The sequence below is a fragment of the Chiloscyllium punctatum genome, chromosome 14 (genome assembly GCF_047496795.1).
Source record: "Chiloscyllium punctatum isolate Juve2018m chromosome 14, sChiPun1.3, whole genome shotgun sequence".
Taxonomy (NCBI): domain Eukaryota; kingdom Metazoa; phylum Chordata; class Chondrichthyes; order Orectolobiformes; family Hemiscylliidae; genus Chiloscyllium; species Chiloscyllium punctatum.
This window is the reverse complement of record NC_092752.1, coordinates 14293177-15446609: the sequence shown is the minus strand read 5'-3', so window position 1 is coordinate 15446609 and position 1153433 is coordinate 14293177. Positions and strand designations below refer to the sequence as shown.

General features: G+C 42.7%; 2 protein-coding genes across 7 annotated transcripts; one reads left to right on the top strand and one right to left on the bottom strand.

Annotated features, from left to right (window-relative positions):
* The first annotated feature begins 98818 nt into the window (after positions 1–98818).
* fut10 (fucosyltransferase 10) lies at positions 98819–172060 on the top strand. The gene is made up of 4 exons (XM_072583932.1): positions 98819–98948; positions 110173–110452; positions 161504–162339; positions 163545–172060. Exons 1-4 carry the CDS (start codon positions 98829–98831, stop codon positions 163773–163775), a joined length of 1467 nt encoding a protein of 488 aa, XP_072440033.1. The 5' UTR covers positions 98819–98828; the 3' UTR covers positions 163776–172060.
* Positions 172061–283671: 111611 nt separating this feature from the next.
* On the bottom strand, positions 283672–1112585 carry nrg1 (neuregulin 1). Of its 6 annotated transcripts, XM_072583931.1 has the most exons (12): positions 1112399–1112585; positions 706297–706392; positions 452617–452797; positions 442561–442679; positions 328362–328482; positions 322459–322517; positions 311289–311312; positions 307433–307535; positions 301132–301258; positions 293408–293538; positions 289540–289743; positions 283672–285735 (listed from the first exon to the last, which is right to left on the bottom strand). In XM_072583931.1, exons 2-12 carry the CDS (start codon positions 706301–706303, stop codon positions 285096–285098), a joined length of 1716 nt encoding a protein of 571 aa, XP_072440032.1. In that variant the 5' UTR covers positions 706304–706392; positions 1112399–1112585; the 3' UTR covers positions 283672–285095. The 6 variants fall into 6 exon arrangements, with proteins under 6 accessions (XP_072440032.1, XP_072440030.1, XP_072440031.1 ...); XM_072583929.1 differs by lacking the exons at positions 706297–706392; positions 1112399–1112585 and adding an exon at positions 483733–484018; XM_072583930.1 differs by lacking the exons at positions 311289–311312; positions 322459–322517; positions 706297–706392; positions 1112399–1112585 and adding exons at positions 323319–323386; positions 483733–484018.
* Positions 1112586–1153433: the final 40848 nt, after the last annotated feature.

Sequence of the window (1153433 nt, the reverse complement as noted above, 5' to 3'; positions counted from 1 at the left end):
AAATGACAAAATTGCTGTCAAAGAGACTAAATATCCAAATGTTTGATCAAAAATCCACTACTATTTCCACTATAAAGGAATTAATGAGGTTCTGTTTATTCTCCAGCCTCCTGCTTTTCAGACAATGTTGTAAGCTTGACTGGTGTCAGCGACTGCTCTTAGTCAACCATCTAGTATGGCAGCCGTTCTCAAACTATACCCCACATCTCCCTCGGGGTCTGTAGATGCTTTTTAGAGCATTGCCAGAACAATATGAAGGTGCTTACCAAGTGTGGCTGGCTTTTCAGGTAGCAGGCCTGAATGGCTGTCCAGGGCTGCTCACTCGAGCCCGTGAATATGCACCAGTTGGAGGTGGGTACGAACCAGCAGTTGGTATTGGACTGCAACCATCACACGTGCAGTGCAGAGAGAGAGAGAGAGAGAGCTGTCTCAACTAGAGAGCAATACATGAATCGAGGAGCGCCAACAACACTACCAAGCTCACCACGTGGACCCAAATGGGCACCAGCTGAGTTCAGTCTTATTCAAGAGTAAAGAGATTTTAAAAGATCTATAAGTGCTATATACTTAAACCCAGAAAAGTTTAGAGCATCATTTCCCCTTAGGCTGGGAGATCCCAGCTGGAAACAAAAATGATTTATGAATGCAATCATCAAGTATCATACCAAGGGCTGTTCAATGAGAAACTGGCTTATCCAGTTCACTGATACCTGTATTAAATACCTCCTTTCTTAACAAGCATTATTAAAACACCTTACATGACATACTTTCATAACCTTATCATCATAATTCAATGGGGTGCCAAAGGTTAATAATTCTCTTGAAAAAGGGTGCTTCAAGTAAAACAATTTGAGAAGATTTAAAAAAGACCTAAGGGGCAACTTTTTAACTCAGAGGGTGATGGGTGTATGGAATGAGCTGCCAGAGTAAGTGGTGGAGGCTGATACAATTACATTTAAAAGGCATCTGGATGGGTATATGGATAGGAAGGGTTTAGAAGGACATGGATCAAATGCTGGCAAAGGGATTAGATTAATTTAGGATATCTGGTTGGCACGGACGAGTTGGTCCAAAAGGTCTGCTTCCTAATTACAGCTCTACGACTCTATAATTATATTGATATGTATTCAAATGCTCTTGTATGCGTAGTGACTACTTATTCCTAATTATGAGTGAACTAAGTTTTTGATAAAGTTATTTGCTGCATATTGGTAATCAATTGATACCAAACACTTTACACAATGGTCTGCTCACACCCTGTACCCAGTATTTCTGCACTTGCCCGCACTTATCCTTTTCTAAAGCCAGTTACAGAGTTAACACTGAGTTCATGTTGTTTAGCCTTCAATATGCATGAAGGCAACTGTTCTTCATAAAAAAGCTTGTATTTAAAGTTTACTGAAAGTTAAACTGAATCATTGTTGAATGCAAACTATTGGGAAAAAGAACAAATTGGATCTGATATTAAGGAAGGCAATGAGGACATTGAATTATTTCCCCGCTACATAGAGACCAATGTTATCAGTTAGAAAACAAATGTTGGAATGGATTATCATGTATTTAAACTGCTTCTGACAGAGGGGGGCACTGGTGCTCTGTGCTAAAATCTAGTTTCATCTTGCAAGAGAAAGTATATCAACAGCTTCTACAGGTTGCACTTCACAAACAATAGAAAAATAATTCCATTATCATCTTCCTTTATATGTTTCCCTTATGGACAAAATTGTGACAAATAAATTGCATTGACAAATGTCATGGCGGGTTGTCAAGTGGAAGCAGCTTACAAATATTCTCTGCGACTGCCATTAACATTTACATCGAAACAATAAATTTTAATACGTTAAGGCCAGCTTCTTATTCGCTGTTAATGTAGTTCGCCTGAAAGGTCAGATCATCTTGTGGATTTGATATTTGGCATCAAGAAAGATTCTGGCAACTAAGGGCCATCGCAGCAAGAATGCAACATTAAATTGTCATTATCTCAAGTTTTTGACATTTAGGTTTCTTCTGATCAGCCAAAATGTAATCAGCTCAGAGAGGAGGAAGATTGACATAACATTTTCAGTTTGTCACTAAACACATGTTTGCAAAGAGGATGTTGTGAATTGCAGTCCAACTTTAGAAGCTTCAGCCTATAATCTGGGTAAAATGCTATTGTGTTGATGGTCCCATATTTTGGATGTGACTTTAATCCAAAACCCTACCTTCCCTCGATGCAGAAATTCCCCTGCATTAGTCTGAGAAAGCGCTGGAGAGACCTGGTCAGCATCCATTCCACACCCAACATCTAACACAGATTATCTGGTCACTATTACATTGCTGTTTGTCCGACTTCACTCTGAGTAAATTGCAGGCTGTGTTTCTCTACATTACAAGAGAGACTACTGCCCTCTCCGCTAATTTGGGAAGAACCCAGAAATGATCAACACCAACAACAAAACGTTTAACCGAAATTCTGCTGACCCCGCCCCTTCTGCTGCTTTCTCAAACCCAGTTGACTCCCTGCCTACTGTCTGGCTGGTGACATGTACTTTACGCCTTGTCCTCAGGGATGTTTCTTTCTGTCATTTATATAAATGATTGGGAAGTGAATAAAGCAGATATGCTTCGTAAAAACTGAAAGAACTGCAGTGTTCTGTGGGAGGGTCACCGGACCCAAAATGTTAACTCTGATTTCTCTTTACAGATGCTACCAGCCCAGCTGAGCTTTTCCAGCTATTTCTGTTTTTGTCATTGGGTGTGTGTGATATGGTTAGTAAGATTGCAGATAACACTGAAATTGGTGATGTCTTGGACTGTGAAGAAGGCTATCTCAGAGTATAACAGGACCTTGATCAGATGGGTTAATGGGCTGAGGAGTGGCAGATGATGTTTATTGAGACAAGGGTGAGGTATTGCATTTTAGTAAGGCAAATCAGGGCATAATATATACAGTTAATGGTAGGGCCCTGGGGAGAGTTGCTGAACACAGAGCTCTAGGGGTGCAGGTGCATAATTCCTTGAAAGTGGAGTTGCAGGTAGACAGGGTGGTGAGGAACGCGTTTGTTATACTTGCTTTCGTTAATCAATGCATTGAGTATAGGAGTTGGGATGTCATGTTGTAGCTGTACAGGACATTGGTTAGGCCACTTTCAAAATACTGCAATCATTTTGGTCTCCCTGCTATAGGAAAGATGTTGTTAAAAAGGAAAGCATTCAGAAAAGATTTACAAGGATATTGCTGGGATTGGAAGGTTTGAGCTAGAGGGAGAGGCTGACTAGGCTGATGCTTTTTTCCCCAAAAGTGTTGGAGGTTGAGGGGTGATCTAACAAAGGTTTATAAAATCATGAGGGGTGTGGATAGGGTGAATAATCAAGGTCTTTTCCCCGGGGTAGTGGAGCCCAAAACTAGAGGATATGGGTTCAAGGTGCAAGGGGAAGGATTAGAAAGGAATCTAATGGCCAACGTTTTCATGCAGAGGGTGGTGCATGTTTGGAACGAGCTGTCAGAGGAAATGGCGGAGACTGGTACAATTGCAACATTTAAAAGGCATCTGGATAGGTACATGAATAGGAAGGGCTGAGAGGGATTTGGGTCTAGATTAGAGTGGTGCTGGAAACCACTCTAATCTAGACTCTGGCTTCCAGCATCTGCAGTCCTTGTTTTTACCTGAGAGGGATTTGGGCCAAATCATGGCAAATGGGACTGGATTAGTTTAGGATATTTTGTCGGCAGGAACGAGTTGGACCAAAGGATCTGTTTCCGTGCTACACAGCTCTATGATTCTATAACTACATATCAAAAGCGTCATGAAAGTTTAAGTCTGTCTTTCTTTTGGGCTGGGACTGAACATGAGCTGCTTTATGATTGAATGGAACCAGCATGATGTGTCAGCTGTAATTGTTAGTAGCACTAAAACCTCTGGGTTAGTTGGTTATTATTTAATTCTCTCAATCAAGGACTTAATCACTGAACTCCAGCCTGGTGCTCCAGTGCAGTACTTAGGAAATGCTGCACAGTCAGAGGTGCATTAATTAAATTGAGATTCCCCTCTGCCCTCTAAGAAGGGTATTAAATATCCCACACATTATATTGAAAAAGTATGCAGGTGTAATCCCCAGGGTTCTGCATATATTTGTCCTTCAATCAACATCATAAAAGCAAACCAACTGCCATATTTCCAACATTCAGAAGTACTTCATTGGCTCCAAAGTGCTTTGGGATGTTCTCTGGTTATGAAAAACAGTTACATAACTCCTTCTTTGGATATTACCAAAATTGTAAAGCAGGTCACATCAACTTTTGATTAGTATTGAATCCCTCCTTAAAAAAATCATCTTCCTCATTCGGGTTAAGACTTGGCTTGGGTTATGTTATATTTTATTTAACCTTGCTAAGAGAGATTAATATAACATACTGGTATTTTTTCGTTATTTTTATTTAATAATAAGTTGGGCATTGAGTATGAAGTTTCAAAATGACTCTCTGTGTGAGTGATGCAAAATACAGTTTCAGAATTCCGACATCAGTTGGAAAAATGGGACCCAACTGCAACACTGTCAGCTGCAATGTTATAATGAACAAGTGACCTTGACACACAAGCCTAGCCATGAGGGGATGGGAGGGACTGAAACTAAGTAAACAGAATGTATTAGTTTAGTTTGAATGTAGAGGAGGGTGGTGCTGAATGTAAGACAGGTTAGTTTTGAAGAGCTTTCTGCAGACTGTTAATTCCATAACTTGTTGGTGGCAGCTTTGTGTTAGCATATTTTGTGGTGATAAAGGTCACTGCTCGCAATACATTTTTAAAGACACTTGTAGACAGAATCATAGAGCGCCATGGAATGCAATTCAGCCCAGCCTTTCTTTGTCGCTTCTCGTTCTTTGAAAGAAGAGCAAATCAGGGCAGGACTTATACACTTAATGGTAAGGTCCTGGGGAGTGTTGCTGAACAAAGAAACCTTGGAGTGCAGGTTTATAATTTCTTGAAAGCAGAGTCACAGGAGTTGGATACTGAAGAAGGCATTTGGTATGAATGCCTTTATTGGTAAATGCATTGAGTATAGGAGTTCAGAGATCATGTTACAACTGTACAGCACTTTAGTTAGGCCACAATTGGAATACTTCATTCAATTCTGGTCCCTCTGCTATAGGAAGGATGTTGTTAAACCTGAAAAGGTTAAAAAAAAATTTACAAGGACGTTGCTAGGATTGGCGGATCTGAGCTATAGATAGAGGCTGAATAGGCTGAGGCTATTTTCCCTGGAGCATTGAAGGCTGAGGGGCACTCCTATTGAAGTTTATAAAATCATGAGGGGAATGAATAGGATGTTTAGTCAAGATCTTTTCCCTAAAGTGGAAGAGTCCAAGCCCAGAGGGAATAGTCTTAAGTGGAAAGTGTTAAAAGGGACCTGATGGGCAACTTTTTTATGCAGAGTATGTTGCCTGTATGGAATGAGCTGCCAGAGGAAGTGGTGTAGGCTAGTACAATTGCAGCATTTAAAAGGCAACTGGATGGGTATATGAATCAGAAGGGTTTAGAGGGATATGGGCTAAATGGTGGCAAATGGAGCTAGATGGGCACAAGGGCCTCCCAGAGCTGTGTGCTCAGTCCACTGCTGTTCACCGTGCTGACACACGACTGTACAGTGATGCACAGGTCGAATCACACCATCAAGTTCACTGATGATATGACTGTAGTGGGTCTCATCAGCAGGAATGACAAGTCAGCATACAGAGAGGAGGTGCAATGACTAACGGACTGGGGCAGAGCCAACAATCTGTCTCTGAACGTGGACAAGATGAAAGAGATGGTTTTTGACTTCAGGAGGGCACAGAGTGACCACTCTCTGCTGGACATGGATGGCTCCCCCATGGAGATCATGAAGAGCACCAAATTTCTTGGTGCCCACCTGGTGGAGCATCTCACCTGGACCCTCAACACCAGCTCCATAGCCAAGAAAGCCCAGCAGCGTCTCCACTTCCTGGGCAGGCTGAGGAAAGCCCACCTCCCATTCCCCATCCTCACCACATTCTACAGAGGGTTCACTGAGAGTACCCCGAGCTGCTGCATCACTGCCTGGTTCGGGAATTGCACCGTCTGGATTGTAAGACACTACAACGGAGAGTGAGGACAGCTGAGGATCATTGGGGTCTCTCTCCCCTCCATTACAGACATTTACACCACACGCTGCATCCGAAAGGCTAAGAGCATTGTAGAAGAACCCACACACCCCTCAGTCAAACTCTTCTTCCTCCTGCCATCTGGCAGAAGATAGCAGAGCATTTGGTCTCTCATGGCCAGACTGTGCAACAGTTTCTTCCCCCAAGCCATCAGGCTCCTTAACACTATATGATCGGACTCTTTCCAATCTGAAATTCTTTGCACGACTTTGAATTGCTGATAGAACAGCGTCCATTAATTGTCATTCTTTTATTGCACTGTAACTTGCGTGTTTTGCATTTCTTATGCACTTTATGCAGCCCTTTGTATGATTGTGTAGTTTGTGTTGTCCATATAGCACCTTGGTCCTAGAAGAACGCTTTCTCGTTTTTTTTTACTCTATCAGTTGTATAAGGTAGAAATGACAAATAAAATCCACTCTACTCTACTCTAGATTAATTTAGGACAAATGGTCGGCATGGACGAGTTGGACTGAAGGGTCTGTTTCCGCACTCTACATCTCTATGACTGTAAACTTACTGTGTTCAGTTCTGGTCTCCCTGTTATAGGAAGGAGAGGGCTCAGAAGAGATTTACCAGGATGTTGCCAGGTATGGAAGGCTTGAGTTATAAAGAAAGGATGGATAGACTGGGACTTTTTTCACTGGAGTTTCAGAGGTGACCTTTAAGAGGTTTATAAAATCATGAGGGGTATAGATAGGGGTAATGACAGGTGTCTTTTCCCTAGGATGAGGGATTTCAAGATAAGGGGCACATTTTTCATGTGAGAGGGGAGAAATTTAAAAAGACACAAGGGGCTAATTTTTCACAAAGCTTGGTTTGCGTGTGGAAAGAACTTCCTGAGGAAATGGTGGATGTGGGCACAGTTACAATATTTAAAAGACGCTTAGGTAAGTACGTGAATATGAAAGGTTTGAAGGGATATGGACTAGCAACAGGTAGATGGGACTAGTTTAGTTTGGGATTATATTTGACATGGACTAGTTGGTCCGAAGGATTTGTTTCTATACTCTGTGACTCTATAAGTATCCAAATAATTTCAACCCATCCAACTCTTTTCCGTGGTCCTAATTATTTTCCTTTTCAAGTATGTATCCAATTCCTTTTTTGAAAGTTCCCTTTGAATCTGCTCCCATTACCGTCTCCAGCAATGCAGCCCTGAACAAAACTAGCTGCTGCCTCACATACTTCTCATCATCTTCCGTCATTTTTTGGTTAAGTGTCTCAATGTATTCTCCAATTATCAACCCTCTAGTCAGTAGAAGTGGTTTCTCCCTATTTTCTCTACCAATCCCACTCATAGTTGTGAACAGCTATTAAATCATTCCTTAACTGTGAAGCACAATCCTATCTTCTCCAATCTCTCCTTATAACTAAATGCTTTCACCCTGGACAGCTTCTGGATTCAATGTTGTTGCAATTCTTTCATGCCCTTGTAATGTAGTTTAGTGATGGATTGAGTCCAAGTCAATTCAGCATCTGACTTAACCTTAGGACAATTGCTTGAAGAGGCAGATGCAAAAAAGCTGGTCTAAGCTTAAAAAGAATTTGCATTGAATCTGCTGTAATCAAGTTGTTTTTTTCTTTTATCAGGCTTTTTTCTAATTGCTACATATTGTTTTAAAAAGACCAATAAGGTTTTACACTTTTAAAGTATCTGGGGTTGCTTCAGAAATTCTGATTCAGCTTGTTGATTTGCAAACTGACAATAACAAGGTAGAAATGAAATGCTTTCACTCAGCAATGATTACTTTTTCTTTCCAGAATCACTCAAAAATGAGCTAGCTTATGATTAAAGTCATGTTGAGTTTGTAAGTTGCTTTCAGCAGTGGCAGTTCCTGCAATGTTTTAGCAGCAATTAATCACACTGAGCATTTATTTCAATCATTTAAACACTGGCGTAGGCAGTGAACAACAAGACTCGAGGGCTGATTCAGCAACAGTGAACTGATTAAACTGTGTACCTGAATGCTCAGCTTAAGGGCACTGGCTCGTGGCTGAATATTATGTTTATTTTTGAAGGACCTGTGTAGTTGTCCCACTGCCTTCACCTGTCACAGCCCCTGGTGGTTTGGCTCAGAACCCTGAAGAGAAAGATGTGAAAGAAAACATTGAATATAAACTTTGAACCAGTTCATGAAAGGTTCTGTGGGGGAATCTCGTGTGATTCCTGAAAGAATCCAGCATCAACTCCAATATCCACAATATTCCCAACATTCACGAGCTGGGAAGGTTCTGCCTACAGTCTTAAGTTAACTCATTGACTTTACTCACAAATTTCTAAGGAAAACTCTGAGCTTTTTCCAACCTTGTCCAACTGGACCACAAATACAGCTTAAGATGTTTTTTACAGCTCTGATGACCTGTTGGTTGCCAAAACTAGTCTTCTGCTGATGTGGATCTTTTCTGAGGAACTGAACCTGCTTTCTGGCCTTTTTGCTTCTTTCTTCGTAGGCTAGAAATGGTTAACTTAGTAAATACTTCAGCCATTTTCTCACCAAGTAGCTTGTCTGTTCATTTAGTTTAAATCACACAATTTCTCCTAGAAATGCTTTTTTGACTCTTAGTCAATACACTGAATTTCTGACTTTTTAAAAGAAAAACATATCACCTTCACAGAACTGAAAACTAAAAATCCTTTTACCTCTACTTTGGAATGCAAATTCCCAAATAAGATAATATAAGATAAACCTATCAACCACACAGCCCTTTACCCACAGTTGTACCACCAACTCCCCCACTCTCACAGAAACAATGGGAGGGAATCCCAAATTATTAATAAGACATTGAAGTTTCTTATTGTTCTGACCTAAAGATTGGTGGAACCAGATTCAATAGTAACTTTCTAAAGGGAATCCTGGAAAGGAAAAATCTGTAAGGTCATGGTGAAAGCGTTGGAGGCAGTTATTTACTGGATAGTCCTCAGAAAGAACTGACACAGATACCATGGTTTAAATAGCCTCCCTCTGCCTATGGGCTTTTTTTATGCGATAGTACTATGACCCGTGAATGTGTTTACTGTCATAGAGTCATAGAGATGTACAGCATGGAAACAAACCCTTCGGTCCATGCCGACCAGATATCCCAACCCAATCTAGTTCCACCTGCCAGCACCCAGCCCATATCCCTCCAAACCCTTCCTATTCATATACTCATCCAAATGCCTCTTAAATTTGCGCATTGTGAACAGCGACCATTTCTGTCACTAATTTTATTATGAGAAAAATATATTATTCACAAGTTAAGAAGTAACAGTGCAGTAATGGTATCAGGCTATTCCTTGTTATCCTGTGCCATGTCTGTCTATAGTTTTACAATAAATAAATATGCACTGACATACGTAGACATTTACACACATATAAACCTCCATATACATCCAAACACATATTATTACATAGTCGTAGAGCTGTCCAGCTTGGAAACAGACTGTTCGGTCCAACTCGTCCATGCTGACCAGATTTCCTAAATTAATCTAGTCTCATGTGCCGTATTTGGCCCATATCCCTCTTAACCCTTCCTAATCATGGATCCATCTAGATGCCTTTTAAATGTTGTAATTGTCCCAGCCTCTGTCACTTCCTCTGGCAGCTCATTCCATGCATTAACCACCCTCTGTGTGAAAAGGTCACCCCCTCAGGTCCCTTGCAAATCTTTCCCCTCTCAACGTAAACCAATCTCCTCTTGTTTTGGACTCTCCTACCCTGGGAAAAGACTTTGTCTATTTACTCTATCCAAACCCTTCATGATTTTATAAACTTGTATAAGTTCACCCGTCAGCCTCTGATGCTGCAGGGAAAACCACAACCTATTCAGCCTCTCCCTGTAGCTCAAACCCTCCACGACCAGCAACATCCCTGTAAATCTTTTCTGAACCTTTTCAAATTTCACATCATCTTTCCTATAACAGGAAGACCAGAACTGAGTGCAGTATTCCAGAAGTGACCTCACCACTGTTTTGTACAGCCTCAACATGACCTCTCAACTCCTCTACTCAATGCTTTGCTCAGTGTAATATAGGGCTCTCCTCTTGTCTGATATATTGTAGTGACACTTATTAATTAACATAATTAATGCAGATTAATGTGTTAGTCAGTGGCTTGAGACAGTGATGAAACATTGTTTATGTATCAGGTACAAAATAGATAAAAGGAAAAAGGAATTCTACTGTAGCAGGGAAAAAAAATTCAGTAGGTGCAATATAACTTCGTAATGGATGCACAGTTTGAAATGCATTTGGAAAAATTATTGAACAGTTTAAGCAGCAATGTTAAATTGTAAAATAAAATCGGCAGGAGCTCTATTGATTTAAGCATATTATATACTATACATCGTTGTTATTTTTAACTTGGTCTTTCTAGGTGCCCAAATATAATGTGTTCCATTACACATCTCTGCCAAATCGTTGCTTCAGTACCATTTCTATTCTGTCTACCAGGTTTTGAACAAGCAAGACTGATATTTAAGGCCTTGTAAATGGATTCAATTTGGAAACAGTTGCATAGAAATCAAAACTAAATTTCTATCCAGACGAGGCAAGGCTTAAATTGTGCACAGTGAAATTCTTTTATGGTACAGAAAAATTGCATAATTAATATTATAACCTTTGCAAGTCCTCATTTTGACCCAGTCTTAATTTAGGATTTTGATTATGAATTTTAAAAGAAATGTGGGAAGATAATACTTCAGTTTAAAGATGAAAAACAAAGAATGGTTGGAGAATAAAGAGCAGATTGTGTCTTTCAAGTCCATAAGAAGTCTGGAATGATTTGCAGCAAATGAATGTGCTATGCAGTTTAATCACTGTTGTTATGTAAGCAAGTACAGCAGCAAATTTGTGCAAAGCATAGTCCCATAAATGACAAGGCAGAAATGGCTAAATCAGATTTATTACCTTTTGCATTGGAAGTTGGCTACATTTCAATTTTTCCCTCAATTGGGTGGCTAGTGAGAAAATCCCCAAATCAGAAATTATCATTTGAATGAGTAATTAATCATAATAGCTGTTAAAAATGCCAAGTATCTGTGTTAAATCATAAAACCTGTCTTTTGCCTTTCGTTTAAGAAGCAGAGTTGGAGAGAAATGGATTAGACCCTGATCAGCAGAACAGGGAGTTAGGATTGGGCTGAGCTGAGGAGTTAGGTTGAACTAACATTGACCTTTGTTCAACTCTGGTATCTACATTCCAAACTGATCTTGGCAGAATTTGTCAGAAAGTGGGAGTCAGATGTGAGTTGCCTCTTACCTGAGTTTTGGCAGATAGGTTTAGGTGGGGAGGTGGAGGGAGGTGATGGAGGATATGGGTGGGGCTGGTGTGTATCTGACTCAGTCCCACTCACTCACCCAGTTTCCTCCTCCACCACACCCCGACCCGTACCCTGACTCAAACCCCCTCTCCGCTCACTGTCCCAACCCCTCCAGTTGCTTCCACATACCCTGTCCCACTGAACGTTGACCGAACGTTTTCCTTTCTCTCCCCACCACCAATGGCTCGCCCAGCACTCACCCACCCTCTAATTGCTGCCTGTCATGATTATCCAACTGTCATCTCCCTCCTCCTCAAGCTGGTGTCTTTATGAAAGCCTCCCAGTCTCCTGCAGCTCAAGGTTGCTAGCTCCGTTATAAATGTTACACGTCGCACTGCTCACAGTTCCTCAAATCAGAGACTGTTTCTCTCCCTTTCACTTGCTGCTGGTAGGTGCAATCGACTGAGGATCGGTTAGATCGGATGGCTGGTTTGTGATGTAGAGTGACACCAACAGTGTGGGTTTCAATGCCACCATGAAAATCCCACCATCTCAATCTTGAACCTCGCCTGAGGTGTGGTGACCCTCAGGTTAAATTCACCACCAGCCATCTCTCTAATAAGAGAGCAGCCTTGGCCCTCTGGCACTGGACAACTTTACTGGTCATCACCAAAATATTAACTGGGACGGCCTGGTGGTTCAATGGTTAGTACTACTGCCTCACAGCACCAGGAACCTGGGTTCGATTTCACCCTTGGGTGGAATGCATCCTTCCTGCACCTACTGTTCAAAATTCCTGTCAGAATTTTGTATGTTTCAGTAAGAGCACCTCTCATTCTTTGAAATTCTTCTGGAACGGCACGGTGGCACAGTGGTTAGCACTGCTGCCTCACAGCGCCAGAGACCCAGGTTCAATTCCCGCCTCAGGGGACTGACTGTGTGGAGTTTGCACATTCTCCCCGTGTCTGCGTTGGTTTCCTCCCACAGTCCAAATATGTGCAGGTCAGGTGAATTGGCCATGCTAAATTGCCCGTAGTGTTAGGTAAGGGGTAGATGTAGGGGTATAGGTGGGTTGCGCTTCTGCGGGTCGGTGTGGACTTGTTGGGCCGAAGGGCCTGTTTCCACTGTGTAAGTAATCTAATCTAATCTAAAAAAAACTTATCGGCTGGTCTCTTTAATTTCTCATAGGACAGATCTGGCTTCCATCATCGTTTTGAAAACTGTCGTTGAATTTTCCTATTTCCCATTCAGAAGCTTCCTACTTATTCTTTGTCATCTAAGTCCTGTGCTGCTCTATATCTCAAGGACAAGCATATGTTTTCAATGGAACCGTGACCAATGCAATGAAACCCTGCTTTATACCCCTCATGATCAATTATTTACAAAAGTTGACATTTGCTTTCCAACACTACAATCATCAGTTGTCTATCACAGTAATGTGTATCTTAAATATTCATGGAATTAGATTGAATTCCCAACAGTGTGGAAACAGGCCATTTGGCCCAACAAGTCCACAACGATCCTACGAAGAGTATCACACCCAGACCCATTACCCTACCCTATTGCATTTACATTTACCCCCGACTAATGCACCTAATCTACACACCCCTGAACACCATGAGCGATTTAGCATGAGCAATTTAGCATGGCTAATTTGCCTGACCTGCACATCTTGGATTGTGGGAGGAAGCTGGACCATACGGAGGAAACCCACAGGCACAGGGGTAGAATGTGCAAACTCCACACAGTCACCCAAGACAGGAATTGAATCTGGTGCTGTGAGACAACAGTGCTAACCACTGAGCCACCGTGCTGTCCAACATTAGGTTATATTGAGCTGCTGTGAGACCCCTTTTGAAAACAATATTATTGTCTCAGTTCCAAAATAGCTTATTTGCAGAATCTAACACATGAATAGGGATTTGTGTTATATTAGGACAGTGATTGTCTTTGAATTAAGAATATATGAATAAGGTACAAGAGTAGACCACACAGCCATTCAATAAGGTTATGGTTGTCCTGATTTTAACCTCAACTCTACATTCCTGCATACTTCCATTCTCTTGGTAATCAAGCATCTATCTACTTTGGACTAAAGAATATTTAAAGATTCTGTACCCAATGTCTCTTGAGGAACAGAATTCCAAAGACTCTGAACCCTTTGAGAGAAAATAAACGTTTCCTCACCTCTGTTTCAGATGGGCAACCCCTTATTTTTAAACTATGACTCCTAATTCTAGATTCTCCTACTACAGGAAATATCCTTTCAACATCCACCTGATCAAGTCCCCGATGAATCTTATGCTTCAATCGAGTCACCTCTGTTTCTTTTAAACTCCAGAGCATATAGCCTAGCCTGGCTAACTTTGCTTATCAAGGCAATCTGCTCATTTCAGGTTGAAATGGTGTCCAGGATCCATACAACATTTTAAATTCAGAACATTGATTTTGTACCAAGTTATACATGAATGGAACAAAGCCAACATTTCATGCTTTTATTTTCTTTTAAAATTCGTGCATGTTTGTTGTTGGTGCTTTGTCTAATGAAAAAGAATCTAGCCTTGAAATAACTGGTTCCACTTATCGCTACACGTATTCATCTTCACTGAAAACCAAATTTCTGACCTAAATAAGTCCTACCTTCTTCAGCTTAAAAGGATGGGTCTAAAATTATTGTTTTGTTTTAATTGCCAGTTTAATTTTCCATTTTTACTTTTGATCGTGAACATTCTTCTTTTATATTTGACAAAGCTTTCACTGCTTCTGTTATCACGGTATGACTGGATGTCACTCAGGTTAAGATAACCGAACAATTCCCATTTTCCTAAATTCTGCAGCCAGTGAGCTGTCCTATGGTCTCCTTAGCAGGCTGCTATGAACATACGGAAGGAGCAGTGGGATTAGGCTAATCAGCTTGCCCCATCGTTCAATAAGGTTTGACTTTGGTCTCAAACTCCGCATTCTCACATTCCCCTGACAGCCATCGACTTCCTTCTGCTGATGCCAATGAAATGGGACCGAAAACCAAAAGTGACTTCAATGAGAATAAAAATCGGCTCAGCTGCCAATTGCATTGCCCAATTGCAAGGACCGACTTTATACTGTTAAAATACTCCCAGGGAGTACAATAACATCAGAGTAAATCTCATTTTTGTAGAAACACTTGAGGATTAACTTTCAAATGAACTTCTTGTCTCCATATTATTATGATATATGTGCTTTGTTTGTGCACAATAAAATCAATTCACAAAATTGATACAGCAATAGAGGATGCCATTTAACCCATTGGGGCCCTGCTGTCTAGTGGAAATACTCCTTTAGTCCCATTCTCCAGACCTTACCCCCAGTCCTGCAATAATTATAGCTTCAGAGGTTTATCCAATTTCCTTTTGAAAGCAATGTTTGAATTTGCCTACTCCACCCTCCCAAACAGAACCTTCCAGATCCAAATCACTCCTTACATAAAAATACTTTCTCTCGTGTCACCTTTGATTCTTTTGCCAATCTTTTTAAACCTGTCTCACCTAGTTCTCAGCCCTTTTCTAATAGGAAACAGTTTCTCCCTGTCTATTCTGCTCAAAGCTGAAAATGTGTTGCTGGAAAAGCGCAGCAGGTCAGGCAGCATCCAAGGAGCAGAAGGATTGACGTTTCGGGCATGAGCCCTTCTTCAGGAATCAGCCCTTCTTCCTGAAGAAACGTCGATTCTCCTGTTCCTTGGATGCTGCCTGACCTGCTGCGCTTTTCCAGCAACACATTTTCAGCTCTGATCTCCAGCATCTGCAGTCCTCACTTTCTCCTCCTATTCTGCTCAAACACCTCATGATCTTGTACACTGCTATCAAATGTCCCCTTAATCATCTTATCTTAGGAAAACAGCTGTAGTTTTTGCAATCTACTTATGTAGCTGAAATTCCCAACTTTGGAACAATTCTTGTCAGGCTTTTCCGTATTGTCTCCAAAACCTTCACTTCCGAAAGTGGTTTTCACTGGACTGTTAATCCATAAACCCAGGTAATGTTCTGGAACCCAGGTTCGTATCTCGCTGTAACATAAAAATCTGGAATGAAGAGTCTAATAATGACCATGAATCCATTGTCGATTTTTGGAAAAACCCATCTGGTTCGATAATGTCCTTTAGGGAAGGAAACTCTCATCCTTACCTGGTCTTGCCTACATGTGACTCCAGACCCACAGCAATGTGGTTGACTCTTAACTGCCCTCTGGGCTGGGCAACAAGTGCTGGCCTAGCGAGTTGTGCTCTCATCCCATGAATGAATGTATAAAATGGATATGATACTCTAGCTGATGCTAATCCAGTGTTTTATATATGAAGAGGTTAAAGCCAACACAGGGTGAATGATATAATGGCTTTGGAAATGGTCCAAAGGGGGGTTACAACAATGATTCCTAACTTAAAGAACCTTAGCTACTCACATAGGATTAAGGGCCTTCTCCTATTTTTTTTGAACAATGACTTTGTGGAAGTGATCTGGTAATTGTTGGAAAGGATGCATACCGCCCACTTCTTCCCAGGTGAGGTCATAGGCTCCATTCCAAGAGAACAAAGACTGCTCCAAGGAAGCTGGGTTTGGAGTGAGTGGGCTGACAATCAGCTTTATAATGGTGGAGGCAAAGAATATTAATTCAGTTTCACGGGTTCAAATCATTATGACAGTTAGAGGACTTTATTTCCAAAAAGATATGAAAGCATAAAGTTGATATCCCAATTTTCAACAGTCTCGTTCCACTTTCACCCTTGGGCTCACTGAGGGTCAAATAACATTTTACTTTTACCTTCTCAGCTGTATCTTCAAATCCCTCCATGATCTTGACCTTTATCTTTCTTTCTCCAGCTCCACAAACCTCTGAATAACCAGCACTTATCTAAGTCTGGCCTCTTGAATCTCCCTGATTTTAATTGCCCCATTATTGTTGGCTGTGACTTCAGTTCCCTAGGCCTCTAGGTCTGCCATTCTTTCACTTTATTGCTCTGCTTCTTACCTTTGCTTTCCTTCTTTAAGACACTCCTTCAAGAAGGAAAGCAAAGGCTGTTTTCATTAGTGAGAAGAAGGTTGAGAGGGCATTAATTGAGACATATAAGATAGTTAGAGGGCTAGATAGGGTGGACAGTGAGAGCTTTTTTCTTGGATGATGATGGCTAGCACAGGGGATGTAGTTCTAAATTGAGGGGTGATAGACATAGGTGGTCAGAGGTGGTTTCTTTACTCAGAGAGTAGTAAGGGCATGGAATGCCCTGCCCACAACAGTAGTAGACTTGCCAACTTCAAGGGCATTTAAATGGTCATTGGATAAACATATGGATGAAAATGGAATAGTGTAGGCTACGTAGACTTTACACTGGTTCCACAGGTCAGCATAATATCGAGGGTTGAAGAGCCTGTACTGCACTGTAATGTTCTATGTTCTAAAATTAACCTTGTTGATTAAACTTTGGGTCATCTGAGCTAAATAGTGTATTTCCTTTTGTTACTCAATGTCATATTTTATTTGGTAACACTCCTGTGTAATGCTCATTACGTTAAAAGTGTTACATAAAAATAACTTTTTGTTGCATCAGTAGAAGTGATTCTGAGGCTGTTGGATTGTCGCACAAACCCCAACTGGTTCGTTTATGTCCCTTAGGGAAGAAAAATGAGCCTAGCCTGTATGTGATTCTAGTTCTAACTCAGTCAGGGGCTCCAAACTATCAGGATTGGTCTGGACACTCTAGGAATTGAAGATGAACCTCTCAGATCCTGCAGTGTGCAAATTCTGGGGCAAAATCATGGAGATTAAAGATGAATAGGTTTCTTTGTCATTTCCTTCAAACACCACACCTTCGGAAGGATATATTAGCCTTGGAAGAAATACAACATACAAGAACCCACCTGAACAAGTTACCTGGACTTCAGGGGTTAAGTTATGAGGAGGGGTGATACAAATTAGAACAATATTCTCTAGAGTTCAGAAGGTTAAGGGGAGATCTGATCAAAGTCTTCAAGATTTTTCTGCGTTAGGGTTAGAATAAAGATGAATTACTTCCATTGGTTGGAGATTCTAAAACTAGGGGCATAGTTACTGGGCCAGTCCATCCAGGAGAGATGTTAGGAAGCACTTCTACACAGAAAGGGTGGTAGATGTTTGGAACTCTTTTCCGCAAATGGCAGTGGATGCTAGATCAGTTGCTAGCTTCCAATCTGAAATGGATAAATTTTTGTTAAGCAAAGATAAGAAGAGATAAGAGCCAAAGGCAAGTATGTGGAGTTAGGCTACAGATCAGCCATGATCTCATTGACCAGGGAAAGGCTTACAAGGCTGAATGATCTGGTCCTGCTCCTATTTCTCTTTGTCAGGTATAAAAATATTGAATATTAGTGGTGACAGGGGGATGAGGATGTCTGTTTGGCTGACTCCAATTGGGTAATGATTCTTCTGACTTTCCAATCAACGTAGGATGGATGTGTTGGCTGATTAATGGCTGGAACTTTATCGGAGATGTGGGGGGCATGGTGGGGAGGGGATTGTCATGTGATGCAACCTTCAGGAATAAATTTAATCACTTGGCCACCCCTGGTTGATCGTTAGGTCCCTTCTAAAGTGGATTATAACAAGCTACTTAGTTGCATCTCAAGCTGAGCAATAAATGTTAGATTTGCCAGTGACACCCAAGTCCTAGAAGTATTTTTTTTGTTAAGTCCTGTCTGTCTTAATGTCAGCTTTCCTCATAAATTTCACAGCATGATAAGCAAATCAGCATAAAGTTACCATTTGCAGTGAAACTGAAGAATCAAATTAATTTGACGTGGTCGGTAAGACCTTATGCAGCTACAGAATGATTATGTTGTGCAGAAATCAGCACAGTAACAAATTCATTGCGGCTCAGCACTGCTCACTTAGCTGCACAAAGGGGCTCATTTAAGGAAAATTACCACATAAATCAAATTCATTATGATCTGTGAACCATTATGACAATCACTGGACTGGATGCACTTAGTGTAAGTGCACTTAGGAGATTCATCAATATCAAACCGCTATAAACCGAGACCCATTTACTTTGCACAAGTGGCCTTAGTACCTTTGCACAAGATACGGTGCAAAACAGGTTTGTCGTGAATTCATGATTGATTAACTTAAAAATATACATTAGCCGCATTCACACTGGAGCTACTGCAGAGAAGCAGAATTTGTATACAGTCTGAATGAATGCATGTTGGAAATAGTTTACGTTATTTAGCTTTTGTAACCATGTCAAACAGTCATTATGATATAAAAAGAGAAATGGGTCAAAGCTGAAAGCACTTTGCTTCATGGCTATTTAGGAATGACAGGAATGGATCATTCTGGGATTTGATACATTAGTGAGCAATTCTGATAATTACTCTTAATTGTCCTTGTCATTAATAAAAAAATAAAACACACCTAGTGGCATGGCAGTACATTTTAGTGGCACAGCATGTGAAAACAACAAGCCCAGCTTTAAACTTGCTATATTTTATTTAAACACTTTTGAGTAGGGTTTTCATTTGTCAGGAATGGAGATGGACCAGCTTATGCCAACTTGTAGGAGGATGTGAGCACTGCAGATGCTGGAGATCAGAGTCGAAAAGTGTGACGCTGGAAAGGCACAGCAGGTCAGGCAGCATCCTAGGAGCAGGAGAGTCGATGTTTCGGGCAAAAGCTCTTCATCAGAAATGTGATGCCAACTTGCACCCATAGAGCCAGCAGCAAGTTAGCCTTATTAGGTATAAAACAAAGAACTGCAGATACTGGAAATCTGAAACAAAAGCAGAAGTGGCTGGAGAAACTCAGCAGGTCTGGCAGCATCTGTAGACAGTGAAAACAAGTTTCTTACATCTGTTTCTCTCTCCACAGTTACTGCCAGACCTGCTGAGTTTCTCCAGCCACTTCTGGTTTTATTTCCAGCACCTGAAGTCCTTGGTTTTATTTATAATAAACCTAGGTTGCTGGCATAAGCTGACCACATCCACATCCATTCCTGACAAATGAAAAGCCTACTCAAAACTGGAGAGGTATTCACCCCTCTTCCTCGCTTCTCAGTTTACAATGGGGCCTGGACAGCAATTACATGTTGAAGCATCATCTCCGTTACTCATCTACATTTGAGATGGCTGCTACTGCTCATTTGCACTGTAGCAGGCCATTGCCTGGCCTTTAGTTGGTCAAAGAATCTACTTCTATGACAAATAAGAGGTGCCTTGATCAAAGTCCCATTTCATGACTGTATCCTGCTAGGGGCATGATTTGAACTTAGAAATACAGGTAGTTCAAGTTCCCATTACCTATCTTCAAAGCAAACATCACTCCCCATGGTCAATGTTATTCTTGCTTCAATGTGGTATTGTGAAGCCTCTTGGGTCATCTTTCAATAGCAAAAGCATCATATCAATACAAGTTGTCAGTGTCACAAAGATGAATGACAATTCAGGAAGCGTGACTCTTTGTACAATCTCAGTTTGATTGAATTTCCCTCCTTTTTATATCGGGGTGGATTATTAAACCATCTGGAGTTTAGCTTTGATGTCAGTGGTGAATTCTCTGTTGTTATTCACCGTTGTACAAAAAAGGTTTCAAACCCGAAAAGGGACAGTGATTTGGAAATTGGTGATACTACCCTCCAGTTTGCAAAATGATTTACTGTATTTCGGTCTGGTGAGGTATGGGGGAGTAATGCCAGTGGGTGAGTCTCTGTTTAATTGTCACTAACATGGCATTCAGCATTAGTGAAGTTGGACCAGAGTGGGAGTCACTATTTTTCTCTGCATTCAGGGGGTATTGGCAGAGTTTGGTATCAGAACTGGATGCTCCAGTTGGTGAGTACCATTGAGAACTGAAGATTTGAAACCTTTCACAAGGCAGCTATTGGGGAGGGAGAACATCTATCACAACTTTGCAATTCGACACAACGAAAGTTGCACAACTGATTAATCAATGGTTGATTACTTTGTGCTCTCAGATGAGGTTATCCAAGCACCTCAAAAATGAATGGAATGCTGATGGTCATCTCTGTGCTGGGAGGAGGCAAGAAGACTTTACTGAATTGTCCAGGATTTTAAAATCCTATCCCATTACCATCATGATTGCATATCTAGGAAGGTTCAGTGATGTGGGAGTAACCAGTATAAAATGGGTGCGCAAATGATGCGAGTGAACAAATATGAGTGTGAATGGGCATGAGGGAGTGGGCATGACGGAGAATGAGTGAATGTGTGAGAGAGTGAGTGGATGACTGTGTATGTGAAACAAAGAAGGAAAACTGTCTACAAAGTCAATCACTTTGCCCTTGCACATTATCTCAACTTTCAGCCAAACGAATAAATCTCAGACAAGTTTGATTGAAAATCGATCCCGGAACAACAAGCCAACAAGCTCACCTGACTGCATCCTGAAGACTCCGAGTGAGTGAGCTCTAATGAAAACAAGGCAGTGATGGAACTGCTACTGCTACAGAGACATGATGGATGCATGGGATGAGAACAGTATGTGAGGAGCTCTTCGTTTGGATGCAGCAACAAAACAAAAACAAAAGAGAGAAAAGAAAACAAAGATACCAAAAGATTAAACCTCTGGTCACTTGACCCATCTTTCCTCTTGACAATTTGATTCGGCATCCTAATTTTGTTGTCTTCAACTGTCATTGATAGAACGAAGATCTTTCAGATTAAGTGCTCCTGCACTTTCTATTCTCCTCCAATTGTTTGGTCCACTCATTTATAAAGGGTGTTAAGGGGATGTATAAAAAACAATGCTAGACCCTGCTTCTCTTCAGAGTTTAGGAAGTAGAACTAATCACAACTGGAGTGATTGAGGTGAATAATTTGGATACTCTAGGTAAGCACATTCTAACAAAAGAAATCTGCTGATAGGGTGAGATGAAGTATCGTGAAAAGAGATTGGTATAGAGCATAAACACTGGAACAGATTTACTGGAATGATTGGCATGTTGCTGTGCTGTAAGTTTCTAGGTAATTGTAAACTAGAACTTAAATCTGTAGAATCAACTCTTCCTTCACAAAAAAAAGGATAGGTGTCATCACTACTTATAACCATGAGATTGAATAAATGTTAATCTCTATTTTGAATCTCTATGATGTAAGAGAGTTACTAGACCCTATTATTCCTTTTTCAAGGAATTTATTTGCCTCTTCCTGGATTAGATTCTGACACGTGAAACAATATTTCCCAACTGAGAGACTGCTTATACTATCGATCTGTGTCATTTTTGGCACTGTGCGTTTACCATCTCAGAAGATGCATCCTCCAAGTGTATATCCCTCCTTGGTATCAAAGCAAAACACTGCAGATGCAGAAACTCAAGGACTCACCATATAAATAAAACAACCAAAAGAAGGAACTGCGGATGCTGGGAAATCAGAAACAAAAACAGAAATTGCTGGAAAAACTCAGCAGATCTGGCAGAATCCATGGAGAGAAATCAGAGTTAACAGTTCAGGTCCAGTGACCCTTCTTCAGCACTGATGGTGGCTTGGAAAAGATAAATATTTATACAGAAGATGGAGTGAAGCGGGGGGGGGATGAGTAAATGATAGGTGGAAATAGAGTCCAATGAGAGAGAGAGAGAGAAAAACAGTTGGACAGACAAAAGAGTGGTGCAAGGTCAAAATCGGGGAAGGAATAGTTTCTAATGGGGATTATTAGTGGCTGGCAAGGGGCTGTGTGTGGTAGCAGCCCAGGTGATGACATGGCCTGGTGTGTGAGGGTTGGGGGAAGGACATGGCTTCCAGCCCTCAAATGTTGAACTCAATAGAAAGTCCAGAAAGCTGCAGAGTTCCCAAGCAGAAGATACAGTGCTGTTCTTGCGTGTTGTTCTATTGTGGTTGGATCATGTGCAAGAGGATATATTCCTCAATGATCAAGTCCTGATTTTTAAGGATGAAATTGGTAAATCACTTTTCATTCAAAGGACAGTGGGACTCCAGAATTCTCTATTCCAAAGGCTGTGAATTCTGGATTAATTGAAATTTTGAACTATTGCTCTGTCAGGTCACCATAGAATATGAAATAAGTAAGGTCAGTCAGAACTAAATTGGATTAGTAGCATGGGGCCGAAAGGCCTAACTGTATCATTTCCATTTATTGGCCACTCTGGAGCAGTACCAATGCAAAGCTTTGTCTTCTCACCTCACCTCTCATGCCTTCCTTCTCATGTTGTGATGAATTGTTTATGATGTAATTTACTATTTATAAGGTAAAATTGGCATTGGTTCACGATTCAGTTGTGTCATCTATCTTCTGCCTTCCTACTGATAGAAATAAGGAGCAACTGCTGAGGTCTGAAACATGTTCTATCATCTCAGCTTTCATGTAAACTGGACCTGCCCTTTTTGGGTCATCTGTGCTTGCTCTACACTCCATCACTGAATTGAATGGAGGGATTAAGTTCAGTGGGATTCAAAGTCAGGTTCCTTTGAACTGAAGCAATCCCAATCCCGTGCATGGGTCAGGTTAAGACTGGGAGTCCTGTATCGATCATAGAATCTCTACAGTTTGGAAACATGCCATTGGGCCCAACAAGTCCACACCGATTCTCTGAAGAGTATATCACCCAGACTCATCCCACCTACCCGATCCCTGTAACCCTGCATTTTCCTGCACCTAACCTACACATCCCTGGGCACTATGAGCAATTTGGCACTGCCAATCCACCAAACCTGCACATCTTTAAAACTGTGGGAAGAAACTGGAGTAGCCAGAGGATACCACGCAGACAAGGGGCAAATGTGCAAACTCCACACAGTTTGTCAGCATTGTTGATTCAGCTACTGGACAGAGAAAGGGTACCCTCTCCCTGGCCCACTTTGACAACAACTCCCCTCCTAACTAATGGAATGTACATTGCCTCCCTAGGGGAATTTGGTTGTTAGCCACTTAAATCAATTTTGTCATGTGTTCAGGTGGAAAGTTAAGCAGGCTCCGTGATTTTGGTATCTCATCTCCAAAGGAGAAGTGGGGGCACAAGCCTTGGATAGCCACCAGTGAAGATTCCATTAATCATCCTTCCATGGACCAGGAATGGGGTGCAAGAGGAAACAGATGGATTCACTGATCTGAGCTACCAAAGTAAACTGCACATTGCATTGCATTTTGTGGGAGTGGGGGTTGGGGGGGGGGGGGGGGGGGGGGGGAGAAAGTCTCTCGCTGTTTCTTAAAAGGAATCAATCAAATAAAAGCTGAAAGCAGTGGTTACCTTTGACAGTCACAGATAATGCTGTCTGCAGCTGATTGGTAGATCTGTGCAACATTGAGGTAATGGTCACTGTGGGGAATCTTATTCCCAGCATGTAGATTTTTTTAGAACACATCGAGCTGTAATTATCTGGCCAGGAGACATGGATGGTACTAAAAGGGCAAATTGTAAATAATTCCCAAAGGCATCAAAACACGTTTCTGAGTATTTCCAGCCCTGATAGTACAGAGGCCTGACCGTGGTTACTACACAGAAAGTACACAATGAAACAGCCCAGGGGAAACAAACAAGGGACAGCTTTATGAAGTTCCAATTTATGTTTTAGCAACAAAAATTGCTGGAAAAGCTCAGCAGGTCTGGGAACATTTGTGGACAGGAATCAGAGTTAACATTTCCAGTTCAGAGACATAGAGAGAACAGAATTAATGGTTGATAATGGGCTGCTGTAATAGTAAAGCTGCTGTGATAAAAAGGCCTGGTATTTGAAGACTAATTGTCCTGATGAGTCGCTATTCATTCCCCAGATTGATTGTTAACCACTCCTTTGTCTGTCTAAGTGTTCTTCTCTCTCTTCGGGCTCAACTTCCTTCTGTCATTTACTCCTTACCCCCTCCCCCAACCCTATCTTGTATAAAATACAACCTTTTCCAAGCCACCTTCCATTCTAAGGAAGGGTTACCGAGCCCGAAACATTAACTCTTGATTTCTCACCACAGAAGCAGCCAGGCCTGCTGAGCTTCTCCAGCTGTTTCTGTTTTAGTTTCAGATCTTTTTTGTTTTGGTTTAGAGTTGATATTTCATTTGCCAGCCCATCTATGCAGATAAAACTATTTAGCTCTGCAATTTGAGAGGGTATCAGCACTCATTTTAATTGTTTTAGCATGTTGTCACCCCCAAGCCTGAAGTAGGTAGGACTTTCACATTCATTAATCTTGCCTTATTATTTAAAGAGTCCAGGTAGCATTTTAAGCAATCCACTCCAGGCACTCTGTATGGACATCCACTGACCAACACAACCCAGTTGAATGAGTCTGTAACTAAAACATTTATGATTGGCTGAAGCTTCTGGCAACTAGGACCATGTACTCTGCTGGATCAGCACCACCATTTCATTCTGCTATATATAACTTTGAAAACCCTTATTTTCCATTTTGGACAATTAATTGCATAATGGCATTTTGAGTTGCAACTGAAACACTTGTTGATCATAGTCTAGATTAGAGTGGTGCTGGAAAAGCACGGCAGGTCAGCCAGCATCCGAGGAGCAGGATCATCGATGTTTAGGCAAAATCCCTTCATCAGGAATAGAGGCAGGGTGCCTGCAGAGTAGAGAGATAATGAGAGGGGAGTGGGGGTGGGGAGAAAGTAGCATAGAGTACAATAGGTGAATAGGGTTGGGGATGAAGGTGATGGTTAGGGAAGAGGGTGGAGTGGATAGGCAGAAAGGAAGATAGGCAGGTAGGACAGGTCATGAGGGCGGTGCTGAGCTGGAAGGTTGGAGCTGAGGTAAGGTGAGAGAAGGGGAAATGAAGAAACTGGTGAAATTCACATTGATGCCCTGGGGTTGAAGTGTTCCGAGGGTGGACGATGAGGCGTTCTTCCTCCAGGCGTCGGATGGTGAGAGAGTAGCGGTGAAGGAGGCCCAGGACCTGCATGTCCTCGGCAGAGTGGGTGGGGGAGTTGAAATGTTGGGCCACAGAGCGATGAGTGCGGGTGTCCCGGAGATGTTCCCTAAAGCACTCTGCTAGGGAGGCGTCCAGTCTCCCCAGTGTAGAGGAGGTATTTAGGAATGATAAGCAATGTAACTTGTTGATCATAGCCCAGGCATTCCTGATGTACATTCTGCTGTTATCATTCCTAAACACCTGTCATCCATTATAGTTGCCAGAGGCATCTTTGGCCCCATTCATTTTTGTTGTGTTTCTCCTTTTGCATTGACATGTGTAGTTTATTCCTGGATATTATCAAGTTACCACTCCCATTGAACTCTCCACTGTTTATTTTTCTCCAAAATGTCCATTTAAACCACGAGGCTGTTTGGAATGAACATTTCCCCAGGAATTTTTTAAGGCTTCTGACATCAGTTTGAAAAATGTATCTTTCTGAAAATCTCGCTGCAGTTAATGCAAGGATTCTACCTGTTTTTGACACCTTAGCAGAATCTGACAAGTTAAAAGCAAGCACTGAATTGGGAGTCTCCAAGTATAACTTCACATAGTCTGTTAAATTCCATTATATAATCTTTTATAGAATATTCATTGTACTTTCTAAACTTAGCAAAGTCTGATCAAGAATCATATACACCTAATAGGCCATATTTCTTATAACTTCTGTCCATAAATTCTAATTCATTTTCTAAGCCTCCTTCAGTGCCCATTTCTGCGAATACTTTATATCTGATCCTGCTTCCATTAGGTTCAAAGGAAGAAACTCACTTTTTTCTCGATGCATTCATATAATCACTTCATTTTCCACTGATCAACTTTAGAAAACATTGTTGGGAAATTATATCCATTCTGCATCTGATTTCACTTATTCTTCTCAAAAATAACTCCAATTATAATCCTTTATCTGAAAAGAACTCTTTCGTTTTCAGTCTTCCAATATTAAGCAACGATCATTTGGTAACAATGTCAATGTAGATCCAAGTTGGTCAGACAGTTCCTTCAACTTACCAGTCCCACCTGTATCGTTTTTACGTCTGTGCGGTCAGTTAATGAAGCAAATAACCCCTACCACCTGTTTAAATACAATTGCTATAATTAATGTGTGCTCAGTAATCTGCATTATTCCAACCAAAAGGTGAACATTTCTTTATACCGTGATTCAGCTGAGCCCAAGCTGGTCAGGAATAATTTACCTTAGCACAGACACAAAGCCAGGAAGCTTAGTTGTCATCACTAAGTATCATGTAAATGCAAGGCGAAATAGCTCTCTCACTGGTCCTGGCACAGTAAATCAAGGGCAGCCTCCAATACTAGACCAAAGGTGGTCAGACTCAGGGTCCTCTCCTCATGACGGGTGAGGAGCTAAATGCTTGGCGGCACATCGCCCATCTTGACTCTTGCTACCTCACAGAGGGCTGGTTTCCTCTTGGAATGACAGGAAGAGACAAACAGAATGGAAGGTGAATGTGGGTGGCGCAGCTATTATTGCTGGCACAGATGGAGAGGAAGTGAACAGAACGCGTAGAGGGTTCGTAGTGTCAGGAGTTGGGGTGGGTGAGTGTGAGATGTTGTAGCCAATAGTGAGAGTGGTAGAGCATGATCTATGGTGAGAGATGGCTACAGCAGCAGAAATAGAGTGAGTGTGGAAGTATCGGAGAGAGGGTGGTGGCAATTAGGCTGGCTGACGGGAAAAGGTCAATGACTTCTTTTCTGCTGAGCATTCCTCCAGATGGACAAATCTGATTTAACTTGGGTGACAACCAGGCTAGCGTGGTCTGGTGTCATGGCCTCCACTGCTGGTCACACCTGTGTACCACCCCATCTAGCAAGTACTCCAGATCCCTGTCCACAAAGCAGGATGCTGATGTGCCCCTGTCTGGGGCTAACATCAAAAACTGTGCAGGTCGGCTCTGGACTGACTCATCCGGATGCACAACTTGCCTTTTAAAGATGGCATCTGTGTTGAGGATGCCAGTCAAGTCCAGTATATCCAGTGAATAATGAGTTGTTTAGCTGATGGCACATGGTGGCGGAAATCAGACATGATGCACATTAGAGGGCTGGGAATGGCAATTAGCATGGTGAGTTTGGTAAGATTCAACGAGAAAGCTTGCTTGGCCTTGTGTGAGAATCCCTCTGAAAAACTTATTGCAACTTGTACTTAGCCAAAATTCAACCAATAGTGTTGTTTCGGTGTTGCACATGGATTAATGTCAAGGAGTGCCCACTGCACATAATAAAGGATGTAAGTAGAGTGCCAAGGGACAGTAATGCTGATCTTTCATTAGAGAGAGGTTACTGCTGGTGGTTTAACCTGTGGGTCAGAACACAAGGGGAGAGGTTGAGAAAGAAAAGTCTTCATGTTAATCTCAGCCAGTGTACAAATTGATCCTACACTTTGGCATCACTCTGTGTTGCAAACCAGCCATCCAGCCAACTGTGCGAGCTGCAATTATGCCAACACCAATATAGCATTTAGAGCCATTCTGCCAAATGTGCATTTATGCCACAGGTATCATTTTGGAGCTCTTAAGAGTCCTAGACAAAGCACTCTCTCGCCCTATGTCTTTGCAACAGCTTAATCTATCTGCATTTGCTGCAGCCTGTCCTGCGAGATTCGCAAATTACATCAGCGGATCAATGCACTGGAAATGCTGTGACAGGCAATCTGTTAGAGTGGGATTGATTTGTGCACAGCTCTGATAAACAATACAACACGTTTTACAGGGAAAACTCCCTCAGCGTGACTGGCTGATTGATGTTCAAAGCAGACCCCGCAAAGTGAATTAACATCTTGCAGAAATACCAAAGACGAATCGTACTCTTTGGCAACTTTCAATTGCATTAGAGACTAACAGAGGAGAATGAGGATGACCCAAATCAGATCATGTCACCCCGAGTTTCTAGCCACAAGTCAGACGAAGTGCAGTTACTGTGAAAATAATTACTTTGAGGGAACTGACACAGAAGAACATGCCTCATCACAAAATCCACAGAGGACATCTTTTAACTGACCATGCACATTTCCATTAACCTTTTGTAGAAGTCTTTCAGTGCTCACTGGAGAACACTAATGGGGCTGGCAGTTATTTGGATGGTATCTTTCTTAAAATATTTTGCAAGGGCAAAGGGCTATGCAGTTGTTGCTGACAGTAATAGGTCCCCATAGTGGTGTGCTTCTGATTTACTGTTAAGCTTTGCTGTACTGTGGAGACAAATTCAGCCCCAGTCTCTAAAGACCTTCCGACACTTTACCAATTAAATGCAGCAAAACCACTGAACCGCAATGTGTTAACTGGACAGGAGCTGAAGTTGATTAAAACTTTGCTGATATAGCCAGATGATCCTAACTGTTCTCCTAGCCATCTCAGGAAAAGGATACCTTGTCTGGTGTGTTGTTCTACTAAATTCCCTACCACTCCCACACTGCACAATTGCTTCACTCGAGGGTTATGATATTCAACTGTGGGAGCATCAGAGCTGGGTCCACTCCTCTATCCATGTAGACTTTCACATGAATTGAGATTAAGGGCGATAGCACTTTGTTCTCATGTCTCCCTCAACTCCCTACTCCCAATCAGATTCCATTTCTTTATCTTACACGTGTTACCGGCAGCGAAAGCAGCGTTTCGAAAGCTGGATTGACTTGAGGTATTATAAGGATGTTTGAGCTCTTTGTCCTTCAAGGCACAGATGGCTATGTTCATCATCTGGAGCGTAGGTCAGCCCACATAATGTGTTTCCGTCCGTTATAGGTTTCATAAAACAACCTTCTCATCCCCCTTTTGTTAAGTGTGTGTATGTGGTGGGGTGTATCCTGCTATTGTGAAGATTGTAATGTATTCATTTGTCGTATATGATCACAGTGATATGGGAGATATGACCCATATCATGGCCAATAATCAAGGGGCCATGGGCTGAGGAATATGGCATGTAACATAACCATGATGAGAGATGTGAGAACAATTGGATGAGGGTGTGAGATTCTACAGCATGCTGTGGATTGTTACAGCAGCATCAATAATAATATAGTGAGAATGGGATATTTCAGACGAACATGTATTACATTGAAATGGAGTAACAATGGATGTGAAGTATCTCCCTTGTATGGTGAGTGGAATATCTGATTGATACTTTGAGAGTGGTAGTATGTCGAATTAATATAGTCCGGATGGATTAGTCTTATAACAAATCAAATCAATATATTGCTCAGTGTGGTAAACCTAGTGTTTCAGTATGGGATTTCTGTTCTTCATATGAGCATAGGTCAGATTTCTGCATTGCTTTTGGGAAATGTTTATTAGATGCAATGAACTGTACAAATTCCGGTCTTCCAACATGGTCCTCTCACATAACACTGAGATTGGTTACTGTTATATCACAATGTACCTCAGAGTCTTATCTGCAAATTCAGTAAGCCCTGTTCTGCATTGGGTCTTGGGAAAGTTGGGGTATTTATTATTGGTACAGGAAGGGGTGCACACCAGAGTGGTACATCATACAGGAGTTGATTATATATGAATAGTGGGAAAGAGAGTCACAGAATTGAATCACTTTTGCTTCTGAGGAACAATTGTCCAAAATGAATTTATAATCCACTTTCTTCAAAGTTAGCCAAAGGATTTTACCTGCGGCTTAAGTTAGAAGCCAGTGTCACTCTGCTCTTTCAGTTGTCTTATTTTTTCAGTCTCCATACTATGAGAAACAGGACTGTTTTTCAATTATGAATGTTTTTGGGCAAACTATTGCCAGGTCCCTAAACTGGCCAGTGTGCCTTGACCTTGCAAATAAATATCAAATGATCCACGGCCAGTTACTGCAAGCTGGCGAGTGAATGGCCAACTGTCATGACGTATTGTCAAGTTGTAGGAGGGCATATTTTTGCAACAACCTATTGACAGAAGTTTATTTTAATTCTGGAGATCATCGAAACAACTTATTAAGTGCCTTTTAAGTGGCACTTTCCCATTATCAAATTGTTGTAAAAGCAGCTGCTTGAAGCAAAAGAAAGGTATGGCTATCTAAGGTATTTCAAGACTGAGGAGTTCTCTGTATTCTCAGTCTGTAATAATTCACGACAGCTTTAAATTGGAACATAAGGAATAGGAGCAAAAATAGGCTATTCACCCCCTTCATCATTCAACTAGACCATATCTGATATGACTATGCCTTCAATGCCACTTTCCTGCCTGTCTTTCATAACCTTTGACCCCTCTGTTGATCGAAGATCTATCCAGCTCAGCCTTGACTGTATTTGGTGATACAGCCTCCATCACTGTGTGGGGAAGAGAGTTCTAAACATCATCCACCTCTGAGGGAGGAAAGACTTCCTCACCTTTTGTCTTAGATGGGACATCCCTTATTTTTAAACTATGACCCATAGTTCATAGAATACCAACAGTGCAGAAAGAGGCAATTCAGCCCATCGAGTCTGCGCTAACCCTCTGAAGACCCCCTCCCCCTCCCTCCCCATCCTAACCCCATAACCTGCATTTACCATTGCTAATCCACTTCACCTTCATATCCCTGGGCATTATGGGACAATTTAGCCCATGGTCAATCCACCTAACCTCCATATCATTGGACTGTGGGAGGAAACCGGAGCACCTGGAGGAAACTCACACAGACATGGGGAGAACATACAAACTCCATAAAGACAGTCACCCAAGGCTGGAATCGAGTGTGAGTCCCTGGTGCTCTAAGGCAGCGGCGCTAAGCACTGAGCCACTGTGCCACATCTTCTCCAGTGCATTCATATGAATTCTCAGCACTTGCCCTGAAAAGTCAACTCCAAGATCACTTCTGATTCTTCTAAGCTCCAATGAAAGGTGCAAGCTGCTCAACCTTTCCTCATAAAACGACCCCCTCAATATAAGAGTGAACTTCCCTGGAAACATTTCCAATACATGTATGTCCCACCTTGAGTAAAGTGGGACTAAAAACTGTATACAATTCTCTTGGTGAGGTCTCACCAATGCTTTGTGCAATCGTAGCAAGACTTACCTACCATAACATGACTATTATAGGTAGTTCTCTTCTAAAATCCATAGTTTGGTTCCTGTCTAATTTCACTCTAAGAAAATTGTGCAATAGAAACACCATTTAAACTAATGGGGCCAAAATGGTGTTATAGCCAAACAGGTAAGGAAAGTTCATGTTCTCCAAATATTGGTCTAAATTTGGTAATCATGTTATAGCCAATTTATATTGAGCAAATACATGTTGTAGGAGAACTACCTGTATTATATTCCAGCAATATTTGCAATAAAACCAACGTTCTATGTGTTTTCACAATTACATATTGTAGCTGCACACTAACCTTTTGTGATGTAATCAGTCTTCTGCACCTTCGCTTCCTCCATATGCTGTTGAATTGCGTTTTTCAGCTTTATTAAAATGCTCATGAAAATATTTCAGTGTTTCTCTTTTGTTCCTTTAAGATTCTATCAGTTCACTTTGGTTTTGGGGCTCCAGGTATAGTAGCACTGATCACTGAAACACCAGGGCCACTCCTTAAAGGTGTTGACTTGCATGTCGCAAAAGGTTCAGATGTCTTGCACTGCAATTTTGCAATTGATATTGATATTGCAATTGAGTGGGTTTGAGCCCACTCCAGAGACATAAGAACATAAGAACTAGGAGCAGGAGTAGGCTATCTGGCCCTTCGAGCCTGCTCCACCATTCAACAAGATCATGGCGGATCTTTCCATAGCCTCAGCTCCACTTACCCACCCTCACACCGTAACCGTTAATCCCTTACTGTTCAAAATATTATCTATCTTAGCTTTAAATACATATACTGATGAAGCCTCAACTATATCACTGGGCAGGGAATTCCATAGATTCACAACCCTCTGGGTGAAGACGTTCCTTCTCAATTCAGTCCTAAATCTGCTCCCCCCTCATTTTGAGGCTATGCCCTCTTGTCCTAGTTTCACCCGACAGTGGAAACATCCTCTCTGCTTCTATTTCATCTATTCCCTTCATAATTTTAAATGTTTCTGTAAGATCCATTCTCCCCCCGCCCCATTCTTCTAAATTCCAATGAATATAATCCCAGTCAACTCAGTCTCTCTTCATAAACCAACCCCCTCAAATCCGGAATCAACCGAGTGAACCTCCTCTGCACCCCCTCCAGTGCCAGTACATTCTTTCTGAAGTTGGGAGACCAAACTGCACACAGTACTCCAGGCGTGGCCTCACCAGCACCCTATACAGCTGCAACATAACCTCCCTGCTTTTAAACTCAATCGCTTTAGCGATGAAGGACAAAATTCCGTTTGACTTCCTAATTACCTGTTGCATGTGCAGACAAACCCTCTGTGATTCATGCAGAAGGACATTCAGGCCACTGCATATCAGCATGCTGCAATTTATTTTACCATTCAAGCAATAGTCTTTTTTTACTGTTATTCCTACCAAAATGGGTAACTTCACATTTATCAACATTGTGCTCCATCTGCCAGACCTTTGCCCACTCACTTAAATTATCTATGTCACTTGCAAAGCTTCACAGTCCTCTGCACACTTTGTTCTACCATTCATCTTAGTGTCATCCGCAAACTTTGACACACTACTTGTCCATATGATCCTGGATTATTCTACCAGTGCAATCCTGAAGGAATGCTCTCCTATTGGAGCTGGGTTCTTTCAAACGTGACATTGAACCAAGATTTCCCCTTTGCTGTCTCTGGTGAAAGTGAGATATCCGAGCTGGGCATTTGTGTTGCAGATGTTTTGTCCCCTGTCGAGGTGACATCCTCTGTGCTTGGGAGCCTCCTGTGAAGCGCTTCACAGGAGGCTCCCAAGCACTGAGGATGTCCCTAGACAGGGGACAAAACATCTGCAACACAAATGCCCAGCTCGGCGAACAGAACCACAACAATGAGCACCCGAGCTACAAATCTTCTCACAAACTTTGAAGTGAGATATCCCTTGGGAAAACTTGAGAGTTCCCTATGATTTCTGGTGAAAGTCTATTTGGGACATTAGCGCCATGGCCAACAGCTTCTCCTTTATGTATGTGTTTTGTTGTATACTCAGTGATACAACAACTACCTACTTTTACACACTGCCTTTTATGTAGTTAAGTGTCCCATAGTGCTTTACAGGTGTCCTTTTGGAATAAAATTCAAAACCGAGCCAGATAAGGAGATCTTAGATGATAAAACCAAAAGCTTTGTCAAAAAGTTTCAATTTTGAGGAGAAAATTCCGTTCTGAAAAAGTTGGCCTGTAAATGTTAACTGTTTGTCTCTCTCCACAGATGCTGCCAGACCTGCTGAGTTCTCCAGCACATTACAGAATGGAATGGTGTAAGGAGAGATTTCAACAAGGATTTTCAAAACTGAGATCCCAGACAGCTGAAAGGACAACAACTTTGAGGAGTGTGCTGAAATTCAGGGATTCTCAAGAGGCCAGAACTGGAGATGTGCAGGGATCTTATATATGGATAGGAGGCGTTTAGAGGGATATGGGCCAGATGCTGGCAGGTGGGACTAGATTGTGTTAGGATATCAGGTTGGCATGGACGAATTGGTCCGTAGGGTCTGTTTCCATGCTGGACATCTCTATGCCTCTATGATTACAGAACTGAAAGAGGTAACAGAGAGATTGACACAGGATGTGGATAACACGTTCCCCCTTTCACACTATTCTTCATGCAATAGGAGGTACAGGGGAGGATACTGCCACACCCTCCATTTCCTGCGTGTAAGTTACACTCCCAGTCACTATTGTTATCACAGCAGAAGATCAGGAGTCCTCTGTGATAATTACGGCTGAGTGTTACACATGTGATGAACTGCAGATTCCTGTAATATTGAATTATGTTAAAATGCTGAAATAATTAATGTGCCACTTTGTTTTATTTAAACAAAAATGAAGAGCAAATATGTTTTCAAACAAAAATGAGACAATAAGTCAAACAAATTTCTAAGAAGACGGTGGGAGAGGAAAGCATAGTAAGTTATAAATTCGATACACATGCTGGGTCACATTTATGCAACTTTCCTCAGTAATACCTTAACAATTTGATTTCCCGCTTGCAGGTACAAAGGATAGCTGATCAAATATTAACAATATAAATTCCTAATGTGGAGCTTTTAATCCAGCACCAATAGCCTTCTGAGCCATTTTAGAAGGTTTGAATAATGGATAGCGCTGAAGTTCTTTAGTAGCAAAGCAATTCTGGGAATGAAAAGCAGCTTATTAGAATTCAGTTGAAAGGCTGATTCTCTTTATATTCAGATTCTCTTTATATCCAAAACTGGAGTTACTTGGTTTGTATTATTCAATGTAACACAACGGTCCAGATTTTGCACTTGTAAAGCGATTATCACTTAAGAGTATGCCATGATGCGATCATGGAGGCAGGTATCAGGGGCTGATGGCCGTGGGTGGGGGTGGATGGATTGCTTGGTCCTTGTGCCCCCAGAATGAGAGTAAGGTAACTGATGAGAGTAAGCAACTAATGAAGCTGCTGCAGTGCTGCACAAAGGGATCCTTCGCAAGTGACAGTCCTCAATAACAGGCAGGAACGAAACTGGATCAGGGTAAGACTTGGAGGCGGGTGTCCTGGATGCATACAGGGCACCCCCACCCAAAAAGATCACCTTCCCTTCCTCCCTGCATTTTCCACAAAATGTTTGTCCATAGCCATTGTTTTATGGTAGATTCTTCAGGTCAGTTGACTTCTAACATTTTTAGTGGCTCGCTCATTAGTTTAAAGATATCACGTGGCTTGTCAATTTTGACACCCATCCGCCTGCTGTATTTTGGAGACCAGGTTCGGGGGGTGTGGGTGGAGGGAGGGGAGGTTTGGAGGGAAAGGAGCGGCTGATGAACTAGGGGTAGCATGGTGTCTCAGAAGTTGGCACTGTTGCTTCACAGCAGCAGGGACCCTGGTTCAATTCCTGGCTTGGGCGACTGTCTGTGTGGAGTTTGCACATTCTCCCTGTGTCTGCTTGGGTTTCCTCCAGGTGCTCCGGTTTCCTCCCACAGTCCAAAGATGTGCAGGTCAGGTGAATTGGTCATGCTAAATTGTCCATTGTACATGGTGCATTAGTCAGAGGGAAATGGGTCTGGATAGGTTACTCTTCGGAGGGTTGGTGTGGACTGGTTGGGCCACAGGGTCTGTTTCCACACTGTAGGGAATCCAATCTAATCGACCTGTGTGGTTTATGTGATAGCACCCCCTGCCACTGAAAACACATCTGGCAGTGGTTTGTTATCCCAGCTTCTGTCTGTGTCAGGTCAGAAACATGTCTCTGGGGGATAAATTGCGCCAAAGGGCCTGTTTCCGTACTGTATGGGATCTAATCTAATCCAAACCTGTATGTCTCAAATGTTAACATTATCTGGCAATATACATTGTCACTGTATTGTGCTACCACCATAATAAAGATACCCATTTTCACTAGAATACTTTTATAACATTATTCTTTCTTTGAACATCAGACTCTGTGTGCAGGACAAAGTGTCCTCGAACAATCAGCAGTTAAAAGTTCAATCTCATGATGAAGCAGATTTGAATGACTTCATGGTATTGCAGAAGGGCTTACAGGCAAATCTCTCTTACAGCAACTCCTGAGGTTTTATTAAATTAATTTGTAGTAACTTGCTGCAAGTAATATTGAGTTTCTTTTCAATCAATCTGATAATTTAAGTGAGCTTTCTGAAGAGCAAATAATGGCAGCAGCGGGTAATTTTTTTCCCATTTTCAGAGAATCCCCACAGCATGGAAATAGGCCATTTGGCCCATCAAGTCAATACCAACCATCCAAAGAGCATTCCACCCTGACCCAGCCCCCTTACTCTACAACCCTGTATATCCCATGACTAATCCAACTAACCTGCACATCTCTGGACTGTGGGAGGAAACTGGAGCACCCAGAGGAAACCCGCACGGTCGCAGGGAGACAGTCATCCAAAGGGTGGAATTGAACCTGAGTCAGTGGCACTGTGAGGCAGCAATGTCAATCACTGAGCCACCATGCCACCCTTTGTGTTGGCAAGATGACATTTTTGAGTGATAGTTGCTCTTCCTCAGTCCTTGTCAAGTTTCCTCGTGCAGTCCTCTGCTCTTCAGCTCATTAATTATGCAACTGATCTCCTTGTCACCCAGCTCCTGCCATCGTACAGTAGGTGAGGTGGAGGTGTTGACTGCCACTGGGACTTTTTGACGTTCAGCTTCTCAGTGCTTCAGGTGCTACAAGCCAGGAAGTGCCCTGCACTCTGTTTCCTTAATGACACAGCCTAAAAAGAACAGGGTTAGCTCCTTGATTTGTTGCCCAAGGTCCTGGAGATGCTGTGGAAGGGGTGGTTGAAAGAAGGGCAATGCTTTTTTATACCTCCAGCTTGGCAAAGGAGTCCGCACCACTAGGCACAGCCAGCCTGGGCAAAGGTGGCAACCTGAGTTCATGTAGTGCCCAGGTTGATAGAAATGTCCAATATTGCTGACAGATGGGTCAAGACTTTCTACACACCACAAGTGGAGGTGCTGCCATTGTCTCTCTGCTCCCTCGCATTCACAGTGTTCCACTTCCTGACTCTGACCCCTGCTGCTGCACACACCTCTCACCAAGGACTAGAACTCTCACTATTTAATGTGGCAGGTTCACCCGATGACTCTCACCTACCTTATCCTGCCAAATTACTAAACCCTCCTGCCGTCTGTGCTTCCTGCCCATTCACTGGGCTCAGGAGAGGCAGCCTACATCTGGACAGGGTATCTAGGCCCAAACACCCCTGGGGTTGACAGCTGAGTTTTCCACGCTAACAAGGCCAATGTCAGAACAGGCTCTCCCCACCAGCTGTAGGAATGGAATTGTACTTCGAAGTAGCTGGAGAAATTAAGGAAAATTCTGGAGCACCTAAGTTAGTATGGGTGACCCATTATTGTAAATATTCTTGTATTTTTGTGAAGATATGTTCTCTTAAATTTCTGCTCTGGTCTCTTTGTAGTTGTTGGAACTGGGGAGGTGGCGCCTACATGAGCAACCTCTTCAGACAGCTCAAGGATGAAAGAAATAATCCCTCACAAGCGGCCAACCCCTTAAGTGAAGACATCATCAGACATCCCGGATCCATGCATCATGATGTTGATGACTACAGCTAAGGCTCACATCCTTACATGGACAGTACAGGCCGTGGTCAGGGATAGTGGTAGGGCCTGCCCTCTATAGATCATCCAAACCTACACCCACCCCATGAAAGAGAGGGCAGAATCAGTGTTAATTCATCACATCTCTTCATTCCACCTTTCATCTGTTCAAAGGAGTGCATTACTATTCAAGGCTGGGAAGTGTAGAATAGGATGTTCACACCTCTGCTCTCCCTCATACTTCTGTTGCCTGTTGAGAGAAGCTGCAGCAGATGTTGCATCTCTTTCGGTAAACACTGCCCTGTAGATTACATTTCGGGCCTGTGAAAGGAAAGTAGTTTTCACTGGTGTTCCACAGGGCTCTGTATTGGGTCTCTTGCTGTTTGTGGCATATAGTTAAACAGGGAAGCCATGAGACCATGTGATTCAGGTATGATGCAATCATTAGGCAATTGTGATTGCCTGCTTATCTTTGTTAGACTCGTTTTCCATTGAAGTGATGATCTGGAGAGCGAATGTTTCACTTCGCTCACAACAATCCTGAAGGCCACATTACTGAAGTGGTCTTTCTATTCTCGACTCCTACCAATTACTGTACTTGCCATGAGAAATATTTACAGCTATAAATATGATAGCCCATTTGTTTCTTCGGATTATCAGTGAAGTCTTATTTTCCCGATGGACTGTTCAATCATTCGTTGATGGGAACATGTCCCAATCTGAGTCCCAAAATAAGCTTTGCGAGGAGTTAATGTGCTGATGTCAGTGTTTTGGTCAGGAACAGAGGGGAGAAGTGTGAAAAGTTAAATTTTTTTCAGAGCTTTAAAGCCAAATAAATTCCCAAGCATTAAAAACTACATTTGTTGTTCATTTTTTGATGCGCAGTTTCCCAGAGTAATTCAATCAGATTTCACAGGCAGGAAATTTCCAGGACTTTTTTACGGGTGGTGGGACTTCACTGTGATCTTGAGATGACCGCCCTATCTGTAGTCAGTGAAGATTTGAAAACTATTCCAATTAGGTAGTTTGTCTACTGAGGCTTGGTCATTCTAGGAGAATGATTAAGGCAAACACCAGACCAAAGATTCAAGGCCTTTAGAAGTATTTTCTTTATAGTTGGCCCTTTTAAGAAAGACCAATATTGGATGCAGACCTTGGAAGGTATTTGTTCTTTCAAAAACCACCAGGGACAAGCAGGTAGAGATCCCTTCTCCCCACCTTTGCTCTTGCATCAGTGCCCACACATGCACACATTCACTTTTGACAGTTCTGACTCTACTGTGGTGGGCCGGCCTTGAGGAAAATTAACCTTTTTGGGATTTTGTCCCAGTTTCCAGCACATCTGCCTCCTTTCCTCCCTTCCAGCCTAGGAAATGCTTTGGAAAACAAAGCCAAACAGCCAGACTGGAATTTCTAACTTTGTGCATCCATCTGACCAGCAACAAAGAAGAGGAACCAGTCTAATGTTTGCAATGTCAGTGCTGATCGGACAGATCTTCATAAACCAGCCCTTTGAAATTATTTTAAAATTATGAATGGCTTTGACTATTTCATCAATTTGTGTCAATGACAAAAAAAGTATCAGCTTCGAGTGTTGAGAGACATGAGGCTAACTGACTTTGTGCAGAGGAAAAGTGGAGCACAGAATGGTGGAGGGAGCAATTCCTACATCTTTCAAAGGAAAATTGAAAAGGTACTGGATGTGATGCAGAAGTCACAGAAAGAGAGCAGCACAATTGGATCAGTAGTGGGGCCAGTACAAAATCGAATGGGCTAAACAACTTACCACTGCATTGTAAATATCTACCTTAACTGAGTAAAGTAGAATTTCTCTGTGGACTCAACTTTGAGCTGCCTTGCAAACTGCCAGGAAAAACCAATAAAGCAAACGTCTTACTTGGCATTGCAAGTTAGAGATCTGGGAGGCTGAGAACTTTCTCTGACTAATCATCCTGTAGATAAGGGACAGCTGCTTAAGACCATTTAGCACCCAGCGTTTTCCTTAATGATCTCAGTGATCTTGCTGATATAACTTGCGTCCACTGGGAAGGAAATAGTGGATTGTGAGCAGAATCATTTTCAACGCAGCTGTCTTTGAACTTACATTGACCCAAATCCACAAGGAGACGTCATCATTTTGCCAGATAAAATTCTTGTGCATACCCTGTGGTAAATGTGACAGGCGTATCTCCAGAAATACCTTAAGACCTAGCTGCAGCTTTGAATTTGATAATGGTTACTCTACTTGAACAATTTGCAGAGACAACCTCATTAGCACCTCTTTTATTCAGAAAATCACTCAGACAGTAATATCAATTCTATAGAGAATTCTATAAAAAAGGCAGATCAGAAAGTGCTGGAAGCATAACCACTTGGATAATGCTGGAAAACATGACAGCCAATCTGCACAGAACAAGGTCCGACACACACACAGCTGAGGTAAATGATACAGTCAGTTCTGCTATAATGTGGCAGTTCCATTCATGTGCAATCTCATGTAAGAAAATCGTGTAATAGCAGCACCATTTAAACAAATGGGACCAGAATCATGTTATAACCAATACATGCTTTATAACTTCACCAACTGTCCCCAATTTGTTATCATGTTATAGCAAGTTCGTGTTCAAGAACGAAGTGAACATGTTTTGGTAATAAAAACTGAAAATGCAGGAGAAACTCAGTGGTGTCTGCAGAAACAGAAACAGAGTTACCATTTCAAGTCTAGTATGACCCTCCCTCAAAACTGAAAGGATGCGATGTTGCCTAAGGGAAAAGTATTGTTCAGGATCTTAGGAAAACATTATCTTTGGGTAGTGCATGGTATCTTTCTTATCAAGAAGATGCATTCACTGGCTAGCTTTTGAATCAAGAGATGGTTGGTAATACACTGAAGTGTCAATCGTCATTACGTGGACAGATTACTGGAGTGAAATTTGAACATTCACTTTACTAACTCCACGGCAATATTTACAAAGGCATTGCCATGTCGACAGTGCACCACGCTTTAAAAATCCTCTCAAAAGCTACTATCTCACTGAATTTCTCACACCCATCACCCTGTATCATATTCATTAGGTATTGGTGGGATGGCAATGACATTGAGATAATTTAACCAACCCTGTAATTCAGTGTTGCAGACTAATGTTGTCAGACTATGGGTTCAGATCTCACCATTTAGTTGGTGAAATTTGCATTTGATAAAATCAGGAATTTGAGAGGGGTATAAAGGTAATCATGTAATCACTGTTCATTGTCTTAAAATGCAAAGTGTTGTCCCAGTGTAATATAATGTTTTAAAAGGGAGATAACCTAACTTTTAAAATGGGCATTGCATCTACAAGATAATTCTTCGGAGTCATATGAATGTTATTTTTGATGCATGAAACATCAACTTTCTTGCTCCTCAGATGCCGCCTGATCTGCTAACGCCACACTTTGTCAACTTTGACTATCCAGCATCTGCTATCCTCACTCTCTCCTAATTATAGATGTACCTTCAGCTTAAAGGCAGACAGATTATGTTAACCTCAATATAAAGGGAGATGTTTGCAATTGAGTTAACCCTTTAATAAGACAACGGATACTTCTAAAGCTCAGAGAAAACAGGAGACTGAAAGTACCTCCAAACATCATAATTGATTTTGGTTTGTGGAATAGTAATTCATCAAAAGTCAACCTAGCAGCCACTATAAGTGTCGATCTGTGTATGACAGGCTATCAGGCACTATTTTAAACAGAACCCACATCCCCCAAGCCCACCACAGAAGAACCCTGAAAAACATTCCCAGAGAGAGAGGTAGGTTCAACCAGACAGAGTTCAATGGAGAAGATGTTGTAAAATCTGCTGCAGTTTTGCTGAAGGAGACCAAGCAATCTGTAAATGCCACAACCGCAGAACTAGTGAGAAACAAAATCCCTCCGTCCCTCTCAATACCTGCCTTATTATTGATTCCACTCATACAAGCATACTATTCAACTACATCAGCCATCACAGCTGCTGAATTCCAACTTTAAGTTTTCAAGCCATTTATTTTGGAAAGAGAGTCTTCAAGCAAGCAGCAGACCTGTGACAATAACATGCTGGTCTCACTTTCATCTTTACATGTACCTTTTACCCATATCAATATCTAGCCTTCAAATCTGTATTTCAGCTAATAACTGCCTTTCTTCTTGTTAACTTCAGCGATAGTTTGCATAATAAATTAACCTTATATTGTTCAAGATTAAGTCTGTGATGCTGGTTATTTTTAATTTTGGTACTTTTTAAAAAAATTAAAAGTGAGATACAAATAAGCTACACGCACTTGCAGCCCACAGACTCCACTCTGCAGACATGCCTGGTGTGGCTGTGATGAAGCCTCTCACAGTGGATAATTCCGGATCCTTAAGTCCTGCTTTAGGGTCCGGTGCACATACTCTGGTTTCCCTGAGGAATTGCTGCAGACCATCATTTTGAAGTCCCCCGAGCTCATGTATTGATTCTGAAAGCTTCTGATGTAAGAGAGAGGATTCCCTTGCACTTTTCTCTCCCCATGGCAAAGCTTTATGGTTTTATTCCAAACAGGGGTTCATGAGGCCAAAACGTATTGAAGGGTCAAGATTCTGTTAGCATAACTGTATTCAGACCTTGCAGTATTCAGCTAGGTGAGAATTACAATGAGCGAATAGTTTGCATTCTGTCTGTCTGTTGCATTGTTATAAGAATGCAAAATATTGGTTTTCTTTTCTTTTCAATTTCCCAGTGAGGGTTGATAACCACTGTGAAATAGAAAGCATTTGTAAATGTACTTACACTGGGATGTACTCAGGAACTGTGAAGTGGAACATATCCATTTTATTGCAAATGGTAGGCAACTGTTGCCAAGGGCAGTGTTTGTCATGGCTGAACTGAGATAGACAAAACACATTGGAAGCTCTGCTCCTCTCACTTCAGAAAGCACTGCATTAGGAAATGGTTCCCAGGGAAATTATATTTTACCTCCTGAGATCCCAGATGCTGCATTCAGCTTACATTTCTATGTATTTGGAACCATGCTATAAATGCAACATTCTTATCTGTATTGAATTACCTCAATGCTTGAGTAATTCTGATCTTAACCAAAACTGTTACAAATCTGTTTTAAGCTTTATAAATCCTTCTGTGTTTATCACACAGACATAAATGTACAGGAACCAAGTCACTCCTGGATCAACAGTTTCTATACTGATTTTAAAATACCTTTTTATTTAATAGGGAAATGTAGTCAATATTGCAATGTTATTTAAATGAGTTATTTGGCTGGAGTATGAAGTGTCAAGGGAGAAATGAGACACAAGGATTGAAGTCAAGGAGTCATTGAGTAAACAGACCTATTGCATTGAGGTTTTGCCTGACTTGAATCATAAGATCATAGAATCCCTATATTGTGGAACGAGGCTGTTTGAGCCATTAAGTCTGCGCCGACCCTCCAAAGAGCATCTCACCCAGATCTCCATCCCTCCCAACACACACAGACACATCCATCCATCCATCCATGCTCCCCCCCCCCCACCACACCATGATCCTATCCTCATTTCCCATTTCCCATGTCTAACCCACCTAGCCTGGACACCACGGACAAGTTACCATGGCCAATCCACCTATCCTGCACATTTTTGGACTTGATGGGGGGATTATTTTCCAAGTAGTGTTCTAGTAAATAAAACTGAAATAGGGCAGGGGAAGGATAGTAGTGAGGGAAGGGAAGGATGGAATTTTTGTGTGAGATGGTAATCAAGGAGGCTGCTTTGTTCAGGATTCTGTCTATGCTCACCCTGGTAATTCAATGATTTTTAAATAAAGGAAATTATTTATTATCACATACTTACTCAGAATTAGCACAATGTCATATATGTATAGTCCCACACAACCAAACAAAAATGTTAGATAAAGATAGAAATAATTCAAATTTACTGATGACAGTGAATTCAAACTTTCATTTATAATTTCTAGTCCCCCATATAACAGTCCTTCCTGTGGTTTCGTGAATAGTTTTGCATTTTAAAGTTAAAGCCTGAGTTTTGCACATTGAAGGGTTTACAGCAGATTTCCAGACTAGTCCATCAGTTTGAAAAGCTTTCCATCATGGTGGACCGACAAGCCTATGGATCCATTGACTCTGGAGTTTTGATAAGCTTTGAACAATGGCAGGTATGAATTCCACCAATAATCTTTATTTTGATGTAGCAATCCATAATCCACCCCATTCATAATATTTAGTTCAGAACATTATGAAAGCTAAAAAAACCCACAAAAAATCTGCAGATGATGCAAAACAAAACCAGAAATTGCTGGAAAAGAATTCTGAGGAAGGGTTACTTGACCTGAAACGTTAACTCTGAGTTCTATGCACAGACGCTACTGGACCTGCTGAGCTTTTCCAGCAATTTCTATTTCTGGAAGCTTGGTAGTCTATGTTGAACAAGCAAAGGTAACATCTGGCATCCATCTGAAGAGTACGTCAGTGTCCATTTTAAGCAAGGAAGAGACAGTTCCAGAAACATCCAGATTTCTTACAGCACTCATGCTCTTCATTAGATTCAAGGTTTCCGAAACTCTGAAGAGATGCTGAGCATCATAAAATACTTCTGAATGTGCTTTGTGTGTGAACAGTTAATCTTTTGTTGCCTTAAAACAAGTGACTCTTCCAAATTGTCTGTAGTTTCCACTTTGGAATCCAGAATTCACATACTCTTAAGTTATCCTTGTGTCATTGGTTATCCTGCATTCACCAGCACTCTTCCTCCTCAGCTGCTGGTGCATGCACATATTCAAATCCCTTTTAAAAAGATGGGGGGGGGAGGGGGGGGGGGTAAGGGGGTGACATAAATTTAAAACTTTCTATTGAGGGGGTGATGCCAGAAAGTACATGTTCAACTAAAGGTTATGGAAATCTTAGAACTCTCTTCCCAAAACAGTTGTTGAGGTTACAGACTATTGAAAATCCCAAAACTGAAATAGATTTTTGTTAGGTTAGGGGTTTAAGAGGTCATGGCCTAATCAGGAAATCAGAGCCAAGGGGTGGGTGGGGGGGTGGGGGGAGGGTTGGCGGTGGTAGATGGAGTTAAGATACGCATCAGCTCTGACCGACAGAAAGGTAAAATGGTGCAATTTCTCTGGACCAAATGACTTCTAGGCCCTGGTTGAGGTGGAGGGTGGGGATGTGGGAAGATAAGTGCAGGAGCCGGAAGTACCTGAAAAACCTGAATCAGATCAGTTCTCTGACCCAGTCCTGCTATTTAGAGACATTTTACACCCTGCTCCGCTATTTTACTCATGTCAGCTCAAGATTGGAACGATTACATTCAACATGATCTGTTGATTCAAGTGAAAAATATTGGGACTGCACCAGGTGCCATTACAAAACCTTAGCAACAGCCCTTTGCATAGTCATAACCAAGGTCCGGGAGCGATTCACTCCAAGTCCCCAAATTTGGGGCAAGTGGTGTGGAATTGGCAAATTTGCTGAAAGTGGGCACGTTGGCTCCTGTGAAAGATGGAAAGTATGACTTTGAGTAGGTTGGAAGTGCTCCTAAGATTGGAGCAGATAGAGTACAGCAAACCTCCCTGCATAACAAACCTGAACTGGCAGTGGTTAATGCCAGCACTGCATGCATCAGTCATTAATCTGTGTTTTCTTCTTGGCTGTGCATCTTGACAGTTTGGCGACAAATTCAAGCTTATTCCACACCAGATTGATTTGACTCTTACACCCTCCGTGTATTAGAATATTCCACTTTTTTTTCAACAAGTGAGGAGTGTGTTTCTTTGTATTTTCCATTAAGTAATAAAGCAAGCAAGCTCCAATAACATTAAGTGCTTCTTGACTGCAGTTTGGAATACCCAAAATACCAACAAATCAGCTGCCCATTAGTAGGCATTTACAGTGACCAATGTACCACAACACAAGAGAATAATAGGCTCATTTAGCCTCTAAATATTAATTGGTATAGAAGGAAATTGCATGACCATCAATGGTAGCTTTTTGCAACTGTGTTAATTTGTGAGAGCTTATAAATACCAGGCAGAAATCATATTCACTGCTCTTTACAGTAACATTTAAAGAAAGTTCACCCACTGCATCCTCTCCTTTGTAGCCACACAAACATTTTATCCTTCAGTCCCTTCAGATTACATACAATCTGCCATAAGGCATGCTCCGCAATCATCTCCTCGGAAGCATTTTGAATTGTTTTCCCTATACTACTGAAAGGCATTATAGCTCAGTTAACCTTTCAAGATAATAGGCTTCACACAGGTCCAGACGGGAGAAAAGTTTAAACACCAAAGTAAAATTCTGAAGATTTTTACTGGAGGTTGTCAGTTGGCTGGCCAATGCAGGGGAGCAAGGTCTTTGGACATCCCTTCTCCAAAGGTCTGATAGAATAATGCAGTTTGAAACAATGGCTTATGCCCCCCTATTTCATTGGATGCTGGGTTAGTTCCTCTAGTGTCTCTCTAGTATCTTGTCAGGGAGACCATCACTCAAGTACGAGCGATTACTATTACTACCTGAATACATGGGGCGTCTTAACTTAGTCCAATCCTGTCCTTCCCCTTTTAGAGCCTTACGTATTTCTGTGACATAGATCACTGTAAAAGCCTTGGCAATGAGAACCCTAGCTGGTTGGTAACATCCTCCCTGTCCCAGCGATGGGGAGATTAATTGCAATAATTAGTCAAAACTGCTTATTCTGGGAACTTCGTTGACTGTGAGGTTGAAGTATTAGAGAACAAGATGAAGGACTTCTGCCTGAAAAGTCGATTCCCCTGCTCCGCGGATGCTGCCTGACCTGCTGTGCTTTTCCAGCACCATACTCTCAACTCTAATCTCCAACATTTACAGTCCTCACTTTCACCTATTAGAGAACAAGATACACATGCTCTTCATAGTGTCAGATTTCTGCCTGCACCTGTTAGATATTGCTGCATTGTCTGTAAAGATCCAAGAACTAATTATCCAGGAACCGATTGCATTAGGGTAAGCGTTCCCATCGGGCCACATTCAGAGCTGCACTGAAGTGTCAAGTTTGTATGTAACCAGCCCAGCTAGGCAACGTTTTACCAAGCAGTAAGGCAAGTTAGAATTACACAAATAGCTTTCATCTTTCCAAGGCTAAAAGTGAGATTAATTTGGACAGCTGGGAACTGAAAAACAAACCAAAACTCATCAACAGCTCATTTAGTCACAAATATGACCCACAGACCTTTTCATGGAAACTGTCAAAGTCACACTGTGGCCATCTCTTAGGATATCCTTTTTTCAATCTTTCCTCAAGAGGTTCAAAATCACACAACATCAGGCTGTAGTGGAACAGGTTTATTTGGAAGCACTAGCTTTCGGAGCGCTGCTCCTTCGTCAGGTGGTTGATGAACCACCTGATGACCTGGTGATCACAACTACCTGATGAAGGAGCGGCGCTCTGAAAGCTAGCGCTTCCAAATAAACCTGTTCCACTACAACCTGGTGTTGTGTGATTTTTAACTTTGTACACCCCAGTCCAACACCAGCATCTCCAAGTCATTTCTTTAAGAAATAATGGTCTGAGATTTATTGTGAAGGATTTCTCACTCTGGCTGACAGAATGACCCTACTCTATGCAGAAAAGAAGTAGTAAGCCACACCTGAGGCTGCTTAGAAAGTTTACCTTATCTCAGCCAGGAGAAATAAGTCTAGGCTCTGTTTGAGTGAGCAAGGTTAGCTTCACTTCAGTAGAGTGAATTCAAACTGCTCTCAGACTGAGTGACATTGCAACATTTATCATGCATTACCTAATTAGGCCTAAATTGCCTCAGAACAATGCAAAATATGCAACAGATGTCATGATGTCTGATTTAAAGCATCTCTGTTTTACTAGATCTTTGTTAGAAATCTGTTCTTCATGTGACATTACAGGTGCAAGTACGTATGTGCAGATGGAATATGGTGGATATTTTTAATAGCATCACCCCATTCCTGCATGTTGGGAATCTACAGTCTACTAGGGCAGCACAGTGGCTCAATGGTTAGCACTGCTGCCTCACAGCACCAGGGTCCCGGGTTCGATTCCAGCCTTGGGCAACTGTCTGTGTGGAGTTTGCACATTCTCCCTGTGTCTGCATGGGTTTGCTCCGGTTTCCTCCCACAGTCACAAAGATGTGTAGTTCAGGTGAATTGGTCATGCTAAATTGCCTATAGTGATATGTGCCTTAGTCAGAGGGAAGTGGGTCTGGATGGGTTACTCTTCGGAGGGTTGGTGTGGACTGGTTGGGCCGAAGGGCCTGTAGGGAATCTAATCTAATATGTGTAACTGCTGTTACTGGGCCAGAAGTCTAGACTACTGTAATCATCCAAAAACTCATTGTTGGCAATTATAAATCAGTACACAAAAGCTACAAATGTAAAAGCTAGTATCAATAACGGCAAATGCGAAGCTAATGGATTTTTGTCTCATGAAAGCAATACTAATTCCAATTCCATACTAACCTCATTAACTCTTAACTGACCTCTGAAGTGGCCAAACATCCAACTCCATACCATTAAACATGGGTAACTGGCATTGGGCATCACATGCCCACCACCTGACTATTATTAATTTTTAAAAATGCAGCTGAGAAATCATGAATAATTTGGATCTGCACTTCAAATTCTGAGACACTGCTCTGTTACTTCTATAGGCAGAAACATTGGAACTCAGCACTTTTCAATTATGTTACTTTCATGTACAGATGGTGAAGTGAAACCTTTTAATTACTGTGTGTAATGTTTAACTTGGGTAGGTTTTGTTTTTTAAAGATCTGCGTCATTAACTAGTAGGTAGGAAAAACTGGTAGGAAATGCCAAACAGGGGATTTTGATAAATGAAACTAAAGATTGTTGTTTTTTGGTCTCCCCATGCTATGCAGCACCAAGCAGAAATGATTAGAGTGAATAGGTCAGGGCTGAAGCTGGGACTTGCTGAGGCACCAAATCAATAGGTTTCCACATCAGGCAAATTTGTTCTTATTCAATGGGATGTTCAGTAAATTAGCTGATAAGATATTCAAGTTTCCAGAGCAAATTGTAAATTTAAAAGTCCCATTTATCTTGGCTGTCCAGGCACTACTTGCCACCACATCATTAAAGGAGTTTAATTCAGTGAAGCTGCTTTGCGGCTGTAGAGGAAAGAAAATGGAAAGCATGAAATCACTATCATCAATTTTATACGACAAACGTATTTAAGATGTGTTAATACTTTATAAGACTTCAGGATTTAGAGAGTGACCCAGCAATCGATGGGAAGAGCGTCGTTTTTAAGATTTTTTTTGAAAGAGTAAAGGGTGCAGAACCAAAATGACCACAGCGGCGACAAGTTGCACTTTTGTAGAGCCTTTCATGAGGAACGTGCATGGAGCTTCACAGAAATGTTGTCAATCAAAATCTGGTGCTTACTCAAAGAGCAGGGACCGCACGGTGGATCAGTGGTGCCTCATGGCACCAGGGACTTATGAGTTTGATTCCGCCCTCAGGCAACTGCATGGAGTTTGCACGTTCTCCCTGTGTCTGTGTGGGTTTTCTCCGGGTGCTCCCATTTCCTCCTGTAGTCCAAAAAAGTGCAGGTTAGGTGGATTAGCCATGGAAAATGTAGAATTACAGGGATGGGGTGGATCTGAGTGGCATGGTCTTTGATGGGTCAGTGTGGGCTTGATGGGTTGAATAGCTGTCTTCCATGCTGCAGGGATTCAATGAATTATATGAGCAGGACAGCTAATAGAAGAAATGCATTTTAAGACCATAACATGTAGGAGCAGAGATATGCCAATCTGCCCATCAGTGAGATCATGGCTAATCTGATAACCTTCACTTTCCTGTCTCTTCCCCAAAATCCCCAATTCCCTCATGATTAAAAATCTGTCCATCTCAGCCTTGAATTTACTTCATGACCCAGCCTCGACAGCCCACATGCAGAAAGGAATCTTCACTGTCCATTGAGAAACCAATTCCTCCTCGTGTTTGTCTTTAATTTATGAGCCTTATTCTGAGATTGTACACTCAACTATCCCACAAGGGGAAACAATCTTTCTGCATCTACCTTGTTGAGCTCTATAAGAATTTTGTATATTTCATTAACGACACCTCTCATTCTTCGAAATTCCATGAGTACAGGCCCAATCTCTCAACCTCTCTTCCATACCAGGGTCAGCCCAGAGAAGCTTCTGTGGATCGGGTCCATCTTTCCTTAGAGAAGGGGCCCAAACTGTTCATAATAGTCTAGCCATGGTCTAACTGGTACCTGTTATAATTTTAGGAACATTTCCCCACTTTTATACTCCATTCCCTTTGAAATAAGTGCCACATTCCATTTGCCTTCCTAATTACCCATTGCAATTGCATGCTAGCTTTTTACATGTTGAAGAGGGATTTCAAAGAGGCATCTGAGTTCCATCTTACTAAGCCTCAGGAACATTCTGTTGTCTGTCTGTGAAGGCCATGATTTGAGCTGTATGAAATATTGCAGCCATTTTGTCACATTCAGTCATGGGTAGCTACAAAATTATGATTTACGGATGAGGACTCCCAAAATGCTCTATTCTGGAACTCCATTTAAATAACACTCAGCTCCCCTATTCTTCCTGCCAAAATGCGTAGCCTCACATCTGCCTAGATTTTGCCCACCCATTTGACCCGTCTATACCCCTCTGCAGACAATATATTGTAAATAATTGTAATCCCAGTACTGATCCCTGTGGCACTTCTCTAATTACAGGATGCTATCTTGAAAATGCCCGCCTTATCCCACCTCTCTGTCTTCTGTTTGTTAGCCAATCCTCCATCCGTGTTAATGGACCAACTCCAACACCATGGATTCTTGTCTTATTAAGCAGTTTAATGTGACAAGGTACCTTATCCAACACCTTTTGAAAATCATTGCAAAGAAGGAGAGTGAAGTGGATCAATTTAGGGAGCAAATTTCAGAGGTAAGGCCTAGCCAGCCGTGGACATGGTAGAGCGATGAAATTTAGGGAAGTGCAAGAAGACTGCAGAGATCCCGCAAGATTGAAAAGCTGGGGGAGGTAGAGAAATAAGTGGGGGAGGGGAGGGGGAACAAGGCCGCAGAAACATATTGCATTTGAATTATTGGCAATGTTGTAATGTCATGTTGTCCGGAGTAAAATCCAAATCTAAATGTGCAGCATCATGAATTGAGTTATATTATAATAAACTCCTGCTCTTAAGGTATTTGTCTGCTCTCTGCCTTGTTCATCTTCTTTGGAAACACACACTTTGTTTCCAGCCTTCAGGTGGAAGCATTACATTACAGTGAATTGTGGCTACGTTAGGAGATGGTGGGGAGACCAGGTTTGGGGGTGGGAGTTAGTGGGAATGTCAGTGGACCAGTAATCCAAATGATTCCTGATGAAGGGCTTTTGCCTGAAATGTCGATTTTCCTGCTCCTCAGATGCTGCCTGACCTGCTGACCTATTCCAGTACCAGTCCAGACTTGACTCTAATCTCCAGCATCTGCAGTACACACGTCTGCCTAAGTAATCCAAATATCCACACACGAGTTCCAATGCAGCGGGGTGAGTTTAAATTCAATTATTACATTTGCAATATAAACTAGTCTCAGAAAAGGTTTCCATGACAATAATCATGAATTGTTGTGAAAACACATTCGGCTTGTTAGTATTCATTGAGGAAGGAATTCTGCTTTATTCAGCTGGTCCAGTCCTCGTGTGACTCAACACCCACAGAAATGTGTTTGACTACCCCGCAAGATGGCCTAGCAAACCAGTCAGTTCAGGGGCACTTAGGAATGGCCTTGCAGCAGCACTCACATTTCATGAAAGTATTGTCTGAGCCCTTTAGAACTCATCACACACTTCAACCTAAAGATAGTAAATGAATTCACCTAGGTGTCCTGTAATACCAGCACTGTCCAATCACTACAGACACAAGCTACCAATGCAAACTGTCGCAACTTTTTAAGGAATAAGCAACAAAGAACAAAGAAAATTTACAGCCCAGGAACAGGCCCTTCAGCCCTCCAAGCCTGACTCGATCAAAATGTAATGTCTAAGCCTGTCGGTCAATTCCTAAGCATCTGTATCCCTCTACTCCCCACGTGCTCATGCATTTATCCAGACGCATCTTAAATGAATCTATCATGCCTGCCTCTACCACCTCTGCTGGCAACACGTTCCAAACGCCAACCACCCTCTGTGTGAAGTACTTGCCACGTGTATCCCCCTTAAACTTTCTACCTCTCACCTTGAGAGAGACTTTAATAGTGAGACTTTAATACTAACAACACAATTCCTAAACCTGCCCCATCCCCTTTGTTGTTACAATGCTTCCCAGAGTCTCATGTAACTTTAGTCGGTTTCCTGAAATCAATGTTCTCTTTCTCACTCTTTGATTTTGCTCAACCAGTCACTTCTTCATTTCCAGATCTGATAGGTCGATCTTAGATTTACATTTGAGATATTTTTGACTTTAGATTTTATTGTCATGTGTACTCAAGTATCGAAGTATAGGAGTACAATGAAAAGTGTTTCATGTCGCCACATGTGGCACTACCTTAGGTAGCTAGGTCCAAAAAAACTAAGGTACAAAGTAATAAGAGAGATGGGAGTTAAAAAGATAAGTATTACAGTGCTCCCCCCATACCTGAGGGGGAAACCTCCCAAGACCTATCACGGAGGCCCAAAACCGTAGATGGGAGAGAACCCACTCATTTAAATGGGAATCTTACCCCCTGGCAGCTCCCCCCCCCCTCCCGATGCCTGGTTCTGGAATTTTGCATGTAATATGTTCGGGCCGTGGCAAACTGCAGGTAACTGAAACCGTGGAAACTGATTCCACGGATACAGGATTCGTCCTGTACCTGCTACAGTAGTGAAAAATAAAGAACTGGTAACTATTGACATTAAAGTATTTTGTATTTAAACTAGGAAAGTAAAATAATAAGTTTAAAGTTCCACAGTCTTTGATGGGCCCTCTGTTTATCTTGCTCTGCTGTCTGTCCTCGATGCCGCCATTGCAGATACCATCACTGTTGCTGAAACTATCGCCTATCCGATCTCCCCCAATGCCTCAGAAACATGCCCAGGCAGGATCCACTTGCACATCAAGCTGAGACACTGCCATCAACCACCAAGAGACCAGTGTTATGAAGATGTAGAAGTGTACTGTACCTTTAAGAGAGTGAAGGACTTGGCAAGGACACCGAGTGCTGGAGACTTTACAATGTAACATTTGGTTCAGAACAGATAGCACCAGCTGAGTTGCTATGAGACAAAAAAAATTCGAATTTGGCCAATCAGTTTAAATTGAGTATATTGACAATCTTAAAAGCCAATGACACAATCCGATGCTTTGGGGGTATAAGACTGGGGAAAACTAAACAGTTGGGAGGAGAACTGCAAACCTACCAGCATGTAAAGACTGCCCGAAAAATAGCTATCTTAAAGGTACCTTTAGTGATCAGTAAACTATGAAGCAGAATCCCCAAAAAGAAGAAAAGAAGACCAGAATACAGAGAAGAAAAGAAAGTTGCCAGGTTTTGAGATAAGAAGTTTGCTTTGTAAATCCTAATTGGGGGTTTTATCGGACTAATATTGTAGAAGGGGAAGGTAAAAGATAGGTTACAGGAAGGAGTTGTAAATACTTGTTAGTTAACTACTCTTTGTTATACTTTAAGAAAAAAGTTGTTACTTTTACTTTAGCTAGTTCTTGGATTATCAAATTTTCACAGATTACTGCACGGGATAAATCTTTTCTGTGTTGCTGGTTTTAAATTAGCAGAGGGGTTTAACCCATGTCATAACACCAGCTGTCATACCACCAAGAGACCAGCCTGTCATATCGCCGAGAGACCAGCCGTCATACTGCCGAGAGACCAGGCTGTCATACTGCCGAGAGACCAGACCATCATATGGCTAAGAGACCAGGCTGACATACGGCCGAGAAACCAGGCTATCATATCGCTGAGAGACCAGCTGTCATACTGCCGAGAGACTAGGCCATCATACCACCAAGAGACCTGGCCGTCATACCACCAAGAGACCAGGCTGTCATACTGGTGAGCGATCAGACATCATACGGCCAAGAGATAGCCGCCATTCTGCTGAGAGACCAAGATGGGGGGAAAAAGAGAAGGAAACAGCAAATAACAGAAGGAGCAGATGAACTCTGGTTGGAGCGTTCTACTCCACCACTTCCTTGACCATAATCTATAGGTAAGCCCTGTTGTTATGGGTAGATTTAGAACAAAGAACAAAAACCAAAGAAAATTTACAGCCCAGGAACAGGCCCTTCAGCCCTCCAAGCCGAAGCCGATCCAAATGTACTGTCTAAACCTGTTGGTCAATTCCTAAGCATCTGTATCCCTCTACTGCCCACCTACTCATGCATTTATCCAGATGCATCTTAAATGAATCTATCATGCCTGCCTCTACCACATCTGCTGGCAACACGTTCCAAACGCCAACCTCTGTGTGAAGTACTTGCCGCGTGTATCCCCCTTAAAGTTTCCACCTCTCACCTTGAAAGCGTGACCTCCCGTTATTGAATCCTTCACCCTGGGAAAAAGCTTATCTCTGTTCACCCTGTCTATACCCTTCATGATTTTATAAACCTCAATCAGGTCCCCTCTCAATATCCTTTTTTCTAATGAAAATAAACCTAACCTACTCAACCTTTCTTCATAGCTAGCACCTTCCATACCAGGCAACATCCTCATAAACCTTCTCTGCATCTTCTCCAAAGCATCCACATCCTTTTGGTAATGTGGCAGCCAGAACTGTACACGGTATTCTAAATGCAGCCGAACCAATGTCTTGTACAATGTTAACATGATTTGCCAGCTCTTATGCTCAATATTCCATCCAATGAAGGCAAGCATACTATATGCCTTCTTGACCACTCTATCCACCTGTGCAGCGACCTTCAGGGTACAATGGACCTGCACTCCCAGATCTCTCTGCCCATCAACTTTTCCCAAGGCTCTTTCATTCATTGTATAATTCACTCTAGAATTAGTCTTGCCTAAATGCATCACCTCATATTTGTCTGGATTGAAATCCATCTGCCACTTTTCCGCCCAACTCTCCAGTCTATCCATATCCTCCTGTATTCTCTGACAGTCTCTTATGCTTTCTGCTACTCCACCAATCTTCGTGTCATCTGCAAACTAGCTGATCATACCAACAGTGCCCTCTTCCAGATCATTTATGTATATTACAAACATCAGTGGCCCCAGCACTGATCCCTGTGGAACACCACTGGTTACCTTTCTCCATTTCAAGAAACTCCCTTCAACTCCTACTCTCTGTCTCCTGTTGCTCAACTAGTTCTTTATCCACCTAGCTAGAACACACTGCACACCATGTGACTTCATTTTCTCCATTAGTCTACCATGGGGAACCTTATCAAATGTCTTACTAAAGTCCATGTATATGACATCAACAGCCCTTCCTTCATCAACTTGGTCACTTCCTCGAAGAACTCTATTAAGTTGGTAAGGCACGATCTCCCCCGCACAAAACCATGTTCCCATCACTGATAAGCCCATTCTTTTCTAAATATAAATAGATCCTATTCCTCAGTACCTTCTCCAGGAATTTTCCCACCACCGATGTCAGGCTCACCGATTGGTAGTTACCCGGAATATCCCTGCTACCCTTCTTGTACAGGGGGACAACATGAGCAACCCTCCAGTCCTCCGGCACCTCACCTGTATTTAAGGATGCCACAAAGATATCTGTCAGGGCCCCAGCTATTTTCTCTCTTGCCTCCCTCAGCAACCTGGGATAGATCCCATCCGGTCCTGGGGATTTGTCCACCTTAATAACCTCTAGCCTATCCAACACATCTTCCCTACTTATGTCAATGTGATCCAGACTAATCAAACTTCTATCTCTAATCTCAATATTTATCATGTTCCTCTCCTCAGTGAACACTGATGCAAAGTAATCATTCAGAATCTCACCCATTCTCTCAGGTTCGACACACAGCCTTCCTTTGTTATCCCTTAGTGGACCAATCCTTTCTCTAGTTACCTACTTGCTTCTTATGTAAGAATAAAATGCTTTGGGATTTTCCTTAATTCTGCTCGCTAAAGCTATTTCATGACCCCTTTTTGCCCTCTTGATTCCTTGTTTCTGGAGCGTTCTGTATTTCTGGCCAATTAGAGAGACTCGCTTAATGGTTTGAAACATTGTCAATCATGTGAATGGCTTGCTAATATTTGTTTCTTTTTATAGAAGGGCTTGGGTACATTTACATCTGGGTTTTGGTTGAAATTATGCATTCCTCTATTGTTTGGTTGAACTGTGGATGAGGCATGTCCTTTTACACTCAGGTGCTGGATTTGCATTGTATCTAGTTTCTGGGTTTGCATTTTCAGAACTCTACCTAGCCAATGTATTCCACACCCAGCATCCCTTGCTGTTCAGCCAAGTTGGCAGTCTACTTGTGTATTAGCAGCCATGAGGCTGCGACAAATGCTAAAAGAGCAAAAAGCCCCTGAATGGACATTCAGAATACTGTGTGTCAAGGATGGCTGAGCTTGTGGAGGACAGTGAAGCTTGGAGGGGTGCAGTACTCTTCATGAAGAACTTTCTGGAAGTGTTACATTTCACCGTCAGTACGGCTTTCAGAGTGCTCGATATCGCATTGAGAGGCATGAGGACATAAATGTCTCATCTTACCTGGATTCACTTGAAGCATAGCTCAGTAGTTAGCACTGCTGCTCCATATCCCTGGGGACCTGGGTTCAATGCCCACCTCAGATAATTGCCTGCGTGGGTTTCCTCCCACAGTCCAAACATGTGCAGGTTAGGTGGATTGTCTATGTTAAATTGCCAGCGATGTGCAGAGGAGGTGGGAACTGCAGGGTTACAGGGATGGGGTGGGATGCTCTTTGAAGGTTGGTGTAGACTTGACAGGCCAAACAGCCTCCTTCTGTAGGGATTCTATGGCATGTTACTGCAAGTATGCTTTGCTGCTCCAGCTTAATATTGGCCCTAACACTCATGTTCCTGTGAAATTTAATTTTTGGACATAATAGTTATTTGTAATAAATGCTTGTTGGATTCATTAATACCATGACCTCCAAGCCCAAGCAATTTCTTATATAGTAGGGAGATAACAGAAACATTGCTGTATCAACTCCATTGCTGGAGGCAAATTCACACCAAGGGGCATCATAGTTCATGTGCGTAGTGGGTTTTATGAACAGGAATCTGGACTGAGAGTGGTAGCAGGGTTCATGGGGGAGCCAAAGGGTAGTTGGTTGAGGAGGGGAAGGGGCAGCAGAGCTGAGGCAGTAACAAGACTTGTACTGAATTTCCAACTGTTTGACACCAGATAAGATTCAGTTACAATTTGTATGTAATGTGGCATTTAAGTTAAATTGAGTTCACCAAGGGTTAAAATCCAACCTGTAATGAGTACATTGAAGAGAGGTCATGCAAAGAGGAATTGAAAGGTTGCTCTGTGTGGCTAGACCTGTAATTCCCTTGTCAGTCTTGCAGTGACAGAAGGCAGAACACATGTTTGTAGGTTGTGACGTGAGGAACTGTGAAGAAATCTAACATAAATTCATAAATGTGAAGTGTGATCTGATCAAAGTCTTTAAAATGGTCACAGGATTCAGGGGGGTAAATAAAAATTAGTTCATCTGCGAGGGGAACTCTGATTTTAAAGTTAGAGTGTTATAATTTTCTCGTGCTGCTAAAAGATATTTACTGATGGGCTAAAGAAAGCATTGTCTCCTCGTCATGAGGCTGCAAGAAGGAGCAAGATCACTCCCAGTGATGGCGTTCGTTGTTTGTGGCAGAGACTCTAGACCAGTGTTCTCTGTTAGACAATTACATGACATCACGTTTTATAACCCTCTGGTATAAAGGTTCCCATATCACCTTCAGTCCCACACTCTGTGTAATGAAATCAGTGTAGTCAGTCAGCTATGTACTGTGTGTAATGTACAGTAACATTGGTTAGTACAGAAACCAGACTACGTAAGACCAAAACAGATTGGATCAGAAGTATTCCTTCAGCCCATCTACTCTGCTCTGCTGATCTGATTAACCTCAAAGCCATTTTCTGGCCATTTCCCTATAACCCTTGCTTCCATTACTAATTAAAAATCTGTTTATCTCCGTCCTGAATATACCTATTATGACCCAGCCTCATCTACCCTCTTTGACAAAGAATTCCACAGATTCACTCCCCTTTGGGAGAAAGAATTCCTCCTCATCTCTGTCTTAAATGTGTGACCCTTCATTCTGAGATTATGCCCTCTGGTCCTAGACCCTCCTACAAAGGGACACAGCCTTTCTGCATATATCCTATAGAAGCTCAGGGGTCAGTTGAAGCTTTCAAAACTTAGATCGATAGATATTTGAAAAATATATGAATGGGATACAGGCATTGCTGGCTTAGTCAGCATATATTGCCATCTCCATTTGCCCTCTCAAGAAGATAATGGTCACCTGTTTCTGAAACCACAGTAGTCCTTGGGATGTAGAAGCACCCACACTGTTGGTGAATAGATAGTTCCATCATCTTGATCCAGTGACATTATAGGAGAAAGTGAGGACTGCAGATGCTGGAGTATCAGAGCTGAAAATGTGTTGCTGGAAAAGCGCAGCAGGTCAGGCAGCATCCAAGGAGCAGGAGAATCAATGTTTCGGGCATGAGCCCTTCTTCAGGAATGAGGAAAGTGTGTCCAGCAGGCTAAGATGAAAGGGAGGGAGGAGGGACTTGGGGGAGGGGCGTTGGAAATGCGATAGGTGGAAGCAGGTCAAGGTGAAGGTGATAGGCCGGAGTGGGGATGGGGGCGGAGAGGTCAGGAAGAAGATTGCAGGTTAGGAAGGCGGTGCTGAGTTCGAGGGCTGGGACTGAGACCAGGTGGGGGGAGGGGAAATGTAGCAACAGCAATATAGTTCCAAGTCTGGATGGTGGGTTTCTTGGAGGGGAACTTGCAAGTCATGTTGTTCCCATATATCTGCTGCCCTTACCCTTCTGGGTGGGAGACATGCAGGTTGGGAAGTTGTTGTTTAACGAGCCTTGGTGAATTCATTTCAGTGTATCTTGTAGATGGTACACTGCTGCTATTGAGTGTAGGTGGTGGAGGGAGTGATTGTTTAAGTGGTGGATGAGATATAAACAAGGGGACTGATGTGACCTGGACAGTGTTAAGTTATTGAGTATTAATGGAGCTGCACTTATCCAGGCAAGTCCTGTATATTCTCTCTTACTTCTGGTTTGTGGCTTGTGGATGGTGAAAGGGCATTAGTTGAGTTAACTGCCATGAACTCCTCAGATAGCAGCTTCCTATCCCTGGATCTGCTCTTGTAGTCTTAGTACTTATAGAGCTGGTCAAGTTCAGTTTCTGATTAACGGTAACCTCAAACAGTTGGGATTTGGTGATAGTGAATATCATTGAAAGTAAAGGGAAGACAGTAAGAGTCTTTCACATTGCAAATGTCATTACCTGGCATTTGCAAGGGACGAATATAACATTCTACACATTAGCTTAAGCCTGCATATTGCTCAGAATCTGTTACATATTGACACAGACTGCTTCACTAAATGTATCATGGGTTATGGACCAAATGTAGGAACAGAAAATTGAAGTACAGATTAGCCATCATTTAATTGAATGATAAACATCCTTGGGCTGTTTCCTCTTTCCATATTGCTACAAGGTAAAACTATCGATCATGCACTACTTGAATATACCTGGTGCGTCGCAACTTATGAGCTTTATTAGCTCTCCATTTTAATTCATGTAATATTTTCTTGCTTTTGTTTGAGAGAAATTATCTTAAAATTGTTGACAGAGGCTCTTTTTGTAACTCAACCTCATAGTTTGGACTGGCTACTGTGGGCAATCGAAGTTCACTTCCTGATTTACAGGAGTTTTACAGATCTCCGCTAGAACAGGATGGTCACTGAGTCTTGGCAGATCCTTGCCCATAGATTCAATGATGACGACTACTGACAGTCACAAATTTCTGCCATGATCTTCATGCAAATAAACAGGTAAAAATAATGACTGCAGATGCTGGAAACAAGATTCTGGATTAGTGGTGCTGGAAGAGCACAGTAGTTCAGGCAGCATCCATGCAAATAAACAGGTCAATGCTCAACCTGCAGATTTTCAGGCAGATGGAACAGATGTCCCAAAGGTTGGTGGAATCCTGAGTGCAGGATTTGCTTCCACGTCTCTGCTGCTGCCCTGCCTCACCCTCTGGTGTTTGGATTCGAAGCATGAGGCATCTCGAAGGACTAGCTATCACCTCTTGCACACCTGAGCTCAGAATGGGACAAAGGCAGGTTTCCTGCTCCTGATTGCTATTGATCCATGTGTTCGTGGAAAGGAAGGCTGAGGTTACCATTAAGAACTTTCTTTCTCAACCTCTCCACTCACCTGAGGCGTGGTGACCCTTCGGTTAAATTACCACTAATTTTAATTCCCCTTCCCACTCCCTTTCTGACATGACCATCCTCCATTGCCACAGCAAATCAGACTGCAAATTCGAGGAACAACACCTCACCTGGGCAACCTACAGCCCAGGGGACTCAACATTGACTTCTCTGATGTGAATAACCTTCACACCCATTCCCCGACTCCCTTCCGCTGTCCCTGCCATTCCTCTGACCGACCCTTCCTTCCAGCTACCAACCCGATTCATTCCTCCCATCGACCAACCAGCCCGTACCCTCGACCTGTGTTCACTTATCACTACCTCACCACTCCGCTGTTTTCCCTCCCCAAAACACTCCCCCACCCTCTACCTGCAGCTGCCCTTATCCTTACCTCTCCTCCTTCCCCTCCCCCAGTCCTGAATGAGGGTTATAATGAAACATCGACTTCTCCACCTCCTGATGCTGCCTGGCTTGCTGTGTATTTCCAGCCTCCTGCTTGTCTACCTCTAATGAGGGAGCAGTCCAATGGCCTGGTAAGGCTATGGCAACTCGAGTGGAAAGTGCGTAGATTTTGGGCCAGAGCAGCTTCCTGCTAGGCTAGAAAGGTGATGCTGGGCTGTCTCACAAGATGCATATTAGAAAGATGTTGCCATGTTCTAAAAGGTGAATTGTATTAGGAATAAGAAGCTGGCTGCCTGAAATCAGATATTGAGAGCAGTGTTGAAAGTAAGAGCAGATAGAAAAAGACTGATAAAGGGAAAACAGAATGTGATTAATTCACACAAGAAATAGCAGTGAGAGTAGGCCATTCAGCCCTTCAAGCCTGTTCCACCATTCAATGATCATTCAACTCAATACCCTGTTTCTGTTTTCGCCCCATACTCTTTGACTTGATTAGACTTAAAGAACTATATCCATGTCTTTTTTGAAAACATTCAATGCTTTGTCCTCAAATGCTTTCCATGCCAGAGAATTCCACAGGCTCACCACCCTCTGGGTGAAGAAATTTCTCTTTGTCTCAATCCTAAATGGCCTATCCCATGCACTTTGACTCTGACCCCTGGTTCTGGACTCCTCAGTCATCAGGAACAACCTTTGTGCATTATTCCTGTCAGAATTTTATAGGTTTCTATGAGAGTCCCCCTCATTCCTCTCCAGTGAGCATACATGCTCACAATCACTATAATTAGATATAAGAGTGAGAGGCATTCAATAACACCACATAAATATTATTGTTTTATCCTGAATAATTCTGGGGATTTGCCAATTGGCTTGCATTGAACAGTTTAGAAAAAATGATCCTAAAGGTGCTTTATGTGTGATGAGAATGTCTGCAGCTGAATGTGGTGCTAGGTTAGTTCCAGACACCTCATCACAGCACAGCGAAATACCTGAAAATTTCTCCTTGGGCACAGGAGGGCAGTGCTTATCATGAAATGTGAAGCATTCGTATCGTCAAAGCATCACTCACTTGTGGGTTGAACGTGTAGATCAAACCTTCTAGCAATTGTAAAATGTAACCAGTGGTAAATACATTTCAGAAAATTATCGAGTGCAACTAATCATTATGTGCTATCAATATCACTTGTTTCACAATCCTTAAGATAAGGGAGCATCTGTAGCGTGCAACTTATGTTTAAAGTCTGAGATGAGAAGATTTGAAGAGACCATATTTATTTATAACCTACATGTAATATATATAACGTGTTGTAAAATTTGGAAAATAAAATTGGATAGGATGTATATTGAGCAGCTGGCGTCATCCTGGCAATAGCATTAATACGAAAAGATGCCCTACAGACATATGGGGTAAGGAGACAGGAATGGGAGGGGTGAGGTGGGGGGAGGGTGGTGTTAGAGGTGGGGGAAGGCATTATCTGCAATGACCAGAAATATGGGTGAAAGGGATGAGAAGGGGACAGTGGACATCAGGAAGGAAGGCCAAATGCAGCAATCAGCAACAGCGTAATTAACGTGCCAGAGGAGCACCATCTGCAAAAGGCTGACTATGATGGCAGCAGGTCTGCACTGTATGTCATTTCAGAATGACCTAAGTGAGACATGGGATTTGCATTCACTTTGACAATCATTCCACTATTGAACTATTTGGCCTTGAGCTCTATCGAAGCTTGCAGATGGTCCCTCAGTAGCCTCAGTTGTACCAGAGACACTACGACTCAGCCCATCGAATCTGATCCACCATTCAATGAGGTCAATGGTGATCTCATATCCTCAACTTCACTTTTTTGCCTATTTAATCCTTAATTCCCTTCCTGATTAAACATCAGCCTTGAATATACTTAATGCCCCAGCCTCTATAGCCCCTGGTGTAAAGAATTACACCGATTCATCACCCACTGAGAGAAGAAATTCCTCCACATCTCCGTCTTAATTGTGCGACACCTTACCCTGAGATTAAGCAGGCGGCTAATACAACATTCACATGAGAAACTGAACACATCACATTCCCCATGGGCTGGAGAGAGACACAGAAAGGAAGCCATGATTTCTTTGAACTGGGGAGGCTTCTACAATGTTCAAGGTATGACCAACTCCTCCTTGTAGCTCTCTTGCCTTCAGCTTCTCAAAACATGATGCATTTAATTCCCATTCCAGAGAATTTGTGAACAGAATTCAAGCGTAATACTAAAAGAGTGCTGCTCTATCCATGGAGCTGTGCTTTGGGAGTGACTTTAAACCATAGCGCAGTCTGACCTCCAGGCAGATATAAAAAATACCAGCCAGCATTTTGAAGAAGCGTACAGCAGCTCTCTCTCTAGAGTCCTCGCTAATATTTATTCACTGACCTGCATCAATAAAATAGTAAATCAATAAAACAGCAAATCAATAAAACATTGTCTATAAAGATATCCCAAGGTCATGGAAAATACAAGTCTCTTCCCTTTTCCCTTGTCTTTTTAATTTCTTCTTCCAAAGGCTAACGAGGGAAAGGGTAGCGTCCATAGTGGTAACCTATCATGCAGCTGGAGGACATAGGTATGTTCCTAAATGAATACTTAGTGTTGTTGTTCACCAGTGAAAGGCATAATGTGGTTATAGAAATCACAGAGGAAGATTGTGATATCGGAAATTGCACAGAGAGGAGGTTCTGAGAGGGCTGACAGGTTAAAATGGATAAATCTCGAGGGCTGGATGAACTTTATTGTAGAATATTGAGTAAGACAAGGGAGGAAATAGCAAAGCACTGAGAATGATTTTCAGTTCCTTGTTGGCCACAGAGAGGTGCCAGAGGACAAGAACTCAGCCAGTGTTGCACTGTTATTCGAGAAGGGAGTGAGGGATAAACTAGGAAACTCTGGGGCAATCAGTTTAACATCAATGTGGGGGGGCAGCTATTGGAAACAATTCAGAGGGACAGAATTAATCTGCATTTGGACAGACTGGGATTAATCAAGAACAGTCAGCATGGTTTTGTTAAAGGGTGGTTATGACTGATCAACATGAATGAATTTTTTTGAAGAGGTGGCCAGATGTGTAAATAAGGGCAATGTATTTGATGTAGTCTACTTGGACTTTAGCAAGGCTTTTTGTAACGTCCCACAGAGGAGACTAATAGAGAAGGTAAGAGCCCATGGGATCCAAGATCATTTGGTTATTTAGATCCATAATTGGCCGCGTGGCAGGAAATAAAGGGTGATGGTCAAATGGTGTTTCAGTGAATGTAAGCCTATGTCCAGTGGAATTCCACAGGGATCAGTGTTGAGGCCCTTATAGTTTCTTCATATGTAAAGAATTTATAAAGTCATGGAGTCATAGAGATGTACAGCACAGAAATAGACCCTTCAGTTCAACTCGTCCATGCTGACCAGATATCCTGAATAAATGTAGTCCCATTTGCCAACATTTGGCCCAAATCCCTCTAAACTCTTCTTATTCATTTTAGACTTGAATGTAGGAGGAGTGATCAGTAAGATCTCAAATTATATGAAAACGTATGGGATGGTAAATAATGAGGAAAATGACCTTTGACTACAGCAGGATATAGCCAAAGAGGGTGGTGCTGGGAAAGCACAGCTGGTCAGGCAGCATCTGAGGAGCAGGAGAATCGATGTTTCAGGCATGAACTCTTCATCAGAAAAGTGCTTATGCCTGAAATGTTGACTCTCCCACTCCTCGGATGCTGCCTGACTGGCTGTGCTTTTCCAGCACCAAACTCTTCAACTCTGATCTCTAGCATCTGCTGTCCTCACTTTCTACTCAAGGAGGATATAAATATATTGGCTGATCAGTGGCAAACGGAATAAGTATGAGATATTGCCCTTGGTCTGGACAAACATGGCAAGAGAAGACACGATGGGAATGATAAGAGCCTGGGAAGCACTAAGGATCAGATGGACCTTAGTGTGCGTGGACACCAGTCCCTTAAGATAACAGGAAAGGTAAATAAAGTGCTTAAGAAGGCATACGGGTTACTTGCCTTATTAGCTGAAGCATTGTGTTTAAGAGTAGGGAGGTTATGCTGGAACAGTATTATGAACTTTTCTAGACCACAACTAGCGTATTGTGTGCAGTTCTTGAATCTACGTTATAGGATGAATGTGATAGCACTCAAGTGCAGAGGAGATTTACCAAGATGTTGTCTGAGTTGGAGAGTTTCATTACGAAAAGAGATTGATAGACTAAGGTTGTTTCCTTGGAGCAGAGCAGACTGAGGGTGGACATGATTATGACATCTCAAAGTATGAGGGGCACAGACAGGGTAGACTTTTTTCCCTTGACGGAAGGATCAAAGACTTTAGGGAAGGGTTTGGAGGTTTAGAGGGGATGTGAGGAACATTGTTTTCACTCAATAGGTGCTGGGAAACTGGAACTCACTACTTGTAAGGGTGTTAGCGCTAGAAAATGCCAAAACATTAGAGAAGCATTTGGATGTGCACTTGTGATGTCGAGGAATGCAAGGCAATGGACCAAAGCTCAAAAATAGGATTGGAATTATGGTTGTTTCTGACCAGAATTAACTTAATGGGCCAAAGGGTCTTTTATTTATGTTGTGACTTCTGTGGTTCTTATTTTTGCACTTGTTTTCTTTCACATTTATACTTTTAAATCAAGCAGTACGGAATTTATGCTTGGCACTGGTAATTTTGACTAATAACGTCACAGTAATGCTTGATGACTCCAATCTATGAATCCAACTACATTTCTATTACACTGCATGGATATTGAGAAGTTGAGGGAATACAAAATTTCAAGAAGCAATCCAAGATATTTCCTTTCCAGGGAATAGGCACATTAGGGATCAGCCTAAAGTACTAAGTGGGAAGGTCATATCTGAATGTGATCCGCTGCTGGCATACTTCAATGTCAGCTTAGCACAACACAATTAAATACACAAATGCACTTAGAACATAGAACAATACAGTGCAGAACACGCTCTTCAGCCCTTGATGTTGCGCCGACCTGTGAACTATTCTAAGTTCACTCCCCTACACTATTCCATCATCATCCATGTGCTCATCGAAGGATTGTTTAAATCTCCCTAATGTGGCTGAGTTGACTACATTAGCAGGTAGGGCATTCCACACCCTTACCACACTCTGAGTGAAGAATCTATATCTGACATCTGTTTTAAATCTATCACCCCTCAATTTGTAGTTATGCCCCCTCGTACAAGCTGACATCATCATCCTGGGAAAAAGACTTTCACTGTCTACCCTATCCAATCCTCTGATCATCTTGTATGTCTCTATCAAATCCCCCCTTAGCCTTCTTCTTTCCAATGAGAACAGACCCAAGTCTCTCAGCCTTTCCGCATAAGAGCTTCCCTCCAGATCAGGCAACATCCTGGTAAATCTCCTCTGCACCTTTTCCAATGTTATCACATCCTTCCCGAAATATGGGGACCAGAACTGTACACAATATTCCAAGTGTGGCCGCACCAGCGTTTTGTATAGTTGCAGCATGACATTGCGGCTCTGGAATTCAATCCCTCTACCAATGAAAGCTAACACACCATATGCCTTCTTAACAGCACTATCAACCTGGGTGGCAACTTTCAGGGATCTATGTACATGGACTCCAAGATCCCTCTGGAATCCACACTACCAAGAATCTTTCAATTGACCCAGTACTCTGCCTTCCTGTTATTCTTCCCAAAGTGAATCATCTCACATTTAGCTGCATTGAACTCCATTTGCCACCTTTCAGTCCAATTCTGCAGTTTATCCAAGTCCCCTGCAACCTGTAACATTTTTCCACACTGTCCACTACTACACCTCCTTTAGTGTCATCTGCAAACTTACTAACCCATCCACCTATGCCTGCGTCTAAGTCATTTATAAAAACAGATCCTAAAACAGATCCTTGTGGCACACCACTCGTAACTGGACTCCAGGCTGAATATTTTCCATCAACCACCACTTGCTGCCTTCTTTCAGAAAGCCAGTTTCTAATCCAAACTGCTAAATCACCCTCAATCCCATGCCTCTGCATTTTCTCCAACAGCCTACCATGTGGAACCTTATCAAAGGCTTTACTGAAGTCCATGTACACCACATCAACTGCCCTACCCTCATCTACATGCTCGGTCACTTCCTCAATAAGCTCAATGAGGTTTGTGAGACACAACTTGCCTTTGACGAAACCATGTTGACTATCTGAAATCAAATTGTTGCTTGCTAGACGATTATAAATCCTATTTCTTATAATCCTTTCCAAAACCTTTCTTACAACAGAAGTAAGGCTCACTGGTCTACAATTACCTGGGTCATTTCTGCTGCCCTTCTTGAACAAGGGCACAATATTTGCAATCCTCCAGTCCTCAGGTACTAAACCTGCAGACAATGACGACTCAAATATCAAAGCCAAAGGCTCTGCTATCTCCTCCCTAGCTTCCCAGAGAATCCTTGGATAAATCTCATCCGGCCCAGGGGACTTGTCTACTTTCATTCCTTCTAGAATTGATAACACCTCTTTGTAACTAACCTTGATCCTTTCTAGTCTAATATCTTGTATCTCATTCTTCTCCTTTACAATATTCTCCTTTTCCTAAGTGAAAACCAATGAGAAATGTTTGTTTAGCACCTCGCTGATCTCCACAGGGTCCACACTCAACTTCCCACTTCTGTCTTTGACTGGCCCTATTCCTTCCCTAGCCATTTTTATTCTTCACATACCTATAGAAAGCTTTAGGGTTCTCCTTTATTCTGCCTGCTTAAAAGCTGCTCATGTCCTCTCTTTGCTCTTCTTAACACCCTCTTTAAATCTTTCCTAGCTAATTTATAACTCTCCATCACCTCATCTGGACCATCTTGTCTTATCAACACATAAGCCTCCTACTTCTGCTTAACAAGAGATGCAGTTTCTGTAGTAAACCACATGCAACATCCATTCCTCACCCTACTCTATCCATGTCTCGGAAATGGCCACAACATTGAAGTCCCAGGTACCTATCCATGCTGCAAGCTCACCTACCTTATTTTGGATACTTCTGGCATTGAAGTAGATACACTTCAAACCAGCTTGCTGTCTGCTACCACATTCCTGTGAGGGGGACCTCCTGTCCCTGTCCTCCCTACTGTCATTCTTCTATGCACTGGAACTACACCTCCGGTTCCCAACTCCCTGCTGAGCTAGTTTAAACCCACCCGAATAGCACCAACAAATTTCCCACCCAGGATATTAGTACCCCTCTGGTTCAAGTGAAGACCGTCCTGTTTGTACAAGTCCCACCTTCCCCAGAATGAGCCCCAATTATCCATGTATCTGAAACCCTCCCTCCTGCACCATCCCTACAGCCACATGTTCAGCTGGTATCTCTCCCTATTCCTTGCCTTGCTATCATGTGGCACGGGTGACAAGCCAGAGATAACAACTCCGTTTGTTCTAGCCCTCAGCTTCCACCCTATCTCCCTGAAATCTTGCCTTACATCCCTATCCCTCTTTCTACTATGTCATTGGTACCTACGTGGACCATGACTTGAGGCTGGTCACCCTCTCCCTTCAGCACCCCAAAGTTACGATCCGAGACATCACGGACTCTGGCACCTGGGAGGCAACACACCAACCGCGAGTCTTGTTTGTTCCCAACAAACCTTCTATCTGAGCCTCTAACTATTGAGTCCCCAATGACTAACACTCTCCTCCTTTCCCTCCTTCCCTTCTGTGCAACAGGGACAGGCTCTGTGCCAGAGACCTGGGCCCCACTGCAAACACCTGGTAAGTCATCCCCCACAACAGTATCCTAAATGGTATACATGTTTTTCAGGGAACAACAACAAAACACTCACTTATATAGCTGGAAGGAAATAAAAAAAAGTCCCTCCTTTCCCAGAAACCTCTGCACTGATGTCAAATCAGTGACCACTGCTCCTGGCAGGCCCCTGGTCCAAGCTCCTGCCCTTCGAGCTGCTGCTGCTGCTAAAACACAGAAATGGAGGACTCCTGCACTCGAGGTAAAGGTTCGAATCTGTGTCTCACCGCTCCCAGCAGGCCCCAGGTCTAAGCTCCCACCCTTCGAGCTGCTGCTGCTGCTGAAAAGCAGAAGAAAAGGCCTGCATTGATTGCTGATGATGCCAAATTGAAGCTGCAGAAAGCCAAAAAAAGGTTCCTCTCCACCAATTTCTCAACTCAGAAGAAAGCAAAAATGTTCCTGACACTTCATTCACGACAGACTAGATGAACGAAGGGGATCTTATTGAAACATACAACATGCTGAGGAGGTGTTTGACAGGAAGAAAGGGAAAGAGAAAGGGAGAGAGAATTTGAACTTCAGAAGTGGTGAATTACTCAGGAAAGTCAAGTTAATAGGATGGAGATGAAGAGAGAAGGTTGTGATTTCTATACAAGTATATTAAAACATTGTTACATTTCAGTGTGAAAGATGTTGAAGCCTTCTTTATTTCATTGGAAAAATTGACGAGGCAGATGGAGTGACCAGAGAACTTGTGGGTAATGCTAATTCAGACTAAGCTGGTAGGCAGAACTAGGGAGGTATTTGTAACGCTGTCAGATGAGGGGTCAAGAGATTATGCAGATGTCTAGCAGGCTATTTTGAGTGCTTATGATTAGTATCAGAAGCATATAGGCAACAGTTCAGAAAAATAAAGAAGGAACCAGATCAGACTTAGGTTGAGTTCAAAAGAATTAAACACGGCAATTTTGACAGATGGGTGCAGGCCTTAAAAATAGATAAGAACTATGAGACTCTGAAAGATTATTCTGCTGGAGGAGTTTAAAAACTCACTTCCACAGATGATAAGAATTCATGTGAATGATCAGAAAGTTCAAAAAGTGAGAAGAAATGGCAGAGATGGCAGATGAATATGCTTTGGTAAGCTTCCGGTAAGAATTTCATCCTGTGAGGAATAGAAATTGGGAGAAGGGGAGATCTTGCACTACAAAAAAGAATAGAGGGTGAAAGGGAGGTGAAAGGCCTCAAGTGTTTCCACTGTGGTAAAAGTGGGACACGTAAAGTCCCAGTGCTGGTCGTTAAAGAAACATCGTGGGCACAACATCGTGGGCCGAAGGGCCTGTTCTGTGCTGTATTGTTCTATGTTCTATGTTCTAAAGGCATTGTGGGAAAAGATGTGGTAAAAGAGGCTAAGTCAGTGACATTAGTGAAGGTAGTAAAGGAGACTCTAAGAAAAGTCAAGGAGCTGCAGGAGAATGCACAGCCTAGGCAGGGACTGGGTATTGAGTTAATGCCTGATCTCTATAAAGATTTCATCTCTGTGGGTACAGTTTGCTCAGACAGAACAAGGGGAGAAGGGATAGAAGTTATAATTTTGAGAGATGTGGGATCTAATCAGTCTCTAATAGTAAGAGATGAACACATTTGCATTCTTTTTGACCCGTTACCTGAGAGAGTGGTAATTTGTGGGATATATGGACAGAAATTTAGCGTTCCTCTATGTAAGATCAGGTTGGAGTGCCAAATCAAGACTGGGGAAGTAATAGTAGGAGTGATTGACAAAGTGTCAGTTCCAGGAATACAGTTTGTTCTTGGGAACAATTTAGCAGGATCCAAGGTGAGAGTGACACCCCTTGTTGTGGAGAAGCCAAAGGAAGAGCAGGGAACTGAGGAGTTAAAAGAAAAATATCCTGGTATTTTCCCAGACTGTGTAGTAACAAGATCCCACTATCATAAGTCACAGCACGAAGCAAAAACCTAAAGAGAAAGATGAAGGAGTTGTGGTTCAGTTAGCAAATATCCTGTTTGATGTAATGTTGCAGGAAAGATCTGAATAGACAGTGGGTCAGGCAGAACTGTTTACTCCTGAAAGGCAAATGGGCTCACAACAGAAAGATGAGACAATAAAAGATATGTATGTTGATGCATACTCAGATAAGGAGTCAGAATGTGTTCCTGAGGGTTATTGTTTTAAAGATGAAAATGAGACCATAGCAGGTTAGTGCAGAGGAGAAATAGGCAGAAGTGTACCAGATTGTGTTGCCAGTAGCATATAGACAGGAAGTGTTATGGGTAGCACATGAACTACTAATAGGAGGTCACCTAGTGTGAGGAAGACTCAGGCCAAGATACAAAAGCATTTCTATTGGCCTGGAATGCATAAGAATGTGGTTAACTTTTGCCTTAGATATCATACGTGCCAAATGGTAGGTAGGCCACAGGCAGTCATAAAACCAACACCTTTGTTGCCAATTCCTGCATTCAAAGAACCTTTCATGGGGGTTAAGATTAATTGTGTAGGTCCCCTTCCTAAAACTAGAAGTACTTGCTAACCATAAGGGATGTAATTCTGGAAGCAATTCTATAACAGAGTATTAAGGCATAAAGGATGGTAGAGGAGTTAGTAGCTTTTCTCACACAGAATGGGCTACCCAGAGAGATTCAGTTGGACCAAGGGTCTAATTTTACTGCTAGGCTCTTTAAGGACAGCCTAGACATAAAGCACTTTAAAATCAAGTGCCTACCATCCTGAATCCCAGGGAGCTCTAGAAAGGTGGTATCAGACCCTGAAGACTATGTTAAGAGCATACTGCCAGGATTACTCAAATGATTGGGATGAAGGTATCCCACTCGTATCGTTTGTCATTAAATATGCTCCAAACTAATCTACTCAATTAACTCCCTTTGAGTTAATATTCGGACATGAAGTGAGAGGGCCTTTGAAATTAACTAAAGAGAAATTGACAGGGCCAAAATCGGAGATCTCACATTTGGATTATGTATCCGAGGTGAGGGAGAGATAAAATTGGGTGGGTGAGTTAGCTAAACAGTACCTGAAGAAGTCACAGCTTAGAAAGAAGCAGGTGGCAGATTAAAAACCCTGAAATTCAGACATTTTCTAATGGGGATGACATATTACTATTGTTACTAGTGGTAGGAGATCCCTTCAAAGCCAGGTTTAGTGGTCCCTACCAAATTGAGACAAAATTAAGTCAGGTAAACTATCTGGTAAAGATGCCGGATAGAAACAAAAAAATCAGGTATGTCACGTGAACATGTTGAAACCTCATTATAATAGAGACAGAGAACTGGAGAAACCGGTGTTAGTACCCGGTGAGTGAGGAATCAAATTCAGATGTCGTGGAGTTTGATGTACCTCAAAATACATTGAACACTGAGGAAGTCCTTGAGGAATGGGATAGGTTAGTGAACTATCTGTCTCAGGAGCAAAGAACCCATTTGAAAGGTTTGTTGGGGTAGTATGATGACATATGCAGAAATAAAATGCAGAGGATTAGTACGATTTTGCACCAAGTAGGAAATGCTATTCCAATAAAAACAACACCCCTACAGACGTAATCTGTTCAAAGCCATGCAGTTGCAGAAGGAACTAGATGCAATGCTTAATGAAGATATCATCGAACCGAGTCAGAGTGGAGTTCGCCAGTTGTTAGTTCCCAAACCTGACGGGACTCAACGATTTTGTGTGGACTGCCGGAAGGTCAATGCCGTAACAAAATTGGACTCATACGCAATACCAAGATTGGAGGACTGTATAGAGAAAATTGTTCAGTCCACTTACATCACCAAGTTGGACTTAGTGCGTGGTTATTGGCAGGTACCTTTATCAGAGAAAGTAAAAGACGTTTCTGCGTTTGTAACCCCAAATGAATTATATCAATTCAAAGTGATGCCTTTTGGAATGAAGAACGCATCAGCCACGTTCCAAAGACTCATGAGCAGAGCTGCGGTGGGTTGACAAATTGTGCAGTTTATCTGGATGATGTAGTGATCTTTAGCGTGTCATGGAAAGATTGCATGGTCCAGTTGGCAGAACTCTTTGAACAATTAAGAGAAACAAAACTGGTAATAAACTTGAAGAAAACAGAATTCGCGAAGGCAGAGGTGATGTTCTTGGGACATAACATTGGTCATGGAAGGTTAACCCCAAGGAATGCCAAGACGAAGGCCATTGAGGAATTTCTATGACCAACCTCAAAGAAAGAGGTGCTTCAATTTTTGGGACTAAGCGGATTCTACTGGAAGTTTCTTCCAAACTTCAACAGCGTAGTGGCACCTCAAACAGATTTACTGAAGAAGAACACAACATTTTGGTGGACAGAACAATGCCAGGAGGCACTTGAGAAGTTAAAAGCAATATTAACCACACACCAGTTTTAGCTACACCAAAGTTTTGAAAGCCTTCAAAGCTGCAATTGATGCTAGCGATGTAGGAGTTGGAGCTGTACTGCTACAGGAAAATGATGATGGGATTGAATGACCAATTAGTTACTTTTCAAAGAAATGCAACACCCACCAGAGAAAATATTCTACCATTGAAAAGGAAGTTTTGAGTTTGGTAGTGGCCTTACAACATTTTAATGTTTATGTGATGAACAATTTGTCAGACACAGTTGTGTACACAGATTACAATCCTCTTATATTCTTGGAATGATTTAAAGACAAGAATATGAGACTATTACATTGGAGTCATATGTTACAGACTTTTAATTTACAAATTGTACATGTGTGGGTTATAAAAATGTGATAGCGGATGAGTTATTGCAGATTTAAAGGATGAAGTATAGATAAGATTGAACAGATACCAATGGTTTATATATATGTGTTGCAGATATTAGTATGAACTTAGATTAATGTCGTATGTATTTCATTGTAATAGGATTAAGAATTAGGAAAACAAAATGAAGCCATCTTTTCATTATGATGGTTCATTTTTTCTTAGGTGGGGAAACTGTTGTGAAGTTGAAGTTGTGTGCTGTACCTTTCGGAGAGGGTAAATGCTGTTTTGCACTGGGAACTTGCAGGCACCTGTCATATGACTAGCTAGTAGTCTCAGAGTGTATTGGAAAATTGAAAACATGTAACATTTGGCTGTGAAATAGATATCTGAGTTGGTTGTTGTTTTGACAACAATTCAAATTTTATCCAATCAGTTTAAATTTTTCTTTTATTTATCCTCACACTACCGCCTAACTGCAGTAATGCTTATATTTTCTCCAACACCCATGTGGTGTGTGTGCAGGTGTGAGATACAGTGAAAGACACAAGGTATACAAATCTTTATTCAATTTCCGCCACCAGGAAGAAAGGCCAGTGACAAGCAGTGCCCTTCTCAGAGAGGAAAGTACGGGACCTTGGGGCCAATGTGAAATTCTGTCCGGGCAGGGGTGAGCACAGACAGGATTCCACCGCACACCTGAGCATCCTCCAACTGGTGCACTATATCAGGTCCAAGCACCGCCGTTTTAAGGCTTTGAATGGCAGTGGCCACGTATCGGACGTCTACCGCTGCCCTGCTCGTTATATCCTGCGGCAGCATCCAGCCCAGGCCGCCGCCACCCAGCATGTCCCCAACCCTGGTCGCCCTCACCGCCATGGCCCTCCCCTCCGACAGCCACTCCAACCCACGAGTATGGAGGTGTGGATTTCTGAGCAACAGCTCCTTGACGATAGCTGCTACTCCTGCCGGAGGGTAGGCACGACACGATTCGACCATATTCCAGACAGTGATCCTGTCCTGGTAAAAGACAGGCAGCATCCTGAGGACGACCTCCAAACCATCACGGTCGACGAACAGGAGCTGCGTGTTGTAGTTGAGGTTACGCACCTGGCAGAAAAAGTATGTTGCTAGGGCGCACCATCTAGGAGGAGGCTCGATGTAAAGGTATCGCTGCAAAGCCTGAAGGCGGAAACCAATCAATTTAATTTATGCCTCAGGATATCAAAATCCAATCAAGTTTGAATTTATTCTTTTTGCCAACACTGAACCAATGAGACAACTCGATGCTGGGGGTATTAAAAAAAAGCAGGCATTTTGAAAGTCAGACAGAGTAACTGCCATTGAGAAAGACAAGCCAATCAAAAACACACCCTGTCAAAGATATCTTTGTCACATGAAACATCTTCACAGTAAAAGACAGAAAATGATTCAGGGAGATCTTCAGCCGAAAGAAGACTGACATTTGAGACAACAGCCGCTGTTGTATGGTTTTGAGATTAAGATGATGTAATTTTAATAAGTGTTGTTTTAATTTTAATAAGTATATTGTTATAGAGTTAGAGACAGATATTAAGCAGTTAAGAAAAAGAGGGGCTTAGAGTTATGAATACAGAGGAATCTTGATTATCCGAACGAGACAGGTGAGCAGTATTTCATTTGGATAATTGATTATTGGGATAATCGTTTTGACTTGAAATAAGGGAAGCCATACTGATCTAATGCTGTGCTCAATTGGTGAGTTTGTTTAAGTTGATAATTTTGATGAGTCTTTGCATTCTGCAAATTGCAGGTTAAACTGAGAAGGACTAATTCCTTACCAACTCACAAATGTATGAAATCCCAGCATTAAGCAAGATCCCGAATAGCTTCTACAATCACAAGAGCATTTGTCAGTTTCCGCTGAACTCGGTGTCGCGATAGAAAGACAGAAGCACCACCTCACGTATGTGTTTACTTTCTCTGCCATTATTTTCATGAATGGCCTGGTAAAGTGATTGGAATAAAGCACTTACTTTTGCAAAGGGCTGTGTAACTAACCCTGATGTTAAAAAAAAATCCAGTCGCTGTTGCTTGTGTTTCTGCCAGCATTTCTACATGGTTTTCAGTACAGGTAATCCAAATTCACTTGACCGATATAGAATCCCTCCATTGTGGAAACAGACTCTTTGGCCCAACAAGTCCACACTGACCCTCCAAAGGGTAACCCACCCAGACCCATTTCCCTACTGCTCTACATTTACCCCAGACTAATACATCTAATCTACACATACCTGACCACTATGGGCAATTTTAGCATGGCCAATTCACCTAACCCACACATCTTTGGATTGTGGGAGGAAACCAGAGCACCCAGAGGAAATCCACACAGAAACAGGGAGAACATGTAAATTCCACACAGTCACCCAAGGCAAGAATCAAACCCAGATCCCTGGCGCTTGAGGCAACAGTGCTAACTGCTGAACCAACATGCCACCTTCTTTGATGTAATGTTTTTATGAGATCTTGATATCTTGTTCAGATAATCTGAACTTTGGATAATTGATATTCGGATAATTGAGATTCCTCTGTAGTTGTTATTGTTTAATGTTCACTTTCAGAGTTAAGGAATAAATTGATGTTATTTTAGAGTTATAGAGATGTCCATCACAGAAACAGACCCTTCGGTCCAACTCATCCATGCCGACCAAATATCCCAACCCAATCTAGTCCCACCTGTCAGCACAAGCCCCAAATTCCTCTAAACCCTTCCTATTCATATACCCATCCAGATGCCTTTTAAATGTTGTAATTGTACCAGCCTCCAATACTTCCTCTGGCAGCTCATACCATACATGTACCACCCTCTGTGTGAAAAAGTTGCTCTTTAGGTCTCTTTTACATCTTTTCCCTCTCACCCTAAACCTGTGTCCTCTAGCTCTGGACTCCCCCACCCCAGGGAAAAGACTTTGTCTATTTATCCTATCCATGCCCCTCATAATTTTGTAAACCTCCTCAGCCTCTGATGCTCCAGGGAAAACAGCCCCAGCCTATTCAACCTCTTCCTGTAGCTCAAATCCTCCAACCCTGGCAACATCCTTGCAAATCTTTTCTGAACCCTTTCAAGTTTCACAACATCCTTCCAATAGGAAGGACACCAGAATTGCAAATAATATTCCAAAAGTGGCCTAATCAATGTCCTGTACAGCTGCAACATGACCTCCCAACTCCTGTACTCAATACTCTGACCAATAAAGGAAAGCGTACCAAACGCCTTCTTCACTATCCTATCTACCTGCGACTCCACTTTCAAGGAGCTATGAACCTACACTCCAAGGTCTCCTTGTTCAGCAACACTCCCCACGACCTTACCATTGAGTGTATAAGACCTGCTAAGATTTGTTTTTCCAAAATGCAGCACCTTGCATTTATCTGAATTAAACTCTAAATTTTCTTTAAATATCTTTTACTCATATTTTAACAGATAAGGAGGTGAGGTGAGCTTTTTTCCAGGTGTCTGGTTTATTGACAGAAGGGTTTACTGCTGTGTCGTAACAAAAGCAAGATAACATAAATAAAAATAAATTTCTAAATAAGTATGTTTATATTAAATATAAATAAATTTATCAATGCAAGCAGATCTATTAGATGGCATGTACCAAAGTACTGTGGAATCAGTTGAATGCATTTTTAATGTAAAGAAGGGATCTTGCTTTGATTTGCAAATGTATATTTCTGAACGGTATTGGGCAGTATTTTATGATGGTGCTTTGAGTGAGGCTGAGGGTGCAGTTCTTTGGGAAAACACTATGGCAGCTGAGGTTTGATATGTGTAAGTGTGAGGTTTCCACCTTGAACCAGAGAAAGAGAAATTGGAATATTTAAAATGTGGCGATAAGTTAAGAACTGCAGAGGAGTGAAAAGATTTGGGAGGCTGCGTATATAGACTGTTAAAATCTAGCAATTCAGACCAAAAAACAATTGAAAAGGCTATTATTTTAACAGCATCAGAATAGAAGAGAATGGAGTTATGTTAGAGTTGTATACAAGCTTGTGTATACAACACAAAAATAGGCGGGATGATAAATTGCAATGAGGAAATGAGAAGCTTACAAATGGATATAGACAAGTTAGGAGAGTGGGGCAAGGTGGCAGATGGAGTTTAACTTGGATAAGTGTGAGGTTGTACATTTCAGTCATAAAACTGGAAAGGTGATCTATTATCTAAATGAGGTATGACTTCAGGGTGCTCCAGTGCAGAGGGATTTGGGTGTCCTTGTTCATGAGTCACAGCAAACTATCATGCAGGTCCAGCAGGTAATAATGAAAGCAAATGGAATTTTGGCTTTTATAGCTAAAGGAATATAATAATAAGGAAGAATTGTTGCAACTATACAAGGCAGTGGTGAGACTGCACCTGGAGTATTGTGCACAGTTTTGGTCCCCTTATTTAATGAAAGATGTAAGGGCATTGGAGGCAGTTCAAAGGAAGTTCACTAGATTGATCCCAGAGATGAGAGTTCATTGTTTAAAGAGAGGTTGAACAGTTTAGGCCTATACTCTCGGGAATTTAGAAGAATGAGGGAAGATCAAATTGAGATATTCAAGATGATAAAAGGTGTTGAACAAAATAGACATGGAGCGGATGCTTCCTCTTGTGGGGCATTCTTGGATGAGAGGTCACAGTCTTAGGATAAGGGGTAGCAAATTTAAAGTAGAGTTGAGGAGAAACTGCTTCTCTCAAGGGGTTGTGAATCTGTGGAATTTGTTACCCCAAAGTGCGGTGGATGCTGGGACAGTGAGTACATTTATGAAGGAGTTAGACAGATTTTTAATTGGTGATAATTTGAAGGGTTATGGGGAGAAGCCAGGAAAATGGGTGTGAGGAGAATATCAGCCATGATCGAAAGGCTGAGCAGACTCGATGGGCCGAATGGCCGAATTCTGCTCCTGTATCTAATGATCTTGTGAACTTGATGAGAACATTGTACAGATGGGAGATGATGAAATAGTGGTGATGTCACTGGACTTGTCATGTGGAAAACCAGGTTAATGTTCGAGAGGTGTGGCTTTAAAATCCAATCACGGATGTTGCTGGAATTTAAATAAAATTAATTAACCTAAAATCACATAGTTTCAGTAATTATGACTGTGAAATCATCATCAACTGTTGCCAAAACCTAGACTGTTTTGTGAGTATCCTTGGTAACCTGGACTTCCAGTTCCTTTCATGTAGGAAACTGATGCCAGTTTCCATAGCCAAGGAGTGGTGCTCCCATCACTTCAAAGGCAAAAAGTTATGATGTATACTAACCTCAAACCGAATGAGAGGGATATAGAGATATACCCCGGTTTGAAACTTGAACCGTTAACTATGAGATGTATTTTCCTTGATGTTCAGTAACATTTCGAACAGTCCAGAGTGTGATGTGTTTACAGATAACAACCCATTCAGCTAAGCTAGCAGCAACAGATGCAATTGGGCTACTGAGGTTTGATTCCAGACCTCAAACAGGTTAGGCAAAAGTGATACTGATGTCATTAGTCAGAAGACTGACCACAGGAGGGATCCTATCCATGCACCACTGGTGGGGACTAATGTCATGTCCATGCCCCAAGTTAAAGGCAATGTTCTGACCTTGATTCCTATGATGTTCAGATGAAGGCACAATGGAGTATCTCCAATGCACTTATGAGTGAGGCTTAAACCAGATCCAGACAAGTAGAGCCAAGTGTGGTTTCACCTTTGACATTTATCTTGAAAGAGGACCTCAAACAGCTTCAGTTGATTGACTTGGGCATCAGTAGACCGTACCATTCCTGGAAGGTGCACCAACCCAGTGCCAACTGATGGGAGGGTCCAAACCCGCTCAGAAACTGAGGAATCCGAATAGATCTGGGAAGCGGATGGAGTCCTCTATTAGTTAGTTCATGACAAGCTGAGATAGGTGAAGCAACTCATACTTCCCAACAGCCTCAATCAAGTATTGATTGGAGTTCATGTTTAAGCAGGAAGCCAAGCGATGGAACGTTGACTGTCCTGACCAGACAGCAGTGTTACTAACCCAGGATGGCTGCTGATATTATGACAAATGTCATTTATGAGAAATTTAATTTGGCTAAAGCATGGGATCCCTGATTGCCAGAAGATTTCTAACAATTTTATGATCCTTGACACCAGTTCTAGTAGTAACGGGAGGATGCACAAACTTATAAGAGGAATTAAAGCTTGTATAGATTTAGGGGAGGCAATTGTATTGTGGTATAATTGTGGACTGTTAATTCAGAGCTGCAGGTAATATTCTGGGGACCAGGGTTCAAATCCCAAAATGGCAATGTGGGAATTTGAATTCAGTAAAATCCTGGAAATAAAAATCTAACAAAGACCATGAAACCACCATCAATTGTCAGAAAATGGTTCACTAATATTCTTTAGGGAAGGAAACTGCCATCATTACCTGGTCTGGCCCACAAGCTAATGTTCAATGGAGCTTTCAGCAGCAAGTGGTGACAGTGAGGATGGGCATTGAGCAGGGGAGCTCATGGATTAATGCAGGGACCTTTAACAAGATATGGTGATGTTGAGGGGAGGTATAGTTGGAACAGTCAAATGGACCAGACTCTGGTCAAATGCGTTCTTTAAGCAGATTGAATAAGAATTTCTTAAACACAATGTAAACCACAAGTTTTATTCCATGTAAATACTTCCTTATTTAAATTTAATATCCTATCATGTTTGTAAAGACCAGATGCCAATGGCATAATGAATCCCTGCTTCTTGATCATTGGGACGTCTGTTCAAATCTCATGATACTATGTAAGTAAGATTAGGTAACAAGTGCTTGCATTGCCAACAATACCTACACTCCATAAAAGATTTTTTTTACATTCACCAAAATGATACTGGAGCTTAAGAGCTGAATTGATGAGATTGGGTTGCAAAATCTTTGTTAGTGTTCCTTTGGGTATCACAGATTGAAAGATAATCAAGGTGTTTAAGATGTTATAAGAATTCAATAGGATGGATAGAGAACAACATGGGAAAGCATGACCTCCTCCGGCAGTCTCACAGCTAAAGCTGGAGTTGTGCACTGTCACTAGTCCCACTATTCCACAGGTTACAATGAAAATAAAAATAGATTTTTGAGTAACTGAAATGGCCAAATACCTTGTCTACATCAGTTTTTTAGTTAAGATACCTGAGTATTATATATTTTAACGAACACAAACACAGTTATTGGCTTATAATGAAAACGAAGCTCATGTAGTGAAGATGGAATAATTGGTTAATATAAATGGTCAGTAACATGGAAAATAAATGCTTATCCTTCTAAATAGCTCCAAAACACACATGCAAACACAGGCACACAAACACACATTCAGGATAAGAGAAAAATACAGGATTTCTTCCTGAATAAAATTCGTTGGCTAATGGGTTATTCTTACATACAGAAGGATAAAATGTGGAATAGTCCCAAATCTGTTGCTCTGATGTTTTGGCATGTGTGGTCACGTTATTAATCGCACACAGTCTTGAAGACACAGCTTGTTCACGAAATACGATATTGAGAAGTTCTTGCAATACTCACAAATACATTTCCATCCAGAACTCAAGAGTGTTTACATTTTACAAATTGGACAAACTCACTTAGTAGCTCTTTCTTATAGGCTTTTACAGACCAGATAAAAACCAGAAAGTCTCCAAGTCTGTCACAGTCTACAGCAAAGCAGTTATCATCAGTCATGTGATTTCTAGGAAGCCTTGCTAAGTAACCCTCAATAGCATTGTAACATATTAATTATTTCTTTTGAAGAAACCGCTCCAACAAAGCTTCACAATTCTTTAAAATTGAAGTTCTTTGAGCAATGTCCAATAGTAAGTGTCCATATAACAATAGAAACTACTTTTTAACACAAAAAAACAATGGTAATTGATGTGGTTTGTGGTTTTCTATATGTACATCAAATCCTTGTTGTCTGTGGAGATGGGGCACAAATCTCTCTTCTAACACCAAGGACCACGAGATCCATCAGAACTGCCAATGGGGGAGAAAGAATCAAGTCTGTGGCTGACTGCATAGTGATGTGGATCAGCGTATAATGAGGAGTAAGGTATACTAGAAAATGGGACACACATTCATAACTGTACCTGCAAAAACACAGAGTAACATTAATTTCCCAAACATCTTTTTGGCCACATTGCCTGCTGCTAGCACCTGCATATGAGAAAAGGGAATAAAGAGGAGTTAAAGCTTGTGAAGATTAAAAATGGGTTGGCATAGATGGTAGTGGAAATACAGCACAGGACAGCACAATGAAACTGCTGGGTTAGTTAGCCATCAGGCTTTCCAAAGCAATCATGGACAATTATGATTCGGAGATGCCGGTGTTGGACTGGGATGAACAAAGTTAAAAATCACACAACACCAAGTTATAGTCCAACAGGTTTAATTGGAAGCACACTAGCTTTCAGAGCAATGCTCCTTCATCAGGTGATTGTGGAGGGCTCGATCGTAACACAGAATTTATAGCAAAAATTTACAGTGTGATGTAAGTGAAATTATACATTGAAGAATTGATTGTCTGTTAAGCCTTTCATCTGTTAGAATACCGTGATAGTTTCACTTCTTTCATGTGTAAATCACGAAACCCTTTTTTTTCAAAGTTGCATTGTCAGGTTAGCTGTTAACAATGGTGATAGCTAGACAATATGTTGAAGGTGTTAGCCCCCTGTGTTCTCTGTCTCTGACCTGATGTTTAGATTGATTCCAATCTAAAAAGTGAGATAACAGATTTTTACATAAATTCATGCAGTTTTTGAGCTCAGAGTTCTACATGAATGTATGTAGTTTTTGAGCAAAGTGCAATGTAACTCTGCAAGTAGAAAAAAATTCACCCCACAAAATATATGTGTGCATGTGGGTCTTTGTCTGTCTGTGTGTGTGTCTGTCTGGGGTGGGGGTTGTGAGTGTGTGTGTGTGTGTAGTGCAGAGTGTCTTAAGTCTGTGAGGGGGTGCATGTGTGGGAGTGTGTGTGTCCATAAGGGTGTGTGTAGGTGGGTGTCTGTATGCGCGTCTGTGTGTATCTGTGTCCGTGTGTATGTGAGAGTGTGTGTGTGTAGGAATATCTGTGTGTGTGTGTGTGTGTGTGTGTGTGTGTGTGTGTGTAGTGCAATGGTGGTCACCTGTAATGTGACATGAACCCCAGGTCCCACTTGAGGCCCTCCCTATGGGTACCAAACTTAACTATCAGCCTCTGCTCGGCCACTTTTCTCTGCTGCCTGTCCCGAAGTCCACCTTGGAGGATGGTCACCCGAAGGGCCGAGGCTGAATGTCCTGGACCACTGAAGTGTTCCCCAACTGGGAGGCAACCCTCCTGTCTGTTGATTGTTGTGCGGTGCCCATTCATCCGTTGTCGTAGCCTTTGCTCGGTTTCTCCAATGTACCATGCCTCCGGGCATCCTTGCCTGCAACATATAAGATAGACAATGTTGGCTGAGTCACATCAGTACCTGCCATGTACAAGGTGGGAGGTGTTCCCACGCGTAATGGTGGTATCTATGTCCACAATCTGACACGTCTTGCAGCGTCCACCGTGACAGGGTTGTATGGAGTTGTCCTGAGAGCCGGGCAGTTTGCTACGAACAATGATCTGTTTGAGGTTTGGCGGTTGTTTAAAGGCAAGTAGTGGAGGTGTGGGGAAGGTGTTGGTGAGATGCTCATCCTCATTGATAATGTTTTGCAGGTCACAAAGAACATGGCGTAATTTTTCAGCCCCTGGGAAGTACTGAACAACGAAAGGTGCCCTGTCAGTTGCAGCCCGTGTCTGTCTCCTCAGGAGGTCATTACGGTTCCTTGCTGTGGCATGTCGGAACTGGAGGTCGATGAATTGAGCATCGTACCCCGTTCTTGTGAGGGCATCCTTGAGTACTTCCAGGTGTCTGTCACGTTCCTCCTCATCTGAGCAGATCCGGTGTATGCGTAGGGCTTGTCCATAGGGAATGACTGTTTTAATATGTTTTGGGTGAAAGCTGGAGAAGTGTAGCATTGTGAGGTTGTCTGTGGGTTTGCGGTAGAGTGTGGTGCTGAGCACAATACAATAAATGGAGGGATTGAGCAGACGCTATAGTAGAAGATGATGGAAGTGCAATTTGTGGAGATGCAGGAGCAATAGAGCTGGTGAGATGTCCCCGGTGAGAGAATAGGAAGTGTAGACAACAAGGAAGGGTTAACAGTTTGAGAGGATGAAGTGGGTGAAAGCCATCCAATGGAAATGATGTATGGACTCATGACAGACGTAGCCACAGTGAGAGGTGTGTGCAATGCCAGAGTTAGAGTGAGTGTTGGTCTTGTGAATGTAAGGTTGTAGTGAGAAGATGGCGATACTTGGGGACAGCAGCAGATCATTGGCCTTCTTCCTGCATTGCTGAGCATTAGACTTCGCCTGGAACACAGCACTAACTTCTGCTGCAATTTCAGTCCTTGGTTAAGTTGCATGGCCTCCTTTGCTGGTGTATAGGAGAAAGGATTGCTCTTATGGAAAATAAAGAACATGAAAGCATGGGAAGAGTTAAAGCATGAAGACCACTGGCAATCTGTGTTCTGTGGAAGGCAGGATGGGATAACCATAGTGGAACATTCTTACACCAATTAACAGAGTAAGGTTAAGGCTGAAAGGTCACTATGGCGAGATGAGATAACACAAGTAATAAAGCAAGTTTCTCTGTTAAGTGTTATTATGGCAAGATTGGGACAATAAATATTTGGGACATGACATTAAAATATCTAATTAATAGTTAGTAGAGTCAGCTTGAGACAGGAGACTATTGTAACAGATGGAATAGCTAAATATCTAATCATGACATAAGGAAAATATTGAGTAGGGTCTGGAATGAAAGACCATTGTAGCAGAATTAGCAATAAATATCTAACCATGACATTAGAATAACATTAAGTAGAATGTACAACTAAAGAGATAATGGGAACTAACATCATTGGTTTATTATGTAGCTAGAATGAGGTACTTTGATTAATATAGTTAGACATGCTGATAAGCAAACAGAAACATGATTCAAAAAATATAAAAATCCACGGACCCTGAGGTTTGTGGGCATTCGAGAATCTGCTTTCCCAGTATCACGGTTTTTTGTTTGCAAATAAAAGACCTACTTCTTGAAGAACTCTTTGCGTCTCCTGGTGGTTCTCTATATCTTCTCCACAACAAATATGGCACTGCGAGCAGGGTTGTGCAGGGATCCACCTGGACAGAGGGTGGCAGTAACAGGGAGCTTCTTGGTCCACCGAGAGCACACCCGAGACTGACAGAATAAGGGTACCCAACAAAAAAAGGCTTGCATTTTTGCTGTGAATTCGGACTATATTCCGTTGGCTTCAAATGGTCCTTGGGGACTCAGAGGTGTGGGAACCTGCCGGAGGGTCTCTCCGATCCAAAATCCAAAGGCGAGGGATAAATTGCTGCTGAAGGAGACGTGGAGAATTGGTCAAGAAAACTGCGCAGTGGGGTAAGGGGTGAGTAAAAATAAAAAGTAGCAAAAATTCCACGTGGTGTATGTAAGACCCTATAGATAGATAGGACAGAAATATAAGACCCTATGAATAGATAGGGCAGAATAAATAAGGGGAAATTGTTTTCTCAGACCCTATGGATAGATAGGGCAGAATAAAGAAGGGGAAACTGTTTTACTGGAAGCGCTGATAGACCTGTTTAGAAAACCGGCAGATTGGTAGTGGATGATTAAAGTAAAATACCAGAGAATAGTCATAGCGTTATAATGTTATTAGACTGTTAAATGTTTTAGATCAGACCTGTAGGATAATAGGATTTTTGGAAATGAACAAAGGGCATGTTTAAGTAAGGCTGACAGCGATTGATTTACGGCCGAGTTCTTCGCTCTTAATGTGTGTGTGTGTGTCTGTATGTGAGAGAGAGAGTTTATAGTTTGATCATTATGATCTGATTTGTATGCATAATCGTTTGTTGGTAGTTAAATGTTTGTGTTTTGTTTCCCTGGAGCTTGAGATCTAGGGGTATTTTGATTTTATTTTGCAATATAAGAATTTAAGATAGGTTTTTTTTGAGAGAGAGAAATTTCTCAAGAAACCGTTAGTGATTGGTGCATTTTGAAGGTGCAGTGTTAGATTGGTTTAGGTTGAACGAATGAGAGTAGGTTGATTGTATTAACTAGCTGCAATTGAGGACGTTTAGAAATTGATAGATTGGTAAGGGACATTACAAGTAATAAAGTTAGGGAATGCTTATACTGTTGAACAAAGCACTACCAGACTTGAATGGTATGAGGAAGTGATTTATGAGAGCAAAGATAATACATTAGTTGGACTGAAATATACTGTAGGATGGATAAAGGGACTGCAGTTGAGATACTGAGTAATAAATTTCCAGTGGCAAGAAATGATATTGTAAAAAATTCTGAGAAATGGGGAAAAAAGAACAAAGGATTTATTTACTAAATGGCCAAAAGAAGGTACCTTTGATATACATATGTGCAATGAGATGGAAGGATTAATTAAGAACTATAAGCCGAAAGATAAATCTAAAAATAGAAACCAAAAAAAAGGGATCAGGAGATGGAAATACTGAAACTGAAGATAGCTTGTCAGCACCTGTGGTGACTAGGAAAGCTGCAAAAGAACAAACTGAGCAGTTACGGGAAACAGAAAAGCAGGTATCAGCTCCCCCCCCCCCCCCCCCCCGCACCCCCCCCGCCCCCTCTACACCCAGATGTGGAGGAGTTGAGTGAACCTCCTCCCTACTCGAATGAAGAGGTATTGAAGCAGTATCCAGTAATAAAGGGAACAGTAGAAATAGAGGGACAGTTAGAATGGGATAGAAGTGCAGAAGACAAAAATGAACTGAGGGAAAGAAGAGAAAGAGAGAAAAGGGACAGGCAGGAGCAAATAGAAGCTATACAACGAGAGCAAGAAAAGCTGAAACATGAGATTAGTGTGCTGCGTGGGCTAAGGGAACAAAAAGCAATTGAGGAATACTCATTGCGATACGAAAGAAGGGCTGAAGAGAAAAGCAGTGAAGGTGATGCAGAGCAAGCGGAAAGGGATGATAAGAGACAAGGAAAGAAAAAGGCTCCAGTATCCTAAAGATTGGAAGGAATTAGAAATAGCATCAGACTCAGAGTCCGAGGGGGATTTATTGAGAAGTAGTGTCAGTAAAGGGGAAAAGGGCCAACAGGAAAGATACTACTGCTCCTTATGAAAGAGGGGAGAAACCCACAATACATTGCTTGGGGAACTCAGGATCTGGAAAGGCTGAAGAATGCGCTGCCCAGTTTACATGAGGGAGTGGGAAGGTGGATCAGGGCTTTTGAGGATAAAACCACAGGGCAATTGCTGGCTATAGGAGACTTGAAGGCACTGCAGGTGAGGTCGGTAGGGCTCCCGAAGTTAAAGGAAATAATGGTCCGAGCCCGTTTGAAAAAATGTGGCAGACAATCCAATGATTAATGGGGTCAGGTTTGATCGAGTGAGACAGAATGTATGGCAGGCATAAGAGACTGTTATCCACCCAAAATGGACCCCCAGGCTCTGAGAGGGGATCCACTGGGAGAAAGTGAAAACCCGGATACTTACTTGGAAAAACAGATAAAGAAGTGGAGGCTGGAAATATAGCAAGACATAGAGACTATCAGTTGCTGACCACAGTGTTCTGAAATTCCATCATTGAGGCAATGTCCTCCCAAGTCAGGTCAAGGCTGGAGGAGGTGCTGTGTCTGACATCATCAATGAGCCACCAGGAATTTAGAGATCATGTAGCTCATGCAGTTGAAAGGTTTCAAAAAGACAAAGAGAAACTGTCTGAACAGCAGAAAGAGGTGCAAAGGAAACTGGTGCGAATGCAGATCGAAGAGCTTAAAAAGAAAGAAAAAGAGAAGGCTAAAAATGTGTTGCCAGTAAGAACCGACATAGTAATCAACACTGGCGTGATCCAAGTGCCGGTGCAAAGGGGGTCCTAACAGGGAACCAGACAGGGGCCAGAAAGTCCCAGGCCAGCAATGGAGGATTTTAGAGAAGCTTTCCCGCAGGTGATGTATCTGGGGCAGGGCAGATTTAAACAACAGCCTAAACAGAACTGGGGTCCCCAAGGACAGAACGTAGGAATGGGGGGGCTCAGGTACATGATAAATAATCAGGCTCGAGGGGGGCCAGAAATTATGTGCTGGGGATGCCATCAACCAGGCCACTTGAGGAGGAATTGCCCTTATTAGACTGGGACCTCTGCCCTACAGCAGGCCGAGACAGCGGGAATCCCCAGTGGCCACTTCCCAGACACCTACAGGCCTAGCAGGACCTGTTAACCCGTATGGGGTGTGTTAGGGATGCCCTGAGAACCTGGGTGGGAAGGGGCACTACCCTGTAGTAGCATGGGAGGCTGATCAAGAACCAGTAGTACAAGTTAATATAGAAGGGCAGCACACATTGGTGATGATAGATACTGGAATTAGATACACTTGTGTACAGCTGCGGCCTGCCTCTCACCTTCCCATGTCAAGTAAATTTGTTAAAACTGTAGGGTTCTCAGGGAAATCACAGTTAACCCGATTTATAGCTCCAGTAAGATTTAGAAATGGAAGGTAGGGAAATAGTTCTGCCAATATTAGTGTCTAAAGAGACGCCAATTAATTTGTTAAGTAGGGATGCTTTATGACAGTTAGAAGTAAGATTGGAGTGCATACAGCAAGGTTTGATCATAGAAAAGGCCAATTAGCAATTAGTGAGTTTACTACGGAATGCTTTGCCTGCAACAGTAGTAGATTCGCCAAGTTTAAGTGCATTTAAGTCGTCATTGGACAAGCATATGGACGTACATGGAATAGTGCAGGTGGGATGGGCTTCAGATTAGGATGACAGGACGGCGCAATATCGAGGGCTGAAGGTCCTGTACTGCACTGTAATGTTCTATGATGCAAGAAGTTAAAGATGTTAATGTTCATTGGATAGGGGAGATAGCAAGTGATAGTCAAGACACTTGGGGGATGTGGAAAGCAGAAGTGTTGATGATGTTGACTAAAGCAAGACCACCTAAGTCTGAGCTGCATTGTACAGTGATATTTGATGAGTCTTGGGATGAGCTGTTAGAGAGGCAGTGACATCAGGAAGTCACTGCTCCACAACATTTGGAAGTGATACAATAATATTAGGGGGGCAGGGAATGATCCTGCAAATAGAGAGAAATGTGTTCCTGGAAAAGTGGTATAGAGTACCAGGTGCTGCATGACATGTAACTTTACTGGTAAATAAGGAATATCAGTCTAAAGACTTAGGATCTATGGGCAGGCATGTAGAAACAGTCAGGGAATGGCATATCCTCACGACAGGGGTTTGGGAATCCAGGGATGGCAGCGATATTAAAATCCTAGCATGCTGCAACTTGACAGGGAATCCGAAGGATGTCAAGGTAACACCCCAGTGGAGCATGCCAATGACAGTGGAGGAAGGTGGTCAATATGGTAATGAGCAATTGGATGCATTACTAGCCATTTTATGGTCATAGCATGATGCAGATCTGGGGAGGTGAAATCAGTTAGCCCAGTGGAAATAAGGTTGAAACCAGGAGCTGGGACAGTAGTGAAATTTCTGACAAACCAAGTTATCCCAAGGTTTGGTATACCATTGGAAATTAGTTCATTCAGAAAGCAGTTAAGTTGATGCTGCAGTCTTTGAGAATCAAACAGAGGTTTGGGTGCGTGTATCATCCCCAGTCACAGGGTATGGTGGAAAGGATTAATGGGACATTGAAAGCCAAATTAAACAAGATCTGCGCAAGCACCAACCTTAATTGGGTTGATGTGCTGCCCGCTGGCGCTAATGAGTTATCGCATGCAGATTAATCGCATGACCAATCTAACACCGTATGAGATGCTCACAGGTAGACCTATGCCAGTGCCCAGGTAGAGAGGCTCATATGGAGGGCCTAGCTTGGAGCGGTTAAGCTTGGAACTTAAGCAATATATGCAGCAGCTAACTATGATACATGAGACTATCCACCTGCAGGAAACACAAAGGGAACCGCCACCTGTTAACAAGGAAGGACCTATTAAACCCGGGGATTGGGTGTACATGCAGGGTTTTCAAAGACGTTGGAATGAGCCAAGGAGAGAGGGACCTTTCGTAGTGACTAAGGCATCACCTATCGCCATCCAAGTGGAAGGACGACACATATGGTACCACCTTAATCATTGTACTAAAGCTCTCCCCCCAGCACAAACTAACTCTAACACTGAGGTAAGTGAAGCTGAGGCCGAGGAACTTGGACACGGGCAGGGCACACAGGAGGCTAGTACCCCTCAGCAGGGTTCCGAACAAGGTACAGGTGAAATTCTTGGGGATACTGATCGTTTCAGAAATGATTGTGATGGAGATGTGGAGCATAGTTCTCCTGGCAGCAGGGATGGGGAAGACACGGGGGATGCCCATGATACCCCCCTCTCTGATGCCAGGCCTGCATACTCAGACTTGGAGACCATTAATTTGGCAGACCTGGCCTGGTAATGCCAAGGTCGCTCAGGCTGGGAGACAAAGACGTATTAGAAGTGCAGACCTCGCTGACCTAACATGGGTACGCACCCATGACAATCACTGGTATCAATAGGCAAACTATACAGCTGTAATGATGGCTATACAGGATTGTTTCTTGTGTACTAAGGCAACCGCCTCATACTATGTTGTCCCTATGCCTTATAACTCGACCACCTGTACTCAATGGCGTTTGCAGCACTCTAGCCAACCTCTTAATCCAGATGATTAATCAATTTACATGCAATCCCATCGCCCGTTTTGGTGCCTCCTACTTCAGGCCTCTACGTTCTATCAGCAGGATGATGTGGGCAGGCAGTAACTCCAACGATGGTGTGGCTATAGTACCTGTGGTCCACCAGTAAGACTAATTACATGTTCCCTGTGGTTGCTTTCAGGATATGACAAGGGTTGAGTTCTGAATGATTTAAGCGAAATGGCTCCACACCAGTATGCTATTTTAAGGGTCTTTGCAGGAATACGATTGGGATTGTTTTAAATTTTCAACGCGTCCCACTGGCAGATACTTGGTGGCTGTGTGGTAAGAAAGGAGGGTTGCGCCCGCGCTGCCCGCTGACTGGAGTAGCAGCTGTGCCCATGTATTGCTCCTACACGAGGTAGTAATATTGCCACACGTGCAGCTTGATGCGATGTCACAGTCAGCTTTGCGCCGAACTAAGCGACGGTATGTCCCTGGTCTGACAATTCGGATTGATAGCATAGGACAGCCAAGAGGTATTCCTAATGACTTTAAGGCCTGCAACGAGATTGCTGTGGGCTGGGTGGCTCTCATCCCAGTGATAGGGGTTAGCAAGAATGCTGAATGAATTAATTACATTTATTACAACCAGCAGAAATTTATTAGTTATACTGATGATGCACTAGTGGCCTTGGGAGAACAATTGGATGCTACTACCAAAATGACATGGCAAAACAGACAGGCCTTAGATTGGATACTGGCACAAAAAGGAGGGGTTTGTATGATATTTGGGGAACATTGCTGTACCTTTATAACTAATGACACTAGCCCTGGGGGATCTTTTACTAAAGCAATGGAAAAACTGAAGAATCTAAGACAGGAGCTAAAAGACAATGCAGGGTTTGGTCATCAGGCTTTTGATTGGCTGAATAATATATTAGAGTCTTGGGGAGCATGGTTTGTCAAGATTGGTCTTATTGTAGGTGTGGTTTTACTTGTTGTTGCCTTCATCTTTTACCCTTTAATAAGCCCTTTTTAGTTTGTGTCACTACACGGCAACTTGTGGTCATTTCAGCTACCTCAGGAAGTGCTTACTCCTCTGATGGAACCCCACTACTCCATTATTATGATCTAACAACCGCCACAGTGCGAGGAATATGTCCATGTGGGGACAGCGATGATACTTCTGAAGAACGCGCGTGTCTTAGATTGTGAGGGATCTTGGGTCTTTTTTCCAGTTTTGGTTATTGGAGGACAGGCTTTTGGCCCAAGGGACCCCAGGAATGGAGGAAGAACCCTTTAAGTCTCAGACTCTGAAAATCATTTAGTCTGTGTTGGGACCTATATTGAGCTTATTGTCTTCTTCCTCTGGGTGAGACCAGTAGGTCTCAAAGGGGGGGAATATGAAAAATAAAGAACATGAAAGCATGGGAAGGGTTAAAGCATGAAGACCACTGTGTTCTGTGGAAGGCAGGATAAGATAACCATAGTGGAACATACTTACACCAATTAGCAGAGTAAGGTTAAGGCTGAAAGATCACTATGGCAAGATGAGATAACACAAGTAATAAAGCAAGTTTCTCTGTTAAGTGTTATTATGACAGGATTGGGGCAATACATATTTGGGACATGACATTAAAATATCTAATTAATAGTTAGTAGAGTCAGCTTGAGACAGGAGACTATTGTAACAGATGGAATAGCTAAATATCTAATTATGACATTAGGAAAATATTGAGTAGGGTCTGGAATGAAAGACCATTGTAGCAGAATTAGCAATAACTAACTGTGACACTAGAATAACATTAAGTAGAATGTACAATGAAAGAGATAATGGGAACTAACATCATTGGTTTATTGTGTAGCTAGAATGAGGTACTTTGATTAATATAGTTGAACATGCTGATAAGCAAACAGAAACATGATTCAAAAAATATAAAAATCCACGGACCCTGAAGTTCCTGGGCATTCGAGAATCTGCTTTCTCAGTATCACGGTTATTTGTTTGCAAATAAAAGACCTACTTCTGGAAGAACTCTCTGCGTCTCCTGGTGGTTCTCTATATTTTCTCCACAACACTCTCCTCTCCACCACGCCACCCATCCAGCTACTTTCCCTTTCTTGCAGATCATGCCCTCAAGACATCCAAGAGCCTGGATGCAGAGTTAAAGAGGTGAAGAGTGGAAAATTGCATGAAAAATGTTACTCTAAGTCATGGTGCACAGAAAAGGAGTCGGGGACATGATGCAATATGGAATGAGGGACACAGTTAAAATTAAATAATAAGTCTCTCATTTGTAAATATATGGCTTGGTGCGAGGCATTTGGAAGCCTTTGATGATGTATCTGTTTCGCGCGTGAGGAGGTCACATGGTGCTCTGTTTCGCGCGCAAGAGGAGGTCACATGGTGCCCTGCTCCACGGGCAGAAGGAGGTCACATGGGGTCGGACATCCGGGAACGCGAGAAGGCAGAGAATGGAGTCCGATCAACAGCCAATCAGAAGACAATCCCACCTCAGTGATTGCATGACGTTTTGTACTGTATAAAGGACTGGGTCAGGGACAGGAATAGGTCAGACTTCGTGAACTGACACACTTTGCTGTTTGTCAGGGACGGGAAGACCTAGACCCAGAGCTCTGTATACTTTATCCACTTACTGCTAAAATAAATTAAGAGTTTGAGACTGAATATCTTCTCCTATTGCTTCATTTAAAGAACACACAGGACTCGGCTCACACATAGAGGAAAGTAAGTTGGTAGATTGAGCCAAAGTCCGACAATTTGGTGACCCCGATGTGATGAAGACGGAGAAGTGACGGAAAAGAGAGAAAAATAGAAACAACGGACAACTGACGTCTGATGACAACAACAAGCGGCGCTGCATAAAAAGATGAGCAGACACCTGTTTATATCGAAGTCCTGCAATTGGAGATACCAAATTGATTGTTGTCATTATACTGCAAGTGTCCTAGTAATAGTAAGTGAATAAAGTATTGATATAATACGTACAGGTTTAAAATCCCGTGGGGTTAGAGTCCCCATAAAAGCAAAAAGGTATGTACAGGTTTAAAGTCCCGTGGGGTTAGAGTCCCCGTAAAAGCAACAAAGTTTAATATGTACAGGTTTAAAGTCCCTTGGGGTTAGAGTCCCCATAAAAGCAACAAGGTACGTACAGGTTTAAAGTCCCAAGGGGTTAGAGAGTCCCCATAAAAGCAACAAGCTACGTAAGTGTGAGGAGGTTTAAAGTCCATTGAGCAGGATCTCATAAAAGCAATGCTCACAAATTTTGGTTTATGATTGATGTGTGGTAAGTTTTAAAATTATATTGGGAAACATACGGAGGGTGGCAGAAAAGCCAGTGGTGTCTCGAAGACAAAGACGGTGGTGTCTCAGCGAGAGAGAGTTGGCAGTGGAAACCTAACGGTGACAACAAAACTGCTGATAATTCTCACTGAAAGGGTCAGTTGCTCGGATGTACTCCATACTAACTGATTGGCCACCGGATTTGTCTCTGATTGGGTTGGTTGCTCGGTTATATTACATCCAAACCAACTGACTACTGGACGGGAGGATTAAAAAAAATACATAAAATGGAAGGGGAATTTGATAGAGAGTGTGAAGAATACAGAGGATATTCTTCCAACTTAATGTTTCCCGTAAAACATCAGTGGGGTAAAGCCAGAAGTCAGTTAGTCAGTGGGCTCGCAAAGAACAAACAAAAAACAATGATGGATAAATATGACAAGGTTTGGGAAGAATTACAAAAAGAGGGCAAAGTCCCTAAAGTTGAGGAGAGGAAGAAATTGTCGCCATACTTAGGAAAAGCAGAAGAGCAAGCTAAACTAGGAGTAGAAGAGCACATGAAGGGAAAGAAAGGGTCAATATTGCTTAGAAGAAAGTGGTTGAAAGAAGGTGAGGAGAAAGAAGAGAGGAGGATTCATCTGCACAACATGATGTTGGCCTGTGTATCGGTAGAGATATCTCAAAAGAAAGTAGACGGTCCCTCTAAAACAGAACAGGAAACAAGAGATAGAAAAGCCAAAAGCATCCAGACCATTATATCCTAAACTGCCTGGGGTACAAGCACCGCCCCCATATCCTGTAACACAAATGCCACTCATGTATATTCAAGAAGGGGTGTTAGATGTGCAAGAGGTAGGAACAAGAAAGTACAACGTAGCAAAGAGAGACTGGCAGAAGCAGTAGAAGAAAGCATCAGAAAAGTAGAAAAACTAAGACTAGAAGCCGAACAGACAGTTAAGAAAGCGAGGAAGCAACCAGAGTGATAATGACTCACAGCAGAAACAAAGAACAGCCGAAACAGGGGAGACATTCATTCGTGGAAGAGCCAGATGCTCACTCGACACTGTATAGTGTTGAGAGCGAAAGGAGGGGAAGATTACATGACTCAGGTCAGTTACTAGAGGACGGGTTCTTAGACAGAAGAAGGAGAGATTTGAGGGAAGAAAGAGACAGAGAGAAATTGGATGGGGAGGAGTCTCAAAATAGTATGGACATTGAGGACGAAGAATCCCTGACAGAGGATGACCCACACACCTACCCCGTCACTTTGAAAGGCTCACTCACAATGCATACGGAACATGGCCCTCCACTGAAGTCCCTACCTGAAACAAGTTATAACCTGCGTCAAAGAGACACATTACGACAACCCACAAAGTATCAGCACCACCATATGCCATTAATTTACAGAGGCTCCTATATGGGGGATGTTTATCAGCCCTTCACATTTACTGACATGCATCCTGGATAAAATGCCCACACCCACGGAGGGAGGTGGGCCCTGGATGACTAAATTTTGCCAATATACACGAGGCCACAAGTTAGCTATGGGCAACTGGAGAGCATTGTTCGGCAAGCAATTGAGTATGTGGAAAATACAGCAGATTGAAGCTTCTGCGGGGACCTCCTCACCTGTGTGGGAAGGGCAATAAGGGATGGATTTCTGATTCCATCGGGAGTGATGCACTCACTCACCTTCACAATGAAGGAGGGTGAGGATATGCCTGCCTTTTTGACCAGATGTAAGGGCACGTGGACAGATACTGCGGGGAGCCATCCAGGGTCGGGTCAGCTACAGACCACGTTATTTAGAAATGCCGTTATGGCAGGGATGCCTAAGGAAGTAAAAGAGGCAATGGAGAGTAATGCCGACATCCCAGGTTGTTCTACAGAACAGTGGGAAAAACACTTGACGCACCACATGAAGCGCCACAGGACAAAACAGGATGAAGATAAACAGAGCAACGAGTCAGCTCAATTGCAGATGCTGAAGTTACAGCTCGATGAGGCTAGAAGGAAGGCTAATGATACAAAGAAGGCCTCCCAAAAGACGACTAATCAGATGGTTCAGCGGCCGTCGCCACAAAACAACCTCCCGAGTCTAGATCCAACACCTGATTAGATGCCACACCAACCCCACTATAGGGGCAGGCCTATAGGTGTAGCAGGCGGAATGCGTGGTGGCGGAAAGGGCCTTGGAGGACTCAGAGGTCAGCCACCCAACACCTGTTTTGATTGTGGCCAACCCGGGCATTGGAGAAGAAATTGTCCCATGCTGTGGGGACCCCAGGGAGGCCAGGGATCGATCCGAGGACAGTATGTCCGCTCAAGTCAGCCTCCTTATCAACAGGCTGTCCAGCCTTACCAAGCCCCAAATGCAGCTGCAGCACAGGTGAAAGGTCAATACCCCCAAATTATGCTGGAAGGGCAGGGGTATGAATATTGACAGGGCCCGAGGACTCAGGGACATATGGGGTTGGCAGACCCTTACATGCAAATGAGGGTAATGGTAATTTTTTTTTGGTTGACATGGGTTTCCACCATTACTTGTGACATACCTTGGTCAAACATGTCATCCTCCAGCGTCCAGTTGGTAGGGTTCTCAGGTAAACCAGAAAATCTGCCTTTGACATCGCCACTGATCACATCAGTGGCCGGACAGACCTTCCGTCATCGGTATATTTCATCACCTGCATGCCCTGTCAATTTGATGGGCCGCGACTTGCTGATGAGATGTGGGGCCTCGGTTCTGTGCGGACCAGACGGACTGGTAGTGACCTTTCCGAATGGCTATTCTGTCAACTGTTCCATGACAATGATTCACTCTGGATGCCAAATGATGCTATCAGCGGACACATCACCAACGGCAGAAGGGCAGATATATACTGGGGACTTCTAGAACCCGAAAGCAGACAGAACAACGGCATACAGTCCTTATACAACCAATGGTGACCCTGGGTTCAGATGCTGCATCCCTATGCTCCTCCTGCAGATCCCCTTCATGTTACCCTATATTATGATAGAGATGACAATGAAATCTATCAGCATGCATTCTATCAGCACTGAGAAGGGACTCAATGGGATATTTCCTCCAGTTGCATTCTGCTAGGGAAAGGAGGTGTGGTGGGTGTTGTTGAACTAACTGCAGAACAGTTGGAATGGTATGAGATGTCTGAAGAAGCTATATCTCATATCACATTGGCCGTGCATGCTGAACATCAAGCCAAGGATCTGGGACCTATGTCCAAACGTATGATGGCGCTAACTGATTGGGTTTGGACTCAGCTACCCGGTTTACAATATTCACCATCAGAGGAAGCCTACAGAATTATGTACAGGACGACTGACAAGGTACTGCTGGAACATAGGCAGATTGAAAGGTTTCATGGCAGGGAAAAAAACAGACCATCCACAGGCTGCAGCGATGCTTGACACTCTGCCAGATACCTTGTGGTCAGCAGGCCCAATGGACGTTGGTCACTGCAAACACATTACACCAATCACATTCGATTTAATAGACCACACTCTGATTTGGCAGAGACAATACTCAGACAAACCAGAGGCTGAAGCCGGCATTGCCGACACAATTGAAGGATTGTTAGCAACAGGGGTGCTAGAACCCTCCCAGTCAGCCTGGAACACTCCTATCTTACCTGTAGAGAAGAAGAATACAGGCAAATATAGGATGGTGCATGATCTTAGACAGATCAATAGTGTTGTCTCTACTCCAACAGTTCCAGTTCCAAACCCATACACTGCGATGTCTGCGCTGACCCCTGACCATAAGTGGTTCTCGTGCATTGATCTGGTCAACACGTTCTTCTGTTTGTCCCTAGCTGATCATTTGAGGGACATTTTCTCGTTCACCTACAAAGGCCAACAATTATGTTACACAAGGGTCCCTCAAGGGTTAATTTTGTCACCAGGTATTTTTAATCAGGTACTAAAACGGCAGCTGAAGGACCTTACACTCCCAAAGGGGGTGATACTGATCCAGTATATGGATGACGTTCTTCTGGCGGCACCCGACCATGTTTCTTGTCTGGCAGCCACAAAGTCGTTGCTGATTCACCTGTATAACGTCGGTTTCAAAGTCTCACAGGCTAAATTGCAATGCTGCAGACAAACGGTGTCTTTTCTGGGTAGAGTTATTTCCGCTAAAGGAACAAGTGTGTCTCCATCCCACAGATCCTCCAAACCAGTCACTGTAAAAGACATGCTCTCATTTCTTGGGTTGGCAGGATACAGCAGACAATTCGTTGTATCATATGGGGAGCTCACTTTCCCTCTGAGGGCCATGGTAAATGAGCAAGGCATGAGAAATTTGTCAGCCCATTTGCAGTGGACCACGGAGGCAGACGAAAGTTTAATATCTCTCAAACAGGCCCTAACGCAGGCTGCTGATTTAGCGGTCCCAGATTACAAAGAGCCATTTTTCCTCGATATTTCTGAAAAATTACACACAATAAATGGTGTCCTTTTTCAGAAAAAAGGGGGAGGCAGGCAGGTGCTGATGTATGTAAGTGTTACCCTTGACCCAACAGAAGACAGACACCTGCCATGTACAAGACATGCAGCAGGGGTAGCAAAAATTCTCCAAAAGGTAGCACACACAGTCATGGGCCATTCACTAACTGTACTGACAACACACAGTATAGTGGCCGATGTGAACTCAACAGCCTTCACAATGACGTCATTGCGGCAAACCAGGTTAGAGAAAATCCTGAATGCACCATGGAAACCATGGCTCTGGCAGGAAGGGAAAACTATGCATCGGAGAGCGAATGTGATGTATAAAACTGATTTGTTGGTCTCATTTTCATGAGACCAAAAGGGGGACTTGTAAATATATGCTTGCTGCGAGGCATTTGGAAGCCTTTGATGATGTATCTGCTTCACGCGCGAGGAGGTCACGTGGTACTCTGTTTTGCGCTCAAGAGGAGGTCACGTGGTGCCCTGTTTCACGGGCAGAAGGAGGTCACATGGGGTCGGACATCTGGGAACGCGAGAAGGCAGAGAATGGAGTCCGATCAACAGCCAATCAGAAGACAATGCCACCTCAGTGATTGCATGACGTTTTGTACTGTATAAAAGACTGGGTCAGAGACAGGAATAGGTCGGACTTTGTGAACTGACACACTTTGCTGTTTGTCAGGGACGGGAAGACCTAGACCCAGAGCTCTGTATACTTTATCCACTTACTGCTAAAATAAATTAAGAGTTTGAGATCGAATATCTTCTCCTATTGCTTCATTTAAAGAACACACAGGACTCGGCTCACACATAGAGGAAAGTAAGTTGGTAGATTGAGCCAAAGTTCGACACATTTAAGGTAAAATTGTATCCTGCGGTGGATTGTTGACCTTTGGAATGCGGGATTACTGAATGTGTCCAAAGCAAAACAAGGAGATAATTGCTTGATGACCGGCACAGACGTGATGGGCTGAAGGGTCTTTTGTCATGCTGTTAAAAACTCTCACAGATACTTTTCATCAACAAGTAAGTGAAGCCCAGGCAGGAAAGTGCGCTTTTAGGTGAAATATTTGATCAGTCATCGAATGGTGCAGGAGTTCGAAAGACCAGGTACCATATTCCTATTTCTTGTGCTTTATAGATGGTTGATTATGGAGAACTTTTCGTATCCTCAGTGGTCATACCAGGCGCAGGGGAAGGGGAACTTCAGGAAAAGGTCCACTCATTCTGTTTCATGTATTTCGATTGCATCAGGCTCAATTCAGAGTGTCCAACTGGAAAATCGTTCTGGTCGATATTTTTAATCAAATTGTTCAGATGTGTCATGCCACATCTCTGGAGTAGGTTGGTCTTGAACCCAAACCATCTTGCTCTTTTGAAGGAGACTCAGAAAAACTTCCGCCAAATGAATGAGAGAGGTCCAAGTCACATGACGGCGCTGGGCGGGGGAGCGATGGGGCGAAGATGATTGACAGCCCGCGCAGCTAGTCAGCGTGCAGGACATCCGTGGCGTCACAAAGAAGGTTCTCTGAGTGATATCCAAACAAACCAATGGCAGCAGTGTGGGGCGGGGTTGGTGATGTATCCTTTTTTTGTTACACAATGGACGGGGAGTTGTGGCCGAGGGGCGAGCGGCGCCGGGGAGGCAGGACCGGCTTCAGACCACTCTGGCTTTACTGCCTCTGCTGTTCCGCCCTGTTGTTTTTCATTGTTACCCTGCAGGTTAGCTGATTCTACTCCGTGCTTGTCGCTGCTGTTGTCCCTCGGGGTGCGTTGGTCCCATTGTCACATCCAGCCTCTTTTCCACACTCCGATACGGTTCTTTTGGAAACACACAGAGAGAATTCAGGAGAAGCCCGGTTCACGTTTCGACTGCGATACAACTCTGCTTTGTCTCGGAGTCGAAACGTTAACTCTGTTTTCCTGTTCACAGATGCTGCTAGACTGATTGACTTTCTCCAGCGTTTTTTATGTTTCAGATTTCCAGCATCCACTGGATTTTTTAAAAACATGATGAATTCTTCTCTTGTCCAACTCGGCTATCTCTTGGCCTTTTTATAATGTTCACCTTGAACAGTTGGGGAGCCCAGTTACCAACTGGGTCTTCAGCTGAAAGGACTCATTTCTGTCTGATCGTGCACAATTCTAAGGGAAACTGACACAAAATTGCTGGCGATCTGAAAAAAAAGTTATAAAGTACACGGAAAATACTGAAGCTACTTAGGATTGGCAGCACCAATCCTGATGAATGTTGACCTGAAACGTTAATTCTGTTTACTTTCCACGTTGCTCACTATTTACAGCATTTTCTGTGTTTTTTAAATTAATTCAGCAAGTGGTCTACATTAATTTGTCGTGCTGTGTTTTTACCTTTTCTGCCAGTGTTACAGCTACTACTGGACAGATACAATGAAAGAAAAGAATTGCATTTGTATGTCTTTGTGTCCTCTGATCACCGCAAAGTGTATTCTGTTTTCAGGTTCACTGGGGTACTTCTATAAGGTTGGGCTTGGAATTAAGGCCAGAGAATTTGACTGGTAGTGTGTTCTGATGTAAGATTTTTACTGTATTATGTAACATGCATGAATGCTTTGTCTTTATGAATAATGCATAGTGGCTTATATTTAGTTTAATGATTTATATTTCAAATATGAGTGCAGAACCCCCAGTGCAGATGAGCTTGGTACAAAAGGCATGCAGGAGTTAACTGGAAAACATAAGTTGGACATGCCGGTGTTGGACTGGGGTGTACAAATTTAAAAATCACACAACACCAGGTTATAGTCCAACAGGTTTAATTAGGCGCACTAGCTTTCGGAGCACTGCTCCTTCAGGTGGTTGTGGAGTACACAATTGGAAGACACAGAATTTATAGCAGAAGTTTACAGTGTGATGTAACTGAAATGATACATTGAAAAATACCTTTATTGTTGGTTAAGTCTCTCATCTGTTAGAATGACCATGATAGAAGTGAAACTAGCAAGGTCATTCTAACAGATGAGAGACTTAACCAACAATAAAGGTATTTTTCAATGTATCATTTCAGTTACATCACACTGTAAACTTCTGCTATAAATTCTGTGTCTTACAATTGTGTACTCCACAACCACCTGATGAAGGAGCAGCGCTCCGAAAGCTAGTGCGCCTAATTAAACTTGTTGGACTATAACCTGGTGTTGTGATTTTTAACTTTGGAAAACAAGAATGGGTTACCACTTTTTTTATTTGAAAGTTTCCTTTAACCTGTCAGTGCATGAATATTTCAAACCAGTTGTGACACTTTCAGATAAACATTTTAATGTATGTACTACAGTCACAAAATTTCACTGCCTATTTTGCTTTATAGTAGAAAGGTTGTTGAACGACCATCGATAGGTGGGATGTATTTGCTGTCGTTGGAAAAAAAACACGAGTAAATGATCATTCCTTACAGCTAAGTTGTGAGTTGTCTTATTGACAACTAAGTTGTCCTCATTCTTTGCCATTGAGCAGCAAGCCTTACATTTTTCACTAGAAAAAGCTCCCACTTATGATTTGTCCATTTTGTCTTTGCTGAATGAAACATTAGAAGGATTTGCTGTCCTTGAAGATTTCTCCTTTCTTCAAAGGAGAAACCAGTTTTCTTTTTTTTTTGAAAGCAAAACTTTAAGCTACAGTTGCCACCAAGCTCTTTGTCTCCAACTTCATTCTGATTTTGAGGTCCACTTTGGTCTGCAGATTAACCCCAGGGGCTGCCCGCTTCCCTATTACCATGTATGTACTCGCTGACTTTTCTTTATTAAGGTTTACATGAATGTGGCAGATTCCTCTTGTGCACCTAACCTTTCAAAACTGCCAATGCAAACCTGGAAAACTGTCCAATACCTTTAGAGGAGCTAACACTTCTAGAAGATAATTACCAATGCAAAAACATTCCCAATTGTTGGTTTATCATTATTTCGCCTTACCAGGAAAGTAGGTGTGAGCAGCTTTTCAGCTGTTGGGATTTAGAACAGTCCCTTACTTTGACAGCAAAGGGACGTTTTCCTCTCTTTCCAAGCATTATTATTGTAATTGTCTGGGCATCCTTTTCCCTGACAGCCCAGTTTCTTCCAGCTTTCCTTTCAACCATTCATTCACATGGGCACACCACATTTTGCCCTGTCAGATTCTGCTTGCATGTTGCATTTCTTCTCCTGCCACTTTTTTTAGGTATTTTTAATCAAATTGGGAGATATCATTATACACCTTTGGGGTACATGGGACTTGAACCTGGCCTTCCTGGTTCAGAGGTTGTGATACTACCCCTGCACAAGAGCCTTCCTGCCCTTTTGTAATGCTGTCATCTTCTCCCAGCTTTCTCCCTCATGTTTTATTCCCTCTCCTACTTCTTACATCCTACTCCTTACACTGTTGCATTCTGTTGGTGTACTGACACTGAAATACTGTCTATCATCATTGACTTGCAATGCACTGTCTTCAGTAATCACTGAAGCAATTGTCAGACTTTACACAGTTTGTGTAAAATGTGACTCATCAAGTCAGGCAACATCTCTGCAGAATGAAACAGAGTTAGCATTGTGAATCTGATTGAAGACGATCCTGATTCTAAGCATGTTGCTTAATTCTTACCAGAGATTAAAGATACCAGATGAAGCTAGGCACAGAACCACTCTCAACCCTGATATATAATCAAAGGTACTAATTGTAAGATTATTCCCTCGTAACTGTACAATGCAGTTGTGTGCCTATCTTAGAAATACTTTTGATATCCTCAGCAGACATAGAAATGAGGTATTCAAACAGTTCCAAGTGCTTCTGCATTTCATGACCAATCATTGAAAATCCTTATGGTGTCCACCATAGCAATTTTCTTTTCCAAATTCTACTTCCAAAAGGGTATTTTCTCTCCCCTGCTACCAAGCCATTGTCCAATCCCTCTCCATTAAAAAGAATTGAAAAGGCAACCTTTATGTCACACCAGTCACCATTATCCCAGCCAATAACCTTTTGAGACTATCTCCTTGAGGCACTATCTCAGAAGCTACTTCAGTTTGAGTAGAGTTAGCTTGGAGCTGTGTTAGTGTGCAGAGTGTGTGACTTTGCATTGATAAAAACTTTGCTATATGCTTGGTCCACCCATGAAATCAGTTCTCTATGTAAATGTGCAAAAGTCCCACCATACCTAGAGCTTGCACAGGTCAGCTTATGTATATAGTCATGATATAGCGTTTGCAAATTCTACTAATTTTGCTTGCTTAATTAGTTTCTTTCTTTATAAATTCTAATAACTTTGAGCTCTGTAACCTAAGCTTTTTTTGTGCTATGAATAACAATGTTATAGTAGTCGCTGAAGATGCTTGGTATTGACCATTTTGCTCTCTTCTTGCAGGCTGCGCCCTACAGTAGCTTACGATTTCTTCCGGGCTTTCCTTTCTCTCTGAGCAGCTTCCACCAGCTCCTGTCTCCTGTTGCTGATCCTGTAGTTTACAGATGGCGGACTCTTTTCCAATTCCACTCTGTTCTTCCTGGTATATACAAAATGTAGTGTGACACATTTTATTGTTGCTGCTAACTTGCACTTGCATGTAACATGAAATTGTACAGCGAGTTTTGAGAAGATTTGTAGCTCAGGTTGAGGTTCTGGATGTAGATTTGCTCGCTGAGCTGCAAGGTTCATTTCCAGATTTTTTGTTACCCTACTAGGTAACATCTTCAGTGGGCCTCTAGCGAAGTAATGCTGAAAATTCCTGCTTTCTATTTATATATTTGGGTTTCTTTGGGTTGGTGATGTTATTTCCTGTGGTGAAGTCACTTCCTGTTCCTTTTCTCAATGGGTGGTAGATGGGGTCTAACTCGATGTGTTTTTTGATAGAGTCCAGGTTGGAATGCCATGAAATTGTACACTTGAAATGCTGTAGCCTCCAAGGCTATGGGCCAAGTGGTGGAAAATGGGATTAGAATAGATGTATGTTTGATGACTGGAGCAGGTTTGATGGGTTGAAGTGTCTCTTGCTGTGCTGTAAAAAAACTCTCTGACTCCATAACTAACAGCAATGCCATAACTGAAGCAAAGTACTGGGAACCTGAAAGAGAAGCACAAGATGCTAGAAATGTTTAGTAGTATCGGTGACAGTGACATTGTGTTAAAGCAATCCAGAGATCCAGATTAATTTTCTCAGGACATGGGCTCAAAATCACAGCAACTAGTGGAATTTAAGTTCAATTAATAAATCTGTGTTATTAAAAAACAAAAGACTGGTCCCAGTTTCATGGATTGTCATAAAATCCCAACTGGCTCCCTAACCTTTATTCATTCACAGGATGTGGCCATCATTGGCCAGGCATTTATTAACCCAGAGGACAGTTGAGAGTCAGCCACATTCCTCTGGGTATGTAGTCACACATCGGGCAGACCAAGTAAGGAAGGCAGTTCCCTTACAGGGGGAAATCAGGTGTATTTTTTTTCCCCTGACAATCAGCAATAGTTTCATGACCATCATTGGACTCTTAATTCCAAACTTTTATTGAATTCAAATTCTGCAATAGGCCTTGACAGGATTTGAACCTCAGTCTCCAGAACAGTACCTGGATCTCTGGATTAATAGGCTAGTGATAATAACCTGTAGGCCATTGCCTCCCATTTTCAGAGAGTAAAATTCTTATTTGGTCTATGACTCTAAACCCACAACAATGTGGTTGGCTCTTAATTGGTATCTGATATGATTCGAGAAAGCCACTCAGTTCAAGAGTAATAAGGGATAGGAAAAAATGTCAGAGACACACATCCCATTAAATAATTAAAAACAAAAATCTACGGAGAGGGAAATAAAGTTTGCATTTTGAGCTGATGATCTTTCATCTGAGCTGGAAGAAGATGGAGTCGTAGCGATGTACAGCATGGAAACAGACCCTTCGGTCCAACCTGTCCATGCCGACCAGATATCCCAACCCAATCTAGTCCCACCTGCCAGCACCCAGCCCATATCCCTCCAAACCCTTCCTATTCATATACCCATCCAAATGCCTCTTATATGTTGCAATTGTATCAGCCTCCACCACTTCCTCTGGCAGCTCATTCCATACCCATACCACCCTCTGTGTGAAAAAGTTGCCCTTCGGTCTCTTTTATGTCCTTCCCCTCTCACCCTAAACCTATGCCCTCTAGTTCTGGACTCCCCAACCCCAGGTAAAAGATTTTGCCTATTTACCCTATCCATGCCCCTCATAATTTTGGAAACCTCCATATGGTCACCCATCAGCCTCCGACACTCCAGGGAAAACAGCCCCAGCCTGTTCAGCTTCTCCCTATAGCTCAAATCCTCCAACCCTGGCAACATCCTTGTAAATCTTTTCCGAACCCTTTCAAGTTTCACAACATCTTTCTGATAGGAAGGAGACCAGAATTGCACGCAATATTCCAACAGAGGCCTAACCAATGTCCTGTTCAGCCGCAACATGACCTCCCAACACCTGTACTCAATACTCTGTCCAATAAATGGCGAGCATTTTCTAAGTATGTTTGAGTTAAGTGGTGGTATTGTAAGGATGAACAAAAGCGATGCAAGACTTGTCATAAGCAAGAATTGCAAATCTCATTGGAGATAATAGTGCAAGAGGGTATTGGGACAAGAAAATAAATATACAATGGGACCTGAGGAGGTAGGGGGTAAAGCAGTGTCCGCTGCCCCAAGAAAATGGGAGCAGTAGTTATGATCTAATTCTTTTGAAGCCTAAAGTTGTCTAAAACCAAAGATGTAAAGTGCCTGATCAAAAGGTGAGTAAAAGATTTCTCAAGTTTCCATTGAATGTTCTTCGAGCATTGTAAGAGGCTGAGGACAAGGAAGTCCAAGGATGATTGGGACAGCGAAGGGAAGTAGCAATAGCAGTGCTATAACAGAGATATCAACAGGAGCTGAGTGGCAAAACATTTGAATGACCTTTTAATCAATATTGTTACTTGTTTCTCATACAAGCAAGATGTTTTATCTTAGTTCTTGTTTACTGAAACAGTATTGGAACTGCCAAAGTGAGACTTGTACTAGGATTTACTCTCTAATTCTCAGTTTGGTGATTTGTATATGAATGGAATCAATACCATAAATGTAGATGAAAACATCTTTTACATAATGTAGTTGTGACAATGAGAAAATTGTTAACTGCTGGAATGTGCCACTTGGAAGGACTCAGAAGATTCAACAATAACTTCCAAAAAGGAATTGAAAGAAAACTTGGAAAGTAGATGTTTGTGGGGCTGTGGGAAAAGATGACGGAAGTAGAATTGATTAGATAGCTCTTTCAAACAACTGGCATGTACACAATAGACCAAATGGCCTTGAACTGTGCTGTGTGAATCTATGATTTATCAGAGATTGTGAGTGAAGACTTTGCCAACTGTGTTTAAGATTGTGCAGTGTTATCGATGAGCCTCACAGTTTACTTGGGCTGTGCTGTTTGTCTGTGTCTAGAGAAAGTTAGAATAAGAAAAAAACACCTGTAATCTGCTTAGACCTCTCCTTCCAATACTGTTATGACCTCCTATTTTGTTGTTAGATCTCCCAGAGTGATCACCTAACCTGGAGGGGAGTCTCCTGAAAGTTAGAAGTTCTTTAAGATTCACTCTACCTTGGCGATAATTGCACAAAACCTTCAGAAGATCCAGTTTATTTTATAATTTACGTAGGAGGTCAAACCATAAATGTAGGTGAAATGAGATGGATCAGGGTGTGCAGATAGAATGGGCTCTTTATTTGGATATCCCACGTTCCTTCCTTATACTCATGTGTACCTTTTGCAAGTTTGGTAACATCTCCAAACCTGCTTACTTTGCATTCAAGTGACTTATTGAAACCCTAGTGACAGCAGAGTTTATTAAGAAAACTATCTATTTAAAATAAAGAAAAAGTCTAGCTGTTTAGGAAGGTCATCTTCTCTATTGTGGTGATTCTTTCCTTTGTAGCAGGCATCAGTTTCTTTCATGTGGAAATGTTGGATGGAAGGGTCAACTGTAGTTTGACCTGGAGTTTGAATTTAATGGCGCATAACCGTGTGTGAAGGCAGCCTTTTGCTGACAATAACTACACTGTGATTTATAAACGTGAACTTGCTTTATCTGCAATTCTCAGAAAAAAGTTGCCATCTCTATGAAACAGCTGTTGAGGGTCGAAAGTGGTGATTTGGTGCAACTTGTTTTTTCCCATTGTTTGTGCATTTGATGCAATAGGACTAATTGCATTGGGGCTAACTATCATTGGCTTCACGAAAAGAGTTTGCTTTCCATCTCCAGGGTAACTCCTTGACCTTTATTATATTTTATCTCCATTCCGTGTCATGATGCTGAGAATCCGATAAAATATATATTATATTTGAATGCTATATTAAAAAAAAGGTGCTAAATAGTTAAATTAACATTAACACTTTTTCTTGACCTTCTTCCTGGGTAGGGGGGGAAGCTTTTGTATCTTTCCGATCTCTCAATTTACTGAACCAGTCAGAAGCCCTGAGCTATTCAAATTCTGAAATGAGCATTTTTCTTTCATATAAACATTTGTCAAGCTATGAATAACTTGATGCTTCCTTGTCAAAATACAATTGCCTCTTGTTCTCGTTTGGCTGTTTCTTGCCTCGTCAAAAATAGACTCCTCCGTTTCTTGTCAACCTGCTCCCCTACCATCATTCCCCAGACCCTGTCCGCAGTATCTGTGTCTCTGTAAAGTGCCTTGGGACTGTCACCCCAATTCAAAAGATTAGAAATTGAACTTGCTAGACTTTGTCACTGCGGATTTAATAATTGATGCAAAGCTTTTAGACATTATGCTGATCCAGTGTTGTGGAGCAAGCTGGGCCTTTCTAATGATAAGATTCTTATTGAGCAATGATTTGAAGCCTTTAATACCCTTTATTGCACAAGGAGCCATGAGTTATAATGTACAAGTGAAAGTCTTGATTGAAACAATCTTCCTGAACATGTATTCCAGTAACTGAGAATAAAACTCCCAATGCACGTACTGCTTAAGGTCTCAAATACAATCTCTGCTGAGGGCTTTGAAAGTGTTTTTCTGATAGTGTCTGAATACTCTTTGAAGCGATGAATATGGTTATTAAAGAAGCACTTTTCTTTTTTTAAAAAAAAGCATTCTGAAGCATAATTATTTCTTTGACTAGTCAATACTTGGGGGCAATTGGTTAAAATTTGGCTTTCCCAATATAACTTGGAAATTCATGAGGGCCCTTGTATGATAGGTTTTTAGTGGAAACTATTAAAGCACAGTTTGTGAAGGGATTATTTCTGCTAATGACTTGTTTCGAGTTAGATTGTCTCTAATTATAAGCTAAACATGTTGCTTTTGATACTGTAAAGAAATTTGCCTTTTGTCTTGAAATATCTTGTTGAATGTTAAATTAATTCAAAGTGCTGAATAGCAGAAACATTGAGAGTTATGATTATATTCCCTACAGTATGGAAATAGGCCATTTGGCCCAACAAGTCCACACTGACCCTCTGAAGAGTAACCTACCCAGACCCATTTCCTTTTGACTAATGCTCCTAACAGTAATTAGCATGGCCAGTTCATCTGACGTGCACATGGACTGTGGAAGGAAACCGGAGCACCAGAGGAAACCCACACAGAAACAGAGAGAATGTGCAAACTCCACACACAGTCGCCCAAGACTGGAATTGAATCCAGGTCTCTGGGCTGTAAGGCAGCAGTGCTAACCACTGGGCCACTGTGCCACCCCCTTTTATCTTCCATTGCTTTGAACGTTCTTTGCTGTTGTTGAAATTCTGTATTGTTTCCAGTTAAAGCTTGAATATAACAAATTATTTAACTTCAGCAATGCACTGAAGGCTAGGTCATCACATGCTTTAGGTGGTGTGTGGTGTATCTTCACCTTTGGAATAATTCCCTTTAAAAACTCAAATTACAAATGGGTTGAGTGCTCAGAAGTTATTAGTATGACCACATCTGTCTGCATTGTAGCATTTGAGGCATAGGTTTTGTCTGGAGAGTTCTCCTTACTGCATATATTAGCTTAGCTGTAAATAAAAGCTCACCAGAGATCTTCAAGTAAACTGAAACTATTATTTATGTTACATTTAGATAATACATGATATTGTTACAGTATGAGCACGAGTTGAAGAAAATACACAAGTACTGAATGTAGTTTATTGCAACTTTTTCTGAAATCAATAATATCGATTAGAATATAAGTTCTCCTGGATGTGGAAAGTTAGTGCTTTAAACAAGGTTCCATGTTGACTGTTTGGTATGTGTTCCAGTGTTCCATTATCAGCACTCTCCTTTTGAGATGACTAATTTTCTACAGCCCTCTGTTGATTGCGGGGCCTGCAAAAAGCCTTATCTCTGAATTCTCTGACTGAGTAAGAGGGAGAAATAATTGCTTTCAGAACGTTAAGTGTGCAGATGGGAAGACATATGGGTATGTCGGCACAGTCTGAATGTCAAACAGATGAACAGACCGTTGAGTGAGACGTTATGCCTTAATGAAGAGCTGCAATATTAGCTGTAAATATCCAAATTTTCTTGTAGCTAAGCCTTTGCTAAATGGCTTAACATGATTCGTTGCCAAGACAAATAATTGATATAAGATATCATGAACGCTATGAATTTAATAGAGCAGAGAGGATAAAATTCTGGCAGCTTGGATATGTTTCATTGTCATAAAATACATTGAAATATAAATTTGGTTTCTCTCTCCTGTCATTCAAAAGCAACATTGCATTAGCCAGTCAAGATAAGAAATTAAGCATCTGATCATTAGTAAGAGAAATTATATATCTTCAAATGTAAATGTCTACTGTTAAAAATGTGTTTAGAATTGAGTCTTGAATTAGTGACTATTTCTGCCTCATGAACTAGTAGATAACAGGTTCAAGCCCCATTTTAATCATCCCCGGCAAACAGGAGATCAGAACTGAGGCCCGTGAATACTGGGTTAAATTCCAGTGAGATACCCTTTCCCAACAGGAGCAGAGTGAAGCCTTGGTCTAACTTCTCCATCTTATCATTGTATGCCTGAGCTGTGCTCAAAAGCATATCTGTGTAAAAGGGAAAAGGAGACATTGTCACAAAAATAATCCAGTGTGATCTGCTGGAGGTAAATGCAATGGAAGAAATGGCTTGGAAGAGGAGAAAGAAGACTGCTTGTGTGGCTCGGTGTTAGACTTTGTTTTTTAATGCTCCGAATGAGTACCTTGGGACATTTGGTTTTGTTAAAGGTACTGTATAAATACATATTGTTCAGTTGCAAACTCAGGTATTGGTCGGAAATCTGTTAGAGTTGTTTTTCATTCTTTAGAGGTAACTATAGCTGACAGGGCCAGCATTGATTACCCACCACTCATTGCCGAAGGGAAGACAGTGGTCAGACACTCTTTTGAACTGCAAGCCAGTGATGTGCAGCTATGTTCCTGTACGATTTTGAGCCAGTGACGGTGAAGGAGCGGTGATATATTTTCAGGTGTGAGTGTTATGTGGCTTGAAGAGGGAATTGTGGGTGGTGGTGGTCCCATACATTTGCTGTCTTTCCCCTTCTAGGTGATGCAGGTCGTGGGTTTGGAAGGTGCTGGTGAAGGAACCTTGTGTTGCTGCAGTGCATCTTGTAGCTGTACACACTGTTGCTGCTGCGTCTGGATGACGGAATCGGTGAATGCTTCATGGATAGGCTGCTTTGTCCTAGATAGTATCAAGTTTCTTGAGTGTTGTTGGAGCTGAACTCATTGAGGCAAGTGGAGACAGACATGTGCCTCATAGCTGGTGGACAGAGTATGTCTATGTTTTAGGAAACTGTTACTGCAGGGTGTGATTAGTTTTGCTGCATTTTAGTACTTTGAGCTGTTTGCTAGCAAAGAGAGTGGGATAAAGAAATGAAACACTATTGCGTGCAGTTCAAGACTGTTGTACCAATTCCAAGCTTTGCATGATATGAATGTTCCTGTTTGCAGGTGGTGGTTGAACTAGGACAATTTGAAAAAAAAGAAGTCAAAAGTGAGAAGGTGCACAGAGACGGACTGGTGGTTGTGAATCGGGTGAAAGAAACAAATGGTTTACTGAGCATCGCAAAGAAATATTCCGATGTGGGCATCCAACATCCCATTATCGTCTGGTGGTCTCCACTGACAGGTGAATTGGGCAGAATCGGTCAGTGTGGAGCAGATACCTGTTACTTTACCATAAATAAGACTTACCAAAATCATCAGATGACAAGAGCGTTCCTCTTTTACGGTGAGTTTTTGTTCAGTTCCTGGTCTGCCGTGAGAATTTGAGATACGTATCTGTAAACTGTACAAGGGCAGTGATGTGTGGTGTAGGAGAGAAGAGCTGAATACTGATATGAATAAACATCAGCACATCCATCTATCATGACAAGCTGGCAGTTAAAGAATTGTCCAGATTGCTTTCCACTTCTAGGTCCACAGCTTCGCAGATGACCACAGCTCAACTGTATGTTTGAGAACTTTTCAAATGTTACCAGATTTCTGTTTCTCCCATTCTTTCAAGAAATGAGTTCTAGCTCCCCACCACCCTCTGGGTGAAATGATTTACTTTCAAAACCCTACTCATCCTTTTCCACTTCAAAGACTTTTATGCACCCACTCTCCATCCCCCCACCATATCCAAGGGAAATGGGGCCACCCTCTCTTCTGTAACAGTACCCCTCATAATTTTATTCATATTTAATGAAATCTCCCCCCATCCTCTTCTATTCTGAAGAAAACCAACTAATCTATCCAATCATTCCTCTTGGCTAAAATTCTACAGTTCAGGCAACAGACTTGCTAGTCTCTACTGGTGCAATCATATCTTCTGCATTCACATATGGACAATGTGAAAAATAGATGGAAAATGTATTTGGCACCTGTTTTCTTGAAGTGAATTGAAAAAGGAATCAGGCAGAATGCATTGGGGGTGACCCATCTATTGCCACCTTTTATGTATTCCCATCAAAACTGAACTTCACCATTTCATCACACAGATCCTTAGAGGGTTGAACAAGCTTCAGAGTGATTTTGGGGTTTTGTATATAAAAACAAGGGAATGTTGCCCTATGAGTGATGTTAGCTAGACTTGGGGAATTTTAGAGGCTTTATTGAGCACCATTTTTGGAAGGATATTGGAACCGTGGCAATGATATGGCAAAGACTCGGTGCAGGTAGTTCTCCTATGACACTGTAGTTTTGTTTCAGTGAAACCTCGCCTAATAGAAAATCAGTCAGTAAAACTAATGGGGACTATGGGAAATGTGGGTTTGGGGCAGACCAGCCAGAAATATCACTCACGATCGCTGAAAAATCACTCTAAAGTCTAATTCAAAGTATAACACAGCCTGAATGAAGGTTGAAATCATATTTATTAATGAAACAAATATAAATTTAATACAGTGCATTTAAAAAATGTAACAAAGCGGCTCTCTATATAATACCTCTCACAGCTGTTCTGTCGGCAGCTGACATTAGTGCACGCACAAGACAGCGCAGAGTCAGTGGCGCTGGCATTGGCGCATGCACAGAATAAAGTATACGAACCAATTCTTGCTGGAATCACGTTATTGCCAACAGAGGTAAGCGTTCTCGAAAATGTCGTTGCCTAATTCTTCAGCGATGTTATAGCCAAATTGCACTGCCGAAACACGCGTTATCCCAGGACGATTAGTCAAACAATAACAGGAATAAGAGGATCATGTTATGAAAAATGGTTTTAGACAATTGGGACTATTCCCTATCTCCCCTCCCCACCCCCACCCATCATCCTGGGAACATAAGTTTAAAAGGGAATCAAATAAATATATTTAAGGTAGTACATTGACGTAACTTTGGGATATTTAATGATATTGGGGGTGTTCTAAAAATACAAGCAGTTGTTGAATCATGTAAGATTACCTACACTAATTGTAAATTGAGGCTGCAACTCCAAGTATCATGAAAAGATTGGAAAGGGAACTTTGAACTTTATTTTAAAACATGCTGTGCTTTGGTGATTAGATTAGATTACTTACAGTGTGGAAACAGGCCCTTCGGCCCAACAAGTCCACACCGCCCCACCCATACCCCTACATCTACACCTTACCTAACACTACGGGCAATTTAGCATGGCCAATTCACCTGACCTGCACATTTTTGGACTGTGGGAGGAAACCGGAGCACCCGGAGGAAACCCACGCAGACACGGGGAGAACGTGCAAACTCCACACAGTCAGTCGCCTGAGGCGGGAATTGAACCCGGGTCTCTGGTGCTGTGAGGCAGCAGTGCTAACCACTGTGCCACCGTGCCGCCCATAATTTTAAGTCTGAGTTTGATAAATTCTTAACTCCATTCACCCATCTTAACTCTGTACCGTTTAATACCTTTGGCGAGAAACACTCCTTTCAATCTCACTGAATTACGGAGCAAGTACAAGATCCTCATTGAATTGAATTGAGTTCGCTTTATGTCATGTCCAGAAGTGAGTACAGCAAAAAGTTTATCAGTCACCACTTATGGTGCCATTTTAGATACAAAGATATCGAGGTACAGATTCTTGGTACAAAGCAGAAAAACAAAGTTTTGAAAGATTAAATACTACAGTCCTCCTTATGAAAAAATGTAAAAATAAAGAAACACAGTGAACAGTTCAATGCCACAGTCCATGAGCACCTGGCCATGCTAGGCTCGCACTCCTCACAAGGGCTCGTTATCCCCAGCTTCAGGCTGGACCTCCCCTGGCTGCTTTTCCCCCCAGCACTGGCTGCCTGATCCTGCTCTCATCTACACCTGTCCCTACAAACCTTACTTGCCTGAGAAATCTGGTTGATGAGATCGGTGGCATGGTCTTCAGAGGGTCATTGTGGACCTGATGGGCCAAATGTTTTGTTTTATTCATTCACAGGATGAAGATGTTGCTGGCTAAGCCAGCATTTATTGCCCATCCCAGAGGGCAGTTAAGAGTCAATCACATTGCTGTGGGTCCGGAGTCAATGGCCTCTTTCTGCCCTCTAGGGATCCTGTGATTCAGATGAGCCTCCAAGACTCTTGGGGCATCCACTGTATTTAACTTCATTGATAGTACTGACTCAGATATTTATAGAAGAACTTCTGAACAATCCATGAGCAATGTGAAGATTCCTGTTCACGAGTGAGGAAGTGATGGCTGGTACTGATTGTCTGAGCTGTGCCTACACTGACTAGGTTTACTTGGGCAAACTCTGGGATGGTTGGCAGGGTTGGTTGGATGTGAGTGAGCCCTGGGGTGTTGCTAGGTAGTCACTGTGCAGCCTTCCCAAAGACTACAAGAGCTTGGCTATGCTGGGTGTATTTTCTTTTTGTTCAAATTGTGGCTTGTGGATTGAAATACAGAAGATCCTGAGAGCACTTGACAGAACAGATTCTGGAAGGATGTTCACCTTTGGGAGGGAACAGAACAAGGGGACATAACTTAAAAAAAGAGGGTCTTCTGTTGAAGATGGAGCCGAAGAGAAACTTTTTCTTTTGATGGTAGGGACTTAGGATTCTTCCCCAGAGAGCGGTGGAGGTAGTTTGTTGAATGGTTTTAAGGCAGAGATAGCTGAATTCTTGACACTCGAGGGAATCAAAAGGAATCTGGGGCAGGCAGGAAAGTGGTGCTGAGGCCACAGTTGGATCAGGCATGATTTTGGGGAATGGTGGGGCAGGCTCGAGGGGCTGAATGGTCTACTTCTCTTCCTAATCTGTCTGCTCATAAATGCCACGGCTGTTCTTGCGCATCTTATCTGCAGTAGCACATCGAGGTAACACTGAGAACAGGATACGTGGCCAGGGTGGGAAGGGGTGGAACATAAAAGGAGGCACAGAGAAAGGTGGCTTGGTCTGTTATATCCTGCGCTGGCTGAAGATTAGCTACTTCTGCTTTCCAACATTTGGCCTGTGGCTCTGCAGGTTATGGCACTATCTAGACAATTTTTCAATGGATTGAGTGTCTACCTCTTTAGGCAGTGAGGTCCTGACTGCTACCACCCACTGGGTGAATAAACGTCTGCTCACCTCTCCCATGCCTCCTAGTCACTGAGCATTCTGCTATATTAACTAGCCCCTGACTGTATAAAGACGCCTCTCAATTTTCACATGTCAAACCAATAGCACCTCCTGTTGTGTTCCATGGAAAATATTCCTAGCCAATCTTTCCTCGTTGTTTTGTTCTTCCATGCCCTGGATTGATGGGATGCATCCTAGGCTATTAAAGGAAGTAGCTACAGAGGTAATGGATGCACTGTTGGTAATCTCTCAAGAATTCCTTTAGATTCTGGAAAAGTCTTGGAGGATTGGAAAACTGCAAATGTAACACCCTGATTCAGAAAGGGAGGGAGACAAAAAAAACAGCAACCATATACCATTTAGCTTAACTTCTGTCATTGGGGAAAATGTTAGACTATTATAAAATACTTGATGTAATAATAAAGTCTTTAGAAATCCAGAGTTAACATGACTTCGTGAAGGGGAAATCATACCAAACAAATTTATTAGAATTACTTGAGAAAGTAACAAGCTGGATAGATAAGGGGGAATGAATAGACGCAATCTGTTTGGATTTCCAAATAGTGGTTCAAAAAGGTAACTCCTAGTAAGATGCCTGCGAAGAGCCCACAGTGATGAGGAGAGCATGCTAATGTGGATAGAGGATTGGCTAACTCGTAGAACAGAGTGAGTTGGGAAAAAGAGAGCGTTTTCAGGTTGTAAAGCTGTAAGTAGCAGAGAGCCACATGGGGCCACAATAATTTCCAATGTATAATAATGATTCAGATGAGGGAATTGAATGTACTGTTCCCCCATTTGCAGATGATGCAAATTTAGTTTGGAAGGCAAGTGGTGAGGATGGCACAAGGTGTCTACAGAATGATATGGTTGAACGAATGGGCAAAAACTCGGCAGATAGGAAATAATATGGGAAAATGTGAGGCTATGCATTTTGACAGGAAGAACAGAAAGCTGAATATTACTTAAAGGGTGAAATACCGCAGAAAGCTGAGGATTTAGGTGTCCATGTGCATCAATCACAAAAGGCTAGCATTGAAATTTAGCAAGTAATACGGAAGACGAATGGACCATTAGTCGTTTTTTTCAAGGGAAGAGAAGATGAAAGTAGGGAGATCTTGCTAAAACTACATGTTCTACTTGTGAATCCATACCTTGGGATGCTGTAAACAATTTTGTTCCCTTTATCTGAGAAAAGGATATACTGCAATTGGAGGCAATCCAGGAATTTCACGAGGTTGATCCTGGATATGGAGGGATTTGCTGATGAGGAGAAGTGGATTAGATGGAGCCTGCTCCCTACTGAATTCAGAAGAATAAGGGGAAATCATCTTCAGTTATATCAGATTCTTAGGAGTTTGATGGGGTAGATGCAGAGATGTTGTTCCCCCCGTAGGACCAGATGGTATAATCTCAGAGTAACGGGCCACCCATCTAGGACAGAGATGAGTAGGAATTTCTTCTCTGACTGTGGAATTCTTTACAGCAAAGGCCTGTAGAAGCTGGGTGGTTAAGTGTATTCAAGGCTGAGATTTTTAAAAAATCAATAATGAAATCAAGAGCTATTGGAGATAAGGCAGGAAAGTGGAATTGAGGATTATCAGATCATGATGATCTCACTGAATGACTGAGCAGAGAGTGTGGACTGAAGGGTAATGTCTGCTTCTGTCTTATGGCCTTAATGTCTTAGGTTCATAAATTTCCTCCATACCCTTTCTAGGATTCTGGGTAATCTAAGATGGAGGACTGGAAAAAAAATTTGTGGCTGTAAGAGCTGCTCTTTTTATTTTGAGGTGTTTTCAGTGTTGGAGCTAATTTCCTTGAATTCTAGGGGCAGTAATTACTGTTTTTTAAGCTGTTGCATTGTTTTGGAACTTTGGTGGGGAGGGGGAGAAAAGGATCAAAACAAAGGCATTCTAAAAAGGGAGACAAAGGCAGTGACCTGATGGGAAGTGAATCAATGGAGGAAGAAACCTACACTGCTGTCTGACTCTCCACAGCTACTGCCTCTGCTGTTTGACTTCAAGTACCTCTAGACATCAGTTTGTCTAAGGAAAATAAACGAGTAGCAAATTCTCAGCTGAAATCTGTGTGGGGAGATCACAACAGGGGAGCAGTTAAGCGGCTAGTTTTTTTTTGGGTAAATCTACAATAGTGAATTGAGTGGATTCTTTATGATTATATGTTTTTATTGAGATCCGTCTCTTGATTGAACTTTAAAAATGTAAAACATCGGTACTAAGTTAGCCTGGAACAGTGTTTTTAGAGCAGTAAGACTTGTGCTAGTTTCTAGGTCTGTAGATTGCTAGGGTAAAAAGATGGCCTTTAGTAGAGTGATGTGCTCTTCTTGTTGGAAGTGGGAGGTTAGGGAGAGATTCCATGTTATTGATGGTTATTTCAAGACAAAAAAATTGCAGATACTGGAATCTAAAGTAGACAAGCAGGAGGCTGGAAGAACCAGCAAGCCAGGCAGCGTCAGGTGGTGGAAATGTTAATGTTTCGGGCGTAACCCTCCTTCAGGGCTGGGGGAACGGCAGATAAAGGGTTGTGGGGTTTGGGTGGGGAGAGGGGTGAGATGATGAGACCTGCAGCTTTATCTGCAGCCCCCTCTACCCCCTACCCCAGTTCTGAAGAAGGGTTATGCCTGAAACATTGACTTTTCCACCTCCTGATGCTGCTTGGCTTGCTGTGTTCTTCCAGCCTCCTGCTTATCTACTGATGATTATGTCTGGAGGAAGTGCGTGTGGTTGCGAATGCTTTCGGATTGCATGGATCGGTTGGTGCAGCAGTTAGAGGCAATAAGGAATTCACAGGAGCTGGGGGGAGTGTTGGATGGCAGTTACAGGGAGGGAGATAAACTGAAAATGTGGTCAGGTAGATGGGTGACCTTCAGGAAAGATAGGGAACCATGTAGGGTCGGAGTCTCCTGTGGCTATCCCCATCTCGAACAGTTATGCTGTTTTGGAAAAGATGGGAGGGGGTGATGAACTCTCAAGGGAATGCAGCACTTACAGCCAGGTTTCTGGTACTGAAACTGGCTCTAAATAACAAGGGGTAGGTCAGGTCCTAAGGGATCGATTGAGGCACAGATAGATGTTTCTGTGGCTGACAGAGAGAAATCAGAATGGTGTGTTGTATCCTTGGTGTCTGGATCAACGATATCTTGATTGGATTCCCTACAGTGTGGAAACAGACCCTTCGGCCCAACCAGTCCACATCGACCCTTCAAAGAGTAACCCACCCAGACCCATTTCCCTCTGACTAATGCACCTAACACTATGGGCAATTTAGCATGGCCAATTCACCTGACCTGCGCATCTTTGGACTGTGGGAGGAAACCCACGCAGACACACGGAGAATGTGCAAACTCCACACAGTTGCCCGAGGCTGGAATCGAACCTGGGACCCTGGTGCTGTGAGGCAGTTGTGCTAACTGCTGAGCCACCGTGCTGCCCTCCGAGAGAGAGAGAGAGCAGGAAATTCTTGAAGGGGTGAGGAACCAGCAGGAGGTCATTGTACATTGGAACTAATGACACAGGAAGAGATAAGGATGAGATTCTGAGGAGACAATGTAGGAAGTTAGACATAATTTAAAAAGGAGATCCTTGAGGGTAGTAATATCTGGATTACTGCAGGTGCCACGAGATAGTGAGGATTAGAATAGGAGGACCGAGCAGATGAATGTGTGGCTGTGCAGGGAAGAACCATTCAAATTTTTGGATCATTACGATCTCTTCTGGGGCAGAAGTGACCTGTACAAGAAGGATATATTGCCCCTGAATTGGAAGGGGACTAATATATTGGCAGGGAAACTTGCTAGAGCTGCTAGTTGTGGGGGAGGAAGTGCAAGGGAGGCTGGAACCCAGCGAGATCGTGAGGAAAGAGAGCAGTCTGACAAGGCTATAGTTAGGAAAAGGAGTAAGTTAAAACAGTCAGGGCAGGGAGGAATAAAACAGAGAACAAGGTGAGACTGATAAATTGAACTGCATTTATTTAAATGCAAGAGCCGAACAGGGCAGGCAGATAAACTGAGGCTATGGTTAGGAACGTGGGACTGGGATATCATAGCAATTACACAGACATGGCTCAGGGATGGGCAGGGCTGGCAGCTTAATGTTCTAGGATGCTATAGGAAGGATAGAAAGGGGGGCAAGAGTGGAGGGGGAGTGTTGTTTTTTGATTCAGGGATAGTGTTAATTATGGCTGTAATTAGGGAGGATATTCCTGGGAATACATCCAGGGAAGTTATTTGGGTGGAACTGAGAAATAAGAAAAGAATGATCACCTTTATAGGGATTGTACTATAGACCCCTTAATAGTCAGCGGGAAATTGAGAAACAAATTTGTAAGGAGATCTCCGTTATCTGTGTCAATAGTAGGGCATGTGACTGAGGTGTCGGTGGGGGAGCACTTTGGAGCCAGCGACCATAATTCTATTAGTTTTAAAATATTGATGGAAAAGGATAGACCAGATCTGAAAGTTAAAGTTCTAAATAGGAGGAAGGCCATTTATGATGGTATGAGGCAAGGACTTTCAAATGTTGACTGGACATGGGTGTTCACAGGTAAAGGGACAGCTGGAAAATGGGAAGCCTTCAGAAATAAGATAACGAGAGTCGAGAGACAGTATGCTCCAATTAGGACGAAGGGCAAGGCTGGTAGGTGTAGGGAATGCTGGATGACTAGAGAAATTGAGGTTTTGGTCAAGAAAAGGAAGGAAGCATATGTCAGGTATAGACAGCAGAGAGCAGGTGAATCATTAGAAGAGTATAAAGGCAGTAGGCATATGCATAAGAGGGAAATCAGGAGGGCAAAAAGGGGACATGAGATAGCTTTGGCAAATAGGGTTAAAGAGAATCTGAAGGGTTTTTACAAATACATTAAGGACAAAAGGGTAACGAGGCAGAGAATGGAGCCCCTATAGATTAGCAAAGTGGCCTTTGTGTGGAACCGCGGGAGATGCCAAATAAGTATTTTGTATCAGTGTTTCCTGTGAAGGAGGACATGGAAGATGGAGAATGTAGGGAAATACATGGTGACATCTTGAAATATGTCCATATTACAGAGGAGGAGGTGCATAAAAGTGAATAAATTACCAGGACCTGATCAGGTGTACCTTAGACATCTGTGGGAAGCTAGAGAAGTGATTGCTGGGCCTCTTGCTGAGATATTTGTATCATCGATAGTCACAGGTGAGGTGCCGGAAGACTGGAGGTTGGCAAACGTGGTAAGGGAAAGCCAGGGAACTATAGACCAGTGAGCCTGAAGTCGGTGGTAGGCAAATTGTTGGGAATCCGGAGGGACAGGATATACATGTATTTGGAACAGCAAGGACTGATTAGGGATAGTCAGCATGGCATTGTGTTGGAAATTGTCTCACACAAACTTGATTTGAGATTTTTGAAGAATTCACAAAAACAATTGATGAGGGCAGAGTGGTGGACATGATCTGTATGGACTTCAGTAAGGCATTTTACAAGTTTCCACATGGGAGGCTAGTTAGTAAGGTTAGATCACATAGAATGCAGGGAGCACTAGCTATTTGGGTACAGAAATGGCTCAAAGGTAGAAGACGGGGTGGTGGTGGAGGGTTGTTTTTCAGACTGGAGGCCTGTCACCAGTGGAGTGCCACAAGGATCGGTGCTGGATCCACAATTTATATAAGTAATGAAAAGTAATTTGGATGTGAACATAGGAGTTATGGTTAGTAAGTTTGCAGGTAACACTAAAATTGGAGGTGTAGTGGACAGCAAAGAAGGTAACCTCAGAGTACAATGGGATCTTGATCAGTTGGGCCAATGGGCGGAAGAGTGGCAGATGGAGTTTAATTTAGGTAAATGTGAGGTGCTGCATTTTGGAAATGCAAACCAGAGCATTTAATAGTAATGTCCGAGGGAGTGTTGCTGAACAAAGAAACCTTGGAATGCAGATTTTTACAGTACTTTGCAAGTGAAGTCACAGGTAGATAGGATAGTGAAGAAGGCTAGTGAAGGTATGCTTTCCTTTATTGGTCAGTACATTGAATGCAGGGGTTGGAAAGTCATGTTGCGGCTGTACAGGGTGTTGGTTAGGGCACTTTTGGAATATTGTGTACAATTCTGGTCTCCTTCCTACAGGAAAGATGTTGTGAAAATTGAAAGGATTCAGAAAAGATTTACAATGATGTTGCCAGGATTCGATGGTTTGAGCTATAGGGAGAGACTGAATAAACTGGAGCTGTTTTCCGTGGAGCATCGGAGGCTGAGGGGTGACCTTTCAGAGCTTTATAAAATCATGAGGGCATGGATAGGGTAAAGGGCAAAGTCTTTTCCCTGGGATGAGAGGGTAAAAATATAAAAGCAACCTGAGGAGCAACTTTTTCATGCAGAGGGTGGTGTGTGTAAGGAATGAGCTGGAGCAAGTGGTGGAGGCTGTTACAATTACAACGTTTAAAAGGCATCTGGATGGCTACATGAATAGGAAGGGTTTAGAAGGATATGGGCTGGGTGCTGGCAAATGGGACCAGACTCATTTAGGATATCTGGTTGCCATGGACGAGTTGGACCGAAGATTCTGTTTCCCTGTTGTATATCTCTATGACAGTCGTGCAATCATATTCCTTCTGTCGTCATGTGACCGGAACTGCTCACAGCACTCAAGTTATCATCAAATTAATAATTTATATAGTTCTAGTATAACTTCCCTGCTTTTATATTCTGTATCTCCATTAATAACAATGGTATTCCATGTGATTTCTAAACGACCTTATGAACCTGCCCTACTACCTTCAGGGAGCTTTCAACATTTTCTCTAAGGTCTCTTCCTTCACACATTTCAGTATTCTCCCCATCGTTGTGCTTGCCTTCCCTTTGGCACTTATCTGCCCAATCCATTAATACTTTCCTGCACTTGGTAGGCATCCTACCTAACAGCCAAATTTTGTGCTGTATGTACACTGGTGGCACAGTGGCTCAGTGGTTAGCAGCACTGTACCTCAGCGCTAGGACCCAGGTTCAATTCCAGCCTTAGATGGCTGTCTGTGTGGAGTCTCCTCGCGTCTGAGTGGGTGTGCTCCCATAGTCCAAACCTGTGCAGGTTAGATGGATTGGCCATGCTAAATTGTCCAGGGATGTACAGCTTAGGTTGTTATCCATGGGAGTTGAGGGTGGGATGCTTTTCAGAGAGTTAATGTAGACTCGATGGGCTGAATGGCCTGCTTTAACATGGTGGGAATTCTATGATTTTAACTACTAGATCATGCCCCCATAGCAATGTCCAAATTGTTGCATCATATCACAAAACGTAAGAGGTCTCATACTGAACACTGCAACATCCCTGGAAACAGCCTTCCAGGGACAAAAACATCCATTAACAATTGTCCTTTGTTTTCTGCTGCTGAGCCAATTCTGTAAGTTCCCTGGATCCTTTGGGCTTTGTTTTCATTTAGCCGGACGATGGAACTGTGTCAAAAGCCTTTCTCAAATCCATAAGATCACATCAATAGCATAATCCCCATCAATCTTTACTGGAAAAAAAATTCAATCACTATCATCAAGCACAAACTTCCTTTATTAACCTTAACATTTCCATTCTAACCAAAGGCAGTGTGGAGCATTAACATGGGTGTAATTTCTGTTGCCCCCTTGCTGTGATGTGTAGAGGTAATGGAGTTCTGTGTGGTTTATCTCAAACTACCATTTTATTTGTTGTTTGTCTTGGGGGTAGTCCGTCCCTTGTAATCTTCTTCACTCAGCTTCTGGAGGTAAGATATGATCCATGGGTGGCTGCTGATAATGTTTGTAAATCTTGGTGTGGAGGTGCCAGTGTTGGACTGGCTTAGGCAGGGTCAAAAGTAACACGACACCAGGTTACACTCCAAGTTTATTTGAAATCACAAACCTTTGGAGCGACACTCGTTCCTTGGGTGAAGATTTCACTTGACAAAGGGGCAGCGCTCCGAAAGCTTGTGATTTCAAATAAACCTGTTGGGCTATGACCTAGTGTCATGTAACTTTTGACTTTATATATCTCAGAACTAATGTTGAGCAGCATTGCTATTTTCAACTTTATCACCCACTTGGTTGAGTGAAAGGTGAGTTATACGTCATAGAGTCAGAGATGTACAGCATGGAAACAGACCCTTCAGTCCAACCCGTCCATGCCGACCAGATATCCCAACCCAATCTAGTCCCACCTTCCAGCACCTGGCCCATATCCCTCCAAACCCTTCCTATTTATATACCCATTCAACTGTTTCTTAAATGTTACAATTGTACCAGCCTCCACCACTTCCTCTGGCAGCTCATTCCATACACGTACCACCCTCTGTGTGAAAAAGTTGCCCCATAGGTCTGTTTTATATCTTTCCCCTCTCACCCTAAACCTATGCCCTCTGGTTCTGGACTTCCCCGACCCCAGGGAAAAGACTTTGCCTATTTACCCTATCCATACTCCTCATAATTTTATAAACCTCTATAAGGTCACTCCTAAGCCTCCAAGCTCCAGGGAAAACAGCCCCAGCCTGTTCAACCTCTCCCTGTAGCTCAAATCCTCTAACCCTGGTAACATCCTTGTAACTCTTTTCTGAACCCTTTCAAGTTTCACAACATCTTTCCGATAGGAAGGAGACCAGAATTGCACACAATATCCCAACAATGGCCTAACCAATGTCCTGTACAGCCACAACATGACCTTCCAACTCCTGTACTCAATACTCTGACCAATAAAGGAAAGCAAACCAAACGCCTTCTTCACTATCCCATCTACCTGCGACTCCACTTTCAAGGAGCTATGAACCTGCACTCCAAGGTCTCTTTGTTCAGCAACACTCCCTAAGTCCTTACCATTAAGTGTATAAGTCCTGCTAAGATTTGTTTTCCCAAAATGCAGCATCTCGCATTTATCTGAATTAAACTCCATCTGCCACTTCTCAGCCCATTGGCCCATCTGGTCAAGATCCTGTTGTAATCTGAGTTAACCTTCTTCGCTGTCCACGACACCCCCAATTTTGGTGTAATCTGCAAACTTACTAACTGTACCTCTTATGCTCGCATCGAAATCATTTATGTAAATGACAAAAAGTAGAGGGCCCAGCACCGATCCTTGTGGCACTCCACTGGTCACAGGCCTCCAGTCTGAAAAACAACCCTCCACTACCACCCTCTGTCTTCTACCTTTTGAGCCAATTCTGTATCCAAATGGCTAGTTCTCCCTGTATTCCATGAAATCTAACCTTGCTCATCAGTTTCCCATGGGGAACCTTGTCGAACGCCTTATTGAAGTCCATATAGATCACATCTACTGCTCTGCCCTCATCAATCCTCTTTATTACTTCCTCAAAAAACTCAATTAAGGTTGTGAGACATAATTTCCCACACACAAAGCCGTGTTGACTATCCGTAATCAGTCCTTGCCTTTCCAAATACATGTACACCCTGTCCCTCAGGATTCCCTCCAACAACGTGCCCACCACCAACATCATTCTCACCGGTCTATAGTTCCCTGGCTTGTCTTTACCCCCCTTCTTAAACAGTGACACCACGTTAGCCAACCTCCAGTCTTCTGGCACCTCACCTGTGACTATCGATGATACAAATATCTCAGCAAGGGGCCAGCAATCACTTCTCTAGGTTCCCACAGAGTTCTAGGGTACACCTGATCAGGTCCTGGGGATTTATCCACCTTTACCCATTTCAAGACATCTAGCACTTCCTCCTCTGTAATCTGGACATTTTGCAAGATGTCACCATCTATTTCCCTACAGTCTATATCTTCCATATCCTTTTCCACAGTAAATACTGATGCAAAATACTCATTTAGTATCTTTCCCCCATTTTCTGCAGCTCCACACAAAGGCTGCCTTGCTGATCTTTGAGGGGAGAAAGTGAGGACTGCAGATGCTGGAGATCAGAGCTGAAAAATGTGTTGCTGGAAAAGCGCAGCAGGTCAGGCAGCATCCAAGGAGCAGGAGAATCGATGTTTCGGGCATAAGCCCTTCTTCAGGAATGAGGAAGATGTGCCAAGCAGGCTAAGATAAAAGGTAGGGATGAGGAACTTGGGGGAGGGGCATTGGGAATGCAATAGGTGGAAGGAGGTTAAGGTGAGGGTGATAGTTTGGAGGGTTCCTAGGCGGAACAACGACAAGGGATGAATGCAGATTTCTCCAGTTTCCTCATTTCCCCTCCCTCCACCTTATCTCAGTCCCAACCCTCGGACTCCGCACCGCCTTCTTGTCCTGCAATCTTCTTCCCGGCCTCTCCGCCCCCACCCTGTCTCCGGCCTATCACCCTCACCTTAACTTCCTTCCACCTATCGCATTCCCAATGCCCCTACCCCAAGTCCCTCCTCCCTACCTTTTATCTTAGCCTGCTTGGCACATCTTCCTCATTCCTGAAGAAGGGCTTATGCCCGAAATGTCAATTCTGCTGCTCCTTGGATGCTGCCTGGCCTGCTGCACTTTTCCAGCAACGCATTTTTCAGCTCTGATCTTTGAGGGGCCCTATTCTCTCCCTAGTTACTCTTTTGTCCTTAATGTATTTGTAAAAGCTCTTTGGATTCTCCTTAATTCTGTTTTCCAAAGCTATCTCAAGTCCCCTTTTTGCCCTCCTGATTTTCCTCTTAAGTATACTCCTACTTCCTTTATACTCTTCTAAACGATTCACTCGATCTATCCTGTCTATACCTTACATATGCTTCCTTCTTTTTCTTAACCAAACTTTCAATTTCTTTAGTCATCCAGCATTCCCTATAGCTTACCAGCCTTCCCTTCCACCCTTACAGGAATATACTTTCTCTGGATTCTTGTTATCTCATTTCTGAAGGCTTCCTATTTTCCAGCTGTCCCTTTACCTGCGAACATCTGCCCCCAATCAGCTTTCGAAAGTTCTTACCTAATACTGCCAAAATTGCCCTTCCTCCGATTTAGAACTTCAACTTTTAGATCTGGTCTATCCTTTTCCATCATTATTTTAAATCTAATAAAATTATGGTCACTGGCCTCAAAGTGCTCCCCCACTGACACCTCAGTCACCTGCCCTGCCTTATTTCCCAAGAGTAGGTCAAGTTTTGCACCTTCTCTAGTAGGTACATTCACATCCTGGATCAGAAAATTGTCTTGTACACACTTAACTAATTCCTCTCCAACTAAATCCTTAACACTGGCAGTCCCAGTCTATATTTGGAAAGTTAAAATCCCCTACCATAACCACCCTATAATTCTTACAGATAGCTGAGATCTCCTTACAATTTTGTTTCTCAATTTCCCTCTGACTATTGGGGGGAAGTGAGGACTGCAGATGCTGGAGATCAGAGCTTAAAAATGTGTTGCTGGAAAAGTGCAGCAGGTCAGGCAGCATCAAAGGAGTAGGAGAATCGACGTTTCGGGCATAAGCCCTTCTTCAGGAAGAAGGGCTTATGCCCGAAACGTCGATTCTCCTGCTCCTTTGATGTTGCCTGACCTACTGCGCTTTTCCAGCAACACATTTTTAAGCTTGAGGTGTATAATACAATCCCAATAAGATTACCATCCCTTTCTTATTTCTCAGTTCCACCCGAATAACTTCCCTGGATGTATTTCCAGGAATATCCTCCCTCAGTACAACTGTAATGCTATCCCTTATCAAAAATGCCTCTTCCCCCTCCCCTCTTGCCTCCCTTTCTATCCTTCTTGTCGCATTTATACCCTGGAACATTAAGTTGCCAGTCCTGCCCATCCTTGAGCCATGTTTCTGTAATTGCTATGCTATCCCAGTCCCATGTTCCTAACCATGTCCTGGGTTTGTCTGCCTTCCCTGTTAGGCCCCTTGCATTGAAATAAATGCAGTTTAATTTATTAGTCCTGCCTTGTCCTTGCCTGCCCTGACTGTTTGACTCGCTTCTGTTCTCAACTGTACCGGTCTCAGATTGATCTCTTTCCTCACTATCTCCCTGGGTCCCACCCACCCCCCCCCGCCCCCCCCCCCCCTTACTAGTTTAAATCCTCCTGAGCAGCTCTAGCAAATTTCCCTGCCAGTATATGAGCCCCCTTCCAATTAAGGTGCAATCTGTCCTTCCTGTACAGGTCACTTCTACCCCAAAAGAGATTCCAATGATCCAAAAATGTGAATCCTTCTCCCATACACCAGCTCCTCAGCCATGCATTCATCTGCTCTATCCTCCAATTCCTGCCCTCACTAGCTCGTAGCATTGGGAGTAATCCAGATATTACTACACTTAAGGACCTCCTTTTTAAATTTCTGCCTAACTCTCTGTAATCTCCCTTCAGAATCTCAACCTTTTCCCTTCCTGTGTCGTTGGTTCCAATGTGGACAATGACCTTTTGCTGGCCTCTCTTCCCCATGTGAACATTCTGCACGCTCTCTGAGACATCCTTGATCCTGGCACCAGGGAAACAACACACTATTCTGCTTTTTCTCTGCTGGCCACAGAAACGTCTGTTTGTACCTTGGACTACAGAATCCCCTAACACAATTGATCTCTTGGAAGCCGACGTACCCCCTGTTGCATTAGAGCCAGTCTCAATACCAGAAGCTTAGCTGTTCGTGCTACGATCCCCTGAGAATCTAACACCCCCTACATTTTCCAAAACAGCATAACTGTTTGAAATGACAAAAGACTCCTGCACTAGCTGCCTCCCTCTCTTACCTTCCTGGAGTTAACCCACCTATGTGACTGTATCTGAGACTTGCCCCTCTTCCTATAACTGCCATCCATCACATACTGTTGCTGTTGTAAATTCCTCATTGCTTCTAACTGTCTCCAACCAATCCGTTTGATCTGATAAGATTCACAGCCAACAGCATTGATGGCAGATATAGTCCGCAGTAACCCTTAAACTCTCTTTAAACTCCCACATCTGACAAGAAGTACATATCACTGCAAAGGCCATTTTTGCTCCTTCACAATCTACAGACCAAGAAAATAACACCGTCTTATTCCTCTACAAACACTGCCCCAGGTTAAATTAATAGCTATGGTTTATATTTTAAGTTTAATCAAGAGACATATCTCCAAAAACATATAATTAAACTTTTTTTTTAAGTTTATAAGAGAGCCGACAAGTTATTACCAAATACCTTAAAGAGTCTGATTCCTGCATCTCTCCAAACCCCCCCGCCCCCCCTCCCCCCCTGCCCCCCCAATGCATATGTCTTGGCTTGATCAATGTGCTGTTAGCTCACCCAGCTGGATGGCAATGAGGTAAAGGTGTCCCCCTTGGGCCTCAGGCCCTGCCAAAGGAGGTGGAAAATCAGGGTTTCTGCTCCTGATGGTTAGATAGAAATCACTGCTCAGTGTTTGCCTTTTTGTAAAATGTATTCTCAGAGTGAGTGTGATTTTTGGAAAGGCTGAACTTATTGCTTGTCTCCTGTTGCGATAAGAAAGTGGTACAGGTAGACCTTTCTCTTGGACTGTTGCAGACCTCATGATGGTGCTCATACTACTGTCAGGGTCAAAAACTGTGGCGCTGGAAAAGCACAGCAGGTCAGGCGGCATCTGAGGAGCAGGAGAATCGATGTTTCGGGCAAAAGCCCTTCATCAGGAATCGCTTTTCCAGTGCCACACTTTTTGACTCTGACTGTCCAACATCAGCAGTCCTCACTTTCTCTCCTACTAATGTCAGTCTGTTTTGTTGGATCTTGATCCAATAACCATGGAGAGACTAGCACCCTGTTCACACCGGGCTGGTGTATGCCTTTGAGGGAATTGAGAAGGTGCTGGTAGTCCCATGTTTTTGCTGCCCTTGACCTTCTGTGCAGCAGAGAATGCTGCTGCTTTGGGAGTTGAGATTGTGAGGTTCTGGAGGTGATACACAGTTATATCTGTAATGTGCCTATATTGGACAGGGCTTATGGGGTGGTTGCAGTCTAATGCTGTGTTGACCCACCTGCTGTCCTCTGCACCTGATAGTTTTGAGCTGCTCGAGAGTTGTTGCAAATTTTCCCCACTCCCATCTTTTTTCTGATTTGTAAATTGCTGACAGTTGGCCATCTCTCACTGTGAATTTAATGTATTTATTACAGTAAAAGTCATAAAATAAGCCATCTTGTGTGATGGAATCATAGAACCCTTACAGTTTGAAAGCAGGCTGTTCAGGTCATCGAATCCACACCAATCCTCTGAAGAGCATCGCACACAGCTCCACCCCCTACCTATTCATTGTAAACCTGTATTTCCCATGACTAATCCACCTAGTCTGCATATCCCTGAACACCAAGGGCAATTTTGCATGCCCACTCCACCTAACCTGCACATCGTATGAATTGTGGAGGAAACTAAAGCATCCAGTGGAAGCACACGGAGAATGTGCAAACAGCGTGAGGGTAGAATCGAACCCAGGTCCCTGGTGCTGTGAGGTAGTAGTGCTAACCACTGAGCCACCGTGCCTGGGAGGTAATATTCAGAGTGACGTTCTCCTCCTTTGGCGTCATGTATTACAAGGAAATGCCCCACTTATCCCAAAGTTGACTGGGATGTAGACCTTTTTTTAGGGGACATGGTTCTTTGTAAACCCTTGTTGTATGTAGTTTGCAGCAGTCTAAAGTTAGTAAGGAGGTCACTCATAAGCTGTCCCTTTTAAGTGTTCTGATTTTTATATAATAGTCATATTTTACACTGTCTTCATGAATTGGCAAAATGAAGTAGCGGAGAGCGCGTGTGATCTCACATGAAGTCTACCTGGAAACATGCCCATATGATTAGGACTGGGCTCCAAAGTCTAAATGTATTAGAATTAGCTTTATTGTCACATATACTCCAGTACTATAGCATAAACTGTGAAAAGTTTACAAATTACCACTTACACTGACACCTTAGGTACAAAGGTAACTAGGTACAGAATCTTAAGGGAAGTTCTTAAGGGAAAAAGAAATTAGTAAACTGAAGAAATAAAAAGTGCAGAATGATAGTCGTTCCAACCCAGTCCATGCCAGCACCTATCCTCGAGTCTGTGCTGGGCTTTGAAAGTTGTATGCCGATTTTAACAGTTGGGTATAAAGGTGCAGGTAGCTGTTTTTGCTAGTTGTGGTCAGATAGACTCTCAGAGACAGTCCGATCAAGAGAGTTGGGAAAGAAGATGGAGCAGGTAACTGAAAACATCTGCTATTATGGTAACCACTGAGCAGAATGCTGGTGAGGAATCTATATCTGAGCAATCGAGTATTGTGAAGAGTTTAAGATCACAGCATCACCAGAGGCTACCTTGCAACAGGAAGTCCATTCAATTTTGCGTTAAAGGTTGGGTGAAGGGGTCCTTGTTTCAAAGATTACTGAAAACATACTCTTGCATAAAGCAGAGAACAAAGATCCTGTTAGTGCCAGGAGTAACTTTGGACCTTAAGCTGAAAACTCTATGTGCACAGCAAGTGGAGTGTAATGTATAAGTGTACCTTGGGGGTTTTTGGTTTGTTAAGAAGTTGCCAGAAAGCACTCTTTTTTTCAGTAGTTTAGCTACCTCCTAATTGACGTTCATGTTGAATTTAATGTGCTTGTTCCAGTAAAAGTCATAAAATGAGCAAACTTGTGTGATCTTTTGAGTTGGTCACTAGGAAAATCACCACTTTTAAAAACTTACATTCCCCATAGAGATTAGTAACATAAAGTATTGCACTAGAAAGGTAAAACCCATTCAAATGAGGAAGCCATGAGTAACCAGAGGAACTTTAGAGAGGTCTGAGTGACAATTTGCATCTCGTCACACTGTCAACAGTGACATTCCAAACTAATCGACGTGTTCTTCCATGCACCAGAATATATAGATACAGCATATTTTACACAGGAACGTGTATGATGAATACAGCCCTCAAGGTATTCTGTTATTTGATAATGAAATGGCTGGGTTGATCGGAGCATTAACTCCACATTCTTATCTGTCACTTTGACTTCCTTGTTGATTAAAAATCTATCCAACTCAGCCTAGGATATATTGAATGAGCCAGCCTCAACAACTTTCTGGAGAATAGAATTCCACACATGAACGAGAGAGAGAGCGAATTTCGCCTTATCTCAGTCTTAAATGGGCCCCTCTCGGTTCTAGAAACTGTTACACGGGGACACATCATATCAGCATCCTCTCTGCCAAGTCCCCTCTAATATGTTTCAATAATATTGCCCCTCCTTTGAAACTCCAATGGGTAACAGCCCAATCTGTTCAACCTTTCCTCAGAGTTGTTTGTTTATCAATCTGTTCAAGCAAGTTATGAACTCCAGTAGCAGGTGGGACAGTAAGGCGTTTGACAAGGTTCCCTATGGGTGACTGGTGAGCAAGGCTAGATCTCATGGAATACAGGGAGAACTCGCCATTTGAATACAGATGGCTACAGAACTGGCTCAAAGGTAGAAGACAGAGGGTGGCAGTGGAGTGTTGTTTTTCAGACTGGAGGCCTGTGACCAGTGGAGTGCCACAAGGATTGGTACTGGGTCCACTACTTTTAATCATCTATATAAATGATTTGGATGTGAGCATAAGAGGCATAGTTAGTAAGGTTGCTGATGACACCAAAATTGGAGGTGTAGTGGACAGCGAAGAAGGTCACCTCAGATTACAATGGAATCTTGACCAGATGGGCCAATGGGCTGAGAAGTGGCAGATGGCGTTTAATTCAGATAAATGCGAGATGCTGCATTTTGGGAAAGCAAATCTTAGTTGGACTGATACACTTAAGGTCCTAGGGAGTGTTGCTGAACAAAGAGACCTTGGAGTGCAGGTTCATAGCTCCTTGAAAGTGGAGTCGCAGGTAGATAGGATAGTATTTGGTATGCTTTCCTTTATTGGTCAGAATATTGAGTACAGGAGTTGGGAGGTCATGTTGCGGCTGTACAGGACATTGGTTAGGCCACTGTTGGAATATTGTGTGCAATTCTGGTCTCCTTCCTATCAGAAAGATGTTGTGAAACTTGAAAGGCTTCTGGAAAGGATGTTGCCAGGGTTGGAGGACTTGAGCTTTCTGGAGAGGTTGAATAAGCTGGGGCTGCTTTCCCTGGAGCGTTGGAGGCTGAGGGGTGACCTTATAGAGGTTTATAAAATCATGAGCATGGATAGGATAAATAGACAAAGTCTTTTCCCTGGGGTGGGGGAGTCAAGAACTAGAGGGCATAGGTTTAGGGCGAGAGAGGAAAAATATAAAAGAGACCTAAGAGGTAACCTTTTCACTCAGAGGGTGTTACGTGCATAGAATAAGCTGCCAGAGGAAGTGGTGGAGGCTGGTACAATTGCAACATTTAAAAGGCATCTGGATGGGTATATGAATAGGAAGGGGTTGGAGGGATGTGGGCCGGGTGCTGGCAGGTGGGACTAGATTGGGTTGGGATATCTGGTCAGCATGGATGAGTTGGACCGAAGGGTCTGTGTCCATGCTGTACATCTCTATGACTGTCTGACTGTAAATGTCAATATTTCGGACAAAAGCCCGTCATGAAGCCTTGATGAAGGGCTTTTGCCCAAAATGTTGATTTTCCTGCTCATCGGATGCTGCCTGACCTGCTGTGCTTTTCCAGCATCACTCTAATCTTGGACTCTGATCTCCAGCATCTGCAGTCCTCACTTTCGCCGAGGTGATTTTACCCAAAGAGTGGTGAGTCCGGGGAATTCTCTGTCATAGCAAGCAGTTGAGGCCAAAACAGTGAACGTTTTCAAGAAGAGGTTGGATATAATTCTTAAAGCTAAACACTTAATACTTTCTTGTGCAGTAAAACCCTGAGCATAATCAATGTAAATGTTATTTGAAATCGTTCACATCAGTTGCTGATTCTGAGAATGGCACTGACTTGTCTGGGGGAGGAAATGGTTGCTGTTTATTTGGGAATCTGTGGGAGCTCACCACTGTCATGAAGAATTCAGCACCTCAAGTGGCCTGCAACTAGATATATCCCAATCTGGCCATTTCAGAAACATCACATTGCAAAGGAACAATTAGTTTTAATTTGAAAAATCAATTTATAGTAGACACTGTAGCCTAAAGGGATGAAACGGTATGTTCAGAAAGATGGAACAGGGTACTAAGTTGGATGACTGGCTATGATCCTGTTGAATGGTAGAGCAGGCTCGAAGGGCCGAATGGCCTATTCCTATTTTCTATGTTTCTAACGTAAAAATATTTTACCTCTGTACAAACTGATAATGGTCCACTGTTGCATGAATGCAGGCAATCAGTTGCATTCTATCAAGCTTCATTCACAACCTCATGTTAGATCTTGAAAGATTTCAACTAAACTTCTTTTAGCTCTTTTCTTAGAATATGAAACCGTTTAAACCTTGATTCTGTTGCCTGTTGATAGTTTTGACCTCAGTCTCCAGTTTCTCTACCAAAAGATAAAGATGGCAGTTTGCAGAATATAACTGTATGCTCCTTTATTCTAAGTTGTTGAAAAATGAATTGCTTTCCTGCTAACAGCCTTACTATTCTGTCTGACGTAAGCATTTTTGGTATATGAGAATGAAGAACAAAAGGTATAAATATCTCACTGAGGTACAGGGTAACGGTGCAGGTTTCCAGTTGTAGTGAAGAGAAACAGGAACAGAAATTTTGACACAAGAATTTCAAGAAATGGACCCCGTGGCCCGCCAGAACAAGAAATCTTTTTTGTTTCATTCTTTTAAAAAAAACGTTGCATCTTTAGGCTTCCCTTTTAGAGGTTGTTTTTGCTTCAAGCTAGTCATATATTCTGCTGATGAAATGTCCAGGGTAAAGGTCTTCATAGTCATTCTAGTGTTATGGCTAGAATTATTTGGATCCAAGTGATACATTTCCTCTCTCCCTTTCTAAGGGAACTGTGGACAACCCCAGTGATTGGAGGACAGCATTCCGACTTGGATTTCTGGGCTGCTGTCCATCAGGTTACCTGCTTATGTTAAGTATAGGTGCATGTCTTTACCCCGTCCTACCCACCCATTGATGTGGGTGGTCCATTGGACTGTTGTGCTTTACAGGAATATCCCATTGACAGGCATAATAATGGAAGAAAATGCACAAGAACTGTGCAAGTCTGGGTCTAGATGGAGAGATGACAACAAATTTAACATTTCAGGTCAATGATCAAAGAACAAAGAAAATTTCCAGCCCAAGAACACGCCCTTCAGCCCTCCAAGCCTGAGCCGATCCACATCTATTGACTATACCTGTTGCCCAGTTCCTAAGCAGCTGTATCCCTCTCCTCCACACCTACTCATGCATCTGTGCAGACACATCTTAAATTAACCTACCGTGCCTGCTTCTACCACCTCTGTTGGCAACACGTTCCAGGCACCCACCACCCTCTGTGTAAAGTACTTGCCATGTGTATCCCCCTTAAACTTTTCATCTCTCACCTTGAAATCGTGACCTGTTGTTACTAAATCCTTCATACTGGGAAAAAGCTTATCTCTGTCTATACCCTTCATGATTTTGTAAACCCCAATCAAGTTCGCCTTCAATCTCCCTTTTCCTAATGAAAACAAATCTAACCTACTCAACCTCTCTTCACACCTCCCATATCAGGCAACATCCTCGTAAACTTTCTCTGCACCCTCTCCAAAGCGTCCACATCCCTTTGATAATGTGGTGACCAGAACTGTACACAATATTCTAAATGCAGCCGAACCAATGTCTTGTACAATGTTAACATGATCTGCCAGTTCTTATATTCAATACCCTGTCTGATGAAGGTAAACATGCCATATGCCTTCTTGACTACTCTATCCACCTGTGCAGCAACCTTCAAGGTACAATGGACCTGCACTCCCAGATCTCTCTGCCCATCAACTTTTCCCAAGGCTCTTCCATTCATTGTATAATTCGCTCTTGAATTAATCTTGCCTAAATGCATCAACTCCTATTTGTCTGGATTGAAATCCATCTGCCACTTTTCCGCCCAACTCTCCAGTCCATCTATATCCTCCTGTATTCTCTGACAGTCCCTTATGCTTTCTGCTACTCCACCAATCTTCGGGTCACCTCAAACTTGCTGATCATACCAACAGTGCTCTCTTCCAGATCATTTATGTATTTCACAAACAACAGTGGTCCCAACACTGACCCCTGTGGAACACCACTGGTTACCTTTCTCCATTTCAAGAAATTCCCTTCAACTACTCTGTCTCCTGTTGCTCAACCAGTTCTTTATCTACCAGCTAGAACACCCTGCACACCATGTGACTTCACTTTCACTATTAATTTACCATGGGGAACTTTATCAAATGCCTTACTAGAGTCCATGTATGTCCCATCAACAGCCCTTCCTTCATCTATCAACGTGGTCACTTCCTCAAAGAACTGTATTAAGTTGGTAAAGCGCAATCTCCCCCGCTCAAAACCATGTTGCCTATCACTGATAAGCCCGTTCTTTTCTAAATATAAATAGATCCTTCTCCAGTAACTTTCCCACCACTGACGTCAGGCTCACTGGTCTGTAGTTACCCGGAATATCCCTACTATCCTCCTTGTCCAGGGGGAACAACATGAGCAACCTTCCAGTCCTCCAGCACCTAACCTGTGTTTAAGGATGCCACAAAGAAATCTGTCAGGACCCTAGCTATTTCATCTCTCGCCTCCCTCAGCAACCTGGGATAGAGCCCATCTGGTCCTGGGGATTCGTCCACATTAATAACCTCTAGCCTACCCAACACATCTTCCCTACTTATGTCAATGTGATCCAGACAAATCAAACTTCTATCTCTAATCTCAACATTCATCATGTTCCTCTCCTCAGTGAACAATGATGCAAAGATAAGTATTTTTTCTATTCCGCTACAGTGTGGAAACAGCCCCTTTAGCCCAACCAGTCCACACCGATCCTCCAAAATGTAACCCACCCAGACCCATTTCCCACTGACAAAGCATCTAACACTATGGGCAACTTAGCATGGCCAATTCACCTAACCTGCACATCTTTGGGCTGTCGGAGGAAACTGGAGCACGCTAAGGAAACCCACACAGACACTGGGAGAATGTGCACTCCACATAGACAGTCATCTGAGGCTAGAATCGAATCTGGGTCCTTGGCACTGTGAGGCAGCAGTGCTAGCCACTGAGGCACTTCTTTTCATTGCTGAAAAATGTGTTGCTGGAAAAGCGCAGCAGGTCAGGCAGCATCCAAGGAGAAGGAGAATCAACGTTTTGGGCATAAGCCCTTCTTCAGGAATCCTTCTTTTCATTGAACTACCTGGTCAGATGCGAGGGAAGGGAGACAAAGCAATGAAGGTGACCAGGGTAACAGAGACAAATAAATAGAATCCTGTTGGAGAGAATTATGTAAATTCTTTGAGATGGACATTTCTGGAAGAGAAATAGCAGTGAATTGAACACAGATACAGGAGTATGAATATGACCCTGACAGGAGGAAACCGTTGGGGTCAAATCTCTCATTTCCACGAGCTGTCTCATAGAACATTACAGCTCAGTACATGCTATTCTGCCCTTGATGTTGCACTGACCTGTGAAACCAAATGAAAGCTCATCTAACCTATGGTATTCCATTATCATCCATATGTTTATCCAATGACCATTTAAATGCCCTTAAGGCTGGTGAGTCCACTACTCTTGCGGGCAGGGCATTCCACACCCTTACTACTCTTGAGTATCGAAAGTATATTCTCTTAATTTATTACCAAAATAATTAAGTTGGTTCTCTTTGTTGCTGCTAGCACAAAAGAGACTGATTGAGTTAAACAGCACGGAAACTGATCCTTCGGTCCAACCAGTCCACGCCAGACATAATCCATGCTAAGCTAGTCCCTCCTGCTTGCTCCTGGTCTGTACCCCTCAACCTTTTCCTCTTTATGTACGTACCTAAATGTTTTTTAAAATGTTGCAACAGTGCCTGTATCCAACACTTCCTTTCATTAGGCTTCTTCAATAAACTCCAAAAGCATTTTGTTTATTAAGAATCAAAATATTCTTCAAACGTGTACCAGAAAGGATTATTAAGTAAAATACTATACGGTATCCTGTTTATTCCTAGCCCATATTCATGCACACCCAGAGGAAAACAACACTACTCTGCAGAGTTTTGTGTGTTTGGGGGAAAAAAGGAAAAAGATCACCTTTGTGGATCAAGAGTCTAAACTAAAATAAAATACATTGACTTTCACAGTCTGTTTGGCTTCCTGTTGGTCACAAAGCTACAGAAGATCTTCAGATCAGATTTCAGATTCAAATGGAACACTTTATAAGTTCTGATATCTGAATGTTTATCAGTTTTTGTTTCAATCCATTTTACTGAGAGAGAAATAACCTTTTAACTGTTCATGCTTTAAGAATCTTTCTCATACTGACAGAGAGAGAGAGAGCATGATGTTTTTCATCTGCCAACTTTTTTCAGAGAGGTAGTATTTGCTGTTTCCTGGAAGACACAGCAAGTTCAGTTCAGAGGCTGTTGCTAGACAACCTCTACACAGAGCCCCTTCCAAGTTCAAATTTGTTTGTATAACAACCATAGGCTATAAAGCAATATTATCTCTGTTTTAAAAAGGTTTTCTCCCAAAGTCACTTACTTTTTTATTTGTAAACAGCTGACAATCCTTGTTCTCTTTGACTTTTTGATTTTTGTGTTCCGGGGAGTCACGTGATAAATCTGTTGAAACCCCGGAGTTGCTTAAATCTTACATTTTCCAATTCTCATAATCCATAAATATATGTATATTTTTCTAACTAGCGTAACATTGCAGATGATGAATTTATGAAATGAAGAAAATGTTGGAAATACTCAGCAGCTGTGAAACAAAAGAAACAAAATTAAAGTTTCAGGTTGAGGACCTTTGATCAGAACCCCCAACTCATGGTAATATTGGCAATGGCCACAGAAGGTCCTTGAATGTATTCAATCAGTCTGTGAATCTACCCTCTACCTCATTGTATTTTCAAAGGGGAGACTGCAGAAGTACCAACTAGGCTTCCAATGCAGAAAGATGCCAATTGTAAATCTTTGAAAGATCCATGTAGTTAGTCTGACTTTAATCGTGCACATTTCCACCCGTTTCGTAAGAAATGATGGGCATGTGACCATCGGAACCTCATTGCCCTGCAACCAAACTCAAAACTTTCATTCCAGATTGTATCATTGTATAGCTGGGTAGATTTAACATTTGCATGCACCCATTATCAAGGATCACGCAAATCCCCAAGACAACAGTACATGCCGTAAAGCTTCACAACCTGCTAACACTGCATATACTTGAATCATACCTTGAATACAGGACACTATAAATTAGTAAGCTAGAAATGTGGAATAATGCAAATGTGGTACTATAACCCCTTAAAAGAACAAGAAAGATTTAGATTGATGTATCTCTTTTGATTTATTCTGACATCCCAGAACACTTTATACGGTCAGTTATGTACTTTCTGAAGTCAGAGAATTGCAATAGCATGGAAACAGACCTTTTAGTCCAACTTGTCCATGCCGACCAGATATCCTAAACTAATCTAGTCCTATTTGCCAGCATTTGGCCCATATCCCTCTTAACCCTTCCTATTCGTATACCCATCCAGATGCCTTTTAAATGTTGTAATTGTACCAGCCTCCACTACTTCCTCTGGCAGTTCATTCCATACACGCACCATCCTCTGTGAGGGAAACGTTGCCCCTTGGGTCCCTCTTAACCTTTCCCCTCTCACCTTAAACCTAGGCCCTCTAGTTTTGGACTCCCCCATCCCAGGGAAATCCTTGGCAATTCACCCTATCCATGTTCCTGATGATTTTATAAACATCTATAAGGTCACCCCTCAACCTCCAACGCTCCAGGGAAAACAGCCCCAGCCTATTCATCCTCTCGCTGTAGCTCAAATTCTCCAACCCTGGCAACATCCTTGTAAATCTTTTCTGAACCCTTTCAAGTTTCACAACATCTTTCTTTCACCAAAGTGTGGGCAGTTTAGCAACATTTCTTCGATTTAGCTGTATATTTTTTAAATTGATGCACTTCGGCATCCAAAATTAAGAATCCTGTTTCTTCAAGTGTTCCATCGAGACACCATGACATTGTAAATCCCTCAATTTATTTGGACAAATAAACATTATTAGGATTTGCAAATGTAAAACTGAAGCATGTTGGTTTTGTTTTGTCCCATCCAGTGCAGAGAGAGAGGGGTACTGACAGAGGTGCAGGCTTTAGGTCTGCTGTTTGGAATTAAGACAAGTGGCTGCTTTTGTCAAAGTTGTAATGAAGACATAACGTGTAAGTTTTTCTCAAACAGAGTGTATCTTTCGTTACAAACCCTTACTTAATCACTAGTAAAGGTTTGTTTTTTTCCGAAAGTTGTTATTTCTATGTTCTCAACCTGTAAATTGAACTACAGGTTTTAATTGATTCATACTTTACTATTCAGCTGAGTTCACTTTAAAACGGACTGACGTTAATCCTGATGCTAATCCAAGAGAAGCATTGTGTTAAACTCAATCTTTCTGGCAATCTTCTGTGTAAGATTTGCGGCCGTTATTAACAGGTTTACCCTGTAGGGTGTTGGAAGGGGAACCAGCTGCTCTGCTGAAGAGAAATAAAAAGAGGACTGTTCGATAAGGCAAAATTTATTCTGCAGGCTGTTGTTGCTGCTTTGCACTTCATGCTGTGGCTCCATTTGCAGTGCAAATGCATTTCTTTTTCATATCTCCCTAGAAGTGACCTCAAGTGAAAATAAATAATTGAAGGCTTTTAAAATGCGTCGCACCTCTATCTGATCAGGCTCCGGCAGAAAATTTTTGTGCAACTGCATGAAAACTGCAAACCTGAATCCATGAAATGTAATCATTTTAACAAACACATGGTATGCTCTAATATTAATATCCAAGTTGTGTTTAGCTACCTGAGTAGTGAATTGTATAAGCTGCTGCTTATCAAGTGGAATGTTAAACTGAAGATTTCTTCAGTCCTTTTGCAAGATCACAGAGCACTATTTGGCCAATATATACTTATCGATTAAGATCACAGAAAATGTGAATCATCTGGCAATGATCTCATTGCTGTTTGAGATTTTGGAGGATTAACTTGGGTACCGAGCATCACAACACTTTATCAAATGCTAAATAGACTGTAAGGTGTGTTGGGCTGCATTCTAAGATGATGAAAAGAGCTGTTCAATTATTTTCCCTAAACTAAAGATTTAATTGCCTCTGCATGAGGCAATATTGCTTGACATACGTTGGCTAATCCAGGTTCTGTTTTCAGGACCGGCAAAAGCAAGAAGGAAGAAACTGTCTATAATCAGTCTTGTCCTTTTGAAACATAAAGTCAATGCGATTTGAAAATTATCCACCAGCTGCTTGAGCTATCAGCTTCTCTTGTGAAGCAATAATCTCACCACAGTCCAAACTCTTAACATTTTATATCAGGAAGCAAATCAAAGTTCAAATATTGGTGGCAGATTGAAAACTTTTCCCAAGACGAGTGAAGAATGTGCAAGTCATTTCAGATTTTGTTTTACTATGATGTTGCTCTGCTTGATACCTTCGTGGGAAAGGAGTCTATTGCCATACCAACCTGCAAACTCCCACACTGCTTTAAAAAATGCACTTAACTTGTCTTTGTAGTAATATATCTGGATTAGCGTTCTGGAGACACGGGTTTGAATCTCATCACAGCAGATGCTGAAATTTAAATTCAGTGATATCTGGAGTTTTAGAAAAAGGCTACCTTAATGGCGGTCGTGCAACCATGAAAATTGTCATAAAATCCACCTGATTCACTATTGTCCTTTTGGAAGGAAATTTGCCACCTTTACCCTTCTGTGACTCCAGAACCACAGCAATGTGGCTAACTCTAATTAGAAATGGGTAAATGTGCAGACCTAGCCAGTGACGCCAACATCCTGTGAACGATGGATGTCATCTACAAACTGGCTTCCAAATAGATTGTTAATTTGATTTGTATTCACTTGAAGCTATAAATTAAGGGCAGACCTTTTTAGATATGAAAAATGCAGAAACTTAAAATTAGAACTAGGGCAATTAGAGAAATTAACAATTGGAACATTTTTCTCCCCAAAACTCAATGGGTGTTGGATCAGTTGGAGCAATCAATACGGAGATTGATAAATATTTGTTAGGTAAGGGGATACAAGGGTTCTAGATCAGGGGATACAGAGCTCAAGTGGGTAAAGTTGATGTACAGATCAAACATGATCTAACTGAGTGGCATTGCAGACTAGAGGGGCTGAATGGCCTGCTGCTGTTTTTGATGTAAGTGGTAAACAGCAATCATTCTGACACTGATCCCTGGAACACCATGATTGCCACTCAATTGATTACTGCTTTCTGCTAGTGTGCTTTCACTCCATTCTCAATCCACATCAACTGATCATCACTAATTCCACGTGGTTCTCCTCTGGTATGGAAGCTTCTTTTAAGAAATCTTTATCAAAAACTTTAGGAATTCAAAACACTGCTGCCTGAATCCGAACTCTCACCGATCCTGTTCTCCAATCATTTTAACGCTTGCTGACTGTCCTACTTGCTGGCCCATGATTAAGCAGTGTCTTGATTTTAAATTCTCATCCTTGTTTCGAAACCCTCATAGTCTCGCCCCTTCCTATCTCTGTCATCTCCCTCTTGTCCCACAACAAATATGCCAGCGTTCCTCAAATTCCGGTGTCTCAGACTTCTCCAATTTAAATCAGTCCACAGTTGGCTGGTGGCTCTGGGCTTAGCTCCCTGGGCCTTAACCTGTGGAATTCTTTCCCTAACGTTATTTGCCCCTCTATCTTTATTTACTATGTTAAAATATTCCCTGAAACCTTTCTCTCTGAACAAGCTTTTGGCCACCTATTGTCCCATATGTCACCTCAGTGTCGAAGGCTGTTTTGTACTGCTGTTGTGAAGTGGAGACTGCCATTTTGTTAGGTCAATGGTGCTCTTTAAATACAGGTTGTACTTTTCTGTATGTCCTGCTAGACTTGTATCCATTTGGCTAATGAATTATCTGCTGCCCCAGTCCACAAACTAGGTGACTTCTTCAAGAGATTCAGTAAAGGTCATAGGATACACCTTTTTCCAGAGTAGTCATGATTTGAAGATGCTAGTGTTGGACTGGGGTGTACAAAGTTAAAAATCACACAACACCAGGTTATAGTCCAACAGGTTTAATTGGGAGCACACTAGCTAACCACCTGCTGAAGGAGCAGCGCTCCGAAAGCTAGTGTGCTTCCAATTAAACCTGTTGGACTATAACCTGGTGTTGTGATTTTTAACTTTTTCCAGAGGTTATGTTGACTGAGCCTGATATAGTCTGTGTGTATCATGTGTTCCCCTTACAAATGATAAATGTATTGAGATCAAAGTTTGTGTAGCTTGTGATTATTCTACAAACCAGCTGTAGCCGTAAAAAGTGTTTTCATTGACATTAATAAAGGTCATGAGAGGTTAAAAAATCAATTCTCAATGCAGTTTGAATTTGGAAGACAGATTGGTAAAGTTCGCATGAGTAGTTTAGTAAGTCTGTGCTTGATGGTGAGGAACATTCTATTTTAAATGGCTAGTGGGGAAACATCTTTGCATTTACAGATATTGACTTCTGGTCCTTGAAACTTTAAATAGTAATCTTTCAGAATTCATAGCTGCAGAGATGTTTTACTGGTATTTGCATTGTTCGGAAGATGCTCACTGTCATCTGGTTTATGAGCCTGACAATAATTGCACAGCAGTTACTGCACAGAAATAGACCATACAGCCTGGTCTATGTTTGTGTTAATACTCTGCATGCATCCCCTCCTACATGAACTTTATCTCACCATATTAACTTCAAGGTCTGTTGCTTTCACCACCTAAATGTCTCGCCTCCCCTTAAGTGCATTGATATGGGATAGATAGTTAGTTTGTGTCCACTGTACTAGAAATTCCAATTTAGCATTCGTTTTTAGAAGTGCTTTTCGAATGGTGTTTTTCTTTCCGGTATTTTGAAAAGATATTAAGTTGTGGGAGATGGGAGTACTGCCTCCGTAAACCTTGACCCACTCACATGCATCGTGACATGGCTGATAATTTTGTTATTGATTCAGGGTTAATTGCTGACCAAGAGTGGGCGGGGGGGAGGAGGCAGGGAACTTACCCTGATCTTCTTGAAATAATTTAGGCCATTTTCTCTTCCTGAATTGGCAGACTCATCAGAAAATTTGGTGCTTTATTTGGATTTGTATGGTCATCTTTAAATGGTAGACTAAACCTTGTGTTTCAATTCTTTCCTTGTATGTGATTCTGTATAAATCAAACTTGAGCAGAAATGTAAGTTATAAAGTTTACTTTTTGTAAATAAAGCATTGTTGCAATTACAGTTAGTTTATTTGGCCACTAGAGGGAGATGTTCAGCTTAATATCTATTTCAAGAGCAGGTTGTCATTTGAAAATACAATGAACAAGTATTTAATTCAAACTATGTACTGGTTGTGGCCAAAACAGCTAGCTTGCAAGAAACTTCCCTTTAGACAGGTAAGGAAACACTAGAATTTAGAGTCAGTTATGAAATGCATTCTCCTTGTGTGGCAATCTCTGATCCAAAACCAATGGGGGAGAGAAAAGGTGGGAGGCACGAGTTGGCATTGACTGGGCTTGACCCATGGCAAATATGGATGTGCCCCCTCGAACCCCCCCCAAAAAAGGCCAGGTGGCTTGGCAGGGTTTGAGTACTGACTTGTCAAATACGTCCTTGTCCCACGCCTCTGGAAATTATGGACGTCCAGAATGGGGGCAGAAATCCTGAATGAGGTCCCACCTCTCATTTGTAAATCGCTCCACAGTCTCTGTAAGAGTTCCAGCTCGCCATATAAATGCAAGTTGTTGTTATTATTGAGTAAGCCCTGCTTCGTGACAGGACTAACCCAAGTGTACTTAGCATTTGTTTGATCTGGGACTGGTATTCAACAGCAGTGGATATCCTGGCTGAATAGTTCAGGTCAGATCAATTACCTAGCCTCCTGCATCATCATGAATGAATTTGCTTTAAAACCCAGATCCAAATTCCTTGGTTGAGCTGGACCTTGCGTACCACCAGTTCTGATACTCCACAGTCCCATTGCGTAAGTTGTTCCCTAGTCCGTTCACTCTGAGTTGATCACATCGCGAGTCTAGATGAGAGTGGTGCTAGAAAAGCACAGCAGGTCAGGCAGCATCCAAGGAGCAGGAAAATTGACATTCCGGGCAAAAGCCCTTCAACAGGAATCCTGATCACATCGCGATGTTGCTGCATCAGGTGACTGAAAGATAAAGCATGAGTCAATGCCTTTCACTGAATGGATACTGAGTACGTGGGACAGTCTGTACCGTCCCCCACTGAGAAAACAAGAAACACAAACCGCTTTACAAGTAGGAACTGAAGAGGCTCACATTATTAGAAATAGGGAAGTGGGCTAAATGGATAAAAGGTTACATTGCCCACATGTAAGTTACAGGATATAAAAGAACATTTGAAACAGTGACTGTCGAGTCTGGACCTTAAGCTTGAACAGTGATTCCCAGGGTAGCTTGGTGGCTCAGTGGTTAGCATGGCTGCCTCACAGCACCAACCTTGGGTGACTGTGTGCAGTTTGCACATTCTCCCCGTGTCTGCATGGATATCCTCCAAGTGCTCTGGTTTCTTCCCACAGTCCAAGATGTGGAGGCATCAACAGCTTTGTTTTGGGTCTCTAACCAGGTTAGGAGGATTGACCTTGCGAAAATGCCCATCGTGTCCAGCAATACGCAGGCTAGATGTATTAGCCATGGGAAATGCAGGGTTACAGGGATATAGGGTGCAGGGGTGGGTCGCTCTTCAGAGGATCAGAGCAGGCTTGATGTGCCGAATGGCTGCTTTCCTCACCGTGTGGAATCTGTAGTTAAATGTTGCACTCCAGACTTGGTAGCTGTCGTGATTTAGCTAACTGTGCAACGGAGGTGTGGACATAGTACCTGCCTTTCCTTGGAGGCAGTTTTTAACATTAATCTGACACTTTTCCATCGCGTGGTGCCCCAGGTCTATGCTCCCATGGACGAGACTCCTTAAACAACTTACTAGTGAAGAATAGAATTAAAATTAGAATTCCTACAGTGTGGAAACAGGCTCTTCGGCCTAACAATCCACACTGAGCCTCCAAAGAATAACCCACCCAGACCCATTCCCCAACTACTCAGCATTTACCCCTGACTAATGCACCTAGCCTACACATTCCTGAACACTATGGGCAATTTAGCATGGCCAGTCCACCTAACCTGCACACCTTTGGATTGTGGGAAGAAACGGGAGGACCCGGAGGAAACCCGCTCAGACACGGGGAGAATATGCAAACTCCACGCAGACAGTCGCCTGAGTCAGGAATCAAACGTGGGTCCCTGGCGCTGTGAGGCAGCAATGCTAACCACTGAGCCACCGTGCCACTCCAGTAGCTGGGGGAGTTTCCCAGTGTGGTTGTTACTTTCAGAGCAGCCTCCCACCAGGGCTGGGAGTAAGGCTGGAGACCCTCACCGATGACTGATGATGTCGGGAGAGGGGTGGTTTATGCAGATTGGAATTGAGGACCACCCAATGGATATCAATTGAGCCATTGGAACCAACGCTCCAGTCTCTGGTCACGAGGGTTGGAGAGAGTAACGGCCAAAACCATCCCTGCTGACCATGGACTGGGAGCAGCTGAACACATGGTCAGTCCATGGTCAATCATCTCGATTTCAACCTCTGACTGGAGACTGTGGGTGGGCGTGGTCGAATAGCACTCAGGGAGACCATTCAGCTCCCCACCAATCGAGTGTCAGATGAACAATTAGTGGCTGTTTTGGAAGGTGGCCAAAAGTTTTTTAAAAAGTTTTAATAACGTACTTTTCTAATCAACCTCTGAAATTGTTGGAAAAGCTCAGCAGGTCTGGCAGCATCTGTGGAGAGAAATCAGAGTTAACATTTAGGGTCTGGTGACCCTTCGTCAGACCTGCTTGTTTCTGATTTCCAGCATCTGCAGTTCTTTCATTCGCTTTTCTAATCAATCTGTTTGGCGGTGTTATTACACACCTCTGGTGCAAGTAGGATTTGAACCCAGGCCTCCTGGTCCAGGGGGTGGGATGCTACCACTGCCCCACAAGAGGGTCCTCCATCAGCAATTTCTAACAACATTTATCCTATTTTTCAAATCAACCTGCTCAGTGATGTTACTTCACACATCTGGACCAGGTGGGACTTGAGCCCAGACCTCCCAGTCCACGGGAAGCGATGCTACCCCTGCATAAGATTTCCTCAGTTTTGAAGAGAACTCTGCTCAGGAGTTTGATTCTCATCATTGCCCAGCGTTGCTGATGGAAAGTGAGTAGCGATTATCTCACATAAGAAAGCGGGTGTTAAATCCAGTAGCATCGCATCAAATGCATCTGATGCGGTTACGGGGTAGAACTAGTGTGAACGTGTTGCTTTGCGAAAGTCATGGGCGTGTACTGCAGGACTGGCAACAGCTGTCACGTCTGCTAACCTTCTCAACAAAATACGTGGTGGCCCCTGACTGAGAAAAGCAAACTTCCGAAATCTCCCAAACGAAGAGGATTCCAATTTTGCAATCAGTTCAGTAAATTAACTGATTTATGTCTGCTGTGTGAAAGTTAATGCAGGAACATCAAGCGTTCATTCTAGTTAAGGTGCTGTTGTAACTGTGAATGATTTAGCGTGCATCAGAGAAATTGCTTAGTTAATTAAGGCAGTTAGCTTTGACATTGTGAATAATTATAATGGTGATTAAACAGTCCGCTGGATTCTCCAGCCTTCCTTCCTCAGGGGATTGCTGCTCCTGTGAGTTGTTAAATTAAGCAAACTCTCCATTCCTCCTGATTGTGTAGTGAGCTGAGAGGCACTTTCTCTACATTGTCCTTCGCATTGCAAATCCAAAGAAGGGATGGCACCAGATGCAATCAACGAGGGAGTAAGCCTTTCCTGTCTGTGTTGGGCCCTCTTGGAAAGGCTTACTTCATCCTTCTGTTCTGTTTTGAATTTGCATGGTGCACATGACTAGTTTGGAAAGGCACTGTTGACAGATGTGGAGATGCCAGTGTTGGACTGGGGTGGACATAGTTAAAAACTCACACCACACCAGGTTATAGTCCAACAGGTTTATTTGCAAGTATAAGCTTTTGTAGCACCACTCCTTCGTCAGGCAAGGAGCAGCACTCCGAAAGTTTGTAGATTCAAACAAACCTGTTGGACTATAACCTGGTGTCGTGTGAGTTTTAACTGCTGACTGAAAACAAGGTGCAGAAGTGAAGCCAATGCAGTAGTTAATGCACTTGACCTCTGACCTTGCTATTGAGATGTCAAGCTGCAACCAGTCATGTATGCATGGTTACTGTTACTCTCACTTAATTACCGATTACAGACTTTCAACTCTGTTCCCCAGGCAGTGGAATCACAGCTGGCTGTTTGCACTGCTTCTCAAACTGGACGCTCTGGGCGTGTGGGCAGAAGTGACTCATGGGTATCTTACCAGTAGTGAGGAACTTGCCTGGAGAAAATGTACAGTGGGTGGCATTGGAACATCCATCCAATGAGCCAGCCCAATGGCCTCCCTGTGCATTGTCTGAAATCTGTGATCCTAATAGTGGCACAGTTTGCGCAGCCTGAGGATTAGGCCTGGCCTGTTCAGGAGAGGTGTTAGGAAGCATTTCTACACACAAAGGGAGGGAGAGGTTTGGAACTCTCTTCCACAAGTGGCAGTGGATGCTGGATCCGTTTTTAAATTTAAGACTGAGATCGATAAACTTCTCTTCAGCAAAGGTATTAAGAGCAGTGGGCCAAAGGCAGGTATATGGAGTGAGGCCGCAGATCAGCCACGGTCTTCCTGAATGGTGGGACAGGTTGGAGGGGCTGATTGGCCTACTCCCATGTTTCTGTCCCCGCGTTCATCAAAACTGCAGATTGCCCTTTGTCTGAGCCTACCAACTGGCTTTACCAGGAATCAGTCCATGAACTAGCAGAGGAGAATCTAGTGTTACTTCTGTGGCAGGAATGGGAGAGGTGGTAACATCACAGGATTAGGAATCCAGAGGACTAAGCTAATGGGAAAATGGCTTCACATTTCAGCGCAGCAGTTGGTGGAATATAAGTTCAGTTAATACAAATATTAAAGTCCAGGAATTGAAAGCTTGTCTGGGAACCTGGAGAGGTGCAATGCAGCGTGCTTGTACATCAGTCAGTGCAAATAAGCTTGCGGGTGGTAAATCAATCCAGTGTTAAGTTTGCCCTCCTAGTGAGAGGATTGCCATAGAATCCCAACAGTATAGAAACAGGCCCTTCAGCCTAACAAATCCACACCGACCTTCTGAAGAGTAACCCATCCAGACCCATTCCACTACGTTTAACCCCTGACTAGTGCACCCAACCTACACATCCCTGAACACTGTGGGCAACTTAGTCTGGCCAATTCACCTAACTCGCACATCTTTGGATTGTGGGACGAAACTAGAGCATGTGGAGGAAATCCAGACATGGTGAGAATGTGCACGTTCCACACAGACAGTTGCCTGAGGCTGGAATCGGACCAGGGGCTCTGGCGCTGTTAGGTTACACTGAGCCACCCTACAGTTGTACTGGGTCTTAGTGAGACCATATGGAATATAGTGTACAGTTTTGGTCACCTTTACCTGAGGAAGGATATCTTGGCTACAGAGGAAGTGCAACAAAGATTCACCAGACTGATTCCTGGGATGGTGGGCCTGACATATGAGGAGAGGCTGGATCCGTTAGGATTATCTGATCATCTGAGTTCTGAGAAAGTGTCACCGGGACCTGAAACATTGACTCAGATTTTTCTTCACAGCTTTTCCAGCAACTTGCGTTTTGTTTCTGGTTTACAGCATCCACAGTTCTTTCGTATTTTATCCGGTTAAGATTATGTTCGCTGGAGTTTACAAAATGAGGGGGGATCTTATAGACACGTAGAAAATTCTAACAGGCCAAGACAGGGTAAACACAGGAAATATGTATCCATTGACTAGGGAATCCACAACCCCAGGGGGACATAATCTATGGATATGGGATAGGCCATTTAGGAATGAAATGAGGAGAATTATCTTCACCCGGGGAGTGGATATCCTGTGGTATTCTCTGCCACAGGAAGTGGTTGAGGCCAAAATATTGAATGCTTTCAAGAAGGTGATAGTTGGTGGTTGCTTTCCACCATTTGTAGGGAGATTCGAGCCCAGCGTTGGCTGTACAACTTTGGCATTGCATCTCTTTGTACCTTGGGCAGCGAAAGTGCTGCTGTCTCCAGTGACACCACCATCTTTAGCACCTTGCCCAATCTTTGGTTTTACACCCCCACATTTGACACTGACTTCAGTCTTGAAAACGACATGAAACTGTTGTAGCAGGTTGGACACGTTTTCATCAGCCCTGAGATTAACGACAGACAAAGAGAAAGGGGGCTGAGTTGGCAGAGAGAGGAGAGCCAGGAAACCTACCCCAGAGGTGTCAGTGACCCTCATCATTATGACCAGAAGGCATACGGTTCTTGGGCAATTAATCCCTTGAAGCAGAGAGATATCATCAAGAGGGAGCAAAAGGCAGGTTAAATAAATGTTTCACTGGTTCGGAATTGAATTTGACTGGTACAATGTTTCTCAGAGCTTGGTATTGATTTTGTGTCACTGAGATCAGATTGTGATTTTGATGGAATGCACGGCCTGTAAAAACCAGTTTTGTTTATTTTAAACTATGTTGACTTCACAGTTCTGGCCCGAAGTGATGTGAGCCTGAGCACTGCTTCAGTGAAGGATCTGATATCTGTTTGAATTTTGAAGGACTGCATTACATTCTGTGGCTGAGCCAATGTTGGTATCCTGGGATTTATTTTTTCCCTCTTGTTTAACTGTCATTATTACCCCTTCTGACCAGGAATTAATGTGAAGGCAAACTCCAAAACTCTTGCGATTCTAGACAGAGAAAAACCCGAAAGAACTGCAGACGGGGATGCTGGAAATCAGAAACTGAAACAGAAATTGCTGGAAAATCTAGCAGCATTTGTGCAGAGAAATTAACATTTCAGATCCAGTGGCCCTTCTTCAGAATTTAGTTTTTCCCGCAATTCCTGGTTTTGTTTGTTTGCTTTTGGATTGAAGTCTGGCCTCAATGCTTTCTCTTGTTTAATGGTTTTGATTACTGTGGGAAGTGAGTTCACACTTATGGGTTTGAATTCGACTGTACCAGCTACAATTTGCAAATTCTTTTTAATTGACCTGTTCAGACATTTCTGCACACCTCTAGGGTAGGTAGGTCTGCAACCCAGACCTCATAACCAATATGTAAGGACACTACCACTGTGCCATAAGATCTCCATTGTGTGTTTGTAAGAAATCGGCCCCTCTATGAATTCAGTGATGTCTTTTGCTAAGGATTGTCTCAATCACTGCAAAGGTGACTTGAACAAATATGTGGAGAGCATGTTCAATATGAGTCATAACCAATTTTATTTCCCAGGAAAGTGAAGATATAAATGGTAGTTATGATCCGATTAATTTCTTCCAATAATAATAGTGTTGTGCAAAACAATAAATGAGTCATGCTTCCTCACAGCAATCGATCGTCTTACTTGACCTAAACCGAATGCCTCCGAATCAGTAACAAAAACAGAAATTGCTGTGAAAACTCAGCAGATCTGGCAGCATCTTTGCGGAGAGAGCAGAGTTAACAACTTCGGGTCCAGTGACCCTTCTTCAGAATTGAACTCCAGAACACCTGAGCTGCCAGAAGAGATGGTGGAGGCTGGTACAATTACAGCATATAAAAGGCATCTGGATGGGTACATGAATAGGAAGGGCTTGGAGGGATATGGGCCAAGTGCTGGCAAATGGGACTAGATTAGGTTAGGATAACTGGTTGGCATGGATGAGTTGGGATGGAAGGGTTGTAACACCTCCATGTTGTACAACTCTATGACCCTATGACTGTAATCAGTTTTTGGTTTATCCAATCTTTTAGACCCTGTGAATGTCTTTGCAGTTTCCCCTTCTGCTCTCTGAAACATTAGGTCCAAAGATTTTCCAGCACAAATGGATCTGATATGTTCTCAATTTATGAAGACCTCATTGCTCACTGTTTACAATCTGTTGGAAAGATATCTGTCATTAAGCATTATTGTAAGTTAACCTTTTTCATTTTCTTTTTAAAAACTCAGCATTCGCAGTGACTCTCTTTACAAGTCCTTTCAGTGTCAAAAAAACTCCAACATTTCAGAAATATAACGCTGCTGTGAAATTACATTGCTACTTGCTGTCTCAACATGTTTTAAATTCATTCCTGGGACATGGGCATTGCTGACCGGGTCAGAATTCATTAACTCTGAACTGCGCTCTGGGTAATCATGTTGCTGTGAGGCTGGAGTCACATGTAGGCCAGGCTGGGTAAGGATGGCAGATTTCCTTCCCTAAGGGACATTATTAACCAGACGGGTTTTTGCAACAATTGACAATGAGTTCACGGTCATCATGGCCAGGGTGGCACGGTGGCTCAGTGGTTAGCACTGCTGTCTCACCGCACCAGGGTCCTGGGTTCGATTCCCGCCTGTCTGTAAGGAGTTTGTACTTTCTCCCCATATCTGTGTGGGTTTCCTCAGGGTGCTCCGGTTTCCTCCCATAATCCAAAGATGTGCAGGTTAGGTGAATTGGCCATGCTAAGTTGCCCACAGTGTTAGGTGCGTTAGTCAGGGGTAAATGTAGGGGAATGGGTTTGGGTGGGTTTCTCTTCGGAAGGTCGGTGTGGACTGGTTGGGCCTGTTTCCACACTGTAGGGAATCTAATCTAATTAGACTTGGATTTCTAAACTTGTGTTGAATTCAGATTCTGCCATTTGCCATGGTAGATTCCCAGTCGAGATCCCCAGGACAGTATCTGGGCCTCTAGGTTTCTGATCCAGTGACAGACCCACTCACTAGCAGCTCCACTTAAAATGTCAAATACTAGGCACTGAATAAAGCATCGAGCTTACTTCAGCGAAAACCCTGTATTTATATCAGTGAAAGGACATGGTACTCTTTCACATGCTCCAATTTTAACAGCAGTGAGAGTGGTGTCAGCAAGGATCAGAGGACTGCCAGGAAGATAAATTTCCCTCTAAAAGGACTTACCTTGAGAGTCAGTGGCCTCCATTTTCAGCAGCAGTGGGAGGGAACATGAAGGGGCTGCCGGGAAGGTAAATTAATCCTTTTAAAAACTTATCTCATGTATGGGCGGAGTGCACGCTGAGCAAGAACACGCGGGACAGCTGAGTAAGTGAGGTGTTTGCTTTATCCAAAACAAAACTCCCACCCTTCCTCCGCCTCTAACCAAAAAGAGGTTCTGTGTTCCAGATTGATAAGGTTACTAGTCTCTTTTTTTTCAATAGTCTCTTTGGGAATTTAGAATAGTGGGAATGGATGTTAGGGCAGTTGAATGTTCCTCCTACAGAATGTGGGAGGTAAGGGTCACCACTAGTGTCCCCATTGACTTCATTTGCGGGATGTGCACCCAAATCCAGCTCCTCGAAAACTGAGTTAGGGAACTGGAGCTGGTTGAACTTTGGATCATTCAGGAGGCTGAGGAGGTAATTGGGAGGAATTATAGGGATGTAGTCATAGCTCAGCTCCAGGAAAAAGGTGGATGGGTTACAGTCAGGGGGTGGAAGGGGAACAGGCAGACAGTACAGGGATCCCCTCTGGCCGTTCCCCTCCATAACAAGTATACCGTTTTGGATACTGTTGGCGGAGCAGAGTAGAGCATTAGTCATTGGGGTCTCCATAGTTAAGGGGACAGATAGGAGATTCTGTGGGAACGAGAGAGACTCGTGTTGGTGTGTTGCCTCCCAGGTGCCAGGGCCCATGATTTTTCGGATTGAGTTTTTCGGGATCCTTTAGGGTTTGGGGAGCAGCCCCAGTCCACATTGGCACCGATGACATAGGTAGGAAAAGGGATGGAGATGTAAGGCAGGATTTCAGGGAGCTAGGGTGAAAGCTTAGAGCTAGAACAAACAGAGATGTTATTTCTGGTTTGCTACCCGTGCCACGTGCTAGCAAGACAAGGAATAGAGAGAGAGAGAGCAGTTGAACACATGGTTGCAGGAATGGTGCAAGAAGGAGGGTTTTAGATTCCTGGATAATTGGGGCTTAGTCTGGGGGAGGTGGAACCTCTACAAACAGGATGGGCTTCACCTGAACCAGAGGTGTACTAATATCCTGTGGAGGAAACTTACTAATGCTCTTTGGGAGGTTTAAGCTAATTCAGCAAAGGGATGGGAACCTGAATTGTAGCTCCAGTGTACAAGAGGTTGAGGGTAGTGAGGTCATGAATAAGGTTTCAAGGTCACAAGAGTGTACCAGCAGGCAAGAAGGTGGTTTGAAGTGTGTTCAGGAGCATCCGGAATAAGGTGGGTAAACTTGCAGCATGGGTTGGTACCTGGGGCTTTGGTGTTGTGGCCATTTCAGAGACCCGGATAAAGCAGGGACAGGAATGGTTGTTGCAGGTTCCAGAGTTTTGATGTTTCAGTAAGAATGGGGGAGGTGTGGCATTGTTAGTCAAGGACAGTATTACAGTGGTAGAAGGGACGTTTTGAGGACTTGTCTACTGAGGTGGTGTGGGCTGAGGTTAGAAATAGGAAAGGAGAGGTCACTCTGTTGGGAGTTTTCTACAGGCCTCTGAAACATTCCAGGGATGTAGAGGAAAGGATTGCAAAGATGATTCTGGATAGGCGTGACAGTGACAGGGTAGTTGTTATGGGGGAACTTTAACTTCCCAAATATTGACTAGAAATGCTATGCTTCGAATACTTTACATGAGTCAGTTTTTGTCCAACGTGTATAGGACAGTTTGTTGATCAGCCAACGAGGTGAGGCCACATTGGATTTTGTACTGGTTAATGAACTAGGCCAGGTGTTAGATTTGGAGGTAGGTGAGCACTTTGGTGATAGTAACCACAATTCGGTTACGTTAACTTTAGTGATGGAAAGGGATAGGTGTATGCTACAGGGCAAGAGTTATAACTGGGGATAAGGCAATTATGATGAGATTAGGTAAGATTTAGGATGCATAAGGTGGGGAAGGAAACTGCAGGGGATGGGCAAAATTGAAATATGGAGCTTGTTCAAGGAACAGCTACTGCGGGTCCTTGATGAGGCAGGGAGGAGGTGGTCGAGTGAGGGAACTGTGGTTTACTAAAGGAGTTGAATATCTTGTCAAGAGGAAGAAGGAGGCTTATGTAAAGATGATAAATGAAGGCTCAGTTAGGGCAATAAGCAGTTACAAGTTAGCCAGGAAGAACCTAAAGAGAGAGCTAAGAAGAGCCAGGAGGTGATATGAGAAGTCTTTGGCAGGTAGGATCAAGAAAAACCCTAAAGCTTTCTATAGGTATGTCAAGAATAAAAGAATAGCAAGGGTAAGATTAGGGCTAGTCAAGGAGAGTAGTAGGAAGTTGTGCATGGAGTTTGAGGAGATAGGAGAGGTGTTAAATGAATATTTTTTGTCAGTATTCACACTGGAAAAAGAAATGTTGTTGAGGAGAATACTGAGATACAGGCTATTAGACTAGAAGAGATTGAGGTTCAAAAGGAGGAGGTATTAGCAACTGTGGAAAGTGTGAAAATAGTCAAGTCCCCTGTGCTGGATGGGATTTATCCTAGGATTCTCTGGGAAGCTAGGGAGGAGACTGTAGAACCTTTGTTTTGATCTTTGTCATCATTGTCTACAGGAATAGTGCCATAAGACTGGAGGATAGAAAATGTCCCCTTGTTCAAGAAGGGGAGTAGAGACAACCCTGGTAATTTCAACCAGTGAGTCTTTCTTCGGTTGTAGGTAAAGTGTTGGAAAGGATTATAAGAGATAGGATTTATAATCATTTAGAAAGGAATAATTTTATTAGGGATAGTCAACACGGTTTTGTGGAGAGTAGTCGCACCTCACAAACCTTATTGAGTTCTATTGAGAAGGTGGATGTGGGTCAAGCAGTTGGTGTGTATGGATTTCAGTAAGGCATTTAATATAGTTCCCCACAGTAGGCCGTTATACAAAAACGGAGGCATGGGATTGAGGGTGATTTAGCAGTTTGGATCAGAAATTGGCTAGCTGAAAGAAGTGGTGGTTGATGGGAAATGTTCATCCTGGAGTTCAGTTACTAGTAGTGTACCAAAAGCATCTGTTTTGAGGCCACTGCCATTTGTCATTTTTATAAGTAACCTGGATGAGGGTGTAGAAGAATGGGTTAGTACATTTGCAGGTGACACTAAGGTCAGTGGAGTTGTAGACAACATGGAAGGATGTTGCAGGTTACAGAGGGGCGTAGTTAAGCTGCAGAGCTGGGTTGAGAGGTAGCAAATGGAGTTTAATGTGGAAAAGTGTGAGCTGATTCACTTTGGAAGGAGTAGCAGGAATACAACGTACTGGGCTAATGGTAAGATTCTTGGCAGTATAGATGAGCAGAGAGATCTTGGTGTCCATGTGCATAGATCCCTGAAAGTTGCCACCCAGGTTGATAGGGTTGTTAAGAAGGCATATGGTGTGTTAGCTTTTATTGGCAGAGGGGTTGTGTTTCTAAGCCATGAGGTCATGTTGCAGCTGTACAAAATCTGGTATGGCCACACTTGGAGTATTGTGTGCAATTCTGGTCACCGCTTTATAGGAAGAATGTGGAAGCATTCAATAGGGTTCAGAAGAGATTCACTAGGATGTTGCATGGTATGACAGGTAGATCTTGTGAGGAAAGACTGAGGGATTTGAGGCTGTTTTCGTAAGAGAGAAGAAACTTGAGATGTGACTTAATAGAGACATACAAGATGATCAGAGAATTAGATAGGATGGAGTGTGAGAGCCTTTTTCCTCAGATGGTGATGGCTAGTATGAGGGGACATAGCTTTAAATTGAGGGGTGACAGATATCGGACAGATGTCAGAGGTAGGTTTTTTAGTCAGAGAGTAGTAAGGGCATGGAATGCCCTGCCCGCAACAGTAGTAGACTCGCCAACTTTAAGGGCATTTAAATGGTCATTGGATAAACATATGGGTGACAATGGAATGGTGTAGGTTAGATGGGCTTCAGAATAGTTTCACAGGTTGGCACAACATCGAGGGCTGAAGGGCTTGTATTGCGTTGTAATGTTCTACGTTCTATGATTGATACGGGGGTTTGAAGTCAGCCAGTGTACTGAAGCTAAAATACACAACTCTCATTCTAAACAAATCTGAACAAAGTCTTGATATAAGTGGTAGACAGAGACTGAACTGACCCTCAATAGTTCACTGAACACAAGTGCAAGCTTTCTCTCGGTACTGTCGTCTAGCTGACATGGCAGAAATGGGTTCTGTTGCAGAGTCATTGAATTTATGTGCTGGCTGATGAACATTAAGTTGGTTAATGTATTTTGTGATTGCTCTGTTGCATATTTAATATTAAAAACCCAAGTGTAGGCGAAAGGAGGAAAGTCATGTGTTAGCTTTGTGGATTTATCATGAGTGGAAGATTCATGTTTCTCCTTGTTTGTGTATACAGCTTGCACTGAAGAACAGAACAATAGTTGACATGACTAAAACTTCCTCCTCTTTCTGCCTCCCCCCCCCCCCCCCCCCCCGCAACCCCACCTTCTATGGTGGTGTAAGTAGCAAAATATTTACATTAAAAAGCTTAGTGCCAAACTTACTCAGGGAAACATTTACACACAGTGGGGTGGGGGTGGGGGAGAATGCATGCATACATGATTTACTGTATACCTTCATATGTGTGTGAGATTATATGCAGATAAAATCCCTACAGCGTGGAAGCAAGTAATTCAGCCCAATGAGTTCACACCGGCCCTCGGACAAGGATCTCACCCAGGCCCATCCCCCTACCCTGTAACCCTACATTTCCCATGCCTCATGCACCTAACCTACACATCCCTGAACATTTTGGGGTGATTTAACATGGTCAATCCACCTAACCTGCACATCTTTGGACTGTGGGAGTAAACCCATGCAGGCACAGGGAGAAAGTGCAAACTCCACACAGAAAGTCACCCGAGGCTGGAATCAAATGCATGTCCCAGGCGCTGTGAGGGAGCAGTGCTAGCCACTGAGCCACTGTGCCACCCTATTATATTGAGTGTGTATATATTTACGCCGTCCAAACCTGTAATTCCTGAATCCTGCACCAGTATCCGTTTTAGCAGTCTGCACCACCCTTTGTTTCCGTTGCTGGTCTCCTGTGCATGCTTTTGAAAGGTTGAAAATTTTGCAACTGGGATCTGGTTGTCTCCAATAGCTGACATCTTGCACACTTCAGTAAATTCATATTACTAACTGGGTCACAAGAATGATATGCTCAGTCTACACGAAGAAGTGGAGGAGCGCAGTTTCAAAGCGTTGCTTTCCAGGTTCAGGGTGTAGCTATCACTTACAAAACTGCTCGTTTACAGTTGTCCTTGAAAAAATGGTGAACTTTCAGTCTGACGAGGTCAAGTTGGCAGGTTACCTTCCCTAAAGAGCATTTGTGAACCAGTTATGTTTCTATTACAACAAAAAAAAGCAGCCTTTTTCTCTTCCCTCTCTTTCTCTTCCCTCTCTTTCTCTTCCCTCTCTTTCTCTTCCCTCTCTTTCTCTTCCCTCTCTTTCTCTTCCCTCTCTTTCTCTTCCCTCTCTTTCTCTTCCCTCTCTTTCTCTTCCCTCTCTTTCTCTTCCCTCTCTTTCTCTTCCCTCTCTTTCTCTTCCCTCTCTTTCTCTTCCCTCTCTTTCTCTTCCCTCTCTTTCTCTTCCCTCTCTTTCTCTTCCCTCTCACTCTCTCGCGCGCACACGCACACACACATACGCACACTTAGCCTGATGCCAACTTGACAGTCTAGATTTTATTTTCACAGAACAGGAATTCAAATTTGCAAACTCTCATACAGGAAAGATAATGTCACTGTTGCCCTACGGAACCTTAGGGCTAAACAAAAAAAAAACAACTGCAGATACTGGAAATCAGAAATAAAAACAGAAATAGCTAGGAAACCTCAGCATGCCAGGCAGCATCTGTGAAGAGAAATCAAAGTTAACGTTTCAGGTCCAGTGACCCTGCTTCAGAACAGAAAGGACCCATTTTGGGTCCTCGGTCACAAGTGTCTAGCCCTTGTCCTACAAATTAATTAAAAGCAAGGTGAGAAAATATTGGGGAGGCAATGGCTTAGTGCCTGTTAATCCAGCGATCCAAGTAGTGTTCTGGAGACCTGGGTTTGCATTCTGCAGGTGGTGTCATTTTATTTTCATAAAAATCTGGAATTCCGAGTCTAATGATGGCCATGAATCCATTGCCAATTATTGGAAAAACCCATCTGGGTCACTAATGTCCTTTTAGGGAAGGAAACTGCCATCATTACCTGGTCTGGCCTACACATGTCTCCAGACCTACAGCAACGTGGTTGACTCTTAACTGCCCTCTGGGATGGGCAATAAATTCTGGCCCAACCAGGAATGTCCTCATCCCTTGAATGAGTTTAAAAAAAAAGTAGCAATGTAATTTTAAAGCGCCCATTCAAAGAGCTGAGGATATTGAAACGAGAGAACAGAAATTGCTGGAAAAATTCAGCAGGTCTGGCAGCATTTGTGAAGAGAAATAAGAATTAAAGCTTCAGGTCCAATGACCCTTCGGAACTGGAACAGGTCCTTTCTGCTTTTGTTTTGGATCATAGGGCTGCGCTCTCGTTAGAGAGAAACGACTGGAGGTGGCTTAACCTGAGAGACGCGATGCCTCAGTCAAGGGGAGAGGCTGAGAAGGGGAGTAACTTTAGCCTGTGTAGGAATTAAACTCATGCCATTGGTCTTATTCTGCATTGCAAACCTGCCATCCAGTCAACTGAGCTAGCTGACCCCCTCCCTTCTCACAGCATATGAATTGCGAACAGGGGGAGGCCACTCCAACCTCTCTTGACTACTTCACCATGGAGTAAGACCATGACTAATCTCAGTGTGGTCCATCCTGTGCCTCAGTGTAGTCCGAATACTCTGTGCACATCAGCAGCTTTATAATACTCTGTTGGACATGAGCAAGATATAAGAAGGGTTCAGTCACACTTTATTAGCATTGTGATAGACCATTACTTTGTAAGGCTAATTGGCTGCAGCATCAAATTGCATACTGGTTTGTCTGAGAGTTGTTTTAAAAATTAACTTAAATATTCATGAGGTATTTTTGACAACTGTATCATAAGTCATTTTCCGTATTTGTGTTTTACTTGTGTAACCTACACCAATTATTTTTAAAGGGCGACACGGTGGCACAGTGGTTAGCACTGCTGCCTCACAGCAACAGAGACCTGGATTCAATTCCCGCCTCAGGCAACTGTCTGTGTGGAGTTTTCACATTCTCCCCGTGTCTGCATGGGTTTCCTCTGGGTGCTCCAGTTTCCTCCCACAGTCCAAAAATGTATAGGTTAGGTTAATTGGCCATGTTAAATTGCCCATGGTGTTAGGTGAAGGGGTGTAAATACAGGGGAATGGGACTGGGTGGGTTGCTCTTCGGAGGGTCGGTGTGGACTTGTTGGGCTGAAGGGCCTGTTTCCACACTGTAAGTAATCTAATCTAATCTAATCATATTATTGCAAAATGTGATGAACTAAACAGTTGTCTCTACTTTGCTGAAAATGTATTGCTGGAAAAGTGCAGCAGGTCAGGCAGCATCCAAGTAACAGGAGAATCGACGTTTCGGGCATAAGCCCTTCTTCAGGAATGAGGAAAGTGTGTCCAGCAGGCTAAGGTAAAAGGTAGGGAGGAGGGACATGGGGGAGGGGCGTTGGAAATGCGATAGGTGGAAGGAGATCAAGGTGAGGATGATAGGCCGGAGTGGGGGTGGGGGCAGAGAGGTCAGGAAGAAGTTTGCAGGTTAGAAAGGCGGTGCTGAGTTTGAGGGATTTGACTGAGACAAGGTGGGGGGAGGGGAAATGAGGAAACTGGAGAAATCTGAGTTCATCCCTTGTGGTTGGAGGGTTCCTAGGCGGAAGATGAGGCGCTCTTCCTCCAACCGTCGTGTTGCTATGGTCTGGCGATGGAGGAGTCTAAGGACCTGCGTGTCCTTGGTGGAGTGGGAGGAGGAGTTGAAGTGTTGAGCTACGGGATGGTTGGGTTGGTTGGTCCGGGTGTCCCAGAGGTGTTCTCTGAAACGTTCCGCAAGTTGGCGGCCTGTCTCCCCAATATAGAGAAGGCCACATCGGGTGCAGCGGATGCAATAAATGATGTGTGTGGAGGTGCAGGTGAATTTGTGGTGGATATGGAAGGATCCCTTGGGGCCTTGGAGGGAAGTAAGGGGGGAGGTGTGGGCGCAAGTTTTACATTTCTTGCGGTTGCAGGGGAAGGTGCCGGGAGTGGAGGTTGGGTTGGTGGGGGGTGTGGACCTGACAAGGGAGTCACGGAGGGAGTGGTCTTTTCGGAACGCTGATAGGGGAGGGAAGGGAAATATATCCCTGGTGGTGGGGTCTGTTTGGAAGTGGCGGAAATGACAGCGGATGATATGCTGTACATGGAGGTTGGTGGGGTGGTAGGTGAGGACCAGTGGGGTTCTGTCCTGGTGGCGGTTGGAGGGGCGGGGCTCAAGGGTGGAGGAGCGGGAAGTGGAAGAGATGTGGTGGAGGGCATCGTCGATCACGTCTGGGGGGAAATTGTGGTCCTTGAAGAAGGAGGCCATCTGGGTAGTACGGTTTTGGAACTTGTCCTCCTGGGAGCAGATGCGGCGGAGACGAAGGAATTGGGAATATGGGATGGCCTTTTTACAGGGGGCAGGGTGGGAGTCGGTCGGTTTATAGTAAATGTCCATGTTGATTCGGTCGCCAGAGATAGAAATGGAAAGGTCTAGGAAGGGGAGGGAGGAGTCTGAGACGGTCCAGGTGAATTTGAGGCAGGGGTGGAAGGTGTTGGTAAAGTGGATGAACTTTGTTGTGTAGCAAGGTGTTAGAATGTAGAACTTAAACACTCCTCCTTCTTTCCCCCATCTCCTGATTTGAAATTTACTCTGAAGGTTGCTTTGTCTTTCCTCAGGTTAATGGATCTAATGACATTATTCACCATAAGTCAAAAATTTAATTTAGTTTTAATTTATTCATTCATTGGATGTGGGCGTTGCTTGACAGTCCACTTGCCCATTTCATTTGGAAGGGTAGTGCTGTGCCATTAGAAACCCTGCAGTCCATGTGGTAAAGGCACTCCCATAGTACACTTAAGTAAGGCTTGAAATTTCGACCTATTGACAGTGAAGAAATGGCAATGTATTTCCAAGTTGTCCCCTGCACATGATGTCCTTATCCTTCCAGGTGGGAGAATTTGGGAGCCGCTGCTGGAGGAGCCTTCACTCGTGCTGTGTAACCCTTCATTATATTACATTGCAGTTCTTTATCATGAATCCATTAGGGCTAACTTGTGATTGGTACACTCTAAAGTAAATTATAGAGTAACGTGTAAATTGGTGTATGAGCTTTAAATGGGACCTTCCTTCACGTCAGAACAAAAATCACAGAAAAAAATTGCTTTGTTTGGTCTGAAGTTGCTTTGCATCTATACCCAAGTTATGGTGGGGTTTAAAACATAATCATTCCTCCTTCTATTCCAGTTCTCCCCTTCCCCCGACAACATCTACCTGCTAATATAAATTTCCACTAATCAGTGCCTCAGTCCACTGCATAGTTGTCTTATGTGATTCCAGTTAGTGAGCATGAACCCTGCTGTTTGACCAAGGGAAGTGTTACATTTAATCCAGATGGTATATTCACACAAGGAGGTCTTTTGATTGTGACCATACATTGGAGATGGGGGAATAGTGGGCAGGGATTCACCGATTTCTCCCCTCCACGCCATCCCTTATCCTATCTCCCCTGTCACTAATCTTTGGTCTGCGGAAGTGTGACAAATTTGTAATGGGAGTGGGCCTGGTAATCCAGAAAGCTGGGAGCTAATGTTCTGGAGAACTGGGTTTGAATCTCACTGTGGCAGATGGTGAAATTAATAGTGACCACACAGTCACTGTTTATTATCGTAAAAAGCTATCTGATTTAGTAATGTCTTTCAGGGAAGGAAATCTGCCATCCTTACCTGGTCTGGCCTACACGTGACCACCAGCAATGTGGTTGACTCTGAACTCCCCTCTGAAATGGCAAATAGCACTCCGATCCAGGGCAATTAGAGACAGGCAATAAAGCCCGGACTAGCCAACAGCACTTCGATCCCATGAATGAATAAACAACAATATGTGGCTCAGAAGATGAAACCAGAGTGTAACCTAATCCTCTTGGAACTGGCAATGGTCACTTCAATCACAGTTTCTACAACTCCTAGATATAGGGACATTCTGCTGATCAAGACATCATTGGTGCTCATTATCATTGAGCATGTGTGTGAATTAACAGTCTGTTTTATGAGCATTATTTGACACGTTAACCTTTTTTTTCCACATCTCTAATTTGAATAGGTACAGACTTCCAGATCAATAGTTTACCGTTGCCTCGGAAACACCACCATGATTGGGCCTTGTTCCATGAAGAATCCCCGAAAAACAATTACAAACTTTTTCACGAGCCTGCCATCACCTTATTTAATTACACGTCCACATTCAGTCGCAACTCTCATATGCCCCTGACCACCCAGTACCTGGAGAGCATTGAGGAACTGAAAACCCACAAGTACTTGATCCCGCTGTCTCGCAAGAATCAGCTGAGGGAACATCTGGCACCATTAGCGTATGTACAGTCTGACTGTGATCCACCTTCAGACAGAGACAGTTACGTTCAGGAATTGATGAAATACATCCCAGTGGATTCCTATGGGACATGTTTGCATAACAAGGACCTTCCCAGTCACCTGAAGGATCCCACATCCATGGATGATGATGGACTTTACAAGATTCTTGCTCAGTACAAATTTATCCTCGCTTTTGAGAACGCTGTTTGTGATGATTACATCACTGAGAAGTTGTGGAGATCCTTCAAGCTGGGCGTGGTTCCAGTTTATTTTGGTTCCCCCAGTATAGCTGACTGGCTTCCCAGTAATCAAAGCACTATTCTTGTCAAGAGTTTCTCACACCCCAAGGAATTGGCTGAGTACATCTTGCAGTTGGATGGCAATGACCAAGAGTATGAGGTCTTCCTCGAGTGGAAATGGAAGGGTCCCATCTCCAATGCGAAGCTGCTGACTGCCATGAAGGAACGCAAGTGGGGTGTTCAAGATCTGTCCCAGGACAATTACATTGATGCCTTTGAATGTCTAGTGTGTAACAGAGTGTGGGAAAATCTCAGAAGAAAGGAAGAGGTATTTTATGTGTATAACTTCTTCTCTGTTGTTTCATGAGCTGAAAGGCTTACGTTGACAGTACAGTCCTAAAATTGTTGAGAGAGGGAGCAGTCCATTTTCAGTTTAGAGGGCTCAGAACTCTATAACGCTGGGATTATTTCCCATTTAAATCAGATTTTTAAAAATTCCACTTGTGATGGGAGGGATTGGGAGCGGTGTGTGTAGGCTTTTCTAAATCTACTCTGATGTCTTGACCACTTGCCAGGATGTACTGGAATGAGAACAAACAAAAAGGCGAGAAAAAATATCCCTGATGTGGAGGAGCCAGTGTTGGAGTAGGATGGACAAAGTTAAAAATTACACAACACCAGGTTATAGTCCAACAGGTTTATTTGGAAGCACACTAGCTTTCGGAGTGCTGCTCCTCCAACCCAGCAGATCAGGTAGCATCTGTGGAGAGAAACAGAGTTAATGTTACAAATTGATGACCTTTATCAGAACTGAAGCCAAACAAAGGAGTTTTGTAAGCCAGTGGCATTGTGGGGAGGGAAGATAGGAAGAATGAAGGAGAGAGTCTGTGACAGGGTGGGGATCAGGGGAGATTAAATAACAAAGTGTGTCATGATGCAACAGCCAAAAGGAGGAGTTGTGGATATGTTGAAGCATGTGTTGTGTCCAAGTGAGTGTGAATTGCTCCATAATAAAAATGCAGCATGAAGGGATTTTTAAAAGAAACAAGGCAAAGCTGAGCTCAGCAGAACAAACACCAAGGTTGTTATGATCTATAAAGTTTTTGAACTGAGCGTGGAGACCGAAAGGCTGTAGAGTGCCACTTTGAAATGTAGTTTGTTAAGCTTACGTTGGGTCACACTGGATCAGTGTTGCAAACCCTAGACAGAAAGGTCAGCATTTTTGTTCTCATTTCAGGCTCCCAACATCTACAACAGTTTGCTTTTATGTAGGAACCTGGTGGAACTCACTGGGAATCTAAACGTTTGCGAATCCTTTCCTTAGACTTTGAGATCAGTCCTGTGGCTTCAGTGGAAGAGTTAGCTGGGACAAACAGAAATGATAATACAGGCCCACATGGCTTGGGTTGGAGTTAGATGATGTTTGATGTCGGCAATAGGTTTCCATGCATCTGTTTGAAATGTAGCTGGATTTCGTTCCTTAGCCCTTACTAATTCTCTTTTTTTTAAAATCACTCTTTGCCTTATCAACAGGGTTTATCACCAATTCAGTGGCAGGCACGAGCCAATCATTTGAGCTGCCCAGAGCCTGTGGCATTCACCTTCTTGCCCTCCTCGCTGGGGGCATCAGTGATGCGAGAGCTGTGGATGCCAAGTTTCCACCAGTCGAAACGCGAAGCTGCTGCATTAAGACGCCTCGTGGAACTGAACCAAAACTTTACAACCGAGCAGTTCTGGAGGATGGTGTTTAAGGAGCAACTTTAATTTTATTTCTTAGGATAAGAAATGCATCCATTTTTGGATTGCTTCTGAGGAATCACATGAGAAACTCATCCACTTTCTGCAATGCAGTCAGAGAGGGGAAAAAAAACTCCAATGATTACTAAGTTCCATACTGCCACTGTGCATCTTTCAGAGGTTCCACGTCAGTGATGGGATTTAACTGTAGTATCTGTCAGCTGATTGTAACTTGGAGTAAGTGGTGTTTCCTCATGCGCAGGAGATTTCCTCAATAAGAACCATTTAAAATCTTGTGGACCTTGAAATTATGCTGTGGCAGGCTTTTAACTGCTGAACCAGTTCTTCTAAAGATCCTTTCTGCTGTTTTCATGGAAGCATTAACCCCTTCAAATTCATCGACAAATTCCCTCCTCTAGAATGAATGAAAAAACGAATCTGCAATGGAAGTTCGAAGTGTCTGTGCTTAATGGCCGTCATTAAGACCAACCATTTTCCACTGCATCATTTAAGCTTCCTTCCATCGTAAGGGCAGAGGTGGGATTGTCACTAAAGACTTGCCTGGGTGAGTGCGAACTTCACACCATTCGAGAAAAAGTAGACCGACGGTTAGAACATTCACTCTCTACAGCACAGGTGCACACTGTGCATCATCTACAAGACACACTGCAGCAACTCACCAAGACCCCTTCAACAGCATATTCCAAACCCCTGACCTCTACCATCTAGAAGGACGAGGGCAGCAGATACATGAGAATGCCACCGCCTGCAGGCTGCTCCTCAAGCCACTCACTATCCTGACTTGGAGCTATATTGCCTTGCACTGGACCAAAATCCTGGCCCTTCCTCCTTATTGGCATTGTGGGTGTACCTACAACAGCTCAACCACAGCAGTTCAAGGAGGTAGCCCTGGAGGGTAAGTAGAGTTGGATAATAAATGCTGGCTTTAGCCGGTGATGCCCACATCTTATAACCATAGCATCCTTTCAAGGTCATGGCTACCAGGGTGCAAAGATAAAGTCTAAATTGCTGGAATAAATTACAGGTAGCTGCATATCAAATTCAACTGGCTGCCAGCATAAATGCAGACTGGGATTTCACAATGAGAAGATCATATAGAAAATTTGATCTAACTAATGGAAGTTGTGAGACTCTCTGTCATCAGGAACATAACCTTTAACTTTCCCTGCCTTGACATTGCTGCTGCTGCTGAAACCCTCATTCAAGCCTTTGTTACCATTGGATTCAACTGTTCCAACTTTGCCTTGGATACCTTCTGACTTTATATCCTGTGTGACCTAGAGCTGATCTGAAATGTTTGCTGACCATTTCTTATCAATTCCAGTACTTAAATGAGTAACATTAGTGCCATAATATGTCTTTATTCGATTATCATTCTTCCAAGCTGTGGTTGATACATTCAGTATATATTAACATATTAATTGGCTTGCTGAGAATCACTGCCATAATTGGATCTCTAGATTCTGCTTGTGTCCATAAATCCATTGAAATGCCTTAACTTAATTAGAGTTTTGTAACTCCCTGCACACTACAGTATTTGTATCCTGGATGTTTAGCTTTATATCTGACAGCCTTAAGCAAAATGTTGTTTTACAAGTAGGGTACGAATTGGTAATTCACTGCTGTGTCTTCTTTTTTTTCTAAAGTAACACAATATCTTGTTATCAGAAAAGCACATTGAAGGTGATATGAAGTAATGCTCATGTAAAGACAAGGATGTATATAGTCGTGGGTTAAAAATTGGAGAATTGAGAATGCATTATACCTCTGCTCAGACATCTGAATGTGAATATTTTGCGATTCCTTAAACCCTCCCCATTATTTAATAAGATTGTGGCTGATCTGATTATTCCGTGTTGCTGCCTGTCCCAATAACCTTTCACCTTCTAGCTTATTCAAGAATCTCTCTTCCTCTGCCTTGAAAATATTCAATAACTCTGCTTCCACCATATTTTGACAGTGAGGTCCAAAGACAATGACCCTCTGAGAGAAACTATTTCTCCTCATCGCTGTCTCCAGTGGATGACCCCTTGTTTTAAATTAGGAGAAAGTGAGGACTACAGATGCTAGAGATTAGAGTCAAAACGTGTGGCACTGGAAAATCACAGGCAATTAGGCAGTATCCGAGGAGTAAGAGGATAAATGTTTCAAATGTAAGCTCTTCATCAGGAAGAGCTCTTCATCATGATGAAGAGCTGATGCTCAAAATGCCAACTCTCCTGCTCCCCTCCTGATATTTTTTGACCCTTTGTGTTAAACAGTCACCCATACTTCCAGATTCTCCCATCAGAGAGAACATCCTCTCCACTTCCACCCAGGATCTTGTACGTTTCGATCAAGTTGCCCCTTATTCTTCAAAACTCTAGCGGAAGCAAACCTAGTCTATCCAACCGTATCCTCATAAGATAACCCATCCATTCCAAGTTAAAAATCACAACACCAGGTTATAGTTCCATAGGTTTATTTGGAAGCATTAGCTTTTAAAGTGCTGCTCTTTCAGAAGGATAATGACGTCAGCATGTACGAGGGGGCATAACTAAAAATTGAGGGGTGATAGATTTAAGACAGATGTCAGAGGCAGGTTCTTTATGCAGAGAATGGTAAGGGCGTTGAATGCCCCACCTGCTAATGTAGTCAACTCAGCCATGTTAGGGAGATTTAAACAATCCTTAGATAAGCACATGGATGATTTTGGGATAGTGTAGGGGGACGAACTGAGAATAGTTCACAGGTCGGCGCAACAGCGAGGGCCAAAGGGCCTGTTCTGTGCTGTATTGTTCTATGTTCTATGTACTACGTAAAGTGGAGGTTAAGATCATGCTCACAGAATTTATAGCCAGTGGTCCAGTGTCATGGAGATGTGATACATTTAAACAATTGTTTACTCGCCTCCATCTAGGGCTCCAAAGGAGCTTTCCACATATCATTTATTGTATCCGTTGCTCCATATGCAGTCTCCTCACTGAGTGTTTTAGAGAACACCTCTGGGACACCGGCACCAATCAACCCCACCGCCCCGTTGTCGAACATTTCAACTCCCCCTCCCACTCTGCCGAGGACATGCAGGTCCTGGGCCTCCTCCACTGCCACTCCCTCACCACCTGATACCTGGAGGAAGAACGCCTTATCTTCTGCTTCGGGACCCTCCACTGTCATGGCATCAATGTGGACTTCCCCAGCTTCCTCATTTCCCCACCCTCAACCTCACCCTCACCCCAGTTCCAACCTTGCAGCTCAGCACTGACCTCATGACCTGTCTCATCTGTCAATCTTCCTTCCCACCTATCCGCTCCACCCTCCTCTCTGACCCATCACCTTCATCCCCAACTCCTCCACTTATTGCACACTTGCTCCCCCAGCCCCACCACCCTCCCATTTATCTCTCCACGCCTGAGGTTCCCAGCCTCATTTCTGATGAAGGGCTTTTGCTTGAAATGTCAATTTTCCTGCTCCTCGGATGCTGCCTGACCTGCTGTGCTTTTCCAGCACCACTCTAATCTAGACTCTGATCTCCAGCATCTGCAGTACCCACTTTCACCCGATGAAGGAGCAGTACTCTGATAACTAATGCTTTGAAATAAACCTGCTGGACTATAACCTAGTGTTGTATGATTTTTAACTAAATAAGGAGAACAATACTGTACACATTATTTCAGATATGGCCTTACCAATGCCCTGTACAATTAATTCAATTGCCCTTGCAATAGACAATAACAAGAGATTAACCATTTGTGATTCACGCGTATAACATCATGATCCCTCTGCACTTCAGGACCATGTGCTTCACTTTTTAAAATTCTTCTTGTCAAAATGGACAGATTCACATTTTCTCATGTTTTGTGCTATGACATACTTGTTCTCATTAAAGTTATTAAACTAACTTCTTAATATCCTGATCTAAAAGCTATGGCAGACGTTGGAATCTCCATCCAATCTTCTTTCATTTTCCGAACAACTCCTTTTTGAACTTGTTGCCAGGGCTTGCCCATACTGCACGGCGTTCAGCACCACTCACTACTCCTCAGGTACTTCAAAACCTGATCAATATCTAGGCTTAGACTGAAATGGGGGAAATAATATTCATCCCAAAAAAATGTCAGGCAATGACCTTCCAATAAGAGAGAATCCACTTCCCCTTTACATCCAATGTCATCGCAATCACTGAATCTCCTATTGTCAATATCCTGGAGAGTAAGTCAGAATCCAAACAGGACAGTCATGTTAATACAGTGGCTAAAAAAGCAAGCAAGAGGCTAGGAATACTGTACAGGATAACTGCTCCTCTGTCTCCCCAAAGCCCGTTCTTCTTCTGCAAGGCACAAGGCAGAAGTATGATGGAATACATCCAACTTGCCTGGATGAGGTTAGCTCCAACAATACTCAAGAATGTAAGGGATTGCAGCAAGAGCAGGCCATTCAGCCTCTCAGGTCTGCCTCGTCATTAAGAAGACCAGGGCTGATCTGCCCCAAGTTTTAACTCTTGTGCCAGCTCCTTATAGTCCTCTACTCCCTGATATTTCAAAAACCCATCTGCTTCCTCTTTAAATAGTTTCAGTGATCTAGTTGCCACAGCTCTGAGATTGGGAATTCCATGCATTCACTATCCTCCAAAGAAGAGATTCTGTCACATCTGAGTTTCAGAGGGTCCCTTTTCTGTTTACTGCCTTTCTGTTGTTAGTAAGTTTAGCAATCTGGTCATCAGTTCCTTTGACCAAATTGTTTATGGCTGCGGCCCTGGGCAATGCCACCACTAGGTGGAGCACCAAGCATGCGCTGCCATTTGGCGGAGGAACAGTGGTCTCTCATATAAACGATGTAGCCCCTATGTTCACAATCTGAAAGCAAACTGCAGCTTCCCCTGCAAAAATGCGGACTTCAGAAGAACTGAAGTTTTGCATCAGAGCAAACATGGGGTTTGAAATCAGAACAGTAGATTGGCCATTCAGTGGTGCCATTCCAACTGCAGCTTAGTGGATCATGTTTAGCCTCAACTTGTTGCATACCATCTTGTAGTACATTTGCTGAACAAGACAAGCTTACACAGCTTTGCTGCTCTTGTATGAAAAGCTGGTATGAAAATCGCCGATTCTCTACCTAGTCATATGCAGAGGCGTACTGGCACACCTGAGATTCCTGTCACTGGAGATTGATGTTGTTAAACCTGGCATGTGCAGGTAGTTGTCAGTGGCCATCTTGAATGGTGGCTTCCATTGGCAACACACACACTGTCTAATGTCAATTGTTTAAAAAAAAACTGGGATGACAGCATTGATCCCTATGACACTTGTTCCAAACAGAAAATGGCTCATTTATGCCTACATTGGTGAGCTAATCTTCTATCCATGTCAATATTCTTAGCCATGAGCTTTCATTTTCTACAATAAACATTGATGGGCAGCTTATCTAATGCCTTCTAGAAATTTAAATACAGTACATCCATTGTTTTCCTTTTTTTTCAGAGCACTCGACTTCAAAGAACACCAATAAATTGATTAAATATGATTTCCCTTTGGCAAATCATGTGGACTCTGCCTGATTACCTTGAACCTTGATATGTGCTTTGTCATTGCATCTTTAACAATAACTTCTCTAACATCTTCCCTATCTCAGATGGTAGACTAACTGGCCTGTAGGTTTCCTGCAAAGGAATTATATTCATTGTTTTCCAATCTAATGGAACCTTCCCTGAATCTTGATGATTTTGGAGCACTGCACCAACTATCTCAGTAGCCATTTCCTTTAAGACTTTGAAGTCCATTAGGACCCAGGGACTTGTCTGATCATGGCTCCAGCAATTTGCTCTGTACAACTTCCCTAGTAATTGTAACTTTTGTGAATTGCCCTTCTACCTTCTATTCCCTGATGTACGTCTCTTTCTGTTGTTACTGGTTTCCGCTATAGTAAAGACCAATGTAAAATACCTGTTCAAGTCATCTGCTATCTCTTTATTTTGCATTAATTCCTTAGATGCACACTATGTTAATTCTTTTTAAATATATCTGTAGAAACTCTTACTGTCTATTTTTAGATTTCTAGCTAGCTTTTTCTCATTCTGATTTTACCTTCCTTATTATTTGACATGCACTCACATACGTGCATAAATGAAGAGCATATGCAGGTAAACATACACGTAGCCATATGCACACTGATATGTGTACATAATTACTGTATCATCTATGATAACTCTGCTGGAGTAATACAAAACTACCTTTGCTGCTCTGCTCTCTTCCCCATAATCCTGCATCAACATTGCTTCAAATGTGTACCCAAATCTCCCTCAGAAAGATGCAATAATTTGTGTCTAACTATTTCTTCTGACAAAGTATTTCACAATCCAAAAGTCCAATGTGTTAAGAGGTTTCCCCAGCCCCTTGCCTCACTCTCTAAGTGAATATTTTAAACTAATGACTCCTGCAACTCTGAAAGTCCAGAAAGATGAAATAATCCTTACCCCTTCAGTTAATATAAGCCTTCATAATTTTGAAAATAAATTGTTTATCAACATATTGACAATCTACAGAAAGACTTGCATTTATATGCATCTTTCAAGACCTCCAGATCTCTCAAAGTGCTTTACAACAATTACTGTATATACACATGTAAAAGTCAGATGTTTAAAGGTTCAATTCATAGGGTTGACGATTACACACGCACTACTTTTGAGGGGCTGATATTCATGCAGTTTGAAATACCGTATTATTAGCAGAAGTAGATTTGATTGCTCAACTAATCTCAGGTAAAGAAGAAAAATGCAATGAATTACAGTAAAGTAATTACCGGATAAAAGCGAGAGAAACAAGTATGAATTACTGGTAGTAAATTTTATTTATACACACCGGTACGAAAATTTAACATGTCAAAGATTCATTGAAATCCTGCAAACTCACACTGTTCAATATCATCATGGCCTGGTATAATGGCACACTTAAAATTAAATATTTATTCAATTCTGACTGTGTACACATCTTGAACTTTCCCTCCAAATTCTTCCGTTTCCCTCCCATTTACTCTCATATGTAATGAACCTCAGCAATATTAACAAATTTGACAAAGAATTAAAGGTATACGTAGCTAATATGTCTCGCTTTTATTCAGATATAACGGCACACTTAAAATGGTAAACCTTTTAACAATATTAACTTTTGGATGTATAGTGGACAAAGTGCGCTAAGTCTTGGTCTGAATGAATCAAGTGGGCTAAGTAGAGGGATGAATGAATGAATGAATACAGACGCAATATAGTAAACAATAGAGTTGCTGGTATGAATGAATGAATGCGATTTCATTTAAGTGGGTTAATGGGAAGATGCAGTTTCCTTTGTAAGAAGTTTATAATGTGATATAGTAGGGTCAATTTTTACATGAGATATATGAAAAATATAAGGTTTGTTGGCCAAAAATAAGGGGCCAACCTCTATATGAGATCGACTTGTACACGAATATATGCAGTAAGTATTTAGAATGGTGACACTTCTGCAGTGTGGAAACACTGAAAACAGTTTATACACAGACCGATTCCAGAAATACCTCTACATCTGTGACTTTCGAGTGTCAAGATACCAGGAAGACTGTGCCTTTCTTCGAATGGTGACACAGAATCTTTAGCGTTCACCTCAGAGTGCAGACAGAGCGTTGGTTTAACATCTCATCTGAGCAGCAGCACCTTGGTAATACAGCACTCCCTCAGCAAACTGCATTTGAGCCTTAGTCTGGGTTCTCTTCTCAAGTTTGTGGTTTGGGCTTTGAGCCCGCTACCTTCAGACTTGAGCGGGAGTGTTGCCATTCAGCTAACCTCATGCCCTCTGCAATAACTTCTGAATGATTCTTTGCCAAATGGAAGGACCACTTCTATCCACTGAAGTCATTGACAAATATTTTCTGTGGATTGGTTGTGTTGCATTTCATGCGGTGTTTAGAGAAGAATATTCTGAGCTTGCCTATTCTTTTCAGATTTAACATTCAAAAGGAAGCCCTACTCCTCCTCTAGAAAATTTCTCAAGAAATCAAAGAACAATGAGATTTTTTGGCACTGTTAACATTGACTCCAAGTAAAATCTGAAAGTCAATGAGACAATGTCTGAGAGGGACAATGAACCATGAATCTCCTAATATTATCTAGGAGAGAGAGATTAGAAACGCAAGAGAAACATTATGCAGAACCTAGAATAATTATCAAAAAACACTTCTTCAGATATTTTGTCTAGGATGTAAAATGTTTGAATTTATGTGATACATTAGAATAACCTTTTTACTGACCTGAAGAGTTGATCAATAAAGCATCTTGTACAAAGGGAATTGTCCACTGTGTTGAATGCCAAAGTGTGAAAGAATTTGGCGTTTTGTTTGACCTGCCTACATCCAGCAACACAAATGTAGAATCTATCATAAAGACCTGCAACAAGAAATATGGCTTTCGATCAGTTTTACAGTGATTCATCAAGGAGTATCCTCTATGAAGTGTACATTATTTAATTTCGCATCTTTGTTAAGCTAAATATTTGGCTCTTAATACATTGTATACAGTAATGTCTGAACCATAAGTAAGACATTCCAAATGTCAACCTCTCAATACAGCATGGACAATCATTCTAATGCTGGGTCAAAGCTTATTTAAGAATGCTTGATGAGATCTGCTTGCTTGCTTACTTTCAAGTGATTGAAATAGGATTTCTGAGGTGTAGTATGGGATTTTCCCCAAGTGCATGAAAATAACTCTCAGCTTCACTGTAATAACTTCAGGGGACTCCAACATCAGTATATTGTTCTTCTGCAAGATTCAGTTCAGACCCATCTTGCTGGTTCTTGCTTACACAGGCAGAAACATGCAAACTTATAAAGACAGAACTTGCATTTATTCAATATCACAATCTCAGGAAGCCCCAAAGTATTTTTCATCCAATGAAGTACTTTCAAAGCTGAGGCGTTAGTTGGGAATGGTGCAAATTTCTGTACAAAGAAGTCCCAGAGACAGACATTTCATGGGTGTTTTTGGTGTTGTCTGAGAAATATTTAATTAACAGGAAACTGATAAAAGTCACTTGCTCGTTAAATAGTGACATGGGATCTCCCATGGCAGCCGTGTAGGAAGATGAAGCCTCTACTTAACATTACATCCAAAAGATAGTGGCTCAAAGTATAGCGAACTCATTGTGTCTTTAGTCAAAATAGTTTTGTGATGTGTCATCCAATTTCTTTTATAATTAACTTGTACTTTAGTTTGGAAAATATAGTTTGAAGCTTGAGATTAATGCACTGCTCAAAGCACTTTAATAGCCCTCTGTTGCTTCGATTATGTTACAAGGTTGGAGCCCAAGATCTGGGATGAGCAATTACTGATCTGACAAGTCAATAGAACACTGTAGATAATGGTTAGGATTGTGAGCACTATTATAGTATGGGATGTTCTCCCCATTCTGTGCCTGGCTTTCATCTGGGATATTAATGATCTCCATAACTGGAATGTCAAAGTCCAGAATGAAAGTTGGTGAAACAAAATTAATCTAAAGTATTAATACCATAACAAAAGTATTTTGTTTAAGTTGATCCAGTATTTTACAGTATGGAGTATTCAGAGAAATTATTTAATTGATCAGTGTTTGGAGTGTAGTCTCTCTGGCTGCTGAACCTAACAGCTGAGTTCAATGGGATTAAATGTCAAGGATAAGAAAATTTCACGGTCAGCCCAGCCCAGAGATAAGAGAGGAGAGAAGTACATCTGTGGCATTGATGACCTCTTGAATTCTCAGAAATTGAGGGGCTGCTTAATGGAATTGTCCAGTTGCATCAGGTTATTTTGCTTGTGGGTCTGGCTATGAATGCCTGTTGTAATGAACTTTGATCCAGAAGTAGTTTATATCAAGGAAATTTGGCAATTTTGTTCAAATGTCTTGGGAAGGTTTTAAACAATATTTGAAAAGGACTTGCATCAATTGTAAATGGATCAAGTAATAAGAAATATTGGTTAATGTGAACCTCCAATCCTTGAGCTGGAAATAGTAACAGAAAAGACGTTGACAAAAAAAAGGCAGACACAGAGGACAGACAAAGAAGCTAAAGGACAAATGAGAGATGTAAGCAAAAGATTGGAAGTGCAATATGTACATACACCCAGAGAAATCATCCATGGACAAACTGAGGAATGCAGACTTGATATAGCCGTGTATGTCTTGACATTGCAAATGTACATCTAAACACTTCTTCAATGTTATAAGGGTTTCTGCCTCTCCCATCATTGCTGGCAGTGAGTTTCAGATTCCCATCAACCTCTGGGTGAAACAGATTTTCCTCACATCTTCTCGAAATCATCTACTCCTTACCATAAACCATCGACTCCTTACTGTAAATCATCTACTCCTTACCATAAATCTATGACCCTTGATCATTGATCCCTCCAATAATGGGAAAGATTTATTTCTGTCTACCCTGTTCCAATACCTCATTATTTTATACATCACAATGCCCCACTTAAACTCGTTCATTCCAAGCAGAATCTTGTTAAACTTCACAAGGGATTACAATTCTTTATTTTTGACAATCTTTGACTTTTGACCCTTCATCATGGAATGCCTCAACATCTGATACTGCTTGTGTTGATCAACGTCCTTCTCTGCATCTACGTTTGGCTGGACTCTGAAACAGTCCTCATTCAAAAGCATAACTCCAGCTCTTCAACAACAGCTGGCTTCACCGAGCAAGACCTGCTCCCCGTTGTCGCCATGAGCTCCAATCTTTTTCAGTTACATGAAGCAAATACTGATTTTAGTTTCCCAACATTCCCCCCCCCCCCCCCCTCCCCCCCACCTTCGCAGCTGCACCACGTCTTAATGCTAGCTGGCTTCTTCAGAATGTCTCTTGGCTTCTGTCAACACCGACCTGCCCCAATTCTAATCCCCTGAGGACTTCTGAGTTCAGACTCCAACGTTTAGCTGCCTACTAAATCCTATAGCTTCTCCTGAGCTTTAACAGCACAGAGCTATCCAACTGCTCTTGACTTTCCACTGATTCTCTTACACAGAATCAGCAAAATAAAAGGACTGTGGATGCTGGAAGTTAGAACAGAAATTGCTGAGAAATCTCAGCAGTAACTGTGGAGAGAAAGCCAAGTTAACGTTTAGGCCCAATGACCTTTCTTCAGAACTGCAGCATCACTGGACTCAAAATGTTAAGTCTGCTTACACTCCACGCCTGTATAGAGTCATAGAGATGTACAGCATGGAAACAGACTCTTCGGTCCAACCCGTCCATGCCAACCAGATATCCCAACCCAATCTAGTCCCACCTGCCAGCACCCGACCCATATCCCTCCAAACCCTTCCTATTCATGTACCCATCCAATGTGGTGTCTGTTTCTGTGTCTCTTTCTCCCGTATTCATTGGCCTTCCATACTGCCTGTAACCTTCAAAGTCTTCCTCAGTCACCCTTGAACTGTTGTGAGAAAACCCTGCAATAAGCACCTCTCATATAACTGGCCGAAAATAGCATCTCTTGGGACTGAGTGTACTCTGAATGTTGTAATTCAGATTGCTCCCTTGCCCAGTACAATTGGATGCAACAGGCAATTAATAATTTAATCAGAAGAACTCTTTTTAAATTGTATCCCTTATTCTAGCTTCCGGACTTCATTGTAACTCATTGTATCCTCTTAAATGCATTTAGTGTCTGTGGTAGATTTTAAATATTTCAGTAATTGTTTTTTAGGTTGATGCCTCAAACTGTTTTGATTATTAGTTGTTGTTTAGTCTTTATTCTTACTTTGCTACCTGATTTTTTTTTATCTTATAGTAACCTAGCTAATCTTGCACAGCAAATGAAACAATCCGACCAGTTTATATTGTGCCTGAGCACGTGCTTTTATTTTGAGATCTGATGATATTAGCTGAGACTAATAGTTAAGAAGACAGAGCTGGAATATCACTGTGACCTTGCACATTGTAGGTTGTGAAAAATATATGTTTAGTGTGTATCGCTTGCAAGAGCAGGATATGAGTAACTGCAGTTGCATAGGAGCTTACACTGTGGTTTTTGAGTTTGTCTGGGCCATTCACACTGAGGATGAAGACGGGAAATATATTGCCTTAAAGATCATCCTCCTCCATTCACCATAAATCACATTCAATGCAAGGTTAATAACTAGACATGACTCAAGCTGTTTTCCTCATCGGGTGAATTATATCTCCTCACATGAGCAGAATTATTGTAATGTAATCCAAATGTCCCAGCAGGAATGCCTGCTTGTTTTGGAGTGGATCTAACTGCAATCAGTAGATGTGGAAGGTCACCCACTTAATCACAACAGAAAGCCACGTTGAGGAGGTCCTTATGAGTGGGATAAGCTCCTCATGGCAAGACATTAGTCCCATTCAGCAAGATCTATTAATAACTTTTGACACTTGTTCAGTTGAAGTGATATGCTTGAGAAACAGAATAGGTCTAACTGCATGTACTGCAATGAAATTACACATCTGACAGAAAATAACACCATTAACCCACTGGTCAATTGTTGGCCATTTCTTTATGTTCACTTGAGGCAATAATTTTACATCTTAATAACGATCTTGTCATGCTGTCATTTCTCCACAGCTGGGTTAGAAATTTTATTTAATACTTAAATAATCCATGTCGTTGTCACACTATTCCATCCATTATTCCAGTAAGTTTAACTGAAGATCCATCTTGCATGTCTTAAGTTTTATATCTTTTATGTATCATCTACCCCAGAGTTAAAATCTTTTCTTCTCATTTTGAAACCCTGCATTAGATTTATTGATTTTTGTTCAAGGCTTTGGCCATCTCTTACCTGGGAAGTTACCCAGATACAAGGATGTTTGACAGAATAAAATCTACTATTGGTACTTTACACAACTGACTATCCAAATATCTGCCCCCCAATCTCCTGACTATCCCTTTGACACCACCTCACTTCTGACTACCCTCCCAACTCCACCTAGTTATGCTCCCAAATGCCAAACCAGCTGCCCACCCTGAACTGACCACCTGACCACTATCACAACCTCACACCCCCCCCCCCCCCCCATGCCAACTGTTTCCTGTCCTGAGTACCACATGGTACCCACCATGCCTATCACCAACCCATTTTCTGCTCTATTGTGCCATTGCCTACCCACCAGCATTTATTGCCCATCCCTAATTGCCAGAAGGTAGAGTTAACTACATTGCTGTGGGTCTGGAGTCACACATAGGCCAGACCAGGTAAGGATGGCAGTTTCCTTCCCTGAGGGACATTGGTGAATCAGATGGCCTTTTCCCTGGCAAATGGCAATGGGTTCATTGCCATCATCTTAATTACAGAAATGTGTTTGAATTCAAGTTCGAATATCTGCAGTGGTAGGCTATTAACCCATGTCCTCTAGAATATTATCTTGGTTTCTGAAATATTAGTCCAGTGATAATACCAGTTTGGTCATGCATATAAATATGTTTAGTAGCACAAAGGCATTGAAACATTTAGCATCATATGTCAGTATTCATTCTGAAGAGGCAATAAAGAATGAAGTAGGACAGAGTTTTTACCATTCTGACTCGCTGTGACCATAACCTTGATGGCTGAGGTCGATGGCAGGCTGCTGGGTGCATGCCCTTGAGGTGAAGGTGGTGGTGAGCAACCTTCTTGAACCGTTGCAGTCCACATGCCTGTTAGGGAGGGAATTCCTGGATTTCAACCCAGTGACAGTGAAGGAACAGTGATCCATTTCCAAGTCTGGATGGTGAGTGGCTTGGAGGAGAACTTGAAGGTGATGGTGTTCCCATGTATCTTCTGCCCTTGCCCTTCTAGATGGAAGTGGGCGTGTGTTTGGAAGGTGCTGTCTGAGGATCTCTGGTGAACTTCTGTAGTGCATTTTGTTGATAGACCTAGAATAGTTCCAGGTATGAGAAACTTGGTTGAAGCAATTCTCCCTGGAGAGAAGAAGACTGAGAGGAGATTAGGTAGAAGTTTCCAAAATTGTAAGAGTAGATAAGGAGAAGCTAATTACATTTATAAAAGGGAATAGAGCAAGATGGCTCATTTAAAATAACATGGAAGAGCAGCAAGAATGATGTGAGAAAAAAGCTTTGTCACATAGAGAGTAACTAGTGTTTGGAATGCCCTGCATGAAAATGGAGGCAGGTTCAATTATGGCATGCAAGAGTACTTTTCATTGGAATGGTGTGCAGGTATAGGAAAAAAGGCAAGAAATTAGCACTAGATAATTGTGCCTGCATGAGTTTAATGGGCTGAATGGCCTCCTTCTGTGCTGTAGCAAAAAATGCAGCATGTGCTGCCAATGCCAAAATGGCTGGTGATGATGGCTGCCTGTACAGATGGCAGTGATGACATCGTATTGCCATGACAGCGCCCTCTGACCAGACCCTAGCCACTACCTGTCACTCCACTTATCTATAGTGATCACTACTCCACCTTGCAGCTGCCCCTGACCCCTCCCCATTCACTGCTCTCCGCTGACCACCTTCCTCACCCGACCCCCACCCCCACCCCTGCATCCTTTGCTACTAGGAGTATCCCTGGCTGCAGGGCTTCATTACATTGCTTAGGCAGTGCTGCAATGTGTGAAGTGACGGGTGAGAAACTTCTGACCCGCTTATCCTGACAGTGCTTCTGGGTCAATAGCTTTCTATTGCGTTTCAGGGACACCTCATGCACAGGCGCCTTAGCTATACAATGCTGCAAGTTTAATAAAAAAAAACCACACACTGAAAAATCAACTCTGCTCGACTGGAATGTCTATTGACTTCTGTGATTCAACACTCTGGAGTCTGACTTCAAGGCGTGTGTGTGGTTATTGAGTCACCCAAGTGTGGCATTGGCAATAACTGTGCCTTAAAACAATTGATCCTCAGTAAAAGTTCTGGTAGCTTTGTGGTACTTGTATTGATCATACATGCGGTCAGAATGTGTTCAAATTGTCTTTAGGATTGGGTACCTATAAATTAATTGCTTTCCAAATTTCTGAGCTGTTCAGCTTGACAGTGATGATTGTGCTCAGATACAGTTCTGACATCAGTGCCAGCAAAGCTGTGGCACGCTGCCTATGCAGTAGGTAACACTTTTTGTATTTTGATTGTGCATTTAATGTATTAAAACTCACCAAAATACTTCATAGGAGCTTTACCAGATGGATTTTTTGATGGAAACCACATGAAGAGACATGACCAAACTCCTGATCCAGGAGGTGGGTTTTAAAGAAGTTTTAAAAGGAGGAAGTAGCAAGTTTTAGGGAAATAATCCCAGTAATTAGGGCAGAATCACTGAAGGCACGGCCATCATTGGTAAAGCAAGGAAGATCCACAAGAGGAATTCATAGTTGGAAGAGTCCAGAAATCTTTGGTGGTCGTGTTGATAGAAAGTTGGGGTGGCATGGTAGCTCAGTGGTTAGCACTGCTGCCTCACAGCACCAGGGTCCCAGATTCGATTCCAACCTCGGGTGACTGACTGTGTGGAGTTTGCACATTCTCCCCGCGTCTGTATGGGTTTCCACTGGGTTCTCCGGTTTCCTCCCACGGTCCAAAGATATGTAGGTCAGGTGAATTGGCCATGCTAAATTACCCGTAGTGTTAGGTGCATTAGTCAGAGTGAAATGGGTCTGGGTGGGTTACTCTTCAGAGGGTCGGTGTGGACTGGTTGGGCTAAAGGGCCTGTTTCCACACTGCAGGGAATCTAATCTAAAAATGAAATAAAAAATCAGGTCTTGGAGAGGATTTGAGCACAGGAAACTGCGACATTTGTATTTTGAGTCAATCAAAATACATGGAGGAGTGAGTATTAGCAATTTTTACGCCTGCATTCAGCTCAACTCTTGTCTAATGACTGCATCTGTAAGCTTCAAAGCAACAGATCACTCCCCTTTGATCAGGAATGGGAACTGATCAAGAACCAGTTACACAATGGTCCATCATCAGTTTAACAATTAGTTAGCTTAGTGCAAAGTCAAACCCATGAGCTTTTGGATTTGTTCACATTGAATCCCTGATAACTCTGTATTAATTCTTAACTCCTGGTCTTATATTTCACATCTCCTTTGTGGTATATTCTACCTGTAGCCACATTACTTATTATAAGTTCATCAAGGTAGACTGAACAGTCTTTAGTCCAGAAAGAGAAGGCTGAAGAGAGACCTATCAAGTATGTGTGGAGACATTGTGTTCCCTTTTGGGGAAACTGGCATCCAAAACTGGCGTTCATCAATAAATGATAGTCACCCGTAAATCAAATAGGAAACTCGTGAGAACAGTCGATACCAAGAGAGTGGTTACAAGGTGCACCAATCAATCAGATGACACAGTTTAGCAAATAACATTTAAGGGGAAATGAAATAATTTCATTCCCCTTCTTCTCACCCCAAATGACAAAGGAGGCAAGTAAAGAAGGTCTGAGCTAGACAGAAGAGGGAGGGTGGTTGTTATGGGGGACTTTAACTTCCCAGATATTGACTGGGAAAGCTATAGCTTGATTTTCTTAGATGGGTCAGTATTTGTCCAATGTGTGCAGGAGGGTTTCCTGACACAATATGTAGACAGGCCAACAAGAGGTGAGGCTATACTGGATTTGGTTCTAGGTAATGAACCAGGCCAGGTGTTAGACTTGGAGGTAGGTGAGCACTTCGGGGGCAGTGACCACAACACTTTTACTCTAGTGATGGAGAGGGATAAATGTGCACTGCAGGGCAACAGTTATAGCTGGGGGCAGGGAAATTATGATGCGGTGAGGCATGACTTAGGATGCGTGGATTGGAAAAATAGGCTTCAAGGGAAGAACACAAATTATATGTGGAGATTGTTCAAGGAACAGCTAATGGGTGTCCTTGATAAGTATGTACCAGTCAGGCAGGGAGTAAAGGGTCTTGTGAGGGAGCCGTGGTTTAACAAGGAATTGGAATCCATTGTGAAAGGGAAGAGGGTGGCCTATGTAAAGATGAGGCGTGAAGGTTCAGTTGGGGTGATTGAGAGTTATAAGGTAGCCAGGAAGGATCTAAAGAGAGAGCTAAGAGCAGCGAGAAGGGGACATGAAAAGTCCTTAGTTGGTAGGATTAGGGAAAACCCAAAGGCTTTCTACAGGCATGTCAGGAATAAAAGGATGACTAGGGTAGGTATCGGTCCAGTCAAGGATAGTAGTGGGAAGTTGTGTGTGGAGGCGGAGGAGATTGGTGAGACACTAAATCAATACTTTTCGTCAGTATTCACTCAGGAACAGGACATTGTTGCCGATGTGAATACTGAGTCACAATTAATTAGAATGGACGGCTTTGAGGTATGTAGGGAAGCGGTGTTGGAAATTCTGGAAAGGATGAAAATAGATAAGTCCCCTGGGCCTGATGGCATTTATCCTAGGATCCTCTGGGAAACTAGGGAGGAGATAGCGGAGCCATTGGCCTTGATTTTTATGTCGTTGTTGTCTACGGGAATAGTGCCAGAAGACTGGAGGATAGCGAATGTGGTCCCCTTGTTCAAGAAGGGGAGCAGGGATAGCCCGAGTAACTATAGGCCAGTGAGTCTCACTTCTGTTGTGGGCAAAGTCTTAGAGAGAATTGTAAGGGATTGGATTTATGAACATCTGGATAGGAATAATGTGATCAAGGATAGTCAGCATGGTTTTGTGAAGGGCAGGTCGTGCCTCACAAACCTTATTGAATTCTTTGAGAAGGTGACCAAGGAAGTGGACGAGGGTAAAGCAGTAGATGTGGTGTATATGGATTTTAGCAAGGCATTCGATAAGGTACCCCATGGCAGCCTAATGCAAAAACTACGGAGGTATGGCATTGAGGGTGCATTAGAGGTTTGGATTAGGAATTGGCTGGCTGGAAGGAGACAGAGGGTAGTAGTTGATGGTATAGGTTCATCTTGGAGTGCAGTTACTAGCGGTGTTCCACAAGGATCTGTTTTGGGACCATTGCTGTTTGTCATTTTTACAAATGACCTGGAGGAGGGGCTTGAAGGCTGGGTGAGCAAGTTTGCGGATGACACGAAAGTCGGTGGAGTTGTGGACAGCGAAGAAGGATGTGGCAGGTTACAGCGGGATATAGATAAGTTGCAGAGCTGGGCAGTAAGGTGGCAAATGGAATTCAATGTAGCTAAGTGTGAAGTCATTCACTTTGGTAGGAGTAACAAGAAGATGGATTACTGGGCTAATGGTAGACTACTTGGTAGTGTGGATGAGCAGAGGGATCTTGATGTCCATGTACACAGATCTTTGAAAGTTGCCACCCAGGTAAATAGTGCTGTGAAGAAGGCATATGGTGTACTGGGCTTTATTGGTAGAGGAGTTGAGTTCCGGAGTCCTGAGGTCATGTTGCAGTTGTATAAGACTCTGGTGCGGCGTCATCTGGAGTATTGTGTGCAGTTTTGGTCGCCATACTATAGGAAGGATGTGGAGGCATTGGAACGAGTGCAGAGGAGGTTTACCAGGATGTTGCCTGGCATGGTAGGAAGATCGTATGAGGAAAGGCTGAGGCACTTGGGGCTTTTCTCATTGGAGAAAAGAAGTTTTAGGGGAAATTTGATAGAGGTGTACAAGATGATTAGGGGTTTAGATAGGGTTGACAGTGAGAACCTTTTTCCGCTAATGAAGTCAGCTGTTACTAGGGGACACAGCTTTAAATTAAGGGGTGGTATGTATAGGACAGATGTTAGGGGTAGATTTTTTACTCAGCGGGTTGTGAGTTCATGGAATGCTCTGCCAGTAGCAGTGGTGGACTCTCCCTCTTTATGGTCATTTAAGCGGGCATTGGACAAGCCTATGGAGGTTATTGGGCTAGTGTAGGTTAGGTAGGCTTCGGTCGGCGCAACATCGAGGGCCAAAGGGCCTGTACTGCGCTGTATTTTTCTATGTTCTATGTTCTATGTAATAGGGTAAAAAGGAGCTGATTTCATTGGACTACAGTGAGCAAGGAGATGCAGCAGAAACTTAACTGTCTTGGTTAACTGCCTACATTTAAGACAGGTCAGGGGCCTCTGTTTGGTCGGAGTGTGATCATGGGGCAACAAAATGGATTAGCTCTGCCCTTTACACAGTGAAAAAGGTACAAAGTCTGTAACATATTCCTTTCCCATGCTGTATCAATTGTTGCTTCCTTTCTAAAATTTGTCGTCTTGCGTTTCCGTCCTGATGAGTGCAGGACGTTACTTCTCCTTTTCACAATACTGTTTGATATACTTCATGGCTTATTGTCGAATTTACTTGTGCTACCCTCTAGCTATGGATGCCAGGTAGTTTTGCCCAGTGATTAACTACCTTGTATTTCTACCACCCACTCAGTGTCTTTACACTCCTGTACGAGTCGAAAATAGCACATTGCAGAGTTGTGAATTTGCCTAAGGCAGCTTCATCAATTTCAAAAATAAATAAAAACAAGGAACTGGAAAAACTCAACAACATCAGCAGAGAGAGGAACCGAGCTAACATTTTGAGGCTGCTATGTCTCTTCTATGGAACTGGAGGGAGGTGGAAAGGTCTTGGCTTTCATGCTGTTGAAAAGGACAGAGGGGGTAAGTGGGACAGAAAGGCAGGTCAGGAGAAGATTAAGGGAGATTAGAGATCAAATTGGTCAACAAATAATGAATGGAATGGTAATTGTAGTGAAGAAAAGATTTGGTTCCAGAGAAGCTGCTCATGACAGAATAAAGATGAGCTCTGACTGAAAGCTAAACTGAGAAAAGCAAGATACAGATACTTGAGTGTTGGGAAATCAAAATGTAGGATGGAGCTCATGGTCTAAAGTTGCTGAGCTCAGAGTTGAGTCCAGTAGGCTGTTTTGTGTCCAGTCAGAAATTGAAGTGATGTTCTCCAGCGGGTATTGGGCTTCACTGGTACGCTGCAGCAGATCGAGGGCAGGAGTGTGAGCATGGCAGCAGGGTGGTGTATCGAAATGGCACAGAAATGGGACATAATGGAGTGTGAATGCAGCTGCATATCCGTTCACAGTTGGTTCTGAAATTCACCCTCTGGTTACCCTGGAAGGTAAAAGTAGAGTAAAGGTTTGAGGAGCAGGTGAAGCTAGTTGGTTTATGCTGCTACAATGGTGGTGTCTGCCACCAACAGAATCCTGCTGTCAGGCAAAAGGATGTTCTGCCTAAACAGCTGACGAACGTGGTGTAGGAATTTTAGTGCTGGTGTGATGGATGGTACGTAGGCCATACGTCGCAAAGAGTGGAGGATCTTATCAAATAGTACATCCCTTTCACTGTTCATAATGTCCAGCCTTAAATATGTTTCTGTACTTGGGCAACGCGTGATGAAGAGCTACACTGACAACCAATTTAGAGTTGTTGGTTGGATGTTCAGTCTGATGTACTTCAACATACAGGAATTTATATGAATTAATACACAGATTCCTGTGCATTGCAGACAGAAAGAACTTAAATCACCCATGGTGTCTACTTCAACTCAACAAAATAGGTGACAGCTATTCTCTGGTTCATGACTCAGGCCTGACCAGAGTTTGGTTTAACATCTGAACAAAGCTTGATAATTACCAATCAGTCATCATATAAAGGGTGCATATGCCAAGACAATGACTTTACCACTTACCGACCAAGCAGCACCCTCTTCTCATACAGTAGAAATGTTGTTTGCCATTTATATTGAGTTTCTTGCTAATTGTCCTGATGAGTGCAAGACAAAAAGGTTCAATCAAATGTCTTTTTTCAGCAATACTCAAATTCTTTACCATCAGCTGATCATTGTTTCAAAGAACAAGGAACAGAAAAGCACGGGAACAGACCCTCCGGCCCTCCAGGCCTGCACTGACACCTGATGTCTTTCTAAATGAAGAACATCTTTCCTCTGTGCAGTCCATATCCCTCTATTCCCTGCCTACTCTTGTATCTGTCAAAACGCCTCTTAAACACTATTGTGTCTACTTCTACCAGCTCCTGTCATAGCTAATTCGAGGCACTTAACACCCTCGATGTCAAAAACTTCCCTCTCACATCTCCACTAAACTTTTGCCTTAAACCTACGTCCCTTAGTAATTGACATTTCTCCCCTTTTTACTAGACCTAGTTCATTTTAAATCAAAGTTAAAAATCGCACACTAGGTTATAGCTCAACAGGTTTATTTGCAAGTACTAGCTTTCAGACCAGTACTCCTTCATCAGTGTTTTGACAGCTAGTACTTCCAAATAAACCTGTTGGACTATAACCTGGTGCTGTGTGATTTTTAACTTTGGAAAAAATGAAGACTGCAGATGCTGGAGGTCAGAGTCGAAAGTGTGGCGCTGGAAAACACAGCTGGTCTTCCAGCATCCGACGAGCAAGAGAGTCGACGTTTTGGACATCAGGATGAAGGGCTTATGCCCGAAACGTCAATTCTCCTGCTCCTCGGATGCTGTCTGACCGGCTGTACTTTTCCAGCACCACGTTGTCCGACTCTGATTTTTAACTTTGTCCACCCCAGTCCAACACTGGTGCTTCCACCCCATTTTTAACCATTTTATTCTTAAAGCTCCAGAACTGAAAATAATTTCAATTTATAGCTGGAATTTAATCTAACTTCTATTGTTTTAATACTGTATCCTCTTATTTCCAGCCCAATATGCATTCAAGGGCAACTAGGGACGGACAATAAATGCCCCACAAGTGAATTTTAAAAATTCCAAATCTAGTGGCGGTAGAATGAAACCCGCAGTTAGCCATTTTCCAGGTTCAAAATGAGTGCAAAAGTCAACACTTTTGTGAGGCTTTCTAGTCTGTACCAAATCAGGCTGGCTACGTTTAACAAGGGCTTGCCAAAAAGGTCATTTATTCCTGATCTGTTTCTTTGGCACAGACTAGGTCAGGGAGGTGAAATTCCAAGCCCCTTTCACAATTCATATTTAATTTTTTTATTGAAAGTAAATGTTCCAAGCTTGCATATAGCTCCAAGTATCAACCCCTTTTGCAATGCACAGTGGTGTTCTTGTCAATAGCATTTATACTGGGCATGCCTCTTTGAGAATAAATAGTACATGATCTTGCAACAGTGGTTGTATTAAAATTCATTTTGACTTCCTGACCCACTCCAAAGGTTGTTAACTTTTAATAATACAACTTTTGTCAGGGGCAATTTGAACAATCGATACATCATTCTATGAGCTTGTAGTCTTTCATTATTTACAACACAGGAATCACATTTGTTATATTAACTTTTATATGGAGTACTAATGACAGCACAAGAATTTGACCTGGTGAAAATCCATGGAACAGTTTCATTGCAAACTCCTAATCAATGTTTGCACTGTAACTAGACAAAACCTGATATTCTAAAAAAAAGGTTAATAAAGGAAAATCAGCTTTGTTTTGGGTAGCTGAAAGGAGATCCTTCATGGCTGATAATGACAACACACAACAGACAAAGAACTCTAATAATCTCAAAGACAAGGGTCTCCAGAGTTATAATCAAAGATAGAGAGAAATTCAGTATTCAACACTGAAAGATAATACAAATGAAACATATAACTGTGCTCAGTATGTCTATTTTAATACATCATGCTCAGTGACTTCTGCCCGCCCCCGCCCCCCCCACTGCCATGTTTGCCACCACTTCTGCCCCCACCAACACCACTCACCTGCATTCTGCTGACACGCCCCCCCCCCCACAACAGATCCTACTGTCACCATTCCCGGCCCCCAGAACCCTGAGGTGAACACCACCCCTGCTCATGACTCCACCCCCAATCCCCCCACCACCACACCCACTCCAGTTACCGGCTCCGCCCCCACTCCCAGCTCCACACCCACACCAGATCCCAGATCCCAGCTCCCAGCCCTGCCGAGTTTTCACCATCCCTCCAGACCTTCCCCTCACTGAGGACGAATGATCAGTCCTCAGCAAAGGACTCACCTTCATCCACCTCCGCCCACGCATCAATTAATTTAATACACGCCGTGACATCGAACACTTCTTCCGTCGCCTCCGCCTCCGAGCTTACTTTCACAATCAGGACTCTCGTCCACCTTCCGAGGACCCCTTCGCCCACCTCCAACACACTCCATCCACCTGGACAACCCGCGCTGGCCTATTACCTGCCCTCGACCTCTTCATTTCCAACTGCCGCCGGGACATGAGCCGTCTCAACCTGTCTACCCCCCTCCCCCACTCCAACCTCTCACCCGCACAACGCGCAGCCCTCCAATCCCTCTGCTCCAATCCCAACCTCACCATCAAGCCAGCAGATAAAGGGGGCGCAGTGGGAGTCTGGCGCACTGACCTCTACACTGAAACCAAACGCCAACTCGAGGACACCTCTGCCTACCCCCCCCCCCCCACCCCGACCATGACCCCACCCCCCCATCACCAAACCATCATCTCCCAGACCATACAGAAGCTTATCACCTCAGGAGATCTCCCACCCACAGCTTCCAACCTCATAGTCTGGGAACCCCGCACTGCCCGGTTCTACCTCCTTCCCAAGATCCACAAGCCTGACCACCCTGGCCGACCCATTGTCTCAGCATGCTCCTGCCCCACTGAACTCATTTCTACCTACCTCGACACTGTCCTATCCCCCCTAGTCCAGGAACACCCCACATACGTTCGCGACACCACCCACGCCCTCCACCTCCTCCAAGATTTCCTTTCCCCAGCCCCCAACGCCTCATCTTCACCATGGATATCCAATCCCTCTACACCTCCATCTGCCATGACCAGGGCCTCCAAGCCCTCCGTTTTTTCCTCTCCTGACATCCCCAACAGTACCCTTCCACTGACACTCTCATTCGTTTGGCCGAACTGGTCCTCACTCTTAACAATTTCTCCTTTGAATCCTCCCACTTCCTCCAGACCAAAGGGGTAGTCATGGGCACACGTATGGGCCCCAGCTATGCCTGTCTCTTTGTTGGCTATGTAGAACAGTTGATCTTCCATAATTACACCAGCACCACTCCCCACCTCTTCCCCCGCTACATTGATGACTGCATTGGCGCCACCTCGTGCTCTTGCGAGGAGGTTGAGCAATTCATCAACTTCACCAACACATTCCACCCTGACCTTAAATTTACCTGGACCATCTCTGACACCTCCCTCCCCTTCCTGGACCTCTCCATCTCCATTAATGACGACCGACTTGATACCAACATTTTTTACAAACCCACCAACTCCCACAGCCACCTGGATTACACCTCTTCCCACCCCACCTCCTGCAAAAATGCCATCCCATATTCCCAATTCCCCCGCCTCCGCCATATCTGCTCCCAGGAGGACCAGTTCCGCCACAGAACAACCAGATGGCCTCCTTCTTTACAGTCCGCAATTTCCCTTCCCACGTGGTTAAAAATGCCCTCCAACGCATCTCGTCCACATCCCGCACCTCCGCCCTCAGACCCCAACCCTCCAACCGTAACAAGGACAGAATGCCCCTGGTACTCACCTTCCACCCTATCAACCTTCGCATAAACCAAATCATCCGCCGACATTTCCGCCACCTCCAAACGGACCCCACCACCAGGGATATATTTCCCTCCCCATCCCTTTCCGCCTTCCGCAAAGACCATTCCCTCCGTGACAACCTGGTCAGGTCCACGCCCCCCCCTTCAACCCACCCTCCCATCCTGCCACCTTCCCCTGCCACCGCAGGAACTGTAAAAGCTGCATCCACACCTTCTCCCTCACCTCCATCCAAGGCCCTAAAGGAGCCTTCCACATCCATCAAAGTTTTACCTGCACATCCACCAATATCATTTATTGCATCCGTTGCTCCCGATGTGGTCTCCTCTACATTGGGGAGACTAGGCACCTCCTACCTACCTCGACACTGTCCTATCCCCCCTAGTCCAGGAACACCCCACATACGTTCGCGACACCACCCACGCCCTCCATCTCCTCCAAGATTTCCTTTCCCCAGCCCCCAACGCCTCATCTTCACCATGGATATCCAATCCCTCTACACCTCCATCTGCCATGACCAGGGCCTCCAAGCCCTCCGTTTGTTCCTCTCCTGACGTCCCCAACAGTACCCTTCCACTGACACTCTCATTCGTTTGGCCGAACTGGTCCTCACTCTTAACAATTTCTCCTTTGAATCCTCCCACTTCCTCCAGACCAAAGGGGTAGTCATGGGCACACGTATGGGCCCCAGCTATGCCTGTCTCTTTGTTGGCTATGTAGAACAGTTGATCTTCCGTAATTACACCAGCACCAGCAGAGCGCTTTAAGGAACATCTCTGGGACACCCGTACCAATCAACCACACCGCCCTGTGGCCCATTTCAACTCCCCCTCCCACTCTGCCAAGGACATGGAGGTCCTGGGCCTCCTTCACCGCCGCTCCCTCACCACCAGATGACTGGAGGAAGAACGCCTCATCTTCCGCCTCGGAACACTTCAACCCCAGGGCATCAATGTGGACTTCAACAGTTTCCTAATTTCCCCTCCCACCCCCCTCCCCCCCCACCTCACCCTAGATCCAAACTTCCAGCTCAGCACTGTCCCCATGGCTTGTCCTATCTGCCTATCTTCCTTTCCACCTATCCACTCCACCCTCCCCCTGCCCCTGACCTATCACCTTCATCCCCTCCCCCACTCACCTATTGTATTCTATGTTACTTTCTCCCCACCCCCACCCTCCTCTCACTTATCTCTCCATGCTTCATGCTCTCTGCCTTTATTCCTGATGAAGGGCTTATGCCCGAAATGTTGATTTTGAAGCTCCTTGGATGCTGCCTGAACTGCTGTGCTCTTCCAGCACCACTAATCCAGAATCTGGTTTCCAGCATCTGCAGTCATTGTTTTTACCTAATGCATCATGGTTTCTATCCAAAGTTAATCAAGAGCTATTTTGTTTGTTGAAGAAAGGTAAGTGTTTAATAATGCTTCATGCCAATAATTGTGGAAAGACAATGTCACAGCAATTAGTCTATGTTGTTTTGACTGACCTATTGGAAATTTAGCTCCAATAACACTCATAATGGAGAGAACCATGGATTAACTGGTTGTGGATGTTGTGAAATACTAGTTTAGTGAGCTCCAGCAAGCAAAGAAAATGTCAGAACTGTGAGGGTGAGAGTAACTTCAAAGGGCTAGTGATTTAAATTTGCTTGAGTAAACATGAAATTTTGATCATCACTTGTATTATGACACCCTGTTGTCATATTGTTTTGACGGTTACATGACATGTGACCTTCCAGTATAAAACTACCTACTTAGTCAATCTCTCTTTGCTGTTATGAGCCCAGTTGATGCTATTACTGGACCAATCGGATCAGAAGCTGAAATCCGGCTTGATAGATCACAGTTTTGTGTTTTTACTTTTAACAATGTGATCTTGCACAGGAAACTTCACTATTTGCATATAACATAAGGTGAAAAGTGTTGAAACACATGGTAATATGCAATCCCTTTGTTCCCAACTCCATTCATTTACTGTACTCACACCAGGGAGAATTCTTTTTATCATTTTCCGAGGCTTAATTTAACTGTGACTTCAATTCCTCTGCTTGAGATTCTGATAGCCTCTTCATTCTGTCTTTGTACAATGGTATACAAGCAAGTCCACAAAGTCGTAGATGTAACCACAACATTGCATGTTCTAGACTCCAGTCAGACTGTAAATATGGTCAGTTTAACAACTGTCAGCCATCAAAAAAGCCTTAACATTTTGTTCAATGTAAATGAAATGGGTGGGATGGTGGCTCAGTGGTTAGCACTGTTGCCCCACAGCACCAGGGACCTGAGTTCAATTCCACCCTCGAGTGACTGTCTGAGTAGAGTTTGCACATTCTTCCCATATCTGTGTGGGCTTCCTGCAGATGCTCCAGTTTCCTCCCACATTCTAAAGATGTGCAGGTTATGTGGATTAGCCATGCTAAATGGTCCATAGTGTCCAGGGAGCTATGGATTAGTCATTGGAAATGTAGAGTTACAGGGATAGGGGGGAAGGGGTTTGTCTGGGTGGGATGTTGTTTGGAGGATCAGTGTGAATTTGATGGGCTGAATAGCCTGCTTCCACATTTCATGTGTATATATATATACATATATATATATATACATATATATATCGCAAAAAAAATGAATGATATGCAACAAATACCAAAATTGACACTGGTGTAAGTGCAGATATCATCCTTTTATGCATCTTACATGAGATGTACTCAGGAAACTGGCACAGTATGGTATGATTCACACAGAACAGGCCAACTGCTTACAACATATCTGACGCCCCATACATTACCCAACTTAAATGCTAATACAGATCTTGGAATGGATACTCAAAATGTTTTGTTTCATTGAAACAGACAGATGACCTATCCTTACTCTATCTCTACGCACAGATCCATAAATTCATATGATTCATCAGGTACCGAACCCGCCAGTTCGATAGTAAAGATACCTTGCTGCAACATTGATTTCATATATTTTGGTGAAAGCAGAGCAGATTATGCAAATCAGATATGCCCAGTGCAACAGCTCAACAAAGATCATCATTAGTGAGTGAGCTAAATGCATCTAAAAGCTATCACATTCTGTCTGGTTATTGGAAGACAAACTCGGACTCTCCAAAAGTGTCATTTTCAAAAGCAGTAAACTCTTAATTCCTCCAGATTCACCTCAAGACATGCTAGACCATACACGTATAGGCACATAGCTACAGAAAAAGCAATAAGATTGGCATGAATCCATTTGTGGGGCTTGGCATCAATAAGACATCAATCAACTGATCCAAGATGTGTGAAGCCTTCAACTCCACCAACCTCAACAATTGAGAGAATGCCTTCCTCAAAACAAAATTCCACCTGAGCCATAAGGCAAAATTGCTATTAATATTTTCTGTGTTCACGAAACAATTACATTCTGGTGATTGATATATCCTTTTATATGTCAAATCAATGATACCACTGGCGTAACAGTTGGTAATGTACTGACCACCATATTTACTGCGTTTGCTAACTCAGCAGCAAGTGCACTTTTCCAAGGAATGTGCGGGAAATGGGCTGTTCAAGCTATTGCCTCTTCTCTTCACTATCTTCTGTCAAACACTTGCAGAATTTGTGCTGTAAAGTCATGAAGTGACTTTCCAAGATTTTCAGATGGCTATATTAAACCTCGGTGCTTCTCCTCTAGTGGCATTTAACCCGACTGGCAGCTCTTATATTTGGACATAACCACACAGTTCTCCTCTTCCACAGTCTCACCACCCATTCATATGGGCACAGTGCATTGTTGGAAGGGAGGGCTGGCACATGGGTATGATCAATGAACGTGATACAGTTATCCCAGCTTGAACCGGGTATGAGGTTGAGACTTTCATAAAAATGAATATGTTTGTAGAAAGATATTATGTAATTATACCTTGATGAGGTGATATGCCATAATGAGTAATAGTCAAGTCCTATGCAGAAAGACCCATCACACAGGACTTCAATACTGATGATATAATGCCAGACAACAACCACGCATCTATGAAAGATAATATACATATATGCCTGCAATGATACCATGCCTTGGATTGTTTAATCTTAACATGTAAGAAGCTCAAAGCTAAAGACAGTTCTTGACCTTGCATCCTTATCGACCATTTAGTCTTGAACGCAAGCTCATGGTTGTGGTTAGAAAAACCACACAACGAAAGAGTATGTGCAAAGTACTCCAGGTCAACAAGGCTCTTTAGAACTGTAAAAGTCCTTCTTCAAGATGCAAAAGAGGTGGTCGATTCTGAGGCTGCAACTCCAGGGAGAGATTCACACTGATGAAGGGATGCTCTCAAAGAGGGTAAGAGTTGTTAAGGAAGGCAGAGAGGTCCCAGTGATTGGGGGGTGGCCAGCTCCCATGCACCTAGAACCAAGACCTTGGTGCAGGAGTATCCATTACCATGGTGTGTCCCTCTGTGGGGTCTGGAGTGCCCATAAAGGGGGCATGTCTGAAACCTGCTGGGAGGGTTGCCAGGTATGAGAGGTGGTCTCCACAAAGGGCAGGTGGCTCTCTCGCACACGCAGGGAGTGCTTCTTAATTTCTCATGCAGTGGGACATCCAATTTGCCAATCTCCATGGCATTGACAACATAGCACAGTGGTGTGAAGATATCTGACACACCTCCCCTTAGATTACTCTGTTATGTGCCAACACTCCTGCCTCCCAGTCTGCCACTTGAGGGTCCAGAAGATTCCAGACTTGTTTCCATAAATGTCATCAAGTTGGCTAACTACTAATTAGCCTGTAATTCCAGCTTCATTCTATTCTTTTTTGAACAACAGTGCAACATTAACAATCTATTGGTTTACTGGCACTATGCTTCTATCTGACGAGGATTGAGAGATTAGGGCTAGAACTGGAATTATCTGAACTCATTCTACAGATTGATGACTTTTTTTTAATGCATTGTGGTTTTGCACTCCAAATGCTCTGGGTAATCAATGTGAAGCACGTTGTAGAGTCATAGAGATGTACAGCACAGGAACAGACCCTTCGGTCCAACTCGTCCATGCTGACCAGATATCCCAACCCAATCTAGTCCCACCTGCCAGCACTTGGCCCATATCCCTCCAAACTCTTCCTATTTGTATACCCATTCAGATGCCTTTTAAATGTTGCAATTGTACCAGCCTCTACCAGTTCCTCTGGCAGCTCATTCCATACATGTACCACCCTCTGCATGAAAACGTTGCCCCTTAGGTCTTTTTTATATCTTTCCCCTCTCACCCTAAACCTATGCCCTCTAGTTCTGAACTTCCCCACCCCAGGGAAAAGACTTTACCTATTTATCCTATCCATGCCCCTCATGATTTTATAAACCTCTATAAGGTTACCCCTCAGCCTCCAATGTTCCAGGGAAAACAGCCCTAGCCTATTCAACCTCTCCTTATATCTCAAATCCTCCAACCCTGGCAACATCCTTGTAAATCTTTTCTGAACCCTTTCAAGTTTCACAACATCTTTCTGATAGGAAGGAGACCAGAATTGCACGCAATATTTCAACAGTGGCCTAACCAATGTCTTGTACAGCTGCAACATGACCTCCCAACTCCTGTAAACAATACTCTGACCAATAAAAGAAAGCATACCAAACGCCTTCTTCACTATCCTATTTACTGGCCACTCCACTTTCAAGGATCTATGAACCTGCACTGCAAGGTCTCTTTGTTCAGCAACACTCCCTAGGACCTTACCATTAAGTGTATAAGCACTGCTAAGATTTGCTTTCCCAAAATGCAGCACCTCAAATTTATCTGAATTAAACTCCATCTGCCACTTCTCAGCCCATTGGCCTATCTGATCAAGACACCGTTGTAATGTGAGGTAACCTTCATCGCTGTCCACTACACCTCCAATTTTGGTGTAAACAGCAAACTTACCAACTATGCCTCTTATGTTCACATTCAAATCATTTATATAAATGATGAAAAATAGCAGACCCAGCATCGATCCTTGTGGCACTCCATTAGTCAAAGGCCTCCAGTCTGAAAAACAACCCTCCACCACCAATCTCTGTCTTCTACCTTTGAGCCAGTTCTGTATCCAAATGGCTAGTTCTCCCTGTATTCCATAAGATCTAACCTTGCTCACCAGTCTCCCATGGGGAACCTTGTCGAACATCTTACTGAAGTCCATATAGATCACATCTACTGCTCTGCCCTCATCAATCCTCTTTGTTACTTCTTCAAAAAACATAATCAAGTTTGTGAGACATGATTTCCCACGCACAAAGCCATGTTGACTATCCCTATCAGTCCTTGCCTTTCCAAATACATGTACATCCTGTTCCTCAGGATTCCCTCCAACAACTTGCCCACCACTGATGTCAGGCTCACTGGTCTATAGTTCCTTGGCTTATCCTTATCACCTTTCTTAAACAGTGGCACCACGTTTGCCAATCTCCAGTCTTCCGGCACCTCACCTGTGACTGTCGATTATACAAATATCTCAGTAAGAGGCCTACAATAATTTCCCTAGCTTCCCACAGAGTGCTCAGCTGCACCTGATCAGGTACTGGGGATTTATCCACTTTTATGCATTTCAAGGCATCCAGCACTTCCTCCTCTGTCATGTGGACATTTTTCAAGATGTCACCATCCATTTCCCTACAGTCTATATCTTCCATATCCTTTTCCACAGTAAATACTAATGCAAAATACTCATTTAGTATCTGCCCCATCTCCTACATAATTGACTGTCCACCGCACTGTTTCTGCTTTAGAAGCAACACTATTTTACTGCAATTAGTATTTTGCAAATCAATCAGAAAGTATTATCTTAACTCCAATTAATCCCTGGTCATTCCAGAAACGTATTCAATTAGTCCTTTGTCATTTACAAGTCACATTCTCAGTGGTCTAAGTTAACTTGTTTTGATCTTTGCAAAATACCAGAAGAGTCTTACGGGTGCCTAGTCAGAGCAGGATGAATCTGGAATGACCAGGGACTAATTGGTGTTAAGAGAATACTTTCTGATTGATTTGCAAAATATTAATTGCCGTAAAATAGTGTTGCTTCAAAAGCAGAAACAGTGCGGTGGACAGTCAATTATAGAGACCATGCTTTTATTTATTCTGTATAATTTCAGAATATTGCATAATTTACTTTCATGAGAAGTTCCCTTTGAAACAGTATCACTGGTTGCTAATTGTCCTGTCCGACAGTTAAGTGCTCCACTTTGTGTCTGTGCTTTTAGTGTCTGCTGAATTAATACCTTTCCTCTGGTACAATTATGTTTCGCCTTCTGATTTAAAATAAAACACATTTATAATACATTCCAGTAAGTAAATGATTTTTGCATAATATTCCTTTGGTTCATCCCTGCCTTGTTAACCAAACAAGACACTCAGATCCAACATGGTGGAAGCAAGGCTCCCTGGGGTCGATTTCATATTACAATCATGCTTGTGTTTTATGCAAAATCACGTTTGATCTTAGTTGAAAATCATATTTCCTCTGAAGAGCCCTGCATTCACAGTCACCTCGTTGAGATGAATAATCATCTCTGGTCTTCACTAAATATTCCAGCAATATGCATTTTGCTTTCAGTAATTGACCATGTCAGAACAGAATCAAGGAGAGGAAGAATGACTCACCAATTTTATTGTATTATTAGGACGAATGTAGAGGCAGCAATTTATTTCCTATAAAACATATTCAGTAATAATTAGAAGGAAGTAACAAAGCTTGTCAGAGAAGAGCATTGAAGTACGCTCTGTCTCAAGTGGTTTGGCCAAATAATAAGTGCTTGAGACAAAGGGTTCATCCATTTGGCCCTGTGTTTATCTCTGCAAAGACAAAAGCAGAGTCTAATGTTCAGACAACCTTCAGAAAAAGGGTGACGGTAAAACCTTTAAACCTCAGTTAACTCACCAACTGAAACCGGCAACTTAAATGAAGAGAGAGAAATTGAGTGCTTATCTCATTTTGAATGGGATATAATTGGGCGTTTGTACATCTTTTCACCTTGCCAATATTCTTCCCTCCTCTCATTTCTTGAGTTTTCCTCTTTGGATTATCATTCACTCTCTGTAACTTGTCTGAGAAAATCCATGGCATCACTCGTCCCTACCTTGGCCTCACCTCCTTTGCTGCTGGACTACCATCTATCCAGGCCTTTCTTACACCAGCCCACAATGCTCTCTAAGCTGAGCTTCTCTCTGTAAACTTGCACACATTCAAAGCTCAACCTGCACTGAGTCCTGTTCACCAAATACCCCTTGTGCTTACTGGGCCAGCAATTCTTCAATTTTTAAAAGGTAATCCTGCTTTTCAAGTCTCTCCACGGTTTCGACCCTTTTTATTTCCATAACACCTCCCTGCCCTAATAGTCTCCAAGATCTCTATGCCCCCCCCCTCCCCCTTAGCCTCTTGTATGTCTAGCTTCATCACTCCCTAATTGGCAGACATGCTTTTCATTGCTTAATCCCTGGCATTCCCTCTTAAATTTCTTTGCTTCCCGCAATTCCTTTTCAGGCACACCTCAAATCCATGTATCACCTTATGCGGCACAGTCTCAATTTAGTTGGGTAAGGCTCTTGAACAGTAATCAGAAGTGAGAGATCTGCTCAGACTTTTTTTTTCCATGCTAAAATTGTGATGCAGCGAGAGCTGTTCAAGGGCAGAAGAAGCTATCAGTCATAAGCAATTTGAATCTAATAATAAAAGTAGCTGACGCAGCTCTTTGGGAGAAGCTTAGTATCTGGAGGGACAAATTAAATTGATAGACTTGAACTCAATTAATCAATTGGGCTTTTTAATTGGAGTGTAGAAACTGTACGTTGAGTGGTTCTGAAAGCAGAGATGTTCATTCATCAAATGAATCCTTACTTTTTTTGGAAGTAGGCGATAGTTTAATCTATTTTCAAAAATATTGCAAAGAAATCAGTTTCTAAAATCCTTCAGAACTTAGAGGCACAGAGTTGTACAGCATAGACACGACTGCTTAGCTTCCCATTTTCCCTCATTTCAATTTACTGACTCCTGGGATCAGGAGGGTTATTTTATGAGGAATGGTTGGACAGGCGTGGGCCTGTGCCCATTGAAGTTTAAATGAAAAAGAATCATAGAGTCTTAGAATCATTCAGAATGGAAACAGACCCTTCGGTCCAACTCATCTGTGCCGACCAGATAGCCTAAATTAATCTAGTCCCATTTATCAGCATTTGGCCCATATCCCTCTAAATCCTTACTATTCAAATACTTATCCAGGTGCCTTTTAAATGTTGTAATTGTAACAGCTTACACCAGTTGCTCTAGCAGCTCATTCCTTACACACACCACCCTCTGCATGAAAAGGTTGTCTCTTAGGCCCCTTTTATATCTTTTCCCTCTCACCCTAAACCTATGCCCTCTAGTTTTGGACTCCCCTACCCTGCAGAAAAGGCCTTGACTTTTCATAAAATCCACGATCCTCATGATTTTGTAACCCTCCAGAAGGACACCCCTCAGCCTCTGATGATCCAGGGAAAATAGCCCTGGCCTATTCAGCCTCTCACTATAGCTCAAAGCCTTCATTCCCAGCAATATCCTTGTAAATCATTTCTTAATCAGTTCCTTGTAATTATTTGTAATCAATCTGTTTGGACATGATATGACATGTCTCCAGGGCAGGTGGAACCTGAAGCCAGGTCTTCTAGTCTAGAGATAGGGACACTGCCTCCACATAGCAAAAGCCCTATCATCATTCCTCTATATATTGAGGTGATTGAGGTGTATGCCTGGGAGTCAGTGGTCAAATGGGGAGAAAAGAGTTGGGTGGGAGCTTGGAGAAGACTAAATCAATGGGCTTCACAAGAAGGGCAGAGCAGAAAGGAACTTGATGGTTTTGGGGGTCAACTGTATTGAGATGCTGAGCCTGTGATTCACTCTGTGAAGCACTACCCATGATACTTTCCATCCTTATCCTAATGCATAATCTAAACAGAAATGGCTGGCACCACACCCTGAGTGTTCAGAGTAAGCATTTTGTTTATCTCTGAGGGTGATCTACTTGAGTGCGATTCAAAAGGCAGTAGCATCAAACAGAAACTCATACAGTACAGACTTCTGTTGTCACAACGTTCTGCAATGACCCAACTGCGTTGGCTATATGCTGATCATGCCATCCAACATAACACATCAATGCTAGTAAGGGCATGTGAAGCTGTGAAGCACAAGGAAAGTCAGACAAGCTGTCAAGATCCACCTTAGTTTCCAAAATAATAGCCAACTTCCAAAATTTCATAGACTGCAGAAGGTGCAAGAACTCTTCAGTTGACAGCTTGGACTATAAACTGACTACACCATTATCCTATATGCCGTGCTGCCTTCTTTGGGTTCTATAGGGGTTGGGGTGAGGCTGAGGGGCTAGCAGAGGTAGGTTGTTCTTATTACTCCCACATCTACCCTGTATGTGTGCTGAACGTTTGTGCAGCAAACACATGAATCAACTCAAATTCCGTGTAGAGACAATCTCCCTGGTGGAGGCCTCAATTCGTCAATATTTCGAGGACAAAGTTCAAATTTTGTTTGTGTGTGTGTATTTCAACTGCTGCCTCACAGCACCAGGGACCTGGGTTCAATTCCCACCTCGGGTGACTGTCTGTGTGAAGTTTGCACATTCTCCCCGAGTCTGTGTGGGGTTTCCTCTGGGTGCTCCGGTTTCCTCCCACAGTCCAACAGTCCAAAGATGTGCAGGTCAGGTGAATTGGCCATGGTAAATTGCACATAGTGTTAGATGCATTAGTCAGGGATAGGTATGGGGAATGGGTCTGGGTGGGTTACTCTTCGGCGGGCCGGTGTGGACTTGTTGGGCCGAAGGGCCTGTTTCCATACTGTAGGGAATCGAATCGAATCTAACTAAACCCATTACTGAAAAGTTGTTTTGCACCCCCCCCCCCCCCCCCCCCCCCCCGCCCATAATGTTCACACAGGTTCAGTGGGATCATCCTCAGGGACAGAAGCAGAGGTCAGTTCTGTGGCCGCTGCACTAAGACCTTCTACACAATGACCAGCACATACACATACCAAGGACCGGCATCAAATTCAGGCAGATATGGAGCACCCTCCTCACGTGGAACTTCTTTTTTGATTTGATCTATTGTTGTCACATGTACCTGAGCACATTGCAAAGTTTTGTTTTGCAAGCAATACAGGCAGATCAGAACATACAAGGACACACAGATCATAGGGTGCTTACAGAATGAGGCGTACACGGTTACAGCTGTACAGGAGGTGCACAAAAGCAAGATCAACATTCAAAGGTCTAATAACAGCAGGGAAGAAGCTGTTCTTGAACCTATTGGTGCATGTGTTCAAGCTTCTGTATCTTCTGCCTGACTGAAGAGGTTGGAAGAGAGTATTCTGAGGTGATATAACACAGGTAGTTTACAGAGTCTGTATGATTCCTGAAGAAGGGCTTATGCCTGAAACGTCGATTCTCCTGCTCCTTGGATGCTGCCTGACCTGCTGTGCTTTTCCAGCTCGTGTATGATTAGATTCCCTACAATATGGAAACAGACCCTTCGGCCCAATGAATCCATACTGACCCTATGAAGAGTAACCCAACCAGACCCATTTCCCTACCCTATATTTACCTCTGACTAATGCACCTAACACTATGGACAATTTAGCATGGCCAGTTCACCTAACCTGCACAGTTTTGGATTGTGGGAGGAAACCAGAGCACCCGGAGGAAACCCACGCAGACACGGGGAGAATGTGCAAACTCCACACAGACAGCCACCCGAGGCGGGAATCAGACCCAGGTCCCTGACGCTGTGGGGCAGCAGTGCTAACCACTGTGCCATCCATGATATTGAAAATGCAGGAGAGCCACAATCCCTTTTCTTCCAAGGAATGGGAGTGGGGAAGTGTTGCTATGCTCTGTTTAAAGGTGAGAATGTCATGATGGCCAGTGGATCTGCAGTGCAACACCTTCATCCACTGGGACCAATGAGGGTTGAAGATGATCTCCTCCACATCAGTCCTCCATGCTGGCCATGCCTGGGGATTTGTTGCATTACTGTATAGACAGAAGGTGCTCCTTAACCTCTGAATTCTTTGCTGCCTCCAATAGGATGTACTGAGACAATGTGATGAATGATGGGCATCTGTAACAGCCACAGCATTGTACCCAGTAAAAATGTGAAGACGAAAAGTAAAAAAACTATGTGGATGCTGAAGGTCTGTTCTGAAGGCTGGAATCAAAATGGTAACCCCACTTTCTCTCCACAAATGCTATCAGGAATTCCTGTTTTCATTAAAAAGAAATGAGGACATTCTTCAAAATGGACAGCATCTTCAATATTCTACAACCCAACAACATCTGCCAAAGCAACATAGGCAGGACTCCTATATGATCCTCGTTCAATGGAATTGAGTTGTGTGAAGCCAAATTGCACTAAATATAAATATTGTGGTGCTGCAGAAATGAGAGTCGCCTGGTTAATCTCTAACTACAAATACAGTTTACCAGTTGGATTTTCTCTGCTTTCCCTGGTACTTAATAAAAATTATGTTTACAAACTGATGGAAGCCTTCACAGTGTCTGATGTCTCCTCATCGATTATAACCAAGTTTGATGCCAGCATGGGTACTGTGGCCAGTGCCTATGGAGTGTGCCCTGAGCTGCCCAGTGTCCATTGTGGAGGTCCTTTGGAACAAACAGCAATCTGTAGGCACCAGGTGCCCCCTCTGGCTCCCATGCTCAATGTCTAGGTGATTCAGTATATTTGGTAAGATAGGAAGCAGAATATTAGTGAGGTGAACTGCATTGTTAATGCAATTCAGCAAGCTCTAATTTCATCCTTCATTGGCAACTCTCTGCAAGAAAGTCACCCATTCATTCAGCAAATGCATAAAAGATGCAACAAGTTGCTCCCAGCATCAAGATGGGTCTCAATGGACTTCTCATGTAATTCTGACACAAATTACACCATTGCCCAAGTAGTCCAGATTCTGCCTTTTGGTTCTGGGACTACAAATGAATGTTGCCAGAACATTTTATGGTGCAGTTTCCATTCAGCACATTGCTGTGATGGTTACTCCTTTACTTACAGTGTCTACAGTCAGACTCCATTAGGTTTCCACAGGTGCTTTATTGGCACTAGTGTATATAACACTGTTCTTCAACTAAATCTCTCACTTATACAAACTATTCCAACCTTTCTTCACAGTTTCCTACATCTGTACTGATATCACTGCCATGTCAATGTTATACACTGTTCATTCTCAATACATTACACCATTGGTCACAGGAAAATGCATTTACTGAAAAAATGCGATTAAGGGTTCATGTTGACAAATCTATTGCATTGGAATTACATCAGGTGGCATTCTTAGTAGACACATATAAACAAATACTGCTAATATTGATAAGGTGAGATTTTAAGGACAACTATGAATGGTTAGCACTGCTGCCTTAGTACCAGGGTTTGATTCCAACCTCGGGCGATTGTCTGTGTGGAGTTTGCACATTCTCCCTGTGGTCTGAATAGGTTTCCTCTGGGTGCTGTGTTACCCCTCATCGACCAAAGGAATGCAGGTTAGGTGGATTGGCCACACTAAATTCAGGGATAGGGTGGGCGGGTAGTCTTCTGAGGGTCTGTGCAGACGTGATGGGCTGAATGACATCTGCATGGAACATAAGAATTCTATAATGTTTCCTTTCCATAACCACCATATGACAGTACAATTCAGTGTGAAGGAAAATGTGGTTTCATGCTTCCTTATTTGTCATTGTCATCTCTGTATGCCTTAAGTGATCCAACCTTGTCCTTCATTTCTCTTTCTTTCTCCAAATATGTTTATAAAAACTGTTGTGCCCTTAACATCAAACGTTCCCTTCTTGCACCTCTCATGACATTCTTTGTATCCTTTTTGCTATCATTTTTACCTCTCCTTATCAGCCTGCTTTTGACTTTTCCTTGAATTTGTCATCCCTTTCCCATTGGACATATGAACAGTACAGGAGCTACATGGTTGGCTTGCAATGCAGAGTGACATTAATAGTGTGGGTTCAATTCCTGCATCAGCTGAGGTTACCATGAAGGACTCTCCTTCTCATCCTCTCCCCTTCCCTGAGGTGTGATGACCCTCAGGTTAAACCATCACACGTCATTCCCTCCCTCTCTCTAATAAGAGAGTTGGACTATGGCCACTGATCAAAGTATAGTATTTGACTCCTGGCTGCATATACAATAAGACTTGATGTTTGAGGGTGTCCTGTGTCAAAGAGTTTAATTTCCTTTGTTCCTTCAAGCACTGGGACAAAAGAATCTAAATGAGACAATCTGGGATGCAAGGTGATTGTCAGGAGGTGGCCATACTACAATGATATCCTGCAAAATAAGCTGTCAGAACTGTATAAGCCAACGACAACTTTATTTTGCCAACAATTTTGAACCAAATGTGGACTGACTGTAAAATCTGCATCAAGCTAGTTGGTGCTCCATCTAGTGGATTAACTGTTATCGCAGGATTTCCATGGGGTTTGATGTGATTCTATATGCCATCATCTCTGTGAAGTTCACCAATACTAGGTCACAGGTCCACAGTTCAATGCTCACTTATATTGAATTGCAGAAAAAGGAAGAAAAATTTCATAGAATCCCTACGATGTGGAACAGGCCATTTGGCCCATCGAGTGTACACCAGACCCTCTAAAGAGCATACCGCCCAGACCCAACTCCCCCATCCCTGTAACTCTGCATTTCCCATAGCTAATTCACCTAGCCCATACATCCCTGAACACTATGGGCAATTTAGCATGGCCAAACCACCTAACCTGCATATCTTTGAAATGTGACAATAGACAATAGACAATAGATGCAGGAGTAGGCCATTCAAGCCCTTCGAGCCTGCACCGCCATTCAATATGATCATGGCTGATCATTCCTAATCAGTATCCTGTTCCAGCCTTATCTCCTTAACCCTTGACTCCACTATCTTTAAGAGCTCTATCCAATTCTTTCTTAAATGAATCCAGAGACTGGGCCTCCACTGCCCTCTGGGGCAGAGCATTCCACACATGTGGGAGGAAACCAGAGCACCCAGAGGAAACCCATGTAGACTCCACACAGACAGTTACCCAAGGCTGGAATCAAACCCAGGTCCTTGGTGCTGTGAGGCAGCAGTGTTAACCACTGAGCCACCATGCCGCCCTGGCACATTATAAGCTGTTCTAAGTGCCTTTATAGACAAGCAAGCATATGCAATTTTTTTTTTGTCTCTAACTCAATGCCTTTATAGCTATTTAAGTACTTTTTGAGATGTAGTCCTTGTTCTAAGCAAATGCAGCCACCAATATGCTCACTGAAAGTTCTCACACTAAATATGTACAGGTAAACTATGATAATAATGTTGGTACTGGGATAATTATTGACCAGAACACTGCAAGAGCACCCCTATTATACTTTGAAATCTGCTATGGGATCTTTTATATCCACTTCAGCAACAAGACTGGACCTTGGGATGAGTATCTTCTCTGACACTGTATGTAGGAATTCTTCTAGATTCAAGATGAACTGGATGTAAAGTGTTTGGGCTCAGAGGGGAGAGTGCTGCCTCTGAATCAAAGCTAACACATGGAGATGATAATTGCTGCTGTGACAAGTGGAGGTGCCCTGTGGCCATCTAATGGTGATAGCAATTGATGATGTGACATACTCATGCCATTTATGTTGGGTATTTCTGTTCACCAAATCACTTGAAAGGCAGCTACTTATTGCAGAGTGAGTGCTCAAATCTGTGCTCACTGGTGAATATTCTCTTGGGAGGTGGAGGGGAGGTTCAAGGTGATGTGAACTTGATATTCACAGCAATGGTTTGGGTGGTAGAAAATTAGAACCCAATTTTCTGTGTTCCAGGGGGTTGAAACTTACTATTTTTTACCCAAGTGTAATTTGCTTCCAAGTTTTTGGAAGGATTGTCATCACAAGTATCTTATCAAACTTGCCTCCTGAACTAGCTAACCTGGTCCAATGGCTTCCACCATGCCCAATTCTATCAATAGCTTACCATGCAGCTTTCCCAGAACAAGGCGCCAGTCACTGGATATCTGTCGAAAGACCAGCATCCCTTGCACCCACACCAGTCCCGAGAGGCCGCTGTGCTCCTGGACAAGCATTGACAATGTGGCTTTGCCCCTTACATCATGTCACAGTAGCCAGAAAGCTGAGTGGCTCACTGCAAATAGCTGGCAACCCCTTGCTTGTGCAACCTGTCCTCTCACCCTCGTTACTGTTTAACCACCACCACCACATACTGTACCTGTCTGCAGCTAAATCCCATTTAGAAATCCTCTCTAAGCCACCACTACTGTCCTCAATGCCCACTAGAGACCAGTAGGACAAGCAATTGGACAATTTCTAACATGAGCTGTTATTTACGGGTAGCCAAAGGGGAAACAATGAAACAAACAGAGGCTGCAGTTGTCCCCACAATCCAAACAAACATTCATGACTAATGATTATTTTACATTCCATGACTGCCTGTTGCGTCCAGCTTTTTTCAATGAGAATAGGTGTCAATTAGTGGCTTGTAGCGACTGATGCAACTGAGCTCTGACATGTCTTCCCAATCTCCTCATTCTCTTCCTCCCAGCATCTATCGCATAGAATCATAGAATCCCTACAGTGTGGAAACAGGCCCATCGGCCCAACAAGTCCACACTGACCTCCAAAGAGTAACCCACCCAGACCCATTCCCCTACTCCTTTTACTCTCCATTTACCCCTGACTAATGCACCTAAACCTACACATCCCTGAACACTATGGGCAATTTAGCATGGCCAATTCACCTAATCTGCACATCTTTGGACTGTGCGAGGAAACTGGAATACCTGGAGGAAACCCATGCAGACATGGGAGATTGTGCAAACGGCATACAGTCGCTCAAGGCTGGAATCGAACCCAGGTCCCTGGCGCTCGTTTCCTACTTGAATTGCAAAACCACTGCAAACCAGGTTGATGAGCTCTGTCTGGATAGATTAGATTCGATTACTTACAGTGTGGAAACAGACCCTTCGGCCCAACAAGTCCACACCGCCCCGCCGAAGCGCAACCCACCCATACCCCTACATTTACCTCTTACCTAACACTACAGGCAATTTAGCATGGCCAATTCACCTGACCTGCACATCTTTGGACTGTGGGAGGAAACCAGAGCACCCGGAGGGAACCCACGCAGACACGGGGAGAAAGTGCAAACTCCACACAGTCAGTCGCCTGAGGCGGGAATTGAACCCGGGTCTCTGGCGCTGTGAGGCAGCAGTGCTAACCACTGTACCACTGTGCCACCCTGCCGCCCACATACTGGATAATACTGGAAGGGATCTCCAGACTGGTTCAGGCAGTGAAACTACATCTTCATCTGTCCCATCATTTTCTCCACCCTGACCTTGGTTGAGACATGGACACCTTTGTATCTGCACTCCTCTTCAATCAGGGGCCTACACAAGGGGGTCACGAGCTATGCTGGCAATGGGTAGCTCTTGTCCACCAGTAACCAGCCTTGTAATGTCCCTGGACCCTCAAATGCACCAGATACTTGATAGTGCTTCAGGATGTAGGTAACTTGGCAGCGGCCAGGACAACGGGCACATACCTCCAGGACCTAGGAAAAAGTGAGGACTGCAGATACTGAAGAGTCAGGGTCGAAAAAGCACAGCAGGTCAGGCAGCATTTGAGGAGCAGTTAACATTTCAGGCATAAACCCTTCATCAGAAACTGCTTTTCTAGTGCCACACTTTACCTCACATCTCCAGGAAGTGGAACAGTGATCACAGATCACCTAGATATGAATCATGTGTGGAACCCCTTGGTTGGTGAACTCTGCAATATTGTGATACAGCCTTCTCAGTGGTGTGTGTGTGTGTGTGTGTGTGTGTGTGTGTATGTGTGTGTGTGTGTGTGTGTGTGACTCTCTGTCCGTCTGTGTCTGTGTGTCTGTGTGTGGGTGTGTGTGTCTGTCTGTGTGTATCTGAGTGTGTGTACATCTGTGTGTGGGTGTGTGTGTGTCTGTCTCTGTGTGTGTCTGTATGTATGTGTGCTTGTGTGTGTGTCTGTGTGCATGTATGTGTGCGCGCCTGTGTGTCTCTGTGTGTCTGTGTCTGTGAGTGCGTGCATGTGTCTGTATGTTTCTGTGTGTGTGTCTGGTTGTTTCTGTGTGTGTGTCTGTGTATGTGCCTGTGTGTGTGTGTCTGTGTGTCCGTGTGTGCGTGTGTGTCTGTGTGTGCGTGTGTGTCTGTGTGTGTGTGTCTGTGCCTGTGTGTGTGTGTCTGTGCATGTGTGTGTGTGTGTGTGTTGTGTGTGTGTTTGTGTGTCTATGTGTTCTCCCTGGAAGGAGCCAGCCACAGAGGGTTTCACCGTTGCTGTGAGAGGATGGGTACCTACTCCTGAGGCAGTCAGGAGGCACTTCAGCATCCCACACTGTTCTATACAGAGTCTGCTTTTCCATGTCCCCTTCTACCTCCACAGTCAATTTCTACCAATTCCCTTCTAATCTGGAGATGCACCACATCGAATGTTGCCTTTGACTAACCTCCCTGCCCCAAACATCAACATTGCACCTTACAGGTGCCTACCCTGCTCCTCTACATTCACCCTGTGGAGGTCACGATGGTGGGAACTGGCGATAAACTCCCATCATGTAGCCTACCATGCTCTAAAGTGGGGGACCATGGGAGTGGCACAGTTACTTAGTGGTTAGCACTGCTGCTTCACAGCACCAGGGACATGGGTTCGATCTCAGTCTCAGGTGACTGTCTGTGTGGAGTTTGCACATTCTCCCCGTGTCTGCGTGGATTTTCTTTGGGTGCTCCGGTTTCCTCCCACAGTCTAAAGATGTGCTGGTTAGGTGAATTGGCCATGCTAAATTGCCCATAGTGATCAGAGATGTGTAGGTAAGGTGCATTAGTCAGGGATAAATGTAGAGTAACAGGGTAGGGAGTAATAGGTCTGGTTGGGTTACTCTTCAGAGGGTTGGTGTGGACTGATTGGGCCAAATGGCCTGTTTCCACACTGTAGGAATTCTATGATATGCTGTTAGGCCTAACCAACACCTCCCCTCCACCTTCTCCCCCCCACCAACTCTCCACCGGCATAATCATCTGCTTGCTCCCGCATCACCATCCTTATTCCCATCTCTACAAAGGCCTCTGCGTTCCCCTGTCCTGACCCCTTTTTGAAGTGATTGTCTCACTGCCCCTATAGGCTTCCCCTGCAGCTTCCAGAATGATCAATGAAGGACCCCCACAGGACTGTATTTACTTCAGATCTCCGACAGACTGTGACAAATAGCCTCTAGACATGACTGACCAGACCCCTGACCACAGGAGAGGCGATGGTCTCGTGATATTATCACTGGACTGTTAATCCAGAAAGCCAAGTAATGTTCTGGGGACCTGGGTTCTGATCCCGCCATGGCAGATGGTGGAATTTGAATTCAATAAAAAAGAAAAAAAAATCTGAATTAAGAGTCTAATGATGACCATGAAGCTATTATCAATTATCAGAAAAGCCCATCTGGTTCACTACTGTCCTTTAAGGAAGGAAACCGCCATCCTTACCTGGTCTGGCCTACATGTGACTCTACACCCACAGCAATGTGATTGGCTGTTGACTGCCCTTGAGCATTTAGGGATGGGCAATAAATGCTGCCTGAGCCAGCTCTCTGACTGAAGATCAATGATTTCCCCTTTCTGCTGCTGATGGGTTATTCAGATAGGAAGTTGAATACTAATGTGGTGAGTTGCAGGTGATATAAAGGTATTTAACAATGGATAATCCCCCTTCATTGGAGGCTTGCTACTCTCTGACTGACGATCAGTGATTCCTGTTCCTGCTGCTGATGGCCTGACAGGACTGACCATTACCTGTTAGCTATACCTTCTGACTCTGGACTGAGTGTTGACTGTATACATGACTGACTGCCCTGAGACCCCTAGACAGACAGCAGCGCCTTCCCTTGATGGACAGAGGTCTGGATCCCACCTTTTTACTACCATGGTCATTTGGTTGAATGGGTGTTCACCATGCAGGCAGCTGGCACAGGCTGTGAGTATTAGATTGATGTGTTGTTGTGTTAAGCAGCAAGATGTTACTCCCGTCAACTCTTCCCTGCATCCCTCCCTCCACCATTTCCAGTCAAATCCCTTCTGCCAAGCAGCCTGGCTATGGGTCTGCACAAAACAGCACATCACTACAGTATTACTGATAGCTTTTGGCTCTGGCTGATTAAACGTCAGCATGGCACAGCAATGAGGCTGAAGTATACAGATGGGTGCTAAGTGAGCAAGTATGCAGACAGCAAACATGCAGCCCTATGATGCAGCCTGGTCCAATCAGTGAGCTGGTACAAAATGTCTGTTCAGCAGCCATTCAATGCGAGTCACTGATGTTCCCTGCAATGCAAGTCTGGCCCTCGATGCCAACCCATCGGAGAGATGCCATGAGGTTCATGAGGAACTGATAACCATCAGATGCCAGTGTCCATGGATGAGAGCTGTGTGTGTTTTGTGACCATGAGCTGTGTCCTGGGGTACAATTTGGTGGTGAGTAATATAGAGGCCCAGCTGAAATCACCAGGTACCTGTTCTGTCTTCCATGTTGAGAATTCTCAAGATCTAGACGTTCTTGACATTCAGGGCGCTTATTCCGATAGGAAGCTGAGTACTCGTGGTGAGTTGCAGGTGCTATAAAGGTATTTAACAAACTCTAATCCCCCTTCACTGGCAGCTTGCCACTTACTGTCCAGAGAGAAACACGCCTCACTGCTCAACAAATGCAGAAAACATGCAGTGAATTGCTCCTGATGTGGTAGATCATGCCAAACATTTTACCTGAATCTCCCACAAACCTCACTATAGCCCACATCACTCAGACCCTGCGAGATCCCACCTGAGGTTCAGCAACCTCCATAAGTTACATGTCTTTGTCTGAGACCAGCCTGAGAGAGTCGTACTACAAGACATATTCAACCGTCAACACGAACACGTCTGACAAAAAAAACATCTTGCCCTGTATAACAACAGGCATCTTGTACTCTATAATAACAGAGATATTTAACAGATCAATGCAGGTGTGGACAGTGGTAAGCAACAATTAACTAACACTTTAGGGATTACTTTTTTAAGCTGTTACATGAAGTAATTTAATTCTGTCAGTATTTGTTTAAATGAAACATAATAGATGAGGTATTTATCAATTGAATGAATGAATTCTCAGTTTAATTTATTGTGACAACCAAAGTCACTCTTTCAAATGCCGAACAGTCTGTGATCCCTGAATTATTAGTTGACCATAATTTTCCATTTTCCAGCATTCCACCTCTACATTAATCTGGTTAAAACTCTGTAATTATTTGTAACAAGGTGGTTTCTGTCAGAAATATTAGGTTTTTATTTTGGATACTTACTTCTTTCAGCCCTACATTCTCAGGCTGGCCTCATACAAAGGCATATATTCAGTGATAACTTCATTTAATTTTACACAAATAAAACAGGACTGAAGGGAGGCAAGCAGCTCAGCTTTAAAATAGTGAAATAAGGTAGCTCCCCTAAGGCAGCTTGCAGAGTGCGCACAGAGTTCGACGAGGTAACAAAAAAGCTAACAAAAGCAGAGACAAATGACAGAACTGAAGGTTTCTCTTCTTCTCACCTCTCTGGGAGTATCTCTGACAGGGCATGAAACAAAATGTAGCCAATTCCAGGCCGGGGTTTGAAAAGGAACTGTTGAGAAAACTGATTGAGGTAGCAGAGATATCGATTCAATTTATATACAACAAGCAGTAGTTAAAGCAGAATGTAAAGATCGTGAGTGGGCAAAGGGAATGTGACAGTAATGCATAAACTTTGAGGTGAATTTACTAATAGAAGAAATGTATCTAATGGACCAAATGACCACATTTCATTTTCTTGTTTTGTTGTGTTATTTTATTCTGTAAGGGCAATTAAGAATGAATATTAAATGCTGGGTGAGTCAACAATACTTATGTCACGTAAATTAATAAAAAAGTAATAAATCTTAATACATTTATCATTAATAAACTTAATAAATGCTAATGAATCACATGATCCAGATGACCTGATCTGAAAGTATATGATTTATGTTAGGAATAGAAAACAGATATAACTTTCTCAAATTCATCACACTATATTGAAAGAAGATGTAACCAAATGTTAATGTCCTGTTGAAAAAACAAATGAAAAGTACAATAAGCACTTAGCGGCAGTCCTCACAGTGATAGGAAATAAAGTCAATATCTTGGCTGAGGGAGCATTTTGAAAAGTTCAATGGTCAGCATTGATTGACCAAAGGCCAATCATGTTTGTCTCTGAACATACAGCAGTCTGAATGTACAGCAGTCGGAACGTACAGTAGTCTGAATGTACAGCAGTCGGAACGTACAGCATGTCGGAATGCACAGCAGTCTGAATGTACAGTAGTCTAAATGTACAGCACTCTGAATGTACAGCAGTCTGAATGTACAGCAGTCTGAATGTACAGTAGTCTGAATGTACAGCAGTCTGAATGTACAGTAGTCTGAATGTACAGCAGTCTGAATGTACAGCAGTCGGAACGTACAGCATGTCGGAATGTACAGCAGTCTGAATGTACAGCAGTCTGAATGTACAGTAGTCTGAACGTACAGCAGTCTGAATGTATAGCAGTCTGAATGTACTGCAATCGGAACGTACAGCTGTCTGAATGTACTGCAGTCTGAATGTACAGTAGTCTGAATGTACAGCAGTCTGAATGTACAGTAGTCTGAATGTACAGCACTCTGAATGTACAGCAGTCTGAATGTACAGCAGTCTGAACGTACAGTAGTCTGAATGTACAGCAGTCTGAATGTACAGCAGTCTGAACATACAGTAGTCTGAACGTACAGTAGTCTGAATGTACAGCAGTCTGAACGTACAGCAGTCTGAATGTACAGTAGTCTGAATGTACAGTAGTCTGAACGTACAGTAGTCTGAATGTACAGCAGTCGGAACGTACAGCAGCCTGAATGTACAGCAGTCTGAATGTACAGCAGTCGGAACGTACAGCAGTCGGAACGTACAGCAGCCTGAACGTACAGCAGTCTGAATGTACAGTAGTCTGAACGTACAGCAGTCTGAATGTACTGCAGTCTGAATGTACAGTAGTCTGAATGTACAGCAGCCTGAACGTACAGCAGTCTGAATGTACAGTAGTCTGAATGTACAGTAGTCTGAAGGTACAGCAGTCTGAATGTACAGTAGTCTGAATGTACAGTATTCTGAACGTACAGTAGTCTGAATGTACAGCAGTCTGAACGTACAGTAGTCTGAATGTACAGCAGTCTGAATGTACAGCAGTCTGAACATACAGTAGTCTGAACGTACAGTAGTCTGAATGTACAGCAGTCTGAACGTACAGCAGTCTGAATGTACAGTAGTCTGAATGTACAGTAGTCTGAAGGTACAGCAGTCTGAATGTACAGTAGTCTGAATGTACAGTATTCTGAATGTACAGTAGTCTGAATGTACAGCAGTCGGAACGTACAGCAGTCGGAACGTACAGCAGCCTGAACGTACAGCAGTCTGAATGTACAGTAGTCTGAACGTACAGCAGTCTGAATGTACTGCAGTCTGAATGTACAGTAGTCTGAACGTACAGCAGTCTGAATGTACAGTAGTCTGAATGTACAGCAGTCTGAACGTACAGCAGTCTGAACGTACAGTAGTCTGAACGTACAGTAGTCTGAATGTACAGCAGTCTGAACGTACAGCAGTCTGAATGTACAGCAGTCTGAAAGTACAGCAGTCTGAACGTACAGTAGTCTGAATGTACAGCAGTCTGAACGTACAGCAGTCTGAATGTACAGCAGTCTGAACGTACAGTAGTCTGAACGTACAGCAGTCTGAACGTACAGTAGTCTGAATGTACAGCAGTCTGAACGTACAGCAGTCTGAACGTACAGTAGTCTGAACGTACAGCAGTCTGAATGTACAGTAGTCTGAATGTACAGCACTCTGAATGTACAGCAGTCTGAATGTACAGCAGTCTGAACGTACAGTAGTCTGAATGTACAGCAGTCTGAATGTACAGCAGTCTGAACGTACAGCAGTCTGAATGTACAGTAGTCTGAATGTACAGTAGTCTGAACGTACAGCAGTCTGAATGTACAGTAGTCTGAATGTACAGTATTCTGAACGTACAGTAGTCTGAACGTACAGCAGTCGGAACGTACAGCAGCCTGAACGTACAGCAGTCTGAATGTACAGTAGTCTGAACGTACAGCAGTCTGAATGTACTGCAGTCTGAATGTACAGTAGTCTGAACGTACAGCAGTCTGAACGTACAGCAGTCTGAATGTACAGTAGTCTGAACGTACAGCAGTCTGAACGTACAGCAGTCTGAACGTACAGTAGTCTGAATGTATAGCAGTCTGAATGTACAGCAGTCTGAACGTACAGCAGTCTGAACGTACTGCAGTCTGAATGTACTGCAGTCTGAATGTACAGTAGTCTGAACGTACAGCAGTCTGAATGTACAGTAGTCTGAACGTACAGCAGTCTGAACGTACAGCAGTCTGAATGTACAGTAGTCTGAACGTACAGCAGTCTGAACGTACAGCAGTCTGAATGTACAGTAGTCTGAATGTACAGCAGTCTGAATGTACTGCAGTCTGAATGTACAGTAGTCTGAACGTACAGTAGTCTGAACGTACAGTAGTCTGAATGTACAGCAGTCTGAATGTACAGTAGTCTGAACGTACAGCAGTCTGAATGTACTGCAGTCTGAATGTACAGTAGTCTGAACGTACAGCAGTCTGAACGTACAGCAATCTGAATGTACAGTAGTCTGAATGTACAGCAGTCTGAATGTACTGCAGTCTGAATGTACAGTAGTCTGAACGTACAGCAGTCTGAATGTACTGCAGTCTGAATGTACAGTAGTCTGAATGTACAGCAGTCTGAACGTACAGCAGTCTGAACGTACAGCAGTCTGAATGTACAGTAGTCTGAACGTACAGCAGTCTGAATGTACTGCAGTCTGAATGTACAGTAGTCTGAACGTACAGCAGTCTGAATGTACATAGTCTGAATGTACAGCAGTCTGAACGTACAGCAGTCTGAACGTACAGCAGTCTGAATGTACAGTAGTCTGAACGTACAGCAGTCTGAACGTACAGCAGTCTGAATGTACAGCAGTCGGAACGTACAGCAGCCTGAACGTACAGCAGTCTGAATGTACAGTAGTCTGAACGTACAGCAGTCTGAATGTACTGCAGTCTGAATGTACAGTAGTCTGAACGTACAGCAGTCTGAACGTACAGCAGTCTGAATGTACAGCAGTCTGAACGTACAGCAGTCGGAACGTACAGCAGTCTGAACGTACTGCAGTCTGAATGTACTGCAGTCTGAATGTACAGTAGTCTGAACGTACAGCAGTCTGAATGTACAGCAGTCTGAACGTACAGCAGTCTGAATGTACAGTAGTCTGAACGTACAGTAGTCTGAACGTACAGCAGTCTGAATGTACAGTAGTCTGAACGTACAGCAGTTTGAATGTACTGCAGTCTGAATGTACAGTAGTCTGAACGTACAGTAGTCTGAATGTACAGCAGTCTGAATGTACAGTAGTCTGAACGTACAGCAGTCTGAATGCACTGCAGTCTGAATGTACAGTAGTCTGAACGTACAGCAGTCTGAACGTACAGCAATCTGAATGTACAGTAGTCTGAATGTACAGCAGTCTGAATGTACTGCAGTCTGAATGTACAGTAGTCTGAACGTACAGCAGTCTGAATGTACTGCAGTCTGAATGTACAGTAGTCTGAACGTACAGCAGTCTGAATGTACAGCAGTCTGAACGTACAGCAGTCTGAACGTACAGCAGTCTGAATGTACAGTAGTCTGAACGTACAGCAGTCTGAACGTACAGCAGTCTGAATGTACAGCAGTCTGAATGTACTGCAGTCTGAATGTACAGTAGGCTGAACGTACAGTAGTCTGAATGTACAGCAGTCTGAATGTACAGTAGTCTGAACGTACAGCAGTCTGAATGTACTGCAGTCTGAATGTACAGTAGTCTGAATGTACAGCAGTCTGAACGTACAGCAGTCTGAATGTACAGTAGTCTGAATGTACAGCAGTCTGAATGTACTGCAGTCTGAATGTACAGTAGTCTGAACGTACAGCAGTCTGAATGTACTGCAGTCTGAATGTACAGTAGTCTGAACGTACAGCAGTCTGAATGTACAGCAGTCTGAATGTACAGTAGTCTGAACGTACAGCAGTCTGAATGTACAGCAGTCTGAATGTATAGTAGTCTGAACGTACAGCAGTCTGAATGTACAGCAGTCTGAATGTACAGTAGTCTGAATGTACAGCAGTCTGAACGTACAGCAGTCTGAATGTACAGCAGTCTGAACGTACAGCAGTCTGAATGTACAGTAGTCTGAACGTACAGCAGTCTGAACGTACAGTAGTCTGAACGTACAGCAGTCTGAACGTACAGCAGTCTGAATGTACAGTAGTCTGAACGTACAGCAGTCTGAATGTACTGCAGTCTGAATGTACAGTAGTCTGAACGTACAGTAGTCTGAATGTACAGCAGTCTGAATGTACAGTAGTCTGAACGTACAGCAGTCTGAATGTACTGCAGTCTGAATGTACAGTAGTCTGAACGTACAGCAGTCTGAACGTACAGCAATCTGAATGTACAGTAGTCTGAATGTACAGCAGTCTGAATGTACTGCAGTCTGAATGTACAGTAGTCTGAACGTACAGCAGTCTGAATGTACAGTAGTCTGAATGTACTGCAGTCTGAATGTACAGTAGTCTGAACGTACAGCAGTCTGAATGTACAGCAGTCTGAACGTACAGCAGTCTGAATGGACAGTAGTCTGAACGTACAGCAGTCTGAACGTACAGCAGTCTGAATGTACAGCAGTCTGAATGTACTGCAGTCTGAATGTACAGTCGTCTGAACGTACAGCAGTCTGAATGTACTGCAGTCTGAATGTACAGTAGTCTGAACGTACAGCAGTCTGAACGTACAGCAGTCTGAATGTACAGTAGTCTGAATGTACAGCAGTCTGAATGTACTGCAGTCTGAATGTACAGTAGTCTGAACGTACAGCAGTCTGAATGTACTGCAGTCTGAATGTACAGTAGTCTGAACGTACAGCAGTCTGAATGTACAGCAGTCTGAATGTACAGTAGTCTGAACGTACAGCAGTCTGAATGTACAGCAGTCTGAATGTACAGTAGTCTGAACGTACAGCAGTCTGAATGTACAGCAGTCTGAATGTACAGTAGTCTGAATGTACAGCAGTCTGAACGTACAGCAGTCTGAATGTACAGCAGTCTGAACGTACAGTAGTCTGAACGTACAGCAGTCTGAATGTACAGTAGTCTGAATGTACAGCAGTCTGAACGTACAGCAGTCTGAACGTACAGTAGTCTGAACGTACAGCAGTCTGAATGTACAGCAGTCTGAACGTACAGCAGTCTGAACGTACAGTAGTCTGAATGTACAGCAGTCTGAATGTACAGCAGTCTGAACGTACAGCAGTCTGAATGGACAGCAGTCTGAACGTACAGTAGTCTGAACGTACAGCAGTCTGAATGTACAGTAGTCTGAATGTACAGCAGTCTGAATGTACAGCAGTCTGAACGTACAGTAGTCTGAACGTACAGCAGTCTGAATGTACAGTAGTCTGAATGTACAGCACTCTGAATGTACAGCAGTCTGAATGTACAGCAGTCTGAACGTACAGCAGTCTGAATGTACAGCAGTCTGAACATACAGTAGTCTGAACGTACAGTAGTCTGAATGTACAGCAGTCTGAACGTACAGCAGTCTGAATGTACAGTAGTCTGAATGTACAGTAGTCTGAACGTACAGCAGTCTGAATGTACAGTAGTCTGAATGTACAGTATTCTGAACGTACAGTAGTCTGATCTTACAGTAGTCTGAATGTACAGTAGTCTGAACGTACAGCAGCCTGATCTTACAGTAGTCTGAATGTACAGTAGTCTGAATGTACTGCAGTCTGAATGTACAGCAGTCTGAACGTACAGCAGTCTGAATGTACAGCAGTCTGAATGTACAGTAGTCTGAACGTACAGCAGTCTGAATGTACAGCAGTCTGAATGTACAGTAGTCTGAACGTACAGCAGTCTGAATGTACAGCAGTCTGAATGTACAGTAGTCTGAACGTACAGCAGTCTGAATGTACAGCAGTCTGAATGTACAGTAGTCTGAACGTACAGCAGTCTGAATGTACAGCAGTCTGAATGTACAGTAGTCTGAACGTACAGCAGTCTGAATGTACAGCAGTCTGAATGTACAGTAGTCTGAACGTACAGTAGTCTGAACGTACAGCAGCCTGAACGTACAGTAGTCTGAATGTACAGCAGTCTGAATGTACTGCAGTCTGAATGTACAGCAGTCTGAACGTACAGCAGTCTGAATGTACAGCAGTCTGAATGTACAGTAGTCTGAACGTACAGCAGTCTGAATGTACAGCAGTCTGAATGTACAGTAGTCTGAACGTACAGCAGTCTGAATGTACAGCAGTCTGAATGTACAGTAGTCTGAACGTACAGCAGTCTGAATGTACTGCAGTCTGAATGTACAGTAGTCTGAACGTACAGCAGTCTGAATGTACAGCAGTCTGAATGTACAGTAGTCTGAACGTACAGCAGTCTGAATGTACAGCAGTCTGAATGTACAGTAGTCTGAATGTACAGCCGTCTGAACGTACAGCAGTCTGAACGTACAGTAGTCTGAATGTACAGCAGTCTGAATGTACAATAGTCTGAACGTACAGCAGTCTGAACCTTACAGCAGTCTGAATGTACAGTAGTCTGAACGTACAGCAGTCTGAACGTACAGCAGTCTGAATGTACAGTAGTCTGAACGTACAGCAGTCTGAATGTACTGCAGTCTGAATGTACAGTAGTCCGAACGTACAGCAGTCTGAATGTACTGCAGTCTGAATGTACAGTAGTCTGAACGTACAGCAGTCTGAACGTACAGCAGTCTGAATGTACAGTAGTCTGAATGTACAGCAGTCTGAATGTACTGCAGTCTGAATGTACAGTAGTCTGAACGTACAGCAGTCTGAATGTACTGCAGTCTGAACGTACAGTAGTCTGAACGTACAGCAGTCTGAATGTACAGCAGTCTGAACGTACAGCAGTCTGAACGTACAGCAGTCTGAATGTACAGTAGTCTGAACGTACAGCAGTCTGAACGTACAGCAGTCTGAATGTACAGTAGTCTGAACGTACAGCAGTCTGAATGTACTGCAGTCTGAATGTACAGTAGTCTGAACGTACAGTAGTCTGAATGTACAGCAGTCTGAATGTACAGTAGTCTGAACGTACAGCAGTCTGAATGTACTGCAGTCTGAATGTACAGTAGTCTGAACGTACCGCAGTCTGAACGTACTGCAGTCTGAATGTACAGTAGTCTGAATGTACAGCAGTCTGAATGTACTGCAGTCTGAATGTACAGTAGTCTGAACGTACAGCAGTCTGAATGTACTGCAGTCTGAATGTACAGTAGTCTGAACGTACAGCAGTCTGAATGTACAGCAGTCTGAATGTACAGTAGTCTGAACGTACAGCAGTCTGAATGTACAGCAGTCTGAATGTACAGTAGTCTGAATGTACAGTAGTCTGAACGTACAGCAGCCTGATCTTACAGTAGTCTGAATGTACAGCAGTCTGAATGTACTGCAGTCTGAATGTACAGCAGTCTGAACGTACAGCAGTCTGAATGTACAGCAGTCTGAATGTACAGTAGTCTGAACGTACAGCAGTCTGAATGTACAGCAGTCTGAATGTACAGTAGTCTGAACGTACAGCAGTCTGAATGTACAGCAGTCTGAATGTACAGTAGTCTGAACGTACAGCAGTCTGAATGTACAGCAGTCTGAATGTACAGTAGTCTGAATGTACAGCAGTCTGAACGTACAGCAGTCTGAATGTACAGCAGTCTGAACGTACAGCAGTCTGAACGTACAGTAGTCTGAATGTACAGCAGTCTGAACGTACAGCAGTTTGAACGTACAGTAGTCTGAACGTACAGCAGTCTGAACGTACAGCAGTCTGAATGTACAGCAGTCTGAACGTACAGCAGTCTGAACGTACAGTAGTCTGAACGTACAGTAGTCTGAATGTACAGCAGTCTGAACGTACAGCAGTCTGCATGTACAGCAGTCTGAACGTACAGTAGTCTGAACGTACAGCAGTCTGAATGTACAGCAGTCTGAATGTACAGTAGTCTGAATGTACAGCAGTCTGAACGTACAGCAGTCTGAACGTACAGTAGTCTGAACGTACAGCAGTCTGAATGTACAGTAGTCTGAATGTACAGCAGTCTGAACGTACAGCGGTCTGAACGTACAGTAGTCTGAATGTACAGCAGTCTGAATGTACAGCAGTCTGAATGTACAGCAGTCGGAACGTACAGCAGTCTGAATGTACAGCAGTCTCATCCATGGTCTATAAAGGAACCTATCGAGTCCACCCATGAAAATGCAAGTTCATATTTTTTCTAATTTATTTTCTGTAGAGATAATTAAGTATGGGAAAGATCACAACCACTGCCTTCAGTCTCTGCTCCAAAATCCATCCCCTAGCTACCATCTTCACCCATCACCCTGGAGACCGTGTGGGACTAGAGCGGACAACAGTTCACACCTTTGCTGTAATGCCTGACTCCTAAATAAGTTTCTGACAACAGACTGGCATTACCATTAAAGCTGACTATTTCCATCTTTGGAAGGTCACTGGATTTCTCTGCTGCCTCTGCTTTTGTTCCCTCTAGACCTGATTTTTCCAATACACTACTGGCTGACTTCCCATATGCTACCCTCCAAAACCTAAAGGTAAAAACTCTGCTGCCCATGGCTCACTGGCACCTCGTCCAGTTGACCTATCATCTCTCATTTAAGTTGGAGACAGGATGAAATTTCTTTTATCAGAAAGTCGTTCATCATTAGAACTCTCTACTCTAGTGAGCTGTGGAGTCCAGTGCTCAGACTATACGGGGGATCCAATGACTAAAAGCATCAGGCGGGAAAATGGATTTAAAACTGAGATCAGATCAACTGTGATCTAATTGAATGGCAGAGCAGGCTTGGGATTGTATGGTGTAGCTGCATGCCTATGTCTTAGGTTACCTTGGACTTAGATGAACCAAACAAACCCACTAATGTACATGTTCAGAAAGATAAGGTTATCCTTTTGAAAGCTTTGCATGATTGAACATTTCTAAAGAAGGTCATCAATGTCTAGGCCTCAGTGGATAATATTCCATGACAATCTGATGTGCTTGTTCTCTTGCACTGATTTTAAATCAGTCGTCTCGATCCGCAAATGGCGATGAATATTTTTGCCCTTGTTAAACATGAAAATCCATCGCTCAGATACATCCGAAAACAGGCTGCCACGGCCAGTTCTTCCCTCATTAATACTGAATGAAAATAGTCTTTACTAGAACATAAACGACCAAACCTCAAGGAACAAAGTTGTGCAGCGAATCTTACAACGTTATCACTAATAATCAAGCTTCTTGAGTGTTGTTAGAATCACACACATCCAGGCAAGTGGGGAGTATTCCATCACACTCCCGAATAGTGTCTTGAGGACGATTTATCTCTCCACCCTGGAGGCCTCCTGCCTCTATTCCTGATGAAGGGTTTTAGCCCGAAATGTTGATTTTCCTGCTCCTTGGATGCTGCCTGACCTGTTGTGCTTTTCCAGCACCACTCTGATCTAAACTCTCAAGGACGATGGACAGGCTTGAATGGGATGTAGCAAGACATTCCTGCTCACTTGAATCCTTCACTATGAAGGGCAACATACCATTTGCTTTCTTCACTACTTGCTGCATGTCTATGCTTATTTCCAGTGACTGGTGTATAAGGTTTCTTTACACCTCACTTTTATCCAAACTATTGCCATCCAGATAATAATCTGCCTTCTTGGTTTTGCCACTAAAGTGGATAACCTCACAGTTATTCAAATTATCCTTCATCAGCCATGCATTTGCCCATTCACTCAGCTTGCCCGTATTGTAGAGAGGTACTTCTGCATCCTCCTCACAACTCACCCTCCCACCCAGTTTTGTGTTATCTGCAAACACACCTAAATCATCTAAATCACGAATGCATTTTCTGAAAAGCACGATCCAAGCACTGTTCCTTCTGGTACTCCAAACGTCACCATCTGCCACTCACAAAGAGACATGTTTATTCCTTCTCCTTTTTTCCAGTGTGCCAATCAGTTCTCTATCCACATCAGTACACTACCTCCAGTCCCATACACTTTACTTTTTCTTCTGTGGGATTTGATTGAAAGCCTTCTGAAAACCTAAGAAAGCCACATTGGCTGGCTCCCCCATATCAACTCTGTTGGTTACATCCTTGAAATATTCCAATAGGTTTTTCAAGCATGATGTTCCTTTTATAAGTCCATGTTGACTCTGTCTAACCTTGTCATTGTTTCCAAGTGTTCTGCTATTAAACCTTTTATAATGGGCTCAACAATTTTCCCTAATGTCATGAGAACTATATATAAACCCCTGTTTGCTCTCTGTCCCCTCCTTTTAACTAGTGGGTTACATTTGCTACCCTTCTTCCATAGGACTTGTTCCAGAGCCTACGGGATTTTAAAAGATGACCACCAATGCATCTTCAATTTTAAAGCCACTTCCTTAAATCTTCTGGGATGTAGATCATTGTGCCCTAAGGATTTATCAGCCTTTAATCCCATCAAGTTCCCCAATACCATTTGCTTACTGATTTACTTCAGAACCTAACTCTCACTAGACTCTATGTGACATTATTTGTGCCCAGTCAATAAGGTCAAGTTGAGGAGTCTTAGGGGGCAGTGGTAGTGTCCATAAATTTGAACAAGGAGATCCAAGTTCATGTCCCAGCTGTTCCATAAGTTTGTAATAGCATCTCAAAGCAGGTTGATTGGAAAATATCAACAAAGTGCTAGTGAGTAAGGCTCTTGTGGTACAGTAGAAGGGTCCCTACCTTTGGGCCTGGAGGCCTGCGATCAAATTCGACCTGCTCCAGAGGTGTGTAATAACATCGTGGAACAGGTTGATGAATAAAATATCTAGACTGGAGGTTGTACTCTGTTTTAAAAGGGTAAACAAGCCATGCAGGAGGTGAAGGGGGTAATGTGTCACAGTGTCAGTGTCTCCATCTCTGAGCCAGAAGCCTTGTTTCAAGTTCCACCTGTTGTAAAGGTGTATAATAACATCTCTGATCAGCTTGATTAGAATATATCTACAAGTTGGGAGGGACAGGAGATGCGAGGCAGCTCTGCACAATGCCACTCAACATAATAGAGGATGCCCACAGAGTGGTGGCTTGCAAAAGCGAATTTAGAATTAGCTTTATTGTCAAATTGAAAAGTTTGCAAGTCACTACTTATGGCACCATCTTAGGAACAAAGGTAGCAAGGTACAGATTCTTAAGTACAAATTCATTGAATCATTGAATCCCTACAATGTGGAAACAGGTCCTTCAGTCCACCAAGTCCACACTGACCCTCCAAAGAGTATCCCACCCAGACCCATTCCCATTCCCTATTATCCTCCATTTGCCTTGACCAATATGCCTAACCTACACATCCCTGAACACCAAGGGCAATTTAGCATGGCCAATTCACCTGACCTGCACATCTTTGGACTGTGGGAGGAAACCGGAGCATCTGGAGGAAACCCACGCAGACACGGGGAGAATGTACAAACTCTACGCAGACAGTCACCTGAGGCTGCAAAGGCAAATATACTGAGTCCCTGGTACTGTGAGCCAAAATTCTTTGGGAAAGAAAATTTAGTGAAGTAAAGAAATAAAAAGTCCAGCATTATAGTTCAAAGGAATAAATTAGAAAAATAACAAAATTAAAAATTCGGAATAATAGTCCATCCAACCCAGTCCAAGCCAGCACCTAGCCTATCGTCTGCACCAGGCCTTGACTCCAGGAATCATCACAAGGTCAGAAGGCCGTGCTGAGGCCATTCTCAGCTGGTGAGGGACTGCCACATTGGCTGGTGAAGGACCACCATGCTGGACTATCAAGGGACCATCATGCCAGGCCAAGAGGCCACCACACCAAGCTGAGGGACTGCTACGCCACACCACTGAGAGACCCTACCATGCACGCTGGCAGACCACCACACTAAGCCAAGAGAACGCCACACCGGGTTCCTGCTGATGCCAAGAGAAGAAGTTCATGCTGAGGTCAGGCGTTCAGCACATCACCAAGAAGAAAGAAGGAAAAAAAAACACAAAAGAGAAAAAGAAAAGCCAAGAAGCAGACAACGAGGCAACCTGAAGTTGGTTAGGTTGGCAACAAAAACTATGAGCTAGTAGAATGGTAACATTATAGAGCAGGTGGCTTTTAGTTCCCCTGGTATAATTATAGAGTTCTGGACTAGATTGGCAATTTAGCCTTCCTACATGTAAGCAGAACAATGCAGCCAGCTGGTGGGTGTAGATTAACTGCGCTATGAAGTTACAGTATGGGGGCGCTAGTTTTTCATTTGGAATCCTTTTCCCAAAGTAAAATTGCCTGCAGGAAATCAGATAATTGTTGTTCATAAGTAACAGGTGCATGTATACACATTGAAGACATGGCTATTTTTGGATGGTATGTACAGTACGTTTAAATACACTAACATTCCTTTCTGCAGGTGATGGTTGCGACTGTGGGAAAATATTGAGATCGGAATTTTTCTCAACGAATGATTTGGCTAAAGTATATTTGCCTTTGCTGCTGCTTTCAGGGTAACCCAATCTGCTTGAAATGTGAAACTTGTTAATAAATGCGCAGGCTTTGTAATGTACACATGGGAGAGAGGCAATGACCTTTAGAACATCTTTTGAATACCAGAAGAGAGAAATAATGATGCATTAATCTAGAATTGGAGTAGCACAGGAGGAGGTCAGAAACAAACAGAGAAAATGGAGAAATTGTCTGCACTCAGAGCAAGAGGGGCTCTAAACGCTAACTCTGTTTCTACCTCCACAACACTGTCAGACCTTGAGCTTCTCCAGCATTCTCTGTATTTATTTCAGATTTCCAGCAACTGCAGTATTTTGATTTTATTATAGGAAGTGGTAATTTGGGCTGCTCGTTGCTCTTGATTTTTGGAAGAACTATGCACTCAATTCCATCACCTCCTGCTCTTTTCTTATCAACCTGTAAAGATTTCCTCCCATTGCCCTTTTGAAAGTGAAATTGGTTTCCATTCCATCACCCATTGTGTGACGATGCATTCCAAATCATAACAACTCGAACAAGTTTCCTTATCTCTCCAACTGAGATTACCTTAAAGCTCCTTCACCTGGCGACAGTTCTTTATACCGGTGAAAGCAGTTTCTCCAGGTTTATGAAAAACCCTTGTAAATTTCAGCACGAACCCCCTTCATTCATCTATTTCGAAACAAAATTTGACCATGAACCACAAAAGGAGGCATTCGTACAAAATTGGTCAGGAAGATTGTTTTGAAGGAGCATCTTTAAAAAGGGGAGTAAGGTTTGCAGAGATTACCAGAATTCAGGCCTTGGCAATTGAAGGTAAGGCTGCCTGATGAAAACCAGGGATGAACGCAAGGCCAGAATCTTGTTGGTTGTAAGTCTGGAGGAGGTTCTAGCGATAAGCAAGGACAAATCCATGAAAGAATTTAAAAGGAATGATAAATATTCTAAAATATAACTATTGCTGGAATTTGTAGTGTAAGGTCAGAGAAGCTGCTCCCTGTAGTGATTGTAATGAAGCTGATCCTCATTGAATGTGAGTTCTCTTATTGGGGCTGTTAATCTTGTCCAATCGGGAAGCCCTAGCTGACAGAACATAAAACATAGAGCATAGAACATAATGCAGTACAGGCCCTTCAGCCCTCAATGTTATGCCGACCTTTTATCCTTCTGTAAGATCAAACTAACCTACATACCCTAAATTTTATTATCATCCATGTGCCTATCTAATAGTCACTTAAATGTCCCTAATGTATCTGACTCTGGCACTGACCACTGGCAGTGCGTTCCATGAACTCACCACTCTCTGTGTAAAGAACTACCCCTGACATCTCCCCTAAACCTTCCTCCAATTACCTTAAAATGATGGCCTCTCATGAGAGCCGTTTCTGCCCTGGGAAAACGTCTCTGGCTATCCACTCTATGTCATCATCTTGTACACCTCTATGAAGTCACCTCGGTAGGTCACAGATAAAAACAGGAGTGTCAGAGGTACTTGAGAACTTTGATGGCTGACCCAATGAGGCAGTACCGGAGTCAAGGACTGTTCAACAAAGCTAACTTGGTGACAGGATACCAACCTCTGTGGAGTTATTTCAGTGGTGATGAGAGAAAAGCACATTCCTGAAGAAACACACTCATGACAGACGTCTTTGAGTTGGGGTAAGACTTTCTTACATCACACATTTATTTAGGAATCTTGACTAGTTCGATCCTGCTGCCAACTGGGTTCAGTATATAAAAAGAATGCATTATTTTTTTCTGGGGCAAATGACATTATGACAGATGAAAAGCAACAAGTAATTCTCCTGACAGTCTGTGAAACTGCAGCTTCCTCTGTCAGTAGGACCCTGACTCTTTCTGAGGTACCAGATACTAAAACCTTTCAAGAATCGATAGACATAATTAAGTAACATTATGACCCAAGCCTCCTCTAATTCTGAAATGCTATCGGTTTTCCTCGACAATTCAAGGACCAGGGAATCCATATTGGGATTTTTGGTTAGGTTAAGATGACTGGCAGAGGCCATGTGACTTTCGTTAAGATTAGATTCCCTACAGTATGGAAACAGGCCCTTCAGCCCAACATGTTCACATCAACCCACTGAAGAGTAACCCACCCAGACCCATTTCCCCTCTGACTAATGCACCCAACACTATGGGCAATTTAGCTTTGGCAAATTCATCTGACCTGCACATCTTTGGACTGTGGGAGGAAACTGGAGCACCCGGAGGAAACCCACATAGACACAGGGAGAATGTGCAAACTCCAGACAAATAGTCACCCGAGGCTGGAATCGAACCTGGGTCCCTGGCACTGTGATGCAGTAGTGCTAACCACTGAGCCCCATACCGCCCCAACCTTTAATGCTTAATGAGGTGCTTAGAGACTGTTTGGTATGTGAGGTTAATGGCATAACCATGCAAATGCACCTACCAGTTGGAGGCCAACTGGAATTCAAACAGGCACTACAACTGGCTTTATCATTGGAAAATGCAGCAAGAGGAGCATCTGAGTTGCAGAGTATTCTGATGGAAGTGGCCACCCTCGCCAGTCTGACTGAGCTTGGGAACACCACTTGAGTGAAGGCAGTTCAGAGGGACTCTAGGGCAGTCCTCAGCAAAAACCCAAAACAAAACAAAACCTCAGCCAAACAGTTAAAATTTTGTTCAGGTTCCTGGCTGGGAAGCCATTGTATTTGCTGCCAGTATGCAGACTCGAGACAGCTAGAGCCCTACAAGACTCTGGGAAGAAGCAGTACTAGAGTCAAGGACTTTTCTTGTGTAAGTAAAATGCGACTTAGTGACAGGATATTGGCCTCTGTGGAGTTATTTCAGTCCCCTTAATTGAATGGTCAATAATAAAGGAACACAATTTTACAGTGAAAGGCAAGTGGTTTAGTGGGGATTTGAGGAAAACGTTTTTCACACAGAGAAGTGGAATCTGGATTGTTAAGAGGGCAGTACAGGCAGAAAACCTCACAACTTCTACAAACCTTCTGGATAAGCACTTCATTCAAGGCCATGGGCTGGAAGGTGGTATCTGTATTGACTCAAGGGGCCGAAGGGCCTCTTGTGTGGTGTATTACTCTCTAAGCAGTGTGCATTGTCACCCAATCTTGCTCTCTCTTGCAGCCCTGAGGCAAAATGAAGCCTCAGTAAGAAGTTTCTTCAGTAAAATTAATATCTTTCTGAAGTCAGAAAACTCTCTAAATATTTTTTCTCAGCACAATGTGACCGGGAATATTACTGATGGATGACTAGTATTTTTACACACTCAGGATAGAACATTGGATGGTTGGTGTTCCTCTGAACTGACCTGTAGTTACCTTTGTCTCTCTCCTTCGGTCTGTTTCAGGTATAGAAAATGCTTTCCATGTGCTGAGGTCAGCAACACAAGAAGCCAATCCGCCAGGAAAGGACATAAAAACAATTTCTGCAACTGTGCTTGTTAAAGGAATATTGTGATTGCCAGCAAAGTGTTTGGCAAATAATTTGAATTCTGTTCATTAATGCAGAATGCTAATGTCATCATTGCTGTCAAAGAAAAGAAATGTTCTTTTCTTTTCCCCAATTACATTTAAATGGATCAATAACCAGAATGGCAAGATACTTAGCTGACTCCATTTGCAGCTCAGTTGGATGATGGTCCATCCTAATGAAATTTATTACATTCAAGGAAACCTGTGTGAAACAATGCTCTGGGGGAAGGGGAATGAGATTTTATATGAATGGGTGGGAATGGGCAGCTGTATAAGCCAGCCTCTGTAATGTCAACAATGTAATTCCTTTATCATAGGTTGGAATATTGGTGAGCCATTGGTGGGGGGACTTGCAGGAGAAGCCCTCAGAACTACACATCCATCAGCTATTGGCCAGGCCCTCCCATGCATCTGAAAACAAAACTCTGAGGGAACTAAGTTCCTGCCCAGCAAGAATTGAAGGGCAATGAAAGACCAACAGCTCATTTGCTCCACAGCGCCACAGTGGGGCTATGGCTGCAGTAGGTAAAGCATCTGCCGGAGTCCCAGAATCATGGAACAAACAAGGTAAGTGGTTTGGGAGTCCAGGTTCTTGGGTTGGTGGATTGCAGTGAGAGAGAGTTGGTAGCAAAGGAAGATGGAGGGGTTCTAGCACACAGCCGTTATCTGAGGACAATCCCATGATCAGGCACTGATTGTCTCTGTTCATGTCACCAACATCCCTACCTGTCCCCTCCTCAACTTGGTGACAAACCTCCCATACGTTGCACATTACACGGCAACACACCTGCATGTATCTTTTATTTTTATCCACTCACAGGATGGAGGCATCACTGGCTAAGCCAGCATTTATTATCCATCTCTAATTTCCCAGAAGATGGCTAAGAGCCAACCTCATTGATGTGGCTCTGGAGTCATATGTGGGCCAGACCAGGTAAGGATGGCAGTTTCCTTCCCTGAAGGATATTAGTGAGCCAGATGGGGTTTTCCTAACAATCAATTCATTGTCATATTAGACTCTTAATTCTAGATTTTTATTGAATTAAAATTCCACCATCTGCTGTGAGGGGATTTGAAACCAGGTGTCTAGAATATTACCAGGGTTTCTGGATTAATGTGCTAGCGATAATACCCCTAGGCCTTCACCTAGGCTAGTCCTAGTGACTGCAGCCTGAACCTCTTAATGATTCCATTATGGACCTCATACAATCACCTCATATTCTGCCTTGGGACCCTGCAACCACATGGGTAAACATGGATTTCAACAGTTTCCTCATTTCCCCTCCCTCCACAAAATCCCAGCCCCAAGCCTTCAACTCGACACCGCTCTCCTGACCTATCCATCACTCCCCCCTCTACCTATCTCCTTCTCCCTCACCTTCATCCACCTATTGCATTTTCAGGTACCTTCTCCCCAACCTCTCCCCCCCCCCCCCCATTTATCTCTCAGCCCCAACCCACATGCCTCATTCCTGATGAAGGGCATATGCTTAAAACATTGATTCTCCTGCTCCTTGGATGTTGCCTGACCTGCTGTGCTTTTCCAGCATCATCTGTCCTACCTTTCTCCATATGGACTACTCAAGGGCCTCATTTGGTGGTTGATGGAGCAGTAGACTATGGATCATCTTGTCTAGGGTTTCTCACTGGAGGCAGGAAGACATTAGGATTTGGTAATGCCGTCAACCTGACTAATGAATTGCCCCTCCCACATCCAAGTTGAGTATCTCCAGGGAGCCGGAGCTTCTACCTATAGATTTAAGTGTCTCGTCATGGATATTACCCATTTGAGATAGAAGCTAGAACTTCAAACCCTCTGTAAAGAATGAGCAATCAAATCAAACTAATGCTCTGCTAAGGGAATGCTGCATTTTTGGAGGTGCCATGTTTCAGATGAGATGTTCAATTCGATTCCCTACAGTGTGGAAACAGGTCATTTGGCCCAACAAGTCCACACCGACCCTCTGAAGAGTAATCCACCTAGACCCATTTCCGTCTGACTAATGCACCTAATACTATGGGTAATTTAGTGCGGCCAATTCACCTGACCTGCACATCTTGTATCCTATCCTCTGGTTGCTCAGATGGATACAAATGATTCCACAGCACTATCCAAAGATAAGCAGGAGAACTCTGTTTGTGTCCTGGCCAATATTTATTCCTGAGCCAACACCCATCCAAATTATTAACTAATCATTTACCTCATAGCTCTTTGTAAGATCCTGGTGAGTACAAATCACAAGCTGCGATTGTCATAAACAACAGTGCCTGCAGTTCCAACACCATTCTCAGGCTGTGCTTTGGGCTGTTATAAGAATGTGAAAGACACTTATGCAAATCCTTATGCATGTGCAGGTATCAGGTGGATGCAGCATATCCACGGCTGGCTCCTCCATTGGAGAGATTCTGGTTGGATGCTTAAAGGAATCATTAATCTTTCATTCTACTCTGTGAAAGGCATAATATTCAGGGACCAAAATAAGAGGTGACTGAATGTGGTGAATTTGATAATATACAAAGATGCAAATAGGAACAGGTGAAGGCCAATCAGCCCTTCAAGCCTGCAATGCTATTTAATAAGATCCTGGCCTCACCTCCACAATCCAGCCTACAACCGATACTCTTTGATGTCCAGTGTGTGATTTTTGTTCATTCCAGAGGGACCTTTTGTTAGAGTTTTTGTATTCTGCATTATTCTTGTTATCTGTTCATGCAATATGGGCATTGCTGCAAAAAACATCATTTAGTGCCCTAATTTTAATAAGATTGATGGTGAGCCCCATGCAGTCAAAGTGATGAACGTATTCTCACAGTGCCATCAAGGATGAGGCTGTGGGTTTTGACCCAGTGGTATTGATGGCATGATGATACATGTCCAAGTCAGAATGGCTTGAGGGCAACTGAGAAATGATGGTACCTCCAATGTCCTGTAAGTTGTTCGATGTTGTTGATTTGGGGAGTACTGCTGAAAAAGTTTTAGCTAGTTGCAGCAGAGGGGACAGCATATTGTAGTCATGGAAAGTCCCAGCAGTGGAAAAAGAGAATAAATGAGATAGTGAATGAGCTGCTGTCTTGTCAGGGCATAAAGTCATAGAGTCATAGAGGTGCACAGAACGGAAATAGACCCTTCGGTCCAACTCGTCCATGCCGACCAGATATCCCAACCCAATCTAGTCCCACCTGCCAGCACCCGGCCCATATCCCTCCAAACCCTTCCTCTTCATATGCCCATCCAGATGCTTTTTAAATTGTACTAGTAATTGTACAATTGCAATTGTACCAGCCTCCACCACTTCCTCTGTCAGCTCATTCCATACATGAACCACCCTCTGCATGAAAAAGTTGTCCCTTGGGTCTCTTTTATATCTTTTCCCTCTCACCCTAAACCGATGCCCTCTAGTTCTGGACTCCCCCACCCCAGGGAAAAGACTTTGTCTATTTATCCTATCCATGCCCCTCATAATTTTGTAAACCTCTATAAGGTTACCCCTCAGCCTCCGACACTCCAGGGGAAACAGCCCCAACCTGTTCAGCCTCTCCCAATAGCTCAAATCCTCCAACCCTGGCAACATCCTTGTAAATCTTTTCTGAACCCTTTCAAGTTTCACAACATCTTTTCGATAGGAATGACACCATAATTGCATGCACTATTCCAACAGTGGCTTAACCAATGTCATGTACAGCCACAACATGACCTCTCAACTCCTGTACTCAATACTCTGACCAATAAAAGAAAGCATACCAAACACCTTCACTATCCTATCTACCTGTGACTCCACTTTCAAGGATCTATGAAACTGAACTCCAAGGTCTGTTTGTTCAGCAACACTCCCTCAGACCTTACCATTAAGTGTATAAGTCCTGCTAAGATTTGCTTTCCCAAAATGCAGCACCTCACATTTATCTAAATTAAACTCCATCTGCCACTTCTCAGCCCATTGGCCCATCTGATCACGATCCCGTTGTAATCTGAAGTAACCTTCTTCACTGTCCACTACATCTCCAATTTTGGTGTCATCTGCAAACTTACTAACTATACCTCTTATGCTCACATCCAAATCATTCATATAAATGATGAGAAATGGACAGCACCGATCCTTGTGGCACTCCACTGGTCACAGGCCTCCATGGTATGGAGATCTTGATTCTTTCAGAGCTGTGTCGATCTCGCAAATTGGAGAGTATTTCATTGTCACTCCTGACTTATGCTATATCAGTGACGGGAGCTTTGGAGACGATGGAGATGGATCAGTTGCCATGCAGTACCCAGTCGCTAAGGTGCTCTTGTAGCCAGGGCATGTATTGCAGGTAGCTGTTTGGAATTCTCTTCCACAAATGATAGCTGATGCCAGATCTTCTGTTAATTTTAAATCTGAGACTGATACTTTTTTTGTTAAGCAAAGGTAATAAGAGATATGGGTCACAGGCAGATGGGTGGAGTTAGGTCACAGATCACATTAAATGGCAGAACAGGCTTGAGGGATTGAATGGCCCAGTTCTGTACTTATATTCCGATGTAATATGCAGAAATCAATATCTATCTTGTTCCCATTTTTCAAATGCAAAATGGTGGAAACCAATTTAGTAATGAGATGGCCCACTGATGAGATTTTTCCTCATAACTTGGCCAATTCAACTGGTTTCCCAGAACCTATGTGAGGGCCCCTGTCTGAAATGCATTCTTCTTGGGAGTTGAGTCTCTAGAGATATCAACTATGACAATGTGGATAGGACCTAAAGGAGTAATTCGGGTCAGCCTAGAGTCACTCTGCTCATATAAAACCGAACTCAAAATGTTGACCAGACTAATTTCCCCTACTATTTGCATCCACTGAGCACTGCTCACATATTGCTGATTATTTTAGTGAAAAGTGAAACATCTAACAATGGGTGTGCAGTGAATGCCATCAAAAAGTTGGAAAAATAATGGGATCTACTTAATGTCACAATAGCTCTACTGGACAATAAGGTTAGAGAGAGTGAGACAACTAGTGGTGGCTTAACCTGAGGGTAAACCATGCCTCGAGTAAGGGGAAAGGTTTAGAAGAAGAGTTCCTAATGCTAACTGCAGCTTGTGCAAGAATTGAACCCATTCTGTTGCTATCACTCTGCATCTCAAACCAGCCATCCAAGTTAGCAACACCTTCCATGACACTAGCATGCTGATTATAGAATAACAGAACCCCACAGAGTGGACACAGGTCATACAGCCCATTGAGTCCACACTGACCCACCGAACAGCATCCCACCCACACCCGTCCACCCCTAACCTGTCCCTGTAACCCTGCATTGCTGATGGTTAATCCATCTCGCTTGCACATCCCTGGACATTATGAGCAATTTAGCATGGCCAATCCACCTAACCTGCATGTTTTTGGATTAGCACTATTATCACTATATATTACCACAGTTGAAAGAAAGGTGCAAGGTTTCAAAAAGAAAAATAAAAGTTGTCTATTTCCTTTTCCCAGTTCATTTTAGATTACTACTTTCTCACAATGTTTTCTTGATTTTAAGAAACTCCAGGGGATTTCTGTAATTGTTGCAACACACAAATTGGCACCAGAGGAACTTTTCTCAGGGAGGTTTCAGAACTCCATACACAAAATGTTGATCTTGCAGTCACTCATAACCCTTATTAATATTCAAATTAATCCCCTTTCATAAATAAAGTTTAGACAGTTCTTGGGCAAGTTTCTTCTACAGAATAGGGTGTGTCAGCAGCTAAGCTATTTTCTGGGAGTGGAAGAGGGAGAGGAATACAAGTATGATAGAAATGTTGATAACTGAGCAGAAATACAGCTGTCAGCTGGTCACATCACGCCATGAATAGGTGCATAAAATATTAAGCTGTCTCAACCATAGATTGGCAATTAATTGATCCTTGCCTGTGTCACCCATGTGCAACAATATTCAAAGCTCACGTCCTACAACTTAGCACAATAACTACAAGATTGACTGTATGTAATAAGATTCTGTCCAGGAATCGAGCTACAGTGTATGGGACCAAGGCCTGGCTTAGGAAGAACCAGAATCATAGAGTCATAGAGATGTACAGCACGGAAACAGACCCTTCACTCCAACTTGTCCATGCTGACCAGATACCCTAAATTAATCCCACACCTTTTGACAGCTTTTGGCCATATCCCTCTGAACCCTTCTTATTCATATACCCATCCAGATGTCTTTTCAATGTTATAATTGTACCAGCCTCCACCACTTCCTCTGGCAGCTCATTCCATACACGCATGAAAACGTTGCCCCTTAGGTCCTTCACATCTTTCCTCTCTCACTCTAAACCTATGCCCTCTAGTTTTGGACTCCCCCACCCGAGGGAAAAGATTGTGTCTATTTACCCTATCCATGCCCCTCATGATTTTATAAACCTCTATAAGGTCACCCCTCAGCTTCCGACGCTCCAGGGAAAACAGCCCCAGCCTGTTCAGCCTCTTCCTATAACTCAAACCCTCTAAAGCTGGCAACATTCTTGTAAAGCTTTTCTGAACCCTTTCAAGTTTTGCAACATCTTTCCTATAGCAGAGAGACCAGCATTGCACGCAATATTCCAAAAGTGGCCAAACTAATGTCCAATAGGTGTTTGAGATGGTGTGGAAAAAGTGTTTGTTAAGTGTATGAATTCTGAGGATATAATACAGTCTTTTGCAGTTCTGAGAGAGTGTGGCCCTCAGTTGAGGTAGGGCTGGCTGTAGAGAGGTAAGGTGGCAACACATGGCTGCGAGTGTGGAACGGAGGATCCAGAAGGAGAACTATTGCTGGTGGTTTTGAATCTGTAGTCTGTACTGGTTGTCCTGTTCAGATCCAAATTGTGTTGCTCTGAATGTGGTTCGGAGTCCACGTGGGATCAGTTGATTCCGTAGGCAGGCACTGAGGAAGGAGATGTGGCTGTGGTAGCGAGTCTGCTTCGGGACATAGCTGAAATGCTTCAAGGCAGAAGAGGTGACCTGGGGGTTGCAGTGAGAGAGAGATTCACTGAGATCCTTTTCGAGAGAGGAGGAGAACTTCAAGGTCAGCATCTTTAGAACAGGATTCGCAATAAGGCTAAGATGCTGGAGATTAGAGTCAAGAGTGTGGTGCTGGAAAAGCACAGCAGGTCAGGCAGCATCTGAGGAGCAAGAGAATCAATGTTTCGGGCAAAAGCCCTTCATTAGGAATTCCAGCACCACATTCTTGACTCTAATCTCCAGCATCTGCAGCACTCACTTTTGCCCAATGTCCTGTAGAGCCACAACATGACCTCCCAACTCCTGTACTCAATGCTCTGACCAATAAAGGAAAGCATACCAAATGCCTTCTCCACTATCCTAACTACCTGTGACTCCACTTTCAAGGAACTATGAACCTGCATTCTAAGGTCTCTATGTTCAGCAACACTCCTGAGGACCTTACCATCAAGTGTATAAGTCCTGCCCTGATTTGCCTTTCCAAAATGCAGCACCTCACATTTATCTAAATTAAACTCCATCTGCCACTCTTTGGCCCATTGGACCATCTGATCATGATTCTGTTGTATTCTGAGGTAACCTTCTTCGCTGTCCACTACATCTCCAACTTTGGTGTCATCTGCAAACTTACTAACCATACCTCCTATGTTCACATCCAAATCAATTATATAAATGATGAAAAACAGTGGACCCAGTACCGATCCTTGTAGCACTCCACTGGTCACAGGCCTCCAGTCTGACAAACAACTCTCCACCACCACCCATTGTCTTTTACCTTCAAGCCAGTTCTATATTGGCAGCCATTCTAATGACTAGTTCTCCCTGTATTCTATGTGATCTAACCTTGCTTAGCCAGTCTACCATGTTGAACACCCTACTGAAGTCCATAAAAATCATGTCCATTTCTCTGCCCTCATCAATCCTCTTCATTACTTCTTCAAAAAAAAAATCGCTTAAGGTATTGAGACACAATTTCCCATGCACAAAGCCATTTTGAGTATCCCCAATCAGTCCTAGCCTTTCCAACTACATCAATTCTGTCACTCAGAATCCCCTCCAACAACTTGCTCACTAGTCTAGAGTTCCCTGGCTTTTCCTTACCACCTTTCATAAATAATGGCACAATATTAGCCAACCTCCAGTTTTCCGATAGTTCACCTGTGGCTATCAATGATACAGATCTCTCAGCAAGGAGCCTAGCAATCACTTTCTTAGATACCTAGAGTTCTGATCACGTCTCAGGGATTTATCCACCTTTATGCTTTTAAGTCATCCAACACTTCCTCCTATGTAATATGAACATTTTTTGAGATATCACAATTAATTTTCCCATGTTCTATATCTTCCATGTCCATCTCCACAGTAAAAGCTGATGCAAAACATTTGTTTAATATCTTCCCTATCTTCTGTGGATCCAAACATAGGTTGCCTTGCTGAGCTTTAAGGGGCCCTATTCTCTCCCTAGTTACCTGTTTATCCGTAATGTACCTGTAGACTCCCTTTGGATTCTCCTTAGCCCTATTTGCCAAAGCTACCTCATGTCTCATTTCCACCCTTCTGATTTCCCTCTTAAGTATACTCTTACTGCCTTTATACTTTTCTAGGGATTCACTCGATCTCTGCTCTCTATACCTGACATATGTTTCCTTATTTTACATGACCAAGACCTCAATTTCTTGAGTTATCCAGCATTCCCTACACCTACCAGCCTTGCCCTTCACCCGAACAGAAATGTACTGTCTCTGGACTCTTATCTCATTTCTGAAGGCTTCCCATTTTCTAGCCTTCCCTTTACCTGCAAACATCTGCCCCCAATTAACTTATACCTAATACCATCAAAGTTAGCCTTCCTTCAATTTAGAAATGTAACTTTTAGATCCTGTTTATCCTTTTACATCACTATTGTAAAACTAATAGAATTACGGTCACTGGCCCCAAAGAGCCCCTCCACTGACACATTAGTCACCTGCTCTGTCTTATTTCCCAAGAGTTCATCAAGTTTTGCACCTTCTCTTGTAGCTACATCCACATACTGAATCAGAAAATTTTTTGTACACACTTCGCAAATTCCTATCCATCTATACCCTTAACACAATCACAACCCCAGTCTATGTTTAGAAAGTTAAAATCCCCTACCATTACATCCTGTTGTTCTTACTGATAACTGAGATCCCCTTACAAATTTATTTCTCAATTTCTAGTTGATTATTGGAAGGTCTGTAGTATAGATGGCCTCCTTCTTTAGAGACCGCAATTTCCCTTCCCACATGGTTAAAGATGCCCTCCAATGCATCTCGTCTACATCCCGCACCTCCGCCCTCAGACCCCACCCCTCCAACCGTAACAAGGACAGAACGCCCCTGGTGCTCACCTTCCACCCTACCAACCTTCGCATAAACCAAATCATCCACCGACATTTCTGCCACCTCCAAACAGACCCCACCACCAGGGATATATTTCCCTCCCCACCCCTTTCCGTCTTCTGCAAAGACCGTTCCCTCCGTGACTACCTGGTCAGGTCCACGCCCCCCCCCACAACCCAACCTCCAATCCTGGCACTTTCCCCTGCCACCGCAGGAACTGTAAAACCTGTGCCCACACCTCCTCCCTCACCTCTATCCAAGGCCCTAAAAGAGCCTTCCACATCCATCAAAGTTTACTTGCACATCCACTAATATCATTTATTGTATCCGTTGCTCCCGATGTGGTCTCCTCTACATTGGGGAGACTGGGCGCCTCCTAGCAGAGCGCTTTAGGGAACATCTCCGGGACACCCGCACCAATCAACCACACCGCCCTGTGGCCCAACATTTCAACTCCCCCTCCCACTCTGCCGAGGACATGGAAGTCCTGGGCCTCCTTCACCACCGCTCCCTCACCACCAGACGCCTGGAGGAAGAACGCCTCATCTTCTGCCTCGGAACACTTCAACCCCAGGGCATCAATGTGGACTTCAACAGTTTCCTCATTTCCCCTTCCCCCACCTCACCATAGTTCTAAACTTCCAGCTCAGCACTGTCCCCATGACTTGTCCGGACCTGTCCTACCTGTGTATCTCCTTTTCCACCTATCCACTCCACCCACTCCTCCTTGACCTATCACCTTCATCCCCTCCCCCACTCACCCATTGTACTCTATGCTACTCTCTCCCCACCCCCACCCTCCTCTAGCTTATCTCTCCACGCTTCAGGCTCACTGCCTTTATTCCTGATGAAGGGCTTTTGCCCGAAACGTTGATTTCGAAGCTACTTGGATGCTTCCTGAACTGCTGTGCTTTTCCAGCACCACTAATCAAGAATCTGGTTTCCAGTATCTGCAGTCATTGTTTTTACCCGGTCTGTAGTATAAGCTGATCATCCCTTTCTTATTTCCTAGTTCCACCCAAATAACTTCCCTGGATATATTCCCAAGAATGTCCTCCCTAAATACAGCCATAATGTTATCCCATATCAACAATGTCACTCCCCCCTCCTCTCTTGCCCCCTTTCTATCCTTTGTCTTAAATTTACCTTTTTGTAACTTATGATTTTACTTATGACTTTTGTCATTAATATGTACACCATGGTAGGGAAACTTATAACACTTTTCATTATATTTTTCTTGTAAAAGTACATATGACAATACAGTCTAAATTCTAACTTTATATAGCATCTATACCCTGGAACATTAAGCTACCAGTCCTGTCTATGCCTGAGCCATGTCTCTATAATTGCTATGAGGTCCCAGTCCCATGTTCTCAACCATGCCCTGATTTGATGTGCCTTACTTGTTAGGCCTCTTGCATTGAAATAAATGCAGTTTAATCTATCAGTCCTACTTCATTCTCTGCTTTGTTCTTACCTGCCCTGACTGTTTGACTTGCTGCTTTTCCCAACTGTACTGGTCTCAGACTGACCTCTTTCCTGACTATCTCCCAGGATCCCACTCCAACTCTCACCTTACCTAATGACACATGGTAAGTATTTACGTGAGCTACCAACCATAGAAAAAAGTGATGGAACTAGGAATGGGAACCCATAGCAGAGAGTGGTTTGATGAAGTTGTAAGGTATTCGTTGACTTATTATGAACAAGTTGATTATTAGTTGTGGTGATGTTACCTTTCTTCCTACGAAGCTCAGTGAATCCCAGTTGGTGGACTGTATTTACAGAGCACCAGTGGAAGGTTGATGGAAAGGAGTAGGCTAACTACTTGCTTTCCCAGTGTAACAAATTTCCAGTTGAATGGGCCTTGGCTTTCAGTGCATGACAAAATCCATTTTTTTTGTATCCATTTTTACTGTATAAGCCAACAACCTGTCAATATTGTGACAGTGAGTTAACATGGTGTTCCAATGATTGTTGCACTCTACCCCACCTAGGATCAAGGGCGGAGCTTGTTGCAAGTTTGCAGTAGGTCACTCAAAATAGTTTGAGGGTCATTGAACATCAGTTGAAGAAATAGAATTAGTTTTAACTAGTTAATCAGTTGAAGAGGTGCAGAGGAATAGTTCCATGCAACAAAAGTGCTGCTGTTGCCTATATGATTGAGTAGGTGGCTCATACTAGCTAGCTCTGTGCAGGACAGCCTCAGGAAGAAGTCACAGGAATTGTTTAAAAGTTCCATGCAATTTGTAGACAGGAGCACTTCTTGGAGCCAGTAATTGTTGAGAGTTAGAGCTCAGAAAAAGCCTTGGGAGGCACAGAACCATTGATAGCTCAGTACAGCTGAGAGAGGGCTGAAAGGAAGCCATCAGTTACTTAGTGGAGCTGAGAAACATGAAATCCCGGAGATAGTTATGAACAGTACCTGCTTAGTAAAGCTGGCTGTGTATGGAAAAGTTGCAATCGTGCCCATGAGATGGTGTTGAAGTGCCATATTTAGAATCCATGGAAGCACAGCCCCATGAAAGGAGGTTGAACTACCAGGATATGAGTAGTCACGGAGGCATTCCGTGATGGAGCTCTGAAAGTGAAGAATTAGACCTTCTTGTAGAGGAGACAAAGTTTCTATGAAAACCAAAAGGACTGTGGATGTATAGATCAGGAATAAAAACAGACGTTGCTGAAAAAGCTCTGGCAGCATCTGTGAAGAGAAATCAGAGGTAACGTTTTGAGTCCAGAACGTTTCAATGAGGTTTGGTGATGTACAGTGTCACCAATGTTTAGTGGGGGATGAAGCAGTACAGAGAAATCAGTAAGATTTGCCTTGGTAGTGTTTACTACTTGAAGTAATTTACAGGATATTTGATGACAGTTTACCCATAACTTCCTCCTGTTAATTCTGAATGTTAACAGTATAAATTGATTGAATATTGTACATTGTTTTGTTGATCTAACTTTGTGTTGTAAAGTCTATCCTTACTTGTTTAAAACCATATAACCCTGTGGCTTCTTTCTACTAGTTGAACCTCAGATCCCACACTTTGTCTAATTTTAAATAAAAGTTACTGGGCCCTGGCGAGATCATAAATAAATTTTGTGGTCTGATCTGGAACCATAACAAATAACCCCATTCTATTATGGTATGGATTCTTCTGTTCTTCTTACAAGGTGAGACTAGAATTCTGATGTTTGAACAATGTTTATTCGCAATACGTACATGAAGCTGTGGCAGCTCCATATCCTGCACTGGTTCCAACCTTACATCACAGTTACATCACAACATAGCTCAAAAATGTAACTAGTTATTCATTTAATCCTATCTCTACAAACGCCTCAAGACATTTCTGACATAAGTAAGAAGCTATTTCAGGAATGCAGTTATGGTTGATATTGATTTTAGTTGTCATGTCTGAACAGGTAATCATGACCTTTGTCCCATTCATGTGACATTCTGAAACTCTTCATTGGCGCCAACACAGCCAAGGGCTATAATGAGACTTTTACTTGGTGTGCTAGACCCAGTTCATTAATTAACCTACCTCAGCTTTTCAGTTGCATTATGAAGGAATTTCTGAAAATATTTAATTTTCAGATAATGTTGTCATGCTGTACCATTCCTGTTCATTGATAGGTTAACAAAATCATCCTGCATTAAGTTGAGGCTGTTGGTAAAGTTTGCCCTGACATTACTGTCCTACAGCCTGAAAATAAATGGATTGGGGTGTGAACCAATTCACAATCATCCTTAATTATTGCAATCCTGTCTGAAAGAGGTCCATGGAACTCTGTGAAAAATGTTTCATTCTCCCCCTGCCCCCTCCTTCACTTAAACCCATTAACATTGGATTGATGTTTTCATTAGAGTTGGGAAATATCAGTGATGCAACCTCTTGCGTACTCATTGTTCCTGATTCAGTTGTTCAATATTGCTGAAAAGACACATTTTATCAAACCCTTTCATCTTGTAATCATCAGGCCAATTTTCAATAAATACCAGTGTAAAGAGAAAAAAAAGCCTTTTTATACTAAGGGCGGCAACTGTCTGTGTGGAGTTTGCACATTCTCCCTGTGTCTGCGTGGGTTTCCTCCGGGTGCTCTGGTTTCCTCCCACAGTCCAAAGATGTGCAGGTTAGGTGAATTGGCCATGTTAAATTGCCCATAGTTTTAGGTGTATTAGTCAGGGGTGAATGTAGGGGAATGGTTCTGGGTGGGTAGTTCTTCGGAGGGTCAGTGTGGACATGTTGGGCTGAAGGGCCTGTTTCCACACTGTATGGAATCTAATCTAATCATCAATATGAGAAGACAGTGCTAATTGACTGGCAAGGGAATTCTGGTTTATAGAATTTCTGATTACCATGAGAAATCTCGATCAAAGAACTTTGATCCGATGGGCTGATGGGCCAATGAGTGGCAGATGGAGTTTACTTAGATAAATGTGAGGTGCTGCATTTCGGTAAGGCAAATTAGGGCAGGACTTTTACACTTAATGGTGGGACTCAGTGAGTGTTGTCAAGGAAAGAGACCTTAGGGTTCATAGTTCCTTGAAAGTTGCAGGTAGGTAGGATAGTGAAGAAAGGGCTTGGTCTATTTGCTTTCATTAGACAGTGCTTAAAAATGTGTTGATGGAAAAGCGCAGCAGATCAGGCAGCATCAAAGGAACAGGAGAATCGACGTTTCGGGCATAAGCCCTTCTTTCGGAATCTTCCTGAAGAATGCTGCTTGACCTGCTGCGCTTTTCCAGCAACTCATTTTTAAGCTCTGATCTCCAGCATCTGCAGTCCTCACTTTTTCCCTCTTCATTAGACAGTGCATTGAGTATAGGTGTTGGGAGGTCATATTGCAACTGTATAGAACATTGATTAGGCCACTATTAGAATACTGCATGCAACTCTGGTCTACCTGCTATAGGAAGGATGTTGTGAAATTTGAAAGGGTTCAGAAAAGATTTACAAGGATGTTGTCAGAATTGGAGAGTTTGAGCTATAGGGAGAGGCTGAATACACTGGGGCTATTTTCCTTGGAGTGTCGGAGGCTGAGGGGTGATTTATAGAGGTTTCTAAAATCATGAGGGACATGGATAGTGTGAATAGCCAAGGTCTTTTCCCCAGAGTAGGGGAATCCAAAACTAGAGGGTATAGGTTTAAGTTGAGAGGGGAAAGGTTTAAAAGGGACCTAAGGGACAAAACTTTCACACAGAGGGTGGTACATGTATGGAATGAGTTGCCAGATGAAGTAGTGGAGGCTGGTATAATTACAACATTTAAAAGACATCAGAATGTGTACATGCATAGGAAGGGTTCAGAGCGATGTGGACGAAATGCTGGCAAATGGAACTAGATTAATTTATAATATCAGTTCGGCATGGACAAGTTGGACAAAGGGTCTGTTTGTGCTGTACAAATCCATGGCTGTACAACTCTAAACGCATCAGTGAAGTGATGACTGACCATTATTTGTTTAAATTTTAAACCAGGCAGATTGACTCAGCTTGGCCAAAGCATTGCCCTGTGAAATGTGCCACAGATTTGTAGTCACATGTTGTGTTGAGTTGAAGTAGATGCATTGCATCAAAGCTTTCTTCCTGTGTGTTAATGCACGTAGCTTTCAGTGCCATCAATGTGCACCACCCTGTGAACTCAACTAACAACTCTAAATTGCTTGTCAGTGTGATTATTCACACACTCAGGAGTATTTAACAAATGTTGTCCAATCACTAAGTCACATCTAACATTGGACACTGTTTTCAGTTTTGCTGCCATTGGACAATTGTATATGATCAGCACCTTTTAATGTTGCAAACAGCTAAATGGCTGTATTGTGTGATACAGTCTATGGGTCATCCAGCCAACGTAGATGGAATGCTACTTTGCTTCTTTTTGCTAATCCCACTCTGGAGCTTTACATTTTTGACCAAGCCTCCAGTTTGGGACAACTCAGGGACATGGACTGTACCTGATCTGAGATCCTCCCAGTGCACAACAGGATCAACATTGGAGGCCAGATCATGTGCCCTTTGCACACTCATATTCTGGCAAATGAAAGATCCACTTTGACAAACTATAGAGAGAATGTAAGTGAGAAAGGTGGTAGGTGAATGAGGGAGTACACCTGAAGATGGATGTGGGATGGGATAGGATGGCAGTTTTATAGGCAAGGGGTTAGGGTGGAAGGTGGATGTTTGAGGGTTTAGGCTTGCAGATGAGGGTTTGAGAGGATAGGGTGTAAGCAGGTAAGGGAGCCAATGACAGGTAAATAGGTAATGGAACAAGTGATATGTAACTGGGTGAGAGAGCGAGTGATAGGTAAATGGGTAAGCGAGCAGGTAAATGTGTGAGGGGTGTGTAATAGTTAAGTGGATAAGGGAGCAGGTGACAAGTAAGTGGGTAAGGGAGCAGGTAATGGCTAAGTGGGTGACAGAGCCGGTGATAAGTAACCGGGTGATGGAGCAGGTGTTATGTAAGTGGGGGTGTGAGAGCAGGTGATAGGTAATTGGGTAAGGGAGCATGTGATAGGTAAATGGGTAAGGGAGTGGGTGATAGGTAAGTGGGTGAGGGAGTGGGTGATAGGTAAGTGGGTATGGGAGTGGGCGATAGGTAAGTGGGTGAGGGAGTGGGTGATAGGTAAGTGGGTGAGGGAGTGGGTGATAGGTAAGTGGGTATGGGAGTGGGCGATAGGTAAGTGTATGAGGGAGTGGGTGAGGGAGTGGGTGATAGGTAAGTGAGTATGGGAGTGGGCGATAGGTAAGTTGGTGAGGGAGTGGGTGATAGGTAAGTAGGTGAGGGAGTGGGTGATAGGTAAGTGGGTATGGGAGTGGGCGATAGGTAAGTGGGTGAGGGAGTGGGTAATAGGTAAGTGGGTTTGGGAGCAGAGTGAGCTGATAGGGTGGCAGGTAGCTGGGTGAAGTGGTAGGCAGCAAGTGGGTGAGTGAGTGACTTGTCTGGAGTTCAGTAGGTGAGGCACACAGGTCAGTGAGGCGTTATGGTGGCAGATGGTTCAGTGAGGGGTTAAAATAGCTGACAAGTGGAGAGAGGGGTTAGGGTGGCAGGTATGTGGGTGAGGAAGTATGGCAGCAGATGGATGGGTGAGATAGAGGGTGATAGGTGTGTCAGTGAAGGGTGTAGGGCATAAAGTGGGAGGGTGAGAGGGTAGTGTGGCTGATAGGTAGGTGAGGGATTGATAAGTGAATGAAGAGATAAGATGGCAGGTAAGTAAACAACAGGATAATATGGCAGGTAGGTGCTTGAAATGGTAGGGCAGTGGTAGATGGGTGAGGGGTATGGTATAATTGAGATGGGGTCCAATAGATTTACCAAACCCACCCATCTTCAGACCCTATGGTGGTGGAACACAATATGCAGCCTGTCACATTGGCACAGAGATTCTTTCACATCATGCTCCAACTTTGCATAATATTGTAATGGCCGATTGAATTTCTGAGGCTCTCAGTACAATGTTCAGCAGAATACAGCTGGATTTTGGATAGTTTTAATTAATCTATTCAGACATGCCTTGACATACCTCTGGAGCAGGTGGGACTTGAACCCAGATCTCCTAGCTCTGAGGTAGAGACACGACCACAGCACCATAAGATTCCCAAAGACTTTGCTTGTATGCGTGCTTCTAATAGGAAGCCATTTAGTGTGCAACTAATCATCTATAAGCACAAAATGTATCGCTTTGCTTCATATCTGCAACAAAAGAATGGTTACAACGCCGAAGGAAGACATTCTGTTTGTTGTGTCTGTGTTGGCCCACTAATGGAACACTTAACCTCATATCACACCCTATCTTTTCTCTATATGCTCTTCCTTTTCAGAAAAAGAAGTGATTCCATTTCAAAAATCTTAATTGACCCAGCTTCCTCTGTTCTCTCAGGTAAGGCATTCTTGATCAGAGCAAATAATTGTGGTTAGAGTTATGAAGTTTATTCTATTTTGGGACTCTACTTTCAAATTCAGGTTAAATGGAAGGAATCGTGTGACCTGTTCTACTGGCTGCCCGACAGCAAGCCTGGGTGGTGTAAAGAGTTGTAGCATCCAATCACTGGAATGTTATTAGTCATGCCATGCATTACAAGCTATGAGTTAATTCCCATAAAGGAAATTAATGGGGACATTGTTAATGATCAAAGGAAGGCTCAGATTGTTTTACTGGGAAGAAGTGGCAGAAGTTAAGAGATAATGTCAGCAACTTTTGAGTTTGCAATGAGCAGAACCTGATTGTCTCAAAGTCCCAGAAAGGTACTAAAGGCATTGACTTATAAACAGTTGTGCCAAGTGCTGTCCATTTACTTCTAGGGTGAAAGAGAATTGTGATCAAAGACAGCGAATTAGCATTGCTATCTCGTTACAAAGATTGGATTGTCACTTGTCCTTTCAATTGTCCAAATAAACCTTTTGGCATAACCTTTTGGTCTCCTCAATGTTCCATACTGACACTTGATCCAATTGGCCCATCTCTCTCCCAAGAGTCCGACCAAGCCATACCTCCTTTCTTGGTGAATTGATGATGTGGAAAATTATCCTGAACACACTTTAGGAATTCTTTCCCTGTCTGCTCTTTACACTATTACTATCCCAGTCCGTGTTTTGAAAATTGAAGTCCACCAAACTAAACATTCTATGATTCTTGGACTGTTTTGAAATTACCTTGCAAATTTTCATCCCTATGTCCTTCCCACTGGCTGGTTGTTCATAAGCTACACTGAGTAACATAATTACATTGTATTTAACTCCTCAGCCCTTCCTTTTATTCAGTCATGACATGTAGGCTTCACCGGCAGGGCCAGCATTTATTGTCCATCTCTAATTGGCCTTGAGAGGTGGTGGTGAGCTGCCTCCTTGAACCATTGTTGTCCTTAGGAATAGAGATGCCCACAATGCTGTTAAGAAGGGAATTCCAGGGTTTTGGAGCAGCAACAGTGACAATATATTTCCAAGTTAAGATGGAATGTGACTTGGAGCAGAACTGGTGGTGTTCCCATGCTACCCTTGTCCTACCAGGTGGTGGAAATCAGAGTTTTGGAATGTACTGTTGAAGGAACCTTGAGATTCTGCAGTGGAACTTGTAGACAGTACTCACTGCCACCACTCTGAGTCTCTACGGTGAACGGAGTCAATGTTGAAGATGGTAGGTGGGGTGCTAATCAAGCCAGCTGCTATGTCCTGGTCGGTGTCGAGTCACTTGAATGTTGTTAGAGTTGCACTCAGCAAAGCAAGTGAGGAATATTCAATCACACTCCTGACCCTGCAAATGTTGGACAAGCTTTGGGGAAATAGGCAATGAGTTACTCACCACAAGACTCCCAGCCTCTGACCTGCTCTTGTCCAGTTCAGTTTCTGGTCAATGCTAACCCCCAGGATGTTGATTGTGGGGCTTGTGGTAATGCCAAGGAATGCCAAGGCATCTAGCCAAATAGATTTTATTTTTGACCAGTGTGGGACATCTCTCTCCATCACTACATCTTAAACAATACTGTCACCTCGTCCTCTTCTTATCTTTCCTGAACAAAAACCAAGAGTTTAAGTATGCTTTTTGTTTATTGGTTGCTCTCAGCCAAATATTGTTTATTGTACTGAAAAGAATGTAAAAGTAATTTCCTTGAGGCACTTTTACACTGGAATCTTGTTGTGTGGACTAAAATACACAGGTAGAGAATCTGAACATTCAGTCACTTACGTTTAATCCTCTGAGGCTCATGGAGGCGGCCCTGCTGACCTGCACATTGTACTCGGTAAACCGCTGTTTTGGCATCCTGAAATAAGGAAGTGATGTTCGAGAACACCAGAGTCTGTGTGGCTATTTGAAGAGATGGCATTGTAAGAAGGGGGGGTGGTAAGATTAGGGAGGGTGGTAAAAAAGGAGGGGGGGTGGCATTGCTAATTAGAAATGGTATAACGGCTGCAGAAAGGAAGTTTGAGGGGGATCTGCCTCTGGAGGTAGTATGGGCTGAAGTCAGAAATAGGAAAGGTGCAGTCACCTTGTTGGGTGTTTATTATAGGCCCCCCAATAGCAGCAGAGATGTGGAGAAACAGATTGGGAAACAGATTTTGGAAAGGTGCAGAAGCCACAGGGTCGTAGTCATGGGCGACTTCAACTTCCCAAATATTGATTGGAAGCTCTTTAGATCAAGTAGATTGGATGGGGCGGTGTTTGTGCAGTGTGTCCAGGAAGCTTTTCTAACGCAGTATGTAGATTGTCCAACCAGAGGGGAGGCCATATTGGATTTGGTACTCGGTAACGAACCGGGACAAGTGGTGGGCTTGTTAGTGGGTGAACATTTTGGTGATGGCGACCACAATTCTGTGACTTTCACCTTGGTTATGGAGAGAGATAGGTGCGCACAACAAGGAAGTTTTTACAATTGGGGGAAGGGAAATTACGATGCTGTAAGACAGGATTTGTGGAGCATACGTTGGGAGCATAGGCTGTCAGGGAAGGATGTGGTGGAAATGTGGGACTTTTTCAAGGAGCAGATACGACGTGTCCTTGATATGTATGTACCGATCAGGCAGGAAAGAAATGGTCGTGTGAGGGAGCCTTGGTTGACGAGGGAGGTTGAATGTCTAGTAAAGAGGAAGAAGGAGGCTTACATAAGGTTGAGGAAACAAGGTTCAGACAGAGCAGTGGAGGGATACAGGATAGCCAGAAGGGACCTGAAGAAAGGGATTAGGAGAGCTAAGAGAGGGCACGAAAAATCCCTGGCGGATAGGATCAAGGATAACCCCAAGGCATTCTATGCGTATGTGAGAAACCTGAGAATGACGAGAACGAGGGTAGGTCCGATCAAGGACAGTGGTGGGAGACTGTGTATTGAGTCGGAAGAGATAGGAGAGGTCTTGAACAAGTACTTCTCTTCAGTATTTATGAACGAGAGGGACCGTATTGTTGAAGAGGAGAGTGTGAAACGGACTGATAAGCTAGAAGAGATACCTGTTAGGAAGGAAGATGTGTTGGACATTTTGAACAACTTGAGGATAGACAAGTCCCCCGGGCCTGACGGGATATATCCTAGGATTATGTGGGAAGCAAGAGAGGAAATTGCAGTACCGTTGGCAATGATCTTCTCGTCTTCACTGGCAACTGGGGTGGTACCAGGGGACTGGAGAGTAGCGAATGTTGTGCCCCTGTTCAAAAAAGGGAATAGGGATAACCCCGGGAATTACAGGCCAGTTAGTCTTACTTCTGTGGTAGGCAAAGTAATGGAAAGGGTACTGAGGGATAGGATTTACGAGTATCTGGAAAGACACTGCTTGATTAGGGACAGCCAGCACGGATTTGTGAAGGGTAGGTCTTGCCTTACAAGTCTTATTGAATTCTTCGAGGAGGTGACCAAGCATGTGGATGAGGGTAGAGCAGTGGATGTAGTGTACATGGATTTTAGTAAGGCGTTTGATAAGGTTCCCCATGGTAGGCTTATGCGGAAAGTCAGGAGGCATGGGATAGAGGGAAATTTGGCCAATTGGATAGAAAACTGGCTAACCGGTCGAAGTCAGAGAGTGGTGGTAGATGGTAAATATTCAGCATGGAGTCCAGTTACAAGTGGAGTTCCGCAGGGATCAGTTCTGGGTCCTCTGCTGTTTGTAATTTTTATTAATGACTTAGAGGAGGGAGTCGAAGGGTGGGTCAGTAAATTTGCAGATGATACAAAGATAGGTGGAGTTGTGGACAGTGAGGAGGGCTGTTGTCGGCTGCAGAGGGACTTAGATATGATGCAGAGCTGGGCTGAGGAGTGGCACTTGGAGTTCAACCCTGCCAAGTGTGAGGTTGTCCATTTTGGAAGAACAAATAAGAATGCGGAATACAGGGTTAATGGTAGGGTTCTTGGTCAGGTGGAGGAACAGAGGGATCTTGGGGTCTATGTACATAGATCTTTGAAGGTTGCCACTCAGGTGGATAGAGTTTGTAAGAAGGCCTATGGAGTATTATCGTTCATTAGCAGAGGGATTGAATTCAAGAGTTGTGAGGTGATGTTGCAGCTGTACAGGACTTTGGTTAGGCCACATTTGGAGTACTGTGTGCAGTTCTGGTCGCCTCACTTTAGGAAAGATGTGGAAGCTTTGGAGAGGGTGCAGAGAAGATTTACCAGGATGTTGCCTGGAATGGAGAGTAGGTCGTACGAGGATAGGTTGAGAGTTCTCGGCCTTTTCTCGTTGGAACGGCGAAGGATGAGGGGTGACTTGATAGAGGTTTATAAGATGATCAGAGGAATAGATAGAGTAGACAGTCAGAAACTTTTTCCCCGGGTACAACAGAGTGTTACAAGGGGACATAAATTTAAGGTGAAGGGTGGAAGGTATAGGGGAGATGTCAGGGGTGGGTTCTTTACCCAGAGAGTGGTGGGGGCATGGAATGCGCTGCCCGAGGGAGTGGTAGAGTCAGATTCATTGGCGACCTTTAAGCGGCATTTGGATAGGTACATGGATGGGTGCTTAATCTAGGATAGAAGTTCGGCACAACATCGTGGGCCGAAGGGCCTGTTCTGTGCTGTATTGTTCTATGTTCTATGTTCTATGTTCTAAGGCATAGCAGATGAGTGGCAGAGATTAAAGCTCCACATCAGCCTCAAATGAATTTTTAAAATCTCATTCCTTGTCAATATCACATACCTGTTAGATTTCCATGTGGAGCAGTTGTCCCCATCTATTTGCTCTATCAGAATTAGCTCATAGCTTGTCATGCGTGATATGACTCATATTATTGCAGTGATTGGATGTTATAACTCTTTATATCAGCCATTGGAAACTCACTAGTAGAGTGAGTTAACTCATGGCAATCTAAAGTTATTATCATTAGAATACTTACTGGTGGAGCCCTAATTAATGATCTCCATTTAAAATAACACGGAGACAAGGCTAGGCTGTTACTTAACTATACGATTTGTAATTGGGATTGCAGCAAAGAAGTTGCGAGGTTTTCATGTTTATGTCAGGAACCTCATATCCCCTTCAACACTGGCATATAAATACAGAGCTAATTATAACCTGATTAATTCATAGGATGTGGGTGTTTCTGGCGAGACAACATTTATTGCCCATAGCTAATTGCTCTTGAGAAGGTGGTAAGCCATGTTCTTGAATGCTACACAAATGCTTGCTTGGGCATTTCAGAGGGAAGTTGGTAGTCAACCACATTGCTGTGGGTCTGGAGTCACATGACAGGTCAGACACTGGCAGCCTCTGCATTTTTGAACCAATCCAGTATTTTCATAGTCAATATTACTGATACTTGCTTCTTATTTATTTAATCAATTGAAGTTCAATTCACCAGCTGCTATGATGGGCTTTGTGTTCTTAACTCTGGGTCACTTCAGGCCTCTGCAGTACAGCTCCAGTAAATACAGTGCTAAGCTGATATTGCTGGAACACCAAGGGAATAGGAATCTGTGGCTAATCTTGTGACACCCAGCTCAATTCTCTGTCTCACCCTGTCTTCAAATCTCAGCTCCTTGTATTCAGCCAGAGAACACTTGAGAAATATCGGTCTCATTGGACAGTTCATTTTTTCTGTACTCGTTTATGGCAAATATAAATGTATTTTTCATAACCGAATACAAATTTAAATAAGATACTGCAGTGCTTACTTTTGAGAAAAGAAATTGGAATCAGGTTTAAAAATATGCCAAATAAAAACACGTGTTTTGCTGTTCAGCATTAATTTGAGAGATATTCAACATTGATTCTGTTCGTTTGGTGAGCAGGAGAATATAAGTCAAACTCAGTGTGAGATTCATGAATGTGCAAGTGTGATAGGTTTAAAAGGAGCAATTTGATTTCTAGTGGTTTAAATTAAATGAGCTTTGCTATCCGGAAGTTCACATCCAGACATCTCCCGGTAAACACCTGCCTGATCCAAACATAATTCTGACCCAAGTTCAAAAATGTCAATTCACCAAACCACTTCCCACTTACTTCTGCTGTGTACACTCCTGGATCCAAGCATAATAACTCAGTACTACATCCGGATCCTAGCAGAAAATATTCCCCAATTAGATTTGTATTTTTGTTAAAAGAGGAATGGCCACCATTTTAGCTCAAGTCACGTGGTATTATTTTTGGATCAGGATTTTTACAAGGAGGATGTGATACTCAATTGTATCCTTCAAAACTAACCCACTTCCAGACTTATTACCTGGCAGTGGTTGGATCTGAATGAAAGTTTGCATATGTGAAAATGCAGTGACTAGTTGTGCATTTTCAGCATAGCCAGACTTAATTTCAGATTTCCACACTGGTAACTTTTCCCTTTTTAAAGTAAATGACCAAGCTGCAGGGTTGTGGGTCTTGTAAATGATTGAAAAACAAATAAAAGCAGTCCAACTATCCTTATGGCAATGTCAGCTCTTGTGAACTGCAATCCAAAACAAGGAGAATGATCCCTGACTCTTCACACATTTGAGCTCACTTCTCCAATTCCTGTAGCATTGAAACGCTTCACTGGCAGTCAACTTATATTGGACTTCCAATAATCCCTTTCCACTTCCCCCAGAAAAAACCTGCCTGTGTTTATGGCCTCTGGAGGTGCCCATAGTTATGTTTTACCTGTTGTGATTTGTTGTGGATGGAGACAATCAACCTCTTTGGTCTCTCTAGACATCTAAAGCATTGGGTACATAGTAAGGATTTTATTGTATTTCTGAAGATATATCAACTATATGAAAACTTCTACCAGAGTTTCCACATGCTAATTCCACATCTCTCCACTGACTGATGGCTGTGAGATCATTGCAGTGGACAGTGCTTATCACATTCTTCCTGATATTAACCCTTTCAGACCCAGAAACAACACTATCAAGCTCAATTATCTTTTGTTCTGTCGGTGGAGTGTGTGTGTGCGCCGATCTATGCATTGGAAGATTATGCTTGAGTCCCCTTGAGATCCACAAAATGATGATAACACAACTCTTCAACAAACCTCATGACACTGGACATCATGTCAGGGTGAGTGGTCATTGTGTCCAGGGCAGAAGTATGTGGAGAGGTTGCCTGATCTCCACATGTAGACAAGCTGGAGGCTGGAAGAACACAACAGGCCAGGCAGCATTAGGAGGTGGAGAAGTCAACATTTCGGGTGCAGCCCTTCCGAAATGTCAACTTCTCCACCTCCTGATGCTGCCTGGCTTGCCGTGTTCTTCCAGCCTCCAGCTTGTCTACTTTGGATTCCAGCATCTGCAGTTTTTTTTGATCTCTACATGAGCTATGCTGGACAGCCGGGTTCAAATTATCTTCTCTATCTGCCTAACGTCAACTGGAAAACCAGTGGGATGAAACCAAGAAGCCGAGGCCAACAGTGCTGTTCAAAAACCTCAGTAGCATAAATAGGACCTGTAATGTCTGTCTTCAACTGCTTATGGAGCATTTTATATGGAGAAGAACTGATGTACGATTTAGCAGCTCTCATTGATTGATTGTTTTACAATATCATAATTATTTGTTGGTGCCTTCCATGAAGGGAGGACACAGAAACAAAAGTCAAATGTTTGAGGTGAATTCATAATCTTTGTGAATTTGACCTTACTGTACCACACATATAGAACAGAATCCCTACAGCGTGGAAACAGGCCCTATGGTCAAACAGGTCCACACCGGCCCTCCAAGAGTAACCCACCCTGACCCATTCCCCCTCCTCTATTACCCTAAATTTACCCTGACTAATGCATCTAACCTACACATGAGTGAACACTATGAGCAATTTAAAATGGCCAATTCACCTAGCCTGCACATTGTAGGAGGAAATCCACACAGACACTGGGAGGCCACAAACACAGGCAGGTGTTTTTCTGGGGGAAGTGGAAAGGGACTCCACACAGACAGTCGCCTGAGGCTGGAATCGAACCCGGGTCTCAATTAAGTCACCTATGAACCTTCTTCTCTCTAATGAAAACAGCCGCAAGTCCCTCAGCCTTTCCTCATAACCCATCCTTCTTTGCCTTCATCCAGGTCATTTATATAAATGACAAACAACAGTGGACCCAAAACAGATCCTTGTGGTACCCCACTGAACATTTCCAATCAATCTCCACTGTCTGTCTTCTTTCAGCGAGCCAATTTCTGATCCCAAGCCGCGAAATCACCCTCAATTCCATGCCTCCATATTTTCTGCAATAGCCGACCGTGGGGAACCTTATCAAACACCTTACTGAAATCCACATACACCACATCAACCACTTTACCTTCATTCACCTGTTTGGTCATCTTCTCAAAGAACTCAGTAAGGTTTGTGAGGCATGACCTACCCTTCACAAAACTGTGTTGACTGTCCTAATCAACTTGTTCCTCTCTAGATGATTATAAATCCTATCTCTTATAACCTTTTCTAATACTTTACACACTATAATTACCAGGGTTGTCTCTACTCCCCTTCTTGAAAAAGGGAATAACTTTTGTAGTCTTCCAGTATTCTGGCAGTATTCCTGTAGACAATGATGACATAAAGATCAAAGCCAAATGCTCTACAATCTCTTCCCTGGCTTCCCCGAGAATCTTAGGATAAATCCCATCTTGCCCAGGAGACCTATCTATTTTGACACTCTCCAGAATTGCTAACACCTCCTCCTTGTGAACCTCAATCCTGTCTAGTCTAGTAGCCTGTATCTCCGTATTCTCCTCGACAACATTGTCTTTTCCCAGTGTTAATACCGATAAAAAATATTCATTTAGTGCTTCCCCTATCTCCTCGGACACCGTCTCCATATAGTAGTTCATAGATAAACATTGTTGGGTGTAGGGGGTAAATGTCTTGCCTCAGCTGTGCCATTGCAAAAGCAAGCTATGAGGAGGCCGGGCAATTTGGCTGAAAAGGAGGATCTTTCACAGGCTCTGCTCAAACACTCAGACACCTCCTTCAAGGTGGCAATGGCAGGAAACCAGGAGCAGATGCTCTACCTTTCACGTCAGTGGAGAACACATTATTTTAATAAAACATGATTATGAAAAAGAAAAGAAGATTAATTCGTAACTGTTCAAAATTGATACTGGTCATGAACATTTTACTTACCAATGCATAGAGCAGAATTGCGAGATTTATTTCTCAAGTTATCCAAGTCACATCACCAATGAACAACTGGGCAAGAATATCCTCATCCTACATATTGCTTCAATTAAATTAATTGTCCTTAAAAGGCATATAATGTTTCTTTAAATATTATCTTCATTTAACTGGTCTTTGGCTTCTTAAAACTAACAAGAAAATGGAGTGGAATGACAATAATTTGGTGTGCGAAATGTTGTCATTCTCCTTTCTAGATACCTATCATAACATCTACTGTACATGTAAATCTAAAATCTGTTTCGTTGTGAGTTTCTGTTGAAATATGCCAAGACATTTCCCCATAGGAGTAGATGTGCTTTTGATTTCTGACAGATTAACTTATGATGGGTGTAAATATGTTTCTAGTGCTTTGTGAGAGAACATATTGGGAAATTGCGCAGTCCCAGTCTATCGCTTTTTACCTACTTAAATATTCCATCTTGCTAAAATACACTCTCTCATTTCCAGTCTGTGATGCAGTCAACTCTGGGACCGCCCCTCCCCTCTTCCCCACCCAGTCTTGAGTCCACTTCTGTCCCTTCACTTTCACATTTCCAATTCCTTGTTCTATTGTCTTGGTTTCACTTGCGCTGTTTCTGGCTCACACCTTGAGCCCTTTTGAATTGAACAGTCTTTATATAGATACATGCATAGGGTACTACTAAAGTAAAGAGCATTAGGGAGTTGGTACTGTGATAGTTATGTCATTGGACTAGAGATCCAGGCCAACTCTTTAGGGACATGGCTTCAAACCTGGAATTGATAGGTAATTTCAGTAGTGGTAACCATGACAACTATCATCAATTGTAAAAAAATCCATCTGCTTCACTGACGTCCAATAGGGGAAGGGAATTTGTTATCTTACACAGTCTGGCCTCAATGTGACTCCAGATCTAAAATAATGCATTTGACTTTTCGAAGCTGACTTAGGATGTGGACTAAAAATGGGAAAAGTACTGCTTTTAACCAAAGAAATAATGTAAGATGTTTGTGGTTTTAAAAATAAGTTAATGGAATACCATGTAACCACAACCTTGCGTTGTTCAATCAATGAGGGAGAATTCTAGACAGAATGATCTTCCTGTATGTGTTTAAGATAATTTTGCCTAGAGACGGTCCTTTAACTGCTTTTTCAATCAGGAGCAGTTATTCTTAGTTCAGGAGGGTTCAGGGGAGTGATGACCACTTGATTAATTTCTGGATGGGTAGCTGTAGCCTTCATTATGGAAAAAAAACCCAGCAGAACTATCCTGCCTGAAAGCTAAGGCATCAACTCCTCTCTCTCTCTCTCTCTCTCTCTCACCTTTCTTTGTACATTATTCTCTCTGAGAATGCCCTATTGAAAGGAACGGGGGAGAATGCACCTTCGGGGTGACTGAAAGGGTGATCCCCAACCAGCGAATAAAAGACTGAGAATCAGTGTGTCCACAACCTTATAAATAAAACAACAACAAGAAGCTGAAAGAAACAATTCATTGATGTCTGTAATCCAGACTGGTGCCAGAACTGTGCTTCTGATTTCCTTTTCCCCCTTCCATACCCAAAATATTTGTGACTTGTCTCTTTGTATGTCTGTTTGTATGAGTATGAACATTTAAGAAAGGATAGAGTTTCTGGGATAGAATTTTAGACTAGCAATTCAACTTATCCATTTGTTTGCCATTGGTAAAAAAAAACAGTTTTACAATACTAAATAGTTATTTTAGTTTTAATGGAAAAGTCTGGTATGTATATTCTTCTAATCTGGAATAGACAGGGAAGTAAAATTGAGCTTTCAGTGGTTAAATCAAATGTTCACCTTTGGGATGACTTCAGGAATATTGGGGCTTGATTTTCGGTGCATTGTGCTAGAGGTTTGTAACAAGGTACAGGATATACCATCATAGTTAGTAACGCTATGCCACATGATCTTGCTCCCTCTTTGCAACCTTGTGGAAAGATGAAACCAGAGTAAGACTTTTTCTTAACTAAAGCCGACACTGAGTGACTCATTGTGAGCTCTCTACAGCAGATTTTAGTCTCATATTCCTTTTAACTGTTCCACCCTTTTAAACCTGAATTCTATGTCAGTAACTTCAAGTAATGTTGACCTTGTTTTGTGCACCTCATGAGCAGCTGTAACCTTGCATGCAGTGTATGCCTTATTCTGTCTAAGCATGTAATGAGTTGCATGTCTTTGTTTGCTAAGATCTGCCTGTACTGTTCGCAAAACAAAACTTTTCACTGTACTTAGGTTCGTGTGACAACAACAATAATTCAAATCAAATCAAATGCTTTCCTTACCTCTGCAGCTTCTGCAAGTATTCTTTAGCAGCACAATGACATCAAGAATATTATAAAATGCAGGAAATCGGGTCTCCAATCGCAAGGCTGATGATACTGCATCATTATTGTATTTTAATCAGTGCAACTTTCAAGCATCAAAGGATGTAATGACAATCTGAAGGGCAGTGCTGGTGCATACACTCTTGCTAAGTATTGAAATTAGCCACTTCTATTTAAAGTAAGGAGTTCTCTTCACCATAATCCTCAAGGTGACTGAATTTTTTCATTTCGACGAACTGTAATTGGGGTGAATTATATGGATCACATTTTGGGCATTGCTTCTGCCCTCCATGGTGGCATAGGGTGAGGGATGGGTATATGGGGAGGGACAGGTCCAAAACTCCATTTTGCTAGCCAGCATTTCTGTTTCCCAGCACCGTTCCCTCACCAATCCACGGGCCATTTTCCTGGAGCTGGGATTGAGTTTGGTGGAAGGAATAACCCGGGTAAACTCACTCCACTTACCCAGCTTCAGGTCACATATCCACAAGGGTGGGCTGGCTGCAGCCACCATTTGTTCTTTTCTGATTTCAAGGTCTCAGACATTATTGAGGGTGTACCTGAAGATGGAGGTTCCCACTCTCTCCTTTACCCGAAAAGGCAGCCTGCAGCATTGTTTGAGTTGGAAAGCCTGCTATTGGCCCTTCAGGTTTAAGGCCTACACATCATCCTTCATTGAGCATAAGACCTCTTTCTGGTCAGGAATTGACCAATTCAGAAAAAGTCACTGCCACATACCCCACACAGTGCAGTGTCAAGACTCCATTGGATCCTGGGCAAGACACAGAAAAAAAGGAGTAGGAGAAAATCTCTTTGAGCCTGTCCTGTCATCCAAAATAATCATGCCTGATCATCCAACTTAGTGCCCTGGTTCCACTTTCTCCCCATAATCTTTGATCCCTTTAGCCCTAAGAAATAGATTGAACATCGGAGGTATAGTTAATATGTTTGCAGATGACACCAAAACTGGAGGTGGAATGGACAGCGAAGAAGGTTACCTCAGAGTACAACGGGAACTTGATCAATTGATCAACAGACCGAGGAGTGGTAGATGGAGTTTAATTTAGATAAATGTGAGGTGCTGCATTTTGGAAAGACAAATCAGGATGAGACTGATATACTTAATGGTAAGGTTCTGGGGATTGTTGCTGAGCAAAGAGACCTTGGAGTGTAGGTTCATAGCTCTTTGAAAGTGGAGTCGCAGAGAGATAGGAGAGTGAAGGAGGTTTATGGTATGCTTTCCTTTATTAATCAGAGTGTTGAGTACAGGAGTTGGGAGGTCGTGTTGCAGCTGTACAGGACATTTATTTGGCCACTTTTGGAATGTTGTGTGCAATTCTGGTCTCCCTCCCATTGATAGGATGTTGCGAAACTTGAAAGGGTTCAGAAAATGTTTACAGGGATGTTGCCAGGATTGGAGGGTTTGAGCAACAGGGAGAGGCTGAATAAGCTGGGGTTGTTTTCCCTGGAGTGTCGGAGGTTGAAGGATGACTTATAGAGGTTTATGAGGGGCATTGATAGGATAAATAGTCTTTTCCCTGGGGTTGGGAAGTCCAGAACTAAAGGACACAGACTTAGGGTGAGAGGGCAGAAAATTAAAAGGGACCTAAGGGGCAATGTTTTCACACAGAGGGAGGTGCGTGTATGGAATGATTTGCTGGAGGAAGTGGTGGAGGCTGGTACAATTACAACAGTTAAAAGGCCAGCTGGATGGGTATATGAATAGGAAGGATTTAGAGAGATATCGACCAAGTACTGGACTAGATTAATTTAGGATATTCTGGTCACCCTGGATGAGTAGACCAAAAAGCCTGTTTCTGTGCTGTACAGCTGTAATGAATCTATAATTATGTGTAACACCTTCTTGAAAACATAATGTTTTGGTCCAAACCGCTTTCGGCAAGTCCAAAGGTTCATCACTCTCTGGGTGAAGACATTTCTCCTCATTTTTATTCATTCACAGGATGAGGGCATCGCTAGCTAAGCCAACATTTATTGCCCAGAGAGTAGTTAAAAATTAATCACATTGCTGTGGGTCTGGAGTCACATATACCCCAGATCAGGGTAAGGATGGCAGTTTTCTTCCCTAAAGGGTACGAGTGAACCAGATGGGTTTTCTGACAAACATTAAACTCTTCATTCCAGATTTTTATTTATTCAAATTTTACCATCTGCTGTGGGAGTATTCTGAACCTGAGTCCCCTGGGTCTCTGGAATAACAGTTCAGGAATAATACCACTCTGCCATTGCCTCCCCTGTAATCATTCCTGAAGAAGGGCTTATGCCCGAAACGTCGATTCTCCTGCTCCTTGGATGCTGCCTGACCTGCTGCGCTTTTCCAGCAACACATTTTTCATATCTGATCTCCAGCATCTGCAGTCCTCACTTTCCCCTGTAATCATGTCCTTCCTAAATGGCCTACTGTGATCCAACCTAATCTGTACATTTCTACTCCTTGTTTTTTTATCTCATTCACAGTTTGTCCCAGATGCCAAAGCGAGGGTGTGACTGAGTCTCCCACCACAGTCTGAAAGTTCTGATATACTCCGCCCCGATTAGCCCAGTGTGTCCTCTCCTAGACTGTTAGAATGTCCACTATTCCTTTTAAACTGTGGTCTGATACATATTTTGGTGAATTCCAAAAGCACTATGATTGACTATTCACAGTCAGAGCCTCTGGGAGTACATTGGCCAACCTTTCCGACTGATGAAAATGAACCATCTCATAACTTTGGACAGGATCAACATGTGGACTCAGTGCAGTCTGAAATCTCATAGACCCCTGCTGACCAGTCAATGCACTTGCTGATTGCAACTTTTCTCTGTGGCGTGAGAAGGTGGTTTTGTGCTAATTGTCCAAATTCAGTTGAGCTGATGTTACACCTGAATCAACAAAACTAGTTTGTGTTGGCTCAAAGAACAGTGAATTAATTGCTTAGAAAAAAAGCAATGTTGCTTGTTCAGTTTGAGGTTAATATCTGATGAGGTAAATTGAAGAAATAAATGCAACCGCTGATTTTTTTGATACTTGATTTGTTAAAAAAAAACCTTTGAGGCTAACTCTTCACCAGACAGAAATGCAATTTCCCACATTAATATTCCAGCAACCATCAGTCAAGTGGATCCATGAGTTATTGTTCTCAAAGGTTAAACTTGTCCATGTGGCATTTTCTTTGACATCACGGTGGGTCCGGTCTGGGATTCCTCCAGGAGTCGGGGGTGGGTCAGATCCCCAAGCCCACAGCCATGAAATGGACTTTGTCTTAAATTCTTTCTCTTTTCTTTATTATATTATCATAGGAGGACTATTATTCTAAACTTTCCACTTCTTTATTTTTCTGATTTATTCCTATGATTTTGTACATTTGAAGGTCTGTAATGTTTATTTCTTTAATTTTCTATGTTTTTTCCTAAGAACTTGTACTCAAGAATCTGTACTTAGACACCTAAGACGGTGCTGTAAGGGGTGACTTGTAAACCTTTCACTGTGCTCATATGAGTGCATGTGACAATAAAGCTGATTCAATTCAACTTGTTATGACAAAGAGAAGTCCCACCTTCTGGCTTTGGCCAAGAGCCCATCACCAAGGCCTTCCAATAAGCTGGCATCTTGACCTTGGTACAAATTGGCATTTGATCACTGAAGTGCAAGGCAAATCCTCATACATAGTATCACGAAGATGGGACTTGAGAGGGATAAATACTAACACAGTTAGCCTTGCATTTTATTTTCCAAATCTATTACAACCAAAGAATTGTATAGCAATTGATCGAAATGTTCCAGGAGAGAGGAGGCCATTCAGCCTTGTTGTGTCTGCACCAGCTCTACACACATGCACCTTGAATCATCCCACTCCCCTACTCCTATTACACTGTAAAGTCTTTCTCTTCAGATCATTATCTGATTCCCTTTTGAGAGCCTTGGTTGAATCTAGGTCTACCACACCCTCTGGCAGTGCACTCCAAATCTAAACCATTCACTTTAAAGAAGAAGCTTTTTGCTCATGTTACCTCAGCCAAACTTCATATATTGGTGGCCTTTGGCCCTTGATCCTTCTGCAGCAAGAATAATTTCTCCCTCCCTAAGCTGTCGAGACTCCTCCTCATTTTAGCATCATAGAATAATAGAGTCTTACAGCACAGAAACAAGCCCTTCAGTGCAAATCATCCATGCTGACCAGGTTTCGTAAACAAAACTGGTCCCATTTGTTTGCAATTAGTCCTTATGCCTCCAAACCTTTCCTAACCATGTACCTGTTCGATATTTTAAACACATCTATGAACCTTTCTTCTCTGGGGTAAACAGTTGGCCTTGGGAGATAATAACCTAGTGGTATTATCTCTGTTAATTCAGAGATACATGTAATGTTCTGGGGATCCAGGTTCAGATCCTGCCACAGCAGATGGTAGAATTTGAAATCAATAAAAATCTACAACTAAGAGCTCTAATGACCATGAAATCATTGCTGATTGTTAGGAAAAACCCATCTGGTTCACTAATCCCTTTAAGGAAGGGAACTGCCATCCTGACCTGGTCTGTCCTAGATGTGACTCCAGACCCACAGCAATATGATTGTCTCTGGGCATTTAGGAGTGGGCAATAAATGCTGCCTAACCAGCAATGCCCTCATTCCACAAATGAAGAACTAATCACAAATGGAAATGTTGAAAACTGAGAGCGTTCAGTCAATAACTTGTCATAACTCCTAATCATTTAGTAAGCAATCAGTATTTATTTCACCAACGTACAACATGAAATCAAAGGCCCTGAGGTTGTAGCTAACAATGGTTGAAATTCACCGAATTGGTTGAAATCCTTTGGGGCTTACACAGCCAACAGGAATGAGGTGCAGCAGAACTGCCATCTGCCTGAATACGAGGGTATAGACTACCTCCTAGGCCTTGGAAACAAATACGTTTCAATCCAGAGCCACAGCCTGCGATTGAGAAAAGGGGACCTGGGCATAGAAACCAGGAGCAGAAGTTAGCATGCTGCTTTGAAGCCACACACCTTAGTGAAGACAACGACTCCTCTGTGTACATTGACAATCAAATGCCCCTTTGTGTGAAGGATTTGAGGCTTATCTCAGAGCCTCCTCTATTCTAATGCTCACTCTTTTCTTAAAAGATGCTTGTTAAAGTTCTAAAAGTTGAATTCCCAGGAACTCTTCCTTGATAAATGCCGCTAAGCCCATTCAAAGATGGAAGATCCAATATTAGCTCTTCTACTAATAGAGTGAAGTCCCAACAGAAGCTGGCTTCACATCTTCTCCTGGCCCCCTGACAGAGGAACTGGCCCTGGGCCCCAAACACACTTAAGGCTTGAAGCTGGAAATTGCTCAGTACATTGAATGGAAGGGAAATGTGTTGATGTGTTCTCTGTTCAAAGACTAAGTGAGTTTTTAATCCCAAGATCCTTTGAAGGATAAAAAGATTGGGAGCAGGAGCAGCAACAGACCAATAGGGATCCTCAAGCTTCTCCACCATTCAATAATAATCTTTTACCACAACTCGCCAAACACTCGCGTGCCTCTTGAACGCAGCGTTCAGGCACAACTCCGGCAAAATCAACATCGACGCATCTGGCCAACCAGAAAGCATCTCTCCTGCCAGGTGCTGTTCTCTAAACTCTCAAACGGCCAGCTTTCCAGGGAAGGACAAAGTAAACACTTGAAAGGCACATTGAAGCTGTCTGTGAAACACGGAAGCATTGACATGAATGACCAGGCAGAGCTTCCTATCATCGTTCAAAATGGCGACGACTTGATCATCGAGTTACTTTGAGCCTTGTATTTAATGATGAGGCAGAGCGGTGGCAGAAAAGGACAGAGAAGGCAGTAAACCCTGCATTAAGATACGTGTGCTCAGATGTCTGCAAGTCGAGAATTTCTTGTTCAGTCACGTGAAGACCCAGAACAGAAACCCATGATCCTGAGTAGATCTCATTCTCAATTAGACAGACAGCCAGCGATGACCACTAACCCGTATGATCTCCACATCGCCTGCATTAGCGGCATAGAATTCCAAATGAGCTGTGAGTATTTAAGGTTAAAATGGTCTGATTCAAATCACTTCAGGTTCAGACGAAGTTCAGGAGAAGTATCCACAATTCTGATCTCTGTGTATACACAGACCTTCTCTATCCTGTCTGGGTGGGGAGAAATGTTCATGTTGCTGTGTGATTATTTGACAGGAAAACGTAGGTAGGTCCAAGAGCTATTTTTACTTTTAAAATTGGGAGCTTAGTGGTTTAGTGAGGAGGAGGTGGCATCTGTATTCCCAGGCAATATTATTTATATTTGCGTGTGTTTATTACTGTGTTCGTGTTACCCTGTGGTTCAGTGAAAGTGAGCTGAGCCTGTATTGTATGTGTGCTGAAGGTGGGGTGGAGAGCAGAGCCAACCTTATTTTACCTGCTCTAATGTAACAGTTGTCTCTGTTCTGGGTGGTAATGTAGGAGATGTGATTTAGTTTGTGTTGAGATCCCTACGATTCAGTGGTGAGCTCTGCTGTTCTCTCAGTAATCTAGACTGAATACAGTTCTTGTTGCTGGTGGCATTCTCCCACTGTTTTGACTCATGGCCCTGCTCCTGAAGTTTGAATTCACACAGGTACTGATCTCAATTCCAGTCCAAGGCCTCAGACTTTTACAGTGCAGACAGAGTCTCTGAGCATCAGCTTATAAGCAATGCTAAACAAACCCCACTTACCCTGAGTTCACCCAGACAAGTTCATGAGAAGTTTACCATTTATCAGTACCAATGAATCATGATGAAAAATCTTCCAGATCATTACCATTGCAGCTATCTATCGTATTAAACATCCTCCATGCAAACAACTCAGTAGAACAGACCAACTGGCTAATGTAAGCAAGATTCCTTGTCTGACTGATCAGCTAAACAAATTGGCCCAATTGTTAAGTACCTCAGATTGACAATCATAGCACACACTAATCTATCAATGTCCCCTCCTGCTACCACACTTCAGTTAAAATACACGGCTCCTGAAACACATCCATCGCTTATGTAAACTCTTGAAAACTTAAGGAGAATGAGACTTACTGTACCTCACAGTCATTTTCTGAACCATAATATTTTTTGCAGAACGACTCATCATTTAGCGTTTCTGCTCTGACAATATTTACATTTGACTAGAGTTATAAATATTCGCCTGACCAAACTAGGTACTGTCCACTTGATCGATTTCACTGATACCAGGGCTCATTGCTCTTGAAAAACAATTTGGATGTGGTAAGATTGCCGAAAATTCACTGGCATTCTTTGTAGTGTTCCCCCAAAGTATAAAAGGACATTTGAATTACATATTCAGTATTATGGATGATTTACTGGAACATAATGCCATACAGCATAACCAAGATAGAAATGGATTCTTCAAGGTATAATAAGAAATTTAAGCAAAACTATTGTAAAAATAAAATTGCTGGAAAAGGAGACATTGTGCCAAAGCTTTCATCAGCTCTTGCCGATGATAATATTGGACAAGTCAAATCCCAGAGTAACTTGATAAATCATATGTTTAATTTTTGAAGTTGGTTACTGTGGTGATTGGTCACTGAATATATTCACATCTGAGACAGCCAATGTTCTTTAATAAAAGGGCAGCATGGTGGCTCAGTGGTTAGCATTGCTGCCTCACAGTGCCAGGGACCCAGGTTCAATTCCAGCCTTGAGTGATTGCCTGGGTCTCCCCGTGTCTGTGTGGGTTTCCTCCGGGTGCTCCAGTTTCCTTCCACAGTCCAAAGATGTGCAGGTTAGGTGAATTGGCCATACTAAACTGCCCATATTGCAGGTTAGGTGGATTAGCTGTTGGTAAATGCAGGGTCACAGGAATAGGATGGGTCTGGGTGGGATGCTTTTTGGAGGGTTGGTGAGGATATGATGGGCTGAAAGACCAGCTTCCACCCAGTAGGGATTCTATGAAAAGAACACAAACTCATTACTAAAAAACAAACAAAGCTCTATACATTCTAGGTTAGAAGGATCTTAAACAGTAAAGCATGCTAAAACAGGTTCCTCAGCAATTTCTTTTTACAGTGTTATGTCCAGACCCCAAATGACTTTTCCCCAATTTGTAACCATTCCAGACAGGATATCCCAAAGTATTCAGCACCCAGGTGAGAAGGGATTGGTTATTCACAGCTCCCTTGACTGGTCACAACAAGATTGATTTAAGAAGAATCAGTTTCCTTGTGAATCTTTCTTCCAGATCCAAATGAATTGTGTTTTAATTAAATTTAATAAATTGAATTAATTTTAAGCCAATTTGCAAACATGGACCTTTTGAGTATGGGTCGGTGTTCTGCCTATTGCAAACAGCCAATCTCTCAGCATTCACGTGGCTTTCATACCAAGCATTACATCAACTCTGAAATTTATATACTACATAATTCACTTACGAGGTAGGAAGAACATCTTTTTAGCTTCAACCATCCAACAGGAAACTTCCAAACATCCAACATTTTCTATTCTTCACCAGGTCAAAGGAGATATTCAAAAAGAGTCAAATGTGAACTTTCTCCTCATTACCTTTGGTTTCCAATTATCTGGAACTCCGACAAGCAACTCTTTACCACAGGGAGAGTTGCCTGGTCAGCCATCCTGGAGAAGGCCACTTTATCCATAAGCATAGAAAAATCCCATGGAAATCCATGGCCTAGCCCTAGGAACTGAGGACAACAGAACTGACAGATCACTTAGTTTACAATATCGCAAAAATCCATCTTTCCTTACAAGGATTTTGAATTTTTTCCAAATATCTCAAAAACACTTTGTGATTAATTGTGCTCTTTGAATTTCCATGTGGTGTTGCATGAGGACCCTAGATATTTCTGGGTATCTTAGTTTGGAAAATCGGGTTCTGGGATTTGGTAGTGGGAGAAAAAAGACAAACTTCCCACTCAAAATTTCACCATTTGTCTGGTTATGTTGCAAAATGCTACCAGGGATCAGAGCAGCTCCATTTATTCAAACATCAGTAACTATGTGACCTGAGATAGAGTATGAAACAATAGAATAGGTTTTATTTAGTGGGGCAGTGGTATAATGATTGGCATACTGAGGAGACGATGTACTGTAAAAAATCCTGAATTGTACCTGTGACAAGTGCTTCAGTGGAGGTATTTGATAAACCAAATAAATAAATTAATCTTTTCTTAAACTTTGGCCTTATCAAAGACACTCCACTAGCCTAGAATAGTCTGTCAAAGGTAAGAACAGTTGAACTCAATTGACCTTTGTAAGGAAACATCATTTACATTTTATGCTGAGGAAATTTGTCATTGCATATATTCGGAAATTTGTCATTGCATATATTCAATTTTTTTTCCAATTAACTATTGCAACTTTACAAAACATAATCGGAAAACCAGATTAATCGCAAAACTGGATTTCCAATGAAGTTGCAGGAGTGGATTGAAACTCATGGGAAAAAAGAAAAGTTTTAAAATTCCTGTAGTACCATACATGACCTCACAATGTCTCAAAACACTTCACAACCAATAAAATACTTTTCGAAGTATAGTTATCAGGTAGGAAATGTGGCAGCAATTTGCACACAGCTAAATACCTCAAAAGGCCTGAGCTTAATGACCAGAAGTCAGTTTTGGTGATGCTGATTGAGAGCTAAGTATTAGGTAGGACCTCGAGGACACCATTCCTGCTCTGCTTTTGTTTGTGTCATTGGCAGCATGACCCAGAGCTGGTGGGACAAGCAACACAATATTCCACAGTCCACTTTCAAAAGAAGTACGTGTTTACTTCTCTGGTACTCATACAATCTATATAGGAACATAGAAGTAGGCCATTCAGCCCCTCGACCCTGTACCACCATTCAATGAGCTCATGGCTGATCTGAGGCCTAACTCCATATGCTTGCCTTTGACCCATATCCTTAACAAAAATGTATCTATTTCAAATTTAAAATTAACAACTAATTAACTACTGTTTGTGGAAGAGAGTTCCACACCTCTACCACTCTTTGTGCATAGAGATACTTCTGAATATTTCTCTTGTTTGGTTTGACCCTAATTTTTAAGCTATGCAAAAATTAACTGTGCCACAAAGATAATCTTCCTGAAGCCAAGTTATGATATTATATACAGAAAACAACATAAGAAAACAGGCTATCTGCCAGTAAAAGAGAAATAATTGCTTATGTTTGCTGATCTCAATACAAACTGAAGCAAATAAATCAATCTAGGGCCTAGTGGTATTATGGAGAAAGTGAGGACTGCAGATGCTGGAGATCAGAGTCAAGAGTGTGGTGCTGGAAATGCACAGCAGGTCAGGCAGCAGCCGAGGGAGCAGGAGAATCGACATTTTGGGCAAAAGCCCTTCATCAGGCTTATGCCCAAAACATCGATTCTCCTGCTCCACGGATGCTGCCTGAACTGCTGTGACTTTTCCAGCACCACACTCTCTACCTAGTGGTATTTTCCTTGGACTGTTAATCCAAAGGCCCAAGTAATGTTCTGGGGACTTGGATTTGAATCCTGCCATGGCAGAAGATGGAATTTGAATTCATTTCTTAAAATAAAACCTGGAATTAAGAGTCTAATGATGATTGTCAGAAAAATACCATCTGGTTCACCAATGTCCTTTACGGAAGGAAACTTCCAACCTTACCTGGTCTGGCCTACATGTGACTCCAGACTCACAGCAATGTGGTTGACTCTTAACTGTCCTCTGGGCGATTAGGAATGGGCAATAAATGCTGCCTAGCCAGTGATGCTATCCCGTGAATGAATAACAAAAAAGAATAGGTTCCGTTGTAACAAAACTTTATTTTCAATTCCAAACATGATTTTGAACAACTTCTGCTTTACAGATTTTTAAAAATTCCTTAATCTTTGTATAATCACTGAAAATTTCCACAACATTTTGGGCGGCACGGTGGCACAGTGGTTAGCACTGCTGCCTCACAGCGCCAGAGACCCGGGTTCAATTCCCACCTCAGGCGACTGACTGTGTGGAGTTTGCACGTTCTCCCCGTGTCTGCGTGGGTTTCCTCCGGGTGCTCCGGTTTCCTCCCACAGTCCAAAGATGTGCAGGTCAGGTGAATTGGCCATCCTAAATTGCCCATAGTGTAGGTAAGGGGTAGATGTAGGGGTATGGGTGAGTTGCGCTTCGGCGGGGCGGTGTGGACTTGTTGGGCCGAAGGGCCTGTTTCCACACTGTAAGTAATCTAATCTAAAACATCCACAGTTCACTGGGTATTGCTCTCAAAACAAGTCAGAACATTACCTGGCCACTCACCACTGCAATGACTTGAGCACAAAGTTGCAGCTGAGTCTCAGCTGCAGTACTGAAGAAGCACTGAACAATAGAACCCCCGCATCCGCAGATTCGGTTTCCGTGGTTTCAGTCATCTGCACTTACTGTGGCCCGAACATATTACATGGAACATTCCAGAAATAATTGAGAGCGAAAACCAAGGAGGTAAATTTCCCAGTTAAATGATAGGGTCCATTACTAGGTCTACTACATACGCAGTTATGTCTTGGAATGTATCACCCGCAGATACGGGGGGTCACTCATACAGTCAAAAGTTCAGGGTCAATTAAGCACAATAAAAGGAGAATATAATGTGAACTTGAAATTCATTATCAAGTGTGAGTGTCAGTTGGATTCTTTCTCAACATCAGTTCCATTAGTAATTATTATTAAATTGACCTAAGTATAGTCCTGTCCAATAATAGCAATCCAATAGCTAACTGAAATGTCAGCTCTATGTGATTTCAACAGCAGACAACAAAGTCCTTCAAGATGTTGTGCTCAACAGCATGGAGACCATCTTCTTGGATACGTGTAGCTTCTGTTTGAATGATTGCAGATTTGCTATCTGCAACTGTCTCAGGGCAGACAACATCAGTATAAGCAATACCATGCTACCTCAGTAACTACAGCCAGATGGGCCTCCTTTCTTGGGAGGACACTGGTGGCTGACTCCCAGATGTGGAGTAAGCATTGGAATTTGGTTCAGTGCTATTCAAAGAACTTCTCTACCATTCTTGCAAAGATGCAGCTTCTCAGAGAAAGGTCAGAGGTTCTCCATGCACCAGTAAGGGCAACACAACCAGTCAACTCTGTGGAAATCCATGCTGTTCTCACATGATACTCTTCAGTGAAGGCCTACAGGATTCAGCCACTTATAGCTTTGACATATTTGAATAACAAGCTGTCTTTCACCAACTAAAGGAACTTCACTAATAAAACACAAACTAATTTCCTGCAATTTTGTGTGAAGTATACCATGTATATTTTATGAGTCCGAAGCATCGTTTAAGTTGAACCACAACAATCATAACAACAAATGGAATAGAAAAAAATGGCACTTTCCTCAATTAACAGGGAAGTACATGCCTGGACTTTGTGGGAGTGATAAAAGTTTTAACTAGTACATTTATAGCTAAGTTATACCCAAAGGTCACTAAAAACCTAAGTGGCTACTCTGAATGAATCCAGTTTTTATTCTCACTATAAACCAAAACTTAATCCTATCCATTTGCACCAATATTTCACATCTATCCACATCATTGGCTCTGACAGGTTTTATGTCCTATCCCAAACAAGATCGATTGCTTTTGCTGTTAAGCTACTTGTGGTTTCAGTTGAAATGGATTAAATGGTTGTGTGTGTATCTATGTTTTATACAAGTGCAATAAAATCTGCATTTAAAACAAAAATCTGTTTGAAACCTGCACATCATAAATCTTTAAATGTACAAAATTTCTAATTACAAATTCAGGTTGCAGTTTCCATGAAGTCTGTGTGTACTTGTGTGTGTGTTTGTATGTGAGTATATTTAAGTGGAGAAAGTGAGGACTGCAGATGCTGGAGATCAGAGCTGAAAATGTGTTGCTGGAAAAGCACAACAGTTCATGCAGCATCCAAGGAACAGGAGAATCGACATTTCGGGCATAAGCCCTTCTTCAGGAATGAGGAAAGTGTGTCCAGCAGGCTAAGGTAAAAGGTAGGGAGGAGGGACTTGGGGGAGGGGAATTGGAAATTTGATAGGTGGAAGGAGGTCAAGGTGAGGGTGATAGGCTGGAGTGGGGTGAGGGGCGGAGAGGTCAGGAAGAAGATTGCAGGTTAGGAAGGCGGTGCATCTGCTCCCAGGAGGACCAGTTCCAAAACCGTACAACCCAGATGGCCTCCTTCTTCAAGGACCGCAATATCCCCCCCAGACTTGGTCGACGATGCCCTCCACCTCATCTCTTCCACTTCCTGCTCCTCTGCTCTTGAGCCCCGCCCCTCCAACTGCCACCAGGACAGAACCCCACTGGTCCTCACCTACCACCCCACCAACCTCCATGTACAGCGTATCATCCGCCGTCATTTCCGCCACCTCCAAATGGACCCCACCACCAGGGATATATTTCCCTTCCCTCCCCTATCAGCATTCCGAAAAGACCACTCCCTCCATGACTCCCTCGTCAGGTCCACACCCCCCACCAACCCAACCTCCACTCCCGGCACCTTCCCCTGCAACTGCAAGAAATGCAAAACTTGCGCCCACACCTCCCCCCTTACTTCCCTCCAAGGCCCCAAGGGATCCTTCCATATCCGCCACAAATTCACCTGCACCTCCACGCACATTATCTAATGCATCCGCTGCACCTGATGTGGCCTCCTCTATATTGGGGAGACAGGCCGCCTACTTGCGGAACGTTTCAGAGAACACCTCTGGGACACCCGGACCAACCAACCCAACCACCCCGTAGCTCAACACTTCAATTCCCCCTCCCAATCCACCAAGGACATGCAGGTCCTTGGAGTCCTCCATCGCCAAACCATAGCAACACAACGGTTGGAGGAAGAGCGCCTCATCTTCCGCCTAGGAACCCTCCAACCACAAGGGATGAACTCAGATTTCTCCAGTTTCCTAATTTCCCCTCCCCCGACCTTGTCTCAGTCAAATCCCTCGAACTCAGCACCGCCTTCCTAACCTGCAATCTTCTTCCTGACCTCTCCGCCCCCACCCCACTCCGGCCTATCACCCTCACCTTGACGTCCTTCCACCTATCGCATTTCCAACACCCCTCCCCCAAGTCCCTGCTCCCTACCTTTTATCTTAGCCTGCTGGACACACTTTCCTCATTCCTGAAGAAGGGCTTATGCCCGAAACATCGATTCTCCTGTTCCTTGGATGCTGCCTGACCTGCTGCGCTTTTCCAGCAACACATTTTCAGCTGTGTGTATTTAAGTGTTTGTGTTTCTGAATGTGTATTTGAGTGTGTGTGTTTGTGAGTATGTATTTATGTGTGTGTGTTTGTGAGTGTGTGTATTTATATGTGTGTGTGTGTTTGTGAATGTGTGTATGCATTTATGAGTGTGTATTTGTGTTTGTGAGTGTATGTGTATGTGTGTTTGTGAGTATGTGTGTATGTGTAGTGGAGTGGAGTGGTGTGGGGTAGGGAGGAGAATTGTCACAGCTTGTAGCCATGACAGCAATTGCTGTGCTATGGTTCATGTTTGTTTGTCAAGAACAGACGGTTTAAGGGATTTCTTTGAGATGGCAGAACTTGGCAGTGCAGCACATGTAAATCAACAACGGCATACACTGCACTGTATTATCTGAGGTTACAATGTTTTCACATGCCTTTGTTAGTCTTGTTCCCCATATAAAAGTTACAGAATAGACAGCCTATAAGGACAAGCAGTGGTGCCTAATTTTTTTTCTGAGTTACTTGTTACTATTTCTCATTCCTAAGACATGCAAATATCAGGGGCTTGAGTGAGATAATTTTATTCCAACCTAGTCATCCAATTCAATGGAACAGAGAGTATTAGACAGTGTAAAATTGTGTATTGCTCTCCCCGACACCATCCCATGCTGACAGCAGGGTTAGTGTAAAACGACCCCCATTGTGTATTCCCATCTGCTGTGTACATCTACAAATTGCCAACATACACTTGGCAATAAAACTGATCCATAACAAACGTAGCACAAAACCGTTACAGATTTTGGGCAGGCATTGACACATACTTTTAACTGAGTTTGATTCTTCCATGATTGATATGGCATCTCAGAGAATGACACAAAACATTTCAGACTTCCAGCAATGAAATAGAATTTGGATTTCACCCACAACACTTTTACTTCAGAATAAAAGTAAATTTAAATCCTGGTAATATTCCACTGCTCATAAAGATCACATGAGCAAAGTTGGATCGATTAGGAAATTAGATCTTGAAATGCATGTCCTTGTTATGTCATCTTAGCAATCTTGACAGTGAATGCTGAAAGAAAAATATGAGGCAGGAATCATGCAAGACTAATCAGTGCTCACCATTGTTAAGGATTAACTCAATTTTCAGCATCTATACATGTGTAATAAAATACAAAGATGAAGAAGTTGTTGCTGAATGACATGAAAGGGATGAAATTGCCGCATTTACCAAGCTAAAGGTAAGGACGTTACCTCTTGCCCATTCAAGTGTAATTGAATCTTTAATGATGTGATGAGTTTTATAATTGCTGTCAAATAGTAATTCTGGCATTGGTATCATATTTGATCCTGAGATGAGTTACCAATGACGAATGGCATTTAAGAACATCTATTTTCACCTCACCCCATGGGTGGCACGATGGCTCAGCATCAGGGACCCAGGTTCGATTCCAGCCTCAGGTGACTGTCTGTGTGGAGTTTGCACATTCTCCCAGTGGGTTTTCTCCGGGTGTTCTGGTTTCCTTCCATAATCCAAAGATATGCAGGGCAGGTGAATTGGTCATGCTAAATTGTTAGGTGCATTGGTTAGGAGTAAATATAGGGTAGGAAAATGGGTCTGGATGGGTTACTGTTCAGAGGGTCGGTGTGGACTTGTTGGGCAAATGGGCTCTTTCCATACTGTAGGTAATCTAATCTAATCTCTATCCCAGTTGATTTACCACCATTGTTGATTGTTGGGCATGTTTGATTATATTAATACAATCCCTGTCAACCTCATACCCTTTCTCTTTTGTAAACCTGAGGTCATTCAATGTTCTGCTGCCTGTGTCTAGTTTACACAAGCCATCTGTTCAACCATTAGATTAGATTAGATTAGATTACAGTGGGGAAACCTGACCTGCACATCTTTGGACTGTGGGAGGAAAACCAATTCTATTTTCACTGTCCTGCCTTGGGCTTCTGGATAATGACTTGATTTGAAAATTCACAACCTTGCTTTTAAGTTCCTTATGGTCTCGACCCCTCAAATCGATCAGCTCTGAGATCTTTGCTTTCCTCTAGTTCTAGTCTCGTGAGCATTGCTGATTTTAACCCAATCACCGTAGTTGGCCCTGCCTTCAGCTTCCCAAGCCCTAACCTTGATTTGAAGGATAAGAAAATACTTCCCCTTTTGAGGTAAAATCCTCACAACCTCCAGAGTCTTATTCTCTTTCTATAGATTTGACAAAGAAATGTAATGACTGCCCTGGGCCCCATTCTTTACTTCCTTCGTACATTCTAAATAAACATGTTCTCTTTGTTTTAATGCTACAGGTTTAACACCTACTTTCTTTCCTGATGCCTTTTTTTCCTGAAGAATCCTTAGACATTCCCATTACTGCAGCTGGTCTTCTGTGGAACTTCCAACAATTGGCTTTGGTCTTATTACAATGGAAGCATGTTGTTTTCTTTTATCAGGTTTTGGTTCTATCTTTTTTTTCTTATATCACAGTCTGTCCTCTAAACATAGTACCCCTTCCATCTGCGGATTTTCTCATCCTCCATCTCTCTTGTGGATTTCCATTGGACCTTTTCTCCACCTGTGAGAGATTTCATTGGAATCTGCCGAAACCGCTTCTGCTCTGATCTTTAACATGTAATGCTCATAAAAAATAAACTTGAAGGAGTACTATTTCTGATTTCTTTCATGATCATCCTCTTACTTTCTCAAATTGTCTGTCTCGCTTGACATCCAAACTACTGATCCCATGCCATTTAGAGTCATAAAGATGAGATGTTTCGGGTATAAGCTTATCATCAGGAATGAGGCTTGTGGGCCAGGGGGCTGAAAGATAAATGGGACGGGGGTGGGGTGGGGGGGCTATGGGGAAGGTAGCTGGGAATGTGATAGGTAGATGAAGATGGGGGGTTGGAGAGGGGGGTGAAGTGGATAGGTGGGGAGGAAGATAGAAAAGTCAAGAAGGCGGTGCCGAGTTGGAGACTCGGCACTGGGATAAGGTGGGGGGGAGGGGAAATGGGTAAACTGGTGAAATCCACATTGATTCTGTGTGGTTGCAGGGTCCCAAGGCGGAAGATGAGGTGTTTTTCTTCCAGGCATCGGGTGGTTAGGGTTTGGCAATGGAGGAAGCTAAGGACCTGCATGTCCTTGGTGGAGTGGGAGGGGGAGTTAAATGTTCAGCCACAGGGCTGTGGGGTTGGTTGGTGTGGGTGTTCCAGAGATGTTCTCTGAAATGTTCTGCAAGTTGGCGTCCTGTCTCCCCAAAGTAGAGGAGACCACACCGAATGCAACAGATACAGTATATGACGTGTCTGGAAATACAGATAAATTTCTGTCGGAAGTAGAAGGATCCTTTGGGGCCTTGGACGGAAGTGAGGGGGGAAGTATGGGTGCAGTTTTTGTACTTTCTGCGGTGGCAGGGGAAGGTGCCGGGAGTAGGGTATGGGCTAGGTGGGGGCATGGATCTGACAAGGGAGTTGCTGAGATGGTCTTTCCAAAATGTTGATGGGGTGGAGAGGAGAATACATCACCGCCCTGTGGCCAAACTCTTTAACTCCCTCTTCCCCCTCCTCCAAGGACATGCAAGTCCTGGGCCCCCTCCACCACCAGATTCTAGCCACCCAACTCCTGGAGGAAGAACGCCTCATCTGCTGCCTTGGGATCCTCCAACCATACAGGATCAATGTTGATTTCACCAGTTTCCTCATCTGCCCTCCCTCCACCTTATCCCAGATCCAATCCTCCAACTTGGTATACAGTCCTCTTGAAATGTCCTACCTGTCCATCTTCTTTCCCACCTATCCATTCCACCCTCCGCTCTGACCTATCACCATCACCCCCACTTCCATTCCCAGCATTCCCAGCAACCTTCTCCATAGCCCCATCCCCTTGCATTTATCTCTCCGCCCCCATGGCCTCCCACATTCCTGATGAAGAGCTTATGCTCGAAACATCGACTGTCCTGCTCCTCAGATGCTGCCTGACCGGCTGTGTTTTTTCAGCGCCACTCTCCTTGAGTCTTCATACAACTGAGTTTTGACTTTCTCAGCTTCAAATAGCCCTGCCAAAGGTTTCAATCAAATATTACTGGTCTAGAACTTTCCAACTAAACTTCTAACACTACAATAACCTATTTATTAACAGTCCCAAACTCTCTCCAAGAAGCAACTGTCTAATTCTTCTAACTTTAGCTAAATATTCTGCAAAACTAAAACCAAAATGATTCTTCCAACTATGGATGGTTCCCCTAAGCCAAACAAAATCTTGATCCTCAATAAAACCTCATGCTCACTAGTCAAAATTCAGTCAATGAAAACAAAACCTCATTATTCTCAAGGAAGTTTCTCTCTCTCATTTTATCTTTGAAGATATTACCATGGCTCCAGAAATACTTAGAAATTAATCACTAAACCCATTCATAGACAGAGACTGTGCCCCTCCACAGTCAAACTATGCTAGCTCAAAATCCAACTCTAAAATAAATGACATTTAAATGTATGTAAATTGAATAACTTACATCACATCTACCACAGCTAAAATACCACCGTCAGGGATGAAGTGCCTTTTCATAGATCATAGAATCATAGAATTCCTACAATGTGGAAACAGGCCCTTCAGCCCTACAAGTCCACAATGACCCTCCAAAGAGTATCCCACCCAGACCCATTCTCCTCCCCTATTATGCTACATTAATCCCTGGCTAATGCACCTAGCCTACACATCCCTAAACAGTATGGACAATTTAGCATGGCCAATTCACCTAACCTACACATCTTTGGATTGTGGGAGGAGTCCGGAGCACCTGGAAGAAGCCCACACAGACACAGGGAGAATGTGCAAACTCCACACCGATAGTCACCCAAGGCTGGAATCGAACCCAGGTTTCTGGCACTGTGAGGCTGCAGTACTAACCATTGACCCCCCACTTTTTATTTTGATTATTATTAATTGACCATTTATGAGCCTGGTTAGGGTCCAGGGTGGGGAGGCTGCTCTCTGTGAATTTCTGACAGGATGAGGATGGAGAGGAAGATGGCAGGAAGGCCACCCGCTGGGTTTTACATGCCAACCTCACCCAATTTCCAAACTGAACGACAGGAAGCAAAAAAAACCTCCAGTTCAAGATCTTACAGATAGGACTTAGGGTCAACAAAGCACAGATGTCTAGTCCTAGAATGTAAACTTTCCTCTGCTCACTCAGTCACACAGACTGTGACGTACTCATTATTAACTGGATAAAGTCAATTTCATGACTATTGCTTTCATAGATTTGTTGTGGAAGTATTTGTTGTAGCATGAAGAGAGCTAATAAATAATGGTTCAGTATTTACTGCCGAAATAATGGCGCTTCCTGTCATTCATGTATAAGCCATCCAGTGACTTGTGACTAGGAAGACACAGCACTTGAATTGTGAATTGCCTGAAGTCCTTTTGGCTTTCCTAACCTTCTCATCTATCTGGAACACCATAATCTCAGGTCAATCCACCTCCTACTTCTCCTGCTGTTAAATCTCCATTCTTGCCTGCTGACTGTGCTATCATTCTACACAGGTACCAGACAAGAGTCATCTGGCATCTGTTTATTAAATGGATCCTTGACGTACTTATGCTTTTTATATTCAGCTCCAACTAGAAAGGTTTTAGTTTCAACCAGTGAATGTCATAGAGGAGAAATAAATTGCAGCCCATTGCTTGAGGTAAGTGTAATTTATCAACCTTCTGCCATTGTCTAACTGATACAGTGGGTAGTGACCCTGCCTCTGAACCACAAGCTCTGGGTTCAAGCCCTAGCCCAGGACTAATGGCCAAGAATGGTACATTCATTATACAGGAGAAAAGGCTGCTTATCAAGCAGTGTTTATCTGTAAGTCCAGACTGAAAGTATATTTTGCCACCCTAACAGCATGTGCTCCCTCAGCAAATTGTAAATAGGGTCTTCAGCTGCTAGTGGACGTCACTTTCTTCAAATGGAATAGAGCTCAAAAGAGTCTCTGTGCTATTTTAATACATTCATTTGAGTTTTTATATAATTCGGATGTTTGGTGGGGTTGGGGATGCAGTAAAGTTCACCTTTTATTTTGTATTGGATCTTTGCATTTTATTGAAAGCATGACTTGTGACTAGGAAGACACAGCACTTGAATTGTGAATTGCCTGAAGTCCTTTTGGCTTTCCTAACCCTCTCATCTGTCTGGAACACCATAATCTCAGGTCAATCCACCTCCTACTGCTCCTGCTGTTAAATCTCCATTCATGCCTGCTGACTGTGCTATCATTCTACACAGGTATCAGACAAGAGTCGGCTGACTGTTATTAAGTGGCATGCTAATATGGCCCAATTCCGAGCCATATTCTGAAATGTTAGGATAATCCGAATGGATTTTAATTGACATATTTTATGTGTATCTAGTGCAGATCTTTATGCTTTCAGAGAATAAGGTCCACACAATGAGGGAAAATCCTATGTTGGAGGGGACAGGGTGTAAACTGAAGAGACTCGCCTTGTTGGGAAATACCAACATCAGCTTTCACTCATTGGTATTGCAGTGAAACATCACAGTGATCTTTGGTGCTATCTTTTAATTTATTTGAGCTCTTTTGGTATATCAAATTATTTAAAGTTAGCAATTTTCCAAACATATTTGTGCTATTTACGATGTATCTGATGTTAATGAATAATATTGTCCTGTTATTCCAACCATTGCCCCATATTGGAACCTGAGACTTCTTTCATCATTTTCTTCCAATCCTAATGCATTTTTTTACTTGGATATTAAAATGACAAACTTTCACCTCATGTAATTGCTTATTCTTCCCCCACTCCTCCAGTTCTTTTTTTGCAAGCGCAATCCTCCAACTCCAGTCCTCTGATCTAACTCATCCCTCGCTCCTCTTTTCAATACCTCACCATGGGTCCTGGCCTTTCACCTGGGCTTTTCAATGGAAAATGGCAAGAAGAAAATGTCATTACGGTCGTAGCCCTATTAACTTAGAAGTCCTAATGGAATCGGAATGTTCCATTTGCCAGATCAGCCTCATTAGGCCACATCTATCAGAACTGATTTAAATGCATCAGGGATAAACTGATGTCTTAACAATGTCTCCCTAAAAACAGCTAGTTCCCGTTAATCATTCACCATTAACTGGTGTCAACTGGTTTCAGGCCAAAGAGTCAAAGAGCAACCTTTATCGTGAGGTCAGAGGACAAGTAATGATAGCTAACAATTATAGAACCATGCACCAGAACAGCTGACTCATTCACTAAGATTCTTCCTGATCCCCCTTAAAAATGATTGTGGATGGTTTTCAGGGTCTCACTCCTGATATTTGTTGAGATCAGTCAATGAATGCAAATTTCTGATTGGAAAATACAGCTGATAATGCACTGTTATTCAGGTAAGAAGAGAAAGGGAAAGTAAACTCTGAACTTAGCTTGTACAGCACCAAAGACAGCTATTCAACCCACTGTGCTTGGGCTAACTTTTTGAATCTCACAATCCCTTCAGTGCAAAAGAGGCCATTTGGCCCATTGAGACTGCACCGACCCACCGAACAGCATCCCAGCCCCACCCCATAATTCCGCATCTCCAGTAGCTAATCCATCTAGCCTGCACATCCCCAGATGTTATGGGCAATTCAGCATGGCCAATCCACCTCACCCGCACATGTGGGTGGAAGTCTGAGCAGCTGGAGGAAACTGACACTGACATGGGGAGAATGTGCAAACTCCACACAGATTCATGCCTGAGGGTGGAATTGAACCCAGGTTCTTGGCACTGTGAAGCAACAGTTATTATGCTAATGTCAGGTTCCTTTCTCCAAATTTTTCAACCAACCAATAAAAAATGGCATCAGCATGTAACCAGATGGTGGCTAACTTGTCAGGCTCAGTCCAAGAATAGTAACTGGGAAGCACACAAAACAAGATTAAGTGGCTTGTTATTGCTAAGAGGGAAGTAGAACAAGAGGGAAATAATGTTATTGAGAATAACTGAGGAATAGATCAAAGTTAATGAGTCAAATAAACCTAATTATGATTATGCTTGAAATTGAAGGTTTTTGATAAATAGAGCACTGACAGGATGTTTGATGGGGGAAGGACACAGCTTTGAGATAATTGTTAAAGTATCAGAGGGGAAATGAGGATAGATTATTTAATGAAGTGGCTTGTCATGATCTGGAGTTCAATCTCTGCAAGATGGTAGGACCAGATTTGATTGTAACTTTTAAAGGAGAATTGGATACCTCCTTGAAGAGAATTGTGGGACTGTGGAAATAAATGGAGATTTCTTTCAACAGCAAACTTAGCTCTCGCCCAGTGTTGTAAGATTGTAGGCAGAATTTAATCAAGAGTAGTGGGGTCTTGCCTACTCAGCTGGAAAGCTGGCTAAACCCCCAAATAGTTTCTCTTTTGGGACAACCCATTGAATACAACATCAATCTGGGGAGTGGCAGACCTTTGCTCAGTTCACGGACCCTGGAAGGAAGGAGGGGATGGATATGATACTTCCTGGAAACCACTAAAAAGAGATCAGTTCGTTCTTCAGCGGCACCATTGGACGTTAAGATGGTGGGTTGGTTGCTGCAGCTACCCTGAACCCCACCATCAATGAAGAACCCAGGTAATGGTTAAGCATTGGCAGGAATGGGTTGGCAGTATGGGAGTGGGCAAGAAGGGCAGGGGAGTGGCCATCAGTTGGTGCTGCCAAATCAAAATTGGGAGAGGTGTTGGCGAAGGGGGTGGGTGGGTTCCCTTGACTGAGTATGAATTAGGAACTAATGTTTAATGCTGCAACTATACATGGGAGGTCAGGGCAGAGAGAAGAACGCAGATATCTAAATGGTACACTATAAAGAGATCACAAGTAATTAGGTGGTGATGGGAAGGGAGACTATGAAGAAAACATAGGTGGGGAAAGGCAGCAATAACCACTGTTATGTTGTAAATTGCTGAGATTGTAATTGCATCTCAGCCTGCACGCATGCAAAATGACATCGGATGGATAAAACGATAGAAGTATTATGAGCAGAGTAGCATTAGAAAGTTTGAATAGGCTTTTCCAAAATTTGGGGTACAAACTAGTATGAAGGCCTAGATACAACAACTTGCATTTAAAGTCAAAGTCAAATTCATCATAGTTTTAGAGAACCATAGAGATGCACTCTCATTAGGGAGAGATGACTGGTAGTGAGTTTAACCTGACGGTCATCACACTTCAGGCAAGGGGAGAGGTTGAGAGGACAGGACCTTCATGGTGACCTCAGTCGGAGCAGGAATTCAATACATGCAAGAACATAAGATAAATTTACAAGGCATTTCTCAACAGTGTTGTATGAAAGACTTGACACCAAGTCACATGTGAAGGCACATGACAAAATAAAAGGGTTTAATTTTTTTGTAAGGATCAAAAGCTAGAGATCTCCAATTTAAAGTTAATGGCAAAATAAGTAAATGGAAACTGTTTTATTCAGCAAGTGGGGAGGATGAGGAGTGTGCTGGCTGAGAATGTGGTGGAGTTCAATTCCTCACTGCATTTAAAAGAGAATCGGACAAGCATCCAAACAGGCTACAAGGAACCCTGCAGCTGTGGGACTAGTAGCGAGATATTACACCTTAAGTAATGGTGGTGCACCAAGGCTAGGGCTATCTGTGGACAATCTGGATGATTGGACATCTTACAGCAACTAGGAGACAGTGGGGTCTACAGATGCTAGAGATCAGAGTTGACAGTGTGTTGCTGGAAAAGCACAGCAGGTCAGGCAGCATCTGAGGAGCAGGAAAATCGACGTTTCAGGCCGGACCCCTTCATCAGGAATGAGGAATCTCATTCCTGATGAAGGGCTCCGGCCCGAAACATCGATTTTCCTGCTCCTCAGATGCTGCCTGACCTGCTGTGCTTTTCCAGCAACACACTCTCACATCTTACAGCAACTGGTACATTTCACTTCTGGGGCAGAAATTTGGGCAGTGTGTCCATTATCTGCTGTTGGACAAAACCAAATTTGTCTCCATTGCTTGGTTAACAGAGTGAGATGAAAACAGAATCAGTTGGTGATTATATTATTTTGAAATGAAATGGGAATAATCCTCAGTCTGCAAGTATATAACCAGATGGAGAAGTCATAAAAATTGTGAGATGTAAAGAGTTTAATTTTGTTTTGAAATATTCACTCTAGCGTCCTAACCGGGTGATCTGTACCACTTGGAAGGACTGGCCAGCAGAATGGATGATGGACCATTACCTACAAGTTCCTCTTGAAGCCACATACCATCCTGGTATTGAGCTTTATCAATATTTCTTTCATTGATTAAAATCCTAGATCTTCCCCCTTTAACTGGAGGTGTACTTAACCTCTGTTACATGGACTATCAAGAAGGCAGCACACCACTACTCTCTCAAGGGCAATGAGGGATGCACAATAAATATTGGTCTTGCTCATGATGCCCATATCTCCCCAGCCAGTGGGAAAATTACAACTGGAGGCAAAGGGGCAGACACTGGGCACAGGGCTCACTGTATGGCAGCTGTCACAGGCATCTAACCTGCCAACTCACCCTCAGGGCCAGTGACATCTAATCCAACAAAACCAAATGTGAGTTTATTAGTTTACTTCTTGTATAAAAGTATTGAGTGACTTCTAATGCAGTATGGCCATTATCCCTTGTTGACAATGCAAAACGAACGCTGACATTTTGTTATTTAGATTTTAAAAAGCAGCAGAATGAACTTGAGAAATGAATGGAAATTATTTTGTTTCCTTGTGTATGAAAAAATAAACAATTGCCTCAGTGATGCTGCATCAAGGAGATGCTCTGGAAGGAATTGCCTGCCCACTTGCAATCTTGAAATGTAAGGTTTTACAGTACATGCTTTTGCATTTCAGTTCCTTGATTCTAACTGAAGCATCTCGTTATCCAGTGTAGAGAACACGCTGATGTCCTGACTTTGAGCCTCACCGTGTCAATAGTAGCACACTCACCCTCTGGGTCACACAGTTATAGCTCTAAGGCCCACTCCACAACCCGAACATAACTGTAGTCTGGGCTGGCACTCCAGTGCAGTGAGAGAGGGTTGCACCAGCGGAGATGCTATCTTTGCAGGACAAAGGTGCCATCTGCTCTCTTAGATTGTGAAATGATGGCACAACGATTAAAACATTACAGCGCAGTACAGGTCCTTCAGCCCTCGATGTTGCGCTGACCTGTGGAGCCAATCTGAAGCCCATCTAACCTACACTATTCCATTATCATCCATACATTTATCCAATTACCATTTAAATGCCCATAATGTTGGCAAGTCTACTACTGCTGCAAGTAGACTTGCCAAACTTTAAGGGCATTTAAAGGGTTCTCATGTCCAGGCCAGTCATCACAAAGAAAATCTACCTTGGTCTATAACACAGAATCCCTACAGTGTGGGGGTAGGCCACTCAGTTCACACCAACCCTCCGAAGCATATACTACCCAGACCCACAACCCTGCATTTCCCATGGCTATTCCACCTAACCTACACATCCCGTGGATACTATGGGCAATTTGGTATGCCTAACCCACACATCGTTGGACTATGTGAGGAAACTGGAACATGCAGACACAGGAAGAACATGCAAACTCCACACAGGCACCTGAGGGTCAAATTGAACCCAGATCCCTGGAAGGTTTGAGGCAGCAGTACTAATCACTGAGCTATCATGCTGCTCAACTTGCCCTGTGCAAATTGGCTGCCATTTTTCTTTCAACAGTGACCATCTTGCGAAAAGTATATAATCGGGTGTGAAGTGCTTCAGGAACATCCTGTAATCATAAAAGGTGCCAGATACATGGAAACCTTTCTTTCATGTCAAATAAGATGCTAGGATTGCGATGTTAAATACTGTGTGTATTTTCACAATGCTAAGAAAATTAGCAAAACACAAAAGCATTCTGCAAGATGAGTTTGGATAAAGAAACACATCATGTCTGTGTCTGAATGAAATGGTTTAATGTATTTTTTTTAAAAAAGTAACTTCACAGATGAAACTCATAATGGAATATCTGAACTGGTGTTAAGTACATTCTTGTTCCTGGACCACTGATTGCCAGGGCAACTTTCAGCTGAAGCTAAATATAATTTGCAGCTTTTTAAAAAAATCTTGTTTTAAAGAAAGCCACATCAAGATTAAAAAGAAAAATGCATCAAGATTTTTTTTTGCAATTTGCATATACTGGATTTGCAGCATCTAACAATTAGATGCAGATTATATTCTTTTTACGAGAAAGATATAGATAGCCTTTATATTTGACAATAAATTATTTTTTATACGTTTTTAATTTTTTTTAAAAAACAAAAAAATCAGGAAAAAATGTGAAACATTGAACATATATATTTTTCAGAGAATATTTTACAAATAACATGAAACTGAATTCACTAAATGTCAGAAAGCTGTGATATAAATAATAAAAGTACTGCTATGAAATTCATTGTAGACATTGGAGAGTTTTCACAGGAATGCTCATTAATAATAACACTTACAGGACACAAAGATCGCCAATACCAAAGCCAACTGCTCTGGTTCGCACATGTTTTTATCTCTCTCTCACACACACACACACACTGCCCACACACGCAATTGATAGTGAGAACCAAAGGAAATGCAGACAAACTGATGCAGATAAAAAGACTTGTCTTTTTGATTGCAAAGTCTCACCTTACTCTTGCAATTCTAACTACAGCAGAATTACGACTTGTAAACCAACCTGCTGGGTAGGACCAATTGACAGTAAGTTGCAAATGGATTCAGGATACATTTTCTTTCCATGTTAAGTCTGCTCTTCTTTCCCTCCCTCCACCCACTGCTTGCCCCCACTCCAGAACTTTTTTTTTTAAAATTCCCTCTCTGCTTTTAATTCTATGTCAGACTGGTTGTTTTAAAGGGGCCTGTTACCAGTATCTAATACAAAACGGTCTGTTTGTTTAAACACCAGCTGTTAAAAAGAGTTTGTCCACAGTATCAATACTTTTACATATTCTATTACCCTAACATCCATGATGACTGTGCGGTATGTGTGCCTCTAAATAATATAGAAAGTAAGTAACAAACTGATACATTTTGTGAATATTATACTCCTTTAAGTGAATCAGTTATGAAGAATTATTGGAGAACTGCTGAAAACTGTAGGGGTGCAGTCAAAAGGTGTATAGAATATTTACCTGAACCACCTGCTGATGACTGCTCATTGTTTACATCTCATGCATATTTAAAAAGGTCAATTATAACATCACATGCATGTTTCCCTTGTAGATTAGGTCATATACCATGCTCATTGTATGCCGTAACAGTTAATAGTTATTGCAATCACTTATACCTCAGAGGTGCCTCAACATTAGCAGATTGTAAACAGCGTAAAAATGTGATGAGAAGCAACTCATCAAAACTCTCAACTCAAGTTCACAGCAGATTGCCTCCCCTCCCAAAAGATAAAATTGGTTTTTGAATGTACCCCTACTGTTTTCAGTTTCTGAAATTTACTCTTGTATCAGATCTCAAGTGATGCACTTAAAACTCATTTTACATCAGCAAAGGAATAGGTCCAGTGATAAACAAAAGGATAACTGTCTTGATTTCTTCAGTGTGTCAGAAGCTGTGCTAGACTGTAATGGTCTATTTTCTATTAATTGTTGGGCATTTGTGTATGCTCAGACTGGGCTTTAGGTGAAATTAAAAGTGAGAGAATCCAATTTCCCTATATCAATTGTCCACTTTAACTGATTCCTGATCCCTCTTTCCTTGCTCTGACCCTTCAAGAACCAGACAGTTTCTTTGCCATTTGCAAACATATGAAATGTTTCTACCATCTGAAGTTTCTACTGAATCACTATTGACGTGATCAAATTTATTGGAAGCAGGGACAGAGAATTAAAAAGAATGTTAAGTCCCACCAAGTGCTTTAAATAGCTGTCAGATACTTCCATCCTTCTTACTACAAAACTGCAGAAATTCCATTGGAGTCATGAGAACATGTGAACATTGTAGAATCCTTCTTCTGTATTAATAACATGCACAAAATGATTTTAAAATACACAGCACTAAGAGCATGAAAGCACAGGGTTGACACCTTGAAGTGAAAACACACAAGTTTCTGATGCATCTCTGTTGTAGTGGCAGAAATGGATTAGTGCCGATTATAAACATTTTATCACAATTTTAAATAATTCAAATTTTCAGTACGTTCAAAGGACTGACTTGATCACCTATGAGCTATACAATCCCACTCTGGGTCTCCTCGGTTTGAACAGTACAAATTGCGATGTCTGAAGACGAGGGCTTATGGATTGTGAGTTCAGATGACATTCCGATTTATTTATTGCAAAGGAGGAACTGAAATTATTGCAGCTATATTGACTGGATTGATAATGAAGTACACAATTAAACAGAAAAAAAATCTTTATTTGAAAGAGGCTTTTAATGCGTCTGTTCACAAACACAGGAAGATATCAGAAACGTTGTCCTTTTGCTGAATGCAGGTTCAATGCTATATATTTTGATCATATGTGAATTGTAATCTGCATCTCCAGCTGCTTTTAAATGACATTGCCCCAAAAGATGAATGTTGCCGCATCCCATTATATTTTCAATATCTGCATCAGTTAAAATTAAGGTAAAAGTTATATGACACAGAGTTCTGCTTTCAAATGCAGCCAATGGCAATAAGTATGAAGATGGTGACAAGAATATATATAGTCTGTTCCAAACCGTCACAAACTATTACAGAATCCGAATGTTGAGAACAACAGAATCAGCCAGTATCCTGTATGGGGAAGATACTGAGTCAGGTCAAATAGTTCACTCCCTCACCTTTCCATGCCAAGATCAGCCAACATACTCTCAAGCAGCAACTCCTCTCATCGTGCAGCAGTTTGACCCCAACTTCTGAATGAAGTTGAGATTCAGATGAGAGCTTTAACTACTTGAAGGGAGGCTAGTTGAAAGGGAGACTATTATGATGGCTTTCCAAGGAGCTGCAGTCTTTATAGAATATAAGACAGCCCTACAAAAGCACCAAGGAAACAGGTACTGCTTTTTTTAAAGAAAGCAGTTTCACTGAAATAATTTAATCTAACTCAGTGAATAACTTTACTCTTCAACCACCCATATCTAACATACTGCTTTCAAGGAATCTTCACTTTCAGTATCAACTCTGCATGAACTAGTGACATGTTACTGATGGTTTCCCTCAATACCAACAGCCAGTGTTTTCACGTTAAGTCCTACCTTTGATCTCTTTCTGTAAGGTTTGTTTAATCTTAGAGGTTATCAAGCTCCATCAGAAACCACAGGGGTGAAACATTACTGAGTGAGTAGGTCACAGTGAGGTACCCCCCCCCCCCTTCATTCCCTCCTCCACGTGGGTCTCTTTCCCCCTCCTGAAACTCCCGTTGTCAACAACGGATTCAAACTTCTGCCTGAGTCCAAAATTGATCATGGAGGGAAATCTTGAAAAAAAAGCCCTCATATCATGGACGTTCTTTTTCTTATCAGAAGGTTTGTTAGCAGGTAGCATGAAATGACGACTGATGTACTAATTCCACTTTCAGCAATAAAGTAACATAAAGGCACCACTGATATCTTTCTGTGTTGAAATACTGTAAAAACGCTACATATGGCACATTAGTATTGTGAATGCTAACTTTCTTTTTACATATATATATTTTAATCTATAAAAACTTGTAGACTTTCTACTAGCTGCAAGGTTCTTCTGCTAAAATAAAATAAAATGTTTAATTTAAAGTAAAGTATCCGGAGTACTTCATTATATAAAATAAAGTTTTACTGGTGCAATTATGTGTTTTTTAGACAGCAATTGGGTCCTGATTAGTAATTACATTGGGCAGCCTGGCTTGCAACTCTTCCTGTGTAGAGTACCTATTGGTGGAGTTAGTCCTGTTTTCAGCCAATCGGTATGCGGGAGCTGATTCTACACTCATTGATATGGGGTTCTGTAGGCTCAGAAAGGGAGTCTCCTCGCCTATTCGTTCGTCTTCTGTTTCGCTGTCAGAGCTACTGCTCCCCGAGACTGGACTGCTCTCGGTCTCCACTCTTTGTGAAATGTGGCCGTTAGCCTTTGTTCTTTTCCCTCTCCTGTTGCCGGCCCCTTTCTTGGGGGACTCGAGCGCTGGCTCGTACTCTTGGGTGGTCTCATACTCGTCGTCCTCGGCCACCCGCAGCGGGCTGGCTGGGATGCTGCCACTGTCCTGGGCCGAGTTGTGGTACTGCTTGTACGGCTCCTGCCTCTTCTCCCGCTGCCGAGGCGGGGTCACCAGAAGCAGTGGCCTCTCCTCCTCGATCAAAGGGCTAATGGTCACCGACGGCATGGAGATAGTGAGGCTGGAGACTGGCGGTGACAGCTCGCACTCAGGAGACTTCTGGGACACTGGTGTTCGGAAGTCCACCGGAGACATTCTGGCAGGAGTGGTCATGGCTGAGACAAACCTGGAATATCATGAATAGCACCAAATGAAGAGGGCATCCAAGAATACAAGACCTAACCATCGAATTAACCATCCACACCGACCCTCCCAAGCAGTAACCCCCCACCCCAGACCCATCCCCCTACCTTAATATCCTACATTTACCCTTGACTAATGTGGAGAAAGTGAGGACTGAAGATGCTGGAGATCAGAGTTGAAGAGTGTGGTGCTGGAAAAACACAGCTGGTCAGGTAGCATCTGAGGAGCAGGAGAATCGACGTTTTCAAGCATAAATCAGGAATACCTGAAACTTTGAGTCCTCAGTTGCTGCCTGACCAGCTGTGCTTTTCCAGCACCACACTCTTTGACCCTGACTTATGTACCTAACCTACACATCCCTGAACACTAATGGGCAATTTTAGCATGGTTTACCTGACCTGCACAAGTTTGGACTGTGGGAGGAAACTGGAGCATCTGGAGGAAACCTACGCAGACACGGGGAGAATGTGCAAACTCCACACAGACAGTCGTCCCGAGGCGAGACTGGACTAATTAGACAATTCAATGGGAAGCATGGGCCACAGAATTGTGGGGGTTGGATTTGTACCCCACCCTCCCCAACTAGCTGTGTTTTTGATAGGGGAGGGTACGATCATCTAAAATATAGTTTTGCCCACTGGGTTTCCGTCCACCCCTGCCCCAGCCCTGATAGTACACATAAATGCTCACTTCCACACCCGTCCCTACAACCCTACACACGGAGGACCTTAGACAGTTAATTATTACCCACTCAATCCAGATCTGCTGCCAAAAAATGCTGAGCTGGGGAGAGGGCTTTTTTTCTACCAAGATTGAAAGGGGAGAGAAGTATCGAGGAGAAGTGTCACATCACTCGATCATGGACATCCCAGCCACCCTTCCCCCCAAGACAGAAACTTCCTTTACTGCCCCGAAAACCCACCTACCCCCACACCACTCCGTAAAGGGTACCTGATCCTTCAGCTCCCCTCCACCCAAGCGGTCCCATCATCCCTCAGTCTTCTTCAGGTGTTACTCCAGCTGCAACCCTCCCCACCCCCACCCTGACCCCCGGGGCTGCCAGCCAAGCTGATTGGCCAGCAGCTCACCAGGACAGGATCTCTTTCCACTGAAGTTTGGAAGAATCAACAATCACTGGGAAAGACCAGGAAAGTGGAGTGAGGAATGTTAGATCAGCCACAATCCTATTGAAATGGGGAAGTAGGTTTGAGGGGCCAAATGGCCAGCTCCCATTTCTTATGGTCTTAAGTCCCACCCTCTGCTTGTCAACATTGTCCACAGCAAACTCTCACTGTCGGACAGCCTTCTTTTAACTGAACTGCTCTTAACAAGGCAGGGCAGCCCAGTCTCCCCAAGACCTGGCTGGAAGAATGAACTTACAGTCAAACAGAAGCAAGTTTAAGTCCATGTTCCAGGTCATTATCACTCGCTGTGTTATGAAGTTCAACCTCAGAACACCCTTCTGCATCTCTTGCTCAGCGCCTTGAATCTGTGTTCACTACCTCGTCAGCATCACCTAATGGAAACTTGACATCATCTTGTCAACCTCGACCAAATTTCCCCCGGTCCTCTTTTAGTCATAGAGTCATAGATATGTACAGCGTGGAAACAGACACCTGAACACAGCTAACGTCTCTCATCCTTGGAACCACTCTGGTAAATCTCCTCTCTGCATTCTCAAAGACTCTCAACATGCTTCCTGAAGTCCAAATTGTTGGATTGGAAATCAAACCATCAGTTGATTATTTCTCGATCAGTTCTCAGCTTTTTCGAACCGGTGGCACTGCAGGTTGATGTAACATCTGGTTTGGGTGTGGGATCACTGGTGGGGCTATGCGTTCCAGGCAGCGACTGGATCCTAATGCATAACTGCATTGGGAACCAGGTTGGATGGGAGTGATAGTTGTGTTGGAACAGCTCAGACTGTGTTCCAATGCATGCAGACTATGTTTGAAATTCTTTGCTACTCATTTCACGGCGTGAATTTTCAGTCTTATACCACATAGGTGCTACAAATCTGTAATTTAGTGCCAATTTATGAACTGAGGCAGGTCAGAGGGTTGGCAAATATATACTGGGCTACCATGACTGTGTTCTTCTGTGAATGGAGAAGATGACTCGGGTCGGCATGGTGGCTCAGTGGTTAGCACTGCTGCCCGACAGCGTCAGGGGCCTGGGTTCAATTCCAGCCTTGGGCACCCATCCGTATGGAGTTTGCATATTCTCCCCGTGTCTGCGTGGGGTTTCCTCCCACAATCCAAAGATGTGCAGGTTAGGTGCATGCTAATTGGCCATGCTAAATTGCCCATTGTGTTCAGGGATGTGTTGGTTAGTCAGGGGTAAATGTAAAGTAAAAGGGTAAGGCAATGGGTCTGGGTGGGTTACTCTTCGGAGGGTCGGTATGGACTTGTTGGGCTGAAGGGCCTGTTTCCACACTGTAGGGATTCTTTGACAAAGAGCATTTGGGATGTGATTATATCTTTCTCATCTACCTTAGAGAGCGAGGGGATAATCCAAACGAGACACCTCCTTTAGCACTACTCTAAAGAAGTTATCAGGAGAAAGCGAGGACTGCAGATGCTGGAGATCAGAATCGAAAAGGGTGGCGCTGGAAAAACGCAGCAGGTCAGGCAGCATCTGAGGAGCAGGAGAGTCGACGTTTCGAGCATAAGCCCTTCAGGAATGTTATTATCCAGGCTGATAACTTCTTAATCGAAAAAAGTGTGGTGCTGGAAAAGCACAGCAGGTCATGCAACCTCCAAGGGCAAACATCACTCCTGATGAAGAGCTTATGCCCAAAATGCCAACTCTCCTGCTCCTCGGATGCTGCCTGACCCGCTGTGCTTTTCCAGCACCACACTTTTCGATAAATAAGTTATCAGCCTTAGATAATAAATATAAATCTTTGGAATGATGCATGAACACATAATCTTTGATTATGAGGCAGAGGACTCCCAACTGAACCAAGGATGGCACATCTCAAAGCTGCAGAAATCACAGTCCTTCTGATTAGAATTACACCTCTGTTGTCAGAGCTGTTCACTCCTTCCCTAGAGTCCGAATTATAGCCTCAGTGCCTACTGTCAGAGCTCTCCACAAGACCATAAGAAATAGGAACAGAAGTAGGCTGTTCAGCCCCTCATATTTGCTCCACATTCAATAGGATCATGGCTGATCCAACATTCCTTGCATCTACTTTCCTGCATTTTCCCTGTAGCCCTTAATTCCCCAATGGAACAAGAATCTATCTCTCTTAGCCTTAAATATAAACAAGAACTCTGCCCCCTCAGTGATCTGTGGCAAGGATTTCCAAAGACCCTCAACCCTCAGAGAGAAGAAATTCCTCCTCATCTCAGTCTTAAATCGGCTCTGCTATATTCTCAGTCTATGTCCTTTTGTTCTAGTTTCTCCCATTAGGACAAACATCCCCTCAGCATTTATTCTGTCAAGCCCCTCTTGAATCCATTGTATTTTAATGAGATCACCTCGCATTCTTTTAAACTCCAGTCAGTAGAGTCTCAACCTGTTTGACACTTGCTCATAAAACAATCTCTCCATACCAGGTATTGTCCAAGCAAAACAGCCCTGAACAGTCTCCAATGAAATGATATCTTTCTTCTCCTCTTCAGCCTGACAGTCAAAGCTGTGCCCTCAATCCCTATAGTCTAAGCTGTCCCTTCAACTGACAGTCAGAACTCCCCTTACTGTAAAAGGCTTTGACCTCTGATCCTGTTAAACCTCAGTTCTTACAGATGCAGTACACTATCTTGCGTATAAAAGGACCTACCTTTCACTGTGCGGTGAATCTCGGAGAGAGTCTGGAGTGTCCCTGGAGTTCCTTACACAGATAAGCATCTCTCGTCGACCTGCCACACCATTGAGTCGACCTCGGTGATTGATCGGACTGGTGTGCCTGCTGGTTTCGACTGACGATGTTACGAGCACAGAGGGGCTGTCTGAGATGACACTTTCTGTTTGGCCTGTACTCCAACTATGGCCAATGCAAAGAGAAACATCTGTAAAATTATTTGCTTAATAATTTCTTGCTTCTTTTGAGATGTTGGAGAAGGAAGAGGCTTCAGCAATTACCTTCTCAGGGTGACTGGAAGCTGTCTCTGTAACAATATTGGCCTGACATTACGGTGTTTTGTGCAGCCAGATCAGTTGCTTGTTTCATTAAGACTTCAGGCACGTAGCATTGGAGGACTAGAATGTTAATCAAAGTACTGACACTTCTATGTACCAGTGGGTGGGCAGTGAGGGGCGGTGGGGAAAGGATAAGAGATTCCTTACAGGATTGATCACTGAGGGATTGTGTGTGATCTTAGGGCGGCACGGTGGCACAGTGGTTAGCACTGCTGCCTCACAGCGCCAGAGACCTGGGTTCAATTCCCGCCTCAGGCGACTGACTGTGTGGAGTTTGCACATTCTCCCTGTGTCTGCGTGGGTTTCCTCCGGGTGCTCCGGTTTCCTCCCACAGTCCAAAGATGTGCAGGTCAGGTGAATTGGCCATGCTAAATTGCCCGTAGTGTTAGGTAAGGGGTAGATGTAGGGGTATGGGTGGGTTGCGCTTCGGTGGGGCGGTGTGGACTTGTTGGGCCGAAGGGCCTGTTTCCACACTGTAAATAATCTAATCTAATCTAAAAAGAAAGGGGCAATCCTTCATTACAAAATGAACATTGCTCATTCAATGGGTAATGCTCAGGTCCTCAACTTTAGTTAGAGACAGCTTAATGCAATTTTCCCATTACTGATGGCTTTAACTGAGCATTGCTGGTGTAGATCACCCATCGCCAAGTACTGGCTGCTTAAGGTGGTCTCAAATCTCTGTGTCAACAAATAAATAGCTAAATCCAACGCAACTTTTTAGACTGGGAATATCGCATGATTCGCTCATGCATATATATATTATATACATAGTGGATTAATCAACACCATGTGTCATTGTGAAATGCTGCACATTGAGGAATGTGACTTTGTTCATTCTTTGCCACCTTGGTCTGGAAGTGTCAGTGCTGAACCGGGATGGACAAAGTTAGAAGTCACACGACACCAGGTTATAGTCCAACAGGTTTATTGAAAATCACAAGCTTTCGGAGCACTGCCCCTTTGCCAGGTGAAGTAGCTTCACGTGAGCTGACGAAGAGGAGCGCTCCAAAAGCTTGTGGTTTTTTAAATAAACCTATTGGACTAAGCCTATTGGTGTCATTTGACTTCCGGCATTTTCCTTCGTGGCACATGGCAAATGAAATTTAAGTGTCAAATGAAGTCTTTACTGGAAATGAAATTCAGGAAAGTTGGTTAATGGGAGGTCAAGCCAATATCAAGTGACTTGAAGCATTGTCAAAGTTAGAATTAGAAAGCAATTAAACTGCACCTTCAAGTCAAGTAGGGATAGACAATGAGAAACGATCAGACTGGGGTGTTCTGATATAATTCAGTACACATTTTAAACTCTCACATTCGGAGCTAATGTTTGCATTCTGTTATAAATTTGCATCATCACATTTATAATGATAATAGCCTATGTGAAGATGTCATACTGTAATATACTACCCCACTCCCCAACCACAGGTGAGTAGCACAGCCACTACCCCTTTAGCACCTGTATAAGGAAGGGAGGAGAGTCAATGTTTTACACAGATGGCTTGCAACATAATTGGGTGAGAATAGGGATTTATAGTGGTAAACATTAAAATAAATTGTGCCCAGGCAATAATTTTTAATTGACTATAAGTATTAATAAATGCTATTTTTACTATACTGTCTATATTTACCTTCTGGTGGTTGTTTTTGTTACAAAAGCTTAGAACTATGGTGGCCGTAAGATAACTTAACAGGTCGGGTTTAACTGAGAGGACAGTGCAGTGTAAGATTTCAGTTTTTCTGGCCTGGTATCTGGGATCAAACATGGTAGTAAGGCTCAGTCTGAAGCCAATTAAGCTCAGCTTTGGTTTCTGTATGTTGTCATATCTGCAAAGTGAATACATGAGGTACACATTTCACCAGATACCAGAGTATGAAAGTGTAATTGGGGCTTCTGTACTTTAGCTCTCACTTATGCATTTGTTCTAACAATCTGGTTTTCTGGCCCAAGTCTTCTGTATTATTTGATAAAACTGAGGGTAATGAGATACAAGTAACACTGCCTTTTATTTAAACTTATCTAAACTTATTCATCATCCACCACGACATAGTTCATCTTAAAGTTTGAAACCTGTCTGCCATGAGAATGCTGAGCCTGTGGGTTTCTAACATTAACTTACATAGAAATGACAGTACTGAAACAGGCCATTGAGTCCAATGGTTCTTTGTCACCATGTTCTAGGTAAGCCTTCTCTACTCTTCTTCATCTAATTCTATTGGAATGCTCTTATATTCATAGAAGCATAGGAAATAAAAGCCATTTGACCCTTTGATTTTGCTTGGCCATTTGATATGATCATAGCTGATCATCCAACTCAACATCCGGTTTCTGCTTTCTCCCCATTCCCTTTGATCACTTTAGTCCATGAACTATCTCTAACTTCTTCTTGAAACCGTTCAATGTTTTGGCCTCGACCTCACTCTGTGGCAAGAGAATTCCACAGCCTCACCACTCTCTGGGTGAAGACGTTTCTCCTCGTCTCAGTCCTAAAAAGACCGACCGTGTATCCTTAAACTGTGACCCCTGGTCTGGACGGCCTGGTCATCGTGAACAGCCTTAGCCTGTACTTAGCCTGTCTAGTCCTGTTGGAATTTTCTAAGTTTCTATGAGATCCAACCTCATTCTTCTAAATCCACTGAGTATCTTCTAAATGATCCCGTTTCTCTTCATACATCAGTCCTGCTAAGCCAGGAGTGAGTCTGGTAGACTGCCATTGCATGCCGGAACATCCTTCCTTTCTTCCACCCCCTCATTAAGCTTCTCATTGAATCTTTCCATGCAATTTCCTCACCACTCCTTGTGCAAATGAGTTTCACATTCACACCATTCTCTGGGTAAAGATGTTTCTCCTGAAATCTTTATTGGGTGACTATGTTTTAAATTATGGACCCTAGTCTTCAACTCCTCCTTTAGTGGAAAAGTATTTTCAGCCTTCACCTAATTAAACTCTGTCATCAATGTAAAGATTGCTCTCAATTCTGCAAGGGTGGTCTGATCAAGATTCTCTACACCAGCTTCTTGATCTCTATTCTGTCTCTCGAGGAGTTGATCTTTGAGCAGAGTCCACAGGAAGGTCTGTCTATCCTGGACCAGCCTCGTGCTCAAGTCTCCAGTGTACTCCTCATGGCGGGCTAAGCACCCACCCACTCTCTCAAAGGTAATTAATGTAAAGTGAGGTCTCAGAACTATAGGAAGATGCTGCAAAAATTGGAGTTCCCACCCTCTGACTTTCTATGGGATTTGGTTACTTGTTTGGTGCAATGTCAGTCCCAGACAGGGGTACACACCAAACAAGTCACCACTGGTGAGGAGAGCATTTGGCTAGAATCATGGCCTGGATTCCCTGACATTTCATCAGAAGCATTGTTTTTAGTTTAATGTTCCTTTACTAAGGATTTTCAACTCTATTGATGTCTCTATGTATGATTTGAGCCTCCCCTTTTGCTCGTTGCAGATCTTTGTTAGTTCTACTCGTTCTGTTTGATTGAAGGATGTTTAATTCAGGTACCTGTGGCTGGGCGTGTGAGTCACTGTTGTAGAGTGATGGGTCGTCGATGTGTAGTGACTGGTGGAGAACGAGGTTTCTGTTTCCCGCTCAATAACGTGCTCAGTGGATCCAGGATTTTTCATTATATATTGCTGAAAACAAAGAATCTGAGGGTTAGAATCGCAGAGGTGTCATGGTGCAGAACTAGGCCCCTTTTCTGTTGACACCAATTCTCCAAATGAGCATCATGACTAAGGCCCATTCTCCCACACTTCCTCTGTCAGCCTGCACTTTATTTCTACTTAAGTAAGCACCTAATGCCTGCCTGAATGTCTCCATTGAACCTGCCTGCACCACATTTCCAGGCAGTGCATTTCAGAGCTGAACTATCTCTCTGTGATAAAGTTATTTTCTCACATTGTATTTACTTAATCTGTGCACCCCCTCCCCCCTCACTTTTTATCCTTTTACCAGTGGGAACAGTTTCTCCCTGTCTGTCTAGAGCTCTCACAATTTGGAAGACTTCAATCAAATCTCCTATTACTCTTCTCTGCAAGAAAAACAGAATGCTAAGAGATTGTCAAGTGGGCCCATCAAACCTGGTCCCTTCACTGACCGTACATCATCAATACCCATGCCAACCAAGATATCAGTCTTATGGCTACTCCTTAAGTGAGATTGACTGTCTGTCTACATTTAGATTACTTACAGTGTGGAAACAGGCCCTTCGGCCCAACAAGTCCACACCGCCCTGCCGAAGCGCAACCCACCCATACATCTACCCCTTACCTAACACTACGGGCAATTTAGCATAGCCAATTCACCTGGCCTGGACATCTTTGGACTGTGGGAGGAAACCGGAGCACCCGGAGGAAACCCACGCAGACACTGGGAGAATGTGCAAACTCCTCACAGTCAGTTGCCTGAGGCGGGAATCGAACCCAGGTCTCTGGCGCTGTGAGGCAGCAGTGCCAACCACTGTGCCACCGTGCCGCCCTATGTCATGATAAATTTGATATTACCCCTAGGTTAAATGACAGGTGTCCACAGTTGGCGGAGTGTTCTAGACAAAATTAGAGCTTATTGACACTTTGTAAAAACGGTGTCATTCTTCACTAAGATGTCTTGACTCACTTAGCTTCTGATTAACATGTTCATTGAATATTAATACACTCTGTGCTAAAGAAAATCTGACATACAAAACCCACTGATCAAAAATGTTTTAAAAAATCATTTCTTTTTAATTTATCCTATATCTTTAAAACTGCAGACAGAATTTCCAATGGATACTAAATATGGAGAGACAGGGATTACTAATTGCAAGTTTCTGTTAGTAATAAAGCAAGTGGTTAACAGATTAATTAATTGAGTGGTAGATACACAGGCAGGGGTGAAACCAAGGCGATGTAATGGTGTTAGATCATGGGTGAAAAGTACCATGGGTAGTTTGGTGGTGGGAAGAAAGAAAAGCCATTCAATTGTGTGTATGAGTACTTCTGAATATGAGAGAAAAGAAAAATTTGTTGGAGGCAGGTGTCCCTAAAGAGCACACAGCGTTCACCAACACCCTTGAGGCTTTGAGAGAGAGTTGGGCACCATGAGGACTAGAGGATATTATTTCCTCCTTCAACTACATTTTAACTTTGGTCTATCCCTCACTTTCTGCCTTCCCCTGGGGTGGTCCTGTGGTGCAGTGGTAGTGTCCCTACCCCTGGTCTGAGTTCAAGTCCCACGGGCACGGTGGCACAGTGGTTAGCACTGCTGCCTCACAGCACCAGAGACCCGGGTTCAATCCCTGCATCAGGCGACTCTCTGTGTGGAGTTTGCACATTCTCCCCGTATCTGTGTGGGTTTCCTCCGGGTGCTCTGATTTCCTCCCACAATCCAAAGATGCGCAGGTTAGGTGAATTGGCCATGCTAATTGCCCATAGTGTTAGATGAATGGGGTAAACGTAGGGGAATGGGTCTGGGTGAGTTGCACTTCGGGAGGTCGGTGTGGACTTGTTGGGCCAAAGGGCCTGTTTCCACACTTTAAGTAATCTAATCTACTCCAGAGCTCAGTAATAACACCTCTGAACAGGTTGATTAGAAGCAACTCTACCTTCCCCTATATTTGTTCTTGGTACATGACAGGTGTCCACAGTTGGCAGAATGTTCTAGACAAAATTAGAGCTTATTGACACTTTGTAAAAATGGTGTCATTCTTCAGTAAGATGTCTTGACTCACTTAGCTTCTGATTAACATGTTCATTGAATAGTAGTACTTGTTAATAGTAGTACTAGTCATGGAGGGTAGTACTTGTTAACTGTCACTGTCTAGTTGGTAAGTTAGTTAATTTAAATGGTGAACCTCAAAACACATTAAAAAAAAGGTGGGGATAGATTGGACTGGTATGTGGAAGATGCTGTAACACTGGGTAGTTAATACACTCCACCAACAAAGAGATATGCCTTAGTTTCTGAATTGACATCTGTAAAGAATAGCTCAAAATAAAAAAACAGATTTCCCTACATCTGCAAATTGTGTAATGTTCAATATTTTGGCACAAAAAAAAATTTCAGGAACAATGACTTGGCTGTTATGTTACTTGACATGTTGAGAAATACAGGAGAAAATGAAGACTGCAGACGCTGAAGATCACAGTCAAAAAATGTGGTGCTAGAGAAGCACAGCAGGTCAGGCAGCATCCAAGGAACAGGAGCATCGATGTTTCTGTCATTTCTGATGAAGGTCTTATGCCCGAAACATTGACTCATCTGCTCCTCAGATGCTGCCTGACCTGCTGTGCTTTTTCAGTGCCACACTTTTTGACCTTGATGTTGAGAAATACATGCAATCATATGAGGTCTAAATTTATAGACTTGTAAATGTGAGTATCTATCAAATAACTTGTGCCTAATGATCCATTTGAATTGTCATATTATTAGCCTTATTATCCTCACTGTCACTACAGATTTTGTAGCCAATTATATTCAATGGTTCTCTCAGACAATATCTTCTCAAGCTGCACAGTGCTGCCATTTATTTCATATCCATTGAAACAATGAAGTGTCAAGTCTTAGGTTCTCAATAAGGGGCTCAGTATTGAAGTATCCATTTGTAAAGACCACATATTTTAGTTTACTTTTGATTGTTGACCGAATTGGAAAAAAAATTGTTTTTAAGACCAAGGATTGTGGCAGAAGTTGCTGCACTTTTGAAAACAAGTTATTGAAACTCATTGTGAGTGGTGTTTGCACTGCTGTTTTGTTCATGCATTGCAGGAATGTGTTTGTGGACAGACTGGCACATGTAGGTGTATGCAAGGAGCTGACTGGTTTGCATATTTGGGAGCAGTGGTGGGTCATCAGCCTGACAACTACTTTCTCATTGGTTCCTGAGCAGCTGAACAGCTTGTGGGTAGGAGCAACATAGGGAGAATCAAGATAGGGAGAATCCTTCAGACCTCTGGAAGGGTAGGTGGTATGTGTCTTTCTTCAGTAATGTACATGAAGCAGAAGAAAGTTAGTTGTTTTCTGCCACCAATTGCAGTTGTTTTGAGACAATAAATCAGAGACTTTATGAGTACTGAACTAGTTACTCTGTGCCTCATGTGAAGAAGTGAATGAACCTGAAGAAAACATCTGGGAACTGAAAAACTTGGAAAACAAAAGAAACACTTGATTGAAACCTAAGAACTGGTGCTACTGAGCTGCTTCCCTGTGGTTTGTCTTCTCCGCCATTGTTTTGGCTCTGTGTTTATCTTGTTTGTATGTAGTGGGTGGGGTTTAAAATCGGGTTTGAGATTTAACCAGTAGAATGATGTGTGATATAGTTGTTTACCTGTGGTTAAAATCAATTAACTGTGGTTAAAATCATTAACTTGTAATAGATAGTAGTTCTTTTTAAAGTACAGAAACCTGATATGTACTTTCTGTTAAACCTGGTTTATCAGAGAGGCAAATTGAGCATTTTGTGTACTTTGATAAGAATGTTTAACTTTTGTGACGACTCTGAGAATAGACAGGCCTGATTTTCAGCATGCTACCCCAGTGAGGTAGAACATTAAATTACTGCCTCCTATTGGGAAATGGCTGTACCAGTTTGAAGATGATGTGATGACATCAGTCAGAAAAAGGAGGGAAACTTTGGCTGGCACCAAGTTGGCCAATGTTATTTTAAGATACCTCTAGATAAGGTTGACATAAAATTAGTATGTAGAGCTCTGATGGAAGTCTATGAGTTAGAGTCACTTAAAGATTCAGTTATGAAATGTGTGGCTACTTTCCAATCTTTAATAAATGTAGCATTGCAATCTTTTATTCCAAGGTTCTAGAATGACATCTGTTACCTACTGCAGAGAACGGACACACATTGACAGAGATATTGAAGGAAACAAGATATGGCAAAAAGCATTGATCATTTCAAAAACTTGCTGTGCCTTATAAGAGTTTGTCCATTTCCTTATTGTATTTATCACTGAACACTTGCCAAAGAATAAAACTGGCAATGCAATAAAACTTATTAAAATCAGTTAAATAGCCCCAGTGTATGAAGTCTTAATAAATTGTGGAGCAAATGGAAAATACTTTGGCTCAATATTACAATTTGACAGCTTGTTTCAAATTTGTAAAGGGTTGTCAGTGTGCATTTCTGTCATTACTTAGAGTCATGGGCAGATTTTCTTTTCCCTCGAATGGTGGGGTCTCTGATTTGCCAGCTAAAGATTTGGCTGGGGATGCCTTCTTGCCGATTCGGACTGTCATGCTGCTATTTAATTCACAGCGGGTTGTTAATTAGCAAATGGTGAGATTCCAGGTCACATTTGAGGAGGAGGTCTCCCTTCAGAGAGCTGCCGGTCAGTGAGATGGCCAGCTGTTCCATTGACTCAGCAGCACCAGGTTTAGGCAGTGGCCGCTGTTGGGATTACAGCTGGTCCCTAATGAAGAGGAGCTAGTGGTGTGGAGGTAAATCTAGGGGGATTGGGCGGAGCCTGGCAATTCTGAGTGAAGAGGTTGGGATTGAACTTGGAGGGGGAGAGGGAGAGAGTTAAAGGCAAGTATTCAAAGTTTGGGAGAAGATTTGTAGCTAGGGTGCTCGCTGTTGTGGTTCTGTTCGCCGAGCTGGGAATTTGTGTTGCAGACGTTTCGTCCCCTGTCTAGGTGACATCCTCAGTGCTTGGGAGCCTCCTGTGAAGTGCTTCTGTGATGTTTCCTCCGGCATTTATAGCGATTTGTACCTGCTGCTTCTGGTTGTCAGTTCCAGCTGTCCGCTGCAGTGGCTGGTATATTGGGTCCAGCACATCGATCTGGACCCAATATACCAGCCACTGCAGCGGACAGCTGGAACTGACAACCGGAAGGGGCAAAGACAAACCACTATAAATGCCAGAGGAAACATCACAGAAGTGCTTCATGGGAGGCTCCCAAGCACTGATGATGTCACCTAGACAGGGGACGAAATGTCTATAACACAAATTCCCAGCTCGGCGAACAGAACCACAATAAAGACAAGTATGTCGGAGTGCCTTTGATGGGTACAGGTGGTTTCTAAGGGAGGTATTTTCCTTGGATCAACCTGCACGCCTAAATCTGCAGGGCTACCCATGTGGAGAGGGTCTCCTCATGCCATGGGCAAAATATCAATAGTGAAGAGAATGAGAACTTAAACAGTCAATCATTGGCCACTTAGGGGAAGCAATGGCCTACTGGCAGTATCACTAGGCTATTAATCCAGAAACTCAGCTAATGTCTTGGGGACCCAGGTTTAAATCCCACCACCATTTGAATTCAGTAAGATGTGGAATTAAGGAACTAACACTGAGCATGAAGCCATTGTCAAAATCCTGGTTCACTAATGTCCTTTAGGGAAGGAAACTGCCATCCTTACCTGGTCTGGCCTACACACTACATCAGACCCACAGCAACATGGTTGACTCTTAACAGTCCTCTGGGATTGGCAATGAATGCTGGCCTGGCTAGAATGCTCACCTACATCTGTGAGTGAATTCTTAAAAAAAATTCAATGGATTCAAATGGGAGGCAGGTTCCTTGTTACCTCACTGCCCTCTGTAAAATGGACACAGATTGGGACTGTGTGAGTGGGTGGGTGGGAAGAGGACAGGTCATGTGCTGCATTAGAGTCATCGCTCATTATCTTCAAAACCTCTTCCTTTATTTAAAAATGTTAACCTCAGTTTCTTCTCTGTTTATAATAATATTGACATGTTAATACACCAATGCTATTAGTCCAACACTGCAGCTTAAAAACATCATCAATTTGTGGCAGAGATACACCAGGAGTTCAAACGTTCCACAACTTTATGGACAATTAAATCAATTTTAATTTGCCTCTTTTCTTTCTCTCTCTCTCTTAATTCATAGAATCATAGAGCTATACAGCACGGAAACAGACCCTTCGGTCCAACTCATCCATGCCGACCAGATATCCTAAATTAATCTAGTCCCATTTGCCAGTACTTGGCCCATATCCCTCTAAGCCCTTCCTATTCATACACCCATCCATTGCATTTGAAATGTTGTAATTGTATCAACCTCCACCACTTCCTCTGGCAACTCATTCCATACACGCACCACTCTCTGCATGGAAAGGTTGCCACTTATGTCCCTTTTAAATCTTTTCCCCTCTCACCCTAATCCTATGCCCTCTAGTTATGGACTCCCCCTCTCCAATTTGAATTTAATTTAGTTCCTTTCCCATTGTTCTTTGTTCCTTTATCAACTGTTTTGACTTCTTGGGTAAGAAGACTGGTCGCTTGGCCTAATGTTCATGAACTTTGTACTTCAAATGACATATTCAGTAATCTGCAGTACAAAAAATGATACAACCTGATGGTTGAGGTAAAAATAATCTATTCCAAGGCATTTGACATGATATTCCCTATTCAAACAATTTCTGGGCCATTAACCTATATTTTATACATTTACACAATGTTGACACACCTACATTATATCTACTGACACACTAACACAATGCTGCTAATCCTATATCATGTTACACTAATACACCTGCTCAATATCATTAATTCTATATTCCATCTAATGACATACAATGGTATTCATCCTACATTGTAATGTTCTGGCATATTTGACACAATACTGTCAAACCTGTATCTTGTTGAATAATGTGCAGCTGTCAGTTAGATATTCCTATGTGACTATTAGAACATGGCAATTCTCAACACAATTCTAAATTGTTTCTTGTGTTTTTGCCAACTCAACTATTAATTCTGCAGTACATCTTAAATGACATTGCTGAACCCCTGCTTAATGCAGTGATGCCAATGGTGACAGTCTTGCTGCTGTATCGCCACTCCCAGTAGCAGTGCAGCACGTTCACAGAGATTAACTGTTCTTACAATCTCTGTTTTAAGCAATCATTCCTTCTGGTCAAAAGCACCCACTCTGGTGGGTCCAGTGGTTGCTTCATCATTTTTTCCCCTGCTGAAGAAACAGGGCAAAGTCTAATGGCCAGAAATTAAAGTGCCTGCCCAGGTACAACTGCCTGTGGTCTGAAAACTGCTCGAGAATTTCACCACGCAGCTATCAATGGTGCTAGTGGAACTACATCTACCTGGGGCAGTTCTGTAACACATAGAAGGCATCCCTCAGGCAAACCAATCCGCTGCCCCCCATCCCCCCCCACTCCAGTGACACTGTCTGGATATTGGTAAATCTATGTGGCATCTCACAATCACACTGATACAAAACAATTAACGCTAGATCGCACATCAATATTAACTCACGTTTGCCAATTGGACATTTTCTGCCGGCGGATTTGTGCGGTGCGGTCCATTCACAAGGTTTACCATGTTGTTTCGCTCGGTGCGGAGACTCTGTCTGAGCCGATCATGAAGTTTTTTCCGCTGTTTTCTGGGTGGCGGTGCAATGCAATCAGAGACAAAAAGACAATTGGCAATTGTTAGACATTGAGTTCTGTACAGGAGGAGGATTAAAACTCTGGCTATGAAGTTGTGACACCCGTTTTCTTCAGTGTCAGCGTAGCATGCAACCTGAATGCCCAGCCCTTTACATAGGGCTCTGACAGAATCCTTCCTCTGCTTCCTCTCCAAACCAAGTGTTTCTAAAAATAAATATAGGAAAAAGAACCAACTGAATGAAGGGTTGTACTGACTAATAAGTTACTGCTGTTTGCAGCCAGGTCTACATGGCACGGATTGTGGGACATATTTATAAAATAAATTGTCTAAAACCAAATCCTAAGGATAGAAATACTAGGAATTACATAAAACGTACAGATCAGGAACAGGCCATTTGGCCCAAGTGCTGTCCACTGCTGTTTACACACCTCACAAGGCTGTTCCTAGTACTCATTTCTTTGTCTGTAGTTTCAAGGTGCTGTCTGGAGTACCCCTGCCTCTATGTTACCGACTTCTCTCTGGGACAAAAGGTGACTCCTTAATTCTTCACTGAATTGCTCAGTGACTATCTGACATTTGTGTCCACTAGCTCTAAACTCCAGCACATAGTGAAACATCTTCCATTTGCTAAAAAGCTTTCCTTTTCTCCCCTCAAGCAAATGTTGTGCTCTTAGGTCTCAATATGAACTTGAACAGCAGAGACTTGCAGGAGTATGCTCAGGGACAATTATACTTGGGAAAAGTTGAAAGTCTGACCATGATCATGATTTTCAGAGCAGCTATCTATCCAGCACCTACTTGAATCGCTGGCTCACAAATGCATTAAGTCACAAAGGCAGCCTGACTATCTTTGTAGTGGCCAAACAATGTCTGCTCTTGTTTATTCTTGTGCTGTAGGGTGGAGTGTGACCTCTACACCTGGCATCTCCAAGTACAGTCCTCCCCTTTTATGCCAACCTGTCTGGACCCTTGTAAATGGTGATGGCATATCGGGATGTCGACATCATCAATCCAAAATGGCGGGGACTATATGATAGATATATAATTCTTTATTTGTTTTGGGAAAACTGTAAAAATACTCTTACTCATTTTGTTTTGACAGAGATGTATGTGAACTTGGAGGGGAGAAAAGCAAACAGCAGTGTTTTTTTGTTTGTGTTTATTTTTATTTGAAACAATAAATCTGTAATTCTGTGAAATGCCAAAGATGTTGAAACATGTGACAGGAATGCTTGTTGACTCATCAGGTTATCCCTCTCTGCCAACATACAGACAGTGGGGTGCAAAGGCAAAATCATAAATGAGTCAGGACCTTCTGGTGTAGGTGACAAAGCAGCATGCCGAGTTTATGTGGAATTGAAATTATGGAGATGAGAACTGGATATCTGAGTTGGACAAAGGGTTTAAATGAAATAATGTATGCTGAGCACCGTCACTTAATTTAACAATTAAGTTAAATTAGCTTTTTGTGGTCTTTATATTTAGATCACTGTTTAACCTTGTTGCCTTGGGTGCTGGTTTATTACCTTAAAGGTGCAATTTAAATTGTCAAAAATGGCAAATGTGAGTTAGATTCCCTTCATACTGGCTGAACAATATTCCTTTCCACTGGACTTTAACAAATGACCAATCCACTAACATCTAGTTCGTGCTTTTGCACAAAACACATTAACTCTTACAAACTTTTTTAATCTGTAGAAACAAAACTGCACATCTCTTTCAAAAGTATTCTCCTTACGCCTGTTGTGGTTTCGAACTATGAACTGGGGAATAGGAAGTGGCTGGCTACAATGAACAAGTGACATGTTCCTGGGTTTCTGCTAGTGTGACCCTTTAACACTTTACCTCCTTCGGTGAAGCCCAATTATAACTCTCTGTCCTGTTTCCTTTCCTTTCCTTTCAAGAAAACACTTAGTTGTGTGCTCAGCTAAATAATGAATGTGTGAGCTGGAGAAGGAAACACATTCTCACTCAGAGTTCGCACTGGAGAAATTCGGCAACTGTGGACCCGACACACCTGCTCAGTTTCTCCAGCATTTAATGTGTTTGTTTCAGGTTTCTAGCATCCACATTATTTTGGTTTTGCTCACTTGGAGGACCGTAGCTTCAAGCTTTGACCAGCTACAGAACAACTATTCAGTTGTACAGATCCTTCTACATCCAAAGAATTTAGCCCAACCACTGAAAAATCCACTTAAAAATGTTTTAAAAATTTATTTTCCTGAAGTAGGCACTCTTATTTGGAATCTTCAATGGATGCCAGACCCAGGGCATCAACTGTTTTGGAGTTTAGCGCTCATGCCCATGAGGAGCTGAGCTCAGATTGTCCAAATCTGGATACTCTGCCATGGCACGGTGGCTCAGTGGTTAGCACTGCTGCCTCACAGTACCAGCGTCCCAGGTTCAATTCCAGCCTCGGGCAACTGACTGTGTGGAGTTTGCACGTTCCTCCGGGTGCTCCGCTTTCTTCCCACAGTCCAAAGATGTGCAGGTTAGGTGAATTGGCCATGCTAATTTTCCCATAGTATTAGGTGCATTAGTCAGAGGGAAAGGGATCTGGGTGGGTTACTCTTCGGAGGGTTGGTGTGGACTGGTTGGGCCGAAGGGCCTGTTTCCACACTGTAGGGAATCCAATCTAATCTAAAATTTAAGGCCTATTCAATAAACAAAGAGAAAAACAAAAAACAAGTTGCTGGAAAAGCTCAGCAGGTCTGGCGGCATTTGTGAGGAGACATCGGAGTTAATGTTTTGGGTCTGATGACCCTTCCTCAGATCTGGACTCGAAACATTAATTCTGATTTCTCTTCACAGATGCAGCCAGACCTGCTGAGCTTTTCCAGCGCCATCTATTTTTGTTTCTGATTTAAAGCATCCACACTTTGTTCGGTTTTTAAACGTAGAGAGAATTTGGATCGGGTTTCAATTTGAATGCTGTCAATGGAACAGTCAACTGTGCTATCAAAAATAGAACACAGAAAATTACAGCACAGTACAGGCCCTTCGGCCCTCGACATTGCGCCAGCTTGTGAAACCAATCTCAGGCCCATCTAACCTACACTATTCCATTATCATCCATATGTTTATCCAATGGCCATTTAAATGCCCTTAAATTTGGCAAGTCCACTAGGTGTTGCAGGCAGGGCATTCCATGCCCTTACTACTCTGAGTAAAGAACCTACCTCTGACATCTGTCCTATATGTACCACCTCTCAATTTAAAGCTATGTTCCCTCATGCTAGCCATCACCATCAGAGGAAAAGGGCTCTCACTGTCCACCCTATCTAACCCTCTGATCATCTTTGTATGTCTCTATTTTTTAACTTTCTTTCTAATGAAAGCAGTCTCAAGTCCCTCAGTATTTCCTCATATGATCTTCCCTCCATACCAGGCAACATCCTGGTAAATCTTCTCTGAACCCTTTCCAATGCTTCCACATCCAATGCAGTGACCAGAACTGTACACAATACTCCAAGTGCAGCCACACCAGAGTTTTGTACAGCTGCAGCATGACCACATGGCTCTGAAACTCAATCGCTCTACCAATAAAAGCTAACACACCTTATGCCTTCATATCAACGCTATCAACCTGGGTGGCAACTCTTCCGGGATCTATGAACATGGACACTGAGATCTCTCTGCTCATCGACACTACCAAGAATCTTACCATTAACCCAGTACTCTGCATTGCTGCTAGTCCTCCAAAGTGAATCAGCTCACACTTTTGTGCAGTAGACTCCATTTGCCACCTCTCAGTCCAGCTCTGCAGCTTACCTATGTCTCTCTGTAACCTGCAACAATCTTCCACACTGTCCACAACTCCACCAACCTTAGTGTCAACCGTAGTTTACTAACCCATCCTTCTACACCCTCATCCAGGTCATTTTTAAAAATGACAAACAGCAGTGACCCCAAAGGTGATCCTTGCAGTACATGACTAATAACTGAACTCCAGGATGAACATTTCCCCATCATCAACACCCTTTGTCTTCTTACAGTTCACCAATTTCTTATCAATCTGCTAAATCACCCTCAATCCCATGCCTCCATATTTTTTTTGCAATAGCCTACAATGGGGAACCTTATCAAATGCCTTACTGAAATCCATATACACCATCAACCGCTTTACCTTCATCCAACTGTTTGGTCACCTTCTCAAAAGAACTCAATAAGGTTTGAGAGTCATGGCCTACCCTTCACAAAACTGTGTTGACTATCCTTAAACAAATTATTCCTTTCTAGATGATTATAAATCCTGTCTCTTATAATCCTTTCCAAAACCTTACCCACAGCAGAAGAAAGACTCAGTGGTCCATAATTACCAGGGATGTCTCTACTCCCCTTCTTGAACAAGGGGACAACATTTTCTATCCTCCAGTCTTCTGGCACTATTCTTGTAGACAATGACGACAAAGATCTACAGTCTCCTCCCTAGCTTCCCAGAGAATCTAGGATAAATCCCATCCAGCACAGCGGACTTGACTATTTTCACACTTTGCAGAATTGCTAACCCCTTCTCCTTCTGAACTTCAATCCCCTCTATTCTAATAGCCTGTATCCCAATATTCTCCTTGACAACATTATCTTTTTCCAGTGTGAATATTGATGGAAAATATTCAGTGCCTCTCCTATCTCCTTGGACTTCACACACAACTTCTCCCACTGCTGTCCTTGATTGGCCCCAATCTTACCCTTGTCATTCTTTTATTCCTGGCATACCTATAGAAAGTTTTAGGTTTTCCTTGATCCTACCTGCCAAAGTCTTTTCGTGTCCCCTCTTGGCTCTTCTTAGCTCTCTTTAGGTCCTTCCTGGCTAACTTGTAACTGTCTAGTGCCCTGATCCTTCACATCTCATCTTTATATAAGCCTTCTTCTTCCTCTTGACAAGAGATTCAACTTCCTTAGCAAACCACTGTCCCCTCGCTCGACTACCTCCTCCCTGCCTGGCCGGTACATACGTATCAAGGGCATGTAGTTGATGTTCCTTGAACAAGCTCCACACTTCAATTGTGCCCATCCCGTGCAGTTTCCTTCCCTATCCTATGCATCCTAAATCTTGCTTAATCGCATCATAATTGCCTTTCCCCCAGCTATAACTCTTGCCCTGCGGTATATACCTATCTCTTTCCATCGCGAAATTAAATGTAGCCGAATTGTGGTCACTATCACCAAAGTGCTCACCTACCTCCAAATCTACTACCTGGCCTGGTTCATTAACCAGTACTAAATCCAATGCGACATCGCCTCTTGTTGGCCGATCCATACTGTGTCAGGAAACCCTCCTGCACAGATTGGACAAAAATGGACCCATCTGAAGTACTCGAACTATAGCATTTCCAGTCAATATTTGGAAAGTTAATGACCCCCATGACAACTACGCTGTTACTTTCACTCCTATCCAGAATCATTATTGCAATCCTTTCCTCTACATCTCTGGAACTATTTGGAAGCCTATAGAAAATTCCCAACAGGGTGACCTCTCCTTTCCTGTTTCTAACCTCAGCCCATACTACCTCAATAGACAAGTCCTCAAGCATCCTTTCTCCCACCTTTATACTGTCCTTGACTAACAATGCCACACCTCCCCCTCTTTTACCACCTTCCTTGTTCTTACTGAAACATCAAAACCCTGGAACCTGCAACAACCATTCCTGTCCCTGCTCTACCCATATCTCTGAAATGGCCACAACATCCAAGTCCCAGGTATCACCCTGTGCTGCAAGTTTCTCCACCTTATTCTTGATGCTCCTGGCATTGAGGTAGACACACTTCAAACCACCTTACAGCCTGCTGGTACACTCCGGTGACATTGAAACCTTATTCATGACCTCACTATCCTCCTCCTGTACACAGGAGCTACAATTCTGTTCCCATCCATCTGCTTCCCCCACCCCCCCCCAAACTTTGTCACTTAGTCTCTGATTTGTATTGAACTGAATTACATGTTGCCTTTAGACTCAGAACAACAGATTCCATCCAAATTTAACCTCTAGTAGCATTATTTTTGCTGAGTGCTTTGTCATTCCCAAATATCATTTGGTGCAAAGGGAGACTTTAAATAACATCAATGTTTGAGCACAACGAGAATTCACTTGAGAGGGGAAAAGAACAGAAAATTAGTGTCAATTGGGTTTGGTCATGGATTTGAGACAATGAAACTTTGGATTACTTTGTTTTGCAGTACGCCACCACACACATGATGCCAACCACTAGGAGGGCAATACAGATCCCTGTTATCGTCAGCACTCGCTTCTGGTACAGCTCCTCAGCTTCTGAAGAGAGAAGCAGAAAACAGCAGGTTATAGCCTGAGGTTTGCTGTGCAGTCAATGTGCCATGAAAATGTAATATTTAGCTCTGTTGATGGGCAGAAATTGCTCATACAGTTTCCATTTCTCCACCTGCTGTGCTCTCAAAGGCAATTAAAATGCACAAAATGGAAGCTCACGGCAATTTTTTTTTAAAAAGGCAAATCGCAGCTTCCGCCAATCGTTCTAAGTGTCTTTTTTTGTGATTCATTCTGTAAGAATGGATTCATTCTTATATTATGAATCCTTCTTGTAGTTGCAGTTGTGAGTCTGTATTGATGACCAGTCTGGAACATGTGAGGACACATGTTGAGTTCTGTCAAGTACCAGGTACTTCAGATAACAAAAGTGTAATCTGTTGTGAGATTAGCTTGTCTTTTAAAATTGAGCACATTTAAATACATGCCAAATCTTCATGACTGTTATTCCAAGCATTTTCATGTAACAATTTCATGAGCCATTCCAAATCAGAAATTCAGGCCTTCTACTCCAGAACGTGCTTAAACCCAATTGGTAAAAAGCTGTAAAATATTACAGAAGCTGAACATTGCCTTTTTGAAATTCTGCAGTCCAATGTTAAAGAAACATTTTGACGATTATACATAAAACTGGAGTTAAATTGTTATTGGGCGATCACTCATTGATGTTTCCTGCAGTGTAATTCAATATTCTCACAGTCAATGCATTGTTCCATTTTCTATTTATCATGTAAATGCTGGAAATTTGCAAAAATGCTTCAGCAGATTACTCATTCTTTCTCACCTCCTCCTTGGCAGTTGGTGGAGAAACACAGTCTTTTTTGAACTTCACTGGAAATTTTTGCCACTTCTCTCCTTCCCCATTCCACCAACTTGAGCCCACATCACTGACAGAGAAACATCACTGAGTAAAGCACCGTTGAGGTAAATGTCAGAATAGAGGCCAGCTGACAGGACTAGAGTAATTCTCACAAACATCTCATTAAAGTGATTCATTTGCAGAAAATCAGTACAAAAATCTGAAGTTCCTCCCGTGCCTGATTTAATTCCATTATAGAACAATAGATGAATGTGTGGTATCGGCTGGTCATATTGGGAAATCGGATGTTAACATCCAGCTAAACAAAAGAGCATCAATCGCAGTTAGAGGAAGATCATAGAACAAAACGGCGATCATTGGCAGGCATTTTGGATGTTCAGACACACAGACGTGCGTGTGTGTGTTGCAAGGTTGACCTTCAGAAAGATCAGCCAAGGTTTAGTCCAATTCTTTTGCAGCCTGTTGCACGCACCACGTTAATGTTTCTAGATTTGCCAGATTCGTTCCAATCTATCAGTTCATTCTGACTGTAGATATAATTTGGTCACTTTGAAAAGGGGTAGACAGCATGACTAGGAAGTGAATCATAACAGAAAGCTGACTACAATATAAGCATAATTTCACAGGGTCGGAGGACTTTGCAAATACTTCAAATTCTTCCTGATTTTCACGTATAAAAAGCAATAACATTTTTCTTTCAACAATTGGCTGTGTTTCTTGTTGACATTATTAGCATGGTTTGTCTCTTATCCTTACAGCTGGCCAATAGCCATCCTGCTATTTACAATAACAACATGAGACATCACGACAGATGGTCAACACCAAATCCATACAAGACCAAACATCAATTCAACTGGACTTCTTCAGGAGAACGACTTCGCCAAAGTAGCGAGTGACTTTTTGTTTAACAAAAAGAGAAGGAAAAGGTTGCCAGTAGGGTAGAAATTTTGATTTTAAAAAGTAGTTTCAGGTTAAGAAGTCAACTGTGGGCCTGGCATAGCATGCTTGATAGTGGAAAATAAAATACAGAAACACTTGGAAGAGAGTGATTGAAGCAAACATGAAGGGATGGCCCACACAACATAACCACCGACTGACTGAACCAGCTCAAAAATGAATCAAGAGTTACGTGGGTTATGAAGATGATCTTAATCAAATTAGCGTTCAGTCTGTTTTAAGCTTCTGTCTGCTTCCTTTACTACCAGCTGCTTCATGAGATGTACTAAGTGATTTGCTGCTAACAAAGGCTGTATTTAAAATGTTCTAACTTCAAACACAACCTTTTTTAATAAGTGAGTTGTACTATTTCTGGACTTGAAGACAACTTTGCAAAAGGGGAAGGAAACTGTATGATTGAATCTGTTGTTTATCCATTGTCTGCACGCAGTTCCAGATTTTTTGGGAATTACTTTGAGGCCAGTGTGTTGATGGCCTTGTCACATACGTCAGTCAGCCAGAACTTCTCAAGGCTGGTTCATCTCAAACACTGTGTTCCTCCTTGATAGCAAAATGGGATTCCAGAAGACAATTGCCATCATACACTGGGGTCTCACTACAACTCTAAAAGGAATAATTACCGAACCTCAGGTTTGGGAACCATGTGCTGTTCAATGGGAGCACAAGTCATTTAACAGCGACGTGGTTTCATTTCCAAAGTGGAATTAAATAAGTGACAGTAAACATTTTAACTTATGGTTAAATCACATAGGGAAGGGCAGTTCTGGAGGGACGGTTCGATGGTGCTGGGTAGAAAGATCTTTTTGAACTCTCCACAGCATTAGTCACCTAGTCAACTCACCAAAAACAGAGATTCAAATGAATGAAAGACATCTCTGTTTCTAAAATCTGGTCAGTCGTGGAGATCGCTTTCTATTATTGCAATCTTCAGCCAGAAATATCATTTATATTTTACAAGCATGTTTATTAATCCTATAAATTGGGCCCATTTCCACTTGTAGCATTATTAGACTGCTCTCACTGCAGGTCAACAAGCCGTAATCTTCACTTTTGAGGCTTTTATTGTCTTGCTTATTTGTTCTATATTTAAGCAATTCGAAATTCAGTTAAACTGCAAGGCATGCACAGAATGCCAACAAGTATCTAATCATGGGAAAATGGAAAAATTCAACGACAGATTGTGGGGCTCTTTCAACACTTTATTGATCACGTTGGGAGCTGGTATTGTGAGCGCAAATTTGAACAAAGGCCAACAGATTTTTAAAATCTGAATTGTGAAATTAATCTTAGAATTATTTTGGACCACCACACCTGCTCCTTTAGAAAGCACACCTTTACAGTTTGTGACACTGAAAAATGCAAATTGAGGAAATGGCATAAATATTATGGTAAATCCAAGAAAGATAGAATTTTACAGTCACTCACTGAGGAGACCTTTTTCCTTTGTTAACTGGCTATTGCCTTCTTTGCATTCGAATTAAAATATGTAATAAAATAATGCATTTGGAGTCATCAGCCTGTGGCATAAAGCTAGTGAGGAACTTAACAATCAATGTATAGTTGCTGTAGCCATCTTTTGACCACTATTTGTTTCAAATTGTTTTGAAAAGTAGGCTGAAATGAAGGAGATGGAAGTCAGATCCAAACCTAGACAGTAATAGAGTTGACATAAAGATCAGCCATGATCTCATTGAAAAGTAGAGCAGGCTTGAAATGGGCTAAATGGCTTGTTCCCATTCTACAAATCAAATCTCCATGGCTGTGGTGGAAAATCTATTCCCGTTTAAATTTATCCTCGCTACCCACAAAAAGGGTGGCCAAGTGGCAGACAGGCTGTTATGGCTGGCTCATCCCTTCCAAAAGCAACAGGGGTGGGAAAGGGAGAGAAACTGAGTTAGGAATTGAAGGTAGATCAGAGCTGTCAGGTTTTATTCTGCAGATTAAAAGGAATGATTTGTCCATACCCATAAATTCAATTCCAAGATGCTCTGCCAATGCAGAAAGTTGACAAAAAAAGAAAGGAAAAAAACAAGGGAAAAAAAGAGTTTCAGAGAAGAGCAGTACATCATACTGGGGAAAAGAAATCACACGAGTCACATGATTAGCCTTGTGCTTGCACATAGGAGACAATGATGAGTGGCAACATTCCAGAAGAGACTGTGCTCATATAAGCTGCTTAATCCTGCTGCAAAATACATGCTTTCCAAAGAGAGAGAACACAACTATACAAGCACTTGGGGTGGGGGTGGGGGAAGGAAAAAAAACCACAGCAAGTTTGAAAATACAGTCAGAAATTCAATTATACAAGTGAAATACAAGTAAACTTTCTGGTAATGATGCAAGGACAATTTTGGAAAATTAAGCTATTTTGTTTCGTTTTGAGGCAACATGAGGTTCTCTTTCATTTCGTCTGGTAGATCAGTGCCTTTCACAGTCTATCTGAACTTCGCAAATAGTTTGTCAGATGGATATCTGACTTTGTTCCAATGGGTGAAAGCCCAGTAAAAATATTTTTAAAATGTATATTTGCACCCATGGCACCACACTGTCAGTAGCTGGGAAATTTTAAGGAGTGGGAATTATGACTGGGTGGGGGTGGGGGGGGGGGGGGGGGGGGGGAATGTGCAGTACAGCCCAATATTTATTTTCACGGAATTCCATCAAAAGATTTTACAATTTGTTTTTTCCCCTCAAATCAAAGGATATCATCTGCCCTCAGTCCAAATGATGGAGGTTTGCTTGAAAGATGTCAAACGAAGCTTATAATTCAGCTTGTTTGTATATTTTGGCACGCGGCCATTACGTTATTTAAATACAGCATCCTGAAAATTTTGCTTGGTTGATGGATTGTCAGGAAGTGAACACACAAGCCTGACATGACATTTTCCCAACGCACTGCATTCAGATAACGTTAAAAATGGCACAGTATAAAAGGTGTTCAACCTCATGACTTTCAATTTAAAAATCAATCGCCTTGGTCATAATTGCCCTTCAAAACAGTGACTTTATTGTGCTCAGAGAAAAACAGATCACTGCACAAAAATGAGCAAGTTCAATTTGCTTGCCTAATTTTTGCCTTGAAGGACCAACATGAGGGATTATACTTTGGTTTCCTCAGATGATACTGTAGTCCTGCATAAGCACCACTACCAACATTCATTAGTTACATTGGAAAGAGAAACAAAGCAAGTGTTAAACAGCGGACATGCTACAGCTAACACACTGCTACATTGATATCACTGATTTACACTGAGACAAGAGTTAGGTAGAACTACAATCATGGAAGAGGAAAAATCATTCAGGTTAGGGTCATCAAAAATGGGGCAAAATATAATAATTGCATGAATATTAGAAGGGGTAACACAATGTTAAAGGAAACATGCACACAGCACACACAGATGTATAGATTCAACATGCATCAATCGTTCCAATGACATCTGAACTTTTCACTGTACCCCACCAAACCACATCGTTCGACTAACTTTAAGATACAGACACTTACAATAAAGAACTGGCTACAGCTATTAAAGTTATCTGGTTACTGTCAGGCTACCACTTAAAATATTTTCTACCTTGTAAACTCCTAGAAAATTGGCTTTCTAAATCTAATAGGAATGCAGCACACCAGTAACAATACCAGTACAATTCAGTTTGGATTCAGTTTTCTCCTAATCTTGAAACTGAAAGACAGCAAAACATTCAATTATCCATTTCAAGCATTAGTTGACCTAGCAGGACAATCTAGCAATGATAAAGGATGCTAAACATATTTGCTAAAATGGATACTTTGTAGAAGATTTCTGCTTCTGGATTGTCCACACCTCCGTTCTGGGGAAACATATTATACTGAGTACAATTTAACTAATCCATGTTTGTCAGCTATTTCAAAATCAGCAGACATCGTTATTGTGTGAAACCTTGTAGAACTCCCATGCAGTGTGAAGCTACTAAATAGTACCGCAACTGGGTATGGCTGGAAAAAGGTCACAGTCTTATCAAACATTTCTTCATCCTCCACTCATCAGGACAATTGGCAAGAACAGCAATTCAGAGGAAAAGCCAAAGTTCATACTGGTTGGGAGGAGAATGCTGATCGGTTGACAAATGGACTCTGATTGGCAGATATATTGGATGATGATTGACAGCAACCCCACAGTGTTTAAATTTTAAAACCAGGCAGATTGATTTGGATTGGTCAGCTCATGGCCCTGACAAATTAACCACCAAATGACATGGTTGATTTTGTTGAGTTGAAGCCGGCACAATGCATGCTCTGGTTTTTACTGTCAAAAGTTGTCTTGTGTGGCCAGGGCTGGGTATCCCTTGCAGTCAGGCATGCCATGCCCAATTGATGGGCCATCATAGAGAGGGGAGGGGGATTTTGAAAGCTACTCCTTGCTCTTGCATCCAAATCTCCCTTCCCTTATTCCCAACATGCTTTCAATTATGTGAGGGATGGTGTTCCTTAATAATCCTGGCCCTTTGGCAGATGCATTGCTGCCAGCAGTCACCATCCCTGCTGGCCCCCACCAAATCGAGGAGCTATTGGCTATCAGATAGCCAGCAACTTTAATCATAAAGGGAGGGAATTAGATTGCTGAGGGCACTTGGTACCATTAGGTCCTCCCCATAGAAATGAGAGGGATTCTCCACCAATTCTACAACCACTGGAAGAGATCACTCTCGACCAGAGAGAACCTCTGTGCAGAGGAATTAGCAGCAGTGTCCACATGGATGTAATTACAGTGCAACAGATTTGCATAAACAACCCCATCATAAATGCAAGAATTATAACATAACTCGATAAGTGCATTACATTTAATACATGATTAGATAACTGGATTAACGGGAATCGGGGTCGGGGTGGGGTGGGGTTAGGATAAAGTTAAGTAACAAAATGTGAATGAAATAATGTTATTGAAAGGAACAGTTGAATGTACGGTCATCCATGACCCTGAAACAGTTCCTGTGTGTGTCCATCATGTATACTTGGATCGAAGTGTTATCAAATAGTTTTGTTTGGAAAAATAAATACAGAGAAGTTCGGAATGCGCAATTGAGGAATTATCAGCTGCATTTTGCTGGAACTGGTGGTCTCTTATCATATCCTTTTCCTTTTGTTTTTTCTTTGTAATAACGCATTCATCGGGCACACATTGGAATGCAAATTGCCTGAGGCTGTGACAGAGCAAAACAAAGTTCTGTCTACAACGCTACAGGAAGGTTGGAGTTACAGTATCGTGCTTTCAGAAGGCGAGATGTCTGAGCTGTTGTTTCCTTCATAACATTATCAACATTCCTTAATGCTTCCTCAGTGTGTTATCCAGACCCTGGTCAGTCTTTAGCAATGCACCCAAAATATTGCCTCTTGCAGGCCAATGAACCTCTCTGCCTCTGGTAAATCAGAGCTCTCTCTCTATCTATTGTGGAAGCAACATCATTGGTGGGATTATAGTGCCCAAGGAAAAGTCCCACTGCCACTTTCTCTGCCTTACTAACATAGCTCATATCCCATTCACAAATAAAAAGATTACTTCCTAACTAAAGGTCTGAAGGAGACTGAAGTTGTTTTCAGCTGTGCAAAGTTTCACACTGATCTAATAGTCTAGCAACAGCCAATAGACTAAATAGGAAAGATAATTTTCCTCTGTGTTTTCATTTTACCACAAAAATGTAAACTAGCAAGATGCTGTTAAACTTGAAAGGGTTCAGAAAAGATTTACAAGGATGTTGCCAGGGTTGGAGGTTTTGAGCTGTAGGGAGAGGCTGAACAGGCTGGGGCTGTTTTCCCTCAGGCATCGGAGGCTGAGAGGTTTATAAAATCATGAGGGGCATGGATAGGGTGAACAGCCAAGGCCTTTTCCCCAGGCTAGAGGAGTCCAAAACTAAAGGGCATAAGTTTAACATAAGAGGGGAAAGATATAAAAGAGACCTAAAGGGCAGATGTTTCCATGCAGGGGGTGCTGTGTGTATGGAATGAAATGAGCTGCCAGAGGAAGTGGTGAAGGCTGGTAAAATTACAACATTTAAAAGGCATCTGGATGGGTAGATGAATAGGAAGGATTTAGAGGGATATGGGCCAAGTGCTGGCAAATGAGACTAGATTAATTTAGGATATCTGGTCAGCGCAGACAAGTTGGACCAAAGAGTCTGTTTCTGTGCGGTACACCTCTACGATACTATGTATGCGAAATACCTTTTAACCAGAAATCACTTTCTTATTGAGAATGTAACTGAGAACTGAAAGGATGATAGAGGAGAAATTTGGAAATGTTATAACCAAAGGGTTATACTGACTTTTACAAGTGATTCCCATGTGGAAGTGGCTATATTTTGCCTCAGGTATCTCAGGGGTGTAGAATGGCCTGGTCACAGTGTGGGATGCAATTTTACGTTTAACATCTAGATTCATTTCATGTCCTGATCTGCCTATCACTATCGCAGCATTTCTCAACAGTATCTTCTGTCAATTTTGTCACCACAATCTTTGAGCCCTTCCAGCCTTTATCTTTTGACAGCCTACTGTGGGAAGCTAGAGAAGTGATTGCTGGGCCTCTTGCTGAGATATTTGTATCATCGATAGTCACAGGTGAGGTGCCGGAAGACTGGAGGTTGGCAAACATGGTGCCACTGTTTAAGAAGGGTGGTAAGGACAAGCCAGGGAACTATAGATCAGTGAGCCTGACCTCGGTGGTGGGCAGGTTTTTGGAGGGAATCCTGAGGGACAGGATGTAAATATATTTGGAAAGGCAAGGACTGATTCAGGATAGTCAACATGGCTTTGTGCGTGGGAAATCATGTCTCACAAATTTGATTGAGCTTTTTGATGAAGTAACAAAGAAGATTGATGAGGGCAGAGCAGTAGATGTGATCTATATGGACTTCAGTAAGGCGTTTGACAAGGTTCGCCATGGGAGACTGATTAGCAAAGTTAGATCTCATGGAATACAGGGAGAACTAGCCATTTGGATACAGAATTGGCTCAAAGGTAGAAGACAGAGGGTGGTGGTGGAGGGTTATTTTTCAGACTGGAGGCCTGTTACCAGTGGAGTGCCACAAGGATCGGTGCTGGACCCTCTACTTTTTGTCATTTACATAAATGATTTGGGTGCGTGCATAAGCGGTACAGTTAGTAAGTTTGCAGATGACTCTAAAATTGGGGGTGTAGTGGACAGCGAAGAGGGTTACCTCAGATTACAACAGGATCTTGACCAGATTGGCCAATGGGCTGAGAAGTGGCAGATGGAGTTTAATTCAGATAAATGCGAGGTGCTGCATTTTGGGAAAGCAAATCTTAGCAGGACTTATACACTTAATGGTAAGGTCCTAGGGAGTGTTGCTGAACAAAGAGACCTTGGAGTGCAGGTTTGTAGCTCCTTGACAGTGGAGTCGCAGGTAGATAGGATAATGAAGATGATGTTCGGTATGCTTTCCTTTATTGGTCAGAGTATTGAGTACAGGAGTTGGGAGGTCATGTTGTGGCTGTACAGGACATTGGTTAGGCCACTGTTGGAATATTGCATGCAATTCTGGTCTCCTTCCTATCGGAAAGATGTTGTGAAACTTGAAAGGGTTCAGAAAAGATCTACAAGGATGTTGCCAGGGTTGGAGGATCTGAGCTACAGGGAGAGGTTGAACAAGCTGGGACTGTTTTCCCTGGAGCGTCGGAGGTTGAGGGGTGACCTTATAGAGGTTTATAAAATTATGAGGGGCATGGATAAGATAAATAGGCAAAGTCTTTTCCCTGGGGTTGCGGAGTCCAGAACTAGAGGGCATAGGTTTAGGGTGAGAGGGGAAAGATATAAAAGAGACCTAAGGGGCAACTTTTTCATGCAGAGGGTGGTATGTGTATGGAATGAGCTGCCAGAGGAATTGGTGGAGGCTGGTACAATTGCAACATTTAAGAGGCATTTGGATGGGTATATGGATAGGAAGGGTTTGGAGGGATATGGGCCGGCTGCTGGCAGGTGGGACTAGATTGGGTTGGGATATCTAGTTGGCATGGACTGGTTGGACCGAAGGGTCTGTTTCCGTGCTATACATCTCTATGACTCTACTTGAAGTTCCATCTTGAGCATTGTGCATTCTCACTCTCTCACTGCTCTATTCAAAGTCCTGTAGTTTCTCTCCCTCCTAGTTCACCTGCGCCAACACCTTTGCTTCCAGCACCATCTTTTATACTCTGCCTTTCTCTTTCCTCTCTTCAGTACCCGTCATTCATTCCCTTTACTCTCTTCTCCCAGGTGCTTCAATCACTGACATGTTCCCTCTGGTGACTCCTTGACATACCATTTGTACCACAGCCTGACTGTCTCTTGCACACACACACACACACACCTTCCAAACCTTGAAGCATCACTTTGTTGGTTCTCTTCTTCCTCAATTGGGATACATTTAAAAGAAGTGGCTCTACATTAGGAGTACGATTTATTCAGTCAGACATTGTCGAGTGAATCCCTTCAAATAAGTGACATTTCTCTCCAGTTCTCTCTCAGACAAAGATCCTCGGTCTGCATCAGTGCGAGCCATTTGCAAATCCTGATAAGGAATTCTTTTGTCCATTATTTCACAATCGTGCTATCTATTCTGCTAATGTAAACACCAGAATATCGCCACAATAAACTGTAGCGCGAGGGAGCCTGTTTTCTTTAAACTGTCAAAGCAGTGCCTATTCTTCTGCCTTGTTTGTTTTTCTCACTCACTGAAGGTCCCAATTATGATGCTAAGGCTGCTACTGTTAGAACAGGGCTGCAAACATTTATCTTGCCTCTTGGATGTGGATTCCAAACAGGGTCAGACTTGTCCATTAAGGAGATCCAGTTGCATGGCCCTTTGAGTGGAGAGTTGTGTGACTACCTGTGAGCACTGTGCAATGTAACTCACGCACCTTCACTCTGTGATCCACAAGTTACAATCTCCAAGGTCTGCTTCTCTGCACGCATGAGTGAGAAATATCTGACAATGGGGGTGGCTGTTCTACAGATTCTCTCTTACAGAATAAAAAAAAGAACTGCCTGTTGAGAATTGTTCTGTGCTTTCGCCCTGGTCTGCTTAGAAAGTTACTGAATGGCTGACTTTTAATTTTGCATTGGGCCCTTTTAATTTTTGTTTTTGAATTGACTTTTAATTTTGAATTGAATTGAGATGGTAGACTGCCTGTTAGAGACCCCTGGCTGGCTCTTCTTTCTACATATTTTGCACTGCTGCCTCAGTTGGATTTCATTCCAGGACTTTATGATGTGAATGATATTAATGCTTCATTGAGTCAGGATTTTTTAAAATTTAGGGTGTAGGTTTGCTCGCTGAGCTGTAGGTTTGATATCCAGATGTTTCATTACCTGGCTAGGTAACATCATCAGTGGCGACCTCCAAGTGAAGCGAAGCTGTTGCCTCCTGCTTTCTATTTATATCTTTTTCCTGGATGGGGTTCCTGGGGTTTGTGGTGATGTCATTTCCTGTTCGTTTTCTGAGGGGTTGATTGATGGCATCTAGATCTATGTGTTTGTTTATAGCGTTGTGGTTGGAGTGCCAGGCCTCTAGGAATTCTCTGGCATGTCTTTGCTTAGCCTGTCCCAGGATAGTTGTGTTGTCCCAGTCAAAATGGTGGTTATTTTCATCCGTGTGGGGATCTAGATGCCATCTATCAACCCCTCAGAAAATGAACAGGAAATGACATCATCACAAACCCCAGAAACCCCATCCAAGAGAAAGATATAAATAGAAAGCAGGAGACAATAGCTTCGCTTCACTTGGAGGTCGCCACTGATGATGTTACCTAGTCAGGTAATGAAATGTCTGGATATCAAACCTACAGCTCAGTGAGCAAACCTACACCCTCAACCACAACCTGAGCTACAAACCTTCACAAACCTTGCATTTTTAAAATTCTTGCATGTGGCTTTGCTGGCAAGTCAGCATTCGTTACCCATCACTAATAATCCTTGAACTGATTGGCTGATTTTTCAGATGGCAGTTAAGATTCAACCACATTGCTGTGGGTCTGGAGTCACATGTAGGCCAGCCCAGCTAAGGATGGCAGTCTCCTTCCCTAAAGGACATTTGTGAACCAGGTGGGTTTTTCATGACAATTGACATATTGTCAGCATAAGGCTGGTTTTTAATTCCAGAACTTTTCAAATTAAATTAAATTGAAAATTCACCAGCCAACATGATGAGGCTTGAACCCATACGCTCAGAACGTTAACCTGGACTCTGGATTACCAGTCCATTGGCACTACTGTTACAATTTAGAGGAGGCAGTAGCGTATTAATTGGTGTGGTGAGGGTATTTTCCTCACTAACTGATCACTGACTGATTCTTGTGTCAGAGGAAGTGAGTCTGTCCACCATCCTGCCAACCCATACATCTTCACAAGAAATGTGACTTTTCTCATCACTTTCGTTTATACTCTCTTACTGACTGGTCCTTGGATAGAGGAATTATTGGAAAGGTAACAATCACTATCTATCCTTTGCTTCCACAGGAAGTTGAAGAATGAAGTCCCAGGAAGTCTAAGAATGGGATGGCACGGTGGCTCAGTGGTTAGCACTGCTACCTCACAGGGCCGGGGACCTAGGTTCGATTCCAGCCTCAGTCTGTGTGAAGTTTGCACATCCCTAGTGGCTGCATGGGTTTCCTCCCACAGTCCAAACAGATGCAGGTTAGGTGAATTGGCCATGCTACATTGCCCGTAGTGTTCAGGGGAATGGGTCTGGATGGGTTACTCTTCGGAGTTTCGGTGTGGATTTGTTGGGCCGTAGGGCCTGTTTCTACACTGTAGGGACTCTATTCTATGAACCATTTACTGTGACACAGTGCTCTCATGACAACCTGATTGGGTAAGGGAGGCAGGCTTCTTTCCTAAAGGATATTAGTAAAACATTTTGAGTTTTTAGTGCAAATTTGGAACTTGCATAGTCACTCACAAGTAGCCATATATCAGAATGTTATCAGGAATGGTGTAGCACTTCAACACAGGGGAACAGTATGCTTCTTGAACATTAACTTTTGTGCTCAGAGTTGGCCACTTGCCTGTTGGTTCCCTGACTCAGTTGTCTCCTTGCTTTAACTCATGTCTGTTCAACTTGTAATGATTCACAGTTCAAACAATAGTTTGAAAGAAGAGGCTCCTCACTTATTCTTGCGATTTTCCTCTTCGGTCTTCCTTTTGTATCTATGTCATGTGGGACTGGCCTGCACAGCATGATACTCTGTTGCCTCAAACTGATGCCAATATATATCTATCTTTGATGCCTACAGTTTCCACCTTGGTTTATTCTTCATTCTTCCTGAGTGCATCCTTGGCTTTTATTGATCAAGCTAGCACTAAGCAGGATGTCCAAGGTGATTTATAATACCACAGAAAACAGACTTTCCCTCTTTCATCAGTCACCATTGTGCTTGCTTCATGTCGAGTCACAGATCCTTAGCTAAGCTGCTGTGTGGATGGTACGGAGCAAAGCATCATCATTTATCTTGCCATCACTATCTAATAGCTGTAAAACTTGTATCCATTTTTGTCTGTGTCTTGACTGTGGCTTTATACTCCCTGTGGGCCTTTAATGCAAGTGCTCCTCACTTTTTGTTACAATTTAATGACCACACAGTAAACCTTCACTCTCCCCGCCACTCTCTTCCTTCTCATAACACCAGACATTGAGTTCTACAAAACAAACACCAGGAGTGCTCAAATGGATTTTCTATTTGTGAAGGAGTCATGGGGTTACTCATTTTTGAAGGCATGATATTTTTCAAGTTGTAAAGAGCACTGTCTGTCTGCAGTGGTACATAAAATTGTCCTTCACTTCCAACAATCAATTTGATTTCTTCAGATTCTCTCTGCCACGTGTTTTCTTGTCGCCCAAAAGCATGAACTCCTTGCTTGGGTCTGGGCTCCACACTCACTAGGAGCACCTTGAGGGTCCCACCCAAGCGACAATTAAAATTGAATATGCGGCAGGCTATTGAAATGTGGAAGGAAGCTAAGCCCAGTCACAAAGACTGATGGTCTGAGTAATAAATACCGACCAACAAGCAGGAATAGGATCCCTATCAAGTTGGTCTAACTGATTAAGGAATATTGGGGGTTAATCGGGTCACTCTGATACAATGCTGACTGAGGTTAGCACTTCTGATACGGACTGGGATCCGAGTACATGATCTGATCGGCCAAACAAATTGGGGTATTACTTTTAACTTTTGGAGAGTTCAGTTTTTTTTGGCGTAAAATGGTGATTTGAATAGAAAAGACAAACTGCGCTCAAGCACAGGACAATCCAACTTCACATGCCCATCTTTATGTGCCCATGAAACAACTCAAGATCTCCCTGCCTCCAACCATTTCCAGGAGTCACTCGAGGAACACATTAAAACAAATTCACTCCTTAACTCTACTAGGTAACTTCACAAAATCAGGTAAGTTTTCAAATGATATTTTAAGAGTTTTATTGATTGTCCAAATTATCTTAATTTCTGTCTTTAATTATCCCGGGATTGCTGTTCATGTCAGGGAAGCCATCTCCCAGTCATCTTCCACAGATCTCTAATCCTTTTGAACATCACATCTCTGCCAGCCATCACCTCTGGGAACACCCGCAAATCTGCAGTGCTTATAGTTAAACACGGTCATTCCTCTCCTTGTCATCTTACTGCAATCCTTCTGAATCTATAGTTCTAATTACAGAACAGAATTATCTTTCATCCTTTTTTATTCCCCCACATCATTTCTCAATCTGCAACCTTTATTTCCGAAACGGTGCAATCTTCACTGGTGTCAGTCTACTTTTTTTTCCTTACCCGTTCTAGTGAACATCATTATCCACACCACCATCTCTCTCCCCCACATCCCTTCTTTATCCTTCTCACTTTCCTTTCACCACTAAGTCTGGCCAACAAATGCAACACCAAACATACTTCCAGCAGCTCACTGCTATCGATGAACTGCAGCATTTTGTCTGCCTCTGACTCCCTTCTCGGGGAAGGGTTACTGCCTGAGTGAAGATAGAAACTTGGGGTTGAGGTTGAAACAGCCATAGCAGCGATATATATCAACACTGGAAGCAACAGCAATAGCAGGAATCAACAGTGTGACAAACATGCTTCGATTCAGGGGGAGACAGAAGAAGTGGACGTACTGTAGAAACTGGCCATTACGTAGTTTTGGCAGCGATCACCAGTAAATTCATTTGGACACCTGACAAGACAAATAAAATGAGAGAGAAAGAGAGGAGAAAGAAGATAAGTAACTGTCAGGATAGAGTCACCTTCAGCACCGGGCCTCATCACCTTGGTGTGGTCACCGTTTAATTCATTTTATCTGTAAATCATCATCTCTGCAAATTTGCCGACTTGCGTCAGCAAATAATTTTTTTTTTACACTTAGCAGGTGCATTTACCAGCCATGAAAATCCAACTCTTTCAAGTTTGTCTGCAATTGTATATTTGAACCAAATTAAACTTCAATGTCAAAGTCCATATTTACAGGTTTAAAGGAGGCAAGATTTAATCCATGACTGTAGAATTGCCCTTTTTGAAAATGCCAACTTTCTCTCAATTTATGAGCGATGTTGGCCAAGTCATCTCAAAGTAATCACGCATGTGTTAGAGAGGAAACAGGCCACATTCCTCTTCCTTTGGAACAATCCCTAATAATTTCTGTTTGACCATTTTGGGGCCATTAAACAATAATCGTGGGGAATGAAGAAAGTGGAGAGGAATTTAATAGCTGTAAACACAACCTACATTGATGAGGAAATGAACCTGTCCCGTACTGTTTTCAAAGTGAAAATCTAATAAAAGAGCAACAAGAACAGCAAACAGTACGAGATTAATGAGGGGCCGGGTTACATTATCAGAAGTTGCCCAAATGAAAATAAAAAATAAATGTTTTAGAAGCATCTTTCTTTCCGAGCAGTGACAACACCAAGGGCTTTTTCTTTTGAGCTGCAGGGGAGAGAGAAGAATAAAACACAGACATGATTATATCTTCACATACGTTCAGGTATAAAGACCCTCATGGGTACAGTCTCTGTACATCTTTCTCCGGTGAATCCGGGGTCACACCTGAGGGGTAAAAATGGGACATAAACAGAACAAATGAACTCAAATGGTCCAGGCATGATGTTTAAAAGGCAATTCAATGTGTCGGAAATTATGGATGAACCCACATCGAGGAGAGCTGTTCAGTAGATTTGGAAGCAGCTGAGCTTCCTGAAATCAATGGCCAACTATTAAATCTGTAGCATGGCTGCCTCTCTTTTGAAGATGATGTTTTCAGAATTACTTGTGTGTTTATAAGCAACAGTGCAAGATAAATACCACTTGGGTTCCCCATACATCCATGTCTGTAGTATTCAATTTCAGGATAATAACAAGTCCACAGGAACCATTTAATATCCAAACCTTTTCAAGAAAGCTTTTAAACTTAAAGGACACATTGATAGTGGATGATTACCTGGTTTTTTGGTTTTAAATTTCCTTTGGTAATATAACAGCCATTGGTCCAAACTCAAATTCAATTTTAGAATTGTTTCACAAGAAGGGTGGAGCAAATTTTGTGAAACCATAATGTCTATGCTTTTTCACACATTACCTACAAACATATGGAGGTTAGAGCTCCAACTCTGACTTCATAAACAAAACAGCCCATTTATCAGTTTGGACGTGCAATACATCAAGTCTAAAAGACATCAGCTACCAGTTTTACCAGTGCAAAATACTCACTAAAACAGTAGCATATTGTTTAGTAGGAATTAGACACTTTGAGATAGGAAATCTTGGCATCAATGACCTGTCACCCTAAATACCTTCCTCCATATGTATTCAAGAAAACATTGAAGTATGGAATTTAAACAATGACGAGAATTTTAATGTTAATTTTCTCTGTCTCTGACATTAAGTAAGCTGCTTAAATGGTTCACAGGAAGCAAAATTTCAGCTCAAGTAAAAGACCAGTTGCAGTCCTGGTTGCTAATGGTGGAAAGGGGAATGTCGTCATAAAGATATCTTGTGGTGCAGTGAGCGTGTCCCTATCTACAAGCTTGGAGGTCTGGGTTTGAGTCCAGAGGTGCGAGATAACATCTTTGAAAGTGTTGGTTAGAAATTATAAAAGAAAACAAAGAATCAATTCCTTTAGTTGGTGAATTCGAAGTGGGCTTTGAAAAAAAAAGTTTCCTAAGACTCTTGTGGTGCTGTGGTAGCATCCATACCTATGAGCCAGAACGCCTGGATTTAATTTTCACCTATTCAAGAGGGTGGGTCACTACATGTCTGTACAGGTTCATAAGAGAAAGTTACCCTGCAGGGGCTGGAATGCATTATTTTCTCCCCTGACACCTACTTGATATTTTCCCTTGTGTTTCCCCTTTTGTTGGAATTTGGTTTCTCCCCATTGTTACACAGCCTCTCATCATTGGTTAATTTGTTGAATGGTTATATTTATAAATAAAGGATCAGTTTTTGCGTAGAATAGAGGAGGTTGTTGATCTGTCAGAGAGCATAGCAATTTGACTTAATGCTGGACTTTAAAAAAACGGATGTGGAAGACAGGGAGAAAGTGAGGTCTGCAGATGCTGGAGATCAGAGTCGAGGGGGTGTTGCTGGAAAAGCACAGGAGGTCAGACAGCATCCAAGGAGCAGGAGAATCAACGTTTTAGGCCGGAGGCCTTCATCAGGAATGAGGATGAAGGGGTCCGGCCCAAACATTGATTCTCCTGCTCCTCGGATGCTGCCTGACCTGCTGTGCTTTTCCAGCAACACACTCTCGGATGTGGAAGACAGTTTAGCTTCTGCTTTCTACTCTTCTGGATGAATATTTACCAGATTAACACCAACAGTAACAAAATGATGTTGTTCAAATGATTAGCAGAAGGAGCAGGCTTGATGCCCTGCTCAATTTTTCCATGTTTTATTTTTCACACTCAATTATTGAACATCCTTTTTGGAAGGACTCGAATGGATCATGGAGATCATTTCCAATGCCTTTGTCTTTTGCAATAAAGCTCTTCCTGATACCAAAACCCATTCTGATAAAAGGCTAGAAAAATGTACTTCTGCTCCAAGCAGAATCACAATCCAAGCATAACATTTCTTGATAACAGTTGTATATTTATCAGGATCCAACTGCATTACAACATGTGTCAGTGTGACAGAAACACCCTATTCCACTACATCAATGATAAGATTATGTAATTGTGCATTTTTTTTAATCTACTGAACCAAACTGAACATTTTTCTGTTTCCCCCTCTGAATCCTAAGATAGGATCACAACTTCCTGGTTCGTGTAGAAGGCAAGTCCAATTCACTGGAATGTTCTCTCCTGACAAGATCCCAAAAATTCTGGCTGAATGTCCAGCATCTGCTTTTTCCCTTCAAGTCAATGATTGTGAGCTGATCCAATGCTCATGCATAGTAGATATGGCAGGCCTAATTAATACTTACTGTTACCATCAAAATGCTCTCTAACGGATAATTAATGAAACATCATACTTGGGTTGAATATCTTATATAAGGGCACTGTATTTTGGTTGAATATTTAAACACCTTCTATTGCCTTTGAGGTCACAACTCACTTCCTTAAATCAACATGGGGAAGGGATGATTGGGTGCCAATGTTATTACATTTTTGCCCATTATTATTCCAATAAGGCCAGTTGCTACACTTTATGAATATAACACATTAATTATAATTTGGTAAAGCCCAAGCTGATTGATGGAGATGGCTGTGCATACTTCTTCATCGGAGCTTTAGCTAAACAGTACGTCTGTGTCTCATTGTGTATCAGTCATGGTGTTTAACTGCCGTCCCACAGTTTGTGTTAAGTAGTGGAGATGGACATGATTGTCTGAGAAAACTATAAAATGATTCACCTTTAAAAGCTACCTTTTGGCCCAATTTCTACTATTTTTAAAATCCATTTACATTGCATTTTAAATATGCCACAGGAATAATGAATGTGATGGCCCCATTGAACTTGTAACCAATCTCTCCAACATATTCCCTCCCATCCACTGTTCAGTTCCACACGATTTGTAGCATTTACTTTTAAACAACATCATTTTATTTTCCACAGTCCGTTGGAATTCCCAATTTATTTCATGATATAACACATTGACTTCAATTAATGTTGAGGCATCAATGGTGATGAGAATTTAATGGGAAGCATTTATGGGAAATCTCTGAAATAGAACGTAATGTGGGCAGGAGGCTTTCTGAAGCCTTCTAGCCACAAAGAATGTATTGAAACATCTTCTTTAAAACTGATCTTCTATCTTTATGGTGTCCTTAGTCTCTTCTTTGTCAAGTAAGCATGTGTTTATACGTACTCGTGTGTGCGCATATGCATGGGCATGTGGTTTTGACATGCATATGTGTCAGAATGTGTGTGCATTATGGACAATGTCTTTGGAGGGAGAGAATGAGAGAGACAGAGCAAGGGATTAGATTAGATTAGATTACTTACAGTGTGGAAACAGGCCCTTCGGCCCAACAAGTCCACACCGCCCCGCCGAAGCACAACCCACCCATACCCCTACATATACCCCCTTACCTAACACTACGGGCAATTTAGCATGGCCAAATCACCTGACCTGCACATCTTTGGACTGTGGGGGGAAACCGGAGCACCCGGAGGAAACCCACGCAGACACGGGGAGAATGTGCAAACTCCACACAGACAGTCGCCTGAGGTGGGAAATGAACCCAGGTCTCTGGCGCTGTGAGGCAGCAGTGCTAACCACTGTGCCACCGTAGGGAGGGAGGGGGTGGGGGGGAGAGAGAGAGAGAGAGAGAGAGAGAGAGAGAGAGAGAGAGATGTATGTTTAAGTCCAGATATGTGTATACAATTGGGTGCAATTATATACATTAGTGCATGTGTGCGCAAGTAGTTACACACATATATATTCGCATAAGTAAATGTCGATAAAGGGAGCCTTTTACATTGATGTTATTTACTGCAGACTGTTCACTAAACATAGGATGGTGAGCGGTCCGTATAGGACAAGGAGGCACTCAATAAAGCAAAGCTCAAAGGCCCCCTTAAAATCAGAAAAACCATCTTGTTATTCCAGAGGTTAGTATTTTAGTAAAACAGGATTAACACGGTGCTTCAGGGGAAGCACATTATATTTCAGAAGTGTTTCTCAAGTCGAATTTAAGTAACAGGACATTCAAAAGAGTTCAAAGGTCTGATCACGTGCCTAGTCCATGCAGCTTTTTGACAAGAAACCAGCTCATTAGATCATAGGTAACAAAAGAAGCAGTTTGAGGTTGGATTTGACAATCGCTTGAGCACTCGTTTTAATCCTGAGAGACAGCAATTCCTATCATCACTATCGGTTTAAAACTGTAGGAAATTGCTTTCAGCTTAAACCATTCTGGTTTTGAACAATTTCTAGTTAGCGCATGGATGTAATTAACTGGTTTTAGTGGAACAACTTGGCGCTGAAAGTCAAAGTGGGTTTTGCGATGTTGATGCTGAATGTTTCAATGGAGGTTGGATGCTGAAGTAATTCCGTATTTTCTCTGAAAGAAAGGATGTTGGCTTTGAACACAATCTTCTAAGAATTCTTCAAATGCAGAGTCCATATGTTAAACTGGAAGCTATGAGGACATTGCAGTTTTCTAAATTGACTGGGCTCCACATATATGGGTGGCAATTGTCAGGTTTTGTAAGGAAGAGTGACGTACGAGATTAATGCTTTCCATCATCAGAGTTTTATCTCATCTCGTGTTTAGGTGTACAGTAGATTAATTAGATGGGAAACTGATTGCTGTGAGTGGACAACTCATTACTGTTACGTCACTTCACTGCCAGATTGATAGATGAATTATTTGAAACTTTGGCCTGCCAAAGATTCTTGAACTCAAGCGGTTACGGTGCAAGAGCTTGGTAACTTTCCAAAACTGCAGCTCTACTGGGATCATTGACAGCTGTCTGGTATCACTAGCAATTAAAAACAAATCTGTACTCTCAGTACAGTGCCACTAGAACAGACATGCAGAAAGAGTAGAGTGGAAGAAGGGCTGGATTCACTTACTGACAGGAGAGTTTATTAATACCATTGATAACGAAACACTGTCCTCCATTCACACAGTAGTGCCGATCGCTCTCGTTGCATGGCCTTGCGTGGCCTGACCAAGGCGTCGGTGAAGTGGTAGCTGCAGGTGGCAAGAACAGCAACATTAGAAACATAGTTGTTACCTATCGTGAACAGCACATCAACAAGGTGTGAAGTTTAACATTTTCAACAGCAGTCCAATATACCAGCACAGAACCTATTGTAATTATTCAAGCACCATTGGGAGATTGAGCAGTATCCATACCTCAATCTTCCATCTTAGCATTCAAATTCCCCCCTGACCTCACTCCTCCCTATCTGTTGCCTGCTGCTGTTTTATGAGAATGTTCCTTCAAATCACTCTTCTTATACATACTTTTGCCATCATTCGTGTCTAATCCTTTTGCATCCTAAACTCAATTTATACTTCCTTCAGTCTTTTGGTTTCTCCATGTCTTTCTTGTCCTTTTAGATCCTATCTAAAACCTGCAGTTTTGATTTTGATCAGACCTTTTTTTTTGGCTGTAATCCCTCCTCCTTTGACTCCAGGTTAATGTTTTCTGGTTGGAATCTTCTGAAAGACATTGAGACATTTTACTCCATTCAAATTGTATAAATGTAAATTCTCTCTTTCCTTGGTTGCATCGAGGAATAGACTTTGGTTTAAATACATTATTTCTCGGCCTAATTATTTCTCGGTTTAAATACATTATTTGCAGCCAGTGACATTACACTTGAGATATGATAAGTGGGATATTCAGCTCTTATCCACCTTCCAGTTCAGTTTACTGCTTGAATCCAAACATTTAAGCGTGAAGCTGTGTCCTCTGCATTGTGGTGGGCACGTCATATATGGTACCAATCGCATGGTTTAACCAATCACCAACGCCAAACACCTAGTCAGATCGGTGCAATTGTAAATATGATCAAGCCTGGGATGAAACCAGATTGGGTGATAATTTGCATGCAGTTCTCCATCCACTGAAATTAATAGCTCAGAAAGTTTGCTCAATTGGACTTCTGCATTGATGTATCTGTACTCACCCTGTGACTTTTCAAACATGGAGCAATGGATCATAAACTTAGATTTGCCTGAACAGCAGTTTAAAAGTTAAAAATTACACTACCTGGTCATGGGGAGCATGAATAGAATCAGACATCTGATCCGTTGCAATTGAGTGTGTAGTGCTGGAAAATCCCCCTGCTCCTCAGATGCTGCCTGACCTGCTGTACTTTTCCAGCACCACACTCTCGACTCTGATCTCCAGCATCTGCAGTCCTCACTTTCTCCTATCTGATCTGTTGCAATAAAAGCAAGTATACTGCAGAGGCTGGAGATTGGAAGTGAAAAGCAAATGTATTGGAGAAATTTGGCTTCTCTCGTAGTAAAGTTAACATTTCAAGATTTCCCTCACCATACAAAACACAAGGTTTGCTCTCAGTGCAGATGACCTATTTTCTGCTCCTAACACCTTACCATTCACATCATCTTGCCATCTACAGCTCTTCCCTAGTGGGCGGCACGGTGGCACAGTGGTTAGCACTGCTGCCTCACAGCGCCAGAGACCCGGGTTCAATTCCCGCCTCAGGCGACTGACTGTGTGGAGTTTGCACGTTCTCCCCGTGTCTGCGTGGGTTTCCTCCGGGTGCTCCAGTTTCCTCCCACAGTCCAAAGATATGCAGGTCAGGTGAATTGGCCATGTTAAATTGCCCGTAGTGTTAGGTAAGGGGTAAATGTAGGGGTATGGGTGGGTTGCGCTTCGGCGGGGCGGTGTGGACTTGTTGGGCCGAAGGGCCTGTTTCCACACTGTAAGTAATCTAATCTAATCTAATCTAAAGGCACCATATGCCCAGTGGACCATGCTCTCATTCGAAAGGGCCAACTGATGATGGTTTAACCTGAAGATCACCATGTCTCAAATAAGGGGCGAGATTGAGAAGGGGGTCCTGCATGGTAACCTCAGCTGCTCAGAAAGTAAACCCGTGTCACTCTGCATGGCAAACCAGCCATCCAGCTAACTGAATTAACCGAGTCCCTCTTCCCTATACCATTAACACTATCCTTTCCCTCCTGTTCTGGGGCACCTACCAACTGTTCCACTTGGTCCTCCATCTTTTCTCAGTGTCATAAAACCCACTACTTTCCCAGCCCTTTTCAGTTCCAGAGAGTCTCATTGGACTCAAGGTGTTAACTGTTTCTCTTTCCACAGATATCACCAGATTTGCTGAGCTTTTGCAGCAATTTCTCTGCTTTTTAAAATCTGATTGCACCTGGGTCAAAACACTCCTGTATCAGCATTCAATTCTAAACAGCACAATGAGGAGGACTCAAGTCCAATGGAGCTCTAATCACTGGTGAACACGTTGACAGGACTGGGTGGCTCAGTGGTTAGCACTGTTGCCTCGCAGCACCAGGGACCTGGGTTTGATTCCACCCTCAGCCAACTGTATGTGTGAAGTTTGCACATCCTTCCCAGTGTCTGCGTGGGTTTCCTCTGGGTGCTCTGGTTTCCTCCCACAGACCAAAGATGTGCAGGTCAGGTGAACTAGCCGTGCTAAATTGCCCATAGTGTTCAGGGATGTGTAGGTTAGGTGTGTTCGCTGTGGACAGGATGCTTTTTGGAGGGTTGGTGTGACTTGTTGGGCCGACATACCTGTTTCCATACTATAGGGATTCTACTGTCAGCACATGAACAGCGCGATTTGATTGTATTTTGTCACATAGTTCACTTTCAAATGCTCTAACCAGTTTAATGTTCACTTTCAAATAACTCTTTTGATTTAGTGTTATTGGAAACGATTCACATGACTGAACACATTTCAATATCAACTAGGATAAACTGGTTAGCCAAAACAAAAGAGAGATGTTAGAATTGTGCCATGAGTACAATAATTGGCAGAACAGTACTTTTATGTGGAACTCTTCCCCATCTGATGTTGGCTGATCTGCTCAGAGCTTCCAGCATGACCTTTGAATGACAGATTTCGAGATTTTGTTTCAACACCGTTTGTTCATTTTGTTTGCGATCTCACACAGATTTAATTTTTAAAAAACTACAGTCACCAATTTTACATTCGGAAGGGAGAGATGGAAAATTCGAACAAAAGTAACCTCCTTCAACAGACCACTCCACTGGTTGGTCACATAAAAATCAATTGGTAATTTTAATCAGCTTAAACAGTCAATTCTGTCCCTCACCACACTGTCTCGGGGCCCCCAAGCACCCCATGCCTTATGCTGCAGATTTCCTTCATATTCCTAATTGAACAGGCGCCTCAGATACTGAATCTGGAGTACTCCTCCTGTCAGTCACTGTCGCCTTGATAAGTGGGCTTCAAGCTTGCATAGAATATTAGTGCAAATAAAACAAACCAAACATCGACTCTCTGCATTGGGCTGGGAGGGCACGCAGTCATTTGGGCTCTGCTGACGCCTCAGCTAAATATATGGACGTATGATTGATAAACAAACAGACCTGTATATACAAATGATAAATTCTGATCTCTGTATGTAAATGTTTATGTATGTATGGCATGACCAACTGTACAGACCATCAAGTTATTTTATGAATAAAGTATATGTTTGAAATTTAAAAAAATTAAGAATGGGAAAGACCACTGTGTAACGTCTGCCTGCCTAAGCATAGGGGGCCGACGCAGTAAGGGGGCCCCGCTAACCCTCAGCTAAATATGTGGAGAGTAATCGTACAGACCTGTAAATATGAATGATTACTCTGTTTCAGTATGCAAAGAAATGGAATGTTTACATATGTATGGCATGTCCAATTGTACAGATCATCAAAATATTTTATGAATAAAGTATATTTTTGAAATTAAAAAAAATTAAGAATGGGTTCTCCACATGATGCACGAGTCAGGGCCACATATTCTGCTATTCCAAAGACCCCTTTCTAAAGGCCAGAAAAAACTAAACCTTTCTGGAAAGATTTGGATTTTTTTCATAAATGTTGTAGTATTCAGTGAATACATTTAATTGTACAAATTAATTCATATGAGCTGTATTCTAAACAGCAATAGAGCTCATTGTGGTACGCTGTGATTTACGCTGCTAAGACATGTATTTAAAAGAAATACTGACAATTGAAATGATGTAGACTCTTAAGAAATTTACCGTACTGTTTACTCCTTTTCCTTTTGGATACTGCTGTGAACAAATTTATAACAGAGAAAAAAATTAAGAGCAAGAATACCATCTAAGGTCTTTCTGAAGTTAAATGTGGGTCCGTTCGGTTTTCAGAATGTCCCGGTGCTTCAAATGTATGTAAATGCAATTTTGTTCAAGGATCCAATGCCTTAGGGTTGATTGCTGGATAGAGTCAAACTCCAATGTTTGTTTGTTTCTCTATATGCTACTGTACAGAAACAAACTGCTTCAGTGGCCACGCTTACATATAAAGACATTTTTATGAATAAAATATATTTTTGAAATGAGAAAAAGAGCAAGGTGTTGTATCAAGGAATGTCATTGTCTTTCACCGCCCCTTGTATTCCCCCAAGCATCCTGCACCCACCCTCTCCCCTTACTTCTTATGTTGTTTCCATGCTTCAGAACGGACTCCCAACATTGACAAGCTCAGCTTAACTCTCTATAAAGAATCAACCCCTCGATGCACTGAAGAGAGAGAGAGAGAAAGAAAGAGAGAGAGAAAGAAAGAAAGAGAGAAAGAGAGAAAGAAAGAAAGAAAGAGAGAAAGAAAGAAAGAAAGAAAGAAAGAAAGAGAGAAAGAAAGAAAGAAAGAAAGAAAGAAAGAAAGAAAGAAAGAGAGAAAGAAAGAAAGAAAGAAAGAAAGAAAGAAAGAGAAAAAGAGAAAGAAAGAAAGAGAAGACAAAGAGAGAGCAAGAGAGCGAGCAATAGAGAGAACAACAGAGAGAAAGAACAACAAAGAGAGAGAAAGAGAGAAATAGAGCAAGACAGAAAGAGAAGGAAAGAAAGAGCGAGAAGGAAAGAAAGAGAGAAAGAAAGAGAGAAAGAGAGAAAGAAAGAGAGAAAGAAAGAAAGAGAAGGAAAGAAGGAAAGAGAAGGAAAGAAAGAGAGAGAAAAGGAAAGACAGAGAGAGAAGGAAAGAGAGAGAGAGAGAGAAGGAAAGAGAGAGAGAGAGAGAAAGAAAGAAAGAAAGAAAGAAAGAGAGGAAAAGAGAAAAAGAGACAGAGAAGCTCACAGAAAATAAATGCCTACAGTGAAAGACATGTAGAATCCAGACTGGAGACTAACATACCATATTTGACAGGGTTAATGCAGGATGTTTCCCTTTACTGGGACGGTCCCACGAAGGGACGCTGTTTCAAAATAAGAGCTGACTTCTACTTTCAAAGGGTGAAGTTTCTCCTTCAGGGAGGCTGAGCATGTTCAAGACTGAGATTGATAAATTGCTGCCTTTTTAAAAAGGATAGGGAAAAGCACAGTAAAATGAAAACAGTGCTGAGGTAGAAGATTGGTTCTACTTTAGTTGAATGATTGAGAAGATCTGATGGCTGAAATGCCTTCTTTCCACTCCTATGCTCCTGAGAAAGAACATTCCAATGCCAGGTCAGAATTCCATATGGACTGCAGTTTTATACAGGGACAACAGCACAAAGCAAAATCCGTTCAAAACATTACTCTTACTTGGATTCCTTCATCAGAACACTGAGAACCAATTCCAAAACACAATGAAATAATAAAACCTGTGTTCCGAAATCCTTATTTTTCTTCTCTCTTTGTCAAATCTGTACAAATATCGATTGTCAAACTCTTGGGGTAGAGGGGGCCCAGCATTGTAAAAAGTAAATACCATATATACCATGTAACATTCAAATTTCCTCAACTTTTTTTTAATAAGTTAAATTTATGTGGTTGACTATGACATGGATACCATATTTAAGGGGCTGAAAGTTATGCTACAGTCCAAAATACTGTATTATCAGCAGAAGCCCAATTGATCTCGAATCAAATAAAGAAAAAAAATCCAAAGGGAGGTTGTCACCTGACTCTGACCTGACACATCTTAAACTGTTGAACCAAGTTCTTCCACTTCCCTCCATTTTTTCCTGTGTATTGTTACTTTGGATTTTCAAACTAACAAACTAAAAAAATTTTTTCCTCATAACATTTATGTACAGGATAATATCATGACTCACAAATGTTGATCTGTTATCTGTGAAGAAACTGGGTTCAATTTTTATAGGAGATGTACGGAAAATTCCAGATGTTTTGGCCAAAAATAGGGAGTCGGGAGATTGACTTTTGCTCGAGTATATATAGTAACATTTCCAATGTGATCAAGACTGGGAGAATTATCAAGTCAAGTCAAGTCACCATAGTCTTACTAGACCATTGGGCTGCTCTCTCAATAGAGACAGATGACTGATGGAGACCTGAGGGCCACCATACCTCAGGCGAGGGGGGAGGTTGAGAAGGACAGTCTTTCATGGTAACCTCAGCTAATGCAGGAAGCAAACCTACTCTGTCGGCATCTCAAATCAACCATTAAGCCAATTTAGCTAATCTGACCCCCTAAGGGGAGTTATGGTCAGAGGGTCATAGAGTTTTACAGCACAGAAAAAGGCAAGTTTCCCTTATGCCTTCACAATCTCCATATCCACCTGCACTGTGGTGTTAAAGATATAATAACATGCACATCAATGTCACTGTCTAACGTCCTACCATTTATATGTACTTTCTTGCCTTGTTCGTCCTCCCAAAATGTATCACCACACTTTACAGAATTAAATTCCATTTGCCATTGTTCAGCCCATCTGACCAGCCCACCTGCATCACCCTGCAGTCTAAGCTTTCCCCACCTCGTGATTTGTTGCACCTAACAATTTTCATGTTCATCTGCAAGCATTCTGATCAAGCCTCCTACATTTATATCTAGATCGTGGGGAAGGGGAGTAGGTGCGAGAATCTGACAGCTGGAGCAGAGATGTTGGCTCAGTTTCAGAAGCAGCCAAATGTTACAGCAACAACGTGCATTTATGTAGTACCTTAGACAGCATGAAATGTCTCAAGCTGCCTCGGGATACGAGCGGATGAGCTGCAATCAGGTTATCATAACTCACAATGAAACAATCTTTGATTAAAGCACACCGACTTGTGTTACTGTAGAAAAATAAGCTGCTGCTAAGACGAAACCCTGCAAGTTAATGGCTTGGTTTAAACTGTAAATTACTCACTGATGCACGAACAATTTGAAGGAACAGCCTTTCACGTATTTGTAAAGTAAAATACTAAAGCTACAGTAGATGCACACTATCCTCTTAACAAAATGGTACTTCCATTATTTTCACCTCATGGTAACTTTGACCACTGAGAGTCTCAGAAACCTTTTAAAGAAATTAAAATCCATGATTGAGTGTGACCTGCTGCTGTGTTGCGCAAATCCTTCAAATCACTCAAAGCAAATAAGAACTCTCAGTTTGAAGTATAAAAACAGCTTCTCACTGGTGTTGGTAAAGCTCTTTGTGACACAGCTTATTTCCTAACTAACCCACTACCAGCTGGCTGCCTCACAACCAGAAGTTTAACTCTTGCATTGCCAAAGCTGTGCAGGCGTGCACAGATTACAGAGGCCAACACAAATCTAACCAATGCCCTTTGTGTTCTGATAGATTTGTACAGTATCCATTGTGCCTGCACCATTGTTTTCAACTGAATGCATGCTATATGTGTCATATATGTGGCATTTATGAGGAAAAAACCATTGTTGGAATAGCACAGCCATTTAGCAAACTCGAACACCAGACAATCAACATCACAGAAAGGACAAATGATTCATGCCAAAAGTAAGACCATCTCTGGAGGAGAGACAACTGACTCTCTACCTTTATTTGAGGTACATATTGCCCTTGCGGATGCTTACGTGACTTGGGAGGACTCCAAAAAAACAAATACTCCCTTGGAAAAATTTTAAAAAGAGCCCTAAATCTGGACTGGTCAGGGTGAGTCAATCCCATGACTCATGCAATAGAGTTAGGGTAAGAAACCCCGAGAAAAAAAAATCACAAGTTATCCACAATGAGAAAAAAAGTCTGCATCTCAGGCCTAACAAACAAGTTCTTTCTGTTTGAATACTGCAGAGCTACTCTCCCTTATAGCCCTTATTTAACCCTCTTACCTGGGAAGAGTCGCATTTTTTAAAAGCGTCGACACAGGAAGACTTCTTGCCCCGAGATGGGGAGATCTCGCCCTAACCTTTTCTGAAATCAGTTCAAGATAGAGGTTGCTGCTGAGAACCCTGAAATGATCTCAGGTCTTGTGCCCTTCCCTTTTGGGAGTTTAAATATCCTTCTCTGTGCACGTCACTGCACAGTCGAATAGTTCACTTATTACAGCAATGGTTGGCGAGTGAGACGTCAGTCACAACGCAGAGCCCAACTTCAGAGAGGCACAGGGAACATCGCTCAAAGCAGAAATAAGGTTGTTTCTTTCAAATACGTCTTCCGTCATGAAGCACATCAGCGGCATCAAAACACTTGTCCTGTCATTGCTCCAAGAATGAGAATCAACTTATGCAAGATATTATCACAGTGAATCGATACAGCCCTTAAAAGAAGCCAGCAAACCTGTCACCTCAAATGACGGGATGCCAAGTGTGATTGCACTTACTGGTTTCTCCATATTGTACAGGTGCTGATAAAGTCAGATATAATTGGTTCCAAGCTTCCCTTATCCCTTAAAGCCACCCCATACTTGCACCTATGCTGTGACCCTTGATTTATGCACAAGTACTTTTAACCCTGCTTTAGCCGTGACTCTTGACACTTCCCGAGGTAACATTTCTCTCAGGAAGCCTCGTGCCATCTCAGCTGAGGGCTGCCCAGCTGCCCCTCGCCTGTGCTGTTAAAATGTGACACTGTCCAGAGGCTAGGTCGTTTTAACAGCGTTCCGGCTAAGACTAGACAATCGATCCTCCGATTGGGTCATTCCTTTGTTGAAAGGAAGTTGGAAGTGTGGTGGGGAAAGCGGCAAAGGGATGGAAACCTTTCTGCCTTTCATTGTCACAACCTTCACTCTAGACCAGAAGAGGTCAGAACTGTAACTAGAGTCGTGGGCTCATGACCACATTGTTACAGAAGAAGAGAGTCTGAACTCGAATCGATGTGAGCTCATGTGATTCCGCATCCCTGCAACAGCCCTAATAATACCTGTTTGATATACCTTACACAGTATCCAATGCGCTCAGTAAGCATATTACCTAACGACAAGATTCATTTCACAAAAATAAGTAAATGAATGCATGGATGTGTGGAAAGAGCTCTTCACGTTCTGTACTGTGAGCCTCATCACAGGTATCCCAGTAATGAGTTCACACTGACAGTTAATCCTGAACAGGCGGGATCATAACCAAGAAAACAATTATTAACACGCTGATATCAATATTACTCGAAGGGCCACTGGGAGCAACACTGAACAGGCTGCTCATTCTACCAGATGGAAGCTGCGGATGAATGAATCAAATTGACAAACGAGTGTCTTTGAAACAAAACGTACTCATAACTTGCGATTCAGCTACCTCTTTCCACACAAGGCATAACGTAATGTGGAGCTCTCTCCTGTTCAAGGGTGTGGATGCTGGGACAATTCAGGTTTCCATTACTAATATGGATAGGTTCTTATCTGGAGGTTTGCAGGCTCATCAGTTAAAGTGGGGAATGAGACTAAATTGGATAGCTCTTTCGATAGGCAAAATGGGCTGAACAGTCTCGTTCTGTACTGAAAAATTCTCCAATTCTATGGGAATTGGTGGGAAGAACAGTGGAGGTAAAGATCAGTGATAATCAATCATAGAATCCCGACTGTATGAAAACAGGCCATTTGGTCCAACAAGTCCACATTGACCCTCTGAAGAGTAACCTACCCAGACCCATTCCCCTACCCTATTACCCTAACTAATGCATCTGACCTGAACACTATGGGCAATTTAGCATTCCCAATTCACCTCACCTGCACATCTTTGGACTGTGGGAGGAAACCGGAGCACCCGGAGCAATCCCAGGGAGAATGTGCAAACTCCACGTGGATAGTCATCCAAGGCTGGAATTGAGCTGGGGTCCCTGGTGCTGTAAGGCAGCAGTGCTAACTACTCAGCCACCTGAATGATGCAGGACAGTTGAGGGGCTGAATGGCCCTCTTTTGTTCCTCATGCTGCCATATTCAACAAGCTTCGCTACTCTGAAGCATGCTGATGGATTTTGGATCCCACACACCAAATGTATGGAAGTCAACCACCTCTTGATGCTGTACTGTGCCGTGCCTGGCCATTCCTTCCCCACTGCCCTCATGTAATTCTACCATTTACCCCAAAACAAAAGACGGGAAAGAATAAACAGTACAAAGTTCTTTGTAGAGAGTTAATATGAGTAGCTCCAGGAATCCTGGACTCAGCAGAGAGTCAGGAGGTGCCAAGGTAAATGTTGCCTTGATACAATTGGCAGGGTCAGCATCAAGACACGAAAAAGAATAGTTCCTTGTCTATCACACGGAATGAAGCATTGATGGCACAGGAAGAGGCTCAGTTTTAGAATTCTGCTGACAATCCACAAGCTTCGACTTTGAGCTTTCACAACTGGATTAAATTACAGCCTATATTTCACTTCAGTTGTTTATTATCCCAGACACCTCTTCTGCTGAATCACTGATGCTACCAGAAATAAAAATCGCATTAATCATAGAAGAATGTAAAATCCAGCAAACAAATCCTCCCTTCAGAAAAATAAATTCAAAACCCCTAGAATCTGGGCTGGTCAGGGTGAATCAATCTCATGACTCATGCAGTAGGGTTAGATACCCCAACAAAAATCACAAGTTATTCACAATGAGAAAAATAGTTGGCATCTCAGACCTAACAAACAAGTTCCTTCTGTTTGAATTGATGTAGAGCTACTCTCCCCTTATTTTCACCCTCTTACCTGGGAGGAGTCGTATTTTTAAAAGTGTCGACACAGGAAGACTTCTTACCCAGAGATGGGGAGACCTTGTCCTAATCTTTCCGAAAATCAGTTTGAGACAGAGGATGCTACTGAGAACCCTGAAGTCATCTCAGGTCTGGTACCCTTCCCTCTGTTGAGTTTAAAATATCCTTCTCTGTGCACGTCACTGCACAGTCGAATAGTTGATATATTATGGCGATGGTTGGCAGGTTGGAATATTACGTTAAATAAATTCAAGCTTCTTTGATACTGAACAAGTCAATTAACATCATTTATTCATCATTTCAAGTCAAAGCTTTGAAACATTTCTAAACTGATATCAAACAGAACTTCTTAAAAACATTTCTTTCATGGAATGCGGGCGTCACTGAGAGCACATGCTTTGTTGTCCATCCATAATTGACCACAAATAGTCACAAAGTAGTTAAGAGTTATTGTGGGTCTGGGGTTACATGTAGACTAGAACAAGAAAGGACGACATATTTTCTTTCTTAAATGGCTTTAATAAATCAGATGGGTAGCTGTATTGGTTACCAACTTGGTATTCCAGATTTATTCACTCAATTTAGATTCCATCAGTTGCCCTGATAGTATCTCAACCCATATCCTCAAAGCATTAGCCTTGGCCTCTGATATTATCATTATCCCACTACCTCGCCTGAACAGGTTCTGTATGATACATTTATAAGAGACAAAAAGGCTATGGGGAGACAGATAAGAAATTGAGGGTGAGACCAGAACCTGATTAGCCATGATCTAATTGAATTACGGAACAAGCTCAAAAGGCTGATTGGCCTGATCCTGTTTCTAAGTCCTATTTTCCTATGGCTTACACACGCATACACATACATACCCACACACTCACATAAAATATCTTCAAGAGCAGACAAATGTAAATAAGTTTGGAAAAATTAAGTCGGCATCAACAAAAGCTTGACATCTTCCATGTGTCCAAGGAATTGCAACAGGCTACAGGAAACTAGGCCCAGGCCTAAGTCTCACTTCTTTTTGGAACTTAAACATGGAGGTTTTAAATGTACTCACCAGCAAAATTTAAACAGTTTAAGAATTACTTTTAGTTTGTCATTCAAGTTTTGATGTCAAAATGCCGAGTCTGCCTCCTGTATTTATTGTGGAATGTGACTTTGGCTCTGATTCAGTACCTTTATACCACATGACTGGGAACTGAGAAGGAAATGCTAGGGGCTCAAGCAGGAAAATCCCACATTAGCATTTACTTAGAATATTCTGTCTCTAAATAAATATGTATATGTGTATTGTATTCCACTAGTAAGTGTGAAATAGCACTGAATGCTGTGACACACTACATTTAGCAATATGTGAAACTGCAGTCAACTTAAGAATAATTTGCCCAAAATTAAACTCCTTATTAAAAAAAGATCGACGGAAATAATTTCAGAGTTACTGGGTGGAAATTTCAGAAAGTTGGCTGGATGTTGATTTGCTCCTTGCAGCTCTACTCTGCAGCCACAGGCAGGTGAGCGAGATCAATTAGCGGTGGGACTTTGGCCCATCGCACAGGAAGATGACCCGCCCTCAGGAGCTGCAAACTAATCTGATTAGTCGCTAACAACATCAGCTCCAGCAGCATCAGACAGAGGGCATTGTTGTGGCACTGTAGGAAGAAGCCTATGGCTATCCTGAGAAAGTCAGTGCCAGCATTTCAAGACAGGGAGGCACCATAGAGCTAAGGGAAGGGGGTAGAGGATGGTGGTTGAGGGGTGAGGGGAATTGTGTGGCAGAAGGAAGAGTGGGGTGGCATCTTTGGGGGAGTGGGGGAAAGGTGGAGGGTCCTGATGTATATCAGGCGTCTCTCAAATGAGATGCCTTTGTTCATAAAGGAGTTTAAAAGCCTCCTGTCCACTCTCATCTCGCTGCCCATGGCAGCAGTATTTAAACAAGTGACCCTTAACTACTTACATACATATGATGGGTGAGCTACCAAGTTCAGGGATCGCCCACCCTTCACTGTCATGGAGATTTGGTGGCAGACTGGGCACGCGAACCTATTTTACCAGCCTCCCCCACACCCTGCCAAAAACACACCTACTGGTGAGGCAAGTAATGTCCACCCAATAGTCTCTTCTTGAGGTCTTGGTGCCAATTCTCTCCTGTTTCAGTTTCGTCCAGCCACAGTTTGTACAGCATCCAGGCTCCTCAACAAGGTCATTTCACTAAGTCATGACCAGGTCTCATATTGAACACTCCACCCATTTCTCATTGTCAAGGAGAGTATTGGAGGCAGAGTGGTGGACCTGATCCCCAGATGTCAGAGTGATGAGGAAAAGCTCCCACACATCAGCTGGGAAGCAGGTGACTAACAGGTGATTTAACATAGGAGACTCATAATGGCAGAATATTATTTGACACTGAATTGAGAGGGGTCAAAAAGGTTCAAACTTGTAAAATGACATTTGAAAATAAGTAAGTTCAAAATGAAAATATGGAATAAATTACCAAATGCATTAAAGCAGAAATTGGGCTATACATCTTTCAGAATGGATGAATTAAAATAAGTGGATCCTCCACAATTAGTTTTCAATCTGATAGCTAATTCAAGGTATTCATGGTTCTTGCCATATCAGGCCATATATGGTATATAATGATCATGTGTATTTCTATACATATTTGCAATGTCTAAGTATACGTACTACCATATACTGCTTACTATGAATTATATTGGTGACTTAAGGACTTTCAACATCTTAGCAAAAGGATAATTTGACTCTGGCGAGAATCATTTGGTTGTGCCAGAGGCTGAGTGTACATTTTAGTGGCAGTCCTTCCTGTTTTTGATGAAGAAAAATACTGGTGACTGTATCTGCAATGCAACTGGTCCATCGTGCCAATCCTTGTCTGACAAGCCATTACTTCCTGACAACAGCTGACAAATAGAAGTGAAACACTGCAGATGCTGGAAATTTGAAATAAAAAACAGAAAGTGCTGGATAAACTCAGCAGGCCTGGCTGCATTATTGGGGAGAGAAACAGAGTTAACATTCTGCGCTGTCCTTGAAAACCCAGGGTGTCTTTGGACTTGAACTGTTAACTCTGTATCTCTCTCCATAGATGCTACCAGACCTGCTGAACAGCTAACAGATCACCATTTTTGGAAGAACACACAAAATGGAGGATGGAAGACAAAAAAAAACTGGCAACTGAGCTGGTTTAAAATTCACTTACATTGACAATGAAAATGTTAGGGAAATATTTGATAAAGGATCGAATACTGAAATCTTTATGTAAATCATTACTGTAAGTGTTTAATTTAGTCAGTATAAACATTACTCCTGGTTTTACAGGGAGCATTATTTTCACTGCAGTAGTATTATGTTACTGGAGTGAAGGGTCGTTGATGTATTTCATCAACTCTGCTTCTCTCTCCCAGATCTGCTCATTACTTCCAGAATTATGTTTGTGTTCATCGATTTTCAGCATTTTGCTTTTTAAGACCTATAACATGGGCTGACTGAGCAGAAAAAAGGGCCTCCCTGGGCACCCTAAGAGTTAACTAACTTTAAATTACATCACCGATACACCCTGAGCATTTACACAAACGTAAGCTTCATTCAGACCGGAGTCTGTGCCAAGCATTAATTGTGAGGTGGCCCACATTCTAACACAAAGGCAAGATCACTTTCTGTTGAGATTTCAGCACCAAGGACAACTCATGCTCTTTATTTGGGAATGTCACCAAGCTCTGATCTCCTGGGGCTTTCTCTCCACTGTTAAATAAGCCAATGTTTAGATGTCTTTGAAACGCAAAACAGTGACGGCCCTGCCAGCTGATTGTTTTTGGAAAAGACGTCTCTGTAAAACCGTACCTCCTCCTGAGCCCTGGAAAGCAGTATCGTGTTGCGCCATGGTTAGGCGCAGGGATGTGACCATGATGGTTGGTCAAGGGGAAAGATTATCTGAAGCAATTCCTTTCAGGAGGAGATGGCTGAGGTAATGACAAGGCAGGTGTAAAATATTTCTCAACTTTCTGTGAAGGGGAGATCCGGTCACCTCTGCTGATGAAGTGAAACTATTTCCTAGCTTCACTAAATATTCAAACTACACAAACATGAGATGCCAAATTTCCCATCATTGACCGAAAGAAAGACAGACAGCCTGATGAAAAGCACAAGAACAGTACACTGTAAATGCCACTGTTTGCATCCGCCAGAAGAATAAATACATAGGGTGAGCAGATGGTGAGGTTTAATTGGAAGTTATGGATAATTAAAATTACACAATTTCTTTCCAGTGTCTGCTGACCTAATTCTGATTCAAATTTTAAAAGTAAACCATTTTTCCTCCAAACCATGCTCCATGCTGGGCCTGTGCTAGTATAGTGGCTATAAAGACACAAAGACACACAAACTTGTGGTCATGCTGTTAAGAAACAGCTCACTGGGGAGTTACAGACTGCAGATCCTTCACAAGGGCGACACATTTACAAGGAAGTCATTAGAGTCTATTACCTAAATGAGATATCAGCTTCATTGAGTCGTGAACAATAGGATTACATAAGAGATATCAATAATCAGACACGTCAAGAGGCCACGTTTAGTAACATGAAGAACAGGAGTCAGCCACTGAGCTGCCTGTGCTGTTCAAAGGCTGATGTGGAAATGTTGCAATCTGCAGCACTGCACCAGCTAACAGGATGAACAACTTCGTTTCTAGTGTGAGAAAAATCAAGCACTGGGGGTTGATCAAAAATCTTTAATTTTTGATTAAGTTGGAAATACATCTGCGCACAGAGACAAAACATTCAAGTTCCATGTAAACACAAGTGGGGAAACACAAGTTTTATTAAACATTTGTTTAAAAGTCAATGCTTCTTTAAAATAGACTCTGAAAAAGGCAGTAGATTATTTGTTACGTTCAGATTTCTGAAGGTTAGGTACGTATCATCATGTATTAAGTTTGAAATTATTAGTTGACTCATTCAACTGGATAAAAGACTGAATAAAAGATTTGTTCACTCCAGTCATTGTGATTCAAAGCTTTGGTAACCTTTATTTCACTTCTCTCCTGATGCTTTCATATCCATTCTGATGAATTCACCACTTCCCTGCACTGTGCGCTGTGCAACTGATCTCTTTCTCTAAACTCCTTTCACTCACCAACAATTGCACAAAAGGTCCAGATTTCACCTCCCACCAGGCAGCCTGCAAATCCCCAGGCAATGGTTCAATGGACAAACTCAACTCCTGTCACTCGGGATTCTGGCAATGGAAAGTTATTGGAGCCGTCCTTAGTGTTGGCTTCTCCCCAGCTTCCCTGTTTCCAGGGCACTACAGCTGAGGCGATGCAGTAACAGTCTGATTTTACCTGCTCACAGCTGGCACACGCATGTTCTAAAGTCGACAGTAACAATCTCACGAACTGATTTAATTACTTTCCCGCTGTAAGGAGGTGCCTGTTCTTCTCACAGCAGCAGAACCAAGATAAGGAACTCCGAACGCAGATGGCCAGACCTACAACCAACTACACCATGGAAACACACTTTGCTTTTCTGACACTTTAGGGGATATGTATGTCATAGTTGGCAGCAATAAAACAGGCGCGAGCAAATCCACGGCCCATTCTGCACTCTGGTCTATTTGCTTATCCATTCACTTCAATGAACTTTCTCTGTTTAAACCTCAAGGAATGACAAAGAAAGAAAGCTTGCTTTTATATACTGTAGCTAGCAACAGTGGGGTCTCCACAAAACCCTTTACTTCCAATGCAGTTTTCTCTATGTCCTTTTTCCAAGATGTCGTTACTGTTGCAATGCAAGAAAGACAACAGTCAAATTGCAAATAGCAAGATCTCACAAATATCCAAGAAGTAATGCCCACATCTCAAACCAAACAGGGAGAGATAAAAACAGAAATTGTTTGGAAAGCTCAGCTGGTCTGGCAGCATCTCTGAGGCAAATCACCTCTGATGCTACCAGACCTGCTGAGCTCTTCCAGCAATTTCTGTTTTCGTTTCTGATTTACAGTATCCGCAGTTCTTTCAGTTTTTAAATGGGGAGAGATGTTTGCTGAGTCGAGTGTCTGGTGCTGGAAAAGCACTGCAGGTCAGGCAGCATCTGAGGAGCAGAAGAATCGACGTTTTGGGCTTAAGCTTTTCATCAGGAATGAGGCCTGATGAAGGGCTTATGCCTGAAACGTCGATTCTCCTGCTCCTCGGATGCTGCCTGACCTACTGGCTTTTTCCAGCACCACACTCTCGACTCTGATCGCCAGCACCTGCAGTCCTCACTTTCTCGGAGATGTTTGCAGAGTTTGAACTCATTTGTAGTGGTTCTGTTTTAAATATTGGTTTAAAGAAAGGAAGCGTTCCTGTGCTGGTCTGTGAGTATTTTTACATCCTGTCGAAAGGTAAGATGGGGCCACATCTGAAAGACTGCAACCATCTCAGTACTGTACTGAAGAATGACAGTGATAATTTTCTGTCGAGAGTGTGGTGCTGGAAAAGCACAGCAGGTCAGGCAGCATCTGAGGAGCAGGAGAATCAACGTTTCAGTCAAAAGCCCTTAGTCAGGAAGTTTGTGACAGCTAAAATTGGAATTTTTGGCCTTTATTAAGAATGGAGGAAACAAATACTAAATGTGGCAAGATAGTATATTTCTTTGTGGTCCTTTCAAAAATATGATTTAGATAACTTAATCAATAAATGTAGTTTACAAATTAATTTCTGTGGAGTGATGAATTTTTTTCAAATGCAACACCTTCCAATAATAAATGGAATGAGACCCACAAGTTCTTTAGAACAGTGATATCACTTTTTTCTCCATAATAACGTTTTGATTTTTTTTCAATGATTGGACAAACGTGCTTTCCACTCAGACACCATGATAGAAATTACTTGGCTATCAGCGACAAAATGCGAATGTTGTGCACTTTGGCGAGTTGTTATTTTCATTTGTTTTAAAAACTACATTACAACTTTTGAGAGAAAAAAATATTGAATATGGAAACTGAAAAAGTACAGAGGTACAGACAGGTTCAAAGCTTATAAGCTCTTGACCTCAAACCAGCAGTTTATTTATTACATATACAGACTAAGATTTTAAAGGAAGAGAAACCTAATGAAAGATGGAGCCCAACTTGTACATTGGAGCTATATTGAACAACTACTGTTTGTGAGGATAATATCTATCCCAAATAAAACTCAACTTAATCGTGCACATTTGCTTTGTAGATTTCTTTTTCTTTGAGGACGAGTGATAATTTTCTGCTCAGGAAGGAGTGAGTCCTGGGTGCCACTAATTTAGAGGTTGGTGTAGTCCAGGCTGATTCCATAGTTTCATCATATTGTGTGCAACGTCAGTGATTCTCTCCCATTTCATTATGTAAATAACCCTTGCAATGTTACAATTTGCTAGAGTCCCCTCAAATCCTCTAGACAGTTTCTCCCTACCCTACAGATCAGCTGTCACCAAGACCGATGCTCATATTCACTATTCAGTAGCTCCCTTTATACTTCCTGCCATCAGAAGTCTTAAAGATCACCTTTGCTTGTGTCAATTAACCGTAGTCTGCTCTACAATCAGAATGGACCAGCATAGAACTCCTTCATTATTAGTCTGATGCAATGCCTATGCATCATTAGAGTTTAAATTCTTCTTTCTCTGTAGTTACTGACCAGGTGCAATTATTCTCAACAGTCCATTTTAATCCATTAATTCCATTCCTTGTCATAAGGCTTCAAGTTGAACACACGGAGGCTGAGCAACCACAGTGCAAACACTCAGATATTGTCCTAGTAACAAAAATCTCTGTAAAGGCCATTCACTGCTAAGCCACAACTTTATCTCCGAGTGTATGTTAACAGCTATCTAAAGAAATTGCTGATGACAGAGAAGGATTATCTCTAATCTGTCTCAAACTGCTCTGCTGCTTTGTGGAGGTAACATCTTAACTCACATAATAGCCACATCAGAGGTGCACTGAATCAAGGCTTTTTTCAACTCAGCAAATTCTCTACTGAAACATCAGGATTCAATTCAAAGAAGAATCAGATAGCTCTGGTTCAAGACATTGCTCATGGATTGCCTGCAATGCTGCTTCAGTCTAGGATAGCCCACTGAATATCAATGAAGCCAGTTGAAACCAATGCTATTCAAATCATGTTGTAAAAGGCAGCTCTTTTATCCTCTTTAGTGTTAACACACTAAGCGTTATGCATCAATCGGCCTACTAATAGATTAAGCTTGAAGGTGCAATTCTTATCACCAACTACAGGAGTGGCCTGGATGATGTCTGGAACGCAAGATAGACAATAATTAGTCATATGCTTCGGACCTCAATGTTATCTAACTTTAAGACTTCACCGTGAGTCTTCAAATCATAAGGCAAGAGAAAATTATTCAGGTGAACAGTCATACCTTTTAATTATGGAGAACCAGTGCCATTCAGTTAGTGCTGGAGTGGTGCCTCCTCAGTGAATTTCCCAATACCTAAACTTTTAATTAGGTAGCTTCATGTTAAGCCATCAAACAGTAAAAATGGAACACTTTTCATTTGCTGCACATACAGGACAGCACAACATCCTGGAGATACTGCAGTCCTGGGCAGTTGCACCCAAGTGAATGACCATGAACCCCCATTGAATGGAAAAGCTAAATTGGGTGGAGTTGTAGAATGGGCGGCCATTTCTCAATGTGTACAAAATGAGTCTTGGCCCTAGCAACCTCAATAGCAAAATGATCAAGCAAAGAGTAATGAGGTTGATCTGAGAACAATGGGCCTTGCCTAACAATGACTCACCCAACTGTATGACTGAGTGTTTTAAGGATAGGAATGGCAGTGATAGACTTAATCAGCATCTCTTTCCTGTCCCTTCCTCTATACCAGTGCGCTTAATTATTTGCTCATATAATAAAAGTTGAATCAAGCTCAGTTTTGTATATGGATACGAATATATAATTGTCTATTAAATCACTTTACTTCTGATTTCAACATTATCCTACATGCACAGCACATCTTCGACATGAAGCGGACTCTCTTATGCACTCTGTATGTGCCAATACTGCCATTTTCAAAGTGGGGCGTGTACATGTTCCAAAATATCTCCAAGGCATGTCCTCTGTCACTTGACATGTCAGCTGTGGCTCAGCTGGGAGAACTCCTGCCTCAGGGTTGGAAGGTTTGTGGCTACAAATCCCACTCTTAGGACTTGAACACAAAGATCCAGGCTGATACCCCACTGCAGTGCTGAGGGAATGCTGCTTTCTTGGAGGCACCAGCTTTTGTGTGAAACATTAAACTGAAGCCCCACCTGCCCTCCTGGTTGGATATTAAAGAGTGTATGGTAGTACTTTGACGAAAATCAGGGAATTATCCCTAGTGCCCTGGTCAAATTTCAGCCCTATCACAGTGACCATCAGAGAGAGAGAGAGAGCACGAGAGAGAGAGCGAGCGAGCGAGCGAGCGAGAGAGTGAGCGAGAGTGTGTGTGTTGTGTGATTATCTCTCACACTATCTCTGTGTATGTTTGTGACACAGACAGAGAGAGAGAGAGAGAAAGAGAGACATGCACACACACAGAGAGAGACAGAGAGATAGTGTGAGAGATATCACAATGGCTGTAATTCAAAGGTGCTTTTTGGCTGTAAAATGCTTTGAAATGTCGTGAAAGTCAGTCTTTTACCTTAGTCACAATGAAGGGAAGAACAGTGTTTAGAGAAAGGGATGCATGTGAATGGAAGGGTGATTGCTTTAATGTGCCACATATGGAGTTAGAAAATCAGTTCCATTGAGATAATATGGTTAATGTGCTGAGCCACACTGTAATATATGAGAGTAGGTGAGATTGTCCTTCTGATAGTGGACCACAGAATCAACACGTTTGTATCAATTCCCTTTACCCCATCCACCCACCTTGTAATTGAGAACCCTTTCCCCTCCACCCCCACCCTATGTACCGCAAATGATCTTGAGAAGGAATTGGCTTCCAGATTTCTGACTGCAGCTGACTATTATATTACAGCTCAGATGAGCTGACTTTGACCTTTCCAGTTCTGTTTTTGGAATAAAGTAAACGCTAATCAATAAATGGAGAATACAAAACGTGGCCAAGAAAAGTAACAAGGACCGTGGTGACACTGCAGATATCCTTCTGCAGTAAGATGAGACGCCATCTGAACAGAACTGAGGTTGGTCACTTGGAGCAGACTGAGGAAGGTGAAGGTGGGTGTGGGGGAGGAAGCTATCTCCGGGGATATGGATAGCATTTTACTGACTAGTTTAACCAAGGCCAAGTCAATTCAGAGCTCTTACTGCTCAAAGTTGACTCATTTAAAACTAAGCACCATCACTGGACATGGCAGAACTTTGACAGACAATCCATAAAAGAAGGGAATATTTCTACATCCTCTTGCCCCCGAGGATACAATAACAGAGAGGACCGGGTATACATTTATCCATTCCTACCCGCAAGTGAACTGATTCAGTCAAGTGTCTCCATTACAGTCGACTTGCGCAGATCCTTTTTCCCACATTTAAACAGGATTGTGATGGAAATAAGGGGGAGACAGGCACGAAGAGAGAGGGAGAGGCTATGAGTAAAATACTAAAGATAATTAATAACCAATAGATCTGTACAGTCAGCTAATTCATGTTTCCCAGCTCCTAGCATCATTCTGAATGGAATGGAATAGCATCATTCTAATGAAAGAGAAAGAGGAACGAACAATAAAATACACAAAGCACTGTGAGTGAATGGGCCATTTTCTTCAGACGACCTGTTCTGGTACAAATAACTCTACCATGAACTCCTTACATTTTAAGATTGATTTTTTGCATCCATGTTACCTGGCTCACATTTAACCCCTAGCTGGGAATGCAATTAAATAGAAAGGAAGAAAATAGACCGGAGTGTCCTCTTCCCCATTCCCAACATAATAAAGGCATCATCAGTACGAATGCTTTGATAGCAATTTCACACTATTTACTGCAATATCGACCTCCTGCAGGGCTTCAAGAAAAGAGCAGTTATTTCCATTACGTATTTAGCATCATTGAAAAGAGAGATTTGGTGATTGAAAGGGCTGCAGCCTTGCAATAATGGGAACTAAATCCTCCAACACAAAATAGAATCATGCAACAATTCAATCCATTGTGAAAGAGCTATCTAAATACTCCCTCTCTCCTCTTCTATTCCCACAGCCCTGAAAATATTTCATTTTTAACGAGAAACTTTATTTGATTTCAAAAGTTATGCTGGATCTCTCTCAATACCTCTATCCTGAAAGGTATTCTACATCAGAACAACTCACTGGGCGATAGGTTCTTTGCCTCCTGCTTGGCTAATAACACAGATTATTCCCATTAGCATCATTTAAGTATTGACATCTCCTTTTCTGCTTCTAGTAAGCAATGCTTTGTGTAGTTAATCTGCTTAATGGATGTTTTTGGTAAATTTTGTGCTTGTTAAAGTCAACACTGGCAAATTGAACATTTCCCATTTCAGGCACCAAGTGACCACATCAAGGTCTCTCAGGTAATTTATCTGCAGTGTTACATGCAGAATTAGGCTCTCCCTGCTCAGCCTTATTAATGTGCTTCAGTCCTAATCTCAGAAAAAAACATCCTTAATGGATCACTGCCACAGTTGTACCCCTCTTACACATCAACTAACCAGAATCCTGTTCACATTGCTAATTTCTAGATAGCGTTGTTTTGTGGATTCCATGTATATGGAGAATTGGGATCGAGTGGAAAAGTTCAATTCTGAAAAAAATCAGGATGTGAGCAATACAGGCAAAGCAATATTTATTGGTTATCCCCAGCAGCCAAGACAGTATTATGAATGAACAACAATGTGTTGAAATGGAGTCATATTTGTTACCTGCATATGAATTGAGAGTTTAATTATATTTGGGTGGTAGACAATAGCTGAGAATTCATTTGGGCTCCTCAATATGTTCAAGCAATCCCCTTTACCGTCATTTCAATGTGGAGGGTGTCGAACACATGTTGTGCAACAGACATTTCAGATGATTCATGGATGTCCAGGTGGTTTGTCTTTATTGTAGTCTGGGAGATACTGTTTTCCACGTATATGTGAGTTTTATTATTGGAAGGGACTACTTCTGAATGTTTGGCTGCACTTCATGCCCATGCTCTTAATTTTCATTCACATGTTGTGGAGCAGATGTGGGCAGGTCAGAGGACAACCTCCTGGGTCTGCTCCTGGGCCTGGCCTAGACCCAGGGGGGGTCTCAGGCCTGACTGCTTATCTCATTTCTATCATTATCCATGCCTGGATATCTCCGGTGAGGGAATACATTATATTTACTGCTACCCTTCAGATGATCTGTGTCTAGTGGGCACCACAGGGCCTGGAGTGCATTTCCGGCGGCACGGTGGCACAGTGGTTAGCACTGCTGCCTCACAGCGCCAGAGACCCGGGTTCAATTCCCGCCTCAGGCGACTCTCTGTGTGGAGTTTGCACATTCTCCCCGTGTCTGCGTGGGTTTCCTCCGGGTGCTCCGGTTTCCTCCCACAGTCCAAAGATGTGCAGGTCAGGTGAATTGGCCATGCTAAATTGCCCGTAGTGTTAGGTAAGGGGTAGATGTAGGGGTATGGGTGGGTTGCGCTTCGGCGGGTCGGTGTGGACTTGTTGGGCCGAAGGGCCTGTTTCCACACTGTAAGTAATCTAATCTAATCTAATCTAATCTCTCTCCCACAGCACGACAGTTGGTTCAGTTTGTTATTTAATTTGGCTTCATTGTTTTCCCAAAGCAGTACCTGGGAGCAGACAGAATCTATGGTTGCAGGATTGGGAGGTGCATGTTTGTGATGCACGTTCCTGCAAAAAAGGCTATAGGTATTTAAAAGATTTGTTCTAGTTCTATCATGATTGTCAGCACTGCAACAACAGTGCTGGGGTGAAGAGGAGGAGCAGGGCAGCAGGTTTTGAGTCAAATTCTCAACTGGTTAACTGCTGGGCAAACTGAGTTCTAATCACTGCATAACAGGAAGGGAGCAACTCTGCTTAGAGGGGGTACAAAAGGGGATTTTACAGAGATATTTCCAGGAATGGAGGATTCTAGTTATGAGGAAGGATTGGGTAGGCTGGAGTTGGTTTCTAGCAACTGCAGGACGTGGACAGAAGATTTGATTGGGGTGGATAAAATTATATGGAGCCCAGATAGAATGGTTAGAGACCACCTCTCTATATGTGCAGACTGGTCAACAGCCTTACGGGACAGACCTGAAGAAATTGGTAGAGAGATTATAGGATATTCAGGGACAATCTTTTTCATTCAGTGCTTATATAGTCAGGTACTTACTGTTTCTAAAAGAGGCATGGATAGTGACAGAAACTCTCATTACAACGGCAAAAAAAAAATCTACCTGGAAATGCACTTAAAATGCTGTAGCCCATAGGATGATGACCCACGAGTTGGTAAGTGTGATTAGGTCTGAAAAGCTCATTTTTGGCTGGTGCACAAACTCCACGACCTCTATATATTTTCTACATTTCTATGTAAAATGTAGAAGCTGATAATACTTATTGATTTATACATTAATTCAGTTATTGTACCAGTTGCTTTTGCAGATGCAGCACAGGGGAACACACAGATGCAGTAAATCCAAGGACATGGTTGCACATATTGATCTATTGGCATGAAACCAGGCATCTGCCTTGCCAACATGCCTTCTGGCATGTCCCACTTTATAATATCTGAGGTGCACCCCCTCCCCCAGACTGCCTGGGCAAAATCTCCCATCAGATCCTGCAACTGAAATGAAACAGCAAGGTTCTGCTGACTCATTTTGTCTTATCATTTTATGAAAAAGATTAAAACTGAGACTTGTGCATCCATATTAATCAAATAACTGCCTGGAAAAAATGTCTTAACGAGGTTTGTGACTCATCTGAGCTCACATAACCTTCACATGGTACTCCAAGATTCAAAAGGTTACAGCGCACAGTGTCAGCTAAAGGAGGGGCTTTTCATAGGTCATCTGGAGTCCCATCCAACAGACTGAGGGGTGAGAATTAGCTACTCCCTCTCCTCTCTCTTTCTCAAAATGCGATGCTGCAGAGCACAGGGGCACCAGCCATCTCTCTGCATCTTTAACTAATCGCAGCCCTTAGACCAGTGGCAGCCGTCTGTTAGTGAAGTATGAACAAGTTAGTTATTTCAACAGTGTCCGAGTTAGAAACACTTTAAATATCTTTATTGCTTATGCTCTATTCCATGCTGAGTGGCACAAGATATCAGCTTTGTCCCTTTCCCACATCCAGCAGATCAGGGATTTTGAGTTACAGCCGTAATGAAGTCACTTATCACATGGGGGTGGGTTATTAGACTGAATCCCAACTCTGAACCAGGGGCAGCACAGTGGCTCAGTGGTTAGCCCTGCTGTCTACTGCACCAGGGACCCCAGGTTCGATTCAAGCCTCAGACGGCTATCTGTGTGGAGTTTGCACATTCTCCCTGTTTCTTCACAGGTTTCTGCCAGATGCTCTGGTTTCCTCCCACAGTCCAAAGATGTGTAGGTTAGGTGGATTGGTCATAGTAAATTGTACTGTGGTGTGCAGGCTTGGTAAATGCAGGTTATGGGGACAGAGTGGAGAACTGGGTCTTTGGAGAGTCAGTGCAGACTCGATAGGCTGAACTACCTCATTCTGCATGGTCGGGATTCACGTATTGTTCTAGAACTGGCTTGATGTGATGGGGACACTGGCCACTTCAAACCACCAGTACATCAATACCCTCGCTAGATGCCAACCTGTTGTTCAAAAATTAAAACTCTTACAACTATTTGCTGGATTTGTCTTATCATTTTATGAAAAAGATTAAAACTAAGACTTGTGCATCCATATTAATTAAATAACTGCCTGGAAAAAATGTCTTAACGAGGTTTGTGACTCATCTGAGCTCACATAACCTTCACATGGTACTCCAAGATTCAAAAGATTACAACTCAGGCCACCACCAAGACAAGATTCACCTGACTGCTCCTAATTTAGGAGATTACATGAAAACAAGATGGACTGATTTCTATGTCATTTTGCTTATAAAAATGTCCAAGGTTACCTGTTTCTCACTTCAGGACAAAATGGTTGACTAAAGGCCCAAATTTGTCCATCATAATTTTTCTCTCTCTCTTCCTGGTGTGTATATGTGGTCCAAAGTTAAATATATTTGGCTGCGCTCCATCTGGTTCTGAGTGTGGGATAAAGCCCACAGCACAGTTCTCCAGTACATTCCACATCATACAGGTTAACAGAAGTCTCTTCCTGGTGCTATCAGTGCATCAGAGAACCAGAATTAGAGAACATCTAACTCAATCTTTGCTCATCCCTTTAATTTAGGAAAGTGAGTCATGAGTCTTGAACACTTCCGTGATCTGCAGGAAGTGACGGGTGAACAAATAACTTGGGGTGGAAACATCAAGGAAATTTGAAAGACCCACACACTTCAGTGGGTGTAGATATTTACCAACTGTAAAATTCACCTTTGTTATTCTTGCAGTGTCAGTTCAATAGTATTACCAGCCTTCAGGAAAACAAGATAAATGTTTTTGCTAGTAAAGGGCAATACGCTTTCCCACTGATATCAGACTATGGATAGGATAGATAAAACATTTTCCCTGGGGTGGGGGAGTCCAGGCTATAGGGCATAGGTTTAGGGTGAGGGGGGAAAGCTATAATAAAGACCTAAGGGGCAACATTTTCACGCAGAGGGTGGTGCGTGTATGGAATGAGCTGCCAGAGGGTGGAGGCTGGTACAATTACAACATTTAAAAGGCATCTGATGAGTATATGAATAGAAAGGGTTTAGAGGGATATGGGCTGGGTGCTGGCAACTGGGACTAGATTAGGTTGGGATACCTGGTCGGTATGAAATAGCTGGACCGAAGGGTCTGTTTCCATGTTGTACATCGCTATGATTATCACAGGGCTTTGTCGATGCCACACTCCTCTGTGAGCTGGTTGTGATGGTACGTTGATTAAACTTTTAAAATCAACATTTTTATCACTTGTGCCACAACACTCCTGTTGTTGAGATATAGTTACACTGGAAAGCATTCAAAAGAGTTAGAGTTGGGTAAGGCCCATACATTTTGTGCTGTATGTAGAAAGTAGAGGAGTTCACATCTGCCCTCAGCTCCTGCATCAGCAATGAGAGAAAAGGATACCAATAGCATTCGGCCGTGTCAGTCCAGAGTTGGGTTGGCTCCAGTGGAAGATAGCTCATTGAATGAAAGACTGGAATAAGGGGACTTTGAATCTCGTTACTCACTTTATGTCCTATTTATACTGTTGAGCCACTTCCAATCAATGACAACATTAGGAATAGAGGGTTGGAGTTATGGGGGGAGGTTGGATACACTGGAGCGTATGAGATTGAGGGGTGACCTTACAGAGATTTGTAAATTCATGAGAGGCATAGATAAGATGATAAGCAAAGATCTTCTCCCTCGGATGGGAGATTTCAACACCAGGGGACATATTTTTAAAGTGGGAGGAGAAAGATTTAAAAACACGAGAGGCAATTTTTAAAAATATATACAGAGAATAACTCGTGTGCAGAATGAACTTCCAACAGAACTGATCGGTAGTTACAACATTTACAAGACAGAAGGATAACTACATGAATTAAAATGTTTGGAGGGATATGGGCCAAGCACAGGCAGGTGAGACTAGCTCAGTTTGGGAACACGGTCAGTATGGACTGGTTAGAACGAAGGGTCTGTTTCTGTGCTGTATGACTCTATGATTCCATTAGTATTGAGTTCATGTAGAATAGCAATAGCAGACTGAACTGTAAATTGAGGAGGCACTACCGTTAGTGGTTACCACTCTCATTTTCCACTGATGGTGTTTTATTCCCTGATGTAGGCATGCTGTCTTATAGTTAACAGTACTGTCTCTGAACATCTGCATCCAGGCGTGCTGCTGTTATGTGAATTTAGTGCTCTGCAAATCTCTGTTAAGTAATCAACTCCAATTATAAATGCCAGTGATAAATTAGTTGATATTAATTACAACTTTACCAAGTCAGTAGGACTTTTACTTTTCAATCATTGGCAATCACTTTTCTCTTCCTAAACAACTGTCCCCTTTTGATTAAATGATATCAAATATCACAGTCATTTGAGCAAATGACTGGGAGGAGGCAGTGGCAAGCGTAGCTGGAGTAAATATTCACAACAGTAATTATACCAAGATTAACAACAAACAGATAGGAACCGGTATCGCAATGGGAAACAAACTGGAAACAACAAACACTTCAAGAATATAAGTAGTCCCAGAGATAAATGTCAAGATACCGCAGAGGAGCAACTCTTAAAGCTCAGTTGCAATGCCAGGCTGGAGAAAGTTATTGCCTTGGTCACTGTGCCCACAGAAAGCATACTGTCCGGGCACATAACGGCTTGGTATGGCAACTGCTCTGCCCAGGACGGTAAGAAATTACAGAAGGTGGTATGCACAGCCCAGGCCATCATGGAGGCCAACCTTCCATCCCTGGAATCCATTTACACAGTTCATTGCCTTGGAAAGGCTGCCATCATCATCATCATCAAGGACCCATCGCATCTCACTCTTTCTCACACACAGACAGACACACAGACACGCACACACAAAATCAGGTTCAGGAACAGCTTCTTCCTGGCCGTTATTAGACTGATGAATGGACTGTCCAGCCTCAAATCATACTGATCTTGCTAATGTTGATCTCGCCCAGTGCAGGCCCTGTGCAATATAATCCGCATGCCTCTGTCAAAGCCTTTTGATCTGTACATCCTTGCTCACTATAATCTGCCTGTATTGCTTGAGAACAAAGCTTTTCACTGTACTTCGGAAGAAGTGACAATAAATAAATCAATCATTTATGTCTGGGCACAGTAGCTGTTTAAACCAATATTGAAACACTCTGAGAAATGGTGCAGCATTTCCATAAAACCAGGCACCAGTTGATGTTATTTTATGGCATTGAGGTGAACTTTTATAGATGAAAAGAAATGTTCGCCTGACATAATTATGCCTAATTGCACAATATTCAGCAGATACCCTCCCTTCATTCTACTGGGAACTTGAGAATAGTGGCTTAGCTCAGGGCAGCTGCTGAGGGGCTTAGGTCTTTCGAATCATTGAGTTCAAGATGGCCCCAACTCATGGCAACTCTTTTGTGAGCCCTCTACAGCAGATCTAATGTTGATCTTGCTTTTTGTTCACCTTCCCTGCTGCTGTAACATTGTATTCCTCGCGCTGTCCTATGAACTGTGTACAGTACAATCTACCTGTACTGCATGCAAAACAAAACTTTTCACCGTATCTAGGTACGTGACGATAATAAATCAAATCAAAATCAGCAGAGTCTCACCTCAGCAATTGTCTTGTCCATGTTGCCATGGTAACATGTTCATCCCAGTAATGGGGCTTAGCGGTGCTTGGGTTGGAAGGGACACAGTTCGTGTCACATGTAGGTCACATGATCACAAAAGTCCAGTTGGTGGAGATGGGGTTTAAAGGTCAGTGGAAAGTATAATGGGAAAAAGAATCTCTAGTTCCAAAACCTTTGCCACTGAGCAATTATCCCTGATGCCAAAATGGCTCCCGGCTGCAGGAAGCATCCGCAATGGTACCACTGACAAAGTCAAGCTTCCTCTCCATGATGGTCGTCTGCAGAGTAGGTCTCAGTGGCCTGTCCTCCCACACCGTGCTCACTTGGCCCTCTCCTGATACTGGGTTGTCTAGGGAAGTATGTCCCATCCTGCAGCTGGGAACCCATGCCCCGGGGGCAGTGCCGCTGCTGCTGCTGCTATCTCTGTCCCGCATCCCCTCCTGCTGCTCCCCCTCACCACCTCCCCAGCCAGTGACCAGCCTATCCACACAGGTGGCGGCTGGAGCAGTACAGTTACCCTTCAACATGGCCCAGACTGAGCCTGGGTCACTCATGTGGGTTCCCTGATGGTGCCATCTTTGAGACTGGCTGCTGCTCTCTGTCACCTCAGAATGATATCAGGTTCCCTTCACATGTGCAAGTGGTTTTTCTCACCAAGATGGCCTTAGACTGGATGAGATCAGAGGGAAGACAGTCTGACCAGTGTCGAAAGAATGGGCCAAGTGGCCGCTTCCTGTGACTATCGGAATCACCACTTTCAAAGACTCACAGAACAGAATCATTATAGCACAAAAGGAGGCCATTTGGCCCTTGGATCTGCACCAGTTCTATCCTGAAGTACCAAACTCCTGGCTGTTCCCCATTTTCCTGCACACTATTTCCACTGAAATACTCACTCAAATGTCCTCAATTGACCCCCACCTCCACATATTTCTAGGCAGTACATTCCAGTCCTTAACTGCTTACTGTGTAAGAAAGCTTCCTTTCTCATATCACCCGGACCTCCATTGTACGCCACTTTGAATCGATGTCTTCTTGCTCTTTTTCTCTTTTAGAGTGAAACCATTTTCACTCCTATCTACTCTATCCAGCCAGCTTGTGATTAGAAAACCTCAACCAAATGTCCTCTTAGCCTTCCTCTTTCCAAGAAGAACAATACCTAATTCTCTAATCTGTCCTTACAATTGAAGTACCTCATCTCTGGAACCATTCTTGTAAATTGCTTCTGAATTCTTTTCAATGCATGCACATCTTTTCTCTAATGTAGCACTGACAACTGTACACAGGAGACTGTTAATCTGACACACACACACAAAAGGTCTAAGCAGAATTAAAGAGGGGCTGATGGATTATTCATTCAACATGGAACTGTGAAGTAACTTAAAGATACTTAAATCCACAGGCCCTCAGGTACCTGCATGCAGTGTGTAAGCCAATATTAAGGCCCACTATCTTTGAAGACACCCTCTTGTCACTGGCTGGAGCAGTAAGCTCCAGGATTTAGAGAAACTGGTCCACAGGATTGGGTTTGAGCTGAAAGCAGTTGAGTTGATGTGGAGTTCTCAGCTCATTTAGCATGACTGTGAGGAAGCTACTTGCTTTTTGCTTCAATGTGCAGAATTAATGTAACTCCATGTGCCTGGCTATCTGTTCTCAGTGGGAAGGACAGAGGGGTGAGCTAGCTAGGCTACTTGGACTGTTCCATTTCCCCTCCTCTTCTCCACCCAGCCCTCACTAATAGTTAATCCAGGAGCAGCCTCATTCAGCATATGCCAGGATTGAGCATTGACTAGAGGAGGGCAGGGTGGAGTGGGACAGTGGCAAATTTGAAGGAATTTGCTATTGTAATTTCCTTTGAACATGATCTAGTTTGCCTGAACCCCTGCAAGGCTTTGCAGTGACATTTCTGCATCCCCTAATCCATGAAACACCACCTAGAATTTGCATTTGGACTCATTAAGATCAGTAATTGACAGAATTTTAGTGATGTGATTCCCAGATTTGGCTTTGATTCACCTGATTGCTTCAATTTTTTTTGTATTCTGGATAACATTTACTCAGGTCCAACATTCTAAACATCCAACATCTGGCAGAAAAATCACTTCCCTGCCATTAGCCAAACCTCACTGCCAGGCATTATGGAGTTGTACACAACTGAAGCCCATTCTGCTGCATGCTGCATCGCAACCTGGATTAAACGCAGAAGGAACTGCACTGGCAGCACTCAAAGCAGTTACCATGTCTGTAAGACCATGCATAAAATTCACAATCAAATCATACAGCAATAAAGTACCATTACGTTAACATTCCCTGTGTATATAAGGAAAGTCTTGCATTTATATAGTGCTAGTCGTGACCATGGAATGCCCTCAAAGCTTTCTGCAGCCCATGGGAATGATCGTGTTTTTTCATGGAGTTACTCATGTGATGTTGGAAACCTGGCAGCCAATTTGTGCACAGGTAGATCCCACAAGCAACAACGGTATATTTACCCATTAATCAGTGTTCACATGTTTGGTTATGTGAAAGTTCTTGCTGAAGGTATCAGCTCTTCCTGCGACAGTGCTGTGGGATCTTATACATCCACCTGAAGGGCAACGGGGTTGACACGGGGCCTGGTGGGGAGATGCAGAGGTGAGCTACAGAGACAGGTTAATACCGTACCAGAAAGATAGCATTTCTGCCAGTGCTGCACCTCTTCTATGTTGCACAGGAGTGTCGCCTGGATAATGAATATTGACTCCTGTGGGACTCAAACCCAAGACTCTGGTTTATCCACTGAGTCATCATCGACAATAAAATGAGCAGCATCAGTTTCAATACTGGCTGTTCCTTTCACTCGCAGCATGATAATCCAGAATTCCAAGGCTGCACTCAATTGCCCAGAAAGATACAGGGGAACACATCAAAAGAATAAAGGGAAATGAGAATTTTTAAAAAAAAACTTTGTAAATGTGCTCTGTGGCATGAAAAAAATGGTTTTTAAATCAAAAGGCTTAGATTGCAGAGCAACTGTTAAGAGAAAATACCACTTCCTGGTACAACAACAGGGGGGGTTGTGTGGAACAGGAAGCAGTGGACAACTGAAGTCCAGGAGGAGAGGGCCTGATCAAAATGCGTAACCTGGAAGTGAAGTAGTGACAACAGAACTCTCCTCTGACTGGGGATGGTCATTTACAAACACAGAGCCTCTGAATGTTTAGCGTTAGAATGAGAGCATGTCAGCTGTCATCATCAGCAAATGATACATAAATCTTGCACAGAGAGAGCACCGTGACTCTGCTTCGAGACAGAGGATGTAAGACTGCATTAGAGATGTCGATCTATTAAAACCAGTGCACATCACTTCAAACGGATGTGGCTTCTGTACTCCATCAGGCAGACTAACCTCCAAATGCAGAGCCAATATCATCAGCAAAGGAAGAGCAAATGCCTATTATAATTAGGTCACTCTAGAGTCTTGCTTTAAATGCTCAGTAACTGGTCCTCAAACCCTTTCTTCCCAAAAAAGACAATACGCAGTTTCTACTCTACAGATGAGATCCTCAAACTGACTGCAGTTCCTAAAATGTGCAGTAAGTCAGTGGGTTTTTCGTGCTCTGATCCTGTTAGGTTCATACACTTTGCTTTGATTATAAAAAAAAATTTTTGCTGGGACACGGTCGGAGGATAAGCTTTGAGTATGTGCTTCTGGTGTGGAGCAGCTCTCGCTGAGAACACAGAACAGAACTTACAAAATGGCAGCCCAGAGAGATTCCTATCAGCAAAAAAAACCTCCGAATTTAAAACAGCTAATTTCTACAGGTCTTTCTAGCAAAACCAACAGGAACAAAAATATTATCAAATTGAATCAAGCAGGAAACACTTCTGAATATTTCAAGGTTGTGAAAGGCTCGATATAAATCCAAATTCTTAACTTCAATGGTGAAATTTTCTTCAACCACCTCATGATTTGGAATTCCATTCCTAATTACATCCTGTCCATCTCTGCTCCTTTTTTGTTTTACCAACTTTATCTCATTCTTTAGCTTGGTGCCCACGCCCAATGTATTTTCTAGTGCGATGATTTCCACTTGTCTGCGAATTGTTAAATGCAGCCCTTGAGTCAGCCAGATGTCACTGACTCAGATCAGTCCTCACTTTCTCCTGGTTGAGATCAATCAATGCGAGCCTATTCCAGTTTTGTTCTAAAAATTCAGAGAACCGAAGTTTAATCATTACAACTCATCTCCCAAAAAAGGGAGGAGGTGGATAAGTGAAACCAAGTATAACAGGGAGTTACTAGTGAGAATGTAACTAAACTATCGGTGGTGCGTGGAATGCACTGCCAGTGGTGGTAGTAGGGTCAGAGACATTAGGGACATTTAAGCGACTGATGGACAAGCACACGGCCAGCAGTAAATTGAGGGGTGTGTAGGTTAGGTTGATCTTAGATTAAGGTAAATGTTCGATACAACATCGTGGGTGGAAGGGGCAGTACTGTTCTATGTTCTATTGAAATTACTAGTGACAATGTAACGATACCATTGAAATTATGAGTGAGAGTGTGAATAAACTACTGAAATTACTACAGAGTATGCAAAACTAGCTGGTGTATAGACTGACTGAGGAAAATAGCAGAGATACATTTAAGCAGAAGTTAGGTACATACATGAAGTGGAAAGAAATAGAAGGGTATGTTGAAAGGAGAGATGCAGATAAAATAGGTGTGTACAGATAGCCCCCGCGTTATGAACAGATGCCATTCATGAGTATGATTGTACACAAGTTGTACAGTACAAAATAACTGCCTGAAAGCACAAGGAAATGTTTTCAAGTTGGATTTATAAGATTAATATTAATTCACCTCTATATGGGATCTTGTTTGTCAGTATGAGCGCTTGTAAGTTAGACTTTTGTACTGGGGGCTATCTGTTCTGTCAATTTGCCATAGTCTTACCAGACCAGAGAGCTGCTCTCTCATTAGAGGGGAACGACTGGTGGTGATTTAACCTGAGGGCCACCACACCTCAGGTAAGGAGAGAGGTCGAGAAGAACATATACTCTTACATACACTAACACTCTCGAGATGTGATATTTTCCTAAAGAATGGAGAAGAAATCTGAAATCTGCTCCCTGTTGTCAATCCCTGAGGTCTGATCAACAAGACCAGATGATTACGAACAGGCCCTCTGCAGGTGTGCAGAGGGTTAAAAAAAATTAAATTTTAATGTTTATATCCTTTACACTGTATTTCCAAGCCAACCTCAATACTGTCAGAAGCTACCAACAACTATACCGAGCTTGAAATGATTGAGGATCCCATGTTACTGATAATCATCGAAATAGATGGTCTATTCATAAATCAATGACTAGTTATATTGTAGATTCCCGCAGTACATTACAAGATTCTGAAGCTCAGTGTATCTTGGCAGCTCTGGGCTTTTGGGTTTAAAGGTTTGATTTGTGATTAAGTGAGCCTGTGTAGGCCTTCGGGCTGGTTTTAATAGGCTGTTTGCTAAATATAGAAACTCCGATATGTACACAGAAAGTCTGCTCACTCCCCAGTCATTGTCAACACTGGCAGATGTTTCACAAAAAGCAGGCAGGTTGCAAAATTCAATGGCCCTTCACCTTTCTCTGCTTTGTTTCAGATGAAGTAAGTCATTCAGCTCCAGAAGCAATGAGTGACTTCACAGAGACGCCACTTTGCCGATCATATGGTTGCTTACTCAATTTATCACAAAACATTTCAGCATCAAGTTTACAGGAAACAACATTTTGGAAAAACCAAAAGGAATTTTGCTCTTGATGCAAGTTAGCAAGGACATGGTTACAGAATGCATTCAAGCACCCTCTCCCTTGACTGTACTCCTTGATGTGATACCTCAGATTGCATGCAATCTCACTAACCTGGCAGTGGGTGTCATTGAGCCAGGGCTTCAGTCAGTGTTGCTCCACCACTACACTCCTAGAGATGCAGGAGAGGGAGAAGGCAGAACAGTGAGTGTTACCCTTTCTGGTGGCTTTCTGTACGGAAGATGGCATTATTGAACTTAGTTTATGGGAACGTCCCACCCACCCAGACGCTTTGTGATGCTGCATTCGCACCCTCCTGGTCCAACATTAAGGCTGACAGGTTGCTTCCAACCGAGATCAAAAACAAAAGGATTTCTAAAGAAGAATTTTCCTATTTAATCCAATGGGTAATAATGAAGTTTATGTGATGAAAAGAAAAGGAAACAATAGATTTGGGTTTCTGATAAACGAGTTACAAATTAATGTGTTTTGGGAATTGTGCTCATAACTGGCTCTTTAACTGGACATTAAAACATATTGCTACATTTACTCCTTCCTTCACAGTCCAGTGCAACAAGAATAAAACATAGCAAGTAAGGAAGAGGGACAGAACATTGAAATGGGAATAGGCCATTCTGCCCTTAACTCTGTTCCATCATTCAAACAGATCACAGCTGATCTGCACCTCAAGCCTATTTGCCCTCCTTTGTTCCCCCAAAGCAACTACCCAACAAAAAACTTTGGTTGCAAACAAAGCATTTTATATCTTCATTAACATGGTGAAATATTGCAAGTGTTTTATGAAAGTTTTAAGGACCATACTTTGACACTGAGCTCCATAAGAAGGTATTAGGGCCAATGATCAAAAGCTTGATCACAGAGTGTCATAAATGAGGAAAGACAGAGAGAGAGAGAGAGGAATAAGCAGAGAGATGTTATTGAGGCAAAACCAGAGCTTGGGGCTTAATCATCTGAAGGCATGGAGACCAATGACGGGAGAAACTATTATCGGGGATGCTGTCAAAAGGTTAGAACTAGGAGAAGGGATTGATTGCAAAGGCTTGTAGGGTTGGAGGATGCTTCAGAGATAGAGCAGAAGCAAAGAAGTGGGGGGATATTTGAAAATAAGGATAAGCATTTTACAATTGTGCTATTGTTGTTCAAGATCCAATTTTGTGAGCGCAGTAATAATCAAATAGGACTCAAATGTAATGTCTTAAAAACTCTAAAGCCTTTTGGGAGAGACAGAGTTAAAAAGTTCCATTACTTTTTATGTGAAAAACTCTCTTCTGATTTTACTTCTGAATAGTGTTACTCTAAGTTTAAGATTATCTCAAATTCTTCTAGATTCCCCTATCAGAGGAAACTGCTTCTCCCAGATCTACTCATTCAAACTTTTTTCTTTGTGATTCGATCATTTCCCCCACTTTCTAAAATGCAAAGCTCGGTTCGTGCAAACTGTCTGCAATTTTGTCCAGTGGTGTCATCCTGGTGAATCGATCCCATACTATTTCTCAGACTCAAATCCCCATTTCTCTAAAAAGTCAGTGTATGTATTCTCCGAATGGAAAAATGCAGCACAAATGCATTTTTGCCGCAATTCAAGTGAAGTAGAAACTCAAGTCACTTATGTGGTTGTGCTGGCAGATAGTGTCAGTGCCAGGGCTGCTCCTGGGAATGTGGTAGGTGAGAAAGAGACCACCAGCACTGTATGCATCAACAAATCGGCTGTGATTTCACACTCTTGCCAAAATAAGTCTTACGACATCCGATTCCAAATATTCTTTCAGCTTTGGCTTCAAATGCTGTGCAATCGTGCAGGATATGGGTTTACAGTCTGCTGATCTCCTTGGACATTACAATTTCAAATTCCATTTGCAAAGGTTGTACAGTTGAGCAGATGGACTGCAAGAATGAATGCTCTTTCCCTGAGAGTAAAGTGCGGGTGATACTGGTGCCAGAGAAAGTTCTGTCTGTCTGCTTCAATCAATTGTAATATTTTCTTCTTTTTTTCCAATTAAGATTCAATTTAGTTCTTTAAGGATGGTGATTACAGTAATTAAAATATGGAATAAATCTCTTAAAGATCTATAAAGTGAAAACGAATGTTGTGAAACAAAATGAATTAAAATTGCAATATGTAAAATACTAGCCGTAAATTTAGTAAATGTACTTGCACAGCAAATAAATAAAATGCAAGCACAGCAAAACCTATCAATCATTGCTTTTTGCATATGGCGATGTGTGTTCTACAGGTAGTAAAGGTCTAGTAGATTACAATGCAGTCATGAAAGATGAGGTGAATTAAAAACAAAACTGTCACAAGTCTATTTGAGATGTAGTCAATGCTATTGATGTATAAATAATCAAAATCAAGGTTTCCTGTTCCAGGGGTTTACAAGTTTAATATTTCCCTCGCAAGATTAATATTTCCCTTCGCATGATTTGATTTCAGAGATATTGGGGTCAACAAAATTCACATTTGAGGCTGCCACTAGTAGTAACTAAAATTGATGAGTGAATGATGTCAGACATTTAAAATAACAGCCATCTAGACTTGAATTCCATCTGCTCCTGAGAATATACAGCATATATTGAGATGCTAGTGAGTCCTAGCCCAACACTGCAGGTTTATCATGATGTATATAAACACAAAACAGAAGTAAACCTGACTCTGCATATCATTTAAACCTAGCATGAAGGATTTGCATTTCACTCCTTTGTAATGACAACAACCTGCTACTCCTGTAGCTGTTGCAAAACAGAAATAGAATCATAAAATATTACTGCATAAGATGAGGCAATTTGAACCTCTGTGTTGATGGCATTAATTCCAATGCCCACTCTTTTCCTATAGCCCCTCAACTATTTACTTTTTCAAGTGGGTATCCAATTCCCTTTTGAAATTTTCAGTTGAATATCCCTTCCACCATACATTCCAAATTATAACAACTTGCAACATGAAACCAAAATCCCCATCGCCACCCTGGTTAGTTTGCTAATTGTCTTAAATCATGTGTCCTACAATGTCCACTGGAGATGGTCTCTTCCCTTCTACCCTATCAAAAGACTTCATAATAGTTAACATTCATACTGAATCTTCTCTCAATCTTCTATTATCTGATCTGAATAATCCCAGGTTCTGCAGCCTGTTCATTTCACTGAGGTCCCTCATTCCTATTCTGGTAAATCTCCCTTGCACCTCTTTCAATGCCCAAATATTCTGCCTAAACAGTGCGGCACAGAATTGCACACAACTGGTCTCCTTACCTGGGGAAGAATACATTTGCCACTGAGACAATACAACAAAGGTTCACCACCAGACAGAACACTGGACGGCAGGCCTGTCTAACATAAAACAGTTTAGGACATGAGACCTTCTTGAGTTTAAGATAATGAGAGTTGATCTCAGTAAAGCATACAGAGGTTCTTGCATGACTTTGTAGGGTAGATGCAAGCAGGGTGCTTCCCCTGGCCAGGATCTCCAATCAGGCAACACAGCCTCAGAATAGAACAGGCAGGTCATTTAGGATTAAGATTAGATTAGGTTTGCTACAGCGTGGAAACAGGTCCTTCGGCCCAACAAGTCCACAGCAACCCTCCAAAAAGCAACCCACCCAGACCTATTCCCCTAACTAATGCACCTAACACTATGGGCAATCTAGCATGGCCAATTCACCTCATTTTTGGACTGTGGGAGGAAACCCAAACAGACAGGGAGAATATGCAAACTCCACACAGACAGTTGCCCAAGGCTGGAATTGAACCTGGGTCCCTGGCACTGTAAGGCAGCAGTGCTAACCACTGAGCTACCATGCCACCTGTGAGGAGGAACTTCTTCACTGAGAGAATGGTGAATCTTTGGAATTCTCTAACCCAGTGGATTGTCCAGGCTTGGTCGCTGAGAAGCTGAAGAGCTCAGATTTATAGATAATGAAGATATCGAGGGATATCGATATGGAATAGGAAAATAGTTTTGAAGTCGAATACCAACCAAGGTCGAGTTGAATTGTGAATCACTGGCCAACTGCTGCTTCTCTTCCTGTGCCCTGCAGCTAAGGAGTAATAAACATCTTTCCTATTAAAACACACAAAGTCCAAGTATATAACTTCTGCAAAACAAATCGGTGGTAAGTACCAGCAGAGATCAGCCTACAGCTATCCCAATGGACAGACCTCATGTTGATACACAAACTGATAAATATGTAAATCATCTGTTTGGGAAGGACCTTTGTTGAAAAGAACAAAACTGACTAAATGATTAGATTGTTACGCACAGTAGATATCCCTTCTCATTTCTCAGTGTCATTCAGTACGATGAAAGATTTCTATTAGAATGCATCAGATTCCACCTTCAACTGATCATTGCCCCTGCAAGTTAATGAAGAGCTTGCACCAGAAATTTCAAAGGAATACAAGAAATATATTTTATAATTAGACATCAATTCTTGTGCAGAATTGATGGTTTCTAACATATATACTACAAAGAAAGTGTTATTTTATTAGAGATGGGAACGAAAGGCTAAAGCTGTATTCAGAAATTGCAACACCAGCGCCAGGGATGGGTGGAATTAGGAAGTGACTAGTTTCTAGGAATTGGCATTTTGTGCAATCTGTAACATAGCTATTCATCTCTTTTGTAATGTACCTTTGTAATATACGTATTCAGCTCTTTTGTAATATACCTCTGTAACATACCTATTCAGCTGTTTGTAAAATACCTCTGTAAACTACCTACTCACCTCTTTTGATCTGAATTTCAAAATAGTCCACCAGTGACAAGGCTGCTGCTCTCAACAGATTGAATGTAAGAGGACTTAGATTAGTCAGCTTGTCCTTTTACACAAATGATATCACCTTTGGCACTGTACTCTTAAGATGCAACTATGGCTCTTGCTGCTGTTATGGATTTTCCCACCTTTCTAATTCTTTCTGCTCCCACTTTGGGCGGCACGGTGGCACAGTGGTTAGCACTGCTGCCTCACACCGCCAGAGACCCGGGTTCAATTCCCGCCTCAGGCGACTGACTGTGTGGAGTTTGCACATTCTCCCCGTGTCTGCGTGGGTTTCCTCCGGGTGCTCCGGTTTCCTCCCACAGTCCAAAGATGTGCAGGCCAGGTGAATTGGCCATTGCTAAATTGCCCGTAGTGTTAGGTAAGGGGTAGATGTAGGGGTATGGGTGGGTTGCGCTTCGACGGGGCGGTGTGGACTTGTTGGGCCGAAGGGCCTGTTTCCACACTGTAAGTAATCTAATCTAATCAAACCAAATTCCTACCAGGATATATGGAAGGGTGTACCAGCTGATGCATTTTAGCAAAAGACCCTCCACTGAAACATGAGGCTGAAGTAAACAAGACAGCAGAAGGTAGGGAGGGAACCACAGTCCTGCGTCTTTGAAGCACTTCCAAACATTTTGCTTGACCCAAGGCAAAATGGATGCAAAATCAGCAAAAAGGAAAAAGGAAACTTGGGTTTTCCTAATTCTGTCGAAAACTGTGGCACTGGAAAAGCACAGTATCCGAGGAGCATGAGAGTTGACGTTTCAGTCATGCTGTGCTTTTCCAGCACCACACTTTTTGACTGACTCTCCAGCATCTGCTTTCCTCACTTTCTCCTTTTACTAATTCTATACCCACTGTCCATGGACAGCAAAATGTAACGGCATCAGATCTTTAAAATGGCATATGTATGAGCAATATGATCTTCGGGGTAGTTTTGCCAAAATGTAAAATGGGCAAAATCATATCAGCTACAAGTTACAAAGCTCCCATGATTTAAAGGAAGTTTTTGGAACAGGGGCGATACGGTGGCTCAGTGTTTAGCACTGCTGCCTCACAGCACCAGGGACCTGGGTTCGATTCCCACCTCAGGCCACTGTCTGTGTGGAGTTTGAACATTCTCCCAGTGTCTGTGTGGGTTTCCTCCCGGTGCTCCGGTTTCCTCCCACAGTCCAAAAGATGTGGGGGCCAGGTGAATTGGCTGTGCTAAATTGCCCATAGTGGAAGGTTCATTAGTCAGGAGTAAATGTAGGGGAATGGGTCTGGGTGGATTGCTCTTCAGAGTGTCGGTGTGGACTGCTTGGGCCAAATGGCCTGTTTCCACACTGTAAGGAATCAAATCTATTGTAATGGGCAGCCAGCTGGTACTACCTTAATACAAATTTACTAAGAATTTCAATTAAACTCCAAACTCTACTGACGTCAAATCTTCATACAACAAAAAAAAACACTGAAAAGTCTTTCTGCCATATCTTTGGTTGATTTTACTTTTAAATTAATGTGCTCCTACACCACCTAAAACCAGGCCTAGTTTCAGGAGTGGTAAGGGAGAATTATGCACCAATCCCCTTGGCACTGAAGGGCAAAGAAATGGGCCCATTCTTGCTGAATTGCTGATTTGAGTTGGGCAATTACTTGGCCAGAGGATGGTGGCAGTGAGGGAAAGCCAAGTGCGTTCTTTCTTAACTGGACGATGAGAAAAAGGCTGAAGCCACTCTCTTAGTTGTCCTAGCAACTGACTTAAAAGGCGTGTCTGGGCAAGTCTGGGCTCAGTGACTTGGGAACCTCCTCAGTCTCTTTGATGGTGTGGAAGTCGGACTCAAAAGAAGGATGAGAGCAAAGCTAAGAAGTTGTTAAAAATACATGTCTGAGGTTATACCAGTTCTGAAATCAGTGTTTTACTCACAACTAGTGTCAAGGCTTGCAGATGCAATTAAAAATTGCTTGTCAAGCTTCCCATGGAGAACTGTGAAGTTCACTGAAATGGTGTTACTCGATGAGCTCATTGGAAAGCTTCCACCTTGTGGGTGTCAGGTGTAAACAAGACCACTCACCATCTGGAAGGTGAGGTTTCCAGGAGAGTTTGAAGTTCGGGTTTGCAATGTTTCTCGCTGAAGGTTGTCTCTGACAGTGTTAACACATTCATGGGTAAACAACTAAACTTGCAGTCAGAAAGCACCTCTAACAAAGTAAAATTATCTGAAGGCATCTCAATAGGAGAGTCAGACAAAACAAAAACTTGACAGCGTGCCACGTTTTAAAAAAAGATAGGAGGAACAAGTAATCATAAGCCTTGTTAAAAAGTGAAGCTGTAGAATTGACATAGTTTCATGCTGTTTACACAGAAGCTCCAAAGGTTCAAGAATAGCATTTCAGAGAACTGCACAACTCTTGCATTCCAATCACTGGCACCATCTCCAATTTCTTTTCCTACACTCATTATCTCTGTATTTCTAGTTTACTTTTCACAGTAGAACAATGATGATCACTAGCAGCATACGCCAATGTGGTTGAGTGTAAAGCTAGGTTTATGATTTAATTTATTGCAGGATTGTAGGCTATAATAGTCACTCAAAAAAAGTCAAATTAAGAAATATGTGAAGGACATTGAAAATAAGAGCTCTTTGATGTGCCTCATAAGACTGCACTTTGAACTGTGTCACAAGGGCACATTCAGTGGTAGCTGCAGGAAGAATAGATGTAAAAAACTCACATCCTGGATTCCCATCCAGAATCTACTGCAAAATCTGGCAATGCAAGTTCTGAACCTTAAAAGGATAACAGTTCTCTTGTGGGTGCCTTGCAGTCGGGTCATTGGACTCAGGACCACAACATATATCGGACTTTGTACCCTTATACTTGATGCGGTGGAGCTGCTGTTGGGTTGGAGTGGACAAAGTTAAAAATCACACAACACCAAGTTATATTCCAACAGGTTCATTTGAAAGCAAGCTTTTGGAGCTGGTGACATTGATAACTACCTGACAAAGGTGCAGTGCTCCAAAAGCTTGTACTTCTAAATAAACCTGTTGAACTATAACCTGGCATTGTGAGATTTTTAACCTGCCTATCCACATTAGTATTAGAATCTGTCTGATAATGCACACTCATCGTTCAGTAAACTCGTATTTCATGACATGGATTGTTCGCGGCCTTTAAGCTGACCTCGCCAGTTGCATGGCAAGGTGACCTAGGCGCACTTACTCAGACTTCATGGCATGGTGTGGAGCACTGCATGACATAAGATATAGAATGCATGTTTTGGTGTGATGCATTGAGTGGAGTACTTCATGGAGAATACATGAAATGATATGGGTTTGAGATGTTATATAGGGGTAGACTGAAGATGCTGGGAGCATTTCCAGTCGTGCAAAGATGGGTAAGCAGAGATCACAGACTCCCTAAAGTATGGAATCTGGCCATTCTGCCCATCGAGTCCACAGCAGCCTTTCGAAGAGCATTCCACCCAGACCAACCTCTTACACTATCACCCTGTATTTCCCATGGGTGACCCACCTAGCCTGCACACCCCTGGAGACTATGGGCAATATAGCATGGCTAATCCACTTAATCTCCACATATTTGGATTATGGGAGGAAACCAGAACACCCGGAGGAAACCCATGCATACATGGGGGAGAATGTGCAAACTCCATACAGAGAGTTTCTTCTGGCTGGAATCAAACCTGGGCTCCCGGCACTGTGAGGCAGCAGTGCTAACTACTGAGTCTTTGTGCCACACAGTGAACTCAACCTTTCTGATAATGGCGACACGGTGGCTTCTTTATCTGGGAGGTCAATGATGGGGGAGCCATTAATCGATTGTCACTCTAACAGCAAGAACTGTATTGGAGGAATGCCTTTCCACTGAATGTTGTTGGAGCATGGAATAATTTGCACAAGGGAGGCAGAGATCATTAAAACTTCTAAAGAATCTTAAACAAATATTTGAAACAAAGGAGAATTCAAAGTTGTGGGAAAAGAATGCGGCATGAGGAATCAGCTTGAAATCGCCTTAGCAAAGTGCTAGTACTGACATGAAGGGCCAAGTGGCCACCTTCCATGTTGTATATTTCAATAGTTCATCTGAGCTTTCACTTGCTTCCCAAGGGTCACTGGATTTAGCTCAGTCACTAGGGCAAGTTTCTGAAAGGTAATTGCTCACCTATCTTCTCATTAGTTTCTGCATTGTTTAAACCAATACTTGGCAAAAGGAGCACTGTTTCTGAGGCAATCCATTGATCCCTAGGTTTTTGATTATACAAAAGCACAAAGCAAAGCTAAACAAATGTCTGTCACTACGTTTAACCTGAACTTGGAACGGCAATGAAAATTTCCTTTAGGGAGACTGATGACAAAGGCTTAAGAGTGATCTTGGCCAGTTACAAGCCAATTCCTTAATGGAAGAAAGTGCAAGAAATAAAGATGACACAATGAAATGAAATATTGATGTGCAATTGGCAATTCCATTGGAAGGACGGCTTAGGAGGTAAATACCGTATATACTCGCGTATAGGTCGAGTTTTGAAAACTGATTTTTAAAGCTGAAATTAGGGAGTCGACTTATACACGAGGTATTGTTTTCAACGGGATGAGATTCATGCTTGACACGAGTCAGAAAAATGGACAATCAAGAGCCAGATCTCTACATAAAATAACAAACAGCGATGGGAAAAAGAACTATGACCCTTATTGAATATTTATCTACAAAATACAGAATGTCTCCATTCTGCCTGTTGTGCTTGAATGGTAGTGTCATACCATATTCCAGTTACCGGTACCGTAAAATGCATGTAGGTCTATACATAGGAACAAACGTTAATAGGCATACCAGCAGGTGGTCAGGCCATCTAGCGGGGGTATTTGTACAACACACAATTCATGGCAAGGAAGAGACCCTGACAAACTAGGGTCGGTACATACACAAGGTATATGAAAAATACCAGATTTTTTGGCCAAAATAAAAGGTTTACTTACACATGAGATTGACCTATACACCAGCATATACGGTAGATTAATTCACAACGGAACCACAAGGAACCGCTCTCAAGATTTGGGATTTGAGACCGAATCATTGGGAGCTTTGTTCAATATCAGGTCCTGCTTGACACAAATGGTAAATCATCCAATGCCAACATCTTTCTCTTCAACATGGAAAAACAAGTTTAAAAGGTCTGCTTAGAACAATTAGTGACCAGTCACAAAGTAATACAAATTTTCTGCCTATCAGCAGTGATCATCCTACATCACTGGCCTATTGCAATACAGCAATTCTGATGAAAGTTCATTCGCCTGTAATATTAATTCTACCTTTGTTGCTTTGCAGTCAGAGAGTATTGGCATTTTTTATTTTGATTGCAGATTTGCAACATTTGTACCCCTGGTCGTCTCAATTCGGATTGTTTTACTAAGAGCCAGGGAATTGAGCACAGGGAAAAGGTGGTGTTGGTTTTCAAAACTGCTGGGACTGGTCACACGAACTATCCAGGGTGGGGTCATGCTCAGCATTAGACCGTACTACCGTCTGAGAGAACCAGGTACACCAGAAAGGTTTATGCTTGAAAGAACAAGATCAGAGATACGGTGAGGGGTTTTGCTATGAATTTGTAATGAGGTGAAACTCAACATAAGGAAATGCAAGATTATCATCACTCCCTGGAGACCATCACCTTGGATTGAACCAGGGGAAGGCAGTGCCGATGGGAAGAATCCTAAAGGTTTGAGACTCAACAAGCACAAAATAAAGAAAAGAGAGTGCAGCAAATAGAATAAGCCACGACCCAAATAACAATAAATGATTGGACATTCCACATAGAGTCATAAAGATGTACAGCATGGAAACAGACCCTTCGGTCCAACCTGTCCATGTCATGACAGCAAATGTCCTACATGGTTTAGGGTTTCTCAATCTTGAATCTGCATCACCAGCCATCTTTGGATTTGGGGCAGAAACTCATCCTTGGCAACAAGGTCCTGCCAACATATTGGAAGAAACTGACAGAAAGATGGTTTACCAGAGGACATGGCTAAGTAACCAGAGTACATGGAAGCAAGGAGTAGGGATAATGAGAATTTACCTCCCGTGCATCAAGGTGACAGAAATGCAAATTCAATGGTAATTTTCCAAAAGAAATTAGATATCATCATCAAAAGGAAAAAGAGTCTTAGTGCTGTGTGAAAGTACAATGGAATTGCCGATTGTGCATCAATATTTCATTTCATTGTGTCCTCTTTATTTGTTGCACTTTCTTCCATTAAGGAATTGGCTAATGGAGAGGCGATGGCATAGTGATACAGTCACTAGAATGGTAATTCAGAGAGCCACAAAATGTTCTGGGGGCCCAGATTCAAATTTCCTCATGGTCAATAATAGAACTGGAACTTAATTTTAAAAACAAAGTCTGCAATTAAGTGTCTAATGATGGCCATTATCAACTGTTTGGAAAAATCCCAACTGGTTCATGAATGTACTTCAGGGAAGGAACTGCCATCTTTATCTAGTCTGGCCGACATGAGGCCCACATCTATGTGGACCCTCTGAGAAATAAAGATGAGCAAGAAAAACATTAGATAGCTCTGTGCTCTGCCAGTACAGGGATTACAGTTCTCTTTCCCTGATTTACAGTTCAACTTATTCACGCATCTTCGATGGATATTGCAATCCAGGTTTGAATAGAATCGCAGTGGATGATGTCACTGGGTTATTAAATTTTTTTTTAAATACAGGAGGAAACAATCAAATGTACTTCAATCATCCGAGAAGCAAATACTTCCACTGTCCATTCTTAACACGGAAGAACAGGGTATTTTAAAGTGTGGACAACTGGAGATGATCTGCAAAAGGATGTCAGTAATCTTACAAATGAAAGCTGAAAATACAACGTACCCACAGGAAGATAGGGGTTAAACATTTAGAAGAACAGAAAAATTAAAAACAGCCTTAGAACAGGAGCAAAACAAAAAAACCAGTATACACTACAAACCTTGCTTTTCTTTTTGTGATGTCACTAAGCTGAGCCAACCTTGCAGTAAGGTCTTCTAATTCTTCAGTCTGAGTGACTGAGTGTGTGAGAGCGTGTGTGTGTGTGTGTGTGTGTGTGTGTGAGAAAGAGAGAGAGAGAGAGAGAGAGAGAGAGAGAGAGAGAGAGAGAGAGTGTGTGTGTGTGTGTGTGTGTGTGTGTGTGTGAGAGAGAGAGAGAGTGTGTGTGAGAGTGTGTGAGAATGTGAGAGAGTGTGAGAGAGTGTGAGAGAGTGTGAGAGAGTGTGAGAGAGTGTGAGAGAGTGTGAGAGAGTGTGTGAGAGTGTGTGAGAGAGAGAGTGCGAGAGAGAGTGCGAGAGAGAGAGAGAGAGAGAGAGTGTGAGTGTGTGAGAGTGAGTGTGTGAGAGTGAGTGTGTGAGAGTGAGTGTGTGAGAGTGAGTGTGTGAGAGAGTGTGAGAGTGTGTGCGCGCGTGTGAGAGAGTGAGTGAATGTGTGACTGTGTGTGCCTGTGTGCGATAGAGCGAGAGGGTCAGAGCACGCGCGTGTGTGTGTGTGTGTGTGTGTGTGTGTGTGTGTGTGAGTGAGTGAGAGAGGGAGAGAGTGTGAGGGAGTGATGTAAATCCACACGACCCAATCCTTACTGAAACCTGCAATTGCTTTTCAGATAACTTGCTGCCGTCAGCATGTCTAATTGGCTGTAAGACATACTTAATTCAAAATGAATAATGAGGTCCTCTCACATCTTGTTCAGTCAAGGGACCACAGTGGGAGCAATGGCATGTGGGAATTTTAACAGGCAGCGGGCCACCTGTGCTTTATTAGATAAGGAGGTTGTGCTAAAAGGTTACTTCTTAATAGCTTCCCTTCTCCCTGTAAGAGCGGGATGGAACGTGGAGGGGGGCAATTGGAAAATGAAAGCTTAATGGATTCTTGGCATCAGGGCCTTCTGGGCTTGTAATCCAGCAATTCTGACCCATTCTGCTCAAGGGCAGGATAGTAGCATTGTCCTTTCACACATGATTCAATAAAATGGTGGACATACCCTAGATTGACTTGCAAGCAAGATCCTTTGTGAGGTATACAATGCGGTTCAGATAAAAGTGGACCGACTGTCAATGCTTGCTTTGATCAACTGCTGCAAAAGCTGCTCGTGTTTAACTGCCCTCCGAATCAGCGGGGGCTCAGTCCCTTTAATTGTGTCGCAAGTCACATCCAGTAATCATTATCATAGGAAGCTTGGCAAAGTGCTGATCATGAGCTGCTTGGCTGGCAGGGGGTGTGTAATAATTGACCAATATAAGTGAGCGCAGTGAGAGATTTTAAAAAAAACGCAAGGCATGGATAAAAAAAATTAAAAATCTCCAGGGAGCATGATGGAATCAGCACAGAGGAATGATAGATTAGACTTCTTTGACAATTACACAGTGTTACTAAATACTCCCCTTTTCAGTAAATGGTAAGCCTTGAACTGTTCCCTTCTACTTGAGTGGTCAGCTCAAATAAGAGGAGAACGGCTACTATGCAAAGCAGCAATACATCTTGCTCCAGCGCCAACCCATCTAATGCTTAAATGAACAAAGTCCTCCTTTACTCATTTCCTTAATTGATTTTCTAATTTATTTTAAAATCCATGCTCCACTCTGGTGCGCTTCCGTTAAGGAAATGTACCAGGAGCTGTGTCATCCTGCTCAATACCAGGATCACATTCCTTTGCAGTCAATTTGTGACCTGGAAAGATTCATTAAACTGCCTTTGGCAAGACAGTGCAGCAGAATCGATGAAACCAATGAATCGTTATGCAGTGAGCTGCCACATGTTAAAACAATCTGCAGATGTTTGCAATAGGTACAATTACTGTAAGGAGTAAAATAGCTCAAAAGCCCTTACTGCGCTGGTTTCTACTTGGCACAGAGCCGCCAGTGCTAAGGTCTGGTGGACAATGCACTGCATAAAATGCAAATCTCAGTGAGTAAAACTGCAAAGTGTTCTTTTTATCCACCTTGTGAGCACCGTTGACAATTGGCATGTACTCACTTGGCTCTTCTGCATCACTGCAGGGCAGCACGGTGGTTAGCACTGTGGCCTCACAGTGTCAGGGACTCGGGTTCGATTCCACTCTCGAGTTTGCACATTTTCCCAGTGTCTGCATGAATTTCTGCCAGGTGTTCTGTTTCCTCCCACAGTCCAAGACATGCAGGTTAGGTGGATTGGCCATGCTAAACTGCCCCATAGTATCAAGGGAAGTGCTGGTTAGGTGGATTAGCCATGATAAATGTGGGAATAAGGATTGGATGCTCTTTGGAGGGTTGGTGCAGACTTGATGGGCTGAATGGTCTCCTTCCACACTGTAGGTATTCTATGACTTCAGGTTCTCATTCATCTTCTTTGCTCAGAGAAGGTGGGAAAGGTGGAACTCACTGCCATGTGGAGTGCATGAGGCATGTGCCATATGCCATAGTTGTATTTGGCAAGTTGGATATGTACATGGAGTAGAAAAACAACAAGAGATGGTGAAATCACGAGAAGGAAGGAAGGCACACAGGGACTAGTATGGAAGGTTGGACCGAATGGCCCCATTCTGTGTAAATATTGTGCCATGTTGTGAGGACCTGTATCTTCTTTCATCCAGAACAGCCAATTTCTAAAGAATTTCTCTCTACAATCTCATACACCATTCAGGTTACTCACCAGTTGCCATCACCAACTTTACTTACTTCTTAATTATCATTGTATATAAGTAGCCCTGATAAGATGCAATGCAAATGACAAAAGACTGTTCTGCATAATTACTCGAAGTAGTGATGAACATTTCCCACAGTATATCCACTTAAAGGTAACAGAAACATTTCCAATGTTCTACCTCTATTGTCAGGTAAATGGATGGCAGGCAATTCAACACATGACAAGTTTTTGTTATTATTGTTGTATTTGTAGAGAATGTGGCATTGTTAACAAGGCCAGCATTTGTTGCCCATTTGCTGAACTGAATGGCCTCCTAGGCCATTTTAGAAGGTGGTTAATGATTAACTACAATGCTATGAGTCTGGAGTCACATGTAGGCCAGACTAGGCACGGATGGAAGAATTCTCTCCCTAAAGGACGTTGATAAACCAGTTTTTTTTTGGTTTACGACAATCAACACGATCACCATTAGATCAACCTTTCACTCCAGATTTTATTGCATTAAGATTTCACCACCCGCCATCGAGGAACCCATGGCTCCAGTACATTTTGGCTAGGATTCTGGATTACCAGTCCAGTGACTAAATCACTATGTCACTGGCACCCCCTACCGAAATCATCCTGAACTCAACTCCTGATCGCCGAGTGGAAAACTGAGTGATTGTGGCCATCTCCAAGCTTGCTCAAATTACTTTTATTTAACTTGTTCGCACATGTCATGACATTCCTGTGAGGCAGGTGAGACTGGAGACCAGATCTTCTAGCCCAGAGGTAGGGACACTACCAGTGCACCATCACTGATTCCTAGATGTTGATATGGTGACCAGGAACTTAGACTCTGGATGCTTTTCCTCTCTAACTCCTCCCCCACGTGGCTGAGCCTAACTTCGATCAGCCATCCTTTTCAAACTCTGACAATTAATCTCATGGGGCTGTCCGGTTCAGTTAATATCTGATATGAGGAGGGCTAGACTTTAACATCTTCAGTGAATTCCTCCACCATAATCATAAATGCAATTCGGTCAAATACTCTAATTCAACATGACAAAAACTGGGACAAGACTAACTATCACTGCACACAGTACAGAGAAAGAAAAAACGTGGTTGCTAAATAATTAGCAGGTGACATTGATATTTCTGCTGAATGGCATCATTTCCTGAATAATGTCTTCATCCACCAAAAGGATTACAAATGGGCCGCCTGCTGTATTATTACCAGGCGGTTGAATTTGCAGGCACTTCCCATCAATAAAAGAAGGAGGGATCTTTCTCCTCACTGCTGTGTTTCTGCTCTTTTCAAAGCAAAGTTCCCTCTTTGTACCACTTCCTCTCCACATGTTGTTAGTAAACATGTTGTTTGGGTTCACTCAAAACCTGGAAGACAATGAGAGCAGAAGGTAGGCCTAATCCATCAATCGGTGTCAGGATATAAATCACATGCTCTACCTGCACTCCACACAGCCCCCTACCCGTCCCAACAACAGTATTTGAAGTGGGGAGGAGGGTGGGACGGTGCTTTAGTGTGAGGAGTGCCCAAAGTCAGTGACCCATGACTTGCAAGTGTTTGACCAGCCCATGAGATCCGATTCATAACTTACTAACAAGGACACAGCCCTGAGGCACAAAGTGCAAGGACACATTGACATAGCTGACCCCTGGGGTTAACCTCTTCAAAATACTTTTTCAAAGACAAATATGGCAATGTCCCAGGGCAATTCTCACTCCCAGACAGATCAAAGAATAATTTCCCACTCTTGCCTACACCCTCATTTCTGGCTTTAGAAACATTAAATTAATCACTTGACTTTCTTCTTCAGAAATTAGCTAGCACACTTAACAGGTAATTGAGAGAGCTGGCATTTGAATAAGTGTGTAAGAGAGTGAATGTACCGCAAGGGTTTATTCACTTGTGAATCAAAACACACTGTCATGACAGCATTATTAAATGTACAGCTCTGAAAGTCAATTTGCATAAGTATTAGATTCACTGTTTTAGGGGATTAGCAGGATTCTGGTCCTTAAATTCCTGGCTGTGCAGTATAGATGATACTGAAATCATAGGGTCATCATGTGGCAGAGTGTGTTGCTCTCCTGGATATAACAAGTAATTTTATTCTCATTCCCTGACAATGTGCAGCATTTCCTGTTTGAAAATGCTACTGGGCATCTGCTCCGGTAAAATCACAACCTTGCTGACAGTGAGGTATAAGAGAATGTAATTACTGGCTATTTACTGTTATCCAAACATTATGTGCTCAGATTGGAGCACTCAGCTACAAGTGGAAAATTGATGCTCAGATTTAATGCAAATTTCTGTCTGTGGACTGCTGCATCATAATTAGAGTTGCAAAACCCTTGAGGTTCATTCTGAGGTTTCCAGGAATTAAACATCCATCTCTCGGGTGTGACTCCAAGCAACACCAGAGAAAAAAAAAGTCATCAGGGACATTTTTCCAACCTTCTTAGAATACAATCATTTGTCAGAGCAGCTGGGTAGGAAATGGTCACTCAACTGGCAACCATGATTCAGCCGATTGGGTAACATCGAGCCAATCAAAGGCAGCGAGAATGGGATGGGCATGGGAGGGAATGGCACAGTCAGAAGTCTAACGTCAGACGCTGAAATCTCCAGAAATATGTCCAGACAGTGTTGATTATACTTATAATTTATAGAAAAATGAGATCTGAAGAAACCATAGGTTGAAATATGATCACCCCGGCCCCCCAAAAAAAATCTCCTTAATGAATTATGCAAATACCAGGGTTTGTGGATTGGCCGACAGTCTCCAAGTATTTTTGTTTGTGCGTAAATTGATATAGTGTGTGTCAGAGCCAGTTTTGATCGACTCTAACTCAAGTCTATCATTTGCATTGAGTTCTCTGGACAGTCACATTGTTGGGGTTCCTTTATCATACACATGGTGCTAACAAACCCCTAAGCTTCTCAAGAATGGCGCTGGTGTTAAATGTTTTCTTAATCTTAGACATTCAATCTCTTGTCCAAAGGGATTAGATTGATCCCAACTGGTTCAATGCCTGAACAGTCCATTGCTTGAATATGTAAATCTACAGTGAACACGGCAAAATGAGAGGGGGAAGAATGTTCCCCAGCAAACCCATTACACAAACGCTGGATCTAGGCCACAGAACTGATTTGACACTGTATCACCACAATGCACCCCGGGATTAAACCAGGGTTCCACCCGTCCACCATGAGTGAGATGTCTCAAACTCAGATTCATTGTTAGCTCACAGTACGTGCATCGAATTTACAGCCATTTAGCCTGGATGGTGCATATCAGTATTCATTACTCCACAGCAATTATCCCCCCAATCCCAATTCATCATCATCAACAGTTTGAATTGGGGAGTGGGTGGGGTGGGGGTGGTGAGGTGAGGAGACCATCAACAGGCCTCCTCAGCCCCTCTCACTTGGAGAAGAAATAAATATCTACTTGAGTCACTGTTGAAGCACACAAAAGAGAATCACGTTGGATGTTGGGGGTGTTGGCGAAAGAAGGCAGAGAAACGACAAATGAGCACCAATTGGTAAACCTACCTGATATCTAGGTGCACATTGCCTTTGTCCTCCAAGGTATCCATCAGTTGGTATGCACAGCATCCACTAATACACTTAAGAGAGGGTCAGCTTCCAGTTGAAACACTGAGGTCCCACAACAAAGACAACAAGCAATGAAGTGAAATGTGACAGCCAGAGGTCTCTCTGCACTGATCTTCTTGCAGTCGGTGTGTGCCTTTGTTAGGACGGTTGGGATTGGGTGATTGTAGTTTAAAACTAACTTCAAATAAGTGTTATGATGAATTGAGCCTAAACCTTTCCAGGCACTGATGCCACCAGCTCTGGAACAAGTTCTTGATGTCTAATTCTAGTGACATGCACATAGTTCGAGCCTTACAGGGCAGTTGGACTCTCTGCTGTTAAACGAAGAGATCCAGACTGCAGTATTAACAATGCTGGGGAAAAGAAAATCCTTGCTGAACAGATTAGGATGTGCAGATCTGCCATTATGGCAGATTCTATAATTCATTTGCACTCTGCTTACACAGTAGAGACAAAGAGCCTTTCTCAGGAGCTCAGAGGTAGATGCAAACACAGGACTCATCGCATGATTGAGAAGAGACAAGTGACAGGTTGCCTAATGGATAGAAACCTTCAGCAGCCTGAGACTGCAGCAAGTAAACAAGAACATTCTTCAAGGACAAAGTACAAATGCATATTTCATCAGGCATTTGTCTCACAAAGAAAGCAAAAGTGAGATCTGATGCTTAAAGCTATGAAGGGGTATTTGTATAGCAAGCAGGGGTAAACTATTCCCTCTGTCAAAAGACAGGATAACCAGATGTTATAGATTTGAAATAATTGCTAAAGGGGTCAAAAGAGAAATGAGGTTTTTTTTCCACATACAGGAGCATTAAAATCTAGAATGTTTAATGTTTTAACTGAAAGGATTGTGGAACCAGACTCCATGGGCAGGCTTTCAAAACACTGGGTGGGATACACTTCCCACTGAATTGGCAGTACCATGACAATTAGTTCTGAGTGGTAGCCACTGCTGGAACTCCATGTAATCGCAGCGGTTTGTGGTACTAGGAGCCCTAAGACCATGTACACAAGAGGGTTTTCAGCCCATCAAGTCTGCCCTACCAAAAATGTACGCACAGGTTCCTCACAATGGAAGCAGGAGGGACGGGGGAAGGCAACTGGGGAAAGTAGTCTTGCCTGGTAAGCCAGGTCGATTTCCCTTCTTAAAAGGGCATTAGAAATCTGCTGCTTGTAGATCCATTAAACTCTGCCCATGAGAACATTCAAAGGCATTTGGATTGAGCAAGTGTATACCGTGCTATGACACTAAATTGGATGGCTCCCTCAAACACCCAGCAGAGGGGTGATGGGTCAAATAGTTTCTTCTGTGTGACAAGGCTCGATGATTCAGTCACTTGCTGCACTGACACTAATCTACGAATAAACCTAATTGAAGTTGACAAAAAAAATTTAGCACCATACAGCTTCACTTTATATCTCTCCACACGCTAGTCTAGGAGCAGTTTTGAAAGCACTTATCTGGGTACTGCCTGAAGAATTTTCCAAATGAAGGTAAATTGTACGCTGCCTGACTTATTGACTTTGCTAAGAGGCTGAATGAGAAAAAAAGCTTTCTCATGATCCATTAAGTATCTGGCCAGAGTCCAGCTCTTCGTACATTTAACTTCATGAAGCAGGATAGCTGACAGGACCAATGCCAGCTTACTGCAGAACCTCCAGCCCAAGGCGCTTACAGCAATGTGTCTATTGGGGATAGCTCCAATACGCTAAAGCTCACACGCTCTTCATCACTCAGCATGCTTATTAAAGCCTAAAGATGCAATGTGCAGGTGCTGGCAGGAGGGAAGGAAGCCTTTCTTCAAACTGGCTGTGGCTGCAGAGGAACATTCATATGATGGCAGGAAGAGATACTGCAATCTGCCAGTGTTCCCCAGGTATTGAGCACCACAACTGAATCGGTGTCAGTTCCACAGGCAGTTTGGTGATTGAGAAATAGACCTCCTAAGGAAAACTATCTGGACATCTGATATATTTCCTAATTTTTTAGTGATTGTTCAAAACTAAAAACTCACAGGCTGTGTTATCCCTTTCTTGTCATGTGAAAGGAACATGACAGGGGGCAGGGCACTGTCAGGTTATAGCAGGGTACCTCATAAACGCTAATGCCACTGGATAGGAAATGTTGGGGGGGATGATGCTACTGAGCTTGTCGTGTTTTTTTTATTTAAACAAAAACAAACACAGGAGGGTCACTGAGGTCCTGAACAAAATGTCTACAGCTTTCATTTTTCAGTTGTAGTTTGAGGCTCCTCTTCTCTGCAGTGGGTTATGATGGCCTGGAAGGTGCTGCTTTGAAGGGTAGTGGATGCAGACTCAATAGTAACTTTCAAAAATGCAACTGAATGCTGCAAGGGTACGTCAAGATGGATAATGTGATATTTTGTAGAGAGCTCTCTAGTTTTGGGTGGTGCATTGCATTTCTGCTGTGCCATTGTACAAGGAGAGCAAACCCTCTGGCTTCCCTCTCCATCACGAGACATTTATGTCTTTGTGAGGCAAAGGGAGGAAAATAGAGGCTGTTACAATGCAAGGAGCTTTCTATTCTCCCAAAGCAACAGTCACTTATAGCAAGGAGTGAAGCAGCAGATCGTGTTCCCCTTTCTGGCGCTGAATGTCTCACACCCAATCTCCCACCAATGGAATGGTAGGATCATCTGGTTTAGTATGACTTTATCCATGTAGTTAGACCAGTGTGATGATGAGGGTGGACAAACTCTTACACAAGTAGCCATATGCCAGTTAAAAACTCTATCTCTGAAGGCAGCCACTCATACCTGTGCTGACTCCTTTGAAAGAGTTATCCAACTAGTTCCCAATTCCCTGCTCTTTCTCACTGCAAACTATTTATTTATTCCTTCAAATGATGTGGGTGTCACTGGCAGAGCTAACATTTGCTGCCCGTTCCAAACTGCGCTTGAACTACATGGCTGCCAGTCCATTCAACAAGGCAATTGAGAGTTGGTCATGTTGCTGTGGGTCTGGAGTCACATGTAGACGATGGAGGGCAGATTTCCTTCCCTAAAGGATGTTAGTGACCTGGTTCTAGAGGGGGGGGGGGCTTTGCTTTCCTTGTACAAGTGGCACAGAGGTACTACTTCACTGCAATGCACCACCCAAAACTGGAGAGCTCTCTACAAAATATCACATTATCCATCCTGATGTACCCTTGCCATATTGTCAACTGTTAAGACTGACTACAGAATAAGTGATCTACTCTATTTTGATTTCCTTAATGCTTTAGTTCATTATGACAATGACACTGCTTCAAATGGCTCATTTCGCCCGAAGGGATTTGGGACGTTCCTATTAGATGCAAGAAGGCTGTATTTCTCTGAGTGAATGCTGACTCAGTCTCTCTTCTTCTAGAACAGATCAGGCTGTCAGTTTGTGCTGGCAACAGCCAAATTACTTTCCTCCCATCAGCTTTGTTCATTACCTTAATAAGAATGTTGATAACATGCCCATAATTGTGTACAATCAAGAGGAAGTCACGATAGCTCAGCTGCCCTCTGAGTCAGGGAAATAAGGAATGATAGGGTGGAGGATAGGTAGGAACAAACAGAGCTTCTTTATTCTCTGTAACCACTCAATAATAAAATAAGCTTACAACACTGCAATAATTTTGTTCCGAAAGATGTTCACCAGGTCCTCAATTTGCTAAAGATAAAAAAACTAAGTGGTACAGTGGCTCAGTGGTTAGTACTGCTGTCTCACAGCACCAGGGACCCAAGTTCAAATTCACCCTTGGATGATTGTCTGTGTGGAGTTTGCACATTCTCCCCATGTTCATGTGAGTTTCCTCCAGGTGCTCTGGTTTCCTCCCACTGTCCAAAGATGTGCAGATTAGGTGATTTGGCCATGTTAACTTGCCCATAGCATCCAGGGATGTGCAGGCTAGATGGATTAGCCATGGGAAATGCAGGGTTATGGGGGAGTGGACCTGGCATATTGTGAACCTGGGCCTGTTTAACAACAAGTGGGTAGGTGTTGTTTTCACAATATGTGTGTATTCTAATACAATATCAAGCTTATTTTGTTTTGGATACACAAATGTCTCTCTCAGATTATTGAAGAAGTAATTGTTTCCGTACACATATAGTATTACATTGCTTGTCTGCGTGGGTTTCCTCCAGGTGCTCTGGTTTCATCCCACTGCCCAAAGATGTGTAGGTTAGGTGGATTGGCCACGCTAACTTGCCCAGAGTATCCAGGCATGTGCAGGTTAGGTGGATTGGCCACAGGAAATGCAGGGTTATGGGTGAGTGGGTCTGGATGGACTACTCTTTGGAGGGTTGGCGTGGACTGAATGGTCTGCTTCCACACTGTAGGGATTCTGTAATGATTAATTCCTCTTATCCCAGGTCTAAAAGCTGATCTTAAAGTCTCTGACAAATTCCACCTTATATTTTGGACCTGGGCTTGTTTTAACAGTGAGTGGGTAGGTGTTATTTTCACAATGTGTGTGTGTTCCAATACAATATCAAGCTCGTTTTGCTTTGGATACGCAAATGTCGCTCTCAGATTATTGAAGAGTACAAATGTGTGCAGCACTTTAAAATGAGGTAATCACTTCTGTACACATATAGTGTTACATAGCTTGTAAATCCACATAAATATAGGCGTGGATTTATTTTGGAATGCCAACGAATTGTTACAGAGATTAACTTGGCAATTAGAGTATTACAAAGTGGCAATTGCTCACATGGACCAGTTTCCAAGCACTTCTTCCAAGTTTAACATGTAGTGAAGCAATTTATATACACATGACCCTCCGTGGAACATGGGTTGTTACTGACCAAAGAGCTCGATTTGTCACACGTTCAAATGTGCTGCAATCATTTCACACCAATTCCAGAATATTACCTCAGCAGATATGCTAGTTGAACAGTCTCCGGTTAAAATCCTCCTTTGCGCTTTCTCTTTCAAAAAGTCCACAGTTTGAGAAAAGGACAGTTTCAAACAAAAATAGCCACTTCCATCCCTTTTGAGAGATACTCTTATCAGTTCCACCCCTAACCTCTGTAAAAGAAGGAGGCTCAAGCATGATGCTATGAAATTAGACATTGAAAAGCTTTCTTCCACCACCTCCCACCCCCCCTCCCCCTCAACCAAACCATCCCTGTTTCACTGCTGGCCAAAAATGTCTCCGAATCCCCCAAAGATTTGACTGCAGCTGTTACTCAGTCATAACAATTTCCAACATTTTTCAAGCTTTTTTTTTAAAATCCTCTGGGCACTGTACGCTTTTCATTCAAGGACATCCTCTATCCGAAGCAGTGAAGACGCTGCAGAACTGTTGATTTTGAAAATGGCCACGGATATGCAACGCTCCTTATTAAAGACATAAATCAGTTCTCTTTGACCATGCCCTGGAAATAGGTCATTGATGCTCAAAACACCAGCCATGGCCTCTATGCACTAGTTTGATTTCATCGGATCACATGATACAGCACTGGCAGGAGGCAATTTGGTCTATCGAGTCTTTGAGGAAAAATCTATTGAATGGATACAGCTCAGAAGGAGGCCATTCAGCCCATCTGAACGAGCACCCGTCCAATCCAAGTCTGTATTGCATCCCTTCGATTTTCTTTTACAGGTAAATTCGCTTCAGAAAGCCTTCACTGACCCAGTCTCTCACCAGCTCACAGGCAATGCATTCTGCATCCTAACTATTTGCTTCACAAAGAATGCACTTGCCTGTAGAAGAGAAATCTTTTGCCATCCCCATCCAGTCTGACCCTCACACAATTCCAATCGCACACTGATGAAGATGTGAATTGCTTTCCGAAGGGGCTGAGAAAGACAATTATATCAAATTGCTACCAGTGGTGCATGGAGGCTGCTACCAAAAACCTTCTCAAGGGATTGACTGTAGATGTCAGTGACACTCGCACCTGAGAATTATCTAATTAATCCCACTTCCCTGCTTTTCTCCCCCAATAGCCTTGCAAGGTTTTCCACATTGGTATTGCTCCAACTCCCTTTTGAAAGTCACTGTAGAATTTACTCCAGACTCTGACAATAAACTGCACTTAAGTTTATTGTTTTTTGGCAGTTCTTTTGCCAATTCTCTTAAATCTGTTTCCTCTCATTACTGACCAGTTTCTCAATGGCAACTGAATTCTCCTAGTTTCACGCTTATAGATAGTAATCATGATTTTAAGCCACCTCTATTACATTTCTTCTCTATTAAATATTAAATCACGATTTCTCAAGTCTCTCCACACAAATGAAGTCTTTTATCATTTTTGCTACAATTGTTATCACCTGACTGGTTCACGGTTTTAAACCAGAATGAACTGGTTTCAGATTTTTTATATGAGTCTGTTCTACATATATTGCCATTGTACACCACAGCAAATATCTCTTATGACCTGTTTAACAACTTGACCCAGATGAAAGGTCGCTAGTTTTTTTTTACACTAAAAAGTCTTGTCTGACATTATTTTGTAGAAATGAAACCAAGAAACAACAATCACTGGAGATTTGTTGTTGACCATTCCTGTTGAATTCTAGCCCATTGCCAAAAGGCCTGGACTGCATGGACCTCATAGGTCTGGGCTTATAGATCCTCTCATGGGCACTAACACCAGAAGGAGTGCACCCACAGAGTGCCCTCTGTCTTGGAGGCATCTGGATTTCCTGTAACGTAATCTCTGTGCAACTTCAGATCAGGCTGAGTCCTGTCAATAGAGATGAGAAGGCCAGGAAGAGCCACATTTCAGAGCTGGGAAGCTCCTAGCTGATCTGTAACATGAAAGATGCCAAGTGGCCAGAGCAATGCAATGCCTGGGCTGTCAGTTCTTCAACATGAGCCTTAGGATCCCCACACAGTCCCTAGCAAGTGGGCCGCCAACTCAGCTGCCCTTGTGAGACCAACTTGTCGTCACCAATTCTGCAATGAAAAGGAGGGTTGTGTTGGGGATAACTGAAGCCCCCCACAACCCCACCGTCCAGCCTGATCTAAACTAAATTGATATTGTTGAACCCTCTCCATCTATAGGCGGGTCAAATTCCACCCAATACCAAGAAGCATCACTACATGGTAGCAGCCTCATGATCCTTGTTGACTGCTTGCCACGGCTGGGAACATTCAGGGCCTGAATGAAACCAGGCGTAAGCCTTTAATGGCTTTTAACAGTTGTGCCTTGAAAAAGAAAGAAGAGCAAATGAGTGAATGAATTGTAATCCACTTGGGTTTTTGAATGGTTTGTTGATTAACTTCAAACTCTACAAGATTTGTTTCTGGAGTTTTCCTGAATTGTTCTTGGTTTTATTCCATTGCTGTTAGTTGCCCTGCCCTACTCGCGCCCACTTTTAACTCACACAATGTTCCACGCTGTAGACAGTGCTTGTGCACATTTTAAAAACATCTGAGAGATGATGTACAAGGGACAGAATTAGAGGAATGCATAGAATGAACAATTATTTATCTACAACTGCACAGCAATAGCAAACTAGCTCAGAATGACTGACATTGATTGGCACCAGATGTCAGCAAACCTGGCTTGCTTCCTACTCAATGAGCAATGATTAGTCACACTTCAGAGAGAGAGGCTTAGTTTGGGATTGACATTTGGTCCAATGGACAAGCATATTAACCACCCAGAGTAGACAACAAGCAGTTATAGCTGAGTGGCAAAGGAGTTGAGATGATAAACTGAACCAGTACCACGTATATAATGCTTCTATAAAGATTTTCCCTCAAAAGATCATTAATTGTAATTCTAATTGCCATTAACAATTGTAGCTACGTCTTTGCTGTAAGATATGGACATCAACACCAGGAGTTAATTGTCGGTGGCATGGTGGTTCAGTGGACAGCACTGTTACCTCACAATGCCAGGGACCCAAGTTCAATTCCAGCATTCGACGACTGTCTGTGTGGAATTTGCACATTCTCCCCATGTCTGCATGGGTTTCCTCCAGGCGCTTGGGTTTCTTCCCACAGTCCAAAGATGTACAGGTTAGATGGATTAGCTGTGCCAAATTACCCATAATGTCGAGGGACATGCAGGTTAGGTGAAAGTGGGAAATATAGGGATAGGATAGGGGATGGGTCTGGGTGGGATACTCTTCAGAGGGGTGGTGTGGACTTGATGTCCTGAATGGCTTGCTTCCACACTGTAGGGATTCTATGATCTATAGAATCTTTGAGAGTAGGTAAAACATGTGGGCGAAGGAGTATTTGTTGTCCATTCTTGTGACTTTAAAGCCACAGGTGGGCTTAGCCAGGATGACAGCTTCACCTCTTTGAAGGGGATGGTGTTAATTTTTTTATAACTATCAGGTCATTTCCATCACATTGCCCATTGCCCACCCCCTATATGCTGGTCTGCCACCCTCAATGCCAACCAGGCTCTTACAGAACAGTGGCAGGCCTTCACTGGCATAAAGGATATTGATCCCACCCACCAGATGATGCCAACCAGAGGCTAGTAGATCTTTATTGCTGGGCAGTGCCAGCAGGAAGGAAGGTCACCAACAGTAATGCACCCACCTAAAGGTTTGAGATCATCAAGGCCCACCTTGTATGGTGTTATGAGGGGAAGGGGCAAAGGTTGTTAGCAGCAAGAGGAGGGGATGGCAAGCTCACTGTGGGTCCCTCCCTGGTGCTAGGCCCCTCAATCAGGCACTAAGCACCTCAGGAAACCTGAGAGGATTTGTTCCTCAGCTTCCAGCTTGGTAGGTCTGCCTGAGATGTGCACCTGCAATGATAGGATGTAGCCCTTAAGCGAACAATAGGCAAAGTAGCTGGTGCTCTCTACATCTCCTCAAATCTAGCTGACAATATGGCAATGTCAAGAGAAGCACTCCATCATCCTAACTTTACTGATTGTGTGGTTTATTCCAAAGAGTAGGGGGAGGTGATGCTTTATGATCTAATGGTATTATCACTAGACTATTAAACCAGAAACCCAAGTTATGTTGCAGGGACCTGGGTTCAAGTCCCACCACAGCTGATGGGGGAATTGAACTTCAATAAAAATCTGGAATTTCTGGATTTAAGAGTCTAATGGCAACCATTGCCAGAAAAACCCACCTAGCTCAGTCATGTCCTTTAGGGAAGGAAACAGTCAGTCATTCTTACCCAGTCTGGCCTACATGCGACTCCAGATCCAACAATGCAATCGACGCTGAACGGCCCCCTGGGAATTTAGGGATGGACTACAAATTCTGTCCAAGCCAGGGGATCGCAGATTCCATGAATGAATACAAGAAAGCAAGCTCTGCACCAGTCACAGAAGATGTCTAGACTGCAATTCAATTAGTCATCCTATATCCCATCAAGGCCTCAATCACTCCAGCTTCCTGCAGATCTGAGGCTGCTCCATGGTCATTGCTCCACACCATTTAAAATGGAGCCCATCTCTCATGGCTAACAATTACTGAGCCAGCAGAATATTTTGGAGTCATCAGTGGATTGGATAATGAGTGGAACCAATGTTCCTTAACTCTTTCCATTGAAGAAACAAAATACAAGGGCTCATGTGGTTCAATGGAAGACTTGGGTTCCAGTCCCACCTGCTCCAGAGCTGTGTTATAACAACTCTGAACAGGTTGATTCAGGAAAAAACACTCAGTCTTTGCCTAATTTTGATCCAGTCTTCAGGTGAGTATGGTCAATACTAATGGAACCCGTTGCTACGAGGAATATGGGTTTCCAGTGATGACTCATCTTTAAGCCTCTTGTGGATGTAGTGAAGATTCCTTTATCTTCCTCATGATGAAGCAGGGCAAAAAAAAAGGGAAAAGGGAATCACGGGCATAGACCCATATTTGAGCATTTATCGTACAACAAAATGTCAACGCGCCCACAATGACCGGTCTTCGTTCAAATAGCTACGAATCTGTTGTAGTCTTTGGGCAAACAGCTCATCCTATGAGGATGTAATGAACGAGCTGAGGCACATTCAGGGTACAGACTGTTTTGCAAATGACAACATCAATTTCAAGATATTGACAGCAATCACCTTCTACTTAGCCATCAATTGGGCATTTATTGCTAAATACAAAATCCTTACTTGCTGAGAAAACATAATCAGAACACCATTTCACTTGTCCATATTTTCACAAGTAGACTATCCAGTGAAACAAAGGCACAGTTCTGCCACATTTCAACACAGCTGATGCTGATGAATAAAAGAATGAAATGCAGATGGAGACACACAGTTGGCCCACACAGCAGCTCTCTACTTAGGGGATTAAGGGAGGATGAGCAGAAAACACAAACTATCTAGAATTTTCAGCATTAGCCACAGGAGACGCGCACAGTTTCTTAAAAGCCAGTGGTAAATACAAACCAAGACAGGCAGTCAAAACTTGCACAGATACATGCGTACACTCCTCCCCCTACAAACTGTCTTTTGATAAAATACTTTTGCAGAAGTGAAGCGTGTGCAATGAATTTTAAATTTTTGTTTGCCAAATTTGAGAAGGGTCAAATTCACTTTAATGGGTCAAACAGCAGCTGAGACCAGGATAGTTTTCTTGTTGAATCCAGTATCCTGGAAGTTTTCACTTTGTTTACTTTCACAGGTCAAGGAGCACAAGCCTCCAAAACCTTTCCTTCGTGGTAGTTTAACCCCTGATCCATTTGCCTTTCCTCAGGAGGTTATGTAGGTGGTGGACACTATGTGTCCCGCTCCAATAGAAGGTACAGATTCAGTGGCTGAAGGTGGGCCTTGTGTTTCATTTCCAAGTGACACTCCTGCACATGCTCTCAGATTGAGATGTCAGAATTACAAATGATTCACTAATGCAGTTTGACCAGAGAGACCTTGGAAGGCAGCTAACGGACACCAATTATACTCGATTTCAAGGGGAGTGAGGAGGGGCTTAAAATAGAGTTAGAGTTAAATTCAAACATGTTAGAAAGCCAGGTATTTAGGGAAAGTTGTTCCGTGAATTTGAAAATGGCCTCCGAATGCCAAACTTGCCTTATTATGCTGATACATTTCCAAGTCAACAATCAAGAGAACTCTCAAATTCATCCAGTTTAACCTGCAGGACTATTCAAGAGTCGCATCAGCATCTCAACAACAAACTTTTTTGTCATAGTTTACTAACACATGGTATTTCATTACTCCATTATGTGAGATGTACCATTTTAATGAAACACTATTAGTTTGGGCTAAGTTTCAAGTAATCCCACCTCCCAGTCTCTCTTGTACTGAGTAATTGATGTAAATTAGTTGCCTTCAAAATCGTCTCAAGTGAAACAACATTAATTACTCAGTTGAAATCCCTGACATCTCAATATAACCTGCTTTTATGGATTTAGAAATAGGGAGAGTTAAAACTGGCCAATTAACTTCAAGAGGGCTGCAGGAAGTGTGCTGACTTGAGGTTTTTAATTTGGAATGCATTTTGAGGGAAACCTCCAAAAGTTATTCATAATGGAACCAGTTTTATACAGGTAACTGTGAAATTTTTAACTAAATCATGAGGTTCAAATTTAATAGCTTACAACCTAGGTTGGGCTCTTATGGCACAATAGTCATAACAGGCAGGAGGCCTGGGTTCAAGGCCTAACAAGAAATGTTCAGGCAGCATCCAAGGAACAGCAAAATCAATGTTTCGGGCAAAAGCCCTTCATCAGGAATTTTCGGGTTTGTCGATTTCGCTGCCCCTTGGATGCTGCCTGAACTGCTGTGCTCTTCCAGCACCACTACTCCAGAATCTGGTTTCCAGCATCTGCAGTCATTGTTTTGACCTACACTAAAAATGTCTCAAGTCTAAGCTGGTTAACTCAAAATACTTACAAGCTGGGCTGGGGAACTAAAACATCACTGAGGGTGTACCATAGAGCTTTTGTGATGCAGCAGTAGTGTCCCTATCTCTGAGCCAAGAGGCCTGGGTTTAAGTTCCACTTGCTCCAGAGCAGTATCATAACACCTCTGTAACATGGTTGCTTGGCAACTTCTCCCAAACAAGGCTAGGAGCTCTTGTAGCAGTGGTAGTGTCCCTGACTCTAAACCAGGAGGCCTGGCCTCAAGTTCCACCTCCACTGGAAATGTCTCACATGTCTACACTGATTGATTCAAAACACTTACAACTCAGACTGACATTCTGCAGCAGAACTGAGGGACTACTATAGCTCTGTTGCTGCTTTTTGGAGATGGCATATCCAGGTGAGGATCATCTGCTCTCACATGGGATTAGTTAGCTGCAAAAATCTTCTCTCACTGGTCTGATTAATATCCTCAATCAATGCTTCTTTTTAAATAAAAATCTCACCCTCTAAATCCATGACGTTTGGAATGCCTTGCTGTGAATGGATTGATTTGTAACATAAAGGAAGACACAACAGCCAATGTACTTAATTGGCTGGGATGTGAAGAGCTGTCTTTCTTTGATGGCAGTTACTGCACCACAGGGACTAAGTACCAATTCTCTATTTTCTTTTATACAATTGCTGCCATTTTTGTGTGTTTCTCAGATGCAGTTGTTTTCGATTCTGTTTGCAAATAATTCCTGTGCTCACGATGCCTCGACGAGAGCGAAAGTCAGTGTACTTAGTGGAACAAATGACCTACATGGGAAGGTTATTTGGTCGATCAATCCACTTCTTACACAGGCAATGGATAATTGCTCCATCACTGACTTCAGTCTAAACTTGTCACCTGGAAAGGGATGATATGGCCAAGTCTATTCCTCCAGTCCCAAGCAAAGCTGCAAAATATCCATCAATTTTAAATCCTGCATCTTAGCCAATGATCTCTTGACATGTCATTTTCACAGTCCCATCAACTCAGACACTGCAACGTTGCACGCACTGTTAGCAGGGTTTATCTTCGTTAGCTGCAATCACGTTCCTAGCCAGTTATTTATTCAGCTCTCTATTTCCAAACCAGCCCAGGATTCGTTTAAAATAGGTTAGGAAAATAATTAAAATAGAACACGAGCACATTGACAAAATGAGCTTGGTATTCTGCAGCATCTCTCTACATGACTCTGGAATGAAACTACCAAATGTTTATGATTCCATGCTACAGAGACATTGTTGTTGTTTGCTACTGGAATAGGTCTCCCAAACCCATTTCATATAGAACACCCACAACATCTCAACTTCACAGCATTGGGACCTGCAAGGGTTCACAAGTCACCATGACCTTCTCAAAAGCAATTAGAGAAGGATGACAGATGCTGATCTTGCCGATGAAGCCCAAATGCTTTGAATGGGAAGAAACGGTCATGCTGACTTTTACCTCAGTTTGGATTTGCTCCCATATCATCCACTTAACCTTTAAGATTGAGACCATTCCCACTGAGACAGATTCTTCCTGATCATTCCTGTTTTAATGTCAGATTGGAGACTAGATTATTTACTGGCGAGGTGATAATGGGTGGCACTGTGGCTCAGTGGTTAACACTGCCGCCTCATGATGCCAGGCGGCTGTCTGTTTGGAGTTTGCACATTCTCTCGGTGTCTGTGTGGGTTTCCCCACAGCCTAGGTTAGGTGGATTGGCCATGCTAAATTACCCATAGTGTCCAGGAATGTGCAAACTAGGTGGATTAGCCATGGGAAATACAAGGTTACAGGGATAGGGTAGGGAGGTGGGTCTGGGTGGGAAGCTCTTCAGAGGATCAGTATGCACCTGATGGGCCAAATGGCCTGTGCAACACTGTAGGGGTTCTATGATACGGTGTTTTTGACACCTTCTGGCCACTGCAAGACTGGTAGCTGACAGTGACATGACAGGAGAAACACCAAGAATCTTGCACACAGGTTTGGAAGTCTTGGGTTTATTCCTCTTGCTCCATTAAAGTATCTAGAGAACAGACCATCGACAACTCTTGTACACCTGCTGGTGGCTCAACTCAAAGTAGCCTTGAAGTAGTTTAGGATTGTACTGCCTTTGCAGCTTGTGTGTTATTTATTCATGGATTGGGGCCATTACTATCAAGGCCAACATTTATTACCCATCTTTAAACCAACAAGTGGGTTTTGTGGCCATTTTAGAGGGTAGTTAAGATTTCACGGATCAGTTGTTTCATATAAGTTAAACTAGGGGAGGTTAGAAAATCTCTTTACCCGAAGGACATTAGTAAGAGTTAGGATTTTTGTAACAGTTCAGCAGTTTCATGGTCCCCATTATACCAGTCTTTTCAGTCCAAATTGATTTAATTAATTGCACTTAATTTCCTCAGTTACCAACATTTATTTGAACTCCTATCAGATACTCGTCCATACTTCTGAATTACTAGTCTAATAGTGTAGCCTCTGTGCTGTCTCAGTGAGCAGGAGGACTATGTGGACTCATAGAAAGAAATTAGAAAAAGTAAAAATAACATAGCAGGACAAATTGGATATCTAAACGAAGAGCCCTGGTTGTTGGCTTCAGAATAATTGTTTGGATAAAAATGTATGCATATGAATGTCACAGCACACATATTCATTCTGTGACCCCTGCAGTTTCAAAGGAGATGTATCCCATTAAAAATTGTGCGCTGCCTCACATTGCAGCCAGTTAATAATGAAATCAGTAGCGCCGTCTCTTTGTAGCTAAGAGAACGGGAAGCAATGGATTCCAGGTGGGTCAATGTCACAATCTGAATCACACTGCCAATCTGTCCAGTCTCGGAGACTATTAGTCGTCCTCAACTAGGTTATTTCCCAGACGCCAGCCGGACAGCACTATTTCACTGCCAGCATCCAGCACTATAAATCTTTCTGGGAGACGTGCAGCCAATAATCACACTAGTGATTAATTTCCAAAGGCTGGAGGAAAGAAAGGACAACCGGCTTGATATACTTTCGACTTGCCTGCGTTAAAAGAATTACAGCATCACTACAGAGTCAGACTTGAGTAAGATCTGGCAGGACAACGCTGGATGGATTAAATATTTATGTTGCTCAAAATTTGAAAGTTCTGTCAAGGTCAATCACAGCGAGTGCTGGTTAATTTCCAGAAAACATGTTCGAGTTTGCAAAGATACAGAGGAAGAGGAGGAATAGCAGGGTGACAGGAAAAGGAGAGAAGCAGGAAGGAGGAGAGGGGGAACAGCATTAGGAAGAGTTGGGGAATGGGCTGGAGGTTGGCTGGAGGAGGTGGAGGGAGCAAGATGGAGTGGGGCGCAATGGGGGTGTAGGTAAGATGAAATGTTGTGAGGGGCATGAAAAGGGAGGGTGTGCAAGGGGGAGGGACTTGAGCAAGAGGGGACAAGCGATGACATCCTCTTTTCTCCCAGGAGTTTTACCTTAGGAGGCAATTTAATGACTTGAAAACAACTCTAAGAAGCCAGCAGTTCAACTCACTGCATGTGTTTCAATTGAAACTTGAGTCCGCGCTCTGCATTAAAACCAAAACGATTTTTACTGTCCGCTTTAACTTTTCTTTTCAAATAACCTTTTGAAAACAGAAACCAAAAGCTATAAACAAAAGCAACATTTGAGTCGTCCCTCTTCACCCATTACCACTCTCTTTGCCTGACAGTATGTTAATTAACTCCCCATAGACAATCCAGCATCCAACTTCCTCATTTCCGGACCTTTCCCATTACAAATTGCTTTGACTCCTCAGGCCTTCCCAAGAGCATCGACCTCATCAGTGAAAGCAAAAATCAGATATCGATCAAGAGGTAGCGGGAGAAGGGGAAGCAGCAGGGTGGCTTCAAATTAAAGCTTTAAAGAAAATTAGGTTAACATTTTACTGAATATACACAATGGGATAGCAGCTGCAAGCTGAATCACCAGAACACCTTTAGATGCACTTGTGTTTCTCTTCCAGAGTATTGTTTCCAGTACTATGTTCTGGGTGGATGCATTAGTTTTCTCTGGGGATCAAACATGCGTCTGGTGCTTTATCTGCACCAGTATCCTTTTGTTAGGATGACTAGTGAACAGAGCTATCCCTTTTCACATCTATTAGATGGTATAGAAGTTTCATAGCAGGCGTAATAGTGACTGACGTGACTTCTCTAGTGTACAAAGTGCTATTGTCTCATCAAACTCTTTAAAACAAAATCAATGTGCATGCCTGCACACAGACACTCAAGTGCCTATTTAAACAAATGCATTGCCACACACCTACATATGCACACACATGGACAGAGACTTGTGTACGCATACTCACACACCTCAACACAGAAATGGAAATTGCTGAAATGGCAAGGATACATCAGACAGCCTCTGAAAGGGAAGGGTTGCACAGCAAATCATTATAATAAAATTTAGATCTAAAATATCAAACTTTGGTTCTCTTTCAAATAATTGATTTCCCAATTTCCAGTTTTTAAATTAGAAAAAAAATCAGAACTTGTTACAATTTCCTCTCTGCATTAATTTTTCGGTGGGATTTCACAGCAGGGTCGCTGACCCCCTAGGTCTGCACATCTTTGGACTGTGGAAGGAAACCCATGCAGACATGCCTGTGTGGCGTTTGCACAATCACCCAAGTGTGGAACTGAACCGCAGTCCCTGGGGCTGTGAGGCAGCAGTGCTAACCATTGAGCCACCATGCCACCCATATTTTCACACTCTAGTTGAATAAAATCCTAAATCTGCTGATGATTTAAAACTTATAAACGATGAGTTCTCTCATATGTGAACAATGTGTGGCCTCCTGTTATTTGTTTTTAAAAACACCTTTTATTAAAGGCTAAGCAAATTTGGCAATTCCATCACTAGCACTTCCAAGTGAAAACAAGCAAATAGAAAACTTAGCCAGTACATGCTGTCAGATATTAATTATAGAAACAGATGTAGGCCATTCAGCCCTTCGAGCTTGCCATTCTGGAACATAGTTGATCATCTACATCAACACCACATTACTTCCCCATCCTTTTGTCATTACTCTTTATAAATTTTTCAATCTCTGTCTTGAAAACATTGAATGACTGAGCACCCACAGCCTTTGGGGTAGAGATTTATAATGATTCACTATCTTCTGAGTGAAGAAATGCCTCCTCAGTTCAGACCTAAATGGTTTGCTCTTTTATTCTGGGACTCTGACCCCTGGTCTTGGAAAATGTCCACCTAATAGAAACATCCTTTCTGCATCTATCCTGGTGAGCCCTTCTATAAACCTTTACATGATCACCTCTCATCCACTAAATTCCAAAGAATACAGGCCCAGTTTCCTCAATCTCTCATCATGTGACAGGTCCACCATTCCAGGGTTCAGTCTGGTGAACCTCCATTGCAATCCTTCTGGGGGCAAGTATACCTTTCCTTTGGTTAGGGGACCAAAACAGCACACAATACTCTGGGCACTGTCTCACCAAGATTCCATACATTTGGAACAAGACTTCTGAAGGACTTGACTGTGTAGAAATTCTCAGTTCAAATAATCTGATGTTTTAACGACTGGGATACACACAGTGAGACAGAGAGTAGAACATGGGGATTATACCAGATCTCTGTTTTAGCTTGACATGGTCACTATGGCCTTTCAGCAGTTCGTAGACATTTGAACAGTGCTGGTGCAATGTATCAATGTTTTGTAAGACCCCATACTTTGTATCCTCTGGAGGTTTGCATTCACCTATCTTAATTTTTGCCAAGTCCTACTCACCAAACACTCCAATGCTGATGGATTTACATTCCCCTTGTACCTCCCCGTCTCTGTGTATCTCCATATTCTTCCGATTTGTGCCTCTTGCTCATTTGATTAGAGTTACACTATTATTCACAGCCACACCATCAATTAACAAGATCCTAAGCTTTGGCGTTTCCTCCTTAATCTTCTTCATCATTCTCTCTCTCTCTCTCTCTCTCTCGCTCTCTCCCATTACAATACCCGGTAAAATCTCCCTCTTTGACCTAGCTTTGGATAATATGTCCTCATACACCCAGTATCTCCTTTTGCATCCCAGTATTTGATCAGGCTCCTAAGAGGTGCCACAGAACATTTTACTGCGTGTGAGATGCCCAACAAATGGAACCTGGTATTGCTGTTCGTTTATCGGGGCTCTGTTGGCATTGCCTTTGCTTTTTAGCCCCTCTCATGCTGACCACCGTGTTTCGTGACCACACTCTTTGGTATCCATTAGTCATTTGGTGTAATAGCAAAGCAGCATCGCACAAAAATCAATCCCTCGTCATTATGAAGCAATTTCTTAAATTGCCATCGGAGCACAGTGGGTGACTCATCTGCACAGCATCTGGTAGCAGTGCTATCACCTCGATGCAGATTGTATGAAAAAGAAACTCATCGGTAGCTAATATCGCATTCATTTCGAAAAGGGACACTCAGTTGTACAGGTTTGGAGAAAGGGGTCATTCACATGATAGTCAGTAGCTATGTTCTGGAACGGTTTCATTCTCCATGTGTTATATTGTGCCCAACTGCTAAAACCCTTTGTTGGATCAGCCCAGTCCTAGGTTAAAATAGCAGACAGAAACGCATGCAAGTATGTTCACAGGTACTCTTTAAAAGAAAGCCTGCACTCACAATTAAATTCATGAAACACTTTGTATTTCTATTCAATTTCTTCTCTAGGTACCCCTGATAACTCATACAACCCGACAGTGTGGAAGCAGGCTATTCGGCCCATTCAGTTGAGTCCCCATCGATCTTCTGAAGAGTACCCCACCCAGACCCACCCCGTCCCTGCAACCCTGCAGTTCCTATGGCTAATCCACCTAGCCTGCACATCCCTGGACGGTATGGACAATTTAGCATGGCCAATCCACCGAACCTACACATCTTTGAACTGTGGAAGCACATGGAGGAAATTCACGCAGGCACAGTAAGAACATGCAAACTCCACAGAGGCACTTGCCCCACGAGGGAATCAAACCAGGTCCCTAGTGCCGTGAAGCAGCAGTGTTCACTCTGAGCCACAGTGTTGCCCTAAATGAAAGTCATACATTCAACAGACATGACAATATGGAGAAAGTGAGGACTGCAGATGCTGGAGATCAGAGCTGAAAAATGTGTTGCTGGAAAAGCGCAGCAGGTCAGGCAGCATCCAAGGAGCAGGAGAATCGACGTTTTGGGCATAAGCCTTCCTGAAGAAAGGCTTATGCCCGAAATGTCGATTCTCCTGCTCCTTTGATGCTGCCTGATCTGCTGCGCTTTTCCAGCAACACATTTTTCAGACATGACAATATGTCCATCATACTCTCAACTGACAAATTCCATGCCATCTTTAGGCCAGAGAGATGTCATTTGCTCTGTTGCATCTGAGCTAACTCTTAGTTGGAGCAAGCCAAATCTAATTGTTTTTCTCTCTAGAGATGCTGCCAGACCTGCTGAGTTTTTCCAGAACTTTTCTGTTTTCATTCCATTGAGTTTCCATAGCTCCAGAACTTTCCTTCACTTCAAATGTTTATCCAATCTTCCCTTTAAAAAACATACAATTCTCTCTGTCTGAACCATGCCCAAAACATTTTATGCTCCTACCGTCCTCCTCGGTGTATAGATATTTCCCTCAGGCATGGAATCTTTTGCAAAATGTGCAACTCTCACTTTAGAAAGAGGAAGAAATGAGTTTTCAATACTTTCAAGACCAGTGTGTGTGATGTATACAGGGACTGTGCTATACATTAGAATGCTGGCAGTCATTTTCAGGGCTGTTCTGTCCAGCTGCTAATTTCTAAGGTTTAAGCTTGAAATGTGTTCCCAGAATCTATAAAAGTACATGCTGCCACAAACCTGCAGACACCATTAGAAATATTATACATCTTTTTGTTTCAGTCACACAACATGGTGCTCAAAGTAATGATACAGAATAGGAAAGCTGTGCAGCATAACATGACAAGAACCAGTGGGTCAGGAAAGAGAGGTAAAGTGGCCATAGGAATATAATACCATATTATAAACTTGTCATAACTCACGTTACTCCCAGGGGTTGAAGTGGGGTCATAGAGACAACTTAGCATGTGCGTGAAACTTTTTCTCACATTGAGAATTAAGTGGCAGTGGAACTCACTTTCAGGGTTAGTGCTGGAGGCAGAAATTATGTCAATGTTCAAGGGTAGACTTGTTCAATACATGAAGGGAAAGTGAGGTTGAAAGAAAGAATGTGGGGATAGAGTGGTTAAATCATTGAGGAGAATTTGCTTGAAGGTTAAGCACCAACACAATACACAACTTCCATTTATTTCTAAATGCAATTACTTACCTTATAAAAAGTTATCTGTACAATAGTGGAACCATTTTTTCAACTAATTTAGTGATGACTTTTTATACAGAATTCATTTTCTATTGAATACTTCCTTTAGGAGAATCCAAATATCCTTTTATATCCCTTTATCACTCATTAAGGAAATTAACAAGATCTACCAATGTAAAGAGCAAACAAGAACATAACATTTTTTCTGCGAGAAGCAATTTGTTTTCTACACTTCCCATTGAAATGTTGAGATGATAGACTTTTGTTGAACAAGGGAGTGAAAGGTGACTGGGGGAGGTGACAATCTGGATTTAAGGGTACAAGCAAGGCAGCCATGATGATATTAAATGGCAGAGCAGGCTTGAATGGCCTAGACTTCTGCCCCTGATTTCGTACACTTGTATGTTAATTTCTTCATGTTGACTCTTACAACTGGCTCTGTTCCAAGTCTGCCCACAGGCTTCTACTATCTTGGGCAATTGGTCAAGTGTTATGTAAATCTAGACAGTGAGTGTTATTGGGTTTTTTCCAATTCAATCGTGGGATGCGGGTGTCGCTGGCTAGACCAGCATTTACTGCCCATCCTTAATTACCCTCAACTGGGAAAGGCATCACGCCCAACCTCTCTGCTGTCCTCAGCCAATGACCACTGTTCAAAGGAGTACTTGAGGAGTGAGATAGAACAGGGAGGTAAAATGGTTTTTGCCCTCCATAATTCAGGGGTACTCAGGTAAAGTAATTTAGGCAGAGGTGACAGATTGGAAATTGAACATTGGACTTTGGTCTGTACAACTTACTACCTCACCAGTTTTTTTGTCCTTTGGTTGCCAAGACGTGGGAAGAGACCTCAAATATAATATTTTCAGACAGGTGCCATGCTACAGAGACCATCTAGGTGTGTAATAGCAAGGGGAAAATATGTTGCGGGAAAAGCGCAGCAGGTCAGGCAGCATCTAAGAAACAGGAGAATCAACGTTTCGGGCATAAGCCCTTCTTCAGGAATGAAGTCCTGCACCTGCAGTCCTCACTTTCTCCTGTAATACAGAGGGCACAGGTGCACCCATGCTGACACATGCATTCATTGGGTGTGTGTGTGTGTCTCTCTCTCTCTGTCTGTGTGTGTGTGTGTCTCTCTCTCTCCATCTTCTCAGGTTCAAAGATGGCTTGTTCACTGCATAAACCTTAAATTGCTGCACAGTCACTCTGTAACTGCAGTAAGCCAACCAGCAAATGCAGGAGCCACTTTACTCCTCATGTTTTACAAATGGCACCCTGTTGACATTAATCACTATACTGCTACCATGTCACAGAAGGAAGTCATTGATTCGATGGATTTCAGGGCTTTGTTGGCTCAATATTAACAGTGAAAAGCTGGGCAAGTGTCGCTCAATCCCATGTAGATAGACTGTTTTACTGAGCTCACTTGGGTCGAGCTAATGTTATAAAGGTACAAGCAGGAGATACGACAAAAAACTGCAGATTCATCAGCGGAACCTTTTTTTAATCATTCAACTTCCATGGAATTAATAAAAATAACTTGCAGTCGATTCTTCTTTTGAGTATTATTCCTCCAACAGGAGTGTTAATGACTTTGAAAAATTCTTCGACTCTAGCAGTCAGAAGGAGCATCAGTAATTGAGCCATTAACATGAGAGTATTTTCTTTCAATTGCGTATGACTGGTCATCTCATACAATGACAGGCTCAATAACACTGCCACAGAATCAAGTCATTTGGTCCATTTGAGCTGCATCCTGTACTGCTTTCTCGAATCCTATCAACATATTTTTCTTTTTGTTTCTCTCCTCTGACATCGAGCTTTCCCCGAAATGTACTTCTGTCATTTGGTCCAACCATTTCTAAATGGTGGTGAGGTTGACATTCTATTTACTCGGGGATTGTCAGTAATCACTGCCTTGGGAACAAACGTGCCCAATGAGAAAGAGGGAGAGATTAAACTTGAGGACTATTCAAATCAGTTTTATTTATTTTACTCACTGGGGAGCCAGGAGAATCTGAAGAGCACAGAAATTAATCTGCCAGAGGGAAAGGTAGGGGTCAGAAAGGATCAAACTATCACTGAAAATTAACACTTGCTGTTATGTATAGCATCTCACTTGAGGATGTCCCAAAGCGACTTACAGTTATTTTGTAATTTTGGGAAATGTGGTATGGGGGTGACCCGCAGTAAAAGGTTCCTCAAACAGCAAGAAAATAATGAAATAAATTGTTTTGAATAGTGCCACAGGCTTTGTAACATCGATCTGAAGAGGCAAAAGAGGCACACTTTAGTGCCTCATCTGAAAGATGGCACCTCCTACACCGTAATACTTTCTCAGTATTGTCCTGAAAGCCAGCGAGGATTGGGTGTTCATATCTCTCGCGTGAGACTTGAACCCACAACATTCAGAGTCTGGCAAGAGTTCATGGGCTGCGATCTGATGCACAACATTCTGCTTGTCGTGTCGACTTCAACAGCTGATGTTGATGTTGCTTCTACCCTTTCAGGACAGCCAATATTGATGGATGCCAATTGCTGAGGCACTCCACCCTTCTTTGAAGGCTTCAGGATTGCCATTCGGAATTGGGTACCGTATCTGGTAAGGCTAACAAAGTCTCTGTGTATAATTAAATAGTTCCTCCCTTTTCTCCGGGAGACACTGACTCATGGGGGTTTAGGACCATGAACTCTAGTTGGCCAGTTTTCTGGAGATGTCATCACATGACACCCTGCCTCCACCTGCCCTGCCCCCAAATCACCTGCGAGGAGAACGTGAGGACTGCAGATGCTGGAGATCAGAGCTGAAAATGTGTTGCTGGGAAAGCGCAGATCAGGCAGCATCCGAGGAACAGGAGAATCGACATTTCGGGCATAAGCCCTTCCTGAAGAAGGGCTTATGCCCAAAACGTCGATTCTCCTGTTCCTTGGATGCTGCCTGACCTGCTGCGCTTTTCCAGCAACACACTTTAGCCCAGATCACCTGCCATTGATTCCCAACATATCCTTAGTCACCTGTCCACAGCCATCACAAAGCAAATCATTTCATTCTTCAGCTTTTTCCTGTCACCTTACAAAGTTCTTCCTTTAAGACAATTATCTCATTCCCTTTTCAAGGAGGGTCACTGGACCCAAAACATTAACACTGCTCTGTCTCCACACAGGCTGCCAGACCTGCTGAGTTTCTCAAGAATTCCCGATGGTTGATTCAGATTTCCAACATCCCCAGTGTTTTGCTTTTATTTAAACAATTTAATTCCTTAATTGGTTGATTCTTGATTTTTAGCTAATCTCCCCCAAACTCCACTGACAAATAAAATTGGTCGAAGAACGTTTTCCTGTTGCCTCGATGATTTTTTTTCTCCTAACTTCCTCAGAGGCGTGACCTGCAGATTTGTCGTTACGTCCTGGAGAGTTGGCAATGCTAACTGGATTGCAGCTTGAAGTCAGCCACTGTCCTTCCTTACCTGGCTGCTGCACCATTTCAGATTAACTGACAAAGATGGAGGCCACAGGTTCGGGTTGACCGTCTCGAACCTAAGCTTGTCTGAAATGAGATAAATCATAAACCGGTTCCAGTGACCTTGTCTAGAATCTTAGAATGGCCACAGTTCAGAAGAAGGAAGCCACTGGCCAATTGCGTTCATGCCAGCCCGTTCCAATTATTTTCCTTATCACGGCCACCGAACAACATTTTCCCTTTTGAAATAGGATCCAATTCCCTTTTGAAAGCCACGGTGGGACTTGTCATAACCACCACTACACTCTCGGGCAGTATTGTATAGACACTAACTACGTGGGGCGGCACGGTCGCTCAGTGGTTAGCAGTGCTGCCTCTCAGCAGCAGGGAACCAGGTTCGATTCCTGCCTCAGGTGACAGTCTGTATGGAGTTTTCACATTCTCCCCATGTCTGCATGGGTTTCCTCCCACAATCCAAAGATGTGCAGGCCAGGTGAACTGGCCATGCTAAATTGCCCATTATGTTAGGTGCTTTGGCAGGGGTAAATATAGGGTAGAGGAATGGGTCTGGGTGGGTTACTCTTCAGAGGGTTGGTGTGGACTTGTTCGGCCGAAAGGCTTGTTTCCATACTGTAGGGAATCTAATCTAAAAATATTAAGAGTAAAAAAATTGTTCCTTTTATCATCTACGGTTCGAATATCAATCAATTTAAATCTACCAATTCTGATTGTTGGTCCTTCTGCCAATCAGAATATTTATTTTTGAAAAAAATCTCCAAATGTGTAACTTATAAACAGGACATTTGAGTAAAAATAAACTGAGCAATTGCTTGGGGGTTGTGGGGGGTTCTGCTTGACTTGAATATTTTGCAGAATAAGAACCATCTTCTAAAGCAAAATGCACTTTAACTTGCACCTTTACACCTTTGATGAAAGCAGTGAAAAGCAAAGATATGTACCATGAAACAAGGACTAGCCACTAGCCTCAGCTGTCTTTACACACTCCTTGGCTTTGCATTCTGCTGTTTAACCCCTCATATTCTGAATTGATTTTGACCTCAAATATCCAGGGAAAAGAATTGCAAGCCAATATAAGTAAAACTCCCAGAAAAGCAGTGTAAAAGTACGTTAGAGTCGAGAATGTGGTGCTGCAAAAGCACAGCAGGTTAGGCAGCATCTCAGGAGCAGGAGAATTGACGTTTCAGGCAAATGCCCTTCATCAGTAAAAGCAAATTACTCAGGCAGGAATTAAATCTCTCATATTCTGAGTAAAGGCTGTGGATGTGCATTGGGTCCAGAATAACAGATTAAAACTATTGCAAAAAGTACCATTTGCAACCAGTCAAACAAGTGAGGATACATCAAAAGCTTGGCAGGCAGCCAAGAACTAATAAGAGAGAGAGAAAAAAATCTTGCCAAGTCATTGTACAAAGTGGACAACCTACAAGGCAACATTAACAGGATTGTCTTTCCATAAGTCTCTGGAACAGACTAGAATCAATTAGTTCACAGCAGTGACTGACCTTGAGATTCATCTCAGAACCAGGCAAGAAATCACAGGAGAGGATACACGCATGCACACTAAAGCTCCTTTAGCAAGAGAATAAATATTGATTATTCCAAACAAATCATATAAATATAGACTGCCTTCCTGATTTATCTCCAGCTAGTGTTTCGGACTAAATTCAAATGCAGCTTGTGATGAAATAGGGAATATGATTTTTAAATGGGTCGCACCTTATTCATGGAAGGGTCAGAAAACAAATTAACAAAGATGTTCTTCTAAAACATCAGAGTTTGCAGCAATCAGTCTGCAGGCTAAGTATTTTTGGAATACATGGTAAAAATCAGAGGAACCATGAGCAAGGGCTCACAAGGTTATTAAAACATGCTAACAGCAGTCCAGCTACAGTCCCATAATGTTGTTAAACACAAAGAACAGGGTTCTGTCAATGAGGGCCAGTGACTGAAAGAGTTATTTCCCACTGCACTGTTTTCAGATAGCTGTTATTTTAGGGGTGACTTAGCACAAGTTCCTTTACGAAAGTCAAAGTCTGTATTTGTAGGGATTTGTTGACAACAAGTCTACACCTAAGTAAACACACCCCTTACCCTGAATGAAATATTGAAGAGCATGTAAAATAGATTCTTTGTGCTGTTGATTATGTGATAAAGTCAAAAGGATTCCATCTTTTTCAAACTCATTTCTCTGGAGAACAAATTCAAAACATTCAGACTAAACAGCTTTCTCAACGAAACACACGATTTTTTTCTTAAAATATTAAAGTAGCCGATTACAAAAGGCTATAGATTTTGCCTCCCCCCAACCCCTCCCCAAGAACCAGAAGGAAAAGAATATGTTACTTACTAAACGCCGGTGCGATAATGAGGTTTGTATCTGTCATTTGGGGAAGGGTGACAGGCGCTGGTTCTGTCACTTCACGACTTTTGGTGATGACAGGGTCGGGGGAGAAAGATTCAAGCACGACAGAGAAGGGTAGGGAGGAAGGAGGTGAGGTTGGGGGCTGAGATGGGGGGCTTGTGTAGGGAGTGGAAGGGAGCACCAAAGGTTCATCAGGATCGTTCACTGTCTGGATCAAATCAGATATCGGAAAAGTGGAGGTAAAGGCGGTTGATGGCGGCCATTCGGCCATTGTTGCTTGTTCAGTAGAGATTACAGGACCCTGCCCTATGCGCTTGGGATCAAGGTGCGTCAGAGATTCGTACTCAAATATCTTGTCCACAAAAACCCACTTGAGGCCAGCAATGCAAAGACCCAGGCTCACCAGACAGGCCATGATGGGTATGATGCAGATCTTCTCAGAGTTTAAGCAAGTTCGCACGCGTTCCACCTCCATGCAGATGCAGCAGGTAGCAATGAGGCCGCTCAGCCCCAGCGCCCCGTTCTGGCCCGCCTGGGTCGCCGAGGAAGCGTCCTCCGCCGTGTCTTCGGTCGACGGGGTCGGGCAGGGCGGGTGGGAGGGCTCCAGAGAATTCTCACTGCCTTCCTCGGACATCCTCCCGGCACATGGACGGTGCCTCGTCCGCTGCGTGCGAGCCTCCAGAGGAACAGTGGGCAAGTGAGAGAGAAGCAAGGGGCTCCAGGCATCAAGTGGTCAGCGACAGGGAGCCCATCACCAACATCCTCTTGGTTGGGGGGGGGGGGGGGGGGGGGGGTGAGGGGGTGAACGTTGGGTTGAGCAGCTCTGCACCCCCTGTCTCTCCAGTGAATGCTCAAGTCATCTCTGGCTTCAGCAGCTCAGGCTGCCATTTATTTTTAGATTGAAAGTCGCTCCTGATCTCTCTCTCTCTCACACCTGGGGAGGAGGGGGTAAAATTAAGGACCCCACCCACACACCCCTTCATGAAAAACAAACGTGAGGCAGGAGCATCCTGTTGTTCTCACTGTAGCTGTTCAGCTGGCTTACAGAGTCATTAATAAGTAGCAGCAGGTGCCCACAGCTCTATGCACACTGAGACAGCGGTGTCATTAGCTGGGTGGGTGGGGGGGAGGGAGGGAGAGGGAAGGGGGGAGGGTGGTGCAGAGACAGGGAGAGGACAAACAGAACTTCCTCCTCTTTCATCTGCACACAGATATAGAAACACACACACACACACAGGGGGGTGGTGGGTCTTAGAGAAATCAGAACACACACACGCACCATTCAGAACTGCACAGACAGCCCTGCAACTTCCTCCTTGATCCAATTAGCGAGGAATGAACCATCCCATGCGAGAGAGGCAGGCAGCAGTGCAAGCCTCCTGCTTCATCCCCTCCCCAGCTCCTGTAGACGAGTCAGCGACTGATTATGCTAATGCACGGGAGCGAGTGATGGGGCCGGAGCGAGCAGACGTCTGCCGCTCTCAGCGGAATGGGATTTCCTCCAAGTCATTTTCACTTCATGAGCTCCCACAGATCGCGGGTGGCGTGCCCGACACCCAGCTCCATCTCAGATGACTAACAAGGGAGGCGAGGATGGCCCAAAGTGGGCTGAACGCGGGCTGATGAAAATAACTTGAGATATTTCACACGGTTAACCTGGACTTAAGGAGTTTCGGTGTGTCTGAGTTAAGTTTGATGGGGAATGTTTACCAGAAACCCAGGTGTTAGATACATACATACGGTGGGAGTAGATAGGGAGGGATACGCTCTCAATCCACTCCAGGTATCAGAAAGTGTCCTCCTCCAAATTAGCCTGCTGGTGATATTATAGACAAAAAAAATTTACAGAAGGAAAGACAATTACTTCTTGGGTAGTGAATGCTGTTTGATGAGCTACAGCTGGGGAAAAGAGAAAGAGAGAGAGAGACAGTGAAAGCATTTTAAAAACAGGACACATGCATCTTTAAAAATGAGTGCTAATGGACTGCCACAAGGATGTTTCCAGCAAGACTTATCAATACAGTTGTGATAGTAGATCACACAGATTCCAGCGTCCAATGTTGGGGGCAGTGAGCTGAGGGAACGGAGTTGTACGCATAGCCTATAAATAGAGCAGCAATTTGCCACATGGATACCCTAACCCTCTCCTCCCTGCGCCAAATTAATAAAATAATCAAGTGTTTCCCGTCCATTCGAGATGGATTGGTGCTCAGGAGCTGACGGGAAAAGTAGGTCAAAGAGACTGACTCCTGTGCATTACCCTTCTTTACCCTTCAGAAGAACACTTCCTGACAGAGACTGAGGAGTTGGGGCGGGATTCAATTTAAAACGTATAAAAGGTACACCAGGAGAAACCACAAGAGTCAATGTGCACACCACACATTGCAAGCTCCGTAGAATTACGAAGGGTCAGTGCACTGTGTTAAAAACAGGTCTTGTGCAGAATGTTAGCATCTTATGCAAAGCAAAGCTTCCCTTGTCATCAAAAACATTGAGATGTGTTACATTACCAAAAGACAAATCTAGGAGCCAACACCACTGAGCAAGTTCAAATCCCAATTTGCGGATTTTAATTCAAACTTTAAAAATTAAAGCAATCAGAATTTTTTTTAAAAATCAAAATTGTTACAATTTTTAATTACTTTTTTGTTTCCTTTTTGTAAGTGAAAGCTAAAACTGCCCCTTGGAATAGCATTACAGAATGGTTCCAGCACAAATTTGGCTCCTTGTGTCATGGCTGGTCCTCAGAAGGAGCAATTAATCTAAGTCCCTGACATTTCCTCATAAACCTGTATTTTTTTTTCATTTTTCAGGTAAATTCCCTTTCGACATCCTCGATTTACCCTGCCTCCAACTAGCTCATAGGCAGTACATTCCAGATCCAAACTGTACACTGCATTAAAAAAAGTCTCCTCCCTTAGGCTAAGTAATCTTTTAGCCATCCTTACCCAGCCTGACCCTGTTGTATCTCTGACCCCACACCAATGCAGCTACAAACTGACTTTTCAAAGGAATCAGAAAACCACTCAATTACATCAAACTACAACCAGTGGGTAAAAAAGGCTGCCCACCATTGCCTTTTTGAGGTGGTGAGGATTCGACAACAGATTTTACCTGGTCAATAATGCGTGCATTTGAGAATTAATATTTTAAACAATCAGGTTGGAAAATGTTCATCTCTGTGAGTTTTTAGAACAAATATGACTGCAAAACCAACACAGAAATCTTCAGTTGCACAAACCTAGACATTTGCAGTCTCTGGAATATAACTCTTTGATTGATATGTGGAAGACTTGATTTTAAAAGGGATAATTTTGGTAAGGGTGTTAAGGGAGCACACATTTTCTTTTGAAAGTGTCACATAATGGAGCTTCATTGTCAGTGCAGAGAATTCCTAATGTGCTATTTCAGATAAAAAAGTTTAAATTTGACTCCAAAAAGTAAAACTCTGGAATGTGTCATTTGGAAATAGGTTCTAAACTGCCACATGCTGTTTTACCAGCGTTTACTTATATCTTGATGCTGCATTCAGATGGGTACCAAATAGTGGATGCCCTGACATTGCACTTGTAAAGGAAAATAGTGTCATTGATATGATGTAACCCCATTGCACTGAAACGGGTACGAGAAAATGTGCACCCATTATTGCTAGCTCTCCTTCTCTGGTTCACTGCTCAGCTTGCCATCCCAATAGTTGTATCCCTTGCTTCTGAGTAACTCCTTGCTGCCTAGCTTGCCAATTCACTGAGGGGAGCAGGGCAGCGAGTGAGTCAAGGCTTTTAAAATTCACCTCAGGGGCACCAAGCTGCAATACGAAGCAAAACTTTAAGTGTGAAGCTATTCCAATGTCCTGCGGCCATCATGGCTGTAAAACCACAGGCACTGTGACTGCATGGATGCCTCTGGCAATTTCTTTCTAAAATAAGTAAGTCATGGTATTTGGGAATCACTGGCTGGGTCAGCATCATTGCCTTACTGTAGTTACCATTGAGAAGGTGGTGGTGAACTGCCTTCTTGGATTGCTGGAGTCCATCTCATATAGGTTGACCCACAAAGCCATTAGCAAGGGAGTTCCAAGATTTTGACCCAGCAACAGCGGAGGAACGGCAATATATTTCCATGTCAGGATGGTGAAGTACTCAGCGGGAACTTACAGGGGGTGGTAGTCCAATGTATCTACTGCCCTTGTCCTTCTAGATGGTAGTGGTCAAACATTTGGAAGGTGCTGTCCAAGGACCTTTGGTGAATTTTTGCAATGTATCGTATTGGAGGTTATGCATTTCTACTACTGAGCATTGGCAGTGGAGGGTGTGGATGTTTGTGGGTGTGGTGTGAATCAAGCAGACTGCTTTGACTTCAACAGTGTTAGCTTCTTGAGTCAAAAACAGAAATTGTTGCAAAAACTCAACAGATCTGGCAGCATCTGTGAGAGAAAGCAGAGTTAACATTTCTGTTCCAGGTATCCTTCTTTAGAACTGAATTTTTTCAGCAATTTCTATTTTTATTGCTAATTTACAGCAACCGCAGTTCGTAGGTTTCATTGTTTAGCTACTTGAGTGTTGGATCTGCACTCATTCAGGCAAGTGGGGAATGTTCCACCACAACCCTGACTTGTGCCCTTGTGGATAATAGACAGGCTTTAGGGAAAACGGAGGGGGGTTACTCACTCAGCATTCTGACTTGTTCTCGTAGCCACTGTGTTGACATGGCTAGTTCAGCTCAGTTTCTGGTCAACGGCAGCCCCCAGGATGTTGAAAGTGAGAGATACAGCAATGATAATGCCACTGAATGTCAAGGGGTAATGGTTGAAGTTCGTCATTTGAGATGGTCATTGGTGCCATACAAGGGCTAGACAATGTTACTTGCCACTTGTCACCCTGAACCTGGATGTTGTGGCAAATGAAGCTGAACATTTTACAATCATTAACAAACATCCCCACTTCTGACTAACAATAGAGGGAGGGTCAATGATGAAGCAGTTGAAAATGATTGGGCCTAGGATACTATCCTGAGGAACCCCTGCAGAGATGTCCTGGAACTGTGTTGTTGCAGTGGGAATAAATGCAGTTGCTGCTATATCACTATTCATTCCTCATTGGGACATAACCTTTATTTCTTTACTCCAGCTGTTACCACTCTCTTTGGCTTTTGAACCACCACATCTTTTAGTAGTTAATCTCTCCAGCCCTCCAACCTATTAGGGACCTCCCCTCTTGTTCTTTTGTCCTCTGTCCTCTCCCCAATTCCACTACACAAAAATAAATGTTATGTTTCAAAATTTCATTGACTTGAAAGATGAACTCTTTTTCTCTCTGCAGATGTTGCCTGACCTGCTGAGTTTTCCAGCATTTGTGTTTTTGATACCAGCCTTCCTTATGGGTTGACAAGTTGCCAATTAACTTGAGGTTGTGTGTGGTTTCTGGGAACCACAAGGTAACTGCAGAAGTACATCTTTTCTAACAAGACCAGGGCTAAAATAACTGGTAGACGCATAGCTCAGTGTTCCAGAGGGAAGTGACTGGGTGCATTTGTGTTGTATTTTGTACTTATTTGCTCATGGCATAAGATTGGGTCAACTTTTATTGGCCATCCCTAATAACCCCAAAGATGGAGGTGGTGAGGTGCCTCCAAGAACCGCTGCAGTCCTTTATGGTGCTGTTGTGAAGGAAGGACTTTAATCCAGCAACATTGCTGGAACAGTGATATCATTCCAAGTGGGAACGGTGTGTGGGGCTTGGAAAGGAATTTGCAGGTGATAGTGTTCCCATGTATCTCCTGTCCTTGTCCTTTCAGACAGTAGTTGTCTTGGGTATCAAGGTACATTCGTAGAGGCCTTAGGGAGTTGTTGCAGTGTATCTTGTGGGTGCGTTCACACCGCTACCATTGGGTTTCAATGGTAAACTAAGCGAATATTGAAGGGGGCTGTATTGGGTGCCAATTGAGTGGGCTGCTTTGTCTGGATGCAGTCAACCTTTGAGTGTTGCTGGAACCACATGCACATGGCTGCGTACATCTTTGTTCAATAATTTAATATTGGCACTCCTAAAGCGATAGGCTTGATTGGGCATAGCTACCCACAGTGAGGTCACTCTATTCCTTTACTCTAAATTCCAAGGCTCATTTCTGACACCCAGAGGAACAAGAATACCCCAGGTAAGAGGAAAAGTTTGAGAGGAGTTACCCTGGATATCAGGTGTTAGCAGGATAGTGGAGTAATCAGATCAGCTATGATCTTATTGAATGGGGGAGAAGGCTGAAGGCTTGAGAGACCTAATCTGGTTTGTCATGCATATTTTCACACTGAGTATGCTGTACACCTTACAAAATAGTAACTATGACCTCGATTCTCTGCTGGGGCTTTGAGGTAAGGCATAGGATGGCCACTGGGCCTGCCAACATCCACCCTGACCAAAATCTCCTCCATTCACCCCTTATCCGAGCAGCTGCAGATATCAGACTTTGGAGTCAACATCGCTCATTTCCTAGTGTTGGCAACATGCAACACAGGTCAAGCAGGCTTCCTGGGTTTTGTCATGTCTCAGTGGTTAACCGAGCAAAGGGACAGGAGGGAATGGGTCTGTGAATCTGCTGTAGAGTACATTTACCTTCCATCGGAATGCTTTGGGAACCACTCACTGGTACAACTCTTCCACCTGGCATTGCAGTTAACTTGGATGAAGAGGTAAGATCAAGACGCTCCTGACGTTAATTAGAAACTGGGCTATTCTTCATCTCCTCCCATGCATCTGGTCAGATGCACATTGATGGAAGAGAAAATCTCCCCAATAGGTTTGTAGACAATGGCTAATCCACCCCGAAGCTTAGACAGTGATGGTTACAAAATGTAAAACTATCAATCATTACATTAATTAAACTGGCTTGAGTGGAATGCTCAGTGGAAAAAGATATGCAAAGGAAGTTCTGACATTTGTACAGCCCATTGTGGAACATCAACTCATTACAGAGGAACCTCGATTATCCAAACACCTCGGGTGGTGAGTATCTTGTTCAGATAATCGAATGTTCAGATAATTGAATGCTAACACAGTTTAGCCAAGCATTGGGACCTTACGATCTTGTCTGGATAATCTGAAATTTGGATATCGAATGCTGGTTAATTGAGGTTCCTCTGTAATTGGCACAACATCGCAACAACAAAAATCTTTAACAAGCTTCTCCTTCATAAGAGCGTGCATTCATAAAAACAAAATCCACATCCTTCAAACCTAATTTTGTTTTGGAGCCAACTAAATACTTTTTAAGTGTCTTTACTGTTGTAATATAGGGAATTGCAACTTGAGTACAAATAACTAATTACATTTATGCAATGTTTTTGACAATAATTAAACTTACCGAGGCACTTTCATGGGAAGATTATAGAACAAAATATGATACTTGGCCACAGAAGGAAATATTAGGTAAAATGAGTGAAAGCTCAATCACTGAAATAGATATTAAAGAGTGTCTTCTGGACAGGGCAGAGAGGTGGAGGAAGGGAATTCCAGAGCTTGCACCAAGGCAGATGAAGGCACAGCCAGCGATGCTAGAGCAATTAAAGTGAGGGATGCTGAAGAGGCCAAAATTAATACAAGAATATCTCTAAGAATACAACAGGATTCTGGGTAATCCAAGATGGAGGACAGGAAAAATTTCTGGCTGTAAGAGCTGCTCCTTTTTTTTGAGGTATTTTAGGTGTTAGAGGTGATTTCCTCGAATTCCAGGAGCAGCAATTACTGTTTTATATGCTGTTGCATTGTTTTGGAACTTTGGAAAAAAAAGTCAAAACAACAGCAGTTTAAAAGGGAGCAGAGCAGACAAAGGAAGCACATGGTGAGGACACTGCAGGAGAGAGAGAGAAAACGAAAACAAAAAGAAAAAGAAAAAGAAAAAGAAAGAACCTGCACAGTTACCACCTTTGCTGTTTGAATTCGTGTATTGCTGGACATCGGAGTGCATCTGGGAAAATTAACAAACGGTGAAATTCACAACTAATCTTGGAGGAACTGTTGGGTGAAGTTCACAGCACAGAATCAGATAAGTTAATTGTTGTTTTAAGTCTGTCCAAGAGAAAGGCTGCAGTAGTGAGTATAGTGGATTCTTTCTTGATTATATGTTTTTGGAGCTAAGTCTCTTGATTAAACTTAAAATATAAGCCATAGCTATTAATTTAACCTGGGGCAGTGTTTGTAGAGGAATAAGATGGTGTTATTTTCTGGGTCTGTAGATTGTGAAGGAGCAAAAATGGCAAACAGTGATATGTACTTCTTGTCAGAAGTGGGAGTTTAAAGAGAGTTTAAGGGTTACTGCAGATTATATCTGCCATAAATGCTGTTGGATGCGAATCTTATCAGATTGAGTGGATCGGTTGGAGAGACAGATAGAAGAGATGAGGAATTTGCAACAGGAACAGTATGTGATGGATGGCAGTTATAGGAAGGAGGGAAAGTCTCAGATACAGTCACATAGATGGGTTAACTCCAGGAAGGGTGAGAGAGGTCGGCACCAAGGGCAGGAGTCTTTTGTGGATATACCCATTTCAAACAGATATGCTGTTTTAGAAAATGCAGGGGGTAATGGATTCTCAGGGGAACGTAGCACAAACAGCCAAGTTTCTGGTATTGAGACTGGCTCTAATGCAATGAAGGGTACGTCAGCTTCCAAGAGATCAATTGTGTTAGGAGATTCTGTAGTCAGAGGTACAAACAGACATTTCTGTGGCCAGCAGAGAAAAAGCAGAATAGTGTGTTTCCCTGGTGCCAGGATCAAGGATGTCTCAGAGAGGGTGCAGAATGTTCTCACTGGGGAGAGGGGCCAGCGAGAGGTCATTGACAACATTGGAACCAATGACATTGGAAGGGAAAAGGTTGAGATTCTGAAGGGAGATTACAGAGAGTTAGGCAGAAATTTAAAAAGGAGGTCCTCAAGAGTAGTAATACCTGGATTATTCCTGGTGCTACGAGCTAGTGAGGGCAGGAATAGGAGGATAGAGCAGATGAATGCATGGCTGAGGAGCTGGTTTTGGGAGAAGGATTCGCATTTTTGGATCATTGGAATCTCTTTTGGGGTGGAAGTGACCTGTACAGGAAAGATGGATTGCACCTAAATTGGAAAGGGACTAATATACTGGCAGGGAAATTTGCTAGAACTGCTTGGGAGGATTTAAACTTGTAAGGTGGAGGGGTGGGACCAGGGAGATAGTGAGGAAAGAGATCAATCTGAGACAGGTACAGCTGAGAACAGAAGTGAGTCAAACAGTCAGGGACAAGGTAGGACTAATAAATTAAACAGCATTTATTTCAATGCAAGGGGCCTAACAGGGAAGGCAGATGAACTCAAGGCATGGTTAGGAACATGGGACTGGGATATCATAGCAATTACGGAAACATGGCTCAGAGATGGGCAGGACTGGCAACTTAATGTTCCAGGATAGAAAGGGAGGCAAGAGAGGAGGGGGAGTGGCATTTTTTATAAATGATAACATTACAGCTGTGTTGAGGGAGGATATTCCCGGAAATACATCCAGGGAAGTTATTTGGGTGGAACTGAGAAATAAGAAAGGGATGATCACCTTATTGGGATTGTATTATAGACCCCCCAATAGTCAGAGGGAAATTGAGAAACAAACTTGTAAGGAGATCTCAGCTATCTGTAAGAATAATAGGATAGTTATGGTCGGGGATTTTAACTTTCCAAACATCGACTGGGACTGCCATAGTGTTAAGGATTTAGATGGAGAGGAATTTGTTAAGTGTGTACAAGACAATTTTCTGATTCAGTATGTACATGTACCTACTAGAGAAGGTGCAAAACTTGACCTACTCTTGGGAAATAAGGTAGGACAGGTGACTGAGGTGTCAGTGGGGAAGCAATTTGGGGCCAGCAACCATAATTCTATTTGTTTTAAAATAGTGATGGAAAAGGATAGACCAGATCTAAAAGTTGGAGTCCTAAATTGGAGAAAGGCCAATTTTGATGGTATTAGGCAAGAACTTTCGAAAACTGATTGGAGGCAGATGTTCGCAGGTAAAGGGATGGCTGGAAAATGGGAAGCCTTCAGAAATAAGATAACAAGAATCCAGAGAAAGTATACTCCTGTCAGGGTGAAAGGGAAGGCTGGTAGATATAGGGAATGCTGGATGACTAAAGAAATTGAGGGGTTGGTTAAGAAAAAGAAGGAAACATATGTCAGGTATAGACAGGATAGATCGAGTGAATCCTTACAAGAGTATAAAGAAAGTAGGAGTATACTTAAGACGGAAACCAGGAGGGCAAAACAGGGACATGAGATAGCTTTGGCAAATAGAATTAAGGAGAATCCAAAGGGGTTTTATAAATATATTAAGGACAAAAGGGTAACTAGGTATAGAATAGGGCCCCTCAAAGATCAGCAAGGTGGCCTTTGTGTGGAGCCACAGAAAATGGGGGAGATACTAAATGAATATTTTGCATCAGTATTTACTGTGGAAAAGGATATGGAAGATATAGACTGTAGGGAAATAGATGGTGACATCTTGCAAAATGTCCATATTACAGAGGAGGAAGTGATGGATGTCTTGAAACAGGTATAGGTGGATAAATCCCCAGGACCTGATCAGGTGTACCCGAGAACTCTGTGGGAAGCTAGAGAAATGATTGTGGGCCTCTTGCTGAGATATTTGTATCATCGATAGTCACAGGTGAGGTGCCGGAAGACTGGAGTTTGGCAAACGTGGTGCCACTGTTTAAGAGGGGCAGTAAAGACAAGCCAGGGAACTATAGACCGATGAGCCTGACCTTGGTGGTGGGCAAGTTGTTGGAGGGAATCTTGAGGGACAGAATGTACATGTATTTGGAAAGGCAAGGACTGATTCGGGATAGTCAACATGGCTTTGTGTGGGGGAAATCATGTCTCACAAACTTGATGGAGTTTTTTGAAGAAGTAACAAAGAAGATTGATGAGGGCAGAGCAGTAGATGTGATCTATATGGACTTCAGTAAGTCGTTTGACAAGGTTCCCCATGGGAGACTGATTAGCAAGGTTAGATCTCATGGAATACAGGGAGAACTAGCCATTTGGATACAGAACTGGCTCAAAGGTAGAAGATAGAGGGTGGTGGTGAAGGTTGTTTTTCAGACTGGAGGCCTGTGACCAGTGGAGTGCCACAAGGATCGGTGCTGGGTCCTCTACTTTTTGTCATTTACATAAATGATTTGGATGCAAGCATAAGAGGTACAGTTAGTAAGTTTGCAGATGACTCCAAAATTGAAGATGTCGTGGACAGCGAAGAGGATTACCTCAGATTACAACAGGTTCTGGACCAATGCACTGAGAAATGGCAGATGGTGTTTAATTCAGATAAATGCGAGGTGCTGCATTTTGGGAAAGCAAATCTTAGCAGGACTTATACACTTAATGGTAAGGTCCTAGGGAGTGTTGCTAAACAAAGAGACCTTGGAGTACAGGTTCATAGCTCCTTGAAAGTAGAGTCGCAGGTAGATAGGATAGTGAAGAAGGCATTTGGTATGCTTTCCTTTATTGGTCAGAGTATTGAGTACAGGAGTTGGGAGGTCATGTTGCAGCTGTACAGGATATTGGTTAGGCCACTGTTGGAATATTGCATGCAATTCTGGTCTTCTTCCTATAGGAAAGATGTTGTGAAACTTGAAAGGGTTCAGAAAAGATTTACAAGGATGTTGCCAGGGTTGGAGGATATGAGATGCAGGGAGAGGCTGAACAGGCTGGGGCTGTTTTCCCTGGAGCGTCGGAGGCTGAGGGGTGACCTTATAGAGGTTTACAAAATTATGAGGGGCATGGATAGGATAAATAGGCAAAGTCTTTTCCCTGGGGCTGGGGAGTCCAGAATTAGAGGGCATAGGTTTAGGGTGAGAGGGGAAAGATATAAAACAGACCTAAGGGGCAACGTTTTCACACAGAGGGTGGTACGTGTATGGAATGAGCTGCCAGAGGAAGTGGTGGAGGCTGGTACAATTGCAACATTTAAGAGGCATTTGGTTGGGTATATGCATAGGAAGGGTTTGGAGCGATATGGGCCGGGTGCTGGCAGGTGGGACTAGATTGGGTTGGGATGTCTGGTCTCTTTCCATGCTGTACATCTCTATGACTCTATGACTCTATCCAATTCACATTGGCAACTCTTGGCATCCATGAGGTGGCCTGGTGCCTTGCCTTCAGAGGGTGACTGGCAGAGCCAGTCCTTTACCACTGATTCAGTTTTTGGCGGCTACATCAAAGCAGGTGGTGGCTGCAAGAACCATCTCCCTCCGACCATCCTGTCTGGATCTGATGCTTTCCCCCAAAGCCCCAGCAGAGAGTCTGGGGTCAGTCAGCTTCTGACAGTCTTTAAATTGAAATGCGGCTGCTTTAGCCCCCAGCATTGTAGGCTGTGAGACAGGGCCTCCCTGGTTGTGTCTTATCACTTATTACTGCACAGCTGGAGCTAACAGTGCACATCAGTCAAGGTCTTTTAGAGAAAACTTTTAAAAACTGTGTCGAATGAGCTGCATATTTCTTATGGGATGCCAAGTCAAAATGATGACTATTATCTTTGATATTCTGCAAAATTCAGACTAGAAAGGAAACGGGAAGGGAAAACAAACAATCTCATCCAGAACCGCAATTGTTCCACGGAGAATTGTAAAAAGGAAAATGTCTTCTGGTAGATACTATGACTATGCTATGTATATTCTAAATGTGTCAGCTTGAGTCAGTAGGCAGGACTCTGCCTTCTGAATTCACGCCCCGCACCAATGGTGTGCACTCGCAATTCAAGCCAATACTTCCACCCTCCAACAACTGCATGCTGTACAGTCAGAGGAATCATCTTTCAGGAGGTGACAGAAATTTGAGGCCTGTTCTGAACAATGTCAAACATCCCACTGTTGAGGAGGAAGAATACTCTCTGTTCAACACTTGTCGCTGGACAATACCACAGAAAAACTGAGATTGTTCATCACATTGCTGCTTTTGGGATCTTTCTGTGTGTAAATCGGGTATCACATTTTATAAGAATTTTGCAATAATGATTCATTGGTAATAAATCGCGGTGTGGACTTTGAGGACCTGCAGGGGGAACTGTATAAATGCATTTATTTCTGCTCTGACTTTCACTGGACTACCAGCAATAAATGCATTTATTCCTGCTGACTTTTACTGGGCTATTAGCATAGGCTTTGTCTAACTTTTCAATAAGTACAACAATTCCCATTATCACTTTACGTTTCAGTGATTTTAATCCATCTGTTCAGACACACTTTAACCCATCTCCAAGGACATGTTGGGATTGAACGCTGGCTTCTGGATTCTTAGGCATTAAGTACTTTTCAAATATTTTCTAAGCAATCCATTCAAGAGTAGGTGAGACTTGAAAGTCTGTCTCCTGGCCCAGAGGTAGGAACACTACCACTGCATCTCAAGAATCACTTCAGCCTTTTTAAAGATATGAGATGGTGACTTTATGGGAATTGCCTATCAGCACAGTTTTGCTTGCCAATTCTATAATGAGCACAGCTTAAATCATTTTAATCGGTTAATGAATGAACAAATCAATCAATTAATTGATGGAGTAATCTGAAAGGAGCAGCAAAGACAATCTTTACATATTGCTGACAACTGTCATTGTTTTGACAAGGGTTCATCATTCCTGTAGATATATCGTGTGCCTCCAAATCTCACTAAATGAAGCTATTCACTTCAGCACCTTTGGAGGTAAAGCCTACACTGTCTCCTTGGTAGTAACAATAAAGGTGTGGGTAGGCAATTACGCCCCCCTTCCATACCAATTGGGCAAAATGTCAGGGGGGGGGGGAGGGGGGGCAGGGCAGACCATCTCCAGCTGTTCATGGATGTTTCCTTGTAAAGGTATCTGGACTACCACATCATCCGTGTCAATAAAGAAGCCAACAAAGAGCCACCATTATAAACCAAAAGCATCAGCTGTCAACATTTATCTGCAGCAGTATAACACCAACAACTCATTACTATACAGTACCATTTGGGAATTAAATTGAGGATTTTGAGAACAAGGACCGAAACATTCAGCCCCTCGAATTGACATCATTCAATGACACAGTGGCTGACCTCTTTCTTAATTCCAGCTACCTAGCAAGACCTGGCCCCAGGGGAATTGTGGGAATGCTGTGTTAACATGTACAGCGCACAAGCCAAGGGCAAAGGTCAAATGCAACCTACTGAGCAATAAAAAAAAACCAAAATACTGTGAATGGTGGAAATCTGAAACAAACACAGAGAAAGCTGGAGAACCTCAGCAGGTCTGGCAGCATCTGTGGAGAGAGATACAGAGTGAACATTTCAAGTGCAATATGATTCATCTTCAGAACAGAACTTCTCAAGCAACAATACCTTCAGTCAAACAAATCTTAACACTGTTCCACCTTTCCACTCCATACTAACTTGCCCTTTGTTAATGGGCTGTTCTATACCCCCCTCATTGAGAAATTTGCATCTTTGTAGTCCTCCCAGCAGTGAATAAAAGATGAAGCAGGATCCTAATCACAGACAATTACTCCTGGCAGCTGTTTTCAAACTGAAAAGATGTGGCATAAATCACTCTTTAAATGTATAGTTAAGAGGAGCCATATGTATTATTTATAATGAAAATCTATAACATGTTGCAGCATTGCTTAGGGAAGCAGCTCTGAATACAGCTATTGGCTGCAGAAAGTTTGCCAGTCCATTAAGAAATGAGCTTTTAATCCTGCACACAAAGCTCCCTCAGCAATAGCATTTATTAACAGAAAAGCCTGCAGCCTTCGAGACAGACCCGAACGCAATAGAAGCAAATTAGCCACAGTTGAAATTCAGTTCAAATTGAGTGGCCTTCTGCTGCCTTTTTGCTCCTGACTGATCACTGCCTGTGGCCACCACTTATCTGGCAGGGGACATTGAATCCTGACATACTATCGGGTCCACACAAGAGTGGGGGTTGGGGGGTAAAAGCCATCCACTAGTGCAGGGTGCCCGCTCTCATTGCCAGTAAGAACACAAACACTGTCATTCAAAGGACCCTCTGAGCCAATGTGACACGAGCTACATGTCAACTCTCACACGCGAATCAGAACAAAAAGAGATGCATGATTCTTTCTGCATCTAATTCGTCCAGTTCATAAATTAGTAGCTGATCAAAAAAAAAGGATATTCTCCACAATAGGCAAACAAATAGGCTGCCAATTCTCCCCCCGGGGAGTATTGACCCTAACGTTAACCTTCATCTTGGGGGTTGTGTCTTCCCCATGATCACCAAGTAAATTTTTTTTAGGTAGGTCTTTATTTTTTAGAACATGCCGAACAAAAGCTCACATTTATTTAGCCCCTTTAACACAGCAAATTATCTCAAGGTGCTTCATGGAACACTCAGTTAATCTCTGATGCCTCGTCACAAATGGAGCTACCCATACAGTGATAGTCATAGTAATCTACAGAACTGAGACAGGCCTTTTGGCCCAATCTGTCCATGCCTCCCAGTGTAAGGAGAAGTGACCAAAAGCTTGTTCAAATCTGTAGGCTAAAGGAGTGAAAATAAGAGGGAGAGACACAGAAAAAGCTGAAGGAGGGAATTCCAGAACCTCCTCTGGACAATTGAGAGCGCAGCCAGCATTTAGGTTAGATTAGATTCCCTACAGTGTGGAAACAGGCCCTTCGGCCCAACCAGTCCAGACTGAACCTCCAAACAGTAACCCACCTAGACCCATTTCCATCTGACTAATTCACCTAACACCATGGGCAATTTAGCATGGCCAATTCACCTATTCTGCACATCTTTGGATTGTGGGAGGAAACCTGAGCACCTAGGGGAAACCCACACAGACACAGGGAGAATGTGCAAACTCCACACAGACAGTCGCCTGAGGCTAGAATCGAACCTGGGACCCTGGTGCTGTGATTTATTTCAAAGGAAGGAAGGAAGTTGAAATTGGGACAGTGGAAAGATCTCAGAGGGGTTGGAGGAGGTTTCAAAATAGGGAGTTGGCTGTACATCACTGTTGACCTTTAAGATTTTCATGGTTGAGGAGTCAGCTGTCATTCACTGTCTAGGCCACTTATTGGAGGATAGCAACACCCAAGGAACTTTGCTCCATGAATGACTTGGCATTGGAGAAGCAGGTATAACTGCTTGGGTTTATTAGAGTCATAGAGGTTTAGAGCACAGCAAAAGGCCCTTCAGACCATAGAGCCTGTGCTGGTCACAAACAACCACCTAACTATTATAATCCCTCTTTTAGCACTTGGCCCATAGCCTTGTATACCTTAGCAATGCAAGTGTATGTCTAAATACTTCTTAAATGCTGTTATTCTCGCATGTAATTAGATAGTCAGGGATCTGTACCCTTATTGCCCAGCTTGGACCTAGTTCGCTGATCACAGAATTCATCACAGCAGACTACAGGAACGCAAAACAGAAAAGTAACGGTGGCATCAGTCAATGTCACGTGCTGCACATTTTGCTCAGCATGTGAGGACAGCATTATCCAAACAGAAATGGGACTTTTGGGACAGCAGACCTCCTGGTGGTTGGCAGCTTCATATCTGTGAATCCAATCAAAGGCGTCTTGTGTCTGTGGTTATGAAATATCACAGCACAGACCCATTCCGTAGGATGCAACTTGCAAGATAAGCCATTTCTGCAACACCAAACTTTACACATTTTTCTGTTCCATCTTGTCCTTTGCTGCTGTTCACTTTCCTTCAATGTCTATCCAGTGAGTAAGGCAGTTACCAGACTGTGAAAAATCTCCTACTGCCAGTGCTCAGCAAAAAACATTGCAGTTTATACAGAGGCCATCCAGCCTATCAAGGTTGGTGTAATTTTCCATACAAGCCACCTAATCTGATCTCACTCCCCTGTCCACTCTTGAATATCCTACCGAATCTTTTCATATCCCACTATTATTTGGCTCACTTGGTCTCATGCTCACTCCCCATCCTCTTTAACACCCGCCAAACCTAACACCACAAATCTTTTCACCCCTCAAACTCATATTCCACCTAATCTAATTCAGTTCTAACCACTCACCATGCCCTTCATATCCACCTAATATATGTTGTGGTGCCAAACACTGATTGCTTATAGTTTGTTTAGAATGCTGTCCCCAATTCTCCTTCTCATGCCGAGTCTAGGAGCCTAATCTAATTAGCACTGGAAGAGGATAAACTACAATTCAGTCTTAATGAGAATCGGAACTTGTCTTAATAACAATATGTAGGTTATTTCATGACACAACTGGTCTATTCCATATTGACTAATTACGCATAAACACAAAGAATACCAAGACCCAGAGATGATATGTCTATCTCCGTCGGGACCTCATTATAGACTGCATTTCCACCAAACACTGTGGTATCACCAGATTGGGTGGAGGTTAATACTGTTTCAAAATAAACTCTCTCAGAACCACCACCTTATGTAACAATCCCACTCCTTCTCTCATCCCAAGGCTTTAATATCGCACCTAATCTAGTCCCAATACCCTGCCCCCATCCCATAGCATTTAACAACCCAGTAGTCTAATCCTACTCCCTGAAAATAATCTTTTGCACATCCTTCAGTTATTCCTCAGATACTTGTCAAACGTTGGTTACACAGGAGGAGATGTTGTTAAAAGTGATGTGGAGGTGCCAGTGTTAAACTGGGGTAGGCAAAGTTAAAAATCACACAACACCTCGGGGCGACTGTCTGTGTGGAGTTGGCACATTCTCCCAGCGTCTGCATGGGTTTCCTTCAGGTGCTCCAGTTTCCTTCCACAGTCCAAAGATGTGCAGGTTAGGTGAATTGGCCATGCTAAATTGCCCATAGTGTACAGGGATGTGTAGGTTAGGTGCATACGTCAGGGGTAAATACAGGGCAGGGGAATGGGTCTGGGTGGGTTACCCTTCAGAGGGTCTGTTGGACTGAAGGGCCTGTTACCACACTGTAGGGATTCTATGATTCTACCTGGTCTTGTGTGATTTTTAATGTTGTTAAAAGTGACATCTGGCATTGATAACACCCACTGATGATAATGTGCCAGTATCCTTTCTTCTTCTTACCAGTATTCTCCAATATTTTTATTTACTGTCAAAATTAGTCTCAGAGACATAACCAGTAAAAAAAAATGTCCAGCCTTTTTATAACCTGATATACATGGAGTGAGAAGAGAGAAGGAAGTCTAGGTGATGAACATAGGAAGATCGCATGGGATTGGGAACAGTAAGTGCATGGAGGACAAATGGCCACACAAATAAGCTGAACCATGTGGCCGGATCATGTGCAAATTTCTGTGCATTCCTGCTGTTGGATAGAGGATACTTGGAGTATGCAACTGTCAAAGTTGAGCAGAAAATAGCAGATGCCTGCACAACCAAACCTACCGGCAGAAAAGACACATTTCGAAAAGGAATTCATGTTCAGTGGAAAGAGCCTTTGATTTGCGTTCCATTAACTTCATCCAGGACTCGGTGTGGTCGCTTCTGTCATTGGGCTGCATGGAGCTAATTGAATGCGAGTCATGGCATGTTTTCTGTGAGCTGATAACAATCAGTCTCTTTGAAGCAATAGAAAGCACTTTTCTCAATCTCTCACAACATCCGGGATGGCTATCTTGTGGGACCCATGTCATCGCCACTATACTTTTAAAAAACCCATAGGTTATCACAACTACAGTGTTTTAAACATACAGGGTTCAAAACTCAGAATTATCACTGTAAATTCAAATAAATGTTTTCACCCGGAGGGCTATGAGAACACAATCTGCTTGACAAAAAGCGGGCACTGAGGCAGAAACTAGAATGTTGCTTACAAAGGGAACGGATTTCTGATTTGACAAGGATGTATACAAAGAAAACTTGCCAAGTAGGTATCAAAGAGATGTTCAAATAAAGGTTTTAAAGATAGTAAGTTAGATCTTACCTCCTCTACTTAGGTGGTAATCTGGTGGATCAGGTGACTCACCTGGGACAGAACAAGGTTGAAGTGTATCTGAATTTCAGTTGAACAGGCTCTGATCTGCTCCCTAAGGTTACTTCCCAGATAGTGAAGCCAAAACGTGCAATTTTCCTAATGCCTTATCTAGGCATCTAAAAAAAAATACTTTGGGTTCTTGCAATCTGGACAATATCAGAAAAACAGTGTTTACTACCTTCCCCTAACTGTAGTAGTGAAGGTACCGCTTCAGTGCTGGCACTTAGCAAGTCCCAGAAGGGTGGACCAGTGAGGATGAAGGAACAGTGACTGAAGTCCAGCTCAGTTTGGGGTGCAACTTGGGCAAGGTTTGGAGATGACTGTGTTCCCATTACAATGTTGCTCTTGTCTGTTCAGTAGCAAAGGTGATAGGGAAGGGACCAACATATTGCAGTGATCTTTGAGCCTACTCTGGAAGAATCCATCCTTTGGAGTTAAAATGGAAAATTGCCCAGGTTTAGCTTACTCACAAAAGGCAAAACAAATCCAACAAATCAAGTTACAGCTCCAGCTCCCTAATCTCAATTATCAAAGAGATGGAAAGTACTATCAACAGTGCAATCAAGCAGTGCCTATGCCAAAAAGCTGCTCATCAATACACGGTTTGCTCTCTATGGGAAACATTTGTATCCAAACTTCATTACAGCCTTTACAAACATAACAGTCATAGAATCATAGAGTCATAGAGTTGTACAGCATGGAAACAATCCCTTTGGTCCAATTCGTCCATGCTGACCAGATATGCTAAATTAATCTAATTCCACTTGCCAGCATTTGGCCCATACTCATCTAAACCCTTCCTATTCATGTACCCATCCAGATGCCTTTTAAATGCTGTAATTGTATCAGCCTCCCGCACTTCTTCTGGCAGCTCACTCCATACACACACCACCCTCTGAGTGAAAAAGTTGCCCCTTAGATCCCTTTTAAATCTTTCCCCCTCACCTTAAACCTTTGCCATCCAGTTCTAGACTCCCCCACTCCAGGGAAAAAGCTTTGTGTATTTACATGCCCCTATCCATGCCCCTCATGATTTTTTAAAACCTCTATAAGGTCACCCCTCAGCCTCTGACGCCAAAGGGTAAACAGCCCCAGCCTATTCAGCCTCTTCCTATTGCTCAAACCCTCCAACCCTGGCAACATCTAGTAAACATCTTCCCCTCCAAGTCACAGATACTTCTGTCTTGGAATATATATTGTGATATCTTAACTGGATCAAAAGCCTGGAACTACACTGACGGAGTACATTCTTCATACAGACTTAGTACTTCAAGAAGATAGTTCACCATTAACCATTTGAGGGCAGTTAGGAATGGACAATAAACATTGGCCTTGTCAGAGATATTCACATCCTATGAATGAATGAAAGATTTGTGGCCTCAGAAGGTCAGTTTGGTGTCAGAGAGTCAAGACCGAGAGTAACTCTAACACTAAGATGATGTCCACAATAGGTGCACCACATAATGTGATTGGTCACAATTTCTGTTATGAGTGGACTTTAGTGCATGTAACAGCAGATTTCAGTGGCTAAACAAAGTCAAACAGCCTGTCACATTATCAATGCAATCATCATTAAATATGCCTCCCTCCAAACACAGACACAGGAATAGACTCAGTGCTGATGTACCAGGCAAAGATGTACGGTGAAGTTGATGGACAAACCTTCCCCAAAGAGAAATGGGTGGTCAGTCGACATGAAGCCTGGCCTACACAGTCAAAAAAGTGTTGTGGGCCGACCGAACAAATGCAGAGTGGGACTTGCACCACTCAGTGATGGTTCCAGTGGCACCAGATCCCAGCAATGGGCACTGCCAGGAATGCACACAAAAGGCCCCAGTGGATCCCCAGAGCCAAGTAAGTAAGGGGCAATGGGCACGGAGGATGGTTGAGGTGTGTGTAAGAGTGGGTTTTAAGAGCCACAGCGAGGTGAAAGAGGTTGGGTACTATCTTCCAGAGGGGTGCCCCTGATGTGCAAAAGCATACCCCCCACTCCAAGGATTGATCTTGCCCCACTCCATGCTTTCCTTCCTACCATTTGAAAAACATCTCTAAAATCCCGGGGTGCCCACTCCTGCTCAACTCCCCAGGGCAGCTATATTATGGCCTGGAGACAGCAACACTGGGATCAGTTGAGCTTTTAACAAACTAGATTGATGTCTGTTTAGTTACTTATTTACATATGATGGTATATTGGAAGGCTGGATACCCACCCCACACCCCAATGACATTACAGATGGCAGAGATATGTAACATCCAACCTGATGTGCCTTCCCAATACCAACAATACCAAACCAAAGCATGAAGTTTCTTTGATAGGGCCTAACCAAGACCACTGAGAGGTCAAAGTGGTTCTCTTAAACCTTAGGAGGGAGTTCAGGTTTCTAACAGTGTTTGGCAAGTATTCTCTAACTGATTACCTATCCGTTGTTTCCTTACTAACTTTAAAAGTAGCCTGTTTTGAAATCTAAACAAATTATCACCTTGAATTTTATTCCAAACTGTTGCCCCACAATGAATGTAGTTATTTCATAACAGAATCTGCTTTGGCCTTGGAATTATTTAGGTGGTTCCAACCCCCCACATCATTATCAGCTTATCCTTTGCCCCTCATGCATGGATTAGCTTCACCTTAAATATATCTATGCTATTCATCATAATAATTCCATATTCCCACTGCTGTCTGTGTTTCTCCTGAATTATCCACCAGATTTATGGTGACAATCTTATACTTCATGTTCTGGTCTTCCAGGCAAGTGGGAATATTTGCTCTACCTCCACAATATCATCAACTTAAATAGACCTCCATCAGGTTACCCCCTTATTGTCACTTTTACACAGAGAAAAGACAGAACTATCTTTTCCATTGAGTGCAATGGAGCAGTGATCAGAGCTAGTTAAACATTGCATGAGTTAACATTTGTAAGTCAAACAAGCGATTCTGTTCCCTTTACTTTACAAACTGAAATGAGCACAAGCAATACAAGACACTCTTTAAATGGACAATGAATTGTGACTATAATAAATACAGCGGGAGCCTCATTAATCGACTTCTAGTCACCATTTATCAGATGTGATCGGGCAGGTAGACACTGACAATTTTTTTCCAAAGTACATTGGTTTTGGATCAATTTCAGAATGACTCAGGGAAATAAAAACAACAAATTAAAATGAGGCAGCATTATTTTCAAGTGAAACCTCAATTTTCTCTCACTTTTGATTTCTGTCTTTTTCTCCCCCTTCCATCCCTATTTCGGGGACCTTCTCTGCTCTCCACCTACAGTTAAATACCATCTACTGGTTTGTACCTGATTTGAGGGAGGCCTAATTGAACTTAGGATGGAGAGGTACTGGGATTTTAGGGAATTGGCCTAGTCCAGGCCATGTTCCAGAATTTCATTGCTGCTCACGTTGCCTCTGGAACAGAGGGTTGTACATTCAAGACTCTCTCCAGAAACTTCAGCGCACATTCTAGACTGACATTCCAGTTCAACACTGCTTTGTTGGTGGCAATTCTCAGGGGAAATGTAAAACTCACTAAGAGTTCTTCGATCCAAACCTGAGACTTTTTTTTTAAACCATCTAGAAGAGCTAGGTCAGCAAATGCATGTTTCCTTTCGAGTCAAACACCACCCTGATTCAGAAATAAATCACATTCCTTCACTGTCACAGTGTCAAAATCCTGAAACTCCCTCCCAAACAGCACTGTGGTTGTACCTAAAACACATAGACTGAACAAGTTGAAGAAAGCACCCTTATTCAATGAGCAATTTTAAAAAAAATTCCTTGCTGTTTGCAGGACATGACGTGCTTGCAGCCACATTCTGCACACCAGTAATTAGACATCACTGCTGAAGTACACTGTTGTCTGCAAATAAATGTACCACACAAATGCTGGACTATCACCATCACCAATAATAGACAGTCTAGCCACCGCCTCTTGACATTCAATGGTACTACCATCACTAAATCCTCCACCATCAACATCCGAGGGGTTACCATTGACCAGTAACTCAGCTAGACCCACCACATAAGTATAGTGATGACAAATATTGCAGCGAGTAACTTAACTCCTGACTTCCCAAACCTTGTCCACCACCTACAAGGCCCAAGTCAAGAGTATGATGGAATACCCCCCACTTGCTTGGATGAGTGCAGCTCCACCAACACTCAAGAAGCATGACCCTGTCCAGGGCAAAGCTGTCCATTTGACTGGCACAAACATCCAATCCCTCCACCACCGACGCTCAGTAGTATCAGTATACTATCTACAAGATGCACTGCAGAAATTTACCAAAGATCCTTAGATAGCATCTTTAAAACCATGACCGTTTCCATCTAGAAGGATAAGGGCAGCAGATACATGGGAACACCACCCCCTGAAAGTTCTCATGCAAGCCACTCACCATCCTGACTTGGAAATATATCGCCATTCCTTCGGTGTCGCTGGGTCAAAGTCCTGGAATTCCCCCCTTAAAGGCATTATGGGTCAACCTACAGCACACGGAGAGCCGCAGTGCAAGAGGGGCTGAAACATACGGGCTGAAACAGAGGGGCTGAAAAAGAGGGCGAAAAACAGAGGGGCTGAAACAGAGGGCGAGAAACAGAGGGGCTGAAACAGAGGGGCTGAAACAGAGGGGCTGGAACAGTGGGGAGAAAAAGCGGGGCTGAATCAGAGGGGCTGAAACAGAGGGTGCGAAACAGAGTGGCTGAAACAGAGAGGCTGAAACAGAGGGGCTGAAACAGAGGGCGAGAAACAGAGGGGCTGAAACAGAGGGGCTGAATCAGAGGGGCTGAAACCATCTTCTCAAGGGCAACCAAGTTTGGGTAATAAATGCTGGCCAACCAGCAACAACCACAAGTGAATAAAAAAACAAAAGCTCTTGCTGCAGTCACCCAGTCTTCATAAGTACGATTAATAAGAACAACTGTGAGATGAAAGGGATGTGCACATGTACACGCCTGTGACCAGGCACCACTTGTGCTGCAGCCTATTTTCATAGGGCACAAGTTCTTGATGGAGGCTAATAATTTAAATAGAACTTTGAGGAAACTAAAAGCTATGTACAAATTCATGTTAAAAAGAGATACACTGCCAAAACCTTTTGTCCTGTACTCATCAAGAGATGGAATTGCCTGAAAACCAAATTCCACACAATATAAATGATTATTCCCCTTGATGTTTGGTATTCTTGCGACTCTGTCCTGATGCATGCCAGGCAAAAAGCTTTGACAGCACATTTATTTTTTCATCAAGTATGCATGTTCCGTACCAAAGGTTTAAGTGAAAATTTCACATTATCAATCTAACATTATGCTGTAAAATTATTCTTCAACCCTGAAGAGCTGTACTCATAGGTGATACTTCCTTGCAAAAAAAAAGAAACTGCAGCCAAACCACTTGTGTACAGTATCTCACACTTACAATTTATCTATCATTTTCAATCCTCTTCATACTCAGAGATTCATTTCCTTTTTTTCTTGAGGAGTTCACAGGCTATTCATTTGCAGTTTTTAATAATAATCTGTTTCACAAAGCAGTAATCTCTGGGGAGAAGGTTTCCCTTAAATATTGAATTTGCTTTAAGGTTTACTAATTTTGTATATACACACCTGGACCTGTTGTCAGAATTTACATTAAATAACCTTTTAAAATCTGAAGTATGTTTTGCCCTTTTGACTTCGATCAAATAAATTTAAGAGGAGTTTTTAAGGTTCACAAAGGTCCATCCTGTTGACAATTTAAGGTCCTTCCATGACCACCACTCTTCTGATCACATTCACCTCTATCTCCAAAACTACACGATTATGTAGCATCTCACATCCTCGGTGCTCCATAGCACTGGGTAATGGATGCCCTTCTAGCCAAGTGCTCCTGCTGGGTCACATCACACAACCTCCCCGCCCCCGCGTCCCCCTTCCCCCCCGAAGAAGGGCTCATGCCCGAAACGTCGATTCTCCTGCTCCTTGGATGCTGCCTGACCTGCTGCGCTTTGCCAGCAACACATTTTCAGCTCTGATCTCCAGCATCTGCAGTCCTCACTTTCTCCTAGAAGAGTCCAGAACTAGAGGGTATAGGTTTAAGGTGAGAAGGGAAAGATATAAAAGGGACCTAAGCAGCAACCTTTTCACATAGAGGGTGGTGTGTGTGTGGAATGAACTGCCAGAGGAAGTGGTGGAGGCTGGTACAGTTACAACATTTAAAAGGCATCTGGATGGGTTATGAATAGGAAGGGTTCAGAGGGATACGGGCCAAGTACTGGCAAATGAGACTAGATTGGGTTGGGACATCTGGTCAGCATTGACGAGTTGGACCGAAGGGTCTGCTTCTATGCTGTACATCTCTATGACTCTGACCGGGGTTTGAATCCTGCCACAGCAGATGAGGGAATTAAGGGCCTAATGATGAACATGGAGCCATCATCAGGGGCCAGGAAAACCAATCTGGTTGAATATAGCCCTTTAGGGAAGGAAGCTGCCATCCTTACCTGGTCTAGACTACATGTGACTGCAGACCCCACAGTGAGGTGATTGACTCTTAACTGTCCTCAGGGCAATTATGGATGAGCCATAAATACTGTCTTAGCCAACAACACCTTCATCCTGTGAATGAATTAAAGAAAAGTTCACTGCCTTGAAAGGGTGGTGTCAGAAAATTCAATGATAAACTTCAAGATGGACTTAGTAAATACTTGAAAAAGAATTATTTGCAGGGGAAGAAGCAGGTGAGTGAGACAAACTCAACATCATGTTTTAAAGAGTAGGAAGAAATGATGAACTGAATAGTCTATCTAGGGATAACAAGCTGGGCATTTGACCAGCGCAGTATGTATGACCAACACAGAAAGTGGTGGGGGTTGGGGAGGGGATGTAAGGGAGTGTTTTAGAGGCTGTTAGGAGTTGAAAATGGTCTTGATCTTTAACGATCATTCACCTCAGTTTCATGATAGAATCACCAGATCTCCCTGCAGGGGACATCACTCTCAGTGATCCCTAATTCAATCTTCAATACAGCTGCACAATTTAATCATATTGATTCACACTGCAGCCCTGGATCATTTGAGCAGCCAAAACATCCACTATTGTGTCAGGTTACCCTTTGTGTCCCAAATTTGCAGAGCGCAGCAACATGACAGAAAGCTGAACGTAATTTCTTCCTTTATCACAAGCAAACTGCAATGCAGCTAGTGTCAGCAACAGTGACACAGTGTTTAACTGCGAGTTAGTCTAAAAGTACAATATTTATTATGCATGGCCCCGGCCTTCATAATACACACTTCTACCACAAACCCAGAAGGAGCTAAATAAGATTGTTTTCAAGAACATAATGATCACTGGAGATATGGAGGGATTTAGAAATAGAAATTCATGTTACGGCACTGAGAAGACTGAAGGCATAATTGTAAATAGTAAGAAGCTTTGTAAGAAGTCGGATAGTTAGGTTGTGGTACTAGAAGAGGTTCTAGATCAAGACTGGAATAGGATTGGCCAGAACATGATTTCAGAAATGATTTCATCTTTTCTGATGTATTGCACCTTTAGAGATGAAGTGAAGTGATTAATAGGCTTGGGTTGTATTCACCGACAAAATACCAGATGCTCCACTTCAAAGTTACTGAGTTTATAGAAATTTGAAAGGCATCACACAGAGACAATCATGCTCTCTATTAAATGCAAGTTATTCTTTAATGCCCACTTCTGTTGCAAATTTAGGTCATCAGTATTTAAAGTTCAAAATCTAGGCTTGGACTCAATTTGAATTTGTTTTTAATGGCCATCTCATTTAAAGTTTGGGAGAAGATTTGTAGCTCGGGTGCTCGTTGTTGTGGTTCTGTTCGCCGAGCTGGGAATTTGTGTTGCAGACGTTTCGTCCCCTGTCTAGGTGACATCCTCAGTGCTTGGGAGCCTCCTGTGCAGCACTTCTGTGATGTTTCCTCCGGCATTTATAGTGATTTGTACCTGCCGCTTCTGGTTGTCAGTCCCAGCTGTCCATTGCAGTGGCCAGTATATTGGGTCCAGGTCGATGTGCTTATTGATTGAATCTGTGGATGAGTGCCATATCTCTAGGAATTCCCTGGCTGTTCTCTGTTTGGCTTGTCCTATAATAGTAGTGTCGTCCCAGTCGAATTCACATTGCTTGTCATCTGAGTGTGTGGCTACTAAGGATTGCTGGTCGTGTCGTTTCGTGGCTAGTTGGTGTTCGTGGATGCAGACTGGGACAACACTACTATTATCGGACAAGCCAAACAGAGAACAGCCAGGGAATTCCTAGAGGCATGGCACTCATCCACAGATTCAATCAATAAGAACATCGACCTGGACCCAATATACCGACCACTGCAACGGACAGCTGGGACTGACAACCGGAAGCGGCAGATACAAACCACTATCAATGCCGGAGGAAACATCACAGAAGCGCTTCACAGGAGGCTCCCAAGCACTGAGGATGTCACCTAGACAGGGGACGAAACATCTGCAACACAAATTCCCAGCTCGGCGAACAGAACCACAATGGCCATCTCATTTATTTAATCCATTTTACTTGATGTACCAATAGCTATTTAGTGGAGAGTATGGTGCTTCATACAAAATAACAGTCTTGAAGGGACATCAATGAGAAAAGGAGAGACTCTTTAAGACAAACTTTCCAACTGTGGCTCACTTAGACAATATGAAAACCCCACAGCCCACCTGGTTATCCTACCCCACCCACTTGCAATTGCAGAGACAAAAGACAGTCATCAAAAGTAAAGGGAATCTATGGAGTCCAAATTTAGTGATGTTATCTGCATTACATGAGCTATCACATCAGAAACAAAATTATGGACACCTTGATAATATAAACATTTACACATTGATTTGAAACACTTCAGTGTTACAAAAATCAACACTATAACCTCTGAGAAATGAATGTTAATCTTCCGTCCATATTAATCAACCAATATCAACAGCAACGTAAATTTTGTTTATAAAACATTGTTGTCGGTCATGTTTGTGACCATTTGTGCCACACCTGAAGGGTTTGGTCTGGCTCGGTGATATCCTGAGCATTGTGGGGCTGAAAATTCTGCTCTGTTCTCTTGGTTGAACTTGACTGCACCATTACATGTCAGTGACATACATGTCAGACCACATGGAGGGCCCTCGAGGAGAACTACTGCTTGTGGCCTGCACCTTATGAAACACAGCTTTCTTAAGTTTCTCCCATGCATCTGTTGGCTTCAGATCATTGCCAGACCACTCCTACATTTTGCTACTGGCCATTAGCCACCTCACCTCATCCAAAACAAATGAAGGGGCCCACATTCATGTCACACAGCCAAACAGATAGGCGGTACCTTTATGACAAACCAGTAAATCAGTTCTAATTGTATGATGTTATGTAGCTGTGAGCGTCCTGTGTTTAAAGCACTAGCGGCATGGTGGCACAGGGGTTAGCACTGCTGCCTCACAGCGCCAGAGACCTGGGTTCAATTCCTGCCTCAGTCAACTGACTGTGTGGAGTTTGCACGTTCTCCCCGTGTCTGTGTGGGTTTGCTCCAGTTTCCTCCTGCAGGCCAGGTGAATTGGCCATGCTAAATTGCCGTAGTGGTAGGTTAGGGGTATGGGTGGGTTGCGGGTCGGTGTGGACTTGTTGGGCCGAAGGGCCTGTTTCCACTCTAAGTAATCTAATTTTCATTCGGTTCATGGAAATAGGCCTTCTGCACATAGTCTTTTCACCAATGCAGCTGGTAAACTACAGGACAGTGCAGTAAAGAGTTGAACAAATTTAGTAACAGGCAGTAGACAGGATGGGCAAATGGCCTCCTCCTTTGCTATTTGATTCCTAAAATATGATCTGAACTAGTTACAAAATTTACAACTGTTGACCAAAAGACCATACTGGGATTGAAACACATGTTGGCTTCATCATTTGCAAGCCTTTGTACTTTTTGGGTTCCCAAGATATCTCACTCTTCCTAGTTGAGTAGAGATTGTGGGAAAGGAGGAATCATGTTTTAGGATAAATTATTAATATTTACTGTTGCTTAAGGATAGCAATTCTAAAATCTCCCAAGATTTGGCTTTAAATTGAACATCTGTGTAGCAATTTACAATGTATCTCAACCACAAACAGTAATACCGGGAGCTCACATACAGGTATTGAAGTGTGGAATTTATACTTCAGGGGTGAGGTTCACAATCTGTTTCAGCAGATTCTTATAGATACCAGCATTTTATAACAGCAGATTTCTAACGAGCTCTACCACACATTATTAATGGAGTGCATTATGGATTTAATCAGCAGGACATGGCAACTGAACAGGAAAATGAAAATATTAGAGAAAATGACTTTATTAAGGAATGCAGCAAGCTATGCAGGATGAATGCATGTAGAATAATAGAAGAGAGCTTTACTTGAAATCCACCTCCAAGTCCTCTTCTGCTGTTGCTGAAAATTTTGCTGAATTTAACTTGAGAGTCTCCGAGTTGCAGTTCACTGACAAATGTTCTAAATGGGGCAGGCATCAAATGGAAATTAACACCCTGTCTACATTTTCATTGGCCAGGAGTGTGGGTACGGTGGGGAGGGCTAGTGCTCAGGATGAGGATTATACCCTTGGCATTTAAACCAATGGTTGGGGGAGTGCAAGAACATGAGGCCCTAAATACTCTGAGGGATAATATTTAAAGTTCTCGTGACTGATAATTTAAACAATTATTCCAGTGGATGGATGTGTGTGTGTGTGTGTGTGTGTGTGTGTGTGTGTGTGTGTGTGTAGGGCAAGGCTAGCCTTTACTGTCACAGAGTCATAGAGCATGAAAACAGAGCTTTCAGTCCAAGCCAACCATATACCCAAACTAAACCCATCTCACCTGCCCTTGAACCATGTGGCCTGCCAGGCTAAATCACGTTGTTTTGGATCTGAAGTCAAGTGAGACTATTCTGGGTAAGAACATATGGACATTAGTGACACCAATTACAGACGGTTTCATAGACACCATGACTAACTCAGACTAGCTTTCAATTCTAAAGTTAACAACGAAACTCAAACTCTATCAGCTCCTTGGGTAGGATTTGAACCCATTTCACCAGGTCTTAAATCTGACCATTACTGGTACAGTGACATTACCATTATATCACTGCTTCCCTATGATAGCTTCATCTTCGTAGACATCAAGATCTCTGCCACCTTTTGTAGTTTTTTATTCATCATAGTGAATTTTACACTCCCCCAAACCATCAATCTCCCTTCCTGACAGGGTTGCCTCAGTGGGTACCAAATACCCACTAGCATCTTACCCAAGTGGGCATTATCTACCTACATTTTAGAGTGGCGGACACTGGCCTCACCAACTGCTGACTCTCCATTAACAGCGCCATTCCCCACACTTTCCATTTGCCTCATCCCACTGGGGAGCCCAGCTAACGATTCCAATGTATCATGGTGGTCAAGCAAAATTCAAAATCATCCCAACGTCTCCTTCTGACTCTAACTTTACAAAGTTAAATAAATCGTGTAGGGTCAACAACAATGAAATAAGGCTCTTTTTTGGAATATGGCTCATGAATTAAAAAAATGTTGTGTTTTAGCTTATCGGATGCTTGTCAGACTTTATAAGTTCAGGTCACAGATTTCTGGATCAGAGGAAGAAAATGATTTCCTCTTGCTCAATTGCTTAGGCATGCTTCAACACAAACTCTGTGCTTTTGCTGATAACGAGAAGAGGTTTCCAGTTACTGCGGAGATCTTTCTGTTCCTCACATTTCAGGAATGGGACTTCTTGCCAAAATAAAAATCAAGCAGAAAAAAAGACTCTGTGCAAACGACACCCCGTGTGTGAACACAGCAAACGGATTGAAGCTTCCAGATTTCTGTTCCCTTTTAAAATGGGAGTTAACACTTGAAATTGGGAAAGTCTTTTCCCCTCAATTTAACTTTTGGGATTTAGTTATTAAGATAACACACACAAAGCATTGCATTTCATACATGAATGACCTCACACATGTTCAAAACAGGCAGAATGCTGGCTATCCAACAAACCCAAATGCGTTCTCAACTGCAAAGTATCTAAATGACATTTTGCAACAGAATGGGTTCCAACAAATCTTTCATGGTGTTAGTAGCTCTCCTGCTATGTTCATTGAATTTTACTTTCCACACTTGTAAATATTAAATGACCTAGCGGTTTTGAATGAGATTGCAAGCCCGTGTTGACATTGCAATTTAACTTCACAAAGGGAGGGAGATGTGACTCCAGGTGTCAGCCCTGCCACATTTTCCAACTATCACACTTCATGCTTGAATTATTGCAGGACAGGAAACAAACGTCAATGGATTTATCCAAAGGGCTTCAATTCGCCAAAAGCACAGATACAATAACCTTACCCAACATATACTTAGTGCTGTGAAACTAGAAACGCTAAATTCAGATCCTCTTTCAGACTTGCTAACACAGGCCAAACACAACACCTGCTAACAGCCTCAATAAATGTTATTTGATCTGAGTATTTTTAAAAAAAAGCTTTCAAAATATGAGCACCAAATAAATGCTTCACTGCTTGGGATTTCACAGCAAACATTTGTTTTTTGGCAAAGTTTCACTTCAATATCGTGAAGTGACATTAGAAGTCCTAATGATTTTCTCAAAACATGACATACCTGCCTCTGGAAAATTCCCGGTTTGAAGAAGTGCAGCAGTTAAGTCTGTGGCTTTATGTTTAAAACATGCACACGTTTAACCAGCCCTAAGGGTGCACGTTAACCACACAAGAGCACAAAGGTGTTTACACAGAGAGTAAAGTCATTGAGGAGTCATCAGCAAACGTTTCTTCCAAGAATAGTCTGGTGAGCATCATAAATCACAAAAGCAAAACTTGAATGGCTTTCACTGAAGGTAGTCCTCCAGTCAGTGCTCTTGTTTATTGTTTGCCCAAGCAGTTACATTCTGCCATTTTTTTTACTTTTGTGGAAGTTAGTACAATGAGAACCAGCCCAACAGTGATAACACCATTTGATGGCAGGACATTTTGAGGGAAGGCGATGTCCTAATAGTATTATCACTGGATTATTAATCCAGAGACCCAGATAATGTTCTGGGTTCAAACCCTGTCTTGGTAGATGTTAGAGTTTGAATTCAATAGTATGAATTGTTCAAGAATGAAAAGTCTAATGGTGACTATGAACCAATTGTCAGGCATAACCCGTTTGGTTCACTAATTCATTTAGGGAAATTTGCCATCCTTATCTGATCTGATCTGATCTACATGTGACTCCAAACCTATGGCAATGTAGTTGACTCTTAAGTCTCTCTGGGCAATTAGGGGTGGGCAATAAATGCTAACCAGAGATATGCACATTCTATGAATAAATACTGAAAAAAAAGCATAGGGCCAATGGAGAATGCAATTTGCTTTAAGGATGTTTAATTGTATGTATGATGTTTCTGGTCATTTGCTTTGTGTTGAGAAATTATGAACTTGTTCAGTTTTGCACAATGATGTTACATTAATATCTGTGGAGTGGCAAGCTATGCAAGCACCAAGAAGACAATACAGCGTCACTCATCTTTGCCAGTTCTGTATGTCCATGCAAGAGTCCATTCTCCTATTCCCCTCCTGTTGAGTTAGGTCGGACTGCTTGCATTGGCTGTCAATCTCTTTTTTAAAATGCCATTTCCTTTCGCAGGGGCAACTGGACCAGGGAGCGCATCATAGCTGCATTTTAATCACTATCGCAAACTCTGATTTATATGTGCGTTCTGACATTATAATGGAAGCATTCGGAGAGTGTGTGTCACAGTGTTAAAGTACCCTTTAGCTGTTAGTAGTGCTGCACTAAGGAAAAGTGTTGTTACATTGTGGCAAACAGACAGTTCCCATCATAAAAGTGGACACAGATGGTTCTTGTGGCACAACGGTATTGTCCGTTACTTCAGCCCAGATGATTCAGGTTCAAAGTATATGCCTTACGTCATAACTTCAGAAACAAAAATTGCTGGAAAAGCTCAGCAGGGCTGGCAGTTTTGAGGAAGGGTTACTCAACCCAGAAACATTCACGCTGATTTCTCTCCACAGATGCTGCCAGAGCTGTCGAGCTTTTCCAGCAATTCCAGTTTTTGTTTCTGATTTACAGCATCTGCAGTTTGTTTATATGTCATAACTTGCATGAATACGTTGATTAAAAATTTCTAAACTGGACCAACAAGATAACTCAAGCAAACATTTGCTCAGGGGGATGTGGGAGTGGCAATGTCAACTAGACCAGCCATTCTCCATGGAGCTCAAGTTCAAATCAATAAAAATCTGGCCAGTCTCCGAGATGGTGACCACAACACTGTCAGGATTATTGTAAAGACCAATCTTGTTCATTGATGCTTACCAGTGTTCCTGTATTGTAGCAATTATTACAATCGCCCCTGCTTGTAACTAGGCATAAACACTGCTGTAGCTCAAGCATTGGTGTATGGGGCAAGGATATGTTATTCCCCTTAGTGGTGAATGAATCCTTTACAAACAGAAAACCTGGTTTCAAGTCCCATCTGCTTCGGGTACACTATACACATCAAGACAGATTGATTAAAAAGAAAATATCTCATAGTGGATCCAGACATTATAATGAAAGTAGCTGACAGATAACATACACAGATATAGTCATGATTTGGAGATGCCGGTGTTGGACTGGGGTGTTGCTCCGAAAGCTAGTGTGCTTCCAATTAAACCTGTTGGACTATAACCTGGTGTTGTGTGATTTTTAACTTTGTACACAGATGTAAGCAGTGATAAACTGGTTCTTTGTGGTAATAAAGAATTGATAATAGCAAATTGGCTGATTTTTCATTTCCCAGAAAATAAAGAAAATCGTTTGGTAGTGGGAGGCAAAAATTGGCTCTCAACTCATCAGTATCTACTTTGTACCAATGCTCAAAACTTGTAATATATTGTATCATCTTTAGGAACATGGAAGGTAGGAGCAGGAGTAGGCTATTCAGACCTTTGGACGTACTCCACCACTCAATATGATTGTGGCTGATCATCCAACTCAGCCCCTGTTCACGCTTTCTCCCCTTTAGCCCAATGAATTATAACAAACTCCTTCCTGAAGACATTCAACGTTTTGGCCTCAACCACTTCTTGTGGCAGAGAATTCCACCACCTCCCCACTCTCTGGTTGAAGAAACTTCTCCTGATTTCAGCCCTAATTGGCCTACCTTGTGTCCTTAGACTGTGACCTCCAATTCTGAATATTTGGTCATCAGGACCATCATTCCTGCATTTACCCGGTCTAGAATTTTACAGGTGTCTATGAAATAACCCCTCGTTCTCCTTAATTCCAGTAGACGCAGTCCTAACTGATCCAATCTCTCTTCGTGTCTCAGTCTTGCATTCACACAAATCTGTCAGATGAATCTTTGTTGCACTCCCTCTAAAACTAGAACATCCTCAGATAAGGAGACCAAAACTGCACGCAAGACTCCAGGTGTGGTCTCATCAAAGCTCTGTATAACTGCGCAGTACAATACAGTATAGTAAATAGTCTGAATAAATTCAGTCTCTCTTTATATGCAAGTCCTACCATCCCAGGATGGGCACTCCACACCTATATGGAACATCGATTGCTGATTTCTAGCTTTGGAAAAAGTCTGTTTAGCAGACCCTTGCTCCCATATTTCTTGCTGATATATCATGAAGATTAGTGAGACGAAAAAGCATCCATCACTGCAATCTGCAGTGCACTGCAAAATGCAACATTAAAACATTTCCACCACTAGGCAAAACTAAAAGCAGCTTGGCTTTTAACTCTCATTTATATTAGATAGTTAAGCATAAAACATCTGATTTGTTTGATGTTCTTTCATTGTTCTAAACAGAAATGCTAATAACTCACGTCCAGCATAAGAGGTTGCATTGTATAAGCCGTTACTATTCAATAAACCCTGGCATGTACGTTAGGCATTGGGCCAATCCATATCTAAATTCTCTCTTGCTGCACTTCTATCTGTTTCCACACAATTGCAAAGGGGTCACATTCTTATTGACTTTTCCCTATCACAGAACATCTGGTATGCTGAGACAGCTTGGGGTAAACAGCCAGTTGAAGTGAAAATGTCAAAAGTAGCAGTTACAAGCCTGGTGATTGTGAATTAGCATAGATACACCCACCACTGACATGAATCAATGTAAACCCTCTTACCGGGTGTTACCGCAATGTTGCTAATAGACCGGTCTTCACCCTGCTGGTTGATAGCCTCACACATGTATTCACCGGCATGCGATGGCTTCACTTTCCTTATTAGAAGTTCTGATTCCTTCCTGTGAAGAGAGGCAAAAGTCAACTTCACTTCTGGGAAGATAACAGGAGGAAAGCAACACTAATACACACCCGAAGAGCTGAGTGCCTGTTGTGAAGAGGTGACCAGGTCATGCTGCAGTGGCGAGAGGTATTCCTGGAGATTAGATGTTAACATAAGAACGGAAACAAGAGGTGTAGAAGACAGCTCTTCACATTGCCGCCTCTCCTCTGCATCCAATGATCTTGAGCTTCAATCCCTTTTCCCCATATCCCTCAAAGCCCTGAGAGACCAAATCTCTGTCATACGAACCTCGGAAATGCAAGCAGGAGTATACCATTTGGCCCCTCTAGCCTGTTCCAGTTAAACACAGCTGATCTGATGTGGCCTTAATTCCACTTTTCTGCTTGTCCCCATAATCCTCGACTTCCCATCAATCAAAAAGTTGTCCAACTTCACTTTTTTGTCTATTCAATACTGGGATGTGGGCATTGCTGGATAGGCCATCATTTGTTGCCCATACCTCTTGGGTATATTCAATGACTCAGCCTCATATTCTGCCTTGGGACCCTGCAACCATACGGGATCAATGTGGATTTCAACAGTTTCCTCATTTCCCCTCCCCTCACATTACCCAGGTCCCAAGCCTCCAACTCGGTACCGCCCTCCTGACCTGTCCATTACCTTCCCCAACTATCTGCTTGATCTTTGACCTATCACCTTCTCCCCACCTTCATCTACCTATCACATTCTCAGCTACCCTCCCCCCCACCCCCAACCCCACTCCCCATCCCCTCCCATTTATCTCTCAGCACGCCTAGCCTACAAGCCTCATTCCTGGTGAAGGACTTATGCCCGAAACATTGATTCTCCTGCTCCTCGGATGTTGCCTGACCTGAACCGCACTCCTGACTTCTTCCCAAGATAGGGGAGTTCAAAATTGGGGGGCATAGTTTTACAGTGAGACATGGAAGATTTAAAAAGGATATGCGGGGCAACTTTGTTTTTTACATTGAGAGTGTGGGATGAGCTGTCAGTTATGCAGGGACAGTCGCAACATTTAAAAAGATATTTAGATAAGTTCATGAATAGGAAAGATTTGGTAAGATATGGGCCAAATGCAGGCATATGGAACTATTCCAGTTTGGAAACATATTCGGTGTGGACGAGTTGGACTGGAGGATTTCCATGTGGTATGACTCTATCTTAAATAGGAAACCCCTCACTTTGAGATCGTCTCTTCATTCTAGATTCCCCCACTGGACGACACATCCTTCCAGCATATGCACAGTCAAGCGTCTTCAGAATCTTACGTATTTCAATAAAGAATGCCACGCATTCTGCTGAACTCCAATGGGTCTGGGCTCAATTGTTCCTCATAATGATTCCTCTCCAGCCTAGGAATCAACCAAACAAACCTTCTCTGAATGATTTAGCCTTTTGATTGGCAAGGGAGTTGAGGTTTATGGAGACAAGCTGAGAAAAGTGGAGTTAAGTATACCTCCCTCCTTAAGTAAGGAAACCAAAGCTGTGTACAGACATTTGAGTATCATCGCAAACATGCCCTGTCTTCCTGCACTGGAGAGTTGAATGGCTTCTCTGCAGGAGTTAGGAGTATACTGTACACCATAATGTCAGCAAGGATAAAAATGATAAGTACTACAGTGCCAAAACAATTAAGATACGGTGGGCCTCTTTGATAACAGTAAATTATTCAAATCATTTCACATCTAAAAACTTAGCTTGCCATTCACTTTAATTCTCGGCCTTTAAGCAGAGCTGGATTAATTCTGTGTCAAGATGTTGCGGCTTTTATTGATACTAGAGTTTTGCAACCCAGATCTCACGAAGATCTCCAACACCAGGAAAGATTGGCAGCAATCATGAGAAGCTGCTTTCTGAAGGCATACTCAGAGTTAGGCTGGAAATCTTCTTGAGAGTATACAGAAACAACTAGCCCTGTGTCTAATTGAGGGATATCTACTTGATGCTAACATAGGAAAATTCTCCAGCTCTGACATCTTTCACTGCTACACACTCTCTCTAAAGTTGGCTCATTGCTAGCCTCTCTTTTTTTTAAAAATCTCTGTGGCAACCACATTTTTATAAAGTGGTTTGATGGCAAGGGCTTCTAGCCCAAATCTGTTTGGCTTTCAGCATTCGAGCGTGTTTCAGCTTTTCCTGCTTTCCAATTTACCTTCTCCCTCTCAGGTGGGTGGGTAGCAAGTAGTCATCTTCGTCCCCTCCTCCACCAACTCATCAAAGAGGAGGAACGTGTGAACATGCACATATTGTGTGCACCTGTATACGTGAAAAATTTAAATATAAATACTAGCTAATTGCAGAAGTAAAGTCACATCCCACGGCTCAGTAGCACAGCAGACTGTGCAACAACTCAAGGATAAAGAAAGACAGTCCTTATCCCTACTGTGAGACGCATTAGGGGCTGCATGTAATATGAAATATTAATAAAATTCCTTTTTGTGAATCATTTATGTGCACTTGGTACTAACAGTTGACATAATGGGGAAATACATTCTCAAAACTTGTGGGGAATGTTCAGGGAGGGGATGGAATCTCACTGATATTTAATGTTTGACACAAATTTAGGAAACAAATTTACTTCCAAAGCTTCTTGCAGGCACTTTGCACAAGCTGTTTATTAGGTGGTGCCGGGAGCCTTCAAATTCTCTATTCCTATTTGATCTGGAGAGATCTGTTCCAGTCTGTTGCTTATCTGAAGATGAGCACATTTGATGTCAAAACACAGCATCAGTATGCCACTGCACACAATAATGCACATGGTGGCACTCCACATACCTTTCAACAAACTCAACAGGGTGGCTACTTATTAAAACAGGTATTAGCGTGAGCCCAAGTATGAAAACAAATCAAGTTAGTTATTCATTAGAAGGTATATGGCAGAGATGTACAGTATGTATTTGTGTTCAAACAGAGTGGGGAACTGAATGCAACAACAAATTACTATCACATTGTATTTGAACTGAATGGAGTTCAGTGGGAGTGTATCTGATCTAAGACTAAATTGTAGAGAGGCCTGTCATTCCATAACCACAGATAAATCTTCAAGTGGCAAAGCTAAATTACTTTCCTTCAACAGCACCTGGCGCATAGGACCCATCTCCTTGGAGTTTCTGAAAGTGAGTTATGGGATACAATATTACTGTTTAGATTAGATTAGATTCCCTACAGAGTGGAAACAGGCCCTTCGGCCCAACCAGTCCACACCAACCCTCCGAAGAGTAACCCATCCAGACCCATTTCCCTCTGACTAATGCACCTAACACTATGGGCAGTTTAGCACGACCAATTCACCTGACCTGTACATCTTTGGACTGTGGGAGGAAACCGGAGCACCCGAAGGAAACCCATGCAGACATGGGGAGTATGTGCAAACTCCACACAGTCACCCAAGGCTGGAATCAAACCTGGGAGCCTGATGCTGTGAGGCAGCAGTGCTAACCACTGAGCCACCGTGCTGCCCCACATGGAGTCCAAATCACAAGCAGACTCCATTTGAAGTTCTGGGTGTCAGTCCACATTTGAATGATTGAAATTCTCATTTAAAATTATTCAAAGGAGGAGATTGTCACCTCTGAATCAACAAATTACGGGCTTGAGAACCACTCCTGAGATCAGTCTCAACATTCCAGCACAGTACTGAGGACAGCCACATGCCTGGAGCTGGTATCTTTCAGATAAGACATCAAGTCAAGGTCTGTCTGCCCTCTCACAAAGGATGCTATGGCATTAATAAAAAAACAGAGAAGTTCTCACAGATGTCCTGGCTAATATTTATCCCTCAACATACACATTATAACAGACTACCTGAATATAACTGTTGTGTGAAGGACCTCACTGTGCACAACCTGGCTGCCAGATTACAACAGTAATCACACTTCCTAAGTATTTTACGTTGGCTATAAATTACTTTGGGAAATCCTATGGTCATGAAAAGCATCATATTAATACAGGTCTCATGTTTTTCACATTATCCTTTGGAATCAACTATAAGAAATATTAAATTGTTCTTACTTTTTTCACTGCATGATTAAATTTGGTTTCAATTTCTAAATTCTCACCGCAGGCACTAGGCTTGATTCATGTCTGCGCCAAGTTGGCTCATCCCAACCAAAGAAGTGACAGGGGTGCTCCAATTCACCTCTTTGTTGATGGACTGAGAATGGGAAGCACAAGCTGATCTCATCACTCCTCATTACTACTTCCATCACACATGGAAGAAAGCTATTTGAGTAAATATGAGAGGGACATGAAAGCATAACATTTCAAGAAAGAAACTTGGAACTGTATGCAACACCCATTGAACTCAGATTTCTCAATTTACTCGCACGATCAAGTCATAAAATGGTGACAGCATAGCAGACAGCCATTCAGCCCTGCATCTCTGTGCTGGGTCTCAGTAAGAGTTACATAGTTGGTCTCACACCCCTATTTTTTTTAAGCCATGAATCTTTCTCCCCCCTCTTCAGATAATCATTAAATTCCCTTTTAAAAGGCATGATTGAATCTACCCCAACCATGCTCTCAGGCAGTGCATTCCAGATCCTCAAACAAGTCACAACATAAAAACATTTTTACATTACCTTCTGCCAAATCATCTTAAATCCTCCAGTCTTGACCTTTCTGCCAATGTCAACAGACTCTCCTCAACTATTTCTCCTGCTCCGTGCTTTTCCAATTTAGTTGTTCTTAATTTACCCATTCAGGCATGTTGTGAGACGTCTCTGGAGTAGGTAGGCTCAAAACCAGCATTAGAGAGCCACAATACTCTTCTTTAAATTGCAGCAGGGGTGAACTTGCAGCATGGGTTGGTACCTGGGATTTCGATGTTATGGCTATTTCGGAGACATGGGTAGAGCAGGGACAGGAATGGTTATTGCAAGTTCTGGGATTTAGATGTTTCAGTAAGAACAGAAAATATTAAAAAGGTGGGGGTGGAGGGGTGTGGCATTGTTAGTCAAGGACAGTATTACGGTGATAGAAAGGACATTTGAGGACTCGTCTACTGAGGTAGCATGGGTTGAGATTAGAAGCAGGAAAGGAAAGGTCACCCTGTTTAGAGTTTTCTATAGACCTCCAAATAGCTCCAGAGATGTAGAGGATAGGATAACAAAGATGATCCTTGATAGGAGCGAGAGTGACAGGGTTAGTTGTTATGGGGACTTTAACTTTCCAAATATTGACTGGGAATACTATAGTTCAAGTACTTTAGATGGGTCAGGTTTTGTCCAATGTGTGCAGGAGGTTTTCCTGACACTGTATGTAGACAGGCCAACAAGGGGTGAGGCCACATTAGATTTGGTAACGGGGAATGAACCCGGCCAGGTGTTAGATTTGGAGGTAGGTGAGCATTTTGGTGATAGTGACCACAATTCAGTTATGTTTAGTGATGGAAAGGGATAGGTATATACCACAGGGCAAGAGATATAGCTGGGGGAAAGGCAATTGTGATGCAATTAGGTAAGATTTAGGATGCATAGGATGGGGAAGGAAACTGCAGGGGATGGGCACAATTGAAATGTGGAGCTTGTTCAAGCTACAGCTACTACGGATCCTTGATCAGTAAGTACTGGCCAGGCAGGGAGGAACTGGGCTGCGGTTTACTAAGGAAGTTGAATCTCTTGTCAAAAGGAAGAAGACGGCTTATGTTAGGATGAGATGTGATGTCTCAGTTAGGGTGCTTGAGAGTTAAAGTTAGCCAGGAAAGATCTAAAGAGAGAACTAAGAAGAGTCAGGAGGGGACAGGAGAAGTCGTTGGCGGATAGGATCAAGGAAAATCTTAAGGCTTTCCATGGGAATATCCGGAATAAAAGATTAAGAAATTAAAGAAAAGAGTAAGATTAGGCCCAATCATTGATAGTAGTGGGAAGTTGACCATGGAGTCTGGGGAGATAGGGGAAGTGTTAAATGAATACTTTTCATCAGTACTCACACTAGAAAAATGCGGTTGAGGAGAATATTAAGATACAGGCTACTAGACTAGATGGGATTGAGGTTCACGAGGTGGAGGTGTGAGCAATTCTGGAAAGTGTAAAGATAGATAAGTCCCCTGGGCTGGATGGGATTCATCCTATAATTCTCTGGGAAGCTAGGGATGAGATGACTGAGTCTTTGGCTTTGTTCTTTATGTCGTCATTGTTGATAGGAATAGTGCCAGAAGACTGGAGGATAACAAATGTTGTTCCCTTATTTGAGAAGGGGAGTAGAGACAACCCTGGTAATTATAGACCAGTGAGCCTTATGTTGGTTGTGGGTAAAGTGTTGGAAAGGGTAATATGAGATAGAATTTATAATCATCTAGAGATGAATAAGTTGATTAGGGATAGCCAACATGGTTTTGTGAAGGGTAGGTCATGCCTCACAAGCCTTATTGACTTCTTTGAGAAGGTGACCAAACAAGTGGATGAGGGTAAACCCGTTGGTGTGGTGTATATAGATTTCAGTAAAGCATTTGATAAGGTTCCCCTCTGTAGGCTATTGCAGAAAATACAGAGGCATGAAACTGAAGGTGATTAAGTATTTTGGATCAGAAATTGGCTAACTGAAAGAAGACAAAGGTTGAAGGAAAATACTCATTCTGGAGTTCAGTTACTAGTGTACCACTGCTGTTTGTCATTCTAATAAATTACCTGAATGAGGGCATAGGAGGATGGGTAGTAAATTTGCATACAACAAGGTTGGTAGAGTTGTGGATAGTGATGAAGGATGTTATAGGTTACAGAAAGACATAGATAAGCTGCAGAGCTGGGCTGAGAGGTGGCAAATGGAGTTTAATGCAGAAAAGTGTGAGGCGATTTACTTTGGAAGGAGTAGCAGGAATGCAGAGTACTGGACTAATGATAAGATTCTTGGTAGTGTAGATGAGCAGAGAGATCTCGGTGTCCATGTTCATAGGTCCCTGAAAGTTGCCACCCAGGTTGATAGGGTTGTTAAGAAGGCATAAGGTGTGTTAGCTTTTATTGGTATAAGGACTGAGTTTCAGAACCATGAGGTCATGCTGCAGCTGTACAAAACTCTGGTGTGGCCGCACTTGGAGTATTGCATACAGTTCTAGTCACTGCATTATAGAAAGGATGTGGAAGCATTAGAAAGGGTTCAGAGGAGATTTACTAGGATGTTGCCTGGTATGGCAGGAAGGTCTTATGAGGAAAGGCTGAGGGACTTGAGGCTGCTTTCGTCTGAGAGAAGAAGGTTGAGAGGTAACTTAATTGAGACATTTAAGATAATCAGAGGGTTAGATAGGGAGACCCTTTTTCCTCAACTTTAAGTGCATTTAAATGGTCATTGGATAGGCATATGGACGACAATGGATTAGTGTAGGTTAGATGGGCTTCGGATTAGGTCGGCACAACATCAAGGGCCAAAGGGCCTGTATTGCATTGTAATATTCAATGTTCTATAAATTCCACCATCTGCCACGGTGAGATATGAACCCATACCCCCAGAGCATTAGGCTGGGCCTCTGGATCATTAGCCTAGTAACAATACCACTATGCCATCATTGCCCTCAAAGTCACAATGCACAATAAGGCCCTATTTTTAATCAACCTATTCAGGCATGTTATGTCTAGGGCGAGTAGGACTTGAACTTGGATCTTCTGGACCACAGATAGCGACACTAACACACCACCAGAAAAGCCCTAGCTTTACCAACAGATCCTTGTAAGTGAAGTTTCTCAACCTCGGCACTAAACTCCTTAGATTAATTTAGCTGCAGAACTTGTTAAGATGAGAAATGTCTCACAGCTATCCCTCCCACGTTACTCCTGCAAAGATGATATCAGCATTCGCTGTTTGAGCAAACACATTCCAAAATCAATAACAAGCCAAAGTTTTTTAAAAAATGCATGTTAATATTAATGACTTTTTATAAGGCAGTGATTTTTCCTGTAATTCAATGTAAGAGAACAGAATAGTGATGGGTACTGCCAGTCCTTCACTGCAAATCAATAGCTGTTTAACTCCATCATGCACCATTCTCAAATAGAAAAGATAATGGAACTGTAACACTATTATTACATAAAGTTCTCTCTTATGAGCACATATTAGGCCTTCATGAGTTTAAGCCATTAACTTAATCTTGAAGGTCAGATAACAAACAGTGAAACTTTATTCCCTTTTTGAAATAACTTCTCAACTGTCTTCTATTTGGTTTCTTCTTGACCTACCTGTCTCTGTCCATTTTTGCTCATTCATCTGATTCTATCCAGAATATTTCACTGCAGTCCCAGTCTGAGTCCATCCAAAATGCAACTGTCCATACCCTATTACCCATCACCCTCTATTAAATGATCTGAGCTCTCAGTCTACCATGGCTTCAATTTTCAAATTTTCATATTTAATCCTTATCTGGTCTCATCCCTTCCAAGTTCTATACTTGCCATATAACTGTTCCATTTTCCCATTGTTGCTTTCTGTCTCTCCCACTCTTTTCCCCAACATAGGCAGCTGTGTCTTCTACCATCCCAACCGTAGATTGTGGGATTCCCTCCCCAACTGTCTCTGTCCCTACATAAAAGCTTTTTCAAAGTCTCTCCCTCTCTCTGACTAAGGTTTTAATCTCCCCATGCATTGTGAGATATGAAAGAATGGAGGGCTTTGTAAATAAGAGGTTAAATCAGTTTGACAGGGCACAGAGAATTATTGGAGGTTGCTGGCATCGTTTATTGACATTGTCTATATTCACCCTCATCTAGATGTTGGTCTCCCCACAACCCAGCCACAATTCTGCCACCTGCCACTCATTATCACCCCTGCTCTTCCCAGCCAGAAAAGGCCAAGTGGTGAAGGAGGACGAGCCAAAGGAAAAGTAACGAGGCAGATTGGGATGGTGTTTGGAGATGAGGAGGGAAACTTAGTGAGAATCTGACAGAACCAGACTGACCATTTGTATTATTGCCCACCCAATTTTGAAATCAAATCCAATAGATGTCATATTGATGCCAAATCTTCAGTTCTTTTGACATGCTAGGGGTGACACAGTGGCTCAGTAGCCTTCTCGAAGGGCATTGTGGGTTTATCTACAGCACATGGACTGCAACGGTTCCAGAAGGCAGCTCACCACCATCTTCTTAAGGGCAGCTGGGATGGGCAATAAATGCTGGCCCAGCCTGTGATGTCTACATCCCACAAGAAGATAGATAAAAGAGGTCTGGAAAATATCCCGGCTCCTAAACTCTACTGAACAGGGGCACTTGGAGATGAAGCAGATGACATTATGTTTCAGAGCTCTCACTCATTAAAAGGGTATATTACAGATATTCTTAAGAAGGTATCAATCAAAATAACAGTAGATGCATTCAGCTCTAACTGTGGGAATGAAACATATAAACGCATGCAAGGCCATAAGCTCCTGATAGCTGGAAGTGAGTAAAGAGACATTTAGAAGCATCAAACAGACTGATCCTCTCTTAAACAGCAACTATCATCCAGGTTGTGGAAGCAGAGTTGAGTGACACAATTTTTCCAACAACGTCAGACAAGTGAGACATTTTATTTGTTCTCCAGACGTGAACAACACCAGCAGGGGCCACATTTATTACTCATCCCCAGCTATCAAGAGTGGGATGTAGAGGTGGACTGGATTCACCCATCATTCAGGATGTGATTAGAAAAGTGGACAGTTTGATTTTCATTTCAAGCCTTTAATGTGTTAGATCACAAGTTACCAGAGCTATTTTGTCTGGTAAGGCAACTTGGAATATGAATCATGACCTGATTACCGATCCAGGATGCTAAGCGCTTTACCCAGGAGAGGGACAGTACCGCAGGGTGCACTGATAATCAAATAAAGGAAGACCAGTTTAACAATAAATAGGATGAAGACACTGTCACTTTGACCAAAGGATGCATCTTATGAAATCTCCTGCCAGTCAACAGTAATCGCAAAAAGATACCACATTCGGAACTGGACATACCTTTTCTTTCTCTTTATCCGGATTTCTTTGGATTTTTTATTACTGATCAGTTCTTTGCCATCTTTATACCATTTGAAGGTTGGTTGTGGATAACCTGAAATGGCTTCACATCTCAACACGAGCTTCTTCCCCTCATTCACCACCACATCACTCTTCAGTGGTTTTATCTTTGGAGCTGAAGCTTTGAGATAAAAAGAGAAAAAAAAAGGGCTACTGGTTAAACTGCTGTCTCCCAAGAGTAAAATAAGATGATTATCATAAGAACTTTTTAAAGGATTCAGTCCCTCAAGCCTGTTCACTAGACTAAACTAGCTGCAATAACACAAAGCTCTCTTGTCTGAAAGTCTGATGCTATTACCCATAGGGCTGGGTTTTCACCTGTACATGTAAGCATTGCAAATTGTCCGTTTAGCACAGAAATTTCATCTCCATTGACTTTAAAAGTCAGCATTTGCCTTTGGAGTTGTAGCTGGTGCATGAAGTGGCTGTTATGAACCAGTTGCCTATTTTAAATCATCATAGAATCCCTACAGTGTGCAAACAGGCCATTTGGCCCAACAAGTCCACACTGAACCCCTGAGGCGTATCCCACCCAGACCCATTCCCCTACCCTATTATTCCAGATTTCTCCTGACTAATGCACCAAATCTATGCATCTCTGAACACGATGGGCAATTTAGCATAGCCAATTCACCTAACCTGCACATCTTTGGATTGTGGGAGGAAACCGGAGGAAACCCCCATGCAGACATGGGGAGAATGTGCAAATCCCACACAGACAGTTACCCTAGGCTGGAATTGAACCTGGGTCCCTAGCACTATGAAGCAGCAGTGCTAACCACTGAGCCACCGTGCCATCCCTAAACCAGATCTGATTTTCTCTATTGACTTCATTGAACAGAGTTATGGAGCAGGAAGCCAGGCTCCCCTTATCCACAACTACCCAAATGAAGTCAAAATTGACAAAAGATATTATACATTAAACAATATCAAGAGATAAGACTAGAAGCTGTTGTCTTAAGGTATTTAAACACCCAAGGGAGTTTCCAGGAACCACAGTGAATGTTGCAACTACGGCTTATCTTTAAGACCACATTGAACAAGCCAACATTGCCCATTGCATTAATCCCCATTAACAATTGGACTTTCAAAGAAGAAATCATTAATTTAATAAAACTGAGCAAAGGAAGAGCACTTTTGGAAATATAAAGATGAATGATAATAAAAGAATGTTATAGTGATTATGATAAGTGTAAAACCATGATAGATGTATCCACTTGTAGCAGAGCTCAAAACTAGGGGCCATAAAATGTAAGATAGTGACTAATCAATCCAATTATGAATTCAGGGCAAGCTTCTGTTTAAGAGAGTACTTAGAACATGTAATTTGCAACCACAAGGTGTATTTGTGGTGAATAGTACAGATGTAATTAAGGAGAAGCTCAATAAACATACAAGGGAGAAAGGAATAGGAAGATATGTTCATAAGAAGACATGAAAACAGCTGGGAGGAGATCTGTCAGGAACATTATCCCCACACAACAGTTGGGCCGAATGGCCTGTTTCTGTGCTGTATGTTCTCCACAATTCTACTTCAGGCTGCAGCTCTTTTTGAATTACATGTACACTTATCAGTTGAATTCAGACAGACAGAGAGAACATATTTTGCATGCTGCATACAAAGTGATCCATAAGCACTTATTGTTGGGAGCAAACTGACTGAAACATTTAAGTTCTTATGAAGTCAATATTTAGAGCCTTTCAATAGCCAAAGCACAACTTTCATTAATTGCTTTAATTACAAAGACACCTGGAAGCCAATTATATGCATCGTCCTCATTATAGTCGTCACTGGTCCATCTGCCGTGAGCTCCCGCAACATCTGCACAATAATAACCCCCACACTCCTAATTAACAAACAGTTCAAATACACAGCACTGAAGTGTTATGCTCATTTAAATTCAATTATCTTGAAAATGTTCAAATAAAAGCTTTTCTTTTTAGAATAAAAACAAATATCTTGGAAAGCATTCAAAATGGCTGAGGCCCAACAGCACCATTTCAGTAATGAGGGCGAATTAGCAATGAGGACCTGAAATTACGCAGTGGGATATCAATGCATAAACTCCCAACCTGGTTCAACTGCAGTTTCTGTCTCTGTCAAAGGCTTCTATACAATGTTTGATGTTCTCATTGTTGTTTTCAAGGTTCTACACAGCCTCACCCCACCCCATCTCCGAAATCTTTCCTCACTCTGCAATGCTCCCAGATCTCCATGTTGCTCCCATTCTGCCCCCTTGCACAACACAAACCTGCCACTTTAGTGGCAATTCCTTTAGCTGCATAAAACCCAAGTTAGGACATTCCCTAACCTTTCCTTCCCTTTCTCTCTCTATTTTCAAGGCCCTCCTTTTGGACCAAGCTTTTGGTCACCTATCCGAATATTACCTTATTTGATTTGGTGTCAAATTTTATTCAATAATGTCCAAGTGAAGAACCTTAAAAGGTAGTTAGTCCCTCTTAGAAAACTATACAAAAGCAAGTTGCTGTTGTTAGATTCAAGTTTTCTGGGTTGAAATCAATAGGCAAGAATGCTAGGGAAGTGATGACCTCATGGTATTGTCACTGGGCTATTAATCCCGAGACTGAGGCATTGTCCTGAGGACCTGGGTTTGAGACCTGCCATGGTAGATGGTGGAATTTAAATTCAATTTTAAAAAAACTGGAATTAAAAGCCTAATGATGATCAGGAATCAATGATCAATTATCAGAAAAAACCATCTGGTTCAGGGAGGGAAACTGCCATCCTTACTGGTTTGTCCGACATTTGATTCCAGACCCACAGCAATGTGGTTGACTCTTAACTTCCCTCTGGGCAATTAGGAATGGGCAATAAATTCTAGCCTAACCAGGGATGCCCTCATCCCATGAATGAATTGTATCACTGATCTAAGGATTTTGCTTGCCATTCTGTGAGTTATTTTCTCTACATATTTTAAGTTGTTTTTCAGAGAGAAGATCTGGGGGTGGCACCTTTCACTCCTTCCCCAGGCATCATTGTAGAAATAGGAACTCCTTTCTCATGTAGGGAAGCACCCCACAGATGTGTGATCCTGAGCCTCCATTTTGCTTTTGTTCCTGTCTGGGAGTGTTTGATCTTCACACAACGCTGTACTACATCAGGGACCTGAATCCAAACTTACTGTACAGTGGAGCAGAGAGGCGGTGGTGTAATCTTAAAGATACTATCGTTCAGATATGGGATCAATTTTGGAATGATCCCATGTGATTTTTAAAGTGTTTCAATTAGTAAAACACCATTTTCTCACTCCCCTGCACGAATGAGTAAAAACAGCAATGTACGTTGCATCGAAATGTCATTGTTTTCGTCATTTCGGAAGGTGATAGCTGGAGCTCATTGATGGATCTCTTGTCTACGATTCTGAAGCTTGCTGATTCCACTCCCCCTGCTTTAAGATTTGATTCTCATCTGATGCAGTGGTGCAGTGCTGTCAGGCAAAATGCATTTCAGACGAAACCTTAAGTCAAAGCCTTTGTCAGCCTGCAGACGATCCCACAATCCTGTTTAACTATGAATAATGTAGCCTTTCTGGGCAAATGTTTAACCGTTAGCTAACTTAGTTAATGCAGATTAGCCAGCCACTATCACATGGAGGAATAGCTGTATGGAAAAACATGAACACCTTAACAGAAAGGCAGAGAGTCTCTAATTAATTCGGTGAAAATAATTCGAGCAGAGACTTACTGCTTTGGCTCTTGCTGTGTAAAACTGAGATGGCACATCTGTCAAAAACAAAGATGAGGATTTGTTTGTTACCGTGTGGAGAACTTTATAGGGAAAAGATTGGAAATCCTCACGGCTAGGTCTGTAGTGGTTTAAGGTGACCCCCAAAGCTCACCTCCTTCAGAGCAATTTGGGAAGGACAACCAATGCTGGCCCAGTGACCCTCACGGTCCTATGAGTGAATAAAAGGTTATCGACACGATCACTGGTGTGCAGTTACACATAGGAGGTGGAATTCACCTTTGACAGTTTGGTTGACAGGAGTGGTTGAAGACTTTTGAGTCTCCACTTGATGGAGTTTAGAAGGATGAAGGGGGAATCTGTTTGAAATTTACAGCACAGTGACAGGTACTGGATGAAGTAGACGTGGAGAAGGTGTTTTGACTAGGATCTGAGGGCACGGCCTTAGGGTGACGGTTTGACCCTTTAGATCTGAGAGGAGGGGGAATTTCTTTGACCGGAAGGTAGCGAATCTGTGGGACTCATTGCCACAGAAGACTGTGGAGGTCAAGTCATTGAGTGTATTCAAGACAGAAATAGATAGATTCTGGATTAGCAAGGGGATCAAATATTATAGGGAGAAGGCAGGAGAGCGGGATTGAGAAACCCTGCGATTGAATAGTGGAGTAGACTCGATGGGTTGAATGGTCTATAACTTATGGTCTTGAGGGAGGGTGAAGTGGGAGGGGAATACACATCAGGGTTGTGATCAGCTGCCTGTGTATATTACCCATGCAGGGTCCATCCCACTAAAGTCAAATCAATGTGATTTACATTCATGCATTGCATAGAGTTTTGGTGCTTTATGAAAGGTAGAATATACTTAAAGGGATGCAGCTGAAAAATGCGTTGCTGGAAAAGCGCAGCAGGTCAGGCAGCATCCAAGGAACAGGAGAATCGACGTTTTGGGCATAAGCCCTTCTTCAGGAATGAGGAGGGTGTGCCAAGCAGGCTAAGATAAAAGGTAGGGATGAGGGACTTGGGGGAGGGGCGTTGGGAATGCGATAGGTGGAAGGAGGTTAAGATGAGGGGGTTGGGGGAGGAACGTTTCAGAGAACACCTCTGGGACGTTTCAGAGAACACCTCTGGGACACCCGCACCAACCAACCCAACCGCCCCGTGGCTGAACACTTTAACTCCCCCTCCCACTCCACCAAGGACATGCAGGTCCTTGGCCTCCTCCATCGCTAGACCATAGCAACACGACGCCTGAGGAAGAGCGTCTCATCTTCCGCTTAGGAACCCTCCAACCACAAGGGATGAATGCAGATTTCTCCAGCTTCCTCATTTCCCCTCCCCCCACCTTTTCTCAGTCCCAACCCTCAGACTCAGCACCGCCTTCTTGACCTGCAATCTTCTTCCCGACCTCTCCGCCCCCACCCCCTCTCCAGCCTATCACCCTCACCTTAACCTCCTTCCACCTATCGCATTCCCAACGCCCCTCCCCCAAGTCCCTCCTCACTACCTATTATCTTAGCCTGCTTGGCACACCCTCCTCATTCCTGAAGAAGGGCTTATGCCCGAAACGTTGATTCTCCTGCTCCTTTGATGCTGCCTGACCTGCTGTGCTTTTCCAGCAACACATTTTTCACCTCCTTAAAGGGATGCAATCACGGTTCAGAAGATTACTTCCAGAGATGTCCTATAAAGACAGATTAAGGAGATAGGCTGTCTTCATTGGAATGCAAAAGAATGAGAAGTAATCTCATAGAAACAAATAGAATTTTTCAAGGATATATGCTAAGCGACAGTTTCCTTTGGGTAGAGTGCTTGGATTAAGGGACAATTAGAATTAGGGACATCCAGGAAAAATGTCATTCCAAAAATGTAAACATATTGTTAACTCCACAGAATGCTAGTATCCACTGAAACCTTGCCCCTTACAATCTCACCAAAGCTCACCCCAGTCAATAATCAAGACTATGGTTTCGGAATAATTTAGCATTTAAGACTGGGATATGGAGAAATCTCTTCATTTGGCGGGTTATAAAGTTTTTTGAATTCCCTGTCTCAGACAATTCAGTCACTGAAGATAGTCAAGACTGATGACATTACTCACTGTCTGTAAAGCTCATAGAGACAACAACCCTCATAACATTGAAGAAGTATTTAGATGTGCATTTGCAATGCCAATGCATCCAAAGCATTGGGTGAAGTGCTAGAAAATGGAATCAGAGTAGTTAGGTTGCTGTTTTTGTCTAGTGCAGAATTGAAGGGCCCTTTTCTATGCTGTGGACCTCCATGAACCAATTACTAATATACTTTTGGGTAATACAGGCATCAATTAATTAGGGAATAGAGCAGGAAACTGCATTTGAAAGAAAGGTCACCTATGCTCTTATTGAATGGTCAAAGAGCCACAGCGCTGTATGAAATAGTCCTGTAGCTATTTCTTATGGCCTTAAACAGAGTCCTCAACAAGCTGCCTTCATAGAACTGAGGGAAGTTAAGATGGTCAGTAAACTAGTGCGTTTATGAAGGCAGACTGTGTGGCCATGAATCTCCACATGAATTAGATGTGCAAAATTAAGTGAGCGTGGAAACCATGTTGGAGTCAGAGTTGTATTTGCATGCAAACCTTAATACACATAATAGCCCAGGGAAATTAGGAAAAAAAATTGCCTGAGCAAAGGGTCACTTCTGAAATTGCAATAGCTTGGGCTGAGTGGCAAATCATTAGCATTCACTTCTTTTTTGTCAGAATTTCAAATGAGAATTAAATTATAATTAAAGTGATTGTACCAGAGATAATTGAGCAAATTTCCACTCTAGCCTTTGTGTAAACAAACAGTTTGCTCTCAGTGTAAACAAGAGGAAGGGCCCCATAGACAGACAAATAAATGGAAGGAAAGACATTGGTAGGATATGATTCCTGGCATCTCAAGGTTGGTCCACTGCACAAGAGTTCAACTGTACTCCAGAAAGAGAACTAATCACCGCAATAAATTTGCTGTGGTCAATCTCAATTGAAGAAGTGCTCAAGAAAGCTGAGTCACAGTTCTTCAAGTGTTGTTATTCTTGTTTTATTATTCCCACAGTTATGGGCTTGAGTCCCAGAAAACTAACCAAGGATAAAACAAGGTCAAGAAATGTCTTAAGGCTTGCTTCTTAAGAACACTGTTTATTGTATTGCAATTCTTAATACTGTAATATGTGGCAATGGCAGTTATACCATACTCTGATCTTACTGTTACTGTACTGATACTATTAGCTATTCTGTCTAATGTTAATCATTTTACTCCACACTCCACTTGAAGTTTCAGCAGTTGACTCACTAACAAAGCTGAGAATGAACTAACTCCTCTCACATGCTGCTTTTTAATATCAGGTGAGGAGCAGCTCCCTGCCATCATCACAATGTTGCTCTGGGCTCCTTAAGTTCTGACACAACAGTCATGGTCCAATTGATAACACTCTTGCCCTCTTCGAAGGTCACAACATCAGGACTTGATGAGCACATAATCCAGTTTCACTATGTTGGGACAGAGAGAGAGAGAAAGAGAGAGAGAGGTTGCGGGGGGGGGATGGTGGGGGAAGAGAGAGAGACTAATGGAGAGTGCTGCATGGTCAGAGGTGTCATCTTGATGATGCAGCATTAAAGCCCACATAACCTGTTTAAAAATCCTACTGGACTATGTAAACAGAACTATGAATATTTTCCTCTTGCCCTGGCCAACTGTTATCCTTCAACCCACCCCAGCAAAAACAGATCCATTGATCATTGAGTTCACTGTTTTCATGTGAGACTATGCTGTGTGCAAAGTGACTGCCTCATTTACACAGAAACACTAAAAAGTAATTAATTGGCTGGTAAATACCCTGCGAATTTGATAAGTGCTACATGAGTACAAGTGATTTATTTGTAAAGATAATGGAAATACATATAGAACACCCTACAGAACTGTAGTTGAAAATTTGGGAAATTGGCAAATATCCTAGTTCAGATGTTATACTCATCACTGTTGGTTTATCCCATTTTGTAACTCACTGCATGCAGTCTAACACTTAATTTACTGTACCAACAGGAGTGTTACATACAAGATAACATACTGTGGTTTTCACTGTGCTCGAATGATGTGTCCCTAGGCAGAGTATTAGGCTCTAACAGTTTTGAAACATTTTCCTCCCTCGTACAGACATCTCCCCTTTTGATAGTTGTAAAAAAACTTGTCAAGTTATCAATAAAATTCCTTTGCAAAAAACATATAACAGATACAGTCAGTCATTCACAAACTGATCACTTAGAAGAAACTTCAAGGTTAATTGGTCTTGTAAGACACTTAGTCATAGTCAGAATTGTACTTCATGGAAACAGACCCTTCTATGCCGATCAGATATTCTAAATAAATCGAATCCCTTTGCTAGTATTTGACCTATATCCCTTCTAAATCCTTCCTATTCATATACCCATCCAGATGCCTTTTAAATGTTGTAATTGTACCATTCTCCACCTCTTCCTCTGGCAGCTTGTTCCATACATGCACCGCACTCTGCGTGAAAACGTTGCTCCTTAGGTCTCTTTTAAATGTTTCTTGAAGAGGAATGCATAAAACAGTATTAATCTCAACATCAATGGCAGTGTTTTGTCAATTGTTTATTGCCAAGTACCTGTCCACACAGCTTGAGTATTAGCACAGGGGCTGAGAGGGCCAAAAAGACTTGAAATGTTTTTCTCTGTTTATTTTTCCAGGAGACGATCAGAGCATCATAAATGTCTACAATGTTCTCTCAGGACCAGCAGTAACCACAGCCAGTTAGACATGTGGCCGGATACTGTTCTGAAACCCAGATAAGCGTTTTCAGCTGACCATGGATGGGCGATCAGTCCTGCCAAGCCAAACACTTTGCAGAGTTTTTGCAATTGTGTATAACCAGCCACACTTTCCGCCCATTCTTTTAACTTGAGGATACCTCGTGACTTAGTCTGTGGACACATACACCGTTGCCCTGCTCCTCACCAAACTGGGTCATTGTCTACATGAGCAACTTCTTTCAAAGTCAGGGGGCACTACAGGGTCGGGCATCAACAAAGCTGAACACAGAGAGTATAATTTCTGATTAAATTACAGCTCGAGATTAACACACAGTGAGTCACTGCAGCATACAACTCGACTGTACGTTGGTTCCTTGAGTAAGTCACTGATAAGGCAGAAAACAGAAACTGAAGTGTATAGTAGCATGTGGATACAGGTGTCAGAAGCTGGCAAATGGATGCAAGGAAACTTGGACAAGTCCAGGCACTCTGTCCAGTCAGTTCCTTATGAGATTTTATCCTGCCTTTGGTTTACCTACTGTCAATATATCAAACTACTCTGGAAAATAACTGCTCTGCAATGCTGTACTTTGAATTATTGCTCTGCTTTAAGCTGACAAGGCCAAATGCTACAGAATTCCTTCCCTTAGTTTCACTGTTTCTATGTATCTGTCTATTTACCTATCACTACAGCTTCCTATAAGATGCTCCTTAAAGTCTCAATGTCAATGGCAGTGTTTTGTCAATTGTTTATTGCCAAATACCTGTCCACACAGCTTGAGTATCAGCACAGGGGCTGTGAGGGGCAAAAAGGCTCGAAGACGTTTTTCCCGATTTATTTTTCCAGGAGAAGACCAAGCTAATAGTCATCCCAACAATAGCTTTGATGGCTTGGTGTCAATTCTAGCTAATTATGCTCCCATCAAAACACCTTGCAGACATTTTTCCATGTTAAAAAAAAGGTGCTATATAGATTAAATATGTTGTCCAGACTCATGGGGAATTGAAGGTTACAGGGCAAAAATAAAATGTTGGAAGAGTTTGAAATGGATCATACCAATCAAGTCTTTGTTCTGGAAACCTTGCTGCATTGTTCACCAAGCAATTCTTCCTACACTTCACACAGCCATAAAACGGCGTGCTTCTGGATCACGTTGCTTCTGGATTCCAGGTGCCTTAGCTCTGCCCAAATATTTTACTTACCGTTTTCCTCAATCATAGCAATCCCTTTCCTGAGTTTGGGCACTTCCAGCTCACCATGGCAATAATATTTTGTGGCAATTGGCTGTCGACCTTTGACTTGTTTTAGATACCAACTCGGCTGTCATGGGGCTGCACATGCTCGGTTTTGTTCCTGCCAGGGAAGCACTGATTGGTCCAGTTTGATTCTGTTTCTGCAGGTACACTTGTTCTGCTGAAACCTTGGAGGTCGAGTGAGCCAACAACCCATCACGTTACCAGTCTATTCTACAGTGTTAACAAAATCTTTGTTTCATTAAAAAAAAATGGTTTCCTAAAGACAAAACCCCATGGTTATTTTGATAACAGATTTCTGCAGATACTGTTCAAAATGCCATCTTTACGGAGGAACTTGTTGAAGCAAGGTAGTCAGTTTGAAAGCTCCTCCTCAACGTGGCACCAGATGACATTTGTTTTTCCACTCACTACTGATACATGGAGAACCGTAGGGCACTGAAGGTCACTGTGAATCTGCTTCTTCCCCTCAGCACACTCCACCCCTTCTCCCAGCTGCTGCAGAATAGGGCTGGGCTGTATATCCACAAACAAACTGATGCCATCCAATATCTCCATCTCATGACGATCATGTTACAGTGAGTGCCAGCTGCTAGACTAGGACTTTTCAGTACTGATAAAAATGCCAGGCACAAATTGGTACTGGGTCATTGTCCTTAACCTCTGTCAAGTGTGTGTCTTCAAGTTGTTTAGGGGTTTTCTTTGGCAACTTCCTCAAAAGGCATCTGCACATTTGCACTATCCAGGAAGGATATTGGTTAGGCCACTATTGGAATATTGCATTCAGTTCTGGTCTCCTTCCTATCGGAAGGATGTTGTGAAACTTGAAAGGGTTCAGAAAAGATTTACAAGGATGTGCCAGGGTTGGAGTATTTGAGCTACAGGGAGAGGCTGAATAGGCTATTTTCCCTGGAACTTTGGAGGCTGAGGGGTGACCTCATAGAGGATTATAAACTCATGAGGGGCATGGATAGGATAAATAAACAAGGTCATTTCCTTGGGGTGGGGGAGTCCAGAACTAGAGGGCTTACATTTAAGGTGAGAAGGGAAAGATATAAAAGGGACCTAAGCAGCAACTTTTTCACACAGAGGGTGATGAGTGTATGGAATGAGCTGCCAGAGGAAGTGGTGGAGGCTGGTACAATTGCAACATTTAAAAGGCAGCTGAATGGGTATATGAATAGGAAGGGTTTAGAGAGATATGGGTCAAGTGCTGGCAAATGGGACTAGATTAGGTTGGGTTATATAGGTCGGCTTGGATGAGTTGGACCGAAGGGTCTATTTCCATGCTGGACATCTCTATGATATATTAGTTGAGAGTTGAAACCTGGGGAACCGAGGACCAGTGAATGCAACAATGGCTTTTTCAATGGAATCAGATAAACAGTCTGAAGCATCGATGCATTGTTAAGAATTGTACTTTAATTTGAAGGGAGTTAACATTGTTAAGCGTCATTCAATTGATTGCCAAGTAGAAATAAACATCTGCGAATGACAACTGATGACATGCTACAATCTTGGCTGGTAATGCTTTCAGCAGTTGAATAGCTTGGTGTCACTTACTTTTAAGACTCACAGTAAGGAATCACTGTCTGGCTAGAGCTCCTTCCAGCTAGATCTTAGAAACAGGGAGAGAGAAGAAAGAAAAAGAATTCAGACATGCAAGGGCAGCAGAAGGGATGTGTGCCAATGAGTTGATGCACCTCATCAACAATCAATAATTATTGCTCGTGGCATTGATAGAATGTCTGTAAAGCTTAAATAAGTGATGAGCTGGTTTCTATTGATGATGACAAATATTGACTGAAACCAGATGGCACTGCGGCAGGGAACAAAGCACAGAAAATTAGGAACTAGCTCAGGCAGAGGGTTAGCACACTACCTTCTGACCTTTGGGATATGGGTTTGAGTTTAGGCCAGGCTTAGCAAGCAGATTATCCAACGGCTGAGATTAGTTTGCTTTAAAACTGCATTCCATCCCCATGCTGACCCGCATCACTTGTAGGACAGTCTCACTCAGAGGAGCCATGAATTGGAATGTAAAGTCTTCCTCCAAGTCAGGAGGGATCTCTTGCAGTTTTTGGAATGGGTCACGGAGCTGTGATGGTGCGAAAGGGAGCACTTCTCTATGTAGCCTGAGAGCTCAGAGTTCTGAATGCAATGGACAAACACATTTCATCTTCTCACCTCAAGAAAGGCAAAAAGAAAAGTGTCAAATAATGCTTGTGCCTTGAGCACAAGTTGCTGAAACATAGGTGTCCCAGCACTGACAAGCTTCAAAATCAACTGACATTTAGCAAAGTCATGTACAAAGCCTAACTGTGTCGCAGATTTAACATGTGAACATATTAATGGAGATCAAGTACTAAGTATTCTGGTCAGGAATCACATCCTTCATTATGACTATTTTAATAGGCAGATTACAAAGCAGAACATTGACTTGCAGCTCCGAGGGATGCCTCACATTTAGAGCTGTCTGCCTCAGTTCGTTGAGCTTGTCAAGTTGTCAGAAAGATAATACTGCGACACAGTACGGAACCATTTACAGTCTGGTGAACTAGAGGCAGCAGTAGAGTTAGGCCTGCACTGTTAAGAAGGGTTCACGAAACCCTTGACGTTGGGTGAGTGTGAGGTAGACACAATGGCAGCTGATTAGAATGCAAGTTTGTGATTTGGCCCATCACATGGTCCTCAGTGGGAACCCATTGGGGTATTGGAGTACATGTGGGAGTAGTAACTGAGCAGTAAATCTAAATAGGCCTCCTGCCTTCAGTCCTTGGGATCAAAGTTTTCTGCCTTCATCAGTTGGTACGGACCTCAAAATGTCATCTGTCATCTTCCTGCCCCATTAACCTGGGCAATGGAGTTAGCTCCATTTTGAAAGGGGCCTACCACCACATCATCTGATTGGGCAGTAAGTCACTTTAAATATGGCAAGGCTGGGGGTGTCCACAGCTTTAACTGGATCCAATTTTAATTTGAGGCAGAATGTGACTGAATTCTGCACAGCAAATATTCTCAATAGTTCCGCTGGTAACACAACTGTAAAGATCTAAAAGATGGGTCCCAAATTAGTTTTTTGTGGGTGCTAGAGAGGTTCCACCACTCTCCATAACCTGTCATGTGGACGGCAGGCAGATCTGACCTGATTTTGAGACTCTAATCTTCCTTTGCCCCTTTGACAAATTTAATCGAAAGAGCTTCAGAAGGTGGAGCATGGGGAAAATGGGGATCCTCTTGCAAATTGGCAAACTTCGACAGCGCAGCAGATTTAAATCTTAAATAAGTGATGAGATCATTTTATGGATGATGACGAGTATTGACTGAAACCAGATAGCACTGAGCAGAAACCGAAAGCCACCAAGTTATTTGAGCAACAGAAACGGGCCTGAATTCAGCCTGGACCAATGGGATGGTAGTCTGTTATCTGATGGTAAATTTGCTTTAGCGCTGCATTCCTGCCACGTGCTAATCTGCATTACCCATACAGCAGCCTTCTTTAGGGAAGCTACATGCTGTAAAATGTCATTCTAAGTCATGAGAAATCTCTTGAGGTTTTTGGAGTGAGTTATGGTGCTGGGATAGAGCTCTCGTCTCCATGCTTGAAAGAGTTCAGTACAGATGAGATTATCTGCTCCCTCCTCAACCATTCACCAATTTATTATCATTTACAGGCTTCAAGACTGGTAAAAATATTCAAAGGAATTATGAACCACTTGAAAGCTGAAAATGGTGTGTGGTTTTTGGAAAAGCAACACTTGTATGATATAATCTGTACGTTCGTGATGTGTTAACCTTTGTAACATTTACCATGAAGTCTGTATTCTTATTGAGACAGATGTCTTCAAGTTTATTAATAGCACTATTTGTACTGCTATAAGATCTCAGACTGACATATAGTCTGGGCTCTGTGCTTAAGTGACTACATAGAGCAGTTAACACAGTAACTGCAAGCAAGCCATTACTATAACTGCTGTCAGTGCTGTGGAAAGTGAGGTGGCTAAGTTTATATTGAATCATCACATGTTCTGCTGTTATTTAACCATCTTAAAGTTGCACTGTCAAGTTACTCTGTGAGCTATCCCAAAAATACAATAAGGATTTAGGGAGAGGGGTGGCTTGGGTTATGCTTCGTGTCTCAGGCAGCAATAATCAAAGATTCCACCATTAAGCTCCCAAAGGATATTAAGAGATTGCTCCCGCAAGGACATTGCCAACATCTGAACTGCAGCATGACCTAAATAAAACACATATCTCTTTTGTTGTCAGTAACAGGTAGAAGAACTTCATCATCTAATGTTCCTGCAAACTATAAATTCTAGCCCCTCAGATTCATATCTGAAGAAGGGCGAATTTGGATTATTGCATTATATGACAGATAATAGCCAAGTTGCTGCCAATTCTACCCTGCTCACATTTTACTTTCATGGACACCTAAAAATCTTTTCTTTCAGAATATAGGAGATCTTTATGAAGAGAAGGGTGTGGAATGATTCCAGATAAATATTGGGAGGTTCGCTGGTTACTTGTCCTGTATCCTAAATAATGATATCTTCACAATAAGGAAGGAAATATGCTGTATTCAGGCTCATTATTCACACTTAGGGGATAGCTTGCATCAAGGTGCTGTGTAATATTCACTGCCATTCTGTCTGGATCTTTGTGAAAACATGCCAGTATTAGTAAGTCATGGTAATTTGTTTCCTCCTTAGATCTTTGCCCATGTCAACGACCATTGGGAAACAAACGGAATTGACCCAATTCCTCCATTAATTAAAAAAAATTGGAGCAACTTACAGCAGAGATGGAGGCCAATCAGCCCATTCTGCCTCTGCTGGTTCTTTGAAAGTGTAACTGTGTCTCAGCCCACAACCTGCCTTTTGTCTATAAGTGCCTCACTGTCAAGAGCCTGTTTATTGACTCACTGTCAAGAGCCTGTTTATTGACGTCGCAGTCAGCTCCCAGCACCTTTTCAGATAAAGCATTCCAAATACTGATACCTCGGAGTACAAAAAAAGTCTCATCATTTGCCAATTAATCTAAGTCCTCTGATTATTGACCCACAAGCTAGAGAGAATAATTTATCTTAATCTACACAATCAAACTGCTTATCGTCCTCTAAATCACTAGAACACTATCTTTCAGGGTTTCTCTGTTCCAAGGAGAACAGTCCTAACTCTTCTAATCTCGTATCATTAAAGCTGAACTACAAATAGACACAAGATCAGTGCAGTACCACAGGTGAGGTTATACTTGCACTGTTTTATTCAGATGCGCTAATTCTAACTGAAAAAAAACCTCTCAATTTCCACTCACACAATACACATATAAAGTACATTTACGTACTAAACGTCCATAACTATCCCACCCCTAACGTACTAAAGCAACAATAAGAACTCCACTTCTCTCACCCCACTATATGCTTTGCTTTGGATCTTACCAACAAGAGAAATTTGCAAGCCTATGCCACATGATTATATGTGTTCATATACTCAGTGATGTTAGTTACTTTTTTAAAAATTGAATTATAGAATCTCTACAGTGCAGAAGCAGGTCATTTGGCCCATTGAGTCCATACCAACCCTCCAAAGAGCATCCCACCCAGACAAACCCTCCTCCTGCATATCCCATGTCCAATCTACCTAACCCACACATTTCTGGATACTATGGGCAATTTAGCATGGCCAATCCACCTAACCTGCACATCATTGGACTGTGGGAGGAAATTGGAGCACTTGGAAGAAACCCCCACAGACACAGGAAGAGTGTGCAAAGTCCACACAGTTGCTCAAGGATGGGATTGAACCCAGGTCCCCAGTGCTGTGAGGCAGCAATGCCATCCCTAGACTAGACTAGAATTGCAATTAGACATTACTGCATTGTTATCTAGCATCAGACAACATTGTATTTAATCACACAATCTCCATATTCCAAGAGAGATCAAAATGGTGGAACTCGAAGACAGAGACCAGATTGTTTCATTTTCTGTACGGATGGGTCAAACTACAGTGACTTGGAGAACTGAGGATTATCTGCTCAAGCAACCATGCAACTGATGAAGGGAATGGCTAAAGTCAGTAGTTTCATTGCATCAAAGCAATAAGTTACAGTAATAACCAAATGACTAATCCCAATGAAACAATTGTGTGTCTTAAGCATGGTTGCAAGGCTATGGCAAGGTTCAAATACTACACTGTTTAAAATTAGGTTTTCAATTGCAATTAAACATTTCTCTTGAGTGAGACAGAACAAAAAAATGAGAAGGCAGAATTGAAATGTACCCTTCACACTCCCTACAGGAGGATGGCAGTAGAAAATGAGCAACTACAAACATATTCTCACCCTAAAAGGTTCACGTGTATTGAAGTTTCATACCATATCATGTTGGTCATTCATTCTCTCGATATCAGCAGTATCAGCAGTAAGACCAGCATATTACTGACATTACTTGTTCTGTAGAAGGTTCACTAGACCCAAAGTGTTAACTTTGATTTCTCTTCACTGATGCTGCAAGACCTGCCAAGCTTTTCCAGCAACTTCTGTCTTTGTCTCTGATTTACAGCACCCGCAGTGCTTTCAGTTTTTATATTACTGGCATTCTCAGTTGCCTTGCAAAGGTGACGGTGGGTCTGCACCTTGACTCTTGCTGGCCTTTCTCACGCTTTATTCCAACTAATTGGATTGCTGGACCACTTCAGTGAGTAATTAAGATTCAGTCACCATGATGTAGACTGGATTCCCACAGACCATGGCAGCTGGACATGAGTATGGTATTTTACATGAGTCTGGCAGTGTTATGGTTACTTTGGCTGAAACCAGGTTTTTGTTTTAGGTCTTTTTTGGAATTTGACTTCTAATTCTCAAGCTGTTACAGTGGGATTCTAACTCACCTTCTCCAATTAGTGCACTATACACTTTTCCATTGCAAATGTGAAATAATGAATAACCTACTCAAGGCCACTAATGGGACCTGATGCATTCCAGTCACTTTGGAGTTTGCATCAATTTGAGACAGGAGTTGTTGCAGGCACCATACAACATCAGGGAAAACAGTGTTGCTGTGGTAACATCACTGGACAGTAATCTAGAACCTCACATCAATATTCTGGGGCATCATGGCAGATGGTGTAATTTGAATCCAATGAAAATCCAGACTAAAAATCCAGCCTCAATGATGATTCTGCAGCCACTGTCGATTGTTGCACAAAACCAAGTTGGCTCACTAATGTTCTTGAGGGAAGGAAATCTGCCATCCTTGCCTGGTCTGGCCTACGTATGACTCCAGACCCACAGCAATATGGTTGACCTTTAACTCTCTTCGAGGTAATTAATGTTGGGCAATAAATGCAGGCCCAGCCAGCAATGCCCACAAGCCCAAGGACAAATGCAAATAAAACGGACATGGATCAGTAGAAAATTCACTCTACTGGGGGTAAGAAACTAGTGAAGAAATGTAGTGGATGGGGAATGGGGGAAAGAGGTCAGAAAAATACAAACTTAATTCATTTGAAAAGACCCTTGACAATTTTTTTTGCACCAATTCCAAATTTTAAATCACTTTCAAATAAAAATCATAGAATGAACATTTAAAAATATATATATCAAATTCCACATTTTAAAAATCACAAATATTTGGAATTCTAAAAGGCCATAATTTAAAAACCATGAGTTAGCATTTTTAAAAATATTGGCTTATTTTTGAAAAAGGAAACGAAGAGGTTGACCTGTCTGTGCAAGGTTTGAGTGCAGACTTAGTTATAACTCAGATAGTAAAATAGATGATTTAGGGTGAATGCTCCCAATGCTATAATACTGCACATTGAAAACCCCCATTACAGCACCACCTATAGGTCTACAGGTATTGCACTGAATGTGGTGACCTACATATTATTTGTTAATACATGCCAGAATTACTTTCAAATTGTGAAAAGTAAATTAGAAAGCAAAGAGGCAGATTAGGTTTGAACTTGAGTTTCTTTGCATTCAGGCAAACAGCTGGGAAATGGCAAAAACTGAGGAACTACAGCGCCACTGTGGGTGGGAGTGTATAATGCAGCGTGACAAATTTGCATAGACTATTTCCAAAACAAATTGGGACTAAGGAGTTTCTAGTGAGAAAGACTGCTGGATGAAAGTGCTTTATGTTACAGATGATAAGAACAGAGAAATCAATTTGCTCTTCAAAGAAATATCATACCTTTAACTTCAATTCCTGTCCAGCAAAAGACCAGAGGTTTTCTAATGAGAAAATCCATTTCCTATATCATGCACAATTTAATATTTATACTTCAGATAACAATGGGAACAAAAGTGGACTTTCTCAAAAACAAAGCATCCTTTGACCATGCATGTTCAGATAATGTGTTTCACCCATAGATTTGCCTCAGCGCTCTTGATAATCATTGTTGGATGGCTTAGATTTTGTCTCTAATCAATGCCTTACCTCACTTTTCCAAAAGGAACTCTGCACTGACTGCTACCTCCTCTAGGGAGGAGCTCTGTGAAATAAAGATGCAGCCAAGCAGAGTGCAATTTTCTGATTTTCCATCACCTGCAGTTGTTGCTTATGGACTGTCAGTGCAAGTCTTCAGAGCTTTGAAGAACATCTGATCTTCAATCAGAGCACAGTGCCCTGTGTAAAGCCCACTGATACTCTCCTGGGTAAAATGATGGATGAAGTAATGACACAATAGGAATGATAGAAAAGCAGGTTAGCCTGTTGAAGACTATACTACAAGGTTTCCTTCACTGTTGTTGTGTGAGATGGACTGTCCAGCTGCAGAAGTGCTTATGCACAGAACATCACCATCTGGAAACATGCTCGAAGACGATTCTGCAATCAGTACTTTTCTGTCTATTTGTTTTAAAGATTGGGAACTCTGAGTCCATGAGTAGGATTTGCCTCTTCAGAGCAACCCTTCTCCAATTGGATTGTCCCAGACTTGGAAATCAATGGGTTCCTTCGATTGTCAATATATATCACCTAATGTACCCTTCCCCACCTCTGGGAGCAGTGACACATTGTTATACTTCACACAGAAATAGGCAGCATGTTCAGCACCATAATTTCCATTTATTTACGAAGGGTGTGGGGAGTAACCAGAAAAAAAATCAATTGTTAATCCAAAAAATTAATTTCTCCCCCTCCCTCCTCCAACCCTAACGTCCTTATCCACATTGCTCTGATAGTTCTGAAAGATTGTTAAAGGACTATTCCTACTGCTGAATGGCATGTCAGCCTATACAGTCTGGGTCATTAGAGTATGCAAGTGTCAGAAAACAAAAAGGCTTGTATTTGTGAAGTGCCTTCCACAACCAAGAGACATCTCCAGGTTATAGTCCAACAGGTTTAATTGGAAGCACACTAGCTTTTGGAGTGCTGCTCCTTCATCAGGCGGTTGTGCCTAATGAACCACCTGATGAAGGAGCAGCACTCCGAAAGCTAGCGTGCTTCCAATTAAACCCGTTGGACTATAACCAGGTGTTATATGATTTTTAACTTTGTACACCCCAGTTAAACACTGGCATCTCCAAATCAAGAGACATCTCAAATGCTTCACAATACTTTGTGATGTGCAGTCCCTGTTGGAATGGATGAAATTTCACAGCCTAGCTCCCGCAAACAACATTGTGAAATTAACCTGCCCGTGTGATGTTGGTTAAGGGTTAAGTATTGTCATGGGGCCTTAAGGATCCTGCGACACTATGTGAACGGGTGAATGTAGTCTCAGTTTAACACCTTGTCCACTCCCTGAGTACTGCACTCAGGTGTTAAACTTGCAATTTGTGCTCAACGCCTGCACTGGGAGTTGAACAGACAACCCTCTGGCTCCACACAAGAGTGCTCCCAGTGGAGGAGCAGACAGCTCACTGGAAAGCTGCACTCAGACACCTTTCAGCAGAAAACAGTCCTACCCAGGAGTGGAAATCCTGACAGCCACAGGCGGAGAAGCCAGTTATAGTGGCCCTGTTGCTGAAGTCAGAACTCATGAGGCTCGAGAAAATTAATTGGAAAGCAAACAGAACTTACAAAACGGTGTAATCTGTCTGAATAGCTATTATGTAAACTCTTAATTTTATTTACAGGATTTATTCTGTTTCTGTCATGCAGAGAAATTGGTAATTAGTATTTGTTTCTTTTCCATAAGAATTAGAACGGCTCAGCCAGATTAGGTTTTAGAATACAAGGGGAGTTTCTGAAGCATACTGAACGCAACTACTGTCAAGGTTTAACATCTCGGGATGCTAATCTGCTCTGGATGTGGCTGTTCTTTTATTAAGAGATAAAATCTGTTCTCAAGCCACTAGAGCTGCCCACTATTCAAGGCACTCCAATATCTCATCGACCTACTTGATCCTAAGCAGAGCTCTGACTCCATATCATCACAAAGCCTGTCAACCATAATGCAGGAGTATGATGGAAGATTCCCTGTTTTTCTGGATGACTGTAGCTCCAACAACGTTCAAGAAGCTTGACACAATAGTAGCCCATTGGATTGGCACTCCATCCAGAGACAGAGACATTCACTCCCTCCACCAACAATACTTAGTAGGAGCAGGTGTACAATCTACAAGATGCACGACAGAAATTCATCAATGTTCCTTTGAGACCTATGACCTCTATTGCCTAGAAGAATGCAGGCTGCAACTGCATGGGAACACCACTGGGTTCCCATCCAAGCGACGCACCATCCTGACACAGGATGACATAGAACATAGAACATAGAACATAGAACATAGAACAATACAGCACAGAACAGGCCCTTCAGCCCACGATGTTGTGCCGAACTTCTAACCTAGATTAAGCACCTATCCATGTACCTATCCAAATGCCGCTTAAAGGTCGCCAATGATTCTGACTCTACCACTCCCACGGGCAGCGCATTCCATGCCCCCACCACTCTCTGGGTAAAGAACCCACCCCTGACATCTCCCCTATACCTTCCACCCTTCACCTTAAATTTATGTCCCCTTGTAATACTCTGTTGTACCCGGGGAAAAAGTTTCTGACTGTCTACTCTATCTATTCCTCTGATCATCTTATAAACCTCTATCAAGTCACCCCTCATCCTTCGCCGTTCCAATGAGAAAAGGCCGAGAACTCTCAACCTATCCTCGTACAACCTACTCTCCATTCCAGGCAACATCCTGGTAAATCTTCTCTGCACCCTCTCCAAAGCTTCCACATCTTTCCTAAAGTGAGGCGACCAGAACTGCACACAGTACTCCAACTGTGGCCTAACCAAAGTCCTGTACAGCTGCAACATCACTTCACGACTCTTGAATTCAATCCCTCTGCTAATGAATGATAATACTCCATAGGCCTTCTTACAAACTCTATCCACCTGAGTGGCAACCTTCAAAGATCTATGTACATAGACCCCAAGATCCCTCTGTTCCTCCACCTGACTAAGAACCCTACCATTAACCCTGTATTCCGCATTCTTATTTGTTCTTCCAAAATGGACAACCTCACACTTGGCAGGGTTGAACTCCATCTGCCACTCCTCAGCCCAGCTCTGCATCATATCTAAGTCCCTCTGCAGCCGACAACAGCCCTCCTCACTGTCCACAACTCCACCTATCTTCGTATCATCTGCAAATTTACTGACCCACCCTTCGACTCCCTCATCTAAGTCATTAATAAAAATTACAAACAGCAGAGGACCCAGAACTGATCCCTGTGGAACTCCACTTGTAACTGGGCTCCAGGCTGAATATTTACCATCTACCACCACTCTCTGCCTTCGACCGGTTAGCCAGTTTTCTATCCAATTGGCCAAATTTCCCTCTATCCCATGCCTCCTGACAAAGACATCACTGCTCCTTCACTGTGGCTGCTCCAAATCCCAAAATCCCTTTCCTAAAAGCACTACGGATGTCCCTATCATGACAAGGTCAGCAGCGTTTCATGCAGCTGGCTAACCATCACTTTCTCAATGGCAATTAAATGATGGCCAAACCAATGTTGCCCAGGAATGAATGAATAAAAAAAACACACACAGTTGCCAAAACAATCTTGCCTTCTTTGAAAAGAAAATTCCCTGTTGAAGCACAGTGATTTCTGCATGGCAGGGCAAATCTCCCACTTCAGTATTCACTGCAGCTGCTGAAGTTTAAACACTTGAAATGTGTTTTTAGACTTGTAACATTACAAAGACATGCCTGCTGGCAGATGTAGCAGTAATGAGTTGAATACGTGTCCTTGTCTGTGCCTTTCCTTTGACAAGTCACAAGAAATTGTACACTTGAAATAAGAGAGGAACTGCAAGATCAGGTCTATGAAACGTGATTTCTTTCTAACTCATCTGGTCAGTCAGGTATCAGAGGGGTTGTTAATATTCAGAAGGAGTGCCAATCAGAGGCCTGCAGCTTGAAAAAAGCAGCAGACGTTATTGGAAAGCCAAGGACCCTTGACCCTTTCCAATGTCGTATCATTTAATAAGGTTTTTGTTTTCATAGTCAGAACACGACAGACAATGGCCTAATGGCATTATCGCGAGACTATTAATCCAGAAGGTTCTGTGGACTTAGGTGTGAATCTCACCATGACATGTGGAGGAGTTTAAATCCTTTTAAATGTATCTGGAATTAAGGCTTTATTGATGACCATAAAGCTCACCTGACTTACTAGTGCCTTTCAGGGAAGTCTGCCATCCTTACCCGGTCTAGCCTACATTTGACTCCAGAATTACTCCTAAAATTGGCTGCAAGTTGGGATGAAGACTGGCATAATGACGGGGGGGCTTTCAGAGGAGCTACTCACCTCTGTTCCTAATCCTGCCATCGATTCGATATTCTATACACCTCTGGAACTGTGATGGAATTTCCCAAACTCAGATAACAACTTGCATTGATTTAGTGCCTTTAACACAGTGAAAGGTCCCAGGCAAAGGTGATTCTGCAGACAGAAAGCCAAACCACGGAGCCTAGTGGAGGGAGAAGAGGAACCTCATTGGTGTCTCTCAGTCCATACTAGTTTTGTTGACTTGGCAAAGAAATGTGCAGTTGCAAAATGATTATGTCCTTTTGCACCCTGCAGCATCATGGTGATCAATACATTGACAACATTCCAATCATCACTTCGAAGAGTGATTATCGGATGTTACCTGGCTATACTATGGCAGAGATTGACACTGATGGTGCCGTTTTCATGTCAGCCTGTAGCTTATGAAATGAATGAGCAGCAAAGAATCAACAAAACCTCTGCTTACTTTTAAAAGCCGTTTAATGGAATGGTGATTGATCTTACATAAATAACGCCATGAAAAGGTCAGTCAACAACATATATTGACCTCCTCAAGAGCAAGTATTTGCATGCCAGTTGCACTTGCATTTAGATTGTGCCAATCCCAATATTAAACCACCTACAACACTTCACAAAGAGTTTTTACAAATGCAGGTAATCCAAATTCTGGTGGGAGAGACAGATTTTAAAGGGAGTAGAATGACAGAGAAGTTAGAGGAGAGAACTCCAGAGGTTTAGGGCTTATATAGCTCTATGTATGTTTTCCAAAGATGGAGCAACAAAGTCAGGGATATGAAAGATCCACACTGCAGGGACACAGAGATCATAGAGGATGGGAAGACTATTGGGGATTGAAGGTAGGAAAAGGAGATTTGAAAACAAGGATGAGACTATTAGCATGAAGGCATTATCAGACCAGCAATCAATTGCAGTCATAAATTCAGTTTAACACTTCTGTGACCAGGAGGTTGATTATAACAGACAGCAGACATTTAGTGCTCACAACCTGTGCAGTAAGGCAATGGCTTACATACGGTTCTAATCCAGTATAACCACTGGCAAAGAAAGTGGGAATGCAAAAAAAACATATTAATGAACACTATCCTGTTAATAAATAAGTAGTAACTGAAAGCATTTTACATTGCTGCATAAATGTTGGACATGGTAAGCAACACTGGTACCATGAGTGGTGTTGAAAGGACCGAAAAAGAGGTTTTAGCAGTTTCAAAGTTTCAATTGATCCAGCCACCATACAGTATCCAGTCAACAAAGCCAATTGGATTTGACCCATTCCAGACAAACTGATAGATTACAAGGCAGAGGGAAAAGTCATGGTCAAACAACATGATCAGGTTGGGCCTTGGGTCCTGGGCTGAATTCTGGTTACTGACACCCAAGAGCTGGAGACAGTGGAGAAAAGAGTCACCTGACTGATCCTCAGTCAGGAGACACCAGTGTTAATGGATGAGTTGTAGGGGGTTTTTCAGGCTGAGCAGCAAGCTTTCCCCAAGATATGAGGGTGATAATTTAGAAACAGGAATGGAAAAATAAATACAGAGTATTGCATTATAGTAAAGTTAAAAATCACACAACGCCAGGTTATAATGCAACAGGTTTATTTGGAGGCACTAGCTTTCGGAGCGATGCTCCTTCCTCAGTGATTGTCAGCTCCGAAAGCTAGAGCCTCCAAATAAACCTATTGGACTATAACCTGGTGTTGTGTGATTTTTAACTTTGTCCATCCCTGTCCAACACCGGCACCTCCAAAGCATTAAGGTAAGTTACTTCCACTAGGGTGGGGGATTTCAAGACTGGGGGCATATTTTTTAAGGTGTTGGGAGAAAGAGTTTAAAAAGACATGAGGGACATGTTTTAAAAAAAAACAGAGTGGTTTGTGTGTAGAATGAGCTTCCAAGGGAAGTGGTGGATGCGGGTACAGTTACAATGTTTAAAAGACATTTTAGATAAGTTCATGAATTAGAAACATTTGGAGAAATATGACCCAAGTGCAGGCAGGTGGGACTAGTTTAGTTTCGGATTATGGTCGGAATGGACTATTTGGACTGAAGGGTCTGTTTCCGTGGTATATGACTTTACATTGGTAGGAAAAGGGAACATAGATTCAAAAAGGCAAAGAACAAATTGAGGACCAATATCAGGACTGAATTCTACACACAGAGTAATCAACGCATGCAAGAATTTCTCAGATCGAGTAGAAGAAAGAAAAGTCCTGGAATTCTTTAAGGAATTGGATCCTACAATAGAATTGTGTTCTACTATAAAAGCTAGTTATGGCACAGAATGACAATCTTGTGATTTTATGAATAACAAATGCAAGAAAGGTAAAACACTACATTGAAGTAGTGTGCAGCACTAATCCCTGAAGCATCTAATTACTTGCACAGATGAAGTTTAATATTAATATTTCAACAATCTATGTGCAGCTCTGCAGGCACTAAATTTTTGGGGACAAGCAAGGTTCTGTTGCCACCAATCAAGATCCATTTTAAACAATCTCCTCAACTATTATGCTGTGGCAGAAAAATGTGATAGTGCTTTGTGTTAATGGGGGATACACAACCACCTAATCCAGATGGAACCAGTAAATTATTAATCCATTATCATTGTGAGTGTCAACACCACTGTAACAACAAATCCTAAGCAGTGTTCTAGGAACATTTTAACAGGGATTTTCAATACAGATCCAGAGGAGATTTTCCAGTTTCAGTCTAATGCGGCTTTCATGCAATCCTATGACATAACAATGAAATGTAAACTATTGCAGCATTTTCATTTGTTAACCACAATAACCTCTCTAGTCTGGAAACACTGGTTATTTGGAAATTCTTTGACTCATATAATGACCCTCAATGTCCTTGATGTCATTTCAGCCCAGTACTTTGGAAATGGAAACACGGAATGTATAATATTTGGATATGCTTTATAATGTTTTGTCATTGTTTTAATTCCAGGTATGTATTTATATCTCCAATGTTTTCCAGTTCAGATACATGGGTCTTAGGTCATCCTAGCTCTATTTTAGAAAACTCCAAAATCCAGAAAGAGCTCACCTTTGCTATTCCAACCTGCAAAGGTTAAACCATATAACATTAGCAACCGGGCGGCACCTGTTAAGGTTAGAAGTGTATCTACATTGAAAATATAGCTGTGATTCCAATTAAGTTACTTCAGTGGCTCAAGTGCCATTATCAACCATGTGGTAATTTTAGGATTCATAGAGTTTTTGCCCTGGCCTGGGGAAAAAAAAATCACTGGTTTAAAACTTCTCAGAGGGTGCTGGTGTTTATGGCCGTGTTAACTCTGCAATGACCTGCTCCCACTAGTTCACTCTCACATCCACAAGCAAACACATTCCAACAGCGAAATCATGTATGTCTACCAACTCAGTTGTTTATAGAGCGGATAATGGTAGAATTATGCATCTGTTCTCCTCTAATGCAAAAACAGCTTGCACTAAAGTGCCGTGTCGCCTCCAATACTCCCATACAGCATTTTTCAGATCATTATCACATTGCTGTTATGGGACCTTACTATACGCAAATTGGCTGACATGCTTCCCACAATACACCAGGGACTACACTTCAAAATGACTTAATTAGCTGTGAAGTGGATTATGATGCCCTCCTGTCATGAAAGCCACCGTATAAATGATCTTTCCTAATGTTCAGACCTCGCCAATATTCGGTTTCACATAGGATAAAGAGTTGAGGAGGAATTTCTTCACACAGTCAGTGGTGAGAATGTGGCACTCCCTTGTCATAGTGAGCCAGAGAACATTGATACATTTAAGGCAGAGCTTCCCAAGTTTGTTCCAGTTTGAGGCTTGGCAGTGTTCCAAGCTGTTTGAGTGGGAAGCCAGCCGTCCAGCTGTTGTAACTTGGTCAGAGCTCGATAGTGACCATTGCTGCCTCCACGCCTGAAACCTCAAACTTCAGCTCACGAGCCAACTTGGGGTCCTGATCCCCGCTTTCACTTAAGTGGATGACTGAACATCCTCGAAGAGAAGGTGAGCAGAAGGATATGTCACCTCTGCAGCAGAGTGGCAGGAGGGTTGTAAGCTTAAATTGTGGAACGTCGCATAGAAAGGATTTACAATGCAGAATCAAGCCAATGTAATTCTAGTTGAAGAAGTCAAGGGCACAGCCTCAGATTTGGGATGACACTTTAGATGGGATGAGAAGGGATTTCTTCAGCCTAGTTTGGAAAGGTGGGGGGGGGCGCGCGGTGGGGGGGAGGTCAGGTGGATAAATCTGTGGAACTCATTGCTGCAGAAGGCTCGAAAAGCCATGTCACTGAGTGTTTTTGGGCAGAGATGGATAGGTTCTTGATTCATGAGGGGATCAAGGCTAATGGGAAGAAGGAAGGAGAATGGCATTGAGAAACATATCAGCCATAATCGAGTACAGAGGAACCTTGATTATCTGACACTTGGTTAACCAGATTTCGGATTATCCAAACAAAATCGCAAGGTCTCGATGCTTGGCTAACTATGTTATCCGGTATTTGATTAACCAAACTAAATACTCCCTGCCTGTGTCCTTCAGATAGTCGAGGTTCCTCTGTAGTGGAGCAGACTCATTGGGCCAAATGGCTAGTTCTGCTCCCATATCACATGGTCTTATAGTCCTAATTCTATTTTCCTGAGTTGTACAGGTGTGTCACACAGAACTGAAAGGTGCACTGATGAAATTTTTCACATTGACCATAAACTGATCGACATGAACACGTGTTGATGCTCTAGTTTTATGTTTTATTACTGATTCACTAATAAAACAATACCAACCATGTTTCAAATCTCCAGGAAACCCATTCAGAACAAACCAATGAATAAGAAACACAAGCACAAGTAGGGTTGAGTTGCATAGGCCAGGTTATAAGGATCAGAGGTTACACAATACATTAGATTGCATTATTCCTGACAAGAAGAGGTATCACTTTGAAAAAAAAAATGTCTTTAGGATGAAGAAACATAGATTAGGTAAAGACAGCTTCAATATTGAAACTATAGATCACTACGAAGTGTAACATAAATGTGACTCCACTCTTAAAACTACTGAAAAGCTGACACTATAATCAAAGATGATTTGTGACAACAACAGAATTGGTAAAATAAGAAAACATTCTCACCAACTTGTTAAACAAAACTTTTTTTTGGAGTAATAGGTTATTTAGGAAGCAGTGATCTTAAAACTCCTCTTTCATAGTTTACTTCTAGATGTTATTGAAATTAAGATAAGATCGGTTTAGCAGGCTGCTAAATAATTTTGTAGACAATGAAATATATGACATTTACTCTAATACATGGATTGTAAAACATTGAGACTCCATTTTGAAGCGCAGTACTTATATTTGGCAGATGTTTAGCTTTTGATGTTTTGTATATTTTCGGTTGTAGATCTTACTAATGCCCCAGCAATCACAACTTCATAATTTTAATTTTCTTATTACGAAAGTTGAAATATTTCAAAATTGTCTCCCTGTTGTTTACTTGCATTCAACAAACCCATGCTTCCGATATGTTCAGGCTGTTTTTTTGGAGGAGCTAAAGAAACTACTGACGTGACACAACAACCTAAATCTATAACAACCGGAGTCAAAGCTTTCAATCACCATTAACTGGTACATTATCCATGGCAATGACAATCAGTTTGCAGTCTCCTCTCATATAGTGTAAACAAAGCTTTTCCTTTATAGGACCCCTACAGCATGGAAACAGGCCCTTTGGCCCAACAAGTTCACACTGACCCTCTGAAGAGTAACCCAACCAGGCCCATTCCCCCTATGCTATATTTACTCCTGACTAACCTATACGTCCCCAAACACTATTGGCAATTTAGCATGGCCAATTCACCTAATCTGCACATCTTTGGACTGTGGGAGGAAACCAGAGCACCCAAGGAAACTCACACAGACAGCAATTGAACCCAATCCCTGACACCGTGAGGCAGCAATGCTAACCACAGAGCCACCATTGGAGTTTCTTCCAAATTGTGCTGATGAGTGTAAAATGAAAGGATTCAACAAGCAATACTCAAGTTCTGTACTGCCAAGCAACATCTAGAATGCCATTTAATTGTACAATAACTTTTAAATCCCAAAGAGAACCCACTTATCAACTAGGTTGTGACATTCAGGCATAGGAGAAAAGATAGTTTTCAACTATCTGATTAAATATTTTAACTATTGACATGTAGTTATGCCAACAATAGATTAATTCCAATAGATGAAAAGACACAGAGTCAAGTCATCAGTTTTCATTGAAAGCCGAGGAGCTAACAATTATATCCACATTTCTGATGTCACAAAAACAAAGTTATCCAAAAGCGCTTCATTTGAAAGGGTAGACATTTCAAACAGTGACACATAGGTATACGTAATTGACATTCACAAACCACATTGCTGTGGATTCAATATTATGCAGATGTTATTTGTTTAAAAATAATAGGCATCAATCTGCAAATGAGTGCGCTAACTAGTTTCTTATGAATGTCACTAATTGAGGTTACTATCACTGTATTAGCTAATTATTCCTAGAAAGGTATTCATTAGTACGGCTAGTCACCAAATCTGATATGGCTGTAACCCACTTCCGAACTTTCTTGCTTGTGTATTATCTGCCTCACGTTTTGGCAAAGTTAAATCCAGGTCCCACCCTCTCAGGTGAGAGGCAGAAAGGGTCATGGGACAATTTACAAGAACAGCCAGGGAATTTTTCCTGGTCGTGTTGGCCAATTTTTTTTACTCAAACAACATCGGTGAGAGAGATTACCTGATCAGCATGTGCCATTATGAAAACTGTGGTAATCACCATACTGACTGAAATGGGGCTAGGAACATCATGAGGTCATGAAAGACTTTACAGATACAATTCCTCTCCTTTGACCAACCGACAACAGAGCATTTCGTTAAACTGACGATCCTCGTTGATGATAAATTGCAGCAACAAAACTGGAACATAAAACAATACGATTCACGCTGTCATCACAGTCTGTAATGCAGACCGTAATGTATCCTGGGATCATTTTGGATAGCAGCTCAGAGTTCACTGATAAAGAACTAGAGATGAGCCTATACTCTTCAAACTAAAGCAGCTTTCAATGCAACATTACAACAAAGCTGTTTAACATGGATCAGAAAGCTTTCAGCAGTTCATAAATCTCTGTGCTAATTTCTCTCATGCTCTCCTACCATGCCAATTCAATGAAAGTATTCTCTCAACATTCTAGCTTCACACCTTGACAGCACTGTGGACTCAAAGAAAACGACAAACGAACCACTATCTATTGATTGGCCACACATAGGTTTCCTGATTTTCTTCCTCCATTTATTCAAAGAACTCTTATAATTAATTGAAGATATTCAGTATATTCTCCAATGCTGGCTCTTCGAAAGAGCCATTGAATTAGTCCCATTCCCCTATTCTGTTCCAATAGCCTTTTACTCCCTCCATCTTTACGTATAAACCCAATTTTATCTTGAAAGTTACCACTGAACCTGCCAGACCACCATTCCAAACTTTGCCAGCTTACAGATTAACCACTAACTTGTGATTGGCAAATATTCTTTCCTTTCCTTTGATCTTGATCAGAGAAATTCACGCAACAGAAAGGGAGCCCCTGGATCTATTGAACTGGTTCCAGCAAAGAGGTCTCCCCTTAGCTCATTTTGTTGCCTGCTTTTTCCTCAATCTGCCCTTTCAGCAGATGCCAAAGGCTCTCAAAATCTGTCAGAACAGCCATCTACTTGTTATTCACCACCCAAGAAAGATTATTTTTTAAAAGCTCCTCTTAAAAAAAGTATTCCCTTTCTTCCGTTGACAAAAGCAGATCAATTTGGAAAAAGAAGTTGCCAAGTCAGGCTGGGCATTTGACCATTCTAGAGGTTCAACGCAACTTTCACTCGAATGACACTCTGGTGGTGCCCCAATGGGACAGAGACGAATGGTCAAGTTCCAGTGGCAGTAATTCTCAAGCTTCTCTCTGTAGGAACACAGCTTGGGTAGAGGGAGAGAGAGAGAGAGATGGCAGGTTCAGGAGGTGAGGATGAGAGGGGGTGGGTCAGGGTCCAGCAGAGGGAGCCCTCGCCACGCCTAAAGGCGCCTGACAGGGCACAGGGAGCCGCAGTCTCTGCAGGTACAAGCGCTGAGCACCGGCTCTGCTCAGGACGTAGCCCAGCGACGGGGGGACTAGCAGGTAACACTACTAGTAAGGTTCGAATCCCACACGCGCCCTAGACAACCCGTTTCCCCCCTTAGACCCTCCTTCTACAACACCAACAAATAGACTATCTCACACATATAAAACAGAAAGTCAACTTGACCATAATCTGAAGGAAATATGCCTTTGGTTCAATAACTCCGTGCCCAATCATAAAAGCGAACAAAATGAGACTTGTGCTTTGGGAAAAGTGTTGCCACTCAGCAGTAAATCGGAGCAACAAGTCTCGCGGATGTAACTTTCTCAATGACAACTCCGAATTCAGTAGTGGGGAGGTTGAAGAAAAAGTTTGATTCCTTTTACTTTGCTTTTTTTTTACCTGCAGTAGGTTCTTCTCCAACTTTCTCTCCCCTTCGGCCCTTTCTCCCTCTGCCTTTTCCTTTTCCCCTCTTATTCTTTCCGGGCATTTCTCTCTTCGGGGTTTTCCTGGTATTTTGAGTGTGTTGTCTTGGGAATGAGAGGGGTTTTATCGGACGGAGAATGTGCCTTCAGTCGAACGAGGAAAAAACTTCAGTCAGGTAAGTCCTGAGGCTGGAACTGGCTCCGATAGCGCGCTATCCCGAGTTCCTCACGGAATGTCCTTCTCTCTTCAACTTTGCTCTGCAGCCGGGCGCTCTGGATGAACTTTTTTTTCTCCCAAGTCTTGCAGTTTAAGCGGAGATGCCCCCGCCCACATAATCACTTGCCCCGCCCTCTCTTTGACACTCAAAGTTACTGACATTGGGTCCTCGTTTTTAATAAACCTTACGGAGATTGGGAAGAGGGCGTGCATCTGTAAACTCGCCCCTGTGTGTGTTTTCAAAAAAAATCATAGTTTCTTTCCAAATTTGAAAGATGTGCAGTGACTAATCAGTACTCGCCGCTTTGATTTCAACACAGACTCACCTTAATGTACCTTCAGGGCGAGAGTTCAGACTCACACGCACGAAGGCAGAAAAAGAAATCATATAAAACATAAAGATTAAAAAAGACAACTTCCAAATAAGGGTCACTCGACACAAAAGTTAACTCTCTCCACAGAGCTTCTCCAGCAATATCTCTCTTTGTTTCCGATTTACAGCATCCGCAGTTCTTTCGGTTTCTTTTGAGATACAAACTTCTTTCTTTATCTGTTGCTCCAGCCATGTTAATCCACGGCACTGTTAAGAATGGATGGGATAAATATTTTGCCCCACTCCCCACCCCACGAGACTTGTAGGTCTAACCCAGCCCTGAAACTCAAATCCCTTTCAGGTAATAAAAACAGAAAATGCTGGAAAAACTCAGCAGGTGTGGAGAGAAATCAGAGTTAAGGCTTCAGGTCCGGTGACCTTTTTTCAGAACAGGCTGTTGCACAGCATGTAACTGTAGGGGACACTGTAGCTATGTCTGGGTTCAAGTTCTTGGGAGTAATGGAGGATTTCTGCATGTTGGTCTGATTGCCAATCCTCTGGGGGAACCATACCTGTCTTAGGTAGAACCATACCTGTCTTAGGTATTTAAGCAGAGAACAGCAAATGTAAAGCTCGCTTCTCTTTCACATGTCAAAACGGGATTAAGGTTGCATTGGTTTTTGTTTTAGCGTTTATCGGGAGTGTTACTGGAAAAGGTGCATTGAAAACAGTGCAATTTTTTTTCTCCAAAAGTTGATTTTTCGTGTTATTCAACGTGGACATGACCAAGACCCCGCTTCCCTCGCTGGGGAAGTATAAACATGGACATAGCCACAGATTAATTTCCCCCAAAATAGCCCATTTCCCAACTAGAAAAAAAGTTCACGTCTGTGATTATACTGATGCCATGTGGGATGACATCACCAGTTCCTGCACTAGAAAGTACTTCAGCCCCCTGCTCCAAGCTTTAGTTGTTATTAGATAGTTTGGCATTGATGGAAAAAAACAGGAAAATTAGGGAGTTTTGATAAACTCTTCTGCCCACTCACTGGCTCAGATTCTTTCCGAAGCAAAAAGAAAACAACCCATCACATCATCAGATGACTCTTTTCCAGGTTCCCCTCGTGTTGATGCGAATGGAAAAAAAAACTGGGATATCCCTCGTTATACAGACAGTGGGGTTATTTCCAATGTTTGAGGAGGTGGGATGGCATGAATTGAATGGACCACCTTAAAACTTCCTGAGAGTCCCACCAATAGATAACTCACTTTCAATCTCTCCCTTAACCCAACGATTGAAACTGTCAGTTGTCTGAATTTATATATCCACATTTTGGTTGTTGCCCAATGCCTTATTGTCCTTGGCATGTCTTAACTGTTACAAGGGGAAATTCTAGCAAGGGAAACTCTCTGAAGTGTCTTCAAATATCAACAATTAAATAGAAAGTCCTATGCAGATCTTATTAAAATCCTTACACATTTCACACCAGTATTCCAGAAGGATGTGGACAGCCAGGCAGCCATTTTGCAAGAAGCCCTAATTTCCTGTGATATTACCTGAGTTTCTCCTTTGACTCATTTTTGCATGTTCCACCATCAAACTCATTTCATGTGTCTACATTTTTACAAACAACATTGAGAAGCTACCTTCAGGGCAGCTTTACACATGTTTCATAGACTCAACTGAAACCACAGGCCCAATAATTGTTCATTTTTTATTTGCTAATCTGAAGTTGAATCAAACACATTTATGGATCTCAGTTAGCCCCCTTTGGTATTGGTTACTGCCTTGGGCAATTTATCTAGATACTGTTCCTGCAAACTTCAAATGCCATTTACTCAATTATTCTTTCACCGTAAAGGATGTTGATCAACTTCATCAAGCTTTGACAGTTTTGGATTGGTAGATGGTGTTACAGCCATATACCATCCCTGCTGTTAGCCCTTCCCATTTAATCAGGGCTGGAAACCAGCATATGTACACACTGCTTTGTCTGCATCAGTGGCTGGGTTTTTTCATAACCAGCAAGTCATAGACTTGGATTTGCAACCAGACGCCTTCTTCTTCATTGAACTACTCCAGCTCTTGAATGCAGCTCATTATATGGCAGTATAGAGGGGACAGTGAGGTCTGCAGATGATAGAGATCAGAGTTGAGAGCGTGTTGCTGGAAAAGCACAGCAGGTCAGGCAGCATCAGAGGAGCAGGAGAATCGATGTTTCAGGTCAGAGCCCTTCATCAAGATATGGCAGTATATACCATGGTCAAAATATAACTCACATAATAGTGGTCAAAAGTCTTCCTATTTTCCTCCTTTGTAAACCATGACTGAAAAAAATTGAACACCTTGCTAAATGGTTAATAAGGACATATTGTCCAGATCTTAGCAACTTTGGGACCAATATATCAGGCAGATATCATTTCCTGGCAGCTATCAGACATACCAGCCAATGGACAAAACAACCATCCACAGCACTGACCATTACCAACTCAACATAAGATGAACAATAATGGACCACCTCAACAGAAAACCCAAGCAACTCTACAGTGCTTTTCCTATTGTAACCTGTTAACTACATGCAACTTGGGTGAAACAGAGGAGTAATTGCTTATGCACTTTTACTTAAAAGCTTACCATCTCACAGCACAGAAGGAGGTATTCAACCTATTGTGATGTACCAGTTTCTGAAAGAGCAACCCAGCTTGTCCCATTCTCCAGCTCTATCTCCTGGACTTACAGTTTGTGTTCATCCAAGACTGACAGAATGGAAACATGCTTCTTGCACTGAACCAAATTATCACAAATTCTGCATTCTGACTTCATTTCAGTCAATGCAATTTGTCAATCCCTACTCCTTAAAATTTTATATTCAGCAACTTACTGAGAATTCCATTCAAGTGACCAAAACAATCAATTAAGATCTGGCATAATGGTAACAAGACGTTGTCACTTATGTATCTATTACTATTCTTCTAAGAGTTATTTCTTCTTGTTTATTATTTGCATGAAAAGTATAGAGTTTTTTTGGAAGCGAATAAATTGGTGCCCATTAAGATGAAGAAAGTCAGTGGCGAATAATGAGACATTTTGTCAAATTTACTGCTCGGTGTCATATCAAGTAGTTACAGGTCAGTGACAGAATGGTCAACTGCAAAATAAAACTCCCTCCAAATCATCCCAAGCCCAGAAAATTCTTATTTATCACTCTACTGCTCTATCAGTTAGCCAAAGACTCAAAGTCATCTAAGAAGTGTCATTGCAGAAATTATTGTACAATATTCCTCCCATCAACTTGAATAGAAGTGTAAGTGTCAGTGTCACATGTGAAAGACTTATTTTAATGCATCATCTGGTATTCTAGAAGGGTCCAGATTTATAATCGTTCATCTTATTTCATTAGATTAGTGAGAAATGTATGCTGACACAGATCAATATGATTAACATACGCTACTGAGTAGAAAGATACTGGTGGAGTCTCACAGTTGTTATTCGAGGAAGCTTGCAAGCTTGGTGATTCTACAGGATGGTGATGAGAGGGAATTCATCAAAGATATTTAAGATGTGTCTCTTCAGGGTAATTGAAAACCCTTCCACTTTCCTTAATGGATGATTGCAGTGTTCCACTCAGAGATTATGGGTGAAAATATCTGAAATAGGTTGTGTGCCATAGCGAAACTAATACCAGTGATTCCAGCCTCGGGCAACTGTCTGTGTGGAGTTTGCACATTCTCCCCATGTCTGCATGGGTTTCCTCCGGGTGCTCCGGTTTCCTCCCACAATCCAAAGATGTGCAAGTTAGGTGAATTGGCCATGCTAAATTGTCCATAGTGTTAGGTGCATTAGTCAGAGGGGGGTGGGTTAGTCTTCGGAGGGTCGGTGTGGACCTGTTGGGCCGAAGGGCCTGTTTCCACACTGTAGGGAATCTAATATTGTGATATAATAGAAGCAGGAATTTGCCAAGTTTCTCTCAACAGTATCTTCCAAATCCATGACGATTTCCACCTTAAAGGGACAAAGGCAGTAAATAAATAGCAACACCATGACATGCAGGTTCCCCTCAACCACCTACCATCCTGACTTGGACATATACATCCATCCCTTTAATTTCACTGGATCAAAATTCTAGAACTCTCTTCCCAAAAGCATAATGGGTCAACCTACACATCATGGACTGCAGCTGTTCAAGAAGGCGGTTCACAGCACCTATCGAGGGCAACTAGGGCTGAGCAATAACTGCTGGCGTGCCAGTGACACCCACATCCCATGAGTGAATTTCAAAAAGAAATTTTAAAAACCCTTAAGGAATGAGATGACAATGATAGATAGTGCTATTTATAGCAGAATGGGCTCATGTTTGAAGAAAGACATCAACAGTTAAAACTACAAGACAAGCAGCAGTGCGGCACGGTGGCTCAATGGTTAGAACTGCTGCCTCACAGCACGAGAGACCGGGGTTCCGTTCCAGCCTTGGGCAACTGTCTGTGTGGAGTTTGCACATTCTCCCTGTGTCTGCGTGGGTTTGCTCTGGTTTCCTCCCACCGTCCAATGATGGTTAGGTGTAGGGGAATGGGTCTGGGTGGGTTGCTCTTCGGAGGGTCAGTGTGGACTTGTTAGGTGGACTGTAAGGAATATAATCTTAAAAAAAAGTTTGCATGATTGTACATTAAAACTGAATTATCTTATAACACAGTGAAAAGGATTGCAATCCTTTATTTAACTACATTTTACTTCTTAAGCATTCTTTGTTCCTAAACTCTTTCTGGTTTTCCATTTCTTATTTATTTTTTAAAAGTTTAATTTGAATGCTTATATTGTTTAATTGTTGTATTCCTTAAATAGTACAGACCAACATTAACAATGTGTCTCATTAGCATCAGACTGATATGCCTGGGAGTATGATGAAAATATCAAAGACTCCTGACTCTACAGCTCTTCCCAACCAGGTGGTACACCAGACACCACACACACACACACACACACACAGACACAGACACACACACACACACACACACACACACACCCTGTTGTCCTTACCTTGGCCTATACTGATACAATATCAAACACAGGTAGCTAGTCCTGGGTCAGTGGGTCCCTCATTATGTTCTTGAAGTCACACAGTTTCCCTACTTCTCCTGCTTCTCAAGTAACGCTTGGCGCACTTCTGTCAGTGCTGCGGTGACATTATAATTGGGTCTTTTGTTTAATTAGCTAATGTCAATTCTGAGGTGAAGTTCAGGCTTCATTTCCATATTGATGCCCTTCCTTATTTCAAACTGTAATTGCACTATTATGCCACTGATAGTGCTGTAAGACTTCAATTGAAAGTGCAATAAAGTGTGACAAGTTTACATAGGAACTATCCATTACAAATATGGACATAGAAATTTATAATGGAAAAATGTTGAAAGGATGTTTGTGCAGGTGTAACATATGTTAATATATTATTATACATGGAAACATACCTCCTCTCCATTTCCAAAAATGATCAGAGGAAGGGTTTAGAGGGACATTGGGCCAAGTACTGGCAAATGGGATTTGATTAATATAGGATATCTGGTTAACATGGATGAGCTGAACCGAAAGGTCTGTTTCCGTGTACATCTCCATGACTCTATAACTGAAGAAGATGCGTGGCAGTTAACACTACCACCTCACAGTGCCAGGGACCTGGGGTTGATTCCAGCTTTGGGTTACTGTCTGGGTGGAGTTTACTTTGCTCTCCATGCATCTGCTGGGTACTCTTTGTTTCCTCCCAAAGTCCAAAGATGAGTAGGTTAAGTGGATTGATCATAGTAATGCAGGTTAAGGTGATAGGGTCAGGGTGATGGGTTTGGGTGGAATGCTATTCAGAGGCTCAGTGCAGACTTGATGGGCTGAATAACCTCTTTCCACTCTGTAGGGACTCTACAATTCTAAGAGTCATACTGCACTCAACACGCTAACTCTCTTTCTCTGTCCACAGGTGCTGACAGACGCGCTGAGTTCCTCCAGCATTTTCTGTGCTTGTTTCAGATTTTCAGCATGCACAGTATTTTTCTTTTATATGATTTGGAGGTGTTGGTGATGGACTGGGGTGTACAAAGATAAAAATCACACAACACATCTCTTTTGTGGGGGGAGGGGGGGGGAGGAGATGTGAGTCTGTGAGAGAGTGTGTTGTATGTGTATGTGCGTGAGTGTGAGTGTAAAGGGGTATAAATCTGTGAGAGGGGATGTGTCTGTGGATCTGCGTGTGGATGTGTATGTGTGACCATATGAGAGAGAACTTGTATGTAAGAGAGACCCCCTGCAGTACACACAAACACACACTCACACTCATGCAGACCATCTCTCATACACAAGCTCTCTCCCATATGCTCACACATGCACTCCCACACTCACATGCATACATGCACCCTCTCACAGACTTATACCCCTTTACACTCACACACATACACATATTGTCTCACAGACACTCACATCCCCCCCAACACACACACCACCCACACACACACACATATAAGATTGTGGGGTGAATTTGTACTAGCAGAATTACATTTTATTTTGTTCAAAAACTACATGAATCCATGTAAGATTCTGTAAACTCCTTTTTTAGATTAGAATCAGTCTGAACATTGGGGCACAGATAGCCTCACACAGGGCACCCCACACCTTCAATGCATTATCTGGACTGACATGGCACCTATTGTTAAAGTTCACTTGAGAATGTAACTTTTAAAAAATGTACTGGGATTTGCATATGAAAGAACTGAAATCAACATGATCATTCTAAAAGATGAGAGATTTAACAAGCAATCTAGGTCTTTTTCAAGATATCATTTCAGTTGCATCACACTGTAAACTTTTGCTATAAATTCTGTGTCTTACAATCTTATACTCCACAACCACCTGAGAAAGGAGCAGCACTCTGAAATCTAGTGCTTCCAAATACCAGTAAACCTCTTGGACTATAGCCTGGTGTTGTATGACTTTAAACTGTTGGACTATAACGAGTGATGTGTGATTTTTAACTTTGCTTTTATATGAATGGGTTGTTGTTAATGTTAGGCACAATTTTCCAGATCTCAAGTTTTTTACTAACAAGGAGATACAAGCTTTTATGAGAAACCATCAAACCTGGCATATGCAGATGAAGAGGGCAAATAAAATAATCCACAGTCAGGAAGAAGAGTCTGTTGTATTTGTTATATTTGATAACAAAAACTAGAACATAATGTAAACAACCTTATGGCAGAAAACCTTCTTATCAAGTTCTTGTTTTGATTTTTAAATGGATTTGATCATTTCTGTCAGGAAGTTACTTAGGTTAGTAATGCATGTTTCAGCTGAGGCTTTGACACTAGCCCACTAACTGTTTCAATAATTGTATTGTTCACACTAATGCCCAGATTACATAATATGCTTTGGTCGAAACTTGAAACACAAAATTTCATTGAATCATTTCCAGACCAAAACATACTTTTCAACATTAATTTTACCTTTCTAAAGGTTCTGTTTTGAAAAGTAAGCTTTCTAAACTGATAAAAGCAATTTAAGTTTTGAAAACTGATGACCTGAGATTGTACTTGGAGTTCAGGTTCTATTATTAAACTAACACCAATACCCATTTGGAAAAGATAGTCAGTTGTGATAGTGTTTCACAAGAGAATTTGAACTAGAAAGTTGGCTATATACAAACTTCAGTAAAACAGGTTTAAAGTCACATTTTAAAGATCAATACCATTGTAACCTTTATGTACAGTCCATTTGATGATGTGTCTTCTTTTCAAAATGCTGACCTTTTTAATGTTTGTGTTTATGACTGCAGAAGGGACCCAACTGCGGGAGAAAATAGATGCATTCCTTCTTGGTGTGTATATGCGGGAAGAGAAAGAAATTTTAAAAAATGTAAATGTTGTGCTGAAATTTCACTGCGAGGATCCAAAAGGGGGCAGTGATCAGTCATAGAAAACAGTTGGGAATACTGCAATTTGGAAGTATCTGTTTGTCTCAATAAAAAAAAGGAAAGAATTCTGGGAAGACCCTTATCAAAACTATTTCTAATCAGGTTGTGTTTGGATTTGTTAAAATGAACGTTGTCAACACTGTGTGTGGCTCATTTCACCTCTCTGACCTGTAATTTTCCTGACTGGCAACTTATATGAACTGCTTATATGAAGCCACGTCATAACAAAGATCCCAGAATTTGTGTGCATTTAATTTTTGGTGATGCACAGCGTTAAGTCCCTGTGAAATAAGTGAGCTATTGTACTTTCAATTAGTTTACAGTACAGCTGATGCTGGTAAAGGGATCAAGGGGGTACAGAGAGAAAGCGGCAGTGGGTTGTTGAGATTTTATGACCTGCCATGATCATATTGAATGGTGGTGCAGGCTCAAAGGGCTGAGTGGCTTCCTCCTGCACCTTTCTTTCCATGTTTCTGTATTCCTCGGAGCATTTTCAATTTTAATGTGGTGTCAAAGCAACTGCAGTAAATCCAGCCAAACTATGCCTGACCTATTGTCCATGAGTTTCTAATGAAAGTGGTAAACACCTTAGATCCTTTAATAATCAACAGTGTTAATTTTGTCATGCATTAACCAAATGGTCCAGGCATACATTATTATGTGAACACAATTTGTGTGCGTTACTGAGGTGTACGAGTGAGGAAAGTTCTTGATGAATTTCCACTCTATGTTTGTGTGGTACCAGGGTAGCTTTCATTGCTCCAATGTCCCTAGAATGGATGTGCAAGTGCCAGGTTTGAACAGGATCAGACAAAGGCCCAGCATCATTCCTACAGAGAGATAATCATGAGGTGAACATTCCAAATGATCATCGGAATATAATACCAAGAACAGGCAATTCAGCCCCTCACTGTTCGACTAGATAACGAGTGATGCCTTAAGCCATTTTTCCACATTATGCCCAAGTCCCTCAATACTTTAACTGCATGCAATGTTCCTGGATGAGAGGCCAGTGGGCCGTTAGCACCTGAAGAACTGGAGCTCCTACATAGGTCAGTACCTTTGGGGTAGATAAGGAGCAGTTCTTTTGTGGGAGGGGGTGGGGTGGGGTCCATGTGAATAATAAAATCTCGCAGTGCTGATGGTGTAGTTTTCTCATTTACTGCTCCAGTGTTCCACTGAATATTGTCTCACATGCCAGTGATTGAGCAATGAAGCTTTGACTACATTCACTGGGTAATAAACTCGTGAAGCAGATCAAATCACTTTTTCACACAGAGAGTCGTTAGGGTCTGAAATGCACTATCTATAAGTGCGGTGGATGCAGGTTCAATTGAGGCATTCCACAAGGATTTGGATAATTTTTAAAATGGAAACAATGCGCAGGTTACAAGGAAAAGGTGAGAGATTAGCACAAAGTTAAAGTGCTCAGACAACTGGGACAGGCAGGTAGGGTTAAATGGCCTCCTTTTATATTATGATGACCCTGAGATTAGGCTCCCTTTATAGGATAGGGTAAAAACAATGACTGCAGATGCTGAAAATCAAATACTGGATTAGTGGTGCTGGAAGAGCACAGCAGTTCAGGCAGCATCCAATGAGCAGCGAAATCAACGTTTCGGGCAAAAGCCCTTCATCAGGAATAAAGGCAGTGAGCCTGAAGCGTGGAGAGATAAGCTAGAGGAGGGTGGGGGTGGGGAGAGAGTAGCATAGAGTACAATGGGTGAGTGGGGGAGGAGATGAAGGTGATAGGTCAAGGAGGAGAGGGTGGAGTGGATAGGTGGAAAAGAAGATAGGCAGGTCGGACAAGTCAAGGAGGCAGTAACTGAGCTGGAAGTTTGAAACTAGGATGAGGTGGGGGAAGGGGAAATGAGGAAGCTGTTGAAGTCCACATTGATGCCCTGGGGTTGAAGTGTTCCGAGGTGGAAGATGAGGCGTTCTTCCTCCAGGCGTCTGGTGGTGAGGGAGCGGTGGTGAAGGAGGCCCAGGATCTCCATGTCCTCAGCAGAGTGGGAGGGGGAGTTGAAATGGACCCAGTCAATTTGCATTCCTTTGGATGTTAAGCACATTCTACAATGACTGAGTGATCCGCTCTGACGTTTTTCCATCCAGGAAATGAAGTTGACGGTTTCTGTCCCCCCCACTAACATCACCCCACCCCGCAACTCCACCAGAGCCTTACACTGTATATTACAGTATAACTTAGCTCTAGTTCACATTAAATGACAAACCTCTTGAACCTCCTTACTGAACTTGCTTCATAAATAGTGTCAGCTCACATAGAGTGATAGGAATGTACAGCACAGAAACAGATCCTTCCATCCATGCCCACCAGATATCGTGTATTACTCTAGTCCCATTTGCCAGCACTTGGACCATATCCCTCTAAACCCTTTTCATTCATATACCCATTTAGATGCCTTTTAAATGTTGTCATTATACCAGCCTCCACCACCTCTTCTGGCAGCTCATTTCATCCACATACCCCCCTCTGAATGAAAAAATTGCTCCTTAGGTCCCTTTTAAATCTTTTCCCTCTTACCTTAAACCTATGCCTTCTAGTTTTGGACTCCCCCACACTGGAGAAAAGACCTTGGCAATTTACCCTACCCATGCTCCTCATGATTTTGCTAACCTCTAGAAGGTCACCCCTCAGCCTCCGACAGTCCAGGGAAAAAAGCCCCAGCCTATTCAGCCTCTCCCTGTAACTCAAATCTTTTCAGTACTGTTTCTTTTGGACATTCTGGTCTTCAGTAATTTACTCCTCATTTCTCCATTTGTTTCCTCATGATAAGCAGAACAAGAAAAACAGAGAATATTGTACATTTATATATTGTCATTAGTTAGCCAAGGATAAGGGTGATTGTCTTGCTTGAGTATGAAGTTGAGTTGGTATCCGTGTGCTTTAAGGCATGTGAGGAACTTATTGCTATTTATGGTATCTTGTTAGATCAGGTCCTGGCTTGTTCTTTCCACTATCTTCCATTACCTCATCACGTTGTCTTCTTTGGGTTTCAGTGCTCTGTGATCTTTCCCACAGATGTTGCCTCTATCATGTTCAGTCTAGGACAATGGCGTGCCATGAGTTGGTGTTGGTGTTACATTTCTTCATGTTGATTTTCGTCCTTGAAGCCCTCTCTCTGGTGTTGTCTGCCCTCACTGAGCTGAGAGAAGAAGAACCTATGTGGTATCTGACATTTGAACTATATGCCGACCAAACAAATCTGAAAAATGGATGGTCATAGCTTTGATTCTTGCAGTGCCCACTCATGCATTTTTACAAACACTGGCCATCGCAAAGCCCTTTCCAGTCAATGGAATACTTTTCAAAGTATTGCCAGAAACAGTTTGAGTGGCCAAGTTGTACTTTGAAGATTCTCGGAAATAGCAATGTGATAATTGTATCTGGATCTGAAAGAGTTACTACTTGAATGAGAGCAGAAAGCACCACCTACTGTGATTGTTTACAGGTACTTGGTCAGAGTAAAGAAGGAACTTGTAAGGTACAGACCTGGGGGTTAGTGTACTCTTTGTAATGAGGTGGATCACTTGTATGTAGTTGCAATATCAGAAATCACATGACACCAGGTTATAGTCCATCACCTGAACTTCCACATCATAGTTACAATATTGCAACAAACACCATGTTTTCATCAGGTGGCCAGTTGGTTTGCAGGGTTGCTTGCTTCCTTCTGTGTGCTGGAAGTCATTAAAACATAGGCCACAGTTCTTTACAGACAGAAAGAACACGTCCACTGACTCAACAGAACAGGGATAGGCACTTGCTGATTTGTTTCTCAGCCCAAAGCCTTGACCAATCAGTCAACATTGACTGGTGCATTATCCTTGGCAACACCTGTACCAATCAGAGCTCACTTGACAACCAATCAACATTCTCTCATAGACTTAAAATGCTGCTATTCTTTGGTTTGTTGAGTGCAAAGTACAAAGTTTTGACAAGATTTCTTCTTCCAGCAGTACTTAAACTTCATTTTTTTTTATTCAACAAGACTTATGGTTGGACCAGAAAGTTGGATATCCTCATTCACACTAGAACACTTTGGGCTTGAAGTAAGCAGAACATTCTGACATGATGGTAATAATGGTCTCTGCTGCAGCCTCCTGAACACTTGTGAATCAGCTCTAGTTCCAAATGGTGTAAACTCAGAGAAATTAGACTTTGGAGCTTCAATAAAAATACATGCTGGTGACCTAGAAGTTTAGATTCCCTACAGTGTGGAAACAGGCCCTTCGGCCTAACTAGTCCACACAGATCCTCCAAAGAGTAACCCACCCAGATCCATTCCCCATATTTACCCCTGATTAAAGCATCTAACTCTATGGGCAATTTAACATGGCCAATTCACCTAACTTGCACACCTTTGGATTGTGGGAGGAAACCCACGCAGACACGAGGAGAATATGCAAACTCTACACAGACAGTCACCTGAGGCTGGAATCAAACCCAGGTCCCTGGTGCTGTGAGGCAGCAGTGCTAACCACTCAGCCACCGTGCCACCCATAGATTTCAAGGGAAACAGTTATTGCTGATTTCTCATGACAAGAAACCCCATAAACTTTATAGGAACACACAGTACAGAGGAATACTTCAGCGAACAACATAGAATGCCTTTCAGATCATTTTTTCTCTTTATCCTTCTGTGGGATGTAAGCACTTGGGCAAGGTCAGTGTTTGTTGCCTTTGAACTGAGTGGTTTGCCAGACCATTTCAAAAAGCAGTTAAGCATCAATCACATTGCAGTGAGTGTGCTGTCACATACAGGCCCGGTAAGGATGGTAGATTTCCTTCCCTAAAGGGTGTTAGTGAACTAGATGGACTTCAAACTAACAGAAGACATGCTAGAAAAGATAAAATCTGCAGATCTTAGACAAAGGTACAGGCTACATTGCAAGGCAGTGATCTCTGCAAGTGATCCTGAATCCATGTTGAGCCAGTGAACTGATTGTGTGAGTCAAACCAAGAAATCCCTTGCACTGAAGGGGAAACATGAAAGGGTGAAATAATTTGGGCTGGAAGGGCAATTACTTTAAAAAAAAAGATAGTTGCAGTTCCAGTCAGGCATCGCTGAGGGTGGATTAGGAAACCAAAGGAGGGCCACCAGAGAAAAGCCATAAATTCTGGGAGCTGAGAGCTGGGAAATCACTGAACAAGATAATTCGAGCAGATAAGTAAAGGGCAATTTTAAGGAGGTATGCAATTCTGGTGTAATACTGAACTTTTTCTGAAGACAATAAGAATACAGCAGGAGTCATAGCAATGTTTCAAAGCATAGAGAAACCTCCATTACAGCAACAAAATGGAGGAAAAATCTCCATTATCAATGCACCACCATCAAGGGCATAAAAATCTTTAAAGAAAACAAAATACCTGTTCACATTGAGAAGATATGGCATCAGAAATAATATTGTCAAGAAGACTTAATTTCAGAGATGAACCAAGTATAACACAAAATTGGAGAAAACAATTTTTGATGTACGGAATAGCTTCTAAACTGTTTAATAAGACAGAAGCTGAACATGTAACAATACTACCAGCCAGAACTGGGATTGAATGGAATCATTTTATTGTTTACCAAGGGGTAAATGAAATGTCAGACATATTCAAAAAGGTATTGAAAATCTTTAACAATTATTTCAATCTCAGAGCTCATAACATTCCTGAAGTGGCAAAATGCAACAAAAGAGTGCAGCATTTAGGTAATTCCCATCAATGATTTAATTTATATTCTTTGCAGGCTAATGCAGAGGTGTGAATCTTATGACTTAAAGTCAGAAATCATAAGAAACTGCATTGTTGGTGGCATTACTAATGATTTGTCATGTTTCCAAAGAACACTTAACTCTCAGGAAAGTACTTCAGATAGTGAGAGGAGAGATCCATTCAGTTCATTCCTAAGAGGTGAAAATAAAACTTTCAGTAAGGATTTCTATGAAATCTAATCATTTCTTCAGGTACAAACTGCAAAAGATGCACAGATAAACAACTGCAGTGGCAGGAGTGACATCAGACACTAAAAGTCCTTTTCCATATTGTGATTCAAAGATACCTCCCTGGCATAAAAAGTGTCCAGCTTTTCAAAGTTAATATATTTATTATAAGAAAGTTTACTTTATGTGGATGTCCAAGATGGTGGCATGGTGGCAGGGCTGCATGTGAGCTCTAGCCCATCCGATCCTGTCTGCTTTCTTTTTACTTCTGCTCTTTTTGTTTTGTTTTCACTCTCATTTTTCTTTTCTTTGGCGGGTTAGTCAACAGCATCGACATAGCAATGGAGTGGGCAGCAGCCTCTTGGTGGGAGGAGGCAGCAGAATCTTCAAAATGGCAGCACTGGCAAGGCAACGTTTCAGAGGAAGGTGTCCGAGCCAGGATTCTTGGTGTGCTGGTGGCCAGGCCTAGCAGCGGAGCCTGGGAGCCTTGGTTGTAGCAGGCCCAGAGCAGGTACTTCCGGCACTGGTGAGGCAGCAGCAATGTAGTAGGCCCAGAGTGAGTACCTCCGTCATTGGCGAGGCAGCAGCAGTGTAGTAGGCCTAGAGCAGGAACTCCCGGCATTGGCGAGGCAGCAGTCCGTGTAGTAGGCCAGAGCGGGGACTCCCAGCATTGGCGAGCCATCAGCAGTGTAGTAGGCCCAGAGCGGGAACTCTCAGCATTGGTGAGGCAGCAGTAGTGTAGTAGGCCTAGAGCGGGAACTCTCAGCATTGGTGAGGCAGCAGAGGTGTAGTAGGCCCAGAGCGGGAACTCTCAGCATTGGTGAGGCAGCAGTAGTGTAGTAGGCCCAGAGCGGGGACTTCTGGCATCACTGAGGTGGCAGTGGAACCAGGCACTGCTGGTTGCCAGGTGAATGTGATTTCAGTCCAGGCCCTGGAATCGACGACAATGTTAGTGAGGTGGTCACAGCGGTGAAGAGATGGAACTTAAAGAGTGACAACTCTTACACTGGGGGTCCGCTGCAGGCAGTAGTGAAGTAGTGAGATTGAAATAATTGGAGGAGGGGTGGCTGCACAGGGTTGCTGGTGATCCAGCTCAAGACTCATGGCAGCAGGACAAAAATAGACTCTCTTTCAATTATATCTTTTATTCTTTGTATTATTCACTTTGAAATGCAAGTGACAATAAATCATTCAATCAAATAAACAAAAGAATGAAGAACTACCCACACAAAAAGAATGGACTCCAGTGGGAGGAAAATCAAAAGTTTTCCAAGGGCAAATAATGGCATTACTAATGTTTTGTCATGTTTATTACAGTCCAAAGAACATTTAACTCTCAGGAAAGTATATCAGATAGTGAGAAGAGAGATCTAAAGCAATCAGATCAATCCCAAGAGGTGAAAATAATACTTTCAACAAGATCTATGGAATCTAATCATTTCTTAAGGTATGAACCATAAAAGACATACCCAATAACTAAGTGCAGTGGTTATTTCCCAGAGGAAACATTTTGGCATTCAGACCTTTATATCATCCTGCAACTTAGCCACAAGAGCAAATGTCACCATATTGTCAGATAGAAAGCTTTGCTTGACAAAACACTACTTACATCTGACAGAAATCCAGCTACATGGTCTAGGGTGCATTACACTTAATGGTTAGGTTTGGTACAAGCAATGTAGAGGACATCAAATACTAGAAAAACTATAAGTAATTCAGAACTAAAAATGTTCACTCCTGAAAAGATCTCTCACTCAAAAGATGGAAGAGGATAAGCAACAAAAAGTCAAGGAAAAGTTATTAGGTTCCATAAGCTCATGGTGAGACCTAACAAATGAAGAAGATGTTAGTCATGTTGGAATTTATAAAAATGATGTTTTATGCTACAAATGACTGTTTTCCATTGCTATCAAAACTGAAGAAAGTTTAGATTCCAAGATCAAGAAGAAGTGTAAGCAACAAGGTAACAGTCACACTGCCATTTGAAAAACAGATAATGGAATCGTGTTCAACTCAATTGAGCCAGATTGCTACATAGTACAGTGAACAATTACCTCCACCAAATTGAAGACTATCATAAAGGGCTAAGTTCATTGGGAAGGGAAATGTTCAAGGAAAAGACAACATATGCTTTCTCCTCACCTTCCAAACGAGAATCCTCAACCAAAAGTGTATCATATCAAGCAAGTATGAGTCACTAGGCAACACAGTCGAGGTAGTGCAGAACCTGGATTCACCGATAGTTTAACTACTGAGAGGGACAGAGAAAGCTTAAGTAATACATCTTCCTACTTCAGCACAAATTACAGAAATGCTGAGAATCAAATTCTACTGACACAAATTGAAGATGTAATATGTTCAGCTCCAAAGAAGTCACCACTAAGATAAGATAAACAGCATGCAAAGAAATCATGCTGCCACTCAATTAGCATGTTGCGATGGGCGCAGGAAGATCCCAGCGTAAACAGACATGAGCTTCTTTTACAAACCTCAGTGGAGTACCTGATGATATCATCCATACATCCATTGAATTTCCCAAGGTTACCAGCACTGAATCACTGCCTTCTGTCTGAGGTGGTGAGAAACTGACAAGTTAAAGTGTCCCATAAGAAGGCTGTTTGCGCAATGTGTAAGTAATTTCCCAATCATTAATTACCTTTGCTGCTATGAACTCTTTGCGTTGATTGTCTTAGTGCCGCCTTCCTCATTCCATTTCTCTCCACAGTAGCTGAATTGCTGCTATAATTTTGATTTCCCAAAAGAGGAAGATCAATAGTGAAATGTCAGACAAATCCAGGGACACCCTATACTCACCCCACTGGCCCCAGACAGTAGGACATCCCAGTAGAGAGCTACATGCCTTCATTCATTGGAGCCAAAGATTTTCAAATGACTAAAGAAGAGAGGAATTCTGGGTTGACATCTACAGGGTACCAGCATTTGCTGCAAGTAGAGTGCCCCCCATTTTTAACAATCTGTGATTGTCTTCTGGTTGTATTCTGGATCAGGTGTGATGGAGACTGTGGAAGGCTAGGATGTAGGTAAATATTCAAACTTATTGAACATTGTCTTTAATTATGTACAGGATAATGCTTTACATGTGGTTTCTACATGGAACCAACTCCTAATAGTTCCGGTTGTCATATGATCTTCCCTCACTAGTCTAGACTATTCTATTTACATATTTAGCATTAATTCTTTACTCCACTGTCTTCCAGCCCAGCACACAATTAACTTGTGGGAATGCATCAGTCCAATGAATGACCAATCCACATGAAGTGGAGCTTTCTTTGCAGAATATCCAGAGCATAGTCTGTTACAAAGCAATATAAATAGGTTGACACTTTGGTGCCTCAAGTTATAGTAAAGGAATTGGAAGAAGATGCACACTTTTAATGTGAAGCGGTATGATTCACCTTTCCATACATGAGAAATCTTAACCTAACTGTTGTAACACAACAGTTGTCAATTGCCTTACAGAGTTCTTTACCCACCACAGGTGTGTATGCATTTTAAGCCTCCATTTACTAACCATTAGTATGAAAACTTTCTCATTCACAGGAAGGTTTAACTTCTATTGGGATCCGGCTCAAGGACATTTGACAGTAAGCTGTTTCAGCCCTGAGTACTCGATACTTTAGAATAGTGTACAACAAAAAATAGCTTTGTTGTGTGTCTGCCATGTCTCTGTTTGTAGCACCATGCCTCCGAATCACAAGATCCTGGGTTTAAGTTTTAAGCCAGTGCATTAGTGCTATAATGGAGATGGACACTTCAACACCGAGAGAGTGTTGCACTATCAGAGCTGCCATCATTCAGATGAGATGCTAAAGTCTTCCTGCTTGGGTGGAAACAAATAATCCCATGGAGCTATTTTGAAAATGAGCAGGGGAGTTTTTTTTTCAGTATCCTGGCTAATACTTATCCCTTAATCAACATCGCAAAAAGTTTATTGTTGTAAGAGAGTACCTTCAAACCCAAAGTGTGGATTAGGATAATGACCTCTCTGACTTAACAAGAGGAGTCTTGTTGAGTAAAAAATATTATTTCTTCCATTTCTGTAACTGTTCACATACGAGATCAATATGACCTACATTATTAGAGAGACTGTTAGGACCACACTAGCCCTAGATCTGTCTTCTACACTCTCCTTCTTTAATCTGACCAAGTTCTCATGACATCATCATAATGGGTGATGCTTACTGCACTGAGTTAAGTATTTAATCTTTCAGGTCCATATACATTTCCCCACTAAATCTTTTTTTCTCAAGATTATTATATAGTTACACATTTGTTTCTATATTTATTTTTACCACTACCCATCTCTGTGCATGTCCTTGACTTTACAATTCCAGATTATCTGGAAGTTTCACTGTTCTTCCGGAACATATTCTCTCCAGACTTGGAAGAATGGAAATTTGTTCAGTATAAGGTATCTGATTTGGACTGTCTTCCAGATTTTCCAAAATCTATGTTTGTTCTTTATCTTTTTATATTTATTTCGTGGAGGAATTTGGTGATTTGATTTGATTTGTTTCGTTACATGTACCTAAATACAGTGAAAAGTTTTGTTTTGTAAGCAGTACAGGTAGGTCATAACATTCAAGGACTTACAGATCATAGAGTGTTTAGATAAAGTGAGACATACAAGGTTATGGTTGCAAAGGTGGTGCACAAAAGCAGGATCAACATTCGATTTGAAATTAGAGTGGTCCATTCAGCAGTCTTGTAACAGCAGGGAAGAAGATGCTCTTGAACCAGTTGGTGTGTGTGTTTAAGGTTTTGTATCTTCTGCTTGATGGAAGAGGTTGGAAGAGAGCACTACCAGGGTGGCAGGGTCTTTGATGATGTTGGCATCCTTTCCTGGCAATGAAAAGTGTAAAAGGAGTCCATTGGTGGGAGGTTGGCTTTTGTGATCGTCTATGCTAGGAAGAGCGGTTGCCACACTAGGCCGTTATGCACCCAAATAGAATGCTTTCTGTGGTGCATCTGTCAAAGTTGGTGAGGTCCTTAAGGACATGCTGAATTTCCTAAGCCTCCTGAGGAACAAGGAGCATTGCTGTGTCTTCTTGACAATTGCATCCAGGTTCTGGACAGATTGTTTCTTATTGTCCTAGCAACTTAACGCTCTCAACACTGTCCACCTCAGCTCCATTGATGTAGATAGGGCTTGTAAACATATGCATATTCCTTCATTTTGGTCACTAGTGCCCACTTGGGCCCAGGAATTAGACAGGTCCAATCGGAAAATCAAACTTAGAACTTCCAAGTTCTGAATTGGAGTCTCTCAGGTACACCCAGACCACATCTCCCTCTCTACTGTACTGTGAAGTCAAGACTAACTCAGAATGAACAAAAAAACATAAGAATTCCATTGGCTTACAGGAGTTTTATAAGCTAGTTTTTTTTTAAAATCACTCTAAATTGACAAGGTCCTAATCACTAATCCACCACCCAGGGGAAAGACAGTCTACTTATTCACTTAATCTATTAGACCTCTCTGTTCTAGTGAAAATAATCTTGCTATCTCAATCCATTCTAGGCATCAACCTGATGAATCAATTTTTCGACTAATACTTGAGTAATCTTTTCACAATAAGATACTTTAAAGTAGAAGTCAACCTCCAATTTCTTTTATTACAATTCATCTATTTCCTTCCAATGTTTTAAAATTCCAGACTTGTCACTCACTCTACTATAAGAAGCATGATCTAAAGCCTCTGAGTTCACTGTGTTTATTCCATAATCATGGGAGCACACTGGCTCAGTGGTTAGCACTGCTGCCTCTCAGTGCCGGGGACCCAGGTTCGATTCCTGGCCTGGGTGACTGACTGTGTGGAATTTGCACATTCTCTCTGTGTCTGTGTAGGTTTCCTTCGGGTGCTCCCGTTTCCACCCACAATCCAAAGATGTGTAGGTTAGGTAGATTGGTCATGCTAAATTACCAATTGTCAGGGATGAACATGTGAAACAGGTCTGGGTGTGTTACTCTTCGGAGGATTGGTATAGACTTGTTGGGCCGAATGTTATTGAATCAAATATTCAATAACATGCATAAGAGTTACACAGATGGCTCAAACGACTTCCCATAGTTTCTCACGGTCCTGGGACGAAGAGTTGTCATACTAAGCAGTTAAGGCACCCATACTGAATGCTTTCTGTGGTGCATCTGTAAAAGTTGGTGACATTGGCACAGCATGGTGGTCTTGGGCCACACAGATTAGTACAGTCCCAGACCTAGCATTGAGTGCATGCTTCAATAGCTGATCTCAGTGGATTTACATACTGATTTTGAATTTGATTTCTGCAGGCTTAAGAGAAGGAGATAAAATTGTCGAGGTTCCCAGTCCTGATCACCAACAATTGACAATAAAAACGCACACACATAGAAAGTGGTTGAGTTATGAATGACACTCATAACAATGGCCCAAAGTGAGTTAGGAATAATAGGGACTTCTGTAGAGTATCAATATGTCAGCTGCTTAGGCATTAGTATCGTTGCAATGGAGAAGGAAAGAAACTGGAGGGATGATATGAACCAAAGTGCCACAATGTCATTCGAGAATGCATTTATACTTCTGGTTTAGAGAAATGTGGCTTTCATTGAATTTAATGAAGAGAATATTGGCAGGTCGTTTGTTGAGAAGGTAGTGGCGGTGAGTTGCTGCAACCCATTTAGTGTAAAATACATTTCCTGTTAGGAAGGATATTGAGGAAATCCCATTATGATTGTTATAGAGCCCAAAATGATTTTTTTTTAAATCTGAAAGGAAAATGTTGGCATCAGTCATGAAGCTCTCTCTCTTTAAAGGCTAACTGTTTCACTGATGTCATTTAGGAACATCGTCCAGCTCCTCAGAAATGGCCTAGTGAGCCATTCAATTTTATCAAATTGCTACTTGCAAGATGGTTCACCAAGACATTCTCAAGGGCAACGTGGGATGGATGATAAACGTTGCCGTACCAACAACATCTCTTGTTTGAAAACGGATGAAACGGATTGCTTATAATCATGTAACGTTGCTGCTTGTAACTTATTATTATGTAGACACGCAAGCTCTTAAAAATGCTGCCAAACACAATGGGAAATAAGATGCATTGAGGCTGTCACTTCCACAGGTCCACAGGTTATTGAAATGGCTGTGAATCTCTGAAAAGTCACTTCAACTTGTCAGATGATTCCCACATCCTTTGATATACAACCTGGGTTCTGAATAGACTTTCAAAGTTTTGTCAAGAATTCTATTTTTCACCCTTCTTGATGACTATCAGTTTGCACTGAGAGAAATTATACTGTTCTCAAGCCCTCAGGACACTGATTTTTTATATAAAGCATTTGCCTCTCCCTGACAACATCAGTCGTACTAAGAGTAACCCTCTTGTATTATAGATATCTTATCAGGAAAATATTCCAGTTATTCAATACTTTGTTTTGCCATTCCTTTCTTGAAGAATATTTGATGGCCAGATTAATGCAGGTACTGAAATAACAATGTTGTGTTATTTTAATTTTTATAAATATACGCATTGATGTGAGAAAGATAGAAAAGTAAAGTAACAAAAAGATGTTTTTATGTGTGTAATGATCAAAAGAGTTTGAATTGTGAAAGGTTTGCATTGTGGATCCTCGTACTAAGGAGATCAAAGGTTAGGGAGGAGGCCAGAGAATGGGATTAAGAAACATGCTAGCCTTGATTGAATGGCAGATCAGACTCAATGGGCCAAATGGCCTAATTCTGCTCCTATATCCTATTTCCAGAGGAGATGTGAAAATGGGATATGAAGTAGAAAATTCAGAATATTCTGTGAAAGAAGCTAGGCAGGAACCAAGGGAGAGAAAGTAGAAGGAAAATTGAGGTTGCAACCCATTTCCACAGATTCTTTGGTGCATCCTTGTTCCACCATTCAAACACTGCTCTGCTAAAATATAATGGGCAATGCAAATGTGTCAAAATCTGATGTTCCCTGTTATTATGTAGTACACAGCACCAACCCCTAAAAATATCCACAAATTTCCTCTTCACTCTCGAACAAACAAAAACAGAAATTGCTGGAAAATCTCAGCAGGTGTGGCAGCATCTGTGAAGAGAGAAACAGAGTTAATGTTTCAAGTCAAGTGACCGTTCTTCGGAAGTCTTAGATAACGGCCTTTAACGACTTGCAAGAAAATTTTCAAATGTATGTGTACAGAACCATGTACTTCTAAAGGTTGGTGCTGCATACTATGTATTAACAGGGAACATCCTGCACCTCAGTTCCACACACTTGAAATTAGACATCAGATTTTGGCACAATTGCATTGTCCATTATATTTTAGCAGAGCTCTATTTCAATGGTGGACCAAGGATGCATCAAGAAATCTGACAGTGAGATGCTATTAGCCACTTGGTAACATTCAAAGAAACTAATTTTTAAATAGGAAGTCTCTGATTTCAAGATTGGTGTGGGAGAGGGAGTAAAGTTCCTTGTCTCAGAGAGAGGAAGAAAAGACAACAGAAGGAAAGATATCCATGCAAGTTATCCTGGTTGAAGACTGGTGTAGTTATAGGCTGAGAAATCGGGGAAACTTTTTCCATGTTATTGAAACAATGGGCTGTGTAACTTACTGTTTGAGAAGAGATTTGAGAAGATACATGAAATGATTTGAGGTAAAATAGAACTCACAAGAATCGTCCCTGGATATTGCAACAGAGTGGCTCAGTGGTTAGCACTGTTGCCTCACAGCACCAGGGACCCAGGTTCATTTCCAGCCTTGGGCAACTGTGTGGAGTTTGCACATTCTCCCTGTATCTGCATGGGTTTCCTCAGGGTGCTCCAGTCTACTCCCACAGTCCAAATATGTATAGGGTTAGGTGGATTAACCATGGTAAAAATGTAGGGTTATGAAGATAGAGGATGCTTGTCGGTTTGGGCTGAATGGCCTCTTTTCATATTGTAGGGATTCTGCTGGATTTATAATCACATTATTGTTCCACAAACACTTTGGTCTTTAAACAGAATGAAAAATAAGCATTTTGTTTGAGTGGTCAAGGGCACTCTAGTGATTTTTCATAAAATGATTCAACCTGAATTTAAATGCACCATAATATGGAAGGTATAGCTAAGGGATAGGTTTCAGAGAGGAGGTATTGAGCTTTTACACCTGTCTGGGGATATTGCATGGCTCCATGTGGCTGGGGAATATATGATACACAGAAGGGGTAACAAGTGTATGGACTGTGCCAGTTGGAATGGCTGGTCCTTCCTGAGTCAACATTTATGAAAGGATTATCTTCATAGTCCTTTCTGTTTAAAGGAAGCACCATTTCTTGCGACACAGTTATATTTATTTTCAGCTACAAAAGAGGAGTTCTCATGGTTGGGTTTGGGTGGGCGTAGTTTTATTTTTGGACAGCTAAATAGTGGTATGAAACAATGAGCCTGCCTACCTTGCAGGGATGACAATTGACTAGAGGCTCTGAAATAGCCCTTGAGTTTTAAAGCATCAATTGAATGATGCAGGTGCAGTTTAACACACACCTTTTTCGGAAAAGATCTATGCATCTAACAGAAGTGATGTGAGTTTACAGCTAAATATCACTCACTAATGAAAAAGCTGAATGTACAACTACAAAATATGTTCCTGGCTTTGCTGTCTCTAGCACTGAGGAAAGGATTAAATCTCACTTAATGGCTTTAGCTAGAGGCAGTTAAAGTTTATTATTTCTAATCCAGTGCAGCATTTCTATCTACAGCTTTTCCTTCAAATACAGTTATTTAGATTTAGATTACATTACAGCGTGGAAACAGGCCCTTCGGCCCAACCAGTCCACATCGACCCATACCCCTTACCTAACACTACAGGCAATTTAGCATGGCCAATTCACCTGACCTGCACATCTTTGGACTGTGGGAGGAAACTGGAGCACCCGGAGGAAACCCACACAGACACGGGGTGAACGTGCAAACTCCACACAGTCAGTCGCCTGAGGTGGGAATTGAACCCAAGTCTCTGGGACTGTGAGGCAGCAGTGCTAACCACTGTGCCACCGTGCCGCCCACTTATGTTATGAAGCCCTAAGCGTTTAAACCTGGCCTGTCCTTGCACCTCAAGAGGCGAGATGGCACAGAACATTAATCTTAACTATAACACTTGACATTTTGCACAGAATACAGCAAACATGTTAGGGCAGGAGTCTCCACGGCTAAACTATTTCCTCTCTTCGAAACTCCAGAAAGAAACTATTGACGAGTCAGTACACTTAAAATACATGTGGGTGTCTTTATTTTCTTTCTTTTACTTTCGTGACATACTCTGCAGTTCTGATCAGATTTTTGTTGTGTTAGTTTAAACTATGGTTCCCCTCCCTGATAAACATCAGTTTGGTCTGGGGGAAGAATTGTACATTGTCCATTACACCCCCTGAAACCACCAGCACTTCCTCATATGTGGCAACTTGGTTTGTGACTGAGTATCGTGCTGCTCATTCATGGAAATTCAGGCCTAGAAGTCCTTTCAGAAAACATTAAAGAGATCAAGCTTTTGACATGAAGCAGCTCGCTTTCACAGGACTTCTGTTCATCTCAGAGAGTTGCAGTTCCTTGGGAGTGTTCACAAATTGAACAGATTGTTCAGGCTAATATCCTAAGAAGTTGTAGGAAATTAGCCATGGGATGCTTTCAAACTTTTTTTTTTCTCCTGATGTGTTTATGTTTCAAGCTGAAATGGATCCCTTCGAAACTTTCTTTTCAATACAATTTCTCAAGGGATTAACTTCTTATCAAATGTAAGAAAATTCTAAGCTGAGACTTCAGGAGGCAGTATTTCCATGAAAAGTTACTGATATTAAGATGTGTTTGCATGCTTTTCTTGATCACATTGGTAAGCTCTCATCACAGTGCCCACATCTTATAATAAATTCAACATTTAGCACATATGCTTTCAGTTAGTACTGCATCTCTTACCTGTGAAAAGGAGAAGGTCATACAATCATAGAGATGTACAGCATGGAAACAGACCTTTCAGTCTAACTTATCCACGTTGACCAGGTATCCTAAATTAATCTAGTCCCATTTGCCAGCATTTGGGCCCATATCCTTCTAAACATTTCCTATTCATGTACACATCCAGCTGCCATTTAGATTAGATTAGATTAGATTACTTACATTGTGGAAACAGGCCCTTCGGCCCAACAAGTCCACACCGCCCCGCCGAAGTGTAACCCACCCATACCCCTACATCTACATCTACATCTACCCCTTACCTAACACTACGGGCAATTTAGCATGGCCAATTCACCTAACCTGCACATCTTTGGACTGTGGGAGGAAACCGGAGCACCCGGAGGAAACCCACGCAGACACGGGGAGAACGTGCAAACTCCACACAGTCAGTCGCCTGAGGCGGGAATTGAACCCGAGTCTCTGGCGCTATGAGGCAGCAGGCACTGTGCCACCATGCCGCCCAACATTTATATGTTGAAATTATGGCAGTGTCATAGTGAATGTAGTAATCAAAAGTCCCAGATAATTGCAGAATTCTTACAGTGTAAAAGAAAGCTGTTTGCCACATCGTGTCTGCATCACTACTCTGTGAACTTTAACTTTGTGCCTTTTGCATTGTTATTCCTTTTCATTTTCCTCTTGCCTTTTCCCTGTGACCCTGCACTTTGTTTCGATTGGAATAATTATCCAAGGCCTTCTTGAATGTCTCAGTTGTACCTATGTTCCAGCCAATGCATTCAAAACCTTAACTACCTGTGGTGTAGAAAAGCTTTTCTTCACTTCATATTTGTCTCTTTTGCAAAATACTTTGCTTCTCAATCCTTTCACAAGCAGGAATGGTTTCTCCTTATGTACTCGATCCAGACCCCTCATGATTTTGAAAACTTATACAGAGTTTCCTCTTAGCCTTCTCCTGTTTAAGGACAATAGTGCCACCATCTTCAGTCCATCCCCAAAACTTAATGAAGTGCCTCATCCCTGAAACCATTCTTGTGAAGCTCTTCTGCACTCTCTCCAATGTGTTTTATCCTCCTGATAATGTGGATCCAGAACTGTACACAATACTCCCGCCGAGTCTAAATAAGTGTCTTATTTAAGTTCATTATACCCTTCCTGCTTGTGTACTCTTATTAGTGAAGCCGAGAATACTACAATGCTCTAGGGACTCAGATTCAAATTCTAACACAATGGCAGGTGGAATTTAAACTAAATTTGAAAAATAAAACATGCATCAGTGATGATGATCAGGATCATTAATTGTTGCAAAAATACTCTAGGGAGGGAAATCTGCTATCCTCATCTAGTCTGGCCCACATATTGTTTGAAGCCATGGGTGAACTATATCTTTTAAGAGAGTTAAAAGCTAACAGTGACAGCACCAAGTGTTCTCAATAAGACACACTGTAACATGTGCTCCAGCTACTGGAGTAGCTGGTTGCCTAGAAATGACAAAAAACAGATTCAAATTAGGCCAATTAGTTTAAATTATATCCCAAAAAATGCCAAATTCCAATCAAATTTGAATTGAGTATATTGACAATCTTAAAAGCCAATGACACAATCCAATGCTTTGGGGTATAAGACCGGGGGAAAAATGAACAGTTGGGAGGAGAACTGCCCAGCCCCAGTGGGTAAAAGACTGCCTGAAAAATAGCTCTCTTAAAAGGTACCATTTTTGATCAGTAACCTGTGACGCACAAGTTCCTAAGAAGAAGAAGACACAGGAAGATCCAAATAGAAGAACCAAAAGCTGCCTGGTTTTGAGATAAGAAGTTTTGATTTGTAAATCTTAAGTGGGAGCTTTATCAGACTAATATTACAGAAGGGAAGGTAAAAGATAGGTTAGAGTAAGGACTTGTGAATAGTTGTTAGTTAATTATTCTCTGTTATACTTTAAGAAATAAAGTTGTTAATTTTTACTTTAAATAGTTCTTGGCCACTCGAAGTTTTGCAGACTACTGCATGGGATAAATCTTTTCTATGTTGCTGGCTTAAAATTAAGCAGGAGGGTTTACCCTGTGTCATAACAGTTTGGGGGCTTGGGTCCATGATTTGAATTAGTTTAGACAGATTTGGGTGGATGAAAAATCCCTGCAGATTTAAACACTTGCAGTATAGTGTCCTTGATCTTTAAATAAAACAAAGGTGAGACAATTTGTTTAATTTTGGTGACTTGTGGTTGCTTAAATTAAAAGTGAGAGAAATGGCTCTTAAAATTGGTAAAGACATTCTGGGATTTGAAGGTGATTCTCAAATTTGTCAAGAAATTTTAGAAGGAAAGAAAAAAGCCATACTTATAGAATTAGTGAAGAAATTAGATTTGGGTTTAACCAGGGACAAAAGTAAAGCTGAAATTGTAAGGGAATTACTCAAACACTTAGGTGTGTCAGAGAAACAGGCAAGTGCAGTAGAGGTAGAAAAACTTAAATTACAATTGAGGAAAATTGAGTTAGAAAATAAACAAAGGGAGAGAGAAGAGAGAGAGGGAAACGAGAGAGAGAGAGAGTAAAAAGAAAGAGAGATAAGGTTCTTATTTGAGCAAAGAGAGAGAGAAGAAAGGGAGTGACAAAAAGAGAGAGAATTTGAACTTGAGAAGTTGTGACTTAGTCAGCAAAGTCAGGTTAATATGATGGAGATTAAAAGAGAAGGTAGTGATATATATATAAATATGTCAAAACTCTGCCACGTTTTGATAAGAAAGATGTTGAAGCCTTCTTTATTTCATTTGAAAAGTTGGCTAGACAGATGGAGTGGTCCGAGGATTTATAGGTAATGCTAGTTCAGACTAAACTGGTAGGTAGAGCTAGTGAGGTATTTGCCACACTGTCAGATGACAGGTCAAGAGATTATGAAGAGGTTAAACAGGCTATTTTAAGTGCTTATGAATTGGTACCAGAAGCATATTGACAGCTGTTCAGAAACATAAAGAAGGAACCAGGTCAGACTTATGTAGAGTTCGAAAGAATTAAACATTGTCATTTTGATCAAAAGGTGCATGCTTTGAAAATAGATCGGATATTTGAGGCTCTAAGAGAGATTATCCTGCTGGAGGAGTTTAAAAAACTCACTTCCAGAGATGGTAAGAATTCATGTGGAGGAAAAGAAAGTTCCGGAAGTAAGAAGAGCAGCAGAATTAGCAGATGAATACATGTTGGTGCTTAAGACAAGCTTCCGGCCAGACTTTCTTCCTGTGAGGGATAGAAGTTGGGAGAAGGGGAGATCCTACACTACTAAACCAAGAGTAGAGAGCACTGGTAAGAATTTACCACAGGATTAAAAAAAAAGCCCAAGAAGGTGGAAGGGAGGTGAAAGGTCTCAGGTGTTTCCACTGTGGTAAAGTGAGACATGTAAAGTCCCAGTGCTGGTCGTTAAAGAAAGGCATTGTGGGAAACGGTGTGGCATAAGAAGCTAAGCCAGTGACATTAGTGAAGGTAGTCAAGGAGACCCCAACAAGAGCCGAGGAGCTGTAAGAGAGTGCACAGCCTAGGCAGGGGCTGGGTATGGAGTTAGTACCTGATCTCTACAAAGAATTTGCCTCTGTGGAAATATTTACTCAGAAAGAATAAGGGGAGAAGTTATACTTTTGAGAGATACAAGATCTAACCAATCGCTGGTAGTAAGGGATGAGTGAATATGCACTTTTTCTGACCTGTTACCCGAGAGTTTGGTAATCTGTGGGATAGATGGACAGAAATTTAGCATTCCCCTATGTAAGATCAGATTGGAGTGCCAACTCAAGACTGTGGAAGTTGCAGTGGGGGTGATTGACAGAGTATCAGTTCCAGGGATTCAGTTTGTTCTTGGGAATGGTTTGGAGGATCCAAGGTGGGAGTGACACCCCTTGTTATGGAGAAGCCCAAGGAAGACTAAAAAACTGAGGATTTAAAACAGAACTATCCTGGTATTTTCCCAGACTGTGTAGTAACCAGATCCCACTATCATAAGTCACAGCACAAAGTGAAAAGTAAAGAGAAAGATGAAGAAGTTGAGGTTCAGTTAGCAAATATCCTGTTTGACGTAATGGTGCAGGAAAGACCTGAACAGGCAGATGGTCAGACAGAAGTGTTTACTCCTGAAAGGCTAAGAGACTTGTAACAGCAAGACAAGAGAATAAAAGTTATATATGTGGATGCGTACTCTGAAAAGAAAGCAGAGAATATTCTGGAAGGTTATTGTATGAAAGATAGAATTCTCAGACGGAAATGGAGACCATGGCAGGTTAGTGCAGAGGAGAAATGGGCCGAAGTGCACCAGATTGTGTTGCCGGTAGCGTACATACACACAGAAGGTATTATGGGTAGCACATGAACTACCTGTAAGAGGTCACCTTGGGGTATGAAAGACTCAGCCTAAGGTTCAAAAACATTTTTATTTCCCTGGAATGCACAAGGATGTGGTTAACTTTTGTCATACATGTCACACATGCCAAATGGTAGGTAAGCCACAGGCAGTAATAAAACCAGCATCTTTGTTGCCAATTCCCGCATTTGAAGAATGTTTCACGTGGGTTTTAATTGATTGTGTAGGTCCCCTTCCGAGAACTAAAAGTGGGAACCAGTATTTGTTAACCATAATGTGTCTACCTGGCGACAATTCCATTACAGAGTATTAAGGCAAAAAGGATAGTAGAGGAGTTAGTAGCTTTTTTCAAACAATATGGGCTACCCAGAGACATTCAGTAGGGCCAAGGGTCAGATTTTACTGCTAGGCTGTTTAAGGAAGTTACGGATAGCTTAGGTATACAGCACTTCAAATCCAGTGTGTATCATCCTGAATCCCAGGGAGCTTTAGAAAGGTGGCATCAGACCCTGAAGACCATGTTGAGCACATACTGTCAGGATTACCCGAATGATTGGGATAAATGTATCCCATTGGTATTTTTTGCCATTAGAGATGCCCCAAATGAATTTACTCAGTTCACTCCCTTTGAGTTAATATTCAGTCATGAAGTTCGAGGCCCTTTGAAATTAATTAAAGAAAAATTGACAGGACCAAAGTCGGAGATCTCACACTGAGATTACGTATCGGAAGTGAGGGAGAGATTAAACCGAGTAGGTGAGTTAGCTAAAGAGCACCTAAAAAGGGCACAGTATAGAATGAAGCAGGTGGCAGATCAAAGGCTCTGAGACTCGGACATTTTCCCAAGGGGATGACGTGTTAGTACTGTTACCAGTGATAGGAGATCCCTTCAAAGCCAGGTTTAGTGAACCCTATCAAATTGAGAAAAAGTTGAGTCAGGTAAACTATTTAGTAAAGATGACAGATAGAACAAAAAGGTATTGGGTATGTCATATGAGCATGTTCAAACCGCATTACACTAGACAGAAAGAAGTGGAGAAGCAGGTGTTAGTTACTGCCCCGCAGAGTGAAGAATCAAGTCCAGATGATAATAATTTTGAGGTGTCTCAAAATAGATTATAAAAATAAAGAAGTCCTTGATAGTGCTGTTAAGAAGGCAGACAGTGTGTTAGGTTTTATTGGTGGAGGGATTGAGTTCCGGAGCCGTGATGTCATGCTGCAACTCTACAAAACACTAGTGTGGTCTCACTAGGAATATTGTGTACAGTTCTGGTCTCCCCTTTAAAGCAAGTATGTGGAAGGATTGGAAAAGGTGCAGGGGAGATTTACCAGGATGTTGCCTTGTTTGGAGGGAAGATTTTATGAGGAAAGGCTCAGGGACTTAGATCCGTTCCCATTGGCGAGAAGAAGGCTAAGAGGCGATTTAATAGAGACATATAACATGATCAGAGGATTAGATAGGGAGGACTGTGAGAGTCTTTTTGCTCGGATGATGATGTCAGCTTGTATGAGGGGGCATAGACATAAATTGATGGGTAATAGATTTAAGACAGGTGTCAGAGGCAAGTTCTTTACTCAGAGAGTGGTAAGGGTGTGGAATGCTTGACCTGTCAATGTAGTTAACTCAACCACATTAGGGGCATTTAAACAGTCCTTGGATAAGCATATGGATGATAATGGGATAGTTTAGGGGGATGGGCTTAGATTTGTTCATAGGTCGGCGCAACATCAAGGGCCGAAGGGCCTGTTCTGTGCTGTATTGTTCTATGTTCTATGTTCTAAGTTCTATGTTCTATGTTGTATGAGTGGGATAGATTAGTAAGCTATCTGTCTCAGGAGCATAGAACACAGTTGAAAGATTTGTTGCTGTAGTACAAGAACATAAGTAAGAATCAGAAAGGGAGGACTAATACATGAAGTAGACATAGGAAATACTGCTCCAATAAAACAACACTCCTATTGGTTTACTCCTTTCAAAGCCAGACAGGTCCAGATAGAAGTGGAGGCCATGCTTGACAAGGACATCATCGAACCAAACCAGAGCCAATGGAATTTGTCGACCATCTTAGTTCCCAAACTGGATGGGACTCAACGATTCTGCTTGGATTATTGGAAGGTCAATGCCATTACAAAATCAGACTCATATCTAATTCCTAGACTGGAGGACTGTATCGAGAAAGACCAACAAGTCAGTTACATCACCAAGTTGGACTTAAAGTGTGGTTATTGGCAGGTACCTTTATCAGAGATGGCTAAAGAAATTTCCGCGTTTGTAACCCCAAATGGTTTATATCAGTTTAAACTCATGCCCTTTGGAATGAAGAATGCACCCGCCACATTCCAAAGACTCCTGAACAGAGTTGTGGCTGGGTTAACAAACTGTGCAGTCTATTTGGACGTTGTTGTGATCTTTAGTAAGTCCTGGAAAGATCACATGGTACAGTTGGCAGAGCTCTTTGAACAACTACGAGAAACAAAACTGGTGATAAACTTAAATAAAACAAAATTTGCGGAAACAGAGGTGACATTCTTGGGACATAACATTGGTCATGGAAGCTTAACCCCATGGAACACAAAGGTGAAGGTCATCGAGGAATTTCCATGACCAACCTCAAAGAAAGAGGTGCTTCAATTCTTAGGACTCAGCAGATTCTATCGGAAGTTTGTTCCAAACTTCAGCAGTGTAGAGGCACCGTTAACCGATTTGCTGAAGAAGAACGCAAAGTTTCGGTGGACAAAACAATGCCAGGAGGCATTCAACCATTTGAAATCAATATTAACCACCAAACCAGTTTTAGCTAACCAAACCTTTCAAAACCTTTTAAAGTCACCATCGATGCTAGTGATATAGGAGTTGGTGCTGTACCCCTACAGGAAGATGAGGATGGGATTGAACTGTCAGTTAGTTACTTTTTGAAGAAGATCAATATCCACCAGAGGAAATACTCCCCACCTGAAAAGGAGCTATTGAGATTGGTACTGGACTTACAAATTTTAATGTGTATGTCACAAACAATGTGCCAGAGACGGTTGTGTACACTGACCACAATCTGCTTACATTCTTAGAACATTTTAATGATAAGAATATGAGACTATTTCATTGGAGTCTTATGCTACAGACCTTTAATTTTAAAAAATCATGCATGTTGTGGGTTGGAAGACTGTAATCACAGATGCATTATTGCAGATTTAACTGATAGAGTTTCGATGACGTGTCTTTATTTAGTGTTCTTTATATATACATATAGGTATATGGGAAGAAGTTATGGTGAATTTATAGTACAGTTATCTATCTGTTAGGGTAATGTATTTAAAAAGTAGAAAAAAAAGAAACCATCTTTTCATTATGATGATTAATTTTTTCCTTAAGCGGGGAGGGGATACGAAGATGAGGGTGAACTATATCTTTTAAAAGAGTTAAAAGCTAGCAGTGACAGCTCCAAGTGCTCTCAATAAGACACAATGTAACATGTGCTCCAGCTACTGGAGTAGCTGGTTGCCTGGAAACATCAACAAACACATTCAAATTAAGCCAATCAGTTTAAATTATACCCAGAAAAATACCAAATTCCAATCAAGTTTGAATTGAGTATATTGACAATCTTAAAAGCCAATGACACAATCCGATGCTTCGGGGTATAAGACCAGGGAAAAATCGAATAGTTGGGAGGAGAACTGCCAAGCCCCAGAGGGTAAAAGACTGCCTGAAAAATTGTTCTCTTAAGAGGTGCCTTTTCGATCAGTAACCTGTGGCGCAAAAATCCCTAAGAAGAAAAGACACAGGAAGATCTAAATAGAAGAATCAAAAGTTGCCTTGTTTTGAGATAAGAAGTTTTGTTTTGTAAATCTTAAGTGGGAGTTTTATCGGACTAGTATTATAGAAGGAAAGGTAAAAGATAGATTAGGGTAAGGACTTATGAATAGATGTTAGTTAATTATTCTCTATTACACTTTAAAGAATAAAGTTGTTAATTTTTACTTTAAATAGTTCTTAGCCAATCGAGTTTTCACTGATTACTGCATGGGATAAATATTTTCTGCGTTGCTGGTTTTAAATTAAGCAGGACAATTTACTCCATGTCATAACAATATGACTTCAGACTAACAGCAAAATGTAGTTGACTCATAACTGCCCTCTGAAATGATCTAGCAAGACATTCTATTCAGAGGCAGTTAGGGATCCTCACCTTTCCAACAATGATCACATTCCGTGAGAGAATAAAATATTTTTGAAAAGCCAGCAATTTTTAGAATCATCTTTAAGAAAACATTTTCAATTTTAATTCTCTCCTTGTTCAAAATTCCATCTAGCTCTGTAACTTGTTCTAACCCCCATAACCCTCAGAATTCTGGTCTCCAGAGTATCCCCAATTTATTTCTTTCCATTATTGAATGGCTTGGGAGCTACATCTCCAAACCTTCATTGTCTCTCTCTCTTTCTCTCTCTCTCTTTCATGTTCTTTAAGTCTTAAAGTCTGCTTCTATTACCAAAGTTTTGTAACATAGTACTTTATTTGCTATCATTGTATGCCTGGAAACAATTCAGGACATTTTATGATGATACAGGTGCTAAAGAAACACAAGCCTTTGTTGTGATTGATGAGTTTCATTCCTTGATCAGCTGATGACACAGTGCTACAACTTACTACCCAAAGTTACCAGTATATCCCACTTTATTCCCTTGTGATTGTCAAAGAGAATCATTTCTCTTGGCCTCAATTCCCCATATACAATGTCTGGACAGTTTGATGAACAAAAACAGTATCCAGCCACATAGCAGGCTCAACTAATAATTCATTGCTTATTGGTTCAAATAATGGATACAAATCATAGTCTGAATTCCATCATGCACTGCACTCTCTGACTGTAGAGCTTCATACAGCATTCTTTGAAATGGCATCTCTTCTCTCAGGTCATTCCCTTTCAGTGATCATCAGCCATTTATCAGTTACTCATTCCTGAACTCCACTCTTATAATCAATCTTTCCCTTTGTAACTTCTTCTGCCCTCCTCATTTTCCCTGATTCTGCGCTTGGAAATTGTTCCGTCTTGAACTTTTTCCATTCTGACCAAAAGGTCATTAAACTACAATGTTTACTCTGGTAGTTTTTCCTCTCTACAGATTGCAGCCTCAAGGAGGACAAGATGCCTGATCTTCTGCTTTATGTCGACAACACACACTACCTGACCATATTCATGTTTTTCTTTGTAAACTATTTACTCTAAATGTATTTCCTTTAAGTGCTTGCAGTTATTTATAAATGAGTTCATTGCAGTACGAATTAGTGTGTGGCATCAATGTAATCTACCACGGCCAGTGACTTACGGAAAAAAACACCACAAAATGCCTTATGCAACAAGCTCATTGTTTTGGTTAATATGTAGGGCTAGTGTCACATAGGGATATTTCTTTAAATCAGTGAATGGGCTAAGTTCTGTGAGTTGTCTTCTGTGCTTGCAATCTTTGCTGTTGTACTTTGCAAATTTGGTGTTTCTTGTCTGCTGTTTTTTTTTAACTGTTGCAGATCCAGTGAAGAAGGGGAAGTGCACATCACAGTAAAAGTTTCTGAGCTCTTCACACGTTCCATGAAAGGGATATACACTGTGGCTATGTACCATCTTATATACCCTTCAAATTCATTAATAGAATGGCAACCAGAAGGCTAGGTGAACTAAGGGTATTACCTGCATGTCTGACCTCGCTACTGCCCTGATGGAGCCTCACTAAGTGGTGGGAATGTTGTCAGTTATCGGATTCCTGAGTTGTGGAGGGGTGGGGTGCAGGAACGCTAATTATTTCAGATTCCTGACACTGCTAATGACCACTGATTCCCATTGTCAGGTAATGACTGTGGGTTGGGCTAAATTGTTTTCCTCCTCTCTCCTTCATTGGGTAAATAACCTATAGTATATATTGGTTATGATTCTCCTCCTAGTGCTAATCTTCCAAAGTACACTGAAACCTGGGTCCAACAACCCCTCCTTCCAAGTCTCTCAGGAGCATAATACACCTTGCCAAACCATTGAACATTCAGTCATGGCTTTCACTCAGTAAAACAAAAGGTAAATTAATCTACATAATTCAAAGACATGAAGCTGAATCACATCTCAGGTGTGCATCACAATATACATCTATAATATTGTTTCTAACACTATGCAAAAGATACTTAATGACTTTCATCATAGAGTCATAGAGATGTACAGCATGGAAACAGACCCTTCGGTCCAACCCGTCCATGCCGACCAGTTATCCCAACCCAATCTAGTCCCACCTGCCAGCACCCGGCTCATATCCCGCCAAACCCTTCCTATTTATATACCCATCCAAATGCCTTTTAAATGTTGCAATTGTACCAGCCTCCACCACATCCTCTGACAGTTCATTCCATACACGTACCACCCTCTGCATGAAAACATTGCCCCTGAGGTCTTTTATATCTTTCCCCTCTCACCCTAAACCTATGTCCACTAGTTCTGGACTCCCTGACCCCAAGGAAAAGACTTTGTCAAGGGCAACTTCATGACAATGTGAGGAACATAATGGACTGAGGTTTGGTCAAAAAGGTAAGTTCTAGGAGATTCCTAAAAGAGCACTACAAGGTGCAGAGGGTAAGGGGTATGATAGGGGTGGCAATGTAGTGATGTGAAAGCAAGCAATAAATGGTCTCATGAAGTGAATGGGTATTGAACAAGAGACAAGAAACAGTGAAATCTTGAGTATATAATGCAGCTGTTAGGATATGAGGGGACTAGTGAGACAGGGAGAAGCAAAACAATCAGGGAACGGTGAGGATTTACAATTTACAATGTGCACTAATATTAATCTATTCAGTTGGCTGTAATGGATAAACTGGGACTTTATATGGGCTTCAGATGAATTGGGGCTTATTCTCAAATTTCTGATTCATTTCTTCATTGCAAAGCTTCAAAACACATACCCTGAAGGGAGAAATTCAAACACCACATTTTGTACAGCATTAATAAATTCATTTCCAGCAGGACTGCTTTATCAAGTGCCAGAGATTTTAAAAAAGTTATGTAAATTGGGGACCTCTCTGAATAAATAGAAAAGATATATTTATGTAGATAATCAGTGGTCACAGAATGCAATCCAATCCAGTGAGTAAGCCATCCTGAATGAACTGTGAACAATGCAGTGAACATTGCGGGATGGGAGAAAACTGGTTTGTTGGAAGAAAGATGCATTTATGCTTTTTAAGAGATTTTGGACAAGGTTCAAGAGAAAATTAAAGCCTCCATTACTAATTGACATGGAAACACTGTAACCTTCAGGGAAACTGAAAAGGCTAAAAAAATGCACAATTTACTGTGAACCATTCCATCAATATAAGGTGTATGTTTTGAGTTGGTTCTCCTATCCCATTGTGTTTGTTAATCTTACCTTTTCTGTTTATTGTTTTATTTTATCTCATGTACGCTTTGAGACTTGACAGTTCAGTTTGGTACTAAAGGGAGGGCTGCACAGTCAGATGCATCATTGCAAGTTGGATGGGATGCTGGGAGGAGATTTCTGCTCCAGGATATGGTGAGCTGAGAGGGGAGAATGGCATTTAATTCAGCAGGCTGTTGTCGTACATTCATCTCACTGCCCTCTCACTTCCACCAGCTAGTAGCCCACCATGCCACTCCACTGCCAATCATAGAATCCCTCCAGGTTTGCACTGCCAATCAAGACCCTCAGTGTTCAATTAATGAGCACAGAAGGACCTCAGCCCTGACAGGCCTGTTGCTATGTGGCTTTGTCAATAGCTGTTGTGGTTCTGTTCGCCGAGCTGGGAATTTGTGTTGCAGACGTTTCGTTCCCTGTTTAGGTGACATACTCAGTGCTTGGGAGCCTCCTGTGAAGCGCTTCTGTGATGTTTCCTCCGGCATTTATAGTGGTTTGAATCTGCCGCTTCCGGTTGTCAGTCCCAGCTGTCCGCTGCAGTGGTCGGTATATTGGGTCCAGGTCGATGTGCTTAATGATTGAATCTGTGGATGAGTGCCATACCTCTCGGAATTCCCTGGCTGTTCTCTGTTTGGCTTGTCCTATAATAGTAGTGTTGTCCCAGTTAAACTCATGTTGCTTGTCATCTGCGTGTGTGGCTACTATTCGCCAAAAATGAATACCCGCGCAATTTCATCAACAGATGCCTAAGGGAAAGACAACAGAACGAGGATATGCCGCAACCCAAAGGACTAGCCACACTACCATATGTCGAGAGCATTTCCGAACTGACAGCCAGACTACTGCGACCACTAGGACTCATAACAGCACACAAACCAACAGCCACTCTCAGACAATAACTCACCAGAACGAAGGACCCGATACCCAGCATGAGCAAAACCAATGTAGTGTACAAAATCCCATGCAAGGAGAAAGTGAGGACTGCAGATGCCGGAGATCAGAGCTGAAAATGTGTTGCTGGAAAAGCGCAGCAGGTCAGGTCGCATCTAAAGAGGAGGATAATCTGACACTTCGGGCACAAGCCCTTCCTCAGGAATGAGGAAAGTGTGTCCAGCAGGCTAAGATAAAAGGTAGGGAGGAGGGACTTGAGGGAGGGGCATTGGAAATGCGATAGGTGGAAGGAGGTTAAGGTGAGGGTGATAGGCCGGAGTGGGGGTGGGGGCGGAGAGGTCAGGAAAAAGATTACAGGTTAGGAAGGTGGTGCTGAGTTCGAGGGGGGAGGGGAAATGAGGAAACTGGAGAAATCTGAGTTCATCCCTTGTGGTTGGAGGGTTCCTAGGCGGAAGATGAGGCGCTCTTCCTCCAGCCGTCGTGTTGCTATGGTCTGGCGATGGAGGAGTCCAAGGACCTGCATGTCCTTGGTGGAGTGGGAGGGGGAGTTGAAGTGTTGAGCCACGGGATGGTTGGGTTGGTTGGTCCGGGTGTCCCAGAGGTGTGCTCTGAAGTAGGTGGCCTGTCTCCCCAATATAGAGGAGGCCACATTGGGTGCAGCGGATGCAGTAAATGATGTGTATGGAGATGCAGGTGAATTTGTGGCGGATATGGAAGAATCCCTTGGGGCCTTGGAGGGAAGTAAGGGGGGAGGTGTGGGCACAAGTTTTGCATTTCTTGCGGTTGCAGGGGGGTGGAGGTTGGGTTGGTGGGGGGTGTGGACCTGACAAGGGAGTCACGGAGGGAGTGGTCTTTTCGGAACGCTGATAGGGTAGGGGAGGGAAATATATCCCTGGTGGTGGGGTCCGTTTGGAGGTGACGGAAATGACGACGGATGATACGATGTATATGGAGGTTGGTGGGGTGGTAGGTGACGACTAGTGGGGTTCTGTCCTGTTGGTGACTGGAGGGTCGGGGCTCAAGGGTGGAGGAGCGGGAAGTGGAGGAGATGTGGTGGAGGGCATCGTCAATCACGTCTGGGGGGGAAATTGCGGGTCTTTGAAGAAGGAGGCCATCTGGGTTGTACGGTATTGGAACTGGTCCTCCTGGGAGCAGATACGGCGGAGACGAAGGAATTGGGAATATGGGATGGCGTTTTTACAGGGGGCAGGGTGGGAGGAGGTGTAGTCTAGGCAGCTGTGGGAGTCGGTCGGTTTATAGTAAACGTCCGTGTTGATTCGGTCTCCCGAGATAGAAATGGAAAGGTCTAGGAAGGGGAGGGAGGAGTCTGAGACAGTCCAGGTTAATTTGAGGTCGGGGTGGAAGGTGTTGGTAAAGTGGAGCCCTGAAGAAGGGCTCATGCCTGAAACGTCGATTCTCCTGCTCCTTAGATGCTGCCTGACCTGCTGCGCTTTTCCAGCAACACATTTTCAGCTCCAAAATCCCATGCAAGGACTGCACAAAACACTACATAGGACAAACAGGAAGACAGCTAACGATCCGCATCCATGAACACTAACTAGCCATGAAACGACATGACCAGCTATCCTTAGTAGCCACACATGCAGATGACAAGCAACATGAATTCGACTGGGACAACACTACTATTTTAGGACAAGCCAAACAGAGAACAGCCAGGGAATTCCTAGAGGTATGGCACTCATCCACAGATTCAATCATTAAGCACATCGACCTGGACCCAATATACTGACCATTGCAACGGACAGCTGGAACTGACAACTGGAAGCAATAGATTCAAACCACTATAAATGCCGGAGGAAACATCACAGAAGCGCTTCACAGGAGGCTCCCAAGCACTGAGGATGTCACCTAGACAGGGGACGAAAAGTCTGCAACACAAATTCCCAGCTCGGCGAACAGAACCACAACAACGAGCACACAAGCTACAAATCTTCTCACAAACTTTGTCAATAGCTGCTACCTCACAGGCAGCTTGCAGATTAGGGTGGTCCCTTGAATTAAGACAATCAGTGTGTGATCAAAGGTGTGGACATGAGGTGCTCAAGCCGTGACCCAGCCCTAGTTTCCTGTGTCCAATGCCCATGCCCTCCCCCCATTGTTGTGAGTCCACCCAACCTAAGAAATCTCTACCCCCCCCAAAACATCAGTTCATTTCCCACCCCCCAGGAACTCTGAGGATGCCTTACCATCATCAGCCACAGCTTTCTGAGTGGCGCTGTTGAGCACAAGAACTGCAGGCTCTTCTTGGGAAATAGCTCTTGGCCAATGGGACTTCTGCTCCCAGGGTCTGGATATTAGGGTCTTGATCACCCATTGGTATCACTTTGCTGCCCAATTGACACATCCCTGGAGCACAGATCCCTAACTGGCTGCTCAGTCTCAACAAGATTCCACCCATTAAACTATTTTTGTTCCTGTAGGTGGATTTAAATCATCCCATGCACTAAAATAATGAAGAACAGGGGATACCTTCCCAGTATCCTGACCACGTCTGGCTCTCAATCAATAGTCATTAAAAAGCAGATATTATGATCATTTCATAGACTCATAGAGTCCTACAGCATGGAGACAAGACCTTTGGACTAAACTGTTGCATGCCGACCAAACTGTCCATCCACACTGACCCCATTTCCCTGCACTTGGCCCATATCCTTCTAAACCTTTCCTATCCATGTATTTTTCCAAGTACCTTTTCAATGTTGTTAATGTACCCGCCTCAACCACTTCCGCTGGCAGCTCATTCCATTTATTTTGCTGCTATTTGCAGGATTTTACTGCACTCAAAATAACTGTTCCATTGGCAGCATTTTAGCAGTGCTCACATTACTGAGTAACATAACAGGTTGGACAATATGACGGGACATCCTGAGGTCATAAACAGGCTCTACATGAATGAAACATGTCTTCTTCCTTGCTGTGTTCAGCTGTCACAGTAGTGCAGATGGATGCCACATTTCTCCTGGAATACTGGCTGAGTTGTTGATGTGAAATGTATTTCCTCAAGGTAGGTGTGCTGTCAGATCCTGTTTTTCTGTTGTAATGACATTGTGAGCCAGAAACACTGGTGTCCTTCATTCTCCGTCCTCATCAAGTACTGTCTGGATTGTCAGGAACAATGAGAGATCTTTCTGGACTCCAACACATAACACGCATGTTAAAAGGCAAACCACTTACTCTCATTGCTAGTGGATAATCATTATTCATTATCTTTATAAGCTTCACATTTGAAGGTGAATTTCCTGAATATTTAATGGTCTCCTCAAGTTAGAAAACAGTATGCAGTGGCTCAGTGGTTAGCACTGCTGCCTCACAGCGCCAGGGACCCGGGTTCAGTTCCAGCCTCGGGCGACCGTCTGTGTGGAGTTTGGACATTCTCCCCGTGTCTGCATGGATTTCCTCTGGGTGCTCCGGTTTCCTCCCACAGTCCAAAGATGTGCAGGTCAGGTGAAATGGCCATGTTAAATTGCCCATAGTGTTCAGGGATATGTAGGTTAGGTGCATTAGTTGGGGAAAATGTAAAACTAATAGGGTTGGGGAATGGGTCTGGATGGGATGGTCTTTGGACAGTTGGTGTGGACTTGTTGAGCCAAATGACCTCTTTCCACGCTATAGAATTTCTATGATTCATAGGAATTAGTTCTTTGAACCTAATTTCCCTATTGTTTTATATACTTGAGATATGGGATTACTTCCAATGTGGCAGTTTTAATTTTTTTTTAGTTATGAAAACTTTTGTTAGAGTGATTCAGAAAAGATGGTTTATTTTCAATTGAGGAATCTGTAGAGGTTTATAAAACCATGAAGTGGGGGGAGGGAGAGAAATGGGGTTAATGGTAGGTGTCTTTTCATTGGCATAGAGGATTTCAAGACATATTTTTAAGATGAGAGGAGAAAAGTTTTAAAAAGAAATGAAGGGCAATTTTTTTTTACATAGTGTTGTTTGTGTGTAACATGTACTTCCTGAGGAAGTGGTGGGTGTGGGCATAGTTACAATATTTAAAAGATACTTAGACAAGTACTTGAATAGGAAAGGTTTGAAGGGATATGGGCCAGGAGCAGGCAGATGGGACTAGTTCAGTTTGAGATTATGTTCAGCATGGACTTTTTGGACCGAAGGGTCTGCTTCCATGCTGTACTGCTCTATGATTATGACTCTATGAGGAATTAGTGTCAAGAGAGTATGGTGCTGGAGAAGCACAGCAGGTCAGGCAGCATCCGAGGAACAGGAGAATTGACATTTCGGACATAAGCTCTTCATCAGGAATAAGGAATTAGCAATCTTGTGTAGCCATTTAATAACCTGCAACAATTCTTAGCATTTCGCTAGATCAGTGAAACTTAGTCCCATTGATAGTCAGAAGAGTGATGTATGGATTTTACATGGAGCCCCAGCTTCTGTATTGGTGCTGTGTTTCCAATACACTCTGACTGACTCACAGAGAATGCAGAATTTCAGAGGGAAAGCTTTTCCAGTGCACTGCCTTCCGCATACAGCTACAGCAATTTACCTTCCTAGCAGGTTTTGAGAAGACTTGTAGCTCAGGTTGAGGTTTTGGATGTAGGTTTGCTTGCTGAGCTGAAAGGTTCATTTCCAGACATTTTGTTACCTTACTAGTGGACCTCATGTGAAGCAATGCTGAAAATTCCTGCTTTCTATTTATATGTTTGGGTTTCTTTGGGTTGGTGATGTTATTTCCTGTTGTGACATCATTTCCTGTTCCTTTTCTCAGGGGTGGTAGATGGGGTCTACATCCATTTACCTTCCTGCTTGACTGAAAGAGGTTGGTTGGGAAAGCGGTCATCATGGACGTGGTGGGTAATAAAAGTATGAACACTTAACAGTTTTTTTGGGTTCAGCCAAAGAAGGGTTATTTACATGTGTATTTAGGCCATCCAACCAGACTTGCTATTCCATTTTGTTTTGTCCTTTCACGGAATGTGGGCATGGGCCAGTCCAGCATTTGTTGTTCATCCTGAGTTCATAGAACCCTACAGCGTGGAAACAGGCCATTCGGCCCAATAAGCCCACATCAACCCTCTGAAGAATAATTCAATACTCTTCCGACTATCAATGGGACAAAGTTTCACTGATCTAGCAAAATGCCAAGAATTGTGATTGCAGGTTATTAAATGGCTACACAAGATTGCTAATTCCTTATTCCTGATGAAGAGTAACTCTCTCAGACCCATTCCCCTACCCTATTACTCAGCACTTACCCCTGACTAATGCACCTACTCTACACATCCCTGAACACTATGGGAAATTTAGCATGGGCAATTCACCTAACCTGCACACCTTTGGACTGTGGGAGGAAACAAGACAACCTGGAGTAAACCCACGCAGACAAGGGGAGAATGTGCAAACTCCACACAGACAGTTGCCCGAGGTTGGAATCGAACCCCGGTCCCTGGCACTGTGAGACAGCAGTGCTGCCCACTGAGCCACAGTGCTGCCCAATTGCTCTGGAGAATGTGACCGTTAGCAGCTGTAGTCCATCTGATGCAGGGACACCCACACTCCTGTTAGTGAAGGAACTCCAGGATTTTGATCGAGGGACAGTGAAGGAAAGTGATATTGTTCCAAGTTCGGATGTTATCTGGATTGGAGAGGCACTTGCAGGTGATGGTGTCTGTTGTGCATCTTCTACCCTTGTCCATCGAAGTGGCCAAGGTTATGGCTTTGATTTGTTTGATTGGGATTGATCTGTACCTCAATTGAACTTGCTTGCCTTTGTTTCCTAGCATAGAACATAGAAAATGGAACAATAGAACACAGAACATTACAGCGCAGTACAGGCCCTTCGGCTCTCGATGTTGCGTCACCATGTGGAGCCAATCTGAAGACCATCTATCTTACACTAATCCATTTTCATCCATATGTCTATCCAATGACCAGTTAAATGTCCTTAAAGTTGGCAAGTCTACTGTTGCTGCAGGCAGGGCATGCCACGCCCCTACTACTCTCTGAGTAAAGAAGCTACCTCTGATATCTGTCCTATATCTACCTTCCCTCAATTTAAAGCTATATCCTCTCATTCTAGCCATCACCATACAAGGAAAAAGGCTCTCATTGTCCACTCTATCGAACCTTCTGATTATCTTATTTGTGTCAATTAAGTCACCTCTCAATCTTCTTGTCTCTAACGAAAACAGCATCAAGTCCCTCAGTCTTTCCTCATAAGACCTTCCCTCCATACCAAGCAACATCCTGGTAAATCTCCTCTGGACCCTTTCCAAAGCTTCCACATCCTTCCTATAATGTGGTGACCAGAACTGTACACAATACTCCAAGTGCAGTCACACCAAAGTTTTATACATATCCATGTTTGGCATCTTACCCAACAATCTATCGATTTCTGTCTTGGCAGTTACGATGTCTTATATAGATCTGTGTCAAACTTGGCTTGATACTGTCCTCATACACATGCATAACCTTTCACTTTAATCAGCTCCAGACTCATGTGTCTCCCAGTGAGCAGAGTGAGTAATCCCTGATTTCAGGTGAAGAACAACTACAACAGCAATGCAAACGATGTATCACAGGGGCATGACTGAATCCAAATTTGACATCAAGGAAGCCACAGAGGTAAGTTTTAAATAGCATCCTAAAGGAAGAAAAAGCAATTGTCAAAGAATTCCAGATCTTAGGCTAAGTAGCCAAAGCATCCTTGCCCATAGTGAAGCCATCACACAAAAGCAAAGCACCACAGGCACTGAAGGAAGATTCTGCAGTAAAAGAAAAAATGCTGGAGAAGTTCAACTGGCCTGACAGCACCTACGAAGAGAGAAACAGAATTAATGTTAGTTTAATATGACACTGCTTCAAAATTGAGTCATATTAGACTTTAAACATTAACTGTGTTCCTTCTCTCCAGGTACTGTCAGACCTGCTGAGCTGTGTATTTGTAGTGGAGCCATTAAAAGTGAGGATGTGCAAGGGGCTGGTCTTGGGGAAGTGTTGCATTCAGAAGGTTTGTAGAGCTGGAGGAGGTTCAGGAACAGGGTGAGTCATGGAGGAGGTTCAGGAACAGGGTGAGCCATGGAGGAGGTTCAGGAACAGGGTGAGCCATGGAGGAGGTTCATGAACAGGGTGAGCCATGGAGGAGGTTCAGGAACAGGGTGAGCCATGGAGGAGGTTCATGAACAGGGTGAGCCATGGAGGAGATTCAGGAACAGGGTGAGTCATGGAGGAAGTTCAGGAACAGGGTGAGCCATGGAGGAGGTTCAGGAACAGGGTGAGCCATGGAGGAGGTTCAGGAACAGGATGAGCCATGGAGGAGGTTCAGGAACAGGGTGAGCCATGGAGGAGGTTCAGGAACAGGGTGAGCCATGGAGGAGATTCAGGAACAGGGTGAGTCATGGAGGAAGTTCAGGAACAGGGTGAGCCATGGAGGAGATTCAGGAACAGGGTGAGCCATGGAGGAGGTTCAGGAACAGGGTGAGCCATGGAGGAGATTCAGGAACAGGGTGAGCCATGGAGGAGGTTCAGGAACAGGGTGAGCCATGGAGGAGGTTCACGAACAGGGTGAGCCATGGAGGAGATTCAGGAACAGGGTGAGCCATGGAGGAGGTTCAGGAACAGGGTGAGCCATGGAGGAGATTCAGGAACAGGGTGAGCCATGGAGGAGGTTCAGGAACAGGGTGAGTCATGGAGGAAGTTCAGGAACAGGGTGAGCCATGGAGGAGGTTCAGGAACAGGATGAGCCATGGAGGAGGTTCATGAACAGGGTGAGCCATGGAGGAGATTCAGGAACAGGGTGAGTCATGGAGGAGGTTCAGGAACAGGGTGAGCCATGGAGGAGATTCAGGAACAGGGTGAGCCATGGAGGAGGTTCACGAACAGGGTGAGCCATGGAGGAGATTCAGGAACAGGGTGAGCCATGGAGGAGGTTCAGGAACAGGGTGAGCCATGGAGGAGATTCAGGAACAGGGTGAGCCATGGAGGAGGTTCAGGAACAGGGTGAGTCATGGAGGAAGTTCAGGAACAGGGTGAGCCATGGAGGAGGTTCAGGAACAGGATGAGCCATGGAGGAGGTTCATGAACAGGGTGAGCCATGGAGGAGATTCAGGAACAGGGTGAGTCATGGAGGAGGTTCAGGAACAGGGTGAGCCATGGAGGAGGTTCACGAACAGGGTGAGCCATGGAGGAGGTTCAGGAACAGGGTGAGTCATGGAGGAAGTTCAGGAACAGGGTGAGCCATGGAGGAGGTTCACGAACAGGGTGAGCCATGGAGGAGATTCAGGAACAGGGTGAGTCATGGAGGAAGTTCAGGAACAGGGTGAGTCATGGAGGAGGTTCACGAACAGGGTGAGCCATGGAGGAGGTTCACGAACAGGGTGAGTCATGGAGGAGGTTCAGGAACAGCGTGAGCCATGGAGGAGGTTCACGAACAGGGTGAGCCATGGAGGAACTTGAAATGATTTGTCTTTGTCACTCGTTTATACTTTGCCATCTGCTCCTTGAAACTCAAGGAGCATGTAACTGGTTTAAGGAACAATCACAATCATTGCAGGATGAATTAATCCACCAACAAGATGCACTTCTCCATTACAAATACACAAACGTAAGCTACATATAGAATTCACGGGTAGGAAAGGACAGGCTTTTTAAAAAAAGAACAACGTTATGGACCAGATTTAAAATTGCTCCTTGTTGTACAGTCCTGTCAGTTAAATTCACCTGAGGGGAATCTCCAACAACCTATCATTCACCTTAATTAAGTCATGCCTTCATTTTAGAGACACAACCGTTTGCTTTGTACATGACATTTAATTTATAATTTGGCGACTGAAATATTCTCAGGTTTATTTCCGTGTTGGGTTCAGTTATGAATGCATGCATATTCATGTTGGCACCTTCAACATGACTTGTTCACTGACAATACATTCCTTCCACAGTCACAAACTTCAGCCAAATTCTGCTTTCACTGGATGTCTCGACATGCATGTGTGATAATATTCCAGCACTAAATAAATGGGTTCTCTAGCTACTATCAGAAAGGAGAAGTAACTCCAAAAAGCTGAATTCAGCTCTCGTTGTGTTTCTTTCACTGGGGGCCACATCAGGCCAATTTCAGTCTGCTAAAGCGAGATTGGATCAGGTTTGAGTCAGTACTGAACCAAAAACAACAAATGCTGGACAGGAGATGGACCAAGTGCTGGCAAATGAGACTAAATGAGGTTAGGATATCTGATCAGAATGGACGAGTTGGACCAAAGGGTCTGTTTCCATTGCTGTACATCTCTATGACTCTATGACTATCACAGTGAAGAGGCAGCATCCATGGAGAGAAAGCAAGCTAATGTTTTTGAGTCTAGATGACTCTTCATCAGAGCTGATGTGCAGTGTGGAGGGAACAGTATTTATGCTGGATTAGTGGTGCTGGAAGAGCACAGCAGTTCAGGCAGCATCCAGTATTTATTGCTGTCGTGCAGAGAGTGGGGAGAAGGTGGAATGTGAAGGGAGAAAGGATGTTAATTGACCAGGGAACTGGGTATAACTGCCACAAAGTCAATAGTTATGTTAAGAACTTTACAACCACTCTTGCATGAGGGACAGCACGGTAGCTCGGTGGTTAGCTCCTGCCTTGGGTGACTGTCTGTGTGGAGTTTACATATTCTCCCCGTGTCTGTGTGGGTTTTATCCGGGTGCTCTGGTTTCCTCCCGCATTCCAAAATATGTGCAGGCCAGGTGAATTGGCCATGCTAAATTGCCCATAGTTTTAGGTGCATGCCTCGGGGGTAAACGTAGGGAAATGGGTCTGGGTGGGTTACTGTTCGGAGTGTTGGTGTGGACTAGTTGGGCCGAAGGGCCAGTTTCCACACTGTAGGGAGTCTAATTTAATCTAGTTCAGACTAAGTGATCGGAATGTGAGAATATCAACATCCTTTCTCCCCCAGCACCCTACCCTCTCCACCCCTCCCCATATTGCACAAACACTGGTCCTCCACACTTCACGTCAGCTCTGACGAAAAGTCATCTAGACTTGAAATGGTATCTTGCTCTCTCTCCACGGATGCTGCCTCTTCCGCTGTAATCTCCGGCATCTTTTGTTTTCAGGAGGATTACAGCATCTGCAGTAATTTGCTCCTATATTGAGTCAGCATTGTGTTGGTTACAAAACAGAAAACAACTCACACAATAGGGGTTGTCAAGTTCTTGACATAACTATTGGCTTTGTGGCAGTTATCCCCAGTTCCCTGCTCAATCAATATTAGAAAAACAGACTATCTGGTCATTATCACTGAGTACAAATTAGCTGTTGCATCCCCTACATTATAACAGTGACTAACCTCGAGAGGTTTTCTAAGTTTCCGAGAATGAGGGGGTTGCCTGATGACGAAACATTGGACAGACTGGGCTTGTTTTCCCCAGAGCTTAGAAGAGTGAGGTGTGAGTTGATTGAATTGTATCAGATCGCGAATGGTTTTTCAATGTGGATATGGAAAGGGTGTTTCTTCTTGTGGTTGAGTCCAGAGCTAGGGGTACTGTTTCAAAATTTGTGAGCATCCTTTTAGGACAGAGACGGGGAGAGTTTTTATCTCTCAGTGGTTTGTGTGGCTTTGGAACTCTCTGCCTCAAGTGGAGATAGAGGCAGGGTCATTAAATATTTTCATGCTGCGAGTAGAAAGCTTTGTGTTAGGCAGGGAATCAAAGGTTATCCGGGGATAGATGGGAATGTGGGATTCAAAATAAATTGATCGGCCATGATCTTATTGAATGGTGGAGCCAGTCCAAAGGGCTGAATGGCCTTCTCCTGTCCCTAATTCATATGGATGTATGTACTTTTAAGTACTTCATTGACTGGAAAGTGCTTTCACATGTCTGGTGTTTGTGAAAATTGTTCTATGAACACAATTATTTCTGTGTTTTCTTGTAGTTTTTTTTGTCCTATTTACAAAATGCAATACCTAGAGACCTCTAGAGGTGGGAGAGGGAACTTCCACTCACCTAACCTGGATTTGTCCAGACATTACCATCCCTGATTGAAGGTGGTGAAGACTTTCTGAATCGGCAAAGCAGAGACGTCTTTCAGAGTCCAAGTGCCACACTCATCAAAACAGGCATGCTATTATCACCAGTTGCTATGGAAAAGGAATGCTGTTTACTGCTTGTGGGTTAGCACCTTGAGAGTTGCAAACTCTCTGGCCTTTTAATCAGCTCATAACCCACATCAGGAAAACACCCACATTAGTGTGAAACAGCAAGGTGGAGACAAAAGTGATCAAGCATTGAAATAATCCTTTCACTTTGCAAACAATAACATCACAAGCTGGTCAACAACAGCAATTACCTTTCTCTGCATGGGGGCCTGCAGAATTGGTCAGTACATAGAGGACAATGATGTGCTGCTGAAAGCACTTTAAATGTGTTCAAGCGAAGTGACTCAGAAGTATCTTGCTGACTGAAGTGAAACAAACTGCAGTGGAGAAATCAAATACAGGGAGCAGATGGAGGCTAACTAGCACAGCATGTTAAGTAACGCACATTACTGTCTTTTAAGTGGGCCCATGTCCAAAGCAGATGTGGAGTTCACATCAACAGAAGCGATGGGGTGGAGATCTATAATCTACAATGTATTTTATATGCACCAGAGGACATTTTCAGCATTGATGAACTTGCCTTTCCCTCGATCAGGAAGCAAGACTTTTACAAAGCCAACAATTTGGCTTTGCGCAAAATCCAAAAAGAGAAAAGCTGCAGCACTTATGCATGATTACAGGTTGTATGGCAAGTGACAAAAATCAGAGTGAATGGCTGGCAAGCTTTTAGCCATATGGTTACAACAATACTCACAACATGATTGGCAACTAGGGGAAATAAACACTGATTGCATTTGAAACAGGTGGCAATATGCATCAGTATAAATAGAATTGCCCACACTGGTGGCAGTAGATTGGGTATGCATTTTCTTTTTGTCTTGCCCTCCTGCATTGTGTAAATTATTACATTTAGTCTGTATTCCAGATCATTGGCTGTAATGTTTTCTGAAAATTCTTTTGGCATCAATTTCCAGCTCTCTTTGCTTCCAGGGCACAGATGCCATGAAACAAAAGCTTACTTCAACTTTGTCAGGTTTATGCCCCAATTCATCGGAGATCTAATATGACCCTGGGGGTGGACAATAAACTAGCCCAGCTAATGGTGGCCACATCCTGTAAACAAATTAAAATAAAACCACTCTCAATCTGCTAAAGTAATATAGAATAGCATCACACAATGGTTGCAGTACACAAATCCAGGTTCTGAGCCAAATTGCTTTTAAAAGCTATGATTTAATTTTGCGCATGTAAATGTACATTGGATATTTTGTAAGTGGACTTCGGGAAACTCATAGCATTCAAGGCCTAAGAGATGGAGAATACATTGAAAATTGCTAAATTGAGCAAGTTAAGTGGTTCAGTGAATTTTAGGAGAGAATTGAGTGAAAAAGAAGGAGTTGGGGATGAAATGAGGTTACAGTTGGAGTACTATGTCTGACACTGCAATAATTGTGGTACTACCAACTCAGAGCTTGCAAGTTCACAATGGCAATTTCCTAAGTTCAACAAATCTTAAAATGAACGTTGTTGGAACATTGTTGGAAAGTTTTGACTGCTTGCTAGTGTTTTTCAGTGAAGGGAACCTGCAAACCTTACCTGCTTTTGACCTACAGGTGACTTTGTATTCGCAACGGTTTAATTGTTAATGCCCTCAAATGGCCTGCAATGAATCTGTGTGTGAAAATAACTGCTAAAATGTTTGATCCCCACCTTTTCAGGAGGTTAGGTAGTTTTTGCAGTTTTAGGTAGTAAACTTGGCTTCGAGTTGCCAATACTGGGAACACATTACAAAAAGAATTTTGGAATATCCTGCCAAAGTATCAAAGGTAAACTTCCCTTCACTGGAATTGTTCCTCTTCTCAGGCGCTTATGCCCAAAATGTTGATTCTCCTGTTCCTCAGATACTGCCTGACCTGCTGTGCTTTTCTAGCACTGCACTCTCGACGATGAAGTGAGTTGCCAGAGAAACTGATGGAGGCTGGTATAACTGCAACATTTAAAAGGTATCTGGATAGGCACATGAATGGGAAGGGTTTAGAGGGATTTGAGCCAAATGTTGGCAAATGGAAATAGATTAATTTTGGATATCTGGTCCACATGGACAGGTTGGACTGAAGGGTCTAATCCCGTGCTGTATGTCCCTATGACTCTATGACTAAACATACACCAATCAAAATGAGGTACTTATCCATCTTCCTTCTGGCTCTGAACTTATGCATTTGACAGCAACTCTGTCCTCCAAGGTGCAAACTATATTAAACTGACATATAATTTCACACCCAACATTGTCATTTCCATTTGTCATCCAATTATTTTACTCAAGCAGGCGCATCATAACTATTTTTGTACAAGCAAGAACAAAATTGCTGCAGAAACTCAGCAGGTCTGGCAGCACATGTGAAGAGAAGCAGAGATAATGTTTTTGGTTGAGCGATCCTTCTTCAGGGAAGAATACTGAAGAAGAATCACTAGACCTGAAACATTAACACTGTTTTTCTCTCTCCACAGATGCTACCAGATCTGATGAGTTTCTCCTGCAATTTCTGTTTTGGTTTTGTTTGTTTCAGATCTGCAGTTCTTTGCTTGTAACTGTTTTGGTGTTTTCCTTTTAGTGAACATGATGCAGTTTCATCAGGACTTTAGTTTCAAGATAATTGCCAGTGATTAGGAAAGAAAAAGATAAATCTGAGATAATTGCAGAAAGTGCTGTTTTCCAATAATGTGTGCAAACAGAATTGATCAGTGAAAGAATACATTCCAAAAGTGAAATCGTCAAAGGAAGGCTGCTTTAAGGAAAGGATCAATGTAGCCTTCAAAGATAACACATAGTTCAGATCTTGAAATAACTGCATCAGTTCAGTATTGCTGAGAAAACTGTATACTGTACAGGAGCAATTGCTCACTTAACTTATTGCATTAGTTAATGGAGCAATCAAATTGAACAATCAAGTTGGCTCAGGAGTTTGACCATCAATCTACTGAAAAAGTCAACATTCACAGTGGTTCAAAGTATATATTGATGCATGCTTCCTGTCACTGCCAGGCTGTTCCTTGCCTCTGTAGGATCTCTACAATAATTTAGGAACTTTTCTCAGTACATTTGTGATTTATGCAGGCCCATGTTCCCAAGGCAGTCAATCTAGGAAGTGTTCCTAAACCCTTCCGAACCTTTCTTGTGTCATTAATTCAACATCAGTCGAATGTTCTAGGGACATGGATCCAAATCTTGCCATGGCAGATGATGACATTTGAATTCACTAACAAAGAAATTCACTTAAAGTGAATTAAAAGCTAGTCTAATGGGTGACAATGTAACCACTGCAGATTGTCATAAAAACTCACCTGGTTTGCTAGTGTCCTTTCAGGAATGGAATCTGTAATCCTTACCTGTCTGGCCTACATGAGACTCCAGCCCCCAAAAATATAGTTGACTGTTAGCTTCCCTTTGGGTAATAGCAATGCTGAGCGACCTTTGTGATGTTACTGTACCTTTAAGAGAGATGTGTTCTGTCCTGTATCCCTTATAAAGATGTGTTGCCATGGCAGTGCTGGGATCCTGCTTCAGGCAGGCAGTTAGTGAACAGCCTGGAGCTACCCCTGGGTGTTGTTTGTAAAATTAAACAAAAGAAGCATGTGTGGGCGGGGTCAGGAGAGACCCAGGAAGGTCTTTAGCTTTGCTTTCGGTTTGTGAGAAGGTTTCTGTTGAGGCTGAGTTAAAAGCTTTCTGCCGGGGTAAAGTCTTAGACAGAGAGGCTTCCTCTTAAAAACCAAAGGGGGTAGACTGTTTCTTTCTTCTGGACTGAAGACATGTGAGAATCATGGCTGTTTTGCTGACTTGCATTTTTTGCCAAAAGGGGTGTTTATGGGATGCTGCCTAAACTGGAAGGGTTGATGATTCATGGTTAATACAATTTCTTGTTAAGTATTTCAATAGGATTAAGGATCCAATAAATCTTCTTTATTTAGTAATTTCACTGTATCATAAGAATAAAGTGAGTATTGCTTAAAGTCTAGCGGAGGACTAATTGAATTACATCTGGAACAGAATATCTTACGTTTGCCTTTATATAAATATTATAGTAAGGGTCTAGACTACCTATTTACTATATTTTGAGGGATGTCTGGTCTGCTCCATAACACACTTTAGCAGAAGAAGGTTCAAGTACACTTAATAAGTAATTATTCCTATGATGTAGGGGGAGGGGGGAGCGTTTCATTTGTGGGATGTGGGCGTCGCTGGCTGGGCCAGCATTTATAATCCATCCCTAGTTGCCCGTGAGAAGGTGGTGGTGAGCTGCCTTCTTGAACTGTTGCAGTCAACCTGCTGTGTGTTGAACCACAATGCCCTTAGGGAAGGAATTCCAGGATTTCGACCCTGTGACACTGAAGGAATGGAGATATATTTCCAAGTCAGGATGGTGAGTAGTTTCGAGGGGAACTTGAAAGTGATGATGTTCCCATATATCTGCTAGATTAGAGTGGTGCTGGAAAAGCACAGTAGGTCAGGCAGCATCCGAGGAGCAGGTCCACTCTAATCTAGACTCTGGTTTCCAGCGTCTGCAGCCCTTGTTTTTACTATATATTTGCTACCCTTGTCCTTCGAGATGGAAGTGGTCATGGGTTTGGAAGGTGCTATCTGAAGATCTTTGGTGAATTTCTGCAGTGCATCTTGAAGCAAGTTGGCTTCCAGGGTTCCACTGAGAAGATTCCAAATGAAAGTTGTGACACTGGTTTAAAGCAATAAAAATTTAAGATTAGAGCTTGAGATTAATAAGAAATTCACTGTTTAATTACTTGGGAATTGAAGTGGACAGTGACCAATGTTTAAGATTTCTGGAGATGGACAGTAAGGGTTAGGTTTTTTTTTTGCTTTGTGCAATGATCGCTGAACTAAATTCAGAAGGTGGAGGATTGTATGGAAATTGGACACCAAGCTTCATCAACATTGCTCAGTGTGATCTTCTGGTGCTGGAAGCTGGTCTAGCCAAGGGTTTGATGTGGGTTTGCCTGTCTTAGCCAGTAGCAGCTCTCCTTTAAGTTCTTGTAAATGCATGTGCACATTATCACTGCTATGCACTTTTCTCCAATGACAGTTAAAATGCACATCCTGGCCTGTTAGCGAACTGACCACTGCGGTAACCTGGATAGATTGGAAGAGCTGGAGTTAATGTCCTTTGGAAACAGCATGTTGAGCGAGGATTTGCTCAAGCTTTCCAAGATATACTACTAGTCTTCACAGAGTCATTTGGGAGAAAGATATGTAAAAGGTTGAGAACTGAGGACATTGATTCAAACTGAATGGCAAAAAAACCAAAGGTAACATGAAAAGAAAACCTTTTTCTTCACATAGTGAGTGGTTAGGATCTGGAATATTCTTTTTTGAGAGTGTGGTGGAGACAGACTCAGTTGTAGATTTCAAATGAGAGCTCGCAATTATGTGAAGAAAACAAATGCAGAGCTACCATGAAAGGGCAGCAGACTAGCAGAATTGAGAGCTAGTACAAACACAACAGGCTGAATAGCGCCTTTCTGCGCTGCAACCATTTTCTGATTCTTTAAGTGCTTTAAGTTAACAACTTTCAGGGGTGGGGTGGGGGGGGGGGCATGGGGGGAGAGGCTGGTACACTAAAGAATCCTACCTGTTGAAGACCCAAAGCCAGCTGACTTCACTAATGACTATTTTCAGTGAGTGGCTCTTCAGCAGATATTAGGACACTTCAATATGTGAATTTTAACGCCTGATTTAAGGGACCAGCCGTCTAACCAGATTAGATGTGGAGAGTCCATTGCTACATTAGCATACTCTACAAGTATTTTCAGAGGAGTTCAGTGCAGCAAACACCAGTTTCAATTTCTAAATATGCCCAGAGCCAAAGAATATTTTTTTAAAAATCTTGGATTTGGAAGCTCAATACTCAAGTTACAAGATGGTCTCAAACCCAGTGTGAGCAAATTAGGGTGAGGGTATGAAATTTGTTAGATCTAATCAAGATAGTCAACAAATTACAATGAATGAGGTGAAATCTGTCCTTGGTTACAGGTACTAAAAGCTGGGAGAAGCAATGGACTGCATGCAGCCTTATAAACTGTCAACAAAGTCAGAAATGTTGGCATTGAAAGCGAAATGTGGATGTTAGTAGAGTTGGTACTTGTATGTTTAGTCATTGTGAAGCAAACACAGACTTCAAAAATAAAAGGTTAAACAATATCGCCAAATTAGTATAGTCTGACTCAAAGGACATTATATTGAACTGTTTGTTCTTTGACAGTGTAAATTTCACAGATCATTCTAGACACTGGGGTACCTGTAGTTTGGATGAAATACATTCAGGCTTCTGAGACATACCTCATTAATAGCAAGTCAATTTAAAAGCTGAATCTTAGAGAAGGATGGATTCTTTGAAACAGATTCTTTGATGTGTTGTATTATGGCACACATTTTAGACCAGATAGGCTTACACCTTCAAGATGGTTACGTTACATCATGACATTCTGGTATAAAGATCCCTAATCTCTCTATAGAATGGGGTCAGTCAGATGTATGTATACAATGTTTAGTAACATCAGTAAGCAAAGACCATGTGTGTAAGTCTTCAATGTTACAGTTAGTTTTAGAAATAAACTTCAGGATACCTGCCTCAAGAAGAACCCTACTCTTTGCGGTATATATTACACAGATTAACATATAATAAACCACAAAACGTCAATAGGATGAAAGTGCATCTAAATTGACAGCCAAGAAAATAGTCGAAGCAATGGACAAGTAAACATGGTCTACGTAGAACCAACAAACTAGCATTTGAAGCTCCCACATACAGAATGTTACCTTGTCTGTTCACAGTGCAGTCACTGCCTACTCTAGCTGATAAACATTTCCAGTTTCTGCAGGTTTCTGGTCCTGTGGATGAGTTAACCATGATGAGAGGGGTAGGATTAATTGGTGGACGGAACCAAGGTGGTGGGTGTGGCAAATAGTCCAGCTTCATGAGCCACCATGTTCTCCTGTGTAGGACATCAAAGTAGACCCATTATAAACTGTCAACAAAGTCAGGTAAAATTGGCATTGAAAGTGAAATGTGGATGTTAGTAGAGTTGGTACTTGTATGTTTAGTCACTGTGAGGTAAACACAGACTTCAAAAATAAAGGATTAAACAACATTGCCAAGTTAGTACAGTCTGACTCAAAGGACATTGCATTGATCTTTCATTTAGTTTAATTTTTACTATGGACAATTATCTTGTGACAGGGCTGCATTTGGTCTTTATTACAGTTACCTGTAATGTTGCTTTCACACACAAACTTCAGTGAGGGCTAAACACAATTTCAAATAGGAATGGAGCTGGAAGTTGCATTGATTGTGTACAAGTTTGGTCTCCCTCCTACAGGAAGGATGTTGTGAAACTTGAAAGATTGTGGAAGATAATTACAAGGATGTTGCCAGGGTTGGAGGGTTTGAGTTACAGGGAGAGCCTGAAAAGTCTGGGGCTATTTTCCCTGGAGTGTTGGAGGCTGAGGGGTGACCTTATAGTGGTTTATAAAATCATGAGGGGCATGAATAGGGTAAATAGACAAGGTCTTTTCCCTGAGATGGTGGAGTCTAAAACTAGAGGGCATAGGTTCAGGGTGAGAGGAGAAAGATTTAAAAGGGATCTAAGGGGCAATGTTTTCATGCGGAGGGTGGTGCATGTATGGAATGAGCTGCCAGAGGAAATGGTGGAGGTTGGTACAATTACAACATTAAAAGGCATCTGGATGTGGATATGAATAGGAAAGGTTTAGATGGATAAGGGCCAAGTGCTGGCAAATGGGATTACATTAGGTTAGGATATCTGGTCAGCATGGACAAGTTAGACCGAAAGGTCTATTTCCATGCTGTACTTCACTATGACTCTATGACCATATAAACCTACCTACTCGAACTTGAGTAGGCTTGACTCCTTGTGATCGTGCCAACTAGAATTGGCCCTTTGTTCAACTTGCTCATTCCATTGGCATCAATGACTTACACATAAGAAAGCACATGAATCCTTAACAATACTTGGTTTGTGCTTCAACCATTTATTTAGTCTTGTTTTATTTCTCTCCTGGAGAGGCAATCTCAATAGGCCAAGGAATCTTGAAAGTATGTCATATCAGGCAATCTTATCTGATCAACTTGGCTCAAATACACTGCGGCAACTTAGAGTTTTTCACAGTTTACATAGGAGTTTGACTGAGGTGGTCATAGAGTCATGGTGTCATCAGCATGGAAACAGATCCTTCAGTCCACACAGTCCATGCCAACCAGAAATCCTAAACTAAACTAGTTCCATTTGCCTCCATTTGGCCCACATCCCTCGAAGTTTTCCTATCGAGACCGATAAAATCATGAGGGGCATGGATTGGGTAAATAGTCATGGTCTTTTCGCAGGGGTGGAGGAGTCCAGAGCTAGAAGGCAAAGGTTTAGGGTGAGAGAAGAAAGATATAAGAGGGCAACTTTTTCACACAGAGGGTGGTGCATGTGTGAAATGAGCTGCCAGAGGAAATGGTGGAGACTTTTACAATTACAGCATTTAAAAGGCATCTGGATGGGTATATGAATAGGAAGGGTTTAGAGGGATATGGGCCAAATGCTGACAAATGGGACTAGACTCATTTAGGATATCTGGTTGGCATGGACGAGTTGGACCAAAGGGTCTGTTTCTGTGCTGTCTACCTCTCTGAGTATATGAGTCTATTCATGTCCAAATGTCTTTTAAATGTTGTAACTACACCTGCATCCATCACTTCCTCTGACAATTCATTCCACAGCAGGAAGTCAATGTCTGAAAATGCAGCTGAAGATTTGATGACACATCATTTGAATCTTCAGCTCCTAAAACAGGCCACTTTAATTTGGATTTGGATTGAAGTGCTCTCTTCTTTCATTGACTTGTTCTCTCAGTGTGTGCAGACCCAGAATTAAAATGCTCTCTCTTTCTTCCACTCTGCTTTCTCAAGCTCTCAGCCTTTTTCAGATTGAACCTCTTGGATCACTCATTTACACCTTGGTTGCAAAACCTTGGGAGTTGTTCTCGTGCTAAAAACAGTGAATTATTTACTAATGGTGACATAAATAGCACACAAAGTGGGAGTTTAGCACTTACACAAGTGAATTATCAGCTTGTTTGCGTGAAAGTGTTTTGAATCAAGGGGGGTGAAGTGAGATAATTCACTATCTCCTTCACAGGGGGCAGTCAGCGATGGGTGCTCAATCTTGGCCTAACTCTGTGAAGCTCTCATCGTGTGAATGAATTTTTTAAAATGCTCCTGTCACTGTAAGAATCCATGGCCATGCAGGATGATTCATGCATCATGCATGATGCTTCCAGGCATGATGGGCTGGATGGCCTCCTTCTGCATTTGTGTTTCTGTGATTCAGGCTTACAGAAGTGTCATAGTGCCCAAGTCAGATCATGATTCCAATGGAGTTGCAGATAACTACTAAGGTGGGTGACTAGACCACCTTGTTATCTCATACTATTACACATGACCCGTCGTTAGCCACTATCGCTCTCCATTACCAGCTATTCACCCTCCCAACCAGATCGTTATCCACTTCTTTGTCTGTCCAACTGTTCTTCTATCTCTATGGCCTCTATCTCCACCTATCATTTACATTTAACCCCTCCCCCCACCCTAACCTCTGCACTATAAGCCAACATTTTCCTGGCCATCGTCAGTTTTGAGGAAGAGTCACTGGACCCGAAACGTTAACTTTGATTCAGAACATAGAACATAGAAAAGTACAGCACAGAACAGGCCCTTTGGCCCACGATGTTGTGCCGAGGTTTAATCCTAATATAAAATATAAGAACTTAACCTACGCACCCCTCAACTCACTGCTCTCCATGTGCCTGTCCAGCAGTCACTTAAATGTCCCTAATGACTCTGCTTCCACCACTATGGCAACGCATTCCATGCATTCACAACTCTCTGCGTAAAGAACCTACCTCTGACGTCTCCTCTATACCTTTCCCCTAATATCTTAAAAATTCTCTCCACAGATGCTGCCAGGCCTACTGAGATTTTCCAGCAATTTCTGTCCTTGGTTCTGATTTATAGCATCTGCAGTTTGTTCAGTTTTTACCCTGAATTGCTTGCTGGCATCATATGTTTATTGACAGTCAAGCATGGGTACCAGTCAAGGCCTGAGAGGTAGCCCAGCTGTCCTGGGAGCACCAAAGATCTGGTAACTTAAACATCAACCTAGATGCCGGACAGAGTCCAGGAAGGGAGAAAAGTTGGATGGGGAATATGGCAGTGAAATGGCTTGTGATTTTACTGTCAACCTGTGAAGAGCTCTCCTAATCCTCACCAGTCAGATGGTAAAATGTTAAACATTTGTTTTTTGAAAAGCAGTCCCCTACGATCACATTTGAGCCCCATTGGCTAGGCTATCCTAGCTGAGAATAATATGACATGAAAATTGGTGTTGTTGGAGACAATGAGGAGGATGGTCTCAGGCTGCAGTCCGATATTGATCAACTGGTAAACTGAACAGAGCAATGGCCAATGGAGTTTAATCGAGATAAATGCAAGCTGATGTATTTTGGGAGGTCTGATAGGTGAATGATAGGTCCCTACAGAATGCTGAGGAACAAAGGGACGTTAGTGCACAAGTCTTTAATCCCCGAAGGTGTCAGCACGAACAGGCAGGTCAGAAGGCAGACTGGCTACTTGTCTTAATTAACTGGGACATTGAATATAGAAGTTCTTGTCACAATTTTGTAAAGTAGGCCACAGGTGGAACTCTGTGTGCAGTTCTGATTACTACACTATGAGAAGGATGTGATTGCATTGGAGAGGGTGCAGAGGAGATTCACCAAGATGTTGCCTGCGAAGAGAAGGCTCAGTTAGAAAGAGGGACTGGACTGGCTTAGATGACTTTCCTTGGAGCAGAAGAGATTGAGGAGGATCTGATTGACTTGTACAAAATAATGAGAGGCAAATACAGAGTAGATCATGAGAAACTCTTCCTCATGATAGATAGGTACCAGGTCAGATTGTATAAGTGAGGAGCAAACGGTTCAGAGGAGATCTGAGAAAGAATTATTTCACTCAGAGGTTGGTAGAAAATGGAATATGTTGCCTGAGAGGGTGGTGTAGGCAGATACACCTGCAACATTTAAGAAACGTCTGGATGAGCAGGCTATGGACCAAATGTTGGTACATGGGATTAGTGTAGTTTGGTACTTATTACTCAGCATAGACAATGATGGGCTGAAGGGCCTGTTTCCGTGCTCTATGATGAATAACCAAGGTGAGGTGGAGGCTTTCTGCAGTTAATTGCTGAAGTATTTCGAAAAGGAAACCTCAAGCAGACATTAGGCCTTCGTTTAGCTGGTCAGTGTGGCTTACACCTCTTTACACCCTAAGTTGCCTCGACGGGAGCGTTTGCCAAATAGGGAGGCAATGCTCTTCCAGGCGAATGTGCATCTTGCCCTTCATATTGGGTCTTTATGTGCCCACTCTACATGGGCAGGGTGCTAATCTATTGCGAAGTCTTGGAGCTTTACACCACAAAAAAAAACAGCCCTTTGGTCCCTCTCAGCTTCGGCTGCCCTTTGCTCTTTCCATATTTTCGCCTGAATTTTTCTAACTTGTCAACGCATTTATATAGCACCTTTATCATCTTGAAACATCCCAAGCTGCTTTATAGAACCAGTAACACTGAGCCATGTAAGGAGATGTTTGGACATGTCACCAATGAAGGAGGCTTTAAGCAGCACTTCAGGAGGAGAGAATGAGATAGGGAGGTAGAGCAGCTTAGGAGTGGAGGGGTCATGGGAGGTGTGGGGTGTAAACCATTTGAGTCTAATGCCAAGGCAATTGAAGCTGTGAGTGATAGAGCCAAGGAATCAGGAGCTCCCTGTTCTATAACAAAATAAGGAATCTGCTTCCCTTGTAGTTTATATTCAGGCATTCCATATCATAGCAACCAATGTGGAAAACAAAAGTTCTCCTACCTCTCCCTTCCTTCTTTTTGGCAGAGTTCCTATAGTTATGCCCTCGAGTTACCTACTCACTGATCAGAATCATGATAGAATTCCTTTGTCGGCACGAGACTATTCCCTTTCTGACTCACACCTTTGCTCAGCTCCCACAGAGGAAATGATAAATATAAGTGATGAGGCAGCCTTGCCAGCAATGCTACATCAAAAATATTAACACCTTTAATGCAAATTCTGTGAGAATAGTACCCATGACTTGGATCTCAGCTGCTAAATCAAGACCCCGCACCTGAATAGCAACCAGATCTCAGCAAACTATGAACCTCTGACAGTTTAACCGAGCTGGCTGCAGCAGTGTACATAGTGGGAACCGATTCCGAAATAAAATGGGGTGGAGGCAGCGGGGAATGTAATTTAAACATTTATGACGATGTTATATAGGAATGACTGGAAAGAAAAAAGACTAACTACACTTCTAACTAATGGCATGCTGGCTCTCATAATGAGACGATTTGAGTGTAGGCATGGGGATGTCTAGTTGCAGTTATACAGGGCCTTGGTGAGGCCACACCTTGAGTATTGTGCGCAGCTTTGGTCTCCTAGTCTGAGGAAGGATGTTCTTGCTGTTGAGGGAATCCAGCGAAGGTTCACCTGGGATGGTGGGACTGACATATGAGGAAAGACTGGATCAACTGGGCTTGTACTCATTGGAATTTAGAAGAGAGAGGGCTATCTCATAGAAACATATAAAATCCTGATGGGACTGGACAGGCTACATGCAGGAAGAATGTTCCTGAAGTCAGGGAAGTCCAGAACTAGGGGGTCACAGCTTAAGAATAAAATGTAAGCCTTTAGGACTGACATGAGGAAGAATTTCTTCACTCAGAGAGTCATGAACCTGTGGAATTCTCTCCCAGAGGAAGCTGTTGGGGACAGTTCATTAGATATATTCAAGAGGGAATGGCTCTTGTGGCTCAAGGAATCAAGGGATATGGAGGGAAAGTGGGAGTGGGATACTGAGATTGCATGATCAGCCCAAAATTACCGGCACTCCCTCCACTCGCAAATGCCTCATACTTTCCACATCCAGAGACATATGAGGCAGATAATTATATCTGCTTTCTGTAGTTTGTCCTGGAAGTAGTCACTGGCCTGAACCAAGAGTTTGAGGAGTGCCACTCCCAATCAAACATAGCTGACCAGGTTACAAATCACACAACACCAGGTTTATTTGGAACCACTAGCTTTTGGAGGGCTGCTCCTTCATCAGGTGGTCGTAGGATACAGAATTTATAGCAAAAGTTTACAGTGTGATGTCACTGAAATTATGTATTGAAAAAGACCTGGATTGTTTGTTAAGTCTGTCATCTTTTCGAATGAGCATGTTGGTTTCAGTTTTAGCAGCGCTCTGACAGCTAGTGCTTCCAAATAAACTGGTATTCTGTGATTCTTAACTTTGTACACCCCAGTCCGACACCAGCATCTCCAACTCATAGCTGACTAGGACCCTCTCCTAATCTTACACCTTCCATTGGCATGTTTTGGAAGGATTTCCAGGTCGCTACTCAATCTGTTTGGCTATGTTTGTACATACCTTCTGTGATCATCAAGCCCTGGAGTGAGACTCAAACCTGTAGCTTTTAACTCAGAGATATCATCAGTACCCAATGCACCACCAGAACTTTCCCTTATTTGATAGATTCCAATCCCAAAATCTTAGATTCTGAAAGAAGCTAATCTAATTTGTATTTAAATAGATCAATAGTAATTGCTTCTGAGGGAGCCTGTTCCTAGAAAGACCACTTGCTCGGTGTAAGATTGAAATCAATAAGAAGGAAACTCAGGAGGGGTTTATAATAGATATCTGATTTGATAAATCCTGTTTTATGGCAGTAACATTTAAATATCCCCAAGGTGTCAGTAGAAAAACAGCTTACAATTAACTTCCACTCTGTTTCCTTTCTTTGATTTTCCTCAAGTGTTGATGATTTGTGTTTGTTCAATACTATTGTGTTCACAATGAATACTGATGATACATGAAGGGAAATTAGTTTGGTGGAACCTTTGAGCCTAAAGACAGACAGAGGAATCATTTGCTGCTAATTTAAATCCTTCAAACTGTCAGAATTAGCAAGTTATCCCCAACAGTTCCTTATGCGATCAGCACAGAGGAGACCAAAAATATAAAGCATACACAGAATTGATGAAGAATAAATAATACAGTGATATTTATAAAGGTTGTAATAGTGAGACTCCCTCTTGTGGCTTGGAAAAATAAAATCCCTATTTTTATGGTGGGGCAGTCAGTGAATCTGATACTTAATTCACATTGTAATGTATCATAGAATCCCTACAGTGTGGAAACAGGCCATTCGTCCCATTGACTCACGGAAGAGCATCCCACCCAGACCCAACCCCCTACATTTTCCATAACTAATCCACCAAGCCTACACATCCCTGGACACTGCAGGCAATTTAGCACAGCCAATCCACCTAGCATGCATGTTTTTGGACTGTGGGAGGAAATCAGAGCACCCGGAGAAAATCCACGCAGACACGGGAAGAATGTGCAAACTTCACACAGACCATCACCTGAGGTTAGAATCAAATTCAGGTTCCTAGCACTGTGCGGTGACAGCGCTAACCACTGAGCCATGATGCTGCCCTAAGGCAAATATTTTGAGAGTCATGTAACAGAATTCAGATTTATGGTTATTGCACAGTTTTTTCTAAAAAGGCTTGAATTAAAACAAATTCCTCATGTCAGTGATGAAGAAACTGGGGGTTATTACAAATCATAATTGTCTTAAGGCACTAGATCTGGGTGGGATGCTCTTTTGAGGGTTGGTGTGGACTTGAAGGGCTTGCTTCCACACTGTAGGGATGCAATGATTCTATGACTGTACAAGGCTTAGCACAATCACTGGTTGTCCAATCCACTAGATTTTAACTCCCATCTACATCCCATCAGCCAGATACTAGCTTTGGAGGAAGGGCTGGTGCATGGGAAAGGACAGAAAAAGGGGATGTCCCATGTAGCTAGAGGTGCCAACCAAAGTAAGACCTGTCAGCAAGTTGTGGATGGGTGAGGTAAGTGGACAATGCCTCAAGGGAGGGTAAGGGAGGCTCTGACTTTCTGTGTGAGGCCAGGAAGTGCATGATGCTGTCACTACCTTACTGGGGGAGTTCTATATCTACTTTAAAGGGCTGCTTATGGCTTTAGCTCAAAGACAGACTGACTTGAGTCTGGCAGGAGAACCACAGTGGCTTGCCCACTCAGACTACTGTTAAACTACCGCCACATAACAATGTAACATTTGAAGGTGCAAAGACATGAAGCAGGGATTATTTAGTCCACTTTCATCAAGTTATTACAAAGAGGAATGGAATTAAAAGACAAACATGGAACCATTTACATTTTGTACATGGAATAATACCTATAGGTTAGACTGATCTGAGGAATGCTTTTCATCCCTCACTCTTTTGAATCTTTTTTTCTGCCTCTCTTTCTGTCCCCAGTTTGGCAGTTAAATATTTTGTAACCAACTTATTGACAGGCATTATTTTACACCATTGGCGCAAGTAGGACTCAGAGGCAGGCCTCCTAGCTCTGAGGTTGAAATATTACCACTCCACTACTGGAATGTCTATCTGCTTGCCCTCATTAGCCTTCTTCCACTGTCTGACTGCTCCAGATACCTCCCCTCCCTCCTCATCGTCACCTGCTGGTGGAGGCCCTGGCAAACAGCTCAGTACCCTTGGTCAAAGTCCTTCACCATTATTGGTTCCTGCTACTGTAGTCCTGTGACAGGAGGGGTGAGGAAATCTGGCCACAGGAAATAGGAGAGAGAAGCTGGGGCTGCTCTTATTGGAGTTGAGAATATGGAGAAGAGATTTGATGGACATTTTCAAAAGCATGAGGAGTCAGAACTAAGTAGAGAGGGAGAAACTGTTCCTGTTGGAGACACTGGTTCATGGTGATTGCCAATGGGAAGCAAAGGCATTATGAACAAATTATTTTTTCACAGCACAAGGTTAGGATATGGAATGCAGTGTCCGAGTGTATAATGGAGGCAGAATAGAATTGGACACTTACCTGAAATGAAAACATTTTAGCAAGGCCATGAGCAAAAGCAAGGCAAGTGGGACTAGGTTACTTCCAGGTAACTGAAATGGGCACAAAGGGATTCTGTACAGAAGGAATCCTTCTTTGGATTTGGGATTTGGATGTAAGTGAGTCAGTAAACTGTTCATTTTTATCTGCATGTCAACTGATTTCTGTTGAGTAAAACTGAGTTAAAATGAAAACCCTGGATAGATTAACACAATCTGCAATAGAGTTACACAAATCACAAGGTAACTCTGAATGAGGAAGGCCATTCGGCCCATTTGATGTCCCCGGCTACCCCCTCCATAAGAGTGTAGACCTCAATTGTTTCTTAAATAATTCCAGGAGTCTTGCCTTCATTCTCTTCCTGGAAATTAACTCAACATTCTCTGATCAAATTTTAAACATCTCTGCTTTGAACCAGGGCCCTGTGGTTCTACTCCTGTAATTCAAAGCAGTAATATTTAGCAAGTTTCCTACTTCAAACCTGGCCTGTGCTGACATGCATGTTTATAGCTCTGATAATGGCAGAAGGACTACCTTGGAGCTCAGAGTCCCTGGGCTCTGGAGGGAAAATTGTCCAGTTGTGCTGTGTTGTTGGATCATCACCTTACTGGAAATCTCGTAAATAGATGTAAGTTTCAGCTCTGCTACCTCTTGTGATTAAAAGAGTCAAGATCATTCCCCATTGAAGTTTGCATGCCAATCATGGCTATTTCGGTGAGGTATCAAGGGTGACTGATACAATCAGAAATAGGCAAGCAGCATTTTGACTTTAAAATTCTGCTCTTTGATTTCAAATTCCTCCATGACCTGGCCTCTCCCTGTCTCTATGATCTTCCCCAGCCGCACAACTCTCTGAGGTATCTCTACTCATCTCATTCTGGCCTGGTGAGCGTCTATTGTGATTTTAATTGGTACTTGATGGCTAGGATTTCAATTGATGGCCAGGTGCCAAACTCTGGAAGTATCACCCTCCCCTCCCCCCCAAACAAACCCCAACACCATACTCCCTCCAACCCCAGCCCCCTACTCCCAAACCTCAGCCCCTACCAACCCTACATCTCTCCCCTGAAAACATAAAACTTCCTGGAAATCACAGCAGGTCAGGCACCATCCATGGCGAGAGAACAGGCTAACATTTCCAGTCTAGATGGCTCTTCATCTCTACTGAGTCATCTAGACTCAAGGTTAGCTTGCTCTCTCTCCTCGGTTCTGCCTGACCTGCTGTGATATCCAGCATTTATAGTTTTCATTACAGATTCCAGCATCCTGCAGTAATGTGCTCCTCCATCTCTTCCCCCACTCCTTACCTCATTCCATACTTTAAGACACTTCTTAAAGTCTATCCCTTTGTCCATAGTTTTGCTTGTTTAGCCTAAAACCATTTAAATGCCTTGTTGTCGTACTTTGTTCAATGATCCTGTGAAGTGCTTGTGGAGATTTCATTGCGTTGAAGATTCTATAATAGCATATCAGCATATGGTAGCCTGCTGGTTATGTTACTGGAGTAAACAAGCAGGAGGCTGGAAGAACATAGCAAGCCAGGCAGCATCAGAAGACCTGCAGTGATTTTCCAGCACCACACTCTCAACAGCATCAGAAGATGGAGAATTTCTGAAGAAGGGTTATACTCGAAACATTGACTTCTCCACCTCCTGATGCTGCCTGGTTTGCTGTGTTCTTCCAGCGTCCTGCCTGTCTACTTAGGATTCCACTACCTGCAGTTTTTTTTTTTGGCTCTCGTTATGTTTCTGACTAAGTGATGCAGCAAACTAACACAGCAAAACTGCTGCACTGTTGTTGAAACACAACCGGTTCATCAAAAGGGAAGCTGCCATCTCTATCCTATCTGGTCTGCTCCACTATATGTTGATTCTAAATGCCCTCTGGGCCACTAGAGATCGGTAGTAAATTCCTGGCGCTTAACTTAAGCCACATCCCAAAGATAAATTGAAATTAGAATCTTCAGGACAGGTTGAAAATAAAAATCATTTCATTTCCTGAGAGAACAAAGCCAGATTTGTACAGCATCTCACAGTGTGTCTGACTAAAGGAGGTGAATAGCTGACCTGAAGACTCTGGGGCCTGTGTTTCTACTTGGCTGGATTCTGAAGTGATCCTTTGTGTACAAAACAATAAACCACCAGCTGTCGATGAACACAGATAAAACTGAACCATGATAGGAAGTTCGTTTCTCATTTATTCACAACTCAAAGTTAGTGCTGCACTTTAACTCTTTCAAGTCTGGCATGGAAAGAAACTATATCAGACACATCTTTTGTGAAGTTTACATTTACTTTGTAATATTAGATGCATTCCACAAATGACTCTTTCAAAGGTTGTAACATGAGACATTTGGCCAGATTGTAAATTTGTAAGATTATAAGGAATAGGAACAGGAGTGGGCCATTCAGCCCATTGAACTTGCTCCACCATCATGGCTGATCTGATTATGGCTATAAACTTGCTTTCTTGTCTGCCCCTGGAGTGGAGAAGTCCAAGAACTAGACGCCATAGGTTTAGGGTGAGAGGGGAAAGACTGAAAAGTGACCTAAGGGGCAACGTTTTCACGCAGAGGGTGATGCATGTGTGAAATGAGCTGCCAGAGGAAGTTGTGGAGGCTGGTACAATTACAGCATTTAAAAGGCATCTGGTTGGGGACATGAATAGGAAGGGTTTAGAGGGATATGGGCCAAGTGCCAGCAAATGGGAGTAAATTAATTTAGGATATCTGGTTGGTATGGATGGGTTGGACCAAAGCGTCTGTTTCCATGCTATACATCTCTAAGACTCTATAAACCTTGATTCCCTTGTCAATCAAAAATCTCTCCTTGAATATATTTAATGACCCAGCATCCTGTACAGAAGAAAATTCCAATGAGTAATGACCCTCTCAGAGAAGGAATTGCTTCTCAACCCTGTCCTAAATGAGAAACTGTTCACTTTTAAAGTTTGCTCTAAGATCTGGATTCCACTATGAGAGAAAACATCCTCTCAGTATCTCCCATCCCCCACACTTGGCACCTTCCCTTGTTGCTGTAAGAGGTGTAAAACCTGCACCCACACCTCCCCCCCCTCGCCTCCATCCAAGGCTTCAAAGGATCCTTCCACATCCAGCAGAGATTGTCCTGCACATCCAAACACCTCATCTACTGCATCCGTTGCTCTCGATGAGATCTCCTCTACATTGGAGGGGCAGGATGCCAACTCGCGGAATGTTTCAAACATCTCCGGGACACACTCACCAAACAACCCCACCGCCCTGTGGGCAACCACTTCCACACCCCCTCCCACTCCGCCAAGGACATACAAGTCCTGGGCCTCCTCCACCAAATACAAGTCACCTGATGTCTGGAGGAAGAATGCCTCATCTTACACCATGGGATCCTCCAACCACACGGCTTCAATATTGACTTCACTAGTTACCAAATCCCTCCTTCCCCCACCTTATCCTAGATCCAACCCTCCAACTCAGCACTGCCCTCTTGACCTGTCCCATCTGTCCATCTTCCTTCCCACCTGTTTGTTCCACCCTCCTCACCAACATACCATCATCATACCTCACCTACATCCACCTATCACCTTCCCAGTTATCTTCACCCCCAACCCCACCCCAACCCTCCTATTTATCTCTCAGCCAATCCTTCCCCCACACCTCCACATTCCTGATGAAGGGCTTATGCCCAAAACATCAACTCCTGCCCCTCGGATGTTGCCTGACCTCCTGTACTTTTCCAGCACCACACTCTTCGACTCTGACTCTCCAGTATGTACAGTCCTCACTTTCTGTCAGACTACTCTTCACAACTAATAAGCTCCTCTAGTATAGTTACAACACTGGTATCTATCTGATAATATGGAAAATTGCCCCAGTATGTCCTGTACATAAAAAGCAGGACAAATCCATCCCAGCCAATTACTACCCCATCAGTCTACTCCCGGTCATCAATAAAGCAATGGAAGGTGTCATTAACAGTGCTAGTAAGCAGCACCTACTCAGCAATAACATGCTCAGTGACATTCAGTTTGGGTTCCACCAGGGCTACTCAGCTCCTGACCTCATTACAGCCCTGGTTCAAACATGGACAAAAGAGCTGAATTCCAGAGATTAGGTGAGAGTGACAGCCCTTGACATCAAGGCTGCATTCAACTCAGTGTAGCCTCAAGGAGCTCTCGCAAAACTGGAATCCATGAGTATTAGGGGCAAGCTTTCCACTGGTTAGAGTCACACCTGGCAGTTAGGAAGAGGGTTGCAGTTGTTGGAGGTCAGTCACCTCAGCTCCAGGACATCTCTGCAAGAGTTCCTCAGGGTAGTGTCCTAGGTCCACACATCTTCAGCTGCTTCATCAATGACCTTTCCTTCATCATAAGGTCAGCAGTTGGGATGTTTGCCAATAATTGCATGATTTTCAGCACCATCCAGAGATACTGAAGCAATCCATATTCAAATGTATCAAGATCTAGACAATATCCAGGCTTGGTCTGACAAGTGACAAATCACATTCACTCCACACAAGTGCCAGACTATGACCATCACCAATAAGCGATAATCTAACCATCATCCCTTGACATTCAGTTGTGTTACCATCAATGAAACCACCACTAACACCATCCCCAGGTTTACCATTGACCAGAGATTCAACTGGACTCACCACATAAAAACAGTGGTTACAAGAACAGACCAGAGGCTTGGAATACTGCAGTGAATAGCTCAACTCCTGACTCCCCAGACTCTGTCCACCATCTAAAAGGTATAAGTCAAGAATGTAATGGAATACTCCCCACTTGCCTGGATGGGTTCAACTCTGACAACACTCAAGAAGTTTGACACCATCCAGGACAAAGCAGCCCACTTGATTGGCACCACATTTACAAGCATCCACTCCCTCCACCGCCAATGCTCAGTAGCAGCAGTGTGTACCGTCCACAAGATGCACTGCAGAAATTCACCCAAGCACCTTGGAAGCCCACGACCACTTCCGTCAAGAAGATTAAGGACAGCAAATACACGGGAATATATTCCTTCACTGTTGTTGGGTCAAAATCCTGAAATTCTCTGCCTAATGGCGTTGTGGGTCTGCATACAGCACATAGACTGGAGTGGTTCAAAAGGCATCTCACCACCACCTTCTCAAGGGCAACTAGGGCCAGCCAGCCATGCCCACATCCCACAAATACATTCTACAAAATTGTTCTAAATTCCAATGAGCATTGCTCCTCTCAATCTTTCTCAACCTTTCCTCATAAATCCATTCCTTCTTTCCAGGGATTATCTTAGTGAACATTTGTTGAACTGTTTATAATGCAAAAAAAAGTCCTTCCTAATGAGTCCATACCTCTACACTGTACTCCATGTGTGGTCTCATCAATGCCTTGTACAGTTGTAGAACAACTTTTCTATTTTAATAGTCTATCTTCCTTGCAATGAAAGCCAATATTTCATTTACCTTCCTAATCCCTGCATGTCAACTCTTTATCATACATGTACAAGGATACAAGAACACACAGATCTCTCTGGATTGCAGGATTCTGTTTTTAACAATAATCAATTTTCATCCAAATCATTAATATTGGTTACAAATATTTGAAACATTGGCACTAATCTTTACAGCATGGCACTTGCTAGTTTGCCAACCTGAAACTGACCCATATATCCTGACCCTCTGTTTCCTGTTCATTAGCAAATTATTTATCCATGTATATCCCCCCCCACTACATGAGCAGGTAACCTTTATGTGGCAACTTATCAAATGCCTTTTGAAAATCCAAATACACCACACCACATCTCCTGATTCGTATTCATCAAATCTGCTTGTTACTTCCTCAAAACACTCCCATACATTTGTCAAACATGAGTGTCCTTTCACAAAACCATGTTGACTCTGCCTGAATGTATCAGATTTTCCCAGTGCTGCTACTATTTATATCTTCTACAGCCTGTCCTATGGTTTCCTTCTGTTTACGTCTTTACTTGAATAATGAGTGGTACAATTGTTGCTCTTCTAATCCACTGGGACTTTTTCAGAATCTGGGAGCTTTGAGGATTTCAACCAATGTATCTATTATCTCAGTTGCCACTTGTTTTAAGATCCTAGGATGCAGGACATTAGGTCCAGGGGACTTGCCAGGTTTTAGACTCATTCATTCTCCAAATACTTTTTTTCTGAGGTGATTATGCTTGCTTTAGAAAACAGCAACAACTGTTTAGCACTTGGAGCAGATGAGCAAACAGACACATATAAAGACACATGAATAGACACATATATGGATACACGCTCAAAGGCATACATAGCATACATACGTATGGACACATACGTGTGGATACACATACAAGCACAAAGACACTCGCACATTCAAATGCAGTGAGATTTTCCGTTATAATAATGGTCTAAGTTTTTGCAGAGTTATGGAGGCATCCAAAATGGCTGATGAACCCTGGATCTTGACATCGTGACCTCATATTGGACAAGAATCATGTTTGCTGGGGGAGAAGGAATGTGAAGGTACTGGGCAGAACATGACTCCCACATGTGGAAACTTGAACTTTGTAGAGTCGATGATGATTTCAAATTGACTCCATTATTTTCTCTGGGACAAAGCCTTCTCTTGATGGCTTATGACGGCTGTGAATATTTTGACAAGTTGTAAATTCTCTTGAAGTACAAATACATTCTGCAGAACTGTCAATCTATCGAGTTAATTAAATAGATAGCCTTTTAAAAATTAAAAAATCAATTATCTGCCTGTATCTGTGAAGGTTGAAAAATCCAACTCTAACAATTTCAATAGCTGTTTGATGACATAACCCTAAGTCCGAACATTATGGAATTATTATTACTTGAGTGCTTTCCACAACCACTACCATAATGGGCATCATGTGGAGATGCCGGTGTGGATTGGGATGGAGAAAATTAAAAATCAACTAGGCAAAAGTGAGGACTGCAGATGCTGGAAACCAGAGTTTAGAGAAGAGTGGTGCTGGAAAAGCACAGCAGGTCAGGCAGCATCAGGTCAGGAACTCCTGATGAATGGCTTTTGCCTGAAACGTCGATTTTCCTGCTCCTCGGATGTTGCCTGACCTGCTGTGCTTTTCCAGCGCCGATCTGATCCGAAAATTAAAAATCACACAATATCGGGTTATAGTCCTACACATTTATTTGGAAGTACTAGTTTTTGAAGTGCTGCTCCTTTGTCAGATAGCTGGTGGGGCAGGATCATAGGACACGGAATTTATTTTGCTATAAATTCTGTGCCCTATGATCCTGCCCCACTAGCTATCTGATAAAGGAGCAGCACTCTGAAAGCTAGTACTTACAAATAAACCTGTCGGACTATACCATAATGGGGACAGGGAATGCAAGTTCTGAGACTGATTAATGGATTGGCTACCTTGATGTGGGATTATGAATATATTTATTTTTATAAGGGATTTAGGACTTGAGAAGATTTAAGTTTATTGAATGGGCTTTCATGAATGAGTGTATAAATAGTATATAGTAGATATGTAGAATTTTGTTTGACATGAGCATGGTTTTTGAAAATTGCTTATGCTGGAAACTGGAGAGCTGTGATGGAGGGTGGAAGGGAAAATAGTGATAAATTGGATGACGCATTGTTGGGCCCTCTACTTTTTGTCATTTACATAAATGATTTGGAAGCGAGCATAAGAGGTACAGTTAGTAAGTTTGCAGATGACACCAAAATTGGAGGTGGAGTGGACAACGAAGAGGGTTACCTCAGATTACAACAGGATCTTTACCAGCTGGGCCAATGGGCTGAGAAGTGGCAGATGTTGTTTAATTGAGATAAATGCGATGTCCTGCATTTTGGGAAAGCAAATCTTAGCAGGACTTATACATTTAATGGTAAGGTCCGAGGGAGTGTTGCTGAACAAAGAGACCTTGGAGTGCAGGTTCATAGCTCCTTGAAAGTGGAGTCGCAGGTAGATAGGATAGTGAAGAAGGCATTTGGTATGCTTTCCTTTATTGGTCAGAGTATTGAGTACAGGAGTTGGGAGGTCATGTTGCGACTGTACAGGACATTGGTTAGGCCACTGTTGGAATATTGAGTGCAATTCTGGTCTTCTTCCTATCGGAAAGATGTTGTGAAACTTGGATGGATATATGAATAGGAAGGGTTTGGAGGGATATGGGCCGGGTGCTGGCAGGTGGGACCAGATTGGGTTGTGATATCTGGTCGGCATGGACAGGTTGGACCGAAGGGTCTGTTTCCATGCCATACATCTCTTTGACTCTATGACTCTGTGGCATGGGGCCATTATAGGCTGTGGGGATAAGTGGGGGCATTCGTGTTAGTTGACATTAGTTATCACTGATGACATGGAGGTTATAGGGCACCATGGGGTCAAGGGGGATACATAGATTGACATAAATTGACATGTATGAGCTTGTGGTGTGAGAGGGGATGGGTGTGGCTGTGAGAGATAAGGGTTACAGGTCGTAATGTTTGAGAAAATAAAATGGACAAAGATCAGGAGAGCTGAGGTGGTGCTTTTAAACAGCCTGCCTTGGCATTAGGCAGCCTCCTTGGGTAATCTGACCCGTGTCTGGGTGGCAGGTTGACACCACAATAACTCTCTACCTGCATCTACCTATCACCATCCCACCTACTCTTCCCAACCCCCTTCTCTTTATATACTTTGGGGCTCCCCTCCTCCTCCACAATCCTGATGAAGGGTTTCAGCCTGAAACATTGGCTTTCCTGCTCCTCAGATATTGTCTGATCTACTATGCTCCTCCAGCCTCACGTCTATTGACTCTGACTTCCAGCATCTACAATCCTTACTGTCTACCAGCGTGTATCTGCTTCCCCAGAACGTGGATCCCACATTTCAACCTGGCTCAATGCATCTGCCTTGAGTCAAAATCCAGGCCAACATCTCTCTGGTAAGCAGGACATTCACTGCTGCACTCATTGGGAAAGCTACTTTTTATGAATCAACCTTTCCAGCCACCTCCAGGGCAGATGGGACTTCAGTCCAGACCTTCTAGCTCAGAGGCATGGACACAAACTATTACACCACAACAGCCTCTCAACCTCTCATAAAATGGTGAGTTGGAATTGGTGAGTTGTTTAGACCATGAATTCCTTATTCACAATTCTTCCCATTATTGAAAGCAACCCTGAAGTATTTATTCTGATCAAACTGTTGGACATGTTATGACACACATAAAGGGAAGGTGATTTGGAGATGCCGGTGTTGGACTGGGGTGTACAAAGTTAAAAATCACATAACACCGGGTTATAGTCCAACAGGTTTAATTGGAAGCACTAGCTTTTGGAGTGCTGTTTCTTCATCATTCGGTTGTATGGCTCAGTGGTAAGGACACTGTACCACAAGAGCCCTGGAAACTCTCAAGTAAACTGGCCAGAGCAATGGGGAGCCATGAATCAGAATAAATCCAAAGAATTTGCCTTGGTGTTAATGACAGCAGGGTAAATTCATATATTGAGCACCTCGGGAGACCCAGAGTAAAAGCAGCTTAAGCTGACTGCTTAATGCTAAAATGCTTAAGCAAATTTCCTAGAAGGTGATAAGTTTGAAGTTGCCTCACGCAACACTTTACATATGAACTCCCGCACATTACTTGCCTCTACATGTTGTTATAGCCAAAGCAAAACCGGTGACTCATGCAGAGAAACAGCAGATTAACTTGCAACATGATGTGTGTGTGTGAAACTCAAACAAGTCACACGCAGGCAGATGTTTCAAGTTGCACTCTGTCTTTGGGTGTGGCGATACAACATACGGACACAATGGGCAAATTTGAAAGCTTACACCTGAGTTCCCTGGATATAATCGAATGCCCCCTGGATAGTCTTCAATTAGTGAGTAATGCTGACCCCACAGGGGCTCCGCCTCTATTTACATTCAAATTCACATCAATTTGAAAGGTGTCAATGGTTCCATTGAAAGAAAGGGGAAAAAAATAGATAGTATGGTACCTCCTGGTCAGTGAAATAGTAGCACAGTTAGACACTTCAGTGCAATGTGCTATAATAATAATTATTGCTGCATGAGATATTATTACAGCAGATAATCTGAGTATAGATGATACTATTATGCAAGAAGATGCTACGTAGCAATAAAACAAAGCAGGTAGATATTGAAAGTGGTATCACATTATAAACTAAGGAAGTGTTACACAATCAGTCTTACAACAAGGCTGGTGATAAACACAATGAAGTATTACTATGCAGATATAGTGCTGGAATTAATATAATAAGATTGCTATAAAGGCTTTACATCAACTCTGTCAATGGGTCACTGGCTTCTAAACATTAATTCTGTTTTTGTTCCCACTGACGCTGCCGGAACTGTTGAGTTTCTTCAGCACTTGCTGTTTTTGTTTCTGATCTCCAGCATTCACATTTCTTTGCTTTATATCATTACAGTCACTGTAAGGTGATGATATTATGACAGAGAGGTATAATGAGGATAGCAAGAATATGGTTTCAGTGAGTTTACAATGAGGGTTATGATGACAGTGAGGGAATGGTTACAGTGAGAGCGTAGAGATGGTATTACCACAGTGATGGTATTACCATGATGAGAGTCATTACTACAATGAAGACACACTGATGGTGTTTCTGCAGTGAGGATATGGCCAGGATATTATTACACAGAGGCTATAACAAGGGTGTTTCCACAATGAGATTATGGTGATAATTATTATTGCAGTAGGCTGAAGTAAAACAAAAGTTGTTAGACATCTAAAACAAAAACAAAGTGAGGGAAAAACGCAGCAGGTCTGGCAACATCTGTGGAGAGAAAAGCAACTGTTGAAGGTGGTGTCACATTATATCCTAAGGAAGTGTTCAAGAATAGGCATTACAACAAGGCTGGTGATAAACAGCCTTGTAGTAAACAGACATTGTTTATACAGTGTACTTATGGAGAGGGTTATTACTACAAGGAGGGCTTGGTGATGGTATAACTGCAATGATTGTATGGTGGTGATTATTATCACAGTGAAGGTATGGTGAAGATATGACCACGGTGAGTTGTGAATAGGGCAATTGTACAGTAGGCTGTGATGTTTGTTATAGCAGTAAGGTGATGGTGAATATATCACCTTGGAGAGTTGTGTAAGGGTATTTGTACAATGAAGGATTGATGAGGGTGTACTGCACAAAGGGTGTGATAGATAAGTTACTAAAGTGATGATATTGAGTTATTGAGGCTACACAAGAGTGCAGGTAAAACTCTGTGATGAAATTGTGTACAGGACCTCATGGTTCACTGACTCGTGTCAGTTTCTGTGTACAGTTCACACCACACCCATAAATATGTTTCAAAATGGATTCAGTAAAGATTCTGGATGAAGTTAATGTAATCCATCTCCATTCAATTTCCTTCCTATATTATTTAGAACAACGGTTTACTCTGGGGCTGCTTTGGTTAAAGGTGGCATGTAGTATATTTAAAAACAGCTTTAAGTCTCCTCTGTGAGCAGGAATCATCTCTTGTGAACTGACAGTAAAAGACTTAATTCACTGAATGTGATAGTTATGCTGATATATAGAAATTAGCTGAAGTCTTCCACGGGTAAGACCAAGATATGAAGGCTATTCATAAATTCAAAAATTTTGCCTAGTTGTGTCTGTGTAAAGATTTCTTTCAGTGATTACAGCCTAAATTAAAAAAAAGTGCTCTTTGTAGTAAATACCTTGCATTTTTTTCATATATAAGATCTGCAAAGGATAAACACCCACCCTCCATCCTACACTATTCCCTTACACAGTACCTTTTGTACAAACATTTATCAAAAAATCTCAAGGTTCACAGCATGGTAGTCTGATGTTGATGTTCTACTTAAATGTTAGTCTTACCAAATGACAGTTTAGTGGATTTTAACTTGAACAAAAATATTTACTATTTTATATTTAGAAAATGTGCGTAGGGGGCTTGCATCCTTTGTGCCAGAAGGTTAATTTGTAAGGGTAGTGAAGAAGGCGTTTGGTATGCTTGCCTTTATTGGTCAGTGCATTGAGTAAAGGAATTGGGAGATCATGTTGAGGCTGTACAGGCCATGTTTGGAATACTGCTTCAATTCTGCTTTAGGAAAGATGTTGTTAAACTTGAAAGGGTGCAGAAAAGATTTACAAGGATGTTGCCTTGGTTGGAGGATTTGAGTTATAGGGAGCAGCTGAATAGGCTGGGTCTGTTTTCCCTGGAATGTTGGAGGCTGAGGGGTAACCTTATAGGGGTTTATAAAATCATGGATAGGGTGAATAGCCAATGTCATTTCCCCAGGGTAGGAGAGTCCAAAACTAAAGGGCATAGATTTAAGGTGAGAGGGCAAGGATGTCCTGAGGGACAACTTTTTAATGTAGAGTGTGGTGCGTGTATGGAATGAGCTGCCAGAGGAAGTAGTGGAGGATGGTACAATTACAACATTTAAAAGGCATCTGGATGGGTACATGGATATGAAGGGTTTAGAGGGATATGGGTCAAAATCTGGCAAATGGGACTAGAGTAATTTAGGATATCTGGTTGCATGGACAAGTTGGACTGAAGGGTTTGTTTCCGTGCTGGACAGCTCTGTGACCCTATAAGGATTTTATTGGTCTGAAGGATAATGGATGTGAAAGTATTCCCTGAACTGGGAAGGGGAAGGACCCAACTGATTTGCCCCGATGTTAAATGTTAAATTCAAGTTACATTCCAGATTTATGTTTCAATTTACATTTTACCTAAGTTGGTGAACCATCCCTCCAGACTGAATGCTAAGAAACAAACAGTCTAATTTGCCCTGCAGGGCTACATGGAGAAAGCAGGAGAATGGGACTGATGAGATTGCTGTCCAAAGAGCAAAAATCCACTTGTTGGTCTCCATGGCCTTACACTGTGCTGTGAGTGCTCTGTGGGAATATAACTCCATTGGTCCCAAGATTGCACAGCATAAGTTGTACCACTTGGACATCAAATGGGAATTGGAATGTTTAGAGAGGTACTCACTCCTGAATTTTCTAGGCCCTCCCTATTCACTAGAGTTGTGGTGAGTGTAAAACCAGCAGAAATGTGCTGGGACAAATGGAAATTAGGGTGCATTGTTTAACAACTTGTTCTGATTGAAGGCTGAAAGAGATATGAAGGAAATAAGAGCAATAGTGGACCATTCAGCCCATCAATTCAATTAAATCATGGCTGATCAAGTGAACTTCATGCCACTCTCCTGCACTATCTCCAGAAACCCATAATTTCTCTCTTGATCCTGCTCAATGACTTAATTTCCATATCAGTCTGGGAAGATCCACTACCTGCTGAGTAATGAACTTCCTCTGCATCTCAATCTAAATGGCTTACCCCTCATGCTGAGATTATGCCCCCTGGTTTTGAATGCATCAGCCATGGGAAATCTCTTGTGTACAACCAACCTGGCATGCCCAATAAGAGTTGTGCAGGTTTAAATTAAACCACCCCTCATTCTATGAAACTCTGTAGAAAACCGAGCCAGTCTCCTCGATCTGCCGTCACGCCAAAGATTAATCTGGTGAAGGTCTGTTGTACTCCCAGTCTGGAAAGTAAATCACTCCCTGGATAAGGGACCAAAAATAAACATTGCCGTGGGTGATCATAATGGAGGATTGTGTCTGTTTATTGTCAAGATTAGAATGGTGCTGGAAAAGCATAGCAGGTCAGGCAGCATCGAGGAGCAGGAAAATCGACGTTTCAGGCAAAAGCTCTTCATCAGGAATGACTGTCATCTGTTGATTGTCAGCTAGCTTCAACCAGATATGCCATGAATGTTTTCAGTGGGAAAGAGTTCCATCACAGGTCACTTTGGTAGAGGCAGACAGAGAAGTAACAAAGGCATGATAAATGCACAAAAGATGCAATAAGAGCTGCACTAACAAGCCTCTTGCCTATCAGAAACACAATGGCAGTGACTTAGAATGGAGTGAAAGTTGTGTCAATGGAATAGGGTAGGTGTGGACATCCACTAACATTACCTTCTGGTTTCAAGTGTTTGTGGTGATTTAGCTTTGATAGATGGATACATTGTGACAACGTCCATCAAATCTCATGTTGATGCGTAGGACCTTTTGTGTGTTAGAATTAGAATCCCTACAGTGTGGAAACAGGCCCTCCAGCCCAATAAGTCCACACCAACCCTCTGAAGAGTATCCACCCAAACCCATTCCCCATTCCTCTACATTTACCGTTGACTAATGCACCCAACCTACACATCCCTGAACACTATGGGCAATTTCCCACAGCCAATTCACCTGACCTGCACATCTTTCGATTGTGGGAGGAAACTGGAGGACGCAGAGGAAACCCATGCAGACATCGGGAGAATGTTCAAACTCCACACAAACAGTCGCCCGAGGCTGGAATCAAAACTGGGTCCTCATGCTCAGGTTTCCACCCACAGAATTGCAGATTAGGCGGATTGGCCATGCTAAATTGCTCATGGTGTCCAGAGATGTGTAAGTTAGCTGCTTAGCCACGGGTCCTGCAGGGTTACACGGCTTGGGTAGTGTGGGTGGGATGCTCATCATTGGGCCGAATGGTCTGTTTCCCCACTATGGGAATTCTATGATATGTCTATGATTATTTTAGAAGGGTCCCTTCCCTTCTGAATACATTTCACTCAGACACAAGTGAGTTTACTTTGGTTTAAAATGTGTCTCTGTATTGTTCATGAAGAATAGATGGTTGAATGTGCAAGCATTTCATTGTTAACAGTAGACTGATATTAGTATTTGAAGTCAATTTCAAGTTACTTGACTTTGTAGGTTGATTCCAACTCAGTAACGCAGAATGTGCAGGAAAAATAGGAAGGAACACTGCAACATTGGGAGAGACTGGACTCCAAGGTGTTTGGACACTGCACTGGTGGGCTTTGTAGAGGAAGCTGAAAGGACGAGAGACATCCTGCAAAGGGTCTGAAGGCTGTCTTGATGTTGGAGCAAATATACTTTGAAGTTAATGCTGTTTGTCAAGTCCAGTGACTTTACACTAGTGGTTGAGACAAATGCAGGTTCAAATGCAATATCCTACACACTGTACCACTTGCTTCAGACACTGCTCAGATTACTTCATATCCGTTATTACTGCCCGACAATGTCTGGCATTGAATCAGCACCTATGGTTAACCTATAGTTTACTGTAGTGAATGAAAAGTAATTCATCAGAATAAAGGAATGGTGACTGTGCCAGGATATGAGGGATTGGCCTGCAAGATTCACTGTTTATGGGCACTGTTTTGATCCCCATAGAGACAAATAACCTTTTTAAAAATTGCATTTCCATAGTTGTAAGGATATTAAGATTTTATATTTTCTGACTTTTACTTTAACAGCAGACAAAAAGCACTCTTGATTAAACATTATTTTTGTCGGCAACTTATACTCTAAATCACAGAACCGAACTCACCATTTATTTTTAACACAACTGAAACCTATTTTACAGGAATCCTTCATCCTGTCCTTTAACTATTCATTCAATTTTCCCTCTTAGCCCAATCCAGATTGATTCTAAATTCTTCATTGTTTATTTTTATTCACTTCCTTTCCCAACCAGGTAACATTTAATTCCAGAATTATCTTTCATGCTGAAGGTCTACACTGATGGTTCTGCCTCTGTAGCAAACCAGCCTTGTTTCAAATCCTAATGAATTTGGTCTTTTCAACCTGAGTGCAAACTCCCAATCTTTATACTTGTCTTAGGTCAGACAGTCTTGAGATGCATAGAACTGAAACAGACCCTTCAGTCCAACTTGTCCAAATACCCTAAACAAATCTAGTCCCATTTGCCAGCATTTGGCCCATATCCCTCTTAAACCTTCCTACTGATATACCCATCCACATGCCTTTTTAATTGTACTAGCCTCCACCACATCCACTGCAGCTCATTCCATACACGCACCACCTTTTGCATGAAAAAAATTGCCCCTTATGTCCCTTTTAAATCTTTCCCCTCTCACTTTAAATCCATGCCCTGTAGTTTTGGACACCCCTACCCTAGGGAAATCATCTTGTCTATTTACCCAATCCATGTCCCTCATGATTTTATAAACCTCTATAAGGTCACCCCTCAGTTTCCGACACTCCAGGGAAACCGACCTCAGCCTATTCAGCCTCTCCCTGTAGCTCAAGCCCTCCATCCCTGGCAACATCCATGAAAATCTTTTCTGAACCCTTTCAAATTTCACAACATCCTTCCTATAGACGGAGACCAGAATTGCACACTGTATTCCAAAAGTGGCCTAACTAATGTCCTGTACAGTCTCAACATGACATCCCAACTCTTATAAAAGAAATAGATCAGAGGTGAGAGTGTGGTGTTAGAAAAGCACAGCAGGTCAGGCCGCATCTGAGAACAGGAGAATCGATGTTTCGGGCATAAGCCCTTCATCAGGATCCCTGACAAACATCTTACGCCCAAAATGTCAATTCTCCTGTTCCTCAGAGGTTGCCTGACCTGCTGTGCTATTCCAGCACCATACTCTCAACTCCCAACTCCTATACTCAATGCTCTGACCAATAAAGGCAAGCATATGTGTTCTTCACTACCCTATTCATCTGAGACTCCACTTTCAAGAAACTATGAACCTGCACTCCAAGGTCTCTTTGTTCAGCAACACTTCCAGGACCTGACTGTTAAGTGTATAAGTCCCAACCTGATTTATTTTTCCAAAATGCAGCATCTCACATTTATTTGGGATGAGCTGTAGAGGTTTTTCAGGCTCCACCTACTCCCATTCTTCCAGATCCTGGCAGGCAGTCTTGTCAGAAAGTTTCAGGTATACCTTTCAAAGCCTTCGTCTTTAAAGCCCATCTCTGTGGCTCTGTGGTACTGTGAACCAGATGGAGAAGGTGAGAACTGCAGATGCTGGAGATTAGAGTTGAGTGGTGCTAGAATAGCACAGTAGGTCAGGCAGCATCCGAGGAGCAGGAGCGTTGATGTTTCGGGCAAAATCCCTTCATCATGAATATGAATAAGTCGACTTTCCTGATCCTCAGATGCTGTCTGACCTACTGTGTTTTCCCAGCTCTACACTCTCGGCAGTGAACTACATGGGCCTAGTATCCAGGTAGAAATAGTGGTGAACTATTCTATTGTGTCTTCAAAGTTAACTGGCAGTTTAAGGGTTTAAAGCATAACTGTTTAGAATCCAGGAGTTCAGGAGATCAGGATACAGAAACAATCAGGGTAAATTTCAGAAATTATTAAAGCAGGATGTCAGTTCTGGAAGTGGTAAATAGATCCCCTCACAGTAAACACACAGTAGGACAGAAACAAAGGAAGAAATCATTGGAATTTGTCAGAAAGGCATGTTGATATTGATGGGGGTTTTAATCTACAAATACACTGAAAAAATTAAATAGACAAAGGTAACCTGGATGAGGAGTTCATTGAATGTTTTTTGAATCGTTTCTTGGAACAGAATATTCTGGAGTCATTCAGAGACTGGACAACACGAGAGCAGGTTTTGTGCAAAGAAACATGACTAATTGGTTGCTTCATTGTTAAGGATCTCTAGGTAGCAGCAATCACAAGATGATTGAATTTTACTTTAATTTCGAGGAACAATGAAAAAGTGGTTTCAAAACGAGTTTTTAAAATTTAAACAAGAATTTTGATTAAGCGAAGTCAGATAAAGTCAATCAGCAAGTCTGGCCGACAAAGCTTTTCACTGTGCCTCAGTACACGTGACAATAAATTCAATTCAATTCAATCAGAGGGGTGAGAAACAAAGCAAATATTTTGAGTCTGATATGATTTCTTCAGAACATTTCCAAAATATTGAACCTGTTTAAAAAAAGAGATAATGCATATCAACATTACATTAATGTAACAGAATATTAACTTCATTTCTCTCTCCACAGATACTGCTAGACCTGCTGAATTTCTCCAGCACTTTCTACTTTTATTTCAGATTTCTAGAATCCTCAGTATTTTGTTTTTAATCTTGTGGCAAACTAGGCTGAAAGGTAAACCAAAGAGAGGCACTGTAAAAAAAAAGTGGATATTTCAGAATACACAGATTAGATGCATTCTAATGAGAAAGAAATCATCCAAGGGGAAGAGTCCTTGATTGACTTTAAAATGTGAAAGGTATTATCCAACTTACAGAGAAAGTATATCATTCTGAAAGAATGAGTGACAAGTTCGAATATTGGAAAGAATACCAAAAAAAAACGAAAGGCTACAAACTAATAATTTGGGAAGTATTAGGTTATGAGAGAATTCACTCTGGAAACATAAAAATGGATAGGAAGAATTTCAATAGATAGTTTGAAAAGAGGAGATTTATCAAAATGAGTGTTGGTCTTATGGAGAGTGATTCTGGGAATTAATAGTGGAAAATGAGGAGATGGTGGATGAATTGAGCAGCCATATCAGTCTTTGGTGTAGAAGATACAAGTAACAGCGTAATAGTTGTAAATCAAGAAATAAATGGAAGACAGGATCTCAGAAAATCACAATCAGAAGGGAAATGGTGCTGAGCACAAATTGTTGATGCTGTAGCCTGACATGTTTCGGGGTCCTCACGGACTTTATTAAAGGCTCTTAAAAAAAAGTGGCTAGTGGTTGGTGCGATAGGTTTAATTTTCCAAAATCCTCTAGATGTTGGGAGGGTTCCATTAGATTGAGAAATAACAATTATTCAAAAGAGAGACAGAAAGCAGGAAACTAGCTGATTATTGTCACTGGGAAGGTGTGTTAGAAGGTATTACGAAAAATGTTATAGCAGGACGCGTAGAAAAATTAAAGGTAAGTGGGCAAAGTCAGTGTAGTTTTATGAAAGGGGATATCACATTTAACCAGTTTATTTCTGAGAGTCATAGAGATGTAGAGCATAGAAACAGACCCTTCGGTCCAACCCGTCCATGCCGACCAGATATTCCAACCCAATTTAGTCCCACCTGCCAGCACCCGACCCATATCCCTCCAAACCCTTCCTATTCATATACCCATCCAAATACCTCTTAAATGTTGCAATTGTACCAGCCCCCACCACTTCTTCTGGCAGCTCATTCCATACACTTAGCACCCTCTGTGTGAAAAAGTTGCCCCTTAGGTCTCTTTTATATCTTTCCCCTCTCACCCTAAATTTATGCCCCCTAGTTCTGGACTCCTGACCCCAGGGAAAAGATTGCCTATTTACCTTATCTATGCCCCTCATAATTTTGTAAACCTCTATAAGGTCACCTCTCAGCCTTCAACACTCCAGAGAAAACAGCCCCAGCCTGTTTAGCCTCTTTCAATAGCTCAAATCCTTCAACCCTGGCAACATCCTTGTAAATCTTTTCTGAACCCTTTCAAGTTTCACAACATCTTTCCGATAGGAAGGAGATCAGAACTGCACACAATATTCCAACAGTGGCCTAACCAATGTTCTGTACAGCTGCAACATGACCTCCCAACTCCTGTACTCAATACTCTGATCAATAAAGGAAAGCATACCAAATGCCTTCTTCACTATTCTATCTACCTGTGACTCTACTTTCAAGGAGCTATGAACCTGCAATCCAAGGTCTCTTTGTTCAGCAACACTTCCTAGGACCTTACCATTAAGTGTATAAGTCCTGCTAAGATTTGCTTTCCCAAAATGCAGGACCTCGCATTTATGTGAATTAAACTCCATCTGCCACTTCTCAGCCCATTGGCCCAGCTGGTAAAGATCCTGTTGTAATCTGAGGTAAACCTCTTCGCTGTCCACTACACCTCCAATTTTGGTGTCATCTGCAAACATACTAACTGTACCTCTTATGCTAGCATTCAAATCATTTATGTAAATGACAAAAAGTGGAGCGCCCAGCACCAATCCTTGTGGCACTCCACTGGTCACAGGCCTCCAGTCTGAAAAACAACCCTCCACCACCACCCTCGGTCTTCTACCTTTGAGCCAGTTCTGTATCCAAATGGCTAGTTCTCCCTGTCTTCCATGAGATCTAACCTTGCTAATAGGTCTCCCATGGGGAACCTAGTCGAATGCCTTACTGAAGTCCATATAGATTACATCTACTACTCTGCTCTCGTCAATCCTCTTTATTACTTCCTCAAAAAACTCAATCAAGCTTGTGAGATATGATTTCCCACGCACAAAGCCATGTTGACTATCCCAAATCAGTCCTTGCCTTTCCAAATACATGTACATCCTGTCCCACAGGATTCCCTCCAACAGCTTGCCCACCACCGATGTCAGGCTCACTGGTCTATAGTTCCCTGGCTTGTCCTTACCACCCTTCTTAAACAGTGGCACCCTGTTAGCCAACCTCCAGTCTTCCGGCACCTCACCTGTGACTATGATAATACAAATATCTCAGCAAGAGGCCCAGCAATCACTTCTCTAGCTTCCCACAGAGTTCTAGGGTACATCTGATCAGGTCCTGGGGATTTATCCACCTTTATGCGTTTCAAGACATCCAGCACTTCCTCCTTTGTAATATGGACATTTTGCAAGATGTCACCATCTATTTCCCTACAGTCTATATCTTCTATATCCTTTTCCACAGTAAATACTGATGTAAAATATTCATTTAGTATCTCCCCCATTTTCTGTGGCTCCACACAAAGGCTGCCTTTCTGATCTTTGAAGGGCCCTATTCTCTCCCTAGTTAGCCTTTTGTCCTTAATGTATTTGTAAAGACCCTTTGGATTCTCCTTAATTCTATTTGCCAAAGCTATCTCATGCCCTCCTGATTTCCCTCTTAAGTATACTCCTACTTCCTTTATACTCTTCTAAGGATTCTCTCGATCTATCCTGTCTATACCTGACATATGTTTCCTTCTTTTGCTTAACCAAACCCTCAATTTCTTTAGTCATCCAGCATTCCCTATAGCTTACCAGCCTTCCCTTTCACCCTGACAGGAATATCCTTTCTCTGGATTCTTGTTATCTCATTTCTGAAGGCTTCCCATTTTCCAGCCATCCCTTTACCTGCGAACATCTGCCTCCAATCAGCTTTCGAAAGTTCTTGCCTAATATCATCAAAATTGGCCTTTCTCCAATTTAGAACTTCAACTTTTAGATCTGGTCTATCCTTTTCCATCATTATTTTAAATCTCATAGAATTATAGTCGCTGGACCCAAAGTGCTCCCCCACTGACACCTCAGTCACCTGCCCTGCCTTTTTTCCCAAGAGTAAGTCAAGTTTTTCACCTCCTCTAGTAGGTACATGTACATACTGAATCAGAAAATTGTCTTGTACACACTTAACAAATTCCTCTCCATCCAAACCCTTAACACTATGGCAGTGCCAGTCTATGTTTGGAAAGTTAAAATCCCCGACCATAACCACCCTATTATTCCTACAGATAGCTGAGATCTCCTTACAAGTTTGTTTCTCAATTTCCCTCTGACAATTAGGGGGTGTATAATACAATCCCAATAAGATTACCATCCCTTTCTTATTTCTCAGTTCCACCCGAATAACTTCCCTGGATGTAGTTCCGGGAATATCCTCCCTCAGTACAACAGTAATGCTATCCCTTATCAAAAATGCCACTCCCCCTCCTCGCTTGCTTCCCTTTCTGTCCTTCCTGTAGCATTTGTATCCTGGAATATTAAGCTGCTAGTCCTGCCCTCCCTGAGCCATGTTTCTGTAATTGCTATGATATCCCAGGCCCATGTTCCTAACCATGCCCTGAGTTCACCTGCCTTCCCTGTTAGGCCCCTTGCATTGAAATAAATGCAGTTTAATTTATTAGTCCTACCTTGTCCCTGCCTGCCCTGACTGTTTGACTCACTTGTGAACTCAACTATAGCAGTTTCAGATTGATCTCTTTCCTCACTATCTCCCTGGGTCCCACCACCACCAACAGCCACCCCCCCCTCCCCCCTCCCCCCACACCCACCTTATTAGTTTAAATCCTCCAAGCAGTTCTAGCAAATCTCCCTGCCAGTATATTAGTCCCCTTCCAATTTAGGTGCAATCCGTCCTTCTTGTACAGGTCACATCTACCCCAAAAGAGATTCCAATGATCCAAAAATGTGAATCCTTCCCCCATACACCAGCTCCTCAGCCATGCATTCATCTAGTTTATTCTCCTATTCCTGTCCTCACTAGCTCACAGCACCGGGAGTAATCCAGATATTACTAGTCTCGAGGACCTCCTTTTTAAATTTCTGCCTGGCTCTCTGTAATCTCCCTTCAGAATCTCAACTTTTCCCTTCCTACTTCGCTGATTCCAATGTGGACAATGACCTCTTGCTGGCCCCTCTCCCTCTTGAGAACATTCTGCACTCTCTCTGAGACATCCTTGATCCTGGCACCAGGGAAACAACACACCATTTTGCCTTTTCTCTGCTGGCCACAGAAACGTCTGTCTGTACCTCAAACTAGAGAATCCCACAATTGATCTCTTGGAACCCGACATACCCCTCATTGCACTGGAACCAGTCTCCATACCAGAAACTTGACTGTTTGTGCTACATTCCCCTGAGAATCCATCACCCCCTACATTTTCCAAAACAGCATACCTGTTTGAAATAGATATATCCACAAAAGACTCCTGCACTAGCTGCCTACCTCTCTTACCTTTCCTGGTGGAGTTTAAAAGAAAAAGTAGCAACTTGATTGAAAAATATAAGATTCTGAGGAGTGTTAATAAAGTGAATGTGGAAAGGACAATTCTTCTGTGGGAGAATCTAAAATTAAAGGTCACAGTTTGAAAGAAAAATCACCTACTTAATATGGCATCATAGAGGATCATATGTCACTAGAAGGCAGGAGAGTCAGAGCCTTTGAATACATTTTCAGAAAGAAGTAGATAGATGCTTGATAAGCAAAGACATTAAAGGTTGCAGGGTGTAGATGGGAAAGTGGAGTAATTAGCTTCACCATGATGTTATTGATAGATGGAACAAGCTCAGAGGGTGAAGTGGCCTGTACCTGCTCCTGATTTGTTTGTTTGTGTATTCATCATATCTTCCTGTGATTTTAGAGACTAGCAGTCTGCTTGTTTAACAGACCAATATCCAAATGTTTAATTAGGCAGCGAAAGACTTTCAAACATTTAAAAGCATTTTATTGCAAATGTATAGCTTAGCACAAACACCAGCATCCACTGTTCCCTTCTGGATCCTTTCCCTCTTCAGAAACCAATGCCCACCAGCCTACACCCCGAGGAGAAGAACGCAGTTCTTAAATATAAAGTCCAATGAGCATCAACTAACCGAGGAGCTGTTTGGCTCTTAAAAGGACGTGCACTTCTAACACAGACAATAACCACTGTAGATACAGATACAGCCGCCATTATGTCTAAATGTAAATACCTTCCACTTCCTTTCCAGTAAAACAACTCAAGACTCCTTTTTATCCCTTTTAACAGCCATGTCACTTCGGTCTGTTGTGAGGCAGGTGTCCAAATAGGTTACTTAATGCTCTTCTGTGGTGATTGGAACGAAGTGGATCTCATTGACTACATGATCCTTGATTGAGGTTGTTAACTGGGACCAAGCAGGAAGCCCTGGCTGACCAATAAAAACAGGGGATACCTGCACACACACAACATGGGTGCTGGGAAAAATAAGCACTACCGTAGTTAGGCGGTAGTGTGAGAGCTTTTAAAAAAAAAAGGAGAGCCAGGGGTTCTGTTCCCTCTGAGAGCTGCCTCTGAAGAAAAAAAAGAAAAAAATAAACAGGAGACACCTGCACAGACACAACATGGGTGCTGGGGCAAGTATAAGCACTACTGTAGTTAGGCGGTAGTTGGGGGGGGGGGTGGTTTACAGAGAGAAAAAAAAAAGCAGGGGATTATCTCCTCTGTTAAGGACTGAAAAAAAATAAAACCAGGAGATTAGAATCTCCCCATTTGAGGACTGACTCTGAACTGGCTAGCCACACAGCCAGTATACTGCGAGAGAAGAGAGCTCCCATGACCAAGGAGACAAATAAAGAAAATATAACCAGGAGAGGTCTGCCTTCGAGCTGGCTAGTCAAAGCCAGTGCCGAGAGAGTGGTGCTGGAAAAGTATAGCAGGTCAGGCAGCATCTGAGGAACTTGAGAATTGACATTTCAGGCAGAAGCCCTTTGTCGATTCTCCTGCTGCTCGGATGCTGCCTGACCTGCTGAGCTTTTCCAGCGCCACACTCTCAACTCTGAGCTCCAGCATTTGACCTCACTTTCTCCTGGTCAAAGCCAGTGTCCTGAAGGGGAAAAATGTGCCCTTGACGAAGGAGACACTTGCCTTTGTTTTTCTTCTTATTTGTGTTTTTGGTTTTTGTTCTCTTTTCTTAAAAAAAGACATAACCAGGAAATTAGAGTCCCCTCAGTTAAGAAAAAATATAAACAGGGGATTCTGAATCTCCTCAGTTCAGGGACTGACTCAGAGCTGGTTGGCCACTGCTAGTGTTCCGTGCACGTTTAAACAAAGTTAAAGATCACACAACGCCAGGTTATAGTCCAACTGGTTTATCTGGAAGCACTACCTTTTGGAGTGCTGCTCCTTCATCAGGTGGTTGTGGAGTGTAAGATCTTATACTCCACAACCACCTGATGAAGGAGCAGCACTCCGAAGACTAGTACTTCCAGATAAACCTGTTGGACTATAACCTGGTGTTGTGTGATCTTTAACTTTGCTGAAAATGTGTTGCTGGAGAGGCGCAGCAGGTCAGGCAGCATCCAAGGAGCAGGAGAATCGACGTTTCGGGCATGAAGAAGGGCTTATGCCCAAAATGTTGATTCTCCTGCTCCTTGGATGCTGCCTGACCTGCTGCGCTTTTCCAGCAACACATTTTCAGCTCTGATACTCCAGCATCTGCAGTCCTCACTTTCCCCTCGATGATCTTTAACTTTGTACACCGCCTCCCCTCCCAACTCCCAGTCCAACACTGGCACCTCCAAATCACTTAAACAGAGGGTGACTTGGTGACAGGATACCAGCCTTTGTGCAGTTATTTCACCTTCATTTCTCGTTAAATATAAAGAAATGTTCCCAAACCTTAACAATCCTATAAAATTCATAACTGTAACATCTCACACCAGCTGGATGTTGAAGGAGTGGAATCCCATCCAGCACAATACATCCCACAGGCCTGTATGCAGGCTATGAACACCATTTTGAAGCTCTGTGGATATAACGTCATCTCCAGCAATTCTAGCCCGAATTGTTTATATGAGAAATGATGAAAATTATAGTAGTAAAGATAGCCACATGGCATTGGAAAAATGCATAAAAGCGTACTAGACAATCTACTGCTTCCATTGATATATCTTAAGCGACGTGATTCATCAGACATCAGGTAAGCCCAACCGACATATCTCATCTATTCATTTTACAAGATGCTTGCATAATTAATTGAACATACTTGTGTAAAATCTAAAGATTTCTGTGAAGTGCTTTACGGTCAATGAAGTGTTTTTAAAGTGTTGCAATATAGGCATCACAACTGCCAATTTGTGCATGGCAAGATCCCATAAACAGCAATGCAATCGTGACCAGACAATCTTCCATTGTGAGTAGGATACTGACTACGGGATGAACAATGGCCAGGATTACGAGGGACCGACTTGCCTGCCTGCCCTTGAAATTGTGTCATGGAGTCTTCTATGTGCATGTGGAAAAACAAACTGGCCTCAGCTTAATGTTTCATTCACAAGCCAGCAGCATCAACAGTGTAGCATTCCCTTAATTCTGCCCTGCATCATCACTCTTTACTTTTACACTGAAGTCTCTAGAGCTGAGTTTGAACCCACAACTTTCTAACTCAGAGGCAAGAGCTTTATGAACTGAGCCACAGAAATATATCAGTATTTTGCAAGGTTTGCAGCTCAGGTTGAGGTTTAGGGTGTAGGTTTGCTCACTGAGCTGTAGGTTTGATATCAAACCTACAGCTCAGCGAGCAAACCTACACCCTATATATCAGTATCTCTGCTCTGTAATTACTATTCAATATTTCTCTGATGTATCTGTAATATTATAGACTTTGACCTGAAATGGGCTCATTCATTTTTGAAAAAATATATATGACTTATCAAAAAATCACTTTCCCACATCTTTTGGTGTTACCACCCAGGTTGATCATGAAAATCTTGAGGTAAATCTCCCTCACTGCTGCCCAACAACATGCCTAAGTACAAATGTCAGAATTTCTTGTTGGAACAGCTTGACATTTGTGATTTCTTTATACTTGGTGATATGCACATAAAGAAAGAATCTAAAAACTAGGTGTCCCCTTTCCAACTTCATTCTGATTTAGCTCCCTCCCCTTCTCCCTACCTCTCCCTCACTTTCGGTCATCTACATTACCTTTGATGGGCTTTGCGTGAAAACTAATCAATCAGAAACTACAGATGACTTCCTAGTGGTGATTAATAGTTGAAAAAATTCCATGGATGATTTGGTGATGGAAGAAAAACCTTCAGTTGTGCATGAGAGCATATCTGGATTTATACAATTAAACATCAGGTCTTATGAGAGTGATGAGATAAAAGTGCTTAACATGAGGATAGAATGAGACAGAGCAGACAAACTGTTTCCAGTGCTTGAGGGACCCCAGGTACAAGGTTTTAGAGTAGAGAGCAGGAGAAACTTCTTCACAAAGTGAGTTGCATACTTTGGCTTCAGCTCTGAGGTTAGTAGCTGAGGCAGTAACAATGACAACATTTAATTAGATTGAATAGGTTTTTAGGGGAGGTGATAGCCCAGTGATATTATCACTGGACCATTTATCCAGAGATGTATCCTGCCATAGCAGTTGGTGGAATTTGATTTCAATAAAAAAATGTGGGATTAAGAGTCAAATGACCATGGATCCATTGTTGATTGTTGAAAAAACCCATCTGGTTCACTAATGTCCTTTAGGGAAGGAAACCTTCCTTACAGTTGCTTGGTCTTCATGTAGCTCCAGACCCACAGCAATGTAGTTGACTCTTAACTGTCCTTTGGGCAATTAGGTATTGGCAATAAATGTTGCCTGGCCAGTGACACCCTCATCCCATGAATGAATTTAAAGAAAAAGGAAATAAGAACAGGATGGTAAACATTATTAGAGCTTTTGCTGTTATGGAGAATGACTGCCAATAGAGATAGATTGGGCTAAGCTTGTGTAACATTTCAACATTGTACGTCATTTATCTCACAGCCTGCAGGATACACTGTGAGGATCTGGGTAACTTTTGATCAAGCTCGTTTCACTTTAGCCAATATAGAGAAGAGATTTTCATTTATGATAAAGTAGACTTGCTCTGAATTCAGGTTTCAGAAGTGAAAGTGTTACTCTCCCTTCCCAGAAACCTTGATTATATCATACAAAGTAAACAGCCTGAAGTGTTATTCGAAAAGAACAACATTCTGAAGTTTATTGTTTGAAAGGAAGGTATGGATGGAGTTTTTCTTTTGGCATTGAACTTACTTACAAGTGGATTTCAGAGTTCTGGGGTCACATTAAGCTGGAACTAAATGAAAGTTCACTGTGTTGTGTGCAACATGTTAGTACCATTCATGTAAATACAGATTGTAATGGAACAAGCAGACATATTACTGCATTACTGTAAAAAAAATCAAGATGTGCAATAATTTGTTGAAGTGTAAACATGATTTAAACAGGGTAAATATCTTATCATAAATATTATGCATGAAAATAAATAGCTGCTGATTAAAAGGAAACAGAAACTTAGCCCATATAGTGCAGGGATAGTATTGGTCAAATCACAAATTTATTGCGAAGTACATTTTAAAGGTCAAAATGTGTGACTCACTTCTTGTTTTGTCAGAAGACAGAAAGGCACTAAGTCAGTCCATTGGTGTCACAATAATAAAAGAGATACAGCAACCTTGGTGGTCCCATCCAACCCATGCTTTGTTCCTTCTGCTCCCCCCAACCCCCGGTGTCCTTAACATTTCCACCATTCTGCTTTGGTCCTTTGAACCAACCCACTCTTTCAAAACTTCCCGCACATACTTTCTGCTTTCTGGTTGAGCCCAGTATTAGCCTGCTTGATCAGCCAGTAATATTTCTGATCTTCCTTAGTCAACTTACCACTCTTACATGGTCAACAATCTTCATTCCATCCTGTTCTTCTATTCTCCACATCCTTTCACTATAATTTCATTCTGCAATATAATGTTCTCCAGCTCCTTGCCCCAACATTAGCAACTGTGCCTTCAGCTGCCTAGACCCTCATGAAGTGAGTTTACCTCCAGCAGGGTATTGTACCTGATGTGGCAAAGCTTGTGATATTCTTCATAACAATAGAAACTGAACATGGATATTATGGTTTTGAAGAATCCATCAGACATTTATTACAGCTAACTATTATATACAAACATTACATTCACAGGCATGTAAGAGTCTGGGTTAACATTAAACTATTAGATTGGAACAGAAGGCATGATTCTCATAGCCTGTCATTATTCAAGTGATTCAGGCTAAGATTGGCATTTCTTCCATAGGTATATTGATAACTGACCTTAAGGTATAACACTTAGGTTTGGAATTCCCCCCTTAAATCTTCCCACTCACCAACTTCTTTCTTCTTCTTTGAGTCATGGATTAACACTTAACACGTAGACCAAGTGCTATCCTGCATTACTTAGAGACAGATTTTGTTTGACAGCACTTCAGTGCAGCTCTTTGTGTCTTTTTCCCCCTTTTTTAAAATTCATTCATGGGGTGTGGGTGTCACTGGCTGGGCAGCATTTATTACCCATCCCTAATTGCCCAGACAAAAGTTAAGAGTCAACCACATTGCTGTGGATCCAGACTCACATGTAGGTCAAATGAGATAAGGATGGTGGTTTCCTTCCCAAAAGGAAATTAATGAACCACATGAGGTTTTTCTGGACAATCGACTATGGTTTCATGGTCATCATAAGACTTCTAATTTCAGATATTTGTTGAATTCAAATTCCACCGTTTGCCACGGCAGCATTCAAACCCGGATCCCCAGAGCATTACCGGAATCTCAGGATTAGTAGTCTAACGGCAATAACACCAGACCAACACCACCAGGGATTACTGATATATAAATATAAACTATTGTTGTTGTATGCCTATAATGTTCCATAGTTACATTTTCCACCTTTCTGCTCTATCTTTCTCGTGTCTCACTGTTACTTCCTTTATATCTCTGTAGTTTGTGTATTTTACTTAATTTCTGATTGAGATTTTAGATTAAAATGTATTTTATCAGCATCATAATTGACTGCAAGATCATCCTATTACTTTTATTTTGTTTTTCTTAACTGCTATGTTGTGAAACTTGAAAGGGCTCAGAAAGAGAGTTTGAGCTATAGGGAGAAGCTGAATAGGCTGAGGCTGTTTTCCCTGGAATGTCAGAGGTTCAGGGGTGACCTTATGGAGGTTTATAAAATCATGAGGGGCATAGATAGGGTGAGTAGACAAGGTCTTTTCCCTGGGGTGGGGAATTCCAGAACTAGATGACATAAGTTTAAGGCGCTAGGGGAAAGATTTAAAAGGGACATAAGGGGCAACTTTTTCAAGCGTGGGGTAGTGCGTGTATTGAATGAGCTGCCAGAGGAAGTGGTGGAGGCTGGTACAATTACAAATTTAAAAGGCATCTGGATGGATACATGAACAGGAAGGGTTAAGAGGGAAACAGGGCAAATGCTGACAAATGGGAATAGATTAATTTAGGATATCTGGTCAGCATTGAACCAAAGCGTGCTGTCCAGCTTTATGATTCTCTGACTCTGATAACGATCAGTTAAAAACAAATCCTCAGTTTAACGTGCAAATGAAACTTATCAGCACCTCCAAGTTAATTTTAAGTCAATCCTTAAATTAACGAATAGATTACTAGCATCTATTAAAAGCAGCATGTTCAAAAATCAGATGGAGAGGATTGTGTGTGAGCTGATTCTGACACCATGATCGCTATGCCAGATACAATAAAAGTAACCACAACAGTTAAAGAAAAAAACAGTGTGTACTTGAGATTGTTTTAGATTAGATTATTCTGTTAAATAAAATTCCAAATGTCCTTTTAAAATTGAATGACGCACTACTGGTATCCAAAAAGAGGGAAAATGTTCAGCTGAAAATAAGTTGGAAATGAAGATTAAACCATTTCTGCTCGAGTTGCCCTTTGCCGAGAGATTGACACCCTGACACATTCACTCAACACGGATGTCCCAGTTCTCTGTGCTGTTAAGACCCTCTTCTTTATCAAGTCTTCAGGGAACATCTCCAAAGGGACTGTCTTGTGGAAAACTTGATGGAAGTGCTTATGAGAACGGCAGAAAACTGGCCAAAATGATGCTGCCTCCATTTCTGAAGGGCTTCCATAGACCGTTTGGTAACAATGGCTGCTATGTGGAAGTACACAAGTGGACATTTGCTTTGACCATATTCTTCATCTTCCTCACATTAGGGTTGAGTGGATATCACAAACACAATTTTCAATGTATTTTAAAATATTTCTCATTAGTAAGGGACTCGCAGTCAGGGGACCATGCCTAAGTGAGACGTTGACTGAGTCAGTAACAAATTCGGGTTTAATGAGAATTCAGTGCAAGGGGGAAAGAGGTGCTTTAATTGTAACTAGCATTGTGCACTAAGTTATGGATGGATGTATCAGTACCAGTAAGGTTTATCAGGAATTATAAGGTATGTTAAGCTAATGTCAAGTAAACAGAGTTTATATCAGTAAACCAAAATAAAATAAAGTTAACTGAAGTGAAATAAGGATAATGCATGACAGGACAGCTCAGCTATGTAGAACATATGACCTGCAGTTTGTAAAGAAATCATGGATACTAATGGTCAGCTCGACATCTGCATGAGTAGGAGGGGTCACCAACTGTAGAAATGTAAGCTCCCAACGTTAGAGCTTGAGCAGTGATCAGAGTTGCTGTGGTATAAATGCACGGACCAACAGATTCAAGAACAGCTTTTTTCCCCACTGTTATTAGACTTCTGAATGGACCTCGCAAACTTCAAATCTCATCCTGATCTCGCTCTTTGTGCACCTTCTCTGCATTGTATTCATTGCTCTGTTCTATTACCCTTATGCACTTTGCATGTTAGGATCTGCATGTACTGTACACAGAACAAAACATTTCACTGTACTTCAGCACATGTGACAAGAAGAAATCAAATCAAAATGGGGCTGAGATCTACATGGACAATACTTTCAGAAAGATGGTTACATCATTGGCTAGGACTATGGAGCAGAAAGGGAAGGGGCAACCACAAGGAGTCCAAGGGAAGAAGGCAGGTAGAGCAAGGATCCTCTGGCATCTCACTTGCTAATCAATTTCTCATATTGGATGTCCTCAGAAATTTAGGGAGCACAGGCTAAAGAGCCGCTCGCTCCAGTAATGTGTCATAACATGTTTGAATTGGTTGATGCAAAATACCTGGAATTTGATGTAGCTTTGCATTCATAATGGTGACTTTTATGACACGTTGATGGGAAGTGTACATGATGCGCCTAATTGTGGAGAAATGTATTTGCAAGTAGACAAAGGAAATCAAACAGAGGGCTTGCTACTCTTGCTTGTCCTGCTGCGAGTGGTGCTGTTTGGGATGGTGTTTATATTAATAGAGGGGACAGGAATCAGTATACAGTGTGAGGTTAGCAGGACTGCTGACTGAGTTCGAATCACCAGGGTGCTGGCGGAAACTGAGGGGAGGATCAGACAATGAGTCAGTTGATGTGTCTATACATTTCAAATTGCTCACTGCATCCTGCTCGCTGGTCTATCTCTCTGGTTTCCACATTCTCATGGTGACGTAAGGAGAGAAGAGGATGTGGTGTCTGATATGACTACAGGATATCGGATGAGTGTGATGTTGAAGGTTGGTGTGGGAAGTGCAGAGATTTGAATGTAACCTGGCGTCCACATGGTTCATATCACTGTCCTCAAAAAGGTGAGATGATGTAAGAAACTGGCACTTACCTGCAGTCCTCTTGAGATCACTTGTTGAAGAATGATATCTGCTACTGTCTAAAGCTACACATGCAGAGGAATTCGGGGCAGTGTCTGCTTGTACTGTGAAATGTACATTTGGACATCAAGTGATCATCATCCCTAGCAGCAATGCTTTGGGCTCTGCCTACCCACTCTGTACATCCAGCAGGGGAATGGTTTCAGTGGGGATGTGCTGGGAGCCTGGAGTGACCTTGATATATGGCAACCATGAAGGAACCCTGTGGTTTTTCTTCCAGCGCTGCAGCAAGAACATTATTTTGTGCCCTCTGTTGTTTGTAGTACATATAAATGATTGAGGAAAGTTGTCAAAAGATACAGCAGGATATAGATCAGTTGAAAAATTGGGTGAGGAGATGGCAGATGGAGTTCAATTCGGACTGGTGTGAGGCGATGCATTTGCGAGGTCAAATGTCAGAAGAAAGTATACAATAAATGGCAGGACCCTTCGGAGTATTGGTATAGAGAGGGATCATCGCTCCCTGAAAGTGAATAAGATGATAAAGAATGTGTACAACATGCTTGCCTTCATTGATTGGGGCACTGAATATAAAAGTTGGCAAGTCATGTTGCAGGTAGATAAATCATCAGGTAGGTCACATTTGAAGTATTGCTTGCAGACTGGTCACCACACTAAAGGAAGGATATGAGGCTTCAGATTGAAGTGTATTAACTACAAGGAGAGATTGGATAAACTTAGATGTTCTTCCGCTAGAGCATCAGAGGCTAAGTGGTGACCTGACAGAAACATATAAAATGATGAGTGACATGGGTAGGGTGGATAGTCAGAGTCTTTTTGTCAGAGAGAAAATGTCAAATTCTTGGGGGGGGTGTAGGTTTAAGGGGAAAGTTTACAGGAGATTTATAAGGAAAGTTTCTTTTTAATGCAGAGAGTGGTAGGTGCCTGGAATGAACTGCGAGGGAAGTGTTAGAAGCAGATACAACAGCAATGTTTAGGTGTTTTGATAGACACATGAACAGGCAGGGAATAGAGAGATATGGAGTATGTGCAGGCAGATGGATTAGTTTAGGATGGGATCATGGTCAGCACTGACATGGTGGGCCGAAGGGCCTGTTCCCGTTCTATGTTCCATTGGGAAAAGGGCAGCTCGAGCATGATAAAGGTATTTCGCGGGAGACTGTTGCGAATAGAAAATGGCAACAGGAAACCACACAAGGGTTCTTTTACCATGACAGTCAACAACGTTAGCCCTCAAAACAGAGGTGATTCTGGGCTGTGGTGGCTGGCCACAGGGCATTTTTTCTTGAACTCTGACCTCCATTCTCCTGGCATTTGTCAATGGTGGGCAGAGGCTGAGCAGCAGTTAATGGTTCCAGCGGGAACACTTGGAGGGAATCTGGATCAGGGTGATGGGGCTGTAGTGTGCCCTACCAGTGAATTTTGCACATTTCATTCCTATATTGGATGGAGTTGTTGGAGCTTCAAACATCTGTGAAATGTCGGGCTCCATGGACGCTGGTGTCCTCCTGGAATACATTCCCAGAGTGACTTGGAGAGGAACACAGAGATGGCTTATAGATACCATCTTCCTCATTTGGATTGAACTGATGTAAAAGGAAAGATAAAGAAGCTGCATTTGTAAGGTGCCTTTAACAATCTCAGAAAATCTTAATGTACATTATAGCCACTGGAACACAGTGAATATTGTAAGGTAGGAAATGCTGTATCCAACTTGTGCAGGGACAACATGATATTCATGACAATATATATTTCTAGACATTTGCTGATGTTTAAATGTTATCTAGCAAACAAAGGAGAATTCCACAGGTCTTCAACAGTACCATGGGATCTTTCACACCCATCTGAGAAACAGGGCCTTGATTTAACCTTTCAGCTGATGGAATGCTATATTGTTAAAGTACAAGAGGGTCTGTCCACACCACATGATGATGTGTTGGGAAGGAGACTTTGAACCAGTGACCTTCTGTAGCGGAAGCCAGAGTGCTGCTCATGAATCTAAGGCCAACACAAGTTTGGAGTTCACATTCTCTTCAACAGCTGGTGTCCAGTCATGTCTCGTGGGTGTGGTGCATAGAACTTTTCCAGGTCTAACTGTCCTCTCTCCCTCAACCCCAGCAATCTGATAAGATAACTCCTAATGGTACCCACATCTACTGTCACAGTGAGGTGATCCCACCAATGTGGACTCCCAATTCCATTCTCCATTAATTGAATTCAACTTCCCCAGCAGGATTTGAACCGCTGTCCCCCAAAACCAGCCGCCTGGTTCTCTGGATTACAGATGCTGATGAAGGGACTGATGCCTGAAACATCAATTCCCCTGCTCATCCGATGCTGCCTGACCTGCTGTGCCTTTCCAGCACCACACTGTCTGGATTACTAGCCCAGTGACATGACCATTGCATTGCCCTATGAATAGGAAGACGTGGGGATTGTTAAAAACATACAGACCAGCTCGTAGTTCTAAGGGTCACGGCTCGAAATCATGCAGAACCTTTGATGCTCCCCACCCCCACCATTCCCCACCCCACCCCTGACATGTGGGAGTGGCAGAAGAATCTGCCTGCAGCTCCTTGGCTTTCCACAAGGAGTGGAACGGAGGTCCCACCTGACCTGGATACTCCTCCATTTTCTAGTTACCTGCAATCCTGGGAGCTTGGTCTCCATCCAGAAAATAGGAGTCCACTTGACCTTAATGCCTTTAGAGTTTTATTTTCCATTCCTGTCTATTGCACCATTGGACGGTTTTGCTGCTCAGCTCATCACACAACAAAAAAAATATGAGGAGGATGGAATTCCTGTGCACTGAGGAGTAACCACGTCATCAATGTGTTTGTAAAGATCTCCACTGTGTTCATAACATGTTTGCCATGCTATTAGCAGCAGTGAGCAACTATAGGAAATCCTCCCCCATTGGGGCCAGCTATTGATCTTGAATATCACTCCATTTAGCTACTTAGAAGCTCCACATTGATCTTGCTGTGAGCCCTTGTTACATTGAATAATACAGCAGGGTGAGAATACAGCTAAGAGGGTGAGCCTGCTCGGTGTGCAGGTCAATGCTGTTTGGGGCTACACAGCAACCCATGGGCACATTGTGAAATCATTTCTACCATGCCAGTCAGTTCAGAAACTCATAGTACTTTAAACTGGAATGTATCTATGTGCTTGGATAGCAGTCAGGGCCTAGAAGTCAGGATGAATCTCAAGGCACTGACTTTCTGTCACTCAGAGAGACTGGATTCCAAAGTTGGTGTCATCCCAATTTAGGGATGTGCGCTAATTATGGAAAATAATCACTGATAAATCTGGAACGGAATTCAGAAGGAATTTCTTCACTCAGAGAGTGGTGCAAATGTGGAACTTGTATGAAACAGAGTGGTTGAGCTGAATGGTGTATATGTGTTTTAGAGGAGCCCAGACAAATATATAAGAGGGAAAGGAGTAGAAAGATGTGTTGATGGAGTGAAATGAAGGAAGGTGGAGTATAAAGACCAGCTTATATGCTTGACAAAAGAGCATATTTGTGTATTGCAAAGTCCATGGACATTTTCTGCAAGGCTGTCATTGTCATTTGGAAATCTCAGTGCATCACACAACACAATGTTGGTTATCTATCCATTCTCCTCCACTGTCAGGCATTTTGATTTATCTCATATTTTTGATCCGTTGTAAAGTCTTTTTTTTCCCCTTTATTCATTCACAGGATGAGGGTTTCACTGGCTAGGCAACATTGATTGCCCATAAGGCAGTTAGGAGTCAACCACATTGGCTGTGGGATTGGAGTCACATGTGGGCCAGACCACGTAAGGATGGGGCAGTTTCCTTCCATAAAGGATATTAGAACCAGGTGGGTTTTGCTGACAATTGACAATGTATTCATAATCACCATCAGACTCTTAATTCAAGATTTTTGTTGAATTCAAATTACACCCTTTGCCATGGCAGGATTTGAACCCAGGTCCCCAGAACATTACCTGGGTCTCTGGATAGTCCAGTGATAATACCACTAGTTCCAATAGTATTGTATTTCTGCTACATTGCAAGTTTTAAAAAATGTACTTTGTACTTTTTGTTTGCAGGTAAAAGGTAACCAGTTGTGGAAGAGCATGGAGCTGACCCTGTGGTAAGAGATTGAGAGTGTGGAGGACATCAGGATGGAAGGAAATAATTTTGATTAAAGACATGACCTTTAGATTTTATGTTTTATAATTAAAGATCATTTTAACTAAACAAAAACAGATGGATACAGACATGTCAGAACATGTCATTGAGAAGGTTAGCCAGAATAATTGCACCACCAGACACGCTGTCCACACAACTCTGTTAGACAAAGGTCTCTCTGGATATATATACAAATGGATTACATCCTGTCTTACTGACATGCAAACACTACTTCCATTGCAGGTAAGCATTTTAAACATTCCCTTCTCTTCGTTCCACTTCCCCTCACTGAAAAATGAAAAATATTACATTCAAAACTACCAGTAAAACTTGGAATAAACTTATTGGTTGTACTAGGGGGTCTGTTTTGAGGCTTAAGAGACAAGAGGGAACAGCATGTGTCATTCACAGGCTTTACTAGTTTTCCTTCTGGGATGTGGTCACATGCAGTCAAGTTGGGAATGATGAGGTACTAAAAGGTGATGACGCACTTCGAGGTATTACCCTCTACATCAGGGATGAGGGTCAGAAAGGGGTAAAACCAGAGCCCATAAGGACATCATTGCTATGTCATACAAAGTTAGGCAGAAGGATTTGTTCAGCTTCCCAAGCACCCAGGGATGAGCTCTTCTTTGAGCACCTCAGTACACAACTGGTGTAAGCATATACTGCTGCTTCTAGGGCATTTTGGCAGAGTGCTCATGTCTGTACCTCAGCACCATAAAGTCTGGGATCAAGTCCCACCTGCCCCAAGCACGTGTTGTAACAATCTGAACAAGCTGATGTAAAGTATCTGTATTATTGCTTCGTGGGTTAATAATGGCTTTCGACATAAAGTGACTGTTGGATCCACATCATTAATCCAGACCTTGCAGACAATTGAGACCCCCATTTTGAAGATCCTTACATTATTCAGAGTTCTGCTTGGTGAACATCTACTGTAAGTTCACTTCAGTTTGACTAAATGTCAACGCATTCACCTCAAAAAGAACCCAGTCTCTCTGGTATATGTAACATGAGCTAATCCCATATATAGGGCACCAGGTAGACCACATCATGCTGGCAAATGGCATCTGACACAAAAATCTACGTCAGTAACTAGTTGTTTCCCCTATCATAAAACAGGGTAAACAAAAAATATCTAGTCAGGAAAAGTAGGTCAATCTGCAAGATGGAGGTGATAAGCGAACATTGAGCTGTTAAATAAAAAGTTGTTTTTAGCCCAAATAAAGATAGTTGCTAGTTAACTTCATCGCAAACTTCACAATAATAGCCTGATAATTACAGCCTTCAATGTTATCCAATGAAGATATACCAGTAATGTGCTTTTATCAAATGCTGCTTTTCACAGATTTAATGCATGCGTGTCAAAAAGGGTAATAAGGGAGAGAAAGTGCTAATTTAACAATGTGAAAAATTCCTATATCATTGACCATATGTTTGATGTCACTTAAGGATGACTTAGTTATAGCCACAAAATAGCGTTTGTCTCAATTTCGTGTGGTGGCACTAGTACTTATGTTGGTACCATGGGGGATCCTCCGGGGAAATCCAAGACCAAATTTCAGTGTGTCTCAGCAACTTGTAAGGGAGCACTGAGATGACTGTAAATGAGCTGCAGTCTGGTCTGTATTCGTTACTGCACTCTGGGAGACTCCTGGCTTCAGTGAAGCTGTGTCCCCACCTGGAACATAAACACAATCCACAGTGTGCAGGACCAAGCAATCCACTTTAAATGTTTCCTGCATCGAAATAGTGGTTGTTACCAGACTAGAAGTGGATTGCTAATGCCAGTCACTAAGCTTAACGTTACAAAACTGGAAGAGAACCGCTTCATTGGAAGGATTGTCAAAGCCCAAAATGTGATTAAGCTGGCCACAATTTTAAGTCAGTAAAATAGCAGTTGATTAAAAAAATGTCACTTCAATATGGTGTCACTGAGTACCAGGCTTGATAGGATGCCAATAGTTGGTACTGTGAGTTTTAACTTTATTTGTCTATTGGTTTAGCCATCTTAAGGACTGTGATGGGAATGATTAGGTTGACACTAAAAGTTTGACTTGTAAAATGTCATTTGGATTTCTTGATTTCTTTCAGGTAGGTAATCATTGTCGCTGTCATGAACATGCAAGGAAAAACAAGTAATTATTTATTGTCACTGGGCTTAACATAAGATGACAATGTTTATATTCCAATAAAAATTATAGAAGTTGTTGTGTTTTTACAACAGCTGTTTTAGTCTCGAGGTTCTTTCGTTTTATGGGATTTCCTGCCTCCCTGTGGAAGCAATTGCTTATTGCATGATAGCTACACGTGAATGCATCAGGTAGACCCACACTCAGCACTCGCAGCTAACTGCAGACTCAGTGAAGTTGAATTTGATGGTGGCTTTGATGAAGAAACCCTATTTTTCATGATTCATATGGCATTCTTGGTGTTACATGAGGCACAGTGAACTGAAAATGTTGAACTGTGATGAAGATAAAGAGCTTCACAAGCCCTGTAGCCTCACATCATGAGATTGTTATTGTGGGTAAATCAGGAGTGAGGAGTCCTCTTAAGCAGTGCCTGTGTCTGAATAAATATAAACATTAATTAATAAATAAACATGTGAAACAATGATAGAGTTTAATGATGCAGTTCAACCACATATTTCACACTTTGAATACAATATTTGCATTTATATAGTGTTTTTTTTACCATTTCAGGATGTTCCAAAGCACTTTGTATTTAATGAAGTAATTCTGAAGTGCAATCACTGTTTTACTGTAGGGACTTACAATCTAAAAATAAATATTTTGGAGATTCTCTTATCAGGAGAGGTTGTCCCCATATTCCTTGGAGATAAGAAGAATGAGAGGAGACCTTATTGAAACACATAAGATTTTCTTAGACACTCAAGAGTTTAAATGGGGAAGGCTTGTTTCCCCTTGTGAGAGAGAGTCTAGGATGAGAGGGCATAATCTCAAAGTAAGGGGTCACCCACTTAAAAAACAGAGATGAGGAGGAATTGATTCTCTCAGGGGCTGGTGAATCTGGAATTCCTGACTGCAAAGGGCAGTCGAGTTTGGGTGGTTAAGTATATTCAAGGCTGAGATAGAAAGATTTTTAATCAGTAAGAGAATCAAAGATTATGGGGAAAAGGTGGAGCATTAGTCAGAGGGAAATGGGTCTGGGTGGGTTACTTTTCGGAGGGTCGGTGTGAACTGGTTGGGTTGAAGGGCCTGTTTCCACACTGTAGGGAATCTAATCCAATCTAATCTTAATTATTGGATCAGCCATGATCTCATTGTATGATGGTACAGACTCGATGGGTCACATGATCTACTTCTGCTTCTGTGTCCTATGGTCTTATGCCATTCACCAATCAGATTCTGGATCAGGAATTTTAGTTCAGTGTTTTAGTTCAGTACTGGCAATGGCAGACTTTAAATGATAAATATCCAATAAGAAAACCTACTTGAAAAAACCTTATGACTGGGTTCCAGTCCCAATTGGTTTGTGTAATAGGTCTGCTTGCATTGAAGACTTGAACAGGTGTCGTCCCAATGCCTCTGGTACTGTCACCTCACCAAATCATTTCCCACCCCCGGGGGAACTGCTAAAATGAATGGAGACTGATTTAACCAGAGCCTTGTGATTCCTCATTATAATTTAGGATTGTTAAGAAGAGGGAAAATGCATGAAAGTCAACAACAGTGGTGGCACAGAAAGTGTAGCAATGATTCAGGAACTTATCATACCTCCACCTGATTTTATTTCCTATTCAACTCCAATGGAAAGCTAAAACTGAATGCGTAGTAGACATCAATTTGTCACTGGCTCCAGTTTTCTGCTGTTCAAATTTGAATTTCAATGCCCTCAAAACAGATTTACTTGACCTCAGCATATCCCAGAACAATTTGTAGCCAATGATGTACTTTAGCACTTCAGTCCTCTTTGTAATGAAGATTAATTATATTGCACACATTAATGTCCTTCAAGCAGCAAAGTGATAAGCAACCATTGTATTTAACTTAGATTATGCAATGATTTGGAGGAGGTGCTGGTGTTAGACTGGGGTGAACAGAGTTAAAAAAAATCACACAACACCAGGTTATAGTCCAACAGGTTTATTTGAAAGAAAGGTTTTGGAAAGCTGCTCCCTCATCAGATAGTTGACAAAGGAGCAGCACTCGGAAAGCTTGTGCTTTCAAATACTTTTGTTGGACCATAACCTGGTGTTGTGTGACTTTTAACTTAGATTATGTTGGTTGAATGTGGGTCCAGCAAGTAATTCAGAAGGCAAATGGAATTTTTACCTTTACTGTACACAGTTTGCAGCATAAAAGTAGGGAAATCTTGCTGCAACTCTGTGAAGCACTGGTGAAATTGCTCTGTATATAATTTAATTTCCCAACTTAAGGAAGGGCGTCCTTGCATTGGAGCTACTCTAGAGAAGGTTCATGAGGCTGACTCCTGGTTGGGCCTGGAGTTTAGAAGTTTGAGAGGTGATCGTATCGAAAGGTATAAGATTTTGAAGGGCTGTGTGGGGCAGGTACAGTGAGGAGTTGATAAAGTGTAGAGCTGGAAAAAGTGCAGCAGGTCAAGGAGCAGGAGAGTCAATGTTTCAGGTTGGGATGCATCATCAGTCCTGCTGAAAGGTCCCAACCTGAACCCTCGACTCCCTTGGACCTCTGATGCTGCTTGAACTGCTGTGCTTTTTCCAGCTCCATGCTTTATCGACTCTGACTTTTCAGCATCTGCAGTCGTCACTATCTCCAAGGTACTGGGAGAATGTTTCCTGTCTTGGGCCAAAATCCAAGCAAGCTTTACAAGTAAGCAGTCGTCTTATTAAGATGGTGATGAGGAGGAGTTTCTACTCTCTGAAGCTCAGTAGACATTGCAACCCTCCTCCCCAGAGAGCAGTGGAGTTGGGTTGGGTTAGACAAACTTCTCATTGACAAGGGAACCAAGAATCAGAAGGTGGGCATAGCTAGGGGGTTTCAGGATCTATTCAGGAGTTCAGGCCACAATCCAGATCAGCCATGATTCTGTTGAAACTGGAATTAGTTTGATGGGCTGAATGGCCTGTTCCTGCTTGCATTTCTTATGATCATATGATCTTAACTTTCCATGTGATCAATGATTTTGCTTCTAATCCCAGAAAGCCAAGTGCTGAATAAGCTCAGACGAAACTGGGACATTTGGACACAGGGTCAAAGTTGAAAGAGAGGAAGCTTCTCTTTGTGCTGTTAGAATGGATCCAAGCTAGACAGTGAAGTACAAAACAAGACACAATTACTTTCTTGGACAGTAGATTTGTTCACAGGGTGCATCCTTAAAAATTTCTGTCTGCTAACTTCTACCCCAGTCTCCCAGCTGACTCTCTCTATATTGTTTTTAATAAATAATATACACCTCCGTGGTCATTACTTCCAATGTTGGGACTTGTGCTGTACTCTCATTGTCTCACAAATGCCCCATACTCATGATATACAAGTCCTCTCAATCAACATATCTTTGTGGCAAGTTAGGCATGAGCCTGGACTTCCTGATCCAGAGTTAAGGACTCTGTCACTGTGACACAGAACACTTGCCCCACTTCCCCTGCTTCAAAATTACTTTTCAAAATGAACCAGTACAGATTCATCTCACAGAGCAGGTGGGACTTAAACCCAGGCCTTCTGGCACAGAGTTTGGATGCTACCACTGCAACACAAGAGCACTTGGAATCATAGAATCCTTACAGTATTGAAGCAAGCCATTTGGCCCATTGTGTTCACACTGCACCTCCGAAGAGCATTGCACCCAGACCCACCCCCTACCCTATACCTGCATTTCTGATAGCTAATCTGCCTAAGATACACATCTCTGAACACTATGGGCAATTTAGATTAGATTAGATTCCCTACAGTGTGGAAACAGGTCCTTCAACCCAACAAGTCCACACCGACCATCCAAAGAGCAACATACCCAGACCCATTCCCCTACATTTACTCCTGACTAATCTACCTAACACTATGGGCATTAGGTCCCCGGCGCTGTGAGGCAGCAGTGCTAAATTTGGCATGGCCAATCCACCTGACCTGCACATCTTTGGACTATGGGAGGAAACCGAAGGAAACCCACGCAGGCATGAGGAGAATGTGTAAACACCACACAGACAGTCACCCGAGGGTGGAATCGAACCCGGGTCCCTGGTACTGTAAGGCAGCAGTGCTGACCACCGAGCCACCGTGCCACTCTTGGCAATCTTCCATCCCAGGATAACAGTCTCAACCTCTTCAATCTATCCTCCTAACTGAAGTTTATCATTCTTAAAATCATTCTTGCACATGTCTTCTGCATTCCCTCTGATGCTTTTAAATCCTTGCTCTACTAGAGTGCACACAATATTCCAGCTCCAGTCGAACTGAGCCACCGTGCTGCCCCAAAACTACTTAGCCTCAGCAGTTATGATACTTCCAATATTTTCTAATCAATCTGATTCCGAAATGTTATTACACACCTCTGGCGCAGTGAGATTTGAAGTACCAATTCTACCACAGCACCAGAGGTACCCTGGGCCCAACTCTCTTTAGATATGATTCCTGTCTTAATTAAACATTGCTTATCATCTGTATATCTTTAATAACATCATCAACAAGTTATTATCTGTCACCAGAGTGTACAAAGTCCAGGTAGAGCAGTGTCGTGAAGTCTCACAAAATATTTCAAGAAAGCATTGGTTGACTCACTAACAGGAAGGGGCAAGGGAGGGATAGTTGAGCAAAGATGGGCCAAATGGCCTTTCTTTTGTATAGATCTTGAGAATCAAAAACATTCTACCTCTGGTCTTTTGCTTCAAAGGAAACCCTCCACTCTTGAGCTCTGCACATAATTTTATAACTTGCACAGATCCCATTGTACCGTATATATGAGTTAGCAAATCTCCCACAACTGTTTAGTCAGTGAGTCAGAGGCCCTTACCTTTAAGGAATAGGAAATTGGTGCACAGCGCAAAAGGATTAACAGACCCTATTTTAACTCAGGCCTGGGCTGTTCTGATGTAGTTACAATACTGGTGGAGGAACTATCCACAGCTCAGATGCATGAAATTGAGGGGATCCAAATATCTGGCTGCAGGTGAGCAGGATTTCAGGCATTGGGAGGTCAGTGGGGAGGTGTGGGATATTGGATGAAAGAAGCAGAATGAGAGGTGCCTGGGATGGCTGGTAGGAGCAGGGATGATGATGGGGAGGGAGTGGTAGGAGCAGGGTGTTGGCGGGCTTGGGGGTTGAGCAAGATGATATTGGGATGTATTGGAGGGGAAGGTAGGAGCAGGAGATAGAAACAGGATGAAGGGAGGGTAGCAGTAGGATGGACAAAGGGTAGGAATGGGATGAGGTGGGGAGGGGAACATTGTAATTTGAGAGGAATGGGACGGTCTGGAATCAGGAGGATGTCAAGAGGGTGTGGGGCAGAAATCTAGCATCGGGGGTTCCCGAAGGAATGGAGGCTCTGCTCGGTTACATGGTAGCTGAGGGAGCTCTGTGGGAGGGGAGGTCGGAGCTTCCCTGGACCTGCTCACCTACAAGGAGATTGAAAATGGAAAGCATTCCTGCTGCTGTGTGCTTTTATATTCAATGAGGATAGCACTGTCTTTACAAGATAGACACTCTGCTCATACTGCCTCCTTTATGAGAACTAAACCCAGTAAGGCCTCAAACAGAAATGCAACTAATGTTTGATGAATTACATCCCATCACAAGCAGAAGACATTCAGAAGAACAATAACTATGGTAGCGAACAGCGGTTGAGTACTTTAATATGAATTTTGCATCTTTATATTACAAGTTTCTTTCATTTAGCAATTAGTCATGTATGCTTAAGGCAAAGGGGCATAATATATCTTTACTTCTTTCGAACAGTGATATTGAATCATCTCATTCGTGGTTAGACTTATTGGTAGTCACTCAACTCAGGCCCAGTGAAATACCTGTTGCTGTGTTGGTCCAACATTCCCATCTCTCACCGTCTCTGCTTATCCCAGCTGACTCCATGATACACCATTGAATCAACTCTAATTTATGTCACGTTTAAAGGCAGTTTTACACCTGGATCTTATTCTGACTGATAACAAAGTGAATCCTACCGTGCAGAATTTCACTAAGGATTCTTAACAGCCAAGAGGAAAACTAACCGTCTTGTCTCCTCATTATTGGTGAGATTTGAACCAATGTCCCAGAGGGACAAAGACACGGCACTCCACATTCATCAGACTGGCTGGCAAGAAAGTGGCATGCACTCAGTCATGAGGAATGACAGATTGGTTAAGGACAAAAACTTTAAGCTGTCTGCTTGGGAGACAAGCTTTCTGCTTCCTGGGCATCTATGTCAGCCTTAATGATGCACAATACATCAACAAAGTGATTCATATATTCGATGGGATTGTAAAATTATCATGAATAAATGTTAGAAATGGCTTGAGTGAAAAGCTTTCAGGCATTTGCAAGTGGTGACACAATCAGGACTCTTACATCTTGTGAGCCGGGCATAAAGTATGTAACCAAATAACCCAACTGCATGCTTTAACACGATTTCCAAATCTCTTAACAAATAATGCGTAGCACTTCCTTGTGCTGCTGTCCCCTCTGCATCACTGTCCCTGCATGAGCTACAACATGTAAAGCCTGTCCTGACCTGATGTAGTCTTGTGCCCTGAGGCAGAATGTGCTAGTGTGTGCAGCCTGCCTTCGGGTGTCACATGGGTAACATAGCCCCGACCCCAACAAACAACAGCACCAGATGTGAGAGCATTTGTTCCAGTAGCCTGAGCAACTGTTTACCAATCACTGCTGAACAGCACTACTGCCCACACTCAGAGTTATCCAGTTCCCTCTGAATGGGGTTGTTGATTTATCAGAAAGAATAAGCTATGTTCACCTTAACAATCACTATTATTGTAACATGCTTTCTCCAATTTCTGAGGTTAATGAAACCTAGTGAAAGTCAACACACAACACATCAACTATCAGGTTAATGACTAACAAACATGCTGGTCAATGGATCATTGAATGATTAAATATAGCTTTAGGGACATGAAAGTCCATAAGACCATAAGTGTAAGTAACAGGAGTAGGCCCTTGAGTTATCTGGGTAATGTATTAAAGTAGGGAATGAATTAAGTATTGGAAGAATTTCTGGTGCTACATAAAGCAGGTTTTCTGCCACTCCAGACCATAGATTTAATACATCCGCTGGTGCATATGGGTTTGTTACTAGCAGATGCTGGTTTCAGATACATCAATAAAAGGGCCAAGCAAGGGAGCAGAGATGATGAGTTTTTTTTAACATATTAAGTTGTGACCTGGAATGTGCTGCCTGAAAGAATGCGAAAAATATATTCATTAGCAACTTTCAAAAGAAATTGGATATATGTCCTTGAAAAGGGGGGGAGAAAAAGTGGAAGGTCAATGCGAACAGGCAGGAAAGGAGGGTTGTTCAGAAAGTTCTTTCAAAAGAGTCAGCAAAGGCGTAATGGAACAAAGGGCACCCTCTTGTGATGTAAGACTGTGGGGCTCAATTTTAACTTCAGCTTAAGGATATGGGGTTAAATCTGGGCTTGTGTTGTGTCAACATGCAGGTGACATTATGTAAACCTTCCTGTCTCAGTGCTTCACTCTCCACCTGTCCGAACTTTCTCAAAGCTCATCTTTACAACCAAACTTTCAATGACCTGCCAACTCTTCAGCCTTAGGGTTGTGCCCAATCCTTGGTAATATTTCACCCTGTGATGTTTTCAAGGATGTATGAAAGCAATTTGTTGGAAGAAGGCACAGACAAAATTGAAGGACAATCAAATGATCCCATGACAGTCTTATGAAATAACATATAAAAATAATGAAGTCTCTGGGCTGACAACTGAATCGCTGTAGGAAGCTATGTCTCAGAGTCAGGATCTCCTCAGAGCTTCTCTCTTTCCAATTGTGTTACTGAGCAGAAGTTCATTGTAAATCTCAGTAATGCATGTAATTTTGTTTTCCAGTGAATGCTGGGGGAAGTGGAGCAGCAGCTGGCCATAACTCTAGGTCACGTCTAGCAGCCTCAGTGTAAGTGAGTTTTATTCCTACCCTCTGTTGAAGGTGGCATTAGAGGACAGACCTGATCCAGGAATATGTGCCAATGCTACAGCTTCAGAAAAGTCTATCATGTTCTTGTAACACATCTTGATGGATGTTTTCTTCTGCAGATTTTTAGATTCTATGTTTTATTGATAATTCGCTAAGACAACAAGCTAGCATAGATCACTTTTATGTATTTTCTTTTGGCTGATGAAAAGGGAATTTGTGGGGGCCGTTGTGTCTCCAGTCTGTTGATGGGATAAATACACTTTGTTTCTGAAGGATGAGTGGCAGCAAGTTTTAATTACTCTCCAAGCGCAGAGTCATACAGCACAGAAACAGACCCTTCGGTCCAACCGGTCCGTGCTGACCACAGAGTAACCCAAAAAAGTGCTCTGTCTCTGATATTCCCAGTCTCATTGCATGGTAACAGTTGTCCTATGCAATTTTATTCCTGTTGTTGCTCAGTTGTTTTCAGAATCTTACAGTGCAGCAGATAGACACATTCCAACTATACCTTGGCATTTGAGAGACAGACAACCAAGTCTTAGCCTTCAATTTAGTTTTTATCTTACTGCCTCCAATACATTTCTGTCCAATCTGTGCCTGTGTGCCTCCCTACACTTCATCTGACGAAGGAGCAGCGCTCTGAAAGCTTGTGATTTTAAACAAACCTGTTGGACTAGAACCTGGTGTCATGTGACTTCTGACTTTGACGATAAAGTCAGACAAAGACGACAAAGACTTTGGGCCTGTGGAATTCATTGCCGCAGAGTGCAGTGGAGGCCGGGACGCTAAATGTCTTCAAGGCAGAGATTGATAGATTCTTGTTGTCTCGGGGAATTAAGGACTACGGGGAGAATGCGGGTAAGTGGATTTGAAGTGCCCATCAGCCATGATTGAATGGCGGAGTGGACTCGATGGGCCGAATGGCCTTACTTCCACTCCTATGACTTATGGTCTTATGGTATTATGGACAACACATTCAATACTCCACTTCTATGCTGGTCAGATGCAGTTTGCTTTCAATTGGTTATTACATTTCCTTCACCCTGTTTGCAACACAAAGCTTCAAAGACGATCTGTGCAAAATTAAAAGGTGGTTATTTGGGTCACTTTAAGAAGGAAACAACACCAAGGAATTCTTTGTCACAATGCAGGCTTGCATCCTCTTGACTTATTGCATCTCACAGTGTCCAATTATCTTGACAGTCAACTGCTTAAATAATTGAAAAGAAAACTTTACTTCAATTGGTCAGAGTGATGCACCTCAGCAATTTGACTGTAACTGGTCAAAATACTTTGGATAAAAAACACAGGGATGGTACAAAACCTTTCTATCCAATCCAATGATTAGCTTCCTTGAGTGATTCTGAATTTCCAGCAAAGAAATGGACCATTTCGTTGATGCTGATATTGTTGCTCCTCATAAGTGTCCTAGGGCCATGCATCTTCATCTAGCAATATCAAATATCCTTCTATTATTTTCCCCCTTGTGTACTTATCTCATCTTCCCTTGAATATATCCATGCTACTCTCCTCAGTCAGAGTTCCATATTCTCACCAGTCTCTGAGTAAAGAAGTTTCTCTTGAATTGCATATTGGAATAATTTGTGAGTATATTTACAGCGACAGGTTTTGGACTTTTGTACAAGTGGAAACATCAGCACTACCTCTGGCTTCAGAGAAACGAAAGAGTATGTTACATCACATTTTAGATTCAGAAGAATGGAGTTTAACTTTCTAGGAAGAAGGATTTTTGCTGCTTACTATATGATGAGTGTTGTGCCTTGACATGTCTAGTACAGAGTTGCTGTTGCATAGGACGGGTTGGGGTGTGTTGGGACTTTAGACTGTAGAGGTAAGCACTCCTGGTTTTCAGGCTAGCTGTACCTTATTGTCATTAAGGGCTGCGAATTGGGAGCAATGAGTTGTTCAAATGACTCCTCACTGTGAGCAAAATGGAAACAGAGTGGGAAGCTTTCCTGTCATTGCTGATTGTGGATATCTCATTGATGGATTCCTTTTGACTTTTCTAATTTCACTAGGAGGAACCAGAAAAGCAAATCCTCCCATTATCTTGATGGATGTTGTTAACATACAGTAAGAGGAAATTCCTCCACCCACACTTGGCTCTATCCATGGTACATTTTGCCATGATAAAGGTGCAATATAAAGGCAAGTTATTGTTCTTACAAAGACTCTCCACCCTACTTATGCATGCACTTGCTCTGCTTTGCATGATGGGTAAAGTGACAAAGGGAGAAGATGGAAAGACTGAAACCATGCAACCAATAAAAGACAAAATGATGCACAGCCCGAAACCCTGGCAGGACAACACCCAAGGCTTCCCCTCTGCTGAAGTCTCAGAGTCAAGAAGAGGTCATCTAACCTAAATACAAGTAGAAAACATTGCACAACTGTGGGTGCCTGTTGGCCAGCCTATCGGTGCCACCAGCTATTTGAATGCTCTGTAGGAGATTTACCCTCTCTTAATTAATGTGACAGAAGAGATTGCTCTCACAATGATTTTAATATGAATCCAGGTTAGAATTCTGACTTTTGTGATGTGAAAACAAACTAATTGCTCTTCAAAATAGTATGGCTGATGATTGGTTATTAGCATGGTACTTGCCATTATGTTTGAGAAATATGTAAACTACCACTTAGGGTGTGGGTATCAGTATACATGGCCTTTTTCATTCATTGACAGGATGTGGATGTCACTGAGAGGCCAGTATTTATTACCCAAGCCTTTGAGAAGGTAAGCCACTGAAATGTTGCAGTCCACTCGGTGTGCATTGACCTACATTATGATTAACAGAGTTCCAGAGTTTCAGCATTTTAATATTTAGGCATCATTAGCAAACTCAGCACTGAATGCCTATCCCAAGAGGCCCTTGAAAAGATGAGGCTGAGGTTCCTTTTTGGAACACAGGAAATAAGAGTAGGGACAGGCCATCCAACTCACTGAGCCTGCTCAATCATTCACCGAGACCTGGTCATCCACTTCAGTGGCTTTTTCCCCCACAATCCCTACATCCATAAGATCATTGAACCATACAATATTGGAGCAGAAATAGGCCACTCAGCCCATCAGTGAGATCAAGACTGACCTAATAACCCATGACTCCACATGCATTCCTTCTCCCATAACCCTTAGTGATTGGAAATTTGTCTGCTTCAGCCTTGAATATACATAATTATCCAACTTCAACAGCTCTTAGCAGTAAAGAATTCCACAGATCCACCATACTCAGATGAAAATTTTTTGTCTCTATCCTAAATAGACAACTCCTTATTCTGAAGTCATATTGTCTTTTCTGACAAGTGAAACTAATCCATCAGCATCGACCCTGTCAAGCACCCTCAAATCTTACTTGTTTCAATAAGGTCCCCCCTTATTCTTCTAAACTCAAATGAGTACAAATCCAACCTTCTCATCCTATCATCATGAAAAAATTCAGGATTAACTGAACAAGCCTTTTCGAGACTGCCTCCAATGCCTTTCCTTAGATAAGGGGTCCAAAACTGTTTGTACCCTTGATGTTTCTCATATCTAACAAATTGAATGATCTATGATCATTGCAAATGTATGGTGAAGGTGCTCCCACTGGTCGGAAGTTAGAGTTATTGAGTCATAAACTCATACAGCATGGAAGCAGACCCTTTGGTCCAACTTGTCCATGACGACCAGGTTTCCTAAACTGAACTAGCCCCATTTGCTTGCGGTTTGGCTCACTCTATAATTTTGATCCAGCAACAATGAGGAATATTGATCTAGTTCCACATTGGCATGGTTTAGGATCACAAAATATCATGTTCCCAAGTGTGCAATGCCCTTATTCATCTAGATGGTACAAGTCAAGAGTTGGGAAGGCAGCATGGTAGCTCAGTGGTTAGCACTGCTGCCTCATAGCGCTAGTGTCCCAGGTTCGATTCCAGCCTCGGGTGACTGTCTGTATGGCTTTCGCACATTCTCCCTGTGTCTGTGTCTTCCGGATGCTCCGGTTTCCTCCCACAGTCCAAAGATGTGAGGTCAGGTGAATTGGCCATGCTAAGTTGCCCATAGTGTTAGGTGTCCTGGTCAGATGGAAATGGGACTGGTTGGGTTATTCTTCGGAGGTTCAGTGCGGACTTGTTGGGCCGAAGGGCCTGTTTCCACACTGTAGGGAATCTAATCTAAAAAGGTGATGACAAGCAAATCTTGGCTTGTTGTTGCAGTATATTTTTCTTCTGATTCTTTCATGGGAGTGTCGGTGTCATTGGTAAGGTCAATACTTATTGCCCATCCCTAATTACTCTTGATCTGATTGACTTGCTCAATTTTTCAACTAAGAGTCAACCAGATTGCTATGGGTCTGGAGTTACTTGTAGGCCAGACAGTATTAAAATAGCAGACTTCCTTTCCTAAAGGACCTTAGTGATCAGGATAAAACAACAATCAATGATAGTTGGAATCCCTACAGTGGCCCAACAAGTCCACACAGACCCTCCGAAGAGTAACCCACCCAGACCTTATTACTCTACTTTTAACATGACTATTGCACTAACCCATACATCCTTGAACAGTATGGACAGTTTAGCATGGTCAATTCACCTAACCTGCATTTGTTTGGACTGTGGGATGAAACCAAAGCACCCAGAGGAAACCCACGCAGACACAGGGAGAACATGAAAACTCTACAGAGGCAGTCGCCCGAGACTGGAATCGAACCCAGGGACCCTGGTGCAGTGAGGAAGCAGTGCTCATCACTAAACCACCGTGCTGCCCAGTTCTCAGTTAACAAGAGTAGATTTATATTCGAGGTGCTTTGATAGGATTTGAACATGTTTCTCCTGACAAATAGTTCAGTGATGTTACCACTACTTCCCCTTACGTCAACTGCTCCCCATCTCCACCCGCCCCCCCCCCCCCCCCCCCCCACAACCCCCAAATAGTAAGCACTGCAGCCCATGTGCACTGATGGAAGAGGGAGTGAGTTTCAATGTGGCAGGTGAGAGGGTGGGTTTGCTGATCAAGTGGACTGCTTTATTCTGGGTAACGTTAAGTGTTCTGAGTGTAATCATATGATTTCCAGCCAAGCTATTTGGAGATATTCCTCTAAAATTGAGTTGATATGGGTCACGACACAAAAACAGTTTTTGTTGACTGCTGAACAAGGAGTGTATGTACTGGTCAGGCAAAGTTCGGTGCACTTTCTTGAAAAGACAGCAGTGATTCTGAGCCCACGCAGTCTTTGGATATTAGTGAGTGACAAAAGACAGCAAACATTCAAACACTGTAAATACCATTCAATTCACTGCTGGAGCATTCAGTTTACACAGTGGAACAAAAGTCGTGGCTTAAGAAGATGTAATGGGAGCTCATAAACGGAAATGCAGAAGCTGAATAAAGTACTTATGATTTTTTCTTTACTTCATTTTTAACCATGTTCTCAAGAGAGCTCAAAAAGTTGGATTATTGCCAAGAGGCCAATTTGTTGTAAATCACTTTGAAATTGTTTTGGTCCTCTTTATTTCTTTAGTATACTTGTCTCCTCCCCAGTTGGTTCCCTAACTTATACTAGCAAAAGAAAATAAATAAATGGTAAGTTGAACTGAGAAGTAAAAAAAAACATGTTCAACTAGTCTGATACTTCTACGACACATTTTCTATCCTCCTGAACTCATCCAAATCTCTGCAGGCTGTAATCTTAAGGCTTATCCACACACCATGCCTGTATTCAGACCTATGTTGGGTCTCAACGCAGTAGTGCCTTGAATTTGAAACTCTTGTTTGCCGTATTTCAATACTGTCTCTCACTTCACTGTCAGCAGGGCTATCCTACTTTCTTCAAGTCCCACCTACAAACTACGATTAACACCTATTTGGTACCTCTATCACTTCTCTCCTATCATTAGCACTCTTTTTGCCTTTTGCTGTGGGCACCTTCATCGTCTATTCCACTTGCTCCTCCTTCCAATTTGGGAACAATATAGAATCCACCATTTTCCTGACCTCTTTAGTTCTGAAGAAAACTCATGTTAGACTTGGAACATTAACTTGCCCTACACTTGCTGCCAGACCTGTTGAGTTTCTCTAGCATTTTCCATTGATATTATTACTTAAATCCCTGTTCTTTGAATGTTCATTTGGTCATCTGCCTGAAAGCTCTCGGGCTGTGTCTCGAGTTTTGCTTGATTGATCTCCTGTTATTTACCTTGGATATTCTTACTATATTCACAAACTATACAAATGCAAGTTCCCCTTGCATTTTAACATTAAACAGCAGCTTTACGCATGGTATCAAGTACAAGACATTGGTTTACATGTGTCAATCCTCTCATACATTACTTTCATCCAAGCTACTAAATCCGTGGCAGGCTGACGTCGGAAGGGAACACACCCATCACTGCTGCCAGTGTGAGGCCTTGGCAAATGTAATATTCTGGCTTCATTTTGATTTGGTAATGTTGCCTCCCACTGGAGAGTCGACAGGATGTAGGCAGGAGTGAGAACGCATTTTGACTGGCAGAAGAACATCGCTCGGGAGCTGAGGGAGTGGTCACTGGTTGCAAGGTGGGGGAGGTGACCAAAGCTTTGGGGCAGCTGTGGGAGACGGAGATGGGTGACAGCAAGGTTTCCTTGAGGAGTTGGCCAGGAGTCCTGTCAGATTTCACCAGCACTCTCATTCTGTGCTTGCCCCGTTGGTAAAATTGGGTCGGGTTCCCAATGAGCTCATCAGATCCCACCTCCTTGCCTGTAGCAATCTCCTCACAACTCTCTACAAACCTAAAAAATTAAAACAGGAGGGACTGTGGAAAAGATGCCTCAGCCCTCATTTTAATCCCCTCTGATCTTGTCAGGAAATTAAAATCAGACCTTTTTTACGGTTACATCTGAAATAAAGAAAAAATCTATTAATATTCCCACAGTTGTAATGATATATTATGTAATATATTTACTATTGAAAAAAGCACAATCTAATGATCAGGTAAGAATGCAGAGACCGAGGAACCTCTCTTGAGAGAAAAGACTGAGATTTGAACTGATAAGTTTGTTTAAGATTGTGAAAGTGTTTGATAGGTTGACATGAAGGTGTTTCCAGCTGCAGATAAACCAGAATATGAGACAGTCACAAATAAATTCAGGAGAAAGTGGAGAGCATGGTTAGAATGTTGAACATGCAACTACAAAGACTAGTTGAGGAGCACCATAGACGCATTTAAGGGGAAGCCAATTAAACACATGAATGAGGAAGAAATAGAAGGTTTTGATGACGGCATTATGAGAGGAACATAAATACCAGTTGACCAGAACGGCCTCTTTCTGTGCTGTATGTCCTTTGTAATATATTGTAAGATGTTCTCACTGAATTAAATTTCTTCCTTGCCTGATGACCTACTGGTATTATCGCTGGATTGTTTATCTGGAAAATGTTCTGGAGAGCTGGGGTCAAATGTCGAATCTCCTGCTCCTTGGATGCTGCCTGACCTGCTGTGCTTTTCCAGCACTACACTCTTGACACTTCCTCCTAGTGAAATTTGAAGTAAATTTGAAAAAAAAGTCTGGTATTAAGGATCTAATGATGACCATGTTGATTGCTGGAGGGAAGGATCCTGCCATGGTTGGGCCTACATGTGGCTCCAGACCCACAGCAACATGATTGACTCTGCTGGGCAATTTGGGATGGGTACTCAATATTACTTTAGTAAGCAACACCCTCATCCCATGAATGAATAAGATTGGAAGCATATTCTTAACTTTTTTACACCCTTCTCTGCCTTCCATTGTTAGCGAGAAAGATAATCATCATTTCAAATTATTGAGTAAGTACACAAATGTTTAAAAACAGGGAACAGAATGTCAAAGAGTAAACTTTAGGGATGACTGAGAATGTAGTTTCTAGCTAGATGTCAGTTTTGAACTTCCAGTTTTCCCGAAAGGACCTCTTACAATGCAATAGACTCTGTTAACAGGATAACACCCATTTTACAATGGAGGTGGTTACCTCTGAACTGGACCATTTGGTAATTTGTGTGTTTCTATTACTACTGAAGCAATGAATTGGTTGAATTGCTTTTCAGGGGAATTTGACAAGTAAGTAAAGGCAAAGGGAACAGTACATGTGCAGAGTCGATAAGAAGTGGAGCTGGAAAGGCAGAGCAAGTCAGGCAGCATTGGAGGAGCAGGAAAGTCAACATTTCAACTCGGAACACATCATCAGGATTGTGCTGTAAAATTCTGTATAAAATAATAAAACACTCTCTCATTTCTAACTTTGACACATTTTTGCATAAAGCTATTATAGCAGATATTAGCCCTCAGTATGGGCCTGTCATCCTTAAGATTCATACATTGAATATGGAATGATGGAGACAGGGAATTGAATATGAACTACTTAGTGGAAGGCATTCGTATGATATTATCTGACAGAATAAGTCACCAAAATTTTGTCCCAAGCAGTCCCTAGAGCAAAATTAATGTAATTATCTCAATAATTATTGCTAATATATTTTCTTTATTGCTACTTTTTTGAATTAAGCCCACTCCCTGTGTATGAGTTAATGTATCAGGTGGGGTGTGGCCCCCATTGTAACAAAGGGATGTGCTCACAGCCAAACAATTACTGCATCTTCACCTAAAATTTGACCTGCTTTTGTGAGAATTCCACTGCACCTTATTTATAAATCAATCAAGGGGCTGATGCATCATCTTCAAGGATTTCTGCGAAATAGCCAAACTTAAAAGATCTGTTTCTCCTTTGAACACCTCAGAACAAATGTGCATTCTCTAATCTGTCCCCCACTTGCCTCCATTACTCTCCCCAGACACCTTTTGCAATAATTTGGGATGTGTGCAAAGCTGGCCTGATCATTTAAAATTACTCTGCCCCCTCCCCCAGGCACAGATGGGAATTCTGTCCTTTGAATAGAACATCAATAAGCCTCAATAAGGCTATCCCCACAAAGTCTAAACCTGTACTTCCTTAAACTGACCAGTGTGTGTCATCCAAATAAAGTCCCAGGCAGCATTCAGTTGAAATGATTGTATGTTCGGACAAAACTTCACAGTTTAACCTTAACCGTATAATTTTTAAAAATTGCTCAGTGGATAGGAAGAGGAGACCCTTGCAGCCTTTTGATTTGACACACAATCCAAATCTTATTTATTTTGACTACTTGTTCAAGGGATATGGGTGTCACTGGCAGGGCCCATATTTATTGCCCATCCCTCATCCAACATTCAACCTGCTATTGTTTGTTAATACTGCTCCTGTGCACACAACTGAGCTTCCAAAACCCTGTCTTTTATGAATCAGCCTCTGTGTTTTGTGTGCTTAGGTTTATGGAGTGAGGTGTGTCTCTTCTCAACATGTTTAATTTGCACTCTCCATGAATTTGGGGCAGCAATATTTGTTTTGTGTTTCCAGCATGTTCTGTGTTTAGAGCCATCTCGTTGTCTGATCTGATCCTTAACTGAGCCTCCCCATCCCACATTGAACAGGGCAGTCCGACACCAGAAACAAAGAGATTTAGGGGTACAGGTGCATAGATCTTTGAAGGTGGAGTCACAGGTAGACAGAGTGAAGAAGACGTTTGGCATGTTTGCTTTCATTAGTCAGAGCATTGAGTATGGGAGTTGGGATGTCTTGTTGCAGCAGTACAAAATATTGGTGAGGCCACATTTGGTGTACTGTGTGCAGTTCTAGCTGCCCTACTATAGAAATGATACAATTAAACGAGAAAGAGTGCTGTAAAAATTTACTAGGATGCTACCTGGACTGGAAGGTTTGAGTTAATAGGAGAGGCTGGATAGGCTGTGACGTTTTTCCCTCAAGTATAGGAGACTGAGGGGTGTGACCTTTTAGCGGTGTATAAAATCATGAGAGGCATAGACAAGATAGCCAAAAGGTTGATACTGTGCAAGGAAATCGTCCTGATAGTTCCAGGGAGCTGATGAAGGGCTTATGCCCGAAATGTCGACTCTCCTGCTCCTTGGATGCTGCCTGACCTGCTGTGCTTTTCCAGCACCACATTCTGGACTCTGATCTCCAGCGTCCACAGTCCTCACTTTCTCCTAGCCCCAGGGAGTTATCTCACTCTTTGGTCCCACTCTCCTGGTAACGTCAACTTCATCGAGGTGCAAGAAAATGGAGGCCTGATTAGATCACTCTGAATGTTCATTTTGGTATCTATTGTAGTTGTAGATTCGCTGCCACCAATCCTTCTTATTGGTTACTGATACCAACCTGACCTTCCAACTGAACTAATGAAGCCCGGACGGGGAATATTCTGGGTGAAGTTGTGCTGTATTCTCATCAAGGATGAAAACATTCTGAAGTGTGATGGAAGGATTACCCCAAAAAATCTTCAGCAGAAGAGGCTTTAGGACTTGTTGAATAAAGTAAGTTTAAGACTTGATAATTAATAGGTAGTCACATAACGTCTGAATTACATGATAGTTCCTTCTTCTAACACCTGAGGTCTGACTTCAGAGTAAGTACATATTGCAGTTTAGTTACATAAAATTAAGCCCTTAAGAGACAGTGCAGACTCTGAAACTGATACTGGGAACACTGGTTAGCTCCTCCCGCGATCTGTCCTTTTTATCCTGATGGGCAAAGCCTATCTTGTAATGCCTCTGCCATTGTGAATGGGACTTTCAATGACTGCAGGGTTTTTGCAGTATATTCAAGTCCTTTTTTCTTAATTCTATTACTTAATTCATAGCCTGTGGGCATCGCTGGCAAGGCCAGTATTTTTTGCCCAATCATTATTGCCCTTGAACTGAGTGGCTTTCTGGGTTGTTTCAGGGGGCAGTTAAGTTTCAACCACATTGTTGTGGGTCTGGAATCACAAGTAGTTCACAAGTTCATAAGATATAGGAGCAGAATTAGGCCATTCGGCCCATCGAGTCTGCTCCGCCACTTGATCATGGCTAATACGCTCCTCACCCCCATTTTCCTGCCTTCAACACATTACCAATTAAAATTCGGTTTAACTCCTCCTTAAATTTATTCACGGTCCCAGCATCCACCACATTTTGGGGTAACAAATTCAACAGATTCACATCCCTTTGGGAGAAGCAGTTTCTCCTCAATTCTGGTTTAAATTTGCTACCGCTTATCCTAAGACTATGACCTCTCATCCTGGAGTGGCCCACAAGGGGAAGCATCCGCTCTATGTCTATTTTATTCACACCTTTTATCATTTTGAATACCTCAATTTGATCTTCCCTCATTCTTCAGAATTCCAGAGTATAGGCCTAAACTGTTCAATTTTTCTTCACATGACAAGCCCCTCATCTCTGGAATCAACCTAATGAACCTTCTAGTAGCCCAAACCAGATAAGGATGGCAGATTTCCCTCTGCTAAAGGACTTCAATGAATGAAATTGGTTTTTACCATTGCTGGTCAGTTTCATGGTCACTATTACTGAGAAGAGATTTCAATTCTATCTTTTATTAATCAAATTTACATTTCACCAGCTTCCGTGGAATTTGAACCTTGACCATTAGCCTAAAGCTCTGAAAGACTGATCCAGTGATCTTACCATTACGCCATTGTTTCGCTAAAGCATCAGACATTCTGCAAAATGACAAGTGACCTGTGAACACGAGAATAAATATTCATCTCATTGGAGACTACAATTTGTTGATCCTCTCACAATCAGGCTTTAAGATAACGGATACAAACAGAGTTGGGGACATCAGAACAGGAGCAGTTTATTCAACTGCTCAAACTTGCTCTGTCATTCAAGCAGATCTGCACCTACACACCATTTACCTTTGTTCATCAAATCTTCACTGACACCACGAGTTAACAAAACTCCATCAATCAGTTTTGGATATGTCCAACTGTCCCAGCAGCATTTGAAGCAGGCAGTTCCAGATTGCTACCATTGTTTGTTTTGGAAAGTGCCTCTACCCTTTCTGAATAGCTAAGGTTTAACACTGGAATTGTACTTAATTTGTAGGAAATCTCTCCCCCCGCCTCATTGCAAATAATTTCTCTGTATCTTTCTTATCATCTATCACTTTAAACACTTCAATCGGATGACCTCTCAATCTGCAACAGGACAGCAGGGTTGCTCGGTGGTTAGCACTGAGGGTCAGTAGGGACTTGAAGGGCTGAATAGCCTGCTTTCACAGTGTAGGATTTCTAATATTGTACGGTGAGGGAACTCAAGCCACGTTTATGCAACCTGACCTCCGAATTGAACTGATAAACCCCAAATGGGCCTCATTCTGGGTGAATCTGTGCTGTACCCTCATTAGCGATACATAGATCCTCAAGTGTGATGGATAGAATTACACAGAGACCATCTTCCTTATGCAAAGGCACAGGAGCTATCTGTAGGGTCAGAAAAGCCAAGCGCAACGTGCTGTTTCACACACCTATTCACCTGAAAAATACTCATATGTGTGCAACAAAATGTTAATGATTGTGGTGTCTTTTCCTGCACTGCTTTTCCAGATTCTGATCAATTTGAAATTGAAATGATCGGAGCTGTGGCACTCTGTGGGAAAAGAACCAAATTATGCAGATCAAGATCAACTGAGGTGTCTTTCCCCGCAGTGGTTTTCCAGAATCTGATAAACCAGTTACACATTGGAAGCAGCTGAAACATTGACACCCAGGGTCCATCTGAGGAAGCAATCTGGTTGGTTCACTTAATATTTAATCAAGTAACCACACAAAAAGAGTTCTGATGAACTGTTACCATGTGACTCCAAGTGGATTTTGTTTTGAAGAACAGCAAGGAGCAGCTACTGACTCTAAAAAGGAGGGAAGTCATGTCCAAGCAATCCCATTTGAATGTATTGTTTGTCTTTGACACGGTTAGGCATCCCACTTCACAACAACGTTGTCTGAGGAGCAAGTTAACACCAAAGCAAAAATGGAAGCATTCATACAGGTGAGTAAAAACTTGGGCAATAAGGTAAATGTTAAGTGGCATCATGAAGGAGGCAAGGGAGCATGAACCCTAGTGGTGCACTGGTAGTGTCACCATGTCACAACACAGTGCACACGAGCAAAGACAATGCCGACTTCGAGTGGAATCTGCTCAAAGAGGTTTTTCTCAAAGATTTAGTTCATATTCCAAAGCCTGGCAGGGGGATGTGCATAGATGGTATGAAATTTGATAGCAAAGACACCATTCACCTTTCCTCTCTTCTCAAAGAATAACCGTGCAACTGAATTCTGCTGAGCAGCAGCGGATGTTGTTGGAACCATTTTCTGGTGCCATAGTCATAGTGTCATGGAGATGTACAGTACAGAAATAGACCCTTTGGTCCAACCCGTCCATGCTGGCCAGATATCCCAACCAATCTAGTCCCATTTGTCAGCACTTGGCAGCTGCCAGAGGAAATGGTGGAGGCTGGTACAATTACAGCATTTAAAAGGCATCTGGATGGATATATGAATAGGAAGGGTTTAGAGGGATGTGAGCCAAGTGTTAGCAAGCTGGTCTAGATTAGATTAGGACATCTGGTCAGCATGGACAAGTTGGACCAAAGTTTCCATTCTGTCGATCTGCTATTCATAAACCCTATTCAGATGCCTTTTAAATGTTGCAATTGACCAGCCTCCACCACTTCCTCTGGCAATTCATTCCACACAAGCACCATCCTCTGTGTAAAGAAGTTGTCCCTTAGGTCCCTTTTAAACCTTTCCTCTCTGACCCTAAACCTATGCTTTTTAGTTCTGGACTACCCCAACCCAGAGAAAAGACCTTGTTTATTTACTCTATCCATGTCCCTCATAGTTTTATAAACCTCTATAAGACCCCTCAGCCTCCGATGCTCCAGGGAAAATAGCCCCAGCCTATTCAACCTCTCTTTATAGCTCAACCCCTCCAATTCTGGCAACATCCTTGAAAATCTTATCCGAACCCTTTCAAATTTCACAACATCCTTCCAGAGGGGGGAGACCATAATTGCAGAATTTTCGTCAATTTGCAGAGCCAGCCTCTGAGCTGAGGCAAATGCAAGTGCGTGTCTCCCAGCTGACAAGCATTCACAGTCGGGTGATACATTCTTTTAAAAGTAAAGCACAAGATTCATGAAATCAGGGAGCAGATGTGTCCACTTGTAGGGAAACCAGAAACCAGAGATGTAAGATCGCATGAACAAATCCCGTAGGGAATTCCAAAAAAATCATCTTCACTCAGACAATGTGGAAACAACTTCCACAAGCAGGACTGGGGCAAGGGCGTACAGTAGATACATTTAAGTGAAAGCCAGAGAAATACAAGGGAAAAAGGAACAATCAATGTGTTGGGGCATTGGATAGATGCACCATCACACTTGAGCTTCATAAGGATAAATTCGGATTGAAATGGTGATGGTTCTGAAGAGGTTAAATGTTGGTTCTCCTCCTCAATTAGTATTTTTACTAAATTTTCTTGATGAGTACAAGATGAAAGGCATGTCTTTTTATCAGCAATACTGAAATTCTGTATAACCAAACATCTATTTGAAGATATTCCTCCGAATTAAGAGGCATACGATTCATTTTGGATCTGTCTGCACAGATGCAGAGATATATTTTATTTTAAAATTTAAATCCCTCACCACAGACAAAATTTTGCCTTTCAAGAAACAAGAAGAGAAAAATTATTTTTTCTCTCACTCTCTCTCTTGCTCTTCCCCTGTGATAAACCTGCTGCTAGTGAAATTTCAGAGTGTGGACTCTCAAGTGATTTCTAATCAAGATTAAGATTCAGTTAACACGGTTAATTATAGGGAAACATTGACATCCTTGGAATCTCCTCCCTGACTGCTTTTCATTCATCATTCGAAAATGTGCTGTTGTACAGAGAAAATTATTCTAGTCACTGCTGTGGTTTTTTGGAGATAAGCATCAAGAGCTTTTCTGTTCATCTTGATGGGTGGCAACACATTAACTAACTCTGAAAGCACAATGAAATATTGAGCAGTGGGGCAATCGTGAGGCAACACATTAACTAACTCTGAAAGCACAATGAAATATTGAGCAGTGGGGCAATCGTGAGGCAACACATTAACTAACTCTGAAAGCACAATGAAATATTGAGCAGTGGGGCGATCGTGAGGCAAGTGCCCTGGAGATCTGCACTCGTATTCAGAGCACAATGAATCTTAGGCCCTTTCACTCCGCACTCAAGTTGCAAACACGTACACCCTACCCTCTCAATTCTTTCACTGGATATAGAGGTCAGATTTATTGTCCATCCCTAATTGCTCAGAAGGAGGTAGTGGTGAGCTGTCTTCTTCAAACACTGGCATCCATGTTGACAACATTGGAAATGATGGTCCCTCTATGAATGAACTCGGACATGCTTCAGAGATTATAGACAGCAGTTGGTGTTCATTGGGATATATATTCAAGGGCTGTTATTTTGCCCAATAGCTGATTAGAAAGCGGAGACAGCAGATTGGAGTTTGTCTTGAACTGTAATGTAAACTACAACTAAACCATTATGGAAGACAGACTGACATGTGTTTTGGTAAATGGATTAATAGCAATATGCAGCTACAGCCACAGCACTGATAGGACTACCCAACTGAACCCATAGTCTATGTATCTTTCCGCATGTAGCTGCACACACCTACCTGAAATAAATCACCTTGCATCTGAATTTGGAGAAATGTCTTCTTCTAATAAAGAAAAATCAAACCTTGAAACTTAGCAAGACTTTCTTGTCGAAAACTGGAGAAGCAATTATGAGAACAAGCACGAGAGAGAACAACAGAAGGACACAGAGTAATCATAAGCAAAAACATGGGACAAAATAGATGCCTCACATTTACCACTAATAGTTACTGGGAATAAAGAGTGGGCGAAATTGTACTCAGTAGCAACAGCCAGTTGACAGTTTTCCTAAAATATAATGCTACTGGGACCTTGGTGACCATTGACTTTGCCTTTTAACTTTTATTTTAATACTCTCATTGTTTCATAGATAACTCCTCAGCTCACAGGCTCTAGTAGTCTATATGCAAATAGTCTTTAGAGTTTAGAAGGAGAGATTATCTTATTGAATTATATTTAAGTGGTTTGATAGGGTGGATGCAGAAACGATGTTTTGCTTGGGCTGATTAATTAGGGACACAGGCTCAAACAATGGAGTAGACCATCTAGTACTGAAATGAGGAGAAATTTCTTCACTTACACCAGAAAGATATGAGCCAGAGAGATAGGGCGTCCTGCCCAAATAATCCATCTCATCCTCCTCTTCTTCCAGTTTCTCCCATTTTACTGTATTTAGGGGTTACCACAATGTTGGTTCATCACTCTTCTCCAACTCCTCCTATAAGGCACCCATACCACTTCCAATCACATTGTGTTTGCATCCATTTCCACTGCGTTTTTCCAGCTGGTCTTCGGTCTTCTTGTTCTTCTTCCTGGTATATCCACCTCCATCACTCACCTCACATAGCCTCCCTCTCTCTCTGTGCAACAGATGATCATCCCTTTTCAATTTCCTTTTGGCTGTACTTTCTTCGACATATGCATCATCTTCACTGACCTACTAATGTGCTGTTTCCTGATTTTATGAAATAAGTCTATGCTAGTGTTTATGTCCCACTCAAGTCCAGTCCCATCTTTCCTCAAACAAATCCTCCATTGTAACCACCTATTCCCTTTTCCCTTAATTGCTTTTCTAACCTACACTTCGATACACCTATACTACTGTCTTCAATCATTCTCTGTGGTTGCGAGGCCGACATTTTTATCATCGATTGGGTAAAGGTGAGCCTCTGAATTCCTTAGTGCAATAAAAGGGCATGAGACAAGTGGGGGAAGAAATTAAGGCATAATGTCAGTCATGATTCGATTGAATTGCAGAATAGGCCTGAAGGGTCAAATGAGCAGCCCCTTCTTATTAATATTAACAGTTCTATTAACCAGATGCTCAAGCAGCAGCAGGTGAGAAATTTGTATTTTCTCCTCAATCTTTATGGGCACCTTTGTTGGTAAGAATTGATCTCCAGATATAAACCCTCATGATGTGGAACGGTTATGTCTGATTTATCCTAGAGGCAACATAAGCACAAATCTCTTCCTCGCCACAATTATCTGATCTACCAGCATCCAGTACACTTATGTCAATATGCTGGTTAATACTGGCTGCGCTGCACACACAATGAATCATACTACAGCAGAGATTATAAAATTTGTTTTACGTTCAACAGTCTAATCTTTCACAATCAGGTAGAACTTGGTACACCAGATGGAGGATCTGCATGTTTGCCCAGATTCGATAGTGAGTGAGACTGCTTTAGATTAGATTACCTACACTGTGGAAACAGGCTATTCGGCCCAACCAGTCCACACCAACCCTCCAAAGAGTAACACACCCACCTCTGATTAATGCATCTAGCACTATGGGCAATTCACTAGCTTGCACATCTTTGGACTGTGGAAGGAAACCGGAGCACAACCACACAGACACAGGGAGAGTGAGCAAACTACACACAGACAGTAGCCCAAGGCTGGAATCAAACCTGCAACCCTGATGCTGTGAGGCAGCAGTGCTAACCACTGAGCCACCGTGCCGCTGTCTTTGGGTAGGGTTCCTCTGTTTGATCCTATATTCATCAGATGTAATGACTCTCTGCTCTTGCAAAGTTATAAACTCAAACTGCTTCCTGATTTGTAAAAACGTTCCCTCTGTGATTAGTCTTTCTTCAGCTTGGTGGATCCTGATCCATTGAACAGCATGACCCCATCTCTGACAGAATTGCAAAATGAAGGTTATTTCCAAATGCATATTACAATTATAGTGAATAACAAGGAATGGAAAATGCATAACAGAAACACATGGTTCAACTGCAGTCCATTACAGATATTCACAATCCATTCTAGATGTTATTCGAGACATAACAAAGTACTTTGCATTATGAACATTATCCAGTGGGTTGAAGTTTAATAAGACAAGCCAGTTGTAACATTTACTGGTGATATCGGAATGAAAGTTACTCTGTGCGTTAATAAGCACTGGCAGAGACAACAAGGTATAAAACCTTAAGACATTGGAGCAGAAATAGACCATTCAGCTCATTGAGTCTGCTCAGCCATTTAATGAGTTCATGGCGGATGTCCTCAACTCCACTTTCCTGCCTTTTCCCCATAACATTCAATTCCCTTCCTGATTAACAATCTGCCTATCTCAGCCTTGAATATTCTTAATGACCCCAACCTCAATAGCTTTCTGTGATAATGAATTCCACAGATTCACTAGCCTCAGAGGGAAGGATTTCCTCCTCATCTCTGTCTTAAATGTGCAACCCTTATTCTGAGATGATGTCCCTCTGGTCCTAGACACTCCTACAAGGGGAAACAACCTTTCCTCATCTACCTTGTCAAGTCCCTAAGAATCTTGTATGTTTCAATACAATCACCTTCCATTCCTCTCTATTACAATGAGTACACGTCCAGTCTACTCAACTTCTCCTCATAAGACAGGCCCTCCATACTTGGGATCAGCATAGTGAATCTTTTCTGGACTGCGTCCAAAACTGCTACATCTTTTCTGAGATAAATGGCTCAAATTATTTTCACAACATTCCAGCCAATCAATACCCTGTATAGTTTTAGCAACACCCCCCTTTTTTATACTCCATTCCCTTTGAAATACCGGTCAACATTTGACTTGCCCTCCCTATAACCCGCTGAACATGGATGCTACCCATGCACCAACTAGTAATTAAACCAGTGACCTTCGTATTTATTAGGACAAGGTGGTCTCCATGAACTATCAATTGGATGTGTTTAAATCTAGTGGTGTTGAGAAGAGTTTGTTTTAGTGAATTAAGGGAAGTATTTACACGCTTTCGAAAAGACAAATAGAATTCAGTGCAAAGCAGCCATCCCCTTTGGCTATGACTGACAAAAAAAAACTACCTGCAAGCAATGTAATTCTCTCACTTTGTTTGCAAACAGTTGGACTGTGTGTTGCTCAGGCCCAGTCTCACTGAGGACAGAGCTCCATACTGCATAATCCTTTCCACCATGACTCAGAGTACACAGCTGCTGTATTGGCAGAAGCTATAACTACTCTCATAGTAGGCATCTCATAGGAAAGGGAAATAATCGGACAGTAGATTTGTCATCCTTAAGTCCTTGTAAACAACAGTTTAAGAGATTAAAGAAGTGGCTCCCGAGAGCACTGTGTGGTGTATTATGGAGGCATACTAACCATGAAGGTTCAAATATTGATCGCAATGTCTCTGTACAGTCAGGATGGGTGCAAGGGACATGACATTTGGACTCAGTGTCCTTCAGCTTGATAGATTTTCCAAGTTCTCACCCCTGATCCACATCCAATGGCTTTGTCAGCACTGAGTGAGGACACAATTGTGCTCTTCATGATATCAGCTCCTTTCCAGAGGAATAATTAGCCTGCTGGTGTTATCTTTCTGTAATCACATTTGACCTCCGGGGGCTAATGTACCAGAAAACTACCGGTCCTCACATGAGTCACTACCTCAAGGGAAGAAATAACGAGAGAATTAAAACCAGGGACCTGCCAAAGATACCTGCTGATCGCAGGGCTGCGACTTCAGGTTTGCTGCTGATACCTACTTTGTCTAACGCAGTTACTGCATTACTTTTAAAATACAGAATATGTAATTAAATTATTGGCCTGAATGATTTGCAGTGATATTCACTGGTAAGATTGCAGAGCTGGGCTGTTACGTCGCAAGAGGCAGCATCAATTTTGTTTTGAAATTGAAAAGTCAAGGCAAAAATCTAAAACCAAATGAAAGGCACCAAACTTCAAAAGAGTAAAAGAAATAATGTAAGTCAGAAAGTAGTGATTGGACCACTAAAGCATTGACACTATAAATTTTAGATAATTCCTCCCTACAACAGGCACCAGAACAAATCATGCTCATAGAAGCATTTTAAATATCTGTTGATACCTCATATGTTTTTAAATGCAATCAGACTGCTACTTACTGCCACAATAGGCTGAATGACAGCCTTCTACACTGTAACAGTGCTATGATTCTGTGAACCAGACAGCAACTACTAAACCCTTGTAATAAAACTATTAACAATGGCTAATGTAACACACCTATTTAAGATGGAATGGAGGCAGAAGACAGGAGACTATAGACTGGTCCACCTTAACTTGGCCATTGATAAGAGTTTAGAGTCCATTATTAAGGATGAGATTGTGGATTACTTGGAAAAGTATGATTAATAAAGGCTAAGTCAATACAGTTCCATCAATGGGAGGCCATGCTTGACAAATCTGTTAGAATTTTTTGAGGAGGTAATGAGCAATTTAAACAAAGGAGAGCCTATGAACATTATCAATTTGGATTTTCAGAAGGCCTTTTCCAAGTGCTGCACAGGAAGCTGCAAAATAAGATAAGAGCCCATGGTGTTTGGGGCAAGGGGCTGGCAAGGATAGAGGATTGGCTGACTAACAGAAAGCAGAGAGTGGGGATAAAGGAGTCTTTTTCAGGATGACAGCTGGTGACTAGTGGAGTTCTGCAGGGGTCAGTGTTCAGACTGCAGCTAGTCATTAACGACCTGGACAAAGGAACTGAGGGCATTATTACTAGGTTTGCAGATGATGTGAAGATAAGTGGGGGGACAGGTAGTGTGAGGAACCAGGGAGGCTGCAGAAGGACTTGAACAGTCTAGGAGAGTGGGAAATGAAATAGCAGATGGATTACAATGGGGTAAGAATGAAGTTATGCGCTTTGGGAAGAAGAGGCATAGACTATTTTCTAAATGAGGAAAGACTTTGGAAATCTGAAGCAAAAGGGACTCCGAAGTGCTAGTTCAGGATTCTTTTAAATTTAAGAGGCGGGTTCAGTTGGCAGTGAGGAAGGTAAATGCGAAGATAGCACTGATTTCAAGATGTCTAGAATACAAAGCAGAGTTTCACTGCTGAGGTTATACAGGTTCTGGTCAGTTTGCACTTGGAGTATTGTGAGCAGTTTTGAACTCCATATCTGAGGAAGAAATTGGGGGAGCATATGATTGAAACTTACAGAATACTGAGAGGCCTGGATAGAGTGGACATGGAGAAGATATTTCCACTACTGGGAGAGACTAGGACTGGAGGGCACAGCTTTAGAGTGAAGATTAGATTAGATTCCCTACAGTGTGGAAACAGGCCCTTCAGCCCAACAAGCAACCCATCCAGACCCATTTCCCTCTGACTAATGCACCTAACACTGTGGGCAATTCAGCACAGCCAACTCACCTGACCTGCACATCTTTGGATTGTGGGAGGAAACCAGAGCACCCGGAGGGAAGCCACACAGACACGGGGAGAATGTGCAAACTCCACACAGACTGTCGCCTGAGGCTAGAATCGAACCCGGGTCCCTTGTGCTGTGAGGCAGCAGTGCTAACCACTGGCATGACATTTTAGAGCTGAGATGAGAAGGAAGTTCTTGAGCCAGAGGGTTGTGAAGCTGTGGAGTTCGTTGCCACAGAAGACTGTGCCGGCCAAGTCATTGATTATATTTAATTTTGAGATAGATAGATTCTTGATCAGAAAGGGGTCAAAGCTTATGGGGAGATGGTGGGAGAATAGGGTTGAGAAACAGATTAACCGAGATTGAGTGGTAGAGCAGCCTCAATGGGCCAAATAGCCTAAATTCTGCTGCTACATCATATAGTCTTATGGTCTAACATTCATAAAACACTGCAGAAGTATCCAGAACACAAAACAGAGCTTAACAGGGTTGTCTCAGACATTCCCAGTCATCCCAAAACTGCCAGAACTAGATGCCACCCATATGCATTTGTTTCACAAAACTATAAAATCATAGAAACAGGCCCGACAGCCCGACAAGTGCACACTGACCATCCCAAGAGTAACCCACCTCACTACTCTCCTATATTTACCCCTGACTAATGCACTTAACCTACACATCCCTGAATACTATGGGCAATTTCCAATGGTCAATTCACCTAACCTGCACATCTTTGGATTGTGGGAGGAAACCGGAGCACCCGGAGGAAACCCACACAGACACAGAAAGAATGTGCAAACTCCACACAGTTGCCTGAAGCTGGAATTGAATCCTGGTTCCTGGCGCCGTGAGGCAGCAGTGCTAACAAGTGAGCCATCGTGTGACCAACAATATGCTTTATTCATAAAATATACAACAATACTTTACAAGATATTTGTACTTGAAAAGTACAGAAGGTGCAACAAAATTTAACTTGTCTCCATACAGCACATTCCACTCTTAATATGATTATAATAGTCTTAATATTTACAACGTGCATCCCATTGCCTGAGGGCAAAGCATTTCAAAATGAAAATACAGAAAGTGCAATGGAAATAAGCTTCTCATCACAACCCATATTCTATTCTAGCATACCTCAATACAGTTTCGATACGCTTGATGTATACAATGTATATTGCAGGACCATGGGTACAGCCCTGTGAAAGGCCTAAGACAGCAACCTATCTCCATTATGCCTCTGTAGCAGTTGTCCCAAGCTTTGGTGTGCCATCACCGCACAGTCCTGAACCTTGGAATGCAACATGCTGCAACCTCTGATGGACAGCTCGACCCTGGAATACGAGCAAGTTACAGACAGATCAAAAAGGATTTTTTTTACCAAGTTTATTGTCCTTCAGCTGCAGTTAACAGTTGTTTTGATGTGCACCAAGGTGCTAAATGAACGCTTTCCATCACTGAGGCACTAAATGAATATTTTTCATCAGTTTTTTTGGAAAAAGACAATGTTGTCGAGGAGAATACTAAGATACAGGCTACTAGACTAGATGGGATTGAGGTTCATAAGGAGGAGGTGTTAGCAGTTCTCGAAAGTGTGAAAGTAGGTAAGTCCCCTGGGCCAGGTGGTTTTATCCTATCCTCTGGGAAGCTTGCAGAGCCTTTGGCTTTGATCTTTATGTCATCACTGTCTACAGGAATAGTGCCAGAAGACTGGAGGATATGTCCCTTTGTTCAAGAAGGGGAGTAGAGACAACCCTGGCAATTGTAGACCAGTGAGCCTTACTTCAGTTGTGGGTAAAGTGTTGGAAATGATTATAAGAGATTGGGTTTATAACCATCTGGAAAGGAATAATTTGACTAGGAATAGTCAACACGGTTTTGTGAAAGGTAGGTTGTGCCTCACAAACCTTATTGAGTTTTTTGAGAAGGTGACCAAACGAGTGGATGAGGGTAAAGCAGTTGACGTGGTGTATATGGATTGCAGTAAAGCGTTTGATAAGGTTCCCCATGGTAGGTATTGCAAAAAATATGGAGCGATGGGATTGAGGGTGATTTAACGGTTTGGATCAGAAATTGGCTAGCTGAAAGAAGACTGTGGGTGGTGATTGATGGGAAATGTTCATCCTGGTATTCAGTTAGTGGTGTTGTATCGCAAGGATCTGTTTTGGGGCCACTGCTTTGTTATTTTTATAAATGACCTGAATGAGGACGTAGAAGGATGAGTTAATAAATTTGCGGATGACACTAAAGTTGTGGACAGTGCGGAAGGATGTTGCAGTTTAAGCTGCAGAGCTGGGCTGAGAGGTGGCAAATGGAGTTTATTGTGAAAAAGTGTGAGGTGATTCAGTTTGGAAGGAGTAACAGGAATACAGAGTACTGGGCTAAAGGTAAAATTCTTGGTAGTGTGGATGAGCAGAGAGATATTGGTGTCCATGTGCACAGACCCGTGAAAGTTGAATATTTTTCATCAGTATTCACAGGAAAAAGACAATGTTGTCGAGGAGAATACTGAGATATGGGCTATTAGATAAGATGGGATTAAGGTTCATAAGGAGGAGGTTGATAGGGTTGTTAAGAAGGTATACAGTGTGTTAGCTTTTATTGGTAGAGGGATTGAGTTTCGGAACCATGAGTTCATGCTGCAGCTGTACAAAACTCTGGTGCGGCCGCACTTGGAGTATTGCATACAGTTCTGGTCGCTGTATTATAGGAAGGATGTGGAAGCATTGGAAAGGTTCAGGGGAGATTTACTAGGATGTTGCATGGTATGGAGGGAAGGTCTTATGAGGAAAGGCTGAGGGACTTGAGGCTGTTTTCATTCGATAAACAAAGGTTAAAAGGTGACTTAATGATCAGAGATGCAAGATGATCAGAGCATTAGATAGGGTGGACAGTGAGAGCCTTTTTCCTCGGATGGTGATGGCTAGCACAAGGGAACATAGCTTTAAATTGAGGGGTGATAGATATCGGACAGCTATCAGAGGTATGTTCTTTACTCAGAGAGTAGTAGAGGCATGGAATGCCCTGTCTGAAACAGTAGTGGACTCGCCAACATTAAGGGCACTTAAATGGTCATTAGATTAATATATGGATGATAATGAAATAATGTAGGTTAGATGGGCTTCAGATCAGTTTCACAGGTCAGCACAACATCAAGGGCCGAAGGGCCTATACTGTGCCGTAATGTTCTGTCTATGTCTATGTTCCTAAGAACAATTCATGGAGCATAGGGTAGGCTGTCGTGGAGCTGCTCAGCATGAACAATGACAATAAACCTTTGCAATGTTTGGAATAATGTGTTCAATTCTGGTTTCCCTGCTATTGGAAAGACGTTGTTAAACTTGAAAGGGTTTGGAAAATATTTACAAGAATGTTGCCAGCATTGGAGGGTTGGAGTTATAGGGAGAGGCTGAACAGGCTGGGGCTATTTTCCCTGGAGCGTTGGAGGCTGAGGGGTGACCTTATAGAGGTTTATAAAATCATGAGGGGCATGGATAGGGTAAATAGACAAGATCTTTCTTAGGTTGGGGGAGTCCAGAACTGGAGGGTATAGGCTTAGGATGAGAGGGGAAAGATATAAAAGGGGCCTAATGGGCAACGTTTTCATGCAGATGGTGGTACGTGTATGGAATGAGCTGCCAGAGGAAGTGATGGAGGCTGGTACAATTGCAACTTTTGAAAGGCATCTGGATGGGTATATGAATAGAAAGGGTTTAGAGGGATATGGACCAAAATGCTGGTAAATGGGAGTCGATTAATTAAGGATATCTGATCAGCATGAATGAGTTGGACTGAAGGGTCTGTTTTCGTGCTGTGCATCTCTATGCATTCTCTGTCTGTCTCCAGACCTTCTTTGCAAAGCCATATTCCACGACAACAGCACAGCCATCTCAAGGGCAGAGAGGGGAAGACTCCCACATGTGGGAAGGAGCTGACATGAGTCATAATCATTGTTAATGGAACTAGTGCTTGATTCTGGATATATTCATGAAAGTTACAATCCCTGAGGAACCATGGGGACCTCATAAGTACAGAGCAGCTGGGACTCTAGATTAGGTATGCAGTAATAGTACCACCATGCTGCTGTGGCTGGTGACAAACTAGTCTAAAAGCCTTGTGATAGTCTAAATACGGAAAGACTGAATAGCAGATGGAGCTTATGCAAATGACTTTGTATGTATGAATAATATCTGACAGCCATTATTTATTGCTGGATCTGATGCATTTCCTAATGGGAAGAACATTTCTGAAGCTATATCAGGTCAATATAGATGCTGTTGAATTCAGTCGACGTGAGATTGACTACACTCAGGTGTATTAGGCCGGGGTTTCGGAGCCTTTATACCTGTTAAGAGGATCTGCATGCTGTGAAAATTCTCTGCATACTGGCAGAGTTGTATTGGATTCTGTCAAACATCTCCTTCTGGAATAGTCTGGAAAGAGAGATAAACAAAGAAAGAAGGAGCGAGAGAGATGCATCAGTTTTTGTTGAGGTGCATGCTGAGTAGCTCACCGATGCAGGACTCTGTGGTCTATGGAATGCACACCAAGACAAACATTGAGTGCACGCAGAAGACCATCAACTTGTTGAAAGCTGCTCGTTATTCTGTCTGAAACTTGTCGGTCTTCTAGTGTAAAGGGTTGACCTTGTCCAACTGTTGCAGTCTGGCACATTCCAAGGTTCAGGACTATGGGCTGAGGGGCACACTAAACCTTGGGGCAGCTGCCACCGAGATGCACTGGAGAAAGACCCCCATCTAAAGTCTTTCTGCCAAAGTGCAACAGGAATCTGTTCAGTTGTAAGACCCTCTCTTTGTCTCAAAATGAATGCAAATGGGGACCTGCACGAGTAGGAAATGTGTAGGTGTTTGCAATTGCAGAGAATGTCAAATTCCAGTGTTTGTTTTTGGTTGATGTTCAAAGGCTCTATAGAATTGCTTTATTACCTGTGTACGTCCATACAGAAGTTTTGCAATATTCTGTACTTCTGCAACAAAGAACATTGGACTCGGTGGTATTAGACAGGCATAGCCCCAGTCCTCATGCAGATACACAGGATACAGCTTCTGGCTAGCAGCATGTCTGAATTTGTGAGGGAAAGGCATTGTCAACTTTGTCTACAAGTTAAAGGGGGAGAGGGCAATAATTAAAGATTGGTTGCCCATCTCACTGCAGAATGTAGACGACAAAGCTCTGTTCAGGATTGTTTCCAATCTGGTTAAGTCTTCTCTCTGAGTTGGTGATCACCCCAACCTGACCTGCATTGCACTGGCAGGAAGATCTCTGACAGTCTCACCCTGTTGTGTCTCAGGTTCCCCACCTGAGTCCAACATGAGGCTGTCTGTGCGTGGACAACAGGCCACACATCTATTTGAGATCACTTTCCTGCCACTGTTGGGTGTTGGTAGCCTCAGACACAGACTGTACCAGGCCTGCACCTGACAGCTCTCACAGCCAAAGCACAGCAATACTCCTCAGACGTACCTGACAGAGGCTGCTGAGGGAAAAGGTACACGGGGAGTTTACTCACCTGAATGTGGAGCCTGTGACCGGGAAAGGGAGGGCTCTTTCTGGCTCCACATTGAAAATGCAGGTGACTACTTTCTACTGCTCACTCTATACCTCCTCCCCCCACCACATCCTTCTCCCTATCTCCTCCCTTCACCAACTCCTCTGATGTCCAATTACTGCGATGGCATTGTCATGTGGGATGGGCATCTCCTCAGTGCCTCACTCACTCTCGGCCATAATGCCATCGCACCGCCCATCTCGCTGCTGTTTTTTTAACTCCCCTCTCTTCGATGGGAAACCGTTCTTCCCTCATCACATCCCCCAGCCCCTACCCCACCCCACCCAGTTGCCATTTAACATGGAAACAATAACAATCCAATCAGAGCATTGCTCAGGTGGCACAGTGGTTGGCACTGCTGCTTCAAAACACCAGGGAATTGGGTTCGATTTCAGTCTCAGGTGGCTGCCTGTATGGAGTTTGCACATTCTCCCCGTGTCTGTGTGGGTTTCCTTTTAGTGCTCTGGTTTCCTCCCATAATAAAATGCTAAAATTGCCCATAGTGTGCAGGGATGTGTAGATTAGGTGCATTAGACAGGGGTAAATGTAGAGCAATAGGGGAGGGGGAATGGGTCTGGGTGGGTTGCTCTTTGGAGAGTCGGTGTGGACTTGCTGGGCTGAATGGCCTGTTTCCATACTGAAAAATGTGTTGCTGGAAAAGCGCAACAGGTCAGGCAGCATCCAAGGAGCAGGAGAATCGATGTTTTGGGCATGAGCCCTTCTTCAGGAATGAGGAAAGTGTGCCCAGCAGGCTAAGATAAAAGGTAGGGAGGAGGGACTTGGGGGAGGGGCGTTGGAAATGCGATAGGTGGAAGGAGGTTAAGGTGAGGGTGATAGGCCGGAGAGGGGGTGGGGCAGAGAGGTCGGGAAGAAGATTGCAGGTTAGGAAGATGGTGCTGAGTCCAAGGGTTGGGACTGAAATAAGGTGGGGGAAGGGGAAATTAGGAAGTTGGAGAAATCTGCATTCATCCCCTGTGGTTGGAGGGTTCCTAGGCGGAAGATGAGGCACTCTTCCTCCAGGCGTCGTGTTGCCATGGTCTGGCGATGGAGGAGGCCAAGGACCTGCATGCCCTTGGTGGAGCAGGAGGGGGAGTTAAAGTGTTCAGCCACGGAGCAGTTGGGTTGGTTGGTGCGGGTGTCCCAGAGGTGTTCTCTGAAACATTCCGCAAGTAGGCGGCCTGTCTCCCCAATGTAGAGGAGGCCACATCGGGTGCAGCGGATGCAGTAAATGATGTGTGTGGAGGTGCAGGTGAATTTGTGATGGATATGGAAGGATCCCTTGGGGCCTTGGAGGGAAGTGAGGGGGGAGGTGTGGGCGCAGGTTTCGCATGTCTTGCGGGTGCAGGGGAAGGTGCCGGGAGTGGAGGTTGGATTGGTGGGGGGTGTGGAACTGACGAGGGAGTGGTCTTTCCGGAACAATAGTGGAGGGGAGGGATTCCGTTGTATAATTGCGGCTGCAGCTTCAACATTGACTATCTCTGCCGGTGCAGATTGAAGATGTTGCCCGTTTAAATGAAGAGAGTCCCGGGGAGGGCTGGGTGAGATACAGTGCGGTTTAGACTCCGCTAAAATATTAAAATGAAAGCAGGATTCTCCTTCTACAAAAACAAGTGACATCATCCTGTGCTATCCCTCAGTGTTTGCTTTGTCTGTGCAGGGGAGGGCACTGTGCATCCGATACATAGGGAGTTACTGAGAAAAGGCTATCAAGCCTTCCTGAAAACAGATGGTCCAATCTTAATGCTCCTGACAAAAAAAAACCTTCAGAGCATCACTGCTGGTGCTGTAGCTATTTTTAGACTGAGTCGTGGCTGCGTTCTCTCACATTTTAATTGTTCATGTGCATCCTGGATCGTCTTGTCTGCACTGCCACCTTTATCAGGAGTAATAGCCAGCTAGGATAGCAGCAGCAGCTATTTTTGTGAACAATGCACATTGGAATTAAATCTGTAATGTCTGCTCAGGGGGAGAAAAATATACTGCATGGATTTCCAAAATGAACTTGAACTCACTGAAAAACAAGAACGCAGAGGGAAATGTTTTAATTCACAAGATTTCAGAATTAAGTGCTCTAAAACATACCTCCTACTTACAGACTGAATCATTATTTGCACAGTCCAAGTTGCTATTTTTCTTGCTGTGATATGCCACACTGTTAATTCTAAAGCAGTTGCAACAGCAGAGGAACAGGGGTTCTCTGTGTACAGAACATCGAATGTGGTAGGGCAGGTGGAAAGGCCAATACTGGGCAACCTCGATTATCCAAATGACATGGGCAGGGAGTATTTCATTCGGATAATTGAATGTTCGGATCGTCGAATGTTCGGAAAAACAGTTCACCTCAGCATCGGGAGCTTGAGATCTTGTTTGGATAATCCGAAATTCGGACAATTAATGTTCGGATAATCGAGGTTGTACTGTAAACAGAAGCATGCAGTGTACTTGGTTTTATTCATAGGGGCAAAGAGTACAAGTGCAAGGAGCTGATATTGAAATTGTATAAGCTATGTGTTCGAACTCAGTCTGAGTATTGCATACAGTTGTGGGTGCCACGGCATAGGAAAGACTCAAAAGCATTGGAGAGAGTGCAGAAGTGATTCATTAGAATGGTTCCAGATATGAGAGACTTCAGCCATGAGGATAGTTTAAAGAAATTGCAACTGTTGTCCCTGGAGAGAAGGAGGCAGAATGGGATCTGGCTGAGGTTCTCAAACTCATGAGTGGGTCAGACAATGTAACTGGGCTCAAGCTGTTTCCACTTGTAACAGTGACAAGAACGAGAAAGCAGAGATTTAAAGCAATTTGCAAATGAAGCAAGGGTGGAATTTGGGAAAGAACTTTATCACACAGCGAATTATTAGGGTATGGACTGCACAGTCTGGAAATGGAGGTGGTTTCAACTGAAGATGGCTATTTGGATTGTAATTGTGTGCAGGGGTGTGGATATGTCTGCATTCCTCACTTTCTCCTACAAGGGTATGGAGGAAAGGAAGAAGATTGGCACTAGATAATGGAGCTGGCACAGTCACGGTGTATCAAATGGTCTCCTTTTGCACCGTAATAATTCTGTGATTCTGTAAAGGTCACATGGAGATTTGCACACCAATTGGGATTTTGAATCCTTCATCCATAAGGCAGCTCCTCACCAGTGTAGCACTCCACTGGAGTGTCTGATAAGTTTAAACAGAAATCCTATAACAAAACCACAAGTTTCTGGAAGTGCTAGCAACTGAACCATAGTGAACACAAAAATCAAGTCACTTTCCAGCTGACATTGGAAGACGGTGCAAGAGGACTGACATTTTTATTTATTCATGGGAAGAGGGTGTCACTGGATGGGCCAGCGTTTATTGCCCTTCCCTAATTGCCCTGAGATGGTAGTTGGTGAGCTGCCCTTTTGATCCACTGCCCTTCTTGTGCTGTCAGTACATGTGCTGTTAGGAAGGGAGTTCCAACGTTAGGACCCAGTGGCAGTGAAGTAAAGGCAATCTCGTTGGAAGTCAAACCGTGTGTGGGGCTTGGGGGTGATGGTATTCCCATCTGTTGCCTTTGCCCTTCCTGTTTGGTATAATTCATGGGTTTGGGAAGGTGATGTCAAAGGAACCTTGGCATCTTGTAGATGATTCACACCAACACTAAGATGTCCAATGAAGAGAGTGTGGGGACAATTAACAATGTGTCCAACCAGTGTTAGCAATCCTACCCTGAGGGAAGTGAACTGAAATCCTGAGATGCAAGAGATAGGGGCCAAAGTACGCAAGTTGAAATTCAACCAAAAAAGAGTGCCTCTAGTAATTTTCCCTGTTTACCTCTCTATCAGCCGCTCCCCTGTAAAGATCACTGACTTGAAATGTTAGCACTGTCTCTTTCTCCATACAGATGCTGCCTGATCTGCCAAATACATTTTTAATGCAAGTTTCCAACATCGACACCATTCTGCTTTCCTTCCTATGAATGATTCACGCCAGGATGCTCTGAATAACCTCCATGTAATGGTGACTAAAACAAGCAACATAGGTTCAACCAAAATTAATTGCATTCCAGCAAGAACTAGATCCATCCCATGCATGAGGCAGGATAATTGGTAAATATAGCATTTTCTTTAAACCACAAGGTTGAGTTGCTCATAAAGTGAACATAAAATGGCTTCCTGCTCCACATTCCAGGCAACAGCATTTTAAACAAGTTCCGCAGATTAACACGTCTGAACTTGTCCGTCTTGCTACTGAATGGAATTTCCAGCAGGGGTCCTTGCAGGTGAAAGAATAAAGCAAAATGAATTAAAGCAAACTGTTTAAAATGATAAAAGAAAGACATACTAGTTATATTTTTTCAAAAGCTCACACCGACTATCGAAATGGAAGAGATACAACTCTTCAAAAGGCGCCCAAGGTCTATTGCAATGACAGATGGTGGCATCTAGTGCCTTGGTGTTTTAAGAATGAGATTGATGCCAGCGCTGGTTAATGCCACATGTGAACTTTCAGGGATGTCATGAGAATTTTTCTGATTCATTCACAGGATGTGGGCATCACTGACTCATCAGTATTTATTGCCCATCCCTAATTGCCCACAGGAGAGTTAAGAGTCAACTACATTGCTGTAGATCTGGAGTCACGTTAGGCCAGACCAGGTACAGATAGCAGTTTCCTTCCCTAAAGGGCATTAGCAAACTAGATGGATTTTGACAATTGATTCATGATCATCATTACACTCCACATTTTTGTTTTTTTTATTGAATTCAAATTCCACCATTTGAACCTGGGTCCCCAGATCAAACTCTGAATTAACACTCCAGTGATAATATCACTAGGTCATCATCTCCCCCTTAGAGTGAGGTACCATGTAATGAGAAGCCACTTGTCCTTAACATAACAACCTGTCCCACCATCACACCATAGGCGATGGCATGTTCTTCACATAGGGTTGGGCAGATTTGGCCAAATCATCCCTTCGTGTCAACATGGTTTAGTGGACACAAGAAATAGGAGTAAGAATAGGCCATTTGGCCCTTCAAACCTATTTTGCCTATGAACATAACCATGGCTGGTCTGACTGTGGCCCTAACTCCACCTTCCTTCCTGCCCTCAAGACCCTTGATTCACTTGTCAATCAAAAATCTGGCTAACTCGGCCCTGAATATGTTTAATGAACTAACCTTCACTGTTGTGCAAGGACAGAATTCCAAATACTAACAACCTACAGAGAGAAGAAATTCCTCTTCATCTCTGACTCAAATATTTTTAACCTGTACCCCCGTTCGTAGATTCTCTCATAAGGTGAGGCATCTTCCCAGCATCTAACCCATCAAGCCTTTCAAATGTTTCAATAAGATCATCTCTCATTCTTCTAAACTCCAATGAGCTTAGGGCCAACCAACTCAAACTTTCCACATAAAACATACCTTTCATTGCAAGTAAGATTTCTGTCTCTTATATCTGGGGTTCTAGATCAGCAGTTAAACACAACAACTGAGGCTAGCACTCCAGTGTCCCGCTGCACTGTCTTAGAGGTCAGATGTTAAACTGTGGTCTCACCTCTTGGCTTGGGAGGACATAAGAAAAGCCCAATGGCACTATTTCAAAGAAGGATCCAGCAGCTATTTCTGGTCTCCAGGTCAATATTTCTCAATCAACACCATAAAACACATTATTCAGTCACTGTCACATCATTGTTTGCTTTGTACAAATTGGTTGATGGATGTCGTACTTTATTGACCATATAAGAAAAACCATTGTAAAGGCAGGTTTCGACATCAGGTGCCATTTAAATACATGTCTTTTTGAGGGGTTACCCATGGAACTGGGTAGTCAAGAAGAGCAATGTGGAGAACATTCTGTCAAAAGAAGCAAAGGAACTGGGTGATAATGTTGAAAGTGTTCCATACACATTGACTCTAAATATTGTGCGCAGTCACCAGGATTGTAGTTAGTGCGTAACGACTGTCATACAATTGATAGAGTGCTCCTTACATGTGATAGGGAGTTACTGTCCTCCAACAAAGAGGATTCTTAAGTAATTTTACAATCTCTGCCCTGGTGCTCCGTGTTCTAGGATCTGGATGTACTTTGGGTTGGTGAGATTTGGAGGAGAGGGGAATTGTATTGCTCTTGCTGTTTGATGTGTTCTTCTGTCTCCTATGTTCGGCGCTGAGGCAGATTTCTGACTGGGGTGACAGCAGCTCTGTGCTGTGACCAGAATCAGCAATGAATATTGCGCAGCAAGTAGGCCAGAAGTACAAGGAGCTACTGTTTGCAATGACCTCACTGCATCAAGTCAAACACACCAGGTACTTTATTCATTCACAGAATGAAAAGGAAAGGTCATTGTTGGAAGTTGCAGAAGGTTACAAAAACATCAGTAGTGGAACAAAGCTTGCCTGCATAAAGAACGGTAAAAATGTTGTGCCTGCAAGTGTTATAAGCACAGACGGGCACTCCTACACCCCACCTGAGTACATTTTCCCTCTGATGTTTTCCATTATTATGACATGTCACTCAGTGTATGCGTGACATAATCCTGTGGAGTGCTGGATGCTTCCCAACAGGAACGTGGACAAGATTCAACTCCTGCAACATAGCAACAGCATGCATCATTTCCTGGAAACAGGGATCAGGATGTTTCCACCTGAATAATTGTTGTTTGAAAGATCCCCTCAGGACATGTTAGTGGATGGCATGGTGGCCACTCAACTAGTAACCTTACACATGGAGAGCAACACTCAAAAATATGTGGCATCATTGGACATTATTTGACCCCATTTAAATGATGATTTGGGAACAGAAGTAATTACTCTGAAACCATAAGTTCACCAAAGAGTTGGCATATCATTGCATGGGCAACAAATAAAAGATTGCAGTGAATATAGTAAAGCACAACCCAAAAACACAAAACTCGAAAAGTAAATCGAGAAACTGGAAATATGTACCAGGTCGGGCAGCATCTGTGGAGAGAGAAACAAGAGATATCTTTCCAGGAGAAGACTGTTCCATCTGAACTGAGAACAGTTAGAAATGTAACTGGTTTCGAGGAAGCTAAAAGGGAGGGCGAAGAACAAAAGGAAAGATCTGCCTTAGGAGACATTAAATTACAAAGGTTTTAAAATGCCAAGACAAAAAGAAAAGTTATGAGACAAATAAAGAAACAAAAGATGTGTCAAGAAGTCAAGGAAATTCCAGAATGGCAGCTGTCTGAATGCAAATTAAAGGGATTAAGAAAGAAGAAATAAAATTGAACCAGAGGCAAAACAGAAAACAAAATGGAAGCCGAAGTGATGATATGGGATTGATGAACCACACCATTCTTAGACTGCGATCCAATGAGAAACATTGAAGATCACACAATGTCAGGACCTTCAATTATCATTAAACAGGCAGCAGTGTGAGTGTCTTCAGAATCTTTCACACTTATGGGAAGCTTTTCTTTCTGGTCTTTATCGATAACTTTTCCAGTAAGGTTTATTGGTTTGATGCATAGACAGAGTACAGCTCAGTGACCTTCCAGCACAATTTTCCTGACTTTGCCTTTGCCAAGGGGGTCTTGTGCATTGTCAGCACTCCCAGAAGGACAAAGAGGCTTTGGCAAACGTGCTGAGAGCTATTACACCAGAACGTTTAAGCTCTAAAAAAATTGCAACAGCAGATGTAATTCAGGCATTATAAAACTGCTCGAGATTGCTGAGTATGATAGCATTGTGCATAAAATTGACACAGTGTGGGGTCCTACACTAATTCATTTTATAGTCGGCTGATAAAAGAACCTTTTTGTTTTCATTAAGAAGCTAATTATCCGACACAGCTGTCATCGTCTTGAAAGGAAGGCGGTCTGTGGAGCAAATGTTAAGTTCCGAGAATAAAACCGATCCTCTGAACATATATTATGTTCTGTCACTGATGTGACATGGCTGCTACAGTGTTTCAATGCTGTTGTTGCAAGCTTTTATCCAAAGCAATTACCCTTGTCAAATGAACAATGAAAGCTCAAGATGGCATTGAATTGTCCGCACCCAACAGTCATTACATCGCGTTATTAACCCTGGTAATTGTCTTTCTGTTTTGGGTTTCACCATCGAAAACAGCGGACAAGTGGGCGCTTTCAGCTCTGCAGACAGCATTTTCTCGAATCCAGAGGCAGTTTCACAACGTTCGAATTAGAATTAGAATTTTATTGTCAAGTAAGGACGTATATAAGTACAGTGAAAAGTGTACAATGTCACTGTCCACTGTTCGAGTTAAGCCATTCAGGTGAGATATACATCTTCACACAGTCTGGAACTCTTTCCCACAAGAAACCTGGTCAATTGAGAAGTTACAAGTTAAGACCAATAGAATTTTCTGAAACAGGACTGTGAAGGGTCACAGAAACAAGGCAGTTAGCAATAGAATTAGGCTCTTCAGTCCCTCGAGACTGCTCCACCATTCAAGGAGATCATGGGTGATCTGTGGCCTAGCTCCATTTTGGCCCAAATCCATTAATACCTTTCGCTAAACAAAAAGTTAATTATCTCAGTTCAATGAAATTGTGGTGCAAATCACCTGTGATCGAACTGGACGTTGAAACAGGATTGAAGGAGGATAAATGGCCCACTCATGGTGCTTTGCGCTCACATGCTAACATCCCAAATCAGCATGTGTGTTGAAGTAACTCCCAGCTTCTCTTTTTGTCAGCACTTGACATGGGCAGCCTGGTGGCACAGTGGTTAGCATAGCTGCCTCACAGTGCCAGAGACCTGCGTTCAATTCCTGCCTCAGGCAACTGTTGGCGTGGAGTGTGCACATTCTCCCTGTGTCTGTGTGGGTTTCCTCTAGATGTTCTGGTTTTTGTGGTTCTGTTCGCCGAGCTGGGAATTTGTGTTGCAGACGTTTCGTCCCCTGTCTAGGTGACATCCTCAGTGCTTGGGAGCCTCCTGTGAAGCGCTTCTGTGATGTCACCTCCGGCATTTATAGTGGTTTGAATCGGCCGTTTCCAGTTGTCAGTTCCAACTGTCCGCTGCAGTGGTCGGTATATTGGGTCCTGGTTGATGTGCTTATTGATTGAATTTGTGGATGAGTGCCATGCCTCTAGGAGTTCCCTGACTGTTCTCTGTTTGGCTTGTCCTATAATAGTAGTGTTGTCCCAGTCGAATTCATATTGCTTGTCATTTGCGTGTGTGGCTACTAAGGATAGCTGGTTGTGTTGTTTCGTGGCTAGTTGGTGTTCATGGATGCAGATCGTTCGCTGTCTTCCTGTTTGTCCTATGTAGTGTTTTGTGCAGTCCTTGCATGGGATTTTGTACACTACATTGGTTTTGCAAAACACTACTATTATAGGACAAACCAAACAGAGAACAGCCATGGAATTCCTAGAGGCATGGCACTCATCCACAGATTCAATCAATTAGCACATCGACCTGGACCCAATATACCGACCACTGCAGCGGACAGCTGGAACTGACAACTGGAAGTGGCAGATTCAAACGACTACAAATGCCGGAGGAAACATCACAGAAGCGCTTCACAGGAGGCTCCCAAGCACTGAGGATGTCACCTAGACAGGGGACGAAACGTCTGCAACACAAATTCCCAGCTCGGCGAACAGAACCACAACAGAACAGAACCACAACAACGAGCACCCGAGCTACAAATCTTCTCACAAACTTTGAATGTTCTGGTTTCCTCCCACAGTCCAAAAAATGTGCAGGTCAGGTGAATTGGCCATGCTAAATTGCCTGTAGTGTAGGGGAATGGGTCTGGGTGGGTTGCTCTTCGGAGGGTCGGTATGGACTTGTTGGGCTGAATGGCCTGTTTCCACACTGTAAGTAATCTAATCTAATTTGGACATTGGGTAACAGTGGGATCTTAAATCCCATTGGCTATTCACGTTGAAGTGGGCCAAGAGCAAGCTGCGAAAGACTTTGTTGTTCAAGTCGCAAGCACAATATATCAAACAGCAGAATGCTGAAAACAGCTTTGAATGAGGGTTAAGGTTTTGCTGCATAAACCCAGTGGGATACAACACTTGTTGTAAAATCTTTATCCTGTGTGTTTATTCATTTAGGAATTGATCCATTTTCCTATGAAAGGCTTCAGTGGGGTCAACATTTCCTGCACAAAGCAGCTGGCTGCTCCACTAGTCAATAATTTTAAGCATGAAGCATTCCTCCGTTTAGGTCTCTAATTCAGGGGCGGTCTCCCAACAGTCTCTGTTTGTGCTCTCCGCAAAAATCAATTCCTCAAGATATTCATCCCTTTCTTATGAATGAAAGTGTGACAGTGCTCTGACTGGATGAGAAGGGATGAGTTGGCTCCTTCTTTTTCAATTTACCGCACCTCCCCCCACACCCCCTCTCCTCAAATTAATTCCTTTTACTATTCCACTTCCTGTCACACTTTAACTAAAATGGGAAGCCAGTTAGAATTAAGGATCCAATGACAAGGTTTACTTGGTGACCTGGAATTACAAAAGGTGGAAATTCAACAGGATTTGCTGCTACGTCATCCCCTTAAAAGGGTTTATGCATTACATCAGACTTGACAGCATTCAATCGGGCATTGGGGTTCTTGAAATGCAGTGATTAATGCCCTTACCTCTGGGCTAGAAGACCCATGTTCAAGTCCCACCTCTTCCAGACGTGTGACATAACATCACTGAACAGGCTGCCTGGAAAACAGTTATTTGAGTGGGCACTGGGTGCATATTTGAATAACGATAAAGTTCAAGGTAATGAGGATGAAGGAGATTGGCACTAGGTAATGATGGCAAAGGTGAGGACTGTGGATGCCGAAGATTAGAGTCGAGAGTGTAGTGCTGGAAAGCACAGCAGGTCAGGCAGTATCCGAGGAGCAGGAGAGTCGACATTTCGACCCTCCTGCTCCTTGGATGCTGCCTGACCTGCTGTGCTTTTCCAACATTAGGTAATGATGCTCAGTTAACAAGCTGGTGCAGGCACAATGGACCGAATGGCCTCTTTCTGCATCATAATACTATTTTTCAAGGAGATAAATGGCAGAACAGGCTTGAGGGATCAAATAGCCAACTGCAGTTCCTACCTTTATGATATTGATCGTGATGTCTGTGGCCCTGCCATTTCTACAGTCAGATGTCTGCCTAGACTGACTCAAGAAGAATGGGTACCTGGATAATTGATACCTATGCAACTACAGATGAGCAAAAATTCAACATCTTCAAGGGTGTGGAGAGGTGAGTAAAGGATGACATAGACTGCAATTTGTCTGCTTAACTATGTAAAATCAGAACAGTACAGTCTAACAACATGTAAATAATTGAACTGGGAAAATTTACTTCACAACTGGATAAGTGTAAAGTAATACACTTGGGTAAGACAAACAGGGCTAAGGAATGTATTATGGATGATAAGTCCCTGGAAAGCACCGAGGATCTGAGGGACTTTGATGTACACACCCACCAGTCCCTTAAGGCAGTGGGACAGGTGAATAAAGTGGTTAAGAAGGTGTATGGAATATTTGCCTTTATTAATCAAGGCTTGGAGGTTATGCTGGAACTGTTGGCTAAGCCACAGAACAGTAGAATCTAGAACAGTACAACACAGGAACAGGCTCTTCAGCCCACCATGTCTGTACCAATTATGCTGCCATTCTAAACTAATCACATTTCCCCTCTCCCTACCTTATCCCAAATCCAACCTTCCAACTCAGCACTGCCCTCTTGACCTGTCCTACCTGTCCATCTTCCTTCCCATCAGCCCCACAGCCCCTCCCATTTTTCTCTCTATCCCCTCGGCTCACAAGTTCCATTCCCGATGAAGGCCTCATGCCCGAAACGTCGACTTTCCTGCTCCTCGGATGCTGCCTGACCTGCTGTGCATTTCCAGCACTAGACTCTTGACTCTGAGCTCCAGCATCAGTGCCCTCACCTTTTTCTCATCCCATTTGTTTGCTCATGGTCCATATCCCTCTATTCTCTGCCTGTTCATGTGTCTGTCTAAATGATTTTTAAATGTTGTCATCGTATCTTTTTCTATCATCTCCCATGGCAGCGTGTTCCAGCCACTTGACCACCCTCTGTGTAAAAAACGTTGTCGCACGTCTTTAAATATTCATTCTCTCACCTCAAACCTATACCCCTTTAGAGATAATGTGAGGAAAACCTTTCTCACCCAGAGGCTGCTGGAAATCTGAAACTGGGTGTCCAGAGGGTAGAGGCAGAAACCGTCATGACAGTGAAAAAGTAGATGCACACTTGTGATGGCAAGGTTACAAGGCTATTGGCCAAGTTGTGGAAAATGGGATAAGAATAGTCAGTGATTGGTTTTGACTGGTATGGGTGTGATGGGTTGAAGGGTCTTTATCTGTGCTGTAGATCTCTATGACTATGACAACATTTCTGGGCTCAGGGAGGGCAATCAAGTAAATCCAGCATCCATGCTTTTTCTCGGGCAAAAAGGGTGAAGGTAGGAACCTACACATTGACTTGGCACACTTCCTTTCTTGATTATGCTCTGGTGAGGCATCTTGAGAATCAGGCAGCCATGTTGGACTGACACTAAAGTCACATGTAAAACAGACTGGGGAAGATAAGACCATAACAAACAGGAGTAGGTCATTCGGCCCCTCAAGCCTGTTCCACTATTCATTAGGATCATGGATGGTCTGACGTTCCTCATGTCTATTTTCCCACATTTTCCTGGTAATCCTTGTTTCCCCAACTGATGAAGGATCTATCTATTCCAGCCTCAAATATACACAAGAACTCTGCCCCCACAGCAAGGAGTTCCAAAGACTCACAATTCCATGAGAGAAGAAATTCCTTCTCATTTCAGTCTAACATTGATGCCCGTTTATTATGAGACTATGCCCTTTTGCCATGGGCCTTCCCAGGACGGACAGCATTTTCGGTATTGACCTTGTCAAGCCCCTTATGTTTCAATGAGGTCATCTCTCATTCTTCTAAACTCCAGTGAATCGAGTCCCAACCTGTTCTGCCTTTGCTCGTAAGACAAATCATTGGTACCAGGAATCATCCTAATGAACCTTTTCTTAACTGCCTCAAATAAAGTGATATCTTTCCTTAAATAAAGGGAACTAAAACTGCTCACAGTACTCCGGCTATGGTCTCACCAGCACCTTGTACATCAGATAGGTGTCAATACCCAAAGGGAAATTGAACTGGTTGAGGTGTTGTTGATACCATCACAGTTACTTTTATTGAGAGCTACTTTATAGCTCAATGCCTTTCAAACTAAATTTGTGTTCACAAGTTGTCAAGCTGAGATGCAAACTCAAGCTCTCTAATCAATCATCAGTCCAGGCCTAAGGACTATGAGTGCAGTGATATCACCATTGTACCTTCGGCTAACATCACATAACTGCCCAGATTTTTAATACAATTTAAAGAGAAGTTAATTGCTTCGTGCACAAGGCTATCAGAGTTGTCAGAACACACTAATATTGAGTGAAGTGGGGGTTAAAGAATGCTACAGGAACAGAGTACAGGGACATTTCCACAGTGCCTTGCCCATCCTGCACATAAAGTGGCACTACTTTAAGTGCATATTGGTTGCAAATAATGTGCCCCTGCAGCAAAGAGTATCTATGCCCTCGATGAGCAGAAAAGTTAATCAAAAATGGATGTGACTAAGTGATATCGGTTGGAATGCCATTAAAATGCGAGGAGGATGTAAAGCAATAGCTTACTGGAAACTCATTTGCTGACGAAATTATGTTGTAAAGATAATCAGCGGATCATTCATTGAGTTTAGATATGTGTTTATTGAAGGCTTACAGGAACTGCTGTAAACAAGAAACATTTGCTTTCAAAAAGTTCTAGGATGACCTTGTTGATCAGTCATGGCTAGAGAATGTGCACATGATCCAGACTGACACTGTAGTACCGTACTGAGGGAATGCTGCATTACCACAAGTTTAACATCAGATGTGACATTAAATATGGTCCCTCATTGCCTATTCAAGTAGACATAAAATATCCCACAGTACTATTTCAAAGAAATAGTAGAGAAATGAGTGGTGGTGGGGGATGACCTGGACAATATTTATTCCCAGCTAGCAAGACCAAAACAGCTATCTGGTCATGACTTCATTTCTGTATGGAAGCCTGCTGAGTGCATATTGACTGGTGTGTCTCCTATTTTACAACAGTGACTACAATACAAAGAGTACCATGTTGGCTGTATAGCAAGTTGAAACTTCCTGCAGTTATGAAACATGCTATATAAATGGAAGTTCGTCTTTCCTATATTTATTTTCTCCTTCTATGCTCAGACAAAACCTGGTTAATCAATATTGAACCTGCTCAGACATTGCATCATTCCCAAATAAGATTTTTAAAAATGTTGCACCCTCAGAGGTGCTGGCTTTCAGTTAACCGTTAGAATTTCAACCCTCTTTACTTATTCTTCTCCCTCAACTATCCTGATCCAAACTGGATTGGCCAGCAGTTCATCTCTGGAAATCTTGCTGTGGAATAAATGGCTGTGGGGTTTAGCCAAAAAAACTGCAATCACTAAAGTTCTAATTTATTGCATTACAGGGTATCAAGATATTGACGTAGGATATGATGAAGACACTGGAGAAATATGTCTTTTCAAACAAGGCATGTTTGTATTGAGTCACGGTTGATGTTTATTCAAGTTAATGCTGTTGATTATTTACTTGTCGAAACAGGCTTCGAGTGCAGATTGAATGACTTAGATGAATCCCAGCTTACTTGTGGCATTGCGATGCCAACTAAAATAGAGGCTGGAATTTACTGGTAGCAGCAGAGGATCAAACACAAAGTCTTCAGTGGAATGTGGGGCCTCTATGTCAGCAGCAGGTAATTAACTAGCAAAACGTTAGCAAAATTATAGCAGGAAGAGAGCCCTAATTAGTCATTTATGTGCCAGGAGGCTCATTCGTTAACTTATTCTCTGCTGTCTAAGGTGGCAGTCATAGCTGGAAATAGATGGCTATTCCTTCCCACCTTCCTATGCCATTTATGGGCCAGTATCTCCCAGCCCATTACCAGAGGGCTGATAAAACCCAACCCAGTGAACTCACACTTCACAAAGAATTGTAAAATAATTATCTTTTTCAGGGGCTGAACAGCAGGTTTACAGGAAAATGGCAAAAACCCAACAACCTTTTACAAGGAGTCAGCTCCCAGAGTGCATATCAAAGTGTTTCATCACTAGATTACATGTCAGGAACTGTTGTTTTATGAAAAATAAATTACTTGTGTAATGGTGCTATTGCTCACGAGTACTGTATGTGCTCAGTATTACTCAGTGGTTTGTCTTTCACTGAGGATGTTAAACCTCACTCCCCACAAATAAATAATTCTCCAGTGTATTAACAATGCAGGGGTCCAAATTAGGGTGAACATACAGCTTTTGTGTTTCAATTTGTTTAGCAGATGTGACATGGTATTGCTCAATGTGGGAACAGAAAAAATGTCCAAAGCTCTCGGCTCAGATTAATTCTCCTCCCTTTGCAACACTCCATTAGCAGAGTGAAATCAGATCATCTTTGGGGCAAACTTGGCAAAGTCCAAGTCTAGGCTCAGCTCTAGATCAATGAGCCAGAGCATACAATAGACTATTTCTTGACTTCTTATTTTCACTCTGTAACAAGGAAAATGCACCAAGGATTTCGCTGATCCTATGGCTGACTGCCGAATAGGGGAACACAGAGTTATTTCCCAATAATTTCCAAGAGGGAAAGCTACAGTTTCAATCGCTGATGTCATTTGATGAGTATAACATTTCTCCAACAGGGAGATGGTGGAGAAAGTTTACAAAGGTTCTCAGTCGTCATGTGAAGATAATGGCTCTCATCAGCATTGATATGTTATGCTTGATATGTTATTTTCATGGGGGGGGGGTAGTTTCTTTTTATTTTGGGAGGGGATGAAGACACCCACATATTTTTCGATTTGGAGATATTCCCCCTTTCCTCATGTGGCAAAATGTAGCATGCAAATGAATTTTTCAACAATTTTTCATGCACAGACTGTGTTCGCTTCTTACTTTTTCTCTTGACCTTCAGATTCGAGGTTTACAACTCATACGTTAATGCAATCAGAAGTTTGCATGTCAGCCTAATTAGCTTGTTAGCAGAAAAGCTGATTGTGTGCTTCTTACACTGCTGTGGCCATCTCAGTCAACAACTCGTTGTACGTGAGTTGTAATCATTCTCTTGACAAGTTTTACCTGCGAATCGGTCAGTGAGAATGTCACAAGCTATTAAAAATGACGCGTGGGCTATGCCAGTTTTCAATCTCGCCACTTGTGCAATAATCTGAAGCAGATTTCGTATATGGATCTCCAATGGATAGATTAGATTAGATTAGATTACTTACAGTGTGGAAACAGGCCCTTTGGCCCAACAAGTCCACACCGCCCCGCCGAAGCGCAACCCACCCATACCCCTACATCTACATCTACCCCTTACCTAACACTACGGGCAATTTAGCATGGCCAATTCACCTAACCTGCACATCTTTGGACTGTGGGAGGAAACCCACGCAGACACGGGGAGAATGTGCAAACACCACACAGTCAGTCCCCTGAGGCGAGAATTGAACCCGGGTCTCTGGCGCTGTGAGGCAGCAGTGCTAACCACTGTGCCACCGTGCCGCCCAGAACAGATGATCTGTTCTGACATAACACACCAGGCACCCCTGGGTATGGGAATAAGGGACACTGAGCAGCAGGAAATTTGAGATGAGGGCCCTAACACAGTTGTCAGCCCTACCATCTAATTTGCTGCATACTCCCTCTGTCACGTTCTGGCCCACAAAGCGTGAGTGAGTGGAGGTCAGTTCAACTCCAGTTTTCATCGTCATAAAGGTGATGGTTTGTGATCCGACCCTGGAGAAAATCAGCCATGGATGGACTGCCACAACAATCATGCAAGTATGTAAGAGCCTGAAAGGGTTAATATGGAAGAGTGGTTTTAAGCACCTATGTCGTACAGACTTGGTGGGAGAACAGCTCTGGATTTTAGAAGTGATAGACATGCTATCTTTGTCTTCCTTATAACCTCCATCACAACACTGTCCATTTTACTGTAACTTGTATATGGTTGCTGTCAAGTAGTAAATGACATCTTGTTTAAAACAAGAGACACCTCTCATTAGACTACATCGTGGTTTTGCTCTGACACACTTGATTAAGCATGATTTGTTGATCCCTCCCAGGAAAAAGGAGGGTGGCAGCAGATCTATCAGATTCATCACATAACATGATGAGCAGTAGTCAGGATACAGCTTTAAAAATTTCAGCAAGCAATGTGGTCTCTACTTAGCTACCTCCGATATGCTGGCAGTGGCAGAGGTCTGAGAACTCCTCAGGCAGAACTCGTGCGGCCAATAGAGCTAAACGTTCAAGTAATTTATAGAAGAGAGCCTTGTGGCAAGATTCAATAAAATGTAGAATCTATAATCTGTGGTTAAAGGTATCTCAGAAGTGGTAAGAGAGGTGGAGCAGAAAGAGTGAGCAAGGGTCTCCATGGAACTGGGGCAAAAGTCACACCCAGGAAGTTACAGATAGCACAGGGTGAGAAGAAACATTGCTTAGTCAACATTCAGCCAGAGTGAAAGTGGACATCACAGGCTCCATGGGTAAAGTTTGAATTCCCTGGTAGGCATGGAGTTTTTTTAAAAACCATTTTATATCGACAAAGAAAGTTAGAGGTAAACTATGGGCTTACAGCTGCAGTCAAGAAGGTAAATTATGACAAGAGAGGCAATTTAAAGTGAGATCACAGACCTGGAAATGTCACAAAGGAAGAATTAAATTAAACCATGATGGAGGTGGGTAAGATTTATTGAAACTGCGCACAGCAGGGCCCATCCAGTGAAAAACTGTGAAAGTGACAGGGAATATTAGTGAGAGGCATTGCCAATGAAAACCGTCTAGAAAAAGTTGTTAAAGGAATGGGATTTATGTTATAGAGCCTCAGAGAGTGGGTTTAATTTGGTAAAGCCACTAAGGAAATTGGAATCATTTACACAGACTGTGATAAGTGAGACTTACCTAGAGAAGCCATACAAAGGTGAAAATGACCATTTTACTGGTAAAGCATGGGACAATTCTCCACTACAGCATTAGTGTTGCTATACTACAGAAATAAAAGCACTGAAACAAGGAAAATAAATATTCACACAGGGAGGACTTGGCAACAGGAATAATATTGTCAGGAAGATTTAATTTCAAAGATGGGTCAGATACAAAATTGCTTCCAAACTGGTTACTAACTCAAAACTGAACAAGTAAATACATTTATTTTGTGTAATTAGGAACCTAGCTGATGACATTATGTCTTGCCAAGGTGCAGTAAATACACTTGATTAAATTCCAACTTTGACAAATACTTCAATCATAGAACAAATAAAATTCTTGAAAGAACAATTCAACATCAAGAGGAATCCATAGATAATTTCATCAGCAGAAGAAAATATTGATTTAAAGTCAGAGTTCATGAGAGACAGATTTGTTATTGGAATTACTGATGAGTCTTTGTCAGATTTATATCAGTCAAAGGAAGATTTAACTGCAGAGAAAGCCATTCAGATCACGAGTGAAGCCAAAGTCCAGAAGCAGCACAGATGAACCCTAGGAGGAAAGGATCAACCATATTATAGGAGTTCAGCTGAATCTATTTAGTTGCTATAAAACAAAGCCCTAAAGACACATGAGAATCCAACATAGCAGGTAGGACTAGATACAGTCATTGTCAGCGTTGTTGAAATAAATTTCATTGGCAAAACAGTGCCTGGTATTAGAATGGAAATGTATCTATATATCATAGAAATGTATCTATGTAGGATACAGCCACAGAGCAGAAAGAACTCAAATGGATACTTACACAAATAAGTACAAGAGTTTAAATTGGCTACAGAAGAAAAGTCAATGGTATTCTCTGGTTAAATAGGCCTAGTAACAAAGGACTCTTATGTGCACAGGTATCTTCATGTTTGATACAACAGCAAATTTCACAATATTATCAGATAGTATACAGTGATTGAAGAAAAACTGCTAACAGCCTACAGTAATGGAACCCCATAGTCCAGGAGGTCCAGCACATAACCCTGCAGTAAAAGGGGTTTCCGACAGTAGACAACTTTTATGTACTTCACAGTCAAGAATTTTCCCTCTTGAGCATGAACTCCAGAGATGGCACAAAGCATCTTCCAAATAGTGGAAAGAGTAAGAATAATTAAAGGTGAGGACCAGTGGTCAAGGAACAATCAGCCTGGGAGCAATTGGTCAAAGGACAGTTGGTTATTGTATAGCTACTGTTAGGAGAGTACATAGGGCTCCCTAGACTGACATTGGATTCATACTGTAACCCAAGCAGTAGACAGAATTCATTGAGACTAGGTATCTTGGCATAATTTGGAGATGTCGGTGTTGGACTGGGGTGTACAAAGTTAAAAATCACACAACACCAGGTTACAGTCCAACAGGCATAAGAAGCATTTATAATATCAGCAAGAAGACAAGTCATGAATTTTGAAATTCGTTCACGGCAAGTGTGGGTATCCATTTATTGCCTTTGATATGTTGGCTATGAGCTGCATCCTTGAACTGCCACAGTGAATAGAGTTAGGTCCATCCACATATACAGTTATGGATCAACTACCTATTCCAGTATGAATAAAGTCCTTTGTGAAGAACATGGAAGATATCTCACATTGGCAGGAATAGAATCAATATGCCAATCTTCGAAGTCTAAAGCAAATGTGTTCCTGGAGAATAATGAGCTACCTTAAGAAGCAATGCTATGAACCACCACCTGTAGCCTCATGGCATGTTTCCATCAGAACCTCCCAGTCATCACTCCCATTCCCTTTCTGACATGACCATCTTCGGCTTCCTCCGTTACCACAGCCAATCAGACTGCAAATTGGAGGAACAACACCTCATCTTCTGCCTGGGCAGCCTACAACCTGGAGGACTCAACGTTCAAGTTTTCCAATCATTCTGCCCATCGACCAACTAGGTCGAAACCTCTACCTGTGTTCGCCTATCCCCACCTCACCACCCCCCTCCCCCCCTCCCCACCCAAACCCAACCCTCCTTACCTGTAGCTCCCCCTACATCCACCCCCACTCCTGAAGAAGGGTTACATCCGAAACGTTGACTTCTCCACCTCCTGATGCTGCCTGGCTTGCTGTGTTCTTCCAGCCTCCTCTTTATGTACCACCCTTATAGCTAGGCAGGACTGAAAGTAACAAACATGTTGGAACAGTGAAATGTAGCAACCCCTTGGAACTGTCTGTTCCCTGAATGTTACGATATTGACAGATTTCTGGCTTGTACAGTACAAAATGGAGGCACACCATCTACAGCAGCAGTTCAAGGTTGTGGCTCACCACTACCTTTCAAGGTCAATCAGGATTAAACAATACATTTAGGCCGAGCCAGTGACACCTGTATCCCTTGAAAAAAATGACTTTAAAAATTCTCTGTCAAGAATCACATAGATTTAGCTGAGAATGAGACGCCAACATAGTGAATTCTAAATTATAAGCTGCTTGTTTATTAATCAATAAAAGTAGAACAAACAGAGCTATGTCTCAGAACCAACTACTTTTTAATTATATCACTCAAATAGGAAATGTAAAGCTTACCATTCTACTGATTAAATTTAAGACCATAAGACTATAAGACATAGGAGTGGAAGTAAGGCCATTCGGCCCATCGAGTCCACTCCGCCATTCAATCATGGCTGATGGGCATTTCAACTCCACTTACCTGCATTCTCCCCGTAGCCCTTAATTCCTCAAGACAACAAGAACCTATCAATCTCTGCCTTGAAGACATTTAGCGTCCTGGCCTCCACTGCACTCTGTGGCAATGAATTCCACAGGTCCACCACTCTCTGGCTGAAGAAATGTCTCCGCATTTCTGTTCTGAATTTAAGGCTGTGTCCACGGGTCCTACTCTCCTCACCTAATGGAAACAATTTCCTAGCGTCCACCCTTTCCAAGCCATGTATTATCTTGTACGTCTCTATTAAGTCTCCCCTTAATCTTCTAAACTCTAATGAATACAATCCCAGGATCCTCAGCCGTTGCTCATATGTTAGACCAACCATTCCAGGGATCATCCGTGTGAATCTCCGCTGGACATGTTCCAGTGCCAGTATGTCCTTCCTGAGGTGTGGGGACCAAAACTGGACACAGTACTCCAAATGGGGCCTAACCAGAGCTTTATAAAGTCTCAGTAGCACAACGGTGCTTTTATATTCCAACCCTCTTGAGATAAGTGACAACATTGCATTTGCTTTCTTAATCACGGACTCAACCTGCATGTTGACCTTTCGAGAATCCTCGACTAGCACTCCCAGATCCCTTTGTACTTTGGCTTTACAAATTTTCTCACTGTTTAGAAAGTAGTCTATGCTTTTATTCTTTTTGCCAAAGTGCAAGACCTCGCATTTGTTCACGTTGAATTCCATCAGCCATTTCCTGGACCACTCTCCCAAACTGTCTAGATCCATCTGTAGCCTCCCCACTTCCTCAGTACTACCTGCCTGTCCACCTAACTTTGTATCATCTGCAAACTTTGCTAGTATGTCCCCAGTCCCATCATCCAGATCATTAATATATAATGCGAACAGCTGCGGCCCCAACACTGAACCCTGTGGGACACCGCTCGTCACCGGTTGCCATTCCGAAAAAGAACCTTCTATCCCAACTTTCTGCCTTCTGTCAGACAGCCAATCCTCAATCCATCCCAGTAGCTCACCTTGAACACCATGGGCCCTCACCTTGCTCAGCAGCCTCCCGTGTAGCACCTTATCAAAGGCTTTTTGGAAGTCTAGATAGACCATATCCACTGGGTTTCCCTGGTCTAACCTACTTGTCACCTCTTCAAAGAATTCCAACAGGTTTGTCAGGCATGATCTCCCCTTACTAAATCCATGTTGACTTGTTCTAATCAGACTCTGCTCTTCTAAGAATTTAGAAACCTCATCCTTAATGATGGATTCTAGAATTTTACCAACAACTGAGGTTAGGCGAATTGGCCTATAATTTTCCATCTTTTGTCTTGATCCTTTCTTGAACAAGGGGGTTACAACAGTGATCTTCCAATCATCCGGGACTTTCCCTGACTCCAGTGACTCTTGAAAGATCTCAACCAATGCCTCCGCTATTTCCTCAGCCACTTCTCTCAGAATTCTAGGATGTATCCCATCGGGGCCAGGAGATTTATCAATTTTAAGACTTTTTAGCTTTTCTAGCACTATCTCTTTTGTAATGGCAACCACACTCAACTCAGTCCCCTGACTCCCTTTAATTGTTGGGATATTACTAATGTCTTCCACTGTGAAAACTGACGCAAAGTACTTGTTAAGTTCTCCTGCTATTTCCTTATCTCCCATCACTAGGCTTCCAGCATCAGTTTGAAGTGGCCCAATGTCTACTTTTGCCTGTCATTTGTTTCTTATGTATTGAAAGAAACTTTTACTATCGTTTCTAATATTACTGGCTAGCCTACCTTCATATTTGATCCTCTCCTTTCATATTACTCTCTTTGTTATCCTCTGTTTGTTTTTGTAGCCTTCCCAATCTTCTGATTTCCCACTGCTCTTGGCCACTTTATAGGATCTCTCTTTTTCTTTAATAGATTTCCTGACTTCCTTTGTCAGCCATGGCTGTCTAATCCCTCCCCGGATAATCTTTCTTTTCTTGGGGATGAACCTCTGTACAGTGTCCTCAATTATACCCACAAACTCCTGCCATTTTTGCTCTACTGTCTTCCCCGCAAGCCTCTGCTTCCAGTCAGTTTTGTCAGTTCCTCTCTCATGCCCTCATAATTACCTTTATTTAACTGTAACACCATTACATCCGATTTTGCCTTCTCTCTTTCAAACTCCAGACTGAACTCTACCATATTATGATCGCTGCTTCCTAAGGGTTCCCTTACTTTAAGATCTTTTATAAAGTCTGGTTCATTGCAAAGCACTAGGTCCAGAATAGCCTGCTCCCTGTGGGCTCCATGACAAGCTGTTCCAAAAAGCCATCCTGTAAGCATTCCATGAATTCCCTTTCTTTGGATCCACTGGCAACATTATTTACCCAGTCCACCTGCATATTGAAGTCTCCCATGATCACCGTGACCTTGCCTTTCTGACATGCCTTCTCTATTTCCTGGTACATGTTGCGTTCCTGGTCCTGACCACTGTTAGGAGGTCTGTACACAACTCCAATTATGGTTTTTTTGCCTTTGTGGTTCCTCAATTCCACCCACACAGACTCCACATCATCTGCCACTATGTCATTCAGTGCCATAGATTTAATTTTGTTCTTAACTAACAAGGCAACCCCACCCCCTCTGCCGACCTCCCTGTCTTTTCGATAAGTTGAAAATCCTTGGAGGTTTAACTGCCAGTCCTGACCCCACTGTAACCAAGTCTCTGCGATGCCTACCACATCATAATCATTCACTATGATCTGTGCCATTAGTTCATCTGCTTTGTTATGAATGCTACGAGCATTCAGGTAAAGTGCCTTAATGCTAACTTTCTTATCATTAGAGATATTGGAAGTCATATGATGTCCTAAGTTATCCTTGCTTTTTTCTGTATTCCCAGTCTGCCTCAATTTTAAATTTCTTATATGAACACAGAACATAGAATCGTACAGCACAGGAACAGACCCTTCAGCCCACCACTGTGCCAACCATGATAAACTAATCTCATCTGTCTGCACACGTTCTGTATCCCTCTATCCCCTGCCTGGTCACGTGTCTGTCTAAACGTCTCTAAAACTTTGCTATCATATTTGCTTTGACTACCTCCCCAAGCAGCCCATTCCAGGCACCTACCACCCCCTGCATAAAAAACTTCACTTGCACATCTCCTTTAAATGTTTCCCCTCTCACCTTCAACCTATACCCCCTAGTATTTGACATTTCCGCTCTTGGAAAAAAGATCCCGACTATCCATCCTTTCCATGTCTCTCATCATTTTATATGCTTCTATTAGGGAGCCCCTCGGCCTCTGACACTCTGGTGAAGGCAGTTCAAGTTTGTCTCACCTCTCCTTATAGCTAATACACTCCAATCCAGGCAACCTCCTAGTAAATCTCTTTGACACCCTTTCCAAATCCTCCATATCCTTCCTACAGTGTGGCAACTGGAACAGTATGCATTAATCCAAATGTGGCCCAACTAAAGTCTTAAACAGTTGCAACATGATTTGCCAACTTTTATAGTCAATGCCCGAATTGATGAAGGCGAACACGCTGTATGCCTTATTTTCACTTTATCCACTCGTGTTGCCACTTTGGACTATGGACTTGTACCCCAAACTCCCTCTGTATATCAATGCTGCCACGGGTGCTGCCGTTTAAAGTGTACTTTCCACTTGCGATTTGACCTCCTAAAGTACATCACCTCATACTTGTTAGGATTAACCTCCATTTGCCATTTATCTGCCTAACATTGTAATTGATCTACATCCTGCAATATCATTTGTTAACTGTCCTCACTATTTACAACTCCACCAACTTTCATGTCATCTGTAAACTTAGAAACGAGACCACCCACATGTTCTTCCAAAACATTTATATAAAATTACAAACAACAGAGGTCCAAGACAAATCCTTGCAGAATACCACTGGTCACAGACCTCCAGTCAGAAAAACACCCCTCCACAACCACTCTCAGTCTTCTATGACCAAGCCACTTTTTAACCTAATGTGCCAGCTCACAATGGGCTCCATGTGATTTAAACTTCTGAACCAGCATACCATGAGGGACCTTGACAAATACTTAAGTAATGTCCATATATACAGCATCCACTGTCCTACCCTCCTCAATTATCTTTGTTACTTCCTTAAAAAAAAACTCGGTCAAGTTTATAAGACAAGGGAGGTGACCTCCCTTGAGTAAAGCCATGTTGATTAACCCAAATAAGTCCATTCTCCTCCAACTGTGAGCAAATCCTGTCCCTGAGAATCTTCTCCATTAATTTCTCCAGCACTGATGCAAATCTCCCCAACCAGTCGTTTCCTGAATTATGCCTGTTTCCCTTCTTGAACAAAGGAACATATCAACTCTTCACCATGCTTCTGGGATCTTGCCTGTGGCTAAAAAGGAAGCAAAGATCTCTGTCAATGTCTCAGCAAACTCTTCCCATGCCTCCCTGAGTATCATGGGATAGATCCTACCATGCCATGGAGATCTATCTGTCTTAATGTTTTCAAGACACCCAACACATCCTCTTTCGTTAGCGAGGCGAGGAACAGGGAGCGGGCACAGCTTAACACGTGGCTGCGCAGCTGGTGTAGGAGGGAGGGCTTCAGATATGTAGATAATTGGGATGCCTTCTGGGGAAGGTGGGACCTGTACAAGAAGGACGGGTTGAACCTGAACTGGAAGGAGACCAATGTCCTGGGTGGAAGGTGTGCTCGAGTAGTTCAAGAGGGTTCAAACTAGTATGGCAGGGGGGTGGGAACCTGAGCTGTATACCGGAGGTGAGAGTTGATGCAGATGAGGCGCTAGCAAGAGGTAGACCAGCTAGTGGGAAGGATTTTCCTGGGAAGGAACCAAGGGATCAGTTGAAGTCTGTTTGCTTTAACGCAAGAAGTATCAGCAATAAAAGTGATGAACTTAGAGCATGGATCAGTACCTGGTGCTATGATGTTGTGGCCATAACAGAGACGTGGGTTTCTCAGGGGCAGGAATGGTTGCTGGATGTTCCAGGGTTTGGAGCATTTAAAAAGAATAGGGAGGGGGTAAAAGAGGAGGGGGTGTAGCACTACTAATCAGAGAGGGTATCACAGCTACAGAAGCTTCCATTGTCGAGGAAGATCTGCCTACTGAGTCAGTATGGGTGGAAATTAGGAACAGCAAGGGAGCAGTCACCTCGTTAGGGGTTTACTACAGGCCCCCCAATAGCAGCAGGGATTTGGAAGAAAGCATAGGTCGGCAGATTTTGGAAAAGAGTGGACGTAGTAGGGTTGTTGTAATGGGTGACTTTAACTTTCCCAATATGGATTGGAACCTCCTTCGAGCAGAAGATTTGAATGGAGCTGTTTTTGTAAGGTGCGTTCAGGAGGATTTCCTAACTCAGTACATTGACAGGCCGACGAGGGGAGAGGCCATTCTAGACTTGGTGCTCGGAAACGAGCCAGGGCAGGTATCAGATCTTGTGGTGGGAGAGCATTTTGGTGATAGTGACCACAACTGCCTCACATTCTACATAGCTATGGAGAAGGAGAGAAGCAGGCACAATGGGAGGATATTTAATTGGGGAAGAGGAAACTATGATGCGATTAGACATGAGTTAGGTAGCATGGATTGGGAGCAATTGTTCCATGGTAAAGGCACTATAGACATGTGGAGATTGTTTAAGGAACAGTTGTTGCAAGTGATGAATAAATATGTCCCTCTGAGCCAGGCAAGAAGTGGTAAGATAAAGGAACCTTGGATGACGAGAGCGGTGGAGCTTCTCGTCAAAAGGAAGAAGGTAGCTTACATAAGGTGGAGGGAACTAGGGTCAAGCTCAGCTCTACAGGATTACAGGCAGGCGAGGAAGGAGCTTAAAAATGGTCTGAGGGGAGCCAGGAGGGGGCACGAGAAAGGCTTGGCAGAAAAGATTAGGGAGAACACAAAGGCATTTTACACTTATGTGAGAAATAAGAGAATGGTCAAAGAAAGAGTAGGGCCAATCAGGGATAGCATAGGGAATTTGTGTGTGGAGTCTGAGGAGGTAGGGTTTTTTGCTTCTGAATGAGTTTTTTGCTTCTGTCTTTACGAAATAAACAAACTTTGTAGTGAATGAAACCTTTGAAGAGTAGGTGTGCATGCTGGAATGGATAGAGATAGAGGAAGCTGATGTGCTGAAAATTTTGTCAAACATTAAGATTGACAAGTCGCCAGGCCCGGACCAGATTTGTCCTCGGCTGCTTTGGGAAACGAGAAATGCAATTGCTTCGCCACTTGTGAAGATATTTGCATCCTCGCTCTCCACTGGAGTCACACCTGAGGACTGGAGAGAGGCAAATGTAATTCCTCTCTTCAAGAAAGGAAATAGGGAAATCCCCGGCAATTACAGACCAGTAAGTCTCACGCCTGTCATCTGCAAAGTGTTAGAAAGGATTCTGAGGGATAGGATTTATGACCATCTGGAAGAGCATGGCTTGATTAAATGTAGTCAACACAGCTTTGTGAGGGGCAGGTCATGCCTCACAAACCTTATCGAGTTCTTTGAGGATGTGACTAGAAAAGTTGATGAGGGTCGAGCTGTGGATGTGGTGTATATGGACTTCAGCAAGGCATTTAATAAGGTTCCCCATGGTAGGCTCATTCAGAAGGTCAGGAGGAATGGGATACAGGGGAACTTAGCTGTCTGGATACAGAATTGGCTGGCCAACAGAAGACAGCGAGTGGTAGTAGATGGAAAATATTCTGCCTGGAAGTCTGTGGTGAGTGGTGTTCCACAGGGCTCTGTCCTTGGGCCTCTATTGTTTGTAATTTTTATTAATGACTTGGATGAGGGGATTGAAGGATGGGTCAGCAAGTTTGCAGATGACACAAAGGTTGGAGGTGTCGTTGACAGTATAGTGGGCTGTTGTAGGCTGCAGCGTGACATTGACAGGATGCAGAGATGGGCTGAGAGGTGGCAGATGGAGTTCAACCTGAATAAATGCGAAGTGATGCATTTTGGAAGGTCGAATTTGAAAGCTGAGTACAGGATTAAGGATAGGATTCTTGGCAGTGTGGAGGAACAGAGGGATCTTGGTGTGCAGGTACATAGATCCCTTAAAATGACTACCCAAGTGGACCGGGTTGTTAAGAAAGCATATGGTGTTTTGGCTTTCATTAATAGGGGGATTGAGTTTAAGAGTCGTGAGATCTTGTTGCAGCTCTATAAAACTTTGGTTAGACTGCACTTGGAATACTGCGTCCAGTTCTGGTCGCCCCATTATAGGAAAGATGTGGATGCTTTGGAGAGGGTTCAGAGGAGGTTTACCAGGATGCTGCCTGGACTGGAGGGCTTATCTTATGAAGAGAGTTGACTGAGCTCGGACTCTTTTCATTGGAGAAAAGGAGGAGGAGAGGGGACCTAATTGAGGTATACAAGATAATGAGAGGCATAGATAGAGTCAATAGCCAGAGACTATTTCCCAGGGCAGAAATGTCTAACACGAGGGATCATAGTTTTAAGCTGGTTGGAGGAAAGTATAGAGGGGATGTCAGAGGCGGGTTCTTTACACAAAGAGTTGTGAGAGCATGGAATGCGTTGCCAGCAGCAGTTGTGGAGGCAGGGTCATTGGGGACATTTAAGAGACTCCTGGATATGCATATGGTCACAGAAATTTGAGGGTGCATACATGAGGATCAGTGGTCAGCACAACATCGTGGGCTGAAGGGCCTGTTCTGTGCTGTACTGTTCTCTGTTCTATGCTAATATTGACATGTCCCAGAGTATCAATATATCCTTCTCTAAATTTGCCACTATCCATGCCCAAGTCCTTGGTGAATGCCAATGCAAAGTACTCATTAAGGACTTCACCCACTTGCTCTTGCTCCTGGGTTTATTACCTCCTCTGTCCTTGATTGGACCCGTCCTTACCCTAGTTACCCTCTTGCTCCCAATATACATGTAAAATGCCTTGGGATTCTCTTTAATCCTACTTGCCAAGGACATATCATGACTCCTTCTAGCCCTTCTAATTTAATTTTTAAGTTCTTTCCTGCTTCCTCTTATACTCGTCAAGGGCCGTGTTTGATTTCAGTTTCCTAAACCTTAACTGAGCTTCCTTTCTCTTTTTGACTAAACTTTCATGTCAAACTCACCCACAACAAAAACCCTGTTGCATTTACATCTTTCCAAAATCTGCCTACATATCTGTTCCTTTGTCTCTCACACTGGCAATTGGGGTGTCTATAGTATAATCCCAACACAGTGGTTGCATCTTTCTTATTCCTGAGTTCTCCCCATAAAGCCACTCTGGATGAGGCCCTCCAAAATGTCCTCTCTTAGTGCTGCTGTGACATTCTCCTTAATCAGTTATGGAACTCCCCCATCCATTTTATATCCCTCTTTATCTCACCTGAAACACCTAAACCCGAGAACGTTGAGCTGCCAATCCTGCCCTTCACTCAATCAAGTTTCTGTAGTGGTTACAACAGCATTGTTCCATGTACTAATCTAGGCTCTAAGCTATTCTGCCTTATCTGTTCTTTCTTGCACTAAAATAAAACACTTCAGATTCTCAGTATCATCGTGTTCATGAACCTGACTATCTGTTCTTCCTGTTTGACATATTTGTCTTCACCTCTACCTTCTCCTCAATCACTTCACATGCTGACCAACTTCTCCATTTTCCATCCCTAGATTTAACCATCCCAAGTAGCACTAACAAACCTCCCCGCAAGGATATTGGTGCATCTTCAGTTCAGATGCAACTTGTTCTTTTGTGCAGATCCCTCCTGCCCTGGAAGATATCTCATAGAACCACATATCTGAAGCCCTCCATCCTCTACCAGCTCTTTAGCCACTCATTCAATTGCATTATCTTCCTATTTCTGGCCTCCCATGCATGTGGCATAGGGAAAAATCCTGAGAGTCTAACCATAGACTCCTGCTTTTCAACTTCCTATCTAACTCCCTAAATACCTACCATCTCTTTTTCTGCCTATGTCATTGGTACCAATTTGGACCATGACATCTGGCAACTCACTGTCCCCTTTCAGAATATCCAGTGCCTGCTCAGAGGCATCAGGGAGACATTACACCATCCTGAAGTCTTGCTTGCAGCCACAGAAATGCCTGTTTGTGCCCCTGACTATTGAGTCCCCTATCATTTCTGCTTGCTTACACTTTCACCCTACCTGCTGTAGAACAGAGCCAGTTGTGATGCCACTGATCTGGCTGCTGTTGTTGATGTCCCCTGAGAGGCCATTCCACCCCAACAGCATCAACAAAGTGTATCCTTTTGAAAGGAAAATGGCCACAGGGAATGCCTGCACTACCTGCCGATGCTTACTAGTCTTCATGGTAGTCACCCATCACTTTTCTGTCTGCATAGTGCTTCCTTGTGATGTGCTCAGCTCATTAAATGTGCTATCTCAGCCTCACTGATGCTCCATAGTGAGTCCATTTAGCTGCTCCATTTGGCAAATCAGGAGCTGCAGCTGAACACACTTGAATTGTGAACATGAATAAAGTAAGAAACAACAATCATCAGGTAGAATCAGACAATGTTGAAGAAAACTTTTTATACCTCTGCTGCCTCTTTGAAAGATGTATAGTGTTCTGAAGTTGAAGGCGTGCACTGTATCTTTAAGAGAGAGAGAATGCTGTTTTGCACTGACACCTTACAAGCCCCTGTTGTATGACATGCTAGCAGTCTCATAGTGTACTGGAAAATTGGAAACATGTAACATTTGAATGTGAAATGGATACCTGAGTTTTAGTTGCTGTTTTGACAACAATTTGAATTGAACCAATCAGTTTAAATTATGCCCCAGGATAGTAAAACCCAACTGAGTTTGAATTTATTGTTTTTGCCAACCACAAACCAATGAGATGATCTAATGTTTGGGGTATAAAGAAACAGGCATTTTGAAAGTTAGAGAGAGACCAACTGCCATCGACAATGTAACTGCCAGCAAAACACTTTCTATCAAAGGTACCTTTTTCATATGAAATATCTTCACAGTAAAAAGAAAGAAGATGACCCAGAGAGGTCTTCAGCCAGAAGAAGACAAATGCCAATGATGACAGCCACTGTGTGGTTTTGAAATTAAGTTGATGTAATTGTAATAACTGCTTTTTATTGCATCAGTATATTGTTATAAAGTTGGAGGTAGATAATAGAAAGGGGGCTTAGAGTTATAAATAGTTGTTCTTTAATGTTCACTTTTAGAGTTAAGTAATAAATTGAGATTATTTTCTTTAAATAGTGAAATTTGGGAGTTCTCTGTCCCTCATATTTTAACAGATTACAAGGCGCGGTGAGCTTTTCTGGGTGTTTGGTTTAATAAACAAAAGGATTCACCACCATGTTGTAACAATAGAAACATGCAAAAAGAAGTCCAATGCACTTTCTACACTGTCCAGAAAGTGTTCTTTTCCAATTCTATCACAACATTTCCGTATGTTTTGCTGCTGACCACACCCTTAGTGCCCACCTCTAGCTACACAGTGTTCTCAGTCACTCAGAGGTCATTGAATGCATCACACAAACCCCTTTATATAATCAAATCCCTTTCAAATGGTACTGTCAATTATCATCCTATTGTCAATTGTGTTTCTCTTTCAGGCAATGCATTTATTTAATTTTCAGATAAGGCTTGTACATGCGTTTCACCAAGGGCTGGTAATGTCAACTCACTAATTGTGCTTGAGGCTTGTTTTTCAGACAGGAGGCCTGTGACCAGTGGTGTTCCATCAGGATCAGTGCTGGGTCCACTTTTGCTTGTCATTTATATAAACGGTTTGGTAAGCCCTGCCATCCCCTTCACTCTTTCATTTATGCAGGTTTTGTCCTAAAAGAACGGGGCACTGCTTGTCACTGGCCGCTCTGGTGATTTTTTTTTTCCTTGGTGGTGGAATGCAAATAAAATTTTCTGCACTCGATGTTTCCCCACTGTGTCCTACACCTACACAGGCACGACATGGATGCTAGGGAGAAATAAGCATGAGAAAAAGAAAGGACAAGGAGAAGAAAAAGAAGAAAGAATAAAATAAAAATTTCAAAAAAGGTAAACAAATTGGATGATAATTTAGGAGGCATGGTCAATAAGTTTGCGGATGACACCAAAATTGGTGGTATAGTCGACAGTAAAGAAGCTTATCTAAGGTTACAAAGGGATCTTGATCAAGTGGGCCAATGGGCTGAGGATTGGCAGCTGGAGTTCAATTTGGATAAATACGAGGCATTGCATTCGGTAAAAGAATTAATGGCAGGGCCCTATGAAGTGTTGTCGAACAGAGAAACCTAGGGATTTAGGAACTTAGTTCTTTGACAGTTACATCACAGGTAGACAGGGTGGTTAAGAAGGCATTTAACACACGTGTCTTCATTGCTTAGACCTTTGAGTAGAAGTTGTTGATGCATGTTGAGGTTGTACAGGGTTGTTGGTGAGGACACTTTTGGAATACTGTTTACAGATCTGGTCGCCCTGTTTTAGGAAGAGTATTGTAGAACTGGAGAGAGTTCAGAAAAGATTCATCAGGATGTTGCTGGAACTGGAGGACGTAAGTTATAAAAATTGACTGGGTTGAGGGGTTACCTGATAGATGTTTATGAAATCATGAGGGGCATGGATAAGGTCCCTCATGGATAAGGCAAAAGTCTTTTCCCTAAGGTGGGGAAGTTCAAAACTAGGGGGCATATTTTTAAGGTGAGAGGAGAAAGATTTATGAGGGACCTGAGGTGTAACTTTTTCACACAGAGGGTGGTTCATGTTAGGAATGAACTGTGCGAGGAAGTGGTAGATGCAGGTACAGTTACAATATTTAAAAGACATTTGGATAAGTACATGATTAGGAAAGGTTGAAAGAGTTATGGACCAAACACTGGCAAATGGGACGGGTTTAGTTTTGGAAACTTGTCAGCATGGACACGTTGGGCTGAAGGGTTTGTTTCCGTGCTGTATGACTCTAGATGTAAAGTGTCAGATTTAATGCCTTCCCGGTGCCATGTTTGGTGTGAATTGTGCATTTCATTATGCAGGACAGTGATGGATGGGGATCTGGATGTTTCTCCAACTCTGCTCCAATTTGTTCAGTAATGGGAAGGCTAGTGGATAGCCTTCTTGCTGTGCCACCTATTGAGGCCATTAAGAGGGCACTAAGTGCCAATCTGAAGGCCTCACCTCACCATTGCTGGCATTCACCCAACCATGGGTGAAAGACTCACAGTGTGGGAATCCCAATCAGCAAACACGGTGGCAAGAGTCATTCAACGGCACCTGCAGTTTGATTGAGGGACCCGGCATCAGGATATTGGGGTGGTAGCTGGGGGTGCAGGAACCTGATGACCACCATGGCCCTGCCCTTGATGCCTACTTTCTTTGCCCAGGAGCTCTCTATCACCATCACTCGGCCTGCACACTTGGATCTGGGCTCTCCCTTTGCAAGGAATCACTGCTTTTTATGGATCTTATCAAATCTTCTAAACATCTTAAGCAGCTTAACTTCCCACATCCAAAGAAACACAAGCCTTGACATTTGAACCTGCCTCCATGATTCAACCCTTTCCACCCCAGCTTTGGGACTGCACTGGGACTGAAGGAAGGAAAGCCATCAACCGAGTGGATCTCACTCAGACATTGCTGCCATAACTCTTCGGGAATGATTGATAAAATCCAGCCACTTATCAGGATTTGCTGATTATTTGTTTGTTTCCACTTGTTTATCAGTTGTTGATGCTATCACGGTATTAGCTACATGGAATGACCTTTACCTTGTACTTTTTTTTTACATGTTTTTGTTCTCTTAGCCTTTCCATTCATCTCTTTGGTGAATCTCAACATCAGTTCTTCCTATTTTGTGAAGGAGCAGCTTCTGTCAAAGAGTTAGTGTTTATTCTAATGCTTCCTTTGGTTGTTATATTTTACTTAAAGAACCCACGAGTCAACAAGTTTGTAAGTTGCAACAAGAAAATTGGCAGGTCTCTGATTATTAAGGTCTCAGCTTAAATTATTATTTTAATTTTATATTGCTTGAAAAACATTGGTTCTGAAATTCCATCGACACTGTCCCTGGAAAACCACACGACCTCCTACCCCTTCCTGCCCCACCCATCCCATCTAACCCCAACCTCACAATCTCAGCAGGAAATCACTTGGAGGAATGAAATCAATGGCCAGTATGCCTTATCATTGAGATACAGGGAATCTGAGGGTCAATTTATATTGATAGAGAAACACATGCTGGCTTCTCATATTAATGTTGTCATGAGATATATTCTCAACCTTTGAACAGCTGTTGGCAGCATTGATATAGTGGGTGGCGCAGTGTCATAGTGCTTAGTACTGCTTCCACACAGCGCCAGCAGCCTGAATTCGATCACAGCCTCGGGCGAACATCTATGTAGGGTTTGCATGTTCTCCTTGGGTCTGTGTGGGTGTCCTCTGGGAGCTCTGGTTTCTTCTCATAATTCAAAGATGTGCAGTTTAGGTGGTTCGGCCAAGCTAAATTATCTGTAATGTTCAGGCTAGGTGGATTGGCTTGGTATATGCAAACGTTCAACAATGGGGTGTGGGGCTTGGTTTGGGTGGAATGCTCTTCAGAGGGTCACTGCAGACTTGATGGGCTGACAGACCTCTTTCTACATTGTAGGGATTCTTGAGGATAAAGTTTATAGTTCCATGTACTCGTCCAATAATTTGATACAGTCCAAGCTCTACTTGGACATAAGAGTAGGGTATGCTAAGCATTTCTGTTTCCTGGAGCAACTCAGAGTACAATTGCCCAAAAGTGTAAACATCCATCAATAGATTGATCACTGTTTATTCATCTCTCTCAATTTTATTTCTGTTCAAATTGTGTCTTTCTTCATTTTAGCTTGGTTGGGAACTGTATGGTCAATGTCCCTCTGAATTTTCCATTCTTGTTCCCTTAAACTTTAGATCAGGGCTTCGCAAAGTGGGGACCTGAGACCCCAAGTGGGATTGCGAGCTGAGGTTTTGGGGTCATACGCTCCAAGACAACAATGACCATCATTGACTCTGACTGGGCTATAGCAGCTGCCAACATCTAAACTACCAACATCTCTCACAGGTCTGCTGTCCGCACCTCCCAACCTGTTCTCACAGTGATCACATCCATTTTCAAATAGAGTCATACAGCATGGAAACAGACCCCTTGGTCCAACCCGTTCATGCCGACCAGATATCCCAACCCAATCTAGTCCAACTGCCAACACCTGGCCCATGTCCCTCCAAACCCTTCCTATTCATATACACATCCAAATGCCTCTTAAATGTTGCAATTGTACCAGCCTCCACCACTTCCTCTGGCAGCTCATTCCATACACGTACCACCCTCTGTGTGAAAAGGTTGCCCCGTAGATCTCTTTTATATCTTTCCCCTCTCACCCTAAAACTATGCCCTCTAGTTCTGGACTCCCCGACCCCAGGAAAAAGACTTTGTCTATTTATCCTATCCATACCCCTCATAATTTTGTAAACCTCTATAAGGTCACCCCTCAGCCTCCGACGCTCCAGGGAAAACAGCCCCAGCCTGTTCAGCGTCTCTCTATAGCTCAAATCCTCCAACCCTGGCAACATCCTTGTAAATCTTTTCTGAACCCTTTCAAGTTTCACAACATCTTTTCAATAGGAAGGGGACCAGAATTGCATGCAATATTCCAACAGTGGCCTAAACAATGTCCTGTACAGCAGCAACATGTCCTCCCAATTCTTATACTCAATGCTTTGACCAATAAAGGGAAGCATACCAAACGCCTTCTTCACTATCCTATCTACCTGTGACTCCACTTTCAAGGAGCAATGAACCTGCACTCCACGGTCTCTTTGTTCAGCAACACTCTCTAGGACCTTTCCATTACGTGTATACATCCTGAATAGGTTTTCTTTCCCAAAATGCAGCACCTTGCATTTATCCTAATTAAACTCCATCTGCCACTTCTCTGCACATTCCATCTGGTCCTGATCCTGTTGTAATCTGAGGTAACCCTCTTTGCTGTCCTCTACACCTCCAATTTTGGAGTCATCTGAAAACTTACTAACTGTACCTCTTTTGCTTGCATCCAAATCATTTATGTAAATGACAAAAATCTTGAAATGAGTTCAGTTTGGGAAGCATTGCTCTACATATTCTGTCCTGTACATGGTTTCCCCCTCCCGATATCCCCAGCATTCCAAATTCAGGAAAGAATGTAAAATTCCAAACCCATGACCACTTCCACCCAGAAGGACAGGAGCAGCAGATACATGGGAATACCAGCCCCTGCAAGGTCCCCTACGATCCACTCACCACCCTGACTTGCAAATATATTGCTGTTCCTGGCGTGTTGCTGGATCAAAATCCTGGAATTCACTCTCTAAGGCCTTTGTGGGTCTATCTACAAGACATGGACTGTAGCAGTTCAATAAGGCAGCTCGCTACCTACTTCTCAAGGGCAACTTGGGATGGGCAATGATGCTGGCCAGGCCAGTGACACCCACGAGTGAATAAAAAAGAAATGCACGTTCACAACTTCCAAAATCCCCAGTCTCAGACATACCATAGTCGGGAGGAACAGAATACAGGCTGTAAATACTTCTACAGAAAAAGTGAGAAATATCAGTCAGGTTGCCCCTGATACAAATACTCCTTTATATCTCTTGGAGGTCAGCTGTAGAGTAATATTCATAAATAATTTCAGCTGAATAGCAAAAATGACACACAGTGAATACAGCAAGACAACAAAATGGACAATAAATAAGAATGTACTTTACAGATGGTCCATTTCGAATTCAAAACTGTGCTTACTCTGCAGAGACAAGCGTAAGGGGCCTTTTTAAAATATAGTGTATAGTCACCCCTTGTAGATCCAGTTTCTCAAGCAACAAAACCGCCAATGCATGATGAAACAACTTGACAGCATAGCAATATAATCAGGCCAAATACTTTGATAATAGCATATCACATCGAAACATGTCAAAGTAATTCACCCAGGGAATGGCTCTTGAGAGAAAGAGAATCACATTTGGATAGTGCTTTTCATGACATCAGAATGGCCCAAAGCACTTTACACAAAATGAAGGAGTTTTATAATTACTATTGTAAATAGAAAACGCAACAGCCAATTTAGCGCATAACAAGGTTCCACAGGTAGAAAAGTGGCAGTTGCATTTTTTGGTGATTTACTTTCAATTTGTTCTAAGGACATGAAGGCCAGTATTTGTTATCTTTTGCTTATTGCCCTCGAGAAGAATGATACCTGTTATCTGGGATCCTGTGAAGAATTACCCTGTGCTTCCAAATAACCCCATGGAACTTCCTTGCTAGTTGGGATGAGGGCATCATTTCATTAGAATCCCTACACTGTAGAAAGAGGTCATTCAGCCCGTCAAGTTTGCACAAGCCCTCCAAAGAGGATGGCACGGTAGCTCAGTGGTTAGCACTGCTGCCTCACAGTGCTAGGGACCCAGGTTTGATTCCAGCCTCGGGCGACTGCCTGTGTGGAGTTTGCACATTTTCCCCGTGTTTGCATGGGCTTCCTCCAGGTGCTCCAGTTTCCTCCCACAGTCCAACGATGTACAGGTCAGGGTGGATTGGCCATGCCAAATTACCCATAGTGTTCACGGATGTGTAGGTTAGGTGCATTAGTCAGGGGTAAATGTAGAGTAACAGGGTAGAGGAATGCTTCTGGGTGGGATACCCTTCAGGGGGGTTGGTGTGGACATGTTGGACCAAATGGCCTTTTAGGAATTCTATAAAAGAGCATCCCATCCAGCCACCTACCCTATATTTACCTAGCCTACACATTCCTGGAAACTACAGACAGATCAACTTTGCCAATCCACCTGACCTGCATATCTTTATGACTCGGGGAAGAAACCAGAGATGACACAGAGAGAACATGCAAACTGCACACAGACAGTCACCCTAAGGCTGGAATCTAACCCAGGTTCCTGACGCTGTGATGTAACAGTGCTAAGCACTGAGCCACCATGTTGCCCTACTGTCTCACTGGAAACCTGGATAGCTGCGGTGCAACAACTGTTATCAAAACAAATAAAACAACCATTTTTAAATTCAGTTCACCTGATTTTTATTTTTAATTGTCCCGAGTAGGATGATGCTTGCAGTTGAAAATACAGTGTTGGGTGTGAAACCTTACAGTTTTTGGCCTTCCACAATGCACCACTTTAAGAATGAGATCTTTTAACCTATTCCCAGCTGGAGACCAGCCAGATTCCTATGAAGGTGGCTGGAAGACGGAAGGCAGAAGAGGCACCAGATGGTGTGAAGAAAATGTGCTGTAAAAACCTCCCTGTTGTGTTCATGCACTGTCCAGATCTTAGATTAGGAAGAGGAAACCCTGGGCAGCATATGTGGTGGTTCACTTGTTTTCCGTTTCCTCCCCTCTCTCCACTCCTTCCCTGAAGGTGGTGACTCATTCCACAGCCAATCTCAACAGCCACTGGCAACCCTCCAGTACCTCACCCAACTGCCCGCAGAGTCTTGACGTAAGGTATTGACCGGATCATATCATCACCCACATATGCAAAACCTCCAACAGAGATTAAGGAGCAGGAGCGCACTTCAATTTTAATTTTTCAACCCATATCCAATTATAGCATGGCCACTAATAACCCAGTTCTGAGCAGCAGAAAGCAGAAATCAAAACTTCTTCATCCCTTGCAGTCGACATATTACAATGTGTTACTATACTGAGAGCACGGAAACATTCACTCTGCTATTTCTGATCCACATGAGTCTCCTCCCACTTTCTTCATCGGATACAAACAACATAACCTTCTAATCCTTCCCCCCCCCCCCCCCCCCCCGCCACCTTCTCTTTATTTTACTTCTTTTTAAAGGTTATTCTTTGTAGTCATACAAAGTCCAGATTCTACATGTTTACTGGCTAAAGATTTTAGGAGAAAGTGAGGACTGCAGATGCTGGAGATCAGAGCTGAAAAATGTGTTGTTAGAAAAGCGCAGCAGGTCAGGCAGCATCCAAGGAGCAGGAGAATCGACGTTTCGGGCATAAGCCCTTCTTCAGGCTAAAGATTTTGTTCTGGATTTCCTGAGGGATTTATTCAAGATTATTTTATTTATGTTTCTAGTTTTTGTTATCTGCAAGTGGAAACACCTTCTCTATGTCAATCCTATTGAACCCTTATGTAGGGTTGAACCTTACAGTCCACCCACAGAGTCATACAGTGAAGAGCTGTACAGCACGGAAAGAGACCTTCCGGTCCAACTTGTCCATGCCGACCAGATATCCTAACCTAATCTAGTCCCATTTGTCAGCGTTTGGCCCATATCCCTCTAAACCCTTCCTATTCCTATACCCATCCAGATGCCTTTTAAATGATGTAATTGTACCAGCCTCTACCACTTTCTTTGGCAGCTCATTCCACACAACCACCATTCTCTGCGTGAAAAAGTTGCCCCTTGGGTCCCTTTTAAACCTTTTCCCACTCACCTTAAACCTAAACCCTCTAGTTTTGGACTCCCCTACCCTAGGGAAAATAACTTTTATTCACTCTTTCCATGCCCCTCATGATTTTATAAGCCTCAATAAGATCACCCCTCATTCTCTGACACTCATTGGAAAACAGCCCCAGCATATTCAGCCTCTCCCTATAGCTCAAACCCTCCAATCCTGGCAACATCCTTGTAAATCTTTTCTGAACCCTTTCAAGTTTAACATACTTTTCCTATAGCAGGGAAACAAGAATTCAAAAATCAAACTCATAATTTAGAGCACCATGCCATTAGCAGTGTACCACAGCCTGTACTGTCACAATTTTACAGGTGGGTGAATCACCTACCCAAAGTCTAATTAACGCCCTTAACTGGGTAATTAATGCCTAACTAAGGGTCTCGTCATCAGAGCTCTGCGGCTTAACAAGCAGTAGGGAAGATGTGCACTCAACATACAGCCTGGCAGGTTTCATCCTCTGGCCTTGTTGGTCCATTAAAATAGGAGGGTGCTCTCACATCAGTTCCCTGTGCAGACTGAATGCCTCTTCCCTAACATTACCTTCCTCCATCTGACCTTCCATCAAACCTCTTATCACCACCCCCACCATTTTGCCCTCTCCTCCCCAGGGACTTTCAGTCTCGATCCTGAGATATTCTGAACATCTGGATCCATCACTGAGCACCATCTTCTCGATCTACTTGCAGTACCAGCTGTGACCAACATGCCATTGGGTGGTGCTGGCATGCAGACGGTCCAATTGGTCAGCATCTCCATGAGGTGAAGGCCCAATGGTATTCTTATTTGCCTGTTAATCCAAAGACCCAGGTCCTGTCTATATGTGAAGTGCAGCGAATGTTTTTTAACATTAAAGGTACTATTTAAATTAAAAATTATTCAAGTAGTGATTTGGTAGTGCTTAACAAAATATTGTTTGATTGGATAGTTTAGAAAAAATATCCAATGTAAATGGAAGCCAACATTCCAAAATATGAGAGATAGTTTGGTTGAGTGGCAAGTCCAAGTTGATTTGTACAGGAGCTGCCTAGGAAAATGTACCAGCTAATGATGACTGAGTGTTAACTACCTACCGTGAGTGTTGTATATGAATGTCAATGCCCATGCAATGCTTGGTAATTAGGCCGTACATCCCAAAGACTCATATCAAACACCCTTCCCCCTAGGTTGCTTGCAACAAACAAGCTACTGATCATAATCAACCAGTTCATGCTTACAAAACACACACGCAGTTTATTAGATGTGTATTTAGACAAAACTTGCTGGATAATCCTGACTCTGCAAAGAATTACACTAACAAACAATTTAGAATTGTCTGTCATGTTTGCAGAGTGACAAATGTACATGCACTGAAAGTTACATATATCAATATTCAATTATTTACAGACAGAAGGATCATATACATGTAGTGCATCGCTTCAACTCAGCAATTTACATGAAAAGTATTTGCTGGTTAATTTCTGAGGGTAATGCCTTGATCAATAAGTTAATACATAGTTCAAAATTTAAATAAAACTATCCAATTCACTAAAATACCATCACACTACATAGTTTACTCGTCACTCACTGGGTCAACTTGCTTATGGAAGGAGCTTTTGAAATATTCTGCATTTCTACTCCATAAACTCAAGCAGAACTTTCTTCCTACATTCTTTATTTGATGTCAATGAGTGAATGTTGTGACTAGGTAACCTTCTTATCATTTGGAGAATTAATCCAAACCTATAATAAAGCCAATTGAGGGCAGCACAGTGGCATAGTGGTCAGCACCAGAGACCTGGGTTCAAATCTAGCCTTGGGCAACTGTCTGTGTAGAGTTTGTATGTACTCCCTGTGTCTGTGTGGGTGTCCAACAGGTGCTCTGGTTTCCTCCCACAGTCCACAGATGTACAGGTTAGATGGATTGGCTATGCTAAAAATTGGATTGTAGTATCCAGGGATTAACACGTTAGGTAAGGGGTTAGCCATGTAAAAATTCCATGGAAGGCTACAGAGGTGGAGTAGGTATGGGGAGGGATGCTCTTCAGAGGGTCAGTGTTCATGTGATGGGCTGAATAGCCTCTTTCTGCACGATAGGGATTCTAGGCTTGAAATAAAGAAATCATCTTTACTAGTGCTTTGCTCATGGATGGACCTGCTAACATTCTTTTCATGAAACACTTCTTATTTTCTATAGCTTTCCCAACAATTACATCTTCCAAATATCAAGTGTGGCATCATCCGAGCCAACAGCTGGAACCTGAATAATCCCTGTGGGTCTCTTCCAACGTTCTTGCTTGTCATTGGCATCAATAAACAGCTGTCGAAAGGTCAGATGTGAATAATCCAGCCTGTTTTTTTTAATTGCTGCAAAATGATGTTGATTAGCATCATGCTTCCTGCCGGTGCTCCTGAGTAAATTGCAACATGGGTTGTGACTATGAAGCAGCTTCTGAAGTACAGCACTTGAAGTTGCTTTGCCTGCTAATAGGATTTGAGCAGGTTTAAATGGTCACTATCTCAGTGGGTAGATTATGAAATCTAGGTGGTCTTGTCTTATCATTTCAGTGGGTATGTGGCTGGGAGAAACTTTGATATCTTGTAAACAGAAGGGGTCATCAACTTCTGGGAGGAGACTAGCTGGATTGAACAACTCATTTTGCTATTTATAAAGTTTACTGGCAGACCAGGTAAAAATAATTTTTTATACGTAGCCCCTTAGCACCTACTGGGACCACATTTCAAATCCCTTCAAATGAAGTGATTTCATAAATCACAGTGGGATATTGCAGGGACATTTCATAGTGGTGAACTCCCCTCACTCCCGGCATGTTGATGATAATCTTGATGTTCTTTATTTATTCTTTCATGGGATGTGGGCAACATGATTTGTTGCCCATTCCTGATTACCTTGAACTCAGTGGCCTAATGCACCTTTCAGAGGGTAGTTAAGAGTCAATGACATTGTGTGGATCTGGACTCACATGTAGGCCTAAAGGACATTAGTAAACTAAATGCTTTTCACAACAATTGATGATAGTTTCATAGTCACCATTACTAAGGCTACTACCTCATTAGACAAAAATAGAAATTGCTGGAAAAACTCAGCAGGTCTGGCAGCATCTGTGGAGAGGAATCAGTGTTAATGTTTTGGCTCAAGTGACCCTTCCTCAGAACTACCCCATTAGCCTGGACCTCTAGGTTATGAGCCCAATGACCCCAATACCATAACTGCACTGTCTCCCACTAAGTGTTCCTGAGTTGGATCAGCTACAGTGGCCTTGGTTACTCTACTGTTGCATCACTGAGTCCATGCTTCCCCAGAGTTTTGAATGCAGGTCATGCACCTGCCCTCTTGGTCAAGCGTTCCCTGGTGTTAGGCTGATGTGGAGGGACAATTTGGCTGCTGCATCCAAAAAGACAGCAAAGATTTGTGAGGGTGCAGTCTCCCTCCTGCCTCCCAAAAATCTGTCCTAGCTAATGCATTGCTTTTGAAGACTTTTTATTAACAAGCTCTCCATTCTTGGTGTGGTCTTACTGAATGGAACGTTATAGTTATATCCTGTTGCAACCCAAACGTGAACCTTTGCCCCAGTCTCATAAAGCTCCTTGCTGGGACCCCAGAGCTCTTGGATGCTCACTCGGACACTGTTCAGATGAAGGTGAATTGATGACTCTGTGAAAACATGCGTACAGGATGTACAAGATGTCCTCCTCCTGTCCTTTGTTGTGTGGAAAATTCCTGTTGTGCAAGCTGAGAAAAACTATGCTGTTTCCACACAGTTACGGGAGGAAATGGAGGATAGCTGCTGGTGAATGTAAAGAACCAGGCTTGATACAAACAATCCTTTGTGCTCTAACAGCTGAAGAAAAGACAAATCAACAGAAGGTGTATGGATACAGAAAGTTTTATTCTGTAACATTGCAAGCTGCCGCTGGAGTTACCATTACAAATCCCGTCTGGTGGAAATTGTGTCCCATCTCATAAGATTTAAAGCGCTATAAATGCAGTGGAAGAAGGCCAATGGACAACTTAAAGCTGCTATTGCAGGAACAGTTTGCTGCTTTGCTCAGACCGATGTTGCTGGAGGAAGGGGATGACTTAACAATGGTAGGTGGTAGATATACCCACTTCCATACAGGTCCAGATGAGATTTGTCAAGTTCTTGCGGCAGAAACAACTGTATATTCAGCCAGAAACCTTTTAAATTATAACTGCATAAGTTGTTAAACAGCGATCTGTCAGTAGACAGATCTAGTAGACTCCCTCTGCGGGTACAGGCATGTGTGGGAGCCTCAAATGGACAAAATGTGCATTGCAAATTTCAATGCATTACAAGGTCGCAGGTTAAATGGAGACAGCCTGGAAGTACGGAGGCTCAGTTACATGAACATTCTGTCTCTTCCTCCAATGCTTCTCCCTTTCCTTCATTTCACATTTCATTTGCCCCTTTCACAAAAACAGATTTAAAAGTGAGTTAGAAGAATGCTGGAGAAAGACGATTACACAACATGAGGAATGAATATCAGAATGGGAATGGAATGCATGGCCTATGTTCAGAAAAATGCTAGCATAACCTTGATGGGAAAAATGGCTTATATCCGTGATCATAAATAGCACAATTGGACTAAGCACAAAACTGCCTTTACGTTAGCACTGGACTGGGGGTATAGGTGGAAAGTTACTCTCCTTTGGATGCAGCAGAGTCAGATGGTTGCAATCCAGGAGCTAATTGCTTAGAACAAAGATTGTTTGATCTTGATCATACTGTCCCACAGGGACGAAGAGCTTCAGGAGTGGCTCAGTGGTTAGCACTGCTGCCTCACAGCACCCCCAGGGACCTTAGTTTGATACTACCCTCGGATGACTGTCTGTGTGAACTTTGCATATTCTCCCTGTATCTGTGTGGGTTTCCTCCGGGTGCTCCAGTTTCCTTCCACGGTCCAAAGATGTGCAGGCCAGGCAATTTGGCCATGCTAAATTGCTCAAAGTGTGCAGGCTAGGTGGATTAGCCATGGGAAATGCAGGGTTATGGGGTGGGGGCTGGGTGGGACACTCTCCAGAGGGTTGGCATGGACTGGATGGACTGAATGGCCTGGTTTCACACTGTTGGGATTCTATGGGCTCGGAGTTTCACCAAGCATCATAGTCCACAACACTTGCCAACTTAAAAAGTTGGAGTTGTGCCCATCCACGATACCCTCAATTACCCCACTGTAGTTTAGCACTGGGAGTGGCACTATCTGCTTTAAGGCAAGACGTCCACCCCTATCCCATGAGGAAATCCTGATTCAGAGAATCGATGACTAATATGATATCTGCCAGCTCTGTCTCCCCAGCAGCACAATCCACAAATGGTGGTCACTGCACGGACTACATGCTGTTTCACCTGGCCAGAAGCCCAGGTACATTCAGGGCTTGGAGGTCTCAGCAAGGGCAATAAGTGGTTTCGGGACTGGGTTCAAGAGGTTGGGAGGATTAGCTTGGGGAAGAGTGTCTCAGATCAGACCTGAAATACCCTTACTTGTATAATACCGTCCTGGTCAGCTATTGTTGCCAGAGTGCCTGGGCTGCATGGGATGCTACCTATTGTTGTACCCCTCACAGGTAAAATACCAGCGTGGATGGAAACTGCCGTTAACTTACTGTTAATTGGCCCCTCACCATTCTGACAGTTCCTTCAATATTGCTGGTTCAAAATCCTGGAGTTTCCTCCCTAAAAGCATTGTCTACATACAGGACAGCGGCAGTTCAAGACAGCAGCTCACCACCACCTTCTCAATCGCAGAGATGGGCAATAAATGCTGGTAACACCCACATCCCACAAGGGAATTTAAAAAAACTGAAGAATGTCAATTTGCCCAAAGGTGGAAGAGATGAACTATATCCCTTTGGCCTCCCACATTAAGTTTCAGACAGGTCAGGGTGGGAGGGTGGTGGTGGACAGGCAGTCTGACTTTGTAGAATGGTACTTCAAGAGTTAATGTTGAAGTTACAATACCTCCACCAAATTGATAACGTCACACACAATCTTTGTTTGGAGACAGTGGATTCTACATTGTCTGTTCCCTGCAAAGGCTAAAGGAAGCTTGTAGTTCTGTTGTAGTTTACACAGAACTCATTGCGAAGGGAATGATCTACATTCAAACAAGCTAATTCAAAAACACTTGCATAGTTTTTGACCACGAGATTTCACCCAAACTGCAACTGCTCTGTCCACTGTCCCTCTGAATTTCCAGGCTCCAGCATCATTTCATGAAAAATATGACCTTGGGGTGCAGTTTCATCGTTCCTTGAAGGAGGATTCGCAGGTCGACAGAGTAGTGAGGAAGGTGTTTGGTACACTTGTCTTTATCAGTCAGTGCATTGAGTATAGGAGTTGGGATGTCATGTTGTGGCTGTACAGGACATTGGTTAGGCCACTTTTGGAATAATGCATTTAGTTCTGGTCTACCTGCTGTAGGAAAGGTTTTTTTTATTTGTTCACAGAATGAGAACATTCGCTGTCCAGGCCAACCTTTATTGCCCAGCCTTAATTGCCTAGAGGGGAGTTATCAGTGAACCACATTGCTTTGGTTCTGGAGTCACATGTAGGCCAGACCAGGTGAGGATGGCTGTCTTCATCCCTAAAGAACATTAGTGACCCAGAGGGGTACTTCCCTAACGATCAACAATGAATTCACGTGGGATTCAAATCTGGGTCCCCAGAACATTACCTAGGTCTCTGAATTAACAGTCCAGCGATAATATCATTAGGCCATTGCCTGCCCACGTTGATAAACTTGAAAGGGTTCAGAAAAAATTTACAAGGATGTTGTCAGAGTTGGAGGGTTTGAGCTGCAGGGAGAGGCTGACCAGGCTGTGGCTTTTTTCCCCGGAGCGTCGGAGGCTGAGGGGTGACCTTATAGAGGTTTATAAAATCATAAGGGGCATGGATAGGGTCAAGGATAGGGGAGTCCAAAACTAGAGGGCATAGTTTAGGGTGGGAGGAAAAAGATTTAAAAGCGACCTAAGGAACAACATTTTACACACTGAACTGCCAGAGGAAGTGGTGGAGGGTGGTACAATTACAACATTTAAAAGGCATCTGGATGGGTATATGAATAGGAAATGTTTAGAGGGATATGGGCCAAATGCTGGCAAATGGGAATAGATTAATTTAGGATATCTGCTTGGCATGGATGAGTTGAACTGAAGGGTCTGTTTCTGTGCTGTACATCTCTATGACTCTAAATCTTATCTGAAGTGTGGCTATTAGCTGAAGAGCAGTTTAAATGGTTCCCTTTTTTTTGACTGAAGCAGTACTTCTTAAAATAAAAACAGTTAGAACTGTGAATGCCATAAATCAGAAACAAAAACAGAAATTGCTGGAAAAACTGCAAACTCAGTTCTGATGAAGGGTCACTCAAACTGAAACGTTAACTCTGATTTCTCTCCACAGATGCTGCCAGACCTGCTCAGGTTTTTTTGGGGATGGATATACCTGCAATTCTGTCAATGTTTAAATGTTTACAGCAGTGATCATCATACTTACAACCAGACAGGTTTTCATGGGTTTTAGTAAAGAAAAAAGGATTGGTTTTTGTACTAAACATAATCTAAGTTTAAAAGAAATATTTTGGCTAAACTTGGTGATCATGCTGTTTTCAGTCTGAGGCACTGTAAAGAGATACACAGATGATTTATCTATATTTCTTCTGGAGACAGCCGCTGTTGGGATGAGTTCTTTGTAAGTTCACTGTCTGGAGCACTGAGATAGTCAAGTTTTGCAGACAGAGATTCAAGCTTACAAGTTGTCTGGTGATCTTGCTCCTTCTGCATCTCATGTGTTTGTCCTGCAGAAAATAAAATTGGGGTCACACACACACACACACACACACACACACACACACACACACACACACACACACACACACACACACACACACCACGTGCGCATGCACAAAAAGGGCTAGTTGGCTTGTCACACAACTTTACCTCTCCAACAGTCCCATGACCAAAATATTGTCATGGCTAGAGTTGCCTGACCTACACAAAAGGAGTTTGCATTCCTTTCATAGCCATAGTCCCATTTCCCAAATGATTTTGTTAAATAGTTTGGCTCCACCCAGTTAAGTACCAAGGAGACTGCTTCGCTAACGGTGTAGGTGATAGGCCCCATTTATAGACTTGCAAAGCAATTATTATTGGATGTAACTTTGCATGAAGGTTACTTCCATTTGAAATATGATAGAAATATGGAAGGAGTTGAAAAGCACAACAGATCACGCAGCATCTGAGGAGCAGGAGAGTGAACATTTTGGACATAAGCCCTTCATCAGGAATGTAGAGGGATGCAAAGATGCAGCTATCTTTGATCGAGATCTCTGCTCACTGAGATGTGTCTATAAATATTCTTTTAAACAAAAACAAAAATTGCTGAAGAAACTCAGCAGGCTTGATAGCATCTGTGGAGGGAAAGCAGAGTTCACATTTCGAGTCCCATGTTCCTTGTTCAGTTCTCAACAGATGCTGCCAGACCTTCTGAGTTTCTCCAGCAATTTCAGTTTTTGAGTCAGATTTCCAGCATCCGTAACTCTTTGTTTTATTTTAATCTTGTTTAAAAGATTGATTTGGAGGTTTTCAGTCAGTAAGTGTAAGCATGCTTTAATATAAGCCTGATATTCACCATCGACATCAATACCACTTAATTTCCTACTCTGGGAGCCTTTCCAAATGCTCATCTAGGATCTCAATAAGTTTAAAAACTGAAAGAACTGAGAATGCTGTAAATCAGGAACAAAGCCAAGTTGCTGGAAAAGCTCAGCACGTCTGGCAGCATCTGTGCAGAGAAATCAGAGTTAATGTTTTGGGTCCAGTGACCCTTTCTCAGGACTGATGATAGCTAGGGAAATGTTGGTTTCTATGCAAAAGTAAGGGTGGGGGGAAGTGGTAAAGAGTAAAGAATAGGTGGAGATAGAACCCAAAGAGTGGCTAACAACAGGTAGGGTGTAATGGCAGACTATGTGATAACAGGACCTGATGTGTGGGGTAGGGGGCTAGGATATGGGAGAGTTCACGCCCTAAAATGATTGAGTTTGACATTGAGTCTAGAGGGTTGCAGGATCCCCAAGCAGAAAATGAGATGTTGTTCTTCCAGCTTGTGCGATAAATTTCCCTTAAGAAATAAATTGACTTAATAGGGGGTGGAATTTAGTATCTTCCCCTGATCTGAGGGGACATATAGTCAGGTGGAGACTATGGGTGTGGATCCCCCCCATCACTTTCCTGGCTCTCCCCAAGATATCATTAGTGGCCTTCCCACTCCATTGTCAATTGAGGTTCTTCGGAGGACAAATAAAGCTCACTTGAGGATCTTACCTCAACTGCCAGAAATAGGTGTGGCAGGTGAGGGAAACTGAAAAGCCTGGAGTGGGAGAGGTGTCCCATGTTTAAAAGCACTCAGTGCTTAATCACTGGCACGGAGCAGGGGTTCTGTACTGAGAATGCTCTCCTTGCCCTTGATACTGACCCACCCTCCTCCTTTGACCAAACTTGAATTCCACCTGTCACTCACCTGTGACCTGGGTAACCTCAAAGGTCCTAGTCCATGCCCTGGGTACATGGCTAGTGGGTGTGCTGGTGCTGCCTGCAATGGCAGCATTTGGTCATTGGGAATTCCAACCCCCAAGCTCTGAAGATATTAGGGAAGGCCACCATGGGCTTCTTAAATTTCTGAGAAGCAATTAATAATGGCAGGCCTTTCCTGGAGGGGAAAACACAAGTGTTTCACTGGGTTTACAGCCAGCAGGCAATATTCCTATCACTTGCAGAAATACTGTCCAATGTATCTGCTGCTCACTTGAGCATCACTCTGGTACATTTGGCAGCAGTCCAGCTTTTAGAAGCTAAACTCCAGAGGCCTGAGTTGAGCACATAATCCTCCCTCCAGTGCTGTATAGATGGATTGTCGGAGGTAAGTGAGATGTTACACTAAGACTTCATTCACCTCTTCAAGGGAAAGTTGGACATTCCATGCTAATAAGTAAAGAAAGGCAAGCCGCTGTAATCTGTCCTTTGGCCAATACTATTTGCTCTACCAACATTACAGAAGATCAATTACACTTTATTTCATAGCTGTTTGTAATGTGGAAAACAATGATTGCAAGCACACCAACTTCAAAGAGAACCAGGAAAAGCACACTGAAATTGTAAAAAGCTATTCCATAATTAGATGCAATTGAATTGTTCTTGCACGGCACTGAATTGGCAAGTGAGACCTACTTTACCTTCAGATCTGCTAAACCCTATTTTGGATTTCAATTTGAATTTCTTCAGTCTCAGGTTCCATGGTAGATATTTAAATGTTATCCTAATGGTCCTTTTACAAGCTGCTGTACTTTCAAAAGATGCCCACTTGGTTAAAGTTGAAATTATCAAACTGATGTGGAAGACAGAAAGAGCATCTTGGATATATCTTAATGTTGCATCAGAATTCATCACAAGTATCGATTAAGTACCTTTAGATTGAACATGGAGTTAAATATTGCACAACGTAATAACATGTTGATCAAGCACTTTTCTCGAATGCAATCAAAAGGAAAACCAGGGAGGACAAACAGTTTTGCTAATATAACAATATCAATTCACAGTGTCTCTTTGGCACTTCTATGGTCAATGTTCAGTCTGAATTAGAAAAGTACCATTAGTCTTTAGACTGATTACTGTAATGGATTGAAAAAGCTTGCTACTTCCCACAGAGGTCACATTCACTGTGAATAAATGTCTGTAAAACACTCCCCCACTGCTGAGCAAAACAGTATTAAAGGCCTTTTTTCTTCTCATACTTTATTCATGTTACCTAATTAGATTTTTAATCTTCAATTCATTTTAATGTTTGAACTCACATTTGAGATATCCCATTGCTGTAATACCCTGCCGTAACCGCAGATGGAATGATAATACAATTTTCTGATAGTTTATTCAAGACTCATTATTGTGCAATAATTGAATACTTTGAACAAGATTAAGTCTCTTTCAAGCCATTGTTTTAATTTCTAGTCCTTTAGGTGACATAAAGTACGTCGATGCATCTGGCACAGGCGACTGCAGAATATAACTAATCTTTTTTAATAATTAAAAACATAATATATTTGTTTTTCATCTGCAGTTTAATGAAAGCAGCACCTATGGTAACCTTTGCAACACAGTCTTACCCTCATGTAGAACACCAAAACGACTTATTTCAAATACCTCAACTAAATGAGTTGAATGAACATTTAATAATTGTGTTCAATCTGTGACCTTGCCTCAAAGGCAATATTACTACACTCTCCCAGATTTTCTTTGGTAATGTCCATACCTCAAGGCTAGAAGGTCCAGGTTCAAATCTCACCTGCTATTGAGGTTTGTCATAACATGCCTGGTTTAACTCTCTTTTTTTATCTCTATCAAACAAAGCAGCTCTCTCAAATGGGATGAGAACAGTTTCCTCATGTATCCAATTGTACCAATAGCAATAGCAATATTCTTCATTACAGCACGTTAGTCAATAATCGGATAGACCTTTCTGAATTGTGACCTTCTCCATTGCCTTCTCCTTCTCCAACAGCAACAATGTAGTGATTCATTAAAGATGGAGTTGGATTTTGACATTGGCCAATCTTGTAACCAGGTGACAAAAGGTCAGCTCACTGGCAATCAAGTAATGGGCAGAGACTGGTCACTGCCTTGCCCTTTCTTAGTGCACTCTTCAAGTTTCAGGGCCACCAGGAGCCTTCCAGTATTGAAGGAGCTGCATCCTACTATATCAAGCAACAGAGAGAAGGGCAATTCTTTCAACAACACCTTTAAAAATGGAAGAAATGGCTCCCACTACCAGGCCATCATTATGCCCTCTCCCTGGCATTCGTGTCCATGGCCGAACAGGTGGAGCTGGTGGGAGTAAGAGGGGCGGCGGGTCCTCCAAATGATCCTGGAGAGATGGATCCTCCAGCACCAGGAAGCTGCCTCTAACCATGTGTCATCTGTGTGAGGAGACTGGCAGAAGAATGGGAAAAGTCCAGTCAGGACCTCACCAACAACCTTAATAGCTTCTGAGTTAACAAACTAACTGCCTGCTATCAGCCAGTCCAGATGGGTAACCAGTTCTTGCTGGACCTGGGCTCCAGAAAAATGGCTGAGAATACTGATCTCAGAGTGAAATTCACTTAGGGAAATTCTCTACCTGCTTGCCTTGCCGACATGGGCACCAAAGACCTGCCCAACGGTGTTAAGAACTGTATAAAGGCAAGGACTGGAACAAATCCTTGGAATAAAGATGAACGTTAATGCAATATTTAATAGAACCTGGATATAAACTTGGAAATTGTAGGCAATGTTAGCAGACTACACATTATGGGGAAAGTGCCTCAGAGCACTATAAAAGATGGCAGCAGTGATTGTCCAGGGAGTTCATAGGCTGTAAGGCATGACCAGCATGATCTTAGAAAGCATAGCTCATGAATCATGAATTTAAAAATGTTCTGTGAGGAGACAGCTGAATTATCTCGTGTGGGCTATCCAATGAATATAATTTACTTGTGTATTTTTGGAACAGGCTTTGATAACATTCTCTCTGCAATGCCTGAAGATTAAACTTCAGCAAAGTAATGTAAATTACTGTATTAAACTGTCCTGACAGGGAAACAGTAACTAGTAATGATTCTCAGGGATGTGCTGCAGTGTCCTATTATGTAGAATACAGTTCGTGGTGGAGCATCATGCAGAATATAGCTTATAAATTTACTGATGTCAAAACCGTGTTGTTCCGTGAATGTTATGAATGTACTCCAGCTGGTCAGAAATACATAGTCCAAAGAATAGCAGATAGATTCCAATGGAGCTTCATTAAATGTAATGTTTATTACCATAGCAAGCAAGAAGCATACATACCCAAGAAACAGATGGCCATTAGCAAAACTGCAAAATGGTTACTCAGGACCTTTATGTCTTCATGCATTCTCCAATTCAAACAAGGGCAGATTAAAACTAGAACCATTTGCTCTGAATAATTTGCTGGTCAAATTTAAAATGCTTTGCAAAAAAATTGATATTAATTAATTGGAGTAAGCTCATAGGTGGGTGATAAGAATGCTGAAGACTTGCGCCTGGGATTTGCCCCCATCACGTTGGTGGTGGGAAGTTGATAGGGCCGGTGGAATGAAGCAGCTATCTGGTATTACACCTTCCTGACTCTGCTCCCACCCCAACCTACCCCCCATATTAGGGCAATCAGGTAGCCTGTCATTAGGCTCAGTGAATCCCCTGAACTGGGCAGTTCAGCCACTTAGGAGCATCAGTACACTGCAATGGTGTGCAAGGCAGGGGACAGTGAATGCAAGATGTAGCCAGCCTGACTGCCTTTCACGTTGTGGGCTGCTGTCAGGCTAAAAGGGCAGATGCTTCTTTTGGGGTTTCCTCTCCTGCCATTGTAAGAGTTCTCCTGTCTCCCAAAATGGGTACCTTCCTTTTCCTGAATCCCATTCGCCTCTCAAATCTAACCCACCCCCACCACTGCCCTCAACACTCTCAGCCACAGTGGTATTCTTGTCCGTGTCTGCCCTAGACCCCTGGATTACTGGAGATATCTTCACTGCTTGTGGGAATTGGTTGTAATCCCATCAGTGACCACTACAGTCTTCCAGTGCTGCTGGGACTATCAGACTGATTGGCCACTCTCTTGTCCCTGAGGGATGGAAACCCCATTCTGCACCAATTAAGGCCAATCCCTGCATATAGTGGTCATAGGCTGCCAGACTTTATGTTGGCGAGATGCTGATCAGCTTTTAAATTGGAGGGGCCAGGGCACGCATTACCCGTTAAAATCCATCCTGTGTGACCATGCAAACAGAGACTCATAAAACTGCACACACATTACTGGAGGGCGAACAGATGGATAGGGGATGTGACAGACACCTTAATGAAGCAAGAGATAGATGATATGGATTCACTCATGTTACTTAACTGTGTTTTATGACACAAGGGATAATAGACAAGTGTAAAGCTAATGAACCTCAAACAAAATAAGTCACAGGGAAAAAAAAACGGGTCCAAATGTTACATCTGTGGAGTAACTGGACTTGCTGGATGCAAAGGAGATTTAGTGATCTCAGTGGATATCTCCCTCACCAGAGTCAGTCTGAATCAGGCACCAAGTTAAAGGATGTCCAGTTATGCATCAGTCATGTTATCAGGGAAGGAAACCAATCATATGTAAGTATTCTCACAGGCAACAAGCTAGCAATGAATTATATAATAAAAATCCAGAAGTGCTGGAGAAATGTACGGCAACACCTTGGAGAGGGAACCAGAGCAAAGGTCTGTAAGTCCCGAAGAATCGTCTTTGGACACAAAATGTGAACTCTGTTTCTCTCTGCACAGTTTCTAATGCTATGAGTCTCCTGCATTTTCTGCTTTTATTTCAGATGTATGGCAGTAAAATGCTCTCAGTTTTTCACTTCTAACTAAAATTTAATGAAACAAATGGTTGGGATATACATAAGAGATTAAAGTAGAAGGTGGGACATCGTAACAAGACGCACAGAGACAGGCCGCCTACTTGCGGAACGTTTCAGATAACACCTCTGGGACACCCGCACCAACTAACCCAACCATCCCCTCCCACTCCACCAATGACATGCAGGTCCTTGGCCTCCTCCATTGCCCAGACCATGGCAACACGACGCCTGGAGTGCCTCATCTTCCGTCTAGGAACCCTCTAACCGCAAGGGATGAATGCAGATTTCTCCAGCTTCCTCATTTCCCCTCTCCTAACCTTATCTCAGTCCCAAACCTCGGACTCAGCACTGCCTTCTTGACCTGCAATCTTCTTCCCGACCTCTCCGCCCCCACCCCCTCTCTGGCCTATCACCCTCACCATAACCTCCTTCCACCTATCGCATTCCCAACATCCCTCCCCCAAGTCCCTCCTCTCTACCTTTTATCTTAGCCTGCTTGGCACACCTCCTCATTTCTGAAGAAGGGCTTATGCCCGAAACGTCGATTCTCCTGTTCGTTGGATGCTGCCTGACCTGCTGCGCTTTTCCAGCAACACATTTTTCAGCTCTGATCTCCAGCATCTGCAGTTCTCACTTTCACCCAGAGAAAATATTACTTTAAAGATATGGGAATTTAGTGCACCATAATAGAGAAATCTGACATCTCAGAAATATCAGTACGTTTTTCAGGAATAGATTGGCTTTTCATCAATAATTCTTACGAGTAAGCTGTTATAAGTCTGGCTACACATCATTTAACATGGTGTAAGTTTTTCAAGGCTTTTTTACAATGGTACTAATTGTGTAATTAGGGAGATTTTCATCAGTTCAGTGATTTTTAATTGTTTAAGGTCTGTGAGGACTGGTATGGGGAAAGGTAGCATCACTGATACCAGCTTTTAGATCTCTATGTTTATCTGCCCCCATGTGGACTCCCGGTCAGCATTCTAAAAGGAACAAATGGTCAGCTTCTGCCCAGTGCTACTGCCTGCAGCAAATTAACATTATTTGGGGCATTAATTGTCCAGTAGTGTGACTTCTGCTCCCACCTGATGAGGGCTAATCAAATGGCCAGCAGTACAACAGTGACACCAGCAGCTGAGGGCACTGCTGGTACTGCACGAATCCCCAGTGAGAATTGTCACTGGAACTGCAGAGTCATAGAGATGTACAACATGGAAACAAACCCTTCAGTCCAACTCGTCCATGCCAACCAGCTTTCCCAAATTAATCTAGTCCCATTTGTCAGCACTTGGCCCATATCCCTCTAAATCTTTCCTATTCATATACCCATTCAGATGCCTTTAAATGTTACAATTGTACCAGCCTCCACCATTTCCTCTGGCAGTTCATTCCACATACGCACCACTCTCTGCATGAAAACGTTGCCCCTAAGGTCACTTTTAAGTCTTTCCCCTCTCACCCTGAACCTATGCCCTCTAGTTCTGACTCCCCCACCCCAGAGAAAAGACCTTGTCTATTTACCCTATCCATGTCCCTCATGATTTTTGAAACCTCTATAAGGTTACCCCTCAGCCTCCAGGACTCCAGGGAAAACAGCCCCAGCCTATTCAGCATCACCCTATACCTCCAACCCTCCAACCCTAGCAACATCTTTGTAAATTTTTTCTGAACCCTTTCAAGTTTCACAACATTCTTCCTATGTATCCAGAATTGCATGCAATATTCTAAAAGTGGCCTAACCGATGCCCTGTATAGCTGCAACATGATCTCCCAACTCCTGTACTCAATACTCTGACCAATAAAGGAAAGCATTCCAAACACCTTCTTCACCATCCTATCTACCTGTGACTACTTTCAAGGAACTATGACCTGCACTCCAAGACGCTTTGTTCAGCAACACTCCCTAGGACCTTACCATTAAGTGTTTGAATCATGCCCTGATTTGTCTTTCCAAAATGCAGCACCTCACATTTATTTAAATTAAGCTCCATCTGCCACTCCTCAGCCCATTGGCCCATCTGATTAAGATCCCATTGTAATCCGAGGTAACCTTCTTTGCTGTCCACTACACCTCCAATTTTGGTGTCATTAGATTAGATTCCCTACAGTATGGAAACAGGCCCTTCAGCCCAACTAGTCCACACCAACCCCCCCCCCACCGAAGAGCAACCCACCCAGCTCCATGCCCCAATCCCATATTTACTCTTGACTAATGCCCCTAACACTTGGCCAATTCATCTGACTTGCACATCTTTGGATTGTGGGAGGAAACCGGAGCACCCAGAGGAAACCCACGCAGACATGGGGAAAATGTGCAAACTCCACACAGACAGTCACCCGAGGCGGGAATTGAACCCAGGTCCTTGGTGCTGTGAGGCAGCAGTGCTAACCACTGAGCCACCATACCATCCATGGTGCCCATCTGCAAACTTACTAACTATACCTCTTAGGCTCACATCCAAATCATTTATATGAATGATGAAAAGTAGAGGACCCTGCACCGATCCTTGTGGCACTCCACTGGTCACAGGCCTCCAGTCTGAAAAACAACCCTCCACCATCACCATCTGTCTCCTACCTTTGAGCCAGTTCTGTTTCCAAACTGGTTAGTTCTCCCTGTATTCCATGAGATCTAACCTTGCCAACCAGTCTCCCATGAGGAACCTTGTCGGATGCCTTACTGAAGTCTATATAGAGCATGTCCACTGCTCATCTCGCATCAATCCTCTTTGTTACTTCTTCAAAAAACTCAATCAAGTTTGTGAGACATGATTTCCCATGCAGAAAGCCATGTTGACTAGCCCTAATCAGTCCTTGCCTTTCCAAATACATGTAAACCCTGTCCCTCAGCATTCCCTCCAGCCACTAGCCCACCAGCAATGTCGGGCTCACCAGTCTATAGTTCCCTGGCTTTTCCTTATCACCTTTCTTAAATAGTGGCACCACATCAGCCAACCTCCAGTCTTCTGGCACCTGACCTGTGACTATCAGTGATACAAATATCTCAGCAAGGGGTCCAGCAATTACTTCCCTAGATTCCTACAGAGTTCTTGGGTACACCTGATCAGATCCTCAGGATATATCCACCTTTGTGCATTTTAAGCTATCCATCACCTCTTCCTCCTCTGTAGTATGGAAAAGGTGATGAATTTGTATTTATAATGTATTTATAAAATCCCTGCGGATTCTCCTTAACCCTGTTTGCCAAAACTATCTCATGTCCCTTTTTTGCCCTCCTGACTTCCCTCTTAAATATACTCTTACTACCTTTAGACCCTTCTAAGGATTCACTTGATCTCTGCTATCTGTACCTGACATATGCTTCCTTCGTTTTTTTTTAAAAAAACCTCAACTTCTCTAGTCATACAGCATTCCCTCCACCTACCAGCCTTGCCTTTCACCCTGACAGGAATATACTCTCTCTGGACTCTCGTTATTTCATTTTTGAAGTCTTCCCATTTTCCAACCGTTCTGTTTACTTGCGAACACCCGCTCCCAATCAACTTTTGAAAGTCAAAATTAGCTTTCCTCCAATTTAGAATTTTAACTTTTAAATCCAGTCTATCCTTTGTCATCACCATTTTAAAACTAATAGAACTATGGTCGCTAACCCCTAAGTGCTCCCTAAAGATGGTGTGGTCATTTGAGGTTGGGAAGGAGAGGTGGGTGGTAGGTCAGATTGGCAGGTTCTGGCTAAGATGGGTCAGGACAGGGCAAGGGGTGGAATGATCAGAATATAGGAGGCCTGTAAATTTACCACCCACTACATTCCCCATTAGATGCCCTAGAAATCGTCCTGCTGGGTCACCCAACTCAGCCCACCACCTATAAAATAGCGGCTGTGAATTGGACTTCAAATTGGCACAAGGGAGCATGGGACATCTTATCTCTCACTGCAAAATTGTGGCAGAGGCAGGGGTTGGTGGGGAGGGGTTGATTGGTATGAACCAGAAATGGCACATATGGCATTTTACCAGTTCAAATGTGCCCACAGAGAGCTCACAACCCTGCACCTGAAATTTCTGTCAGTTTTGGAAGATTAATTCCAGCAAATGATGGTAGTTTCTACTGCAGAATCTATGCCGTTGTGATAATTGACAGTTTAACTGGTCAATTAACTCTTTAAAAAGAACTGGATAAGTGCACGGTTAAGAAGGAATGGAAGGTTACAAGGCTAAGAATAGAGAAAGGTTATTAACTGTGATGCGTCATGCCTGGGGAATGCAATAGTGTGGGCTGTAAAATGTGGTTGATAGCTCGAGGGAATTTACCTGTAAGTGATCATTTTCTTTAAAAAAGAATTGGATTGTGCCAAGTTACAATCGAGCAGGCAGTCCAGGTTCAATTGGGGGAGAGGTTTTGAGGCTATTGGAAGATTAAGACACCACGTGAAATTGTGCCTTCGGATTCTGTGTTGCTGCATATTCATCAATTTGGCATTTACTGGCTTAGGATTTGAACAAAATGTTCACAGTCAGGACAAATTAACCGGTGTAGTCAAAAACGTGGGAAAACTCTCATCTCTCAAATTACACGGTGTGCATAAATCATCGAAACTAGTTGTTACGTTAACAAACACATTTGGTTTGAACCACAAATGGACTCTCAAACTCATCAAGCGTTCGTCAGATGACAGAAGTTTCAGACCCACAATTGTGCCCGACAGAATGGTCAGACTCCAAGGGGTGACACATTGTTTTATTGTGTTGTCACCAATGGCATCTAGATGACTCTTACTTGGATAGAGGAAGGATGTACTCTCAGCTCTTAAAGGCTACCACTGCCTTTCGGAGCCATCTGTTGTTGACGGAAAACTGTAAACAGCTTGTCGAAGACAGAACATGACTCAGATATTTGGGTGTCTTTCCTCAAGGCATCCATCTGCTTGGAATCCAGGGCCACTCCCCTAGCAGGGACTGATGGGCAGAATCGCCCCTTGGAGCTGGGACTATCTGCAGTGGGCAGTTTGTGAGATGTAGGCATACTGACCGTCAGAGGCTGATACATAAGTGCCTCTGTCTGTGTAAATAAATGGTGAGCACATCCACTTAGCAGTGACTCTTTGGGAGGTGTGGGGATATAGGGAGGGCAAGGGTGCACCTGGTGAGGGTGTCAAAATAAGAGGCCAGCTGGACCCCATGGACCTGCAATTGCAAGGCACCTTCTTGCATTTGCTACGATTGGTCCTCGGAGGAGGGGTACCCACTGCCCACGGCTAACATATTCCCAATAACATGCATATTCACTTCCTCAGCTTGGCTGCCCACTGCTGTCTGCCAAATGGACACTGCTGGTGCTGACCTGTCTCCCAGAAGACTATCTGAAGACAGAAACCCATCAGGCCACCAATCCAACTTTTATTTCTCTTAAATCCCTCACCGTCCAGTCTTGAAGCCCACCTCCACAGGACCAAGATATTTCTGCCCACTAGGAATTTGCATTCAAATGGATGAAGACTGTGGAAAGCTACAGCACCGAGGGGATTTGGGAGTCCTCATGCAGAAATCATAAAAAGCTAGCGTCCCAGTTCAGTGGGTAAGACAAAAAGTAAATTGAGTGCTGGCCTTTAATTCAAAGGGAATGGGGTGTGGAAGTACTTGCTAAAACTACAAAAGGCACTTGTCAGACCACAGCTGGAATACAGTGAACAATCTGGTTTCCTTATCCAAGGGAAGGAGTATTGACATTAGAGGCAGTCCAGAGAAGGTTCGCTTGGCTGACCCTGGACATGGAGGGATTCACTTATGAGGAGAGGTTGTGTGGATTGGGCCTGTAGTCACTGGAGTTTAGAAGAATGTAGGTGAACTTATTGAAACATATAAGACTCAGGGAACTTAACAGGGTGGCTGGGGAAAGACAGTTTCTCCTGTGAGACAGTCTAGGCATAATCTCAAAGTAGGGGCTCACCCATTTAAGACAGAGATAAGGGGTAATTCATTCTCTCTGATGCTGGTGAATTTATGGAATTCTTTATTGCAAAGGGCTCTCGAAGCTGAGTCATTAAGGATATTCAAGGTTAAGACAGAAAGATCTTTAATCAGGAAGGAAATTGAGGGCTCTGGGGGAAAGGCAGGAAAGTGGACCTGGGGGTTATTAGATCAGCCATGACCTCATTGAATGATGGAGCAGACTCGATGGGCTGAATGGCCTACTTCTGCTCTGACATTTTATGTCTGATTGGATGCAAGTAGTGGGCAGATAACATGCAAAGTACAACAACTAAAGGATAACTATGCAAATGAGAAATACTTTATAACCCTGGAATCAATGCCTGAAAAGCAAGACAATACTTGAACATACATCAGTAAGCTGTGGCCAATTAGTGCTAAGCAGTCATCATAAAGTCAATAGGACTTTGAATTCCAGATAAAAAAAAGTAGGATATAAACCTTCAAAAATTCCAGAACTAAACAATGTCATTTAAAACAAAAATCAACTCTTACAGACCCTAAGTTAAAGTGCAACTCTCCAAATGCAACTGGAGCTAGGGGCAGGGATTCACATTTTTTGGATCATTGGGATCTCTTCTGGAAAAGAAGAGACCTGTATAAGAGAGACAGGTTACACCTGAATTGGAAGGGGACCTATATCCTGACAGGGAGATTTGCTCAAGCTGCTTAGGAGCTCAAGGTATTGTAGGAAACATAAGACTGGGATATCATAGCTATTACAGATACCTGACTCAGGAAGGGCCGGTTCTGGCAGCTTAGTGTTCCAGGGTATAGATGCTATAGTAAAGATTAAAAAGGGTGACAAGAGACGATGGGGTGTGGCGTCTTTGATTGGGATAACATTACAGCTGTGCTGAAGGAGGATATTCCTGGGAAAGCACTCAGTGAAGTTATATGGATGGAATTCAAATAGGAAAGGGATGACCATCTTATTGGTATTGCACAAAGGCCTCCAGTAGTCAGCAGGAAATTGAGAAGCAAATATGAAAGGAGATCTCAGATTTCTTTAAGAATAATAGGGTAGTAATGGTAGGGGATTTAATAGATGGAGTTTAATTTAGATAAATGCGAGGTGCTGCATTTTGGAAAAACAAATCTTAGCAGGACTTATATACTTAATGGTAAGGTCCTAGGGAGTGTTGCTGAACAAAGAGACCTTGGAGTGTAGGTTCATAGCTCCTTGAAAGTAGGTCACAGGTCGATAGAATAGTGAAGAAGGCATTTCGTATACTTTCCTTTATTGGCCAGAGTATTGGGTACAGAAGTTGGGAGGTCATCTTGTGGCTGTACAGGCATCGGTTAGGCCACTGTTGGAATATTGCATACAATCCTGGTCTTTCTATCAGAAGGATGTTGTGAAACCTGAAGGGCTCAGACAAGATTTACAAGAATTTTACCAGAGTTGGAGGGTTTGAGCTATAGGAAGAGGCTGAATTGGCTGGGGCTGTTTTCCCTGGAGCATTGGAGTCTGAGGGGTGACCTTATAGAGGTTCATAAACTCATGAGGGGCATGGATAAATAGACGGGGGAGCCCAGAACTAGCGGGCATAGGTTCAGGGTGAGAGGGGAAAGATATAAAAGGGACCTAAGAGGCAACTTTTTTATGCGGAGGATGTGCATGTATGGAATGAGCTGACAGGAGAAGTGATGGAGGCTGGTACAATTGCAGCATTTCAAAGGCATCTGGATGGGTATATGAATAGGAAGGGTTTGGAGGGATATGGGCCAAGTACTAGCAAATGGGATTAGATTAGGTTAGGCTATCTGGTTGGCATGGACGATTTGGACAGAAGGGTCTGTTATTGTGGTGTACATCTCTATGGCTCTATAGACTGGGACTGCCATTGTGTTAAGAGCTTGGATGGAGAGGAATTTGTTAAGTCTGTAGAAAATTGTTTTTTTTGTTCAGTATGTGGATGTACCTACTAGAGAGGAAGCAAAACTTGATCTCCTCTTGGGAAATAAGGCAGGGCAAATAACTGAGGTGTCAGTGGGGTAGCACTTTGGGGCCATTAATCATTATGCTATCAGTTTTAAAATAGTGATGGAAAAGGATAGACTGAATCTTAAGGTTAAAGTTCTCAATTGGAGGAAGGCCAATTTTGACAGTATTAGGTAAGAACTTTCAAAAGCTGATTGGGAGAGGCAATTCGCAAGTAAAGGGATGGGTGAAAAGTGGGAGGCTTTTAAAAATGAGATCATGAGAGTTCAGAGACAGTATGTTCCTGTTAATGTAAAGGGAAAGGCTGGTAGGTTCAGGGAATACTGGCTGACTAAATAAATTGAGACTCTGGTCAAGAAAAAGAAGGAAGAATTTATCAGGTATAGACAGCTGGGATCGAGTGAATTCCCATAGCAGTGTAAGGGCAGTAGGATTACACTTAAGAGGAAATCAGGAGGGCAAAAAGGGGACATAAGGTAGCTTTGGCAAATAGAGTTAAGGAGAATAGAGTTAAGGACATTCTACAAAAAGGGTAATTAGGAGGAGAATAGGGCCTCTTCAAGGTCCACAATGCTGTCTACATGTGGAACCATAGGAGATGGGTGAGGCATTGAACAAATATTGCGTGTCAGTATTTACTGTGGAGAAGGATGTGGAACTTGGGGAAATACATAGCTTGAAAAGTGTCCATACTACAGAAAAAGAGGTGTTGGATGTCTTAAAATGCATAAAGGTGGATAAATCCCTGGGATCTGATCAAGTATATCGCAGAACTTTGGGGTAAGCTAGGGAAGAGATTGCTGGGTCTCTTGCTGAGGTATTTGTGTCATCAACAGCCATAGGTGAGGTGGCAAATGTGGTCCCATTATTTATGAAAGGTGGTAAGGAAAAGACCTTACAATGGGACCTTGACCAGATAACCAATGGGCTGAGGAGTAGCAGATGGCATTTAATTTAGATAAATGTGAGGTGTTGCATTTTGGTAAGGCAAACAGGGCAGGGCTTATACATTTAATGGTACAGCCCTGAGGAATGTTGCCAAACAAAGGAACCAGGGGCACAGGTGCATAGTTCCTTGAGAGTGGAGTCGCAGGAAGACAGAGTGGGGAAGAAGGCATTTTGCACACTTGTCTTTATTCAATGCATTGTGTACAGAAGTTGGGAGGTCATGTTGTGGCTGCACAGGACATTGGTTCAGCCACTTTCCACGTTCAATTCTGGTCTCCCTACTTTGGAATGATGTTGTTAAATTTGAAAGGGTTCAGAAAAGATCTATAAGGATGTTGCTGAGTCTGGAATGATTGAATTATAGGGAGAGGCTAAATAGGCTGGGGCTGTTTTCCCTGCAGTGTCAGAGACTGAGGGGTGACCTTGCAGAGGTTTATAAAATCATGAGGGGCATGGATAGGGTGAATAGCTAAGGTCTTTTCCCTGGGGTGGGGGAGTCAGAACTAGAGGGCATAGGTTCAGGGTGAGAGGGGAAAGATTTAAAAGGGATCTGAGGGGCAACTTTTTTTACAGTGTGTGTTTGGAACGAACAGCCAGAAGAACTGGTGTAGCCAGGTATAATTTAAAAGGCATCTGGATAGGTTTATGAATAGGAAGGATTTAGAGGAGTATAGACCAAATGCTGGCAAATGGAACTAGATCAGTTTATGATACCTGGTGTTGTGTAGACGAGGTGGATCGAAAGGTTTGTTTTCATGCTGTATAACTCTATGACTCTATATGTATTCAGCTGTGCACTTGAGATGCAAGACTATGGACAAAGGGTTGGAAGATGGGATTGTAATAGTTAGGTGGTTGTTTTTGACTAAGTAGGCACAATAGGCTGAAGGGCTTTTGTCTTTGCTGTAGACCTCTATGACTCTCTTGGGTAATGAAGAGTGCACTTATTTTCCTGATTAGTGTGTGTAGATGGTCTCATTATGATGTTGGTGGTTCTTGGCAACAACTTTTGCAGTGTGTAAGAAGTCCAGCAGTTGGAGAAAGGGTCAAGGGTCACATGATGATGGCTTCAGGAACTTGGGATCTACCAGGTCATGTCCTCCCCTTTTGTCCGAATTATGGCCAATAGATCATTTACCTTATCATTCACAGAATCGTTATGGCACACAAGGAGGCCATTTGGCCGCATGCCTGCACCAGCTCTATTACTAGCCAATCTCTAACCAAGTAATCATCCAATTTCCACCATCGCACCCCCTCTTGAATGCCCCAATTGAACCTGCCCCCACAATATTTCCAGGCACTGTATTCTATACCCTAACTATTCACTGCACAAAAAAAAATTAAACTTCATCACATTAAAGTCTTAAGACAAACATTGCTTTGAATAAATGGGACTGATTTTAAACTGACAAGAGTTATTCACTTTTCAAGTCAACTATTGACAGCATGAGATGTACTTATGTACTTTCACGGAGCTGTAAGATAACCTACTTCACGCACCCTTCAATGCTTTGTCCGCTCAGAGCATGTGCAATAAATGTTACACCTTTCTCAATTAAAATTCATGAGTTTGTAATGAAATGTTATTTGCATTGTCAAAATGTTCGACTGAAAGAGGGTCATTGTGTGGGGAGCAACCTGAATTAATTTAATCTCACTGGAACATTTAAACTGTTCCTTATACAGGGAATGTAATTAAAAGAGTCCATTACAAGCATTATTCAAATATATTTGCATACTTTCAATTGATCCTGCACGCCAACCTATTTATAATAAACTCTTTAGTACTTTTTTGAGGAAAAAAAAACCTGGCTTAAGAAGCTGTTGTTTTTTAATTTGCAAAGGTTCTGCCTGAAGTTGGATTTCTGAAGTAATTTCATCAGGAGTTCTGATGAAAGGTTCCAAACATAAATATTGACTCCCGTTCTCCTTTGATGCTGCCTGACCTGCTGTGCTTTTTCCTGCCCCACCCTAATTACACTCTGATCCTCCAGTATCTGCAGTCCTTCCTATCTCCAAGTCGCCAAAAATCATGCTGTGAAGCCTGTACCAAGAATGCTAAACTTGAAGAGGTTTTTCCTCCTCCCTCCGCAAAGATCTCAGTCAAGCTTTATTCCTGATGAAGGGCTTTTGCCCGAAACGTTGATTTCGCTGCTCGTTGGATGCTGCCTGAACTGCTGTGCTCTTCCAGCACCACTAAACCAGTAAAAGATCTCAGTCAGTCTCTCTCCCACTGCAAACCCCTGGTCATCTGCTCCACCCTGAAGCTCTTTGACCACCTTCTGAAACAAATTCCGTTACTACAGCCACGTCTCCTTCCTCAGCACCTGTCTATGCAGCCGGAGTCCTAATGAAAGGTTCCAATCTGAACCGTTGACCCCCTTCTCCTCTATCGCTGCCTGACCTCCTGTGCTTTTTCCAGTTCCACTTTTATCCACTCTGATTCTCCAGTATCTACAGTCCTCACTATCTCTAAGTTTATGAAATAGTTTACCCTCCAGAAAAGAGTTAGCTTTGAAAAGTTAAGAAATGGATTACCTCAGTGTAAGGATTTTACTTTGAAGGTTCCAGACCAGCAGCACTCGGTTAGAACTTTGAAGATCAGTAAGTCTAAGCTTGGTTTTGTGACTGACCAAGAAAGAGGCTACTGATCTCTCAAGGCTAGAAATTGAAAGGAACAAATAAGTTAAACCTATAGATGTGACAGAGAACTGAACTCTCTCTGGTATTTATGCATTGTATTGTATGTAAATAACATTGTCAATTCTACTTCATTTTCTTTTCCTTTTGCATAATTAGTTTCTGTTTTATTGTTAAAACCATGCTTGTGTTTCAACGAAAGACCATCTTGCTAAATAATAAAAAAAATATAATCTATAAAGCCAGATTTCATTCTGGGAACTATTTTATCCAGTAATAACATGAGCTGGGATCATAAAAAAAATCATCATACACACCATAATTTCTCAACATATGCAAACTCATTTTATTCTGGTAATTGTTTTCTGAACTGACATCAACGGATAACCTTTAATTGCTGGCCTCGTCAGCAATATTCATATCCCAACAATTAATTTAACGAAAGCATGTTTCCACTGCCTGATGGCTGAAGTTACAGCAAAAACAATTAAACTCCAACAGGAACTTAGACATGCACACTCAGCAAAAATTGATCCTTCATAGATGTTCAATTCAACCCCTTTCTCCTGGATGCTGGCAGAAGCAAATATGAAGGATGGAACCAATCAAAATGTCATCACTGCCAAGACTTTAGATGTGGAAGTTTAAAAGAAATTAAAGTTTTAAACTGTTGAACTATTTATGTTGAACTGTACAGCAGGCATGGAACATTTTCAGGCCCTGGCAAACACCCCATCCCCCAAATCTTCCACTTCATCTCACACTATCCAAATTAGCTCTTGATTCTTTTCTCTATCATGTCTTTATCTAGCTTCCCCTTAAATACACCCAGACTGGTTGCCTCAACCTCTTGTATGGAGTGAGGTCCCCATTTTCACCACTAGTTACATAAATAATTTTCTTCCGAATTTCCTCTTGTTATTACATATGTCTGGAGAAAGTGGGCCTCGAACCTCGAACCTCTAATATCCCAATAATAGATTGGGATATTATCACTATATCACAAGAACCGCCTCCCTCTTGTACTTAGTAGTGACTGCTCATACTTAACACCTGCTTAATGGCGGAATTGTTTACGTCCCACATGTTGCTGTTATGCTTCGAGATCCTGTCTTTGTGAACATGTCTGTCCCTTGACTTTAACTACTCATACCCTAAAGCATCTGATCCTGAAAATGTCTGGCAAACATTCATAGAGTTTACAATACAGAAAGAGGCCATTCGGCCCATTATGTCTGCAACAGTCATCAAACATCCTGCTTGTCATGGCCTCCTCAGTTGATTGATATAGAATTGAATTAACTTTTCTAGCTTGAACTTCCTCTGTGCTTCATTTAGCAAGCATAACGGACATCTAGGATATCCAAAATCCTAAGAATCAAGTTACTCCAGCTCATTAGGTACAGAGTACAGGAAGACCTCACATAAAATTCCAACTGAGTTCTTAAGAATTGTGATTCCAAATGCAATAACTTTAAGTGTATTGCATCTTCCCATTAAAAAGGACAGATAAGCAAAGTTTCTGTGCAAACTTTCTCATCAGAACAAAAAAAGAATAATTTAAGTTGAAATACATAACATTACTAAATTTCTATATTTACAAATAAAATAAATTTTAAAATAAAGTACATTTAAAAATGTAAAAGAAATTTGGTAAGTGTCTACCTACATTTCCAAGCCTGGTTCCTGGACCTCCAAATCTCAAAACATTCCACTCACTAATCCCCGTGGTCATTGTTAACACTTCCTCTTTGAGGACCCTCTGACTGTCTGACTCACCCTCTCACCAAACGTCCTGCATTCTGACTCTCTCAAATAGTGGGAAAGAATTAAAGGGGCAAATATGTCAGCAATTGTCTGAGTTCAAAATGAAAGGGAAATAATAGTTCGGCACTTCAACTACCCGCATGTTAATAGGATGCAAACTGGGTGAAAGGCACAGAAGGCATACCATGCTTAAACAAAGTTAGAGATAACTTGTTTAACCAAAACATAACTTGAAATGTTAACTCTGGTTCTCTCTCCAAGATATTATCAGGCTTGCTGAGTCTATTTTCTGTTTTTATCCACCATCCTCACCTTTTCACTCGAAAGCACACTTCTATGGGCACAGAGTAGACATGACCCCACAAAGAAAATGGGGGGCACTACCACATGTCAAATCCCCTGGTAACTCAGAAGCACACAGTGTAAGATAAACTTGAAAAGTACATCTTATGGCAACATCAATAACTGTAATACTTTAGGAAGCTTAGAGGAGTGTAGGAAGTACAGGGTTGAAGTGAAAAAAATAAATCAGGGGAAGCAAAGAAAGGATAAGAAAAAAAACCATGGGCTGGTAAGCTCAAGGAAAATCCAACAATGTTTTATCAGCACATTAAAGGCAAGAGGATGAGTAAGGACGGAGTTGGGCTTATCAGACTTAGACATAAAAACTTGTGCATGGGTGGGCAGGGTTTTTAATGCGCATTCTGTCTTTGCCTTCACAAGGGAAAGGATGATGCAGACTTTCTAGTTAAAGAGGAGGAGTGTGAAATATTCGATAACGTAAGCATAATGAGAAGGGAAGTACTGAAGGGACTGACCTTTTTGAAGGTGGATAAATTATCAGGGCTGAAAAAACAGATGCTGTGATGATTCTTTTCCAATGCTCACTAGATACAACTACAATACCAGAGGATTGAAAATATTATTCCATGATCCAAAAAAGGAGTGAGGAATAGTGTGGTCAGTTTTGATGGTGTGTAAGTTACTAGAATCAAGTCTGGGAAGTTGGATAAATTGCTACTTGGAGAGTCAACATGATTTTGTTAAGGAAAGTTCATGTTTTACAAAGTACAGTGATTTTTCTGGGCAATGAACAAGAAGGATTGATGAGGGTATTCCAGTAGATGTTGTCTCCAAGGAGTTTAGCAAGCCAATTTGACAATGCCCGACATGGCAGACTGTTCAGAAAAATTAAACCTATTTAACGCGGGGAACTGTAGCCACTTGGTTCAGTGGCAAGACACAAAGGGTAAAGGTTGATGGACAGTTTTGCAAACGGTAAGCAGTTTCCAGGGTGTTCCATGGGATTGGGTGTTGGGTACTTCACTGGTTGTGGTACTTATTAATGATTTGGACTTAAATGTGGGTGCGTGATTGGGAAATGTGCAGATGACACAAAACCTGGCTGGGTTGTTGATAGTGACAGGGGTGGTTGTTGACAGCAGGGTGATATCAATGGTTTGTTGGAGTGGGTGGAAATGTGGAACATGGAATTCAATCTGGAGTGGTGGTAGAGTTATGTGTTTCAGGAGGACAAGCAAAACAAATAATACACAGCAAATGGGAGGGTGTTGAGAGGAGCAGAGGATGTAAGAAAACTTGAAGTGCTTGTCCTCCGGTTCCTGAAGGTGGGAGAGAAGGTATGTGGGATGCTTTCCTTCAATGGGCGAGGTATTGAATTCAAGAGCCACGATGAAATGCTGGAACTGTATAAAACACGGGATAGGCCACAGGTGGAGGTTTGCTTGAGAGAGAGTACAGAGGAGATTGACAAGAATGTTGCCAGGACTTGAAAATTGCAACTCGAATGAATGATTGGAAAGGTTAGCACTGTTTTTCTTAGAAGCTGGTGGTGTGATTTAACTGAGATGTACAAAATTATAACAGACCTACAAAGAGTGGAGACGGAAGATAGGTTTCCCCTATCTAATAGGTACATTACAAGGAGGGACAGAGGTAAGGTGATCAGTAGAAGGATTAGAAGATACATGGGCAAAGTTAGTTTCACCCAGAGAGTGGTGGACGTCTGAAACTCATTGCCCAGTTTGAGGTGGAAACCCTCAACTCATTGGAAAAGGACCTGGATCTGCACCTGGAGAGTTGAAACCTGCAAGGCTACAGACCAAGTGCTGGAATTGGGATTAGGATGTGCAGCTACATTATTCAGTTAGCACTGGCATGATGGCAGAATAGCCTTTTCTCTGTGCTGTAACATCCCTATTGTTCTCCGCTAAAGTTTCTGTTCATCATAACAGCCAAGCTTGGCATATCTGCACCAACAGAACCCATACTGTCATAACACTAGAGCTCCAATTTCAGAGCAGATCTGGATGTGGGCTTAGAACCTTCCATGAGCAGGAACACTGGTCCAAGAGCAGGAGGCATTGAGCGGGAGCAGAGAGAGAGAGTCCAGGAATGGTAGAAGCTGCAGGTTGATGGGCAGAAAGAGGGTGAATTGGAGAGCAAGAGAGATTGCACGAAAATGGTGATAATCAGGTCATGCAGCTCCACATCAGGCTAATGGGAAACAACTTTAAAATGAACCTCATGGTGTTAGATGAGAATAGAGGTCCCATTAACTTAATGACCTTAGAGGAAGACACCTCTTAACAGGGCAATGTTAAACAGGGGCTTCCTCTACTCCACAACAAACAAGAATCTATCCTGCAGACTTACAATGATTTTGATTAAGTGTTGAAAGATGAACTCAGGGATGACCAAATATATATCCATCTTATCTCTCTCATACAGGACCTGCCAACTAAATCTTGCCTCAAACCTGCTTTCAGTCAAGTGATTGCTTACTCATGTCCCCCTGAAACCCATCTGGAATATTTCTCTTTCTTTTATTGCTTTCTTGTGACACACCTGGCTCGAGCAACAGAGAGAGAGGTCAGAGAATGAAGCCTGGTTTGGCCAGTCATCTATTGACACATCAATGCTCGGAAACTGCCTTCACAGCCGCTCATCGGCTCCCCAACACTTGAGATGTCACAAAGTAATTGCTTTGCAGTCAACTGTTAGACTCAAGGGCTTGAGATCCCAGTTCTGTAGCCGTAACCAGTAATCTTCTGGAACTTCTTCCAGAAAGAACTATTAACAGTAATTGATGTCTTTCTTTATAGGAATGTTATATTTTTCCTTTCTAAGTACAAAATGAATCTATCACCCATTTCAATCATCAACGCTCCCTGGTCTGAAGCTTTGTGTAACTTTTGGAGTTTCAGCCTGTGTACTCATGATATCAATTTATACAAGAATTTGCATTTACATGGCATTGCCCAGTACCTAGAATGGGGCGGGGGTGGAGGCAGGCTGGCTTCAAAACATTTACAAGCAAATGAACATTTGCAGAAGTTCACTCGCTGTTGTGCTATCAGACATAGGCCATTCGGTCCATCAATTCTGCTCTGCCATTCGAAGAGATTGTGGCTGGTCTTTTCTCCATAACCTTCAGTTCCCTTCCTGATTAAAAATCTTGTTATCTTGGCCTTGAGTATACTTAATTATCCAACCTCAACAGCCCTCTGCAGTAAAGACTTCCACAGGTTTACAACCCTCTGAGAAAAGAAATTCCTCCCCATCTCTGTCTTAAATATGTGAGCCTTCATTCTGAGATTAAGTCTGCTGGTTGTAGACTCTCCCATAAGGGATAACAACCTCACCACCTCTACCCATCCAGTTCCCTAAGAATCTTGAATGGTTCAATATAATAATTTTGCATTCTTCTAAATTTAAATGAGTACAAGCCTAACCTACTCAACCCCTCCTCATAATACAGTCCCTTCCTACCTGGTAAACTTTCTCTGGACTACCACATATCCTTCCTTTGTTAAGGGGCTCAAAACTGTTCACATTATTCCAGTTGTGGACTGACTAGTGCCTTGCACAACTACCTACACCAACATCCTTTTGTTCAGAGTGAGACTCCCAAAATAGCCACAAAAGAAAGGACTGAATAATCTGTTTCAGTGTCATGAGCTGAGACATACACATTGATCAGGACTTGACCTGCTCTTCCTATTCATTAGATTTGCACATCGGTGCAGCACTCTTTCAGCACTGGTTGGAGGCATAGCCTTGAAAGGGACCTTCAAGATCAGCTCCAGTAGGGTGGGTTTGCAGCCCCCAGATTGCTGAACCATTTGATTTATAATGGCCACTCACCGAACCAAAAAAAAATCAATATCATCTCTTTCAGGTGGGTACCGCAGAGGCCATCCACTGACCAGTTAACAGTTCTTTGCAAGAAACAGCAAGAACCCCTGGACATGGCAAATTCCAAATATAGATAAGTTTGGCCTCTATCAATAGTTAGAACCTGTGTAGTATCCTCCTTAAATCTGGCAGCACTCAGGAATTTGCTACCATTTTTTGCCTGCATCACAATGACATCATGCCGCATTCCCCAGTTATGGGACCAATACAGAGCCCGTCCCTGTGAAAACTGGGATTGACCAAGGCTGGCCATTCATACCAACTCTCTTCATCATTTTCCTCAGTGAAACACCACACCTCTCCTCCAGCAAATCATCTATGGACGGGGCTGCTGGAGATAATTTAGAGATCAGAGAGAAAACTATTTATCCTACGCCACCTTCAATCCAACGCGAAAATCAATCCAACTAGTCATCGAGTTCCAGCACTTTGCATGCTTGTGATGGTCTTCCTCATTCTTTTTATTGTCCCCTGGCCCAAGCTCTGACCCTTCTCCTAGCTCGCTCTGGTGCCTGCACTGGTTTATCCTCCTCTTGTACTAGTCCCCAACAAGTTGAGAATGTGTTCCCTTTTTTTTCAAGGTAACACAATCTAATAGATAAACAGAGGATCCTTGTTCCTTCCTTCTGAAGACAGACAAGCTGGTTAGTTTCAGCTCTTAACAGCTGTACTACTCTTTTTCTGATTAAATAGTCATCTTTACCACCACTTAATTGGGATAATTTATTACAGTTCTCTCTGAACAGCCTGTTTTTGATCTGTTGATGATATTTATCCCATTGTATATGCTGCCAAGTGAAATGCTTGGAGGATCTCTCCAAATATTACTCATACTCACTGCCAAAAAGCAGCTGCCCCTCTTAACAACCAAGACAAAGCCTTAGACATGAAATTATTGAGAATAATATGAGTCACTTCTAAGAATTCTCTCTTGCAAAATGAGCCAACTTGCCCCTCATAGCAAGGGCATCCTGCCATAACTTGGAGTTTCATATCCAACCAAGATTGTATTGGACTCCGAAGGAACTAAAGAGAACACAGGAGAAAAGTCACGGGAGGCACTGTGCAAAATTTTGTTTGCCTCATTTCTTTTGATAAGTTGCTTTCATTAGTGACATAATGCATTGGAGATGGGCAAGGAAAGGCAGGTTTACAGGTAGTCAAGACTAAACCGGTTGGAAATCAATCTCTTCTTTTTCCGATTGGAAGGCAACATTCGGAGGATGGAATGGCAGAGGGATTGTGACAGAGTTGGAAACACTGTGAAGAATTCAAAGTTCGACGGCAGCCAACAGAAGACCACAACACCTGGTCATGGGACTGGCTGTGCTCAATGGGCAATCTCTAGTCATAAAGCGGGCACAGTGTATGAGATGCAATGACCCTGTAGGGAAACTTTTCACCATATCTTTTTGCCCTGATCCATTTGCCAGACCAGACGTAGTTTCCTCAGTCCAGCCCCATAGCGTGAGATAGGGTGGAGGAGAGGACATGGTCCGATGAAAAAACCAAACTGGTTTTGCCACAAGATTACACGATTTTCCGAATACAATTGGTGTAAAATTATTCCACAATTTACACAGCTCTATTAGCTGACAGCTGCCTCATTCTTGCCAAGTTAACATTGATCTCATGTGACAACCTTCTCACACTGTCTCCCAATTGGTTGTTCCTCAAATTCAATGACACCAATTTATTTTTGTCCATATTTATCCAAAAATGTTGTCCCTGCTACTTGGCAACAGGTCAACTCCTGGTTTTGACCTAGGGTTAGTCCTTCGAATCAAGTAGAATATTTCCTCCTGAGTATTTTAATTAGGGAAGTATAGAGTAGGGGACAATCCACATGGCATATTAATCCCTTTTGATCAGGCAAAGCAATTCCATAAAGTAAATCTGAGTAATACCTCATCTGAGACTAATGGTATTAGCTGAAAATCTGGCCTGAGAAAATGTGACACACAGCTACGGAAAAGTGGATAAGGCCTACAGGATGACATCAGCTGTCAAAGGAAAATAGGAGCCCTGAAAATAACTGAGTGTTTGGAAAAGAGATTCAGTGTCAGCAAAGCAGACTGCCTTGATTTCTAGAAAATTCCCTACTTGCCATTGCAGTAGGGAATCTAACTAGTAAAGAGGAGCCAACATTGGGAGTGGACATTTAGGAGGGGGCGGGGTAATCGGATTTCATGTAGGGGGAACATCAGGAAGGTAGAAGTCATAGAGTCATACAGCATGGAAACAGGCCCTTCAGTCCAACAAATCCAAGCTGACCATAATCCCAAACTAAACTAGTCCCACCTACCTGTCCTTGGTTCATATCCTTCCAAGCATTTCTTATTCCCGCACTTATTTAAATGTCTTTTAAATGTTGTAACCGTACCCGCATCCATCACTTCCTCTGGAAATTTATTCTGCACATGAACCATTCGCTGTACAAAAAAAATGTCTCTCATATCTTTTTTTTAAATCTTTCTCCTCTCATCTTAAAAATATGCCCACAAGTCTTGAAATCCTCCACTCAAGCAAAAGATGCTTTCCCGTTGACTTTATCTGTGCCCCTCATTATTTTATGAACCTCCATAAGGTCAGTTCTCAATCTCTTATGCCCCAGTGAAAAAAATCCCAGCCTCTCCTTATAGCTCAGACCCTCTATTCCTGACCTCCTGGTAACTCTCTTCTGAACCATTGAGGGAGCTGTCAGGAAGGGCAGATATTGGAATGGTGTCTTTGGACAAAAGTTGAAAAGAGGGACATCAACAACCGTCAAGAAGTTGACACCATCCAGGATGAAGTTTCCAGTACATTCAACTCTTCTGCTCAGTTCGAGGACAGCATTGAACTCTCATCCAACCTTCACTGGCTGACTGGTGTCACAAGCTTGGGGAAACACAACCAGTGGGCCATAAAACTGAAAATGGGGGCCATATCGTTTATTGTAAAATTTAAATTCAGGACTTGCCTCTGCCATTCATTCACCACCCACAGCCTGGCTCCACTAAACTGGAGCTGTTTCGCACCCTTACCCTTACAAATAATCAGATCATATAATCTTAAGATGAGAAGAAATAGGTCAGATAGTGCAAGATACAGAATCCAATCAGTTTCAACTTTAAACGACAAATAGGATGACTTATTATAAGGACCATGATAATGTCTTCATGCATCAATATGTAAAAGGTCCATCACCTGAATCAGGTTGGTGCTTTGGAAACTCTACAGTAAGCAGTATTAACAGGGTGGAAAGACTACCACTCCTTTTTGAGGCTGAGCCAAAGTGGGGTAAATCAACGTGACCAATTTACAAGAAACCTAAGACAGTCATTAATGAGATTTGCCAGTAGCAGCAAGAGTAACCATTCAATTAACCTCCCTGCTGTTGGCTTTCCTCAGGCTCATTCGGGTGATAAGGTCTGTTTCAGCCGGTAACAGCTGGATTGAATAAATGAGCCTGCTACTTTCAGTGTGGTGTGTAATTAGCACAAACACGTGTTGAAACATCTGTCCCTAAAGCTCACTCAACAGGACAGAAAGATTCTCCGTTTCCAATGTGTGCACACGGATAGCTTCAGGCAGCAGCTGATGGACAAGCACCAAATTACGCTGATTCCTCTCGGAAAGTAAACCCTAACAAAATCAGTGCGACAAATATTGGAAAACAAAGGAAGGCAAATAGGCTGACTCATAAGGTTTAGTCTGTCATTTCTTTATGAATTTGAACTACAAAATTTCATCTGTACTGCAATATCTTCCTTGTACATGTCCCAATCGTTAGACTTCTATAGTATTAAATAAGACTCAATTTGTAACATACATTTAGCACCACTTGGTCCATTATGTCTGCGCCAGCTCTTTGAAGGAGCAATCTAATCAGTCCCTCCCCTATTCCCAGAGCTCTGCAAATGTTTTATTTTCAAATTCATGTCTGATTGCTTTATGAAAGTTCCTATATAATCTGCTTCCACCATCTTTGCATACTGGTCATTCCTGAGCATTATAAGTCAAATTAATTCCCCTCAACTCCTGTTTGGTTCTTCCACCAATTGTTTTAAGTGTGAATTTTCTAGTCAATCCCAGTGTAAACAGCGTCTCCCTATTTTCATTGTCAAATCACCTCATCATTTTAAACACTGCTGTTAAATATCCTCATAAATTTCTCTGCTCTAGAGATAATAATCTTCTGATGGGCAACATTGGTCATTTGGGTCATAACTTGCTGTCAAAAGTAATGCTGAAATTAATGGTGCTTGCTATTATTTATGTGAAAGTCCTACAGCAACTTCAGCTAAGGGTCGGACACAAAATTATACATGAAAATGGGAAATTTGCGACCTGTGTTGCACTATTTGACCATTAGTTTTGCAAGAACAACATCTTGCTACTTGCTTCACCACTGAACTGTATCGAAAGGCAAGATGCTGTCATACATCTATGGGGGTAGGTATTACCTTAAATTGGTTGTTAATTTAGTTTTAATACACTCAGGATAATTCAGTAGGTGTTGTGGAAAATGTCTAACATCAGACATTTGTTTTGTGTTCAGAAAGCACAGGCTCATTGAGATTTAAAGTCAAGATATAGTGGTGCTGGAAAAGCACAGCAGATCAGGCAGCATCCGAGGAGCAGGAAAATCGGCATTTTGGGCAAAAGCCCTTCATCAGGAATGAGGCTGGGAGCCTAAGGGAGAGGAGAGATAAATGAGAGGGACATGGGGCTGGGGGGAAGGTAGCTGAGAGTGCAATAGGTGGATGGAGATGAGGGTAAAGGTGTTAGGTCAGAGGGGAGGGTGGAGCGGTTAGGTGGGAAGGAAGATGGACAGGTGGGACAGGTCATGAGGATGATGCTGAGCTGGAAGGTTGGAACTGGGGTAAGGTGGGGGGAGGGGAAATGAGGAAGCTGGTGAAGTCCATGTTGCATCTGCAGTACCCACTTTCGCCTGGTGGAGATTTAAGATAATCAGTCGAGGTCGTATTGTGGTTTCAAATTTAAATGACAAATAGGATGAATTATTGTAAGGACCATGATAATGTCTTCATGTGTCAGTAAGTAAAAGGGTCTACCTTGGAAAACATGTACTTGCATGTGTGCCCTGACTGTCAGAGAGTTCAGAGTTTAAGGAGAACATGGGGTGTGTGCACTCAATGTTGGAACTCTGCCCACCTATTAGTTTATTGCATGTTTACAACTTCCACACAGAGAAATCAGTTGGTTTGCTCCAATGGCTGCTTTACAGTTCTGCTATTTTACATATATTACCACACAATTAAATCATTAATTAGAATTAGAATGATAATTAGGCCATTATCACGAAGATGACAACATTTGTACACAAGGCCTGGTTCCCTGTAACCACATGGGAGCTTAGGATGTCTTCCTCATTGCTTTCTTCATGGAAATACCCTGGCCAATCAGGGTTGAATTGTCAACCATGTGACAATACGTTGCTTTAAGAGGTTATTTTGTTCATTTCCTTTAAAAGAGAGGCTTTAAGACAGAGGTTCTGAACTGTCTAGTTAGAAAGCCAGTAAACAGCTTGTGGGGTCTTAGAGAAAGTGAGGACTGCAGATGTTGGAGATCAGAGTCAAGAGTGTGGTGCTGGAAAAGCACAGCAGGTCAGGCAGCATCCGAGAAGCAGGAGAATTGACATTTCAGGCTTAAGCCCTTCATCAAGAATTATGATCAGCTTGTGAGGTCTTTTTAAAAAAGAATTGGAATAATAGAAGCAGCCAAAATGGGCCTGGTCAAACTACCACAGAACCAGGATTTTTAGTTTAGCTTTCAGCAGTTGCAGTTGGGAATCTTGAAGAAGTGAAGGTTATTCCGTCCATCTCTTGGTTACAGAAGCTGTCTGCTATGGCAGCTGCATGTGCGACAATCTATGTTCTGAATTTGCCTTTTGCGAAGGCTGTGTTTATGGGATGTTGCTATATTGGAATTGATTTAGTAATAGTTACTGCCTCTATTATTCTGTGAAATTTTCCAATAGAGTTAAGTTATTCCAATTTCTTCCTTCCTTCTGTAGTATTTTAACTATAGTGGATAAATAGAGTGAGCTTTGCTTTAAATCCAGTAAAGGGTTTACACTATCTTCTGAGTACTTTGAGGGGGGTTTGGTCTGGCCCATAACAACCACTCATCACTTTATAACTCCAGCGGTATATATTGTTTGAAATTTGGCATTCTTGATGATGACTGCATAATGTAGAGTTTCAACAATGTGTTTCACTTTTCAACTGTATCAATCACAGTATTGTTTCTCACTGCCAAACTGTTCTCACTGACATCAGCTATTACAATTGTGGAGCATTATACCTTCAGGTTTTCATTCTGTTGGAAGCTTGCAAACATAAAATTTAAATTGAAAAGAAGCACTTTCCAGTCAGTCTGTTTTTCTCTCTTATAGTAATAACAACTTGCAGTCATACGGCATAAAACTTCCCAAGGCACTTCAGATGTACAATACCCCACATGCAATCACGCAAATGCCGTGGATAAATGAAGCATAACCTTCCTCTTCTGCATTCAATACCCCTTGCCATAAATGATGATCCTGGAAAGTGAGCTAGAGAAGGAGAGGGGTGTAGGGAGAGAATTCCAGAATTTGGGGCCAAGGCGAATGAAATGATAGCCACTAATGGTCACATGATCAAAATCAGGGATGCACCAGGAGGCCAAAAAGTGACGCAGTGGGACTGGAGTTGGTTACAGAGATAGGGAGGGAACAGACCATTGATGAATTTGAAAACAAGATGGGAGTTTAAAAATCAAGATGTTGCTTCACCAGGACATTATAGAGTAATGTAGGATCACAAACTCTGGAGTAATGGTGGCACAGGAAGTGCTAAGGGTTAAGAAGGTGGCAGCAGAGTTTTTGATGCTCTCAAGTTTACAGAAACTAGAATGTAGGAAACCAGCCAGGAATGCATTGGAATAATGAGTAGAGAGGTAATCTTTCTCTCTCTTGATTTCACTTTCTGTACCTAATTGAAATTGAATTCACAAACTGACACTTCCTTCTCAGTTTTTGTATTGTTACTCTTTCAATAAAACTGGTTAAGGGTGTGTACAATTGCTTGCCCTATCTCCCTTGTTGTAGTAATCTCAGGTCACATTTCAGCAATTTGGGTCATGTAATATTTCCAAAAACCTAAATGCGCACAAGCAGCTGCAACAAAAAAACTGATGTGGTTAGATTCACCCATGGAGCATGTTATGTCATGTTTCATGGTTCTTGATTAACTTACACACCACAATGGTCTCTTCACAGAATGGTGTGGATTTCATTATTTTGGCTGATATTACAGTGGTTCAATTCAATCTCCAGAATGTTTCTTGGGAGAAGCATGTGGCTTTAGAGTGGTGAAGGTCCATTTTCAAGGGAATGTGTCAAAGATTAGTGTCTAATTTTGTTTTCGCTCAGTCCTGCTTTACAAATAAAGAGGAGACTTGTCATAGCATCGAGTCATAGTGTCATAGAACACCTAAACAGACGCTTCAGTCCAACCAGTACACGCTGAACATAATCCCAAATTAAACTAGTCCAACCTGCCTGTGTTTGGCCCATATTCTTCCAAACATTTCATATTTGTGTACTTATACAAATGTCCTTTAAACATTGTAACTGTACATGCAGCTATCACATCCCCTGGGAGTTCATTCCACACATGTATAAAAAAAGTTCCCCTCATGTCCTTTTTAAAACTTTCTCCCTTTACCTTAAAAATATGCCCACTTGTCTTGAAATCCCCTATGGAAAAGGATGGAAAATCATCGATGGAAAAGACACCTGTCATTTACCTTATCTATACCCCATGATTTTATAAACCTCCATAAGGTCACCCCTCAACCCCCTACACTCCAGTGGAAAATGTCCCAGCCTATCCAGCCTCACCTTATATCTCAAACCACACCCCCCCCATTCCTGGTAACATCCTGGTAAATCTTTTCTGAACCCTCTCCAGCTTAATAATATCCTTCCTATAGCAGGGCGATCAGAACCGCACACTGTACACCAGAAGAGGTCTCAAAAACATCCTGTACAAGCTCAACATGACCTCCCAACTTCTGTTCACTCAGCACCTTTCACATCCTCTGGACCCAAAATGTTTCACAGGTCAATGGCCTATTTTTGAAGAACAATCCGAAGTGAAATAGCTCAGGTGCACACAGCAAGATTCCACAAACAGCAATGAGTCCAATGGCCAGATATCTGTTCCAGTGGGATTATCTGAGATATACATATCACCCAGTTCAATCTTAATATGACAGAAATTAAATCACAAGGATGTTCTATCATCTGAGGGACTATGCTCCAATCTCCCGGGATAGATTTCTCTTGAATATTGAATGGATTTTAGTAGATAAAGTGTGGTGCTGGAAAAGGCACAGCAGATCAGGCAGCATCTAAGGAGCAGGAGACTCGATGTTTCAGGCAGAACCCTTCATCATGAATCCTGATAAATGGTCCTACCTGAAACTTTGACTTGTCTGCTCCTCAGCGGCTGCCTGATCTGCTATGCTTTTTCCATCGCCACACTCTATACATGAAGTGCTCACTATCTCCAAATCAATTTTAATTTGTTATAGCGCCAAAGACCTGGGTTCGAATCTAGCACTCTCTGAGTGGAGTGTGCACATTCTCCCCTTGTCTGCATGGGTTTCCTCCAGGTTCTCTGGTTTCCAAAGATGTACAGGTTAGGTGGATTGGCCATGCTAAATTGGCCATAGTATCCAAAGATGTGTAGGCTAGGTTGGTTAGCCATAGAGAATTCAGGATTATAGGGGGGTTCATTTGGGTGGGATGCTCCTCTTCGGAAGGTTAGTGTGAACTTGATGGGCTGAAAGGCCTGCTTTCAGATTGTTGGGAATTCTAAGAGGATGTTTAATGATGTATGAGTTTAAAACAGTAATAACAAACCCTGTGATTCCTCTGTCTAAGAACTAGTCAGTCACACGCTGAAAATATTTAAATTGCAAAGTGCCTAGAGGTAATTTTATGCAGAGATAACAGGGAATACATCCAATTTAAATCATACACCAGTCCCAAATTCTATACTCACGAAAGTTCATGCTTATCTGCCGGGTCTGTTGGCTATTTTACTTCGGCTTAGAATTTTATTCCATGTAGAAACAACTTAGTTCAGGTGTTTAATGAAAGGAACCAAGTTGGATTTATATTGCATTTGTATCGACCTTAGGACATCCCTAAGCGCTTTACAACCAATTAAATACTTCACGGCTCCTCCGCTGAAGGATTACCGCAGATTTATTAAGTGATAACAAACGCTTGGCTACCAGGAAGTATATGATTAATTGATATTAACAAATATCTTTTTCCTGTAACATTCTTGATCGGTGGTTCCCTTTGGCCCTAAATTTTGCAAAATTCACAGAATCACAGAATAGTTACCATACAGAAGGAGGCCATTAGTCCCATCGCTGTCATGCTTGCATTTGACCTGGCACCATTCCCTTATCTTCTCCAACAGTCCTGAACATTCCTCTTCCATTAATAATGCAATTCCCTCTCGAATGTCTCAATTAACCTTGCCTCTACCACACTTTCAAGCAGTGCATTCTAAATCCCAACTATTTACTACATTAAACAGCCTCTCCTCATGTCTCCATTACTTCAATTGCCAGAACACACCAATGCCAACAATTTCAAATTCTTCCTCCTATTCCTTCCAGACTAGGTCCTCCTCCTTTCTACACTACTCCAGTTTCAGGTCTAAAATCTAACCCTCCTTCCCAAGGTAAAAAATTGCCTCTGTCCCAGATGTAATCAGCAGCTCATTTTGTAAAAATACTCATCTATTTCTCTGGAGCTCATGCATTCAAATCCATCTTCAAAGACTCGTACCAAATCCAAGCTGACAATCCAGCGCATTACTTAAGGAGTGCTGCACAGTTGAAGGTACCATATTTCAGAGATGTTAACATAAAGACTGATAACCTTCTGAAGTAGAGAAATGGACACAGTGTGGAAGCAGGCAATTCAGCCCATCAAGTCCACACTGGACATCAAAAGAACATCTCACCAGACCTACCCTGTACCCCTACATTTCCCAAGGCTAATCCACCTAATCTGGACACTTTAGCATGGCCAATCCACCTAACCTGCACACCTTTGGGACTGTGGGAGGAAACCAGAGCACCCAGACAGTCACCCAAGGGTGGAATTGAACCAGGTCCCTGGCACTATGAGGCAGCAGTGCTAACCACTGAGCCACTGTGCCAACCAGGTGGAAAAAAATAATTCCTTGGCACTATCTTCAAGAACAAACGGAGCATTCTCCCTAGTGTCTGAGCCATTATTCATCCTCCAAACAACATCACTGAAAAAAATTACATGGCCATTATGTTTTGGGATCATGCTGTGTAGAGATTGGCTGTCATGTTTTGTAGGCTACAATAATGACTGCATTTCAAAGGTACTTTTTCAGCTAAGAAGTACTTGGGGACATCCTGAGATTATGAAAAGTGCTAAATAACTGCAAGACTTTCTGTTGTTTTTACTGTTTTCCAGATTGAAACTTCAATTTCCACTGCACTCACTCCACTCCAGCTTTCAATCAGGCCCCCACGTTTTCTTCAAACCCATTTGGTCACTGCCCCAGCCTCAGAGGTCAAGGTCTTACCATTCCATATGGAAACTCAACCTATTCCAGGTCCGTATCCCCAATCTTGCTTTGATCGGAGTGTGTCACACTAATCACAAGACAGCATGAATCTGGATGCAATTTGAGATCAAACGACAAGATCTGGGTTGCAAGGCCAACCATCTGGATCCAGTGGACCCATCTTTGGCCAGGGCCCAAACAATACTATCCACATTTTCATTTCACAAATCACAAGCAAAACAGATGGAAGTAACTCCACAGAGGCTGGAATTCCATCACCAAGCTCCCTACTTTGTTGGCACACAGACAGTCCTTGACTTCAGTACTGCCTGACTTGCCGTGCTTTTCCAGCATCACACTTTTCAACTCAAATTCTATGATCCACCTGGTTGACTATACAAACCCTGCTGAGTTCCTGAACTACCAAATGATGCAACGCAATTTAGGTCCCAATGTCCACTTTATTTGCCCAGTCCCTGCGAACTGCAGCATCCTCTGGCTGGATAGGCTGTCTGTCCAACGTCCCCACACCCCAAACACTCTAGACCCTCATGACAAGCTGTGAACCTCCCTCCAGCCTCCAGTTTTAGCTTCTGTTTATAGAAATACCTTTTCACATTGTTTACCAGCTGGTGTCCCTTAGTCATGTGAACTCTGCCTCTGTGGTAAGTGCTTTCACTCCAGTTTGTGACAAATACAAAATACATTTCTTGAAACAGATGTAATCTTGCTGAGAGGCCTGTCTTGAAATGAAAATTACTAAATCCACACATTAACAGAACGACGCCATGAAAACCAAGAAAAAGAAATGATTTTGCTTTTATTTTAGTGTGGATGCGATGTTCTAAAGTTCCCTTTGTTTAAGTGGATCTTGATGAGGTTTTGAGTGAAGAAACGGGGCCAGCAATTTGGTACATTGAAAAAATAAATAGATTTAATAAGAATAGTGCTGTTGCTGAGTGAACAGGGCTTGTGTATCATGAACAAACATAAATACAGAAAATCCTAGAATTCAGTCAGTCAGCAATGTAACCAGAGACAAACTGCTGAAAACTGAGTTTAGGGAACTCATGGTCTTGTTCTGAATTAAAGCAACAGTGAGTTTAGTTTGCAGCTTGTTTAGGTGTCTGAGTGAAGGAAAAAACATCGAGTGGATGTGAAGTGAGTGAATGCCAGAAGGAAACTGGTTGCAGCTGTGCCATTCTGAGCAAGCAGCCTTGGAATGGAGATAGTGATAACTCTTCTGGAGATGTTTTTGGTCCTTTTAAGGACATTTCTAGGATCCTAACAAAATACATTTAATGAAATCATCTGAAAGGGCTTCATGGAGGACAAATCCAAAAAGTCCAAAGAGATGACTGATAGCATATATGAAGAAAAACGTTTTGCTGCAGGTTTTAAAGGGACGTAGGGAGACTAAGACTTATCTGATAATTGATGGCGTTATGTAGAGGACAAGGATGCGTTTTGAGACAGCTCTGCACAACAGACGTGACTTAGAGGATCATGGAAAATGCCAGACCAGATCCTCCCTGGAGTCCGAAGGCACAGGAAACATTTATCGACAGGAAGTTTACATGGAAATGCAGGGCATACATATTGCCAGTGCCATTTCTGTGAGCACAGCATGGTGGCTCAGTGGTTAACACTGCTGCCTCACAGCCCCAGATACTTGGGTTTGATTCCAGCCTGTGTGGAGTTTACATAGTCTTCCCCTGCTGCGTGGGTTTCCTCCGGGTGCTTCCATTTCCTCCCACAATCTAAAGATGTGCAGGTTCAGTGGATTGGCCATGGGAAATTGACAGTAATGTCCAGGGGATGTGTTGGCTTAGCCATGAGAAATGCAATGTTATAGGGTAGGGGGGGGGGTGGGATGCTCTTTGGACAGTCAGTGTGGGCTGAATGGCCTGCTTCCACACTATAGGGATTCAATGATATGTTTTGTAATTTTTATTGTGATCTTTTTAAGATCATAGACAAAGAGCTAGAGGGGGATGCAGAGAACTAGAAGCTGCTTAAGACATGTCTTTTCAATCAAGCTTTTGGTCACCTGTCTGAACACCTTCCTATTGTGATTCAGTCTAAAATGTTGTCTGTTAACACTTCTGTGAAGTACCTCATGGTGTTTTACTTTGATGAAAGGTGCTATATAAATGTGAGTTGTTGCAATATGATCAGGAATGCACAAACAAAAGGACTATGAAAATAGATCCAACGGTAATTTCCAAAAGAGAATTAGGTTTTTGATGTGAGTTTACCACCAATGGGATGTTAATATATGATGTGGCAATGCTTATGGTATCCCTCATATCAAAAGAAACTGGATGTGAAGAAACCAACTTACATTTAGTCCAGCTAACTATGATGCACAAATATCACATTACATTCTATACACATAGTGCCTGAAATAACATTAGATTATGAAAGAGCAGCCTGATTGTGCTATTCTTCAAATGACCTGAAGTAAGATGAAGCATGAGGTTATACACTCTCAGTTCACATGCCATGAGGCAGTGACGATACCATGAACATATCTTCTAAAAGTATGCTGACATATTGACTGCGGAAGGTAAGACAACATTAAATATATTTCCTTAAAAATTGCAACATTATCGGGAATAAGTAGGGCTGTAAGAATTATTAGGATACTATGATAAGGACCAGTAAGGGTGCATTTGCTTGTCTGGAGTCCATGTTCCTGTTTTATACAGTCATTGAGGTGTACAGATCCTGAAATGTTCAACTGTTCCACTAAAAGTTACTTTCAAACAACATAACGGTGTGATCTCTTTCTCATATCAAACAATTGATTGTAATCGGGTGTCATACTAGCAGAGTACTCACTTGTCATATGGGCATACTCAAAGGTTGGAATCCTGATTGAGGTCAACTTCAAACCTGCTTATGCGTCTGGAGGCTCGAGGTAGCAGATGTGGACAGCTGCAGAAGCCAGGATGGGGAAAAAAGAAAATCAGAAACAAAGTCAATTAGGTTTCATTTCTCCCTTTTATCCTCCGGCCTTCTGCTGCTGGATGCACTGCACAGAGGCTGTGAAGCCCATCTGACAGCAACTCTCTTTGGCCTGAGGTACTAACTGCAGTTTAATGGTGTCATCCGTCAGGCATGTGCAGCAGTCATCCTACTTTCCTGCTTGGATTTGTGTTAACAAAGGGAAACCTTCTCATTACAAACTACACAATAGCTGGTCTGCAAATGGGAGAGGCATTATAGGGGTATCATCAGTTAATGAACATTTCAGGTGCCCATTAATATATCAATCCTTTGATTTTACATAAGTTAACATTTCTGTAAGAGAACAGACTAATAAATATTACATGCTTATGTTCAATGCCTATCAACCAATAAACACCAAAGTAATCTATAGTCTTGTATGAATAATTGATTACTCATTCTACAAGAGCTTTGCAACATACATAGGAAATTTCTGGAATGTTGAAGGGTGTTGTTACTTATTTACAAACAAGTCCAGTCTATTCTCTTTCACTACATTTGTTTTAAACTAATTCAAGGAGATTTTACCCACATTATTGGTAAAGGTCCCTTCTCAAGTCTGGGTTGCCTTAAACACAACTGATGCCAAGTGTTCAGACCTGACAGATCAAAAACAGAAGTTGCTAGAAAAGCTCAGCAGGTCCGGCAGCATCTGTGGAGAGAAATCAGTTAACGTTTTGGGTTCAAGTGACCCTTCCCCGGAAAGATCCGTTCTCAGGAAGAGTCACTCGACCTGAAACGTTAACTCTGATTTCTCTCCGTAGCTGCTGCCGGACCTGCTGAGCTTTTCCAGCATGTTCTGTTTTTGGTTCTGATTTACAGCATCCGCAATTCTTTTGATTTTGATTTAGACCTGAGGCATTGTCTGAAGTTGGCACCAGAAAGCTAAATCGTCAAGAAATTACTTACCTGAATGTGGAACCAGGAGGACCATTGGAGTACAGGAGACCAGAAATACACTTCTGTCCCTTGCAATTGCCCTCTTATTTGACTCCACACTCTTGGACCTTCCTAATATTTTCTTCTATCCATCTAGGCCCTACTTGATGATCAATGTTGGAGGAACAACAGACACAGCCACATAGTCTGGAGCCCCACATGACATAACCAGCTTGCTGGCAATGTGCCCAGGCGTCCCAAACCTGCGGGAGGTTTGGGCTATTTCTTGCAGAAGCTCACAACGTGCTGTCTGTCAAAGGCTGAAATAAGTTTCCAATCCCCCAGGTATCACTGGGGGCCCTGAATGTTCACTTCTCCAAATAAAGTCTTCCTTTCCTTAAAAGATCATCCACTGATGGCTCCAGAATTATTTTTTGCACAGTCAGTACTGGCTATTAACCTCTGAATTAACTGCAAAGATTTTGAATCCCCTCTATCTGCCCTTTTACTTGTTAATGACCCCAGAAACCTGCTACCAATTTTATGACCCCAAATTAGGCGCAACACTAAAAAGACTTTCTTAATTAAATGTTAAAGCCTGATTATGACTACTATTAAACACATTTCACCAGCAAATGTTTAAATTATACTGGAGATATTGATTGATGCTGACTTAATTCTTAATTTCCATCACCACCTTCAACTACTGAAGGACATGGAAGAAAAAGTCTTAGCACAGATACTAAAATGATTTTAAGGTACTATGTGTTAGTTTTTGAAACAGTGCAGATAGGCTTGAGTATTATTGGTGATATCAGGTCATTATAAATGCTCTGTAATTTTCAGTCTATAGCTGAAAAGTCACTTCCATGACACAACCAAACAGAAATTCTCCCTGGCACTGTTCACATCCAAATGTTTAAGACACTCTTACTGCATTCTTGACTGTGTTGTGTTAACACAGCATTAACCAGTTTAATAAAATCTGTTTGTTTTAAATGGCTGTGCGAGATATCATTTATGAACATCACTGCTGATTTCCACATTAATGGCACTGATCAAAATTTGACTTTAGTTTTGGCTGGTTGACTAACGTTATTAGGGAATAGATTCATGGTAATGGTTCCTGACGCTGCACAATTCCGAACTGAATTGTGCTGTTTGTTACAGATACCAGAAATCCTCTGCGAGTGAAGCTGTTTTTAGGGAGTTTCTTTTTGTAACGGAATATTGGCACAAACCTAGACATGTTTGCCTGTTTTCGGTGAATACAGCGCAACATGAAGGTCAATTCAGAATGAGGAGGTGTTTGCTGTGTAGGTGTACCAAGCAAAGGTTTGGTTTGGAGGTCACTACAAGTTACGAGAGAAATACACTGCCAACATCAGTACATCATACATTAGACCCCTCCCTCACATACCTCCTTATGATCTGAACTAGATATTCACAATTCTTTAATGTCTCCACAGGTAGATCACACAGGACAGACAAGATCAGATATGAATCCTTAATTTCTTTTATGTTACAGCAGATTGCATCAAGCAATAGTTACATTCATATTCATTGAGTCCAATCAACATAACTTTTCAATGACAGTACCAAATAATTGCTGTACTTAAAAACCATTTTTCGGTACTTCCCCCGTGTTGTAAACTTGCCCATTGCCTCTGGGGGAGGGGATTTAACTGAATAGGAATTGGATTTGGGTTGAACAGGAGGTTTAAGTGACAAGGATCTGAAACGCAAAGAGAATCAGTTGGAGAAACTCAGCAGGTCCGGCTGCATCTGTGGAGAGAAAGCAGAGTCAATGTTTCAGATCCAGTGACCGTCTTCAGATCCGGTAACAGGTCAGAAATGCTGGCTTCTGTGCTGAGAGGGTAGTGGGGGTTGGTAAGAAGTAAGCGATAGGTGAAGACAGACAGAGAAAGACAGTTGGCAGACAAAGGAATTGGTAATGGTCATTGAAAGTAGGGAGAAAGTAGGGCCCATAAGCAGGTGAAAATGTGCTGAAAGCAACACATGTGATGACAGAGCTTGGGGCCTGGTGTGTGCCAGAGTGTGTAAAGGTCATGAAGAAGGCATTCAGATCTAAATATTATTGAACTCGATATTGAGTCCTGAAGATGGCAGGGTCCACATGTGGAAAATGAGATACTGTTCACCCAGCTTGTGTTGAGCTTCACTGGAGCACTGCATTTGGCCCAAGACAGAAATATTGGCCAGGGAATACGCTGGTGTGTTGGTGTGCAGTCAACTGAAAGCTCAGAGTCATGAAGGTCAACAAGAACGAACTGAAGCAGGAAAATTGACGTTTCATCAATTTTCCTGCTCCTCGGATACTGCCTGATCTGCTGTGCTTTTCCAGCACCACTCTGATCTAAACTCTGCATCTGCAGTCCTCACTTTTGCCAAGAAGGATCTGAATCCTAGTCCCAACTCACTTTCAATCCTTCCACTTCTTGTTTTATTGGAGGAAAGAAGGTGAGTTTGGCACTTTAAATATTACAACGAGAAAGTGTCTCATTTATATGACATTTTGAACTTCTTTACACATGGTCAGGTTTTCTTACACTTAAAGAAACTTAGCAGTTACAGACAAGGATTGTTGGGCTAGAGGTGTCACCTCTCAAAGGACACCTTTTCTCTTCTCTAATGACCTTTCCAATCTATCTCTAATATCTCTCCCAAGCATTCAACCTGAGCGTCAAAGCCTTTAGCATCATACAACCCTGAGATCTTTAATCCAACAATACTGACCTCCAAATCCCCTTGAGCACCCGCACCCTGAGATATACATTGCTCCAGGCCTCAGAGTAGTCATCCAAGCTCCCCAACCATTCAGTGTGAACATTCCCATGCCCCATGCCTCTGATTACACGTGCCCCTTAGTTCTGACAACATCTCCCAGAACAAGTGAGCCTCTCTTCATGCCTCCTATTTTTCAATCCTGCCCTTGCTCCCTCCCCAATTCCCAAGACCTTCAAGTGATCCCATGGATCAGATTGCCTACAAATTTCCTTTTCCTCTACCTCTCCGGGGGTCAGCCCCCAAGTTTGGGCAACGTTTCTGTAGGATGAGAAAACCATCTCACAAGCCAACAATGCTCACTCCACTCCACACCCTACAAGGCTGTAAGACCCTCGTGGTTTGTTGCACATTATAAGCCCTCACCCCCACTCCAAAAAATTAAACCCACTGGAACACTACCTTTCATCTTCTTTTGTCTACAACCAACTGCATCAGAGACCTTCCAAAGCACTGTGTGTGAACTGTTGGAGGCTGTCAAGACAACTTAACAAATGCTTATTATTTACACTCCAAACGGTGACAGTATCAAGGATTGCACAATTAGCATTTTAACTACGAGTATCTCAATGCTTTTTTAGTACCTCCTCTACACTTTAGAACACAACATTTACTGATAATTCTTTTTCCTCTACAGTCAAAAAAAAATCCTTTCACATCATATGAATAATTCCTCAGACTATCTGCTGCATCATTCGATGATAAAAAAGTTGCATTTAATAATCACAACTGCACACTGTTAACTATTTAATCTAAATCCTGGTGTCTACTTTTTGAATCCAGTTGAAATATTTATTAGTTGGTCTGAAAATTAAATGGACATTGCAATTAAAGTTTCTCAGTACTACTCATTTAACCTGATAGATTTGACCAGTCAACTCACCTCACCACAAACATAAAGCCCTCCTCAGCCATAGACTGGTCTGCTGCTGCTGGGGAAGTATTTTCTCAGTCACTCACTGTTTCATTCAAACTCAACCATAACTCATTTCATAAAATATTTGCTTTGCACCTGTGGTGCCTATTTCATTGCTTAGCCTTCTAGAAAAAATAAGCAATCTTTTAGAACATTGGATATATGTGGATAACTACAAATTTGGCACAATGGGATTATAATGGGGAAATGTCAACCATTGTGGAATTATAGAAGTGTTATGGTGCAGAAAGAGGCCATTCAGTCCATCGTGTTCTGGACCCCAAATGAGCATTATGGTTTCCAGCCTTTCCCCTATACCCTTGCACATTCTTTCTATTCAAATAATAGATCTTTGGAATACCTAAATGGAACTTACCTCCAGCAGACTCCTAGGCAGGACATTCTAGACCTGAAACATTCATTGTGTGCAAAAGCTTTTTCTCACATCATAGTTGCTACTTTAGCAAATTACTGTGTCCTATTGCTCTTGACCCTTTTACAAGCAGAAACTGTTTCCATAGAATCCCTACAGTGTGGAAACATACCCTTCAACAAATCCACACTGACCCTCCGAAGAGTAACCCACCCAGGCCCATTCCCCTACCATATTATCCTACATTTACCACTGTCTAATTCACCTAACCTACACAATACTGGACACTATAGGCAATTTAGCACAGCCAATCCACCTAACCTGCACACCCTTGGACAGCGGGAGGAAACTGGAGCACCCAGAGGAAACCCACGCAAACATAAGGAGAACGTGCAAACTCCAAACAGAGAGTTGCGTGAAGGCAGAATCGAAGCTGGGACCCTGGCACTGTGAGGAGTGGTGCTAACCACTGAGACAACTTGCTGCCCTACCTGTCACCCTGTCTCCTTTATTCTGGCCTCTCAAGGTTTTGAAAACCTCCGTCAGTTCTCATATATTGCCTCAGCGTGGAAGCAGGCCATTCAGCCCATCAAATCCAAATCTCCAAAGAGCATCCCAACCAGACCTACCCTATCACTGTAACCCCAAACTTCCCATGGCTAATCCACCCAGTCTACACATCTCTGAACACAATGGACAATTTACCATGGCCAATCCATCTAACCTGCACATCTTTAGGCTGTGGTAGGAAACTGGGGCACCTGGAGGAAACCCATGCACATAAGGGGGGAATGTGGAAGCACCACACAGACAGTCACCTGAGGGTGGAATCAAACCTGCTTCCCTGATGCTGTGAGGCAGCAGTGCTAACCACTGAGCCACTGTACCACTCTTAACCATCTTCCATCCCAGGACAAAAGTCTCAACCTCTTCAATCTATCCTCCTAGCTGAAGTTTCTCATTCCTAAAATCATTCTTGCAAATCTCTTTTGCATTCACTCTGATTCTTTCACATCCTTCCTATGGTAGAACTGCACACAATATTCCAGCTGAAGTCTAACAAGACTCTTGTATAGGTTCAGCATAACCTCCTTAATATACTCTATGTCTCTATTAACTAAGCTCAGGACACTGCTATGGGTTCTTTGATTCTTAATGTTAAATGGAAAACCAAGTTGATTTGTGATCCTGGGCCATGAAACATTTCATACGGTTACACTGTGACCATCCTTCCTCTCCTCCTTTCAGGCACATCTACCTCTTTAATAAAGCTTTTAGTTCAAATATCTCTTTATGTCACACATTGTCAGACTGGTATCTGATATCACTGTGGTCTTGAGCCTTGGGATATTTTACTGTGTTAAATGCTCTGTGTGAATGCAAGCTGTTGTTTGGAGTGTGTCCGGAGAGTTCATTGAGATGCTGCTGGAATACCAATCCAACCTTGAACCAGACCAACTCCCAGCTCTCAGGCATAAAGAGAAACAGCCTGATTGTCAGCTTGTGACTTGACAAAATAATGCTGGCTTAGAAAAACAAAAGAACTGAGCTGAATAGTGAGTGGCAGGCCTGCATTTCCAATCTTCTTGCAAACATGAACAGCAATTAGAAGAAATCCTGACAAAACAATTGGCAATCTGGTCACCCCCAGCTCCGGTAATCAAGACTTGCATGGGACCTCCCCTTTCACATCCAATCCTTAAGCCTCTCTTTAATATGATTGACACTCACAACATTGAAATGTGTCAGGGAACAGGTCTCCATGTTAAACATATCACTGACTATTCTCTCAACGCCCTCTGTGTGCTATGCGCTATGTCAGATGACAGCTCAATACTCAGGCCGTAATCACCTATGGATTGGTTCACTCTGTGAAAGGGCTGCCAAAATATTTGAAAGCGTAGCTGTTGTTTGGCAGCACGCTGCCCTTTAATGAGCTGCTGTGAGAAACAGTTAACTGCTTCCAGTCGTCTGAATAGATCACATCAGTCAGTTAGCCCTTACATCGGTGCAATAGTAAATCAAGAGTGAGAGCTCAGTCCTGTTTACAACATAATAAGTTCAGAACAGGTGGTTAAAAAAATGTTTTATGTGCTCATTGAGATTCTGGGGACAATTTAAACCTAATTCTTCCGTTGCGTCACTCATGGGGTCAGTTACAATGCTGGCTTGTCATCCCACTTGACTTTATTCACCAACAGAGAGTAACACTGGGCAGAAACGAGTTGCAGTGTCTTACCTGCTAGTTGACAAACCAATGAGGGATGCATGCTGCCCCTTTCCAGGGAGCTGTAAATCAATCAGGAGGTGTTGAAGCCATTGGTGTACCCTGTCCTGGAAACAATACCCTGGAGCTAACACTCTTCAGTGCCAAAGGGAAGGCTGGTGTCTGCTTTCGGGAAGAGCAGCCCCAGATTTCCATGGCATTTCACGTCCACAGTGTCCATGGAAGTCTCAGGTATTAGAATCAAACAATGACATTCAGTTATTGATATTCCATTTTCAGTACAATTGTAATAATTACATATGTATTAATTTTATATTTGGTGATTTATTTTAATTTGCAAGGTTTCTCTGCTAAGAATACCCAATGCTGCACATCTGTGGTACAGTTTCAACGCATACTTGAACTTGTTTTTTTCTGGGTGAGGGAAGTCTGAAGGAATCTAGCTCAAGCTTTAGGATTGGTTCTCTGGGAACCCCTAATTCACTTCAAGTCATTTTGCATTAAGTCACAACTTTCAGAAATGCAGCCACAACTTTAAGTGAGGACTTACTGTACAGGACATTTCGACTGGAATGTTTAGAATGAAGAAAAGCTTTGGCTAGAAGTAATCTGTTTCTATTTGTTGTTTTATTGGGAGTTATCAAAGATTCAAGATTCAATGTAAAAGTTAGAAGAGAGAGCAGGGCGAACATACTATTCCAAGGCCAATGACTGAGGTGGAAATTGTGTCTATGTTGAAGAACAGACTGGAAGCAGTTGGATTAAAAGGGCACAAAAGGTTAGTGGAGCAAAGTCATGTTGTGGTAACTGGATTGTGTGCAGCAATGGCAGTGCAGGTATAGAGGAGGCAGGTGGGACTAGTTCACTTTGGGATTATGTTCGCATGGACTGGTTGGATGGGAGGGTCTGTTTCTGTGCTGTATGATTCTATGAGTGTGGAGGACCCAAGAAAAAGGGAAGAGATGTGGGGTGGGAGAGCGCAGTGGGTTTCTCCAGTTGGTGGAGGGGTAGGCAGGGGTCACAGGGCAAGAGGACAGAAGTGAGGGCGCAGGGTTGGCTCCTATGCCTGATGAGCAATTCCCCGGTCAGGCACTGATTTCCTTCGATTGAGGGACCTCGGTACCAACTTGCTGAGTGGTCTGCAGAGTGGCACCTGTCAGGAATGCTATGTGGCACCAGGCCTACCTGGGTAAGCCTCAGCAGGAGTAGGCTGACGATTTTAAGTGGTCTCTCCTTGGCTACTTAAGAGCTTCAATTGGCAGCAGGACAGCAAGGTTGACCATGGGGCTTCCCACTCTGGGCTTAATCTCAGTCACGGTAATGGAGTTTGGTAATGCCACCATTCCACTGAATGAAATGCCCCTCCCTCCACTAAGCTCTCCACAGCCAGGAGCAGAAGCTTCTGTCAATTGGGTAGTATATTAAGCAGGCATTTCACCCAATCCCTGAGATTTCCAACTACAACAAGTCAGATAGAATTGCCTGTAGGTCACCCGTAAAATCTGGAAACCTGACTGAAGTTCAGCCCTGAAAAATTGGCTTAATTCCTGGTGCCAAAGTTCCTTCCAAGCTAAGGGCGGATTGGGCCAGAAGTCAGCGAGAATGTGGAAAGTTTTACTTAGTCAAAATCCTGCCATTAAAATCAGCGAGGCTGCCACATCCCTAGCATGTGGGTATGCCAACTTTTACTGAGTTCATGTGCATCCTCCTGGTCCCTCCCTCTCCCCACATCCCCCACCTCCCGCCCACCCCACCGTTGTATCAGGTAATTGTGTTGAAATGGATTAATGTTTATTATTGATTGGCTCCATCCATTCTACCAGTGCGACACAAAGTCAGTGGGTACAGACAAGGAACTTTACTCTAACTTTCGGAGGGAGCAGATATATCTGCACTAGCTCCCTAAAGTCCCAGTAGTAATGTCTGAACAAATATAGTTGTACTTATTGCTGTCCTGTAATAAACCTTCTTGATATGGAAGAACAGTTTATCTCATGTAGATATCTATGATATTGTATCCATCGCCATGATTCACCAGTTGGGGTCCCACACAAAGCAAAGACAAAGGGAGATGGGGGCAGCAAAATACATGAAACAATCCATACCCAGTCAGAAGACATACAGCTGAAAATGTGTTGCTGGAAAAGCGCAGCAGGTCAGGCAGCATCCAAGGAGCAGGAGAATCGATGTTTCGGGCATGAGCCCTTCTTCAGGAATGATTCCTGAAGAAGGGCTCATGCCCGAAACGTCGATTCTCCTGCTCCTTGGATGCTGCCTGACCTGCTGCGCTTTTCCAGCAACACATTTTCAGCTCGGATCTCCAGCATCTGTAGTCCTCACTCTCTCCTAGAAGACACACAGCGCCAGGTTATAGTCCAACAAGCTTGTGATTTCAAATAAACATGTCTGACTCTGTCCAGCCCGGTCCAACACTGGCACCTCCACATTAGTCCTCACCCAGTACCACATGCTGGCAAACAGAGCAAGATATTAGGAGTAGTCAGGCAGGAAAATACCACACGCTCCGCTGTAAAACTGGAAGCCTAAGGTTCTATAAATCAGAAATAGTTTTTTAAAATTCAAACCAGGAAGGTATTCTGCATGGTTTCTGATGTTCTGTTAACACTACTTGCCCTTTTGACAGCTTCTGAAGGTACAGCATCTCAGTGGCCTCTAAGCTCTGTGACTTCATCTTGATTGGCATCTTATCCATCACCTTAAAGATTCACTCCTTTCTCCATTACCATACTGTGTGTGCCATTTGTGGCAACTCACCAAGGCTCCTTCCACAGGAACTTCCAAACCACTGATCCCAATTACCAACAAGGATCAGCAGATCAAATGGATGCAAACTCCAACATGCCCATGCCAAGCACCCTCCCGCCCTTCTCCAAGTCAGATGCTGACCTGACTCAGAAATACATTGTTGTTTCTTCATCATGAGTGGATGACGATTCTGGACTTTCTATGAAATAGCACGGTCTGTGTGTCCACACCACATGGACTGCAGTGAGCCAAGAAGATAATTCACCATGTTTTCAGGGGCAATCAGAGTTGAATAACAAATGCCAAAAATGCCCACATCTTTTTGTATGTATAAAATATAAAATTCTGGTCAGTGCAATTTATCTCAGCCTACCTGGGCTAATAGAAATTGACAATGTAAGTACTTTAGTGCCACATTTAACAAAATCTTTATAATAATTCCATTATTGATTATGTTGTTTAATGTTTTAAAATATGTTAGAAGAAAACAATGAGATAAATGCTTTATGGGCTTCGAGTAAAGGGACCTCATTTTTGCTGTTGAATTTAGATTGCATTGTTACATCAAAATTAGAGTGAACTTTCAGTGTTAACAGCCTTATGGAGTAGAGTACACCATCAGCTCAGAGTTGTTTTGCACGATTGCAAGAGAGTGGAATTAATCTTCTGAGCAAAACAGAAACGGTTCTTTTTTAGATTCGATTCCCTACAGTGTGGAAACAGGCCCTTTGGCCCAACCAGTCCACACTGACCCTCCGAAGAGTAACCCAACCAAACCCACTTCCCTCTGACTAATTCACCTAACACTATGGGCAATTTAATATTGCCAATTCACCTGACCTGCACATTTTTGGTCAGTGGGAGGAACCCCGAGCACACCCACGCAGACGCGGGGAGAATGTGCAAACTCCACACAGACAGCTGCCCGAGGCTGGAACCAAACCTGGGACCCTAGTGCTGTGAGGCAGCAGTGCTGACCACTGAATCACATAGTTCTCCTTTTGGAAGTGAATTTTGGATTTTCATATACATGCGCATACTGCTCCATTGATTTGTTGTAGACAATAATGAACGCACCAGTCAGACTTTTGATTGCTATACCAATCCAGAGCTGTCTGTGGGCACTTCAGCAGTTAGGCATGATGCAGGCCACTGACTACTGCTGTCACGCTTGCCCTGAATTCTGATTACGTTTCCCTGCCATGCACCATTTAACTGACAGGAGCAGATTCCACAGATTGATGACAGTAGGGATCCTGTGTGTGTTAGCTGGAGCCACAGTCTCAGCCTTGTAAAGAGATTCATCACCTCTGGGTCAAAATCCCGGAATTTCCTTCCCTATACAGCACCGTGGGTGCACCCCACATTAGGCAGCCTGCAGTTCCACCCACCACCTTCGCAAGGTCTCCTAGGGACAGGCCGAGCTTGCTGGCAATGAGTGAATAAGGCAGAAAATAAAATCCATTTAGGGAAGACACATTTCATTGTCATTCCTGAACAAAGGCCTGAAATTATCATGAGATTTCTATTCTTGATACACTGTGAGTTACCGGTGCTGTCAGATGTCAGGAAGTTCCTCTTGCATCAGGAATTCCCAAAATAATGGCTTCTTCCATATGAAAGGACTCCATGCATAAAACATAACCTATTACACACCGTGGGCATGGGGGATTTTATTTAAGAAGTAAAAACATCCAAGAATTGAATCTTTGATGAACTATTCAAAATTATTACTTTCCTTAGAGGCTTGCCACCTCACAGCATGGCTTTAAAAGATTTTTTTTTGTTAAACATCTCATTTGCATTTAAAAAGAAATCTATTCTATTCTTATCACGGTCAGAGACTGTCATGTTGATCTAAATGCTGCCCCTCCCCCAGTGACTCATCTTTTGCTTTATTATCTACCGAATTCCAGCAAGATGGATCAGTCTTTGTTCCCTGGTTATCGTGTAGAGTGTTCAGAGCCACAAGTGAACCCCTTCAGTTCATACAGCGTGACAGCTTCCATCCAAGTTATTGAACCATGGAGAGTTCACAACCAGACCTCTCCAGTCCCCATTCTCAACTGGGGCTCTGGAGTGATGGCAGTTACGTCAAGGATTCCTCCCCAGCTAAAGGTCAGCCAAAAATCAGCTGAGTTAGCAAAATCGCATGTTGCATTGCAGAGACCTCAAAGAAAGGCAGGGCTAAGTGTTAAATATTCCTGAGTACAAGGTGTTTAGATAGATAGGAAAGGTGGTGGAACAGTGCTAGAGGAAGAGGATCAGTGGTGTTCCACAGGGATCGGTTCTGGGTCCTCTTTTGTTTGTCATTGATATAAATGATTTAAATGGGAATATAGAAGGCATGGATAGTAAGTTTGCTGATGACACCAAAATTGGTGGTATAGTGGACACAGAAGGAGGTTTTCCAAGATTGGATCTTGATCCAATAGGATAATGGGCTGAAAAATGGCAGATGGAGTTCAATCTGGATAAATGCGAGGTATTGCATTTTAGTAAAACAAACAGTGGGCTTATCCAATTAATGCTAGCATCTTGAGTAGCATTGTAGAACAGAGAGACCCAGGGGCTCCAGGTACATAACTCTTTGACATTTGGATCACATGCAGACAGGCTGGTTAAAAAGGCCTTCAACACAGTTGCCTTCATTGCTCAGTCCTTTGAGTATAGGAGTTGGGAAGTCATGTTGAGGTTGTACAGGATATTGGTGAGGCCTCTTCCGGAATACTGTCCAGCTGTGGTCGCCCAGTAAGAGGAAAGATATTATAAAACTGGAAAGGGTTCAGAAGAGAGTCATCAGGACGTTGCTGGGTATGGAAGGTTTGAGTTATAAAGAATGGCTGGTACTTTTTTCCACTGGACCAGGGATATGGATAGGCTTAATTGCAAGTGTTTTTTCCCTAGGATGGGGAGGTTCAAGACAAGGGGGCACATTTTTAAGGTGAGAGGTGAGCGATTTAAAGAAGACACTGGTATAAATATTTTTACACAGAGGATGGTTCATGTGTTGAAGGATCTTCCTGAAGAAATGGTGGATATGTGCACAATTACAATGTTTAAAAGACATTTGAATAAGTACATGAATAGGAAAGGTTTGGAGAGGTATGGGCCAGAAGCAGTCAGGTGGGACCAGTTTAGTTTGGAATTATGGTCGGCACGGACTGGTTGGACTGAAAGGTCTGGTTCCATGATGTATGACTCTATGACAGAATCAATTTGGCTGCAGCTAAGGAACAAAAGGAGAGCAATCACATTTGGTCAATGGAGCTATAGACTACCAACTAATGAAGGATGCAGAATAACAAATTGCTGGGAAATTACAGTGAGTTACAAACATTGCAGTGTAGTTATAATGGGGGACTTTAGCTACCCAAATCTAGACTGGGTCAATGATAGCATAAATGACAGAGAGGGGGAAACATTCCTGGATTATGCTCAGGAAGGTTTTCCATAGCAGCATGTGGCCAACATGAAAGGGTACACTGTTGGATCTGGTTCTTGGAAATATGGCTGGCTAAATATATCAATGTCAGAAGGAAATATTTAGGAGACAATGATCATTGCGTTGTCAGCTCTAGGATGATGACAGAAAAGGACAATGTGGAGAATAGATAGGCTTTTCCCACCCCGGATTCCGATTGGTAACAGCTAATGCAGGGCATTGGTGAAGCCACAACTGAAGTGCTGTGCACCGTTTTGGACTCTTCATTTAGGAATGTAAATGCAATGGAAGCAGTGCAGCAAAAGTTCACTCGACTGATACCTGGCATTGGGAAATTATCTAATGTGAAAAAGTTGGGCAGACTGGCCCTGTATCCATTGGAGTCCAGAAGAATAAGAAGTGATCTGATTGAAATGTATTAAACCCAAAGAGGATCTCTATGACTCTATGACTTGACAGGGTGGATGCTGAAAGGATTGTGAAACTTTGGATCTCTCTCTTCCTGAGAGAACGGTAGTCCCAAGGCTTATCGTATATAGTAAAGGCAGTGGTAGATGGATTATTGCTTCACAAGGGAATTAGAAGTTATCAGAGGCAGGGAGGAGTGTGCAATTGAGGCCACAATCAGATCAACCAAGACTTCATTGAATGAAGCCTTGGACAGGGACATAAGCCTGCTCCTAGTTTGTATGTTTGGTCTGTCTGTTGATAACGAGTAGCCATTTTAGATAGAATTAAATTTGGCTTAAATTCCTCCTCCCATTGAATGAATGAATAGCCTGACATCAACGAATTCCTAGATACCTATTACTGAGTGCCATCATCATTGATAAAATCAGACAGCAGGAAGTGCATCTGCTTATAGGAAGGAGTGGGACCCAGTATATGGGGAGAGGGAGGGCCTGAAAGATTACAGCATTTATACCAAAGGTACGATGTCTGGCTGAAACAATTTTGAGGCAAGAAAATTTCTTGAGCAAACATGATCAATATTAATTTTAAAGTGTCTCCTGACACCACAATAAAGCGCGAGCTTTCCATCTCTGTCATGTAATATCTGTGTTAATTAGGAACTGCACAACTATGATGGAGCCAATCATCTGACACACGGTAAAAATCAATAAGCAGTTTGAATCAGTATTCATCATGGGTTCAAACATGAAGGTCAAATCTAGAAACATAAGAGGAAGGATGGACATGAATTATCTTTAGAGGAAAGAAGTGTCAGCTCTGTCTAAGCTTTGTGCTAGATTCAGTATGTCCTGACATATTAATTAATGTTCTTTGTATTATATCAATTTGTTCCACTTAATGGTGAGCAATAGATCATGCTTTCCTGTTCCTATCTCGACCTGCTTGCTTTGTATAATTGGTAAATGTGGGACAACACACCAATTAGCACTGTGCTCTTTCTCTAGGCTAAAGCTACAGTGTGATGCACCAGCCGAAAGAAGTTTCTCTGAAAGTGATGTGAATGGACTTTATAGCACCACTACAGATGTGTTTGTGAACATGATCCAGGAAATGGTAAAAATCTTTTCTAATTTTGATGCGCATTGAGAAACATAGATTTAGGAAACAGGAAACAGAGGTAGGCCATTCAGCTGTGTGACTAGGAGAAAGTGAAGAATGTAGATGCTAGAGAGCAGAGCCAAAAAAGTGTGTCACTGGAAAAGCACAGCCAGTCAGGCAGCATCCGAGGAGCAGGAGAGTCGACGTTTCGAGTATAAGCTCTTCATCAGACCCACATTTGAACCTGCCTCTCCCATTCAATATAATCATAACTGATCATCAACTCAGTACCTTTGTCCTGCTTTCTCTCCATACCCTTTAATCCCTTCAGGCCTCAAACCTAACGTCTTCTTGAAAGCATTCAATGTTTTGGCCCCAACCATTTACTGTGGCAGAGGATTCCGCAAGGTCACCATTCTCTGGGTGAAGAAATTTTTCCACACCTCAATCTTAAATGGGTTACCCTGTATCCTTAACTTGTGGCCTATGGTTCTGGAGTCATCAGGAATGTTCTCCCTGCATTTAGCTTGTCCAGTCCTGTTAGAATTTTAAATGTCCTTGTGTGCATAATTATGAAACAAAGGCATAGAGTGTAAAGTGATTCAACCACATACAATGCAGGATACAATGAATGAGTCCCATTCAATTAATTAGAAGATACAATCATAAATGAAGGATAAATAAATTGGAGATCAATGTTAGTGGATGGCATGGTGGCAGTGGTTAGCACTGCTGCCTCACAGCACCAGAGACCCAGGTTCAATTCCTGCCTCTGGTGACTCTCTGTGTGGAGTTTACACATTCTCCCCATGTCTGCGTGGGTTTCCTCCCACAATCCAAAAATGTGCAGGTTAGGTGAATTGGCCATGCTAAATTGCCCGTAGTTGAGGGGAATGGGTCTGGGTGGGTCAGTATGGACTTGTTGGGCTGAAGGGCCTGTTTCCACACTGTAAGTAATCTAATCTAATTTAAGCTGGATTCTACACACTCAGAATGTGAAGACTGCACTAACCACTGACAGTTTAATAGCTTATTTTGCAATAAGATAGACTGCTGTCTTTCAGAAACATTGCAGGCATGAAAAATAGGTTCAGAAATTTTCCAAACTGTACTTACAATGGCTTTTTAAAAACTCTGACTGTCAATCAATCTGATTGCAAAATGAAAGCCTCGCGTTTCCCGTCACTTTTTGATTGTGCTTTGTCGGTAAACAAGTTGAAAGAATGCCCTTTATAAATATATTATGAAAGGATGCAGATTGGGTGTGGAGCTGATATTATTTCTCACTGTCAATTCCCAATCTCAGAGGCAAGGGTGGAACTGTCGCAGTAAGAAAAACCGTTACCCATCAATGCTTCCTGGTAGCTGGTTGTTAGGGACAACTTAAACAGGCTGGATTTATTAGCCCTGTCTCCATCTGGTACGTTCAAAACATGAAGAGTCAATGAGAAGATTAAAAGCTGCCTTGACATTTTTCAAACAATATTTTAGGATCTTATGGTTATAGTCTTAAGGCTCCTGCTGCAATAAAACATGATTGCATATGAGCCTATGCCACCCCACATTGGTGCCTTGATGCCTAACTAATTAACTCAACAATATTTCAAGGGAAAAACAGACACAATGATAAATGTTGGTTTCTGACATCTGGAAAAGAGTCAGAGTGGCCAGTCATGGTGATGATAACTAGATTTATAGCTGATTGATGTGCTGACAAATCATCATGTGCTTTCCGTGGAAATGTTTAGTCAGCCAAAATCTGTTCTTTGATTAAGAACCCTTGCACCTAATTGACTGGAGCATTCTTCTGATGGACACCAATGTTCAAAATTTGTCAATCACTTTCATTTTTGAGATATGACTTGTTGTACCCTTTTTATAAAAAGGATAGTCCATTTTTTAATGGAAATGTTTTAACCCCGGTAAACTGCACAATCTGTCGTAAAGGCAAGAAAAGCTGTAAAAACCCAGTAGGTCAGGCTGCATTCATGACAGGAACAGTGTTAATGGGCCATATTTTCACTTTCTAGGGATGTAGCAGGGGTCTGGAAATATCCCAGCTCAGTCACCTGCCTAAGCAGAAAGTGCCCACAAGTTGGGGACCTCCATTCTGAGGAACGGTCATTCAACCCGAAACATTAACTCTGATTTCTCTCTCCACAGATGCTGCCAGACCTGCTGAGCTTTTGTTTTCTGGCGATTTCTGTTTTTGTTGGAGCTCTTCATTGCTGGGGGGACAATTACAAATGGGTCAGCTGACTGTGGAAATATGGTGGCTGCTGTGCCATATTGCAGAGAGAAAAAGACAGTAAAAAATGAAATATTACCTGGAAATGAACATATTGGTTTTACTGGAGCATTGTTCTGAGGTACACAAAGCAAGTTCAACCAGTATGCACCATGTAGATAGGTGTTACTTGTTGTTTTTCATCTGGAAAAGGATCACCTCAGTGCTGTGTGACTAGACAGAGTAACAATAAAAACAGAAAGACTCTCCAGCCATGCTCCCCAAGGCCACTGTGAAGCTACATCCTCATAAACCATCCCCTTGACCCCTCATGTGCCATTATACCTTTTCACCCTCACACTCCCTTCCATGGCCCCTCATACCCCTACACCAGACTAAGACACTCCCATGTCTGTTCACTCATTATAGAAGTAATGAACCCAACTGCAACAGTTGATGTTTTTAAAAGTCATTCCAGTTTGTTTAAATAACTCATTTTCACTACAGCCCAATAGTGTTAAACATCCAAATGCTTTACAATTCTAATAGATGGAACTACAGAGCATTTGAAACCTCTAAACCTTGTGTAACCAGACACTGTGAAGTTGTGAGTAGCAGAGATCAGAGCTTTCAATCAAGCAGGGGTTCAGGTGTTTCAAGAGCCCAATGGATTTTTGGACCTATAGCACTGCATCATTATCTGTAATGTATGGAAGTTAGGGCAAGGGGTATTTGGTGGTTCTGACATGCAGGAGATGATGTAAATAGCTGAGGATGAAGAATCTGGAGGCTGTTGGGGTGGAAGGAGAGGTAAATTATTCAATGTCCCCTCCTTATATCAATAAACAAAGCACCTACTTCTCCCACTTATAATGAAGCTAAATGACATATGAATTGGAGCAAGTGTTTCAAGGTGGATATTATTTTAACATTATCCAACATTCTTTTTGGGATATCAGATAACCATTCACAATATCTCAGTTTGTAAGTTTTCAAGTTAGGTTCAGCCTGCATTAATATCTGTAAAGACTGTTAGTGGACTTGTGTTCTAACTTACTGCATATAAAATGGAATGAAACTTATCTCTCTCGGGGGAACGTACTTCCAAGGATGTATTGTTTGAAGTGAGGTCACCGTTATGATTTGGGAGATGTGGCAGCCAATTTGCACACAGGAAGCTCCCAAACACATTAATGAGATGAGAAAGTAAAGTACTGCGATGCAGGAAATCTTGAAATAAACACATTAAGTGCTGGAGAAACACAACAGACTTAGCACCATCTGAAAAGAGAGAATCAGAGTTAATGTTTCGAGTTCAATATGACTCTTCATCAGATTCAGTGAGATAATGACCTGTATCAGGATTTCCACTGAATCATAAATATTAGCCAGGATATTGCAGAAAACCCCTGCTGTTATGTGAAATTGTGCCATAAGTCATTTTATATCTAATCGAGAGGACAGAGAGGTTTAAAGTTTCATTGGAAAGATGGTTCCTCAACCAATACAGTACACACACTCTTTCACCATCCACGCGTGTGACTGCTTAGTTGCACAACTCCTTTAAGATTGCAAAAGCATCTTAAAGGGACAACCGCTGTGTCTCCTTGCATCCCAGCTTTTGGGCTGCTGTGCAGTCACACACAGTTTAGAGAAAACATTGTTCAGATTGGCATTGGGAGAAGTACCTGCCTAAGGGTTGTACACAAGGCAGAATATGGCTGGAGAAAGACTGTGTCCTCTCCACTGTCTTGTCTTCTGTACTGGCTCAGCCTAGGGTTGAATTCCTCTTTATTGCTCCTCTATTTGCCTCTGTTATAATATTATGTGAGTGAGTTACAGGCTTCCAATAGTTTCATTTCCATCTGCCACCTGAATAGCCTATGCCTGCATTAATGAGACGATCAGTATTTTGCAGCATAGAGGAAATGTACTCCAAAGTCAGTTGCATGGCTCTAGGCTTGAGTGATAATCTCTGAATACAGGTCAAACTCGGCAAATAACATCGAGTGGTGGCTGCTGGTGGGAGCAAATATCAGCATTGTTATCAGATGGGGACAAGGGACAAACACTGTAAAACACGAGGTCAGAACTTTGGCATGTCACAGCGATGGAATTCAAGGCTAATTTAACAGCGGCATTGCAGTTTGATTGGTAATTAAATGGTGGCAGAGATATTGGGTTACACATTTCGATGACAGTGACACATTAATAGCTCAGGAAAATGGATTGGATGAAAGTGAAATTGCGCCATAAATATTTGATTAACTCCTGCAACCTCCCTGAAAATAGCATATAATTTGGTTAAGACATTAATGAGAGGGATGATGGCTGTTTACCTTAGGGGATTGTGTCAGCATAAAAGCGAATGTCAGTGTTAATCTAGCCAGTGCTGTGATTTCAAAACAGTTCAAAAACATTCATCTCTCAGTTGATTATCATCAGATTAGCCTTGGAAATATGATGTGAATAATTTCCTGCAAATACTTAACGCATTCCTTTTGCCCACTCTGATGGAAGGATTAACGTAATTAAGACAAACTGAGTCCCATCACCACTGAAATAGTAAACAGAAGAATCTTGTAAAAATAATAGGAAGTTTCCACTCAAAACTGCCATTGCCTTACTGAAATGTGTAACTTCAAATGAGATGAGTTCAAGTGAATCAGATTTTCCAAATACCGTCGGGTTCTGAAGAAGACTCATATTGAACTCAAAACATTAACTGTTTCTGTCTCCACAGATGCTGTCAGACCTGTTGAGTAACTCTGTTTGTTTCAGATTTCAAACATCTGCAGTACCTTGTTTTTATATTTTCCCACTGCAAGCAATCAGGATTATAAATTTTAAGACACAACCCAGTGTGTACTATAGTTTCTTCCCCAGCCATTCAGGCAGAGGAACGACTGTTTTGCTTGCTTTTTGATACTTCTGGTCACAGCGTAGCTCCTATTGCGTATTATTTGCATTGTAAGCATTAATGCCTGGGACTGTTTGAATAAAGCACCCCTCATAACATGAGAGAACACATGACCTGGGAAGAGGTATCATGGCCTCAGCAGAGTTAATCACATATCCACAAAGTTGTATGTAGCTTCTTAATATGTACTAAACTAGTTACTGTCTTAATCTAATGAAATCTCAAACATTTGGAAGACCAGCTAGTGGGAAGGGTTTTCCTGCGAAGGAACCAAGGTATCAGTTAAATTGTGTTTGCTCTAACACAAGGAGTATCAGGAATAAAAGTGATGAACTTAGAGCATGGATCAGTACCTGGTGCTATGATGTTGTGGCCATAACAGAGACATGGGTTTCTCAGGGGCAGGAATAGTTGCTGGATGTTCCAGGGTTTAGAGTATTTAAAAAGAATGGGGGGGGGGGGCGGAGGGAAGGAGGAGGGGGTGTAGAACTACTAATCAGAGAGGGTATCACAGGTACAGAAACTTCCATTGTCGAGGAAGATCTGCCTACCGAGTCAGTATGGGTGGAAATTAGGAACAGCAAGGGAGCAGTCACCTCTTTAGGGGTTTACTACAGACCCCCCCAATAGCAGCAGGGATTTGGAAGAAAGCATAGGTCGGCAGATTTTGGAAAAGTATGGACATAGTAGGGTTGTTGTAATGGGTGACTTTAACTTTCCCAATATTGATTGGAACCTTCCTCGAGCAGAAGATTTGAATGGAGCTGTTTTTGTGAGGTGTGTTCAGGAGGGTTTCCTAACTCAGTACGTTGACAGGCCGACGAGGGGAGAGGCCATTCTAGACTTGGTGCTCGGAAACGAGCCGGGGCAGGTATCAGATCTTGTGGTGGGAGAGCATTTTGGTGATAGTGACTACAACTGTCTCACATTCTACATAGCTATGGAGAAGGAGAGGATTAGGCAAAATGGGAGGATATTTAATTGGGGAAGAGGAAACTATGATGCGATTAGACATGAGTTAGGATCCATGGATTGGGAGCAATTGTTCCATGGTAAAGGCACTACAGACATGTGGAGACTGTTTAAGGAACCCCATGGTAGGCTCATTCAGAAGGTCAGGGGGAATGAGATACAGGGGAACATAGTTGTCTGGATACAGAATTGGCTGGCCAACAGAAGACGGCAAGTGGTAGTAGAAGGAAAATATTCTGCCTGGAAGTCTGTGGTGAGTGGTGTTCCACAGGGCTCTGTCCTTGGGCCTCTGTTGTTTGTAATTTTTATTAATGATAAATAAATATGTCCCTCTGAGACAGGCAAGAAGTGGTAAGATAAAGGAACCTTGGATGACGAGAGCGGTGGAGCTTCTCGTCAAAAGGAAGAAGGTAGCTTACATAAGGTGGAGGAAGCTAGGGTCAAGCTCAGCTCTACAGGATTACAGGCAGGTGAGGAAGGAGCTCAAAAATAGTCTGAGGAGAGCCAGGAGGGGGCACGAGAAAGGCTTGGCAGAACGGATTAGGGAGAACACAAAGGCATTTTACACTTATGTGAGGAATAAGAGAATGGTCAAAGAAAGAGTAGGGCCGATCAGGGATAGCATAGGGAATTTGTGTGTGGAGTCGGAGGAGGTAGGGGAAGTCCTAAATGAGTTTTTTGCTACTGTCTTTACGAAAGAAACGAACTCTGTAGTGAATGAAACCTTTGAAGAGCAGGTGTGCATGCTGGAATGGATAGAGATAGAGGAAGCTGATGTGCTGAAAATTTTGTCAAACATTAAGATTGACAAGTCGCCAGGCCCAGACCAGATCTGTCCTCGGCTGCTTTGGGAAACGAGAATTGCAATTGCTTTGCCACTTGCGAAGATCTTTTCATCCTCACTCTACACTGGAGTCGTACCTGAGGACTGGAGAGAGGCAAATGTAATTCCTCTCTTCAAGAAAGGAAATAGGGAAATTCCTGGCAATTACAGACCAGTAAGTCTCACGTCCGTCATCTGCAAAGTGTTAGAAAGGATTCTGAGGGATAGGATTTATGACCATCTGGAAGAGCATGGCTTGATTAAATGCAGTCAACACTGCTTTGTGAGGGGCAGGTCATGCCTCACAAACCTTATCGAGTTCTTTGAGGATGTGACTCGAAAAGTTGATGAGGGTTGAGCTGTGGATGTGGTATATATGGACTTCAGCAAGGCATTTGATAAGGTTCCCCATGGTAGGCTCATTCAGAAGGTCAGGGGGAATGAGATACAGGGGAACATAGCTGTCTGGATACAGAATTGGCTGGCCAACAAAACACAGCAAGTGGTAGTAGAAGGAAAATATTCTGCCTGGAAGTCTATGGTGAGTGGTGTTCCACAGGGTTCTGTCCGTGGGCCTCTATTGTTTGTAATTTTTATTAAACACTTGGATGAGAGGATTGAAGGATGGGTCAGCAAGTTTGCAGATGACACAAAGGTTGGAAGTGTTGTTGACAGTATAGTGGGCTGTTGTAGGCTGCAGCGGGACATTGACAGGATGCCGAGATGGGCTGAGAAGTGGCAGATGGAGTTCAACCTGGATAAATGTGGGGGGATGCATTTTGGAAGGTCGAATTTGAAAGTTGAGTACAGGATTAAGGATAGGATTCTTGGCAGTGTGGAGGAACAGAGGGATCTTGGTGTGCAGGTGCATAGATCCCTTAAAATGGCCACCCAAGTGGACAGGGTTGTTAAGAAAGTATATGGTGTTTTGGCTTTCATTAACAGAGGGATTGAGTTTAAGAGTCATGAGATCTTGTTGCAGCTCTATAAAACTTTGGTTAGATCGCACTTGGAATACTGCGTCCAGTTCTAGTCGCCCTATTATAAGAAAGATGTGGATGCTTTGGAGAGGGTTCAGAGGAGGTTTACCAGGATGTTGACTGGACTGGAGGGCTTATCTTATGAAGAGAGGTTGACTGAGCTTGGACTTTTTTCATTGGAGAAAAGGAGGAGGAGATAGGACCTAATTGAGGTATGCAAGATAATGAGAGGCATAGATAGAGTCGATAGCCAGAGACTATTTCCCAGGGCAGAAATGACTAACACGAGGGGTCATAGTTTTAAGCTGGTTGGAGGAAAGTATAGAGGGGATGTCAGAGATGGGTTCTTTACACAGAGAGTTGTGAGAGCATGGAATGCGTTGCCAGCAGCAGTTGTGGAGGCAGGGTCATTGGGGACATTTAAGAGACTCCTGGATATGCATAGGGTGCATACATGAGGATCAGTGGTCAGCACAACATCGTGGGATGAAGGGCCTGTTCTGTGGTGTACTGTTCTATGTTCTACGTTCTATTTCTTCCCAGCTAGACCAACCAGTACTGTTTAGGTATGGTCGTGCTGACAGAGGAGATTTATAAATCATATGTAGAGAGGGTAGCTGTTATCAGCAACAAAGTCTAGTTTGTCATGATTCTTTGAATATGAAGGAATGACTGGCCAGTACAGGACAAAAGCTGCTGCCAAAATGCTGAACATCAACCGACATGATGCTCTGTCCATTGGTCATGCAATAACTGCTCATTAAGGGAATACACCCCTTTTGGTTCCCTTTCATTTTCCCAATGAGATAGAGAGACTGCAGAGTCAATTCAGTCAGTCGATACTTTGCATCACCAGCAATTCTAGCTTGGCAAAACCTTGTGTGCAGTTCTTTATTTAAACAAGACAATAAATGCCCCTCTCTTGGCATCAAGGGATTTTTGACATTCATGCTGCAGTGATGCGTGGCAAACTGTGAAATGTCAGGGATATTGTCAGTTCTAGCCTAGAACTGAAAGGCTTCAAGCTCCACTGAACTCCTTGTCAAGGTCCAGCATCTTCTACCTTCAGTCTCCAGGGACTTGTGTGAACTCCTCTAATAACACTTCCACTAGCCCTGCAGCTATAAAAGATATCAAAGCCACCTAAAGCAACCAGCTGGATGTACAGTTGACACAGAGAACAAATACAGTGAAGTATCAAGAAGGAAACTGGTTCAGTGCTCCTTAACTGGGCTGCTTTGAGGGGTTCCTGAGTGTTTCTCAAAAGGAAGAGGTAGGAACCTTTTTCTGTACTTCAAGATTTTGCACCTAGGTGCCTTTATATCTAAGATGATGCCAGGAATGGTGATTTTGTACACTTTTCACTGTATTCCTATACTTCTGTACTCAAGTACATGTGACAATAAACCTAATGCTGATTCTAATTGAAGCCTGATATGTGGAAATAGTCTGTGAGACTATTAGAATTATGTTGCTTTAGTTCTTGGCTACGCAGTTCAAATATTCACCCTTAATTTCACTTCCTTAGATTGATCGTACCTCTCAGAAAGGTTAGAGGGCAGTTGGCATGGAAAATGGACAGGGGCTGAGCTGGTTTGAGGGAGCGGAGAACACTTTCCTTGACTTTAGCTATAATAGTGTTATACTTGTGCTGACAGTGCATGCCTCTTACATTGGGGACCTAAAACAAAAAGGGAACAATTGTTTTGGTCTAAGTGCGATGCCAGGTACACAGGCGATCTGTCCCAATGATTTCCTGATCAAATCAAACAATATATTCCTCTAGCTGTCTGTGATAGGTGGAGTAGAAAGGGCACTCAACCAGCCCACACTTACAAAATCAAAGACCAAACATCAACCTCAGATTCCATGACTGGCCAACAATCCTAGTGGTTACAGTAATGCCAGCCTGGTCCCATGCCAATGTGGTCACATCTATCCAGAGGATCGTGCAGCAATGCCAAAATCAAAAAGGTCAATGATGTTCATCACTCTACAGGCCACCATCTTACAGCTGGTACCTCACAATCACTCCACCTCTGCTCCTGCAGCCATCTCCCACCAAGGTTGACATTTTATCACTCTCACTGTTACCCACAACATCATCCGTAACTCACTCCCCTCACCTGCACACTCCCTCCCCCTCCCTCCTACTAGTCCTGAATGCCTCTGCACTGTCTGCTCATGCACCGTCTCTATTTTCATCACCAGCCACTTTCATCTCACTCAATCTCATGTCTTCTCTCATTCCAGGAGTAATTAGATCACAGTAAGGGTAAAAGGAGCTAGGGCGGGTGCTGAGATGCCCAATATCCAGCTCCTTACCCCCAAGAGCAGAGGATCTTGGCTCTTGCCCGATGAGGACAAAGACCAGTCCTACAGATGTGCTGAAACTTCCATGTCCCAGTGACTGACTGAGATGCATTGTTCATTGTTCCCAACTGTGCATGTCTTGTTATGATTCAACAAATTCTACCCTTTAGTTGCGATGCCTTTTTTTTGTCTCCTTCAGGTACCAACAGAATGCCCACTGTCTCCATGCTCTCGAGGATGGCACTGCAGCACATTTGTTCCTCTGTGGCATGGTGGCTCAGTGGTTAGCACTGCTGCCTCACAGCACCAGGGACCCGGGTTCAATTCCAGCCTCAGGCGACTGTCTGTGTGGAGTTTGCACATTCTCCCTGTATCTAACCTGTCTCTGAGGAAGTGGACATGGATGTTTCAAAGGAAGTCTGGAAAGGCTGCCCCCTGCACACATCAGATATGAACACCTCAACAGGTACATTATCCGGAATAGAGTTGATGAATGCCACATCTCTGCGGCTGGCTGGGGCAGTGGAGGACTTCTGGAGACCAGGCACCTGCACAGTCCCAGACAAGAAAGGAACTCTCCAGTGCCAGGAACTTTCATACAAATGTACAATCTGACGGGTGGCACAGTGGCTCACATTGCTGTCTCACAGCACGAGGAACCCGGGTTCAATTCCAGCCTCGGGCGACTGCCTGTGTGGAGTTTGCACATTCTCCCTGTGTCTGTGCGGGTTTCCACTGGGTACTCCGGTTTCCTCCCACAATCCAATGATGTGCAGGTCAGGTGAACTGGCGATGCTAAGTTGCCCATAGTGTTAGGTGCATTATTGTTAAGGGTAAATAGGGGGAATGAGTCTGGGTTGGTTACAGTTTGGAGGGTCGGTGTGGACTTGAGGGCCAAATGGCCTGTTCCCACACTGTAGGGAATCTAATCTAATCTCACAATCTGATGCTGGAGCAGCGGACCAAGGGGCACTGGGTGAACTGGCACTTACTCCACCAACTCCAAGTGCACCTGCAGACAATTTCATCCTCATCACATACTGGAAGTCAACAACGGTCACTTGTCCACAGTGAGTCTCAGCCTCTTATTGTTTGTGAATCTCAAATGTGAACATTGCCTTCTTGGTTGCTCTCCCCATTTGCTGAGAAGCTTTGAAGTTCCCCAGTAAAGCGCCAAACTCATTTATCTAAATCTTTACCTGCCCATTTTATGCTGATGTATCATTTCACCAGCTCAGCCTCAGGACTATTATGACAAGTCCAGTCATCCACTGCTCCCCTATCAGGATGCTGCTGACTGTCGATGAGCATCTAATTGCTGAGTCATTGTTAACCAACATCACATGACCATTTCAGAGTGATGTTGACAAATGACTGAGCAGCTCACTAATCTTCTTAAATTTGCCTTCGAGAAGATTGAGGAAACACTCAAAGACTGTCAACCAGCAAGAAATATTAAAATATGCAAGGAGTTTTAAAATACATTATGGAAAATCCATTAGAAATTGATAGTCTTTCAGATTCCTGACACAGTCTCTTGAAGGAATATTGAATAGCTAAATCATTGAGAATTCCACCTGAAATAGTTAGAGCCAAATCCTTGGTTTGTATCTGAAAGGCCTTCAGAGAGCCAGGTGGAACCAGAGCAACATTTGACCCTCAGTCCTTTTCTTAATAAAAGAAAGATATCTTTGGTGTAGAAGCACATGAATCTTTAAGGATCCTGCCCATCTGTCATACAACAGAGAGATCATAGAATCCCAACAGTGTGGAAGCAGGCTATTTGGCCCACCAAGTCCACATTGACCCTCTGAAGAGCATTCCACTCTATTTCTTTAATTCTGCATTTCCCGTGGCAAATCCATCCAACCTGCACACCCCTGGACACTATGGGCAATTTATCATAACCAATACACCCAACCTGCACACCTTTGGACTGTGGGAGGAAACTGGAGCACCCAGAAGAAATTCACACAGACCCGGGGAGAATATACAAACTCCATACAGACAATGAAGTCGAACCCTGGTGCTGTGATGCAGCAGTGCTAATCACTGAGCCATTGTGCCACTCCAGAAGTGATACTGGGCAATCACAACCCATTATTTCCCACACTGGGATTGCAGCATTTTCAACACGTGATAATACTGGGAAATCAGATTTGGTTCAGAACTAGCCACCATGGAATTTCCAACAATAATACACACTTTGCACTTGTATAGTAATCTATCCCAAGACCCTTGACAGGAGCATTAACAAGGACACCGTGTTACTGAGGATATTTGGACTGAAGGCTGAGCTCAGAGCGATAATCTTTAAGGAGCAGAGAAGGAAGTAAAGAGGTGGAGAGATTTAAGGAATTAATTGCAGAGCCACAGTCTGGTCTAATGTTCAACACTGCAAGATTCATCCTAGATTCCAGGAGTTGGCAGCTACACAAAATGGTGCACTCCATTTATGAACATCCTATTGGCCTTTTAAAATGAGCAATCTGATTTAATCTTGCAGTTGAGGGAAGAGGCCATTCAATTATTTCAAATAATGAAAGACAAGTCACCCTTTTAACATCATTTGCAAAATAAAAATCTGGTGATATTGATTTCCATTGAAATAATGTCCTCATGATGAGGCCACAACCAGTGTGTTCATGCAAGCTTCAGCACTATTATTGTTAAGGCCCAATTAATATGCATTCATTGCTGTTGAATTCACCTTTCTTTGTTTCAAAATTTTAAAAGTTTTCACTCGACAAATTGTCTGTTAATGATTCCTGAATAATGCCTAAAACTGCATAGAAACGCAATTTTGCCAGCAGCTAAGTATAAGAGAAAGCCTAAAACTGTCACTCAGATAGACGGACCCTTCCAGAACCTAATGCATGCAGCCATCAATCACTTCTGACATTCATGTCATTCTTTCAGCTATTTATTGAACTCACCTGTTTGCTTCACAGGCACAACATGAAAACATGTCACATTGCATTTAGTAAAATGAATGGGTTCAGACTCCAACCTGACAGAGTCACATTTTATGTATTTTTAACTTGTTGGAAGAAGAATTATGTGGAACATGAACAACGAGCGGGGTTTGTTTTTGTCTTGACCACTTCCGCTTTCCAGAGTTGAAATCCCACCGTGGAAGGTGAATTGCCTTTAAAGAACATCAATAAATGTAAAAATAAAGTATCAGGAAAACAACAACAAAACATCAAGAGGGATTTAGGTAAAAACCCAAATGGGAAGAAAACTTGCCATAATTACCCAGCCTGCTTGCATACAACTCCGATAGTTGGGTCTTGACTGTCTCTCTGAGCTGTCAAACCACTAGTGGGTTAAGACATAAAAGGACACTTTCTCAGATAAATCATAGATGGACATTAAATGTCAGCCTTGCCAGTGATGCCTACATTCAGAGCTTCATGAAAGAACTTAGACTTTTCCTCAGGCCAGGTAAATGATGACATGCTAATATTACTGAAGAATGAGACAACAATTTCAGGGACAGCTTCATCTCTGCCCACCCTCATCCCAAAGCAGAACATATCTAGTACAGAGATGGAGAGAAAATTCTTCTGTTAGAGTGTCGTGAATCTGTGGAATTCTTTACTGCAGAGGGCTGTCATGCTCTGTTGAGTATGTTTGAGGCTGTGATAGATTTGTAATCAGGGAATCAAGGGTTATAAGACCATAAGACATAGGAGCAGAAATTAGGCCATTCAGCCCATTAAGTCTTCGCTGCCATTCAATCATGGCTGCTAAGTTTCTCAACCCTAATCTCCCACTTTCACCCCATGACCCTTGATCTCCTTTACAATCAAGAACCTATCTATCTTAAAAATAAGGGATAGGCCACTTAGGACAGAGATGAGGAGAAACTTCTTCACCCAGAGAGTGGTGGGTGTGTGGAATGCTCTGCCCCAGAAGGCAGTGGAGGCCCAGTCTCTGGATTCGTTTAAGAAAGAGTTGGATAGAGCTCTCAAGGATAGTGGAATAAAGGGTTATGGAGATAAGGCAAGAGGAACAGGATACTGATTGAGGATGATCAGCCATGATCATAATGAATGGTGGTGCAGGCTCGAAGGGCAGAATGGCCTACTCCTGCACCTATTGTCTATTGTCTATCTCAGTCTTAAATATACTCTATGACCTGACCTCCATAGCCTTCTGTGGCAGTGAATTCCATAGATTTCCCACTCTCTGGCTGAAGTTTCTCCTTATCTCTGTTCTAAATGTCTTCCCTTTACTCTAAGGCTATGCCCTCGGGTCCTAGTCTCTCCTACCAATGGAAACACCTTCCCAACATCCATTCTGTCCAGGCCATTCAGTATTCTGTATGCTTCAATTAGATGCCCCCTCATCCTTCTAAACTCCATCGAGTATAGCCCCACAGTCCTCAAACGTCCCTCATATGTTAAACTGTTCATTCCTAGGACCATTCTTGTGAATCTCCTTCGAACACATTCCAGGACTAGAATATCCTTCCTGAGACATGGAACCCAAAACTGTGCACAATACTCCAAATGTGGCCTAACCAGAGTCTTGTAGAGCCTCAGATGTACCTCCCTGTTTTTATATGTAAGTACTTTTGAAATAAATGCCATCATTGCATTTGCCTTCCTGACTATTGATTCCATCTGCAAGTTTACCTTGAGAGAATCCTTAACTAAAACTCCCAAGTCTCTTTGCACTTCAGACTTCTGAATTTTCTCCCCATTTAGAAAATAGTCCATGCCTCTATTCATCTTCCAATGTGCATGACCTCACATTTTCCCATGTTGTACTCCATCTGCCACTTCTTTGCCCTGTATAAATCTTTCTGCAGCCTCCCTGCCTTCTCAATGCTACATGTCACTCTACCTATCTTTGTATCATCTGCAAACTTAGCAAGAATGCCCTCAGTTCCTTCATCTCGATCAGTAATGTATAAAGTTTTCAGGAAAAGGCAGAAAAATGGGGATTATTAGATCAGCCATTATTTCATTCATTGGCAAAATAGACTGGATGGGCTGAATGGCCTACTGAAAGAATAGAAAGTGATGAAAATCTCAGCAAATGGAAGTGTTATGTATGTTGAGCACCCTTCCATGAAATAAACCTCATGTTAAATCTGTGTCCATCTAAGATCAATGCAGAATCGCTATTGAGTTTCATTGACCTTTAGGAATTCATACAATCCAAATGGAATGAACAATTTGTTTCTCAATTGCTGGTATCTCTCACGTGGCCCATTACATCATCATCATTGACAGCGATGCCTTTGTTCACCTCGGTCCTAACCTCTTCTTCCACAGTCTCTTCTTCTCATTTCCTCTCTAGAATCTCATAAAAGCCCCCAAAATCCCTTTCACTGAACTTGTGATCACTTGTCTTAATGTCCCCAACTTTGAAGTAGTGTACATTTCTGTTGGGTAATAACACTGAAGCACCTTGGGAGGATTTTGAAGGTGCTAGAAAAATGCAAGATGCCACTGGGGACAGACAACTGCATAAATGCACCTAGCCATGGGATTTGTAATATTGCTATTGGACTCAAATGCACTGTAGAATTAATATCAGAGCTCTGACAATGTAAAATCCCAACAGTCCCTCAGAATGCTGATTTCTGAATGGTTATTTTGGCAGTTTGTACAAATTGCCGAGACACTGTTCTCTGCTGCTGACAGGAACTGTCATCGCAATCTGAAATCCTGAAACCCTTTAAGTGCTACAGTTAGACAGCTTGAAAAAATATATAATTCAAAAGATTACCTTGATGAAACTGAAATCCAAACCTTACCTCCTGAAATAATATCCAAATCTATTCATTGAGAGGAATTTTTAGCTTGAAAATAGGATTGCTGCATCACATTATTCCTAATTTTTTTTTTGTTTAGGTAGAAGCTAAGTACATAAAGGATCGAAGCTAAGTAATAATGATTGACAAGTCATAAGGATATCCAACAGTCAGTGAATGAAACGTGAAGAGTCTTTGGCATTGACTGTCAACTTCACCACTTTACACAGGAAATGATAATGTTGGTTGCTTTTTTATGACATGCAGCCCCATCATTTCAGAAAATCATTGTTGTGAGTGTTCAAGCCAAAAATAGCAGGCAACAGGCAAACAGAGGGAATGACAGAACAAACCAGGTCCATGCCAACCTTAATGCTCAACTCTGCTCACCTCCCAACGTTCCGCATTTAACTCTATTGTCGTAATCCTCTACACTCTTCTCTGTAACATTTTTATCTAGTTCCCTATTAAATGCATTTATACTGTTCACTTCAACTAATCCCAAGTGAGGATACGATGACTGGTCAAAACTCATCATTTTAAAACCTCTATTCGGACTTCTGTCCGTGTTCTTCTTTGAAGAAAAGCAGATGTCCAACTTGGTCAGCCTCTCCTGATTGGTATATCTTCACACTCCTGGTACCATCCTCACAAATCTGCTCTCTCCAGTTATTTCACAGCCTTCTTCAATCAGGGTGGACAAAACTGAATGCAGTTCTGTCAGTGTGGTCTACAAGGTTCAATATAATAAGGCTCAAAAATTTAGGACAACTTCTCAACTCTGTTGCTGTAAAAACAGACTTAAGGGCTGGGTTTGTTTTTTTTTAAAAACTTGATTTGTTCACGTGTGTTGTTAATTTTAGAGATTCGTGTACCTATATTCCCTCTGCTTCACTATCCCATTTATCCAAGAAATATATAACCTCTCTATTTTTCTTGTCAGAATTCAAAGAAATTCTTGGACTTTCTTTTAGATCAGTGACACAAAATTGCATTTTCACTGATATATGTGACCAATATGCATAATGCTACCTCTGCAACTGAATTGCAATGTCTTTGAGTGTGATGCACTGAGACATGGACGTGTCCGAAATGGACACGTGTGATGGAATACCCTCCACTTGCCTGGATGAATCCAGCTTCGATAAGACTCAGGAAGCCCCACACTATCCAGAACGAAGCAGCCTGCTTGATTGGCAATCCCATCCACCACTCTAAATATTGACTCACCCTACCAGTGATGCATAGTCCAAACCTGGAATGATATCACTGGGTCAAACTTCTGCAACTCCTTTGCTCATAGCACTGCAGGTACACCTATGCCAAAGGACTGCAGTTGTTTAAAGAGATCTCAAAAGACCAAGCCAGCAACACCCATATCGCATATATGCCCATATTGGGCTGCATGGTGGCTCAGTAGTTAGCGCTACTGCCTCACAGCACCAGGGACCCAAGTTTGATTCCACCCTCGGGTGACTGTCTGTGTGGCATTTGTGCATTCTCCCAGTGTCTGCGTGGGTTTCCTCCGGGTGCTCTCGTTTTCTCTCACAGTCCAAAAATGTGCAGGTAAGGTAGATTGTTTATGTTAAATTGCCCACAATGTCCAGGAAGTGCAGGTGAAGTGGATTTAGGTCTAGGTGGGATGCTGCCTGGAGGGTTGGTATGAGCTGAATGGCCTGCTTCCATACTGTAGGGATTCAGTTCTTGTGAATTCAAAAACCCATCATTGGCAAACTGTAAAATTAAGTTGAATGGCAGCACTGTGGCTCAGCGGTTAGCAATGCTGCCTCACTGCACCAGGGAGACTCAAAAAGTGTGGTGCTAGAAACGCACAGCAGATCAGGCAGCATCCAAGGAATAGGAGAATCAACCTGCTGTGCTTTTCCAGCACCACACTTTTCAACTCTGACTCTCTAGCATCTGCAGTCCCCACTTTCTCCTCCTCACAGCCCCAGGCACCCACGTTCAATTCCACCTTCAGGTAACTGTCTGTGCGGAATTTGCACATTCTCCCCATTCTGTATGGGTTTTCTCTGGGTGCTCTGGTTTCCTTCCACAGTCCAAAGATGTACAGGTTAGGTGGATTGGCTATGGGAAATGCAAGGTTATAGGGTAAGGAGGCGGAATGGTCGGTGTGAAGCGATGGACCGAATGGCATTTCTTTGATTCGATATCCCTGTTGATAGGTTTTGAAAAAATGCTACAAGAAGATGTCTCAAAATCTGCTGGAAGTCCAAAGGAATGATCAGTTTTGTAACAAGTGTCATTTGCTTTTAGCTTGTATCTTTTGCATTAGATAAATTTAGGAAGAATAACAAAAAAGGGAAACAATAGATCTTCTAGGAAAGCAGTTATTTCCCCAGTCCCTTTGTCCAATTACAAAATGCAGTGGTTTTTATGTTTTAAAATGTTTTCCCTCCGAGATCCTGTAAGTTTTAGGAGTGATGGATTACAGGTAACTTTGTTTCTTGAAAGTTGGTTGCCAAATAGTTGTGTGTCTTACCCAGGCTGTTCCAACCATCCTTTGTAATTGTACCGGACAGAGGCAGCTATTATAGTCAGACTTCTGAATAAACAACAATAATAAAGTCTTTTTTTAAGAAGGAATACTCGCCCCAATAATAACCAGTGGAAACTCAAACAAATACAGAAAATGCTGGAGAAACTCAGCAAGACTGGCAGCATCTGTGGAGAGAGAAACTGAGATAACATTTCAAATCCAGAGTGACTCTTCTGTTCTGACGAAGAGTCAAATCAAGCCCTACTGGAGTTAAATCAGGAGCCTGAATTGTACTTTTGGGGTTTCTTTATGAACCAGCAGGAGCTGTACTGCTTTGTGCTGTTCCCACTTGTGAGGAAGCTACGGACTTCTCTTTGCGCTCCACCAGTAGCAAGTGGATCTAACTGGGTTTGAGGGAGAGTTGGAAAAAAGACCATGCCAATGGGGTGAGGTCATAATGAAAAAGAACTTAAGAACTAAATGCAGGAGTAGGCAATTCAGGTCTTCAAACCTTCTCTGCTATTTAATACAATCACAACCAGTCTCATCTTGGTCTCAACTACATTCTCCATAGCCCTTTAACCCATTACAATTTAGAAATTTGTCTATCTCCTCCTTACATTTATTCAGTGTCTGCTGCACTCTGGGGGAGTGAATTGCACAGATTCACGATCGTTTGAGAGAAATTGCAATTCCTCCTCATCTCTGCTTTAAATCTGCCAACCCCTTAGCCTCAAACTATGACCTCTCATTTTAGACTCTAAACAACATACTCTACACCTATTCTGTCAATCCCTTTAGCACTTTCTATACTTCAATTAGATGAAGTCTGGAGAACTGTCCACTTTGTGTCTTGCAATGTACTTGTCACCTGTCTACCCTTGCTCACCATTGACGACAATTTCCAGGTGCAGAAATGTAAAGATCTGACTCATGATAATGACTTATCCCTTCAATAGTGCATGTGGCCTGAGAAAGACTAGTATCTTTGAGTCTGGTGTTTGTCTATGTGTGAGGCAGTCACTATATTTATTTATGGTATAGCAGATGTGTCATGTTTCCCTTGTTGACGTACTTTTACCATACTGAAAGTTCAACTTTGACCCATCGTTCTGGAGACATCGCTTTATCTGGCAAAATATTCCAGCTTAATGCTTGTAGACAACATTTAGAGATGGCTTTTTCCTGCAGATGGCCATTCATGGAGATGGGGAGCCTCTTTCCAAGGGTTTAAAGTGGAACCCAGTGAATGAATTGAGAATACGAGGATTTAAAGCGTTGGTAATATAATCAAAGCTTGTAAACGTCTATAAATCATGCTCATAAACATGTGTAATTCCATGTAAACATCTGAAACTCAGACCACCGTCTACATTAACTGCTTCTACTGAAGATCAGTGTTGACAAATAAGTTTAATTTTCCGTTGATTCTTTGTGTGATTAGAAAGGATTTTGAGAATTATGTTTGCTTTATCCTTGTGCTCATCAAAGTGACATTCACGTGGAGGGGCACAATGAGAATTACAGGTGTCCACTTGCTGTGCCAGGTCAATGACAGTGAGGTCCCACACTAATTTGTGCTTCACAATCAAACTCAAAAGGAAGATTTCCCATGCCACATCCTGTACCACTCACCATGCAGCTTCTCTGACTCATACATTCCTGCTGAGTCAGAGAATTTTCCTTTAAGTATTCACCAACACCCCCCCTCCCCCCCCCCCAGCATGTGTGCGCCATGGACAAGATACGCAGCAACAATTCACGCAGGCTATTCCAATAGCACTTTCAGCCTTGACCACAAGGGCAGCAGGCATATGGGAGCATGGGGTACATGTTCTCCTACATGTCCCCCGCTACCCTGACTTTGTAAAGGCATTACTGTTCCTTCATTGTGGCAAAGTCAAAATCCTTGGATGCTCTTCTTAAAGCTATGTGACCATACCGCTACCAAACAGACTGCAGTGATTCAACAAGGTGGCTCACCACCATTGTGGTGTGTATGCCTTTAAGGGGCCTATTTTAAGCTGCTGTCAATCATTACCTACTTCAATAATATATGATGTGCAGGTCCTGTGACTTGTGGGGCAGTTCTGAAGTCATAGTATAAAGGAGTAAGATATACTATGCTTATCTTCCAATGATTGTTATCTGCAAATAGTCTTAGCCTCAAATAAAGAGCTTACATTATTGTTTCACTGATTCTTGTGTGTAACTGGTACAGTTACATAAAGTAATGTAAAAACCAGTATCTTCTTGAGTACAATTTGAGATAGGCAAGAAATATTTGCTTTATGAGCTTCACCCCCTTATCTTAGGAACTAATAAACAAAATTTTGAAAATAGCTCCACCTTTGACAGTGCTGTTTATATCAGTCAGTCAAGTCTCCCTGACTCGACCAAGTTAACAGCCCCAGTCAGTGAACTCATATTCTCTGAGATCCACCTGGTTGACCCCATTACAATCGCTACATCGGTCAGGGACAAAGCTTGATTGCTAATGCCCATTTGGGTGCACAGCTGCCTTTTAAAGAAGGGATGGGTGCTGGGGATGCTGGTCTTTCCGTGGATGTTGGGTGAGTAGTAATTTGTTTTAGGAATGGCGAATTGTAGGAGAAAGTGAGGACTGCAGTTGCTGGAGATCAGAACTGAAAATGTGTTGCTGGAAACGTGCAGCAGGTCAGGCAGCATCCAAGGAGCAGGAGAATCAACGTTTCGGGTATTCCTGAAGAAGGGCTGATGCCCAAAACATCGATTCTCCTGTTCCTTGGATGCTGCCTGACCTGCTGCACTTTTCATGGCGAATTGTAGCACAGGGCTAGAATCGGGTGCGTGGAATAGTGTGGGTAGTTAATAAGGCAGTTTGGTAAGTTACAATGAGAGATCTCAGAGAGAGACAGACCCTCCATTAATCTCGAGGAAACTGACACTAAGCCAAAAAGATTCCACTGATTATTTCTGTAGAAACAGGCATAGATTTGGGCCAGGAATTGTAGATTTCAGTAATCTTGCCGCTGCTTGGCTGTAAACTGTTTCTTGACTGCTTCATCATGCTATATTCCCAACCACTGAGGATGTCACCTAGACAGGGGATGAAACGTCTGCAACACAAATCCCCAGCTCGGCGAACAGAACCACAACAATTTTTTACAGCCTTAACACACCTAAAATAAGGAAGGTTAGAGGTTCAAACCAGCAGGGATAGTCACACTACACTAAATACAAACTGCTCACTATACTGCACCTCATATTGTTTTGTTTCAATGCATGCTTGCTTTCATTCTTGATAATTTTCTCGAGATTAACATATAGCCAACTTCAGGTAGAAGCAGAGATGGAAGGAAAGTGGAGTCACAGGGCTAGTTGGAACATGAGCCATATCCTGGGAATGTAGACATTACTCAGGCAAACAGATAATGAGGAAATGAAGGGAAGCACAGGGAGACCCCACAGTTCGACCTGTCACTTTGCAGCAGAGGAATAAGGAGTGTCTCCAGCTGCATATATCTACAGTGTTTTCACCTTGAAGAAGAACTGTACTTGATTGCCATTCTAATCTCTACTTCCTTCAGATCCATGACAATGGAATTCTCCCTGGATGCAGTTGATGCTGGGACATTGAAAGTGATTTGTCAAATTGCAGGGGCCCCTCTCATAAATTTGTGTTAAGCAATGCTTCAGGATACCCAAGGGAGTCCCTATGTAATTTAGTTTTGCCTACAAGTGCACTCTATGCCAAAAAGAGAAGTAAAATGTGAAGAATGTCTCATGTTTTTCAATGTTTTCATATTTTGCAATGGCCTATAATATTAGATAATTTACAATTAGGAGAACATCCGGTTGAAGCAGCACTTGTAATTGCTGCTTTTAAAATCTGTGAAGCAGATATCACAGAATCACCAATTGTTGTAGTGAGGAAGGTGGGCGCATTGTGCATGCATGAACTCTACTACCTGGGCTCAACCTGCTGCTTTTTCTCCATGTTCTTGCACTCCATTTCGATTCAATAATCACCCATTGCTCTCTTGAATGCCTCTACTGAACCTGCCTCCCCTACATTTCCAGGTAATGTATACTATTCCCTAACTACTCACTGGGTTAGAAAGGCTTTCTTGTATCACATTTGTTTTGTTTACACATCACTTTCAGTTTGGTAAAAGTTGTGATGGTAAGACATTGGAATAGGCTAGTCCAGTGTTTCTAGGAGAAAGGGAGGACTACAGATGCTGGAGATCAGAGCTGAAAATGTGTTGCTGGAAAAGCGCAGCAGGTCAGGCAGCATCCAAGGAGCAGGAGAATCGACGTTTCAGGAAGAAGGGCTGATGCCCGAAACGTCGATTCTCCTGCTCCTTGGATGCTGCCTGACCTGCTGCGCTTTTCCAGCAACATATTTTCAGCTCTAGTCCAGTGTTTCTGTCTGATGCACTAGTAAACCACAGACTTCCACACTAAACATACTTTCACCCACGTCATCTACTGCATTCATTGCATCCGATGTGGTCTCCTTTACGACGGGGAGACAGGATGCCAATTTGCGGACCGTTTCAGACAACATCTCTCAGACACCCACACCAACCAACCCCACAACCCCGTGGCCAAATACTTTAACTCCCTCTCTCACGCCACCAAAGACATGCAGATCCTGGGCTTCCTCCATCATCAAACCCTAACCACCCAACGCCTGGAGGAAGAACTCCTCATCTTCCGCCTTGCAACCCATTCCCCTCCTCCAAACATTATCCCAGTCCCAAGCCTCCAATTGAACACCTCCCTCTTGACCTGTCCATCTTCCTTCCCACTTGTCCACTCCACCCTCTTCTCCTACCTACCACATTCCACTCCAAACCTTCATTAACCTATCACATTCACAGCTACCTTCCCCACAGCTCCATCCCCCTCCCATTTATTTCTCAGCCCCCCAGCCCACAAGCCTCAGTCCTAATGAAGGGCTTATGCCCAAAATCTTATGCCCAGATTCTCCTGCTCCTCAGAGGCTGCCTGACCTGTGTGCTTTTCCAGCACGGCACTCTCGACTAATTAACTCGTTGCTGTGAATTCAAAAACCCATCATCAGCAAATTGTAAAACTGAATGAGGGGTGGCACAGTGGCTCATTGATTAGCACTGCTGCCTCACTGCGCCAGGGACTGGGTTCAAATCAACCAGGAGAAAGTGAGGACTCCAGATGCTAAGAGATCAAAGTCAAGAGTATTGTGCTGGAAAAACACAGCAGGTACGGCAGCATCAAAAGAGCAAGAGAATCAAAATTTCGGATTAAGCCTTTCACCCTTGGGTGACTCTGTGTGGAGTTTGCACATATTCCCTGTATTTATGTGGCTTTCCTCCAGGTGCTCCAGTTTCCTCCCACAGTCCAGGGATGTGCAGGTTAAGTGGATTGGCCGTGGGGAATTGTCCAGGGATGTGCAGGATTAGCCATGGGTGATGCAGAGTTATAGATAGAGTTGGAACTGGGTGGAATGCTCTTTGGAGGGTTAGTGTGAACTCAATGGGCCAGATAGCCAGCTTCCAAACTGTAGGAATTCTCTGAATTTGGCAACGCACTGGAGGAAGGATAGACTGATACAATGCAGATTCAACACGATGATAATGAGTTTGAAATGTTAAGTTATGCAGAGAGATGTTATCTAACAATGCTATTTTAGGATAGTTATAGAGAAATGACTTCCTCTGATGGAGCAGTACCAATTTAACGGGCACAAACTTAAAATTAAAACTTGGCCATTTTGATATAACCAGAATGCACCCTTCCACAGAAAGAGTAGTTGAAATCTGGAACTGTCTCCTCCAAGAATTTTAATTAAGAATGTCAAGCTGAAAATGGTTGGACATTTGTGAACTAAAGTTACCAAAGGATATAGATCAAAGCTAGGTGAATGGAGTTGTGGTGCAGTCATGATCTAGCAAATCAAATGAGCAAGCAGGCTTGCTGGGCTGAATGGTCTACTTTTGTTCTTCTGTGAATCTGGTTCTTTCAAGCATAGTACCAGAATGGAGAAGAAAGAAATGCGACAAGATGTGGGACGCAGGAAAGATTTACAACAATATTTCAGGGATTGGAGGGTTTGAGCTTTGATTCAGGGCTGAATAGGACGGGACTGTTTTCCCTGAAGCTTCAGAGGCTGTAAACGTAACAGAAGTTTATAAAATCATAGTAAATCTCAGCAACTCTGGCAGCATCTGTAAGGAGAGAAAAGGGCTGATGTTTCGAGTCTAACTGACCCTTTGTCAAAGCTAAAAAAAGGAGAAATAGGGAGCTATTTATACTAGGCTGAGAGAAGGTGAGTCATGGCTCCAGAAGCAAAGGTAACAATAAAGAGGTGATAATGACAGTGCATAGAGAGATTATAGGGAGATTAGGAGCTGTGAATGACCAAGGCTGAAGCCAGTGCTATGTGACAAAATATGTGGGGGATGGGGGGGGATGGGTGAAGCAGAGGCAAAATGGAAAACAGGGGAGAAGGGTAGCAAAGGGGGAAGAGGAAAGGAAAAAGGTGATGAGAGAGAGGGGAGCGAGAGAAAGAGAGACAATCAAGAAATAAGTGGTACAGAATAGTAAAAAAAAGTTTAAAAATAAATAAAATAAAACTACGGAGCAGAATGAGAACAGAGGGGTCGAGATGGGATAATCATCTGAAGTTGTTGAATTCAATGTTGAGACTGGCAGGCTGTAACGTGCCGAGTCAGAAGATGAAATGCTGTTCCTCCAGTTTGCGTTGAGCTTCACTGGAACATTTCAGCAAACCAAGGACAGACATGTGGGTATGGGAGCAGGATTGTGTGGTGAAGTGGCAAGCCACAGGAAGGTCTGGGACCTGATTGTGTACAGACTGAAGGTGCTCAGCAAAGTGATCACCCAGTCGGCGTTCTGTCTCTCCGATATAGAGGAGACCACATTGGGAGCAACAAATGTAATAGACCAAATTGAAACGCTGCTTAATCTGAAATGAGTGTTTGAGGCCTTGGATGGTGAGCATAGAAGAGGTAAAGGGGCAGGTGTTGTACCTTTTGCGATTGCATGGGAAGGTGCCGTGTGTGATCGGAGAGGTGTTAGGTGTAATGATGGAGTGGGCTAGGTTGTCCTGGAGGGAATGATCTCTGTGGAATGCAGCATCAGCAGTAATTTGCTTTTATAAAATCATGATGGACATGGATAGGCTGAATAGCCAAGGTCTTTTTCCTCGGGTAGAGAAGTCCAGAACTAGTGGGCATAGGTTTAGGGTGAGAGGGGAAAGGTATAAAAGGGACCTAAGGGGCAACTTTTTCATGCAGAGAGTGGTGCATGTATGGAATAAGCTGCCAGAGGAAGTGATGGAGACGAGGACAATTGCAACATTTTAAAAGTACATGAATAGTAAGGGTTTAGAGGAATATGAGCCAAGTGCTGGCAAATGGGACTAGATTCATTTAGCATATCTGGTTGGCATGGACAAGCTGGATGGAAGGGTCTGTTTCCTTGCTGTACAACTCTATGACTTTAAATCACCTTTTAAAACTAAACTCTTACACTAATGTCATTCGGGGGAAGGGAAGCTGTCAGTACCTGTCTCAGGCTGGTCCACATGGAATTCCAGGCTCATCTATGATGCTGGCTCCTAATGCCCTCTGAAGTAGTATAGTAAACCTTCCATTTTAAAATAAGAAATGGCTAAAGGAATGTCCTCTACACTATTCAAGGGCAACAAGCTATGGGCAATAAATCACAGCACAGCAGTCTATTATCCCTGTGCCTGCTCACAGAGAGAGGAATCAAGTTAGCAATGTTTTTTTTTCTCTTTACCTTTGTCAGCTCCATATATTTTTAAAATAGGAGACCTTTAAAACCTGCGCAGTACAAGGCTAATGATGGAAAACCTGAGTTTGCTTTCCCAATTTAAGCTTAATGGCAAGGTGTCATTTGGAGGGCTATCATTGCAGTGATATGAAAGCACTCGATGTGCTGCATCAACTGTACAATCCACTCAATTAACCCAAGTGTCCTAGTTACCTGCCTGAAGTAAGGAATGATGTCTGACTTACACCCAAATAGCTGGACTAGTGGGCTGTACAAACAGGATTTATTCTACAGACCCACAGCGGTAAAGTGTGCAGTCACTGAGATTTATGACATTGGCATTCCAATGTAATTGGCAACACTCAGTCAAAGGCTTGAGCCACAGGGACCACAGGCTGGTGACTGCCTGCTGCAGGAACACACTGTTTACAGCTACGCCTTTTAATATTGTCATTCAGCTTTATAAATCAGCACAGATCATTATCCACTATGATTCCCTCTTGGTGAGGAACCCTGACAACTAAATCAACAGAGAATAACCACAACCGCGCTATTGAAAATCGATAGGCGACATCATCAGTTTGATACAATTGTGAGTGTATGACAAAGGGTATCCCCTCACGGGTACTTTCCAGCACTGACACAGTGGCTACCTTTGCAGATTCTGAGTAGCTTTAGAATTTATTGCACATAAGTCTTGTCTGAGTTCCTTTCACACATAACAATACACAGTAGCTCTACCAAATAAAAGGTACCAGTATCACACCGATAATCAGCAACTCCTGCTGAGTGAATATTTCACTGGGCTTGATATACAATATTGTCACACCAGGAAACAATTACATACACGCGCACACACGCACACACACACATGTCTGTAGTTTGGAATGTAAAGTATATTTTGGTGTGTGCAAATACACTGTTTGTCATACCTAAATTTTACCGAAGATCCTATGGAATTGTTTCTGAGTAACCTGGGATTTAGATCGCAGCTTTTATAGTTAACAAATGAAGCATTGAACTGGCCTGTCACTTTAAGGTGATTGCTCAGTTGTTTCAAATGAGGTCAACATCTGAATAGATTCACTCTGAGGCCAATTACAGAATAAAATTGCTAACAAATCTAATGCTGTTGTTATTTTCTTTTCCTAAGAATGAAACTTTGTGCAGTCATGTGTTATGTTGTTGAAAATGTGTTGCTGGAAAAGCACAGCAGGTCAGGCAGCATCCAAGGAGCAGGAGAATCGACGTTTCGGGCATCAGCCCTTCTTCAGGTGCTGAAGAAGTTTCCTGAAGAAGGGCTGATGCCCGAAACGTTGATTCCCCTGTTCCTTGGATGCTGCCTGACCTACTGCGCTTTTCCAGCAACACATTTTCAGCTCTGATACTCTAGCATGTGCAGTCCTCACTTTCTCCTGTGTTATGTCGTTGGCATCTTTGATTGCAAACTTTTCTCAGCCAATCACTTATTTGAGCTATTTTGTTCTCAACCTGTTCAGAGATGTTATTATACAAGTTTGGGGCAGGTGGGACTTGAAGTCCAGAGAAAGGGATACTATTGTTGTGCACAACAACCGACCCACCACTGGGCCTATTCATGGTGGTCACATCTAAAACCTAATTGCCATCCAGATCTGCCTAAGAGTAATCAGACTGCAGTTAATCTCAGACAGAGCCAACACCTTCCCATTCTCTGAATTTCTGTTTTGTTCAGTGGGAGTGAGGACACCCGGCTCATCAGTACTACAACTCTAAAGGAAACCAGCTAATGGTAAACTCACTGTGATCCCAGAAGATCATTCTCTCACTAGAGAGAGAGAAATGACTGGTGGTGAGTTTAACTTGAGGCTCGCCATGTCCCAGGCAAGGGCTGAGATTGAGAAGATGGAACCTTCATAATGACCTCACCCAGTGTGGTAATCGAACACACATCATTGATGTCACTCTGTATTTAAAGCCAGCCATCTAGCCAAATGAAATAACTGATCACCTGCGCCCCCTCCAAACTCAGTAAAACTGGCGTATGTGACACACTGCTCCACCTCATCTTGTATATTACATAATGTAGAACCTTCATTTCCATGTCTTACTGGATTTATAGTTTTATTCTCTTATTCAAGGAAGCAATTTGCCCAGACTAAAGACCGTGTCTTGGAGGGTGCCCAGACAGTGAAGCAAAATCTCCCTGCAGTGTTACTGCCTCAGAAAAATCTACTGACTCTGAGGTCTTGGCATTCTCATGAGGATTTGGTTGGACTGAGACCCTCCCCTTCTGCCCCATGAGGGTGTCTTATATATTGCCACACCAGCCAAAGTGAGCTCACCTCACACTTTGTGAGATTGATTAAAGCTGACAATATCATAACATCCGATGGAGGTCTGGCCCAATGCACAATTCTATTGAAGTCATTGGAATATAAATGGACATTGATTCAATACTAACCAAGATGAATATCTGATCCCCATATTTATCTGACTGAATTATAACATTGTTGCCATTGACTCCAACCAAGGAGATAATGATATTTGGCTAATCAAGTCTGTTTTAATCACAATGGTACCCATACTTCAGAAGTACTTTAATTACCGCAGTACCAATACTTCAGAAGTACTTTAATTACCACAGTACCCATACTTAGAAGTACTTTAATTACTGCAGAATGCTTGCTTCAGAAGTACTTTAATTACAGCAGTACCCATACTTCAGAAGTGCTGTAATTACTGCAGCACCAATACTTCAGAAGTACTTTAATTACAGCAGTGCACATGCTTCAGAAGTACTTTAATTACCGCAGTACCCATGCTTCAGAAGTACTGTAATTACTGCAGTACCCATACTTAAGAAGTACTTTAATTACAGCAGTACCCATACTTCAGAAGTACTGTAATTACTGCAGTACCCATACTTCAGAGGTACTTTAATTACCACAGTGCACATGCTTCAGCAGTATTTTAGTTACTGCAGTACCCATGCTTTAGAAGTACTGTAATTACAGCAGTACCCATACTTCAGAAGTACTTTATTTACCACAGTACCCATGCTTCAGAAGTACATTAATTACCGCAGTACCCAGGCTTCAGAAGTACGTTATACACCGCAGTACCCAGGCTTCAGAAGTACTGTAATTACTGCAGTACCCGTGCTTCAGAAGTACTTTAATTACCACAGTACCCACAATTCAGAAGTACTGTACTTACTGCAGTACCCATACTTCAGAAATACTTTAATTAAAGCAGTACCCAAACTTCAGAAGTACTTTAATTACTGTAGTACCCATACTTCAGAAGTACTTTAATTACAGCAGTCCCCATACTTCAGAAGTACTTTAATTACTGCAGTACCCAAACTTCAGAATTACTGTAATTACTGCAGTGCACATGCTTCAGAAGTACTTTAATTACGGCAGTACACATGCTTCAGAGGTACTTTAATTACTGCAGTACCCATGCTTCAGAAGTGCTTTAATTACAGCAGTACCCATGCTTCAGAAGTACTTTAATTACTGCAGTACCCATGCTTCAGAAGTGCTTTAATTACAGCAGTACCCATACTTCAGAAGTACTGAAATTACTGCAGTACCCATACTTCAGAAGTACTTTAATTACAGCAGTACCCATACTTCAGAAGTACTGTAATTACCGCAGTACCCATGCTTCAGAAGTACTGTAAGTACAGCAGTACCCATGCTTCCGAAGTACTTTAATTACTGCAGTACCCATACTTCAGAAGTGCTTTAATTACTGCAGCACCCATGCTTCAGAAGTACTGTAATTACAGCAGTACCCATTCTTCAGAAATACTTTAATTACCACAGTACCCATGCTTCAGAAGTACGTTAATTACCGCAGTACCCAGGCTTCAGAAGTACGTTAATTACAGCTGTGCACATGCTTCAGAAGTACTTTAATTACTGCAGTACCCATACTTCAGAATTACTGTAATTACTGCAGTACCCATGCTTCAGAGGTACTTTAATTACAGCTGTGCACATGCTTCAGAAGTGCTTTAATTACTGCAGTACCCATGCTTCAGAGGTACTTTAATTACTGCATTACCCATACTTCAGAAGTACTTTAATTATACCAGTACCCATGCTTCAGAAGTACTTTAATTACTGCAGTACCCATACTTCAGAAGTGCTTTAATTACTGCAGTACCCATGATTCAGAAGTACTGTAATTATCACAGTACCCATGCTTCAGAAGTACTGTAACTACTGCAGTATCCATGCTTCAGAAGTACTTTAATTGCTGCAGTACCCATACTTCAGAAGTACTGTAATTACCATAATACCCATACTTCAGAAGTACTTTGAATAATGCAGTACCCCTGCTTCAGAAGTACTGTAATTAGCACAGTACCCATGCTTTAGAAGAACTGTAATTACCACAGTACTCATGCTTCAGAAGTGCTTTAATTACAGCAGTACCAATGCTTCAGAATTACTTTAATTACTGCAGTACCCATGCTTCAGAAGTGCTTTAATTATAGCAGTACCCATGCTTCAGAAGTGCTTTAATTACTGCAGTACTCATGCTTCAGAAGTACTGTAATTACCACAGTACCCACACTTCAGAGTACTTTAATTATTGCAGTACCCAGAAGTACTTAATTGGATTTGAAATTAAATTATTCCTTTGTTTCTAATTTGTACTAATACAGAATTCCTCCCAATGGTCGTTAATAATTTGCTGCACCTCCCCCAAGATAGTTATATATTCTAAATATCAGTTAAACACTACATACAATTAATTGTGCAGTAATTGAATTTAATTGTATGTAAGTGGTGGGCATTAACTGACCTCCTTTCGAGGCTCTTATAGTTCATTCGGTAGTATCCCTACCTCTCGGCCAGGAGCACTGGGTTCAAGTCTCACCTGTTCCAGAATGTGTAAAAACATCTCCAAACAGGTTGATTTGAGAATATTGAAAATATCTTGAGCCCCTACAAATTGACAGGGAATGCAACAATGACTCTCAGTAGTGGTGCCCCTAGTTCTGGTTCAGAAAGCCTGTGTTCAAGTCCCACCTGCCCCAGACATGAATGGTAATGTGCCTGAACAGGTTAGTTGGGAGTATCTCAAACAGTCACTCTTCAGTTAGGAGGTGTATACCTGTAATGTGCAGCTCTATAAATAAAAATTGAAATATGTAAATATTGGCTCCTGTACTACCTTCACCAACTGGCTTTCTGGAATAGAGCACACATTCGAAAAATCTGCCATGTCCAACCTCAATCTAAAGATGAAACCTCCATGCTCCCAGTCTTGAACTAACGCAAGGTATCCCACATAATTTCTCAGAGTCACACTGACCATACCACCAGCGCTTCACCAGGAACTCTCACAGATATTGTTACCTAGTATGGTGATTAAAAAGTCCGAAAATGAACGTTCAAGCTCAGCGAGCTAACTCACATACTTATCACACTGATCCTCCTTATCTTTTAAGCTCTTAATGAATGACTTGCAATTTAATGACTGAATTTCCATTACAGTGACATAAAGAATGTGACATCTTTCTTTCTGATATTGGAGGCTGCAGAAGCATCCATATAAAGCACACCCCCAACCCACAACCCCCACCCCCAGTCACTACTTCGGAACTGTATGATGTAACTTGAATATGCAACTGGAACAGGAGCTGTTCTCAATCCTGAGGTTGGTGTCAGTTCATGAACTGGTCCTTTAGGAATTTTATATTGCATTTTTTGGTATATACCTGGAAGGGAAATTTATGAACTCACATTTGGGGTAATTGGGAATCACAGAAACAAACAGTACGCTCCTGAATTCATGTTTTTGTCATGACATTAGAACAGAAGCTTGTATCGCTGGATGTTTATTAAATTTTAATTCCAAAATCTGTCTGGTTTAAAGAGGACTGCTTCAGACAATAAGGAAGATGACAGATGTGAATTCAGTGGTTGACTTGCAAAGGTGTATGTAGAACCCATGAAATGTTATACAGTCGATTCTGCAATAACACAGTAGTTCCCTTCTCGTGCTCTCCCGTGTTGTAAGAAAATCACGTGATAGCAGCACCACTTATGGGGCCAGAATCGTGTTGTAACCAATTCACAATGTAAAAGTTGGCACTTTAGAAACAGAGTCCCCAAATCGTCAATCGTATTATAGCGAATTTGCATTAACTACATGCACGTTATAGCAGAATGACCTGTACTCCTACAGTGTCAGAAAATCTTCAGAGATGGAGCAGGAAGAGAACATGATGTGGCTGACTATCTCCACCACTCTCCAGAGAAAGCCATCTCTTTCAGAGATTACTTTGTTTCCCTTTCCAGGAACATACCAAAAAATGCAATAAAAACCAACCTTCATCTGCGAGTACCAGTGGGAGGTGTGCTAATGGAAGATGGTGTGTAAGTGAACTGAGATTCGAGTGTACTAGCCTGGGCCTAAGTACTTGTGAACCATGATGGTTGTGGTTGAAGAATTACCTGTTAGTCATCCTCGCTTTGCACTGAAAATGACCCTCTAGCCAACAGAGTTGGAAGCCGAACAGGCAGCAAGTCCATCAGAAGGAAATAAGACAAGAAGGACTCTCTCACTCTGAGTGACTATCAAAAGGAAACATGATAAAAAGATTTCAAGCAACCCAGAATCCCAAAATTAACTGTTCAACCATCAACATTCCACTCCATCCTTTCCATGAACCAATGAGATAGTCTGACTAGCATTTCTTTTAACTCACTTCCTATATTTGGTCCATGTATATGTGTATTGTATTATTATTCATTGTAACATGAATAAACTCACTCTTTTGTTAACTAAAGAAAGCCCGGTTAAATTGGCTTCTTTTAATATATGAATTTGTTTCATCATGAAGAAAGGCATCCAGACAAGGAGGGATCCTTGAAAGTGCCATGGTGGAAGGGGGAGGCAGGGGGTGTTGCTGTCAAATAAGCTGAATACATAAAAACACAACCTTTGTAGCTCGAAAAGAGAGATCACGTCACATGTTAGGCCAACTCAGATAGTGCAATTTACATCATTATATTCTTCATCACTTGTGGCCATTCTATCATTTACAAACTTTAATAACACAACAACAAATGTGCATTTATATGGCATCTCCGAAGTAAAATAAATGTCTTATGGCAGCATACAGGCAAAGATTACTCAATCTGGTACCAAGCTGAAGCAGGAGACAGCATCATAAGTGACTAAAAGCCTAAGCCTTCAAGTAGGTTTTATATGTGTCTTTTGAGAGATGGGTAGGAAATGGAGAAGTGTAGGGGCTTAAGGAGAATGTTTCAGAACTGGATGTAAAGTGGGGACAGTGTAAGTGAACAGAATTAGAGGAACACTCAGGATTGGAGGGCTGAAGGTGATCCTGAGAGGAAAAAGGCTTGAGAGAAGCTGGAATAGGAGGGTGAACATGAATGAGGAGCTGGGGGATGAGTGTACGTGAATGAGCACAGTGGGGATGGAAGAATCAGCTGCTTCACGTGGAAAGGTGGAACCTCAAGCAGAAAGTCATCCCAGATCCAAAGAATGGACAAACTCTGTGTATCTCATGTTTTTAGCCTGTTCAGGTTCCGGTGCCTTGAACAGATAAATCCTTTATGCCAGGGATGACTTGCAGCTACAGGTTTAATGCACACAATTTGAAAGCAGCTTCATATTGACAGGGTCATAGAGTCATAGCTGTACAGTATGGAAGCAGACCCTTCGGTCCAACTCTCCTGCTCCTCGGATGCTACCTGACCTGCTGCGCTTTTCCACCGTCACCCTTTTTGACTCTGACTCTCCAGCATCTGCAGTCCTCACTTTCTCCTAATTACTTCCAATTTTGGACCAGAGTCAAACAGAGCAGGACCCCACTAAAAGCCATGGCATTAGGTGGCTGTGATTGTCCATTTGGAATAAGCTAAATGTTAACTTTAATGTGAACCCAAATTTTGTTTAGGATGCAGTTTCTGCACTGACTGATGGAAATCAGACGGGTGAATTTTCAAGATATCCAGATTTCATCCCCCCATGCCCCCACATACCCTGGTATTCTGGTGCTCAGACATGTATCAGGAGCAGTTACATTATAAACAATGCAAATTGTTTTTGTAACTCTGCTGTGGCTCAATTTAAGCAATTGGAATTCCGAAAGCACTGCAAATTAAACATGACTCCAAGTTTCTGCAGTCTTGCTATTTTGGCTTTTCAACTGGAAATCTGCCAGCTAAGGACACTTGTTTTTCCCATTCTACGCCATAATGCTTGAACTTTGAAAGCATCGAAGAAGTTACAGAGCAATATTATCACTCACCCTATCAGAAGGTAGATCAAAAGCCAATTGCAAATGAAAGCTAATGTCACCCAAAAGAGCAGTTTGAGCTTTACATTTTGCCTCAGCAATTGACTTGAAGGATACTAGAATATCATCAGAGTAAAACATCCACCTCTGCCAGACCTATACAATCAGTATCATTTTATATGTACCCTCTTGTTAGGATGGGGTGATTCCAACCTCAGATTGTAACCAAGGCTCATTCAAATTTACACACACAAGTTTAATGTTGATGCTTACTTTGTTAGTGAAGTCTGCTTTTGAGCTTCCTCATGAACAGTGACTGAATGACAATTGGGTTGTCAGAGGAAAATGGCACATTAACTTGCTAAATGCATTTAATGTTTCCATACTTTGATATTGCAGAACATCACTTGCAGGGGAACATGCATACTTCCATTTTTTCAAAAAAACTTGATTAACTTTGATTTTCAATGTACACCAGACAGTGGTGGTGTCAATTACTCATCAAGAATTCTGGCATAAATGGATAGGTTTTTATACATTATACCATTGCTAGGACAGATATAAAGTGGAAAGTTGGAGAGTCACCATTTTCACACCCCAAAGCACATTACAGCCAATTAAATAATCAAAATTATAGTCACTGTAAGGTATAAAGTGTGGCAGTCGGTTTTAATACAGCAAGGGTTCACAAAGGGAAAGACTGTTATTCTGAACCATTTATCTCTTTATTTTTCTCATTTATTACTAAGATTTTATACTTTTGACAACCTGTAATGCTGGAATTTTTATTTCTTTATTTTCTAATGTTTTTCCTCAGAATTTGTACTCAGGAATCTGTACATCAGTACCTTTGTACCTCAGATGGCATCATAAATGGCGACTTGTAAACTTTTCAGGGTTCATGTGACAATAAACCCTATTCTAATTCTAATTCAAAGAGTTGTGTGATAAAGAGCCAGTGGTCTGTCTTTTGTCACATTGCTCTTACTCTTGTTGGCATTAATGGTTGGGCCAGCATTTGGAGTCATAGAGATATACAGCATGGAAACAGACTCTTCAGTCCAACCCATCCATGCCAACCAGATATCCCAATCCAATCTAGTCCCACCTGCCAGCACCCAGCCCATATCCCTCCAAACCCTTCCTATTCATATACCCATAGGTAAAAACAAGGTCTGCAGGTGCTGAAAACCAGATTCTAGATTATGGTGGTGCTGGAAAAGCACAGCAGTACAGGCAGCATCCGAGGAGCAGGAAAATCGACGTTTCGGGCAAAAGCTCTTCATCAGGAATAGAGGCAGAGTGCCTGCAGGGTGGAGAGATAAATGAGAGGAGGGATGGAGGTGATAGGTCAGGGAGGAGGGTGGGGGAAGGTAGCAAATAGTACAATGGGTGAATGGGGGTGGGGATGAAGGTGATAGGTTAGAGAGGAGCGTGGAGTGGATAGGTGGAAAGGAAGATAAGCAGGTAGGGCATATATCTATCCAAATGCCTCTTAAATGTTGCAATTGTACTAGCCTTTACCACTTCCTCTGGCAGCTCATTCCATACGCGTACCACCCTCTGTGTGAAAAAGTTGCCCCTTAGGTCTCTTTTATATCTTTCCTCTCTCACCTTAAACCTATGCCCTCTAGTTCTGGACTCCCCAACCCCAGGGAAAAGACTTTGCCTATTTACCCTATCCACGCCCTTCATAATTTTGTAAACCTCTACAAGGTCACCCCTCAGCCTCCAATGCTCCAGGGAAAACAGCCCCAGCTTGTTCAGCCTCTCCCTATAGCTCCAATCCTCCAACCCTGGCAACATTCTTGTAAATCTTTTCTGAACCCTTTCAAGTTTCACAACATCTTTTCCATAGGAAGGAGACCAGAAATGCACGCAATATTCTAACAGTGGCCTAACCAATTTCTTGTACAGCCGCAACATGACCTCCCAACTCCTGTACTCAATACTCTGACCATCACTAATTGCTCTGGACATTGTTGTCGTCTTGAATCTCTCCAATATTTGGTGTGTAGGAGCACCCACAGTGTTGTTCAGAATGGAGTTCCAGAATGTTGACCCCACCTCAGTGAAGGAACAGCAATACAATTCAAAGTTGGGATGGTGTGTGGGAGAACATATGGGCCACAATGCTCCCATGCATCTGTTGCCCTTGTCCTTCCAGATGGTAAACACATTGGGTTTGAAGGATGGTGACTAAGGAGCCTTGGCAAGTTGTGACAACATATCTTATACGTAACGTGCACTGCTCCAGGATCAACTCTGGTCAAAATACCAGAAAGGTGACCTTTGCTCTTCAAAATATTCATGCCAGGATCAACCATGATCACACTGATTGTCAGAGGAGGCTGATAGCCTACGCCTGCTCCTATTTTCTATCTTTCAATTATTGTTTTCAAACCACTTGAGAAGACAGATGTAGCCTCAGCTTAACATCAACTTTTTAACTCACTCATAGGATGTGAGTATCTCTGCTTAGGCCAGCCTTTATTGCCCGCCCTTAATTGCCCTTGAGAAGGTGGTAGAGAGCTGCCTTCTTGAACCATTGTCTCGGCAGTGTTTGCCAGTGCAGCATTCTCTCAGGACTGCCTTGAAGTATCATCCAAGAATTTAGGTTTAAATCACCGGTTTAGGGATTTCAACACACAACCGGATGATTCAGAGGTAAGTGTAATATCAATTCTTGGGGTCTGGAGAATCTCATGCAATTGATGATGGGGCACCAACTAAATCAGGGATAGTTGTGTTGGTGCAGTCATACACAATGCTCAACAAACTGGTTTGGAATCGCTGCATAATTGCTTATGAATGGGTTGCCGATCTTACCAACTCTGTTGAAAGGAGATGATACAGACTGAAGCAGGATAGACTGCTCATCCCCACTGGAAGGTTCACTGAGCTGCTCTTGTCATGAACCTACTTAGCTACCTGCTGAACAATGAAGCAAACTACATAGCTTCTTCCCAGCCGGTCCTCTTAGACCATGAGCCAATCAGTGTTGGGAGACTTAAACATTTAAAATGGCAGCAAAAGCAAATCAACAATAGAGTACTTCACTGTCAGGCTAAACCATGGATGGCGCATAAACAGAAATTGCTGGAGAAACTCAGCAGGTGTGGCAGCATCTATGGAGAGAAATTTCGAGTTAATGGATGTTTTCATCAGAAACTTAAAATGTTAACTCTGTTTTCTTCCCACAGATACTGCCAGGCCTGTTGAGTTTCTCCAGCAATTTCCATTTTTGTTTCTGATCTCCAGATCTGCAGTTCTTTGTTTTATTTATTACACCTTGGATGACATTGGAGTCTGCCCTATTTTAGTGATTCACATATAGCCTTTTTCTCCTGACAATTTGGAGCCAACATGAGTTAAAAAAAGCATAAAAATCAAACCTGAAGCTGACTTGCTTGTTCATAACATTCAAAGCTTGTTCGGTGAACAAAATCATTTATTTGCTATTTCCTGATTGAATCTTATCACAATAATGAATCTTATATTTGAAGTCCTTTTGAATTCTACTGCTTGTAAATTCATCCATCCCCATATAATTGTTGCTGTCAGATTGGCCTTATGTTCTCTGTCTCTGGGCAACACAAATAAAATTGCCATCTGTAAGATTGGAGAGTGCAATATGAAAGTTGTCATTTATGGAAAAGCAGTGTGTGATCTGATAACAAGATGACACAAGATGTTAAGGCTACAAAACCCACCTTTTCAGCACTTTTTCCTGAATGGTCATTGATATTGTATGGACCCGAGATTACTTATTCCAGTAGTTGTGATGTTATTTCAGGTTTTTACGATCTAAGATTCATAGCTGCAGGGTAGATGCAGAAAGGTTGTAGGAGGATCGAGGATCAAAGTGCATAATCTCCAAATACAAAGACACCCATTTAAAACAGAGATGACGAGGAATTTCTTCTGTCAGAGAAGAGTGCTCTTTGAGATTTTTATGAATGACTTGGATGAGGGAGTGGAAGGGTGGGTTAGTATGTTTACCGATGACACAGAGGTTGGTGGAGTGGTGGATAGTGTGGAGGGCTGTTGTACATCATAATGGAACTTTGGTAGGATGCAGATCTGGGCTGATAAGTGTCAGATGGAGTTCAACCTGGAAAAGTGTGAAGTGATTTACTTTGGAAGGTCAAATTTAATGCAGAATAGATTCTTGGTGGTGTGGAGGAAAAGAGGAATCATAGGATCCACATCCATAGATCCCTCAAAGTTGCCACCCAGGTTGTTAAGAAGGCATGTGTTGTGTTGGCTTTGATTAGCAGGGCAATTGGGTTTAAGAGCCACAAGGTTATGTTGCACCTCTATAACGCCCTGGTTAGAACACACTTGGAATATTGTGTTCTGTTCTGGTTGCCTCATTAAAGGAAAGACGTGGAAGCTTTAGAGAGGGTGCAGAAGAGATTGTCCAGGAAGCTGCCTAGACTGGAGGGCATGTTTTATGAAGAAGGGTTGAGGGAGCTAGGGCTTTTCTCATTGAAGCAATGAAGAACAAGAGATGACTTGATAGAGGTGTACAGAATGATGGAAGTCATAGATAGAGTAGATAGCCAGAGAAAATGTCAATCAGAAGGGGACATAATTTTAAGGTTATTGGAAGTAGGTTTAGGAGAGATGTCAGAGCTAGATTCGTTAAAGAGAGAGTGGAACCCTTGAATGCACTACCAGCCGTGGTAGTAGAGTCAGTTACGTTAGGGACATTTACGTGACTCTTGGATAGGCACATGGAAGATTGTACAATGAAGGGTATGTACGTTAGTCTGATCTTAGAGTGAGATAAAAGGTCAGGCACAATATTGAGGGCCGAAGGGCCTGTACTGTGCTGCACTGTTCTATGTTCTATGCATCTATAGAATTCTTTACCGCAAATGAATGTGGAGGCTGGGTCATTAAATATATTCGAGCCAGACATAGAGATTTCTAATTATCAAGAGCATCATGGCTTATGGGGATAAGGCAGGAAAGTGGAGTTGAAGATTATGAAATCAACCTTGACTTCACTGAAGTAGACTGGATGTGCTGAGTGGCCTATTTCTGCCCCTATGTCTGAATGAAACCAAGACATTTTCAGCAGCTACAATGAGTGCCGAGGTCTGGAACGTTATAAAATCCACACCACGGAAACAGTATATGTTGTACCTTTGGCTTTTCAAATAGCATTTGATCAGGTGGTACACCTGAGGTCATCATGTGAGACTAGGGTTTATTAAATTGGAAAGAACATCCCAGCACAGATTGAGGATTGGCCAATAAACAGAGAAGGGTTTCGAAATAAGCAGGTTACTGTGAGATGCCATACAGATAGCTGTTCCTCAGCTATTTACTATTAACATCAGAGATGAGAGAATGAAATATAATTTGTCCAAGTTTTTGCTACCATAAAACTAGATGGGAATGAAAGTTATTACATAAAGGATCTTGCGGAAGGATTGACAAGTTGAGTGAATGGCCAAGTGGTTACAGAATATAATGAAGGGAAACATGAAATCTCCACTTTGATAGGAAGAATAGGAAAACAGAACATTTTCTGAAAGGTGAGAGATTAGTATGTTTGACAATCAGAGGGATTTGGGTGCCTTTGTACATGGATCACTAAGTAACACGAAGGACAGCAGGCAATGCTGTAAGTAAATAGTTGTTTTCCTTTTTTTGCAGGGAGGTTGGAGTAAAAGAGCAAGGAAATCATGTAACTATCCAGGGTTTTGATAAGGTCACTCTGCGTACAATTTTCGTCTCCTGATCTGAGGAAGGACATAGTTGCCCTTAGGGAGAGTGCAATGAAGGTTCACTGCTTTGATTGCTGTATTGAGAACATTGTCCAATGAGGGCAGATTGAGTCTGCACTCTGCAGTGTCGAGAGATTTACTGAACGAACAGACCAAGGTATCTTTTCTCTGGAACCTGTTTTCTCTCAGGATTTTACCCACCAGGTACTGAAATCACAATGGAGTGCTAAGCAGCAGGAAGACTCCTCAATGGATTTGGGAAGAGCAGATTATCAACCACCACTTCTTACCCTACTTCCAGCCAGCTGCTCCCCACAATTGTAAACTCCCACCCACCAATCTCCCTCAATTCAATTCCCTGTAGTCTGAAGCTCAATTGTCACAGTCAGAAGCAATTATGGCACTTTCAATGCACAGCAGCGCTACAGAACAAATTATGAGAGTGAGCCACATAAAGGGAAAACAAGTGAGACTATAGAAAGGTAATCAAAGAGGTAGGTTTTTGGAAATTCTTAAAGGAGGGCAGCGACACAGAAAGGCGAAAGCATGTAGGTTGGGAATTTCAGAACTTGTGACCCAGGTGACTGAAGATGCAGCTACCAATGGGAGAGCGATTAAGATTGGGGATGGTCAAGAGGCCAGAAGTAGAGGAATGCAGATATGTCAAAGAGTTGGAAAATTGGAGGAGAATACAGACATAGAGAGGGATAAAGCCATGGAAAGGTTTAAAAACAAAGTGAGTTGTTTGTCTGAGAGCCAGATTATTAATTGAGCACAGTGATGTGGGACAGGTACATGTTAATATACAGGATAGAGTGTTTTGAATACTCTCAGGTTTATGCAGGTCAGGTGGGGAGACCAACTAGGAGTGTGTAGGAATATAATTGATTTATCTATTCCTGATGAAGGGCTTTTGCCCTAAACGTCAATTGCTGCTCCTCAGATGCTGGCTGACCTGCTGTGCTTGTCCAGCACCACTTTGATCTAAACTTTGGTTTCCAGCATCTGCAGTCCTCACTTTTGCCTAGTGTGAAGGAATAGTCAAGCCCAATGTAGGCGCGATGAGGATTTTATCAGCAGAGGAGTCTTAACCTGTAATTTACTGTTTAATTATTTAATTATGCTTCTCTGTCAGCTGACTTCATGGAAAGTAGACAAAAGGCTCTTTAACGGGGGTGCCTCAGAACTCAACAGCTAGGCACAGATGACCCAAACGTTCCCCAACCGTACCACTGCCTTCCAGACCTCCCCTTCCACCCCAGAAAATGGGTACACCCCAATTTCTCAGCCAGAGTGTATGAGGAGAGTAGAGACTCCTTTTCTCTCTATCAGTATCAGGCAGTCTGCGTACAAATAAACTCTCGGCATGACATTAGATCACAGTGTGCTGAGAAATTTTCTTTTCCCCGTAAAAACAGCACAGATTAAACACCGTTGTAGCCTGTGGCGGAAAGACAGCAAGTGTAATTCAAATAAGTTATTTCATTCTTTCTGCAGCACAACAAAATACCTTCAGGTTTTACGATGATTGTAATATTTGTTTGTAAAACCTGTCTCAGTTAAACATGGGGCTTCTGCAAATCATGTGCTTCAGGCAAGTCAGCGTTTAACAGCATAGGAGTGCTTTCCAGCATAATAAACACAGAGAGGAGGTCAAAAACTCCACCTGACCCAAGTTGTTGGTGAAGATAATGAAAGCTTTTCTTGCTGGGTGTCACAGAACCAACCCCTCCCCACTCACCACCGCCCCCCCTCCCCCCGCCCACCCAACTGGAGAAGGAGGTCATTCTACTGATTTTACATCACAGACTCATGCACAGAAATCCTTCGGACCAACTCGTCCATGCGACCAGATATCCTAAATTAATCTAGTCCCATTTAGCAGTATCTCTCACTAAACCTTTCCTATTCATATACCCATCCAGATGTCTTTTAAATGCTGCAATTATACCAGCCTCCACCATTTCCTCTGGCAGCTCAATCCATATACACACCACCCTCTCTGGGAAAATGTAGCTCCTTTCAGTCCTTTTTAGATCTTTCCCCTCTCACCTTAAACCTATGCCCTCCAGGTTTGGCTTTCCCTACCTTCGGAAAAAGGTTTTGGTTATTCATCCTGTCCATGCTTCTCAGAATTTTTAAAATCTCTGCAAGGTCACCCCTCAGCATCTAATGCTCCAGGGAAAAAGGTCCCAGCCTATTCCACCTCTCCCTATAGCTCAAACCCTCCAACCACAGTAACATCCTTGTAAACCTTTTCTGCACCCTTTCAAGTTGAACAACATCTTTCCTATAGCAGTTTGAAAACTTGCCCCAGCAGATGTTATTAATGTGTCATTCTTGACAGAATTGATGAGCTCTATCTGGTTGATTAATACTTATCTCATCCAGGGTAGTCGAGATCTTGTGGCACAGTGGGTAGAGTCCCCACCTCTGAGTTGTGTCTATTAAGGTAGCTCTTTTGAATAAAGGAGTTGTACTAAATGTAGATGTCTTTACCTAAGCCAATCAAGCAGGTCTGAATCAACACTGCCCCTATTTCTGATTACCTTTTAAACGCCTTGCTTTTCTACCTTCACCTTAAAAGTATGCCAAGACTCTGATTCTACCATCTTTTGAGGAAGCGTGTTCCAAGATGTATGACCCTTTGTTGAAACAAGAATTCTCTTCATTTACCTTAAATGGGCAACATCGTATTTTTAAACGGTGACCCCTAGTTTAAGATTTTCCCACAAGAGGAAACACCCTTTCTACATCCATCCTGTCAGGCTCCCTCAGGGTCTTACGTACTTCAATTAAGTCATTTCTTACTCTTCTGAACTCCAGCAGAAACAAGCCGAGCTTGTCCGATGTTCGTCATGAGGCAACCCATCCATTCCAGATGCTGGTCCAGTAAACCTTGTCTGAACTACTTCCACCACATTCACATTTAGAGTTGGGTGACAGCCTAGCGATATTATCACTGAATTGTTAATCTAGGGACCCAGGCCATGTTCGAGGGTCCGGGTTTGAATCCGGCTACAGTTTCTAGAACGTAGCCCCACCACCACTTACTCAGGAAAGTTAAAAATCAACTTTATCAATGACACCCACATCCAAAAATGAATTGAGTATGTTACTGTAAACGTTTGTGATAAAAGTTTACGAAACAGCGCTGTTGAGTAAATTATTTTGAGAGCTCACTGTCAGGGCATGAAAGATCCATTTTCATGCAGCTCATTGCCATCAGCTTTATATATCCTCATCAACAAGTGGCAACCTACTGTAAAAGATTGATTAATGCCATTGGTTCTAATGTGTCACGTTACTAGATTAGCATAGACAGTGTTAATGGAACTGGTTTAACTGAGTGATTGGTTAATGGGACCATTTTGTTTGTCACATCGGGAGTTCTCATTAAAAGGCTTTCAACAGAGCCTGTCCAAATTCCAGACATAAATAATCGCTCTGTAATAAATGAACGAGGCCAGTGCCAGAGTGATATTTTACAGCATCTATTCATTGACAATTTAGCAAGTTCAGAGCAGAGCAAGATTGTATCCAATTTCACATGTGAGAAATCGATATTTGTATTATATTTCCATTACGTTGAATCATACGGTGCCCAATATATTAGAATCAATTCGATTCCTGAAATGTACAGGCAGCAAATGATATAGCATTTAAAAAAAAATATTCTGGGATGCAGGTAGCATGGAAACCAGCATTTATCATGAGAGGGCAAGAATCACTCACATTGCTGTGGGACTGGAGTCACATGTAGGACTGACCAATTGAAGACAGCAGATTTCCTTCAAGAATATTTGCGAACTAGATGGGTTTTGAATCACAATCAATACTACATACATGGTTGGCATTAAGGTTGGAGTCAGCTTTATAACTCCACACATATATCAAAAAGAATCAAATTTCTCTACCTGCCTTGATGGGATTTGAGCCCAAGTCCCCACTGTAGGAGCCAGGTTTTCCAGACTACAGATCCACTGACATGACCACGACACCACAACCTCTCTGTATTCATAAATCACAAGAGTATTATCTGACAGGATCTGACACTGATCCACATGTCGTATTGGTATTAAAAAGATTTAATAACATTGAGTTTTGAGGAGCAGCTTTAACAAGGGAGAAGTTAAAATCGGGGAGCTGAAAGGAGGTACTTCTGAGCTTGGGCCTTTGGTGGGTGAAGGCATGGACATCAATGACAAAGCAAAGCTTCTGATAGTATTTCCCACTACAAAGCCAGCAAAATACAAGTGTTGCCAGTCCCAGCCCTCATCCCTGTAAACTATTGCAGCTTCATCAGGAAGAGTCTAAAAGAGACCATCTGAGAAACAGCGACAACATCCTTAGCTCCTTCACATTCGTTGTGATTCACATTGTGATGATGTTGTGGTATTAAGAGGTGTACTTCAAAAGAATGATTGAATGAGAGGTACTCAGCAGTCTATGGTAACGTGAACAGCTTATGAAGCTTTGGGGGGTTATTTTTAAAGTTGGAACAATAGAAGCAGCCTGGATGGGTGTGGCCAGCTCTCACAGACCAGAATGTCAAGTTTTTTTTAGCTTTTAGACTCAGCAGAGGCTGACGGAGTTCTGGAGAAGTAGAGGCTATTATTCCCCCTCTCTCTGTTATAGCTAGAAGCTGGACTTTCTCTTCCTACTCGAGGTATTGCATGTGAGAACATCTGATTTCTGAATTTGCCTTTTTGCCAAGGGGTCAGTTTATGGGGTGTTGTGATTTTGGAACAGTTAACTAGTCATAGTTACTGTATCTATTATTCTGTCACATTTTCTAATTAAGTTGTTAATCTAAGTTCTTCTTTCACGTATATTTTAACAATAGTGTTTGAACAAACTGTTGCTTCACACTGAGTAGTATGAACAGTCGAATTGCATCTGGAACACAGCACTTTACGTTTGCCTTTAAAATAAGAAAAAGTTAGGGACTAGGCTAATGCCTTAAAATCTTTTGGTGAGGGGGTGTGGGTGGGGTCTGGTCTAGTCCACAGCAGTGCTCTCGCAAGTTGCACACTATCAGTTGCCTGTGCACAGAGGGTTTACTTTCAGCAGACTTCGAAAGAGAAAACAAATGAAGTGAAGGTCAAAATAAAAGCAACCACTTGATCTTATTCTGTATGTAAAGAAAGAAAAATCACACTTGACATCTGTGAGAAATAGCTTCTGTCGTTGTGCTGTACACAGCTATTCCTTCCCCCTTGGAGTGCCCGTACTGTGTCAAAAATGCATGTAAATTAAGTAATGGTTATTAGCCCAACAGTGCGTGGAGAATAGGTTGCACAGAGTAAGAGCAACCATTACTCTGAGCCACTGGGGAGTTCAATACATCAAAGTCCATACTGCCCACGCAGGTCTCAAAATAGAATGCATTTTCTCATCTTTTAATACAAGGGGTCTATGCCCATTGCTTGATAAAAAGTAACAAAGCATCACATGCAGAATGTGAATTTAGTCGGCACTGAAAATGGAGAAGGTTTGGAAAGAACACTTCATTATCACAGTTCCCAATATTTCTTACTGCCTTTGTTGGAATTAAAGTTTTTAATACCCTTAGGGCTCCAAAAGCAATAATAATGCTTTTTTTCTGAAACGTAGGTTGCAAAGCTGAGAATTAAAAATGTAGTTTGCTTTATGTGGAATATTTAAATTTATGCTATGCCAACAGGTGCACACAAGGTAAAACTTTGCACCAAATGATGCACTGCGAAGTGAAAGAAAGAGAGAATGATTGGCATTTACAACAACAACTTGCAGTTGCAAAGCACCTTTAAAATAATAAACGTCTCAAGGTGCTTCATAGGGATATTACAAAACCAAACTGACACTGAGCCATGTAAGGAGATGTCACCTGGCTCATTGCTCAGTCAGAGAGGCAGGTTTTAGGGAGGGACTTAAAGGAACAAAGAGAGCTAGCGATTGGAGGGAACTTCAGAGCTGAGGGTCAAGACAACTGAAGCCACAGTTGCCAATGGTGGAGCAATAAAAATCACAGGCCTCACCGGGGAATAAAAATCATAAGGATGATGGGGACAGAGCAGGTATGCTAATCATTCATGCTGCCTTTGTAGATTTGAACTTCTGGACATTGACTGTTTGTGGGATTTACCCAAAGTAGACAAGCAGGAGGCTGGGAGAACACAGCAGGCCAGGCAGCATCAGGAGGTAGAGACATCAACATTTCGGGTGTAACCCTTCTTCAGGATTTACCCACCAATGGATACTTTGACATGACCTTCCTGAATATAAAAGTGACGAGTATGAAATTCCTCAAGAACCTCCAGGAGGAGAAAACTTTGCCAAACTGAAAATGCTCCCACCTCAGCCACTGACTGCTCTGCCAAAGCAATGGCACTAGATGGTCACTGTACAATTTGTACAATTCTGCTATAATCACAGTCTACCCCCACCATCCCCTCCCACCCACCCCCCTCGCCTGCCAAACACACTCCTGCGTCCTGATCAGCTTACATTTCACACCAGGTCAATTGATAAGATTCGAGAATGAGAGTGCACCAATTTAAATTTCGCAAATGTAGTGAATGTGACATGAGAACAAGAGAATGCTGTCCTATAACAGTTCTTATAGGGCAGGCCAAGTTGGTTTCATGAATGCATCACGTGATTACAACTTGTGAACATCGTGAGGATATGGAGCAGAATCACGGACTGGAATTGGAAATGATAAAGACTCCATTAAAGTGACAAAATCTTGTGAAAAGGATCCTTAAGATTGCTTCCATTAACGTAGCATTAAGACTATGATGTGATATGTTTAAACCTGACCACCTGCCCTTTATTGGTTCTTTGGAGACAAACAGGAGACTATGAGAACACAACAAGCCAGGCAGCATCAGGAGGTGGAGAAACCAACGTTTCAGGTATAACCCTTTTCAGGAATGGGAGGTGGGGGTAGGTGGAGCTCCAGATAAGGAGAGGGAATGGTCTGGTTTTGTATTGGGAAAGGTGCAGCATGGTGAGTTAGTGATAGGCAAACACAATTGGTGGTGAATACAACCTGGTTGGTTGACGGGAGGGATGATCCGGTTGGTAGTTGGAAGGAAGGGTCTCTAGGTGGAATGGAAGGGAGGCCAGCAGCTGAGGGGCTGAAGAGGTCACATCGATTCTTTGGCAAAATATCCCACATGTAAATAATGGAGGTGTTCTCCAAAAACGGGGATGGGGGAAGGAATATGCAAACATTGAATTTACTTGCAAATTCTGCCGTAAGTTTACAAGTTTTATGCATAAAATTTTCTTTTGGAAAAAAAAACGTTAGGGATGATCAGGAGGCCAGAATTGGTAGGCTGTAGGCTTGGATTGGGTACAATGGAAAGAAGCCGTGGAGACAGAAATCACGGATGAAAATCCTAAAATCATACAATCACCGGGAGCACAGTGGTAGTGGAGGAACAGAAGACAGGTCATGGGTTCTCTAGCACCATTTTGGACCTCAGGTTACTCTTTAAAGTTTATGCAATATCTTACTGAAATGGAGCCACAGTCGTACTGTGGGAAACACAATGACCAGGTTGTACAGTCATTCCTGATGAAGGGCTTTGGCCCGAAATGTCGACTCTCCTGCTCCTCGGATGCTGCCTCACCTGCTGTGTTTTTCCAGACCACTCTAATCTTGAATCTAATTTCTAGCATCTGCAGTACCCACTTCTGCCTAGTTTGTACACAGCAGGCTTCCACAAGCAGCGAAGTGATAATGATCATTTACATAAATGATTTGGATGCGAGCATAAGAGGTACAGTTAGTAAGTTGCAGATGACACCAAAATTGGAGGTGTAGTGGGCAGCGAAGAGGGTTACCTCAGATTACAACAGGATCTGGATCAGATGGGCCAATGGGCTGAGAAGTGTCAGAAGGAGTTTAATTCAGATAAATGCGAGGTGCTGCATTTTGGGAAAGCAAATCTTAGCAGGACTTATACACTTAATGGTAAGGTCCTAGGGAGTGTTGCTAAACAAAGAGACCTTGGAGTGCAGGTTCATTGCTCCTTGTAAGTGGAGTCGCAGGTAGATAGGATAGTGAAGAAGGCGTTTGGTATGCTTTCCTTTATAGATCAGAGTACTGAGTACAGGAGTTGGGAGGTCATGTTACAGCTGTACAGGGCATTGGTTAGGCCACTGTTGGAATATTGCATGCAATTCTGGTCTCCTTCCTATCAGAAAGATTTTGTGAAACTTGAAAGGGTTCAGAAAAGATTTACAAAGATGTTCCAGGGTTGGAGCTATAGGGAGAGGCTGAACAGGCTGGGGCTGTTTTCCCTGGAGCATTGGAGGCTGAGGGGTGACCTTATAGTGTTTTACAAAATTATGAGGGGCATGGATAGGATAACTAGACAAAGTCTTTTCCCTGGGGTCGGGGAGTCCAGAACTAGAGGGCATAGGTTTAGGGTGAGAGGGGGAAAGATATAAAAGAGACCTAAGGGGCAACTTTTTCACACAGAGGGTGGTACGTGTATGGAATCAGCTGCCAGAGGAAGTGGTGGAGGCTGGTACAATTGCAACATTTAAGAGGCATTTGGATGGGTATATGAATAGAAAGAGTTTGGAGGGATATGGGCCAGGTGCTGGCAGGTGGGACTAGATTGGGTTGGGATATCTGGTCGGCATGGACGGGTTGGACTGAAGGGTCTGTTTCCATGCTGTACACCTCTATGACTATATGACTCTATGATCAGAGAATACATTTTAGTGAAGTTACTTTGGGACAAGCATTAACCAGGAGAGGCGAAATCAACGTTTCGGGCAAAAGCCCTTCATCAGGAATATGAAGGGCTTTTGCCCGAAACGTTGATTTCGCTGCTCGTTGGATGCTGCCTGAACTGCTGTGCTCTTCCAGCACCACTAATCCAGTATTTGATTTTCAGCATCTGCAGTCATTGTTTTTACCTTATTAACCAGGAGAGTCCTTCTGCACGTCATCATTCATTGCCAATGCCTTAAGAAGGTGGTGATGGATCTAACTTCTTCCTGAACTATTTTCTCGATAGCGTTCATTATCAAAACCCAGGAAATATTTCAAAAATAAAAATTATAAAGAAATGATGTTAAATGATGCCAAAGAATATAGTAATTTGGAATCGAGTTCTGATCTCAAACAGATCGCTTGCTGAGATGGTGCAGAGACACAGACTCACATGGAAGTGGGCTGCATGTATGTCCAGGGTGTGCACCCAACCAATGACCAACAATCCTGGAAAGAAACATGAGTGATTATGCTGGAAAATATGAAGGATGATGCAATTGAGCGGAAAGTAGAGAGATAACATAATGTTCCTATTTTTAAACGTGCTTCGGTCCAAATGGGGCACAGAAACATTGGGCAAGACCTCAGTTGAAACAACCATAGAGATTCCTCATTACTTATCTGTAAGGATCAGTCTTAGATAACCATCTCCAGTAGATACAAAAATAGTTTACACTGGCCAAACTCTTTATTCATTTTGGGAGTAGAAAGAAATTAGAATATCGAGTCTTGTCTTTAATAGACTGTCGAGGAAGAAATTCATCATGAGAGTGACACTAAATGGATAGCATCACATTTGCTGCTTGTTATACATCCCATGTATTATTATTAATGAAGCTAATGGAGTTGAATATCGACCGTGTAGTTTAATGAGTGGCTGATTCATTCTCATGCAACTGCTCAAGACAAACCTATATTCCATGGTTTTAAAACAGTCTTTTCAGAATGAACATATTAAAAGTAAAGATTTTATTAGGGGTCGTTATATTCAGTGCCACACGGAGAATGCCTGACTGCTGGTGGTACCACTTCACTTTTCCCAAGTTAACAATCAATGATTCTTGTTGTCTAGAGGAATTAAGGGTTACAGGGAGAACGCTGGTAAGTGGCGCTGAAATGCGCATCAGCCATGATTGAATGGCGGAGTGGACTCGATGGGCCGAATGGCCTTACTTCCACTCCTATGTCTTATGGTCTTATGGTCTTATGATTCCTTTCAAAGTCCCCGATTTGAGATGGAGAAGAAGAGGAAGGCTTTCATCTCAGAGGGTCATGTGTCCCCAGAGAGTGATGGAGTCTGGGTCAGTAAATGCTAGTAAGTTAAAGTTAGATAAACTCCAGACTAGCAAGGCAGTAAATTGGTATTGGTGGTAGGCAGGAAAAAAGTGGAATTTGAGGCTACAGTCAGTTCCACCATGATCATATTGAGTGGTGGAGCAGGTTAAAAGGACGAGTGGCCTATTTCTACTTATAAGTTGTGTATTTATATTCTCACATGAATGTTACAAAAATGATCACAAATCAGTTTTCGAGTCATAGTGCTGCACAACATGGAAACAGATCCTGTGATCCAACTTGTCCATGCCAACCAGATATCCTAAATTAATCTAGTCTCATTTGCCAGCACTTGGCCCATATCCCTCTAAACCCTTCCTATTCATATACCCATCCAGATGACTTTTAAATCTTGTAATTGTAGCAGCCTCCACCACTTTCTCTGGCATCTCGTTCCATACACACACCACCCTCTGCCTGAAACATTTGCCCTTTAGGTCCTTTTTAAAATCTTTCCGCTCTCACCTTAAACCTATGCCCTGTAGTTTTGGATTCCCCTATCTTGGGGAGAAGATCTTGACTACTCTATCCATGTCCCTCATGATTTTATAAACCTCTATATGGTCACCCCTCAGCCTCCTACATTCCAGGGAAACAGCCCCAGCCCACTCAGCCTCTCCCTGTAGCTCAAACCCTCCAACCATAGCAATATTCTTGGCCATTCCTGAAGAAGGGCTTATGCCCGAAACATCGATTCTCCTGCTCCTTGGATGCTGCCTGACCTGCTGCGCTTTTCCAGCAACACATTTTTCAGCTCTGATCTCCAGCATCTGCAGTCCTCACTTTCTCCTAATATCCTTGGAAATCTTTTCTGAACCCTTTTATGTTTCTCAACATTTTTCCTATGGGAGGGAGACCAGAACTGAACACACTTCGTGATTAGTCTATTACAAATACTCTAATTAGTATAACTGAAAGCTCAGGTGTCTATTAGGCCCTTGGATATTTCAGTCAGAGATTTTGGTTTTTGAATCCCTTGTATTATGACAAAATACTCCCTTTTCAATAGCCACAGCATTGTTTATTTTTCATACATCCTCTACAATTTCGAGATGGTGACTTGCAAAAGGTTTGTCACAACAAATAATCAAATGGTTTCCAACAAATTTCCACAAGATCGAGATAACCACCTTGGAAACTGCGTCAATCGTTGTTTATCGACGTCTGTGCAGATTCCAGTGTGAGTGGGAGTGTAGCGTGCATCAGAATACACAACCCAGCATGATGAGAGTGAGTGATCTAACTACTCATATCACTAAATATTTATGTCTTCCAATGACGGCAATTATGGACCAATGCCAAACATCATTGCTGTTGCTTTAGATGAAACATTGTAGTGGTCTACTTATGAATAAGAACTCATTCACCACTCCTGTATCTTCCTTGTTTTTAAATAAGTGGTTACAACATAGTCATCAAAGTAACTTAGTGTCCTTGCAAGATTTCAAAAGCATGTCTTCTTCTTCAGTCACTACTTTTAAACATGAGGTCTTTACTCAGTTAAAATGTTTAGCTTTACCTCAGTATTTTTCCTTTTCAGTGTCAAGTCTTCCTTCGGGTCCTCTAGAGCCAAGGCAAATTACTTTTTTGAAGTTGTGTCAAATTCTTTTTTGTAACTTCATACAATTTGGGCAGAATGAAATATCATCAAATTGTTGGTCTAATATGCAAGTAGAAACCTTCAACGGGTCAGACCTTGCTGGAGTAGGGCATCTGTTATCAACCCTCATTAATTAGACTTTAGTATTGCTGAAAAAAAAGCTATGTATTGTTAAAACTTTTGTCTCGCATTCATCAGTATAGTTTGCAAGAAGTACCAATGCCAAAGGTAAACATCATGATGCTGCGTGAGAAGAGAGATGCTGATTGGTTGCCAAGTTGTTTCTGATTGACAGATATGGATACTGCTCCAGTTAATGATGATTACCAAGTTTTGTTTAAATTTTACCTTGATTCTGATTGGTCATTGCGTTGCCCTGAGAAATAAACTAAGAAGTGGCTGTCACCCGTTTTGGTGAGTTGAAACAGACACAGTGTATACAGTGAAACCCACATTCCTTAAACAAAACAAGTAAAAAAAAGTATTCATTATATCTGCATTTAAACCAGAGAAGATAAAATACCAAAATATGTGATGTGATATGAAAACACATGGGAAATGTAACCCAAAACATTAATTGCAACTAATGAACAAACAGGATTTTAAAAAGTTAGCCCTCAGTGTCTTCACACACACACCACTGCATTCCTCATGTAAATGGAGTAGTTCAGAGTCACTATAAAATGTCTTCACTTTAAAACCAAAAGCTGCCGCCAATCTAGCTGTCAGGAGAATTTGAGGTAACTCTCAAAGACTGAGTAATGGAGGATATTGTCCTCAGCTTAAATGCTGCTTTCCCAAAAAAACCTTATTAGAAGAATGGAAAGAGGCAGACTTTCTACGAATCTCCATTTCTTTACAGCTTCCAATCAATCACCTGCAATTGAACATTATATGCTGTATACATTCCTCAAGTGCAAGTCAATGGCTAATAGTATTAATATTATTCTAAAAGTTCACTACACAACCATTCCAATGATCTGATTCATTATTACAATGCCTGAAGTAAACCAAAATGACTTTACATCTTCATAGGCTTTTTTTAAGATCAATTTGCTTGCAGCTAAATTACAAATAACATAGAAAATAGGAGCAGGAGTGATCATTTAACTCTTCAAATTTGCTCTGCCATTCAATATAAGGCAATAAGTCATAGGAACAGGCATAAGCCATTCAGTTCCTCGAGCCTGCTCTGCCATTCAATAAGGTCTTGGATGATCCAACATTCCTCATATCCACTTTCCCCATACCTCTCCATTCACCTACTGATCAAAAATCTCAGCCTCAAATGTACACAAGGATTCTGCCCTAACAGAGTTCTGATCTGTGGCAAGGAATTCTAAAGCTCTTAATCCTCTGAGAGAAGGAATTTCTCCTCATCTCAGTCTTAAATTAGTTCCCCTTAGTTCTGAGATGAAGCCTTCTGCTCCTAAACTCTCCCATGGTGGAAACATTTCAGTATTTATCCTGTCAAGCCCATGAAGAATCCAATGTTTTAATGAGATCACCTCTCATTCTTAAACTCAAGTGAATAGAGTTGAATATGTTTCGCCTTTGCTTAAAAGACAATCCCTCCATTCCAGGGATCATCCTAGTGAACTTTCTCTGAACTGCCTCGAATAAAAATAATATCCTTCCTTAAAATAAGGGGATCAGAACTGCTCACAATACTCCACATCTGGTCTCACTAGCACCTTGTACAGTTGCAGTAAGACTCCCTACTCTTATACTCCAACCCCCTGGAAATAAAGGCTAACATTCCATTAGCCTTCCTGATTACCTGCTGCTTCTGTGTGCTAGTTTTCTGTGTTTTGTACATAAGTACCCCCAAGTCCCTTTGTGTTACAACTTTTTGCAGTTTTTCCACATTTAAATAATACTCTGTTCTTTTGTTCTCCCTTCCAAAATGTACATCTTCACACTTTTCCACATTGTATTCCATTTGCTAGCTTTTTGCACACTTAATTAACCTATCAATACCTTTCTATAAACTGTTTCTATCCTTTTTGCAGTTTGCTTTTCCATCTATTTTTGTGTTGGCCGCAAATTTGATTAAAGTATATTCACTTCCTCCTTCCAAGTCATTAAAATACTGTAAAGGGTTGTTGTCCCAGCACTGATCCTTGTGGAATTCCACTGGTCATGTGTCACTAATCTGAAAAAGAACCCATTATCCTTACTCACCGCTGCCTGCCCATGAGCCAATTCTTTATTCATGCCAATACACAACATCCACACCATGGGCTCTGGTCTTATGACTTACCCTTTCGTGAGGTGCCATGTTGGATGCCATCTGGAAGTCCAAGTACAACACGTTAGTTGAAAATTCTTCAACAAACTCAAATAAATTAGTAAGATATGATTTTGCTTTCATGAAGCCATGCTGACTCTGCTTGATTAGATTATTATTTTCCAACTGTGCTGTCATGATTTTCTTAATAATTGATTCCAACATTTTCCAACAATAGATATTCGGACAAGTTACCTGCTTTTTGACCCTCTCCCTTTGAATAGGACAGTATGGCAGTATGATCAAGGCTTAATCCCCTGTTCCCATTTTCTCTGCATACCTTTTAATCCCTTTAGCCCTATAAACTACATCTAGTGCCTTCTTGAAAACACTCAATGCTTTGCCCTCAACTACTTTCTGTGGCAAGGAATTCCAAAGGCTCAAAATTCTCTGGGTAATGAAACTTCTCATCTTAACCCTAAATGGCCTTCCCATGTCCTTAAACTGTGATCCCTGATTCTGGACTCCTTGGTCATTGGGAACATCATTCCTGCATTTACCTTATCTTGTCCAGTTAGAATTTTATAAGCTTCTATGAGGTCCTCCTCATTCTTCTAAACTCCAGTTAATATAGTCCTAACTAGTTCAAAGTGCCTTCATACATCAGTCCAACTAACCCAAGTTTGGTAAATCTTTGTTTCACTCCGTCCATAGCCAGAACATCCTTTCTCATAGTTAAAAATCGTACAACACCAGGTTATAGTCCAACCGGTTTATTTGGAAATACTAGCTTCCAAATAAACCTGTTGGACTATAACCTAGTATTGTGTGATTTTTAACTTTGCCCACCCCAGTCCAACACCGGCATCTCCACATCATCCTTTCTCATGGAAGAGAACAAAACTGCACACAATACTCCAGGTGTGATCTCACCAAGGTCCAAACAATAACAGCAAGACATCCCTGCTCCTGCACTCGAATCTTCTCATCATGATGGTAGACAAACTATTTGCCTTCTTCACTGGCTGCTGCACATTCATACTTTTAGTGACCGGTGTAAGCTTTCATTGCACCTCTCCCTTTCCCAAACTATCACCATTTAGATAATCTGCATTCCTGTTTTTGCTACCAAAGTGGATAACCTCACACTTAGCAGCATTATACTTTGTCTGCCATGCATTTGTCCACTGACTCAATATATCCAAATCACTCTGAAGAGTCTCAGCAATCCTCCTCACAGCTCAGAGCACTACCCAGCTTTGTGCCATCTCCAAACTTGGAGGTATTACATTTATTTCCCTCAACTAAATCATTCATATATATTCTGATAGTGGGGTCCAAGCACTGATCCCTGCAGTACCCACTAGTCACTGTCTGCCACTCAGAAAAAGGTCTATTTATTCCTAACCTTTGTTTCCTGTCTGTGTCTACTGGCTCAATGGTAGTCCATGTGCTCAGTCATTAAGTTACTGAGCCTCCCGTGTCCATTATATGTGAGTATACAAGTAACAAATAAACCCACTCTATTTAATGGAGCTGATGCTTTTGGTGGTTTTCTTTTTAAGCACAGACAGCATGCTGAATCTATCTGTAATTTACCTGGCACTGTGATTTGCCAGTTGATGATGTGTGCAATGTTAAGTACACCAATAAATCTTCATTATTGTTTCGGATGCTTTTCTGTTTGTGTTTAGCAGTCCCTCAACATCACATCTGTTCACATCTGTAATGTTCAAAGATAAGCAATCACCATGGGAGACAAGGCAGCTTCCTACTCACTTCCTAGTGTTTGTTGCATGAAGTTTATGAACTGATGGAAGCTCCCATGTACTTGAGGCTTTCAAAAGGAAAATAAGGGACCTTTTGGCTTCAGGGATGGTTGGTCACAGATTCCTTCTCAAATCTGATCCACGAAATTGAACATGATTTTGATGCAAGGGGTAAAAGCAAATTACTGCGGATGCTGGAATCTGAAACCAAAAGAGAAAATGCTGGAAAATCTCAGCAGGTCTGGCAGCATCTGTAAGGAGAGAAAAGAGCTGACATTTCAAGTCTAACTGACCCTTTGGCAAAGCTGACCCTTTGACAAAGGATCAGTTAGACTCGAAACGTCAGCTCTTTTCTCTCCTTACAGATGCCGCCAGACCTGCTGAGATTTTCCAGCATTTTCTCTTTTGATTTTGATGCAAGGGTTGTCTAATTACCCCATTGAGTAAGCTGGCTTGCTTCCTTCTCCACCAACCCCACAGCGAACAATTTAATGGGAAATAAAATCATTTCGTAACCAATAAATATAGAAAGGGTGAGGGCTACGTGAACATGCAGTGGATTAATAATTCCATGCGTCTGTTTTCAATGGGGTGGGATTGTCTGGCAGATTGCTAAAAGTCACGCATTAGAGTCAATTATTTCCAGGGATCTCTGACATGTCAGATGAAGTGAATTTATTTTAATAAGGGATAGACAGTCTGAACAGAAATTGATAAGACACATGTGCATTGAAGTTTCAGAAGGATGAGAAGGGGATTAATACCACACAGTGTAACAGATTAGGCAGCTCTGACATATCCACGTCAAGAGGTGCGATTAAAGAATGGTATGTTTATCTACCTTAGGCCGACAGCTGGAAGTTTCCCCTCAGCTCAGGCAGGGTATGTGGAGTAAATCCAAGGAAATCTCCTTCGAGGTCCAACCCTCAGCCACATATACAGTCTACCGTCGTTTTGTTTCTGATTTGGGAGCCTGGGAGACAGCTCTAGGAGCACCAACTTTGAAAAGCTTGCACTCACATGAGGGTTGAATCTGGTCCCGCAGCTGCTGATCGCGGGAAGCACGGCTGGTTGCAAGGAAGACATGAGGCCACTGATGGTGGGACATCAGCCATTAACCTCACTGATTCAGCAGCCAATCAGGCTTGGCATCCAAAATGGCAAACCATTGCGTGTTGGCAATGGTGTTTTGAAAACATTCAATGTTTTGGCCTCGACCACTTCCCATGACAGAGAATTCCAAAGGCTCACCATTCACTAGGTAAAGAATTTCTCCTCATCTTAGTCCTAAATGGCCTTCCTATGTCCTTAAATATGATCCCTGGTTCTGGACTCCCTGGTCATCAGGAACATTATTCATGCATTTACCTTGTCTAGTCCGATTAGAAATTTGGGCAAAAACAGAAATTGCTGGAAAAGCTCAGCAGGTCTGGCAGCATCTCTTAGAGAAATCAGAGATAATGTTTAGAGTTGATTGACCCTTCCTTAGAATGGATCCTTCTGAGGAAGGGTCACTGGACCCGAAACATTAACTCTGCCTTCTCTCCACAGATGCTTCCAGACCTGCTGAGCATTTCCAGCAATTTCTATTTTTCTCTCTGGTTTACAGCATCCATAGTTCTTTCAGTTTTTATCCTGTTGGAATTTTATACGTTTCTATGAGATCCCCCTCTTTCTTCCAAACTCCAGTGAATACAGTCTGAAGCAATTTAGTCTCTCTTCATACATCAGTCCTACTAACCCAGGAATCAATCTGATAAACCTTTGTTTCACACCCTCCATAGCCAGGACATCAATGGGACCACATAGATTCACTTTTCTAGAACTCATGACTTTTGGAAATATTGCAGAAGCCTCTAATATTTGCCTCGGATGATTCCTGTCTGGTGTTGGGCCTAGAGCAGACGTCAATGCGTCTGGATTGCATGCATCTTGTTACTCACTCTGAGAGCCACCACGCTGTAACAAACTAACATTTGGCACCAGTTTATAGGCCTGGCTGGTTTTCTCATCCATGGTATGCTAGAAGAATCCAAATCAACCACCTCCAAAATCTAGAAGGTCACAGGAAGAAGGTGCATGCAATAGGAATGCAGCACACCCCTTTCAGGAGGAAGGGAAAATTAGAACGAGAGTCAATCCAGACTGCCTGTTATTGCAATGGCATTGCAGCATTTAATCGCATTAGTGTGTCGACAGGTCTCTGCTGTCATTGCTTCCAGTTTGGGAAATGAGGCAACGAAGGAAGGCAAAAGAAGCAGACAGCAAAATTGCTAACTGTAACACCCCTTATCCTTGTGCCATCTTCATAAACAATACCAGGTTGAGAAACTATTCGGAATACAATGATAAAAAGTTTTCCATAAATACAAAAGATTAAATTTATGTTGGCGGCAAGTGGGAAGCATTTGGCCCAGCTCTCACCATTCACTTTTAATCACAGTGTTTATTCAACTGTATAAATGCTATGTGGTAATTTATAGGGAAACAGCAGGATTGTTGACTGCAAACGCTGGTTCATCTCAAGCACTTAACAAAATGCTGAAATAGTTTCCTGCAACAAATAACATTTTGTCATCGATAAATCATCTCGCAGCACTCCCCTTGCTGTGCCCTCAACTGATATCTTCAAATGCTGACAAAATATTGTGACTTTGATGGCTGTGTTATTCTGGCACGACAATGCATTTACTTCGAGGCGTGTAGATTATGAATGTTTTGATGCATAATGTATTGCAAATCATCTTTCGACGGGTGCAATCAAACAACTTACTACAATGCATCAGAGGCCCACAAACCCAGCAAACCTTGGACCTAATCCACATCAGATTTTGGTTCTTGCTGGTTTTCTGGTCAAATGCTTCCAATCAGATCAGGGAAAGTGTTAATAGTGCGTTCTTTGTATTTTATTCATTTATGGGATGTGGTCACCGCTGGCTGGCCAGCATTTATTGCCTGTCCCTTGTCAGAGGTAGAGTCATAGAGCTGGACAACATGGAAACAGGCTCTTCAGTCCAACTCGGCCATGCTGACCACATATCCTAAATTAATCTAGGCTCATTTGCCTGCATTTAGCCCATATCCCTCTAAGCACTTCCTATTCATATGCCCATCCTTTAAGATGTTGCAATTGTATCAGCCTCCACCATTTCCTCTGGCAGCTCATTCCATACATACACCACCCGCTGTGTGAATAAAAAGGTACCTCTTGGATCCCTTTTAAGTTTTTCCCTTCTCATTTTAAACCTGTGCCCTCTAGTTCTAGACTCCACTACCCTAGGGAAAAGGCGTTGGCTGTTCATCTTATCCATAACATCGTCCCTCAGCCTCCGACACTCAAGGGAAAATCTGCCCAGCCTTTTCAGCCTCTCCCTATGTTTCAAATCCTCCAACTTTGGCAACACCCTTGTAAATCTTTTCTGAACCCTTTCAAGTTTCACAACATCTTTCCTGTATTCTTGAAAAGGTGGTGGTGAACTGCCTTCTGGATCTGCTGCAGTCCACCTTCTGTGGGTTGACCCACGGTGCCACTGGGGAGGAAATTCTAGGACTTTGACCCAGTGACATTGAAGGAACAGCAACATATTTCCAAATCAGGATAGTAAGTGTGTTGAAGGGGAACTTGAGAATGGTGGTGTTCCCATGTATCTGCTGCATCTTTGAGTCAAGATAGCCAAGGGCAGTTTTGTTAGAAATGGAAACATTACAACAAGGAACCTCTTTGGAACGGCTTCAGTGCTACTGTGGTTCAAGAGTGGCCGAAACTCTGTTTATGCAAGTAAATGGGGGTCCCAGTGCACTTCAGTGAAGTGAAAGTAGTGGGGTCGGAGTGCTTTCAAGGAAATTCCTTGCCACACAGTCAGAACAAAAGTGTCGCTGTGGAGTAAAAGACATGTTGTGGCAGCTTAAAAGATTATCCAGTTTTCAGTCCTATATCACTGGTTCAGAGGGCTGGATTTGAAACACTGCATCTGTTTATTTATTGGACCAATGGGATGCATGTACACTAGCAATACCACAAGGTTTTGCATTTTCTTTAGTGAGATGCTTTTACTTCAGTAATGGATGATTTTTCCATCATTATAGAGCAAATTACTGCAGATGCTAGAGTCTGTACCAAAAAGAACAAATGCTGGAAATCACAGTGGGTCAGGTAGCATCCATGGAGAGAGAGAGCAAGCTACCAATTCAAATTAAGATGACTCATGGATGCTGCCTGGCCCACTGTGATCTCCAGCATTTGTTGTTTGCCATTGTTCATGTTGGAATATCCTGATGGTTTCAGATCATCAGTTAGAACAGGAGATCTCTAACAAAGAGATTTCCTATTTTTTAATAGCCTGCTGTTATTCCAGCATGGGCAAAATGGAAGTACCTGAGCTTGATGTTATCAAAATTAGCTTCCAAGTATCTCCTCAACTTCTTGCTCCCTCTCCACATCCCACTGCCTCCTCATCCAGGAACTCTGAAATAAAGAACATTTCACTGGTATTACGTCAAGCAGGAAGTCACAAATTGTGGTGTGACTCCAGGATTTGGTGTAACTTGGTGAACATATTACCAGAACTGCTTATGGATGTGGCTGAAACTCATGGTAGTGTGGGAAAACTGGGAAATCAAGGTATTGTTGGGATGGATTTTTTGAGGGAAAATATTCTTTGGAATTGCTCCCAACTGTCACAGAACATATCACCTACTTCACCAGAAAAGCAATTTTGCCAAAATCATAAAGTCTACCTCAATATCATAATTACATAAAGCCATTAAAGTAGTTTTTAAATGTCTGGGAAGTATTTGGATATGACAAAAGGATGTAGCTGATGACCTTAACTTGGAATGGGTTGCCTCAGAGCAGTGAACTCAAAAGCATTCATTGACTCCCTAGAGTATGGAAGGAGACCATCCAGCCCATCAAGTTCACAAAAACCCTCCACCCAGACCCACCTCATCCCAATAACCCTGCATTTCCCATGGCTAACCTGCACATCTCTGGATTCAAAGGGCTGTTTAGCATGGCCAATTCTCCAGGGTGCCAATCCCAGTGGCACATCTTTGGACTGTGGGAGGAAACCGGAACTCCACATAGACACAGACAGAACGTGCAAACTGCACACAGACCATTGCCTGAGGCTGGAATCAAACCCTAGGCTCCCCAGCACTGTGAGACAGCAGTGCTAACCACTGAGCCACAGTGCCACTCCTGCAACTCTGAAGTGGAGGTCGGAGAACCAGAAAGTGCTGGATTCGTGTAACCATTCACATGGAAATATTGAAAGCCATTTCATACATTGACAGCTGCATCACTGACTCACAAAACACACTGAGGTTAACTTTCAAATGTCTACCCAGCTTGATGGGAATGTCAGTCAGACAAGAGAGCACATGGACGGGAGCCCTAATTTGCACTTCTCCCATTTTACATCTTTATAGAAGACTATTCCTTCTCAGAGGCTGACAATATTTGCACTCTTTTTTTTAACCAGTTGAGGAATTCAGGGCTTTACTGAAGATCATGGGCTTTGTCACAGTACACTTGGGAAGATTATGTCATTAATTGAGCTCCCCTGATCCATAAGCCATCACAATTGTGTAAATACCCAATTAAACCACGAAGATGATCAATTTGTCTGACAGCCTACTATTCAGGATAAAAGTAATTTGCACCAGGTTTCATCATTAACAGGAAAATAACTATTTATTGTAAAGAAACATCCTTTAATTAGTGGCAAAATGTAATAATAATTCAGTACAAAGCAACTTAAGTCATACCCCTTTAAAAACTATTCATTCAAAAACAAGGTGGACAAAGACAGTTTGACACATGTGTGATGGGTGGGAGAGTATTGACAGGAAAATCAAATTCTGTAGATCAAATTTTCTTGACTTATAGCATTGATGCCATGATATTGCCCAAGAGTGTTGGTCGATCTTCGATTAAATGGCCAATTAGGTGAAATCAGATATTTCTCTTGTGTTAAGAATTTATTTTCTTTTTGACATCTCTAAGGTTGTTTTTTTTTACTCTCAGAGCAAAGGGAGAAAGATGTTGCTTATTTGCATACTTCTGTATATCTCTGAAGACATTGTGTTCACAGGTCTGTGATGAACCACAATTGGACATATCTGAGGGCTGTCTTTGGGTAGTTTTTCCTATCGCAAAGATTCCTAGTGCCCACTCTGTCTCATAACGCATCCACCTCACTGCTAATAAAAGTAACATTATCTTATGAATCTAATGTATACGCTACACAATCCCATTTGACCTTCAAGATACAAAAACCTCTCCTGCTACTTTTAGCCTTATACAGTGTTCAACTTGCATTTTCCAGTTTGTAGTCCAAAAGATAAAATATGTGGTCTCTTACAGCGCTATGATTTGGTAAGATGTATTTCACATCTGGTCTTTTGCAAAGTTATTTTGCTTGTACTGTAATCCATCTGCACACACAGAAACAGAAGGTTTGTGCAGAAAAATTATAGACATATCCTGTGGGATTACTTTATCAAACACCATTCACTGATATCAGAAAATCAGCTACAATTGGTGTCACTCAAGAAATACAGGATTATTAAAGTCCTGTCACAAGAAAGACTGCTTTGCCAAACCTTTCCCTCTGTTTTTTGCTCTCCGTAAGGATTATACTGCTCCATTGCCAAACCAAGATCCCCAAGACTCTCATCACTAGGTTTCAATCAACATCTGCACAGTATTGTGGAACATCTTTCTACTTTGAGGAGGAACGGATCTGACTCATTGGCATTCAATTTCTGGCATTAATATGTCTTATATGCTGAGACAGGTTATATATTCTATTATCATCTAAACAAAAAGTATTGCATCTAAAATCTGGCTCAGACATATTCTGTTCTTCATGAGGAACCTCATCTGTAGACCATGCATTAATGGCCAGAGAGAAGTGGCTTCAGAGAGACATGTTTGTATTGGAGAAGTAGCAACAAGAAGACATACTGCCCACAATGACTGGGTAAGTAAATTCTGTAGTTGTTATGGTACTTCTAAATCCAAATGAGTTTTTGTTCATTGCAAAGGCTATAGCCTACAGTTGATGGGTAGTAATGATGACTTTGAGAGCTGATATTTCAGAGAAAGTGCAGTAGCCAATAAAGACCTTTGTCATTGGTCCATAATTTGAGCTGCTTCATGTGGTTAAGCAGAAGAATAAGGTAATGATTATGTCTGATGGCTGCATCCAAGAAGTGGCTTCTCTAAACTAGAATGCAACTTGCATCACCAGGAGACACACTGGGTAAGTTCTGGAAATCTTCCATCAGTTGCCTGTGGAGATGCAGCTTGTGGTGAAAGAGCCAGAGCAACTGGCAGAGGAAGAAACTGACAGCAAACTGAGGGGGTGATGATCTGGTGGTATTATCACCGGACTCTTAATCCAGAAACTCAGGTAATGTTTCAGGGACCCAGGTTCAAATCCTGCCATGGTGGAATTTGAATTCAATAATATAAAAAAAATCTTGAATGAAGAATCTAATGATCACCACTCTCAATTGTTGGAAAAGCCCATCCGGTTCACTGATGTCTTTTAGGGGGTGAAACTGCCATCCTTACCTGGTCTGGCTTACATGTGACTCCAGACTCCCAGCAATGTGGTTGGCTCTCAACTGCCCTCTGGGATGGGCAATAAACATTGGTCTAGCCAGTGATGCCTTCAAACAATAAAAAAAACTTGGGCAGCAAGAAGGAATCAGTGTTGTTAAGGAATAGAGGGTCACCATTCACTGATAAAACCTAGAAATGCAAGAAATCAGAGAATGAAAGGACACTCATAAAAAAGTGAACAGTAAGTTTACTATGCTTTAACTGATAAAGTGCCATGATTTGGAGATGCCGGTGTTGGACTGGGGTGTACAATGTTAAAAATCACACAATACCAAGTTACAGTCCAATAGGTTTATTTGGAAGCCCCAGCTTTCAGACTGCCACTCCTTCATCACACAACCACCTGGAGAAGGAGCAGCGCTCTGAAAGCTAGTGCTTCCAATTAAATCTGTTGGACTATAACCTGGAGTTGTGATTGTTAACATTGATGAAGTGTGGCAGTGTCAAGATTTCTAGAAATTATGTTTTTTGGATGGGACACTATATGAGACACCATATATCTGCGCTCTGTAACAGGTCCCTGGTCATTGCTTTGGAACAGAATGGGGACATTCTGCCAAATTTCCTGGCTGTTATTTATCTCAGAAACCACATCATGGTTGTGATTGTACTGATATCTGTGCTGTGCACAGATTGATTATCTATTTCCCAATCATGGCCACACTTCAAAAGTATTTAATTTGTCAGAACACACCCCAGGATGCTCTGAAGGGAAGAAAGATGCTGCATGAATCCACGTTCTTTGTCTCTTTTCCATGTTAAGCTGTGACAGAGTCCTTGTCTCTCTCAGCCGGTGAGAAAATGGCAGTGTACAAACGAGAACTGCTCTGAAAATGGGGTATGCTTGCCGAAGACAGACTCCAATTGTTTCTGGCATTGACAAGCTTTTGCAGAGCTTTTGGGGACTCACTGGAGTGTACATAGAAACTACTGACCATCGACTGCATGTCAGTGATGTTCTTCAGCCATTTGGTTACTAATGGCTTTACATAGGGGAGCATCACTGGGTCTCTCTCTCTCTCTCTCTCTCTTTCTCTCTCACTCCCTCCCCCTTTGGCCAACTTTCCTTTCAATCTCTTTAGTTTGGGCTTGAGTGAAGCCAAATAATCCTGAAAAAAGACTCTTATTTTCGTACATTAGCATATCTACTGTGTCGGCAGCCATCTGTGGAGCCAGCACTGGTATTAGCATATCTATTAAATAGCTATGCAAATTTCACTGCTATCTTTACAGGCTGTCAAGTTCATTTTTTTCTGACTAAAGGATATATCAAGGGACTCTGTGAAATACTGATTGAAAATGAACTCAATTGACGACTGACAAACTACATATTGTGCGTATATATTTCATTCTCAATGCTGAAATATTAACTAAGTTTCACCAGATATCCAATTAATGGTATAAGAAATGTTTCACTCGGTTTGACAAGTTACAATTCCAGTGATTATCTCAGCAAATCTGGCCCAGCCTTTCTAACACACCATGGGAGTGACAGAACTTCATCTGAAGCTCAGGCATGATGTAGTCCTAACTGCAGCCTTCATTCAGAGGAGCCTTGCTGTCCTGGAATAGTGGAATGCTGCCCATGAGTGATTGACTAGGTCAGTCCTCCCATCGTTATGGGAACTAAGTCCAAATGGAGAATGTTGACGGGCCTAACGGAGACTCTTAGAGCTTATGTTTCGGGGCGAGTGCTGTAACCAGAATAAATCTCAGTCACTGGCCCATAAGTTGGTGTGCATATAACAGTGTGCAGTTGGTGTGCAGTTGGTGTGAACATAAGTCTAAGGTAAATCCAATATTCTGATCTGATCTATATAATATGCAGAGTTGACAAAATGTGGAGCTGGAGAAAGCACAGCAGGTCAAGCAGCACCAGAGGAGCAGGAGAGTCAATGTTTCAGGCAGTGTGTCCACACTTGATCAGGACTGGTGATAGACCTACTGTGCTTTTTCCAGTTCCACATTTTATCAACTCTGAATTTCCAGCATCTGCAGTCCTCACTATCTCCACTACATAATATTCACTCTCTGTCTGACGTTTCAGAGAAATATTAAATACCTAAATGACACAATTTGATGGTTATGGAATGAAAATCATATATGTTCTTTAATGAATGGGACCCACATTTAACACCTTTAAACACTCCTGTTTAAATTCTTCACATTTCTGATCTACAGTTTACCTGAACTACTTTTTTTCCTATGATTTAACTAGGGCATCTCATCTGCACACCCATTGCTTCCATTCTCATGAACGTCACTGGTTTCTTTGTTCAAGCTCATTCTCAATCTCCTCTTCAGATCCTGTCCACCTCTGTAATACTTTATAACAATCCTGCACCTTCTAAGTCTGGCTTATTGTGGATTCCTCTCCTTCTTTTGGCCACGCATCACAACAGAGTACTCGGCTTCTTCAGGTTTATTTTCCAGAATTACTTACCTAAACTTCTCTGTGAATTCCCCGCATTGATCTCACCTTTAAACCCATCTTAATATCCATCAGTTTTGATCAAGAATGTTCCTTCTGTTTACTTTTGATCTTTTCTCCTGCCTTCTACAAAGTGTCCTTAGACTGTTTGTGGTTGAAGATCTAATAAGTTTGAGCTGGTTTTGTTTAGAGTTATCTGTTTTCTACCAGATAGGGTGGGTTTATTGCAGCTCATTGCCCCATGGAGACCAGGAGATTCCTGATTGTTGCCAGTGGGATGCCAATTAGCCTTGATCCTTATTCCATTGACTCATCCTGGAGTGCGCTGTAATGTAGTAGTGGCTCAGGAAGTAAATGGAGGCCAAGTAGCTTTCCCACACTCTCAGATTGCCATCCAGCAAACCCTGTGGTGTATGCCAGCAGCTTTCCCAATGGGGCAGTCACCAAGAGGGAGGCTCTCATTGATAAGCGCCTGAGAGCCACCTCCCCGATCTAGCCTCTGACTCTGCTGCCACCTAAGGACTCTCACTCCATGATCCCAACCCAGCCCTCTGTCATCATTGATCTGGGACCTCGCAATGATTCTCAGCCACCTGTGAGTGCAGTCCGGCCTGCTGCCCCTAATCATGTAATACAGGTGGCTGCTTAGCCTGTGATTAGCTAGCAGTTCTTGGCGAGCGGGTCCTCCAGCATGGGTAAAGACCTGGAGTGGCCAATTCAGTGCCTGAAGAGCACTTCATCCCTTTGGCCTCTCCAATGACTCTGAAAGGACTACCTGCCCAATCCTAAACTTGCTGGTGAGAGATTTGTTAGCCCGACAGAAATCCAGCCAGCATATCTTTCCTTAACTTTATTTAAACATTTTTTTTAAACCCTGAAGAATATTCCTCTCTTTCTGGTGCACTTTGGAAATTCCAATGTGTGCTTTTCAATGGGTATCACTTGTTTAGCAACTAACTCCAATGAGGAAAGTGAGGACTGCAGATACTGGAGATCAGAGTCGAAGAGTGTGGTGCTGCAAAAGCACGTGGGTCAGGCAGCATCTGAGGAGCAGGAGAGTCAACATTTCGAGAACAAACTCTTCAACAGGAATGAGGGGGTGGTCCAAGGGTGCTGAGAGATGAATGGGAGGGGAGTGGTGCTGGGGGGTGGGGATGGTAACTGGGAATGCAATAGTAGACGGAGGTATCCCAAATCCAACCTTCCAATTCGGCACTGCCCTCTTGTCCATCTTCTTTCCCATCTATCCGCTTCACCTCCTCTCCGACCCATCTCTTTCACCCCCACCTTTATCTTCCTATGGTATTCCCTTCCCACCAGCCCCATCCCCCTCTCACCTGACTCCAAAGGCCAACATAAAGTGACAATTGACAGAGTTACATCTTAGATACCATTAGGTTAACGTCTGCTGCCTTTTACTGGATCTAAATGTAAGAATTGAAAGGAGGACAGTCTGTCATTAAGTAAGGTTTCAGTTTCATCTCAATTTCACTTTCTTGCCTGATCCCAAAGTCCCTCATTCCTTTAGGGTGCAACAAGCCATCAATCTCAGCCTTCAACACAATGAACGGCTGAGCATTCACAGCTCTTTGCAGAAGAGAATTCCAAAAACCCAACAAAGGGAAGCTGGACAAGTCAAAATGCCAGCAATTCCATGAAAAGGAGAGTGTTTAAGAGGGCCTTCCAAACCAACAATTACTTTTGAAGTGTTGTCACCATGTCAGAAAACTGTACTAAATGTTTGTGAGTGATAAGGTGATGTAAAGGGCAACTGACATAGGGTCAAGAGGCTGGCTTTTCATCCTTGATGCACATTTCCCAGTGTCATGATCCCTACTCCTGCACTGTCTATTCGAGTTATTTTCATCATGGGTGATGCTGGCCCAGAACTTGGAAGCAGGCCCAAGCGAGTAATTGAGGTGGGCAGTTGTCAAAGCTGTTAGATTGAAAGGCCCTCTTCCTCTCACCATGACATTGACACAGTTCTGTAAATAACACTTAAACCAACTTAACCTCACCACCACCCTACCCCATTACTGCTCAATTCCCCATCTGGCTAAGAGATCACTGACTTCTGTAATGATGAATGAGCTTTGAAGTCAAAATTGAAGATGCTGTTCCAGGGAAAAGCAGCAATGAGGCAAGCTTTCACTCCTTGCGAATATATGTTGACAATTCTTTGGAAATCGACTGTTTCGTAGTGCCTTCCTGATGTGCAAGTGCATTTACCATGGGTGACAGTTTGGATGGTATCATACTTTACAGCTTAGCACTGCACTTAAAAGATAGCCACACATACATAAACCCACAATCATTCTTAAATATGTCACAAGCTTTGCAAACCATGAGTTATCTTTAAAGAAGATTTAAAAGGGACCTGAGGGGCAACTTTTTCCCACAGAGAGTGGTTTGTGTGTGGAATGAGCTGCCAGAGGAAGTGGTAGATGCAAGTACAGTTACAACATTTAAAAAGGCATTTGGACAGGGACATGAACAGGAAAGGTTTAGAGGGATATGTGCCAAAAGCAAGAAAGTGGGACTGGTTTAGTTTGGGAAACTCAGTTGGCATGGATGATTGGTTCTGTTTCTGTGCTGTATGACCCTGTGACAGCTCAGGTGTCCGTTCAACCTGTATTCAGCGCCAGGGTTCACTGGGCAAATTGGTTATTTCTGCTCCTATGAATTAGCATTGCTCAAGAGTTTATATGCATTCCAGTACCTTTTCCAGTGGATAAACACCCTACCTACATACAACAGTATTGGGAATCTGACTGTGTGTCCAATTCCTGCAATAGGCATTGAATATTCAATTACTGGATTAGTGGTGCTGGAAGAGCACAGCAGTTCAGGCAGCATCCAACGAGCAGCTTGCCTGAGAGGGAAAAGCAGCACCAACTGAGCCAAGATCAATGTAGTGAGACAGTGTTAAAGGTGCTCATCAAATGTGGATACATAAAGTACTGGCTCATGATATCACATGAGCAGCAATTCTTAGTTTTGCTAAGGGTTCCACTTGTAATCAGGGCTAACAGATCTACAGTGCTTTCCTTAAAAGAAAATTGGCTGTTTGTAGAGGAGTCACCAGCTGTGTTGTGTTCTCCTAAAGTGCCTCATTAAAACCAGACAATGCAGTGGATGCTTCATCAAGCTCCTACACTAAAGACCTGAGGCTTTATTACATTATGGGCAATGATAGTCGTGATTGTAGATAGAAAATAGAATCATTTGTCAAGATTTGACAATTTGTTTTCAAATATAACAAAAGTGGTGAAACATACAGAAGGATGTGATATAAAAATATTTTGTACTGCACTGTGCTTATTCAATTTAGCTAAATGATCATTTGTTCCAACAGATTAAAGATTTTAAAAGCAAATCACATTGTCTTAAAGATCTGGCTTATGAAATGCCTCAGGGTGACTCTCTCCTGACTGCACTAGAAGATCCACAAGAATTAGTTATCTGATCTCAGAAATACTTGGACAGATCCAGAAAAAATAAAGCATTTTCACTTCATGTAAGCTTTTATTTTAAACTGAAATTATACTCACAAGAAAATGGTAACAACGCAATTACGTTTGGAAAGCATTACAGTAACTGCAATTACAGGGCCAGCCTTTTAAGGGACACAGAATTAAACTGTAACTTAACTGAAAACAATCTCTCCTCAGCATGTAAGCATTGCTGGCAATGAAGATCAACATTTAATTCCTATCCCTAGTTACCCGTAACTGAGTGGCTCACTCATCCACTGCAGAGGGAAGTTACAAGTCAACCTCAGCATCAAAAAACAACATCTGGTGCATGACAGGCCTGGGGCATTTGAATGAGTAGAATATTTAAACAATTCTCAACTGCATAATAATGTGCTGCTATGAAAATAACTGCTCATTATATAAAGTGGAACCCAGAGCAACAGAAGTGCTTCTGGCTCTTTTTGTACCCTCTGAAGATTAGCTGGTGAGATCTCAAAACAGTGCCACTGACATAATCTACAACATGAATGTTCGCAATCGTCATTGTCCCTGTTCAGTAAACATGCCTTTTCATTCCCCTGTTACTTCAGAGTGTTAATTAAATCCAGACAAATCAGGCCTGTGGAAAAGTGCAATCCTCTAGTCACTGTGTCACTTGGGCAGGAATCATAAGTTCATAATTGACTCTATTGTGAATGAGCTGCAAGAATTTCACTATGCACATAATGTATTTCTGCAGACATTACAATTATAGTGAATTGATATATGTAATCTGGAGGGGCGATGTATAGGTGGCTTGATTAATGCTATTTTTAATCCATACTGTTGCGATATGCTATCCACGGCTTATAAGGCAGGAAGGAGACCAAATCACTTGTCTCATTTCAAAGAAACATACAGGAACAGTACACAAAGTTTCTCAGATTGATGGCTAGTTTCTGAAAGCATACTTCTACTGAAACTATGTCGAGATTTACATCTATTTTGCTCACCTATCTTGCCTATAGCATCTTGTGCCCACATTTCCTAAGATTTGTGTACATTGGAATACTAAAAAGAACATTAAAATAACTGCACTCAGTGAACTGCATACCTCTGCTACATAGCATTAGGTCAATTTTATTACCACTACACAGACTTATTCTGCCTTATTAGTGCTTTGTAACTACAAAGTTGAGGAAAGAAATACTTTCATTAAGAACTTCCATCTCATTGAAGTTTAAGGCCAATCACATTCAACAACCTGCTCTGAAAGTCCTGCTCATATTTCACAGCTATGACAAATTGCACCTCAGCAGCTGAGAACATCAATAATCTTAAAAAACAATCAACAAGTTTCAAGAAAACAACCCTCCAAGATTCTAAGAAATGTCAGTTTGTCCTGTCTTTCAATGTTAATGCATTATTTCAAAGAATTCCAAGATTTGAATCTGATTCCGCATTTTTGTCAAAACCAATGGATTCTTCCTTGAACCATTTCCTATCTGTATACCAGATTTCATTGAAATCCCTCTGTTAGTTTTTGAGTTGTATTGTTCATAGTCAACAGACAAGGGAGAAAACCTTATCACTGCTGATCTTCAATGGTAGATTGTAGACAATGGAATTAGCTAAACAGGGTCCTGAGGAAAAGGTGGAATGTGCAGTAGCTTTCATCCTTTAGTATCACCAGACCTTAGTAATACAATGGAAACTGAAGTTGGAAGCCATAAACCCATCATTTATGCACATTAACCATGGCATTTTTAAAAAACAATGCATTTAGAGTGGATTTGCACTCTTTAATGTAACAGTCATAAAAGTCAAAGATACAGTAAATATAGCACAGATTTCAGTAAGGAGAATAAAAGAAAGTAATGTAATAAAACGATACAGAAACAGAGAGACTTCAGGTCGTGCCTTAAAAGGTGTGGAATAGGAACATAGTAACAGGAATAGGCCATTGAACCTGGCCATCCCCCACCCCCATTAAATACAATCATGAATGTTCAAAATCCTCAATGCGTCTTACTCACCCCATCACTCTAACACAATTGGTAATCTTAAATTTATCAATCTCTACTTACACATACTCAAATACTGAGCTTCCAGTGGCTTTAGTGATAGAGCACTCCAAAAGTTCACAACCCTTGGAGTAAAATAATTTTTCACCATATGGACATAAGTGGCATCCTCCTCATTTTTAAATAAGGCACACTGGGGGTAGATTCAGCAACCAGGGGAAACATCTTACTTACATTTACCCGTGTCATTTCCTTTAAGTAGAACTGCTACAAACACAGGGAATAGACAAACAGGAGGCTGGAAGAACACAGCAAGCCAAGCAACATCAGGAGGTGCAGAACAGGGAACTTGAATTACTCTGGTCTTTTGAAGTGATCAGTGTTATATCAATGAGCTAAATGTGGGTATGACGATCAAAATTCAGGACCAGTGGACAAGATCAAGGACATCTGGTGACATTTCTGTGTGAATCTGTTCCTCATGAATTTCCTAGGATACCACTGTACAGTCATAGTTGCACCAAAACCTTTGGAAAGGTCTGGCCAATATCTCAAGTGCATCACATGACTTATTACAACAGGAAGTTTGTTCTTGCAAGATTGTGCTACATTTCCACAAATAGTATCATCTTCAATTTTTAAACAGGACAAAGTAAAGATGCAAGTACATTGTATGTTAATTATTAAAGCATAGCACCTGAACAGAATGTGGTGCACTTTAGTGATTTGAGCCAGATTTTATTGGTGTGACCTGAGTCAGTACTGAAACTAAGGGTAAGCTGAGCACTGCAGCAGTAAAGACTTTGTGCTAACTTACAGTCAGAAAGTGGTATGGTTGCAAAGATATATCTGTTTTATGAAGCTTTGCTGCATTCTCATGGAATCAGCATTGCTTTGGGTTGTTCAGAGCACATAACAGGAGAATTCATGAAAACTATAGTTCATTATTCAAATTCTTTTCCCTGTAATCTGACCAAGAGAATTACAGTGAGGACTCTCTCAGGATTCATCCTTCCTTGTAGATTAATCCTCATTAGCTAGGGTTCTGCACAACAGTTTGGAGGAGATAGTTCGAAAACAGTGTGAGATACACGTTTACATACACACCAAAGATATCTAGCAGTATGTTAAATGCCCATTTCTGTTAATTAGCTTTTTAAAGTTATGAGAACTAGTCCATATTTCACTAATCATTATGACTTATGCATCCATGAGTTGTTATTTCAGCAGTCTTATGCGGAAGGAGTGCCAAATTATATGTCAATGTTAATTATTTTCAATACAATGAATAAGAGACTTACTGGGCTTTGGCAGTGTTGGTTGTTATGCATTGCTGTTTCTTGGGAACTGGGGTATTAACAATCAAATTTGGTGAGGAGTATGTGCCACTCACAGGAAATTCTGTGATCCTCAATGGCCAGTTAATTGGTGGGTCCTGCTGAACGCCTTAAGTATTCTTACAAACTAATATGACAATGATCAACTAATCTGTTCTAGATGTGTGGATTGAGGGTTAAAAAATAACCAAGGTAAACATTACTGAGTACAGGAGTCTTCTTCCTGGAAAACAGTGGTGTCCCCACTCGCTTCCATGAAACTTGAAGCAATGTTTATGTTGTCTTTGAAACTATATTTCTAATCTCAATTTTTTTCCCATTTTGTATTTCCACCTGGCTTGCATGATTGGCATCCCATCTACCATCTTCAATATTCACTCACTTCACCAACAAACTACACCCATGTGTAAAATCTACAAGATGCACTGTATTAACTCTTCTGACAGTATCTTTCAAACCCATGACTTCTACCACCTAGAAGGACAAAGGCAACAGATTCATTGAGAAGATTTGTAGCTCAATGGATACTCTGGATGTAAGCTTGCTCACTGAGCTGGAAGGTTGGTTTGTAGATGTTTCGTCACCATACTAGGTAACATCATCAGAGAGCCTCCAGATGAAATACTGGTGGCATGGCCCACTTTCTGTTAATGTGTTTAGGTTTCCTTGGGTTGGTGATGTCATTTCCTGTGGTGATGTCATTTCCTGTTCTTTTTCTCAGAGGGTGGTAAATAGGTTCCAAGTCAATGTGTTTGTTGATAGAGTTCTGGTTGGAATGCCATGCTTCTAGGAATTCTCATGCGTGCCTCTGTTTAGCTTGCCCTAGGTTGGATGTGTTGTTCCAGTCGAAGTGGTGTCCTTCCTCATCTGTATGTAAGGATACTAGTGACAGTGAGTCATGTCTTTTTGTGGGTTGATGATCATGTATTCTAGTGTCTAGTTTTCTGCCTGTTTGTCCAATGTAGTTTTTGTTACAGTTCTTGCAAGGTATTTTGTAAATGACATTAGTTTTGTTTGTTGTGCTTCGCAGGTGGGTCTAGCTAGGAAGCTCTTTAGAGAGTCAGTACAGACTCAATGGACTGAATGACCTCTATCTGCACAGTGGGGATTCTATGATTCTCTGCTCTTGTCAGTCCACCTATAATCTTTGTAGCTCCTATCTCTTCTGTGTCAAATCTTGCCTGTTCCTCATCTCTGTACTTACTGAGCAAAATCAGCTTCCAATCCCATGACCAAACATCTCCGTGTCTCTCCAGTTCTCTCGTCTTCTTAAAACCCACCTCTGTGATCAAGCCAATAATTTCTATTTTCAGCTTCTCGTGTGAAGGAGCTGTCCAGGTCCTCCAGCAATGAGACCTGGAAATCCTTCGGGTTTGGATTGATAAGAAGCAAACTACATTCAGACCACAGAAACCCCAGAAAATGACCATCTCCGACAGGACAGAATCAAACCAGCTCCAATAACGCTCAATGATATTACCACAGCAAATTCATGGAACATCAATATCCTATGGGATGCTGTTGAGCAGAAACTGAAGTAGACCATCCACATCAATATAGTAATGACCAGGCCAGCTTAGTGGCTGGGTATTCAGTGGGCATGAACTCATCTCCTAACTCTGCACACCCCATCCCCTACCATTACATTGAAAGCACAAGTTAAGAATCTGACAAAATATTCTCCACTTGCCTGGATGAGTGCAACTACAACAGCACTCAAGCAACTTCCCACCATCCAGACAACATACCCCACTTCACTGGAGTGCCATCTACCACCTAATCCCCACTGCAGAATGGCAGCAGCCTGTATGCACCATGTACAAGATGAAGCTTAGCAACTCACCAAGGTCTCATCATTTTCCAAACCTACCTCATAGATGGGAAAGCAGACCAGCACAACGCAACACTACCACCCACTAGTTCCCCTTAAATCACACATTGTTTTGATTTGGAACTGTTTTGTTGTTTCTTCGCTGTGTCTGAGTCAATATCCTGGAATTCCCTTCTGAACAGGACAGACCCACACTACAGTAACTCATTAATATAAAGTGTCAGGTGAGATGGTGGCAATGTCACTGGAGAAGTAATCTGGAGGTCTGGGTTAAATGCTCCAACTGTGACAGTAGGTGGCATTTAAATTCAGTTAATAAAGATGGGGAATTTGAAGTGCATCTCAGTAAAGGTGACTTTGAAACTGTCATAGGTTGTTGTTTAATCTGGTTCACTAATGCCCTTTAGGGAAAGAAATGTCCTGCCTTTACAAAGGCTGACCCACAACAACATGGCTGACTCTCATCTACCCTCTGAACTAGCTTAGCAAGCCATTCTGTTCAAGGGCAACAACAGACAACAAATTGCCCCTGGCTTTTCTATCTCAAGAAAGAATTTCTAAAAATCTCATCTTCATTTTAGTTTGGCTCCCATTTAATTTGAAATGACTTGGAGAATCTATCCATGTTAGAGGCACTTATCCCAGCACAAGTCGTTGGCTTGGGTAGTGCCCTAAATGCCATTTCCTCAAAGTATTTGGAGACACCCTATCAAGTTGCTGCCTGCTAGTCTTGTTCTGATTAAAGTGAAGGAGGTTGCTGTAGAACGCATGCAAACCATAACTAAAGTGAGCAGAGGTTATTGAGAATGATAGGTTGGGGGGGGGGGGGGGGGCAAATTTTCAGGTAACCAGAAGGTGGCCAATTATAATGCATGCTCATGCAGGAACCTTAAATATGTTGAAAATGAATTCTCTTTCAGCTGGATCTTGAGAGTGATTAAATATTTTGAATATAAAGCATTTCTTCTGGTCTATTCTTTGCTCTTAATTTGTCAAAACCTATTTGAATGATATCCATCTCTGTTACACTAATTATACGCTTATCTAGAGGAAGAATTCTGTTTTATATATTCACACATAGTATGATCAGCAGGGGACCTATAAAGTGGAACATTTTCAGAAGTCCATATAAATCATGTCCACTTGCTAGTCCTCACATACCGGTGTAGCTCTGAAAACTCCAGATTTGTGAGGCATGACCAATTGCTTGAAATATCCTGATGATTCATCTCTTTATGAAAATGAACTTTGAATTTTCTCCAATGTTTAAGCATTTTATCAAATGTTGATGTTTGACTAACCAATTTCAATTCTTTGGTCTGAGTATGACTCCTCTTTTACACTTTATAAAGACAACAATCTTAGTACCCAATCAGTCCAGACTCATGGATGTAAGACTCCTTCATAACTATTCATCAAATGGCATTCCAAAATTGCCTACTTTTAAATTGCTGCGGTTAGTATCTTACTTCCTCTTGTTTCCATTTTCACTGCATAAGTGGCAATCACATGTTATGGAGAAAGAGCCAATGACAATATTTGAAAGATAACTGGGACTTGCCCAGTTGCCCTGGTGAATTTTCACTTCTCACCCAACAAAAGGAAAAGGAAGACTTCCAATAGTTTAACATCTTGTACAACCAGAGACATCTCTGATTCCCTATTTACAGTAGTAAAATATTTCCTGAAGCTCAATCTCAGTTGTAATGCAGCCAACTTGTGCACAGCAAGATTCAACTATAATAGGTAATGAGCATGCTGTCTGTATAGTGGTACTGGTTGACAGATTCATTAAGGCACCAAGAAGAACCCCCATCTCTCCTTCACTTAGTGCCATCAAATTTCTATATCTTCCTGGATGCAGCTTAACATCTCATCCAAAACTAAAGCACCTCTGACAGTGCTGCACCTTTCACCAAAACCAGAAATACATAGAACATGCCAGCGCAGTACAGGCCCTTTGGCCCTTGATGTTGTGCCGACCTGTGGGACCAATCTGAAGCCTATCCATCCTACACTATTCCATTTTCATCCATAAGTTTATCCAATGACTATTTAAATGCCCTTAACATTGGCAAGTCTACTACTGTTGCAGGCAAGGCATTTCACACCCCTACTACTCTGAGTAAAGACACTACCTCTGACATCTGTCCTGTAGCTAACACCGCTCAATTCAAAGCTATGTCCCCTCGTGCTGGCCATCACCATCTGAGGAAAAAGGCTCTTACTGTCCACCTGATCTAACCCTCTGACTATCTTGTATGTCTCAATTAAGTCACCTCTCAACCTTCTTCTCTCTAATGAAAACAGCCTCAAGTCCCTCAGCCTTCCCTCATAAGACCTTCTCTCCATACCAGACAACATCCCAGTAAATTGCCTCTGAACTCTTTCCAAAGCTTCCACATCCTTCCTGTAATGTGGAGGCCAGAATTATATGCAATACTCGAAGTGCAACCACACCAGAGTTTGTACAGCTGCAACATGACCTCATGTTGCTCCAAAACTCAATCCCTCTAACAATAAAAGCTAACACACCGTGTGCCTTCTTAACAACCATATCAACCTGGGTGGCAACTTTCAGGGATCGATGTACACCAAGATCTCTCTGCTCATCTACACTGCCAAGAATCTCACCATTAGCCCAGTACCCTTTATTCTTGTTGCTCCTTCCAAAGTATATCACCTCACACTTTTCCATATTAAACTCCATTTGCCACCGCTCAGCCCAGCTCTGCAGCTTATCTCTGTCCCTCTGAAACCTGCAACATCCTTCAGCACTGTCCACAACTCCTCTGACCTTAATGTCATCCGCAAGTTTACTAACTCATCCTTTTACACCTTCAACCAGGTCATTTATAAAAGTGGCAAACAGCAGTGGACCCAAAACTGATCCTTGGGGTACACCGCTAGTAAATGAACTTCAGGATGAACATTTCCCATCAACAACCACTCTCTGTCTTCATTCAGATAGCCAATTTCAGATCTGGTAATTAGCTCAGCTATTGTTTCTGATCACGCACTCAGTTAGCAACGATAATTGATATTTTACAAATGTTATCTCAAGGGGGAATACATGGGAAAAGAGTTGGGGATTTGGTTAGCTCAGGTGGCTGGATAGCTGGTTTGCACTGCAGAGTGACACCAATGGTGTGGTTCCAATTCTTGCACTGGTTCAGGTTACAATGAACCCCTCCCCTCAGCTGAAGTGTGGTGACCCTCAAGTAATACTATCACTAGTCACCGCTCTCTAATGAAAGAGTAGGACTTTGGTGACTTTACACTTTTAATATTACAGTGATTCAAAATCGTATGCCTTACTCCAAGAATGATTTAACCTCAATTTGATAATATTAAGCACAATTTCTCTTCACCAGAGAAATAAAGTTCCTGTGTGCTTCTTTTAATGGCCTAGCTGACTCGTGGTTCAACTTTTAGGAACTGGTCTATTTGTATTCTGAGATTCCTTTTACCATATTGAACTTATACCTCCAATTAAGTGGCCTTCTAATCTTCGAATAAGTATGCATTACCTCAGTGTTGAACTTCATTTGTCAGTATTTGCCCAGTCTGTAAGTTCATTAATGCCAACTCATAATTGTTGCAGTCCTCCTTCGAGTTGACTACCCCCTAAATTTGGGAAATTCATTCTTCCAGGCTGATCATTATCCATTCCTTGTCTGCCTAACTGTTCTCGCTTTCTGGGGTCTTTCTCGACACATCATTTACTCCTTAACCCCTTCCCCCCCACCCTATTTTCTGCATAAAACAAAACAACTTTTTCCCATTTACCATCAGTTCTGAAGGTTACTAGACGCGAAATGCTAACTCTGATTTCTCTTCACAGATGCTGCCAGCCTTCCTGAGAATTTCCAGGAATTTCTGCATTTGCCCCTAAATTTGATATCATTTCTAAAATTTAAAGTTGTGCTTTTAATTGGGTACGTCTGAATTATTAATATAAACTGTAAACAGCAGTAGTCCTGAAATAACTGCACAGAGACTGGTGTCCCATCACCAAGTTCCCCCTTTATTCACACACGCACAGTTCACTGGCTGTGGTCAGCCAGCTCAGAGTCAGTTCCTGAAGTAACCTGTTTCTCACACTTAGAGGAAGCATTGGCTGCCATTTCCAGTCCCATCACTAATCCTTGAGAAATATCAATTTCCACCATCTGCCACTCTGAACAACCAATCTTTTATTCCCACCATCTGCCTTAAACCCAACTAGCAATCCTTTCTGCCATTTGTCCCTGACTCCAAATCCTCTGATCTTATTCACTGATCAAGAATTGGAAGCTAACTAAAGGCTTTGTGAAAATCCAGATAAATTACAACAACTCTGTATTCCCACTGTTACCTCCGCAAAACATTCAGTAGGTTTGGTTGAGCAAGGTTTTGTTATTTTGATTATTCGTGATTATAACTTTTGCTCCTCATCTTTTCGTTGTGTTTCCATTTATTGTAGCACCAATGCTTAGGTGACTGGTCGATAAATCTTTGGACTCCTCCTGCTCCTGAGTTCATTTGTTTCTATGTGTTTTTTGCTTCAAAGCTCATATCTCAATTACCTATCAAGTGTTTGGGATTATTCTGTGGCTAGTGGGACCAGGAATGAGAAATATATATCTGTCTTCTTGTCTTCCACAAATGGCAACTGATGCCAAATAAATTCTTAACGTTCACCTTGGACTGACAGATCTTTTTGACAGCCAAAGGTATGAAGGAACAAAGAGTAAAGGTAGGCAAATAGAGCTAGGTCACAGATCAGCTCACTAAATGGTGGAACAAACTCAAAGGGCCGAATGGTGTCATCCTGTTCCTGTGTAGTTCCCCTGTGTAAAAGCTCAAATCTATTGTTGAGAAAGAAATTTGCAAGTTATTGTGTGGCTTATGGGAACAAGTTAGACATGGAGAAGATTTAATCTTTTTTTCTTTGTTTAAGGTAATCTAACTTTTACAATGAGAACCTTTGATGAACGTCATAATACTTACTAATAATGGATGACTTGCACAAGAACAGCACACCACACCAGTAATGAGTGCCATTTGAATAACTGACTAAGATAGATTTAATTTTGATTATTTATGAACATAGTCAAAGTATAGTCAAAGCCAGAGGAGAGTATTTGGCAGTTGTATAAACTGTTTTGAATCTCTACACTGTGTCACGACAGAAATGTCTTAACACATAATCTCTTTACTCAATTACCTCAAATAAGAATGCTAAAACCCCTTTCATGAGTAATGATTTATATTCGTTTTAAAAAACCTGACAAAAATGAAATTCCAAGCAGTCTCCTAGATCCTAACCAAGTTTTTTCTCATGTTACCCCAGATTTCTTCGTCAATCACTGTACTGTATATCAGTATCCTCTAGTCCTGCACAGGTTCTACCGAGCTTCTTTCTCCATTTCCTTCATAATTTTAAATACCTCTATCCCCTGTCCACCTTCCTTCCCAGTGACTCCATCGAGGTGGGTGTGTGAAGAAACAAAGCTTCACTTTCTGGAACATTCTGGAGCAATAACATCTATCTCCTGAGCTATTTCATGCAGACACTTGGGAAGGGAGCTATACCAGGGCCTGTTCTATAAGGCCTGGCAGCTTAGATTGGGGATCGCAGCCTGGACTAGCAGTGGAACTGGGGCCTACAATTTCTGTAAGCTGGAGATTTACTACAATGAGCGATGGATCCTGTATTTCTTCCGAGGACAAGACCTTCCAACATAGTGTGTGAACAATACAACACATTCCCCATTCATGGCCAGGGATGCTATCTGGCTAGCCAGCTGACTGTCTTGCTGATGGAAAGGCAGATAATGGTAGGTATAGAGAGTTGGTCAGGTTTTGCAGCAACTCACCCTCTGGCACAGTGGTTTACCAATTGTTGGGATTCCCTGATGGCCTTTGGCTTGTCTTTACAGTATTTCATCTACTCACATTCATCGCCTGGACTGTCACGGACTGCTGTAGGAATTACCTTTAAGGAATTTGATAATCAGTGTGACCACACCAATCTGGACCTTTTATAGCTCCAGTTGTAGCAAGGTCAGGTTTACACTATCGTAAATTAACATTAACAGACTATATGACTACAGACAAGGGATGGTCAGAGAAAACATCTTCTGGATCTTTATGGGCTCAGGTTCCAGATCACACCACTCTGACAGCTCCTTCTGCACATTCTCTGTCGCCATTCTTAAAGTAAAGATATGCTTCACCCTTTACTCCACGTCGGTTCCAGTTACATTTCACTGCCTTAGAGCTTCAGTCAATGTCAGACAACCACTATAGGCCATTTGATACCACCAATGCAAATTCACATTTGCATTATCCGGGCGAGAGGTTACAACTCAAATGATACATAATCGGGTGGTGAAGACCTCAGCTTAATACCTTTGTTATACAATGATAGGAATAACAACAAAACAGAACCAAACTATTCATGTCAGCCTCACTGACAAAGAGGAGTGGGAGTAAAACATATTTCTGGGAAAAAGACTCCAGTAACACTGTTGCCAGATCAATTACAAGTATCATCAATCAGAGATGGTGGTGATGTCTTCAAGATAGTTTTTATCAACTTCTGACAAGATTCTGGCTCTCGTCGAATTTGAATGTGGATGTGCTGGCTCAGAAGTAGGGACAGTACTATTGCGATACAGGGGCCCTTTAAAGTATTATTGGTTTCAAACCAGGGATTCATGTGTGCGGCACATTTGATAACCGCTACAGTCCAGAAACAGAATGGATCTATAGCAGTGGTGGGATTCAAACCTTTGACTCCAGAAAGTCGAGAAACTGAGAACAGACTATAGACTACTCAGTCATGCAACCAGCAACTCTTGGATATTGGTAAATTCAGTGCAAGCATTGAGTTTTGGATCAGAGAGATTTGCAAGTGCACAATTTATGACCCCCTTAAAATCATACTGTATAAAAGTAGCCCTTCGGCCAATCAAGTTTGTACTGCCAATGCTGTACCATTCTATGTTGCATGATTCAATTATTTTAAATGGATTCATCAAGGATCCACTGTACCCTTGACACTCAGGGCTGTGTAAAGGATCCAAATTAAGTTGAAATGGATTCCAGAAAATGGTATTTATTTCGTAGGTTTGATTACTGTAGTGACATTTGTGCAATCCAAGGTCACAGGACTGTTGGACTGTTGAACAACATCATTGTTTATGCAGTATAAAGGACTCCCACCCTTTAGCTTGTCTGCACTGCAGCCCTTCCCAATGATACACTGTGTTATTTTTAACTGATTCAATCTTTTATTCCATCCACAAGCTGTTGTCTTTTATTGGCCTTGCGAGTATCATAGTCTTATCATTCACTACCCATCACACAGAGAGGCTAATTTTAAATCAAATTATCTCTGGGAGACTCAGCAGATGTTCAATACTCCTGCCTATTGATTTTCTTTATTTTTAAATATTCTAAAAATAGTTTCATTAATTGGGTTGACAGGGCACTTTGCCTGGCTGGAAGGCAGTGATTCTGTGGGGTTTTTTTTCAGGAAAGGATTCATTCAGAGCCTTGGGTGTGTTGTGCACATTCTTTTCTCTCGGCCCTCTTATTCTGGGAAGTGGTGGTGGAGGTGTGGGGTGGGGGCATAGTGTAGTGTTGGGAAGAAAAGTCAATTTCTGTTCTTCACCTCACTCCTCTGGCTGCTTATTTTCTGTTTAATCTTTCTCTCTCTCTCTCTCTTTCTCTCAAATGGCCCAAAGGAAACCTTCCGCAAAGTCGCACCTCTCCTCATTTAGGGCCTTTCCATCACTCAGTCACCCCTTCCCTCTGGGAAGTGCATGAGGTCCGGTTAGACCATTTCTGCGTGACTTCAGCAACAAAGCAGGGTGAAGCTAATCAAAGCATCCAGCCTTTGCTCCTCCACCCTTTGAATCGCAACCCGGATTTATATAATGCTTTTAACACAAGAAAATATCCCACAACTTTTATGGGAGCATACAACATAGGCAATCGGAGCGGGAGTCAATCAGCCCTCAGACCTGCTCCACCATTCAATAAGACTGATATGTTGGTGTCTCATATCCCACCTGTTCATCCACTCCAGATACCCCCTGGTTCTCCTGTTTAACAAAAATGTCCAGACTTCTGCACAAAATTACTCGAAAACCCCACTTTCTGAAGCAGACAGTATCAAAGTTGCACCGAGACAATTAAATTCTTCTCATCTTTCTTCTAAAACATCTGGTGCCTAATTTCAAAACTGCCTCCCCTAGGTTTGCTCTCACCCTCAAGAGGAAATATCCGTTCCATATCCACCTTGTTAAGACCCTTCAGGATCTTTTATACTTTAGTCAAATCAGCCCCTCACTTCTCTGACCTTGGCCCAACCTGTCCATCCATCTTCATAAGACAACCCACTCATTCCAAACAAGGCGAAAGTGAGGACTGCAGATGCTGGAGATTAGAGTCAAGAGTATGGTGCTGGAAAAGCACAGCAGGTCTGGCAGCAGCCAAGGAGCAGGAGAGTTGACATTTCGGGCAAAAGCTCTTCATCAGGCTTTTGCCCGAAATGTTGATTCTCCTGCTCCTTGGATGCTGCCTGACCTGCTGTGCTTTTCCAGCACCACATTCTTGACTTTTGACAAACAAGCTGAGTCACATAAGGAAATATTCAAACAGATGACCGTAAGGTCGATCGAAGAAGTAAGGTATGGCAGGAGGGAAGGATTGATTAAGAGTCAGACTGGTTTACATTTCAACTCCCCCTCCCACTCTGCCGAGGTCATGGAGGTCCTGGGCCTCCTTCACCACCGCTCCCTCACCACCAGACGCCTGGAGGAAGAACGCCTCATCTTCCGCCTCGGAACACTTCAGCCCCAGGGCATCGATGTGGACTTCAACAGTTTCCTCATTTCCCCTTCCCCCACCTCACCCTAGTTCTAAACTTCCAGCTCAGTAACTGTCCCCATGACTTGTCCGGACTTGTCCTACCTGCCTATCTTCTTTTCCACCTATCCACTCCACCCTCTCCTCCTTGACCTATCACCTTCATCCCCTCCCCCACTCACCCACTGTACTCTATGCTACTTTCTCCCCACCCCCACCCTCCTCTAGCTTATCTCTCCACACTTCAGGCTCACTGCCTTTATTCCTGATGAAGAGCTTTTGCCCGAAACGTCGATTTCGAAGCTACTTGGATGCTGCCTGAACTGCTGTGCTCTTCCAGCACCACTAATCCAGAATCTGGTTTCCAGCATCTGCAGTTATTGTTTTTACCTGGTTTAGAAAGAGAACTGCAGTTTGTAGGGCTGAGATAGTTGAAGGCTCAGCCACCAAAGGTAGGAGTGAACAACAAACCAGTATTCGAGCAATGCAGACTGGAGGAGCTAATAGAGATAGGGAGGACTGGGGACATTTTGGTGGTTTTGAAAACAAGATTGAGAATTTATTTAAAAAGAGGCATTGCCAGGAGGCACTGGTATAGATCTGAGAACTTATGGTGATGAGGCAAATGGGACTTGCAATGTTAGAACCTGGACAGCAGAAATTTGGATGCACTTACAGATATACAGAAGGTGCAACGTTTGAATATATAGCATGTCTTAAAATATAAATTAGGAGTCGACCATTCAGCCCCATTAACCTGCACAGAAAATGGCTGATCTCAACTCCACATTCCAACTTATCCCAATAATCACTGACAAGTCAAAATCCATTGACCTCTGCAATCATAGCATTCAATGACCCTCATTTCACCTGTCTCGGAAGAGTTCCAAAGAACCACCATCCTTAGAGTACAAAATTCTCTTTGTCTTCATCTCAAAGGGGTGATCCCTTGTTTTTAAACTGGGCATCCCAGGTTTTTGTCCCTCCCTTCAGGGGAAACGTTCTTTCTGCATCCACTCTCTCAAGTCCCCTAATGATCTTCTACATTTCAATTAGCTCACTTCTCAGTTTGAGCTATAGAGAAAGGCTGAATAGACTGGGACTTCATTCCCTGGAGCATTAGAGGCTGAGGGGCATAGAAGGGGTGATTAGCTAAGGTCTTTTTCCCAGGGTAGTGGAGTCCAAATCTAGAGGGCATAGGTGTAAGGTGAGAGGGAAAGATTTAAAAAGGACCTCAGGGGCAACTTTCTCACACAGAGGGTGGTGTGTGTACAGAACAAGCTGCCAGAGGAAGTGGGGGGGGAGGGATATGGGCCAAATGCTAGCAAATGGGATTAGGTCAGACTGGAATGGTTGGTCAGCACAGCCAAGTGAGACCAAAGTTCTGTTTCCATTCTGTATGATTCTAAGATTCTATGATTCTCCTTCTTCTAAACTCCAATGGGTACAGGCCCAGGCTGGTCCAACCATTCCTCACAAAATAACCCTCCTCATCCCAGGAATCAGTCAAGTGAAATGAGGGAAAATGGGAAGCTAATCAATAGTGCAGCAGTGTAGCCCGGTCTGATGGACCTCACAGAGAGCAGTGTGGGTGACATTTGTGCACACAGTCGCAATGAGCAGATTTCTGGTGTCTGTTTACATCAAGGAAAGCATTCGTTGCAACATTAACACAGCTCTCCCACGGCACGGATGTAAACATCTGAAAAACTTCTTTTAGGTAGTTCTGCAACACTCTCACCAACAGCCTCATGGAAATACCTTTTGTCGAGGCCATGGAAAGACAGAAACTAAAACATTTCCTGAACAATCTGATCAGACTCTGTCAGCTCTGAAGAGGAAGTCCAAATTGGTCTGCATACTTCCATTTAACAGAGTTTACCATGATCAGAGTTTCTATTTCTATGTTCTCTTTTACATTCGCACACAGGATGTGGGCATTGTTGGTGAAAGGTTTACATTTATTGTCCATCCTTAGATGCCAGGAGAAGGTGAGCCTAAACTCTTGAATTGCTATAATCGAGAACCGATGTGTCGATCTCATTATTCTTTGTGGAGGTTTGATGCCATGAGTGGCTTGGCAGAACATGTCAGAAAGCAATAAGGATCAACCATTCTGATCTTCTCGTATTTGTATATGGCAATTATTTACATTAATATCTTATTTTTATCGGGCAATTTAATGAGTGACGAGTGGGGAGTTACTGTAAATTTCTTTCTCATTCTCATATGGCAACTGACCCACACAAACATAATTCTGTGCAAACATCGCTGCATAACTGGTAGCCGAGGGAGTGTTATCACTATCCCCCTGTCTGTCCCTTCAACTTCAGATCATCTTACAGTTTACTTCATGCTGGTAGCTATTTGTTGGTCTTTGCTAGACGCTTGTATAAATAAGAGGGACCAAGACACTGTAGTCTTGACTTTGAAATGTCAACATGGAAACTTGAACCTGAGTACCTTGACATTTCTAGGAGTTGTTTATACAATTTTAAAATTTTCTGCTCGCTGGCCATATGCTGTGCCTCGCAACTTCATAAGAATTATGTAACATCCTGAACAGAACCAGTTCTGGCACATCTCATGTCCAAATTGCATTCAGACACTTTGCAAACCGATTTATGAGCACTATTGTTCACAGAGTTCATAGCTGAAGTATACATTAACTCCAGTTATTGTAAAGGCAATGGGATCATGTGCTATAGATGGGAGCAGCCAGTTCAGCTCCCAATAATTCATTACAGGTATCCCCAATTAAGTAATTGAGTGAAGGTTTAGATAACTCAATTTGTTTCAGATCTGCAGTAAACCTTCCAGGGGGAACAACATCAGTCTATAAAAATATACTGTGTCTCTGAAAAATTCTGCTTTTAGATAACTTTAAGAGCAAGAAAATGAAGGGGGTGCTGTAAGTGCAGGACATCCTGCCAAAACGTGATCATTCAATCTTCAAGAGTGTATGTGTCAAGTTAGTGTATGGGCACAGGAAACCAATATCCATGATATTACAAAATTCACATCCCAGAACAAACACCACAACTGCTCACAGTTATATCTCACAAACCCAGGCACATGTTGGGAGGATTGTCTCTCATTAAATGTATGTTAGCAGACTGGAAGATTTTTCCAACCACCAGCTCTATTATGAATTGACTCCTGGACAACTCTTTTATGACTTCACTAGAAAGTGGTCATAGGAAATCTTCTAACATAGAAATGTAGAAAATAGGAGCAGGTGGCCATTCAGCCCATTGAGCTCTCTCTGCTATTTAACATGGATCGTCTGTCTCAATGTCACTAAGGCATAATGACCAATGATGGACCTGAACTCCACATAGACAAACATGGGAAATGACCGGAGAGCTCTTATAGTCAAGGGTCACCTGGCTGCTCTTTCCTGATCTCTTTCTAACAACGACTTTAAATTAGCAGCAATCTGCTGAGATATATTTACATGATCACCTCAAGAAAGCTCTGAGATAAACTCGGATCAAATTGTCAAAAATCAATCAAAAAGAAAACTGCAACAAAGAGCTGGGTCTTGCCAATTTTTGCTGAATATAACGCTGAATGGTGGGTGAGATCCCAGACATCTCCCCTGCTGGTCTGGACCACTCCACACAAAGTGTCGCTGACAGATTCTGGGTAATAATATTGTTCTTTCTCTCTCTCTCTCTGACCCACACCATTGTCTTGTTAAGCCCCATAAAACTATCCCAGAAGGGACTGATGTGGGATTGGAGGAAATCATGATTTGAATTCCCACGATCCCCACTGGTGTCGTCAGGGTAAGAGAAATAAAATTGAGAGTGGGGAAGGAAACCTTTTTGAAAGTTGAGCTTTGCCACTTATAGTCAAATGAGAAAACATCACCAGTCGATCCATTCAATAACTAGATTATCTGACAGAAAAGCAAGGGGACACCACTCATCCTGTCAATATGTTTAGATCCCACTGTGCTGAAAGAATTTTCCTCCAGGGACAAGATCACAGTGTCCATGATTATCTCAATAAGGGAATTGGACCAGGAAATAGAAATGGTCGGTCATGGACTAAAGATCTAGTACTTGGGATGTTGGATTCAAAGCCTTTGTCTGTGCCAAATGTGATAGGCAAGAGAATGAGTGAGAAGTTTTACATCAAGAAGTCCACTTGCATCTGGCAAGTGTAGGGTTAATGAGACTAGGTACATCAGGCTGATCATTGGGAGGTGTGGGATCCACATGGATGCATGGATCAAGATTGCTATCCTCATCAATTTTAATACCTCCAGTTGAAATGTCCATGACTTGAATCTCCAATAATAGTCACTTGTTAACAGAAGTTGAATTTTGCTGAATGTTTGGCAAGTCAACTCTGATTGTCCAAGGTATTGCCTCAGAAGATTTTTGAAAAAGGATCCCATTCTCCTGTTATACAAATTGGTGTGAGCTTTTGAAATTTGGCATTCTTGCTGTGATCCTGATGAGTTCAAGATGTAACATGTCTCTCTTTTCAACAATGCTCTCAAAACTTTGACCTCCTTCATAGAATCATAGAACCCTGACAGTGCAGAAAGAGGCCATTCAGCCCATTGAGTTGACACTGACCCTCCGAAGAGCATCCCACCCAGACCCAAGTCTATCCCTGTAACACTGCACTTACCATAGCAAATGCATCTAACCTGCACATATTTGGACTATGGGAGGAAACCAGGCCATCTGGTGGAAACCCCACACAGACACGCGGGGAACATCCAAACTCCATACATCCAAGGCCGGAACTAAACCCGGGTACTTGCTGCTGTGAGGCAACAGAGCTGACCACTGTGCCACCATGCCACCCTCAGTAGAAATCACATTTGTAAGAGCATTTTACACTTGTGAACTCACAAACTAGTTTAATTAACAGTGTGAACCTAGTGCAGGCTTTTTGACATCCCCCAGGTGACACAGGATCCTCAAAAGATCCTCTACAGGGTCAGCTTAGCAGAAGTTTGCAAGATTTCTGTTTCCAAAAAACTGCCAGCCTCTTCTGCCTCTACCATCTCCCTACTCAATACCTGATTCAATGTGACATTTCTCCTATTACTGAAAGCCAATGTTGGTGCCCACAAGAAAGCTGCATTCTCATTCCTGTTTTATCTGAACGGAGAAACAGAGGATATGCAGATAAGGCCATAAAGTGGGAAATCTGGTGATGGACAGTCGACAAACTGGTAACTCTGTGAACATACTACAACTGCTTTGGGAAATGGGGGGTAATGTTTAAAATTGATTCCATTTGACAAAACACATTCACTTTCTTTATCATCACAAATATAAAAAAGAACTTACTGGTCGAAATTTGAAGATGGTAATTATTCATCTTTACTGAGGATAAAATATTCCCAAGAGCCACAGGCAAGAGATATTAATATAGTCTTTGGCTGAAGAAGAATTCTGCAATGGCATTGTGGCTCAATGGTTAGCACTGCTGCCTCACAGCACCAGGTTCAATTCCAGCCTCAGGTGACTGTCTGTCTGTGTGGACACATTCTCCCCGTGTCTGCGTGGGTTTCCTCTGGGTGCTCCGGTTTCCTCCCACAGTCCAAAGATGTGCAGGTTAGGTGAATTGGCCATGCTAAATTGCCCAGAGTGCTAGGTGTGTCAGAGGGAAATGGGTCTGGATGGGTTACACTTCGGAGGGTCAGTGTGGACTGGTTGGGCCAAAGGGTATTCCTGATGAAGGGCTTTTGCCCGAAACATCGATTTTACTGCTCCTCGGATGCTGCCTGAACTGCTGTGCTCTTCCAGCACCACTAATTCAGAATCTGGTTGGGCCAAAGGGTCTGTTCCCACACTGTAGGGAATCTAATCAACAAAAAGAAATATCCCAAAATTAGCCAAAATCCTAAATGTCTTTATCCAGGAACAACTCAAAAGTCTTCAAAGAAGGATCTCAATCAGCATAATTAAAGGAGCAGAAATGAATAGCAACTTGGCCTAGATGTATACAGTTAAAGGATGTCCCAGCCAGGAAAGCATATAGATCACCATGACCATAGGGTCACAGGTAATTCATGACACAAAGAAGGAACAACACTGACTGGACATGTTCCTAATGGATGACTTTCCATCTTCCACTGCCTCATCTCCCTGTTAATCCACTAACACCTCCATCTTCAATCAATCCTTCTTTCCTATGCTCACACAGAATTGTAGGATTCTCCAATCTTCATTCCAACAGACCTTTCTCCCATTTCCAATGGGCTCCGACAAATGATAAGCAAATTCGTTCTGAGATTTTCATTTTAAACACACTGATTTTTAATTATCCTGACTGTCTTTCTCCAGTTGGATCATAAAGATTCATTCTTCAATTTCTGGAGACTCTGAGTCAAACTTTAGGTCTTGGCAACACTGTTCTGTCACTCGGTATCATTCAAAAGTACATTCCACAAACTAATACAAGGTGGTGAGACCAGTGGGTGAAATACCACATAGACAGGGGAGAAGGACAACTTGTGAGTTCACCTTATGAGTTCTGAGGCTACACTGATCCAGTGTTTGTGGTTGGTTTGACTGCTGACTGTAGAAAGGTTTATATCTTCAGTGAAATTACCGGAGGATAAAATCATCAGTATTAAATAGTGAAGACGATAGCTTTAGATTACAGGAGGCTAGAGATGGGCTGATCAGTGGCAAATGGAAGTCAATCTGACTAAGCATGATGTGATGCACTTGGGTAGGACAGACAAGTAAGCGGGATACAGTAGGATCCTGGGAAGCATTTATGCTCAGAGGGACCGTGATGTGTATATCTATCCATCCCATGTCATATAGATGATTGTTTATGATGTAATATGCAAGTTAGAAAGGATCAAATCAGTGTTGCAAATAAAAATAAACTTCCAAAATCAGATAACCATAGGACAAACAAATATGAGGCGTATCAAATTTCTACAGTGTAACTCTTAATTTAGTGAGATGCCCTGGTCTCCTTTTAACTTTTCGTTTCCTCTATATAAACAGGCAAATAAGATGATTGTCAGGGTAAGGTGTAAATTGGTGAGTTGCCCAGAGAAGGGAGTTACCCAAAGCAGGTTAGCTGAGATGCAAGCTCACCATTGTAGCCACCTAAGAATTATCAGTACATATCCTGTCCAGCAGATGGCACAATTTCATGTAATACCCTTTCTGCCCTCGAAAGGCAACACTGGGAGGAAATGGAAGTGTCTGAGGGAGATAAAAAGACTTTGGGAGATTTGTCTTGACTCCACATGGACTTCACAACAGCCCAGGAGACAACGAAGCAACATGTAGCCAGTTAAAACTCACACACACCGGTGCAACACTGAGGGAGGGCTGCATTGTCAGAGGTGTCATTGTTTGTAAAAGCCATGCTCTGAATGTAACCTTGGTTGGATATGGCAGACGGTGTGGTACATCAAAGCTGAACAGTCCTCCAAGGTGTCCACATCAGAGTAAATCCTTCTTCTAACCTGACCAAAACAGAACCTGTGGAGATCTGAAAATTTTTTTAAAAGTGCTGGAGAAACTCAGCGTATCTGCAGTGACATACAGTTAACGTTTCAAGTTCAATGGTAATCCTTCAGAACTTATCACATTTATTCTGTTTCTCTCTCTAAAGATATGGCCATTCCTGCTGATATTCTTCAGCAATTTCTGCTCCAATTTCAAAACAGGTTTTTTTTTTAACATTTGTAGGATCTTACTGAGCACATTTTATATAAACACATTTAAAAAGACGTGAGGGCAACTTTCTTACACAGAGGGTGGTTCGCATATGGAATGAGCTTCCTGAGGAAGAGGTGGATGTGTGTACAATCACATTATTTAAACATTTACAGTAGATAAGTACATGAATAGGAAAGGTTTGGAGGGAAATGGGCCAGGAGCAGGCAAGGTAGAACTAGCTTAGTCTTCAAGAAATGACTTCACTGACAGTGATACTCCTTGGGAGCCCCCTTGAAGACCCCACAGTTGTATAAACTATTCCCTTCCAGTTGGGGCTCTCAGGGAAAATAAAATGGGTATTCTTTGTCTGAAAAGCTCAATGGCTCAATGGCTTGATGGACAACATTCAGGGAGAGCTGCAAGTGGTCTGATCCAAAGGGAAATTGGCTGCAGAGTGCCTTTTTTGATGGGGAGGATTAGTCAGTCATTACAGCATAGTCATAGCCAGAATACAGGGCACAACCAGCTAAGTCAGTGATAGTAACACCGGTGCCACATCAGAGCTATCACCACACCCCCCAACCCTAAAATCCATTTGGTGGACCTACTACCTTTATAGTTTTTCCAAGTTTCTGTTTGTAAAGAGAAGCACAAGTTAATCAGCTGAAGGAGGGCAAATGGGTGGTAACTACCAAGAAGCTTCCATGCACTTGTCTGTCCTTATGCCATTAGACTTCCCGGGGTCCATAATAAATTATCAGAATATCATGGAGCATTCCCACCAGAATGTCTATCCATTGTATCGGCACTTCCAGTGAGCCTGTCTTACTATTTGGACAGTCACTGTAAACAGTTAGAAAGTTAGAGTCATACAGCACGGAAACAGACCCTTTGATCCAATCAGTCCAAACCAAACATAATCCCAAACTAAACTAGACCCACCTGCCTGCTCCTGGCCCATTTCCCTCCAAACCTTTCCTATTCATTACTTATCCAAATGCTTACATGTTGTAATTGTACCTATATCCACCACTTCCTCAGGAAGTTCATTCCACACGTGAACTACACTTTGTGTAGAAAAGTTGCCATCATGTCTTTAAATCTCTCTCTCCTCTCACCTTAAAACTGTGCCCCACTAGTCCATCCTTGGGAAAAGATAATTATCATTAACTCTATCTATACCCCTCATTATTTTATAAATTTCTATAAAGTCGCGTCTTAACCTCCTATGCTCCAGGGGAAAACATCCCAGCCTATCCAGCCTTTCTTTATAACTGAAACTTTCCATACCTGGCAACATCCTGGTAAATCTCTTCTGAGCCCTTTCCAGTTTACTTATATCCTTCCTATAACTGGGTGACCGGAACTGGACACAGTATTCCAGAAGAGGCCTTTCCAATGTCCTGTACAACTTCAATATGACTTCCCAACTCCTGTACTCAAAGGAGTGAGCAATGAAGGCAAACTTGCTGAAGGCCTTTTAGGTCAATAAGAGGTCATTTAAGGTTCACACAATAAAAAGCAGAAAAATACTCAGTGAAAGTTCACAGGATGTTATAGTCCAATTAATATCATATAGAGCCGCACTGGACAGAGGTTTACAGAGAGACATCAATCTGCATTATTCCTAAATCACTATATATTCAAAACTTGAGTCAACGTCAACTGAAGAAACAATATAAAGAATTAAGAAGTCATAGATTGCAAAATCCATATAATGGGAAGTGTAACTGTTCAAGTCAAGTCAAGGAGCAATGGGCCAATGTGAGAATGACTCATTTTTTCCAACTCTCTGTTAGCCAATAAATAATCCATACCAGTACATTACCTGCTACATACCCATATGTTTTAATCTTTCTAACCAGTGTCCTGTAGGGAAAGCCTTCTGAAAATTGGATAGCATACTTACTCCTAGTCCACAAGAGCAACTTCATGATGATTGGCTAAAGAAGCTGCTTTTGGAAAAGCATGGAATTAAGGTGAAGGCAGTCAAATGTGAACTTCTTGAAAGTTTCAAGAGTATTTTGGTCACAAGTTGGATTACACCCTATGCAGAATGAGGTTCAAGCCATTAGAAATATACCACACCCTCAGAATATTTCTAAACGCAGATTTTTTTTGCATATTGTAAATCAATACAGTAATCTCATACCAAATTTCACAAATTTGAGGCATTCAGATAACAAACTCTTGAGGAAGAATGTTCCATACTTTTGAACAAAGGTGTATTCAGGTTGTGTAAAAGTCAACTGGAAGATGATACAATGTTTGTCCATTGTGATGTGTCCAAAAGAGTTGAAAAGCATTTGATGCCTCTACATTGCAGATTAGATGCCATGATCTCTGACATTTTGGGTAATGCTGAGGAAGGACCAGTGATCATGAAAGGAATTATATTAGGTAGATATTGAAGCACTGTATGTGATTTTTGGAGTAAGATGATTTCACCAACTTGCACGAATATACAATTGACACTGATCACAGATCACTGATGGACATTTTAAATCCTAATGCCTAGTGTCCATCTAGAGCCCAGATTCAGAGATGGACTTTGGTTGTGTGTCAGTCTGCCCTAAGTACAGACAATTGGAAGATAATTAGAATGCCAATGTGGAGTCTAGATTATTATCCCCATCTGACCCAGGACCCAATAGGGAGGATAATATGTTTCTCCTCACACCTAGATGCCAGTCACCGTATATGACAATGGTAGAACAAACAAAGGTGTGTTACAAATGGGAGACCAACACAAAAACTGGATTTAGAAATCAGGCCTTTTTAAAAAATTTATAAAGCTGAATTGTCTGTTGTTAAAGTTTATGTCAAGTGGAGGGCCAAAGTTGTAATGTCGGGTTTGGATTTCAGATGCTACCTGATGTTCATGATCACCACTAGGGAATCAGTTTGACTAAAAGGCTGGCAAGGAGCCATGTTTGGTGGCCATGGTTAGACAAGGCCAAGCTTCAGAGAGGAAGCCACCATAGCTTTGCAGCCCTGGAAGTGACCAGCTCAGGTGTGGTAGAGGCTGTACCTTGATTTAGAAGAGATTTAAGGGGCAACAACTACTCATTTCAATGGATAGTCATTCTATTATCACAGACTGAAGCGTTTGCAATAAATTGAACAACAACTAACGAAGGTTTGGAGATTTTGAATTGTTTAATTGCTGCTTATGGGTTCCCTGAGGAAACTATTTTGTCTGAGAATGGACTCATTTTGTTCAGAATATTTTTCAAATTTCATGATAATAGGTTTGAGTTTCGCTGTGCCATCCTGCTTAAAGTTGAACAGCAAAGCACACTGTACAAATGATTAAGTATTATCTTGTTAAACTAATGCTTGATCCAAACTGGAAGAGATGTCAGATATCATTGAATCACAAACTAGCAAATACTTATGTTTATTTATAGTAATACACCTCATACCACTATCGGTAGAACATCAGCTAAACTGTTTCTTGGAAGACAGTCCAGAGACAAGATTTTTTTGCTGAAGCCACATTTAGCAGAGTCAGCCGAAGAAAAACAATGCAGATCAAAAGAGAGTCAAGACAGGGGTAGAGTGAAAGAAAGAAGCGTGAAGCTGAACCAGAAGGTTCAGGTGAAAAAAAACATTATTATGACTGGTTGAAATGGCTACACGGGAGGGTCATAAAAATATGTGTGATCACCCATGATTAGTCAAGATTTTAATATTCAAAAGGTTACATTTGTCTATGTAGTTTACATTCAGAGGTTCATGAAAAAGAAAGGAGTGGGAAGAATCAAATGAGTCAGATGTACTGCATATTTAGAGGGTGAATAGAGCACCTATCGTTCCCCCAAACACTGCCTGAATCCAGTTCCGATCCGAGTCAGAGTTAGGTAGGGACATTTGATGAAGGGGAAAATTCCAATTGAAGGTCAAGTGCAAAATCAGGAAAAAATATCTCTGTTTTAGGTCCAGATGCATCATGTTCTGGAAGTCAGAGTGAAGAAAGTGAAACCAGAGGGAAAACTAGATTTGTTAATTAGTGGATAATAAATATGTGGTGCATGGAATTGTGAACCTTGTGTAATATCTTCATTAAAGAATAAGGAGTGCACTAGCACTCTTTTCTTGCCATTGATTTTGATGTGTATGCCAGAATAAAGTGGTTTGTTTATGGCATTGACTTTCCATGTGCCTCACACTGTCCTGCAAAGACATCACTTACTGGGAGGCACTATCCCTCTCCCTTCCCCATAATATCGAGCTTGCTGAATCTTTCAGCATTTTCTGTTTTTACTTCAGATTTTCAGCACCTCAGTATTTTGCCTTTGGGTATGTGTTAGTGATGTTGGTCAAGGGGGAATGGTATTGCCTAGGACACCAGGCATAACCCTCCTCCTTCTTTGAGATCGGGATAAGACCATTGTCTGTCCTAATCCGAGGGCAAACAGGATATTGCTTTAACATTTCAACTGAAAGGCACCCGTTATCTCTGACAATGCAACACTCCCTCAGTACTGCATTGAAGAATCAGCCTTGGTATGGGTCCCAGATTCAGGAGTTGGACTTGAAACCACAAGTTCTTGACACAAAGAAGTGCAGTCACTAACTACTGCTGACAGAGATATACACAAGCCACAATAGCATTTTCAATCATTAAAACTTTCATTTAATGGCAACATTAACTTATTTGGACTGCCCCTGTATTTAAATTTAGAAAAACCCTTCACTTCTTGCCACACCAAACTAAATGGTCAAGCCGAATTATTGTGATGACACACCTTTGCATTTCGGAAGGTGCTGAATCGAATGGGCATCATATGCTGGACTGAGCAAAATGCACGAAATCCAATTTTTCTGGCTAGGTTGTCCCAGTCACCAACAGAAAAGGCCACATCAAATTTTGATGATCACTAAAACCAGGCGTAGTTATTTTTAGATGTTCAGACATGTTATGGCATATCTCTGGGGAGAGTGAATTTGAAACCAGACCCTCTGTCTCAAAGGTAGAAACACTGCCACTACACCACAAGAAACCCAGGTTTAAGCTTACCCACTAAGACGTGCCAGTTAGTGATCCCAATCTCCTGGGGTATGGATAAAATGAGTCCATTTAGCTACATAGATAGTCAAAGTCGGGTCAACAGCAAAGCAAGGAAAGAGACCGCAGCAGTTGAGAATCAGGACTAGGCAGGGAGAGCATCCAGCAGAGGGTACCAGGACTGGACAGAGGAGAAGTGAGCACAATGTTGGTCATTTGGATTGGGGAGGGTAAGAGAGTAGCAGTGGGTGACAGGATTGTGTAGCGAGTAGAGCACTCTCTGGAGTTGGGAAGGTGAAGAGTGGCATTGGAAGCCAAGACAAAGGAGGGAACAGGGTTGTACACTTGTGTGGAACTGCACAGCAGATCTGACATTTTTGATGAAGAGGGAACTCCATTCTGGGTCATTCTGGCTCAACTCAAAGAACTGAGCTTCCAAAGATAGAATTAAACAAGTATTGCATAAAAGACGGAATCTAACACTAATCTTATGAAGAAGTGATTGCATCTTAATAACTCATAGACAATGAAAGCCTGGAAGTGAATAAGAGCCCATACTTGAATGTCCATGCTCATACTGTAGATTTCAGCTCAATTCATACCAACCGCTGGAAAAGCTACATGGCATCATTTACTTGTATATTGATGCCTTTCGTGCATGTTACATCTAAAAGGGGATTGTTTTTTTGAAAATGGCTCCTCCTGATGCTGCTCATTGATGGATCCCCTACATTTTGACCATACTGATACTGGAGGCCATGCCCTGATTTGCTCAGAATTCTTAAGTTCCCTCCACCTCCCTCTCAGACCCTCCTGTCAAACCAGCCATCATTCAGGTAAATGGAGAACTGCAAGGCTTCCTCACACTCCCTAGTAGCTCTTCTTTCAGCTCAGCACCATCCTTTTTGTTTCCCTTTACTCCTCAGTGAGGCACCTGGAGGAGGCATTTTGTATCCTTCTAAATTATAGATGCTACACAAATGGAAATTGTTGTTGTCCAGAGAACAATAACCTCACAGCTGGTCAGGCAGCGTACAATGAGGAGCAAGTTCTCTTGCAGTGCAGTGGTAGTGACACTACTTCTGAGCCAGCAGACTCAGTTTGAATAAAATATATCCGAAATGAGGAAGGAGAATCTCTACAATTTGTTTCTTGACAAATTGTCTGAGCAGAATTGGATAAAGGAAATGATGTGACGAATGTGTGTTTACACTGTAACAAACTCAGCTTCACTTGGTTGATAATTTTAATTTGAGGTTTTGGCATTAATTGGAGAAAGTGCATGAATATTTCATCCAGGTTTTTGTGGTTAAGAAGGCTCTTGTGTCAAAGTGTCCCTCATTCAGTGATTTAAAGTAAGGGGCTTTGTAATTCCTTTGCTAAAACAATACTGTCTCAGCACATTCTGCAAGACCAAACAAGGAAGCTTCAATTTCATTACCTTCAGGGAATTAGCGAGCTCCAGTTCAGCATAAATATTTAAATAGAATCAATCCTATTCAAAGCTTTGGAATCAAAGCCCAGAGAGAAAACTGAGGTTATGGAACTGGCGATTAGACTTATGCTGCTGTCTGATAGGAATGAAAGTGATATCAGAAACTATTATCATCACGCTTTCACAAAGTACCTGCACAACTCCCCACGGTAAATACCAATCCAGCCTTGGAAAAATGTCATCTTTCAGCCAGTGTCTCCTAATTTGAAAACAAACAAGGTAGCACAGTTTCATGTGTCATTGCTATGGGTCCAGAATATAACTTACTTCATTTCCTTTTAAGAAAAGGTGCAGCTTTGATCATTGTTGAGAAGCACAAGTGAATGGCCTCCTCCTGTTTTATATGTTCTATATAACAGCCTCCTTCTATCCCATAATCAGCCTCTGGCTGCATATGGTGGTGGATATGGGAATAGCTTACCCTCCTTATTCAGGGGGGGAAGTTGAGCTTGGTTGCACGATTGTTCCAGGCCAGAGAAATAAATGGATTCAGAACGTCAAATGAAGGGGCCTACTTCCAATACCCAAACAGCTTTGGCAGCATATCCACCACCATATGCAGCTAGGGACTGGTTATGGGATAGAAGGAGGATGTTATATAGAACATACAAACTAGGAGAAGGCCATTTAGCCCTTCGAGCCTGCTCCATCATTCATTATGAGTATGGCTTGGTCATCCAACTGAGTCTCACGTTTCTCCCCAAACCTTCGATCCGTTTCGCCCTAAGAACCATACCTAACTTCTGCTTGAAATATTCAATGTTTCAGCCTCAACCATTGTCTGTGGCAGAGAACTCCACAAGCTCATAGTTCTCTGGGTGAAGAGATTTCTCCTCATCTCACACCTAAAGGGCCTGTCTTACACCCTTAGACTGTGACCCCTAGTTCTGGACTGCCCAGTCATCAGGAACAACTCTCCTGCAGTTACCCTGGCAAGTGCTGTTAGAGTTTTATAGGTTCCTATGAGAATGCAAGTTTGTATGTTCAGCTCATTGTGTCCATGCCAACACCCTGAAAGAGTAGCTCACCTTGTCCCACTGCCCAGCTATTTAACTGCAGCCTGGAATTTATTTTCTCCTCAGAAACTTCTCCAATTCTCCTTTGAAAATCACTATTGCATTTGGATCCAACCCACCCTCAGGAAGTGCATTCCAAGTTATAAGACCATAGGCCAAAAGACCACAAGACATAGGAGCAGAATTCGGCTATTCAGTCCACTGAGTCTACTCTGTCTTTCAATCATGGCTAATCTGTTTCTCACCCCCCATTCTCCTACCTTCACCCCTTGATTCCCTCACTAATCAAGAATCTATCCATCGCTGTCTTAAAACATAACTGCTCAGTCTGTACAAAGATGTACCAAACACTCTAGAGCCATTGTTGTTGGTCTTCTAAAAACAGCATTCAGCCCTCTTAGTATCCTTGAAAGAACATATGCCTGTTTTCAGATTCAAACCAGAAGTTAGTTTACATAGTTAGTTTAAGAGACTTTTTTTTTACCTTATTCATTCACAGGTTGCAAGCATCAGCTAGCTAGGCCAGCATTTATTGCCCATCCCTAAATGCCCAGTGAGAAATTCTGAGTCAACCACATTGCCGTAGGACTGGAGCAGCACGGTGGCTCAATGGTTAGCACTGCTGCCTCACTGTACCTCGGACCTAGATTTGATTCCACCCTCGGGTGACTGTCTATGTGGAGTTTGCCCATTCTTCCTGTGTCTGTGTGGGTTTCCTCTGGGTGCTACGGTTTCCTCCCACAATCCAAGAATGTGCAGGTTAGGTGGACTGGCCATGCTAAATTGCCCATAGTGTTCAGAGATGTGTAGGTTAGACGGATTAGCCATGGGAAATGCACAGTTACAGGTATAGGGTTGGGTGGGAGGTGTGGTGTTGTTCAGAGAGTAGGTGTCAACTTGTTGGGCCAAATGGCCTGTTTCCACACTGTAGGCATTCTATGATGGAGGGTCATGTATAGGCCAGACCAGGTAAGGACATCAGATTTCCTGATCTAAAGAACATTAGTGTACCAGATGGGTTTTCCCCTGACAATCAGCAATTGTTTCAGGGTCATTACTAAGACTCTAATCGTCAGACCTTAATTGAATTCAAACTCTGCAATTTGCCCTGGTGAGATTTGAACCCATGACTCCAGAACATTATCTGGGTCTTTGGATTAATTGCCTAGCGATAATACCATGAGGCTATCACCTCTCCTGCAGATCAATAATCCTTTACACAGAAAAATACATCCCTGATTGTCCAGTTGGGATGAGCAGATGTTTGCCACACTGAATACTCTTGGTTGTATCACTACATTCTCCGTTTGATTGCCTCCTCCTCCTTTCATGAACCAACTGAAGACATCAGTGAGTTTCTCACTGGGTCAATGTCACCTGCCATATCCAGGCATAGTGACCAGGGAGCCCATTCTAGGTCTGCACTCACTGTTAACCAGTAGTAGCTTAGTACAGCCTCATTCAGCACACATGCAAGCTCTGATGTACATGCCTGGTCCTGCACCTTCTGATGCAGCCTATTGGCTGGGAATTATTGGCCTTAACATTGGCGCATGAACATAAGCCCACATTCATATAAAATATGCCTTGCACTGTTTAACTCATTCAAAACACATACACAAACACAAGACATTGAATACAATTTTAGTAATGCTCACGGAGAAACTGCAGAACAATTTTAACTGCAATTCATTAGTTCTTCTCAAGCCGTCTCCAGCAACAACATACAGAGTGGAAGAGTGTAGCAGTTTTTGCAGAATAGCCACATTGTTACTGGCAGAGTGTCTGCCCTTCCCAAGGTACCTTGTACAACGTCCTTGACAACTTCATTATGCAGAGCACAGCGGGACCTGTTTAGTGAAGCTTGGGAACTCCCACGTCCTGTGTAACCAACCACCATCAAAAGACATTTGAGAAAGGCTGAGTTCTGTCTGTGGGGACCCGTGCCAGAGCACTGGATGGATAGCTTCAAACAGAACTAATCAAGTGCAGCACAGTATAGGTACAGGGATCCACAAAAGACACAGTTGATAAATAGTCTTGCTTAGTAAAAGTTATTTGATTGCCCTGCTTGAGGTATAATCGTAGGACAACAGGACCACAACTTTACAGTAATAGGAGAGGTTGTTTGGCCCATTAGCTCAATGCAAGTTATTTGCCAATGAAACCCAACATTAATCAAACCACTCTACTCTCTCCTTAGGGCCGTCTATCAGGCCCTCCTTCAAATTTTTAATCAATTCACGGGCAGCAGCTATGTCGTGTCTGAGCCTCTCTCCCGTTCTTAAACCCTGAGTGGATTGTCCTTCAACTTTTAATCATTATTTTCTTCTTTTTACAATTTCTTCAAAACCTCTCTTGTAAGCCATCTTTCCAAGAGAAGGAACAAGGCTTTTGCTTGCTGGAAGAAATAGGTTTTAAAGGACTTCTTAAAAGAGGAGGAAGATCCAGAGAAAGAAGTTCAAGATGAGAATTCTAGCACTGAGGATGTAGACGATGAAAGGCCTGGCCACCACTGAAGACCAATTGGACGTGAAGGATGCTCTAGATCCTAAGACAGAGAATGAATCAATATTTTTCCTATACTGTCAAAAATCTCCAGACTCCATGGCCTCTCTCTTGTCTCAGTTATTCTTGGCTTTGGTTGCACATGCTCATTTGTTTGCAAACTACTGATGGATAGGAGTAGATATTACCTCGACATTTGGAGGGCACTAGAGGACTGGAACAGATTTAGAAGTGTAAGTCATTGAACTGGGCTTAAATCTTGAACAGTCTGGTTCAATAACATTCAAAGGTATACTGAAGGTAAAAACAATGACTGCAGATGCTGGAAACCAGAGTCTAGATTAGAGTGGTGCTGGAAAAGCACAGCAGTTCAGGCAGCATCCAAGGAGCAGTAAAATCGACGTTTCGGGCAAAAACCCTTCTTCGGGAATACAGGCAGAGAGCCCCAAAGGTAAACTGAAGTCTTGTCTGTGATTCTTCAATTCACTGGATTTCTTAAAAGTTTCTGAACGAGAATTAGCTCTTTCTCAGCTAGCCTTTTGTGATTAAATGACCACGAAAGTTCCTTAGAGTTTCTGAATGATATTTTGCAAGAATAAAATGCTGAATAATGTAAGGTGTGATTAGAATGATAAATGCAGTGTAGAAGGCACAGTGAATTATTGTCCCTTGTCTCAATGCTATTCTTAAATCCAAACCCAACTCCTATTCTTTAGTCACAATCCACCTTCACTAGGGCGTGGCAGACAGACTCCGAGCCAGGCCCTCCCACACCTTGTAATCCAGACCCACATCTCCTCTTCAATGGGAGCTTGGGCTGTTTCATTCTGCTAAAAGTGCGATTACAATGCAAGTTGGGGTGCTGTTGACTTAAGGGTAGTCTTGAAATGTTAACTGGTTTCCTTTCTCTGCTGATGCTGCCTCGTGAAAGAAGCACAGACAGCGTTTTCTGTTTTTATTTCAATATCTAGTCTTCATGGTATTATCCTTTTTGTTGAAACGTAGGGATGGATGTTAGAGCCCAGGAGAGAGAGGGGGGGGGCTTGCTAGGGTCAACTTCTGTCAAGCAAATGATGTGGAAGGAAGGGTGGAGTGGCATCTGGAGATACACATTGCACCCTCCCTCCCGAATGAAAGCCTACTTCTGTTTCTATTTACTATGGTCTTACAAAATGATGACTTTTTGTTTCAATTGCCCAGTTTGTTGCTGGTTTATTTGGAAGCACTAGCTTTCGGAGCGCTGTGTCTTCAACAGCTACCCGATGAAAGAGCAGTGCTCCGAAAGCTAGTGCTTCCAAATAAACCTGTTGGACTATAACCTGGTGTTGTGTGATTCTTAACTTTGTCCACCCCAGTCCAACACTGGCACTTCCACATCATGGCTTCTTTTCGATGAGATTGTTATCATCTCTTTAATTCCACTCAACACTATCTCATTCCCTGCATTTGATCATACGTTTACTGAAGGCCAACTGCATCTCTTATCCTCGCAATCATCCCTGGCTCAGACAACAATATGAATAAAAATGGAGCTGACACAAGTGCCAAAGGGCCTGAAACATGAAGGTTTTCTCCGGTCAACTGAAGCTCCCAGTGTAGTGTTCTCACCTCTCCAGAAACTTGAGCAAAAACCTGGATCCTCCAAGTGGTTGTTGTGAGTTCTCAGCTGACCCTGAAGCCCCAGACACCCTCTTGAGAGAATGTGAAAGGTCCCACAGCGCTATTCAAAGCAGTTCGCTCTGGTGTCAATCTAATTCACAAAATGGATGAGCTGATCACGAACACATTGCCATTTGGGGGATCTTGCTGTGCATAAGTTGCCTGCCAATTTTCCTACGTCTTGACAAATGGCACCTCAAACAATTCTCAAGTAGAGAATTCCCTTTTCCTTCGCGGCAAGGTACATCCCAGTAACAATTCCGTTCCCATCTACAGTACAGAACTATAGTGCTTCAAAATCTAGGAGACAATAAACCATTTAGGCTAGAGAAAGATTATTAACTGAATGAGTTAACTCAGTTTCTTTTTCCACTTTTGCTTCCTGACTTGCTGACTTTCTGATTTTCAGAATTTTCTATTTTTTTTCACATTTCTAACATCCTCAGTATGCTGTTTTTGCACTCCCATTGACAAATACAATAGTCCCCATGTATGTATCTGAAATGCAAAGATGCCGAAAGGAACACGGCCAACGCCCCAGAGACTGCTGACCGTCCTACCTCTGAACAGCACACCTCCTGGTGAACCTCAGACACCACCAGCTACAACCCAGTGAGTGATCCGGGAGGTGAATCTGGACAATTCAAAACAGTCTGAGCACGGACCAGTGAAGATGGGGTCACTTGCTCCACAGGTGGACAATGGGAAAGAGCTCAGGTTGTCTCTGCAGCAGTCCAAGTCAGACCATAACAGCAAGTTCCAGCTGGAAAATCCAGAGCAAGTGGCATCGCAACCATTCACCCTGCGGAGGCCAATCGGATTGTTAACCTCAACATCGAACTATAACGTCTTGCTCAGCCGTACGGATAATAAAAGTAAATTAGAGGATAAAAGAAACTCTGGTTCAGAAACCTCATCGGCAGTACGAAATTATGGCATGCCTGTGCCATACAATCAGCCCATGAGAAAGTTAATGGATGTGTTATTCACTGCCATTGATCAGTATACATGAGCTATTTACTGCCACCAAAACAAGAAATGGACCCAGGACTCGGAGAGCAGAATTCACATTAAATAGAGTGGGATTAACATCTACTCTGTGACTGGATATCACTGCATGGTAAAACCCCTTCTACCCGTACTGAATGCTGATTTTTACATTTGTCATTCTGCAAGCCTTTGTAGAAAGTCCTCTATTCACTGCTGCTAGGAATATCTGTCATTGTGAATGGAAACTCTGCCATTTATTTATTTAGCACACGGTTTACATTAACACAGTTACCAGAGAGGCGAAAGGGAAAAGAAACTGAGAGGATTCCTGTATTCTTCCTCAACAATTTAAAACTCATGAATTACACCGAGGGAATGCACAGTGAATGAAAAGTGATGATTTCTGGGTTTACAATGATGTTGTCTGCTTATTTATTTGATTCATACGAATGTAAACTGGATAGGTATCAGTGAAAGGAAACATGGACTCATCAAGGTGAAATTATAAGTGAGCTGAGGAAATATTAAAGAAATGCATGACATCTGACTTCGCAGAATACACAAAAAAGTTCCATATATAATGGAGAACCAATTATGGGTCTAGCAAGAAATAGTAACTTAAAAATAATCAATCTAAGTAAAAGATAATACTGCGGAAATTAATGGGATTAAGTGATGGTGATCTGCATCATAGGGATTTAGAAACGTGGAAAATAGGATCAAAGAGTAGGCCATTCAGCCCTTGGATCCCGCTCTGCCATTTAATATGATTATAGCTAATCATCGTACCTAATAGAGTCCACAGTGTGATGCTGGAAAAGCACAGCAGGTCAGGCAGGAGAGTCGACATTTCGAGCAAAAGCCCATCAGCAGAATGAAGGGCTTTTGCCCGAAATGTCAATTCTCCTGCTCCTCGGATGCTGCCTGACCAAACTGTGGACTCTAATCTCGAGCAACTGCAGTACTCACTTTCGCCATTGTACCTAGTACCATGGTCGCACTTTCTCCCCATATCCTTTGATTTCTTTAGCCCTAAGGACTACATCTAACTCCTTCTTGAAAAAAACATCAATGTTCTGGTATCAACTGTTTTCTGTGGTAGAGAATTCCACAGGCTAACCACTCTCTGGGTGAAGACATTTCTCCCAATCTCAGATCTCATTGTCCTTCTTCACAATCCGACACTATGATGCCTGGTTTTGGATTCCCCACTCATCAGGAACACCCTTCCTGTGTTTACCCTGCCTATTCTTGTTAGAATTTGATAGATTGACATGAGCTCTGCACACCTCCACCACCAGCCCCCCAGCCCCCACCCCATTCTTCTGAACTCTGGTGAATTAATCCTAACTGATCCAGTCTCTCTTCATATGTCAATGCTGCCATTTGAGGAATCAGTCTGGTAAACCTTCACTGCACTCCCTTCACAGCCAGAATATCCTTCCTCAGATTAGGAGATTATAACTGCACGTGATACTCTAGATGTGGTCTCACCAAGGCCCTGTACGATTGCAGCAAGGCATCCTTGCACCTGTACTCAAATCCTCTCGTGATGAAGGCCAACATACCACTGTCCTTCTTCACTGACTGCTGCATGTGGACACTTGCATGAGGACACCCAGGTCTCATTGCACCTCCCCCTTTTCCAATCTATCACCGTTCAGATAATAATCATCCAGGATTCTTTCGGTTCTAGAACAGTTCCCGAAGATTGCAAACATCACCCCATTATTTCAGAATGAACAAAGGGAGAAATGCGGGAACTCTAGATGTGAGTTAGCACAACATCAGTAGCAAGCAAAATGTTGAAATGCATTATTATGCCATAAAAGTTTAAGTAGAAATTCATAATATGATTAAGCAGAGTCAACTTGTTTTATAAAGGGAAATTGCATTCGACAAATTTTCAGCCTTCTCTGAGCATTGATAGGGGAAAATAAATGGATGTATTGTATTCAGATTTTGAAAAAGCATTCAATAAGCTGCCAACACAAGCGTAAAATTCGGACATGGATTTAAGAGCAATATGTCATTATGGAATGAGAACTCATTAATCGACAGAAAACGGTGGGAATAAACAGAACATTTTCAGGTTGACAGGCTGTGATTAGCAATGTATTGCAAATAGCAGTACTTTAGATTACTTACAGTGTGGAAACAGGCCCTTCGGCCCAACAAGTCCACACCGACCCACCAAAGCGCAACCCACCCAGACCCATTCCCCTACACCTAACACTACGTGCAATTTAGCATGGCCAATTCACCTGACCTGCACATTTTTGGACTGTAGGAGGAAACCGGAGCACCTGGAGGAAACCCGCACAGGCAAGGGGAGAATGTGCAAACTCCACACAGTCAGTCACCTGAGGCGGGAATTGAACCCGGGTCTCTGATGCTGCGAGGCAGCAGTGCTAACCACTGTGCCACTGTGCCACCCATCGGTACTTGGGCCTCAGCTATTTACAATCTCAATCAATGATTCAGGTGAAGTGACGGAATATAATGTAACCAAGTTTACTTGTGGCACAATGTCTGATGGGAAGGTAAAAAGGGGGAAGGATTCACAGATGCTTCAGCTGTTTGGGTCAATGAGTAAGGACATGGTGGATAAAGTAAGGCGGTGAAGGTCAAACTTATACAGAAAACAAAAATAAGCAAAATATCTTTTAATTGTAGGAGACTGGGAAACATTTGCATTTAGAACGGCCTGAATGTCTTGTACATGAATCAGAAGGTTAATATGCAGGTACAGCAAGTGATTTGGAAGGAAAAAAGTGTGCTAATGTTTGTTAGAAAGGGATTGGAAGATATCAATAAAGAAACCTTACTACAATTCTGCATAGCGCAGGTAAGGCGTATTAAACATAGAAATATAGAAAATAGTAAGGATGTACATACTTGTTGTATGATGTATTTATGAAAGAAGTTCCTGGGATGAGGGGATTGAAGAGACTATTTCCCATTTCCTAGAGTTTGGAGCAATGAGAGATATCTGATTAAACCAGAAATTCTTAAATAGGTGCTGAGCAATGGAGAACAGACATTGACAACATTTGTTGCGGAGGTCAATAATATTTTTGGTATGATGGGAATAAGAGAATATGGGGACGGTGCAGGAATGTGGAATTGAGTTAGAAGGTCAAACATAATGTTTGGGAATGGGTTGGGGTGCTGGTGTTGGCAGTAAGCAATCGAAAGTGCTAAAACGGAAATAGATGGCAGCATTAAAATTTATTACTTGTGCAACTAATTAATTAATCCAGAATTGTTCACTTAGCAGGTAAAAAAACCCACAAATACTAACTTAGGATGAGATAATAACATCAACGACAAGGCCAGTATTTATTAACAATTACTAGTTATCCCTATGAGTCAACTGCTACCGTTGACTTGGTGCTTTAAGGCACTGAGTTCCAGCATTTTGACACAGCAACGATGGGCTCCATTGATATTTTTAATCCGGGAAGGTGTGAGATTTGGAAAGGAAATTGGATTGTTGCATAATGTCAAATAAAAACTTGTGAATGGTCCTCAATACTAGTTTTGCTGATTGCAATAGCAGTAGCACCAAACCAATATTATTGTATTTGTCTCTGGTGCGATGTCCTTCATAATTCAATTCTATTGAAGACAATAGTACTAATAAATGGGTAGATATTTAACACGTAGCTGATGGGATACTATCTGAGATGCACTGCCACACAAGAAGACAGCCTACAGTATTGTCCTCGATCAGAGTACGTACTATATTGTATCATAGAGTCATTTAGCAACTTCATAAAGAAACAGACCCTTCAGTCCAACCACTCCATGTCGAATATAATTCCAAACTAAACTATCCCCACAGGCTCCTAAGAGAAACCATGGAATGTTGCACTTAAAGAATATCTAGGGAACTTCAAACAGTAACATCTGAAAGGGAGAGATGCTATTGTATAATCTTAACTGTGATCCTGTGTGGCTGCAGAGATAACTCCCTTTCAGAAGGTCGGAGTCATTCATACTGGTCATCATTGACTAGTCTGAGTCAAGACTGGGATACAGACAGACTCATACCTTGAAGGCATTGTCTGAGCCAAGATGTCACTTTTTTTTAATAAAACCTTAATTTATCTTTATAATGTGACCTAAAAGAAGTTCTGGAATTTACATATTTATGAACCAAAACCTGTAACCCATTCTAAAAGATGAAAGACTTAACAACAATTGAGGTTTGTTAAATATATCATTTCACTTGTATGACACTGTAATCATTTGCTATAAAATCTGTGCCTTATGGTCCTACTCCACAACCACCTGAAGAAAGAGCTGCACTTTGAAGCTAGTGCTTCCAAGTAAACCTGTTAGACTATATTCTGGTGCAGTGTGATTTTTAACATTGTCCACCCCCGTCCAACACCAGCTCCTCCACATCAGAGTCAGTATTAGCAGAAGAATTCACCTTAATGGTTTTAAGGTTTCACAATCTGTTCGTCACATCAAGCTGAAGACTGATGCATAGATTCCCCTTTTTTGACTCACACTTTTTGAACTCATCGTTCATTTCTGATTTGTGTGGATGTGTGACATTTTATAATATTTTCTTGTGTTTTAGTAACCAACAAATATACTCCTTCTGGATTAAACTAGCTCCTTTTAAAACACTTGGGCTAGAAAAGTCATCTCTGTGTTAAGTCAGTCTTGTTGCGACTAACTGAAGAAGGCATGGATGGGGCGAGGCAAGTGTATTATAGGTGGATTGTTAATCCAGAGACCCAGAAAGTTCTGGGGACCCAGGTTGAAGTCCTGCTATGACAGATGGTGAAATTTGAAATCAATAATTATCTGGAATTAAGAATTTAACGATGACCATGAATCTATTGCTGGAAAGAATGGTCCACTAATTCCTTTTAGGGAAGAAAATTGCTATCCTTCCTTGGTCTGGCTTACATGTGACTCTTAACTGCCTTCTGGGAAATTAGCGATGATCAATAAATGCCAGCCTAGCCAGCAACACCCTCATCCTATGAATGAATCGAAGAAAAAGAAGGGGAGACAGTTAATGCCTTCTCACCTGGGAGCGTAACCAGCTTGGGTGTATCCCACCCAGAATCCTAATAAGTTGGGGACCCTTAACTGCAGAGCTGTTATAACAAGTTATGGTGTCTACTCTGTCAAAATTGATTTAATCTTCTGCAAGGTGTCCCAATCCTCATACAAAAATAAGATGACCATGGAAAATCATGCCTCATGAACATCAATGGTTTGACGAAGTCAATAATTCCATCTGCTCTAAGGGAGTGTGCAGTTTTCAAATCTGTGCTTATTTCTCACTGTGAAAACTGTCATTTATTTAGAGGGACCAGTTCTCATTTTGACAGGTCATTTTTCAGACAGGCTGAGCTCCTCCAATCCATATTGCATCAATACAAATTAGTATACAGGCACGACACTCCAGTCGGGAAAACTCAGAGAGCGTCAGAGCTGGGAAAATGATGCAAACAGAAAGCGGAGTTGGCAGCAACACTTTCAGCGAGATGAACTGGGATGTCAGTCTGCTAATTATTCTGATGCTTCCAGGTTTTGGATAATCTTTGGTCTGAAATGATTTACAGGCACAGTGACAACTTAAACACTGAAAATTGCTAAAGGAACACAGCATTTGTCTTCACAAATATTGTTTGAAAAGACTGTTGCCAACAAATAAATACAAATACAGGTGAGAGCAACAGAATTTGAGAACTGAAGCCTTATTAATCGATGGACTGGGATTTTATGGATCGTACTGACATGTTTGAAAAGGGGGTTAACAAAATAGAGCAGGCAGCTTTCCCACTATCTACCAGTCAAAACCTGGCTGATCTCCCATATTATGGTGGGTGGGAAAACGCCAGGCAGCTTGTTCATCCTTTGGTGCACTGAGGCCCTCACGACCAGTTCATGGTCACTATATAAGGGCCTAACTCCATCTTATATTGGACAGGGGAGGATGGAGTCAATGTGGATACCCGAGCAGCTTTTGCTGTGCAGGCTACTGTCAAGGCAAAACAAGGCGGTATACCTCCAGCTGTGAGTCCCCTGTCTTCATCAAGACCATCTGGCTACTGTCCCTCCTGACCCCGCCAGGACCACGCTCCCCTTTAGCAATCCCCACACACTGGGACTTCAGAGCTGCTGGCCACTTGTATTGACTTGGTTGGTCACATGACACCAGTTCAATTCTGCAACAATCCATATTTATATCAATCAACAATTTATAGAATGGATAATCGGAAATTTTTCCCAGGTTAGATATGTCAATGGCATAATTTGAAGGCAAAAGTTGGTTAGTTTAAAGGAGATGTGAGAGGCACATTTTTACACACAGAGGCTGGTTAAGTGGTAAAACGTACTGCTAGAGGAGTAGGTGGAAGCTGATACAATAGCAATGTTTAACAGGCATCTTGATGAATATGCAAGGATTGAGGGATATGGATAGCATTGAGGTAACAGGATTTTATTTTCGAAAGGCATCATGCGTCAGCACGGTCTTGGTAGGCCAAAGGGCATGTTCCTGTGCCGTATTGTTCTTTGTTCTTTGAACGGTGACATACTTTCAAGTCAAGATGGTGTGTGGCTTGGAAGGGAACTGCAGGCAGTGGTATTCCTATATATTCACTGGCATTCCAGATGGAAGTGGTCATGGGTTTGTAAGGCGCTGTCTGAGGAGCTTTGGTGAATTTCTTCAGTTCAGGATAGCGTGAAGCTTCTTCAGTGTTGTTGGAGCTGCACTCATCCAGCCTTATTCAGGATAGCGTGAAGCTTCTTCAGTGTTGTTGGAGCTGCACTCATCCAGAAAAGTGGGAATATTCCATCAAACCCCTGATTTGTGCCTTTTAGCTGGTGGACAGGTTTGATGAGTCACAAGGTGAGCTACTCACTGCAGGGTTCCTTGCCTCTGACCGGCTGTTACAGAGACATGGAGGGGTACAGCACGGAAACAGACTCTTCAGTCCATCTCATCTGGTTAACCAGATGTCCCAATCTGACTTCATCCTATTTGTCAGCATCTGTCCCATATACATCTAAATCCTTCTGATTCATGTACCCATCCAGATGCCTTTTAAATGTTGCAATTGAACTCACCTCCGCTATTTCCTCTGGCAGCTCATTCCATAAACATCACCCTCTATGTGAAAACGTTAACCCTCAAGTCCTTTTTTAATCTTTCCCCTCTCTTCTTACATCTATGCCATCTAGTTCTGGACTTTCCCACCCAAAAGGTCCTTGGCTATTCACCCTATCTATGCCCCTCTTTTTAATTGTAGCCACTGTATTTCTATGGTTAGTCCAGTTCAATATTTGGTCATTGGTGATCCCAAGGATGTTGATAATAGGGGACTTGGTGATGGTAATGCCCTTGAATATTAAGGGGCAATGATTGGAGATGGCCATTGCCTGATACTCGTGTGGTGGTGTGAATCTTATGTGCCACTTGTTAGCCCAAATCTGAATATTGTTCAGGTGTTGCTACATTTGTACATGGACTGCCTCAGTCCCTGAGAAAGTGGCACTGGACATTGCTATCATCAAAATCCCCATTTCTAACCTAATGATGAAGGGAAGGTCATTGATGAAGCAGCAGAAGATGATTAGGTCGAGGACACCACCCAGAGGAACTCCTGCAGAGATGTTCTGGAACTGAAACATTATATTGTATATTTAAGTGGCCAGCTGACTAACTGCTTAATTGACCGAATGTTAAACTGACTCACTGAACATAAGACTGAGACCTATAATCTGGGAATGTAGCCTGTAGCTCTGGTACAGTGTCTTTCTAAGATCTGTGAAACAAAACAACCAGCCCCGTCTCCCTTTGGATAATAAGGAAATGTTAATTTCAATTTTAAAATTTATGGAACGTCAATTGCCATTTGCAGAAATGAGTTCCAAAATCCACCAAACTGAGTTCCAAAATTTGGTAGCAAATCCTCCTGAGTTATTTCCAGCAACAAAGGATTTGCAGCACCTTTGGTGGAGAAAGATGTGACAAGACACTTTATGATGTGACCTACATAATCGGACAAAGTTTGACACCAAGTCATGTGAAAATTTCAGTGATGAAGGGTCTTTAAATGAAGCTGAAGGCAGGGTAAAGTGACAGAGAGGAAATTCCAGAAGTTAATGCTTAAGCTTTAGATACTGTTTCTCTCATGAACAGATCAGTGGTATATTTGGATAACTGACTCAATGCAAATTCTGGAAGATTGCTAAATATCACAATTAGAGAGAATATTTGTGCTAATCCTGTTCCACAGTGACTCCAACCAGTCTGTTCGAGCTGATGATAGATTTAAAACAACAGGAAGGAGTGATTTCAATTCATTTCAGCCACAAGGTTACCATGCTGTGATGAAATTTGTAACCGAATCATAGAACTCCTGCAATGCAGAAAAAAAGCCATTTGGCCCATTGAGTCTGCACCAACCCTCCAAAGAGAATCCTAACCAAAACCTAGCCTCCTACCCTATCCATATTATCCTTCACTAATCATGGTTAATCCAACCACCCTGCACATCCCTGCTAATGGGGAATTTGGCAAGATCAATCCACCTAACCTGCACATCTCTGGACTATGGGAGGAAACCGGAGCACCCAGCAGAAGCCCATGCAGAACATGCAAGCTCCATATCATGGAAACATTTTGTGTTTTAATTGGAGGCACTAACCTGAACTTGGATAGGTAGAGAGAAAGGGAAGATAATTCTGAGCATGAACGTGACATTGTCGTGTTGGTGATATAAGTGAAAATGAGTCCCATTTCACATTGTGGAACTTCAAGGTTCATATTGACAAAGCCACAAGTTATGTCCAATATCTTGTGACTTGGAACTTTATGCAGTTTGATTTTCCATTCACAATCTAAAACATTGGAGTCTTCAGTACAAGCAATAAGAAATATTCTCTTCATATACAACCCTGTTCCATGGGGAGGCAATGGCCTTGTGGTATTAATCAGTAGATTATTAATCTTAGTCACCCAAATAACATCCTGGAGACCTGGGTTCAAATCCCAGCATAACAGATGGTGGAAATCCAATTCAATGAAGAAACAAAAATCTGGAATTAAGAGTCTAATGATGATCGTTAAACCATTACCCATTTTTGGGGAAAAACTGATCTGTTTCACCAAAGCCCTTTAAAGATGATGTTTAGCAGGTCAGGCCGTTAGTGAAATTCTTAAAATATCTTCTTCCTCTCTGCCCTGTGCAAGCTCTTCTCTTTTCATTAGCATGAGCAAATTAATGATAATTCAAAGGCTAAGATTTGGTTAAAAGGTAGAGTGTGTGATTAACGTGTATTTATATCTAGATTTATACATGTAACCAATGGGATTATTACCTAAATTCTAATATTCAGGAATGTTTAGTAAGCTGATCTTAGTTCTCCATCACTAAAACCACTTTGCAAATATCTCAAGGGCGCCATCAGTTATAACCCTTTTTGACACAGAGCCATGTCAGCTTGATGGATGGGCCATTGCGCTAGCCACCTGAAGTTGTTGCTAACTCTTGTAATGAGGCATTTGGTATGTTTGTACAAAGATATCAAAAAGCCAACCCAATGAAAATCTTCCTTTCAGCAACTCTGTGGCCCGGCAAGGCTGTGCCAACAAATGGCTGCTTCAAAGAAGAACACCAACAATTTTGCTTCACCTGCCACCACACTTCAACTTTCCAACACATGTTCAACTCCTTCCTTTACAGGTAGAATTGCTCGGAGTGACAGGTAATTAAAATATTACAAATGGCCATTAGCAGTATCTGCAAAGCCTAAGTACCTTGTGGTTGGGGCAGGAAGCCAAAACAATGTAGCAGTAGTCAACCAATTCTACTTGACCGATCCTATATAGGATGAAAAATGTAAAATGCTGTTGGATTCTCAACAGACCTGGAGTCACCTGTAAAGGGAGAACTCAATATAGCACTCGAGGTTGATGACTCTTCACCAGACCAACAACTGGAAATATTCGCTCCGGTACAAATTTTCCAGTCTCTAAAGATTGTACAACCAGAGCCATTCATCAGAATTCTGTGGAAATTCTGACGTGCTAACCTGTGTGGAAATTGATTAGAAGGTTTAAATTTCAAATGAATGCTCCCAGAGATCCTTAATAAAAATTTTCATCTCTGAGCCACAGAGACGCCGAATTATTCTGCGCCAACTGAATTGTGCCCCAGAAAGTGTTAGAAAGAAGACACGTAGTCTAACTCCCAGGTGACTCCAGGATTGACACCTCAATCAGCATTGAGCCCCTCACCACTCCCTCCCATCCTGGATTACCCTGCCTCAACTACCTGACTAATCCCCGATCATGGCCAGTGCTGACTAACACTTCACTACCTGCCACCACTCACAGCTGCCAGGTCACCCACCTGACAACTCACCCACTGGACATCCTACCCATTGTGTATACTATCCAGCTCCTACCTCACTCATCTGCCTGCTCACCCACCTGCAAGGCTGCCCCCACACCCAGCCAATGATTGCTTACTTACCTCACTCATCCATTCACTAATATTCAAATTGGATCTTGCCTTTATCCCCTGTAGCTACTTCTAAAAAAAGGAGGCATTATTCACTCCTCCATTGATTCTACCCAGTTATAGCTGAGCTCTTGAAAGGACGGTACACTCTGCATTTCTGTTAACTGCCAACCTTGGGAAAACCCTCAAGAAACCAAGTCAAGCCAGACTAAAGCTCGAGCAGATTAGCAACTGCCTCACCTCGGAAGATCCAAGCTTCTGCTTCTCAGATGCTTCCTGACCTACGGACTGAAATCCAGCATTTTCTGTTTATAGCATTGAATTAATGAGGCTGGCCTATTTGATTGGTCTAGTTACATTTTCGCTCTGTTTCATAATCACAACTGGATTGAGAATTGTATCTCAGAGCCTACAGCATCTCTGATGGGACATAATAATAAAACCAGCTTACAATTCTTCCGATGCCAGGTTTTCGGAATTATTCAGAGTCTGTTCCTAATGTTGCTGTGCAGTATTACCTGGAGGAAGACTGCAAAGCTTATAAAGTTCCACCTTGACTCTGAAGGATTTCAAAGCTTTGAGAGTCAAGACATTTTGTAGCTGTTTCTATGACTCTTTGGAACGTCTTTCCCACTTGTCAGCTATGCGATCAAGTTACACTTAGTCAACAAGAACCCGTGCACTGAAGCTCAGTTTGAGGTTCATAGAGTCGCTCAACTCCTGATCTCAAAACCTTGTTCCAAACATGAACATAAAAGCTGAACTCCAGAGATAAGGAGTGGAGGGGAGGACTGCACAATATTCAGCATTGTTCATGATTCTTCCAATACAGAGCAGATCATGTCCAAATACATGAAGACCTGGATAACATCCAGCCTTGGGCTGATAAATGGCAAGTAAAATTCATGCCACATTGTGCCAGACAATGACCATCTCCACTAAAAGATGACATAATCATTATCACTTGACATTCAATGGCATTACCATCACTGAATTCCCCACTATTCCCTTGGGGTTACCAATGATCAGAAACTAATCTGATATCTTGTATTGTGCAGATACAAGAACTGGTCAGAGGCTAGGAGTTCCATAGTGAGTAATTAACTTCCTGTCTGCCTGTTCATCATCTACAAGGCAGAAAGGCAATGGAATATTCCCCACTTGGCTGGATTAGTGCAACTCCAACATCATTCAAGAAGCTCAACACCATGCACGACAAAACAAATCACTTTATTTGTAACCTTAAACATTCAATCGATGTACAATGGAAGTGGTGTGTACAAGATAGACTGTAACAACTAACCAAGTACTTTTCAAACCCATAACTTCTACCACCCAGTAGGACAAGTGCGGCAGATACATGGGAAAATCAGCCATTACATGTTCCCCTCCGAGTCATACACCATCCTGATTTGGAATTATATCATGTTCAGTCACCATTACTGTGTAAAATCCTGGAAGTTCCTCCCTAACAGCACTGCAAGTGTACCTGCACATCATGGATTGTGGCAGTTTAAAAGACATCCTACCACTACCTTCTAAAGGGTAATTAGAGTTGGATTCTTATCTCGATTGAGGTTCCTACATCCCATGAGTGAATTAAACTTTCTAACCTTTCCTACCTTCATAAGACAACACCCCAACCACTCCATCCCAGCAATCAGTCACAAATGAACCTTCACTGAATCCCCTCAAATACATTTATATCCGTTTATTTTAAAGAAGTAAGCCAAAACTGTACATAATATTTGAGATGTTGTCTCACAAATACTTCAATGACTGCCCTTATAATTGTCCTTATTTAAGTTTAAAACACTAGTCTTAGATTCACCACTCTCTCCAACAAACTGAGTGTGAAAGTTGATCATATTAGAATCATAGAGATGTTCAGCACAGAAACAGACCCTTCAGTCTAACTCATCCATTCTGATCAGATATTCTACATGAATCTAGTCCCATTTGCTAACACTTGGACCAAATCCCTCTAAACCCTTTCTATACATATACCCATCCAGATGCATTTTAAATTGCACCAGCCTCCACCACTTTCTCTAGTAGCTTATTCCATACAAGCACCACTCTCTGTGGAAATGTTTCCCCTTAAATCCCTTTTAAATCTTTCTCCTCTCATCCTAAACCTTTGTCCTTGAGTTTTGAATTCCCCCACCTCAGGGGAAAAAAAACCTTGTCTGTTTACCTTATCCATGCCTCTCATAATTTTTTAAACCTCTATAAGGTCACCCCTCAGTCTCTGACACTCCAGGGAAAATAGCCCCAGGCTAATCAGCCTCTCCCTACAGCTCAAAACCTCCAATCCTGGCAACATCCTGGGGTTGCTTTTGACTGGTAGCAATGAACAGACTTTAAGCAACAGTTTGGGGCAGAGGTGACACTGATCGCTCTACTGGTCAAGGACCCTTGTTTGGAGATGAAACGAACAGATATTCATTTGTATGGAAAGTCGGTGGAGTAAAGATTTCCATGAATTTGCAAATCTTTTCTGTACCCTTTCAAGTTTCACAACATCCTTCCTACGGCAGGGAGACCAGAATTGCATGTAGTTTTCAAAAAGTGGCCTAATCAATGTCCTGCATAGCTACAGCATGACCTTCTAACTCCTGTACACAAAACATTGACCAGTAAAGGCATACCAAACACCTTCTTCACTATCCTATCTGCCTGCAACTCTACCTTCAATGAACGATGAACCTGCACTCCAAGGTCTCTTTGTTCAGCAACACTCCCGATGACCTTACCATTAACTGTGTAAGCCCTGCCTGGATTTGCCTTTCCAAAATGCAGCACCTCACATTTATCTAAATTAAACTCCATCTGCCACTCTTTGGCTGATTGACCCGTCTGATCAAGATCTCATTATACACTAAGGTAACTTTCTTCACTGTCCACTACACCTCACTTTTGGTGTCATCTGCAAACTTACTAACCATACCTCCTACGTTCAAATCCAAATCATTTACATAAATGACAAAAAGCAGTGGACTCAGCACTGATTATTGTGGCACACCACCGGTCACAGACCTCCAGTCTGAAAAGCAACCCTTCACCACCACCCTCTCTGTCTTCTACCTTCTTCCATTTGGCATCAATTACTGAAAAATAAATGCTGAAGTAAAGGGCTGCTTTACTTTCAGTTTTACAAAAGGGAGAAATGTCATGCTCATGACAATGATCCTATAATCAATCACTCTTTAGGGTTTGCTCAGCTCTGTAGCTTAGTTTCTATAACACTGTAAGACACATTACAAGTTATGAAACAGACATTACAGAAAACCAATCAATTTCTGTAGTGTGTACAGTTTTCAAACACAAGGCAGATGAACTGGCAGGAAAATTTGCAACATTGCGTACACATAACATACAGAGTCCTTATAGGCAAACTTACTTCATTGCAAAGCGTATGTACAACAAGGAACAGGTACATCTCGCAAAGTGCAAGTCAATGAATGGGAGCAAATAAACTTTCCAAACATGGTGAGATTTTTAACACTGGCTTCCTGTCTGAAAGTCCAAAGACTTTGGTTCTGTCTGAGGTCTACAGGCTTCTGGAGAAGACAGAGCAAAAAAGTGTCCACAACAAATTCATGGAAGTCTTTACTCCACTGACTTTCCATACAAATGAATAACCGTTCATTTCATCTCCAAACAAGGGGCCTTGACCAGCAGAGCGATCAGTGTCACCTCTGCCCCGAACTGTAGCTTTAAGTCTGCTCATTACTATCAGTCAAAAGCAGCCCCAGGTTGATGTTTAAATATTATTATCAGACTCTTGGTAAAGTGAGGACAGAAAGTAGGTTTTTGATGGCTGAGTTTCATATGAGACATTTAAAGATCTATTTCCCCTAATTGGGTACTAACAACACATTATGTAATAAAATGAGCACAACTATAATAAAACAAAGGTCTGTGAGTACTGGAAACTTGAAACAAAAACAAAGCACTGGAGAGACTCAGCAGGTTTGGTAGCATCTGTAGAGAGAGAGAAAACCAGTGTTAATGTTTAGAGTCCAGTGACCCTTCATCAGAAGAAGGGTCATTCTGATGAAAGGTCATAGGATTTGAACTAGTTCTCTCTACAGATGCTGCCAGAGCTGCTGACTCTCTTCAGGACTTTCTGTTTTTGTCCTCATCAACTACACCCGATTTGTTATGAGCTGGAAGAATACTATCTTCTGAATTCATGCACAGGAATGTCATGCCAATGATAAGTTGAGGCATCCAAATCAACATTATTAGTAATTAGCGCTGGCTCTTGTACTGAAAACAAAACTTGTGGTCCCATTTACAAGCTCTTGAACAATTATTCTAAAAGAGTAGACTATGGAAAAAAGAAACCTCCTTACTCACATCCACCAGGAACATCTGACAACTGGTAATGGAATTAATAAAATAAAGGTCTTAAGAAGGTTGTGTGCAATTTCCTCCCACCGCCAAGTATAGAGAAACTGAGATGCCAGGCTGCTGGTAGGTTGTGAGTTGTCTCATGCAATAAAATCATGTGATAGACAGAGAGGATTTAATGAAGTGATCAAATCTCAAAGAAGAAAATTATATTCATTCACCAGTTCCGAGCCACCATGTAACAAATTGGAGGGAGACAGCAAGAGAGAGAGAGAGAGAGAGAGAGAGACAGAGAGAGAGAGACAGAGAGAGAGAGACAGAGAGAGAGAGACAGAGAGAGACAGAGAGAGAGAGAGACAGAGAGACAGAGAGAGAGAGAGAAAGAGAGAAAGGGTCCATCTTTACACCTTCGAAGGGCATGTAATAGCAGGCAAGCTCAGTTCACTGGGTGGTGGTTGTATTGCGGAGTAACACCAACTGCATTGGCTCAAATCCTGCACCAACTGAGATTACAATGAAGGACTCTCTGTTTCAAAGTCTCCCCTCACTTGAGACATCGTGACTGAGATAACTACACAGAAGCTGGTATCCCATCACACTTTATTTACAAGAGTTCTGACCAGCCAGCTCCAAGCCAGTCCTGAGAATAAGGAGACACTCTGTTTATATCTGGCAGTCAGGGGTTCCTGACTGGCCCCAGGGTAACAACCCCAATCAAGGATCCCATAGTCAGTGAGATCTACCTGGCTCTGATTCCAAACACAGCAGTGACCCTCAGGTTAAACCACTAACAGTTGTCTCTGTCTAATGAGAGAGCAGCCCCATGGTCCTTTAGGATGGTGTTAACTTTACCTTTCCTTATTTTAATTGTGTCACGTTGGTGGAGCCCTTTAGTGGAAAGGAAGCTCTACCAATCGCATTTATACATCAACCAGAGTAATTACATAATTACCAGCTCATCAACATCATTGCTGATTGTGGGATCTTGCTGTGTGAAAATGACAACCACCTTTCCATGCATTATGTTCCAATTAACGTTTGAGTCATTTGTGCATCATGTACTTGCATTCATTTGCAGGTCAAGTAAATTCAACACAGGGCAGCTAACAACTCTGTCAGATTCCCACTGAACTAATGAAGGCAAAACAGTAACAACTCAATACAGCCCAAATCAGACAAAGAATAGGATTCTAAATTCCTGATTGGTAATCTTTCCTGGGAGGGACAGAATGGACATCTGAGCTCAGTTCCAAACTGATCTAGATCAGCCACAGGTGATGATCCAAGTTGCAAATTACAGTAGACACTCTAAATCCAACAGGCTTGTACTTACAAAAGGAAAATGGCATTTACATGTGGGAATGTCAAACTCTTGGTTGGGAGAGGGGAGAAATGAATCACAAGAGGAAAAACTGCATGAAGCAAAAATGTAGGGGTTGAGCTAAATGGTTAGCTTCAGTTCTATAACATTCCACAAAATATAATTTTATGAGACTATCTTGATTAGAAAGTGTGAGAAAGGGGAATGTTACTGTGAAACACAATAGGAATTCACTCAACCAGGATTATACAGAAACATGAGACTCCAGAGAATATGAAGAGACAATGACCTGAGCTAAACTATTAATCTAGAGGCCCGGGTAATGTTCTGGGGTACCTGGGTTCAAATCCTGCCATGGCAGATGTGGCATTTGAATTGAAAACAAAATCTGGACTTAAAAGTCAAATGATCACCATGGATTGGCTGTTGAGGAAATGTCCATCTGATACACTTATGTCCTTTAGGGAAGGGAAATTGCCATCTTATGTGGTCTGGCCTCCATGTGACTCCAGGCTGACAGCAATGTAGTTGACTCAACTGCCCTCTGGGTAATTAGGGATGGATTATAAATGCTGGCATGGCCAGTGACACACATGTACTATGAATGAAGGAAAAAGTATGAATAGACTATTCAGTCTATCAAGTCTGCTAGATTGACTAGATCATTGTATCTCAGTGCCATTTTCATGTACATCCTTGGACCCTTTGATAGCTTTAATATTCAGATGAGTATCCCTCTCTATCCTGAAATTATTCAATTCCTGACCTTCCACCATTTTCTGAGGTAGAGAATTCCAAAGTTTCACCACCCTCTGAGGCATCTTGTTCAGGATGGCAGTTGGAGTAGTGAATAGTGGAGTTCCACAGGGGTCTGTGTCAGGACCACAACTATTCTAGACAAAGGAACTGAAGACATTGTTGCTATGTTTGCAGATAATACAAAGAGAGGTGGAAGGACAGGTAGTGTTTAAGTAGTGTGGAGGCTGCAGAAGGACTTGGACAGGCTGGGAGAGAGTGCAAAGAAAGGTCAGATGGAATTGAATGTGGGAAAGTATGAGGTTATGCATTTCCATGGAAAGAATAGAGTTGTAGACTATTTTCTAAACAGGGAAAGACTTCTGAAATCTGAAGCACAAAAGGACTTGGGATTCTCTTCAAGTTAACATTTAGGTTCAGTTGGCAGTTAGGAAAGCAAATGCCAATATCAGCATTCATTTTGATTTGCTCAAATACAACAGCAGAGATATACTGCTGAGGCCGCATAAGGTTCTGGTCAGGCCGCATTTGGAATATTGTGAACAGTTTGGGCCCTAGCTCTAAGAAAGGATGTGTTAACATTAGACAGGGTCCAGACAAGGTTTAAAAGAATGACCTCAGGGATGAAGGGTTTGCCATATGAGGAGCCGCGGAGGACTCTGGATCTGTATTCAATGAACTTTATAAGGTGGGTGGGGGGGGGGGGGGGGGGGGGATTTCATTGAAACTTACAACACTGAGAACCCTTGATAGAGTGGAATGGAGAAGATTTTTTCATTAGTGAGAAAGGCTAGGATCCAAGGGCACCGCCTCAGAATGAAGGGTGATTCTTTAGGACTTGGATGAGGAGGAATTTCTTTCGCTGAACGGTAATGAATCTGTGGAACTCATTGCTGCAGAAGGCTGTGGAGGCCGGGTCATTGAGTGACTTTAAGACACAGACGAAGGGATTTTTGATTGGTAAGGGGATCAAGGGCTATGGGAATAAGGAAGGAGAATGGGGTTGAGAACCAATATAGGGTCATCGAGTCTTGAAGATGTACAGCACAGAAACAGACCCTTTAGTCCAACTTGTCCATACAGACAAGATACCTTAAATTAATCTAGTCCCATTTGCTGGCATCTGGCCATATCCCTCTGAACCTTCCTATTCATATACCGATCCAGATGCCTTTTAACTATTGCTATTGTATTTGCCTCTACCGCTTCCTCTGGCAACTCATTGGATACACACACCAGCCTCTGTGTGAAAAAGTTGGCACTTTGGTACCTTTATAAATCTTTACCCACTCACCTGAAACCTATGTCCTCTGGTTTTGGATTCCCCTACCCGAGGGAACTGACCTTGGCTATTCTCTCTACCCCTGCCCCTCATGATGTTATAAACCTCTATAAGATCACCCCTTGGGCTCTAACGCTTCAGAGGTAATAGCCTGAGCCTGTTCAGCCTCTCCCTATAGCTAAAATACCCACCCCTCCAACAATGGTAAAACCCTTGTCAGTCCTTTTTGAAACCTTTCAAGCTTAACAACATCATTCCTAAAGCAGAGAGACCAGAATTGAACACAGTTTTACAAAAGTGGCTTAACCAATGCCTACACAGCTGCAACATGACCTCCCAACTCCTATTATTAGCCAGGATCAAGTGGAAGAGCAGACCCGATGGGCTGAATGGCCAAATTCTGCTCCTGCATCTTCTGGTCTTATGATCACTGCTACGATGCAATAGCAACACAAATGGCTTTTGCGATTAATGAGATGCTATGTTGCCATCAAGCCAAGAAGAATTTTACTTTTCACACAAATGAGTAGTGTGGTCTATAAATTTTAGTGCCTGAGTGATGTTAAATATATAGGCCATACAACCCAAAACCTGACCATTGAATTGAGTCACTTTGGCTGGTCATAGCAAGTGTGGTACTGACTGTTGCCAGTCAGACACCCATTTACAAAACTGAAAGCATAGCGTCCAACATTTGACTTGATTGCACTGTTGGACAACATTTGCTGAATAATTCTGAATGTGCAAAGAATTCAACAACCAATTTGCGATTTTGAGTTAGGCTTGCAGCGTGACGCATTTGCATGCATGAGAAGCTACATATACTAATAAATGGAGTCCTGTTCTTTTTTAAGAAGAAAGAATATGCATACAGACTAAATAAAAACTGAAAGAACTGCAGATGCTGTAAATCAGAAGCAAAAGCAGAAATTGATGGAGAAGCTCAGCAGGTCTGGCAAAACCTGTGGAGCGAAATCAGAGTTAATGTTTCAGTTTGAGTGACAGTTCCTCAGAGCTGTGGAAGACACATTAATTCTAAACGTTAACTCTGGTTTCTCTCCACAGATGCTGCCAGAACTCCTGAGCTTTTCCAGCAATTTCTATTTTTGTCATGCATACACACTGCACCTCTTTCAACTCAATAAAATAGGTGACAGCCTCCTCTAGTTCATGTTTAATGCAATGTCTTGACCAGTCAGAATCAAACAGTCTGCTTTGAATCTTAAATCAGCTTTAATTAAAGCAGTTAACTGTCAATCATCATGAAGCAGCACATTCACCATTGGAATACTTCTACCAATCACAATCCACTTGTCAATCAGCGAATACGCTTTTCTCATACAGATAAATGCTGTTTTCCTTTTGCATTCTTGTGAAATGCCCTGATGAGTGTAAGATGAAAAGTTTAATCAAATCTGCTTTTATTTCCAGCAATATTCAGATTTTGTACGAGCAAGCAACTACGAATATCTTATATGGCCCAGTTTCAAATTTTATTCAATAATGTTTTGCTACCTTAAAAAGAACTAGAAAAACACAAGTGGCTGTTGTAGTGGACTGCCAGAAGGCAATTCAGGGTTAATGGTCTCCTGGAATTGTAACTAAGCTAACACTGCTGGGTAAATAGATATAGACTCATCCTGTGCAAATTCTTGCTGCAGAAATAATCCATGTCCATATGTGCAAGCAAATAGCAATCTCCCCAGCATCACAGCAGCTCAATTCAAATGGTACAAATTGCACAGGATAGGAACAGTTTAAAACAAGAGCTGATAAAATGGGAGCTGTCACAAACTATTTGGCTTTGTCGCAAAAGAATTAGCAATTACTGAGCATTTCACAATAATTACATTCATGGTGGAATAACCCGTTTTGTTCATCATTACCTGCTGATGTCTGTCATTTTCTGCAGCCTTCTCCCAGATTCTTATTCAATGACATCAAACAGATCACCTCTGGAAGCACTGAACTGGTGCTCTGCGTTTGAGTAACTGGATGGATTTTGCAGGAGATGTATGCAGCACTGACAAGCCACTCACATTATTATCCAAATTCGAGCCAAAAGAAGAGAAACAATTGCATCAAATGATTTATAAACTTTACTGCCACCTGGCAGGCTTGTAGCAATTTAGAAATCTCACTGGTGTTGGATTTCTGCTGTTTGTCCATTGGTAAGCCACCGGCGTAATGGAATATTGAGAGCTCAACTCGTGAATGCGAAAATGGACAACTTTTAAAAATATTCATTCGAGTGAAAGAGCATTCCCTCTGACTTAATGAATCTGCTGCACCCGTTTGCAGACAAGGTACCCGAGGCTTAAAACATAAACTGATGGCTAGAGATTTTGACAGATGGAGTGGCATTGGAGGGTGTCATAAATGAAACAATGTAGTAAATCCTGGTTTGAGATTTTAAATACTGAACAAACGCAGCCACCCAGCATTCCACAGCCAAGACTGTGATGATGGGACTTTATTGGGACAGATTGCAGTATACTAGAATGGCACAACAGATATAATTTAGTGGATTATTGACTGACAAGATTTGCCAGCCTATTGATTCTGTCTTACTCAAAAGGTGTACACCACCCAGGTAATTAAGGGCCATGGACTTACATTTGGAGACAGTAGCATAGTTGTAATGTTGTTGGAGTAGTAAGGGCCACTCACACTTTCCTGCAAGATAACTCACAATGAATCATTCTGCATGAGGTTGACAATCCTCCAACAACCAAGTTAAATTTAGCAAATATGAGAGAGATCATCACTCAAGCCTATTTGCATGTTGTTAATGTTTATAGGTGAATATTGGTTTTCCAACATCTGCTGTGTACACAAGGCCAGAAAACACATTTTTACATGCCAAACCTACAGACCAACCTCTAGCATTTGGCACCACGAGCAGCCATTTTGATGGCAACTCTTTTTTTTAAGCTTCTCTCTTCTACGGTCTCAGGGCTACGTTTTATCAGGTTGGAGTAGAGGTTGGTAGTCAGGTCAGGGAATGGAACCTGGCATCCCTGTTATTTAATTAGAGACTTCAGTGAGCCAGGAATTGGCTTTGGGCCCAAGGCGAACATACAGCATTAGTACCCTTCACACGCACATCCCCTGCCAAAGTTTGACTGATGACAGCTGACAGTCAATGACAAGCTCTCTGGCCTTCTGTCCATGCTCAAGAGCATAGTGGTACGGCAGCCTGGATTCGCTGGCTAAGTGGAAGATTGCAATTAAAAAGGGCAAGGCAAGCAGGGATGTGGTGAGTCCCCAAGTAGGCTCAGAGTGAGTGAGCACTATCACAGCATGCAACCAAGTGAGAGATACAGTCTGCTCCCAGTTCATGAAGAGTCAACCACATTGCTATTAGTCTGGAGTCACATGGCAACACTTTATGTCAGATGCATTGATTGATTGATTAATTCCTGTTACCTTGATGAGATTTGAACTTGGTTTCCAATGATGAAGCTAAATGTTTGGATTCCTACTCCAATAATATTACCACTATGTTACTGATTCCAAATGTAACAATGACAACCCTTTCATTATCGATGGACACAATGGTGTAGTGGTACACCTTTAAGATAGAGCTCCAGAACCTCTGGTTGCAGAAATTCCTCCTCATTTCAGCTCAGAGTGGCCACCCCTTCACTCTGAGGCTGTGCCCTCAGGTCCTAGTCTCTTCTACTGGTGGAAACATCTTCTCCGCATCCATTCTGTCCAGGCCTCTCAGTATTTGGTAAGTTTTAATGAGATTCCCCCCAGTCCCTTCAAACTGCATCAAATACAGACCTATATGCTCCTCATGTGACAAGTCTTTCAATCCTCCTCTGGACCCCCTTCAAGACTTTTCTTAAATATGGGGCTCAGACTGCTCGCAACATTCCAAATGTGCTCTGACCAGAACCTTATGAAACCTTAGCAATACACTTGATTTAATTTATTGTGGTCACATTTACCTATGTACAGTGAAAAGTTCTGTTTTGTGTGCGGTGCAGGCAGATCATAACATACAAGGACATACGGATGATAGGGTGGATAGAATGAGGCACACAGAGTTATGGTTGCACAGGAGGTGTACAAAAGCAAGATCAGTGATAGATTTGAAATCTGGAAGATCCATTCTGCAGTCTAATAACAGCGGGGAAGAAGCTGTTCTTGAACCTGTTGGTGCCTGTGTTTAAGCTTTTGCATCTTCTGGCTGACTGGAGAGGTTGGAAGAGGTTATAACCAGTGCGGGAGGAACCTTTGATGACTTTGGCTGCTTTTTCACAGAAACAAGAAGTGTAGATACAGTTAATGAATGGGAGGTTGGCTTGCGAGATGGTTTGGGCTATGTTCACAACTCTTTGCTCTTGTACTCTAGCCCTCTGGAAATGAATGCTAACATTGCATTTGCTTTCCTAACTGCTAACTGACCCTGCATGCTAACCAGCAGCAGCACCAGCCGTACCTAAAACTAGGTGTCAAGCTGGTAAAGCAGGACTACTTATGTGCCAAACAAGTAGCAAGTGATAGATAGAACTAAGCAATTCCATAAACAAAGGGTAAGATTTAAGGACTACAGTTCTGCCACTTCCTGTCGTGAATGGTGACAGAAAACTAAACAAAACACTGGAGAAGGTTGTGCCCCAAATATTTCATCGACAACAATGAGGGAGCCCAGAATATCAGTGCAAAAGACTTTTAGCAATTTTCAGCCAGAAATGCCAGGCGATGGCGTGTCTTAGCTTTTTCTTGAGGGCACTAGCATCGCAATTGCCAATTGAATTCACTCCACATAACATCAAGAAATGACTGGATATTACATTGATAATATTCTGGAAATAGGATTTGCCCTCCAGAACCTGCCAAGTTGTTCTAGTGCACGAGGACTCAGCAATATGGAAAATTATCTCGGTTTGACCTTTCAAATAGCAGGATAAATCGAAATCAATTACTATTACTACCACCTCAGTGTTTTTTGAATTCGTTAACAGGATCTGGACATCAACTGGCTAGGCAGCATTTATTGCCCATCCCTAATTGCCCAGAGGGCAGTTAAGAGTGAACCACATTACTGTGGGGTCTGGAGTCACAAATAGTCCAGACCAGGTAAGGATGGAAGATTCCTTCCTTCAATGTCATTAGTGAACCAGATGTTTTTTTGACTGTATGGTTTACTGGTCATCATTAGACTCGTAATTCCAGACTTTTATTGAATTCAAATTCCACCATCTGCTATGGCAGGATTTGAACACATGTCCCCAGATCATTACCTAGCTGTCTGAATTAATCATCTAGCAATAGTATCACTAGGCCACATTCTTCCTCTGCTTTCTGCTGATTGACTCTACTCGTGATCATCAGTCAAGTGATAGAACAGAACATTGACAGCATGCACAGAAGAATAATCCACTCACTGACACACAGTTTGAGTTCCACCAGGGTCAGTCATCTCCAGACACCATAGAATCTCTACTGTGTGGAAATAGGCCTTTCAGTCCAACAAGTCTACACAACCCTCCAAACAGTATCCCACCCGAACCCATTCCCCTACCCTATTACTCTACATTTCCCCTCACTAATACACCTAACGTACCCATCCCTGAATGCTATGAGCAATCTTTGCATAGGGCTTCTGCCCGAAAAGTCCATTTTCCTGCTCCTCGGATGCCGTATTTTTCTAATCTTGACTCTAATCTCCAGCATCTGCAGTCCTCACTTTCGCCTACTAATCTTAGCGTAGCCAATTCAACTAACCTGCATGTCTTTCGACTGTGGGAGGAAAGCGGGACACTGGGAAGAAACCCACGCAGACATGGGGAGAATGTGCAAACTCTACACAGATAGCTGCCCAAGGTTGGAATTGAACCAGGGTCCTTGGTGCTGTAAGGCCGCAGTGCTAATCGCTGAGCCGTCATTAGAGCATTGAATCAAACATGGATAAAAGTGCTACATTTCAAAGATTAGGGTGAGAATGATGGGCATTAAGGCAGCATTTGCCCAAATGTGGCATTAACGAGCCCTAGCAGTATCAGAGTCGATGGGAACTGGAGAATAATTCTCCAATGGCTGGAATCGTAACTTGCTCAAAGGAAGGTGGCTCTCTTTGTTGGTGGTCAGTCATCTCAGCTGCAGGACACCTCTGCAAGATTTCCTCAGGGGAGTGTCTTGAGGTCAGGTCACGCTCCTTTATAATTTTGTTGCAGCAAGATTCACATTGCACATGATAACACATGAAAATTTGCACTGCAGTCTGACACATCAAGGGGTAGTGTGCTAACACTGGTATTTATAGAATTGTATAGTTCTCTCAGAATCCATTTATTAATCATCTTGAACAGGAGAAGTTTTTTTTATATATAATAAAAAGGTCATTAAAGATTGCATAGATACTGCCACCATCCCTGGCAGAATGTACCTGGCCTGGTCAGGCATACTGCCTCTGTCAACTACCCTTTGATTTAGCTGTTGTAAGAGACCCCCAAACCCTTTTGACATCCAATCTTCAAACGCTCTCGTAGACAGTGGAGAATTGTGCACGCTCAGTCCTTTGAGTAGAGGAGTTGGGAAGTCATGTTGAGGTTGTACAGGACATTGGTGAGCCCTCTTTTGGAGTACTGTATCCAGTTCTGGTCACCCAGGAAGGATATTATCAAGCTAGAGAGGATTCAGACAAGATTTATCAGGCTGTTGCCAGGTATGGAACGTTTGAGTTATAAAGAAAGTCTGGATAGGCTGGGACCTGTTTCCCTGGAGCATAGGATGTTGAGAGACAACCTTACAGGGGCTTATAAAATAATGAGAGTACAGATCAGGCTAATGGTAGATTTTTTTTTCCCCTAGGATGGGAGATTTCAAGACTAGAAGGCGCATTTTAGGGTGAGAGGAGAGAGATTTTAAAAAAGACATGAGGGCAAATTATTTACGCAGATGATGTGGGATGAGCTTCCTGAAGGGTGGTGGATGTGGGTACAATTGCAACATTGAAATGAATTTGGATAAGTATATGAATAAGAAAGGTTTGGAGGGAAAAGGGCCAGGAGCAGGTAGATGGGATTAGTTTGGTTTGGAAGTATTTTCGGCATGGACTGGTTGGACTAAAGGGTCTGTTTCTGTGCTGTATGACTCTATGACTGTCTTCTTAAAAGCTTATTCATTAGTTTTTGTTACAATGGCTGATGGGGCAGCTGATTCCAGAACCAACCCACCCAACTTCCATTTCATCAGAGACTGGGTGGTAGTTGATGACCAACCATCAGATTTCATGTTTGTGCTGCAGGGCCTGATTTCCAATCGTAAAATTCACCAAATGAGAGATATTTCATGGTAATTAGAATTGACTGAAGTCCAATTATGATTTGTCATCTGATAGTGTTTGTGTATAAAGTAATTATATGTATTCTAGATCATTGAACAGCAACATCAATTTAGAATGAAGTTCTACTTAATATAATACGGAATACATTTACAGACAATTTGATAATCTATGGATTGGAGAGAGGAGAGGTGGCTGATCGAAGTGGAGGTAATGATCTTCACCCCTCACAGATTTACATCCCACCCAGAGTAGGTGGACTGAACGCTCTAAGAACCTTCAAAGTTCGAAGTGTTTGGATGTTTCAAACTTTCCAATATTTATCAACTATGAAAAAGCACTGCCCTTCTCAACTTACGTCAGTACTTGTGTAGTCTAGACAAACAAAATCACTATTCAGAGCACTGCACATTGTCTGTCTCACAGGATTGACTAAAAATAGGTCCATTTGTACTGGTATAATCAGAAAACCCTGTTCTGCTAATTTAGTTTTCTCCAGCCATATATGGAACGATATATCTGTTGCTTTCAGTTCTGTAGCCCTTTCACTGATCTATCATACTCCGGTAAAATCAACCAATTACTCACAGTCCAGTGGGTGAGTCTGAATAAATAGCAAATGAATGTGACTCAGGATGGTTCTCCATTTTGTCACCGTGCTTTACAGTCAGTCACGAAGCTTCTTGGTGTCAAAGGGAAAGGAAGGAAGGAGTTTATTAAATGGCGTGAAGCTATCTGGATGGGACAGAGATCATTGTCACTACTGCGGTCACAGCTGGGAATATCCAGGAAAGACGCCTGTCCTGTCTGGCATTGGAAATCAATGCAGCCAAACCCCGTCCAATGTTGGTGCGCTGAAAATGCAGGGTATGCAGTCACCAGGCTCAATTCCCTTCCAACCCTGGAGTGTTAACCACAAGGAAGGACAAACGCAGCCGTCTCTGCAGCTGTTAACTCATCTCAAAGACATTCAGCTGCTACTCTATTATTATTGGTGAAGGAAGGAGGCATGCTGTCAAAACTTTTCATCTGGACAGCATGGCAAGAATAGCAAATATGGAAAGGAACAATAATTTATACTGCATAAGAGGACAATGTTGAGGACAAATCCTCTTTTGTGAGCACAACATTTGCATCAATTAAAGGAGAAGATCCAGGATGGCATTCGCACAAATGACAATTGCTTCCCATTGTCACACACCTGCTAAAGATAAACGTTCTATTCTAACGTGACCAACTGGTGGCTTTTCATTCTTTAAAAAAATATAATCGCGAACACAGAAATTGCTGGAAGAGCTCAGCAGGTCTGGCAGCATCTATGGAGAGAAATCAGAGCTAACATTTCAGATCTGGAGACCCTTCCTCACTTGACCTGAAACGTTAACTCTGATTTCTCTTCACCGATACTGCCAGACTTGCTGAGTTTTTCCAGCAATTTCGGTGTTTGTTTCTGATTCACAGCATCCGCAGTTCTGTCAGTTTTTATTCAAACATAATTGCCACATTATCTGCGTCACTTGTTAATATCTAAGACTCACAGCAGAAAACTGAACTGCAGTGATTTATGAATGTAGACTTTCCAGGACAAAATCCTGTACAATGAATGAGAGCATCACGTCAGTTAAACTAATAGCTTCTGGTAGGTTAATTGCTGAAATCTTGAAGGAGTTCCGATGCCGTAATTGAGTGTCCCAAGTGTAAGACAAGTTTATACAGAAGAGCTGTCTGCCTCTGCCTCAGCCCCTTCATTATTGTTTTTTTTGGCAAAAACTCCACCGGTTGTACAGTCACAAGCCCTGGAAACATCCTGTGAATTGTACCAGAAGTTACTGGCAGACTGTAAATCATAGGAAAAATTGTCAAGATTTGAATTAAGTTTTGTAACACAGGCATTCTGCGGCAAGTAAAGGAAAAAACTGCAGCAAGACAGCGCTGTGCTGCAAATTCATAAATTCTGGAGCAAAAGTGCATTCATTTAAAGCAAAACAGATACTGTCTTTTATTAACTCAAGGATCATGTCACTTTTTATTATTACTTATCTTCATCTCTTTGTTTATCTTATTTCATCTCTCACTTGGTGTTCCCCAGCGAATTCAATAATGTGATCCAAATTTCATGGAGCCATTGTACTGAACAAGGTTTTACACTGGAAAATAGGCAGAAAAATCTCACAAACTTTACCTTGGAAGAACAAGGGCAGCAGATGAATGGAAACATCGTCACCTGCTAGTTACCCACCGAGCCACACAACATCCTGACTGGGAACTATAGTGCTGATCCTGCAGTATCACTGGGTCAGAATCCCGGAACTCCCTTCTAACCAGCCTTGTGTGGATCCCAGATCTCAAGGACTCCACAGCAGCCCAAGATGGCAGCTTACCACTGCCTTCTCATGGACAATTAAGGACAACTCTTGGCAGATCCCACGAAAGAATTAAAAAATACTGGAAGGACTGATATGGCAGCAAAGCTTATTTGCACATTGGTCTGCATTAAAATCTACATGGCAAGACTGGATCAGTTTTTGAGACGGCATTTTAGATGGCACTGTCACCTGAGTGGGACAATTGCAGGTTCAATTCCCACTCCAGAGTCTTCAGCACGTGATCCAGGCTGAGACTCCAGTGCAGCCCTTACGAAGTGAACTATCAGTGGATCCGACCTTTATCTGAACTTAAGCCAGGTTGTTTCAGGTGGATAGAAAAAATATATGGCAATGTAGAAAAAAAACCATAACAGTTAGAGTATAAGACATAGAAGCAGAAGTGAGCCATTCAGCCCATCGAGTCTGTTCTGCCATGTAAATGAGATCATGGCTGATCTGATCATCCTCAACTCCACTCTCCTGTCTTTTTCTCATAACCCTCAACTCCCTTCCAGCTTAAAAATCTGTCTATTGCAGCCTTGGTTAGACTTGATGAGCTAGCTTAAATAGCCCTCCCATGGTGTTCTCCCTGGTGCACTGGCCAATATCCATCCTTCAACCAACATCACTACAAAAAAAACTGATTGTGTAGTTGTCAACACTTTGGAAGCTTGATTCATTCTAATTCACTGCCAGATTTCCTAATATTCCTGTACAGTGATTCCACTTCAATAGTAAATTGGCTGTTCAGTGCATTATGACATTCTGAGGTTTTGAAAGGCATTTTCTAAATGCAAGCGTTTTTCTACGGATTAAATCTGACTTTCCTTGCATCTATCTTTTTAATTTATAGGAAAGTTTTGTAACAGTTGTATAGACCATTTGGTGAGACTAATTATGAAGATCTGGGATCAAATCAAAGAATGCTGAAGCAACTCAGCAGGTCTGGCAGCTTCTGTGGAGAGAAAACAGAGTTGATGTGACTCTTTTGAAGAGGTAAATTGACTGTTCAGTGCATCAAGACATTCTGAAGAAGAGTCCCTGGACCCAGAACATTAACTTTGCTTTCTCTCCACAGAGGGTAAAAACAATGACGGCAGATGCTGAAAACCAAATACTGGATTAGTGGTGCTGCAAGAGCACAGCAGTTCAGGCAGCATCCAACGAGCAGCGAAATCGACGTTTCGGGCAAAAGCCCTTCATCAATATTCCTGATGAAGGGCTTTTGCCCGAAACGTCGATTTCACTGCCTTTCTCTCCACAGAGGCTGCCTGACCTGCTGCGTTTCTCCAGCAATTTCTGCTTCTTTTGTCTGATCTTCAGCATCCACAGTTGTCTGGCTTCATTTTGTTCTCCTTGTACAAGAAAGGATGCAAACACATCTGAAACAAACAAAGAAAGAACAAACAAAGAACATTTACAACCCAGGAACAGTCCCTTTGGCCCTCCAAGCCTGAGCTGATCCAAATCCACTGTCTAAACCTATCGCCCAGTTCCTAAGCATCTGTATCCTTCTGCTCCCCACCTACTCATGCATCTGTCCCGACGCACCTTAAGTGAATCGACCATGCCTGCCTCTATTACCTTTGCTGGCGACGCATTCCAGGCACCTACCACCCTCTGTGTGAAGTTCTTGCCACGTGTATCCCCCTTAAACTTTTCACCTCGCATCTTGAACATGTGACCTCTTGTTACTGAATCCCTTACCCCAGGAAAAAGCCTATCTCTATCTCCCCTGTCTATACCCTTCATGATTTTGTAGACCTCAATCAAGTTCCCCCCTCAAATTCCATTTTTCTAATGAAAACAATCCTAACCTAATTAACCTGCCTTCATAGCTAGCACCTTCCGTACCAGACAACATCCTCGTAAACCTTCTCTGCACCTTCTCTGAAGCGTCCACATCCTTTTGGTAATGTGGCGACCAGAACTGTACATAGTATTCTAAATAGGCTGAACCAAAGTCTTGTATAATTTTAACATGACCTGCCAGCTCTTATACTCAATACCCCATCCGATGAAGGCAAGCATACCATATGCCTTGTTGACCACTCTATCCACCTATGCAGCCACATTCAGGATACAATGGACCTGAACTCCCAGATCTCTGCTCATCAACTTTACCCAAGGCTCTTCTGTTTACAATATAGTTGGCTCTAGAATTAGATTTCCCAAAATGCATCACCTCACAGTTTGAAGGAAGTTCACTTGAGTGACACCTGGTAAGGGGGCTGGGTTATCTCACAAGAAAAGTTTGAACAGACTGTATCTGTTGAAGTCTAGAGGAATGTGAGGTGATATTGAAAGATATAAGTTCCTGAAGGGCCATACCAGGGTGGGTGTGAAAGGACGTTGCCCCTGGTGGGAGAGACAGTTTAAAAATAAAGGAGTCTCCTGTATAACACAGAGATAAGGAAGAACATTTTTCTAACAGAAGTTGAGAGTCCTTGTAACTTTCTTTCTTAATGAGCAATGGGAGTATGTTCATTGAATACCTTGAAGACAGAGGTGGTTAGATCCTTGACTAAAAAAAAAAGTTATTAGGGCTAAACAAGAATGGAGGACATAATCAGATTAACCATGATCTTATTGAATGGTGGAGCAGGCTCTGAATTCATGTGTTTGCATGTTCATACACCAATAGATCAAGTCCTTCCTTCTTCATCTTGGCAGAGGTTTTGAACAAGAAGTTTGCCAAATTCTCACTGGGAAGAGGGAGCAGCTGAAACCCGCTTCTGGGATATTCGTTTAACATGGAGTGGGGCCAAACCAAAATCGGATGTACCTTCATTTCTGACAAATGCTGTGCTAATCTACAATCACAAGTGATTATCATCAGTGTTCACTTGAGTGCCCTGAGGGTGTACAAAGGAAGGGGGAGGGAGGCAGAAGTGAAGCCAGCACATTAAAGGCTCATAAAGAAGTTGACCCTTCTGTATTTGTAAAGGTTGGTTCCTGCCAACAAAGAGAGACTGAGGAAATGATGCTTATTGATTGATAATGAAATTAAAGCAATTACGTGGGTTTTACAGGAGGGAGGTGAAAAACAGGTTGTGGTATGTGGTCACTTTGAATGATGCAAGCAGATACATATAGTGGCAATTAGTAACTGTTCACATGCCAAATTGATCTGTTAGAATCTGAATTAATATTACACTAGTGTTATAGAATGTGCGGTAGATGATGAACTGCTTGTCTTATGGAAAATGAGGTTTAAGTAGAATGATTTATTTGCTGCTATGGTTCAATACATTTCTTCTTTTCCTCACTGTGCTGTAAAGCAGATCCATCGTTTAAACACACCTTGGAATACCATTCTCCCCCTAAATCCTGAATAACAGAAGACGTTAACATCTTATAGAAGCTAAAAGGGAATATCAATCTAGGTATATGCTTCATAACGAGCACAGTTACTTTTACATCTCCCTCTGTGTAAAATCCCTCTGCGAACTGTAACACATTTACAGCTCAGGTTGTCTCAAGGCAGATTCAACTATTAATAGACTGGTAAATCAAAACTCCATTAACACTTGACACCGTGTTACAACTAAGTTGGGTAACATACCCTGCTTATATACATAATTTAACTGGAATGAATATATGCTGCTGTTTTATTCAAAAGGAAAATGGTGAGGCATTTTCAGAGGGGAATACAAGACAATCCTTTCTTCTTCCTGATGCTGAAAGGGTAAAACACTACACTCTAACATCAGGCAGAATTTTCTTGCTGTAGAATCCCTCACTTGTGTGAAACAGTTTTTCCACATCCAAACTATCCAGCCCCTTCAGAATCTGAAATACCATGATTGGGTCTGCCCTCATTCTCTTTTTTTTCCAAGGTAAGACAACCACCTTGTTTAATATTTCCTGGCAATCACATTTTCTTAATACCAGCAACATTCTTGTAAATGCTTTCTCTACGTTCCCTGGGGCTGCAATGCCGTCTGTATTGGATGGGAACTAAGACAGTGTGCAGCTTCTCCAAGTGAGGCCTAACCAAGATGTTTTGGCATCTATGTTGCTATATCAGCTCGTAAAATCAGCGACTGTGAACGAGCAGCTCCTCTCACAGTCTGCCTCATTAACTTTCCAACTGATTTATTCTCATGGGTGTAAGGTGGACTTGAACTGGCCAGGTCGTGCTACCACAGCTACCCCACCCATCTTAGCTTCAAAAGTTTTTACTGTGTGGCCACTTTAACTTTAACTTCCCAGTCGATTGAAGCACAGCGTGGACAGCTATCTGGTCCCACTGTATGCGAATTCTGTCTGACTGATCACAGTTTCTGGCTATCAACATCACCTTTTGTTTACAACATTTTAAAAGTGGCATTTCAAATGTTATTCGGTAATATTATCAATACTAACGCTTACATCGATATGTGAAATATTGATTTAAACATTCGGAAAACGATAACTCTTTGTGCATTAAAATACTTTCTCATCCACATAACAGTATTGCTATGTACCGGCTTCAGCATTTTGTATCCATAAAATTCTTACAACTTTTCAAGTATATTAACTGAACCACTGAACAAGCTGTGCTTTTTGTTTGAAAGGGGATTGAAAGGAAAGGATAATAGGCCAGAATCTGTCACTAAGTACAGTCTACAGGGGTGGCCTTTGCTTCCTTGTACATTTTCTTAACTCCTTTACACCAGTTAATGGCTTCCTCTTGCTATTAAAATCAATTCGAGAAATTACTTGAAACATTAACTCTGATTCTCTCTCCTCAATTCTGCCAGACCTGCTGAGTTTCTCCAGCAATTTTTGTGTTTGTTTCGAGTGATTGCTGCTGTGTTTGCTCTGTATGCAAGCCGATCAAGTTCAGGGGCAGAGACTCACACAATGCAAATCTTCGCTGAAAGCTGTTGTGCTTTCCTTCTCCTTGTGTTTATTTAGTAGATAAACATCAAGGCATTAATCACACAGAAGGTTAAATATGCAGGTTCACTCATTAAAGATCTGAGAAGCTGAAGGGAGAAAAATAGACTGGTCATTTTCTGTAAACTCTGGAATGGATTGAAGGGGTTTATCAGAAATAGGTATCTAGTAGCCCTCCCTGGCAATCATCCTCACAAACTACGAAAATCATTTGGTTCCAAGATAATTCAGCAACAATCTTTCTTCCCTAAAATAATTTCACAGAAGCCAGCATCCCGTCACCAAGTCACCCTTCATTTACGTGTGCTCAATAAAAGGGGTCTGCTCAGCCAGCTCAAAGCCAGACCCTAGAATGAGAAGACTCTCAGAATCATCTGGATATATCGATCAGCCAGGGCTCCCTGATTGACTGAGGTCAACAACCCCAGTCAAGGATCTCATACTCAACAAGATCCACCTGGCCCTCATTCCAATCACTACACTCCCAAAGACAATTCTACAATGGAGCAAAGCTTAAAGGAAATAGCCACAGCCCCATCATTTTAAATCTTCAAGATCTATCTTCAGCATATTTCCATTTAAATTTTCATTAGGATAACCATCTCTGTGTGTCATTCCTGATTTAACTAGTGCTGCCCGTGCACATATTGGTGGAATACAGATATTAGCCTATAATGCCAAGAAAACTAAATCAGATGGAGAATAACACTGCTGTCGGGGTTATTTGTACATGTATCTGTGTTGGTAGTTTGCTCAGAGCAAATTGCAGTTAAGTCTCAGTCACATGACACGTGTCATTACCCCTTTAGAGAAGTTCAAAGAAGACAGGATGGCACGGTGGGTTCAATTCCCACCTCAGGCAACTGTCTGTGTGGAGTTTGCACATTCTCCCCGTGTCTGCGTGGGTTTTCTCCGGGAGCTCAGGTCTCCTCCCACAGTCCAAAAATGTGCAGGTCAGGTGAATTGGCCATGCTAAATTGCCCATAGTGTTAGGTGAAGGGGTAAATGTAGGGGAATGGGACTGGGTGGGTTGCTCTTTGGAGGGTCGGTGTGGACATGTTGGGCTAAAGGGCCTGTTTCCACATTGTAAGTAATCTAATCTAATCTAAAGACATAAAGAGGCACACTCAAAGGTATTGTAACAAAAGCATCTACCTACAAGCTTAAACACAGAATTACGTACAGAATCCACTAACCTTTGTCAGTGTTTGTAGTGTTTGTACTTTACACCAGCTCCTTCCATTCCCAAATGTTGTCTTTTCTCCCTCATGAATACCTGGTCTTAAAGGCATTAATTACATTTGGTTTCAAGCGCTCCATATAGCAGTGAGTTCCACATTCTCTGGTAAATAAATTACTCCTAAGTTGAGCTACCAATTATTATTTAGGTCTCCTTGTTAAAGACTCTCCAACAAATGTGAAACACCCTTGTTTTTAATGAGAGCCCCAGACTGCTCATAAAATAAAAAATACTAAAAATGTACAGCAGCATCTATGGAGAGAAACAGAGATAACATTTCAGGTCTGTGGTCTTTCAACAGAACAGGGAGAAGTGAGAGATGGGATAGGTTTTGAGGGACTGTTGCTGGGACATTCACAAAAGGAAAGTTTGTAAAAGGGTGGAAGACATTAAAGAAGGACTGGATTTGCCTTATCTCGCCCAAAGGGAGTGGTGATGGGAAAAGATGCATCAAAAGGATATGCTGCTGACTGGAAGGACAATGGAGGGTTGAAGTTACAAGGTGAGGTTGGATCGTCTGTGAGTTTTTCACTGGAGCATAGGAAATTGAGGGGTGACCTTATGGTGGGTTATAAAATCATGAGGGGCATAGATAAGGTGAGTGGCAAGTGCCTTTTCCCTGGGCTGGAGGAATTGCAAGACTAGGTGGCACATTTTTAAGGAGGAGAAATATTTTAAAAAGACAAGACTGAAGGGTAACTTTTCTACCCAGAGAATAGTTCACGTGTGGAATGCATTTGCAGAAGAAGTAGTGGCTACAGTTCCAACATTTAAAAGACATTTGGATAAGTACATGAATAAGAAAGGTTTGGAAGGATATGGTCCGAGTACAGAAAGGTGGGATGAGTTTAGTTTGGGATTATGGTTTGCACGGATTGGTTGGACCAAAGGGTCTGTTTCTGTGCTGTATGACTCTAAACCAATCAAATTAAGCAAAGAAAAGGAAACAGTTAAAATGGGGTCAAGTGTTTATGGTCTGAAATTGTTGAACTCAGTGCTGAATCCAGAAAGTTGCCAAGTATCTAATATAAAAGTGATGTGCTGTACCTCAAGTTTGGAACACTCCAGAAGGCCATGGGCAGGGATATCAGACTTGTGATAACCAAGTGAAGAATTCAAGTGCAGGCTACTAGACTGCTTAATCTTTCCTGATAATCTCTTGCAGTTCCAGTAACATGCTTGTAGATTTTGTTCTTTTTTTTCCCAGGGATTCAAAAACCCTTGTGCCATGTGGAAGCCAAGTGTGCTTCAACCAAGGCACTCCAAACATTTACAGTGCCTACCCCTTGTGTTCATACATGCTTTGAGATGGCGGTTGCTGTGTGTAAAAGCAAGCAACTGTTGAAAACAAAATGGGCGAAGGAAATGGGTGGGTGAGGTTGGTTTGGTTGGAGTGGGGTGGGTGAGGAGAGAAAATTCCAGAAAAGGTTTTGTCACAACATGGGGCCTCAACAGGCAAAAGGGGAACTAGAAATCCAGCCCCTGTTTCCAATAGTTAACCTCCCTGAGAATTGGCGCTAAACATGAACCTCATTAAAACCACATTCGTCATGAAATGGATTCCTTCCTGAATTTTATTTGAGGTTCTTTTCAACTTGTTGTGTCCCATATTGAACCATGACATGACTAATCATCTGATCTGACCTGTTCAAATTAGATTCTCGAAACAAGATTACTGCTACAAAACTTTATTGCAATATTTTCCTCATTTATCATTGGCACTGTAGCGCTCACACTAGAATTTGGTTGATGGATAGTGCTGATTATTTTTGGCCATACTCACCCACAGTATTTGTGAGTGCTGATGTCTTTGGCATAGTCCCAAAGCAGTGAGGATGGAAATTCCTTTGGTCTTTTTTTTTGTTGATCGATATTCTTTCAGGGGATGTAGGTTTTTTCTGGCTGTGTCAGCATCTATCACCCATTCCAATTGCCCTTGGGAAGGTGATGGTGAGCCGCCATCTTGAATTACTGTCGACCATTTTGTGTAGTTACACCCACTGTACTTTTAGTGGGGAGGGTTATCAACAGTGCTGAATTTAGGCTCATCAAGTCCATGTTATGATTTGGAGGTGCCAGTGTTGCACTGAGGTGTACAAAATTAAAAATCACACACCAGGTTATAGTCCAACAGGTTTAATTGGAAGCACTAGCTTTCGGACCACTGCTCCTTCGTCAGGTTACTGTGGGGCAGGATCCTATTCCACAACCATCTGATGAAGGAGCAGTGCTCTGAAAGCTACAAATCTGCTGGAGTATAACGTGGTGTTGAGTGATTTTTAACCAAGTCCATGTTGGTTCTCAGTTCCATTCCCCTACCCTATCCTCTTAGCTCACTTCCCTCACATGAGTATTCAACTTCCTTTTTTAAATGTTCATTCATCTGCACATTCCACCCTTCCCACCGCCCCCCCCCTCCAAATACCCACCCCTAACCCTCCCCCACCCCAGGCCCAACTCAGCCATGGACAGAGAATTAAAGATCATTATCACTTACTAAGTTAAAATGCTATTTCCCATACCTGGCATCTCTTGGCCAAATTTTAAATCTGTGTCCCTCCGTCCTAACGTCATCAGCACTCGTGGACCCCATTTTTGTCTACTCTACCTCAATCTTGTAAACCTCCATAAAATGTCACCTTAACCTCCACGTTGTCAATAATAAAAGGGGGCCATTTGACCCATCATGTTCACCATGGTCAAAGATCTGACTACAGTACTTCCATTTTTCAGCTTTTAGCCCATAGCCCTGGAAGGTATGACAATCCAAGAGAAAACAGAATATATGTTATGAGAGTAACCGGTGATGACTATCTCCAACAAGTGACAATTAACCAACACCCATTGACATTAATGTTGTTGCTATATCTGAATTCCCCATTATCAATATCCTGGGGTTTACCAATGACCAGAAACTCAACTGGATCCACTACATAAACACAGGGCAGGTCAGAGGCTCGGAATGCTGTGGCGGGTAACTCACCTCCTGGCTACCCAAAGCCTGTCCACTATCTATAAGACACAAGTCAGGAGTGTGATGGAATATTCCACACGTACCTGGATGGGTGCAGCTCCAGTAACACTCAAGAAGCTTGACACCGTCCAGGACAAAGTAGCCTGCTTGATTGGCACCACATCCACAAACATCCACTCTTTCCACCACCAAACCTCAGTAGTAGTGTGTACTACCTATACAATGTACTACAGAATTTCACTAAAGATCCTTAGACAGCACTTTCCATACCCACGACCATTTCCATGTCGAAGGACTAGGTAGCAGGTACACCACCACCTGAAGTTCCCCTTCAAGCCACTCACTGTCCACTCATCATCCTGACTTTGAAATAAACTGTCGTTCCTACAGTGCCGTTGGGTCAAAGTCCTGGAACTCCTTTCCTAAGAGCATTGTGGGTCAACCTACAGTACGTAGACTGCTGCAGTAGCTCACTAACATCTTCTCAAAGGCAACGAGGAATGAGCAATAAACGTTGGCCCAGCCAGTGATACATGTGTCCTACAAATGAATAGTTAAAAGATTTCTTACTCAACAACCCTTTCAGGCAGCGAGTTCCAGAATCTCAGCGCCCTCAGTGAAAAAATGTCTCCTCAACATTCCTATTACTTAAATCCATGCACCCTGGTTATTGATCACTCCTCAAATGTAAAAAGTGCATTCCTATCCACCTTATCTATATCCTTATAATCTTATACATTTCCACTCTCAACCTTTACTGCTTTAAGGAAACAGTCTCAACCTATCTAACCTTTCCTCAAAGCTCAAACTGTGCAGCCCAGATCCTGTAGACTCTTATCACAGGATCACAGAATCTCTACAGTGTGGAAACAGGCCCTTCAGCCCAACAAGTCCATATTGACCCTCCGAAGAGTAACCCACCTAGACCCATTCCCCTCCCCTATTATCCTACATTTACCCCTGACTAATGCACCTAACCTACACATCCCTGAACACTATGGGCAATTTAGCATGACCAATTCACCCTAACCTGCACATCTTTGGATTGTGGAAGGAAACTGGAGCATTCAGATCTTATTTTGTTGACCAGTCCATCTTGAGGAACTTCAACAGAAGTCTTGCTAAAGTTCAATTAGATCACATCAGTCTGGAATTTGATAACTTTTCACAGTCCACCAGTTCCTTGTCGATGAAATCAAATTGATGCCGGATGGAGACTGATGAAAAAATCTTCAGTTCAGATTGAAGTCCAGCGGGATCAGGATATTTGACAAACAATCACAGTTTTCAGGGTTGATAAGATGGTCAGAAATACTTAAAAACCTGATCTAGTTCCTGAGACTTCCACTGAGAGAGAGGATGAAAAATGAGAACTTCTGTTCCTGACGTTTTCACCCTTCTGACCAATCCTGACCAAGTAAAAACAGAAAGTCAAGCCCAGAAAGGTTATGATGTGGAGGTGTCAGTGTTGGACTGGGGTGAACAAAGTTAGAAGTCACATGACACCGGGTTAAAGTCAGACAGGTTAATTTGAAATCACAAGCTGTCAGAGCGCTATTCCTTTGTCAGGTGAAGAGTTTCTCAGGTTTCCTGTTCTTAGCGTGGTGGTGTAGTCCTGTTATCTCATCTGCATGGCAGGGTCGCTTGCTGGTCCACTGTGTCCTGAGCAGAAGCTGAGAATACAGACTCTATCTCGATTTCAAAGTTGTGGCATCTGCTGTAGAGCTGGTGGATGAGATGGTTGAGGTGTGCGCGAGAAGTGCGATGGCAGACTCTCCCAGTGTAGTCTGTGTTGTAGTTTGACTTGAGTGGATTCACGATCTGTAGTCCTTTCGGCATCTTCTCTGTTCTCTCGCACCTCTGCAGAAACTTGATGTCTCTGCCGATATGCATCATCTTCTTGGAGATTCTCTCCACTTTGAGCCGACAGTTAGTGGCGTCGATGGTAGCCATGATGTGGAGGTGCCAGTGTTGGACTGAGGTGGACAAAGTCAGAGGTCACACAACACCAGGTTATAGTCCAACAGGCTTATTTGAGTTTATTTGGAAACGGGTTGGACTGTAAAAGATAAGAACAGGAGCAGGCATGTTCAGCCATTTAATAGGATCATAGCTCATTCGATATTCCTGATGCCCAGTTCCATGCCATTCCCCAGTCATCTTTGATTCCCCGACTGATCAAGAAAAGCTCTGAGGGCCCCTAGTATTTTTAAGGCCAGGTTTTCCAGCAAACACGAGCCATTGCCCCAATCTCTTACCTCCCTTATCGTTTCTCCAAAATCACTTGATTTTCTGTAAAAATAGCAAGTAGCTAACAGCACACACTAAACAGTTGACCTCATTAACCAAGAAATCACATGATAACGAACCATTTTTAATCCTCAACGTGACCAATTAGCTTAAAATCTTCCAGCTATTCCCAACACCATTCTCTCAGTGTCTCCTGCTGCTACCTTCAAAGAATTATGCTCCTGTCACATTCACTTATCACTCCGAAAGACACATTGTTTCAATATCTTATCCCTGGTCTCAATCCCTCCAAGGACTCCCAATAATATCCACCAGTGCTACAATATCCAAAATTAGAAGTCACAGAACACCCGGTTATAGTCCAACAGGTTTATTTGAAATCACAAGCTTTTGGAGCGCCGCCCCTTCGTCCCTGACAGAAACTTCTGATTTCAAATAAACCTGTTGGACTATAACCTGGGTGTCATGTGACTTCTGGCTCTGTCCACCCGAGTCCAACACAGGCATCTCCACATCACAGTATCCAAAGACCTGCCAACTTTCAAGTTCTAAAGGTCTCTCACCAAATACCTCCTTTAAAAGGTTCCTCAGAACTTAGACCTTTTACTTACATCTCATTATGTCACTCAATGTCAATTTTTGTCACAGAATGTTCTTGTGAAGCTCCTTGGGCCATTTTACTACCTTACAGACAATACGCAAGATGTTTCTGGGCATACAAAGTGATCACTTCATGTGAGTATGACTAATGCAGGAGATGCTACAGAATGAAAGAAATGGGTCCCAGAGAGGAATAGGCTTGACATTTCATTCGAACTGGATGAAAGGTCATGGAGCTGAAATGTTAACTCTATTTCTCTCTGCGAAGGTGGTGCCAGAACTGCTGAGTAAGGCCAGCATTTTCTACTTGTCACTTAAGATTTCCAGCTTACACAGCAGTTCATTTTGTTTATGAGTCGAGCCCTGGTCATAGAAATGGACTTCTACATACACATGATCTGACGTTGAAATGCAAATGTTTAAAAAAAACAAGCACTGCAGTGTAACAATTAGCAGTGAGAAACCACATAAGAGCAAATTGAAATTATAGCTTAATGCATGTCTTTTTTACTCCTAATGATTACAAATACTGTGATCACGCTGCTATGAATATCGAAAAGGATATAAATTTGCTTTCCCTCACTTCAAATTCATTAAACATACCAAACTAGTAATTACTGTTGTTGAGTGAATGCCCAACACTCCTCTCCTTTATTCGTGTTGAAGGAGGCAATAAGCTGTTTATGTTAAATCACTCAGTCAAAATAACAGCAAGGGACTGTATCTGACCACGTTACCGTTTATACGATAACAATTATTACCTTACAATCATTCAACACACAGATAAATTATTTGCTCGAATTACCAATTAACTGTTTTTACACATTGTATAAAATAAGGAAGCTGATGAAACTGAAATCAGGGTTTCAGAGAAAATTGTGCCCAAGCATTTTAGTAAAGTTTGTACACAGAATAAGTTGACCCTTGCTGATCGACCACTGTAACGTGGAGATTTTGAAGCATTCTGCCTGTGAAATTCCACCGTGCCCTTTTAGCCCTGAAATGGCTTCCATGATACATGGACTCACTTGTCGAGCTATACCGATGCTGGCTCTTTTGGATCAGGGTTTTAAGTGGTTATGGTATAATTCTGATTTGTTGACTGTGCTACAAGCTTGGAGTTGAACGCTCTAGTTAAAGCCTCCCTTTAACCACATAAAACTAAACATGCACTCCCTACCGGGGCTGAATTTACAAGGATCATCTGCTACTTTCAGGCTCGTCACTGATGGATGGATTCAGAATCCTTCTGCGATCATGCTTGGTGGCTTCCAGGGCAGATTAAAGTCACTGAAACCTACAAAGAACGGTGTGACACAGGATATTGGGGTTTATTCGGAATGCAAGGATCGTGTGGGAAATGCCTGCTCCCAAGAGTTCACAGCCACCACCCTTCTAAAGTACTTCACTAACTCAAAATCACTTTCGGATACCTGGTGGTCATGAAAGAAGCTTTTTATAAGTCTTCCTTTCTCTTTGTCATTGTTGCAGGAGTTTATGATAGCTCTCAAGAAAGAGAATCAACTGAAGCTGTAATATGATAAATAGTGGGACAGGTTGCTGGAGGAGGGAGGTGGGGAAGCAAGAGGGCGTTAATATGTTTAGGATGCTTAAAGAACAAGTCTATTGAACCTCAGCAAGGGATAGTCTCTCAAGGTTCATTGTTCCCCTAAGGATGTTCTCACTGGAGTATGTCACCTGTTGCATCCCCAAAGCAGAGTGAGAACTGTCAATGGCTGTGAGGTTTTATGCACCAGGTTACATAAAACCTTGGTAGGGCCCTGGGAGTGTTGTGAAAAAGAGAGACCTAGAGATTCAGGTACATAGCTCTTTGAAAACTACACCACAGGTAGATAGGATGTTTAAGAAGGCATTTGTCTTTATTGCACAGACCATTGAGTTTAGGAGTTGGGACGTCATGTTGCAATTATACAGGATGTTGGTGAGGCCATTGTGTACAGTTCTGATTGCTCTGATAGAGGAAGGATTTTATTAAACAGGAAAGGGTGAAAAGAAAAGATTTACAAGCATGTTACTGAGACTGGAAGGTTTGAGTTATAACAAGAGACTGAGTAAGCTGGGATATTTTTCACTGGAGGTTGGGGGGTGACCTTATAAAGGTCGATAAAATCATGAGGGCCATAGATAAGGTGAACTGCAAAGATTTTTCTCCCCAGGGTTTGGGAGTTCAAAACTTAGAGGGCACAATTTTAAGGTGAGAGGAATAAGATTTAAAAGGGATCTGAATGGCAACTGTTTTGCACAGTGTGGTTTGTATGTGGAATGAACTGTAGAGGAAGTGATTGATGCAGGTACAGTTACATTTAAGAGACATTATGATAGATACATATATAGGAAAGGTTTAGAGCGATATGGGGCAAATGCAAACATGTGGGACTAGTTTAATTTGGGAATCTTGGTCAGTGTGGACATGATGGAACGAAGGGCCTGTTTCTGTGCTCTGTGGGTCTACCTCTTGCTGTTAGCAGTGGCACGGCAGAGCTCACTGATACCACCCTGTTCACAAAGAGAACGGAATATATTTTGTTTTGTCTTGCATGGGCAAAGCAGGCAGAGTGAGTACATGGTTTTACTGGGATTGCCTGTTTGCCCATGGTATAGCATGCCAACAACCGTGCACCCATCCCTTCTGAACTGCTGCCTTTCATCCTTCAGCCATACCTCAACTGGAAGGAGAATTACAATAGCGACCTGGTCTGGGATCACCCACCCCTTCATGTTGTATAGCTCAATGCCCACTGTGCCGGCAGCAGTCAGTACCCACCCTACCCACTAGCTGCTTCCTGCTACCCACCAAGTTCCCTCCTTCGCCCTCTTGCTCAGAGCAAGGGTTCAGGATCAGGGTAGTGGACAGGCAGCAAGGAGGAAACAGTGAGGGTTCAGGAGAGAGAGAGAGAAGGAAGCAGTGAGGGTTCATGCAAGAGAGAAGGAAGCAGTGAGTGTTCAGGCGAGAGAGAAGGAAGCAGTGAGGGTTCATGCAAGAGAGAAGGAAGCAGTGAGTGTTCAGGCGAGAGAGAAGGAAGCAGTGAGGGTTCAGGCGAGAGAGAAGGAAGCAGTGAGGGTTCAGGCGAGAGAGAAGGAAGCAGTGAGGGTTCATGCAAGAGAGAAGGAAGCAGTGAGTGTTCAGGCGAGAGAGAAGGAAGCAGTGAGGGTTCATGCAAGAGAGAAGGAAGCAGTGAGTGTTCAGGCGAGAGAGAAGGAAGCAGTGAGGGTTCAGGCGAGTGAGAAGGAAGCAGTGAGTGTTCAGGCGAGAGAGAAGGAAGCAGTGAGGGTTCAGGAGAGAGAGAAGGAAGCAGTGAGTGTTCAGGGGAGAGAAACAGCTGACTGCCAAGGTCCTGATAGAGGCAGCAAGAACGATGGAAGGGACAAGTGAGAAGGTCAGGGAGGGCAAGGTTGAGAGTGAGGGTCATAGGAGGAGGCAAGAGTGAGGAGCAGGGAACAGGGAGAAACTGAGTGTTGAGGGAAGGGTTGAGAGTGACAGTGAGGGGATGAGAATGAGGGTCAGGAGAAGGGGTGAGAGGGAGGGCTAGGGAGGGGGTGAGAGTGAGGGTCGGGGAGGGGGTGAGAGTGAGGGTCGGGGAGGGGGTGAGAGTGAGGGTGAAGGGAGGGTGTGAGAGTGAGGATGAGGGGGGGTGAGAGTGAGGGTGAGGGGAGTGGGTGAGAGTGAGGGTGAGGGCAGGGGGTGAGAGTGATGGTCATGAAGGGGTTGTGAATGTCACTGAGGGTAGGGGGCAAGAATGAGAGTTGAAAAGTGAAGCAGTTAGCAGGAGGAAAGGGGGATTATGTGAAAGGGTCAGGAATGAATGAAGCAGTGGTTTTTATTTGGAAGACAGTGACTATGCGCTATAATGGAAATGTTCAGGAACATCCTTAATTTACAAACTACACAAGTACAAAACTCCCCCATTAGAATGCTCTCAATATGGGCCTCCCCTCGCCCATCCCCGACCTCCTATCTTCAGCCTTCAGGCACCACCCTGTCAGCCTCTCTGCAAGGTGCTAGGCTGTCTCCGGGGTTTTAGTTGCTGGGGCTGCTCTCAAGGCCATTGGGTTTACCCCCAGCAGCAATGGGATGGGGCCGCCCAATGGTCATCAATCAGCTCCCTCAGTATTTCAGCTGGTGGTGGAGCAGGAAGATCAAGTGTGGGCCTTCGTGCTCAGAATTTGATTCTAATCGAAAGAGACTGATAAGATCCCTATAGATTAGAAACAGGCCATTCAGCCCATTTACACCAACCCTCTGAAGGGCAGACCCACCCCATCTCCATAACCCTGTATTTCCTATGGCTAATCCATCTAGCCTGCACATCCCTGTACACTATGGGCAATTCAGCATAGCCAGTTCACCCTAACCTGCACTCTTTGCGACTGTGAGGAAACTGGACCATCCAGAGGAAATCCATGCAGACACAGGGAGAATGTGCGAACTCCACACAGACAAAAGTCCAAGGGTAGAATTGAACCCAGTCTCTGGTACTGTGAGGCAGCAGTGCTAACCACTGAGCCAACGTACTACCTCATGCTGGACCAACGGGGGTGGGAGGGGTGCTGCAACAGTGGTCAATTATCTCACTGTTTCCCACCAAATTCCATGCCTTCCCCACCTTCTCTGGACAGCTCAGCAGCAGAGAGAGAGGCAGAGGATTCCAGCTGTAATCGCTGCAAAAGATGGATCAAAAGGGACTATCAACTTCATAAGTCAGAGCGACAGCCTCTATCAGATCACAGGGATGTAGCTTTGAATTTTTCCAACCCTGCTCAGTTGCTGGTTTCAGGTCTCCTGACAGAAGGTAGTGAGTGAAACCTAATGCAAACACACTACAATAGCCAGCGAAGAATAAGCTGAAATACACTGATCCTAATGTAAGAACTGCAAGGGATAAGCTATTCAAATGAGAAATATACATAGGGAGGACGGATGGGTATTACTGCCACTGTGAAAACACGTCTCTGAAAGGATGAAGGACAAGATATGAACTTAAAAGGCCGCAGAGTGTTTCACAAAGATACATCCATTATGCTAAAGCTGGGGAATGGCTTTACTGATAGAGCACAATATAATGGCTATCAAAAAGACACAGGAGGAGGTGGCAGGACCAAAATGCATAGAAATTTGCAATGATAAGGACAACAATTGCCAATTGTTATCACTTACCAGCTCAAGGTGAAGAAATAAAGGAATTGTTTGGGTGAGTGGGAGAGACTGTATTGTGGCACTCACTGGGGAGTTCCAAATTCCAGACGCAAAATGCACAAGAACAATTCAATAAGAAGGTTAAACACAAAGGTAGTTTCAAAGACAGAATTATTAGTTGCTTCTCTATGAAATGCAAGAAATAAACAGCAACCCATCAGAACTATTCCTTACATTACCAACGACACGGAGAAATTCTAGCAAGTTTGCACAACCTATTACCCATGAACACGGGGATTCATCTTTTTTAGATATTACAGCAAAATGTACAGGATTACTTTGGGTGGAAAGGCTAGACCAAAATGAGCAGTGAGTTAATTACAGATATGCCTAGTGCCTCAGACTACTCCTTACAAACAGGCCAGTAGCTCACAGATTTCTGTTCCTTTCATCCTGGCTGCAATGCACTGATTTGTTTAACACTGATGCGTTTGGCACATGTTCTCACATATCACTAACACCCTTTGATGTTGAAGACCTGAAGAAGGAATCCGAAAGGTGTCTTCAGGAACTGATTAGTTGAGAAACTAGCATTGTGGTTCTCTGGACGCAATACAAATGTGGAGAATTCAGTAAGACCACATCTACATTTCCAATCTGGTGTCAATATCACCCAAAGTGGCCCCAAGTACCACACGGTCAGTTTCTAAATGTTGCTAAATTGGTGTAACAGGGAAAAAGCGAGGACTGTAGATGCCGGAGATCAGAGTCAAAAAGTGTGGCATATTGAATGCTGCCTCACCTGCTGTGTATTTCCACAGCCACACTTTTGGAAATTGCTGTCACGGTCAGGTGAACTCCATACCATCTCCAGTTAACTTTTATATGAAAACAAAACACCGCAAGGAACTTTATAACTAAGCAATGGAATCAAGGACAAATTAACATTACCACCATGGAAGGAGGCTTTAGGAGTACTGATGAAAAGCTTTGTGTGAAAGTTTTAAAAGGCAGAGGCAGCGTAATCTAATGAGAAGGTTAAAAATCACACAACACCAGATTATAGCCCAACAGGTTTATTTGGAAGCACTAGCTTTCGGAGCGCTGCTTTTTTATCAGGTAGCTACCTGACGAAGGAACAGCACTCTGAAAGTGAGTACATATACAAATACTATAACCTGGTGTTGTGTGATTTTTAACTTTGTCCACCCTGGTCCAACACTGGCAGCTCCTCATAATGAGAAGGTGACAGAGCATGAGGTCAAAGAAGCTTAAAGCACGGATGCAAATAGTGGAGTGAAGTTGAGGGACATGAGCGCACAAAAGCAACCACTTGTGTTTACAAAGTCGAAGTCACTTCACAGATCTGTTCTAAAGCAAGATCTGGCACAGAGCTACATACAGAACAGGCCAAAACGCTTGCTTAAAGAAAGAGGTTTGAAGGACCGTCTTACTGGAGGAAAGAGAGGCAGAGATTGAGGGAGTAAGTTCCAGAGCATAAGGCATGACTGCCAGTATGGAGCGACTAAAATCAGAATTCCAGCATTAGAGTGTGCAAAGATCACAATGTGTGTCAAACTGGAGGAGATTGTGGGAATTGATAGGGCAAAACAAGAATGAGAATTTTAACATTAAGGCTTTACTTGATCAGGAACCAATGTAGATCAGTGAGCAGAGGGGTGAATGGGCCTTGGTGCGGGGAAGGACATGGGCAGCAGACTTTTGGACAACATCTGGTTTACAGACTGGAGAATGCAGGAAGTCAGCCAGCAGAACACTGGAATGGAGGTAGCAAAATCATAGATTTGGAACAAGTTTCAAAATCATAAAGTTTCATCAGATGAGCCAAGGCATGGCTGCAGTCAGGTAATGTTACAGAAGTGGAAATAGCCGGTCTTAGTGATTGCATGGATCTGTGGTCAAAAACCTATCTCAGTGCCAAATATGACCCATGAGTTGTGAACAACTTAATTGAGCCTCAGACTGTTTTCAAAGAGACAGCTGGAGTTCACAGCTAAAGACCAGAGCTTGTGATGGGAGCTGAAAACATTGGCTTCAGTCTTTCCACCATTTCATTGGAGGAAATCAGCACTGAACGGCAAGTTGAGTCTGAGAACAGTAAAAGGAGATTGAGAGAAGCGGATGGAGAGGTGAAGGTGGCAACAAGAAAGAAATAAGCGCGTTTTCAGATGATGTGCCAAGGAGCAACATGTCGGCAAGATAAAAGAGGGAGATGCTAGATTCTGTGGCACTCTCAAGGTAACAGAGTGAAGACAGGAAGATATTCTGGCTACCATTAGACAGATAGGGACAGAAACAAGCAAGTACAGTCCCACATCATTGACAGTGGAGAAAGATTGGAGGACAATACTTGCAAAGGGTGGGGCAGGATAAATTGCTTTGGTTCACAGTCACGTGGAATGTGGGGTGTCATTTGTGACTGTGGTAAAGGCCATTTTGAAACAGTGGCATGGATGGAAAATTGATTGTAAAGAATCAAACATGAAGCTCACAGCAGATGGGCAGTGATTTGGAATGTAATTAGGCAATCATTTGCAAAAACAGTTCAAGCTTTAATTAAAAGGAGGCAGTGATGATGGCAGAAAAGGATGGGCATCTGATGAGAGGGAACTGTTAACGATCAAAGGAGGTCAGGAATTGGGTGATCAGCAGTTTTGTGGGAATAAGGTTGAGAGAACAGGAAGTGGAGCTCGTAGACAAGTTTGTGTTTCGAGGGAAACTTGAGAAAGATGCGCATTCAAGGCAGGAACTGCATCGGTTTGCGAAGAGGGCCTGTGTTCACAGTGATGTCTCTTCTGTGCGGGGAGATAAATCACAGAATCAGGGTGGGGGCGTGGTTGGGTGACTGCTTTGCGGAACATCTTCACTCTTTCCACAAAAATGACCCTGACCTTTCAGCTGCCTGCCAACACACCACCATATTGCCTGGCCAACATCTCTGTCTCAGGCCTGCTGCATTGCTCCAGCAAGCCTCAACACAAGCTCGAAGAACAACATCTCATTTTCCACTTGGGGTCCTGCACCTTCAAGGACGTAACATCAAGTACAACAACTTTAGAGCCTGATTCTATCCTTCCATGTTTTTTATCCACCCCACATCCAGTTTAGTTCTGACGTGTTGCTTTAAGCACACTCACTCAGTCCCCTATAATCCTAGGCCCATTATCACATTATATGGGTTGCATTCAGTACAGCTCTCTCATTTTCTCACTCTTGGCTCTTATTATCCTTTATTCAGCTTTCTTTCTGTCTTGGCCTGCTACCATCATCTCCTTGTTTACCTAATCCTTTCATCGCGCTCTCTCTCTCTCTCTTTCTGGGCTCCATCTCCAACTATCCACCCACCTTTCTCCTCGCTCCCCTCTCCTCACACACTTTGGTATCATGCTACTAACAGTTCTGATGAAGAGTCACCAGACTCAAACCATTAATTCTGCTTTCTTCCCATAGATGCTGCCAGACCTGTTGAGTTTCTTCATGTATTGTATGTAAATTATTTGGTTTATGCCATGTTTTTCTGTAATACATTTCAATTCTATTTTTAAATCTCAAATATGCAATGGTACGTGCTTATTCACCAATGAAAGACCCCCCCCCCCCCCCCCCGTTAAAACCAAACTAAAATTAAATATGATCAAAATATGAACTAGGCTTCAGTCTGGGATCTGAATTATCCATTAGTAACAACAACTGGGATCATAGTGGAGTACCATACTGAGAGGGCATGGTATTGCTGAGATGCTGTCCTTTAATTGAAGCATTCAAATTAAGACTCATTACAGTGGATATTAATTGCTACCTGAAGTAAGAGCAGAGGAGCTTCCCTGGTGTCCTGTTTATTAGTTATCCCTTAATCAGTGATGGCCTAAAAGAAAACAATTATCTGGTTATTTTTTTCCCATTATTGTATAGTACTATGCCCATAACAAAATAACAGCTTTATTTGTCAATATAAAACAGCAACGATTATGTAACATGGGTACAGTTACGCTTAAAAGACATTTGGATAAGTACATGAGCAGGAAAGGTTTGGAGGGATGTGGGCCAGGAGCAGGTGGGACTAGTTTAGTTTGGGATTGTGTTCAGCATAGGCTGCTTGGACCATGCTGTATGACTGTACGGCTCTGTAAGTGTAGCATACTTATAAGGAACAGGTGACTTTGCAGCTGTGGTTCTCTGTGACTGAAGATTTCCTTATTTCATATTTGGTCTGATATAAGCTATGATGAGGTGATACTTCTGTTATCATTTGATCATGCATCTTCCCAGGGTAATACGAGGTAGACTACAGGAACCTTAGTCGTTTCGTACGTTTAATGATTCCTTTATTAGAAAGAACGAATTGCTTGTGAAATGTTCAAAGAAGTCCAGAGGATGTGAATGGATATATAAACACAACTGACTTTCTTTTAGCGAGTTTTGAGAAGATTTGTAGCTCAGGTTGAGGTTCTGGATGTAGGTTTGCTCACTGAGCTGGGAGGTTCATTTCCAGACGTTTCGTCACCCTACTAGGTAACATCTTCAGTGGGCCTCAGGCGAAGCAGTCTATATGATTCCTGCTTTCTATTTATATGCTTGGGTTTATACGGTTGGTGATGTCATTTCCTGTTCTTTTCTCAGGGGATGGTGGAGGGGGTCTAACTCGATGTGTTTGTTGATAGAGTTCAGTTTGGAATGCCATGCTTCAAAGAATTCTCGTGCGTGTCTCTGTTTGGCTTGTCCTAAGATGGATGTGTTGTCCCAGTTGAAGTGGTGTCCTTCCTTATCCATATGTAAGGATACTAGTGAGAGAGGGTCATGTCTTTTTGTGGCTAGTTGATGTTCATGTATCCTGGTGGCAGGTTTTCTGCCTGTTTGTCCAATGTAGTGTTTGTTACAGTTCTTGCAAAATGACTTTCCTTTACTGATCCGCAGCTCTGTGCTCAGAGTTGATATTGATACCTCAGTGAAACAAGATTGCAAACTGACCAACGCAACAGTTATCATTAGCATCTCCCGTCATGTTGGAATATCACCCTTAACTTCTACTCTCAGCAATACAACTGCTATCCTTCCTCCAAAGCAGAATGCATGAAAAAGGAGTAGGAAATGATCTTTTGCAAGCATACATTAAAGCAACTACAGGCACCCAGAGGATTTGAAACATCTATTGAACAAAAAGAAATGGCAACTGACACTATTTGTCCCTTGTACTATTCATTATTTACTGACCCAGGAGGCTAAGTGGAGCTTTAGGTTAAAAAAAAGTCTTTGGGGAGAGCTAGCAAATCCAAACACCGCCTCCAAGATTTTAAGTTCGACAACTGCTTTTGTTGCTTTGTTTTCATTAAATCATGAGTGCCTCTCCTTTAATGATCTGAATGGTCTGCTGAATTCAAAGAGAGTGCGGGATAATGGGGTTAAGCACAGGAACTGAGAGACTGCTGTTCAACCAAAACAGCAGCTTCTTCTATTTAGGATTGCTCAGCCTCAGAATTTACTTTTTAGATTAAATTAGATTACCTACAGTGTGGAAACAGGCCCCTTGACCCAACAAATCAACACCGACCCTCCGATGAGTAATCCACCTTGAGCCATTTCCCCCTGACTAATGCACCTAACACTTTGGGCAATTTAGAATGGCCAATTCACCTGACCTGCACATCTTTGGTGTTTGGGAGGAAACCAGAGCACCCGGAGAAAACCCACACAGACACGATGACAATGTGCAAACTCCACACAGACAGTTGCCCGACACAGGAATTGAACCCAGGTCCCTGACAGTGTGAGGCAGCATTGCTAACCACTGAGCCATCATGCCACCCTGATTTCCTGATTTAATGGTTCTCTACAGTGAGCATAGCAAACTCAGAAATACAAGATCACCTGAGCAGAAGTTAGTGTTGAGAGAGAAGTTGAAATAAACCAACAAAAAAAAACTTTTAACTCAGGTATCTCTGCATTTCTGGTCTTACAGTCACTGCAGCTTAGACTCTTGAATGCAATTTTTTTTGCTCGTCTTTCCTGGATCCTCCCTTTGATCTACTTTCTGAAGCTTCACCATCATGTGCAGAAGCCATGACAGAAAGTGGATTCTGTAAGTGGTGCTGGACTTTACCATTTTCAGGGGAAGGGCTGGAGGGTGAGGAGGGCAGAGTGATTGGTCTATGCCCTCGTGCTTCCACCTTGGCATGTCTCAGCTTGGCACAGTCTTGAATGACCAATTAGCAGGCACATGTTGGCAAGGTGCTAGTTGGCAATGCAGGGAGGAGCTTGGCTCCTGGTCAGGCATCAAGGGAGGGACCTCCTTTGGTTATGGGTGAAGGGATGGCAAATTTAAAACAGAGATGAGGAGAAATTTCTTCGCTGTTGTGAAACTTGAGAGGGTGAAGAAAAGATTTACAAGAATGTTGCCAGGGTTGGAGAGTTTGAGCGAAAGGGAGGGGTTGAATAGGCTGGGGCTGTTTTCGCTGGAGCATTGGAGGCTGAGAGGTGACCTTATAGAGCTTTATAAAATCATGAGGGGCGTGGTTGGGTGAATACACAAGCTCTATTCCCTGGGGTGGGCGAGTCCAGAACTAGAGAGTATAGGTTTAGGGTGAGAGGGGAAAAATTTAAAAGGGATCTAATGGCCAAACTTTTCACACAGAGGGTGGTGCGTGTATGGAACGAGCTGCCAGAGGAAGTTGTGGAGGCTGGTACAATTACAAAATTTAAAAAGCATCTGGATGGGTATATGAATAGGAAGGGTTTAAGAGGGATCTGGGCCATGTGCTGGCAAATGGGACTAGATTGGATTGTGCCAACTGGTCGTCATGGTCGGGTTGGACGGAAGGGTCTGTTTCCATGCTGTACAACTCTAAGATTCTATAATACAGCACAGGAACAGGCCCTTCAGCCCACTAAGCCTGTGTCGTTTCCTAGTCCTTAATTCGACCTGCTATTCATTGCCCATGCGTGATTTCTATCCCTCTGTTCACTTCCCATTCATGTGTCTATCAAGATTAAACATTGCTAATTGTCCTGTTTCTGTGGAATTCACTAATCTAGAGTGTGGTGGATGCTGGGATACAGAATAAATTTAAGGATGAGAAGAGCAGATTTCTGGGATATAGGATTATGGGGAGCAGACAGGAAAGTGGAGCTCAGGCCGATCAAGACAAGATCAACTATGATTATACTAAATGTGGAGCATGTTTGAGAGGCACAATTGCCTACTCCAGCTCCTCGTTCTTTTTTTTAATGGAGATCAGTCATGGTCACAATTTAAGTATGCCCTCCCTCTTAGTCTCCTTCTTTGTAATGATAACCCCAAAATAGTGAAGGAATGAAGTCTAATACTGTCCAACTAGTGCCACCCTTCACCAACCAACTCTGATGCCATACAGTGCCAGCGTCTGAGACAGGGGTTGGATCAGACCCAAATAACCAGGGCTCAGTGGTCCAGCGAGGTCACTGTTCAGCTCATGGATGGGGGCCTCGGTCAAGGGGCAGGACCAGGAGCCTGTGAACTCTGTCCCAGTCCATGCACAGAACAACAATTCCTCCACAAGCAGCGCTTCTGCCTTTAACTGCGCTACGTGCTCACAGCTGGTATAAGAATCACTCTCAAACTGTTCTCCATCAGATCACCGAGAAAATGAAGGTGACAATGAGGACGTGGGGTCTTCAACATACTCAATAGCTTTGTTAATTGCCTTTTCTCAAAACAGTGGGTGAGCCTCTGAAACAAAACAGAAATTGCTGGAAAAGCTCAGCAGGTCTGGCAGCATCTGTGGACAGAAATCAGAGTTAACGTTTCAGGTCAGGTGAGACTTCGACAGAACTGGGTGAGCGTCTGAAATTATCACTCGCTTGTCTTCGTAATATTGAAGACTCATGTGACAACTTCAGGTTTCTACTTTCATGGTATGTTTTACATTTGGATAGATGGGGGAGAGCAGCACTCAATTTGCAATGATAAAATACAACCCTTTGAGTCAGGAGAAGCCCCTTGAATATCTTCCTCCAATTAAACTTTTTATTTTAACCTATTTTCCTAGGGAACCTATTTAGAGATTTATTCCACACCTCTGGAGCAGGTGGAACTTGAACCCTGATCTAGGTTGGAGACACTATGACAGGAGGGGCCCCTTCCTCCATTTAAATACATGATGCAGGAATTGGTAGATTAACTTCACCTGTCAGCATTAGTCCCTTAACACTCTTTGCTGATAAAAATCAATTCATGGCAGCTTTGAAAATCTTCAATTGTTTAACACCCATGAGTCAGAACCTTCAGCTGAAGGGTCAGACTGGGTCATGGAGTTCAACAAGGATGCAATGTGCAAACTAAACTCAGCTTTAAGCCACATCATGATTAGATCGTTAAGTAGATTAATGAACATCACTGTTGCACTCTCTTCAGTAGCTCCGTAAATTAAATTGTACATTTATTAATCCTTCTGGATTACCCTGGAGTCTCAGTGCCCCTTGGATATTGCTGTAGACAAGCTGAGTGCAAAACAAGGATCAGGGTATGAGGAAAACTGGTTGATTCTCACTGTCTTTGCACACATATTAGTTAAATATTAGAAGTGGTGGGAAAAAGAAAGTCTTCTCAGTAGGAAAAGCAGTTGGAAACAGGGTCATGCAATTAATGAACAACCTAATCAAAAATCAGAAAGTGACTAAATTCAGTCCTGTTAGGGGACCTGACCTCATCATCTAAGGTTCATTTCAGAGAACAATTGAAGGTGTTGACTGGGCGAAAGTGACGATTGCAGATCAGAATCAAGATTAGAGTGGTGTTGGAAAAGCACAGCAGGTCAGGCAGCATCCGAGGAGCAGGAAGATCAAGGTTTCGGGCAAAAGCCCTTCATCAGCTCATTTCTGACGAAGGGCTTTTGCCCGAAAAGTCGATTTACCTGCTCCTCGGATGCTGCCTGACCTGCTGTGCTTTTCCAGCACCACTCTAATCTTGAAGGTGTTGACTGGTCAAGTGGATGCAATAGAATCATGATACTATTCGAAGAAAAATAGTCTTCTCCCAGTATCTTTCAACAGGGTAATTCATTTCATTCCTGTTCTAGGGGCTGTTACATGTTAATTGTCTGTCATGCCAACCAACACAATGTAAAGAGTTACTTTGTAATTTTCAAACATTTGAGACATTCTGAGGATGTGCTAATTGTTAGGAAAGAACAAGAGATTTTAAGGGTTTTGTTTATAACAGCTTTCATGTAACCTTTTGTATCCACCCAAAAGAACAAGTGAAACTATAGTTTACTGTGTCATCCGAGAGACAGCAGCTTTGACAGTATAGCATTCTAATCTTCCTCCATTGAAGAGCCAGTCAAGATTTAAAATCACATTCCAGGCTGACAAAGATGACTCAAAGAGGAGCGTATGACCAGTGAACCATTCTTGGTGGATGGGTCTTCCTGAGGAGTTGATCTTTCAGGTTATAAATGAATAGATGATGGAAATTATGTTTTGTACCTTGCAAAATTTCTCGAGGCAGCACTTAAGACTTCAGATAAAGTTGCTGAAGCTCACTGAGCCCACAGTAGAACGGAGTGAAGGATGTTGTAGAAGGCTAGGGCATCAGGAGAGGAAGAAATAGTTTGCGCAGCAGCAACAGGAAAGGTTTATTTTGTTGGTATAAAGAAATCAGGAATGCTCTATTTACTTAATGGAGTCCCAAGCTGTCTGAAATGCATTAATATTATTTAATACTTCACTGAGATGGCTGTATAAAAGGAGCAGTTTAGTGAACAGCTCAGCAATGCCAGCAGAAGCCCAGTAATCAGAACTGACAGCCTATTATACACTCCCAGCTGTGTGCAGCCTCATTACACTAAACAGACCAAATATCTGCAGATAAGATGGGAATAAGTATTCCAACAGCACTCTTGAGCAATAATATCATGTTGTCCAGAGGTTGGGAAGGATTAATTTATTAACTCCTTGTTCACCCATAACCATAAAGTGCTGATATGAGGAGCACAATTCACATATGTGCTTTGTACCCCTTTAAGGACTGTTATTTGTGACAGAGTGTCACTATTCCTATCTCTATTATATTGATGTTGCAACAACCAGTAAATTTGAGGTGTCTCTCTTTTCTCCTGGGCTACAAATGAGCTGTCCTTCATCCACTTGCCGCAGCTGCAGTATTTCAAAATTAAGACTCTGTGCAATCTCCACTGATTCCCCAGGACGTCAACCTTGACAACATTTTTGTTTACTGTTCCTCAGATATTCCTGCTTGAATGTCAGTGATACTTCCTGGTTTGTACAATTCTGCCTTGCATGGTTCACTTCCATTGTTGCTGTACACAGTGGGCACAGGCAAAGGAGGAGGCTCTCTAGGAAGTGCCTGTCAGTGATAGCCAGGTTTTGGATAGTTGAAAGGGCATCCTAGATTTAATAGAACAGCTCATCCTTTTTATAGAGTGGTTAACACTGAAATAAACCACTCCCAGATATGTTTGCAGAGGGGTAAGGGAAAGGGATGCAGAGTCACAGAAATATTGGAAAATACAACAACTATGACTATATAACTTATCAAACAGGTGGGCTTTGGAAAGAAAGAATGTGCATTACCTTTCTCAAGTTCAGGCTCTAAGTGCTTGACAGCTAATTAAGTTCTTTTGAGGTGGGTTGTGGGATGGTGATGTGCAGCAGACACATTGGGCAAGGCCCCACAAACAGCAATCAGGCCATCACCCAATTATCATTTCATTGACTGGGAATGACTATTGGGGCTGGACACCAGTAGAAATTCCCCTGCCGATCTTGGAGCAGTTTCTTGAATCAATCTCTGGGGTAGCTGAGACTTGAACTTCGACCTCCTAGTTCTGAGGTGGGGATACTGCCACTGTACCACAGCATTCCCCTAAGTCTGTTTTATGCTATAGGATTTATTGCCTGAAAGCTTGCAGGAGGCTGTTTCAATCATGTCTTTCAAGAGAGAACTGGGTGATTACCTGAAGGGGAAAACAACGCATGGCTCCAGGGAATGGAGGAAGTGGCATCACATGAGGTATTCTTGCAGGAAGCTAGTAGAGGCGTGATTAGAAATGCAGAGCTGTCCTTCCATTCCAACAGTCCTTTCTTGGCTCAGACCTCTCAGAGGAAGGCAAATTGTGTTCTTCTTTTCACAGCAGCTGTATTTCAAAATGTAAAAGCCCTGACAGCCATCTTGATAGTTGTTGTCAAAAGGTAAGGATGCAAGTTTAGTGTGAGGTCAGAGTGCCAGATGGATGGGGGTTGGAAACCCACTTACTAGGGTGATAGCTGGGACCCAAGTATTTACGATGCCGGTTAGTCAGTGTGCCAGCTGAGGATGGAGGACGTTAGGGTATGTTGCCGGATAATGGGGTGAGGGAGGGGGGAGGAGTTGTGGATCAGGTGACTAGGGAGCCAGGATGTTCGGTAAATACAGTGCCAGCTGGGTAGGGGTCAGGATACCAGATAGGCAAGGTGCAAGTTTGTAAGCAAAATGATGCAATGTTTAAAGTATGCGTGGGAGAAATCAGGTCTTGTGGCAGGATGGGGTTCCAGGGAGGTGTCCTGTTAAGATCTGTGGGGGTGGGGTTCCAGGGAGGTGTCACATTAGGATCGTTTCTATGCTGTACATCTCTATGACTCTATGACTCTATGTGGGGTGAGGTGGGGTTCCAGGATGATGTCACATTAGGATCTGTGGGGGTGGGGTTCCAGGATGATGTCACATTAGGATCGGTGGGGGTGGGGTTCCAGGGAGATGTCACGTCAGGATCTGTGGGGGTGGGTTCCATGGAGATGTCACATTAGGAGATGTGGGGGTGGGGATGGGGTTCCAGGGAGGTGTCACATTAGGATCTGTGAGGTTGGGGTTCCAGGGAGGTGTCACATTAGGATCTGTGGGGATGGGGTTCCAGGGAGATGTCACATTAGGATCTGTGGGGGTGGGGTTCCAGGGAGGTGTCCCAGTATGATCTGTGAGGGGGTGGGGTTCCAGGGAGGTGTCCCAGTAGGATCTGTGAGGGGGTGGGGTTCCAGGGAGGTGTCCCAGTAGGATCAGTGAGGGTGGGGTTCCAGAGAGATGTCACATTAGCATCTGTGGAGGTGGGGTTCCAGGGAGGTGTCCCAGTAGGATCTGTGAGGGTGGAGTTCCAGGGAGGTATCATGTCAGGATCTGTGGGGGCTAGGTGTAAACAATCTGAAGTATGTGCCATTGGGAGTATGTGAACTAAATACTGAGTCTGCTGAATAGCGGGCATTAGACTATGAAATACATGGTCTAATTCTTCCTGAGTAACTATTTTATTTCATCTCATCAGAGCCATTCAAAGTCTCTGACTTAAATGGCAATTTTCAGAGGTATCCAGGAAGAGTAGAATTGCTCAGTGGAAAATCAAATTTTCAGGGCGTTTCCTTCAGGGTGTGGTATGATGGGAATTCCATATGTTCCTGATGCACAACTCCTATCTACGCCAGCATAATGACTGTCTGGCAATTGGAAAATCCTGACCTATTTTATATATATATATATAAAAATATATATATGTGTGTGTGTGTATGCAAATGGGTTATTAAATCAGAGGTACATTTACAAAGCTGATTGTATTTCAGGGTTGAACTTTGCTTTACAAAATAATTCCCATTTTCATGCAGTAACCTTTCTGATAGATCTTCCTGCTGAATAAACCTCAGTGCAAGAACTTCACTGCATTGATTGGCTTTAAATTGATTAACTTAACCTAAACAATAGAATGCTAGAAGAGGAATCATGAGACTCTGACTTCAATCAATGTGCTATTGGCTAACTTGTCAATCAGCTGTCTCAACACCCTTGATGAAAAGCTAAAGGTTGACTTTCATTTCAGAGGCTTCTATCAAGAACCGCAGTTCTGCACAATTTGCATGTAACACAAACTCATCCTTGGAACGAAGATGTCTGACATGTGTCAGGACCAAAAAAACCTGTTGCACAAAGAAGGTTAAATGATACCTCTCAAACAGCAACAATATCAGAATTCAAAATTCCTTCCTTGGTGACTGTCAAGGAAGAAATAATATTTACCAGTAACACTGAAAATCAAATATGGGACACAGATAGGTAACCTGGCAAAGTTTCAATGCTATTAAACAATGGGGGAAGGATAAAAGAGAGGCACAATCAAATCTGTGAATGATTAAATGGAGCTCTCCAAATGAATGGCTTGGGTGGCACGGTGGCTCAATGGTTAGCACTGCCGACTCACAGCACCAGGGTCCCAGGTTTGATTCTGGCCTAGGGCGACTGTCTGTGTAGAGGTTGCATATTCTCCCTGTGTCTGCATTGGTTTCCTTCCATGGTCCAAAGATGTACAGGTGAATTGGTCATGCTAAATTGCCCATAGTGATAGATGCATTAATCCGAGGGAAATGGGACTGGGTGGGTTATTCATCGGGGGGTTGGTGTGAACTTGTTGGGCTGAAGGACCTGTTCCCACACTGTAGGTAATCCAATATTTCTAAAAGAAAAATGCCATTCATTTATTTAGCATAGTTCACAACCTCAGGACGTAGAGTCATAGAGATGTACAGTAAGGAAACAGACCCTTCAATCCAGCTCGTCTATGCCGACCAGATATCCTAACCTAATCTAGTCCCATTTACCAGCACTTGACCTATATCTGTTTAAACCCTTCCTATTCATGTACCCATCCAGATGTCTTTTAAATGCTGCAATTGTACCCACCTCCACCATTTCTTCTGGCAGCTCATTCCATACACACACCACCCACTGTGTGAAAATGTTGCCCCTTAGGTCCCTTTTATATCTTTCCCTTCTCATCCTAACCCTATGCCCTCTAGTTCTGGACTCCCTACCCCAGAAAAAGACTTTGTTCATTTATCCTATCCATGCTCCTCATGATTTTATAAACCTCTATAAGGTCACCCCTCAGCCTCCGATGCTCCAGGGAAAACAGCCCTAGTCTGTTCAGCCTCTCCCTATAGTTCAAATCCTCCAACCCTGGCAACATCCTTGTAAATCTTTTCTGAACCCTTTCAAGTTTCACAACATCCTTCCGATAGGAAGGAAACCAGAATTGCATGTAATATTCCAAAAGTGGCCTAACCAACATCCTGTACAGCTGCAACATGACCTCCCAACACCTGTACTCAATACTCTGACCGATAAACGAAAGCATACCAAACATCTTCTTCACTTTCCTATTTACCTGTGACTCAACTTTCAAGGAGCTATGAACCTGCACTCCAAGGTCTCTTTGTTCAGCAACACTCCCTAGGACCTTATCATCATGTGTCCAAAGCACTTTGAAGCCAATGAGGTACCATCAAATTTAGACCTACGGGGCAACTTTTTCACACAGAAGGTGGTACGTGTATGAGCTGCCAGAGGAAGTGGTAGAGGCTGGTACAATTGGAACATTTAAAAGGCATCTGGATGGGTATATGAATAGGACGGGTTTGGAGAGATTTAGGCCAAATGCTTGCAAATGGGACGAGATTTATTTAGGATATCTAGTGTCCACTGGACCGAAGAGTCTGTTTCCATGCTGTATGTCTCTATGACTGTATGACTGTTCAAAGTAAATAAAGCCTGTGTCTAATGCACCAGAACTGCACTGGAGCATGGATTCCTATAGCAATACCTTGAGTTTGGGCTTGAAGCCACAACCTATTGATTCAGGGTCAAAAGTGTTCAAGTAAATATAATCTTGCAGACCACAGGACTGCTGTATCATTAGAGAGATGACTGGTGTTGGTTTATCCTGACAGCCACCATACCTCAGGCGAGGGGAGAGGTTGAGAAGGAGAGTCCTTCATGGTAACCTTAACCAGTGTGGGGAATGAACCCAAGCTGTTGGCATCACACTGCTTCACAACCCTCCTGAGCTAACCTAACCCCCAGCAAAATGTTACCTACTGAGCTACATTCATGCTTCATTGTACTTGTAATTCAATCCAATTCATGAAATTTTACAATGCTGGAAATCATAAACATTTTTCCTTATAGAAACTCTACTTGTTCTGACCTCCTCAATTAGATTTTAAGGCCAAATTACAACTGAACATCAAGAATGATTAGTTATACAAACTGTGCATCCGCTTATATTTACTCTTTTCAATCTGTTATTCTCCATGGTAATACTGATGACAGAATGGATAGCAACATGGCCTTCCTGCAGTCAATAAATGTTATTCTTTTGAATTCCTGACTTCCAACTTACATGACCATCATGTATATCCTGAGAATATTTGGCTGTTTGATTACTGCAGTGTCCTATTGCTGAAATGCAAAGCTTTTAGAAAATATTCGAAGATGAGGGAAGTCAGTTCTGGGAACATTTCCCATCTTATTCATCAGTCGTTATCCCAGTGGTCCATACCCTTCCTATTCATGCACTGATCTTTAAAACATTGCAACTTGTTAGAATTTTGCACCTTAAAATCATCCATGGCAAAATAACACTTCAATTCTCAGTATTCAGGAGTTCAATGCTACTCACATGCCCAAACTTTAAATAAGTATCATCAACAGAAACTGTTTGACCTGCTCAGCACTTAAAATATTTTCTGCCTCTGTTTCAGATTTCCACTACACAGGCGGGGTGGGACTAGTTGAGTTTGGGAACACAGGGTGGACTAATTGGGCTTAAGGGTCTGTTTCCATGCTGTATGACTCTATGACTCTATAGGATCGACGTTTCAGGCATAAATCCTTCATCAGAAATCATGAATTCTGATGAATGACTTATGCCCGAAACATCGAATCTTCTGCTCCTCAGATGCTGCCTGACCGGCTGTGCTTTTACAGCACCACAGACTCTGATCTCAATATTTGCAGTCCTCACTTTCTACTCTATGACACTATAGTCAAGGAAGGATATGCCCCCTACCTTCCTCCACTGCTTGGCTTTCTGCTGATTGTGTTCCCAGCTCTCAGGACATCAGTCTGGCTTCTACTGTGACTTCATTGAAATGGGTTGAAAAATAACAGTAACACTCTCTCTCCTCCATCCGTGTCTCAGCGCCTAGTAGAGGTTACAGGACTACAGCAAGCCAGGAGGCACATTGTTCGAGATTGCATGTCCATCCCAAACAACGGCATGGCCTGAACTGAACCTTAGAAACACCCTGCCTGCTACATTCACCATTCAATAGAAACTCTTGACTAAGGCTGGTGTTCATGGCTGTCAATATATACCTTGCCACCGTCCACACCTCCATCAGCGCTGGTCGAGAAACCTCACTGACCGTAAAGGAGGCTGCGTCACAGTGAGTGAGAGGCTAGGGGCAGCCTGAACAAGGTCAGAATGACCTAGATACCACTTGAGCACAGGATTCCTGCCACCCGGGTCACTCTGGCCAATCGGACTGGCCAGCAGCTGAGTAGTTGCAGGAGCTGAAACACAGTAATGGCTACTGCTGGGACTGCAAAGTGTCCCAAAAAGGAGGAAAAGTGATACTGGGACCTCAATAAATGTCCAAGGATTTCAGCTCGGGTGTGATAAAGGAGCCTGGTGAGTGGGGTTTGAGAGGCCAAGATATAAAAGCAGTGGAAACCATTTTTGTGCTGGATGGGCACAGAGGAGACTTTCCCATCCCCTGCACCCCCACTAATGAGTTACCCATCCTGCCTTCCTGTCTTTTAACCCATGCCATTATAATTGTGAGCTGACCATCATCTTTCCTTGGTAGACAGGCAGGAGGCTGGAAAAATACAGCAAGCCAAGCAGCATCAGGACGTGGAGAAGTCAACATTTTGGGTGTAACCTTCCTTCAGGACTTGGAGTGGGTGTAAGGGGAGCTGCAGATAAAGAGGGGTGAAGAGGGTTTTGAGTGGGGGAGCAGAGTAGTGAGATGGGGATAGGCGAATATCGGTGGAAGGTATGACCTGGTTAAATCCGGTTGGTAGCTGGAAGGAAGGGTCAGTCAGAGGAATGGACTGGAAAGGGAGTTGGGAAATGGGAAAGGAGGTTATTTGAAATTGGAGAACTCAAAGTTGAGTCCTCTGGGCTGTAGGTTGCACGGGAGGAAGATGAGGTGTTGTTTCTCCAATTTGTGGTCTGATTTGTTGTGGCAATGGAGGAGGGCAAGGAGGGTCATGTCGGAAAAGGAATGGGCAGTGACTGGGCAGTGACTGGGAGGTCAGGTCAGCCCCTGTTGCCCTGGCTGAGATGCTCGGCAAAACGTGTCCCTTTTCTTTCCGTCTGCTACACCCAATGTTTTATGGCAAGGGAGGTGGAATAAAGCCCCAAGGTGGTCTTTCATTGGAAACTAAAGGGTCTCAATAGGGCTAAGGGTGAACTAACAATCTCACACTTGAGCAGCTCACCAACACCACCCCCTTCGACCTCCCAATTCATCCCCCCTCCCCACTCCTCCAGCAATCCCTCTCTTTTCTTGTAGAATGGGGGATATCAGGGACACCTGTATTACCACCAGCTGGGATCATGACCAATCTTCCTTCTAAGAGTGACCAAGGGTATCTAGGGACTTCCACTGGCACTGCACATGACAAACTCCCTGTTAAAAAAGATTCTGCCCTGACTTTCAAATGACACAAATACTTGGCATTCAAATCCTTTCAGAATGTAAACACTCGTTAATAAACAGGATAAACAAAGCTTTGCAGCATCAATGCAGAGCAATTAAAGCATGAACTGCCACCTTTGTTTAAGTAGTTGCGATATTCAACTGGAACACAAACTAGCACCAAACTACAGTGCGATATTAATAGCCATGCATTAGCTATTTGGGATTCCCAGATGCAACAGAATAAATTTCCACCTGCAATGCTGAGCCCATCTCAGAGCTTTAGTATCCATCTAGTCGGCATAATAATTGTGTTTTAAATCACAAGGTGGCCTGGTGTTGGAGGAATAATCAGTTTCAGTTCATATTGCTCCCTGATTTATACCTGGGTCTGTAACTGGCGCTGCCGACTGACTTGCCCTGAGCAAGGCGATGAGGAAAGCCTGAGTGTGTCTGCCAGATTTCACAGCACTGAAATAACTGCTGTAAATCAACACAGGGGCTCGAGCCTTTCCCAGACAGATTACTTGTGCCTATCTCTGAGATTGGGAGGCAGAGACACAGGCATATGTTTCAGGCCTTCAGGGAGCGAGGAACTGCTGGCAATGGGACAACTGTGACTGTGCCATCGCAAATCAGCCATCAGGACACCTTTCTCCACTTGTTTCAGTTTTCATTCTTGGGACACAGGCAGCGTTTGCCAGAGCAAAATGCATTCCTCACCACTACTTGCCCTCGAGAAAGTGGGAATGAACCACCTTCTTGAGCGGCTGCAGTTTGTGGTGGTGTAGTGTTTGTTGCAAGGCAGAGAGAGTTCCAAGAGTCTCATGGGGAATTACTGGGAGGTACACATTCCAAGTCAGGGTGGTGGGCAAGTTGGAGGTAGTGGTCTTCCTTCACACCTACCATCCTTATCTTCTTGGAGCGAGAGGTAACGGATTTGCAAGGTGATGTCACAAGAGTCTTAACAAGTCACTGCAGTGCATTCTGCACGTTGGACACATGACAGCTGGTCAAGACAAAGGAAGTGCAAGGTAGGCTACTGACAAACTTTAAACTGGGTGGGGTCAAGCTTCTTGAGTACATACTTTTTAAAAGAGAACATACCAGATTTTGTTCCTGCATGTCTATTTGGACAATTAACAAGTGTTGTATGAGTGTCTGGTGCCAATCACTGCCAATCTGTTGGGTGGATTTCTGCCACTGTCTTATTTTATGACTGAGTCTGCAGGGCAATCATGGTCTAAAATGATAGTGGGAAATCACGATGTAATCTATTGAGAAGTAGGTCAGATGAGAAGATGTTGTTTATCGAATGATAGCAAACCGACATAAGTTGTTTCAGTTCGTGTGACCTGGGTCAGAGGTCTGGATTCAAGATTCACCTGCCCCAGATGTGTGTTTGAACATCACTACATTGGTAAGACAGGCACTGTTACAAATGCTCCGAAGAGACCTAAGGTTACAGTTCTGCCACTTTGGAGATCTCAAACAGTTCTGCCTTTTCTCCATTCAAGTGCTTGTGACATAATCAGACTGGGTGGCGTTTAATGCATTCTTCAGCACGGTGGCTCAATGGTTAGCATGGCTGCCTCACAGCACCAGGGTCCCAGGTTCAATTCCAGCCTCAGGCGACTGTCTGTGTGGAGTTTGCACATTCTCCCTGTGTCTGTGTGGGTTTCCTCCCACAGTCCAAAGATGTGCAGGTCAGGTGAATTGGCCATGCTAAATTACCCATAGTGTTAGGTGCATTAGTCAGAGGGAAGTGGGTTACTCTTCGGGGGGTCGGTGTGGACTTGTTGGGCTGAAGGGCCTGTTTCCCCACTGTAGGGAATCTAATCTAAAATTAACCTTTTCAGAGTCATGCAAAACAACAGGAAAGCAAATATTTTCTTCATCTGGAAGTGTAGTGTTTTAAATTAATCAATCTAATCCCAGTGATCCTACGCTAACCATTTCCTTGATGTGACTGTACTTTGTGAAATTCAGCCTGCATCCTCCAATTACTCCATCCATTAGGTAATCTTACATCATTTGCATTACCTCCAGAATGATTCCACCTCCAAGTACATGTCCCTCTCCTGTTCCTCTTCTGCTTCCTGCAGCGAACCTAATCAGCCATCCTTTTGTGCAATAAGAGATTTTAAATGTTGTCCGTTCACCTCCCCAGGCCCCAAACACACTCCCAAATGATACAGCATTTACCCTGATCTAGTGTTCACTTCCTTTGTTACAACTTCCTCCCTACTATGCTTTGCAGACATCTTTATTCTGTCTCAAGGGAGACTCTCAGCTGCCTGTCACTGACAATAGTGGAGAGTGTGGTGCTGGAAAAGCATAGCAGGTTTACCCTGACTGAGAGGTGGGCAGGTTTAAAGGTCGGGTTCATGAAGCTGGGTTTCTTCTGCTTCTCAGTAACTGACCCAGGAACCAAAATTAGACGTTGGTTGTGGTAAACACACCATGTTGCATATACACATTTCAAACTATAAACAGTGCACTTTGGCCCAGAAGTACATGAAAATTATATACTGCATTGGAGCCCCCTCCCATTCCTTCTCACCTAACTCTATCAACGTAACCTTCTAATCCCCTGTCCATCAGCTGCTCACCTAGCTTCTGATTAAACACATTTGTATAATCCATTTCAAAAGCTCACCGTGACCACATGCTTTTTTTTTTAACACTACTTGGGTTAAAAAAAAGTCTTCTGAATCCCCAGTTGGATTTCTTGATGACAATCTTATATTGACAGCCTCCAGTTATGCTCTTCCCCAGAAATAGTAATATTCTCCCTGCCTTATTCAATCAAAAAATTGCCTGACTCCATGACCCTCATTTTAAACACTTCGATTCTGTCACTCTTCAACTTTCTCTTTTCAGGAGAAGGCAGACCAAATCTGTTCATCATTTTTTTTTTGCATTGTTATGTTCTGTATGACTGGTGTCACCTTCGTAAATCTCTCTTGCTTATCCAATATCTCACTCAATGAAATCCCACCAAGTCAGAATCTGCCAGATGTTTGAACCAAAAGATTGGAATAATTGTGTCATTTTAGTGAAGATAAAGTCGCCAAAGTCTTACCAGGACCATAGGGCTGCCCTCTCATTAGAGGGAGATGGTGGTTTAACCTGAGGGTCACCATGACCCAGGAAAGGGGTGAGATTGAAAAGGAGAGCTCCTCATGGTAACCCTAGCCAGAATGGAATTGGAGTCACTCTGCACTACCCCAGCAACCGCACTGAATGGAAGATCAAAGCAGCCGTGCCCTCCCCAACTCTGTGTACATGTTGACAACAACACCCACCGGTCTGAGCAAAGATGAGAAAGCACGGTTATTTTTAGCACACACCAGACTGATTCCTGGGATGGCAGAAATGGCGTATGGAAACAGCCTGAACGGTTAGGGCTATATTCACAGGAGTTTCAAAGAATGATGATTGAAATGTGTCATGTTATGAGCAGTATACAGAGGGTAGACAGGAAGGAACGTTTCCCCTTGTTGGAGCATCAATGACCGAGGGGCATAGATTTACGGTAAGAGGCAGGAGGCTTAGAGAAGATGTGAGGAAGCTCTTGTTCACCCAGAGGCTGGTGGGAATCTGAAATTTACTGTGTTTAAAATTGGTAGAGGCAGAAACCCTCGTAACGTTGAAGGAATATTTAGATATGAACTTACAGTACTAGGGTCTAGATTAGAGTGGTGCTGGAAAAGCACAGCAGGTTAGGCAGCATCCGAGGAGGAGGAAAATCGACGGTTCAGGCAAAAGCCCCTCACCAGGGCTGAAGGTTTATAGTATAGAAGGGGTCCTTTGCACTTCTGAGAGAGTGTGGCCCTCAGTTGAGGCAGGGTTGATTGTAGAGAGGTAAGGTGGCAACACATGGCTGCGAGTGTGGAGCGGAGGATCCTGAAGGAGAACCGTTGCTAGTGATTTTGAATCTGTAGTCTGTACTGATTGTCCTGTTCAGGTCCAAACTGTGCTGGTTTAAATGTCCATGTGAGATCAGTTGGTTGCGGAGGCAAGCACTGAGGAAGTAGATGTGGCTGTGGTAGCAAGTCTGTTTCAGGACATGGTTGAAGAGCTTCAGGGCAGAGGAGATGACCTGGGGGTTGCAGTGAGAGAGAAACTCACTGAGATTCTTGTAGAGAGAGGAAGAGAACTTCTTCAAGGTAGGCATTTTCCTACTCCTCGGAAGCTGCCTGACCTGCTGTGCTTTTCCAGCACCATTCTAATCTTGACTCTGATTTCCAGCATCTGCAGTCCTCACTTTTGCCTACTTATGGTACCAAGGCATACAAGGCTATGAGGCAAGTGCTGAAAAATTGAGTTATAGTAGTAAAATAGTTTCTGACTGGGACAGACTCAAATGGGACAAAGGGCCTTTTGCCATGCTCTATCTCATAGAGAGACAGAAAATTCTAACAGGATGAGACTGAATAAAGACAGGCTGTTCCTGATGACTGGATAGACTAAAGGTAGCATGTAGGCTATTCAGGACTGAGAGGAGGAGAAATCTTATCACTCAGAGTGGTGAGCCTGTGGAATTCTTTGCCACAGAAAGTGGTTGAAGCCAAAACATTGAATGTTTTCAGGAAGGAGTTAGATCAGCCACTTTAGGGAGATTTAAACAAAACTTGGATAAGCACATGGATGATGATGGGATAGTGTAAGGGGACGAGCTGAGACTAGTTCACAGGTCGGCGCAACATCGAGGGCCGAAGGGCCTGTTCTGTGCTGTATTGTTCAATGTTCTATGTTCTACGTAGCTCTTCTGGCTAAAGAGATCAAGTAGTATGGGGACAAAGCTGGAACAGGATACTTCTTTAGCTGATCAGCCATGATCATATTGAAGAGCAGCATGGAGCAGAGTGGACACGATAGGCTAAATAGCCTACACTTGCTCCTCTTCTCTATATTTCCACCAAATAAACCATTTCTCTCACAACTATTCAATTTGAACACTCTGTCATTAATTGTATCAGCTTGATGCTCCCGCACTTAAAAGACAACAAATGTTTGGAATTTACAGTAGCATTTTGAGATAAGCACTATCTGTGATGATCACAGAAGATCAAAGAGGAGTCCGTATTTTTTTGTAAAGGAATTAATAGCACAGCTGCAGTTTAATGGCTTGTAATAAAAGACAGGTCTTGTGGAGGTTTGGACATTGCAAACAAACATTAATGGCTCTTTGCACCAAATTGCACAAAATTAAGAACTTTGAGCATGTTCGAAATTATGACGTTCCCAATTTCAATTACCCTGGGGGTTGGAGCACTAATTAGTGATGCACCAGTCCAGCATGCTACACTTCTGTACTTGAAAGATTAAATGAGGGATGGCTGTTGCAAAGGGTTGGTATACTGTCTTCTCACCTCGGCGAGATGAGTTCAAAGTCATCATGAACTGATGGGATACAAGTCTCTGCTCTGACAACAGTGTTAACCCTAAGTGAAATGAATTTGGCTGACCTCAGAACATCTCATCATTTTGGCTCAAATTGCTTTTAAATTGGCAATTTCATTCAGGGAGAGCCTAAAGAACGTCTGTCATGTGACATGGAAATGTCATTCTAGCAGTAAAAGATCTTATTCTGCAGGTTGGGAAAACAGCAATCGATGGGACAGACTAGCAAGGAACGATGACCAAGTAACGATTGTTCATGTTCTCTCCCAGTCTGGAGAAACTGGAGCTGCTTAAAGATTCCAACCAAGAGACAATATCCCAATTCTAGGCTACCATTAGTCATTTGTAGAGTCAAAGAGTCATAGAGATGTACAGCACAGAAACAGACCCTTCAGTCCAACTCGTCCATGCCAACCAGAGATCTCTTAAATTAATCTAGTCCCATTTGCCAGTACTTGATCCATATCACTCTCAACCCTTTCCATTCATGTACCCAGCCTTTTAATTCTCTTATATTAAACATTAGAATACTTTGCGGGAGATGATCTTCTATCATCTAACTGAATGGTGGAACAAGCTCGATGGGCTAAACTCCTATTCCTATGTTCCTGACACTCAATTGTTGCCAAATCTCCTTGCTATTTCACATGCATCGATGGGCACTCCTCAGTTTATCCAGGATGATGAGCCACCCACACAAATTTTCTTCAATTTGTACCAGTTCAAAGTAGGTACTGAATTACACCCAGATTTTGATGCACATCAATGGATAAACTCATTTTTATGATATCTATTGCAATCTGATGTTTGTTTAAATGTACAAGCAAATCGGATTGAAGAGGTTCAGTGTATCGCTGAAGATGAATGGATTATAGCTGGAAGTGAACAGTCAGGGCACTCATCAGCATCAGCAGAAGGATGGTGGTCAATGCAATGACAAAACTGTTGGATGTTTGATTGTTTAATGATAAGTTAAACATGGGAACATCTTTTATTCTTGACGGAAGAGAATGCAAAGGTAGTGAGGCAGTGAGAATAGGGATAAGGAGGTTGTGGAAGACTGAGAGATGCAAGAAAAAAAACACCTACATGAACATAGCAACAGGAGTAGGCCATTCAGCCCATTGAGCTGGTGGTAGTCTAAATCTGGGATATTGTCATTAGCCTGGAATCTATATACAGCTTTAATTTCATATTACTTACTAAGGTAGGATAAGGACAGTTTGAAAAAAACAATTTCTAAATTCAATAATTGTGAAAGGCAACTTAAAATGATTGACCATATTTCTTCAAATTCTGATTTCCCAAAGGAAGTAACATGCTCCAGAGTTTAGAGACAGCAGGAACCTTCTCTCAGTCAACTACATTGACCTGATGCCTTAGCAACTCATACAAACTGATTGTGAAATGCCTCTACTTACAGGACTTCAAATCAAGCACTCCACTCTTAGATTCACGTCATGTTTTATCGCATTTGCTATCATTCATTAAATATTCTTTATAACTCTAATTTATGCAATATATTATGGAAATATGTACAATCAAGATAAACACTATAATTAATTCAGAGAGCCATATCATAACTGACTCGTGAAAGTGATAGTGACCTTTTCCACTCCTCACAAAGTGAATGGCTGATTATAATTTAATGCTACACAGATCACGGGAGCTTGCTTCTGAGACCTGTCATTGTCAATGCCTTCCACAGCTCCCTTGACCACTGGGAAGACCTCCAAAAGATCATTCGAACCCCAAACAGTTGAGCAAGGTCAATGCTGCACTTTTGTTTCAGTCACAAATCCCAAGATTTCAAAATCATTTAGCAGGGTGAAATTTCATAGTTCCAAAGTTTGGGGTTGGAGTGCAAGGGTCAAGGCCAGAGTTGGTGGGTCACCAGTGAAGTAAAGCTGCCAACTCTGATTAACCATATTCCTGGGGAATGTGTCAGTGAAGTTCCCATGCACCCCTACTGCATTAATTTGAACACCTTTGTTAATTATATTTAATTGATGTATGTTTATTAAAGGAACGCAATTTTTCAATGGCCTTATGATTTTTACCACGATCTGCTCAGAGGAGGATCACAGAGATGAAGCTGTCTGAAGTCACATATAGGTCAGGTCAGGTAAGGATGTCAGGATTCCCTCCCTGAAGAACATCAGTGAACCAGGTGGGTTCTTATGACAAGTAACTGTGCTTACATGGTCACCGTTGTCCCCTACTGTGATGACTCTTGCAAAGTATTTATTCAACTACTTTGCCATTTCCTGTCCCCATTATTAATTTCCCAACTTTGTTCTCTCTGCTCACTTTGGCCTCTCTTTGTCCTTTTATGTATTCCAAAAAGCTCTTACTATCTGGCTATTTCCAATCCAAGTTTCTCTGGCTCTAAATGAATGCTGAATTCTATCAAGTTACAGTCACTGTTCCTGAGGATGACTCTTACCCTGTGGTCATTTATTAAACCTGTCTCATTACACTTTACCAAATCCAAATATCTGATCCCTGATTGGACCCACAACATACTGCTCCAGGAAACCATCCCAAATATACCCTATGACATCTTTTTCATGACTATCATTGCCAATTTAATATTCCCAATCTACATAAAGATTAAAGTCACCATTGATTAGTGTACTGCCCTTTCTTTCATTCCCTCATTAACCCAGGATTTATTCTCGTTCCTACAGGACAGCTATTGTTAGGAAGACTGTAGGTTACTCACCAGTGTCTCCTTCTCCCTTCTGTTTCTTGATTGCTTGCAATTTATTATTATTGTTACATGTTTCGAGATACAGTGAAAAGTATTGTTTTGTATGCTAAGCAGACCAATCGTACCTTACATAAATACATCAGGGTAATAGAATAGAATGCAGAATAGAATACAGAGAAGGTGCAGAGAAAGATCAACTCTGATATATGGGAGGACTATTCATAAATCTGATAATAGTAGGGAAGAAGCTGTTCTTAAATATTTTGATACATGTTTTCAAACTTTTGTATCTTCTGCCCAATGGAAGAGGTTAGAAGAGAGAGTATAACTGGGGCGGGAGAAGTCTTCTTTATGTTGTCTTCTTTCCCGAAGCAGCAGGAAGGGTAATCAGAGTCAAAGGATGGAAGGCTGGTTTTCATGATGGACTGGGCTGTGTTCACAACTCTCCATAGTTTCTTTCAGTCTTGGGCAGAGCAGCCACCGTACCAAGCTGTGATGCATTTGGTTAGGATGCCTTCTATGGTGCAGCTATAAAAATTGATAAGGGTCGTTGTGGACAGGCCGAATTTCCTTAGCCTTCTGAGTAAGTTGAGGTAAAGGCGTGCTTTCTTGACTGTAGCGTTGACAGGGTTGGACCAGGACAGATTGTTGGTGATATTCACTCCTCGGAACATGAAGCTCTCGAGCATTCCACCTCAGCCCCATTGACACAGATATGGGTGTGCCCTCCACTCAGCTTCCTGAAATCGATGACCAGCTGTTCATCTTGTTAACATTGAGGGAGAGGTTGTTGTCTTTACACTATGCCACTAAGGTGTTTATCTCCTTCCTGTACTCTTTCTCGTCATTGTTTGAGATCCAACCCACTTCTGTGGTATCATCAGCAAATTTGTAAATGGAGCTAGAAGTGTATTTGGCCACACTGTCATGAATGTATAAGGAGTATAGTAAGGGGCTGAGTACATAGCCTAGTGGTGGTTGAGGATTATGGTGGAGGAGGTGTTGTGCCTATCCTTATTGATTGCAGTCTGTGGGTCAGGAAGTCGAAGATTCAGTTGCAGAGGGGGTAGCAGAGTCGTAAGTCTCGGAGTTTGGAGATGAGTTTAGCTGGAATTATGGTGTTGAAGGCTGAACCGAAGTCAATAAATAGTAGTCTGACATATGTGTCCTTGCTTTCCAGATGTTCCAGGGATGAGTGTAGTGGAGGTTGTGGGGGTGGGGGAAGGGTGGTGGGTGTGATCACTGACTGTCCTGGGGTAATGGGTCTCTGCCATGGATCTATTACGAGAGGAGAATTGTGGTGAGCCAAGGCAATCTGGGATGCTGGAGTTGATGTGTGCCATTACTAACCTCTGATAGTGATGGATATCAGAGACACCAGGTGGTAGACATTAATGTACACTGCCTGAAATTTCTTTGGCACCGGGATAATGGTGGTCTTTCTGAAACAGGTGGGAGCCTCAAATCGTAGTCAGGAAAGGTTGAAGGCGTCAGCAAATAGTCCCACCATGCAGGATCTCCGTGCACAGCCGGGGACTTTAACTGGGTCAGTCGCTTTCTGTGGGTTCACTCTCAAGAAGGCCAGTCAGACGTCTGGGGCAGTGACTGTGGGTACAGGCACACCTGAGGCCATTGGGGAAGGTGGCATCATTTCACTGGCCTTCTGACCTCACTCATATGGTTTCTACATCACCTGATCTGAGTCTGCTTATGGCTATTTACATATTCCATCACATACTAACAAAGCTACCCCCACCACCCTTCCTTTCCTGCTTGTCCTTTTGACAAGTCACTTACCCCTGGATGTTTAAATCCTCCAATTAAACCGAACCTTGCACACAAAAAGTCAAATACTTCGTTATTTCTTCTAAGAATGTAACAGTTATTGTTTCTTTCACTGAAGGAAGTGTAAAATAAATAATGATATCCTGCTATCTATGCAGCAACAGGCAATGTGTTAGCAGGAAAAGAAAGCTTCTATTTCTGGCATTTCGTGTGCGACACAAATGCAGTTTATTGTTTATAGCATCATCAGCAGCATCCAATCTTAGGACTGGATCAAGAAAATATATTGCTCCTTTCCTCACCAGGAGACTCCTATAGCTCCGACTCCAACACCACAATCACCTCCAGATTGATCTCAAAGCTCTGAGACCTAGGTCTTGGTTCCACCCTCTGCAATTAGATCCTCAACTTCCTCATCCATAGACCGCAATCACTGCACCTCCTCCACAATAACCTTCAATTCTCAAGGATGTGTCCTCAACCCCCGAATGTACTCCCTGTACACCTATGACTGTGTTGCCAAATTCTGAATGAACGGCATCTACAGCTTTGCTGTTGACACCACTGTGGTAGAACGGATGTCAAATAGCAATGAGTCAGAATAAAGGAGATAGAAGACTTGGTGTTGTGGTGCAATGATAACAACCTTTTTCTCAATGTCAGCGAAACTCAAGAACTGATCATTGACTTCAGAAAGAAAGGAGGAGAACATGGCCCCCATCTACATCAATGGAGTGGAAGTTGAGAGGGTGGAGAGCGACAAGTTCCTCAGAGTGACTTAAACCGACAATCTGTGCTGGACTTCCCACATAGATGCGACAATCAAGAAAGCACAACAATGTTTCATTGATCACTATCATTCCTCAGCACCTGATTGGAAAGCTGGGTCTGCTGGGCCTGAATAACTCCCTTTGTAACTGGATCCTGGATTTCCTGACTGGGAGACCTCAGTCAGTCTAGATTGGGGATAGCATCTCCAACACCATCACACTGAGCACAGGAGTCCCCCAGAGATGTGTGCTCAGTCTACAGCTGTTCACCCTGCTGACACACGACTGTGCAGTGATGTACAGGTCAAATTACATCACCAAGTTCACTGATGACACGACAGTAGTGGGTCTCATCAGCAGGAACGACGAGTCAGTATACAGAGAGGAGGTGCAGTGGCTAATGGACTGGTGCAGAGCCAACAACCTGTCTCTGAAAGTGGACAAGACAAATGAGATGGTGTTTGACTTCAGGAAGGCACAGAGTAACCACTCTCTGCTGGACATCGACAGCTCCCCCGTGGAGATCATGAAGAACACCAAATTTTTTAGTGTGCACTCTCGCCTGGACCCTCAACACCAGCTTGATAACCAAGAAAGCTCAGCAGCATCTCTACTTTCTGGGCAAGCTGAGGAAAGCGCAGTTCCCATCCCCCATCCTCACCACATTCTACAGAGGGTTCATTGAGAGTACTCTGAGTTGCTGCATCACTGCCTGATTCAGGAATTGCACCGTTTCAGATGGTAAGACCCTACAACGGATAGTGAGGACAGCTGAGAGGATCATTGGGGTCTCTCTCCCCTCCATTACAGACAGACATTTGCACCACACACTGCATCTGAAAGGCCAACAGCATTGTGGAAAACCCCACACACCCCTCACTCAAACCCATCTCCCTCTTGCTATCTGGCAGAGGATACCAGAGTATTCGGTCTCTCATGGCCAGACCATGCAACAGTTTCTTCCGCCAAGCCATCCTTAACACAGTATAATCGGACTCTTTCCAATCTGAAGCTCTTCTGACTTGCTGCTAGAAAAATGTCTATTATCCATCATTCTTCTGTTACACTGTAACTTGCACTTCTTACGCACTTCATGTTGTGTACAATTGTGTAGTTTGTGCTATCCATGTAGCACCCTCAGTTCTGAAAGAACACTGTCCCGTACTCTATCAGTTGTATTTGGCAGAAATGATAAGTAAAAGTTACTCTATTCTCTCTACTCTACTCTCTACTCTTCTTCCTCAGGCAGCTCAGGATACTCAGCATGTCTACAAGGACCCTCACCAACTTTTATAAATGCACCATAGAATGCATCCCATCCACATGTATGAAGATCTGATACAGCAACTGCTCTGCTTAGTACCGTAAGAAACTACAGAAGGTTGTGTGTGCACAGCCCAGACCATCACAGAAGCTAACCTTCCATCCGTGGACTCCATTTAAATTTCTTGTTGCCATGGAAAGGCAGTCAACATCAAAGAATCCTCCCATCCTGGTAATGCTCTCCTATAACCTCTTCAGTCAGGCAGAAGATGCTGAAACTTGAAGACACGCAGCAGCAGGTCAAGAACAGCTTCTTCCCAGCCGTTATTAGATTGACAAATGGAATCCCTAACCTCAAGAAATGTTGATCTTGTTATTGTTGATCTTGCTTTACACACCTCCTGTGCGGTGTAACCTGTGTGCTTCACTCCAGCTAAGCACCCTATTCTCCGTATGGCTTTGCTTACTATGATTTGCCTATACTGCTCGCAAACAAAGCTTTTCACCATACTTAGTACATGTGACCACAATAAACCAAGTCAAATTAAATCAAACCAAGGCAAGAGCTGGCACATGACGAAACTTGGCAATCTCGAGGTAAATGGAGCTCCTTTTAGGGCTGAGCCTGTATTCGTTGTATTTAAAAGTGGGAAGGCCTCCACTTAGCCAACAAATTAGTCAATTACCAATCAGATGAAGAAAATGTTAATGAAACAATTTTAAGTTCTCATGCCTCCCTATCTCCCTCAGTTGCTTTGGACTCTTTTTCCTTTTCTATTCCTTGCCTTACTCGTTCTGTCCATCCTGTCTGTTGCTCAGCTCGCTACTTTTCCCTTTCTTTTCTTAATTCCATTTATTGGTCAGGCCATGAATCACTCCATATAAACATGTCATGTCTCAATTTACCAGCCTGTGAGCTTATGGCTATTGAGTTACAAGCACTTCCCACTGAATTGTCTTTCATTTTCATAAGTGTTTCATGGTGAAGAAAGTGAAGTTTGGGAGGCAAGTTTTTTTCCCCCAGGAGAAATTAGTTTGTTTCAAATAGCACATGTTTTAATATTGTATTTAATATCCCTACGGACCAGACTAAAGTTAGCAATTTGCCAGGAATAATTATGGCTTTGTCTTATTGATGCCTTTTTTTGTTGTTTGATCCTGAATCGCTACAATTCCGATTGTGTCGCCCATATATGTAAATCGCCCACCACAATATTATAATTGCTTTTGTGCCACAGTTCAGTACAACAAGCAGAAGCTAAATTATCTTTTACATTTATTTAATTGCAAAGAGCACATAGACTTGATCAGACCCTCGTGCACTGTGCTGAAGCAAGCAATTAATAAGCTTTTGTGCCTTGGGTAGTTTTCTGTATTTACCAAGAAGTAATCTCTGGACGCCAAACATAAACAAGGGTGGCACGGTGGCTCAGTGGTTAGCACTGCTGCCACACAGCCCCAGGGATCTGGGTTCGATTCTGGCCTTGGGTGACCGTCTGTGTAGGGTTTGCACTTTCTCCATGTGTCGGCGTGGGTTTGCCCCAGTTTCCTCCCACAATCTAAAGATGTGCAGGTGAGGTGAATTTGCCATATTGTTGGGTGCATTAGTCAGGGGTAACTGTACGGGGTTGGGTTTCTCTTCGGAGGGTCGGTGTGGACTTGTTGGGCCGAAGGACCTGTTTCCACACTGTAGGGAATCTAATCTAATCTTAAACACAGGGAAGAATCTTGTCGAAGTGATGGAGATCTCATTTGTTGGTTCAAAGGCTGATGAGTGACTCAGGTTCCCTCCCTTGATGAAGGCTTGCAGAATCATGAGATAATCAGGCAATTGAGAAGCCTGAAGTGTGTCAGAAATCAGGACCCCGGGCCACACTGAGAGCTGGTGACTGAACAGAAACTGCCGACTGTTCTGCTCATGAGCCTCACCTGGGAGTGGTGTCGGCTACTGGAATGATTTGGACTCGAGGTTCAGAATCATACAGCCACCCTGGATGTCTCAGGGTGACAGGTTATAGGGGTGTTTGCTGCCAGGCATGGGAAGTGACTCCGAGGTCCTTTGATCAGGTCTTTGTAGTGAGGGACACCCCTGACCCAGCTCCTCTCTAACGGACGACTGGTTGCAAAGGTTTATCTGTTGCAAAAACATGGCAGCAGGTTGGGTCATAATGGTGGCAGTGGGAATGAGGCCCTTCAGTGGTCATAAACTGGCCGCTTAAAGGCCTCAACTGTCTGCAAGTGTAGCAAAGCCAAGCCCAGGCCTTCCCACTCCAGACCTAATTAAGCCAGAGGTAGGATGTGGTGCTCAGCTGTTACCCTATTGCCCAAATAAATGCCCAGCCCATCTTCAAAGAGACCAAAAAGCTCAGGCAGCCGTGAAATCTGGAATGCAATAAATATTAACAGCTATTCAGTGAGGAGCGTGGTTCTGTTTCCTTATCTCAATTTTCCTTCTTCTTCAAACCTCTGCTCTTGATGATGCTTGTTGTTGCTGGGCTAAAGGTCCATGTTTATCAGTTGCTCATGGCACCCCTACTCCGAGCCACCATTTGGGCAGAGCTGGCAGCTTAGCTAAGGCTGGGAGCCTTCTCCCCTGCTCCTTGACATAAGAAATTGGAGCAAGAGTAGGCCATTACGCCCCTCAGATATTTGCTGCCATTCAACAAGATTGTGCTGATCTCCTTGTGACCTTTCCTGCCTGCTCCCCATAACTCTGCACTCCCGGGCCCTGGGCCTGTAAACAAGGCTCACTCTTCAGTGCACAAAGGCACCACTACAAAGGGAAATGATGCCAAACAAGAGCACATCTAACTGCACATAGCAAAGATTGTTTTCGATGATATTGATCCCTCAAGCAAGGACCAGTACCGACAGGTTAACATTTCCAAAATGTACAGGCTGTGGAATCTTGTACGAAATGGCCTGTAGTGTTTGCCTGTCTAATGCTGCCAGATGTTTCCTGCTTAACTCAGGCCAATGGGAGAAACTGAGCTTAAAAATGTGTTGCTGGAAAAGCGCAGCAGGTCAGGCAGCATCAAAGGAGCAGGAGAATTGACGTTTCGGACATAAGCCCTTCTTCAGGAATGAGGATTCCTCATTCCTGAAGAAGGGCTCATGCCCGAAATGTCGATTCTCCTGCTCCTTGGATGCTGCCTGACCTGCTGCGCTCTTCCAGCAACACATTTTTAAGCTCTGATCTCCAGCATCTGCAGTCCTCACTTTCTCCCAGTGGGAGAAACTGCCATCACGGAGATCAGCAAAGTGCAGAGATCAGAAATGCCCTCCTCCTGGTTTGTACAGCTTGCTCTCTCACCGGAGATTAAGTGAAGCAGTTGAGATTTCAGAGTGGCAAATTTGCTGTCATAAAGTTGACTGCCGCTGTCTTATTAGTTAGAAATGACTGGAGGTGGTTAAACCTGAGGGTGACTATGCTTCAGGCAAGGGGAAAGGTTAAGAAGAAAGATCCTCCAGCCAGTGCAGGAACTGAACTGCAAACCAGCCATCCAGCTAATTGAACAATTTACTGTAGTAACAAGAAAGTTATCAATTAAAGAACAAGCCAGATTTGAAACTAAAGAATGGCATTAGAAATTTGGAATAAAACATTACTAAAAGTTTAAAAAAAGCAAAGATAAATAAAATTGATTTCTTACCAAGCTAAGGATGTTTGAAACAACATGAATTGTGTTGATATTAATTTGCTCAAACTAAGCAAACTAATTGCAGAACTTTCTGTGAAAAAGACATGTTTGCTATGTTTGCCAAGTCATGAAACTGGGTGAGCAATTTCCAGTGAGTAACAGCAACAATAGAACAAAACTTCCTTCTGTTGACCCCGCAAACTAAAACCAGCAAAGCCCACAGCTTGCTCCAGTGCTCACTAACCTAAGTGAGAACATTTTTCATCTTGTTAAATTGGCTTTTCCCAGAGGCATGATAAAACACATTTGTAAGCTCAGATCATTATAATATGCTTTGCAATCAGTCCTATAACCTTCAGGTCAATGGCAAACTGCAATCAGGTTTGTAGAGTATTTCCAGGATGCAGCATTGCCATTGAGCAAGAACACTGACATTGAGTGGTGAGAAATAACACAACAATCTTTGTCTGGCAAGCTCGCTGTTACTTTCTCTGCTAGGTAGACAAGCAGGAGGCTGGAAGAACACAGCAAGCCTTCTGCTTGTCTACCTGGATTTCCAGCATCTGCAGTTTTTTTGAATCTCCTAACTAAGTTACTGTTTCTTCTGGCAAAGGTGTCCAAAGGACTGGAGAAATATCTAATTTACCTAATCATCTCCACTCACCTCATTGTGAAATTTAAGACTTTGAAGGGGCTTGGCAAGGAAGGTGCTGAAAGATTGAGTCCACTGGTCAGGGAATCTAAGCTGCAGGGGCAGAGTCTCTGGTTAAGTTAGAACTGAGATGGGGAGAATTTATTTCTCGCAGGGAGTTGTGAATTCTCTACCCTTGAAGCCACCACCACTGAATATATTTAAAACTGGGATAGACAGACTTCTGGTCTCTGAGGGAATCGGAGGGGGATGGGAATTGAGCAGGAAAGTGAGGTTGAAGCTCAGGGCCGATAATAATTGTACCGAATGGTGAAACAGGCTGGGGAAAGCTACGCTCTACTCTTGTACCATTGAAGTTGATGGCTCTTGCTGCACACTATTTCCATATGGATCTACTAATCTTCCATCACCACACAGTAGTCATCCATCAGAACATGTCATCCAGGCAATTAGACTCGCACGAGTTTAGATTGAGCAGACAGGTTCTTTTTTTCATTCACTCATGGCATGAGGCCAGGCCAGCATTTATTGCCCAGAGGGCAGTTAAGAGTCAACCCCATTGCTGTGAGTCTAGAGTCACATGTAAACCAGACCGGGTAAGGATGGTGGTTTCCTTCCCTCAAGGACATTAATGACCCAGATGGGTTTTTCCAAAAATCAGCAACAGATTCATGGTCACCATTAGACTCTTCATTCCAGAAATTACACCATCTGCCATGGTGGGATTTGAACCTGGGTCCCCAGAACATTACCTGGGTCACTGGAGTAACAGTGCAGCAATGATGCCACAAGGCCATTGCCTCCCCTATTCTGCCCCCACAGAATGTGTGCAGTCACACCTTTAACAAGATGCATCAACAGTTTAACGGATAATGAACTGAAAGGTCTCTTCATTATCTCTTTCCTATTTGTCCTTCCCGAGCCTGGTATCACTGATGCAAATTGCAACATTTAAAAGGTAAGGGTCCCCAGGTGGTATTCAAAAACATCTACTTTATTTCTTCTTTAAATGTATGATTGGGAAGAGTCCGACTCATTCCCTTACACTGCTTCTTTCTTGTCCTCTGAACAACAGTTGGTACATGAACTGTTGCAGAAAAGCTAAAGTAAAATGTAAATATGCATTTAGCAGTGGATAGTTCGACAATGTGGCACAGAAAATAATGCGGGTTTCAGTCTGCCAAGCTACAGTGAGGAGCTTACATGAATAGTTCAGTTCATTCTCTCTCTCTCTCTCTCTCTCTGGGAAAGCACAGATATCGTGAGGACTTCAAAAATTTGCACAACTCAATATCTAAAACATGTGTGATTGCTTGGGACAGAACAAGAACCTCTTGCCTGTAAAAGTATTTTCATCATGAGATGCTAAGAATGTAAGAGCGAGCTGGAGTACTTGTAAAGGGGTCAGGGAGGTGGTCAGGGTTACAAAAAGGTGCCAATTTTCACAAGAAATCCAGCACAGAATTCTACTTCTGCTACCCAGCTGCCTGACTGTAAAAGCAGCAGGATTTAAAGAGCACAGGCACAGTGGGGAGAGGAGGCCAAATATTTATCCTCAAGACTTTGTGAAACATATTTAATTTCATCGCTCCCATCTGCAAAACACTCAGGAGTTCTGGGGCAGATTCCTGGTGAATGTCAGGTCCCAGGTGATGCTAAACAGGAAGGTTGACAAGCAAGGTCTTGAAGGAAGTCAATAACTCTGCACAACAAGCAATTATAGAGTTATTAATCGACTCTGTTTAAAAAATTGAGAGCCTGATGCCAAAGTGTGTAATGGTGGGAAATAATACTTCCTGCAATGGTTACTAGCCCAAATTGAGCCAATTAATCTCTGTCATGGCAGCAGTTGATATTCAACGATGGATTTCAGTGTGTCTGTTTCTCTCCATAATCCTATCAGCCAGTTTCCTGCTCCTGACCATTTCCCAATGAGACCAACTGGAAGAATCAATGCGCAAGTATGAAGTGGAATAAAGCTCAGGCATGAAGCTTTCCTGCACTGTCATCGTGGACTGCTAGGTCATAATCTACTGCTGCTACTTCTTCCAGAAGTTCCTCTTCATGGTTTGTCACAGCCATCTGTCTTATGCCTCCTCACCTATCCACTAATGCTCATTTTTGCTACAGGATGGCTATCATCCAATTGCTCCGAGGTAGACCCACATTCTGAAACCAATCACTTTGCCTTCTAGAAGAGAATTTTTAAACAAAATGTATTTACTTGAGGGATGCAGGGATCGCTGGCTGGGACAATATTTACTGCCCATCCCTAGTTACCCTTGAGGTGACAAGCTGCCTTCTTGCCCACTGCAATTATTTGCTATAGGTAAAGCCACAATACATTCAGGGAAGGATCCGGAGATTACTAAAGGAACAACAATTTATTTCAAAGTCTGGATTAGCTTGGAGGGGAACTTTCCCATGTATCTGCAGTCTTTGTCCTTCTAGATGGTAATGGTTGTGGGTTTGGAAGAAGCCTTGGTGCATTTCTATACTGTATCCTTTAAATGGTGCATAGTGCTGCTAGTGAGCATCAGTGATGGAGATTGTGAATGTTGATGGGTGCCCATCAAGCAGGATCTTAACCTAACACCATCACTTGCAAGTTCCCCTTCAAGCCACACGCCACACATCACACTGACTTGTATTAGGTTACAGTGACAGCAGTAAGCACTAGCTACAACATGCACTGCAGCAGCTCACTGAGCCTCCTTCAATAGCACTGACAAAAGGTGTGATATATACCACCCAGAAGGGCAAGGGCAGCAGATCCATGGGAACCTCACCTCCTGCAGGTTCCTCTCCAATCCACACACCATCCTAACCTGGAAGCGTACCACCGTTCCTTCACTATCACTGGATACAATCCTGGAACATCCTCCCTAACAGCTCTGTGGGCATATCTACACCACACGGATTCCAATGGTACAAGAATGAGGCTTAGCCATTGTCTTTTCAAGGGAATTAAGGAAGGGCAATAAATGCTGGCCCAGCTGACACCCACATCCTGTGAATGAATAGAAAACAAAGGATATAGACCATGAAGAGAACTGGGTCAAGTACCTTGACTCATTACGTGGATCTTAAAGTTTTACAACTAAATGGTAAACAGTAAATAATTGATTATGGCACTTCACAGAATTGGAAGAGGCAAAATTAATGACTCAGAAATATGAGGCCTTCTACTCCCACAGTTTATTATTCTTACATGAACAAATCTCACTGCCAGTCTGTTTCTCTAGTGCCGTGAAATCTTGTTCAATTCACCTGTTTAAAATCAACTGATATATTTAAAGGGTCAATCACGTCCCCACTGCATACCTATGTTAATGTAGCTGATCACATGAAAAAGGCAGAGAGATGGAAACGAGACCCATGTTAGATAAAACAACAAAGGATACAACTTTTTAAAAAGTCATTCATAATGTTGATGGTCATAGTTTTCAGTATGCATAAATAATATGGCCCAAATCGTAAATAGGGCAGAACCTATAAGGGATGGATGTCTGCTGACATAGTCAGGCTTTTCATTCAATTCTAAACCCCTAATCATGAATTAGTCTATATTTCATGATTAATAATAGCTCAGTTAGACAAAGGACAGAATTGTGCCACTATACACTAATGGAGACAGTTCTGTTCATTGCTAACCATCTATATCCAGGTAGACTGAGAGTTACAGCTAAACATAATCACCAGAATACTCCTAGGACAAACTCCTAGAATGATTTTAACTCCACCTCTGAAACGGGCAATAGAACATTTTAAATTAGAGCTGGTGGGTGAGGATCTGGGTGAAAAGTGTCTGACTCATCCCAAACTGTTGCTACGTAGTTGGAAGCTTTTGAATAGATATCCTAAGCACGTTTCTCATATGCTGACTGGGATCCTATAACCTATGTAAGAGCCCGGTGATGAGTTTGAGAACCAGTGGCCTCTGTACTCAATGTATTAAAAACACATTACCCAAGCACTCTTGTCACTGATGCAGACAAAGTGACTCAGAATTTGGTTTGGGGTTCAATTTGATTTTATTAACAAAATAATCCATATTTAAAATACCATGTGAGCATTTCCCAAATTCCCACAATATTTACTCACTATCTACCCATCTGAGAAAGGATATTACCTGCACTGCTCCACGTGTTTGAGCTGGGCTGTTAGACTCCTCTTCCTCTCTGATGTAGGGCTGGCTCTCTTCTGCCAAGATGGGTCTTGTGGGTCAGATCTTCACCTGGGTCTTCTTGGGTTGTCACATGGTCGTCATGCTTCAAGACTTCACTGATACAGTGGCTTCCAAGTGTGAGTTTTTATCCCTCCTCACCCCAGACCTTCCAGAACTTTCTATGGCCTTTGGTTGATGGGATCATGAGTGGGGTTCAAAGCATTCAATGGGATTCCAGCAACAACCTTCACTGTTGCCACAGTGTAAGTCATCAGACACTTGCTGACTGAAAGTCTGATTGATACTCATCCAATATATAAACTTAGACTGGTTGTAACTGGTTCTCCCTGAACCTTTGTAACATCTTTGGCCTTGGTTTCCACTGTCCTCTGCAGATGATAATTGCTGGCTGCCGTTTAATGGCCAATTTTCTATCAGACACAATTTTTCCAGCTGTTGGTCCATTTAGAATGTGCAATTTTGTGCCCTTGGTTGCTTAACAATAAATAGTGATGACCACAAGAATAAATTGCAGGAACATGGACATGAGGAATGTCCAATCAGCCATGATCCTATTGAATGTTAGAACAGGCTTGAGGGGCCAATTGGCCTACTCCTGTTCCTATTTCTTATACTCTTATTTTTAGGTCTGGAAGAGGGCAGATCTGTTGTCCTAGGTCTCCTCATAGTCTTTGTAACAATGGCAATTTATATCTGATTGCTAATAAACAATAATTTATATATTTTGTAAGGCAAATGCCTCTTTTCATTAAGACTCACTTGTAGTTTTTCTCTATCACTGTAAACCAAGTAGGCCAAGTCAAGGGTAGAAGATCATTGCAGAAAGATATTTCAACTATGTGCTTGTGGTGGTTGGTAACACAAAACCTAGAATGGTAGCCCATTCAAGGCTGAGGTGAGGGAGGGATTTCTTCACTCAGATGTTGGTGAATCTGTGGATTTTTGATCCTAGGGGGCTGCTCAGTCACTGAGCATGTTCAGGATAAAGAACGATAGATTTCCAAATATTAACAACATCATGAAAAAGGGGAATAATGTGGAAAAATGACATTGAGGTAGAAGATAAGCCATGATCTACAGCAACAGTTTCAAGGGACCAAATAGCTTATTGCTGCATTTATTTCCTATTCTCATAAAAGAGGAACATCAGACCGACATGACCACAAACAAAAACAGAAATCGTTGGCAAATCTCAGCAGGTCTGGCAGCATCTATGGAAAGAAAGCAAAGTTAACATTTGAGGGCCCAGTGATCCTTCCTCAAGACCTACATGATCACTTTGCTTATACCAACTTTACTTTTTATTTCTTGATTCTTTCCCCTGAATTCAAATTTTCAAGGTACCCTAGGGTTGGCTATAAACACCCATCAGTGCTTTGTTATTTTCGGCCTCTGGTTATGATCAGCAAAATAGACATATATGAACAGGAAGGTTTAGAGGGATATGGGCCAATTGCTGGCAAATGGGACTAGATTAGTTCAGGATGTCTGGTCGGAATGGACGAGCTGGACTAAAGGGTCTGTTTCCGTGTTGTACATATCTGTGACTCTATGATGATTCCATATATTCGTCAACAAAAGATGCATCGCATCACACGGTGGCACAGTGGTTAGCACTGCTGCTTCACAGTGCTAGAGACCCGAGTTCAATTCCTGCCTCAGGCAACTGTCTGTGTGGAGTTTGCACATTCTCCTCGTGTCTGCGTGGGATTCCTCCGGGTGCTCCGGTTTCCTCCCACAGTCCAAAAATATGCAGGTTAGGTGAATTGGCCATGCTAATATTGCCTATAGTGTTAGGTGAAGGGGGGGAGAATGGGTCTGGGTGGATTGCTCTTCGGAGGGTCGGTGTGGACTTGTTGGGCCGAAGGGCCTGCTTCCACACTAAGTAATCTAAATGACTGAGTAAGAGCACCGTTCCAGAGCTTTTAAATAAATAAATCAGCAGAAGCATGTTTAATTACTTCATTCTCCTGAAATTTTCTTTTCATACTCATCAAGTATAATGGCAAGGAGTACAATTTTGCTGTTAGTAATAAACTCTGGGCTACGGTCTCTGACAAATGTAAACAAAAGCTGTCAACTCGTTCAAAAATCATCAATAGCTGCTGAATTTCTCTCTCGGTAAGCTTGGATACCCATACCCCTGTGTCTGAAGTAAAAATAACATCAATTTTCACTACATCCTACACCTCACAAACAAGCTGCAGAATTATGGATTAATCTCCGAAGCTTTGGTTGGGTCCTTAGACTTTGAATGAGTCTAAGGACTCATTCCCAAGCACCGTGATGTGAAGAGAAATTCGAAGTAACAAAGGGAATTCAACCTTTTGATTTCAGCAACTGAGAAGGAAGTGGATTTTCTGAAAGTGGGAGAAAGCAGTATTTCACTTGTTCACATGGGAAGTATCAGTGATACAAATACCAGAGCCTCATCCTTTGATTCTGAAAAGGTTTATTTTATACATTCCCCTTACATATCCTATTGTTTAGAGGATATGTACCCTCCACGTGTATTTTCAACAGATTCAAAGACTGGCAGTGAAATCGATCTTGAGTGTTAGTATAAAAACATGTTGTTAATGAAGTAGCTGCCCATTTTATATACAGTATTGCTAGTTGGCCTTTGACAGAAAGGAAAAGAATCTGCAAGCATATAAAATAGGCCAGAGATTCATTGTCACTTAGTTTCTTTACTGTGCAATGCCAGCTTTACCTTCTGAGATGTTCCCATGAAAAGATGGAATCTATTTTCCCAAAATTTCTCCCATTGTGAACATCTATTCCAAATCAGAGGAAGAAGACCACTTTAACAGCAATTGCCTCTGAAACTCCATTTTAGTTTATTGTCTCCCCTTTTTCCATAACCTTCCCTTTGGTTATTGTTGCAGTACACGAATAGAAAACATTTGGCGGGTTAGAGACCAAGCGCAGGTAGGTGGGACTAGTTTAGTTTGGGATTATGTTTGGCATGGATTGATTGGATCAAAGGATCTGTAGGACTCTACATTTCTACTTCTGATTTAATCAGGGCCCAGGTGATTTGATAGACAATAATAAACAATTATTGCAACAAATGCACAACAAGCAGACGTTCCTCCTCTGTCTCACACACATGCAGCTATTGTTTTTAAAAGTATTCTCAATAAACCTTATCTAAATGAAGCGTTCAAAATTTATTTGATAGTTTTTTATGTACTTGAAAGTTTGAAGTTCGTATTTTAAATGTCAGCTGCTAAGCAGTAAAAAAATCAGAAATCATCAGCTGAAAGTATTGGAGCGTATTTGAATTGATTTAGGGTAAGGAATTTGCAAATCTTACAGGGCATAGCAAGGTGGATATAAATAGGATGTTACTCTTGACTGGACAGTCCAGAATTAGGCTGCATGATCTTGCAATAAAGGACAGGTCACAGAGTTTCTTTAGATTAGATTACCTATAGTATGGAAACAGGCCCTTCGGCCCAACAAGTCCACTGCGACCGTCTAAACAGTAACGCACCCAGACCCACTCCCCTGTCATGTATCTACCCCTGAATAACGCACCTAATACTATGGGCAATTTAGCATGGCCAATTCACCTGACCTGCATATCTTTCGATTGTGGGAGGAAACCCAGGCAGACATGGGGAGAATGTGCAAACTCCACACAGACAGACACCCGAGGCAGGGATCGAAGCCAGTCTCTGGCACTGTGAGGCAGCAGTGCTGACCACTAAGCCACCGTGCTGAGATATAGGGTCATACGGCACAGAAACAGACCCTTCGGTCCAACTGGTCCATGCTGAACATGTTCCCAAACTAAACTAGTCCCACCTGTCAGCATTTGGCCCATATCCCTCCAAGCCTTTCTGATTCATGAACTAACCAAATATTTTTTAAGCATTGTAATTGTACCCACATCCATCACTTTCTCTGGAAGTTCATTCCACACACTCTGTGTGAAGAAGTTGCCTCACATGTCCTTTTTAAAATCTTTCTCCTCTCACTTTAAAACTATGCCTCCTAGTTGTGAACTCCCCTCCCAGGGGAAAGACTTTTGCTATTCACCTTATCTGTGCCGCTAATGATTTATAAACCTCTATAAGGTCATCCCTCAACCTTTACACTCCAGTGAAAGAAGTCCCAGTTTTTTCAGTCTATTTTTAGATCTAAAACCCTCCATTTTGAACAACATCCTGGTAAATCTTTTCTGAACCCTTTCCAGTTTAATAATAACTTTCCTATAGCAGGTCAACCAGAACTGGACACAGTATTCCAGAAGAGGCCTCACCAACATCCTATATAACCTCAATTTGACATCTCAACTCCTATACTCAAAGGTCTGAGCAATGAAGGCAAGCGTGCTAAGTGCATTTAAGACTGAGATGGAGGAGTTTCTTCACTCAGGTCATAGTAAACCTTTGGAATTCTCAAACCCAGAGGGCTGTGGAAGTTCAGCTATTGAGTCTGAATAGAAATCGATCGGTTTCTGTAGACAATTAGTATTAAGCGATCTGGAGATAGTGTGGCAGAATGAGCAAACGATCAGCCAGGATTCCGGATCATGGGGAGATCTGATGGGCTGAATGGCCTGCCCTTGTTCCTAAAGTGTGCACTTATGGGGAACGGGAAATTTATGCCAAAAGGATTCCAACATTACTGAAGAAACTGAACTTAATCAAAGACCGAAGTGCAAAAACAGCAAATACAATTGTGTTGACATCATTGTAAAATATTTTACACTAGCTATGTTGTTGACAGCAGCACAATGATTTGCCGTGAGAATGAAGGTGAGGGGGGGGGGAGGGAGGGAGGGTGTTAGCAGCTGCTCCCAGGAGTACTACAAAGCCAGGGACCTGCATCCATGCTCCTCCTGGGTTGAAGGGTGGAGGTTTGGATTATAACAGCACTCTTCACAACCTCAGGATGTCAAAAATCAATGACTCACTTCCGAAGGGTCATGATGTCGGAAAGGTGGCAACTAATTTCCGTGCAAACAGTTTTGAGATCACAGCCAAGATCATGTTGACGACTTAGGGTTAAATGTCGCCCAGGAAATGAGGTAGAATTCCCTCCTCATTGTTAATGGAATGGTGTCAAGGGATGTTTTCTGTCCATTTAACTGAGCATGAGGCCTCTGTTACTAGATCAGCAGCAATACATTGTAGAATTCTCTCAGTACCTGGAGTTTATAAATCCAATATGTCATGCATGTATGTCAGGTAGGGTCCATTTCTGCATTATACTCCCAGTAAAACCTGACTGATTTCCAGCCTGTATCTCCCAATTCTGATGGTGAGTTTTCATATTCTTGCAGTGGGTAACAAAAGTGCTATTCATTCAATAACTGTTACTCCATCCCAAATGCCAGCAACCCCAGCTTGTAAGTTTTGGGTCATAATGATCAATGTCACAGAAGTTTCTTTGCAAAACTTTGTGTTACGCCTCGTGACACTTTTCCCAGTCCATGTGCTGCACAGAACACATGTGGTGATGCACAGCAACATTCAATGAAATCGTTGTCCACTCTGAAGGTTAAGAAAAGATTAAGTCGAAGAAAACGTTCAAAAGAAGAGTCATTCTGGACTTGAAACGTTAATTCTGTTTCTCTCTCCACAGATGCTGCCAGACATGCTGAGCTTCTGCAACACTTCTCTGTTCTAGGATCAGATTCCAGCATCCACAGTATTTCGGACCCAAAACCAAAACCAAAAACACTGGAGAGACCCAGCAGGTCTGACAGCATCTATCCAGAGAAAAAGGTGGCACGGTGGCTCAGGGTTAGCACTGCTGCCTAACAGCACTAGGGTTCTGGGTTCAATTCCAGCCTCGGGCGACTCTCTGTGTGGAGTTTGCACATTCTCCCCGTGTCCTTGTGGGTTTCCTCTGGGTGCTCAGGTTTCCTCTCACAGTCCAAAGACATGCAGATCAGGTGAATTGGCCATGTTAAATTGCCCATAGTGTTAGTGCATTAGTCAGAGGGAGATGGGTCTGGGTGGGTTGCTCTTCGGAGGTCAGTGTGGAATGGTTGGGCCGAAGGGTCTGTTTCCACACTGTAGGGAATCTAATCTAATCTAAAACATTTCCTGTATGGTGATCTTCCCAGCCTGGCACAGCGGCCTCCCAGTGTGGCCTGTTGCTGACAGGGTATGGGGAGCCAGTGCCCGATATGGAATGGAAGCAAAGTGCCCACGTGGTCTACTGTACTGCAATTTATTTCTGTACTGCTGACATTTTATTTCTGTATTGTCTAAATCTTGTGACTAAAGAAGCTGTGCTCATACACTTTTATAGCCGAGTTGGCGCTGTGACGGGCGATGTATAAACTTTTCACTCTACTCGTTGAGTGTGCCTGATAATAAGAGCTATTCTATTCCATTCTATTCCAACTGGACTCGAAACATTAACTCTGCTTTCTCTCTCCACAGACCTGCCAAGCTGCCCCAGTAATTTCTGTTTTTGTTTCAGATTTCCAGCACCTGCAGTTCTTTGTTCTCATTGTCCAGTGTTTCGTAAACAATCAATCACTAAAGTTGCTTGACCAAATTAACAATTAAACTAAGGTCGTAGGAATAGGTCTAGACTGATTACTTGTGGCGGCTTAATGAGTCTTTCATTTTTAATACAGAAGGCCAGAAGTTGCTTTCCATCCTTAGTTGTCCTTGAACTGAGTAGGCCATTGCAGAAGGCAATTAAAAGTCAACCACGTTGTAGACCAGACCGTAAGAACACCAGCTTTCTCTCTTTAAATAAGTACAAGATCCTGAGAGGCCCTGATGGAATAGATGTGGAGAGGATGTTATCTCTTACAGAGGAATCTAGAACCAGGGATCTCTGCTTAAAATTCACAGGTGGCCTCTTTAAAATAGGGATGAGGTGAATCTTTTTCTGAGAGTCGTGATTATTTTGGAACATTCTTCCTGAAAAGACTTGCATGCAGGGACCTGGAATAATTTAAAGGCAGAGGACAATGCATTCTTGTTAAGCGAAGGGGGTGAAAGGTTGTCGGGGTGCGGGGAAATGCAGGTTCGAGGATGCAGTTACGTCAGCCATTATCTTATGGAGGGGCAGAGATTGATTCGCATGTCCCTCCATACTGGAAATGAGTGAACCAGATGGGTTTTTAACAACAATTGCTGATAGTTCTCCTGACTGTGACTATAGCTATGTTCTATATTTATTAACTGAATTCCAATTTCACAGGCAGGCATGGAGGAATTTGTAGGCCTGGTCCCACAGCATTAACATTTGGGCCACTAGCAAACTCCAGTGACTTCACCACCATCTCCCCCACTTTACCGTGAGATTTTAAAAAAAGGCTGCGCTTTACCTGCTAAATCACTTATGAAATAGTACACCATCCACTCACAATTAACACCTTGACAGGAGACCTATTAGTGGAGAATTAAAATGTTGCTGTCAAAAATCAAATCAGTATTACCAAGCAGGTCAAAACACCTGGGCAGCAGTTATTATCATCGAAACACATCTTTCTCCTGACAACCACTTCCTGATCAAAATCAATTTCACTCGATTAAATAAATTTCCGTGCATTTCAAATAGACCATAAAAGCATTTTCTGTGCAATAACATGACAGGTGGAGGGACACCTGGGAAAACAATCCTTTCCCTGAGTGATGTGATAGAAACAAAATTCTTTTTAAATGTGTCTTCCCTTTATGGTTAAAACTGAATCAATTCCAGAAGTTTGAACCAGTTTGACAATTGAACGCATTACCACAATGCAATTAAAGAGATCTTTGTTACTTTACTCTTGAATTATCCTCTTTTGGGAACACACGCACACACACATACACAGAGAGAGAGAGAGAGAGAGAGAGAGAGAGAGCAGAGGTATATATGTGATAATGATATAGATATTTTGTACTTATTCAGGGACAATAGTCTATTTAGGATTGCTGCCTTGGTTTATTGGTAACCTATTCTCACTAAGACTTCATTCAATAGTCATTCTACTTGTCTTTTTTGCATGTAAATATGAAGAGCCGAGCTCATTTAATCTTCTTCCAATTTCTCGGTTACACATGTGCAAAGATTGTACAGAGATAAAGTGTCACCAAGACTTTTATCTCTTAGAATCATCTATATCAAAGAAATGCTTGTTGAGAGAGGTCCATCTTTCCCCTTCCTTGCAAGATGACCCCTCGGCAATGCCTTAACCTGCAGGTGCTATTAATGGGAAGGGAACTGGGATACTAAGAAAGTTCCCTCACTTACATTGGCACATTGGGTCACAACATATTGCATGCCTACGGAAACAAATGTAAGTAGGGGGCAGGGGAAATATGAGATGCAGCCAACAGGTTTCTGCTCCAGATGTTTGCATCTGGGAAATGAGCATTCTATAGGGAATAAGAAATTGCAGCTCTTACATGTTCAAGTCTATAGTAAGGCTTGAACTCCCAACCTCTGACTCTGAGAAACGATTACCATTAAGTAAACCAAAGAGAGATATCAGTGTTACATACAAGCCTGTGGCACTGAGTAGCAGGTGGGAGTTCAGGGGTCCCACATTGCAGTGATATTTGTAAATCTCAAGAGTGGGAAGCTCATTTGAAAAGAAGCTCTGTGCAGCTTTTTAAACTAATCTTGTGGATTGTTTTACATTTTGACAGAAGATGTGCAATGTGCTTGTTCCTTTTAATGCCCTGTAAATGATGTCATTAAGTGTACAGGATTTGCCAACTGACTTGTTCAAGCAACATAATGCTATACGTAAATTGACTGCTACATTTCCTGCATTACAGCAGTGACTACACTGTAGCAGTATTTAATTGACTATAAACCACATTGAGATATCCCAGAGTCATGAAACAAGCCATATAAAAGGTTGGATTAGCTCACAGATGCAGTGGGTCAAGTGTACTCTGTTGATGTGAACCTTCAGAAATTCCTCAACAAGACATCTGATAGAAGACTATCAAAGAAATTCAAAAGCATTTGGAATGAAATTTGGTCAAATAATTTAGAATAGAGGAAACTGAGAGAGCATAGGTGGTAGTGTCTCGAATCAAGGATGTTGCTTGCTCAAGGCAAGAACAAACACGTGGAGTCTTGTAACCTGGGGAGCCGAAGGTATTTGTAGTTATCACATAGTTCTGACATCACAGAAACCTCTACCACTCTTAGCACCTGCCAGTGGCATATCAAGAGATTTGACAGATTGAAAATGAACCTGTTTGACCACATTATGGCACATCTTCCTGTAGCCGTCAAATCTTTGGATGGGACTTGAGCCCAAAGCTCTGTCTCAGAGTCACAGAGTCAGAGAGTCATACAGCATTGAAACAGACCCTTTGATCCAAACAGTCCATACTGACCATGTTCCAAACTGAACTTGTCCCACCTGCCTGCATTTGATCTTGTACTACAGCAACAAATCTTTCAACTGTGTTCTATGGTCCTGAGACAGATAGCTTACTAATCTATCCCACTCATACAACATAGAACATAGAACAATACAGCACAGAACAGGCCCTTCGGCCCTCGATGTTGCGCCGACCTATGAACAAATCTAAGCCCATCCCCCTAAACTATCCCATTATCATCCATATGCTTATCTAAGGACTGTTTAAATGCCCCTAATGTGGTTGAGTTAACTACATTGACAGGTCAGGCATTCCACACCCTTACCACTCTGAGTAAAGAACCTGCCTCTGTCTTAAATCTATTACCCATCAATTTACATCTATGCCCCCTCATACAAGCTGACATCATCATCCTAGGAAAAAGACTCTCACAGTCCACCCTATCTAATCCTCTGATCATCTTATATGTCTCTATTAAATCGCCTCTTAGCCTTCTTCTCTCCAATGAGAATGGACCCAAGTCCCTGAGCCTTTCCTCATAAAATCTTCCCTCCAGACAAGACAACATCCTGGTAAATCTCCCCTGCACCTTTTCCAATGCTTCCACATCCTTCCTGTAATGGGGCGACCAGAACTGTACACAATATTCCTAGTGAGACCACACTAGTGTTTTGTAGAGTTGCAGCATGACATCACGGCTCCGGAACTCAATCCCTCCACCAATAAAACCTAACACACTGTCTGCCTTCTTAACAGCACTATCAAGGCCTTCTTTATTTTTTAAATCTATTTTGAGACACCTCAAAATCCATATAATCTGGACTTGATTCTTCACTCTGCGGGGCAGTAACTAACACCTGCTTCTCCAGTTCTTTCTGTCTAGTGTAATGCGGTTTGAACATGTTTACCTGACTCAACTTTTTCTCAATTTGATAGGGATCACTTTGTAATGGCATTGACCTTCCAATAATCCACGCAGAATCATTGAGTCCCATCCAGTTTGGGAACTAAGATGGTCGACAAATTCCATTGGTTCTGGCTTGGTTCGATGATGTCCTCGTCGAGCATGGCCTCCACTTCCATCTGGACCTGTCTGGCTTTGAAAGGATTAAGCCAATAGGGGTGTTGTTTTATTGGAGCAGTATTTCCTATGTCTACTTCATGTATTAGTCCTCCCTTTCTGATTCTTACAAATCTCTCCAGACCTTCCCTATACAGTTGTACCTGCATCCACCACTTCATCTATGCCTCTCATGTCTTTTTAAAATCTTGCCCCCCCCACCTTAAAAATACACCCCCTAGTTCTGAACTCCCCCAACCTTTGCTGTTCACATTATCTATATCTGTCATGCTTTTACAATCTTTCATAAGGTCCTCCTTCAGCCTCCTATCTACAATTTTAAAAAAATGTCCCAGCCAATTTTTATAATTCAAACCCTCCATTCCTGTCAACAAACTGGTGAATCTTTTCTGATCATTTTCCAGTTTATTAATATCCTTCCTAAAATAGGGAATTCAGCATACCGAACACAGACCTCTAAGCAAAAGAGTATGTGAAATTTGGTTAGCAATGTGCTGTCTGTGACATCTCTTCTGTTTGGATATAGGGTTAGAGGGAGTGCTTTCTTAGACTTTTGGAAGTAATAATAAACACAGAAGCTGTCGAGAATATAGTGATGGTGGAATGCTGCGATGAATGAATGAAAGATAAGATAGTGTAACAAGCAAAAAAAAAGAGATATGGAAATCAATGAGGTCAACTGAAATGGAAAAGAAAAAGAGATTTCGTGGCTTGTGCTCATAATGCAAAGAGGATAAGGAAATAAAAAAGCTAATGGAATCCTGAATTTTATGTTAAGAGGTATTATTAAAAAGTTGAGATGCAGTGGTGAAGTTATACGAAAGTATATTAATACCACAGCTTGGATTTTGTCTGCGGTTTTAGGCATGATAGGGGGTTCAATGCAGATTGTCGAGAATGCCGCTAGTAAGAGGAAATCTAAAGACCTGGACAACGAACATTGTATTTACTTGAACAAAGAAGCTTAAGGAGAAATTTGACAGAGTTGTTCAACATATTTAATGGTGGCACAAAGTAGAAGCAGACAGTTCGTAATGATACATGATTTGAGGACAAGACATTGGACGTGCAAGATTAAATGCAAGAGATTTAAGATGACAAGCAGGAGAAACAAGTTCATAAAAGGTTTTGAGCATTGTAATAGATTTTATACCACACTGTAAAAAAACACAGGCAAAAATGGATGCCTGGGAACACGATGACTTGGGACAAATTACACTGCATGCCAAATCTTCAATAAGCTTACTTTGCCGAATGATGTGCTTTGAACTTCTGCCTACAGAAGATGAAGCTGCCGACAACATTAGCTGGGATGAGATTAGTTCTCTCCACACAGCTGGATGAAAGTGATCAGGCCATTAAGGTAGAGTGAGCCTCACCTTGAAGCCTCCTCTTTATATGCAACATGTAGAATTTCCCAAGGCAGCAATAATGGAATGCTTTTTGCTTGATGACTCGGCTTTCTGAATCCATACTGAAGCAAATTCAATTGAAGTGCTGCTATTTTATATTATAAATTTATGGGATGTGGGTGTGGCAGCAGGCAATTTATTGACCTCCATTGATTACGATTGTTTTGATCTGTCTGCTTACCACATTAATGTATTCAATATCTTAAAGAAACAGGACTCACAGTGCTGTGCTGAGCATCCTTTATAGCTGCAACATCTTTTATCTAACACACTATTATCTGGGCCATTTCACAACAATCAGAATCAGTCAAGGAATCCCTGGATTAACTTTGGTTATAACTGAACAGAAGAAGTACAGAGAGATCTGCTTGGCTGAGCTTAGGGTTTATAAAATTTACAGTAATGCCAAATTGGAAAGAAATTCTACAATTTTAGAATCGCTTCCTGCTAATAAGTTTTTTTAATCCTCCTCTTGGGAATACAGCTAACCTGAAGAGAATGCAGCTGTTATTAAGAATTGAATTACGATAAAATGAGATCAGCTTACATATTTAGGCTCGGTTACTCTGATTTGTTGCAAATTAATTCAACGGTGACTGCTCAATAATTTAAACACTTCTACAGAGACTTGAGATCCCAGGATACCATCCTACTCTAAGCAAACACCCATGAAGATATGTTCCATAATCATATTGAGCCAAACGGGGCATTATCCGAGATTGGCTTCATTTTTAAGCAGTGCATTAAGGACGTCTTAAAAATTCTGGACTGGAAAATTAACAACTACCTCTAAGTACTTAGGCAGTAGGATGACATGGAGCCAAGGAAACAGGGCAGATGTTAGACAATTTATTTTAACTTGGCTGAATTAACTCTCGATAAGCCATGAAACATAACACTCAAAGCCCATGGTAATACATGTCTTGGGTTTAATGATTGATTCAAGAGTTCATACGTTCATGACAGTCACATTCAACTAAAAAACCTACAGAAGTCTATCGTCTTGAAGACACCCTTTGCCCTACTTCGAGAGACCAGGTCAATTAATTCTACTGCCCCAATCTTGCCCCGCAATCAACCAAACACTTCCTCTAAAATGCGTTGGTGATCTTCATGCATGAATCCCAAAATGGTGACATACAAATTCAGTAGATAATAGAGAAAGCAAATGGACTTTAATTCAAAGGGAATGGTTTAAAGTAGGGAGGTCTTACTCAAACTGGTCAGACTACACCTTGGAATACTGTAAACAGTTTGGTCTCCTTACCTAAGGGAAGATATGCGGGCATTGGAGAGACTCCATTAAAGGTTCATTAGATGCATCCTGGGTATGGAGGGATTTTATGAGGAGAACGTGAGTGAGTTGAATTTGTACTCTTTGAAGTTTAGAAGAATGAGAGGCGACCTTAGTAAAATATATAAAATTCTGGGGGGTGAGGAGGGGTGTTTGATAGGGTGGATATAGAGAAGTTGATTCCCTTTGTGGGGACCAGAGAGAATAATCTCAGAGTGAAGAGTTGCCCATTTAAGACAGAGATGTGGAGAATTTTGTTTTCTTCAGAGGGCAGTAAGCCTATGAAATTCTTCAATGCACAGAACTGTCTACACTGGGCTGGTAAGTATACTCAAAATCGAGATTGACAGATATTTAAATCAGTAAGAGAATCAAGGGTTGTGGGAAAAAGGCAGGAGAGTGGAGTTGAGAGTCATGACCTCATTGAAGGCCAAAGATTTATTGATATGCTGAATGGCCTACTTTTATTCCTAGGTCTTATGGTCTTATTCCTTTTGAATGTCACTGCTGCATCTATTTATACTATCCTTTCAGGGACTGCATTGCAGATCATAGCAACTCACTGTGTAAGAGTGTTCTCATCTCTGTTTTGCTCTCGGTTGCCTATTAACGTAAATCAGTGCCCTCTGGGTTATTGATCTTCCAAACAGTAGGAACAGTTTCTCTCCATCAAATCCATCAATGACCAAAATAATCTTACATATCTCTTTTAAATCTCCCAATAGTCTCGAAAGGGAGCAATCTCAGTCTCTCCAGCTTCTTTTCATAATGTCATTAGTCACTCATAATGACTTTATGAGTGACGTCCCTTTAAGAAATCCAGTGAACTTGTGTCTGGATGTCAACAGACACCACTGTCATTCTGCATTGTAGCTGTGTCTAGAGATCATTCTGTAATGTCTGTATTAGTTTAGCCAAAAATAAACCTACCTGAGATCATCAGTTAGTGGAATACACTTGCCTCCTATGAAGTCATTTGTTGCATTTCGATTACCCGAGAATTCCATTACATGGTGTTCAGATGGGACTTCCTCTTACAAAATGGAGAGAATGTAGTTTAAAGACCAAGGGTAGAAGCATTAAAAACAATTCCCACAGTTCAGAAAAGAATTGAGCACAGGTAACAGAAAAAAACAAGGTTCAATTTGTAAACTGAGAGTACATTTAGAATCACTACAGTATGGAAGCAGGCCATTCGGTCCATCAAGTCCACACCAACACACCAAAGACTAGCCCACCCAGACTCACAACCTCTACCCTATTCCTGTAACCCTACATTTCCCATGGCTAACCCACCTAGTCTGCACGTCGTTAGTCTGTGGGAGGAAATCTGAACACTCAGAGGAAAAACATGCAGATGCGGGGAGAATGTGCAGCTCCACACAGACAGTCACCTGAGGGTGGAATTGTACCTGGGTGCCTAGCTAACCACTGAGCTACCGTGCAGTCTCATTTAGTTAGACAGAACCAAGGAAACAGGCAACTGAAAACCATACTATCTAAAGCATATTTAAAAATTTAAAAGACTGATGGGCTTCAGTCCTGTGCTGAACAAAGAGAAAATGCATCTAAACTTAAACAAAGGAAAATAGATTGTGTTGCATTGGGAACAGTGCAGAACCAACAGCATAAAACGTAACACAAATTATAGATCAAAGGTAAAAATGGAGAAAATCAGAATACTGCTGAAGATACATCCGGTGTATCCCTATTGGAATAGATTACTGAAACATTCCTGCATAATTAGAAGCATCTAGAAAAAAAGAACAGCAGAATATTGAATACAAAATTTTCATGGTATGAACTGGAAGGCCACAGATCTCCTGTTTGAGTTCAAACAAATTAAATGAAGACTACAGCTAAGCTTGATTGACCAAACTGTTGAAGAACTGGTTAGACAAACATTGAAAATACTCACTGTTGTTGGAAATGAGGAGTTATACAGAAATCAATATTTGTGGCTTATCTGAAGATGATTGGAAAGATCCTGCAAAGATCGAGAAATTGAGCCCAGTGCAGGAGAGAGGATGGTGGTCAGCAGCCAGCTGGAAGCGCGGAGGCACAGGGATTGAGAAATCGTGTACAGCGTGAGAGCAAGATGGAGCTGTCATGGGGAAAGCCCAGTTTGGAGTGACTACAGGCTCATGGCTAATGAAGGACTGTAATGTGGAGCCTTTAACTTTATTTTTTATTTACTATTTTATGCTGACAAGAACTGTAATATTGAACTTTTAATCTATATCTTTACTTTACTACCTTTTACTTCAGATATTGTACCAAGGTACATTGCACATAAGATGGCATCATGAATGGCCACACTGTACACCTTTTACTGTACTCCTGTATCCCCTGTACTTGAGTACACATGAGGGCTTTTGCCCGAAATGTCGATTTTCCTGCTCCTCGGATGCTGCCTGACCTGCTGTGCTTTTCCAGCACCACTCTAATCTAGACTCTGGTTTCCAGCATCTGCAGTCCTCACTTTTGCCTAATAAAACCTAATTCTAATTCTAAAAATAAATGAAAAATTCCAGAAGATTAGTTGAGTGTGAAAGACCACTTTAAAATTCATCACTGTGAATTAATACATTGCAAGGAAAAAACACAGGAACCAATAGATCAATTCATCAGTAGATGATATTACAACGGTAATGAATACAACTTTTCTGAGGCTGCACTTTCAGAGCGAATAATAATGAAGTTGGTGATTATCTCAACAACTATTGAAATGTTCTTTGGAAAAAGAGCCCAGCATTGATCGACCGATAGCAAACGATATAAAGGCATTGTGGGAAAACAGGATCTGTGCAGCACACAGCATTGATATTGTAGCCAGATTGTAAAAAGTAAGCAAGCTGTGTGGTTTGTTAAGTCTATCACACCCACCACAAATCTGTCCTGCATTCCAAGATCGATGTTAGCCAAAGAACTGCGGATACTGGAAATCAGAAACAAAAGCAGAAACTGCTGAAGAATTGCAGGTCTGGCAACATCTATGGAGAGGAAGTAGAGTGAACCTTTCAGGTCCAAAGACCCTTCTTCAGAACTGGTGCAGGCCAGTGCAGTGTAAAAAGGTAGTGGGCCTGCTATGAGAGAAATCTGGCTCCAAACTCACAAGCAAATGTTACATCAGGGAACAATGAAATTTAAGGAAGGTGTAATGGCAGCAAGGAAGGCACCAGAGATCTGCTCAAATGTAAGTCAGGTTCTCAGCAAGACACTTCGGACCCAGAGTGGAACAACTCTCAACCAGCTAATGAACAGGCTTTTCACATTGGGAGTGCAACACATTGTGCGAATGAAGTCAGGCAACTAGAACAAGACTTTTTTCCACAATCAACATCATCTGTCCAAAAAGCAAACTGGAAAACAGAAACTCAAAACCAAGACTGTCATGGGAACTATTGCAAATACCATTCCAACCTGAATTCTGATGGACATATACCGGAAGCATTGGAACTCAAGAGTACAACCAACAACATGAATAATTAAAAGCAAAATGCTGGAAATCTGAAATAAAAACAGGAAATGCTGGAAAAACTGAGCAAGTCTGTAATGTCTATGTTAGGTTAACTGCAAATTTTATACATGATGGTGACGGAAGGCATCTATGTCAGATGCCAAATGGCTGCCAAATGTTTGACAGAAATAATGACTGCAGTTTCATCTTCAACATCATAATTCCAAATAAACCCATCTCCAAAGTCCAAAACCTCGGTCTCAGCTCACCCCTCTGTAACTGGATCCTTGATTTGCTGACCCATAAACAGCAGAATAGACAACAACCCCTCCTTCACCATAACCCTTAACACCAGTGCCCCACCATGCATTGTACTCAGCCCCCTACTATGCTCCTTATACACACACAACTGTGGCCAAACTGCTCGCCAACTCCGGTTACAAGTTTGCTGACGATACCACCATTGAAGGCCATGTCTCAAACAATGATGAAACTAATACAGGAAAAAGAGGGAGTGCTTAGCAGCAAGGTATAAAGACATCAATCTCTCCATCAAGGTCAGCACAGTGAAGGAGTTGGTCGTTGAGTTCAGGAAATGGAATGGAGGGCATGCCCCTGTCTGTATCAGTGGTGCTGAGGTGGAGATGATCAACGTCAAGTTTCTGGGACTAATGATCACCAACAATTTGTCCTAATTAGTGTGGTGCTGGAAAAGCACTGCAGATCAGGCAGCATCCGAGGAGCAGGAAAATCGACACTTCAGGCAAAAGCTCTTCATCAGGAATCAGTCCTGATCTATCCATGTCAATGTGATCGTCAAGAAAGCACAACAATGTCCATCTCTTCAGGAGGCTAAGGAAATTTGGCATGTCCACAAAGACTCAATTTTTTTATAGATGCACCATAGAAAGCATTCTCTCTGGATGCATCACAATGTCATATGGCAACTGCTCCTCCCAATCCTACAAGAAGTTACAGAGAGTCATGAACACAGCCCAATCCATCATGCGAACCAGCCTTCCATCCATTGACTCCATCTTTACTTCCTGCTGCCACAGGAAAGCAACTAATATAATCCAAGACCCCTCCCACCCCGGTTATACTCTCTTCCATCGGGCAGAAGACATTAAAATTTGAATACATGTGCAAACAGATTCCAGAACAGCTTTTTCCTGCTGTTATCAGAGTTTTGAACAGACCTCTCAAATGTTAATTTTGATCTCTGTCTCTGCACCTTTTCTGCGGGTATAACACATGTCGTCTGCACTCTATTCTGCTATCCTGATGCACTTTGTATGGTATGATCTGTCTGCATAGCATGCAAAATGACACTTTTCCCTGTATCTCAGTATATGTGACAACAATGAATCGAATTTATGATGAGAGTAATGCTGTCAGGACTTTATGAGTTGCCCTTAAAAAACTGCTGTTGGAACTTCTCCCGGCATAGGGGCAATCTTTGTAGTAATGATGCTCTCACTATGGGGTTAGTTTGGGAGTTCTAAGGGAATGTGCCAGGAATAATCTCGGAACAGCAGTAGACGCTGTATAACCTGAAGGTGACAGCACTCCCATGACTCTGCTGCAATTATTCTTCTTAGTAATGGTCTCAGGGCCGGGAGGTGCTGTCAAAGTAATCCTGGCAAAGTGCTGCAGTGTGGCCACAGATGAGAGTCAGTATCAAATATAAAGCTGGCATTTCTACCCAAAATATTTAGAAGTGGAAGTAACAGAACTGGCACTTTTCCAGAAATGCACTGAGCCCCCAATACCTCCCTGTACGGTCTAATGATCAAAGGGTTGCCAGAATATTAACTCCATCCCTGAAAAGGCTTTATATCAGCATTTTGACAGGAAGGAAGCAATATGTTAAAATCACAGAAGAGAAACAGGATGATTCTTTTTGCAAATTATGAAGTGTCTTGTACCACACACAATCCTGTTATCTCCATTAAGTTTTACATTTAGTGCAGTCATGTCCTAATTGAAAGCAGATGGAACTGTTAAAAAAAAACAATCGAGGGTGCATTAATGTAACCACTGTGCAGTGAATGGACCAATTTAGTTCCAGCTTAGAGCGAAAATTTCCATCCAGCTCTTAGCAGTCTGATTCCTAACACAACACACTGTAGAAACACAAGGACAAAGAGCTTTCGGATATGAAGTGGAAATAAGTTTTTACGGTGACGGTCATGTGCATAACTTGCATAATTTCCAGCTGGCGATGAGCTGGGTTTTACATGCCCATGTCAAGTGTGTTTCCAGCCAGGAGAGAGGGTGGTATGACAAACAGAGTGGGTGCCCAGCCCACCACCTTCACACCGACTCCTGAGCTTATCCCCATCATACATTAGTAGGGGGATGGGCACCAAAGTTGGCACCCGGGGATTGGAGGAAGAAAGCCTCATCTTCGGCCTCAGGACCCGACAACCACATGGTATCAACATCGACTTCACTAGTTTCCAAATCTCCCCTCCCCCCACCTCACCCCAGATCCAACCCTCCGACTCGGCACCGTCCCCTTGAGCTGTCCTATTGGTCCATCTTCCTTCCCATCTATCTACTCTGACCTATCACTATCGCATTCCCAATTACATTTCCCCCACCTTCCTATTTATCTCTCAGCCATCTTGCACCACCTTCCACCGCCTCCCCCACCCCCCAGCCAACATTCCTGATGAAGAGCTTATGCGCAAAACTCGACTCTCCCACTCCTCGGATGCTGCCTGACCTGCTGCACTTTTCCAGCACCATACTTTTCGAATCTGACTCTCCAGCATCTGCAGTCCTCACTTTCTCCTTGGTACCCTGCCTGCCATATGTAAATAAATAACAAAGTGTGGTTGAGATGGTCAGCAAGCCAATTGGCCACAATGACATTCTGCCCATGCCCACAACATGGTTGGCATGAGCAGCTGGCCTGGAGCGGGTAACTCTTTTTTTCACTTAAAACAACTTTTTAAAAGGAAGGGAAGGAAGGAGGGTCCTTTTACCTCAGGAAGGGTTGACTTTCATTCATCAAGAAAACTCCCCAAAGATAGGATGCCTCATCAATTCCTTCCTCCACATTCTGTTCTCCAAAGCTCAACTGAGACGTCAACCCCACCCCTCGAGAAGCTGACATAATCCTCCCCATTCAATGTCCCTACCTCATTCCAGGAACCTATTAGCCCTTATTTATTTGCCTTCTCTAAGTCCCATCCTAAGTTCCCAAAGGGTAGGAATCCCATTCTGTGTGAATTTAACCATCCTGCAGTGCATTATGGTCAAAACCCCCTCTTCCAATTCAACCACCAAACCCCTAACCTTACCAGTGAACTCTGCTCAACACTTATCTAGAATTGAAGAGAAAGTCTTTGGTAAACAAATATCTTCCCAAGCTCTGTGACTATTGTCAGCCATGTTCTGCTACATTAGCCATGGGCAGCTGACGGCCATGTTGTGCTGCTAAGTCATGGGCAGTCCTAACAGTTTCTATGCCTGAATTCCCAACATGCATTTCTGTAATAGCACCAGGCACACCATATCAGGAGATTTACCCCACCATCTACATCTTCTTTAATATATACTTTCATGGGATGTGTGCAAATCTGGTACGGACAGTATTTGATGTTGATCTCTTGAACTGAGTGAGTTGTTCGGCCATTTCAAAAGGCAGTTAAGAGTCAACCAGGCTGCGGTGGGACTGGAATCACATGTGGGTCAGACCAGGAAAGGATGGCAGAATTCCTTCCCTAAAAAGGATATTACCAAACCAGATGGATTTTTACAACAAGTGATTCTAATTGTTATGGTCAGCAAACCTGCAAACTTATTAATAGAACTTAAATTCCACCAAACATTGTGGTGTTATTTTAGATCATAACCTCAGAGTGGCCCAGGCCTCTGGATTGTAACCCAGCGGTGTTACCAAAATACCACTCTCCCCTTGGTGGGGGATGGGCTTATTAGAGAAGGCGAGGCTGCTGGATGGTGAAATACTTGAACATTGCTATTTTAACGTTTGGTGGTTTCTTTCAGATTTAGGCTGGTGGAAGAAGATCTCTTTTCTCTGTGGAATGCAAGTGCTATACTTTAAATGAATTTGGGAAATCTCAAATTATACCTCAAAAGACAGAACAAAAACACTGCCAGGAATTCAGCACTAGGTTTGCAACCTTAGTCAAAGAAGAAATGGTACTGATACACAATTACTGTAAAGAGGTTGAGACTAAGACAAAGACATTCTTCTAGGGCAAAGCCTTGCTTCGTACATAGCTGAGAACTACATCGCCTTGGATACTGGGCTCCTGATGTGACCAAGTACTTGAACCCACCACCAAATATATTTGCTCACTAAAAAAAAAACAGGTGCCAAACATTTTCCATTCGGAAAGTCTCTAAAGATCTCCTCTCAACAAACTGTTCACACTTATTCTATTAACTTGGCCTGCCTGAAGAGTCATCCATGCAGCAACATTACTCAATTGTAACTGACCATGTTCTGCTACATTAGCCATGAGCAGCTGTCAGCCATGTTATGCTGCTAAGTCATGGGCAGCCCTAACAGTTTCCGTGCCTGAATTCCCAACATGCATTTCTGTCATAGCAAAAGGCATGCCATATCAGGAGATTTACCCCACCATTTACATTTTCTTTAATATATACTTTCATGGGACATGTGCAGATCTGGCAAGGTCAGTATTTGGTGTTGATCTTTTGAACTGAGTGAGTTGTTAGGCCATTTCAAAGGGCAGTTAAGAGTCAACCAGCATGAAAATGTCCAAGAGGAAACAACTGACATTTCAACCTATCAACAGTGACCCAGTCACTTGTCACATGGGTTTACACATTTGCCTGAAAATTGAGATGTGTTTGCTTGCACCTTAACCTATCTGACTATATGTCCCATTGTGTAATCTGCTGGGAGGGTAGAATTTGGGTCAGCAAGTGAGATTAAGATAAGATTGGCTATGATCATGTTACATGGCGGAGCAGTCTTGAAAGGGCAATCTTCCTACTTCCACCATGTTTATCATTTGGAGAATTGGAAAATCTTTCATGTCACTAATCTCGCAATCTGTGTTTCATTGCTCAATTTCTCAATAGAAAACATCATTAGCAGGACATTCTGAATGAAGTGGGATGGTCAAGTCATACCAGAACTTGTCGATTTTTATGAAAAATATTTTCAGAAGGTAGGCTGGATGCTTTTTCTCATCTTAAAGGCAGATGTGAAGTGGATATTCTGGGTGTGATGCAGCTGGTCAAACCAGTCAGCTTTAAGCAAAACCAAATTTATTTAAACAATACACTTGAAACACAAACAAAAGAAAACAGAATTTAGAATAACGTTAACTATTGGAAAACATAACTGATCCGATGTAAAAACATAACTAAGGAGCTGTTCCAATTCCTGTAACATCCCATAAACACACCCCTTTGCAGAAGGTACATTCAGACACAGGTTCTTACAGGCAGGAAAGATTTCAGAGAGAAAAGTCGGTCAAGAATCATCTGCTGAAGCTTGGAACCTTTCTCTGGATTGTAGCAGTCTCTCAGCCTTGTATCCAAATCCCTCCATGAAATTCTCAGCCTTGTTTTCAAATCCCTCCATGGTCTAACTCTCCCCCACCTCTGAGACCTCTTCCAGTCCCATATCTATGCTTGTCTAATTCTGGCCTTACAATCTCTAATTTCAATTCTTTTGCCACTGACAGTCAGGTCTTCAGATGTTGAGGCCATGATCTCTAGAATTTACCTTCTCATCTCTTCATCTTTTTCCCTTATTTCCGTACTTTGAGTCATTGCTTCCAACCCACCTCTTTGAGCAAGCTTTTGATTATCTGTTAAAGCTAAACCAAACTAGAAAGAAAACTGAACTGGGAGAACTAGCCACTCCCCTATCATTGTCTACGAAGACATTTCCAGATATTTCAGCACCTCTCCATTACGACCTCTCTTGAAAAAAAAGGACAACATAACTTTTTTAAAGTGACAGCATTGTCACTCAATGAAACAACACTAATGGATGAAAAAAAATAGGGAATACAAGTGAAGAAAGGTCTAACGGCTATATAATGCCTTTCATTACCTTGGGTCAGTGAAGTATTTGCTAAAGCCCTCATTCAAGCATTTGTTACCCCAGAACTCAACTATTCCAACATACTCCTGGCTGGTCTGTCACATTCTCCCTCCTGTAACTCTAGCTCAGAGCAAGTCCCATCCATCTATCATCCCTGTGCTCAATGATATAGAGTCGTTTTGAAATTCTCAGCCTTGTTTTCAAATCCCTCCATGTTTTCAAAACTCTCCCCCATCTCTGAGACCTCTTCCAGTCCCATATCTATGCTTGTCTAATTCTGGCCTTAAATCTCTAATTTCAATTCTTTTGCTACTGACAGTCAGGTCTTCAGATGTTGAGGCCATGATCTCTAGAATTTACCTTCTCATCTCTTCATCTTTTTCCCTTATTTCTGTACTTTGAGTCATTGCTTCCAACCCACCTCTTTGAGCAAGCTTTTGATTATCTGACCGAATGTTACCTTGTGTGACTCAAGTGGCAAATTTTGCTTTATAATGAAGCACCTTTGAATTTTTTGTTATGTTAGAAAGGCAATAGTATAGAAATATATTTTGTGGCTGTCGTTGTAGTTACTATTGTAAAGTTGGAAACATAGCAGCCATTGCATATCTTCCAAAAGAGGGAAGTCTTTTGCTTGCATCAATGCAGGGAAACAGCACAGAATTAACAAAGGACTTGATTTATTAGCGGTAGCTTTTATTGAAGGGGATCAGAATAGGATCATGAGGTCATCAATAATCAATACCAAGACAAGAACTGGAAGGGCTCCAATTTCACTAGGCTCTAAAAAGTGGATCTATGCTTACTTCAGTCTAAAAGACTTGGATAGTTTGAAATAAAAAAGAAAAGGAAGACTTCAAGAAATGAAAAAGAAAAAGAACGAGAAGAGCAATTTGTAAATGCCAAACTGATGTGAACTGCTATTCACGACTCGTCCCAGACTTATCATTTTGAACAGCGGGGGTGTCGTATTACATCTTGAACTCTAAATAATATCAGCACATCATACATTGAAACACAGGATCCCCTGAAGCCAAAGAGATGGAAAGATAGCAACAGACCCTAAACCTCCTCAGCCTTCAGCCGTTTCTAGTTTTTTTGGCATTACTCCCCAGCCCTCAAATGGATGACCTTGTCTACAGTGACATCTGTGTGCCACAGTTTTGTCCAGTCATTTAATCTACAAGTATCTGTTTATGCTGAGAATGACAGTGAAACCAACAGGACTCACCACGATCACCGCAGCATCCTTATTGTGATCATAATCAATCCAGATTCTGAGCTTCCTGACTTTACTTGATCGATAATGTTTTTGAGGGCTTCCTCTGATTGAGCTGCAGTACTATCAATTTACTACAGTTAGTTAGGTGTTTGCCTCTAATTTATACTCCTGGAAGTATATCTGACCTACTGAAGAGTTGTCCTGTGTACAGCTTGAATAATTTTACCTACAGTACACAAGCTTTGTTATATTCCTGCCTTCCCTGAAACATATCTGATTATCCACCTTCTAGTTTGATGCTCACAATTTGTCCTAATATAGGTGTTGGATAAATCTCACATCTCTATTGTTAATGTCACATTTCAAGAACATGTCTACCTGCTTTAAACGATGAGCATGATTGAATGCAATTTCATTGTCTATGAAACATACATGAATGTTTTTATTTACTTATCGATATTTCTCAAGGATTATTCTTAAGTTAAATACTTCCTTTCTTGTTCCTACTTCAGGTCTAAACCCAAAAAATATTTCACCAATTTCTGTCTCAAATATGCTATTATTTCTTTCTATTATCATTTTCAGATCATTTTAATGAGAAAGACATGATGGTAGTCACCAGGAATATATTATAAGCCATTAGAGAAAAGATAAGTGGACAGTGTCACACAAATGTCAGGTGATGACCATTACCAATAAGAGACAATCTAACCACCACACATTGACATTCAATGGTATTACCATCACTAAATCCCCCACTATCACCATCCTGTACATTATCATTGACTAGAAACTCAACTGGAATCAGCACATAAACCCAGTGGAACCAAGAGCAGGTCAGCAACTAGGAATATTGTGGTTAGTAACTCACTTCCTGACTCCCCAAAGTCTGTCCTCCATCTACAAAGCACAAGTCAAGAGTGCGATGGAATACTCTCCACTTTCCTGGATGAATGCAGCCCAACCACACTCAAGAAGTTTGACACCATCCAGGACAAAGGAGCCCGCTTGAACATCCAAAAGCATTGACTCCCTCCACCACCGACACTCAGTAGCAGCAGTATGTAGTATCTTCAAGATGCACTACTGAAATTCACCAAAGATCCTCAGACAGCACCTTCCAAACCTACGATCACTTCCATCGAAAAGAACAAGGGCAGCGGATATATGGGAACACCACTTCTTCAAGTTCCCCTCCAAGCCACTCACCACCCTGACTTTGAAACAGATCTCCATTTCTTCACTGTCATTGGGTCAAAGTCCTGGAATTCCCTTTTTAAAGATATTGTGGGTCAAACCACAGCAGGTGGACTGCAGGTTCAAGAAGGCCGCTCACCACCACCTTCTCAAGGACAATTAGGGATGGACAATAAATGCTGGCCCAGTCAGCACGGTACACATCACACAACTTATTAATCAAAAAAAAGAACAAGAAGTTTTGTTTGTCTGCTTGGGACTTGACCCCAGACCTCCTGGGATGCTGTCACTCCATCACTATTAGACTTCATTAGAGGGAACCAAAAAAAAGGACATTAGTTGGATCGAAAGCTCATCAGTCCCCATTTTAAAATCATACTTCTAACCTCATCGTTTATACAAGCACTTGACAATATTTGAGTAAGAGAAAGATGGGGTTGTTTATAGCATAGATATACAGAAAAAAAATAGGAGACACACAACCGAGCCACTACAATATCAATAAGGGTAAGAGCTATAATTATTATGTGACAAGTTTACATACATAGTCTCCATTATAATTGTAGACGTGGTGATTTTTGTTTCAAATAGTTGTCATAGAAATGGATACAGCTTAATCACAGATTAATAATACTTGTTGCCAACTTGTAAACTGAAATACTGCAGATTGCATTGATAAAACTAACTATTGAGCTTCTATTAGTGAAATTTAAGATTTATAATCCAAATAGGAAATGACCAAAAATCAACCAATATTTCGCAAATTCGTATTTTCATAGCTTTGCATTAACTTGCAGTGTGGAAACAGTCCCTTCGGCCCAACAAGTCCTCACCGACCCTCCGAAGAGCAACCCACCCAGACCCATTCCCCTACATTTACCCCTTCACCTAACACTATGAGCAATTTAGCATGGCCAATTCACCTAACCTGCACATCTTTGGATTGTGGGAGGAGGACCCAGAGGAAACCCATGCAGACACAGGGAGAATGTGCAAACTCCACACAGAGAGTCGCCTGAGGCTGGAATTGAATCTGGGTCTCTGGCGCTGTGAGGCAGCAGTGCTAACCACTATGCCACTGTGCCACCCACTCAACTCTTCTCAACAAGTTGAACTCAAGATTAAAGCTTTGAAATAATTTGAGAATTGATCAAAGAGTGGCAAGAGTGGAGCAAAAGTCTCAGTAAGACAGTGCTTCGAACAGGTTATTGTGGGAGGGGAAGAGTGATGCCTGAAGCTGCCAGAAAGGATTTACGAACAAACAATTGCATTTCACAGGGATGTGAACAGCTACATGAACTAATTCTTGCTATTGAGGGAGTCCAGCAAAGATTCACCAAACTGATTCCCGAGATGGCAGGACTGACATACGAAGAAAGGCTGGATCGACTGGCCTTGTACTCGCTGGAATTCAGAAGGATGAGGAGTTATCTCATAGAAACACATAAAATCCTGATGGGACCAGACAGGCTAGATGCAGGAAGAATGTTCCTGATGTTGGGGAAGTCCAGAACCAGGGTCACAGTCTAAGAATAAAGGGTAAGCCATTCAGAACTGAAATAAGGAAGAATTCTTTCACTCAAGTGTTATGAACCCGTGGAATTCTCTCCCCACAGAAAGTTGATGGGGCCAGTTAATCAGATATATTCAAGAGGGAGCTGGATGTGACCCTTGTGGCTAAAGGGATCAAGGGGTATGGAGAGAAAGTGGGAATAGGATACTGAGATTGCATGATCAACCACGATCGTACTAAATGGTGGTGCAGGTTTGAAGGGCCGAATGGCCTACTCCTACACCTATTTTCTATGTTTCTATGAACCGTCTTTGGCACACTTAATATAGTTTAAGCAGCAACTTTATAATTGGCAGCAATAAGTTTTGACAAATACTGAGCTTCATTATTGGTGAACACCAGGGATAAGTGCAGATGGTTGAAGGGAGGCAAACTTCGGCCACCAAATCTATGGCCTCCCACTGTTACAGCTCTTCAAAATAAATGCATTGCCAAATAGTCACCCCATAGCCCTGCAGCGCCTTCAAATATTTATCCAATTTTTCCCTTTAAAGATGCGGTGTTCCCTGTCTCACCCAATCTGTGCCAAAACATTTCACATTTTCTGTCAAGTCACAATTTATTTTGCCCGTTTGCACATACCCACAATTGTATTAAAAAGTAATCTACAGTTAAGCACAACCTAATAGCATGCAAAAGGAATGGATTGCCTACTCTGGTATGTATTTAATATTTTTACAATATTCAGATTTTTCAGGGTTGATCAAAGGCAGGGATTGTCTTATTGTATTTGCCAGCAATGCCACAAGTGCATAATCGGTTCAGTCTAATCTTCCTGCTACTGCATCATACTTTACAATCAGAGAATCATTCTCACTAGGAATATATTAGAGAGGCCAAGGATAACTTTAAACTGCTTAGATTAGATTTGCTATCGCAGGTTATATATTCAGCAATGAAATACATATGTTGCAAACAGAGACTAATCAAGTTAAGATACTCAGATTCCAGGCTTAGGATATGTATTCAGTCAAAAATAAGTCTAAAACTAATCTGTAAGAGAGTACGTCGCAGTTGGAAGATAAGATCCTTTAGCAATAGAACATCCAAAAGTATCACATAATTCAATAGGTCCAATCAGCAATGAATGAGAAAGAAAGATGTGGTCAATAAAAATGTTTTGTTAAGTATTGTCACTAACTCTCTGTTACATTAAATTCTGACATTGGCCAAGTGTCTGGAGATTTATATTATTAACCTTAACAGGACAGAATGTGGTAATATTCATTTAAGTGTTTGTAAGAGCATCTATTTTATGAAGTTAAATGAAAATAATAACATTTAGCAAAGTCAAATCAAAAATAGTTGAAACTTGCTGAGATGTCTTTTTCTACTCAATGCCATGCACTTATACCTCCCTTGAACCTCTGTCCATATTTCAGATTTCCAGTCTTTCTCTTTCTATGTTCTGATTCACTTTACATTTGCGGTTTGAAACAAAAGCAGTGCAGAAAAATTATTTTGCGATCAGAACTGATCAAATAACCAATGAAGTAAGCCTCTTTGTGTCTCCTCCAAAGTCTCTGGTCATTGACTGCTTGGTTACCTTTTAAGCCAAAGCCATATAGCTCTTTCTGGAAATTAGGGTTGATGCCTGGTGGGAATCCAGAGGGTCAATGGGAAGCAATGCCTGTGCGCTGCTCCCCATTATAAGGAGGGATTAGAGAAGGGGCCACAGAAATCTTTTTGTAGGATCGGTAAACTTTGAGACTTGCGATGGGTTAAGCAGCAAATCACGCAGATGGTTCTGCCACTATTTCAGAGCAGTCTCCACAGAGTTTCAGTTCAAGTCTTTGAAACATTTAGGCTTAATATTAATTGTAATTCTTCTTAAATTGTTCCTCACGCATTATAATACAGTCTGATCATGCACCGTTGCCCTTTGACGAGAAGGGCACTGCTTGTCACTGGTCAATCTGGTATTTCCTTTCTTCCTCGTGGGCGAATACAAATAAAGATTCACGCACTTTTAAAAAAACGAGAAAAAAAGAAAACATATAATACAGTCTGGTGGAGAGAAGCATTACGCAAATTAACTCCCATGAAGTGCACCTTACATAACACAGAAAATATACAATACAGCAAAAATCACAAAAGTAAAAACACTGAAATGCCATGAGCCACAGGAAAAAGACACAGGTAAAGGCCATTCAGCCCCTTGAAATTGTTCCATTATTCCACATGGGCAGCACAGTGACTCAGTGGTTCGCACTGCTACTTCACAGCACTAGGTACCCAGGTTTGATCCCATCCTTGGACAACTGTGGAGAGTTTGCACATTCTCCACATGCCTGCATGGGTTTCCTCTGAGTGCTCTGGTTTCCTCCCACAGTCCAAAGATGTGCAGGCCATGCTAAATTACCCAAGAATGTCCAGGGATGTGCAGGCTAGGTGGATTAGCCATGGGAAATGCAGGGTTACAGGGTAGGGGGATGAGTTTGAGTGGAATTCTCTTCAGAGGGTTAGTGCAGATTCAATGAACAATATAGCACAGGAACAGGCCCTTTGTCCCTCCAAGCCTGCGCCACCATATTCAATGGACTAAATAGCCTGCTTGCACACTGTAGGATTGTATTCAATTAGATCTTGGCGAATCAAGACCTCAACAACATTTATCTTCCTTTGCTTTATCTGCTTCAACAAATTATACAGCAATATTCTAATTGACTTTGCATTCAAATGACAAAGATTCTTGTTCACATTGGGTATAGCCAGGGGAAAGAATTGAAAAGAGCTGTAGCACTTCAGCAGAGGGATTATTTTATTGCTGTGAGTTCCTTGGGACCAAGGACAACTTATTTCCAATCCAGTATAATAGATTGCAAGATAGTTGGTCAGCCCAATGCATGATCTGCAAACTCTATTACATGCAGGGGAGGTGGTGTTTGAAAGATTGGGTGGATGGGCTGTTTGAAGATTTACACACTCCCTCCAAAGCCTTGCCTTCCCCTCTGCACATTCTCATAACATTGGTCACAGCCAAGAAGTCCCATGAGCCTGCAGGAGATGTTTGATCTCACCAAGGATACTTTGAAGATATTCCTCAAGTGTCTGCTCTGTCCTCTGGGAGTCTTCTGCAATGACTGGGTCATGAGCAGAGCATTTGCTTTGAGAAGCTTCCATCAGGCACATGGTTGGCATGTCCCACTCAGCTGAGCCAGTTTTGTGACATGATTAGCATGTCAGTGCTAGGCATGTTGGCTGGCTGGATTTGGAGGATCCTGTGAGGGCATAACTGCTGGCACTACTCCAGTGCTTTGAAATGCCCACTGCAGTTCATCCTAGCATTTATACAGGAGAAAAGGGATCACTGGTGCCCTGGAAATTAAAAAGATTTTAAGGGCTGTATCAGTTTTGAGTCTACCAGATACTATTAAAGATCAAGCAAGAATACTGATCACTTAAGGAAGTATTTAAATAATGATTGGATAGAAGGAAAGCAACTTGTTTCAAGCTGTAATGCTGGAGGTTAAGGTAGACTGGAGTACTGTGTGTTGACCTTGGAATATCCACACACCAACCACAACCACGGCATGGTGGCTTAGTGGTTTGCACTGCTGCCTCACAGTGCCAGGGACCAGGGTTTGATTCTAACTTTGGGCGACTGTCTGTGTGGAGTTTGCATGCTCTCCCTTTGTCATAGAATCCCGACAGTGTGAAATCAAACCATTCAGCCTATTGAGTCCACAGCAACCGTCCAAAGAGCAGCTCACTCCTCTATAACTCAGCATTCCTCATGGCCAATGCAGCTAACTTGCACATCTTTGGATTGTGGGAGGAAACCGGAGCACCCAGAGGAAACCCACACAGACATGGGGAGAATGTGCTAACTCCACACAGACAGTTGCCCGTGGCTGGAAATGAACCTGGGTCCTTGGCTCTGTGAGGCAGCAGTGCTAACCACTGAGCCACTGTGCCACCCCTGTGTGAGTTTCCTCCCACAGTTCAAAGATGTGCAGGTTAGGTGGCTTGGCCATGCTAAATTGCCCAAAGTGTCCAGAGATGTGCTGGCTAGATGGATTAGTCAGGATTATGGGGAGAGGGTGGCAGTGGGGGAGGGGGGTGTTCTTTGGAGGATAGGTGTAGACTCCTTGGGCTGAATGACCTGCTTGCACACTGTGGGGTTCTATGATTCTGTGAGCACCCCTATACACTAACTGGTGATTTCTGGTATTATCTGATTGTGGAACTTTATTGTGCCAAACGAGCAGCTGTCTGCCCGGGGTGAACTTGGCAGAATGCGTGAATCGGGTGATAGCACGTCAGCAGATCACATTTTCTTTGCCGCTGTAATCAGCTGAAGCAGAAACAGACTAGCTCAGGATGGAATGGCAGCTCCCCCCCCACCCCCAGACCCCCATCCCAAAGGATGCTGGCAAATCCTTTGGGGTGGGATATCAATGGTCTCATGTGGTGACCCTGTACGAATGATCAAGTTCAGTTTCACAGTTTGTCATGAAGAGTATTAAATTAAAACTCTCCAGTTGTTATTGCAATGTTCAGATGGGTTCAACTGCAACAGTTTGCTGCAAATCCCCTTCAAGTGCAGTGGCTATTAGGTAGACAAGAGCTTCAATTACTTTACATAGAGTACAATCTCCAAATCATCAATGAGAGAAGTAACCAGGTTAATTTATTTGATTGTGGTAATGATTAAGAAAAGAGTGTTAGTTAGCACACCAATAATTAGAGTCGCAGACTCAGAGATGTACAGCACGGAAGCAGACCCTTCAGACCAATTTGTCCATGCTGACTACATATCCTAAATTAATCTAATTCCATTTGCCAGCACTTGGCCCACATCCCTCTAAACCCTTCCTATTTTTATACCCATCCAGATGCCTTTTAAATGTTGCAATTCTACCAGCCTCCACCACTTCGTTTGGCAGCTCATTCCATACACACACAACCCTCTTCAAAGCTTTCCTTGAATAGAGCTATGTGATCTCAATTCAATAAAACTCTGACAGGCTGGATGCTGGGAAGATGTTCCCTCTGGCCATGGGGTGTACAGTACAGTCTCAGGGTATGCTGTATGTCCTTTCAGACTGAAATGAGGAAAGATTTTTTCATTCAAAGGATGGTGAAGTTGTGGAATACTCTGTCTCCGAAAGCTGTGAGTGCCCAGTCACTGAGAATATTTAAGAAGTAAATAGCTTTCTACAGGCAAAAGTTATTTAGATGTTTGGGGTGATTAAATGAATTTGGCGTTGAGACAGATCACATTGAATTGCTTACTCCTGTTCCTATTTTCTATGCTTCCATGAGACCCCCAAATATCCACTTGAATGGATAGATGGGATCTCTGTATGTCACATCAAGCACTGTAGAATTCTGTACTGATTTGGATTTCATTTGGAATTATAGTTACCATTCCATGTCCTGGAACTTGACCAGTCAGCTTACCTGACCCCAGAGAGGACAGTGACTCCAACTGAGCTAAGTAAACCCAGAGCAACAATCTCCAGGGAGCAAGATTTGATCTGGAAAAGACATGCTCAATCAGCTGTAATAGTACAGAACTGGGGTTGATCATGTTATATTCACAACTGAAGCAAGTAATTGTAAATTCAAATACCAAGACTCATAGCAACTGAGTGTAGTGTAGTTGAAATGACTGGGAGTGTGTAACCTGTTATGTAATACCAATACATCAATCCATTCTAATGTCAGAGAGTGATCCTCTTTAATCCACGTGGCTTAATGACTTGACATGTAATTTATTGACATCTTAACTTGACAATATGCTAATTTCTGTCTTACTTTCTTAATTTACATATATTTAAGGATTTCATTCCATGACACAATATTATAAAATTGCACTGCATTAGTTGAATTAATGTAGTAGAATAATATTTGAGATGTGAGCAAATTTGATATTATCATTTTAGATCACATTATTTATTGAGCCATCAATCTTTGAAATGCTCTGCAGGAAAATAATGCTGAAACAAATTAGTCCAACCCCATCATGCACAATTCTGCAGAATTTCTGTTATTTAAGCTTTCATGGATGGCTGCTTATGATGCACCTATAAAATTCTAGCAGGACTACACAGGGGAGATCCAGCAAGTATACTCCTGATGTGGGGAGTCCAGAAGGAGGAGTCATAATTTAAGGAAAAGGGGCAAACCTTCCAGCTTAGCGAGCAAACCTCCATCCAGAACCTTAACCTGAGCTACAAATCTTCTCAAAACTCGCTAAGGGGTAAACCTTTTAGGACTGAGATGAGAAAACATTTCTTCACCCAGAGAGTGGTGAGCCTGTGGAATTCACTGCCACAGAAAGATTTTGAAGTAAAAACATTCCGTGTTTTCAAGAAGAAGGCTGTATAGCTCATGTGGCTAAGGGGATTAAGGTCTCTGCTTGAAGGTCAGGATTAGCATATTGAGCTCCATGATCATATTGAATGGTGGAGTAGGTTTGAGGGGTCAAATAGCCTATTCCTGTACCTAGCTTCTCAGTTTCTACATACAAAAAAAGACAGAGAGCCAGCCTCAACTCTCCTACACAGCACGAGATTCTGTTTTTACTGTTCATTGAAGACTCTAGCCATTAGAGCTGGAATTTTATCTGAGGGTTGGCAGGGTGTTGTGAAGTCCCAACGCTGGGACTGTCCAGGGTTCCCAGGCCTGCCTGACAGGCATTGGGATCACACTGTCAATTTTCCTGGAGGCAGTCTCACAATTGGCCATCTCGGATCCACTGTCAAATGAGGAATGGTGGCAGGTCTCTTTCCATGTTGCTGGCCTAGCCAGTGGGAGCTCTGGAGCTCCAGTAGCATCAACAGGAGAACTGGTCACCACTCAGGAAGTCCGGAGAACCTGCAGGCATTTCAAAATGGAGGCACCGTGCAGAAGCTAAGTTAAAAATTAGGTGGTGAGGGTGACAGCTTTTCCAATTGTAGGGCAAAACCCAACTGTTGGGAGGGCAGGAGTAGCATTTCCTTCATGGTTGATGAAGATTTCAGTTCAAATGTCCTCCCAACCCCAGAACACCTCACGGAAAGCAATCTCCATGACATCAAGCCTAAAGTGGTGTGACGCCTCTTAACAAACTTGATAGAGTTTTTTGAAGAGGTAACAAAGAAGATTGATGAGGGCAGAGCAGTAGATGTCTATATGGACTTCAATAAGGTATTTGACAAGGTTCCCCATGGGAGACTGATTAGCAAGGTTAGATCTCATGGAATACAGGGAGAACTAGCCAGTTGGATACAGAACTGGCTCAAAGATAGAAGACAAAGGGTGGTGGTGGAGGGTTGTTTTTCAGACTGGAGGCCTGTGACCAATGGAGTGCCACAAGGATCGGTGCTGGGTCCTCTACTTTTGGTCATTTACATAAATGATTTGGATGTGAGCATAAGAGGTACAGTTAGTAAGTTTGCAGGTGACACCAAAATTGCAGGTGTAGTCGACAGCAAAGAGGGTTACCTCAGATTGCAACAGGATCTGGACCAGATGGACCAATGGGCTGAGAAGTGGCAGATGGAATTTAATTCAGATAAATGCGAGGTGCATTTTGGGAAAGCATACTTTAGTAGGACTTATACACTTAATGGTAAGGTCATAGGGAGTGTTGCTGAACAAAGAGATCTTGCAGTGCAGGTTCATAGCTCCTTGAAAGTGGAGTCGCAGGTAGATAGGATAGTGAAGAAGGCGTTTGGTATGCTTTCCTTTATTGGTCAGAGTATTGAGTACAGGAGTTGGGAGGTCATGTGCGGCTATACAGGACACTGGTTAGGCCACTGTTGGAATATTGCATGCAATTCTGGTCTCCTTCCTATCAGAAAGATGTTGTGAAACTTGAAAAGGTTAAGAAAAGATTTACAAGGATGTTGCCAGGGTTGGAGGATTTGAGCTACAGGGAGAGGCTGAACGGGCTGGGGCTGTTTTCCCTGGAGCGTCGGAGGCTGAGGGGTAACCTTATAGAGGTTTACAAAATTATGAGGGGCATGGATAGGATAAATAGACAAAGTCTTTTCCCTGGGGTCCGGGAGTCCAGAACTAGAGAGCATAGGTTTAGGGTGAGAGGGGAAAGATATAAAAGAGACATAAGGGGCAACTTTTTCACACATAGGGTGGTACGTATATGGAATGAGCTGCCAGAGGAGGTGGTGGAGGCTGGTACAACTGCAACATTTAAGAGGCATTTGGATGGGTATATGAATAGGAAGGGTTTGGAGGGATATGGGCCGGTTGCTGGCAGATGGGACTAGATTGGGTTGGGATGTCTGGTCGGCATGGATAGGTTGGACCGAAGGGTCTGTTTCCATGCTGTACATCTCTATGACTCTATGCGCAAGGGGCACGTGGCCTTGGAAAATGGCCCTAAATTGATCAGTTAATTACTCGGACAAGCCGGCTGTCCTGATTTGGCACACAAAGACTTGTCAATGGGTAATGTCCCCAGAAGCGCAATCCGTCAGGAAGACATTCCAACATTATACCCCAGCATCTAGCCCATCTGCCTCTCAGCCTGTTATCCAGTATTTATGTTTAAGAGGCATGGTTAGGTCCCACGCTGGGGTCAACATATTATCAAATCGAATTTTGGAGTGCATAGACAGTATTCAAAATGCTCCTGGCTGCAGATGACTGCTTGGGTGCAGCTACTGCTAATTGTTAGGTGAAAGTGAGGACTGCAGATGCTGGAGATTAGAGTTTAGAGTGTGGTTCTGGAAAAGCACTGGAGGTCAGGCAGCATCCGAAGAGCAGGAAAATTGACATTTCGGACAAAAGCCCTTCATCAGGAATGGTGAAGGGCCTTTGCCCAAAACATTGATTTTCCTGCTCTTCAGATGCTGCCTGACCTGCTGTGCTTTTCCGGAACCACATTCGCCCCTACTGCTAATTGTTGTTCAACTGTTGTGTTAAGGCGTCGATTAAACCTCCTTATTAGGGGATAAACCTCATTTGTTATGTAGACCGGCATTTTCCATATTTTTGTCAGGAATTATAATTAGCTTTTTGTATCTCCCAAGCCATCGTTGCAATACTTTGTAAATTCTGCAGTGAGTTTACTTGTTGCTGTTCGATACAGGTTTGCTGGCTTCTTAATGTTTTAAAATCTACAGAGTAAAGGGGGTGAAACTGTTGTAACTTAGCTGTGGAAGCCACAGTGTGTGAAAACTCTCTACATGATATGACATGGCTTTATACGACAAACAAACAGTTACATCTATTGCAAATGCAATGTATTTTTCTCCATACAGATTGAACAGATAAATTGAAAATTCACAAATGCTGAAAGTATGAAGTGAAGAAAAATTGGAAATGCTTTCTGGTGCTTTGACTCTCACCTAATAGATGCAACCCTTACCAGAACACTGACTTATATTCATAGAGCATATTTATCATAATAAAATACCCAAGGCATTTTGCAGGAACATTATAAAACAAAGCATGACAGTAAGCCACACAAGAAGATATTAATGTCCCCTATATTCCCCTCAGGCTCATGGAATGCAAGTCAGGCCCTTTTGGAGGTACAGAAGCATACACCTGATTCACAATGTGGAAGCAGGCCATTCAGCCCATCAGGTCCAGACCGACCCCCTACAGATCATCGCCCCCTTCCTATCCCCTGTAACCCCATATTTCCCATGGCTTACCCACACATCCTGGACCCTATTGGCAATTTAGCATGGCCAATCCACCTAACCTACACAATCTTTGGACTGTTTGAGGAAACCCAGGCAGACACAGGGAGAATGTGCAAACTCCATACACACAGTCACCCGACGGTGTAATCAAACCCGGGTCCCTGGCACTGTGAGGCAGCAGTGCTGACCACTGAGCCACTGCTCTGGTCAGCTCATGAGTCTGCTTGGGTTTCCTTTCCTCATGTGCAATTTATGAAGTGAAATGTAATTCAGGAGTGTGGGTGCCGAGGTGTGCAGATTAAAGATCTGCCTCAGCTGTCTGGGACTACAGCCCAGCTCTGAACATCTTTCTCATTCATCCTGAACCTCAACCTTTACAAACCCCATCCACTCCATGCATCTCCCTCATAGACTACATGCTCCCCTGTCCCCACATACCCACATATCCCTTATGCTATCCTATGCTTTCTCTGATATCAATACCCCTTAAATACCCACTCAGCCAGTATCCACCACGTACATTGGTGCTGTACATTAGCAACATGTGCAAGTGGGAAAAGTGAAAACCTGTCACAATGTAATAAACTTTTGTCATTGATACTACAAACATAAAGTCTGGTGCCATAGAAAACAAGTGTATAATTGCCTACGGGGATATGAAGGCATGTAAAGCAACCATGAGTTCAGCAACTAAATGAAAGGCAGATTATGTTAGAATCATACAATCCTGTAATGCAAATAGTGGTAATTCAGCCCATCAAGTCTGTACTGACCCTGTGAAGAGCATTCCGCCCAGACCCACTGGCAGAAACTCACACACACAAAGGGAGAACATGCAAACTCCAGACAAACAGTTGCCCGAGCAAGTGTTGTTACAAACTCTGTGAATCACTATACTGTGCAATTCTACTCAGTCCTGCATTCATAAATGGCCTTAACAATAGTTTTCAGCTTCTGACTCCAAAATTAGAAAGTGGATATTCTTTAATTTTCACTTCATAGCATTTTCCTGTCAATTAGTGGATAGGAGCAGATGACCTTTTTAAAACATTCATCAGCAAAATTATATTTTTCTAAGTAAAAGTTATTTGAATATTTAATCCCCAGTCCAGAATGTGACTGAAGAGTTTTCCACCACTTTTTTTAAAACAGTTTGAATGAATTATGGCTCTTTCTCCATTGGGAAGAATACAGTAACACATGTCAACACGTAATGCTCACCAATCTAAATGATCAATTGCAGGATAGTGCTCCATAATTAATCGTGTAATAGAAAACACATTTACATGACAATGCAGCAGCTAATAGGGACTTTTGAAGTGATCAAAACATTTAACACTTATCTGCCAGAATGTTCCAGACTCCTCAATAGACTTCAAGCAGTGTCGCAAAGGAGGATTCTTGGAGGAGGGTTGGTGAATGTCCAAACACAGAGCCAGCACTCCCATTTTGTATTGCCCTCACAATAGCGCCTCAGGAGAAGTGTATCTTGCATCCAAGGCCTTCCTTATATATTTTACATATTTGATTTCCCTCAGTGCAATGCAGAAATGACATTAATTGCTAAGTGTGCAGGAATTTTATTTACAGTTTGATAAGATACAACGCCTTGAATAAAATTGTTATTTCACTCAACTTGCAGCAACTCCTGCGTTGTCCATTTATTTATCTCTGTGTCAGGTCCCAGGTATAACCAATTGAACACGGCATGTGGATCAGACTGTCGTAATCAAACACTCCCAAGACATGAAAAAAGCTCATGAAAATAGCTTGTGGATAAGAGTACAGAGGAAAATGGTGCAGAGAATAGACTATGTTCGATATTTCACGTCCCAATTCCTGCCTCCATTTAGAGACAATAGGCCAACCTGTTAGGTCAGATAACCACAAGGGATGAACTCAGATTTCTCCAGTTTCCTCATTTCCCCTCCCCCCACCTTGTCTCAGTCCCAACCCTCGAACTCAGCACCACCTTCCTAACCTGCAATCTTCTTCCTGACTTCTCCGCGCCCACCCCCACTCCGGCCTATCACCCTCACCTTAACCTCCTTCCACCTATCGCATTTCCAATGCCCCTCCACCAAGTCCCTCCTCCCTACCTTTTATCGTAGCCTGCTTGGCACACTTTCCTCATTCCTGAAGAAGGGCTCATGCCCGAAACGTCGATTCTCCTGCTCCTTGGATGCTGCCTGACCTGCTGCGCTTTTCTAGCAACACATTTTTCAGCTCTGATCTCCAGCATCTGCAGTCCTCACTTTCTCCCAGATGTCCAAATGTTTGGTCAAAGATGTGCCATTGTTGGAAGAATTAAAATCAGGGATTGGCACAAAAGCCCAGAATTATAAATGCACAGATACCCTCATGGAGTTATCAGGCTGGAGGAAATTACAGATGTAGGGGGCAGCAAGGTCATGAGAGATTTGAAAAGGCAAGTAAGAACTTTATAATGAAGACATTGCTTGACCTAAGCTGATCTGAAGTATTAACTGATCTTTATCTTTCAGATATTGATTACAAATTTCTAACCCTTTTGGGGCTTTGAACTTGTACAGGAACTGGGAGGTGAAAAAAAGATCAAGGTCCATCGATTTCACCTTCTATCATGCTTGTTATCACACAATATAATGAAAATGGAGTTAAACGTGGCTCTAAAACACTTATCAATTAATCTCTAACAGATTGTGAGGCAGACCAGGTAACAGTAGCGTTAGAAGGCTTTGGGTTTAAACCTTCCTGGTCTTCGTACTACACATCACATCTTTCATTACTTATAAAATCAACCTTAAAATATTATTTTCCCACCTTTTATATTAATGAAAGAGTTATTCTTAAAAAGCAAAAGGCATTATGGAGAATAATTATATACGGAGGATGGTAAGAGAGGACATTGCATGTGTTTCGGTGTTATAATTAGAGTAATTTCTGTGCATGTACTCCTCAAGTTCTCTTACAATATCCATTTTGCGATTAGAAATTTAACCACAAATATTGAACACTTCCATTGCACAGTAGTGGTCTAAGATGTACTTCGCCTCTACTTCTTATTTTAATGTTTTTTAATGAAAAATAGTCTAAGAATTCCTGGCCTCAACTTTGGCATAGCATCTGAAAGGATTGATATGTCTGCTCAGATATCCAATTTAAAACAAGTTTATCTGCCATCTAATTTAGTGTCTATGTAGCAGAACTCGCTCTGTGGCTTTGTACCCTCAAAGGAGTCAAGGTTTTACTGTGGGCCTGACCATCCTCCAGGAAGATTTCAACCAGCCCACTCTACATCAGGGCTCCCACAGATCAATGTATTCTGTTTAATTTGCCATGCACCATCATTCCAGCTTTTCTCCTTGTATTCACGATTCTTTAGTAATTAAAAGAATTGTGTTCCCACCAGTAGACCAGTATTCCTTCACTTGTTTTGCATTGGTGCATTTTCTAGTTGCTTGTTTCTTCCTTTTTTCTAATTTTGTTTGAGGTTTGTTTCTGTAGTATTTCAATTAGTTTGGCCAATTAATCTTTTCCACTATTGTTAACTGCATGCTCCCATTCTTTTGTTACTCTGTCAGTCTTTGGTTCAGTTCACACATTGAGGTCCATCATTAGCTGGCCATGTCCACCACTGAGCTTCACTTTTGTTTTTATTCATCTCTGGGTTCGAATCACTTGGCTTCAATTTACTGTCACTGGCTTCAATTCAGAGTCTCATCACCCACCCTTATTCCAAGGGTCTGGTCACAATTGCTACCATGCAGTAATGTGAGATCTACACTATTGTGATTGAACAGCAAAAGGCTTCATTAAAAAAAAATTACAGAGAATGGCCAAAAAGAAACCTTAATTGGAGTCATTTCACCTAGGCTCCATTTCCAAGTAATCTGATAGCACTGTGACCCGTGTACTTTCAAACATGCTTAGCAGCTACACCCAGAGTAAACCTACAACTCCTTTTACTCTACACCTTTCACATCTGTTTACCCTTGAAGGGAGACACGAAACACACCAGAACTCAAATGGAATAGAAAATACTATCTCAGGTCATTCTGCAATCTGTAGGACATCCCGGTAACATCTCCCAGCAGCCATTCACCTCTACCAAAGGAAAATGATGGGGTCCTTTACTCGGTTTTATGTAGGTGCAATAAATTGAAAAGTTCATATTCCCAGCTACAGACACATAACACTTCAAATCAGAATTGGCAATGTTATTTGCAGGTTCAGGGCCAATTTTCTACATTCTGTTGTGAGCACAATCCAATAGAATTAAACTAACATTACCTTTAGGTTACTTACAGTGTAGAAACAAGCCCTTCGGCCAAACCGACCCTTTGAAGAGTAACCCACCCAGACCCATTTCCCTCTGGCTAATGCCCTAACACTATGGGCAATTTAGCACAGCCAATTCACCTAACCTGCACATCTTTGTGACTGTGGGAGGAAACCCAGGCAGAATGTGCAGACTCCACAGAGATAATCATCCAAGGCTGGAATTGAACCTGAGACCCTGGTGCTGTGAGGCAGCAGTGCTAACCACCAAGCCACTCAGTCACCCAGTTTTGATTGAATAATTTTGTTCATTTAAAGTTTGGTGAATGAGAGAAAAAGGCAAGTGGAGATTGGAAATCATTAGAAATACCTCCAACCAGTATTGATGATTCTAGGTTTTGGACACTACATTCAGGAAGCCTCCAATACAACTCAACTTTCTTTTCAGTCATCAGCTCCCCAGAGAAAAGTCAGTACTTTGATGTGGAGAAGTGATTCAACATTACTTCTGACAGCTGAATGTTTTGGAGTCTCTTCTTGAAACTGGATTATTCTGAAAGAAATATTATTGCTCGCGCCATCTACCCTCATATCCCCAAAGCAAGAATACAGCTAGAAATACAGTCAAACAAAAAAAGTACTGTACGAAATCGTCCTAACTTGTTTACTTTTCTTCATAGTATTTATTTTTTCTGATTTTTCTCTGATGCCGTCCCATATGGTTCATGGAATTTGACATTTGTGACCATCAACAAGTAGAGTAATTTCCGTCATAGCAGACTCATTAAGTGGTGATTAATCATATAAATATTGATAATATGTGGCGACGTCTTCATCATGCTTCATGTTCACTCCTGAGTGATCATTATATTTGTACTTCAGATTCAAGTTGCAATTATCACGAACACAAGAGTTTGTAAGATGCCTCCCTTGGAGTGGGAGACAGGGTTGGATTCTACCAAAGTTAAGGGGACCTGAAAGGTCTCCTGTATGCACACACTTGTCCTATAAAAAGCTAGAAGCGAAGGAAAGACTTGTTGAGTGGGTGGAATCCAGGGCACTACATTCTATCATCATGACACCAACTCCAACAATCCCCAACAGGAGTAATTTTGGTAAAGGATATTCGGTGATGTTTCAGTTGACAAAGGCCAATTTGTTGGGATCGCAAGGAACAGGGACTGGGGTAGTGAGAATGTTTGACAACTTCTCTGCCATTGGCAGGCTTCACCGGACCCCTCAGATTTTGTCAGAACCAGAGGTAGACTACCCAAACAGTCACATCTTAGCGCTCACGCCAAGATGTGTCCATCACTCCCCATTTTCTGCAAAACGTCCAGCCTCGACTCACTCAAAGGGAGTAAGTGTACTCTGTGAATTGGAAAGGAAATTCAATGGCAAAAGTCATTCTCAATTCTTTTGGTCAACAAGCACAATAATTTACATTGCACTGCATTACAACGTACATTACAACATTTCCTAGCTGACATATAATCATTGATTATGCATAACTTAGAAGGTTTATTATTCCTTAAAATACTTCACTGCAATGACCCAGGGGACCTTGCATCTAAAGAAGAATTCTAACTGCAATTAATGGAAATGAGCTAAAATAAAGACTGGCAGAACTATCAGTTAGAAAGCACATGAACCTAATAAAATGAAGGTACCAATATATGCGCAGACAAAAGCAGGCATGACCAAACAGCTCAGCTCAATGTTCTAAAATAAATGTGGGTTGGTGACAAAGACTTTTGGAAGTACTCAACAACTGTGAAGCCTACTTCTCACTAAAATCTCAAACAAACATTTTTCCTTCCCACATCACTTCTCTTCACCTTTCTGCTAACCTTGTTCAGGGTCATCAGTGAATGATGATCTCCAGTGCACTGTCTTGTGCTTTACGCCCAATACTGCCATCTGCACATGGACATACTGGTCTCGACTATTTTTGGGCTATGTGTGTCTGTACACTGTCCCCGTGGCTGCTTTCTCCTTATCACTCAGAGAGATCTGCCAACTTCTTATGTACTGTTATACCCCTTTATTATCATCTGTGCACAGTACAGCTCTCTAGTGTAGTGTCTAAGACCTCTCTCTCTCTTTGCATGCTCATTCTAGACTGGTATTATCTTTTTTAATGATGTTACATTATCAAGATTTGTTTGAATTCGAAAAATGTAGCACTGGGAAAAGCACAACAGGTCAGGCAGCATCCCAGGAGCAGGAGTGGTGATGTTACAGGCATAAGCCCTTTATCAGGAATGTTTATTTTAGCTCATTTCCATTAATCGCAGTTAGAATTCTTCTTTAGGTGCAAAGTCTCCTGCAGGGAAGTATCTTAAGGAATAATAAACCTTTTTAGTTATTTATAGTCAATGATTATATGTCAGCTAGGAAATCTGCATTGTAATGGATGGCTTGGTGACACGGTGGCACAGTGGCTAGCACTGCTGTCTCACAACACCAGAGACCTAGGTTAAATTCCTGCCTTTTGCAACTGTCAGTGTTTGCACATTCTCTGTGTCTGTGTGGGTTTCCTCCCACAGTCCAAAGATGTGCAGGTTAGGTGAATTGGCCATGCTAAATTGCCTGGAGTGTTAGGTGTAGGGGAAGGGGTCTGGGTGAGTTGCTCTTCAGAGGGTTGGTGTGGACTTGTTGGGCCGAAGGGCCTGTTTCCACACTTGTGAGTGGTCTAATCTAATGCAGTGTGATGTAAATAATTATGCTTGTTGACCAAAAGGTAAGGCTGGTTGGAATTTTGGTCCACATTCCTTATGCCCGAAACTTCGCCTCTCCTTCTCTTTGGATGCTGCCTGACCTGCTGTGCTTTTCCAGCACCACACTTTTCGACTTTGACCTCCAGCATCTGCAGTCCTCACTTTCTCCATGATTTGTATGAATTCCATTACACCACTACCAGCAAGACCTGAGGGACTGAATCATCTTATGATCCTGCCCCACCTGATGAAGGAGTAGCACTCCAAAAGCTAGTGCTTCCAAATAAACCTGTTGGACTATAACCTGGTGTTGTGTCATTTTTAACTGTGTCCACCCCAGGCCAACACTGGCATCTCCACATCATGGCTTCCTAATAGAAGCAAGCTCAATCAATGGTTACTTTAGGAATGTTGAACTTAGAAGCAGGACTGGGCTAGTTGGTCCCTTTGAATTTGCTCCACCATTCAACGAGATCATAGCTGATCTGATCACAGCTCCACTTTCCTGTTTGCACCTTTCCTTTCCTGATAACCCTTGTCTGCCTTATCTATCAAAATCTATCCAAGTCAAGCATTAAGTAAATTTGAATAACCAGCCTCCATGATGGCTCACCCACTATGGAGAGAGAAACCCACTGGGAGACTCAGTGAGAAACGTTTGTGCAGCACAATTTAAACTTGCAAAAGTTACATCTATTAAGAGACAGATTTCCACATCCACCCTGATAAGCTCCCTAAGAATCTTACATGTTTCAATATGGTCATCTTTCATTCTTCGAAACTCCAGAGAGTATAAGCCCAACCTGCTCAACCTCTCTTCTTAAGAAAATTCCTTTATATTCAGAATCAAGCCAGTAAACATTCTTTGGATTACCTCCAATGCTACTAAAAAGGAAGCTCGATTATCCAGCATTTGATTATCCGAGTATTGGATTATCCGGCAAGATCGCAAGGTCTCGACGCTCCGCTAAACTATGTTGTCCGGCATTCGATTATCCAGCATTCGATTAATCAAATGAAATAGACCCCGCCCATGTCCTTCGGATAATCCCTCCTTAGATTAGGGGACTAAAAGTGTTTACCATATTCCAGCTATGGTCAAACAAGTCCCTTGTACAGTTTTAGCAAGATCTCCCTTTTTCATATGCCATTCTCTTTGAAATAAAGGTCAACAGTCTATTTGTCTTCCCTTATTACGTACTGAACTCAGATGCTAGATTTTTTTGTGATTCATGCACTAGGACCCCCGATTCCTTCTGGTGCTGCATCCTTCTGTTGTCTTTCGCCATTTAAATAATACTCAGCTTTTCTGTTCTTCCTGCCAAAGAGCACAACTTCACGTTTTCCTGCATTGTGTTCCATTGACCAAGTCTTGGCCCATTCACTTAATCGATCCAAGATTTTGCAAAAAATGGCAATGCAACTCAAGATCCATTAAAGTAGTGAAAGGAAAAATTGTGCAGAGAACATAGAATACAGAATAGTACAGCCCAGGAACAGGCCCTTCAGCACATGACGTCATCTCATGATGCCAAATTAAACTAATCCCTTCTGCCTGCCCTTGGTCCATATCCCTCCTTTCCTTGCTTATTCATGGGCTTGTCTAAAAGCCCCTTTAAACACCCCTATCATATCTGCCTCCACCACTACCCTTGACAGTGCATTCCAGGCAGCTATCACTCTCTGTGTAAAAAACTTGCCCCTTTCATCTCCTTTGAACTTTTCCTGTCTTACCTTAAATGCATGCCCCATAGTATTCGACAACTCTAATTTCAACTCGAGGGTAAAAAAAGGTTCTGACTATCTATGAGTCTCATAATTTTATAAACCTCTACCAGCTCCGCGCTCAGCCTCCACGGCTGCAGTGAAAACAATCCTAGTATGACCAGTCTCCTCTGACAGTTCATACAACTGCATTCCAACCACTCCTCAACACTCCACAAGGATAATATACATTCCAGGTCAACTTTGCATTGGTGCCACCTTAAAACTGGAATGCAGAAAGAAAGAAAAACTTCACATATTGTATCTTCTATTCCCAAGGGTGGAGCTTTCCTTTAAGAAGAAAACACTCGAGCAAAACAGCATCCTCCAATAAAAAAGTACTGCAATCATTAATCTGCTGTAGTTTTGGTCCTACACGGCACAAACATTTTAATTACACTGCCAATTTAGGAGTAGGCACTACCCCTCAGAGAGCAGTGAATAACCTATGCATCTGACTTTTTAAAGCTGCAGACAAAATACCGCAAGACATACAGCTGAGATACAAACAGATCACTCAAAAATTGGAAACAGTCATAATGGAACTAATTGTATCTATTGAATGTGATCTTTGTGGAGAGAGCTGCAGTTGCAGGTTTTAATGTGAACGATTATTAATACTGGAAGTATTGGGAAATATCTCTCCTTTGCACGCAGTTTTTTCTTGGCCATGAACATTTTGAGTTAAACTACCCATACATCATCTCAAAAGGAAAAAATCTTAGGCACTTCTGTTTAGCCTCCCTCAATAAACTTGAGATTCTCCAAAACTGTGCTGCCCACTTCCTATTCTGTACTGAGTCCCATTCTGCCCTGTGCTCACTGATCCTCATTGACTCGGTTAAGCAAAGCCCTCATTTTGACATTTTTATCTTTATTTTTAAATGTCTTTTGTGCCCTCACTACCCCCTATCTCTGTAATCCTCTCTCACAACTGTCTGTGCACTTCTAATTCCGGCCTTATTGAATATTCCCTGAATTTAATTAATTGGCCATTGGTATCCATGCCATCAATTGTCTAGGTCCCAAATTCTGGAATTCTTGACTTAAACTCCAATGTCTCCTTGTCTTTTCTAAAGTAGGCCTTCCAGGTTATCTCTTCAACCAAGTTTTTGGCCACTTGGCTACACACCTCCCTTTGTTACTGGCAGTCAAATTTAGTTTTATAATGTAGCTGTGAAATATTTTGTCATATTTAACAATGTTAAAAGCACCAAATAAATACATGTTTTTGTTGCTGTTCAAAGTTCACTGAACACTTGATGTTAACTATGAGATTCATATCAGTCCCCTTGATATATTTCTGTGATGCTGGAAATGACCATCTGTAGACTCTCCTGCTGGAAGTTCTTGAAATCTGTTTTGGTTTACGTATTCCATTAGCATTGCATTAGTGCAAGGTGCGCCTGCAACAAATCAGTACTCAATAACAAGCCCAATTATAGATGGGAAAAAATACAAATACAGTTATAGAGTCATAGAGATGTTCAGCACAGAAACAGACCCTTTGGTCCAACCCGTCCATGCCGAACAGATATTCCAACCTAATCTAGTCCCACCAGCCAGCACCCGGTCCATATCCCTCCAAACCCTTCCTATTCATATACCCATCCAGATGCCTCTTAAATGTTTTAAATGTAACAGCCTCCACCACTTCCTCTGGCAGTTCATTCTATATACGTACCACCTTCTGCATGAAAACATGGCCCCTTAGGTCTCTTTTATATCTTTCCTCTCTCACCCTAAATCTATACCCTCTAGTTCTAGATGACCCACCCCAGGGAAAAGACTTTGTCTATTTATCCTATCCATGCCCCTCATGATTTTATAAACCTCTATAAGGTCACCCCTCAGCCTCAGACGCTCCAGGGAAAACAGCTCCAGCCTATTCAGCCTCTCCCCATAGCTCAAATTCTCCGATCCTGGCAATATCCTTGTAAATCTTTTCTGAACCCTTTCATGTTTCACAACATCCTTCTGATAGGAAGGTGACCAGAATTGCACGCAATATTCCAACAGTGGCCTAACCAATGTCCTGTACAGCCGCAACAAGTCCTCCCAACTTCTGTACTCAATATGTTGACCAATAAAGGAAAGCATACCAAACACCTTCTTCACTATCCCATCTACCTGAGACTCCACTTTCAAGGAGCTATGAACCTGCACTCCAAGGTCTCTTTGTTCAGCAACACTCCCCAGGACCTTATGACTAAGTGTATAAGTCCTGCTAAGATTTGCTTTCCCAAAATGCAGCACCTCGCATTTATCTGAATTAAACTCCATCTGCCACTTCTCAGCCCATTGGCCCATCTGATCAAGACCCCATTCTAATCTGAAGTAACCTTCTTTGCTGTCCACTACACCTCTAATTTGGGTGTCATCTGCAAACTTAATAACTATACCTCTTATGCTCACATCCAAATCATTTATATAAATGACTTAAAGTAGTGGACCCAGCACCGATCCTTGTGGCACTCCACTGGTCACAGGCCTCCAGTCTGAAAAACAACCCTTCACCACCACCCTCTGTCTTCCACCTTCGAGTCAGTTCTGTATCCAAATGGCTAGTTCTCCCTGTATTCCATGAGATCTAACCTTGCTAATCAGTCTCCCATGGGAATCCTTGTTGATTGTCTTACTGAAGTCCATATAGATCATGTCCACCACTCTGCCCTCATCAATCCTCTTTGTTACTTCTTCAAAAAACTCAATCAAGTTTGTGAGACATGATTTCCCACGCACAAAGCCGTGTTGACTATCCCTAATCAGTCCTTGCCTTTCCAAATATATGTACATCCTGTCCCTCAGGATTCCCTCCAACAACTTGCCAATCACTGACGTCAGGCTCACGGGTCTATAGTTCCCTGGCTTATCCTTACCACCTTTCTTAAAAAGTGACACCACATTAGCAAATTTCCAGTCTTCCGGCACCTCACCTGTAACAATTGATGATACAAATATCTTAGCAAGAGGCCCAGCAATCACTTCCCGAGCTTCCCATAGAGTTTGAGAGCACACCTGATCAAGTCCTGGGGTTTTATCCATTTTTATGCATTTCAAGACATCCAGCACTTCCTCCTATGTAATATGGGCAGTTTTGAAGATGTCACCATCTATTTCCTTACATCGTCCCTCTATGTTCCATGTCCTTCTCCACAGAAAAGACTGATGCAAAATACTCATTTAGTATCTCCCCCATCTCCTGCAGCTCCACACAAAGACCACCATGTTGATCTTTGAAGAGCCCTATTTTCTCCTTAGTTACAATTTTGTCCTAAATGTATTCATAAAAACCCTTTGGATTCTCCTTAACCCTATTTGCCAAAGCTATCTCATGTTCCCTTTTTACCCTCCTGATTTCCCTCTTAACTATACTCCTACTGCCTTTACACTCTTCTAAGGATTCACTCGATCTATCTTCTTTATACCTGACATATGCTTCCTTCTTTTTCTTAACCAAACCCTCAATTTCTCGAGTCATCCAGCATTCCCTATGCCTACTAGCCTTTCCTTTCACAGGTATATACTGTCTCTGGACCCTCATTATCTCATTTCTGAAGGCTTCCCCAAGATTAAGGACGGGAAGAATTTCTGGCTGTAACAGGCGGCTCCTTATATGAGGTATTTTAGGTGTTGGTGGTGATTTCCTTAAATTCCTGGAGCAGCAATTACTGTTTTATATGCTGTTGCATTATTTTGGGACTTTGGGAAAAAAAAGTCAAAACAACAGCACTTTTAAAAGGAAGAGGAACAGACAAAGCAAGCACATGGTGAGGTCAGTGCAGGAGAAAGAGAGAAAGAAACCCACATTGCTAACTGACAGAGCAGTGAACCTGCACAGTTAGTGCCTTTGCTGTTTGAATTCATGTATCGCTGGACATCAGAGTGCATCTGGGAAAATTAACAAACAGTGAAATTCAAAACTGGTCTTGGAGAAACCTGTTTGGGAGAGGTCACAGCACAGAAACAGGTAAGTGAATAGTTTTAAGTGTAGCCCTGCTGTATATCTACAATAGTAAGTAAAGTGGGTTCTTTCTTGATTTTACGTTTTAGTTGAGATATGTCTCTTGATTAAACTTAAAAATATAAGCCATAAGTATTAAGTTAGCCTGAACCATTGTTTGTAGAGGAATAGGATGGTGCTATTTTCTGGGTTTGTAGATTGGAAGAAACAAAAATGGCCCTTAGTAGAGTAATATACTCTTCATGTCTAATGTGGGAGTTTCGGGAGCATTTACCTGTTACTGAAGATTATATCTGCAATAAATGCCTTTGGTTGCAAATCCTATCAGATCAAATGGATCAGTTGGAGAGACAGTTAGAGGCGATGACTAATTTACAAGGTGATGTGATGGATGGCAGTTATAGGAAGGGACAAAAATTGCAGATACAGTCACATAGATGGGTTAACTCCAGGAAAGAGAGGTAGGCAGGTAGTGCAGGAGTCTTCTGTGACTATCCCCCTGTTTCGTTATAATATTGAGTAAAAGATAAATGTTATTCTGTAATGACAACTCTCCAGCTCTCCTTCAAAATAGCACCAGACAATCTTGTTGATCGAACTGGAAGGATGTTGCATAATGCAATGACTCTGATGGAGTTAATGCTCATCTTATATTCGGTCCACCCATTCTCCTGCACTGTCTGTTGGTGGACTCAAAATGATTTCAGGGGGAGCAGATAGATGCATACCAGCTCCCCCAAAAGTCCAAGGAATCCATAGAATCCCTACAGCATGGAACTAGGCCATTTGGTCCAACAAGTCCACACTGACCCTCCGAAGAGTATCCCACCCAGACCCATTCCCCTACACCATTACTGTACACTTAACCCTGACTAATGCACCTAACCTACACACCCCTGAATACTGCGGGCAATTTAGTATGGCCAATTCACTTCACCTGTGTATCTTTGGATTGAGGGAGGAAACCAGAGCACCCAAAGAGAGAACCACGCAGACACGAGGAGATTGTGCAAACTCTACATAGACAATAGCCTGGGTCCCTTGCACTGTGGGGCAGCAGTGCTAACCACTGAGTCATCATGCCATTATATCTGATGAAATGAGTTTGTACTTAAGTACTACCTTGTTACTCTTCCAGAGGTATTCTACAGTGGTGTATCATCTACATCTAATCTTTTGATAGGTTCAAGACCAAATAAAGAGAAGAGATGATTGGTGACTGCAAAATACCTCAAGCAATCCTTATCCAATTGCACATTCTAGAAGCAGTGACTGTAGTCTTGCCGATAAAACGTTATAGAATTAAAATGCTAATCCTGCCTTTCTCTCTGGTGTGACATGCTGAGTGTTTTCCAGTATTTTCTGTCTAATTCACTGCTATTTCTCTTCCAGGAATATTACCCTGAAGAGATTTGGCACTGCCATCTGTCCAGACGGCAATTAAGAGTCAACAATTGCTGTGGGTCTGGAGTCACATGTAAGTCAGACCAGGAAAGAATGGCAGTTTCCATCCCTCAAGAGAATGAGGGAACCAGATGGGCTTTTCCCAACAATCGGCAACAGTTTTCTGGTCATCATTAGGCTCTTAATCCCAGACTTTTTCTGCTCATCTGCCCTAGTCCCCACATTAGTACCTGGGTTTCCGGTTTAATAGCTGAGTCAGGACAGGATAGTGGCTCAGTGGTTAGCACTGCTGCCTCATAGTGCCAAGGATCCAGGTCTGATTCCACACGCGGGGTGATCGTGCGTGTGTGAGGTTTGCATATTCTCCCTATGTCTGTGTGGGTTTCTGCCCACAGCCCAGGAATGTGCAGGGAAGGTGGTTTGGCCATGGGAATGCAATGGTAGAATTTTGGTTCTGAGCAGGATGCTCTTTGAAGGGTTGGTTTGGACTCGATGGGCTGAACGGCCTGCTTCCATACTACATGGATTCCATAATATCACAAAGCCATCATCTCTACATAACTATTACAGAGCACTTTAGGTTAATGAGTGGGGTTTTGCTGATATGAAGTCACTTCATTTTCATTTAATTTATTAAACCTCCCCGCTTCCTTACATTAGCACAATCTGTTTAAAATGAGGAAAAAATCAATGATTGGATTTGAGAAAGAGTACCAGTATCCATTCCCTTTATCCCTTTTTATCTTGCACCATAACCCATTACCATTTAATTTATCTTGATCTTATCGAGAACTTACTGAGATCTTATAGATCTCCCCTGGACTTTTCTTTATCCTCAACATTTCTTTCCCCAGCTTTCCTTTTGCTTGTGAACTGTTAAATCTTTAATTTCTTCCAGTTCAGGCCATTAGCCTGAAATATTAATTCTGTTTGTTTCTTCACAGATTCTGCTGAATTTGTTGATGAGGGTTTACCAGCATTTTTCGCTTTTTATTTCTTTATTTGGTTCAGTACATTGTATTCCATTAAAGCCACAAATTAAACAAAAATTTATAGCCCTGACCAGACATTGGTCACAAATGAATTGTGTCATTTTCAATCCTAGCTGCAATCAGAACCAAGAATAGATTAACAAAAAGCCTTCAGAAGGATTCAGTTTACAATATTCTTTTAACTATAAGTGACAAGAAAATGACAGAAGAACGTTTACATGTGAATTAAAACATGTTTAAACATGACAACATGCAGCATTTTGTTATTCAGCAGATACGTGACCTAACCTTATCCAAAATTAATCATCAACTGTTGAAATTGATGATGAAGAACAAGAAGGGAAAAGATTCTGTGTTTTTCTTTCACAAATTTACTCTTGATCAACTCTGCAATTTATCCTGTAGTTTCCAAGGATTGAATGATTTCTTTGTAGTTCAGTGACCAAAGCTAAACACAAGATTCAAAGTACAAACTCAAGAGTCTTTCCTGCAGTGTACATACAGCTTGGGGAGACAACGGCCTAGTGGTATTATCTACTAAATGGGTAATTCAGAGACCCAGTTAATGTTCTGGTGGACCTTAGTTCAAATCTCACCAAGGCAGATAGTGGAATTTGAATTCAGTAAGTATCTGCATTTAAGAATCTAATGATGACCATGATAGTTAGGGGAAAACCCATTTGGCTCATTAATGTTCTTTAGGGAAGGAAACTGCCATCCTTACCTGGTCTGGCCTACATGTGAGTCCAGACACACAGCAAGTTGGTTGACTCTTAACTGCCCTCTGGGCAATTAGACTTAGCCCAAGCTAATTTTAAACATTAAAACAATTCTCCCCAATTTAAGAGTAAAACAACTGTAGGAAGAATAATAAGTAGATATTCAAGACTATGAGCCAAGTGATAAAAAATGGGATTGGAACAGTTCAGTGCTTGTTGGTGACCAGTGCAAACTGCCTTCTTCAGTCTCTATAGTTCTAAGTATGGATTGTGATCATTGTTAGATACAACCTATGTTGAATATACTCTGACAGAAACATACAAAATAGAGGCAGGAATAGGCTACTTGGGCCATTGAGCACCTTCTGCTATTCATAAACTCCCTACGGTGCAGAAGCAGGTCATTTGGTCCATTGAATCCATACTGGTCCTCCAAAGAACATCCCACCCAGTCCCATCCCCTACCCTATCCCTGGGTAACCCTGTACCTGCATGGCCAACCCATCTAACCTGCATATCCCTGGATACTGTGGGCAATTTAGCATAGCCAATCCACCTAACCTGCACATCTTTGAACTGTTGGAGGAAACCAGAGCACTCAGAGGAAAACCCAGGCAAACACTGGTAGAATGTTCAAACTCCACACAGAGAGTCACTCAAGGCCAAAAAATGAACCTTGGTTCCTGGTGATGTGAGGTAGCAGTGCTAACTGTTGAGTCACTATGTGGCCCCTATTGATCATGACTATGGCTGAACCTCTGGGAAGCCAGGTGGCTAGGCAGCTGGTTTGTGATGCAGTATGATGCCAACAGTGCAGATTCAATTCCTGTACCAGCTCAGGTCACCATGAAAGTGCTGCCTTCTCAATCTTGCCCCCTCAGGTTAAACTCACCACTAGTTGCCTCTCTCTCTCTAATGAGAGAGCAGCCCTCTAACACTATGGCAACCTTACTCAACTGATCCTTTATCTTAACACCACACAGCTGCTCTCTTTGCCAGAACCCCAAAAGAAAGACTATCCAGGCTTGTTAAAAATAGCTATTGTTTGCTGTTGCTGCATAAGTCAGTGGAACCCTTGCCCAGAGAGCAGCTTGGCCTCCTATATTCCCACTGATTTATTAAACTTCTCCCAGAACTCAGGTCACCTGAAGATAAAGCAGGGAAGTCAATGTGCTTTCCAACAACTGTGTGCATATAGCAGAAATAATGACACATATTCGCACTGTCCCAGTTGAATGCTTTTCTGCAGAATCTATGAGAGCATAAACATCAAGAAGTTAACACTCAGCACTCGCAAGAGGATATTGAAAATACATATTTTCTTCACACTTAAAATCAAAATAACAAAAGAACAAATTGCAGTGTAAACAAACATGAGACTAAGGAAGCAATTCCTGTGTTAAATTTAATATATACTGGCATTTATTCTTCTCTAACATTATTCTGTGCTAACTATCGTTTTTTTTAAATAACCCACAAACAAACGATTCTTAAGATTTAGCAGGTAGTCAGTTTGAGTGGGATCCTGACTCCTCTGAATCAAAGACAAATCTTTCAAATCCTTTTCCCAGTTTAAATACATCCCAACAAAAAAGACCCCCACAACATTTGATGGGATTTTGTCCATAACAAATTTGGGGTGGGCATCGTGACTCACAAGCAATCTAGAATGTCCTCAGAGGGAAAGAATGCTATTGAAGCCCAAATCTGGATTACAGACTCCAACAGCTGTTTGCCAGCATTTTACAAATGTTTCCATCTTCCAAGATGTTTTGAATCGACCGTTTGATAATCTCTAAGACAAGCCCTGGGGAACGACGAGAGATTCCATCATAACTGCACATTTTTATTTGAACTCCTAAAGAAGGAGTTGAAAGAAGATCTCGTCTCAGCACTGACATAAATTCGAGGAACTGTCAGATATAATCCTGACACCAGCTGCGAGAACGGAGAGCCTTCTGACTGAGTCTCACTCACACTAATGTCCTCAGCTCTGCGTTTCTCTAAGGAGACAGAACAGTGACTATAACATCCAATAATGCACCTTCTGACATCAGCTGGAGAAGGCAGTAGCTTGTGGCCAGCCTCACGTTAATCCTTAAAAGATTCAAAAAACTCATTTACTCTTATTGCCCCCAGGAAATATGTCCTGTTTAAAGTCAGCTCCTGAAAAATAATACCATTCATTGGTCCGCACTGGTTTTTAGACTGCTGGTAAAAGGAAGTGAAGATAAGCTTTTGTCAAGCTGTTACTATTAACTTTGGGACAGGAATAAGGTGTTTGGGCCTGAAGCCTGGGCCACCATTCTGTGCCATCCAAATGAAAACATCACCCTCTGCAAGTTCTCTTCCTGCCATTCATCATCCTGACTTGGAACTATAAGTTGCAGTTCCTTCAGAGTCACCTGGTCAAAATCCTGGGACTCCATCCTTAATGGAATTGTGGGTTTACCTACATCAACTGGACTGTAACGATTCGAGAAGGCAGCTCAGCTCTTCCTTCACAATCCAATAAATGCTGCCCAAGCTCATGAATGAATGTTTTCACAATTCTGTTGGATCATAACTGATCTGTACCTTAACACCATTCATTCCTGCATCCCAACCCCTAACTTTGCTCAATATTCTTGGATGCAGAGATACTTGATTCTTGACTCTGTCTATTTGGGATCAATGAGCTTTCCAAACTCTACCTTACCCTCTTCTCCACTCCCTTCAATTCACTACCAGTGCCTGATCCAGGAAATGTATCTAGAGGACAAATATTTCCATTGGTAATAAAGTAAGTAAAGTCGCCATATTTCAGAGGACCATAAGGTTACACTCTTATTAGAGAGAGACAAGTGGTGGTGAGTATAACCAGAGGGTCACCACACCTCCAGTGAAATTGAGAAGGCAGGGCCTTCATGGTGGCCTCAGTCAGTGTGGCACCATTGATGTCATTCTCTATCTCAAACCAGCCATTCATCTAACTGAGCCAACCTAACAAGCTAAATAGCTTCCCTGTTTCCATGACACATCAAAAGAGAGTGCAAACAAGATTCTGCCCAAAATGGCATGAGCTTTGCAAATTTGAAATGTTTGGTTAAACTTCAACTCAAACTGGTTCACCTTTTGCTGAATGTAAAATCAGCCATGAACCAATACAATCAGGCGATGCCTCAGAATGTAATTTCTTTTGCATTCGTAAGGTCTTCCTTAATATGAAAACCTGGTAAAATTTCATTAAGGCTTCTGAAAATGAAATCATGACAGAATATGAACAATCTTAATTGAAAAGTCAACTCCACCACCTATGGGAAACCTGATTTTAAAGACATGAAATTAATATTTTTAGATAACTTTGGAAGGGAGCCATTTGCTATTTTGACGACATCTCCCAAAACATCAAACTTGACCGTTTGGAACAACAAGGGCAGCAATTATAAGGCAGCACCATCTGTAAGTATCCCTCCAAGTTAGACATCACCCAGTAACAGGTCCCGCGTCACTTCTGGAAGTTCCACTCAAGATGCTGACACCACATTGACCAAGAATGTTCAATCAGGTGGCTCACCATCATGTTTGAGGGCAATTAGGGATGGGAAATTAATACTGCCACACACACATCCAATGAAAAATAAAGCTAATTCAGTTGGTGCACATGTAGTCAGCTTGTGTAGGTTGTTTGAGCATTTGACAGCTATTAGCAACAAAGTAATTGTAAGACCCTCATCAAAGATGCACAGGAGGCTTAATGGGTGGCCATGCTGTCTCGCAGTCAGAGGTTCTGGGTTCAAGTCTTATTCCAGGGCTTGATAGTTCTAGATGGTGCTGTTATAACAAAGGTCAGACAGGTTGATTATGAACCCAAAAATCTCTTCCAACATGCTTAAGGCAGACAGTAAGCATGGAAGGACTTTCTCGTCAACCACGTTTGATGTGTCGTGTCATCGCTCAAGCTACAACCTCTGACTTTCAGCTAGGGACCTGCTCCAGGAAAAGCAAGCTATGAGGAAAATAGATTTTTTTTTGTCCGTACTGAACAATTCTCATGCAGAAAGATTCTAAGGTTAAGTCATCAAAGGCATACCAAAGTGTAAAATTAGTGGGAAGTCAATGGAGGTTAATACAATCTGGGAGCTTGGTCAGATTTTTGGGTGGGCAATTTCCAGTATGATGAGGTTGGATGGAATTTCCACCTCGAACCAACGTTCCCTTTCATTATTTTTGGAGCGTATGTGAGATTTATTTAAGTGTGCTATCCCTCGAAACTTAAGTAGCCAGGGGCACATAATTGGACATTCTAAGTTAACCCACTGAAAGCCGAACTAATCAAACCTGACAGAAAATTGACCAAATTAAATGAAATAGCAGCTCACAGCTATTGTTCAGAAAGAACAGAGGAGGCCAATGTCAAAGAGGTCATAAAAGTTCAGAGGAGCCAATTACAACTGGCACAAGAGTTGTGCGTTGGAGAAGTATCAAACAGACTTTCTGGCACCTTGACTTCCAGCCTGTGCCTGATAGCATGCACTTCATACCTCCCCTGCATGGCAACCATGAAGGGAGTTGGCATGATTCAATTGGATACTTTGAACACTGCTCATGTCTCCATTGGCCAAAGGCCACAGAACATTCTGGAAGGGGGTAAAAATGCACACCTGGAAGCCTCAGTGAAGACTTGCAGCAAGACTCCTGTCAGAAAATTGTGTGGCAACCCAAGAAGACCCACCCCCCATGACCTGTGAGACCCAAATTCATAGAAGAGAACCAGCCCTATGTTGGAGAAGAAGGAGATTCCAACAGTCCAGCTCAAACACATGAAACGTTGCAGGGAGTATCCTTGCTCAGACAGATATGATGTGGAGATGCCAATGTTAGACTGGGCTGGCCAAAGTCAGAAGTCACACAACACCAGATTATAGTCCAACAGGTTTATTTGAAATCACAAGCTTCTGAAGCACTGGCCCTTCGTCAGGATTCCACCTGATGAAGGGGCAGCGCTTTGAGAGCTTGTGATTTCAAATAAATCTGTTGGACAATAACCTGATGTCATCTGACCTCTGACTCAGACAGATAGAGCCTAGAAAGAGAGTAAATATTGTGGGAATATGGGAAATGCTCACATAGTGTTTGAATAAAGAATATCTTGTTAATAACATCAAGTTGAACTACAAACAGAATTCTGTGTTCCTTTGTACACATCACTGACAACAGCACTCGAGTGAAGTATTTCTAATATGTAAAGTGGTCGAGGTGTCCACAGCACAGACAACATGTCGTATTGCCGGGTGGTTGTACTGTTAATAGGAAACATTGCCTCGAATTCTTCATGCTGGTTTGGTCCGTTTTGAGCTCTGAACATACCAGCCTAGAGCAAACGGACACAGTCATATGATTCATTAAAACAAGAGCAATCAGGAAAGCAGTCACTTGAAGTGGCATTCAAAAACAATTAAAATCAAGTGCACCGTTTACCTGAAAATCAGTCTGACTCACACCAGTGGCTGAAATGTGGGAATTATTTTCTCTGATGTCAGATCTCTTAAGACCTCCGCAAATATCACACAGGATCTAAAAAAAATCGAGTGAATTTGTGGAAATGTAGGCTGGGGCTGTTAAGGTTTTAGTGAATAGGAAGAACAAATAATTAGAGTACATTATGCGCCCTCAGAGATGTTGGACTTTTGATAGAAAGATCTTAGATTCAATCACAACCAAAGACAGTAATGGCACAGGAAAATTGCATCTCCACATAGCCAGAGGTGAGCTGCTTTCAGCTTTTATGAGCAAAGAAGAAAGGAGTTTGTCAGAGCACCTGTAATGTTGGGACTACTTAGATTCTCCAATCATTCATTTATTCCTTCTTTCAATATCTTCAGTCAAACTCCAAATAACAGTTTCAAGTGGCTTGAGGTTCTACAATACATTGCTTCCGTGACACACTTCTTGCCCTGCTTTCATTTCCTGCACTTTGAGGAAAGAACATGTATTTATCCAAACCCTTTAAAGACACTGGGAGGACTAAAAGCATTTCAATTGAAGTGGAGTGCTTTTAAAGTGCAGTCACTGCCTGTGATTTAGACAAGAAAAACCATAGCTGCCCATTTGTACACAGTACGATTCCACAACCAGCAATCGATTAGGTTAGATTAAAAATACGGGGTAGACCATTTAGGACAGAGATGAGGAGAAACTACTTCACCCAGAGAGTGGTGGCTGTGTGGAATGCTCTGCCCCAGAGGGCAGTGGAGGCCCAGTCTCTGGATTCATTTAAGAAAGAATTGGATAGAGCTCTTAAAGATAGTGGAGTCAAGGGTTATGGAGATAAGGCTGGAACAGGATACTGATTAGGAATGATCAGCCATGATCATATTGAATGGCGGTGCAGGCTCGAAGGGCTGAATGGCCTACTCCTGCATCTATTGTCTATTGTCTATTAGATTAGGTTACTTACAGTGTGGAAACAGGCCCTTCGGCCCAACAAGTCCACACCGACCCGCCGAAGCGCAACCCATCCAGACCCATTCCCCTACATTTACCCCTTCACCTAACACTACGGGCAATTTAGCTTGGCCAATTCACCTGACCTGCACATTTTTGGACCGTGGGAGGAAACCGGAGCACCTGGAGGAAACCCACGCAGACACGGGGAGAATGTGCAAACTCCACACAGTTGCCTGTAGGTCATTTGTTTATCGCAGTCATGTCTTAAGGGGTAAATATTGGTCAATGCACCTGTGAGAGCATCACTAATTCCATCAAAGCCTAAGGTCACAATTACAACAAGCTGAAGGAACATGTTCGAATGGTTTGACCAGCTACCACCAATGCGTGACTTTGTTGCAGCTGCTGCAACTCCTCCCACATCAGATCTGATGAAGAATCATCTAATTTGAAATGTTAGCTTGCTCTCTCTCTCTCTCTCTCCATGGATGTTGCCTGTCCCGCTGTGTCCTCCAGCATTTTCTGTTTTCAGTCCAGATACCAGCATCTGCAGAAATTTGCTCTTCCCGATCTGATCTATCTTTCTGATTCTCCATTGATCAGCCTTCATGGGCTACACTACATTGCAATTTGAGACTCTAGGGTTTAATCCTGCACTTTGCAGAGACAGCTACTTCAGAGACCCTTACTGTGTCCACTCTCAGTGTGCTGCATTATCTAGGATGAGCAGTTCCTCACATTCAAGAGTTCAAATAAACTCTTTTATTTACACATTATTATGCATTATATTAATCTCGGTAGTACATGTTCTTCCATTTTCTCCTCCTAGAATCTCTGTAGCATGTGATTGCCGATGTCTGTGTTACATCATGTAATTTGTACATGCGTTCTCATTATACAGTATTACAAATAACAATGAGCCAAAGCTGACTCTGAATTAACTCAAATATAAAATGGCATTTATGAATAAAGACAACTTGGAACAAAAGGGGCTTGGCATTGCAATACAAACTGTTAAATGATGGATGGTGCTTAACTGCTTTGGCAAGTTCACATTTTACAAATTGTCATTTTACCCTTTACCCTCCAAAGCTCTTGCATCCCATTTCTGATCTGGAGTGGTGATCATTGAGGGTGAAGATCAGAAAATTAAGCAAGTGGGTGGGGGAGGTTAAAATGTTTCATTCACAGTACAACTGCTCTGCTAGACAGTGAATTCAATGATCACAAATCTGATCTGTACCAAGCTCCTCATGAAATTTGTCAACCTGGGTCCCCCAGCCCACAGTCCTCATTCCTGATGAAGGGCTTATACCCAAAACATCGATTCTCCTGCTCCTTGGATGCTGCCTGACCTGCTGTGCTTTTCCAGCACCACACTCTCAACCTGGATTCATGTCAAATGAGATTCAACAGTGTAAGCAGACATGGGCAGTGTCAGTATATGCACGTGTGTCCAGGGTCACAATCAAAGATCCAATTTACACACTCAAAGCATCATGGTCACACTTAACTGCAAATATTGGCACAACAAAACCAGTGAGTTTGTTCATTGCATTAATAACTTGGAAGAACTTTTCAAAGAGCTAGCAGAATGAAAGACAAAACTATTAAGAATGGTCAAAACAATTTGCTGGCTGACTTTTAACAGTCAGAATGATTCCTGAAAATAAGTCACTGTCTTAATAAGCATGAGTGATATATTTTGCTGCAGGATTTCAGTCCTTTGCACAAGACAGTTAAGCACACATTTCCAGACAATAGGAAGAAAATTGACTGGATCAGAAAACTTCCAGGATGAATTATTACCAAAGTTTGTCATAAAATATTTACAGTTTCTGACAGAAAACAAATTTCATAAACATTGACTGAGTGTGAACATGAAAAATTTGATCAAAGTAAGTACTGTCAGTACAATCTGAGCAATTTACCACAATATTTTCACAGAACAACACAATGGTATTAAAATCAGGAAATGCCAATCAATCCAAATCCCAATAGGCAATGATGTGATCAGTACAAATTTTGGAATTTGCAGAAACAATATTAGTTTTGTACACACACACACACACACACTTCCAGAATATATGCAGCACTATCTCCACTTTATACATTCATTTAAATAGCTTCTGACATACATGTAGTCGTACTTTCACAGGGTATGGAAGAAGTTACTTCATGGACCCAAAGTATCACTCACATGAAGAGAGGCCCTGACATTTTCCAAGCTTGGGATAGATGGATATGGGAAGGGGTAATTGCACTCTGCAATGAAGACACTGGAATTTGCCTTTGTTTGAGCTATAGGGAGAGGCTGAATAGGCTGGTTTATTTTCCTGGGGCATCAGAGGCTGACGGGTGACCATATAGAAGTTCATAAAATAATGAGGGGCATGGATTGGGTGAATAGTCATGGTCTTTCCCCCAGGGTAGGAGAGTAGGGAATAGGTTTAGGGTGAGAGGGGCAAGAATTAAAAGGGACCTAAGGGAAACTTTTTCACACAGAGGGTGGTGCATATATGGAATGAGTTGCCAGAGGAAGTGTGGAGGCTGGTACATATCAACATTTAAAAGGCATCTGGATGAGTGTATGAATAGGAAGGGTTTAGAGGAATATAGGCCAAATGCTGGTGAATGGGATTAGATTAATTTAGGATATCTGGTTGGCATGGAAGAGTTGGAGTGAAGGGTCTGTTTCCGTGCTGTATGTCTCTGTGACTCTACGAATTCTCCCATCCCTTGGATGTTTTGACCGACACCAGGTTTGTATTTGCAAAGAAACTTTCTTACTTCAGTCTTCAGTGATTCCATGCATTGAGTATAAGACCATAAGATATTGGGGCAGAAATTAGGCCATTCACCCATTTAGTTTATTCTGTCATTCAGTCATGGCTGATAAGTTTCTCAAACCCTTTTTCCCACATTCTCTCCACTTTCTCCCTTGATCCCCTTGATAATGAAGAGTCTATCTATCTCAGTCTCAAATATACTCAATGACCTAGCCTCCACAGCCTTCTGTGGCAGTGAATTCCATAGATTCACTGCTCTCTGGCTGAAGAAGTTTCTCATTATCTCTGTTCTAAAAGGTCTTCCCTTTACTCTAAGGCTGTGCCCTCGGGTCCTGGTCTCTCCTACCAATGGAAACATCTTCCCAACACCCACTCTGTCCAGGCCATTCAGTATTCTGTATGTTTTAATTAGATCCCCCTTCATCCTTCTGAACTCCATCGAGTATAAACCCAGAATCTTTAAACATTCCTCAAATGATAAGCTTTTCATTTCTGGGACCATTCTCGCGAACCTCCACTGAACACACTCCAGGGCTACTACATCCTTCCTGAGATATGGGGTCAAAACTGTGCACAATACTTCAAATGTGTTCTGACCAGAGCCTTATAGAATCTCAGAAGTGCCTGTTTTTATGTTCAAGTCCTCTCAAAATAAATGCCATCAATGTATTTGCTTTCTGAACTATTGACTCAATCTGCAAGTTTACCTTGAGAGAATCCTGGACTTGAACTCCAAAGTCTCTTTGCACTTCAGACTTCTGAATTTTTGCCCCATTTAGAAAATAGTTTATGTCTTTGTTCTTCCTACCAAAGTGCATGACCTCACACTTTCTCACATTGTAGTCCATCTGCCACTTCTTTGCCCACTCACCTAACCTGTCCAAATCCTTCTGCAGCCTCTCTGCCTCTTCAATGCTACATGTGCCTCTACCCTATCTTTGTATCATCTGAAAACTTAGCCAGAATGCCCTCAGTTTCTTCAATTAGATCGTTAAGGTATAAAGTGAAAAATTGTGGTCCCAACACTGAGCCTTGCAGAATACCACTTGTCATCGGCTACCATCCTGAGAAGGACCCTTTTGTCCCCACTCTCTGCTTTCTGCCAGACAGCCACACTTCTATTCATGCTAGCACCTTGCCTCTGACACCGTGGGCCCTTATCTTACTCAGTAGCCTCTTGTGCAGCACCTTGTCAAAGGCTTTTGTGAAGTCCAGATCGATAACATCTTGACTCTCCTTAGTCTAACCTGCTCATTGCTTCCTCAAAGAATTCTAGCTGATTTGTCAAGCATGACCTCCCTTTGATGAAATCATGATGACTTTGCCCTATTTTATAATGCACTTCAAAGTATTCAGAAATCTCATCCTTTACAATGGATTCCAGGATCTTACCCACGACCGAGGTTATGCTAATTTGTCTGTGATTTTCCATCTTTTGCCTTACTCCCTTTTTAAACAGGGTTGTCACATTAGCAGTTTTCCAGTCCTCTGTGACCCAACCTGATTCTAACGATTCCTGAAAGATCACCACTAACGCCTGCACTATCTCTTCAGCTGTCCCCCTCAGATCTCTGGGGTGTAGTCCATCCGGTCCAGGTGATTTATGCACCCTCAAGCCATTCAGCTTTTCTAGCACCTTCTCCTCAGTGATGGTCACCATACTCAGCTCTGCCCCTCATTCTCTTGAATTTTTGGGATATTACTTGTGTCTTCCACCGTGAAGACTGACATGAAGTAATTATTCAGTTCTTCAGCCATTTCCTTGTTCCCCACTATCTCTCCAGCGTCATTTTCCAGCAGCCCAATGTCCACTTTGCCTCTCTTTTGCCCTTTATATTTCTAAAGAAACTCCGATTAATCCAAGATAGATCCTTTGAATTTCTCAGCAACCCACCCACTTAGAGTCGTAAAAAATATTTACAACTGTGTCCCTTATGAGGGAGCTGAAAATGTGTTGCTGGAAAAGTGCAGCAGGTCAGGCAGCACTTTCCTCATTCCTGAAGGAGGGCTTATGCCCGAAACGTCGATTCTCCTGCTCCTTGGATGCTGCCTGACCTGCTGCGCTTTTCCAGCAACATATTTTCAGCTCTGATCTCCAGCATCTGCAGTCCTCACTTTCTCCTCCCTTATGAGGGATCCAACCGCCCTCAAAAAAATCCCACCTCAGACTGCATCCATGACTGCTTGCCTCCTAGTTGCTTAATTTCTTCTCCTGAGATTGTATCCCTTTGTATTCACAAGCCTGCTCTTCAGCATCTAATCACCAGCACAACTCCAGCTCTCTAGATGCTCTGAACAGAGTCCCATTGCTCACGGGCATTCTCTTGCTGAATTGTAAGCTCTGTAGGAATTAGCTTCCTTTCAGCTCCACTGAGCTTCCCTGTGGTCCCACAGTACCGACCCAGCTGCTGATGGGCTTCTCTGAGCTGCACACAGCTACCAGACAGCTCCCAGGGCTTCAGGAGAACCTCATCTCCTCAGAGCCACCAGCGGCACTTTAGCTATATGGAGTGGGCCTACTTTGACTGCTCCTATCCTGCTACTGATTAACCACTGTCTATGGATCCTTGAATTAATCTGAATGACGTATTCAAAGTTGGAAATGGGGTCTCGTCCTCAGTCCTAGGCTAAATCAAACACATCTACCTTCAGAAGGCTTTGAATATTACAGTCTCCAGCCAACTAATTGTCACTCTCAGCTGCTAACATAGCATGCATTGACAGAAAAAAAATGGATTTCTTCACAAAGTGCAACACAGGACACAGAAATTTACCACAACAGTACCAAACATGTTTAGTAGTGTGTGCATGTAAAAAGGATTAGCTGGAGAGGTATATGTGTTTTCCCACTGTGCAGTCTGATAGTGAACTCTCTGTTGTTAAGATTTGTAAATTAACATTCAGAGTAAAGATACTTGAGTGGCAGATTATGTAAACACCATAACTAATAAAGTGACAAAGTAACTACTTATTTACTCTTATCAGCTTGAAGAGGATAGATTAAGTGACAACTTCAACTTAAAACAGCTCATTGTTACAAGAAAATAATATATGTGGCATGGCACAGTGGTTAGTACGGCTGCCTCACAGCATCAGGAACACAGGCTTGATTCCGTCCTCAGGTGACTATCTGTGTGGAGTTTGCACATTTCTCACTGTGTCTGTGTGGGATTCTGATCACAATCCTAAAACGTGCAGGTTAGGTGGATTGGCCGTGCTAAATTGCCCATAGTGTGCAGGCTTGAGCAGGTCAGGTAGAAAATGCAAGGTTACAGGAATGGCATGGGTCTAAATGGGATGCTGTTCAGAGGATAGGTTATATACTTGATGGGCTGAATGACTGGCTTCCACACTGTAGGGATTCTATTTAGATCAGAACAGGTTAATATTCTATTGGACCAACTCATAACAACTGCAGCTGTCAGTATACTTCCTTATTTATTCAAACTCATCACTCTGTATCAATGTGCCAGATACTGGGGGGAAATGATAAAATATTGACTATAATACCATTGTAATTATGTTCTCGCATTAGGGAAAAGAATAATAATGTCACTGAAAATGTAATTGAGAGGCTGAGGCTAATGCTCTGGAGCCACAGGATCAAGTCCCACCAAGGTAGCCATTGGAATTTAAATTCAATTCATAAAATCTGGAATTTAATGCAATAAATAATAGCGACCACAAAGTTTTCAGTGACTGTCATAAAAACCCAGCTGGTTCAATACTGCACATGAGGGAAGAAAGCTTGCTATCCTTATCTGCTGTGGCCTACATGCAACTCCCAATCTGCAGTATAGTGGTTAACTCCTAAATGCTTAATGATTTAGCAAACCATTCAGTTCAAGGACAAATAGAGGTGGACAGCAATTGTTCACCTTGCCAGAGGATTGCACGTCCCATGGAAGTGTGAGAAAAACAGTAATCCATGACTTCACGTCCCACCATAGCAATAAGAGAATTTCAATTGAAATAAATTTGTGGGGAGAATGGGCTGGTGTCAGTAATGGCAGCCATGAAATAGCTACATTGTCCTTCAGTGCAATGGAACTTGCTTCATTCTGTTGTCTGGACTGCACGTGACAGCAAATTCACAGCACTATGACTGATTCTTCACTGCACTTTGAAATGGCCTAGTAAGTCATTTGGTCGTGTCCAACCAATCATGGTAATCTTTGAAGCATGATAGTCTGGTATATATGGACCTTGATGATCTAGCTATTTGCTAATCAACTTGTTCAGGAATGTTCTTGCACATTTCTGGGACAAGTGGAACATGAACCCAGGCCTCCTAGCTCAGAGGGAGGGACACTGCTACTGCTTCACAAGAGCCCAAACTGGATCGTTAGTGCTCTTGTGCGACTGAAGAAGAGGGGAGCTTCCAGAACAATGTAAAAGTCCTCATTCCATTCTTCCTGGAAATATGGGGTGTGAGTTGGACAAGTGGGGAGGAGTTTCAGAGCCATGAAGGATTCCAAAGTTACAGGATATGCAGTCGTTGATAGATTTTGGGAGGTTATGGTTATTGGTGGCTCAGAAGACAATGTACTACAAATCCTGACTCAAGCCGGAAAGACCAATGTGAACAGTAAACCATTGGAAATTCTTCAATAAAACAAGGTGATTGATAGCTTGGGACTGTGAATTTTTATTTTATTTGTTCTTGCGGTGTTATTGATGTCAACAATTGCCCATCCTAGAATCATAAAATACTACAGTGTGGAAGCAGGCCATTTAGCCCATTGAGTCTACACTGACCCTTTGAAGAGCATCCCAAGCAGACGCAATCTATCCCGTAATCCCACATTTCCCATGACTAGCCTGCACATCGCTGGACACCATGGGACAATTTAGCATGACCAATCCACCTAACCTACACATCTTTGGAATGTGGGAGGAAACTGGAGCACCCAGAGGAAATCCACACAGACATGGGGAGAACATGCAAACTCAATACAGATAGTTGCCCGAGGCTAGAATCAACCTCAGGTCCCTGGCACTGTGAGGCAACAGTACTAACCACTGAGCCACCATACCACCAGGGCATTGTAATCTATCACTTTGTGTGAGATTTAAATTAGATATAGATTCAGACTAGAGTTACCCCATCTTCAATATTCCCATAACCAATAAACAAAAGCAGACATGAAAATGGTTTTAAAAAATGCTTTTAGCTGCTTCATGCCCAGATGGGTGAGGGCATTGGAGATGTATTTAGTTTTTCATGACTCCCTTGCACCTCTAATTTGTGGTTAGGATCGGGATTCCTGGAAGGTATGTTGCCTCCCTGGTGCCAGGGTCCGGGACATCTCCGATCGGGTGTATAAGATTCTGAAAGAGGAGGACGAACAGCCAGAAATCGTGTTACATATTGGCACCAATGATGTAGCCATGAAAAGGATTGAGGATATAAACAGTGATTTCAGGGAGTTAGGGTGGAAGCTGCAGAGCAGGACGAACAGAGTAGTGATCTCGGGTTTACTATTGGTGCCACGAGATAGTGAGGCGAGGAACAGGGAGCGGGCACAGATTAACATGTGGCTGCGCAGCTGGTATAGGAGGGAGGGCTTCAGATATGTAGATAATTGGGATGCCTTCTGGGGAAGATGGGGCCTGTACATGAAGGATGGGTTGCACCTGAATTGGAAGGGGACCAATGTCCTGGGTGGAAGGTGTGCTCGAGTGGTTCAAGAGGGTTTAAACTAGTATGGCAGGGGGGGTGGGAACTTGAGCTGTATACCGGTGGTGAGAGTTGATGGAGATGAGGCAATAACAAAAGGTAGTGCAGCCAGTGGGAAGGAATTTCCTGGGAAAGATCCAAGGGATTGGTTAAAGTGTGTTTGCTTTAATGCAAAGAGTATCAGGAATATAAGTGATGAGCTTAGAGCATGGATCAGTACCTGGTGCTATGATGTTGTGGCCATAACAGAGACGTGGGTTTCTCAGGGGCAGGAATAGTTGCTGGATGTTCCAGGGTTTAGAGCATTTAAAAAGAATAGGGAGGGAGGAGAAAGAGGAGGGGATGTAGCACTGCTAATCAGAGAGGGTATCACAGCTACAGAAGTTACCATTGTTGAGGAGGGTCTGCCTACTGAGTCAGTATGGGTGGAAATTAGGAACAGCAAGGGAGCAGTCACTTCATTAAGGGTTTACTACAGGCCCCCCAATAGCAGCAGGGAGATTGAAGAAAGCATGGGTCGGCAGATTTTGGAAAAATGTGAATGTAGCAGGGTTGTTGTAATGGGTGACTTTAACTTTCCCAATATTGATTGGAACCTCCTTTGAGCAGATGGTTTGGAAGGAGCTGTTTTTGTAAGGTGTGTTCAGGAGGTTTCCTAACTCAGTACGTTGACAGACCGACGAGGGGAGAGGCCATTTTGGATTTGGTGCTTGGCAATGAGCCGGGGCAGGTGTCAGATTTTGCAGTCGGAGAGCATTTTGGTGATAATGACCACAACTGCCTCACATTCTACATAGCTATGGAGAAGGAGAGAAGCAGGCATAATGGGAGGATATTTAATTGGGGAAAAGGAAACTATGATGCTATCAGACGTGAGTTGGGAAGCATGGACTGGGAGCAATTGTTCCATGGAAAGGGCACTATAGACATGTGGAGACTGTTTAAGGAACAGTTGTTGCGAGTAATGCATAAATGTGTTCCTCTGAGACAGGCAAGAAGTGGTAAGATAAAGGAACCTTGGATGACAAGAGCAGGGGAGCTTCTCATCAAAAGAAAGAAAGAAGCTTACGTAAGGTGGAGGAAGCAAGGGTCTTGCTCAACTCTAGAGGGTTACAGAAGGGCTTTTGCCCGAAACGTCAATTTCGCTGCTCGTTGGATGCTGCCTGAACTGCTGTGCTCTTCCAGCACCACTAATCCAGTATTTGGTTTTCAGCATCTGCAGTCATTGTTTTTACCTTCTAGAGGGTTATAGGCAGGCAAGGAAGGAGCTCAAAAATGGTCTGAGGAGAGCCAGGAGGGGGCATGAAAAAGGCTTGGCAGGAAGGATTAGGGAGAATCCAAAGGCATTTTACACGTATGTGAGGAATAAGAGAATGGTCAAAGAAAGATTAGGACTGATCAGGGATAGCATAGGGAACTTGTGTATAGAGTCTGAGCAGGTAGGGGAAGCCCTAAATGAGTTTTTTGCTTCTGTCTTCATGAAAGAAAAGGACTTTATAGTGAATGAAACCATTGAGGAGCAGAGAAGCATGCTGGAACAGATAAAGATTGAGGAAGTTGATGTGCTGAAAATTTTGACAAACATTAAAATTGACAAGTCACCAGGCCCAGACCAGATTTGTCCTCGGCTGCTTTGGGAAGCGAGAAATGTGATTGCTTCGCCGCTTGTGAAGATATTTGCATCCTTGCTCTCCACTGGAGTCGTACCTGAGGATTGGAGAGAGGCAAATGTAATCCCTCTCTTCAAGAAAGGAAATAGGGAAACCCCCGGCAATTACAGACCAGTCAGTCTCACGTCTGTCGTCTGCAAGGTGTCAGAAAGGATTCTGAGGGATAGGATGACCATCTGGAAGAGCATGGCTTGATTAAATGCAGCCAGCATGGCTTTGTGAGGGGCAGGTCATGCCTCACAAATCTTATTGAGTCCTTTGAGGATGTTACTAGACAAGTTGATGAGGGTCGAGCGGTGGATGTGGTGTATATGGACTTCAGCAAGGCATTTGATAAGGTTCCCCATTGTAGGCCCGTTCAGAAGGTCAGGAGGAATGGGATAGAGGGAAAGTTAGCTATCTGGATACAGAATTGGCTGGTCGTCAGAAGACAGCGAGTGGTAGTGGAAGGAAAGCATTCTGCCTGGAAGTCAGTGGTGAGTGGTGTTCCACAGGGCTCTGTTCTTGGGCCTCTACTCTTTGTAATTTTTATTAATGAGTTGGATGAGGAGATTGAAGGATGGGTTAGCCCGCAAGTTTGCAGACGACACAAAGGTTGGAGGTGTCGTTGACAGTATAGTGGGCTGTTGTAGGCTGCAGCATGACACTGACAGGATGCAGAGATGGGTTGAGAGGTGGCAGATGGAGTTCAACCTGGATAAATGCAAAGTTGAAAGTTGAGTACAGGATTAAAGACAGGATTCTTGGCAGTGTGGAGGAACAGCGGGATCTTGGTGTGCAGGTACATAGATCCCTTAAAATGGCCACCCAAGTGGACATGGTTGTTAAGAAAGCATATGGTGTTTTGGCTTTCATTAACAGGGGGATTGAGTTTAAGAGCCATGAGATCTTGTTGCAGCTCTATAAAACTTTGGTTAGACTGCACTTGGAATACTGTGTCCAGTTCTGGTTGCCCTATTATAGGAAAGATATGGATGCTTTGGAGAGGGTTCAGAGGAAGTTTACCAGGATGCTGCCTGGAATGGAGGGCTTATCTTACGAAGAGAGGTTGACTGAGCTTGGACTTTTTTCCTTGGAAAAAAGAAGGAAGAGAGGGGACCTAATTGAGGTGTACAAGATAATGAGAGGCATAGATAGAGTTGATAGCCAGAGATTTTTTCTCAGGGCAGAAATTGTTATCACAGCAATCAAGTTGCTGTGGGTCTGGAGTCACATGTAGGCCAGACCGGTTAAAGATAGTAGATTCCCTCCCCTATGCAGTATTGATGAATCAGAAGGCTCTTTTATGACAGTCAGTGATGGGTCATAGTTTTGGCGGAAAGTATAGAGGGGATGTCAGAGGCGGGTTCTTTATGCAGAGAGTTGTGAGTGCGTGGAATGTATTGCCAGCAGCAGTTGTGGAAGCGAGGTCATTAAGGATATTTAAGAGATTGCTGGACATGCATATGGTCACAGAAATTTGAGGGTTCGTACATTAGGCTTACCTTAAATGAGGATCAATGGTCAGCACAACATCGTGGGCTGAAGGGCCTGTTCTGTGCTGTACTGTTCTATGTTCTATGTTCTAATGGTAATTTTTTCAGTGCTTCCCACAGATGGACCAATTGTTGAATTAGATTCTAAAATTAACCATTTGAATAATCAGTGGTTTTTGAACCTCAAAACCACTATGTGACTGTGATCAGGAATGATTTGGAGATGCCGGTGTTGGACTGGGATGTACAAAGTTAACAATCATACAACACCAGGTTATAATCAACAAGGTAAAAACAATGACTGCAGATGCTGAAAACCAAATACTGGATTAGTGGTGCTGGAAGAGCACAGCAGTTCAGGCAGCATCCATGCTGCCTGAACTGCTGTGCTCTTCCAGCACCACTAATCCAACACCAGGTTATAGTCCAACAGGTTTAATTGGATACACTAGCTTTCGGAGTGCCGCTCCTTCATCAGGTGGTTGTGGATCCAGGTGTTGTGAGATTTTTAACTTTGTAATCAGGAAAGAAATGGTTGCAGAGTTTCTAGAAATACTGCAGGAAGATTAGAACTGGATAGGCTGCTTCAAGCCAACACTTTGATTTTAAATTCTAGTCGAACGAGCAAAACCTTTAGCACTGAACGGCTCCATTTTGGTGCTTTAAAATGTGAAGTCTGCTCTCTCAAGAATGATTCAAACACTGCTGCAAAGCTCTACTGAGCCCTTACCAAGGTTTTTATTGCTTGCGTCTGACTGGTAAGCGCATATTTGGAATAAATATACTAAAAACCTGCCTTGGGCAATATTATAGTGTCAGAATGATAAAATGGTGATACAGCAGCAAATTGAAGAACTGAGATTTGAAACTGTAATCCAAAAAAAAACACAGACTAAGTATGATACACTTCAGTTGCTCTCTTCTGGAGTGGGAATATTCATCGGAGAAAGAAGAACAACAATTTATATTTATATCGAGTTTTTAACATATTAAAACTTTCCTAATGCACTTCATAGCGCTCCACTGGTTACTGGTGGTGGTGTAATGGCAACGTCATTGGGTTATCTAAGCTAGGACAAGCAGGCTGATGTTCGAGGGAGATTGTTCAAATCTGACTGCAGCAAATAATTCAAATTTCACTACCCACAATGATAAGTTAGCTTAAAGGAAACCATCACTGACTGTCATAAAAGAGCCTTCTGATTCATCAATGCTGCATAGGGGAGGGAATCTACTATCTTTAACCGGTCTGGCCTACATGTGACTCCAGACCCACAGCAACTTGATTGACTCTTAACTGCTCTGTGGGAAATAGGAACAGGCAACAAATGCTGGCCTAGCCAGTGACGCTCTCATCTCATGCATGATTCTTTTTTAATAACTGGCACCAAGCCACATCAGGGGACATTAGCACAGTTGACTGGAAGCTGGGTTTAATGTGTTTTCAGAGGTGAATAAAGGGCCTGAAAGGAAGAGAAGGTTAGATAGGGAATTCCAGAGTCTGGAGACGAGACAGATGAAGTTACAGTTGCTACAGGTGGAATAACAGAATTCAGGGTCATTTAAAGCAATGTTCCCTCTATGTCATGCGGCCGAGCAGACACTTGGAGGGTCCATGCATGTCACTGTCACATTCATACATCAGAGGTCTGAAGAACTAATGGGAATGTAGCTTAACAGGCCAGAATTAACCATGAGCTGGCTTTTCAAAAACTGCCATGCATCAGAGTAACCAATGGAACATCCTACAGCCCCACATTAGTTCAATGAACAAGTAGAGGATGGGGAACATTGGTTATAATGAGCTGACAGAGTGTTGTGAATCCTTTGAATTTTCCACTCCAGAATGCTGTAAATCTCATGAGGGCAGTTGATAATGAGGTCAACAGACTGTCAGATTCAAGCAAAATGTGGATCAAATGGGAAAATGTAATTGAATTAGTCATGAACTTCTTGAATGATGCAGCAGAATTGAAAGGCCATTCAGTCTATCCCTGCTCCTATTTCACATGTTATGTTGCACTGTGGTTGCACTCCCAGGGACCAAGGTTCAATTGCAGTCTCGGGCGACTGTCGGTATTTGCACATTCTCCACGTATCTGTGTGGGCTTCCTCCGGGTACTCCGGTTTCCTCCCACAGTCCAAAGATGTGCGGGTTAGGTGGTTTGGCCAAGCTAAATTGCCCATAGTGTTCAGGAATGTGTAGGCTAGGTGGATTGGCCATGGGGAATGCAGGGTTATAGGGATAGGATAGGGGGTTACTGGGGGTTTGGTGATGTAGCTCTGGATGCGATGCTCTTCAAAGGTTCTTGTAGACTCAATGGTTTGAATGGCCTCCATCTTCATTATAGGGTCCTATGTTGGTTTCCATTACTGCATGGTGAACAGCATTCTGATAATTTAAAAGTAATTGAGGGTGTTGTGTTATACCTTGGTATGACAATATACCTTTAAGAGGCATGCTCATGATATCATCACTGCATCATAGCATGTGCCTGAGGATAGAAAGCTTTCATACTCCATCTTAAATCAGATCACTTGAAACATGACATTCTAATAGAGGCACATTCCTCTGTTGTAACATAATAGATTAATATTAGTGTGGCACTGGAAAAGCACAGCAGGTCAGGCAGCATCCAAGGAGCAGGAGAATCAATGTTTCGGGCATAAGCCCTTCCTCAAGTTTGAAGGGCTTATGGCCGAAACGTCAATTCTCTTGCTCCTTGATGCTGCCTGACCTGCTGTGCTTTTTCCAGTGTCTCACTTTTTGATTCTGATGTCCAGCATTTGTAGTCCTCACTTTTTCCTACATTAATATTAGCCCAGGCAGTTATGTGCCTGAGGAATGTAATGTTCGTATAAAATAGTTAGTTCTAATTAAAGTCTGCTGGATTCTTTAATACTATGATATCCGTTCCCAGTTCATGTTACTCTAGATAATATAAGCATTGCCACATTGGGTTGAAAGCAAATTCATACCATACTAGCAGCTCATAAAATACTCCAACATATGCTGTATGTCTCGATGATGAAACAACAGTAGTAGATATTTGGAAAACTAACTGAAGACCAACTGGACAACAGCTCTGGATAACAGAGAGCTTAGACTTGGGGAGAATTTCTTACCATTGAGTACCAGCAGTTTCAGTGAGTACAAACAGCTGTACAGATTTGTTGGAAGGTGAGGTAGTGATAATGTCACTGAACTGGTAATCCAGAAAGCCAAGCTAAATTCTGAGAACACTGGCTCAAATATTCACATGGCAAGTTGTGAAACTTGAATTCATAAAAGTCTGGAATAAAAAGCTCGGCAAATGGCAACCTTATAACTATGTCACTTTTGTTAAAAGCCTATCTGATTCACTAATGTCCTCCAGGGTAGAAAACCTGTTGCCTCTATCTGGTCTGGTCTACACGTGACTCCAGGCCACAGTATTGTGTTTGACCCTTAACTGCCCTCTGGGCAATTGGGGGATGGGCAATAAATGCTGGCCCAGCCAGTGATGCCCACATCCCGTGAATGAATATAAGAAAAGATAAGGCATTAAACACTGAGAAAGAAGAACTATATTCATTTTTGGAATACAATTTCATGACAAAATAAATTTCTAAAACTGCCTAAACTAAAGAAAATATGAAAAGGTTACAGTGCACTTTTGAGCTACAACACAAAAGCCAGTGCAGTTTTTGTTTTACTGAAGCTAGAAATGCATTCTGTTCCTGGTAGTCAATACATAAGTAAGAGTTCCTCAGAACAGCAGTTACAAAGTCTACGCTCTTAAAGAAGAAGGAGTTTTAATCACACACTGGCATGAGATGAGGCACATATGGCTTAAGGTGGAACATGCCAACATTTTTAAAGTGTAATCATGAATAGCAGAAAACTCATTATAGACTGGGGATCCACTAACACCCTTACTAAATTATAATGGTTTAAACAATACATGTAGTTCTGTTTTATAGATTAAGCAATAGATGATCTCAAAACAGGACCTCTAAATATATTGCTTGCCATTTCATAGAGTTAACCCATCTGGTCTTTCCATGAAGATCAGAAAGACCTAGAAAAGATCTAGAAGGTTGTCAAAGACCAGTTCAAGGAAAGAATTATCATCAGGATTAACAGTCTCCTACTCGCGTCGTACAGATAGCAACTGCAAGGGTGAATTGACCAGATTTTGAGAAGATCACACAGTAAATGTCATGAATATGACTTTCCAAGAGGAACTTCCAGAGATGCTCATTGAATTAGTGATCATCTCTACACCAGTTCAAGTCTTTAGTAAGAACCTTTCAGCATGAAAAGTGATGACAGCATTTCCATATTATTTAAGGATGGATGCAAGTACCTTGACAGTAAGAAATTTGGAAAATTGGGTGAGATGGCCAGTGAGGCCTTTCTTGACATGAGACCAAAAACAGACATTTGCCAAACAAAGGCGGAAGTGGTACTGCAGATGCTGGAGATTAGAGTCAGGATTAGCGTGGTGGTGGAAAAGTACAGCAAGTCAGGCAGCATCTGAGGAGCAGGAAAATTGATGTTTCCAAACAAAGGTTGAACATTGTGAGAAGATTCTCACCAGAGAGTGACAAGCGATTTATTAATGTTGAATATCACTCAGTATCACCCCGTGATATTTCATCTTGCCTCATTAAATGTAATCTCCCATTCTACCACCTACCTGATGAAAAATAGATCCTGAGAATTCCTGACATGAAAGTCAGAGTGGTTACCTAGCAACACCAGCTTGCCTTCTGCTCCACCATCTTGACACCAGGTACCAACAGCTCAGAGCACACATCACGGGTACAGACAGCATGAACTCCACATTCGATTCACATCTGACATGCACCAATCTCACTGCATCATCATGGCACATCCCCAATGGTATACTTCTGCATTCCAAAGCTGCACTCGGTCAGTTCTTCTATAACATTGTAGTTCCGTTCTCACGGAATCCCGTGTCATCAGAAAATCATGTAATAACAGAACCATTCAAACTAATGGGACCGGAATATCATTTATAACCACCACATGCTTTAAAACTTCACACTTTAGAAACAGTGTCCACAATTCATCAATCATGTTATAGTGAATTTGCATTAACAAAATGCACATTATTGCAGAACGAGCTGTCCTGGAGTGCGTTGGCACTCTGTTGCAACCCTGATGGAGGACAGCCATCCAGCTCATGTTTTGGACCAGGATGCATCTCAGAGCTGTACACTCATTCTCTGAGCACTCACTCACTTTACGCCTACTTTGATGCTCACAGCAACCTTGCATTTATCTTGCCTTTTGGTGCTTTGCCACCTCAGCTCCATCTTTACAACTCACAGTCCTGCTGCCTTGATTTGCCTTTTTGGTGCAGACACTAAGCTAGAGCAGCTTGGCATGGTTATGAGCAGGCATCAGTCATAGGAGGTGGATATGTTACTTGTATGGCACTATGCCACATCAGTCTGATACTTACACCATGTGCCAGCCATGCATACATCAAACAAACGGCTGTGACTTAAAGTCTAAGGGGATTGGTTTTCAGTCAGGTCCAAGAGGACACCTTTCAGGCAGGGTATCCTGACACAGTAAGTCAAGGGCAACCGCCAATCCAGTGGCTGGGCACAGTCAGTTGGCAGCTCAAGTTGATCAGGATCTGGGAGTCTGTTCCTCTACAATCCTGTCAATGAGGCATAAAACTATGCATTATACAAAGCCATTCCAAGGCAATTCCTGATAAAATCTTGCAAGAAGTATTGGCATTTAGGACATTTCATTCATAAAGAGAAGTGAAAATATTGCAATTGTGCTAGTTAAATGTGAGAGCTTATCTTTTCAACATTAATTTAGATTGATCACATATCTCTCTGGGCCGTGGGCAGTGTTCCTGGAGATAAGGAACATGCATCCACCAATGAATTGAACTGGACCAGCAACAAAGACAGTTGCCTTAGGCAATGAAACATTTCTTCCAAGGCTTTTCTGGGCACATGGGACCCGACAAGGCAACACAACATGGTCCTGCTTCCCTGTTATCAATAAACACAGAAAATGCTGGAAATTATCAGGTCTGGCACACCTTGCCTTGAACCTTGGGCAAGGCTAGTGGTATTATCACCAGACCGTTAATCCAGAGACCCTGGGGCCCAAGGTTTGAATTGAAATTGAATTGAATTTTTTAAAAATCTGGAATTAAGAATCTAATAATGCCCATGAATCCATTGTCACTTGTCAGATAAACTCATCTGGTTCACTAATATCCATTAGGGAAGGAAACTGCTGTCCTTACCTGGACTTGCCCTATGTGTGATTCCAAACCCACAGCAATGTGGTTAACTCTTAACCATCCTCTGGGCAATTGGAGATGGGCAATAAATGTAAGCCTAGCCAGCGTCATTCACATCCCATGAATGAATAACAAACCCTATCATTCTCCTGAAGCCTCATTAGAATTCGAATGATTACTTCTGCTGTGCTTGTCATCATATTCCAAAACTGAAGTCAGGAAACGGCCTCCCCACTCAGTCATTTAGGTGACAGTTTTACCACTAAATGAATATTCATAACCTCATTTTAATTAGGAACATAGAATTTGCTCGACAGAAAGAAAGGTCTATTATTCTGCTCCCACCCTGGTAATTACATAATACAATGATAATGGAGCTGTTGCCTAGTCATCGCAATCAATCTCGAACAGATTGCCAACAAAAGACCCAAACAAGTCAGGAAAAAAATTTATAATTTTCATCCCTTGGTTTACACTTAAAAAAAGCGTAGGGACAAGACTAAGCTATTCATCCCCTTGAACTTGCTTTCCCATTCAAGTAGATCATGGCTAATCCACACCTTATTTTCTTAGACCCAAACTGAATGGCCCCACATTTGCAGAAATTTAGCTCCCTTTCCCATTGATTCTCACACTCACTCATACTGCCTAAATCTCTTTGGAAACCTCCTGCTCCATTTGCAATGCTTAATGTCCGACCTAACTTACAGTTACCTACAAACTGGAATGCATCACCCTCCATTCAAGCCATTAATGAATGTGATTAAAATCTAAAGCCCTTGAACAGAACCCAGGGAATACCATTTGTCATACACTGCCAACCAGAATACCTAACCCTATTCCCACTCTCTACCTTATCCCCAAATTAATTAAAAAGAATACCTCCATTTCTGTACGTGTTGTTCATATGGACATTCAGAATACATGCTGTTGCAGGTAATCCCTTACTAATCACAAAAATTCAACTAGATTAGTCAGATCTGATCTCTCTTTAAAATAAGTCATGTTGAGGTTCTGTCTAGCTCACATTTGTCAAACAGAAACAGTGATTGAACCTTCAAAGATTAGATCTTATACTTCAGGTAAACTCTTTCAAGTGACCAGTGCATTAAGTAATCTGTAAGTTTTGCCTCTTTAGTCATAAGAGTGGAAATTAGAGTGGGATATAACTTCTCAGAAACCTCAAATCAATGGCTCCGAATCCAGGGAGACATTATTCATGATTCTGCTCGCATTCAGTTCAGCATAGATTAGATTCCCTAAAGTATGGAAACAGGCCCTTTGGCCTAACCGACCCTCTAAAGGCTAACCCACCCAGGCCCATTTCCCTCTGACTAATGCACCTAACACTATGGGCAATTTACTGCAGCCAATTCACCTGACCTGCACATCTTTGGACTGTGGGAGGAAACCTGCACAAACACAGGGAGAACATGTAAACTCCACACAGACAGTCACCCGACACTAGAATTGAACCTGGGTCCCTGGGGCTGTGAGGCAGCAGTGCTAACCACTGAGCCACCATACTGCTCCATAGCTGAGAGCTGCTATATCCTCACAACACATCCACAAGCAGCTAACTTCCAGCAGGGTTATTCAATGTAGTCAGACACAGAAATAGAAACCCTCAACTTGTCCAGGAATTCAGAGCTCAGTTTAATGATCTCTTCCCAGGCAACTGCATCTAGTACTATAATACCAATGTTGAAACCTTCTACCTCAATGTCTCAGTGCAACATTTATAGGAGCTTCAGGAGATGGGGCAGAGTTTACTCCCTCAAGCCTATCTTTTCATTGAATGTGATTATAGCCTGTTTTAATGCAAGCAAATCTCACAGGGTTCTTTGATCAGAGATTTTTATCACTTGATGGAGAATGGCACACATTTTCATTGAAAGGTTTTTGTAAGCAGTGACTCAAAAGAAAGGCAAGTGAATATTTCCTTGATTTCCTTCTGTGTAAAAGGTAATGAATGGATTATATACAGTTTAGGATAAATGCATTCATCTCCCTTAAGTATTATTCCCACATAATGAAACAAATCTTTTCACACAATTCAGACAATAGCACTTTAACTCGGCAATTGAGGTGTTAAGTGTACAGATGTTGAAAGAAAAGGCTTATAATATATTATATCTTGAGAAAAGGTTAAGCCAATTTGCAACTTCCATCTTTGCCAAACACCCCTGCAATTGTTTCCAAGTATTAGAAATAGTGAACATGTTTAAACCTGGATTTTCATTAAGGTCTTCTCCTCAAACTTGGATGATAGTCCAGTCCTTCTGAAATTGGTCTCTGTCTACAAAAGTAACTGATTCCATGTGATTTGAGTTGTGAGAAATCTAACCAGACTAACAGCTAGTTTAACATCTGAATATGTTAAAAATATAAAGACATGTTTCAAACCACACTTTTCCATCTTTCTCCACTCAGGTGTAAACCTTCCAGACTTAGGACATCGATCTCATTAGCGAGAGAGAGAGGCAAACACACAACTGGTGATGGTTTAACCTGAGGATTACAGGTGAGGAGAGATCAAGTAACACAGTTCTTCATGGTAACCTCAGCTAGTGTCAGAATTGAGCCCATGCTGCTGGTAATACTCTGGATTAGCAATCCAGCTAACTGAGCTAATCAATGCCCTCCCTTCACTCAAAGGTATGTGATCCAGCTGTATTACTGACTCTTCTTGGCAAAGATCCTTGATTTATTTGTCCACTTGATTTGGGCATTATTAGCTCGCCCTCACTAAGCCTAAACTTTAGGTTAGGTCAAGCCCTGGATAGAAACAAAAAGGCAGGAATTTCAAACACAGAAAATTCACTTGTGTAGGGAAAGCATAATTATTTTCTTTAAAACGTTTGGATTTCTATGTTATTTTTCAAACCTTAAAAAACTCAGACAAAGATGGTAACAAAAAAGATTTTCATAAAATATCAGTTTGGTTTGCTTTCATTTAATAGTTATCAAAAGAATAGTTATCAAATGGGGATTATGTTGGAAAATGGAATTGAGGTAGAAGATTCGCTATGATCTTTTTCAAAAGGAGAGCAAGCTCAAGGGACTGTATGGTCTACTGCTGCCTCTATTTCTTATGCTCTATTTCTGGCTGCTCATTTTTGACTCGTCTGTTTTGGTTTGGAATTCCCAAATTGATTGTTCTCATTCCCTCTTACTATTTGTTTGATTGCCATGTTTCTCATCTATTTGCTAGCATTTTTCTTTTGTACTTTGAAGAGAAAATTTGAGCAATCAAGTTTGATGCATACTTCAATCCTTGCCCTTAAAATACAATGTCTGGTTTGTAACAGAGAGGAGATAGGTTGAAGTGACAAAGTACAAACCACTAGTTTCATTTTAGATTTTGTGTATAGATATGAGATAATCAATCAAAGTTGTCTCCGGTGGAGAGCTCTGTCTTACTGAGGAGCAGGAAAATCGACGTTTCGGGCAAAAGCCCTTTGCCCAAAACATTGATTTTCCTGCTTCTCGGATGCTGCCTGATCTGCTGTGCTTTTCCAGCACCACTCTAATCTAGACTATGGTTTCCAGTATCAGCAATCCTCATTTTTGCCTAGCTCTGTCTTACTGACTAGCTCCCTCTATGCAATGTGACATTCTAGCCTCGGAAACCCACATCTTCTGCAATAATTGCAGAACTGTAGGGAATTCCAATGAGGAAACAGTTGCGATATGCAATGAGGTGACAAGCTATCTTATTATCATCCAAGTTTTAGTGCCATTAATATTTTAAGTGGAGCTTGTGAATGTTAAGTTCCAGATGTGACTTTGATTCACCCATTAATTTGGAGAGACAATGGTTTGTTTGCGCTCGAGCAGTTTTTAAATGTACTCTTGTTAGGGAATTGTGTGCAACATTATCATGGAAGCGATGATCCCTTTCAGCGCCAAGTGATGAAATTTGTGGCCAAGCATTTTATTATATATTGAATCACATTATGAAAGCTACTATATTGTAAGAAATATTACACAAACACATTCTAATGTTAACAATTTAAATTCTGTGTCTACCCTATCCAGCAACATTTCCTCCATTACAAATTACTATGGCCACATTTGAGATGTAAAGACAGTAAAGTCCATCATGCAGTGCCAGTCAGTAAGGATCCTGCAGAGCTACCATTGGCAAGGGAATGTCACAATTCAACAACTTCATACCGGGCCTGTTCCATCTGAAGTAACTTTTCCAGGTTACCTTTCACAACCACAAGATGCCCCACGACACTTTGCATTCAATCATAGTATAGAATCAATCATAGTATACCTACAGTGCTGGAAGAGGCCATTCAGGCCATAGAGTCTGCACTGACCCTCTGAAGAGCATCACACTCAAAGCCAACCCCCTACCGTCTCCCCATGAGCCCACATTTACCATGGTTAATCCACCTAGCCTGCACACCCCTGGACATGACGGCAATTTTAACTGATTAGATTACTTACAGTGTGGAAACAGACCCTTTGGCCCAACAAGTCCACACCGACCCTCCGAAGCGCAACCCACCCATACCCCTAACCTAACACTACGGGCAATTTAACATGGCCAATTCACCTGATTTAGCTAATCCATCTAATCTCCACATCTTTGGACTGTGGGGGGAAACTGGAGTAACTAGAGGAAACCCACACAGAACACAGGGAGAACGTGCAAACTCAACACAGATAGTCACCCGAGGGTGAAATTGAACCCAGGTCCCTGGCATTGTGCTGCAGCAGTGCTAACCACTGAACCCCACCTGGAGAAACCCCAGGCATCCTCAATGTGCAAAGTGACAGACCCATTGTCCTGTGGCAACCAATACCCATTATGGGATCATCATACTCACGCTGACTGAGTCACAGCTGCAAAAAATTGCTCTTACTGTAAGAGTGACTTAGACCAAGGCTTTAGTAAGGTTTTTCTCAAAGACTACTTACACCTGACACTGACCTGTTGCAAAACAATAAAATATAACAAAGAACTGCTGATGCTGGAAATCTGAAACCAAAAAAGAAAGTGCACAGGTAACTCTGTGGCCTGGCAGAATCTGTAGACAGAGAAACAGAGATAACATTGCAAATCCAGTGACCTACAGGTCACTGGGCTGAAACGCTAACTCGCTCACTCTCTCTCTCTATACAGATGCAGCAAGACCTACTAATTTTCCCAACAATAATGGCATTTCTCTCCCAAACTCTCTGACTGTTACTTCCACCCAGCCCCTATGCCTATGTCATTTATCCACAGTGTCATTCACACAACCATTGACCCATATTTCTACGTTACCAACATCAAAGTAAAATCAGGGCATGCAATTAAGTTTGGCTCAGTGATGGGCTCAGATTGTTATTCATAGGAACACAAGTAAGTCATTCAACCCACTGAGTCACAGTCATAGAGCTATACAGCACGGAAACAGACCCTTCAATCCAAACCATCTGCACCGACCAGACATCCCAATCTGACTCAGACCCATTTGCCAGCATTCAGTCCATATCCCTCATATCCCTCCTTATTCATATACCCATCCAGATGCTTTTTAAATGTTATCATTGTACAGTCTCTACCATTTCCTCTGGCAGCTCATTCCATTCATACACCACCCTCTGCATCCTTCCACCTTTCAGGTACCTGAATAGATCTTCATGTTCATTCACCCCACATCTTCATCCAAAAGAAAACTACTGATCTCAGGAAAATTTCAATTGACCCAACATCAGAGCCTTTTGGAAGAAAGCTCAAGATTTCCCTGCATTTTGTGTGAAAAGTTGCTTAAACACATCTGGATTAGCATTCCAAAGCAGCACAGAGGAAATGCTGCATTGTCAGAGGTATTGGTCTTAGAAATGGACATCAAGATGGAACCCTGTCTGTCTTTTCAGGGGATGTAAAAGAGTCTCTCTAAAACTGTCTGGATAACTTAGTTCCAGCACTGTTTTGGAAGGAACACTCAGGTGCTCAGTCACACTGAGTTCGCTAGTCTTATGGTTGTTTTAATCAACCTATTCAGATAGGTTGCAGACACTCCTTCAGAGTAGGTGAACCCAGACTTTCTAACCCTGAGGTAGGAATACCACCACTGCACCACAATTCCACCTTCCCACCTCATTCCTCACAGGGAGTAATTATTTGCACTGCATCGCCTTGCCCTGTCGATCACAGGGAGAGTGCACTGTGTTGCATTGAAGCAGCATTTACAACACACCAAATCCAACCTTTCAATTTATCAGTTTCTGGTTCTGACTTTACAAGAATTGAACATCTTCCATGAAGGAGATAGGATTATTCTATGCCAAGGTCTAGCAATTTGCTGTGAATTGCACATTGGCACTAATGGTGCATTGTCTCTGTTTTGTTGTACTCTTGAATTTGTACTCAGACTAAACCAACCTAATGAACATACCATTAGCAGATATTTTGGCTTCTTCAGGTTAGTTAAATCCCAATTAATGCCAAGCCATGCAAGTTCACTTCTGTGGTCTTTCCAGCCCACAGATTGTTAATAAGTCACTGTGTAGGAGTGATACTAAAATAGAAAGCTGCTCTGGAAGTGATCCAGGCTCAAACAAAGCAGCAGGTACTGAAAGTCAGCAGCTGCACAGAAGCAGGACATCGTCACGTCTCACTTTGCTGGCAAGCCTGGTGACAGCTGAGGAATGGGGAGGGAAGTCTGAGACATGACAGGAAGGACATTGCTGCACGCTGCATCCCATCAGTATGTTGACTGCTACCAACAAAGCTCCCTCACCTCAGCAAGGAGGTTCTGCACCTTACCCAGAAGCAGTGCCCAACTGTACCGCCTTTTGCAACCAAGGAGGACTGAGTTGACACCAATAGCACAATTAACTACTACAGTTTTTTTCCATGCACTATGACAGACTTGGCATGGAGCCAGTTTGCAATTCCCTGTTGTACTGGCCAAATTATGGATACGCCAACAGTCTGGTAGATTTATTCAATCAACATTCGGAAGGAGTAGCAGTGGCAATTGACTTTCCCCAACTAAAAATTGGCATTCTCTTGTTTTAAAATTGCATTCATAGAACGTTGAACAGTGCAGCACAGGAGTAGGCCCTTCAGCCCACCATGTCTGTGCTGACATGACACCATTCTAAATTAACCCCATCAGCCTGCACATGGTCTGCATCCTTCTATTCCCTGACTGTTCATGAGTCTGTCTAAATAGCTCTAAAAGTTGACTCATATATCTGCTTCTGTTGCCTCTTCTGGCAACACATTCCAGTCACCCACTGCCCTCCGAGTTAAAAGCTTGCCTCAGCCATTTCCTTTAAAATCTTTTCCCTCTCATCTTAAACCTTTTGCCCCTAGTATTTGACATTTCCACTCTGGCAAAAAGGCCCTGACTATCCACCCTATCCATGCCTCTCATAATTTTGTACACTTCTATCAGGTCGTCCCTCAGCTTCTGATGCTCTAATGAAAACAAATCAAGTCTGTCCAACTTCTCTTTGTAGCTTACACACTCCAATCCAGTCAATATCCTGGTAAACCTCTTTTGCATCCCCTCGAAAGCTCACATCCTTCCTGTAGTATGGGGTGGCACGGTGGCTTAGTGTTTAGCACTGCTGTCTCACAGCGCCAGGCACCTGGGTTCAATTCCAGCCTTGGGTGACTGTTTGTGTGGAAGTTTGCACATTCTCCCAGTGTCTGGGTGCTCCGGTTTTCTCCCACAATCCAAAGATGTGCAGGTTATGTGAATTAGGCATGCTGAATTGCCCAAGGTGTTCAGGGATGTGTAGGTAAGGTGCATCAGTCAGGGGTAAATGTGGGGAATGGTCTGGGTGGGATACTCTTCAGAGGGTTAGGCCAAAGGGCCTGTTTCCACACTGTAGGGATTCCAAGACTTGTAAGATAATACAGCATGAAGCAAAGCTATTCAGTTGGCAGTCCCTGTGGTATCTCTTTGAAGGGAATTATTTCTACTTACCTGTATTTTGCCCTTCAGTTTTCACCTTCTCAAATACACATCCAATTTCTTTTGTTGGGTTTGCATTGAACCTGCTTCGGCCAATCGTTTTGATCTTGTGGGAAACTAACAGACCTGATTAGACCATTTCTTGCTGCATAGCACACAAGCTTATGGAAGGCTGTAAGGTTTTTGGTCCTGAAACGTGCCTCTACCTCAGATTAAGGGAAAGTATCTCAACAATTGAGCAACGGATGTTCATCATCAACCGAATGCAGTCCCTGAAGCCAAACAAGACCTATTATTGTAGTGAGTAATGTTGTATAAGAATTTCAGTGCCAGTGTAATGCCGGATAAATAGGCCCTACCATCTGAAAGATTGGTGGATTATATCAAACAGCACACCCAAAAAAACAAGCAAGGTACTGACATTACCCAACCTGCCTGTGCTTGAACAACTGACAACACAGTGTCCAACGCCAGATGTGTTTCTGCAATTGGACAGCAGTTGTTGAATAATCTTGAAATATGCTGATAAACAATCTTCAGCTGGGCTCCATGTATGATACACTTGCATACACTAGAAGCAATATTCACTAATAACAGAGCTGGCTTCTTTGCAGACGAATAAATGGTCTAGACACACTGCATCGGATTCAATTCAGCAAAAGAGATGATAGCTATTCACTGGTTCATCTGGCAGCACAAAGTCCTCATTGATCAGAGTCAATTTGCTGAGTTTAAGATGGAAACAAAGCCTGGCTGTTAACTGCCAATCAGCTTGATCAGTGCATTTTCCATGGCAAGACCTCTACCAATCAACATTCACATGCCAACCAACCAGCACACTCCTCTCACACAGTATAGATGTTGGTTTGCTCCTTGAATTGGTACTCATGTGGAATGTCCTGATATGTGCAAGATGAAAAGCTTTGGCAAAATGTGTCTTCTTTCAGAAATATTTCAGTTCTGTCCCACCAAATCACAATTTAAATACTTAGCTTCCTGATAAACCATATCTGTAAACAGCTTTCTATTCAAATATTCCATTCTTGTTTAATCAATTCTTCTATCTAATTGGTACTGTAAAGATTACATTGTTTGACTTCACTTGTTTTTTTATTGTGGATTGAAGTGGGAAAAGGAATATTTTTAAAACCAAAGATTGTGGAAGGAATTGCTGCACTTATAAAAACAATTTCTTAGAATTCAATATGCATTTTATTCCCAATGTTGTTTTGCGCACAGTGGTGGGGGGAGGGTGAGATAAGTTGACACTGGAGTGTGTCTGCCAACACTGATTTGACCGGCAACAACTTGCTGATTGCTTTATGCAAATGTCACCAGTTGAGAAAGTCATAAGCTTGACAATAGTTCTCTGGTTATCTCCTGGACAGAGGAACAACTTGGGGGATTGCAATAGATGGAGAGAAAGCTTCAGACTGATGGAAAAGCGGGCCAGTGTTTCTATCTCTCTGCTGTAAAATATCTAAGGCATGAAGAAAGCCAGGTATTTTTATCTCCCCCCCCCCCAAAAATAATTGTTGCAAGCTGGTGCCTTTAACTAGCAACTAAACGACTCTGTAATTAGTGTACAAATCACCTGAACAAAGAAGAATAAAAAGTCTTTAGAAGCAAAATGAGCAGCTCATCAAACCCTGTGAACTGGTGCTATTAGACTGTGTTTCCCCAGTTATTATTTCCCTCCATCCATAACACCGATGTCCTTTTATGTTTTTTTTTGTGTATGTAGGGTTTAAAAGGGATTCAGGTAGGTAGAATTATATGTTGAATGATCATTGTGGCTAAGATGTATTTATTTTTATTAAGCAATAGTTCTTGTTCAGCACAAAAACCTGGTCAGTGTTTTCTATTAACCTGATTAATTAATCTATTAATTATATTCAGCTGTCAGACAGGAAAATGAGGGACTTTGTGTAGTCTGATTCAATCATTGACTTTTGTAGTAATACTGGGAGTAGTGAGATTTGAGAATCAGTAGACTTTCCCAAGTGGGTCAAAGCATTAAATAGAAACAAACATAACAGTTCTCAACAATAGTCCAGAATAATCATCTAAACAGGAAATGAAGAATGTCTTCAATTTTAAATAGGTGAATGTAAACAGTATATGTGAGCACAGTGAGGCTTCTGGTCCAATAGCAGGTAGTGGCGATGGTACAGTTGGGAGGGATGGGATGTTCAGGTCAGGGCATCTCCAGAAATATGTTCACCCAAACTGTGACAAAGGAGACAGTAAGGACTGCAGATGCAGGAAGTCAGAATCAGAGTCAATAGATATGGCTTTGAGCCAAAATGTTGACTTTCCTGCTCCTCAGATGCTGTCTGACTTGGTGTGTTTTTCCATTTCCACATCTATTGAGGTAGAACATGACACACCTCACTTTTCAGGCAGTCACCAGGAATATTGACATTGTCTGGGAGGTTATTTAGCCTGCGCCTGGATTTATGCAGAAACAGTGAGTCTCTAAGTCACTTCACCATCCACATTTCACTTTTGCAGGTAAGAAATAGGAGCTGGGAGAGAGTATTTGGTCACTTGAGCCTTATCTACCTTCAATAACATCATGCCTAATGCTCCAACTCAGCCGCATCTCCCTGCACGATCACCTAGCACCATAAATTCTATTAATCTCCGTCTTGAAAATGCGTCCACAACTAAAAAACAGAGCCCGGGTTGTGATATCTGAGCCTCACTGGGAAGATGTCACAGGTTGTTTCAGATGGCAAAACAGCATGAAGTGTTCAGCAAGCTGGAAGTTCTAGCATCAATACAAGGACCTCTACTTTGTTGGGAATTTGAAGAGCAACAAATTGTTAGGAGGAGGAGGAAAGGAAAGATGACAAATAAAGAGTTGGTATTGGCTCAACATCCTCTAGAAAGAACAGAAAGGAATTAAACATATTATAATTGAACCTTACTTCACAGGGTGTTTTAGCTTATTTTGAATGGTACCATGGACTGTAAAAATTCAGAAAACATGCATCTGCTTTAACGTAATGTACCATGCTGCCTTGATTGGTATATGCTAATGCTTTTCTTTGCACTCCATAAACAGCCTGTCCCAGCTCCTGTTTCTTCTATTCTTTCCACCCCAGCTCCACTCTCTTCCACCTGCTTTTGTCAGGCAGAAGATATAAAAAGTTTACAGCTTCTTCCTCGTTTTATCAGACTTTTGATCAGACCTTTCCAATGTTATTTCTGATCTCTCTCTCTCTCTCTCTCTCTGCACCTTCCCTGTGGCTGTAACAGTGTATTCTGCACTCTGTTATACTACCCTGATGCACTTTGTATGGTACGATCTGCCTGTGCAGCACGGAAAACAACACTGTTCACTGTATCTCGGTACATAGAATCATAGAGTCATAGAAATGTACAGCATGGAAACAGACCCTCCGGTCCAACTCATCCATACTGACCAGATATCCTAAATTAATCCCATTTGCCAGCACTGGGTGAATATCCCTCCAAACCTTTTCTATTCATATACCCATTCAGATGCCTTTTAAATGTTGTAATTGTACCAGTCTCCACTGCTACCTCTGGCAGCTCATTCCATACACGCACCAACCTTTGTGTGAAAAAATTGCCCCTTACATCCCTTTGAAATCTTTCTCCTCTCAGCCTTAAACCTATGCCCTCTAGTTCTGGACTCCCCCACTCCAGAGAAAAGACCTTGACTATTTACCCTATCCATGCCCCTTATGATTTTGTAAACCTCTATAAGGTCATCCCTCAGGCTCCAATGCTTCAGGGAAAGCAGCCTCAGCCTATTCAGCTTCTCCCTACAGCTCAAACCCTCCAACTCCGGCAACATCCTTGTAAATCTTTTCTGAACACTTTCCAGTTTCACAACATCCTTCCTGCAGCAGGGGGACCAGAATTGCACACAATAGTCCAGAAGTGGCCTAAACAATATTCTGTACAAACACAACAACCTCCCAACTCCTGTACAGAAAACTCTTTGTGACAACAATAAATCAATCAATGTGGATGGTAACGTCATAGACCCACTGCTGCTGCAGAAATCCAGGCGCAGGCTGTTTTACCTCCTAGGCCATATCAATGTTGCTTCAGGATGCCTAGAAAGTGATACATCTCAGGGATGGAAGACCTCCCGAGAGCTGTACTGAAAATCTGCTTCCAATCCAGTTAGCTCCTTAACTCACTGCACATGGCAGGAACAGACAGAGTGGCCTCCATGCCAGGAATTGGCTCAACCTGATCCTGCTGCAGGCACTTTATTGCTCTTGAGGGATCACTTCTAAAGCTTGTCTTGTGGCAGCCGAAGGTAAGTAATTGGCAGCAACCAGTAAACAACCCATTGGTTACTTGCCATATTGAGGATCTTCAAGCCAGCTGTTGTTTGAGCAGAGAATGTTTCATTCCAGTGAACGTCTTTCATCCCTCAACTCATGAACTGTTCCCTGAAATCGAAAATGCACTCATTGAAAAACAGGAGTAGGCCATTCAGCCTTTCGTGCCTGCTACACGATTCAATATGATCATGGCTGATCATCCAATTCAGTCTACGTTCCCACTTTCTCTCCAAACCCTCTGATCCCTTTAGTCTTAAAGAATGACATCTAACTCTTTCTTGAAAACATTCAAAGATTTTACCTGAACCTCTTTCTGTGGCAGAGAATTCCACAAGCTCACCACTCACTCAATGGAGAAATATCGCCTCATTTCTGTTGTAAACAGCCGACCTCCTGTTCTTAGAATATAAGCCCTTGATTCTGGAATCCCCAGTGATCAGGAACATTCTTCTTACATTTCCATTTCCAGTCCTGCTAGAATTTTATAGGTTTCTATGAGATTCCCCCAACCCTCTCACTCCATCACCCTTCTTCCAAACTCCAGTGAATATAATCCTGACTGAACCAGCCTCTCTCCACATATTGCTCCTGCTAAGCCAGCAATCAGTCTGGTGAACCTTTGTTGCACTCCCTCCATAGCCAGAACATCCTTCCTCAGATAAAGAAACCAAAACTGCATGCACAATACTTTTAATATCACATCCCTGTACAATTACAGCAAGACATCCCTGCTCCTGTGCTCAAATCCTCTCACAATGAAGACCAACATTTCATTTCCCTCCTTCACTGCCTGCTGCACCTACGCACTTATTTACAGAAACTTGTGTACCAGAACACCCAGGTCTCGTTACACGTGCCCCTTTCCCAATTATTAACATTCAGACGATAATCAGCTTTCCTGTTTTTGCTTCTGTATTATGTGGAACCAGGTGGGTCTCATTGACTATGAAATCCTTGATTGGGGTTGTGAACCTGGGCCATTCAGGGGAGGGTATAAACAGGGGATTGTGCACCTCTGGCTTTCTGGTCCTCAATCTGTAAACGTTGGTTGTGTGTACCCCTTCCATTTCTTATTGTTTCACACTCCATGGCTACATTCGACCACATGCTGCTGCTTATTTGGTTGTGTCACTGTTGAGCATCTAAACCCACAAGCTGCTCTGTCTCGAGAGTGAAGGGCAGTAGATATATGGGATCACTATCACCTTTGAGTCACATATGCATCACTGTTTTTCCTGTACTATCAAATTCCTGAAACCGTGTGCCTTGCAGGACCACTGTCAGAAGGGGGACAGCAGTAGTTCAAAATGCCCACCACCTACTCAAGAACAATCAGCAATGGCCTACAAATACCACCCTGGCCATCAATGTTGACAGAAAGACTCATAGAGTCAAACAGCACAGGAAAAGTCCCTTCTGCGCACTATATCTGTGTTGACCAATAACCATTAACTGCATGAGAATGAAAAGCTGCTGTATATATCCCCAAGGCTCCTAAATTCCTTCACATGGGGCTGGAATCTCCTGCTGTCTCTTGGTGCTAACCTTGGAGGTGATTAGGGCAATTAACTCAAGTCAGGTGATGATGGGCCTACCCGAGTCCTGACACCTTCCTGCTTTGACCAGGATTATGTGTGGGAAGGAACATGCAAATGTCCACCTACCCACGCTGTTGTAGACTCAGGTTCTTCAACGGCCAATTAATAATCTACACCCTGTCCTCTGGGATTTAGCCAATATCATGAAGGCCAGTCACCATACAGTATATATGACAGGAGAAATGGAACTTGTCACATTAGGATTTGAAGAGGGGTGGAGAAAAGTGCTGGCTCCTCTCTCAGGAAATCAGTGCCAATTCAAGAGGTTGGGTTATCAGGAAGGAGTCGGACATCTGATGATTGTCAATCCCCGCCCCCAACCCAACAGCCCTCCCACAACCACCTGCCCTGCTTCCTAACATCCCCTCCCGCCCTCATCAGTTATCTCCCCATATCCTGCAAGACACCCTCCACCCATCACTCTCACATGACTTATCTGTAACCTGGGTCCTCCACAATCTTAGAACTCCAGGATGTGTCCCTCCGACAAGAGATGTGAACACCCAACTCCATCTTCACACCTTAGAGCTTCCAGCTGACAACTGGCCAGTGCCTTTCAGGACCCGAAGTGAATCCAGGGAAGGCCTCGCTGGTGACCTCAACACTGCCTGACCAATGCGTGACTCTGACAGCCTTATTATAAAAAGGCAGAGGTATCCTTCATCAGCCCTCCAGTCAGTAGGCCAGACGCCCGACACCACAGCAGAAATCTGTTGAATTCTGGTCTAAAAGCAAGTGAGGAAAAGGTGGATGGACTAGCCATACTAAATTGCCTCGTAGTGCCCTTGGATGGGGAGGTTAAGTGGACGGAAGTGGGTACTGCAGATGCTGGAGATTAGAATCAAGATTAGAGTGGTGCTGGAAAAGCATAGCAGGTCAGGCAGCATCCAAGGAGCAGGAAAATAGACATTTCGGGCAAAAACCCTTTATCAGGAACACAACACGGTTAGTCCACAGCACTTCCATCTACTATCAGCGAGCAATGCCACAGGAGATCAACAATGTAAGGAAGCAGGTTAAGTGGACTAACCACGGTAAATGAGAAGTTACGGGGACAGGATGGTGGGGGGATGCTCTTCAAAGGATCAGTGCAGACTCAATGGGCCAAATGGCTTCTATCTGCACTGTAGGGATTATTTGATGCTTTGAAAACAAGTTTGACACACTTATTTATTTTCTAGCAGAATGGAACCTTCACTGGCTGTTAATTTTCTGTCAGGTTGCTATCTTATACACGGCTCTAATCTCCCAGGAACATTAGCTGATGACAAATGAAGCCATGTCTAGAATGACATTACCAATTTACAGCAAGAATGATTCACATTCAAGACCTTTTCCTGTTCAATTAGCTTTACATTAATCATGCTCCATTTCCGGCTAACATATTCATTTTGTAAAAAGGGGGTACAGCGCTCCAAAACAGATTCTGAGAAATTCAACCAGCTCCCAGTACAGACTCAAACACTGTTCCAAATTAGTGTCAGAGGCCTTCTGATCCCAAATTTAGTGACAAACTGAGCAATTCAGTCCCTCGGGCTGAGCCAGGGTAAGGGGTGGTGGCTAGTTGGTTCCTAAGCTGGTCCCACTGACAGGCTTAAAATGAAAGGTGAGTGATTCTGAGTTGGGGGTGGGGGGGGAGGTTACATGGGATATTAATAAAAACAGAAGAATCAAATCAAGAACAGACTGCAGTTTCGATTGTAGTCCCTGGCAGAATACTTCCAATGAAGGGCCACTGATGAGGTTGCTGAATCCCAACCACAACCCACAACTAGCACAGTGTACACATTAGCCTTCAGTTTCACATTTGGAATCCCGTAGCCAGAATAGGACCAAGATCTGTACATTTTAAAGAAGCCTAAACATCAATTTCAGTTGGAAATCTTGAACGTGTGAAAGCTATTCAAGTCAATGTGGCAACCGATGTGATTCCCCGATGGAAAATTAATTGATTCTCAGCAATTTCACTCCAGAGAGTGGAGTGGTTGATAGTCACGATGTACCTGTGATTTCCATCGCAAATTCAGTCTTTCAGAGTTTGGTGATCACACTTTTGCAATATAACAGTCGTCCTAAAAGTCTACCAGCTCAAATTTTGTGAAATTGTAGCCTCGGGTCCTCTCTCTACAGTCCATTTGAAAGGAGGCAGGAAATTATTGAATATTTCATCATTCAATATTTCACAGAGACATAATTAAAAGGTACTCTCACCTTCAATTTATTTTCCAAACAAAGTTTGGCATTAATACTAAATCTTCCTAAATTATCTATATTTATAATCGCTAGTGACACAATACAATGTCAAGGGAAACACAACAAATATTCTGCAAATGAGATAAGACTTTTATTATATAAATAATGTAGATAATCAGCCAGCTATTACATTGAAATATTCTTTGCCATAAATAAATTTGAATGAGTAGAGCTGGGAATCAAGTGGGCTATTCAATGGAATACATCTCCCGGTTTCAGCTCCACTTACGAGTGTGGTCATTTCCGTGGAAATTAAAACAATTTTCATTGGCAGAAACTTTGTTTTTCCCCTTATTCATATTTCCCACTCTCACATGTCTCAGTGGTGCCAACTCCTAACTTGAGTATGCTTTGTAAGGGTCAAGAATGTGGTGCTGGAAAAGCACAGCAGGATCCGAGGAGCAGGAGAATCGATGTTTCAGGCATAAGCCCTGTCACTCCTGATGAAGGGCTTATGCCCGAAATGTCAATTCTCCTGCTCCTCAGATGCTGCCTGACCTGCTGTGCTTTTCCAGCAACACACTCTCAACTCTGATCTCCAGCATCTGTAGTCCTCACTTTTGCCTATGCTTTGTAAGGGAACAGGCACACTCAGTGTCAGTGTAATGTGAGTGACCATACTCAGAAGTCAAAGAACGAGCAATACGTCAGCCACAACTATTTTCCAAAAGCATATGCTACACCTATTTTATTTTTATTCCTTCATAGGATGATGGTATTGCTGGCTGGGTCAGCATTTATTGCCCGTTGATGTACAGAGGGATCTTGGGGTTCAAATCCATAGCTCCCTGAAAGTGGCCACACAAGTAGATAGAGTGATAAAGTAGGTGATTTGCATGCTTGCCTTTATTGGTCGGTCAATTGAGCAGAAGACTCAACATGTCATGTTGCAGCTTCATAAGACTTTGGTCAGGCGACATTTAGAATGTTGTGTTCAATTCTGATCGCCACATTACAGGAAGAATCTGGATGCTTTGGAGAGAGTGCAGAAGAGGTTTACCAGGATGCTGCCTCGATTAGAAGGTATGAGCTAAAGGAGAGGCTAGAAAACTTGGGTTGTTTTCTCTGGAGCAGCAGAGGCTAAGGGGGGACTTGATAGAAGTTTTTAAAATTATGAGATGCATAGATAGGGTTGACAGTCAGAACCTTTTTCCCAGAGCTGAAATGTCTAAAACTAGCAGGCATGCATTTAAGGTGAGAAGGAGCGAGTTCAAAGGAGATATAGAGTCATAGAAATGTACAGCATGTAAGCAGCAAGTGTTTTTACACACAGAGTGGTAGGAGTCTGGAATGTGCTGCCAGAGTGGAGGGTACCTTGGAGGTCCAGCCCAGTCAGATTTCCCTGTGGGATAACAGCCACCTCTCTTATCTGTTGAGAAAACAGGGAATCAGACCAGTTATTTATTTTTAACTGCAGAGAGTCCGGTAACCCATAACTAAGCCACCCTTTATTTACTTATGCACATCACACTGGCTGTGGCCATCCAGCTCAGAGTCAGACTCCTGAACTGAGAAGATTCTAATCTCCTGGTTATTTTTTTAAAATCCCCACACGACTGCCAAACAGCGGTGGTGCTCACTTCTCCCCAGCACCCATGTTGTGTTCGTGCAGGTATAGGACACAGTGAAGAAACGTGTGCAGACAACTTTATTAATATTCCACCAGCAGGAAGAGAAAACACCCAAGTGGCCAGTGACCGGCGGCGGCCTTCTCTTCAAGGGTAATGTCTAAGTAAACGAAAAAGTGAAGGGGAGGGGAGGGATTAAATCAAAATAGAATATCAGGCCAGTTGTAGGATGATACATATACATAGAATCCCTACAGTGTGTAACAGGCCCAATGGCCCAACAAGTCCACACCAACCCTCTGAAGAGTAACCCACCCAGACCATTCCCCTACATTTACCCCTGACTAATGCATTTAACCTACACATCCCTGAACACTATGGACAATTTAGCACAGCCAGTTCACCTAACCTGCACATCTTTGGATTGTGGGAGGAAACCGGAGCACCCGGAGGAAACCCACACAGACATGGGGAGAGTGTGAAATCTCCACACAGACAGTCCCCAAGGTTGGAATCAAACCTGGGTCCCTGGCACTGTGAGGCAGCAGTATTAACCACTTAGCCACCCATAAAGTGTACGAGCTGGTGGTGCATTGGGAAAGTCACTCATGGGCCTTCCCTCACAAACAGTGATTGCTGAGGTGTGGCTGGAAGCAGGTGGGTTTCTGTCCGATGGCAAACTGCCTCACTATGTACAGTTTAGGTCCCCTTACCCTGGGAAGAGTATTGTTCTCTTGGGGGGGTGTGCAACAAAGATTCATCTGACTTGTTCCTTGATGATGGGACCATCCTATGGAGAGAGACTGAGGAAACTGAGCCTGTATCCTTTGGAGACTTGAAGCATAAGAGGTGATCTCTTTGAGATCTACAAAATACTTCAAGGAATAGACAGAGTAGATGTGGGACAGATATTTCTCCTGCATAGTGAGTCCACAATCAAGGAACATAATTTCAAAATAGAGGGAACGCTATTTAGGACAGAGATGAGGAGAATGCTCTGCTTGTTCCCATAGTCCAAACATGTACAGATTAGATGGATTGACCATGCTACATTGTCCATAGTGTCCAGGCTAGGTGGATTAGCCATTGGAAATGCAGGGTTACAGGGACAGAGTTGTGGTGGGGGGTCTGAATGGGATCCTCTTCAGAGGGTCAGTATGGACTTGATGGACTGAATGGCCTGCTTCCACACTGTAGGGTTCTACAGTTCTATGACAGTTGTGATGCTTTGGAATTCCACACCCTCAGACAATGAGCATGCTTAAAACAGCAATTGGCAGATTTCTAAATGCCAATGACATTGAGGGATATAGCAATAGTATGGGAGAAAATGCATTAAAGTGGATGATAAACCATGATCTTATTGAATGGTGCAGGTTTAGTGGGCTGAATTGCTCACTTTTGCTGCAATGTTCCAATTAATTTTCCTCTCAACCCACTTCCTTTCCATTTTCCTGGAGAGAAAAATCTCCCACTTTAGTTACTGATGTACCAGCCTCCACCACTTCCTGATGAAATGTAAGGAATACCACAACCAATGATGACTAACTTGTCTGTTTTACTGATGCTGGCTCAGTGATGAAAATGGGCAAGGATCCCCAGGGGAAGTCTTCTGCTCTTCTTCAAATATTGCAATGAGGTCTTTTAAACCCACCCCAGAGAGCAGCCTGTTTTCATTTAAATATTTCATCTGAAATATGCAATATTGCAGATCCTCATCTGTGTTGGCAGAGTTGGAGGGTTTGAGGTACAGGGAGAGGCTGAATAGACTGGGGCTGTTTTCTCTGGAGTGCCGGAGGCTGAGGGGTGATTGTATGGGATGGGACGAAGGGCTAATAGTTAATGATGATATTAATGATCGTTTGAATGGGCTGAACGGCTGCAATTGTTGACGGGCTGAAAACTGTGTTGCTGGAAAAGCGCAGCAGGTCAGGCAGCATCCAAGGAGCAGGAGAATCGATATTTCGGGCTTGAGACCTTCTTCAGGAATGAGGACTCATTCCTGAAGAAGGTCTCATGCCCTAAACGTCGATTCTCCTGCTCCTTGGATGCTGCCTGACCTGCTGTGCTTTTCCAGCAACACATTTTCGGCTCTGATAAATTCAACACTACCCCAGTCATCTCTGCAGCATTGCTAGTTACCTTGCTCATGATCCTCTTAATTGCCTCCAGCTGAATTCTACAAGGTTCTTGCAGTAGAAACTAGGGGTGACAGTTCTTATAGTGCAGTGGGAGTACTCCAACTCTGAATAGGAGACTTGGGTTCAAGTCCTACCTTTCCCAGAGGTGTGTAATACAATCCCTGAATAATTTACTTCGAAAATATCTATAAGGTGGGATGGATCCGTTCATACAGCCAGACAATGATGCCCACTGCAAGGGCCCAATCCCACCCTTGCTGTAGTAGTTCATGGAGCCCTGTATCCTTATCTTGCACAATGCGCCGAGTGGTGCCCCTCCAACTAAATAACCATTTTACAAAGAAAATCTTATGCAAAGACTTTATTGGATAATATCCAAACACTCTCACGTTTTTGGATGTATGCAAAGAGTGTGCCACTAAAATTATTTGGGAAAGCAAATCAGTAAAGAAAAATAATCTTCCAAGTGTTCTTCCATCTCCGGTATTTTGATAGTGACAACTCACTGTCTCTTCAAAACTGGTTCACACTGACTGCATCATTTGCCATTGACAGGGCTTACTGTTTAGATTGACTCGGTGTATCACAAAAACCAGAGCAGCCAAAGACAGCTTTGGGGCCAGACAGTCACAAATATCATACATGTAACAAAGATCAGCATTAATTAAAATTAGCTCAACAAAGGAGCACCAAAAAGAAATGAAATATTTGCATTTATAGAGTGCTTTTCACAACCTCAGGCTGCCCCAACGAATTTTACATCCAATAAATTACTTTTTGTTTTCGACAAGTGAAAAAGTAGGAAACCACACCACAGCAAGTGACAACAACTAGATAATAAGCTTTTTTTAAAAGATTCTCTTACAGTGTGGAAACAGGCCCTTCAGCCCAACAAGTCCACACCAGCCCTCAAAGAGTAACCCATCCAGACCCATTTCCCTCTGATAAATGCATCTAACACTATGGGCAACTTGGCATGGCCAATTCACCTAACCTACCCATCTTTGGGCTCTGGGAGGAAACCGGAGCAAACCCACACAGACATGGGGAGAATGTGCAAACTCCACACAGTCATCTGAGGCTAGAATCAAACCTGGCTCCCTGGCACAGTGAGGCAGCAGTGCTAGCCACTGTGCCAACCAAGTGCATTGTTGAAATTGAATATTGGTGCTTGTTCTGTAAATAGTTTCATGAGATCTTTTACAAAAAGATTTTTAACCTTACGTCACATCCACAGTACATGCATGAGTGTGACATTACCTCAGGAATCTGATGACGTAAAAGCTCAGATTTAATATGGACTTGAACCCACCATTTGCTATTAGGATATGGCTGATTTCAGATCTGTGTTTGTCCATTGATGTGATGTTGTTCACTGAAGAATGCTCAGTTGCTTATGTTTGCATTTCTGTTGATCACAGGGTCCATTAAAGGGCAGGTGGAAAACTTAATTTTAAGTTGCAACTGAGCAACTCTTACAAAAGTACAACATAGACAGAAATCCAATTACTAGCTGCTGCAATTTCTTATCTTGAGATAACCTGAAGAGGTTGTTGAGATAACAAGGAGGACAGACAAGGAGCTGCCAATCCAAACAGTGCCCAGCAAGAATTATCCTTCAACTGACCTCAAGACCTAATTACATCAACAGCAACCTGTATTTAAAGAGCACTTCTAAGGTGATAAATTACATCAATACCCTTCACATGAGTGGTACAAAGTGAAACTGAGCACACATCCATTTAAGAAGCTGTTAGAACAAATGGTCAACAGCTTAGTCAAACAGATAGTTTGAAAGGAGAATCTTAAAGGAGGAAAGAGGGTATAGAGTCACAAAGGTTTAGTGGGGGAATTCTAGACCTACAGCCCAGGCAGATGTAGGCACACCCACTGATGATGGAGAGATTAAAATCAGTGGGCTGCTGATGTGAGCAGAATTAAATCCAATATCTTGGAGGATTGGGAAACAGGGAGAGATTATAATGACAGGGAGCCACAAAGGGTGTTTGAAAACAATGATGCGGAGTTTTAAAATTGAGATGCTGCTTAACTGGGAGCCAAGATTGGTCAAAGAGCACAGAGGTAAAAGATTACCCAAATGTGGGAGAGACATTATCACAAGGGGTAGCTAAACGAACAGGCAACATCCAAGGAAAAGGAAAATCGACATTTCGGGCAAAGGCCCTTCATCAGGAATGAAGGCAGGGAGCCTCCGCGGTGGAGAGATAAATTCCTGATGAAGGGCTTTTGCCCAAGACGTCGATTTTCCTGATCCTCGGATGCTGCCTGACCTGCTGTGTTTTTCCAGCACCACTCTAATCTAGACTCTGATCTCCAGCATCTGCAGTCCTCACTTTTGCATAGTGAAAGGAATTGTCCAGGTTATCAGTTAGACAAGAGAACACCAGGCAATACCATGGTACATCAGCTGGTATATTCACTCAGAGAAATCTACCTTAAGTGAAATAGTTATTATGATGAATCAAAGAGGCACACTGGCTGTTCTATACAGATAAGCCATTTAAACAATCAGTTTCAGGGGACCTGGAAAAATTCATAAAATCATACAGTATAAATGAGGATCTTCATCTCATCAAATGTGTACTGCTAAAAAATGGACTACTACCCTCACTAATCCCACTTTCCTGAACTAGGCTGAAGTGCCTGTCCAAGTACTTTTGAAAGGTTGTGAGGTTTCTTGCCTCACCTCCCTTCCCAGGCAGTGCGTTTGAGATTCCCACCATCCTCTGGCTGAAACGGTTTTTCCTCAAATCCCCTCAAAACCTCCTGCCTTTCATTTTAAAAGTATGCCCCTTGTCATTGACCATACAACTAAAGGGGACAGCTGCTCTCTATTCACCCTGTGTGTTCCCCTCCTATTTTTGTAAACCTCTTTCAGAGCATCCCTCAACCTTCTCCGCTCCAGAAAGAACAACCTGAGCTTATCCAGCCTCTCTTCCTCACCAAAATACTCCATCTCGGGGAACGCCCTGATGAATCTCCTTTGTGTCCCTTCCACTGCAATCAAATCCTCCCTGTACAGAGGAACCTCAATTATCTGAATATCAATTATCCAAATACCGATTATCCGAATATCAGATTATCCGAAGAAGATTTCAAGGTCCTGCAAGAACATTACATTAAAGAGTTAAGTGTATTCAATTTACCTATACTGAAGAACATGGGAAAATGCTGGCAAAAACAAAGAAATGCAAGCACCTCAAGCAACAGTGACTGGATTTTTTTAGGGTTGTTACACAGTCCTTTGCAAAAGTAAGTGATTTACAGTATTCCCGGCATGTTACCCGGCCGTTCATTTAAGAAAATGGCCAAGAACATAATCGTATGTGCAAGGCGGGGCTTCTGCCTTTCTAACGCGAGGCTGAGTTCCTGGAAACTGATACTGTAAATGGTCATGCGATTGTAGAAGCTATTCAGGACCTTTTTAATGCTGGGATTTCATGCTAAGGGTTTAGTTCTTCTCATTTTAACCTATAATATGCAGATGGAAAAAGATTAGTTTGTTTCAATGGCGCACACATTAAAATAATAGATTTCAACAAATTCTCAGGTAGAGCACAGCGTTAGATCAGTATGACTTACCCTGTTTAAGTTAAAATTGATTATCCGAATAATCAATTATCCGAACGAAATAGCGCCCGCCCATCTCTTTCGGATAATCGAGGTTCCTCTGTAGTATGGTGACCAGTCTCATCAAAGTTCTGCACAGCTTCAACATACCCTTCCTGCTCTTATAATCTATTCCACAACTAATAAAGGCAACCGTCCTACATGAAAGTAGCTTTTATTTGTCATTTCTACCACATACAACTGATAGAGTTGTGTCACCCTTTCTTAATCACCCTATTAACCTATCCTATCACCTTCAGGGATCTGTGCACAAGCACCCCATGTTCCATTGTTCCTCTGAGCTTCCTAGTGTCTTGCATTCATTGAGTACTCCCTTGTCTTGTTGGTTCTTCCAGTGTATCACCTCACATCTGTCAAGCTTAGATTCCATCTGCCATTTGATTCTGCCCATTTGACCAATTCATTTATATCTTCTTGTAATCTAACACCCTCCTTTTCACTGTCATGCACCCACTAATCTTCATCTCATCTGCAAGCTTACTTATCATCACCCCCCACATTCTCACCTAGATCACTAAGACTATCACAAACTATAAGGGACCCAGTATTGATCCCTGTGATAAAGTACTGTACACTGGGCTCCAGTCACACAAACAGCTTTCTACCATCAACACTCTGTTCCCTGTAATGATGCTGAGTTTGGATCCAACTTTTCAAGTTACCCTGGATCTCATGAGCTTTTACCTTCATTATCATTTTCCCATGTGAGACCTAGTCAAAGGCCCTGCAGAAATCTATATAAACTACATCAGTTATGAGTACCAAAGAATTAAGAGGTTAAAGAAAAAGACCAAACCACAGAAAATTGATTTTAAAAGTAACTGTCTCATTTCTTTCACCTTGACTTCTTCAACAGGGGCTTGTGAACATTTCCTCAAAGCTGAAACACTGCAACAAAACTGTACGACGCAGAAGATTGAGACAACTTTAAAACCAAACCTTGTCACGTTTTGAAAAAGTTATATTGAGTATTTGAAGTTGCAGTGAAGGCTTCCAGTCAGCAATGATTATCTCTTCAGTATTAACCTACATCTGCAATTTGATTTTTTGATTAATTCTAAACTAAAACAACCAACTAAGATTCTTCAGAGAGTGTATTAATCATAAACGCTGAGTCACTTTAGTGTATATTGCCTCAAAACTAATTTTGGGCAGAATATAAAATTCTACCTCGAGCATCACTCCCCAATTTTTTTGATTTATTTTATTGTTGTCACATGTACCAATATACAGTGAAAAGTGTTGTTTTGAGTGCTCTTCAGAAGGATCATGCAATATAAAGAGATCAGGGAAAACAGAGTGCAGAATACAGCATTACAGCAGCAGGGAGAGAGAGATCAATACTAACATTTGAAGGTCTGTTCAAAACTCTGATAAAAGTGGGGAAGAAGCTGTTTTTGAATCTGTTTGTACATCTATTCAAACTTTTATATCTTCTGCCTGATGGAAGAGGGTGAAAGAGAGTATAACCAGGGTGAGAGGGGTCTTTGATGATATTGGTTGCTTTCCCAAGGCAGCAGGAAGCGTGGATCGGGTCAATGGACGGAAGGCTGGTTTCTGTGATGGACTGGGCTGTGTTCACAGCTGTCTGTAGTTTCTTGCTGTCTTACGAGAAGCAGTTTCCAAACCACGCTGTGATGCACCCAGATAGGACGCTTTCTATCGTGGGTCTATACAGATTGGGAAGAGTCCAGTTTGTTTTGGTCATTAGTTCAAACTGAGATCCAGGTATAATTCAACTTCCACATTCCTACAGAGTATTCATTTGATAGGATCTTTAACCAGAATATGCTCCTGCATTGGGGTTTCTGTAGCGTTCCAGCCTGCCTTTAACCCTCGTTAATATTGTTCCAGATCTAATGGAATGTCATCACGCTGAAACATGAGGCTTGACGTGCCAGAAAGCAGGGGCTGGATGTGGGCAGGAGCTGGAAGTGGCAGTGCTGGGGTGGGTGCCCACCTCCTGGCTATGCAGAGTCAACCCACGTAAGGCTGCTGGTCCAGATAACATTCCTGGCAGAGTGCTCAGAGGATGCTCTGACGTACTGGTGGATATTCACATGGACGTCTTCAACATCTCCCTGAGTTGCACCATTGTTCCAACATGTTTCAAGGCAGCTACCATTGTCCCCATGCCGAAGAAGTTTTCAGCATCCAGCCTTAATGAATACCACCCCATTGCACTAACACCCATCATCAGGAAGTGTTTCGATAGGCTCGTGATAAGACATATTAAGACCCTGCCGCCCACTCCCCCCCCCCCATCCTACGGGACAACCTGCAGTTGGCGTATTGACCTAACCACTCAACAGATTATGCCATTTCCAACACCCTCCATCTGGCACTCACCCACCTGGAGAAGAATGACATCTACGTCAGATTACTGTGCATAGACTTCAGTTCTGCATTCAACACTATCATTCCTCAGCACCTGATTGGAAAGCTGTGTCTGCTGGGCCTAAATACCTCCCTTTGTAACTGGATTCTGGACTTCCTGACTAGGAGACCTCAGTCAGTCCGGATTGGGAATAGTATCTCCAACACCATCACACTGAGCATGGGGCCCTCCCAGGGCTGTGTGCTCAGTCCACTGCTGTTCACCCTCCTGACACACGACTGTGCAGTGATGTACAGATCAAATCACATCATCACATTCACCGATGACACGACAGTAGTGGGTCTCATCAGCAGGAATGACGAGTCAGCATACAGAGAGGAGGTGCAGCGACTAATGGACTGGTGCAGAGCCAACAATCTGTCTCTGATCGTGGACAAGATGAATGAGATGGTTTTTGACTTCAGGAGGGCACAGAGTGACCACTCTCTGCTGGACATCAATGGCTCCCCCATGGAAAACATGAAGAACACCAGATTTCTTGGTGTACACCTGGTGGAGAATCATACCTGGACTCTCCACACCAGCTCTATAACTAAGAAAGCCCAGCAGCGTCTCTGCTTTCTGGGTAAGCTGAGGAAAGCCCAGTTCCCAACCCCACCGTCACCACATTCTACACAGGGTTCACTGAGAGTACCCCGAGCTGCTGCATCACTGCATCGTTCGGGGATTGCACCATCTCAGATGGTAAGACCCTACAACGGAGAGTGAGGACAGCTGAGGATCATAGGGGTCTCTCTCCCCTCCATTACAGACATTTGCTCCACAAGCTGCATCTGAAAGGTTAAGAGTATTGTGGAAGATCCCACACACCCCTCACTCAAACTCTTCTCCCTCCTGCCATCTGGCAGAAGATACCGGAGCATTTGGTCTCTCACGACCAGACTGTGCAACAGTTTCTTCCCCCAAGCCATCAGGCTCCTTAACTCTGTATAATCGGACTCTTTCCAGTCTGAAACTCTTTCATATTGCTACTAGAAGTTTGTCTATTATCCATCATTCTTCTGTTACACTCCAACTTGCGTGTATTGCAATTCTTATTCACTTTACACCGTGTACGAGTGTGGAGTTTGTGATGTCCATGTAGCACCCTTGGTCCTGGAGGAACACTGTCTCATTTTTACTGGATCAGTTGTATGTGGTAGAAATGACAAATAAAAAGCTACTACTCCTACGTTCATGTCATTTTCATGGAGGTGGAATGGTGGGGCAGAGAGCTACCCAACCACAAACACTGGGTGACTGATCCAGGTTCTAAACAGCCTCTTACAAGGCCAGTTCGAGGAGGCCAATGGGGCTTTTCCAGTCAGCTTCCAGGTCCTAGCAGTTGGTGGGTGGCACTTCACCTTCCTTGAAGCAGCTTCCAAGTGGAAAACCAGAGAAGGGGAAGCTAGCTGGCAGCCCAGAGGCCATTTGGTTGCAGGGGCAGCAATAAGCTGTGTAACTCCAGACATGGCCGTTTACAGGTAGCCTTCAGACACAGACGTCAAGAGAGGGCTTTGTAGGCCTCATCTCACCACCACTGACTTTCACCCTGCTGGGATGCTTCATTTGCCAGCAGTCTATCCCCTGTGCTGTCAGGGTAACTTTGTGGCCGACTCAGCATCAGGAAGATGGAGCACTGGAGAAATCCACTTCTCATCCTTTCTTCTGACCTCCATCCCCAACACCCATTGACCACACACTTTCCACCCCACTCACATCCATCTGGGAATCCATCAATGATCCTCATGGTTTAGGCCCCACTCCAGTACCAGCTCCTTGGCATCTCCACTCACTGGGGCTTATTCACAATGAAGGCCTTCGAAAACACCTGATTGAAATGGAATCGCATTGGGCCTGCTGGAGAAAAGAGATGCAGGGCTCTCCTGTCTGGTTTGAGGACAAATGGGAGAGACACCTGTCACACAAATTTAGTCCCAGTCAATATTTCAGTAGCCGAAAAGTTCTGATGATTTCATTTCAATCAGGCTCTTTCCAGGCCTTCTCTTGAATTAAGGTTCTGATTGAAAGGACCTGAAAAGTTAACTCTCACGGATGCTACCAGAGCTAAATGCTGAGAATTTCCAGCAGCACTTTGTGTCAACATTGCTAATACCAAATCACAGAATTACATGAAGGCTGATACCTGTTCAATACTACATCCTGCATTCATGGCAACATCAATGGAGACAAGTGGAGGCAGGACCCACATAACTTGACCCACAGGATACGTCTATCTCTACGTCTGTCTATGCTCAATATTGTTTTTGGTGCTTCAGGAAATTTCACTCGGAATATCTGATACAACTCCTTCACCTGGCAGACAAAATAACACTACTTATTTTTGACCTACTCCGTTAAATTCACACCAATATGCACACAACCATAAAAGAGTGAATGCATGCTATTAACAAGTAATTAGTTGCATATAACAGATCACAGGACTTACTGCTAAAACCCCAATCTGTGACTGGTCATAAATACCTGACAGAGTAGCAGCTTATTATTATATCCCAGTCGTGCCCTGCTGCCTCCTGATAAGAGACAAAATTAAATAGCAGCAGATTTGTGTGGCAGGAGCTTGTGAATGTTGCAAAGTTGCTAGTATGCAAACTATTTACAGGAGTCTGTGGGCACAGACGGTATAGGAACCACTTGCCAAGTTCTGCTTGGCATCCAGGAGATCACCCTAATTAATTCCCTCGCAGTATGCCATTTCCGACAGGATTGTACTGTCACACAAAGCTATTGTTATCACACCATAGAACTGCATGAACATAGTAGCTGCCAATTCTTTTCAAAGTCCAAGAATAAGCCCAAATATGGTCCCACCTGGACACACAATTCATTTTTGACGAAGAAAGCATTTTATAAGGTTACGTCCATGGTTTTACTCAGCAAAGAACAATGAAAACTCAGATATTGGTGGCACATCCCAATGTAAATAGTGGTCAAGAGTATCCATAATTCTGTAAGCTCTGGCACGGGAGGTGGGAGGCCGGTGGGGGTGGGGGGTGGGGGAGATGGGTGCTGGACTGGAAGCCAGAGGGGGAGTGGTGAGTCCCATAGTGGGGCTGGTGCAGGAGGTGAGTCCCATACTGGGGGCTGGTGCAGGAGGTGGGTCCCATACTGGGTACTGGTGCAGGAGGTGGTTCCCATACTGGGGGCTGGTGCAGGAGGTGGTTCCCCGACCGGGGGCTGGTGCAGGAGGTGGTTCCCATACTGGGTACTGGTGCAGGAGGTGGTTCCCATACTGGGGGCTGGTGCAGGAGGTGGTTCCCCAACCGGGGGCTGGTGCAGGAGGTGGTTCCCATACTGGGTACTGGTGCAGGAGGTGGTTCCCATACTGGGTACTGGTGCAGGAGGCGGTTCACATACTGGGGGCTGGTGCAGGAGGTGGTACCCATACTGGGGGCTGGTGCAGGAGGTGGTTCCCATACTGGGTACTGGTGCAGGAGGTGGTTCCCATACTGGGGGCTGGTGCAGGAGGTGGTTCCCATACTGGGGGCTGGTGCAGGAGGTGGTTCCCATACTGGGGGCTGGTGCAGGAGGTGGTTCCCATACTGGGTACTGGTGCAGGAGGTGGTTCCCATACTGGGGGCTGGTGTAGGAGGTGGTTCCCATACTGGGTACTGATGCAGGAGGTGGTTCCCATACTGGGGGCTCGTGCAGGAGGTGGTTCCCATACTGGGTACTGGTGCAGGAGGTGGTTCCCATACTGGGTACTGATGCAGGAGGTGGTTCCCATACTGGGGGCTGGTGCAGGAGGTGGTTCCCAGACCGGGAGCTGGTGCAGGAGGTGGTTCCCCAACCAGGGGCTGGTGCAGGAGGTGGTTCCAATACTGGGTACTGGTGCAGGAGGTGGTTCCCATACTGGGTACTGGTGCAGGAGGTGGTTCCCATACTGGGTACTGGTGCAGGAGGTGGTTCCCATACTGGGGACTGGTGCAGGAGGTGGTTCCCATACTGGGTACTGGTGCAGGAGGTGGTTCCCATACTGGGTACTGGTGCAGGAGGTGGTTCCCATACTGGGTACTGGTGCAGGAGGTGGTTCCCATACTGGGTACTGGTGCGGGAGGTGGTTCACATACTGGGGGCTCGTGCAGGAGGTGGGTCGCATACCGGGGGCTGGTGCAGGAGGTGGGTCCAATACCGGGGGCTTGTGCAGGAGGTGGGTCCCATACTGGGGGCTGGTGCAGGAGGTGGTTCCCCAACCGGGGGCTGGTGCAGGAGGTGGTTCCCATACTGGGTACTGGTGCAGGAGGTGGTTCCCCGACCGGGGGCTGATGCAGGAGGTGGTTCCCATACTGGTTACTGGTGCAGGAGGTGGTTCCCATACTGGGGGCTGGTGAAGGAGGTGGTTCCCATACTGGGTACTGGTGCAGGAGGTTGTTCCCATACTGGGGGCTGGTGTAGGAGGTGGTTCCCATACTGGGTACTGGTGCAGGAGGTTGTTCCCATACTGGGGGCTGGTGCAGGAGGTGGTTCCAATACTGGGTACTGGTGCAGGAGGTGGTTCCCATACTGGGGACTGGTGCAGGAGGTGGTTCCCATACTGGGTACTGGTGCAGGAGGTGGTTCCCATACTGGGTACTGGTGCAGGAGGTGGTTCCCATACTGGGTACTGGTGCAGGAGGTGGTTCCCATACTGGGTACTGGTGCAGGAGGTGGGTCCAATACCGGGGGCTTGTGCAGGAGGTGGGTCCCATACTGGGGGCTGGTGCAGGAGGTGGTTCCCCAACCGGGGGCTGGTGCAGGAGGTGGTTCCCATACTGGGTGCTGGTGCAGGAGGTGGTTCCCATACTGGGTACTGGTGCAGGAGGTTGTTCCCATACTGGGGGCTGGTGTAGGAGGTGGTTCCCATACTGGGTACTGGTGCAGGAGGTTGTTCCCATACTGGGGGCTGGTGCAGGAGGTGGTTCCAATACTGGGTACTGGTGCAGGAGGTGGTTCCCATACTGGGGACTGGTGCAGGAGGTGGTTCCCATACTGGGGGCTGGTGCAGGAGGTGGATTCCATACTGGGTACTGGTGCAGGAGGTGGTTCCCATACTGGGTACTGGTGCAGGAGGTGGTTCCCATACTGGGTACTGGTGCAGGAGGTGGTTCCCATACTGGGTACTGGTGCGGGAGATTGTTCCCATACTGGGGGCTGGTGCAGGAGGTGGTTCCCATACTGGGGGCTGTGCAGGAGGTGGATTCCATACTGGGTACTGGTGCAGGAGGTGGTTCCCATACTGGGTACTGGTGCAGGAGGTGGTTCCCATACTGGGTACTGGTGCAGGAGGTGGTTCCAATACTGGGTACTGGTGCAGGAGGTGGTTCCCATACTGGGGGCTGGTGCAGGAGGTGGTTCCCATACTGGGGTATGGTGCAGGAGGTGGATCCCATACTGGGTACTGGTGCAGGAGGTGGTTCCCATACTGGGTACTGGTGCAGGAGGTGGTTCCCATACTGGGTACTGGTGCAGGAGGTGGTTCACATACCGGGGGCTGGTGCAGGAGGTGAGTCCCATACCGGGGGCTGGTGCAGGAGGTGGGTCCCATACCGGGGGCTGGTGCAGGTGGTGGGTCCCATACTGGGGACTGGTACAGGAGGTGGTTCCCCGACCGGGGGCTGGTGCAGGAGGTGGTTCCCATACTGGGGGCTGGTGCAGGAGGTGGTTCCCATACCAGGGCTGGTGCAGGATGTGGTTCCCAAACTGGGGGCTGGTGCAGGAGGTGGTTCCTATACTGGGGGCTGGTGCAGGAGGTGGTTCCCATACTGGGGGCTGGTGCAGGAGGTGGTTCCAATACTGGGTACTGGTGCAGGAGGTGGTTCCCATACTGGGTACTGGTGCAGGAGGTGGTTCCCATACTGGGGGCTGGTGCAGGAGGTGGTTCCCATACTGGGGACTGGTGCAGGAGGTGGTTCCCATACTGGGTACTGGTGCAGGAGGTGGGTCCCATACTGGGGGCTGGTGCAGGAGGTGGTTCCCCGACCGGGGGCTGATGCAGGAGGTGGTTCCCATACTGGTTACTGGTGCAGGAGGTGGTTCCCATACTGGGGGCTGGTGCAGGAGGTGGTTCCCATACTGGGTACTGGTGCAGGAGGTTGTTCCCATACTGGGGGCTGGTGTAGGAGGTGGTTCCCATACTGGGTACTGGTGCAGGAGGTTGTTCCCATACTGGGGGCTGGTGCAGGAGGTGGTTCCAATACTGGGTACTGGTGCAGGAGGTGGTTCCCATACTGGGGACTGGTGCAGGAGGTGGTTCCCATACTGGGTACTGGTGCAGGAGGTGGTTCCCATACTGGGTACTGGTGCAGGAGGTGGTTCCCATACTGGGTACTGGTGCAGGAGGTGGTTCCCATACTGGGTACTGGTGCGGGAGGTGGTTCACATACTGGGGGCTCGTGCAGGAGGTGGGTCGCATACCGGGGGCTGGTGCAGGAGGTGGGTCCAATACCGGGGGCTTGTGCAGGAGGTGGGTCCCATACTGGGGGCTGGTGCAGGAGGTGGTTCCCCAACCGGGGGCTGGTGCAGGAGGTGGTTCCCATACTGGGTACTGGTGCAGGAGGTGGTTCCCATACTGGGTACTGGTGCAGGAGGTGGTTCCAATACTGGGTACTGGTGCAGGAGGTGGTTCCCATACTGGGGGCTGGTGCAGGAGGTGGTTCCCATACTGGGGGATGGTGCAGGAGGTGGATCCCATACTGGGTACTGGTGCAGGAGGTGGTTCCCATACTGGGTACTGGTGCAGGAGGTGGTTCCCATACTGGGTACTGGTGCAGGAGGTGGTTCACATACTGGGGGCTAGTGCAGGAGGTGGGTCGCTCACTGGGGGCTGGTGCAGGTGGTGGGTCCCATACCGGGGGCTGGTGCAGGAGGTGAGTCCCATACCGGGGGCTGGTGCAGGCGGTGGGTCCCATACCGGGGGCTGGTGCAGGTGGTGGGTCCCATACTGGGGACTGGTGCAGGAGGTGGTTCCCCGACCGGGGGCTGGTGCAGGAGGTGGTTCCCATACTGGGGGCTGGTGCAGGAGGTGGTTCCCATACCAGGGCTGGTGCAGGATGTGGTTCCCAAACTGGGGGCTGGTGCAGGAGGTGGTTCCTATACTGGGGGCTGGTGCAGGAGGTGGTTCCCATACTGGGGGCTGGTGCAGGAGGTGGTTCCCATACTGGGTACTGGTGCAGGAGGTTGTTCCCATACTGGGGGCTGGTGTAGGAGGTGGTTCCCATACTGGGTACTGGTGCAGGAGGTTGTTCCCATACTGGGGGCTGGTGCAGGAGGTGGTTCCAATACTGGGTACTGGTGCAGGAGGTGGTTCCCGTACTGGGGACTGGTGCAGGAGGTGGTTCCCATACTGGGTACTGGTGCAGGAGGTGGTTCCCATACTGGGTACTGGTGCAGGAGGTGGTTCCCATACTGGGTACTGGTGCAGGAGGTGGTTCCCATACTGGGTACTGGTGCGGGAGGTGGTTCACATACTGGGGGCTCGTGCAGGAGGTGGGTCGCATACCGGGGGCTGGTGCAGGAGGTGGGTCCAATACCGGGGGCTTGTGCAGGAGGTGGGTCCCATACTGGGGGCTGGTGCAGGAGGTGGTTCCCCAACCGGGGGCTGGTGCAGGAGGTGGTTCCCATACTGGGTACTGGTGCAGGAGGTGGTTCCCATACTGGGTACTGGTGCAGGAGGTGGTTCCAATACTGGGTACTGGTGCAGGAGGTGGTTCCCATACTGGGGGCTGGTGCAGGAGGTGGTTCCCATACTGGGGGATGGTGCAGGAGGTGGATCCCATACTGGGTACTGGTGCAGGAGGTGGTTCCCATACTGGGTACTGGTGCAGGAGGTGGTTCCCATACTGGGTACTGGTGCAGGAGGTGGTTCCCATACTGGGTACTGGTGCAGGAGGTGGTTCCCATACTGGGTACTGGTGCGGGAGGTGGTTCACATACTGGGGGCTCGTGCAGGAGGTGGGTCGCATACCGGGGGCTGGTGCAGGAGGTGGGTCCAATACCGGGGGCTTGTGCAGGAGGTGGGTCCCATACTGGGGGCTGGTGCAGGAGGTGGTTCCCCAACCGGGGGCTGGTGCAGGAGGTGGTTCCCATACTGGGTACTGGTGCAGGAGGTGGTTCCCATACTGGGTACTGGTGCAGGAGGTGGTTCCAATACTGGGTACTGGTGCAGGAGGTGGTTCCCATACTGGGGGCTGGTGCAGGAGGTGGTTCCCATACTGGGGGATGGTGCAGGAGGTGGATCCCATACTGGGTACTGGTGCAGGAGGTGGTTCCCATACTGGGTACTGGTGCAGGAGGTGGTTCCCATACTGGGTACTGGTGCAGGAGGTGGTTCACATACTGGGGGCTAGTGCAGGAGGTGGGTCGCTCACTGGGGGCTGGTGCAGGTGGTGGGTCCCATACCGGGGGCTGGTGCAGGAGGTGAGTCCCATACCGGGGGCTGGTGCAGGCGGTGGGTCCCATACCGGGGGCTGGTGCAGGTGGTGGGTCCCATACTGGGGACTGGTGCAGGAGGTGGTTCCCCGACCGGGGGCTGGTGCAGGAGGTGGTTCCCATACTGGGGGCTGGTGCAGGAGGTGGTTCCCATACCAGGGCTGGTGCAGGATGTGGTTCCCAAACTGGGGGCTGGTGCAGGAGGTGGTTCCTATACTGGGGGCTGGTGCAGGAGGTGGTTCCCATACTGGGGGCTGGTGCAGGAGGTGGTTCCCATACTGGGTACTGATGCAGGAGGTGGTTCCCATACTGGGTACTGGTGCAGGAGGTGGTTCCCATACTGGGGGCTGGTGCAGGAGGTGGTTCCCCGAACGGGAGCTGGTGCAGGAGGTGGTTCCCCAGCCAGGGGCTGTTGCAGGAGGTGGTTCCAATACTGGGTACTGGTGCAGGAGGTGGTTCCCATACTGGGGGCTGGTGCAGGAGGTGGTTCCCATACTGGGGGCTGGTGCAGGAGGTGGATCCCATACTGGGTAACTGGTGCAGGAGGTGGTTCCCATACTGGGTACTGGTGCAGGAGGTGGTTCCCATACTGGGTACTGGTGCAGGAGGTGGTTCACATACTGGGGGCTAGTGCAGGAGGTGGGTCGCATACCGGGAGCTGGTGCAGGAGGTGGTTCCCCAGCCAGGGGCTGTTGCAGGAGGTGGTTCCAATACTGGGTACTGGTGCAGGAGGTGGTTCCCATACTGGGGGCTGGTGCAGGAGGTGGTTCCCATACTGGGGGCTGGTGCAGGAGGTGGATCCCATACTGGGTAACTGGTGCAGGAGGTGGTTCCCATACTGGGTACTGGTGCAGGAGGTGGTTCCCATACTGGGTACTGGTGCGGGAGGTGGTTCACATACTGGGGGCTCGTGCAGGAGGTGGGTCGCATACCGGGGGCTGGTGCAGGAGGTGGGTCCAATACCGGGGGCTTGTGCAGGAGGTGGGTCCCATACTGGGGGCTGGTGCAGGAGGTGGTTCCCCAACCGGGGGCTGGTGCAGGAGGTGGTTCCCATACTGGGTACTGGTGCAGGAGGTGGTTCCCATACTGGGTACTGGTGCAGGAGGTGGTTCCAATACTGGGTACTGGTGCAGGAGGTGGTTCCCATACTGGGGGCTGGTGCAGGAGGTGGTTCCCATACTGGGGGATGGTGCAGGAGGTGGATCCCATACTGGGTACTGGTGCAGGAGGTGGTTCCCATACTGGGTACTGGTGCAGGAGGTGGTTCCCATACTGGGTACTGGTGCAGGAGGTGGTTCCCATACTGGGTACTGGTGCAGGAGGTGGTTCCCATACTGGGTACTGGTGCGGGAGGTGGTTCACATACTGGGGGCTCGTGCAGGAGGTGGGTCGCATACCGGGGGCTGGTGCAGGAGGTGGGTCCAATACCGGGGGCTTGTGCAGGAGGTGGGTCCCATACTGGGGGCTGGTGCAGGAGGTGGTTCCCCAACCGGGGGCTGGTGCAGGAGGTGGTTCCCATACTGGGTACTGGTGCAGGAGGTGGTTCCCATACTGGGTACTGGTGCAGGAGGTGGTTCCAATACTGGGTACTGGTGCAGGAGGTGGTTCCCATACTGGGGGCTGGTGCAGGAGGTGGTTCCCATACTGGGGGATGGTGCAGGAGGTGGATCCCATACTGGGTACTGGTGCAGGAGGTGGTTCCCATACTGGGTACTGGTGCAGGAGGTGGTTCCCATACTGGGTACTGGTGCAGGAGGTGGTTCACATACTGGGGGCTAGTGCAGGAGGTGGGTCGCTCACTGGGGGCTGGTGCAGGTGGTGGGTCCCATACCGGGGGCTGGTGCAGGAGGTGAGTCCCATACCGGGGGCTGGTGCAGGCGGTGGGTCCCATACCGGGGGCTGGTGCAGGTGGTGGGTCCCATACTGGGGACTGGTGCAGGAGGTGGTTCCCCGACCGGGGGCTGGTGCAGGAGGTGGTTCCCATACTGGGGGCTGGTGCAGGAGGTGGTTCCCATACCAGGGCTGGTGCAGGATGTGGTTCCCAAACTGGGGGCTGGTGCAGGAGGTGGTTCCTATACTGGGGGCTGGTGCAGGAGGTGGTTCCCATACTGGGGGCTGGTGCAGGAGGTGGTTCCCATACTGGGTACTGATGCAGGAGGTGGTTCCCATACTGGGTACTGGTGCAGGAGGTGGTTCCCATACTGGGGGCTGGTGCAGGAGGTGGTTCCCCGAACGGGAGCTGGTGCAGGAGGTGGTTCCCCAGCCAGGGGCTGTTGCAGGAGGTGGTTCCAATACTGGGTACTGGTGCAGGAGGTGGTTCCCATACTGGGGGCTGGTGCAGGAGGTGGTTCCCATACTGGGGGCTGGTGCAGGAGGTGGATCCCATACTGGGTAACTGGTGCAGGAGGTGGTTCCCATACTGGGTACTGGTGCAGGAGGTGGTTCCCATACTGGGTACTGGTGCAGGAGGTGGTTCACATACTGGGGGCTAGTGCAGGAGGTGGGTCGCATACCGGGGGCTGGTGCAGGAGGTGGGTCCCATTCTGGGGGCTAGTGCAGGAGGTGGGTCGCATACCGGGGGCTGGTGCAGGAGGTGGGTCCCATACCGGGGGCTGGTGCAGGAGGTGGGTCCCATACTGGGGACTGGTGCAGGAGGTGGGTCCCAAACCGGGGACTTGTGCAGGAGGTGGTTCCCATATCAGGGGCTGGTGCAGGAGGTGGTTCCCATTCTGGGTACAGGTGCAGGAGGTGGGTCCGATAATGGGGACTGGTGCAGGGGTTGGGTCCCAAACCGGGAGCTGGTGCAGGAGGTGGGTCCGATAATGGGGACTGGTGCAGGAGGTGGGTCCCATACTGGGTACTGGTGCAGGAGGTGGTTCCCATACTGGGTACTGGTGCGGGAGGTGGTTCACATACTGGGGGCTCGTGCAGGAGGTGGGTCGCATACCGGGGGCTGGTGCAGGAGGTGGGTCCAATACCGGGGGCTTGTGCAGGATGTGGGTCCCATACTGGGGGCTGGTGCAGGAGGTGCTTCCCCAACCGGGGGCTGGTGCAGGAGGTGGTTCCCATACTGGGTACTGGTGCAGGAGGTGGTTCCCATACTGGGGGCTGGTGCAGGAGGTGGTTCCCATACTGGGTACTGGTGCAGGAGGTTGTTCCCATACTGGGGGCTGGTGTAGGAGGTGGTTCCCATACTGGGTACTGGTGCAGGAGGTTGTTCCCATACTGGGGGCTGGTGCAGGAGGTGGTTCCAATACTGGGTACTGGTGCAGGAGGTGGTTCCCATACTGGGGACTGGTGCAGGAGGTGGTTCCCATACTGGGGGCTGGTGCAGGAGGTGGATTCCATACTGGGTACTGGTGCAGGAGGTGGTTCCCATACTGGGTACTGGTGCAGGAGGTGGTTCCCATACTGGGTACTGGTGCAGGAGGTGGTTCCCATACTGGGTACTGGTGCGGGAGATGGTTCCCATACTGGGGGCTGGTGCAGGAGGTGGTTCCCATACTGGGGGCTGTGCAGGAGGTGGATTCCATACTGGGTACTGGTGCAGGAGGTGGTTCCCATACTGGGTACTGGTGCAGGAGGTGGTTCCCATACTGGGTACTGGTGCAGGAGGTGGTTCCAATACTGGGTACTGGTGCAGGAGGTGGTTCCCATACTGGGGGCTGGTGCAGGAGGTGGTTCCCATACTGGGGGATGGTGCAGGAGGTGGATCCCATACTGGGTACTGGTGCAGGAGGTGGTTCCCATACTGGGTACTGGTGCAGGAGGTGGTTCCCATACTGGGTACTGGTGCAGGAGGTGGTTCACATACTGGGGGCTAGTGCAGGAGGTGGGTCGCTCACTGGGGGCTGGTGCAGGTGGTGGGTCCCATACCGGGGGCTGGTGCAGGAGGTGAGTCCCATACTGGGGGCTGGTGCAGGAGGTGGTTCCCATACTGGGGGCTGGTGCAGGAGGTGGTTCCCATACTGGGTACTGGTGCAGGAGGTGGTTCCCATACTGGGGGCTGGTGCAGGAGGTGGTTCCCCGAACGGGAGCTGGTGCAGGAGGTGGTTCCCCAGCCAGGGGCTGTTGCAGGAGGTGGTTCCAATACTGGGTACTGGTGCAGGAGGTGGTTCCCATACTGGGGGCTGGTGCAGGAGGTGGTTCCCATACTGGGGGCTGGTGCAGGAGGTGGATCCCATACTGGGTAACTGGTGCAGGAGGTGGTTCCCATACTGGGTACTGGTGCAGGAGGTGGTTCCCATACTGGGTACTGGTGCAGGAGGTGGTTCACATACTGGGGGCTAGTGCAGGAGGTGGGTCGCATACCGGGGGCTGGTGCAGGAAGTGGGTCCCATTCTGGGGGCTAGTGCAGGAGGTGGGTCGCATACCGGGGGCTGGTGCAGGAGGTGGGTCCCATACCGGGGGCTGGTGCAGGAGGTGGGTCCCATACTGGGGACTGGTGCAGGAGGTGGGTCCCAAACCGGGGACTTGTGCAGGAGGTGGTTCCCATATCAGGGGCTGGTGCAGGAGGTGGTTCCCATTCTGGGTACAGGTGCAGGAGGTGGGTCCGATAATGGGGACTGGTGCAGGGGTTGGGTCCCAAACCGGGAGCTGGTGCAGGAGGTGGGTCCGATAATGGGGACTGGTGCAGGAGGTGGGTCCCATACTGGGTGTTGGTGCAGGAGGTGGGTCCCATACTGAGGGCTGGTGCAGGAGGTAGGTTGCGGACATGAACATGGTTCAGGAGGTGGGTCCGTTGTGGACCAAAGTGGTGCCTCGAGTTTGGAAGCCTCCCGCTGTCTGGAGACAAGTTGCTGGCACCGACTTGATGAATTGTACTGTAATTCAAGTCCTTTTTAAAGAAATGTTTTGTTCCTTTGCTAGACTTTGAGTAATGTCCAAAAACTTTGTATCTCCATGCTAGACTATTTATTATTTTTTCAATTTTGTAACAAATGCTTACGAATCTGTACCCAAGTACCCAGTACCTCAGATGGCACCATAAGTGGTGACATTACAAACGTTTCACTGCACTCATTCGAGTGCACATGACAACGATGCCAAACCTAAACTCTAAAATGCAAATCTACAACTTTCCAAGATCTATATTCTTCTGACTGTCACTTCCTTTGCAACTACCAATAGAAGCTATTCCTTCAGTGAGTTAAACTCTACTCTCCAAATTCCTCTTCAAGAATTGCCATCTTTGACAAAGCTGTTTAGTCACCTGACCCATGGTTGCCTCCTTTAAGAGATGTTAATTTTGCTCGAACAACCCTCTTCTTCGTGTCTTATAATGGTCAGATGTTATTTAAATTGCTGTTGTTCCTCCAACAGTAAATTCAATGAAATCTCTTCCTGTCAGATACCATAAAGAGAAAATATGCTAATATTTTATACGAGACTGCCCTAACTTTACACAAGTAAATGCACTCTCTTTAAAAAATATTACTGTACTAGTGTGTGGGTATCTTGCAATCAATGCTGGGCACACAACCTCTTGTCAAACTCACAACCCAGACTCTCTCCTAACATTATCTTAATGTCTTGTGAATTACACCCTAAATGCTGCGTCTAAATTCAAAACTTTGTCTTAAAAAAAACTTTACATTTATAAAGGGTCTTTTACAATCTGAACTAATCTTTATAACCAATGAAATACTTTTATAAGTGTAGACACAGTTAACCCTGCAGCCAATTATACAACAAGAGAAGTAAAAAATACGTTAATAATTGCTCATTAATAAATTAACATATGAACATGTTTCTTTCAATGGAACAAAGATTTGAAAGTAGGTGGGTGGAACCTGGCTGACTGATACCCATCTGAGAGTCCCCAAATGGGTGGGAGATATGCTGCAGAACGCCTCCAAAATAGCTCACAACAATTTGGGAGGTTCTCAATGGACTGTAAGGGACGTAATGTAGTGCCAAGTTTTATAAAAAGATGTCTCAATGGAACCAGATAACAACAGACCTATTAGGTGGATGTTAGTCAGATAATAAACCCTGAGGGGGTTATTAGGGATGTAATATATGATAACTTGGATATTGGGGGCGTATTGGGGCTGCCTAATGTCGCTTCATCACGTACAAATTTGGTTGTAATTATTGAAGACGTCAGCAAGATGGTGATTGAGGAAAGCCTACTGGATTTTGCCTATTAGTCTGCATGTTCCTCAATTAAACACCATTTGCCACAGTTGAGCCTAATCCCACAAAATGTCAATAGCTGTTTGAAGCACTAGAGAATCATCAATTGTGCTAGCACTCACCACTTGTGCAAATTTGAGCATTTTCTTTTACAGATTGTGACTCCAACATTGTTTGTTTCATAAATTCATAAGTTATGGGTGTGCCAGCAATCATTGCCCCACCCAGAAAGAGTTTGATCACTCTTGATAAAATCTTTTGGTTGTGTAGCTGCCTCAAGCTCAGCAGGTCCAGCTTTGAGTCTTAAACCAGGAATTGGAGGCTAAGGAAAGAGCAATCAGAGAGTCGCCAGACCAGTCAAGTTTCAACATGAAATTCCTTCCAACACATGCCAATGGCAAATGATAAGAATTAGAGATGTTTCTAGTTAGCCATGGTATGGCAATAAAAATTAAAGTATCTAGAATTACAAGATTACAGCATTCATATTGAGATGAGTAATCCATAGTGCATCACCACAACTCAACAGACGTTTCTGCAAGATTGGGACCTATGGTACTAATTGTAATGGATTGAGGTGGATTGATAACTGGTCATAAGGATATAAACAGATGGATTTAGCTTTATTCAGAGACTAGTCACCAGTAGTATCGAGGAAGGATCAATTTTGGGACTAATATTATAAGTAATGACTTAAAATTCACCACAGAACTCAATAGTGACTTCCAAATCCACAATCTCTAACATGAAGATTGTCAAGGGTAGATGATAAATACCTATTGTAAGTGGTATTTATCACCTGCCAGTTCCCCTTCAAGTCACATAAATCCTGACTCAGAAATATATCGTTGTTCCTTATTTGTCACAGAGTCAAAATCCTGGAACTCCCTAACAGCATTGTGGGTGTTCTCACACCACAGGCTCACTCCTACCCCCTGCAAGCAGTTTGGGTTGGACAATGATTGCTGGCCCACCCAGCAATGCCCACATCTTATAAATTTATGAAACAAAGAATGTTGGGGTCACAGTCTGTAAATTTGCAAATGAACATGTGCAAGAGGCAAATGCAAGAATTATTGATGATGCTCCTCTGCTTCGGACAGCTACTGATGTTTTATGGGATTTGTCTCAACTCTGGTTTAATTGAGGAACATGCAGAGTAACACAGATGCAGAAAGTTAAAGCAACCTGGACATTCACGTGCAAAACATCTGAAAGTGCAGTAGCAATGCCATAAAGAAATAACCTGAGTGAATAGGATGTTGAATGTGTTCACAGGGCAACTGTGGACAACATAAAACAAGGGAAACCACTTGTCCTTGCAATACTGTGTCCGGGCTTAGTCGCATACCATGGACAATACTGACCCTATGGAAGTAGGATCAAGGGCCACTTGATAAAAGCACCTTAGTTCCCACAATTCATTAAAAGAATCAACATTAAGCATGAAAACATTGTAGACGTAGAGGTAATCTAATTGAGATTCATAAGATGATGAAAGATTTGGTTTGTGCTCTGTTTAATAGTGCATTTTAATTAAGTACATTCGCCTTGTACAGGAAGCACAATTTCTTTTTATATCTGTTCTTGGGACGCCAGCATTGTGACAAGGTCAGCATTTATTGCACATCCTTAGTATTCTCCAGAAGGTAGTTGTGACCAACCTTCTAGAGTTTTTTTCTCAATAGAATTTTGATATTATTAAGTGGGTTGCCAGACCATTTCAAGGGACAATTAAAAGTTAGCCATATTCCTCAGTGAATCTAGAATTACATGCACGCCAGACCAGGTAAAAACAGATTTTGTTTCCTGAAGGACATAAATGAACAAGGTGGGTTTTTCCAACAATCCAGTAGTTTTATGATTATTAATGAGACCAACTTTTTATTCCAGATTTATTAATTAATTGAATTGAAATTCCCTCAACTGCTCTGGTGGCATTTGAACTCACAAAGTACAGAAGATTCTGATCAGTCTTCACAAGGTGGATGTGGGAAGGATATTTCCCCTTGTGAATGAGTCCAGAACCTAGGGGTCACTGTTTTAAAATGAGGGATTGCCATTTTCAGAGATGAGTTTTTTTTTAACCTCGCTCAGAGGAGTGCGAGACTTTGAAACTCTGCATCAGCAGGTGGTGAAAGGAAGGCTATTCGTGTTTTAAGGCAGATATAGTCAATTCCTCATTCAGCAGGGGAGTTGAGGGTTCATGGAAATAGATGGGAATGTGGAATTTGAAACAGAAACAGATCAGCCACATGTTTATTGAATGGTGGAGCAGGCTCAAGGAACCAAATGGTCCATTTCTACTCCCAGTCTGTTTGTCTGTTTGTCATAGGGGGATGGGGGATAGGTAACAGTCTAGTGGGATTGTTAATCTAGAGACCGAAGTAATGCTCTGGGACTTGGGTTCAAATCCCCTCCACAGCGGATGGTGAAATTTGAATTTGATTTTTAAAATAACATTTGCAATTAATGATGTCCAATTGTCAGGAAAAGCTCATCTGATTCATTAATGTCCTACAGGGAAGGAAGCTGCCAACTTTACCAAGTCTGGCCTACATGTGACTCCAGCCTACAGCAATATGGTCCACTCTTAACCGCCCTCTGGGCAATTGGAGATGGGCTATAAATGCTGGCTTGGCCAGTGATACCCAATTTATATTAAAAAAAGGTCCAGACTTCTGGATCTCTGGAATAGTAATGTTATTATCATGCCACTGTTTAAATGCAAGAGTAAATCTAGATTCAATCTTAATGAAAGAGGACTTTCCTGGAGAATAATGGCCTTTGAAAGGGGCACCAGCTTATGCCATGGATGTCAATTTGTTGGGTTCCTTCAAGTGAGGGGTTGACCTAGTTTTGCTTGAATCAGAGGTTGGACAACCACAAGAAATTCAGGGTCAGTGATCTTCCTGATTAGTTTTGATAGTCCAGCCAACATGGGAAAGAAATCTTTCATGGAATAGAATCCCTACAGTGCAGAAAGTGACAATTTGGCCCATCAAATCTGCATTGACCTTCCAAAGAGCATTCCACCCTCGACACCCCATTTTCATAACCTGTTATGGGGTGTTTACCACAGCTAACCTACTTGCCCTGCACATCCCTGGACATTGTGGTGCAAATTAGCATAGCCCATCCACCTAACCTGCATATTGTTGAACTGTAGGAGGAAACTGGAGCTCCTGGAGAAAGCCCACACAGACACAGGGAAAATATGCAAACTCCACATAGTCACCAGAGGCTGGAATTGAACCCAGTCCCTGGCGCTGTGAGGCAGCAGTGCTCATGACTGAGCCACCATGGCACTCCAAACCCTTTTCAGACACTTTTCCTCAAGTTGGCCTGGGTTTTTAATTAGATTTTTTACCAGCCTTGTAATCATGTGAATTTTGGTTAGAGTTGAGCATATATTGTAAAAGACATGGGCCTGGATCATGATGGAGACTAGCAGAAGTAACGGGAAATTATAAGTCCTAACATGTACCATTCCACCCCCGAGAATAAAAATTCCCATTTTCGCAGAAGCAGTTTGTGGTTTGCACATGAGCAGTCCACAGCAGTAACTGGCCACTAGAATCATCAGGTCAAAGTTCGGTATCTCAGGCGTATGAAACACAAAGTGTGCAGAATAGACCTGATAGCAGCAAGTCTGAACTTTGTGCATTTCTTTGCATTAACAGGGCATCCCTTTGGAAAGGCAAGATACCCTGTTAGTTACTGGATCCCTTGGGGAGATCAGCTGCCCTTTTGAATTGTTAAAAGTACACATGAATACGCATAACAAGTGCATAATGCAACATGAACTGTCAACAGACCTGTCAAAATCAATTACAAACACAACCAAAGCAACTGTAAAGAAGACTTGTCAAATGTATCATGAAGAATTGTTGAATGCAACTTCCAAAGGGATACCTGTCAAACTGTCAAGGCATTTAAACATTTTTCCCTTTAAATCTTTGAAAAAAAATGTCTGGACTGTTAAATAACAAAGATTTCTTGCTACCTTGTCTGCTAATGTAAACCTGAGGGTTTCCATTACTGGAAACGTACTGCTTGAATTATTCACAACCATCCATATCACAGTAGGATGCCTGCCATTTCAGTTTCATTGACTGTGCCAAGTGTTTATAAACTCTTTGAAGTGGGACAATGAATTCCAATCAACAGAAACTTCTGGAAAAGCTCAGTAGGTCAGGCATCATCTGTGGGGAGAAATCAGAGTTAACACTTCAGCTCCAATGACCCTCCCTCAATAGAAAGGTCACTCGACCCGAAACATCTCTCCTCAGATGCTGAAGGGCTTTTGCCCGAAACGTCGATTTCACTGCTCGTTGGATGCTGCCTGAACTGCTGTGCTCTTCCAGCACCACTAATCCAGTATTTGGTTTTCAGCATCTGCAGTCATTGTTTTTACCTTGCTGTCAGACCTGCTGAGCTTTTCCAGCAATTTCTGTTTGTTTCTGATTTACAGCATCCTCAGTTCTTTTGGTTTTTAGTGCTTTGACACCTGTTTTAATGCTTATTATTATAAAGGATTGTGCTCTTAATGAAATGTGTGTGACAGATTTTTATTTTGTTGAAGGACTGCAAATGTAATAAATGGGTTTGTTTATGAATGAGAGTTTTGTTCAATATAGTGAAGTCTGCAGCAGACACTTAGTACTCTACTTAAATGAACTCATGGCTCCTCAGGCCTATCAATGATGGCTACTGGCTGAATTGGTAGCAGGTATAAGACCAAAGGATGGTTGATGGGGAGTCATAGATTGACATGAGTTAGTGCAGGTGCTATAAAGTGCAGGGTGGAGGCAGAGCTAGCCAAAGGGCATGGATGGTGGGGTAAGGACTGAAGAGCTTCTTTTTTGCATTTCTTTTTCAATGTTTGGCCCCTCCATCCAAGTCTCTCAGCCACCATCCTCTTCACTGATTCTGGGGTAGCGCACCCCAACATCTGATGTAGTCCACCATGCACCCACCTCCCTTCCTCAATTTCTCCAGACTGAGATTGGAAATCAGGCAGCTATTGCCAAAGGGCCGATCCAAGGAACTGGGGGTCCTCTCAAAGTTCTGCTCCTGACTTGCAGATGAAAACACAGGCCCATCAGTGTTACAAATGTGCAGAACTGAGCTGGACTGCATTGTTCATGCATTTAATCAACCTGCTCAGACATGTTACACATTATATTTGGACTCGAATCTGCATCTTTTGTCGCAGAGGTAGGGACACTACCACTGTGACGCAAGAACCCCCCATTATGTTCATATGTTTTTGAATTAGTTTGGGTGCTGCCCAGGCTCATCCAGAAACTAAGAGAACATCTAATTATAAAATTGACACTGTGAGCATTACTAGTTTGCACTAATGGTATTTAAAAATAGCAAATGTACCAGCTACAATTTAATCTCTCATTTAAAATGTAAATAAAATATGTGTCTGATAGAATATGATGTCTAGTCCAGTTATACACAAGATCGATAATGGCTTTTTATTTTTGACCGCAATCCATATTATCAATGATATTTTGCAAAATTTATGTTTCAATGAGTATGCAACAATTAATAATTGATTGAATAGAAATAGGATCTTTGTGTATTCACAATCATCATACTCACACCTCTTGAATTAAATCGATAAAATCCCACTGATCTTTTATATGACAATAATGAAGTGTACAGCTTTAATCAGGAACTGTTTTCACAATATCCCTTCAATCAGCCAGTGAGTTTATGTCATTGGGTGAGAAAAAAACAAAGTAGATTTTGGTCACAAAATTTTCACACAAGTAAGAGACAACCAAAGGCTGGAGGTTAAATAATTGTTCCACAGTCAGAGAAAGGATTAGGATTCCAAAATAATTATCTTCAGCCTTCAGCAAATAGTTACAACATACCCTCAACTCAAGTAAAAGCTTACAAAAAAGCAACAATCTAGCTTTTCATTTTTATCCATTTATCAATCTTCATCCTTTTTCTATTTCTGAACACATGCTACCTCTTGACGCATTATCTGAAACGTGAACACTGAGAAAATACAGCTCTCCCTCACAATCACTTCTCTCAATATCTTCACTATCTCCAGGATATTTCCTCCAACTACAAATTGCAAAAATGGACATCTGAAGCTGAACTAGACTGTTTGCAATCATAGTGAACATTTGACTCAGAAATTATCTTTGCACCACAAATCTGTGCCATCACTCAGACTGCCTTCTTTTCTTCCACAATATTACCCAGTTCCACCCATCTCAGCACATCATCTGTTCAAACCCTCATCCATGTCTTTGTTATCGCTCAATTTGACTTCCAGTGATCCTACTGTTACTGTTGTGTCAGCGTCAAATGTTACATTCATATCCCAGCATTTTATTTTCATATTCCGAACATGGTTAACAATGTGACAGTGACCAGGTAAACTATTTCTTGTCATGTCCTGAGATCACTTCCATTCATACAACCTCCGAGGGCAGAGGTCCAACTTAGTCTCTCATCACAGGTTAATCTGACATCCCAAGAATAAATCCAGAGAACCTTCCATTCACTCTCCCTAAGGCAACTATATGTTTCCTTAGGAACAGAGAACAAAACCATATACAATATTCTAGATCTGACCTCACCAAAGCCTGCACAATTGTCGGACTCTTAATAGGGATATGGGCCGGGTGCTAGATTGGGTTGGGATATCTGGTCGGCATGGACAGGTTGGACCGAAGGGTCTGTTTCCATGCTGTACATCTCTATGACTCTATGACTCTATTTCACGCACAAGATCAAATTCATCTGAATAGTTTTGAGTAGTATCTTGCCATTCAAAATAATATTTTATCTCTATTCTTCCTGCCAATGTGAATATTCTCATACTATAATCCATCTCTCACCTTCTTATCCACTCAGTTAACCTGTTTTCGTTTCTTTGTGTAAAGCTTGTCCCTCCTCAGGGACCTTTTTCGTAATAACCTGTTAACTCACATTCATTTCTTCTCTTTGTTTTCTGTCCTTCTGTTAATCTTCTATATACATGATACTTTACTCCCAACCAAATGAACCTGAATCTTGTGCAGCAAACTGTCTTGGAGCAGCCTATTGAAAGCCTTCTGAAAATCTATATATATTACGCCCACTGGTTCACCATCTACCATGCTAGATTTGTCCTCAATAAACTTCAATAGTTTCCCCTTTTAACTCTGCCTTTGGTACTTTAACTTTCTTAACCGCTCTGAGCCTTAATAAAGTATTTCAGCATCTTCCCAACGATTGATGTCAGGCTAATTGCCCTACAGTTCTCTGTTTTCTCTCTCCTTTCTTAACTCAGTGACACATTTGCTACCTTTCAGTGTACTGGGAATTTACAAACATTATACGCAGTGCGTCCACTCTCTGCAGCCATCTCTTCTGGAATGCTAAGACATGAAATGTCAGGTTCAGAAATGTATTGTCCTTCAGTCCCAATCCTTTCTTCAACACATTTTACTAATATTGCTGAATATAAGTAAATATAAGTACTAATATATTATTACTGAATATAGATCTCTGGTTCCTTATTATTTCTGGTATTTTCCGTGCATTCAACTGTGAACACAGAGCAAAATATTCTTCTGCTATTTCCTTATTCCTGAATCTAATTTCTCCTGTTTCAGTTTTCAAGGGATCCATTGCATCAAATTCCCGAATTTTACCACAATGTATGGTGTACTGCAACCATTCTGTGCTAGCCACTCTTTATAAGCTGCTTGTGTCTCTCTTTGAGGCTCAGTGTCAAATATTGTTTGATAAAATCCCTCTGAAGTGCTTCAGAACATTTCATTACATTAAAAGCACTATATAAATACAAATTACTGTTGTTGCAATCATTTTGCAATCAGTGCAAACCTATAATGCTTTGTTTAGCCCTCTAATGGAATTGCCTTAACTCATCGTTGCAACAACTTGGAGTCTCTACATTTGGTGCACTTAGAAAATTGCACCCAAAAATGAGCTTGAAATTACAGTGCTTAGATGAGAGCTCAAGTCTCTGCTGAAATTTATTGCATAATCATGAATGCAAAATCCTAGGAACCTGTGCAAGCACTTTTTCTGGCTTTCTTACTATTAACATGCATTCAACTTCAGAGGAATAACCTGGTGCAGCATAAATTAATCTAGCTGAAAATGGGTCATCACAAAAATTCAGCATTTTTAATAAGGGAGTCCAGACCTTGACTTGGAAATGCCTACTTTAAAATCACTGAAAGTGATTTGAAGAATAACTATACTGAACCATTTAATAGTTCCACTGATGTACAGCAGCACATTAAACACGTTTGAGAGGAAAAAATCTGAAATGCAGGGCCCGTGCACCTAAGTAAATGAGGGCAATATGATGAGTTTTACTTAAGCAGCATTATTAATGGAAGCCAAAATTATTGACCTGGGAACACTGTTAATTTTATAGCATCAAACTGAAAGCAGTGGTGGGCATTAATTAGGACTACATGTTGTCTCACAGACTAAAACTATAACTATTGGTTTAGATAGTGCATGCTTTGTAAGTAAATTGTGAAAACACACAAAGACTGGCTTCAGATCTATGTAACACCATCTGAACTTCTGTAGTATAAAAGACATTGCCAGGTTCAAGCAATGGGCCTGATCCAGTAAATTGAATTTTAAGCAATGAAAGTGATTGTGGCAAACATGATGATTACTGGTTCTGAAAATAATTTACTGAAGTACTGGCAGTTTCTTTGCTCTCGCTTGGTATACTCCACCTGGAGTTAATGATGATTCTGGTATAAAGTAGAGTCATAGAGTCACACAGAATTGAAACAGACCCTTTGGTCCAACCAGTCCATGCTGACTGTGTTCCCACACTAAATTAGTCCCACCTGCCTGGTCTTGGCCAATATCTCTCCAAACCTTTCCTATTCATGTACTTTCAACTGTCTTTTAAACATTGTAACTCTACCTGCATCCATTACTTTCTCTGGCAGTTCATTCCACACAAGAATCACTCTATGCATAAAAAAATTGACCCTCATGTCCTTGTTAAATCTTTTTCCTCTCACCCTAAAAATATGCTCCCTTGGTTTTGAACTGTCACACCCTCAGGAAAAAACCCTTGTTGTTCACCTTGCCTGTGCCCCTTTTGATTTTATTAACCTCTATAAGGTCACACCTCAATCTCCTACGCTCCAGTGAAAACAGTCCAAGTCTATTTTTATATCTTAAACCCTTTATTCCTGGCGACATCTTGGTAAATCTTTTCTGAACTCTCTCCTGTTTAAGAATATCCTTCCTAAAAGAAAGATGGAAACATGATCCTTAAATAATCCATTGAAACAACATTTCAGAACAAAGGTTAGATGAAATAGAAGTTGATATGCTGATTAACCAAGTGAAAAATGAAGTCCTGCGAGGTCCAAATTATGAGGAAAGACTAGAGAAGCTGAGAAACTTTAACCTGGACAGGAGACACCCAATGCAAAAAGGATGATTGCTTAGCAAATGAAAGAGGTTCAACTGGAGTATTATTCTAAACCAAGAGTAAGTCAAGAGCACACCGGCCCGGCTTCGTTCAGGTAATTTTAGGGCTGTTATCAGGCAATTTATCTTCATAACTTACACCCTGTCCAATTTTTATTTCTATTTAAGTCAAGGAAGTTAAAATTCAGGCTGTGCATGATTTGGAAAGCTATCGCTCATTTCTGCCTGCTAATGTGAAGTGATAATACACCACCGTTTGAAATAGGGCTAGTATAGAAAGCGGCAGAGCAGAAATCCCTAAGATGATCTCAGACCCTGAAGTAATGAGGAAGTGTTGGTTTAATGGATTTGCCTTGCCCAAAACTATCCACACATCTCACCACATTGTGTTACAAACTCACATACAGCCTACCAGTTGTGCAACCAACAAATCATAAACAGAAATATACTCCACAAACTAGACAACCTTGGTACGAAAACTGTGCAGTGTAAGCTGTGCAATTCATTACATACTGAGATCACAGTGCGTGAGGATTTTAATAGATTTTTTAAGACAGACTGAAAAGACTCATTATTTTGATGTGCCTGCCTATTCAGACCAACAATAATATTACAACGGTGACTGGATCTTGGAGACTTGATAAACAAATAAATAGAGAAGACATTACTTTTGAGAATTGAGGTTTCAAGACAACGGGGGCTAAATTTGTTGAAATTAAGCTTGTTTAGATGATCAGGTGACACATACCTTTTGTACTGATGGTTCATATAAGAGCCCAACAATTAACTCAGGTTTTGGCAAATGTGGTGATAGTCACCAAAAGTAAAGGAAAGATTTGCTATTGCAATTGTGGCATTTTTAATGAATTAGTCCAGAATACAAGAAAGTGCTACAGAAATGGAATGTTCTGGTTCAGAGCCCATACTAGTCACTCTAGATGAAAATAAAACATTTAAACATTAGGAGTAGCAACAGATCATTTTGCTCCTTAAGTCTGCTATACCAGTCAATAAGATTGTGGCTAATCTCCCATATCAGTTCAACTTTCCTGTATGCTTCCCATTTCCTCTGATTTCCTTGAGAGATTAAAAATCTCTTTATCACAGTCCTGAACATTTTCAGCCACCGCATCTCTCTGGTTTCGACAATTGCAAACATCCACAACCCTCCGACGGCCATATACTGGCAGCATTAATATACAGGCATCCAATTGGTCAGACATCAGTTTTAGGTAAAATGCTGGAAACCAGTGTTTAGATCAGACTGGTGCTGGAAAAGCACAGCAGGTCAGGCAGCATCCAAGGAGCAGGAAAATCGACGTTTCGGGCAAAAGCCCTTACATCAGTTTTAACCATTTCTAATGTTTTCGTACCTAACAAACAAGTGTTCAGAGGAAATGAAAACAATTCTCTCTAACTTTAAAACAAAAAGGCAGGATGTACTTTCTCGTTGATTGCTCACAGCAGTAACTGCTGGGCAATCCTGGAAAATCTGATGATGATACCAGTTTTCAACCAAGTGTAGAAGCTGGAACAATGACAAACTCACCTCTGTTCTGAGCAGCAGAATGATACGTTGTGCACTAATTGTTCCGCTGTCCTGTCTTTGCAGAGGAGCAGCCTCCAAAATACAGCCAGCGATGCCATAAGAAATCTGTAAGCATCTTTTACAATGATGCTTGTTCCTTAAAAATACTTTTAACCTATAATTTATTGATATGGCTGTAGATTCATCTCGATGAAATCAAGATTAAAACAATGGCCTGTGAATCGTTGAGAAAACATCAGATTTTCATTTCCATTGAAAAATGCAAATGTTCAATAAAACAAGATTCGCAGTGAATTACATATTGCCACCAAAATTTGTGGGTGATTTACACAATCCTCTTTTGGCCTTACCAAAGCTGTCTGTTTGCTAAGTATTTCCCTATTGTGTGCCTTGAAATTTCTGGTTTGACGCATTTAATACAATTGAATTAACAATCCACGGTCAATTAGAGCAAGTAATTCATGTCATGAGTACCTGTTTTCTATGTGGCTTGGGGTTCTGACAATTGTCAACCTTGGAGTCCAAAAAAGTGACAAATAAGATTGTGGAGCCAGTTTAGGGGATGAAATCATTGTACCCGATACAGAAGGATGTCCCGGGTGTCTATCGACCTTGACCCAGAATGCATTTGTAGCAGTTTGCAAGACAAAAATAACATAATTGGAAAGGCAAGGTCAAAAGTCCACTTCCAAATATTCACAGAGATATGTCTGACTCCAGCGATGAATCAAGCAATGAGAATGTTGATCTAGTGACAGTTATTACTAGCACATCTGTGTCTTTGGAAAACAGATATACAACATCTAGGCTAGTTAATTTTCCTGACTTAGTGGCTTTTCTGAGTGATTTTCAGATATTGTAACATTTAAACATCTCAGGATGATTAATTGGACAAACAGTACAGCTATTTTAATCATTTAGATATGAATAAAGGACAATTATGCTATAAAGGCACTTAATGCACATTTAATGTGCATTTAATATAGTTGCTTATTCACTTAAAGCACCGTGTTGCAAATTTCATATGGAATCCTGTGCACTTAGTTTCTGTTTCAAAAGAAGACCTAGGTTTTTTTGGATAGTAATATTGCTAGTACAGTAGTTAAATCTTTGATATGTCTCATATTGGGTATTGATAATCTCATTAAGAAACAAATAAAGAAAAGTGCTTGCTGGGTCTTGGTGCACAACCAATTCTGGCTCACAAGAAACTGGGTTCAAAACCCATTCCAAGGCCTGACACAGAGGTCAAGGCTGACCATCGAGTGCAGTCCAGAGGAAATGTGATACTGTCAAATGTGTAGTCTTTCAAATGTGGTGGTAAACCAAGGTCCCATTGTCCTACCTTGGTGGATGGAAAAGATCTGATACCAGAACTTCGTAAAAGAGGGAAAGTATCTTCAATGAACATCACAAACACAGATAATAGTCACAGTGTTGACTGTGCGAGCTTACTGGGAACAAAGGCTGTAACAACATTACAACGGAGGCTCCACATCAAGCCTCAATGCACTGGCTTCAAGATGCCTGGTCCTGGGGAAAAGCACTACACCATCACAAGTCCTTTTTTGTTTAAAACCATGATACCTCCCACTGGAATTGCTTCTTGCCCACAGAATTTCTTCTTGTTTGCAAAGCTGTCAGTAATGGCCTGTGTCTCAATGTAATTTAACAAATGGCTCTTGCAGTGGAATGATAACAAAAAAAAACGCGAGGCAAGGGGAAGAGGGAAGGCACTGGAATTGGAGTGAAAAACAGTGTACTCTACCTCCCCTTGCAGTGCCCACCTCTCTGAAAGCTTTGCAAGTTTAGTACTTCCTCTCAAAGGGCACCCGGGCACAAACATAGCTGTGGAAGAGGGGCGTAGTTGGATATTTTGACGCCTTCCATGGACCACTGCCTGGATCTGTTGACAGCTACTTTGGCCAGGCCGAGGTGTCGGTCCTCCCACTTATCCTCCATCCACCCATCGGATGCCCAAGGAGCAGAAGCATGGGCTCCAAAATTGTTGAATTAACACATTGATCACTGAAAAATTCTATTGCTTTCACTTCCACCATTCCTAGCCCTGGATACCACTGCTATTAAATGTCAGTAAGTAATCAATCGGTTAATCTGCCCGGAATCAATCCCAGGATCAAACCAGTTGACTGCAAAGTGATCACATTGGCCAGTTGGCTTTGAGGAAAAAAGCAATAGTGTCAATTTCAAATGAACTACTAATTTGCAACGAAAACCAGACAGCCTGAAATGATCCTCCTACACAGCTGCAGTCAGAAAAGGCACTGGAGTACCCTACTAGTCCCCCTGTAAATATCACAGATTTGTTTTCTAAAATCCAGTGTTTATTCAGGCACATGTTCTTTACCACTGCACACAGAAGAGTTAGGCTCAATAACTGCTCCTGGCAGCTGTGAGAGTATTAAGGGATTAGAGGGGGAAGCAGGGCTGCTGTGAATTGCAACAAGGCACTTTAATCTGCACTTACCCATTCACTCAAACCAGCGGAGAGAGAAAGAACTAGGAACTCACTTGCTCACCAAATTTCCCAGAAAAGAAATTATGAATGGGCGAACTTCAAATTCGATCGAAAGAAAGGGTGGATTAATGGAAAAGTAGGCCGATCCACAAATGTGTTATCTTCTGCCAAAGGCATTGTACTCTCCTGCTAACTGATCATTTTGTCAACAGATGATTGCTGGCCTCAACCTACAGAACACTGATCCAGCTTTTTTGCTTCTACATACAGTCATAGAGATGTACAGCACGGAAACAGACCCTTGGGTCCAACCCGTCCATGCCCACCAGCTATCCCAACCCAATCTAGTCCCACCTGCCAGCACCCGGCCCATATCCCTCCAAATCCTTCCTTTTTGTATACCCATCCAAATGCCTCTTAAATGTTGCAATTGTACCAGCCTCCACCACTTCCTCTGGCAGTTCATTCCATACATGTACCACCCTCTGCATGAAAAAGTTGCCCCTTAGGTCTCTTTTATATCTTTCCTTTCTCACCCTAAACCTATGCCCTCTAGTTTTGGACTCCCCCACCAGTGGGAAAAGACTTTGTGTATTTATCCTATCCATGCTCCTCATGATTTTATAAACCTTGAGAAGGTCACCCCTCAGCCTCCGATGTTCCAGAGAAAACAGCCCTAGCCTATTCAGCCTCTCCCTATAGCTCAAATCCTCCAACCCTGGCAACATCCTTGTAAATCTTTTCTGAACCCTTCCAAGTTTCACAACATCTTTCCGATAGGAAGGAGATCAGAATTGCATGTAATATTCCAAAAGTGGCCTAACCAATGTCCTATACAGATGCAACATGACCTCCCAACTCCTGTACTCAATACTCTGACCAATAAAGGAAAGCATACCAAACGCCTTCTTCACTATCCTATCTACTTGCGATTCTACTTTCAAGGAGCTATGAACCTGAACTCTGAGGTCTTTTTGTTCAGCAACATTCCGTAGGACCTTACCATTAAGTGTATAAGCCCTGCATCTTTCTACAAGATGCAACATTCTACACAGCAACGAAAAAGCTAACTTCCAGGGGCAATAACTCCGCAGAGGACAATGTCCCGTCAATAAGTCCCTCTTCCCCCTTTATTTACATATGCAGAGTCCTTGACACTGATCCAGCTCCCTCAGAACCAGCTCTCAGAATGAGTAGAACCTCTGACACTCCTGTTTATATCTGTCAGCCAGGACTTCCTGATTGGACCAGATTAAGAGCCCTAATCAGGGACCTCATATTCTATGAGGTCCACCTGGCTGACCTCATTACAATCACTACACTAAGAAAAGATTAAACTAAGCAGATCTGATAAATAGATTGTTGGAGTAAGACAGTTTAATAGCATTTAAAACAAGTGGGTGTAGGAATCCAGATTGTTGATATTAGAACTTTCACTTTTGGTGAACTCTGTCAGAACTTGAGTTTAATTCTTTTTGCACAATGAAGTTTCGCAGCTCCTGAGGAGACTGCAAGTTTCTTCCTGGGCTATCCAAGTTGGAATGAAATAAATGATTGGTGGGCTTGCTTTCGATGTTGAGTGTGGCAAAAATGTTAGCACAAAGCAGAAGGCAAGAAAGGTGAGCATTTACATAGCCATGACCACTGGGTGTCTCAAAGCACTTTACGGCCAAAGAAACACCAGTGGTTACATGGGAAATGTGGCAGTCAATTTGTGGACAGGAAGTTCCTGAAAACAGCAAAAAAAAAGTAAAAGAATGCTCAAGAATTCTTTTTAAAGGGGTTGTTTCTACAAGATTATGCCCCCAATGCAGGGCTTCAAACATCACCAGCATACATTAGGGCAGTAATTCTCAACTCTTCTTTGGCCATGGCCCCCCAGGACCTCTTCTCATGCTGCAGGCCCCCCTTTCAAACAGGGACACAATTCTGTCTGGATGTATCACTACCTGGTATGCCATTCAAAATCGGGGACGGTTACAGAGATTGGTGAACTTGGCCCGGACAATCACAAAGGCCAACCTCCATCTATGGAATCCATCTACCAGGCCCGCTGTCAAGGAAAGGCTGCCAGCATTCTCAAAGATGTTGGCAATGTTTTTCTACAACCTCTGCCATCAGGGAAAAGGTACAGAAGCCTGAACACACACACCAGCTGTTTCACAACAGCTTATACCCTACTGTTGTTAGAATACCAAATGGACTCACAAACTCTTAAGACTTATCTGTACCTGTGTTCTTGTTTTTGCCACTGTTTACCTATTATTTACTAGCTATGCTACTTAACTGTGTGATCTGCCTGTATTCCATGCAAGACAAAGCTTTTCACTGTGCCTCGGTACTCGTGTCAATAAATTCAATTCAATTCAATTCAATTCAATCATTTATTATTGAACACCAAGGAAACTTGAACATTCTGACATACTGGACAAAACTTAAAAAAAGACTGTATGAAGTTAAACATCTCGGAGGCCTATTGCAACCCTGGAGCTTGGTGCTTTTGTGCAGGTTTCATGGTATCGGGCTCCAAATTCGACAGTGACAGTTGGAGGTCACCTCTTGTTGAGATATCAATTCTGTTCCTGGATTTCGTCACGGAAACTACTTGGCAGAATCCTCTCTGAACCAAATACGTTGAGGGAAAGGCAATAAGAAATATTTCCCACAGTGTTGCAAATTTATTCAACAGATCACTCTTGATCCAAAAATCTTTGTGAAACTGACTGACCTGACAATGTGCAGTTATATCACTTGGAAGATCAATCTTGAATTTCTGTCTCAAGTTGGGTGGATTGTACTTCAAATGGATTCAAAATACAATCCAGGATACCAAGATTGAACAAGGTCAAGGAAAATAATGAACAAATGAACTGGGATTAAAACAGGCCTAGCAAGACAGGCTGATCCTTGGATAATGAAGTATGGCGATAATGGATGTGAGACCCCTTGACTGAATATGTTGACCCAGTGCAGGCCGATTCGCAACTGACTCTGAAGTGAGGCTGTGAGGGAAGGGCTTAAGTGATTGATTTACCAGATGCACCAAATTCAAATGGTGTGTTGGAATGATTATAAATAGGAGGGAAACTATTGACTCCAATGAAGGTTGTTGCTTGGGTATTTCATCGGTTCAGTTACCCAGGCCCCCATAATCCCTTGGGGCTCCCCTTCTCACAGTTTTCAGTCTGTAGCCCCGTTCAAATGTGCCAGGGCCTCTAAGGGGGCCATATTGTCCCCGTTGAGAATGGCCTCGTTAAGGTACTGTTCAGCCAGGTCCAGATTAGGTTTTGCAAAGATACTACAAGCCCGACTCAAGGTTCAAACAATGTCAGACTTTGGAAAAGTGTCAGTCACAGTTCTATTGTTTATGAACAAGGAATTGATGCAGAAATTCAGAAGGTTCCTTTGACAGCACTTTGCAAACCCAAAACCACCACCAATCAGAAATACCATGGCAGTGGGTACATAGGGACACCTGAAAGCTCCCCCTGCAAGCCACTCACTGTCCTTATTTGGAAATATATTATCATATAATGGATATTCAAATGAGCCTGAAATGAAGCTACCGAAGGCAGGCAGAGTTAAAGGTAAAAATTTCAAAGTATGATGAACATAAAACCAGAATGAATGGGTTATGTAAGGTTACCAGGATACATGACCAAAAATGGCCATTCTAACCATATAGCCCACATTGGAGGTAATGGTGCACCTGAACCTCACCCATCATTCCTCATTGAAATCTATGAAAGCCCTCTACTCCCTCTTCCTTTAAATGCATTCCTGATTCCCTTAAATGCATCCATACCATATCCTTCAAACTGTGGTACAAGTGCCCTCATTCCCACCAGTGTTTTATTAAGGATAGTCCTCCTGAATTCCCTATTGGATCTCATGGTGACTATCTTACGTTAATGTCCTGTAGTTATGCTCTTCCCTACGAGAGAAAACAATGGCGTGAATTTCCGTAGTGGAGAACCTCTTCGCCATTGAAACAAAACGGTAGTAAATACCAGACTCCTGAGTGCAAGCAGTGTTGGTGAGCCCAGCTCAAGATTCATGGCAGCAGCAGCGAGGTGGTCTGGATATTTTCTTTTCCCTCTGTTTGTTTCATTAATTTCTGCTCTTGTTTTTAATTCTAACTATTGCATTCTGAGATGGTGCTGTAGAGTGGTGACTCTACACATTTCACTATACTCCTGTATTAGGGCACGTGTGGTAATAAAATCTAATCTACTCTAATTTAATTTAAAAATACAGTTTCTGGAGTGGGGAGGTAATGGGGATGCGTTCCAAATTGCACATGCATGGTTTATAGAGACAGTTGCCCATGTAAATTGTAGCTTCCTTCAGTCGTGTGCATATTGAGTCTGGTAGAAGCATCTCTAGACTTGACAGAAAGCTACAGAGAGGTACAATACCCTTTAGGTATGGCCCTGCTACATCACTGGGGAGGTCAGCTGTCCTGGTGCACTTTGAGATAGTTAACATTATTAATGAATATGTTAAACTGTTAGGGTCTTAAACTTTGTTGGAACTGTTCAAAGGACCCCCGAAATGTCCTTTCAAGGCACTTAACACTCCTGCCCTTTAAATCCTTTTCAAAAATGGCTAGAGCGTTTGCTTTTTGAGATCCTTGCTGATGATGCAATGTAATATTTCTTGTTTTTAAATTTTCTTCTAACCTCTTCCCATTATTTTACCTTTATCCACCATTCGCTTGTTTTTTCTTACTGGTTAACATCAACACTAAGGCAAGAAGATAGATTCTTCTCAAGAACATGGTCATATTTTACACTTGTCATGGATGTGGGTTTGACAAGAGTACTGGAGAAATTCCAGATATTACTGCAGAGCATTTTCAAGCATGTTATTTCATGAGGAAGAGTGGTAGGGGAAGTATGGTCAGTGTGTCTGTATGAAGTGGCAGTTTCAGTGTCTTCATGAAGACATGACAGTGCCACATGCATATGGCCAAAGCGTGATAGCATTGACAGGTCTTCCCCATCCTTCTTTCCAGCTTCCTGAGTGCTTTGTGCCAACCAGCCAGTGCTCCAATGCATAGTGGTCCACTGTGATGAAGTAATTAATGGCAAGACCATCTTCTGCATAAGGCTGAGAAGGTGCCTGATCTCTGGCGATCCTCTAGGTGCTAGAGACCTGGGGCTTTTCTTCCTCAATCAGCTGCGGGGGTTTCTCAGAGATGTGATCATCAGATTAGGCTCCTGAGTCTAAAGCTCGCCACCGAGGAGATAGTCTCTGAGCTGGTTGGGACTGCAGGTGAAAGCCTTGCTGGACCATCCTTTGAAGGTTCAGTGGCTTCCTCCTGAGAGGTGGTGGTGGAGCTGAGGCTCACTGGCACTGGCCACCAGCAGACAGCAGAAGATCATTGACCTTCTTCCTCTATTGCTGGATGCGTTGCTTCATCCGGGACACAGCACTGGCCTGGGCCAGACTGTTTGACACGGCCTCCTGTGACAGTAAGCTGGAACTGGGATGGCCCTCCTCTCCACCAGTCCATCTGCCAGCATCTCGAGATCTCTGTCTGCAAGGAAGGGAGGGAGCTTTACCAACCTCAGGCCATGCTAGCAGGGCACCATAGAGTGAGGGCAAGTTGATGGCTTGCAGCTTCTGAAGTGTTGTGCTAATTAGACTTTAAATGGCATGAATTCCTAATGGTGACAAGCATTTCTGCCTCTCCCACTATACGATTGCCCAAGCAGGTATAGAGGATCCAGTCGTATGATTAATGAGATGAAGAGCAGCACGTTGCGTAAGAAATATCAGACTGACCCATGGCTGTGAATCTCATTCAACAAAATGCTTTAATGGGAGAATTCAGTCCCAAACAGTAAAACATCAGTTTCTTAAAAACCCAAAGAACTGCGGATGCTGTAACTCAGGAACACAAACAGAAGTTGCTGGAAAAGCTTAGCAGGTCTAATAGCATCTGTGGAGGAAATCAGAGTTAATATTTCGGATTGAGTGACCCTTCCTCAGCAACATCAGTATCTGCCTGTTTGAGTGTAAATGATTAATAAAAGATCAGAGAAGCTGAAACAATGTCAGGGCCATCATTTATTCCTTGGCCAATGTTAACAAGGGACGAACTGATTGTTTATTTCATTACCTCTTACAGGGGCCTTGCTCTGTCCAACTTGGTTGCTGTATATGCCTATGCAACAAAAGTGTCTTCTTCAAAATGAAATCACTGGCTGTGAAAGAGCTTGGGATGTCCTGGAGACATGCAAGGTATTATGTAAATGCAAGTTTTTCATTTCTTTGCTCTCCCAGTTATCAAACTACCTTTCATCTCAGCTGCTAACTCAATAAATTCATTAAGCAGTGTCAACACTAAGGAGCCAATATCCAATTGAGACTGGGTCAATTGAAACTCATGAAATCACAAATCCAATTTAATGGCAAGCATTGCCAAATATCTTATTTTTTACTTACTTTGGCATGCCTGTGTTACACTGTGACTGAGTATATACATAATTGTACCATTCCTCCTGGCCAGGCACTATTATTTATGATGCATAGAAAATTGCATTTAATGAATTGCCGAGCCAGTGTTATGATCAGAGTGGAATAATAGGTGTCCTCAATAGCTGGATGCAGAAACATTTTATTTCTACATTTTTCTAATTTTCCTGATAAGAGTTTCGTCATAAATTCTTTATTAACACAAAATGGAGTCCAATTACTTATCATTTTGCTTGCGATGTTCGATTAATAGTGCTGATACTCATTAGAAGGATTAATGCTGGTCTCTCACATTCTGCCCACCACAAGCCTGAGATCATGACTGAGATCTACAAAATCATGAGAGTTATAGACAGGGTGGATAACAAGAAGCTTTTTCCCAGAGAGGGGGACTCACTTACTAGGGGTCACGAGTTCAAGGTGAGAGGGGAATGGTTTAAGTGAGATATGCATGGAACATTCTTTACGCAGAGGGTGGTGGGTGCCTGGAATGTGTGACCAGCAGGGGTGTTAGAGGCAGGCATGATAGCGCCATTTAAGATGTATATAGACAGACACATGAATGTGCAAGGAGCAGAGGAATACAGACCCTTAGAAAATAGGTGGCAGGTTTAGTTAGAGGATCTGGATCAGTGCAGGCTTGGAGGGCCAAAGGGCCTGTTCCTGTGCTGTAATTTTCTTTGTTCCTTTTTTTAGATTCCCTAAAGTGTGGAAACAGGCCGTCCAGCCCAACAAGTAACCCACCCAGACCCATTTCCCTCTGACTAATGCGCCTAACACTATGGGCAATTTAGCATGGCCAGTTTACCTAAATTGCACATCTTTGGACTGTGGGAAGAAACCAGAGCACCCAGAGAAAACCCGCACAGACACAATGAGAATGTGCAAACTCCACATAGACAGTTACCCAAGAGTGGAATTGAACCCAAGTCCCTGGTGCTATGAGGCAGCAATGCTAACCACTGAGGGACTGTGCCACCACCACGTTCTCTTTGTCATGCAAACTCTCCTGCCCAGTGTCTTAAGTTGCAACAAATTCCAATTTGTGTTTGAATGAAGTTCATAGATTTCCAGTCCAGCAATGTCTTGATTTCAAAATTCACGTCCAAGATTTCAGAATTCCCTGCTTAGCATTACCTCTCCAGTTTCTGCAATTGATTCCAGGCTTGCAATCCTCCGAGGTTTCTGTGTTTCTCCAATTCCAACCTCGTGCGCATCCCCAAGTTTAACTGCCCCAAAATGGGTGGCCTAACTGATGCCGGCTACCCTGTTTCGGGCATGAATTGTGAAACGGCAATGAGGAATTTTATGAGCCAGCATGTCCTTGCTTCCAGCCCGGCATCAAAGACAAAGATGGGTGACTGAAGCAAGTCACCAGGCATCTCCTTCACCCATGAAACAATGACCTAGTGAAGGGTCAAAGCTACTGGAGAGGGAAAAGGGGAGAAAGATAATTAGTTGGAGAAGGAGAACAAGGAAGTGTAAATTACTGAGAAGAAAGATAAACCAAAGTTGGTGCAATGTGTGTCAATTAGTTTGTAGTAGATTTCCAACCTGATGCTAATTGACTAACAGGAACATTACAAGCCTCAAGCTGATCAATATATGGTCCACTTCTGTTGTTCGTTTTGAAACTAACATGTTTCTGTAAAAAGTTTGCATTACATTAATTCGCTGAGGGGCGATGTCAAGGCAAAGGGATTTTCTGTTTTCCGTTCATTGTTCATGGGATATCAAGGTCAATTCTTATCAGACCATAGGGCTGCTCTCTCACTAGAGAGAGAGAGAGACAACTGATGGTAATTTAACCTGAGGGCCAACCCACCTGAAGTGAGGGGAGAGGTTGGCAAGGTGGGTCCTTCAGTGGTAATCTCAGCCAGGGATAGGAATTGAACCCACGCTTTTAAAAACGCACTACATTGCAAACCAACTGTCCAGCCAACTGAGCTAAACCAACCCCCACCATGAGCTGTAGGCATTGTTGGCTTGGCCAGCATTGTTGTCCATACCCTAATTGTGCTTGAGATGTGATCCACCTTCTGGAACTACTGTGGTCCATGGTCACACGTGACCCAATTTGTGCTCCCAGCTTCCAGCCACTGCTGAAAGTTCAAATCATTCCTGATGCCAGATTCTCCCATCCCAAATCGAGACGGAACAGAGGTGAGATGACAAGAATAAAACACATTAGCGCATTTGATGCCAGTATTTCGACTCCAGGTGATAATCTGTTAGACTTCCTGAGGACAGGAGTGTAGACAGAAAATTGAAGGTACATATACCTGGTCACTCAGTTGTCTTGATCAGGTGATGGAGTGCATTAAGAGTTCACTTTCCTACAGATTTTCATTGGGTGGCAGGAGCTTTCAGAAGCTGTTCAGCTTCAGCCTGGTAGGAGCAGGGACAAGTGGCAGCAATTTTATTTGGATGAAAGAAACTTCAAAATTGGACAAAAAGAATCTACAGCACAGCAGTCAAACTTCAATGTTGGATAATGTGAGATTGTGTACTTTGGCCGGAAGAACAGAGGAGCTGAATATTATTTAAATAAAGAAAGGCTGGAAAAAGCTGTGTAACAGAGGGATTTGGGAGTGCTCATCCATGAATCACATAAAGCTAGCATCCACATGTAACAGCTAACAGGGAAGCCAAATGGAATATTATCCTTTATTTCAAAGGAAATGGGAGTATAAAAGTAGAAAGGTTTGCTAAAAATATACCAGGCACTAGGCAGACCACAGCTAGATAACTGCAAACAGTTCTGGGCCCATTATCTAAGGAAGATATATTGGCCTAGGAGGCGGTCCAGAGAAGGTTCACTAGGCTGGAGGGACTGTCTTCTGAGGAGAAATTGAATAGATTGAATCTGCACTCATAAAAGTATAGAAGATTGAGAGGTAGCCATATTGAAGAATGCAAGATTCTGAGGGAACTTGATGGTGTAGGTGTGGAAAAATTGTTTCCCCCGTGGGAAAATTTCAAACCATAGGGTATAAGCTTAGATTAATGGTTTGCATATTTAATAGCCAGAGCAGTTTCTCCTCTCATAGGGTATTGATTGATTTATTGCTGTCACATGTACCGAGATACAGTGAAACGTGTTGTTTTGCATCCTATACAGGCAGACCGTACCATACAAAGTGCACCAGGGCAGCAGAACAGAGTGCGGAATACAGTGTTACAGCTGCAGAGAAGGTGCAGAGAGAGATCAACATTAATATTTGAAAGGTCCATGCAAAAGTCTGATAACAGTGGGGAAAAAGCTGTTCTTGAATCTCTTCATACATGGGGGAGTGGCATGGCTAATCAGGGATAGTATCACAGCTGCAGAAAGGGAGGTTTTTGAAGAGGGTTTTTCTATAGAGTCAGTATGGGTGGAAGTCAGAGACAGGGAAGGTGCAGTCACTTTATTGGGAGACAAAGAGGAACAGATTGGGAGGCAGATTTTGGAAAGGTGCATGGGTTGTTGGCATGGGTGACTTTAACTTCCCGAATATTGATTGGAACCTCCTTAGTTCAAAGAGTTTGTATGGATCAGTTTTTGTCAGGTGTGTCCAGGAAGGGTTCCTGATGCAATATGTAGATAGGCCAACTAGAGGGGAGGCCATATTGGATTTGGTGCTTGGCAACGAAACCGACCAGGTGTCAGATTTCTCGATGGGAGACCAATTCGGTGACAGTGATCACAACTCCCCAATCTTTAGTATATTCATGGAGAGGGAAAGGAGCAGATGGTATGGGAAAGTATTTAATTGGGGGAAGGGGTAATCATATTAGGCAGGAACTGGGGTCCCTAAATTCGGAACAGATGTTCTCAGGAAAATGCACAACAGAAATGTGGAGATTGTTTAGGGAGCACTTGCTGCGAGTGCTGGATAGGTCTGTCCCACTGGGTCAAGGGAGGGATGGTAGGATGAAGGAACCTTGGGTGACATGGGATGTAGAACAAATAGTCAAGAGGAAGAAGAACACTTACTTAAGGTTAAGGAGGCAAGGATCAAACAGGGCTCTAGAGGGTTACAAGGTAGCCAGGAAGGAACTGAAGAATGGACATAGGACAGCAAGAAGAGGGCAGGAAAAATCTTTAGCAGGTAGGATTAAGGAAAACCCTAAGGCATTCCAAACTTATGTGAGGAACAAGAGGGTGACCAGAATGAGGGTAGAGTCATAGAGTCATAGAGATGTACAGCATGGAAACATACCCTTCGGTCCAACCCGTCCATGCTGACCAGATATCCCAACCCAATCTAGTCCCACCTGCCAGCACCTGGCCCATATCCATCCAAACCTTTCCTATTCATGTACCCATCCAAATGCCTCTTAAATGTTGCAATTGTACCAGCCTCCACCACTTCCTCTGGCAGCTCATTCTATACATGTACCACCCTCTGCATGAAAAAGTTGCCCCTTAGGTCTCTTTTATATCTTTCCCCTCTCACCCTAAGCCTATGCCCTCTAGTTCTGGACTCCCCGGCCACAGGGAAAAGACTTTGTCTATTTATCCTATCCATGCCCCTCATAATTTTATAAACCTCTATAAGGTCACCCCTCAACCTCCGACACTCTAGGGAAAACAGCCCCAGCCTGTTCAGCCTCTCCCTGTAGCTCAGATCCTCCAACCCTGGCAACATCCTTGTAAATCTTTTCTGAACCCTTTCAAGTTTCACAACATCCTTCCAATAGGAAGGAGACCAGAATTGCATGCAATATTCCAACAGTGGCCTAACCAATGTCCTGTACAGCTGCAACATGACCTCCCAACTCCTGTACTCAATACTCTGACCAATAAAGAAAAGCATACCAAACACCTTCTTCACTATCCTATCTACCTGCGACTCCACTTTCAAGGAGCCATGAACCTGCACTCCAAGGTCTCTTTGTTCAGCAACACTCTCTAGGACCCTACCATTAAGTGAGTAGGGCTGATCAGGGATAGTGGAGGGAACTTCTGCTTGAAATCGGAGGAGGTAAGGGAGGTCATAGAGTCATAGAGCCTTAATGAATACATTGCTTCACTATTGCTAGTGAGAGGGACCTTGTCATTTGTGAGGACAGCGTGAAACAGGTTGATATGCTCAAACAGGTTGATGTTAAGAGGAGGATGTACTGGACGTTTTGAAAAACATAAAGATAGATAACTTCCCTGGGCTAGATGGGATATATCCAAGGTTTCTACAGGAAGCATGGGAAGAGATTGGTGCACCTTTGGTGATGGTGTTTGCATCCTCATTGTCCACTGGAGTAGTACCAGATGATTGGAGGGTGGTAAGTGTTATTCCCTTGTTCAAGTAAGGGAATAGGGATAACCCTGGTAATTACAGACCAGTCAGTCTTATGTTGGTGGTGGGTAAATTATTGGAGAGGATTCTGAGAGACAGGATTTATGATTATTTGGAACAGCATAGTTTGATTAAAGATAGTCAGCATGGCTTTGTGAGAGGCAGGTCATGTCTCACAAGCCTGATCGAATTCTTTGTGGCTATGATAAAACACATTGATGAAGGTAGAGCAATGGATGTGGTGCATATGGATGTTAGCAAGGTGTTTGATAAGGTTCCCCATGGTAAGCTCATTCAGAATTTAAAGAGGCATGGGATACAGGGAAATTTGGCTGTCTGGATACAGAATTGGCTGGCCCAAAGAAAATAAAGGGTGGTAGTAGATGGAAATTATTCAACCTGGAGTTCAGTAACCAGTGGTGTTCCACAGGGATCTATTCTGGGACCTCTGCCCTTTGGGATTTTTATAAATGATTTGGATGAGGAAGTGGAAGGGTGGGTTAGTAAGTTTGTCGATGACATGTTGGTTGGTGGAGTTGTGGATAGTGTGGAGGGCTGTTGTAGGCTGCAACAGGACATTGACATGATGCAGAACTAAACTGATAAGTGGCAGATGGAGTTCAACCTGGAAAAGTGTGAAGTGATTCATTTTGGAATTTTGAATTTGAATGCAGTTTACAGGGTTAAAGGCAGGACTCTCAACAGTATGGAGGAACAGAAGGATCTTGGGGTCTACGTCCAGAGATCCCTCAAAGTTGCCACCCAAATGACAGGGTTCTTAAGAAGGCATGTGGTGTGTTGGCTTTCTTTTGCAGGAGGTTTGTGTTTAAGAGCTGTGAAGTTATGCTAGAACTCTATAGAACCCTGGTTAGACCACACTTGGAATATTGTGTTCAGTTCTAGTCATTTCATTATAGGAAGGATGTGGAAGCTTTCGAGAGGGTGCAGAGGAGATTTACCAGGATGCTGCCTAGACTTGAGGGCATGTCTAATGAAAAAAGATTGAAAAACCTAAGGCTATTCTCACTGGAGCTAAGGTGACTTGATAGAGGTGTACAAGATGATGAGAGGCATAGATTGAGTAGATAATCAGAGACTTTTTCTCAGGGTGGAAATGCAATCACGAGGGGCCATAACCTTAAGGTGATTGGTGGAAGGTTTAGGGAAGATATCAAAGGTAGGTTCTTTACACAGAGAGTGGTGGGTGCATGGAGTGCACTGCCAGCAGTGGTAATAGAGTCAGATACGTTAGGGACATTTAAGCAACTCTTGGATAGGCACATGGATGATAGTAAAATGTAGAGTATGTTGGTTAGTTTGATCTTAGAGTAGGATAAAAGGTTAGCACAACAGCGAGGGCCAAAGGGCCTGAACTGTGTTGTACTGTTCTACGTTCCATGTGTATTCAAATTTTTATGTCTCCTGTCTGACAGAAGAGGGTGGAAGAGGAGGGGTCTTTGATTACATTGATTGCTTTTCCAAAGCACTGGGAAATATAGACGGAGTCAATGGATGGAAGGCTGGTTCACATGATGGACTGGGCTGTGTTCACAACTAGTTTCTTGTGGTATTGGGAACAGCAGTCACCATATTGACGCTTCTAGATAGGATGATTTCTATAGTGCATTTATAAAAATTAGTAAGAGTCCTTGCAGACATGGAGGTAGAGACATTGTTGTTCTTTCTTGACCACCTCATCAACGTGGGTGGGTCAGGACCGATTGTTGGTGACCATCACTCCCAGGAACCTGACGCTCTCGACTATCTCCACCTCAGCACCATTGATACAGATAGGGGCATGTCCTCCACTCTGTTTCCTGAAGTCAATGGCCAGCTCTTTCATTTTGTTGATGTTGATGGAGAGATTGTCATCTTTATACCATGTTGCTAAGCTCTCAATCTCTTTGCTGCATTGTGTCTTATCATTGTTTGAGATCTGACCTACAACACTGATGTCATCAGCAAATTTGTAAATGAAGTTAGGGCAGAATTTGGCCACCAGTTGTGTGTGTGTAAGGAGGACAGCAAGGGAATGAGTACGCAGCCTTTTGGGGGATACCAGTGTTGAACATTATGGTGGAGGAGGGTTGTCACCTATCCTTGGCAATCTATGGGTCAGGAACTCGAGAATCCAGTTACAGAGAGGGGGAGATGAGACCTTAGTCTCAGAGTTTATTTAGGATTATGGTGTTGAAGACAGAGCTGTAGTCAATAAGTAATAGCCTTGTTAACCAGATTTTCCAGTGATGAGTGCGGAACGGGAAATGGCATCAGCTGTGGACCTGTTACACCAGGAGGTGAGTCGTAATGGATCAAGGCAATTTAGTAGGCTTGAGCTGATGTGAGCCATGACTAATATCTCGAAGCACTTCATAATTATAGAGGTCAGAGCCATTGGGCAGTATTCATTGAGGCACGGTGCATGATTTTTCTTTGGGATGATGGTTGTCTTCAGATCATCATAAGGAGAGGTTAAAGATATCTGCGAATACTCCCGAACAGCTAGTCCACACAGAATCTGAGTGCATGGCTGGGGACTTCATCCAGGCCAGTAACTTTCCTTGGGTTCGCTCTCAAGAAGGCCCATCTAACACCTGCCTGGGTAGAGGTGCACCCGAGGCTGTTGGGATAGGTGACATTGTTTCACTGACCAGCATTGAATGTATTGAGCTCGTTGGATAGGGATGTACTGTTGCCCATGATTCCATTCGATTTCGCTTTGTAGCCCATTACATCGCATAAGCCTTGCCACAAATGACGGGTGTCCTTGTGGTTGATCTGGGTCGCAAGTTTAGTTTAGTATCACCTCTTGGCATCTCTGGTGGCCTTGCAGAGGTCGTACCTGAATTTCCTGTATAAGCCAAGGTTGCCTCACTTGTACACCTTAGACCTGGAATTCAGTAGGGAACAGATCTCCTGGTTCATCCATGGTTTCCGATTGGGGAAGATTTGGTTTAACTCCTTCGACACACAGTCTTCTGCTCACTTACTTATGAAGTCTGGAACAGGACGGGAAGAATTGTTTAGGTTGGCCACTGTGCTCTTGAATATGAACCAATCCACTGACTCTAAGCATTCCTGTGGAAGTCTATCCATTGTCTCAGAGCAACACTGCACTACTTTCTGTACTGGGTCTTCACACTTCAGTTTCTGCCTGTAAGCCAGGAGAAGGAACATAGCATGTGGTCTGATATTCCAAAATGCCGGCGGGGGATGGAGCAGTAGGTGTTTTTGGTGATTGTATAGCAATGGTTAAGGATGTTCGAACCTCTGGTGGGACAGGAGACATGTTGATCGTATTTTGGTTGATTGAAGTAATGAATCTGTGGGATTCTTTGCCACAGATGGGCTGTCAAGGCTGGGTCAGGAGTACATTCAAGACTGAGATGGACAGATTTTAAAATCCCTAAGGAAATCGGGGTTATAGGGAATGGCAGGAAAGTGGTGTTGGGGATTATCAGATCAGCTGATTAACTGCATTAAGGGAAAAGAGCTTGGGGATAGAAGCAGAACAAAAAATTAACAGATCCAAAGTAAAAATAAGGCAAGTGACTGGCCAAAATTTATACATATTTTCAGCAAAAGAAAAAAACTTACATCTGAATCTGTAATGGGTATGACATATAGAGTGTTGGCTCATTTAATGACGTCCCATTACAAAATAATCCATAAGACGATAACAAATAGGAACAGGAACAGGCTGTTCTTTCCCTCAAGCTTGCTGCACCATTCAATAGAACCATGTCTGATCCAACATTCCTTATGTTAACTTTCCTGTGTTTTCACTGTAACCCTTGATTCCCTGATGGATCAAGAATCCATTCTATCTCAGTCTTAAGTATAAACAAGGACTCTGTCCCCCATAGCTCTCTGTGGCAAGGAGTTCCGAAGACTCACAACACTCAGAGAAGAAAGTATTAAATTGGTTCTCCTATAATCTGAGACAATGCCCTCTCGTCCTAAACCTTCCCACATGAAGGCAAAATATCCTCTCAGCATTTACCCGTTTACCCTGTCAAGTTCCTTGAGAATCCTAAAGATTTCAAATGGATCACCTCTCATTCTTCTAAACTCCAGTGAATAGGGTCCCAGCTTGATCGGCCTTTGCTCAGAAGATGGGTGGCACGGTGGCACAGTGGTTAGCACTGCTGCCTCACAGCGCCAGTGACCCGGGTTCAATTCCCGACTCAGGCGACTGACTGTGTGGAGTTTGCACGTTCTCCCTGTGTCTGCATGGGTTTCCTCCGGGTGCTCCGGTTTCCTCCCACAGTCACAAAGATGTGCAGGTCAGGTGAACTGGCCATGCTAAATTGCCCGTAGTGTTAGGTAAGGAGTAAGGTAGGACTATGGGTGGGTTGCGCTTCGGCGGGGCAGTGTGGACTTGTTGGGTCGAAGGGCCTGTTTCCACACTGTAAGTAATCTAATCTAATCTAATCATAATCCATCTATACCAGGGGACATCCGAGAAAACATTCTATGAACTGCCTTCAATGAAATGATCCCTTTCCTTAAATAAGGAAACCAAAACTGCTCACATTACTCCAGGTGTGGTCTCACCGACACCTGTATAGGTATGGTAACACTTCCCTACTCTTATACACCAACCCCCTGGAAGTTAGGGCCTTCCTGATTACCTGCTGTCCCTGTATGCGAGCTTTCTGTCCTCCATGCATAAATATAACCAAGTCACCATGTATCGCAGCCTTCTGCAGTTTGTTTCTCCATTTAAATAATTCTCTGTTCTCTTGTTCTCCCTCCCAAAATGAACAACTTTGCATTTTCCCATGTTATGTTCCATTTACCAACTTTTTGCCCACTTATTTAATCTATCAATGTCTCGCTCTAAACTCCCTCTCACAATCTGCCATTCCACCTACTTTTGTATCATCTGCAAATTTAGCTACAGTTCATTCATTTCTTTCCTTCAAGTCATTGGATATATATGGCAAACAGTTCTGGTCCCCAATACTGATCCCTGTGGAATTCCACTATCACACATTGCCAACCTGAAAAAAAGCCCTTATATCCATTCACCATTTCCTGCCCATTTGCCAATTCTCTATCCATGCCAATATACCTCCTCTAATACCAAGGACCTTTATCTTATCACTTAACCTTTTGTGAGGTGCCTTGTCAAATGCCTTCTGGGAGTCCAAATTCAGCACATTTACTGGTTGCCCTTTATCCTTACTGGTTGAGAGTTCATCAAAAATGTCTAATGAATTAGTCAGACATGCCTCACCTTTCATGAGGCCCATGTTGAGTCTGCTTGATTGATTATGATTTTCCAAATATCCTGCTATTCTTTCCTTAACAATTGGTTCCAATACTTTTCCAACAATAGCTGTTAGGCTAATTGGCCTATAGTTACCAGCTTTTAGCCTACCACCCTTCTTGAATAGGGTTGTCACATTAGCAGTCTTCCAATCCCCTGGTACTTCTCTCAAGTCCAAAAATCTTTGGAAAACTAAGACCAATGCATCCACTATCGCTGTGCCTCCCTTTTTTCAGGATTATAGGATTCAGGGCCCAGGGCCGGGGACCCACCTGGTCTGAGCCCCATTCATTTGTCTAATGCTGCTTCTGTCGGTGATGGTGATGGTATTTAACTACTCCCCTCATATTCTTTAATATTAATGGGATGTTCAAAGAATCTTCCACTGTAAAGACTGATGCAAAGTATCTGTTTACCTCATGTGCCATTTCCTTCTTCCCCAAAACCATCTCCCCAAATTCATTTTCTAAGGGGCCTGTGTTCACTTTGACCACTCTCTTCCTTTTCATATATTTAAAAAAACTCTTATTGTCAGGTTTTATACTTCTCACTAGTTCACCCTTATAATTTATTTTTCCTATCTTTATTATCTTCTTGGTCCTCCTTTGCCGAATTCTAAATTTATCTCAGTCTTCAGGCTATGACTGACTTATTCTCCTTCAATATTTTTTTCTTTCAACTTAATACTCTCCTTAACTTCCTTGGCTGGCCATGCTTTGTTTATCCATCTTAGAATCTTCCCTTCTTACTGGGATGTACTTCTGCTGGGAGTGCTGAAATACTTCCTTAAATGTCTACCCTTTCTTGCTTACTGTCATTCAGCTAATTTATTCATTCAATTCACTTTAGCTAACTGTATCCTCATTTCATATTAATTCCCTTTATTTAAGTCAATCATAGTTGTTTCTGAGTGAAGTTTCTCACTCTTAAACCAAATTTTAAATTTATCATGTTATGATCACTAATTCCTACTGAATCTATTATGAGGGGGTCATTTATTAAACCTGCTTCGTTACTGATTACCATATCCAAAATAGCCTGTTCCCTGGTTGAACTCCATGACATTTGCTCTCACAAACTATCCCTGATGCACTCTATCAATTTGTTGTCATAGTTAGTCTTTCCAATTTGATTAACCACATCAACATGAAGATTTAAGTCACCCATAATTATTGCTCTATTCATTTTGGGTTCTCCTATTATTTGTCCCATGGACTGGCTACTGTTTGGGGAGTCTGTACGCTACTCCAACAAATATCTTCTTTCCCTTGCTGTTTTATTTAAACCTTCAGCCAAATGGACCCTATATCATCCAAGCTTAGATCATATCTCACAACTGGCCTGAAGGTGACGCACTACAGCAGCCACAGTGACTGTTTGAGAGCCAAGAAAGTGGCCTATTTTCCAAGTGTCCAACCCTCACTCTCCCCCACCCTTGGACAATTAATTGGGCAACAGACACCAAAGGTCATTCTGCTGTAACACGTGTTTCATTAACACAAATTCGCTGTAACGAGACTGACAAATTGGGGATGCTGTTTCTATAGCACAAACTTTTAAAATGTGTGTTGGCTGTAACAAAATTACATCGCCATCACTTCAAGCACTGTTTCTAAAGTGCGATCTTTCTGCATTGCGGAGTCACACAAGAATGCAACCATCATATTATAGAAGAATCGGTGGGATATTTAAAACTACAATTCCGTAAAATTTCATTTCCTGGCAAACAGGTGATAATGTAAGAGAACAGAAGTAATCGGTCCCACCTCCCAATTTCTGCCTCCAATGGGAAAACCCAGTCCTAAATCACAAATAGCGTTTCGTTTTTTTGTCCGCCAACTGGTGTCTCTAATTATGATTTACTGACATTCAGTAACAAACAGAAGCACCCAAGTGTGGTGCGGATTTGCAAATAGAAAAATGTAGTAACTGAAGTATGGTAGCAACGTGCACACATACATCATATTTGTACGTACTAGACTAGCCAAATGACATTCCTCACTATAAATAATGTTCTGTTTTGAAAAAAGAGTCATTTCAGACTTGTGACATTAACTGTTTCTGTCTCCATTGGTGGGTTTCTCCAGCAGTTCCTGTTTTTATTTTGGATTTCCAATATGCTGTTTTCATTTTTATTTGGCATTACACATTCTTCACTGACTAAAGTGCTATTTGAAAACTGAAGGATGGTCATGTAACACACAATGCCTTACCAAGCAGCTCCCTGTTGTGGAGACCATGTTACTCAAGGGCAGTCCTTGTATATCTTTAACCATGACTTACTGACCAGATTAGGGTGAATAAATTCCATAAACAAAAATAACACAGGCTCGACAATTTTGTCCCCTTCAATTTGTAACCAGCCTTTCCTTGACGTTGAGAAGTGACCAGAGGAAAGAAATTTCCTTCAAACTCTGCCTCAAAACATAAAGATTCTGAAGTTGATACTATTGAAACTTATTTTTAAATGATTCAGAAAACAACAAAAGCTTCATTCCTGGTACAGACTATGTTGGTGCACACAGAGAATCTTAAAGCATCCTGTTGTAGCTTCAACCAACAGAACAATGAAGAACATCATCTCCACCCTCAGTATTAAGGACCCATCAATGAAGATTCTCACACACCAAGTGACTTCGTTTTTCTATGTTTAATTGAATCGTTGTCAAAAATGTTATTTTTATGTCTGGAGGTTCTGTCCGTTTGGCAGTTTGAAAATAGTATCAGAGAGTCATAGAAATGTACAGCGCAGAAACAAACCCTTCAGTCCAACTCATCCATGCCAACCAGAAATCCTAAATTAATCTAGTCCCATTTGCTGGCACTTAGCCCATATCCCTCTGAACCCTTTCTATTCATATACCCATCCAGATGCCTGTTAAATGCTGTAATTGTACTAGCCTACACCACTTCCTCTGGCAGGTCATTCCATACACGCTCCACCCTCTGTATGAAAAAATTGTCTCTAGGTCAGTTTTAAATCTTTCCCCTCTCACCCTAAACCTATGCCCTCTGGTTCTGGATTCCTTGTCTATTTACACTGTCCATGCCTCTCATGATTCTATTAACCACAATAAGGTCACCCCTCAGCCTCCAGCATTTGAGGGAAAACAGCCCCAGCCTGTTCAGTCTCTCCCTATAGCTCAAACCCTCCAACCCTGGCAATATCCTTGTAAATACTTAAAGCTGAAGAAAACATGGCAGAGTTTCAATTATTTTTATCCGATTCTTAAAATTGGGAGATTTTTTTTTCCTCTGCTGATTTGCTGTTGCTCTATCAGTGTAAAACTATACCAATCAATTGAATTGAATCATTTATTGTCACGTGTATTCAATACAAAATACAGGGAAACGTTTATACCATCGCCATGCATCAGTGCCATTCTCATTCACTTCAAACTTAAAAAAAAGAAGGATAATTTCAAAAGAGACCAACGTTTCCTTCTCCACAACCACAGTCCCACTCCAGGTTCACCCGTCCACTCCACTCTGCAGCCAGGGTCCTACTCTGGGCTACGCCAGCCCTTGCCATGGGGAAGCAAAACTCCCAGTCTCGGCTTCACAGGCCGGCCAACACTGTAGCCAAACAGCCACTGAAGCCGCCATTGCCCCAGACCCCGTCAAAGGGGTGGCATGGTGACTCAGTGGTAAGCACTGCTGCCTCGCAGCACGAGGGACCCAGGTTTGATTCCAGCCTAAGTGACTGCCTGTATGGAGCTTGCACATTCTCCCCGTGTCCACGTGGGTTTGCTCCGGTTTTTTCCCACAATCCAAAAATGTGCACGTTCAGTGGATTGCCATGGGAGATGCAGGGTTTTGGGGATGGGGCAGGTCTGGGTGCGATACAGTTCAAAGGGTTGGTGTGGACTTGACGGGCTGAATGGCCTGCTTCAGCACTGTAGGGATTCTATGATCCTTTATGGAGCTGCCTTCCAACTGAAAGAGCTCTCTTTAGAAGGTAGCAAAAACTAGAAACAAAATTGAGGAAAGAAGGGAAAGAGAAAGTGAATGTAAAGAACAAGCCAGGATGCTGCCTAGATTGCTGATGTCATCTTTAAATCTTCAAACAATTGACCTGTTTGTGTATATCATGGCCAATAAGTTTTGGAGCTGATCGGTTTATGAATACAGCTTCCCAGTGGGTTTGGAACCACAAGTGGCTGAAATGATTAGATTCCCTACAGTGTGGAAACAGGTCCTTCAGCCCAACCAGTCCACACCAGCCCTCTGAAGAGCAACCCACCCCCTCTGACTAATGCACCTAACACTATGGGCAATTTAACATGGTCAATTCATCTGACCTGCACATCTTTGGACTGTGGGAGGTACCAGGAGGAAACCCACGCAGACAAGGGGAGAATATGCAAACTCTACACACAGTCGCCTGAGGCTGAAATTGAACCTGGGACCCTGGTGCTGTGAGACAGCAGTGCTAACTACTGAGCCACCGTGCTGCCCAGATGTGGGGGCTGTGAGCTCCAATACAGCTCTAGTCACCACTGCTTCCTCCTCCCACCCCAGTTTCAATCCTTGTCCCAGTCTCAAAGATCATCTCCACATGCCTGGCCTCCACCAACCCCCCTCCTCCACCCCCCAACCACCCTCTACCCTGACTCAGAGTGGCACAGGCAGATTCCCTCCCCAAAAGGCATTAGTGAACCAGTGTCTGTTTCTTGGTGACAATGGCTTCGTGGGCATCATTACTGATGCTAACTTTCACGGTAGCTCCAGGTTCACCAATTGAATTTACTCTGCACCAATCTCTGTGGTGGGATTTGAACCCCAAGTCCTCAAAGCATGAACCCGGGCTTCTGGATTCCTAAACAAAATGACCAAAGAACTGCAGATGCTGGAAATTAGAAACGACAACAGTGTTTTCTGGAAAAACTCAGCAGGTCTGACATCCTCTGTGGAGAGACGGCAGAGTTAATGTTTTGTGTCCAGTGACCCTTCTCCATTTCTGAAGAAGGGTCATTTGTCCCTGAGCATTAACTCTGCTTTTTCTATAGAGTTGCTGCCAGACCTGCCGAATTTCACCAGCGATTTCTGTCCTTGCCTCTGGATTGCTCAGCCAGTGACAATGCCCAGTACTGAAGAGGGAATTGGTTACACACCTGAACAGAAAGATTTGTCAGGCTACAAGGTCAAAGGTTAGTGGAAACGATCTAACTGAGGGGCTCTTATAAAGAGCTGCCATGGATATGATGGACCAAATGTCCTCAATCTGTGCTGTCCATGGCTCCTTGTCAAGTGCAAGTTGAATTGCTGCCTTTCCCGATATTATAACGGTGACTACAAATCAAAGGGACTGTGACATGTTTTTGCGGTATACTTATATTGTAAAAGGGGCCTCTATAAATGCAAGTCTTTCTTTTAGTTATGTGAACATACTTAAATAGAAAACCTTGCTGTCACTATTGATCTTGCTGATTTTTGTCTTGCTTCTTGAAGGAGAATTTAGGAATTGGTCAAGCAAAACATTTGTAAATTCTATTGCATCAACCCAAGGTGGCATTGATAAATGAGCTGTTAAAATTCAGAACAGGCTTCATCTGTTTTAAGCTCGACTCATTTGAACAGTAAGATTTAAGATGTGCCCCTTTAGTTATCTAAAGCAGGACGAGTTACTCAGGCACTCTGAGAATGGAGCAGTACAGCACAGAACAAGCGTGAAAAGCCCTGCAGTCTCACAGGAGACCACAACATGCAATCAGCTCTAGCCTGCACAATGGAGCTGTTAGAATGAAACACAAACAGCTGTTGGAAAATCCCAGCACAGCGTGACAGCTGGTCGAGAAGCACAGAAAGCAAGTAATCCTCAGTTACAAAGGAATCACATGTCCGGCTAAATTCCCATCATTTGTAAGTTTTTCCACAGATCACTTGAGGGGAACTGAGACAAATAGGTGAGACAGAAGGGAATAGGAAGCTATGCTGATGGGATTAGACAACATAGAGTTAGAGGAGGCACTTGTCCAATGTAAGCCCCCGGAACAAGGCATTTGGGCCAAATGGCCATGAGACAAAGTAGGCCATTTAGCCTATCAAGACTGCTCCACCATTCAATGAGATAATGATAATCCTTGACTCCACTTTCCTACTTTTTCTCTATAACCCTTGAGTCTCCTACTGCTTAAAAATCTCTCATTTTCTCTCTCAACCTTGAAAATACTTAATGACTCAGTCTCTCAATTTGTTTCTTTATTGTGAATTCTCTGGGCCTTTGGCAAAAGGCTCGCAACCTGTTCCAGGAAATTCTACTTACAAAAATATATTCTAAGTACATGCATGGTTAGCTTTACACAACACCTAAGCATGAGAAAGGAAAAGAAATTCAGAATTTAACAGTTCATGGGGTTTCCCCCTCTACCACCAGAAAAGTGGCAAGGAATGTTTTTGAGCCATTCCATGGACTGTTGGTTGACTTCAGGTGGGATTTCCACTCCTCACTTAGGAGAAAGTGCCACCCCAGAGAGCTGCTAGTGAGTCTGATCCTGCCAGGATCCACTGGAAGTGATGGCCATTTCTGGCAGAATGCTGAGTCCCCAGTGTGAGAGTGTTGAAGCTGGAATGGAAATAATTTGGGAACTCACAGCCAGAAATGGAAAGGGAAGCTGCAGAGGAAGGTGCTCCTGAAGAGATAGATTGGGAGGGGGGATGGAGGGGGAAGAGTGTAGGAGGGTTATTTTCTGAGAAGGTCACTGATGAAGGTATCCCTTTACCACCACCAGCTAGATTGCCAGAGCACCCAAATCCCGGACTTCCTCATGTCAGCCTCACAATCGGAGTGGGTGGGGAAATTGGCCACTTAAGGACCTCAATTGAGGTAAGGTTGATCGAGCTTCCCTGGGCCTCCTGTAAAATTCCAGACTGGTCAGGAGCGGGCAGGTCAGCAGCAGGAAGACTACCCAGGTATATTTATTGGTGACCCTGTCCCTCACCATCTAACCCTCCCGACAGGGACCAGTCAAATCCTTCTGCCTATGGCCTGGCGCATGTTATCAGTGAACAGATGGAAAGATGTCAATGATTGATTCTTAACTGAAGCAACTTTACCAAACCAATTCAAGTAAGTCCATAGCTACCTTCTTAAGTTGGGCTGATCAGAAAGTGCCAGGCTTGCTATGATGCCCACATGCTGAAGAGTAGAAATAGGCCATTTGGCCCATCGAGTCTGCTCCACCATTGATTGAGATAGCAGCTGTGATGATAATCCTAGAATCCACTTTCCTGGCTTTTAACCATAATCTGAGATTCTCTTACTGACTGAAAATCTCTCTCCCTCTCTCTGAGCTTTGAATATACTTAACAATTCAGTGCCTCCTGTTTCAGGAAGGTTTGTAGTGGCTGGCAATTTCCATTCTGGCTTTTAATAATGCATAAGTCATGCAGGGAGTGATGTTGATGTTCACACTGACCTCCCTGTGTCAAATTTCTAAACCCATTGATGTGAGTGGGGAGGTTTCAGATGAAAGCAGAGAATTTGACCAACAGAGAAGATCAAAAGGAGACCTCATGCCCTGGATAGCTCAAGTTCCAGAGTCATGGACATGTTTTGAACAATGTCAAAAGCCTGGCAGGGTGTTGTGTAGACCGCTCCACCAGAGTACAGCTGGACCGTGAACCAAGGTGCAGAGGGACTGTATGGTCACAGGAAAGTCAAATTGTGGACCACAGTGTAATGGGACTGTGGGCCACAGTGTAGCAAGACCCTGCACAGGGATATATTGGGAGTCGGGGCGCAGGGATTTATGTGGGTGGGAATAGAGCAGGGCCGTGTTGGGAGGAGAAGGTAATATCAGAGGGAGGTGTACATGGACCGGCCGATGATTAGGTTGGTGTAAAATGGAGACAACTGAATTTCCTGAGATGATTAGAGTGACAGACAAACAGGGACAGATAAAAGCTAGAAATGGGAACTAATAAATATGAGGCTGAAGTGGAAGGAAATAAATTTGGTAGAATACCAGCATTCAGTCCACAAACTGTGCAACTATTTCACGCAAAGGCACGGGGGGCATTTTAGCATAGCAATATCTTTTGAAGTGGCATAAAAAATCCCTGCCAGAAGCGATTATCAGGGCTGAAATTGCTTGAATTGATGAAGTGACAGATGGCTTTGAATTGTCTGATGTATTAGACTGGTTTGAGTTTTGAATACGCTATCCAACCAAGAACATACTTAGGAGCTTGAAAGAGCAGAAGCAGAAAATTACATTGATCCACTGAGTAAACTGTTTTGCTCTAGTGAAGCTCCCAAGTCTACCCTTGAAGTGACTGAGTCCTCCATAGAGTTCCAGAATACTTTCTACAATGCTGCTGTGAAGGTGCAAGTTAACAGTCTCACACACACACACACACACACACACACACACACACAGGCAGACATGCACACACACAGACACACTCAAATATGCACATACACACAGACACGCATACACACAGTCTTATACACACAGACTTGCACATACACACACGCACACTCTCACACACTTAGGAATTCCCTTAAGAAACTCACAAAGTACTCGAGATGCACATCAGCTGCAGTTAAAGGTTCTAATTTTTTTTAAAAAGCCCTCAGGCAGCCAGTTTTTCATTTCCAAACGTTAAGGAGGGCTGACTCTCCCATTAATCATTAGAAATTTCATGGCAGCGCGAGCTCAGTGAGTTGTACTCTTTGTATACTTTCTTATCCTTCAATGACTTCCAGCCTCTTAATCACTTATGAAGCATATTCATCTGATATAAACTCTATATGCTGATAACCTGCATTACACAAGTCCATTTCTCCGCATGTGCTGACACACACACCCTTTTGAATCTGATCTAGATTTCAAAAAGAGGGCACAGAGTAATGCATTCATAAGAAACTGAAAACTCCAACACAATACAAAGCATTGAAATACTAACGGATTGTTGTAATAGATGTAATTTTAAACTTTTATAACGACACATAATCTTTGATCATCTGTTGTATCTATACCTTGCCTTTCAGAGTATTCACCTTCAAGGGCTATGTGTATACAATGGTGTGATTATGCCTGAAAGTTAGTCTGTAAACTATGCACACACAGAAATTATTTTGATTAATGTCATCTCTTCTTCAGACCTGAAGATGTGTTTTACTGTTTTGAATGAGCTAGTCCACAGTTAATCACCAAGCAACTGCTTTTTAGACAATTATCAATCTGACAACCTCATCAGGAGGGAGAGAATGGGATACATGAACATGTCAATATTTTCTGTGCTGTGCAATGATAATCAAGTTTTGATTTCTTATTAGAGAGCAGCAAAACAATCAATTTGAGATTACTTCAACTGAGAAAAAATACTGACACTGCAGAAGAGTCCAAGGGGTTCCTGATTGCTTTGAATAATATGGAGAGAGTAATGAAATTGCTCATGGATTGTGCTCTGAAATGGTGGTGACTACTGTCCAAGATAGAGGGCCAGGGAAACAAACTGCGAGTGGCATCCACCCTGACTTTCATGTCAGGAAGTATCGGGAACATAGAGTTATTATCCAGTGGGCGGGAGAATTGGAAACAGCATATCAGTGAGGCAAGGTAGCACGCAGGGGAGGAGGGAGCGATGACTTCATGGTATTGTTGCTGGACTGTTAATCCAGAGACCTGGGAACATTCTGGGGATGCAGGGCCAAAACCAGCCAAGAATTTGAATTTAGTTAAAAAGAATTGTAATGATGGCCGTGAATCGTTTGCTGGAGAGAAACCCATCTGGGTCACTAATGTCTTTTAGGGAAGGAAACTGCCCTCCTTACCTGGTCTGGTCTACATGTGACTCTAAACCCACAGCAATGTGGTTGACTCTTAACTGTCATAAAGCATGGAAACAGACCTTTCAGTCCAACCAGTCCATGCTGAACATAATCCCAAAATAAACTAGCCCCACTTATTTGTTCCTGGCCCACATCCCTCCAAACCTTCCCGATTCACATATTTATGTGAATATCTTTTAAACATTGTAATTGTACCCACATCCACCACTTCCTCAGGAAGTTCATTACAGATGCAAACCACTGCCAGTGTAAAAAATTTGTGCCTCATGTCTTTGTAAAATCACTCTCCTCTCACCTTAAAAATATGCCCCCAGTCTTGAAATCCCCTATCCCAGAGAAAAGACAATTACCATTCACCTTATCTATAAGCATTATTTTATAAACTTCAAAAAGTTCTAAGCTCCAGTGAAACAAGTCACAGCCTATTCACCCTTTCTTTCCTCTGTCATGGGCAATAAAATGCTGTCTGGTAATGTCCTCACCCCGGGAATGAATAAATAAAAACGGATGCAAATGAGCCTCTCACAACTCACGAGCAAGACTCTTGCCTCTCTCATGGTTGGAGAATCAGACTTCTTCATTTGGATGACGAGACTCTCAATCTCACCCTATTTTCCCCTTTGTTCTACCAATAGCCGCATTGTTCAGGGGCTGGGTAGGTTCCACCAACAAAAATAAACCCAGCATCTTGGTATGTGTTTCAAGAGTGTGTTCAGTTGTTGGGAAAGAAGAGTCAAACAATTTATGATTTGATACTCTACAACCACCTGATGAAGGAGCAGCGCTCCGAAAGTTAGTGCTTCCAAATAAACCTGTTGGACTATAACCTGGTGTTGTGTGATTTTTAACAGTTGTACTATAACCTGGTGTTGTGTGATTTTTAATTGTTGTACTATAACCTGGTGTTGTGTGATTTTTAACTGTTGTACTATAACCTGGTGTTGTGTGATTTTTAACTTCAAACAATTTAGGCCTTGACTCTCTGGCATTGATTACAAAACTCCAGCAAACATCTGTACTTTGTCTTAGCCGTGCATATCTATTGATTCAAATCCAATTTAACAGCATTGCTTAAGTATAGTTATTGCATCAACTTACAGTCAATCGATAGACCAATTGGGAAAGTAGTGAACACTCATCATGTTCCAATCAGAGTGGGATTTAATCACTAGGAACCTCCACACATTAAGACAAGGTAATACTCCTCCTATAGTTGGCGTTGGTTGATTATAACTATTATGTAGTGCACTAATAATTAAAGTCGCCACTCATGGTCAACACAAATGTTGTAAAACTGAGGTTTCACGGAAATTTGAAAAATGAACAATTATTTGCTAACTAGAAATACATGGTCAAAATGATCTGACCGTCTTAATTCAAACCAGAAGGTACTACTTGGAGGAAATAACCTGGGGATGTCTCAGGGTGCCATGCCTGTAAACAATGGGTAGAAGCCACGAGGGATTTGCAGTAAAGGCTCCTAATCAGGACTTAAAAATGATTCAGCTCTTACAGATTGCCCTCACTGTACTGTTTCTGTCACTTAAATCAAACTCTGGTATTTGGTGCATTAAGTATCTTAAGCAGCAAGTCGCTAACAATAGAGAGTTTATTGATTATTCTCGGAGTAGCTTGGGGAATCACAATGCATTCAAATGTCGAACATTTAGCCACCGACCACTTTATTAACTCTTTGATTTGTACCGACATAAATGAGTTTGGCCTCAAAGCAAAATAAAAGTCTGAAATCTGCTGAGATAGAGGGATTGGCAGCGAGCGACAGAAGTTGAACCATTGTCAGACCCCAATCCTCCAGTGGCACTTTTCCACCACGGTTTGCAGGAGAATTGATTAGAACACATTGCAAATGGTCAATACAGACCCAAGATGCTGTGGATTGAGTCTGCCTTTCTAAGTGTTTGTTTAGTTGTGGACAAGATTTGTTTTCGACACAAGATATCACACTGTTTTTCTCTCCCTGTAGATGCTTCTAAGTTTGCCGAATTTCTCTAGCATTTTCTGTTTTTATTTTAGATTTCCAGCAACTGCAGTAGTTTGCGTCTGTTGCAGAGATAATTGTTTTAAATTCAATCTCCACAATCCAGAGGTGCAAGTGGTCAGCCAAGAGGTTTAAATTCGAAAACATGAGATCCCATTGCCAGGCTATTGTGTTCTGCTCGCTGTAATATCGATGCCAGTGTTTAAGACCACTGACAATACTCTCTCTAAAATTCATGAGAGATGGTTGAAGGCAAGTGGGGGACAGAAACTCATGTGGAAATGAGAGGCCACAGTAAACACAGGCATGAGTCTTAAAATGTTGCCCATCTTTAAACTCCATGTATGTCAAGAGAGGCAAGTCTATTTCTGCCCGACACTTTATCTTCCAAGGCTCCTCCCACACCCCGCATTACACCTTCCAGAGCCCCTCGGTCCCCACATTTCACCTTCCAGAGCTCATCCTCCTCCACTCCAGCCCCTACAGATCCTCGCGCCCAACCACCCCCTACACCCACGCCACCTCCCAGGGCCCCTCGCTCACACACACCCCTCCCACCCCCCCCAGTTCCCCACTCCACGTTCCAAAGCCTTCCCTCCCCACCTCACTCCACCAATCAGGGCCCCTTCTCATATCACCCCCCACTCCACCTTCCAGGGACCCTCCAATCTTGTGGCCATCCTCACCCCATCATCAACATTCCACATAATCTTTGAAGAACCCCCAACATGAACTATTCCTGTCATCCATCATCAAGAGGAAAATCCCAAATACCAACCCCCCGCACCCCCCTCCCAACCAAAGTGAAACCAATGAATCTCTTCCACCCAACATCATCTAGGACCTAAGTTAATTTAGTCGGTTGGTAAGCATGGTCTAAAATCATTATCTAAAGGGCATTACTGTGGATGGGTACTAATACACATCCCCTAACCTGTCAGGTGTGTTCCTTTAACTCCCTAGTAACCTCCCTGATTGTAAAAATCAAGACCAATATTTCAGTAAATGAGTGAGCAATCAATACAACAGGGAGATGAAGTCAGCAGTTGCATTGATTTAATCAGACGCAAATTAGAGAGATTTCTTTCGTGTAACTCACTTGAGACACAAACTGTGGCAAGTACTTGGAAAGAATGGATAACTTTTTTTTATTCGTTCACAGGATGTAGGCATCACTGGCTGGGCCAACATTTATTGTCCATCCCTAAATGCCCTCAAAACCTACCCTTACCAAGTCAGGCCTCCAACTGGACTTTGATCACACCACGGGTTTATGGTCGATGAGGAGCTTACTAAAATTTGATGTTTGTATCATGTAGTTAATGGATTGACTGAAGGTCCAGCAATTCCTATAATTTTAAGATCAAGCTTTTATATATTCTTTGCATTTGCACATGAAGTGAGTTTCACAATGTTGTTATTAACCAAAACCAGCTTTGATACACTAACAGGGAAATACAACTTTTTTTGAGATTCCCTACAATATGGAAACAGGCCCATTGGCCCAACCAGTCCACACCGACCCTCCGAAGAGTAACCCACCCAGACCCATTACCATCTGACTTATGCACTTAACACTATGGGCAATTTGGTATGGCTAATTCACCCAGCCCACACATTTTTGGACTATGGGAGGAAACCAGAGCACCCAAAGAAAACCCACACATACACAGGGAGAACGTGTAAACTCCACACAGACAGTTGTCCGAGGCTGGAGTGGAACCTGGGACCCTAGCGCTATGAGGCCATAGTGCTAACCACTGAGCCACCATGAGACCCTGGTAATGACTGCTGATCCCTGTAACCATTAGCTGATAAACCCTGATGCTCATAATCATAGCATTTAATTTTGTTTTTTGTGCATTTTAAACACTGAAACAGTCAAACAACAAAAAATTCTGCATTACAAACATTCTTAATGTCATTGTCCAAAACGGGATGGTATTCTCTCCTTCCTCTCAACCTTTTCCAGACCCTCATATGTTTAACTCGGATCTGTGTAACCTGAATTAGTCATTTCTGTGCATTTTATTTTCACACCTCTTGTGGATTACATTCCCCCTCAAGCACAAGACACCCCTTTTTTTTCAATCAGATCTCCGAACGTATTTGTAAACAGCTGATGGTGCATTGCCTCCCACACAAACAGCTGGCACTGCCTCACTGCAGTGATCTGAAAATATCGTCCGACAGTCAACACAATGGTAGCACTGCCCGTATTGATTATCCATGAAAACATCAAAGCACTGTCACTGAAAACAATATGTCTTGGCAGATTAAATTAATAGGCTGCTAATACATGAGTAAAAACTACGTAGAATTCAAAGCAGAAGGATTCCTAAATTAAACTTAACTCTATAGGATTAATGCCTCCCTCACCATCTGTGAGCGGGATTCACGCACGAATAATGTAAGCTACATTATCTTGTAACATTTATCATTTTCCATTGGAATGCAAAGTTTGCTTTCCAATGACAACTTCATTCCAGCTGTTCAATGAGTGCAAGTGTTACATACAAGAGCACAAAAATGATTTGATTGGTTTGATTTATTATTGTCACATGTACCTAGGTACAGTGAAAAGTTTTGTTTTGTGTCTTGTCGAGGCAGCTCCCACCATACAAAGTGTGTGAGGATATTGGAATTGGAGAGTGGGTAAAGGGTGCACGGAAAGTGCAAACAATTGGTCAAAAATGCAAAGGACCCTAACAGCACTGTAAAGAATGATGAAAAACTTGGAAGAATGCCATCAGGCTGTAAAGTTATTGAATTTGATGTTGAGTCCTTGAAGCTGCAGGGTCCCCAACTGGAAAATGAGATGCTGTTCTTCGAGCCTGGGCTGAGGTTTGCTGGAGCACTCGTGAGACAGGAGTGTTGGTGTGGGAATATGATGGGGTGTTGAAGCGGCAGGCAACTGGAAGCTCAGGGTTATTTTTGCAAACGGGGCATAGGTATCCTGCAAAGCAGGCACCCAGCCTATGTTTCATCTCCCCAGTGTAGAGGAGACCACATTGTGAACAGCAAATGCAGGAGATTGGATTAAGTGGAGCACAGGTAAATCGCTGCATAATTGAAAAGTGTGACCAGGTCCTTCAATGGAGGAGATAAAAATGGAGGTATTACATCCATTACCATTGCATGGGAAGGTGCCGTGAGTATTTGAGAGGTTGAGAATGAAGGAGAAGTGTACTGGAGTGACCCAGAGGGAATGGTCCCTGCAGAAATCTCACAAGCGAGGGGAGGGGAATGCGTGTCTGATGGTGGTATTCCATTGGAGGTGACAGAAATGCCAGCTTACAGAGGTTTGGATGTGGAGGCTAGTCAGGTGGGAAGTGAGGTCCAGAGGGACCCTATCATTGTTGTGGGAGGGAAGGGGTGAGGGCAGAATGCAGGAGATGGGCTGAATACAGCTGATGGCCCATGCTGATCATGTGGCTATTGCTGTTTCTAAAATCTTGGACTGGGAGTCTAACGTACTGACCAGGTTGACGAGTCTTGTTTAACAATCCGTTGTGCGGTCAGTTTTGATTTTTTTCATATATTATTTGACTGGTGATTGTAGCATTGCCTCTCAAGGGTCTCCCATGACTTGGGGAAAAATTCAGGATCAGGCAGCTTTTCGAGATTGAGATCTGAAAGCAAAATAAGTTCAGGGCGGGGGAGGGCAAGGCTCAGGGAAGCAAGTCGGAGGAGGGAAAACAGTTTCAATGATGGAGGATTGGGGCGACAGGAGTCCAGGTTATTTTTGAAGGCTGCAGACGTTCACGCCTGCTCCTCCATGACCCACACCAACACAAATTAACACTGAGCTTTGCCTGGACCTTTTCAGTTCAATGGGGCTTGAGAGAATGGCTGGAGTGCACTCAATACAGGCATGACCACCTCCAACGTCTAATTGATGTCCAGTCACTCTCTCTGATCCATTCAAAGAATGAGTCCCTGTCATTTAACAACCTCTCCTTCCGGCTTTGTGATTTCCCCTCCAAAGCACAACTTGGTTTAATTGCAGCCACCCAAGTCCACTTCTGGGGCCTCAACAACAAAGTAGAAATGTGAGAGGAAAACGTTTGAAAGCAAAACCTGAAAGGGTTCAGAAAAGATTCACAAAGATGTTGCCAGGATTGGAGGGTTTGGGGTGGCTCAGTGGTTCATACTGCTGCCTCACAGTGCCAGGAACCTGGGTTCAAGACCCGCCTGGGGTGACTGTCTGCATGGAGTTTACATGTTCTCCCTGTGTCTGTGTGGGTTTCCTCCGGGTGCTCCGATTTCCTCCCACAATCAAATATGTGCAGGCCAGATGAATTGGCCATGTTGAATTGCCCATTGTGTTCAGGGATATGTAGGTTAGATGTATTGTCAGGGGTAAATATATGAGAATAGGGTAGGGAACTGGGTCTGGGTGGGTTACTCTTGGGAGGGTCGGTGTGGACTTGTTGGGCCAAAGGGCCTGTTTCTGTAGGGATTCTACAGGGAGAGCCTGAATAGGCCGGAGTTGTTTTCCCTGGAGCATTGGAGGCTGAGGGGAGTCCTTATAGAGGTTTATAAAATAATGAGGGGCATGGATAGGGTGAATGGACAAGGTCTTTCCCCTGGGGTGGGGGAGTCCAGAACTACTTCAGTAAGGCATTCGACAAGGTTACCCATGGAAGACTGGTTAGCAAGGTTAGATCTCATGGAATTCAGGGAGAACTAGCCACTTGGATACAGAACTGGCTCAAAGGTAGAAGACAGAGGGTGGTAGTGGTGGTTTGTTTTTCAGACTGGAGGCCTGTGACCAGTGGAGTGCCACAAGGATCAGTGCTGGGTCCATTAATTTTCATCACTCATATTGTTGATTTAGATATGAACATAGGAGGTATAGTTAACAAGTTTGCAGATGACACCAAAATTGGAGGTGTAGTGGACAGCGAAGAAGGTTACCTCAGATTACAACAGGATCTTGATCAGATGGGCCAATGGGCTGTGGCAGGTGGAGTTTAATTTAGATAAATGCGAGGTGCTGCATTTTGGGAAAGCAAATCTTAGCAGGACTTATACACTTAATGGTAAGGTCCTAGGGAGTGTTGCTGAACAAAGAGACCTTGGAGTGCAGGTTCATAGCTCCTTGAAAGTGGAGTCGCAGGTAGATAGGATAGTGAAGAAGGCGTTTGGTATGCTTTCCTTTATTGGTCAAAGCATTGAGTATAGGAGTTGGGAGGACTTATTGCGGCTGTACAGGTTGGACACCTTTTGGAATATTGCGTGCAGTTCTGGTCTCAATTCTATCAGAAGGATGTTGTGAAACTTGAATGCGTACAGAAAAGATTCACAAGAATGTTGCCAGGGTTGGAGGATTTGAGCTATAGGGAGAGGCTGAAAAGGCTGGGGCTGTTTTCCCTGGAGCGTCGGAGGCTGAGGAGTGACCTCATTGAGGTTTATAAAATCATGAGGGGCATGGATAGGGTAAATAGACAAAGTCTTTTCCCTGGGGTAGGGGAGTCCAGAATTAGAGGGCATAGGTTTAGGGTGAGAGGGGAAAGATATAAAAGGAACTTAAGGGGCAACTTTTTCACGCAGAGGGTGGTACATGTATGGAATGAGCTGCTAGAGGAAGTGGTGGGGGCTGGTACAATTGTAACATTTAAAAGGCATCTGGATGGGTATTTGAATAGGAAGGATTTAGAGGGAAATGGGCCGGGTGGGATATCTGGTCAGCATAGACAAGTTGGACTGAAGGTCAGTTTCCATGCTGTACACCTCTCTGACTCTAACAGGGTGTCAGAGTAGGACATCAGGCCCCTGAAAACTATTCCTTCAATCCAATTAATTCCACTTTCCTACCTATCCCTAACTCTCTTGATGTCCTTAGGAGGCCAAAAATCTGTCCAGATATTTTGGAATCAACCTGTTCATAGATGTTGTTAAACACCTCAGGAGCAGGTGGGGCAATGAATCAAGGACTCATGATCCAGAGGTAGGGACACTACCACTGCACTGCCAGAGTCCCCATCTGAGTCTTGAATATGTGCAGTAGCTGAGCATCCAAAGTTCTCTGGGATACCGAATTCCCAATACAAATAACTCTGAGTGAAGAAATTTCTCCTTATCCCAGTCCTAAATGTGCAACACCTCGTCCTGAGTTGATGTAATCAGCAAACGCTGGAAACACTAATAACAGTCATTTTATCTCATTTTCCTCACTGTAGACCTGACTCCTGCTGAGGTCAAGTGCCATAAAGTTTGGCCATTCAAGATTGGAACCTGGAACCTTCAGGATTGCCTTGTCTTTGGGGACAGGGGTGTGTTTTTGCAGTTATACATGGGCTTGGTGAGGCCACGCCTAAAATATTTTTTACAGTTTTGGTCTCCTTTCCTGAGGAAGGATGCTCTTGCTCTCGAAGGAGTGCAGTGAAGGTTTATCAGGTTGCTTCTGGGGGATGGCGGGATTAATGTAGAAGGAGGGATTGAATGGGTTAGGATTGTTTTTGCTGGAGTTCAGATGAATGAGGGGAGATCTCATAAAGACTTATAAAATTCTAACAGGACAAGTTAGGGTAGATGCAGGGAGGATGTTCCTGCTGGTGAGTGCATTCAGAACCAGAGGTCACAGTCTGAGCATTCAGGGTGGACCATTTAGGATGGAAATGAGGAGACATTTCTTCACCCAGAGAGTGGTGAGCCCGTGGAATTCATTACCACAGGAAGTAGTTGATGCCAAAGCATTGAATGTATTCAAGAGGCAGCTCGATATAGCCCTTTGGGCAAACTGGATCAAAGGTTATGGGACACAGCAGGATTAGGGTATTGAGTTGGACAATCAGCAATGCACACGATGAATGGCGCAGCAGGCTCAAAGGGCCGAATGTCCTTCTGTTCCTATCTTCTATGTTTCTATGTTTCAGCAATGAGTATCTTCACCTCCTAGAATGGCTGTGTATCCATGAAACTATTTTAAAATCTTGTATATACATCATGTTAACATTTTACATTATATTTCACTTAAGTAGAAAGACGAAAATGTTGGTGTTATTTTCTTTCGAGCAGGAAAGGTTAAGGATCGATTTAATGGATTCGCTCAAAATCATGAGGGTATTGATTAGGTAAATAAAGAGAAAATGCTTCCTAGTAGCAGCAGAATTGGTAGCCAGAGGACACGGAATTAAGACAACTATCGAAAGAACCAAAAGGTTACTGATTTGTACCCAGCATAAACTTGACCTACAATCTTGCTGGTAAACCTAAGATTGAAATATTGAAGTTTATATCCTGCACTGAGTTCAAGAGGTGAGTGACTGAAGGGTTCCACAAGTTATCCCGATTTTACATTTCAACGTGTCATTCCAGCAATTAAGTTGTCTACAAACCTTGAAGACTTCAGTTGAGAAAGTATCCTCTGCTCCTGCCAGAGGTGCAGCTAAAGTTCAGACTTCTAAAAAGTGATGAATGTAATTGAAAGTTAACATTGTGTGGTTTTAGGTTAGCGCTTTGTGTTTTGAAAATATTAAAAATTAAGGATGTATTCCCCAACAGATGTGGAACAGATGGATACAGATTACTATATTTTCCAAGATGTAGTACTTCTGAAATGCCTTTCAATATTCTGTCCCATCTCTTTACTGTTTTCCTCTTGGTGGGTTTTGCAATGCCATACTGCAGGTGGCTAACATCATTGTGATGGAATGTGTCATCAAAGTCAAGCAGAGTTCTCTTATTCATTACAAAAGAGTCATGGAGTCATAGAGATGTACAGCATGGAAACAGACCCTTCAGTCCAACCCGTCCATGTCGACCAGATATCCCAATCCAATCTAGTCCCACCTGCCAGCACCCAGCCCATATACCTCCAAACCCTTCCTATTCATATACCCATCCAAATGCCTCTTAAATGTTGCAATTGTACCAGCCTCCACCACATCCTCTGGCAGCTCATTCCATACACGTACCACCCTCTGCCCCTTAGGTCTCTTTTATATCTTTCCCCTCTCACCCTAAACCTATGCCCTCTAGTTCTGGACTCCTGGACCCCAGGGAAAAGACTTTGTCTATTTATCCTATCCATGCCCCTCATAATTTTGTAAACCTCTACAAGGTCACCCCTCAGCCTTCGACACTCCAGGGAAAACAGCCCCAGCCTGTTCCAAGAGAGTTCCAAAAGAAAAAAACTCTCAAAGCTAGTCCATGTAAAGTCCAACAGATTGCCACATGATAGAGTCATAGAGTCATACAGCATGAAAACAGACCCTTCAGTCCAACTAATTCACAGTGACCATGTTCCCAAATTAAACTAGTTCCACCTGCCTGCGCTCGGTCCATATCCCTCCAAACCTTTTCTATTCATGAACTTATCCAAATGTCTTGAAACATTGTAATTGTACCTACATCTACCACATTCTCCGGCAATTCATTCACACACAAACCACTCTCTGTATTAAAAACATTGCCCCTCATGTCCTTTCTAAACCTTTCTCCTCTCACCTTAAAGATATGCACCCTACTTTTGAACTCCCCCACTCTAGCGAAAAGACCGTTGTCATTCACCCTATCTATATTCCTCATGATTTTATAGACCTCAATAAGGTCAGCCCTCAACCACCTATGCTCCAGTAAAAAACTCCCACCCTTTCCAGTCTATTTTTATATCTCATACCCTCCATTCCTGGCACCATCCTGATATATCTTTTCTGAACCCTCTCCAGTTCTTTGTACCCTTCCTATAACAGGGAGACCAGAACTGCACACAATTCTCAGAAGAGGCCTCACCAACCTCAACATGACGTCCCTATTCCTATACTCAAAGGTATGAGCCACAAAGGTAAGTGTTCCATATGCCTTCTTAACCGCCCTGTCTTCCTGTCACACAGATTTCAAAGAATTATGTACCTGAACCCCTAGGTCTCTCTGTTCTACAACAACTATGATTGCCCCTTACAACTTAGTCTGAATATGCTGATATCCTTTGACACAGGAAATACTGGGGGTTCAAATGTAAAGGAATAAGAAAGGAGCATGCTCAAATGAAAACAAAGATATTAATTTCAAGAGGGCTAGAATAGATGGACTGCTGAGACTGTACAATGGTCTGGTCAGACTGCATTTGCAATATCATAAGCAGCTTTGGGCTCTGTATCTAAGGATAAATGTGCTGGCCTTGGAAAGGGCCATAAGGAGGTTCACAAGAATGATCCTAGGAATGAACGGCTTGCCATATGAGGAGCAGATGAGGACACTGGGTCTGTACTTGATGGAGTTTCGAAGAATGAGGGGGCCTGGATAGGGTGGAGGTAGAGAAGAGTTTCCACAAGTAGGAGAGACTGGGACATGGGGGCATAGCCTCAGGGTGAAGGGATGACCCTTTAGAACTGAGATGAATACTGAGAGGCATGGATAGGGTGGAGGTAGAGAAGAGTTTCCACAAGTAGGAGAGACTAGGACATGGGGGCATAGCCTCAGGGTGAAGGGATGACCCTTTAGAACTGAGATGAGGAGGAATTTCTTCATTCACAGGTTGGTTAATCGTTTGAACTCATTGCCGGAGAAGGCAGTGGAGGCCAAGTCACTGAGTGTAGTTAACAAGGAAATACTTAGGTTCTTGATTGGTAGAGGGATCAATGTGAGAAGGCAGGAGAATGTGGTTGAGAAACATATCAGCCATGATCAAATTGTGGAGCAGACTCAGTGGGCCGAATTCTGCTCCTGTCTTGTGGTCTTTTGGCATGGGAGGTCTTAATTGCAATAAATAGTTAGAGAGATAAGTGGAATATATTCTGAAATTGTACTAAATATTGTCACCAAGGAAGCTTCAGACACCATAGAAACGCTTAAACAAAATTGAAAATTGCTGGAAAAACTCATTAGGTTTGGCAGCAAAGAAAGCAGAGTTAATATTTGAGGTCCAGTGACCCTTCTTCAGCACCTGTGGCTCGTTTCTTACTATAAAAGGCTTGCCTGTCATGGTAGAGCCATGTATTGAATGCATAGTGGAGGAGGTTAGCCAAGGTATTGACCATTGGCAAGGCTTCAGATGATAAACTATACCCCTGCTAGCCAAGAATAGGAAACTATCACACCTGCAGTATCGACATAAACCTCAGCTGGAGGGAGGGGAAGCACTTCAAGATATGAATAATCCAAGCGTTGTGACCCTGTACAAAAACAAGGGTAGCTGCAGTGTCTCTGCCAGGCTGCAACGCCTGATGGAAAGCACTTACTCCAAATCTCAGAGCGGTTTCAGAACTGTAAGCTTTACATTTGACATGATCTTCTCAGTCGATGGTTGTACAACAAAAGCAGTGACCAAAGGATTACCCTCATCACTCCCACCAATCCATTCAGCCATATAGTATAAAAGCAAATTACTGCGGATGCTGGAATCTGAAACCAAAAGAGAAAATGCTGGAAAATCTCAGGAGGTCTGGCAGCATCTGTAAGGAGAGAAAAGAGCTGACGTTTCAAGGGTCAAAAGAGTCAGTTAGACTCGAAACGTCAGCTCTTTTTTCTCCTTACAGATGCTGCCAGACCTGCTGAGATTTTCCAGCATTTTTTCTTTTCGCTTCAGCCCTGTAGTATAACCATTTAAGCAAAGCCAGTCACAAAATGAGGCACTGGAAAAGTCCAGCAGGTCAGGCAGCATTTGAGGAGCAGAAGAGTCAATGTTTCAGGCATACACCCTTCCTACCTGACCTGCTGTGCTTTTCCAGCACCACACTTTTTGACTCTGATCTCAGCATCTGCAGTCCTCACTTTCTCTCATGTAAGCAGAGGCAGTCTATTTAAGATGCTGGAGAAAATTGACTACCACTGAAACTACTCAAAGTGAAGAGGGTGGCCAATTGTACTGTTCACATAAAGCCAAGAGTGTGAAAAAAACAAGGGATGCATGGTTTTGCTGTTGTATGTACTGCATCACTGTCGTGGTATGATCATCTCACCCACAGCACATCGACTACAGTGGTTCAAGTAGGCAGCTCATTACCACCTTCTCAAGGGCAACTGGGGGCAGACAATAAATGCTGGCCCCATCAGCAACGTCCATATCCCATGAGGGAACTTTTAAAAATAATAAAGCTTTCACGTTTAGTTTTACTGAAAGTTATCTTCATTAGGATTACTCATTTGTTGAGTTTTTACTGCTGGCCCTCTGTACAATTTTTTAACCCAAATGTGACCCTACACTGAACAGTTTGTCTACACTTGACTTATGAGTATGCGGAGCAATAGTATGTCCCCTAGCCCCTCACCCCACTCTTTCATTTAGCACATATTACTTAACATTCCCACCTACTGACAAAAACCTTGTATCTCCTTGCTTATCAAGAACCTATTAACCCAGGCCCCAAAAATATTCAAACATTGCTTCCATCATCTTTTGAGGGAAAGTTCCAAAGACTTACCTCCCTACAAAAAAATTCTCCTCATTTTTGTCTTAAAAGTGCAAACTCTTATTTTGAAACCCTAACCCCAGTTGTAAATTCTCCCACAACAGAAAATATCCTGCCCGCATGCACACGGTCAAGATTCCTCACAATCTTGGACGTTTCAATTAAGCCAACTCTTATAGACCCAATCAATTCTATCACTCTTAAAGGATAATCCTCTCAGTCCAAAAATTAATCTAGTAAACCTTTGTGGAATGCCCTCTAAGGAAAGTATATTCTTCTTTCAATAAAAGAGACCCGGAATTCATCTCATCATGACCTATATATTTGCTGCTAATCTTCTTTACTCACACATTCTGGACCCCTTTTCAATAAGGATGAACACACAGTTTGCCTTTCCAATTACTTTTCCTGCTCCTGCTCCTGCCTGGTTACTTCGATCCATCTGCAAACCAACATTTGGTAACCTGTCAACTTTTCGGAAAAGATTTGGCTTTTCTATGCTTTTTACCAAAGTGAATATCTTCACATTATATTCTGTCACCTTCTTGCCCAACCAGCAGCATTAAGACAGTTAGTTGGTGCCAGGACCTAAAATGTTACCCTAGATTCCCCGCTGCTACCTGCTTTCTCTCCCTCCCCAAAATCCCCCCACAGTTACCCTCTATTCATCCGGGCAGCACGGTGACTCAGTGGTTAGCACTGCTGCCTCATAATGCCAGGGACCCAGGTTCGATTTCAGCCTCAGGTGACTGTGTGAATTTGCACATTCTTCCTGTATCTGCGTGGGTTTCCTCCGGGTGCTCCGGTTTCCTCCCACAGACCAAAGATGACCAGGTTAGGTGAGTTGGCTGTGCTGAATTGCGCATAGTGTTCAGGGTTGTGTATGTCAGGTGTATTGGTCAGGGGAAATGTAAAGTAATAGGGTAGAGGAATAGGTCTGGGTGGGATACTCTTTGAAAGGTCAGCGTGGACTTGTTAGGCCAAATGGTCTGTTTCCACATTGTAGGGATTCTATGATCAGCTCTGACATGCCATTCTGCAGATTGAGATGCATTCAGATTGAGAATCTTGTCAGCAGTAAACCTGTGCCAGAAGTTTTCTAGCAACATATTTCTAATGATAAAATGGTACTTAGAGGTGCCATCGACTGGAGGTGGATTGAACATTTAACTGGTTTTCAGAAGCCAGCAAAGCAAGGTAGGGTCCAACATCACGAAAGTTAACACTGTTTCTCTCTCCACGGATGCTGCCAGACCTGAGTCTATCCAGCATTTTATGTATTTGCGTCAGATTTCCAGCATCCGCAGCATTTTGCGTTTATTCAAGTCTTTGGGGAATTGCCACTTGGCCCTACAGCAGTAAATTATGACAAGTCAACCTGCTGCTTGTTTCCTATCATAGCAGTACAGGTAGACAGATAAGTCCATCCAGCTTGCTCTGCCAATCAACTAAGTCTGCCACCTCAGTTTTTCTATATTATCCCTTGATACCTTTAATACCTAGAGATTTATTGTCACAAAGCTGGTCCCTTTTTTCTAAAAGCTGTTCCTTTTCTTAAGGATACTGTGTCCTTGGTATTTTTCAGAAGGGTCATAAATCAGCTCCTGGTTCCAGTTAGACTGGTTTGGTACAGAGATTAAAGGGTACTGAGAGACCTTTTTGTTTATATGTAAACAGATGAGACTTCAGGCCAAAGTGGTCATGTTTTAGAAGTGACCTGTATATTGAAAGGGGAGAGGTCAGCTCTCTAGCTGAGCAGTTCAGTCCAGAACTAGTTAGGAGTTCAACAGTGTGGAAACAGGCTCTCTCTCTCTTTCTGCCCTTCTAACTTCAACCTGTCAGCATCTGTTCCATTTTTAATTGTTGTTTAAGGGGGTTTGGCTTATTAAGACCATAAGACATAGGAGTGGAAGTAAGGCCATTCGGCCCATTGAGTCCACTCCGCCCTTTAATCATGGCTGATGGGCATTTCAACTCCACTTACCCATTCTCTCCCCGTAGCCCTGGAACTGTTTATTGGAACTGTTGTGTATATTCGCAACACCATAATTAAGTCTAGTTTGGATAGATTGAGGCCTAAAGGGGTTATGTATTCTGTTCTTTGTGTTTCATTGTGTAATTTTGTGAATAAATTTCTGACTGTTTTAAAACCTAGTAGTCAACTTAGCTAGCTTACTCCGGGTAATTCTCACTGTACACTTACCGAAACAAGGTGCAAAGTTATAATCTGGGTTGCCTACTTAAGCAAGTTTTGAGTGGTCTGGCCTAGTCTATAACACTATAAATCTCCATCTTGAATATACTCAATGCTTGAACCTCCATGGAACTCTGGAGTAGAGAATTCCAAGGATCCACCATCCTCCGAATGTTTCAGCCCGGTTTTCCTTTACACAAATTAGAACCTATTCCTTAAAATTCAAAGCAAAATAAATATTGGGTAGTCATATTGTAGATAGAATCCATATACTGTGCAAATAATCCATTAGGGTTATCAAGTCTGCAGCAACCCTCCAAAGAGCACCCCATCTAGCCCTCCCACCCTATTCCCATAGCCTCACGTTTCCCATGGCTAATCCAACTAGCCTGCAGATCCCTGGACACTATGGGCAATTTAGAATAGCCAATCCGCCTAACCTGCACATCTTTGGACTATGGAAGGCAGCAAGAGCACCCAGAGGGGACCCACGCAGACACAGGGAGAATGCGCAAACGCCACACAGTCACCTGTGGGTGGAATTGAACCCAGGTCCCTGGCACTGTGAGGCAGCAGTGCTAATCACTGCTTCTCAGGGTATAGGTTCACAGCGCAGAACTATTTGTAATCTGGCTTAAGGATGATTGATGTAAGAAATGGAATTATCACACTGATGTTGGTCAGACAGTGATTGTGTTGACTGCTGATCATTAAAAAAGTTGCAATCGCTGTGGCAGGGATTTCACCAGTAATTAAATTACATCTGGGTCATATCCAAGCAGCTAGCAAAGTGATGTCAACAAACGGGTTAAATGGCCAAAGAATTCTCACCAACAATAAATGAGGAAATAAACAGTACTAATTGTCATACACATTTAAAACATTTTCCAGAAAGCAAAATGCAAATTAGGAGCTATGCATGGCAACAAAGTTGAAGAAACATTTTTTTTCAAAATGATGCATTATACCCAATGGATTATTTACATTAATGCACTAACATGACAATCCACTAACAGATGGTCAGACTTGAGAGGTAGTTCAATAGTGGGTATGAGTTGATATAGAATTAAAAGCTCAGTTACATTTCCTTCAAAAAGGTTTATGCTTTTCAGGAGTTTTCAGCAATATTTCAGAATAAGATGCTGTTGCAGGTGTTCTTTTCACATCGTTGTACACAAACGTTTCGCCAACATGTCCTGCGAAAGAGCAGTGAGTCACTAACAAAAAAAGTTCTGGTTTTCACACCAACTGCACACGTCTGGATTCCAGAAGTCGATATCAGTTTCCCAGTTGTAATGATTTCTACACTGTGGCAAATGCACTTTGCTGAAGTTGCCAAACTTTACACTTTCACAGCACTGAATGAGACTGACATTTCATATCTGCATTACTTCTTTGCTAGAGCAATCAAAGGCAATTCCATTTCCTTGTTTTCTCCCTTAGATCTGTATCGCACTGACCTTCAAACGTTCATCCACTTTTCCCTACCAAGTATATCGACAACTTGTGTTTCAAACAAGCTCCATAGAAAAGCATTTCATGCTCCAATAACTCACGATATAAATCTATACTCTGCATCTAGGCTGGTTATACCCTGAGCAGGGAGTGTTCAATGTTAACACTGGGAACCTAAGGTCAAATCTCTACCCAGCATTAATTCAGTTTGATTCTGTCAGAAGTTACACAACACCAGGTTATAGTCCAACACGTTTATTTCAAATTACAAGCTTTTGTAAATTCAGCCTAAACTCCACATCATGCCTAATTCTGGTAAGTTAAAGTGTAGCCATATCAAATTTACCTTATTCGGTTTCCCAATAATCCTGGTTGTCCATTGTTAGTTATATATCAATTGTAGTTAACCAGATACAAGTGGAGGGCAATGATTAAAAAAAGTTTATACATTAACATTGGGATGTGGCTGTGTTTGGAGCTGAAATTATTCAAAATATTTAGACATGTTATGATGTATTTCTGGGGCAGGTGACAGGCGAACCCAGATCTTCTGGCCCCTGAGCAAGGGACACTATCATTGCACCAAAAGATCTTTTACTCGTGACATTTCATTCTACCGATGCATCTGAACTGAGTTACAATTTCATTTGGTTTTGGCCTTCACCAATTGTCTTACAAGAGTTTAACATTCATGGTTAAGGCCAGTGATTATAGGGGATGTAGATCTGTTGCGAACAATCAATAAAAGGGTAAATAAAAAGCTTAATGCTGCAAACTGGGTCTTACTTACGTGATTGCAGTGTAAATAACATTTGAGCAGAGCAGTTTTTTCCTTATCCTATCAAACACATGCTGGAGTATTGAACAGGGGCCTTTTCAGAGACTTATAGGCTATGAAAGTCATATCAAAATGCCTGTTCACATTCATACAGCAGACAACAAATCATTGTACTGTGCAACCACTTCTTACTTGGATGACATTCCTGTTTTTTTTTGAGTCCAATGTTTCCAAAGACAAGAAATGTCATTCTGTTGAAAAACCTGCCGTATAATAAGATTAACTGCAATACTTGTATCCCTTTCACCTGCTGTACCTTCATTCAGTGAAGACCATGAAAATGATGGGCAGTTGTTAGTGAATCGTTGCAACATCAACCTTTGAGAAAACAAGTTGGTAGATAATTTACGAATTGTAAAATCAATCTCTGTTTACACGTGCCAATTTTTATGATAATCAATTGCAAATGATTGCTCAGTCAGGCTGCATCTATTGACTGAATGTTGGTTGTCAATGGTCACGAGGAACGAAAACTGAAAAGCTCAGCAGGTCTGACAGCGTCTGCAGAGAGAAATCAGAGTTAACGATCCTGGTTGAGTGACCCTTCCACAGAACTCAAACAGACATGAGGAGATTCATTCCCAGTCAAGATGAAGCACAGAACAAAAAAGTCAGATTAGACTAATCCACAAATCATTCAAATGCCAAACACCCAGGGAGCAGAGAACTGTCCAGAAGACAAAACTGGTTCTCTAACTCATTCTTAGAAAATTTAAGGTAATTAAAACAAAACACAAAACCATCCACTATCCTTCACATTTTTCTTTTCTGTAGGCTTCGCCAGTTGGTGAGTAACAATTGACTTCTACTTAATGTTCTAATGATGGCTTCCAAGGGACACTCAGAGGTTAGCAGCTGAATAATACATAGTGATGCCAGGCAATGCATAATCTACAAAGCACGGGTCAGAAGCAACAGGAATACTCTCCATTTGATAGATGGGTGCGACTTCAGCAACAAGCTCGATACTGTCCAATCTGCTTGATCAGCACTCCATCCACTATCTTCAACATTCATTCCCCTGTATAGTGGCAGCAATGTGCATCACTACAAGACGTACTGCAACACCATTGCTCGAAGAGGGCCTTCCAAACTATTACCTCTACCTCCATGAAGAAAAAGGGTAGCAAAGGCATGGAAACATCACCAGTAAACATCACCCCTCCAAACCACATACTTGGAAATATATCACCATTTCTTCAATGTCACTGGGTCAAAATCCTGAAACTCCCTTCCTAATAGCACCGTGAACATATCTACATTTAAATGATCACAGTGGTTCAAGAAGGTAGCTTACCACCATCTTCTTCAGAGCAATTAAGAATGTTGACCTAGCCTGTCATATCCTTATCCAGTGAATGAGTTAAAAAATGCCCCATTTTAATAACATGGCTTAGCAGCCAATCTACCATGTACAACTTATGGAATATTCACTATTAATACGAATTCTGTACACGGACCCCATCTAAGTTTGAAATGGAACAGGAATTGAGGTGAGGCAATAACATTGTTGACTGTGATTTCCCTAATTCTGTGCACAACGCCTTGCTCAGAGCACAGGATTAATGCCTTGGAGTGATATCAGCTCTGACTGACTGGCAGAAGTTTTAGATGGGACGTGAGGAAGAACATTTTTATTCAGAGAGTAGGGGGAATCTGGAACTCACTGCCCATAAAAGGTGGGAGAGGTAGGAACCCTCATAGCAGTGAAGAAGGATGTAGATGTGCACTTGTGATGTCAAGGCATACATGGCTATGGGACAGTGCTAGAAATTGGGGATAGAATAGGTGGAGCAGCACACACAAAATGGGCCAAAGGAGTTTTTTTCTGCACTGTAGACCTCTAAGACTGCACCTCTATGACCCTCTTCTCGAAGCTGCAATATTTAGAAACTCATTCTCGTTTATTTTAAATGGCTGCATTTAAGGTCGTGATGCTCAAACTCTATTGTGGGATCATTAGGTATTTTTACAGGACTGCACCCTCCCCCCCTCCCCCCGAATAGAGCCAGTCCTACCGTCAGCTTTAAGGCAATGTGATGATTCAGTGGTGTACAGGAAACGTGTACGTACATAACCAGCATACATCATGGCCATATGGATCATGGAATAAAACACAGCTAGAATAAAACTGGAAGAATAAAACCGGAAAAAAAATGTACCTGCACAGCTATAAAAATGATAACAGACTCAGTGCTTTAAGGCGATTGGCAAAGGAACCAGAAGCAACATGAGAAAGCACTTTTTTTGAGCAGCGAGAGGCTAGGTTTTGGAATGCTCTGTTCGATAGGGTGGAGCAAGCAGATGGAATATCAATTCTCAGAAGGGAACTGGATCAGTACTTGAATGCAAAGAAAAATGGCAGAAATGAGCAGGGGAATCCAAGTAATGACCACCTCAGAGGTTCCTTCTGCAGTTGCTAGTTTATTGGCAGAACAGGAAGTGTGCACACCATGTGGTGAGGTTGTCAGGTAAAACCTGGCAGCACTTTTGTGACAATAAAAACAGAAAATGCTGAGGAAATGGAGCAGCTCTGGCAGCATCTGTGGAGATTTAAGAGTCATATTGGGCTCAAAATGTCAAATCTGTTTCTCTCACCACAGGCGCTCCCAAGGCTGCTGGCTTTCTCCAGCAATCTCTGTTTCTATTTCAGATTTCCAGCATCTGCAGATTTTTGCTTTTGCTTTGGGGATTGAGGTTGGTGGGGTGGGGGTGGTGGGGGGGGGAGGTGGTGAAGGGTGGGGGGGGGGGAGGTTGTTAGGTTTTCCTACTGTTTGAACATCCTGGGTGCAATGAAGTCACCCCTCACAATGGAGTCTTTCACCCCGCCACCCCACCCCCCCAAACCCCCAGAACAACACCCATGCGTCCCCCTTTCACGCAGTCATCTCAAACCCGGTCCTCCTCATTGAGATACTGGAGTGGCCCTAGCAAAAACCTCCTGCTCACCTTATTATCCAGCTCCAGCGGCAATCAGCGTTGGGTGATCTTATCGAAGTATGGAAGATTCTTACAGGGTTTGACGGGTTAACTGTTGAGAAGCTGATCTACCCCCCGCAAGGCTGGAACATCGAGAACAGGGGGAGTCATGTTCTCAAGATCAGGGGTCAGCCATTTAACCCTTAGATAATGAGAAATGTCTCCACTCCGAGAGCTGTGACTCTGGAATTCCTTACCCAGCTTGACTGTGGATGCCAAGTATTTAATACTGAGATTGACAGATCTTTGAGCACCATGAGACTCAAGGAATATGGGAAGAGGATAACAAAATTGAGTTGATGTTGAAGCACATCCATGATCATATTGAATGGCAGAAGGTTAGAACATTTAAAACTTCTCTTGCTCCCGTCTCTAATGATCTTAACCTTCACCACACAATCCTATTTTTCTCCACTGATCTCCTCCTTTTGCTTGATGAACAGCATTGAGTCCCAATTCAAGAACACCTCACTTTAAAATTCTCATCTTGGTCTTGTTATATCTCTCCATAGCCTGACTGACCTCAGTCTTTATAACTTTGTCAAGCTTTGCCATGCCCTCAGAATGCCACATTCCTCCTATTCTGGCATCTGGCACATCGATGACTTCTTGGATGCAGCAGTATCTGTAGTTTCCAGAATTCCTTCCCCAGATTTCTCTGCCATGACTTAAATTCTCTACCTTTGGCCGGTCTTTTGATCACTTGCCCAAATGGTCTTTCCATATGTATAAATGGGGGTTCTATCCATCAGATAAGGCCAAGAGATCGAAGCTCTTTCCAACTAATGGAGATCAGCTAATAAGAATTAAAAATGATTTTGTAGAAAGAGAATAAACATTTCCACTTATGAGGGGGTATAAAACTAGGAACTATCAACCTTAGCTAGTTATCAATAAATTCCAATAAAGAATTCTGGAGGCAATAGTCTATCCAGGGAGTGGTCAAAATGTTTAACACATTGCCAAGAAATTGTTGAGGTGACTATCACTGATATTTTTAAGAGAAAGTGTGAGAAAGACAAGACAAAGAAAGAAATAAAAAAAGGTATGCTAACAGAGTAAGGTGGGATCTGGTTCATGTGGGACACAAACCATGGCTAATTGGTTGCTTCTGAGCTATAAATTCCATTTCCTATTGCACTCCTGAGAAGTCGATGTAGGTTTGCTCATTGAGCTGCAATGTTTATTTCCAGACGTTTCGTTACCCTACTAGGTAACATTTTCAGTGGGCCTCAGGCAAAGCCTGAGAAGTGTCTTGGAATATTTCAGTACAATAACAGTGCTGTATGTTCACTCACTGTTGCTGAATACCAACAGGCTAAGAAACAGATAACTGTTGCCAGGAAATAGATAAAGCTAAAGTAGAACTCCATTATGTGTGATAGCGCAAATAACACCACAATAGGCAGCTAAAAATGTAGTTGGAGTAACAATTGAATCAAGAGTGCTATTGTAATACAAGTTTTGTACACAGATTTTCTTTTCCCTGGTTAGAAAATAACAGAGCAAGATTAAATGTATATTCAGTGTCAGTAGACATTCTGTGGCATTTATACTGAGAAGTAATGGTAATATTTGGGAAATACCAGCAGTATATATTGGTTCTCAGTGCTGCACAAAGCCTTATACAAGGGCAGTCAAGGAAAATATAGTGTAGAGATGAAGAATATAACTGGATAACATCACAGATAAAATGTCATTCCCATTTTGAAGACATCCATTTGTTTTTGTTTTATGCCTAGGTTCTCAACTCCAGGGCAGGAGGAGTTTCTGCACTCACAAAATGCTGACCAATCATATTAACTAGCAGCGGATTGGTCTCAGCAATGCCAGCAGTGGACACTGCTGGGATTACAAGGGAGACTTTGGGAAAGGTTGCTGGACACAAGGCACAAGAATTCCGGCAGGGAGACATTAGGGACACTAACTTGGGGGAGGTATTAGAGGGTTGGATTTGGAGCTCAGCGGGGGTGAGGCAGAGGCATAAAGAGTGGATAATATCTTGGAGGGTCGTCCCCTCCACAGATAGACACAAGCCACCCCAAATAGAGGCACCCCCCCCCCCACTTCCTTCCGTTTCACTATTCAGGCAGTTCATTTTCTACCTTGCCTTGAAAACAAAACTGGAAATGACATTAGCCATCTTAAGAAACCAAGACTGATAAATAGAGAGGCGGGACATAACCACCAGCGCTTCACCATAGACTCTCACTGATGACATTACCTAGTTTGGTGACGAAATGTCTGAAAGAAAATCCTTCAAGCTCAGCAAGCTAACTTACATACTGAACATAAATATCTACAAATAAGCAAGCATTAATTTATAAACCAGAAAATTCATCTGATTTAATTTGTAAATCTGCAAATGTTCCAGATTTGCAGATAAGCAACATTGACATGCTCCCAACAAAATGAAAAACAGGTTTGTTGTATTATTAATAAAAGAAATTCTTTTTAACTTGATTTGAAGTCAAAATGGAAAGGGGAGATAAATGTGTGTTCTGTGACTGATTTTCACAACAGCTAATAAGGAGAAAACTCAATAACATAGGTCATCAACAGTTAGGGCTCGAGTTGTATGTGTCGTACCCTTTCTCCTCACCTGTGACTCTCAGGTTAAACCACTACCAGTTGTCCTACTCTAATGAGAGTGTGGGAATGAGGCAAAGATAATGATATGCCATGACATATTGTGGTTCAGAGCAGATAGTAAATGGTTAATACTTCAGTTTGCAAATAGTCAGCCTACATCAGTCATAATGGGATAGATCACATCATGAGAGGACTTTGGAAAGAGTTAATTCTTTGGACAGCCTTGTGCTGTAAACTGTAAGCAGGATGTAATATCCAAAATGGTAATTTTCCCAACACTTAGCTTCAAGTTGTGTCTCTATGCCATAGAATCACAACCCTTCAAAGCCTCACCATCACAATAACAGATAGAGGAGGGCATTGATTTGCACGGTTAATTCTTACAACAGCATTTGTCCTTTGCACTGGGCAAGAGTATAACGCAATAACAGTTATTGTCTGATTGATCAGAAAAAGGATTGAACAGCAACAGAAAAGCAGTTGATATTTTAAATGTGAAACCTCTTTGATATTTTATATGTATTTTGCCAAACATAGATGTGGTAAAGCTGGTATCTATTTCCTATTCTTAAAGTTAGTGGATGTGGCCTATATTTGCTGCTGCAGTTTGTAAATTGAACATACTCCTACAACACTGTTAGGTAGCAAATTCCAGATTCTGCTCCAGCAATGATGAAGGAATGGCTGCTCTGAGAGCAAACTCTGCAGGAACAAGTCCTTGGACTGCCGCAGCCTAGTCAATGGACTGTGCTTTTCCACAGACTCTTGATTGCTGGTTGCTCCATTATGGATTCTACAAGCTCTTGATGCTCAAGCATGCTGTGTATCATAACTTTCACTCTCAGAGACTGTGCTGTGTTATCATTTGAGTTTCTTGCATCGCCAGTTTGTCTTTATCCTAGAGTTAGGCTCTCTCGTTCACTTGCAAGCTCTTTATGAACATTAAGATATGTATCAGGCTGAACAACACTATTTACTACACTATTTCTCCTTGTTTTGCTGACATCAGAGACACATCATTTATGACACTAAAATATTTATTATATAACAGCAGTGATGCATGCCCAAATCAGCTGGGGGTGACTTGCAAGTGCCAGCATTTTCAAGCACCAACTTCCCTCACCTCTCCAGGTGCTGGCTTGGGAGCAGAAGCAAAGAAATAATGACAAGGTACTGCAGCCTCATCCTGGAGAGAGTGTATAGTGCAGCAACGGCATGTCAGTGGTTTTCGGGATAGATGGCATGTCGATCAAGCTGACTGCTTTGCTCTGCAAACAAGGCTCTGAAAAATTCATCCTCCTGTTTGTTTCAGTGTCTTTTGGACAAAGAAGAGAAAGTTCTCAGACTTTCACAGGATGAGCTTTGATACCCTTCTTATTCAACGCACCGACCGACACTGGAAATTCTGAAAATTGCAAATGCACAGAATGCACCAATGTCTTTGCTAACTCCTTTCTATTGGCTTGGGGAGAAATAACCTGTCAATCCTCCAGCATTGCATTATCTCCCGTTACCATTACAAAATTGTTGCTCCACATCATCAACCAAAGGCCATTTCAAGATAAAAATCCACAACATCATAATGTATCTCTATTAAAATGACAAAACACTTCAACAACTCACATTGATATATTTGGCATCATTGAATCAACCATTAGCACTGAAAATGGAATGTCAGTACTTGGACACAATAAAGGGGAACAAAACAATCTGGTAATGTCCCAGCTTCAGCAGACAGATGCTCAAATGAATTTCCTGCTGCTTGCAGTGATTATTCCACACTACTGAGTGGTGTGCGCAATGGACATCTTTCAACCTCATCAGCAAAACTGCTTCAACAGCTGAGCAAAGTGCTACCTCAGCTAGATCCAGTTTACAGCTGTGTTCAATGGTAGCCTAAAGGCCACTGTCATCCCCTCTGGAATTATGAAGTTTCAAAATGTCAAATTACCCCATCAAGAGTTGTAAATAACGTCTGGAACTTAATTTGCTGAGCGTCACATATGAATGAAGTGCCTTTATGTCTCTAACAAACATGCTCAGCAGTAATCCCATCACAACATCCTTGTTAATAAAGAATCAGTATCCTTTTTGCAGTCCCTCCGTGCTTGTAGATCACACTGACTTGAGGAATACTTCGAATCCAATTAAACCAGTGATGATGTTAGAAATGCCATAGCATCATAGAATTCCTGCAGTGTGGAAACAGTGAGTCACATCGACCCTCCAAACAGCATCCCACTCAGATTCTCCTGCCCCCACCACCCAATCCCCATAACCTTACATTTCCCATGGCTAATCCACCTAGCCTGCACACCCCTGGACACTATGGGCAACTTACCTAACCTGCCCATGTTTGGACTGTGGAAGGAAACCAGACCACCCGAGGAAATCCACGCAGATATGGGGAGAATGTGCAAACTCCACACAGACAGCCACCCAAGGGTGGAATTGAACATGGATCCCTGATGCTGTGAGGAAGTCTAGGTCTGTTTAGGGTACATTTCCTCCTAGTTATCTAATGGGTAGCTAAGTGATATCATCTTCCACCAACAATTCACCCCTTCCCTTGCAAAATGGAATTTGCTTGGACCCTGCACCTTCTACAAAAACCAAAATGTGATTATTTTTCCAGGTGATTTTGAGGTTCAAACTTGCACCTCATGAAGTTGTGGGTAGGACCCATCATTCCACAGGCTTCAGATGACTGTTCCTAACTAATCAGCATTTTTCGATTGACTTATCACATCAACGTGAAGGTTATTGAAGCTCTTACCATTATATACGCGTGCAAATAAGTTTCTGGAATACCTATGTTATATGATATTCATGCATGTTTATGACAAGTTCCAGACCTTCCTCAAAGAGAAATGTCACTATACTTAAAACACGAAAGACTTGCAATTTTCAAAATATGCATTTGCATATGATCTTTATCATCCCAACGTGACTGTGCAATAGATTATGAAGTACTTTTGATATGTATTCTAAGATATATGTTTTTTGCATAAATATGTGGGTGGCCATCTTTCAGGACCTCCGAGCTATGCCTCTCCGATAACCAGCCATCCCCCAGGTGCCCTGCAAATAGGGTACCTTGGAGGTCCAGCCCAGTCAGATTTCCCTGTGGGATAACAGCCACCTCTCTTGTCTGTTGAGAAAACAGGGAATCAGACCAGTTATTTATTTTTAACTGCAGAGAGTCCGGTAACCCGTAACTAAGCCACTCTTTATTTACTTATGCACATCACACTGGCTGTGGCCATCCAGCTCAGAGTCAGACTCCTGAACTGAGAAGATTCTAATCTCCTGGTTATTTTTAAATCCCCACACGACTGCCAAACAGCGGTGGTGCTCACTTCTCCCCAGCACCCATGTTGTGTTCGTGCAGGTATAGGACACAGTGAAGAAACAACGTGTGCAGACAACTTTATTAATATTCCACCAGCAGGAAGAGAAAACACCCAAGTGGCCAGTGATAGGCGGCGGCCTTCTCTTCAAGGGTAATGTCTAAGTAAACGAAAAAGTGAAGGGGAGGTTAGGGATTAAATCAAAATAGAATATCAGGCCAGTTGTAGGATGATACATATACATAGAATCCCTACAGTGTGAAACAGGCCCATCAGCCCAACAACCCTCTGAAGAGTAACCCACCCAGACCATTCCCCTACATTTACCCCTGACTAATGCATTTAATCTACACATCCCTGAACACTATGGACAATTTAGCACAGCCAGTTCACCTAACCTGCACATCTTTGGATTGTGGGAGGAAACCGGAGCACCCGGAGGAAACCCACGTAGACATGGGGAGAGTGTGAAATCTCCACACAGACAGTCCCCAAGGCTGGAATCAAACCTGGGTCCCTGGCACTGTGAGGCAGCAGTATTAACCACTTAGCCACCCATAAAGTGTACTAGCTGGTGGTGCATTGGAAAAGTCACTCATGGGCCTTCCCTCACAAACAGTGATTGCTGAGGTGTGGCTGGAAGCAGGTGGGTTTCTATCTGATGGCAAACTGTCTCACTATGTACAGGTTAGGTCCCCTTACCCTGGGAAGAGTATTGTTGTCTTTGGGGGTGTGCAACAAAGATCCATCCGACTTATTTCTTGATGATGGGACCATCCTATGGAGAGAGAGAGACTGAGGAAACTGAGCCTGTATCCTTTGGAGACTTGAAGCATAAGAGGTGATCTCTTTGAGATCTACAAAATACTTCAAGGAATAGACAGGGTAGATGTGGGACAGATATTTCTCCTGCATAGTGAGTCTACAATCAAGGAACATAATTTCAAAATAGAGGGAACACCATTTAGGACAGAGATGAGGAGAATGCTATGCTTTGCTCCCATAGTCAAAAGATGTACAGATTAGATGGATTGACCATGCTACATTGTCCATAGTGTCCAGGGATGTGCAGGCTAGGTGGATTAGCCATTGGAAATGCAGGGTTACGGGGACAGAGTTGTGGTGGGGGGTCTGAATGGGATCCTCTTCAGAGGGTCGGTATGGACTTGATGGACTGAATGGCCTGCTTCCACACTGTAGGGTTCTACAGTTCTATGACAGTTGTGAAGCTTTGGAATTCCACACCCTCAGTCAATGAGCATGCTTAAAACAGAAATTGGCAGATTTCTAAATGCCAATGACATTGAGGGATATAGCAATAGTATGGGAGAAAATGCATTAAAGTGGATGATAAACCATGATCTTATTGAATAGTGCAGGTTTAGTGGGCTGAATTGCTCACTTTTGCTGCAATGTTCCAATTAATTTTCCTTTCAACCCGCTTCCTTTCCATTTTCCTGGAGAGAAATATCCCCCACTTTAGTTACTGATGTACCAGCCTCCACCACTTCCTGATGAAATGTAAGGAATACCACAACCAATAATGACTAACTTGTCTGTTTTACTGATGCTGGCTCAGTGATGAAAATGGGCAAGGATCCCCAGGGGAAGTCTTCTGCTCTTCTTCAAATATTGCAATGAGGTCTTTTAAACCCACCCCAGAGAGCAGCCTGTTTTCATTTAAATATTTCATTTGAAATATGCAATATTGCAGACCCTCATCTATGTTGGCAGAGTTGGAGGGTTTGAGGTACAGGGAGAGGCTGAATAGACTGGGGCTGTTTCCCTGGAGTGCCGGAGGCTGAGGGGTGATTGTATGGGATGGGACGAAGGGCTAATAGTTAATGATGATATTAATGAGCCCTCATTCCTGAAGAAGGGCTTGTGCCCGAAACGTCGATTCTCCTGCTCCTTGGATGCTGCCTGACCTGCTGCGCTTTTCCAGCAACATATTTCTATCTCTGATCTCCAGCATCTGCAGTCCTCACTTTCTCCCTGCAATTGTTGATGATACCTGACAAGCTGCCTGCCCTTGAATGAGTCCTGTGAATCCAGACTGGGTTTCTATACTGACAAGCAGCTTTGTCTTCTCTATCTGTGTTTCCTCTGTGCTGGTTGTTTGTTGCACTGTGTAAGAGAGAGATTTTCCTTCCAAGTTGTTGGACTTCTCAGACCAGAATCATGAACGGTGCTAGAAACAAATTAAACCTCCAGACCAGATTGAAGGGTCCTCGAGGGCAGGAGGGCATGAGGCTCATTGCTTCATTTTCCTTCCTTTTTCTAATTTTTATTACTTAATAGATGGTCACAGTTCAGTCTTTTATTTTCTCCCCCCTTTTCCATCTTTTACTATTACTTAATAGATGTTCATATTTATACAAATTGCTGTTGCTGAGTCTTCTCTTAACTACATTTAACTGAACCTGAAATGAACCATTTGGATACATCCTGTGATCCAAGACAGTGACTTTATAGAGGTTTATAAAATCATGAGGGGCATGGTTAGGGTGAATAGATAAGGTCTTTTCCCCAGGGTGGGGGAGTCCAAAACTAGAGGGCATAGGACCTAAGGGGCAACCTTTTCACACAGAGAGTCATGGCATGTGTGGAATGAGCTGCCAGAGGAAGTGGTGGAGGCTGGTACAATTCTAACATTTAAAAAGCATCCGAATAGGTATATGAATAGGAAGGGATGGGGATGTGAATAGAAAGGTTTTAGAGGGATATGAGCGAAATGCTGGCAAATGTAACGAGATTTATTTAAGGTATGTGGTCGGAATGGACAAGTTGGACCGAAGGGTCTGTTTCCATGCTGTACAGCTCTATGACACTACTGCCCTGGAGAGTCAGTAAGAATTATGTGCTCAAGTCCACAACTTTCTGACACAGAGGCAAGAGTGTGACCAACTGAGTCAGGGCTGAAACCTTAACTGTTGTAGATGAAAATATATAGTGTGGTCAGAAACCAAAAACTTCAAATTTACACTTATCTACAAGTAAATCAGTTTATACTGCATGTTCGTCAAAATGCTATTTCAATGTAACAATTCTTTCTGTTGAAAATGAGCTAATTTTCTCTTTGTGCATAGGATTTTGCATTTTACAATTCTTGACATGGTAATCCTGGAAGGTTTAATTTGTGTGTTAAGCCTCTTGAACCAACACAATGATGACACTGGGACTCTCCCTGGACTGGTCTTCTGATTGCATCATTTATGCAAGATGTTCAGATGTACCAGATATGTAAATATGACAGAATAACTTGGAGATAATAGGCAAAAAAAGACTACAGGGCCAACCTATAAGCTCATTTCATGTGACAGTCTAGGGGATCTTTAAATGGTCGGTCTGTTTTATTATAAATGTGCAATGAATCATGGCCATTTTAGGCAAGAGTCCAAGTGCTGTACTACAAAATTCTGCTGAACGAATTCTAAATGTTATCTTGACACTGTACAAAGATAGGTCAACAGACTCAGCAACCTATAGTGTAACACTTGAGAATTTATGGGTGTATTCAATGCATTTCAATAGTTTAGCAGGCAAAGGTCACCAAGAGCTGATACTGTCTCGTATAAATCACAAAGTCACCATTGACCAATAGGAGTGCCATTGTCAGCATGAGAAGATATTATCAGTTTGCTGAGTAGTTCCTTAAAATTATTCCAGGCTCTTGTTAAATCTATAATTTGCTGTCAACCATTGATGTCTTGTTTAGATCCAACATGCAAGAACTGTCCCAAACTGACATGGCGAAGTTCAGTGTTCCCCAAGTCCCTTTTGTGACCAGCCCTATTTCTCATCTACAAGCATCTTACTCACAATATTATCCAAAAACTGAATTGCAGTCAAAGTGTATCATTTATCACATAATGTTTGGAATTTGGATTTCAAACTTGAGGTAAATGAGCATTGATTACTTTTCTGAAGAGTTTTCTTCTTGTAAAAATGGTCAGCGAGTCCTTCTGGAGCAGTAACATAAATTCAGCATTTGTCAAAATACACGTAACTGTAAACCCCTGTGGTGTTAATGGAAAGATGCTTATACTGTTGGGTTTACAACTGGTCGAGTAAATTGTTCAGAAAAATCCAAGAGTGGCCAAGTTTTAAATTTAGTTCAGAAGACAGCAGGGTTGAGTTCAGAATCAAGTTTAGTTTCTCTCCTAAAGGTAGTTCAGGTCTGTTCAGGAAACAAGATACCTCAGCAGAAGGATTTAGTTTGTGAAACTTGTAAACCAGGAGAATTTGGTTAGAAATGTAGAGTTTATTAGAACTAAACTAGAGTTTATTAGGCTCTCCAATTTGTTTAAGTCACCAGACTTGGAAAGGACTCATCAAATTACATCTGTGATCCATGGCAAAGAAACTATAATGTGTCCATCAATTAGGAACCCTAAAGATTGAGATGGGGGAGCAATTTCCCTGGACTTGAGTCTCTGCAATGAATAATGTTAGAAGAGAGGTTAAAAGTTTGCCTGTCTTGTTCTGAAGAAGTGTACCAGACTTGAAATGTTAACTCTGATTCTTTCTATACTGACGCTGGCAGACCTGTTGAGTTTCTCCAGCAATTTCTGCTTAGGTTTGAAACTTTGCTTTGCTGTGTATTTCGGATCTTTCCAACTGCGTTCTTTATTTGGATAGCTTTTTCTTCTTTCACATGAAAAATATCTATTCTGTATTTAAAGGAAGTTTGCAGCCCTCGTGTGAGTACACCTCAGTGACTCACCACCACATTAACTAACTAAATAAACAAAAACAGCAAAGAACATAGAATGTAGGACGTTACAACGCAGTACAGGCCCTTCGATCCTCGCTGTTTCGCCAACCTGTGAAATTAATCTGATGCACATCTAACCTACACCATTCCATTATTATCCATATGTATGTCCAATGCCCATTTAAATTCACTTAACATTGGTGAGTCTACTACTGTTGCAGGCAGGCAGTTCCATACACATACTACTCTCTGAGTGAAGAAACTACCCCTAATATCTGTCCTAAATCTATCACCCCTCAATTTAAAGCTATGTTCCCTCATACTGGCCATCACCATCTGAGGAAAAAGGCTCTCCCTGTCCACCCTATCTAACCCTCTGATTATCTTATACATCTCGATTAAGTCACCTCTCAACCTTCTTCTCTCCTACAAAAACAGCCTCAGTTCCCTCAGCCTTACCTCGTAAGACCTTCCTTCCTTCCCAGGCAACATCCTAGTAAATCTCCTCTGAACCCTTTTCAAAGCTTCCACATCCTTCCTATAATGCAGTGACCAGAACTGCACGCAATACTCTATGTGTGTCCTTACCAGTGTCTTGTACAGCTGTAACATGGCCTCGTGGCTCCAAAACTCAATCCCCCTACCAATAAATGCCAACACACCGTATGCCTTCTTAACAACCCTATCAACCTGGTTGGCAACTTTCAGGAATTTGTGTACCTGGACACCAAAATCTCACTGTTCATCTACACTGCCAAGAATTCCATTTGTCCAGTACTCTTCATTCCTGTTACTTCTTCCGAAGTGAACTACCTCACACTTTTTCACATTAAACTCCATTTGCCACTTCACAGCCCAGCTCTCCATCTTATCTATGTCCCTCTGTAACTCACAACATCCTTCAGCACTATCCACAACTCTGCCTACCTTAGTGTCATCCACAAATTTACTAATCCATCCTTCCAAGACCACATCCAGGTCATTTATAAAAATGACAAATAGCAGTAGCCCCAAAACTGATCCCTGCAGCCACCACAGGTAACTGAGCTCCAGGATGAACATTTCCCATCAATCACCACTCTCTGTGTTCTTTCAGCAAGCCAGTTTCTGATCCAAACTGCTAAATCACCTTCAATCTCAAAACTCCGTGTTTTGTGCAGTGGCCTATTGTGTGGAACCTTATCAATTGCCTTATTGAAGTCTTCTGGTACTACTCCTGTCAACAATGATGTGGACAAGCAGAAGATCTATCAAGCCAGATTTCATTCTGGGTCCTGACTTGTCAACAACTGGAATCATAGCATTGAGCTCAACCTTACCAAGATCTCTCCTGACAGCCCACCATCTAAATTGTCTGGCTATTTTTCCAGGATCCAGGACTAAATAAGCAAAGCCCATGGAAACAAGGAAACTCAATTTTCTAGCCCCATTCCATCCCTTGTTTACAATATGAGTGTTATATCTAATCTCAAAATGAACTTCTGATCAAGTATTTGCACCATCATTAAGAGTGTCTATTTCCACCAATACAACACTGCCTAACTCTATCCCAGCTCAACTCCTGATGAAATCCTCATTCACGGCTTTGTTACTTCCAGATTGGACTATTCCAATGGATGTTTGACCAAACTCACACATTCAGTCCTGCCCCATAAAAGTGAGGGCGAAACTCTATCTTACCACAGACCGAATCTGATTTACTCATCACCCCAGCAACAGCTGGGATCCATAATTTTAGAAATACGAGTCCAACTCGTATTAGTGGGCGGCACGGTGGCACAGTGGTTAGCACTGCTGCCTCACAGCGCCAGAGACCCGGGTTCAATTCCTGCCTCAGGCGACTGACTGTGTGGAGTTTGCACATTCTCCCCGTGTCTGCGTGGGTTTCCTCCGGGTGCTCCGGTTTCCTCCCACAGTCCAAAGATGTGCACGTCAGGTGAATTGGCCATGCTAAATTGCCCGTAGTGTTAGGTAAAGGGGTAAACGTACAGGAATGGTGGGTTACGCTTCGGCGGGTCGGTGTGGACTTGTTGGGCCGAAGGGCCTGTTTCCACACTGTAAGTAATCTAATCTAAAAAAAAACTCAAAAATGTAAATGGTAACTGCAAAGCTGCACTGAGAGTGTGCTGCATTGTGAAAGAGTCCAGCTTTCTGCTGGAGACATTAAATTGTTGCACCATTGACCTATTCAGCCACTAATCAAAGAATAGCAGAAGAACATTCTTGGCATCCTGCCCATTGTTTACCCATCAATCAAAACCATTAAAAAATTAGTCCTTTATTCCAATGCCATTTGTGGTGTCTCACTCTGTTTGCTGGCTGTCAGTGACTTCCATAATCAGTTATCTATCAATAGTTATTGTACATCAACACAATTAGTGACTGTAAGGTACTCTGATATAGGAAAGAGTGTAAAAGGCTCTATATAAATTCAAGTTTGCTCACTCTATTCAGTTTAAGAGCAAATGGAAGGATTAAATTGTCACCACTGGGAAACTAACTTGCATCTTTTTTTCCTCCACTTGCTTTTTAATATCTCTTGCGTGAATAGAGAAGTGGAGTTAGTGCCATAAATTACAAACAATTAGGTCTGCCCTGCGATTATTATGATTTATGCTCATTCTTGTTTTATAACGTGACTTTTTTGCTAATCACTTCATTTTCCACAACATCTAAACAATTCTTCGCTGACAAGAAAAATTATGTGACAATTGGTTCCAAAACACTGAACATTACCTATTATGAATCACAGAAGGTAAAAAACTGATTTTGCTGTTGTTATACAATCGTTTTGAGAAAATTGCTCTTTAATTTGTGCCCCGTGAACTTTTCTCTGCTCTTCCCATCCCAAATGTCACTTTGGTAAAAAAGGGGAGTTCCGCTCAAAATTTATATGAAGGTCATTTGGCAGTTTGACATTGTAGATGTGCCAAAGTTGTCATAATACCATTAATCTCTTCTACATATATATGATTAGTAAATTTGCGGATGACATAAACATTCATGGAGTTGTGGATGGTGAGGAAGGTTGCCAAAGGATACGGCAGGATATAGACAGTTGGACGGAGAATTGGCAGATGGAGTTATGTCTGGACCAGTGTGAGGTGATGCATTTTAGGAGGTCAAATGGAAGAGGAAAGTATACAGTGAATGACAGTACCTTTGGGAGCATTGATGTACAGAGGGAGCTTGGGGTGCAAGTCCATACCTCCCTGAAAAGTGGAAACACAAGTGGATAAGGTGCTAAAAGCAGTGTATGGCAAACTTACTTCATCAGTCAGACATTGAGTATAAAAGTTAGCAAGTCATGTTGCAGCTGTATAAGACTTTAGTTTGGCCACATTTAGAGCATTGAGTGCAGTTCTAGTCACCACAGTACAGGAAGGATGTGATACTTTGGAAAGAGTTCAAAGAAGGTTTACCATGTTATTGCCTGGATTGGAGTCTATTAGATATAAAGCAGAGGTTGAACAAATTTGCATTGTTTCACTGGAACATTGAAGATTGAGGGATGACCTGATAGAATTATATAAAATGATGAGAGGCAACGATAGGGTGGATAGTCAGAGTCTTTTTTCCCAGGATGGAAATGTCAGGCACCAGGAGGTCTACGTTTAAGGTTAGAGGGACAGAGCTTAAAGGTGATGTGAAAGGCAAGGTTTTATACAGAGCATGGTAGGTGCCTGGAATGTGCTACCAGAAGAGGTGGTAGAAGCAGTTACGATAGCAATGTTTAAGAGGCACTGAGACAACACATGAACAGTCAGCGAAGAGAGGGATATAGACATTATGCATGTAGATAGGATTAGTTTATGGCATCATTGTCAGCACAAATGTGATGGGCTGAAGGGCCTGTTCTTGTGCTTTATGTTCTACGTGCATAGGAACAGAAGAACCTTGAGCAGGGGTAGACAAATTAGCCCCTTGAGCCTGCTCCACCATTTAACACGACCATGGCTGATCTCATACCAGCCTCAATGTCACTTTCCTGCCCAGTCCTCCCAATCCTTTAACCCCTTACTAATTAAAAATCTGTTTGTTTCCTCAAATGTATTCAGTGTTCTGGCATCCACTGCATTCTGGGCTAGTGAATTCCACAGATTCAGGATTCTTTGAAAGAAGTAATTCCTCAACTAATTTAAATCTGCCACCCCCTTGGCCTTAAACAAAACTGTAAACCATGACCTTTCATTCTGGATTGTTCCACAAGGGTAACACATACTCTATATCTACTTTGTTAATCCCCTTTTACACTTTCTATACCTCGAATGATTCTCCTCATATTCTTCTAAACTCTAACACGTACAGGCCGAAACTGCTCAAAATCTCTTCAGAAGACAAGCCTTTCATCTCTGGAATTAATCTACTGAACCTTTTCTGAACTGCCTCCAACACAATTACATCCTTCCTCAAGTAAGTTGAGCAAAAGAGTCAATAGATGTGAAGCTGGAAAAGCACAGCAGGTCAGACAGCATCCGAAGAGCAGGAAAGTCTTGATTCGGCAAAAAGCCTTCGTCTAGACTGGGGAGGGGGAGGGGAGCCCAAAAGTAAATAGAGGGATGGGGTTGGGGTGGAGGAAGAGTAGGTGGGATAGCTGATATGGTTACTGTGATTGGTCAGTGTGAAGGGTGGAGCAGATAGGTGAGTAGGAAGATGGACAGGTTAGGTCAGGTCAACGAGGCTGGGGTGGGGGTGGTTGGTGGCTAGACATGGGGTAAGGCTGGGGGCCTGGAGGGATGTTGAAACTGGTGAAGTCAATACTGAGGCCATTGGACTGTAAGCACTCTATACAGCTGCAACATAACCTCTCTGCTTTTAAACTCAATCCCTTTAGCAAAGAAGGACAAAATTCCATTTGCCTTCTTAATTACCTGTTGTACCTGCAGACCAACCTTCTGTGATTCATGCACAAGGATACCCAGGTCCCTCTGCACAGGAGCATGCTGCAATTTCTCACCATTCAAGTAATAGTCTTTTTTACTGTTATTCCTTCCGAAATGGGTGACTTCGCATTTATTAACATTGTATTCCATCTGCCAGACCTTTGCCCACTCACTTAAACTATCAATGTCCTTTTGTAAAGTTTCACAGTCCCCTGCACCACTCATCTTAGTGCCATCCGCAAACTTTGACACTACACGTGATCCCCAACTCCAAATCATCTGTGTAAATTGTGAACAATTGCTGTCCCAACACTGATCCCTGAGGCACATCACTAGTTACTGATCGCCAACCAGAAAAGCACTCATTTGTCTCCACTCTTTGCTTCCTGTTAGTTAGCCAATCCTCTTTAGCTTATGCAGCATGGGTCTACAACCCATGAATGAATTTGTGATAATCAGCTGATTCAAATATGCATGAGCTTTAACCAGTGAGATGCTGAAGCAAAAATATGTCAATTGATGAAAACCTGTAAGCAGGCTAACAGCATTAAAGGCATTCCAGATAATGATGATGTCTCTGCCATAATACTATTATGGTCAATCAAAATTAGAAGCGCCACTCAAAAATGTAACATGTCGCCCCTCAAACATCTCAGACACAATAGCATTTCAACTAAAGTAAATGGATATATTTCAACCTTCGGCGAAAAGGTAGATGTCAGGAAAAGCCCAAATAAAAATGAATTAAAGGAATACCGCAAAATTTCTTGTATTTTTTGGAGATTAGGTGTTGAGATGGACCTAAAAGCAGGAGGTAGTTCGGTTCAGGGATAGGTCAGGTTTTCTCATGCCCTTACGTTGTTCTTAGCTCTTACAGGTGCATTGAGCGCCAGGTTGTTAAGGCCAGGAGATCCTGCCCACCCCTGGGATCTGCCAGCCTCCAATAGCACTCCACCCTCTGCAACCCAGGAGAATCATTCCAGCTTTGCTCATTGCCTCAACCCATGCCTGGAGGTTTGAGAAGGTGGGAAAATAAAAAGCAGTGCTGTCCTTCAGTGATGCCACCCGAGACAATCTCCTGAAACTGTCCAATAGAGAAGGGATGTTCTTTGCCCTGTAGCTGGCAACAGGCCACCAACCTGATGGACAAAGCCAGCCAAAGCAGTGGTGACAGTGGAGGTCACATATTCAGGTGGGTCAAAAGAACTTGGCACAGGAGCCACAAAATGATTAATAATCTGCTATGCTCTCCAAGGTATATCTACTCAATGCTTCATGCTTCTGTGAGAGTTAGTTTTGAAAGGCTGTCATTGCAGAAGACTGACACAAATAAGATAAGTGCCAAGCACCTCCATCAGATGTTTCATGGCTTAGTGGTTAGCATTGCAGCCTCACAGTGCCAGAGACCTGGGTTCAATTCCAGCTTTGGGCAACTATCTGTGTGGAGTTTGCACATTCTCCCTGTGTCTGCATGGGCTTCCTCGGGTGCTCCGGTTTCCTCCCACAGTCCAAAGATGTCCAGGGTTAGGTGAATTGGCCGTGCTAAATTGTCTATAGTGTTCAGGGATGTGAAGGTTATGTGCATTATTGAGGGGAAATATAGACTTGGGTGGGACACTCTCCGGAGGGTTGGTGTTGACTTGTTGGGCCAACAGACTTTTTTTTCACGCTGTAGGGATTCTATGAAATGTCTGTCCCTTTGTTGTAGCTACCAATGTCATGTTTCTGGAACCACAGTGGGACTGCCAGTCACACATCTGCCAGGATTCAAACTTAAGGAATGAAAGCTCTTGGCAGTTCACACACCATTTACACACTACCTTTTCTTCATTAGGGGAGAATATGATTTTCATTTCAACAAAGGCTGGCTTTAGGAGACAATGACAAGAGATGGCTTCAGGATGAACGCCTCACATGTCTGTTTCTATGCCGTACCTCTCTATGACTGTATGACTCTATGACTGTCTGCGGCAGATACATCATATAATACTTTATTATTTATCATCCACAGTAGCTCTTTGGTGACAATGGTCTGGAAGCTCGACCTGCCTGGAATGTTTGAGAACTGAGCCAAAACTGTAACCCACCATTCGGATTGTTTTGCCTCCCACCCATCTTGCCAAACTCTCCAAGTAGACCCAACAGATTCCATCCATCCTTCTATAAACAGGAAGTCAAGTGCCAAATTTGAAAAGTGTAAACGTAGTGTTAAATTACTCAAGAAAATATCAAAGCAATGCCATAAATCCTATGACATCGGTCAGGTTTATGCTGGTTAGTTTACAAGATGAGCAGAGCTGTTAGCTGTCCCATAAAAGTGCAGTTTATGTGTTAAAGTTTTAAGTGCACAGTTAAAATGCACCAATTTCTTTTACTGCAATTTCAAGACCTTGGGGTACAGGTTCATACTTCCTTGAAAGTGGAGTTGCAGATAGACAGGGTGGTGAAGAAGTTGTTTGGTACGCTTTCCTTTTTTGGTCAGTGCATTGAGTATCAGAGTTGGGATGTCATGTTGTGACTGCACAGGACACTGGTTAGGCCATATTTGGAATACTGCATTCAATTCTGGTCTCCCTGCTATTGGAAAGATGTTGTGAAACTGGATAGGGTTGAAAAAGATTTACAAAGATATTGCCAGGGTGGAAGGATTTGAGCTATAGGGAAAGGCTGAATCAGCTGGGGCTATTTTCCCAAGAACAGCAGAGGCTGAAGGGTGGCCTTATAGAAGTTTATAAAATCATGAGGGGCATGGATAGAGTGAATAGTCAAGGTCATTTTCCCAGACTAGAGAAGTCCAAAACTAGACAGCATAGTTTTAGGGAGAGCGGAAAGATTTAAAAGGGACCTAAGGGGTCACTTTTTCATGCAGAGGGTGGTGTGTGAATGGAATGAGCTGCCAGATACAATTGCAATATTTAAAAAACATCTGGATGGGTACATAAATAGGAAGGGTTTAGAATGATATGGGCCAAATACTGGCAAATGGTACTAGATTGATCTAGGATAGCTGGTTGGCACGAACAAACTGGACTGAAGGGTCTGTTTCTGTGCTGTATGATTCAAATAGAGCGGAGTGGAGTCAATTTCTTTGATGTGCATCTGGGGATATTTTAACTAAATGATCAGACATTGATTCACACTCAGGCAGATTTTACACTCCATGGCCTTCACAGCAGAGGGTAAAAATTAGCTGAGATGTAAACAGGGAGTCCAACACAAACCAGACGATGTTGATGCCAGGTGAAGTTGCTTGCAATAATTTTGTTTCACTTGAAATCGGTTAGTTTGCATCTTCTTTCCAAATCTCATTATGGAGTGAAATACATGATGAAATTGAAATGTACATACAAAAGCTACACTCCACTCAATGCTGATTTAAATCCCAATCTAACGATTGGTCCCCAATCTAACAGAGGAGTGACTTTTTTAGGTCATGGAGTGAGAGGGAATGAATCAGTGAATGAGTGAGTGGGTGAGTGGCTGGGTGGGTAGGTGGGTGGGAGGAATGTGCATTGTAGACTGAGAAGTCACAGCCTCTTAAGAACTCCTTGATACTGCATTGTGTCACTACTGCCCTTCGCTAGCAGCTGGGATGTTAACTAAGCTCAACAATATAGTCTCCACAAGTGACTTCACAACAGTTGATGCAAGCTGTTATTTTAAAGTTAATCTGCTTCTAATATGAAGACATAACTAATTAATATTATTTCCGTTGATGAACAAATCCTTGGGTTTCTTTGAGTCTTCTTTGATAACAGTTATGGGTAGCCATAAGCTGTTAACCTGTTCCAATGCAGGCACTGTGCAAGGCCTTCACTTCCTATGTTGGTTGTGTGGTTCCTGAAAATGATATGTCTCCAAACTATCACTATAACATCCATCACTCATCCTAGAGAAAAAACTGTACTCAATCCACCATGGCGTTAATCTCAGTGTCTTTAGTGGCACAATACTACACTATTGTTCTCATGTAGATTCATACAGCACAGAAACAGACCCTTCAGTCCAACCAGCCCATGCTAAACATAATCCCAAACTGAACTAGTCCCACCTATCTACTCCTGGCCCATATCCACTAAACCTTTCCAATTCATGTACTTATCCAAATGTCTTTTAAACATTATAATTGTACCCACATCCACCACTTCCTCAGGAAGTATGAGATATTTACTATCACTCTCAACTGTGGTTTATGATTTGACAGGTAGCGCTCACACATGAGCAGTTTGGTGAAAATGGTCACTGAGATCCACTGTGACAGTACACAAATATATAAATTTAATATATAATCAGTTGTCATTCCCCAAGGGCCCCATGTGCCAACATGGTAAACAACACAATCACATGAACCAGGCAGGACGTATTTCAATTGTTCATTGATATGTTTAGCTTAATGAACGATGATGTGTCAGTATTGCTGAGAACAATGTATAACTTTTATGCTTAATTACATTTTGTACGTTGTGCTCTAAGAATGGGATGATTTAGCTTTAGCCTCATTTTCAGAGTTTTGTGAGTTTCGTACTGGAAATTCTGGAGCGCTGTTTGATTACATGCATTTCAAACTTGAAGATCTAACATTTTGGTGTATTTACTTTTAAAAAGATAGAAAAGTGCACTATTGTGTGATGCTATGGATCATATGGCACAGACTGAATAGTCCGAAAGGTTGTCAGTCAGTGTGTGGTGTGTGCTAGAGAGGGGATGCTGAGGCATTAAGCTCTCCAATAAGAAATCAGGCTCAAAAATCTTCTGGAAACTGAGTTGTATGTTTCTCTAAAATTGAAGTAATTATGAGTTTTGTTTGTAGATGGCTTCAGGTGTTTTGGGGAGAGATACCAGCATGAGTGGAAATAACATTTAGCTATTGTCATCAGAAAACTAGTTTCAACAATGCCAGCCTGAATGAGAGGCACTCATGTGGAGATAGTGATGTATCTTCACCAGTGTTTGTGTAGTTGTAAGGATATTGCAGGGATAAAAGGAATAGTGTGCATTTGAAATGCTTTCTGGCCTTCGTAACAAAGTCCAATATTTGAGTTGAACACACTACAGTTCATGCTTTTCCCTCATTTATTAAACACACTATTCATCATTCACCAAAGGTCACTTGTGAATGTGTTCAGTGACTTACCACCACAATTTTTAAAAATGCAAAGTTAGGATCTAACCAGCCATGTTTCCACTGACTTGTCTGATATTAACATCAGCTGAGATCATAGCGCTCTTGACTTCAGTATCTTTGAGTTGGAGAGCAGAGGGGCCAATAGCCAGAGGCCCTGCTCCTGACTATCAATAATCCCTTACTGAAAGCAGACATAAGTGGATTTTGGCTGGACACAGCTGTAGGATTGGCATTGATGCTCCCTGTTGTCAAAGAACCAATTAGCATTCACAGGAGTAACAAAGAGGCAACCAGTGGTCTTGAAATGTGTGCTCCAGGACAGAGTTAATCCCTTTAAGAACAAAGAGAGCAATAATAAAGATTGGCAGGGGAAAAACAAAGTCAAGGAAAAATGAACTGCCTCTGTGAGGAGCAAAATACATCTTACATTCTTAATAGGATAGTGCCAACCTTGTATAAAAACTTTCTAATTTTTATCTTCAGTGACCACTCCATCAGTTTACTGCTCACATAATGGCTGCAATAATTACCTCTATTTGATATATGAAAGTACTAATTTCTTTCTTGGTGTCCAAAACATTGCACTCGTAATGAGAGTCCAGTCACCCAGTATTCATAGAATACCTACAGTGTGGAAACAGGCCCTTCGGCCCAACAAGTCCACACTGACCATCTGAAGAGCAACCCACCCAGACCCATTCCCCCACCATATTATCCTATGTTTACCCCTGACTAATGCACCTAACCTACACATCCCTGAACACTATGGGCAATTTACATGGCCAGTTCACCTAACCTGCACATCTTTGGATTGTGGGAGGAAACCGGAGCACCCAGAGGAAACCCACGGAAACATGGCGATAATGTGCAAACACCACACAGAGAGTCGCCCAAGGCTGGAATCAAACCTGGGTCCCTGGCACTGTGAGGCAGCAGTGCTAACCACTGAGCCACCGTGCCATTGAGTAAACCTAATTAAAAATCACTGAAATTCACTTTTAAAAGCTATACTGATCAATTGTTTCATTGCTATGTTTATATGAACTCTCAGTAATTTAAACATTTCTTGATATGAGAGAAACCTTTAACAGGTCATTCCTAGCATATCCAAAAAAAAGTACCTTCTTAACCAGGTCAGCATCGTCAGCTCCAGGGTGTAGTTTTGACCCCCCAAGATCTGGAAGATCAAGTTATAAATTGGCATAAACAATTGCAGAAAACAAAAGAGTGATTTAGGGTCCAATTCACATTTGAAATTCCACAATTGTTAACTTTGCTTGGAAACATTTACCCAATTTATTTTCTGAGGGAAACGAGATGAAGCCAGATCCCTCAGACTATATCTCAAGTGGTGAGAGAAACCAAGGGACTCTTGCGGTGCAATAACAGTGTACCTATGTCTAGGCCAGGAGGCCTAGATTCAAGACACACCTGCTCCAGATGTATGTCATGACATGTCTGATCAAAAATATCTATAAAAAGAAGGAATCTACATATGTCATAGAATTATAAGCCAATAAATTAACTACATATTTTCCAAACTACACTAGTTTTATAAAAAGACTTTGCACAAGAAATCCAATAATGGGAAAATATGCAGCAAAATTGCTAATACTCAAACAATTCTTGACTCCAGAGACGGTCTCAGGAATAAGCATTTAAAATCATTGATGTAATTTCTTTACATCTTCAAACATAAACGGGAATGCTTCTTGCAAAATATGCTGTATGCCAGTTCATGACAAGGCACTAAATAAAATGATCCTAATTTTACAACAAGCTGAAAAAGATCTCACATTTCTCATGGTGCCTTGTACTAGAATCCTACTTGCCACATTAGTTACTTCTTATTTATGATTTGCAGGTCACATTTGGGTTTGTTTTTTGCTTCTGGATATAGTTAATGCCTCAGATTCCCTGACTATTTCTGTTAAAATACTAATACCCTGTGCAATAATCAAACAAAACAGGTTACAAGCCCAAAGGGAGAAACAGGAAAGGCAACAGCCCCGAAGTCATTCTAACCTCGTTTGATTTCTGCATTTAACATCACTGTTCTAAATGCCAAGTAAATACCAGCAACAGAACATAATTAATTAATTGTATAAAGTGTTCATCCTGTTGCATGAATAGTAGACACTGACAAAATAAAATGAATCATGTGAAGTTGGTGGAATAAATCTGAACTTCATTTAGCTAACCAATATACCTAATATTTATTTGTCAATTGTGAATGGAATAGCAACTCATGTCTTTGCATGTAACTTTGCATCAATAGAGTTCATAATATAACTGCAGACATTTAATGTTGACTCCAATATGTGAAACAATCAATTTTTAAAACAACTCAATATGGGAATGGAGAATGAGGTTATATTACTGGAAAAGAGTAGAATATTGGAAAAGAACAGGCAAGTAGCCCAAAATTGAGTAGATTTTTTTCTAAGAGCTAATATAATAAAGAGCCAGTACAAGAATGTTGAACCAAATGGCAGTTGCCTCTGGGATGTAAGATGTTATTAGTAAGACATTACCTGGTGCAAGCTTTTGCTGGACTCTATAACACATTGCATATCCTAGAAATTTTATTACTGGCCTGTAAACAAACCATACAAAAGCCAATGGCACTTGGTGGACCATCTGATCTTATTCCCAACACACTGCACTGTTTGGGGCCAATGCCAAGAGCTATCTATTCTACTGACCTCAGACATGACCAATGCTAATCTAACTGCCTTGCTTTCAACCAAGAGCTTGCCTTACATTAGTTTTCCATTGTACCACCTCAGGAGAAAGGCAACCCTGTCTCTTCTACCTTTGGGGAATTGTGATAAAATTTTGCCCCAGTGTTTTCTTCCAACTGATTCATCCATTAACTATAATCTGGGGAGTGCAAGAAGCCTTCAGATTTGAACTCATTCCTGCTTTTGTTTAGGTATCCTTGTAACTCTGATGCTTTCTGCTGATTTGAAGCATTGATCCTTGGCCATACAAAGGATATTGGCACTGTGTTTGCACTGTCACTATAATGGGGGATGTGACTGTCGATGTTACTGTTGTAATATTCCCACTAAGTAATTAAAAGTGTAGACTTGGACATTATGAATTCACTTGTTAAAATAATATTATATGTTCTAATAACACTAAAGTATAAAACCTAAACAACTATTACATGACAAGTGACAGGATATTTGGAGAAAATAAATCAACTCTTGTTCCAAAGTGTAGGAAATATTCAGTAGTCATTCACATGATTAAAACCTGTAGCTCCAGACCTGCAAATACCAAAGTTGGGTGCAAGATTTTATGTGTTCAATCAAATACGAAACAGATATATCTCGAATGCAGTCTGTGAACAGGTCATTCACAAATAAGAGTGAATTACTGTGTGCATACCAGCTTGATAGGACTTGCTGGAATTGGTAGCCCACAGTACTACAACCATTACATTCGCTGCAACAGAATAGGAACACAACCAATATAAATGGCCTGGAAAACCAGTCTGTATATTTAAATAGGGCATCAGAAATATTGCACGCAACCGATTTACAGATCAATTGCATCAAGACTCTGATTTCTGAGGAGTACCAATGCATTCCCTTACACTATATCTAATTTCAAATAACTGTAGCTGGATCAATGATGGGTTGTCCATTGCTGGTCTTGTCTAGTGGCGCCACACCAGCGTTAGTTTCAGTCCCAGAGTCTGTACTGTCTTTGAATATTAAACCATCTACAATGTTCTTTCCCATGTAACCAACAAGGTCGACTTACGATGTGCGGCATCTGACTTGCTGTCATGCTTATAAAGAACGTAATAATGAGTTCAAAAGTAAAGAATATTTTTTTTATAAAGGGACTGGAAGATGAAAGGCTGTGAGACTTAAGCGTTGACATGATGTGTTTGAGTGACTGAGCTCGAAACAAAAACCTATTGTTACTTCCAGTGTTCAGTGTAGGGCTCTGCGTCTCGGGCTCTTGCGGCCCAGTGGTAGTGTCCCTACCTTTCTACCAGAAGGCCTAGGTTCAGTTCCCACCTGCTCAGGGATATATCAGGGCGGTTGGCTTAGAACAAAACCGAGGGGCTCTGCACCTTACTGTAACTGGGAACGTGGACCTTAGTCTTTCCGTAAGAATCCAGTCAGAATTCCTGGTGAACTTCTTAGTCAATTCCCAAATGAGTCCAACGTGTTCGGTGGAAAAGCACACTGCTACTTTGTGGTGGGGACTGATTTCCTCTCCTCGTCAAATCGCAACAATAGCAGCGCGTTAACCCAAACCTGGAACACCCCAGACACCAGAGGTTCCAGCCTCAGTAACTCAGCGAATGTTGCAAAACACCAAGTCTAGAATTAGTCTCCAATACATGGGAAAACTGCTTCTAACCAATGAAACTTCCAGCTCCTAGCGAGCTCCCTCAATCTGAAGATTTGAATACAAAAGGCGACTGCTCAACAGTTACTGATAACTCTCTCTTTTATTTTTGGTTCTGGTGGTATTTTCTTCCCAATAGGATAACGTGCCCGCCTTCCTCAGTGTCCCACCCTCTGTGCACTGGGCCATTGACCTGGAGATCAGCGTGTTTCCAGTAGGGAAGGAGAGTAGACCCGGAGCAAGCGGTGACAATTCCAAACTGGCTACCAGCCTCCAAACTCTGAAGTGGCGTCAGGAAACACCGCGAAAACAGAGAGTGCGCGGGCAGAGGGAGCGCGCTCTAACATTTGAAATATTAATGTTTCATTGCAAACTGCAACGCGAGCGATTTTTAAAGGGCGCATGAAGGGGTGGGAGGGCTCTAAACTTAGGCTTTTGCTGTAGATAGATAAAATAGTCATTGTGCTTGGCATGGGCACAGCAAGAGATGCTCCTAACGGTAATGTGTAGCCAATCTCCTGGTTATATAACGCAAGCCGTCTGTTAATGTAGACCGCTGTTCAAACTGTTGGGAATTGGTGCATTCATATGGCGCCCAATTGAATTGACAAGGCATGCATGTGTCTGTAATCCTCCATACCAACAACCAGGGGCACACAGCGACAGACAGGAACAACTGTTCACTGGTGTAGCTCCGAGCTACCCCGGGGTGACTCGGAGGAACGGCGGATGCTCGGGTCGGTCTCTCCCGGACTGACTGGGCTGTGTTTGGAGTCGCGGTTGGGGGAGGTGGGAGAAGAGGGAGTTTTGCCCCGTTTAAACTACCAGCACTGCTTCCTAAAGCCACAGCGCAGACCCACTAACGGGTGCGGTCTAATCTCACCGCCGTTTCAAAACAGAAAGCAACATCCTCCTCGCCGCTTTTACTGTCAAACTGCAGGGAGAAGGAATCCCAGGGTTTACGGAGATAACCAAGGAGATCCGTGAGAGAAAACACACACACACGGAGAGACACACCGCCTTTCAGCACCACACTCACTGGAAAGTTCCCTCCTTGCTCATTCTCGCTGTCACATTGCAGTCCGCCGTGCAATTCCGCCGGCCCGGGCATGAACAACGCCACGTTTCCGCCGATGAGATGAAACTCAGAGTAAAGATACACACAGGGAACTCACCGTCGGAGACCGTCCAGCTCTCTCTCTCTCTCTCTGTGTCTGTACGGCTCTGCCTGCAAATTCTGCTGGCTGCAAAATATCTGCAGAGCACTTTAAACCTCCCCCTCAATACTTGTGTCAAGCACAACAGGGGACTAGCCCTGGGATAACTTGGGTCACCTGCAAATACACGTTGTTGCATGTCCAGGTGTTAGAGGCCATCTTCATTGCTCTGTCACCACCTCTCCCCGCCCTCCCTCCCTCCCTCTCTCTCTCTCTCTCCACTGGAGATTAACCCTTCTCCGCCCCTTCTGTTTGACTTGGGAAGGGTGCGAGAGTGAGTGAGACCGTACGTATATTAAAGAGCGAGAAAGGGAGAGAAATGGTACTACCATGATTCTGAGGTTCACCTGCTTGCTAACGGGTAGGTAGTGAGTCATCTCCCGGGCAATGATCACCTTGTTCCATTCGCTCTGACCGGCTATCTTCTGCATCTTGTATTCTTTTTCAATCACCGGGTTTACCATTTCAGGATGACATCCCCACCCACCCCTGGTCTGGGAAAGGCTAACGGAAAGCTGACAAGGCAGTCAAATGTTTCAAATCGCGCCTGGAAAAGTTTTAACCCCTTTCTTAAATTATTGTTGGAAGAGATACAATGTCAAACCGATTTCACCGCAGAGTGCAATTCGACTAACATCGTCGGGTAAATACATTGTAACCTTTGGATAATCTCCCAAACCTTCAGTCAGTATTCAACATACACACACACACACAGAGAGAGAGACACACACATACCAAAATAAATCAGAATGAATTAAACCAGCGGATTCACCAACAATATAACTTTAACCAGGAATGCTTTGCCTTTGTGTGTATCACCTAGAAAGCGGTGAGGGCCGGGTGAAGCTAACGGAAAGGACAGGCTGGATTTGGGGAAAGGGTGGGGAGCTGTCAAGTCTGAAGTTGTTTTTTCGCTCTTTCTCCCTCCTTTTATCTCTCTCTCTCTCTCTCTCACACACACACACACACACACACACACACAGACATACACAGGCACACACACAGAGACACACAGAGAGATACCCAGACACAGATACACTGAAACAAACACATACCCACACACACAGACATACACAGGCACACACAGAGACAAACACACAGAGGCACACACACACAGAGACGAACACGCACACACATACACACACACAGACACACAGAGACAAACACACACACAGGCACACACAGAGGCGAACACGCACGCACACACAGACACACAGACAAACACACACAGACATACACAGGCACACACAGAGACACACACACACACACAGACGAACACGCACACACACACATACACACACACAGAGACAAACACACACACACACATGCCCCAAACCCGCCTCTAAATTAGACAAGTCACGATCGCCAACTTGGCACCGAGTACCAGCACAGGAGGCTGGCAGGTTCACAACTTACACAGCGAGTATTACAGACACCTTCAGAGTAGCAATTAAAATAAAACTCCCCCTTCAGATAAAACACACACACACTCTTTCTCACGGTCATTTTTCGGGAACCAAATGGAAAGAGCAATGTGAAAATAAATTGGGAGAGGGGCTGAGGGATCGGGATCAGGGGGAACAGAAAAACGAGGGGTGTGAAGAATGAGAGGGGGAGAGAGGGGGGGAAGAGAAAGGAGGGAGAAAGAGGGGAAGGGGAAAGGGGGTAAAGAGTGGGGAAAAGACGGGAGAAGAGTGGGGGAAAGAGAAGGGGAAAGAGGCGGGGAAGAGAGGGAGAAGAGGAGGAAGCGAGGAGGGGTAGAGAAGGGAGGGAAAGAGACGGGAGGGGGAGGGGAGGGAGGAAGAGAGGTTAAAGGGGGAAATAAGGGAGGAGAGGGGGAAGAGAGGAGAGGGTGAAGGGGAAAGAGAGGGGAGGGGGAATGGGGGGAAATAGAGTGGGGAAGAGGGGGAGGGGGAAAGAGTGGAGAGGAAGAGAGGGAGGAAATTGAGGGGAGGGGAAGGGAGGAGATTGGGGGAAAGAGAGGTGGAAGAGAGGGGAGGGTGAGTGAGAGCGGGGAAGAGATGGGAGGGTGAAAGAGAGGGGAGGGGAAAGAGAGGAGGAAGGGGAAAGGGGAGAGGGAAGGGAGAGGAGGGGGAAGAGAGGGTGGGGAAAGGGAGATAGGGAAGGGGAAAGAGAGGGGAAGAGAGTGGAGTGGGGAAAGAGAGGGGAGGGGGCAAGATAGGGGAGGGAAAGAGCAGGGTGAAGACAGGAGGGGAATGGGGCAAGGGTCAGGGCAAAGAGAGTGGAGGGGGAAAACAGGGGAGGGTGGAAGGGGGAAGAGAGGAGAGGGGGAGCAGAGGGGAAAGAGTGGAGGGGGCAAACAGGAGAGGGTGGAAGGGGGAAGAGAGGGGAGGGGTAGAGAGGGGAGGGGTAGAGGGGGAGGGGAAAGGGGGTGAAGAGTGGGGAAAAGACGGAAGAAGAGTGGGGGAAAGAGGAGAAGGGGAAAGAGGCTGCGAAGAGAGGGAGAAGAGGAGGAAGCGAGGAGCGGGTAAAGACAGGGGAAGAGAGGGGAGGGAAAGAGACGGGAGAGGGAGGGGAGGGAGGAAGAGAGGTTAAAGGGGGAAATAAGGGAGAAGAGGGGGAAGACAGGGGAGGGTGAGTGAGAGCGGGGAAGAGATAGAACGGTGAAAGAGAGGGGAGGGGAAAGAGAGGAGGAAAGGGGAAGGGGAAAGGGGAGAGGGAAGGGAGTGGTGGGGAAAGGGAGATAGGGAAGGGAAAAGAGAGGGGAAGAGAGTGGAGTGGGGAAAGAGAGGGGAGGGGGGCAAGAGAGGGGAGGGAAAGAGCAGGGTGAAGACAGGAGGGGAATGGGGCAAGGGTCAGGGCAAAGAGAGTGGAGGGGGAAAAGAGGGGAGAGTGGAAGGGGGAAGAGAGGAGAGGGAGCAGAGGGGGAAGAGAGTGGAGGGGGCAAACAGGAGAGGGTGGAAGGGGGAAGAGAGGGGAGGGGGAGAGAGGGGAGAGGTAGAGAGGGGAGAAGTAGAGGGGGAGGGGAGGAGAGAGGAGGGGCGGGGAAGAGAGGGGTGGGGAAGAGAGGGGAGGGGAAGAGAGGGGAGGAGAGAGAGGAAAAGAGGGGGAAAATAAGGGAGGAGGGGGGAAGAGAAGGAAGGGAGAAGAGAGGGGGAAAGAGAGAGGGAGGAAGAGAGGGGAGAGGGGAAGAGAGAGGTGGGGCCAAGAGTGATGGGGGAAGAGAGGGAAGGAGAGGGAAGAGTGGGACGAGGGTGGAGGCAGAGGGGGTAAAGAGGGGGAAGAGAGGAGTGAGAAAGAGGGGTCAGGGTGGGGAGGGGAAGAGAGGGCAGAATTGGGTGTGGGCGAAGAGAGGGGCTGGGGAGGGGAAGAGGGGAAATGGAGGGGTCGGGGAAGGGTGCGGAGGAAGGGAATGGGAGGAGGGGCTGGGAAGAGGATGAGAGAGGAAGGGAGGGAGAGAGTGGAGGGGAAGAGGAGTAGGGAGAGGGGAGACGGGGAAGGGGAATGTGGGAGGGAATGGGAGGAGTGGGGAGGGGAAAGAGAAGGGGACGGAAGAGGGGAGGAGGGAGAGGGGGAGGAGGGGAGGGTGAAGGGAGGGGGAAACAGAAGGGGAGGGGGATGGAGGGGGAGGAGAAGCGGTGGCAGGGGAAGGAGGCGAAAGAGAGGTGGAGGGGAAGATGGGGGAGGGGGAGATAGGTGAAAGGGGGTAGAGAAACACAGAGTGAGAAAGGGGAGTAGGAGAGGATGGGAGAGCTGGAAATGGGGGGAGACAGAAGGGGGAGAGAAAAAAGAAAAAGGGGAAGCAAGAAAGGCGATATAGGGAGAGAAGGGGGAGAGGGGGAGATGGAAGAGTAATGGTGGAACGATGGGGAGAGGGGGGAAATGGGGTATGATGGGGAGAGAAAGGAAGTGATGGGGGGAGAGGGGGAATGGGGGAGATGGAGTGTGTTGGGGAGATTGAAAAGTGATGGTGGAGAGAAGGGGAGAGAAAGGGAAATGGGGGAGATGGGAAAGAGATGGGAGAGAGAGGGCATGATGGGGAGAGAGAAAGGGGGAAGATGGGGAGAAGAGGAGGGGGAGGGGAGGTGTGGGAGTAATTCAGGGAGAAGGGGAAATGGGGGAGTGTTTGGGGAGAAGGTGGGGAATGGGAGAGTGAAGGGGAGAGAGAAGGAAGAAGGGGGAGGGGGGAGTTATGGGAAGAGGTGGGGAAATGGAGGAGATGGGGGAAGGATGTGGGAGAGAGGGGAGGGATGGGGACAGAGAAAGAGGGGGAGATGTGGAAGGGAATGGGGGAAAGAAGGAGGGAGAGATGGGGAGATGGAGTGATGGTGGAGTGACAGGGAAAGAGGGAAATGGGGAGATGGGGGAATGACAGAGGGGGGAGGGAGGGGGAGATGTAGGAGAGAAGGGGTAATGGAAGAGTCATTGGGGAAGAGAAGGAGGAAGAGTGGGGGAGTGATGGGGAGAGAGGGGGAGATCAGGTAGTAATGGGGGAGAGAGGAGGTGATGAGGGAGTGATGGGGAGAGAGGGGGTGACAGGGGTGATGGGGAAAGAGAGGGCGAGATGTTGGAGTGATGAGGACAGAGGGGAAGATGGGGGAGTGATGGGAGAGGGGGATGTAATTTAGAGAGAAGGAGGGAGAGAGGGGAAGATGGGGGAAGTGATTGTGGGAGAGAAGGATGTGGGAGAGATCAAGAGGAAAGGAGTAGGAGGTGGTTTACAGTACCACCTATAAAGGGAGCTGGATGCTGGAAGTTGTCAAGTATGGTGGGGGTAATAACCCCTTCCATTGTAATAACCCCTGACATTGTAACAACGCCTAGCATTGTAATAAGCCCCTTACAAGACTGGTTCAGGCAGGGGAACTCCTCTTTACCCTGACCCAAGATCTCCCTGCTCTGTTCCCCATGCTCTTAGTGGGCTCTGGGGTGTCCTGGAGATGGGAGTTAATTGCTGCTGGGCTCCATGTATCAGTGTGTGAGTGAGAGAGTGTCAGTGTGTGTGTGTGTGTGTGTGTGTGTGTGTGTGTTAGAGAGAGAGAGAGAGAGAGTCAGTATGCGAGTGAGAGAGAAGAGTGTGTGTAAGAGTGTCATTGTGTGAGTGAGAGAGCATCAGTGTGTGAGTGAGAGAGGAGTGTGTGAGTGAGAGAGAAGAGTGTGTGTGAGAGAGAGTCAGTGTATGAGTGAGAGAGCATCAGTGTGTGAGTGAGAGAGGAGTGTGTGAGTGAGAGAGAAGAGTGTGTGTGAGAGACAGTCAGTGTGTGAGTGAGAGAGAAGAGTGTGTGTGAGTGAGAGCGCGGCAGTGTGTGAGAGGAGTCAGTGTGTGAGTGAGAGTGTCAGCGATGTGTGAGAGAGTCAGTATGTGTGTTAGTGTGAGACAGTGTGTCAGGACATCTGTGTGAGTGTGAGAGAGAGTGTGTCAGTGTGAGTACATGTGAGTGTGTCTCTGTGCGTGTGTATGTGTGAGAAGAGTATGTCAATGTATGCGTCAGTGTGTGAGTGAATGTGTGTGTGAGCAAGTGTGTCAGTATGTGTGTGAGTGAATGTGTGCATGAGTGTGTTAGTGTGTGTTTGATTGTGTGTTATTTGTGTGTCAGTCAATGTGTGAGTGAGAGTGTATCAGTATGTGTGTGAATGAGTGAGTGCGTGAGAGTGTCATTGTAACTGCATGCAAGAGAGAGTGTGTCAGTGTGTGTGAAGTGAGTGTCAGTGTGTGTGCAAGAGAGAGTGTTTGGCTGTATGTGTGCCTGAGCATGTGTGTGAGAGTGTGTGTGTAAAAGTGTGAGTGAGCATGTGTGCGTGTGGGAGAGTGTGTGCCACTGTGTGTGTCAATCAATGTATGTACGAGTGAGGAAGAGAGTATGTGAATGAGAGTGAGTGTTTGTGTGTGTGTGCATGAGTGAGTATGTGTGTATGAGTGAGAGAGAGAGAGAGTATGTGTGTGTGAGACAGTGTATGTCAATGTGTGTGTGAATGAGAGAGAGGAGGAGTGTGTGTGAGAGAGAGTGTCAGTGTGTGTGAGAGTGTCAGTGTGTGTGAGAGTTAGTGCGAGTCAGTGTGTATCAGTGTGTGTGAGAGAGTCAGTGTGTGTCAGTATGTGTGTATGAGTGACATTGTGTGTGAGTGAGAGTGTCAGTGTGTGCGTGTGAGACAGTGTGTCTGTGAGTGAGTCAGTGTGTGTCAGTATGTGCATGTGAGTGAGAGAGTCTGTGTGAGTGTGAGAGTGTCAGTATGAGAGAGAGTGTATCAGTGCGTGTGAAAGAGTGCCTATGTGTGTGCGAGTGAGTGTGTGAGTGTCAATGTGAGTGTGTGTGGGAGTGTGTCAGTGAGTGAGTATGTGAGAGACAGTCTGTGTGTGCGTGTATGTGAGTGAGTGTGTGAGAGTGTCAGTGTGTTTGTGAGAGAGAGCGTGCCAGTGTGTATGTGAGAGAGTGAGAGAGAGAGAGAGAGTGAGTGAGTGAGTGTCAGTGCCTGGAGAAGGGGTGTTGGGGGAATCCCAGCTCAGGCTGGTACCCAGAGGGTGATGAAAATGTGGGAGGTGGGGTTGTCCCAAGGCAAGACAGAGTTGGGCCTCAGCTCCTGGTTTCTGCTCCACTTTGTTTTAAGTTCACACTCCTGCTTGCATGGTCCTCAGTTTCATATCTCTATCTCTCTCTCTCTATCTCTCTCTGTCTGTCTGTCTCTCTCTCTCTCACACAAACCCCTCCCATATCATGTCTCTCTCCAATATTGTATCCTTCCTACCATCAGTCATTCACACAATCTCTGTCACTCCAATGCTCACCTCTCTTGTCCCCACTGTCTCAAATCCTCTCCTGACCTTGACTGCCCCCTCTCAACTCCCTGTCCATCCTCTGTCAACTCTCCTGTCCCCCTCTCTCTCAACTCCTACATTCCCCATCTCTCTCAACATCTCTCCCACCTTCCATAACCCCTTCCCTCCTCCCTCTAACTCATTCCTGCTCCCTCATGACACTCTCTCTTTCATGTTCTCTGTTCTCGTCTCTTTTTCACTCCCTCATTCTCTCTTCACTTGCCCACTCTCTCAAATCCCCACTCGTGCTCTCTTCCTCACCCCCTGTCTCATCCCTTCATTCTCCCTCATCCCCACCCTGTCACCTCTTCTCTCACACACTCCCTTGTCCTCTCTCTCTCACACATCCTCATGACCCCAGTCTCTTCCTAGTTTTCACACGCTCACTCTCTCATCCCACTCTTTCTCACTCCCTGGTCCCTACTTTTTCTGTCTCACGCATCCTCCCCTTCTCTTCCATCTCTCACAAATACACACACACACACACTCATTCCCTCACTCACTCATTGTTCTTCTCTCTCTGTCTCTCTTTCACTAGTGTGCAAGCAGTAAGAAATTAGCATACTGCTGCATGATGGGATGCTTGATCAAGGTAAAAGTATCTTAGCTCTCAGCTTTAGTGGAAAAGTAGTGCTAGAGATAAAGACTGAGGTTGGATAATTATAATTTGATGAAATATAAGGAATGGATCTTGAGCTCATTATCTTCTCTGTCCTTGAGCAACATCAAAGAACATAGGGAGTAGGCACTGCGCTTATCTTTATCTTGAATTATTATACTCAACGTTACATGAGTGTGAAATGCACGCAAGATTGTCTGTATCACGGTATAAGTATAGGCCAATTGTTTGGCTTGAGAGAGAGACAGAGAGAGACAGTGCTGTGGGAGGGTGGAAGCTGTGTGGCAGCCTCACCATGAATTCATGAAAAATAAAGCTTCTTGAAACAATACTCGAAGTCTCAAACAAAGTGATTTCCTTGACACAATCTGGCGTAGTCGGCAGGAACCCAATTAATACAGGATCTGAAAAAAGTAAAGGAGGAAATCGTGGAAATAGTGTGCAGGACAGTCCTAGCTGAAAGGCGGCTGGGCCCAGTGCTCCCCTCACGAGGGGGGGATGTGTAGAGACTGTCCGGTGTCCGGCCGGTGACTCCAGCTGAGCCAAGATTACCGAAAGGTTGAGGCAAGATCATGGAGAAGATTAAACTTACCAAGGCTGTGAGAGAGACTAAGAAGTGGTAGCTACCCAATTGAAATAGGCTCGAGACTTTAAGACCTTGTGGATGGAAGAGAAAAACTGTTGAGCACTTATAGTGGATTAGTGCATGCGGGTGTGGGTAATTTTTTTTCCTCTTTTCCTTATTTGGTAGGTGACGTCTCTTTGTAGATCACGGAAATGGGAAATCGAGCACACAGTCAGTGCCTCTCCACGAACGCGGATGTGAGACACCCAGAAGATGCCCAAACATGGAAAAGCAAACAAAGCAAAGACATTGTAAGGTGATAAGATCACAGCAATAGGTAGGAGACTTCATCATTCGACTGGAATCACCGGCAGATACACTGCTCCATGAAACACAAGATTCCAGGTACGTCATTCCTTTTTGTAATGATCTTTGCAGGTGGTCCCAGGGCCATTGGCACCGCAGAAGTTCCTTTGACTTCAGTAAAATTAAGAATTGGGAAGAAATAACTCGGAAAGAGGTGGGGATCTCACTTGGGACAAATGTTATATGATGCATTATTTCATTAAATGGTGAAAGGTTGCTAAGCATCATCAACCTCCCAAATCTAAACCCAAGAAAGATGCTGGTGCATAGAAGGAGACACCTTCCAGTGCCTCGATGGGGCTATAATCCCTGGCTTGGATCTCAGGAGGATACAGTTATGGAGAAGCTCCTCCTGACAGCGGCTGTGTGAGAACAGCAGCCCCGGCCTCTTCAACCTCCACAAGACCAGCAGGTAGTCCTGCTGACAGCCCCACCTGATTCTATCCAACCCAATACAATGCAGATTCACAGTCAGCTTAAAATGAATCACCTGGATATGGCATCTAGGATGCACTCCGCTGCCTCTGATGCAAATAAACCTTCTAGTTCCAACCCTCCCATTACCCAACTGCCCCGACTCATGGTCGGCAATATAGCTGTCCTGAAGCCTTGGTCCCCCCTTGAGGTTAGAAGCATGACCAGTGATGCCCCTAACCCATTGAAGAAGCTAATCCCCTTCCATAACTGGCTGGTCCAACCCTGTCAGATTTATAACCCCTTACTCAGGAATGTCCTTCTCCTACTCCAAGTTGCATGTGGCACCTCCTAGGTGGCTGTTTTGGGTTCCTTTTCAGTCCTGGCTGGGGAAAATAGCGATTGGATAGAGGAACCCACAGAGGAGCAGCGGGGTCAGCGAGGTAGCTCCTGGAGGAGTGGCTCCAGAACTGAGCTCTACCGGCCATCTCAAATGGGGCCAGGCAACGTAACAACTTTGGGGAGGTCTCTCAATGTCTTCAGAAAAAAGGGGAACCCCGAGATGATTTTATCACCCATTATAAGGACACGTGGGAATCATCCCCTGGAGAACATCTGGAAGAAAATGATCCTTTGGCCGGACAGACTCTGTTAAATTGTGCTGAGCCCCAGATAGCTTAGGCTTTCACGCTTACCAATCTCAGCTGGCAACAGCAGGATTGGGGGGCTGTAGTTACCTCCCTCACTCATGTGGACCATACCACTGAGGCCCTGACTCAAATCAATGCCAAGCTAGTCGCATTTAAAACAGCGGCCCTTCAGAACCACTTGGCCCTGGATTATCTATTATCCAAGGAGGGTGGCACTTCTGCTCTTGTTCGGCAGGAATGCCAGGCAACTCTAAAAATGTCTTCGATTTGGTGACACATTTGCACAGAAGTCAAGCAATTAGAATAGATTCCCTACAGTGTGGAAACAGGCCCTTCAGCCCAACCAGTCCACACCGACCCATTGAAGAGTAACCCATCCAGATCCATTTCCCTCTGACTAATGCATGTAGCACAGTGGACAATTTAGTAAACCAATTCACCTGACCTGCATATCTTTGGACTGTGGGAGGAAACCAGAGCACCCAGAGAAAACCCACACAAACACGGAGAGAATGTGCAAACTCCACACAGACAGTTACCCGAGGCTGGAATTGAACCTGGGACCCTGGTGCTGTGAGGCAGCAGTGCTAATCACTGAGCCACCATTACACCCCAGAATTTGGGCTGCAGTGAGCCTGATGTGTTTTGAACACACCACCTTTTGATCTGGAGTCAGCCGTGCTTCCGTTGCACCACAAGCCCACAGCAATGGAGCTCCTCTTTTGATTCCAGGTGATCGCTTACCAGTCACCTGGCTGGGGATCCTCCTTAGCCACTGGGCTCGTCACCTTTACTATTATCCTCCAGATGCTTTGTATCATATGGACAACTACAGGCAGTTGCTGTGCACAGTTCGATCCTACCCCATTTTCCACTCCAAAACCAGTGATCATCTACCGGACCATACCCCATGACGATCCCCTACGATGATAAACGTGTATGAATATGTGCCCTTTTCCAGAAAGAAATGTATCCCTTTTTTTTAGATGCGCCAATATCCTAAACTTAGATGTTGATCTTCCATATCAACAAGGAGGGAATTGTGGGAGTAGTAAGAACTTGGCATACTGCTGCATGATGGGATACTTGACCAAAGTAAAAGGTATCTTAGCTCTCAGCTTTAGTGGAAAAAAAATGGTGCTCGAGATAAAGACGGAGGTTGTGTAATTAGAATTTAATGAAATATAGGGAGTGTATCTTGCGCTCATTATTTTCTCTATCATTGAGCAACATCAAAGACCAAAGGGAGTCAGCATTGTACTTATCTTTATCTTGAATTATTGTACTCAACATTACTTGATTGCGGAATGTAGACAAGGTTGTTTGTATCATTTTATAAATGCAGGCCAACTGTTCAGCTCGAAAGAGAGAGTGCTGTGGGAGAACGGAGTCTGTGGTAGCCTCTCTGTGAATTCACAAAAAAGAAAGCTTCTTGAAATAAGTCTTGAAGTCTCAGACTAAGTGATTTCCTCAACAATTGGACTTCACTCTCCCTCTTTCTGTCAGTCCTCTCCATTCTCTTTCCCACACACTCATCCTCTGTCTCGTTGTCTCACTTGACTACTCTCACCTTACTACACAAACACACAGACAGACAGTTTTGATAAAATCCCAAACAGGAAGTGAGTAAATAAAATTAGAGTGCATTGGATTGGAGTAATTTATTGATGTGGATTGAGGATTGGTTAACAGGCTGAAAACAGAGAGTAGGAACAAATGGCATATTCTCAGGTTGAGAGCCTGGAAATAGCAGGGTACCACAAGGATCAGTACTTGCACCCCTGCTGTTAACACTTTACGCCAATGATTGAGACTCATAGACTACTGAAATATGTCCAAGCCTGCAGCTTTTACAAGACTTAGTGCGAATATAAATTGGGAGGAGGACGTAAAAAGGCTTCAAGGAGATTTTAGCAAGCTGAGAATGAGAAAGAGTATGGCAGATGGAATAGATATTTTTGAATCAACCTTTTCAGAGATGTTATTACACACCTCCTGAGCAAGTGTGCCTCTTTGCTCTAAAAGAGAAACACTACCACTGCACAACAGGAACCCTTTGGCAAATGGAAATAATGTAGATAAATGTGAGGTTATTCACGTTGGAAAGAAACAAAGGTGCAGAATATTTCTTGAATGGTGAGATTTTGGAAAGTATTAATGTTGAAAGGGTGTCCTGGTTCATAAGTCACTGAGAGCAAGCATGCCTGCGCTGAAAGTATCTGAAATGTAAACCTTTCTCAGAAAAAGATTTGAATGCAGGAGTGAAAAAAGCTTGCTTCATTTGCATAGAACACTGAAGAAACATCCTCATCTCACTAATCTTTCCTCCTCACACTCATCTCTTTTTTGTACACTTACACTTATCCTCCCTCTCAAACCACATCCCTCTTTCTGAATCACACTTATCCCCCATCTCTCCCTCACACTTATCCTCCCCTCTACCTCACACAGTCATCTTCCTTCTCTCCCTCACACTCATCTTTCCTCCTTCTCACACTCTTTCTCCCTCCCCCTCACACTCATCCTCCTTCCCTCTCATGTGCATTCTCCCTTCACTCCCATTCAGCTCTTTTTCTTGCATTTACACTCATCCTCCCTCTCACTCTCTTACTCACTCAAACAACATCATTCACTCTCTCACACTCATCCACCCCCTCCCTGTCTCACACATTCATCTTCCCCCTCTATTACACACTCACTCACTCTCTCTCTCCCTCAGTCGCCCTCCCTCTCTCCCTCATACTTGTCCTCACTCTCTGTCACACACCTGTGTCCTCACACACTCTCACTTGCACACTAATTCTCTCAATCTTTATACACTCACCCCTATTTTACAAACTCACAGACACATTCTCTCTCTGACTTACACACGCATTCATCTTTCTCCCTCTCTGACACACATGCGTATCATTTCATTTCATCTCTCTCACTCTCCTGTCGCCCTCACTCTCCCATCCCCCTCACTCTCCCGTCCCCCTCACTCTCCCGTCCCCCTCACTCTCCCGTCCCCCTCATTTTCCCGTTTCCCCCTCACTCTCCCATCCCTCTCACTCTCCTGAACCCCTCATTCTCCCGCCCCCTCACTCTTCCATCCCCCTCAATCTCCCATCCCCCTCACACCCCCACCCCATCACTCTCTCCTGTGCCCCTTCACACTCCCGTCCCCCTCACTCTCCCATTACCCTCACTCTCTCCCATCCTCCTCACTCTCTCCCATCCCCCCCTCACTCTCCCGAACCCTCACTCTCTCCCGTCCCCATCTCAGGTCCCCCTCACACTCCCAACCCCCTCACTCTCCCATCCGCCTCACACTCCCGTGTCCCTTATTTTCCCATCCCCCTCACACTCTCATCCCCCTCACACTCCCGGCCCCTTCACACTCCCGTCTCCTCACTCTACCCCATCCCCCTCGCTCTCTCCCGTCCCCCTCACTCTTGTCCCCCTTACTCTCTCCCATCCCTCACACTGGCTGGACCCAGCATTTATTGCCCGTCCCTAGTTGCCCTTGAGACGTTGATGGTGAGCTGCTGCAGTCCACATGCTGTAGGTTGACTCACAATAGCCTTAGGGAGGGAAATCCAGGATTGCACTGCATTGGTTGGGGCCACTATCCATTATACATTCCATAACATTCGAATAAAGGCAAAATACTGTGGATGCTGGAAATCTGAAAAAAGCGCCAGAGAATGCTGAAGAAATTCCCCAGGCCTGGCAGCATCTGTCAAGAGAGAAAGAGTTACTTCTTCAAAAGCATCATATCGGATCTGAAACATCTGTACCCTGTCTGTTGCTGTTCCTTCTCTTAAAGTCTCTAATTTTTAGCTCTACAACATAATATTCATCTTTCACTTTCACTCTGCGTCGGTCTCCTTTAGATTAGATTACTTACAGTGTGGAAACAGGCCCTTCAGCCCAACAAGTCCACACCGCCCCGCCGAAGCGCAACCCACCCATACCCCTACATCTACCCCTTACCTAACACTACGGGCAATTTAGCATGGCCAATTCACCTGACCCGCACATCTTTGGACTGTGGGAGGAAACCGGAGTGCCTGTAGGAAACCCACACAGACACGGGGAGAATGTGCAAACTCCTGAGGCGGGAATTGAACCCGGGTCTCTGGCGCTGTGAGGCAGTAGTGCTAACCACTGTGCCACCGTGCCGCCCACCAATATCCATTATTTTTGTCCACCTTTTTCAGAGCTTAAGCAAAGTGAATTTAGAGTCAAAGTCATACAGTAATAGAGATGTACAGCACAGAAACAGACACTTGAGTCCCAACTAAATATCCTGAATTAATCTAGTACCATTTGCCAGAATTTGGCCCATATCCCTCTGAACACTTCCTATTCCTATACCCATCCAGATGACTTTTAAATGTTATAATTGTACCAGCCTCCACCACCTCCTCTGGCAGGCCATTCCATAGTTGCACCACCCTCTGTGTGAAAAAGTTACCTCTCAGGTTCCTTTTAAATCTTTCCCTTTTCACCTTAAACCTATGCCCTCTAGGTTTGAACTCCCCTACCCTGGGTAAAAGATTTTGGCTATTTATCCTATCCGTGCCCCTAATGACTTTATAAACCTCTATAAGGTCTCCCCTCAGCCTCTGACACTCCAAGTTGACGAGTTATCAATTGTCAAAACCTTGTCCAAGTGTGGTCCATGGTAAGGATTTAACTATGTTGTTGGGCTAAGAATGAAGGTAAGACAAGAAAGTAAAGACAATATCTTCCAGCCTTTAGAAAGGCTAAAGAGCTCTACTAGAGATTAACTGCTTAGTTAACTAGGTAAACCAATTCCATATGGATCCTACACTGTAGGTACTAAGAATTTTTAAATACAGAGGTCTCTGTGCGGCTGGAAGAGATTTCAAGCAGAGTGAGTTTGGTTAATGGTAAGTTAGATGAAATGTGAAGGAAGTTTTTTTCTTAATTTATCCACTTAAATTTCCAATACTCACCACCTAAGATGGAAGTAGCTGTAGATGAATCATTGTTAAGTTATTCTACATGTAATAAATAGTCAATGCAGTTAAAAAATGTCGGGGCAGTTCAGCAGAGTAGAATGTACAGCCTAGGGTATGTGAGATAGTGCTATGCATCTCACTTCTGCAGGAAGAGCTCTTGGGGTTGGAACACGCTTGGTGGCTGGTGTCACTGTGAGGCAGAAGATGAGCTGTATGGTATGTTTAGGGAGGTGATCACACCACAACTCAAGATAAGGAACAGCTGACTGTCAGACAGTCAAGGGAGGCAGGCAGATGGTGCAGGGATCCCTTGAGAACATTTCACTTGCAATTCAGTTTTCTACTTTGGATACTGGTGAGGGTGATCACTTTGCCAGGCAGTGCCAAGTCAGTGGCACAACAGATGGCACAGCTGTGCAGGAAGGGAGGACAAACAGTACAAGAGCATTACTAAAGAGGATTCCTTTTCACGAGAATAGGCAGGTGTTTCTGTGGCTGAAAATGTCATTGTGCGATGGATGTTGTTTTGCTCGTGCCAAGGTCAAGGGTGTCATAGGACAGCAACAGGACTTTCCTCTAGGGGAGCATGAACAGCCAGCATTCATGATCCATGCTGATACCAATGACTTGGGTAGGGAGGCGGAATAAGCCCTGAAATCAGATTCCAGGAAGGAGATTGAAAAGCAGGACCTCCAGTAATTTCAGACTTACTCTAGGTCTCATGTACTAGTGAGCATAGAACGAGGAGGGTAGAATAACTAAGCACATAGCTAGAAAAGAGGTTTAAGAAGGAAGCTGTCAGATTTCTGAGGTATTGGGACTGTTCTGTAGCAGCCGAAACCTGTACGAGGTAGACAGCTTTCATCTTGACATGACTGGAACGAAGACCTTTACAGACTGATTCACTGTAGTGCGGGTTGAAATAGAGGGACAGAAGGATATAGAGCTCAGAGGGAGCCCAGGTTCTTGGGAAGCAAACCGAGTGAAAGGCAACATAAAAGTAGTAGGTAAAAGCCGAAAATAGACAATACAATGGCGCGAATCAAATGAGATTAAAATGGAGAATAGAGTTACAAAGGCTGAGTTAAAAGCTCCCTATCTGAATGTTATTATTAAATTCTGTGTCTGCTTTTGTAATCTTGGTAGAAATTCCTTTACATAGCACAACTAGATCTTTTACATCCAACTTAGACAGCAGAGTTTATGCATTAGCTTTTAGGAGAATGATATGTGATCTTATTTAATCATGCAAGATTATGAGAGGGCTTGACAGTCTGGAAGTTGAGAAGATGTCTGCACCAGTGGGGGAATCTCAAGCTATCAGATACAATTATAAGGTAAGTGTCACTCATTTAAAATTGAAATGTAAAGGAATTTCTTCCCCCCAGAGAGTTGTAGAGGCCAGATCACTGAAAATAGTTAAAGAGGAGATAGATTTTTACAATATCAGGGAGTTATAGCTATGCTGAGTTTGTGTGGAAGAAAAGTTGAGGACTGGGGCAAAGCAGTCATAACCTTTTTTGAATGGTGGGGCAGACTTGCGGAGCTGGATGGACAACTTATTCCTTATCTTCTTATATAGTGATTTGATTAACAAGGCATTCAAAAAGATGACACCTTCCACAACACAGCTCAGTCATGGAATATGTTGCTCAAGTCTTTGCTCAAACCAACTCAGAGGTAAGAGTGCTACAACTAAACTAAGACTAGCACTTCTGAGAATATTTGTCGGAGAATTCTCTAAAATTGTGGGGGGGAGAAAAACTATTTTCATGCACAAAATATTTCTTAGAATAAGCTTGTTTTGACCGTACCATTATTGAAAATAAATCTGACTAAAATTGTTTCCTGAATCAGTAGTGGAATAGCTGTGAAAAAGAAAGGAAATAATTTATTCACCGTAATTGTGGGAGCAGAATTGGTCTTCATCAGTAAAATAGACTCACAGTGAATCAACATCAATTCCATTGACTTCGTACCATTGACAAAGTCAAAATATACCTATTGTGTTCCTCAATGTGTAGATTCAAGACAACATTACACTAGAATGTGCCTCCCAGCTGTAGCTCAAATCAGTTCCAGGTTAAAATCCTCTCTCTGTACAATAATATAACCTCAATGGCAACTGTATGTTAGTATCTCCACCTGCAATATTCCATTTACCACACTAACCACTGTGATAACCTATGCTGTCAGTTTGATCAATGATAGCCCAGTATTGTAAGGAACTTATCAATGCAGACATATGTCCACTGGAAACTCAGAAATTTCCTTTCAGGATCTGGGACAATGTGCTTAGATATAATTGTCTTAAACTGGATCGGAGTTCAAGTTCCAGTAGAGAAAGGACAATCAAAGACATCATATCATTCAGTCCCCATGCAAGGATTCTGCTAAAATCATTCTTCTTTTGGACCAGATAAAATCCTGACATAACTCTGAAAATATTTAAAATGCTAGTCGTTACAACTTTAATAAAGAAAAGAAAATCACCCACCTCATCAACTTTTGTTGCCATAGATTACTGGGCTGCTCAAAGGTGGACTGAACTTAGTCATCCTGCATGAACCTTCACCAATTATTGCTGGTTTTCTGTTCTAGCAGTGATAGCTCTTGCTCCCACTGCTGCTGCAAAACAGAACAGCAACTTAACAACCAAACAATCAAAAAGTACCATCAATTTGGCAAACTTATTGATGCACTGCTTTTATTGATTGAATGGATTTGTCTATTTAGCCAGATTAATGTCGGTAACAATGATTAGTCATTGTAACGAGCATGAGGCCACATTTGGTGCAAACATCAAATGAATAATTTCCCTACTTCCTCATCTGGCTGTGACAGATACTCCTTCGATGGTACATGATTAAAATTAAAATTCCCTGCTTAAAGATTTGGAAAAAAAATCTGAGACTTGCAATGACATATACCTATTGTGAATTATCTCCCTTCTAGGTAAATTTAAACAATGCATGCCATTTTATTACAAAGTAGTTTGTGGAGAATTGCTGAATATGCAGTGGTTTGAGACCCCCTAAGATGGAATTACTTTAATCTTTTCAGGTAATGCCGTGTCAAGGACAGGTGAGACTTCAACCCAGATCTTCTGGCTCAGAGGTAGGGACACTACTACTGCACTATAACAACCCTATCTCTAAGGTATCCACTTGGGAAAGAGGCATATGGCTGGAATTGTTCAAATGATGTCATAAACCATGAGAGCATAGCTTTGAGTGATGTTCAGGACTCCCATGATTGAATTTGAATCTTTGGCTCATTCCCAATGAAGTTTGTATTTTTATAAATAAAGTAGTTGAAGGAAAAATAGACATAATCCTAGCAAGAAAGCTCACCCAATGTGAAGTGACTGGCACAGCATCATTGACAACTCATTGTGTTAATGGATTATTCTGCAGTATCAATGGTGTGACCCTACTCTGAAATGATGACTGTCTATACTTTGATTAAAATACAGCTTGGTTCAGTTGATTGACTCTGAGGTTAAAAGTGTGAAGGTTCAAGCTCCAACCTGAGACGTTCTGAAGTAATGCTTCATGAGATTAAGGAAGTGTTTAGTTGCTTTACATGCTTTGGTCTACAGTTGTCCCTTCATCAATATAATCAAAACCAAAGTGAACTGGTTACTTATCTCCTTGGTGGTTAGCAGACTTGATTGTTTTTATTTGTTCAAGGCATATGGGTGTCACTGGAATGACTAGCATTTATTGCCAATTCCTACTTTGGCTCTCTGGATCATTCAGGTAAGAGTCAACAGTGGGGGCTGGAGTCACATGAAGGCCAGACCAGATAAAGACAGTGGATTTTCTGCCCTAAGGAGCATTAGTGAACCAGATGGGTTCTGATGACACGTTACATGGTCACCAATCAATTCTGGACTTTTATTTTGCATTGAATTTGCAATCTGCCATGATGAGATTTGAACCAGCAGCTCAGGAAGATTAGCCTGGTGCTCTGAGTTACTAGACCAGTGTGATTGCTACTGTACTACAGCTCGCCACACAAAGGTGTTTCCCTTTCGAACATTAACTGCATTTCAAAGTTATGAAGCATTTGTGAGGTGGTTTAGAATGCTCTGAGCTTCAGATAAGACATTAAGCAAATGCAATTAACATCACCAAGTTAAATCATATGTAGCATTAATAGTTGCTGTTGCAATTCTTGCCACATATTAAGTTGTTAGAATGAGTTCAAAATATATAATTACTTTAGAATAATATTATGTAGTAATATCCATAGCCCCACTCTCTCATTAGAGATAAAGACAACTGGTGGTGAGTTTAACCTGAGGGTCACCATGCCTCTGGTGAGGGGCAAGGTTGAGAAGATAGTACCTTTGTAGTATCTCTGCCAGTGGGGGAATTGAATTGACCCTGTTGGCATCAGTTTGCAGTTTGGACCAGCCCTCCAGCCAACTGAGCTAACCAATCCCCACTGATATTATGTAAAATAATATTGAATCTGATGCAACACTAATCTAAGTGGATGTGAGATTCTAAAGGGATCTGATGCTGATTGGATCTATTCTCCTTTGCAAGTCCCACATTATCAGTGCCTCATGCATAAGTATATGCATTTGACGACCCCATGGATAGATGGTATGATTTTGTGTGCTGAGAATCAACAGTCAACATAACAGTAAAGACATAACATGTTGTTGCCATTTGGTAGTAACCCTATATGGGCAGAGCTCTACAGGACAGTGGGTCTGCCAGACAGTAGATGGCACTCCATCAAACACCTTCAACATTCACCCCCTCCACCACCAATGCACAGTGGCAGCAGTGTACACCAACTACAAGACGCACTGCAACAACTCAACAAGTCTCCTCAGCAGCTTCCCAGAGCTGCAATCTTTACCACCTAGAAGGACAATGGAAGCAGGTACACGGCACCAGTACCACCTGCAAGTTCCCTTCCAAATAGCATGCCATCCTGACTTGGAATGACATTGCTTTTCCTTCACCACCACTAAATCCTCTAGCTCCCTCCCCAATAGCACTGTGGATGTAATTGCACACCAATGACAGCAGCAGCTCAAACGGGCAGATCACCGCCACCAGCACCACCAGGGTAGTCAGGGAAGGGAAATAAATGCTGGTCCGCATCCTGAGATTGAATGAAGAAAAGGGCATAAAAACACCCAGGGTGTTACTCTATGTAATCACAGTTGCAATCACACTAAAAGCTCTAATGGAAATGTTGTTGTCATCACTGCAGAGGATAGGATTGTCTTTATACATATGTGGCCTGCTGCAGATTAATCCAGAGTGCTGCACATTTGTGTACATTGCAGCTCTTCAGGTGCTGTCACTGAGCTTAATATGTATTAGACTCCTCCAGGTGAACCACAACCTACCCCTTCATTCTTGGACACCACCACTGGTGCCTGTTCATATGTTCCATGCTAATACCAATCTGCCTTTCAAAGCTGATCCCTTGAACTCAAGTCTCAAGACACCTCGGCCCCTGACCCTGCCTCCTTATGTTGCATTCCCCCACTGACACACCCTATTGTGTTCTGATCAGAATCATGTCGACTTTCCACAGATGCTTGGGTGTAGACTGGTGAACAACAGCGAAAGTGATACAGTTCCGACAGAGGGTGAGGGGAAAACTGTGGTTTCTGCTTCACCTTGCTCTGTTTGTTGCTATTTCAGCATCTGAGAGAGGGCGAACATGAGGAAGGGTAGCTTGGGTAGCTGAGCTCTCACCAATCTTCTGCCCAAAGAATATGTTTAAAAAGTAAATTCTTGGAAACTGAGTAACATTGATCCAGCCATTTTTGTTGCCAACAGCGAACATACTCTGAGGGAATTAAAAGACACCCACATAGTGCACACCTGGAGTTAAAGAGCAATTTGAAGATAGATGTCTCTCTCTGAAGAGATGTGGATGTGCGATTTGACTCTTTGGACAATCTGGTGCCTTTCATGGTCATCTTACATCAATAAAAATCACCAGAAGTATTGGCTTTGAAACTGAGTCAAGTCTAGATTGAATTCTGATCAAGAAGCAGCATGTAGTGCAAACTCTTGAAAATAAATCAATGGAATTTGGTCATTTCCAGATCCCCATCTTCTCAGCAGCAATTGAGGTACATCAGCAAAGTAATTTTGTTACAGAGTTAATGATCTAGACACCTGAACAAATGATGCAGAAACAGGGGTTCTGGTGGTAGGTGGGAAGCTTAACATGAATCTATTAAAGAACATCTGGAGTAAAAAAAAATGTTGTATTAGAAATAGTGGCCCTAAGCTACTACATTATTGTAAAACCCTATCTGGTTTACTAATGCTCTTTTATTAAGGAAATCTGTTTCCCTTACTTGAACTGGTCTATATGTGATTTCAGACCCATCAACGATGGAGTTAGCTCCTAACTGGCCTCCAAAATAATCAAGTGAGCTCTTCAGTTGTATACGAACAGCCCAACACCACATTCTCAAGGACAATTAGGGATGGACAATAAATGTTAGCTTTGTTAGTGATGCCCATACCCTGTGACATAATTTAAAACACCTCACTGTATGAAACAGAGATCCTGATGAGAAGAGAGAAAAAATACATAATTAAAGACTATTTACTATTAATAAAGATATTATACGAGAAACTAAATTTACAGATAGTGTGGCTTAAGGGGTTAAATTAAGAGGACAATTTGCAAAAATGTGGCTGTTATCCCCATGAGTTTAGAAGGTTAAGAGGTGATCTAATCAAAGATAAATGTATGAGATAGTGTAGATACAAATAAACGATTCCCTCCAGTTATGATTTCCAGAACAAAGAGACACAAGCTTAAAATAGACCCAGGTCATTCAGGAGTGATAGCAGAAAGCACTTTAACCACACAAAGCATGGTGGAAATCTGGAATTCCCTCCCCCCAAAAAGTTGTGATTGCTGAGTCAATTTAATTTTTCAAGACCGAGATCAATAGTTTTTTGTTAGGTAATGCTATCATGGGATTAAGAATGAAAGGCAGATAAATGGAGTTGAAATACAGATCAGCCATGATCTAATTGAATGACGGAGTAGACTCGAGCTATTGAATGAAGTGCTCCTGTTTCTTTGCTCCATGTTCCTAAATCAAATGGTGCACCAGTAAAAATATTGACAAGACCATTGAGACAGTTCATTTCAGTATTTCGCTCTCTCTTATTTTATCTTTTATTTTCTGACTCCTGTTAAAAGGCTGTCCCCATTGTTGATTTACCACAAAATTGCTGGTGAATGAAAGCTTTTGCCAAAAACATACATTTTTCATAAAATTTATAAAAGTGTATTCCCAAAAATTTCAAATTAAATATGCAGAAAACATACAAAATTTTAACTTTTCTCCATACAGTATGTCCACTCTTGGGTTCCTCAGTACAATTGTGATACTCCTGATATTTTCAATATACATTTCATGTTAGACATGCAACCTGCACACAGCTTCCAGCTTCTTGGTATGATGGTCTTAGGCAGTGACCTTTCCCCATTACCTGAAAACCTGTCAGCAATAAATGTACTCAAGTGCTACAATCTATCCTAGTTATGATAAGACCATAAGACATAGGAGCAGAAATTAGGCCTTTCAGCCCATCAAGTCTGCTCTGCTTTCAATCGTGGCTGATAAGTTTCCCAATCTCATTCTCCCACTTTTTCCCCGTAACCCTTGATCCCCTTGACAATCAAGAACCTATCTATCTCCGTCTTAAATATACTCAATGACGTGGCCTCCACACCCTTGCACTTGCAACCTTTTGGTTGAGAATGCTGCCTGGGGATACCGATTTGGTATCTACAGCTCACTGATTTGATGCTATTGAGACCTCTAAGATCAATACTGGGTGCACCTTAGCCTCATCTATTCAAACAGTTAGCTTGTACTTTCTGGATCAATGCTCCAATTATTGCTCAAATCATCTGTGGCTCAGCCAGATAACATGTGAATGTGGAAGTCTTCACATAAAGACTTGCTGCAATATAAATTGCTACACCACCATTTTGTGGTCTAATTGATAACTAATAAACCAGCTCCTAAAACATTAACTAAGATTTACAAGATGTTATATTAGTGCCTTCTGCTAATCAACCAATCAAGTTCATTTGAAACAAGTGAGCTGTCTCATATCATTTCCAGAATTTGACGTGCCTGTCCCCCCAAAACCTTCATTGAAATTTTTGAAGCATTTTATATTCCTCAAAGCATTCTCTCAATAATGAAGATTTCGAAGATGCCTTGTGGGACTACATTATTTCAATTGATTTAAGGTTATTGACACATGATTGAATTTTTTCAATTTATTAAAGTGAGAATCAAAGTAGAGAGATGCTCTTGTCTTCACCATGGTTAGGATGCTTCAAATGTGACTAAAGTAATTGAAAGGGCAAACAGGGACATAGTCAGAAATTAACGTGGGTCTAGTATCTGCAGCAAGTTTTTGTACGTTTAGAAACAATTAATTTAAGGGTACATTAATAGAATGAAATGAGGATTCTGGAATAATCAGTGGCTAAGTATTCAGTAACCCAATTCACAACCCCTGGAATTCTCAACAAGAAGTTACACATACCCTTATTGTCCTTGCCATCAAACACAAATGCAAATCTGACCTCGTCTAGCTTTTCTCTGCTGTTAGGGATGCAGTGTCATTTCAGAGTGTTTCCTCAATTAACACACATTGATAGCAGAATGACCTAGCAGTCTATCCTCTTGCCTTTGGGATATGATTTTGAGAAGCACCCAGACAGTTGAAGTAAAATTATTCCTTCACTATATAATATGTTATCAAATTAATTTGTGAATAAGCTAACTTCAAAAGGACTTTGAAGTCCAATTAGAATGTTTTACATTTGAGGATTTATACAGTTTGACAATAATATTTAAGATACTCAGAAGCTAATTTTAAGGAATCTGCCTCGCAATTATTAATTGCATCATGGTTATGTTTTAAATATACCACTGACATGGAACAGTAAAGATTTCTTTGCAATTCTCACTGCAAGGCACACCCACGTTTCTATTTCATTAGTAAACCCAATACAAGAACCAGTGAGAGGTTAGAAATTCTGCAGAAAGCATCTCACCTCCTAACACTCCAATGTCCATCAACAAGACAGGAGTGTGACAAAATACACCCCATGTCTAGATGGTGTAGCTCTCACAATATTCATGAAGTTCAACACCATCCAGAAGAAAGCAGCCCATTAGCTACCTTCATCATTTATTCCCATCAGTACTGACACACTGTGGCAGTAAAGGATACCAACCACAAGATGCACTGCAGCAACTCAGCCAGGCTCCCTCCGTAGTACCTCCCAAACCTGTGACCTCAACCATCTGAAAAGACATAGGAAGTAGATATATGGGAATCCAACCATGTGTAATTTCCCCTCCAAGCCACACTCCATCCTGACTTGGAACCAAATCACCTTCCCTTCACTGTCACAGAATCAAAACCCTGGAACTCTGGGATTGTGGATGTCCCTATGCCAAATGACGGTAGCAATTAAACATGGTAGGATAATTAGAGATATCTAACACATCCCATGATTGAATTTTAAAAGCTAATGCTATATTCTCTGGAATATAGAAGTTTAAGGAGTGTTTGTACTGAGGTAAGACAGGAGTAGGCCATTCAGCCCATCCAGATTGCCCTGCCATTGAATATGACCATGGCTGATCAAACACTTGAATGGCTTTTACCAACTCCATTCCCATAGGTCCGTACACCATTGGCAATCAGAAATCTATCAACTTAACCATACCCACAGACTGAGCTTCCACAATCCTCTAAGTAGCGAATTACAAGATTCACAACTCTCTTGAGTAAAAAAAACCTTTAATTTTAAATTGTGTCCCTGGTTTTCAACTTGCCAACAAGGGGAAACCTTTTAACTGCTTCTACTTCATTCTACCCCTTTAAGTATTTTGTTGGTTTCAATGACATCATCTCATCCTTTGAAATTCTGAGGAAATACAGCCCCACTCAGCCCAAACTCCCTCCATCAGATAGTCCCACCATCCCAGGAACAATTCTGGTGAACCTTCATTGCATTGTCTCCATGGCATGGTATCTTTCCTGAGATAAGGAGACAAAATCTGTACACACAAATTCAGGTGCAATCTAACGAAATCCCTTTAGAACAAGACTTCATTAATACTGTCCACAAATCCTCTTGCAAAGAAGGCTAACATTCTGCTGGCCTTTCTAATAGCTACATGTCTTTAGAATTTTGAAAGAAATTGATTAGGTAGATAGAGAAAAACTTTTATACTTGCCGGTGAAGTCCAGGATAAGGGAATAAAACTTTAAAATCAGACTGCGACCATTCAGGAGAAAAGTTAGGAAACAGAAAGCATACAAGGGTATAGGCAAGGTACTGGAAAAAGGATTAGAATAGATAGTGCTTGATAACTGTTGTTGCCACATTGGGCTAAAGGGTCTTTAACGATAATGTAAAACTCTATTACTCTGTGACTTATATACAACAGGAAACAGACCCTTTGGTCCAACTCAAGCAGGCCGACCAGATATCCTAAATTAATCTAGACCCATTTGCCAGCACTTGGCTCATATCCTATTCATGTACCCATCCAGATGACTTTTCAATGTTGTAATTGTACCAGCCTCCACCACTTCCTCTGGCAGCTCATTCCATACACGCATCACCCTTTGTGTGATAAAATTGCCCCTTAGGTCCCTTTTAATTTTTTCTCCTCTTACCCTAAACCTATAGTTACATAGAACAGTACAGCACAGAACAGGCCCTTCAGCCCACGATGTTGTGCCGACCACTGATCCTCATGTATGCACCCTCAAATTTCTGTGACCATATGTATGTCCAGGAGTCTCTTAAATGTCCCCAATGACCCTGCCTCCACAACTGCTGCTGGCAACGCATTCCATGCTCTCACAACTCTCTGTGTAAAGAACCCGCCTCTGACATCCCCTCTATACTTTCCTCCAACCAGCTTAAAACTATGGCCCCTCATGTTAGTCATTTTTGCCCTGGGAAATAGTCTCTGGCTATCGACTCTATCTATGCCTCTCATTATCTTGTATACCTCAATTAGGTCCCCTCTTCTCCTTCTTTTATCCAATGAAAAAAATCCGAGCTCAGTCAACCTCTCTTCATAAGATAAGCCCTCCAATCCAGGCAGCATCCTGGTAAACCTCCTCTGAACCCTCTCCAAAGCATCCACATCTTTCTTGTAATAGGGCGACCAGAACTGGACGCAGTATTCCAAGTGCAGCCTAACCAAAGTTTTATAGAGCTGCAACAAGATCTCATGACTCTTAAACTAAATCCCCCTGTTAATGAAAGCCAAAACACCATATGCTTTCTTCACAATCCTGTCCACTTGGGTGGCCATTTTAAGGGATCTATGTACCTGCACACCAAGATCCCTCTGTTCCTCCACACTGCCAAGAATCCTATCCTTAATCCTGTACTCAGCTTTCAAATTCGACCTTCCAAAATGCATCCCCTCGCATTTATCCAGGTTGAACTCCATCTGCCACCTCTCAGCCCATCTCTGCATCCTGTCAATGTGCCGCTGCAGCCTACAACACCCCTCTATACTGTCAACGACACCTCCAACCTTTGTGTCATCTGCCAACTTGCTGACCCATCCTTCAATCCCCTCATCCAATTCATTAATAAAAATGACAAACAATAGAGGCCCAAGGACAGAGCCCTGTGGAACACCACTCACCACAGTCTTCCAGGCAGAATATTTTCCATCTACTACCACTCGCTGTCTTCTGTTGGCCAGCGAATTCTGTATCCAGACAGCTAAGTTCCCCTGTATCCCATTCCTCCTGACCTTCTGAATGAGCCTACCATGGGGAACCTTATCAAATGCCTTGCTGAAGTCCATATACACCACATCCACAGCTCGACCCTCATCAACCTTTCTAGTCACATCCTCAAAGAACTCGATAAGGTTTGTGAGGCATGACTGCCCCTCACAAAGCCGTGTTGACTGCATTTAATCAAGCCATGCTCTTCCAGATGGTCATAAATCCTATCCCTCAGAATCCTTTCTAACACCTTGGAGACAACAGACGTGAGACTTACTGGTCTGTAATTGCCAGGAATTTCTCTATTTCCTTTCTTGAAGAGAGGAATTACATTTGCCTCTCTCCAGTCCTCAGGTACGACTCCAGTGTAGAGTGAGGATGAAAAGATCTTCGCAAGTGGCGAAGCAATTGTAATTCTCGTTTCCCAAAGCAGCCGAGGACAGATCTGGTCTGGGCCTGGCGACTTGTCAATCTTAATGTTTGACAGAATTTTCAGCACATCAGCTTCCTCTATCTCTATCCATTCCAGCATGCACACCTGCTCTTCAAAGGTTTCATTCACTACAAAGTTCATTTCTTTTGTAAAGACAGAAGCAAAAAGCTCATTTAGGACTTCCCCTACCTCCTCAGACTCCACACACAAATTCCCTATGCTATCCCTGATTGGCCCTACTCTTTCTTTGACCATTCTCTTATTCCTCACATAAGTATAAAATGCCTTTGTGTTCTCCCTAATCTGTTCTGCCAAGCCTTTCTTGTGCCCCCTCCTGGCTCTCCTCAGACCATTTTTGAGCTCCTTCCTCGCCTGCCTGTAATCCTCTAGAGCTGAGCTTGACCCTAGTTCCCTCCACCTTATGTAAGCTACCTTCTTCCTTTTGACGAGAAGCTCCGCCGCTCTCGTCATCCAAGGTTCCTTTATCTTACCACTTCTTGCCTGTCTCAGAGGGACATATTTATTCATCACTTGCAACAACTGTTCCTTAAACAGTTTCCACATGTCTATAGTGCCTTTACCATGGAACAATTACTCCCAAATCATGCTTCCTAACTCATGTCTAATCGCACCATAGTTTCCTCTTCCCCAATTAAATATCCTCCCATTTTGCCTAATCCTCTCCTTCTCCATAGCTATGTAGAATGTGAGACAGTTGTAGTCACTATCACCAAAATGCTCTCCCACCACAAGATCTGATACCTGCCCCGGCTCGTTTCTGAGCACTAAGTCTAGAATGGCCTCTCCCCTCGTCGGCCTGTCAACGTACTGAGTTAGGAAACCCTCCTGAACACACCTCACAAAAACAGCTCCATTCAATTCTTCTGCTCGAAGGAGGTTCCAATCAATATTGGGAAAGTTAAAGTCACCCATTACAACAACCCTACTACATCCACACTTTTCCAAAATCTGCTGACCTATGCTTTCTTCTAACTCCCTGCTGCTACTGGGGGGCCTGTAGTAAACCCCTAAAGAGGTGACTGCTCCCTTGCTGTTCCTAATTTCCACCCATACTGACTCAGTAGGCAGACCTTCCTCAACAATGGTAACTTCTGTAGCTGTGATACCCTCTCTGATTAGCAGTGCTACACCCCCTCCTCTTTTATCCCCCCTCCCTATTCTTTTTAAATACTCTAAACCCTGGAACATCCAGCAACCATTCCTGCCACTCTAGGGAAAAGACCTTATCTCTTTATCCTATCTCTTTGCCCTTCATGATTTTTTCTGCAAAACATAATGGAAGCTCGCTCAGTTATTAATTTTAAATGAGGAATGAACAGATTCGAGCCAGAGGTATTAAGTGATATGACACCAAGGTGGATAACTGGAGTCAGAATAGTAATTGATTATAATCAACTGAATACAAGAATATATCTTTTAATCAACCTGCTCAGAGATGCTCTGCACCAGGTGGGATTGAAACTCAGCTCTGTTAGCTCAGAGGTCGAGACTCCACCATAAGAGCCCCACCAAATGAATAACAGAATACCTATTTTTCTAACCAACCTATGCAGGGATGCTATTTATTACACAACTCTGGAACAGGTGAGACCTGAACCAGGTCTCTTGGTTCAAGGGTGAGGACAATACCATTGCGCCACAAGAAGGCCCTTGAGTAACAGAAACTTCCTCAATGATAGAATGGTGTTCATCTGGGTTCAGTTATAAGGTGATTGGCTCATCGACGTCAACGTGTCTATATTGCTGTAGTTACTGCCACAATGTGGTCAGGATGTCAGGACGATCATTTCCACACATCCCTCCCCATCCCACAATCCCAGGGAGATCTCAGGGTGCAGTAGATAGCAGCAACTCAACCTCAAAGCCAAAAACACCAGGTTCAAGTCTTATCTCAGGACACGATGGTCACAGAGGATGCATCAACATGAGGCCAAAGATGTTAATTGGCGAGCTGTAAATCCTTCTGTGCTTCCTATGGAAGATGGCAAGAATGGGGGATGCTGCTGGTCAGCTAGTATCATGTGGTAGCAGCAGCCTGTCTGCCTCCCCACATTAAAGGACTCCATTGCAAGCAAGTGACACCCTTGTTCTCTGGACTACCACAGTTCAACATATCCTGGAATTGAAACAGGTGAGGTTTGGACGGATAATGTATAGACACAACATTGGAAACTTTAGCAAGACGCACTCTGTCCCACACACTCTGAACCTTACTTCACACCTCACTTTTTCCAAAGGTTGGAAGTTCCAATCTTGGTTCTTTGAGGAATGTCTCACTATTCCAATAGACCCGCAGTCTCACATTCAATGCTCTTCATTACTTTCTTTGTGAAACAAATTTAGTCTATTATTCAAGTGAAGATTCCTTTATAAAGTGCACTCAATCCAGACAATGTCACTCAAACTAAAAGGAAGGCAGTGACACCAATCTACCTGAAGTATCCTTCCCTGAGGGGATTGTGGTGAGGATCCATCTGTCAGTAATGACCAGAATTTTATCAATATATATTTACAACTTCATTCTTCTTATTGATTTCACTCACTTTACTTTCAGGTTTGATGATTTGGACAGCAACCATGTCGCACATATATCCAAGAGAGAAGAATGTTGGTTGACAAAGAAATTCAGAGGCACCCAATCCACAGAGAAGCAATGGAGGGAAGCATGAAGCCCTGAATTTCATTAACTGATCAAGCCATCACCATATTTTATACAGGAACATAGGACTTGAGAGCAGGAATAGGCCTTTGACCCTTTGAGCTTGTTCCATCATTGAATCTGAGCATGGCTGGTTGTGGTCTCAACCCCACATTCTAGACCAGTTTATTGTCCATGTTTTGGCCCCCAATAGAACACATTTAGCAAAATATTCATTGTGCCACATTTGGGAGGAAAATATTTATTTATGCAATAACCAACCAAACAAATAATTTTACAATGACACTGTTTCAATGACTGAGGCAATTTAAGTGCTCAGGATGTGTGAAAGGAGAATTATTATGGGTTGCTTGTTTTTTTTTTGTTTCTGCCAGTGCAGTGATGTTAGCTCACTGCACGTTCTTATCAGTCAGCAATATCTCCTTGTTTGGATTTCATCCACTTGAAAATAAATTTGTAACTTGCCCAAAATCTTAAAATAGGGAAAGGAAAGGCAAGCGGGACTCTATTTCAATTTAATCTAGTGACAATAGAGAGAGGCTGCTGAAGCTGTAAATACTAATTGAAGGTTATCCATTTTGTTCCGTTGTTAGATGTTCCTATAATTTCATCCTCCTGTAACATGCTTCAGACCTGAAAGTATTTTATTGTGTGGTAATAATATATCAACAGCAGATTTTTTTTTTCAATTTACTCATGTTCTTGGTCCAATTGTGTCGGTTATTATTTCTTTTGTTAGATGTAGCATGGCTGAACACACAATCAAACACGATTTGAAACTGGTAGGAGATTCAATCTGTCAAAACTCTTCGTAATTATAAAAAATCTTCCTTTCAATCATAACCCACGGTCACTAAATCCCAACAAGGGGAAATAGATTTTGTTCATTATTCACCTCATTAAAGTCTTCCCTAATTTAAATCTCCTCTTATAGCAGAACCTTCCCTTTGTTTTTAAATATGTGGGGACAAATGTATTGGGTGGTAACTAACAACTCATTGCTGCAGAAGGCCAAGTCATTGAGTGTATTTAAGACAGAGATAGATAGGTTCTTAATGAGTAAGGGGATTAAGCTTTACAAGGAGAAGGAAGGAGAATTGGGTTGAGAAACATATCAGTCATGATTCAGTGGCATAGCAGACTAGCTGGGCCAAATGATCTAATTATGCTTCTCTATCTTATGACCTTATTGTCACTTACAACCAGTTAATAAGGAATTTAGGTGATTGCATTGACTCAGTCAACAGGCAGATCAACTCTTTATTAAAGAGAACAATGTGCTTCACTGTTCCTTCCTGGCCACTAGACCAAAATTCTAGTGCTCCTTAATTAATACTGTAGGAGGGCCTTCTCTATGTTGACTGCAACAGATCAAGAAAGCAGCTCGACATTAACTTCCGAAGATTGGTAAAGGGTTGGGCAATAAAATCTGGCGTCACCAAACCAAGAACGGCCACATCTTGCAACTGAATAAGAAAATCAGACAAAGGTGCTGAAAGGCCACAGGAGGTAGACGTAGGAGCTGGGACAACTATCACGTCTGGTGCAGCTCATTATGATCTGGGTCTGACCCCTGACCCAAGCAAGGTCCCCTGGAGCTGGTTATTGGGCTCAGATAAAACATCACCCTGTCCTCTCCTTTTCTAGGACCTGGGCAGCTGAATGGGACAAGGGTCACTTGGAATGTGAATACTAACCTAGAAGCAGGCCAATTGGTCTGCTTGAGAATTTCCATTCCATGTAGTATGATCTAGTTTGACATCAATTAGACATATAGAGTCTTAGTCAGTCATTCATACAGCAAAGGATCTTACCCTCTGATCCAACTCATCCATGCCAACCAAGGATCCCAAACTAAACCATTTGCCTGCATTTGGCCCATATCCCTTGATATCTTTCTTATTCATGTCCCTGTCCAAATGTCTTTTAAATGTTGAAACTGTACCTGCATCTTCCACTTTCTCAGGCAGTTCATTCTACACACAAACCACCAATGTGAAAAAGCTGCCCTGCGGGTCCCTTTTAAATCTTTGTCTAACATAGGTTAGCCAAGCATCGGGACCTTGTGATCTTGCCAGAAAATCCAAAATTCAGATAATCGAATGTCGGATAATTGAGGTTCGTCTGTATTTAGACATCAATCAACACCAAAGGAAACAGATATCATGGTCATTTATCTAACTTTTATTCCTGTTACTTGGTTGTGTACAAATGTGCTACCATGTTACCTGTGTTACTAAAGTGAAACTTGAAGTTACAGCTCAGAAAGAGGCCGTTCAGCCCATCATATTTGCACTGGTTCAGTAAACTAGCTGTCTATTCTGATCCCACTTACCAGCACCTGGTCCATAGCCCCTGCAAGTTACAGCGCATCAGGTGAATGAGTTTGGGTTTTCAACTGTATCACCAAACCGGGCAGTGAATTCCAGACCCCGACCAAACCCTGGGGAAAAATATTTTCCTCATCTACCCTTGAATCCTTCCACCCATCATCTTAAATCTACGCCCCCTGTAACTGATCACTCTGTTCAGGGAAACAGTTCCTCTCAGCCTATCCAGACTACCCAAGCCCCCCCATTGCTGTGTGTACCACAATTATGGAGGGAGAAGATTAAATATGAGGTGAGCTAGCCAGAAATATAAAGGAAAACTGTAAGTGCTTCTTTAGATATACAGTAGAATCTCGATTATCTGAACATCAATTATCCGAATTTCAGGTTATCCAAATAAGATCTCAAGGTCCCGTGAAAATGGCATTAGGCAGCTCAGCATTCAGTTATCGGTTAAATGTCATTATGGCTTGCGTTGCCGAATAACTGAGAAATGTTTGAATAACCGGCACTCATAGATTACAACATGTTTTCAGTTATCCGAACGATCAATTATCCGAACAGAATACTCCCCGTCCGTCTCATTCAGATAATCGAGGTTCAATTGTCTAAAGGGCAAAAAAAGAGGCAAAAGTGGACATTGAACCTCAGTCTCCTGTATTCTATGGAAAACAACTCGAGCCAATCTAATCTTTCCTCATATCTGCAACTTTCGAGACCTGATAACACTCCTGTAAACCCTTTCCGTAATCTCTTTAGATCCTTTCCTGTAACGTGGTGACCAAAACTGTGCATAAAACTCCAGCTGTGACTTAATTCATGTCTTATGTGGTCCAGCAATCCATCTCTGCTTTTGCATTCAATACTTTACTAATGTGAATACATTTCAAAAGTAATTATAACTTAATTGGCTGTGAAGCCCTTTGGGATATCCTGAGGTTGTAAAAGGTACAAAGTAAATGCAAACTCTTTTGTTTATTATTTGCATTCCACAGCTGTAATCTGGCCAGAGCTGCTGTTAGCCATTATAAGTATGCACAACACAAAATGGCTTTCTTGTTTTTGTTAATGAATCCTACTTATATTAGCTTTTAATTCCCCCAATGCCTCACATTTAACTTCTCATCCTTATGTTAAAATCTCACCACGACCTCCTCCAGCTGCATGATCCCCCAAACAATGCATCCCTCTGTTGCACGCTTTTTTTTTAGATTAGATTCACTTCAGAGTGGAAACAGGCCCTTCAGCCCAACAAGTCTACAGCGACCCTCCAAAGAGTAACCCACATAGACCCATTCCCCTACCCTAGACTTGGTAATTTAAAATGGCCAATTCACCTGACCTGCACATCTTTTGGACTGTGGAAGGAAACTGGAGCAAACCCACACAGACACGGGGAAAACATACAAATGCAACACAGACAGTTACCTGAGGCAGGGATTGAACCTGGGTCCCTGGGGCTGTGAGTCTGCAGTGCTAACCACTGAGCCAACATTCCTCTTCATTAGCGATGATAATTTTCTGAAACCTTTAAAAGAGCTTATGACCACTTCTTCTAATCATTCCAATTTAAGCTTCTGTTTCTTTTTCCCATACACTGCTTTGAAGGTTGTCCAGCCTTTCTTTTTCTCTAGTTAGAGGCACTATATGAATGCAAGTTGTTCTTGGATCTGTATATTTTGTTGGTGTGTTAAAATTATATTACTTCAGTTGATTCTAGTCTGGAATCATGAGGAGCCCTTTGACATTACAGTGTGTATATTAGATATCCTGATTGCGAAAAAGAAACACAGCAAAGTCATTCCATGGCGTCAGTCTGTATTATAGTTGAGAATGGAGTCTGTCCTAACTAGTCATAACTAAACTTTTTTGCAAGGTTTGTGAAAGTTTGTAGCTCAGGTTGAGGTTTAGGGTGTAGGTTTGCTCGCTGAGCTGTAGGTTTGATATCCAGACGTTTCATTACCTGACTAGGTAACATCATCAGTGGTGACCTCCAAGTGAAGCAAAGCCGTTGTCTCCTGCTTTCTATTTATATGTTTATCCTGGATGGGGTTCCTGGGGTTTGTGGTGATGTCATTTCCTGTTTGTTTTCTGAGGGGTTGATAGATGGTATCTAGATCTATGTGTTTGTTTATGGCGTTGTGGTTGGAGTGCCAGGCCTCTAGGAATTCTCTGGCATGTCTTTGCTTAGCCTGTCCCAGGGTAGATGTGTTGTCCCAGTCGAAATGGTGGGTTTTTTTCATCCATGTGTAGGGCTACAAGAGAGAGAGTGTCGTGTCTTTTTGTGGCTAGCTGGTGTTCGTGTATCCTGGTGGCTAACTTTCTTCCTGTTTGTCCTATGTAATATTTGTGGCAGTCCTTGTATGGAATTTTGTCCTCTACAAAAGATAGGGAGGAGGGACTTGGGGGAAGGGGCGTTGGGAATGTGATAGGTGGAAGGAGGTCAAGTCAGCATCACGCTTATAAACTCCAGAGGTAAGAAAACCCAGATTGTCTAACCTTTCCTGGTTTCGGGTGTCAATCTAGCCTCCCATCAGAGGGAGAAATGCTAATGGAGAAGGCTGATGTCCTTCCACCAGTATAGGGGCCAGTATGGTATGTTAGGGATTATATGTCAAGGAAAAGGATTTCCAAAACCAAATCAATGACAGGGTGTCTGGACCTTGCTGGAAAGGAGCTGTAAGATGGCACTGGATGCTTACCTGGATAGTAATGATGTGCAAGAACGTAGGGGAAAGGCAGGAGACTGGGTAATGGAACAGGTGCACCCACGAATGGGCCGAATGGTCTCTTTCTGCGGCGCTCGGGCGATGTGATCGGGAAAGCGGTATCTTTGAACGAGGCGAGACCGAGGTTGGGAAGAGGGTGAGAGAGGCTCAGAGGCGCGGTGCGATGAAGACAGCACCTGCAGGAGAGATGTGGCTCTCTCTGGAATGAATCCAATGGGTTGGTTTGAGTGTCTTTTTTTTTCGGGAAGGCGACGAAGTTATGTTGACCGTCTCCATGGTGAGAAGACGCCGCACGGAGTTGCTGTTGCTGAAAGTGCCGACGGTAGAGCTGAGTGAGCGATTGTGGGGCTGTGTCTCGGTGCTGGAGGGGTCACGGTTCTTGGTTTGAACGCTCAGAAACGCTAGTTTATCTCGACCCTCCCTCAGCCTTCATCAAACCCCAGTGTGGCAGGTTAAAGTTGAACTACAGTGCTTCCCATTCAATTTATGTTAATTCATTTTAACTTTGACAAGGACTTGCTTTTTGTTGTTGTTGCTGTGCAGTGGTTGGAGAGACACTTAAGATAAACCAAAGAATTTGTATGCGTGGGGTGCGGAGTTCTGGTGCCTGAAAGTGTGATGGCACTGGAGAGGGTGCAAAAAGGATTTGCAAAGGGGAATTAGAACTGAGAGGTTATAAGAACTAACAGAAGGACACCCAGCTATGGGAAAAACTGGAGTGACTCACTGTAGACCATCAAAAACATGAAGGGGTTTGTGGGTAGATGGGCATGGAGATGTGTGGGTCAGTCCAAAACCAGGCCCACGAATAAATTCACCCAGAATCACGCTGAAATTAATTCAGCGATTCAGGGAAAGCTTCTTTATGCAGTGAGTGGCCAGGATGCATCTATGGCAAGTGATTCAGGCAACAGTAATGTTCGTGTTTACTGTGCAGGAAATCAAGTCTCAAAGTAGTTGTCACAGGTTTGCAGGACCTTTGTGAGACCACATCTGCAGTATGGTGCACAGTTTTGGTGTTCTTACCTAACAAATGACATAACTGCATTAGAAACAGTTAAGAGAAGTTTTGTTTTGACTGATGGTCAGGATAAAGGAGTTACCTTGGGTAGATGGGTGGCACGGTGGCTCAGTAGTTAGCGCTGCTGCCTCACAGCGTCAGCGACCTGGGTTCGATTTCCCACCTCGGGTGACTATCTGTGTGGAGTTTGCACATTGTCTGCATGGGTTTCCTTCGGGTGCTCCAGTTTCCTCCCACGATCCAAAGACGTGCAGGTCAGGTGAACTGGCCGTGCTAAATTGCCCATAGTGTTACGTGCATTAGTCAGAGGGAAAAGGGTCTGGGTGGGTTACTCTTCGGAGGATCGGTGTGGACTTATTGGGCCAAAGGGCCTGTTTCCACACAGTAGATAATGTATTCGAATCATGGTGAGATAGTGATAATGACATTGGACTGGTGATCTAGAGGCCCCTGGCCGATGTACTGGGGACATGTGTTCATATCCCTCCTTGGCAGTTGGTGAATTTTACGTTCAATTAATACAATCTGGAATTGAAAGCTAGCCTCAGTTATGGTAAACATAAAGCAATTGTCATTAAAACCCATCTCGTTCATAAATGTCCTCAGGGAATGATACCTGTCATCCTGAACCAGTCCGGCCTACACTTACACTGCAGTTCTGTCTTGATTACCCTCTGAAAAGGCACAGCAAGCCATTCAATTCAAAGGTAATTTGGGATCAGCAACTAAATGGGAGCCTTGCCAACTATGTCCACATCCCATGTTCTGATTCAAGTAAGATTCTAAGGGGACTTGCTGAGAGGACGTTTCCACATTTTAAAAAATATTAGGCATCTTATTTTGAGGATGGAGATGAGGAGAACTTTTTTCTCTCTCTCAGGAGGTCACTAGTCTGTCAAATTCTCTTCCCTGGAGCACAGTGGAGGTTGGGTCATTGTTCAAAGTTGAGCTAGGCAGATTTTTGATCAACATAGGAGTCAAGGGTCTATGGTGAAAGAGAGACCATTGTCTACTTTAAAGTAACAATGGATCAAAATTTGATGACACGGGGATACGATCAGGGAGGACTTCATTTCCAGTTGCTTTATTAATTTATTGCAGAAATGATGGGCCAAATGGTTTTCTTCTACACGATGCACTCCAGAGGTGATAAACTCAAGTACACCTTAAATTAATGAACCATGTAAATAAATCAGATCAAAGCAAAAGAACGATTAATGTGTCAGATGGTATAAGCTAGTGAAAGGAAAGGCTTGAAATGATTATCATAATTAGTCAGTTGAGAATGTGGCTTTCTGAAGCTTTGGGATGGAGCAGGGGGTTGATTGGAATTCATAAAATACACAACTGTTTAATAACTCTGTACTTTTCCTTTAATTTTAACATGCAGAATTTCTCATTGTCACACAATCTTGCATAGCTGAATCCCTTTCTCTGACCATGGGCATCTATTCAAGTACTTTCCATCAGAGTGGAGGACAGTTACTCCTGGAGTTCACTGACCCATCCCAGGCAAACTGGATCACCTCACATGCAGAGGCGTGTCAAAGTAAGTGGAATCCCGGGACTTCCTGGAGTCTACAGCACGACCAGAGTTTTTTGCCATTTTAAAATCACTTCAATTGGCGAGACGTTGCGAGTTAGTCAGAAACGAATTCTCCTCAGCTAGCTTCACTGTCGGATTTTGTTGGTGCATTACTTGATTATAATGGAGTATAATGTGGGAAAATGTGACATTGTACGTTTTGGAAGGGAGAACAGTATTATTTAAATGGATGAAAAACTGCATAAAGCTGCAACACAAAGGTACTCGGGGGTACTTGAACACAATACTGAAAGCTAACAGATAGGTGCAGTAGGTAATCAGGAAGGCTACCAGAACTTTGGGCCTAATTTCAAGGAGTGTGGTGTATAAGAGTAAGGAATACTGGATTAGTGGTGCTGGAAGAGCACAGCAGTTCAGGCAGCATCCAATGAGCAGCGAAATCGACGTTTCGGGCAAAAGCCCTTCATCAGGAATAAAAGGCTTTTGCCCGAAACGTTGATTTCGCTGCTCGTTGGATGCTGCCTGAACTGCTGTGCTCTTCCAGCACCACTAATCCAGTATTTGCTTTCCAGCATCTGCCGTCATTGTTTTTACCTATAAGAGTAGGGAAGTCTGACTGCAAATGTACAAGGTGGTGGTGAGAGCCATGTGGGGTACTGTGGGCAATTTTGGTCCTTTTATTTAAGGAAAGATATTGTTTCATTGGAGGCAGTTCAGAAAAGATAATCTCTGGTTTGGAGGGATTGTCTTATGAGTAAAATTTAAACATATTGGGACTCTACTCACTGGAGTTTAGAAGAATGAGAGGTGACCTCATTGAACCATAATGATTCTTAAGGGGTACACAGGGTAAATGCTGAGAGGATGTTTCCCTCATGGGAGAGTCCAGGACAGAATAAAGGGGTGGCAATTTAAGATTGTGATGAGGAGGAATTTCTTCTTTTAGAGGGTTGTGAGTCTTTGAAACTCCTTACCGCAGAGAACTGTGGGGGCAGTCCTTGTGAAGATTTAAGGCTGAGATAGATAGATTCTTAATCAAGGGTTATGGGAAAAAGGCAGGAAAGTGGACACAAGGAATGTCAGATTAGCCATGATCCTATTGAATGACGGAAGAGGCTCAGGGAATGAACAGCCTACTGCTGTTTCTGTTTGTTATGGTTCTTATGGCTTATTTTGGTGTCATCAGTGGGGAGGTGATGGCTGAGTGGCATTATCACTGGACTCTTAACCCAGAGACCCGGATAATGTCCTGGGGACCCAGGTTTGAATCCCGCCACGATGGATTGTGGAATTTAAATTCAATACATATCTAGAATTATACAATTTAATGATGACCACGAATTGATTGTCAGAAAATCCCATCTTGTTCACTAATGTCCTTTAGGGACTGAAACTGCCAGCCTCACATGGTCTGGCCTACATGTGACTCCAGACCCAACAGCAATGGGGTTGACTCTCAACTGCCCCCGGGCAATAAATGCAGGCCTAACCAGCAATGCCCTCTTCCCATGAATAAAAAAACAGAATTAGCCAGCACTATATGTCATAACAATTACAGATTCAAATGTGTGTTTTGGTTTTGCAGCAAATGTGAACAAATCTTGGCCATGTCACTCACCTTATTTTCACTCTGGATCCGTTAAACAAATTTCATTTTTCACTGCTTCTATCCTCAAGCTCTTTTTCCTTAATGAAGTTAATTAGCAATTTAATATCTTACACAATAAATTATGCTAAGTACACACATGGGATCAATCCCTTCAAGTGCTTAACACTTTGACATTCCAGTCTAGAACAGTCTGGCATGTGTTCTTGTGTCCTTTCAGCCTGAATTCCATTAACCTGTGCATCTAAGGGTTGCTCTCTCTATTGTTCATTTTTTTAAAAATTAAAAGTTTGCTGTATATGGCAAACAAAGTAGCATTCTGATAGCATGAGATATGCTTGTTTTCCTAATAGCTCATTGGGACCAACATTAATTATCCTCTTCATTACCTGATTTGGAGACAAGTGAAACGTTAAAGGTCAGAAACTTGGAAGAATATGATTTTCATCTACCCTCTACTTCTGGTCAGGTGTACAGTTGGCATTTGAAGTTTGAGCTTGATCTTGTGGATTAGAAATTGAAATGGTCATATAAGCCTATACAACAATATTGAAGAGCTTCCAGACCATTTGTTGCTCAGATTTTGGGTCTACGTTCCACTTCAGACACATCCAGGCTGATTCATCGATGCAATCCTAAGGGATTGAGGTACTGTCAGAGGTACTGCTCTTTATTTGACATCAAACTGAGGTTCTAACTGCCCTCTCTCAAGTGAACACCAAATTATCCCATGGCATTCTTGAGGTCCTGGCTAATATTAACCACTCGAGCCAAGGCAAAATACTGCAGAGGCTGGAAATCTGAAAGAAACACAAGGGATGGTGGAGAAATTCAGCAGATAAGGCACCTGAGGAGAGGGAAGGAGAGTTAACATTTCAAGTTTGGTATGACTTCTTCAGAATATTAATTCCTCCACTAACATGACTAAAACAGATTATCTGGTCATTGTCTACTTTGTGTATACTGCTGCTTGCTGTACCCACACCGCTTCTTAAATTAAAACTATGACCAGACTTCAAACCTTCGTTGGCTATTGCATGTTTTGGACCATCCTGAGGTTACAAAAGGCATCATATAAAGCCAGGTTTTTATGAGGCCCTTGTGGTGCAGTGGTAGAGTCCATACGTTGGGCTTTGAGGCCCCTGTTCAACTCCCACATCTTCCTGAAGTGTGTAATAGCATCTTTGAACAGGTCAACTAGAAAATATCCATAAATGCATTTTTGTTTTTTTACCTTTCTTCACTCCATTTTTAATTCCAAGTAATTCCCCAAAGTAAGTGTGAGTGAGAACGAGTGTTTATGGCCATTTCTGCATTAAAGTTATTGATTGTAAGAACTGATTTTTAAACAATCTTTGGGCATTGCGGCTGGTAAAACTGGCCAATCACTCTAACACTTACTGCTATGTTGAACAAATAGCCCAAGAAGCCAAAAAGTGCAAAACTGGAGATGACCAGCATCATAAAAATGTAGGAACATATTATTTACTTTATCTTTTCCCAGTGTGCGGGCAGCACTGAGTAAACCAGTATTTATTGTCCATCTCTAAGTACCCTTATGAAGGTGATGGTGACCAGCTTCTTGAACTGATGCATTTTAGAGGCATAGAAACATAGAAGATAGGAGTAGGAGGAGGCCATTCAGCCCTTCGAGCATGCTCTGCCATTCATCACGATCATGACTGACTGTCCAACTCAATAGCCTAATCCTATTTCTCCCCATAATCTTTGATCCCATTTGCCACCTCTTGAATACATTCCATGTTTTGTCATCAGCTATTTTCTGTGGTAGTGAATTCCACTGGCTCACTACTTTTTGGGTGAAGATATGTCTCCTCACCTCCATCCTAAATGGCCCATCCCAAATCCACAGACTGTGACCTCTGGTTCTGGACACACCCACCATTGGGAACATCCTTCCTGCATCTACCCTGTATAGTCCTGTTAGAATGTTATAAGTCTCTATGAGATCCCCCCTCACTCATCTGAACCCCAGTGAAAACAATCCTAACCTAGTCAATCTCTTCTCATATGTCAGTCCCACCAGCCCCGTAATCAGCCTGGGAAACCTTCGCTGCACTCCCTCGAGAGAGAGCATTCTTCCTCAGAAACGGAGACTAAAACATCCACAACGCTGTGAGGGAGAGGACATTCCAGAATTTTGATCCAGCAGCAGTGAAGGAATGGCAATAAAGTTGAAAGTGAGAATGTGAGAATGCGACATGCTTGAGTGGGGAACTTGCTGGTGGTAGTGTCCCTATGCATTTTCCTCCTTTGCAGATAATAGGGATCAGAGGTTTGGAAGATATTGTCAATGTGCTCATGAAAAGCAGTAGATTTTAGACAAAGCATTTGAAGTTCTCAGTTGGCTAAACAAAGTCTCCTGAATGAAAGCACCAACATCTGGAAAACATCCGCATCCTCAACATCACAAATTTGTATTGGGGGGTTGATGAACCACTAGGAAACCATTCTACTG

Bases quoted from the DNA above. Each gene is read 5' to 3' on its own strand.
- fut10 (XM_072583932.1), top strand. From the start codon at position 98,829: ATGGACGGGGAGTTGTGGCCGAGGGGCGAGCGGCGCCGGGGAGGCAGG. The intron at 98,949-110,172 runs GTTAGCTGATTC...TCCTGTTTGCAG, and splicing joins TTTTCATTGTTACCCTGCAG to GTGGTGGTTGAACTAGGACA. The intron at 110,453-161,503 runs GTGAGTTTTTGT...TAATTTGAATAG, and splicing joins AAGAGCGTTCCTCTTTTACG to GTACAGACTTCCAGATCAAT.
- nrg1 (XM_072583926.1), bottom strand. From the start codon at position 408,069: ATGTCCGAGGAAGGCAGTGAGAATTCTCTGGAGCCCTCCCACCCGCCC. The intron at 311,313-322,458 runs GTACGTCCACTT...CTGCATTGGCAG, and splicing joins CGTAATGGCCAGTTTCTACA to AGCATCTTGGAATTGAATTT. The intron at 307,536-311,288 runs GTATGGACAAAT...TTCTCTCTTCAG, and splicing joins TCTTGGAATTGAATTTATGG to AAGCTGAGGAGCTGTACCAG.